General features: G+C 40.3%; 20 protein-coding genes, 2 long non-coding RNA genes and 2 other non-coding genes across 53 annotated transcripts; 10 read left to right on the top strand and 14 right to left on the bottom strand.

The window, feature by feature from the left end:
* Positions 1-31,918: 31,918 nt before the first annotated feature.
* TMC2 (transmembrane channel like 2) lies at positions 31,919-64,502 on the top strand. The gene is made up of 20 exons (XM_074874242.1): positions 31,919-31,964; positions 32,278-32,325; positions 34,189-34,519; positions 35,237-35,386; positions 37,544-37,634; positions 38,558-38,639; positions 38,936-39,042; positions 40,792-40,890; positions 44,618-44,760; positions 46,236-46,383; positions 46,841-47,029; positions 48,495-48,674; positions 49,500-49,652; positions 51,000-51,128; positions 54,070-54,137; positions 55,028-55,267; positions 57,054-57,179; positions 62,045-62,123; positions 63,014-63,134; positions 64,249-64,502. Exons 1-20 carry the CDS (start codon positions 31,919-31,921, stop codon positions 64,500-64,502), a joined length of 2,784 nt encoding a protein of 927 aa, XP_074730343.1.
* Positions 64,503-79,690: 15,188 nt separating this feature from the next.
* RPSA (ribosomal protein SA) lies at positions 79,691-84,029 on the bottom strand. Its single transcript, XM_074859060.1, has 7 exons — positions 83,927-84,029; positions 83,505-83,672; positions 82,853-82,971; positions 81,302-81,547; positions 80,320-80,448; positions 79,928-80,096; positions 79,691-79,832 (listed from the first exon to the last, which is right to left on the bottom strand). The coding sequence occupies exons 2-7, from the start codon at positions 83,635-83,637 to the stop codon at positions 79,738-79,740; spliced, it is 891 nt and encodes a 296-aa protein (XP_074715161.1). The 5' UTR covers positions 83,638-83,672; positions 83,927-84,029; the 3' UTR covers positions 79,691-79,737.
* LOC141935129 (small nucleolar RNA SNORA62/SNORA6 family) lies at positions 80,979-81,137 on the bottom strand. Its single transcript, XR_012626469.1, has one exon. It is a non-coding gene; the product is annotated as a small nucleolar RNA SNORA62/SNORA6 family (small nucleolar RNA).
* On the bottom strand, positions 82,063-82,222 carry LOC141935123 (small nucleolar RNA SNORA62/SNORA6 family). Its single transcript, XR_012626468.1, has one exon. It is a non-coding gene; the product is annotated as a small nucleolar RNA SNORA62/SNORA6 family (small nucleolar RNA).
* Positions 84,030-88,444: 4,415 nt separating the features above from the next.
* SLC25A38 (solute carrier family 25 member 38) lies at positions 88,445-103,258 on the bottom strand. Its single transcript, XM_074859073.1, has 7 exons — positions 102,932-103,258; positions 101,262-101,383; positions 100,525-100,609; positions 99,825-100,004; positions 99,209-99,377; positions 98,428-98,594; positions 88,445-92,228 (listed from the first exon to the last, which is right to left on the bottom strand). The coding sequence occupies exons 1-7, from the start codon at positions 102,998-103,000 to the stop codon at positions 92,106-92,108; spliced, it is 915 nt and encodes a 304-aa protein (XP_074715174.1). The 5' UTR covers positions 103,001-103,258; the 3' UTR covers positions 88,445-92,105.
* A 7,711-nt stretch (positions 103,259-110,969) lies between these two features.
* LOC141953145 (C-C chemokine receptor type 8-like) lies at positions 110,970-115,202 on the top strand. Of its 2 annotated transcripts, XM_074891488.1 has the most exons (3): positions 110,970-111,607; positions 111,693-111,761; positions 113,030-115,202. In XM_074891488.1, the coding sequence occupies exons 2-3, from the start codon at positions 111,708-111,710 to the stop codon at positions 114,107-114,109; spliced, it is 1,134 nt and encodes a 377-aa protein (XP_074747589.1). In that variant the 5' UTR covers positions 110,970-111,607; positions 111,693-111,707; the 3' UTR covers positions 114,110-115,202. The 2 variants fall into 2 exon arrangements, with proteins under 2 accessions (XP_074747589.1, XP_074747598.1); XM_074891497.1 differs by having other exon boundaries at positions 110,970-111,761.
* An 11,711-nt stretch (positions 115,203-126,913) lies between these two features.
* CX3CR1 (C-X3-C motif chemokine receptor 1) lies at positions 126,914-139,272 on the top strand. Its single transcript, XM_074859037.1, has 3 exons — positions 126,914-127,057; positions 128,299-128,370; positions 137,647-139,272. The coding sequence occupies exon 3, from the start codon at positions 137,649-137,651 to the stop codon at positions 138,711-138,713; it is 1,065 nt and encodes a 354-aa protein (XP_074715138.1). The 5' UTR covers positions 126,914-127,057; positions 128,299-128,370; positions 137,647-137,648; the 3' UTR covers positions 138,714-139,272.
* Positions 139,273-150,411: 11,139 nt separating this feature from the next.
* Positions 150,412-154,309, top strand: CCR4 (C-C motif chemokine receptor 4). Its single transcript, XM_074859026.1, has 2 exons — positions 150,412-150,571; positions 151,747-154,309. Exon 2 carries the CDS (start codon positions 151,763-151,765, stop codon positions 152,837-152,839), a length of 1,077 nt encoding a protein of 358 aa, XP_074715127.1. The 5' UTR covers positions 150,412-150,571; positions 151,747-151,762; the 3' UTR covers positions 152,840-154,309.
* Positions 154,310-156,626: 2,317 nt separating this feature from the next.
* Positions 156,627-160,277, bottom strand: LOC141939393 (uncharacterized). Its single transcript, XR_012627572.1, has 2 exons — positions 157,998-160,277; positions 156,627-157,437 (listed from the first exon to the last, which is right to left on the bottom strand). It is a non-coding gene; the product is annotated as an uncharacterized LOC141939393 (long non-coding RNA).
* Positions 160,278-164,834: 4,557 nt separating this feature from the next.
* On the bottom strand, positions 164,835-215,645 carry GLB1 (galactosidase beta 1). Its single transcript, XM_074858996.1, has 16 exons — positions 215,236-215,645; positions 203,354-203,523; positions 196,298-196,448; positions 195,941-196,001; positions 195,025-195,119; positions 193,552-193,732; positions 192,342-192,400; positions 191,323-191,444; positions 191,186-191,226; positions 190,627-190,739; positions 187,863-187,937; positions 182,063-182,152; positions 180,080-180,193; positions 178,882-179,013; positions 173,704-173,943; positions 164,835-170,150 (listed from the first exon to the last, which is right to left on the bottom strand). The coding sequence occupies exons 1-16, from the start codon at positions 215,434-215,436 to the stop codon at positions 169,890-169,892; spliced, it is 2,106 nt and encodes a 701-aa protein (XP_074715097.1). The 5' UTR covers positions 215,437-215,645; the 3' UTR covers positions 164,835-169,889.
* Positions 207,712-215,315, bottom strand: TMPPE (transmembrane protein with metallophosphoesterase domain). Its single transcript, XM_074859011.1, has 2 exons — positions 215,236-215,315; positions 207,712-212,355 (listed from the first exon to the last, which is right to left on the bottom strand). Exon 2 carries the CDS (start codon positions 212,264-212,266, stop codon positions 210,953-210,955), a length of 1,314 nt encoding a protein of 437 aa, XP_074715112.1. The 5' UTR covers positions 212,267-212,355; positions 215,236-215,315; the 3' UTR covers positions 207,712-210,952.
* A 7,583-nt stretch (positions 215,646-223,228) lies between the features above and the next one.
* Positions 223,229-229,990, bottom strand: ERVK3-1 (endogenous retrovirus group K3 member 1). 7 transcript variants are annotated; one of them, XM_074891464.1, is made up of 4 exons: positions 229,705-229,990; positions 227,597-227,812; positions 224,276-224,548; positions 223,229-223,574 (listed from the first exon to the last, which is right to left on the bottom strand). In XM_074891464.1, exons 1-4 carry the CDS (start codon positions 229,777-229,779, stop codon positions 223,512-223,514), a joined length of 627 nt encoding a protein of 208 aa, XP_074747565.1. In that variant the 5' UTR covers positions 229,780-229,990; the 3' UTR covers positions 223,229-223,511. The 7 variants fall into 7 exon arrangements, 4 of the variants coding, with proteins under 4 accessions (XP_074747565.1, XP_074747538.1, XP_074747557.1 ...); XM_074891437.1 differs by having other exon boundaries at positions 229,394-229,778; XM_074891456.1 differs by having other exon boundaries at positions 224,276-224,420; positions 229,394-229,778.
* A 26,818-nt stretch (positions 229,991-256,808) lies between these two features.
* On the bottom strand, positions 256,809-268,941 carry LSM5 (LSM5 homolog, U6 small nuclear RNA and mRNA degradation associated). 3 transcript variants are annotated; one of them, XM_074858973.1, is made up of 5 exons: positions 268,635-268,941; positions 259,851-259,946; positions 259,592-259,619; positions 258,873-258,945; positions 256,809-257,118 (listed from the first exon to the last, which is right to left on the bottom strand). In XM_074858973.1, the coding sequence occupies exons 2-5, from the start codon at positions 259,903-259,905 to the stop codon at positions 257,086-257,088; spliced, it is 189 nt and encodes a 62-aa protein (XP_074715074.1). In that variant the 5' UTR covers positions 259,906-259,946; positions 268,635-268,941; the 3' UTR covers positions 256,809-257,085. The 3 variants fall into 3 exon arrangements, with proteins under 3 accessions (XP_074715074.1, XP_074715065.1, XP_074715083.1); XM_074858964.1 differs by lacking the exon at positions 268,635-268,941 and adding an exon at positions 260,375-260,489; XM_074858982.1 differs by lacking the exon at positions 268,635-268,941 and adding an exon at positions 260,144-260,165.
* A 117-nt stretch (positions 268,942-269,058) lies between these two features.
* On the top strand, positions 269,059-313,243 carry AVL9 (AVL9 cell migration associated). Of its 2 annotated transcripts, XR_012627562.1 has the most exons (17): positions 269,059-269,191; positions 285,389-285,509; positions 287,720-287,805; positions 289,550-289,621; positions 290,380-290,469; positions 290,842-290,908; positions 291,576-291,616; positions 292,732-292,770; positions 297,365-297,434; positions 298,103-298,650; positions 301,523-301,657; positions 302,471-302,690; positions 304,069-304,186; positions 305,081-305,134; positions 307,145-307,233; positions 308,073-308,344; positions 312,063-313,243. XR_012627562.1 is itself a non-coding variant. In XM_074858904.1 (16 exons), exons 1-16 carry the CDS (start codon positions 269,126-269,128, stop codon positions 308,165-308,167), a joined length of 1,911 nt encoding a protein of 636 aa, XP_074715005.1. In that variant the 5' UTR covers positions 269,059-269,125; the 3' UTR covers positions 308,168-311,898. The 2 variants fall into 2 exon arrangements, 1 of the variants encoding a protein (XP_074715005.1); XM_074858904.1 differs by lacking the exon at positions 312,063-313,243 and having other exon boundaries at positions 308,073-311,898.
* A 3,797-nt stretch (positions 313,244-317,040) lies between these two features.
* On the bottom strand, positions 317,041-330,861 carry KBTBD2 (kelch repeat and BTB domain containing 2). Of its 4 annotated transcripts, none has more exons than XM_074858932.1 (4): positions 330,754-330,861; positions 323,081-323,608; positions 320,193-320,358; positions 317,041-319,754 (listed from the first exon to the last, which is right to left on the bottom strand). In XM_074858932.1, exons 2-4 carry the CDS (start codon positions 323,248-323,250, stop codon positions 318,219-318,221), a joined length of 1,872 nt encoding a protein of 623 aa, XP_074715033.1. In that variant the 5' UTR covers positions 323,251-323,608; positions 330,754-330,861; the 3' UTR covers positions 317,041-318,218. The 4 variants fall into 4 exon arrangements, with proteins under 4 accessions (XP_074715033.1, XP_074715024.1, XP_074715042.1 ...); XM_074858923.1 differs by having other exon boundaries at positions 330,628-330,858; XM_074858941.1 differs by lacking the exon at positions 330,754-330,861 and adding an exon at positions 330,279-330,362.
* A 2,864-nt stretch (positions 330,862-333,725) lies between these two features.
* Positions 333,726-338,996, top strand: LOC141935045 (uncharacterized). The gene is made up of 4 exons (XM_074861505.1): positions 333,726-333,873; positions 334,601-336,520; positions 337,497-337,622; positions 338,713-338,996. Exons 1-4 carry the CDS (start codon positions 333,726-333,728, stop codon positions 338,994-338,996), a joined length of 2,478 nt encoding a protein of 825 aa, XP_074717606.1.
* Positions 338,997-339,357: 361 nt separating this feature from the next.
* Positions 339,358-340,073, bottom strand: LOC141939341 (uncharacterized). Its single transcript, XR_012627558.1, has 2 exons — positions 340,020-340,073; positions 339,358-339,935 (listed from the first exon to the last, which is right to left on the bottom strand). It is a non-coding gene; the product is annotated as an uncharacterized LOC141939341 (long non-coding RNA).
* A 4,458-nt stretch (positions 340,074-344,531) lies between these two features.
* Positions 344,532-352,165, bottom strand: RP9 (RP9 pre-mRNA splicing factor). Its single transcript, XM_074858882.1, has 6 exons — positions 351,931-352,165; positions 350,540-350,570; positions 349,807-349,936; positions 349,392-349,483; positions 347,883-347,944; positions 344,532-346,753 (listed from the first exon to the last, which is right to left on the bottom strand). Exons 1-6 carry the CDS (start codon positions 352,140-352,142, stop codon positions 346,522-346,524), a joined length of 759 nt encoding a protein of 252 aa, XP_074714983.1. The 5' UTR covers positions 352,143-352,165; the 3' UTR covers positions 344,532-346,521.
* Positions 352,166-368,895: 16,730 nt separating this feature from the next.
* Positions 368,896-387,007, top strand: FKBP9 (FKBP prolyl isomerase 9). Of its 2 annotated transcripts, XM_074858858.1 has the most exons (10): positions 368,899-369,285; positions 372,978-373,123; positions 373,722-373,911; positions 374,627-374,772; positions 375,996-376,185; positions 378,358-378,503; positions 379,693-379,879; positions 381,770-381,915; positions 383,431-383,594; positions 385,380-387,007. In XM_074858858.1, the coding sequence occupies exons 1-10, from the start codon at positions 369,014-369,016 to the stop codon at positions 385,560-385,562; spliced, it is 1,770 nt and encodes a 589-aa protein (XP_074714959.1). In that variant the 5' UTR covers positions 368,899-369,013; the 3' UTR covers positions 385,563-387,007. The 2 variants fall into 2 exon arrangements, with proteins under 2 accessions (XP_074714969.1, XP_074714959.1); XM_074858868.1 differs by lacking the exon at positions 383,431-383,594 and having other exon boundaries at positions 368,896-369,285.
* A 6,741-nt stretch (positions 387,008-393,748) lies between these two features.
* Positions 393,749-422,748, bottom strand: NT5C3A (5'-nucleotidase, cytosolic IIIA). 6 transcript variants are annotated; one of them, XM_074858795.1, is made up of 10 exons: positions 422,424-422,748; positions 407,111-407,287; positions 399,312-399,410; positions 398,825-398,894; positions 398,066-398,112; positions 397,577-397,662; positions 397,228-397,317; positions 395,779-395,941; positions 395,108-395,308; positions 393,749-394,373 (listed from the first exon to the last, which is right to left on the bottom strand). In XM_074858795.1, the coding sequence occupies exons 1-10, from the start codon at positions 422,559-422,561 to the stop codon at positions 394,272-394,274; spliced, it is 1,173 nt and encodes a 390-aa protein (XP_074714896.1). In that variant the 5' UTR covers positions 422,562-422,748; the 3' UTR covers positions 393,749-394,271. The 6 variants fall into 6 exon arrangements, with proteins under 6 accessions (XP_074714896.1, XP_074714935.1, XP_074714925.1 ...); XM_074858834.1 differs by having other exon boundaries at positions 407,111-407,217; positions 422,424-422,552; XM_074858824.1 differs by lacking the exon at positions 422,424-422,748 and adding an exon at positions 407,603-407,753 and having other exon boundaries at positions 407,111-407,217.
* Positions 422,749-423,153: 405 nt separating this feature from the next.
* Positions 423,154-744,232, top strand: BBS9 (Bardet-Biedl syndrome 9). 7 transcript variants are annotated; one of them, XM_074858724.1, is made up of 24 exons: positions 423,154-423,347; positions 424,011-424,049; positions 424,386-424,503; positions 429,414-429,564; positions 430,841-430,905; positions 433,330-433,443; positions 467,104-467,278; positions 471,807-471,888; positions 473,623-473,806; positions 474,806-474,935; positions 490,290-490,471; positions 493,788-493,864; positions 496,154-496,207; positions 499,223-499,325; positions 500,319-500,423; positions 502,523-502,537; positions 506,266-506,406; positions 508,612-508,707; positions 513,282-513,454; positions 515,642-515,794; positions 569,000-569,182; positions 588,998-589,220; positions 622,636-622,746; positions 740,496-744,232. In XM_074858724.1, the coding sequence occupies exons 3-24, from the start codon at positions 424,392-424,394 to the stop codon at positions 740,534-740,536; spliced, it is 2,670 nt and encodes an 889-aa protein (XP_074714825.1). In that variant the 5' UTR covers positions 423,154-423,347; positions 424,011-424,049; positions 424,386-424,391; the 3' UTR covers positions 740,537-744,232. The 7 variants fall into 7 exon arrangements, 5 of the variants coding, with proteins under 5 accessions (XP_074714825.1, XP_074714816.1, XP_074714833.1 ...); XM_074858715.1 differs by having other exon boundaries at positions 424,383-424,503; XM_074858732.1 differs by lacking the exon at positions 424,011-424,049.
* Positions 744,233-758,386: 14,154 nt separating this feature from the next.
* Positions 758,387-909,197, top strand: BMPER (BMP binding endothelial regulator). Of its 3 annotated transcripts, XM_074858763.1 has the most exons (16): positions 758,387-758,429; positions 758,871-759,154; positions 760,012-760,097; positions 783,847-783,946; positions 795,406-795,488; positions 797,019-797,109; positions 797,932-798,014; positions 835,955-836,054; positions 839,349-839,458; positions 840,091-840,231; positions 842,516-842,620; positions 848,629-848,674; positions 857,712-858,041; positions 863,843-864,179; positions 900,970-901,100; positions 907,266-909,197. In XM_074858763.1, exons 2-16 carry the CDS (start codon positions 759,040-759,042, stop codon positions 907,445-907,447), a joined length of 2,040 nt encoding a protein of 679 aa, XP_074714864.1. In that variant the 5' UTR covers positions 758,387-758,429; positions 758,871-759,039; the 3' UTR covers positions 907,448-909,197. The 3 variants fall into 3 exon arrangements, with proteins under 3 accessions (XP_074714864.1, XP_074714874.1, XP_074714886.1); XM_074858773.1 differs by lacking the exon at positions 848,629-848,674 and having other exon boundaries at positions 857,840-858,041; XM_074858785.1 differs by lacking the exons at positions 758,387-758,429; positions 758,871-759,154 and adding an exon at positions 759,413-759,787.
* Positions 909,198-1,036,365: 127,168 nt separating this feature from the next.
* NPSR1 (neuropeptide S receptor 1) lies at positions 1,036,366-1,063,081 on the top strand. Its single transcript, XM_074891425.1, has 8 exons — positions 1,036,366-1,036,533; positions 1,042,446-1,042,549; positions 1,042,860-1,042,953; positions 1,047,719-1,047,920; positions 1,056,906-1,056,982; positions 1,058,955-1,059,044; positions 1,061,235-1,061,415; positions 1,061,539-1,063,081. Exons 2-8 carry the CDS (start codon positions 1,042,472-1,042,474, stop codon positions 1,061,630-1,061,632), a joined length of 816 nt encoding a protein of 271 aa, XP_074747526.1. The 5' UTR covers positions 1,036,366-1,036,533; positions 1,042,446-1,042,471; the 3' UTR covers positions 1,061,633-1,063,081.
* Positions 1,063,082-1,090,050: 26,969 nt separating this feature from the next.
* Positions 1,090,051-1,142,070, bottom strand: DPY19L1 (dpy-19 like C-mannosyltransferase 1). 3 transcript variants are annotated; one of them, XM_074858674.1, is made up of 23 exons: positions 1,141,557-1,142,070; positions 1,140,483-1,140,551; positions 1,135,398-1,135,422; positions 1,134,017-1,134,104; positions 1,133,258-1,133,395; positions 1,128,195-1,128,315; positions 1,126,423-1,126,516; positions 1,122,288-1,122,345; positions 1,118,641-1,118,732; positions 1,116,449-1,116,548; positions 1,115,102-1,115,179; positions 1,113,058-1,113,144; positions 1,111,491-1,111,550; positions 1,108,873-1,108,953; positions 1,107,984-1,108,085; positions 1,107,179-1,107,250; positions 1,105,678-1,105,727; positions 1,104,566-1,104,590; positions 1,102,787-1,102,906; positions 1,095,393-1,095,567; positions 1,094,505-1,094,604; positions 1,092,991-1,093,116; positions 1,090,051-1,091,959 (listed from the first exon to the last, which is right to left on the bottom strand). In XM_074858674.1, the coding sequence occupies exons 1-23, from the start codon at positions 1,141,849-1,141,851 to the stop codon at positions 1,091,803-1,091,805; spliced, it is 2,313 nt and encodes a 770-aa protein (XP_074714775.1). In that variant the 5' UTR covers positions 1,141,852-1,142,070; the 3' UTR covers positions 1,090,051-1,091,802. The 3 variants fall into 3 exon arrangements, with proteins under 3 accessions (XP_074714775.1, XP_074714785.1, XP_074714794.1); XM_074858684.1 differs by lacking the exon at positions 1,135,398-1,135,422 and having other exon boundaries at positions 1,141,557-1,141,772; XM_074858693.1 differs by lacking the exons at positions 1,135,398-1,135,422; positions 1,140,483-1,140,551; positions 1,141,557-1,142,070 and adding an exon at positions 1,134,669-1,134,755.
* Between the last annotated feature and the right edge of the window lie 11,363 nt (positions 1,142,071-1,153,433).

Below are 1,153,433 nucleotides of genomic sequence, written 5' to 3'. Positions count from 1 at the left end.
TGGGTCAGAAGCACAGAGCTGCCCTTAGTAGAAGAACACAGGAGTATAAACTGGCCAGGAATAAATCTAGATTGGGAACTAGAGCACTCGGATTTTGAAGCAGCATCCAAAATAAGTAAGAGAAGCACAATAATTTGAACTATCACATTTTCAAATTTACAGCCCTTATATGATCTATAAATATTCTATAAATCAGCAACAGTGAGGGCTGCCGCCATGCACAGCTCACCGGAGATGAAGTGTACTGCAGATGTCTCCAGTCTCTGATTTCTCCTTTGCCTCTGAGTTGAAGTGTTCCTGTAGAAGTGAAGTTTTCCTCTAGAAGTGCTGTATCTTCTCACATATAATCCAAACTGCCTGAAAAATACTAATACTCTAAAGTGAATCTGGATTCACTGATGGTGGGAATTATTCAATGTGGTGGCTCGCAACAGTAGAGGTTCAGACCTTCAGCTGTAGAAAGTCCTGTTTTACATGTTAACTCAGACTGTAGGTAGTTGTTCCCACATCTCTAAGTCAGGAGATGAAAGGGAAGACATAGGAATGCCTGTACTGTGTGGGACCAAAAATGATCCAGCTCCAAAGGGTCTTTTCTCCAACTAGTACCCAAGGCAGAGTGCAAGAACAGGGCAAGTCCATAGAAATACTTCACTGAACACTCTCCGAGGGAGCAGGGGCTGAAGCGCTCTAAAAAAGCGATAAGAGATGAAAGATTATCACTTTATAGAAGGTAATAATATCCTACCCTCACTGGAATCACTGCCTCATCTATCAAGTAAGCTGAAAAATGCCACTGAGCACAGTCTATAAGTTAGAGAAGAGCAAATATATTTTGGACGCTACCCTGTGACTTCCCACATAATTTATTTCTCCTGTTCCCAAAGCTTTTCCTCACAGATGCAGTTAGTAGAAATTAGGGAAACTCCTACCCTTAAATTGTGCTACTGCATGGTATATAGTCACTAGAATTCCTCTGTATTATTTCTGTAAGCAAAAATATGAATAAGTGAAAACAAGTTGACCTTCTTCATAGGATAATATCAGCTTTGCCTGAACCCTGATTTTGCTATATATGCAAAGGCATGTCAGGGTTCAGACAGTCCTAAATATATGGCAAATTCATATAGATATGCATTAAGATTCCATGCATATATGAAATAATCAGTCCTTGGTAGCACTGAGCTTTTTTCTGTTTCCCCCTGTAAGACTGCAGTGGAGCAATCTACTGCAGACCATTCTGCAAACGCATAATTCCATTTCTGCTGATAAATGCTGCAATATGCAAATCTGAACCATATATCTAAGGAAAATATTATTCTACCAGGTATTGATACCATATATTGGTCTATAATAAAGGGAATTATTCAAACTGTTGACTTCACAGGTCAACACACCTCCGAATTCTTTGACTGTCCTGCCTGGTTCTCTTGTTATCTTAGCTTCATTCCCTGCAGAAATATAGATGGGAATTTCTTTAATTTACAGCAATGTACTGACAAGCTTGGTAGCAGCTCCTCTCAGTAGCAGGGATAGTAATCATCTTGATTTAGAGGCTATAACACAGCTTTCCAGTGTGTGGGCACCAGGAATGCAGTGCATAAGAGGAAAATCAAAGCTGATGGCCCCCAGAAACAAAGCCTGCTCCAGCAACTAGCTCTTTGCCAACCATCAAGACAAAGAAGAGTGGAGATCTTCAGTAAAATAAAGTATAAGGGAAACTGCAAAAGTGTTTTAGAGCAAGCCAGGCCCATATTCATCATCTACACAGTAAACAGGCTCAATAACAGGAATTTCTATGAATTTCAAGTAGGCACAAAGGTTCGGCAGCAAATGACTGGAGTAACGGAGTTCATCCATCAAAGCCTCAATTACTCCCAGTTATCCAGGAGGGGGTATGGTTTAAGTACAGACCACTGCTTGCTTCACATCAGCTTTATGCCTTTTGTGTCAGAGGGCTTGTTTTCCTGGCAAACTTGATAGCTTCTCTAACAGCAAAAAAGATGCTCTCCAAAGAGTGTGGATGGGGAAACATGCCAGCGAGGCTCCGCTATGGCCCAGCCTGAGGTCAGCATATCAGAAAACCCCTGGGGAGGCTCCCAGGAAGCTGGAAAGAAGTGCATATCCATAAATGATCAAAAAAGGAAAGCTATTCTTGCTGAAAAAGTAGAGAAAAAAAAAACAGAAAAGGAATATTCTTCACTCTGTCTTTCAAAATGGGGGGTCGGGATGAATTTTTAAACCTCTCCATCCTGCCTCTTCTCCCTTTGGCACACAGGGAGACATCTCTGCCCATGGTGCCGAGGAACGCCCATACCCTGGAGGGGGATAAGTGCAAAGAAACAGCTCAGTACACAGAGATCCTGGTCAGCTGTGAGACAGGATCAGACCAGGCCTTGGGTTCTGCTATAATCTCTTCAGTGTGGTTTTTGGCCTTGCCCTTTCTCACAGAAAGAGAGAGCCAAGATCTCCTGGCTCCAGGAGGTCCTGGGTCCAGGTAGGCATAGGGAATTGGAAGAAGGTGGAGATCTGCACTTAAAGATCTCCAGCTTCTTCCAGACTGGTGGTGTTGTCTTTTTTAAAACAACAATTATCATGACTCATGATTTTCATGGCTGGTGCATCCTAATTACAAATGCCTGTCTATTTTGTGTGTGCATTACACTGAATTACATCTTAGATGGATTGATACCATTTTATTCTCCTAAAAAAAATAGAAGAAATTAAAAAATCAATTACGCTCCCGTGCATTTGCGACTCCTCAACATTCACTTTCCGGAAACTTAAGCAGTCTTTGAAAAACAGCCTAAATCACTAAGAGTGCCAGGAGACATTTCAGCTGGCAGCACTGTTAGACAAAGGGAAATAATGAATGTGAACTCCTGAATATGAAGCCAGACGTTGGAGGGGACACCAGAGGACCCCTGCCGCTACCAAAAGAAACTGGGGACAGGATATAACATGTTCATTGAGTGGGACTGGAAGGACAAATTAATGGAAATATTCAAATTCTTTCTGAAATAACCCTATGAATAAATGCAGTAAGCTAAAAAACCCAAAACAACAACCCCCAGAAAAGGGCTTCTGCTTCTATTCACTTGTCTGGAAAAAGCAGATTCCTGGACTAGTTTTGCCAACCCAGAATAAGAGAGATCATTTAAAGTCATTGCTGACTTTACAAGGCATTTAAAGATTCTCCTGACACAGATTTACGCTTGCTCAGCTCTTTGCTGGCTCATGCCACGTAAAGGTTTGTCTAACACAGAGTTTGCCCAGGCTTCAGCAGGTTGTGCAACAGATCAGGAACCAACTTTCTCTGAATCACAAGTGCATCAACTCCCCAAATTTCTTAAAACTATGACTAATTAGCCCGCTTGAAGTTAAACTCCAATTTACAAGCTTTGCCAGCTTACGAACCTAATGAACTCCCCCCAATACTGTAAAATATATGGAGAGTGGCATATTTTGATGCTATACTCAATGCCACTCAATGCTCAGTCCAAGGCCATTTTTCTGACCTTAATGCTTTGAAGATAACACATTTCAAATGTACAAAACTGGCTGAGCTTAACAAATGTAAGAAGTTGAAAACAAACTCCTGATATATTCACTAGCAGCATCCTAGAGTTGTAGACGCCAAATAAATGGTCAGACCAAACTGCATTAAATTTGTAGGGCAAAACTGGGACTGGTATGCACTAAGATATTGAATGACAGCTCCTATCAGGTGTTTGAGTGCCCAGGCCATGCCTTGAGAAAACAACCAATTGGAAAATGTGTGATGATCTTATTTGCTGCCATTTTCAGTGGTCTCCTTATCTTATCTCCTACATCTGCACTGGTGCAATGATCAGATTGTGTCTACTGGCACTAATGGGAGTCCAGGCCTTGATCTCTGCCTTCCTCAAACTCCCTGTGGATAAAATAAATCTGTTCTGCCTTGGAAAAAAAAAGTGTTATTTTGAGAATGTAAATGGCCCCTGTATGAGATATTGCAATCTGGCAAAACCCAAAACCAACGGTATAAACAAGTTGGTTATGATGGGAAGGAAGAGGAACCAAATTCTCTTCCAAGTATTTTTCTTGTTTATTGTCAGGTTGTTGATATGTTTTGTAAACTGCAGAGATTAAAAAGATCCCTGGGGCTTCCAGGTGTGAAAGATCAGCACTACTGAAAGTAGCTGAGGGAGAGAATGTTCATGAACTATATCCTGTCACCATTAAGTAATTTTGCTGAATATATCAAATTGCTAAACACAAATATTTACATATAAATCAATGCAAGCATCTATTCATGTTGCTAGCACAAATACACAAAGCATATGTAGAAATTAAATGGATTCCTTTAAGGCTTCCCCCAAAAAATAATCAGAAAGGAAATTCATGATGAGGAAAAGCTAGCTCATAACCTCGGATGTAACTGAGCAGTCACATCAGCAGCTTGAGTTTGTAAACAAGCGAACCCAGCAGTTTGGAGTAGCATGAATCACCTCTGTTCATCTCAGTGGGGTGTTCGCTTCATTCCCAGTAATGAGCCTCTAACATGTTAACACTGTGAATTATTTTGCTGCTGACCAAAGCGTGTAACCAGTGGAAGAAAAAAATAAAAAAGAAAAATGCATGACGTACTTGAAGCAATACCTTATTTTGGTGCCACAGTGACTGAGCAATGCCAGCTCCCAAGCAGTCCCCAGGACATGAGGGAGCTGTGCCCGTGGTTCCAGGGAAGTGTGCCAAGGAAGACCCTGGCTCACCAGTTCCCAACGAGATTCTTCCATAGGGCGGGATTCGAAGCTATGGGTAGTTACTATGACCACCTGACTCATACTCAGCAGCCCCTATGCTCCTCACATTGTGGTCAGATTACATAGTCTTTACTGATGACAGTGATTTCGACCAGTGCTGGTAGCACTGCTGGTATTTTGGTTACCACTCCTAAGCGCACAACTTTGCTCTCCTAAAATAAAGGCAAGGGTTACAGGATTAGACCTTCAACATGGCAGGATAAAGCCTCCATCTATTTAAATTAAGGTATGGCATTAATATATCATCTTGCAGGGCCCAAGACGGGCAGGGAACAGCGCAGAGCAGCCACAGAGATTTTGTTTTCTTGCAGAATCCATCATATCCCCTCTCACAAAATCTACATGATAAAAAGGGACCAAACTCCAAACACACAGTGAAGGTTTTAGGTAATTATTGATTTTGCTATTCAAGTAGAAAGAGTAGTTCCCATGGCAACGAGCCCATCACTCCCTACCTATGGCATCACTTGCTCTCATAACACAAGCTCTTTATTTAAAGAAATAAATATGTTCACAGGGCTGCCCCACAGAGAATGTGATTTCCTTTAATTTCACCCTGACGTAAGCAACAACCTGCCCTGTGTCTGACTCCTTAAAAACACACTGAAGGCTTTCTCTGCCTCTCACAGTGTCCACAGGGAGATCAATGGTTGCAGTGCAGGGACACACACCTGCCTGCCCTAAGGGGTGGTCACTGCGGTGGTGCTGGGGCTGATGCTACCCCAAAACACTTCCAGATGAACCGTACAAGAGAGCACCCCATTGTGCTGCTGGCGGGGTCGCCAGTGAAACCCCACTCCTTTTGTATCAATGCTACACAAGGACAAAGGCGCCTCTCAATTCTTCTTAATTGTGCCACATTAAACCTGGCATCGGTGGGAAGCAAATTCACCTTCAGCATTCACAGTATTTCTTCCCAAACCTCTCTAACACTAATTAGGGCAAATAACCCTCAAACACAACAAAAATAAATAAATAAATAAATAAATTAAAAGGGATATCACATCACTACAGAAAATTATGGCAGCTCTGAGTGGAAAAATTCAATCACTTTTGATATTTTCATCACTTAACATGCCAGCAGGATGGGTTGGCTCCTTAGGAGGTGTAAATCAGCACAGCTCCCCATTGTTTTAATAGCAGTCAAGTTGCATGGGCTGATGAGCAGGCTCCATGTCTCCAGAAGAGAAACACCACACAGAAAAAGGGGAGACAGAGAGTTGTCTTGGGGCAGGGCAGCGCTCAGGGAACTCAGGGGTCTGCCACAACCCCTGTTACAGGCTAGGCCCTGGCTCATGATAGGGCTTTATTGCCACGGAGGGTCCCTCTCCATGCCAGGAGAGAAGAGAAAAGGGCTGCAACAGGCACTGGCGAGCAACATCGCTGGGGTGCAGCCCTATGCAGCCACTGGCAAAAGCGCTCAGACTTGGACAAGAAACGTGAGAAGTAGGAGCGGTGCTGGTTCTGCTCAAAAGTTAAAAGTAAAATCTAGTCCAGATGCAAGACTTCCCTTCTAGAAATTAGCCACTGAAAGAGACAAAGTGGGGATCAGTGTGGCAGGGCTGAGAAAAGGTGCAGCTGGGCTGCAGAGGCAGCTCGCTTTGCTTCTGGCTACACAGAGGAGGAATACGCACATACAGATACAGAAACACACTCATGAGCAGGTTCTTTCAGAAGAATTTTGGTCTCCTGGTAAAATTTTATGAGGCGTAAGCTATTCCCAAGCCCTTTTCTCATGCAGCTCCAGGCCCTTTAACTGCAGCCTTGTGCAGCCTGGCCGGGGCTGCCTGTGCCTGTGTGAGCAGGACGCAGGATCCAGCTGTGTTTCCAGGTTGCGGTACCCAAGGGATTTGCGAACCAGATGCTTTGGTGGCTTTGGAGATTGGAGAGGAGCATGGTGTGCACAAGCCCAAGTGTCCATCTGTGCTATGGGCAGGGGGGTGGCCCTGCAAGAAGTGCCAGGAGCCTGGGCAGGGGGACCTCAAATCGAGCACAGAGGAAGGAGGTGAAGATACATTTTTTGGAAGATAATAGAGGAAATCATGGAGAGAATTACAGCAAGAGAGATCAGACAAGCCTTGGTTTAGGAGAAGTAAAGGTATTAAAGCTGAAAAAACAGTGGCTAGGCTGAGTGGAAGAATAAATATTAAAAGCAACAGCAGGAGGAAACAGATCAATTGTAATAGCTGGAAGTGAAAAGATGTGAGGACATCAGAGACGTTACAGCGCAGAGCCTGGAAAGGTGCAACAAAGACTGAGGAGACATTAAGGGATTTTTAAAAAATCGCTGAGAGATGCTGGATATGGAAAAGGAAGATGTGAGAAGTCAAATCTGGTTATGGGGCTGGGAGGCAAAGGGAGGACAGCCAGGGGGTTAGGAGAGATAAGGCAAAGCTCTCGGGCATGCAGAGGGAGGGAGCTATGACAGGAGCAGACTGCTTTGCTGGGTCTGAAAGGCTGACAGCACACATGGTAAGGGCTCTCTATCAGCCTGAGCTTGTGCTGTCCCACACTGCAGGGAGAGGAGAGGTCGGTGCTGGGGAACCAGTGAAGCTTGACCTGGAACAGTGTAGTTTTAGGGAACACAGTGCCAAAGCGAAGCTGATCCCAACAGTTTGTCCAGAGGTTTCTACACAGGTTTGAATCAGTTATTGTGGAAATGCATTTTATTCAGGAGCTGGGCAGATGGCAAGCCTGTTTGTACGTACAGAGAGGTGAGGCAGAAAACAACATATACAGAAAAATGGGAAGAGAAGCAAATGAAAGCTTCACCCTATTTGCTTAACATGCATCTGCCAAGACATCATGGATCATGTGAAAGCTGGAGGGGCCAGTTTTTAACATGTTTTCTGAGTACATTCAAAATTGAACCTAGATGCTCTCACGTAAGATTTTTCTTTAGTTCATTTCTTTCTGCCCATTCTTAGCTTTCAGGCTGGAAAACCAGTATTTGGGTATGTCTTCCTGTCTCCAGAATTTGCTTGGGTGAAACTGGTTTCTGAAAAATCCTTTCTTCAGCTTATTTTTGTTCTTGTGTGAGGTTGTCTTGACTGCTTTTAAAAACAAGAAAGAAAAAAAAAAAAAAAAAAAGAAAGAAAGGTTGACTTGCAAAAAACTTTAACCTACAGGAGGTTTTGGGCTTTTCTGCTTTCCTGTGCTAGTGCCCAGGTCTGTAAATTCCCACTCAATATGAGGGAACATCTATTTCACAGAGACAACTCGTAGCAAGTGTGACCAGGAGGTGACAGAGGGTAGGACCTGTAGCATACCAGTGAGCCCACTAATTCAGCAAATGAAGACAAAACCAGTTTGCCAATGTTAGCTTGCATTTCAGTCATACAGGATACACAGTCCTTCTAGGACATAACAGAATGATTGAAAATAAGACAGGAAAGAAAGTCACTTGTAACATGCACTGCTTATCTAATACCAGTGATTGCTAGCAAAAGTGCTTATTTGCCCCCAAGTCATTGAAACTTCAGGTTCTTGCTATTTTGCTTCCTTTCTTCTTTCCAATTTTCCATTGATTTTCATGTATCGAAGGCATTAAAGAGGGATGAGAAAATTATTTTCTAGTTCCTTCTTACAGCAAGATGCTTTATAGGAATAACCAATTTTTTTTCAGTATTCATTTCTGGATCTGCACAGAAGGGCTAATAATTAGGAATCTGAAAGAAGTTCTCTGGGAATAACTGTGGGCATCAAGGTGCTCCACATGGAAAGGCTACCTTATTATCCCCATCACAGCACAGTCATCTGTTGGCTACTGTCATGGAAACAGAGCTGTGCAAGATAGATATCCATTTACAAGAGTGTTGTCATCAATTTGATGCAGCCAATGTATGAATAACAGAAACCTTCTCCCTGCAAATATGATTGCTGCACAGCGGAAAAAACTGTGGCATGAATTTTTTTTTACTTCATTGTTGAACAAGGCTGAGATACAACAGAAATTATGCCCTTGGCATCTCATACAAGGCCACATAAACAACAGTAAGCCTCTTCTTGATGTCCATTGCCTTATTCATGCCTTTATAGCACAGAACCAAGAAAGACCCTTTTATATAAAAAAAAAATAAATTCCATGTTTCGTGATCACATCCATTAGGATAGAAAGGAGGAAAAAAAAAAAAAGTAGACTTTCATGCTATTTAGTCTAAGGATAGAAGGTGGGGATGGATGGCTCTTTTCCTGTCGACATTTTATCATTCTATGAATTAGTCATGATGGTCCAATTATCTTCAAATGTGTAAAGCACAACCTTTTAAGTAGACTAATTTGCAAGCTTGCTTCATGGCCCTCTGCATCAATTTACCACTTAGTCCTAAATTAAAGGACTGAGTGTGCCTTGGTGAGGTGGCACTGAGGACGTGACAGCAGAGGGGTGCAAAAACAGCGTTTGTCTCTTTCCTCCTGCAAGAGCAGGTTGCTCCTTTCACATGTCACGAGAAGAGAAAACTTGACATTTTTCCATAGCACAGGCTCAAAAAGAACTTGATTACCTCCTGTATTAAGTCAGAGAATAAGAAAGAAGGATGAGAGAGCATGTGAGGAGGGCAGGGGGTTAAAATATTAAAGTTTGTTTCTCCTCCTAAGCTGTTCTGTGTTTAATCCACTGTTTAACAGCAGAATTTGGCCCAAAGCATCACTGTCCTGTGGGGGTGTTACATGATTTTTATGGTGGGTAGCAGTACCCACTTAAGCCAGATTGTCATTAGCAAAACCACAGAGATTATGTTAAAAAGCAAACACGGGGCTACATGTGCCAATGCTTGCAAGGACCAGGGAGCCGTGCAGTCATGCAGTGTGCTCACGCTGTACCTTCCCCAGGCTGTTTCACTGCCTCAAGGGTACCCAGATTGGGCTGCCAACGCCATGGGTAACTCTCCTGTTCCCCCACACTGCGCTTTGTACAGGGGAAGAGAGCCACACTCTTTGCCATCACGGAGCACCCAACTCGGAGGGGCCAGCAAAGCTGCGAAGAAGGTGAGAATTAATGCACCAGTAGAGACAGCAAAGGTGGGAGTGGGACAAGAACACCCCAAGTTGAAATAAGCTGCAAACTTTTCTATTACAGAGAAGACTGTGAAGACGACTGTGAAATGGGATGTTTACCATTTCTGTCCACATTTCAAAGAATTTTTAATAATTGGCACAAGTTCAGAAAACAATAATTTGTGATCTAGCAAATCTATCTTATAGCTTTAGACGGATGCAGTTCAATCTACAAACTGAATCCAGAACCTTATCTAGACCTGATCTGGTAAGAATCTTTCTAGGCTTACAAAGGAAAACACACGTATATGTACAGGTGAGCCCAGTCTATCAGATAAAGTTTTAAAAAAAAATATTCAGTGACAGCAAGATTAATCTAGTCAAATTCAGGCTAAAAGCAAGGAGAAAGTTTCTTTCTACATTGATCAATGGAACAAGGCAGCTCACAATGTGCTGGATCTTAACTGTGCAAAGTCCTTAGTTTTTCAGAGAGATACTTGAGTTCAGTCAAAAAAATTAGGCATTAATCAATAAGTAAAACAAAATTACGTGGCCCACGTGACAGGGAAAGTCAGATTCAAGGATCCTAATGTTTTGTCCAGCATTTAACTGGACTGATCCCTGACTCTCTGAGGGTCAGGATTAGAACCTCTGCCGGGAGAAGTTCTTCGGGGGTGGGAGGTCCTCAGCCTCTGGCTGCAGTGGGAAACCCTCTGTGAAGGGCTGCAATAGGATTTTTGCTTGTGTAGAACCTCTGCATTCATACGTATTAATTTACAGTATGCCAATTGTGAAAACTTGTTGTCCCTTACTGATCTGAGAACTGCACAGAATCAGGATTTCTGCTATTCCCACAGATACTATTTCTAAAATTTATCCTATGCTACATTTATGCAGGTTTCTACAAAAATACTAGTCTTTTTTCAGTGGTCCATAGGTAAGTCTGAGTTCTGGAGGATGCAACCAGACGCTTAGGTATTAACCATTTCAAAGAGAAACAACGTGAAACTGAAGCCAGGTGTCTGTACTAGCGAATGCCCCAAGAAATAAACTTTCAACCACTGATCAGAGAAAAAAAAAAATCTTCTGATGCGTTCTCTGGAAGCGGAGGTCAGATGGCAAGAAGTAACACTCAAAATCCAAGACTGAAGAGGGGTTCCTGACATGAACTACAAAAGGAAGAGAATGAGGGGGACAGACACACCTCTCTGGGCTTCATGGTCCCTACACTATGTGCAACGATATTTGATATTGCATTTCATAATTAAGAAACAGATTGCCATAAAAGTGCAGCAATACAGCCCAAGACAAATTAACAGATGTTCTCTCTGCTTTTTCCAAGTCTCCTGGGGCAGGCAACTTTGAATTTAACTGCTGAAAAAGCAGTTAACCATAATCTGATGCCAGATGTTTAAGAATTGAGTCAGATTCTCAGGAAAGGGTTCACATGGAGGAGGATCAGCACGCAGCTTTGGGGGTGACGTGCCAGAGTCAGCAGGGTAGCAGCCTCCTCCAGGGACACAGACATTGAAAGTGGTGGGGCAGAAAGGTGGAGGCTTCTGCTAACTGCAGTCAAGAACACTGATTAAAAAAAAAACCAAACCACAAACAACAACAATAAAACCCAATATAGGTAAAAGCATAGTTTCCTTCATACTATAAAACACAGGGAGGCAGCACAGAGTGCTAGTAAGGGGGACAAAAACAATTCCGTGTAACTGGAAATCGGGAGACCAGCCAAAAATGTGCTTTGTGATTGCAGAATTTGTTTAAACTCATGAGTCTTCTTGTAATTTAAATCCACAGGGACTCCCCAGGAAGCTAATTAAATTATACAGCATGTTCTGTTAGCTAACAAGAAGCCTATATCCTTTATGGGCCCATGAAAAACCCCATGAAAGCTAGACTACCACAACAAAGTGCTGTACACACAGTGTTGATGTGGCCAGTACATACTACTGCATAATATCAGACACACCAGTGCTTCTCAAATGTGTTTCTAGGCTTTCATAGCCTTTTTTTTTTTTTCTAATTTTTTCTACCCATTTCCACCTGATGCAGATGTTGCTTATTTTCCATTCAGCTGACCAGTTGCAGGCACAACTGATACCGCTTCATACACAGGGACCTTGCCATTCCATGAGTATTTATGCAATAACCAAGAGAATAATTCTGGATCTCATCTGCCTGAATGCAGGCAAAACTGGGGGAGGTGGGTCTGTAGCCACCTGAGTTTCGGGAGGAAAAAAAAATGCAGAGGGAGTGACTTCCATTCTGCTCCCTTCCCTCTGGGAAAAGCCCCCAGTCCTGTACTGGCAGCATCATGCGCACAGCGCCTTGAACTGGGCGAGCCCCCCACGGGCCATCACTCTCGAACATCAGCAGCTAACACTTAATTCACTCTATTGTTTTCTTTGATGAATTCGTTCCCACACATGATCAACGTGTTTCAAAATCTGCACCGCTTGCTTTTGCTGTGCATGACCTTGGACGTTTAATCACAAGCAGTCCGTAGCTTAGCCCTGAGCTCAGCACCCGGACAAAGGCCAGGATACAGTTAGCGCTCTTGGGAAATCTGTATATTGCAGAAGAGCAGCGTGCAATCTTCCTCCTATGCCCCTGAAGATATGGGGCAGATCCTGCCGTAGTGCAGCTCAGTCTCAATCACTGGTAGTGAGATATGTCTCTTTGTCCTGACTTCACAGACCAGTTTAGATCAGACTATACTGTCTGTATGTCTGGGATAAGAAGGATGAAGTGGGATTTTAAAGAAATCTAGTCTTTCCAAGGAGTAGTAATGGACTAAGATGCATGGTACAGGAAAACAGCTGGTGGCCGAAAGAAGACTTGACTTAGGTTAGTTTGTCTTTCAGCAAATCTTGCCTCTCATTTTGACCAGTTTCTCTATTTTAGATTAGTCGGCCTGACCACTAACTACAATGTTAATTTTTACATGCCTTGGCTACTGTGGGATTGTCATCACCTTCCCTGCAGGTCCCAAACCATCTCCTCCTCTCCCAGTCCATCACATATAATAACCCCATTCTGCCTTTTGTGTCAAAAGCAGCCGCCCAGACTGAGCCCATCCTCCCCTCTGCCAGCTGCTCTCCAGCCCTCCCTCCTGCGAGCAGGAACGGCTCCCAGGCAAAACCATGAAAACCCTAGCTGGGTTTTTCAAGCAAGCAGGACACACTAAAAAAAGAATTTAATAAGTTTGAGGCAAAGACTTTTGGGACAGCACACTTCCAACTGGCTTGGTTTCTCAGTACTATAATAATAGAAATATACTGATAATACTACTACTATTATAAAGCGTAAAAAATCTGTGCATTAAGGTCCATACCTCACTATGCCATTTTTGCCTCTTTTTTGTTTTTGAAGCACCATGCATAGATATGAACATGGGTACGTATATGCAATGTGTTAGTTTTCTGTGGCCTAATATGGAAGAACCTACAGAAATAGAAAATATTTTGTGCATCTTTTCACCTCATAAATCATTTTCAGACATTTGGGGAGGGAAAGAAAGAAAACCAGGATGTAGCAGAAGTCTTTCCAATAATTTTCTCTTTTCTCTCTCTAACCTGCAAGTGCCATGTGGAAACTTCTCCTGAGAAAGAGATGCACCTGCATTAAACACACTCAACTATGACCAGTGGTTCAGTTTTTCTCTACTGAGAATAAAGAACCACCTCACAGGGCATGCTAGACAGCATGTATTTTGAAATATGGGATACTGTAATTATTTCTATTCCATTTTAAGAGTACAACATCAGTAGTCAAGCAGCAAACACTCCCTCCACGGTAAACTGAAGAGCCAGATAGCTTGTTTAAAATTCAACGCATCAACCAGAAAAAGTGCAGCCAGAGAGAAAAGGCTGTGCATGTCTGGTAACTGTCTCAAAAGAAGACAGAAGTCAGACACAGGCCACATCAGAGGTGACAGCGGTGATCCGGAGTGAATCCTGCCCAGTCAGCTCGCAGAAACCCACATCCCCACTGCTGGGGCCAAGACAGCCTGAGCCTTGCTCTGTACCCAAGTGCCATTAAGACAGCAAACCTGTCTTCAGCTTTCCTTTCTTCTGGGGAATAAAGTGACTTCTCTGGTTTGGGTGGTGCTGGGAAGTGAATTTATTGATACTTGTAAGTGAGCAAGTATTGCAGTGGTATTACAGTGCCTAGAGAGAGAACTGATACCCTCAGCTTTCCAGACCGTATACGAAACTTACTCTTTTTGTGTTACCCCCGTATTTAAAATTCAGGCTGGGAAGCTTGACCATAGGTTTCCATAATATCAGTGAAAGAGTCTAGCTGAACTACGGACTTGAATATATTAGAGTGATTTATTAATGATATCTCTTAAAAACACTGATGTTACTCTGTACACAAACCAACATTAACTCCAACCTAGCTCTGGCCAGCGTTTCTAAAGTACAGTTGTCTGGGGAAACACACAACTAACAAAGCGAAGCAGCACGCATATCTGTGGATACAGTTATGACGAGGTTTCCAACACTGAACAGAAACGATAACGGTCTTCTGCTGTTTAGTCCAGCAAGCTCACTTATAGTCTTTGAACCTTTAGGCCCTCACACTTACATATAAATCACAACATTATTTTCATATGCATGAGACAGAGGTATACGCGCACACACACACGTATATATACACACACAGCAAGGAATTTTCAAGAACTCAGAAAAATAATTTTTCTGTTATGCATTTCTGCAAGTCTTGAGAAGAATGTCCAAACATTTCACATCACAGTGAGTTGGTTGTACATGTACCAGAACTCGTGATAAGCAGCTTAGAAAGAAATAAATGCAGAAAAAAGGACAGTATGTCCCACCACTATAAAAACCTAAATTTAAAATGTCAAGAGCTTTCTGGCCAGCTCACAAGACATCCTTAAATCTGTACTACTGTACATGTCCCTATTAATGTTCATGCTTTACATTCTGAATTACCGAGTGCTTCATGCTCACAGCACTCCTTGTGGTGGTATAATTTGCCGTGGCTGCTTTGTACTGAGTACTTTCACTCTAGCATAATACTTCTTTGAGAACAAATTAACAAAAAAACAAGACCTCATAAAATGCTTATTTCCTTCAAATGATACTGAAAAGCCAATAGGTGCCCCAGCATACTCTTGCTTGCACTCTACTACAATGATACGATACATGGGCTTTTGTGGCACACATTACGTTTTAGCATGGGGATTGAAAGCTTGTAATTTGTTATTGATGGAGTTGTTTGTGATGGAAAAGTGTTTTTTGGGGGGGTTCTTCAACTCATTTTTCTCATGGCTTAGCATATAATGGCCTTGTTCTGCTTCAGTCTTACATACATTAAAACTCTGTTAGTCAATATAAAAATATACACATATGCCAGTTACCTTTTAATAAAAAGGTGATGGTTTACAAATTTTGAAAGTCAAGTGTCCAGTCTCCTCAAGGCAATCTTCTTTTCATCCCGCTCTGTATCTTTTACAAATCTGACATTTAGAAATAGATTCTTTTCAAAATTTCTTTTTACCGATCATCCATGAGAGTTTTCTGATTTCACACAGGATTTTCGTTGTGCTTTCAACTTCTGCTACCGGTTTTTACTCTTGCATTTTTTGTTTGTGAAACGATTCTGTTAAAACCATGCATGAATAAAAATATGAAAAAGAAGGGTTTTTTTTTTAATGTTCATTGAAATAGATGTCTTTGCTTGTGTTCCTCAAAATTGCAAGAAGTAGTAATAAAAATGGATCCAGCTGAGTCAGGCTAGTAAGAAACTCAAGGGAGTGAAGAAGAGCAGCCTGAACTCCCTCCTGGCAGCTGATACTGGTGATACACCCAGTAATGAAGTTTGCTATGTGAAGAAGAGGATAGACTTTACTTGTAGGGACCTGGGAGGGCCCCTCAGACAGACAGACAGACAGAGATGCTTTTAAAAGGCGTAAATCTGTCCAAGCAACTTTGGAGGCCCTGACATTTTGAACATAAGCATCCTCCTTTTAGCTGGTAAATCTTGTCTGAAAACTTACTCTCCTGTTAATATTGTCTTGATTTTCCTTTAAAAATGCCTTGGCCATTACATTTTTATAGATTGATAACTATGCAAACCTATTGCTGTCATCATTTCCTCTCCTCTGCATTTATAGCCTTGCATCCATTAGGTCTGTACATATATATTCAAATAGGCACTTTAATATCTGAATTTCTTGACAGAGCAATTTAATTTTTTTATATATATATATATATATTTTTTTACAGTAGCAACATTTCATTCCCAGTAAATTACGAATTTGTTGTTATCAGAGTGGAGTAAGACAGCCCAACACTATATTCACTAAGAAGCAGCAAGAATCCTCCTTTTACTTGATGATGTAACAAAACCCACGTGATGTCAAGAAGTCATATATAAATTCTTGAGACAGCACCAATTTGCAGCATCTGTATGAGGCAGGGATCAAAAGTGAAAGCCCACTGAGTGCCATCAGTGTCAAATATTAAAGTATCTATGATAAATATTTCTCAGATCCATAGATCATAGTCTATATCATGTTCATTATAGCTGAATAATTTGGCTCAAATAAGCACATAGAATTAGTTTTTATTGTGTGATAAGTGGATATCTTTGTATAATAATTATTACATTCCTTAAAACGGTAAGGAGATTTAATACTAAAATCTAGAAGCATGTTTCCCTGCATTACTGCCTAAAATTGGGGGGGAGGTGAGGGGTGAAAAAAAGAGCTAAATTGAACTGAAAAAAATAAGGTGAACATAACCAGTTTAAATTGAACTGAAACAAATTTTTTTGCTATTTTGTCCAGAGACAAAAAAGAGGCAGAAATTTCTCATGAAAAAAAAAAGTTAAAAAAAAAATTGAAGTAAATGCCTGTGGTTTTGTTGGTTTTTTTAGACTATACCCTTCTTCCTGTGTGCTTTCTTTCTATCTAAAGCTACTTGCCAAATTCATATGTTGATAAATTCCAAAAGTGGCTTTTCACAAAGCTGCTTTGTCTCAGTTAAATGCAACCCTCCATTTCTGTGAGCAGAGAGGTGCTGCCAGATGGTGCTGGAAGGACCCACCTCCAGGTGTGTCCTCTTCCTGGTGGACCACCAAGATCTCTGGGTTTGTGTAGATGGTTTTGCAGCCGAATGCTCAACCATGCCCAACAATGTGCAAATCACCCATAGACGATGCATGCCAGCTCTAACCACATCCTTAGGGCCAGGTGCCTCACAGCTGAGAGGTAAAGGGTTTCTGCATCCCAGTGTGACCCAAGCGATGATGCACACCCATATGTGGTGAGCACAGGTAAAGTTAACCTGGTTGACTCTACTCTCAAGGGCATTCAAAGTGTGCTCAATATCTGCTGCCACAAAGAGGTGATCAAGGAAGCTGCCACCTCTTGGGTGTTTCCTATGGTATCCAAGAGAGGGAATGAATGATGAAAGCAACAGTTTTGGACTCTGCCCTCAGGCAGTTAACAGCCATCGCATGGTAATAGCTCTCAGAAAGGCAGCAAGGGCTTCTTGCTGAAAGTAAGCAAGGGGCAGCTTCCTGAGCCATCTCTCAGTCATACTTTCTGAATGGCAGCCTGGTCCACTCCATTTGTATCAGGAGACATTCGCTTCTCATGGGCTCTTTCCATACATCAAGAGCCGGTGCCCTTCTCAAATGCTGACACTGCAAGCAGATGCTAATCAATGCAGTTTAATCAGCCCTAGATTTATATTTGATATTATATTTGATAAAGGTTTTGCTATGAGAAGGAAAACGTACCTTTCGGATACCCCTTTTTAGTAGTTTTCAAGTCACGATTCCATTTGCAGAAAAGTATTAGTATACCTGTATAGCTCCTCTTATAGCTCTGCTAGCCTTTCATCCTGAGGAAAACAGAGTAAAAAAAAAAAACAAAACACCAAACCAAACAACCAAAACACCAAACCAAACAACCAAAACTAAACCTGAAATGCTCCAGTCAATCTGCAGTGATTGCCATAACAGATCTCCCATCACTGGAAGATTTCATAATGTTTACATTTAAGTTCTAACATAGGTTAAATCAAATTTTTCACATCTTGAAATCCCTCAGAAAACCTGATTTCCCTTCTCCATGCAGCTTCCTAAGCAAAATTAGGTCCAATTGTCTAAAAGCAACAGCTCTGTGTCTCACAACCAACATGCCGAGTTATCTGGTGCATCAACTGGCCCCACTGTTCTAACACTCTCCAAAAGCCTTCACACTCAATATTATTTTCCTCCATGATTTCACATAGTTTCACATATGTCAGCTGTATTCCTTGTCTTTAAAGGACATACTACAAAAATGCCCTTGTTTTTGTTCTCTTATGCCTTGCAGCTCCAGCTTCCCCTGCAATGTGGAGCCCAATGGATGGTAGGAATGTCACCTGTGATTTCTTGGGATCACAGAGAAGCCCAAGCACAAAGCAGTTTTGCACAGGCTTGGCAAAATGAAGGACCACATCTTTAGGCAGCATAAATCAGCATGGCTACATTTATTTCAGAGGTGTTTTCCTGAGACTAACTACTGGTGTATAAGTCAGCATGTATTTCTAAAAAAAGAACAAAATAAAACAACCCACATCACCTTGCTGTCTGCTGAAACATTAGGTGTAGCTATTCTTTAAGCAAATGAACTTTAGATTCAATGGAGAAATTTTCAAGCACACTTTGAATTCAATGTAGAAACAGAGGCAACAGAGGAGTAAGTGATTAATATAACATAGCTAAGTCATTAAATCCCTATGCTCAACTCACAGCAGATCCTTGATTTTGCCAGCATCCAGGTCTCCTCCTCATCCTCAAGCCCAGTCTTTGAGACACAGACTTTTAGAACAGATAGGAAATTATTCCAACAAAAAAATCTCATCTCCTAACAGAGGCACTAGAAATTGCAATAGAACTGGTGCTATACAAGTTTCTTAGTTCTTGCTGACTGCAGAAGCAGGTGATGCACTCCAGTCACCTGGGCTTATGTCTGTCTACATTGGGCAACTTCCCCCACCCAGCTGTAAGGGTCTGTGTCTAATTCAATTCACATTCACTCAGCAGAAGCAGAGCAGCCACAACGGAAGACTGAGGGACCAAAACTCTCAGGCAAGAGGTTAGGGCATTTGCCCAGGGGAGGTGGAAGTATCCGTAAACTTCAGATCTATACAATTCAGAACAGGTATCTCAGCCTAGATTTCCTAAAACCCAGACAAGCATCCCAGACACTGAAATACTGACTACCTTAGAAAGGAAAAAATCTTCAGAACAAAAAAATTCGAAAGTATTTGTTGTCATTGCAATGCATTTAAAAACAAGCTCACAATGTCAACTTTTAAAAAAAAAAAAAAAAAAGGGATTCTCCTTTACCAGTCCTCCTTGCTCTGGTGGGATCAGCACTGCAAGCCTAAGCACAGGCTTTGCATCAGTGAGCCCCGCACCTGCTGTCTTCCCATCCATGCCCCTGCCTACTTCCACAGCTGCTTGTGGAGGAGCTCTGGACCTTCTGTGTGCTTTTGGCTGCTGGCTGGGGCTGTCAGGTGCACACTCAGACCACAGGTGCACAAGAGCTTGCAAAGTCCCTGAGCAGGTCCCATCCCAGGAACAGGCTCAGGTCTGTGCTTGAACTGCCAAGTACATCCTCAGGGGTCCCTGTGTAAGAGCCCATGTTGGTTGAGAAGGCAGTAGCTTGCCCTCCTGGATCACTGTTAGAGCTGCATTGATCTTCAGATACCTCATCTGCCCAAAGCCAACGAGGGATCCATCAGCTGTTACTCATCTCCCCATGCACTCAATCCACCCAGGGTGCAGCTACAACATGCCTGAGGCACTTGCATTTTTTTGTCACTGAAGATGCCAGCCCCTAAAAAGGCACTGGGACCAGAGGTAGGAACAGACAGGCCTGCTCCTGTCCCTGGCATGAGATGATGCTTCCATTTGCTTCTCCAGATACCTCTCTGGACATGGTCAGAGACCGCTGATGTTGCTGTTTCCAAAAGAAGTTTTTGCGCTACCCAATTTGCATTCTCATCTTGGCTTATTCAGCAGGGAAATGTCTTAATAATGGTGTTAGGAATTTCTGGTTAAAGAGATTTCAATTTGATAAAAATAGGAATTCAGTCCTGCTTAGAAATCTCTAGCAGGAGGAACACATTCTCATTCAACCTGTGGCATCAAAAGGAATAGATAATGTAACTGGTGAAATGTTATGCAAAGGCAATGTGTTGCTGATAGATTCAAGCATGCCACAGCGTGCAAATCTTTACAGAAAGACAGACTTATGCAACCAAAGGTGGGAGGTAAAAACTGCAAACAAACATGGGTAAAGCACAAATCTGGGACTGAGAAGACCAAAGTTGAAGACCTTCACTGATGTTCTTGAGCTCATAATTTATTTAACACCCTTCAGACTCAGTCTCCCTCTAGCAAAACAAGAATAAAGCTAGATTTCTCCTGGGGCACAATTTGCTTATATTTTCCTATAGAAATACAAGATAGGTGAGCAGCAGTATTATGGTAACTTAAAATACCACACACTGGGAACTATTTTAGCATAACTTAACAAGATAAAATCTTGAGTCTTAGGCAAACCCCAGAGGGACTCTGAGTTTAGCAGGTCAAAAGGAAGGCCTTCCAAATCCCTTTCGTATGCATAAAGGCATGAGGTTTAGAGAAAGCTCTCTAAAATTCCATAAAGCCAGAGAAAACAGTCTGCTGCTCAGGGGAGACAGGGGTAAGGTTCAGGTTGGAAATGGCAGGTGCAATCAGCATTTCTCTCTGTAATATAGAGAGAACACTAACATCCTTTTTGCAAAGAAAAGGAGGGATTCAGAACTCCAGCCTAAACTAAAGGCTTAGACCATACAGTCTAGATTAAATAGTCTAAACAGCCCCTCCTTCAGGCCCTATAGAATAGTACCTGTTAGGCTCACAATTACATGATATTTTTAGTAATCATAAGATCATTCAGGCTGAAGGTACACCTCAGGATATCTCTAGTCCACCCCCCTACTCAAAATAGGGTCCAAGCCGAGTTCATAGTAGGTTGCTTAGGACTTTGTACATTTGGTCTTAATAAATAGAAACAGATTGCTCTTTCTCTCTCTTCAATGGCTAAAGCAAGTTAATACTGGTTTTGCCAAGAGTCCTGGAGTCATAGCAAGCAACTACAAACCAGAAGGAATATTATTAAGCCAAAAGTGTGACTGTGTAGTGACACTGTAAATGAGCACTTGCTAACAAATTGCCCCAGGAATAGGCCAATGCAGTTAGAGGAAAAAGGAACAACAAAAAATAAAAGCCATGCTGCATTCCACATAGAAGGTTAATACTTTAATCAACAGTATTTTGTCTTCCTTAACCTATCTTTCTATCTTTTGCATTTGGACCTTCATGACAATGTACTTCACCTGATCTCAAACTCACTCAACAGTGATTTAAAAAACAAAGTTCCTGTAATAAAACTCTCCGATCAAAGAAGCACCCAAAGAACTGGGCCAGTGCCTATGTACTTGATAAAATTTAAAACATCGGGCTAATTTCACGTTGTTACACGATCACATGAGTGAAGTTTAACAGCAGGGGCTCAGCAATAAAATTAAGGCTAATCTGTCCAGTGAACATCACAACATTTCTTCAGTATTTGCCAGAGAGTTTTGCCAGCTAACTTCAGCCTACTTCAGCTGCTAGAAGATCATGATTTCTCCCAGGTGGTAACTCAGCCCAAGATGATGGAAAAGGTTGCTTGGACACAAAAATTTGTATTTTAAAGTTTCATAAAAATTCCAGTTTCATTGTGATACTGAAAACCTCATCCACATCGGCTCAGTTTTAGTTTTAACACTGGATTTACCCAATTCAAAAACTGAATCCTTCAGAAGATGAAGTCAACAGAAATATTTGTAAGCTCAAAAGAGTACGAACGTGCTACTGTGCTGGCCATATAGTAGAAGAGGCATGCAGGTATGTTTTGTTACACACTTAATGCTGGACATGAAGTTTCAGAGCACTCAGCCCTACCAGAACTTACTGACTCTGTGATATTTTGAACAAAAGAAAAAAAAAAAATATATGTGTATACACACACATGTATGGTCATATATAGGTGTATATATGTACACACACATATTAATAATAGTAACAAATGACCCTCTTCTTACATCTCTAAACAAAGGGAGCTTTCGCACAAATCATCTAAAGGGAATAAATGGATCAGAATATATTCAGTGACTTTCAATAAATACATTTTTTTTCTTTAAATACAGATCATAAATATAAAAGATATAAATAAAATTGTTCTTTAAATAAAGCTCAGGAAAAAGTAATCTTTTCATAAGCCAATTATACCAGCAACACACTCTGGACTGGTAAAGGATAGGCCTTTATCATTACATTTTTCTCAGTCACTATTTAATAACAAAGAGTGATTTTTAATAATAAGCACAGAAATAACTAACACTTCAAAAGCACATAACTTGTTGGGGATTTTCTTCCTTTGACACTTATTAGGTATTTAATTTGTCCAGGAGACAAAACGACAAAAGTTTCCACTGAACTCGGGGGGTGTTTTGCTACGAATAAGAATCTAACAAAATTTTCTCAACACAGGCTGACCTGTTGCCTTGAGATTTGCTAATAAAGTGCATTGGTAGTACATTTAAGGAAAGAAACATCATGGAAACAAATTAAAAAAATTTAGAGAGATGGCCCAGATTTTTTTCCTCGAACCAACAAAGGCTCCAAGTACCTCTAAAATAGACCTTTCTAGCATCAGTAGAATTACACCAGAAACCAACAAGATATCACTTCTTGCTTTGGGTACCATAAGAGACCCATACTCACCAAGTTTCTGAAACTATGTGTAACATAAAGCATTTACATGGAATGGCTGAAGTCAGCTGAATTTCTTAGCTGCTTGAAAATAAATCCCTACACACTTGCATAACTTGAGCTCCATATCTAAATACTTTTCTATTATTATATTGAAATACTGACCTCAGATCACAGTCTCAGCCCTCCTGTACAGACTGCCTGATTTGCTGAACTCAGCTGTAATGAATGCCTCATCATACCCTGTTGGGAAATAATGAGTTCATTTCCTTCCAGCCCCTCTCCCAGTATTTTGAGGCTTTTCCTAAAGATATTTGTGATAAGTGATTGTAAAATTCCTCAGTCTAATACTCCTAAGAGATTTTTCCACTCTGCTTTTGTTACCAAGCAGGAATTCCAAACCACCTCTATTCTGTTAAAGACAGGGAACACAAAATTAAAAAAAGTGAAAAGAAAAACACCATACCCTTCAATAGCAAAATGTTTAGTAATAGTCCTTAAAAAAAAGGACAGATTCTATTAAGGATTTACACAATATGAAACTAATATTAAAAAAGGCCTGGCATGTCAGTATGCATGTAATTTAGGATGTGATCTATGTTTAAACCCACAAAACTCTCTCTTGCTTTCTTCACTTCTGTTCTGCTTTTTGAGGCTGTAGCTCCAATTCTACCTAAGGGAGTAAAGATAAAGATTTCAGGGTATAATACGGATGAGGCTGATGTGAGAAATCCTTTTGCCATTGTTTGATTAGCCTGCTAGAAAATGTTTAGCATCCTTCTTCCCTGCGCATCTCTCTCCCATCCAGCAATCATCATCTTAGCACCCAGAGAAGTCGGGGTGGGGGGGGGGGGAGGGCCTTGGAGCTGAGGGGCTGCATCATTGTATTTTCTAGAGGTTAAAAACATGAAATAATTGAATCTAGATGCAATCACAGAAACCATAAATCTGCACTGATTGTCTCCTGTGATACTTTTGGAAAACATTTCCATTGCCATCCTCAACCAGAATTTTCCCCAGTTTTCCCAAAAGAACTCCCAGCTCCTACAGAAAGTCACTGGGCTTGAAGAGAAGTTACTGACACAGGCACCCTGCGGAGTGTCGTGTGGTGGTGCATGTGAGAATTAGAGCCTTGAAAAGATTCAGGCAGAAGGCAAAATCCTACTTGACTCTTGTAAAAGAAACTACTGACTGACATGGGGAGCTGCACAAAGAAGAGAGTATCCCTCCCCAACAGGAGGGATGTGACTCCCCTTCATCTTCACTTCTGCCAGTTTGACCCTTCACTCCTCAACAGGACATCATTTTAATTGAATGATACTTCATATGAAAAACAAAAACCAAACCCCCAAACCTTGGTTTGGGGTTTTGGTGTTCTGTTTGGGTTTTTTTTTAAGTTTCAGTAAGAAAACCTTGGGTTTAAAATGCAGATTTTATTTAACCAAAGTGACCTTTTTCCCATTTTGTTTTTCAGTTTGGCAGCCACTTTAGAGTCAGTTATCACTCATCCTGGGTTATAGCTCCAGCCCTGTGAGACCCACGAAGAACATGGCAAGCACCTCCTCTTAATAAGATGGGTACGGCACCACCGGAGTCACCGGGGTGCTTTACAAATGCAGAAACTGCTCTCTAGAAACACCCATGAAGGTTATGGCAAGCTTAAAAGGGAACTTTGTTTAATATTTTAACTCAGCACCATGTCTGGTCTGCCACACCAGGTTTCTTTCTGAATCAGATGCTCATGAAACCTCTGTTGACTCAGTAATGAGAGAGAAATCAGACACAGTGTGAAGGAAAAAAATAAAATACCTGTTTCATGCAGGGCAAGCCCCCGTTCCTTTACAAAGTGTACCGCCTCTGCCAGAAGAGATGGTAAATGTGCTGAAATGGAGCGATTTGCTATGCAAAGCGACTGCCACAAGAGGGAGGTCCCATTGCACTGCAACTGGGCTCGCTCACCTCAGCTGCATGGAGCATCACCACCCCTTCCATCCCCCTGCCATGAAAGCCTGGTAGCCATCCATTTCTCTTTCCCTCCTCTTTCTCGGGCCTATCTTGCACATGAAAGGTGCCATCCCTCTGAAATGCTCTCCCTTCCCCTACCACCTCACTGTGTCTCCTCCTGACTGTGGAGAAACCATCCATGGGCTAAAAGACATTTTGATTATACATCACTCCTGACCTGGGCCAGATCTCAGCTAGCTAGGAGTACACTAAGAGCATATTACACACACACAATGCTGCTTTCTTAGGAGCAGAAGAGGGATATGACTCTTGTGAGTAGTATCTGTTCATCACTCAGGGAGTAAATGACACTGAAGCAAAGGAGGAAGCAAGTTACTGTGGCATGATCTAAATGTGCTAAAAGAATCCCTTAAGATGCCAAATCACTGTATTTCTCTTCCACAAACAAATTTCTCCTGTCTTAGCTTGCTCTCATGATATACGTGAGTTTTGTGGACTACCATGATGCTGGTTTTATGCTGCATATTATTCTTTTTGAAAACTTACCTGGAAAGCCTAAATAAAAAATAATTCAAAGTATTTCATTAATGTGGCTTTACATTTCTAACAATGGCACAGGAGCATGTTGGTTTTTGTTTTTTTCCAATAGAAATCAACTGTGCATAGGGCCTTGATAATTTTAAACAGAGATCCTAGTTCTGACTTCGAGTCACCTCTTACCTCTTCTCTCTGACTCAGACAAGGACCTTCACAGGCACCTTCTGACTCTGCAAGTGCTGTATGGGGAGACCCCTCAAAGTCCTGTGCATCACTGAGCCTGCGATCTAGCAGAAGCTTTAGGGTTATTTGGCACAATCCCATGGCTGGTGTAACTTGTCAGAGCCTTGTGGAAGTCACTAAAGCTTATAGAACTTGTAGCAGCGGAGCGTCTGGCTTGTGCAGAGGCAGGAAGAGACCCTCTGGGAGCTTTGCACATTTTAGTAAGAGGTTAAAAGCATGCAAGATCCTTCTGCCATGATTGGATTGTCAGGCAGCTTTCCCTCTGACTTTCTATATTAAAAAATCGTTTTCAGACAAAAAGATTCTAGACAAAAGTGAAAGAACTTTTTCCGACGGAAATCCTCTCAGACCCAGAACGAAAGAGGGGGAAATCCAGCAGCAACATCCCCTCTGTATCTGGAGGGGCTGGACAAGAGGCAAAAGTTGAGCCAAAAAAGGCTTAGCTCCAGTGAAGGACGTTCTTCTCCTGATCTTCTCATACTGTGCCCTTCATTGCTGGCCCTTCAGGAACATCCTACAAAGCTGAGGGGATCATGCTGGAATTTCTCCTCCAGACCAGGGCCAAGCGGGTACATAAGGTAGGAATGGAGCCCACCAAAAATGTTCCCAATAAAATGTTCCACTCCTCCTCTAGAATTTGTGGAAAAAAGCCCTACCCTCCTCTCAGTTTTCGACATATATTCTCCCCTATTTTCATTAACTCTCCAGATAGGGAGTGATGGGTTGAAAAAATTGTTGTGCAGCGTCTGTTCCCTACAAAGAGTGTGGGAGATGGGTAGAAGTTTCTGTCTCTGGTTAGAAATCAAAATGGTTTTGCCAATGCCACTTAGTTACTCACGTAGTACCGGGACCACAGGACTGTGACACACACTGTTTTTCAGATGAACAAGAGCCTCCTGCCCTCAAAGCCTGTCAAGGCCAGCGATGGGGAGGGATGATACAGGAGCAACATACACCATCTAACCAGCACCACTGCCAAACACCTATGTGCCGTGTTTGGAGAGCACTGACAGGCTCATATGGATCCAGGATGGTTCTAAGCATGTGCTTAGCCTGAGACTGAGTTGGTGAAGGTGGCAGTGAGCTGTCAGACACAGGCTTGTGTTTTTCCCTGGGCTGGGGTCTTAATAACTGCAGTGTTTCCCATAAAACTGCTGTCAAAGGAGCGCTGTGATCTCACACAGCTGGGCAATATAAGCATCACTTTTAAAAAAATAAAAAATAATAATTTATTACCAGCTTCTACATGATAAGAAGTGGTGGAAGATTGAGGGGCTGTGTTCTATGATTGATCTGATGTTCAGAGATATCTCTCCAAGCTGGCACAGCTCCAGGACCTGACAGTGCACATCCTCCCCCTGTTTTGGTTTAATTCTTGCTGACAGGCCACCTGAATTAGCAGCCCTCTGGCAGTAATTGTTCTTCAGCTAAAACACAGACTAACAGCATGTACAGAGCTTGTTGCGCTCCTTCCCAGGAAACTCCCAGCTGTGCCTTGAGGCATGAGGTGAGTGAAAGCCAAAGAGAGAATGCTGTGAAATAACAACAGGAAAGGTACAGAAAAGCAATAGATCTGCTGCTGAGGACTTCGTGCTCCCCACCTTGGGTTGGGATTATTCCAATAAAGGTTATTTCCATGGGCAAAGCACAAGCTGGCAAGGCACTGAGTGGAGCATCCCAAACACCACAAGATTAGTCTTGTGCAATTTCTTCCAGTGGGACTTGCATTGTTCTTACAAGTAACTAATGCCCACACTACACAAACAGCATAGGACATGTATTTGGCACCATTTTACTGCCTCCAGCCATAGTCCAGTCCCACCATGCTATATGGGACCCAGAAGCTTGTTTTCAGAGACTGCAAAAAGCTAAGAAATTTCTTTTCCAGATTATGTTAAATTAATGAGACTGTCTTCCCACGTGCTTGTGGTGAACACTGGTGATGAGTCCTTAGTTTCCGAGTCCTTACTTTCTGCTGCTCTGTCAGAGGTCACTCCAGACCCTTGTACCAAAGTACTGAGAAACACTACAGCATTGCAGAGATTTCATGAGGATGACCTCTGCATACATATATGCTCAGGTTAACATGTAGCCCATGATGGATTTCCATGACTTAGAAATTTTTTTTGCAAAGTTAGACCCAGATTTTGGTCAAATGACAGGCTGGATCACAGCTGAGCTGAATCCTGTTTTATGAAGCACACCTGAGACACCCTGGAAAACATAATTATGTTGTTTAAAAAAAAAAAAAATTAGTTTTCTTTAATAGTCAATCCAACAGATCCAAGTCAGTGTTGGGAAGTGATCTCTAACTTTTAATTGTCTGTCTCGGATATATCATTAAAGTTGGCTCTGGCAATTTCCAGGTTTTAGGCCCTTACCAAAATATCCACACACAGGTCAGGTATTATTGTTATTACTGAAAAACCTTCTCAAGTAAAGATTACTTATAGATGAGATGAATATTGAATAAATGTAATCCATGGATTAATTAGCTAAAGTCCTATGTTAATCAGAAAGCAAGAAAGGGAGAAACACTAGCTCATTAAGCATTTAGAAGCATGTTGTATGTGCTTCCAGGATTCAGTTACCCTCTCTCCATAATACAACTGCTTTTTATTTAACACTTGGAGGTGTGTGAGATGTCCAACATCCTCGTATGTTAAAACTCAAAACTGTCAAATTGTATAGCATTAGTCACCAGTGTGAGGAGAGACAAATTAAATAGTACAGGACAAAAAAATTAGCACTACAACTCCATAAATTGCTCACACTCTGCGTATGAAGTCTGACATTTACATAAGTAATAGCTGGATTTGTGGTTGTGCATTACTTATTCATACCTTGTGTGGAATAACTCAGAGGTAAAAGACTAATCCATTAATCTCCCCGATCCATAATCCTAAGAAATCATAAACCCTGCAAGACACGTTATCCTCTTAGGAAAATCAGGCTCATGAGCTGAGGACGGCAGCATGCGTGGTACTGAAGAATGGCAGCCATCATACAGCTGTGCAAGCTCAGGTCAGCCCTACACAGAGCCGTTTTGGGATCTGTCATCTGTTTGATGCACACACACAGACACGGGAAGTGCCTCGTCTGAGACCTCTCTCACAGCACATGAGATGTCTTGTTGTTCTCCCAGGCCTGCCATGCTTGGGGCTTGTTGCAATGGTTCTGTATATATGTTTCCTTTAATGAAGCACCTTCTTCCATCAAAGAAAGATGGGTGTCAAAAGGACATGAAACGAAGTACATTTTTCTGACTTCAAATTCAACATTTTGTAGAATATGCCACCTTAAGGTTTTTTTCCTCATAAATAATTCAGTGTTGCATATAAACAACTATATCTTTTTTTCTTTAAACTTTCTTTTTTTGACCAACACTCTTCAGTGTCCATGCACTACAAATGCAGTATCACACAGGCAAAAACAGCACAGAGGTATACCAAGGTCTCCACCAGTCTGATTCTGGGGGGAAATTACACATCTCTAAGCGCTTACCAAAAAATAAGACAAACAAGGCTGGCAAGTCTGTGGTTTGGCCTAAACATGCTGCATTTTTTCTTGGTCTCAGCTTGCATGACAACATTTTGTTGCACTGAACCCCATTCCTGTAGGCTCCCCGGGTTCACCTGTCCAGCCTGTCTTCTGCATCACACCCTCTGGCATTGCCTGGTCCACCTCAAAAGTGATGGTGGCTCTGCATCTCCCCCCGAGGACATGTGCCACAAGGGACAAAGACCCTGAGGTTTCTAATCATGCCTGTGTGGCTGCACATCAGCCACAGGTGAACCATCACTTCCAGAGGAGGAAGACAGCATCACCTAGGGTGGGTTATTTATTTTTCTTGAGGCTTTAAGGCAAAGGGAGCAGCAGATCATATGCAAAGGAGTTTGTTGTACCACAGGCTGAGTCTGAAAGGTAATGTAGGAATTTCTCCTTAAAGGTAAGCACTTGGGCAGCCACTTTAATATCCATCTTCACTAGGAAATAATTGCTAGCCATTATGCACCTCCCTCCCCTCCATGGAATCCAATAAAGTTGGAAGTGTGAAAGATAATGATCCCTACCTATGCAAGGGTAAAATACTGCCATCCAGCCTGTAAGAGTGCAGTTTTGTTACAGTCAATCTAACTACGTTTGACAGTGTATGTACAGGAGAGCAAAGCAACATCCTTACAGAGCTTACTGCAAATATGTTCAGCTACTAAACAGCTGGACCAATATGCTGCCTCACGAGCACTGTACAAAACAGCTATCGTTCCTGCTCTGTCCCATACACTGGGACCCCTCAGCTATCACCCCCTCCTATGGTGCAGGCTGATCTCATCTGCCTGTGTGACAAGGGCTGCCCAGGGCCCCTGTGACTGCCATAAAAACATCACACCTTGCTACCACCACTGTGAAAAGATTATAAAATCAAAGGACAGGCATTCTGACTAGAAGCAGGAGACAGAGGTAATACCCACCCACACATTTTGGTAGTAAAATGAATTTGAAGTCCCCATTGTTTTTCAAAATCATGTGCTCAGTACCTATGGGTATGCGAAGTGGCACAAGCAGGTCTGGTTGACCTGCAGCTGCCCCAGCTCCAGCGCAGATAATGAGTGAATTACTGACCATGTGGCGAGGTAGAAGCCAGGACACTCAATTCTGGAAATGAGATGCCTACATCAGCATACCTGAGCATGCAAAAAGCATCTGAGTTTGCCTTGATGGACAAGAAGGGTGCCATGAGGCAGAAGGAGTGCCAGCACTGAGCATGGTATTGTGAGGGTGTGTCGGGCACCCACACCCCTTTTGCCTCTTACCACCTGATTCTCCAGAAACCTGGCTTTCATTTAACAAGGAAAATGAAGTCCCTAGATCCTCTGTTTAGGAAAGAGATGCTTAGGGCTGAGGCTTGAGGCAACTGAAGTAGCTTGCAGAAAATCCATTCCAGTAGCCTCCAGCAACTGTGAATTGCTCCGTTTTGCCTGGAGCAGTATTAATGCAATGAACTAGTGATCACAGTTGAATCAACTTTTCAACCTACCACATTGACACATAGGGTTATAGGTGAAACTTGTTGACTAGGAAGACCTTCAAAAACCTCTACCGCTGTCTTCAGCCCCAGTCAAACCCACTGGTGTTGGGAACACACAGTGAAAATGCCTGGTGTAATGAACTTGTAGGGTTAGAGCTGTTAATAATGTATGGACATATAACATACATTATGTATTTAGCTCAGGCAAGCTGAGGTAAAGTCAAAGGCATGTCAAACAATCCATGGGATTGGACTTAAAATACTTGAAAGGTGCCTTTGGACCAAAGTTCAGCGAGAAAAAAGCAGCAGAGAGCCTCCTGTTCAGGCTGGCACCTCCCCCAGATCAGGAGTCACCTGCAAGAGTCACTGGTGGCAGCAGCCTCAGGTTGATCTCCACAACATTCCTCTCTTTTGGGAGGGAAAGGGGGAAGTAACACTGTCCCTGTCAAGACCTGGAAAAAAGTTTTTGTGTACTGTCACCACATCGGGTCCCCCAAGGGACACCTGCACGAGCCAGGGGTCTGCAGCAGATTTCAGAGACTGCGTGAGGGTAAGCTTTCCTCTTGGGAAACCGTTCCTGCGCAATCAGCATACCTGCAGGAGAAACCCTGTGCTGGGGACGCACGAGTTCGCTGAGGAAGCTACAGCTGGGGCAAATGCTGCAGGTTCTACACAGGAAATGGCTCAGACAAACCTATTCTTGGCTCATCGAAAGACTGCAAGCTGCAGAGTGCAATACAATACTTTGCGGTACTAAAGGACCTTCCGAATGAGGGTCTCGCATTAATTAATTAAGCCTTAGAGCACCTAGAAGGAAAATCTATCCTATTTTACCAGCAAGTGCAATGAGTATGCAGAGGTCATACAGAATAGAGGAGCAAAGGAAAGAGAGATCCTGGTGTCTTGACTCCTGACTCCTTGCTGCATCTATTAGCTCATGAGTCCCCTACAAAGAACACGCATGGAGGACAAAAGGTGACCCACAGCCATGCCCCAAGGGGCACCAACTGAGAGTTTTAATAAGGTGCAGGAGAATGACTAACAGGGTTACACAGATTGACGCAGGTCAGTAAAGAATATGGCATTAAGAAAATTGATCCTTTCAAAGCCTCCAGCCACATGCTTATGTCAGAACCAGACGTGACTTGTGTCTGTTTCATACGATACCACCAAGTATCCACCAAAGGGCTTTCCTTCATGTTTAAATAATGAAATGCAATGTAATGCCGACAGGTGCTTTTTTCACAGGGAGAAGGGAGCAGAAGGGAAAGTGTTTGGGTGGGCTGAGGCAGAGTCCAGGTCTTCCTTGCCTCTCCCACCCCTCCCTGCCCTCCCCTGCACACATGGCTCACAAGCAAGAGGTCACCGATGGCTGGACATGCCCATCTGTCTGCAATGCCAAGGAGACAAGCACATGGGCACTGGAAGAGAGAGTAACCCGTATATGAGTGGGGTGTTCTGCGCAGCATAGAAGCTACGGTGTCTGTGCAAAAGACGGGAGGCTGTCATGGGGAAGAAAAAGAAATGTGCTTTACAGGTCATCATGGAAGATGGTTGGTATCACTATGAGATCATTTCAGTTTGGATGCTGCCAAATACTTGACAAAATGTCTCGGGACTTTCCAAGCACACCATTTTGTGTCTCTCAAATATCATGCAATTTCAATTTGCTCATGTAGGAAACTTTTGCCAATCTGCCAAACTAAAGCAAATATTAAGAGCATCACTGTAGGAAAAGAAGATAATGTATAATCAATAAGGGATATTCTGCCAAGCTCAGCTGGTCCTGAAGGGCTAGCTGTGTAAAGTATTGTGTGTGTAAATCCCAGTAACAAATGCAATTAATCTTTGTTCTTTGTTTTGCAGTTGGAATAGAGATTGATGGACAAGTTGAAAGTGACGCAGAGAGTGAAGGTAATGTAGAGATTAAAAAATTCGGTCTTGTTTGAAATACAAGAAGTGATACCTTTTCTTGTTCTCTCCTGCTTGTTACTTGCTCAACAACACAAACTGTTTCATGAGCTATTTGTAAGCACGCAGATTTTTCCCTTGAGGTTTGACTTATAATAGTGATATGTAAACCACTGTTCTTAAGCAGTCTGTCCCCTTTCAACCACGCTTCTAGAGTGGGAGGCTGTTGGAGCCCACGTCCTTTGGCAGTTATCCCTAGTAAACCAGGCATTCCGATAAAGCACGACTGTCTGCAGGGCTAAGACTGCTTTGCACCACACCACGGTCCTGCTTGCCCTCCCTGCAATGCTTGTTTAGACCATAACACACTGGTATCTTAATTAATCATGGCCATGAAAAGATAAAAATTAAAATGGATTGAAGACAGACTGATGGTTTTAAGGAAAATCAGGAAGAGCCAGTAACAGGATTAAAAACATCTTTAATCTTTTATGTATAGTAAATAAAGAGAAATAGCTCAGTGGTAGGATTATAACACTAAATAAAAAGAGATAGTTAAGAGGTAAAATCATAACTGCACTGGATAGGTGATACGAATGTAGACGCTCCTGCAAAACTGGTTCACAACCATGTCTGTGCAATCCATAAAATATGAGAAAGTAATTAACAAATGACTAGGATTTTTTTTTTTTTAAATCATAGCCACCTTTTCCATACAGGCAACCAAGGCAATAAGATAAAAGTAACAAACGAATGCTCCACATTTAACCTAATATTTGATAGGTTGAAAATGAAAAGCATGAGAGTTGGATGCCCAAAATGAACATTTTCCCAAAGAGGGTAGGTGGTCCTTTGACCTAGATCACTAACTGAAATTCAGCTGAGATAGACCATTACATGGTAACTGAAACCTATCTAATGGATCCTGAGAAACTAGTTGAAAGCTCCTTCTCATTCCCAGTGACAAGTGTCACAATCACCACCTACTAATTTTTAACCACTAGCAAGCAAAAACTATTTTCATCAAAAATGCAAATACTCAAATTCTCTTTGCTTCTATTTTCCTCACCTTTTAGGCTGCTCATTTTTCACTCTGGATCCCATTCCAGCACAACTTCCTTCTTACATTACAATTTCTCCAACTCTGGGGGAAAAAAAAAAAAAAAATCAATGCCAAAATGATAAATCTTTTGTTTGTTGCTTGAACACTTTATTTTCATGAGCCAGAAATTTTGGAATCCTTCAAACTGGAAGCATTTCTGACTTCTGGACAAAAGAGGTTTTTAGCTTGCAATGCCAATAAGAATGAAATTAGCATCAGAGACTATCTGGGTTTTTTCTTCTCTGGATATAGACCTTCCTATATAAAAGAAAACTCAGAAAAACAAAGCCATGTGCTGCCTAAGCTGTACCTTTTCTCTCTATAAACAGAAGACCTCCATCTCCAGCCTTAAAGTAAACATCCTGCAAGGACATTGCACCAACAAGTAAACTACATACTATATAACCAACTACAATTTCTGTTTCCATTGCTCTGGTGTGTTTACAGATTGGGAAGATATCTGTCTGTGCTCTCTGATGGATGGACTTTTTCATTTGTAACTAATTCCTGGTTTTCTTATGGTCACATATAAGTTACTGATGTGCTAAAATGAGCCGTACTATCTTAAATGGGAGTTGCATAACCAAAGAGTTGGATGTGGCTCTTGGATGGGGCATAATGCAAAACCCACCAAGGTCAATGGGCATCTGCTCATTGACTTGGCTAGGGTTTGCATCAGGCATTCTGGCTGCCCGCACTTTTCTGATGAATCCTTACTTTGCCAGCATGGATTTCCCACGGTACTTGTTTTTTTTCCCTTGCAGAAGAAGTAAAGGACAAGACACCTAAGAAACATCCCCGCAGGAAAACCGGCAGAGCAAGCAGGCTTGAAAGGAAGAAGCAAGAGAAAGACAAAGAAGAAGATGAGAGCAAAGAGGAAGACAGTTGTAGCCAACAAAACAGAGCTTCTAGGAAAAAAAACTACCAACAAAAAAACAGTGATGGAAAAAAAGCAGGAGAGGAAGGAAGCCGACAGAGAGAGAGAGGCAAAAAGGCTCCTACCAAAGATCAAAAGGAGTCAGAAAACAAAGAAAAGAAAACAAACAAGAAAGAAAAGGAAGGGGACGACAAACAGAAGACAGACAGGAAAAACAGGTAATTAAACAATCCCTGAGTAAGGTGCCTCATGTCAGACCAGCAGCGGTATCCACATGCCAGTGGCATATGGGTCAGAACTGAAAAACCAATAAACTGCGAACAAGTTACTGCTCTCCCAAAAGAGATACAGCAGTGGAAACCAGTAGTGTAAAACTGTTTCCAAAGTCTTCTATCGTTATCATTTCTCAGCCAGGATCAGATCCATGCATGTAGTGGAGTCCTAGTGCCTACAGCTGGGGGTAGAACAGCACTCTTAAACTAGATACTTTGAGCAACTTAGATCTGGGCACATTTTTTGGTTAGTGTATGGAAACATTCAGGTTAAAATGGATCTCTCACGTTTTCAAATCTGTTCTAAATCTTGTTTGGCCCAACCCTCCACTTCTCTCCCTATCTTCCTTTTCCTTCTGAAGATGTGAAAAACATTTCTCCAGAGCCAGCTGTAGCCCTCGGCAATGCTTCTGTAGCTAAAGTGTGGTCCAAAGCACAACGTCAGGCGAGTTATGGGGAGGTGCAATTGCCTCTTCGTTAACCTGGCTGGAAGCAGCCTTGCCCTGAGTGCATCGCACTGAGCCAGGGAAGGGTGAGGCAGTGTGCCCACATCAGAGCGGGATCCTGGGGGGCCAGCAGCACTGTGCCCACCCCAAGCAAGACCTTCCCTCTAAGTCCTACAAGTTTTTCCATTTTGTACACTTTAATTTGTGTCTCTCCCAGTACTACTTCTTCGTCCAACTCATCCGACGAGGAGTCGTTGTCAGAGGAAGAGCTCGCAATGCTGATGGAGCAGGTGGAGCAAAAGAAAAAACTGATTTCCACGATGAGGAACAAGCCCTGGAGGATGATGAAGAAGCTCTCAGTGCTCAGGTACCTATCACACCGGGAACCCCCACCCCTGGGGTCCTTGCTGACTGTCCGATGCACTTTGTCTTTCTTAAAAATTACATATTTGCTGCTGCTACTGTAACACCCCAGTCTCAGAAAAAGCAACCAGCAGAGCCTGTCCAGCCTGTCTGGGTTTAAATGATCAGAGTTAAAATGTGGAATTTGATTTTCAGCCTCTGTAACCAAAGAACGGACAAGGTGCAAATCTGTTCAACTGATACCCATGGCCAGGTCATTCTACCCTTGTATTTAAAACCAAATGACACACTACTGTCAGACTACTTGTTAAAGCAAACTCAGTGCCCTGGTTTTCTTATTCATGTCCATTGTCAGACAGAAATCAGAGCAGCAAAGTGCCATGTTACTTCACACTCCTGAGATGGGACTGCTCAGGAAAAATGCTGTATTGTTTGAAAAGGTTTATGGAACGAAGAGAATATTGCCACCCAGCCTACACTGAATGTGGGAACAACTCAGGGAGTTGCAGAGACCCCTTAGTGCAAGGCAATGAGGGGCAGTGGGGCAGGGCAGACAAGGGAAATCAAAACCCACAGGTCAACAGGCAATGGCTCATAACAAACCATTCCCGTGTCAAGGCAATGATTCAAATCACAGCTCTATTGGTTGAAAATCCTCTGAAACCCGTTTCTACCAGAAGAGCTTTCAAAATAGTGTTGCAAGGCATGCCACAGCCCCACGGGGAGTGGTGATGTTCCTGCTCCATGTTTGCCGAGAGGCTGCTCAGAGCTTCAGTGACCAGGCTGTGAAGGCTGGCAGTAACCATGTGTCTCTGATTCTCTCTTTTACACCCTGAAGGCCAAGACCTGCTATATCTTCCATTAAAATGAGGAGCCTTGAACAGTGCCAATTATTTCTAAAAATCTGGGTAAAGATCTATACAGGGAAACTGTATTAAAGCAGCTTTTCTATCTCACAGGCATGCTACAAGCCTGAGCTCATTACAAATATAATCTTATGACCCTAAAAGTCCAAAGTTCTGCAAGAAAGGAAAAAAAAAGGCAAAGGAGTATTATTTCTGACATATTTTCCCTTTGGTGTAGGATCCTGGCTAAAATTCTGCCTAGCATCATATTTGATAATGTACCTCCATCCTTGCACCTTATCCCTGAACCATGGCAATCATTACCACCTGCTAATGAACCTAAACAAAATTGTTACATTGCTTGTGCAGGGGTCTCCAGAGCCATACATTCATTAGTTATTTCAGCTGCACAAACTCAACCCTGAGACAAGAAATGATTAGCCCCATTGCACAGATGAGGAATGTGAAACACAAAGAGAGTGAAAAAATATGTTCAAGACTTAGAAATCTCACTTTAGGTTGCAAATAAAGTCACAGGTGATTATCCCAAGGCTATGGGCTGAACTAACCAACTGTTTCTACCAAGTAGAAGTCTGTCTTTCCCATAGGTTTAGGATTACAAAGGATCTCCCAACCCCTGAAATTTAATCTCTTCTCATGAGGTATTAGCAACACCAATATATGATACAATTTCATTCACAAACTCAGCATATTCTGACAGCATCTACCTAGGTTCTGTTCTCTGTATTTCCCTTAGAAATCCTATTCTAAAACTAATCTCAATTTGCAGCTTGATTTTATTCCTAACTAGCATGCACTCATTTCTCTGGTGCTGAGATTATCCTGTTGGGCCAGCTGCACTTCTTTGATATTTATCGAGGGAGGTGTTCATGGAGGGAAATTCTGTATCCTCTTGCTTGGCGTTTGTTTCACTGAACGATGTTATTTTCTTCTTGACCAATGCACAAGGAGAGAGAAGTTATAGCAGGCATGCCAGGGTGGTAGCGAGAGGAACAGGTGGGGTTTTGGTCTACACTTAGGGAGAAGTGTTGAACAAGACTTGGGACACACATCTGCATGAACATGAGTGCTCTGGGGACCTGTTAGCTAGCTGTGCGTGTGTGTGCGAGCTCTACATGGCACAGCAACACCACCAGCAGATAGCATCCAGAAACCCACAGGCAGTGCGTGGTGTGGAGAGAGACCAAAGCCCCACCTTTGCACGAGTGCGGCTGCTTTCCCACTGTGCAGGCAGAGGTGAAAAGCTAAAGACCCCTTTGCTGTTTCAATAACCTGCTTATTTATTTTCCAATTAGGGAGGCACAAGCTTTTGTAGAAAAGTTTGAAGGAGCTCTGGGAAAAGGGAAGGGCAAAAAGTTGTACGCGTATAAGATGATGATGGCAAAGGTAAGTGCTGCAATGATGTCAGGGAAAAGCTTGGATACCTGGTTTTGCATTCAGCATATTTTTGGTAGAGTTTATTAACTTCTGTTTGGCAAAAGAGACACCAGGAAATCAGAACAAAACTTCCTGCCCACATTCAAAAAAATATTAGCCAGCTTCAAATCTATGACTATTACAGAAAGAACAGGAGAAAATTTCCCCCCACCTGAAACTCATTGCAACCTTCCCTGAAGCAAGGGAGTCTTTGCAGGAGCAGGGAAAACCACAGCTTTCTGGCTGCAATCTCCAAAACCTTGATCTGTGAGACAGGGTACCCTAAAGGGGAGAGAGGCCATGCCAACCTCTTGCACTGCCCTGTAGACTCCTGTAAAATTTCATCTTCCCTGGTAGTGAGAAGATAACAGGGAGAATGATGACTGTGCTTTAAAACTGAAGTTGGTAGTCAAATTGCATGTTGTCATGGAGATTATACTGAGAAGTGAAAAATGGAGCCAGACCTGAGATGATGAAACCAATGGAAGTTTAGCCACTGGTCTGATGAGAAAGTATTCAAAAGCTCAGTATTTTATCAAATTAAATTTTGTTTTAAATAGTGTTGGCTCTGCATCAATTCTTTCAATCCAGACCTAGGTCTGAATTTGCCACCCCAATATTATATGGTAAACTCACAGCACAACTTCAGCTTTCCAAAAGCTTAGGAAAGTTAAAACTCAGATACTGAATGTTAACACTTGGTGGTGGGGGGCTTTTGGATTGAAGGTAGTGTCTGAAATAGTCTGAAAGATCAGACCCAGACCAGAGTTTCTGCTTTGGACTTTACACCCGCTCCTAGTAACGTTACCAAAGCCTGACATCAGAAAGCCCTGCAGACAAACCAGCTTCCCACTTCTCACCTCTCTACTCACTGCAATGTTGTCTTGTTTCAGAAATGGGTGAAATTTAAGAGAGACTTTGACAATTTTAAAACCCAGTGCATACCCTGGGAGATGAAGATAAAAGAAGTGGAGAGTAAGTGAAAGTTGATGTGCGGTGGCAGTGAGACATTTTGTAAGAGAGCTTTGCCTTCATCCAAACAATGCTCCAGCTCCCTGGTCCCCAGTCTCCTCTCGCCCTGGGCACTGATGCCAAACGAGGAGCACGCACCCCAGGCAGATCTGGACTTTGCTGTCTCCACCAGTGGTGGGGACTGTCAGAAGGGCCTTAGGCAACATGCTGGGGAGACATGAGGGTAAAGGCGTCCAGGTCTTGCTGAGGACAGTTTAACCCTCCTAAACTCCTAACCATGAAGTGTCTTCTGGTTTAAGGTCACTTTGGCTCCTCAGTCGCTTCCTACTTCATATTTCTGCGGTGGATGTACGGAGTAAATCTTGTCCTTTTTGGTTTAATATTTGGACTGGTTATAATTCCAGAGGTAAGTGTTTAATTCTTCTTTCAGTAACATCTTGCCCGTTGCTTTACATGAGTATGAGATTGATAGCACAAGTGTCTTATAAAAGGAAGTGCTTTAGAAAGCACTTTTAGAAAAATTAAATATATAAGGATGGTTATTTACAAAGACCAACTTACAAGGCTGTTACTGACACAGGATTAAAAGTCAGACTGAAATCAGGAGCCCTAAAATGTTGTGAAAGATCCTGCCCATCCAGCAGATAAACCAGGAGCTCAAAAACCTAATCTAAGGCTAGTTTTACATTTTGACTAAAGTGAAAAATATGACCTATGACTCCTAGGTACAAGCTCAAGTCCATAAGAGCCATAAGAAATGGACTGTGCTCTAAAAGTGATTAAGAACGCCCCCCTTTCAAGCCCTCCAAGGGACATGGCTCTGGGGCGGCAGGCACAGCACTGCCCCGCAGGAGAAGCCCTCGAGGGAAGGAACAATTTCCCAGCACCCTGCCAACTAACATTTGTTTGGGAAATATCCCTTTTCTGTACTCTTAATTCAGATGATTCACAAGGAAGAGTTTTATTTTTAGTTTTTCTATTTCTCACTGTTCTTGGAGAAGGAAAAGGATCTCATAGCCAACTTTATATGATTGTTTATTGAAGAATTTTTTAATGTAGCCATTACAGCTCCAGCTAAATTAGTCAGTGCAGTCTTTAAAGGCTGTGCAATCTGCAGACAGTGGCATCTGTTCTGTTCAATGCAGATTTTTATGGAGCAAAAATGCAGCACAGAGTCTCTCCTGAGGACCGTGCTTTTGTGCTCCTTAATGTGGTTGCTCACACTATTGAAAGTAAAAGCTGTTTCCTCCCAGGATGAAGAAACATAACCATTAGCACTGAACAATATAAGTGTATTTTGTAAGGAGCTATGCATATGGTAGAAGACTAAACAGCTTTCATCTTTAAAGTATGCATACTGTTACTCATTGACTGCTGAGCTGTTACGATATGGAGAGTAGCTGGGCAATAAACATTTAATCATAAACTATCTTGAAATTAATTAGATAGCCCTTAAAAATAAGTGATATGCTAGGACCTTTCTAGGCTATTAATGCTAATGAGATATTTTCGTATATGCACCAGTCATAGTCTGGCTGTAAATACATTATTAACTCTCCATAGCCCTTGACGTTCTCTGGACTTCAATAGCTACTGGACTTGCTGCAAGACCTGCTTTGCGTGGTGCCATGAGGAGAGGCTGTGCCATGAAAACTGTTCTTTGCCTGATTTTGCCCTATGTTTTTGCCCAAACCTAACTGCCCTTCACCTCACCTTGAGATCATTTTTCAATTCAAGACTATATAATTCAAAATACACTGCAAGCTCAACCCAGCGCTCTTGACTTCTCTCAGAGGAGGAGTCCTGCATAAATAGATAAAGCTAATCCCCTTATTGCATTAGACCCATGAAGTTCAAGCAAAGAACTTCTTGCTAAACTAAAGACATTTAAACTGGAGCTGTTCATTGAGGGATACAGTTCCTTGGCAAAATATTTCCTGTACAATGGATGTTACCAGTGAAAGGGACGTTATTTGGGTGAAATTAATTCTAAATATTTTAAACTGCTGCTCTGGTATCAAGAAATATGTATTAAAATCAACAAAATGGAAAACCAACCAAAAGCAAACTAAAAGGGACTTGTTAAGAAAAAAATGGCAAAGAACTGTACAGTGTGTTAAGCCATACATGCATCACTGTTATTAATGTTCACCAGATCCTGATGGGAATGCCATACGGGAGCATGCCAAGGAAAACTGTACCCCGGGCCGAACAAGCAACAGCTATGGATTTTTCAGTTCTTTGGGATTTTGAGGTAAGCACAGGAGTGTTAATCATAAGAGATCAGTTGAATACCTCCTAAAACCCTTCAGAAGTTAGCAGCACTACAGGGATGAATTTATTCCAAGATAAACTAGCAATACATCTGTTTCTTCCAGGAGATGAAGACACCTGCTGCCACAAAATCTCTGTGGATCTCCAGAGATTTCTGGCCAGAACAGCATGTGCACATGCAGGCACCTGCATATGGATATGAACCACTTCCATTACAAATGTGCTGGCTGGCGTATGTCACGTGTGTGTGTGTATATACACACAAAACCACACAGACATATATTTCTTGGGTTTTCAGGAACAAAGCAGATGCACTTCACATCCCAACACAGTTGGCTGACACCACACAGAATGTGTCTGAGGTCAAAATAAAATCCACTAAAAGTGAAGTTTTCAGTTCCTCACTGAAAGAAGTTAAACAGATTTAGGAACCCCATGTCCTTTTATCTACACAGTATTTTTATTCATGAAGCACAAGAAGCCAAAGTTAGGTTTTTCTATGTGCATTAGTAGAAGCAGGTGACTACATAAACCGCCCAGTGATGAGCTTGGTGCAACTCACTTAAACCACATTTACAGAGTTGCCTCGTGAGCTCAGGCAAAAAAAAAAAAAAAGAGATCCTTTTTCAAAGGAAAAAACACCCAAGGAATACATTTCTGCTGTATTTTAAGTCTACATAAAACAATCTATAGAAATTTATATCATCTCACATTCACAATGTAGAGTTTTATTCTGACAAAACCAAAAAATTTTGTGTGCACAAGAGCCATTTTACTTCCAAATAGAAAGGCAACCAGCAGGCAGGTGAAATGCGAGAGCGGCTCCAAAGCAGGCAGCCAGAAGGAGAGTTGAAGCCGTGGACCCCCTTTGCGGGCAGGGAGCACCTTGCCATACCACTCAACTTGCTTGTAGCCTTGGGAAGGGAATAGTTCCCCATGTCCCTGCATCCCTATTCCCCTGAAATACTTATATGAGCCTGAAGCTGGGAACAAAGTTTAGGAGTTGCACCCAAAGGGAAAGCCCAAGTTTCCAGCCGCCCACAAGCACTTGGCTGAAAGCCCAACTCACACACACACACACACAGTTACTCTTTGCCTTTGAAGATTTAGGCCAAAGGGATTAAGTGTTGTTAGGGGATAGCCCAAAAGAGGAAAAGATGTGTGCAGAGGGTCAAGAGATTCTGCTGTGGCAAATACCTTGGGATCTGACTTTCAAAGCTGCTACTTCTGGAAATATTTTTTAAATGCTTGTTGGCACTGGCCTACATATTACAAGCGTGGGATCCAGTCCTTCTGTAATAAACCCCATCACAATTTCCTTAGCTAAAAAACCACAACAACTACTGTAATGTAAACCAGATTATTTAAATTAATTTATTGATAAGGCTCCAAATACTGGTGTGTCCAGGAACCTGACAGGCCCAGACCTTCATTCACCACCCATTTTCTGCTGAAGATCAGCAGAGATTTTAGCTCATGCTCTCCTAGCACTTTCACCTACTTGCCAGAATCTGAAATTCAGAGGTGAATTAGTGACATTTTGAATAACATTGCACTGAATGAAAAGCTCATTTGAATACAACACTGTAAAAATACAAGAAGCTGCATTTAAACTCATTCATCCAGGAAAAAAAACAACATGCCAAAACAAACAGAAAAAGCCCTGCAGGAGTGTTGCTGAACTGCAACTGCTGATTTTGTCTGGGAGACCATAAACTATACAAATATGAGTAAGGAAATTGCTCTTGGATGAGGCTGTAACATTGCGTGAAAGGCTGGCTACCATGACCTGCCATTCTCCTGCCTGTGGCTTGGTACATACCTCTACATTCCCCTGCTATCATCAAGGCCTTGATCCTCTGAATCTCTCTGCCATAAGGGTCCCCATCCAGAACCTATTCCCTTGCTGCTTAACACCAGGGAGAAATCACGCAAGCTTGAGAAGCAATCTCCAGCTGTGGGGCAACAATGTACACCTATACCCTCCGCAGCCAGGTGTCAAATTAAGCCCTTCACAGAAGCTTGCCCTTTGAAAATTGATAGGTGCTTATTCCAGCATGTTCCACATGAGAGGTGCAATGGGGAAACCTATTTCAGAGCAGGAATAAAATGAAGAGTCAATACTGTGATCCTGAAAAACACATTTCAAGATAGAGGAGCCGGGGAAATGTATGCTTTGGCAGCAAGGAGGTCACATCATGGATTTCTAGAGAGGTAGAAAGGAATAAATCTCACTTGGACACCCGACACCATGTCTCACAAATGGGGTTTAAAGAACATACTGGATGATGTGAGCAGAGAAACTCATTTTTTAGTCCCCACCATTTGATGAATCACAAAGACAAAGGTTTGGGATTACAACCTGAGAAAAAAACTTCACTAGCACCTTCTAGGAACATTATATTTTACGAGGCTTTTTTCATTACATCTCCCCAGCACATGTTATACATAACACGCTACAAGCCCCAAGCAGCCGTGCTGTGGTGTGCCAGCCACAGGCTTGCTGCATTTCCCCAAGTGGCTCAGCAGCACTGGCAGAAACATGTGCAGAGTTGTCCTGCACCTATGGCACTGCTCAGTGCTGGGCAAACATGCAGCTAGCGATACCAAAGCTTTATATCAGGAATGAAACACCTAGCGCTTTGGGGGAGCTTCATCTAATTGATTAAATGAAGGTTGTCAAACATTGGAAGAGACACCCAGAAAGGTTGTGGGATCTCCATCCTTGGAGATTTTCAAAACTCAGCTGGATGTGGCCCTGTGCCACAGCACTTAGTTTTGAAATTTGCTCTGCTTTGAGCAGAGGGCTTGACTAGATGACCTCCAGAGATCCCCTCCCATGTAAATTGTTCAATGTCTCTAAACAAGACCCATTAAACAGCCTCTGATAGGAGCTTCAAGTCATGTCTCAATTTTGGTCTTTTCAAAGGCTTGATCTGAGGGGAGCTTGCTCAACTATCATGGCCAGACTGATTAACTACACTTAACTTATGAGCTGAAAGATAATAGGCAAAAAATGGAGAAGTACAATATGCAATAATACATATCAACTTGGATGAGAAATGACAGAAATAGGGAAAGATTGCTAATGCAGATTGAGATCTGCACACTCATTGAATGCCCAACAGTTTGTACAGCAAAAATAGATCTACTTGAGGCAACATGGTTGATATTGTGTCTGAGCTCTGCTTTCCACAGGAAATAATGCTTTAATTTTAGTCTTTAGTTATATTTGCTCTGCAGGTGGTAGCCAGTAAAATGAACTAAGTCTGCAGGGTACCGAGAATCAGCTGCCTCCTAGCTGAAAGGAAAAGTTTCATATCATGGTGGGAAACCCCTTTGCTACAGCATTTCTGCACAGTCTGAGTGCTTGATACTGCCTTAGAAAAGCAGGTGGGCTACAGTCACAAGGAGCAATAAGGAGGTTTTGCTAGGAGGGATGAAACAGTGATGGATAAAAACTACATTTTAGCTTTGAGCCAGTACCCTCTGACATGCTCCCTCTCTTCTTCCATCTTTTAGGAGGCTAAGCTCTTATGACAATGGCTCTCAAAGGTGATAGGGCAACAAACAGCTGAGACTGAGACACTAAAAACATTTCCAAGTTGATTTCCCTTGTTTTAAATCTTCAGTTTTCACCAGAAACCTCTTCTCTGCAGAGGAAAAGCCACAACTTACACAAATGTTTGCTTTCTCTTTTCCTCCAGGGCTACATCAAATACTCAGCCCTCTTTTACGGCTACTACAACAACCAGCGGACAATTGGCTGGTTAAAATACAGGCTACCAATGGCATATTTCACGGTTGGGATCAGCGTATTCGGCTACAGCCTGATGGTTGTTATAAGATCGTAAGTACGCCTGGCATTGCCCTCTCTGCAAACTCTGTCTAGATGTGTCTCACAGCTGGGTTCCCCTCCATGGGCATGGCTCACAGCTCAGTCCAGCCTTGGCCAGACAGCTGGGAATGCTTGGGGTGAAGGGGATTGTGTGCCTGCTGTGTCCACGCACTCAGCATCCACCACCCCTGGCTCTGGGTGTACCCGGCCAGTCCTCTGTCTCAGCCATGTGCTCACAAGCATTATTTTGAACCCTCGCACCTCCTTCTCCAGTCCTCTTCTTTCTCCCCTCTGGATCACTTCAATCCTTCCTCCAACATTACTACAGGGCCATCAAACAGGTGAATTTTGTACATGAAGGAGGATTTTACTTACAGTAAATTTTAAAGGCTCCTTTTCCCATCCTTTCATAGCAAAAAAACATTCCTGAAAGCCAACGTGAGTCACACAGATGGTGTGAGGGGTACAGAAAAGAGGCAGAAGCTACCAGACTGCCTTTGATGCATCTCCAAACCTATCAGTGGAGTTTTAAAGCAGGGCCCCAATCTCCATGACCCTGGTGCACTGTCGCCAAACACCAGTGAGACTCCCCCCTCCCAGGGCACTGAGGACACAGCTGAGGCACTTCTCACTGCTGAGACAGTCTCTGCAAAGCCAAAAATGAAAAAATAAAACCCCCTGTCTCTGCCTGAGGGCACACCATAGAAAGGTTTTCCTTCCTTTGCAAGAAAGAATAAGCCCATGGATTTGTATCACTGCTGGAACAGGCCCTATTGCTGTGCAGCAGAAAGAGCCTCTTGAGCCTTTGTCTGGAGTGGGACATGGGGATTTGCTGTACATTTGCCATGAAATTGCAGCTTCTGTTGTCTCGCCTTCCTTGAGGGACTGGTGCTAGGAACTCTAGTGGGGGTTACAGAAGGATTTCAGGGATCAAATAATAGAGAGAAAACAGCAGAAGCCATATCTCCTCCTATGCTGATTAACAAGAATAATCCTTTTTCTCTCCCTGCATGACTTGCTGCAAGCTCTTTGGCTCCAGCATTGTGCAGCTACTGAAGTCTCACTAAAACTTTGTGTTGCAGTGGTTGTATTGGACAGCACCAGTGGTTTTCGACTAAATTTAACTAAAGGTAGCCATAATCATATACTGTACCCTAGGACCCAGAAGCACTGTAAATAGAGTTTCTTCATGCACTAACTGGTGGAAGCAATCCTTAACCTGCTTTAATCACCTATGCTAGTTTTTTTCTACATTACTGTTTTAATACAAGACCTGCGTAGCCCTGAAGACCCCATTTAACAGTTCAGTCTTCTTTAGACCTGAAGTCCAATGGCATGTGTTACACAGTTGCACCCAAACCCCAAGAACTGCCACCCTGCTCCTTCCTTACCCACCAGAAATCCCAAAACAATTTACAAAGCTGAAGGACACATGGTGGCTCTGTGAAACGCTGCCTGACCTTGTCACTGCACGTGTCCTTACACAGGATGGCACGCAATGCCAATGAAAGTACAGCAGACGGAGATGATGACAACTTCATTTTCAGCTGGAAAATGTTCACCAGCTGGGACTACCTCATTGGCAACCCAGAGACAGCGGACAACAAGTTTGCATCCATCACCACCAGCTTCAAGGTAACCCTAACCAGCATTTCTCTGCCTGCTTCTGGGGATGGTCCCAGCCCCTACCATGGCAGAGGTTTAAGGGGAAATCTGGGTACTTGTACAACATCTCTCTGTACAAACAACAGGGTATGGCACTGAACCACAGCAGCTCCAGCTCCTGTTCCCGGGGTCACCCTAACGCCTTTTTTAGGATTTGAAAAAAAAAAAAAATTTTGCTTTACTTCAGCACACAATTTCCCCACAGCATTCCTCTGGGACATGGCAGGTTGTTTGCTACTCAATGTCTTTCAGTCAAACCAGGATATCTGTATGAAACTTAGTTTGAACTTAACACAAACAACAACATTCAATATAGTCAGAATAGCATGGGATTGCATTTCATAAGGTGGAAAACCATCTGATGTTGCCTTAGGCTGAGTGCTGCAAGATACTCACTCCTCTTCTGTAAGCACCCCTGTTTTTTCAGGAGTCTATCGTGGACGAGCAAGAAAGCAACAAGGATGAGAACATCCACCTGAGGAGGTTCCTGAGGGTTTTGGCCAATGTCCTCATCATATGCTGCTTGTGCGGGAGTGGCTACCTCATTTATTTTGTGGTGAAGCGCTCCCAGACGTTTTCCAAAATGCAAAACGTGGGGTGGTATGAAAGAAATGAGGTAAGGGAACTTTGCTTCTGGTTTTCTGCTGTGAAAATTTGCCTTAGATATCAGCATAATCATTGCCACAGCTTGAGGACAGCACCCAAGGTAGAGAGACTCCCTACCAGGGTCCAGAAGTCCCCTTCAGTACCTTTGTACTTGTTTTAGCCATGAAGCACATCGGTCTCACTGAGAGTTTCCAGGACAAATTAACAACTCCTATAGAGAGGGGAAAATACTCTTACAATAAATCACAATAAAAGTCAATGGGTCTTCAACACTTACAACACTGACTATTTTCTAAAGAATCTACCTCAAGTTGCATATTAATGCTTACAAATTGTGTTGTAATAGAAAGCTCTCAGTGTTAGAAACAAAGCTAAACTCACATCTTTATCATTCATCTTGAATCATGGGAATAAGATTTTAGAATGATCATCAAAATTTTTCGGTCTGATTTTGGAATGAGAAGTTCAAATCTCAAAGCTCTTCACACACACAAAATCTTTCAACCTATGGAAAGGTTTAATTTCAATGTATACTACATTGAATTTAATTTGGCTTTGATGTATAAGAGTCATACATTTTCATAATTCCCTCAGAAAATATTAGCAAGACTGCACTTTCTCACAAAATGCTTTGATTTATTTCAGTGAACTTTTCCCAAAGAAAAAAATCCTATTTAGAAAAGTTTAATGTCTGAGACTTTCCTGGTGATAACTTGAGATCTGCATATATACAGTTCTGGGTACTGTCCCCTCTTCTGGAATGAAAAGTACAAAAAGAGAAACCTGTGAATCAGAGCCCACCAGCAGCTGTATAGACACAGTCCTCTGCAGGCCAATGGGCACTGTAGGTCTGTAAAAAAAGACACAGCCTGCTAGTCATGCCTGAACTAACACTGATTTACCAATGACCTCATTGACCACAGTATAATTTAGCATCTTGCACCACACAGAGGAACAAAAATATCACTAGAACACATTTTCTTGAGCTGCAAAACTGAGTCCTTGATGTGCTTCCATTCAAATCTGTAATTGCCTATTGCAAAAGCAAAGGTGCTGAACACGGAAAATAAACATTAGCATTGACTAATTATCTTTATGCACACAAGCCAAGTCTTGCACTTCCTCTGAAACTAAAATAAGAACCTCGGAGCTGATGCAAGCAGTACTATGAGGGACTTGGGGAACCTAAATATTCATGAGTTTGGACTGACAGGGAATGAATTCTTCAGAGCTCATTCCTTTGAGATAATAGCAAAAGTGCTCCTGCAAGAGCAAGCCGTGCAACCCAGCCCTGAAGTCTGACACTGTTCTGCCTGCACACTAAGCAAAGCTAGAAGCTAAGCTCACTTTGGCTCCCTCCCCCTTATAAATCCTCCAGAAATCTCCAACCAGTTGCTGGCAGCCCCTGCTCTGCTAAAAGTAACATAGTCACTGTTGTTACTATTAGTGGTAATCTCATTTTCCTCCTGTGGCAGGTTGAAATTGTGATGTCCTTGCTGGGCATGTTTTGCCCTCCGCTGTTTGAAACCATTGCTGCGCTAGAAAATTACCATCCCCGCATCGGACTGAAATGGCAGCTGGGGCGGATCTTTGCGCTCTTCCTTGGGAACCTCTACACGTTTTTGTTGGCCCTGATGGATGATGTCAACGAAAAAGTAAGAGCTGAGAAGCCATGTTTACTAGCATTTTCCAAAGCCAAGGGTGAGCACAGCCCATCCCCATGGCCAGTAGGGATGATCACCCCCTTTGCAGTAGATGCTTCCCCCATCCCCAACCCTCTCGAGGATCTGCTGCAGCGCCCCAGGGAGACTCATCAACCAGAGGGGTTTCCAGAGTCTCCAACTTCTCTTTACAGCCCTGAAAAGAGAGTGGTTATTGTCTCCTATAATCATGGCATGTTAGGTCAATTTGATTTTTTTTTTTTCCCATCTGACACTGTTTGCAATTTCTATTAACACAGACTCCAAGGATATAGTTTATAATCCTTTTCCCCTGCACTCCCCTCTTTAACATTATCCTGGTAGCATGTTGCAGGCAGATAACTGCAGGAAAGGATAAACGTCTAACTGATCCGCAGAAAAAATGACTGTTTTAAGCTGAGAATTGGAGGAATTGGGGTAGTTTGCTCTGCCCTGAAAAACTGTGAAAAAAGCGAGGAAGGACAACTGGATAGAGGCTCCCTCAGCATGTAGGCGGAGGTCTGGCTCCTCTACATGTGGGGAGCAGGCCGCTAGCTCCCCAGAATTCACAGTGCCCTTTTCTGCTTTTGATCTGGAAGAGCTGCTGCTCCCCTGTTCCTGGCAAGAGGGAAGGAGTTCTCGTCTATTGCCAACACTGCAACTCTGTTGTAAGCAGATGCTTATATGATGGGTGGTAACTGGTAGGGAGGAGGGGGAATGTAACGCCTTGGGTGTCTCCAAACACATCCTCCTATATTTCCTGAAGTTTTTGGCTGGTGGGGGTGGGTCTCTTCACTCCAGCTGGCTGAAGAGGATGTGGTGAAGAACATCACGCACTGGACACTGCTTAGTCACCACAACTCATCCGTGGGGAATGGCAGCACCGCCACCCCACCTCCTCTTGATCCTGCAGACGTGCCCAGGGGACCCTGCTGGGAGACAACTGTTGGCATTGTAAGAAATCTGTTACGTAGTAAGTCTCTGGGCTGGTTTGTGGTGGGGCTTTGTTGTTGTTGATGCTGTTAATATTTCCAGGCTTGAAGTTTTCCTCACAAATGACATCTCCTTTCCTGACTCTAACATAGCAGCACCAAGACAGCAGAAGTCCTTGGCTATGGTTCTCAAGCCATGGTGGTGAAATCCCCACCTGGAACCGCCAAGGGCATGCACAGCTCTGCTGCACTTGCTGTGAAGAGCACAAAAGGTAGTTTGCAACTATGCCTGCATCATGTTTTTGTTCAGATCACGACTGCGCCTTTGAAGCAAACGTCTTCTCTACTTACTACTGCAATTCAGTTCACACTGTAGAGTAGCTTTGGAACAGTAGTGAAGGCCAACCACAGGACATGCCTCAAGGGAAGTTCTGACACATCCCAACTCTAACGCATTGTGAGGCCATTGGACAAGAGCAAAATTAGGCAAAATAACCCCCCTGAAAGGCATGCAGGGTGGCCTTCAAGTCCTCAGAGCTTCACCCTACAAATCCACCCAGCAACCTTCACCTTGCTCCAAGAAGTTCTGCAGCCAGACTATGCACTCTTTAAAAAGCAGTTATTTGTCGGCTGATATAGATAGCTAGGCTTACCAAGCTACAAGGCTATGCATTACTCTGTATGCCCAATGAGTCTTCACTAGCCAAGTGGTTTTCATTTAAGTGGGAAAAGAGCAGCCACCGCCACTCCTTGGAAGATGCTGATCCTCAGTGCAGCTGAGCTGTCATCCTCCAGATGCTTGTTTTTTCCCCTCAGACTTTTAAACCTTTTCTTGTAAGTGTTTTTCTTTCTGAATTCTTGGGACACCAGCTATCTCCATCCTACAAGTCTTACTTCTGCCTGCAATTTTACCCTTCTTGTGTTGCACATCTCCCCTCTCTACACTTACTCACAGCTCTTGTTTATAACTGAGAAATTTCCTCAGGAGTCCACGTGAAGGTTATGAAGCTGAGCCATAGCAGAGCTAAAACCAGTCAAAATTACCCTCAGTGTATCTGTGTGTTACACCAGCATTACTGCAGCATTACCATTCTGCTTCTGTTTTATGTGCTGCCAACATACAATGCAGTCAGTAACACTAGCATCAACTATCAGGGCTAATGCCTGTAACGGAGCTCGTGGTTCCCAAGCACAGAGGTAAAGCTTAGGCACTGCTGAGTGTTTGAAAACAGGCAGGGAGTTTGCTCATGGCATGTTTTTCTGAAGGTTACTGTCATGTAAAGACAAATGGCTTAATAAAGAAATACAGTCCTGAATGCGCTACTGAAATTATAGGAGCTAAATATTTTTTCCTTGTTTTAAATTGCAGGAGATTGTAAGGCTCACCGTGTCCGATATCCTGGTGACCTACATAACCATCCTGGTGGGAGATTTCATCCGAGCTTGCTTCGTCAGATTTATGAATTACTGTTGGTGCTGGGACCTAGAGGCTGGATTTGTAAGTCAGTGTCTTATAGCTGAGAAGACAGAAGTAATTTAGGGCCATTTGGTCAAATGTTACAAACAGATTGGTTTTGAATGCTTCCAGTGGTCTACCAGTCTTGTCTGATAATTTAATTGGCATGGGTAGTCTCTGCATTACTTCTCTGGATCAATCAGTTCCATCCCAGAAAGAACCCTACAAAAAAGCAGGTCTCTCCCCCACCCTCAGGACTTTAAAACATGAAGTTGAGTTAAAAAAAAGTTAAACCTGATGTCCATTCAGTTGTTATAAACCCAAACCTTTGGGCCATTCTATACCTGTTTTCAAAGCCCCAGACCTTCCTGTTCATTACCCACCCCACAGCCAGTAGCACACTTTACTCACAGCACCGTCTTCTTATTGATGCTGGAAGCTGGTGTTACTTCTGCTGCAGTGAAGCAAAGAGCATTTCCTTCCCCTCTCATGTATGTGTAACACATGGACTCTTTGGTATTCATAAAGGCTACATTACCAAAGCAGCCAGTACTGGAGCTACACAAATACAGAAGAAAATTATGAAGGAAAAAAAAAAAAGTCCATTGTCACACATAAGAAGTGACAAAACCAGATGGATTCAGAGACGGAGCTACCTTGCAAGATTAGAATTGTAGCAGTGCACCAGCTGCCTAGCTGTCATACTAGGAGGATTTTCAGGAAGGGGCTGCAGAAGAACAAAGAACAAAGTGTCTACTGGGGCCTGGTCAAGCATGGGCTGTTGGGGCACAACAGGCATTTTGTTGCTTGTGGAGCTCTTTGTATTTCTTCTGCGGGAGGCAGAGGATGTTTCCAGAGTGGCCAAGGGATTTTAGAGCTCAGAGGACACCCCAGCAGCCAAGCAGCACAAAATTGTTCCCATTGTGTGTGCTCAGAGATCACGGTCTTGTTGAAGCTTCTGGTTTACTCCTCCTGGCCACGTCCTCCTCTCACTTTGTTAGCTGCCTTTGATTTCTTTTTTTGAGATGTTTTTCTCAAAACCACCTTTAGAAATACTATTCAGGGTTTTCTGCATTCTCAAGATCTCCACTGTACAAATAGCTGGAAATGCCTTCTGTCCTGCAGGCACTCCTTGATGTATAAAAAAAACCCCAAACATTTCCTGGACATCCATCCTCCACCTCTCAGTGAAATTTAAAAGAGCTGCTTTAGGGCTTATTCTGCACTTCCCTCTCTGCTTTCCCCTGGCATTTGGCATCAGCCCAGGCAGGCTGCAAGATTTTGCACTGAGAAAAAAATGCCATTCAGCATCTGTCAGGGGATGACCAGACTAAAATGCTCCAGCAGGTCAGCTTTTGCAAAAGAGCAGTCCAACCCAGGGAGCTCAGAAAGAGCAAAGTGAGGCCCTTATTTATTAGGACTAAGTAGCAGTGTTTATTTGCAGCCCATAACATGGGCAGCACTAGAGGGTTGGCACTCTGCGGCCTGGCAAAGGCAAAATTCTCCTTTCATGCCAAGCGGCTCCTATGGTAGTTACAAAGACGAAAGCACTGTGACCTTCCCTCCTCTTTTTCTCCAACATCTTTGGGAGATTCATATATTCTTCCTGGTGCTATGTGCATTACTCCACTGGTGCTCAAATAGGGGTTGGTTTTTTTTTTCTTCCCTGGCCCAGGAATGAAAAAAAGAGTGAAAGAGGATTTGGTAACATCCATCTAACCCAACATAGCCATGGGCACCAGCACAACTGTATATGTGTTTTTCTAACCTATATAGTGAATAAGTCTCTTGCTTAACCCAGCCTTTTCACACAGAAGTACTCAAGGGAGAGGACAGCAGACACTGAAAGCTGCCTTTATTTTCAGGGGGAAAAAAAGAAGCCAAAATTAAGCTCTAGCTAAAGATTTGAAGTAGAAATGAACCGGAATCAAAAAACCAAAAAAACCCAATATTTGCACCCATCCTTTCCCAAAGCTGTGAGCAGTCAGCTAGGCTCCTATTGAGTTTTCATCACAAAAGACAAACATCTTAAACCTCAACTTCATGAATTGCTGACAGTATTAAGTACATGCAAACTGCGTGAAAAACAGACATACTGCACAGAACATTTCAAACATATAAGGGCATCACCCATCAATTCTTAGAACTGTGTTTTTTGCATTTCAGTAAAAAAAACCCCTTTTTTTCAAGAAAACGTAAAAGAAAAACTTTAGACACGGTTTAATCTGCCAAAAATCATTTGAGTTGTGTGCACAAAAGCAGACATACGTAGAAGAAAGAGTAGCTTCATCATAGGCAAATCTAGCAGAATAATAATTTATAAAACAACAAATACTGTCAATAGGTTAGACCAGCCTGTTCTGAATTTACCACCATTAGCACCCACATCAGACAGGTTGCTCCATATATAGCAGTATTTTAACTACTGACTAGCACAGAGCAAAATGCCACCAGATATCCATCAGGTCATATATTCCTTCGTATTTCTCTCCCTTTGCCCTCTGCTTCTGTTCTTCAGCAGCCTGCTGCTGCCAGACCTGGGGATGTGGATACATCTCTGGTGTAGCATTTGCCCTCCAGCTCATCGTTATCACCATTTAAACATGCAATATTTTACCAGGGTGGAACTGTAATCCCATAGCCAGATACACCAGCTGGAGTGTAAAAGCTAGTCTCGTGCCATGGCTCCTTTGCTCGCAGCTGGCTTTATATTAGCAGCGAGAAATAAACACAGAACGCCTCTAAGTACCTCCATATATCTTTCCAATTTTCAACAAGCCAAGAGAGAAGCAGCGGCCCACAGTGCAGTAGCTCCAATTTTGCTTTCACCACAATGCTGCTGGTCATTCAAGCAGTACACATGCAGCAGGAGCTCTCCCAGAAATCCCTTCATACCAACTTTAAATAAGCATCCTTATACCCAGCAGCAAACAATAGCAGGTACCTCTAGCAACAACACACTCTCTTTCCTTTCCCCATGCAGCCGTCCTATGCAGAGTTTGACATTAGTGGCAACGTTTTGGGTTTGATCTTCAACCAGGGAATGATTTGGTAAGATATTTCCTTTTTTTTTTTGGTTGTTTTTTTGCATTATATAGAAAACCTGCCAGTGGAGTTAGAAAGCTTCCAAGCCAGCTAGAATAATCTTTGGGCTTCGCTTTATCTGATTGTTTGGCTTTCTGTGCTTGACTATAAAAGTGGAAATTTAAAAATATCAGCTTACTCATTTAAGAGGAGTAGCAGTGGCATAACTGAAACAGAGATCAGTCATGCAAACCCTGCCCCACTCCCACTTTTATAACGTCATTTTTTCCTAGTGTTAAAAATTTATTCAGATGGTCCATGTGCTAGGGGAAAAGATCAAAAAGGGTTTTGAGGGCACAGTGAGTTTACACGTCAATGCAAGGGTGGGCATGGAGCCAGCTAGAGCAGGCTGGGCAGGAGGGCCATGTCCCAAAACTGGCCCAAGGGAGGGCAAACAGGAGCTGCTCTGCCCTACTGTGGCAGCACCAGAGGCAACAGGCAACAGTACAGAGTACCCTCACCTCCTCTGGGGTAAGGTGGTTTTTTTGCCATGGGTTGATAATTTCTACCTGTTCCCCTACTACAATATCTCTGCAGATTTAAGGGGGTCTCACCCTGCTGGTTACATTCACCCAACATTTTCCAAGCTATCTCCAAGCAATTTTTGACACAAACTGAAAATCTCTCTTTGCAACCACTCTGAGGTCTGAGACCTCGCTGGTCCTCAATGCATGGTTACCGTACCCTAACATGGATGCGGGTGACTTCTCCTCCATGAGCACAGGGGTAGCACAAGCCAGCCTGCTCAGACTTTGTGGGCAAACTTGCCACCACATGAACACTTGTTTCCCTTCTGAAAATAAAAAACCTTCCAGCCTGTCAAAAAATAGCAACTGTCCATCTCCTTTCCTTTTCAGGATGGGATCCTTTTACGCACCAGGGCTCGTGGGTATAAACGTGCTGCGCTTATTAACTTCCATGTATTTTCAGTGCTGGGCTGTTATGAGTAGCAATGTCCCTCATGCACGAGTCTTCAAAGCATCCAAGTCTAATAATTTTTACATGGGACTTCTGCTGTTGATCCTATTCCTCAGCCTCCTGCCTGTGGCTTATACCATCATGTCCCTGCCTCCCTCCTTTGACTGTGGACCGTTCAGGTACTAGCAAAACACCAAAAAGGCCATTTTTCTGCACTGATACAAGGAATTATTCCCATGAAGTTAGATGGCCTGGACTCCAGCAAAGATGGCAAAATGCCTCCATTCTCCATCTGGTTAAAGCCTTAGCAACATGAGGCAACAGGCCATGCCCGGCTGCGGGGTACAGTCAGCTGGGAGCACTGAACCTGCTCTGAGCTCCTGTTTGCTGTTCTCCAGCAGTCTTGGCAAACTCGGCTGCTTTGCCTCCTCTGCTACATGATTCCTGGTGTTTCCCCAACACACACTGATGAAAGCACCAGAGGATGGCAGGGGTGGGACAGCAGGGTCCAACCCCCAGTAAAAAAAGCAATAGGAGCACCCCTAAGGCTCTTTGGAACATTGTGGGAGCAAAACAGGTCTGAAGCCTCCTTCTAAGACTTTTTCCATAGAGCCAAGAACTCCCTCAGCACGAGATGTATTTTACATGTTGAATTTTGTGGGAAAATAACAGGAAATAGATAGGTCTGAGCCTGAAAAGTTGCAGCTTTAATTTTTTTTTTTTTTTTTTTTAAAAGCAGCCCTTTTTTAAATTAGGACAGAATCAGCACTGCACAGAGCATTCAGTGGACTGGATTAACATGCCAATAAAGTCTAATTTGATTGAGTAACCCCATTTCCTGGGCCTGCTGAGTCTGACTCAGCAAGGAGCCAGCTTGGAACAAATTGTTCCTGTAGATGCACTGGTTTAGGTTATTCACTTGCTAATAGAGAGTGACAACAGAAAGCTAAAAGACTCAGGGGAGAAGGCAAGAGACCAAAATTCCCTCAGTTCTATAACAAGGACAGGTGTCAACAAGCAATGTCAGAAGATCTGACAAGAAACTTGTTGCAGGCACACTATCATTTGGAGAGGAGTAATCTGCAATGTGAAAGAGCTATTTCAGTTCCAAATCAACCCTCCAAATGCCACTCAGCCTGATTCAGACCCTTGGCGCACCTCTCAGCTCCACTGAAAGCTCAGCTCTCCTGGGTTTAAGGCAGTTGATGAAGTTGGGATACCATTTAGCCAAGTTTGTCTTTATTGACTCTCATCATCAGGACAGAGTCCAACACCTTCCTGAGCATAATCCTGCAAGATCCCAGGAGGCAATAAGCCTAAAGATGAGGAATAGCACTCATAGGGTTGAATTCACAGGCCCAGAGATGCTGGGAAGAGAAGAAGGTCAGTTACGTAATCCAGCCTTTTACAGATTTGTTCTTCTTTCATACAGAATACTCTCATCTGCTTTATCAATCCAGTTTGAAATTACTCTTTCACTGAGTTTCCTATTAAGCAATAATCACAGCTTGCTATTTTTGTCATTACTTAGCAGCACTTCAAGTTGGCTCATTATTTCAGAAAGACGGAATTTGCATACGGAAAGTCATCTCTACCATGAAAAGGCCATATTTAACAAGATATTGAACAGAAATGTATGGTTACTTCAATCTGTAGGTTTCTATACATTTCAGAGGGGTAAATAGTCATAACTCATAAAGGAGACACATGTGGAAATGAATGCATTAAGTCCAGGAGCAAGTTGGTGTAGCAAAGATTATTCTTATAATCAGTGGGGAGCGGGGACGAATGGAGGGACCAAAGGGTAATTTAAAATGAATGTATTTCAAAATCCTTGGTGGCCAACAGCAAGCTGATGCTCACTGAAGGAGAGAGGAAACATGCTACTTAGCATCGTTAGATTAGGAGTTATTTTGTCCCTCCAGGAAATACCACCACTCCTTAACTGGCCGTTTGTCTTTCCAGTGGAAAGAAAAGGATGTATGAAGTCATTCAAGAGACCATTGAGCTTGATTTCCCACTTTTTGTTGCCAAGATCTTCAGCTATGTGGCAAATCCAGGACTGATCATACCTGCAATTCTGCTCATGGTGTAAGTTTTCCTTGCAATATTACATGCCTGGCTGGGGGAGGAAGTTGAAAAAAAATTCTGGGATGTTAGTGAGGTCTAAATACAGCTTCTGCTAAGACAACAGCCTGGATTAGGGCAGACACATGCTCCCTACCCCCCTCACCTTTGCCCAACCCAATTTCCCAAAATTTAATTACCTGACCACCTAATTAAACACAACTTTGTAGATGAACTGCATTGCTGACAGAGGCCTTCTGGATATCAAAGCTGTCACAACTTCCATATGAAAAATTTTCATTAGCCAGCATGAAATAAATGGACAGTCTCAGCCTATTGCCTTTTGGAGAAGCAATTTCTCCACCACAGCTGGTGGTATTTCCAGCACTGCCAAGCCAGGACATTCAAGAATTTCATGTTCCAAAAATATGAAGATGTGGTATGGTTTTTGTTTGAGTTGTTGGGGCTTTTTGTTTTTTCCAAATAATACACCTGGAATTTGTTTCAGTGCTGTCTGACCATTTCAGCTTTGAAACCACACTTAAATCCCTAGCATCTTCAGCACTAGGACCAGGGCAGTTGTTTTTTTGAGGTTTTTTGGGTTTTTTTTTTTGTTTGTTTGTTTTTGTTTTGTTTTTTCTTTTTTAAAAAGATATTTTTGGCATTGTTCTTGAGGTTTCCATAGCTATCAAAATAAGTGGGAGAGCTGTGGCCAAACTTTATAGGCAGCTCTGAACACTCCAGACTAAACAGTGAGAGACAAGGAGAGTGTTGGGGAGTGTATTACATATGGTTGCCTCCTCTGACTCTTCCTTGGGCATTTATATACATCGGAGAGGGTCCTCTGGGCTGATCCAGTACAGCCATTCTTGGGCACTGTGATCCTTCATTCTGAATAGGCTACACTGAAATTAATGCCATTAAATCAAACACAAGTTCCCATGTTACAAAGTTTCTTATAGAAACAGCTTGAGAAAAATCCCAATTAAACTGAAAATGACCTGTCATCCCTCTACCTGCCTTGAGCTGCTTACTCATTTTAACCTAAAGAAAGATGATCAGATACTGTAACTCATGCAAACAGATACTACACTTAGAAGAATCAAACCAGATACACCCAGCAGACAAGAAGTCTCACGCTACGTCCCTAGTACAGCCAAGCATGTTATTAGCAGCTCTATTCCTGCAGGCTTCACAGTAGCACTAGCAGATGCTACCACAAACACAAGATGAAGACTGCAGAGCTAATCCACCCCAAATGGATGGCATTTACAAAAGGGCTGCAGGTCAGATTTCTGAGGCTTTGATGCAACTCCCCAAAAAGGTGGTGGGAGAGCAGTAGATCTTTGAAAATAATGTTTTGTTCAGTGACAATCTCCTGCACTTTCCTCCACTGACAGCTGGGACAGGGAAGAGCACAAATCTATTTTATTTGCTGAAGAGACACCTTTTATCACACCTTCCCAGTCTGGGCTATTCCCACACCACAGCCTTCCCATTGGTCCATCTCTCCAAGACACCATTTTGTCTCTGCCTGATCCCCTCTGCAAACTGAGAGATACCCTATGTCCACATTACCTAAAACATCCTTGTTTCCCACCCAGATACACTGCCTGTGCGGCCTTTGAAGATATTAGATATTTGTGATTTCCAGTTGTTCAGCTATGGAGAGAGTCACAGCCCTAAAAAAAAGTGGTGGGCCCCATGGTGCCTGGACAAGTCATACCTACAGCCCCTTGACAGTAGCTCTCACATGCCCAGAGAGCATTGGGTGTCTTGTGGAAGTACTGCTCGCTATATGCACGCAAACGTTTCCTGGGATAATCCCTGATGAAAACAGAGCCACCATACAAGGATGTCTCCTAAGGCTTGGGTCCTTTTCTCCTCTCAGAAATTTTCAGTCTAGGGAATCACATTTAGTGAGTCCCCAGTCTCCTGCCTCCTCCCTGAAAGTCTTCAGCTTCTGCTTCTACTTCTGCTGTGGTGCAGACAGGTAGAAAGGGTCAAGCTGGAGCTAGCCTTTACACTGATCCCCATCCAGCTGGCCGGGAGATTAAAACCAGGGAAATGTAAAAGCTTAATTTGGTCCTGATGAGCAGAGAGCCAGCAGCTCTCAAAGTAGCAGGGGCAAGACAACCTACAATGCAGCCTAAATAAAAAAATAGCCTGTACAAAGAGTGACAGGTGGATCATAAATGGCCGGTCTGTTGATTTTGATGGCAGATGCTCCAAAAAATATGTTTTCTGCTTCTATGGACTGAATGGAGTGATTTTCTCTAGCCATGATAACCCCTTCTCTTTTTCCAGCTGCAATCCAAAACTCCTATTTATTTCTGTTCTTGGTTTCTGGTCCCAAACAATGATGGGGGTCCAGCAGGTGACATGGGTGTTAAACTGACTGTTTCTAGCTGCCCAGGGATAAGGGGGGGGGGGGGGAAATTAAAGAGAAAGAAGAAGCAGAAATATTGTGCAAACAGGCACATAACCTAATACCACTTGGGTCCAGAGCAGGATTTCAAATCATGCCTTGCAGAGCTTCCTGGCAGAAGCTAGAAACACCTTACTGCATCAAGTAGAAGATTGAAAACTACTGTGCAGGCTAGAGAAGGGCAGTGACCCACACTCTCTCCACAGATCTGGGGGAGGAGTAAATCAGAGAAGAGGGGTGCCAGGGACACACAGCATCCATGCTAAACAGCTCAAGCATGAGGTGTATCCTCAGGCTCATTTTAGAAGCAAATAAATCTAAAGCACCCCATTGAAAATGGGTAAACTCCATTTGCTAATGCTTACTTGATTTCCCAGCAAAGTTTACAGCTTCTCGTGCTGCTGTTCACAGTCAGACCAGGACCTGGCTTTGTTCTGCCTTTTCTGGGAGCCAGCACTAGCAGTATAAATCAGGGATTCAATAGCAAATCAAGCACACCTGTAGGACCTGCCCAGGACACTGGCATGCACCTTGGAGGATGACGCAGGTTGCTTCAGCATTGCTGACTACCTGCAGATTTCGACTGCAGCAAAGGCATCCCCCCACATCCCCTTTCTGTGGCACTGTCCCTTTCCCCTCTCCCTCCAAAGATCCCTTAAGGGCAGTTCAATCCTCGACAAACTCGCTTGAGCAATACAGCTAGAACAGAGGAAACTCAGACTTAACCCCCAGACAGAGAGGGCTTATATCTCACAGTGTTTGGGAGAGGAACCTGGTGAATTCACGCCCTTCCCGTCAATGTCCCACTAAACACAGTAGACATCAGGGGAGGAAGCTGTGATGGCTGGAGATGATGCTGGCAGCTAATGCAGAGGGTGAAAAAGGAATGGAAATAGATTTGTTCAGTTACTCAATGAACTTGAGAAGGAAGCTCAGAAACAGAGTGCATGGCATCCCAGGTGGCTTTGAATAGGCAGATCTAGTTATCTTTATGAAAACAGGAGTGCTCCAGGCACTTACATCCTGGCTAGTCACAACAAAAACTGCAAAGCAGCCCCAAAACCCTGATTACAAAGTAATATTTCCTAGGCAATGAGTTTGATGACATAGAAGAAATAAAACTATCGCATCCTTACAGAAGAACAAAAATAACAATTTCCAATAGGTTTTTGCAGGGCAGAGAGCCCAGATCACCAAGACTGAGTTTTGGGTTAATACTAGGCAAAAAGAAGCAAATGTGTTTCCCCTAGACAGAGCCCTGTGAAAAGCCTCAAGAAAGGCCATCCTAAGTATCCCTTCCTGATCTCCCACCTGGAAACCAATACGCCAGAACACAGTGCCTTGCTGGGCTTAGTCACGCACTTGCTGACAAAATCCTCGAGCCTGGTTTGAGAGTGCTAAACCCAGGTCAGACCCACACAAGCAGGTTATGAACTCTGGAAACTTTTTTTTTTTAGTCTGCCTGTTTTTTTTTTTTTCTTTTACAAGAGAATTTTTTACTTTACTTTTTAAAAAAACCCTGAAAATGTGGTGAACTGAATGGCTGGTGCTTTTCCTGGGAATGGCTTGGAGTCACTGGGCAGATGATGTTTATAGTTTAGAAGAATAAAAGCACTCTACAAAAGCAGGAGGAGACATTTTTGACAACCAAAATATTACTGGCTGGCAAGTAGCAGCAGTGGCGAGACAGCCCCAGACGCTTGGGCATGTTTTAAAACACAAAAGCTGGCTGCCAGCACACCCTCTCCCATCCCACTCGCCTTTCAGTTCCCTCCAGCTTGGCTCAGTTTTCCCCTGGTTTTGGTGTGCCCTTTTTGAGAAGAAGAGATTGAAAAAAAACCCACCACCATAGCTCTGGTCTGACCTGGCTTCTGCTTGTCCTTGGTTCCCATCTCTGATCACTCCCGACAGCCCCTTCCCGGGATGCAAGAGGCAGCCAGTCCTGGCCAAGTGGGAAAGGAGGACCGTGCCTTGAGAAACGTGATTTTCAGGAGAGGTTTCAGGGCCCTGCTCTGCCACCGTTTTCCTGGTTTCCTAGTTTTTTCTAAGGTCCTTGTGTTACCTGGTGTCTGTTTTGTCTCTCAGACCAGAGTTTTCCTTTGAGCCATGGCAGACAGCCATGTGTTTTATCAGCCAAGTTGGTTTTCAAGGCTGGTGCCTAGTTGCACCAAACAAAGGAAGCAGAGGGAGCCCATGGCCAGCCAAGGTGGAGGCAGGAGGGCAGAACGGTCATTTTTCTTCTGTTTGAGCAGAACTGAGCTACTGGACTGGCTCAGCCCATCTTAGCTGACCATGCCATGAGGCATCCTGAATTTCTGCTAAGCCTTGAGCCTCTAAAGGCAGTTTGGAAACAGCTGGTGGGAAAACAAGGTATTAGAAGGTAGGCAAAAATTAAATGTTCCCTCCTTGTGAAACCTTCTCCTCTGATCCCATCACTACGGCAACACATTTGTTTTTGTAGCCTTGCCATCTATTACCTAAACGCTGTGGCTGAAGCATACCAGCGCGCCAATGCAGAGCTGAAGAAGAAAATGCAAATGGTAAGTATTGATCTGTCAAAGCCATCTTTGAAATAACATGCACTTCAAGTCTGATGCACAACATGCTTTTAAATTGCTCTTCACTTCTGAACACGTTAGTGACACAAAGGGAAGATGCATTTTATGCTTGTGCAGTTCTCTCTGATGACATTAATGGCTAACTGCAAATAGTGGTCACATCCCATAACAGGCAACTATTTCATACATCAAAACTACAGTGAGTTTTCCCATAATCTCCACTTTCCACCTACAAAAATAAGCTACCTCAAGGTTCAAGTAATGTTTTGGAGCCTGAGATTTCCCAGGGACAATGACAAGCCTATCAAAACCACAGCCAGATTTTGTACAAGCCAAAGAGTAAAGAGCCATAAATAACAACATGGCAATAACATTTTTTTCCCAGTAATTTTCAAAGCACTTTACAAAGGAGACTGGTGTCTGCCTCTGCCATGCAGATGGTAAAAGCAAGATACAGACAGATGCAATGGCTCAAATTAGCAGGGTAGGATTTGAACCTCATGATATCCAGAACTGAGAGGTTGCAACATGTAGAGGACCATAATGCAGGGCACCTGACCTAATATGAATTACATCTGGCAGCAGAATACCTGCAAAAGCACAGCTCTGCACAGCTAATGAGTCTCAATGAGAAACAGCAAAGGTGTCCTGCTACCAGGGCCTGTGCTTCCCAGTGTCTCAGTCCTCACTGGGATGTACTTTCTTTCCCTAAAACCCTTGGTCTCTGGACCAAGACTCAGCACCTTGAACTTGGTAAAGAGATTACATTCATACCAACAAGCACTTAGCCAGGCCAACCAAGACACCAGGCCACCATTTCACAGATTACATCTGCAGTTTCAAACTAAACCTGATGTTTTTTATTGATGCAGCAACGCGAAGAAGAAAAAAACAAGAGAAACAACAAAGCGAGCACTAACCCTGTGCTGCAGGATCTGGAGGATTTATTTACACCAAGTACGAAGAGTGAAAGTCACCTCAAAGAAGCAGAAGGTAAAACCAAACCTCCCTTCAACCCTCCTGAAAAGGCTCCTTTTGCCACCAAACTGACTAGAAATGATTGAGAAACTGGAGCGATACACATTTGCAAGAGATCAGATGCATATAACTAGCATAGATTTTGTCTGCTTACAGAAGTCCACCTGCCAGTGGACAGCCAGGAAAGGCAAGTTTTCAGACTGGATGATGTCTCTCACAGGTTTATCACAGTGTGGGAACTATAATCCAAAGTTATAATTCCTACCCCACCTATTAACCATGCCGGTCATGAAACCGGCAATTTATTCTGGGAACAATGCTGAAACACCAGCATTGTTTCTGAGCTCATAAATGGAGACAGGCACAGACTTTTCTTCAAATTGAGGTTTTCATTAGAAAATTCATTATGAATGAGACAGAAGCTTTTTACAGGACTACGTTGGCGTTAGGTGAAATAAACGCACGCTGTAAGCTCTGCTGAGGGGATCCATGGCTGGGCAGAAAGATGCAGGGTCCAGGCACTCTTAAGGAAGACATCCTCCAGGCTTGATCTGAACCAGTCATTTCCTGACCACCACAGCCTCCTGCTCTCATTTGTGAGAAACAATGCAACACGTGAAAAATTTTGATTTTTATCTTCATGCAGACGAGAAAAGCAGACTTGTGCCACCATAACCCTCTTGCATTTTGATGGGCTGCTTCTTGGAGAGGCTGAGACAAGCTGTAAAGTTCAGACCATCACAATACAGATTCCCCCAGAGCAGACCCAGGGCACTCATTTAAATAGAAATAGTGCTGGCAGTGTTGTGGGTGCGCTGAAAATAAAGACTAAGATCAGCAATTACCCATGACCACCACATGGCTAGAGGTGTACCATCATGGCTGGTAGGACTATCATGTCTTATAAACACATCAGTAAGAACCTGCAAAGAGGGCTCAGGCAGCAGAGACCTGTACTGGCTGTTGGCCAGGGGCTAACGGTCTTATTTATGGTTTCTTCACTCAGATGCTCAAACACAAATCTCCAGGCACTTGGGTTATTGCATGTAGAAGAAACAGCAGCCACTGGGGAGAGGAAGAAAGGCAGTGTATTCTCTCAAGAAAATAACATTCATAATCTTTGTTCTAGACAAGAAAATAGACTCTCCTAATAGAACCAGCCCAGTTGTGAAGCAAGACAAAGCAGCAGCCCTGGGTGGCAGCCCCATGACTGGTGGGAGAGGGACAGCATTCACCCTGCCGCCACACATGTTCATGACACGGCCGCCGACACCACATGTCTGGGCACCTTACCCTGGCCAGCCCAGGCCAAGGGGGTACCCACTGGGACCAGTCCCTGGAAGGGGGAGAGGGCAGCCACGCTACTCATATCCTGCTCAATAAGCTCAGCAAAGTTTCTCCTGTTTGACATTAAAATAGAGGCACTGCATGAACTAACGTAGTTTTAGTAGGAAGTGATTACTGTATGTTAGTCATTCACTCGTGATGATCTGTATCTATCCAACACTGACTATCTAAACCAGTTTTGTTTAGAAGCATAGTAGTACTTTGGAATTGTAACACTCCAAGGCTGCACTGATTTTGATCACTAAGGAACTGGGAGGTGGTCAGGATGAAAATCAGCATTGCTAAACTACTACACACAGGACACAGCCCTGTGGCCACTAATAGCAGCATGGTGAGCTCGCTCTGTGACATGAGTGCTTGTCAGTCTTCAAAGGCTTCTTCAGTTAATAAAAGTAGTGTGAGTTTACCTGTCATTTCAACAAAGGGTTGAGTTTTTTTGCTGTCCCTCTACCTGATAAATTAAGTATTCTTTAAAAAAAAGTGAGTGCCCCTGCCCAACTGCATGGCAGCCACTCCTAGTAGAGAACTCCTCCTGGACCAGCACAGGAGGAGGTCTTGTCAGCTGCATTTTGTCCTTTGTGATAGCTTTCCTCCAGGCTACCTCCTCCAAACTTTCATCTTTTTGTTTCAACCCCACTGTGTATCTCACCACTGCTTTCTCTGGGTTCCCACTCTGCTCCTCTTTTCATAGTCTGTTGACAGCAGCTTGCACCATTATTTCAATCCCTAGATACAACACTTAATTTAGTAACACCACCCAACACAACTGAGAGACTAAAAGTGCTTTGGCCTAGTTTTTGATTATAACCAGTTAGAAATTTATGGTGCAATTTTAGGATTATATCTTCCAAATCCACAGGACTTCCCAGGACTCCATGGCAGGACTTCTCTCAGTTGACCTGCTCTTTTACACCTACAGTTTCTTCATGTTGTCGTCACAAACCCATACCAGCCAGCTTAGATTTGGGGTTCACATATGCAATGTTTTTGATAAAAATTTTTGTAAAAAATAAACTCATGTTCTCCAGTAAAAACAAATCCATAAATATAACTAGTAACAATTCCACTATAGTTGGGATATTTAGGATTAAAGGTTTTCACCTTGGATTTTTCCACTAAATGCCACAAATCTTGTCATATGATATGTTCAGGACAGGAAGCTCTTTAGTTTATTTCTCCTCTATGGCTTGACAGAGCACAGAACATTTAACCTAAGTCTGGGAATGTCCACCTTCAAGGAGCTGGGAAAAGGGGTCCCTTTAGGACAGACATGAGGCAGACTGAAAAAAGGATTCCGTTTTTCAGGTCCGAACCAAGAAAAGTATTCAGGCATCTGATTCCTTATAGGAATTAAGAGCTTAAATATTGTGCTGTGCTTATTTGTAGATAGAGACCTAGCTCATTTTTTGATGTCTGTGCTTTATAAAAGACACAAGAGCCCTAGAGAAGTACTTCCAGGAGATACAGAGATACAAGCAAGAGTCAAAATGAAAGGAGAATTCAGAATTAATTCAAAAATTAAATCATTGCATTTTCCTTTCAAATACAGAAAGTCAGTGGGTTATTTGCAGAAATAGCTGTCCCTAGTGTGCAGCTCAAAGTTGGTTTGGCTGTTCCCAGGCACGCCACGATGGTCAGGGTTGCTCATTCTCTTGGGGAGCCTCCACATGGGAAGGTGCTCATCAGATTTATTTCCTGGTCTTGGAAGGACATTTCTCTGAACTAGGTCTCACAGATAAGGTTTTTGTCTTGCCTGTTTGATGTGAGAGTTGTTGGTGCAACACAGCTGCGGTTGCCTCTCGTGCCACCTCTGTCTGCAGAGACACCCAGTCACTGAGCTGGAGAAAGTCAGACAAGAGAAGGTCTTTTTCAGGAGACACAAGCTGTTGTCCCCCATCCTTCTTCACAGGTGTCCATAGAAAATATTGGATAAAAAGTGGTGCAGGAAGGTGCTGTCAGCCTGCTGATCCAGAAGGATGTTGAAGAAATGACACAGTGCCCTGATTTCAGCCCAGTCAGTCTGCCCTGCAGACTCTGGTATCTTAGTGAATGGTTGCATAATGAGGAATAGGATTTCCCTCCTCTTAGCTCCTCAACTCACATTATAACACAATTTGGAAAGGGGAGATGTGGCTTCGGATCTCACTCACCTCTCCTAGAAAACAGCAAGGGGCTGGAAACATGCATGTGCGTACATGTGTGTACACATGGAAGAAAAGTGGAAAATATTTATTTGTACAAGGAGTATAAGGGCATTGAGAAACATTAAGAAGAAGCCATAGACAACTCCAGACAGGTTTTGAAAACCTGAGAAGTAGAGGCAGACTTAGACCAGATGAATAACTATTCCAGGACTTGCTCTCTGAATCAGGCCCCTGAGACCTGCAATAATACTGACCATTACAAAGCACTTTGTCATCTCTGGAACACACAACTGCCCATTACTTAATTTATCTTTCAAGGTTAGCTCATCTCTAATTATAATACATTAGGTTCACCCGTTGATCAATGCCTTTTGCAAGCTCAGAGGCTTCAGGATACAAGGGCAACAGTATCAGCCAGACAACCATTTACGTAGACCGGTGACAACTCTCTTCCCCAACTCCAGTTCACAATGGAGTCCTCCGTTACGGCACAACAGTTGTGAAGAGTGTAAAAATGCCAATCATAGGTCCTCATATTGACCAAAATGGTTATTCGGCTCTTTGAGTTTTGAGCCTATTTACCAGTTACTCATGTGCAACTGGAGGTTAAACTCCACAAACTCATTGGAGTATTCAGTAGTGTTTGATTTCATCCCTATTTTTCGATTGTTAGAAACAGCAGTAAGTACTTCTCTGAGATTCAGCATTGATTTTTTTTTTTTTCCTCCCTTCTCCCCTGACACTTCTTGAAAGACTATATCTATCCCAAGCTTCCTCTGGGGCTCAGGCTAACTTCAAGGGGAAAGGAAAAAAAGGTAAAAAAGCTCAGTGGTGTGTAGTGGGAGCCTGCTAGTAACATCTCACACAGCACACGGTTTGCATTCATGTATCACTAGAAAAGCCCTCTGCATTGCAAATTTTTCACATCTTCTATTGCCACTAGCTCGAATGCTGCACCCAGAAGGTTTTAGTCTAAAACAAGGAAATATCTAAGCTTAATTCTTTTATTATTCTTCTCACCAAGGGCTTGTATTTAAACAGGCAACTCTCATGAACATCAGTTTTTAGTTTGCATGGTCAGAGAGAACATGGAAAGATTAAGCATTTGCTCAGCATTACTGATGAACAGGAATCTCAACAAAATAAAAAATAAAATTTAAAAGGGCAATTTTTAAAAGTACATGGTTAAACATGAGCTGTGAGAGGGATGCCAATGTGCACACTTCTCAGAGTCAAAAATGCTATTCAGCCATTTCTTTCACACTGTGAAAATGCTTTCTGTACTCACAATGAACAGAAAATAGTAGATGCCACTAAACAGGTTTGCTCATAAAGCCAGAAAAGTGGTTCAAATATCTCAGGTACATGCAAAGAATACACTGATTTTGCATTCAGTACCATAATACTAGGGGCTTTGTCTTCTCCAAAGCAGAAAAAACAGCTTTTCACTCCAGGAAGAGAATAAGTTCCTTCCAAAAAGAGAACTTTGAAACATCCAAGCTTGCATTTTCAGGTAGCTTATATGAAGCTTTCCAAAGACAAAAAGGAGAACAAGCATTGCACACCACCACCATTGACAGCATTTTTCCCCCCCCCCCCCCGGTAGCCTCACTTAGGCCAAACAAGCAGTCAAGATCATCTTGTTGAGTCCTCTTTCATCCCCTGCTCCTGTAGCTGACCCTGCATTAAGGTAAAGCCAACTAATCACACATTTTGAACTTTCACAGCCATAGGCTTGTCACCTTGTTTGAAACTGAGCTACAGAGGTCTCGTGTGTAATCTGCTTCCTTCCTTCTTCAGGATCTTCACTTTGCTGCTCATGGCAGGGAGAGAAGGGTTTCCTCACACCAGCTAACAAACCAGAGTTTTGGGGAGGGATTTCTGGTTTCTTTCAAGGTGCTGAAAAGAGGTGTCATCTGCACATCTAAGTGACAGAAACCTCTTAACTACAAAGAGGCTCCACGCACAAGAGCCATCATAGGGACAGGGGCCACAAGCTACACTGGCTCCAGCACCCGCTGAAATCTACCCTGAGAAACCTTCACCAACAAATCCAGGCAAGCAAGACAACCAACAGCCATTTTCCCATGCCCAGAGAAAATTCCTAGTGATGAAGACCGGTATTTTTGCAGTTTATCCCACCCCACAAGGCACTCTGCTCAGCACACCTGGCCAGGCAGGGGCTCTGCCAGCACCAGGAGCACCACAGTGGCTTCCACACTGGTGAAGATGCACTAAGACTTGATTTAATGTCCTGCGGGCCCCTGACTTGACCCCAGCAGGCCGTGGGTGCAGGAAGTCACCCACCTCTCTGCATCCCAGCATAGTCAGATCCCTCTCCACAACCATACATCAGGTGCTTTTGCTGCCACCAAAGCAGGTCAGATGGGGACCTTTGAAGCCTGACCCCACTGCATCTCTAAACCACATCTCTTCAATGCAATGATGTCCTGACAAAAAAAAAAATAAAAATGAAGAGCTCACCAAAAGACTTTAAAGAGTGATGCCCCCATGCAACAGAGTCATGCTGCATGCAATGTTATCAGCTCTCCAGCCTGAAAGCCATGTGGATTTTTTCTCTGTGGCGCTTTTCTTACCACTTGCCTAAGCCCTGAGGCAGCAGCTTGTCGTTTGCCAAGACTTTATCGCTCACAAGTACTCAGACACAGTTTTTCCCTAGGGAAAAAGGCAACTCTGGAAACCAAGGATTTCTAGGTCCCGGCCCATTTCTCACACAACATAGTCATCATCGCTGAATCAGAATTCAGCATCGTGTTTTAAATGGACTATACCTACACAATGCTATGCTGCAGCAAGCTAACGTGAGGGAGGCTTGGCTTTGCCAAAATCATTCATTTCCAATCACAGGGCTCAAATCCCTGGGTCCCCTTCAATTCAGCCATCTATAGACAGGCAAAACCAGTGGTGAACGCTGTCGCTAAATCTTAAATTGGTACCACGTGGTGCTACCCAGGAATACCCACCTCCTCCATGCATTCAGCAAACGAGGCCACTAAGATCCCACATGTTGGGAGACAGTCTGCGTATGCGTGTGTCCACACAGGCACTGAGATAACGATGAGCTTATTTTAAAATGTTTCAGGATTGATGTTATTTTCTGCACCACTCCTTCATGATTGATGGCAAAACTGGAAAGTACTGAGGCAAGGGGATGCTTGTGCAGCTGGTGCACCGAGCATCCTCCCACGGCAGCATGCAGGCGGAGGGAGAAAAGCACACAGCGGCCCAGGGACAGATGGACAGATGCCATTTCCTAGCAGTCAAAAGATTTGTGTGTATCAGCAAACCCCCATGAAAAGTCCAGATGAGCAAAAGCCACCCAAAGGTGGCAAAGCAGCCAAGGGGAGGAGAGGGGCAACCACAGAGGGTTTCCCCCACCTCCTGGGGAGCAGACCCAGGCAGGAGAGCAGCAGCTGGACACGAGAACCCCAAGGGATCCCTGGAGGCTCATGCCCAAGGGAACCAGAGCAGGATTCTGCATCATTTAACCCACCTCACAGAGCTGGGACATCAGGAGGGTTTGGCCCCAGGCACAGAAAGTGTATGGGTTAGAAATTCAGCAGCCCTGCACCCTCCTCGGGGCCAGCATGGGGGTAAGGACACACTGCACCCACTGTTGCTGCATACAAACAATGAAAAAAATTTGCAAGGGAACATCTGCAGGATATTAAAGCAGGAATGGAGGTAAGCAGAGCTTATCTGGTGGGAACAGAGCGATGCTTGCAGAAGCTGCCAATGCCATCTCTCTCCAGGCAACGTGGGAGGGAGAAAAAATAACTTCAGCTCAGCTGAAGACAAAATAAAAAGCCATAGTGGCATAGCACTGTTACGTGGACTGCTCGGGGATGGGCAAACCATCACAGTGATCAAGTGTGCAGATCAGGTTAGTAGTAGGTGGAACACTACTAAATATTAGTTAGTAACCCTGTTTTACTGGGGAACAGCAGCTACAGAAACATCCCAACCAGCTGTGTCCTCCCCCTTTCTCCATTCTCCCTCCCTCAAAGCAAAGCTGTTTAGGGGAACTGAGGCTTCTTCTGCAAAAGGCTGCAGATCCAAACCTTCCTCTAATTAAGATTTCACACATATGGGACTTCTTTGGTTTTGGCATATCAGTAAATAATTTAGGGCCTAAGCAGATTTTAGGATCTTCAAAATATGAAGGTTATTATCAGATTTATTTAAATCAGGTACTGGGAGGGCTCAGGGACAGGTAGAGAGCAAAAAAAAAAAAAAAAGCATGATAAAACATGCCTTCTTCATTAGCCAGAACACTGCTACAGTAGCTCGGGCACAGAGGCACAAACACCACCTGAACACTAAGTGGAGCCTCACTGCCATCACAGCAGCACTGCTGCAGCCTGCGGGTCCCCCAGCTCCATCAGCAGCTACTGCAGTGGGGAAACAGCCCCAAGGGCAGGGCTGCAGGGGTTTTGCAGAGGGCCCCGGCAAACTGAGCTTCTGCTCCCCAGAATGCCCAGCACCTTTTGGAGCAGAAGGCTGCAGAAGCTTTTTGACACTGCATAATGCAAATATAACTCATGAGCCACTAGGAAGCTTTCCCTTAAAAGTGGCTGCAGCTCAGTTCAGCTTGGGAAACTCTCTGCAGCTCCCGCTCAACTTTCCAGACGTTTGCCATTGTCCCTGCATGGGACAGGGTTATACCACAGCAGCAGAGAGTCAGCAGTGGGGAAGCCTCCGCGTTTGCATTGCCCTGAGCATTGCTGGTCCCCTCACACAGAAGCAGTGGAAATCTGCTGTGACCTGTCCCCAGGGAAAGCCCAATGTCAGGCACATGCCCTCTCAGCCAATTATGTCCCCCCCTGGCACCAGTAACATGGAGGGTAAGTAGCTTTAAAGACCTTTTGTTGGCTCTGAAGGGCTCATCTAGTTGTCCTGGAACAGGACAAGTGACCACCTGAGTACACAATGCTACCACACTGCCATCAAAGCCAAAGCCAGATAGAGTATTTGAACTGGTTATCTACCAAACAGCCAAAACCATCACTTCATCAGGCATGAGCCAGACATACATTGCTGACAGCATTTCTCCAACCCAAAGTCTAGGAGAAAAAACAAACATCTGTCTAAAAATATAGGGTGGTTGCCCATAGCTGAAATAGGGTTTTTGGGGTTGGACTTTGGCCTGGACAGCACACAAAGCTCACATCTCTTCATTGTCACTCCAATAGGAAACACAGCAAGACCTCACAAGCACAACCTGATCCTCCTCCTTCCAACATACCCCACAGCTACCATTCCCTTGAGTGCAGCCTGCCCGGGGACGGGCAGCCCTGCTCCCTCTCACCTGCTGCCAAATCACACGTCTGCCAGCCAAGAGCGCATCCCAACCCAGTGCTAATTCAGCCCCTGTAGTCACGGTTGATTTACAAAGTGCTTTTCAGATTGTTATCCTCCCTGGATGAAGGTGAGCCGGCACTGATGCATTGGCAGCCACAAGCCACCTGCAGATGACGTGGTGCCTCTTTCCTGACACATCCCAGTCTCACATTCAAAGGGAAGAGATGCAAGGCAGAGCCTCTGAAAGTAGTATCTGTTTAAAACTATTTGGAAGGCTATTGCTCCACCTGGCCACAGGTGGGAAGGGAGCCTCAGGGTGGTTTTGGGGACAGTGCTGCTCTTTGGTCAGTCAAAGCACTGGCTTGAAGCCCCTAAATGGGTCCACAAACACCAAAACACCAACACGGTGGGAGAGCTCTCCTCACTCCGCAGTAAGCACTTATCCCAAGCCTACCCCGCGAGAAATGCACCCTGCCAGCACTAGAGAGGTGGGACGCAGGGGCTCTGCAGCACTAAGATGCATCCTAGGCAGCCTCCACTAAGCCTCATCTAATCAGGAAGATATACACGCACACTGGCTGTGGAGGTTCCTGTAGTACCAGCAACATGTTGCTTGAGCAGCTACCACAACTGCTAAGCTCACACCAGCCTCCGTGAGGAAAGAGACAGCTGCTCCATGCCTGGTCACTACTCTGTTCCCCTCTGGCTTACATCACCCCATGGGAGGCGCTCATTGTTCTCCTCCATATATTGTGTTGCCATTACCTTATTAGCAGAAGAGCCCCAAGAGTCACTAATCACAAAGCCATGGTCCCAAAAAACAGCAGAGCCTTAGAACAGCCCTCACGTCCCAGGACACACACGGGGTCACACATGCACTCCAAGCCTTTCCCAGGCTGCAGTCAGCTGAGAGATGCTCTGCTCTAGCACAGGTGCCTGCCAACCAGATACTAGAAGGGAAAGTCAATCCACTATTCTTGTAATGGTAAAAGAACAGACTCCTAAGATGTAAAATAAAAATTACATAAACACAAAGGTTTGACGCTTACCTGAACAAAGCAACCTCCATCTCCCGGATCCCAGGGGAACAGAGCCAGCACAGACCACGCTGTCACCGCAAAAGAATGCCTCCACAGAGTGCTTGTCCCAGCTGGGCACCACGCAGTGTTGATAACTCGTAGCATCAATAGCTTGCAGCATTTTATATCAAAAGTTTCATATTTGACATTTTAATGAAGTTCCTGCTTCTATATTCAAGGTATGGTTCAAGAAGTTCCAGTTCTCATTTTGAAACAAAAACACATAGCTTTCACAGATGGAAAACAAAATTTAAAACAAGGTGTAGGAACAGCCTAGAAGTCAAAGAGGAATCCAAGCCATGCTTAGGCAAACAAAAGTAAGACTTAAAATTAATCACAAAACTTTTCAAAGGGTTGAACCCTTGAAATCAAAAAAAACTAGTTGCTAGACTTCTCAGCCCTCCTGAAGGAGCTGATGGAGAACCTCTAACTGCTTACAGCATTCAGACAAACTAGCTTTGCCTCACAAAATCAAGAAGAAAAGCCAAAAGCATACTCACTCCTACCCCACACCAGACCTTATGAGCAAAGGGGAGGAGACACTCTAGTCCCTGGCACCTGGGACTGGTAGAACCTTACCCAGCTGGGAGCAGGCATGTGGCTTAAACGAACCTCCAGAAAAGATGCTGTGGAGTGGAAGTGGTGGCGGCCTTTTTTTTTTTTTTTTTGTTTAGTATCTTGCCTCTCAAATTAGAGCCTCTAACAACAAAATAACAAGTAAAGGAAAACAGAACACACTCCAATTCCCTGCCTATATGTACTGCTTAATGTTTTCCTATTTAAGCAAAGCCAACGGGTGCAGTGAATTCTGTATCTGTGAGCTTGGGCAGTACTAATGAGAAGACAAGTCACTCTAGAAATGCTGGAAGCAATAAGCCAAGCCGGACAGACAAGCTAGAAAGTTTCCAAGGCATCTTCAACTAGGAGCCCTGTGTTCCGTTGCACTGGAAGCCAGCAGCATCTCACACTTGCTCCCTTAGGGAAATTAAAAGCAAGATCAAGGTTTTGCAGCTGAGCATGGAGGCAACAAATTATAGAAAACAAGTGGGGTCTGGGGTTTTTTTACAAAAAGTGTATTATGATCCCTGTGAGAGGGCACCATGCTGCTACAGGGAAGTCAAAAAGCCAGGCAGGCGCCGGCTGGGCCAGCTCTGCTCCAACCGCAATAGATGGAGGCTGGCGCTGAAGGCACTTCTCCACTACCCCCCCAGCCAGGGGATCCTCAAGGGTATTAAGTCTCTCCCACAGCACTGAATGGCAGCTGGGATGTTTAGGAGGGGCAGGAGATCTCTTTCACCACAGGGAGTCACCCCAAAAGGCCCAGGTGTGCTTGCAAAGCAGCTTTTGACCACCCTTTCCTCAGCCAGTGCCCGCTCGCTCAGGCCAGCTCTCCGGCCACGCTGCCAGCAGCAGCCGAAACACCGGCAAACCGGGAATGACAGCTCCATCTACCGGGGTTTTGGGAATGATCCGCACCCTCGCGTTTTGCAGCTGTGAAACCCACCGCCATCACCCTCCTGACACCTGCCAGGCGGGAGCGATGCTCGGGGGTTTGCCTGCCCCTCAAAAATCGCTTTTTTAACACGTGTCCTGGTTTCAGCTGAGAGCAGGCTAATTTATTTTTTTCCCTTTCTTCTTAGTAGCTAGAATAGTGCTGTGTTTTGGATTCAGTATGGGATTTGATATAAGAATGTTAATAATGTACAGATGTTTTTAGTTGTTGCTAAGAAATCAGGGACTTTTCAGCTTCTCATGTCCTGCTAGTGCGCAGGTACACAAGAAGCTGGGAGGGAGCATAGCCAAAACAATGGACCCAAAATGGCCAATGGAATATTCCATATCACCTAACGTCATGCTCAGTATATAAAGGGTTGATGGGGAAGCTCACTCAGGCTTCCAGGATGGTGGTTTCAGGATTCTCTCTTCTCTGGGATCGCTAGCTGGGAACAGGCTGGGGATCAGTCAGTGGGTGGTGAGCAATCACATTGTGCATTACTCGTTTGTATTTTCTATTATTATCATTATAATTTTGATTTTATTTCCGTTATTAAATTGTTTTTATATCAACCCACGAGCTTCCTTACCCTTCCAACTCTCTCCCCCATTCCCCGGGGGTGGGGGAGAGTGAGCAAGCAGCTGCATGGTGTTTGGCTGCCAGCCGGGTTTAAACCACAACAACATGCCTGTGTCTGAGAGCAGCAGAAGGCTGGTATGGCATCCTGAGCTAGTTCAGACCAAAAGGCAAATACCCAGACCCTCTCCTTCACTCTCTGCATCCCCTCAGCTCTGTAGAGGTGAGGTAGCATACAGCCTCTGGGACCAGAACCAGCTTCTTGGGCATCCCTAACAAATTCAGCATTAGAGGTGAGAAATAGAGCTTCACAGCAGCTTTCCAGGCTGTACAGCCACACCCTGACATTTCCAGCCACGGCGCAGGGATGAGCAGTGCCGGTGTGCCTGGTTACAGCAGAAGCTTGTCCCAGCGTGACATGACTGTCCACACAACAGACCAGCTCCGTTTTACAACGTGCCATGCTTCTTCCCACGCTGCGCTCCCTGCTTTGCCTAACCCTAAGTCTAAACCTTACCCTAACCCATATATACAGTGGGTAGGTGTACAGTCCCTTTGACCACCTGAAAGGTTCCTTGATTCAGTCCTTAACATCCAGCTGGGACTCATACAACGTGCCCTGCTCCCTCCTCTTCTGAGCTGCCTGCTGATAACACCCAAACCCCCGCACTGAGGGTGGTGGGCAGAGGAGGCCACTGACAGGCAGTCTGTGCTAGATGCACACACCTCACTCTGCCTAAGAGTCACTGGCAAGACTCCATACCCAAACGGAGAGCTAGCTGTGTGACTCAGCCCGAGGAACCCTGCTGGGCATAGTGCAATGGCATTTAAAATAAACACAAAGATTTTGTACCAAAGCAGGTTACTCTGGCCTTCGAAGAAGGGTTAGGGAGCCATCATTTCAAAGGATGCATGCCATGTTCTTTAGAGGATTTATTTCTGCTTGAACAGCACTAGTAAAAACAATAATCTTGTAGCCAGTGAAACAAACACTGACATAAATATGTAGGACTGTCACATGAGAAGAGACACACTAGTTAAACTCAGGCTTTTTAAACTGAGGTTTAAACTCAGACTTTTTAAACTGAGGTTTTAAGCAGCAGCACAGAAAAGATACGTTCTTTCAACTACAGAGATAAAAAAATCTTCATTATGTAGCTTTATTCATCAGTGACTACTGAATGTATAAAGGAACAGGTATAAATAAAAATGACATGCTTTCAAAGTTGGACAGTAGAAAAATGGCAGTGAGTGTTCTTATAAATACAAGTATTAAAAGAGCAAGTAAAAACAGCTTCAGAAATCAGTGTCCCAGGAAGCAAGAAATTCAAAGAATCAGTTGCGGTTGAGACTCTACACAGCAAGACTGTGCTCACGCCCAAGGTGTTTACCACAGCCTGCCTCTCTGCAGGGCTGATCATCGAGGATGTTCTTCATTCCTGTCGCTACATACAGCTGTAACGCACTGTTCTACCTTTACCTGTCACACAGATTCAATGCAGATGAGGTTTTCACAAACTCAGAGGCTTTGTGGTTTTCACAAACAGGGCTGGGAGCTGGTAGTGCCGAGCATTCGCTAAAGGAAAGAAATCTTGCCTGAAATGCTGGCCAGTATCTCCCTGGAAGCTGCAGGGCAGTGGGGAGATGCCCCAGCCAACTCCCTGGTCCTACAGCGATAATGATGCAAATCTGAAGTGTTTTTCTTCCTCTGCTAGGATGTACATATTCAAGATGACAGGGTTCACCTGTCCTGAGAAGGTTCAAGATTTGCAGAGCGCTGAGTTCATGACAATGGCGGATTTACCATGTGCTTTACTCCATGCAAAGTCTCTCTGCACCAGGGTGCTATCAACCCAAGAAAGGAAAAAAGAAAATATTAAAATGACGAGATCCACTCCAACTGCATGCTGGCATTCCTGGGTGGGGAGGAAGCTTCCTAAGAGGAGCAGCAAGGTGAATTCATCAAACACATACACAACTCACTTCCCCTTGCATACTTACATGTTGCACACTGATTTTTGCAAACATGCTTACAATATGAGTATACCAGACCCTTAAAAGACAGCATTGATCATCCAATCATTTTGTTTCACAAAGCAAAACAGCCTAGAGATGGAAAAAGTGGAACATTTTTGCAGTGGGACTTTGCATTTAAGTAAACAGAGCTGAGTCTCTTCAACAGTGCATAAAACCCTTTGCTTCCTGTGAAAGAAAAGCCTTGATTTAATCCTACAACAATACTTGGATATTAAAAATATCATGTGATTATTTGGGCATAGAAATGACTGGAGAGGAAAAGGAACATCTGTGAATGGGGGCACATAAATTAGGGAGGGAATTAGAAAGCTCATGTGTATATGAGATTCATGGATCGCATAGGAGCATATTGGCAAGGACTCCACAGCTCATTTCTCCAGAGGGGTTCTGTGGTGCTCAGCAACATCAGCTAGCTCCTGCTAAGACCAAACGTGGAAGAGAAAGGCTATCCGAAAAAGTGTATCTAGCCCAGTTCAACCAACCCAAACCAAAGAGAAGGTCGTGGAGAAAGGGAACGCTGCCAGACCCTTGAGGGAAAGAAATTGTTTCCACTGCATGGAGATTTCGGCCTAAGCTATCTTGGGTCAGATCAGACCAACCCAGAACATGGTTACGAGTTGTCTACTTTCTTTTTTTCAACATCAACACTGCATTTGCCAAAAAAAAAAAATTACAATAAACAAGCCAGTCTCTAGGATTTGCTCCTGGCTCCTCTTCCTACCCCTCTGCACTGCCTCAGTAGATCATATCCACCAGGTATTTGCCACAGGGGAAGCTCTGGCAGATGTAAGATCTCCTGGGATGTCTCTGCTGTTGCCGCCGTGCTGAGGCCTCTCCTCCCCTGTCCCTGGCATGCTGAGGAGCACAGCCTTCCTGCAATGTGCCCTCTGCTGCTGCAGCCAGGGCTGCCTCCTTTTCTAAAGGGCTGCTGTTCACCCCCTCTGCAGAGCTCCAGTCAAATGAGCTCTCCCGCTCCACCCCAGTTATCCCCAAAAGGTATTTCTGAATCCACATGCAGAGATCTGCCTCCTGATCTCTTTCCCCAGGCTGCATGGATCCACCTCTCACTGGCAGCTCTTGGTCTAAAAAAGACGCTTACCATAAAAGTCAGTGATACTTTAGGAAATCTTTAGATGAAAACAACCATGTGGCAGAAATACTTCAGTAACAAGTACTCTGATGCAGCGATTAAAACAGCACCATCACCCACACCGGAGCTGCCTGATGACTGCTATATTCCCAGTAACTGCAACATATTCACATGAAGGAGGTTACAAAACAGATAAAGGGACAACGGTGAAACAGTAATAGCAGAAATTCAGAGTACAGAGCAGTAAGCCTGTGCTCCGAGTTTGGAAACTTTTAATGTGGAAGGGTGAAAAGAAAGACCAGGGCAACAAGCTCTTTTGGGCAATCTCAGAACCGGGGAGTGTATCAGCAGCTGCTGTACAGGCTGTCCCCGACGCAGGGACAGCACCCAGCCAGCGTCCCGAAGCCAACAGGCTCTCACCCCACTCTGACACACGGTGATAGACCTCGGGCAGTAGGAAGGAGCCTCCCACTGTACTGGGTGCTGGATGCCAGAGACACACATCCAAGGAACACAGCACACAAACAGAATGGGAAGGGCCCTCTCAGGGCCACACAGTAAAGTGCTCACGTGCCTCTTGGCTAAAAGCTGTTCATTATTAACAAAGTCTTTCGCTGCCTTGCATCGAATAGGTAAAGGCAACAGGAAAAAGTTCAGCTGCCTTTGGACAGATATTCTGCAATAATATCCATAGCTTGCCTTAGATTTTTTTTACTGCTAATATGCATTACTAAAAGCAAACAAGCACACACACTAAGGGAAAACATTCTCTACAGGTTGATTGGCATCACTGAAGGTAGAAAAAGGAGAATACTGAGACCACAACAATGTGGAAAAAGGGATCCAACTTGAACACATCTTCACCTCCAACGAACAAACCCCTCATTTCTCTTGGTGAAGGGTCTACCTCTCGTTATTGCTATTAACCACAGAAATATAATCCTCAAAACAGTTAAAGCAGATTAATTTTTTTTCTGAGGATTACGTGGTTTTTGAGGACAGAATCAGTAACATGGATGCCAGAACTGGTGTTTCACCAGGGGAGCAGCTCCCACTCAAGGGCTCTCCTTTCCACACCATGCAGCCACAAGACCCCACCTCACCCACAAACCAGTGACACCCCAGCCAGGGGCCACAAAAAACCCCGTTTGGGGGAGCCCAGCTTCCCCCTCCCGGCACACAGGGAGTGGCGGGAGAGCCAGCCCCACCCGCACGTCACCCGGTGATGTCCTCCTGCAGCCTTTGCTGGCCAACAGGGAGCTGCCACATCACCAGTGGGCACAGAGCAAGGGGAAATGGAAAACCGGCTCCGGGCACAGGGGCTGTAACCCGCTGGGGCGCAGAGGGCAGCAGCCCACAACCCCCAGCCCCACCCAACAGGGTGAAGCAGCAGTTTACAGATCACCCCCCACCCTTGGCTGAGGACCTACTCATGTATTTCACCTGCCACCAAGTTTTAAAAAGCAGTGCCAAACACGGAGTGTATTAAACCGGTCTTTATTTCTCTCACAGTACAGCGGGACCGACGTTAAGACCACTCGGTGGCCGTGCCAACCCACTCAGTAGCCTGGGCGGTGGGAGCTGCTGACCAGTCCTCAGTGGCAGGCTGGGCGCTCCAGTCCTCTGCAATTACAAAGACAAGAACACTTAGTGCACCCCAGCTCTTCCCATCCACCTCACCACACAGCCCCCTCCCCACAGACACCCCCCAAACTGACCCGTGGGGAACTGCTGGATGGGCACCGACGGGACCTGCACTCCCTCAGACCAGTCTGCAACCTCAGGCTGAGGAGGAGCGGTGAATTCAGGAGCTGGGGCTGTCCATTCTGTCTGGAACTCCTCCTTCGTAACTGCTTTCTCAGCAGCAGCCTGCTCCTCCTTTTCAATCTGCAATGGAAGAGCGCAGCCTAAGTCTCCCAGAAACCCCTCACCACCCTCACTACCACACACCAGACAATACAAATCACCCAACCATCACTTTCAAGAGTGAAGTGCAATTATTGTATCAGCAAAACCTGTCCTCAGCAGCAGGCACACAGAACCACAGGGGCAGAAGCACAAGGCAAGACACCTCACAGAGACACACTTCCTAGGGCCACAGGCCTCCTACCTCCTCGGGATCCCTGTAGAAGTACAAGTCAGGCATGACTTCCCACGGGTGCTCACGGGAGATGGTGCCACGCATGCGGAGGACCTCCCGCGCCAGCATCCACCACATCAGACCCACTGAATGGGCTCCCTGGAACAGAAGAAAGTACCTAAGATTTGCTGTAAAGCTAAACCTCTGAAAACACCTTTCTTCTTCAAAAGAGCAAAAGACTTATTTGCACACAATCCAAGGCTCGTGCTTGGCAGGAGAAAGACATTACTTGCTAATGCCCCAGACTTGTCAAGGGCAACTTTTTGAGTTCCCAGTGACACTTTCAGATCTCTGCAGAAATGACAGTGCAGTTCAATCACCAGCATCTGCATTTGCTGTACACAGAAGAGCCTGAAGCAATTCCTCTGTTACAGAGTTTCATACTTCTCACTACTCCATGAATCTTGTCCAAAAGACAGGGATTATGCCCATCACATTTGCCAGAATGAAGAAATAGAAAACCTGACCAAATGGGCAAATCTTACACACATGCTTAGATTTGGCTTACATTAGTTTTGGTGAATGGCATCTAGATAGAGGTCCCATCTTCCCAGACTTTACCTGTCAGGTGGTTTCTGGCAAGGCAATGTTTCAGAGCAGCATCTTCATCAGTTTCATTCCTATTCATAAACTGTGGCAAGAATGACTATCAAACTCCACTCATTGGGCCACAAAGACCCTCATGGCGTCAGCGAAAAATCCTGCCAGGTTACTATAGCACACGTCCTACACTTGAGAGTTCCTTGGCCAGAAACTGGCCTCAGCTCCAAGCTCCAACTGTGTGCAGTTCACCTCCCCATCCACCTGCTAGCTTGCAACAGGCCTTATTTAGCTCGTCACCCTGGGAGAGATGTCAGACACAAGACAACCCTCCCCTGCAGAAAGCATCCATCTTGCAACCTAGCGCATGACCTGGAGGAAGCAGCTTTGAAGGCTACAACAAAGCCATTACCTTGTTGTTGCAGGGAATAGCAATATCCACGTAGCGCAGCGGGGAGTCGGTGTTGCAGAGTGCGATGGTGGGGATGTTGACGTAAGATGCCTCTGTCAGCGGCTGATGATCAGCCCGGGGGTCCGTAACAACCAGGAGTCGTGGCTCACGGAAAGCTGCTTGGATCTGATTCGTGAAGGTACCGGGGGTGAAACGTCCAGCAATAGGAGTAGCCCCAGTGGCAGCAGCAAACTTCAGAACAGCACGCTGCAAAATGGACCACAGCAAGGGTGAAGCAGGAAAACTGCATTTCAACCTAGTCACCCAGGTACACTGTCAGTGAACACGCACAAAATTTAGTTGAACTGTTTGTTTCAATTCCTGCAAAATCAGGGCTCACCACCACCTCTGAACTCAGAACGAGACAAAATAAAAATGTTTCTGAAAATAGCTACATCAACACCAGGAGTTAATAAAAAGATCATATCCACTGGCAAAGCAGGAAGTCAGGACACAGAAAAAAGCTTTTTTTTCCTGAAGTTATTCACAAGCTCTACTCGTAATCAAAAGTCTCAATCAAATCATGAAAGGGGGGGATAAAACAAACAGCCTATGAAAAAAGCAAAACCAATTTTCTTCCATTATTTCTACATCTTTTCATTATCCAGTAGCATAACTTCAGGAACTACAGGAAAAGCTCAGTAGTAAATACACAAACTGTAGCTGTGTCCATTAAAACTGCAGTTGGCAGTTCTTACTGGCAACAGCTTTCGACTTCTCAGGCATGTGGCAGGGCCTACTATCAAACTCCAATCATAGAGGGAGCTCCTCTCCTGGCGTTAGCGAAAACCCTGCCATCCGGTTTGTTGTAGCACACTTCCGACACTTGAGAGCTCATCGGCCAGAAACTGACCTCAGCATCAAGCTTTAACAGTGTGCAGGTCGAGCCCACAGGAACCCAAGCTTTTCTTTTGTAAATCCACCCCATGCCATTCACAGTCTCCCTGAATATTTGTGGCACTGCCTCCATTAGTCCAAAGAAACTAAACTCACAGATAAAACTTCAGTGGCTAATTAGGTTTTATTTTAAGGCCATGTCTCCTTCTAAGACAGAATTTTTTTGCTAAAAATCTAGAGACAAAATTTAAAATACTCTAGTTACTCTACCTTGCTCAATAACAGAGCAAATGATTTCTTTGAAGACTTTTGTATCAGGCACTTACTGTCCCCAAAAAGCAGTGCCAATGATTCACAGAATTACTGGCGGGGCAGGGAGGGCACCAGGGGTCTGACCACTAATATGCCAGAAATCCAACACGAAGTACCCAAAGGAGAATATGAAAGAGAAACAAGTTATCAAACACCTCACAACTACGGTAATGGGGAGTGGGTTTCAACTGATCTGCTCTAAGCTGCAAGTACAACACAAGAAACATGCTTGCAAAAAAGTGTTCCTAGAGCCAAAATTCACATTACTCCCTTTTATCATCAAGCTGTCACTGGCAGGCAATGATGCATGGCAAGAGTCCTGCTCCCAAGACTGCAGGCCTCATGACCAATAAATGTCCATACCTGTCCAGTATTTCTAGAAGAAATGACGCTCACATCAGCTGGGTTCTCAATGGCAACAATGGCACGAGCTGCCAGGAGGAGCTTTTCCCAGGTCCTCTTCAGGTTGATGATGTAAATACCTATTTGTGACAAAAGGCTTTAGAGCAACCAGTAAATACAAGATCCCAAACACGACAGCACTCTCCTGCCATTAAACTTGTCATATGGCAAAATTCTAGTTAGTGGAAAGCTATTTCAAGGAAAATCCTTCCATATGGTTTTAATATAGCACACTTCCAGAACCTATCAACATGAACCAGGGCCTGGTATGAGCTGCAATCTTTTAATAGGGTGCAGCTCAGACTAGAGAACAATGCAAACAGAACAAAACAAAGCAGCAGAAACCACTCCTGAGGCATTAAAACCATTTTGTTACTATAGTCAAGAACTAGCAAAAGTGCCCGAATATAAGTGTGATTGATTTACCAAGTTCTGAAATCCATCTTTCATTCTACTTCTCCGAGTAACATGACTCGATCATCAAGGACGTCTGCACGTTTCAGGCCATAGAGAAACGGCTAGAGAGCTGAAGCATGAGCACTTTCCTGCTTCGCTCTGCTGTGCCCACAAAACCCCAGCTGCCCACCCAGGGCCACCCATCCTACGGGTTTACCATCGCTTTTCCTTTTATAGATATACTGCTCCATCTGGAAGTCGAGGTTGGTGCCTCCCAGGTGGGTCCCGGCAGCGAGGAATTTGAGGACATCCTCCTCCTTCATCTGCAGGACATCGAGACCTCCGGACATTGTGGAGTTTCCCTTTGGAAGCGACGACAGGGAACCTGCAGGCACAAGCACCCGGCTCAGCCACCTCCCGCCGCCCCACGAGGGCCCGGGCCAGGAGCGCCAGCCGCCATCTTGGCCGCGGCGGCCGCCTCCTCCCGCCGTCCGGCAGGCCTTGGCCTTCCCCGCGCCTCGGCCCGGCCCAGCCGCCGGCACCGCGGAGAGAGGCGCGCACAGGCCCGCCGTTCGCGCCGCGGGGCGCACGCACTCCCGCCGCCCCCGAGCCCCCCCCGGGCCGGCGGCCCCGACTCACGCTGGCAACGCCGTGTGGAGGCCCGGGCAGGCGCGGAACGAAAAGGAAGGGCGCCTGGGAGTGACGTCTATATATAGCCCCACCGGCCAATGGGGAGCCGCGGAGGGCGGGGCTCCGCCGGTTGCTAAGGCAACCTGCCCGCCGGGGCCGGCGCCGCCTTAAAGCGGCGTCTCCTCGGGGTCCCCGCACTTGGGGGTTTCCACCCCTCCCGAGCTCCTCCCAGCCCCTGTCCGGGCAGCGGGTCTGAAAGAAATCTGTAAGGTCGCAGCGTTCCCTTCGGAGTGTCCTGCGGCTTGTGCGATGAGCAAACAAGGCTTCTCTCCGAGCCCTTGAAGTGAAATCAAAGAGTTATTTCAACACTTAAGATTTTTCCTGTTGAAAGTGAAATACACTGTCTGGTTTGCAGGGGCTGATGGTTATTCGATGAAGTATGTCTAGCTGCTAAACTGCATGCAGCATCTTTTCTACTTTCCCCTTCCTCCTGCCCTCATGGGCACTGCCCGGCGTGATATTGCACCATGTGGGAGAGCTTGTGCAGCCAAGGCTGTCCCTGTCTTTTAGAGAAATTACAGTAAAAGTAGGTTAAATTGGCACTGAACTTACCCATTCTGCTCTGCGGTGGTCGGTCATGTGATAGTTTCCCCCTTGGGGGATTTTTTTTTTTCTTTGCATTTAAGTGATCAGCTTTAAAGATGCTTCATCATCTTTCTCCTCTTTGTCCTATTCAGGGAGCAGACACAGGCCTGAGAGTGGAGTTTCTTAGAAAACAGAAAAGTAGTGATATTTACTTTGTTATGCTTGCTATCGTCTGGATCTGGATACATTTCTGGATGGTGAAGAGACTATTGCCAGTGCCTTCAACAAGTAATAATTCATGTCTTTCTAATAACACTGCTCCTTTAGTTTTCTCTCACCTATTTTAACCTAATACAACTACAGCAATGTGACTGGGCATCGAACCCCCTGATAGCCCCTTTGCAATGCCTGCAGACTGAGTTGCTCTGGAGGAGATTATTTAAGTAGCAAGTTACATCATCTCACATATGTTCTTCACTTCCTGTAAAATGAGACCTTGTCTTGTTTTGGTGAGCAGCCACTGTCAGCCACTTTCCATCATTTCCACAAAACGTCAACCTGCAAGTCAGGAGCTGGTTCTCACACTGTTCTTCTTTTTCTGTATGCTTTTTAGATGATCTTAATTAGCAAGATTACCAGATCACTTTTAGAATATTCTGTAAGAGAATAATTCACACATTTGCCACATGGTGGTGACAAAAGATGGCTAAAACGAAACTCAGCAAATAGTTGTGAGCTCTGAGCTCTCAGCAAGATCATGAACTATTAGCGCAGGTACCAAACATTATATAATGTTGTTGCACTTTGATAAACACACTGTGGATAGTGAGACCTGACCTGTTGGGGCTATGTACAACATGTTCAACATCTCCTAACAGGAGCAACTTGAGGGGGAAGAGGGGAGGCGGTGGTGCTACCATGGTGTGTGCAATGGATTTAGCCAGAGAGCTCTCCTGCATAATCAAAAACCAGCTGTATTAGCAGTGTGTTCGAACATAATGATTGGAAGTTCAGTAACAAATACTGCAGTAAATATGTTATCAAAGGGGTGCTGCTGGTAAGCATTTCAGACTCCTATGGAATCTCTAACACTTAACTTACTGAATCTAATACTTAACTTACTTCTTGTTGCAGTTTGGACTCTTTCTGGTAGACTATGAGCTTCACAGCCCATGAGATGGCTTGGAAGTCATGCCTAAGCTTGATGGTAATAATTTTCTTAAGCAATCTGAAAGTTTGCTTTATTTTTTAACTGTGTGCTGAGACACTTTAAAATAAATCTCTGTCATTAATAGACATGTCTCTCGGGTAGAAGTGTATTTTTCTTACCATGTATTTTAGACCATGTCTCTCCTGTTACTATTCACACTGAACTTTATTACACAATTATATGCAGAGCATGGCAGACATTGCACTTTAAAAGTTGGGTTAGATTCAAAATATTCCTTATCCTAGAGAAACTTCTTACAGTTTAGTCATCTCATCTGATTACAAAGCTATTGCAGCTGATATTGAACATAAACAGCTTGAACGTGAAGGACAGAGATGTTCCTACTGTTACCACTGACTATTGTCAGGCACCAACACAATCGGTGACAGCAATTGGTGAAATGTGGATTTAGCATGGAAGAGCCCCTCGAGGGGTAGACCCTGCCATTCTCCTCACAGACTAGCCTGCAGCTGTGGGGAACAGCACACACAGGGAACAAAGTTATTGGGTAACTCGGGTGCACGGGGCCATAGCCGGGGCAGTTCCCGTGGCGGCTGGTTTTGACTCCTCAGCCAGTACCAGCAAGGCAGTGGCATCCGGGAGCAAGGCCTGCACAGGGTCTCGGGGATGGAGTCCTGAATGCACGGGGGAAGGCTGAGGGCAGTCCCTGGGTGCAAGGAGCAGCCTTTCTCTGTAGCAAGCAAAATGGCACAGGGGAGCAAACCCCCAGCAAGGGGCTCTCAGCCGCTGGTCCTCCTGCAGTGCCAAGGAGGCTTGGAGCAGGCAGGTGCAGAGAAGCGTCACGGAGTTACTACCAGCCTTTGGGTGGTGTATTGAGAACCTCGAGCAGGTTCCTGGGGTGTCACCAAGCCCTGGAAAGAGCATCTCCCCGCCAGCCAGCCCAGGCTGCAGGGAGGAGCAGCAGCCCTTTCCAGGAGAAGCCTCTGAGGAGGGGGCCGTAACAGGACCTCCTCGGTAGTGGGAGAGAGCCACTAGGCTGCAGTGGAGGTGTTCCCTGCCACCAGAACTGGTCCTGTGATGAATGGCTTGAAGGGTGCACCTTGGGAAGAGGCTCAGGCAGCAAGATGTTTAGGCAGCATGATGTTTAGGCAGCATCTTCCCCACCAAATGTGCCAGTGGGTGTCATCTAAGAGATGGTGTGGCACCCCTGGGGCTGGACCCTCCAGAAGGCAAAGAGGAACTCATGGAGATCAACCCACCTCCAGCAAAGCTGCAAAATACTCCACTGCTTTGTAAATTCCATCTTGGCTTGTGTTTCAAAGGTTTATTATTATTTCTTTCATGTTTTTTGAAAACATCAGCAAATCTATTCCCTTCTTATTTCTAGTTCTACAAAGCTAGAATTGCCTAACATCTGTTACAAAAGTTGTGTAGGTCTCATTTTAACCTCTTACTGGGCTTTTTGTCATTTTTACTAAAACTCCTTAATGCCTTACAATAAAATCTCCTGAAGCATTTTATAGTGATAAAATTGGAAATTAAGAAGCAGTGCAATGTGGAAAATCAGCTCGATACTTTGAAACTGGAAGCAATGCCAGAGGGACAAGCATATTCAGGAGCTCCACATTGAGCCTGTAAAAGTACACATACGTATGTGTGTGTGTGAGATGAGGAATACTTTCTGCTCAGTTTTGGTGCAGTGGTTACACATGGCATGTAGTACATCAAAAATAAATATTAAAAAAGCAAAGCGTTTGGCTGATTTTTAAGTGAAAGGGAGATCCGTAATTCAATGTTTTATTACAAGAACAGTGCCTTTAAACTGTGCTTTTTCTATCTTTCCCACCCTCCACTACCCAAGAGGGTTAGGGAGCTTGTCTGCTATCTCTTCTCACAGCTGGGGCAGCTGTCGGCAGCACGAGCAGAAACACCCTCTACACCAAGGTGGTTCTCCAAGGCAGGAGGAGAGTTCTGGGGAGCCCTGCGTGCAAGAGCGGGCACTATCGCCAGCCTAACATGGTATCAGGTACCTGCACTGAGGCTGCACGCCAGGACTGTCTGGTACCTCTGTTACACACAGATAACTCTCTGTGAAAATTGCTCCATATAAGAATGCATCATCTAGGCAACATCTGAAAAGAGGAAGGGTTTGGGACCTTCACATCTGGAAGATGTACATCTCGGTATCAACATCACCAGTGGTTTGCTTAGCACAACCTGCCTGCTACTGAATCCCAGTTCCATGCTCTGACAGCAGGAGGAGATCCCAGCAATCCAGCATCACCTTGCACTACTCCTTCCAGCAGAGGATTATGTCCCAGGCACAAGCTCTCATCCCCTGCTGAGATCAGACTGCCTGAGTAGCAAAAACCTGCTTGGCAGGAGATTAAAAACAGTCTCTCCCCAGAGTGCTCAAAACCCCACTGTCCTAAAGGCGGGTGTTTTACCAGCTAGTATGGAGATTCGATTCCCATCAGTCTTTACACACAGCAGGCAGGCAGAGGAAGCTGTGAAAAAGACAAGATTCCCCATTGCTGTGTTTTCCCCATTTAAGTAAAACCGATTTAGGTTGTATCGGCACAGCCTGTGTAGATTACACCCCACAGAAAAAGAGAATATGCATTGCCTTGGATGGGCTTGGAACTCATTCAATAGTCCTGTTCTCTTGTGAAACTTCTCTTACTTTCTTAAGCCTCTATTCCATCCCATCCCTTGTGGGTTTGATTGGTTTGGGGTTTTTTTTTAAAGGAACACTAAAATAGATGACATGGTTCATTCTGGCAACCAGTTTTTAATAGAAACATATAATACACCTTCTCACATAAATATTTTATATAGACACATAAACACTCAAAATACTCAAACCTATCCAATGTTCCAAAGCTCCAGTTCTGTTTAAACAGTGCAAGAAAAAAAAAAATCACCAGCACAGAAAGAAAGGAAATGTGAAGTTTCTAAAACATAAATAATCAGACTATTTCTCTTGTGTCCTTAAAACTCACTTAAATACTGACTGCCTCAACATGTTAACCAGTTGTGTTCTTACACCACAGCTGCAGGGGCAAGCAGAGACAATGCACGTTCACTGACAGTGTATTGCCAGCAACAGAGGTCATTCCGAGAGGGATCCGACTGCGATCCTGCCGTATACAGAAGGGATCAGACCACCTTCTCTGGAATCCAAGCTAAGATGGCTTAGTAAATGATTATCTGATGGGATTGTTAGTGTTGGAATTGCTGGCATGCTGCAGGTAGGTGATTAAGCACCTGTGCCAGATCTTTTATTTGATTTGCTTTGCATTTAGGCTGTACAGTGACCATTTGCTGTTAATTAGAAGCATACAACCTCAAGGGCAATATATCTAAACTTCAAGTCCACACACTTGTTTTTCTTGACTTGCTATAGCTATCAAGAATAACTTCAATAAATCACTTTAGAAACAGAATGTTTTTGAAGAGGGGAAAAGGGTGAAGGATGGTAAGGCTCAGAGCTGAGAAACAATCTTGTGCCTGCCTGTGCGATACAACTTCCAGAAGAAAGTGAAACAGAACTTCAGGCTTTCCTTTCCCCCATATATGAGAGACCTGACAAAAGAAGTAATAAAGAAAAACAAACAACAAACTTGCACTGCAAAACTCACTCTCCCCAACTCACACTTAAAGAAGTTTCTGGATTTGCAGCACCAAGGGTTGATGAAACACAGTGCAGTTTAGATTATTTCTCAAACTCAAAGAAGCCCAGGCTAATTTACAAGTCAAAAGCATGTATCTTTTCACTCTACTGTGACAGCAATGAGCCTCCTCATTCTCCACAAAGTAAGGAGAATGGAAGAACTTTCCCAAATGAAAAGCTAACACTGCTTTAAGCCTGAATCCAGGCTTTCAAAAAGAAAAAATCTGTAGACTTTAAAACACCAGCATACTGGAATATTCTCTAGTTCTTCCTTTGTTAAGGAGTATAGGGCACAAAAGCCACTGAAGTGTTCCTGCATTTCAGGTTTCTGATGAGGACATTGCTTAATTCAAGATTTAGCACCTGGCATTCTTCTCATTTTTAAGTGCCTAAGTTTCTGTCTGCACAAGTTGCACACTGCTTTGCCATTGCTAAATCAGGAACCAAATATTCGTGAAGCACCTTGCAGGTGACACCATACACAGCCCTGGACTGCCACAGCCCAGGATGATCAACAGATCCAACTCACACACCAGATTAAGAAAGCCCCAAATAAATTCAGGCTTCCAGTACAATAGGTTGGTTTGATCCTATGCATAGGGGAATAAAAGACAAACGAGGCAACTGATGTAATTGCCACCTTACTCCGCCAGGTCAGCAATCCTAGACTTAGCTCTCCAGCTCTCTGTGCCAGTAGTGCTCAGGATAACACACTGCAGGATGTGCAGTTACCACTGTTTCATGCACTCCCATGAGTCCAGGTCACTAAGGGTAGGAGGGACAGCAAAAGACAGGAACAGTTCTTCATATTTAGGATTTGGCAAATTATGTGCCCACGTGCCTGACAGTGAGAAGCAGCAGAGGGAATGTGACAGCTTGTCAGTCACAACGTGGAATGATTTGATGCGGTGCTCTACTGTTAACATGTGTAGACATGTGCGCACGGGACCCCCCCCCACCATCCATGGAGACTCTTGCACTGCGTGGCGCCAGTCTCCCCTTGCAGATGGGCTGAGGCTAAAAACAGGCAGCATCTTCCAAGCCTCCAGCCCGTCCCCTTACACTTTACTCAGACTTAACTTTCACATCTTCCATCAAACCCTCTTGGAGTTGGAATCTGGTGAAGAACATCTTTTACAACCGACGTCGCCTCTACTCTTGTGCTCAGGTGGTTGCCAGGGCAGGCAGCGATTGTGCAAATCATGCTCTAAATTTTACAAACAATGGGTAGGTAGTATTGATTGTTCATACAGCTAGTGTCATGTCTTCATGTTTAGAGACATCTGCTCTGTTTCTAAAGTGGATTGTAACATCCCTAGATATTTAAGAAAATAAAAGCCAAAAACTACGTTTTCTGCAAGGCACACTACAGAACAGGGTGCACACTTTCATGCCCAGCTTTGTGGCAACACCAACAGAGCTGCAAGAGTCCCACCCCAGCCAGCCAGCACAGAGGCACAAGTGAAGAGGGGAGCAGGCTGTACCCAAGTTTGGACAGCACATGCTACGAGGTCTGTGTAACAAAGTAGGAATGAGGAAGAAGGCACAGTGGATGAAAAAAGTGTATTTATCTCTACGCCTAAACTCAGGAATACTGAAATATGGACTACCTGCTAAGAGAAAACCATCAGCTGGGAAACTGTGAAGGGTCTGTGTGGAGCCCAAAGAGAATTAAAGTTCCCTACTAAACACTCATAGGTCTCAAACTTTGCAGAAAGCTTACAAAAAAGAGCAGCCTTTTCTTTCCAAACCCAAAGATACTCCACATGCAATCAGCAGCAACTTTTAAGGGAAATCTGAAGTGTCATTATCTACATCTGCTTCCATTATACATTTATGCATTATGAACTATGACCCTAAAAGGTACATCTAAGAACCAGCTCACACTGAGGGTGCTGATCAGGGATTAACAAATGAGTAATAGGAAGCAAGTCTCTAGTACAACTGGATAAAAAAAATACTTGAGCGTTCCTGATAGTCAGACCAGCAGGAAAAATGTTTCTTAGAGAACAAGTAGAACTTTGGTAGCAATCAACTCTAAAGTGCCTTATGCTTCTTAATTCCTGTGCAAACACTGCTGTAGAGGCAGAAGCACATTTCAAGAGTATTAAGATGCTCAATTATGTAATAACACATGACACAGCAAGGAGGTTCCAGTCACCTTCTCTGCTATCATGCATAGTACGAAAGTGATGACAGAGACCATGTTCCCAGCCTTCCTTCAGCACTTCATTTCTCTTCCACCTACTCCTGCGATATAAGCAGACACCTCCAGTCTCCCACCATGGTCTGCAACGTTCCCCTGTGAGAACGAAGCATGTAAGGATGTAGGATCTACATCAGACAGTGGGTCATTGTGGCCTTACTGGCCAGACCAGCAAGGAACAGGCTGGCAGGTTCTGCAATCACTGTTTTCTCCTCAAACATTTTTGCTCAGCAATGTCTCACTGCATAAAGGTGGCAAGCACAGAGCTATTTTAAAAGGGGCTTTTCTCTCAGCATAGTTACAAGGCTGTGGAAACCCTGCCACTTCCCATGGCAGTCTGCAAGTGCAGTCCTTCTGGAATGCATTGATCAAATGACGCAAAGATCAGATCCTTCTTTCCTCTACTTGCCAAAAGGCCTAATCCCCTGTCTCAGAAGGCTTTCTTCCTCCTGGCTGAGCAAGGCTCATTCCTCTGTGGAACTGGGAACTTCCTAGTGCCAGTTGATCACAGCAAGAAGGAGGAGTGAAGCTGGTCATTTCTTGTGCAAGTCAGTCAAGATTTCAAGCCCATTTTTTCCATCATCTGTTCATACACGGTCCACGCCATTGCTGCCATCAGAGTCCGCCTGAGGGCACGTGGCACACCACCTCGGAAAAAGCCGACCAACCCAAAGTCCTGCAATAGGAGATAAAGAAACAGCAATCCATCACAATCTGCCTCTAGTGTTTTAATTTCTCATCATTTATTATGTGGAACAGCACAGGATATGTTTCAGCTCAGACCCGGATCGGTTTCTGAAAGACCCAGGCTTAAATAAGCATTTAATGTTTAGGAAGAGCCCTGTGCAATTGCAGGGCTACCCAAGAAAGCAGGAAGAGCAGTGAGTGGAGAAGGGAATGCCAGGATGGGGACAATGCAGGGGAAGAGCCACACTCAAACCCAACAAAGAGAAGGCAAAGGTATAACGGTTTCAAGACACTTCAGGAAAATGACTTCGTTTAGAGCTTCATGTTTAGAAAAGTCACTTAGCTATTCTGTAAAAACTGAGATTTGTTAAGTACTGAAGTAAAAAACCATTCTGATATGAGAAAAATGTACTGTGCACAAAAAAAAGTCCATGCACAAATAAACAGATTCCTGTTTAGGAACAGACTTCAATAAGGAAACAAAGCAAACCTGCCAAGATCCACCTTTCTGAGGGCAGAAGGGGAAAGGTGGGCTTTGAGTACATCTCCATTCCATTTCTGGGATACAAATCTGGGCATTTGTTTCCTTCAGTGTCCAAAGGGCAAATAATTGTTTTGTAGCTGGTTTGTATCTGAAACCGGCATTTCACACTACATACTAAAGAAATCTTTTGCCCCAGTGTGGTAACCACAGATGTGCCTACACTGATAAACCAGAGGCGGCAGCAGCTGTAGGCACAGCTCCTCCAAGCCTACGTACTAAGCTAAACTAAGCTGAAATAAAGTTCAGATGAAATAAACTAAGCGCTCTCCATCACTACCAGTATAAAAATGAATACGTAACAGACAGAACTGAAGTGAAATCATTCACCAGCCTGAAACATGAAGCGGGTCTGTGTGGAGAGATCTTTGTGCTCCAGTACTCTGAGCTTGCTCTCCATCATCTGTAATTTTCTGAAAACAGGTAAGAGGACTGAGGAATTGTGGGAATTAAGAACTGGTGGTTAGCAAAATATAAACTGACCTTGAGGTTAGAAGAATGATTGTGGGAAACTGAGGCAGCATTATGTAACACTGTGTTGTGTGAAAAACAGCAGTAAAAAACACCACCTGCAGAATGTATGGTGAGCGTGAGAGCAGTAAGCAGGTAAAACTTGAAGGTCAGTAGGATGCAGAAGTAAAAACAAACCAATGTAAACAAGTGGTAATAAATTGGGAGCTTGCAGACAGTGCGGTGGCATTTGCTCTTGACAATGCCCCCGCTTCAACAAACTGGTGTGAGCTTGTCATTCTTCAGCGCATCGCCCCGATCTCAGCTGGATCAAGACCGACAAATGGTGCCCCATGTGAGCTGTGAAAAATTGATGGTGGCGTGCTCGTATGCAAAGGAAGGAAGTGGCGCCCAATGTGGGGCCCCCGAGGGAGTGCAGGGAATTGAGACGCTCAAGACAGCCCTAAAGGCAGTGAAAACAGGAGTTCTTGTAAGGAAATGCTTATGGCTTTGTTAAAAGACAGCATGTCTCGTGAAAAAAAATGATGGCGTTCCAACTGACGAGCTGTGGCGAATATATACACAGAGAGGGCTGAATAAACCTAGCAAGAGAGTGCAGAGTTCTAAAACTAAGAATTCAGGGACAACTCAACTCAGCCTCCGGCACCCCTTCTTGACCCTCAACAGGACCCTCCATCTGCTCATGGAGGGCCCCTGTGGTGGATCAACAGTTCCGGGAGTGAAAGAGGATTGGTCACCATTTTCTGACTTGTTCCCTTTGCAGGAGGCAAGGGAGGGGAATCAATATTATGGTCACCACAAACTGTAAATGCCCTGATTGACACTGGAGCGGAAGCTTCCTTGATATATGGGAATCCCAGGAAATTTAAAGGACAACCTGTAATTATCACAGGTTTGGAAGGAAAACAAATTGAAGCTGTGCAAACACAAATAGAAATGAAAATAGGAAACCTCCCAAGACAATTGTATATAGTCATGATTGTCCCCGTTCCTAAATATGTAATAGGTATAGACATTCTAAAAGGACTAACTTTAAATCTTTCTGATGGTCAGTATCAATTTGGAGTTAAACCCTACATTAGTGCCAGACCTGTTATGGTTGGTGGAGTAAAAATGCCTCCCGTGCAGATTCCAGCTGCAACTAAGTTAGTCATGATGAAGAAATATAGAATTCTGGGAGGACATGAAGAGATATTACAGACAATTAAAGATTTTTTAGATGTAGGAGTTTTAAAGCCAACCACCACAGCTTGGAACAATCCGATAAGGCCTGTCAAGAAAAGTGACGGATCCTGGAGAATGACGGTGGATTTTAGAGACGGAAGGTGGCAGACTTACAACTATTTTTGCAGCAATGGGGGATTCGGCATAAGACAGGTATTCCTCTTAGCCCCACATCACAGGCAATAGTCAAATGTGCACATGCTACACTAAAAGCCTTGATTTTAAAAGAAAGAAGGGGGAATTCTCCGGACACGCCACATAATCAGCTGGCAATGGCTTTATATACCCTTAATTTTTTAAACAGAAATCGTTTTGCCTTGACAGCAGCAGAATGTCATTTTAGCACCACAGTGGACTCTATAGTTAAACCGCGGGTCTTATATAAGGATCCTGAAGGAGACGCGACCTGGAGAGGACCAGCAGATCATCCACAGGTCCTAGGTGGGTACCACCAAGGAAAGTCAAGCCATATCGTGATCTGAAAGAGGCAACCCTCCAACCCGATGCCGCAGACCCCTCAACTGACGATGCAGGAATCGACACATAGGCTACATTCCCCTAGGAACTTGGCAACTGCAGCTATGACTTGGGGAAGTCTAAAACAACTACAACAGAAGGCAGAAGACATGGTGGCAGCGGTGGGATCCCGATGTACCAGTAGCCAATAATGACACACCGTGGACTGGAGGGGCTTGGCTTCCTCCTCGAGACACAGAGAATTAGTCTTATCATTTGAATGTTGCCAATATAACATTGTATGCGGATGGCCCCCTGTGTGTATGTCCACAGGAGGAGGGGGTCCATGTGTGCAGTCACAACAGCACCTGTATTTTAGATCGTCTGTGCAACTCATCTGTATATTTTGTTAGCTGGAAGAAAGGCACGAATAAGATGAAATGCTTGTAGGTTCTGTGCCAATTTTCCACCACTGTGTACTTCATTGCCATTTAAAACTGTACTCCATCAATTCTAACAGAAGCAACAGTAGTGGCCGATATCAGATCATCATTACAGATCCTCAATATTTTAGCTATCTACGGCCAATGTATCTAGCCATAATCTTACAGTAATTTTTACTTTGAGACATAGATCCAACTTTCTTTGTTTAGCAGTGTTAAAGATTGAGAACCCAAGTGTTTGACCTTGTTAGAAACTCCCTTGGTTCCCCCCCCCGCCACCCCAAATACTGGCCAGGCTGAGTGGAATCCAACAGGAGGATGAAACCAGATGTTTCCACCCAAAGAAAAGTGCCAGTTATTTTGGCTTGCTGATTTGGATATATGAGGCTTGACCCACTGGCTGCAACTTTGGATGCCTCATCTATGGATGGACACATCGTGTAGGACTTCCCACTTGCAGGGAAAGGTACTCCAAAACCTCGCTGCAACTGGGGCTCCCCAGCAACTGCAGATCTGGATATTAGTACCCCATTGTGTAGTAATGATTAGGTGCATTTGCCTTATTTAATTATATATAGTAATAAGTAAGTGTACTACTTTGTATTTTTCTTACTGCTTATATTTGTAGTACTTAGTTATATTTTAATTATTGGTAGTGAAATCAGCCTATTCTTTTCACTCTGATGTCTGAGTTTAATTGGCATCCTTGAAATTAATGCATGATGACATCATGAGAGAGTTAGGCAAAAGTTTATCATGGCTCAACCCTAGGCATTAATTTGCGGGTCTGAACCTACAGATGTGGGTTTTAGCAGGCCTGGGATGTTTGATTTGTTTTACAGGATTTTCCATCCTGTGACACGTATGACGCCTGACATCCACAGTGCGGAAGGCTGAACCACAACTGATTGCAATGATCGCCATGGAAACGAAGCTACAAAACAAAGAAGGGGGAGATGTGGGAATTAAGAACTGGTGGTTAGCAAAATGTAAACTGACCTTGAGGTTAGAAGAATGATTGTGGGAAACTGAGGCAGCATTATGTAACACTGTGTTGTGTGAAAAACAGCAGTAAAAAACACCACCTGCAGAGCACATGGTGAGCGTGTGAGCAGTAAACAGGTAAAACTTGAAGGTCAGTAGGATGCAGAAGTAAAAACAAACCAATGTAAACAAGTGGTAATAAATTGGGAGCTTACAGACAGTGCGGTGGCATTTGCTCTTGACAATGGCCCCCTTCAACAAACTGGTGTGAGTTTGTCATTTTCTGAGTGTTGCCCTGATCTCAGCTGGACCGAGACCAACAAGGAATGGCAAGAATAATCAGGGAGCAAGTTCACTGCCTTGTAATCCATTCAAGAGAAGCAAGAAACAGATTCGAGTAGTGACAATGGCCCCTCTAATAACAAGGAAAAGCAAGGAATCACAGAATCATCTAGATTGGAAAAGACCTTGAAGAGTCCAACCATTAACCTAACACTGACCATTCTCAACTACACCATATCCCTAAGTGCTATGTCAACCCGCCTCTTAAACACCTCCAGGGATGGGGACTCCACCACCTCCCTGGGCAGCCCATTCCAACGCCTAACAACCCCTTCTGGAAAGAAATACTTCCTAATAGCCAGCCTAAACCTTCCCTGGCACAACTTGAGGCCATTCCCTCTTGTCCTATCACTTATTACTTGGTTAAATAGACTCATCCCCAGCTCTCTGCAACCTCCTTTCAGGTAGTTGTAGAGGGCGATGAGGTCTCCCCTCAGCCTCCTCTTCTCCAGACTAAACAACCCCAGTTCCCTCAGCCGCTCCTCGTACGACATGTGCTCCAGACCCTTCACCAGCTTCGTTGGCCTTCTCTGGACACGCTCGAGTCATTCAATGTCCTTTTTGTAGTGAGGGGCCCAAACCTGAACACAGGAATCGAGGTGCGGCCTCACCAGTGCCGAGTACAGGGGTAAGATCCCTTCCCTGTCCCTGCTGGCCATGCTATTTCTGATACAAGCCAGGATGCCATTGGCCTTCTTGGCCACCTGGGCACACTGCTGGCTCCTGTTCAGCTGGCTGTCAACCAACACCCCCAGGTCCCTCTCTGACTGGCAGCTCTCCAGCCACTCCTCCCCAAGCCTGTAGCGCTGCTGGGGGTTGTTGTGGCCCAAGTGCAGCACCCGCCATTTGGCCTTATTGAAACTCCTACAGTTGGCCTCAGCCCATCGCTCCAGCCTGTCCAGGTCTCTCTGCAGAGCCTCCCTACCCTCGAGCCGATCAACACTCCCACCCAACTGGGTGTCATCTGCAAACTTATTGAGGGTGCACTCAATCCCCTTGTCTAGATCATCAATGAAGATGTTAAACAGGAGTGGCCCCAAAACCGAGCCCTGGGGGACACCACTCGTGACCGGCCGCCAACTGGATTTAACTCCGTTCACCACAACTCTTTGGGCCCGGTCATCCAGCCAGTTTTTTACCCAGCAAAGCGTGTGCCCATCCAAGCCACAAGCAGCCAGTTTCGCCAGGAGAACGTGTGGGAAACGGTGTCAAAGGCCTTACTAAAGTCAAGGTAAACTACATCCACAGCCTTTGTCTCATCCAATAAGCAGGTCGCCCTGTCGTAGGAGATCAGATTTGTCAAGCAGGACCTGCCTTTCATAAACCCATGCTGACTGGGCCTGATCATCTGGTTGTCCTGCACGTGTTGTGTGATAGCACTCAGGATGAGCTGCTCCATCAGCTTCCTGGGCACCGAAGTCAACCATTCCGACCCTAATGGTGCTTCCATCTGTTTTCAGACCATCAACCAGAATACTTCCCAGGTATTACTGAACAGGTCTGCACATATACCGGTGACAAGAGATTAAGCCTTAGTGTCCCACAGCATGACCCACTTCAGCTTCTGAAAATGCTGACACTAATTAGCCTGACTGCAAGAGCATGTCAAGCAGTCACATTTGTTCAACTCCTTTAAAAGGCAACAACTTTCTTAGCATAGCTGTGCTTCGGACAAGGAGATCAGAAATGAGGCTGTGATTGTGCATATTAGAAGAGATTCACCTCACCTTGTAGATGAAAGCAACAGCCTGGCTTGTCCTGTGGTACTTTTGGGGGGACAGCTGCATGTGTGTTTTGATGACATCAGCAGGCTGCGTTACCAGTGAGGCCAAGATTCCCGCAAAGATCCCACAGCCAAAATTCAGCAAGGGCATGAGCACTGGATCCAGCTGGTCTGCAACAAAGCAAAGGGAATGCACTAAACACGAAACAGGCCAGGAACACTCCTGCTGTATGACAAAGTGAAAAGCTATTGAACGATTAAGTCAAGGTCAAGAATCTAAGAGAAGTTAAAATCCATGCAGGGTAGAGAAACGTTTCAAGAGGGAAAGTGGCTACAAGTCAAAAGTTAGCACTATTAAAAAGCCTGCTAGGGAACGGAATTTGACAGGAACTCAGAAAGGGAAAGATTGTGCAAGCATTGCCCAGCCAGTTCTAACATCAGAGAAGCCCCAGTTTAGTGGAAACCGATCAGGATACAAGACAACCAGCAGCAGAAAACACTGCTGAACACATCCTCTCTTTCAATTGTTCACTAACCCACCTTATGCATCAGTCTTTATAAAGCCAACCAGTCAATTTAGAGCCCATTTCCATTTCTACATTGACCTGAGCTACAGGTCTACAGTTCTCCACAGGAAGATGTGAATGTCCCACCTAAAGCCCTACAAGACAATAAGTTAACTACTGAGGTAGAGGGCAATACACAGAGAACGCAGGCAGTCAACTGCAGGGCAAGGTGTGAGAAGAGAAACATTTTCCATTACAGCCTCCAATGTTCAGCCTTACCCTGAGGTGTGAGTTTTTTGGTCTGTGTGTAGAACATCAGGTAGATGCCAGAGAAGGGCGCATCCCGCAGCAGCGTTGCAGTGAGCCCACTGAACATGCCACGAGGCCCTTCTGTCTGGTAGATATTCTTCAGAGCTCCGTATACACTCCCATAGCCAAATCTTCCACTCTGCAAGGGCAGACTACAGTCAGCCATCCATGTGCCAGGCACAGGCCTAGGAGCCCCACACACACCCTGAGGCCACAGCATCCAAACAAACTGTAATATGCACCCAGTGTGACACCCCAGATGGCCGCACAGAGGACAGCCCAGGGCAAAAAGTGGGTTTCACCTACCTCAGCCTTTAAAACAATCCTTCAGGAGGGTAAAATATGAAAGATGCTACACAAACGTTGTATACAAGTGAAACAAAAATCTCAGGGTGAATTCTGTTTCACCTTCATCTTCTCACCTGAATATCAGTGTGTGGCATTTCCTGCAGTGTGTGAACCAGGATGAAATCAGAACTACATCCCTGGCTGTATCCAAGTGGCAGCAACCTTCTCCAGACAAAAAATTTCTTTTTCATCACAAGGAAGGCATGTGACAGAGAACTAATTAGAAAGTCATACTCACCTCATATCGGGTCTTCACTACAGTCACTGGCAACATGCAAATCCCAGAAACTGCACGTGCAGTGGCACCCAGAAAGACAGACTCTAGGGCTGTGGGTGAACGGTCCACTAGAAACTTTTGCTTCATCATGTACAAAGTGCTGAAGTAAATCCCAACCCCAGGAATACATCTTGCAAAGGACTTCAGAAGAAACAGAAGCAGACGAAGAAAGAAAAAGAACACATAAGACAAAATGTACTACAAAACATTTCAGAGACCATCAAACTTGACATGAAGCTTTGCAGAAAACAAAAAAAATCACTAAAGCTAACTTGCTGAGGAAAGAAGACAAGGCAAAAATCATTTATGGCACCAACAGCCAGCTGACTGAAATGACACCAGGATTTAACGCATTAATGGCAGTTTTCTAGGAACAAGATACTCCAAACCAAAATGAAGTCTGTGCAGTTGCCACCCCACATTTGCAAAAGTATCCAAGTGTTCAGCTGCTCAGGACTGCAAAACCACAGGGACTGCTGTGACCAAATCAGTGGAATTCACAACATTAGCTCCTTAAAATAGGATTTAATCTAAATCACATGGTTTCATTCACAATTGTACAAGAGATTGCTATTTAAATCCCAACAGTCATAGTTAGTAATAAACAGTAGGTTTATTTATCTACTTATTTTTAGAAGTCAGGGTTTAAACAGCTACTTACTGGAGAGACACCTTTCCAGAGCCCCAGAAGACTCTCAGTACGAACAACCCTGAAGAGCAGCGTTACCATCCCAGCACGACCAGCCCTGAAAAGAAGACAAGACAGGAACTGCAATGATGATCTGCTTCTGCTCTCTGGCAGATGTACTCTGGCAGCCACCCCCTTTCACTCATATCTCTGTGCATAACCCCAGCACCTCAGAGGTGCTCTTTCTCAACTCAGCCTGCTTTTCTTGGTCAGTCTTTCCAGGGCTTCTCCATCACCTTCTGCTTTCCCACCATTTGTAACACACGTTAGAGGTCTCTCTCACTACCATTTTTAGTGGCTCACTCCCTTTGCTAGCAGCAGCAGATGTAGTCATGGTTGACTACACCAAGCAAACGTGAGCAGCTGCACACATGGAAAAGTTACGTGACAACCACCCAGGATTTTTCAGGCAGAAGACACTCCGTTGAACTGCACAGCAGCGTCTCCAGCAAACAGCAGTCTCTCAGATGAGTACAGACATATGCTGAGGTTACATGTTATTAAAGTAGCATTCACAAGAGCAGGTATTTTCTCTCTTCTGAAGCAAAATATCAATCCTTCTCCATACTATAAAAACATACCTCCTATTTCAGAAAGACTCTCAGTATCCAAATTACAACCCTGAACTCCAAGCCCCTGGCAGTAAGTCAGGCAGAAGCCTATGGTGGAGCACCCCCAACCCCCCCATGCATACATCCCCACTCCCTCACCCATTTACAGCAGGCTGCAGAGTTTGCAGGCGGGTTTTCAGCAGGTCAAGGGGTTGGAAGAGGAGTGTGGAGCAAGTCCCACTGATGGAGCCACACACAAAGGCCTTTAGGACTGGATGCATCTGGAAGAGGAAGAAAACTTTAAATGGCCATTTAATCAGGAATAGAACAAGAGGAAATATAGCAGCTGATGTCACACGCTATAGGAAGGGAGGACGAGCTGACCCCAGATGCTAAGGGCTTCTGCTCAGGGCACAGGAAACTTTTTCAAACCTTTCAGAGCCTGATCAAGTTTTATTTGTGGCTTTTGGTCCCTCTGCCTTTCCTGGGAGATTGTTCCAGAGTCTCCTTGCAATTCGATGGTTGGAGTTTTCTGAATGTCAAATGTATTAGCGACCATTTGCCACCTCAAAGGAAACGGATGCCCCCTTCCCACCACTCCACCAACTACCTGTGCCTTGGCCCCGATCCCACCCACCTCTGCTCAGCACCATGCTGGCAGTGCCTCCAACCCTTCCTCCCCATTGCCCACCAAGGGCCCGCACTGCCACGGGCACTAGTGGGGCTCTCTCTCCCTTAAAACTGCCCACCACCCGAACCCGGCTCAAACACACCCAAAGCACAGCACGGCCTCCTCAGCTAAGACCTGGTTTTCCTATCCACACCAGCTGCCACCTCCTAGCACTTCTCGGGTGGTAAGGCAGGAGGCACAAACGACACAGCAGGGTGATTTTTATTTTTTTGTTAAGGAAAAACGAGTTTCTACGCCCCTTGGAGCAGAATCACGGCAGAGGAGATTCCTGTAGTACGGTGGTCTCTGGAGGGACACACTTAAAAGCCACTAACGCGTCTTTCGCAGTGAGCTGCACACAGCGGCCTCCCACCGCAGACTTGAGGACCCCTCTGAAAACCCGTTACGACCCTCTGGCCGCCCCTCAGGCTCCTCCCGCCTTAATGCCCGGGCCCAGCGTTACTGAGCAGGGCCCGCGCGTCCCGCCCGTCCCTCAGGCCGCCCCGGGGCCCGCCTCCCCAGAGCCGGCCGGCCGCGGAACACGATGAAGGAGGGGAGGGGGCGCAGCGAGCGAGCCCCCCGCCACCGCCTGCCGCCCGGGCGCTGCCCCTGGGAGCGCCCGGGGCGGACGGTGGGTTTCGCCACGGCAAGGGCCCGGCCGCGCGCCCCTACCTCAGCCTCTGGCCGCGGCATCCCCGCACCGCGCCACAGCCAGTGAGAGCGGCAGGCAGGCGGGACGCGGCGGCGCCCTGCCCCCGCTGGCCAATCGGAGCGGCCAGCCCCCAGCCAATCCGGGGAGGGGGCGGGCAGAGCGCCGCCCCGCAGGGCGCATGCGCCTCCCCTTAACCCTGCGCGTGCCGCGCCCGTCCCACCGGTGCCCGCTGGCTGCGGCTTTGCGCTGCCGCGCCCAGCCGGGCCGCGGCCCGGGCCAGCGCCGGGCCCGAGCCTGAGAGCCGACAGCCGACAGGAGCCCGCCGGGATCGCACTGTCGCATCTCTTGGCTCTGTCAGGCACGGGCACCGGGAAGGGGACGGTTTATAATGGGTAGTCTTCACGTCTTCCCTCAGCGCCACACACTCCCCCCCCCCCCCCCGCCAGCTGTCTTGTTGTGGAGACTGTGGCGATCAAAAACCTGAGCTTCTCCCTGAGGCTTTCTTACCGCTAGTGTTTCCACTTGGTCTTCCACATCCTGGGCCCGGAGCAGAGGAGGGCTGGGTTTCCACAGCATTGAAGGAGTGAGGCGCTTCTATTTTAGCCCTGCGTCAGCCCTGAGACCGTGCGTCTTGGCTGCACCTGCAGAGCCAGCCATTCCTTATCGGCAAAGCAGGAGGAGGCTGGGAGGAGCGTGCAGCGCCTTTGACGAGCTGCTTTTCTGAGAATCTCGTCTGCCCGCTTGCCGTGCCCTGGCCAAGTAAGGGGCGGTACGTGCAGACACGTCGCGCTCCAGCTAAATTGGGTTATTCCTAGAAAGAAAATCCTGGGTGCAGCAATAGTCACATGCACAAACCACTTACTCTCTTCTTTGCTCGCTTGGCCACATGGCAGCCCCTTAAGAGGGAATATACTTCTCTGAGAAACTAACACACGCCGTAGCAAAAGCTCTTCCCTTTCGCAATCTCCGCTCATTATGCAGTTCCCTCCTCGGGGGAGTGACTGTCTTACATTTCATTAACTGACTCCCTGCTAACTCATGGGAAAGAGGATCAGCTCCCCGCCAATCCCTTCTGGTACGTCTTTTCCTAGTTCACATCTTGCTCCACTGTGGACCCCCACGGGGGGGTTGTCACCTGCCTCACCGTGGTCTTCACCACGGGTTGCAGGGGAATCTCTGGTCCGGCACCTGGAGCACCTCCCCTCCCTCCTCCTCCTTTACTGCCCTTGGTGTCTGCAGGGCTGTTTCTCTCATGTACTCTCACTCCTCTCTCACAGCTGCTGTTGCACAGTGGGTTTTACCCTTTCTTAAATATGTTATCATGGAGGCGCTACCAGTGTCGCTGATGGGCTCGGCTTTGGCCAGCGGCAGGTCCATCTTGGAGTCGGCTGGAATTGGCTACTTCCAACATGAGGGCAGCTCCTGGCATCTTCTCACAGAAGCCACCCCTGTAGCCCCCTTGCTGCCAAAACCTTGCCATGTAAACCCAATACATCATCACTGATTCTATAAGGAAGGTCTCTGGGAGATACATGCCATTTTGAAAAAGCTCCTATGGGTGGTTTCCTCTGGTGTGTTTCTGCTGTGCTGGGTGGGACTGGGTAGGTACCCGAGCACTTAGGAGGGTGTTTTATTCTCAGAACTAATTCTGACTTTAACCACAGTTTGCATCTTGTTTGACTTTTGCTTTGAAGACACAGTAAAAACACGTTTAAGTGATTGTTTAGAGCAGTAGCTTAACAATTCTAATAAGGCAGACAAACCCAAGTGATGCATTTGAAATGTTTCTGTACGGAGCTGAGGGTGGTGTGGCTGGATCCTCTCCCTCCATGTCGTTGGGTGGATCTACACTGCACACTTTTGTTGTTTTCTGAACAATAGTGGTCAAACAGCACACATCCCAAGAAAGAGCTCTTCCAGCATGAAACCTTGGCAGTAACAGCAATCTCCAGGTTCTTGGCTTGCTGTGGACCTGGAAGAGTTTTGCTCCCTTAAAATAAGCCTCACAATGAATGAGGAGGTGAAGCAGCACTGATCACACACATCTTTGCAGGGATGATTTCCATGCGTCACCCCTGCAGAAAAACCCAGCAGGGAGCGCCTCATCCCCTCCTGTCACTGTCCTGGCAAGATGCAAGGAGACAACTCAGCTCTGGTGGCTTTCCAGCCACCAAGTGGGAGACACATTTATTCTTTATTAAAAAGGTGGGAAGACAGAAATTACCTCCATGGTCTGGGTCTGGACTGTTCTCTGCTCAGGGGTTGCTGCAGCTGGGGTGCCCAGGCACTGTTGGCTTTAGGTGTAGGATGACTCTGTCTGAACCTGTGGTCCCTTCTGCCCCTGTGCCTCATACTATGGTCTCATCATGGTCCCAAATTTCCCAGTTGCTGAGAGACAGGAACTGAAAGGCAAAGTGTTACTGACTCTGCTGAAGGACGCAAGCCTCTCTGCAGAGCCAAACACTACTCTGAGGCACTGCCAGTGCAGGAGAAACCCCCTTGTACTGACTCTGGCTGAGCCGGAATTGGTTTTCCCCTATAGCAGCCCTCATGGTGCTGTGTTTTATGTTGGGAGCTGGCAGGGTGTTGATAGCACACTGGTGTTGTGGCTACTGCTGAGTAGTGCTTACACAGCACCAAGGCTCTTTCCAACAATTTCCCCCCCTCCAGTGGGACGGGGTGGGTAAGACCTTGGGAGGGGACACAACCAGGACAGCTGACCCGAACTGACCAAAGGGATATTCCATACCGTATGACGTCTGCTTGAGTATAAAGCTGGGAAAAAGGAGGAAGGGGGTGGGGTCACCCTTGGTCTTCCGAGGCAACCACTACGCGTATTGGAGCCCTGCTTCCTGAGAAGGCCCGACATCGCCTGTTAATGGGAAGTAGAGAATAAATCTGTTTTCTTTTTGCTTCCGCGCACAGACCTTGGCTTCGCTTTGCTTACATTAAAACTGCTTTTGTTTTACCCACAAGGGTTGGGTTTTTTCCTATCTTATTTTCTTTCCCCTTTTTGCCCTGTTGAGAAAAAAAGGGGGAAGGGCGGGAAGTGATAGAGCGACTTGATGGGTACCTGGCATTTAGCCAAGGTCAAGCCACCACACCCCTGCAAGATCATCTCCAGTGTCAACACTGGTCAACAAGCCCACCACCATGTGAGAGCCAAGAGGGCTGGGGCCATGGAGCGGACACCTCTCCACAGCAGGTCTGAATGGCAGCCTGCTGAGCATCACCCCGAGGGTAACACCAATGCAGTCGGTCCGGCTGTGACCAGGGAAGTGCACCACATGCCCTGCATGCATTGTGCCGTGAGGACATCTTGCACAGGAGGATCCCACCGGGCTTTACAGAGATCCACAGGTCCCTGTGGCCACCCAGCACCAGGGACCAGCCTCACCCCAGTTACAAACAGGGAGACCCTGGCACACTGCACACACGCACTTGCATGTGGCGGAGGCACAGACGTGGCTCATGGTGCACAGTTGTACAGGCACACCAGAGCGCATGAGCAAGGTGATGTCCTGATGTGTGTCAGGCAGGTTAGCAAATGGCCTTGTTATCACTGCAGGAAATTGACTTGTTTAGGCAACTGCTTGACAGGATCCCTTGGGAGACGGTCCTGAAGGGTATAGGGGCCCAGGAAGGCTGGACACTCTTTAAGAAGGAAGTCTTAATGGCACAGGAACAGGCTGTCCCCAGGTGCTGTAAGAGAAGCTGATGCCAGAGAAGGCCACCCTGGCTAAACAGGGAGCTTTGGCTGGAACTCAGGGAGAAAAGGAGAGTTTACAGCCTTTGGAAGAAGGGGCTAGTGACTCACAATGATTACAAAGATGCTGTGAGGCTGTGCAGGGCGGATATCAGGAGGTCTAAAGCCCAGCTAGAAATTAATCTGGCTTCAGCTGTCAAAGATAACAAGAAATGTTTCTATAAGTACTTCAACAGCAAAAGAAAGACCAGGGAGAGCCTCCATCCCCTGCTAGACGCAGGAGGAAACATGGCAACGAGTGATGAGGAAAAGGCTGAGGTGCTTAATGCCTTCTTTGCCTCAGTCTTTAATAGCAAGACTAGTTGTACTGAGGGAATCCAGCCTCTTCAGCCACAAGACAGAGACTGGGAGAACGACCTCCCCACAATTCAGGAAGAAATAGTCAGTGACCTACTGCATCACATAGACACACACAGGTCTATGGGACTGGATGGGATACACCCGAGGGTGCTGAAGGAGCTGGCTGGGGTGCTCGCCAAGCTGCTTTCCATCATTTACCAGCAGTCCTGGCTGACCGGGGAGGTCTCCACAGATTGGAAATCAGCCAATGTGACGCCCATATATGAGAAGGGTCGGAAGGATGATCCAGGAAATTACAGGCCTGTCAGCTTGACTTCGGTGCCCAGGAAGCTGATGGAGCAGCTCAGCTGAGTGCTATCACACAACACATGTGGGACAACCAGATGATCAGGCCCAGTCAGCATGGGTTTATGAAAGGCAGGTCCTGCTTGGCAAACCTGATCTCCTTCTATGACAGGGCGACCTGCTTATTGGATGAAGGAAAGGCTGTGGATGTTGTCTACCTTGACTTTAGTAAGGCCTTTGACACCATTTCCCACAGCATTCTCCTGGCGAAACTGGCTGCTCATGGCTTGGATGGGCACACGCTTTGCTGGGTAAAAAACTGGCTGGATGACCGGGCCCAAAGAGTTGTGGTGAACGGCGTTAAATCCAGTTGGCGGCCGGTCACGAGTGGTGTCCCCCAGGGCTCGGTTTTGGGGCCACTCCTGTTTAACATCTTTATTGATGATCTAGACAAGGGGATCGAGTGCACCCTCAGTAAGTTTGCAGATGACACCCAGTTGGGTGGGAGTGTTGATCGGCTCGAGGGTAGGGAGGCTCTGCAGAGAGACCTGGACAGGCTGGAGCGATGGGCTGAGGCCAACTGTAGGAGTTTCAATAAGGCCAAATGGCGGGTGCTGCACTTGGGCCACAACAACCCCCAGCAGCGCTACAGGCTTGGGGAGGAGTGGCTGGAGAGCTGCCAGTCAGAGAGGGACCTGGGGGTGTTGGTTGACAGCCAGCTGAACAGGAGCCAGCAGTGTGCCCAGGTGGCCAAGAAGGCCAATGGCATCCTGGCTTGTATCAGAAATAGCGTGGCCAGCAGGGACAGGGAAGGGATCTTACCCCTGTACTCGGCACTGGTGAGGCCGCACCTCGATTCCTGTGTTCAGGTTTGGGCCCCTCACTACAAAAAGGACATTGAATGACTCGAGCGTGTCCAGAGAAGGGCAACGAAGCTGGTGAAGGGTCTGGAGCACATGTCGTAGGAGGAGCGGCTGAGGGAACTGGGGTTGTTTAGTCTGGAGAAGAGGAGGCTGAGGGGAGACCTCATCGCCCTCTACAACTACCTGAAAGGAGGTTGCAGAGAACTGGGGATGAGTCTATTTAACCAAGTAGCAAGTGATAGGACAAGAGGTAATGGCCTCAAGTTGTGACAGGGAAGGTGTAGGCTGGCTATTAGGAAGCATTTCTTTCCAGAAGGGGTTGTTAGGCGTTGGAATGGGCTGCCCAGGGAGGTGGTGGAGTCCCCATCCCTGGAGGTGTTTAAGAGGCGGGTTGACATAGCGCTGAGGGATATGGTGGAGTTGAGAACGGTTAGTGTTAGGTTAATGATTGGACTAGAGGATCTTCAAGGTCTTCTCCAATCTAGATGATTCTGTGATTCTGTGAAAGGTGCTGCTGGTGAGCCCTGAGAGGCAGAGCTGAAGTTGGTGGGTGTGTTTGCACCCAGCACCACCCTTCTCTGCACTACTGTGGCCAAGCAACCCATGGGTGCTGAAGGTACCAAATTTGTGGTTATGAATTAAGGAAGGCTTTTTCCAGCTCTTGACCCAAGGCAAATGGATCCCCAGGGGGATGTGTGTTGCCATTCTGCAGACCAGAACCCTCCTGTAACTGGGAGAGTTTGGCTCTGCAGTGCCTATAGGAATTTTTCTGCTTAGGCTCTCTCCAGAAGAAACAGGTTATGATTATCTTATGCTGTTACTCACATTTAACACCGTAAGTGTTCCTGTAAGGCCGAGGAGTGGGCAGGCGAGAGCGGGACATCCCATCCAGGTCTGGGGCATGCTGCCAGCGGGAGTGACACCAGAGCCCAAGCACTGTCCTGCCCGCAGAACAGTGTCAGACATCCACAGCCCTCTCTGCCCCTTGTGGCCATCTGCCTCCTCCTCCTCCTCCTCCTCTCTGTCTGACACTGCTCTTTGAAAACAGGGGAGGGACACTGGCCACCTTCCCACCAGGGCTGGTGGCCAATTTGCATGGTTCCTGGGCTCCCCTCAGACAGGGCTTCCCGCTGTCATGCAGGGCACAGCCAGTGTGTCCTGACAGGGGTGTTTGGCCTGTCTCCCCCCTGCACACGAGGTGCCAGCAGCCTGTGCCACTGCTTCACTGATGCCCGTTGACGTCTCGTCTCCTCTGGCCAGCGCTTCCCCCGTAGAAAGAGCCTGGGGTGGAGTTCAGTGAGCTGCAAGCAGAGGTGCCCTTTGGCATCTCTGTCTGGTGGCAAAGCCTGACCCCAGGAAGGCTTGTGAACGACTCGTGCTGTGGGTCCAGGGAACAGAGGTGGCTCCAAGGGTGCTTTGTGCTGCTGTGTCTGTGACAGCCAGTGCAGGCACCAGAGGATGTCCTGCCACAAGCTCTGTGCAAATGCTGCAAGCAGTCTGCTCCTCCCTCACTCAGGCTCACTGGAACACCTCTCATGAGCACGATATGTGTGGTTTGAGTGTCCCAAGTGTCACCCTCAGACCCAGCTACCATGCGGGTGGCTTGTGAGCCTCTCTCCCTGCTGCAGTCTTGATGCTGCTGCGGCTGCTTGTTCCTTGTGCTTGGGCAGCCTGTCACCTCTACTTAGGAGATGAGAGGTACAGAATTCCCAATTTCCTGTTGAGAGGAGGTTGCTACCTCTTTTTCCACATTGCATATTTCCTGGGTATATTCTCTGCCACCAACACTGACACTGATGTGAGTGCTGTTTTAAACCTGCAAATGGATAATGGAGATATTGCTTCAACACTGCCAGTAACTCCTGACAAAGGAGTTTGTTTCTGGTTTCAGCTATTGCAGGAGTTAATATCCAGCAGAGCTTGGCTGTCAATCAGACTATCATATACATATGGTTTGACTCACATATAAAACTTTGATCCAGTATCACACTTTCCACCACAGCCAAAGAAAGCCACCCACTGCCACATGTGCAATAGTTGCAGATTTTCTTGGTTCATGGAGATTTATCCCTCTGCCTTTGGAGCAATGGTGAATGAAGGTGGGCATTCAGAGGGTCTGAGAGAGACAATAGACCATTCCACATGGGGATCTCTAGCAGGACATCTATGGACTGACACCCAGTGAGGTAGGTTGCTCAAAAACAAAATAAAAAGGTGGTGTGACTTGCCTGAATTACAGTAGTAGCACCCAGCTATAGTGAGGAGCAGCAGTATTTAAGGAGATAACACACACTTGGAATGCTGCCCATTGCTCAGTAGTGCTGCTCTTTCCCATTGTTGCATTTAAGGTAACGAACTAATTTGGTTCTAGCCGGTCCTCAGAGATTAAAGGGCTGAGGGGCGGCTGGACTTATCTCTTAATTGGTATGCCAATTATTGCCGTAACTATAGGCCTGACACCAGATGCGTGAACAGCCCGTATGCTGTAGGTCCAGTTGCATTCAAGAGAAGCAGTCAGATTCACGAATAGTATGATCTATTCTTATGCAACATCTACAGATTCTTTGAGATTGCCTACAATAAATGCACAAACTGAAGGTTGGCTATATAGCACTACAGACAAAAACAATTGCAATCACACACCCTTAATTCCCGGGTAATCACTTGGCATAGCTGAGGACCCAAATCTTACCAAAAGGCGTCCCTTCTGGGGGAGACGAGGAGCACAAACCCATCAATCTGTCCCTCCAATTTAGTATCAGATTATCGTCCCTCCAAGTTAGATACAAACTCGGGGTAGTATTTATCTAAATGTGCATGTGTGAGTGGGTGGGACTGTGGTCAAGTCATTGTTTCTTGAGTAACAACACAGAACATTCCTTGGTGCGAGGTGTGCACTGTTTTTGTGGGAAAAGGAAGGATGAAAGATAAGGTCCACAGAGTTCTGCAAAACAGTCCTTGAGAGAAGAGGAAGAGCAGGAGATAAATCTTCATAGTTGTGTCAAATATTCCTTGAGAAAAGTGGAAGAATGGGACCGCATGACCTCCACGTCGCTTCGCATTCCTCCTTGGTACCAAGGCAACACAAATCACTGGACGTCCATCCCGTCCTGTGTTTGTTCTGGGCACCATGTGTTAAGGAAATGTGTGTTTTGCAGTTTTTTCGCTGTTTTGCTTTTCCCACACTTCCAACACCCATATATTTTGTGTTGGGGGAGAGATCGGAGACAGCTGTGGGATGAGTCGTGTTGGGTCAGGATGAGGCCCCGGAAGGTACCTGACAGAGTCAAGTGGAAATCCAGTGCTGTTCAGGGTTTTACTTCAGCATTAGTCTGCGTCCTGCAGGGTGCATGTTTTGGGAAGGGAGGGTGGTATGGACTTGGCAATGTTAGGTATACAGTTGGACTCAATGATCTTAACAGTCTTTTCCAATCTAAATGATTCTATCATTCTATAATCAGTTCCCTTGAGTATTTTTGTCTGTGTGTGGGGAAGACACCTTCCAATGAAAAATGTTAACGCAAACCTGGTGTCCTTTGCTATCGCTGACTATTGGCAGCATTTTGCCATCCCCCACAGACATCTTCACCAAAAATCCTTGGAGCAGAGGACAGTCAGTGCTGTTTCCTCTCTCCCAGCCATGGGGACTGCAGAGCGGGGGTGGCAGGTGGCACGGAGGCACCCAGGTGAGGGACGGAGGCATTTCACAGAGGTGTGGGGGAAATTGCAAATCTCTTCCATTGACGTTCGTATAAATGCTCAAAGTGAAAAAACATACTGATTATTCAGAAGATAAACCTGACACATTTCCGTTTCTCTAAGAAGTGTCAAGGGACAGGCTGAACTCTTTGGCTTGGGGTTTTATACATCTTGAATATAACACCTCACACAGAGGAAAAGGCATTTTATGACTGTGCACTGCTACCGTGAGGACCTTGCCTGTGTCTTGGCATTGCAACATAAGCTAAGGTAAATACTGCTGGCATATATGTGAAGGTATGCCTGCTTCTTAAAAACCCATGATATAAACTCATTTTTTTTCGCATTCTTTTAGTCACAGTGTTGGATTATGGAGGGGGACTTGACATACCTGCCAGGCAGAGGTGGCTCCGAGGATGTGTCGGTGAGTAACTCCCCACTGGGCTGCTGCCCTGCAAGCCGAGGCCAATAGCATATCTGAGGGGTCCAGTTTTGCCTACAGGGACACATAGTACTGGTAGGGACCACAGGAGTTTAGAAGAAATCAGTCTGATTGTTGTTGTCTGAGAAAAATCACTGAGTGAAAATATCTTTGGCTGATGAGACTCTGCTTGTGGAAGAAGACTGTCCTCAAGGGCAGGGGTAGTGCTAGGAGTGTCCTATGGAGGACATCCTGACCAGGAGATGTGCTGTCACCCATCTTCTTTAGCTGTTTGCTGTCACAGGTGCTGCCCAGGGATGTGGTGGTTGCTTCGGGGCGGGGGGGGGGCACTGTGAGGGGCCAGAGAGAAGGGAAGGGGCACATTGCTGCCGCTGGTGCATTCTGACAGGTGCCAGGAAAGCAGAGCTGCTGGTGTTGAAAAGAAAACCAGCCATCCCTGTTAGCAGAGTAAAGTCTTGGTGGACGTGAGCTGCTGCTGGCAGCAGTTTGTGCTGGCACAGGCTGAGGGCAAAGCTGCTGCTGGGGGGGGAGGGAGGAAAGGGCAGAAAGCCCCATCAGCTCTTTGGGAAGTTGCCTCTTGGGCCAGAACTGCCACCGCTGATCTCACCTGGGGTGGAGAGAGTGTGCAATGTGCAGCACCCAGTGGTGACCTGTACGTGCTGGTGCCTTTACAACTGAAAACCTGCTTGAACTGTGCAGGAATCCTCTGCAAAAGTAACTTGTCCCATGAAGGGTTATTGCTGGCACTCAGCTGGAAATGCAGCTTTTAGGACATGAGCATTTAAATGTCAGTTCCTCTGTGAGCACTGCTCCCTTTCTCCTTTCTGAAGGAAATGTGGAATAGGACCCCGAAACCGATGTCAGGGGCTCTCAGCCCCCTGGCCATGTCCATTTGGTTGCTGGTTTGGGGATGCTCCCTGTTGCTGGCACTGGTGCCCCACCTGGACTATAGGCACAGGGTAGGGCACCCCACATGGAGCCAGCAAGGGCATACTGGTAACCTCTGGTTTACCACCACAGCTGCACTTCCGTTGATCTCCTCTGCCCCTCTGGTGCAAGAACCTCATCCCAGATCTTGCAGGGGAGGACTAGTCACTCATGTTCATTCCTCATTTGCATCCTCCAACACAGCTGAGGCACAGCTGTTTTGTCCTCATGCGGCTTGGTGTGAGCTGACTTGTGCCTATAGTATATTTACTAAGAGGGTAATCTGGGATTTGGGCCTCATGAACTTCATTGTCCTTGAACAGGTGGGTTACACATCACCAACATCTAACTCCTCTGCAGCCTACGAATACGCCTTCTTCTACCCAGAACTGGACATGAGCTGTGATCTTGAAAATATTCCAGCATTTGCATCTACGTTTTTTCCAGTGCTGTACTCCCTACTGTTCATGACTGGCCTTGTGGGAAATGCTTTGGTTGTTTGGGTCTTAACAGTCTTCAAGAAAGCCAGGGCCATGACTGACGTGTATCTGCTGAACCTCGCCATCTCTGACCTTCTCTTTGTTTTCTCCCTCCCCTTCTTGGTTCAGTACTCCATCATGAACCAGTGGACTTTTGGAAATGTGATGTGTAAAATCATCAGCTCAGCTTACTTCATTGGTTTCTACAGCAGCACCTTCTTCATAACCATCATGAGCGTCGACAGGTACTTGGCCATTGTCCATTCTGTCTGCGCTCTACGGGTCCGGACAACTGCCCATGGGGTTATCATCAGCCTGGTTCTTTGGGCAGTCGCCATTTTAGCATCAGCACCAGACTTAATTTTTTTCCAGGAAATGAATTACGATAACCAGACTAAGTGCATCCCTCACTATCCTGACAGCAACAATGGCTGGAAGACTTTCAGTAATTTTGAAGTCAATGTCCTGGGGTGGCTGGTCCCTGTTGGTGTCCTCATTTTCTGTTACCACAACATCTTAAAAAACCTGCAGAAGTGCCATACTCAGAATAAGTACAAAGCAATTAAACTGGTTTTTATTGTCGTCATTGTGTTCTTCCTCTTCTGGACCCCTGTCAACATTGTGCTTTTTCTGGACTCTCTGAGGAACATGTACATCATTGACGACTGCCAGACAAGCCAAAGGCTAGACCTAGCCATGGAGCTGGCTGAGGCACTCTCCTTCGTCCACTGCTGCCTCAACCCAGTCATCTACGCCTTCGTGGGTGAGAAGTTCAAGAAGCATCTCCGTGACGCTTTCAGAAAATACGCACATTTTCCGTTGATCTGCAAAGACTACAGTGCTTTCGATGGGCGCAGCCTGGACAAGCACTCCTCTCTGCACGTGACATCCTCACAGTCATCTTTTGTTGGCACTGTCTTGTAGAGCTACAAGTCAAAAACTTTCATCCTGAACAGGTGACCTGAAGTTGAGAAATCCTCGCAGCAGGGCATCCACAGGGATGCACTGTTTGGGCAACCTTTTAGGGCAGGAAAAGTGGAAGCAGCTGCTTGAGCTTGCTTTCATCATGGCTGCCTTTCAGGCTCTTATTTTTTAGTTCCTTTTTTAGCATCTTCCTCCCTTTCCCTTGGCATGTCCTGCCCTGCCTGCTTTGTGAAAGGGAAGTCAAAATTACCAGCAGACTCTCACACTGCCCGAGTGTGCTGGGTTTGTGTGGTGGGGTTTTTGGTAGCAGGGGAAGGGACTAGAGCAGTGGCCCCCTGTGAAGAGCTTCTAGAAGCTCCCCCAGCACCAAGTTGGACCTGCCTCTGGCCAAGGCCAAGCCAATTAGTAACGGTGGCCACACCCTTGCAATAACATATTTAAGAAGAGAAACCTGAGAGGGGAGGGAGTTTGAGGATGAGTTCTGAAGAGGACACCTATGTGAACACCAAGGTCAGTGGAAGGAAGGAGGAGGAAGGGGAGCAGGTGTGCCAGAGTAGAGCCCCCCCTGTATCCCGTGGTGAGATGTCAGGGCTGCCCCCCTGCCACCCATGGAGGCCACCAGCGGAGCAGAGATTCACCTGCAGCCTGTGGAGGAATCCCAGGACTCTGTGGGAAGAAGCAGCCCCCGCTGTTGTAGTTTGGCGCTGGGAGGACTGCAACATGTGGAGGTGACCCACGCCAGAGCACCTCAAGAAGAATGCATCCCGTGGGGAGGACTCAAGGCAGACAGAGTTTGTGGAGGACTGTCTCCCATCAGAGGGACGCCACGTGGAGCAGGGGGAAGAATGCAGAAAAGTGCTTCCCCCCTACCTTGAAGGAAGAAGCAGCGGACTGACTGCACACCCGATTCCCTGCCCCTGCGCTGCTGTGGGAGGAGGTAGAGAAATTGGGAACAAAACTGAGCCTGGGAAGAAGGGAGAAGTGGGGGGAGGTGTTTTAAGATGGTAACACTTCTCACTGTCCCATTCTGTCTGTTAAGAGTTGGTTTTCTTAGTGTTTGAATTAAAGTGATGTTCTTGTTTTCTTCCCCTAATGAGCCTGTATTTTGCCTGTGACTGTTAATGGGTAGCGACCCCTCTCTGTCCTTATCTCCATTCTTGAGCCTTTTGATTCATTTTTCTCCTTCCCAGCGCTGGGGGGGGAGGAGTGATTGAACGGCTGTGTGATGCTCAGTTGTCCTCTGGGCCTAAACCACAACACCGAGCACCATGGAGAGGTGCCTTATAAACCTTTCTTCCACCACCTCAGATTCAGTACTGAAAGGAACTGTTTATGTTTCTGAACTTGAGCCACTTGGCTGCTCCATCTCTCATCTCAAGCAGAGTGGATTGGCTTCATAGGCAGGGAAGAGGCTCACAGCAGGAGTGGGAACCGGCTCTTTGGAGGAAAACGGTGCCCAGGTTTAAGGCGTCATGCCAGAGCCTGGCTCCCAGTTGACAGATTTGAACGAGGCTTCCAGCCCAGAAAGAGCTTAGTGAGCAAATAATTAGATAAGCAACAAAGAAATAAATGATATGCATGTGTTTGTTGAAATCAACATGGAGGAATATCTAGGTAAGATCCTGACTCCCCATCTGCTACCAGGGCCTGCAGCTCCTGGGCTGGAAGGTTTTGGAAGTTGTAGTCTAGAAAAGCCACTGTGGGTGTCAAGAAAAAACCCTTATGGGAATGAATGAGTGCCCTAGGGATGAGTGGAGAAATAGTTACCAGCAAAAAAAGGCTGAAGAGTGGAAAAGAGTACTGAGTGTGAACTGAGAGAGCAGTAAGAGTCATACATCAAAGCTTCCTGTGGACCCGCTGGCTGGTAAGTCACAGGCCAGGACAGTGGGTGCTCTCAGCAGAGCCCTGACCCTGGCCAAGGGGCTGGTTGTTCTGCAGGTGCCTGAAACAGGATGGAGAGGGACACAAACAGGGGGAACACACCAAGCATCCTGTAACTCAGGTGGTATCTAAAGTGGATGGCACTGGATGGTTTGAGTGGCCGGAGGCTCCAGAGATGCCTAAAACCCAGATGACACTCACAGTCCCCCATGGGGGAACTTTTTGAACACTTTAAGCAACTGATGTGCCAGTACGGTCACTGCTCTTGAGCATATGACTGGGGTTGACCTCCCAGTTACTGTTCCAACTTGGTAACTGTGAACGACTGATTTATATGTGAATTGTTACCCATGCATAGACATAGAGATGTACATATATATACATACATATATACACATGCGCATGTGTCTATACACAAATATATACACACATATACATGCATATATATATGTATCTTTTTTATGTGTACTGTCTATCAATATGTATTGATAGATAAATGCAATGGTGTTCTGAAGCTTTTAGTCTTGATCTAGTTCTCCCTACAAGATATCACCATATTTGAAGTTTTATAATAAAGATACCGCATGCAGTGTAATTGCACAATCCTTGCACCTGAGGAACTGCTTCATCATTAATTCTTTCAGCTTGTGCATTTTCTTCTGTCTTGGGCCGTTCTACAAACCTTACAGTCCCTCCAGCTGCCTTTTTTCTCCCTCATCTCTCTCCTTCCCTCTTTCTCGTCCCCTGGGAAAAAGAAGTGGAGAGTAGATTACCTTTTATTCTAGAAATTTAATTTCCCATAAAAGTCTGCCCTTGTAGTGTTTCCACACATACTGAGTACCCTTGGGCTTACTTCCTAGAGCAGAGCAGAACAAAATACAAAACACAATTTTTTTAAACCACTGATCTTCTTCAGATAGGATTTACTATTTTAATGTGCACTCGTATTTCCATTCTGCAAGGTACAATCTTTTGCAAGAATGGGCCAGTAACAGAAAGTGTGTAAGAAATACATGCTGCCTCATGAGGGGCATGACACACATTCTCCAAATTGTAAAGCAAAGACTGTGACCAGAGGAAAAGGTTCAGCTGCTGCCTAGGTCCCGGCAGCAGGATCGCAGCCAGGCGCAGCAGTACAGCTCCTGCCTTACCACCCTCAGGCAACCAGGCTTTGCTTGTATGTGCAAACCCTCAGGTGCTCTGGAAGGGGATTCACAAACATGCAGGACAAAGCCAAAGGGTGGTAGGCAGGCGGACAGCACCAGCTATCTCCCCTGCAGATTCACTGCGTGAGCCCTCTAGGTCAGACCTCACCCAGCTGAAGCACAAGACGTGGGAACAATTTCTGCAGCCCTGCGGCCCTGTCCTGCAGCCCTCATGTAAGCGCTTTGGGACAGGTGCTGGAGCCCATTTGCCCAAGCCTTTCCTGGTGCTGCTGAGCATCTATCTCTTCTAGAGGATATCTCCCTCTTCTCAGAGGCTTCATTGATTGATGTTGTGTGGCTGTTGGAGTGAGGCTGTGACCCAGGTCTTCCCCCCCACAAGGGCTGTAACCCTGTGGCATGAGGGTAGCATAAATGTGCAGAGCCTTCTTTGCAGTCTTTCACTTCTCTAGTTCTCGCTGGAGTCTAAAGACCATCTTCCCCCTGTTGCTGTCTCAGCACCTCTTGCAAACCCTTCCAGCGAGGAGATGGGAGATGCTTTCTGCAGCTCAAAGCATTTCCTGCCAGAGGCAGCTGCCTTCCTCCATCGCAGCAGCAGCAGCACCAGGAGCCCCGAGCTGGACCTGACCTCAACTTCTCCTCGCAGACTAACTGCTTTGAGCTGCTACTGCTGCTTTCCTGTGCAAAGGGAGGAGGTGAGACCCACATCCGGAGGCTGCACAGCTGTCAGGACAGACAGGTTAATGAAGGCTGTTTGTGTCCTGCACCTCTCTTGAGAGAAAGATGTTCCTGAGCAGGGATGGGCCTGCATTAGCATGCACAAAACTCCCGGTAATTGTATTGTGTCCAGGATAATCCTGGTTTATTTTCAGCCTCTTGAAAAAAATGATTTAGTATACCAGTTATGAAGCACCATGGAAATTACTAATGATGCGAGGATAGGATCCAGAAAGGATCACGACAGAAAAAAAATAAACACGACTTCAGGTATTCTGTCTGGATGTAGAAAAAATTTGGGAAATTGGAAGTTAATTATATCCTTAGTCTGAATATGTCAATTTTAACTGTAACATGTGGGCTGGCATGCATTTTTGGTTAGTATTTGTACCTCAAAGGCAACAAGTAATGCTGGGCAAAGCAAAGCTTCTGCTGTACTACTCCAGTTTTGGTGCACGGTTTCTGAGCGGCATGCTTCTGCATATCCATGCACTTCTGCATAAATCTGTATTTCTGCTGACTGGGCTGAAATACCAAAATGTACAGAACCTGGTCACAGAAATCCCCATCTCAGAATAGCAGTAGCGTGATTTGGGTTCGCACAGGCTTTGCTGACGAGTGCATCTGTTGGGCCCTTGTCCCAACCCAACGCTGCTCTCATCTCACGGCCGGTCGGGACTGCCCACGCAGGTCTGGCATGCTTTCCAGCAGTCAGTGCAGCCAGTGTAACCCTGGCGTCAGCAGCTGGGTCAGTTGTAGGATGACATATATGCAAGAGAAGAGTACTACCAAGCAAACAGCAATGTCTGCTCTGTTACCCCAGTAAATACGGGTTTTCCTCACTGTAGTCTGGTATCCAGGCAGACTTCCCACTAACATTAATGAATGTGTGACACATGCATGCACGGCTGCATCACCAAGACATTTACTCCTTTCTTCACCAGGCACTCTCTGAGGATGTTCAGTCTCCATAATCCTCCGCGTGCCTGGGTTTAGAGAAGGTAAAGCACACAAGTTTTGAAAGAAAAGGGCACTCAAGCACCACAATCAGCTGAGGTCTTCACGTGACATCTGTCTACCATTAACTGCCTGGATAACCCTGACTGTTCTAGAGGCTCCTGAAGCACAGGTTCAGGAGGGGTTTGAGAACAAGGCTATCGTGCCTTCAGCAGTCCATTTTTTTTCTCCTTTTTCTACAGAAAAAAAACCAAACCAGGCTGTTAGCCAATGAAGTGCAGCAGGGCAATCATTGCTCAAAGCCCTAACTGCTTGCTGACCCATACTTGGAGATAAATGTGATCTTTCTAGAAAATGTGAACACAGTGCCCAGGGGTGTGCTGCACATGTGAAATGATCTGCAGGAGTAAAGCAAGGCCGAGCTTCAGCTCTGCCAAAGGGAGTGGGCACACCAAGAAACAGAATGGATCAGATGGTTTCTGCTCATGCCTCCATTTCCTAACAACTCAGGAGCACATGCATACACTCCTCTTCTGTTTCAAAGACACCATGGTCTTCTCTGACATGGAGGAACAGCCCCAGCCTTACTCATTCCTGAACCTGAACTCTGATGCTGAACTTACTGGCAGATGATTGTGGAGGCTGTTTCAGAAAAAAAGAGATGAATCATGATCCAAATGGAAATACCCATTTTAGTACTATCTCTTGACCTAGCACCCAGTTCAGGGGAAGGGTTGTGCAGGACCTGGTGGACCAGTAGATGGGTCCATGGCTGTCTGGGCAGGCTTCAGACCTTCAGGAAGGCCACATGATGCTGGAGCATTCTGCGTGTTGAATGGGCACGTGTGACTCCTGTCTCTGGGATGGATACTGCCAGACTGGATGCAAATCCTTGATGAATTCTAACATACCACAGAGGATGAGAGGAGATTTTATCTGCGATCTTTAGGAAATGTGTGTCTTTCACAGCAGCAGGGGATGGATGCAGTGCGCTGTATTCTTGGGCCAGTGACAGGCGCACTAACTAATGTGAACTCAAACACAATTCGTTTAGAAACGTACACATCAGTAGGTTCTCTTGACTTCATGACTAAAGCCGTGCTGAAGCAATATCTCCATTATCCATTTTAAAGTTAACAGCAGCAGACAACCAGTGGATCAGCATCCAGCAAATATGCCACACACACTAACAGGCATGTATCCAGTACAGCAATTGTACACAGGAATTTGGCCCCTTAGGCAGTTCTGTACCTCTCATCTCCTAAGTAGAGGTGACAGGCTGCCCAAGCACAAGGAACAAGCAGCCCCAGCAGCATCAAGACTGCAGCAGGGAGAGAGGCTCACAAGCCACCCGCATGGTAGCTGGGTCTGAGGGTGACACTTGGGACACTCAAACCACACATATCGTGCTCATGAGAGGTGTTCCAGTGAGCCTGAGTGAGGGAGGAGCAGACTGCTTGCAGCATTTGCACAGAGCTTGTGGCAGGACATCCTCTGGTGCCTGCACTGGCTGTCACAGACACAGCAGCACAAAGCACCCTTGGAGCCACCTCTGTTCCCTGGACCCACAGCACAAGTCGTTCACAAGCCTTCCTGGGGTCAGGCTTTGCCACCAGACAGAGATGCCAAAGGGCACCTCTGCTTGCAGCTCACTGAACTCCACCCCAGGCTCTTTCTACGGGGGAAGCGCTGGCCAGAGGAGACGAGACGTCAACGGGCATCAGTGACAGCAGTGGCACAGGCTGCTGGCACCTCGTGTGCAGGGGGGAGACAGGCCAAACACCCCTGTCAGGACACACTGGCTGTGCCCTGCACGGCAGCGGGAAGCCCTGTCTGAGGGGAGCCCAGGAACCATGCAAATTGGCCACCAGCCCTGGTGGGAAAACGGACAGTGTCCTGCCCCCTTTCAAAGAGCAGTGTCAGACAGAGAGGAGGAGGAGGAAGGTGTCTAGGTGTCTGTCTGAAACTGGCAGGTGCCATTTTCTTCCCTGCCTACCCCTCTTCCTTCATAAGTCTTTCAAGGACAGAACGAGCCCCACACTCCCCATCCTGCCCTGAGCACAGCAACCATTGGCTCTCACTGGTGAGTGAGTTATAGAAATAAAAGGCTTGTTCTGAACAGAGCTCCAGAAGAAAACCTGACCTCAAGGCATGAATGTGTGTGCAGCATGTAAGGATGAGCACACCGATGGACAGAAAGGAAGGACACAACCACGGTCAAACACAGACTACCAGGATGCTGCAAAAGTATTGATTGTCCCTTTTGACTCAGCACCAGCCTTGACCGCAGCACCCAGCATGGTAAAGAGACGCATGTGTTTGCAAACCACCTGCCAGAAGGTAGTGCCTTTCCTATGTGACAGGATGGAGGAAATGGGTCTTGTTCCCTAACGTATACCTCAGGTATTCAGCTGGGCTGAGAGCAAAGAGGGATGCTGGGTGGTTTCCCTGGGTTTTTTGTCCATGCTCACTGCAAGGCAGGCTGCATTTCTCCTCCCCTAGCTCACAGCATCTGCTTCTGTGTGTCTCTGCACCCATGCACCATCCCTGCACATATTGGTGTCCAGTGTCCCCAACACTGTGCTGCCCTGAGGGGTGCTCAGCCACAGGGGTGTGGAGAGAGGGGTGGTGCTCGTGCAAATGTACCTGACAGCTTCAGCTCTCATGAGCAGCATGAGGAAAAGGAGGGGAGGGAGGAAAGGAGTTTCTTTTTTCAGCATTTTGAATGGCAGCTTGCTGGAATGCAGCTGTGCAGCCGTTCCTCCTGCCTGGATGAGCCCAGGAGGGAAGGGATGTGATCGCCCAGTGATGGCTTCTTGCCCACTTTCTCGGGTCTTACTGTTGTCATTGGAGCCGACCCCACAGGCAGCACAGCCTCGGCAATGCACTCTGAGAGATGGTTGTAACTCAGGTACACACAGAAACAAGCGGATCTGAGTGGCTTGCATGCACATCACCCATCCCAGGGGAGGAGGACACCTCCCCAGGAGACCTGGCTGAGCCTCTGTCACCTCTCCGGGGCAGGAGAGCACCATCCCCGCATGGCAGCTGAAGCAAGGGGAGCCTAACAAACGAATCAGGAACACAGAAAGTGTGCAAGCCTCCAGCTTTCTGTGGCCCTTACCTTTACCAGCCCTCATGCTGAAACATTTTAATCCCTAGACATAGCTTCTCTCTCTCTCTCTCTGATAATTTCTGCCTCCCCAGCTTTTTAATGAAGAATAAATGCATCTCCCACTGGGTCTGGAAAGCCACTAGAGCTAGGTTGTCTCCTTGCATCTCTCCAGGACACTGACATGAAGGGATGACACTCCCTCTGCTGGGTTTTCTTGCAGAAGTGAGGCACGGAAATTATTTCTGCGAAGTGTGTGTGTATGTGATCAGCTGGTGCCCACACCTACACCAAAAGCTGCTGGGTGGGCTCTGGGCAGTCAGCAGCTCTGCTGCAGGAGAGCATGGGAGGAATGGGACATTGCTGCAGGGGTGTGCCTCCAGAAGTGCCTCCACCCAGCTGACAGAAAAGAGAAGAGGAGAGTTTTGGAGGAGAAATTAGGAGAAGGGGGGGAAAAAAATGTCCAGCAGGGTTCAGTGCAGTCACGGCTATGGTGTGTGTTGTGCTGCTGAGCTGTGCAGGGCAGATCTGCATCGGAGAGCTCCAGTGGGACCCAGGGGCTCCACCCCTGCTCACTGCCCAGCCTCAATGAGGATTTCCAAAGAATACATCCTGAACAATTCAGCTCTTGGCTCCATAGCACACTACTGACAGTGCGGTGAAGGTCACAGCTGCCTGGGTTTTGCTCCTGTCACTCTGCTTGAAACAAATACAGAAGAACCTGGCAGGGCTTCAGGCTGGAAGAGCTTTCTTGGGACATGAGCCATGTGGGTGCTGCTCTTGCTTTGCTTGGGGACACAGTGCAAATGTCTGTTGTAGCTGCACCCAGTGACATGGTGCCATCACTGTTCATCCATGGCTGGAGGCCCCAGGGGAAGAGAACGGACAGCTTCCTCCGGAGCTCAGCACCCTTCGGGAGCATTTCAGATGCACCATTCAGGCTTGTAAGCTTTCCAGGGTTGAAGTCTGCTCCTTGGAACAATCATTTAGATAAGCTTTTGCTGTATCTTCAAAGCGGAAGCCAAACATGATGCAAACAGCCATGGTTTGCAGTCAAAGTTAGTTGTAAGACCAAAACATCCCAGCAGGTGCTCTGCATAGCAGAGAAAGTCAAAACAGGACTGTATCTGCTCTTTTATTGTCAATGTATGGAGGCTTGCAAGTTTGTATGGACATTTTTGCCTGTTCATTTACAAAGTAGCATCTGCATAGGCTATTCTCCATACTTACCCCTTTTTCTCCCTGCCTACAAGGAGTTAAATCCTCAAGGGCCATTTCTGCTACATCTCCAAAACCACGTTCTGCCTCCACTTACTCATTCCAGTTCTGCCATGGTCTCAGCTGTAACTGCTTTCCACTTCAGCAAAGCAATAAATCAAACAAAAAGAAAGAGTTAGCAACTCTGGCAAGTCTCCCAAATCCACAGAGGGAAGCCCCGGTGTCACATCACTGGGAGAGATGAGGTTCCTACGGTTCCCTCTGATACCCCCAGGCAGTTACAGTTGCCCATCGGCTCTGCAGAGGGGACTCCAATGAAACTCTCAAGAGCCAAGAGAGGCCCTTTCTGTAGACAACCACCACCGTCAGGCTTTCCCACATGGCAGCAAAAGCAGGGTGTGCTGGAGAGAACAGCGTTTTGATCCTTGAGGCCAGACATTTCGTATCAAATGCTTTAGTCCACAAAGCTTGAACTTGCCAGTGCTGCTGTGCAAAAGCCTGTCTCCCCAAGCTGACCTGGCAGCCTGGCCACAGAGCAAGGAGGAGATGCTGCTGGTGTGGAAGTACTGCTGGTCTCCCCAGATGTTGAGAGAAATGTTTTCAAATTCAGAGGGAGATCGAATTTAAAAAAAGGGAGTTTGTCCCCTCTTTACCCACTGTATCACTGCACAGCACATCCTTTACTCTTGATTTCTTCTTCTGAAACCCTCCTGTGCCTCACAGTTGGGAACGCAGCAAACTCTACCTAGTCCTTCCTAGGAAAAGTCTCTCTGGTTTTAAGGGATGCAATGTCTCTTTCATTTTAGCCTGGAGAAACAAAATATGCTTTTCCCTGTTGTGAATGGACCAGAATGAAAGTCTTTTCAGCATCTTCCTCAGTCTTTCTTTTCCCTGAGCTGTGTCTTTAATACCAGAGGTTGAACAGAGGTTGAAGATGGAGAGCAGAGATATTTCTTGATGTTGCAGTTGTCTTTCAGGAGGTGTTAATTTCAAACCTATTCATGTTGCACTACAAGCACACACCATGATGATGAGCAGCACTCTTATTTAGCATTATCACTAACAGCAGAATACAACAGAAAGCCTCTTCTGTCTCCCAGCGAGATCTGCAGAGGATGTCTGTGAGTCAGCCTGACTTGGTTTCTCTTTATTTGAAGTCCTCCAGTTAAAAATTGTGTGGGTACTCCTTTCAGCAAACCTCATTTCTTCATGAGGATAATAGCCTGCTCTGTGTTCTCTTTGGGCTGAATTCTGGGCAGCACGGCAGGGAAGGCATTGACAACTGCCTTCAGGGAAACCTAGCTGTAAGGAGGTCCTTTCTACCCAGAAGCAAGCAGCGGCTGGGGACTCTCTCTCCTGCTGTTACACAGGCAGTGCTGACCCTTATTTGCAAGGTTTTTGACTGCAAAGAGCAACACCAGAGCTGCTATGCTGAGTATTGATGAGTCAGGAGTGGATGCCCAGCAGCACAAGGGTGGCCGTGGCTGCATGGGCTCTGGGAACCCATGTTTTACAGGTCAGCAGCAAACCACCTCAGCGTGTGCAGGTCCCCAGTGGGGAAACTCCTACTGGATTATCCATACCTTTTTACAAGGCTGCAAGAGGCAGGAGCAGAGGAGGATGCAGCCCTTCATCATCCCTGTGAGGACATGGGAGACAGGTTTAGATTTGGGTGTTCTCTGAACCACAGCACACTTTTAGCAGGACCCACAGCTTGGGCAGCGCTGCAGGGATAACATCAGACTATCACTGGCATGGAGGAAGCCTTCATTTGCCTTTCCGGTTCTCACACAATGAGAATGTTTCCTTAGTACCATGTACCAGAAATTATCTTTCTGAAAGTTGAAAGTACGTGATTTTGGAAGTCATAGATCTTGCTTTCAGTGTGTGGGGAGAAAGTGGCCCTCAGCCTTTTGATGCTTTCCTGAAAAAAGTGCAGAATTCTTTACATCTATTTTTAAAGAAGGGGCAGATGAGGCTGCTGGCACTTGTCAGAGAAACAGGAGAAAAAGGTGAGTTTTGAAAATCTGCTGCTCTGGCCCTTTACTATTCCCTAACCTTTAAACTTTATTTTCAGCAGTGTATCTTTGCTGTTCCTGGCTAACACCTAACCAGGTATTGGTTCTCTGATTATTTTATTTCCATGGGTGTTTGCCCTGGCCCACGTGGCTGACATCACTTGCATAATTTGGCTGATGTTGGAGGCCCAAAGTTTGACCTTTGGTATATTGTTATTTAGCTGTTGGGGATGTAACCTCTGCTAGATAAAGCATAACGTCATGAAAAAACATGTAATTGTCAGAAATACCAGAACTAAACTTACACAAGAATATTTGACTGGGAACTCACTACACCAATCAATGGGCAACAGCTCAGACAACCTGGAAGATGCTCTCCACCCCACAAACCCCATTCAGCTCAGCCTGTACAGAGGTGGGACTACTCTGCCTTTGGGGAGAAGGCATTTTAACCTCCCTTGGCATCTGAGGCAGGGACAGTACCTGGAGGTGTTTCCAGGACTTTATTCCTGCATGTGCCAGAGGACCTTGGTATTGTTACAGCCCCCAACTGCACGCGGTGTCTCAGATCCCCATAATAACACACCCCACTGCACAGCCTCCTGCCTGGTTTCACCCCAGATAAACTGCTTTGCGTGTCCTGGCAGTGCCTGGAAATGTGCTACGTGGCATCCCAGTTGTGGGTGCACCTGTAATGCAACCCCGAGCATGATGCTCAGGTCAGAGGCCAAGAAGGCTCCTTGATTAGTGAACATACCAATGCTTTAAACTTTCAGATTCCTCCAGTCCAGCGGAAGGCCTGGGCTGCAGAGAGATGTTATGCTCGAAAAGGAGGCACAACGTATGTATAGGTAAAGCCAAGAATTTATTGTTAGTGTAATGGCAATCTCAAGGCTCCAATCATTATCAGTCTAGATCTACTGGTCACAGAAAAAGGAAGAATACTAATGCTGTCAAGATTACTTTGCCTACACATAGTTTCTAGCCCTTCTCCTGGTGCTACACTCACCCTTCCCCTGCTCCTCTGGGTCCTAAGGCCTGTGGTTTCACCCAAGTGGTGGTGGTGGGATTTGATGTTAAAGTGAGCTGTCAGCATCTCCAGCCATTCCCTGGGATGAATGCGATGTTCATGCTGATGGATTTTTTTCTGCCTCCCTCTAGGATCTGCTTGGGATGGCTTTTATATGTTTTCTAACATGTTGCTGTGCTGTCTGTCTTCACTGGTCTGCAACCTCATGTTGCACCCAATTCACTATGTACGCTGCCTCTTAGGTATGGTAGATACTGGTTTTGTTCTGTCTGTTACCACTAAACCCAGTTTTGCCAGCTCCGGGTCTGCATTTTTTTAACAGACCGTCAGTGAGTTGTGTATAGCTGTGGGGGTCCCCAGTGCTAGCCTGTGCCCTATCTTTTACCACTGCATACCTGTACTCCTCTATGCTGCATCCTGTGTCCCCACTGCTCGAGGCCCCTGCTATCATACCAGACTTGTATTTCTATACACTGTACCATTGTGTCTGAGTCAAAAATATCTCATTCTGCATAGGATAGGGAGAACCAAGGTGCTGAGAGCTTTTACACACTGACAATGAAGCTCGTCAAGCATTTCTGTCTCCTGTGCAAGTCCGGTCCCCCATAAGCCCTTCTGCCCCTCTGAGTGGCCGCATTCTGCTTCACAATTTCACAAGGCGCCAGCAGGACCAGAGCAGAGCACATTAATACTTTGTCAGCTCAGCCCCAAAGCTCAGCCCAGGAAGCTGCCCTGCCAGAGTTCACGTTTCATAGGGTAGGCATGAGCACTAAAGAAGAGGAAATATATATTTAAACTCAAACAGGCTCAGCTTGAAGAAAACATTGGTTTTCAATGCAGCTATGAATTAAGGTAAGAGACAATTAGATTTTATCTATAATTTGACAGAGCAGGATGACAAGAAATGGTGTCTTATGAACTTAAGGAAACTTCACTGCTTAGTGCTTGGAATCTAAATGATATTTAATTTGGGAAAAGATGATGTGGGTAATGTTTATAAATTGTGAAAGTAGAAAGGGGAACGCTCTTATTAATTGAAGTGGATCAGGGCAGAGAAATTCTGCTTGGTGACTGATTATTTGTGGCATCTTGTGGTAAGAGAAATATTCACCCCGGCTAGAAGTCCTCAAGTTTAAAGCAAAATGCTGATAGATGACTAGTGTGCAGCATTAGCCCAGAAGGACAGACCAAGAAGACACAGCCCTTCTACTTCATTAAATGTTTTTTGTTAGATGTCTTCAGAGATTTCACAACTCACCAGCATTGCTTGATTTTAGTTCTGGTCAGTGAACCAAATGTCACTGCTGCTGAAAGACAGCCCAGTACAGAAAGTCTGGTAGAGATGATAGTGTCTGATGCAGACAGACCAGCAAGAGAATGGCAGAAATTAAAAAAACTTGAAAACCCAACTTTCTGCATGACCACATTACTTAATTTCTCTGTGACTCAGCTTTCCATAGGAAGGATGTTGTACAAAGATGTCTGTCGGTTTGGGTGAGACATTTGGGTAATACAGTGGCAGCAGCCCATTAAGTACTTGTGTGATATTAAACATAGATCCAGAAACAGCAGTTCCCAAAATCTGGTCTGTTGGGGCAAACTCTGCATGGAGGCAGCGCAGTCAGAGGCAGTGAACTGGGTGACAGGATAAAAGACAGCAACTGCAATGGATTATGAAGGTTTGGGCAGTGCAGAAAAAGTCCAAAAAGGAGACAAAAAAGCTAAATTTTGACAAAGAAGAACACATAGTAAATTGAGAGAAAATCACATAGTAAATGTATATTCCCAGGAAGGGGCTGACAACTCCAGAATTTAAATCTCATCCAGTCACAGCCAAGAAGGGGTAATACGTGCTGCTCTCTTAAAATGATGGAGAAGATGAGTTAAGAGATCTCCCATTTCTAGAGAGCCTTCTCAGATTCCTCAAGGATGCTGAGGCAATGTGAGCTTATTAATAACAAAAAGGGGGGGCAGGTAGTAAATGGGTGCCACGATAAAGGTGGCTAGAGGAGAGAGTGAATGATAACCATAAAAAAGTACAAACAGTGCACATAGCTACAATCAATCATCTGTTTTCATTGTCCTTTCAACAGAAAATACAAAAGAAATTTGAATGCCACTTAAGAAGGGAAGGCCTGGGAAAAAGAAATACTGAGGAAGAGCAGGTAAGAGAAAACGCTGGCAAAATGCTTAGCTACACATGTAAAAAAAGATAGAGAGTGTCACGCGAAACTGTGCAAGCAGAAAGGGCAAACAGGGGAACTAACAGGCTGTAGGAAATACCTATGAAACAAATTTTCCATGAAAATCCCGATCCTGGCAATCATCATCCAGTCAGATGACAACCCCAAACACCCAGTGCCCCACGGGCAGCTCCTGGGAGAGCGTCTGGTCCCTCCCCAGCTCTGCCACTGCCTCCCTGGCAGCTGAGTTAAGGTGTTCCCCAGCCTCTGAGAGGATAAAAAAAAATACTGCTTTTCAACACAATTCTCAGACCATTTATGTAATTTCCCATCCTCTGGCCAGTCCCTGGGGGCAGGATGCTGCCTGGAAACCATCTCAGGCTTCACAGGCTCTGAAGAGGACTCTTGGATCTGGTCATAGGATCAAGACCACAAGTCATGACCCTGAGAGTCACAGATAAAAATTTCAGAATCATTTCAGTGATTTTTGAACCTTAATTTTAAGATCCAGGGGAGACGCAGGAGTCTGAGTCATACAGCTGGGTCATATTTCCTAAATGCATAAGTCATTTCTGAAATGGATATTTAAGGCTCTGACCCCCTTAGGGCCAGATTTCTAAAGGTACTTTGGCTTCCAGAGGTTCAGATCAATGCCTGGTGGGATTTTTCAGAAGTCCCCCAGTGCTTAGATCCCTTTCAGAAGAATGATTGAATCAACGATGGCACCCCAGGGAAATGCCTTGACATGACATCTGACTATCTGCATCTTCACTCGCTCAAGAGCCTTGGTCATGCCCTGAAACCTGAGCCCCTGCTCCATTAAGGAGCTCCATTAAGGGACCCCCAGTGTGCAGGCACCAAGTCTCCTGCAGAGCCACCCTGTCAGCCTCAGAGGGGCTTTGTCCTCCCCAGAGTCAAGCAAAGGCTGAAACCACTGAAAGCTTCAGCTTACAGCTTTTGCTATAAATATACCAGCACCCACCGGGGTGAGCTACCAGGGGTTTGATGGGGTCTGACATGGCCCCAGCAAACCACACACACTGCTGCTGTGCTGCTGTCCCCCCTGGATGGCTTGCTGCAAGTCTTCCTGGCAGGGAGACAAAACCAGCAAGTGGAGGGATGCCACTGGGGACAGGATTCACCCAGGGCATCAGGGTTCAGTCCTCTGTGTCTGCTTTGGTGTCATGGTAGCACAACCAACCTGAGTGAGGCCACTGGGTCGGCCAGCTGGACCATGCACTGACAGAGCAAGAGCAAGATCTTGTTCAAAATAATACCTCTGTGGTTGCTCTGAAGCACAGGTGGTGAAGCCCTTGCTGCCAGCAAAGGCAGTAGTAAGTCCCTAGTTTTGCGTTTTCTTTATAAATCAGAGTACACCTAATTTTGATATGATGGGTTAAAATGAAACTTGGTGCCCTGGTTACTTGCTGCCCTGCAGTTATCTCCAGGTTAACATGGAGCATCTTTGAGAAAGCACTTTCCAAAGCTGTAAAGCCTTAGGTGAAGGTGAGAGAGATCCTGGGGACTTTGGACTCTATATTATCCCCTCCTGCCCTCCATGATCCAAGCCCGATCTTTTTAAATGTATTTTTTTACCCAGAACTATTGGTTTAAGTTTGTAGATTTACATGCTGCTCATCTCCAGCTAGTAGCGTCTACTTCTAATTTAGTTTGTGATGTTGGTGTAAAAACCGTAGGACTGGTTCAGGGAAGTGGCATTTTTTTAATCTCTGACCTAAATTCCTTTGTAAAGGGACCACAGGCCTCTGCAATATTCAAGCTTATATCTATCTTAATCAACAGTGGTTTGTTTGGCTTACATTTCTGGGTCCTTTATTTAGGACACCTTAAATGCCCTAATTTTCAGAAGGTCTCAGCATCATGCTTCTGCACCTTGAACTCCACCTTGAGTTGGAAAATCCAATAATGAAGCAGCCCAGATCACTACTTGCTTTTAAAAAACTTATCCTCAAAGTCTTGGGGGGAGCCTCCATAAATTAAATCACCCAAATCAACAAGCAATTATTAAACTTGCAGCACTCTGCTGGGTTACAGAAATGGTCCCACTGATCTAAGAATAAATCACAGAAGAAAGAAACACCAAAGAAAGGAATTACCTTAAAGTCATCAGTGAGGGACTGGGGGAGCAGGGAGCAAGGATGCACCTGGGATTATGCCACACCCACTCAGAAGTGATGAAGGAATGATAAAAGAACTGGTTAGAAGTAGGGAAACCATGCAGGGTTTAACAGAGGCAGTACTGCTGTTTGGTAACAACATCCCCATCCCCATATTGTGCTTTCTTTCCATAGCCATCATATAGCCTCCCCTATAACCCAACCCCAGCAGCTGCTCCGTGCTCTTCACAGGACCCCACTTCCTTCCAGGGGGTCCCATCCCAGGATTTGGCGTAGCTAGTGCTGGTGAAGTACCTGGGGAGAGGACAGTTTGGCTTTTTCATTCATTTATTACAGTCATGGTTGTTAAGACGAGTGTGCCCCAATAGCCCACTTGCTCTGCCTCCCTGCCTATCAGGGGCTGTAGTTTTTTACCCAGTACCCCACGTTGAGCTTCTTCAGTGTCTGGCCTAAAACCATTTCCCAGACTGATATCTTCTCTTGATGTGGAGACCATCAGACATGCAAAAATCTTCTTTTCCTACTTGAAGTCTGTACCAGTCATTAGCCTTTCACCATTAAAAATGTGTATCTGATTTCTAGTTTGCATGTTTCTGGTTTGAATTTCCATGCATCAATTTATGGTATGGCTAATCCCACTATATTAACAAAATTATTAACATGAGCAAAAGTAAAATCAAGCATTATCAAAGTATGCCTACAGCCTCAGTCAAGCTCTGCAATGATAAAGTCTTCCCTCTTTTTTCCTTCCCATTTAGCACCTCTTAAACACCCGAGGGTTGCATCAGCTTTTCTTACAGCAACATCTGGCTGGGAGCTCGGTTTCAGAGTCTGCCCATATCGCGGGAGCTCAGTTTCAGAGTCTGCCCGTATCGTCAGTCAGGTTTCCTAACGGATGCGCCCCCACTCTCGAGACATCGTCTGTGCTGTTTAACTCCCAAGTGTGTCACTTTGGCTACATGAAAGCCAAAGTGAATCATCCAAGAAGCCCCAGATTACTCAGATCTGTCTGAATCACTGTCCAGTTCTTTAACTCTTTTATCACTTCCCTCTGCCAGCTCTGATTCCCAATCTGCTTTCAGACCAATGATGAAAATACTGAAGAATTTTTGGATTTCAACTCATCGTTCCCACAGAGCTTTTACAAACGATATTCCTAGTTTGGTGAGGCTTCCTCCACAGATGGCTGGCTTCTGAGATCTGACAGCTGACCAGCCCAAATCCCATCGTAATGCTTTGTTGGGCTTGTGCTGCTTTGGACTGGAGAGATGTGTCAATCAAATAAGTAGGCAGCGCAAGTCAAAGCTCCAACTATCCCACACAGTACCCTCTATCAACATTGCAATCTCATCAGATGTCCAAACTAAAGCTTCTCTTCTATAAAGCCACGTGGACTGGCATTAGCTACACTCTCCCCCTTGACTGTTTAAATTTTATTTGCCCAGGTTAAAGGTCAGGTTACACTAGCTGTTTCACCTTGCTTCCCGCTTTTGAAGGTCGGCATTGTGTCAGCTGCTTCCAGCATCTGTAGAGGTGGAACGGGGAGAATGTCTCCCCACTTTGGGACTGAATAAAAGACTGATATTTGAGATTTAAAGTAACTGCATCTGCTGGGCTGGGCCTGCTTTTGACCATGGCTATCTAACATGATCCCACACAACTCCAGAGACCATCGCCTAAGAATGGAGCCACCCTGCTCTGAAAGATAAGCTAAGTGAATTACAGGAACCAGTTGGGTGTAGGACTAGAAACCGGGCCACATCTCTGGTTAGTGTATTGCTCATAAGTCTAAGTTTTGTTTTGGGTAGCATCCAAACCATATTTAGTGGTATTTGCAGCAGTCTGGTGATTGCGTGGTAGAAGCTTGGCACCAGGCTGGTTAAGAGTATCACCCAGAGTGCTATTAAGACTTGCATCCCTCCTGCTAATTTCCACCCAGTTCTGGTTGATTCCCTTAAATCTCTTTTTTTTGTGTGTGTTAGAAGTGCCACCAGGAGCTACAACATTTCATTTGGAGGTATCCAAGGACAGCCCTATGGTCTTGCCAAGAATCACCGGCCAGCAAGAAGCAGATGGGTGTAGTCGCAAATGCGCAAAAATGCATTTATATTTGGGCAGCATGGTGGCAGCTCAGATCTAAGGGTGAGAAAGGCATACAGACCCGTAGGGTTTCACAGGGGTTCCTGCAACGCCTACAGCTTCGCTGGGCCAGATGAATTGTCAGCGTGCAGCTCTGGCCTGTACAACGTTCACTGAAAACATGCTTGCATGAGAAAAGTGTGTAAGTCAGCCTCACCCAGAAATGCTGACTAAGGTGTGAAAAATCTTTCTGAGGCTTAAATACTTTAATCAGCGTATTGTGCAAATCTGAAGCGTGACCCTCTGGCAGAGGTCTGGATTTGGTTCTTTTTTTTTAACTTCTTTTCATTCAGTGATGGCAGAGGCATCACGGAGAGGCAAAGTGCTTGCAGACTTGCTTTCTTGGCAGTAAAGCTTGTAATGTGGCACTTGGCTGAAGCGCCAGGCGTGATAACTGGAAAGATCAGATGCATAAATAGGATTTGGCTCTTGTGTCACCAAGCCTGATGCCAGTGCTGTTTGAAGGTTGAAATGCAATTTCTGTTGCTTAGAGGAGTTTGTGGATGTCGCATAATTTCACTTCCCTATGTATTACATTTAGCGCACATAGTTGGTTGGAATAGCTGGGTTGAGAAATGGGTTTTGGTCCTGCAGACTATTGTCTTTAAGATAGCTGTAAACATGACTAAAAGCAGAAGTGTTTGTGGGGAGTAGAGTGTACAACTGCTGGGGAAATCTGGAGAGAGAGCAAAACGGTTGAGCAGTTCCATGAGAAGCAGAAGTGAATCTGCTATTTGTTGGCAAGGGAAAACGTCTGGTGGAGGGAGCTCGCAGCCCTGCAGTCCTTCTTCAGTGTCCTGTATGCTCTTCAGTTCACTTCATTCCTTAGGTGAATGTTTGTTGTAAGCACAAGAGAGAAAACTGGGCTGAAGCTGACAGTGAGAAGACTATAGCATGTGCTGCAGTGAGCTTTACAAGGCTGACAGAGAACACCTGGCAGGGAAGGGTGGAAGATGGACTGAGCTAAGTTTCCTCACTTTAGGGTTCAATAAAATTTCACCACATTATGGCTATCTGGCATGGGCTGCATTTTGGGAACCTTTGGAGTTTGTAGACCACCTGTTGAGTAACATCAGCTTAAACTGAGCAAAGTGGTATCAGAGGAGCTAAATATTCAAAAAGAACTGACAGCATTGCATATGCAGGATGAGTGGTGGTGGTGGAAGGATACGAGTGTGTGGCTGGTGATACACAAAATCCAGAGTGAACAAGCCACAGACTGTGCCAGCATTTTCACATGCTAATGTCATTCTGGTAAGTGCAGTTGTTACTGCTCCTGGACGTGCTATGCAGCATCTTGCCCCTCCTGTTGGCATAGGTACCACGGGCTTTGCAACCACCCATCCAGGGGTAAAAGAAATAATTTGCTACTGCAGAAATAAATGATCCCCATCAGTGAGCTAGACTGAAAAGGTACTTCAGGAAAAATCCCAGCCCAAGTGATGTTCCTCTTTACTTCAAGAAGGCCAGGAGTTCATCCTGCACCTTGGTGTAAATGTTCTCCTGTGAGATATTCCCAAGATATTCCCAAGCCATTCCCAAGCCCAGCTTTCTCTCCAGGCAATGCCAGTGGGTGCAGCCTGCGCAGAAGTCTGCCAGACCTGAGGGCTACCCCGTGGTGGGAGCTGCATTTCTTTACATGGGTGAAATCCTCCCTGTGCCCAACAGAGCGCAGCAGCTTGTATGGACACACATGGAAACTCTCCGGAGGAACAAGCTGCCTTTCTAGACATGAATTAAGGGAGTGAGCGTGGGAAAGATCAGCACAGCTAGAGGCTCTCAGAGAGGAGAGTAAACCAATGCGTGCTGCCTCTCTACAGATCAGGGCTTTCACACAGCACACAGTCTAGGCAAGCACCACTAATCAGCCCCCTCTGGATGCCTGTGCAGTCAGCAAAGATGCTAATTGGATATGAGCAGGCATCAATCAGTTTTTTCCTCTGTGCATAATGGGACTTCTGCTCGTCACACCAGGAAAGACATGTCTGAAGCAGGAGCTTACACAGTGAAGAAACTGGGACACTTTGCAGAAACATCATGGCCTCTGTCCAGCTTTGTCACAGTCACGAAGTTAGGACAGGACTTCTGGAGGTCTCTTGTCCAAACCCATGCTCAGAGCAGGACTATCTGAGTTTCAGATATCTCCAGGGATGGAGATCCCACAACCTCCCTGAAGCCCTGTCCTGGTGTTTCACCGCCCTCATGGTGAAATTCTTTTTCCATATTGTGAGCAACAATTTCCCATGGCCCTTGCCTCTTATTCCTCCGAGAAAAGTTGTGTGCTTCACCTTTACACCTTCTCCCTAGATCCCCCTTGAAATGTGTCTTGTTGAGGCTGACAAAACTCAGTTCTTAGCATCTTCTCATATACCAGATGCTCCAGCCCCAATCATTTCGGTAGCCCTCAGCTACCGCACACCGGTGCCTCAGTGAAGAACCAGCTGTGGAGCACAACAGCCCACAGAGTAAGAGAGAGGCTCTGGCACTGTGCAGATGGTTGCGGTAACAGCTCAGTGGCAAGGAGCTGGGCGGGCTGGTGTAGAGGTTCATATTTGGCACAAGAGACTTGGTGTACCCCGACACTTCTTTTCATTTTAAAGGCACCTGCTGCATACATTTAGTCTCAGAAGGGGAGAAAGAAAGTATCAGGATGGGAAGGCAGAAAATGATGAGCTATTGGGATTATGTATGATGGCTCCTGCTCATTTCTGTATCCCTCAACAGGGTAGATAATGACTGGACAGACCCATGAATAGATGAGGAACCTGTTACATAACTCTGTAGGCAACTCTAATTAGTTATCTCATCAGTAGAAAATGCATATCTTGTTTGCAATTGCTGTCAGCTTCTGCCCCAACACCTAGGCATTTCCTGTTCGTCCCCTTTAATTCTGCTGGTGTCCAATATCACATCTCCAGAAGCTGGACAATTAAACTGGGCTGCAAGCAAGGGGCTGGGCAGCCTCTGCAGGCAGACGCAGCTCCCAGTTCAAGTAGAAAGACACTGCAAGAGCGGCTCAGCCCATGGGTGCGCCTGCCTGCTGCAAACAACCTTCCCTGCACTGTGCCCATGCCCTGAAACAACCAGTGCTGAGACAGCCCTTCTTCTAGCCCACTTTTCCTGTGCAAAACCACGAAGATTGTTTTCTAATGACTGTGGGCGCTTCTCATTTAAATGTTTTGGGGACAACTAGGCTTTGAACTTTCAGAATAAGAAGATATTTTAAAATGGAGAGCCTGTATTTCCAACTAGCATGAAAAAACCTCTTTCCGAAATTACTACAAAATAAGAGCCCAGAAATTCATGGTCCCCACCACAAACGGCACTCTAGCAATGAGGCATTAAGAGAAAATGTCCATATAGTCACAGCAGCCACCCCTGGGGGAGTTTGTTGTAGCTACCACTATGCTATATGAAACATCTTGGGCAAGGAGTGTCTCACACCTCAGGACATCTTTATTTCATGCAAGGTTTATTTTAACAGAGGCTATAAAAACTATTGCTATCAGTGGAATGTGGACATGTAGGCTGGGATTCCAACCACTTCACTCCCAGTGTCAGAAGTGGGAGTAGTTATACACCATCAGTGTCTACCACTGAGTATTGTGCCCACGCTTTCCTTATAGTCAAAAGGAGCTTCATCAACGTGGTCAGCAGAGTCTGGAAAGCAGTTTGTCTTGTCCTAAAGCAGATTTGGCCTGACCTGCATTGGATCAGAGGCACTGCTCTTCACTGGCCGTATTGACTACATCTCCCGCTAACAGGAGATGTAAACATCTGTATTAGACAGCTTACAGTCACTGAACTGAGTCCCTTCTTTACAGTCAACAGGGGTTCCTGTAAGAACATTGTGCACTGTGACCAAGGGGTTATTAATTATTAGCTGCAGTTTTGTTATCGCTGACCTTTCCTTTCAGTCTCAGCTTTAAGAGGCTGGTTTGGCCATGTTGTCATCTCCCTGGGCTTCTGCACAGCATATCACAGTCAATTTCCTTCATTTCCTACAGTGAGAGCAAGTAATGGATACTTACAAGCTCTTTACCCCAACCAGGAAGCAGACTGAATGCAGTAACATTGGCACCCCTCTACGATTTTTGGTTCCCTGCAAACAGAAATCTGAAGAGACTGGAAGGCCACATCCCAAGGAAGTGCGGAGGAACTGACGCTTGCCCTGAGTTATTTGATGTCCAGAGCAGTGATCCCAGAGGTCACACACCTGCACCCCCTACTCTTTGGGTGCAGCCTCCAACCTAACAAACCCTGCCTCCAACCTGACTACCTCGCAGCCAAGGCAGGAAGAGGTCACGAGGCACTTTGGTGCCTGAGGAAAAGGGTCAATACAATTTCTCTTCTTTTGATCATACAATGAGTTTTTTAAAAAACCTCCTCAAAGATATGCTTGCTCCTAAGGGATGTCCCAGTGCAAACTTTGCTCCTCCCATGTCAGCAAGCATCAGCTTAGACCTGGCCAAACTGGGCGTCTTACCACACTTTCATCCTGGGGTTAATGTGTGGGGTGAGATTCAGCTCTTGGTGGTGTTGACAGGCACCACAGGCTGATCAACAGCTACATGTGAGGTACCGCTTCCTGCTGAGCACTGCCCAGCAGACCGGGAGAGCCCCTGCGTTTCTCACACTGTGATGCACCACCTGCAGAGCTCAGTTAGATGTCGGTCTGCTGCTGCTTCTGCTGCTCTTCCGATAAGCAGAGACTTATTCAACAGACCTTGAAATTCTCATTTATTTTTTCTGATCCTAAATTTCCTATCCTAATTTTTAGTGAAGTACATGGAACAGCAGAGTCTGGGCTTTTGTTAGTAACTACCATCACCTCCACAGCAATACAACTCGCACTAATCCAAATAGTGACAAAATCCCAAAGCATGCGTGTTGGTGAGGCCTCTCAGTATTTTACCATAGCAGATACTCAAGATCTCTCTGTCTAACATTATTCTCTTTTCCCTTTTCATGTTGCCTCTAGCCATGATGGAAGCATTCACAGAAACAACAGCTGAATACGCTTATGATGAACGTGCTTTTTCCTGCAGTAAGACTGACATCCAAGAATTTGGGAAAATATTTCTGCCAATATTTTACATTGCAGTCTTTGCTCTTGGCCTCACAGGGAATCTAATGGTCATTTTTGCCATTGTGAAAGAAGGCAGTAAAAAAAGCATCACTAACGTCTATCTCCTGAACTTGGCTATCTCAGACCTTCTCTTTGTGATCTCCCTCCCCTTCTGGGCTTCCAACACAGTGCGTGGATGGACCCTTGGGACTATTCCATGCACAGCTGTTTCCTCACTGTATTACATTGGTTTCTTTGGGGGTATGTTCTTTATCACTGTTATCAGTATCGACAGATACTTGGCCATTGTCCGGGCAACATATTCTCTGAAATCCAGAACAGTGAAACATGGCTTTCTTATAACCTGTGGCGTATGGGCAATAGCAGTTTTGGTTTCAGTGCCACATTTTGTGTTCTCCCAGCTGGTAGAAAATGACTGCATTTCTGCCTTCCCCCAGGAGCTGGAGAACATCTGGCCAGTGTTCTGCAATGTGGAGCTGAACACCATCGGCTTCTTCATCCCAGTCTGTATCATATGCTATTGCTACTGTGGGATCATCAAAACCCTGGTGTCCTGCAAAAATCAGAAAAAAACACGAGCTGTAAAACTGATCTTGATTGTGGTGGTTGTGTTTTTTCTGTTTTGGTCCCCCTACAATGTACTGATTTTTCTAGAGACTTTAAAGCACTATGAGTTATTCACAAGTTGCAACCAAATTAAATCATTGGACTATGCAATGCACCTGACTGAAACCATTGCATTCAGTCACTGTTGTCTCAATCCTTTTATCTATGCCTTTGCTGGGGAAAAATTCAGGAAATACCTTTATCATGTCTGCTTAAAGTACTGTCCATTCCTGTGTTTCTGTGGCCCCTGCAGTCGCTACCAGGTCACCTATTCAGCCAGCTATGCAGAAAGTGTTGTGAACAGCAACATAACCCTGAACACCAGCGACCAGGATGGCTCTGTCTTCGTCTAAAAGACTCTGTGAAGAAGATATGTGTGTAACTATGTCTTCTGCAGAGCTAGCCACTGCTGAGGAACTGCCATTACCCATATGAAGAGACTTAATGGCTGCACTGAATTACTGACATACCTTTTGTTAAGCATTATATATTCTAAACCAGTAAAGATCTTAAAAAAAAAGGAGTACAATATGTCAACGCTGAACATGGGATCAAATCAAGAGAGAAGAAGAGGGAATGTAGAAGCAAAAGCAGTGCTCTGTGCCTAGAACAGGAAATGGAGAAGAATTTAAGGATAGGGAAGCTATTAAACAGTTTAATCATCAAAACTTGTACATGCACTGGTGTATGCATGTGGTAAAATGTACATAGGACTAAACTAACTTTTTAAGGGAAGAGAGATCTCTTTAATGAACGGCAGGTGACTGGTAGCAAAAGGGAATCTTTTTTATAGTAAAGGGGTATATTTTTGATGCTATATATCCAAATGGAAGTGTTTCTGGGATTATTGAATGCAATAAATGTTTTATCTGTGCTTTCATACCCAATAAAATCCTAGTGATTAAAAAAAAAGTTATTTCTGAATACGTGTTTAGTGCTACCAATGTTTATAGCATGCAATAATCAGAGCAAGGACCACCCTTAAGGATTTGGGACCTGACCTGGAGCTGATCCAAGCCAGCCGGCATATCTCCTGATTTCCATGGGCTGTGGCCTGAGCCAAAGGCCAGAGTTTGGTGGAGCCTTCCCTCAGCACAACCCCAAGCACTCTGCTGAGCGAGGGGCTGCCAGCTTGATCAGCGGACATCAGCGCACACTGGGACAATGGGAACTGAGGTACGGGTTTGGGGATCATTGTGCTTGGTCCAAATATGACACAATCAAGCTGTGAATTGCTTGCAGAGCATGGCAAGTATGCGTTTTGCACCTGTGCTCCGCTTGCCACATGTTGTAAACACCAACTGTGTCTATACCATCGTAGACATGTTTGGGACAAAATAACCACTTGCCCATGCTGCTTACTACAACCTTCCTCAACCTTTCTGGCCTCCCCCACCAGAGTTGATTTCCCAAGGAAACCTGCAGGTGTACCCAGATTTAATGTGTCCCAGAGGACACATTTATCATGTGTGCTCCACAGCCTCCAAATATCCTTTTTACTCTTGCAATGACAATGCATTGTGGGGTGGAAAATGTCAATCGCACAACTGAGAGTCCTTCCCCAGGGGCCTCCCTGGGAATCTTCTGCCATCATCTGCTGCAAGAGCAAAGGAGATTTTTGTTGGCACTGTGGACTGGAGTTAGGCGAATGGAAAAAGGACTGTTGCCATCTATGAAGCTGAGATCACCTTACAAGGAAAAATCAAGGGCCAATCTTAAAAAACGAGTCCATGCCAGTGGGACCCTATTTCTATACACTGATGAACTGGCAATATGTCAAATCTGAAGAAATGCACTCACTTTCCAACTACACAAGAGTTGTTCTAGAGTATCGGTGGGAGGAGTAGGCCCTTTCTTTGTGGACCTTAGTGTCACCTTGTTTCTAACAAAGCTTGGAGGAGACCCTCTCCATTGAGCAATTTTCCATAGGCAATAATTCCACAAATATTAAATACTCAATTTTTTGCTGCTGAACATTCAGCACACTCTACAGTTCAATAGTCCCTTTTCATAAAATGCCTTGTATCAGGAGTAAATATATTCTATATGCTCAACTTCTAAAATTTCAGCTATAAGTGGACTTCCAGACTCCAGACTTATTGTCTAAGATTAAATGTAGCATGAGTGTCACTTGAAATTAAATAACTTTTCAAAATTAAGTCTACCTAAGCAAGTGAGATAAGACAACTCCCTCTGTCCCCACCCCCAAGCAAGTGGTATTTTTTAAATGGCATTTTTACAATTTATTTTTTTTAAAGAAATGCTAAGATGTGCAGAAAGAAAGACGAAGGTACTCTGAGACTAAACAAGAAGTCATCTGCATGAAATCAGCCTGAAGAGGGTGGATTGCCAGGCTGACCAATGCAATCTCACTTGGTTTATTTAACTTTCCTTCTATTTTTCAGACAATGGTGAATTACTGAGTGGGAAGTGTAAAGGGCACTTTTAAATATGATCCATGTGCTGTCTCCAGAGTGAAAGGTGCAAGCTTTCTGCCAGCTCTGTAGGAAAGGAGAGCATTTTCCTGCCTAGTCCCAGTGGTTTCCCAGGAATCCTACCCATCACCAGCACAGTGCACCACAGCACACACGCCTTCCAGATGCATCTCCCTCTGGCAGTGCAGACTTGCTACTGTGAGTCAATCTGCCTTGACAGGCCTCGTCCTCTGCAAACTGCAACGCGTGAAACTGCATCTGCAAAAATCCTTCACTACCAAGTCAAGGGTCCCTCCTGACAACCTGCACTTCTGTCTTCTTTGCCTCACTGTGCGATGGAAGACTTCCAAGGATTGCCAACATAACATCATGAATTTTTATGCCACGTATTTGCAAGTTATTATATAGAATTTGCTATTTACATGCAAGGTCTTATTGCTTAATATTTGAGCATTTGTATGAGATTAAAAGCTTCAGGGGGGTTTCTAGGCATTGGAATCTGCAACAAATAGCTAGTTTATGCAGATGCTTCCTCATAGCAGAAGTGGTAAATCTTTGAAAACCCACTGAAAACCAAAATCAACACTTTTGTTTTGTTTGCATTAGCGGGAAGAGTTTTGTTATAATTGTCCCTTAAAAAACTTTAGCCTCCATGAAGCATACCAATGCTCTGAGGGCAACCAGTAGCAAACTTTGCCAGGACTGGCTTCAGCTGCAGCAGAGACAGGCATTGCTGTTCTTCATGGTGCTGCACCATGCCAGCATGCATGGGAAGCAGCAGCCCTGCAGCTCCTGTCCACACCACACCTCTGTTGTGATTTGTGACAGCTAATACTGTGTAGTTTCCTGCATTTCCGCTAATTTTATACATTACACTCCTTGAGCTATTCTTTGCATCATTCGAGCCTGACTGAAAGCCTACTGATGTCTCTTTAAATTCCTCCACTGGACTTTGAGTTAATTGTAGCCTCTCTTTAAAGATACTACTTCTCTTTCAAAACCTCTGCAGCAGGAAACTGGTGCTTTCTATCTGCCCAGCTGGTTTACAGCATACACTTTTCTATGGATAGCACTAATGCTGCATATATCCTTAGACTGGATCAACACATCCTTGAGGACCAGCCACATCTAGACCCTACTCATTACATGTGAGAAAGTAAACCAGTTTCTCAGTATGGGATAAAACCTTTTCATTTGCCATAAATTAAGAATAGACTCTTTCTTACTTAGCAAGTCACAATTTACACATGAAAATGCACACACACGCACGCACACGTGTTATATCTATCCATTGAATAGTATTTGGTTGTGCAAAAAGGAGACAGGAAATATCTGGGTTTGGTGGGGGGATTGGGCTTTAGGGTTTCGAAGGGTGGTGAGCTATCTTTGCATCTTATTTTTTCATCAACTTTCTTCCTGTTTGAAAATCACATTGACACTTAACATAAATCTTTTCCCAGCTGGGTTACAGTTTGAGGAACTAATAAAACCTGAATCCAAATTTTCTCAGCAGGTTCACAACTATACTTCATGTTCTACTTATAAATAGGATGAACAAGACGCATATTTAGCCAAACTGCTTACAGTGAGATACATGGACATCATTATCTTTTTTAGGTGCCAGTGCAAGTCCTTCTCATCCACATATGACAGTCCCAAAATCATAGGATTTATATTCAAGCTGACCATGGCTGCTCTGAATTCTTTTCATTGACCTCTTGGGGTTTTTAACTTTTACAGAAAACTTAGAAATGTAGCCAGTCAGAGCATCACACTGACTTGGAAAATCACTCAGCAGTGAAAGCTGTCATTTTCAACACTGACAGCAGAAGGAGTCGCTACCCACATATTTCCTTTCAGTTTAGAATTTGCTACGGGTGGATCTGAAGTCCTGGTCCATGAGAATCTGAAGTTTTGAGGCTATATTTCACAAATAAACTATTTATAAACACATTGGTTATGGGTTAAGTTCTGTCATTTCCATTTTGTCTCTATCACCTTTGTGAGGTCCCTCACTGAGATCTCATAGGCAATACAAAACTGTTGCCCTAGCAGGACACTCTGTTGCCAACAAAGGGACAAGTTCCAAGTCCAGCTATCCCTAAAAATCAAAGGAGAGTCTTCCAAAGAAAATAACAGTTACCAGTTTTATTCTCCCCGAATTTGAATTCTAGAAGTTGCACTATGTCTCCCCACCATTGCTTTTGCAGTTCCTAGCTGCTAACATTTTTCCTCTGTACTTATTGTTCAAGCATGGTGCCAAAGGCCATTTACATACCACTTCTAGAATGGCCACATTTTAGTAGCGAATGACATATTTTCTGTATTAAGGACTTATCCAGTCCCGCTCAAAGATTTACTGTTTGCACTTCAGTTTCTTAACTCTGTAAGACACCCAGAACTCTAATGAAAAATTGTGACTTCCAGAGTTATTATTTTGAAATTCAAATCTGGTAATCAAAGCTAAAATTGAGAACAATTTATAACTATTAAAAGATGGCTTCTGACACTTGTCACATACACACAGCTTCTGATGAAGTTGGTAATAATTCTGCTGCCACTGTTAATAAGAACTTCCTAATTTACTTGGTAACTACTATAAGAGCTTGGTTTTCAACATACACACGTCCAAACCTCAAGACTCGAGTTTTGCAGTGTCAGTGTTAACACAATGTTTTCAACACGGAACAAAATATCCACCAACTGCTCCTGTGTAATTTTGTTTGTTACATTAATACTCAATACATAAATGTCAATAGTTAATATATTGTATGTCATTCCTCTCCCTAAATACTGTGAAATAGCTCCCATTGGACATGGGGAAAATGCTTTGCTTGTGAAGAACAGTTTGCATTTACCAAATTTCCAACTGTGATCCTTCAATCATCAGGAAGCAGCACATCAACTTTGTATCACTGAAGGCAGAGGTTAGTGAATGGGATAGAGAATGCAAGCAAGGACTCTGGCGCAGCTTTTTCACTACACAGGGGATATTATCCACTTGCCAACTCAGTTGTAACTGCAACAGTCTGTTTTCCACCCCACTCAGATTTTAAGTCTCTGATAAGTTATATACATTTGTTACTGCTTCATATTCAGATGCAGCCCAGTAGTCCAGCTACACATAGGTCCATATGCAGGCAACTGAAAGAAGCTGCATTTCTCGCACAAGAAGTTTGCATTTAGCCCATAAATGCTGTTTGCTACATTAAAATTAAACCCAGCAGCACTGACACGAAGAAATGGCAGTATGGTTTGCAATGGCCGTGATTTGCAGGGCACATCAGAGGACATTGACAAAGCTGAGGAAGCAGAACAGTAGATGGCTCCACACATCTGTTGACAAGACAGTTACCTCTAGTGCCAGACATGTGTTGCTATTTCTATGTGCAATTTCCTATGCACTTTACTAGCACAGTTCCTTACATATAAGAACTGCTTGAAACCCTGAGCTGCATCCTCAGTTATTTTTCCAGGCTCCAACCAGGTGGGAGCAACCTAGAGGAAATGGTATGTCTAGTAGGCACCTGGAGCAGGTTGTTGCACCACCTTTGTCCACAGCACTTTGCCATCCCCTCTGCCCCGGGCAATTGCTGAGCAACACAGACTCCAACTTGGCTGTAGCAGGAGCACGTGGGAATGGGGAGCATTTCCCACTGGAAGGGCCTCAAGCAATAGTGTTAATGGCCTAAAAACACCCAGGGATGGGAAATTGGGTAAGTGTGCATAGGAATCGCTTTTTCAGCACTTCCTAGGGACATCTCACTAGGGACAGATGAAGGATCTTCACCAGCATGTTCTCTTTGTCCTGGAAGGAAGGTGTCTGAGGAGGCTCAAAGCTGAGTTTGTATGTTTTGTAAACAGCAGTATTAGAGCTCATTAAAATTTGACCAGGTCATAACCCCTGAGTGACTTCAGAGCCCCTCTCCAGTGAGTCTTTGCTTTATTATAGCCCCTCTCCCCCTTGGGATCCTATCTTAGGAAATGGGTATCCTCATCCTGCTGTCAGCTGATTTTTTTCTAAGGGAGCACTCATTTGAATCATTAAGGCTCACCATCACTTGGTCTCTTGTTCAGTTCCGTCTTCTTGGTCCTGTTGCTGGTCCCTGCTCTCCAGATTCTCCTGGTAGCTCAGGTTTCAGGAGGTTACAGTGCAAGGGATGGACAAAATACAAGCAACCATAAAGACAACTTTGAATGCACAGGCCACAGTTTACAGATCAAGTCAGATTCAGAAAAGGCAACTGCAGGCAGTGACATACATCTTTTTACACAAGGCTAACAGCACCTGGAGCAAAGTATTTCCAGAGTCACCATAACCTCTCACTATCCCTGTAATCACCCTTGCTCATGCAGGACCCTCTGTCCTAAGCTCGCTCCATCATTTCTTCTGCCCATCTATAGTGGCAATGCTTTCTTTGCATTTCCACCAGAGGGTGGCATTATTAAACTCTATCAGACTCAGAAGTCATTCATGGTAAAGGAGGACACCCCAGTCTAGCAGCTGGAGTCACTGATGAATGAGTACAGAGTGTGAAAAATATATTTATGAAAAGTAAGAAAAAATGAGTCACTACATTCTTCTGCTGGAAGAAATAACAATTTCTTCGAGTTTTATTTGCTTGTTATTGAGCAAATGAGAGCCTGTGGAAGTTAGTTAACTACAAGCGGTTTCACCAACAATTCACAAAACACATCGGAATATCTTGTGAATCACAAAGACGAAAGAGATGTTCCAATGAAAACCTTTTATTGTTGCTATCACAGTTTTATTTCAGTGCCCTGAGTGGTTTCCCCTGCTACTAAAAATGAACTGAATATTATGTAAATTGGCTGTACAGCTTGTCTTGAAGAGGACTTGCAGTGAAACAGCTTTTACCATGTCAGCATAGTGCCTGGGTCTTAGCAGACATAGAAAGATTAATAATTAGTAAGAGCAAGTACTGGTTCTTTCTTAGTCTTGATTCTCTGCAAATACTTTGGGTTTTCTAACTAGCTTCCTTTATGTTATAACATCCATGTGAGGAACACGGCAGGAAAGACTGCAAAGATAGTTGTTGTGTAGATGTTTAGAACAAGGCCAGTTATTTAATAAGCTTTTTAAGGCTACCAACAACTACAGTGTTTGAGACTTGGGGGCACTACCACAAAGCAAACAGAAACCAAAGTCATTACACCAGAACACCATCATTCCTCTGTATCTAAACTCATCACAATACATCAAACAAACTGGCCTCTCCTCTTCACTGCTGCCTTGTCTTTTTTTTTTTTTTTCCTTAGGAGAGACCAGCCTTTAATGGGGACATCATAGTGATGGTTAGATGTTGTTTGGGAAATTTAAAAAAGAAAAATTGTATCTCAGGTATCAACTGCTCCTCAGAGGAGATAGCCCAAATTTGTCATCTTCCTTTAGAAACAGCTTAGGAACATTTGATAGATCACTGAACAAGACAAAGAAAGCTCCTCACAGTGTCATTTCACATTTAAGAAGAACACAATTCATGGTTTTTGCATCAGTGATTTTTATTTTAAGCAAAATTCCGCAAACAAAAGGACTGTTTCTGTCATGTTTGAGGTTTGAAGTTTCAGTTCTTTTTTTTATGAGGAGTTCTGAATATAGCAGCTTTGCAAGCACAGCATATGAAAAGAAAGCAAATTAGGCTGAGGAAAACAATGGCCAATACCATTCACAGAATCACCAGTGGCTACAAACAGCAGAATACATAGGACTGGACCACTGGAAAAAAAAAAAAAAAAAAGATGTGGGGAATCTCAACTTAACAGTGTTGAGCAAGAAAACATGTTTTGGGCTTAAATCTTTTGCTTGTCAGTGCAAACAGCTGTCTTAGACAAAGAGAATTCGTATGCTGAAAAAGATTGAGGTAAATTATAAGCAAATCACCTGGGATGACAGTGGAGACAGTGGTTGTCTCTAAAACTAGGAAATTAATTAACTTTCCTTTTTTAGTTCTCTGTCAGATTGCGGCAGTTTTAGTGCACAGGAAATTCAGAATAAATTGAATATTACAAGGAAAGGAACCGCACAATAGGTGGCACAAATACTTTGCTAACGAGCAAGGATGGGAACCACAGATGTGCAAACTGTGATTCAAATTCACTTGAATTTCAAAAGAAGAACTGCACAAGGCCTGACCACGCAAGAAGGAGTTAGCCACCTGATGGACAGGATGGTTTGTTGAGAAAGGTAGTCGTTTGGCCAGCTGTAACTTTGGCAGCCTGGATCCTGCGCTGATGCAATCAAAATACTGATTTTTGCAGTTGTTGGCCATCTTTAGTTACCATCATCTGCCTCTGTCCTGAGGCAGTCTCTTCTGGATGAGGACTTCTCTAATAAACACTCCTGATTCATCTACCCATGGCCAACACTGATATCAGAGGGAATGGATGGCACACTGGCATATCAGTATGAGTATGTCACAGCCTAGCTGGCTATCTCCAGTCCTCCTTGGGCAAGACTCTTACACATGCTGTAAAATGCCAAGTTAATGGTAAGACTTTCCGTAAAAGGTGGGAGCGGCTGAAATCATCTTTCAGTGAGAAGCAAGGTTTTCATGATTTGGGTTGTTCTGCTTTTTACTTTTATTAAGTTCCCTTCTGTCGGTTTTAATGTGCCCTCCCCCCATCCCATATAAAAGGTTAATCTCCTCCCAGTCAGGCTAATCAGGTTTGGTCCACCTCTCTGCACTCTCGTTATTTATTTGGTCAGTGCCATATAGCAGATACCATCTAGTAAAGAGGTAAGACAACTTCTTTCTTTTCCCTTTCCCCTGCCAACCTGTTAGTTTTACAGCAACATTCTCTACATCTCAGAGATCCCCTCCCTCTTAACTTCACCATCTCCTGCCATCCCCCTTTTGTTAGTATCTGCCAGGTTCTTATTCTCTAAGAAGGAGCTGAAAAAAGACACTCCCATGTTAGAAAGGGATCTCAGAGCTCCCCTACTATGGCTAGTTATACTTAGTCCCTTTCACTCTTCTTTCTCTCCAAGCCATGGCAGGACCTTCACTCGCAACACCTTTCATCCATTTTCTGCATTGTCTCATTTGCTCAGAGATTTCTCTTTTTTTTTTTTTTTTTTTTGTCTTGTCTGCAGTTTTGTTTTTCTCACAGGCTCTCCCACAGACTCTTCATTGGTAGGCCCTCAGAAGGTGTCTCAGGGTTGATTTTCATGAACTGGCAAATATTTTTTTAGCTTCACTTTCTGTAGTTCGTACATCCTAAGTTTTCCATCTGTAGCCACAATCATTCTGCTCTTTCTGTGGCTGAGCATTCCTCTTTCTGCAGACACGCTCTTGCTCAGTCTCCTGACAAAGACAGACGTTCCCATTTGCTGATGCAGCATGAAACGCACTGGTATGGCAGGCTTCTGAAACACAACTGCTGCTTTGCAAGACAGTGTGGTCCAGCCACTCCTCTCCAACCCACTACAGCCACACACATGCGCCCTGACAAGAAGCCTTTGCTGCCCTACTCCTCCAGGGGTGATGGCCCAGCAGATACAAAAAGCTGCTTAGGAAGCATTTGCTAATTGAAAGTCTCCTAAGGAAGGACTGGGCAAAAGGCAATATGCCAGATAGGCCCTTTCTTCAGGCCAGTGCCATATGAATTGTGCTAAACTGGCATTCATAAGGCTGCAGTCATGGTCCCTGCCAACAGTATGATTGAAAGATCAGAAGCATACCTGAAGTGTGGCATGTGTGCTAAGGACAGGTCAACAGACTTCAAAAGGTTGCTGATGATGGGAAATCATCCCTTAACCAAGAAGGGTTCTTATGGGGTAGAAGAGAGATTGTATCTGGATTCAATTCTATTCACTACTACATCTGGAAATCAAGAAAAATCACCACTGATGAAATTCAAAGGAGATACTTAGTTTGATGGAGTAGAAAATAATGAGTAGGACAAGATAAGCATGCAGATGCATGGTGGTTTATTGAGGCAAAAGCATTACAGAAACAACTAAGAACAATGCCTACAGAGCAAGATGTGTTTTTTCCTGAAAAGCAGGTGCTTAAAGAAAGATTTTATGTCATTGCTATTGTGGGTGAAGAGCTGAACTTGTGCCCCTAGGGCAACAGCATGTCAAAGAGGAGATTAATGAGGCCCTTACACAGACTAAAGAGCAGCAAGAGGAACAGCTTCTAGTTTCTGTGAGCAGAGCTGATGAAACTAGTACCATAACATTGCCTGCTCATTTGATGTTCACATCTTTAAAGGACTGCTAGTAAACTGAAGAGAACATGTACATGATCTGCAGAGCAATAACCTGCCCTGGAGGAACATCTCCCAGTGACAGATTTAAAAATCTCTACAGATGCAGCTCACGAAAGATGACTGAGAAGCTATTTCCCATACAATTGTTTTATTTTGGTGAAATATGAAACCAGTAGATGCCACATCTCATGCTGTCTTCACATCAAGCTTTTCTGGAAGAAACACTCCAGCCAGATGTAAGTTATTGGGCAGAGTAACAATGTCAGAGGCATATGGGATAGCAGCAACAGCATAACTGAACAAAAGCTATACTTGTGTCTGGAATAACACTGGAGGTTGAACTAGAAGACATACCATCTCTCCTAGACTGAGATCTATGGTTCTTCCTACCCTCCAAACCACCTCCTGTAGCTTTCTTGTTTCTGCTTCTCATTGTGTCTCTTCAGTTTCTCCTGCTAACAAGCAAGCAGCCTCCCCTGTTCAGAAATTGCTTTTACTTCTGCTTGGCTGACCTTTTCTAGGACACAGAGAGCAGCACTTGCCAGCTGCTAGCACAGCTGTTCTGCTGGTGGGACTCAAAACCATCCCATTTGACTAGCACATCCTCTGTGCTCTCTCTCCCTTCCCAGGATCCCCCAAAAGACAGATAGGGCCCACCGCACTCTCAGAAGAAATTCATAGAAGCTGCTAAGCTCCCTGCTGTGACAAAACCCACGATAAACCTCAGCACCCTCTGCCTTTACACCACACACACGTGCACCCATCCTACTTCTTATTTGATATTTTGATCACTGTTAGGGTTTGTGGCAGGTCAGTGGTAGGAGGTAGATTTGCTGGATATAAAACCTACTACGGGAGACATTAAGGAAAAAGGTAGTGTGAATTAACACACCTTCATATCTTTTCTTAGCAAGATAAGCAGCAGTTAGGAAGATCAAACAAAGAATAAAAGGAGCCTTCCCTACGCTAAACCTATACAGATCTTTTCTTCTACAATTACATAGCGTAACTTGCAAAATTAGTTATCTGGCAGAGAGGGACTAGAAACACACCTCCCACACACTCACCAAATGCCTTCCTCCTCTCCACTCACTAAAGATGATCCTTTGATTAATTTTTTCTGAGATTGAGATGCATTTTACAACCCGTAAGAAAGAACAAGGTTTCAGTTGAATGAGAGCTGCTTAGTGACATCTATTTTAATGACTATTGGATAAGATAAAGCTGCTTTAATTCAGCAATCAGGCTCTCAGTGGAAACTCTGTGTTTCCTTACACATTATAAGATGTGTTTAATATTATTTCTGAGTTTAAGGGACCATTTCTGGTTGAGGAGAGAAGCACTTGTGATACAATCTATAAGGAAGTACGAAGTTTCCGTTAAGAGACACAGCTACCTAGTGATGTCTGCTTTTTGCAGCTGCTGGATATCACTGTGTAGGCAGCACCTCCCTGACAGAGCTACCTGGTGAGAAGCAAGTGATTCTGCACCCTTAAAGCAAAGAAGCTTCTTCACATCATCTGAGAAAAGGAGAAGAAAAGGTAAAAATAACAAAATGCAGTTGCTGAAACAGTTGTGTATCATGTATGCTCATCACGGGTGTGACTGTAATGCTTTTTCATTTACCTTTTGTTGCTGCTTCAGGAATTTTAAATAGTTTTAATAACTCCTGCATCAGAAGGGGCTATATGTGTGTTCTGTAAGCATGTTTTCAGTTTTAAATATTTAGGTATATTATGCTAACCTAGATTAGATTCAGGTATGTCTAGGTACAGTTGTCGCAAAGCTGTCATCTCTAGACCATTGGCATCCAACAGTTTTGTTCCCGTGACTTGTAATTCAGATTAAATTCCTCTCTGTGTATAACAGAACACAGCCGTAGGCTGGAGAGGTGTCAGGCCTGGGACGACACACAGGAGGGGTCAGGTTAATGATAGTCAATGTTTGTTGTTATGTAGCAGCAACATACAATGCAAAGACAAATAAGGCAGTGATACTCACTTCTCCTTTCCATTCGTAAAAATAAAGACAAAATGGAAAGACATAATTCAGGCTTATAAAAATTCTGGTATGTTAGGCTAAAAAAAAAATGACAAGCTGTGATGTGAATAACACACGCAGTAATACATCGGCAATATATTTGGGTCATGTCCAAGTTACTTACCTTGAAGTAACATCACTTAAAACTCTGTCTCTGCCTATTAGAAAAGAACATACAGATGAAAATGACAAATTCCTGTTATTCATTTAGCCACTGAAGACAGCTCTTACTGAAAACTCATGTCAGCTTTCAGTAAGTGTAATTTCATTAGAAGGTGTTTTCTTATGGTGATGTTTGCCTGGTTGGAAAGGTGGGTGAAATCCTGAACTGCTACGAATAGTGGCTTTGCTTTTTACTTTATTCTGCACAGGATTTATCTCTGTCTGATGATATCTGTGGTCCATATCTTTCATTCCTATTTGCTTTCCTCTCTGCCATTTGACCAGTGTTCTGTGTGCTTGACATCCAAGTTGCACAGTTTTGCCAGGACTACGCACATGCATGTTAGGGACAGTACATTTTGCAAGTGTGCGTCCCACAATGCTTAAATAGTGTTGGAGAACCTGTAATGAGAAGTGCCCAGTCACTCACTGCTAGCGATTCAGGCTTGTGGAGTAACCACATGGTCTTCACATGCTGAAAGTCACTGACATTTTTATATTCTTTCCTTCTCAGGAACTGGAGAAAAAACATGAGTTCTTCAAGTACAGAGTCCTCTGAAGCTGAAATCTCAACCCTATATGAGTATTACGATAATTATAACGATGCTCCAAAACCATGCAGTAAGGAAAGCGTCAGGAGGTTTGCAGCCTCCTTCCTACCTGTTCTGTATACCCTAGTATTCCTGGTTGGGCTCATGGGAAACACTCTGGTCATTGTGGTCCTCCTCAAATACAAGAGGCTGAAGAGCATGACTGATGTGTACCTGCTAAACCTTGCCGTCTCAGATTTGCTCTTTGTTTTATCCTTGCCCTTCTGGTCTTATTTCACAATAGACCAATGGGTTTTTGGAACTCCCTTGTGTAAAATCATTTCATGGATCTACTTGGTTGGGTTTTACAGTGGGATATTTTTTATTATGCTTATGAGCATAGACAGATACCTGGCAATTGTTCGTGCAGTGTTTTCCTTGAAAGCAAGGACTGCCTTCCATGGCTTGATTACTAGCCTTGTTGTATGGCTAGTAGCTCTTTCAGCCTCAGTTCCAGAACTTGTATTCAGAGAATCTTTTAACGAACATAATTATACTACCTGCAAGCTGAGATATCCAGGCAATTTCACAACATGGAAACTTTTTTCCACTTTGGAAATCAACATTTTAGGGCTCCTAATCCCTTTTATTGTTATGACATTTTGCTACTCCATGATCATCAAAACATTAGTTCACTGTAGAAATGAGAAAAAAAATAAGGCTGTGAGGATGATCTTTGCTGTCATGATCGTGTTTTTCTTCTTTTGGACCCCTTACAACATTGTTATTTTCTTACAACTGCTGGAAATTACGGGAGTCATTAGAGACTGTCAAGTGAGCAGGAATCTGGACTATGCTTTCCAGGTAACAGAGATCCTCGGCCTTTTACACTGTTGCCTCAATCCAGTCATCTACTTCTTCATGGGGGAAAAATTTAAGAAGTACCTGAAGATGCTTTTTAAGAACTGGCAGTTACCTGGAGATATTTGCAAGTGGTGTGGAGTTCACATCACTTACCACAGTGAATCTACCAATTCATTCCACACACAATCTACGGGGGATCAAGACGGTCTGTAACGTGTTTCAGACCAGCCACTGAACTCACCAGCAAGTTAAACTGACAAAAGCAGGAACTTTGAAAAGCTAAGCAAATGCACATACATTTAACAATAAGCTAGTGCCGGATAATTACTTCAGCTTTGATTTCTGACTCTAGAGTTTCTGAATATTATGACAGAAGGTGTCCTAGATGTGAAACGTGGGAAATGGACATGCGAGTTTTATCTCCTCTGACTACAAATCACTGCTCAGATGTAACAGCAGATCTCTGCAAAGCACTGTGCGGTGCTGCTTCTTTTTCACCACCATCAAGACAGAGGTTGGCCTGCATGGAGGGGCAGAGGAGAGACAGCTGCTTGTCATCAACACGTGCATTTGGAAAACATTCATTTATTCAAGAAGGATGGTTATTACCATATTTTTTTAATTCTACAGTTGATCTGTGTAGGACTTGTTCGCTCTGACTCTTAGCACGCTATTAACAGTGCCTGTTACTGTTAAGTGTTTCATCTCAGGGAGAGGATACACCCTCTGTTATTAAGAAAAAGGACACAAAATATGTTCTTTATGTACATAAAGACGCAAAGCAAATGCATCACCTTGTGTTATAGATATGTTTTCTCTTAGGTATCTGAATTGCCACATGTTCCTCTGTGTAGGTGTATATATAAGCATTCTGAATTACTTTATCACTGTAATTCAGGATAGCAATTCTGTATTTTAATTAGCATAGAAAATGCTTAAAATATTTTTGAATAAAAGTGTTTTTAAAAACTAATTTTCCAGCATGTAGGAATAAATATGAAGCATCTTGGTTAAAAGGATATCTTTTAAAGTGAATGTTCTTTGTTCCAAAAGTACTTAACCTCAAGACTCAATTTTCATTCACTGGAGATGTATCTGGCAAAATAAAAGAAAGTAAAAACAGAGATTGTGTAGAAACAGTCTGTCATAACTTAGAAACCACACGAAGAATCCTAGCATTTGGTAACAGCAAAATGCGAAAAGTTGATGCCCCAGTAGCCACTCACAGATCTACATGATGTTAATCAGAGATCTGGAACAGGAAGGAAACTCACACAGCAATGTTTAGATTTTGGCACAAAAACAATTTAAAAAAGAGGCAAAAATCGGTAATGTGGTAGCAGACAAAGTAAGAGTTGAAAAATACGTATTGGAAGATGTTTCTGAACAACAACCGTTGAGCAGGAATACTTTTATTTTTCTTAGGGTGTCAATTACAGAGTGCTTTCTCAGCATTCATGCATGGCTGCAAAGAACAGACAAGACATTAAAATGCATCAGGAAAGGGCTGAAGAAGAAATATAAGAATATTGTAGCGCCATTATTCTCATCACCCTAAATAAGAAATGTATGTGACCTCTCTCATGATACAGGACTGAAAATAAAAAGCAGCGCACTTAAATACTCATGCACACGTATATCTATCATAATAAATTTTGGGAATGCATTACCATTAGCAGTTTGCTGAGGCTGACAAGCAAGGATCTGCATTAATGCAGACGAGAATAGCTGTGGAAGATATTACTTGCAGTAAGAAAGTGTCTTCCTTCCCAAGAAAAAGACAAAATTCTTACTACTCAAAACCTTACAAGACACTGAGCAAATCAACTGGGAAAAACTGCTGCAAGGGGTGGTGGTTAAGTCATCCATTACCTATTTTGAAAGGGAAAAGGAAGACAAATTGCAAGCGTCAGGTGCTTCAAAGTCTCACAGATGTCACTGAACCAAACAACATGTCACTCCCAAGCCAGCACAGCACATTGTCCTCACAGATGTGATACTGATGGCACAGTCACCGTGAACTGCTGAGCTATTCATCAGTCAAGTGCACAGACTAACCTGGAAGCCAGACAGCACACCGCAGTTACTTCTTCTTGGTCCTACTCTGTGATCCCTCTAGACAGTAAGAATAAAGGGGTCCTTTTGAGAAACCTTGCTTTCCAGACCAAGGGAAGGGCTGCCTGTGCTGGCCTGGCAAAAATGATGGTCAACAAGCAAAAAGCAAGCCTTAGGCTCTTAGACAAGAGAAGCTCTCTAGAGACAAGAGAGGTCCAGTGCTAAGAGCGGTGTTGGGAACAGCACCAAGACAGCCAGCAGCTCACAAGCTGGTCTGGCTCTGGGCACACACCCTGTGGTGGGGGAGGACACCAAATCTGCTCATGTGTGGAATTAACAGGCCGCACCCAGTGGCTGTGCAGCATTGCCACAAATGGAGCTAGTGTAAAGCCCCTTTTCCACACAAAACTCAGAGGTGCTTCACACTGCTGCTCAGCTTTGTGCCCCACAGCCTGTGCACATGTGCCTTTGGTGCAGAGGGTGCCTGGTACAGCCAGAGCTCCCCCCAGGTGAATGTTGTCCTTGTTTCTCTGCCCAAATAACCTCTTCCAGTCCTCCCAGTAATACTCACAGCTACTCAATGTATGTGCTGGATGAGCAACCAAGCTGAAAGCTGTGCTCTGAGCAGGTTTGCTGAATTAGGTGCAAGGGGGAGCTCACCTTTAAGTGATGGGCTCAGGAATCCAGGTCCTGGGACCGGAGCTCATCAAACCTGGGTGGCTTCCTCCTCTGTCTCTGAGAACAAACCCTCCTCCCCCATGCACTGAGCTACAGTGGATAATGCCATTCCTCTTTTGAGAGAGGGCTTTGAAATCTGCTGATGAGAAAGGACAAGACAATAGTATTAATACAGACAAAAATAAAGCAGGGATTTTCAAAATGTCAGTTGACCAAAAGGTGTCATTTTAGCTGAACAAGAGTTTCCAAGCAATGAATGATGGTATGTACAGACCTACTGAACCATGAAAGAAAATATATAGACATTTGAGTGAAGCTGACTCATTCTTAAACCCACATTTTTACATCAGGGTTCCTCGGAAGACCAGCCTATGTTCTCTCTTCAGCTGCGCTAAGCCTCCACAGAAAGACAGATGAGGGGAAAATCAGCTTAATTATATTAAATACAAATAACGGTGAAAAGGTAAAAAAAAGTTGGTTGGTTTGTTTTCATACAGCACTTGGGCCACCACAGTCACTCCCTAAACATAAAGATGAATTATACACTTATCTTTTACCCTGGAAGAGGGCTTCATTCCTTTCAGTTGTGCAGAAGCAGCATCATGGTCAGCAGCCTCCTCCCAATCTACTCCTCTCAGTCTGAGAGCCACTGAGGAACTGCTATTCTCCTTCCTATACTATTATTGCTTGCCACTGTCCCAGCACCAGCTCTGCACACGTGGCCTGAAAGAGAGTACAATTCAACAGGCACTACAGTGCTCCTCTGTTACCAGGATGCTTCCAGTCTAAAGCTGCCAGCAGGGATCTACACTCAACACATTTTCCTCCAGCAGCTCTTAATGGTTTCCAGTTTTATCCAACATCTCTCTCAACACAGCCAGAGACCAACCTCATCAACTCCCACCTCTCATGCAAATATCTCCATTTGACTTGATTTCAGTTAGAAATCAAGGGCCATTTAGTAATGTCAATCAAAACGATCATTAAAATGGTGCTTAAGGCAATGCCTACAGAGAGCTCAACAGGACTTCGCTACTCCAGGCACGAAAGAAGCTTTTAAGTAGGAGACTGGAAATGAATCGTGAATATAACTGTGGTGAGATTTCTAGCATTTGCGTAACTGATAAGACCATTTAAAGGTGATGTAGTGCTGGTTGTACCTACAATCATCTTACTGTAACATGGCAATGATGTATGCAGGTGCCACTGGCAGTCATGAAGAAACCACTCCTCGTGGAGCAGGCACTATCAATGAGGAGACACCAAGTTAGATGCTTCCAGGATTATTTTCTTTTTCACAGACATTCGGCAGCAACATCCATCAGAAAAATCGACAAAATTCCATCTTATGGGACAGTCATTGAATCAAAGACACTTCTCAGAAATGAGGCTCAAAAGTGGAAAAGCACTTTGTCTGTTCCAGACCAGCAAAATCCAAGTCCTCTACCAGCTCCTTCATGGAGCACTGGCATGACTGACCAATGCTGCTGTTCCTTCCCTTGGCAGAGCATATTCCTCCACAGGTCCTTCACATGCTCACCTCAAAAGAAGACTGCTCACAGGCCACACTTAGGCTTTTATCTTAATTTATTTCTGACCCTCCTTTGAACTCGCAGAAATGGTAGCATGCATATCATGGCTGTACTGGAGAAGAGTAATTTATGTCTTCTCTTCTGCATCACTGGCCACTTGACCTTATTTTGAAGAAGCTGCTGTCTTATAGCTAGGGGAACTGAGGCACAGAGCAAGAGCTCAGACATTATGAGCACAATGCACATTTTTGACAGAATCTCAGGGCCTTCCCAGCTCTCTTTAGGGAGGATTCACATTTCAGCCTGGGGGAACTCCAGGTAAGAGCCACCCACACTGTGCCCTTTCCGGTATCCAAATCTGAGATGGCCCATCCAGGAAAGTCCCTGTCGGGATCCCAGTTCTGTGAAGAGGGCCACAGGTTAATGTGAAGGGTATCTGGAGGTAAGTGGACAAAGATGACCAACTAACGCCATCATCCAATAAAAGATGTTCTTTGCTGGCACACAGGGTGTTGTCCGTCTAAAAACACCAGAAAGCAAAGATTCCTGTTTGCAGGTGACCAAAAGAAAAAAAAAAATTAATCCCTGTGTAAATGCAGCCCAAATACAGGATTGATCAATGCATCATACCGCTTTAGTTTTTGTGCTTTTTTTTTTTTATTATTATTTCAAGTCGTCTTGGAAGGATTGACATTTCTCTGGGTTTTCATTTCTTGTTGCAAAAGCGTAACAGCATGCATTCAGTATATGTAGCTCAGTAACTGCACACTGAAAGCTTTTTGAGATTTCAGCGGTTGCAAAATAAAAGCTACTAAGGCACTAAGAATTTTTTTAAATTCCAAAAATATGTTTATTTCCTTGCTTTTGCTTTTAACAACTATAGCAAGTAACAAAGAATCCGATCTGCAATAACCTGATCTGTTTCCACAGATATGAAACCCTCATAAAAGGTACTCTCAGTGCTGTTAGCAGCCTGTAAGACAACAAAGACTGAATGAAGATTGGCATTACCAGATCCACTCTTCTGCTCAAAAGAGGCCAGTGGCATTTGATCAGCATTTTCCGAGAAGCCCCAAGCAGCCAAGTTCAGGAAAAGACTTTCGTACCTTGAACAGTGTCTGGAACAACGGGCGGACATTCCTGAATGAAAAGTGTCCTTGTCTCTTTTGCACAGGGACTTTGCACTCCTTAAAATATCTCCATAGAAGTATTGTGGTTTGAGCAGGTAGACTGAAGAGAGGGTCCATCCCTGACTTTTAACCTGTCACCATCACACACAAATAGAGAGAGCAGTACCTGCCAGTAGTAACACAAAATTATCTTATCACAGTGAAGAAAGACCACAACGGATCTCTGTACTTGCTCATAACTGGTAAACTGAAATTTGACCACAAGTAAGGCCATGACCGCAGACAGAGTGACTTGCCTTTTCCACTACAAAAGTAGGTGCAAAAGGTATAAAAAACACATAGAAAACAAAGAGAAGGATGTTTTTTCCTGTTGCTTATGCCCTTGTTGCTCATTCATAAGAACCAGGAACGAAAAGAAAATACAGCTGGATGATTGCAAGGAACAATGATGTTGTCTGCAGGCCCTGCAGACAAACAGTGCTGAGAAGCTGCAGAGCATGGGTCTGCTCTTCCTAACAAAAATCTTGTTTATGCTTTTAGAAGAGCGAAACCCATAGCACAAGGTGTCACACAAAAACCTGCAATGCTACAGAGAAGGAGCTGAATAGTTTACAAAAGGAAAGAAAAAGGGAGTTTGGATTTAGGCTGTTTTCTCCTTGGTTCTGCTTCACCAACCCATCCTTGCATAATGCAGATCAGTACTCACTTCCTTTCCTCAGAAATATTAAGGAACTCCCAAAATCTCCCATGGGGAGGCTGGCTCCCACCTGCTCCTGCTCTGGCTTTTTGCACAAGTATGTATGCCATAACCTCCTCTCCCACAGTCACATGGAGTAAATCCATTCATTTCCTCACCAGCTGAAGCTCACGTTCTCTGCACACAGCAGTCACACAAGTAGGATGCCCATCTTGTGACTACACACTACACTGGCAGAACATTTTGCATTTGAAAAGGCAGTTTCATGAAAGTCTGAACACTGGAAAGAACAGATTTTTGGCAGCAGCTGCACTGGCTAATGATCAACACCTTTTAATCCAACCCTAGTTTGCATTTTGTTTCAGCTTCAGATTAAAACTATTTTAGAGTAAGCACAGCCTATTTTTCAATATTATTGAAATAAAATATTTCATTATTTCACCTCTGAATTCTTACTGAAATTTGATTCTGATGGGGGAAATTATTGCAAAAGTCATCATGTAACCAAAAATTGTAGAAAGAACTCATGGATTTGTCTTACCTAACACACTATTTTTTGTTAACAACCTTAATACAATAAATCCACCACATTGCTCAACCAGTAGCTTATTCCACATACCCATAGGAAATGTGCCAGAATTTAGAAAAAAGGTAGCATTAGAAGGAAAATTTCAGCAAGGCGATGAATGTTACTGTAGAAGACTACCAGACAGAAAAGGAATTTTTTGGTGCTTTTTTTTTTTTTTTTTTTTTTAAATCTGACTTTGTTCATGAGAATTTGCTTAGCAAATGAACTTTTGTTGCTTCTGTAGTGTAAAAAAACCTAGTGTTTTATAGACTCTATCAAAACGGGACTATGTGAATAAAATGTAAATGATCAAACATCAAATTATCATTTATGAAAGGTCAACTCTTAAGTGATTATTATTTAACAATTTGTGTCAGAGACTGAGAAAGCAAGATCAGCACTAGATACCCAAGATTCTGCAGAATTTTTCTTTGTGTGATTTTTTTTTTTTTAATTCCAAGAATGGGTTTGTACAGATGCAGGGCAAGTACTAATTGTGTCATAAGAAGAAAAAATAACCTATCTTCTCTGTAAGGTAATTCATAATAAAGACCTCAGTCATAATATGATATGACTGAATGTGGCCTGGATTTTCAGGAGGTCACAAGCCCAACTCATGAACAGTCATGCCAACATAAACCACTGAGTATGTCTAGGCTTCCAGGTTCCTAGAAAAATGTAAAAGCTCTAGAAAATGTCAACTACTTGTACAGAAATAGCTGTGGAAAAGCTGATACTGCCTAACAACAGAGCAAATAGGGAGCTAGTATCAATGTTCATTTTAGTGACATCTAAAAAATCTGCCATGTTTTCTAGACCTGAGGCCACAAGATCCCACAAAGTTACTGCTTTGGCAAAAGCAAAACAAAACACAGTTTAAAATAAACAACATCTGTGAGATCCTTCACAGCAAAAGCCAGGTCTTCATGGTCGGTGAACAGCACAAGCTAGATGAGCGTACACCGACAAGTGCAGCGGCTGAGGACCTGGTACGTGAGACCTTGTACACACTCACCAGCCAGACGTGCCCTTTGAATGAAAGGACATTTCTCCTTTGTGACAGCAAAGGCATTGTCCCACGCAGACAGACCGCGGTGCACGGGGGCAGAACACAACTGGCTCCAGTCATGTTTGTGCAGACAATGGTCCTGTTCAGAAAAAAACCCATGTTTTAGTACCTGCAGCTTACCAGATGGCTTCCACTGTCTGTACTGGCTTCCTTATCATATTGGGCTGCAGACTTAAACAAGGCTGAAGTAGCCCAACCACGTCCAGCACAACCTATCGACCAGAGTCGATAGGCCCAAAAAAAAAAAAAAAAAAAAAAAAAAAGCATCTTGCATCTGCTACACAGGAATCAAGACTCTGCCCTCCTTTGTAAAACAAAGCATTTTGCAGATGGAAAGTACTACAATGAAACTAAGTATTTATTATCATAGAGACAAAAATCTGTTTATTCATTGCTAGATTTATTGCCTTATCTCAAGACATCAAGAACCGTGCACACTCTTTTACTCATAGCCCAAAGAATTTCATCTCTTTCCACAGAAGACGCAACCAACTTCATAATGCGTTATTCTAAAAACAGCCTTTGGTTTTGAGCAATTTCTTCCCAACATTTCTCAGTCAATGGGTGATTGTTGTCCTGAATCATGAAGGTTTGCAGACAATACCCCTACCCCTTTTAGACTTGCTTGTCCAATTTGCTACACATTTTGACATTTTTAATCGAGCAGGGGGTTTCACCAATTTGCATGAACATACTAAAACAGGTAGCAGGAAAAAACTAAGTACTTCATAAGAACAGCAACATTCTTTCCAAGTCAAACTATCAAATCTTCACAGCAAAAGGCATAGAGCCTGACAAGAAGTTAGTAATCCCCCAAAATCAAACTACACTATGGAACACAGACCAAAGATGTTGAAAGAGCTGTACACCAATCTCAATTGCTGTACCCCAGTTTGCATCACGGAGTGTGAGCTTTAGAGTTCAGGGGGGTTATTTTGCAAAACAAGTCATGGCAAGAGAGCAGCTGAATCAGCAGTCTTAGCTCAGTCTCTTCTACTGAAAAGAGTTTAAAAGCACTGAAATTCCAGCTCAACTTAGTAAGAAAACAGAAGACTTCACCTGAAAGTTTCAGGTGCTGAAACTCAGAAAGATGATCAGATATGCTCACCTTCAAGAGAAGATACAGGGCTAGACAGACCTTAGTCAAACCCAGTACCATTATTCTTATACGCAAAAATACACGTTTATTAAATAAGAAAAAGAAACCAAGGACAACAAATAATATGAGCTGAGCTCCATGTATTTTTGAAGCCCTCAGCCTCAGAGAAGAAAGCACTCTTGTGTGCTGCGCCAATGGGACAGACCCTTGACAAACTCATTACACAGAGAGAGAAGAAACTGTGGGAATCCCTGAATGTTCTTTCACCCACCTTGCAGGACAAGTACAACAGCACGTTTTTATTTCTGAAGAAGGTACTTGCTCACCAGAAACCACAGTGAAACTGAACCAGCCATCATCTAGCCTTATTATTTTGTGAACAACTGAAAACATGTGATGCGTATCGAGGACTGTCAGAAAAAGTATGGTTTCTGCCTCAAATTGCAAGGATAAAATGGAAGGCAAGACAGTGATAAGCAACTGGAGCAAGTACCAGCAGAGCTCTGGGTATTCACAACCTTGCAGTTATGCTAATTTTTTGTTAGTATTTGGATGTATTTTCCCCGCGCTGCACATCCAGCCAGGGGAGCTGAATCTTCACCTCAGTTCACCCCCCTTCTATCATGTAAAATTTTCCCCTTGTAACTATGAAAAACCTGAAAACTACAGATCTCAGCATCATTCACTGTTGCCAGTTCAGTGAGATGGAAGGCCACAGCCTGTAGCTGGCTGGTGGTGGCTGGAGGCACCAAAAGGGAAATTATGTTCTTCCACCACTCCACTGCCAACCTGCTCGGGCTTGAAAAAAGAAAAAAAATAAATTTAAAAAAAAAAAAAACACAACAACAAACAACCCACTATTTACCTGACTCATTATTATGCTTTTCCCTCTGTCTTCACTAGGCTTCTCACCCAGATCATGTTTTGTAACAGTAAATATCCTTGTTCGCTTGTATCTCCATAGTGCTTAAACATCCCCTGTTTCAGCACTTTGTACTGTACCTACAGGAACAGAAGAAACAAACTTCATGCAAGTCAAGTATGCTACTACTGTAATCTCATTTCAGTATCTTCACACAGTGTGTTTTTTTCAGAATTGAAAAAAAAAAAGCCTTTTGGGCAATTTCAGCATAGCTACCTTCTACTCTTGCATCTGAATTACTGGCACCTTTTGTCCAAGTTCTCTATTTCCTAGGATGGGTGAACAAGCTTAATTTTGGGGTGGTGGGCGTGTGTGGTGTGTCCCGTTTTTTCCAATAAAGGACATTAAGAGGAGTTCAAAATTTGGCTAATACTGAAACATCAACTGTCTTAGCATCAGGCAGTTGAAATTAGAAATGATCTGTAGAAGCTCTAGGTTTTCTTCAACACCTCTGAAGCCTTTAAGTCAAGCCAAACAGCCCTGAGAGGTTAGACTTGAAAAAGTAAAAAAAGACCTGCTACAGCAGATACCAACCAGCAGCAATTTTCTTCTATTTCAACTCAAGCTAGGTGGACTCAGTGCTTTAAATAAACTCACATCTGCAAGTGTCTATGTTTGGCTGTAGTCCAAAAAACTCACATTGTTTTAACTTCAGCTTTTGAAGTCTGCTCTGGATCAAAGGACCAAAAGATCAACATAGGAATGCACAGTAGCAGGTCACAGCTTTGACAAAATTTTGCAGGAAATCATGCTAACCCCTCATGAGTTCAGTAGTAGGTTCTCAGGTTCTTCCGTGCACCGGATCTAGCTATTCATGAATAATACAAACCACATCCTAAAACTGAGGGGGAAAAAAAGTCAGAAAGCTTGAAATAAAGTATGTAGAGTGTGTGAAGGATCCAGATCCATCTCCCAGAGCCTAAAGTCTGGGAAGCCTTCCTGGTACAGTGGGGTGTTTAAATATCTGGAAATAAAAATCTAACATGGAGGAGGCAAGAAGGGAGTGCAAACTTTCCTTCTGTGCAGCTTCCTTCTTATCCCACATGTGCCTGCTGTGAAAACAGCAACTAACATTTTCAATAAACAGGAGAAAGGTTACAGCCTAAAGCTCAGCAACAGACAGGGCATGAGGAAGGTTAAGAGTAAGTTTTCCATTTCTTTTCCTCCTTCTCCTCAACAATTCTACCTATGCTTCAGAAGGCCCCTTCACCGGTAGCGCAGGAACACATCCAGATTCTGCACCCACCACACACAACACACAGCCATTCACCTCCCAAGGCAAGTGGTTTGGGGAGTGCTATTGCAGAAGCCCTCAACCAGGGGAGATTTCTGGCTAAATTTAGACTAAAGATCCATAAAAAGTGTTCACTCTGTGCAGCTGACCAAAATTTGTGGGACTTGCGAAAAGGAACCTCTGAATGTGATTTGAAAGAAAGGAGAAAGGCATAAGCAAGCTGGAAGCAAAAGCATCTTCATCCCGCTTGCAAACTAATGACTGACAGGTGGAAGGGGTGGAGATCAACTCCACTTCAGACAATCAGAGACAGAGAAAGGAAATTTTTTTAGTTTCTCAACACATAAGACTTCCCTAGTATGAGAGGAAGAAGCAGCAAGACTTAAGGAAGAATGAAACAGGAACAGAGAATAATAATTTCTTAGCTGTAGCATTAGAGGGATAACCCTCAATTGTTAGGCATTTCCCCACACTGTGCTCAGATTTGTGAGATTCTGGCCCACAACCACAGACAACACTGAAAATTCTCAGTTAATATTAGCATAAAAGCATGAGCCCTACAGAAGCACCAAGTTTAAAGAAAATAGTGCATACACTTACAATGAATAAGGAAACTTAACAGAAAAATCCTTTCAAACCGTACTGGATTTGCACCAGTGTTCAACAAATCCGCTGTACTTAACAAAGGCCCCTTCTATTGGAGTTTCAAACTCAACTTCCAGTTCCATTAGGGAGTCTTTTTTTCCCCTGCCCCATGTCTACCAAAAAATTTTAAAAAGGCTAAATTACGGTCAAGCAGTTGCAAGTACATCACCAAAGTGCAAGATAGCAATCTTATCATGATGCTTGCAGGGAGTCTGCTGTGAACGTGCACTGGGGAGTTTCATGAGTAAGACTGTGCTTCCCATTACAACACTACAGAATTAAAAGTGGGACCTTCCTATGACCCTGGAGTCCTATATATACTTGGCTCCTGAAGGACAGGTGTATGTGCTAAAGCCCAAAACAGGAATTCTTAAATACATTCCCAATTCCTTGGCCACAAAGCCCATACAGCCTACTGAAAGGGGATTGCATTACCAAGGGCCTCAAACAAGCACTGGTTCTCTGAAACCTCCTGTAGGTAACATACACTTTCAAGACTTCCCCCAAACCTGGGGACTCTGGTTCACTACTCACATCTTTGATAACATAGCAAGCAACAGAAAATATCTTCTGAAAAGAGATTTTTAAACATACACACTTTATTCAGCAAAAGCATGACAAAGATCCTTGTGGCATCTTTTTCCAACATTTTCCTATTCAGCCCTTTGCATAAAGTCCCAAGATCATTTCTTCCTGCCTGGTTTTGCCTTCTCATTGAAGAACCATTAAAGCAGACCCCATTCTTCTGTAGCTTCCAGTTCCTTTTGTCACACGATCTTCCAGCCAGGACCTTGAGTCTGGCTACCATGCTTTTAAGTCTTGACCTGCAAGACAGCTTTCTTGCAACTCAGTCATCTCTTTCAAAAAAAAAAAAAAAAACAAAACAAAACGCTGCTGCAACACCTGGATCAGGTCATTCAAGACCTGGTCACCCTTTCAAATCCTTGCTGAGTCTTCTCTATGTTGCTCTGCACCTCTTAAAATGTCTGTAAATCCAGTCTATCAGTGAGGTAAGATGATAACAGAGAGGACACAAAACAGTCTCAGAGCACAAAGATATACTTTGCGTCAGCTGTGGACAAAGTGATAATTGGCTTACATATGTTAGCAGTTCAGTTTAACTTCAGTTAGCGGTTGACAACTTTCCTAACAGTAAACTCTAGAATAGCTTGCCTAGGGAAGCCCGGAGTCCCCATCACAAGAAATTTTGAAGAACAGGTTAAACGCACTGGGAATACTTTAGATACAGATGACATTGGCTTAGGGTAGAGCAGCACAGGGCTAGACCATCTCACAAACCTTTTATCTTGTATTATCTGTTAAAATGGTGCCTGCCATCTGGAAAAGATACATAAAAGAACAGATTAAAGAGAAAATGTGGGGACTGCACATCAAACAGCAGTTCCTTTGGGAAGTTACGTTAGAGCATTTGCAAGCAAAAACGGGAAGAAGATGCATGATTGCAAAGGCAAGTAACAGAAAAACATTCTCAAGTAGTTTCCTGCTGATACAGAGACAACGACCAGTAAATAATCAAGCTTCTGTCAGAGGCTCAGGTTAGGATCTGTAAGCACTGCGAGCTATTTGCTCAAATATGGATGGATTTCCAGGAACAGCCTCCTAGGAAAAGTGTCAGAATATTCATTTTACACAGAGATACTGTTGTCCCCAGTGATTTCAATATATCCAAAATGAGAATACAAGAGGACTGCAGTAGCCTAGTCAGCCATCCGATTATATCAGAGTGACCAAGTCCACTCAAAGAGAGTAGATTCCTTCCCCTCACAGTCCAAACTTAGGGTTTTGTTAACAGGTCGCCTTCTCAGCCTGGACAATGCAGTACCACCTCCTTCAGAGCACACTGTTAGACACTGGATTCTTCTTCTGTAATTGCCATTTCTGAACACCTGACATGTATTTGTCAGGTGGATAGTGTTTGCTATCCAGTCAAGAGGTTTATTTCTAGACTTAGACTCCTCCAAACATTCAAACTGTGCAAATATATGAGAATTTCAGCAAAAAACTGCAGAAGAAAACCATAGGCACTGTGAAGCCCCCAAAGAGATGGGAGAGCCTGGAGACAGGGGAATTACAAAGGGCATGGAGTCTAAAGGGGTATGGACAAGGTCAAGTCTCAACCCTGTGATTTGGGGATTATGAAATTTTGATCAAGATTTAAGGAAGGTACATTATGAATATAAGGGAAAGGGTAGTTCCATGCATAGGTTAAGAAAGAGAATTCAACCATATAGTATACACTGTTTACCAGTTCATGTTCACCTACTTGCTCATTCATCCCAAGTAATCCCATTTAAAGGCCTTCCTTCATGCATAGGCAGGATTACAGTCTAAGCTTACAAACCCCACTCCAGGACTGGAAAAAAATCTGTGCTAAATTGACCCCTACAGCACACTTTACAGGCAGATTTCAAACAGCACTCCCCTACAGAATTGCAAAGATCACACTTACCTTCCAGATGGGACCAGTGTAAAATCTCCGCTTCTTACAGACTGATTTTGACTAAATACCAGGTTTGCACTGGTCCACCAAAATCAGAATACTGTGCCCACTATTCAGCTGCTGTGTCAGCAACGTGCTTGCAAATTCCCAAGGACAGGCAGCAGGATTTGAGGAGCCACAATTTTAACATTAGGAACATTCCTTCTTGCCATGCCTTCAGAAGGCAGCAGGCTTCACAAGACAGACCACCCCACTGAGCTTCAGCATCTGGAACAGATCACACAGCCACACCACAGATATTTGCCAGGGTTCTGGCAATGTTTTCACACCATGCCCTTCAAAACCAAATTGAAACTAGACCCACCAGTACCTTCACCACTGGGTCAAGGTGAGACAGCTATCTCCCCACAGTCCCTCTTCTCCTGTGAATTTGTCCTCAATCAGAAGGTTTCATTCTGATTTCATTTCCGCCCCCAGACACAGCTGCAGAACTACATTTGAGGATAGGTTAAAATAACTAACCTGCTCGAGACTACAAAGGAGTAAATGCCAAGCTGTCCCATTTTGTATCACATACTCAGTCCCAGGAGGACTGCATGCCAAGGCTAAGAAACCTAGAGTAAGTCCCTGCCATGTAGTAGCAGCAGTGATGCGGGCACAGTGACCCGGTGTGTGGCATGGGCAGGGCAGAACACCCTGCCACAGCACCCACAGGTGCATCCTTGGGTAAAGCAGCAGTAAGTGGCAACAGGTTCTTCTTGGTAGTGCTGTACTCTGAAGGCCTCTTGTCACAGAGACCTCCCTTCTGCATACTCAAATACATACTGCACCACTTGGCCACCTCTAGCAGTGTTTTCACATAGGCAAACCAGGAATAGGAATCAGGGCCCCAACTTTCAGTTCCTTACTGTAGGCAAGAGATCACTTCATTGAAAGCAGTAAATAGACAGGTGTGTTAATGAAGCTATCTAGAGCGCTACTTCAAAAGCTTTAAGCCCATTTTTTCCATGTTGTTCTTGTTATTCTTATATCTAACCAGATACATATTTGTAATCCTTGATGCAAAGCCCTTCTGCTTGTAATATTACACAGTTATGGCAAAAAGTGAAGTCTCATGGATTACACTACATTTTCACAAGTAAAATGTAAAAGGAAATGAAGTTAGACTGAGAGCCAGGGGTTCCACTCCCCTCACAACACTAACTGCCAGAAAAATAAAAATACTCCTGGCTGTTAAAGAACTCAGCTGTTGTAAAAATATAAATAGTACTGTCATTCTGCACACTCCAAGCCACAAACCCCACAACTGGTATGAAACTAATTTTGTTCCATTCCTTCTTTTCAAGGCCTCTCTGAGGTAATTAATACTTCACAATAAACTTCTTGCAGAGCATTTTCTGGGGTCTGCATATGGATGATGCCAACAAAAATAAAATCTGGGGTCAGAGCAGACCATTTTGTTCCAATAATGAAGCATGTCTGGTACTGAACACACAGCCTCTAGCCATTAGACTTTGCACTTGAGGTGAGAACTTAAGAGTTGAACCTCTCTGGCCCAGATGAACTGCACGTGTCTGGTTTGAAAGCCCAAATACGTCAAACACATAGCAGAGATGTAGACACTTAAGCGAGTGATGCTCCTTTTCACACTCTCCTCTGGTGACAGTATCAGTCCTCGTCAGCTGAGAAGAAAGAGTCAGATTTTTACACTGGCCATCTCAGAAAAGGGTGGCACCTCCAGGGTCCATACAGCCCATGACAGCTAATTTGTTTTGCTTTACTTTGCACACATCTTCATAACATTGTAAACAGATGAGACACCAACAAGAATAACTCCGTATTCATAAAGACTTTACAGCCTCATTTCTCCCTTAATACTGTAACTGCTCATAACTCTTCCCCCTCTCCTTTTTCCTTCTCAAACACACAGAGGAAAGATTTAATCTTTAAAGAACCATTTTAATAGTGTCAGACAAAAATCAAAGGAAGAAACCACAGATTATGAAAATACTTGATTCCAACACCTTAATCTTTTGCTGTTTAAATCTCACCAAGGAGTTTGCATGATTGACATGAAAACCATAAGAATCAAAAGAAGATTCTGTCTGCTGTTGAAAGTCAGCTTTACTGACAGAGATTGTGCATCTTTGCAAGTATCAGGCACTTACAAAGATCATCAGTTTACTGGAACAAAACAGAAGATGTGAATTAATGACTAAAAAAGAATTAAAGTTCTTTAAATTAAAGTCTTCCACTTCCAAGGTGCTGGCCTATGAAAACCAGGTACTCTAGGTCCTTTAAAAAAAACCAAAACCACAAAACCAAAAAGGATCCATTAAAGGAAAAATGGCTCATTTTAAGACTACATTCTGCAGACAGGCTAATCAGAGCCTATGGCCCAACCAAAACAGCCTAAATTTTACCTTTGTCCTTGTACTTATCAATTTACTTAAAGTCTTCAGAGATAGCAGAAGGGAAGCAGTAAATTCGCTTTCCGAGACGGGACAGATGCAGACTACAAGGTCCCTCTCCACGTTACTGCTGTTTGGACCAGCTTGCATTTGAGTGCTCTCTTCCACAGCTCTTCTCACTGCTCCCGTAAGAAACCAATGGAAAATTTTCCAAGGTCACTTGCACGGAGATGAAAAAAAAAATGAGGTCCACTCAACATTGGCAGTGAGTCCATTCAGACTAAAATGCCATTGACACTAACCAGGTGATACAGTCAGATGAAAGTGTCTAGTCTATTGGCAGCTCTGACCTACCAGTCCACATGAGTAAAATGAGCAAGCTAGCAAGACTGTGCAAGTCTTTTGCAGGCTCCTCTCCAGTTGCAAAACATGGTAAAAAAATGAAAGTGTAAGAGGGTTTCTGTAATGTAAGCAGCCTACAAGGACTACATTTTTACCAGACTGATGTAAACATCACCTTCCAGTTGAGTTCAATTTCACAGTCCAAGGCAAATTCTAAAGCTACAGCTTTTATTTTTTTTAAGAGAATTTCAGTATTTAACTCTGACAAATATATTAAAAAAAAAAAAAAGAGGTCCTAGAGCTTAAAAAGTTGCCTCAGCTAAACAACTTACTGATTAACACTTGAGTCTTTAAAAACTAAAGTATGGTTTGAGGGAAAGGGAAACAAAGTGCAGGGGAAATAAGGAAATACTCAAATCGTTATAGATGGTTCAGCCATATGTCTCTAACAAAGAGTTGGGGGGCATAATTTTCATACTGTGTGGTTGCATTGATATTAGGTTTGTCTACAAACTCTATCTCGCACGCCTGGGTGCTGCAAGGAGAATGCTCCAGCTCCAACACTGTTATATTGTTTGGCACTGATGAAACGAGTATATTCCCTGGAACAAAAAGAGTCAACTGAGGACCACGGGCCGGCCAGTAGCGACCAAGATTAAAGCCATTGATCCAAATCTGCCCCTGTTAAGAAAGAAAGAAAAAATAATTAAATTTTATTAATTTGACAGAGATCAAATGACAAAATAGCTTTAAGCATAACGCTCTTCACATAGTAACTGAATTTCCTCCATCTTTCAGTTTGACAGAACACAAGGATAGAAAATCTGTTCAAGAAAATGCTAATGACAGTCAAAAGAACCTAAATTCCCTGATGAGTTAAAGTCAACATTAATATTTAAAAAGAAAGTGGTCAAATACTGCAGTAATTTCAAATATGACAATGCTTAGAAAAACAGAATTGCAGGTTCCTGGCACTGAATTTTGCACCAAGTTTAAGACCAAAACAAACCTGAAAATTGTATTTGCTTGAAGCTGAATGTTAAAAGGAGAAAGAACTCACAAAAGAAAAAAAGCAGATCTTAATTCTGTTGTGGATCTCTGCACAACTGTAAGACTATACTATCTCGGTAGTCCCTTCCTGTTGCATGATTTCATGAAAAAGATACAGCTTGTCTAGACATAAGAAATGCAGATGTCTATTATACTTATGATAGCTTAGTCAACAAAAGAACTTGTGAAATCACACTGCACAAGAGTACCGTATTTTGTTGTAGTTACCTACAACCATTAAAATCTTTGAGGGTCTGCTAGCATTAATTTAACGTCAATGAAATTGTAGTTAACTTCGCATACAAACTCTTTAAACTTTTTATCATGGAGGTGGCCAGAAACCCTAGTTCAAAATACTGTTCTAACATTATAAATACATTAAGTTCAAAAGATAAAACAAAATTGGGCAAGGGGAAAAAGAAAAAAGAAGTTATTTATACACCACAAAATCGACACGCTGAAGTGACACAAATGTGGATTTTTCCAAAAGTCTATAATTGGTGAGCTGCAGAACGTTTAGTAAAACTGCAAACAGACTCCTACTAAGCTGAGCTGAATCTTGGATTATTAAGCAAGACAGAAGGGAGGATATACAGCTGATTTGGACAAATAATCTGCTTTTACTCCTCCTAAGTGTCCTTTTACCATATGTCAGACAAGAGTTCAGTGGACAAGAAAAGTGATGGGAATAGATAACTGCATCTGTGTTTTCCTTCTTGCTTTGACCTTTGGTAACCAAAATATAGAGGAAAACCAAACTGACTCATGGTATTGATGTACACTGATAAAAATAATAAAATAGTCTGAATCAGTGGAAAGTAAGGACTTTTACTGCACATAGTAATTTCTAAAACTGTCTGGGACAGTTGAAATCAGAATAATACTTTAAAGGACTTAAGAAGCACAATTGTAATACAGTGAGTATTGCTGTTCAAGCTGGTTTGGGGGTGTTTTCCTTGTGTTTTCTTTTTCAAGAACTTATGAAAACAAATTTTATGAAACTCACAAAAGAAATTTTATAAGGAGTTGGTACATTTGCAAATGCAGGTGAGTTATTTCAGCTCTGTATCCACTTCCGTGGTACAAGATCCTATCTTGCACAGCTCTGCCAAGGTGTTAATAAACTTTGACCTCAAACTTTTTTTTTCCTTTTTTTTTTTTTAATCAACTTTATCTTGCTTTGTGGCTTGTTTTTGCTGTATTAAAAGGCAAGAAAAGAGCTATTTATTCAAGCTCACTACTTTGCTTCTGTAGCAGTTTTAGCAGAAAATATGGCATTAATGCAATCTCCCCACACCCAAGATGAATTAGTGGGTGTACGCACTCGACAGTAGCCTACCTACTATAGAGAGTGACCGTAACCCTGTGGGAAGTAGGAGTTTACTGTAGGAATCAACCGCATTAGTGTTCTAATGCAGGAGATACAATCAGACAGGTCTCTGTTTCTGATCTTAGTCACTTGTTGTAACTCATTTTTCCAGTAAAGCTATGAAGTTAATATCTCAGTTCCAAACCGTCCTTATTAACGGTCCAGCTTCTAAAGACTGCACGGTCAGGAATCTGTATGCCCTAAACCAGCAAATCATGACACTATACACACTACCAATAAATATGCCCTAGACAAAATAAAGGAGAGGGGGATTTCTATCTGCAGTAACAAGACTTCCTGTGACAGTGTCAGCAACTACAGCTCATGATTCCACAGAAATCAAGAACAGTCCTAACTCCAAATCCTCTTTTCTGTTGAAGAAAAAAAGTCTGACAAATCTAACCATATAACCAGGTGCATGCATGCTGAAGGGCATCATGCTTCCTCAAGTGAGGGTGGAGGTTTTATTAATGGTTAAGGGATTAAAAACCACTGAAGGCAAGCAAGCTACAACACAGGTCATGACTGTTAATGCTGCACCCTTCCTTCCAGGCTGTCCAGCAAGCCATATTCCTTATCTTAATATGCAAAGGCAGGACCATCATCAGAACTACATGTTTTCATGGGTTCACAGAATTTACTGTAAAAGTCTCAGATTCCAGTTCCTGTGCAAAGAGCTATTTTTGGATTTTATTTGGTGATTGTGTAAGATGTGCACATATACAGGAACAGGGACTAAGTCAGGCTTCCTCATCCAAGTTCAGTGCCAGAAACACTAAGTGCTTACAATGAATCAGTCTTCTGCATATTGGGAAGTGCTTTAACCACTACAATACTGTAGATAGATCACCAGCAACTCCTTCTCCTACACTATTTTAATAGCAGTAAATTAATTGTTTCGGAAAGGAATAATTTTGCTCCCTAACACTATCACAGGCACTTCCCTGAAGCCTGGACTTAAATGTTTAGGCCTCCAAGACGAGTGGCACTTCAGTGCATACATTCTGCTCTCTGTGCCTCCCACTAACTGGTTGAGCTGGTCCTTACCCATTCTGCATGCTGGCTGTTTCAAACATGGCACTGTGAAAAAACACACTCTGCAGCTCTAGCTATGCTCCAGCCCTATGAGAAGTTCCCATTAATGGACATCTGCCCACAAACTTCTCATGGCAGTGCTCTCTGATCCATTCAGTCCAGTTACAGGTAACCTCCGGGAGACAAGTAGTAACATCTTCCATTCACTGGACCAGTATCTATGGGTACAGCACCAGCAGTCATGTCCAACACTCTCTATGCTTTGTTACAGGATCCACAGTTCCTCACACAGCACTGTAAATATGTTCTTAGTTACTTTTAATCCATTAATATAATCAGGAAAGTGTCCTGTGACATCTCACTTTTTCCAGAATAAAAAACTGTTTTATCTCAAGACATATATTCACTGTCTCCCTCCAAAAAGCTGTTTCTGCTCCACATCTCAAGACAAAAAACCCACAAAGAAATGCAGCATTTCTAAACAGCCTGACAGTTCATCTTTCTCACTGTTGAAAAACAAAGGGGTTTGGGTTTTTTGTGATGCTCTCCTCTCTAGACCAATACCATGTATCTTTTGAATATATGTTTCCCTTCTCTTAATGGTTTATCTCCAGATTCACTTTAAGCAAGGAATCCATTTCCTAGTCGTTTGAATATATTTGAGACACCTCACCACTACAACCAACTTCTACTTATGCAAGAGAGGTGTACTTTGACTGTCCATGGAAGTTTCAGTAGCTTTCTGAGTGGACTTCAAGATTTTACAGCAAAAAGTTGTACCTTTGTCCAGCCAGGAAACTTGACATAAGTGTCTTGAGGCAAGTCTGGAATCCCTCCAGGAATTGAAAGTCTACCAGTGTAAAAAGTAGGTGCTTCATAACTCTGTGGATTGCCAACACATCTCTCTGGTCGATCAAGGTGGCCATTAATGTCATGGTTCACTGCTCCATCTACGTCTAGAGGATAGATTTCCCATTCAACAAGTGTATCTTGATCAAGAGTTAAATTTGAAACTAGACCCTAGGAGGAAGAAAAAAAATAAACCCAAAATACAACATAATTAGCTTCATGTTATTGAAGTTATTTGGCTGGAACTATAAATCAGTCAGGAATAAAAACTGAATCAAAGCACTTGCAACAGCTGCCAATCTGTGTATGAAAAAAAACAAGCATCTGGTCTTCAAGTTATAAGCTTTTGTGAAGAATAAAGGGTTTCATTTATTCTCTGTGAAAGATCTGTTCCTCTTCAAAGTTTTGAGCTTTCACTGATGCCCATGATTTTTTCAAACTTTCTTCCTGTAACTGTGAAAATTTCTGTTTTGCTCTAATGTGAACATGATTCCAAAACCTGGGGCTTAACAAAAAGGGGAAAAAGCATGCAATATCGTAAGTCTGAGATACCATCAAGAGATCTGGTAACACTGAGTCACTAACCCAAGACATTAACCTGAACAATAGCAGAAAAAGCAGTATTTACTTCCTACAAATCTTCTACAGCTAACATACAGTATCACAAAATCAAGGCACATGCTTTGTGACCCTGATTCAGTGAAATACTTTAAGCTTACAGTCAGCTTCGAGCCCAGAGTCCTGTTTCATTTCTATGGCACCATGTGTGCAGCACACCAGGGTACTCGCACAACAAATGCAAAAACAAGCTCAAGTCATGATTTAAGAAGAGCGTAAGGAACATTAAGTTACTCCTGCACGCATCCTAATTGTGTTGTAGTAATAGTTTCTAAAGCGATGTTTCAGTACAATGCAAGGGGTTGATTTTAAACCAACGCTGCTACAGCCATATAATCACTTGAACAGACCCTGCATAGAAGCTGTTTTTCAGTGCAACTTAAGTTCTCTTGCAAACACCGTATGTCAAACAGGAACAAGCAAAACCACATTTTCGATGGCCTCAGAAGGCTGATACTATATCATGTGCCTGTTCTGATGTCTAATAAGCATTACACTGACTTCACAAGCCTCATCATCGGTACAAGCACTAATTGGTTTTCTCTTCCTTTACCTAGATGCCCACTTTACAGAACAGGAACTTATATCAAAATAAAATATCTGCAGAGTTAAGTGGCAAAATTTTTCTATACAACCTAGACTTTACTCTGTGTAGCAATGAACTGAAGTAATGCAACATAACTTTAGACCAAACTTTCTAACCTGCCTCCCTAAGCCCACCTTTAGGCACTACAAACAGTGTGTTTTCAAGTGACATGAAATGCCTAAGCATTCTTACTTTGGTCTGCATAAGAATGCATATTCAACAGTCCAGATAAGGATATAAATTTTCCAAGTAAAACAAAGTTATAGGTGGCAGTGAGCATGTGAAAAAAAATAGAAAAAACAGAAACCACACTCTTCCTTCCTTTGTGTCTTTCAACAACAAGACTTAGATCAGCAGGATGTTTTAAAACCAAAATCCTTTTAAGATTCCTTCCCAAAAGCTAGATGCCTAGTTCTATTTCAAACTCAAAAAAAGTGATAAAAAGACCAGTCAAACAAAACCCAGAAAAGCTATTCTATTTGCTTAAAAATGCGAGGTTCCATGAGGTAGTAACCTCTTCCCCTGAAGTTATTTTTGAAAGCACAAAATATCTAAAACCCAAGGTGTAACTATTCCCAGTTTTCAAAATCAACAGAAAGAACAGCATGAATGAGGGATTCTGAGAAGAAGCAATGCACATATTCCAAAGCTACCCAAGAAAGGTTGCCTTCTCTACATGGAAGGATCCTGCTTTTAGAGGATTATTCTCACAATGTACATCTATTAAACTTGCTTTCACTCTTAAATCTTTAAAAGGTTGAAACCCTGGTATAAGTGTGAATTTCAGCTCAACCACAACACTGAACACCTCCCTAATTCAATCTCCAACTCGCTGTTACCTTTATTTAGCACTAAGCACATAGGTTTCCTTATCACCTGGTCTGTTATTAAATAAATAAACACCACATTTCTGCTGCCTCAACATGAAGGCAAAAGACATGAACTAGCTGCCCTCTCCTGCTACTCAGATAAAGGCAAGGTACCTTGAAAAGACAGTATGAACAGAGTTGTCACTACTGCTACCCACTGAATTTGTACGCCACAAGCACAGAAAAGCCTCAGTTGCTGGTGCTTTTAATTCAGAGGTTTTCATACATCCTAAAAGTTTCCACATGTATTTAGCTTGTTCTAATTGGGATTTGAAGAACTGCATGCTTTCCAAAATGTAACGCGGGGAAACTGCTTTTCAATGTGGTGAAAGCCTGTAGGCTACCAGTTTAGAAAATGCTGAGTGTTATATTGTTTTGCCTTAACTAGAGTCTTAGCATACTTGGAGATATACCCAGAAATCCTCACCACAACACACTTAAGGTAACTGGTCAGTTAAGACTCCTTTAAACAAAGTCTCAGCTTCAATTCTTCTATGCTGCTTAATCATAACCAATATATCCTCCTTCAACAATGCAAACAACTCACGGCAGCAAAACACAAGTGTGAGAGTGGGAGTTTCTGCCTACTGGTGATCTTGCAAGTCTCTTCCCAGTCTATGACTTATGACTGAACTAGATTCTCTAAAAAGCCCAAACTTGACCAGAGCTTGTGGTCTCATCAACGAGGCTAGTGAAGATGCATTCACACTTGAGTTTATTTTTTCCCTACTTATAACCTTAAAAAAATTCTACTTCCTCACACACATGTCTTTGCTTGATAACTAAATGGTACTGCTCCAGCACATCTTTCCTGTGACGTTTATTCTTCTCGTGCTCTTTCATCCAAATTAACCAATAAACACTTTGGACAAGTATTAATTCTGCTCTGAGACACCCATCACAGACAGAATTTAGGTTGAGAGGAAACAGGAGCTTCTAATATACCTGGCATCACCCTAGCACCAAAAGGCACCAGACAACTATTAATCTGGGCAGTCATTAAACATTTGACAAGCTTTCTGAAAGAACACCACCAAATCTATTTAGGCCAAGTCAAATCTAGCAGTTAGGGGGCTGCAAATCTCTTCTTAATTGTAAAGCTTTGTAATTATTTCATTATTACTTGTGCTCTCATAATATAGAAAACTGAAAAAATAGCGTGCTGTGACACTGAACACAGCACAAACGCAACCCAAAACTGGCTTCTACAGCACTTCTCTCTAGCAAATATCACAAAGCACTGGGGATCCCATTAAATCTAAAACCAGAAAAGTTTCCTTTTTGCCCCTGCTCTTCCTAGTGTTACATTAGTGGCACCTCCACTGTGTTGGGTTTACACGGCGAGGTTTCAGTAGCAGGGGGGCTGCAGGGGTGGCTTCTGTGAGAAGATGTGAGAAGCGGCCCCCATGTTGGACAAAGGCAGTTCCAATCAGCTCTAAACCAGACCCACCGCTGGCCCAAGCTGAGCCCATCAGTGACACTGGTACTGCCTCTGTGATAATGCATTTAAGAAAGGGTAAAAAAACCCCAAACTGTGTAGCAACTGTGAGAGAGGAGTAAGAAAAATGGGAGAGAAACAGCCCTGCAGACACCAAGGTCAGTGAAGGAGGGGGAGGAGGTGCCCCAGGCATCAGAGCAGAGGTTCCCCTGCAACCCATGGTGATACAGGTTGACCCCCCACAGCCCACAGAGGTCCATGGTGGAGCAGATCTCCACCTGCAGTTTGTGGATGACCCCACACTAGAGCGAGTGGATGAGCCCTGAACAAACCTGTAGCCTTTGGAAAGCCTGTGCTGGAGCAGGCTCCTGGCAGGACCTGTGGACCCATGGAGAGAGGAACCCACACTGGAGCAGGTTTGCTGGCAGGACTTGTGACCCCATGGGGGACCCATGCTGGAGCAGTCTGCTCCTGAAGGGCTGCACCCTGTGGGAGGGACCCACGCTGGAGTAGTTCATGAAGAACTCGCTCCTGTGGGTGGGACCCCACGCTGGAGCAGGGGAAGAGTGCAAGGAGGAAGAAGCAGCTGAGATGAAATGTTATCAACTGACCACATCCCCATTCCCCATGCCCTTGTGCTGCTCGGGAGGAGGAGGTAGAAGAATTGGGAGTGAGGTTGAGCCTGGGAAGAAGGGAGGGCTGGGGGGGAAGGTGGTTTTAAAATTTGTTCTTATTTCTCATTATCCTACTCTGTTTAATTGGCAATAAATTGATTTCCCCGAGTCGAGTCTGTTTTGGCCGTGACAGTAATTGCTGAGTGATCTCCCTGTCCTTATCTCAACCCACGAACCCTTCATTGCATTTCCTCCCCCTGACCTGTTGATGGAGTAGGAGTGATAAAGTGGCTTAGTGGGCACCTGGTGGCCTGCCAAGGTCAACCCACCACAGCCACTCATGCAGGGAGGTAACAGTCACAAAGTATAGCATGAACCCAGAAGCATTCAGAAGCTTTCTAATAATTATCTCTAACACCTGATCACTCCAAGCCCGAACTGGCACTTTTGCATGGTAAAGCACCCATGAAACAGCCTTTCCTAGCCACACTGAAAATACTGCAAGGGTATGCTGCTGACAAATGAAACGGGGCATGGAGAGAGATACAAAAGTGTGTGTGTATATATATATACACACATATACACACACACACACACACACATACAACCCTCGGATTCACACACCTCGAAGTACAACCAAGATCTAGAACGATTTCCAACCCATTCTTGGAGTTGATCCAAACAGCTCTGCACATTTTAAAATGTTAGCTGCAGATTCAACTCAAACTGAAAGTCTTGTGGGCGACACTCTGACTAACATAAGTGAACCAACAAAAAGATTTAAAAGACGTCTGTCAGTTTTGAATTCCACGTTGATTTTGGTGACTGGAAAAACTCATATGAAAACTAGTGAGTAGCTATATTTTGAGGTAAAATTACAGCTGTGTAAGCCTGATCTTTTCGCTGTAACCCACTAGTTTCTTTTTAACCTGTGGAAAAGAGGAAAAGCCACCACAATCCAGTAACTCAGTTGATTTTACTTACCTTAAAATCATTATTGTATCTACCAAAGTTGACTCGGCCCATATTCTCTACCAAGATGTCCAGATTTGCTCCAGCCATCCCAGTTATATTTATCATAAGTGATTTGTCCCTTTCAAGGACACCTTGAGGAACCTATATGAATTACACCAAGAGGAAGAAAACGATTATTGAAAACAAACAAAACCCTGTTACTTGTCTCTTCAACTTGCATGAAAAAAGAAAGGACAAAGGAAACAAACAAAAAAATTTCCACACACAAAAAAGCTGCTATGTCAATATTCACATTTCACTACATCAACTGGATGTGCTACTAGGCAGCATTTTTCTGACACCACCTCTTTCCTTAGCTGATTTCAACTAACTCGGCTGTTAGAATACTACTGGTTTTTGATGCCCCTGATTCACAAAAAGCAAGTTCTCAAATTTAGTCTTGTCACTGAAAAGATTTTGGCAGTATCAGTGATTAAAAGGGGCTTCATCTTCTAATTAAGCTTGCATCAATATTTAGTTTTATTTATTTCCATTCCCACAACATAAAGAAGAGTTTGACCTGGACATAAAGGTGATGAGAGTCAACGCAGGTCAAAGATTAATTAAAAACAGGCTATCAAAGTCCATGAATTGATAGTAATTCTCATTAAGCAGGAACAAAACCCTGCATAAGAGAAGACAGATAAAAGTTCACATCCTGTACAATAAGCTGCTTTATTTTTTTTTTAAACTTGCGGTCATAAGCCAGATTCATAAGGTAAGACATAGGTTCAGGCTTCCACTTTACCCCACCCTCAAAAGGAAAAAAAAAACAAGGGAGAAAAATAAAAAAAAGAAAAATCTATGGAAACACTGTAGAAAGCCACCATATCATTAACATATTTCATGAACCTGCAAGTAAACCCTTCTTCTAGGTTGTTTCTTTTTTTTACTTAAGTCATGACTCTGTATCAACATTCAAGTATCTCAAAAATGGAAACAATTACATTTTCCTTAGACATAACAGACAGGTGTATTTTCTGAAATACAAATATGAACCTTTAGTACAAATCCACTGTGTGCTTCCTTACTTTCTTCATCTGATTAAATAAGATTATCCAATAAAGTTAGCTGGAGAAAGGAGAAAAAAAAAAAAAAGGTGGACTGTATCCATGACTTTCGTGAAGGCCGCTCATGGCAGAAATGAATACCAGCAAACACTATTTACCCCATCGACAGAGACATAGGCACGATCATGGACTCCATTTAAAGGTGAAGACAGCTGTGTGGGCTCCGTACAGTTTTTTGGAAGCGTAGTTCTGTACAGTACAAACCCAAAATACTAAGAAAAGAAAAAAAAAAAAAACAACAGATTAATGAACCAAGTCATTCTGTAGCTTCAATTCAGGTCATGAATTAGAAATATCCCACGTTCCTGCCTATGCGCTTGGACTGAAACATTAACTTTCACTTACTTCAGATAGCATCTATCACAGATACCAGCTTCAGATTAGAGTTCACTTTGACCTTTAAGTAACGGGTGTAAATTCCACAGAGCTTCATTTTTAAAATGTTTCATCAGAATATTTACATAACTTTAAAAGATGAGGGTCTTGGGTATGAAGGTATTTCCTCAATAAAAAAAAAAGCAGTAAATGACCAACAGTATTATTTCTTCATTAAAATCAATTAAAAGATAGCTGGAAATCCCTTCAGAATTGAGTTCATATAACAAACTTGAAAGTGCACTTGTCACCCTGTGCCCATAAATTGACATATTCATCAAGTCAGTATCACCTATTTTAAAAACTACCTGGCTTACATCAGGAACATTTCGGAATATTTTTCACTAAGTTCCCCATCAGGAAAGAAAAAATGAAAGTCATAGTCATTAGATTTGGTCTCATCACAAAGTGAAACACAAATCAGAAACAAGTCAAAAAATGCATCGTCTCTTTCACTCAGTAGCCACAAAACCATTTATATTCTAGACTTGGATTAGAACATAACCCTGGCAGGAAGAAGTGAGAGTAAACCATTTCCATTCTGCTATAATTATTACATTTGCAATGAGGTGACCCGAAAGAGTGGGTGGGCAGCAAGGGAAGGAAAGAAATAAAATTAAAATATACTAGGAAGCTCCACCATCTGCCCTCTTCTCTCAGGAGGCCATTAGAAATTACATCCAGCCACAATATACTACCTGCAGCTTCTCTCACAGCTGGGCTGGGCTTGGGAAAGAAAAATCTAGCTTCAAACCCCTACTTGACTAGTGCTGCATCCCAGGCATCTGCTGAACTGCTCCCTGCTCTTCTCCCTCCCACAGCGACTACCAGCATCACATTCCAATTAGTTTATTTTAGCTGCAGACAATTAGCACCCATGCTCCAGTTTCTGCTAAATTCAGCACAGAAGTGACCAAGGAGTTACATAACCTTAATGGAAAGACAGAGTACGGCAGTAGCAAGGGAAAGATCTTTGACTGTGAAGGAAGATATGGAAAGTCACCAAAATTGACAGGGAAACTGATGCAGAGACTGACAGACAGGGATCATAGGGGAGAGTGGGCAGCAGAAGGCACAGAAAAATGCAGAGAAAGGTGTTTTTCCTATCTTAACCAGCATGGTGAATGACCTTGACAGTGGGTTGCAACAACTCCAAGAGGTTGCTCCCAAAGGTTTCTCTCACTGCATTCTCTTGCCTCACCATACATGTAGTAAAAGAAAAGGACTATAAATAAGTAGGAGGACCACAGAAGTGTCAAACAGATTGCATTTCCCAATCTCCAGACCCCCCAACTTGTATGACGAAGCACTGTCTCAGCCACTGTGCCCACCCTGATAGAGGGTAGGGAGAGGCCAAAAGAAAAAACAGAATAATGAAAATAAATAGCGAAGAAAGATGGTTAAAAAAAAAATCTCTTAAGAACCTGAAAATCAATACTTCAGAAAGGAGAAAGATAAAGTTGAAAGCCTGGACAGCAGAGATACCTACATTCATAGAAAGAGGAAAATCTCAGGTGCTAAACTGTAGCACTGTAGAATATGGAAAGGTCTCCAACGGAAAAATCCTGGACATCTTTATAATACTATTACTTCTGTGCTGAGCTAAGGCGCACGACACTGGACATAAGAGCAATACCACAGAGGGTTGTTCCAATAAACTTTACAAGTAAACTTTACTGCAACGTGCCTACTGAAGGAATCCTCACCTGCTTTAGCTGAACAAAGGTTAACGGGTAAGTGCTTTTCACTGGTCCATCAGGTGACAGCCTGTTAAGAACCTCCACCACAGTGCCTGCCTGCAGCATAGAAAAAGCAGATATATGGTCAGAAATTTCAACCCAAATATAACAGCCTGCATATCCAGCCACCTAGCCAGTTAACTGCATCTGTCCAGAAGCAAAGAAATCTTAAGCCTTTACATCATTCTTACATACACATTAATAATACATCATAGTACAAAGAACCCTGAAAGAAATATGCTACATGTGGAGCAATGTTTTAAAAATCCAGATGTTCTAAATTTGCTATGCATTCATAAAAGTGGCCCTTGATTATTTAATGAGAACTACCCCAGATGCAACTGCTCTGAACAATTAATAAACCACAACTATATTATCTAAATGTTGCTCAATTATACTTACAATCAAGCTAGGGAAAATGCCAGTGAGTTACTCTGGAATCATTCTGAGCTAAGTAGAGATGTAATTTGGTTCTGTCAAGAGTTATCTAAGACAAATTTACCCTATTTAGTCCTAAATAATTTTAGAAACCCTAAGGCTATAATTCAGTGTCACATATGAGTAGCTGGATGGATATTAGTGAGACTGGCAGCAAGGTTTAGGCTAGTCACATGCATAAGTACCTGAATAAGGTTCTTACATGTATACAATTAAATTCCCTTTTGTTGCCATCTGCAATTTCCCTTTGTGGTTATATAGTTTTCTACTCATCTACAATTCTCTCTCAAAGTCCACTATCAATTTTATGTTAGTCAAGATGCACACAATATGCCTAGTGTCTTAAGCTCAAAAAAAAAATAAAAATCAATTGCATTCCTATTTTTCATGCAAGATGTTAGTCTGTTTCACCAGAAGTACTGTCACTATTCAGTGGTAATTACACATCAGACATTCAAAATATTTCTCAAATGCAGATTTACTTTCAAATGCTTGAGAAAAAAAAAAAACAGTAAAAAACCCTGGGCATTTAAAATCATGTAGAACTGTATACTGTAAAAGAATTCACAGCAATACAAACTTCTGAGGCTACATAAAAATCAGCAGTGCTGAAATATTATATATTAAAATTACATCACTGCACGAAACGCTGTATGTGACAGAAGTCAGCATGAATCACCTATGCAGACACAATTATTTCTTCAGTATAGTACTGGTTTTGGCTGGGATAGAGTTAGATTTTTTCATAGTAGCTAGTATGGGGCTATGTTTTGGATTTGTGCTGAAAACAGCGTTGATAACACAAGGATGTTTTAGTTACTGCTGAGCAGTGCTTGCACAGTCAAGGTCTCTTCTGCTTTTGAGCCTGCCTTACCAGCGAGCAGGCTGGGGGTGCACAAGAAGATGGTAGGGGACATGGCTGGGACAGCTGATCCCAACTGACCAAAGGGATATTCCATATCATATTGGCATCATGCAAAGCTGGGGAAAGAAGGAGGAAGTGGGGGACACGTTCAGAGTGATGGCGTTTGTCTTCCTAAGTAACTGTTGCATGTGATGGAGCCCTGCTTTCCTGGAGATGGCTGAGCACCTGCCTGCTCATGAGTAGTAGTGAATTAACTCCTTATTTTTCTTTACTTGTGCACACAGTTTTTGCTTTACCTGTTAAACTGTCTTTATCTCAACCCACAAGTTTTTACACTTCTATCTTTCCAATTCACTGCCCCATCCCACTGGGGGAGACTGAGAAAGCACCTGTGTGGTGATTAGCTGCCTACCAGGGTTAAACCACAACATGCATGTAGACATAGATCTGAATGGACTTTTGAAATGAGCTTATCTCAACTCTTTAGCTAGAAACACAAAAGCAAAAGGAGGCCATAAATATACAAAAGGTAATGCCATCACTACCTGGAAGTTGGGTCAGCCTCACTAGTCCATAGTTAAGCATGTTCACCCTAACAAGAAGACTATCAGTTAAATGATGGCTTGCAAAAGTTTAATAGAAGTAGTTTGCTCTTACATTTTCAGTTTAAGGATTGTACCTAAAATAACAATCAGCTTTCATAGAGTAAAATTCCCCTGGAATGCTCCGGACTGTGCATGCGCTCCATTCCTTATTTTGTGCTCCTCCAAGGGAGCCAGTAATGTTAAAGCAATATGCAGGACTTGGCAGGCCACAGGAGAGACTGAACCGCCAGGTCTTGTACAACAGCTGTGAAGCAAGAGATGAGTATCTTTGCACAGATACTGACAGAGTTGATTTACAGAACTAAACAACAATCTTATGAGCATTAATAGTCTTGGCCCCAGGTGGACAATGAAATTAGAAATGAATGTAAGCAGTATTAAGACACACATGGTCACTTGAATGAGCTACTAATTGGCAATGAGTGCTGCACTGTGCCTTACTGAACTGAATATTACCAGCTTGTACGTGTGACTGTTCAACTTTAAGTTCCTGCTACCAAGGGGGCTTCTGTTCTGATTACAGGTCGACCACGTACGATTCATTTATGGACTGGGCTGGTAGAAGCTTGTTTCTTTGAAACTTCAATGCATTGTTTTCGTTCAGCTTTTCACTCTTAAGTAGTACAAACAAAAAAAAACCAAACCCAAAACATGATCTGCTCCTGCTGCAAGTTCCTGTTGACTGCTACTTAGTGGACAACCAGTACCACAACAGAAACTTAGGAGTAAATTTTAAAATTACAAATACTGTCAAGAATTTTTAAAAACTCAACCTGTAAAACAACAGATGACTACTAATAAAAAATAGCAATACTTTTTCCTCCTCCAGAGCAAGGTCTTCAAAAATAAAGTGTAAAATCAAGCATAAAGAAAAGAAACTAAATAGCTCCATCAGGAATCATATCAACTACTGGCATCATCCTGTTCGCTTAACCCCTTTCTACCCCTAACTCATATCAACGTTGCCTGCTACTTGCTATTGCTTGAGCTCTCCACATCCCAAGAATTGAATGCATCTCCAGAACCTAAGAGTCTGCAGGTTGCAGTGCTGGGGTAGGCATTTCCTTGTGACCAAGCACTCCTCAGGGCCCTCCAAGTGGTGACCAGAAACTACCACCCGCTCACAAGTCTGCACAGCCACGCAGACACATCGCAAGCACTAAGACTTACTCATTTCCCTCTTGAAAGGATGCTCCCCACATTCTGGGTCTTAAACCCCTAAACCCTGTCATCTTGCTCACATTTTTGAGCACATCTACTGCTGTTCTGCCTTTGCCTGCCCTCGCTCCTCATCTTCAACATTTCTCTTTTGCATCTATGCAACAAGATTTTTTCCTTATCTCTGCTTTCCTGTCTACTGCTTTGCTGTAGCAATGCCAGGTGTCCCCAGCATCTTTTAATAAATTACATTTTTCCCACTCAGGAGAATTCTTTAAAATAATTCAATAGCTCAAAATGAACAACTGCCTGATCAGGGAACAGCATAGGAGTTTTTCCTTTTTTCTTTTATTTTTTTATTTCTTTTCCCTTCCCAACCAGCCTGGGTTCCCCAATTATTTTCATCTGGGGCAACTTATTTGCAAACCTCCAAAAAACAGCAAATATGACAGGCAGCACTGCTAAGATCTCTTTTTCTCGAGTTTAGGTCCTGAGTAGCTGAAGAGGTACTTAAGGATTGAATTGTAAGAGAGTATCTTGGGGGGTGGTTGGGGGTGGGGTGTCAGAACAGCCTGTTCTGGTTACATGTACCTCTTTAAAGTATACCACATGACTCCTGAAAATACTCTGAAGTCTCCTTTCCTTCTTCCTTTCTGCAGAAGTGTTAAGGGAGTTGGTTCACTGCAGTAGATTCAATGCTCTGCATAGCAGACTGACTGCTGGACCTCAACTGCACAGTGAAGCTTCACACAGTACCTGGTTTAGCACTGTCACTGCAAACAGTATAGCTGGGAAGTTTACTATTACCAAAGCTAAGTCCTACCATTTAGAATATTCCCTCTCCAATATTCACCCAAATACATTCAGGCTTCTCCATACAACAAGGTACACTGGGGACCAGGTCCCAGCAGGGGTTAGAACACATCACAGAGTTGGGAGGATGCCTTTGGCTGGGACAGTACAAACCCTCTGTGATTTGAGACTCATCCTGTGTTGCAAGTTAACCAAGCAGAGGAGTAAACTGCTGCTGAAGTTAGGCAGTGAGTTCACAGAGCAAAAAGCAGACTTTTTCCCAGAAAACAATTCTAGAGGCTTTCAGTGCAGATGGCCGTATATGTACAGGCAATGACAGGAACCTCACACCTGGCAGTTTAGACATGACATATGGATTCCTGAAAGTGCTGGGTGGAGAGTAAAATACCTCCTCTCAAAAACCAGGAAATGTAGAAGGTGAGAAGGTGCGGGAACAGGGCTCCCAGTTTGATGGCCAGGTCACAGCTGCGATATTTGAGCAAGTTTAGTCATCTGACTCGTCCTTTGTAAGACAGGTGTCTGGGCCAGGCACCCTGCAGCATTCATTTCTTGAAGGCATGAAAGAGAAAGTTCATGATTCTAGTGAAATTGGACAGCCCTATCCAAGAGCCATGAACCATAAGAAGATTGGAGAGTCAAAATCTGATGGTGAGGCTCCCAGATGCTGGTAACCCATGAGAGCAGCAGTGGTGGGTGTACTGGTAACGGTATATAATTAGTCACTACCAAATGTAAGTCAGTTCAGTGAAACCTTATATAGCAACCCTAAAATGTCTGAAGATACTCAAAGGTTGTTGAAAAGGATATAGATCTGTGTCAACTTCACTGGTGAATCACTTTCATACAAAAAGTATTTCTGCCCACCACTTGAGTGGGATGACTTGAAAACACCTGCAAAGCCTTATCACTACCAAATTTTGCAATGCTCCAGCTGCAGTACATAACAGATCAGATACACTGCTGATTGGAAAGGTGGCTGTCAAATTAAAATCACAAAGTATAAAATCAAAGCATTATGAATTACAGTATCCAGTACACCAACTGCAGTAATCCTCCACCTCAAAACAACTTGTCTGTGCCCAGCAAAATGAATATAGCCAAATTCATACCTGTTGTCTCTTCCATTCCCCCTTAAACCATCCTCTACACTCACTGCAGGAGCGTAGCTCTCAACCATATTTCACAGAAAATTTTCCCTGGTCCTAAAATGATGGTGCTATGGACAAACCCCAGCTACTCATGTGCTGACCTGTTAAACCACTGTTGTCAGACAGGATACAGCAAGGCTGAGTTCAGCATGTTATGTTCTGCATGCTTTTCCCTCAGCAGGAAACCAATTTAATTTCTCTCATCAGATACAGATTTTCACAAATCTTGTAAGAAACTTTATCAATAAGGCTTCCAAATGTATTGAAAATGCTCCCTATTCAAAATTTAAACACTTAGACGTATTTCAAAGATATGTATATCCTACCCGCTGTTTCTACTTTACAGGCATCACCAGCTACAAAAACACCCTTTGCTCATAGATCTCATGTTAACAGTCCCCCAGCTACATTACTCATACATGAGTTACTTTAGACAACTACGATTCTGGTTGTGTTCATAATATATTAATTTCAGTTTAGTAAAACTTCAGGCACATACTGCATATTGTAAATTTATATTTTTATATCCAGACAACATACATTTTCTCATTTTCCACCACAGGCATGATTCCTAACTCCCAAGCTCCGCTCGCTCCTTCCTGAAAGTTTGCTTTCAAGGTTTTCCTCTTTATTTTGTATGATATCTAGAGACTGCCAGGACACCCTCATAAACATTTTTTGCAAAAAGCAAACTACAGCATTACGGAAAGATACACAACATATTACAGATGTTAATTTACCTTCTGCAAGCGAACCTTCCCATATGCAAATTTGGGTGTTGTCGGAGGGATAAGACCTTCTGGTAACTGCTTATACTAGAAAGGGAAAGAGGAAAAAAACAACATATGAAACTTAAATACAAACATGCTTTAACTGAATTCTCATTTTCTACTTCACAACTTACAAAAGTAGAACTTCAGCTAAAAGTAGATAATCTCACTGTGCTAATGCATCTAGTCTAAGATGGAGCTTTTAAAAAAAACAACAACCCATATCTGACTTGATCACATATGGTAAACAATTTTTAATAACTATTCAACTCGAGGTAACAGTAAAAGCATAGCGAACAAACAAGCTGCCAAAGAATCAGTGTCCTTGGAGCCCTCCTGTGGCTAGAGTTTGCGTTACAGTCTTCCACAACCGCAGTCATCTCCCCAGTCCATGGGAGCTTGAGTTAACCTTTTCAAGTCTGTAGGGCAGTACTTCCACCTGATCCTTCCTTAGCAGCACTTCCATACGGGAATTATTAGCCTCTTGTGCCTTTCGTTTCAGTGTTACTGTAGTCCACCACCACCATCACCTGCTAATCCATTACTGCCTGGACTGGTTTCTTTGAGAAGCAGGCTTTGAGACCACAGCCTCCTCCACAGCTCCACGAACCCTTGAGGTCCCGTCATTAGCTTCCCTCTGGTCCTGGTCTAGGCAACTGCCCAATCAATCATAGGGAAACATGCTGAGGAAACACTCTGACTGCCAAGCTGTTTCTGTTTACTTCTTGCCCTGTATCTCTTATCTAGAACAAGCCACCTGAGATCAGCAGACAGAAGGGGTGTCCACCACTTTCTTGGACACCTTTGAGGAGTGGCAAGTCTAGACAGTGGCTTTCTGCCCCATATCCTAGCCTCCTCCTTTCTGAGCCTACAACCTTCTTTTCTCCTTGCCATCATTCCCTTCTCTCTTTCCTGCCATTACTTGTCTCCTGTAATGTCCTGTAATGTCCATCTGTTCTTTCATTTACTGAACATGGCCCTGTCTGCACGCTATAGAGAAAAAACTTCTGTGGGTGAGATAACCGTGTGATCAAGCAATCTAAGCCTACATTTTAATACACACGGACAAATGGCCATCCTTGTGAAGGCTGTCTTAATCTGCACATTCAGTGACTTCTGAGTGCTTACTTTGGCAGCTCCTAGGTTGTTCAGATTTTTTTCTTTTTAATATATACGGTGAGGGGCCAAAAGGGCATTTTTCTTAAGAGATTTTACTTTGATTTCAGCTTGAAAGTTTTAGCACAAGGCATTATTTGCTGGGTTTACACATTCAGCATAAAACTCATGCTCAAAAGCTTGCCTCTGCTCCAAGACGAGGGTGGGGTTTTTTTATTTGGTCCATTTATCTTTTTTTTTTTTTTAAACAGCAGTACAATTCCCAATGCCCTCCTGTCAAATGTCAACTATGGACTGATGAATGCCTGCTTTATATTTCTGGTAACAAGTTCCCTTTTTCCTCTTTATTTGAAAATAATCAAGATATTCAGGCTTAAAGAAAAGAAACACTATATTAACCTAAGAGAAGAAGTCAAAAGTAGGAAATTTCAGCCCATATAGTAAAAATTAGAAAATGCTGTCAGCAATTGAAAGAAGCTATAGACTGAAACCATTCTTCTTTATTATGTTTATTAACTGAAAAAAACAGTAAAGGAAGACTATAATGTGTTAGCCTTGTAGCACAGCTAACATGTTGAATGCAATCATTAGTTACAGGCAACTTAGTTTTCTTTCATCAGCTCCACCTCAAACTGCAACTGAGTAGATAGACTGTTATGGGTTTAGAACCCACAGCAGAGACAGGAAAACTTTGCTGAGATCCTATGGATATGGAAGCTAAGAGATAAACCACACCAAAAAAAGCTGTACCGTGACCCAACACACCTTAGGTTATACTGAACACTTCAGATCTTATCAAGGCTCTCTCATTGCACTAGAACTCTACTTACATTTCAGATAGGGATCTCACCTTGAAGAAAACAACTCAAAAACAGGAAGTTTGGGAATTTTTCTGGTGAGAAAAGCTGTATCAAGACAGGAGATTCCCCTTGAAAGGCTATCAAAATTATCCATCAACAGAAAGCTTAGGGATAATGAAGAAATTGAAGAAAATAATCCACAGCAGGCCTTCCACCGGTATGGAGATAAAGGCATGCTCAACCCTAGAGAAAGTGTAATACACTTTTGGGAGATCTACTCCCATCAAAAAAAGTGCCTTCTAGTGAATAGGAATGTTGCTGGCATGCAACAGGACAGTGAATACAAGCCTGAGCCTTGGAATTCCCATGGAATCTGTTTTTAAGCCTCATCTGAATTCTCCAATGCAAAGCTATTCAAAATCCAGATACAGGTTCCATGTTTCACTTCAGTCTCCAGTTTGTAGAGATACTGTGCATTTTTATAGCAAGGCAAAGCTAGTTCCACCCACTAGCTACAGTTTGTGGCATCGCAAACACAAGACGTGTTCATTTGGATAAGCATGCTCCTTCTCACAGAGGCCCAAAACCACATCACGAAACTTGGGATACAGACACCCAAAGCACTAAGCTGCGAGATCTTTCCCCTTTTGTAACAACGAGCAGTTAAGTTAGCCTAATCACCTGTTCTACTTCACTTTCCTTACCTGCAGAAAACTGTTAATTCAGAAATAACTGATACCAACACAAGAGCTAGAGAGTTTGCAGTACACCAGGGATGTTTCAAAAAAACATTCTAAATACGTCCTGGGGACACTCACCATACCAATGACCTCCCTCAAGGCAAAATATTTTTCTGTCAGATCCCCCGCTTCACTCAGTGGAGCATCATAGTCGTAACTAGTGGGCTGTGGCATATAGGGCATATTAGCACCTAAGGGGGGGAATAAAAAAAGCAATGAAAATGTGAAAGAGCTGTTGTTTTTTCTAAATTTTTCAGAATTCTTTCCAATCACAGCCAGACTCTGCTACATTTTTAGATTCAACGTAGGCCTTGGTATTTGGCATAAACTATTCCTGATGGAGGACAACGTTCTTCTAGCTCACACTGCTGTCATACAGTCTTCAGAAATACTCTGAAGAGAAACAAAGTTATCCATGTTTCAACTGCTTCCCAGGACTGAGTGAAGCAGAAGTAGCCTTTGCAAAGATAAATACCATGTGGGTTTAGTACAACATGCTGACAATAGAGAGAAGAGCTAGTGCAGTCATCTTTTGTCATGTGATAGCAGGCATAGCTTATTCTTTCACAAAGTACATTACTACCAAATTCATAAACAGCTCCCCTACATCATTAGTATCATTTAAATAATTTCTTACCATTCCAATAGGCAAAGTTAGTCCCACCTATAAACATGTACCTAAAAAGCAAAAAAAGCCATCCACTTAAATCAGGTTTTGCTGAATTGGGAAAAAAATAATCCCCCCAAATTAACCTTTACTGAACACACACTTACAGGTTAACGTTAGCACCACGTGCCAGGATTTCATTAAGTGTTTTAGCTATAGTTTGTGTGGGGACAACAGAATGACGGTGCCCCCAGTGATCCAACCATCCAGTATAAAACTCAGAATTAACCTGAAAGGAGGAAGGGCAAAAGAGGAAGGGAAAACATGAAGAGGGAACAAGAACAGAATGCAATGTAATTTAAGGTTACTAACTGAAGGGGAAGGAAAAAAGGCACCTTGACTCATTCCAGCCATTTTTAAACTAGTATAAATACAGCAAAGTATACACTAAATGAGTCCTTTTCAGCAGATTACTAGTCAAAGAAATCAAAGGATTGTTTCAATAATTTTATACGGACACTTTGAAAATAGTGCTTAAGTACCAAAAAGTGTGGATTTCCTTGGAATCTGTCAACATGAACACATTTCAGATGCTTGGCATTCAAATAAATGATGGAACCCATACATTGCCTGCAGAATAGCATACATAGACTAGATGTAACGAAAAATAAATCTTTCAAATACTCAAATTGCATTCTAAACAATTTCATAGCACAGAGATAATCTTGTACACTCAGAGGGCCTTTTCCTTTTGTCAAAATGCCTTCCAGTGATCTCACATCCCATTATAGCTTGTGTGAAACCTCTAGGGTAGCTGAAAACAGGAAGCAACTTCTAACCTGCCCTTTTAATTTTTGCTTTTAACTTCCACCCACACATATACCTCACTAACTCATCTAATCATACTTACTGTTTCCACTGCTTTGTAAACATTTGTCTTAACAAGGAAAAATACTGAAATAAAATCAATACCTTTTAAGACCAAAATAGTATTTGCAGAACAGCAGTTAATGTGGATTTGCCAAACACACACGGAAGCTCCTCTATTCAGTTTTTCTGACTGACTTGGAAATTATGTCTTTTTAAACATGTCCCTAAAACTGTCCAACACACTGTTCCCAACTCCTCTCTTATTAATCACTGCAAGGTTAGGAATGATACAAGAAGTTAAAGTGAAAAGACATACCAAAGGGCCCGTAGGTTCACTGCCCCTTTGAGCTAAGAATGCTGCTGTGACATTGCCACCTGTAAGCAGATAGAAATAAAATTGAGTTGCTACATCCATGACTTTCAGTCCTTCATCTTACTGAAATAGGTGTCTTATCTCCCTTCCAAGACCTAGCAAAAATGCAGACAAGAAAGTTACTTCAGAAAACACAGGAATCAGTACCTTTGATTCCAGTGTTTAAATTGCAGAAATTATTTAAAGTATATATAAACACATATGCACGTAGGCACGTATGTCCTTGCTTTTGAGATACATCTTCTGAAAACCCAGCTTTTCTCAGGAATAACATCCTGGCACCAAAAAGTCTGAGATGTGTCAGAATTGCTACTTGGTCATTGGAAAATGTAAGCCTGAGATTGTGGTACCAAGACTACAGGGAAGAACAGAAGCGAGGCAATCTCTAAAGGGGAGTTTCACTTCTGATCATTCTTAGTGGCTCAAGCCATAAGGACTGGAAATAACTACTTCAATGAGTAGCTCACCATCTCATAAATGATACACAAAAAGGAGTTCATAATTTCAATCTACTTGTAAGAAAACAGATTCCTGCTAAGCACACATCTTTGATTATAGAGAGAATAACGTACAAACCACACATAAAAAATATGGAAATACCTATCTTGGAGTTTGTTTCTTGTGCCTTAAGCCTCTTTTGCCAAGTCTGTGCAGTATATGAACATTTACATCACTAACTTTCCTATCAAAAGGGCACTTTCTAAACACACTATGGTTGCTTAGCCATTCTTCAGGCCTATATCACAGCAAACTGTGGCAGTGTGAACATTTCTAATGATGATCTTCAGCAGTAACTGCTGGATTCTGGGACAAAGGATGTTAAAAACAAAACAACAGTAAAAAACCCAACATAAAAAAAATTTAAAAATCAATGGAATCAATGCCAACTATTACTGCTAGTTTTTAGGAGATACACACCATGAACAGCGTAAATCGTTTATTCATGGTTTCATGATGCAAGGAAGTGATTAGGACTCTCTAACTGGCTACTTCTGGATGATTCTTGTACATTTAAGAGTACATCAAATACCCATAAATGCCTATTACCCCATTTAAACAAAGCAGTCAGGTTGTCAAGCAGTCAAGTCAGTTTGTCCTGCCATAAACACACACACACACCAGAATTTTTTTGTAACAAACAGCAGTCTCCAACCTGGGGCAAAGTCTACTGTTGCATAAAGACCCTGAAGAGCTCCACATTTCAAGTGAAACTGGCTTGCACCATCAGTTGTGAACAGCACCACCTCATCCCCAAGATGCTGGCGAAAGATCTTCAGAAGGGAACGCAGATAGTCATAGTCACAAGCAAAGTAGCTGCCATACTCATTCTCTACCTGCACAGTAAAAGCAAGTCAGTGAAGCAATAGCCAATTTCAGTCTGCACCTTATACCAAAAATGGGAAACCCAAATTCAACCCTCCTCTTCCTTTGATGGCAATGCTGAAAATGTAATTTTAACTCCAGACTTGAGAAGTAAGAGAAGACAACGCTTCTAGGCACTCATTCCTCTCACCTGTATCTTACAGTGGAGCAATCATTGTGTGGAGGCAAGTAATTTTCCTACAAAATCACCCTCCACATAAAAATATCTACCCTAGCTACTTAACAACAGTGATCAAAACACAGTCTCTATTACAACTAGAGAGCTATGACTCACCTCCCAAGCAGGACAATAAAAACATAGAACAGGTTGTGACACGATCAAAACTGAAGCAGAACTGGACTTTCAGAAGAGACACACCTACAAGGGGCTCACATGAACAGCAAAGCCCTGGAGTGGGCTCAAAGGACTGAGGGAAGAAGAACAACCCTGCTACTACTGAGAGGTACACATCTTGCCCCCTGCCCAAGGGAATGGACTTTCAAGCTCCAGATCCAATGTCACGGGCACCTGAAGGTTATTTCTGAAAATCCTGTTATAAACATCTTTCTGCCAAGGAATTTTGCTGAGTGCTTTTGCTCAATAGAATACATTGTTCAAGAACAATGATCTTGGGCATATTATAAGAAAATTCTCCTATCGCATCCTGTGCCAACCAGGGAGTTTAAAAAAAAAAGTAAAACAAAGCTTTTGTTATGGTCAAATACTAAGAATATGGAACAATTGCCACTGCACATCTAGAAGGAATTTAAGAGAGAAGCTACTTACCATGAACGCACAATATGGTGTGCTGAAACATTTACAGCTTGTTAGGTGCTAAGAATTAAAAAGCCTAAATTTTGAGGCCATTTTTGTGACAAGTTTTGGGCTTAGTCCATACTGGTTTTGCTTCTATCTGCAGGTATAGTTATTCCCCTTTTTCCTATCAGAGGGTTTCAGGCAATTGTACTGTATTTTGACTTTATGTGAGAACTGGCATGAAACTCAGATCTAAAAAGCTCCGCAAGTTTCCTCTATTGCTTTCTATAGTTGTGGGAAACAACTTTAATAGAGGAGACAAGCACTCTCTGAATTCTGGAAACAGCTGACTCGGTTCTTTAGAATAAGGAATTGAATCAGAACCTTTCAGCTACCTGAAACTGTGAAGGAACATCTGTGACATTACCATCCAACACCCACAGAGTGTCTGCAGGAGCAATATAAGCATCCATGCTGCTTGTGTTCATTTGATTTTCAGGAAGTTACCTGCACCATGATGATTGGACCTCCATTCTGATAGAGGTGAGGCCTCATCTTTGGCAAAAGGACACCCATCCATTTCTCTACTGCTGCCAGGTAATCTGTGATAAACAAAGTATAAATGTTTCACAACTTTTCTGCTTTTTTCTAGATTTTGTTTTAAACTATATATGGGTAGTTTTTACCTAGTGTTCTAAGTATGTAAAGTATAACAAAACAGCATTTAATGAACTGATGTGCTCTTATACCTGTTCATAAATGTCAGCTTCCAGTACAGTTTACTAAAAAATTAAACATTTAAAGACTGGTGAACTTTGAAAATCAACAGAGAGACTTCAATGTCTCACACAGGTTGCCCTAACATATTTCAACAGGAAAACAAATTCAAGTATTGCTATGTGTACTATTTTTTTAAATAGATAATTTATCCCACACTGAGCCAGAACTAGAGTCAAATATGATATATTTGTCCCCTAATATGCACTCCAATAACCACATTAATCTCCTGTCTCATCTCATCTCATCCCTCCATCTCTGGTCCATGACCAGGTAGCACTCAAGAATGCTGTAACTAGTTCTGGAATTACATGCACACTGATCAGCCAGGAAGGATCCCTATGATGAGTGGGTTGCAAAACTGAAAAACTCAAAGGTGAGAGCTACCTATCGTCTTTTCCTCAATGGTGACAGTGATTTCTCTCTTGGCACCAATTTTCATGAAACTTGTCAATACCTTGGAAACTTTCTACCCTACTTTGTTCGTTCTATATACTTCTTGAATGCACATTTCTAATTAAAAGCACTGAAGATTTTACATACAAGATAACTTAAGCTGAAATATGAATTTCCTAGTAATGGACTCAAACGGCAAGTTGCCTTGCTGCTAAAGTGTATTTTTGCTAGTCTCTTCTGATGCCTCTACCTGAATCAGAAGACCTGAGAACAATAGATTTCTTCTCCAACAGCCATGCAGGAAGACCTCCCTGGGAAAAGAAAGGGAATCACTTCAGTGACCATTTTTAGGAAATGTAAGAAGAACTCAGTCTTTTATCAAAACATATACCAAGACCTGAAGATTGATTTTCTGTAAGTAACAATTCCCAATGAAAAAACAAATAGTAAGTTTGTAAGATGTCACTTAAGATGCATGGATTTTAATATGCTAAACCAAGAGTCTTGTCCAAAGATACACCAAGTATGTTTGTTTACTTTAAGACAGAAATATTTGCATTAAATTTACCCTAGAAATAAGGTAACTTAAGGTTACAAAAGGCTGTACCATGTCCCATTCTGCACAGATGTAAGGTCCAGCTCTCAGGATAACCAGCAAACCAGTGTCGTTAGCAAGCTGCAGGAAATACTCAAGGTCTTTGTCACCAGAAAAATCATACACGCCCAGCTGGGGTTCATGGTAGTTCCATGGCACATACCTATAAAGAGAGAAGATCACCTTCCATTAGGAAACTGAGACTAAACCAGAACTCCAAATAACAACTATTTGCACCACATGCCCCAGAGATCTGTAATGCTGAACTGGTCTTCAGATCAGTAAAACACAAGAATAACTGTAGGGCCTTTCTTCTGTGAGGTACTTCATATGGTAGGAGGTGTTAAAATTAATGCTGAAATAAGGCTTAGTACTTTGCAGTAAGTCTGCAGGAGTCCATATCAATGCAAGAACAGGTTTGGGTAGCGCCATTTTGAAACCATGACATCTATTCCAAAATTTAAGTAGTTAACAGTTTTGATGTTAGCAACACAGCTGACAGTCATATAGTGGTGGGAGGTTCGTGAAGAGATAAATACCGTAAACCACTCACAAAGGAGGTGGTCAGGAACGAGCTTGCCTAAAACACTGCATGACCCTTCACAAAGGGATCACCCAGCTTGCACGGGGAAGCCAACTAGGTTGACAGGTCCATACTGCTGCCACTACAAAGAACTAAGCCTCAAATGATATTGCATCTAGGTCCTGAAAGTTTTCATTGACCAGGAGCAACACAGGTTCTGAAAAACCAGCATGGGAAGAACAGACAAGTTAGAGGATGATGCTAAGGTGCCCAAGATCCTGGAAAAAGTAAAACTTCATTTCAACCAAGTAATAAAGCTGCCAAACAAGAAGATAACCATTTGAGAGAACACCTTTCTCCTACTTCCAGGACTTCAGAAATCACACCTCCACCACAGAACAGCTCACAGAAGATAAAAAAATACACTTGGTTGCAAGACAATGAAGAAACATGTTATCTACCAACTACTATGCGTACTGTTGTAGCTTACGGCCCATGCTTGACAACCATGAGTTTTGACTTGGGATAGTACTAAGTGGCAGTCGTAGATCAGACACACATTCAAATTAGGGATGAGTACTGCTTGAACAAGGATTTAAGAGAATGGGACAACTCATTCTCCATGCATTTACTTTCTTGCACATAGGTTTGTAATCCCTCCGAGAGAACTGTTACCACTGTTCCAGAGAGAACAAATTTGAGAAAAATTCGTAAAACCAAAACTGTGGTTAGCCAAGCAAAGATCCTCTCAGGCACCACTTTTCTTGCTGTCTGGGTTTGTTCACATGTTCCAGAGTTAATTTTGCAAGAACTACCCAAGATGGAAAGAAAGTGCAGAAAACACCACATTCAATAAGCAAGAAAAACAGGAACCCTCAAACGAGCACGCTACTGAAACGACCACAGTCAGACGTACATGCACATGAACATCAAATACAAAAATTACAATACATTATTTAGTATTATAGCCTCACAAATGCCAAAATCTTAAGCCTCTGTTTGAAGAGATAAAGCTTAAAATTTGTATGCAAGGATAGAGTCAAAGCAATGCACTCAGGCATCAAAATGCAGATTTTCCCCTCTATAGAGTATATTTATTTCTTTGTTAACCTGCTCTAATTGTTTATGAAACACATGATTAACTCACTTTTAGAACAAACTAAATGTGCATTTAACGAATATATGAACCATGGGAAAATACATTCAATATTAATTTAGTTTTGTGCACTTTGTCTAAATTTCAAGCAGAGGAGCAAGCTGATTCCTGACATTTAAGATTAAAGTAGATATAGTAGAAAACTATTTAAAACAAACAAAAGACCAACCTATGTCAAAGAAGCCAATACAAGAGTATCATATTGTGCTTGCTTTCCCTGTTCCATATACCATTATCCTGGTTATTACTGCAGAAAATTTTAGTTTGCTCTAAGCCATAACAGCTACGTTATTTTCAAAACTGTTGCTTAGAAATACAGAATTCTTTTAAATTACACATATATCACTATGGATCTGTCAAGGACACATAACCCTAACTCCATTTGTTCACAGGAATATTTGCCTAAAGGGTTAGAGAAAAGGAAAAAAAAAGGTGATGTCTCTACTTAGCAAGGCTTTTGGTACTTTGCTGCACAACAAGGAAAAAAAAAAAAAGAGGCTAGTTGGTATAACATTAATATAGAATAAAAATTAGCCACAGAAGAACAACCCACAATTTGCTGGGAAAGCAATGGGATATTTTGAGGAGTATCCTAAGTCTCTTCGGTAGGTCTAACTATATCCAAAGCTTTTATTGACACTTGGGTGAGGTAATGCACAGCCCGCTTTGGAAATGGGGAGTGGTTGCAAATCCATCGGTGAACACGATCAGGATTCTAAATGCTCTTAACTAATGAGCAATGTGGTCTGGTATCAATAACGAATTAAGAGTTACCACTCTTTAATTCTCTTGCATAGGAAAAGGCAAAATACAAAACAAGAAGAAAGGCATATGGAAGTGGTATTAATAGGAAAGGAGTCTGCAGGTTCCTCTGAAAAGTATCATCTGACTATGAATCACCAACATGACACTGCAGTAAGAGACAAAGCTCCTTCTGGGAGGAATTAACCGGCATGTTGATGTAGCAACTCATTCACTGAAAAATATTTCTATCAGAGCCGCACCTGTTTGAGCAAAATAAAGATGACTAGACATTAACTTCATAACAGTTCCAACTGCCTAAAATACTACCACAGAAAGACAGCAACTGCTTATACTCCCTTCTCTTTAGGCTACCTAACAAGTTATTTATGACTGGTAAGTAAATTACAGGTTAATATGAGAAAAGCATTCTAGCTGCAATTTAACTACACCTTGTAACCTGTTAGTTATGAAAATATACTCATGGGAGAGTTTTATTAACCTGTTCTAGAAACAACTCTGAAAGTCTAAATATTCTAAATAGTGTCTGAGGTGAGGACAAAAAGGGTTTCTCCAGCTCCCTTATGCTCAAGATGGAGGAAGACAGAAAAATTCTTCCAGGAACAGTTTTAATTTATGTCCTGTGGTTCCCCAGAAGGCCGGAAAGAAAGTAGACTTTAGTGGAGAAAAAGGGAAGACAGTGAATTAAAAAAATTATGTGAAATGCTTTTTTATCAAATAAATCATGATACAAATATATTTTAAACACTGGTCTAAAAATTGTTACTAATAGACTTTAATCCCCCAGTATATTTTCTACAGCTAGCAATGGCCTCAAATTAAATCCTTTGCCTTTGAAATTACTATTATTAGCAAGTATAATTCCTGTATACCATTGTATTAATGTGTAGTCCATTGTTAATGCTGTACTGCTTTAGTTACAGAATAATTAATTTCTAAAGGAATGCCACATTCCTTTTTCAAACTTGAAATGTGGTATTTCTTCTGTATTTGAGTAATAGCACTTACTCTTCATTCACATACAATTCCTAAGCTTTTTCCTATAACCTTTTCTTTAAAAGTCACAGTTTTCCTCTCCCATTTCAGAGAGATGTCAACAGGCAAAAAATCCACTTTACCTACCTTAATGTACAGGATAATTCTCTGTAATACCAGGGTTGGGTTATTTTTTAATAGTGTGCAATTAAATAGCTTGTACTAATTTCATAAATAATAGAGCAACATGCTAGTTAAATTACACATTTATAAGTCTTTAGAAGAAGTAAATTGGGCTTATTTTTTAATTAGTATGCTAAACATCAGCTCTTTCTTAGAGGGAGTTTCTACAGGTTTATAGTTTTCTGCTCATTAGTGGACAAATACAGTAAAACAAATAAAATGCTCAATATTCTTTAATTTTCTATAAGCCTGTAAGGTAACCGCTGAGTCTTCCAGGAAGCTTCTTCACTGATCTGTAAATCCTGTGAATATTTAGCCCCATCTAGTGGTTAATTATTTATCGCCTCCATGCAAAAAAACCCAAACCAAACCACTATCAGTTCTTTCCAGATGTCTTTGATGGCATTAGTTTCTAGTTGGCAGACACAGTCCAGGAACTGAAAACAAGGACGGTTACCTTTGTGTGACCAGAGGCCTCTGCATGCTGCCTGCTGAGGAAGGGAGTGGAGCTCCTAGGTACACCTCCATCAGCTTCTTGGATGTCACACCAACCACAACATCAAATTTCAACCTGCTATTTGGGAGGCTTAGGCCTTGATATTTTAAACTTTAATGTAAGATCAAGCTTCCTGTCACCTGTTTGCTCATATTCTGTTATTGCTTAAGATGTTTCCAGATACAGATGATTATACACATATACTGACTTCACCTATTCAAGAGTCCCAGATGAGCTGCTGACTCAGTCATTAGCTGAACGATGTAGCAAGGCATAGCAACTCTTTTGGAAATGAGGCTGCAGAGAACAGGAAGGAGAGCAGGTCTAGCTTGCTTTGACCACAAGGTATTTACAAGGACAATCCTGTAATAAAAGGATCCTGTTTCCCTTGAAGTGGTAAGGCTCCTTGGGAGCACTCTGATAAGAACAAGGAGGGCTCCCATATTTCAAATTATAGCAAGATCCTTTCCTGTCTCACGGAGAAAATCCCAAGCAGCAAAATCAGTCTTCAGAGGTGGCCTCAAGGCTGGGAGTCCAGCTACCACATTCTGCGAGAAGGTCTGGCAGTGCTGCTGCCCATTCCAGAACGACTTCACATATCTGGTATCTCAGTCCCTTGCTAATAGTTTTACTGATCCAGAAAAGAGTAGGCAGAAGAAGAGAAAACAAAACCACAACTAAGTAATCATCTAGACAAATTTCCATTTTCACCAAAACCACACAAAATCACAGCAGAGTTGTTTGGCGTAACATGAAAATGTACTGCCTTATCTCAAATAATCAAGAGCAGTAAGGCTTGATTATCTTCAAATTTCAAAAAAAACAAGACTGTTTTGGTGGGGTGGTGGTTGTTCTGGTTTTTCTTTAACATCGAGAGAGAGAGATCAGCGTCAAATGGAAAAATACATGGATTTGATTCTTGTAGAAAATGCAAGACACAGGGGCGCTTTCTGCTTCTAAGATACACATTTAGGAGCTATCTTTCACCATAGTAGAAAAAAATCCAAAGGTAAGCAACAATGGGGGAGAAAGTTAAGGAATCCCAATCTGCCCTACAAAAAGAGAAGGAAGTTGTAAGAAACCTGTTATCTGTCATCGGTGATTCAGCAACAACACCTAAGGCCATAGGTCACATATCCACAGGGCAACAATTGCTAGCTTTACTGTACCTTCTGTGCCAAAACAGACACAACTCGGCTCTTCCAAGACCAACAGAAACCAGTTGACACCACCAACACATGACAATCTCCACTCTTTCCTCCACAGTGGAAGGACACTAATGCAAAGCAGTAAAGCACAGAGTAAGAGATCTCTACAAGTTAAAAAAATAAAAAGAAAATAAAGAAGGAAAAAAAAAACCAACCTTGTTAGCAGATTACAAAGGAAGTAGAAGGAAGCAAAAGGAAAAAAAAAAAACACAATCCTGCAGCAATTTTGCCATTAAACAGCGTTGGGGGAACAGGAAAGAAAAGACTCTTATCTCAAAAGACCAGTGATACAGCAGAGACATGAACAGGCAATTTCAAAGAAAAAAAAGGAAGGGACCAGTTGAAAAAAGCTGAAAGTGAACAGAGGGCACTGAAAATACACGGGTGTTGGAAGGAGGAGAAAAATAAAATCAAAGACATAAGGGTAGTATGAGACACTACAGATCATAGGAGACACAGAGCAGCTGTCAAGACCCAGGCTGATATTCAAGCCAGACATCAAAAGGTGTAATTTCCAGGTCCATTTCAGATTACTTTTATTACAGCAAAAAGTTATTACACGGGCAATTCTAGTAACTCTGTCCTGATCAAGCGGTACTTAACATCATCGTTCTTACATGATGCGAGGGAAGATAGAACTTTCTTGCTGTATTAGAAAACAACAAAAACCACCCCAGAAAACACCCACCAACAGGTCACTACATCATCACAACACAGGGAAGAGTTTCAAGACATTAAAAAAAAATAGAGAACCCTAAATTTGAAAAAAAGCAACTTCTTTTCTTTCCCTGCCATCTGTTCTTCATATACCAACCCTTACTAATCACACCTCCAAGTGTACAAGACTTGCAGGTCAAACAAAATACGGATTTCAAGGGAGAGAAAGAAGAGATGGTGCAACACTCCTGCTGAGCAAAGTGCCCTGGCCTACAGACTCTGCACTGCCAGAAGCAACACTGTCTGGCAGTCCATAGCACACAAACAGGCTGTTTGAAAGAGAAGCTCTAAGCCTTGTAATGATTTAGGAAAGAAAAACAAACATGTACAACCATTGCTTGAAAAGACTGTGCCCTACACTTTTCTACCACTCCACTTGTCAAGGAAGCTCTAAAAAAAAAAAAAATGCAGTTTACTCTTATTTTTGCCAATCTGTGCCTCACCTGTTATAATAAGTACACAACCATGTAGGAAAGACAAGAAAGATGGACTAAAGGTTTAGCACACATAACTAAAAGCTGTTTAAACTGGTTTTGTCAGGGGGGCAGGGGGGTGTTAGTTTTTTTTTGAAAAAGTGCACCTAGTTCCCAACCATTTTTCTAAGTTAAAACATTCCTGGTGAAATAGCTTTAAATATTACTGCAACCTTTGCCAATATTTTCAAGGCTTCAGGGCAATACAGTCTAGGCTGTATTAAGAGGTTATTGTTCCCTCTCACCTTGTCTGTCTTTTGACCAGAGATTACAATGCCCTTGGCAGAAGCAGAGCACATACAAATGTTTCGTAATTTATTTCAGGTCACACTTGCACCCTTGGTTATAAAGCAAGAGGCATGGCCTATCAACAAGGAAGTGGACTGTTAGCTATAACCTGCCCAGTTGTCCCAGTCTATGCTGTTAGAGGTCATCCTGTGCCACCCCCCACTTCTCCGGAGCTTTCTCACCTATTAGAGATGAATAAACCAAGTACCAATGGTGGCATTCTGCTTAACTACTTCTCCTACATGTCCTAGGACTACAAATTGCTTTGAAAGTCAACAGATACTTACGTTTGAATGGCATCAAGTCCTGCCATCTTCATCTTCAACAGGCGGTCTTTCCAGTAATACCGGGGAACTCGTGAGTAGTGAATGCTACCTGAGATGTAACGGAAGGGTCTCCCATCCTTGACAAAGCAGTTACAGTCATAATCAATCCCAAAACTCCTCTGGGGTATATTCTGTGTACAAAAAAAAATGGAAAAAAAAAAAACCACACAATATAATCTTTTCCTCCCTTGAAAGGCACGGAGAACAATCTATGCATCTGTGGCTTGTCCACAATAGAAGGTGCAGTGGTGTTAAAATAACTGATGGTGAATGGCTCTCCACTAGCTACATATAGCCCACCCGAGCCTAACACACCAAAGGACTACAATGGGTCTGCCAACCACTCAGCAAGGACAGGATTCACTACTACACCAAAATATGCCACGTGCATTCTCCACTTTTAATTAATATATAGTACCATCTTCCCACAGTGATACATTTTGCAGTTGCTTACACCAGTGCAAATGATGAGGAACTAATTAAGAGGAGATTTGGTGAATGCCAACACTTTGCACTCAATGCTTCAACTTACTAAACTGTTGGAAAACACAACCCTAATTCCAACTTAAGGTCACACTCAAGTCTAAAAGCAAAATCCAGCTGGGAGCTTTTGAGGAATAAATACCACATTCTAAATGCTCCAGGGCACCAACACATACCTGCTTCAAAGCTTAGTTTCTAGTAAGTATAAAACTGTTCGATCAGTGGCAAACTACATACATTTAAGTCACTAAAAATCAGTCATTTTTGGAGAAAGCCCTACTTTCAATTCTTTTCCAGCTAAGCACACCCAAACCAGTGAACTTAAAGAAGCAGATAAATTAAGAATAAGAATCTGCACTTCCTAGCCATAAGAAAGATACCCTAACTTCACGAGCATGGGACTACTCTTCAAGTGAGGCTATGATCTTAGTAAGATTTCAACTACTACTACAGCAGTACTTCTTTTGCTTGTTAAAAACAAGGAAAAACAGAAGATGTTTTAAGTGCCTGGCCCTATGTCTTTAAGAACCTTTAACTTTAAAAAAAAGAATTTAAAAAATTAAAACAAACCTTAACATCTCACATCTTATCTCTCTCATGTATGTTTGGTATCCCTGTCACCAGTACTACTTTTGTCCTCCACACACCACTGAACAGTTGGTTGGTTGTCTTCAAGTTCTGTGACTTTGCATTTGTGTTTTATCAGATTCATTACTGCACACTTCCAAAAAAATTTGCTTCAATGAAAGATCAGTAGGGATTTATGAAGTAAAATCACAAGTCAGCAAATGTAATAACTTAGGTCTCCATACCTATCAGAAAATAAGTCAGAAGTCAACCAAACCAACCTCATGATTCATTGGACATTATACTAGCCCAAATGAAATACACCTTTCAATAGCGTAAATTAAAAGCTGGTGAAGGACACTGGCCTTGTTCTTGAAAAGATGGGCCTTGACCTGTCCCATATGGAGAATGGGGCTTAGCAATAAGGACACTGATTACATGAAACAAAAGCAATGAAATTAGAAAAGCAAGAGAGATGTAGACCATCATATAACCCCAGGTGACCCCCGCTACACGAGAGCCATCCATCATCAGAAGAGATCTGCCCAAAGGTTACATAGGGACCAAAAGACCAGATTTTTAAAGAACCTTCTCATGAAACCACTTCTTTCTGTAGTACAACTATGGGAAGAGTAAAGAGAAAGGAATGGGAAAAGTGAAATACAGCAGGCATGTATAATCATAAAGCTGCAAGCACTGAGACTCCTGGCCAACAACTGGACACAACTGCCAACCAAGAGCATACTCTTAGCACAACAAGACAGCAAAAAGAAGCCAGTGCAATGTGTCACAGACCAAAAGAGTACAAACTACTGGGCAGAGTACAATGAAGAAACACTCTCCTGAAAACTGGGAGGATGAAATTGCAGAGTAAACATGCCTATGGCTGGACTGTCATTAAACAGAGCAACTGAGTGAGGTAACACTCTACAAACTTTTGAAGACTACAAAAATCCAAGGAGAAGGAAGACTACAGCATGTTGAAACTGTGATAAAGGCATTTCTTCACAGAAAACCTAAAATAAAGTTGTGGAAAATGTCTTAAATGTACATAGCAATCCAAAACATTCTGCCAACAGTGAACAAGTGAAATGGTCTGTGTGAGGGACATGTAACAACAGACATGAGAAGATACAGCCCTGAGCTGGCAGGGAAACAAGAACTGCAAGGGACTGCCAATTACTGTATAGGGGAAGCTTTTTAAGCCCTGATCCCACAAATATGGACCCATTCTTAACATTATTTAACAAAGAGCTCCATGAAAGTTTAAATAAATCCCGACTCAACAAAGGTATGGATGTGCCAGGTCTCCACAAAATCAGGACTTTACAGAGCTGAGAAATACAAATGAACTGCCCTGGAACAAAAGTAACTCAAATGTGGGGATTCTCCCTGGGAAATTATTGTTGTAGTAACTCCAGGCTGTTAAACCTCAAGCAAATTACCACTGCAGAGAATGCACAGGTATGTATCATCTGCTTACTCCCCTTTACATTCAAATATAAGTGACTTTTTGCTGATCTTTAATTTATAACCTTCATCTTGATTCCTGGGCATGCTGAACTAGGATGGAATTGTACTGCGTGTTTCCCCAAAGGAAGCCATTCACCCTCATGAACACCAAGCAGATGTTTCTCATTCTTCACGTGTTTTTTTTACTCTAGGGCACTGTGACAATTCGCAGCATTAATGCAGAGCTGAGTGCTTCAAAATGATCATGATTAAATGAAACTCAGAACCCAGGTGCAGCAACACAATTCTGCAATACTATAAAAAAAAAATTAAAAAAAACCAGAGAAGCATTAGGAAAAAAAGCACATTATCCCTGGAAATAAAGGAGAGTCAAAATAAATTGCTGCTGTTTCCCTTTGAAAGAGGATTTCAGACCCCTCATTTAGACTAACCACATCAAGAGGCCTGTGGAAGACACTTGTTCCATTTATGGCAGATAAATGTTGAGAAACTAACACTGAAACAACTGTTTACATAGCTCCACCCTCAGGGGATGGAGATCTCTGGCAAGAAACAAGACTTCCTTAAAATAAAACAATGAAAAGAAGGTATTAACTATGAAAGTGATTATCATTGAACCAGTTACCATTTAGAAGCCATGCTTTTAAAGCTGTGACCATAATTGTAAATCACCTTCCTTACACATACACTGCCTGATACAGCATTATTTTGGGGTCAAGGAGAGGGAGGCAGCTTCCAGAGTACTTGTTCTGATTCACCTCATTTATTGCCCATCATAAACAGACTTCCCTTCATGATCACTCAGTGCATGACCTTACCTATCGCTTGCAGACCAAGGCCTGCAACAAAAACAAAGAGTTCTCCTCGTGAATTTACATCTGGTTCTGTCAATATTGTATACTCATGGTTGTGAACATACAGCAGGAATGAATTCCCTGCATCTCCCTAGAAGATGGGGTAGTGGGTCTGCTAGTTTGGTAAAAAGATTCAGCAGACACAAACCACAGACTGCTTAGGATGCCAGTTCATTCATACCACATCATATTAATGTGCAATTGAAAATTCAGACCCTTAAAGGCAATGGTGTAAAGTTGCATCTTACATGCTCAGAACATACTCACATGGAAAAGGGGAGAACTAAAGAATTTGTCCTTTAAGTAAGACTTTATTTTTGCAACCTTAAGGCTCTTTAAACATTTTATAATGTGTATGTCTCTCAACATAGGAAAAAAAATGTATAGTTTCAGCACACAAAACTATTTTGACAGTGGCTAGAAGCTCTCATTCTCCAAATTTACAAAACAGGGGTTTTTTTTTCTTATTTGGAAAGCAAACAAATGTGGATACAAATCCTCAATGAACCCCTCCCACCTGTGAAGATTTCTAGCATCTCTTATGCTAGAAATCAAACACAGAACATCTCTTTCTCTACCCCAAAGCTTAAGTATCAAAACTGAGAACCACAAACCACTTATTTTCTTTTGCTCCTTCCAAAAAATCCTCTTAAGTGTCCTTTCGCAGCCCTTGCAGTGGTCTTTTTTTCTGCATCACTTCCTCATCTCTTCAGCCTAAACTTCTTCCCCCTAGTAGGCATTAGGCAAATTTAATAGTGGCCTTAGCTCTCCCATTTTCCACCATGCCTTACTTAGCAGTAAGGGTGGTGTAAGATTTTCCAAAACTAGTCAGATTTATTGTCAGTAGCTTCATGTTGGTAAATAGAATTAGTGTATTAAAACTACTCAGCACAAACTGCTACAATAAATACTGGTACGAAATAAAAGGTCATTAGAGGCATCTTTCTTGATAAGCAAAAAAGTTTTATTAAATCCCAACATTTAAAGCATTTGTCATACCACAATTTACATATTTTCAAATCCACTCTATACTGATTATATAATGTAATAAATATAACTTTCACAAAGTGATGATTCTATTCTATCCTGGTATTATTCTGACAGTGATTCACTCTTCCCTGCCCACCCCACTGTCCCGATGAACTGGCCTTTTATAGGAAGAAATATATATTCATTTACTTAAGTTCTCCAGATCAAACACATTCCACACACACCAAAAAAAATATTTACAAAAAAAATTTTCTAAATTACAAAATAAGCAGCACAGCAGGTTTTTTTTTTTTCATCTGGAATACTGAACATGGGTCTACACCATACACATTCAAGTCAAATTGGAAAAAGTATAGAAAAAGCCTTGAAGGACAATTAGGGATTGCTGTCTTAGATTTTAGAAAAGGTTAATTCCTCTTACTGTCAAAAAGAAAGTTGATCTAGGATGCTTTCCCTTCATACTTTTTTTTTTTTTAAAAAAAAAGCAAAATAGGAAACGGCTTTGAAGTGTTTTGGCACAGAAAGAAAACACTTTAAGTGATAACTAATCATCAAGTAATCAAGCTTACAGAGGGAGAGACTTAAAAGAAAAAAATTGAGAACTAAATTACATTGGGAGAACTCAATAAGTTTATGAAATTATAATATGACCACTCCTAAAAGCATACGTATCTGCTCCTGAAAGGATACACAAGAGGGGCACATACAAAGTAATCAAGAAGTCATCTACGCAGCCCTGGGATGGAAGGACCACTTCAGCTAGGTTTTTGCACACATTTGGACAGAATGAAAAGAGAAATAAAAAGGGTAGGAGGAAAAAAAAAAGAAAAAAGTAATACTAGCAACTCACTGGGAAACTAACACCATCTAAAACCAGTCCCACAAAAGCCTCCTGATAAGGAAACCTGCTCAACAGTTAGTCATAACACAGTAATAACCCTCAGCGTAACAAATGGAAAGCTGTCCTCCTGGACCACTGGCCTATAGGGAATACTCTGCACTACTAAACCCAGAACACAGCTTTTCACTGAAGGCATGTCGATAAGTAAACAGAGGGTCACAGGCTATCAAGATTCTCTCTACATAAAACCATTTGACACTATGCCACTGATGGGAAAGAACCTCAGAAGGACCCCATGTGAGCAGTGTTAAATACACATGGAAACTTTAGGATACTTAAGCAGATATTATTGCACAAGCATTAGAAAGTTTACAAAATTATAGGTGCTGGGAAACAGAAATTATCTAGTCCAGCAAGTAGACAGCCTGGCTGGTCAGGTGTTGTTTTCAGACTAAAAGAGGACTGACTTCTCCAACTCTTGCACCAATCTTCCAGCGCACATGACACATTTACAGTATTTCTCAATATTCCTGTGAGTAAAAATGCAAGATATTTGTACAGAGGAACAGGATACAAAAACAGCTTAGCAGTTAGAAACTCTGCCTGCGGGACTGAACAGAGTGGATGAAATGAAACGTCAAAATTTCACTTACAGAAAAACTCAGCTTTTCAAAGCCTATGGTACCCTTCAAATACACCACCCCACACTTCCTGCAAAACGAGAACAGGAGCCGAAGAATAAACCAGAAGTGTGTCTGGTTCAGGATCACACAGGAAGGCAGGAGAAGACTTGAACACCACCATTCTGGTCTTGCCACCCTCAGTCTCCTATATAAGCACTGATCTCTTTTGCCTCGTGCTACATGGGTCTGACTGAGAGGAACCCAGGTACTGGCAGGCAGAAAGGCAGCACAAGGGAAACCCTGTGGCTACAGCTGCAGATTTCAGAGGCAACATTCCCAGGCTCGTGTTGTTCATGGCGTTTCATACAGCAACACAGAGGTGGAAGGGGAGGAGAGAGGAAGACGTACAGAAGTAAACTGTTTCATCGGCCTGGACAACATACACACACATTAATTTACATCCTGGCTTTCTTATATGAACAGAGATATGGAAGCAAGAATGTTTTTAATATTTTCTAATCTCTGAAATTTCCCAGAATGATATTAATTTGTGTTAAACCCTTCTAGGAAAGACAGAGAGAAGTTCTTCATCCCTCATTATCCTGTAGCAGCTCTTCTGCTATGTGCCTATCAGACAGCCAGGGCACTAATACACAAATGCTATTAAGGAAAATCACCTGCTGCAGAGTTTAGTCTTCTTAAAAAGGACACCATTTACCTGAAATGTTAAAACCTTAAACAAAGTTCAAGCATTAACCTATTTGCATTGTTTTCAAATAGCATCTTCTTACTCTTGTAAGAGAGAAAAAAAAAAAAAAAAATCACAGAAGAGAAACTAAGCATAAACCACAAAAACCAGAATGAAGAGAGACTGTGTATTTCAGCTTTGGATTTTGTGCTTTACATCAGGAGATACTGTATGCTCAGACAGCATCAGAATTTAGAAAACTCATAAGTAACATTTCTCATTTACTGTTATTAGAGCTAATTTGGGGAAGTAATTACTAGATGCCTGGTTATTCTGGGGAAAATGCCTGCAGAAAGACAGCTACTTTCACCCTTTAATATCAGTCTCCCCAGCCTTTTAAATGGAAAAAATTGAATTTTAGGAACTGATACTTGGCGACTTACTGTACCGGTAAGCAGCACAGACTGCAAGTTCTAGTGCATGCTGCAGACTAGCTAGCAGGATAAAAGGTATCCAGCCTCAATAAAAAAAAAACAAAAACCAACAACTATACCCTTCCCATAATATTTCTAGCATAAGGCTTCCAGAGTTTAAATACAAAGTGGACACTCTGTAGTCCCATCTGCAAAACATGCACGAGCGACTTCACTGCAAGAAATCAGAACTTCACCTGCCTATGATTTGATAAGGCAGCTGCCTGACGGATAATAAACAGTGGAACATGAAGTAGCCGCAGGACACAGATATTACTAAACATGCACGGGACATATATTATCTCCATGACATCAGTGTTATCTTTAAATGCAGAACCTCAATAATAATGAACTCAAAGTATTAATTTCTTCAATATTTTAACATGCTCCCGATTTGTTTCATAGGCCCAAGATATGTTAATGTTTTCTGCTCAAACTTTAGAGAATCTGCTGTAGTCCACCCCAAAACATCTTCTCTGACTTCCCTGAAAAAGGATCTGCTTTCAGAGCAGAAGAGCCAATATACTGACCAAAATGGATGGTAGAAGTCTGTCAAGTGGAAAACTCCTCAAGGAGAACGTAGAATTATCTCTGTTATTTCAGCTCTGCTGCCCAGCCTCATGGGTATTCCAAAGTACATCGTCCCAGGGCTGACGTAGACAAAGGTGTTCTGCCCAACTTTGTACAAGCCAACAAAGAATGGGTTCAGAAAATAAGCTCCAGCATTTAGTGGAAACATCTGCCCTCCATGAGTATGGCCAGAGAGAATTAAATTTATGTCTGGTCTCTCCTGAAGGGCCCACTTTGCAGCAACTGGTTGATGAGCTAACAGCACTATTGCATGCTCACTGCTACAATCTCCGAGAGCTTTTTTTAAATCCATGCCATGTCCCGAGTAGCGTAATACATCTGCTTCAATATCATCAACACCAGCCAGGCAGAACCAGTCATCAGTGCTCTTTGGTGAAACAATCTTCACATTCTCATTATGGAGTGGCCGAATGTTAAACGATTTTAACAGCTCAAACCAGTTACTAACATCTGATGTGTAGTACTCATGGTTTCCTGTCACAAAGTAAGTCCCCAAAGGGGAGTTAAGTTCTCCAAGAGGCTCAACAGCAGGTCGTATGATCTCTGCCTCAGAGTCAGTCAGGTCCCCAACAATCACAGTGATATCTGGTTTTAAAGCCTTAACCATTCTCACAATCATGGCAAGCTTGGTCTTGCCAACTGTAGGCCCCAGATGGATATCTGAAAGCAACACCACTTTCAGATTATTCATTGCTGAGGGCAGCTTGTGAACTGGAACCTCCACTGAATTCACAGTAGGAGGCTGGGAAGCATTTAACAGCCCCACAACAGTCAGCACAGCAGTCAGCATGACTGCCAAAACTGGTTTCATCACTGTTCTGTTCTTGTTGACAGGACCTGCCTTAGTGCCTCTCCCAGCCAAGAACTTGTAAGCCTGTTCTACAGAGCCTAGAGTGAAGAGGAAGAAGATAAGAATGATATAGGCCCCCAGGCAAGTGTAGGCAGCTAAAGAAAAGAAATAGGGCTCTTCTGCAACAAGAAATAGCAATGTGAAGAAGCTTGAATGAGCCAAAGCTAGAAACATGAACACAGCTATTTTCCACGGCATGAAACAGAAGGAGCTGGCAGCCGAAGACCTGGAGAACGTGGTGACTGTGCTTCTCCAAACATGAAGAGATCCTATCAACATGAGTGCATTAGCAAATAGTGCCATCTGCAGCCTTAGAAGCCAGCGCCGTGTCCTGAGATCGAGTTTTTCTGCCAGGTAACTCCGCGATAGCATCATGGAGAAGAAAACCATTCCTGCAGCCACTGCGGCCTTTGCTTCAAGGGGCAGTTGCTTGAAGATCATCTTTGCTTCCTGACCGTTCCCTTCTGTTCTACAGAAGTCTCCAGCAGGCAATAATGTGGTTATGAAGGGATGCCTTGGGTCAACAAAGCCTGCAACCAGGAACCAGTATCAGCCGTTTCAAAATATTACATACATTCCCTTTTTCCCAGACTGCAATAAAGGAACTCTGCACATACCACCCAAGACACTGGGTCATGCAGAAACATTATCATAAAGACAGGGAGGAGATTTCCTAATATGGAATAAATCAGACAATTGAAAACACTGGATTCTGGCAGTCCCCTTCCAAGCTCCCTGCCTGCCTCCCTCAATGATTCCTCCCCCCTTTTTTTTATATGGTCTTTCTTCATTAAGACTTCCTTATAGTAGATGGCAATAGATCACAACAGTGATGTAATGATTCCTGGAAACGATTATCACAGTATTTGCAAACAATCATTATAGTATCTGTAAACCCCGTATATGTTCTGGGACTAAGCTGCTTTTGCTGTTAACTTAATACCTGTGTTTTCTGTTCTTCCTCCCAAGCAGTTGGTTCCATCTACAAAGCAGGTATCATTCTTACCAAATGGAAGAAGTTCTACTAACACATGCAACAGCAGCAGTGAAATCCCCACTGGAATAGCTACCGGATGCAACTGTGGTCCCAGAAATTGCAGATGATGCTTGCCTCCAGTTGTGAATAAGACTTCCCCAAAGCCCTCAAGATCAGCAGGACCAGTGAAATCCACATTGTGTTTTGCTACTTGCTTCCTGCTCATTTCCACTACATGTACAGTTCCCAAGACTCAACACCTATTTCAGCATATCCTGGTCTAACAGGATGCAACTAAATTGAAAAGGGATTAAAACATCACACACTGTGCTCCTTTAGAAATAAAGGAAGCCATAAATCTAATGCATCTCTGCTCCCAGATGTAAAATAAATAAGCAAGCATCAGTTATGTTTGAATCATACCAGAATTCCCTGTTTTGCTCTGTATTTTGCTCAGAGGTCACAGTGTTCCTACTAATGCCCAGTTTGCACATTTCTATTTAAAATAAACCTACTGTTTTATTTTAACCATAGATGTAAAAAGTTTGGATGGTCTTTCATAACATGCAATAGAGACCAAGTTTGAGATAACACACAACCTTATTTAAAGCCATGCAACAGCATATGCTTACTTTCAAAACATTTCCTGCCTCTCAGTCCACACTTAACTAGGAAAAAAGTAAGGAATTTTATAGCCAAAAATATCTCAGAACTAGGACACAAAAGCAGCCTTGCAGGGCTCTACAGTGAGCTTGAGCCCAGAAGTCTACAAACACAAGTTTGACAGGTTGCTTATCTGCAGCATATACTTTCCCAAGCTAATTTAAAAGAATGTGGTGATAGCACCCTGCTGCATTTTGACAACTAGGCTAAGTTTTAAAAAGACCCCTTCCCTCACTGCTTGGTCAGGGAACTGTTGGTTGATAGAGAAATCATGCCTGCCAGCCTCAGTTCCTCAAACCCTCTCAGCTGTTAACAGAACTATTCTTTAAAAACAGTGCTATTTTACACACATGCCCTTACAAAAAATAAACTGGGAAGGTAAAAGCATAAGAAATACTCTACTGGCTCGAGTCCACAGTTCCTCTAGACACCAGGTCATATTCTGTCTGGACAACAGCAATAAGAAATGCTGTTTAAAGAAACGACATGACCCTGGCCGCTGTCTGTGGTCTGCTTCCCTCATACTCCTTCAGCTGAAAGAGCTGTTACATTAGGGATGTTAGAAGGCAAATCCTTGCCTAGTCATTTCAGGATACTGTTTATGAACGTGATGTATTTTAATCTCGCTAATCCTCTTTTGGAATCGGTTAAATACTGTCCACTTCTACAACTTCCCGTAGCAGCAGATTCCTGAAATTCACTGTATTTTTTTGAAGTATTTTTTATCTGCATTAAACTAACCTACTAAATTCACCACGTGTCCCTCATCTAATACTACCAAATTTGGTGAGTATTGGTTCTTAATTCCTCTTACCCACCACCTTCAGAATTTTGTCTCAGCCACAACCCCACCTCTCAGAGACTACCCGTACTGCCATCCCATCTTCCCTCTGATAAGGTCTCCCGTGAGCCTGTGCTCCTGTTCACACAGCTCCAACCACCTGCACATCATTGAACTGCGCTGCCTGTCACGATAATACTGACACTCTGCTTCAGACTCAAGGCAGAAGCGACAAGGCCTGGCTGCCAGCAACTGTAAAGGCGAAGGATTTGCCCGGTCGGGCAGTGGTACTGCGTGCCGCCAGACAAAGCGGCAACCAGAGTCGATGCTGAACCTGGGCACAACAGGAAAAACTCCTCTCCCACCCCACAGGAGGAGCAAGTTTTCCCATGGGAGCTGCTAATGGAGCGGCGGGATCCGGTAACTGCCGCTCGATTCCCATCCTGCCCCAGGGGTTACTTCAGGAGCCCTTGCCATAGATGGTTTCTCCGAGCGGGGTCTGAACGCAGGAAGGGGCAGATCTGGCAGCGCCGCGCCAGCCCGCACGCCCGGCCGGCAGCGACCCCAGCGACCGCCCCCCGACGCCGAGGCACAGCTCACCGCCCCCGGTGCAAGGTCGGGCACGGCCAGCCCCGCCTCAGCGCCACACGGCGAGGGCGAGGCCCGGCGCGGCGGCCGGCGGGCGGGGAGGGGGCGGGCCTGATCCGGGCAAGGGGCCGGCACCCCTCACCAGCGCAGCCCCCGCGCCCTCACGACCACCCCTCCGAACCACACACCGCTCAGGAATTAACGCTGCACCGGAGTTAATCGCCGTCCTCCACCGGGGGCGGGAGCAGGCCCCCAGCAGCCGGCAGCCGTGCGCGCCCGGCGGACCCAGCGCCCCTCAGGGCTCGAGGCCGCCCCCAACAGACCAGGGGCGGCCCGGCGCAGGCCCCCGGCGCCGCCGCGGGGGAAGTTGGAGGGAAGGTGAGGGGAGCGAAGGACACTCACCGCCGCCCGGAGGAGCGCCGCCAAGCCGGCCAGCGGGAGCAGGAGCCTCAGCATGACGGTACGCGGGACAGCCACGGCAGAACGGGCGCTCCGCAACCGGGCACCGCGTGACACGGCGGCGTCAGCTGACCGCTGCCAGGGGCCGGGCCTACACACACAGGGCCCGCCCCGCCGAGCCGGGCCCCGCCCGCGCCCCGGCATGGGACCGCCTGCCGCAGAACGGCCGTCCTGCCTCCTCCCCAGTGCCTCCTCCTGCCTGCCTGCTGCTACCCGCGCCTCCCGTCAACCAACTCAAGGCCCCGCTGGCAATCACGGCTCACCTCTCAGGATGGGCAGAAGAAACCTTTCCCACCAGGAAAGCTGCTACTGCTGGTAGCTGTTACTGGTCAAAACGCTCTTGCCAAAAATCATTCCCACATACGCAACGCCTGGACCCAGAGGAGCCGGCCAGGATTCTCATTCTGCAGCAGCAATGCTAAGCAACAGTTATCCAAGTGGAAGAATACAGCGACAGCTACATCCTCCACATCATCCGCAGTCCTCAGGACAGATGGAAAGAAGGAAGGAATGACAAGTGCTAAAAATATTAAGATAAAATGGCTTAAAACATGGAGTCAGGGAGGTCTGAAGTTTCATCTGAGTTTGAATTTGAATCTGAAATTTTCAGGATAGCACTTTGGGATATTTGAAGTACCCCTCGCCAACCTCTGGGCTTCTCACCAGCAGAAAGAGCCTTTGGCAGGCACTGAGCTCCACCTGGGACCTTCGTCCCTGCTAGGAGCAGCCTCCTCGATGGAGATGAACGGCTGAGCCAAGACGTCCTGTTATCAGGAAGCATCTGTTTGCTAAGAGGGAGCTCAAACACTGGAACAAAATTCCTGCAGAGGTCGTTGATGCCCCAAGCCTGTCAGTGTTTAGGAGGCATCTGGACAATGCCCTTAATAACAGGCTTTAACTTTTGGTCAGCCCTGAATTGATCAAGCAGTTGGACTGGATGTTCGCTGTAGGTCCCTTCCACATCAAACGGTCTATTCTAGTCTATTGTAAACGATACGACCTGTCTTTTTTGATGGGGCAGTCAGTGCAAGGATCGATGGATACAGCACTGTATGGGAATGCAATTAGTACCGCCAGAGTTAAATTCTTTCAGGATGTGCTATTTTAGCACCTCTTGGCCTTGCAGGGCCCATGCAAAGAGGAAAGCGTGCTCTTAAGATGCACTGCCTTGTAGTGGTTCGTTTCCAAGCGTGACTCAAAATGCAGGTTTTAGCTGATAAAGCAGATATGGTTTGAAGTCCTGGCTCCTGACAGGCTCTCTTCTTCCTAACAGCCCTCCGGAGAGGGGGCACTGCTGGCAAGAGAACTCGTCTCTAGCCTCGCTCTGCCTGCTGCTCCAGCAGAGCCACGTCTGGACAGGGGCGAGGGCCTATCTCTTCACACCTGGCCGGCATCAAAATGTTGTGATTCTTTAACTGAGTCGACATAGCCTGGCAGCTTTCCACCCTCATTTCACTAGTTTTGCAGACTGATTCATTACCAGGCATGTGCTGGAGGATTGTTTTATATCGTTCCTTTTATTAATTTAAAAGAAAACCAAACAAAAGCAGCTCCTTTGCAGCTGAATAACCTCATCAGGAACTTCATCCCCCCACCATTCCAGGTGGTTTCAGCTGTGCCCAGCGCATGGCCACCAAGGGCAGGGACAGCCCCTGGGCCTCCTGGGCACAGCAACTGTCTCGGGACCAGCACCCCAAAGGGTGCTGGGCGGAGGGGGGTGGGTGGGGCTGCGCATGGGGGGCCCTGTCAGTCACCCCCATGTCACAATGCCACCCCCGGCAACGCAGCAGTCACAGTGCCCCGGGGCAGTATAAAAGGGGGCACCCGCCAGTGTCCAGCTGCCAGAGCTGCCCCGGGGGCAGCCCAAAGACATCTGAGAGGAAGAGAGGGTGGGATTACCGGGAGGGGGCTGAGGGAGGAAGACTGGAGCCTGGTCGAGGCTGCTGGAGGTTCTCTGCTGCAAGGCCAGCTCCTGGCAGGCCATCTTCAAATCTCATCTGATGGATGGAAATCCTGCTTCAAGCCTTCCGGAAGCAGATGCAAACCCCTCAGGAGATGAGAAGAACCACCAACTGCTGGAGGTGCCCGAGGCTATCAGGCCGTTTCCGCTGGAGAGTCGTGGCCAGCCCAAGGGAATGCCTTCTTGAGGAGCACTGCAGGAGCTCGCCGTCCTCATCCCCTGCGGAGCCAGGGGCAGCAGCCGTAAGAAATGGGGTGCAGGGATGTTGCCAGGGGTCCCAGTGCTTTGGAGCAGCCACTAGACAGGCACAGGAAAGATTCTTGCCCCCAAGGTCGATCAGGCCGGGGGCCTTTGGCCACTCTCGGAAGCCCCTGAGATGGCTCCAGGGTGAGGGAGAACAGGGCTTGGGCATCTCCTGGGAGGCGTGACCAGCCTGTGGGACGAGGAGGCAGGTCTTGCTCACCTGCTCAGGGAATAGCCGATCGCCAGCACTGGGGTCAGGAAGGAATTTTCCCCCGGGGCACATTGGCACTGGTCCCCGGGGGTTTTTTGCCTTCCTCTGCAGCACTGAGCATGACCACTTGTCAGGGCTCCTCCAGTCCCTTTTGGCCAGGTTACTGCCTGCTGCTCGTGCACCGCGAAGATGGCCTCTCGTGCCCTGCAGCTGGGGGGAGGAAGGCTTTTTTTTCCCCCACGGTGGGCTAGCGAGTGTCCCCCGGGGTTTTTTGCCTTCCTCTGCAGCGCTGAGCACGGCCCCTGGCCAGGGCTCCTTTGGGCCATGCTGGCCAGGTGCCTGCTGCTCCTGCTCCACGAAGGTGGCCCTCGTGCCCCGCATCCGGGGGGAGGAAGCTTTCTAGACTCCCAGGGTGGGCCCCAAGGGTGCCCCCCGGGGGGTTGCTGCTTGTCCTCTGTAGCACTGAGCACAGCCCCTTGTCAGGGCTCCTCTGAGCCCTTTCGCTCACTTCTTGCCTGCGGCTCTTGCACCACCAAGACACCCCTCGTGCCCTGCCTCTCCCTGGCTCTCCTTCCCACGGCTGGCCCAGAAGCACAGCAGAGCAGTTTTTGGAGGGCTGAAAGTACGACTGGCGTTGGCAAGTGTAATACTTTGGAAAATACCACGCACCTCCTTCTCGCTCCTCCGCTTTTAGAAGTGTGGGATCGGTCCTGCTCCTCATTCTTCAGATTCCCGCTCTTCAGGAAACAGGAACTACCTGGCCTGCTTTCCTGCTGCCACTTTGTCATCCTAAGTCAAACGTGGCATTGATGATAGTCCTTTCTTACAGACTGAAACAAACAATATAGAAACATGAGAGCAAAACTAATGATAAAAATAATTTAAAAAAAACAAGAAAAAGAATAAAAAATAAGGAGCAAAAATAATAATAAAAATAGCCATTCAAATAGTTATAAAAATAATTATTAAAATAGTTATAATATATAATTATAAAAATATAAAAATATAATTATAAAACTATAAAAATATAAAACTATAAAACCATAAACATAAAACCATAAAAGTATAAAACCATAAAAATCTAATTATAAAAATCTAATTATAAAAATAATTATAAACTAGGTGCAGGAACGTTTGGGGCTTTTTTGGATGCCAAGATGAAAATTCATGTGAAAATAGTTCATTCCCAAAAGAAGCGAGAAAAGTCACATTCTTAAAACTTTTCAGTTTGCTCTCAAGAGCACCTTCTTTGTGCATCAGTCAGTTACCTGCTTTCCTGTTTCCGGCAAAGATGGATATTTTCTGCGCCATAATATTCATGCATCTGTCCCTCCACACGACACAGGGCATTTGTGACTTTCTGTGGCTCTCGCTTCCCTTTGCCAGGCTTCAAGTGATGTTTTTTCAAGCTAAACCGAGGATTGCATCAGCCTGCTCCTGGCTACACATGTGCACCACGTTAATGCTTGTGAGCATCTGCTCTGAAACTGAGAAAAAGACAATAAAATCCTGTTAGCACTTGTAACCTTTGTGATGGCTGTCCTTGAATGTGGTTTTGGAGCTGAAAAAGCCCTGACATTTCAATCAAATAACAGTCTCATTGGGAGGGAAGGGGAAGAAGAAGGGAAATGGGGAAGGAAATGGGGAAGGGAAGGGAAATGGGGAAGGGAAGGGAAATGGGGAAGGGAAGGGAAGGGAAGGGGAAGGGAAGGGGAAGGGAAGGGAAGGGAAGGGAAGGGAAGGGAAGGGAAGGGAAGGGAAGGGAAGGGAAGGGAAGGGAAGGGAAGGGAAGGGAAGGGAAGGGAAGGGAAGGGAAGGGAAGGGAAGGGAAGGGAAGGGAAGGGAAGGGAAGGGAAGGGACTTCAGCTGGAAGAGACCTCACTTCCCTTTGCTGCAAACAGCTGTGACAGAAGTCCTGCACTTCTCCAGTTTTACAGGTGTGCTGCAGGAAGTAATCTCCTGTAATTCCTGCCAGTGTCACAGAAAGAACACTTCAGCTTCACCATTTGCACCTCATCATCTGGATTCACAAAGAAATCATATGGTAATTCCGAATAGTTATGAAGATTAATCAGAAAACAATACTGAAGAAAGTAACAATCACAGCCGAACACGCTTAAAGAGAGAATGAAATAGTGTGTCAGCTCTTGGAAGTTGTTCCTACACATCGTGCTTGTATACTAATCCTCTGAGAGATCAACATCAGAGTAATTCCAAATTCTCTTTCAATGTTCTGTCTATGAGAGAACCCAAAATATTCTAGTTCATAAGGTAACGTATTACAAATTTATTCCAAGGCATCATCCAGAGGAAGAAAAGAACAAGAAAATAAGATTTCAGGCACTGAATATGATTAGAGGGAATGAAGATTTTTTAATTGAAAAGAGAAGAAAAAAGAAGCCTGGAACAAAACTCTTGAGAGAGCTTCTAAATAACAGGGAGCATGTCAGAGGCAGATGAACCATGGAAACAGAAACCAGACAATTGTTTCTTCTCTTTGAGACTAGAACAAACTACCACTATACAGATTATTTAAATTTGAAAAAAGTACTTTCTCCACATTGCAAATAACTAGTTAACAAGATAAGTGGGGGGGGGGGGGGAGGGGTGTTTCTATTTTATTGCATGATTTTTTCACAAGTCTTCATCTTCTTACCAGTAAAGAATTAAAGCAATGGCCCCAACATGCCTTCTGAAAACAAAATCTTGCATTCCAGCATGTCCAAGTTCCTTGCATAAATGTTGTGAAAGTGATGAACTAAACAACTACTTAACACTAGAGTAAGGACAAGATATTGATATGAACAAATTCTGGGAACAGGAAAATGTCCCCTACCTTTCTTTACCAGCAACACCAGATGCACAGGGGATCACTCCACCTAACGTGCATGCCGAAAGACAAAGGCACACTTATTATATACAATAAAAGAAATGCATATTCATGTAATTCCCAAGCAGTACATACCTATTTCCAGAGGATCTAATGCATATGGTAATACATTGCACAAAAGTACTAAGTTTGGGGAAGGGTCTCTGAGGGCTTCCATGTGGTTTTTCAGTGGTCTGTGGTGGTCCCTAGTGGTTGTTGAAGAGGTGTCCCTTAGTGTCCTTTCCATGAACTCTTGAGTCTTTTTTCATAGAAGATCTTGTCCTGGCTCATCGCTCTGTCTGGAAAGTTTCTCAGTTTCCTTGCCTTTGGCTTCCACAGGTGTCTGCTGGTTTCTCTGCCCTCCCTGGGATGTTCCCATCACAGTTGCAAAAATTATGACCTTGGGCACATTCTTGTCTGAGGTCCCTTACAGCAACGAGCACCAACTGCTTGCAGGCATCAGCTAGCAGGCACCAGTGACAATCTGTGCATTTGCTGCCAGGTTGAGAGAAGGCTGAAACACATCACAGTGAGAACTGAAGACAGATATTTTCCATAAGTACTGACCTGAGTGAACCACAGTAATTCCCAAATTATTTCCCCAGGCAAAATTATACCTAGTAAGGAAGCTGCATGTAATTTCCACAAATTACCCAGAAAGTTCCATCTTCCCTTTTGCTCATCACACCCAGCCACCTCGTAAGGGAGGAGCGGCTTATCTGGGGCAGAGGAGCAAGGCTGTGTTTTTATTTATTTTCTGACATGAACAAAACCTGCTTAGAGATGTAAAGCCCTCCAATATCACCAACACAAGAATACCCCATCATTCTCTTTAGCATGCACACTTGAGAAGCTTGTTGCAGAGACAAACCCCTGCAGATTAGTAAAGCCTCAGTTTCTCATGGAAGTAGATGAGTTGCAGCAGTCCTGCCATCCAGACCACTGGGCACATGCCTCCTAACAACTCTTCAAACACCCCAGCAGAATTCCTACTTCTCATTTCCGACACAACCACCCACAAAACCCACCTCTGACTCCACTCATACATACACCATAAATTCTCTCACACGATTTGGGTCCAAAGAAGTGACTGCAGAAGCCTGGACCTTAAGCACCGTGAGAAGAGGCTGAGTAAGGCATAAATACACACCACCTTTTCCACCTTCCATTTCAAATTTACAACAAATCCACAAGCAGAGATCTCTACTGTATTCAGTCCTTCCTTCCTCCTCCATCCAAGTTACAACAGCCATCTCCTCCAGTGCTCAGATGCTGGAAGTCTCCACTCCTGGCATTCCTAGATTAAAGGTCCAACTCATCTTAGGTAGATCAATTCTTTACTTAAAATAAATGCAACTGTAAAGACTCATATCGGCTTAGAATCTCCCTGAGTCAAACGCATACTTGTGAGAGAAAAGGGGAACATAAATAAAAGAGCTATTTTAAAGAAACTTATAGGTAATTATTTGATAGAGAATGAACAGAACTTTGTTTCCAAGATTAAAACACTACCGATCTCAGACCAGCCGGGATCGGGGTGAGGCACTGAATCATGACAAACTCACTCCAGTTTGTTGAAGGGGGGGCATTGCCAAGAGCAAATGCCGCCACACTGTATGCAAGCTCCCAACTTATTACCACTTGTTTACATAGCTTCATTTCTACTTTTACATCCCGCTGACCTTCAGGTTTTGTCTGTTTACTGCTCGCACACTCACCATGCACTCTGCAGGTGCTGTTCCGACCTGCTTTCTCACGCTCGCAACACAGTGTTCCATAATGTTGTCTCATTTATTCACATTAATTCTTCTAACCTCAAGGTCAGTTTACATTTTGCTAACCACCAGTTCTTAATTCCCACATCTCCCCCTTCTTTGTTTTGTAGCTTCGTTTCCATGGCAATCATTGCAATCAGTTGCAGTTCGGCCTTCCACACTGTGGACAGCAGGTGTCATATGTGTCACAGGATGGAAAATCCCGTAAAACAAATCAAACATCCCAGGCCTGCTAAAACCCACATCTGTAGGTTCAGATCTGCAACCCAATACCTAGGGTTGAGCAAGAATAAACTTTCACCTAACTCTCTCATGATGTCATCATGCATTAATTTCTGAATCTCAATTTCATGCTGTAATGAATTATGTAGTTTGGTAACTTGTTGCAGATTGCTAGAGAAGGCTCCTTGTAGATGCATCTTAACCAGCTCCCATGTTGTATCCTTTGGTATATAACCTGTGCCACCATATGGGCTGTTTGAACAGAACGAATAAGGGCCATAGAGGCTACCACAGCTGTGGCCGCAATTATAATAGCCAAGATAATAAAGGCTATCAGCAATCCAATGAATCACTTTTGTCACTTTGCCATAACTTGTTGTCTCAACAGCTTGTTTACTTGAGACAATTCAGAGTCACCCTTCTAAGGGCGAGTAAGATTGACTGATAGCCATAATTCTGTTCTGCTGATCGAGGCTGCCAATTAAACTCAGACACCAGAGTGAAAAGAGTAGGCTGATTTTACTGTTAATAATTAAAGGATATAACTAAGTACCACAGAAAATAAGCAGTAAGAAAAATACAGAATAGTACACTTACTTATTACTACATACAGTTAAGCAAGGAAATGCACCTAATCATTTCTACACAACGGGGAGAATAGTGGTTAAGAAAGATCCATCACCACTTGCATACGTTACCAACACCCAGATCCACAGTCACTGGGGAGCCCTGGTTGCAGCAAGGATTTGGAGAGCCTTTCCCAGCAAGTGGGAAGTCCTACACGATGTGTCCATCCATAGATGAGGCATCCAAAGTTGCAGCCAGTGGGTCCAGCCTCATATATCCAAATCAGCAAGTCAGAATGACTTGCACTTTTCTTTGAGTGGAAACATCTGGTTTCATCCTCCTGTTGGATTCCACCCAATGCCTGGCCAGGGCTCAGAGGGGAGAACCAAGAGAATTTCTAACAATGCCAAACACTTGGGTTCTCAGCCTTGAACACTGTAAACAAGGGAAGTTGGATACACATTCTCACAGCATTTCGTCCTCACTACTAATTACATTTTGTCTAAGCTACATCTTTCACTAGTGAACATACATATTTCGTTAATGATCAGATGCTAATAATGCTAATGGTAATACAGATTTTACTAATCAACAAATACTAATAATGGATAATGTTTAGTTGCGAGGTTCATCTAGAGGTGAACTTTGTTTTAGGGCCTAGCACTAAAAATTCAGATCTACATCTCAAAAGAAAAATTACTGTAAGATTATGGCTAGATGCATTGGCCATAGATAGATAACTAAAATATTGAGGATCTGTAATGATGATCTGATATCAGCCACTACTATTCCTTATTCGTGCCTCTTTTCCAGCCAACAAAATATACAGATGAGTTGCACAGACGATCTAAAATACAGGTGCTGTTGTGACTGCACACATGCACCCCCTCCTCCTGTGGACATACACACAGGGGGGCATCCGCATACAATGTTATATTGGCAACATTCAAACGATATGGCTGATTCTCTGTGTCTCGAGGAGGAAGCCAAGCCCCTCCAGTCCATGGTGTGTCATTATTGGCTACTGGTACATCGGGATCCTACCAGCTTACTAGGGCAAAAAATGATTGGTCAATGATGTGTGCCCAAGATACGTGACCAGCTGCTCCCAGCAAAAATTACAAACCTATACTTACCGCCGAGCTGGTTGAAATGAGGGCCAAATAAGCAAGAAAGGTATTTTCTGGAGTTGGCATCGCTCCTACCCATGTCATCATGTCTTCTGCTTTTGGTTGTGGTTGTTTTAGACTTCCCCAAGTGATAGCTGCAGTCACCGAGTTCCTAGGGGAACATAGCCTGCATGTCGATTCCTGCATTGTCAGCTGAGAGATCTGGGGTATCGGGTTGAAGGGTTGATCCTTCCATCTCATGATATGGCTTGACTGTTCTTGCCGGTATCCACCGAGGACCTGTGGGTGATAAAACACAAGCATACCCCTGCCCCCATACCAGCAGATCTACTGGTCCTCTCCAGGTTGGGTCTCCTTCAGGATCCTTATACAAGACCCAAGGTTTAACTATAGAGTTCGCTGTGGTGCTAAAATGACCTTCTGCTGCTGTCAAGGCAAAACAATTTCTGTTTAAAAAATTAAGAGTATATAAAGCCATTGCCAGCTGATTATATGGTGTGTCTGGAGAATTCCCTCTTCTTTGTTTTCAAATCAAGGCTTTTAGTGTAGCATGTGCATGTTCAACTATTGCCTGTCCTGTGGGGTTATGAGGAATACCTGTCTTATGCCGAATCCCCCATTGCTGCAAAAATAGTTGTATTTTCTGAGCTGTGTAGCCGGGCCTGTTACCGGTTTTAATTTCTTTCAGCACTCCCATGTTCACAAAACAGCTCAACCAATGACTCCGTATGTGTGTGGCCTTTTCCCCAGAGGGTGCAGTGGCATGCATCATCCCAGAAAATGTATCAACAGTTATGTGAACCCACTGTAAGCAGCCAAACAATGGTATATGAGTTACATCTGTTTGTCAAAATTCATTGGCTTCCAGGCCTCTGGGATTCACTGCATTGACAGGGGATGTTCCTCCGGTCTGCTGGCAGTCCGGGCAAGCTCAGATGATGTCCAAAGCCTACGATTTAGTGAGGTCAGATGTCTCCTGCAGGCTCCATGCATTTTGGTGGAAAAAATTGTGAGAAGCCTGAGCTTTTTGAAAGGCTAACGTGGCTGCTACAACTACATCTGCCTGGGCATTCCCTTCTGTCAACGGTCCAGGCAAATCAGTGTGTGACCGAATATGGGTGATAAACAGAGTGTGCCGATGCTTGTCAATTAATGTTTGCAGTGCTAAAAACATAGACAAGTTTCCTATCATCGATTTCTTTTACTAATGCCATCTCGAGTCGCGGTACAACCTTAACTACGTACGCCGAGTCAGCGACCATATTTATTTCGTCCTTTGGAAACTGCTCGTAATTCAGTTCTCTGTGTGGAACCCTCTTGATAACATGCACAAGTCTGCCACCCTCCATCTTGTTTCCATGCAATGCCTGCCTTACCAGTCTTGCCAGAGCCGTCTAAAAAAACCATTAACACAGCGGAAAGTAGGGTATGGCTGATCTTCTGTACAATTTTAAGTGGTAAAACCAGTATGTTTTGTAATACCCTGTTTGTTGGTAACATCAAAGATATTTCACCTATAAAATCCACCAAGGGCTGTCTAAAAGGTAATAGATTGCATAAGCAAATAGTTAAGCTGTTCTTTAGTACAGGGCAGATGTATGATTTGTGGATCAAGCCCTGTCAATGCTTGACATCACTCTCGTCCTTTCTTCACCAGGGTAGCACGCTGATCCACAAATGGTGCTATTGTTTTTTCTGGGGTGGCCACTAAAAAAATCCTCTCCAAATATAATAATTCAGGTGCTAACTGTCCGATAAGAGCCGAGGGATAAGGGGCAATAGGATATACAAACAACCTAACAGATATATTGACCTGCCAGCGGTCTGCCTGGAATTGTTTAACATGCTCACACACTGTTATCATTTCCCTTCTTGCCTCAGGGGTTATCTGACACAGGGATGTTAAATCTGGGTCTCCCTTTAACAAATCAAAAAGATTTTTTAGTTGTTGGGTAGCTATATCGAGGTACGGTCGTACCCTGTTGATTGTTCGCAACAATTTCTGGAGGTCCTTCAATGTCGTGACTTCTATATTAAGGTATAGCCTTTGAGGCCTAACAGTACTGTAGGTCAATATAGGTCCCAAGTACTTTCATGGCTCTGCTTGTTGTATCTTTTCGGGGGCAATCTGAAGCCCTGACTGAACAAGCCGGTTTTGCAATTGCTGATACCCCTTCTGTAAAGCTTCCTGCTCCTTTGCTGCTAATAGAATGTCATCCATACAACGATATATTAAAAGATGAGGGGTTTGTTGTCTAATTGGATCGAGCACTGAGTGGACATAATGCTGACAAATAGACAACCAGTTTTCATCCCTTGTGGTAACACTTTCCATTGCTAATGTTTCATGGGCTGTGCATTATTTATTACGGGTACTGAAAAGGCAAATTTACCCCTATCATTTGGATATAGTGGGATTGTAAAGAAACAATCTTTAAGATCTATTACAATTAAAAAACAGTTCTGAGGTATCATGATAAGGTTTGGCACACCCAGTTGTAAAGCTCCCATAGGTTCCACTACTTCGCTTACTGCCCTGAGGTCCTGCAAAAGTTGCCACTTTCCATCTTTTTTCAGTATTACAAGAACAGGTGTGTTCCATGGGCTGAGGGTTCAATGTGTCCTGCTTCTAGCTGTTCTTGAACTAAGCATTGGGCATGTTGTAATTTTTCCTGTTTTAGGGGTCACTGATCAACCCACACAGGCTTTTGTACTTTCCAAGTCAGTTGTAGGAAGGGGATTATGATCGTGGCCCCTTGCCAAAAGGCTGGGTCTGAATGGTCACATTCCATTGTTCCAACAAATCTCTTCCCCATAGGTTCAAGGGACAATCCATTATATACAGCTGTACCCATCCTTTCTGTCCCTCCGGACCCTCACTAGGCAAGACCCTCTTATTTTTTGTGGGGCAGATGTGCCACCTATGCCAGGAACCAATAGTGGGACATTTTGCTGTTCCCAATCTGATGGCCAGTCACGTTGTGTGATAATAGAAACACCTGCTCCTGTGTATATAAGACCTTCAAAAGTTCTGCCCTGAATTTTTATTGTCACAATCGGTTTATTTGTCTGAATTGCAGTGGCCCATAGAATGTCTTTAACTCCTGTACTACCAAATCTAGCACTACCCCTCTGAGCTGATGCTGCCTGGGGTACCCAACATGGCAATATCAGAAGCTGAGCTATTTTTGTTGATGGGGAAAGTACATGAAATCCTGATGTCTGCAACATTACTTTTATCTCACCCTGATAGTCTGCATCAATTACCCTGGGAATTACCCTCAGTCCTTGCATGGACATGCTAGATCGACCCAAAACTAAACCTACCATTCCCAAGGGTAATGGCGCATAGACTCTGGTTGAAGCCAGATACGTTACGTCTGGCTCTTTAAGGATCAATTCTGTGGTAATGAGGAGGTCCAACCCTGCCTTGTTGCTTGGAGCTGGTGAGTCCTTCGGCCTGGCTGTGGAATACTTGGGGATTGCTCCGAGAGGCCCAGGCATTTGTTGGGGTGCCAGGCCTCGCGCCCCTCCTCCAGTTTCCTGAAAGAGACATACCATTCTTACCAAATTTTGACCGACATTGATTAGGCCAGTGAAATCCTTTCCCACACCTGGAACAAGGTTTAGAAGGCGACAGGCTTTGCTCCTTTCCTTGTTTACAATCTTTTTCAAAATGTCCAGGCTTTCCACATGGGAAGCAAGTTCCCCTGGGTGCCGCTTGATGTCATCCTTGCACTACCGATAAGGCTGCAGCCAGGAGCTGCACCTTGTGGCCCTCGGGAGCTACATGTTGGCAAGCTTTCAGATACTCGCCAAGCTTCTGGGTTTTTCCCCAAAGTGGTGCAAGCACCTCTTGACAGTCACTATTAGCACTGCCATATGCCAGTTGTAATATTAGGGCTTTGGCTGCCTCAGGGTTATCTACCTGATGAGAGATCACCACCTGTAAACACTCTATAAATTGCCAATATGACTCCTAAGACCCTTGTCAGATGGTCACAAAGGAACCCGTTCTGTGTTCCCCATCAGGTACCTTTTCCCACGCTATTAAAGCAGCTCGGGAGGCCTGGGTAAACAAGCGGTGATCTTGTTTCTTGGGTTTTTTGGGTGTTCTTGCTGGGCTTGAATGAGGGGGTCCATATACTGCCCTTCACTGATCAGCATGTCCATGGATTGCACAGTACAGAGATCTGCATACTCGGCTTTCCAGATGGAATACTGTGCCGGTGTTAATACCATTTTTATAAGTGCTAGCCAATCCCATGGGACCAATTGATACCCATGACAGATTGCCTCCAATATACCTGTTGTAAATGAGCTTTGAAGCCCATTCTCATTCATGCTTTTCCGTAGCTCTTTAAAAACCAGGTATGACAGGGGCTCATGCTGCGACTGCTGGTTGGGTCTTAAGATTGCCAGAAATGCCCCAGGGTCCCCATTATTTAGTGCCTCCTTAAAACATGTCTCTGGCCTAGATCCTCCTCCCTGAATCACTACTGGGAATGCCTCCGGTGGGGGAGGTGGAAAATGCGGAGGTACAGATTCTAGTTCCTCATCTTTACCCTTTTCACCCCCACTTGTTTCTCACAGGGGAGCACTGGGAGTTAACTTCTTTCTCCTGTCAGGACAAGGTACCGACAGGTTCTACTATTTCTCCTGTCAGCGGTTGTAAAGCCATGTAAATCAATCACCATGTAAGCAAGACAGAGGTTGAAACTACAATCCCCAGCTCTTTTTTAAACTCCGGTCCAACCTTTCACCATAATGCTAAATCAAAACTTCTGTCTATTGGGAACCATGTACAATACTTAAAGATATAGCACAGTAACTCATGCAGTTGACTGGCTGTTACTGAATATTGGGCAGCCTTCAATATCTGCTTTAAAACTTGCATATACAGCTTTTGTTCCTTAGAAAACCCTGACCCCATGATTTAAGAGAAAGAGAAAAAAGAGAAAGAAAAAACCCCTTATGATTTAAGACAAAAAGAGCCGTATGCCAGCAGCTTCCCACAGCCAGGCTCTGCTGTCTGGTATTCACCAGGTAATGTAAGAAAACCCCTTCTGCTCTTACATATGCCGGCAGCTTTCCCAAAGCCGGGCGCTGCTATCTGGTACTTACCAGATAAATGACTACTGTAGTCTGGACTCCATTTTCCTCCTTTGCATACGAGCATGCCGCTGTCTTCTTCAATGTCCTGTACGGCTCACACAGGGCACCACTTACCAATCTCGGTCCAGCTGGGATCAGGACGATGTGCTGAATCATGACAAACTCACTCCAGTTTGTTGAAGGGGGGGCATTGCCAAGAGCAAATGCCGCCACACTGTATGCAAGCTCCCAACTTATTACCACTTGTTTACATAGCTTCATTTCTACTTTTACATCCTATTGACCTTCAGGTTTTGTCTGTTTACTGCTCACACACTCACCATGCGCTCTGAAGGTGCTGTTCCAACTTGCTGTTTCTCACACTCACAACACAGTGTTCCATAATGTTGCCTCATTTATCCACGCTTATTCTTCTAACCTCAAGGTCAGTTTACATTTTGCTAACCACCAGTTCTTAATTCCCACACAACAAGGCTGTATAAAGAGCCTGACAGCTGTGGATACTGCAAATTAGATGTTTTACACACCACCTTACAGTAGTTAAATGAAGTCCGTCGAGAGTGCCAGCTTTCCCATCAGCAGAAATATGCGGTGTGACCCTTGCAGTGGATGTACTCATGTCAGCAAGAGTTTTGTATGCTGAGCTTGTGCTCACTTCTTCCTGGATTAAGGTGGCTTTATATCAATAACACTACTAGAGAACAAGAACATGACTTCAGAATAAAAACACCAATTAATGAAAGTGGCACAATATTTATATCACCTAGGAGCACTGCAGCTGCGATGCTTCCTTGTTGCTAACTCCAGACCAGGTGTAATATGCTCCAGCGAAGTCTTCCAGCCCCAAACTGGAACAGAAAAGACCAACCAGCCTGCAGCTGTAGGGGAACACAGACATGCATGACAAGAGACAGTTCTCTGTCAAGTCAGCAGCTGCCAGACCTAGGAAACTGCATGCAAAACCACGTTTCAATTGGGTTTCTTGGCTGTCCTTGTGTGGTCTGTAACTGGCCACCGTGTCCTGACCAGCCTCTGTCCCAGACAACACTGTCGCTTGGAGCAGGACATCTCACAGATCAGAGGAGGCTTGCCGTGAGGTCAGTGACAGGCGCAGTTTATCTGGATATAAGAAAAACCCCACTGTCGGGGTCACCATTAGCCGGGGTCCTTATTTCTCCATGCGGAAACAGAAACGACGCAACACCAATGTGATGATCAGGTCGTCCATCTTTTTTTATTATTCCTTTTCTGGTTACATTTATATTCTACTAAGTTCCGTACATGCACTCATCTATCTTCTAATAGGCTACAGGTCATCTACACGCGCTGTTCACGCGCCTCTACAAGCATTTGCATTGGTTAATTGCAATTAGCACGTAAAGCCCAAAACTTGCCAAAAACTCCCTTATCTCATACCCTGTTTTGCTCAGACTTGTGTGCTTTTGCTGACCACAGGTGTTTCTCACTTATCTGCTATCTTGTGTGTTTTTGCCAGCCTTATTTTGCTGGCCTTGTCTTCGTCCTTGCATTCTTCTGTCTGCACTAACTTTCTCCCAGCGCGGCCCAGACTCCTACACCCCACAGTCAAGCAACAGATCCTTGAAGGGAATTACTTAAAACAGAGGCAGCAGCGTGAACTCAGCCTCTTGCAAATATACCAGATGGAATCCACAGAGATATCTGAGCTGTGGTTATGAGTATCAATACAATCCTCAGAAATATCCTGGTTCATCTGGTTTTGTATCTGCATGACTTCAGTATACTTTAAAGTCAAATATTTTGAGCTATGATCAATCACTACTTCAGAAACACACACAAATGACTTTCAAAAGTATTAATTTCCCCTGTATCCTCCTAAGAGTATCAAGGTAGTATCAATAAACAGCAAGACATCAATTCTCAAGTAAATAACCAATCTCATGGGTATTTCTCTTCAGTCATATCCGTGTTGTTGTGTGCTCAAATGCTATGTCCAAGAGGTAGCTTTTCATATTCAAGTGTAATGCTAATAGATCTGTGAGCAGTTTACTTTTTATATATTTCCATAACTATAGAAGTGACATATTTGCGAACTGTGCAGAAAAATTCATGTTAGTAACAAGGGAGTAGTGAACAGGCCATGGGAAAATTTGTTAAATAATGCAAAAGAAAATTCTATTTCTCCATAGAATTATTACATCCTTATGTGGAATCACCACGTAGAAGTGTATTTTGCTTAGTACCCTTAGAGATACTATTTCCTGAAGTGCCCAAGCGATGTAACAATATGCACACATGCAATTGTAGTAGATAACTCAATCCATCGGTTTAACCACTGCTTCATCCTCTTAACTGCTTTACAAAATCTCCCCATAAGACTGAGATCCTTTCTGACTTTAAACATGTAAAAGTTGACATGTCTTTTTAACTTCTTTAGGAAGCGACAGACATGCCTCAGAAGCAATTTATCCCACTTGTTCTCATACTGATCAGAGGACATCCTGTGGCCAGGCAAAAACACACTTTTCTAAACTTTTTTACTTACACAGCAAATGGGAAATTTAACTGGACACATTTACCTTCCTCATTTCAGAGAGGCCAAAAGTAATTTAACCCTTCAGATCAGGATCCATTACATATGTTTTTCATATAAGGCACAGCTGTTCTCCACTGCATCCAGTACATCACTTCTGCTGCCATTTTCAGTCTTTCCTACAAGGTGTTGGGGACAGGAGCTGGATGTGTTAACTTCCTCCATAATCATAACTGCTTTTACACTCACTCAAGACCTCTTGCACCAGCTGAATTTACCCAGGAACTCTGGAATCATCTGCTGTCCGATTGGGAAGCCACATCAGTGACTCAGAAGTCCTGTTGTCAAGCAACAAGAGGAGGAAAGTGGTCAACTGAAGAAAAACCTCTGGCTTTTTGTGATCCCTAAAACATTTTTGGTTTTCCTCAGGTCGTGACTGAGATGTGGCCTCTCTTCCCACATAGCAAGGGTCTTCTGCAATTCATGTTTATTTCCATGTGCCAAGATAAGACAGAATGAATGACAGACTCATCCACTGTTAGCTTTTCATGTGTTGTTTCAGTTAACATATACTTCAAGCTTCTGTGTACCTAACTGCTTGACATAAGTGCCTGGAGGTTTATTTTTCAGCCTGCCTAATACTCCTTCTGATGTTTTGGATTAGTGATACATAATACAGAATTCAGTATTTAAGATTTTAAGTCCTCATGAAACTGTGTTACTAATTGAAGTCTGCCAAGAAAGGCAGTTCAGGTAACATTTTGAACAAGATTAATCTGAAAATCATTTATATAAAACAGTAGTAACAACAGAAAAGCATGCAAGACCGGAGGGAAAAAGTGAGCCTCAAATGAAGGACACTGCCAAGATTTAGCAATGACCTTAAAGATTCAATGCAGCAGGAGAAAATAACCAGAGCATATAATGCCCTGCCACAGCCTCACCTTCTGCCAGACACTACAGGAAGGAAAAGTAATCTCAGAAGACCCTGCTAATGGCTCTCCAGCCATTTACACAGTCAATGCAATGCAAAAATCTAGAAAATAGGGGGTCCCCTGTATAAATAGTTATTCATAGACATGCTCCTTTTTCTGCTCTGCTGCTAACCTTAGTGTCAATCTAAAAATGCTTTCTGGAGTATAGATCTATAAGGATGCATAACTGTTTGCAATATCTCCAGTAAAAATATCTGAGCTCTTCATGACTCAGCTCAAGCCAAGAATTGACCCAGCTGATCAAGAGCCTTCGGTGCTCACCGTGTCTGAGGATCATCCTCTGATGTGGCTGTAACAAAAGATTTCCTCTCCTCCCAGGTGAAGCAAGGAATCACCACCACTTTCCAGGAAAAGAAAAGCCACAGGAGGTGGCAGGAGGAGGAGTGGTCCAACACTTACCCACCAGCCAGAGCGAACTGCTTGGGCAAGTGCATTACCTCAAGGCAGATACAGACACATCCATATGCAGAACCCCCTGGTGAGGCAAGCTCTCTCCGGCAAGCCATTCCTGACCTAAGGATGCTATGGAGGAATTTGCAGGCATTCACATCTCCCAGAGTTTCTGCCTTAAGCAGCTGCCCTAACCTGAAGCAGACCCATACTATGGGGAGTCTCCCATACTATGTTTTCCAGACTGATAGCTATGCAGTCTAGAGCTTTCAGCTTCCATTAAAAAAGCAAAAGGAGATTCTGATTGTCGAGTCTCCTGATAGGAAACAGTTTCCAGGTTTAAAAAGGGCTCAAGTGTTTATAGTAGTATTTGGAGTCAAAAATCTGAACGCTGCATTCCTGAAACACTCTGGTGAGCTGCCACAGCGGTGAGAAATGGGGTGCCTTGTAACACAGCTGGCTAACACTGTGCTGCTCTCCATCCCTGAAGCCCATTGCCACACCGCAGAATAAGCACAGGCTCACCTCAGTGTTTCCAAGGACTTCCAAAGCCACCTTGGCCCAGAAACCAGGAAGTTCTCCCTGCCACATCCCACACCCTGTGATCTGACAGGTGTTTGTAGGCACACTTACTGATGTGGGCACCGCATACGTGGAGACCAAGTTTGACTCTGGTCCTGAGCCTGGCACAGGGGCCACTACATGGAGATAAAAGAAAGAAAAGGCCACAGCTCAGGTGCAAGGGCAAGGAATGAGGGGAGGGGTGCTTCTTCAGGAACTTCAAAGGATAAGGGAAGTCTTGTTTTGTTGAAATTATGCATTGTTTCTACTGGCAGATGCTGTTATTTATCTACAGGGTTCTAGGGAAGTGACATCAAGAAATCTTCCCCCCCCCCCCCCCCCCCCAAAAGTTTTTCACCATGCAAAGAAAATGCGGGATCGTACAAAAAAACCTCACACTTTTTTTGTTTCTTTTTTCTGTAACACTCTGTAACAGAGGCTGCAGCACCCTGTGTGCTGTACTCATCCAGCAGCGCTAACCTGTCCTTTCCTGGCAACCTCTGTTCATGCCCCAGCTGCTAACAGTCCTGGGGGCAACAACAAGAGCAACTCAATTCAGCATCATTTGCTGTTTGGGCGTTCTTTTGAAGAGAGTGACAGTTTTCTCTGAATCACTGACACTAAACATGTGGTATGTTTTATTTCTGAACATGGCTCAGTAAAACAAAAGAAACTGCTGAAGTTAAAAAAACAAAATCACATGCACATTTCTTCCACATTGCTACTGATTGTTTCCAAATGTCAAGTCTAAATATCTCTGATTTTGTTGTTAGGAGATGTATTTGGACAGCTAAAAAAGTTACTCCAACCTTTTAGATACTGCCCCCACAGTTTGAGTACAAGAACATTTTACCCATGTAAATATTATTTGCAAACATAAACAAGGTTCATGTTGTTTCAGGCAATATTGTCCTTCTCCAGATCATTTCAAGATGAGGGTTTCTGTTTGTTTGCAATACACCATTTATTACACTTGGAGGGCTGATGTATCAGGCTAAACACTTTAGAACCTTGCCCAAATCAGAACCTACACAGCAATGTGGGCAGGTGGCAGACATTGTGCAGGAGTACAATATAATCCTGCTAGTAGTCCTACCAGAATAATTGATTACTAATACTTTCAAAAAACCCACAAACAGCTGTGTATTTCAAGCCCTTAAAGATGGTAACTCACTGCTTCTGTTGTTTCTGTGGTAACAAGATAAAACAGTATTAATAATATAATTTAATGGCTAAATAACAGCAGTACTCCAGCTAATGTGCTAGCCATGTCCCCATTAGATAGAAATTGTGGTGTACCAAAAGCTCATTCAAATCTGGACAATCATTTGTAAATATTATTCTAGCTTCAAATAATGTCAGAGATTATTAATGATCCAGCTGCAGGGCTACATCTGATGGTGAAGAATTTCTTATTCCTCATTGGAAGAGTAATCGATCCCATCGGTTTTATAATGTTGTATCGGGTCTGGCTGGGATGGAGTTAATTTTCTTCACAGCACTTTTTGCACGGTGTTGTGTTTTTTAGATTAGTGACCAAAACAACACTGATAACACACTAAAGTTTTAGCTGTGGCTGAGCAGTGTTCGCACAGCGTCAGGGCCTTCTCTGTTTCTCACTCCACCTCCCAGTGAATAGATTGGGGCTACGCAAGAGGCTGGGAGGGGACACACCAGAGCAGATGACCCAAACTGACTAAAGAGACATTCCATGCCATGTAATACCATGGTCAGCATAAAAAAGGGAGAGGAGGGGATTTTAGGGGTGTTAGCTATCTTTTGCTCAGGAACTGGCTGGGCATCAGTCTACCAATGGGATGTGGCAAGTGATTGCTTTTGCATCACTTTTTGCTTGCTCTCTCTCTTTTTCCACTTGTTTCATAAGCAAAGGACAATTTTCATCTTAATCCACAAGTTTTCTTGCTTTTACTCTTCCTTTCCTCTTCTGTCCCACTGGGGGTCAGCAGGAGTGAACAAGCACCTGTGTGGTGCTTCTCTGCCTTCCAGGGTTAACCCACAACAAATACGAAAAGCTAACGGAGTCAGAAAAGGTTAAAAAGTGTGACTCATAATAATTTTTGCCTCCATATTCCTAACACACACACCCCTCACCCCCTGCACACACAGAGCTGTGTGTTTAGGTTTGAGATTCAGGCAGAAATCCCAGTTCTCACAATATCTGTCAAGAAAGATCCCTGACTGGATTTTGGGAAGGCCCCTGAAGGCCTCCTCTAGTCATGGCAGGGCTGACAGCAGCTTAGCTGGATCTGGATCCTCAACACTAGCGCTATGAGAAACAGTAACATGCTGTTAGAGTAAGGCAAAACATTGGATGCAGAAAGCATTACTGCCGGTACCATTCTGGAGGTGCAGTACTCACATTGCAGAGCCTGCATAGGTGCAGAGGACTCCAAAATGCTCATTGTCCTTGAGCACACCATCTGGAGTGATCTGTTCAGGCCCACAGCCAGTACCCAGGGCCCCCCCAAGTTTTAAGACAGCCCCAATGTTACCAATTACCTCAGGCCTGGCTCCTTGCTGAGCTCCTGCTTTGTACATGTGCCTGCAATAGCCTAAGCCATTTTTGATGAACAGGACAATTTTTCAGTCAGCAACAAGCTGCAGGCAAAAAAGCATATGTGAGCATTTAGAGGAATCACTTGGGGTTTTTTTGTTTTGAAGTGTCAAGCTTAACATCCAACAGGACGTTTCACACTCCGCTCTAACAAGAAATGGGGAAGCTGAGTCCTGACTGCCATATCACAACAGCTGACTCAGAGCCTGATTCCGTCACGTACATTGATGAGAGTTCCAAAAGTGCAGGAGCCAGAAACTCAAGTAAATAAAACCATTGTTCCACCCCAGGATCCACATTTAAATATACAGATGCCCAGAATGCTCCTACACTATACACAGTGAAGACTGTGGCCCACTCCCACATATTGAAATGGTTTAGATGAAGTGCTGATGGCACCCTTCTATTACAACATCTTTCCAAATTAATGTCATAATACAGATGTGGTAATTTACAAAGAGATATAAACTATTGCTTCTCCTTCCCTATTTTTGTTTAAAACAAAAGGAAACTGGTTTTAACATGGACTTTACCTTTCAGAACAAACATACTTGCCAACCACTGTTCACGGTGTTTTCCACTTCCTTTGGACCTCATTTGTCTAGAATTAGAAGTTATGCTTTCCTTGTTAACAGACCTCTTTGTAAATAATTGATAAAATTGCTAATGTCTGAATTGTTTTCCCTTGGCTCCTTACAGCCAAGAGAATCATACACAATTACTCTACCTGCAGGTATAATGGCAAGTCTTCAGTCAGAACACTGCAAATTCACCTTCACTCTCCCCCCAAAAAATCTATTTGTGTGCTCAGAAACATGAAAGGAAATATTTTCAAAAAACCCTACACAAGTCAAGTGATGTGTATGAGCTCAGTATGCTACAAAATTAATTTGTACGGTACACAGATGCTACCGAGCTTGCTGGATAGACTCAATGTTCTGAGAGCAGATTACCTTGCTTTACCTTCACTGGAACCTTAAAGAGTGCCTATTTTTTAAGGTCTGAAGTGAAAGTTAGTCCTCAGTCCATGACCTTGGCATCTAATACTCTGGAGACCTCAGGCTCAAAACACTGACCCCACTGAATTTATCAGGGAAATTTCTGCTGGTTTCAATGTAGCGTGAACCTCACCCCAACATAAGTCCTGCAGCTCAGGACTGGCACACAGGCTCTGGCAGAGGAGCAACATTTATCACCTCCAGCTCTTCTGTTTTGCTGGAACTTAACACCAGGAGCAAAAGGGGCAAGAAGAGCAACTGTGCAATGTTTCTTCAGCTACCCCAAGCCCACAGCGGTAATATGCTGGATTGTGCCAGCCAGCTTCAAGCCACAGGAGCTGAGGAGCCAGCAGTTACTGGCTGCTGTTGCTGGGATGATAAACTCCAGCAGAAGGGAGGCAAGAGCTACAGGCACTGACGCCTTCTACCACAGCTGCTGAATCCAACACACTCCTCAGAGCAACGTAACAGGTACCCACCCTCTAGGTGGAAGAGAAGGTGGCAGCCACTGAGATGCTAAAATAGAAAGACAAATACTTGAAGGCTGTATATGCTTGGATCTGTCAAAACCAAAGGGGCCAGGATAGGAGAGAAAAAAGAAGCCATAAGATCAATTTTTTTTTTCCTTCAGGAATCCCTGATCTGCACAGAAACACCACCTTCAAGGTTCAGCACACTTATGGACTTCAGTGAAGCTCCAGTGCCCTTTTGTGCCTTCTGGAAAAAAAAAAATAATTTGCTAAATCATGGTTGACACACTTTGGTTTTGTTTGAATGTTAAAAAGTCTACAAATAAATGGACACAGACATAAAACCAGCACAGAATCTGACACAACTGGCAGATGTCATACAAAACAGTCCCAGAAGAGGAAGGGGCAGGGATTATCAGGGAAATTGGTTTTGCATGGAAACAGACACACAAACTTTCTCTAGAGAGACTGGAGCTAAGCCCATGGATGCTGGTTGATCTCTAACTGTATTTCTTTTAGGAATCCTGAGGAGGTGGAAAAATTATTTTCTTCTTGGCAAGCATCAAAAATTCTCCATTCAACTGTAGTTTTATTTTTCAGTTCCCTCAAGGCATTTTGTTCTAAAGTTTTTGCCAACAACTTTAAAGCCATACTTCAATAGATCAATAAAATTAGATTAAACCACATACCTGCAAGTCAAGATCAAAGAACTCTGACTAGCACTAATATAGAAAACTAAAGCAGTGCCATACTTCTCATCTTGCACTAGCAATGCTTACATTTTCAGAAGTCTGTCCTGAATTCCATTTCCCTTCATCAAAGCAGGATGCTAACTCATAGACAGAGATTTACTCTGAACACAAGTAAGGAAGCATTTAAGAAGGGTGAGTGTAGAAGCCAGCACACTAGGGACCAACTTGGAAGAATGGGTGTTTGTTTAGCAGTACAGGTATAGTCCGAGAGGACCTGGGGATTTCGCATGAGAAAGTGCAGCTTTGACAAAACCCGGAATGCTGAATTAGATACCGCACACTGATGCTACTGTGGCTGTAGGGATCCCATGGCAAAAAAACATCCAGATGAGACAGATCCCTTGGCCCATGCAAAACAAGCATCTCTAGTAGCTTTGCTTGTCCTCGAGGTATTTGGAACAGCTCAAAAGGGACATCAGAAACCAAAACCTGGAGGATTATATGCAGGGCACAGGAGAACAACATACACTGAAGCGTGCAATCGCATCCAGGAATTAGGAAAAGCCTAGGAGGGAAACAAACTGAAGGAGGATTCAGTTCTATGTTGCATTAACAATGATATGACAGCTGCAGTTGTTTGTTGCAGCTCTGTGCATTCACACTTACAGTTAATAATAACTATCAAGTTCCCTTCAAGACCCACTGCAATAAGATGAGCACTTAATTACAGCTCAGAACAATAATCTTTAGTCATGCCTCGGGTTGTAAAAATCCCAGTGTCAGGCTTACATGTAATTACGCCCTTGATAAGCAAATGTGAGTCACAAGTGTTGACAGCAACTACAAAAAAACAGGTTCCTCTCTGTGGTGGCAAGGGCAAGCAGACCAGAAAGAGCTCCATAATTTAGAGGAAGAAACAGAAATGGATGAGAAGATGCAGGCACAGAAGTATGCCTGTAACCTTTCCCATACAGTTTTACAAATTCCACCTGAACACTTTAAGGAAACCTGTGAATCCAGTACAGAAAGAAAATCTTCACCCTCGACCTGTCACCCCCTAGCACTTACTCCCAACAGGAAAGCCCCCGCAGGTACAGGCGACTGTGATGGTGCACAGTGCTGAGGGCAGCCAGTCTCATCACCTGCTCCCCCATCCCCAGAAGGCCAAAAGAGAGATTCCCCTGAGCCAAGGGACGCAACACAAGAACCACTGCAGTGAGCCCAAAGGTCCCTCCAGCTCAGTACACTGCCTGCAACAGTGGCAAAGCCCTCCCAAAACAGGTAACATCAGCAGAGGTGCACAGCTGTCATTTTCTCAGAATAGCTTCCCAACATCCAACATGCTTTTCTTGCCTGCCAGAAACTAATTGGAAAGCACATCACAGAAGTGAAATAAAATAGGCTGGGCCTTATTTACTCAGGAAGGAGACTTCTGCTTACAAAAATGCAAAGGTGCAAACATTCCTTTCGTATTTCCACTAGCCACACAGAGTCAACGGACCTGCCTGCTCTCCAAAACCTCAGTCCAAATAAAGCTAAATTTCCTATCACAGGCACTCAATATACATGAGTTTGGAGCTGCTGAAACTTGGATAGCTATACGCTATGCATCCAACCAGCCAGGTCTTTCTGTGATCCTTGGGCCTTCAGAGGCAGCATTTGCATAGCAACAAGCTGTGAATGGAACTCTGCTGCACAGATAAGGAGCAAAGTGCTGTTTGCACATTTACTAGAGTGAAATACTCTTGTGTTTGTTGTTTAGATCACCAACAAGAAAAAGAAAACATACAACTGCCACAATTAAGTTGGCAGGGATTTTGTTATTCCTTTCCTCTGGGTTTTTAAATTCTAGAAATAAATTCAAACACTTAATTGGACTTTGATGCCTCCAAACTTTGCCAGTGGAGAGCTGCGTGAGCCTTGTAGTGTTTGTGTCTTTTTAGAAGCAACAAACAGCTAAATAGAGATCTCAGGAAAGAGGTAAATAAATCACAAAATACATAATTAAAGCACCTGCCACCCTTACAGCTCAACCATAATTCCACACCACCATACGCTGACAAAAGTCACTGGGAGTGTTTGGGTGGCTTCTGCAAGCTTGAATTCACCATCAAAAAAGAAAGGTGTCTTTTATTTTACAAATAAGGCACTGGAATTACTGCTCATGGGCAATCAATAGACACCCCTCACTGTCTATTTCTGCTCAGGGCTTAGTAAGAACCTCAAAAGCATTTCCACTGCAGACCAGAGGCACCAAGTCATCTATATCCAGATCTGCTGGAATCTGCCAGATTCCATAAAGGGCCACATGAGCTGGTAGATGGAGCAGCTGAATAAAATAAGAGAGAACTGATTTCTGTGCCCGTCTAGCACAAACCTTGGCCAAGCTGTTTCAGTCCTGAGGCCCAGGACATGCATATCTGCTGCTGCCCAGCTGCAGATGGAAGCTCCTTAAGGCACTGTACCTCATTCTCTTTCAGCTAGGTGCTATGCTTTGATCTTGGAAAGTCTTCCAAGATCTAGTTATTGCTTAAAATTAGGATCTATGCTTTCATATAGACTACATGGAGGAGGTGGGAGATGTAACATTTGTGATTGAACATGAAAGAGCAATTTAACATCTGAGGGCTCTATAAAGGATAGTTAGGTTGGTAGGACATAACATGGGATGTTTGTTTGCATGCTAGCCGTGGGAAAGAGCACTCTTGTCTCAGGTGGACTTCTCAGGTCCTTGACTGAGGGCTGGGAAAGGGCTCTGAAGGTACCAGAGACACCAGAGACTGGAGTTCAAGTTAACAGAAAGAGCAGTGAAATCAGTGGGGCAAAGCTGGAGGCCTAGCAGTCATTGATAATGTCATAGGAATCAGTTTTTCAGTAAAAAAATCCTGTGCTTCAAAAGAGGAAGAATGAAAGAGTTAATTCATAAGTTTTTAGCACTACTTGATAAATGAGGGCTTGGCTGTTTTCCTACGTTTATCTTGTGTGATCAGAAGTGGCTGATTGTGATTTAGACAGACTGGTGCACTCTATCGGAATAAACCTTTTCCCTCTACTGTCTGACGCCTTATGATCAAAAAATCATTACAGATAAGTTATTGTTGTTATGCCTTTCGTCTTATTCATATACCACACTTTAAACAGATACTCTCCCTGCAGTCGAAACATCATAACCCAATTGTATGCTACTGGGACTTAAAGACTAGGCCTTAAGACCTATAAAACCATTGGAAGCCATTTAGCAAACTGTAGCTGAAATATATTTTGCTCTTAAGTGGATGAAAATGTTTGTAAGTGGAAAGGCCACATGCTGGTACTTGTGTTGATTCAGGATGAATTGTGTTGGGCCCTTTCTTTGGCAAGTGTGATGGGAACCAAGCAAAACAGTGGATTTCATTTCCATACCCTTGTTTCCCAGAGCTCAGGAAACTACCAGGAAAGTCCCTTGAGGAGTGGTGTCCCCAGGAACTCCTGTAAGAGCACTGCACCTCTGCCCTGCTGATGATTCAAGCCCAGGCTAAAACTGAGCCTCTAAACTGGATGCAAGCAAAACCCAGTCAAGTCAAATAGCTCCTGACTACAGTCTCCTTCACTGAAACTGAGTCAATCTCAAAACACATTATCATGACTAATTGTTTAATTTTGCAGGCAGTGTAAGGCATCATTCCTAAGTTTAGTTCTACGGGTTACAATGTAAGTGAGGAAATCTATCTCCTATTGCATTTGACACTGCTTAGCTAATATTTGTATATGTTCCTGGCACAAGCAAGAACAATACCTTAAAAAATACTTCAAATGGCTGCAACAGAAGAAAGGGTGATATCACAGCTGAGAATAACCATCCTGAGAAATATTTAGATCTAGAATGTGCAGCTAAGCAACACCAAACACCCTGTGAACTTAAATATTCATTTGGAAGTATCAGCAGCAGACCAGTGCTTTGAGGCTTAGCACAGTAATAACCCTTATCTGAAATGACTACAACACTAGTCATGCACTTCAGCAAGATTTTTAAAGTCTTTGAAGTCTACAACCTATGAATCACTCAGAGGGAAAAAAAAAAAAAAAGCTGTTGAGTGCTCTAAAATCGATTTTAATGCCAAATTAATTCCTTCAACTCAAACTCCAGGTAAATAGCATCTTGACCGGGTATAAATAAGGAAGTTAGACCTAGTAGATTGCATATTCCAGTGTATGTACTCTTTTCTCCTGTAGAGTGAAGAGTTAGAAATCATAACTAGAGAAATTCTAAAGGCAAATTACTGGCATCAGCCACTACCATTACATCTGTTTCAAGGAATGACAATGCCTCAGGATTTGACCATATTATTCTGAATTTTTGCGGAATTTGTGATGTTGGCATTGCAAGGCTGATCATGTATCAAGTGCATTGCACTGAAGACATAACTACAGGACCTGAAGTGAAAAGACTGATGGGTCAGTAACTTATAAAAAATTGATGGGACATAAAAAAAGGTTGCTCCAACTCACAGAATGTCATGAACAGGTGATATTAAAATAGGAAGAAAGGAGAGATCGCATGACTGAAAAGGCCACCATGGACGGCCTTCTCATGAGACCCTGCACTTACAAGTGAAGAGCCACACTTTACATTTAGTTAGATTAGTGCCCTTAAGCTTTGTTGGATCACTGATTTCAAATGATTATGTGCGAGGTCTAAAGAGTGGCCACAGCAAGAGAGAGCTATGAAGCAAACCCCGTTAAACAACCACGCTCACCTACCACCTAATGTAACTGGAGGCATACGGACAAGAGAAAGCTGATGCTAAGCAGCATAAAGAGTAGATTATTTACTTCCCTGAGTATGTAACTGCTTTCATATGGGATGACACTCCTGCCTTCTTTTGCAACATATGTAAGATTTTTTACCAATGCAGTCTCCAGACTTATGCTTTTATTACTCTTGACTGTCTAAAACACACTGCTCATTCTAAATCACCCAACAAGCGTGGCACGCTGTTTTGGAACCAAGGGACAGCAATGGGAAAAGTTTTGCACAGACACGCATGGTGAGACCAGAAACCTTCACTGGTAAGTTTGGACCCAGAGGGAGCAATTGCCAACAGCCACCATCCCGGGGAGAAACTCCTCGCACTTACCGAGCCCCTTCCTCGTCCTAAAGCTGTGCCTGGGGGGCTACACAGGGACACCCAAAGGCTTCGTGCCGCTCCCGGGACCCACAGTCACCCCGGCCCCGACCCACATCACCCCGCTGGTACAAAGGGCGCTCTGCTGCCCAGCCAGCCCTCATGGCCCCTCGCCAGGAAGGAGGCGTGTTGCTGGAGAGACGGACAAAGCCACACACACACACACACACACACTCACATGGGTGAATAAGCAGCTAGGTTTTTTTATTACTAAAAGCATGCGTTTTTATATATTTCAGGTGCCAGAGTGTCACAATATAACTGGTCAAAAAGTTGTTTTTAACATTCTCATTGGATAACCTTTCTCAGTTTTCTCCCTGCTTACTTCATCCTGCTGTGTAGTCTGCAGCTCCTTGAAAGTTATTTGCTTGAAGAAAAGCTTCCCCATCTCAAGGGTACACCGGAATCTTGTCAAGGTCAAACTCCTCTTCAATCAGGTTGTTGGCAGACCAGCTGCCTTCCCCGACAGAGGCGATGTCCAAGGGGAGCCCCCCCTCCACACTCTCAGCACCCCCCGCCCTCCCCTGTGGGGCTGCACGACCTCCTCCTCCTCCTCTGCCCCAACTGCAGGGGGCTGGGGAGGCAGAATTGACCTCCAGCCCTACGCACCCGCTCCCCCTGACCCTGCCTTTAGCAGGGGGTGGATGAGGTGATCTCCAGGCCACAAACCTTCTGTGACTCTGCAGTACTGACCAGTACAGCATCACCAACTGACTCTACTGCACTGACAGCTATAACCACAGAGATTACTACAGGTACAGTCACCAACTAGAACTAGAACAGCACCACGAGCACACGTCTTGTACGAGCTGGACGCCATTCTCAGCTGCAGGAGATTGCCAAAGCTGACTTTGATTTCCTACCTGTAAAATGGGTACCACAAAACTTCACAGTGGGACTGCCAGTTGCAAAGGCGCTTCAGTACCCTCACAATATGGGACTGGGATACATATTTCCTGAGGTGTTTAAATGACAGAATAGAGAGACACTTTCCTGAGCATATTGTCTCTGTTTCTTCACATAATCCTGCAGTGATACCAGTGAGCAGCACAGAAGTGACAATCAGCTGCATCTCTGTCAAAAAGAGAAGACACATCACTGCAGCTCCTATCCCACTCCTCTTTCATGCCTGGAAAGAAGCTGCCCCTTTCCCGAGCAGTTCTGCTCCTCAGCACTAACTGCCACCGGCTGCTTTGCACTCCTCTTGGGCTTGTACGGTGAGATCCCAAAGCAACTCAATGCTGATGTAATAAACTTTTCCTTTCTGAAGGTACTCTTCCTTTTCCGGACAAAAACAGTGCCACTGCCGCAGCAGAAAACAAGAAAGCAACAGTCTGTTCCTTTGAACCCTCTTCAATACTTAAGTTCTTTTTTGTCTCCATGTCTCTATCTGTATTTTCTTCTTGACGCTCCTTGCAGGGCAGACAGCTTCAGCTCAAAGTAGCACATCAGGCAGAGAACACCTCTTGTTCTCTGCAGGTGTGGCTTGATTGGGAAGGACTTTTCATAAGCACGAGAGGATGGGACGGGAAATAGAAAGTATTGGCCTTTCTTCTACAGTGACTCCACCTCCCCGTTTTCCCCAGTTTTGGTGTGTGGTAAGGGAAAGTCTGTTTTATTTAAACATTCATTTTAAGAAGGATAATACTTTAAATTGAAGGAGTAAAACTATTCATGATGTACAGCATTGCAGAGTTATGAAATACAGGCACAAAATTTTAAGAAATGAGAGAAAACTTGCCAGCCCAACATGAAGCCAAATCGCACACAGGCAGTGTAATTTCATCTTTAACCGTATGCCCCTATTAGTGTTTTTTTTTCCTCACAGCATCACCAGCAAGCTCCAAATACCAGCTTTCCATACAGTCTCTTCTGACAGCTACAGGCACCTACTGCACAGGCACACACAGCCTAAAGAATAACATACAATTTGTTCCTGAGCTGGGCCATCTCAGATTTTAAGGGGGTACAGGACAAATACTCGGTTTTGGTGAATCACCAGCTAAAAGCTGCCTTACAGTCATGACGCCAACGTAATGGCAGGAGCAGCCATTACAGAGTTAAGGACTGAGAGGCAATTATTCTTCTGAAATGCAGAGTGTATGAAATTGGGGTCAGCCACAATACAAGACCTGAGTTCTCCTTCTGCCTGAAATGATCTTCTGTTGCTGTATTTCAGCTTGAAGGAAAATAAGGCTTATATGATCACTGGCTTCCTCATCACTTTTTAACTCCTTCTCAGATTTGTCTGAAGGGTGAAGTGCTCAAAGATGCAAAGCTAATGCAAGTTTTGTGAAAAGATTTGTAGGAATAAGTGACAAAAACTCCTCTCCACTGTGGTTGAGGCTGCAGCATTAACTTATTTCTTATCAGGCATCACCCTCTCAATTCCAGGCCCAAGTCAGGCAGGAAACGAGGCTTCAGGAGTTGATGGAACAGTTCCCATTAGGGATACCGGCCTCGCTCGAGCCCGCTGCCAGGGCTGTGCCCTGCCTGAGCTCACAATCGTTTGCCTGCAGAGGAGAGATGTGAGCTGCAAACAGATGCCCTCTCCCACGGCCAGGTACCAGCTTTCTGTCGGCCAGGTGACCAGCTTTCTGTCGGGAGCTGTGACATTTCATCCGTGGTGGAGGCAGACAGAGCAGGACCAGCAGAGAAGTGACACCAAAGCTCATCCCCGGTACAAAGACAGGAAGAGCAGCACCACTCAGCAACCAAAGAACAAGGGCCGGGGAGGAAGACTAATGGGGGGGAAGAACAAAGAGCACTCACGTTCTGCTCCACCAGCAGCTCAACCGATTTAGTTACAGCTACCTGAAGAAGTACTAAAACATATCCAGTACATACGGTATAGGGGCCGCGTTTGACGGAACAGGCTTTCAAGCAGCAAAGCCAGGTCCACAACCCAGGGCGGACACAGCCTTGGCATTCGTGCTCCACCTTGCTGCTTTTCTCACTCCTCAAGAACAGAAACTGCATCTTCCATCTTTAGGCTAATCCCCGCATTCCTCCCATTACCAACCTCGAGGCTCAGCAGCAAACCTACCGCTACATCATTCGACAGAAACAAAACCTCTCGACCGCATCATTTCCCTGGACTGCACATCTTCGTTGCACTCCCACCTTACAGCTTGCAGCCTTTTAACACTGACACGTTATGCAATGAACTGTTCTAAGTTTTTCAGCAAACAGAGTCTGTTTACATGGATTAGCTTTTAATTTCATTCACACTGAAAACTATTTGAATCATGATTTCTAGTCTTTGGCATGTCTGAATGGTTGGGAAGGCAGCAAACATTTACACTCTCACAGACCAAGCAATTGATCTATGTTTATTTAGAGCATTTACTTACTGCTGTTGAAGTGGGTTTTTAAAAATACCTGATTTTTAGTTCACTGTGGGCCTTCCCCCATGTAATGTAAAACAGGTTTCAGAGTGAAAAGTTAATCCATCTCCAAAGTTAGAATTTATTAAAACTGGTTAAAAAGAGTCGAACTAAAGAATTTTTTATGTCTGGGTAGTTTAAGGAGTGCTTTTCCAGGAGCAGGCAGGTCACGCTCCAAGCCCCTGTTCCCCTCTCCAGACAACCATTTCTCATTTCCCTTATGCCCAGATACCTTCACTGTGATGCACAAGAAGGCAGCAGGACTCACTTATTACTTTCTCAGCAGGAGTAATACTTAGACATGTAAAATAAACCAAGGCAGTTCTGCGATATTTAACAAAAAAAAAAAAAGTCTTTAGCCACTGATGCAAACAAGTGGGGTTAGATAACAGGATTACAGGATTTCTAAAAAGGCATCTTCTGATACTTGTCTGACTCTTAGTTTCTAAAACAGGGGGTTGTAAACCATGATTTATGTACTCTGCCTATTTGCTGGCCTGCAACATCTCAACATCTCATACATGTGTATGCTATTACTGTATTTTCCACAGTTGCATTAAATTCAGAAGTAATGGTGATCCCAAATGTTAAGAATGAACCCTCATTTCTTCTAACACAAATAGCCGTGAGCTATTACCTAGATGCATATTATACTCATGAGATTAGAGACTCATAAACCCTAAGAACACAGCAGCATAGGTTAAATAGTAAATCTTTGTTAATAAAGTGAACAGTCTACATTGCAGCTCTTGGAGCTGAGATATTCCTTTATATATTTAGCTACATGAGCCTCAAATAAGATAAAACAACTTTGTGTTCTGCTCATGTTAATTTTAGACCGAGAACACACAAACCAGCACACACAGAGCAGACAATTAAAATGCTTGGAAGGTTTTGGAGAACTGACAGAGGAGGGGTAAATAACCAAAGAGAAGCAAGGGTATATTGCAAAGGTTTTGTCATGGGATGTTTTCCTATCCCTTTCTTATAGATGTTCGTATTATAAAATAAAGCTTTTGTACTTTTGTCTTTCCTGAGCTTCCCATTCTTTGTGAACTGTGAGATATCTGTGAAAAACTGAAATATCATGTTAATCTTACATTATGATACCAAAAGAAAATGCCATAATGTAACACTCTGATTAAACAACACTGGTAGTATCAGTGGATGTCTTTCCTTTGAAGAGAAGAAATAGTTCAAGGTAGTGGCTCTCTTCTGCAATTCAGAATTTCAGCACTAATTTCTCCAAATATTTACAGTATCCAGCACCAAGTCATTTGAAATTCTATACACACAAGCTAGAAAAATTCACTACTTGAGTATGTGAATATTAGCTATATGCATGCATCAAATAATGTGTATCCAGCATGAACAGGCCACAGAAATTCAGCTACCTCTTTACACTTGTACAGCCACCATGTACTTTTGATGCATCCCTAATCCCTGCCATAATAAACAGCAATCATACAAGGTTCGATTTAGCAATTGCTTGGCACAAACCTCTTTCATGGCATACTGCAGTGCAGATCAAATAACAGTTCCCCTTGCCTTAAAACTCACTAACATTTCCATCTCAGGACTGCCTTGTTACCTGATTTTTGGTATAAGCTTGATGGGGAATGGGGTGGGGAAAGCAGCAATGCAAGAGAGGTTTAATTAAACCAACGAACCCATCCACTCTGTCACTTGGGGCTATTGCCATAGTGAAATGATTTTTATAGGCAGCGGCCTAAGAATCACATGCCAATCATTTGAACTAAAGTGGATATGCTGTGCCTGAGCGCTCATGACACCATCCCGTCCTCTGGGAGACCCCAGCATGTCAGAAAAGAGAAAGATGGAGAAAAGAAACATCATAAAAATCAGTAGCAAGTACAGTGTCATTTCTAATTTTTGTTAGGCAGGAACACAGAGTCAAAACAGCCCTTCCCAAAGAGCTTCACATTCACAGCTCTGACCAAGGTGCCAGAACCAGACAGTTTTTACCCTGGACCCCACTCGAAGTGCAGAGGACAACCGGAGTTTAGCAGAGAATAGCTTACTTTCAGCTAAAAGTTTAACATGAGACAGAAAACATTGGTATGGGTAGCTGAGAAATGTCATTCTTGTAAAATTACTCTCACATCATTTTGGTCTGTAAAGAAAACTCACTGAATTTGTTTGCTTTTCTTTAGGTTAGCACAGGCCCTACAGCTAGCATGGAAGGCAGAGAAGTTTCTATTACACACAGCTATTCTTTGTACAGGTCACTCCCTTTTAATCTCAAAGGGAAGCAACTTTTCCCCAAGGTACAGTTAAATCTTTGCAAGAGGAAACTATCAGCTTTAAATTTGCTGTCAATTTCAACTATTTATAAGGCTTAATATTATTGATGACTTCAGCAGGAAACAGTGAAGGATTTCCCTTTTAAAGCTGCCCCTGCTCTTTGCATAAACTGCTAATTTAACCTTGGAGCAAAAAAGCACAGGCTCTTTCAGTACACACCTTAGAAAAGGCCTGTTGACTTAATGTGACAAATACCTTATGCAACCTGAAACTTCAGGAATAAGCACAGTGAATTTTTAAGTGAAAACTTGATTTCAGTTTAATTATTACTTCATGTTCCTTGCTTACATGCTTCATTTAGCTATGTTTTACTGAAAAAAATCACTTGTGAAGAAAAGAGGCAATTTGACAGTATCATGGATTTCTGTTACAGGCACTTCCTGGCAAAATTCTCCTGCCATGGTTTTGGGGTAAATGATAATGCCATGCCAGATGTCATTTGGTTCTTGTGTTGTTATGAAACGTTCATTTCAACTTACTACACATACTGCATTGTGGCATACACACAGCTTCGCATTCACAGTAACTTTGAAACTGAACACTGGAGAAAAAAATTACTTACAATATGGTAAAAACAGTTGGTTGCAGTTAAGCTTGCACCTGTAAGGCACTATACATTCTGGCTTCAGTCCAACAAGTGTAGAAGCTGTAGTCTGAATTTCATTATTATTAGACCTGTGCACTGCTGCATCACCTAGAAGTTGAAATTCCCTCTTGATGAGGTGTAAGCAAATTTCTTTTGATTGAGCCAGAACTTACAATCTGATATTTATTACAGTTTTAATGCTTTATGGGGGAGGACACAGTACAGGATCCATGAGGACAAATTGCTCATTTGAAATTTATTCCCAAAACAAATTAGAAGAGCAACTTCACATGATTTCACTGCTTTGCATCACATAGTTACAGAATTTCTAAACTAGCGCTGAGTGTACTAAAACCAGATGTGCTGTTTCACAAAAACATGGTCCCACTTGAATTCAGTGGGGTTTCTTCTGCTCTTAAACATTAATCAGGCACTTAAAAGCTTCAGTAGACTTGTAAATGCAAACCTCTGACAATTTGTTTAGTCCTATAATTTCTGATATCTCAGATATGTAAAAATAAAACTTTCATCTCAATAGTTGTCATTGAGAAAGAGGTGAGTTAATCTGGACCACACAAATGGAATAATATCATGTTAGCCAAGTAGCCTTTATTAAGAGGTTGAAATTAACTTCTCTGGATCTCGAGAACATTGGCAAACTACCTTTCGTGTTCCACAGTGCCTTGAAAGAAATATGCATCATCAGTTGCCAGTTGCCATTAGCAAACAAAGGCATTATGACTAGCAGAAGTGTGTAGAACACCAGAAACGAAACTTTTAAATGTCACATACAAGACACTCATTCTCAGTACAGTCTACAAGGTTATACAATTGTAAAATAACTTGTGAGAACAAGAATCCTGAAGTCTGCCTTGGGTTAAAATAGTTTTAAAATTAGTTTTGTTTTTTTTCAAGTGAAATAAAAGGATAAATAAAAGGTAAAAAAAATATCAAATATTAATAATAAATATCAAATAAAAGGTAAAGTGATTCTTACACACTGCAGAAACACAAACTGGGTTTCTCCCACTGTGAGAGGAGTATAAAAATACTCTTAGCTATATGTTAGACAGAGTGACCAAGGTCACAGGACAATCTGTACTTTTCCACCAATTAAAAGCAACGGGCCAGGTGCTTTGTGCCTTCTGTGTAGCCAGAGCCTGCAGTTGCCTGGTAACTTGTTCTGAGCTATTCCATAGTAATCACACACAGCTAGGAATACAAAGCTGACCACTTAGGTTTATCAGCCAAAATAGTTTACAGCAACACAATCGTTTAGAGCAATTTGGGAAGTTTTACACTGAATTTAGGTATGTGCTTATATGGTTTGATGAACAGAACTTTTATAAATAAAAAGGAAACAATAAAAGTTATTTATATGTGACTTTTTAGAGCATACAAAAGGCACAGCCTACAAACCAAATATGAATTATTAGCAATATTTACCTTTTCATAGGGCATCATGTAATGTCTCAGACTCAACAAGCATAAACTGACAGACCCTTATAATTTGAAAATTTTACAAAAGTTCTAATAGTGCGCCCAAAACTGAGGTGCTTCAGTGTTTGGGCCAGACTCACTGTCTTCAGTAAATATGTATCTCAATTCCAACACAGGATAAAACTGATCTATAAATTTCATCTTGTAAAAATGAAACTGTTCCAATTATAACGTTCACTTATTTAAGATACTAAATTGTGCAAATAAGAAGTAACTGTGCAAATAAGAAGTAACTGTAACCAGTCCCTCCCACCCAGCTCCAAACCACAACCATACACAGTCCTTAGCTCAGACTACACCAGATCCTGTTTCATTCCAGCCATATCATTAGCATAAGCGCTGCAAACCCATTTAAATCAACAGGCTTTTCAGGCACAAAAGCAGAATCCAACAGCAGCTGAACCACATCTTGAAACTAGCAGTGTAATGCTTCCATCACTGAGGATAGGACCATAACAAAAAAGAATGGGTCTTTATTGTTCTTAAGAAACTTGAGAGGCTGCAAGAAACCAGTGAAGTTGCGAGCATGGATTCTGTAAGGTCACTATAATTTCCAGATCAAAGATCCAGCCTCCTGTTACAATGATCAAACACAATTTTGATTTCAGATGACAAGTCATCACAACACTACATTAGGTAGAATATTAAATCTTATCATCAGATTCTCAGCTAGTTTAAATCCATGTATTCTGCTGAAGTCAATGAAACCAAACACACCACATGAAAGAAATCTTTCAGTGTGCCTCAGACCTGGAAAAGTGTCTGGAAAAATGTCCATAATTTAATACAAATTCTCTGTATTTCCCATGATCTCTTGACATAGGCAGTAGAAGGATCCTTACTTTCAATATATTTCTTACTTAACATTACTTTTTATTTTATTTTAAAAAGGGGCAACAGATAAATAAGATTTTCATAGCTACTCACAAAAACTAATAAGCAAATACATTTGTTCCAAGATTTAAATTACTTGTATAATATAAAGACTCAAAGACTATTAAAGACTGTTTAAAGACTCTCAAAGCTCTACAAAATACAATAGATACCTTTACCTACTAACATAGGAATCTACAGACAAACTTCAGGAGGTGCCCAAAGGTGCAGAGGGTAGGCTAAGGTAGAAGAATAAAAAAACCCCATGAGTTCTATGGTAAAACGAGCGAGCAGCCCACAGCATTGGCAGACGGACAGACTTTTTATCCCCACTTCCTCCACCCATTCTTCCCCTTTCTTCCCTTTTTTTTTTTTTTTTTAAAGGAAATAATTTTTCTATTGTGAAACATGTCAGGGATGTAATGGAGGCTGAAAGCTTCAAGTTCAAGAGAGGATCAGCCAAATTCTAAGATGTGTGCCAACGCTAACACCATAGAAAGGATCTGCATCATGTTGAAATGCAAAGAGCTATTTCGATAACGACACATATTATTCACTAAATCTGTCTTTTACCCTGTTGTATAGTTACTCATGTTGAAAAGAGTCACTGCCGTGCAAGAAACACAACTTGCAGCACTTTGTGCTTTGAGAGATCCATGGCGCATCAGCTCACGGCCATGAAATCTTACACCTGACATGTTTCAGCTGAACACCAAGTTCTGAGGTCACAGAATGGTCACAGCTAATGTAGGAGCATATGATAAACTTTACATATTTGCCTTTAACCGATGCTCCAAATATTTAAAAAAAATTCTTAAAGTAGGTTACTAGCTTGATTACCCTTCATACCCTTCTTTTCAGATCTAACGCATGAGCAGAGTCAAACCTGCATAACCGCTGAACTCAGGGCAAATGTTTCAATAAACTTTAGCAGCAACAGAAATTGTCCTCAAGTATCTTTTATAAAGCAAATGCTTCATTCTTCAAAAATTTTCTTTAGCAAATGCTAGTAATGCTGCACCACAGACTCTCAGTCACACATGTTCTTCCCAGGATGGTGATGCCACTTAGTATTTTAAAAATCACCATTGTAACTGTGTACTTGATACAGGTTTTCCCCTTTTAAAAGTCTGAAGATAGGGAAAAGCTGCAAGTACCTCAAAACCAGGTAGGCTTGCTTGTTCTTGCCAAAGAGAAAAAGATTAAACATTATTAAAAAATAAGACTATTTCCTACCTTTAAGTATCCATAGAGTTATGAACATGAACTTTATGATGGCTTGTTAGCATCAATATTTGAACACAGATATGCAAAATGTCCACCAACTGAATTCCAAACTCTATGACTTAATTGCTGGGCAACTCTGTCCTGGTTTAGCCAGGATAGGGTTAAGTTTCCCCAGCAGTGGGGGGGGGGGGGGGGGGGGGGGGCGGAGCTCTAGCCGGGTTATTCAGATACCAGGCTGAAGTCACATCCTGGTGCCGAAGCAAGAGGGGTCGGTTAACACGTGTGTTATGCCATCGCGCTTCTCACTGCTGTATTGGTAGATATTTTGCTCTGTTCATTGTTATTACTGTTATTGTTATTGTTGTTGTTTGTTGTGTTGCTGTCGCACTGTTGTATTAAACCTTTCCTTATCTCAGCCCGGGGCTTTGTATTTCACTCCCTTTGTGGAGGAGGGGCAGCGGCCGAGTGGTCTCAGACCCCAGCAGGGATTAAACCACCACAAACTCCCCAAGAAAAAAAACATCTATTAAAAGCCAACAGTAAGCCAGAAATGTCCATTTTATACAGTAAAAAAATATAGTGAATCCTGAAAAAAGGAATAGATATTAGACAGGGAAAGCCTGTGTAATTTGAGGGCAAACAATAAAACATTTAGTGTTTTGATTTCTTTTTCTATTTATTTTATCAGAATAGTTAGACAAACATGAAAACACTTGCAACAGTACTCAGGTCAGTTTATCTTGGTAACACTGAAATACAGCCAGCAAAAACTAAGAATGTGGGGAGGGCACTTTAGGTCACATATACACAGACACATACATACACTCTACAACACCAAACAGCTCTCTTAGCTATGTCTGCAAGTAAACTGAAATAGTAGGCAGAAAGGAAGAATGTCCATACTAAGACAGTGAGCCATGTAGTAAACTAAAGATCACTGCGACCAGTGCCATCTTAAAGAAAAAAAACAAAACTGAAAGGAACCATCACAGTGCATGTCATAAACAAAGTTATTTTAACTTGATGACTACCCTGCTCTAAACTTTAAGCATCATTAAATTTTATATATTTTTAAAGCCTAAGGGTATTATTTTAAATGACCTACTTGTAGTGGCACCCTAAGCAGCATTCTGGAGAACAGCACAACTTCTATAGGACAGCACAATATGATTAAACACTAGATTTCTAGGGGTGGAAACCCAAAAACCACCACCCCTCATTTATTCAATTGAAAAGCTTATTACCTGCACTTCCAAAGCAACAGGCTACAGGAATACTGAATGCAAAGCAAACCAGACCTATCTGAAATACTCTGTATTCTCACCTGAAAATTAAAAATCTTTTCTTTCATATTATAAAGGATTAACAGCATTTGGATGCAAAGAAACTGTTTTTAGAGTGATGTCTGCAGACCTCTAAGTCATGAACCAAAATGCCTTCCTAAAAGTCTTAGCACTTCCTCTGGAGGGAATGAAAAGAAAAAAAAAAAAAAAAAACCACACCAGAGGAGGAAGTGAAGCAATATCAAGTTTTTTTTCCAGAGGTAGCAAAATCCTGAGAGAACAAGATGTTTGCGCTGTCAGAATAAAAATCCAAAAAGAAACAAAATAGTTTACCTTTCCCTTTGAAAAGTTGCTTTTGAATCAAGATCTGCTCATTTTCTCTCCCAAGCATGAAACCTCTCTTCAGTTTAAGTCTGTTTTCAAAATACTGAGTGAAGTAGAATTTAAGTGCACACACACACACACACTGGAACATGTATAGAATCTTATTGAAAAAAACACCCAACACAATAGTCCTACACTGGCTAGAAATCTTTTAAGTGTTCTGATGAAAAGACTCAACTTATTTCTAGGAAATAAAGTGTTTGAGGCCAAAACTGACACCACAGATGATGTTCGAATCAAATGTAAGTTTAAAAAAAAAAAAGTATTTTTTTAATTGATGTGTTAAAAAAAGCTGGAGACGAAAATGGGGACAGAAATGAAAAACCATTCAGGGAATCTACGGTATAGATTGTCACCACATGATCTAAACATGACAACTGCAGATCGTATATGCAAAACAAGCGAGTCAAAAGTCGCACACTCCCTGGGAGAGGGGAGGGCGTCCCTCTCCCCTTTAATAGGCTAAAGCAAGAAGTTCTCACAGTGTTTTGAGCTAAGACCCAGCTAGCAGAAGGCAGCTTTTCTGTCAGAGCAAGGCAAAAGGATCTAGTACAGCAACCTCCTTGCAGTCTCTTGCTCCTGAGCCCCCTTCTTCAACTCTTCCTTCTTCTTCTGGTGACAGGAAGGCAAAGCGTGTCCTGTCCCTGTGATCCCGCACTGTACCCTGCCTGTCCCCATGGGAACAGCAGGCACCTGTGATTCCAAAGACATTTACACACAGAAATCAGCTGAGCACTGTATTGCGGAAGCATCGGCTGCAGCGGACATGATTTAGAATCAGTTATTTTTTTTCCATCATGACAAAATAAAACCAGCAATTCCTTACTTTACAGAAATTCTCCTAAATAGTTGCTCCCAATACCTGTCAAGTTTTTATATCACAGGAGAACAGATGCAGCCAAAAGAACGTTTACTCTAAAATAAGGACTGTGAACTACACAAGCAGACAGGGGCAGTGCACAATGTAAGTGCACACAGCACCACTTGGTGGTGAAAGCAGAGTCGCTGCTGACAGGAATGAGAACTTCTAACACCACCCTTTTTTTTTTTTTGTCTGGGTGGTTGTTGTTTGTAGTTCTGTTTTATTGTGTTGGGTTTTTTTTTACCCCTGAACACAAACTAAGAAAGTATATCCACCAAGCAAAAGTCGAAGGGAGCTGAACCTCAAGGCCAGCAGAACCAACGGGTGCTGAGCATCAAACAGATGCATCCACTTTGAAGAGCTTTCAGAATTCTCCAGCACTCTACCCCACGGTTTCTGGTGACACAGCCTGAAGCAGTGTTTAAACAACCGATCCAGCTTAGTACCTGCCTGTGCTCCAAATAATAGCAATCTCTGGGTTCATGACTTGTGTTTTATACAGACTGGGGCCATAAACAAATGCAACAGATGTAGAAAAACTGAAGACTGACAGCAACTGAAACATAACTATTATTTTCCATTCCATCAACCAGTTATAAAAGTATCTAACTTGTGCACATACATAACAGAACACGGTAACTAACAAAAAAAAAAAAAGCCTTTTATTCAGAACACATTAGTACGTCTTTACAAGAAAGTCATGATTTCAGTTTACAAAGTCAGTATTATCATTAGCAATGCACCTTTCCTGAAGAGGAAATCCTTGTCTTTTACCAAATGTCAACTGCAAAAGTGTATAAACAAAACAAATAAATGAACAACCCACACCAAAACCCACCCACACCCATACCCCAAAAGCCCTATTTCGGTTTCATATATATAAAAAACACGTCTTCATAGATGACAGCTGCATCAATTTATACTTCAGGTCCTTCTCCTCCCGGAACCAGCTAGAAAAGATTCAGACAATTTTGTGTTATGCCATAGATTTGAGTTTTACAAACCCACACGTGACAGTTCTTGCTTTACAACATTTTAGCAGATGGAAACTTCATGGTAGACCACAAAGGTGGTTTTTAGACTCAGTATTACCTTCCTATCTCAACAGAAAAAGTCAGTTACCACCAGAGAAAAACATGCCAAAAAGAATCTCCAAAACATGAAGAATGTTTAACAAAACACAAAGGAGTTCCTAGATAACACACATTCTGGTTTTTGTCTTTGTTATTCACTTCAAGGAAATCTGTCTGGAAACACTACAGCTCGTTTTTACAAGGACAAAGAACTCTCTTCCTTTCATGAAGAATTTCTCCAATTGCTGATGCTCCCCCAGATTGCCACTACACTGGAAAGTTGGTTTCCTCTTTCCAACTTCTGTCGCTAAGCAGAGCCCAAAAACTAAAAGAGCCTGAACCCCTCTACAGGCAGCAGTCAGCATAGCATTCTCCTGTGAAGAAAGTAAAGAACTGAACAACAGAAGAAATACAAAAGGAAAAACATCACTAAGGGAAAAGAGGATAACCATTCCTTTTACTGATACATTCTTCATAATTAGCTAAGCACTTCTAAAGACAAAGAGCTGTGTTGCTTTTGGGACTGAAATAAGAAAAAGTCTAAAGCATAGTCTTCCTGACATGGAAAGATGCATCCCCAAGAGAGACACAAGATCTAATACAGAAACATCTCTACGTCTTGCTGAAAATTTTCACTCCAAGAATCACCACCTTCCGCTTCAAGGGCAGCATACCACCAGCTTAACTGGATGGTAACAATTTTACCCCATACAAGAAGTCAGAACAGGCTCTATCCTTCAAGGATGCAGAACAATAACCAAAGCAGAAAGAGGCTGAGAAATTACATCAAGATGGCACTTGCTCAGACACCCAGTGAGGAGGTGCAAGGCAGGTGAGACAGCAGAACGGAGATTACTCCTCATTCACACAGAGTCAACTTTGACTCAAGTCAGTCTTCCTCTTCTCTCCCCACAAAGTTAGGAATGCCCTTCCGTAGGAAGCCCAGACTTTGTAGCCATCTATGCAGACAAGCAAAAAACTACTGTGGGTCTGCTTCTCTGGTGTTTAGGAATTTGCACAATTCAGATTAGGGATGCATAATCACAGCATTTAATTACTCTTTCAGTACTGACCTACATACATCAGTGCATGATAAACTAAAAGTCACAGTGCTACAGTGTTCTGTAATCCAACAGACCTCCAGATTTTTTTTTCAGAGCATGTAAAGGTACAGCTCTCTGGGCATCACATGGTATCATAATCGCCAAATGACTCGATGAGCTTCTAAGCAGCCAAACTGCTGCAAACACATTTATACAGACAACAATGCATGAAATGTAGATGTATTCCACCTGCATACATATGCACACAAACACTCACGAGTTAAAAGCCACTGTATGAACCAGCCTATAGAGTGGGTAACAAAGCCAGTGATTCCCTTGCACACCTGAAGACCAGGAAAACATTCACCAAAATAAAATTAGGGCCACGCTCTTTTTTTTTTAAAAAAAAGAAACCCCTGTAACATGTACCAAGTAAGGCAATAAGATCACCTTTCCAGCATCATTCATACACACATATGCTCCAAAAGCTAGTTGAAAGTACCTTACATAATGCAACTGTCTGGAAAGCTCAGCTTAGAGTACTTAAACTCAATTACTGATTGCAGCCTTTTAACAACAATAACTTACCATTGTTATGTTATTTCCATTTAGCAAAATCTGGTCCAGTTTTGTGATTCTTCTGCCCTCAGGTGTAATCTCACTGAAACAGCATTAGAAAAAAAATAAGTAAGAACACATAAGCAGGGACAGTGATTCCAGTTCTGACTACAGAACTGACATAAATCTCTGCATTAAGATGACAGTTGTTGGTACTAATAAATAAATTGGCCACACTGCAGCGTAATCTTGATAAATTGACCACTTGGGTAAAGAAAGGTGCCTGGCAACTAAAAACATCCATTGTACATTTCTGCTGAGAACCTAAAGATACAGATTCACCCTCTAAATCCTGGCAATTTCTTGGAATACCACTGATACTCAAAACAGGTTTCACATAGCAACATGGCATGACAAAGTAATAGATACTTAAGTCTCCTAACTTTTTAAATCTTTGCCTAGACCACAAGGAAATGTAAAAGCAAACTCCTGGAAAGTTCAACGCTCAACCCATGCAAAATTAAGGCTACAAGTTAGGAACCTGATTGTAAGCATAAATCATGCACCAGCTACTCTACGACATGGCTGTCCTGAATAGATCACCCTCTAGAGTTTAAGTCCAGGGTATAAACTATTCAGCTGGCAAGTACTCCAGAAATATAAAAATGCTTTGCTTATAGATCTTGTACAATAATTTTCCTCAGGAAACCAAACATTAAATAGTAACAAGATACAGAAATAATACCTACAATTCTGTAACATCTTCTAACACCATATCTGAAAATCCAGTTTCAAGGAAAATAAGGCCCAGAATTTTAAAATCAAAATACTTAAAATGATTTTCATTTTATAATGAACTGTGGTTTTATCTGTAAAATAAAAATATCTGAATAATACAGTTGATCCATACAAAAAGGTTCCATCCAGTGCACTCAAACCTCTCAAAAGCAATCCGTGAGTTAAGCTGAAGCATGAAGCAGACAAATAAACGTTTCCATCAAAGGATACTGACAAAGTCATCAAATCCTAGAAGCGTTCCAACAATTTCTTTATCACTCTTCATCACAATATGAATGCGTGAACCTATGCATTTGTCCACAAGTTCTGTAAATAAAAACAAAAAAATTGAGAACTACAAGAAATTATTTTACGGAACGCACATTTTTCGAACAAAGCCCCAGACATGGTGAGAGCAAAAAAACTAACTGCCACGGACACTGATAAAAAACACACAAAAAGTGGAGGTGGGGAAGACACCAGAAGCCCCCGCCCGCCTTTGCTCCGCGCCCAAACCGCGGCACCTCCGCGGGCGATGCCTGGGCCCCCCCGGCGCCTTCCCGCTGCCGCGGGCAAGGACCGGCCCGCGCGCAGCTCCCGCGCAGGGAGCCCCGCGGTTCCTCCCTCGCCGGCCGGCTGCGAAGGCGAGGGGCGCCGCCTCTCCCCCCGCCCTGCCCCAGGCTGGGCGAGGAAACGGCCTCCCCCTCCCCGCCCCCCGGTCACAAGAGGGGACCCTCCGCCCGGACACCGGTTACCGAGCGGCAGGAGCTGAGAGGGGTTGGTAGTCGCGGTAGCCGCCATGTTGGATCCAGACCCGACCAGTCGCTGCTACCTCCCGCAGATACAAAGAGCCGCCCGCCAACACCAGCCCAGCAGCCCCGACGAGCGGATGGCAGAGCTGTCGCTCCGCCGCTCCGGCCCCGCCCCGCGCCCGCCCCGCCCCGTTTCTTCATAAATGCCGAGAGCGCGCGGGAGTCGGGATAGGCGTGTCTTTGGGGGGTCGCGTGTGTCGGGTGTGCTCAGGTAGACATTGAAAGAAAAATCCCTTCCTTCCCTTATGGGTAGCGCTGCCCTGGGCTGCCGCCAGTACAACCAGTACCCAACCCGGCTGGTGACCCCAGGGTGTCAGCCTGACCTTCAAACCAATCTTCTTGTGTGGTGTGGGAGGTGGAGGGATTTTGTGTTATTTTTACTTTTTTTCCCCAGGTTTGCGCCTCAATTCACAAGAGGGCTGTTGCAGGAAAGACTTTTGGAAGCTCTAGTGTTATACACAGGGGGCCTGGAGCCAAAACCCCACTGGCCATCCCAGCACACTTTGCCTAACCACAGAATCATTGAGGTTGGAAAAGACCCTTGGGATCATCGAGTCCAACCATCAGCCCTACTCTACAAAGTTCTCCTCTACACCATATCCCCCAACATCTCATCCAAATGACCCTTAAACACATCCAGGGATGGTGACTCCACCACCTCCCTGGGCAGCCTATTCCACTGTCTGACCACTCTTTCTGTGAAAATTTTTTTCCTAATGTCCGGTCTGAACCTCCCCAGTTGGAGTTCAAAGCCATTCCCTCTTGTTCTGTCACCAATTACCTGTGAGAAGAGACCAGCACCAACCTCTCTACAATGTCCTTTCAGGTAGTGCTGCAGCCTGAAATAAAACTGGTATTTCCCTTTCTACAGTCGCTGCATGTTTTGCGACGGGGCAAGCTCCAGAAGAATCGAGCCTGGATAAACTCTGTTCTTCACCTGGGAGGGGGGCGCTGCCCCCAGAAACTCATGGGCCTTTCGAGGGGTGGGCAGCAGCTGGCACCACAGGGCTGCTAGCTCAGCTCTTACATGGGGTTAGCCCCAAGGTGACTCTGGGCGCCCAGACCTTCTGCTCTTGAAGCGAAACAGAACCTGTGGATGCCGCTGCCCGTGGGGCTCCAGCCAGGAGAGCTTCGCCGTGGCTGGAGAAGGGGATGCGAGGCTGGGCCCGACTCGCTGCGGGGCCACGGCTCTCCCTTGAGCAGAGGGTGTACGAAGTGCCAACGACTGTGTGAGTCAGCACAGGCAGGGCGTGGGACGACCACAAAACCAGGGGTAGATTTATTTGTATTACCTCACCAACCAGGGGATTCCCCGACGCAGCGCCCGGGCAGAGGCACACAAGCGGGGAGGCAGGCAGTGCTGAGCTCGGTCCGTGCTAGAGGATTGCTGACCCTGCTGTTTTTGCTGGTTTATCAGGGATTCGCACAGGTGTAATTTACTGTGGTGCTTTGAGCTTCCCCGCAGCAGGGCAGGAATCTCAAGTGTGTTTGATAGGGTGCCTCTAAGTCTGTCACAGGCCTATGCTACCTAAGCACAAATGGTCTACTTGTCAAGCACATGAGGATAAACAACAATTAGTGTGATATATGTACTTTTCTACACCCCAGCTGCAAGTGACTTGAGCATGTTTATGATCTTCCTCTCCAATCTTCTGTTTTATCCCACAATGACCAAAAGTGAATTTTGTATCTGGAGGACGTTAGTGGATGTTAATTTGAATCTGTTTAACATAAAATTGTGTTCGTTTTCATTCTTCCTTCTGTTTCCTCCCCCTTTCTGTTCTCTCATTAGCTAAGCCTCAGAGATTGTATTTCAGTGTTACAATGGGAAGAATTTCAGTGTTACAATGGGAAGAGCTATTCACTAGCCTTTTTCTTTTTTTTTTTTTTTTTTTTTGCATTTCTGGAAAGGTGCTTTTTTGAAATGGTCCAGTACGTTTCAGTTGCTGGAGAACTGATGGTCTAGTTAAGGTAGCCCTGAAACAGCAGCAGCCTTCCACACTCCTGGAAGAAGCTCTTGTAAAAGTGGGAGAGAGCCAACCAGTCTACCTTTTTGGAGCATTCTTAGTCTTTACAAAAATTGTCAAAAGAATCATGTATGTGATGGCTGTTGTTACACAAGTATTAGTCTGATGCAAACGCATTCCATACAAGATACTTAAGAGACTTAAATTAATCTTTGTTAATGCTTCAAGAAACAAAACAAGCATGGTAACAGAAAATTCTTCATACGAACAGCGGCTGAAGCAGAAGTGCAATAACTCATTGGAGGTGTTCTTTTTGCTTGACATATTTGCTCATGGTGTTTGCAGTATTCCTTGAATCACTGCATTACATGCAGTCTGACACAGAGACTGTTGGAAAGGTGAAAAATAAGGAGACAAAGGCTCTAGATACCATAGATTCTGTAAGTATTTGTATCAAATGCTTAAATACATTACATTTAGAGAACACCTTCGCCACAGTGGTTACCAAATTTTGTAACAGCTGTCAACCTGCAAACGTTTTGATGGAAGCTCATGTACGAACTGCCTTTTAGTCCAAAGCCCAGTAAAGGCAGTATGGTTTCATAAATCTATTCTAGACATCTAGTAGAGCTCAGGAGCCACCCCTGCTCTGTTAACCACCTGCAGGGGAAGCACAGGTAACAGTGGGGCTCTGCCCACAGCGACCTGTCCTGCTCTTCTCCTGCCTTTCACAGCCCTCTGCGCAACCAATGAAGAATGACGCAAGTCTCAGAATTAAAGATCTCATTACATCTCGTTACATTAAAGATCCAGTTTGAAAATACTGGCCAGAGGTATTTTGCACAATGCCACTGACCATAATCAAAGTAGCTCTTGATTTTTTTGAGAGAGGGAGGGAAGAAGGTGAAGAGATCAAGAGATGAGCAGACACAGAAACTGAACTATTTTCTCATTTCTACACAATTGGTCCAGGACAGGAATCAATAGCACCGATGGTGGAAAAATGTGTTGTGTTTCTGTTTTCAGGTGTGACCTGTGAATAAGGAATGCTTTACAGCTGATGAGGAACATGATTTCAACTTTTAAGCAACAACTTCTGGCAACTAGAGTGAGGGAGAAAAGGAACTAGGCTACACCAGGCTACACCTCTAGATCTGGACTTCCATTCCTCAACCATGTTGTGTCGTTTCCCAAAAGGAGAGAGTGCAAATGATAGAAAAAAATCAGGCACAGGTGCTCAGGAACAGGCAGAGCAAACCTACAGGATGCACGCAGACCTACTAGGGGACATGCCCCGCTAGGCTAACACATCCACTTCAGACCTTCTGGGCATCATCTGACAAGTCCCACTCCAGCAGAATCTTAGGACTCAAGTCTTAAAACATCACTAAGGCAATGAGCTCTGTGCCTGAGGTCTCCTACCTCATCGCTTAAGACACACAGGAAAAGTGCCCACTTGCATGCCCTATCAAAGCATCCCTTGTTGAAGAAGTTGAGGCAATGCTGGTTTTCAAGTAGGGTGTCACACACCTGAGGCAAGGTGTTCAATATCATAACAGCCTTTGAGGAAGACCACTCAGAATACAGACTGGGATTACAGCTGTGAACTGTGGGTAATAAACAAATCAGTAGCAGTAGCACAAAGTCAAATTAGGCTTGTGAGTAACAGGAGGGAAATAGCATGTCAGTAATTGGAACATTTTAGTCCCTTTTTTCTGCTACAACCTTGCAAGGAAAAGCAAACAAGACGGCAAAGATCCTGCAGAGAACAGATGCAATCTCCATCAAAGCAGTGATATTAACTTTCACTAGTCTGTGATGTACCTCATCTTGGGAACGGAGAGCTAGTTTTAAAGAACAAAGCCATTGAGAACTATTGAGAGATCAGCAGGACGCTGTCACAGGTGAAACGAGCAGGGAAATGGGAATGTTTTTCATTTCTAAAGGGTTGAAAAAACAATCCAGAGCAAAACCTTCAAACTCCCTGTGATGATGGGGGCAGGGGGGAGGATGGCGGGAGAAGAAGGCATGAAAGAACAAATATTGGCTTCCAGAGTGGAAACGAAAAAGGGGCAATGAGGCATGATTGTCTTTCACAAACATCAAATAAATCTGAAGAGTCAGCTACTAAGGCAAGTCACTGGCATGTAAAGAAAAGGATTGATACATACAGAAAGAAAAAGGAAGAGGAAAGAGCAGTGTTTCCAAATCTAACAAATGGATGCATTTCCAAGAAAATGCTACAAAGCAAAGACAGCAGTAATTAGCTTGCTTCCTTCCCCAGAGTTTATGGTCTTCTATTCCAAAGTAGTTACCATTTTCAGAGCCCACGATGATCTGCTTATTAATCCCAATAGTCGAGAGGAGGATCTTACTCCCCTTTGACACAAACAGATGTGACAGAAGTCCTGCACTTCTCTGGTTTTACACTCTGCTGTAGGAAATAATCTCCTGTAATTCTTGATAGTATCAGAGAAAGAACTCTTAAGCTTTACCATTTGCACCTCATTGTCTGGATTCACAAAGAAGTCATGTTAATTCCTAATAATTATGAATATTAATCAGAAAATAATACCGAAGAAAGTAATAATCACAGCTGAACAACACAGTTAAAGGAAAGAATGAAATGAGCAAAAAGTGTGTCAGCTCTTGGAAGCTGTTCCTACACATCATGCTTTTATACCAATCCTCCATGAGATCAACATCAGAGTAATTCCAAATTCTCTTTCAATGTTCTGTTTATGAGAGAACCCAAAATATTCTAGTTCGTCTGGTAAAGTATAACCAATTCATTCCAAGGCATCATCCAGAGGAAGAAAAGAACAAGAAAACTAAAGAGATTTCAGGCATTGAATATGATTAGAGGGAATGAAGATTTTTTTAATTGAAAAGAAAATGGAAGGAAAAAGAAGCCTGGAACGAAACTCTTGAGAGAGCTTGTAAACAACAGGGAGCATGACAAAGGCAAATAAACCATGTAAAGATAAACCAGATAATTGTTTCTTCCCTTTGAGACTAGAACAAACTACCACTATACAGATTATTTAAATTTGAAAAAAGTACTTTCTCCACATTGCAAATAACTAGTTAACAAGATAAATGAGGTGGTTTTTTTCTATTTTATTACATGATTTTTTCACAAGTCTTTGTCTTCATAACAGTAAATTAAACCAATGGCCTCAACATGCCTTCTGAAACCAAAATCTTGCATTCCAGCATGTCCAAGTTCCTTGCATAAACATTGTGAAAGTGATGAATTAAGCAACTATGTACACTACAGTAAGGATAAGATATTGATGTGAGCAAATTCTGGAAAGAGGAAAATGTCCCCTACCTTTCTTTACCATCTGTGAACATACTATGCATGTTAGAAGCTAGCCCTGCTGTGAGCAGGAGGTTGGGATCAACGACCTCTAGAACTCATTTTCAAAGTACATTAATCTGTGCACAATGAGATTGGTTGTATCCTGCAGCAGAGGCAGGGTGGAAACTAAGAAAAAGGAAAAAAAACCCCAAGCCTCAAAGCTAAAAAAAGCATTCTAACAAGGGAAGCAAAGCTGAAATGTCGCTGAAGATACAGAGTGTTGCTAGTCCCTTGTTCCTGGTAGCATTTGGCTGTGGGAACAATTAGTGCTTGGGATTATTCCTGGGAAACAGCAGACACTTCACTACATCCTCTGGAGTGCAACTCCATCACAAGGGTCTGCATGGGATACTTCGTGCCTAGCTTACGACAGTGGAATACAAAAGCAAAGGGCTCAGCTCAGGCGAATGGGTCACGGGCTCCAGCACCAGCATGGACACATGCTCACAAGCACACAAACTCTGGTTTCCCTTTCATAGACGTAAACCCGGAATATGCACATTCTCTGACCTCTGCACATATTTCAGAACATTGTTTCCTCTGAAACAGAGGGGAAAAATACTGCAAAGACATTAAAAAATAAAGTATTCTAATACTGAAGACCTCTTGTTTGTCACTTCAAACATCAGGCATCACAACAGCAGGACACTTTGAAAGGCTGATGTGCTCTCCCCAGCTTTTACGCTGCTTGAAGTCCATGGGAATCAACTGATGGAGGAGAAGTACCTACACACCCTCCTTCCCCCTAAGTGCTCCCCTGAAGAGCCCGTAGCCAAGACCAAATTGGTCCCTGCGTGCTTGTCTAAGTTATGGCTGATCTGTAGCTGTTCTTTGTGCAAGGCCAGGGCAGCTCCGGCTTCATTGCCTTCATCTTCACCACTAAACGACGTTGCACAAGCAGCTAAGCTCGTGCTGAAACTCGACAGGCTATTAGCAATTGGGTAGAGTTTTGAAACTGTGCTGTACGTGGTCCTCTGTCTCAAACGAGCAAAATTCACTATGGTCATTTTACCTACATGCTTATCCTGATCATCTCACATTCATGAATTTCGTGTGCACCTTCATTCACCATAATGAACGTGGATGGCCCTTCACATGGCAGTGTTTTCTTCTCTTGCCTTACTGCTTTTTTCCATATTTCACATAAAATAAACACTTTCTTCTTTGTTCTATTTTTGTTTGTTTACTTAACTAATGGGAAACTTTCCATAGTTTTATATTCACATCTAAGATTTTTATCTTTGTAAAACGTTCTCCAGTTTTTAATATTAAGAGACATTCATTAAATTTATGACTGATCAATACTTTTGTACTCCTTTCTATTTCCTATTTTTGGAAGAAGTTTCCAAGCGAGATATCACATAATCCCAACCAGTGTTATGATCCTTACTGCATACAATTTAGTTTTTCTAAAATTCAGGACAAGAGCTTCAGAAAAAAAAAACCTACTCCAAACACAGAGTGAGATTGCCATCCAGAAGAAATTAGTTACAAACCCCAGATCCATGCCAGGACTTCATTTATGCTTTTCTTCAACAGAAATCCCAGAATGATTATTTTTTATTCACATGCTTGTCTCCACAAATTTACAGTTTTGTTCTTTAGGAAGCTGGGCTATACCTAACAAATAGAGCGGAGCTACCAGCTACAACAGGCACTGCTCACCTCTGATGTTACTTCCAGACATAAACTATCCTACTGCTCAGGTAAAGCTTATCCATCTCCAGAAGTCTCACTGCACATAAGACAAGTTGAGAACTCCTTGTTATTGTTATGAAGTGCAGAATGACTAACAAATTACAATTACTATTGTAATAATATAATAGCTGGTAGTTCCTAAGTAAAATATTACCTCTGAGTAACAGAACTCTCAGAGTTTTCATTGCTATTTGTTTGCCATGCACTGAGAAAGAAAACTCCTTTAGGAAAATTCAGAGTTTTCCAAGAGCTCCCATTTCATAGCAGCTCTCTCTCCTTTCTCACACACAGTGTGAGCTGTGAAGAAAAACACAGGTTATGTCAAGCAGTTAGTTTTCCTAGAACAGGCTCATGTCAGTCCAACATTTTTATTGCCTTAGCAGGAAAGAAAATTTCAAGCAGAAAAAAGACCCAACTAATAATGTTAGAGAAACAATAAGCCACAATTATCCAGCATTATCACTGAGATGCCTCTATAATGCAAAATCCATAGCAGTAAGAGTGATGCCAGACTGCACTGTCCTCAGTGAACTGAGTATGAGCTGCTATAAACATTTCCATGCATCTTTTTGGGGGTTAGCTCACTACTGCAGGAGATAATGGCTAATATTTCATACCTTTTTCTTTTTTGAAACGGTATTAAACAGTAAGTTACAGACTAATAAGAAATCATTCACTTGCCAGAGCTGGATTGTTCCTTGTAGCTTATCCTGTGTTCCCAACAGCATATTTTTTTCTATAATGGTACTTCTGTTGGAGCTGAGGAACAATATGTAATTACTTGCTTTATTGTTATAATTTGAGCCTCTGGGTATTGTGTTAGTGATGAGATTTTTCTTTAAGCACTATTATAGTTCTTTCAAAAAGAATCTCTTCCTCCAATTTCCACAGAGTATCTTAATTATAAAGAGTACAGTCTCTAGCAAATGCTGTTGATTTAAACAACCAGCATTGAATCCTAACAAGGGTTAAAGAGGGAGCACAGTCTGAGTGCAGTAAGATAAAGATTGAAAGTTTTTTTTCTCTCACACTAAATTTGCCTGTGCTCTTGGACAAGTCTTTGAACTGTCTTTGCAGGGTATCACAAGGTATGTTTAGCAGCAGAACAGTGCTAAGGGAAGAAGCCTTAACTTGATTTTTCTTATTTTCTCCTTCAGCAACCAACCCGACACACCTGGGCTGACACCGTCCCGGACTTCACTCTGCGCTGCCACTGAGCTGCACCGCTTCAGGCGGGAAGGACGCAGGCCGAGGATGTGCTGTCCTCTGCGCGTCAAGGGGGCTCCGGGAAGGGATCTGCTCAGAAAAGAAGACGGCCAGAAGGAGGAGGAGGCACCGTTACCGGTCCTGCTGGCGGGAAGGCCTCAGCCGAGCCCCGGCGGGCTGCCCCGGCCCAGACGACTCCACTGCTGGGCCGCGATGTGCGCTCCTGGCCGCGGGATAAAACGAAGCCGCTTTTCCCGGGAGTCCCTCTGGCGAAGGGACCCCTCCGGGAGCGCTCCCGCCGGGGCACCTCCCGCGGGGAGGGGGAGGCGGTGGTGGCGGCGCCCCGCCCTCCGCCGGCCGGGCGAGGGGCGGTCCCGGCGGCGGGGGGCGGGGCGAGGGCGCAGGCCCGGTCCCGGTGCCGGCGGCAGCACCCTCCGGAGAGGCCATCGCTGGGGCTCCATGGAGAGGCGCGGCCCGGTGCTGCACATCGTGGTGGTGGGCTTCCACCACAAGAAGGGCTGCCAGGTGAGGGGGCGTGGGGGCCGCCCGCCGGCGGGGCCGCCCCGTCTCCCGCCTCTCCCCTCCGCTCCTGCGCTTCCTCCCTGCCCTTCCCGCGGGCCCCTCCCGGCCTGCCCGGCCGCTGCCCTCAGTCTGCGGTGAGCGGGCGGGGGGGGCCCGGCTGCGGCCCCGCGGGGGAGGCTGGAGCCCCCGCGGGAGGGGCTGGGGCCGGGGGGGCCTTTGCTTTAGCTCACGGCGGCGGGTGAAGGACCGCTCTGAAGCCGGCGAGGCGCCGTAGGGCCCCGGTTCCCGCGGCCTCCCCCTGCCCCCGCTGGGCCGGGGGTTCCCCTCCGCGCGGGGCGGCGGGCGGGGGCTGCCCGGCGGGGCCGTGACTCAGCCCGCCGCGGCAGTTCATGTGGACTGAGCTGCGGACGTGACCGCTGCCGGGCCGGCCTCGGCGCTGCCGCCGCGGGGCCAGGCGGGGCGAGGGCCGGCGCGGGGAGCCCCCTTCTGCCCCCCGTTTTCCTGGGGGTGCGGGGAGGCAGCTCGAGTCGTGGCAGCCGTGTCTGCTGTGAGTCGTGCGTGTTTAATGCGTTCAGACAGAAAATTGAGAGAAAAATTATTTTTTTATCTACCTTCTCTTCCTGCCGGCCCAGCCGGGCAGCGCCGCGCTGAACTCCCACAGGTACAACTTGTACCCGAACAGCCTGCTGGCCCCAGGGTGTAAGTCCACCTTTAAGTTTTCTTTGCGTGCCGCTCCCCTTCTTTCATAAATGATTGACTCTTCGTTTGGCCTGTAAGGTAGAAAGAATTTTATGTTGTGTATTTCATAGGTATTTTATGCTCTGACTTTTTTACTTCATTTTTTTTAGCCCTTGAAACAGGAGATGCAGTTGCCCAGCGGGGCTGCACACACAGTTGCTTTGCTGTGACAAGAGCAGATAAATATAATGGTGGACTTGCAGTGAGTCTTTTTCCATAGAGTGTTCTTAGTCTTCACAAAATTGCCAAAACGATAACGAACATGATGATTGTTGTTATTCAAGAATTGGTCTGACATGAACACATTTCATATGAGGTACTGGAGAGTTAAATTAATCTTTGTTAATACTTCAGGAAACGAAACAAGCATAGCATGGTAACACAGAAGACAATTCCTCGTACCAACAGAGGCTGAAGCAGCAGTGCAGTAACTCATTGGAGCTGCTCTTCCATTTCTTCTTCTGAAAGATCTGCAGGGTTGTGTAATACATCCTTTCCCCTCAGGGTGTCTAGGGGCTGTTCACATGTGGATGTTCGTAGGATCAGTTCCTATGACGGAATTCAGTCATCTAGGTTGCAAGGTTTGCAATATTTATCAGGCACTTTCTTGTCAAAGACCGACAGGAGGTGAGCGCTAGTTGGGTGTCTGTAGGAGGAGAAGCGCCTTTTTGCCCTCACCTTGTTGTTGGTGTCTGGGAAAAGACATAGGTTGGAGACAAAAGCAGAGGTGGTTTTTGTTGCTTCTGCTGTTCTTTTGGGGCCTGTATTTCTTGTAACATTGTGCAGTGTTGATGCAAAACAAAACCAAAACAACCCCAAACTATAAGTAGCAGTGAATTTTATTTCGCTGACAGTAAAATGTTTGTAGAAGTATGTTTTCAGGTGTTGTCAAAAATAGGGTCAGAATAGCTCTGAACTAAAGTCGTTAAGCATCTCAAGAAATGAACTGGAGAAGTTGGAGAAGAAGGTGGTGGGGGAAGGGGACAGGGTAGCTGTGTCATAAGGAGAGTGGCAGGAATATAATGACAATTGGTAGAACCACAAACATTTTTCCTAAGGGAAATCTAACCAGAAATCTGATTTTAAATATATTCTACCTTTGACTTAGCAGATTTGTTACTGAACTATAAAAATAATTTCTTAAAACAACTGGAGGCAGTGAGCTGTGCAGCTATAGCCTAATGAGTGTGACATCAGTAATATGCAAGGCTCTAGAGAATTTGTGAAGGAAAGAATTAATTAACAACATGAAACTAAGTAGACTGAGTCCTGTGGGCATTCACTAAAGATAGCTCGTGCCTGACTGACCTGTGTCTTTTGTAAGAATAAATGATAGATTACTTTCTCTGTAAAAGAAACAGAGTAGCTTGAATCTGCCTGGAACTTGATAACAGATCCCGCAGCACTACAAAAAAAAAAGGTGATTTTTTTTTTTTTTACAAGAGCTGGTACTTGGGTAAGGAACAGTACGAAGAAGAGGAAGCAGCAACAGATCTGTGTCAGAAGAGGAACTGCTGGTCTGAGAGGTGCTTGCACTGAATTTGGGCCCACATAAGGGGCTCTGGCATCCTTCACACAATAAAATCTAACTATGATGAGCAAACTTGAGGAGTCAGTGTTACAAAGGAAAACTGGACTGTTGTGCAAGAGCTGGATGGTAAGGATGAATGCTGAAATGATAGAAATAGGGTGCATTAAGAAGTTGTACAATAGGAATGAATAACAGCATAGATGTGGGAATTATGAGGAGACCTCTGGAAGACAAAGGAGACTGCATATGATCAAGGATAAGTCACAGAAGTGGTGAGATTTGGGGGTGAGAGAGGCAACAAATGTAGTCCTATAGTGTAATAGTATGTTTACTGATGTATAAAAATTCTGATCCATCTTTCAGAAAAATGAATTTGGATTCTCTGTCACTTCCAGGAATGGATGAGATAGTTTCTGAGCAGCCTGTTTTCCAGGAGGACGTAGAAGAGCTTGGCTAGGTAGACTAACAAAATAGATTTTGAGGCTGTATTCATAGGAAGACTGTAAGCCACCACTGTGAATATGGGAGCATTCTCCCATTTTCCTCTCCTGCCTCTTCGCCACTGAAAAGCGGAGGCAGTTGTGTGGTAAGCTGAAAGGGGGAACTGAGGTGGCCAAAAAGTAAGCCTTGTTTTGGTGGGTTGGTTTTGAGCTTGTTAGTTCACAGGTTCTGGCTGCCCAGTGGACATCTGCAGAAGACAGCTACACAGGCACAAGGAGAAGACCAGCACGGGAGTGGAAAAGAGTCTCTTGGAAGTGGCAGCCTGGGACTTCTTTTTTTTGGTTGTCATGTTTAGTAATGGCCTTTGGAGTATTCATCAAACCACTGCATTAAATGGAATCGTATTCTGGGAGGCTGTTGGAAAGTGAAAAATAAGGAGGAAAAAACCAGCCATTTAATGTAGAAGACAGTGTTGGCACAAGAACAAGTGGATATGAACCGTCTGCGGACACGCTGCAGATTGCATATGAGAAACTACTAATTGCAGAAAAACAAAGTTCCAAAGCAGCTTTCAAATGGCAGTAATTCAGAGTGAATTTGGGGAGCTCCAGACTGAGAGATTGTACAGCTAGCCTGCCTGTCATAACAGGACTTTACCTGGTTTGCCTGAGAAGGCTCCTTTCAGATTCTGCGTTTCCATCTCTGTTTCCTCAAATAGCCTGACAAGGAAATGCATGTGGAGTTAGATGTTTTGATGCATTTCTTGATGCTAGGTGTTTTCATTACCTGACTTTCCCCTTGAAACTGTTGTATGGATGGAAGGGGATAGAAATATATGTGTGGTGTAACGCTGATGTGTACAAAGCTGTGTAACTTAAAACTGAGCTCTGACGTGGCTTCTCTGTCTGGGATTGCTGTTGGTAACAGATGTAATTGGATTACTTAGACGAGTGTTGTTCTGGTTAGAACCAGATGTCTGAAGTGTACAGCTCTTCCTGTTGATTAACTTACAGTATAAGAAACGTTTAACCTATAAGAGCAAAGACTTTTTTGTGCAGCTTGGAAATGTATAGGAACATCTTCTTCCCTGGACTTGAAAAACAATCCTTATCCATTTGTTTACAAAAGAGGAGAGGCAGGGACTTGGTCCGTTCCTGTGTGCCTTTTGATTGATAGCACAAGCGTGGTGATTGTTCCACATGTTCCTTCCAAGAGCTCACTGTTGGACCGTGGGTCTTTTTGCTGGATGAGGTAGGATTATGTAAGAGACAAAGTGAAGGTTTACTGTATATATGTTGTTTAGTCTGAGGATGCAGTTTCCTGGGCAATTGTTAAAAACTTGGAGTTGCTGCTCACTGTTAGGAAGGCTTTGTGCTGTGTGAAAGCAGCACATTGCCATTTTCAAACTGAAAATCCTGAACACGTTGGAAGGAGTTATCTCTAGCAAGTACGGAGTAAGCTTTTGGAGAAGCTGTAGGCTTTTGTTTGTTTACATGAGCAGATTGCCAGCCTGCTGCTTTGGGCCTCTTAGTTACTGACTTGGACTGTGATACCAATGAGATGTTCAAAAAGTTCTGGTTGCTGTATCTCTTTGCCAAGGAGAAGAGGTAGTTAAGGCAGAGTGCTCAGAGAACGTGAGAAGAAGCTTTGATGGAAACTAGGTCTACCTAGTATTTGACATGTTTTCAACAGGCCCGTTAAAGAAGGGAACGATAATTGGCTTGAAGCAGGCATTATGATGGATTTCTTTGCTTTGTATATACCAGCTGTCTTGTTACGGGAACCTCCTCAGTGCGTAATTAAATAGCAAATGTCCTGAAATAGAGCTTGTGGGTAGTATTCACTCAACCATGATTTTCATTCATCCGAAATGAAATTACAAATGTTTCATTAGTATTCAAAAAAAATTGCTTTTTTGATACTCGTTTGCCACTGATAAGAGGAGTGGCCTAAGGAGAAAGGAACAGCACACACACAGCCCTCTGTCATATGTAGTTGCTCATACTCTTGTCCATTAATGTAAAACACACGGGTTTGGTGTGGTAGGAGTGTGTCTATACACTTTTCAGGCGTTACAGGACTCGAGTCACAAAAGCATTGGGGTGTGAATTGATAATAAGGAAAGCCTGCCACAGAAATGTTATGATCTGTTTTGCAGTATTTGTAGCTGGTTGACTCATTAGGTACAGCAGGAGATTGCCGGTCCATCTCCCTGGCTCTTGTTGTGTTCTGTTGAGCTCCTGCTTCAGTATAGGATGGTAAGACTTGGATTTTGGGGCTGCTTGTGCCCTTCTATAGTGGCTGATAACAAATTCCTTGGTAGTTTTAAGGAGCTGTAGTAGTTAATGGCTAGTGATTTCAGAGCAAATAAAGGGAAAGGGGTTTTTTTTCAGAGTCATGAAACACTTCCTCTCATTGTAAGTGAGCAATAAAGCACTTAATGTGCCTTACAACATTTTAATTTTTGAAAGCATTAAATAGTGTGGGAAGTCCTTATCTATCTTATGATAGAGGTCTTTAGCAAAAATGTAACCTGGACAGAGCTTGACTAGTAGATGCAAGTTGTGTGTTGAAAAATACTTGGAGAGACCTTCGTTTTATGGTGAAGGTGAAAGACTGAAAGTCATGAGGTGTAGCTGTCCACTAGCAATCCTGTGCCCCACGATCCTTGTTTGAGCTCAGGGTATCCAAGCTTTATTTACATGGGGAGGCAGAGAGAATAGTCTCTGAGGGTGTAGGAAGGCTTAAAGTATCCTAAGTACTCTAAAAAGAATTCATTTGGAAGGCAAAGTTAAAATAAGAACTGCTTTATTTGAAAAGGAGAAGGAGGGAAGTTTCAGCAAAGTTGGAAAAACTTTCAGGTAAAAGTGTTACAGGCACAAGTCCCTGTAACCTGGCTGGCTGCTGAGGAGGCAGATGCTCCCTTTACTACTGCACTGCCTGACCTGGCACGAGAATCCCTGTCTTCACTTGATACTATGAGGCTTTGGGGCTCTTACATCTGAGTGAAGTCAGACCCTGTGTCACCACCAGTCAGGCCATACATAATCTCACTTCACTGGGGGCAAGGCCCAGCTTTTCTGCTCTTGGTGTCCTGAGCAGTTCCGCACATCACCTCTGACCTTGTGCAGTGGGTGACCATTGTCTTGCCTATCCTCTCAAGGGCTTGACTATCTTCCAAACCACTCCTGGCTTAAAGATATGCATTTCCAACTGTGTTGCGGAAAAGAAAAAATTGTGGGTAGTGGAGAAAGTGCTGTGTGTGTCATGGACTGCTCGCATTGCTGGTCACTTTTGTTTGCTTGGGGTCCTGGCTCTGTAAAATAACAGCAGCTGATCTTGACCCACTTCTCTGTATGCCAGTGGAGAAGGCCATTTCAAACTTGGTGTCACAGATGTGGGAGTGGATTATTGTAAATACCAAAAGGCATATTCCCGTGGAATCCCAAAGTTTGTCCTAAGGATCTTCAAAGTACTTTAACTTTTTAATGTAAATGTGATGTTTGCTTTCTCCAAAGGAGTGTCTGGATTGCCTGTCTGTGTGTGTATGTTTTTGTGTGGACTGTGTTTGAAGACCAATTCCCCTGTCTTGCCCAACTGCAGAGTTTCTTCCTGGCATGCAAATGAAACTTAAGATCAGGAATGAAACAGCTGATGCCTAAGTTTTAGAAAAGATCCTAAATATGATCCTTGAGAGTGAAGAATGCCTGTTAAGACTTCTTACCTTCCTGAATTGTGTACATGCTCCTCCTGTCATTTGAGAGCTTCAAGGACTTGAGCTCCAGAAGGTAATACTTGTTGCGATCTGCAGAAATGAGTGCACAAGAGGGCCTGAGCAATCCATGCACATGGCCTTTTGTACTTATGCCTAGGCAGCATATGTCTTCAAGCAGAATTGTTGGCAAGTTAGACTTGACTTTGTTTGCAGAATTATGAGATGTATAAGGAACGAGTGAGTTCTGTCTGTTCTTCTTATCAACTCTTCTGAGAACTACCTATGTTTCCAGGTCTCCTACACCCTCAACTGTAGTACTTCATAGAATCATAGGATGGTTTGGGTTGGAAGGGACCTTAAAGATCACCTAGTTCCAACGTCCCTGCCATGGGCAGGGACACCTTCCACTAGACCAGGTTGCTCAAAGCCCTGTCCAACCTGGCCTTGAACACTGCCAGGGAGGGGGCAGCCACAGCTTCTCCGGGCAACCCGTTCCAGTGCCTCACCACTCTCACAGGGAAGAACTTCTCCCTTACAGATAACGTAAATCTACCCCTTTCAGTTTAAAACCATTATCCCTTGTCCTATCACTACATGCCCTTGTAAAAAATCCCTCTCCAGCTTTCTTGTAGGCTGCCCAGAGACTTCTCTTCTCTTGGCTGAACAACCCCAACTTTCTCAGCCTGTCCTCACAGGGGAGGTGCTCCAGCCCCTGATTGTCTTTGTGGCCTCTTCTGACTTGGTCCAACAGGTCCATGTCCTCCTTATGTTGGTGCCCCCAGAGCTGGACACAGCACTGCAGGTGGGGTCTCATGAGAGCGGAGTAGAAGGGGAGAATCGCCTCCCTCAACCTGCTGGTCACACTGCTTTTCATGCAGCCCAGGATACGGTTGGCTTCCTGGGCTGTGAGTGCCCATTGCTGGCTCACAGTTTTTCACCACCAACACCCCCAAGTCCTTCACTGCAAGGCTGCTCTCAATCCACTCATTGCCTGGCCTGTATTTGTGCTTGGGATTGCCCCAACCCATGTGCAGGACCTTGCATTTGGCCTTCATGAGGTTTGCACAGGCCCACCTCTCAAGCCTGTCCAGGTCCCTCTGGATGGCACATCCCTTCCCTCCAGCGTGTCAATGGCACCACACAGCTTGCTGTCATCAGCAAACTTGCTGAGGGTGCACTCAATCCCACCGTCCATGTCGCCAACAAAGATGTTAAGCAGCTCTTGTTTCCAAGAGGGAGATACTGAAGTAGCTCTCTTCAGTAGATTCCACAGGCAGCCTTTCTGGTGGCATGCATCTTTTCTTTTGTTAAGGGGAACACTTCTAGCCTGTGTCAGTCTCCGTTTGCTGTCTTTCTTCGAAGAATCTGCTTTACTGGAGAATTAATTTTTTTCTCTTGATCTTTGCTGACTCAGTAGTTGCTGTGATTGTTAGATGTGCTTGACACTCTTAACTGTGTAAGTGAAGTCTTATGCTTTGTTGTCTTTAAAGTCCTTGTGTCTTTGTTTTGGGGGAGCACAGTAGGCAGGTAGTATACAATAGGTAATCTTCTCTAGTGATTAAACAAGATCTTGTTAAAGGAACAACAGAAACAAAAAATAACTTGAACAGCAGCTAGGCTGGAATCAAGCCGAAGGGCTTTGTTCCTGGCTCTATTGATGATAACCTGTAAACATTAGCACAATTCCTTTGGTTTTGTTCCCTGCTTGTAATATTATTTAAGCACTTAAAAGAACCGTTGTGAGCATGAAATCTCTTGATGAAGTTAATCATAGTGTACATGAATATCAAAGATTAGCTTGTTGTCTAAAATACATGGATTTGCTTATGTTCAACAGGTTGAAACTTTGAAAGAAGCTCTTAGCTTTTATTAGAAAGGCTACTCAAATTAACATGAGATGCTAATCATTCTAAATACACAATGCATTGCTGGGTACACATGTAATTGCTGTCTCACACTTCTGTAAACAGTACCACAGATTTTGATCTCTTGTGTAGAACTAATGATGGGTTCCACTCTTTGCACGTCTATGTAATCCACTTATTTAGTGTTTTGTATTGATTGTTCAAGAAAAAACTCCCAGATATAGTGGATTTTTGTTTGTTTGTTTATTTTGTTTCTTTGTTTAGTTTTTGAAGCTTTAAAGAGTGCTATGCTTTGATGGTCTTGCAGTTGCTTCCTTGAAGTCCCGGACAGGAAGTAAAGTATTTCTTTGAAGGATTCCATACTGGATATTTTCTCCATGGTTGCCCTGATGTGTGAATTGAGAGAAGGTTCCTAAATATTTATTTGTAGTTATGTAACACTTCCCATAGTCATCATCATTAACTTTCATTTTACCTGCTGTCTGTTCTTTGTATGTGTCATAACATCTAAGTAGTTACTTAAACATCCTGTACCAGGAATCTTGACCCTTCTCTTGAGTAGATGAACGAATGCTAAATAAGTAAAGTATGTATTTCTATACCTCTGTTGCACCTTTCATCTACCTATTTCAGAATGCTTTCAAATAGTAACTCGGACTCTCAGCACTTGTATAAAGGTGGCAACATAATTCACATACATATATAACAGAGGGAGGATCAAAGCTGTAAAATCACCGAACAGAGGTCATTCCAGTTGGAGTAAACTGGAACTTGCAAGTCTTAACTTTGTGTTCCCTGTCCTTATATTGCCTTATTTTATGATACGTTTCTAATTTTGGTAATCTGTCCCATAGCTTGTATGTGGTGCTGAATTATTACACCTAGGCAGGCATGTTGTTTCTAAAAGCATTCTCAGAAAGTTATGGAAACAAGATGTGAAAGCAAGTTCCTTGTCTGCTCTGACTTGCTGGGGGATAAGGCATAGGGCTGCCCACTTTGTTGGGGTTACCTAGAGCAGAGCATGTCCTCTACTCCATGATGTTACTCTGCGTGTGTAGCTTCTCAGCCGCACACTTGGCAGTGAGCTCACTCAATCCAGCCAGATTTGCCCACTCTCAGGAGTAAATCTAATGTTGAAACTTGTAAGGAGGCAGCATGTTTGCTAAGAGCCGTTCTGGGACCATCAGAAGTCCCATGATAAAGGACCTGAATGGTTGCTGGCTCATAATAGAAGTGATCGCTCACTTGGACTGCATCAGTTCAGCAGTATATGCTATATGAATTACACACAATGACTGTTTCTAAACTGATGAGTAAATGTGTTTTAAAGGGTGCCTACAGTCCTGGTCCTCCATTTTCCCAGGAAAAGGAGTATTTACTGTACCGTTTGAAAACTCCTTGCCAGCCTGCACAGGGTCCTTCCCATTGGGAGCCAGTCTGTACTAGCTGCTGTGTTGGGCAGATATCAGTTAGGAGTAGAGCTGAGGGTTGCCCTCCCTTGTTTCATTAAGGAAGCTTCCCTCTCTGGTATCTTGCATCTTCTTAAGAGTTCATCCTGTATGATTTCTAACTTACTTTCTGTAAGAGCACAAAGTCTTGTCTTGAGCGCACAGTGTTGCCTAGCAAGTCCCCTAGGCTGGAAAGGTTGCGGTAGTATTATGTTCCTCTTCTGGGAGGAGTGTGGGTTGCTGGGGTTGTTTTGGTTTTTGCTTTCTCTGAGGCTGATATGAGCAAAAATTTCAAAAGCACAGGATTTATGTCTGATTTGAACTGTATGACTGTAAAAATAAAGTATTAAGTAGTTGGAAGATGTCCAAAATGCATATTAACATGCTTTGAAAACAAATACAAAGGTTTCAGTGTTTCAGGTTTTTGTATCTTTTAAGCTCCTAAGAGTCAAAACCTTACTAACCTAGTCAGAGTTTTTGAAGCAAACTTGAATGGTTATATTGTGCATCTATAGCAATACAAGTGGTGTCTTAACTTTTGTGTCTGCCCTATAGCTTTAGTGATACAGGAACGTGAGGAAGTTCCAGTTTCAGGAACTAAAAGGAAAGAAATGACGATGCCCTACCTCTTTGTAATACATGGATTTCTTTTGCTGTTACTCTGTGTGTAGGTAATGGATTTTTAAATATATTTATATAAATGTGTGATACAGACTTATTCTACATATACATATTTATGTAAATATGCACATGTATTATACTTATTACACATTTATGTAATGGATATTTAAAAATTTATTAGAGGTCATTATATTACTGTACAGGCATTATTGTTATATGGATGGGCTCAACTTGTAGATCCTGATCTGTTAGTTCTGTCATACAACAGTGGTAAAGTTTGTCATTTAAATCTGATTAAATTGTGATTTTTAATTAATAAATCATTTTCAGTGCTGAAAGACTAACAGTGTTCTTAGATTTTCATTTGGTTGCATGCTGCAGTTGTTACGGTGGTTCAGATAAAATCATTGGTGTGCTGGTCTTCTCTGGATCTGGCTATGCTAGGACTAATATATCAAGAAAACTTCTTTTAAAAATCCCTACTTTGAGTGAAGAACAAATACTGACTTATTTGAAATGAGGGATCAAGTTTTAGGTGTAATTTTAATCTGTCAGGTATTTTTAGTCACTGCTGCTTAGCATTATACTCAATACTCAACATCTTTCTGCTTTTCTTTCTTAAATGAGGGAGGAAGAGTTGGTATCCTCAAAATGAAATGCTTTGAAAGGATTTATGACGGGAAAAGTTCTTCTAAATAGGAATGTAATGAGTGTGTTTTGCTGATCTCCTTTTCTTCATTTGAAGCAGTTATTCTACCTATTTGTACAGTACAAGCAATGGGAGAGATCATCAAAGCAGTTTTTCAGAGAATGGAATGGGTTTGCTTTCTGTAAATTGGATTCTGCAACTTACTGAAAGCATCCTTGTCTCTAACATAATACTGTCATTCTAAATATTTCAGGGTTTTTTCTAGAGATTTGAGATTAAATCCTCTCTCCATTGAACCAATGGAAAAACTTACTCTGGTCCAGATTTTTTTCATTTCTAGTCTGAAGAGAAATCTTCCAAAATACCCATATTAAAGAGAAGAGCTTATATTGTGACTCTGCTGAGGAAGAGGGGTAAGTGGAGCAGTTCAAACATGTGATAGTAGATGGAGTGGGGAGGATGGGGAGTTTATACTGACTTGTCAGCACATTTTAAATTATCACTGCTTAGTGTTCACTGAGGATCTTGCTCTTACTGTGATTGCTAACACTTAACACTTCACAGATAAGGCAAACCTTAGCTGGATATAAAGGTCACCAAAAATTAATGTCAACTACCTGTCTAATGTTTGAGTGTGATTGTTTAGGTGGACATGCACATATATTTTGGAAATTCCTCTGTTTATCAATGGCCTTTTTAAACTTCTCTTCTGATTATGTATTTGTAATTTAGTAGAAGACAATATCAATGCGTTTTTTAAAAGAAAAACTATCATCTTGGTTCCTAAATGTAGGAATCGAAATAAATTTTTCCTTGCCTGCACTCATCTTTTCTTACTGTGAGTTAATGAATGTCTAGTAAATTTATTCTGGCTAGGAAGTCCCTTTAAAGACAAGGAACCAAAGAAGATTGCCTGGACTTTTTTTTCATTCCACAGACAAGATAAGACAGTGTATCAGTAGGTGTTCTGCATCCCAACTACTAGATTCAATACAAACTGCATATAAAAAGTTAGTTAATGCAGCAGAATTACAGAAAACCAAAAATGTTAGTTCTAGAAGTTCAGTTATACTTCACTTTAGGAAGGTTTTTTTAAATTTTATTTACTTGGTAATCCACAAGAGTTGAAATATTTTGTGTTCTGAAGAGCACAGTTATTTATTTCTCCACTAAATCAAAACACAATATTCTGTATTGATTTTAGTTCTGAAATCCATCAAGAGCTATCTGCTTACAGAGTAGGACAGTCTGAACAGGCAGAAAGCATTGACATCAAAACCTCTTGACAGGCATAATCAATATTTCCAGCTGTAATGAAGATCCCCGATGCTTGGAAGAGTAAGAAATGAGTGGAAATTCTAGTTCATGTTTTATGTAGTTTATTCTGAAGTCTCTGAGGAGTTCAGCTTTGAATTTGAATTTCATTTTGTTGAGGAGTCTTCTTTTAATTTACTTGGAAGAGTCAAAAAACTGTAAAATCTGCTGTGGCAGTCAGCCCTGAAAACTTGTATGTACTTCTTTGTTCCTGTTGATTACTGAGCTTTATTAAAAGACTTTATTTTTCATATTTGCAGGCATTTTTTGTAATGCATATATGTATTAATGACAAACAGGGAAATTGAAGTGCATATTTATGCATGCACATGCATATATGTATGGATTTACATAAAAATCCACTGTATTTAAATAAAAAATGAGCTTCTCTTTCTTTCTGTGAGGAAGGAGAAAAAGAGCTGTGAGACAGGTGTCTTCTATAGTCACATCCCATCCCCCTGTCATGGTTGGTCTTGGGTTTAAAGTGGAAGATGAGAAAAAATAACTTTTTTTGAAGTTGCCTAGGAATACTGTACTGTACAGTTTGCACACACAGGCTGAGAGAAGAATTTTACTGAGGCTCGTTATTCAAAAACACAAGTGATAGAAGTGAGATTCTCTCTACCCCATTATTACCACTTTTGTACATGTGCACTGCTCAGTTTCAAGATTTTCAAGAACTGTGGGGTTTTGGCGGTTTTATTTTTTTTTTTTTAGGCTACTCAATGTTCTTATAATACTTTGGTTTTGAAATAATGTTTTTTCTATGCAAAGAATTCCTGACTGCAATTGATGCAAGTCTGCAAATTGAGCTGTAGAAATCAAGCAGAATGTCTAAAAGATGAGGAACGGTTAGGGTGAGTTTCATCTGCATTAATTCACTCATCTGCAAGTTAGAAGTCTGAGCTAGTTCTCTTCAGAGACAGTGGAAAGAAACAGATCAGATGAATCATCCTCTGCAGGTGTCTGTTTTCTCTGACTGCTTAGGAAAACTGGCTTGGAGATCTTGCTTTTTGACATGTAGTCAGCTGACATGACTACTTGCAAACCTGCAGTGACTTCTTTCAAAAAAGTTTGACTTAATTCTTTGAAATCAAATCCCTGAGAACTCTTAAGTCAGAGGAGGGGTGGAAGGAAGTTCCCCAGGCCATTGCATGCTGTCCTTGCTGTTGGATTGTCCTTTTTCCTGCTTCTTTGTTACTTCCACCCTTTCAGCCTCCACAATACGAGGTGGTATTTCTACAAGCAGTGACCTATTAAACTACACAAATGTGATTCCTCATTAGAAACCAGGGTACTTCTTACATGGATCCTCTTGGGGAGGGGAAGGAATAGTATGTCATAATGTAAATCAGGTCTATCATAAAGTACATCTGTAAAATAGATTATTTAGGGCCACTTAAGCAATCTTAATTCTGCTTTATCTGAGTTTTCTGATCTTCTCTCACTTACACACACACACACATGCATACAGAAATCTCTATATTAGAACATATATTTTTGAAAGAAGCAGACTGATACAAAACAAGGTTATCATCAGTGTCACTAATGCCTGTTCAGTTTGTTGAATTTGGAGCAGTCAGAGCCTGCAGAAATCCCTGTTGCTGGGAGTGTCTGATAGCAGTTGAGATGTTGATGGCATGTTGTGAGCTAAAACAACGTAGTTCTTTGGCAAATTTCACACTGTCAAAAGAACAAAGGAGCCAGATCTCTCAGCTTTATTCCGGACTTTAAAAAGGAGTATTCCTTAGTGAATGCATGTTTTTCATGTAGCTTGAATTGTACTATCTTTCTTTCCTTTAAATATGTCTTCTAATTCATTATTTTGGTTGGAATGCAAAATACAAATGTAATTCTGTAAGTGCTTGGAAGCAATGATGCGTTAGATCCTTACTTACAGTATTTCCTTTGTCAGAAATGAGGCTTTGAAGGTATTCATTGAAATCTTAAGGGAGCCAGAGTTTCCTCTGTATTCAATGGAAAAAAGCTCCTGCAGAGAATGAATCTGAATTCCTCTCTATTGGCTGTGCAGTGAAATGAAATACCTGATTCAAGATAATAGTGTACATGCTCCTTGACTATTTATGTTTTAAAACTTAAGAACTGTGCTTTGTTTATTGCTAAGGTTATTCCTCCTGCAAGAATCCAGTAATAATTCTGTAAACATAGTTTTCAGCCAGCCAGTTTGAATCCGGACAGTGTTAAATTGTATGATATAATCCTCTTCTGTATGGCAGACATTTACATGAAGCTTCTAACCTTTTGATTTTCTTATAGTCTGTGGTTTGAAAAATATAGCAGGGAATTATCAGGATTTATTTGTGTACTAAATGACAGGCAGTTTCTCTGCTCCTTGTATGGATGCTAATTCCAGTGCTTGTCTCTCCTTTGGAAATCAGATGCTCTTCTGTTTTGCTTAATGGATATTTTGTTTAAAAGGTTGTATGGATTCTTGATAACTAACTACAAGTCAAGGTCTGTATTTCCTCCTCCTTTTCCTGCCAAAATTGATCATTTTTCTATTGTATATCTTCCCACCCTCTTGTTTAATTATTCTTTGTGGGTTACTTACCTTTAGCTCAGGACTTTGGTCATTCACCGGATTTTTTTTTGTGTGTATTTTCAAGATCTCTTTTATAATGTGGGGAATAAGAAAACTTGTAATTGATACAGCAGGTAGCAAGGCTGATTTCTTGTGGCGTTTTCTTCTCCTTTGTGCTTTTTTCCAAGTTGGCAACAGTTACAGAAAGAGTGACACCATGTGTTAAGGTGAAGAATTTCACTTTTCTTGATTTATTTCCCATTTCTTCTTCAGTACTCTCATCCTTTACAGTATTTTTATTTTATCATCCATCAAATGTTAAGATTTTCTATATCCTTCCTTTGTCATGCTTTCTTATTTTCCATGTATACATACAGGTAAAATTTCCATGTATACATTTTACAGCTCACTAGTTTATAACTAAATGTCCTTCAAGAGAAGTTGCGGTATCTTTGACCAGTTTCTTTTACTGATAAATTTGTGTTTAGATTTTGTTCAGTAATTTAAGAAATGAAAATCTGGAAAAAACGAGTTGGTGAAAGTAGCTGGAAACCCAGAGGGGTCTCCACAGGAAAAGAAGATGAAAGGATAGTACTGTGAAGATGCTGGTTATGAGCATCTGTGGTAGACATGTAGTATGGTGCAAGGAATAGAAAGGTTGTCCTTATTTCTAGGAAAAAGAGTAAACGGTAAATAAATGAAAGGTGAAATTGAAAGGCAAAATTGAAAAACAGGATTTCTTGGAGAAAGGAAAAGGAGGCCCTTTAGGCCAATGTGTAGAACACATTGCAGTCAAGGACATAAAAATATTTAAAAGCAGTATTTTGCTGTTAGTATGGTTTTTGAGATTATTCAACATCCGGTAGGGTAAAATAGAGGCTTGCATGTGTTTAGTGTGTTACCTAGTCATGAGCACTTGAGGGGCTGAGAAGCCAAATCTGATTTCAGGATGTGTGTGCCCCAGCAATGACCCCTGCTGACACTGCAGGTGCAGCAATGTGCTGGTGGCTATGTGCATGCCGGGGAGTTGGAATTCAGCTGCTCGGTGGTGTTTTCTGCTTGAAGATCTGTTTTGTATTTCACTTGAGAAAAAGGCACTAGGCTGGGTGGAAGCACTGTAAAAGCCAAATCTGCCCAGGGCCTGTCATTTAGACCACATATGAGTCAGTGTGTGGGTGCTTTGGAGGAAGAGACAAGGAATGCTAGTAGGAAGAAAAACTTTGTTTTGTACCATTGCTAAAGAAAAGGTGCTGCGCTGAATCACAGAGGCTTGCTTGTTTGGTAATAGTAGTGTATTCTCTCTTTGCCTCCCCTCTGTTTTTGTTGGTTTGTGTAGGTTGAATTTTCTTATCCTCCCCTAAAGCCTGGAGAAGGACATGACAGCCACAGTTTACCGGAGGAATGGAAATATTTGCCGTTTCTCGCCTTACCAGATGGCGCTCACAACTATCAGGAAGGTAAGAAACCAGAGAGGAAGCTGTATGTACTACTTCTACTGCAACCTAAAGAAAAATCCTGATATCTGAACAGCTGATCAACAATTTTTTCCACTATGAGACTTCCTGTACTTCTTGTTTAAGCTGCAAAATACATTGGCCAATGGTATGTTGCTTCAGAGTTCAAAGTAGATCATAAAGGTGTACCTCCTACATCAGGAAATCAGATATCAGTTAAAGCTTAAGGGTTACATATCACCTGTGGGTAGTCCTAGCACAAAACAAGGCTACCGGCTTTCTCAGAAGTTCTTTGAAAGGGGAATAAACTCTTGAGTAAAACCTAATCCAGTTTTGAGGTAAGGGAAAAATGAAATTCTGAAATTCATCTTTGTAATGTGTGTAGTCATTATGATTTATTTTTTTCCTCCACTAATCTAGAGATTCTTAAAATGACCTACAAGTCATTCAGTGTCTGTAGACTGACATATTTTGAAAACCAGTAAATGTAGAGGACAGGAACAGGAGCTTTTGTGTATTTGACAGCAGAATGAAGATAGTGATCCCTTTGCCATGCAGTAACCAGCAAGTTCACTGCGTTTTTTTTTTTTTTTTGTTTAGTATTTGTTTAGTACTTTTGTGTTTATTTGACAGCAGTTAAGTTCATTGCCATGACTTTTATATGCATCTTCAGTTTTTTCATCTTTTTTTCTTCAGAGCAGTGAACAAGGAAGTCACTGAAAACAGCAAAATCACACAAACCCTGTAATACTACTTTTAATAAGTTGGGGTTTTTTTTTAGCTTGATATACTTAGCTTCCTAATTCTCCAGCTTCCAGAGACCTCATTTGGAAGCAAAGGAAGTCATATCAAAATAATCCCTTCCCTAGCAGTAATAAGAGTGTCTCCGACTCTGCTCTGGGTCATTATTTTTGTTCAATTTCTGTGTTGTTAAATACATAATGAGAAGTAGGCTACATTCAAAGCTAGGAAAATCATAGGCAGCTGCACTTACTTGTTCCATCCCAGTTAATGCTCCACTTTGAGCATTTTTGTTGCTGCACTAAAAGATTATCAACGTGTACTTTTTGGTAAGAAAAAAAAAAGACTTGGCAACAAAACGGATATATATATCCTTGTGTTTTGTAGGTAAGAGCACATGTGAACTTGAAACAGGCAAATATGTTTCAAATAGTTATGTTACATTTACTGTAACTTTATTAGGTATCTATTTTTTGAGTTTTAATTCCCACTGGTAGTTGTATTTTTGCAAAGAGGATGACTTGGTACAGGAAGTAGTCTTAAAGGCTTTCTGAAACCCTAGGTGATCTCCATAATATAACTAAACTTGTTCAAGCTTCGGTAGAAACTGTCCCTCTTTCTGCTGGACCTAATGCATATGGGATTGTCTCTTCTGTTCATTTTGTTGCTATGAAGCAAACAAACTAAGAGCTGGTTTCAAAACAGATTTCACGCATGTTTTGAAAGTCAGTCATAATGCCTTGTCCTTTACTTAGGATTTAACAACTTTTTTACAGTAGTAGCAAGCATGTGTGTGTATAACTCAAGCCATAAAAGCCTTTCTCTTGTCATATTTTATAGAGTTTTTTTCTTTCATGTCACACTGAGATGGTAATTATTTTGTGTGAGACTAGGATTCACAAATCCTTCTTGTTAGCATAGTGGCACTGTTGCGTGGATGTTGCATCTACCTTGGCAGTGGTAGCAGCTACTCTCTTTCAACTGTGTATTGTCCCCCTTGGTGGTTTTGGTTTTGTTTTTTTTTTTTCTCCCCCTGCCTTCATTGCATTTACCACCTTAATGGCATCACACTCCAACTGTACACCTTGCCTCATCGTGCCTTGTCTTTGCTCCTCCATACTGAATTGGGAAAGCAGCTTGCCTGTAGGTTTCAGTGGTGTTTCTCTGCTGTCAGTAGCTGCTTCTGAGAATGTGTCAGTGGGCTTATAGGAGCTTGGGCAGGCTAAACATGAAGCTGTTGTCAGAACATCCATATTAGCACAGATGGAGGTTCTTCTACAAAGGATCTTACAGTTTGGAAACTAATTTTGGTGCAGGTATAGATGACTTTTTATTTCTTTATTTTTTTAAAGTCTCAGAATATGTATGTGCTGGTATTTTCAGCAGTAAACCTTTTATAAGTATGTGATGCTGAAAATAAAAATACCGAACTCTTGTTCGTGACTTAAGAAACAGTCTTTTCTTTTTCATAGATACTGTGTTTTTCCATTTGCCACCAAGATGTGGGGATCAAACCACAGTATATGGCGTCTCTTGCTACAGGCAGATTGAAGCAAAGGTAACTTTCCAAGTTCTGAATTATATTAATGAAATAATGGGCCTGATGCATTAACTGCCCTAAAATTCAGTGGCTTGCATTACACCAACGGTCAATCTTTGTGATCAACTTACATTAAAAATCTATGAAAATGTGCATAGTAGGTATCTACAGAACTTGAGAACTATTTCTTTCCCTTATGTCAGCAGGCATATTATGATCTTTTGAAATGTTCAAGGCAATTGAAAAATATGTTTTGGTTCTTGAAAGCTAATCCAGGCATCAGCACCAAGTAGCAAGATGAAGCTGCCAGTCTCAGGTGGCCAAGTCATGTTTCTAGGAAGTAGGCCTCTTAGGTGGAAAAAGTTGAAATTTCTCCAGTGTGTGATCATGAAGAATTTTAGAATATTTCCTGGGATCTGACCGTACAAGTGTAGGGATGTTTCTCTTCATCTACTTCCTTTGCCAAAAGTACTCTTGCAGAGAAGACCAGAATATTCCCATTCATTGTAGCTGCTTACCAATACTGAACTTTTATCAGTAAAGCTGAAAAATTGATGAGCGCTACAGTGTTCACCTGATCACACTGAGGAAATGATGTACTTGATCTACTAGAATCTGCCCATATTTCAAAAGTAGTAACGGTAGTATGATCCATGCACTTAGAATTGAGAAGCTACTACAAATTTCTTTAAATATTACTCCCTTTTCCAGTGAAATGCCAATAATCTGGAATGCCCTGTGGGTTTGAATTTTAAATGAGTCTTGTATTCAGAAGATGTAAATTACGTACTCTGTTTTAGAGTTAATCTTGTCTTGGTTGTATTTCAAGTTCCTGTTTATGCTATAGGAGAAATTTTACACACGCAGATTCTAATTCTGTTTCTTTTGAACTAAATTCATGTTGATTTTTAGCTCAGTCGGTATCTTTGCAGCCAGTCTTCACTGTATTCTGTGATTTAGTGTCTTGCTCTATTTAACTATGCAATAACTTGTATGTATTGTGCTCTTGATTCCAGTTTATGTTTTTTAGTAACCAATTAAGAAGAAAAATAGATGTTTGAAATGAACTCTTTGGAACAAGTAGAATATAAAACAATGTGTTTCATATGACAGCTCTAGTATTCTTTCCATCTGTCTTTTTTGATGTGTGGGCTGCAGTCTGCACACTTGCTGTTTTGTACAATTAAGTGAATCGCTTAGCTGTATTTCTGCCCCCACCCTTTCTAGGTGCTGTTAAGTGCTGGGACCATTTGGTCTGGCTGAGTGTGTGGTTGATTCTGCAGATGGTACCTCCTTTATTTTATCAGTGGCTCAAAGAAAATCCTTGATCAAACAATTTCTGGGCAGAGACTTTTCAACCTGGTCCTTTTTCACAGATAACGTTAGAGAAGAATGAGTGATGTGTTGTGACTTCTCTTCTGTTACATTACCCTGAGTTAAAATGCCATTGCCTTTTCCAGGGCTATTTCCTTTTTCCCATGCTAGTGTCTTTTAAACAGTCCTCTGCATGTCATCACAGCTGGTTTTGGATCTTTGCTGTGCACAGTGAGATGAGAACACAACTCTGACATATCAGTGTTATGACCATTTTTACTAGGTAAGGGCATACTGTGGCATGGTTTGGATGTTCCACCACTGAAGGCAGTCAGTTTTAGGATTTTTTGTTTAAATAGGGCGGGTGGTATGTCACAACTAAACCTGTGAAAGAATTCTTTTTGAAATTGTGTGTGGGTAAAAATACTGTAATACTTTTATTTCTTAGGCATTAAAAGTACGGCAAGCAGACATCACCCGAGAAACAGTACAGAAAAGTGTTTGTGTTCTCTGTCAGCTGGTAAGAATTTTTAACTCCCAAAACGCTTTCAGATAACATATTAAAAATTATTTGTTTTCCATATTCTTGTCTGGAACTTTCGGCTTCAAACATGTCTCTTTAAATTGTTGCAGAGGGTAACAAAATTGAATTGGAAGGCTGTGGCATTTTAGTGAGCTGCCTTGAATTAGTATCTCCTTGTAAGAGTAATCGAAAAGTGTCTGCCTGTTGTCAGGGACCAGGAGATCTATTTGCACTTTTGATTATACTTAAGTACTACTAACTTTATTTCATGTAGTAGGATTGAGGGGTTTGGCCATTATAACTGGAGAGAGTGGCTATTGACAACTGTGAAAGAGGTTTTAAGATAGTCGCACATACAGCATAGTCTGTGAAGAAACATTTATTTCTACCTATTTAGCAAAAGCTACTGGTCACCAGGCAGGGAACAGAAATTCTTTCTGACTTAGTTGAAGACAGAACTATTGCTAGAGCTGCACAAGCAGTGTTAAAGCAGGAAAGTACTTTTCCAGAAAGATATTCAGTGATGGTATGCTATGGTGTGATGGCAAATGGCAAGAAAATAGAACTATCATTTACCATTTAAATTGAGCACAGGAGAAAGGTGCTGCGAGTTAGCAACTAGGGACTGCTCCTCCATGAATTGTGTGTGTAATAATGTGTCTATATAGCAAGATAAGAATAGGAGAAGATTAAAATTCAAAACGAGTGACTAAAAAGTTTTCTTCACTTGCTTTTGTGTTTGTTTTTCTTCCAAGCCTTTGTATGGGTTACTTCAGGCAAAGCTGCAACTCATTACACACGCGTATTTTGAAGAAAAAGACTTCTCACAAATTTCAATTCTAAAGGTAACTTTTAAGTAACAGCCACATGGAACGAAGCCTTCAGTGTATGGCTACAGACTTCAGGGCTTTTAATTAGTGCTCAAATACTCCATTTGCATAGGTCATTCAGTTACGCAGCTGTTGTAATAACTTAATGTGAATTAAATGATCTACCCTAACCTGACAGAGGGTCAACTTTCTGATTTGTAATGAAATACAAGAATGAGCGTGATTGTCAGCCTGTATCTCCTTTGACTCCATTAGTAAAATTTTACTTTCTTTCTGGAATAAGACATTGAAATGCTTGAATAAGTGGATTTTATTTATTCTGGATTGTGTGACTGTGTGCCATTAACAGCTTATGGGGTTTTTTTGCCTTTGTTCTAACTTTTACAGGAACTTTATGATCATATGAATAGTTCCTTGGGCAGTACTTTGCTAGAAGGGTCACAAGTTTATCTTGGTAAGTGACTTTTCTTGTACAAGCAGTAGAGATAATGTTAACGCTAATCAATGCATTCCCTTCCTGAGCTAATTTGTTTATATGCATTAACAGATAAAGCACCAGAGGTCTGTGTGCCTGCACAGTATTCTGTTATGCATTTCTCTATTATTGGATTTAAATAAATGTCAAATAAATACAGTGTTGCTTTCATAATAGGAGTTAGTTGTAGGTTGAAAGCTATGTTACCTCTTGACCTAACAGTCTGCTTGGCTGCTTTTGAAAAACAGTACCTTCTTAATTTTTAGATGGAACTCTTTGATGGTATGGGGTGCTCAAGCAATCAATCTAGCTGTTATTTGGGATATTTCCCATCTGATTCTGACTCTTCCTTGTGTTTTCTGAATGCACAGTGTAGTATTTACTGCAGTGTTTCCATAATGCTGTGTGGCAGCCATCAGGAGTAACTCAGAGCATGACTATTCATGTTGTTGTCTTCACTTTAGATTTAACTCATGCTCCTGCCCAAAAGACAGAATTTGATATGAGTTCTGCTGTTGAAATAACCAGGTTCACATAGAACACATAATGGGTGTCCCCCTCCACCTGAAAAATGGTGAGAAGTAGTAAGTTAGTATCTTCACTGGCTATTAAACTGTAATAATTGCTCTCTTTTTTGGTATCTCAGGTCTGTCTCCTCGGGATCTTGTTCTTCACTTCAGACACAAGGTAGGCATTCTTTGCTAAATATATGAAGTACAGCACTTACTTTGTGGAGTAAAATGCTTTGTGAGGAACTGAAAAATAAACATGTCTAGACATACCTGAGCTAAGAGTAAGAAGACTATTTCCTAAGTAGTTCTGGTTACAGCCTCCTGATTTCCCTTCCCCTTCCACCTGCATAACTTCAGTGAAGGTAAGTTCCAGACTGAGAACTTCCTCTGTCTGCTAGATTCCCTGGAGATTTGTAGGTTTGTGTGACATTTCTTTAGTCCAGAGTGCAGGTGGTATCTCGGTTGTGGTTTTGTTTCTGTTTTCTGCTTCTTGTCAGATGAACGTGATAGAACAATATTGCTAAAGACCGTGCAGACACAACTTGGAGCATTTTTCCCTGTATGTTTTAATTTTTGCAGCTTCTGCCATCATAGAGCCTGAGGGGACTTGCACCTCTCCTTCTTTTTCCTGATGGCTATTGAAATTGAGTGTGTATCCTATGGCTAAGGTACAAATGACATTTGTAATCTTTTATTAACTGAGAGGCATCAAGGAAACAAATTTGAGAATCTGGATTTCATGGTGTATTTGTACCTGCTCAGTAGATTTTTGGGGTAGAACTCATTTTTGTTTAACTTCAGATGTCTGCTAGTTATGCCCCAGAAGTGTCTGTGTACAGTCCTTGAGTGTAGAGAGTCTGGACAGCCACTTCTGATCTAGATGCCTCATCTGTAGATGTCTAAAATTAGGTGAGATGAATGCTGTTCTTGGTATCTTGCTGAATTATTTTCTGTATTTCTGTGGAGGAACTCTTTTAGGTTTATGCAGTTTACTGCGTTTTAAAATTCTGAAATTACACAACATATTCTTTCTGATAAGCTTTGTATGATTCAAATTACACAATTCTTATTCAGGTTTTTCTTTGTGCATCTCAAATGCTGTTTTAAAATGAGCGCTCAGGTGGAGAAAGGGTATTGGAACACTGGTTTTCACTGGCCAAATGTATTTGATCATTTGACAATTATGCAGTGATTAACATGAAATCTTGAATAAGAGATTATGCTCGAATGATATTTTTGATAAATGGCACTGCTTCACTCACAATGTTTTTCCTTTTTGTGTTTTTTCAGGTCTTGATCCTTTTTAAATTGATTCTTCTAGAGAAAAAGGTAACGTTTTGTAGGCTGAGGCAGGTAATTGAAATAGAAATGCAACTTTAAAATTTTTTTCATATGAAGTTTATGTAGAATATACTAGTGAACAACAAAGTAAAATAGAAGTATCTGAAGTCATATCAATAACTTCGCATCCATATATAAATTGGGAAATTATGTTGAAAGTACCTGCTGTGTGTTGATGTATAAATTTGCCTCTGCTTCCGTCCACACTCCCCCTTATTAATAGCTACCCCAGCCAGAGTAAGTAAAATGTGAGTACATGTGAGTGGAGAAACTTAACATGTTATAAAAAATAATAGAGGATATACAGAGAGTTGTGGTGAACAGAGTTAAATCCAGTTGGCGGCCGGTCACGAGTGGTGTCCCCCAGGGCTCGGTTTTGGGGCCACTCCTGTTTAACATCTTTATTGATGATCTAGACGAGGGGATCGAGTGCACCCTCAGTAAGTTTGCAGATGACACCCAGTTGGGTGGGAGTGTTGATCGGCTCGAGGGTAGGGAGGCTCTGCAGAGAGATCTGGACAGGCTGGAGCGATGGGCTGAGGCCAACTGTAGGAGTTTCAATAAGGCCAAATGCCGGGTGCTGCACTTGGGCCACAACAACCCCCAGCAGCGCTACAGGCTTGGGGAGGAGTGGCTGGAGAGCTGCCAGTCAGAGAGGGACCTGGGGGTGTTGATTGACAGCCGGCTGAACATGAGCCAGCAGTGTGCCCAGGTGGCCAAGAAGGCCAATGGCATCCTGGCTTGTATCAGAAATAGCGTGGCCAGCAGGGACAGGGAAGGGATCTTACCCCTGTACTCGGCACTGGTGAGGCCGCACCTCGATTCCTGTGTTCAGTTTTGGGCCCCTCACTACAAAAAGGACATTGAATGACTCGAGCGTGTCCAGAGAAGGGCAGTGAAGCTGGTGCAGGGTCTGGAGCACATGTCGTAGGAGGAGCGGCTGAGGGAACTGGGGTTGTTTAGTCTGGAGAAGAGGAAGCTGAGGGGAGACCTCATCGCCCTCTACAACTACTTGAAAGGAGGTTGCAGAGAGCTGGGGATGAGTCTCTTTAACCAAGTAATGAGTGATAAGACAAGAGGTAATGGCCTCAAGTTGTGACAGGGAAGGTTCAGACTGGCTATTAGGAAGCATTTCTTTCCAGAAGGGGTTGTTAGGCGTTGGAATGGGCTGCCCAGGGAGGTGGTGGAGTCCTCATCCCTGGAGGTGTTTAAGAGTTGGGTCGACATAGCGCTAAGGGATATGGTGGAGTTGGCAACTGCCAACACTAGGTTAACGGTTGGACTAGATGATCTTCAAGGTCTTTTCCAACCTATATGGTTCTGTGATTCTGTGATAATGCAAATAGGTACCCGTGTGAAGGAACCAATAGGAGATGCTGGTACCTCACCTGCAGGAGACAATGTAGAGAGCTGTATCTGTTAGGTCAGCCTGAACTCAGATTAGAAATTGGTAAAAACTGTTGAATTCTAGGCTCAGTGTTTTCTTTGGGTTGTTTTACTGCCTCAGAAGCAGTGCTATTTTAGTAATTTAAGTGGAATATACAAAAGGTACAAGCAGATGTGAAAAAGTAGATACATTTGCTTTCTTCTGTGTGTATATTAATACCCTGGAAAAGAACTTTCAGTGAAATTACTGTGTATCAGCTCCCAGACACATTTATGCTGGGATTTTTTTTGTTTTGTTTTGCTTTTTAAAAATTTTTGTTTAAAGTTTTGTTTCAGTTTCCCAAATGTCACTTTTTCTTCAGTGAACCTGCTGTGTTAAAACCCAGCTTCTTCAGAGTGCTGAGAAGGAACATTAGAATTTCCTGTTAGCTGCAACTGGAAAGTCAGTAGGACTTAATCTGTAAGATACTGAAACAGTTGTGTGGGTTTTTTTTTTAAAGTCTATATCCAAGGCCTAAGTATCTTTTGCGAAGCAGTAAATATGGCTTTTAAAAATAGAAGTAGCCGCTTCTCCAGAGCTTTTGCACTTGTCACTTAATTCTGTAAGTTAGATATACCTTGACAGTTCCAAGTATTTATTGATGAGAATAAATGCAGTTTCTGCATTAAAAAGCCATATACTAAAGACTGCTATATTAAAGAGTATGCAAAAGGTATGCTTGAGAAAATATAACATAGTAGGAGTACACATGTAGAAATGTATGTAATCAAGACTCGATGTGCAAGTTTTTTTTCCAAAAAGTAACTTAATACATTCTGAAAGTCTACGGTGATTGGGTTTTTTAAACCCGTAAGCAGAAATAATATTTTCCAGTTAAGATTTTGTGAAGTATTTCTACTGATCTGTTTAAAAAATTATGATAGCATTTCATCAGGTCAGTTCAACATTTGGACATACATAAACTAAATACTGAGCTACGATTCTTTTCTGAAGCTGCTCAAACCATAAGGGGGTAAATGAACAGGAAGAGGGGAGAGGAAGGGTTTCCCAAGCATGTTCATATGACTCAAACATATGAAATTATTTTGAAAATAATTGGATGCTTATTGAATAAACCTTCAGGTTGCTTTGTTTTTGTTTTTCCCTAAGCTTCGACAGGAAGACAACACTTGTAATTTCAAAAAGAAGCGTTTTGGTTTCCTGGCACTGCCTGTTGTCTGGCAGATGTTAAGGTTCCAGAATAACTGTGGGAATCTGTATGTTCAAAGACCTTAAATATAATATGCAAGAAGCCACGAGTAATGCCAATTTTCCTTGAGCTGAAAATGCCACAGATGGATTTGCTTTAATCCGTAGCAATTTGGTTGATGCCTTTCCACAGGCTAAAGGATTTTATTTTTTCACCTCTCAGCTGTTATTAGGCTGGAAGACTACTTCCAGATGGTGATCATTGGACTTTCTGCTGCAAGGACCACCCAGTTTGCTGATGTAAATGTTGTAAGCCATGTAATGGGGTTGGGAAGGGTAAGGAAGTGTGCACCCATATAGATGGAAAGATGGCAAAGGGACTCGATAGAACAAATATAGAATAGTACTCGACTTAAGTAAGCGGTATGCCCAAACAAAAACCTGGACTGAAATAGATTTCCTGAAAACAAGATGGTACGTTATAGACTTAATTATTTCTGTAGGCTTAAAAATAAGTTTGGCTAGGAATACATGGTATCTGAGAATCTAAACCTGTAGGGGTATTGCAGGGTTTCTGTTGTAGTTCACTGCCATTATATCATGCATCTTTCATTCACGCGTTACAGAGCAGCATCTTAAAAGAAGTTAGACTTTTTTTATTCCCATTGCAGTCAGCTGAAATTTTTTGCTCAGATGAACTGCTTGTTCTCCTCATCATGCTTTTTCTGTGGCTGTTGGAATTTGAATTCACCAATCTCGAACATAGAATAAAGAAAAATTGTACAAGATAATATGCAAAGCCTATTTCTAGCTGAGGTACTGTTAAACATCATTTGGTAGGTATTAGGACTGCATAGGTCTTTCTCTTGGCTCCATCAATTCACGAGCTTGTAGACGTGCAAATACGAGTGGAACATGAGTTACTATTCGTCGCTTCTAATGTGTCTTTAGCTTACAGCAAAAGTCTTTTATCAAGTCTAAGTCCGCAAACTTGCACTTTTAATTATATAATTATTAACCTGGCCTGCAAAGTTGTCATGTTAGATCATTCTGTATTCCTTTGCATTGTTGATTCCTTGTAACGCTCATTTTTTACTAGTGCTGTGCTGCTTGAGGATATAAAAATGGCATTGTTAAACAAGCTGACTTCTGTGGGGTTTTCTTGGTTTGGGTTTTTTTGATATATTTTTTTTCTTTCCTCCCACCTGAAGGCCTGTCTTGGAGGAATGCCAGTAGTAATATTCAGCCTGCCTTGTGTTTCTCTTTCATTGCTAGTCTTTGACCACCCCCCTTTTGAATTCCTGATGAATTTACTCATCCCAGTCTCTCTGCTTTAAATAAGAAGTTTCTGTTTTTTCATGTTGTGCCTTAAGTGCTTTACCAAAGTTAGTATCAGTCATGTTTTATGTTTCCAAAAGGTCTTTTTTTCAATCATAGAAAAATACCTATAATAAATGCATGCTGCATTTATCCTGTTTTTCATTTATCTGCATATCTTTAATATATTTTCTTAGAAGAGATGTTTTTGCATAGATTTTTCTCAGAATTCTGGAATGTGAGATTATTTGGCCTCTTTGATTTATAACAGAGATTTTAATGTACTACAAATGAACAAGAATTTATGCAGCATGCCAGGAACAACTTTTTTCTGTCAGTCATTCAGTAACTGGATCAATTTAGGAAAAAATTTTGAATGACTGACAGAAAACTCTGAATGATTGACAAGTATATATTACATGTGTATGTATATAAAATATATATATTACAAATACAAAATATAAGGATATAATAGCTATATTTATTTACTTTGAACTGTTATAAGATCTTTTGTTGGTAAGCAGACTTTCTAAAATAACATAAAAAGCAATGCCTTGAATAGTTTGCATGTGTTCTGTCTATCTTAGTCATGCTTAAGTGTAATTTTATTTTTCTCATTCTTTCTTCCCTAATTCCCCTTTCCTCTTTCGCATGCTGTCTTTCCCCCACCTCCCTCCCTTCCACCACTAGGTGCTGTTTTATATTTCTCCAGTAAATAGATTGGTGGGAGCTCTGATGACTGTCCTGTCACTCTTTCCTGGTAAGAAGAGAAGTTTGGACTTGTTTTTATATGCTTTCTGGTGATAACTGAGACGGGCTGTACTGTTTTATTTGGAAAACAACTTATGTAACAGTAGAGTTATGTTAGTATGTTACCTGAAAAATAGGTGGCTTGTATACATATCTGTGTACTATGTACACATCTCCTAATACTTACTACTTGCACTCTATGGGTTATTATTTCTTGTACTTAATTGGAGCCACTGGATCTTCTGTATTGCTTGTGGGTAACATAGATGGGAACCCGAATAAGTCACGCATTCCTGTCAAGTTCCTTAAAAAATAAAAATACAAACCTCTCTCTTCCTTCTACACGCACTCTTCAAAAAAAGAAGGAAGAAACAAACCAACCAACAAAACCACAACCCCTAACCTTGCTAATTCTTAGCTTCTAACCAGGCTTTTCAAAGCAAAAAAAGTTGGGACAGATTCTTTAGGAGAAAAAGTACGGGCTTTGATTTTTGGTTGGTTTCGTTTGTTTTGGTTTCTTTAACACACCCACACACACCCCCACACACCTCCAAGTAGCGTTTTAAAATATGTGATTTCCACTGTGCACATAAGAGCACTTTGTTCATTATCTTTAACAAAGAAGTCACTTAAATTTCTATTGAGATGCTGATATTCATGTGTGCTATCACTTTCCAGGTATGATTGAACATGGTCTTACTGACTGCTCACAGTACAGACCAAGAGCGAGCATATCAGAGGATGCTGGCCTGCAGGAAAATACACCACGGGTAGATGACTATGTTTCTGTGTCTGCTGCTGATACTTCAAATACAAACTCAGGAAGGGGAAAGGGAGGCAGGAATATGGCAGGAAACCATTCACTGGAAGGTCTAAAAGCAAACACACCTTTCTCCCAGTCAGAGAAGACTTATAATGGATCTCAGTCCTCCAATGGTGCTGTGCAGCGCTTGAAAGTTCCTTCCCGTGCTTCTCCAGCGTCCTCTGAAAGTGACTGGGAGACCTTAGATCCTAGCATTTTGGAGGACTCTAATTTGAAAGAAGGAGAACGTGAAAATACGGCATCAGAACAGGCTGAAGATCTTCCGAGCAAAGGCGTGAGCTCAGAAAGCCTTCCAATCACTGTACAGCCCCAAGCAAATACAGGACACACGGTGTTTGTTCCAGGACTAATATCTGGGTTGGAAGAGGACCAGTATGGTATGCCATTGGCTATTTTTACAAAGGTAAGCATGTTGTTCATGATACCTGGTAACTCATAAAGACATCTGTTTTTCAAAAGTGGCTAATAATTTTGGTTAGCCAACTCCACATGGACAGTAGGGTACTACAGAACACGTAAGTACAGTCTCTGGCAAGTGACTGTTCCTAGGCAGGTGGAAAGCATGAGTGCGTGTCTGAGGGCGCTGTGTGCACACACACATGCATTCCACTTTTCTTTCATGTGTATAATTAAATACTATTTGCAATTCAGCGTGATGGTAACCTGCAGCCCCACTGTGGTTAACAAATGATATGTATCAGTAACTACTGTTTTCTTTTCCTCTGAAGAATTGTTGATCTAACCTATATGGGGCAAGATCAGAGTACTTAAGAAGTGTTTAGATACCTTAATCTAAACTAAGATTCTGAAAGCTATATCTAAGCTGACACCTAAGCCTATGTTTTCCTCTTTTAATTTTTATACGTATATATTTATAAATGTGTATATTAGCACAAACTGTGTGTATAAATGTGTGTGTATATATACACACAAAAATATAAATATATATAATATATAAATACTTCATATATATTTATAAAAAAAATATATAATTTCACCCTTCCTGGGTGAAATAACTCTTCCTGGTTGTCTCTGGCTCTCTCCCTGTGCATGGTGCTGAGCTGCTGAATTTTAAGCTTGTGCTGGTGCCTAACTGAACTCCAGGTATTCCAGAGTCTTTCTAAGGACTCTGATAGGTGTTGTCAGATAACAAGCAATACATTTACTAGGGCTGGTTTCCCATAAAAAACAGGGAAAATGTCCCTTTTAAAGATTCTTTTGTCAGTAAAAGAGTTCATATAATACTTTTTGTTTTGTTTTTAATGTAATAAGTTTAGATGAACTTTTGCCCAGAAAGTAGAAGATTCAGATCTATTTCCTCAAGCTGATGAGGTTCAAAGTGGTGTTTTTCCCTTTGGAGGTGCTTATTTGCATTTCCTTGCAGAACATTGTATTTGTTGATTGTGTTTGAGTTTCTCACAGTAACTTTTATTGGAAATGGTGTGCTATGTGGGCCCAGGTGAGCAGCTCAAATGTCATTGCCCTGTATTGCCTCATGTCATTGTTAGAAATGCTTTTTCAACAAGGATCTGCAGTCTGGTGGTTGTCCTTATGGTCTCTAATGAAAAGAATAGCCTGTAAATTGTATTTAGCCTAGTTCTATTGAAAATACCAGATTGAAAGCAAGAAGAAAATAATTGATAAGGGGGCCTACAAGTGCAAACTTAGATTGCTGGTAAGCTCATAAAATGGAAAAGTAAACAATTTTAAGGAAGCTGACGGTTTCTACATGTTTATCTTCTGTTCCACAAAGGCACTTTTCATTTGAGTTTGTCCAATGTAATTAAAGCAGAAAAGGCTTTACATCTCTAAGTTATCAGAAAAATGTGATTCGAAGTTATAGTTTAACCACTTACTGGAAAGTCTAAATCTCTTTTAGAGCTCTCATCTCAGGCTTGTTTTATGCCATGCCGTGGAAAGACTAATAAATATGACAAACTTGAATGGGGGGAGCTTTTGCCAGATGGCAGAATACATTACCCAAGTACACCTAAGCATAAGGGGAAATAGGTTGTGATACTTGTTTCTTTAGTACCAGTTCTGTAAGATCCTAATACTCATTTCACTTTCACTCTTTTTAAAAAGAATGGAACACTTTCATGGAAATAAAAGTTGTTATACTTAGGCAAATGTGAATTTGGGAACTGACACTTGATACTTTAAGTAGTGAAGGATTTCCACGACTTTACTACTTGAGTATACAGTAATTAAACATTCCTTTGCCAGCTTCTTAAGCCATATTTTTTTAAAATTTTCCATTTTAGGTTGGTGATTCCTCTCAAAGCACCGTTGTCCCTTTGACACAGGCTGTTTGTTTTCAACTGCTGAGTGCTTGTCATCTGGAAAGCCATCCCTGTGTCTAATATAACAAAAGGAAGTAGTTGTGCTCCTTTCTTCCATATGTTTCTAATTACCATGGACTGTGTGATAAAGTGTGTGTGCGCTTTGTTTCTGTCCAGTGTGCAGTTAGCCCTTCTGGGTTTCTACTAGCGAATAAATTGCTTGGTGGTGCATGCAATTGAACAGCTGTGGTTAGACTTCAGTATTAGACTTCAGGGGTGTGTTGATCCTATACTTAAAAAGAAAATTACAATACCTACAGCCATTTCTAAATGATCTCTCGATGACTTACCCCAAAGCCTTTTTTCAAAATGCTCTGTTGTTTGGGTTTTTTTTTTAATTGGAATGTGGGATACTAGATTAATTTACAAGCATGGAGTGGCTAAAAAGCACAGTGTATTGCTTTCTGTCCTGCTCTTTCCTAAATGGGGCACACGTATGCTTAGCAAAAATTGATTAGTATTTCTGGAGCCTGGAAACCTCCACCTACAAAATATGGATAGCAGTCTGTAGCTCTACTGCATTATGTGCCTCAGGACTATCAGAAGACATCAGGGTATGCATTTAGAGAGATGAATCTTTATCTCCGTTGACTTCTTGTCTCTGAGCTGACCTGAGACCTCACTCCTGTTTTATACTGCTTATTCTGTTGCCTTATAAACACATTTGATTCCTGTCCTTTGCATTGTATTGCAGTTTCGGTCCTGAGACTGAAAGGCAACACAACCTCTTGAAAAGCTTAATTCATGTGGAATCTGGTTGCTTTGCTTTGCAGTTGTAATGTAGCACAACTATAGATAATTGTGTCTGAAACTGTAATAACCAAGGTTCGTTTTGGGTGGAATGTGCTGGCTTTTATTAGGAAAATCTCTGAATATAGACTCTTCTTTTTTTTTGGCCTTATGTTAATCCTCTAACTATCTCTGTTACTTTAGGGGTACCTTTGTTTGCCATACATGGCACTGCAGCAGCATCACCTCCTGTCAGATGTAACAGTCCGCGGCTTTGTTGCGGGAGCCACCAATATACTGTTCCGTCAGCAGAAACATCTGAGTGATGCAATTGTGGAAGTATGAATCTCTGCATTTGAACTTACTGAACTGGAGCAGGGGGGGAGGGGGAAGCAGAGCTTGCATTTTAAATACAGCTTTAAAGTTTTACTTTCATGCCCAAATTTTGAATTATTTCCCTATGAAAAAAATTCTTAAATGCAGAAGCTTATTAAATTTGTATCATTTCTTAGGATGGGATTAGATAAACTGTGCAGAACTAATACATGTTTTCCTGTATATTCTTATATGCAATATTTGAATTTGCAGGGCACTACTTGAATTTTTATTTTGTTGCTGGTGTAATTTTACTTTTCATGTCATGGACTTTTTACATGATTTTCTAATAAGGTCTTCAAAAATAAGCTGAGAAACAGATACAGTTGGGTAATAAAACACATTGCTATTGACTTCCTTCTGATTTAATCAAGAGGTTTAAAAAAAAAATCTAAGAAAATGCTGTGTCAGTACTAGGAAATAGATACAACTATATAATCAGCATCTGGTAACCTAAGATAGCTACATACAGGTAACCAACTTAATAAATTGAAGTGATAATCAAAGAGCCTCTAGGAAAATAAGTGTAAGCACTAGATGTCCCCTGCAAAATCCCATCAAATAAGCAGCTTTTACTATGAGCCAGTAAGATGATCAGATTCTGGTTATATCAGAGCAGTATCTGACTTTCTGAGAACGGTTAATTCATTATTTTTTTGGCCATTTGTTTCTCCTTGATATTTTGGGGGACTGTGTGTTTAGATTTAGGTAGCAATATATAGTAGTGTATAGATAAGCAGTTTTATAAATGTTTACCCCTGGAATTATTTCAAACAGATAGAAGATGCTCATGTACAAATCCATGATCCAGAACTCCGTAAGATCCTGAACCCAACAACTGCTGACCTAAGATTTGCAGACTACTTGGTGAAGCATGTAACTGAGAACAGAGATGATGTTTTCCTTGATGGCACGGGATGGGAAGGAGGAGATGAGTGGATCAGGGCTCAGTTCAGTGCTTATCTTCATGCACTGCTTGCTGCTGTGCTGCAACCAGGTAGAACAGATCCCTTGTCTAGGGACTGGGATGAGAGTGGGTGTAATAAGCATTTGCTCTATTGCATTAAATGCATGGCCTATCATTAGATCTCCCTCTGTCTAACACTTTATTTAGGCTGCTTTTTTTGTTTGTCCTTGGCTATCCTTGTTATTCCTTGACAACCTTATTACTAATTCTTCACACAGACACTTTCTTCTTTGACTGTCTCCTTCTCCTTGATGTAATTAAGCTTTCCTCAGAAGTAGAAGTACCTGAAAGGCCATATGTGATGAGACTTTTACAAACTTGGGTGTCTTACAGACTCTATTGCAACCTGAAGTTAATTTGGGGGAACTAATTGGATTCAAGGAGACATGAAGTTAAGTGGCTGTCTTCAGGAAGTTCTACTAGGCTGTTCCATCTCTTTTTCCCTTCCTGCCATGGTCTTAAGTAGGCATTCACATAAGTGAAAAGTGTCATCTAGAAGATTTATAAGCCTGTGTTTTCTGGAGCTCGGCATTTTTTGTCTTAACTCAGAGGGAGTTCTCTATGTTCCAACCTTTTGTGCATGAATATAACTAAAAGAATCAGTGTTTTGTTTGTGAAAAACGTTTGGTTTGCCCAGCACTGACCCTGTTAACTTCATTCTCATCATGATTATTCTCTATTCACATCAGTTAACTAATTCAGATGTTGTTCTGTGGTATTTGTGAGAAAACATGGGATTGAGAACTTGATTTTAATGTCTGGAAGTTCATAAGATCGATATTTTAAGATGATATCAGCCTGGGTGATATGAAATGTCAGGTTTTTCTGGAAACTCATACTACTTCACTGGGTGGCTCTAAAATGATTTCCTGTATTCCTCAGTGTTTTAAAGGGGATGTTGTTATGATAAGTTTATTCCACAGTAGTTCATACCACAGTTTTATAGTGGGTTTGGGGTTTACTAAATTTGAATGAGTAATAACATAGTACAGAAAAGCCCAGTGTATCTGACCAAGACCAATGCAAATGATGTTTTTGTTCTTAGTTGCTGTGTGGCCATTCTCTCCCCTTTCCTGTCTTTGCCCAGAGAATAAGTCAAGAGGCCTATGTTTGGATGACTTTTTCTTTTTTCCAGCTGAGCTCTTTACTTAGAACTCTATAAATGAATTCAAAATAAGAAAAGTATTTTTTCAAGCTTTTTTTTTTTTGATGCTTGTTCTGGCATTGTATATTTGGGACACTTTAAAAATAATAAAACATTTTTGAAGTGCCCAGTTCTTAGTACTAGAGGTTTCATTGTCGTTGATTTGATAAGAGCCTGGAAAATTTTAACTTTTATTTCCAAAAAAAGGTAATTTATCTTTTATTATGTCTCTAATGAATTGGTGCAAATTCTCATCTTTATCAGACAACGAAAAGACTTTGTCAGACTTTGGAACAGCTTTTGTAGCAGCCTGGAAAAATACCCACAACTACAGAGTATGGAATAGCAACAAGCATCCAGCTCTTGCAGAGGTAAATTCTAGGTAAGGAAACTTCTTTTTTTAGCATTTAACATGGATTGCTCCTAGTACGTGTAGTCAGGCAGCTGTTCTGTACGATTACAGTGTTCCCACATTGCTCCTGCTGTAAAGCCCTGAGGGTGAAACTTTGGGGCCCTATTCTGTAACTATGGAAACCATCTGTTCTTCAATACCTTACTCTAATTCTGGGCAATAGTTTTATGAAGAAAATTGTACCCAGAGTCAGGAGAAGTGAAACTTGTTCAAGTTGATTGTTGGCTGTCCCCAGCTATAGAAAGTTTGTCGTTCCTCAGGAATTGTCCTCAGATGGTTCTGCTTTTTATTAATTGCTTCCAGGTGTCTAGGGAATAGCTGTGTCCAGGGTTGTCACTGATGGGGATCAGGGAGAGCTGGCTATTTTATATTGCATCTTCTGTGCTTTGGATTGTTTTATGTGTTTTTTCACTCAAAGATTAGATGATGGCAGGCTTGGTAACATTGTTGGCTATGCGTGTGTTTTGTTTAGCATGGGTTATTACTGTACTGCAGGGAGTTTTGTTTGCTTTTGCTTTGTCAGCTGCTGTAGTCTCAAGAAGGTTTTTCTTTAGAGCTACAAAGCTCTTTTGGTCTACTTAAGGGATCTTTTTATTTGGTCTGTGTTTCTAGAAGGAGGTGCCTCTGCCTTAGTGTGAAAAGATTGTTAATATCTGGTCTGTAAATAGGAGGCACCTTACAGGTAGTTCATAAGAAATCTAAGGTTGAATAGTCACTGGGACCTTGCCTTCTGTAAAGCGATACAGTAGTATATCTACAAAAGATATTTTTGTTGGTAAGCCACAGAGAGGAGTACAACCAATAATTGTGTGACATGAATTCATCATGAAAAAATAAATACTTGTGTTTTTCTTCCTCTTCTAGCCACCCATTCCAGGGACAGTACTCTGTATCGGATGTTAAGTTAAGATTATCACAGTAAGTATATAGTACTTTGATTTGTGTTTTTTTAAAAGTGTGGTCAAATATCAATAACTATACAACTGTTGCCATGATGAACTAATCAAAATAATTATTTAAATTGGCCACGTACATGGAGCTGTACACAACGTTCTCTTGCAGAACCATCACCACATCTAAAGATGGAACGTTTGCCTGAAATAGGGAAGAACAGTGCTAATGCACTACTTTGGACTTCACATAATAGAGCCCTGATTTTTTGCATTGCAATTATAGGGCTTTTGTATATTTATTTTTAAATTGTAAACTAAAGCTGTTAAAGCTTTCATCAGTGTTTTTCTGTGTATTGACTTTAGGTCTCATTATTAGGAGAAAACAGCTTTTTGGGTTTTTTTTTTTAAATTAGCTGGTTTTTAATACAGCATTTTTCTAAAACTCTCAAAGTTCACTGTATATGTACTTGAGACACAATTCAGTTTCTTGAATTTAGAAGTTTAAAATGAGTTTTACATAATCTCTTATTGCACCACACTCAACTTTAAGTTGGTCTGAGTTCTTACTCACTGGTCTCAACTCTAAAACTCAGTGGTGTGTGTTATTCCCATAGTTGTTCAGCTTTCACTGAAGCCAGAATTCAGTCTTGGAGTTGCAGTTAACCATCTCCTCTTGTTTATGCACCAAGGAAAATACATTGTTTTCTCACTTAGCTATGTTGACCATAAAACATCAGATGCTGGTTCTTTGAGATGCCTGCAAATCAGCAATACATATATGCTGCTGATTCTGCACCTGCCTTGACTGTAGACTGATATTTTCAGTACACTGTGAGTAGGCCTAAAACACATGCTAACATAGAAGAACAGCTTGAGGAATAAAAAGGTTCAGACTTCAGCCCACTGAATCTTTTTGTTGCCTTTGCTGACCAATGGCAGATTAAATTTCCAAGATGGCGATTGAGAATGTAAATGACTCAAGATTTGTCTCAAGGTAATTGCTTTCAATAAGGTGCATGTTGATAGCAGCTCTTACTGTTAATGGATGATCTGGATGATCTCTGTAGAAAGACTTTATTTGGAAGATGTGGAGGTGTCTCTAATCTTTTAATTGCCCTATTTTTGTGTTTGAAAGGGGAGATACTAACTCTTCCGAGTAGCCTGAAATCAGTGTAAAAGGATGAGTAGTACTTAGTGGGTCTCTAGTAACTGATATTTTTACAAGAGTGCCTTTATTCTCTAGATGTAACTTTGCTATCAGATACTCATCAAAATTACTTGCGTTTGCAAACTGAGCCTAAACTTGTTCTTGGTGTACTCTATTCTTTCTGCTTTTTGTATCTACACTGAAGATTTTGAAAGTGGGAAAAGAATGTGGCATGCTGTGTTAAGTTTTGCATAAATGCGTTTGCAAAGCCTGAAACATGGACTTGAATGTTACAATTTTAAACTAAGTGAGATTATTTTCAAGTGATCACACTTCTGCGGTAGAACTGATTGCTTTGTACTTTTCTTTCCAAACTATGGTAGTGTCTATAATCTTTTTGCATTTCTTTAACAGAAGTATGAGTGTAAACTGTACTTGATCAAAAATTTAATCTCAGAGCAAGATACAAAGTAAACTCTGTTTAGAAAAAAGAATGATCAGTAATGCTGTTTCATTTAAAGCTTGTATATTAGAACTATACAAAACTACTTCAAATCTGACTTTGTAATTTAGAACATAAATGCATTTTGGTAAACATTTAGGAAGGGTATAAACTATGTTGTGTAACAATGAACTATGGGGTGTTTTGATTTCTGTCTTGCTGACAGTATCTTTTCTTCCTGCGAGAAGTTTGCCAAACTGATCTCTGTGGATAGGATGCATGCAGGAATTATGGGCTTGATCATATATATATCTACACACAAATACATATATGTATGCTATGTAAATCTCTGTGTATTGATACATATTTTAACTATGTATTTAATTTACACTTGGAAATAATAATAAATCAGTCAACTAACAGTCTTCAGTATCTCTCTTCTTTAGCTCTGTACAAAACAGTGAACGTGGAAAGAAGATTGGAAATGTGATGGTTTCTACTAGTCGAAATGTTGTACAAACAGGAAAAGCTGTAGGTAAGAAATTTATTTAAAACCAGCTTGCATCTAAGCCATATTTTTTTTGGAGAAGCATCCTATATCTCATTTATATTTGATTTTAATCCAAGTGTACTTTACAACATACATACAAAACAGAGCAACACTTTGAGGCATAAAGCTGCTGATTGAGGCCCTGTATATTGTGTAATAGTGGAAAGAGAAGCAGCAAGACAAAGAAATTAGTGTAAATTCCTTTTCCGGTGTGGGCTGGAGGTGAATGTGGGAAGAGAGATGTTCAGGTGAAAGCTTTCACGTGATCTGGAAATGCTCAGACCACACCACCACCTTCTGCGTTGAGCTATTCTCATTTTTGTATCACTTTGACTGAAACTATCCAGAGCTGGTCAAAATCAGAGGAAGACATTGTGTCAGTTTTTGCAATAGTTTGTAATTTTCTGGAAAAGCACTTGTACTTCAACTGGGGCAACATCATATTGTCATCTTGCAGTGCAAGATAATGTGAGTTCACCCACTGAAGATTATGATAGTTGTTCTTCAGTAGCTTTGCAAAACATTGTTTAGCTTCCTCTTTTATTCCACTGGAGTCTTTCTACTCTTTTTGCTGCTGTATACTCTGGCAAGGAGCATCTTTTGGCCTGAACTCTAGCAAGCCTTCCAGGGCAAAGGACAGCATAGGCCATTTCTGCTGAGCTACTGTGTTTAAGTTCTTTGAATATTTTCTGACACAGACTCTGGACTTGGATTTTATTTTCCAAACTGGACAACTGATTGTGTGGGGTTTTTTTTATATTTCTTTGTAGTAGCTCCGTAATGGTAACACTATGCTTTGACCTTTGTCTTGTGTTGTAACGCAGGTCAGTCAGTTGGAGGAGCCTTCACAAGTGCGAAATCAGCCATGTCATCGTGGTTTTCCACTTTTACGCAGTCAGCCCAGAGCCTCGGGGACTAAATGATGGTTTTGCACAATGCTGCTGAATATTTCAGGTGCAATGCTTTCTCTGAGCTGTAAAAAGACTGCTCCAAAACATAGGAGTGGAGATTAACTACCCAGGACCAAAACAAGGTATAAGGTTACAAGCAGACATGGAATGTCATCATTCAGTTTCACTAGAAATATAGAAGAATGGTGAGTGTCTCCATACAATGGGATGGCATTTGCAGTATATTGGTTGTATTTAAAATGACTACTTTTCTTTAAAACTGAGCCTTTATAAAGATACTAGTAAACAAGGCTTGTTGCAAGCCAAATGTGTTTGACTTTAGATTTGTACATTTTCTTGGATGTTGATAATATTTATGAAAACTAGTTATATTTTTCAATCTGAATAGCCAAATATTTGTGAATTCTCGTTAGAAATAAGCAGAGTATAAGTACTGATTCCTCTTTCAGGTTGGATTTGAGAGCATCTCTGCAAAAAGTATACGGTGGAAACCCTTAAAGGGTTCCAAGCCAGGTAGAACTTCCTTGCTTTCACAGGCAAACTAAAATCAGCGGGGTGCAGAGTAAGACTGGCTGACTTAAGGGGTTTTTTCCTTTCTCCTCTGTAGTTGTACAGTTGTTTGCATTAATCTGTCTCTAGCTCTCTTTATGTCCCCAAATCTGTGCAACAGTTGCAAAATCAGTATTTTCTTGATGTTATGCAGTAGACCTTCATAACTTTGCATATGTGTTGGCTGTGTTTTTACATGAATGGTATTCTGGTTGGAGAGACCTCTTCAGGAAAAGTATTACAAAACAATTCTCCCGAATTGGGATTGGATCACTGAGAGTTTTCTGAGGTCTTGTTCTATTAGGATGTAATTACACAATCAACGTAATTACATACATATGAATACAAAGTACTAAAAATGCCTAAAACTAGCACAGTAGCAAACTGTGCGGCGCTCTTTTTTTTTTTTGCCAGTAAAGTACAAAGACTCTTCCGAACGAAAATCAGCTATATCGATTTTCTGTGTCGACTCAGGGAATGTTCTGTTTGGATAACTACTTTTTTCATAAAGGAAGTAACACTAGAATTGAGAGAGTAACTGATACGGCTCAGTTTGTATCCTTGTGTGAAGAAATATAATAGTTTATATGAAAAGATGTGGCGTAAGGCTGTATTTTCTATGTAACATGCCTGTGGTGTCTTCTGTATGCAAGCAAATTCCACTTCCTACATTTCCTGATTCTGAGAGAGATTATCTCCTGTTTCTTGCAATGTGCGTGCCTCTATATGCCTTCTAACATCCTCACATGATAGCTGTTAACATTTTCTACATTACATTATCCAATGTTCCAATTTTCTGTAGTAAAAGGCTCTCAGTTTATTGCTTCATCATTATCTGTCAGCATTTTGCCATGTTCTTTTCTGGGGCCAAGATTTCAAGTCATGGTTATTTCTTCTATTCCTCCAATAAAATACAGCAGCTCTATAAGAGATAAGCAAGAAGGCTTGAATGTAATTTGTTCTAAGAAACTAAGTTCTAATTTCTGTAGGTGCATTTGAAAAGCTAATAGAAAAGGCACACTTGTATCACGTAGTTACTGTTGAACAACTTAGTTTTAATTGCTTCAAACAGCAATTCAGAAACACAGAATCTGGTTTAAAGCCTTCATTAATTTTTTTTCAGGACAAGCTAGATAGAATGGCCATGGAAAACTTGAGAGTATACAGCTAGTTTGAGTAGTTTCATTTGAGAAGGGGAAAAAAAGGCCCCTAAAGCTCTGCTGATCTACTGCTTCTGACATACAAGTAAAATGTATCTGTAGAACTGCAACTATTGCTCGTGGTCTCTGTGTGTATTTGTGTATCTCCTAAAACTTCTTATGCTCTTTTCTGTTTTATTCCACAACTCTGTAATAGACATTTATATCTTTTCAAAGACTAAGTAATACTTGATATGCAGAAAGAGCTCTGGTGAAATATGACTAGGGCTGCATTTATTCATTATCAGTCTAGAGCTTTCTGATTCAGCATGCAGATAAAAAAATAACTGAAAATAATCACTTGCTTTTGTGAAATATAGCTAACATATTATCTGCTGTCTGGGATTTAAGGGGTCAGGCTTCATGTTGTAGTGAAGACTGAATAAAGGTGCATAAAGGATTTAGGCACCCATAAAACTATCTTCAGCAACCTAGGGCACATGAGGTAGATTTAGGCTTAGGAGCTCACGATGGGAGTTCTAGGAGCCAGGTATTTACATGTATAAGGTATAGAAACAGGATCTTCAAGGATCCCTTGTCAAAATTCTTGTCTTTGTCGCCTCCTCACCCGAGATTCTTCTGTAGAATTCTCCTATGTCTGAAATTTGTATAGCCAATTTGGTTAGCTCTCTGCATTCCCCTTACTCCCACAGACTCCCTCACTGGCCCAGGGGTATTAGAAAGCTGACTACTTTTTTGGTAGATTGATCAGGAAAGGCAGAATGAGGTGCAGTGCTAAGCTGATGCACAGCTGCTCGCTGCTTTGTACAAGGACTCTGTTGTGATACTTCACAGTATTTCTCTTATGGGCAAGACAACCAGACAGACCTTTCTCTGCAGTCTTTTTCCCACTGTCCCAGCTGCCTCTGTTGTGGAGCCAAACACACAACCTGATTGAGAGTATGTTCCTTTCTTTACAAATGGTAGAATAAGAAACTAGTATTAATTTTCAATCTTTTTAAGAACTAGCATCCTGCTAGCAAGTTGGACTGTGACTCATACAGTGATTAAGACTCATGCAGTGGGTAGAGATGAAGTGATCTTCATGATATGTGGTCTTCATTTACATGTGTGTTTGCTCTTTGACATTTGCTTAAACTTACTTTTGGGCTGTGGGAAGGCATGCAGCCACTGAGGTTCATCTAAGCTCATGTAGTCCTCTTAATTCAATGGTTGTAACCTCTTTATAGTTAAATTCAATGCAAACGCAAGTTATTTTCCTCCCCTCTGTTTTAAAAGTGCAAGCATTGTTACTTACTCAGAAAAATTCAGGCAGACAACTTCCATTTCAAAGACCCTGACATCCATTTCTGCACTGCAAGAAACACTGAGTCCTAAATGAATTGGTGATAGTACCTCTAATGAGTCAACTGTGAAGCTGTTGTTACAGCTCTGTCATGATGTATTTTGCAAAGGTATTTCTGGCTGTCAATGTGCAGCATGAACTGACTTACAGGTAATACAGTAGCGCACTTCTCAACTTTCTGGCATGAAAGGCATCCACCTCTGCTTCTTCTATGAGCCAGCATTTGAGGAACTGCCTATTAAGCATAGATATAAGTCCCCAAACCCCCACAAGACTAAGTATTGTTGACCTAATACTTCATTTGACTAAAATGTTCAGCATTTTTCATCAATCATTTTCATGTCATAACCTCAATTCCTGTGTACATCTGACACGTTTCCTCAAATATCACAATGTAATTATCATTTTTAGATCAGTGTTCTAGTACATTGCACTTGTTTGACCTTGTACATCTGTTTTAAGCACCTTTGTAATTAATTTAGTATTTTGCCTAAACAAGCTTATGATTTCCGTAAATTACTACTAAGCAGAGAAACTAATGTGGCAGTATTTAATTGTAAAAGTGAAGGCGTGAATGCAGTTTTTAAACATAGAAACTCTTGCTTGATAATTGAACATACAAATAATGTATTTGATTTTTCTTGTGTTGCTTGAAAAATAAATACATCCAGCCTGTTTAAAGTTCTGTCTGCTGAAAAAAGATGTATTATTTTAAGAAATGAATCCCACCAGAAGCCACTTGCAGGCATCTGGTTTTGATATTGGTAGCAGCTTGTAATACACTGGCAGTCTTTTTGAAATTTGTCTTCCATTTAAACTGATTGTGGATGTTGCTTTTTGCAAATTTAGGACAAGAGGATCTTCTAGTTTGACTTTTTATTTCTTATTGGGTACTGCTCATTGTGAATTGATTAAAGTCTTCAGTAGGTCACAGACCTCTCCTACATCATCAAGAACTTTAGGTATGACTATAAAATTTTGATGTAGATTTAGCTTCAAAATAGTACGTAGTTCATGTGGATTGTGACATCTAGTCAAAATCAGGATGCTGAGTAAATTAATTGCTGTACATCCAGTTCTGTGCTACAGTGAGCTATTTTAAAACTTAAAAATTTCTACTGTAACTGTCACTGTACCTAGCTGAGAATGATTTGGTAAGTTGCTGTTCCCAGTAGGAGAAAACTAACTGCCTTGAATAATATTCAGATGTGAATTAGATGGAGCTTATGTTTAGAAAAAGTTGCAATTCTCTAAAATTTGTTAATTTTTTCCTGATGGTATGCAAGTGTTGTCCCAAAATCTGGGTTCTTTTACCTGGTGTGCAATGAGCTGACAACCACAAAGTCGAGATACTTGTTCAATCTGTATCTGTGCAGAGATGGGTGCTAGGTGGTATTTCCACAAAGCCAGCACACCGCACACAGGCAAGCAACCTATTTCTATGCTTCAAACTACATGAATGCATGTTTACTGTAATGACCAGTGGGTACTTTCTTATCACTTTGTTCCTCATTGGGTAACAACATGCCTTCTCTCAATTTAAAGTCACAGGATCCTCTTTTTCACCTGTGCATGTTCAGTGGGGAAGGGGCTTTTCTTGGTGGGGGGCTTTTTCCCACTCGAGGGTAGGTTTTCACTATGTTAATGAGGAAAGCTCACTTGTGGTTCAAGTAGTTCTCTCCTTGGTTCAATTAACAGCTTTTGTTCCCATGTGCTTATCTTGGTATTTCCGTGCTTGACGGTTTTATGGTGTCCTCTGTTGCATCTCAGTGTTGCTTTGTCAGGGTCACTCGGTTGGCTTCAACAGTTCCTTTATCAATTCCTGACATTCTTTCACAACCCTCCGTTGGTCATTTTATTAATAAAGATGTAACACAAGTAGTTGTGCAAGCACACTGAAAGATAAATTTATATGGTCTTGTTTATGCAGTATAATTTTACTTTCTTGCAGGTATTTAGTTTTCATTAAAAGGGCAACATGGAGAGTACACTACATTATTGTACTATGAATAAAGATGTATGACAAATTACTTCATGGCATTTTGTGTTTTTAGTACTATACCAGAGACTGATTTAAAGCCAGCACAGAGCTTTAGTTCTGTGATGTTTCTGGTCTTGACCCCATTTTTTTTATCAAACATTAGAAGTAGTGTTTGGATTAATAAAAAAAAAATAATTATGGGAATGGATCACTTCTGGCAGTTAAATAGTGAACCTTACTCAGATTACTTATACCCCTATGATGTCAATTTATGGGGAATAAATATCTGTACACAGGTGGCTTAATCTCAGTTGTGATAGAACCTGGAAGTCAAGCTGTCTTGCGGAGTCCTCCTGTATAGGTTCAAAATTGCCTGATCACACATTGCTCCTCTTATACTACTCTAAAAACATTGATAGAAAATCAGATATTTTTGTTACTTCCCTGCCTGAATTTATTGACTAATATTGATGAAAGCATAATTACTATTTGCCTCAATAATAGCAGGGAACATCTACAACATCATCTTGTCTTAATCTAGATCACTGAGAAAGTAGCACTGCTTTCTAGACCAGGTGAGCATAAAGAAAATCAAGTAAGAGTGTTTAGACTGAAGGAAGATGTTATCTAAAGTGAAGGCAGATGTAGAGGTATTTTGTCTTAAAAACATAGGTGGAATAACATCACTTGCATATTTATGAAACAGATGAAAAATACAGAAGAAGCAAACCCAGTCTCTCGTTTCTGAATTCAGAGACTTTAGAAATGCACACAGAAACACAGTGGAGAATTTAAAAGTTCAGGCATACCAGAAAGTGGCAAAAAATAACGCTGAGCTTAATGTATTACCTAATAGGACCTGTGGTTACTGACTTTTGCAGTTCTTAATAAATTGTCTATGTATTTGATGTGTATAATGCTGTGCCAAAGAGCTGGCAGAAGAGTATGTCCAATCTTAAATTGTGGAAACTGCTTCTTAATTTTTTTTCACTTCAATAGAAACATGTGCTGAGTCAAATTAGCTAGCCCTACCTCTTGCCCTTCCTAAATACAATCTCAGCATCAAGATGTAGCTTGATGTTTAGCATATTAGCTGACTAGACTTCAAAGTCTGCATTTTTAGAACCTGTTTACTGCCTCTTTGGTCATATTGATGCAGCAGACCACATGTATGTCTTCAGTAGAGTTTACTATTTTAAGAGATGAAGCCATGTTATGCTTCAGGTGACCAGTTGTACTTTAGCACCTCAGTGCTGGTGTACGCACAACACTTAAACCCTTCCTTTGCTGAAACAAAGGTACCTAGTTTCACAAGCTAGGCCAAGCCCCAGCAGAGCTACGTGTTTTAGAGCAGAAAGCAGACACACAGATGCTGTTACTGTTTCTCCTTTGTGCCTGTCCCATCTTCGCTGTTGGTTCTTTCTTCCATGTCAGAGTTTCTGTAACCCAGTACTGACCCGGGTCTTGCTCTCAGCTGCCGGCTCAGGGTCTTTACCAACCTCTTCCCTACCATAACCTGGGAGCTGTGTGAAGATGTACAGATTTCATACAGCCTGCCTCCCAGCATCATGAGAGATCCCTGTGTTTTACTCAGTCTGCTAGTATTCCTCCTCCTGATTATAAGCTCTATGAGTAAGAACTCTGCCTTGCTGAATTATACTCATAAATGTTGGAGGAGGGAGATATTTTAAGTAATTCTGGAGTGGAACTAAACAGAACTTTGTCTGGCTAATGTTGAGCATGAAGTGGAAAGAAGCTGGTTTTAAGGGTGAGCCTGCTTCAGTCTGCCTAAATTAAGGCTTCTTTTATGTAGGAATCCAGACCCAAAAAGAAAACAATTTAAACGTAGCTGTAAATGGGAAACCGAGGAGGAAGAACGCAAGCCTGCTGCTAAGTTCAGTGGTCTGAACGTTTGCCCAGAGGTGGTCCTTAGCTGTACTGCCAGGTGGCAGGTGCTGGTGCATCTTAACAGAAGCACTGAGAACTGAGAAGTGTTGTGGCTTTAAAGCAGTGCTTTAAACCAGGCAGTGCTTTAAATTGTAAAAACATCTTTAGTATTTTATCAAATTACTTTCCCCCAAAGTGAACTATCCATCTGATCCTGTTCTCTGTAAAGCCTGACACAGTTCACTGCCGTAGATCTGACTGGTCCCCCTAGAACAAAAATGAAACTTGCAATTAGAATTGTATTTAAACAACTGTAAAAATCATTGGATGCATTAAAAATTAGCAGAGGCCAGATCCCTCCTTTTTATTACTTCAGGCAGGGGGAACTGAAGCTATGTAGGACTAACTTAAAGTAGTTCTACCAGAAAAGAAGCAAACTGTTTGAAAATACAGCAAAACTTGAGGACATACAAAGTTGATTCATTGAAACTTGTATGTGACTGTACTTCAAAGCCAAGCACAGGCTGAATGGGCTAGTATTAGGCTGAAGCTTTGTAGTAAGATACTAGTTTAGAACTCTGTGAAGGCTTTAATCATATTTGCTCTATTTATGAAAGGAAAAATGCATTTTTTTCAGCTGTTGTCTTTGTTCCCACAGAAGTCTTTCTCTAATTGTACCACCAGTGACCATTTCCAGGCACATGATGATTTGCCTGCACAGTTTCCTTCTCAAATTATGCAAGGAAAGAATTTAGACTTGAGAGTAGCATTTGCCAGCTGTGTTTTCCTTTGGGGTTGAAGAATAACCACAGCAACTAGTTGTATAAGCAAGCAAACTGCAACAGAGGCACTGGAGAACAGTTCAACACAGGGCTAGTCTTTAAGTACTGTATTATCGACAGTAAATTAATTTTAAATAAGGTACTATATCTTAGACCATAGAAAATACAAAAAAATGCAGGTAATATCTAAAAACAATATAAAAATACATAAAAAATGCAGGCTAGCAGGAAGTCATGTAGACCATCAGTATTTGAAAAGGTGTTCCTAAATGGAAAAAAATCAAGGACAGTCCTTCAGGTTCTGCGAGGCGACTGTGACCTACAGCCACTGCAGTTTAGTCACCTAATTTGTAGTCAAATTTACTTTGCAATATAAACAGACCTACCAGCAGGATCCTGAGTTGCTTCTCCCCTCTTAGACAAGCAGTTCAGGTGTTTAAAAAAAATAACAACGGTGATACAGTGGTAAGTGCAAACATGTTATGTCACCTTAATAAAAAAATTAGTAGCTTGCCTCTTTCTGTTGAAGCCATCGTTATTCTGGGTCCCATAAATCCCTACATGGTGGAAAATGCCAAAGCATTAGGAAGAGTGTTACATAAGGCAGGTTTCTTATCTGAAGTCCCTTTTCCAGTCAAACCTTTAAGAATTATACATATCAAAACTTTGTAAATCCACTTGAGACCTAGCCACAGAAATACACAGGTGTTGTCTTTGTTGAAAGATGTAATTGTGTTTACTGGAATAAGGAACAGAACTACAAAAAAGCCAGCAGCAGTTTGGGTGAGGGAGTAAATAAATTTGCTCTTGCTGTTAAAGACTGAAAATAGGTCTCATCTTCTGAGCTTCTGGAAAAGATTCCTCATTACCTCCTTAGTGGCCGTTATTCTTCCCTTTTAGTAGAGCAGAATTTGTCCCATGACCCGAGAAGTGCTGATTTACAAAAATCATAGTGGGGGATTCAAGTTCCATATAAACCTTACTTTGACTTGCATACCTAATTTCCAGCTTTCACTGCCCAGTAAGCACAGTCAACTACTGTATTTGTCTCCAGACTTTTTGTAGCTTAACCCTTTCAAATTGCCTTCAACAAACTACTTGCTAGCAGCGTGCGTTCGTGTGGTGGGAGGGTGTCGTAACAGTATCAACTTCCACCAGAAAGGACACTCAAACTCAGTTGGATTCAGTCTTTTTTAATAAATTAATGTCATTCAAAATACAGTGCCAGAACATGATGCAGCTGAACATGCTAGTAAGGTTTGTCATGAAGCACCTGTGTTCATGTTAGATTGGCGGCGCCCCGCTACTGCTAGTGGTTCCTGGGATTAATGCCAGAGCAGCACTAGTCATCTGCTCTCCTGCACGCAGAGCACAGGATATTCCTGAACAGTATGCTCCCCCCAAAGTAAAAAACCTGACAGCTAAGGGGTATCTCTACACAATCACACTACAGTAATGCTTGTTATTAAATTAACAGAAAATAAAGACCTGGTTAATCCACACTAAAACTTTGTTTTACAATGGAAAAATACATCAGCAGCAGGAAGTAATATACATGAGCCAATGTTACTGTAATACAGAATGTGGAGACATTTACCGATTAAAGCTCCACACAGACCCGCACTATGAGGGCTGACAATCCCTATTGCAAGCCCAGCAACTTAAGTCCACACCTGGTAAACTACCAGCTGCTTGGAAGACCTGTATTCTAAATAGACAGGTATAAGTTAGTGAAAATAGAATACATGCACCTAATAATACAGCTTGACTGAACCTGCAGTCATTTTGCCCTGCATGTTACCATACAATGGAAGATCTACCCTTCCTACCACAGGTAGATCCATGGGATTTGTTTCTTTTTCTTTTAATGGCATTACTATACCAACATGGATATTAGTATTAAGTAAGTGCAGCACAGTCCTTTAATTAGGCCACACTGACAATTATATAACTTGCACTTGAGTAGAATGTCCAGAAGTAGTTCAAATATAACTGGAAGCTACTTTCAGAAGAGTTGTGACATCATCCTAGAAACAGTAACTACTTTTTTCTGAAGCTAATTTTCCTGAACTGAGACTTCATAGAACTAGAAAGTAATTCTTTAGACAAGTCAGATGCTTAAGCTCATGATATACATATATGTTTCTCAATTATCAGATAATAGTATTTCAGATTATGGAAGCATATCTGCTCATTTTACTGATTCATACTGAATGGCGGCAAGTGTTAGGTGGGGCGTAAAAATACAACTCAGGAAGGACAGGTCTGACATTTCTGTTTCCAGACCTGTTCTTTCACAACCTTTCCCTTCAAGGTAACCGAGCACAGGATCGGCTGTGCCGTCTAATCTGGGAGCTATACAGGTGGCAGAGTAACCATCTCCCCATCCAGCTCAAATTCGTCAGCTCCATCTGGTGAGAAGAGGTACGTTGGAGGTTTCCATGGGGACTCTTCAAGGCAGGATGGATACAGCTTTCCCACAGTGCACCGGAAGTCCTTCCCCAAGTCCCACAGCACACGTTCCGATATATGCTGCCTTAGGAACCAGCGATCGAGTTCCAGGTCGTACTGGTAGGTGGCATACTTTGCCCTCTCGCTCATGTGGGTTTCTCGTATAAAGACGCATAAAGAATTAGAGATGACAACGGCTCGAACGCATGGGTCAGAATACCGCTTGGCAGGGATGTTGGCTGCCATCCTCCACTCGTTTTTATTCACATCGTAGATTTCCACGGTGACGGAAGACCCATCTACAGTACTGCTTGGGAGCCTTACACCAGAATTGCTGGCAATATGCAGTCCGCCAATATAGAATATTTTGTCTCCAAAAGCAGCAGCTGAAGCAAAACACCTACTTGTTTGTCTCATAGCCATTTCTACCCAAGCATCCGACCTGGGAAAGTAACAGTACATCAAGTTGTGTGCCATGACGTAAATGCAGTTGTGAACAGCCACCGCTGTGCTCCATTGCCACGCGCAAGGCAAGGGGCTTACCATGGTCCACTCATCCTTCTCGGTATCGTATCTCTCCACAGTTCTCCTGTTGAGCTCTCCACCGACGCTGTCCCCTCCAATTGCATAGATGTATCCTTCACAGCAGACCAGGGATGGCTTTATACGAACAAAGAGCATCGGTGTCTTTGGAAACCAAGTGTTTTGCTGTGCATCAAACCAGTAAAAGCAGTTCACAGTCCTGAAGGCAGCCTGGAGTTTGCTGCTTTTACTGTGATTAGTTTTCGTGTTTTTCAGAGGGACTTGCCCACCCGCTATATAGATGTCATTATCGGGAGTTACCAGCGTCCCAACCTTATGCAAGTCAGCCGGAGGGCTGCACAGTTTGTAAACTTTTTCTGCCTGGGGGCTATAACAGACAGAAGAATAAAGACTACCAGGGTTTTCAGCAGCAGCTTCAATGAAAATCATCATCTCCTCTTTTGTCATACCAAGTCGGGGCTTGAAAAACTTGGGCATCGATTTGTACAGTCCTTGCACCACCACCGATTTATCGTTCGGTGGTAAGCCTTGAAACCAGGCTCTCTGTGTCACTTCTGAAAGTGCATCGATTCGGATTTGGCTAAGAACAGAGGACAAATACTGCGATCGTGATTCTGTGTTGTACTCCAGCCACAACATAGCAGCTTCACGAACTGTCTCCTCCTTTTCCACATTTAAATTGTCACTGCTTAAAATATCTATCAGTAGATCGTGTGACAGTTGCATGAAAGCCTCCTGGTGGTACACAGCTGTGAACTTGTGCTCTACCATTCTTTTAGCACTCTGTTTTAACTCCTCACAGCTGAAGAGATCAGCAAAACTTAATAGACGCACACAATTTTCTGCATTAATTTTTTTGATTAAGTATTCTCTACACTGCTGTAACACATCATCTACCTGTAATGCAAAGAAGAAACACACTCAGTATTACTGCATACAATCTATTCCTTCACATACCTGCAGCAGGGAGAAGTACCTGCATTTAGTGTCGAACAACAGAGCTTAGGCCTGGAATACTGTACATACACAGAAATACACCAGTGACTTACTCGACTGCCCCATACAGATCAGGTGCATCACATGATTACATCTGCTGGAGAAACTCATTTTCTGAATGTCAGAAGTGCACTGTTTTACATCCACCCTCCACAGGGACCGTAAAGCAAGGAGGGATGGGTACAGGAAACCTATCTGCAGCAAGCAACTGCTGTCTGTACTGAGCAAACTGAAGAAGAGTATTTTGAAATGACTAAACAGAGAAGACTATTTAACAAGAAAAAAAATGGTTCAGAGATTAGCAGCAGTTATTTCACACTCAAAATAAAACATTCCTACCTGTAAGAAGCAGGCAGTTTCATAAAGCTGTTCTACTGTGCTGTCACTTATTGCCAAGTTACCCGTGTATGCATAAGTTATGATAATCTGTAAAGTGGCTGCGTCCACATTCCTCAGGTGTACATGGGTTTGTTTACTTTCACTTAGTCCACTCATGAACATGGCTCTGAGGAGGAATATACACATTAAGACAAGGATCAACAGTAAGTACAGAAAATCTTAAATAGTCACCCCTAAGTCTTCAGCAATTACACTCCAAAAGGTGAACAGCCTTTTTGGTTGCCTGTTTACAGTGTTTAGTATTTACCTTAGGCTACCATCTAGTATTTAAGCTAAAGCATTTGTGCAGAACATGCACAAAGTACCATCAGTGCCTTCTGCAGAAATATTTTATATTTACGCAAACTCTCTTGTGTTTATCAGCAGAGCACTCTAATGATTTTAGAGTTTTAATGATGAAATTTAAAAACTTTTTCTATGTTAGATGATGCTGAGAGGGAAGAAACATCCTCCAGAAAATACTGCTGAAACATACACAGTTAGATCTTAGATTCTAAAACAGAAGCAGCAGATTTATGTAGTGGACTGAGCTAAGTCGTATCAAAAAGCATGCTCCTCGGGGAGGAGAAAATTAGCTCAGAAAATGGAGCAAGGACTAGCACTCCATGAAGTATTTCTTATATACCATTCATAATAATATGCAGTAAGCTTTTAGTTTGTAGACAAAAGTCAATGACACAAAAAACTATCAGACTCAACACGGTTAAGAACTAACTGGATTCTAGTACTGTAAACCAGGTACTTGCCAATTTTCTTAAAATGGTGGACATTGATTTTAAGAGCTCTGTATTAATTCAGGTTTGGTATTTATGGTTGCATTGAAAATTCAGCTCTAGGCTCTTTGTATTTATTTGGGGCTTTTTAGGGAACTAGATAGAAGTTAGAAGGGACAGTGAGTGCACCCTGCAGTCCTGCCCCCAGCGGCAGAGGTGAAGGGGACATGGAGACACACTCCCTAAGCAAAGCCATTCCAGGAAGCATCTGACACCACAACAGTGCCCCACCACCATTCCCTCCTCCATCCCATCCCCATCTCTCTGCCTTCTAAGCTCCTTAACTCAGGGCAACTTGCCTTTTAGGAAGGATCACTGACTAGCCAAGTGAGTAACAACTTGCCATACAGCTTTTTTAAGGTAAGCAAGACAGTGCAAGTGCCAGCAGAGAGTCCTCTTCATAGAAAGGAAGAGGTAGCTGTTGGAGAACCTGGCTCTGCTGCGTGGTGCGTGGGCTGTGCCGGAGCTGGGCGGCTGCAGCGCAGCGTCCAAGCACCAAGATGGAAGGTAAGCGGGCTGCAGTCACGCCCAGTGGCTGGATCACACTAAGAGATCCTTTTCTGTTCTTCCCCCTCTCCCCACAGCCTCCTTCGGGGCTATCGATTTTTCATAATAAAGCTAAATTTAGGAAGCAGAGCATCTTTTTGTAAAGCAAAGTAGAGAAGAAAAACAGAACATGACAAAACCACAAGCTTGATAACTCTTTTAACCAGTGCCAAAACCTCATTCCACAAATAATAAACAAACACATATGAATAAGAGATCTGACTGCATATTCTAATGCGGCACGCTGCGTGGACTCACAACAGCTTTCCAACCTTATGATTAGCCACCCACATTAAATCTGGCCACATTTCCAGTGGCTGTTATTTTACAGACTGTTGGAACTATGTCATCTGCACAAGGCCAACGGCAATAATCATTATCTAGTGATCACACAGTACTTGTTGCTAAAAATTGTACCACGCTCATCTGAGATGAAAAAATTAATACAAAAAGCAGCAACAAAAACTTCTGTGAAAGTAATAAATTAATCCTCCAATAGTTCTATGCAAGAAAGCAGACAAAATATAGAAAACGTCTTAGAAGTGTTCTGTATAGTGAGCCCATCTCAACAAGAACACCAAATTTGCAAATCTTCCCTTGATTAAACAGGAAAGAAGTTCTAATCCTTCCACAATGCATTAGGAAGGTAAAACATGCATGGATATCACCAAGACTAGTTTCAAGCTTCCAAATTCCTTCCAGACAGCCAGATTAATTATACTGTGTTGCCAATAAAAAGTGATTAATCACCGCAGAAAATTCATGGTGCCTCCTCTTCTAGGACTTACTATGACAGTATCTGCAAAAAGTAGTAGCAGTCAACATATCTTATTAATAAAAACTTTTCAAAACACAGAAAACAGGACACCTGGAAAGCAGGAGCTACTGAATTTAAAATTTCAACAGCATCTCAGAGGGGGGAAAAAAACAAACAAAGCCCCCCACAAAAAAACCTGTTGCAATTGCAACAAGACTCAGGCAAGAGAAGAGTTTCTGGCTTCTTTGCTGAGCGGAAAAAAAAACAGATGATTCAGAAAAGGAAGCCATGAACTTGCACAGCAATCCCTACTTTTAGCAGAGGCTTCTACGAAACTACAGCTAATAAACACGACAATGGAACTCCCACAGCCAAGTCTCAATAATCCCCTATTACCCTACCTTGGAAAATAAAAAAGATTGAATATTTAAAGACCAAGTATGACGAATAAAGAAATTTATTAATCAGACTCAATTAACTCCCTAAAGAAAATGACCCATCACAAGTGTGATTTTTTTTTTCCACTTATTGTAAAAATTACAGTACCTATCCAGAGTAAGTCACAAGATGCTGGAAAATTTATTTTACTCTTTTGTTGTTGGTAAGTAATGATATTTAGGTCTTTTACTTACTTCACTGATCTTTAAAAACTCTCTGCAACACATTAATTGTTAATCAGTTAAGAAATATTACACTCAAAAACAGGTATCACAGATTTTCTAGAATTAACAGATCCTAGTTTGAATACTTACCTGAAATATGAGCTGCATGTTGCAAGAACCATCTTATGGCAGGGAAATTCAGTGCCCTCAACAATCAACACTATGTCAGTTAGCAACTGCTGTTCATAAAAGAATTTTAACTGCTCCAGCAAGGATACAGCATACTCTGTATTTATCTGCCTCTCGTCCTGGGTAGACATGACTGTATTCCATTAATATTTCCAGGACCAGAGAGAAAAGTCAAGATCTTTTTGCCAGAGAAAGGTCAGTTGAGTGTTTCTGAAGTAACCAGGGAAGAAATGGCAGGAGGTCTGTAGCCTTCAGAAGTGATAGGTTAAAAAAGGCAATGTTATCTTGGACTGCTGAATCAATGTTTCAGACTTTGACCTACTATTAGGTCATCATGCTTTGACTTGATGTCACAATCTGTTCAGAGACTTTCAAGAGTGTCTCCAGAGCTCCTGTTGAGATCTATGACGCAGCAAATGAATGAGCAAAAGCGAAGTCTGAGGTAGATTTCGTGGTAACATCTCGTGATCAATGGCTGCACTTGAGTGACTGAAAGCAGGAAAATAAAATTAATTTACACATTAGAACTTTTTCAAAAACCTTTCATAGTTATCCCTTAAAAGTAATTGTCTAACAAACTTATTTCTAAATTAGTACTCAATTACTTGCACTAAAACCCTCGTAGAGGAAAAAAATTAAACAAGAGTATTGAAGAAAAATGAAGAGCAGAAGGGTTTGTATATTAATTCTTATCAAGACCTAGACTCATGAATGAAGATAATTTATTTTGTCAACACAGCTTCTAAAGCTGGAGTTAAAACGAGGTTCAGTAAGACTTTATTCCTCTTCCAAGAATTACCCAGCTTTCCCACTGAGTACAGCTGTGCATTTCCTTTAACCATTGATAAGACATCCACATTTTTTTCATTTCCATATTAAACAGCTACTTTTTCTGCTTCTGTGGTTTTATCCACTTAAAGCTTATCAATACCAGGCCACTAAAAATATAAATGCAGTTTCTTCAACATTCCATCATTTTCCAACTAAACTCTCAACATCAACCCATTTATTTCATCTTTGGCATTCTACTAAAGAACAAACAGAACCAGAGCTAAGGATTAAAAAACCTAACAACCTATATTCCCAAAGCTTATTTGATTCATCTTCTCTGTTTCACCTATTAACATTCCACATTCCTTTTTTTTTTTTCCTTCCGAGCCATTTCCATACAGCCAGGTAAGCATGACTGCTGCAGACAGGAGAAAAGAAAATTAGGAGATAAGAGGAGCAAAGGGATGCTGGAATAGCAGGGGTCAACACGCTTGGAGTAGTTAAAAAAGCAATGACCACGGGCCACCAACGTCTGTTTTCTTGTTTGGACATTTCTCCTCCTCTTAAAAATGGGGTCAGGTTTTATCTTATCTTCCATGTAAACACAGAAACATAATTAAGAATGGGATAGTTGTGACAGGAAAATCACTACCACAAAGGACACCTGAGTACCACATCTACCAAATACTTCCAGATTTATGTAATCTTGCAGCTGTTCTTTTGCAGTCCAAAATCAAGGAATAACCAGGGACAGTTTGTCTACTGTCCAAGACATCACTATTCATTATAGTCCACAATGAACGGTGAATGCAGAAATACCTTACTTGAAAGGACATCCTTTAAATTCAATCAAAAATACACGATTTAGTGTAAGATGAAGGCTGTAAATACCTGACAGCCATATCAAAGATCTGCTATTTCAACAGAGCACTGCCTGTAACATAATTCAAAGACAGCTGTCTTTTAACATTCACTCACTGGAAACAGACATGCTTAATTAATGCTGCTTTAATTACTACTAATTTAGTGTCACTGATCTTTTTCAATGAAGAAATAGACAAACAAGAATCTCAAACTTTGTTTTCACTGGCTGTTTAACTGGAAAACAGTCAAAACAGTCAAACCCAGCATTCACTGTTTGTTCAGGTGAAGCCAGTTAATTAAGAAAAACAGAAAAGGTGTTAATATCTGGGGGAGGAAGGAGAGACTAGTATCTGCTGTAACAACAGATATTAGCATAAGTCTTGACTTCAGACCTTCAAGTTTCAGGTGCAGTTAACTGCTGAAGTCACTAAACCACAAGTATATCAAGGATATACAAAGATATTACTCATCCAAAGCAACGACCTTCTGCTTCAAGTTACAACTTCTTTTCACCAAATTAGTATGCATCCTATCTCTGCATCACTAACCACTATCCTGGTTATCTGATAACAGCTTAACATGCAACCTGATCCACTGACAGATTTTGCACTGAACTTTAAATGGCTACAGAGACACGCAGACTTCCTAAGCATGTTGGGCCCACAGAAATAAATAGCTCGTGGCTCTACTGGTATCCTGGGTCTCTCTGCAGCATTGTTTTTCCTGGTTTAGGAGTAAAGTTTCAAGAACAATCCAAGCCGGTGGATTAAGCTCTGTTCGGGCAGAGCATCAGTAGTGCTAAGCTTCAGCAAAAGAAGTCACTGATATCCTAACTTCCCATTCTGGTATAATTTTAAAGAATATACATCTTCAGAAACAGGAAAAAGAGAGCAAAACTAATATGTGCTGTTTTAGTCATTAGGTAACAGAACCAGTCAAGGATGCCATAGAGAAATTAATCTTACTAGCAGGTGTATATCAAAGACATTTTTGGCAGCATGTGGCTGAGAGTCAGTAACTGAAAATGCTGATATGTTCAACAGAAAACGAGTTGAAACTGTGAAATTAATTACTATAAATAGGTGGAACATTTGAGTATGACCCTCAGTAGCAGAAAAGACCGAGATGACAACAGGAGTCTTGTTGCAGAACATTTATGTGATACAAACCACCTCTGAACTGTAAATTTACAAAGCTGGAGCCCTTGGTTTACAGCTGATCTGAAACCATCTCATTTCTGTGATGTGTTCCAGGGAGGTGCACATGGTAAGGAAGATGCTACGTACATGATTCCCGTTTTCCACATCCCTACTGTGTTTTACTGCCAAAGATAAACATTTGCTGAAGAAAAAAATTTTGTATTTGTCACAAAGTCGGGAGTCACATCCCTTCCCCTTGTAATGGAACTATGCTAAATACTCCTGAGGAGAACATTACATCAGGATCTCTGAATTTCTCGTCTAAAATTACCACATTGTCATTTGCCCAAGAGAAGTGAATCTGTTCAAAACATTAGGATAAGTGGTGTAGGAACATCATTTTGTGCCTGGAAAGTCATCCAAGACTACCTACCTCTCTCACACCTCTCTGAAGAGTTCAAGACAATGAGAGAGATACTATCCTTGCTTTAGAGGCTGAAAAACCGAAGCACTGAAATAAGAATCAGCTTGTCCAAAGCCACGTACTTGCCAAAGGAGAACTCTAAGAGGCTCGGCTCTCCCCAGTCCCAACCTAACCTCTCTCTCACTGCACTGTGCTTGACTGGCATACAGCTCTTACACTGCAGCTAACTGAAAGTCGAGGAACTTGAAGAGACATCTACAGATGCAGATGTCTCCTGTAGTTCTCGTAACTATGCAGTGGTGAACATTTCTGATTTATGGATGAAAAGATCTATGGCTGAAGTTAGCTTAATATGCTGAACTGAAATTCTGATAGAATAAAAACAATCCTTGAATACAAGTTCTGTGAATAAGACAGAACATTCTACAATGTCACTGGAATGACCGTTTTGTTCTGGGTAACTTCTTGGAAGTCAGCTATCTAAACCAGGACTGGTAGGTAGTTGCTGGAAGGCCACAGGGGTACTGGATTGCAAATTAAACCCAAATATTACCGGGTGATCCAAAGTAACTCCCTATCAAGCTGGAGAGCAACATTAAGTAACAGGTTGATAAGAGGGTTTGTTTTTAAGTAATTATTCCTTTTATCTTAAGTAGTTTTAATGAGGTGGCTTTTGACACTTGTTCATGTACTTCAAATCTGAATGAGACCAAAAACTTAACCATCAAGTGTTAACGAGTTATGGGACAGGCTATTAATTGCCATCCTTAAATGTGTTTATCTTCTGAAGTCAAGCAAAGATTGATACACTGAGATATGTACTGCACTACATACAGGGAAGTGTTAACACTATACTTCAATGTGTAACATGGAATAAGTATATTGACTGTTTCCAATTTAATTAGCAGGGAAAGGTATAAGATATATAGATATAATAGTCCTCAACTGGACTAATTCAAAACAAAATTTGCTTTATTTTTTCCAAATTATAAGGCAAAACAGGTATATAGACATGCAACTGGGGTATTCTTTTTGGTTTTTGTTTAGATCTTTTGATACTAGGAAAAGAAATAAATTCTTCTGAAAATCCCATTAAGAAGTCTGCCAGATTAGATGTCTAACTTCCAATAAAATTCAGGGAAACACTTGAAAGTCTCACAGGTTCCTATCAGCCAACTAAATATCTCTTGAATTCTAACTTCACTAACTACAATTCACACTTCAATAAACCTGTATATTTAGAACAAAAAGAAAAATCCACCAAAACTTATCTCCCTGGACATTCAACTTTATCTAGTTTTTTTAACTAATAATAAAAAAAAAGTTTTAAATACTACTTTCTGCACTTTTAGTCAAATTCTTATTTCCATCCAAGGGCAGCTTCATACAAATCACAAGTAAAAACACGTCTAAAGTAGTGAGTCATTCACTATTTTTAACATAATAAAATGTCAGAATTAAGAACTGAACGACTGTAAGCCAAACTCCACAAGCATTCATGTGTGCAGAGATAGCAATCCTCCCAGCTAGCAGTGAAAGTACCAAGATCGGTCACTTTAATACTTAGTTACTATTAAGGATATGCTGAGTTACAAGTCAACATGTTTCAAATTATTGTACCAACTAGTAACAAGGGGGAATGCAAGTACTAAAACCAATCAAAATCAATTATGTAAATTAATACACCTAGCCAACAGATCTCAAAGATAGGAAAGAAAGAAGAAAAGGAGTTGGAAGCTCTAGATTCTTGAGCAATGTATCAAATTTGCATCCTTGGCAGCGAAAAAGAAATAGGTAATTGATGAAGCAGTTTTCAGGCTTGGAAGTTTTCCTCTCTTCTAAAGCCATCAAAGGTGTCTTTGATAGCACTGCAGTCCAGAAACCCGAGGACATCAAGCGGATTCTAATAAAGCAGTAACACGAAATTTCACAAAAAAACAAGGACCGATTTATTCCTACAATGTTATCATCTTGAGAACTACTATTCACTTGGAAACTACTACTATTTTCCATACATACTACGCTTGGGAGGCAAGTTACAACTTTGAGGTAGGTGAGCTTTCTGAAACTACGCAGAAGCTAGAAGTGTCAGACTCCCTGCTAACAACATGTTTGGTCACAATGCACTCATCACCAGTTTCTTTTCTGTTTTTCCGCTCCTAAAGGAAGTTATACACTAAAGGAAACAGACCTGCTCAGAAATGAAATCAGCACAAGATAAACCAACAACTTAACTTGGCAACTGGCCTTTCTGGGCTGAGCACAGGTAGTTTCCATCCCCAAGGGCGTTTCTGTTTTGTGGAAAGACTTGACCGGTTTTGGAAAATTAACCTTTGACAAAAAAGTGAGCCATGGATGTCTCCAGTAAGATCCAGCCATGTATGTACAGAAAAGTGTTTTTTTTCCTCTGAGCTCCAGGATGTTGATGAAGCTAGACTGTTTTATTTAACAACTTAAAGTCTAGTTCATAAGTATAGGTTACTCCCTTAAATATTCACTACGAGATATGACAATGTTCAACTATGAATTCAAACGTTTCTATGTTAAGAAATTAGATTAATAATTAAGGTAGCTTAAGTTAGTTCCTGAAAGGTTAAGAGCCTTATAATGGATATCTTATTCATGCATATAAAATTTATTCTCAAAATGCAATAGCCACTAAATTAAGGAAGAGAAATTTTAGGATTTGCACCAATTCTGATCTGTTTCATAATCACATGACCGAAAGAAAAAAAGCCTGCCTCAAAAAAACCCCCAACAACCATCACCTGTCCAAAATGTAGTCCAAAAAATACTAAAGAAGCAGCAACATCCTTTCTTTTGTTTTGGTCTGTTCCTGAAAGATGCTAGTTACACAGCATCGCGTATAACAGGACCCTTTTACTCGACACACAAAAATAATTAGGAAAGAGGTGTGACACCTACACCCAGATCATAAGACTACATGGTTTACACATCTGAGTATGTTAAATATTAAAAGTTACCTATTTCTCCTGGTATATTTGTGAGAAACTGAACTAAGTTGATCGTGTATTTTAACAATCTCCTAAATATCTCATCTGTACAAAACTCATGTAGATACAGCCCTAGGGGAGCTCACATCAGCACAGAGCCTTTCAGGTCCACTATGGTCACAAAGTAATGTAGAAAGCCAAGCTGTGGCTTTGCAAGGAAACCTCTAAAAACACAGATGCTAACTGCAACACAAATCCATTTCTAATCATAATTAAAGTTATTTCAAAAGCAGCAGGTATCTATCCCGTTCGTAACAGAAACAATAGTAAATACTGAAGAATCTTAGGCACGCAGATGGCTAACTTCAAAGCTATACTATCCATATATTTAGTCTGTAAAAGCTCACTAAGAATTATTTGACTCTTCAAATCCACATATAAACACTGAAGCCCGCCCTTTGTCACTTTAGGTACTAATAATAATATAAATCTGTACACAACTAGTCATATGGGCGAGGAAAGGTGGGCAATTACAATGCCACTACAGTGCTGTTTCCCTAGAAGACTTCATCGTGTCTGTCCCTCCAAGCATCCCTAAAAAAACCACCGCAGTTGCAAACATCCCCGCCCGCCCCGCTGAAGCGGAGCCCTGCACGCTGGAAGCCCCACCGCCCGCCCCATTACAGGCCCGCGTTTACCGTCCCCTCCTGTTTACAGGACGCAGCGACCCGGCACTAGAGAGGAAACACTTTTTCCCTCCCCTCCTCTTCCCGACACCCAGGTGCGCCGCCCCGTCCCTCCGCTGCCTTCATTCCTTTCCTGCTTCCCCCCGCCGCCAGCCCGAGGAGTGGGGCACCGTCCTGCTCCGCGAGCACCGCAGCACTCCGGGGCCAGGGACGGCCCCGCCGGTCGCACGGCCGGGCGCGCTCCCCTCCCCTCTCCTCCTCCCGGCTCTCCCGAGCTCCGCCGCGCCAGCAGCCGGCCCCGGAGGCGGCCCCAGCAGTCACCTCGCCTTCTCCCTGGGTGCCTCCCTCCGCCGCGGGTCTCCGCCGGGGTCCAGCGGGCCCAGAGCCGCAGCTGCCGGCCGGGAGCGGCCACAGGTCGCGGAAGGGGCGGGCAGGAGCCGCACCCAGTCGAGGGGTGGGGGGGGCGGCAGGCTGCCGCAGAGCCCCCCGCGAGCCTCCCCGCCTCTGGAGCACCGCCCGCCGCCGAGGACCCCCCGCGGCGAGGGACGGCCTATCCCTACCCCCACCCCGGCACCGCAGGCCGCCGCCGCGGGGACGGGAAACGGCGCCGCGCGGCAGGATGATAGCGCGGGAGAAGCACCGCCACCACCCCCCCCGCCGCCAGACGAACCTCTGATCACCGCTTCCTCTTCTGCCTCAGCGTCCCGGCCGCGGGCAGCCAGGCCCGAGGGGACCGAGGAAACGGGAGGGGGGGGGGGGGAAAGAGGGAGAAGAAGGGAGGAGGATCCGGTCTCACCGGGGCTGCGGAGGCGGCGGCCACTCGGCGCGCAGGCGCGCTGCTCCCCCCAGCCGCAGCAGCAGCAGCACTGCCGCTCGGCAGCCGTTACGACGCGCCGCCGCCGCGCCCGCCCGCCCCTGCCCGCGCATGCTCAGCGCCAGTGCCGCGGGGTGGGGCGGGCGCCGCGCGCCAGGGGCCGCCGCCTCGGCCCGCCCCCACTTCCGGCTCCTCTCCCCCGCGCCCGCCCTGCCCGCGCCGGCGCCCGCGCGCCAACGGGGGGGGCGGTGGCCGCGCCCGCGCTTCCGGCGGCGCGCGGCTGGCCTGGCGCGCGGGCGGGCGCAGCGCCCCCTGCTGGGGGGGGGGGGGGGGGGGGGGGGCGGCTCGCTGCAGCCCGGAGGCCTGTGGGCGTCACGGCCAAGGGGCGGCCTCGGCCCGCGCTTCGCCCGGCGCCTCGCTGTTCCCCCCGGGACCTCCTGCTCCCAATGTCCTTTGGCCGAGTGCGGGAGCCACAGAGGCGAGGTCCGCTCGCCCTTCGGGCAAATGCCGCCTGAGGCTTGCGGGCCTTGAGCCTGCCGCAGGAGGGAAGTAGCAAGGACAAGAGAGGCGGGAGGAGCTTGAGGACTGATGTCGGGTCCAAGGGAAAGGAAAATCCCGAGGACAGGCCACTTTTTAAAAGCTGGGGAGTGGTTTTTTATTTTTTGCATTTCTCTTTGGGCCCATCCACCAAGAGAAAGGCTAGGAACTTAACTTTAGGAGGGTAAAAAACGTAATCTGACGAATGCAGGAGTTGGGGATTTAAAACATCCCAGGCAAGTCACACAAGTGATTTGCCCACAAAGTGTGAGAGCTGCTGTCAGTGGAAAAGACAAGCCTTGCGTGGGGAGGTCTGTGAGGAACGAGATCAGTAATCCTTTCCACGCATTTTATAATTTGTGTTTTAGTGCAAAGGACAACTTTAATCTGAACATTATAGAAAAAAAAAAAAAAAACAACAAAAATAAATTACAGAAATTTCCCAACCTAGAAATGGAAACAGTCTCTAAGCACCCACACCTCTCTGTTTTTCTCTAGACACTCACCTGCTTGCACAGTGCATTCGTTGTGCTTCCTTCTCTCAGCTCCTCCCCCAAAACCGGGGCTCTTGTCATTCAGGGACGTGAAGTCGCAGAGTGACCGCTCAGATTCTCATCTTCTGTAAAGACCCAGGGCAGAGTCAAATTACAACCCCACTTTTCATACCTTTCTGCTGTACATGGTAGAGTACACTGTACTGGAGTAAGCGCTTCCCTTGTTCATATGGAAAGAACATTATGTTTGTCAGCCCACCTGGCTGTGTTAGGACAGAAGAGTGTTGCTCCCTTTACTCAATACTGAACAACTGGTAAAGTTTAGAAACAAACATAAACTTTGCCTTGTGTTATCTTTTTCCTACAAAAAAAAAGTCTTTAACAGTAGTTTTAAGCAGAAGGTCAGTAACATTTCCTTTTTTTTAAACGTAAGTTCCAACATTGCAAAAGGGAAATATTGGATTTACTGAGGGATGCAACTTAAATGTCTGCAAGATAAGACTGCTAGCTTTCTGTATACCAGCTGAAGTCTTTTGCCACTATTCCTATCCTCGTGTTTTGATTCCCCCTCCCACACATTGATGGAAAAAGGCCCCTGAGTCACTGTTAAATGAGCATCAGGTGGAAGGGGGAGTGGACAAGTAGCAGCTGCCTGCCATAAAGAGGGTGAGCTGAGGGCTTGGTTACTTTCTTGCTGGGTTGTAAACAGCAGTAGCAGTAGCAGCATGGACCTTAGTTTTGAGGGGCTCTAATGGGATGGGAATAGCTTAGTTTTTGTAGGGCGTTGTTTTTTTTTTTTTTTTTTCCTATATCACTCTTGCTCAAAGGTCAAAATAATTTAGGGAGCTTTGGCCTAGGAGAGTGAGGGGAGTCTGTAGGTTTTTTGGTGCTTACAGTAGCTGGAGAGGCTGTTCTAGATGGAAGCTGAAGAGGGCTCCAGTGTTCCTGAAAGCTTTCTGAAACTCTAGGCTGGACTGTGTGCTAGTTTGTAACAGGTCTTGAATTACCGTATTTTTTTTCCCTGTAACTTTTTGATGCTTAAGTTCTCCAAAGAGTTGAGCTGCTGTCTCTTTTTTTCTTTTTTTTTCTCCTGTGTAGTCACTAGATCTTTTGTGTTCTCTGATTTCTTTTCTTGTTTATAAGCTATGTGTGATAGGGTTGTATCACTTGCATGGATTGGAATTGACTGAACTTAGTCTACTAGTTACCTGAGGAAATATGTTAAGTGTGGGAGGAATTTCTGTCTCATGAAACTTGTATGGCTTTGAATGTGAACTTATGCATAAAGATTTTGCTTTTTTTGTTACCTATCATTCATTTTAAGCATACAAAGCATGGTGTCACTGAAACATTTGGTTTATGATGTTAGCTGTCATTGTTCTTTAGTATAGTATCAAGTACAAATCCTGAATTAATAGAGCTCATATTGTGATCTCAAATATATGTTGGCATTGTTTTCTTCATGAAGCATCAAACTTCTGATTGTGTGAAGCCTTTTATGCCTTTTTCTTTTTTTTTTTTTTTTTTTTGAGGCCTCTTGCTCAAGGCTAATTGACTGAAGGCTGGTTTTCAGTTGTCTAGAATGTTACTTATATGGATGTGTGCATATAGGACTACGTTAAAGTTACTGGTCCTGTGGCTTTAAAATGTGTTATAAGATTGGTTTAAAGTAATAATATTGAGAGCTGCATCTAAAAGCTTGCTTAGCAAAGGAGAACTAAAATCTTTGACCTTGATAGTAATGTCAGTTTTCTACTTTCTGTTTGGAAGATAGTAGTTTTCTTCCAGAAAGATCCAGTTTCATTGGGCTGGGAGATGAGTGTCTCCTGAATTCTGACAGAGCATAAAAATCACTAGTTCACACAGTTTTTGAAGTGATTAATCCTGATCATTTATCTCTTTCAGTGTTAAAAAAAAAAAAAAATGAATACTGCTTCAGCTTCAGAAAGTGGATCATATTCCACAAACCACACAAGACCCTTTTTTTATGCACAGCCAACAGCACAACAGCCTTTTCCAAATCCATGGTACCTCAGTCATGCGTACAGTCCATACTGCGTACCTGCTCCAGGTAAGGTAAATGAGAGCTGTCTGTGGTAGCTTTGCTTAGTAACCTACTGCTAGCGTGGAGGAAACAAATGTGTACCTGTGTTAACAAGCTTCCTGAGAGTTTAAGGTAGAGCTAATGTTTTAGTTGTCAAAGATCTGATTTATGAAGTGTTAGTTCAATGTGTAGCTTGTGTGCTGGAAAGCATCTGTTTCTGGGAAGTGGAGAGTAAGCAAAATATTAAGTAATGGTTATCCTACAGATACAGAGCTCTAGAATATGCCTAACAATCAATATGTGTGTGTATATAGGAGTTCCATACATGTGTGCATGTGTTATGGGTATGGATAAATGTAAACTTAAAATTCCACACAGAAACAACGTTGGTAAATGTGTCTTGTGAATGGTATACCTATGTTAACTTCTATTTGGAGCTGTCTCTTTCAAAGACGATGCTATAGCATAGTCTACAAAATAGCAAAAAAGGACAGAAAGCTCCTTGGTACATGTTCCAAGGAATAAAATCAAGTTCTGGTTGTAGTGTAGCTGTCCAGATAAGCTGTTCTATAACAAGGAACAGACTCTGGGTTTCTGCACTAGATTTGCTTCTAAGCGTTGACAGGTGAAGTGGTTTACTTACCTATGTGTCTGATCTCGTAGCTGTCCCTGATGCAATCAAATATTAATCAGAATTACTTATTTCAGAAAGAAAATTTATTTGTCTTTACTTTTTTTAATCCCCAATGTCTAGGCTTCCGAAGTGGAAATCCGTACTTTCCATTTTATTCTGTTGCGCTCCCTGAGTACCCTGGATATTTTGTTCCACAGCATCCAATGCATGCAAGAATTAACAGAAGGCCTTATTTTAATGCTCCCTCACCTTCCCCTGTGTTTTATTATGCAACAAGATTTAGACACTATAGTCCCCCTGGGAAAAAAATGGAGACAAAAGAAACACAGACTGATCCTAGACAGCCTGAAAACAAGCAAAAAAGGCATCAAGATATCCATACAGAAACGAAAGGTTGTGATGCAGGAGGTATGGCCTGTGTTTCTTCTGGTATAGGTACAGAGACTGAAAGTACTTCAGAGAAAAAAGATTTATCTGGATCTTCCATTGTGGTAGACAGAGACTTTTGTAACAAGAGCCCTTCCAGCTCTACACAGTATAGAAATCTTCCTACTAGAAGCTATGCCTTTGAGAAGGAAGAAGTGAGGATAGAATATGGAAATGGCTCTCCAGCCATTCAGCTGTGGAAGTCCTTTAAAGAAACTATCCCTTTGTATGATGTGGCAAGTGGGAAACCAGTCCCAGAGAATATAGTGCAGCATGACTTATTTTCTGTTAGTTCATGTGAAGGAATGATATATGGCCCTCATGAAGGGGAGAAAATGGTGCCAGGAGCTTCCTTAGATGAGAGAAAAGCTGCTCTTGCCTCAAAACAGGGTGTTGAAACTGTGCAAGAAAAAGAGGTCCAAAATAATGAAGTGAAGCTGGATGCAGAAAAGCAGGCAAATACAAGTCAACGGGCAAAATCCCACCCAGGTGAAACCATGGCAATGCAGATCACGGAGCTGGCAAGATCTGTTAGTGTAGATCAACCAGTGGTGCGACAGGATGGGGGGGTAGCTAAGCAATCTAGCTCTAAAAAATCTACAGGCTCAAAAACTTCTCAAGAAGAGCCCAGCTTTATTCAGCAAGCAGGACTACTTCCATCTAGTATGGAGGTAATAAACGACTTGAGTTTTCAGCAGAAAAAGCTGAATCTAAGTCACAGTGCAACCCATGAAAGCCAAACGGATAAAAGTATTTGGTGTGACGAATCAATTGAGAAGTATGTTCCCTCTAACAGTTGGCTGGCTTGTCTGGACAGTATGGACACAAACTACGACCTTTGTTTGCCACAAAGGAAACGTCAAAGTGTACTCAGTCTTTCTTCTGATGACATGTCCTCTAGAGAGGAAGGCTCATCAATTGATAATGCTGCAGTGTCTTATATTGTCCCTGACTATGTGCTTCAGAAAAGCACGTATAATTTCCAAAAAAGTATGGAGGGCTTAGAGAAAGAGAAAATAGAAAGTGGCGGGGCCCTTAATGAAGATGAAGTGGTAGGAAGGGAGCAGATGAACAGCTTGAGTGACCAAGATGTCAAAAACTCTTCAACTATGAAGATTAAAGAGGCTTCCAGTAAAGGTAGAAAGCTGGGAGCCCTTCCTAGAACTTCTAGTCAGAAAAAAATCAATTCTCTCAAGAAAAAAGCAGCTAAGAGTTTGTCAGAAGTTGAGGACTCTGAAGAATACTCTGTGAGGGGAGAAGAGGAGGATGAGGAAGATGAAGATGATGATATGAATGAAATTGAGTATTTCTTTCAAGAAGCCACTCCATATGGAATCCTGATGCCTAGTAAAGGAAGTTTCTACCAAATTGGCCAGAGGGTGCTTTGGAAACCACCTAAAAATGCTATACCGGCTCAATTAATTAGCTGGCCTGCTCAAGAGAAAATAAAAACTAGGAGTGGGCTTGGTGAAAACATCGGTGTAGTTTACAAGCCAAAGGAGAAGGAACAAGATGAAGTTGTATACAGTGACTATGGGTATTATGGAAGAAAGAGGCCTACAGCAAGAAGAGAAGGACTTGAACACCAGCGAACACTGCAAAAATTCTTGGAAGGTAAGCTAATTGCTGAGGAAAAAGTGCTGCTTAAGAGAACACACAAAGAACACATAACTGCAGTTGCAAATTGTAGTCTGAACCAGTGGGAAGACTGCAGAATGTTGTAGCTTCAGGTTTGACTTAAAACCAGAAGCAGTGCACAATATTTTTTGAAGCAGAGGTTTGCTGCAGTTTTCTACCTATTGCATGAGGATTCTGCATCTTCAGAAACAGCAGAGAACTGTGCAGAAATCTCTGTTGAGCTAGATTTGATATACTTACCTTTCTGACATTAGTGGCAAGTTATACATTTGGAAAGCTTAAGGTAATTTGAACTACATGTTTGCCATTGTTTAATAGTATCTTGGAAACTCAGCATTTAAATTTTTACAACATTCTGATTCTTCCATCACAGACCCATGTTAGGTGGATTAAACAGGATTAAATTCATTATAATCTGTTGGCTGCACCCTGTGTAATCTCTCTGCAGCAGAAGAGTCAAGCCATTTTTTTATTGTAGCTGCTGTTCTCTTACTGTTAGCAACAAAAGTTTTGCTGCATTTTCATAAAATCAGTGTGAAAATATATTAAACTTTATCTGGAAAAGAGCATTTTATTTACTTAAAGGTAGATATCAGTAGAATTTGGATTAATCTGAACTGAGAATAAGCAGAGTTATCAGTCAGGGTTCCTAACTTGTTATGTGGGTATTTCAGTAAGTGGCTGCTGTTTAGTACGGTCTTATGAAAGGCATCTAAAACAGGGCAATCTACTTCTAACAACAGACTTAGTGTTCTTAAACTTTATTTTCTTTGTACAAAATCTGTAGATTTAAAGCAGCTTGTAATTTGTTGACTGTGGTCTCCAGAAAACTATGTTTTTATTTTAATAGACTCCTACAATTAGATTCAGTAGCTAGCTTTGTATTCTGACTTGTGGATCAAACAGTATATTAACAAAACTAAATATTGACCTTAAATATTTTTTTTATTAGGAAGGCTGTTAAGGGATAACATGGGAATGTCACTTGAAGAGTATTGGATTAGAAGTGGTGCTAAACCCAAATTTACCAGCCAAACACATGGCAGTCTCTCACCTCCAGCCAAGAGCAAAGAACAAGGTACAACTTATTTCCTCAGTGTGCTTCTCTTCAGTTCAGGGATAATATACACCAGGTTTCCTGTATCAACAGCTCAGTAGACTATTCTTTAGTGTATTCCTTGGGAAGAAATGCAGAGAGAGAACTCCTGCTTAAGCATTGTTGGGTTTGGGATTTGCTTCCTGCATTGGAGGGTTTCTATCCTTTCTATCCACAGACTTCTTCAAAAAGTTGTGGGCTTTCTTATGCTAGCCTGCTCTATAAAAGTTGAAAACATTTTACTTTAGCAGCACTGTTCTTAGCTCTTTACAACAATTCATAAAAAAAATTCTAAAATTTTGTTACTTCTAACTTTCAGCATGTCCCTTCTGTCTCTTCTAAGCCATAGATGGTGCAGCATACTGAGGATGTTTGGCCTATGTGTTACTCCCTGCTTTCTCTTTCTCCTTTTCCAGCCTATGTAGCTTGAAGAAGCTATCACACTATTAGGAAGCAGGAATCGGTTTCTTTTGAATGCTGTTCATGCCAATGGGTGCCTCAAGTGCTAGTAAAATTACATCCTTTTAAAAATGTTGCTTATCTTAGGACTGGTTTCTTCAAATTAATATTAAATTTCAGTGCCCTGCAAGTAAGGGGGCTTGGCTAAACAAGATATGTTGCTTTAGCAGTAATATCATACACTAAATTTTGGTTTCTTGAACTGTGTACCTGTGGTGCATAACTTAACAGGTCTGAGGAACTGAGTTTTCTTAAAGACAGTGGGTGAGTTGAGTCACTAGGACAGACATCAACTAGTCTTGAACACTTGAAAAGTAAACTAGAGCAGAATTATCCAACTCTCACTGGGTTCTTTTTTGCCACATTAACACCTATCCAAGTTATGACCCAAAATACAAAACATCCAGACTTATGGTTAGACAGTGATTAAACATTGTAGATGTATGGGACTGTTGCTTGACATATGTAGTGTCAGTTTTATCTGCCGCTAAAATGGGCACATAGAGGGAAGGGAGAAAGAGGAACACTGCAGACCAGTCAGGGAAAGTCAAGCTTAAATTTGCTTTAAGACTATGCTTTGGAGAAAAAACACCAGTTGTATCTTGCTATTTAGGGTGCCCACGTTTGGTTAAACCAAAGAAGAAAAGAATAGGCAAGCCACCTTCAAAGCGCAGAGACACAAGATGTGAGGTGGAAGAAGTGTGGGAGATGCCCAAAAGCAGCATATGCAAAGGTTGGTATACAGTGACAAGCTACAAAAATTACTGTTACAAGCATTTTTTCATTACTGGCTCAGGGACTAGTGGTTCTTGGTTTGAACTGCGAGCATATTGGATAGCTTGTGAAATAATAGTAAATGCTATGTATGCAGACAAGCAAGAGAAAAAAGCAAGCTAAACTTTGAACACTTACCTTGCTAGGAATACTGTTGTAGCTTTGACCAGGTTAGGTTTTTTCTCTTTATGGGGGGGAGAAACACAGAAGGGAAAACAAAACAAAACATACCCCCAAAACCCACTGTTTTACTCTAGTTGCTCTTCAAACTGTTCTACTAACTTTCTAAAATGTTGAGTCCTGTGTCACTTTGCAGTATATCCTTTTCTTTAATCTACAGGTCTCTCGGCCAAAATACTGTAATTTGATACAACACAAATGCAGATAGATAATTCTTAAGAACTTCAACTTTATGGAGTAGAAACTTCTTATTACTTTGCAGGAAGATGGATAAACAATGGAGGGAAAAAACACATTAAGTAGGTTCAATAGCAAATTGCTTTTGTGTATTTGTGGCAGAGTCTGAAAAAGTTATAAATTGAAAAGGGTCAGTACAAGACAATACAAGAAGCTACCTGAAAGATCAGAGTTCCTTCCAGAAAAGAACAATCTGGCATAGTAAAGCTTATTTGAATATTCAGCCGGTCAAAAACGGTCTCTTTCTCATGTATTAAACGGAGGATTACGATTTCATGTATTTGCAAGGTCAGAAACTTAGACTGAAGCAGCTCATTAGTCAAAATTTGCATTAGTCCTGAAGTCAGATTACTTAAACATCAGTGTTAAATCTTTAATTGCTGATTGGTTTTATTAAAAGCGTTCAGGAAATTTGCAGAATCCCAAAATACTATCTATATTTCCCCCCTGAAATAGTTGGTGTTTCTTGGATGCATTCAACAATGTAGTTACAAGAGCACACTGAAAATATGCTATGACTTTGATATCGAACTCTTATCTACCTGTTATACTAGGATATTCTGCAGTCCAACACCATTCCTGCAGAACTTATTCTTGCTGGGAAGTTGAGTACACAGTTCTAATATCAACCATCAGCATCGTCTCCTGCAATGGGAAAAGGCAGTCACTGATAGCTAATCTTTCTTTAGAAGTGAATTGACATACATTATTTGGAGGGAGAATGCATACCTTAATCTCCTTTTTTTTTTCTTTAGGGCATGGAACAAGAAAGTCCCTCCATAAGAGAAGATAACTGCAAATATTGGGGCAGGAGAGAAAAACAATGTATGAGTTTTGCATAAATCCAAAACTCAGTTACTATTCTCTTGTGTATATCTTGTAAGTTGCTGTGCACTCTTAAAGGGTAAGAAGTAGCACTGTAAAGACTAAGGACATGATTAAAATGGAATTAAGTATTTAACACTAAAGTCACCTTTTTATAAGTAGCACATCCACTATTTAAATAATAAATTTAATAGAATTGCACTTTAAGACTTCTTGTATTCCATCTATACATAGAAGCAAAAAAGTTTGATAGTGATGTATGTGTATCAATACTATTTACTGCTGCCCTGTTCTTAAGATCTGCAGCATTGTGAAGCCTGTCAATGTCATCTCACCTTATAGTCAGTTTGTCTATATGATGTGGACATAAGTACAGATTCTGTTCCATTAGCTGGATTTTTGGCTGGATTTGGTTTTGTCAAAGTGTAAAGGAATATAGTTAAAGCTGTATCAAGTCAAGTGCTGACTTGAAATTTCAAGGCAGTTCCTCAGACCTTATTCTTAAATGCATGATTCAGGACTAAAAGTAAACCACTGACTTGATGCGATGCTTCTCACTCCTCCCCTCTTTTTGTGGAGACCCTGAGCTGGAGAGATGGATTTTGAAGGTGAACCAGAAGTTTCTATAACAGTGGTGTGCCCTATTCCCTGACTTCTTACTGATGACTTCTATTACAGTTGATACAGTCCTTGGCAACTTGCTACAGAAAAGTCTCTTTATAGAACTAGGATGATAAAACTAGGTCTCTGCTGAGCTATCTTATGAATAATGGAAATAGACTGATCTAGATGAGGTGAATAGCTCAAAAATGTGTGATCTTTTTCATTTCTATGAAAGCTAGTATCACCATGCAAGAAGAGTAAACATGATATTGCCATTCTTGGATGTGATAATGTGAGTGAAAAAGGTAAGGAAACTAAAAAAACCAACCAACCAAAAACCACCCCAAAAAACAACCCAACCCACAACAGTTTTTCCTTTAATAAAAGGCAGGGGGAAAGGACAAACAGGATTTGTCTTCTGCCTCCTCTCCCAATGTTCTTATGCTGTCTGTGCCCTAGAGTAACCTACGTGGATAAAAGTAGCATTAACAGGGGAGGTTCAGACTGGACATTAGGAAAAAATTTTTCACAGAGAGTGGTCAGACAGTGGAATAGGCTGCCCAGGGAGGTGGTGGAGTCACCATCCCTGGGTGTGTTTAAGGGTCGTTTGGATGAGATGTTGGGGGATATGGGGTAGGGGAGAACTTTGTAGAGTAGGGCTGATGGTTGGACTCGATGATCCCAAGGGTCTTTTCCAGTCTGAATGATTCTGTGACTTCCTGTGACTGCATTCAAGTTTTGTGCCTACCTATTACTAGTTTGACCTGTAACTGAGGTTATGCTGTTTTCCCTCAGTGAGGGGTATTGAGGTTTCCCCACCCAATTGATCCTTGATCTGTTATTTTTAATAGCACTTGTTTGCTTGTTAGAGCTACTGTAATTATAGCTTTACCCTAAGCTGTTAGGGGAAAGGTTCCACCTCAACACTGTGACACTAAGTTTTTATTTCCTCTCTAAGCACTGCAACAAAATAAGGAATACAATTTCTTAGTTGGCTTTTGTGCTGCACAAAAACTCTATTGCATCAGCACCTCAAAGAATGAAATGAGGGAGGAAACTGCATGGGGGGAATTACTTCCAGCATGGAGCTTTTTAATACTCTGGAAAATACAGGACTGCTGCTCTGGCATTATTCTGATTGGGAGAATGAGTGGTAGAATCTCTCCAACTTGAAGACTGAGTGATGACCTAAGAGGAAACCCTTATCTACAACTGAGACCTCTTAAGTAAGGATTGACTTCTTTTTCCCTGAGTATAGCTTTGGGATTGAATACTAAGCCAGTTCTGTTGACAGACTGAACTGTTTACCTTTTGCTGCTTGTCTGATAAAGGAATATTCATGACCTCAGTTAGATGGCACTCTTATTTTTGGGAATGGCTAATATTTCATAGGTACTCCCAAGATCATGCTAGTCATCCTTTCACAGATCTTGCACTAGTCAGCGTGCTTTCTACTCTGATGTAAGAAGCAATTTACAGCCTGGTGATGCTAGCTCCCAAGAAGATGTGAGGGAGTAGCAGTCTGGAGTGTTTAGACAGCTCTTTTTCTGAAAACAAATGCTATTTTAAAACTAATTGCTTAAAACCTCATAGTGTACCCATGCTATGTATCCACACCAATGCTTCAAGTAGTATGCATGAACGTTCTAGCGCTCTAGAAATACTTCTAGGATGTTATACGTGGTGTACTCTGACAGAACTAGTCCTGTGGCCTTAAAACTACATCTTCTACTTGGCTGCCTCTTCACTCAGCAGCATGGATGATTTGTGGACTTCAGATTTAAGTCAACTGGCTTACAGCTATATTTAACGTTCTGGTGAGTAAAATGGCCATGCTTCAGAAAGGTTGTGAAGTACAAACTGCATTTTAAAAGGCTGTGAATTAAAGTCCAAGCTCTTCTTATTCAGCCAGGTAACTAGCCACAGTGATATTTCAGATTTAATTTTACAGATGCCCGTATGTGTCAGCTTTTGTCATTAGTGAAGCTAGATTGCCCAGTGATTAACTGCACTGCTGGCAGTATTGTGAACTTGTAACTGTAGCAGGTCCTGCATTGCCTTTGAAATTTTCACATGCTTTCTGCAGCATCTACTGAAGGGCAGATGAAGAATCTATTTGCTGCTTGGCACACCAAACCTTGGAAGCCTCTGAGACTGCCATACCGGGAGCTTTGTTTGGACAGACTCACTGTCTGTGACTCAGAATTTCTAAACTGTTATTTGTAGCTAACTAAAACCTCTGTTGCAAAGTGGGTGTGGTGTAATCACTGAAGTGGAGCCAGTGTGTTAAATTGGCTTGCCAGATTTTAATTCTATATTTTAATTTTCAATTTGGTAGCACCTGGATGGCATAAAGCTTTCCCTTTTCCAATGTCCTGTTTTCTGCCTTTATGTTGGAAAAGATTAATTACAGGTTTTTCTATTAAAATCAAATAATAAAAGACAGGAGCCAATGGCAAAACAAAACACCACCCACTCATTGCATGCTAACTGCAAGCATACCAAGGAAAAACAAATGCACTCTTTAAAAAGAGTCCTCAGATTGCCCTGACTGACTCACTGCCACTGGCCATCTCAGTCAACAAGACTATAAACCCCCAAGTAATTTCATGGCCAAAGAAATAAGACAGATGTCAGTATTTTTTCTGAAATAATCTTTCTGACAAGAATGGTTCAGAATATTAAGATAATCAGATCTGAGAGCTGAAGACCTGTGAAACTCTATTGTGTATGAGCTATGCTGTAGCTGCATTTCACACATATTTAGATCCATGGGACTACACAATTATGCTATTGCTAACTACCCCTCGGGCTTCAAAGGTACTTTCAAATGGAAATATACACATCTACAAAGAAGGCAAGGATCACTAGAAAAAAGATTTGGTTGTTTGAACAAAAGTAAGTAGTCCAATGGTTAAGTTTTAAAAAATAAGGCTAATCAGTCTTTCAAGACTATAGCTTTCTATCCTGCTTTCTGGATTTACTACTACATAGGATCATTTTCCATGAATATAAATGGGTGTTGGTATTTATCTCTAATCCATATATTTCTAAAAACCTTGTCTCTTAATATCCAGCTTTGGCACTGTTTAAAATGCTAAATGATGAAATGAAATCATGCTTCTCAGCACTCTAGCACTGGCTGCCAGTCAGCACTACTAGAAATCTTATGCTACTGAAAACTGTTAGCTTTATTTTTGAAACTGGCTCTACTTTATAAGACCTCCTAAAACTGTTTTGTATGGATATGATAAAGACTTTTAAAACTGGGAATGACATGGGAAAAACAGATAGGAATCAGTTGTTCACGTGCCTTCCAGTACAAGGACTTGGGCCTATGAAATGAAACTAGTAGGGAGCAGTGTGAAAGCAAATCATGTTTCTTCATTAATTAATCTGTAGAGTTCCTTGCTGAAGAAAACTGCAAAGGTTACAAGATGTGACTGGATGTAAAAGAAAAAAAATATATGTAAGACTACTAAATGCTAAAATATAACCTATGATTCAAAGTACTTGCACTACAAGCAATAGAGGCTGAGACAGCATTTCAGTGAAATAACAGAAATGCCACTAGCGTTTGCACTGCTCTGCTGCAGAGGGATCTGCTACTGACCATGAGTGGAAGATGACACTGGTGTAAACAGACCTTTAGTCTGACACAGAACAGTGATTTGGTATCTCAAAACAAACTTTTAAATTGCATTTGATGTAAGTTGGAAATGGTCTTACATAGTATTTTGAACAACTGAGAAAAAAGTAAACCCTGGCAGGTAAAATGGGAATGACCTACTAACAAGGAATGGGATGACAGACTAAGGAAAAACTAAATTTCTTTTTATTAAACAAAGCTTCAGAAGAATCTGAAATGACAAGAGCTGAAGTAACTGAAAGATCTTTAGGTTAGCTCTGCTCTAGATAAACTTAAGTAAGAATTCTCTTGGAATGCATCAGGTGAATACTAGCTGTGGCTTCCAGCATCTGTTCAACAACCAGCAGTGCTATAAATGTGTGAATCTTCCCAACACCAACTGTGGCAATGCAGAGAACCAGTCCATTAGAAATCTCCTCATGCTATTTCAGGTGTTAAATCTTCCAGGTGAAAGAGCCAGAATCTTTGAATTTGATGCTGCTGATACAGGGAACTATCAGGAGTTGCCAGTAAATCCTAGCACAGGGAGATTTGCTAAATACTGGAGGATAAAACAACTCCACCTGCAAGCTCTGGGAATAAGATAAAGGATCTCTTTGTAAATAGGTCTTGACTACCTTGTTTTTCCCCAGAACATATTGTGAACGACTGGCAAGGAATGGGGGTTTATTTTTACTAAGTGACTCTTAGACATGTAGGAGGGAGAAAACACATTTTAATGTATACTTTCCCCTGCCCTCTTTTCCAAAGTTCTCAGGAGGAAAAAAAAAAGTACCTTAAATGCATTTTAGTCTAGGGTTCCTGGATTTCACTGTTAATGTTCACTCCACTAATGTTAGAGCTTTATCATGCTTTTTTTCAATATAAGCCTTAGCACAGAGATTAAGTTCTATATAAGTCCTTCCTCATCCTTTCAAAGGAAATCTATTTTTCTTTCTCCTTTTGCAGAGTACCAATACATATCATCGAGGTCTCAAATCACAGCTTTGTACCACTGTACCTTGAGGTTTCAAAAAAAATGTTTTAGCTATCTCAATCTTTCTAGTTGAGTCTGCAAGATAGAAAAGTGTGGTCAGTCCACAAGGTCAGTTAACTACACAAAACTTCCCCTTCTTCCTGCTTACAAGTTCTTTACTACTGTTCTGTGGCTTACATGCATATAGTTGAAAACCATTTTGAAAGCCTTACACATTTATATCCTTCTATATTCATAATACTACAGAAAATAATTCTAGTAAACATAAGAAATAAGTTGGAATTTATTTCCCCAACCCTTTTTAAAAGGAAAAAAACCCCTCAAGTGTATCAAAACAACTGATACTGAAGTGTATGTAGAAATTAATCTTTTTCATTTCTAAGACTACCCCCCCTTTTTAAATAACTAAACCCATTACATCTTTACAGTAAAGTTGAACATCTAACATCATTACACTTGGCTCCCACTCCTGTGGTTTGGAGAATGCTTTAGGTGTTGCAGAACTGTGCGTATTAATGGTGATGATGTTGACATTTTGCTACACAAAAAAAACCAAGTCTTGCTGACACTGCGATTTTGTCTTAAAGTAAATCCCCTTGATTAACTTTTTCCCCCTTCAGCAGTGCTCTTTATTTCCCTAGCTGCCAGTACTGGGATAAATACACTGAACTTCAGCACACAGGCAGTATGCAGAGAAGAAAAAATACAGTACAACCTGCTTAGTATAAGCACTGTAAGTGAACTCTCAGTGCTCTGCATGGTGCAAACTGCAGTCCCATTACAATGGGGCTTTGTATATAATAAAATAACTTCATGGAGAAAAGACACTTCAGTGGACAGTCTGCAAATTCTGCAGATTTGTTGGCGATACCTTGGTAGTCACTGCTTTCTGCTGATAGTCACATGCGGCAACGCAGAGGCCCAGTTTGACCAAGACTGATGACCCTTAGCACAGATTTTACAGTATAAAGATATGGTTGATTGAGTATTGTTTAATGCAGCTCTCTTCCTTCTGGCTGTAGCACTGCAGAGGGGCAAAAGAGGACAGCCACTGTAGGATGCTATATGTATACATCTGAGTTGAATAAAGCCCTTTCTGGTGGTTTCTTCCTCATTCTTTGGATCTTTCCTTGCAGTTCACAAGTAGGGGTCAATGCGCATGCAGCAGGTGACTGCTGTCAGTCAGATTCCGACTTCTCGTTAGATTTAGATGATTTACGCTTTCTCTTTTTCTTCTTCTTCTTTTCTTTTTTTTTCTTTTCCTTCTTTCTCTTTTTCTTCTTGTGTTTATCTCTACATTCTGAGGAAGTGGAGCTGCTGCCATCTTCATCATCCTCATCACTGTCATCACTGTTATCGTCGTCATCTTCTGAGGTAGAGTCCTCCAGGAGCTGCTTCAGTTGCTGTATCCTGAGTTTAAAAAATGTGAATGAGAATCCTTTCTAGCTCTCTTCTACCTGTAATGATTTACTCTAGCTTTCACCTATTTCCTTCCTAGCTTGAGAAATGAAAGCTGCATAAGGCGGCAAGAGAACACTTCCTCTTTTCCTGAATTACACTCCCGTTACAGTTTTCACAGACTGATAAAGGCAACCTCTCCTGAAGCAAGCAGACGTTCTGTTCTCAGGGCCTTTCCATCCCACAGGTATCAAAGGCCTAGCTTACTGGCCAATATTTATGTGTGCAAAATAATGAGGCAACAGCTATGAGACCACCATAAGAAGTTCTATGTTTATCCAAACACAGATGGCATACTGGGATTATGATATCATGACATTCATTGCCCTGCTGATACAGAGATGATGTCAGTGAAGCTGACAGTAAACTCTACGTTAGATGCAGAGGTATTTTTGACAGGCACTCTTCCTTTGAACTTTCATGGTTTACTGGCAAATAAGGACAAACTATTTGCTTATTTTATTGTTGTCTTCAGTATCCTGTCCAAGGTCTTGCTTTTTAAAAAAAACAAAAAAATAAAGCAACGCACCTGCAGTAGCAGTACTACTCTATGGGCTACTTATAGTTTGTTCAGTTACCTCACTGACGCAGTTCAAGTAAGAAAGCATTAAAAACTCTGCTGCTTTACATACTGAATAACAACCTCACATGAGGAACAACATCAGGGGCCTAGAGCTAGCTTTCTAAATTCACGCTTTCATGTCTACTGAAGGCAATTTGATGTACCAAATTTTAGAAAACATGTCAGTGAAAGAAGAAAAAAATCAAACTCTTTTTTTCAGGCCTAAACCAAAACTAAACCCAAGTACCTGAATACTATGGCATAAATGAGTATGACTCCTCTTTAAACTTTGTTTTGGGGAAAAAACATAGAAGCTAATATAATTAAAGAGGTAGGAAGTACTACTGAGTGATTATTGAGAAAGTAGAAATGCATTAGTCTCTGCCAACATAAAGAAACTGCCAATAAGAAAATGTTCTGAGGTAAGAGTAAGCTTCTATCAAAATTTCACCTATTACTATCATGTTATCAAAATGAAAGCCACATTGAAAATGCAGTTTACTACAGAGACACACTTACCTCATTTCTTTTTCATGACGTTTATTTTCCCTTATTAAATCGTACATTGGATCTTCATGTGCCTTTAAAGTGGAAAACAGAAAATCCAATGTTGGTAAATAAAAGTATCACTGACTGTTGTATTTCCTAAAAAAATAAACCAAAGCAACCCAATACAAGAGGCTTTTATCACAAGATGAAATACACTTAGCAAGCTCTTAATTCACAAGTATACTCTCAGACTTAACATCATTAATCTGTCTTTTTTTTTTTACTTTAGGAAAAGCTTATCTAATTACATCACCAATGAAGGGGACTCTCCTTAGGTATACTACCTCTCTCCCTCTCCAATCACAGTTAACTAAGAGAACCCCATACATACACTGTAGGAATAGCTATACATAGATGGAATACTGAAGTTCAAAATAATGAGCTGTGCCCTTCAGCATATTTTAAAAACTCGGACACAAACATACAGGAATACAGGAGCAAGGAACAGAAGACAAATGGATAAGGAAGCTGGAGTTGTCTTAGCATGCTATGCACTACCATTATTCGTTCTTAAATTCGTTATTTTTAAATTAAATGGGCATTGCAGCAAAAGATAGTTGTGAAGGAAGACAGCAAATCAACTCTGCAGACATTTAAGGCGAGTTCATGCCATGCAAGAACGCAGGAAAAAGATGGGGTGATCACTTCCGTTGGAAGATCAAGCAAATAAATTCAACAGAGAGGAGATATCAGATGCTGACCAGAGGTGGGAATTAAAATGTCAGTAGCAAATGAAAGATGTTGGGAATGCAGCATGAAGGGCCTTGGACATACAGCAAGAGTTTGATGCAACAGAAAAGAAGCTCAAGGAAAAAAGAAGAATAGAGGCAATCTGGTCATGGGAGAGGGCTAAAATTACTCTTCGCAGTAGCATACAATCAGTACGAGTCCAGATGACATTCTTCAAGGATAGAAATGAGGACGTAAGACACAACGTGATGAGAGCTTGAAATACAGGTTAACAATGCAGAGCAACAGGGAAAATTAAAGAGATCATGAAGAAAGAATCTGCAGAACTGAGATGCAGCCTCATGTAGCAAGAGATCAGACGTGTAGACAATGACTGGATTACAGACCTAGACAACAGGCTTCATGATGTGGTTGTTCACAGTGAGAGCGGAAGGCTTGAAGCAGCTGCAATGCGGGCAGCTCAAGCTTGACTAAACGTTTTTTGTTACGTTGCCATTTTAATCACAAAAACTGAATATAATGGTAGAAACAGGTTCTTGAAGATTTCCAATTTAAATGTAAAAATTACTAATTTTCCTCTTGAAGAGTAGATTTTCTGCAAAGTAGTCAAACATCCAACCACATCTGTAGCTTTTTCTTTATTAGGAGATTTTCGGCATCTATATTATACTAGAGACAGAGGAAAAGTCCTTAATAAAGCATCATCTAACAGGCTTCTCTTCACTTGCAAGATTATGCATCATCAGTACTAAAAAATACAAGCAATAATACTACAGTATTTGTACTCACTACTCTAAATTGTTCCAATTTCTGATTGCCTTTAATAAAGAATGGGCATTCTTTATCTCCTGTTCTGTGTCCATAACGTTTACACCTCCAACCTTTAAAAAAAGAAGCAGCAGTGAATTGCACCTCTGAGTCAGACCAGAAGAAGAAAAGTAGAAGAAAAAAAGCAGCCACATAATAACGCAAAATATTTTCAATTTGTTGGAACAAATGGAGAGATACAAGTATTATGTTGATAAATGTAGCATCCATAAAATGCAAGGCTATTACAGCCTTCAAAATACTGGTTGCTTTTATATCAATACAATGTCAATCTCCCTGAACCTTGTCATCTGTCCACCAGACATCCTGCCCTCCCCCAGAGTAAACAGATGGCTATATGAAGGTCCAATGACATCTGGAATATTTTCAGCCTTACACTGCATGACTTTGACTTCTTTTCCCAAAGGCATCCAAAGCCCTTTTGTCGGGGCATGTGCCAGGAATTCTCGTGCACTTTCATTGCCTGGTACATCAGGTATGCAGTCTTCTGGTTTTGTTTCATTCTCCTATGAAAAAAAGATAAGGACAATAAAATCACTTTTTTTTAAAAAAAGCTTTGTAAAAATTAATACTCCAAGTGTGCAGGCCTTCGCTTGATACGGAACCTATTTCCCCTGTAACATTTCTTTTTCTTGTAACATGTGAAGGATCTAAATACCTGACCCTTTTAACAGCATTAATTTTCTTTTTCCCCTCACCCTTGAATTTTCCAGTTTGAACTTCATTGCCATATCAATTCCATTCCTTCCCATTTATTTAGATAAATAATATAAATGAAAACTTAACAGACAAGCAGGGACTTCTTTTTCCTCTTCCTGCTAATAAGACATAACAATTAAAAACAGCCTTTACAACACAGAGCAGTATTTTTTAGGTTAAAAGCACTAGATTATGGCTTAGGTATATAGATTTGGCAAAAGTAATTATCATTATGAAAGGAAAGTATATTTACACAAATATTTGAGCATAAGAAATGGAAAAGCAGCCTGAGTTTTTCCCTGGAATCACCTACTTCTCTCTGTAATTTACATAGGTAACACAGACACTTCAGTAGCTAAAAGACAGGTTGTGTGAAAATGTTAAAAATTTACTGCAGTGTATTTACCAACCTTAATTAGCCCTGGGGGAGGTTTCTCATAACTGAAAAGCAACAGAAATATGGTTACTCTGCAGCTTAGCACAGACAAATAGAGAAAATACAGTATTTCAATGGTATAGAGTTAAAACCTTCACCTCACATATTCCCTGAAATTTTACTCTGTCAGTAACTGCCCAGAACTCTAGCAGAACACGGGTACCTGGATGCAAGCTGAGACACAGTGCTTGTCATATCACTACACACTTCTCTCACAAAGGTCCTTCAGTTTCATATTGCCGTGGGAGAACAACTACTTTCATCACACTGCTTTACAGTGATGTGTGGTACATCCAATTCAGCTTCAGTTACCACAAACGCACAACTCTGTCCTCTTTTTCTGTAGCGCCCCTCCCCAAGATCTCACTGGTCTAAACCTCTTTACTCAACACTGGTGAATCATAGTCAGCTGAAAATGTCAAGTCAGGCGATTCCTTACATCCAGCTTTGTCAGACAAGCACAGTATGTAATAAATCCATCTTCTTCTCTCTGTGTATTAAACCTAGACAGAACCTTACCGACCAAAATACCATCTTTCCTGCAACATTCCTCTGAAGTTAATAGTTGATATAAAATTTATTAAAATCCAAACAGCAAGCAGGTGCTACATAGAGCACAGCGACTGAGAAAGTGGATGCGCTTAGGAGTTAAATGCCAAGACACTGTGAGATGGCCTTTAGAACAGTAACTTTCTGAGTGCTGTTTAGTGGGTTTCATAACAAACAGATTTCTACTTCCACTTGTAAAGGAAAAAAATCATGGTTTTGTGAAACTGATCTTTTTATTCCATTAAACCCCTTCCAGTGAAATAGCATAAACCTTTTACAGCACCGCGGGCTACTGATGGAGTCACTAGGCAGATCTCAAACCTTTTTGTCTTTTTTTTTTGAAATCCACTCTAGTAGAAGCCGGCTGAACAACCCCCGCTTCTATGCTGCAACTCCCAGACTTCTAGAAACGTGGAAGAGACCCGTTTTCCCCCAACAAGCCGGTATAAAAGTCACGGCGCAGCTCTGCCAGCGGCCCCGAAGCCCCCCAGGGAGCAGAGCGCTGCTGTAACGCGCCGGCGGCTCCCGGGGGGGCGGCGACCCCCGGGCTGCCCTGCCCGTACGCGACCGAAACACAGACCCGCTTCTGCAGAAAAACGGGACGCGGTTTTAAAATGGGACGGAGCCGGAGCTGCCGCTGCCGGAAGAGAACGGGCCAGGGAAAAAATTACACCACCACCCCCTCAAACCCCCAAAGCCCGCACTGGAAACGAGCCCCACATGCCGGCGGGGTGGGCTCGGAGCAGAGCGGGGGGGCGGCCAGGCAGGGCCCGGGGCCGCAGCGCCCTCGGGTAACCCCCCTCCTCCGCCCCTTACAAGGACTCCAGGTGCTGGAGCTTCTGGAGCTGCTGCGCCTCCTGCCTCTTCCGTTTCCTCTCATGCCGGTCCTGGGTCCTGCCGCCGCTCGCCGCGGGCTCCGGGTGGCTTTTGGGCCGCGCCTGGCTGCCCCTCGCCGCCGCTTCCTCCTCCTCCGCCCCCTCCTCCTCCTCCTCCTCCTCCTCCTGCCCCCTTCGCGCCCTGTGGGACATCGGCGCGGCGGGCAGAGCCGCGGCGGACGGCGAGGCCGCGGCGACGCCCCCTCCCCTCCCCGCCCTCCACGCTGCGCATTTCGGTTTCACTTCCCCTCCCGGGCGGGGCGCGCCGGGCCAAGGGCGGACTTCCCCCGGCGCCAGCCATGCGGCCCGGCCGGGCAGCGCCACCTCCTCGTACCGCCGCTTCCACGGGCCCGGGCGGGCGAGAGGAGCAGCCCCGCCGCCGCCTCAGGCCGTGAGGCAGCAGGGCGGCTCCGCCAGGCTGCCCGCCCCTCACCCCCGGCACCCTTCCCAGGGACTGAAAATAACTGGGGAGTGGTGGAGCCTTCAAAACACCGATATTTAAAAAAAAAACCCAAACAACCAAAAAAAGACACGCAAAAACCACCTCAGTGCCACAATCATTTACACACGGGGACTGAGGGGAGGTATGGCGGCGGGCCGGCCAAGGAGTGTCGGGGAGCAGAGGAGGCTGAGGGGTCACCTCCCCCGCCGAGGCCTTGGGGACAGACGGGGATGCAGCTGAGGGGCGTCTGGGGGTGGGGAGCGGGCGGGTGTGCAAGGAGGGGCCCCATCACCGTGGGCAAAGGCCATGCTTGCTGGAGGCCAAAATATGTATGGATGGAGGGAGGAGAAGGTCAGGGCCATCTCTTGCAGCATCCAGAACACATGGAGTGGGTTTTGTTTTTTCTTTCTTTTCATTTTCAGTGGGTGGGTTGGTGCCCCAGGAGGTACCTGTTGGTTATGGGGCAGGGTCTAGCCGCAGGCCCAGCGAGGTCTGGCAAGGGCCATGCTGCTGCCTGAGCAGCAAAGGGCAACGCCCTCCTCCTCCTCACTGTATGAGCACCCCCGGAGAGCCCAACCTGCCCCCAGGTTTTGCAGTTTCCTGCCCCAGCCGTGATCTTTCTGTTGCACGATGAGGAAGGGAGGCAGGTCGGTGTTGGAAAGGCAAAGTTTAAATTGCTACTTTAGCCTCCTGCTGAAGTTCAAGGGCACGTGAGATTTCGGGGATTGCTTCAGAGCTTGGTGAAACACAAAAAATGTATCTTAGAAGTCCAGGAATTGAAGGTGATTGTAACTGTGATCATCTTGGTGCTTCCAAAGTGCACATCAAAGGCAAAGGATGCTGTTCCCTGGTAAATGCTATTACAGCGCCCTGTGATTCTGAAGTACAGTAAGACAAAAGCAGTCGTGAGAAAGCCTACCTTTTACAAGGGAAATAGCAATCTTGCAGTTTATTTAACAATATAGTATTATTAAACAAGCACTACTTTAATACTATTTTAGCTTCTACTTAGTAAATCCTCATTTATTCAGGACGAAAGCTCACGTCTTGTTTCCCACTTGCATTCAGCTAAGTGGCTGCCATTGTAACTTCAGATCCCAGGAAACTGGTTTTGTCCAGTTAATTGTCACAGTCTTTTGCAAGGATTTGGTGCTTATTTTAAGGTTTAAACAAAATAATCTAGCTTTTTGTATGTCATGCCACTAATATATAATATTGATGAAGATTTTTATTTCATGCACCAAATTTTGTAGGCTTGCTGGCACTGGAAAGAATGCAGCTGCCATTCTACCACAAAACAACTCAGCAGCAAAGCGACATAATCTTGCAGATAAACTTCTCAAAAAAATCCAACTTCTGCTCTTCATAATCTAACTCCAACATATCCATTCAGCTGATATGTCACGAGATGGCGCGTAAGCTGTGAGAAAACCTGTTTCACTCATCCCATGGGTCTGTAGTTAGCTTGTGTGTTTTGCTTAGCAGTGGGCCTTTCGGGAGTTTAATTAGTAGCCTTTTTTCAGCCCTCATCTGAGAAGAAGAGGCAGAGTTGCTGTCATCCCTTGAAATGGCAGATCACAGCAGCTGACCTGATGTGCGAAACTCAGTGAAGACCTCTGGTCTAAAGGCTTAGAGGCAAAATCAGTTTATTTGCTAGTCTGAGTTAAATATCTGTGTGTCTAACACATAGTATGAGGCAAATGCAAGGTGATGTGATTTAAGGGAATCCACTAAGGAGCAGGTTAAGCAGATGACCTGATGTTTGCTGGAGGCCAAGAGATTTGCTGCCGAGACACTGCTAGCGTGTGGTGACACGTCAAATCGCAATCAGTCCCTTACATGGTCATGTATCTTCAAGCAACGAGTGAGGCAGGAGAAATATTTTTAGGTGTCGCAATTACATTTAAAATGTCTGAAAGAACTTAGATGAGACACAGTGTCAATTTTTCACTCTATTTAGAGAAATTACAACAGTTACTAAAAGTTCAGTACCAGCTGGGCTGATGCCTACTAAATGGAGACTTTATTTTGGAAGCAAACTCAAGTGATATAATGGAGTTTTTTGGCCCTTCTTTCATTCCAGTGTTATTTTGCTATTTTCAAGTGTCTTTTAACTTCACATTTTCAAACCAACAGAGTTGTCAGACTCTGGAACAGCTTTCTAGCATGTTAGGACAGTGACAGAAAACCTAAATAATTCTAAGATGGAGAGTTTCCAGTTTATGAATGGTATTCTATGGGAGGAATGTCTGCAATAGCAAAAGAGACAAGAGTTCTCCAGACACTGCACCAGTCTCACTTTTGTACACCCTTGACTGTCCTAGCTTGGATGAAGTAAGAGTTCTGCCAGTTTGGAGCAGGTAAGGGCCTAGCTTAGATGACCTCAGATTCAGCGACTTCAGCCTTGGCAGAATAATTGACACAAATTCAGGAACTGAGAGCGTAGTCTCAACAGAAGTGTGGGGTTGCGAGTGGAAGCAGAAGGACAGACCATGGTATATTTTCCTCTTCTTACTGCTAAGTCAGTAAGAGCTTGCCTGCGTTCTTTGCATCCTGGTGGCTTGTACATTCAGGCCCTAATTTCTGAGCAGATCAGGGCATTTGTGTAATACTCTTTACCACACTAACTTGTAGACTAATTTTAAATATAACCTCTGGTATATTTGAAATAGATTTTAAGGCCTAGTAAAATGTGTTCAGGACTTAGCTATCTTGTAATATTATTACCAAAGCAACCGGAATGCTGCTCAACAGGCCTGAAAAGTGTTCTTAGCCTGCTTCTTGTATATTCCCAACCCAAGGCTGGTTTAAAACCCAGTCAAGCTAATCATATAGAGACAGATTCAACAAAGGATGATTAATTAACTAAACACAGGTGTTTTGCTAGATTAAGAGAATCTAGTATATAGAAACTGCTTGCTCTACCTAAGCTTTTAATAGAACATTTTGAAGTCTTTCTCAGAATTGTGCAAGATGAAAATTAGTGGAAGAAAGATGAAGATGATGAACCAAAAGATGACCCTGAAACTGAAACAAGGATTGGAACCAGAAGAGAAGAATTCGGCTGAGACAGGGATTGTAGTGAACTTTAATAAATAATGAAAATCAAGAACTAAAAGGTTGAGTGGAAACTTACAAAGACTTTGGACTTAGGTAATAAATTTAGAAATAGTATATGAACTACGCGAGTCCTTCGGACATTTGCCATTCACTGTGGTGTTGGCCCAACTCTGAGTTGTTAATAAAGCAAACCTAGAGATACCCACGTCTGGTCATCCTGTTTCTTCCTTGAACAAACTTTATGGGACAGACAGAAGGTAAAATTAGATAGGTACATAAATCTGCTCAGCCACCATGGTTTAAATGTGTTCTTTCTTTGGTTTGATATGAATAATTTTCTAGTGCATTTCCTCATCTGCCTTAAAAATGAACTTTATCACTGTATTACCCAGCTCAGAAGTACCTAGCTGCAAGGTCAGGCTTTTTTTACCCCCCTATTTTTAATAGAAGGAGATTATTTAAAGCTCCAAAGTTTCTTTTTTCTCCTTTGCTGAGAAAAGCCCTGGATTCCTGTGACTCTTGCACACTTACCCAAGGAGAAAATTGCTTCCGTATCAGTCCTTATGAAAGATCAAAACAAAATGAATTATGAAGAAGGAGGGAGTAGGAAAAAAGTAATCATTATTTTCAGTTCTATTTATTCTGAAGCAAAGATCCTCAGTATCTCTAAATTGCTTAAATCTGTTCTATTTAAAGGGTTTATATTAGCTGAGTATCTGCTTCCTTGTATTTAGCAGGATATTGCTTTGAAGTTGCTTTGGGTTTTTTTTTCCTTTATTTGAATGTAGTGCTTCAGACATTTCAAGAAGTTAATTTTTGAGAAATGATGTCTTACTGTAAGAGCTGACTGTCATGGCGCTGTAATTCCAGCTTCATCAAAACATCTAAGCAGAAACATTAATTGCTATCACAAAGCGAAGTATCTGAAAGGCCCATTTGTTTCATAATATCCACTACAACTTTGTTATAAACAACTGAATGTTTCAACTACAAGTGATAACACTGGGTCCAAATTAATTTACATCTATGTCATCCCATGGGCATCAGTATGCCTAGCAGAGTGTAACCCTGGCAGAATGTCAGTCAATCTGCTTTTCTCCATTTTTGGCTAGCTAGAGCTTTGGGCCAGGATCTGTTTCTGATTATGTGTCAGATATGACGCACAGGAGAGGAATCCAGAACCCATGTTAGGCTCCATGGGAAGTTAAGCACCTCCTAATGGGATCCAGAAGAAGCAGCAGGCTGAGCAGAGTCTAAAGCCTGCATGGCTAGCCCACAGCTGCCTGGAGCTAGCCGAGAGGGGACATTCAGAATAGATTGTGTTTAATATCTGGACCATTTCTGACCTCAGGGAAGGCTTCCTCAGAACAGCAGTAGCACTTCTAACCACTTGGGAACCTCAGCTGTGAAGAGAGGTGCTGACATCCTTTCTTACAGAGAAATGAAAAATTTTGTTTCAAGCAGAAGTGCTGGCAATATCTTTTGTATACTAGTTTAACAATTAGAAAATGAAAGACTTGGATTCAGTTCCCTCCTCGGTCTAGGTATTCAGTGATGGTGGCTCCTGTGTCACTGAGAAAAAATACCCCAACCATCAGGCTAATGGCTACATTGCTGGGGGCTGCCCACCATTCGTATTCCACTCTTTGGAAGCAGCAGAGAAAAGCATTTGAGATTCATGGGGTCAGAAGCACAAGTGTGTTTGAACTTGGCTGTGAGTACACTAAGAGAGGTACCCATCCCCACACTGGAAACTACTTCTTTCTTTAAGATACAAAATCGATGCTCTAAGCAGGGGCCAGAGCCCACCAGTTCTCCCTTGATTAGCACCATTGCACCAGGTGACAGTATCATGCTCCTACTTCCTGCTTCTCAGATTAATCTCATGTTTACAACAGCACTGCTCAGCAGTGAAAAGTGTTCCTACACACCTGAACCTTTACTGTGGTGTTTACTACCATATGTCATCCCATAAAGGGAGTGAGGGAGAAAATGTCTGAAAGACCATAATGGCCACAGCTCATTTTGCAGAGTCCTGATCCTTCAGATCTTCAAGACTCGGTAAATGTCTACAGGGACAAGCCTTTTAGGAAAACTGGGCAGAAGAACATCAAAGTTTTGGATCCCAACCAAGCACAGTTGCGAATTAAGCATTGAATTGTTTGTTTCTGTAAAGGCTAGGTTACTACTTAGCATATTCAAAAGTGTGCACTTGCAGGAAAGCTTTACAGCTAAGCAAGGAAGCATCTTTTGAAATTAGGGTTGGACAGCAGTTGAGCAAACTTACTTGAGCTGCAGCTTTAGTCTGTAGTCCCTTCATAAGGCTACATTTTAAGCACCCCATTTTAAGCACTCAAATCTTTTTATTTGATCTATCTCAAAGACCGATAATCTGGTACTTAAAAGAGGAATGATTGTCTTCCTTTTTCTAATTCTGTCCCGGAAGCCTCTGGTAGTTGATCGCATGGATGAAGTCCCTCCATCCTTCTATGGAGATATTGCCTTATTGATTACTCGGAGTTTGTAGTGGTAGAATCACCTGTTCCATCAGAAGTGTAATGCTTATCATCTCTTCAAGCCACCACTCAGTGAAAATAATTTGTCTTTGATCTTTCTTCATTATTTTAACTCACTTAAGATTTTAGAAACATGAAATCACTGAATAACTTCCATTTTTCATGAGTTTTTGCCCTTTGTTTTCTGGTCTTTATAAATACAAATAATTGTATGTTGTCCCAGCCATTTTGCATTGTGCCAGTGACATTTTTTTCAAGAACAAGGCTGTATTTGATGGATGTATATTTGTGTAGTACGCTATTGATGTATAGCATTGTAGTTCTGGGTATACACTGACGTGGTGTCTCTTCTGCTAATAGAGGCCCCATGTACATCATTACGGAGGCAAAGCTTCATGTATCCTTCAAGGGACTTTTGCCTGAGTAAGGACTGAGCACACTTGGGAGCCGTGTGAGTAGTAGGAGCACTCAGAAGCTAGCGGCGCGTTATGTAACAACAGTGGGGAAGGGAGATTTTGGCTGACAACCCTTGGACAGTCTCCCAACTTCTTACAAAACTTACCATCCTTTGTGAGATCGCTTGTGCCCAAGCTGAGTGGGCAGGACTTTGGTTTCATAAGAAACAGCCAGATGCAATGAAATCTGTAATTCTCTATTTATCTGTTTTTGACAGATGAGAGGTTGAGTCAGGATCACTGCAATCTGAACCCCTTATTAGAGGGATGATAATTATTCCAGATTGGATGTTCCTCGTGTATTAAATCTATATATATACTGCTGCTTAACCCCTAATGGTTATAGTCTTACTGTCATCAAAGTTGGCAGGAGTTTTGCTACTGACTTAGTAGGGATCAAGGCTAGATTCTTTGCCTGGTAGCCAGGCTTTTTCATAACTGCAGGAAATTCCTCCTTCTGAGCTTTGGCTATATTCTTAAATCAGCGATCGATTTGCAAGAACTTTTCCCTTGCAAAAGCAGATTCCTTTCCTGAATTTTGCCTCCATAATATAGTGACTGATAAAACAGTTCCCATTTAAATGATGCCTGGCATATCAAGTAAAATAGGCAGATTCATCTTCAGTGAGAGTGTCTGTCCTTGGTATGTCCCCTCCGAGTTGCCAACTTTCCAGTGGAACACTGGATGAGTTGCCTAAAAACGCTCCAGTGATTATTAATGTGTCACAGAAACTACAGAAACAAAGTGATGAAAAATACAATCTAAAAAGTTTAAGGCAAAGATTCTTGGTTCTGCTTGCCACCTCTATTAAACAGGAAGATGACTTTCTCTTGTTGAAATAGCTGATCTGTTAGTTCCATGCAAAACAGCTGTTCCCCCTTAACCATAGTTTTCCCCAAACTATCCAAAGTTCGCAGCTCTTTAAGCTTAACATACTTCCCATATGTCAAGTTACCAACAGCTTCTTTCTAGGTAACTGAAAAGAAATGAATGGAAACTCACAGTCCCAGACCACCTTCTTTCCCTGCCCCTCTCAAGAGAGTAATATAGAAAGACTAGTGTAGCAGTGGTACAGCGATGAAGCAAGTTAAGCAAGTTGACCCAGGAGTGTCTCTGGCATGAATGAGAAAGGAATTCTGATGCTGGACTGTTGAAACTCATGCCAAATACACAAAAATAATGTTTTCCAATGGTGGGCTAGGGGCCTTTGTATTTTTATTCCATTAGGCTAGTTTTGCTGTGAGTGACATCCAGGAACACTCCTTCATAGTTACTTTTGCTTGAAAGTTACTGTCATCTGTAGTTATATAGATATAGAAAATGAAGGATAAATTATACCATTATAGATAGAGAAAGCACATGCTCTCCTAGTCCAATCTGTGTCTAGGCAGATTCATGCATGGCCTATGCTCCTATATGTCACTTGTGGAATGTGTTAAAAAAAAAAATCAATTTAGCGTCCTCTAATAGGGCTTTCTCCTGCCAGGCTTGCACAGTGCTTTTTGGTCATGCTTGAATAAACTAAGAAATGAGAGGTGTTCTGCCCAGTTATGAAGTAATTTTAATAATGTACCAGTGATATTGCCAAAACCAGTAGATGCTGGCTACAGGTGGTTAGGCTGTCTTAATAAAACATTAGTTAAATTATCTGGAACCCACAGCTGTGGGGAAAAAAAACCAGGGTGTTTTGGGTCTCCCAAAATACAAGTACAAGGTAACAGTGGAGGCCTTGAAAATTCAAGCACAGGACAGTAACAGAGGTCTCACAGCTGTAGACACAAACCACAAACTGTCAACCACAGGTCACTAAAGAAATGAAGCCTTAGAAGTTGAGTCAATTGATTTTGTGGGTTAGCAAAGGGAATAAAGGACAAGTCTGCAACGTAGGTAAAACTTGTAACATGCAGTAAACTGAGATACAACACAGAACTGTGAGCCAACAAGGAAAGAGCAAGTTGATAGACTGTTAGCAAACCTATAAAAATGACCCCAAGCAGACCTAAAGTGAGGAGGAAGAAACACAACATCATTCTTCTTCTGGCAAAGAAGAAGAAATGAATATTAGCACTGTAATCATGGCAGGGAACTTGGGATGCTGACAACTTATTATAACCAAACCTTGCTTTTTCTAAAGAAGACTGGTGTTACTGACTTTTGAACCCAGTGGAAGGGTGAGCAGGGTGGGCATGATACCAGAGAAAGGCATGGATTATATTAAGTTTGTGTATGGTGGTTCTAATTATATCACTATTGAATGAGCTGCAATAATTAGCTAATTTGGACTGTAAGTCTTAGCGTGATTGTAACCAGATTAATAATAACTCTTTAATTTGCTAAGACTTTAATTCTTGGCTTTATGTTTGTGGAGTGTTTTTTCAGCCCACATAGATTGCATGGGATGTTTGGTCTGGACCCTAAGTGTAAGGACAGACAGATAAACCCTTGGCTGCAACAATGGGTGGAGAAGGCAGGCAGCAAAGGCTGTGATCGGTGCAGCAACAGCCCAGCAAAACAGGAATGGGATCAGAACGTGCCCAGCACTCAGTATGATCTTACCAGCTCTATGCAAACATTTAAAGATGGCTGTGTGATGTGAAAGCACCCAATTTTTGTAAGCCTGGGCCTAAACCTGTCCTTTAGTACACAGATCAGATGGCTGGGAGAGGTTATTGGCATACCACCCTACAGTAGCTCCACAGATGAACTCTTTCCTGTTAAAAACAAGTTCAGAAATGCAGAGAAATCCTATGAATCCCTGCGAATCTGCTTCCAAAAGGATGTGGAAATTTCTAGTAGAAGTGAAGTGTTAACACCTGACTTTTTCTCTCTTGAGATGCAAAATGTAAATGAAAACTAGGGGAGAAGATTGCAGTGACCTTCTTGCACTGGACGCCTGATAAGCACCTGCTTTAATGCTTAAATACACTAAGATGAACCAGTGAGCACTATTCTGTAACCGATGCACTTCAGGCAGTTCCCAGGGGACTCGCATATGAATATTAATGAAGGAGGGGATAAAATAACAAGGTGTCCTGTTGCCAGTTTGTTTAGGCAGTCGCCACTGGCAGCTACAGCGCTGGTATGCAGAGAAGTGACTGACCTGATTTGCCTCTTTTCTGATCACCTCTGCAAATAATCCTGTTACCCAAGACAGGCAAAGTGAGTTTGCAGTGTGCTCATTTCAAAATGCAGGTGGGTTTTATCTCTGGTAGAACAGACCCCCCTACATTTCAGGAAAGTTCGCATAGTTTATTTTGTGCCAAGTTGTCTGCAGAGGAACTGTTTCCCCTTCTCCTCCCAACACATACTGCTTCCAGAAGGCATTTTATAGGCAAAATGCTACAGGCAGGGGATGGGTGGATGTGGGGGTGGGGGATAGACTGGAGCGTGGATAAAAGGGTTCTGTCTTTCTGGGAGGGAGTCACAGTTCACACCTAATTTACAAACCAACTTTATTAAGGCAGCTTTGTCTAAAAGAATGTTGGAACAAAACATTATTATTTTTAATTATAGAGCCATAACAGTTCTAGCAGACAGAGTACAGATCGGCCTGATAAAAGCTAGGCGTGATAAATTAGTTACCCGATTGTGACCATTTGCTTTTCAGCCCTTAGTATCTGTGCTGCTTCCTGTGAAGCTTTTTAGTCTTCAAATAAATGCATAATGCTTCTGCCCTCCCTTTTGATTCAGCGAAGGCCCTTTATAATAGGCAAACTATCAGTAATTGTTCCATTGTTTTTAATGCATTTAAGAAAACCAGCAGGATCCTTGTTGCAGGAACCACTCCTTTCTGCACAGTTTGAGCAGCACAGTTCTGAGATTGTGCATGCTGCATATGAACGTTCAGTCAGACTCCCTATTTCCCAAATTTTCTATGGCAGAAGGCTGAAGTTTAGCTCTGGTTTTCTGCCTTTCTTTTTTTTTTGTGTGTGTGTGTGCAGTCTCCTTGATTGTTTCCGTTGCAGATGCAAATCCCCGCTCATTGGGAGTTTAGGCCAATGTACAGCAGGCTTCCTTACCACTTGGGCACGATACTGTAGAAATCCACAGACTGAAAACCTGTGGCTTAACCACATGTATCCTTTGTTAGGAATATCCAAGTCCTTCTGCAGTTTAGTATAAACTTAGTGTAAACACTCTATTGTTTCAATTCATTCATTCATTCTCCAACTTTCTGGGTACCTGCAATATATTTAGAATATGCTTTAGTTCACGTGAGCTTTAATAATTTATTATCCAATACATTTCCCATTTTGTCTCCAGCAACTTATGTTACATTAGGTATGTAACTTATGACCAGAATTTTTAAATTTTAGCCGCTCCATAGATGAACTTTTCTGAAAATCTGGTAACTGGTTTTCATACTTATGTTGAAATTGCAGCTTTTCTGAAAAAGTGAGTTTTAACCTCTGTGGTCTCTATTTTCAAGGCTATTTAGGTCTTAAAACCCTTTCCTTTTTTGTGAAATGAGGATAATGGCATTTTCATATTTAACACATACACATGTATATATTGCCTGATAAATGCATGAATATTGAATGGAAATTGGTAACATTTAAATATATAGTTGTGAGAAATGGTAGAAAAAAACGGATGCATAGGGTAGTTTTTCTGCAGTTTTACACTGGCACATCTACACTGATACAGAGAAATAATTACTTGTTTTAAGACTTATTTACTTATAGAAAACTGCTTAGCAACTTATTTACTTACTTATAGCAAGTTAGAGTATTACTTATAGTATTTTTTAACATTGCTAAGAATCCTGCTTGCCCAGACTGTTCTGTGGAATTTTACCAAGGACTGCTGTGTTCATCAAAACAAAGCAGTTTACTGTGAAAATCTACCAAGAACTGCAGTGTTCAGCAAAATATCATGTTTTTGTCCTTGAGGAACAGGTGTGCTCTAACTAGTTGGGCCTCAGTAATGAGTGAAGATAGCCATATACGGATTGTAGAAGTCTCATTGGTTCCCTTAAATAAGATAGGATGAGTAAACTGGCTGAAAAACATTTTTGTTGTTCAAGAAATTGGCTAAGAGAATCTGCGCATGCTCCGGGGAAAAAACAAGGTGAGAAAGACTACGAGCCTTCCTCCCAAAGACCCCCGAAGACGCCCCCCAGGAGGCAATGCGCAGGTGCAAAGATAACATAAACTGCTGACACCAGCCTCTAGAACTAACCCAGCCTTACTCATGCATATGTATGTTTATGTTATGTAATCCAATGAATATGTATATCCACACTCGATAAGTTTTTGGTAAAATGTGCTGTTGGTGTGCAAGCTTTGTGGAGAAATCCCCTTGCACCCTGGCCGGAGTAAAACATACCTGCTTTATAACTCTATTTCGAGTTGTAGAGTCTTTTTCCGCGAATCAACACTGAGGCCAGCACCACTGCTCTAGTGTAATTAGAAGATAGTTTTGCCCAGAGGTGGCTTGCTACAATTCTTTGTTTGCTTCTAGTAGTGTACAAACTAGGACAGTTGCAATGCAAACACAAAAGAAGCCATGAGTGATGCCTCAAAAGGGTGCAATCTAGGCTTTTGCTTTTGGCAGCCGTTTACCTTACAAACAGCACCAGTGTTGGTGGAAGACTACGGTCAACTGTAATTTATCCTTGTGTTTGGGCTGTTGGGAGCTACTGCCTCAACTCTGGTGGTGGTGGGCTTTTGTAAGTGCTGTCTAACCCGTGTCTGTCAAAATGAGCCAGATTTGCTAAGTCACTTGGATAATAACTTAGTGTGGCACATTTGGAATGACAGGCTGATAAGCACTAATTAAAACAGCTCTGTTGGTGTATCTCATTATGCTGTGACCTCCAACAGGGGAGCTGCTGAGTACCTGGGGGCAAGTGAGACTTTCTCCTGGCATGGCAGGGTCTGGAAGAGGGTACTGGTTCACAGCGTTACCTGCTATTTGTTTGACTTTCATTAGAACATCTATAGTGGGTGGAGCAGAGATAAATTGAAGATGAACTGGAGTAAGTGAAATGTACCTACAGTATCAGCAATTTAAAGTGCATCCATTTCTCTCATGCTCTGTGCGCTTTTGTGTTTACTGCTAAACCACTACCAGCAATAAATCGGAATAAAATCTACACATTAAGTAGCCTGTGGAGGTGGCCAATCAATCCAGCATGACTCTCTGTGAAGAGTGAAGAGCTCTGCATCACAGTATTTCTTACGGCCCACCAACGAAGAAGCCCAAGTCACCTGGTCACTTTGGTCACCAAAGCATTTAGGGACATGTCAGTCCCTCATGAGTCACACCACTGACAGTAAATTACACATAGTGAAATGTGGGAGAGAGGCAAGTCGACATCGGCCTGTCAGCTCTGCGCAGCCCCTGAGGAGCAGCAAGGCTTTGATGAGAACCAGGCCTTGGGAGAAAGATAAGAAGCTGCCGAGTTGTGCCAAGGTGTCAGGGAAAAACAACGGACAGCTGCAACACTGAACTGTGAGAAGTTACCGCTGGGTGAACAGTGTGTGAACGAGAAGTTGATTGGTCTGCACAGCGCATGTTAGAGTGGTCTTATGCTGATAGGAGAAAAGGTGGATAGCTGTCTAATTGCTGATTTGCTAATTATGAAGTAAGAGCTTTAACCATAGTGTAAATATGTACTATTGTAAGAATAAAGGGTCTTTCCTTCTGCACTTCACGGAGAGTCCGTGCCTCAATTGCCACAGTGAAATTATGTGTAACTGATAGAAATTTATATTAAAATATTTTGGGTACAAAGAGCTATTTCAGGTTCCAGGTGCTCTGAATTTATTATGTAGCTGCATAAAATAAAAAAAAAATAGTATTTGTTCAAAGTGCTGTTTACTAAAACCAGTACTTACTGAGAATGTTTTATGGATATACTTTAGGCATATTTAATACTTAAAAGCAGTGTTGATACACTGTGCTTCTGTGGTTGTTTCCAAGTATCTGAAGATCTCCATGAACTTCACAGATCTTAAGAAGGAGAATTAGCTTTCATTTATAATTGGCATTTTTATTTTCCTTACTTGAAATTCAGCTCAGCAGAGAGAGCACTATGGTCCTTCCACATTACTTGTAAGCCAAAACTATTCTCTAAAGAGGTTCTTAGGGGTTTGAAAGAGAGTACATACCGAGGTGAACAGCTGTGGAAAACTGCAGAAGATAAAAATAATTCACACAATCCCCTTGTAGATTATACAGCCAAAACCAGCATTACACTGTGATCTTTCTGAATATTACCTACTGATTAAAAGCAGATTGATGTTTTTATAAACTGGATTTTGTATCAGTTCAAGCTGTGATTCCCATTGCTCTCACTTTTTTACTTCTAGCATCTGAGTTCTGTCTACATTCGCCTGCCATAAGGTGTCTGCAAGCTGCAGCATTTGACATATTCTCTCTAAGAAAAAAAAAGGACTACCTCTGATTTTCTTGATCTATAATTGATATTTAGAAAACATTGCAAATCCACTCTATATTTTTCTGTCTCAGTATGTTACCTTTTTAGAAAACCTCCACATCAAAACACCATACATACTTAAGGCACCCAGGGACTGGATCTTTGGGCCTGTAATCTTAGCTGTATGATGGGTAATTGGGGACAGTTCATGGTTAAGTACTGGGTAGGTTCAACGGCTACTCAGCAGAATGTTTCACTAGTCACAACCTCTCCTATGTTTATGTGACCCAATGTGTTGCAAACATTCTAATTTGCATTAGGCCCACCATCTCATCACTGCCTGGCACTTGGCTACAAGCACATTCCAAGGAGCAGAACAGCATCTCAAGTTACACACGAGCAGTATCTTGCTTACCTCAGACTCAAGCTGAGGCTTTAGTTCCTTTTCTCCGTTACCATAAATTAACCTTTATGTGAAATGACTCATCAGCATGCTCCTCCTCTTTCTTCAGTGCTTCTGAGACATGAGTTGTACCAGCAGTGTATGAAGGAATTTTTATATGTACCTTCTTGGCACTTGAGCTCTTGAATTTCTCCTCTGTGTGACGAGCTCCAACAGCGATGGTGCTGTGATACACAGATCGAGAATGAGAGCTGGCATTTTACTTCCTTGCCCTTCAAAAGATTTGGGAACAGCATCAAATCCTTGAGATATATTTTAGTTTGATATAGCGTACCCCAGAGGTAGGAGAACTGCAGCCCCTTGAACATTACATGAGGCACATAGCATCCTCCAAAAGGCGATGCGAAGGCACGAAAGGCTCCTTAATCCTCATTTAATGCCTGACCTGCGACATTCCTGAAAGCTAAGTTTTCAGAGAGAGAATGGACCTTAGCTGTGCTGTGTTTTAAAGTCTGGTCCCTCCAGGACCAGCTTCTCTAGCAGCTTTGGGCATGTCTGTGCTTATCCCTCTGCTCACAACATATTAGTCACTGCTGTGTTTCGGGCTGACTGAAGACAGGAGATCAGATAGTGATCAGCATCCCCAAAACGCTTCTGGGGAGCCTGGGTTAGCGTTCAAACACACCGACATGTAAGTAAGAATTTGGTTTGTGTGTGTGTGTGCTTTGAAAAAACAGCAAAATGTTAAAAATGACATTTCTAAGGAAAATACTGGACAACTTTTGCATCCTGCTACCTTTGTGTTCCCTGAACAAAACTAGGAGGGCAGAAAGCAACGCACCTCCCTGGCTGACAATCATCCTGATCTCTGCGTGAGTTTATGGAGAGGCCTGTGGTGCACCCGCTACAGGGCAAATGGAGCAGAGGAGCCACGAAGCATGCAGGCTTGGTAACAGAACGGAAGAACGGACACGTGGCTCTTTCAGGAGTTAATAAAACTGGTAATGCTTATAGCAGTCTTGAGGCGGTGGTAATTACATCAGAAGTGGAGAACTGTTATTGACAGAGGTGAGGAGCATAAAGAGTCCAAGGAATTGTTTTGAAAACATAGAACTTCTTAAATAAATGGGCATTAATAAAGACTGTGTCACTGCCTGGCAAAAAGAAGTGCCAAGTGCAGGGTAAGCTTTATCTTTATGTTGGTTGTATCAACATACTCCAGTGGTGAACTATGAGTTCTCCTTAAGAAAATAAAGTGTGTCCCTACAAACCAACATCAAAATAAGCTTTTTAAATCTAGGCAACTGCCAGACAATTTACATGGCTTGTTTAAAGCAATGCTTCGCAGGGCTCATTTGGAACGTACAGCGTGACTGTTGTTGGAAAGAGGATGTGATTTGTAACCGCAAATCTGGTTATCTTCAAATAGCTGCCCGAGTTGCTAACTTTTTTCACTGGTTAGGTCATTGAGCAGCAGCCATTTCCTAGCAATGCGTCGATATTATACAAGAGCATTTCTGAAAGCACTTTAAAAGCATTTGATGTGGCTGCACCCCTTCTGTGGCTGGGGTGAGACAGCTGGGTGGTGGATGCGCAAAGAATGGGGAGCTGGGCCTGTGAGCCGTCGTCTCCCCAGCTGCGATGCTCAGGGTCGCCACACCGCTCTCGCTGGTTTTAGTGGTTTCTTTTTGCGAGTAGTCCACCCGAGTGTGGGTTGCTTGTTTAATAATTTATCAAATAACAACATCTTATTGATGTTTCTTAAATAAATTCCTAGATGTGTCTGCGTTCCCAACCAGTTGCCCCAAAACTGCTGCCATAAAATTCATTGCTTTGCAAAAATACTGTATTATTTAACTCCATCTTGCTCGGGGTTTGATGCTTCACATGCAGCTACTTAGCTTTTCCATCCTTCTTGATGGAAACTAGTTAGAATAACGGAGACCAAATCCAAGTTCCTCCTCGCCAGTGCGTGCAAGATCAAAGCGAGAGGAAAAGGGGATAGCTGGCCCGCCGGGAGGGTGATTCCTCTGGGACGCCGGTCTCCCACTGGGAGCTGGTCGGGTCTTTTTTTTATTGTGTCAGTCGCAAAGTTTCCCTGACAGGGCGTTGCAAACGCCCGTGACAGCCCTGGTGCGCGTCAAGCAGTAGACGCCAACACAAACTTCTTGTCTTTGGAGTTTTGATCTCGCGTGGAAGATCTGCGATGGGATTTTAAATCTGCGAATATTCAAAGCCGCGCACGGAGGATTTGGAATCCGCAAACGCTCAAAGCGCCGCGCAGGGAGGGCATGTGCGGGGCGCAGGCACCCGAACAAAGGGCGCTGCCGCCGGGCCTGCAGCCCGCCGCGGGGTACCCAGCGCCGCTCCCCACAGCTACGGGGAATCTGCGGGGGGGGGGGTGGGGGGTGTCCGCCCGCCCCCCCGCCTGCACTCCGCAGCGCCCGGGGGCAGCGCCACGTCGCACCGCCACCCCCCCCCGTCCTCCCCTAGCCAGCCCGGGGCGGGGGGACGGCCGCCTCCCCGGGGCGGGGGGTGGCGGTGCCAGCGCGGCTCCGCTCCGCACTGCGCAGCCCCGCGCCGGGCTGGGGGGGGCGGCGGCGGCGGGGCTGCTGCTGCTCCTCCCCCCGTGCCGGGTGGGAGCGCTTCATCCACGTTTGCAAGTTTGCGGCGGCGGGAGGAGCAGGAGCGGGGGCCTCCTTCTGTCCCTGCCCGCCCGCCTGCCCTCGGCGCACCCAGCGGCTGCCCCGGGCGGCGGCCCTCATGGCGGGCGCGGCGGCGGCGGCCGAGCGGCGGCGGGGCCCCGGCTGCGGCGCGCAGCTGCTGGTGGTGGTGCCGGCGCTGCTGGCGAGCTGGGCGGCCTGCCAGGCGCCGCCGGTGCCCGCCGCCGAGCCCTCCGCCGACGGTGACGGCGCGGGCCTCCGCGTCGAACGGCGCTTCGTGCCCGAGAGCTGCCCGCGGGCCGTGCGGCCCGGAGACTTCGTGCGCTACCACTACCTCGGCGCCTTCCCCGACGGCACCCGCTTCGACTCCAGGTCTGGCCTGCGCCCGCCTCGGCGCTTGGCGGGAGAGCCCCCCACCCCGCCCCGCTCCTCGGCCCCCGGGGGCGGCCCCGTCGGGGTTCGGTTCGGGTGAGGGTGCCCTTGGCGGGGAGCTGGCGAGCGGGCGGGGCCGCCCCCCCCCGGGTGGGTTGGTGGGTGTTGGGAGGTGGGAGCTCTGGGTGGAGGCCGCGGTTGAGACGCCGTTCGGGTCCCGCTGTGGCCTGTGAGCCCCTTCGGGGTGAGCGGTCGGGAGCGGGTGGGCGGTGAGGGAGCCTCGGCCAAGCCCGGAGGCGGGAGGGACGGGCGGCCGCGGGAGATGTCTCCGGGGCGTGAAAGGGCAGAGAGCTGGGCTGGGACTGCTGGGAGTGCTGGGGCTGGGAGTGCTGGGGCTGGGGGCGACACCGCGGCGGTGGCTGCGGCCCCTTGGCAGCGGTTGGTGTGCCCCGGTGGATCCCCGCCGTGTGCTCCCCGCTGCTTCTCCAAGGCGTCGACCGGGAGCTTTCTGCTCCAGGAGAGGAGACCGTAAGGATACTCGGTTAGGCTGGGAAACGGGACCGTAGGGGGGTCGCAGTCTCTCACACAGTACTTGGTGATTTCCTGCCCGTTTCTGTATGTTTCCTTACGCCTTCTCCAAACTCAAGCCTCCTCCAGCACAAACATTTCTGAATCGTTATCCTTGCCAGAAATACAAGAATTATCAAGCTGTGCTTACATAGAAATTCTGTGGATAAGTTACCCTTGAATGAATGTGTCCTATGTACAGTGAAGCGCCTGGCCGCTTTCCTGCTGTTATTTTGGGATCAAGAAGCCTAAATAGTGGGGTCAGGAGATTGTGAAGGATGCTGATGCTGCTGACAGCCTATTTGTTTTTTCTTGCTTCATTCACTGCCACTGATCAAAGTATTACTCAGAAAAAACAAAATGTATTTTCAGTAATCCCGGTAATCTTCCTTGTGCTTCAAGGAAAATCTGCAGCCTGAGGGAAATAACTGTCCTTCAGAGTAAGCTCAGCTCTTCCTCTGGAGCTGACTGTGCTTCAGTACGCCAGGAGCGCCCCTTCACCAGCACTTCCTCAGGTAAAGTGCGGGATGCGGTAGCTGCCGGTTCAGCAGCCATTGGTGCACTTTCCATGAAAAGGCACAGCAAGGACAGTAAATTCATTGGCAACTGACGGTCTCGGAAAATAAGTCTTAGCTGCAGATGTGAGGACACACACAAAGGCAGCATCCTCACGGCTCATTTTACAAATATGCGACAATTGGAAAACCAGCCATGTGTTCAGAAATGTGTTTCTGATTTCTGCAGATGCATCCTGAGGCTGACTTGTACGCTGAATTGTACCAGCAAATTTCTGCACTGAGGCAGGGCACCTGGAGGGGCTTCTCAGGTCTTGGCTCTCCTTTAGTTCCAAGTTCCTTGTCATTTGGCTCTGAACTATTTGGGGCAGGGACAGGCGGTGCAGATCCGTACAGCGTTTATCTCTTTGAGTCCTCTAAATATCAGTGAATAAATAGTAACGATGATAGTCTAATCCAACTTGAGTATTTGTATGGCTGCCTTCATTTCAGAAGAGTGCAAAAAGGTTTGTTCAGCTTGTGGTTTTTTTTCTAGATGGCAGCTCATGTTGACATACATTTTTGTTATTCACTAACTATGGTCCTTTTTTAAGGTTGATGACAGTGGTCTGTCATGTTAAGACAATGGAAAATTAGGAGGGTTTTATGTTCTGTACATTAATGGAAGAAATATTTTGGAGTATTTGTTGTAAAATCTTTAGTGTTTCCTGCAAACAAGTTATTCAGTCAGTTTATACTAAAATTAGCCTATTAGAAAGCCCATTTTTCTGCCTGCCTGAGTTGCTACCTGTTTGGGGTTTTTTTAAGTTTATGAAAGTGCTTACTAGCATCAGTTCAGTCAAACACTACTATGAAATCGGTCTAGAAAATACTCTGGGTGTTGAAGGAAGGGCAGTTTTACTTTGTTTCTTCTTCAGTTGCTGAAAATGTTCTTGAGGTTTAAAGTGATTTTTCTGTATTTTCAAGTAGAAGGTGGTAATACTGTTCTTCTCGTTAACAGGCTGTTGACAAAGACCACGGTGTCACAAAAATTAATTAATGAGCCTGGTTGTTCTTTTTTTTCTTTCCCCATCAGTATTTGCATTTTTATTTCTGTGGCCATAAAATTATTTGCATTTTAAAGTCTGAATTTAATTGCCTAGTCATCTGCTGTTAATTTGGTAAATTCCACTAATAGAAACTAATTTTGCTTAGCTTTAAGGAATCTGCAAAGTCAGTCCTACAAAGCTGCATGCTTTGTTCAGTTCTCTGCTTAGTATCAACGTTTTCTTAATTGTAGGTTTATTTTTGGCCAAAAAAAGCTCTTCCGTTTTAAGTCCATCCCAGATGTTTTGTCAAGCTTTGTCAATTGCTACAAAATACCTTTTTTTTGGGTTTCTTAGAACCTGTTACATTACTAGTCTTGACATAATTGTGTTTTTGTGTGTATAATAGAATTTGTCAGGAGCTAATTTAAATATTTTCCATCCTTGCCTGGGCGTAGGAATATTTGTGCAACTGAAAGCGAATGCTCTGTATAGAGGGTTGTCTATTTTAAGGGAAATGTTTGCCAGAAAAAAAATCATGGAGCAAACAGAGAGATCACTCAGTAAAATATTTGAGGGATTCAAGGCTCTGGGACTATTAGGAGGCTCAGTATGTTGTGGAAGTGATGTGTACAGTCTTCGAAGGGAAGTTTGACATCATTTCCCTAGTGATATCTAGCTACTGGCTGCTTTCCAGAATATTTTAGCAGGCAAAGAGGCACAAGCCTTTTTTTTTTTACTTATTTTTTCCAGGGCTGCCTTTTATCTGAAAAAATAGTCCTTTAAATTATAAAAGGAATTTGAGAAAATGGAAGCAGTAAAAGCTTAAAAATAGGCATGAAGTTTTTGAAATGCTTCCTGCGGTATGTTTACACATTGCTTCAAAAAATTAAGTAACAGCAGTAATTCAGGCACAGCCAAATGGGATCATTGTGCAGATTTAAGGTGGTCCAACTAATCACGTAAGCTCATCTTAGTGTTCTGCTGTGGTAACACTGCTGTTCTCCATCCTCTCTGCAAAACTTTAAATCATTTAAGCATCATTTCTTTTACCTTTCAAATGTTCATGTATTATCACAGTGAAAGCTAGCTCTCTTGATTCTTCATCTGGCAAACTTGCTGTTTAAAGCATGCCTCTATGCTTTAAACGAGAGCTGGGAACGTGGAGGATTTGCGTAATATTTTTGTGGTGTTACTCACCAAAATCAATATGCTGAGATCCTACACTGGGAGCAGTCATCCTTTCATATCTCATAATAGTGTTTAATTTTTCCTTTTCCTCCTTAATTTTCCAGTGTTGCTTATAGTATTAATGTGTAAATTAGCTGTTTGGACTTCTGGTGCCTGCAGGATACATCTCACGCTGCTAGAATGCGTTTCTGATAGATGGTGAGCAATGAACAGAAGGAGAGCTGTGTTGAAGTGTCAGAAACACTTGGATTTGCCCCTTCCCTTAGCAGCTGTCTAGTGATAAAGTTATGCTAACAGGGCAAGGGGGAGACAACGTACGATTAAACTCTCAAAAAAAGAGTGGAATGGTAGGTGAATGAATGGCTAACGTTTTTGCCTGCTTTTCCCCCTTCAGCTATGACAGGGGATCCACATTCAACGTGTTTGTGGGAAAAGGTCAGCTCATTGCTGGGATGGACAAAGCTCTGGTTGGCATGTGCGTGAACGAGCGGCGGTTCGTGAAAATTCCTCCCAAGCTGGCCTATGGAAGTGAAGGAGTCTGTAAGTACAGCCCTGGCCAGTGAATAGCTGTTGGGCAAGTGATTCAGCAGAGCAGATAGAAAATGAAGTCACAGAAGAGAAGGGTAGAAATTGCAAGTAGTGAATTTCAGAGAGGTTCTCCCCTGCTCAGGGGTGTTTGTTAAGCCTGTAGCCCAGCTAATCTCTCCAGGCTCCCTCCGTATGCTGAAGGAAGAGCTGTTGGCTGTAGAGGACGTTCAGCAAATGAACCTTGCTACTAAAGTTAACTATTTATTTATACCTACCTCGCTGTTAAATACTTATTATGGTTTGGCATTGCAGTGCTGCACAAGGTCTTGTCAGTGCCGAAAGCAGCTTTGCTCTGCAGACCCAGAGAGGCAACAAACGCTAAATGAAGATCAGTTTGCCTGATGGACATACTTGGTAACAGTCCATGTTGCCAGATTCTCCCCCTTAAGTAGCTGCAACAGTGACTAGGGGCCAGGAGGATATAAGCATAACAAGGAGTAAGGTGTGCTGTATGTGGGTTTTTTTAGGGTATGTGTGGATTGGTTGCCTTTTCATTGATGCCCTGTGGAAAAAGGGAAATAAAACTGGTTGTGTTGTTCTGCTTTTGCAGCTGGTGTGATACCCCCCAATGCTGTGCTCCATTTCGATGTGCTCCTGATAGATCTTTGGAACTCGGAGGACGAAGTGCAGGTTCAGACTTACTTCAAACCTGAGAAGTGTCCTCGGACAGTCCAGGTGTCTGACTTTGTACGATACCATTACAATGGAACGTTCTTAGATGGGACCCTGTTTGATTCAAGGTATGCAGCTGCGTTGTGTGTCTTTGTGTATTTTAATAGGTACCTCATGTCACTTAAAACCGTGATTTACTCCCCCTTCACTGGCATAACAGTTAATGCTGATTGCCCAGAAACCCAGGAGATGAAAGCTAGCATCATATAAATGTCAGTAATTTATTGAAGGATTATAGGACAGCAGTACTGACTCAGACCATTAAACCAGTACATTATTTCTGCACAGGCATTACCAACCCAGATATTTTTTTTTTTTTTTAAATTCCATTCTCTGTATCTATATCCCTATTTATTGCAGTCAGCTAAATGTTTCTGTTACCACTGCAGCGTAGCTATTCAAGTTAGGTACAAGCTTTATAGACTAAGTGGAGTTTGTAATGAAGTTGAGTTACAAACACTTTTATACTGAGATTTTAAGTTTACAGCCTGTGTACTTCATTGAAGTTAGGTGCAAAACGATGCTTTAATAACAGCTGCTGTTGTGTTTGTGAGGCACTTTTCAAAACCTCTTTTAGGTTCCTGAAATAGCTAATCACTCTGGAAAACACTACCCAGCCAGCCCTTGGTAAATCAAGGAGCAATATTTTTTGAGCAACTAGTTGTGAGTTATATTGTGCGTAGCATGTGGCTTTTAAAGATGAATACTGTTACTTCCTGTGGCTGACATTTGGTTGTGGGTTGGTTTTTTCTTGGTTGTGGTTTTTTTTTTTTTCATTTTTAGCCATAATCGAATGCGAACTTATGATACCTATGTGGGAATTGGATGGCTGATTCCTGGTATGGACCAGGGTCTCTTGGGAATGTGCGTAGGAGAGAAGCGCATTATCACAATACCACCTTTCCTGGCATATGGAGAAGAAGGAGATGGTAAAAGTGTTTTGTTTGTTTTTTTTTGTTTTTCGAAATCCAAGTCATCCATATTTTAAAACAAACTGGTACTTGTGTATTTAAATTTATGGACAGCATTATCACTCATTTCAGACAGACGGAACAAAGTGGTGGGAAGAGATGTTCAGAATGTATTATATACAGGATTGGGCTCGTTAGTACAAGATTTTTTAAAAAATTCAAACAGTAAATTGCTTAACAGACACATTGTTGATACAATTGTAATCTTTATATACTGAAATTTTATTTCATTCAGAGAATATAATATCTAGTGGCTCCAAAAACGTGAAGACAGGTGACTGCATAATTCTTTCAATGACTGCCACAGAGAGCAGAAAACTTTTGAAAAAAGAAAAGTGTATTTTTAGTTCCAGTTTTGTCCTTTTTTTTGCAACCAATGCCTTAGTAATAACTACAAGATGGATTAGTCGTCCTATGAGAATGTGTATGCAGCCTACAGGTCACACATAGAGGTCCCCATGTTAAATGAGGGGGCAGTTAGGTATAGTTTGGGACTCTTCCTTAAATTCTTTCTCTGCTCTGATGTTTAAGGATGTGTCTGTGGTGTACAAGGTTTTATACCCCTTCCATGACTTCATTACCATTAACTGTGATAGCCATCTCCTTGGATAACAAAGCTTTGTGGAGTTATGTTTTAAAATCTCTCCAAGATCTTGAGCTCAATGGTTCTCAGTCAGAGCAACCCACACTATAATTCGTGTGTTGATGGAAAGGTACCTTTTCACTAAGATACTCAATCTACCCTTCCTCAACTTCCCTCATGTAGTCTGCTGGTTTGATATTAACAAGATGGGAAGAGCAGATGTACCAAATCTGTGTTCTAATGGTTGTTTTCTGGGCTTTCATGAAGTGTGTTGGAGATACTGGTAGACTAAACCATGCAGCTCAGATGGAGCTGGTGTATATTGACTAAGATGGGTGTTGCTGAAGAGGCTGTTTTCAGTGAGGCAGTGCCATCACAACAGGAACGGAATGAAATAATTAATTGAGTTGGAGAATTGAGTGACAGACCCACACACGAAACAAAAGATGGCTGACTAGAAGCAGATTACGCTAATTTATTTTGGGAGGGAAGGTGCTTGATATTCAGCAGTAGGTTACTTTTCCTCAACAAACATGTTTAAGCTGCTTCTAGCACACCTGCTGTTCCTTACCAGTTTTCTGCTCTAACGCTTTTGCAGGTAAGGATATCCCTGGCCAAGCTTCCCTCGTCTTTGATGTGGTTCTGCTAGACCTCCATAACCCCAAAGACGGTATTGCTATTGAGAACCAGCAGGTGCCTGAATCTTGTGAGAGGAGGAGCCAGGCAGGAGACTTTCTCCGATACCATTACAACGGCACGCTTTTGGATGGCACGTTGTTTGATTCCAGGTAACCAAACCGTTCAGCCCTGCAGATCCCATTTCCAGTTTGACTCATCCGTCTTGTCCATAATACACCCAAGTACAATTTGCTTTTCTTCCTTTTTGAAATTTTTGAGTGGAGTCGAAGTCTTCCCTTTTAAAAAACTCAGAAAACTTTTCTATGTGGGAAGGGAGACAAAGACCTGTTTTGTGTTCTGACAGTATCACGGACGCCATCTAGGGGTGCTGATCCACCCGCTGAGCCTGCCTGTGCTTTACACATGCACGCCCGGAGACTCTTTGCCCTATAGAGTTCATCTGCCAAATAGGTAGTGCTGCTGGAGAGAGAGGAAAATAAATATGATTCCTGCTTTATGTCCTGAGAATTGTGAGTCAGCGTGCTAGTAGCTACTTTGAGGTTAATCTCAAGACAGTCTTTCCATTTGTACTTGAAAACTGCATTTTGAAGGCTAATGTCTTTCAAGACCGAATTCAGCAACAGGGTTTCTGTCACAGAGGAAGAGGGATTGCTGCCACATCAAATTCAAAGCTCTCTGGGCACATGAGCCTCATGTACACAATTATATGATGAATAATAGTACCCTTGTAGCTTCCTGTCACTTTTGTTTGCTCTTTAATGAGCCGTACTTTACTTTTCCACTCCAGCTTTCAGAACAGCTGGCACAAGTAGCTAAAAAGAGTTGAAAATGAGCCACTGTAAAATATTTTATGAGATAAATTCATGGAAAAATGTTTAGTACTACTACAGCTGCTGCAAGCTGAAGCTCAGGATCAGTTTGCAAACAGAAGCTGCATAGTATGCTGTGTGTGCTGCTTCCTATGAGGATGAGTCAGGGAATTGTATCTCATGTAATTGAATTGAGGTGCGGTAAGATTCAGAATCAACCTTGACCTCCCCATTCGGCTGCCCACCTTGGTGGGAGGATAGAAAGAAGGAGACCTGCATCAGCAGCCATCACTGTAGACCTTAATTTACAGCTTATGAAAACTTGTAAGTTAAGAACTTAAAGCTTATCCACAGTGCACCTGCCCAGAATCTTTTTTGAGATGTAAATGAGTATTGTCTGTAGTAATTAAACACTTTTGGAAATGGCTGTAGTATTTATATTAGGGTTGCTTTGTAGACAGCAGCCTTTACCTCATTCTAAAGTGCTGACAGTTGTTAGGGCGTCATATCCTGGCTTCCTGCAGAATTTACAAGAAAGGCCAATATCTAACAAGTACCTGTGAAGAAATGGAGTTATCCAGGAAAAAATTTCTCACTAGTACAGGGAGCATGCCAAAAGCACTGTGAAGGGCTGGGGTTGAGAGCTGTAATATTTTCCTTCAATTTTTTTTCCTCTGCAATATTCAGCTGCAGAACTGCCCCTAAATTACATCAGAGTCTGTACTGGTCTTGCTCTTTCCCAGAGTTACCTCATAAAGATGAATTAAAACCTTTCTGCCTTCCCTTCCTTGGGTTGCGCCTTCATGTAGCATGCCTTGAAGAAAGGCAGAAGACAGACACATCCTTGTAATAAACACAATTTGCTGTTGTAGTCTTGTTTTATCCTATCATTAGGTGTTGAAGCAGATCCTTCAACCTATGTATAAGTGATTGGCATAGTTTGGAAGGGAGGGATAGTATTGATACAGTTTTGTTGTCATGACTCATTTTAGTGCTGTGCATCCCAGGAGAACCTATTTATCCCACCTCCTCCTTGTAGTAGTTGAACTGCATAGCTGTGGTTGCAAAATGAAATAGTCTGAAGGGTGTCTCATGAACATAAACTATATCTAGCTGATAAGTACTTACTAAAGTAGAGTCAGGGCAGAGGAAAATTTAAAGGAGAAAACCGATTTTTTTCAGTTACTTTTTAAAACGCATTTTCTGTTTAGTCTAAAATACAGAAAGAAGTGAGATTTTCTTTCAAGATATAGTGGAAACGTATTTGCAAATAAGCTGTTCCCTAGCCAGGGTCTCAGTCCTGGTTAATAAATGTTGCATGCATCACGGACTGATGAAACTCGGTGGCCTAGATTCATTGAACATGGTGATTGCATTGTGCCTCTCTGGTGCTGGTTAATTGACCGTGTGTTTGACCTTAACCAGTTTAAGAATTGTGTTGCAGACCTATTGCAAGATTCTGTGTTTTCTCGAGTACACCTGACACTGCTAAAATGCAGCTGTTTTCCACAGCTATTCACGAAATCGTACATATGACACCTATGTCGGGAAAGGTTATGTGATTGCTGGAATGGATGAAGGTTTGCTAGGTGTATGCACTGGTGAAAAAAGAAGAATAATAATCCCTCCTCATCTTGGATATGGAGAAGAAGGAAGAGGTGAGCTTGACTTTTCATTCAAGTCTTCCATAATTAATGATGTTTCCTTTACTGTTTAGTGCCTCTGTGTGTAATTCCTCCTTTTTTTGGCATTTGAAAGGCTTATGAATTCATTATTTTGTGGGCATGCAACTGACAGGATTACACCCAGAATTTGCAAAATTATTTTGATTAGCTAAATAGGTAGGACAGTAAGAAGGCAGAACAATCTCATATGTAATTGGTGACCTGAAATTATTTGGATAATCAGTGTTTCAGGTAGCCTGGTACTTGGGTGCCAGGAGCTCTGCAGTGTGAGACCTTCCTGTGTGTCTTAATAAGCTCTGTATGGTAAAGGAATTCATCGTGTTTTCTTCCCCGTTACTTCCACGGTCACAGGTTTTGTGGACTCCTAAGCCACCTCTGTAAACAGTGGATGCATGTAACAGCAAAGTGTCTGTGTATGTGTAACATATGTTTAACATTCCTTTGGGAAAACTTATTAGTATCTAAAAAGATTGCTGTGAGAGGTTGAATATGATAACCCTTCTAGCCGATCACAGTTTTATGGCTGGTGTTTCAAAAGGTACCTCCTGGGATGTTGTTTGAAAAAAGTGACTTAGAAGAAAAGCCTCTGTTCTGGAAATGCAAAGTCTATGCTCTTGGTTTGGGAATCAGACTCCTCTACCAACAAACCCCGTTCCTGGGTCTGGATGTGTCTGTCAGTCCTGGTAATGCAATTGCATGTTATCCTGGGAAGAAGGGGAAGAAGTTGCTTCCTATCAGGGCATGTTAAGGAAATGTAACCTTTTGGACAGAATGGCAGTCCGTGAAGCATGAGAAGTCCTGTGAGAATTTTGATGATCAATAATGAGTTGGTACATGAAACACAAGTCAGTTATTTAGGATGGTCACAGGAAATATATGGTTATTGCTTCATTTCTGCATTCAGAATAATGGAAGATTTTTCCTTCACTGTTTCCTTCACTGAGTGCATGTTCAGGGCTTTTCCACTGGTTCTGTTTCCTACATTGGATGCAGCTTGCATCTGTTGTGTACAGAGGAGATGTAATCCTTTAATTCTGAATGAGAAGAGCACAATAGCAGACACAGTGGGAATATATATTCCTGCAGGGTGCAGTACCTCGTCATCATAAGCCTGTTGGGGTCCCATTTCTTTCTCTACTTGTCTAATTTGCTTCCTATTTAGGAAAGATTCCAGGATCTGCAGTGCTGGTCTTTGACATCCACGTGGTTGACTTCCACAACCCCTCCGATTCGGTCAGCATTACTGTTAACTACAAACCTTCCAACTGCACCGTACTGAGTAAGAAGGGAGATTACTTGAAATATCACTACAACGCTTCGCTCCTGGATGGTACTTTGCTAGACTCCACGTAAGTATATTGCCTGGTAAAGAAAATTACCCTAGCAGCTGTGAAAGCAGAATTAATTGCTCGCAAAGCAGACTGGCAGGGAATAAAGAATTTTTAAGTAAAAAATTGAGTGTTTATGTAAAAGGTATTTTTCTTTTTATGTCTGCCTGCTTAAGATACATAGGAGGAGGAAAAGAAAAAGACAGTCCATCATAGCATAATGAGAGAAGTGGGAACAAAGAGGATGTAGGAGTGTGTTGGAGAAGAACATAAACAGTACAGGTGGAGCGATGAAACAGGTCGTCCTCATGGCAGTCTGTGTAAATGGGCTAATTTGGGTGTCTGGGCCAGTTGTACTAGGACGACACAGGGCTCGGCATGACTGAACTGTCCAAGTTCATGCAGTTTCTAGGGTAGAATTTACACTCTCTACTGATTCAGTGCTCCCAGGAGAGGTCTGGTACGGCCGCTTGGTGTAGTCTTGTTAAAGCTATCTTGAGTGTGGTTTACAGTAAATGGTCACCCATCCTGTCTGCACCACACGTGGGTGCTAGTTTTCCTGTGTTGTAGTGTTGTGGTAAGTGTCAGCATGGGGAAACTAACAGAGGGCTTGATCATGACTGTGATGGTAATGTTCCTCTCCCTCCTTCCTGTTGACAGGAGGTTTATGAGGGAAGCAAGAGGTTGCTCCAGTCTGTCTCATATAGAACTAAAAGTGAGCCCATCACACTGTATGCTGCAGCTACAAGAATAAAGCTGCTAGCTTTTTTAAAGTCATCTAAATAATATTTTATTTTTGGAAGGGGAGTTGGGAAAAGCTATTTTTAAACAGGTTATATTTAGCATAGGAAGCAGCTCATAGTTTTCACAGTGTACACAATAGCTTGCAGAGCTGAAAAGCTGGCTTACGTTGAAGCACATGATGTGATGCTGCAGGCAAGTGTGTATGCAAGTAACGTGTTTGGATTCAAAACACCTTTTATATGGCAGGAATGTTCGATTCCCATTTTGTAGCAGGAACCAAGGGATGTCGAGACTGTCTTATTCAAAGCAGTTCGTAGAGAATCAAAGATCATGAATCTTGTGCTCCTAATTTTAAGGCTGACCTCCTAGCCACTGAATTGTTTTCTTTCCAAACAATACTCTGTTGTACAAGCATGTCCTGCGGTGGTACAGCCAAACCAAATTACCAAAGAAGGGAGACTGACAGAAGAAAGGGTCCTGCTATTGTGATACATGCTGAGTAAAAGTCTTAGCGCTGCACGCTCTGCTCTTAGAATCACAATACATGTTTAACTTCTAGGGTTTTAACTTATGATAATTTCTAATTTTAGAAATGAGCCACCAGCAGTGAGGTATAATTCAAAAAATAATATGGTAAAATAGCACTAGTAGTTGTGTACTTCCGAGCTGTCTTGGTTAAGTGACTACTGCATTATAGTGACTGATTTCATTAAAGGGATGGCTAATCCATGTGAATGCTCCCAGATCCTTATAGGTTGGTAGGTCTGGGAAAAATGCACATTTGGAATTTTTATTTCTGCTAAAAAGTCCAACTTCGTTAGTTAAAAATATGTGAAAGGGAAGCCCCCTTATTTTGAGATAAAATACTTCATGGGTTTAATTGGCAGGTTTAATGATTTTAATTGGATTTCATTCAAGAAGTCTATTCATTCAAGAAGCCAGAGGACTTGTCAACAGTAGGGACACTTTTGTTTGGTGTTGGCTGTAACTTGCTACCTTGAGAACAACTTCAGGTAACAGCTTGATAGAACAGAGCATTAGGATGAAGTTAATTTTTGGCAGTGACAGAACACTAACTAGAAACTGGTGTTTCTGTGGTAGTTTTGAACAACAGGAATTCTCTATTGTATGTTGAGTTTTTAAAATTTTTCTCCCCTTCCTTTCCAGACACAGCCTTGGCAAGACCTACAACATAGTTCTGGGATCTGGACAGGTGGTGGTGGGAATGGACATGGGCCTTCAAGACATGTGTGTCGGGGAACGACGGACAGTCGTTATTCCACCTCATCTTGGTTATGGAGAAGATGGAGTTGGTAAGTGAGTGAAACCTACTGCACATCCACTTAGCATCTCTTGAGAGTAACTGAAACAACATATGCATGTTTTGTTACTTGGTATGCATTAGGACGTAAGGTGAGTGTCTCTTTGCTGCTCGAATGGGATTTTTTTTAGAGTTTTTTCATTTCGTTATTTTAGACAACCCCTCCCCATTCCCCAATGAAATGATCATACTGTCTGTGTTGCGATTTAAGTCATACTGTTACTGTGGCCAATAGAAAGACTGTCCCAGTACAAAAGGGAACACAGGCCCCTAGTAACGTTGCTTTGTCAAAACGGAAAGCTCCAGGCACTCTGGTGTTGCAGAGGGATGTAAACACTGTTCTCCCTGACAGGGAATTGGGTACTCATGCTTGGACGTGGGACGTGTTATTCAGGAAACAAAACTGAAGGGGACTCTTCAGCACTAATATGTTGGAAAATTTAAAGAAAACCCAAAATTCAGAAGCTACCTAAACTGTGAGATGTGACATGTGAAACGGTGCTGTTGAAATACCGACACCAATACATTTAGGGCAGTTTGCTCTGTTTTAGAGCACTGAGGCTTATTGATTTTTAATGACAGGGACAGCAGTAATAAAAAGAACAATATAGAAGTGACAAGAACTTTCATATCCCAGTATGTGTGGTTGTTACTGATCTTCTGAGTTAAAAGACTCGAGGGAAAGGAGTCTGTCAGAAGATCACCACGATCAACAAACTCTGATATGTATGGAAACAGTTGCAAAAGTTGGTATGTTCTTCGAATAGCTCCAGAACAGTTTGTATTTTATAAAGACTGTCTGTCAGGGATCATGTGCCAAGCTTAATGGAGAATTAATTTGTGATAAGAGATAAAGAAGCTTTTTCACTTGTACCTGTCTTCCACAAAAAATTGAGTATTATATATGCAACATTTTATATAAAATTGCATAGTTATATATAATAAATTGAAAATTTCCTCACAACATAAAAAGTCTGCTGTGTTGAATTCGTGTCATAGGTATTTGCCATCATTCAAATTACGTTTGATATAGATGGTCTGAAAGGTTGCATGATTGTTAGTGTTTTGCTATATACCCGAGGAGATTGCTCGTTTGCTACTGGACAGAAGTTAAAGTTGACCTTGATTTTCTTTTTCAAGGATAAATTTAACTCCTTCCATGGTTTCCTTAAGGTGACATCCCAAGATGTTGCAACACTGTTGAGTCTGTCAGTAGCACCTTGATACACAGTGTAGCAGCGAGATAAAGGAAAATTGATTAATTCCCACAGTTTTACCTTTATAAGTAAAAAAAACGGATGCAGTTTTGTTATGAAAGCTTTCTTTTATGTTCTGAGCACCTCTGCTGAAGTGAAGCAGGAAGATTTGGTGGGCTTGGGATCATGGGGCTTGGGGATCACAGTAGCGAAGCACCTGTTGGACCAGGAAGAGTAATTACGGATTAAAAGGAAATACACCCTTCATGTAAATAAGGATAAATACCCCTCTTTGCCATTTGTTGTGACAGAAGGAGAAGTGCCTGGTAGTGCTGTATTAGTTTTCGACATCGAACTGCTGGAACTGGTGTCTGGCTTGCCTGAAGGGTACATGTTTGTATGGAATGGGGAAGTCTCTCCTAATCTTTTTGAAGAAATAGACCAGAATCATGATGGAGAGGTTCTTTTGGAGGAGGTAAGCTGAAACAATGAAAACGCTTGCAGTGGTTTTCACCTATCAGCATCATCAAGATGTTTTCTCCTACAACAATCAAATGCAGATGATAAAGAATGGGGTCTCTCCTCTTCTTCTTCTGACGTGGTGTTTGTTGTCAAGTTAACAGGAAGGCAGCATGTCAGTTAAAACATGGTTATTTAGCTTTAGATACAGAACCAAAAAAAAAAAAAGAAATACAAGAATGGCCATGCTACTTAAGATCATGTACTATTGTGGTTTCTTTGGTCAACAACAGATACTGAGGGCACAAGCGTAAGAGGCAGAGTTAGTATTCAATAATCCTTTGCTGTATCGGCCTTCTCAGGGTCTGTTAATTGGAAGTTTGTGGTGAATTCTTGAGCCAAAGCTGGGCCTGCAGCAGTGCATCCAGGAACTGCCTAATCACTTCGGGAGCCAGGCAGTGCCTGCGGCTGGTCCTTCCACAGGTGAATTGTGTGTTGTGGGAACCAGCCCTTCCCCTTGCTTATAAAATCTGCAGTGTGAGAATGTTGTTGGGTGCCCTAACTGGAAGCTGCCTGCCGTTGCCACACCATCTCTGATAACACAAAGCTCTGTGAGGCTTTACTCTGCGTTTTCTCTTAACTGAGGAGTTCTGTTTTCTTATTCTCTTCTTAAGTCTTCTTTGTCACCTTTCTCTGTCATTCTGGTTTTTGTCCTTCCTTGCTGAAGTGGCGCTGCCTGCAGCACTCAAGGGGCAGGCTGTGGCCCTATAGAACAGCATGAGATGCTTTTGAGCATTTTAACAAGACAATGGGGTAAAACCAGAATCTTATTTTCCTTTTTCCTAGCTCTCTCTTCTACCTTTTTGTTCTTCTTTCTTCTCCATCTTCTCTCTTGTGTTTTGCCTCCACTTCTGCTTTTGCAGAGAAGAAAAGACCTCTTACCAGTCTAGAGAAAGAGTGAGGTAGGATGTGACTGTTGCTATCCACATCCTTCTGGGCACCTAGCAAGGAGAAGGAGAAGCCAAGGAGATAGGAGAGGACGCTTGGCCTAAAGGTGTAAATGAATGTCAGCATTAGCTCTCATTGCTGAAGTTTATTTAACAAGTAGTGCCCGAGATAACAGTAATTGGAAAAGTTGTGTTTGATTGTGGACTGGTTTTGGCAAGCCAGCAGTATGACTTCTGTCAGATGTTGTCTAATCACCTCAAATAACTTCATATGTATCAGGAAAAGGATTTTTAGGGAAAACTAACCTTGTAACCTTGCAACCTTTCCCACCGTGAAGTCAAGCAAAAGGCATAATGTCTGAAGCTACTTTAACAAATCTCATGATATCCTGATAAAGTCTCATTTCTGTGTTTCATTCTTTTTCCTTTTGTATTTTTCTTGTAAGATGCAGGTGGATGTCTGTTTCACAGTGTGAGTTTCTTGCATTGGCATGCAAAATTAAACCCCCTTCTGCCTATATAGATCTGTTCCTATGTCACTCTCTGTTCAACTCGTTTTCTCCCTAAATTATGAAAAAGAATTTTTCTTGTTATGAGTCCAGGACCCGCTGAAATAATTGAGGAAATCCCTGCTGAGCTCCACAAAGAGTGACTTAACCTCACATGTCTGTCCTAATTAGTCCAATTTAGGTTGTAAGCTTTACAGGATTGTAACAGTGTACTTTTACATACACTTAATAAGTAGTAAAATGCTGGAAAGTCAACAACAAACAAATGCTACTTTTGTAAATACTCTTCAGTTTTAAATGTCTGTTTCATTGTGAGCTGTTTTCTCCTCCTTTCCCTCCACTTAGTTTTCAGAGTACATCCAAGCTCAAGTCGATTCTGGCAAAGGAAAACTAGCTCCTGGTTTCGATTTTGAAAAGATTGTTAAAAATATGTTCACCAATCAAGACCGGGATGGAAATGGTAAAGTTACCGCTGAAGAATTCAAGTTGAAAGACCAGGAGGCCAAAGAGGAACATGACGAACTGTAAAGATAAGAAAAAAGAAGAGTCCTGAGCTGACCTACTGTTCAAACACGTGTACCGGAAGGGGTTTCGGCAAGCATGTTTCTGAGAGGTTAGTGCTCAGGCCTGCGCCTGTGTGCTGGTAGGCTGTTAAAATAGGAAGAGGTTTTCAGTTGGAATTGTTAGGTATATTTGAAAAAACCGTTAAGTGCCTCAAGATAGGATGTATAAACAGATAAAAGAGTATACTGCCATATATGGTATTGTGACCTACGTGGTCTGTTTTTGTGCTAAAGACTAGAAGTTCTCATTGAACAACACACAGTCACTTGGATGGATGGGTGGTAGGGAGAAAACTTACCAAGTGCTTTTAAAAGAGTTTTAAAGAACCTTCTGTATCCAAAATATTTGTGCAGGAGAACGAGCCAGAAAATATTCCCCGTGAAAATAACCTGTAAACGTTGTCAGCCGTTGAGCCCAGTTCCTTTCAGAAAGCATGAGCACTATTTCAGTAACTGAACAAATTCATACGAGTATTTGCCAGCAGGAACTCTGATTTGCAAATTGCAGAACATGCGAACGATAGCTATGCCGTTGCAAAATTTCCATAAGCTGTGAATGAAACTAAACAGGTATAGAATTGTAACCGTGTATGTGTTGGGTTTTTATCTTACGAAACAAAAGTTTGATACCATCTGTATTGTATTTAATTAATAAACTTGACTCTTGCTGGCCTGTTGAAACAGTGTTCCCATCAGTGATTCCCAAACCTTTGTAGTTGCAGCCTTTATAGTTTTGTTAGACTTTAAATATTAGTATCATGGGGTCCAAATACTGTCATAAATACTGGATACAATTGATTTTGTGTGGAGCTTGCGTCTCCTATTTTGGGAATTGTTAGACTAAGGAGCAAGTACTTAGAGCTTCTGCAGCAGAGCAGTCTGGCATGGTGAACAAACAAAAAGACAGTGATAGAATCAAGAAACAGACCCATCTGTTTGTGTCTGCAAACATTCTGGCCTATCCCTCAATACAAAATCAGGCCTGTGAGTGCTGTTTAGATTATGTGAACTCTTGAGACAATCACCCATTAGACCTATAAATGTAGCAAGCTGTTTAATAGAAAATACACTAAACACACATTTTTCTGGAAGGCCGTGTGATCCCCCCTCAGTACACTACACGTAAGAGCACAAATACGTATAGTGAGACACTGTCAAAGACAAGTAGAAAGGGAGTTGTGTTTCCATTGTATGTTTTGTGTCTAGTTTCTTGCTTTTCTTGATCTGTACATGTGGGTTGTCAGCTCCCTGAAATGCTCTTTTTAAAAACTGGTGTTTCAATTGGATGAAAACATTTTGTATTGGTTTTTAATACAGTTGTTATAGAAAGTGCAGTGAAATATTTTTTTGAGTTTGATACCATTAAATGTTGGATAACTGATCTTTTTGTTAAATAAAATGTTGATCAACTATTGCTATCAAAGTTTCTTTTTTTCTGGCATTTTGATGGGTTGGGAACCTGAGTCAAAGCAAATACCCTTCATGCATCTCTCTCCTCTTGCACACAGCAGCCTTATCCTGAGTATGTTCACTGTTGCTGTTGATCTTCAGGAAAAATACTTTCAACTAAGATTATTTGATTGAAAATTATAAACCACAATAAAAGGTTTTTTTTTTTTTCATACTTCAGACAGATGTCATTCTTTGGCTTTAGGAGTTGTTCCCTAAACCACCCATCCCATGTTGCCATCAGCTGTGACAGTGGGAAGGGTGGTGGTTCTTTTGGTGAGGGGCTTCAAGTCTCTCGTTGAACAAAATTGTCTTACATAAGGAAACATTTCGTTCCCCAGGCTAGTGAAAGCAAACTCGCTGGGCTTTGTATCTGAGGTTTGATGTTTTCGCTTCACCTGTAGCTCAAAAGGCACATGTAGTGCGTGTAAAATGCTGGAAGTCTGATGTGGTTTGATGTAAATACAGGCCCTTTACACCAGATGTAAATACTGTGGGTATCAGTGGATGGCACTTGCAATCCAAAAGTTTATGGCCTGAATGGCTCCTTAGAAGCATTACCATCTTGTGACAGCAGTTGTCTCAGAAGACTGTTGCACAAAATTTTCCCTTTTCATTTATTTGGAAGTAGGTCGCTCGCTTGTCACTGTGGTTCGGATGCATTGCTTCTGCACGCTTATGGAGCCGAGAAGGAGCAGGAAGCAAGTTGTGATTTGAGTGCTGCCAGAAGCACTCCTCTGTGTGGAGACAACTCCTTACTCTCTTCTCATACATACCCCCAAAACCCAAGTCTGTCTTCTGGATATGCAGAATTGTTTTATCAGAGAAGATCTTAGTGAATAGCTCTTTCTGCACAGAGGATGATTCCAGATGGTTCCCAGGAGGTGGTCTGATTTGTTCCTAGTAAACCTGGACAGCAGAGTTTTCCTCCAGGGCAGATGCAGGACGAAGAGCAGCACCATGCACGCAAGTGCTGTCAGTTGGTAATCCCAAAGATGGCTGTGCTGGATGTTTTTGGAAGCACGCGTCAGTGATGGGATAGCAGGTGTGACTTTACCAGTGCCTCTGGCTAGGGTAAGTACATCTGAAATTCTCATTCCATTGCTTCGTAGCAAACATGGCTTGTGATCCATCTAAATGATGTTTTTCTGTCAAGAGGAAATTTTTGGTGCCCCCTCACCTCATCCCCCCAAGTCTGGAGGCTGCTATTTTGGAAATGAGAACACAGCTTTGGGGAAAAACGTAATAAATGGAAAAACTTGCTGCAAAATAATTGTATTTATACTGGGCATTTACTTGCCCAGACAAAGGCAACAGAAGCCAAGACTACCTGGCTGTGTTAGGCTAAACTGCATAGAATGCAGAATTTTTCATCACTAACATAGACCCTGTCAGTTCTTTTCTGTTCTATGGGCAGCAATTGGCTCCTCCCTCAAAGGAAAGCTTGGGGCCACCTTCCTTCTCCGAAAAGGGTGCATGGCAGCCCTTTAAAAGTGAGGGCAGTCTGCCTTCCAGTTAACCAAACCAGAGCCTGCGGGCTGGGGCAGCAGGCTGGGAGGTGAAATTGTGCTGGTATGGACTGGGAGAGCTCAGCCCAGCCCCTGCACCTCCAGCTATAAATAAATCCCTCTGTGTCACCATCCGGTTAGAGGGGGTGGCCTGGGCTGGATGTAGATACAAGGGAAACATTTTGTACCTCAAAGTAGAAAATAATGTTTTTACATACTTAACTGAGATAAGTTCTTTTGAAAAATAGATGACTCTTTAAGGGTCATTAATAACCAGATGAAAGTGGATGGTTTAGCTAATGAGCGACTCTCCGGAAATCAGGCTGCTGCTCCTCCTCTAAGGAAACAGCCAGGTGCTATTCTCAGAGCTGGGCAGCTGACTCCTGTTAGGCAGCTGGGTGATGAAGCTGTCTGCAGTCAAGGTTGGCCATTACCTACTGGATTGTCAGGGGCTCAGTGGAAGAGGAAAGGAGCACGGGTGTGTACCCAGAAAAACCCAGGTATGTATAAACAGCTTTTCTGTGTGATTTTTCTGTCCTAGCTTTACAGTGATACTTTCTGCCTGTTCCAAATATAGTCAGAAATTAAATCAGAGTTTGCAGTTGTTGAACTCAAATATTAATTTTTTTCTGTGCAAAGAAACTTCATATTTTCCTTTAAGCTTAAAAATGGCGTATTTAGCTAGTAGTCAGTGCAAGTTTTTGGCTCAATTCAGGACTATTAGTATGTGTTTGACAGTAAGAGGATATTTGAGCTGGCTGCAACTCTCACTGAGAAGAAGGAAACATTTTTAGCTAAATAAAGGTCCCAAATACTTGACCTTGGACATATGATACAAACAGAACAGATGTTGTGAATAGAGGAAAAAAAAAGTAACAAATTCACTTAACTTTGCTGCTTATTCCTTGCTTTAAAATTTAGATATGCTCCTTTGGCTATGGGAAAATGGTCTGGGAAATGTATGATACCTTTCTTTCCAAACTGAATCATAAATGAAATATAGTTTTAGGGTTGCAAAATGTTTCTGGTTAGAAACTTGATTTAGAAATACATACTGTGAATAGTATCTCTTTCCTACAACTGAATACGGAATCTGGATAGCAATTAAAAGAAATCAGCCTTGCTGGAGAAGGATGGTTTAACCTGTAGCTGCAGTGTTAATTTTGTTTGCAGTTGATTTTGTTCATGGTTTTGGAGAGGCAACTGATGGTATCAATTCTTATTTCTAGCCAACAGCCTAGCGACAAAAAGATGGGGTTTTGAAAAACTGGAGGGTATCTAAAAATGCATCTGGTGTTTTCCCTTAACTACTATATAACCAAGAGTTGTGGTTGGCAGTGGGATGTGAGATGACAAAAGAATATTGATAATCTGTCCAGCACTATGTAGGTTTTTTAAATCAGCCCTCCTGGTTCAGGCTGATCGTGTAGGTAACTTTTTTCTAGAAAAAACATACGGCATTTCAAGAAGTAAATTATTTGGTGTGCAGATACCCTTTGTACAGGAAATGGGTTCTATTGGATGATTGCAACGTGGCTTAGTTGCTCTTACATCCTAGCAAAGGTTCACTGCTCTGGCAGACCCTTAATGCAGAACCTGAGACTGACAAGATTTAATGATAGAAGGAGAAAAGCGCGTTGGGGACCTTAACTTACCTGTCTCCTTGTGGAAGGGGAAAAATCCTTTTCTTTAAGTGGTTGTCACTGTGGACTGAATGTTTGGTGACTGACCATCCATGGTCCATCTGCTTGGAGGAGAGATTGGAAAATCTTCCTTATGTAATGCTTGAGAGATGGTTGTTTGATCTGAAATCCTCTACCAAGGCAAAGAGTTTTAAGTGTCCATGTAGTTGGGAAACCATCAAGCGATCGCTTCTGCTATGCTTGGGCTCTAGACAGGGTCAATACTAATTTCAGTAACTTGGATTAAGATGTAGCTGGAGATCTGTTTTAGTAACTGCGTTTAAAGATGCTGCCTAATCCTTTTCCATATTGCTCTGCATGTGCTTTTTCATATGGTTTTGGTTGGGTTTTTTGTGGTTTGGGTTGTTGTGTTTTTTTTTTTTCCCCAAGTGTGGGTGAGTTGAACAATGAGATCCTTGTCATGCTGAAGGAGTGATGGCTTGTTTCCTGTAGGGTTGGGTGAGGCTGAGGAAAAATTCTGGAGGGAGGATCAATGAAATCCTGAGGCAAGTTGGATGAGAACATGGGGCTCATGGGTTTCTGAGTCCTGCCTCTCAGAAACACTACACAGAGAGACCAGAATTGCCGCCTCCTCTTCACCGATGCTGGGATGGGCAGGGAAATCTGTTATGCTTGTAGCCAGAATGATTTTGTGCCAGAGAGTGTGTTGCTGACACATCTTGTGCTGTGGAGCTGTGGCTATCAGCCGCTTTTCACATACTCCAAGTTTTAACTGTTATCTGTATTCCAAAGATAACCTGCCTGTAAATGGAAAATTTTGTCCCAGTGTAAACTTTGGGAGTAATGCCTAGTAATTAGCCCCTTGCAACTGGAGACCGGTTGAGTAAGCAGTGCATCCAAACACCTTGGTGTTTTTCAGAAGGCCTTTGCCTTTTGGACTTTTATTTGGCAGCTATGACTAAAGAGCCAGCGTGACTGCTTGTTTAAAAAACCAAAAAGCACCAAACCCAAGAACCATCAACCCTAACCCCCCTAAAACCTTGACGTTATCTCAGCTAACGTAAATTCTGTAGGTGCCTAAACCCCAAAATGTAGATTGTTAAAGAAATTGTCTGCTGACCTCCCCTGGGAACGCTGCAGCATTCCTAAAGAACCTTGCCCTGCCTGGGGTGGTGCAGACCACGCTGCTGAGCGGGCAGCTCATGCCAATGTCCTGTGGGGAGTCATATGTAACACTGTGCTGCTGATCTTGCCGGCGGCGCTGAAACCCTCACGTTGATGCTGACTGCGCAGAAGGCTGCTCCCTCCCGTACAGTTTTGCAATGTGACCACCCTGCCCTCCTCCCCGGCCCAGGCAAGTTGGGGTGAAGGTTGGCTCCGTGGCACATCCAAGCAGGAGAGGAAAGGGAGAAAGCGTGTGCCTTGTGCGTTGGGGAGCACCCTTCCTGCCCCTCCTGGCTGGGTGCTGGGGGCGCCTGCAAGCCTCTCCTGTCCTGATACGTTGGCGTGTTCTCATACGCTTCCTTCTGCTCCTCTGTGATGGCTTGTACAAAGCTGCTCTGTCCCTGGCTGCTCTGAGGGGATCTGCTACACCCCAACCCGCTGCCCTTGCCTGCAGCTCCTTCCACCCCGGGCAGCTGCTCGCCCTGCAGCGCCCAGAGCTGCCGCGTCTCCCCTGCCCAGCCCCGCTGCCAGATGTCCTCCTCGCCTTCATCCCGCGCTGCACAGTGTCTCCCACTCGCCAGTCACACATCGACTGCTGCTCCGCACGTGTACGATGGAGAGGGTGAGCAGCAGCTCTCAATGTCACTGACTCGGCAGCTGTCACTGCTGCTTTCAAGCTTTCCCCATCTTCTGGCTTTGGCTGACAGGCTCTTGGCAGCCAGGGCTGAGGCAGCTGCAGCTCCCATCTCCTCCCGTCACTGGCACTGCCAGGGCACTTTCAGCTCTTCCAGTCTGCTGCCGCCTGAATCATGGGTCTCAAGTGGAAGGCAGCCAAGATGCTGTCCTCTCATGGGTTGTCTTACAGTTTAAGTGGTTTTCTGCTCGAATGGACGGCTTCTAAGGCTCCTGCTTCTGGGGGTTGAGCTGCCCCTGTGCCAGAAGTAGGGAACAAGGAGGACATCGTCCCTCAAACAGTCTTTGCCTGGTAAGATGCAGGCTGGAATTTCCAAAAGGTCCCCATTCTCAGCAGTTCCCTGCCAGCACTGCATATGCAATTTGATCATGAAAAGATGCTCGGGCTACCTCAGACTGGGCATCAAGCCTCTGCCAGGCACTCAAAATACAGGGATGATTTAATTTCAGTTTACTGCAGAGGATGGAAACTACCCCCAGCCTTGCCTTCTTGGAAAAGTTCCAGCAGGAGTGGTAACAGATATAAGTCTGCTGATTTGGAAAAAATGTGACTGATGCTACCAAGTCAGAATTTAGATAATAGACCACAGGCTGGATGGAAAGAGGCTGTTTTTTGAGGTGTGTATTGCTTGTTGGTGGGAGAGAATGCAGATCTAGACTCTCCCATATTTTCATTACAATTCCCCAGGGAATGGAAGATGGCACAGTTCCTGCTGTGGAAAGCAAGCAAAGGGGAACAATGACGGTATTGCAGAGCTAGGAAGTTGTATGATTACCTCTACTTTATTAACGAACAGAGCTGGTACAGCTGAGCCCTCTCAGGACCAGGGTCATGCCACCATCTTTAACTTCTCCTGCAACATCTCAGGGTAAGCTTCCAAAGCTGCAGCTGTATTAGGCTGTATCATTTTGTATATGATGCTGAGAGGTACTGTAATGTGTTCAGCACGGGGAAAATACTGTCTGCAGAAACTCTTCACTGTGAGGGTGGTGAGGCACTGGAACAGGCTGCCGAGAGAGGTGGTAGATGCCCCCTCCCTGGAAACATTCAACCTAATCTAGCAGAAGATGTCCCTGCTCATGGCAGGGGGGCTGGACTAGATGACCTTTAAAGGTCCCTTCCAACCCCAACCATTCTCTGATTCTATGAAGATTCGGTAGGTGTTTAAACAGAGAGGACTGGCATAAGGAAGCTAGAAGAGCTAGGTGCTGCACTGATACTTGTCCTCACAATTTGCAGAGTGGGAATGTGACCTACAGCCAGTCTGGAGAGGTGTTCCTTAAATGCTTCTGAGGCATGGGGCTGGTAGCAAGAAATCTTAATTTTGCAAGATGGCTAAGTCAGCTTTTCAAATCCAAGATTAAGATCTAGCTTTGTTTTGATTTTCTGTGCCTGGAGCAGCTCACTGAGAATTCCAAAAGAAATTGTTTTAGACAAGCCATGCTAGCTTTGACATGAAACAGCAGGCTAGAAGTGGAATAGTACGCAAAATAAGATCTTAAAAGGGACTGAAATTATGGCTGTGTACTACTAGCTTGTGAAACTATCTGTTGTTACAAAGATGAGAAACTTTACCTCAGATACACTAACTTAAAACATGCTTCCCGTTCCACAGAGGAGAAAGAAACAGTAAGGATATAGTATATTTTGTAATGATACAAAAATCTGTTAAGAAGAAACACTTTGCCTGAAGTGGGTGAATAAAGAATTTTTACTGAAGAAAAAATATATGTATGAAAAACTTCTGTGCAAGTCTGTAGCATCTGAGTAAGAGCTTTTGAAGTACAGCTGAGACTGAAATATCTTCTTTGAAAGAAGGAAAGGCAACACAAATGTGCACACTACTTATTCACAGAACGTTTATATCTTCAATTTTACAAAATAGTCACGTTTTCTAAAATGCTCCTCTGAAATGCCTGATTAAAAGACAGTGAACCATAGTATCCCATCAGCAGCAGTTTATCACATCTATAAATCTAATTTAAATCTAGTTATAACAGGAGTGTGAGACAATAAAGAACAGCATAAGAGCAGTAAAAGGAGCTTCTAGTTGACAATGGATACCATATATATTTCAAAATACCAAAATGAAGATAAAAGTTTTAAATTAAATTAAACAGTTCTGTAAATGAGTTATAAACACATCTAAGATAGCACATGTGTGATCTTCTGTCCAGTTGCCTCCTGGAAGGAATGGAGTGACCTGAGACTGCAATTTACAGGATTTTCTGTAGGATGGAGTTGGCAACTTCCAGGGATTCATCTTTCACCAAGACAATATCATAAGAGTCCATATATTTTTCCAAAAGCTCATCTACCTATTTGCAGAAGGGAGAAAGACCCACTTAGTTATAGAATTAATTACTGAAAGACTTTTTGTCATTAAAATATTGCCATGTCTTTCCACCAAATTCAGGGAATGAACCATGCAAATACGTATCGCCCCTATGAGGGAATTTCACAGGCTGACAAGTGGGAGTGTGCACATTCCAGGATATAATACCTCACATTTTCTCCAGGATCTCACACACAAAGATACTGAACAAAAACCTAGTTCTTCAGCTTCCCTAAAGGTAGAGTGAAATAGGAAACTGAAGTTTTCTCTCTCCTGAATGCAAACGGATGTGCATTGCAACTTGGCAAACAATCAGTTCTGTGTTGCCTCAAAAAAACAAAGAAAGAAAAGGAGACACTGCCTAAATTTGTTATTTGGAAGATTGTAATTTTGCTCAATTATCAATCCAGTATTGAAAGGGGGGAAAGGGAAGCCACATGAATTTAAAAGAATTAATTTCTCTAGCCTCTGAATTTTACTTGTCAGCAAAATACCTTTTTGGAAGTAGTTCAGTACAAAACCCAAAGCAATTTGCAGCTTCTTGTAGCTTATGGGTTAGAAAAACACTCGAGGCAAGAAATCCATGAAAAATATTTCAAATCTCGAAACAAATACGGGCCAAACACTTGGTTTGATATCTGAGGCTTATTATAACAAACCTGTTTCTAACTCACAATGTTTCACTCAAAGTTTACAAGGTTATATAAGGCTACTTACTTTATCATTGAGATAGCCGATCTTAAGAATATGTTCAACATTTGCTACTCCATCTGCCATACTCAAGTCTCCTTGAGAATCACCCAGCAGAATGATATTACTGTTGTCTTTTAGTTGTTTGAAGTACTCTGTATTCTTCAAGGCACCATCATGTTTGTTGTAAACATGAATCAATTCTCCTTTAAATCCTTTTAATATTCCCTATAAAAAAACCCCACTGAAGTTATTTCTAGTATCATATAGACAAGAGAGAATCTAGAATGAAATAGGTGATACTACTCTTGAACTAACATTGTTCAGATTACAGAATATGTAATCTCTATTGACGAACAAGATAAATTCCTGTTAAATAATGTAATGACTGCAATATCGTTGTTAAGACTAGATAGCGATTGTCCTTGCTCGGAGGAGGAGTAGTGCTGCACTGGGCTGCATGTGAGGTTGTCATTAGAAGAAATGAACAGTATCTTAGTCACACCACGCTAACAGTGTTTGAACTGCTGTTCTCTGCTTGGTTTTTTGCCTGGGAGAGTGCTGAGTATGCAACTGTCATTTTCTATATGGCAGGCTGGATGGCTACATCTGTTGCATTAAAATGTTCATCTTGCATATATAAATAGCTACTAAATACCACAGTCACATTTAATAAGAATGTGTTATTTCATACGTACGTTTTCATCAAAATCCATGAAATTGGAAACCACTTTGACATTCGAATGGTAGACCCCAGCCTGGTGGATAACTTCCTCAAGAATGTCCCCAATCCCAGCAGAAAATATGAACACAGGAATATTATGTTCACTGAGCTTATCAAAGAAGTTCTCATAGCCTTCTCTGCAACACAGAATGTAAATACAAATCACATCTCAAATAAAGCAAGGCAAGAAAAGTCTGAGTTTTCAGAAGACATTCACATCATCTTTGGAAAAGTAATTTTCCCTGAGCATTTCACTTTATTTCTTTTGCCTCACCTTTTCAGGTTAGCAAGAACCATCAGCCTAATGTAAGGCACATAGTTTTAGCAAGAAACTACCGCATCAAGCTGTTTGGTCCTGGTCTGTATAACTTTTTCCCTTAAAACATCTAATCATGTTTTAAAGATTTAAAAACACTTCCCCCTCCCCAAACACCCCAGAAAAAGCAAGCAACTAGTAGAACTCTCTCTAGCTACTATCAGGCTGGACATCTCGTTTCAATCTTCCTTGCTTAACTATTTGACTTTCTATAGGGTTATTACCACAGAACAAATTTTGTTTTGTTTTTAAATCCTGAAAACATTTATTGTTGCTCTTTCCTGAATTTTTTTTAAATTTTCAGTACCCAATCAAAACTATGTATAGTATTCCAGGAACAAGATAATATTATCTCTATACACTTTCTCCACACAGACATTTGATTAGTAGAATTCTGCATTTTTTTAAAAGAATTATGACAGTTTTTGAGGGAATTTTAGCCTGTGAATGAAGATTCAACCCAAATGGACTTAGACTTTCGAACAGGCAGAGACGGTGTGCTTATCTGTTTTGTGAAAGATAAGAATTTAGTCAGTATGACAAACAAACACTTCCACAAATTAAGTTTTAACATCTTGTTTCAGTAGTCCAAAATTTACAATTTTGGAGAACTTCAAAAGAGATGGGAGCCACAGCACATTTCAAGCAAGGATTTTGCTGGCTCTTAGACTTGTCTGTTAGCCACAAAGGAAGAACAACATTTAATACAACATATGAAACATGCTCCTCAAGTCACTGCATTTTTATCTCAGAACTATTATAGGGAATGTTTTTCAGAGGAACAAAGTTGAACTCTGCATTCCCCTTAGAAAAAAAAGAGCCACCAGTGCAATTTCAAGATGATGAAAGTCTACATAAATGCAGTTTGTAGAGATGGGACTCAAACTTTTAAAAATATCTCTAGTGTGATCATTGTAAGCATTTAGCTACAAGATATCAATAAAACAGGGGCATGAAGACCTCACTATGTTCCCAGATTATGGTGTCATATTCTCAGGAATGTTTTTTGTCTGGTTGGTTGTTCCTCCCCCCCGCCCCCCAAAACACACAGTAAGAATCTACAGAAAATGCTCCAAAAGAGTGTTGTTCAAATCAAAAGGAACTTACTTCAGCATAACATCAGATTCCCTCACAATTTCTGCAAACTTATCCTTTTCTAAGCCTTGTTCAATGAGTAGTGCATGAGATTTGTTGTACCTAGAATATAAACAAAAAATGGGTGGAAACTGACTTGTAAAGATTCACCTTTCATTAACTCTTAACAGGATGAAAAGCATCCTGTATATTTAATTCTTGCTCTTTCAAGTTAATGGCAAAGCAAAGACAGTTGTTGCACAACACTCCAAGAGATTAAATCAATTAAATAGCTAAAAGCTAATTACTGCCATTAAATTTGCTTTTAAAAACTTATTAAATCTAATCTTAGTACAATTTGAAGATGGCAGGTGTCTCTTACCATTCTACCATATACGGATATTTTTCTTCAATAGTGAGAGCTGGATCAATTTCAATAGCATAATAGGTTTCTTTCAGCTGCAATAACTGGAGGGGAAAAAAAACAACAGGTGTTTAATGTAGTTTTACAAAATAACACTTGGTATTTGATCTAACCAATCAAAATAACTTCCTTTATTCTGGTTACATTATTTAGATAAAATGGAATCTGAAATGCTATTTGAACAAAAAGTTAGCTTGTAAATATATCCAAGAAGAAAAAGTGGATACTGTTAAACTGAACTACTTGCCACTGTCAAGAATACAAATATTTATGTTCACTTCTATTAGTGACTGGATGTCTTACAGTTGGTGAGAAAGCTCAGACAGCTTTAAGGATTTGAAAGTATCCCTTGTCTCGTCAGGTTGCGTAATTCAACACGCAGTACAGCCAGGGAATAATAACAGTTGTCTGAACAACAAAGCAACAACTAGCAGGTTTTCCATTTACCTTTTTCCGACAATCCTCTGTGATGAGCTTAGAGTTATCAATGATGTCTGGGGGGTGGAAAAAAAAGTGTTAAACAAGACGTTACATTTCTTTTACTTTGCTACATGACACTATAAATGGCACAGAAGACAATGTCTGACATACCACTATGTTTCCTCAGAATTTTTCTTACCAGCAACCAGTAAAAGACACATTTTTCTTCATAGCCATGAAGATGTATTACTGTCCTTCCCCTCAACTCTGAATTAAAAGGTTAATTACAAACCTCTATCTGTTTCTTGAGATTTAACTGTTTCTGAAATCACCATGAGACATCCTATGTGTTTTAGGATTCCCACTTCATTATTAAATCTTTTTTTTTTTTTTTTTTTTCTTTTATTGTTCTAAAAGGCTACAGGATAAAATGTCAAAAATTCTGAAGAGTTTTCTGTCTGGGTCTTGCAGGAGTCAGGACTATTATGAGCTCTTAAAAAATAATTCAAGCCTACCATATCTAGCCAGTAACATTTTATAGTTCAGAACTTAGTTTTTTAATTGTGAATGACAACTTGCCTGATTTTAATTCACACAGATTGTGATTAAAATATATATACATAAACCACATATAGACACTCACTATAATACTTTTTCATTAGGTTAAGTAACAAGGCACTACAAAATCTCATATTGGGGTATAAATTGGATAGAAAATTAAAATGTAGGAAAAACTAAAAGGGAGTGAACAAACCAATCCATATTAAAAAAAAAAAAAGTACTCACTATGACAAGTTGGACATCTTTTTCCATTGTAGGAAAATCTACTTAATGTCATATCAAAATCTGTAATAATCTATTTAAAGAAAGAAAAAGCAAAACTGTCTTACAACACGGAGGGACAAAATAAAGGATGGCTAGAAATTCTGAATGATCAACAGTAGTTGCAGTTGAGTAGCATGTGTATCACAGAAATCTCCCTACTTTATTGAACCCTTGTAAGCCAGAATCTCCTATAACTTTATTCTGACAAAACTTTTTTCTAATTCCTGAAATTACTAAACTTACATGTTTATATCATTTACTTAACTGGTGTCTGGCTGAATTACAGTTGAATCAACAAGGGCTATTAAAAGAGTTAACAGATGTCTAAGTTTTGGAAGTTACTCGAAGGCTGATTTCTATTATAAATATTCTTAGAATTTTTGGCACAGAGCAAAAAATCATATGATTGCTTTCATTCCAAACTGGTTACACCTTCTACTATCTTTACCTGAAGTTTGGCAGCTCCACCTTTGATGAGGCCACAAATAATCTCCTCTACTCTCCCTGGGTCCTTAATATGGACAGTCTTCTTCTGAAATTCTGGCATCTATGAAGAGTAAGAACAAAGACAGAAATATACTTACAGATAAAAACTTACTAGGTAATGCCTGCTGTCCATCAGATTGGAAGCTCTGCATCTAAAAACAGTTTCACATGACATCAAGACATGCTCAGGACAGGAAGGCAAGTTAAGAGTGAGAAGAAACAGAAAATACTCTGGGTGTACTACTGATGACTGCACACAATTCTGTTTGCTTTCAATACCTGCTTTCATTCCCTTTCCTAATATAAAATTATTCAGTAAGTTGACACTCACGGAAGAGATAATTGTATTTGTAGGAAATAAGGAGATATATAGAAACAGGACATATGGGACCACCTTGTGGTTCAAGTATGTCACTGGGAGATGGTGAACCTTAAAACTAGCTCTTTGTACAATTAATATGCCCTTGAAGTTTCAACACAGATAAAGAAGACAGGCTGATTTTGGACACCTGTTGTTTTGTTGAGAAAGTTGCATGTCAACTGAGTACTCCAATACAACAGGGCACTATAGTAATTCACGCTCCCTAGACAGTCCATCAATCATTTTCCATTACCTATTTTGCTGCACACTTTTGAAATAACACATGCTATCACACCACATATTCCTTTTGAATGAAGAATATTTCTTCAATATTATGATAAATGCTGAATTTAGTAAAAAAGAAAAAAAACCCACCCCTCCTGATACAACACCCCCCAAGCCCTTGCTTACTCTAAAAGTTTCTCTTCAACCTTGCAGAAATGGTAAAAGAACAACTTACTGACAGAGATTTCCCAATTTAGTATATAGTTCCTTCCTTTATAATCATGTATGGACGTGTCTAAATGTCTAAAGCAAAGGCATCAGACATTTGCAATCTGTCTACACAGGTATTTGTGAGTAGTAAATTTTTTCTGTATACAGAACTTCAGAGATGACGAAGTGTTAGGAATTACATTTTTTACATTCTGATCATTCAGCTTTCCTTATACCTAACGTGTAATCTTTGTTGCAATGAGCTAATCTAAATAAATTAAAAAAAGAAAAAAAAGTAGCTTCTATGTCCAGACACATTTCTGGAACCAGAGTTCTCGTATTACCAATTGTTAGTCAGTCACACAACACTCATTCTTCCCGTTCTTGATGCTGCTAAGCCTGTTGTTTATTAGTGACAACTGACTTGCAGTCAAATTGCAATTAGGTTATTATTTAAGAAAAAGATGACATTTTAAAGTCTTGTAAACACATGTTTTTATAATGGAAGAGACTTGTGTGTCAGGGAAAAGAAGGAGATGGAGGTACCTTTAAATATCGGCTCTAGTCCACTTTGCCCTCAGGTAGGAGCAAACTACATCATTACAGCTACATGATTCTCAGCAGATACTTGTCTAACCCATTCTTCAAAACCTCCTCTCACCTATTCATCACTTTCCTCAACCATGTATTTTAGTGCTCAACTATCTTTATATTCAGAAAAGTTTGCTTAATCTCTATTTAACCTTCCTTACTGTTATTTTAGGTCATTCAACTTGGAGGAAAGTATTCTTTTTCACAGGGCTCACTGGATATTTTTCCCTTCTTCCTGAATTAAGAACCCCAGTTTCTTCAGCCTTCTTTTGCAGAGCACAGATTTCCAAACCTCTGAAAGTTCTTGATGTTGTCCTGGCCCATCCATTTGCACCATATGTTCTTGAAACACAGCATAGATAACAGTGGGTATAATCTTCCTGCTCTGCTCTGAAGGGCTGCTTTGGCCTGTGTCTTCAGGTAATGTCTTGGCATATACATTTGAATGCGCTTACTTTGTTAGAAGTAATATGGTGATCATAATTCAAATTCAGTTGGTGATGACCAAATATTCTTCAAAGTTACTCCTATGTGGAAACAGGTAGTTGCACAAAGTGCTAAATTTTATGTTTAGTCTTGCTGGATTATATCTTTTCTTCTACATCAGTGCTCCTATTTTTCAATATAACAAATAATTCTAATCTCCAGCACGCTTACTGCTACTTTCTGGCTGATATCGTTGAAGACACTAATGAAAACAGAAAATAGAAATCCTTCTAAAACCCTAATCATGAGTCTCTGATAATTTTCCAAGGTCCTCCACCCATCCAGAAAGTTTCACTTATACCAGAATATCTTGCCAAAAATTCTTAAATCATGACAGGGTATTTACTACTTCTTTGCTTTATAAGTGTCATCAAGAAACAAACTGGATTCATTTCACTTAGTTTGGAAGATTTACGGTTTTCCTTTGCCATCCCATGGCAAAGACATTTTCTGTAGAAGTGGTACCTCCTAAACCAAGATAGTTGTTCTCTGTGTGGCTGCAGTGCCTTGCTACTTTTATTAGCACAGCAAATTCAAAAAAGGTACATTAGGATTGGCTTCCAACAGTCAGCTACATCCCAGGCTGAGAATCACTGAGAAAGCTAATGATCGTTAACAAAAAATAAAATTCTTGAAAAATATCTATTAAATTTGCTAATCTTTCAAGAAATACATTTACAAAGCATTTATAGATATTTACTCAAATTATCAGCAGATCTGTCTTCATGAGATAAAATGTTATCAACCTGCAACACTTTAAAGGTGTTTTATGGTGGTACTTTTGTACGTTATACAGTGCTGGTAAACAAGTGTAACCATACTGCCTTTTTGGTGGGTATACAGCATTTTTTTTCTATAGTGAAAGATAAAGCAATTTGACTGTTTTTTAATTTTTTTCCCTGTAAACGGACTAATTTAATTCCTTTGACTTTCAGAACGCAAATTATATATGTATTTTCAGACTTGGAATACAAAAATTACACAAAGTGAAATCTAAATGTGTGCTTTTGTAAGAAGTAGTTCAAACATGATTTAGTTTACTTAGATACTAAGCAACAGACTTCTTAATATAACTGATGTAAACAGAACAGATGTTGGGGGAGATGGAGAGATCAGAGGGAGAGACTGTATGAGGAAAGCTGGATTGCCTGAAGTTTCATTTCAGATTGAGGCCTTTTGTAAGTTTCTGAAACAACCTGAAGAATAACCTCCTTAATAAACACTTTAGTAGATGATGTTAAACAAGACATTTCTTAAGATTTTAAGTATGATGAAAGCTTCCTGCTTTGATGTTGCAAACTGATATTCCTACTCAAGATCAGTTGTTAAGGTTCATTTATTTCTTACACATCTTTCATTTTTTACACAAGAATTGAAGTCAGTTGAAGAGTATTTTAATTTAGGGGGGAAAAAAACTCTAAGTCTTCTGCAGTGAGTATAATCCAGACAATTTCAACCTCACAGGTGCTTTCATAGGCAAAACCAAGGCTTCGTTATGGATACAGCATCTGATAAAGCCTCAGACAAAAACAGTTAGTTGAAATAGCCACTGTCCCCATCACTAGTTTCTTGTTATTTGCAACTGAACATCAAGTAGCAATTCTTTTATTTTGGCTTTATCATTATTATATTAGAAGTAAATTAAACTGTCTAATAAGCAGTACCAGTTTTCTGGCACACTGTCTCCTTCAACATCTTATGCTTCTGCCCAGTCTAGCTGTTGTTTTTTTGTTGCGTATTTGCCCTTCTTCGGCGTTGAAAGAGACAAGCAGATTCAAGTTGGAAAGAACTGATAAAACAGATGAAAGAGTGAAAAAATGCTAGTAAGAGAAGTTCAGCCAATTTGATAAATTTGTATTTCTATTAATTGTTTAAGAAAGCTCTAGGAGTCAACTCAGTATACACAAAAGGCCCAAAATTCTGTTTGACTGGGAAGAACACGTACGGAGAAACAGCCAAACAAAAGTCTCCACAGCACTTAACAAAGGCAACAAAGCTTTTCAGAGCAAGGAGCTTTTACATACAGAACTAAAACTATATAAGCGCACAAAAAGGAATTTATATTTCCTTATGACATCTGAAAGTATATCATACTGAATCACTGAAGTGCCCCTATTTATTCTGTCATTTTATGAAAATATGAGGAGTTCTGTTTTCTTACCAAGGACATCTATGTGTTACTGAAATAGCTCAGAGGCCGGTATCTCTTTTAAAACACATGTTAAAAGATGGCAACTCCCAAAGGAAATTTGTGGTTGGCATATACACTGGCCACAAATACATTTAAGTTTCTAGTCTCTGATATTTTTAAGGAGCCTTCAAAGAGAAGCCAGTACAACAAAATTGAAAAAGATTATTTTAAAGATTGAGCTTAATTGGATTTATGAAAAGGAAAAAAAGATCTGCTTGTTTGTGATAGCAGGTAACTGGAATAAGGATGTAGGAAATTCTTTTGTAGCTAACAACGTTATAGTCATACCTTGATGAATGAACAGTAATGGATTCACGCAGGTTTGGAAATCCCCCAGTCCTACAAACCACAGAATGGGTCATTTACAACAAGGATAGTTCTGAAAATTATAAGTCTATTTAGTACATGAGACATGCATCTGTGTAGCTGGTTAAATAAAGAGGAAAAGTATTTACTTTACAGACCATATTGAATTCTAGTTTTGAAATAAAGTTTCTTATATACAATTGGATAGCAGGAGTGCAAACAGAGCTGCTTTTATGTTGTATCTGGGTGCTGCTTATATATATATATTGTTTTCTTAGTATCTAAGACAGTGTATATCTTAGTGCATGCTGCGTCAGTTCGATTATAAAACAAAAGTTGGTGATAATCACTAAAATGAAAGGCAGGTATCTAAGTGAATTCACAGCTGCCATAGTAGGCATTTCCAATCGGGTATCCTAGGGAACTAATAACAGATAGTGTGCATGAGGTGTAATGTTATATTCCGGAGTTAAGATTATACTGAACTTTTGAATCTACTGAGTGCTGGAGGTGGAGTAGTTACTTCCCTCCCCCTACCCAGTAAAACAACTGTGTAAGTCCCTATGATTTAAAAAAAAAAAAAAAAAAAAGTCCAACAAAAAAAAGAAACAAGGAAACTTCATACAAAGGACGACTGTGGGACCTTCTGTTGTTTTCACTATCCATAATTTTCAGTTGGGATGGATGAGCTGATGAATCACTTGCTCATTTCACAATCAAATCTACATACGTAGCCTGAAATATTACTAGTAATAACCAGAAATTTTTAAGTTATCATCATAAGTCTGCTAAGTAACACTTTGACCAAGGAGATGTTTTCTTTGACCATGGAGATCAGTGACAAGTGGCATTCCTCAGGGGTCAGTATTGGGACCAGTGCTGTTTAACATCTTTGCTGGTGACATGGGCAGTGGGATTGAGCGCACCCTCAGCAAGCTCGCTGATGACACCAAGCTGTGTGGCTCGCAGCCCAGAAAGCCAACCATACCCTGGGCTGCATCAAGAGAAGTGTGACCAGCAGGTTGAGGGAGGCAATTCTCCCCCTCTGCTCCACTCTCATGAGACCCCACCTGGAGTCCTGTGTCCAGCTCTGGGGCCCCCAACATCAGAAGGACATGGACCTGCTCGAGCGGGTCCAGAGGAGGCCATGAAGATGATCAGGGGCTGGAGCACCTCCCCTGTGAGGACAGGATGAGAGAGTTGGGGGTGTTCAGCCTGGAGAAGAGAAGGCTCCGAGGAGACCTTATAGCAGCCTTCCAGTGCCTAAAGGGGGCTACAGGAAAGATGGGGAGGGACTCTATCAGGGAGTATAGGGATAGGATGAGGGGTAAAGGTTTTAAACTGAAAGAGGGTAGGTTTAGGTTAGACATAAGGAAGAAATTCTTCCCTGTGAGGGTGGTGAGACCCTGGCACAGGTTGCCCAGAGAAGCTGTGGCTGCCCCCTCCCTGGCAGTGTTCAAGGCCAGGTTGGACGGGACTTTGAGCAACCTGGTCTAGTGGAAGGTGTCCCTGCCCATGGCAGGGGGTTGGAACTAGATGATCTTTAAGGTCCCTTCCAACCCAAACCATTCTGTGACATAAAAAAATAGGGCAAAGTATTTTTATACTGATACCCTGTAAGCTTATACTACTTGGCAAATACAAAGTTTTCTTATATTACAAGGACTAATCCAGTATGGATGCCTCCCAAAAATGACTGCTGAGAAAACACCCTGCATTATGGGTGGATAAAATTTTAAGGGAACTTCTCTATAATTCTCAAGGATTGACAGAGTAATTTGTTAGGTGTCAGTAATTCTGAATAATAACAACTGTTCTTGCACTTACAAACATATTAAAAATATTCCACAAAATTTCAGATCACCATGATGTCATGAAAGTAGTAAGACAATGAATAAGAACTAGCCATAATACTATTAACAGTACGTGAATTTCAATTATCACAAAATTTCTTTTTTTCTACTTTGTTGGTAAACCTGCCATAGACTAGATAGGTTCCAAACCTATTAACTTTTGATACAGAGCACACACAAAGGTGGGCTGGCAAGGAGAGAGAACTATTAATGTTATTTCTGAACAAGGAAAATGCAAATCAAAGTGATAAAATGGATAGGATTCGATTATTTCTAAATTTTATTTCTAGTCTACGGTGACAGCTTCCAGTTAAAACAGTATAAACCAAGAATAAATGACATTTATTTTGGGAACTGCAGGTGCCCAATTCCAAGGTCTGAGACTAGCTATCACATACACTTACTTATGGACATGTACCAAAAAAGGCAGGACATGGCATCAGTGATAGCTGTGAAATTTGATACCCTGGCAAGCTACAGGAAACTGGTTTCAGTGTTCTTGGGGGCAGAAAGTAACAGTTTGGTGAAATTATAAAGAAAAGGGGCACATTTCTTAATTTACATCTTATTTTCAACTGTCCTCTTCTTTGTGTTATTACAGAACATTACTTTTACCTACTTATTCTAGAAAACAAACCTCACAAAAAATATTTGAAAAGCAAGTTTCTTCATGTAACTTCTGCTATTTGCAATGTATGAATTGCAAGAAGCAGGGGAGCCATAACAAAAACCACAGAATGAGAGTGTGTGCATATCTCTTCCTCCATCTGTATATGCTCATAGCTAGCTACATGTGCTCATATGCTCATATAGGTATAAAGCAAGATTGGCTTTAATACAGACAACTTGAATTTTGATCCATGAGTGTAACAGGGGTTTCTCTTAGCAGCCCCAGCTGTTAGTAGGTTTATCTTTTAGACAGAAACATTAAAAGCTACTGGACGTGAGTGTTGTTACATCAGTCACTCCATTATGTGCAGCTAGTCAGAACTGCACTTAGTGGTTGTGCAGTCTGCTAGCATAACCTGAGCTCAGGACAGATATTTATTAATTTATAATTACCAAAACCATCATATGTTTTATATTCATATGATGTAAACTGAAATATGGTAAGAAATCCTTAGTAACTAGTAATTACCGAGTTACTCTTTTGGTAGTTTTGCCAAGAAATAGCCTTAGGACTACTTACCTAAAAAGTAAATAGGCAAATGTTATATGAAAATGAAACAACAGAACATTGAATATCTTCACATTTGCCTGATAACATGTTACAAAACAGATACCCAGCACACGTTACATGAAATAACTGGAAGTGGCTTCACTACCTAAGCTATTTTAAGAAATGGAATAGGATGCATACTAAAGGTAATTTTTCCTGTTTTATTTTGTTTAATTATTTACATCTTTTTACACTTAATGTGCTGGATTCTGATATTTAGTTTGGGGAAAAAAACCCCACATCAAAAAATCTGGAGAGAGCAAGCTTTCACAGAAAACATGACAACAGCGTTTCCTTTTGTGCTTTTAAAGAAGAGTACCTGTGCGTTGAGTTTAGGGCACTCCTGATTCTTCTGTCCTTGATTTTGTCCTACTGCAACAGCATAGGTGGCAAGCAGAGTCCAGAGACACAGGGCTCGCATACAGGCTGCCAACAAAAACCAACCAAGTCCTTTTAAGAATTGGTCTGCTATATGATGTGATCTTTGCTGTTCCTGCTGTACAGAAATAAAAGCAGACATGCATGGTACATAGCTACAGCACTCTGAAAATATCCACAAGATAGATTAAGACTACTCTGATACATATTTAAAAGTAGAGGAACATTTAAGATGAATTAACCTATTCAGTAAAAACTGGTAAATATATTTATTCCTTCAATGCTGTTGCCAATTCTGTGCTATCAAAATTTTGTTTTAAAAATACAGCTTGTCACAATAAACAACTGTAAGCAGTGCCTCAGCTCATAACCTTGTCTTAAAAATGCAGGCAGAAGACAGTCAGTACTATTGACAGAAGCTGTGCACACTTACCAGAGGGGTTTTGCAGGAGCAGCTGCAGAAGCAAAAGAAAATTCCTCTTGCTTGAGAAACACTAATATAGCAGCACAAGGTGCAGTTGAGGGCGTTTCCAAATACAGCCTGACTAATCCCCGTGCAAAACCCCAGGGTCCTGTGACGCACATCAGCAATGCACAGCAGTTTGTTATGCTCAGCAGTACAACCTGACAGGCTTACAGATGATCAGCTGGTGCACCAACAACAAAACCTTTGACCTTCCCTGAACGAACAGCTTTCATGGATGCAGCAGGCAAATTTGGGCTGCTCTAACAGAGGCAGGCCCTTGTTTTTCAAAGCAGAAGTTTACTACTTTGTTACTTTTTAACCCTTTTACAAAATCTTTTCAAGTAGTGTAGGATTTCCCGTTGCAGAGTGCCACAAATTTCTTACAGCTCATTGACATGGTCTCATTAATGTTTACAAGGGAGTACATATTTATTTGTGTAGAAGCAGCAAATTAATTAATTAATCTTTGCTTTGACTTTAATTATTTATGTGATACTGAAACAGGAAATCAAGGAGGAATCTGTCAGGATTTTTTGAGACACAAGGCAACTCAACATGCTCTCAGAAGTTTGTCATTAGGCATGTTGCCTGATCAGACAGTAACTTGGTGACACACAAGATGTATTTAAAAGGCATCTTTTTTACTGTGACAGGATGAAGGAAGTATTGTCTAATCCTATTTACACTTTGAAGTTGTGTAAATGCTGGGAAGTGTCATGTGAAGTTAACTCTTGCTATAGCAACAGTGTAAATTTCCCCCCACGACCCCATAATTCATGCTCAACCTTAGGTTTATGATCGCTATTTCAGACTGCCAGAACTAACTACAAACATCGGGCCAATTCATACATGGCCATGAATGTGACCAGTGCAATTGGCAGAATTGAAGCAAGGGCAGGTTAGTAATGTAGCACATACAAAACCCCCAATGCTATAAAAAACCTCCCACTTTTCCAGGATGCTAGAGATTCATTAGTTACGAAAATTTCCTTTTAAGGAGGATGTGCTGTTTTTCTACATTAAAAAAAATCAACAGACTTTTTCTGAATGCTACAGTGAATCCATATGTTTTGTGTCCGCATTTGAACTGTAGGGCAGTATGTACTCTGTCAGGATTCTTCAGACTCTGACCTACACAGAGTACTTTCATTTTTTTCAGTTGTCTTCTCTGTGTTTTGACCCAATGGAACAACTAGTGAATACTTCAGCTGATACAAAACATATAACTTTCATCAACACTCATCCTCTTAGTATTGAACAAAATCCCCTAAAATGTACATGTCAAGGTCTGCTGTATCCTGAAGCAGCAAAACAGTTTGAAAGGTATGTTCAAGATGTAACATAGTCCCTGCAAAAACTATACAGAGTAAATTGAACTTACTTGGCATTGGTATGTGCCAGGATTCATAGCTCCCATTAATCTACTTGTTATAGCATTTATACACTGTTGTAATAGGTAACATACAGGGAACATTACCTTTTATAGTATTTTAATATAGTTAGCATGCTTTTGGGTAATAATATCTCCATATTAATATTTTGGAAAGCTATGTATAATGCAGTATCTTGAATAAATATGAATTACTTGCACAGTAAAAAGCTGTAGCTGATGTCAGTGCCGGACTTCCAGTTTTCAAAAAATCTAATGAACAATGAAGTAAAATATGCTGGCTAGATGAATCATGTAGTTCAGATAAAGGCATCATTCGATTTGCAAAGTACCCGTCTGAGCTTTTATATATTTCAAAGGTGACAATGGGACTGATATAAATTAGCCTTGTGAACCTCATAGGTGAGACCAGGATGTGGTGGGGCTGGCCTGTTGATATTCTGGTACTTCTCGGGTGTGATTCAGTGAGAAAATTAATTCTAATGCTATCAAGAATTTAAAGAAAGTTAGCTTTCTCTTTATGAAAGTTGGGGAAACAAAAAAAAAGAGTTGTGGTTTTTTTTTTTTTAAATTTATGTACAATTTAAGATTGAAGAAAAGAGTTGCAGAAATTAAGTCCAATTTACAGACTAATTTTTTTGTATACCAGACTAATTAGAAAGCATTTTAAATGAACGATCACAGTGTTAGGGAATGAGCTAGAACATGACGTGAGCAAAATTTCTGTAAACATTAATACAGCCAACATCTAATTCTTAGAAAACCATCTACTGTATCTCTAACAACAATGTACTTTCACTTTAATGAAAATGCTGTATATGAAACTCCTCATCTACAAAACAAGACTGTCTTTGCAACTCTAAGAAACCTTTGTGTCAAACACTTTAATTACAATAGTTACTACTGACCATGCTTTGTTACTGCTGCTTTGAGTCAGTTGAGCATTTTGTTTATAGTGTTTCACTTCTGCTAAGGGATTAATTAAAATTAGGCCTTCTTTTCTAAAGACAGAGAAACAAAGTCCAGCATGACATTTTTACTCTCACAATACTGAAGGTCATTTAAATATATTTTGAGAACCACAAACTAAAGAGGTATAGCTATTTCAACAGATAGGTTCTATTTTAACCTCTTCTCTTTGGCTGAGGGCCATATCTCAACTGCGGAATATTCTATGCAGAAAAAGAGAGAGAGAGACAGAGAAAGAACAACACTTAAAACATTACAAGATTTGTCATTCATATAAAACCAGGAAAAGGTTCAACTTTATATGGTGGTGTGTTAGGTTTGTAGAGATTCAGGATGCTCCCAAAGAGTATGAAGCCCTAGAAGTTTTTAGTGTGAAGCAATGAAAAACTGGTTCTACTGGTCCTTACACACCTCTGCCCTAGGTTGCACCTATTTGTGGAAAGAAATGAACACAGCACAGAAATTATGTAAGCAAATAAGCTGAATTTTTTTTTTAAAGTAAAAAGTTGAATACTTCAACAAAACTGACATCAGCTTTTAAAGATCAAGAAAGAGGTCATATTTAAGAGTAATTTCTGTTCATTAGAATATTTGCTACAAAATACAAAAACAGACTGAATCCTGTCTACAGTATAAACATTAGCTCGTGGCTTTTCATTAGCTTATTAACTTTTATTCTTGTTTAGTGAGCCTACTACAACTGAACAACTTTGAATATATCCCTATATATTTAGCATATTGCCCAACTTTACTTGAGCAGTACCTTAATTTATTGCCGGGATCAATTTTAAACATTAAATAACTGTATTTGTTTTCTAATTTTGCTTTTGTAATAAGTCTACTTAGTAGATATTTTCCAAAGCCGACTACTTGATATAATCTCCACAAGACAGGGAAAGCTAACTGAACCTTAGCACTCAAGTACCAAACCAAGCAGAAGAAAGGAACCACCATAAAATAATTTAATTCAAACATGATTTTTATTCATGTCCTAGTGAACTGAGTTAATGAACAGCATACTGGTTCCACCAATAGCTTTTTATATTTGTAAATGACAATTACAAAGAAAATAAGATAAAAGTTCAGTTTGATGAAGCTGGGCTAAATAAAGCTTTAGAAGGATGCCTTGCAGGAGTTTTGGATACCACTTATTTTTTCAGTACAGGTTTGGTGTAAAAAAATGCTAGCCATATTTACAGCTGGTATGATACAATACAGAAATACTATTTGTATAGGAAAGTGTGTGTGTATTATAGAGATCATTCATGAGGAATGTAAGAAATTCTTTAAACAGAAAAAGCTTGAACAGCACTTCTATGGAAAAGTGCTAAGAACACGTTAAAGACTGAATTCATTAAACTGTGATAAATCCAGAGAAGACATATGTTAAGATAACCTGAGGGTTTTATAAGACTCAGCAGTACCATTTTAGCTGAGAATTTTTTTTGTCTACTCAGCTATCATATTTTAAAAAGGCAAAAATAAATGCATGCACCAAACCCATTAGAGGAGGTAAACACTGTATCACAAGACATATTTAGCAACTTTATCTGATAGAGATTTTGTAGATCTGATCAGAGATCAATCTTTCTTTACAAGATAAAACTGGTGATCATCTATAGTCTGGCCATTTATGGCTGTTTTGAACACAAAGTTATTAGTGCTAACACATACACTCAAACGTACAAAGAACAGCTAAACTTAAGTATTTATTCTTGTGTTTAATACAACAATCACTATGATGTTGTACTCACTGAAAAATTGTATCTCAATAAACCCATTGTTATTCATTAAAAAAATAGGGCTACATAAAGACACATTTTAATTCAGCAAGATAACTGCACGTGTTTTAAGCATGGAGTAGATCACCAGTTTCATTTGGACTAAGCAAAGGTTTTAAGCAGTGAACAAGAACAATGATTAGCTTATGTTAAGGTCATGCAGTGAGATAAATTATTCTGGTTTAGTGATCTCTCAAGGTGGTTACTCTATGAAAGTGTATGAGGTCAGAATTAGAAGGGGGTTTTTGTGTGTGGGTTTTGTGTTTTGTTTTTTTTTATTTTTTAAAAAAAACAGTTTCTGCAGTTCTGGAAATCTAAAATGAATAGAGTTTTTAGCATCAATTTGAAACATGTAGGAAGTCATGACTTGCAACTGTACATGACATTGCTTGTTCAGATGAGAGAATAAAAGATACTGCAGCATCATTGTCCCTTATGCACCTTCCTCTTGTGCTTAGAAAAGCACTCTAAAAGCAGAGATCTCTGCTGGTGATAAATCAACAGACATTTTGAATCTTACAAGAAAGTAGGACTGAAGACAAGACAAATACATTGCTGACTTGGTATCTTGAAGTCCAGGTAATAGAACATAAGGGTAAGAGGTTTTGATGGACTTATACATGAATCACAGACGTATGTCTCAAACACAGAGGTATTGTTACACGTTATAAAACTCAGAACTGTTACAACTGTGGCAACAGAAGTCGACACTTTATGCAACATTTCAAATCCTCTATAGAAGTCTGTGAAGGACTATTAGTACCTAGAGCCTCAATTTCCAGTATTTCATGTGATCTCCTCCTGTCAGTTACTACTTCAGGCAAAAATTTAGTCTCCTACTGAGAGAATATATGGGGTACAAACCATACAGAACCAGTTCTGAAGATTCTGGGTTTGAATTAATACAGCTCAGGGCAGGCACCTTTTGCCTCTGATTGTATGTTAGGGGAATCAACTCATCTCTGTGTTTTGCTCCTACTCCCTCACTCTGGAGAGGATTAACCTTTGAAACTGGTAGGTTAAAAAAATATTATGTATTGTTTAGTAATCAGTGAGTATCTAGAAATGATCAAGTGATCTTCAGTCAGTAGCCACGTATCTTGGAAATACCAGTCTGTAAATGATATCCTACTTGAGCCAGGGTTTAATCTGATGTTTTTTTCTTAACCATTCCTCTCCTTGCCAAGAAAAGAATATAAAAATATTCTAAATGTAAGCAAGCTCAGATCAATACTAAGAAGTTATTATATTATGCTTAGATTTTACAAATAGCTTCTAAAGCACCAGAATTGAAAGAAGACATCAAGGTTGTGACACTCAGCTCAGTGCAGGGCAGAAGAAAACTGAGCCTTTTTTCTTGGCCTTCATACTTACATTTCACTGGTGCCTATTCTTACCAATGCTTTCTGGATAGCCTGCTTTATAAATCCATTAGGCACTTGCAACTTAAATACCAAATCCAGTTCCAGTTTCCCTACCTTACAGGGGATACAGCAGAACTGGAAAAGTTGCTGAGAAGGGCAGTAAGGATGAACCACGATACGAAAAGCTGCCATACAGTGAACAATTGAATATAACAGAATTCTTCAGCCTGGGAAATAAATGACTGGATGGCATAGAAAAGGTCAATAGGGAAAGATTGTTCATTGTCTCTTACAGTGTAAGAGGTAGAGGTCATCAACTAAAATTAACAGGAGGCACATTCAAAACAAATGAAAGGAGTCAGCTACAGGTCACACAATGAAGTAAAGTAGTGAGATGTGGAATTCTTTCCTGGTGATACCGTAAGTTTACACAGTCTTAAAAAGGTGCTGCATAACAGCATTAAAAAAGCTCATCTTAAATTACAGACACTGTCTCTGAAATACAAGCTGCTGGAGGCTGGGAAATTATTCTGGAAAAAAAAAAAAACATGACAATTTACCCCATTCTTATGCTTTCCCTGAGTCTCCGCTATAGACCACTACTAGACAGATGGTACTGCCTGTATCAGGCAAGACCTTTCATGGAAGGTAAGTCAACATTCCCTGTTTGTAACATGTGACAACAGGGAGATTCATTTGCTCTTCACAATAGTGCTTCAGTTTAATTTCAAGTACAGATACAGAAAATTCATTTTTGACAAATCAGAATTTTTGAATTTGAGTGGTACTCTCATTTTCTGTTAATACTGCTATGGTAACAGGATAGATGTTGAGTCTGGCTATCTGAAAGATCCTCTTCCCTCTCATGTTACACAGAATCTAACGCTTAGTGAAAGAATGCTTACAGGTGAGGTCGTTGGTACAACTAATCCTTCTTCAAAATATCTAGGCAAACTGTATAGAATTCTAAGAACTGGCAGTATGTAGATACTGTGGTGTATTTATAAATTCTTCATTAGCTATCAGGTGTGCAAAAGCTCACCTTGCATAACAATGTAATTCTGATGACCTATATTATTTTTTCCCCAAACTGTACATTTGCATGTGTACTTTTTATAACTAAATATGCTGTATATATCTATATGCACATGCACTGAAAGAACTTAAAACAAATGCTTGTTTCCCTAGAAGCTTCCCATGTAACACTCTCTCAAATGGAATTTGCATTCAGCCCAAGGCCTGGACTGAAGCAGTTGCTGCTGATTCTCTTCTTCTCTTATCTGCTTCTAAGAAAAAAACATCTGCTTAGATTTTTTTCACTAAGCCTAAGAATGCTGTATCTAGATCAAATAAACTCTGACCCTTGAATAGTGGAGTTGCGGGACCCAGTTTGAAAGCAAAGTCAGCAGGACAAAGTTTAATCTACAATGCATTACCAGACACTACAATTCTGATGGAAGAATGTAGTGCTAAATGTATATTCCAATTAAAGTTACGCATTGAGACTAATTAAGTTTTTAACTGTTAGGATCTCTTTTAGTACAGATCCATCTTTAAACTTGTTGAAAAAATAATCCCTTAAGCCTAAAGATGAAATACAGCTACCATACACTCATTTTAAAGGTAATGAGCAGCATGATGACTTGAGGCATGATGGATTGTTTTGCCTCTATGTCTCATTGTTTTATGGGTGTTTCTGACTGCTGGATCCATTCAAAGATGCAACTGGATGCTCCTTATTTCTTGTATCTCTGTGTATTTGCCCTCTGGAAGTGATATAGGACATCATATTATTATGTTATGTTTATTAAATAGTTTTTAAAATTTATTTTTGTCATTATTGTCCGAGATGAGTCAGTGCAGTTCTGTATTCTTTTGGGGTGTTACTGAACAAAAAGAATATAGTATTTAAACATGGTGTCTTCTTTGACTTGTGTGCTGCAACCTTAAGCATATGTCTACTTGTATTGAAAAATGCCTCATCTTTTTTTACATTCAGGTAAAACACTCTATTGATGTAAGGGTTTGCGAAATTAGAAAAATCCAGTGGACTTTCAATACGCACTGATTTTTTTTTTTTCTTAAACAGTCAGAAACTTCAAACAAATAACCTAAGATAGAGGTGACCAACACAACAGCCACAGGTTCCAGCTTAATGGCTCAGTGCCAGTCAAGCTGCTGCATGATTGACATGGGACTAAAAATCTGCCTACTGCAATCATCATAAGATCTCTGATGTTTTACAGCAGCTGACCATTGGTGATTGATTATGTTTGGGTAAGGGGAAGGGGCTGACCTCCAGCAACTGGTCAACACAGCTGCCTCACGCAGACCTCTCCCTCAGGAAGAAATAGTCACTACAGATCAACCACTGCACAGTAACGTGACTGCAAGAAGGCCAGGGGAAAAGTTAGACTTCACATCCTAGCTTTTATTTTCCACATCCTCCATGACAGTATACTTAGCCAACTCTCTTGCCCAGTCTTACCTGGCCTTGTATCTCTTTGCATGCTGGTTAGGAAAGGAGGCCAGGAAGACTAGTTGTGAGCTATTCCTGCGTCTCAGTTGCACTTAAGTGTGTGATGGGACCAGCCAAATTTCAGTGCTGAGCATCTGACAGGCAGCAGAGACACAGCTGCTACTCTAGGTCCTCTGCATGCAGGAGCAGTTTAGCTGTTACGCGTCTGACCTGGAGTCGGGTAGTAGCCAAAAAATGCCAGTCACTGTGGGACAGGATTTCTTAAATGACAGGTCACTTACAGAGTAGTGTATATCCCTCTTCAGAGATCTGCCGTGCAAATAGATACAAAATTCACACTAGTGCCACCTGCTGCTCTACACTGCCTGCTGCAGCTCACCTAGCTAAAATGTAAATCCTGAAAATTACTTACCATCTGACAAATGCACCAAATTACAGCAGTAAAATCTAACAGTGTGCTTCTGATATTTTCTCTTAAACTCTCTCCAAGACTTACTCTTCTCAGTAAGTGGAGAGTATACTGTAGTATACTTGCACACAATACGCTTGCGTATTCACACGTGGAAGGAAGAAAGGGGGCTGATGGTTGAAGGCTATTATCGTGAATTGGAAGTAGCCAACACAGAGAAATATTAATTATTTTGCAATTCATTCAAGTTAAAAAAAAAAAAGGTAAGAGGCAGCTATTCTAATTTTTTTTTTTTAAGGAAAGAACTTCAAAAGTTCAGGTATTTTAAAAATGTTTCCAAACTTATGCAAACTGTGACATTTTAACCTTTACAGGTACATTTAAAATTGCTATTGAATTTAGAGCTAGTATTCTCCTGCCTATAAATGCATGGATCCATGCCCTGGGTCTCTTCAATGCCTATACTGATCAATTTAGATATTTTTTATAAAAGTTGCTAACTCAAGACTGACTGTTGAAATGCTATGTGACTTTAATTAATTCATAATATGAACAAATTTGCAATGGTATGTGTATTCAGACAATTAAAAAACCTTCTTACTGCTTATATTGTTTGACATTTAATACTTGCAGTATTTGCTATTGATCTTAATACCATTATAGCTCAACCAATAATCACGAGTTACTACAGGAGAAAAATCACTTAAAAATATGACTTAACACATACCAAGCATTTATGAAAAGATAAACATATTCCAGAGCAGAATGATTCACTGAAAGATTGCTCTTCTGTCTTGGAGAAAGACTTTATACAAAAGATAAAAGAAAGTCGTAAACAAGCTCTCCTGAGACTATACCTACAATACATATCGTCTCCTGACATTTACTTATATTTACTACTTGGAGCTCAATTTTCAGGTGTAGTTCATCATCATGTTTTTGATAACTGTTATAACTAGGATAAATGAGTTCTAAAGAAACACAGAATTAAAGATTTAATTGATCTTCACATACCCATTCTTTGTAAGAATATATGTTTCAAGACCTACTGAAAAAAAAGGCAGCAATTTCAGAAAATTAAGACCTACTTCTGAAACAGATGGTTAAATTGTAGGATCAGCTTATTATACTAAATAAAATATTAGTATGTACATGATCTATATAGTAGACTACTTTTTGATTCTTAACAGTGTTAGAAGAAAACACTGAAACTGAATCAATTTTTCTTCTTCTAGGATCCAAATTTTTAAAATTTCCAACTGATTATTTTACAGTGAGAATAAAAACCCATTACTAGTATCTAAGTTGTATCAACATGAACTATGCTTAAAATGTTTTTCCTGGCCTGTGTAAACTTGCTTTACAAGCCACATTCTGGGTTATTATATATCTAATGATTATCTGTGCAAAATGCCTGTGGGCAACACAACCTTGTTTTAGTAATGCTGGTGTTTATCACTGTCAATGTGATTTTTCTACTGAGGAATACAGTCTAAACAAAAACCAAGTTTTATAGAAATAGTTACATGACAGCTCCAGTCCTCATATCAAATTTAACTTGGTTTTAAAATTTTAACAATATTCTAAAAATTATTCTAATGCTCTAGTCGCTAGTAATGCAAGGGCTCTTAGTCACACGTCAGTAGGCAAGGGTAGTATTAGGTCTCAGGAGTTCTTTCACTTTTCACTACTTAGGTTCATATCCATTCTTTCGGAACAGTATTATTCCCACATGGATCACATCACTGGACAGCTCTCAAGGTCATGACATTTTAAATATTATCACTGCAATACCCAGAAAGTGACAGTGTCCTGCAGTGGTATCGTTAGAGAAAGTCCATGTTCCTTCTGTTCCCCTTTTGTTGATTCTAGTTTTCTCAGGCTCAAACTCTTCTTTGTCTTTGTATAGGAAAAAGTATGTATGAAGTTGTTCCACATACTAGCCATTTAGATTCTTGAATACGTATGCTACATATTACATACTCCTTTATTCTCCACTGGGACGTCATCGATGTCTCATGCCAGAGTAATGTCACAGTTACTCTAACAACTAGTTACTAGCAACAAGACAAGAATAAAGAAGTGGAGTGGTATGTGACTGCTGCCAGTTGTAAAGGTCTGTATCCTTCATCTGTGGCACAAATGCTCTGATGCCCTATGAAACAAGAAGCCAGTCTCACTAGAGACTGGCAAGTGAAAGAAAATAATAATAATAAAAAATCTCCCCACACAAACCCTATGACAGTCAGAATCACAGAAGACATTCCTTTCTTAGGGAAGTAGATAAATAGCAATTACCTCACTTCTTACTCATTTGCTTATTTCTCTCCAGGTAAATTCTAATAGTGCAAAAATCCATGCATTTCTTTCCCTCCCCCAACATATTAAAAGGGAAACTGGCCAGAGACATTTAACAATGGCTGGTTGAAAAACTCCTGTAAAATGAGAAACTGCTTTTCAAGTTGATTTTTAATTTGCTGTTGTTGAAATTTGATATAAAGTCTGTTTTTTGGGTAATGAGATCCTCTCACTTCAGGGACAGAATGGAGAAATAGACAAATGTAACTAAGCGTTTGCCCAGTGTTCTGCAAAACCTGAGAGAATAAGTCTCAATTTAAGGTATTTTGCTATTCTGTTTTCAACCAGTTCTATTATGTTTCTCATCCTTAGATAATAAACACAATAAAAAGCTTCAAAACTAAAGAGTGAGGAACAAGCTGCGGAAAAAAATCCAAGGTTCTAACAATTTCGTTTATGAAACTGACAAACAACAAAAAATACTGTTACTCCAGTTAAGTAATTTTTCTTCCATTAATCCCATATTTTATTTAGCATGGGCTATTCCTTACAGATGAGTGTTTTTGAAAGACTTAGGCATCATTCTTCACTCTGGTTTGTGCACACCTGTTTTCTGCTGAGTTTCTAAAAGGCTTCACAAAGAGTAAGCAAGAAACTGAAGTCTACTGTCAGTAGAATTGATTTGCTCTATAAGGATCCACTACTTCATTGTAAACTTGTCTGGGGCCTGAAAAATCCAAAAGATTGAGTGTTACTCTAAGGTTTAATCTCTTTTTAAAGTAGCTATCAAACATTAGCTAATAGGTTACTTTAAGAATCTAATTAATTATTAACCTTCCTTTAATTTAAAGTTAGCAACCTTGTGGCTAACTTACCTTCACCTGACTATAGGAATACTTTTACAGTTTTACAGAAATGACAGTTTGGCTGTGCAAAGTAATACAGAAGGCTTTGGGAGGTAGTTGTTTCCTGACACACAGAGTAAAACTTCACATGACTGGCTATGTATTTACTATTAATACCTCTGTTTCTTCAGAAGTGGAGCCAAAGTAACTGTGTCTACATTTATCAGTGCCTAAGGGAAACTCGCTATTTGCAAACTTTAGATGGTCAATGAAGACACAATATTAACACTTTAATTCTAAATGTAAACCTTTGCTTCCAAATAAGATGCAGTAATTTTATGGTGTCTTTATTAAGCTTAAATTTGTGTACCAGTCTAATTACTTTGCTCAAGAATTCATCTACTGAAATGTGAGATAGATATTTAAGAATTTCTTGATTTTTATTATTCAACGAGAAAACATTGCTTACCCTGATATCTTCCACAATGCTTGAGAACCTTTTCCACTTTTCTTCACATTAAACATTCTTGGTGTCATAATCCCTGACACTAACTTGTCTTGTAGATATTCTATTTGATTTGTAAAGGTCACTGTCTTTTTAGCATTAAGCACTGCTATAAGTCAGGTTTTTACTTACATTTGGGCCTTATATTTATCTAATGTTATTTTAACTAAGAAAAAAAGTCAAGAAACTTACTGCTGCAGTTAATTATAATGAAAGAAGATTTCATTGGTGAGAATTAAAGTCACATAACTAAGGTATAAATAGGCCTGCTCCCTACTGATTTTGATAAAAGTTATAAATCAAGGTAATTCTGACTCTAATGGGGGTATGAAACCAAAGTGTAATGTTCCCCAAACAAAACTTGAACTAAAAAATCTGCTGAAAATACAGAACAGTCCTGTAATTTTAATCTAACACAGAAGACCAGGCTGGTATAGTAACTCGTGTACTAGAAAAAATACATTTCAATAAAGCAGCATTGCTCCTCAACACCATCCTTCCTTACACTAAATTACAGACTGGAAAACAGCACCTTCTCTTCGAAGCTTAAAGGAAGGTCTCTCTTGTGATAAACTAAGCCAAATGCAGTGTCATGTAAATGACAAACATTGAATCAAATCTACATTGGTGGATAAAACTATTTCAGGAAGTTCTCCAGAATGCAGCATATTCAAGTAAAACAAACACTTAAACACATTTTTGCCCTTATTTGATGAACTAAACTTCTTGGTATGAAGTTTACATAACTATTTCACTTAATTCAAAGAAATTTCACAGCCTGGTTACATGTGTCCACTGAAAATACTTCCTGAGGAAGAAAGAAGACTTGCAGCTGACGAACTAAAGATGTTTGCTAGCTGAAGAAGCTGTCATCTTGAATATCCTTTGAAATGCTAGCTCTCTAAATGAGCAGGTAGTATTAACGTGTTGCGTCCAACTGGTAACATGTTTCTGTATGAGAAGGCTGACATGCTTTGAACAAGCTTTATTTTTCCCTTGCAATTTAAAGTTGAGAAAAGCTCTGATCATAAAAGCAGAATTTTTAGAAGTATCTATTTAGGCTCATGGATCTGCGTCCAAGAACACAGCTCTGAAAATGTTTTCTGAAGTACATACTTAAGAAATTCACTTACCAGAAATCAATTTAATACTGGTGTAATGTTTTTTTTCCCATACCAAAGGCAAAATCTTTGCAACAAAGATAAAAGTCAAAGTCTTCCCAGCCAAAACACCATTTAAACATTGTACAGAAAGTTAATACAAATACAGCAATTATTAGGCACTTTCTGAACTACAACTCAAATGGGATACTGTGAATAGAAGCTGGTGAAACTATTGGATCTGCCTTTTGAGTGTTTGTATGCTCAGGGTTTTAAATGCTGTTATTTTATGGTTGACGTAACTCTAAAGTAAGTTCTAGAATTAAAAAAAATTAATATAGTTAACTAGTGTTATGCAACTGTAAGTTTTCAAATCAGTTTTGTAAAATCCTGCTATAGAGTCCAGAAACCTTTTTTAGAATCAGATCTAAAGCCTCTCTACAGTGGCAATCCAAATGTTCTGGTCTCCCACAAGCTGTTTTAAGTGGGCTCACAGAAACTAAAAAGCAAGACACCCCGCTCCAAATTGTTGTGAGTGATGTGAGTGATGACTAGAAACAGCATTCATATATTTTTTCAACAGTAAGTATGATGACTCCATGATTAGTAAAAATGCACAGTGTAATTCCACATTATCACAAACTGCATGGTATGACTTCCAATGGCAAGTGTTGCATCACGTAGCCAAGTGAGTGGTTGGCTCACAACTTACATAGAGTCCTAGTTCTTAGCAAAATCTATGTTTCCATGTGCAATTAAAAAAATAAATCTGAGCTTTTACTAAGGCTTTGCAGGGGAGATCACAAAATATCCATCGGCTAACATCAAGTGACTCGATGATTTCAGTTCAGTTCTTTGGTACAGCGGTGTCCAAATCATAAACCTCAAATTTTGAAGGATTTCAACATAATCAGCATACTGTCTAAACTAAGACCTTTTACCATCCAGTTACTAATAAGCAGATATTTAAATAATACTCGAAATAGCAAGTTTAACAAGGGCAGTAAGAGAGACAGCTCCATCTTCCTTTTATAGTAACTGTGAACAGACATTGCTTCCTATTTGCAACAGATGGCTAAACACGCCAACACGCCCCCCCTTTTTCTTTTAAACAAGTTACAAGTAGGCTTTTAAATTACCACTGAGCTTTACGCATAGGTACATACGGGCCGGACAGGACAGGCCAGGCCAGAGCAGACGCTTTTAGCGCGGATGGATGGATCATGCTGTGGTGGCCCAGCTGCACCTGCCCCCCGCGTCTGTCTTTATGATGAGAAATTGGGCTCGACATCCCTCCCTCAGCCCCTTCGCCTCAGGGGTGGGCACAAGACACAGCCAGCCCCGCACATCTGGAGAGGAGACCCATCTCAACCTCTGGCGTCAGCCAGCAGCCGGACCGCCGGCAGCGGGCTCCGGACGTGTAGGAGAAGGGACTCGCGTGCTTTGGGCAAGGGGCCGGTATTTGAGGGCGGCGGGGGTCGGGCCGCCCGCGCCTTGCGGAGGCGGGGGGCGGATATCGGCCTGCGTCCACGGGGGCGGCCGGGGGGAGCCTGAGGAGACCGAAGGAGAAGGGGAAGGGCGTGCGGCCGGGGGCGGCGGGGCGCCGGCCTCCGCTGCGCCGCCCCGCTCTCGGCCTCTCACCACGTACCATCTCGATGATCTTGGTCTTCCTGCCCGTCTTCTTCTTCATGGTGAAGATGTACTGGGCCAGCACCACCCCGCCGACCAGGGCGCACACGCTGGCGCTGGCCACCGCCCCCATCTTCGCCACGGCGGTCCTGTCCATGGTAGCTGCCAGGGGCACGCTGAGGCGCCGACCGGTCGCTGCGGGGAGGCGGGGGGTGTCACGAAGGAGGAGGGGGTGCCCCTCAGCGCCGGCCCGAGCGCGTCCCCACCGAAACAACCGCCAGACCCGGCCGGGCGGTAACGACGGCGCCGCGCGCCGCCCGCCCCCCTCCCTCCCTCTCTCTCCCTCTCTCTCCCTCTCTCTCTCCCCCCCCGGCTCCGGCGTGGGCTCCCCGCGAGACGTCACGTGCGCGCGGCCGGCCGGCGGTACCACGCAAGTGGAAAAGGGCGGGGGGGGGGGGGAAGAAGGAAGGGGGGCGGCTGGTGGAGCCGGGCGCCGCAGAGGGCGAGAGGCTTCTGTGAGGGCTTTGAAAGGAAAAGCACTAGCCGAGAGGTTTAGGTCTTTCCTCGGGAAACGCAAAGCAACGCCTCTTTTTCATTCACCCCCCCCGTACCGGAAGAAATGGCAGAGCCCAACGGTCCGCAGCGCCGCTTCCCGAACTACATTTCCCGGTGTCGGCGCGAGGCGCGGCGCTCCCGCCCTCCCGGAGGGGCGGGGCCGGGCGGGGCGGGGCGGGGCGCGGCCGGTGCTTTACGCGCGGTGAGCGGGGCGCCGGAGATGGCGGCGGCAGCAGTGGGGAGGGTGCGGTGATGCTGCTGGTTTGTGCCTCACCTTTTGCTTCGCTTCAGGCTGCGTCTAAGCGAGGAGCTCCCGCGAGGAAAGGGGGCTGCCGCCCCGCAGCGGCGGGGACCGCACCGCACCTGGGGGGTGCTGTCTGTCGCCCAGGTAAGTCCCCGCCGGTCTCTGTCTCCCTTCTCCCGCTCCGGGGCGTGGGTGAGTGTCCGGGCGGGGCTCGGGTGGGAGTGCTGCGGGTGCCGTGCAGGAGCTCTGTGAGGGAGAGGGGCTGTGGGGAGGGCGGTGCTGCCGCCAGCCTGCACTCGGCTGCAGCAGGTTGCCTGGCCGGCATAGCGACGGTAACCGCCTCAAGTGAGAAGAGAAATGGTTTTATTTGCCGGACGTGGTTTCCTTTAAAGAGGAGAGGCGCGGGCTTGCAGGCTGCGTTTGCTCCGAAGGAAAACAAGGGGTGAGCCCATCATTTTTCCTTCTTCCCGGAAGGAACCGCCGGAGCCGGCGCTGCCTGCCTGCCCCTCACCTCCTCCGCGGGCTGGGCGATCGAGTGTCTTCAGGTTAGACCTACTCATGGCAGAGCTGTGAGTTTTGAGCTAGGGTAATGTTAGTGTCAAGCCGCCTACAAAAGGATTAGTCTCTCTCTCCCCCCACCTTCTTAAAATAACAGCAGCTAGGGAGCAGAAAAGCTGATTTGTGCCCTATCTGACCGAGTTCTTTAGTCGTGTCACTAGGGCATCTTCAAGGCGATTACTCGGTGGAGATTTTGATGATGTCTGTTTATGTCTTCATTTACTTTTCTAAAAATAAATTCTCTTGCAGAAAACTTGCATCAGAATCTCTTTTTCCTGATGTTCCTTGGTAAGAGAGAAAACCTCAGTTCTGTGACTTTGAAAACTTGTATTACTTAAGGCTTTTAACAATTTAATAAAAGCTGGTGGTTTTTTTCTTTGTATAACTAGCTGTGTCTATCACAACTAATTTGTAAACTAACAACAAGTTTTGTAAGGTTGTTTTCTGAACTACATAACCAGAAACCCAAGACACCTGAAATTAACATTTATTGACCTCGCACTAGAGCCATGTGAAACTAAGAGGTAGAATATACTCAAAGTTGTTACTAACAAAGTTGTTTGTATAAACATTTGTATATATATTAGTATACACTTTAAGAATGGTTTGTTTCCTTTTCAGTAGAGAAAAATGTCGCTGTTTAAAGCTAGAGACTGGTGGTCCACCATACTTGGAGAAAAGGAAGAATTTGACCAGGGCTGCCTGTGTGTTGCTGATGTTGATAATAGTGGCAGTGGACAAGGTAAATTCAGAATTACATGGTTGTTGACTTACGCTACACAGCTGCAAGTTTGCTTTGACCAATGCTTACTGAAAGCTCGTTAGTCTGGCTAGTTGGCCAGGTAGTTTAAAGTCTGCTATCTTTAATGTGTCCTGGTAGGCTTGAGAAGACAAAATCAATACCATTTGTCTTTGTACATTTGTAAGTTTCTAAACATCTTAATTCTGGCTTGTGTTCAGTAGTAATTTCTCTCGTGTCTTATTCCCTCAGTGGTAGATATCTTTAAAATAGAACATTTTCAGTTAGTCATGGGAGCAAATGCACTTTGTAAGTTGTTGAAAAAGAGAAAGGTGAGACCTAATAAGTGAAGAATTTTAGAAAAACAACCTTTTCTGCCTGGAAAATAAATGGGCTGTTGAAATAAGTGACTCTGCTTGAGTAAACTCTGCTTTTCTATGTAGTCATTAAAAATGTGGAATGATCTTTGCTGTCAGGGGGAGGTCTTGAGTGTGTATGTTTTTTAAATTAATAAGTATTTGTGATCTTTCTCAATGATACACTCATGCTCATCTTGGAGCTGTTTTTGCTCAGTAGAGGTACTTGAGTTTGATTTCCCCATTGCCATATTCTTTATAACATTATTTTTATTTTAGATTGTCCCTTTCAGGAGGATTTGAATGAAGTTGAGCTGTTACTGGTTTGGTGTACAACCTTTTTCAGTAGAAATTCATGGAATCATTTGGGTTGGAAAAGACCTTTAAAATCATTGAGTCCAACCATTAACCTAACACTGCCAAGTCCACCACAAAACCCTGTCCCTAAGTGCTGCATCTGCATGTCTCTTAAATACCTCCAGGGATGGTGACTCAAACGCTTCCCTGGGCAGCCTGTTCCAATGCCTGATAACCCTTACAGTGAAAAAATTATTCCTAATATCCAGTCTAAACCTCCCCTGGTGCAACTTGAGGCCATTTCCTCTTGTCTTATTACTTTTTACTTGGGAAAAGAGACTGACACCCACCTTGCTACAACCTCCTTTCTGGTAGTTGTAGAGGGTAATAAGGTCTCCCCTGAGTCTCCTTCTCTCCAGGCTAAACAACCCCAGTTCCCTCAGTTGCTCCTCAGAAGACCTGTGCTCTAGACCCTTCACCAGTTTTGTTGCCCTTCTGTGGACACACTCCAACACCTCAGTGTCTGTCTTGTAGTGAGGGGCCCAAAACTGAACACAGTATTCAAGGTGTGGTCTCACTGGTGCTGAGTGCAGGGGGACAATCACTGCCCTAGTCCTGCTGGCCACACTATTTCTGATACAAGCCAGGATACCATTGGCCTTCTTGGCCACCTGGGCACACTGCTGGCTCATATTCATCTGGCTGCTGACCAACAGCCCCAGGTCCTTTTCTGCCGGGCAGCTTTCCAGCCACTCTGCCCTGAGCCTGTAGCGTTGCACAGGGTTGGTGTGCAGGACCCAGCACTCAGCCTTGTTGAACCTCATACAGTTGGCCTTGTCCCATTGCTCCAGCCTGTCCAGATCTCTCTGCAGAGCCTCCCTACCCTCGAGCAGATCAACACTCCCACCCAACTTGGTGTCATCTGCAAACTTACTGAGGGTGCACTTGATCCCTTCATCCAGATCACTGATAAAGATATTAAGCCAAACTGTCCCCAGTACTGAGCCCTGGGGAACTGTGACCAGTGCCAACTGGATTTAACTCTGTTCAGCACTACTCTTTGGGCTGTGCCATCCAGCCAGTTTTTTTACTCTGTAAGACTGCACCCATCCAAGCCACGAACAGCCAGTTTCTCCAGGACAATGCTGTGGGAAATGGTGTCAAAGGCCTTTAAAGTCCAGGTAGGCAACATCCACAGCCTTTCCCTCATCCACTAAGTGGGTCACCTTGTCACAGAAGGAGATCAGGTTTGTCAAGCAGGACCTGCCTTTCACAAACCCATGCTGACTGGGCCTGATTGCCTGATTGTACCATATGTGCCATGTAATGGCATTCAAGATGATCTGCTCCATGACCTTCCCTGGCACTGAGATCAAACTGACAGGCCTGCAGTTCCCTGGATCCTCATTCAGGCCCTTCTTGTAGATGGACGTCGCATTTGCCAGCCTCCAGCCAACTGGGACCTCCCTGGTTAGCCAGGACTGCTGGTAAATGATTGAACGTGGCTTGGTGAGCATTTCTGCCAGCTCCCTCAGTACCCTTGGGTGGATCCCATCCAGCCCCATAGACTTGTGTGTGTCTCAGTGGTGTAGCAGGTTGCTAACCCTTTCCCTTTGGATTATGGGGACTTCATTCTGCTCCCTGTCCCTGTCTTCCAGCTCAGGGGGCTGGGTACTTTGAGAACAGCTGATCTTACTATTGAAGACTGAGGCAAAGAAGGCATTAAGCACGTCAGCCTTTTCCTCATCCTTTGTCACTATGTTTCCTCCCGCGTCCAGTAAAGGATGGAGATTCTCCTTAGCCCTCCTTTTGTTGCTAATATATTTATAGAAACATTTTTTTGTCTTCTGTGGCAGTAGCCAGATTAAGTTCTCATTGGGCTTTCACCCTTCTAATTTTCTTCCTGTATAACCTCACGATATTTTTGTAGTCCTCCTGAGTTGCCTGCCCCTTCTTCCAAAGGTCATAAACTCTCTTTTTTTTTCCCTGAGTTCCAGCCAAAGTTCTCCGTTCAGCCAGGCTGGTGGTCTTTCCTGCCACCCATCTTTTGGCACATAGGGATGGCCTGCACCTAGCAACAAAAATAGGGCTAAGGACTGCCTCCCAAGGGACTTTGTCAACCAGGCCCTGAAGCAGGCCAAAGTCTGCCCTCCAGAAGTCCAAGGTGACAGTTCTGCTAATCCCATTCCTTACTTCTCCAAGAATCGAAAACACCGTTTTATGATCACTGTGCCCAAGATGGCCTCCAACTATCACATCACCCACAAGTCCTTCTCTCTTTGCAAGCAACAGGTCCACTGGGGTGCTTTCCCTAATGGGCTCACTCACCAACTGTGTCAGGAAGTTATTTTTAGTTATTTTCCATGCACTTCAGGAACCTCCTAGACTGTTTCTGCTGTATTGCATTTCCAGCAGACATCTGGTAAGTTGCAGTCCCCAACAAGAACAAGGGCTAGAGATTGAGAGACTTCTCCCAGCTGCTTATAGAATATCTCATCTGCCTCTTCATCCTGGGTGGGTGGTCCATAACAGACTCCCACCATGATATCTGCCTTGTTGGCTTTCCCCCTGATTCTTATCCATAAACACTCAACCCTATTGTTATCATTATCAAGTTCTAGACAGCCAAAACACTCCCTAACATACAGGGCTACCCCACCCCCTCTCCTTCCTTGCCCATCCCTTCTGAAGAGTTTATAGCCATCCATTGCAGCACTCCAGTTATGTGAGTCATCCCACCGTGTTTCCATGATGGCAACTGTATCATAGTTTTCCAGCTGCACAATGGCTTCCAGCTGCTTCTGTTTGTTGCCCATGCTGTGTGCATTGGTGTAGAGCACTTCAGTTGGGCTATTGATCCCACCGTCTTTTTTTGGGGAGAAGCCCTAATTCCTTAGGGCTTCCGTAGTTCTAGCAGATCAATAACCCTTGAGCCTTTGCTGCATGTGGATCTCCGTCCCCTACCTCCACTGGGATGGCAGACTGAAGGACCTTGCTAGTACACTGTCCCTCAAACATTGGTCTGCTGCCCCCAGGCTTATCTCTAGCGAGCCTGATTTTATCCCTTTCCCCCTTCAAATCTAGTTAAAGCTCTTTCAGTGAGCCCTGCTAACTCCTGCACAAAGATCCTTTTCCCCCTTTGAGACAGGTGTACCTGCACTGTTGCCAGCAGGCCTGGTGTTTTGTAGACCAACCCATGATCAAAAACCTCAGAATTCTGCTGGAGTTCTAAATAGTCTTTTCCTAGTGGTAAAAAAGTATAATTGATATGAAAGCATGTTGTGGGAGTAGTAGTCTGCTGTTTTATTTACTTTCTCAACATTGTATTTTCTCTTTGTTTCTAGATTAGGCTCTTTTTCTTCCAGAGTTCAGGACCAGAAGTGAATCAGCTAGTTGCAATTGCTGAACCACAGGTCAAAATGTCCTCACTTAAGTATTTTTAAGGAATTAATAATTAAAATGAATTTAGTTTACTTCTGATGGAATACTTGTTACTGAACTGAGGAAAAGATGAGGGGGGGGGAAGGCAGTCAGAGTTCTCTGAATGAGGGACTTAGGGGTACAAGTTTTTTGTGGCTGAAGAAGAGAGGAAGCAAGCAGCTGTTTTGAGCTTTTGACGTGGGGTCCTGTGGAACTAGGCAAAGCCCTTAGAGCCTGGAGAACTTGGTTTAGGGGTACTTGTATATTCTCCTGACTTGTGGACAAGTTTTATTGGTTTTGATTTTGATCTGCATTGATATGATGACCTATATCTAGAGGAAATAAGTACTGGCAACCGACTTGAGTTCTTGGTTGTTATGTCATGGGAGGCACCTCTTTGGGGTTTTTTCATTAATAATTTTTTGTTATTCACTGACAGCCAAATGACTGCTTGCTTAAAATACTGATTCCAGAATAACTGAATGTAACTATTGCGTTCCTCTTTGAGGTAATGGATCTGTCTCAAGAGCAGGTGATCTCAAGGCCTAGCTTTGACCTGATGCAGTAATTATCTGGCTTTAGTTTGCATTTGGATAAATGTCGTTGGTCCCAGTTTTAAAATGTTACACCTCTGCTGATGTGGTATGTCTGTGCACCACTCCAAACTGTAGAAGCTGAAAGTTGGAAGTACTCTTCAAAACCAGAGTGGGACATAATCATTAGTTGAATCATGGAAATATTCTATCTTTTTAGGGTATTCTTTGAAGTGCTTCTACAGGAAATTGAATCCTGCATGTGCTATTGTATTCTGCAGTCTCCTTTTTTTTTTTTTCTTCATAGATAAAATTATTGTGGGTAGTTATATGGGATATCTCCGAATCTTTAATCCACATCCCGTGAAACCTGGAGATGGACTACAACCTGAAGACTTGCTGTTGGAAGTGCAGTTACGAGAACCAATATTGCAGGTGGAAGTGGGAAAATTTGTTTCGTAAGTCATCAACAGGCTATGTTTGTTGCTGTTTATTTAAGGCTTAGATGTGATTTTCTTTGATTTGGGGGGTGAGTGTTCAGTTTCCAGATGGATAACAATTAAGCACATCTATGAATACTGTAGTATGCATTTGATCTGCTTCTTGAATCATCTTGATATGAGAGAATTTTTACTTAATGTATATGTGGAGGATAATCTTCCAGATACTTGTACGATTTTTTTAAAAGTATGTTGAACAGGAAAAACCTTATGTTGAAAGTTTTTAGGTGTTAAGAAAACTTGAGTAACTTGTTATTATCTAAGGTGTAATATTGGCCAGTTGTTTTGGGTTTGATAGAAGACTGAAGATCTTTAATTCCAATGCATTTAGTGGAAATAAGTGGCCAGGTAGAGGAGGGATATGATGACTCTAAGGCCTTATATTTAACTGGCTGTGAGAGAATCCTTTAAGAACCAATTTCTAAAATAAAGTTCTCCTAAGTAGATTCTTCTACAGCCAAATAAATATATGTTCTTAAAGGATTAATTTTAATTTTGAAATTAACTTCTAATACTGCAGCCTGAACTTTATTTTTAAAATGAGAGAAAAACCTGTACTAACCACAGGAAAGACTGGTGCTCTGAGGCCAAAGGCCACAAGCTGAAAGGCCTACATCAGTTGGAAACTGTTCTTCTTTTATTCAGGCACTCATGGAGTGACCCTGTGCAGGAATTGTAATGTGAAATGATCTAAAACATTTTCTATAGTTACAGCACAAGAACTTTTTCTGTAGGACAAACTACGTAGGTTTGGAGGAAGAAGAATGTGGCTATAGGACTCTAAGCTTATGACTTCTGCCTTATAGTTTAATTAATTTAGGTTCCATGCAGCTAGTACAAAAGTGAATTTTAAAAAAAGTGATGTATGCAGTTGCTGAATAATACATGTCTGGAGGGATGATCCTCATATCCATTCGGTTTTTGGAAGAACTAACAGCACCTTGTTTGAAATGAATTCCAAGCTAAACTGGGAAGATAGTTGACTTGCTCTTCATACTTAAATCTGAAAATATGTTCTTAAAGGATTTGTTTTAATTTTGAAATTAACTCCAAATACTGCAGCATGAATTTAGGAAGATTAGCACTTCTGAGTTTTTATACTAGCATCCAACACCCAAACCTTTGGATTCAGTCCACACCTGAAAGTAATTTCCACGTGTTACTTGCATTTTATCCTGTATGCATTTTACTTGGAATTTATCTGAAAATGCTGCTTTTTTAACCTTCTTTACAGTGGTACTGAAGGACTTCATCTGGCTGTGTTGCATTGCCGAAAACTCTGTGTATATGCTGTTTCAGGTTAGTTTACAGATACAAGCTTTCCAGTGATTTTAAGTGTATTCTAAAGTTTGGATTAGGCTAATGCTAAACTTGGTATATACAGTGTTTGCTCAACATAGCTGAAGAGCTACAGTCATATTCTCTCTCAAACTCATGTATGAAGAGGAAACATTAGAATTAGGTCTGGGTATTTCCCAAGGGGTAACAGAGATTTGCTATGATCGGCTCAGTGCTTGAGATGCTGTGATGGGTGTCATGGTCTGTGGTTGACAGTGCTTGTGAACAACTAGTTCTCATTACAGCTTTAGGAGTGGGTGTTACGGTTCAGCATGCTAATGAACAAATGATTGTTTAATGACAACTTACTCAGCTCTTTAAAAATGAAGCAATTACAATTACTTCTGAACTCAGAAATCCAGGTAATTCCTTAGAAAGCCACAACATTGATAATGTAACCCAAGAGAAGATAGGAGATTAATATAGGTAAGAAGGGGCAATCATGTGTGTGAAGAGACAAGTCATAAAGTACCTATTCTGTGCATGGAATTCTCTCTAATGTATGCTTAAAGCAAAGTACAGATTTGAGAGATCTATTGATTGTACCCCCATTTTCAAAATTCAGTAGACAAATACACGTTGTTCATTTTCTCTGTGCAGGGACAGCTGTGGCTTCTATCATTATACGAGCATTGTCTTCTTGTAGGAGCAGCGTGCTTCCTATTCACAGCCTTGTAGGCAGATGGGTTACGAACACATGCTCTCTTTCCAGATTCTGTTTGCCTTCTAGTTATCTTCTCTGGAGACACCTGTAAAATTGGTCTTTGTTGAGGGGTGATACTTTGAGATGTACTGCAGTTTTCATACTTTCCCTTCTCTGTAATAGTGCTTATGTCTTAGGATTGTACCCTACCAGTACAATTTTTATTAAAACAATTTCTTCTAAAATTTGTGTTAACGGCATACAACAATAAGTCAGCCTAGAATTCTTTTCCAGTTATAATTTGCTGTTTGGTCTACATGTCTTAAGCATTTAAGTAATAATAAAAGTAGTTTTACAATCCTTTAATAGACTTTTCATACTAATTTGCAAGCATTCATGCTGTAATGGTAATTTCTGTCATCTGAACAGGTACTTTTGAACAAGCTCCTTTGAGAAATAACCATCATTATTTCTTTATGCTTCCATGGCAAATTACACTTTCATAAAGTGTGATCTTTACTTGCTTTATACATGTTGCCATATGTGTTATTCCTAGTAAAATAACTATGCTGCTTCTCCTTGACAAATGAAAGCATCCTTCAGGGCTGACTAAAGTATGGCCTGGGTATTGTATTACAGTCAGTATACACAGACTTGACTACTTACTAGCTTGTTTTTCCTCTGGTGTTGCTACTTAGCTGGTTACTTACTCAGCCAGGGCTTTTTTCCTCTTGTGTGTTGCAATCCTTTCCCTAATGTGGGCCTGCTTAAGGGGTAATTGCTTAAAAGCTATATTGGATTTTAGCTGGAGAAATTGCCCAAAAGGTTAGCATAAGCTACAAATCTTTCATAACATGTTGTTTAAGATGCTGTTGGCATAATCTTTGTATATTTAAAGCTGTGGTAGGATTTAACTTAGATATCATTTGCTCAAAACACCTTTTTCCCTGCTGATGTATTCTCAAAGGGGTTTTTTTTGCATGCTAATATTAGTTCTCAAGTGTTATTCTACATGATGAAGAACTTTATTTTCTTCATGGGGTGCAGGAAAGACTTTTGATTATCAAAAGGGGAGCTTCAGTTTCTTTTGAAAGATTTTTTTGAATTTCTGGTAGTTCCCTGAAGGAGTCAGGAAATTAGAATTCATGCAGACCTTTTCAGTGAATGTGATGTATATCATAAAATTATTTTTGTTACCATATGTTTGTTTCTTATCCTGTTGTTGTTGATCACTGCATTGAATTTTAGACAGAGTAAAGGTGAGTAATAGATGTGCCCTAAGCATAGCTTTGTCAAATTATGGCTAATGACTAGCTACAGCTTAATTTGAGACAAAGACTATTACAGCCGAGACTGGCTGTTGGATATAGTATATTCGTTGAATAACTAGAGAATCATAAGAATTCCTCTTTGAGCAGGCTTTTTTCTGATCTTAGAGGTGTGCCTAACATGAAGAAAAATACATTTAAGTAATAAAATCTCAGCCTCTTGCTAAGTCTTTATACTATATTTAGTATAATGATATACCATATTTAGTATAATAATATAATTATTTCTGGTTCTGGCCTTTTAAGAATTTTGTAGCTTGGTGATTTTTTTTTTTTAAAGCAGCAGTGTGAGCTTTCATACCTCAAAGTCACTAGGAGTAAGTTGTAGTTTTTTCAGTTTTTAAACTGGTACTCCTTTACTTCTACCACACTGCATGGATCAAAGATATAAATAGATACCCTTCGGTTTTGTAGGAACTATGGGAAATGTGGAACATGGGAACCAGTATCAGATTAAACTGATGTATGAGCACAATCTTCAGAGAACTGCTTGTAATATGACTTACGGTCCATTTGGTGGTGTAAAAGGTAAGCTCCTTGTTGCATATTCTTTATTATTAGTTGTTTAACTGTGAACAGTTGAGGGTTAACTTAAATTTTGAAAGGCAACATAATGCTGCTGTCTAGAGGAAACCATCTTTCTATAAATGATGGCACCTTTCATCTGATGCATATTGAAAATAACTGAAGTTAAGATGAGGCAAAGAATATTAAATGCAGAACAGTTGTTTCTTCACGTCCTGAACCAGATATGAATTTACAAGGATAATACTGATTTTAAAAAACATTACAAAAACCCTGACTCTTCCCTTGTAAAATACTTTGACATCTAAAATAATTGTTTTCTTCTGTGCTTTAATTCTGTTTTGCTTTTCTGCATCTTGCTTATCCTGGACAAAAAAAAGGGTTAACATCTTCATTCTCTGAACCTAAGATATCAAGATATAATACAGATTTAAAAAAAAATGAATTTTGATAGGAAAAACATAACAGTGGAAAATAATATTCATGGTGTGTTTGTAGTTTTGAATGAATTTAATAGATATCAGTCTTTTTTGAACTTGTGACACAATTATGAATGCTTTTGTGTTCCAATCTGGAAAAATTTAGGTTTGTTCTACATGGCATCTCTTTCTCTTCAGAAGTAAAGTTTGCCCAGCAATACTGAGGGGTGGTAGTCATCTATACAGGTAATGTCCCTAAATTGTGGGCAGAGTGATACCACTTTACCAAGGCAGACAGTCTTCTGAGTCAATATGGCAAATATATGCAGATAATCCCTCAGTTCTGTGTCTGTAATAATCTTCTAGTAATAATTCTACGCCTTGTCTCTGGGCTTAAATTCAGCTGACCAAAATTCATACTGATTGAAGGGGTTTTCACCTATTGGTTTTGCACAACCACCCTGGGAAAAAGGTCAACTTCTGTAAGTGGGAAGGTATCTATGCTATGAGTATCTTGAGGAGTGAGTGTACAGGGCACGGGCATATTCCTGTTAACAGCAGACAGGCAATATGGAGTTTCCTAAATCCGAGAAGAGGCAATAGTGTGCTTCATGACATACTATAGTGGAATTGCAGTAGCAGACATATTGGGGGGATTGTAAGCTAAGAGTTGTGAGTGTTTGGAATGGTTCAGGAAGAATAAAACAAATAACCATATAGCACCATACAGTTCTGCAGAATAAACTCTCTGGATTTTTGATATGCATGTTTGTTTACCGTGGAGATCTGAGTAGAGGTCCGACCACCAGCTCAGTCTTGATGCCAGACCTGTCTCTCATATACCTTATCATGAGCTGTGGTGGGTGCAAGTGATGTAATGAAGAAAATGTCTTTGTAAGCTAGGGAGACAGAAGGTAATGTTTACCTCAGAACCTACTCAGCCAGCCAAAACACTTTTCAACACCTAGGATGGTCAAAATGAAGGCCAATCCTGACAGCAGCAAGAACAGCAGAGGGAACTCTGGTAAGTTCTGCAAACTTTTCTTGTTTTCTAGTAGCACTTCTGTCCCAGCACGTCAGGTGCTTTCCTCTTCCTTTCTTTTTTTCCATGTTCCAGTTTGCATTATTGTGTTTATTGCTGTGGGAAAAGAACAACCTTAAGTCTTGTTTTGAGGTGGCAAATAAGCAAAGAAAGCAGAGATTTGTGTAATGTAATAAATAATACATGTTCACATCGTAAGATGAAGAAACTTTCTGTTTAAGACCTAAATTTAGGAAAATTATAGTGAATGTTCAGGTACCTGATAGTAGGCTACTAATACATATATTGAAGCATCAGAGAAATAGGCAAAATGGACACTGGAAAAAGTTCTTTTGGGGAAATGAAAGAATGTTCTTTTTTGTAGATTTCCTGGACTGAATGTCCTTTTTATGTGGCTTTCCTGGACTGTCTGATTAGATTTCTTGTCAAGGGTGTGCTTTTAATCTTGTCCCTAGCCTTTTGCAGTAGATCTATTTCAGGTTTAAGTATCATCTTTAATACCCTGTTCTCTCCTTGAGGCTCATGAATGACAGTATTGTGGTTTTATTTCCATCTTGCAAGACCAGCCAGAGTGGACCAGAAAGAAGGTCTATCAAGTGTTGTTAATTTTGGTAAACAGATGCCTGTCCTGGTCTGGCCTGCCATACTCTCTGTGTGTATCTTTGACAGATGTTCCGAGCTGCAACTGGGAGCCAACCAGTCTGTAAATAAATACATACTTTTTTTACTATCTTCCTTCCATGGGCTTCTCTGGAATTCTTGCCAGGCATCTGCTAACGGTCTCTCACCTTCAGCAGAGGTTACTTCATGATGGTGGCAGTGCTGTCAGTGCACAGCAGTGAGCTTGCTTTGGTAAAAGTCTGACCTCTACACCACACTCTAGAAGTGGACTAACAAAACGTAGGGAGAGTTTTTGTATTTATTGCCTTCTGTTACTGCTGCAACTAATATGTGTCTTATTGCTATAGTCAAGCATCCTTGAAACAATGTGAAGGTGAAAGAGGCACTTCAGAGGTCATGTTTACAGAGCTACTGATGCAGACACAGGAGAATAGGAGTTGAACAGAAGGAGAAGAGTGGGCATACAGGGAAAGCATGCTGTGGGAGTGTCAGGAAGGAGGGTGAATGTCAGTCCCTCAGGAATCTTTCATCTGAGGAAGCAAAGAACGCTGCAGGAGTGGACGCAGAGCACTTGATCTATGAAGTTGCTCGGTATTGCTCAGATTTTTCTTGCTGAAGATTATGCTTTTTTCTTTTTATGGAGCTCTTAATCCTGTACCTTCAGTGGTAAAGGAACTCATTCTACCCAGCCATACCAGTTAACCCTGGCAAAAGAAAAATAGAGTTGAGTTTGTGTACACTAGTTTGTACTGGTGTCCTCTAACACTTTCTTGAGGGTTTTCTGTCCTTTCTTGGGATGAACAGTTATTTGGGTTCTAGTTAATGCTCTGCTTCTTTTTTTTGTTGGACTGCTTCCAAACAGTTGCCTGTCAATTTAATGGATACTGCCAAAAATGATCAGTTCGCTATGGCTTGCTTTTACCTCAGATCAAATACTTGCTTCTTGGTATTCAGATTTCTCTTGTAATTCACAGAATCACAGAATCATCTAGGTTGGAAAGGACCTTGAATATCATCTAGTCCAACCGTTAACCTAGCACTGACAGATCCCAACTACACCATATCCCTAAGCGCCATGTCAACCCGCCTCTTAAACACCTCCAGGGATGGGGACTCCACCACCTCCCTGGGCAGCCCATTCCAACGCCTAACAACCCGTTCTGTAAAGAAATGCTTCCTAATATCCAGTCTAAACCTTCCCTGGTGCAACTTGAGGCCATTCCCTCTTGTCCTATTGCTTGTTACTTGGTTAAAGAGACTCATCCCCAGTTCTCTGCAACCTCCTTTCAGGTAGTTGTAGAGGGCGATGAGGTCTCCCCTCAGCCTCCTCTTCTCCAGACTAAAATTGTTCATAATATGATTTCTAGCCATGTGCAAATGCAGTCTGTGCTGTCTAGTGGGCCATTACAGCTGAGGCTTTAACTGAGATTCCAAGTGCTCTGTTAGTCTCTTGATGCTGTAAGGTTGCATAGTCAGTTTTGAAAATTGGGATGTAAAGCCAGCGCATAGTTTCCATTTCCCATCCTGCATCTCCTTTGGCCTCTGTGGTGGCCTCTGCTCATTCCTTTGGAAAAAGTTTCCTTTTCCTTTGTAAAAGGAAAGTTGAACAGCAAAGAAGGTGGCTGAGGCTTACTGCTGCCCCCCTGCTTTATAGAGAACCATGTAGGGAAAGAGCTTGAGCATGCTCTCTTGTCCTCAAGAACCTTCCACAGTGTGGGATGGGGGGAAGTAGAGTTGCAAGAGATGCATAAAACAGGCTGGAACAGGAGTCTGAGACTGCTACTAAAATTGGGGAACAGGTCTCATAAGTAGGCAGCAAGGTATGCATAAAGGTATTGAAGGGAACTCTGTTTCAATCCAGCAATCCAGCTTTCTGAGTTCCTAAAAATCCTGCAGTTCCCTTTAGATCCTTACAGGGGCTGAAGAGGCAGAGATTTGTTCAGACCAAATTTTCAGTTTTCATGTTGAAGTTTGGTTTAGATTGTACTGGAGTGGAATCTGGTTCTCTAATTTACGAGGCAGCTTAGTGTCTTTAGGATGCCTGAAGGTGAAGAAACTGCCTGAAATTTTTCTCTTGAGTATTGGTTGACCTAGAGTCCTACCAGAGCTTTTCAGAAATTAAGCAGAATAGCTGTTAGAAGCAAATGCTCTACTACTGTTTTATGTTTTGGTTTGGTAATGAAGCTCCACCAAGCTTCAGCTGTTTGTAGTTAAATGTGTGCTTACATAAACCTCTCCCTGTGCCTACTCTCTGCAGCTTCATTAGGGAGGAGGATTTCTCATGGCTTCTGTTACTGTGGTAGCTGGGGAAGAATGTCTCTGCAGTTGTTTGACATGTTCAAAATACAGAAACAAACACCATTAGATGTGTATCACATTCTCAGCTTCCTCCGATGTAAGTTCTTTTTCTCCTGTCCCTGCTAGTTTGTGGCAATCTTAGACCCTTGTTATAATTTGGTCTGCTAGACTGCACATCTGTTTAGCTGAAATATGATGGAGATGTAAAACATACCAAACACAACTCTCATTTCTCAACTGGTGATTTGTTTGTCTCTTGTATTAAGAAAAAAGGTATTATAGGTTTCTCTGAGGAGAGAATTGTGAGGTAAACAAACATATTTTGTAGCCTAGTTGCTAGCAGCTTCATTCTTGCTAGTGTCTTCAGATTAATGATTTGATGCTATGAGCAACTCACACGTGGAAGAATTGACATAGATGTTCTCATAATAGGAACAGATGAAGAAAATCAACAAGCCCGTTTATTTAGTGTCATCATAGAAGGTCGAAATCTAAATTAAAGAAATGATAAAAGCTATGGAATGAAAGAGCTGAAGGCTGAGAAGTTGTCCAGTGACTTGCATAGATTAACAGTATGCATCTGCCTTTTAAATAGCAGTGTGAATTGTGGTTGTCACCACTAGATGGTCCTCTCATTACAGTTATGGGTTAGTAGGCTGCATCTCTAAAGCTGTATTTATACTTGAACTGATTCTACAGGTGTATTTACTGCAAGATTTAATGAAGTATAGAAAACATAAAAGCACTTTCTGAAAACCTGTATAGCTAGAAGTGTTTTATTGGTTAAAACAAAATGTATTCTGTTGGTTGTAGAACTTTAGCAAAAAAGTGAAATGAATTTGACTCGTACATTCAGCAAAACTGTTAAGCGGCCAGGGGTCTGGGAATTAACAAGGAAATCCCTTGTATGTTTAGCTAGAATCCTAAACAAAACTAATGGAAATGTTTAAAAAAAGTAAATGGAAAACACCTACAAAGATGAAAATATAAATCAAGCACAGTGTAGGCAGAGTTGTGACTTAAAACTTTAAAAATCTGTTGCGAAGGGAAGGATTATAATACGTAACTTTGCATTTCTTTGCTGCTTTAACTTTACATTTGTCCCTTGCTGTCTCTAAACCCTGGTGCTAAAATGAAAACACAAAACTGTCAAGAAGTGACATAGGAAGATCAGCTAATCATTTTATATTTAAAAAACTCTGTATTGTTAGCCCAGACTTTCAAAAATTCAATTTAATTTTTAAGTCGTTGCCTTTGTTATGTAGAATGCCTAGATCTGCTTTTCATATTTCTGAACTTTTCCTCATGGTCTTAGAGCTGTAAGTTGAGTTTGTTCTGCAATGCTCTGATTCTAGCATATGGGTCTTCTTAGAAAGGGTGATTCATAACAAAACCATGAGTTAGTAGTGCTGAGCACTGGTTTTCAACCAAGTGAACTCTTAACCTAGCCACAAAATGTCACAGCCCTTAAGTAAAGAACAGACTGCACAGTCTTCATGTTTTACTTCAGATAGAAAATTTAAAGGGCTTGAGGTGACTGTGAGGTCTTTTGATTCAATTTTTTTTAAAGAAAATTAAGGTGAAAAAGCATACACTTTTATGATTTGTATTGCACCCTTACCTACGATGAGGACTCGACTCTACAAAAATTTTACTTTTTATAAACCTATTTCATCACATAATTTTTTTGTAAGGCCAGGTTGTGCTATTATAGCATCATGCAATTATGCCACAAGAGATGACTGCGTTAACAATTCAACTTTCATTATATGAAGTGATTTTTGCTGATGGCTTACAATATCTTGGAAAGTATTTTTTGTTTTCATATCTGTAGTATGTTGTTCTGGGTCTTTATAAGATACTTGAGTCAAATACCAAGTTATTGGGTAAGATTTGTGTTAAAGAACCCGATCAGTTTGCAAGAGTGTAGTTTGCATAACTGGTTTATATTTTTGTTTGGGAGAGAAGGGAGAAAGTTGTTGGGCATCTCAGGCTTGTTTAGAATTTTTGATCACCCAAATGCAAAGCTCTCTCCCTATTACCCTGTCTGTCAAAGATCTGAGTTGAGTTTCTCTAATGTGAGTGAGGATGTACTTGTGCTTCTGTGGTTGCTATGTGGTACTGAGGCAGCTGTGCTAATTTTAAAACAGTGTGTGTACTAGATGCAGCATGAGATGTGCTCATTTAGAACTTGAGTTTCTATCCTGGACAGCATCTCTCAAATGCTTTTTGTGAAGTATCAAGATGTTTGAGGACAAGTAAATAAAATTTAAAATGCTGTACTACGCTGGTAAAGTTTAAGTGATGGAACTTCGTTTCGCTGATTGAAAGTCACTGCTGATTGAAAGCTTCTGATAAATGAGTTGCATGTTTTGACATTGTTAAAAGAATGGAATGGAGTGAAGCAAGTGAATTGGATATAGTGTTTTAGTTAAGAATTCCTTTCCTTATTCTTCTTTATGCAGTAGTGTATATCCAGTTCAGTTCCTAAGGCATAAATCTGATATTAACCTAGAAACAGTCAAGTCTTATTAAGCAACATTCTACATATTGTTTAATCTTAATTAAAGTTAAAACAATGTTTATAGAGAAACAGTGAGATTTTTGTTAACTATGTAGTGATTAGATTTTGAGCCAGTATTGTTAAATTTTGTGATTGACATAATTTGATCATAGTTCTGTTCCATTCTTAAATTTTTTGTTTAGTTTCACTGAAATCATGGAGGTCTAGTTCTTTTAATTAAAATAATGCTGAATTGGATCTGTTCTAGCTGTGCAGGAATTTTGGTTAATCAATTTACCAGTGTTGACTTCAATTATATTAAACAATAGCAGTGAACTATCCTCATGTGATAATACTAAAACTTCTTATAGACGGGTAGTCACTCAGAGATAGTTGAGATAGTTATCAACTGCTTACTTAAGAATCTCATGAACTTACATATTTGTACAGTAGAATATTTGCAGGAAATTGGCATTAAGCAAAACTCATTCTTGACTCAGTGCAAATAAATTCATATTACTTCATAATTAATTTATATAGCCTTTTTCTAATGTGATGTTTAGATAATTAGTGCTGAAGTTGTCTTAATTTTGTACCTACAACAAATAGAAATAAACTCTGACCTGTGCTTTGACTTTGTGTTGTTCACATTGAGGGTATTTAGACATGGTTTGTTGCCCTGCCTTTCAAAAAATCTGAGAAAGAGACACTAACTTGGAAAATCGCTCTTATTGCAACATTACCGGTTTCTGTTGAACGGATTACGACTCAGCTAGCTTATAGCCATTAGCCTAAGTCCTTCTACATCTTGAGAGAGACTCAATATACTACTTGTGCTTGACTGTTCTTAAGAAGAGAGATTTACTGATGTGGAGCCTGCTTATAAGAAATGATGGCATTATGCTCTTCTGTAGTAAAAGAATGGTGCCCTTACTACTGCTTTGAAAAAGCGTCCAGATCAGGCCACAGTTTCATTCTTTGCCTTGTTTGCCTTGAGTCAGATGTGAGGAAGGTATATGCAATAAATTTCTGCTGAAATGATAGAAAGAATGGGGAAGTGCTTTAAAGTAAAAACAAACCTACTATTACTTGAAGCTTAGGTAGCTTTACAGATTATCTCATAAATTTCCTGTGGTCAGTTGTGCATTAGACTGAACAGTGGGCAGGATAGTAGTTCATCCATGAACAAGCAACGGTATATGAGGAGTGAATACTAAAATTCTGTGCTTTGAGGACTGGTGTACGAAGTGCAGGTTTCCTGAGCTGTCTGAAGTGCTTAGGAAGTGTGTGAATGATCCCATTCTGTAACAGGAGGATGACCTTTCCCAGGTGAGGTTTGAGTTCTGTGATTGTTCTCCAGGGTGTAAGTGGTACATTGAGGTGGGTGTATGAACATTCTCAACACTTCCAGTTTTCTTTTTCAAATTATATTGTTAAGATTTTGCCTTCCATTTAAGAACTAAAGAAACAGCATATTGATAGCTTACCAGTGGGATACACAAGCTATTGGGTTGCTCTTGAATAGAATACTTATTTTACTTAGTGACAGAGAGAAAGCACTACATAACCTTGCTTTCTTAGTTGCTGAGTTATTTTTGAATGGTGTTCACTTATAGATAATGGCTTTTTATTTTCACTGCAAAAGCAATATTACTATTTTGTGTGATTCCACAAAATACACTTGCATTATCTAATAATTAAACACAGTGAAGGCATCCTGGTTTTATATAGCCTCTTCAAATGAACTGATAAATGATTTAGAATTGGATCCTCCTAATACCGCACAGCTTTTGGAATTTATTTTTTAATCTGAAACCTTAATGACTTTAGTTGTCTTCCAGAATAGTTCAGATTTATTTGAAGTTGTTCAATGGATACTGTACCAATAAAAGGAAATAATAAAACAATAGCAAAGGGAATGAAAAAAGAAAATACAGCTTTGACATGAAAAAGTTACAAGCAAAAAAGTGTGAAAATACCTTGAACCTATCTTTTTCTCAGTAAATGGACTTGAATTCATTTTGCTTTTATTATAGCACTGCCCTCAAGGCAAAGTATGTTTGAGTGTTACAACAAAGAGGGTGCTATATGGAGGAATTTTTTTAATAATGAAATACAACATATGTGTAAACCATGCAACCTTGTAACAGGAAACTTTGTAAGAGGGGTAGACTGCTTAGCTTTTCCACAATTCTGCAAGAATGAATTTTATTAGGTGTTAGGTAGAAAAAAAATTATCAGCTGAGTTTTATGCTGTAAGGTTAAATGATTCTTATGGCTATGTTTAAATACAGCAGCAGTATAAATTTGGACTTTGATTTATTGGATAGTTCTGTTAAGGAACAGAATGTTTAACTGTTACCTTCCTGTGAAATTGCCTTTGTATAAGGACAGATTATTTGAAAGGCTTGGTTTTCATGAGTTTTTTCATGGAGTAGATCTGCTGATGACTACTTCTAAATGGTTTCTCATGTAACTTTGGAAGGCCGGTTTTTGGTTGTGTGTTTTTTTTTTTTTTTTAAATAATGGACTTAGAACCTCTTCTCTAAATTGAACCTGTGAATGGCAAAATAAGCAAGGAAAACGTTCTCTGAATCTGTTACCATGCCTTTCCTTTCACCTTCCTCAACTTCTCTTAACAGTAATGAGTAAGATCATAGCCTAGCTGCAGTAAAAACTCCCATTGCCTTCAGTATGCTAGAACTTTAATTATAAATTGCTAGATACATCTCTTAATCTGCATTTTGTTTAAACAAAGCACTGTAGTTAAAATGAAGTAAAAACAATTGTAGAAATATGTAACTTTGGAAGCAGTTGTATGTGTAAGTGAAAGACTTGTTTTTCAAAACTTTGATAGATTTTTATATGATACTTTTTCTAATTTAGTTTGTTGAAGTATGGTACCCAAATGTGTGAAGTCATTGTGCACTGGTAGTATAAAATATTTTGTATCTTGCATGTGAGGTTACGGCTTTTGCCGTACTCCTGCCAAGAATCGGCGAGTGCCAAGCAGAACAATAATTACCTCATATGTTTTTAATAGCACATGTATATTAATAATGACCCAATCTTGCATTTGTCTTTTTGGTGACATATTGTTGACTCATATTTAATTCATCATCGTACTCTAATCCCCAGATTCTTCTTCTTAGTGCTATTGCCTGCCATTCTCTGGTTTCCTGTGAGACAATTGTCTGAGATCATATCAGATGTTTTACTTAAGTTTAGAGATGCTGTCTCTAAAGTTTAGAAATGCAGTATATATTATTGCCCTGTCTAATAAATAGTTTGGCATGATAAATTTTCCGTTACTTCAAACCTATGTAGAGCTTTATTATTTACATATGTACTTTCTTATTGAATGTTCCAGCATTTCATGTGAATGCATTTGTCTATCAGATTTGTTTGCTGCTCCATATTTTTTCATCAAAAAGAATGCAGTTTTATTTTTTTTCTATTTAGTCTCTTTAGTCTTCTCAAACGGTGTTTCAGAAACGTGCATATGTAGCTTTTGTTTGTTTTTCTAGTGTTCATCTGTGACTATTCCATTACCAGAAAGTCTCTAACCTATAGAAATTAATTTCGGAGGTCACCAAACCCTTGTTAGTTGCTTTTTCTAGAGGGGTGAAATGTATCTTGTACAGGCTATGATGGTTTCTACTAATTGTACTTTGGGTTATTAGGTTTCGTGCAAATAATTCCTATTAGAAATCACTCTACTACATCATTCAAGAGAGATTTTCTTGGACATTTTAGGTAGTGGTGAGTAGGTCTGAGTGTATCCTCCAAGGACAGAGAAGAATGCAAAGCAAAGACAATGAATCAAAATTGAGAGGGAACAAACTGGCAAGAGGAGATAAAAATCAGTGAAAATGTGACAAGGTAATCTTACTTCAGATCCACGAGGAGAATTCTAACTTCGTGGTAACTAGTTGGTGCTAATCATGGTCACAACTTCTTCTAGTCCTTGTTGATAGGTTTATCATTGGGAAACTTGGACAACTGTGCATATACAGATGAATAAGATTTAAAGTCACCAAATAACTAGAAAATCAATAAGCAGGAAAAAATGAAAAGTTTTGGTAGACTTCAGTTTATCTACTTGTTTTGTGTAGGACTGCCATGTTTTCCCCTGGGTGGTAATGCAAGCTTTGGTCAATGAGACCTGAGCTTACATCAGTCATAGTTCTTGCTGAGTAGCAGAGTCTCTACCTCTGGAAGTTTAAAGGCTGGAGCTATAGAATGCTGTCATTTCAAGTGTCAAAGTTTTAAAGTTTTAGGGGAAACTGAAGATTTCTGAAGGGCTTTAAAAAGTAATCCAGCACAAAAAAAGTTTAGCAGACCAAAAAGAAAATTTTGTTACTGGATTCAAAATTCATTTTTTAAACAAAATTAATCTGTAACTTCACCATGCATTGTTGTGGTTGTCTGTTCTGTTACCTCTTGTATAAGGTCAGATCAGATGAGACTGTTTGTAACTTAAATAATGCTGCAGCCTTGCTAAATTTTTGCATTTCTCTAACATGACTGAGTCTGATTATGAGTGTGATTTAATAAACGTGAATAACTCCCCCAAAATGTATTTGGTGACTATACTGAATAAAAAGGACAAGGAAGGATTACAGCAGAAATAAAATGTATGCAACTGCTCTTTAGTATGATTGATTGGAATGAAACTGTGTGTCATCTTGCTTACCTGCAAAAGTACAAAAATAATTATTTTGCAAGGTTAGTGGCAAAGTAATGAGATCATTTGAGTGTTCACAGCGTGCTTCCAATGGTCTTAAAATACCAGATAACAAATTGTTCCTGCTTGCTTAATCTATGGTGCCTTTTCTGAGATTGCCAAAAGGAATCCAAAAGGGATGGTGACTTTTTTGATAGAGATGTAATTCACTGACTCATTTGACCACAAAGTAAGAGTTAGTCCTTTCTGTCTGTTGGTTACTAGCCTAGGATATATATAGACAAATGATCTGAATGTTAAGAGTGGCTGTATTTTATTGGTGTTTTTGAGGATATTTAGCTGTTTATTTTTAATTTTAATGGTATATTTGAAACTTTCAAGAGGTACAGGTGTTCCATCTAATTCTGTAAAGTGAACTTCCAGTTTTGCGTTGTAAGCTTCAGACTGTTAGACTTTGTTATAAACTATATTTAATGGGTTCTTTGGATGTGACTTCAGTTATTCTGGAGAGCATTCTTCAGCAAATATTTTCAACAATTCTGGAGCTCAAAAAATTAGTAAAGAATCAAAGTGGTTTGGGAAGTTGTTAGGAGTTATGAAGCTTCTTACTCTAAGGAGGCTAAAAATGGAGATGTAGGAGAAAAGGTGGGGAATTTTGCTGGGTTTTAACAGTGGGATTTTGTTATTCTGTTTGGTTATAAGTTTGCAGGTCTGTCTTAAATGGAATTTTAAATATGGTAGAGTTATTGTATGATGCGGCTTAAGATCATACTGATAACTTTTGAAAGTACTTAAAATATTGCAAAATAGGGCCTATATTCAACTTCAGTTGAGCTCAATGAAAAGTCTACTATTGATTTGTGATTTGTTAAAAACATCCATGTGCCTTAGCTATTCAAAGGCTACTACTGATTTGGAAGGGCAACTGCTGACAGTACTTGTCTTTATTTCATTTTTATTTGTGGGAGATTTGCTAGTTCAGTAAGAAGTCCTATAATATCTGTGTAATATATGATAGGTGTATAATGTCAGATGAGGGCAGCTTGACATTGGAAAGGTTCACAGACTAGAATTTCCCCTACCTTCTTTAGAAGAAGCATATGTCAGTATTGTAATGCCTCTATGAATGCAGGGGCTTCAGAGAAGATTTCTACAGTTGCCAGGGCTTGAAAAGTAGTTACACAACAAGTTAAGGCAAGAAATAGAATTTAAGGGAAAAGAATTCTACCATTTCTTCATGAATCATAATTATTCAGGCTACATCTGTGCATACAGCCATTCTCCCATGCACAGCTAATGTTCTTTTTCAAGACTGACTCTATACTGTCATTAATTAATCTGCTGTATTATATAAAGAACAACTTTATGTGATACTGCTTTCACAGCTGCCTGAACATTTTTCGTGAGACTATTACTTTTATTAGATAGAAACATCCGCTTCTGAATGTGGGAAAAATTCTTTGCTTAATATGAAGGTTGTAATAAACAAATTTTAGTACTATAATCTGTTTAGGGGGAGGAGACTTTACCACTCATGCCTACACAGTGCCAAGTACCAGGTTCCTTTCAGCAGGAACTTTTGTGTGCTGGATGTTGCAACTATGATACTTTTGGATCTCTATACTGCATGGTAATCTTTTGTGCTCCTTTGAACCATGCTAGTGTTTTTTCTAAGGGTCCTTCCACTACCCCCAGTCAATACGAGGTTTAAAGGGATCATTGCTAAGTTGCATAATTTAACTATGTTGTCTTCTGTGGTAGGAGTTGGATCAAGAATAAAGGAGTATATCACAGGTCTCTAAAGGGTTGTGCAAGTGAGGGCTGATTTGCCTTTGGAGATGCTTTAGTAGTTCAGGATTCCCTTTCCATCTAAGATCCTCCTTATGCTTTATGGCAGGTAGATATCTGCAGGAGGTTAGGTAGAGAGAATACAGTATGATGGCTGACAGAACCAAAAAGATTCTTTTTCTCATGGCAGCTCTGTCTGCATGCTGTACTGTGTCTTGAACAGGGAGGCTTCTTACAGAGTAGAGTCTTGCAGAGAGAGCATCTCTGCTGCTGGGACTTGTGAACATGTTTTACTGCAATGCTTTAATACCCGAAAGGGATTAGAAACTAATTAAAGCTAACATCAGTAGAATAAGGATTTAGTGGTTTCCTTAAACACTTTCCTTAGTTTCTTTTAAACTCCTATCCACTTCTCTATTTCATTCCTCTTGAGTGATTTTTCAATTCTAGCAGAAGAGCACTTAGTCTTGGCTGGAACATATTTTCACTTCGTTTGGGATGGGTATGTGCATTAGCATTGAGTGATGCAGGGCATTTTTCCTTTTCCTCTTTACGTGCGTTCAGGGTATTGCACTGCCTTGGCAGTGCTGTCAGATCCTCTGGCCTAGAATGAATGGCTGCAGCTGAAGTCCTGAACTTTGATCCCATCTGTAGTAATGCAGCGAGCAGCCACCAGACCACCAAGCTAGTCAATTCAGATTTCTTTCTGAATGTACACTGACATGTGCTTCCTGCTTTGGGTTAGGGAAGTAACCTAAGACTTGCCTTTTACTAGGCACATAGATTGTTTTAAGAACTGCCCAACATATTTTCAAATGGCTTTTCCATTAGTCAGAAGTGATTCCTGAAGTGCTTTTCTCACAGTTGACCCAGATCTGTTTTGCTTCAAGGAGCTACACTCAGCAGCAAGTTGAGTTCTCCAAAATGGGTTTGAACTGGAGGAGACTTTGTTGTCTATGCTGGGAGTAATTTTGGGGAGCAAATTTCAATCGTGAAGGAAAAGGAAGACATTTGCTTGTTTCAAGTCAGGACAGTAATTTTTGTTTCAGTGTGGGAATACAGTTTGTGTGTATCACTTAACTGGCCAGTGCACTGTGGATTTCACTTTCATCGTATTAAGAAAACATTTCCCATGTGTCTTTAAAGGGCTTTTAGGTTCCTGGGTGTTTTATAAATGCCAGTTTATCTTTTAATTTTATTTCATTGATGCTTCTTTCCACACAAGGCTTTTGACTGAAGCTTTTGATTATCACCGAAGGCAGTAAAGTCACCTCTGCTGACGTCTCCCTAAAATCTGTGACTTTATAAAGCTTTTTCTGTTTTCTAATTTATCCCTTTTGATACTGTAGTTTTCATTGCATGATTTCACATGGTGCTCAGGCCTTGTGATTACATAATGTGCTTTTTATGAAAATGATTTTGTGCTAGAGGGGAGGCTCAGAGGAGAGGAAATCATTAACATGCAAAAAACTTGAGCTCCAAAATAGCTTTAATTAGAAACTTATTTCAAAGAGCTACCACCTGCCTCTCATTTTGGCTTTGTATTAGCTCTAAAAATACGTTGTGGTTTAAAAGTGTGACGTAAATGTATTCATATCATGCTAGAGTAACAAAACTACAAAACAACAGTAGCTGGACTTGGGCTTAAAAGTAACGCTTTCTGGCTGAGGGACATTCCTCTTGAGACACAAACTGCTGAAACTATGTAGAGTACACTAAGTGATTCCATCTGATCTGCAGAAAACACTATGGGTTATATTTTCACTTTATAAATATGTCACTGGCACAGCCAACTGGCTGCAATAAGATTTTTTTGAAATGGACGTTTCTGGCTGAGTTTTTGGGAGACTACGTTTCTTAAAGTGAAACATAAAAACTCCATTCACTAGCTACACATTAAAAACAAATGTCCAAAGGAATAATTTGACCTATAAAAAGCTGGGAAATACACAATTTAATTTTCTCCAATTATGCTTTACATGTAATAGTTTGGATAATTGGAGTTGCATCCACTAGTACAAGTTAGTTAAAATACAAATTTGAAAATTAGTGAGTAGGAACAACACAAAGATGATGAATGAAGTAGTAGGTATATTAAGAAGTGATGCTGTACTCTTAAAGGCAAAAAGAGTGATTACTGATTTGGTTCTAGGCGCCTTATGTTTGTTTTTTCAGAGACTGTGGTTCAGTATTGCAGTATGCTTGGAGATCATTGAAATGCTCTAAAGAACTTGTCATGTCATATTCATTCATATCCCTACTGTTAAAACAGGAGATATTTTTACAATGTTCGTGTATGATTAGGGATTATGAATGTTAAAGGTGAATGCTTCCATGTCTGATATGACATGTAGCTTCATATATATTGCAGAAGGTGCTATAGTTTTTCTATTCATCACTTTCATGATGTAATGAAATTGGTAAAAATAAGATTGATATTCATAATGCACATGAGAGCAGAAGCTATTACTACTTGTTACTTAAGCAGTAACACCTCAACACTTCTACTGACCTTTATTTTTTTCTGTTATTTGAATTGTAGTATGTCTACTAGATTACCACTGCATATCAGTTATGTCTGCTGTAGTGTTTGTCTTTTAATGTCACCAGAAGATAGGAAATTAACAGCTAAATTGTGTATTTTAGACAAGCCTAAACCCTGAAGGTTGAGGTCAGAAGCTGTCTAAAATACAGCTTTCTCACTATCAGTATAACTAGAAGTACCTGAAGTTTAATTCTATTACAAAATATATGACTTCTGTGTTAGTAAGGGCATTCATTTTACAATTAAATGTCTTTTACTTTTAATCTTATGATCTATCGAGCAATATTTAGCGCTTTTCAAAACAGTAGAACAACAGCATGGCAAAAATATAAACATAATTACTGTTATTTTTTGGTGACAAATTATTTTATACACAATTTTCCTTTTGTTGTTTTGTTTTTGGTTTTTTGGTGTTTTTTTTTTTTTCCTGGTTTTATCTATATCTTTCTGAGGAAGAAAAGATGAAAACTAAGAAGCCTTAAGAAACAAAGTACAAATGTGTTCTGCTACTGTGCCTTTAAAAAAGTTTTTCAAGTTCCTATCTGTAATTTTTTTGTCTTCAGGTTTCAGGTACTGGGGAAGCTAGACTGAAAGTTAAGGGAGATTGAAAGTTAAGGTTCTGGAAATAGGGCAGACAGCTGCAGCTTTCTTCTGTAGCACACTGCTGATGGTAGGAAAATCCATAAGAAGCTGTGGGAGGGGAGTTGAAGATTGTCTATACCTAGACTTACAGGGTTGTATTCTTGATAAGGATGTAAAATAGAAGTGGAACTGAACAGTTAACTAATATAAAATATTGAGAAGATTTTCAGTATGCCTTTGCTGAATGCGAACATATGTGATTTCGAGGTAACAGATGTAGAATAACTGGTCACATAGACACTTGGATTATGAAGCACTACTTTCTTGCAAACAAAATAAAAATGCTACTGTTATTTCTAGTAGCCAATAACTATACTTCAAGATAACTATACCTAAGAGACTGTGGTGGCAACCAGTGGGCTAGCAACTTTTACTAGTTATCGGTGTTTGTACGAGTTTCTCAGAGTACTTTTACTGGTTACTCATAATTTTATACAGCTGGCTAACTCTAGACAGTATCAGCAGTGTGATAATAATGTCAGCAACTGTTGGGAAGTAGAAACGGGGTATCGTTAACATTGATAGCATACCAGTGCAAAACATTTCAGGTTTCTCTAATGGTTTCCACTGTTTGCTGGTCAGGAGTATGTGATAGGACTAAATCCTGTGAAATTTCACAGCCTAGAGGAACAGATATCTACCATAGTGCCTTGGAGTAGGTCAGAGATGAAAAATGGAATGCCTTCTTTGAATGCCTTATTTGAATTCTCTTGACATCATCTAGTCTGATCCCGCTTCCCAAGCAGATTCAGCTGCTGGCCTGACAGGGAGTCATGAGAGGTGTGCTGCCTTCTGGGAGCTAAGGCCCGAGATGTTGCTGGGAGGGTGCCACAATTTATCAAGAACACAGACTACTATCCATTGCTACTTTCATGTGGGCACAAATGACACCGCAAGCCGGAACCCGGGAAGAATCCAGGAAGATTACAAAGCCTTGGCGGTGCAAATGAAAAGTATTGATGCCCAAGTTATCTTTTCTTCCATTTTACCAGTTAGAGGAAAGGGTGCAGCTAGAAGTAGATGTATGATACAAATCAACTTCTGGCTTTGTGGCCGGTGCTGTCGTGAGGGTTTTGTCTTTTATGACAACGGGTCATTCTTCAGTGACTATGGGCTGCTAGGGAGAGGTGGAATCCACCTGTCTAAAAGAGGCAAGGGAATCTTTGGCAACAGGCTGGCCAATTTGGTGAGGCTGGCTTTAAACTGAAGGACTTGGATGGTGGAGTCCAAAGTGTCCATGCTTAATGCCATTGCAACCAACTGGGGAATAAATGAGGGCAACCAGAGCAGTGACAAATGTTCTTTAGCTGCCTCCCAAGAGGTGAACCAGAAGACCAATGACCTAAAGTGTATGTATACCAGTGCACAGGCTGGGGAACAAACAGGAGGAACTGGAACTCCGCACCCAGTCGATAAGTTACGATATCATAGGAGTAACTGAAACATGGTGGGACAACTTACATGACTGGAGGATAGCAATGGGTGGCTATAGGCTGTTTTGTGAAGACAGGCTGGGAAGAAGAGGTGGAGGAGTTGCGCTCTATGTTAAGGAGAACCTTGGATGTATAGAAGTCAACTATAGTGATTGTGGACACCCTATTGAATGCCTTTAGGTAAAGATCAGAGGGGTCATCTTCAAGGGGGATCTTACAGTAGGCATCTGCTACCAACCTCCAAACCAAGACGATAAGTCCAACGAAGCAATATTGGGGTCACTTAAGCAAGCCTTGCATCAACAGAACCTGGTTCTTATGGGTGGCTTCAAGTACCCAGACATTTGTTGGAAGAACAATACAGCAGCTCACATGTCATCCATCAGGTTCCTGGAATGCATAGGGGACTGCTTCCTCATAGAAATGTTTGATGTGCCAACCAGGAATGAGGCACTGCTGGACTTGCTACTCACAAACCACGAACACCTGCTTTGTAATATCTTGGTTGACAACAGCCTTGGCTGCAGCAATCACGATATTGTGGAGTTTGGGATCGTGCTGAGCATGCTGAAGGTTAGTACTGAGACAAAGGTTTTAAATTTTAGAAGAGCAAACTTCAGCTCACTCAGAGCTCAGTTGGGAGGGATTCAATGGGAAGCTTCCGTAGAGGATAAAGGAGCTAGTGAGTGCTGGGAGTTTTTCAGAAACATTCTTCTGAAAGCACAAAAACCATTCATTCCCTTTAAAGGTAAGGGAAGTAGGTGGAGCAAGAGACCCCCTTGGCTTAACTGCGAGCTTCTGAGTCTGCTCAAAAGAGAGAGGGGCATACCAGAGATGGAAAAGCAGGTGAATAGCTGTTGAGAACTACAAGGGCATTGCTGGGGTGTGCAGAGATGCAGTTAGAAAAGCAAAACTCATCTCAAATTGAAGTTGGCCAGAGATGTCAAAAACTACAAGAAAGGGTTCTTCAAGTACATAAACAACAAGCAGAAACAGAAGGAAAATATTGGCCAGCTGTTAAACAGGAGAGGTGAATTAGTCACCAAGAATGCCGAAAAGGCAGAGATTCTCACCACTTTCTTCACCTCTGTCTTTACCAGCGCTGTTGGGCCCCAGGCCATGGGAATAAAAATGCAGGTCAATGCAAACACAGACCCACTGTCAGTGAAGGAAGAGTTGGTATGTGAACTATTACAGGAGCTTGACCACTACAAATTGATGAGTACTGACATTATCCACCTGAGGGTGTTAAGAGAGCTGGCTGATGTTGTTGCAAGGCCATTCTCCATAATCTTGCAGAGTTGTGGAGATCAAGGGATGCCCCAGAAGACTGGAAGAAGGCTAATGTCACCCCCATTTACAAGAAGGGCTTAAAGAAGGCTCCAGGAAATTATAGGCCCAACAGTCTTACTTCAATCCCTGGGAAAGTTATGGAATGAATCCTCCTGGGGGCTATCACAAGTCAAATGAAACACGTGATTGGCAAAAGGCAGCATGGATTCACCAAGGGCAAATTGTCCCTGACAAACCTGAAGTAACCTGCTTGACTGATGTGGGGTGAGCAGTGGACGTTGTCTACTTGGATTTCTCCAAGGCTTTTGATACAGTTCCCCACAGCTTCCTCTTAGAGAAACTGATGCGTTATGGTCTAGATAAGGGGTCTGTGCGGTGGGTGGGGAACTGGCTGACAGGCTGCACCTGGAGGGTGGTGGGAAATAGCTCTTTTTCAAACTGGCAACTTGTCACAGGGGGGTCCCACAGGGATCGATATTGGGCCCAACGCTGTTTAATATCTTCATAAGTGATCTGGGTGATGGGATCAAGTGTACCCTGATGAAGTTTGCTGATGATACCAAACTGAGTGGGGAAGTGGACACTGTGGAAGGGAGAGCCACCCTGCAGGAAGACCTGGATAGGCTGAAAGAGTGGGCTAACAAGAACCTTATGAAGTTCAACAAGGACAAGTATAAGGTCTTGAACCTGGGAAAACGTAATCCAGGAGTGCAGCACAGACAGGGAACTACCAGGCTGGGAAGCAGTTCTGTGGAAAGGGACCCGAGAGTCCTGGTTATGACTGAACAGTGTGCTGCAGCAGCAAAAAAAGCCAACAGGATGCTGGGTTGCACCAACAAGGGCATCAGCAGCTGAGATAAAGAAATCATTGTTTAACGCTACTCAGCGCTTGTCAGGCCACACCTGGAATACTGTGTTCAGTTTTGGTGCCCGCTATACAAAAAAGATGTGGAGAGACTTGTGAAAGAGTTGTGGTGAACGGATTTAAATCCAGTTGGCGGCTGGTCATAAGTGGTGTCCCCCAGGGCTTGCTTTTGGGGCCACTCCTGTTTAACATCTTTATTGATGATCTAGACGAGGGGATCGAGTGCACCCTCAGTAAGTTTGCAGATGACACCAAGTTGGGTGGGAGTGTTGATTGGCTCAAGGGTATGGAGGCTCTGCAGAGAGACCTGGACAGGCTGGAGCGATGGGCTAAGGCCAACTGTAGGAGTTTCAATAAGGCCAAATGCCGGGTGCTGCACTTGGGCCACAACAACCCCCAGCAGTGCTACAGGCTTGGGGAGGAGTGGCTGGAGAGCTGCCAGTCAGAGAGGGACCTGGGGGTGTTGATTGACAGCTGGCTGAATATGAGCCAGCAGTGTGCCCAGGTGGCCAAGAAGGCCAATGGCATCCTGGCTTGTATCAGAAATAGCGTGGCCAGCAGGGACAGGGAAGTGATCTTACCCCTGTACTTGGCACTGGTGAGGCCGCACCTCGATTCCTGTGTTCAGGTTTGGGCCCCTCACTACAAAAAGGACATTGAATGACTCGAGCGTGTCCAGAGAAGGGCAATGAAGCTGGTGCAGGGTCTGGAGCACATGTCGTACGAGGAGCGGCTGAGGGAACTGGGGTTGTTTAGTCTGGAGAAGAGGAGGCTGAGGGGAGACCTCATCGCCCTCTACAACTACCTGAAAGGAGGTTGCAGAGAGGTGGGGATGAGTCTCTTTAACCAAGTAATAAGTGATAGGACAAGAGGGAATGGCCTCAAGTTACCCAGGGAAGGTTTAGACTAGATATTAGGAAGTATATCTTTCCAGAAGGGGTTGTTAGGCATTGGAATGGGCTGCCCAGGGAGGTGGTGGAGTCCCCATCCCTGGAGGTGTTTAAGAGTAGGGTTGACTTAGCGCTAAGAGATATGGTGTAGTTGGGAACTGTTAATATTGGGTTGATGATTGGACCGGATGATCTTCAAGGTCTTTTCCAACCTAGACAATTCTGTGATTCTGTGACTGGAGAGAGTTCTGCCTTGGGGATGGGGGAGCTTGGTGGGGTAAAGGGAGACTCATAGGTTGAGATAAAATAATAGTAATATAACAATAATAGAAAGTACAAACAGGTAATGCACAATGTGATTGCTCAACACCTGCTGACTGATACCCAGCCCACTCCTGGCTAGTGATCCCAAAATACCAAGATCCCACAATCGCAATCCTGGAAGCGACAGAGAACCCCCCTCCTTCCTAGCTGCCCCTCCTTTATATACTGTGATGTTACATGATGTGGAATATTCCATTGGCTAATTTGGGTCCAGTGCTCTGGCTGTGCTCCCTCCCAGCTTCTTGTACACTTTGCACAGGCAGGACATGGGGAGTTGGAGAGATGTTGATCTCTCAGCAACAGCTGAAAACATCAGTGTATTATCAGCATTCTTCTCATACAAAATCCCCTACTGAATCCAAACCACAACACTAGTGTAGCTACTAAGAAGAAAAATTAACTCTATCCGAGATGAAACCAGGACAGGGAGGCAGCACCTAAAGTCAAGGTAAATGGCACCCACTGATCTCCTGTCATCCACAAAGCTAGTCACCTCTTTGTAAAAGGCAGTTAGGTTGGTTAAGAGTTTTCGCCTTTGTAGATCCATACTGACTGCTCCTGATTAACTTCTCATCCTTCATGTGTCTGGAAATGGTTTCCATGAGCGTTAGTTGCTCTATTACCTTCCCAGGGTCTGAGGTGAGGTTGACTTACCTGTCCCCTGGATCTTCCTGCTTTCCATTCTTGAAGATAGTGACATTTTCTTTCTTCCAGTCTTTAGAAACCTGTTCTGATTGCTGTGACCTTTCAAAGATAATTGAGTGGTGTTACAATGACATCAGTCAGCTCCCTCAGCACTTGGGTGGGTGCATCACATCAAGCCCTATGAACTTAAGTTCACTTTGTTTAAATATTCCCTAACTAGACCCCTTCTGCTGAGGCTAGGTATTCCTTTGTTCAGACTTTCTCTTTGGTCTCAGGGGTCTGGGATTCCTCAAGACCACTCTTACTAGGAAAGATGGAGGCAAAGAAAGCATTGAACTCCTTAACTTTTCTGTGCCTTTTGTCACTGTGGCACCTGTTCCATTGAGCAGTGGTCCCTTATGTTTCCTAATGTCCGTTTGGATGTCTGTGTATTTGTGGAATCCTTTTTTTTTTTTTTCCCCTCCACATCCCTTGCCAGATTCAACTCAGCTGAGCTATTGCTTTTGTAACTCCATCCCTGAATAATTATATATTATCTTTATATTCCTCCTAGGTCACCTGCCCCTGCTTCCACCTCTTTTACGTTTTATTTTTGTGTCTGTGTAGTTGGGAGCTCCTTGTTTATCCTCATAGGTGTCTCACTGCCTGCCTTTGCTTGACTTCCTGCTTGTTCTTGAACTTGGAGGTGATCCTTGAATATTCAACCAGCTCTTGGACCCCTTTTCTCTCCAGGGCCATATCCTATTAGATACTCATTGGCAGATCCATGAAGAAGCTAAAGTCTACTCTCCTGAAGTCTAGGGCTGTGGTCCTGTTTTATGTCTTGCTCACTCCTCTTACACTCCTGAACTTATCCTGATCATCCTCCTGACCATCTCATAGTCACTGTAGCCAAGGCTGTACCCCAGCCTTCACATCCTTCCTTGTCTGTAAGTATCAGGTCCAGCAGAGCACTTCTCCTGTTTGACTCATCAATCACCTGAGTTGGGAAGTTTTTGTCAGTGTGTTACAGAAACGTCCTAAGTTTCTTGTGCCTTGCTGTTGTCCTTACAGATACAAGGAGTGTTTCAAGTCCCCTGTGAAGACCAGAGCCACCAAATGTGAGGCTTCTGCCAGTTGTCTGAATAGTGCCTTGTCTAAATCTTCCTGATCAGGTGGTGTATGGCAGACCCTCATGTTGGCCTGCTCAATAATCTTGACCCATAAGCTCTTGACTGGCTCATGACCTGTCCCCAGATAGAATTCCATCCCTTGCTAAAAAGGGCAACTCTGCATCACCATCCTGGCCTGCCCTTCCTAAAGGGCCTGGAAGCATCCATCTTAGCACTCCAGTCATGTGAGCCAGCCCGCTATGCCTCTGTGATCCCAGTGAGGTTGTAGCTGTATAACTGCACACAGACTTCCAGTTCCTCCTGTTTTTCCCCATACTGTTGTTACCCAGAAAGCGAATTCGTGCCCAGCATGCAATAAACCAATCTTAACACACTCAGGAGAGATATTATATTTATTCAGGCCTGGGTGCTTGGTGGACTTTTCCACAAATCAAGCACACAAACAGCAGGTTTTCATGCTTCTTTTACACACAAAAATCAGAGGTGAGTCGTTTTCCGTAATGTGCCTATTGGATACTGATTGGTTAGTAATTAACATGCACTTATAATATGGGTTACCTAATGCTTCTACTACTACGTGTGCTCAGGGGAAGGGTCTTACCCTGGGCAGGGGTCTTCTTGACCTGTGGGTGTGTATTTTAGTATTATAATGAAGGTAGTTCACTTTCAGGACACTCAAAAGTTGGTTTCATTGCCAAGTTAATGGATCGATTAATGAATTAATTTGTCAGGTTGTCAACTCATTCTCAACACAATTCTATACATTGGCTTTATGGTCTCAGCTGAAACCTGGACATCCAGGACGTTCTAGTTATTTTGTAAGGTATGGAGAACAAAGCCTATTTATAAATTTCAAGTTCTCACCTGACCCATCTTATGCTTATCCCCAGGTGTGCAATAACTATAGCTACTAGCATAATCATTGACCATGGTTGTCAGTAAATATGAAGTATACTATATCAATTCCTCCCTTTGAGACTTATGGTGTTTTAAACAAGGTAAGTCTCACACCATTTCTTTATAGATTTTTGGCCTGCAAAGCAGCATACACTGAATCAAGCAACAAGTTATAATGATCATCATTAGTATAAGAAAGCGAGGAAAAATAAATGTTTCAACTATTTGAGATCAGGAAGCCATGAGAGTAGCCAAGAGAAATCTAATCCTCGTTCTTTAAATTCAGATGCCAGGTCTTTCAGTGTTGAATTTTCCTTTGGACCAATTGGGAATTATCTGTTAAACTGAAACAACACATCCCTTTAAATTCCTCACAGTCATGATTGTGTCTAAGAAGTAGATAATTGATTGCCACTCTGTTTGCCAGAGTAGCTTCCCTTATTTGTGCCATTTCAGTTCTGATAGCCATGAGTGCCTGTGAGGTATAATTTATATCTTTAATTAGGGCAGAAGTAATCCTTTTTATTGTGTGGTAATTCATAGCCACTGCAACTCCAGGGGCAAGTATGGCTGTTCCTGACATTTCACTTGAGCTGTAGAGAGTGACTTGGGAGTCACAATCCTCAGGTATCTGATGTGTACTCTTAGCATGTTTATTATGTTCTAAATCTTCCTTATTCAATAACAGTGGAGCCATCCTTCCTATGCAACATGGTACTGCAGTCACATTTGCTGGTATGTAGGTATATGCCAATTGTTCACATAGTAAAGACTAGCCTATGGGTAATCTAGTATGTGCCCAGGCATAGCTTAAATTTTGGGTGGTATTGCAGCTTAGAAGAGGCTTCAAAAGAGTCAGATTCTCTCATTTCGAACAGCAATTCACAAACTTAACACAGTGCATGGCAGGGAGTGCTCCTCGCACCTTCACTCTCAACAACCCTCTTTCTTGGATTTTGGTTGATTTACCCAGACTATATATGTTAAGATAACTCAACTTTGCACCAAAATTTTTAAATATTGTATAGTTTTTTTAACAATTCTAAAGGAGTTGGTGTCCCTATTAGACAAGAACTATACATTTCTCCTACTGAGTTTTCTGCAGATATACAGAAGGAAGATGTGCTGGTTACTTCTCTGGCTAAGAGTTCCCAAATATTTCGATCTCTATCTCATTCTGGCATCAAGGATTGAAGCTCAATACTATCTAATGAAAGCACTGATAGACTTAGTAAGACTTTGATCTCCATTCTGAACAATCTTAGCACAGGTTAAATTCTTTGTACAAGTAGGTTAATATGATTATTCTTATCTGCAATTATAAGGACAGAAAATATAAATATTCCTTGTTTACAATCTAGATGAACAAATGATTCTTAATTTCAAAGGTCACTTAAGTACTGATGTCCCCAGTCCAGTAGGTGTTTTCTTTATCCTAGTGTGATGAATCCAGGGTTCCACTCCTCTGAGTTTCATGGCAGTGTTTGTGGTTAGCAACACTTGATAGGGTCCTTTCCACTTTTCTTCAAGGGGATCATCCTTCCATGTCCATAGGTAGACCTGATTTCCAGGACAGAGACTGTACCAGGGAGTTGAGGGGTACAGGTACTCTTAAAAGTGCGTATTTGTGGATGGAACTCAATACCTTGTTCAAAGACAAGTTAACACCTTTTCCCTTCTATATGCATCTGTTCAGGCCTCCCTGTCAGATTGATGTTATAAGGTTTGCCATATAGAATTTCAAAAGGGCTTATCCCTTCTAGTCCTAGGAATCACTCTAATCCTCAAGAGGGTAAATGGCAAAGCTTCCACCCATTTTAATTTGGCTTCCTGGCATAATTTAGAAATTTGTTGGTTTAGTGTTTGTTTCATTCTTTGTACCTGTCCACTGGATTGTGGCCTCCAGAGGATGTGTAAATTCCACCTAATCCCTAGTATTTTGCTCATATTCCTAACAAACTCAGCTATGAAATGTGGACCTCTATCAGAGGACATTCCTAAAGGAACCCCAAACTTTGGAATAATTTCTTTTGGTAGGTGCTTTGTTACCTCTTTTGTTGGTTCAACATGGGAAAGCTTCAGGCCAACTGGAAAAGGTATCCGCCAATACCAATAAATATCAATATTGATTGCACCTTGGCAATTCTGAAAAATTTATTTGCCAGTACTCACCAGGAGTTAAGCTTTTTCTTACCTCTCCTGGAGGGGGTCATGCTTGTATCTTTGTATTGTTCCTAAGACAAATTTCACATTGGTTACTCACACTTTTAGCAATGAGCAACATTTTAACCCCTGTTGCATAACGTCTTACTGGTTCGACCATTGCTTCTGCTCCCATAGGGGGTCTCTTCATGGGTTTTAGTCATTAACTTTTTAATTTCAGGAGTCATCGTCCATGTGGGATAATCCACCACTCTCCATTGTCTTTTTTTGCCTTTTAGTAACTTAGCTAATTTATCTTCTAGTTCTTTATACTTCGGGGGTTCTACTTGCATTTCCCTTGGTGGAAATAGACTACAAATAATACTAAGTGCCACTCGTTTTGCAGCTTCATCTGCCCTCTCATTTCCTCAGATTACATCCGAATTTTCTTTCTAATGTACCACGGCAACTTCCTTTGGCTTCTGTACTGCTTCCAGCAAGTTTAAAATCTCTGCTCCATGCTCTATAGGTGTACCACTAGCAGATAAAAGGCCTCGTTAAGGCAATTTATTTCAGCATTTTGTGCAGAGATATTTGGAAGCAATGTTTTAACTTCTTGATCCTCAGTTAGTGTCACCACAGCATAGCCAGCCTTTCTTATTCCCTTCACAATGAAACTGCTTTTGTCGGTATATGTCAGTTCTTCATCTGGAGTTTGAAGGGGAACGTCTCTTGGGTCTGGTCTGCTGGCATATACCTGTTCAATGACTTGTAAACAATCATGGTTAGAGTATTGTATTCAGATTGACACTCTCATAAAAATCCATATTTAAGAAAATTATTCACTCTTGGCTCCAAGCCTTTCCTGGCTTCCATACTAATAGGATATTGTTTCTTTCTTACCGGCCGAACTCTTGGTTTTAATTCAACTTTTACTGGTGCCACATTCTTCTCTTTTCCAGGTTTCTCAGATGCCCACAGAGAGGTAGTGACTGCATTCTTAATTTCCTCAGGAATGTTTCCAAGTTCTTCTTCTTTATTTTCCAATTCTGCTTGTGACAAATATATTTGTGCCTGCCAGGCATTAGTTTTGGGAAAATCAACTTGAATCTTTTTTTTTTTTTTAAAATGGGTTTGTGCTCCTAGATTACTTAATAAATTCCATCACAAGAGAGGATTGGGCACTCTGGTACTTATAAAAACTCATGCATTACTGTTTTCCCTCCAGTTTCACATTACAAGGGTTTTAAAAATGCTCTGACCTCTGTCTTGCCTGTGACTCCAACAATAGACATATTAAGTTTACTTGGAGGCCCCCTATAAGTATTTATGACTGGATATTTTGCTCCTGTATCTACTAGAAAATCAAAAGTTTTATTCCCCAGCTTTACTGGAACCAGGGGCTTGGCTGGGGAGTCCTCGGTTTTATTACTTAGATTCCGTTCCCATCATAAGGAAGTCAGCTTCAGGAGGTATTTCCCAGGTCTGACTGGCGCTCTTATTTTTTGGACACTCATTTTTCCAGTGTCCTTGCTCCCTGCAAAAGGCATATAGATTAATTTCTAGGGGGACTGACTGTCTGATCATATTTCCACATCCTACTCCCCTACCTCTTTTTCCTTGTCCTATGAAAAATCCTCTACCTCAAGTTAAAACTTGGGCATTATCAAGGGTGGCTGCCAAAATTGCAGCTTTCTGTTTTCAGTATTTTAATTTCTTCTTCTTTATAATCTTTTTTTCTTTTCTTCTGGGGTTAACAAGCTATTTAATAAAACTTGCATGTCCTGCCAATCTGGATGATGATTTTCAATAATCATTCTAAAAGAATGATACTTTTTGTCTGGGTTTTCTCTATATGATCCAGCTGACTTCTTCCAGTTCATTAAATCAGAGTAGTAAATGGTACCTTGACGATACTTGATTTCCTCCTGGACCTACAGCCTGTTGAAGAGGAGCTAATAGTGTAAGGTTTTTTCATGCTTGAGTTCTCCCCGCTATAGGGCTAAACCAACCAGCTCCTCCAGCATTATTTTCCTCACTATCCAAAGCCACCAACATTTGTACATCCTCTTCTTCATCACTCAATTTTAAACATCTCATCCTAAAACTACATGCAGAACAACAACAGGACTCTGTATTTTTGTCTTCCATCATCGTCATTACATTAGGATCAGAATCCAAAAATCTACATTTCTTTCGAGTTTCATGATCATTTCTCAAAGTAAAGAATAAATCAACATAAGGTACCTCATCCCATTTGTCCTGTCGTTGACAAAACATTAATTGCGAGATAGTATTATATGTCAATGACCCTTTCTCGGTCCATTTTTTCTTATTTTCCAACTTATACAGTGCCCACCAGTTATTACAATGTTCAATTGGCTGTTCCCTTGTTAACAGATCTCCTCCAAATTTTCCCAGTATTTTATAATACACCCAAGAGGAGAGCAAGGAGTCATTCTAGATGGCTGAACTCCAATATTTTTACCCAAAGAAAAGCATTCTGATCCACAACTTCATATATTCCAGTCATCACTGTCAATCGTATATGAATTTACTTATTTTAGCAATCCACAATTTCATATACTCCAGTCATCACTGTCAAACATATATGAATTTACCTATTTTACTGATCCACAGTTTTCATGTATTCCAGCCATCACTGTCAAATGTATATCAATTTACCTATTTTACCAACAATCCCCCCTTAAGTGCATGCATAACCTTGTATCAAACAATGTCTCTTTTATCAAGCATTGCACTGTTGTGTCGATTACCCACTCTGGTCAGGGAGAGTACTCATGGAATCCCTGACCAAAAGGTCGGTGCACGCTGGAGTCCAGAGATCAGGGTCTCCCTGCCGAGAGTAAGAAAGTCGATCAGGGCAAGGTGTTACAGCTGTCCTATCTGGGTTGCCAAAAACTATTACCCGAATAGTGGATTCATGCCCGGCATGCAATAAACCAATCTTAACATGCTCAGGAGAGATATATTTATTCAGGCCTGGGTGCTTGGTGGACTTTTCCACAAATCAAGCACACAAACAGCAGGTTTTCATGCTTCTTTTACACACAAAAATCAGAGGTGAGTTGTTTTCCGTAATGTGCCTATTGGATACTGATTGGTTAGTAATTAACATGCACTTATAATATGGGTTACCTAATGCTTCTACTACTACGCGTGCTCAGGGGAAGGGTCTTACCCTGGGCAGGGGTCTTCTTGACCTGTGGGTGTGTATTTTAGTATTATAATGAAGGTAGTTCACTTTCAGGACACTCAAAAGTTGGTTTCATTGCCAAGTTAATGGATCGATTAATCAATTAATTTGTCAGGTTGTCAACTCATTCTCAACACAATTCTATACATTGGCTTTATGGTCTCAGCTGAAACCTGGACATCCAGGACGTTCTAGTTATTTTGTAAGGTATGGAGAACAAAGCCTATTCTTTATAAATTTCAAGTTCTCACCTGACCCATCTTATGCTTATCCCCAGGTGTGCAATAACTATAGCTACTAGCATAATCATTGACCATGGTTGTTAGTAAATATGAAGTATACTGTATTAGTATGTGCATTACTGTAGAGACATTTCAAACGCACTGAAAAAAGCCATGAGAGCTTTCTCCATAAGGCTACTGATCCACGGGCTCTTCCCTAGTTGGATTCCTGTGCTTGAGGTGATTCCACTTCAGCCCTGTTTTGTTGATTGCCGTGTCCCTTTGGTTCACATCATCCTGGGGCCTTTTGCTTGCCTACCCCATCTACCACTCCCTCTCTTAATGTAAAATCTCTCCCTCCCCTGTCATTCCTACTTTAAAGTTGCTCTTACTGAGTTGGCAAGGCAGTTGGCAAAGATACTTTTGCTGGATTTAATCAGAGGATCCTGTCTCTTCCAAACAGCTGTCAGTCCTCAAAAAGGGTCACATGGTCATAAAAGAAAGCTCTGCTGTGGATACCTGCTGTGCAACCAATTGTTGGCCCACAGGATACATCCAGTCTTTCTCATGCCCTTCCTCTGCAGGCTCAAGGAGGAAAATCACTTGGGCCCTCATGCCCTTAACCATCACCCCCAGAGCTGTGTCACACTTGATACTTTCCAGGTCACCTCTGACAGTTGCTAAGCTTGTATGGAGTTATTTATGTGGGGTGATGATTCACTCATCTGAAACTTTTTTAAAAAATTACAAATTCAGGATGGTGTCGTACTATGAGCTTAACAGCCATCAGATAAGTGCCAGATCTGGCTTGGGAGTGGGGAGGAACTATGTGACCTGAGCAAGAGCAGCTGGAGGTCTGGAGAAGCAGGACTGCTCCTACCAGCAGTAGCAAAGCATTAATTAGATTGGTTTCACTCATTTGTCTACTCACAGCCTTAGTGTGCTTCGACTGATACTCTTTGAACTTGTATAGTTGCTGCATTTCTTTATGAATACATTCTTTTTTTTAATTACACTAATAACAGTGTCAGCTGTTAGTGATGGAAAGCAGGACATTCAGAATTGTAGGAACCTTAATATTAAATAACTTTCAAATTCACATATGCATCTTGCTTTATTTTTTAATTGAAACATATAAGGTACTTATTTATAGATCACGCTCATTTCTGAATCATATGTTAGTAAAGTCATTGCAGTGTTCTTGGCTAGTACTTCAGAGACTCAGCATAAGCAGCAAACCAAATGTTCATTCTGACTGTGATCAGTAGTCGCTGTAACCTCTTGAATGCCACATATTTCAGGTGCAGAATGTCAACTACAAGTTATGAATAAATCAAACAATTCTGAAATCTGTCCTATGAAGAATATTTTAAGAGGGTAAATGATTCTTAAAGACTTAATAAAGCTGCCTTATACAAATAATTTCAGAAGAAACCTACTAGTTATGCACATTTAAGAGGTGTGTGTATGTATGTGTATCTAATGTGTTTGCATACTGTAGAATATGTTTCTAATTTTATAAACAATAAATTCTAAGATTGAACAGCAAGCCCTAGACCCTGCTTTCTAATTTAAAAAGTCTGTGTAGAAAATCCTAGGAAAATCATAGCTCTAAACAATTGGTCTGTTTAGAAAATGCTTTTGGAGATCTATGTCAAACCCATAATTCTCTCAAAAATGATTGCATTTAGTCACAGAAAACATTTCTTCGTTGACTTTTGCTGTTAACAGAGGTAAAAAGTTTACATTTTCTAGAAGGGTGTATGGCTTTAATCTGCACGTAGAAGAGGAAACATTTTAAATGTTTCAAGTTTCCAGTGTAGTGGTACAAACTTCAGAATGTTATAGATTAAACTTTTGAGACTTAAATCATCAAATTGAAGTTGCTAGTGACAAGTGGTCACTGGTTTAAGGAGCTGCTATAAAGATGATACATTTAAATTCTCTCACTTGCAGTAGTAGAAAAAACCCAAAGATATATTAGTTTGACTTCAGTATCAGGCAAAATCTCAGTCTGACTAATTTCGAACAGTACTTTAATGATTTCCACTCTGAATTGCTTTCGTATAACATGTATTATTAGTACAGATTCTGATATTTTTCAGTTTAGGAAGATGAGTTTTCACTGTTTCTCAGCTAAGTTTCTTTTTGAAGCCAGCCAGGATTCTTGATTAATGGAGTACTTCTCTCATGTTTAATATGGAATAAGGGATTTTCTAACATTGAATAAAATTATTTTCTATGTCTTAATTTATTAATTTGTAATTGGAAATGCTATTACTTCCTTGCTAAAGCAAAATTTAAGTATTTGATGTTGTCAGTTAATGTTATCCCTCCAAATACAGACAAAACCAACAAAACTCCGCTAAATAAGAATGACCTTTAAGCTTTTCAGAAAAGGTCTACGTAGAACATAAGGGAAGAAACAGATGTTGTGATTACATGCTTGAAATGCCATCGGTGTTACTGCAATTACACTGCTGAAGTTGTTTTGCAGCTCTTTCTATATAATCATTGGTGTGAAGGATTGAAGTATTTTAGCTTTTTCATAAGAGACTGAAAGATTCAACTTTGCCTCTACCCAACAAACAAAATGAATTACACTTTCAAAGGTCCTTCCTATCAAATGGTTGATATTTGCAACAGGTATAGAACAGATAGTAAATGATATGCAGAATCTGGAAAGGAGGATGGGAGAACTTGATTTTTAGAAAATCTGAAAAAGGGATGAGGGAGGATAAGTGGAAAGGACTCAGCTGCTTTACCTTCCTTTCATTTTTTTCTGTTCTTACCCTAAGCTATGTTTTTATTGTATGTTTTAATCACAAGGACAAATAACATGATGTATTGCTGACCTATTACACTACTAATTTATTTTTAAGTAGTTAAAGTTTCTATGAAGAATCATAGTGGAGATGAACAATGTTTTGCACTGTACTTTATATTTGTTGCTTTTTCAGATACTGAATATCTCTTTGACCTTTTTTACCTTTATCTAAGCGTAAGAATGAAGTTTTAGTCTATTTTTGTTTTGCTTCACTTTCCTGTGTTTGAAAACAGTTCTTAAAGGATTGAGGATGGATCTTAGTGAACAGACAATTTGTTTGGGTCCTCCATGCGTATAGAATAATTCCTGGGATGCAGTGGATTATTTTAATGGAGGTGAATAGACATTTTGAAATACAAATATTTCATGTTAAGTTTGCAAGATAGGGGTTTATCTCTGAATTCAGGAGAAATACTTCAGCTTCAGAAGGTGTTAGTCTTACTGGTATAGCTTTCTTTGAATGCATGCAAAATATTGTTTATTTGAATTGTTACTTTGCATATGAAATACAAGTTGCATAATCAGCTTCTGATCTCAGAAGTCTTCCAAATGAGACTTTGAATTTAGATTGGTATACTTGAGGCATGACAGTCATGTCCTAAGGCTGGTGAATAATGGATGAGGCTTGAAGTAATTTACTCCAAGCTGAATTATTTTTTTTTTTTAGTCTTGTTTGTAACATGGAGTAGACCTGTTTTGTTTTTTAATTTCCTTGAAGACAGAAAATGCGAATGCAAATTGTGGAAAAATATTACCATTGTATTATTTTCACAACAATACATATTTGTAGGACTTTCTGTTATGTTGCTTAAGTAGACTTGAAAGAGTAGAATTGGTTATTTTTAAACCACAGTCATTTTGACTGCTTGTAAGGTATAGTGGCATTTAAGAACCAGAATAATTTGTGGTTTTGGGAGTATTGAAACGCTTCTTTAAACTGAAATTGTAATAATTATATCTTTAGGAATGTTCATTTGAAATAAAATATCTAACTCTTTTTTTTGCTCTTAACATATTCTGAATGTTGTTCCCCCCAAAATCTAGTTTGTTTATTTTAGTAAGTAAGCTTTTATTGTGGTTGGAATATTTAGTGTTCTTCTTCATAGTAAACACTCATGTAAATTAAAATGAATCTTATTTTTGTTAGGATTACTTATGAATACAATTTTAATTTACTAACAATTTTAGGATTAAAGCTACATAAATGACATTGCTTTGTTTTCTTTGTATATCTTTCTTTTGCCTTCCTTAGGTCGAGATTTGATATGCATACAGTCCATGGATGGGATGCTCATGTTGTTTGAACAGGAAAGCTATGCTTTTGGCCGTTTTTTACCTGGTTTTCTTCTGCCTGGTCCCTTGACTTACAGCTCTCGGACAGATTCTTTCATTACAGTGTCTTCTTGTCGACAGGTTGAGAGTTACAAGTATGTGTTCATGTTCAGTAATTACAGCATATTTTGGTGCTATGACTTAGTATGTAAACAAAAGTAATCATGTCTAATTTTTATTGCCTTTACCACTATTGTATCCCAAAGCAGGTGATAAGTAGTTGCAGGAAAGAAGGAAAATAAAATGTTGTATGTTGTTGTGTGATTACTGTCCCCATACAGTCATAGAAGAAAGCATACTGTGTGTGCTGGGACTTTATGGTCCTTATTTTATTTGTATAAATGCCTTGTTTACTACCTTATCAAGGCACATCATGTTGTCCTGCAAATGCCAGGTTTTTCCCTGCTTTAGTTCAGTCTAATCTGTGCTTTCAGTGTTGTCTGCACTATACTGCTTGAGCAAGATGTTCTTTCCAGTTGTTTCAACAGGATTTTTATTTTGATGCAAATAGGTGTTAGTCTGATGAATCTGTTCAGTTTTCAGAAGAGATTGGAGACAGGGCTTTGGCTTTTGTGATCATAGAATCCTTCTGAAGGAATAAGGGCTGGTGGGGAGAGATGGAATCCACCTGACAAAGTGGCAGAGGAGGCTTCTTAACAGCCTTGACTGCTAGACTGAGGGATAGGTGCTAAATCCAGCACGTAAGTGATGATATAGGGTATAAGGGTCAAGTGCACAAAGGGGGTTGCTTTCATAATACCTTAGATGAAGTGTGATGAGTGGGGGCCCATATTAAAGGCATATTTACAAACACCTACTGCCTTGGCAGCAAAGAGGAGGAACTAGAAGTTGTGTGTGCAATTAGACATGTGACAGGGTGGATTGCATGACTAAAGTGCTGTAATTGATGACTCTTCAGGAAGAAAAGACAGAGAAGGGGGGATTTGTGTTCACCATGGAGGAGCAGCTTGAATACATGGGGCTCTTTTATGGAACAACCATGTTGTGAGTTTATCAAGCATCCATCTGTTTAGAATCAGGTGGATGCTTGAGGAAGGGAGTGCTGTGGTGGATGTCTGCTATGAAGCCTTTTTTAAACAAGAAGTTTCCCAATTGTAGGCCCTTGTTCTCATGGAGGACTAGTGTCTGCTGGGAGGGCAACATAACGGACTTCAGCAATGTGTAAGGTTTCTAAGGTGCGTTAGGGAAAACTTTTTTGATGCAGGTGCTAGACAGCCTGGCTAGGGAAGATGGTGAAGATGCTTTCCTGAATCCACAACTCAGAAAGAAATGTTTAAAGAAGTAATAGTCAGCATCTGCTGTTGACTGTTGCAGATATTGGCTGCAGTGACCATGAGATGATACAGATTAAGATCTTGAGAGAAATGAGGAAGATAAGCAGTGGACCAAAGACTGTAGATTTCAAGAACAGACTTGGACTTGTTCAAGGAACTGATAGGCAGTATCCTGTGAGAGGCTGCCCTGAAGGGCCAAAGGGCTCAGGAGAGCTGGTGAATCTTCATGCATAACCTTCTCAAAGACCATGAACTATCCATTTAGATGTTAAAGAAAATAAGAAATAGCAGAAGGCAGCTTGAATGGACAGGTAGCTCCTGACTAAGTTCAAATGGAAAAAAGGAAATGTATGAGATGGAAGTTAATATGGACTACTAAGGAAGAATATAAACAACCTGTGGGCACGCAGGGGATTGGAACGAGAAGATATAAGCTTGGTTAAAACTTCTACTGGTAGAGGGTCTGAAGAACAAGGACTTCCACAGGTACGTCAGATGTAAAAAGGTAGATCCAGGAAATTGACCCACTACTGAACACATTAGGCAACTTTAACAAAGGTGTGAAAAGACCAAGGAACTTAACGCTTGCTTTGCCTCATCCTTTCTCCACCTAAACTGGCAAGGTCTGCTCTTAGGCTTTTTTTAATCTCTGTGCCTAGCAGTAAATTGGGGTGGTGTGGTGTTTTGGACAGAGCTACTACCCATGATAAAAAAAGAACTAAAAAATGGAAGAAAAAGTGGCAGAGCTGTCAGGCTACAGGGTAGTAGTGGTCCACAGTTCTAACTAACAGTCAAAGATGAGTGATGTTCCTCAGGAGCTGATACTGGAGCCGGTATTTCTTTAACATCTTCATCCTGGGCAACAGGACAGAATGCATGTCCTGAAATTCAAGGACGATGCCAAATTGTAGGAAGTGGCTAATATAAAGAGGGTAGGGCTGCCACTCAGAGGAATTTCATCAAGCTGGAGAAATGGTCTGACAGGTACCTTAAGAATTTTTTCAGAGGTAATCATATTAAAAAAAATAAGAACATGACTTTTTATGGATTATGCCTTGGGAATCTAATCCGGGGAATGCTTTGTCACACTATCCCAGTCTATCACCTGAATTTCTCAAGCAATGCTCTTACTCTGCTTAAGCTTGATCAGGTGGTTTTTAGATTCTGGATAACGCATGAGCAGATTATAGACATAGTGTATTTTTTTCTTAATACAGGAGAAGATGTATGTATTTCAAGTAAAAGTAATTTAACAGAAAATGCATATTTTTCTGAAGAAATAGAATAGAATTTACTAACATTTGTAAGGAATAAAGAAATACTAATTTTCAAGAAAAGATCTCATGCATTTTCATTATGTTTAGATTCTTGACTTTTACAACAAATGTAGCTAAAATTTTTCTGCAGTCTGTCACTGATTCACAAGTGTGCCGTCTTTATAGTAGGAAGGTGTAGTTTTAAAGGGATTCTTCACTTGGTTATTGGTCTTTAGTGCCAAGACACTGCGGTACTAATCTCTAATGTGTGTCTGAACTATTAGGACATTAGAATAGAGTTAAGTAGTCCTCCTTAAAGTGAAGGAAATAGATATGGTGAGGAGAGAAGAGGTTATTTTTATGGTATTAAACATGTTTTTTTCTTGTTACAGTAAATGAAAAATGCAGCAGTTCTGTCTAGTGTTTTTAGCAGAACAAGTTGCCAAACTTCAAATTATCCATCTTCCTGTAGCTCATACTGACCAATGCCTTCATTTGAAAACAGTATTTCCTGGGCTGATTCTGAATTCTTTCAAGATCTAAAAGCAAAATGCCTTGTATTGAAATGATTGTATACTTGATGCCATAGCTGAATTGAAAGTTTGTTTTGGTCATCTGTGGCTTGATTTTTTTGTAATGAAAGACTTGTACGCAGGTAGTTGGTACTTAAACATCAATACATATTGCTGTTCAATGGGAGTTTGGTTTGAAAACTATGTGTTAGTCCCTGATTAGTTAATAAAATGATACTGTGGTAGCTAAGACTATCAATAAAATATGGTGAAGAGAGAAGATTTTATTAGATCAGAATCTGCAACTTCTCTTATAAATGTGTTAAACTGAAAAAGGAAAGTGAATTTGTTCATATAGAGGACACTTAAAGACATGATAATTGTACTAAAAGCAGATTATTTAGTATTTTTAACTAGGTCATAGGATTCATATTAAACAATTAAATTTCTTATTCCAAGTACACAGTTTATTTCTGCAAGTAAAATAATTTTAGAAACGAAAATTCTTCAGTAACGAGCACCACAATACATGCATCTGAAATGTGAAGCCTGCTGGTCTTATAGTTTTAAATCTGTAATTCTGACAATATACAAAAATATGTACTTTTATGTGTTAGATTTGAATTGGAACATTCAGAATTGCATTGGTTTGAGCTTAGGAGCTGATGGCACTCCATGACTTCCAGAATGCTATCTTTTGGATAATTTTTTTGTGGTTTTTTGTTGTTTATTTCACTTTTGTAGGAAACTTCAGTATTTTATAGATTACCTAATGTGCATATATGGGAAGCAGGGTATTTCAGAGAGTTAGAACACCAACACAAATTCAGGAAAGAAATAGATGCAGAAGAGTTAATGAGGACACAGTTTGAACATTGAGGATTGCATAGGTGTAAATAATGACAGGTAGATGTGCTGAGATTTTATGGCAGTTTTGTTCTAATGTCTTCATTACCAGTTTTTCTTAGTATGGTTGGTTGGCAGTTACAAAATAGTAAAAAAACCACAAACCCACAAACCTCCCATCTTTGCTAGATGTGTCACCCACTGGTGCCAGTTTACTGTTTTCTCTTGGATTGGAACCCCTTAAGTTTACTTAGTGGATGTGCTTGAGAGTGTAACTATTGGATATAGCACATTGTATTTCAGCATAGTTCAGGAGGTTCTTTTAAAGCTTAATAAGAGCAAAAAAGTTTATTTTTTGTTAGAATCCTAATTTCACAATTTGAAAATTGTTGTTTTCTTGCTTCTTTGTGGTCTAGATTTCTATCCTCTAATATATTTAGCTGTTGAATTTAACACCAGATAAAATCTGAATAGAAATGTTTGTTTTAATTTCTGCCTTTACACTTAGGTGTGTTATCCTACCATGATATTTATCTTAACATCTTTGCTGACGATAGATGTGTTGCACTAGGCTTTCTAACAATCCTTTTAGACCGTGCTTTTACTGTGTATGTATACTCATAATATGATAATTATATTTTATTTTTTACTTAATGTAAGGGTATTGACTACAAAGATATTTGATTTTTTACTTTTTTAAACTTCCTATAACAGATACCAAGTGCTGGCATTTGCGACAGATGCTGATGAAAGACAAACAGAACAGCAAAAACTTAGTTCTGGAAAAAAGCTTGCGGTAAAACCTGTTTATTTTACATAACCCGTATGGTACATTGCATACATGTTGAAAAGACCAACGCTAAGTAACGAATGGAAACATTGTCTGCTGACAAAGGATCCAATCCAATTGCCATTAAAGGCAATGGAAAGACTCCAGTAGATTTCTATTAAGATTTCTTTGGGCCTCAGTTGTTTAAGGTTGGGCCTTAAAGCTCACCGTTGTTCTAAGGAGGAAAAAAAAAAAAGAGAACTGTGTACTGGAAATAACTGTTTCTAAGGCAGTCTTTGTAATACAGGACCTAAACTGTAGTAAAAGAGATATACAGGTATACCTAAAATATTTCTCATGTTTTTAATTTAAGTCTATTTGTGACTTTGTATTGGATTTATTTACAAAATTAACCTCATTCTACTTGGGGAATCCTTTGTACTTAGAGAAAAATCAGCAGTGAAAAATGTTTCCATAAATAGTCGGTATCCTGGACTCTTTGTCCAAAACCTGTGGTTTCAATGGTCTTCAGGAGGTCCCCGTGACTAAGTTTAATATTTGATCTGTCTCCTATTACGAGGAATAGCATTTAATTCTCTGTGGTCCTGCAGTAGAATTGCTTGTCTGCTAAATGTACTGCGTAAAATGCTAGATTCAGCATATTTCAGGTATGACAGTAAAATATTGGGAGAGCATCTTCCTTCCAGTGGCTAATCGTAGAATTTTTTCAAACTGTAAGTCAGTCAGAATCCTACATCTTGAATTAGGAGAAGACACGGTTTTTAAATAAGAAATTTGGAAGCTTCATCAGATATGCTGCAAATTAAATACATTTTTTAAATCTAAAATGAGAAGCGTACATGGGGACAAATATATTAAGCCTGGCTTTTTTTTCCCTTTGACTGTTAAGGTGGCACTTCCAGCTTCACATATCAGATATGCTGGTATATTTACTCACACATTCTATGCTCTTTAAGCAAAATGATTGATACTGTTCATATAGAAAGTGCTGACAGTTGAACTTTGATACTTTTTTACTTCAGAAATTCTGAATTTCTATTTAAGCAGCTTGGCAGCAGTCAAAAGCAATTTTTGCATGTGTGAATTAGTTGAAATTTCTCAGAGGAGCTGAGTAATACTGTTTAAAGATGTAAGGATATAGGCAAGGCAGGATTTGTAAGTAGTTGCTTATTATATCAGTGTATGTAGTTGGAAAAGTAGACAAGCTATGATACACACAAACATTCCTCAGATTAAATGGTGAATATTAGTGACTGCAAGCATGAATATTGGCTTATATGCCTAAAACTTCATCTGTATTTCCATTTACGTGTAGTGGTAGAAGAAGTTATCACCTTTTGCTCTCTAACCTTGCCCTTAATATCTAAGGACATGTACAGAGGCAGATTTAAATGATTCTAATACTCTGTTCTTGGATTTAATAGTTAAAGTATAAAGCATTGTCATTTTGAATCGGATGTGTATTTTAAAATTTAAATATACTTAAGTGAACTACATATAGCCATCAATTCATGACTATTTCAAAAAGTGGATGCTTTTGCTGCTCTACTCACAGTAAGGAAAGTTACCAACTGCCTTCAAAATAAGAGGATAACTCTCCTTCAAAAAAGACCTTGATTTTGCTTTTCTATCTATGCTGATGATATTCCTGTACCTTGATGAGTTCTGAGCCTTCTGTTAAGTTTTGTCTTTAAGATGCAGCTTTCAACTGATCTCTGGAGCATGTTTTTTCTTTTGAAGGTGGATTGGGTTTTAAACATCGGAGAGCAAGCACTGGATATATGCGTTGTCTCCTTTAATCAGGCAGTTTCTTCTGTTTTTGTGCTTGGTGAGAGAAACTTCTTTTGCCTTAAGGATAATGGGCAAATTCGATTCATGAAAAAACTTGATTACAGTCCGAGTTGCTTCATTCCTTATTGTTCAGGTTTGTAAAAGGAAAACTCAACATTACTTTTACAGCTAAGATTTTTTTTTTTTCAGTGAATAAATATATTTTTCTGAATAAGCTGTTGATTTGAAAAAATCTGGAATTGAGCTCTCTTTTTGGATGAATCGGGTTTATTTTAAAATGTTATTTAGTGTGAAGTGTCAAAATTTTTAGAATCTAAATAGATATTTTCTTATCACCAAATTGAGGTACTTGTCTAGTGTGTGAGTAAGTTTGCCCAGGCTACCAAAGCAACAAACATGGAAGAATCAGAGATTTTGGAAGAGTAAACTAGTGTTTGAGGAACTTCTGTCATTTACTGATAGTTAAAAAAAATAAAGTTTACTGTTAGGAGATGAGACTAACTTATTATATTGTGTGGAAGCAACTTGCTTGGATGCCACTATAGAACTACAGATTCTTAATGTCTATTCTATATTAATGTTTCAAAATCTATCTGATATATTTTTGACACCGTCTCTTATTTTAGACTTAAAATATGATTTTAGACTTTATAAATACGATCTTAATGATCTTCACATTTTATACTTCTGATTTAAATTGTACTATAAATAAGCCCTATAAATGCACACATTTTTAACTAGTATTCACAAGTCAATGAATTAATGAAGAGTATAAGTAGCTGATATTTAACCAATGTGTATTTTGTCATACCTATCCTGGCATGCCAACATGGCAGTTATGGGTCTTTGTTTGTCGTGTTTTAAATTACCAAACATGGCTGCCTAGAACCTTGGAAAGTTGTGGCATGTGTTGTGTAGTATGCAGTTGAAGTTTGTGTCCATAATTAATTACATATGTCCTTGATTATTCTTAATGTAACTTTCATAACTTTTGACAATATATATTAAATTCATTTATAACAAGTAATGGCTTAAAAGGAAAAGAAAAAGTAGTGTAATGATATAAGCCTCAAAGAAAAGTACTGGCTTTTGAAAATCTTTCATCCTAAAACTATTTTTATATCTTTAACAGTGAAAGAAGGAACAATAAACACTCTAATTGGAAACCATAGTAAAATGTTGAATGTTTATCAAGATGTTACCCTGAAATGGGCCACACAACTTCCCCACATTCCTGTATCAGTAAAAGTAGCAAATTTACAGTAAGTAACTTGTTGAAGTTTACTTTTTTCAGGTTAATTTCCGGTTGTGAAATTTGGTTTTAGATCCTAACACTTCTGAGGTATGTAACAAATAAAGTGACTTGTAAAAGGAAAAATCAAAGTGTTTTTTCTTTGCTTTGTAAAATATTTGTTTCATTAATGGGCATACTGTTAATTCGAGAAAAATATTAGAATTGCTGTACTGTGCTTTAGATTTTATGTTTTTCTTGGGTGAAGGTAGAACCTGGGGTCTCATGCCTCCAGTGGAGTAGTTTCTTCTTTAAAAGAATGAAAAGTGAAGCTTTGCAATATGGTAAGATCCTTCTCTGAGACAGGATAATAGGAAATCTTACTGAAAATCTGTTATTCATTAAGCATTTAAGAGCATATGAATTCCAGAGATGATTTGTTGGAACAGATTATTAAACTCCAATGTTAAACTGTGGAAATTTAGGAACTGTTTGAATTGCTGAGTATTGCACTGCAACGGACCAAAACTTTTTGTAATATGCATAAGACAGGTCAGGATAAAACTGGTTGGGCAGGGGATCAAGTTGTGCTGAGTCTGTCACTGAAATAAGCAAACTACAGAAAAGTAAAAACAGGTAGTGTTTTTTACAGTCCAGTTTATGCCTATACTGTGTACCACCAGAGCTGTGGTGGGTGCTGGGTGCCCAGTGCCTGTGACCATACGGGATGCAGTAGAAGTGTCCTTGTCAGATAGATTACTTGTGATCCCCAGCAGGCTTGTGGCTGCTGTGCCAACATACACTGGATTGTTGAATATTTGACCATAAGTTGTGCATTTTATCTCATAACAAATGAAAATGCAGCATCTGACTAACTAGCTTTACTGACTTGTGCAGAGTAATCTAAGGGATGTTTGTGTTTTGTTTGGTACTAATGGTTGCCTAATGATTTTTAAATAATTTATAATTTAATTTTTTTTTTAGACTTTGTAGAGAGTCATGCTGGCTTTCATCCAACAAGTCTTACAATTAAAATATAATGAATAGTCTCAGTGGGCCAGTTAGTATAAACCAAAAGTTAATTATGCATGATATGACAGTACAGCTTTTGATGTTTGGAAGAAAACGTTTGTGTCAGAAAAAATTTGAAAAAGGCCTTGATTTTTACAACAGCAGATTGTACTAACATTTGTATGTACATTTATTTGTTTGGAAACTCATGTTATTGAACCATCACTTTCAAGAATGCCTCTAAGAAGTTTATGCAGATGCTGCCGATTCTGCGTCTGTGAACTTTAACACTCAATAGTTTGATCTTAGTGAGAATTTTGAGAGCCAGACCATTTTGCTAATTAGATTCAGAATTCTCACAGACCTACTAATGCTAGGGTTTGGTTTGGAGTTTTATTCTGTAGAGGGTGGAGAGACAGCAATCTAGTTACGCAAACCTCTTTATACAGGTACTGATAAATGAAGGAACATCTGTGTGTCTAGAGCCAATGGCCTGAAAGGCGGGGAGAAGTCTAGGGCATACATGTTTCAGAACTATGCTTCTGTCTTTCTATTTAAAAATATGTGGTATTCTTGTACTTCCTTCTGACATTAAAAATAAAGATGAGCTAAACAGCAAAAACTGTAGTAAAGCTTATAGAGGTAGTAATTTGGCTTAAATAAAACATGTTTTTTTTAAAAAAATAATTTGAAAGGAAATTCTTTGCGAGTCAGTGTGATAATGATTTTCTAATACTCCACTCAAGAGAGGTCTCAGTCTCAGTTGGGGCCTCTGGGCACTACTGTAACATAAATAACATTAAGTACTTTAATAAACATAGAGTTGTTAATCCTAGACTGCTGAGAGATTGAAGTGCTTTAAATATGACGTATGTCAATTAATTACTTTCACATCCTTTCCACTTCTATTGCAATAATACGTGCAAAGTAAATGGAGCATTCTGAAAGCTGTTGTCTCTACAGATCATGTATGTTCATCTGTATTTTCTTGTTGGCATAATGTCTATTAGTTCTAATGTATTACTTTGGCTTGCTGGATAAGAAAAGCATTATTAGAAGTGATTTTATTTAAATCCCTTGGGGCAGGGGCAGTGATTGCCTCATAAAGGTAGTCATATACTTTATCCTGTAATCTTGATAGTCTACTTCTAAGATCAACTGTTCAACTGCTTTGGAGAATTCCACTTAAGTAACTTGTGCTTCTAGTGTGTGCCCCTCCATATTCTTTATTAATTGATTTTTTTCTCTTACAATTGTGTGAAATGCAGTATTTCCTTACTGCATTACCAGTATGTACACAGTGATAATAATGCACTACAATTTTTGGGATTAAATTCCAGCATAAACTGCTCTATTTGCATCACATTGTCAGAAATGTGCTAGGAAGAATAGAATCAAAGCTAAGTGGTTACTTACAACATTTTTGGTGAGGTGTTTCTGTGCTCTAGAAGTGATATATTTTTAAGCTGTTGAACTAGCCTTTTTTGCCTTATGTGAAAACCTGAATGTTCTCTGTCAGGAAATGGAAAATTTCCTATAAAATATTGTGATCAGAAACTTGAACTACAGGCAAAAATTTGAGAGTTTATCTTATTCTGGATTTTACCTATAGATCTCTATAACTATGATCACTGAACTGAAAGTCCCATTCTAATCATTGTTATAGAAGTTTGTCCCTTGTTTTGTTAGTTTATATTCTGGTTCTGTTAATGTTTAGTAGTTACTAACTGTTTATGACATTGTTTTAATGTCAAGAGCGCTCCTACATCCTTAACACTGCCTGGATTGCTTCAGAGGTATAACCACTTACATAGACAATTTGGACTAATTTAAACTGCTTAGGACTTTGTCTCAGCATATATTCATCTTGGACAGTTACATTTTTTCATGCCCTGTGTTGTCAACCTTAAATTTATGGTTGTGCAAAAGCATTCTAACTGAAGCTGAAACTCTTGAAGAAAATGGTTTAGCTGTTCTGCCTGAATTGATTAAAAAACCCCAAACAAACCCAGAAGAACCAGCAAAAACCCCCTTCTAAAATGATTTGAAGATGAACTGTCCATATGCTGCAGTTAGAACAGCTGAAATCTGGGAAGTTACACAATGGAATTAAAAGAATTCCTACTTCCCTCAAATTTTCAGTGTTCAAATGGTAATTGTGAGCATCAGTGTTTGCTTGGTATCCACCATGATTATATAAATATCTTCTTAGCATTGACTTCAAAGTCTATTCCCTTTTTTCTTGCCCTTTAGTTTCCATTTTTCTGTTTCAGCAGAGATCTCTTTTCTAAGACCTTTCTTGTACCTCCACATCTCCTTTGCAAAAAGGAAATTTCATGAGCAGTATCTCTTATGTTTATAGATTATCACTTCTATGAATTTGTCACTTTTTGATGCTTCTTGATGTGTTAGATTTCTCCTCCCCCCCCCCCCCTTCAGGTAATTGTGTGGGGAGCAAACCTATAGGAATATGGTTCCTACACAGAGTTCTTGTTAGCCAAAACGTCTCATATGAAGTTGGCAGGGATTTGAGCCTGTAAAGGCAAGTGACTTAACCCACCTTTGTGGTGAAGGAGTATTATGTTTGTCTGAATCATCTGAAATAACTTGTTCAGAAAGTAGCAGAAAGTCACTTTTTAAGGGCCTATCACAAGTCATATTTGTTTTTCTGTGCCTGAATTATCCTGTCTCCATATGCTTGACCATAAAAGGTCCTTGGAGTAGATTAAAATACTTAGACAACTACTTTTCTATTTATTTGACACTAACTCACTTGGCAAAGCTGTTCCTAAGACTACCATGTTTTAATGGCTGATTGATTGCACTAAGTATTACTCTGACCTGGCTGGCCTGAAACTAGAATATTATGTTAAGGTGCATTCACTCTGAAGCAAAATAGCTCGTGTTGCTAGCCTCAGGGATGTTTCCATCACAAACATCTGAAATGCCACTGTGGGTTGAGTTAAAACCATATAGATAGAGCATTATAGCTTGGATGTAGTCTCGGGAAAGGGATTTCTGTTTTCATCACTTCCAAGTTACAGAGCTGTTTTTGCAATAGGAAAGTATGAAGCCTTTAAATCAGGGACTTTTTTTCTTCTGAACATTTTTAAAGTTCACTAGTCTTAATTTTACTACTTGGTCTTGTTTGCATGCAGCCTTCAAGTTATATCTGATAAGCCCGTGAATGCTAAAATGTAGTCTGACTTTTTTCTTTTAAACTGAGATAGACTACAAACTTCCTCAAATACCTCTTTTTTTCAAGTCAGTATTTCATGATGTCCCTAACTTTGGTTCTTTGTGCTTTCAGCTGTCCATCAAAAAATGAAGTCTGATGGTATCTATATGGCAAAAAAATACTGCTTTCCTGTGGAATTGTATCAGCAGGCACAGTTCTAACAGTAAACCAGCCTTCTCTCAGGGTTTAGGGGATGTGTTGTAGGAAAGGTATTTCTTCCCTCTATTTAATCTACTGGGGACTCTTAGTACTTTAGGCACCAGCTCATCAGTGAACTTCATGTTTAAATGAAGGATATTTTCACCTTCAGCCACATTGGAATTTGATTAGAAATACCCAAAAGAGAAAACTTTAGAGCCACCTGTAATACTTGTCTATAGGTAATTGGATGCTTTGCATTTGTGGTACCTCTTGCTTTTAGGAGTTACATCTGGGAATTAGAATATGGGGACCAACTTTCTTTTGTGAGCATTTATATGTACTAATATCTGTGAGCAGAAAGACTGTTCTTCATGGAAGAAACACTCTTGAAGCAAATAACCCACAAAATGATGTGTATGCCTTGTAAAATGTAAAGTACATTTTATTACAAGGGGTTGACAGGTATGGACAAGTTGGTGAAAGTTACTAGAATGTTTGCTTTCACTTTCATTTATTTGACAGATAAATATCATTTTACTTGGTAACGGAACAGCATGTTTTCTGAAGAGGAAATATAAAGCAGTCTGGAAGGGGTTTTTTATGCAGAAGTAAGTTATCACCTTTAAAGAATAAGAACTTTGAGTTTCTTAAAATATTAGTTTTCCAGAACCCAACTTTTTAGCTTGAGTTCAGCTAGTAAATAGATTTTCATTATTTGAGATGGGGAAAAAAAAATATTTCTTTTTTAAACAAAAGTAGCTGTTGAAAAGCCAGGAAATAAAAGTAGATTTTATATGTTCAAGATGGCAAGCAGGGCTACTCAGTAAGCTTTATCCACACTTCACGTCTTTATGAACTTCAATTCTGCCTAGGTTTATACTGAGGAATGATCCCATAAAAATATCACAGGGTTCCAGGTCTTCACCACTGATTCTGTTTTGCTCAGTTTGCAGTCAAAAAGTGCTTTTTTTTTTCCTGCAAATTGCTAGCACTACAACTGACTGTGGTATTTGAAATTTACTTATGTAATTTTTTTCTTATTGCTTCTTCAAGTATGATCACTGCAGGCTTGACTATAGGGGTCATGCCTGAACTCCTAATGTCAGTGTTGTGAACCACCAGCCCATTACGACTGTATCACATAGTAATGTATTTATCAGCCATCTATTAAAGCCAGCAGCTACCCATAGGCTATCGGTGTTCATGTTTTGATTTACGCTGTTACATATTTCATGATGTATTCTACTCAATTAGAGACTTAAAGTAATAAATTCAAAGTTGTATTGTGTAGGCTGAGATGCAGGAAATACTGCAGCTTACTGAATCACTTCAGAGTTGCTGACTTAAGATGCTTCAGTAGTGTCCAATTTTCTTAGTACTTGTAAGACAAAGGTAATTCAGTAGGTCTAAAACTTCTAATGCTCTTGTATAAGTCCTTCTTTCCCTTTGCAGAAATAATAAAGAAGCAGAGACTGTTTGACTAATGAAGGTACTGAAAATTAATTTTCTGTGTAATCATATTAATTAGTGTTTGAATACTTGTATTGTCTCATGTGGTGCTGATAGCCATAGCTACTGCACTTTCCTGTCTCTTGGAAAATACCCACTGTGTTACAGTTACACAGGTGCATTACAGGAGAGTATTTTACAATATTTTCAAATACTTACAAGTTAGTTTTGGAACAATGACTTCTAATTTACTGAAGCAATAGTCTCTCACTATGTGCTGAGTTATCATTTTACTCCTAGCTGCCTCTTTCCATTTTCTTGCATCTTTTCTGATAAAAGCATGTGTAACATGCATAACAGATGAGTAGCGTAAAAAGACGTGTACAGTGTTGTTTAGTTACCTAGTAATTTCCAGCCTGTTTTACTTGAAGGTAGTGATTTCTTGCTACCTGTCTTTGACTTTTCTGGTTTGCCATATACTACTACAGGCATGTGGCATTCATTCTTTATAAACAGAGATGACCACTTAAGGATACTTAGAAATCAAAGTGGGAAGGAGTTTTGGCTTGGTAGTCTGATGTGCCACCTTGTGTTATCGTTGGCCTTGGCTATTTGAGGACCATATGAGCAACAATGAATGCCTGGAAAAAAAATCCTGATGCTTTAACCCTAGGTTCAGAAGAATATTTGAGGAAGGGTTGGGTGGTTTTTATGGCTTGGTAGTTTACTGTGTATTCCAATACTCTGTTCCTGTCCAGTCTCTCCCTATCAGTCTGCAGCTTGACTGCAAGGCTGAATAGTATTGCTCTGGTGACTCTGACCAATAGAGATTGTCCCTACACCACCTCCAGTGCACTTTAAAAGCCAAGTGATATGTGCTGCTGCACTTCAGGATTACTAATCCATTGCATTTTGAAGAGGAACGCAGTACTGAAAGAGACATTTATTGTGTTTATTGCACTTTAAAACAATTCCGTCTTTACCCCAACACCAAACAATTAAGTGTTTTATAGTTATTGGAGTGTACATCCATGGAGAGAATCACTTTTTTGCCTTCTAGAAGAATGTTTAATAAAATACTCCTTTGGATTTTCTGATTTGTTAGTATTTCATAATATTAGAATGACTAGTAAGAAATGTGTGGTTTGTATACTTATTTCTCTAATGCAGTAAAGTCCCTGGAGGCTGTTGTTCACTGGCTTCTTAGAACCAGGACTTGTCTTCTGTACGTGAGTAGTAGCTTGAGCCTGACGTAGTTAACATGCTTGTAACTTCATGGCACTTTATCTGAATAAATTTGCATGTAAAGTCTCTGATTCAGTAATGTGTCTCCATAAAGAAGAGCACATAAGCTAGTGTTTAAATTATTTGTTTTGACACAGGATTAATTCCCAGATTTGAACTCATATGCAGCCCAACAGACTGATCAGTTTAATTTAAATGAGGTATGTGAATCAAAAGATTGGAGTTCAGAATTCTGGTGTATAGCCATTGGTTGAAAATGTGCTTCATGAAGTTTTAGCTTCCAGTATTTTTTTTAAAGAAAATTAAAATCTGCAATCAATTTGCAAGTGAGAAAGTATTGGCCTGGTCCAGATATGAACTTGAAATTAAAACTTGTTCTCTGGCACAGAACCATAGTACATTGGGTGGTTAGATGAATGTACTTTGTGTAGCTGTGCTCTCCAAACAGTAGAAAGGCAACAGGAACTGAATTTAACTGGAAAAAATATGAAGATATATTGCAGTTGAATTAAGTATATAAGGTGTAAAAGTGCAATCACATAAAGGGTAATAGTGGGTGGAGTCAAAGTAAACGCCTCTCATTGAATTTTTTAGCTATCCAGATGCTTGAAAATACTTTGTTCTTCATTCCAGCCCATCTGTTATTCCTTATTATAACTGACATCACCACAGCTACCACAACTGTTAAAGAATCACCATATAAAAATGGCAAAACTTACATATAAAACCAGAAAAACTTAGCACTTGTTACATAGCTTTATGGAAAGAAAACTGCAGGAATCAAACTTTATAGTTTGTTGAAAGATTTTTTCCTTTTTCTGTACAGTAGTACTGTAATAGAAGCAATGCCAGTTATGATGCACAGTAAGAACTGTTCAGTTATGTACATGTATTTTTATCTGAGAAAATGCAGAGAATTCTAGAATATATCTACTTAAACATAATTGCATTTTAAAGAAATGTTTTTAAGAAAAAGATTGCATTTGTTTTTATCACTAAATTGCCACTGGATTGTTGAGAGATGGCAGTACAAAGTATTACCCTTTTTAAAGGTCTTTTGAAGACATAATTTTAATGTGTGTAGCTTATCCACAAAATATGAATGTGATTGTATTTCTTTTACCTTAGTAGAATTCTGATCCTGCAGAAGACATAGATGTGCCAAATACTATGGCCAGCATATCCTGTGATTCATGACTGAGCTTTCTAGCAAGTTAGTTTTGAATGGTATTTACTGTATGATATTAAGTACATGCCCATATTGCCAGTTCTCCTAATTTTATTGCATGTCACTTATTTGCTTTTTCAAAAAGCCTACTTTTTATGGTCATATGCTTTTGTAAGAGTTTCAACTTACTTTAGGATAACCCTTAAAATATTCCTACCCTCATGGTTCTAGAGAAAGCCTTAAAAGTGGAAATTCTAACTGCTCAAGAACAAGAAGGTAAGTAACTCCTCCTGTAGTATTTAAAATACAATACTTGCTTCTGAGCAAATAGCATGGGATTTTGTGGCTAACGTTCGATTTCTCTCTGCTTTTTCGAGTTGTGACACAGTCGAATGTAACAGTATCAGGTTCTGAACTCAGTCTTGGAGTTGGGTGTTGAGCAGTAGCGTGGAGTTTGTGGATGTATTGTGACACTTTGCCCATGGAAGTGCTGGACATCTTGTTTGGAAAACAGTTATTATGAACAGTCTTCAGGCTGTTGATTTTGAAGGTCTTAACATGAAAGACATTTTTTTGCACGAGGACCGGCAGGTGGGATATATATGTTAAGCTATGGAGACAAGAGCCAGCTAGCAGTGCAGAGTGCCAGAGATGCTTTTAAAGAGCAGCTTTGCTCTTTACCAGACAGGGTGAAGGGAAGAGCATAAGTATTGTTAAAAGCAACAGCATATGCACTTTTGCCTGCCTGACATGCTGGTGAATTTTGAAGCTTGCAAGCACATCACTGTCAAACTGTGAGGAGAAAGAGGTAGATATTAATGAGTGTTTTTAAAGTTACATAATTATTCAATCCTTTCAGAATAAATCTGTGGTAAAGACACATCATGGTTATTCTTGTTAGCCTCTTTGTAGTCTGTGGGTATCTAATTTTCCTCATGTACTGTCTAATATTAGCTTGTATGAAACCAACAGGTAAGAATAAGCTTTATCTAAAACCATAAACTTGCTGGAGTGTAGATTTTTATCAGTATAACACCTTGCATCTCTTTATTGTTGGAAGCAGAGACTTTGTGACATATACTAATTTTAATTTAAATCTGCATTTTGCATAGCTGGCTACTTTAATTTTTAATAAAATCTTCACTGCTTTTGAAATAGTTTTGATTTTATATTTAAAACAACAAAAACCTGAGTTGGTTAATCCTTCAGATAAAAATTAATTTTATGTGTCATTTGTAGCATGAGCTTAAACTGCATGTCTAGCCTGCCTATACCCAGCATGTGTGTTCTCTGCCTGAAGGAACCAGAAGATGATGTCGTGCATGGATGTCCGTCCCTCTGCATGCGTTGTTAAATCTTAACCTGTTAAGGTTCCCTTACATTTAAACTGTCCAGCTATTCTACTAACCTGTTAAAAAACCCCTGCTTCATTTAATGTGATATGGTAGCTGTTAGGGCTCTCCTGTGCGAAAGCTGTGCTGCTTGCTTGCCCTCAACAAGCCTTGTTGTGCTGCCCCGCAGGTGGCAGTAGTGGTCTGGCAGAAAAGACCCCTGACCCAAACTTTCGTGAGTAGTGGTTGTTTTCAACTTGGCATTAAAAGTAAAACCAATTAATTTCCATCGCTTTTTAAGTTTTGTTTTTTGGTGGAAGATGCTCCTTTTTATTTGGTCGCTGGATTGTGTTTGGCCTTTTAGGCAAAGAGTCTTTTTCAAAGAGCGAACTACAGGAGCTAAAGACTTGTCTGAATTTGTCATGCAGTAAGGCACTAGTTTGCTGTTTTGCTGTGTGGTGTCACCGTGTAAAGGTGCTAGTGAAAATGTCTTCACTCACACAAGTAGAGAGTGAAAGTACTGTATAAGACCTGGAAGCTGGAGAATCTTTCAGGCGTTCAAAATAGTAACACTGGCAAATTCAGGTTTTATTCAGTTCTGACTCAGTAGATTTCAGTGCTTATAAGAGGGGATAGGTGTTGACCTGTTGTTCTAGTCATAACTTCTCTTTTTTTAACTGTTTTTCCACTGGTTATCAAGATGAAATCATGTTTCATTTCCCTCTTCCTCTTACATGTATTTCATAATTTTTTAAACTAGATTTGTGTCAGGTATTCTGTTAAAATCAGCAATCCTAAACTATCACACAAATGAGAAAGATGAATAATGCTTTTCTCTAAAGCAACAAGCACAAATTATTTACCACTTAATGATATTCAATATAATTACATACTGTTAAACAGTTACAATTGAACACTATATTTACATTATATGTTTGCGTGCCCTCTGCAGAGTGTGCAAAGTGTGTTAAATACATAATATGAATAGCCTTAAAAGAATTTTAGTTTCCGAGAGCAAACAGATTGTCTGTTTTCATGTGTAATAGCAAAATGGGGAAGTCTTACACATACAAGTATTACTTTTGATGTAAAGTTGAACAAAATTTTTTATAATGAGGAAGGGGTTTTAAGAGGAGCCTGAGGGTGCTCCACAGATACCCAAAACTGTATAAAAATTGGTGGCAGCTGGCACTGAGTTGCACGAGGTATGCTTTAAATACTCAACTGTAGGTCTGATTTTGGAGTGTGTGTTTAATAACAGTAAGATGGGCTTTTGACTTTTACTCCCATTAGTTCATGTTAGAAATTCTTATGGTTTATTACTCCTAGCATGATCTTCCTTCAGCATTTTATCAAATACTTCACACAGTTACAGCTATAAAATGGTAGTGAACCTTACAATTTGTGTTTTCAAAAGCACTAAACTAAAAAGTGCTATTGTAGTTATGCTTTTGTGTATAATTACTTCAGAGAATGATAAAATGAGGAGAGAATTGGATTCAAAATGCTTGAGCACAATTCAGAGATTAGTTTGCTAATTTCATAGTTTATGAATAATACATTATCAATAAGGGACTGAAAGTAGTATTGCAGAGCATCATGTTTTCTGAAATGATTGGTATGAGTAATATCAATTAAGACTACTTCTGAAATTGAGATAGAATTTTTATGTGCTATTACAAATACAAATAATCAAAGCTGTAAATGCTGTCAATAACCAGACCTTGTCCTAGAAGCTGTCCAAGGCTTAGCTTGTGTCATTCAAGTAGAATTCAGAATTACAGATTCAATTTCTAAGTCAATTGTTTGAGTGATCAATTTGGTATTATATAACTGGAAACATGCAAAGCATTTTAATTTCTTCAAAAATGATGTTGTGAGCAATTTGTTTAGTAAGAGAAGACCTACAAAAAGCATATGCTGTTATTATTACCCAGAATCCAATAAAAGATAGTTTTTCAAATTATTACCATATGTGTGTAGGAGTTGCTTTGTACTGTAAAGTTATTTTAGATACCAGAATAATTTGTTTCATACTTTGAGTTCCTCACTGTTAAAGTGTCCCCTTAGATTTGCTATTACTTTGACTATTGTGTGATATATAGTAAAAAAAATAGTTTACAATAAAAGAAATTTAACAAGTAATTGAAATTCCAGATTGTGTGCAAAATGTGCCGAATGAAGTAATGGTATTTGCAGGGATATTGTATGAGTGCAGTAGCTGTGGGGAAACTACTATAAAACTGTTAAATATGCTCCCCCTCCCCCTGCTGTCTTTAACCACTGTTATAAAAGCTTGAGAAAATAAAGCAATTTTGACTGGCTGACAAACATTCCAGCAGAGAAATTATTGTATTATAAATCATATGTTATAACTGGTTACCCATATTTTTCTTATTGTTTCTATTGATGTACAAATTCATGGAGGGCTTTAACAAGGAAAGGACTGAAAAAGGCTTTTTTCTATGTGTATATGTTTCATGTTGAACAATCTTCTTAGGACCCAACAGAACAGTAACTGAAGCAGAGGAAAAGCAGCATTACAAATGACACTTTCTTAAACCAATGCTTTTGTCTCTGAGCTAGTGCAGAGTTAAGGGATGTCATGACTAACAGGAAAGTTGGTCGAAATGAGTTTATTTTAAGATGGAATTTTTGAATGTGCATTCTGTAATGCTGACATAAACTCAGAAGTTAAGAAAAGGGTGATTTATATAGGAAAATCACCTCATTGATTTGAGCTGATTTTGTTTGATAGACTGATTACCTGCAGATGACTGCCAACTTAAAGGTACATCGGGAGGACTGTATTTACAAACCACTTTTGAATGTATTATACTTTAGTAGTATATCATCAAAGATATATTGCTTACAGTGTAGCTATATTTCTTCATGCCCTTTGGATCTACATTCAGATTTCCTCATGGATCTTTCCTTCCTAGCTTAACAGATTCATAGCCTCCAGAAAGAAATTTTAAGATGGTCCAAATCCATTGCTGGAGAATTTTAGAAATTGCCTTGTTTTCATACATCAGTTTTCTTTCTCCAGTGTGGAACAAGCTCATGATGCAGTTTCTCTTGTTGTCACCCCCCCCCCCCCTTTTTTTTTTTAGCAACTTCATTCTTTGCTGTAACTAAATAGCAAAGTGTGGGCCACTGTATTTGGTAGCATCTGCTTCAACAATATCCCTTTTTTAAAGACTTTGATGCACCCATGGCCAGTATGGCACAGTTCTTTGCAAACACTTGTCAGGCATTAAGCAAAGTCCTATACTTTAGGTGGTATTTGCATACCTTACCAAGACTGTGTTATGGTCCAGGTATTCACAATAGTCTGTCTACTTCTGTTGTTCGTATATACAGATCTCAGGGTTAGCCCAACGTATTTGTTCCACGTGCCATCCAGAATTTTGTAAATGTAGCACAGATGTGTGTTGTACAGAGCTTTCTGGACATAAGAAAACTAGGATGAGCAGTTCTGCATGTAATTCCAACAACAGACCCAGTCCTGAGTAAGGAAACCAGCTATAGTCGGAAACAAATACTCAAGCGGCCAGAGAAACAAGGACTCATGCTTAGTTCCACTTCCTCTCACTTTGGATTGAGAGTTTACAATTTTTCAGAAATAACAGTTGCAAACCCCAAGCTTACAGGTCACAAGTAGACCATCACATTCACAGGATGGCTGCTAACACACGTACTGCATCTGTAAGTTGAAAATCAGTATTAAGTCTTCTACCTTCTTTTCTTAAACTGTTTGTTGGGGGAGACTTGGCATCTCCAGCCTTATGGTGCTCAAAGACAGCTTCCTATTACAATTGACTTAGTTTTTGTAGTGAGTGTTAATATATGTTACAAATTGCGGTGGTAGCTGGAAGCTTTTCTGTGGTAATAGGAACAGTAGTCCCAAAAGAGGGACTGTTTCTGTTTAAGATGAGTTTATATAATAGGTAAGGAGAACAGTGTGTTTTGAGCCCTATTATGTGTGTTCTGTTCCAGAAGGCAGTTCAGACTTGCATGTTCCACCTGCAGCAAAGGACTAACTGGGGATACCTGTTGTCCAAAAAAAAAACCCAACCAGTTTCCATACATTCATAGTTCAACCAGAAGATTTATTTCGTTTGCTGAGTAAAAATTACTTTCTGTAGAAAGAAAAAGCTTAAACTTATCTGCAGCAACTACTTATTTGTACAGTGCCTAGTGGGGTCTTCATTTCTGTATGCAGTTATAATATAACTGTACAGAGTTCAGGTGATCCAACATAGTTTTTCCAAATATTTGATTGAAGTTGTGAAACCAAAACTGGGTTTGTGGCCTTAAGGTTCTGTAAAAAGGCATTTTGGATTCTCCAACTGGACCATCAGTTATCAGAATTAATCTGTGACACCTGTTTGCCTTTGTAATTGCTATTACCCTGGAAAATTTTAGAATGAAGCTTCCTATCTGTACTGGAGCCATGCTACCAGGCAACATAGAAAATCAGAGAGAATTCTATTTTTTTATACAGCTACCTAATTTTTTAATGAGGATTGTACTAGAAGAGGCGCTTGAAGGGTGTCAGTGTATATAAGTTAAAAGAATTTTTGTTAATTCTTTATAACTTATAGCTTGAACACTTATATAAATGAAATGTTTTACATGGGTTTAATTAGTGGGATAGTGCATTAGGCTTTCTTATCAAAATTGTTTTATATCTATGAATTAAATTTGGTCTGCCTTTGCTTATATGACAGTTTTATTTGCAAAGGCAGTGTCTGCTATAAGATATTCTAAGTATGGAATACGCAAATTATTGGCATGAATGTGTCACCTCATGATTATGAAAATAAATACAAGCTTTTAATTTAATTAAGAGTAAGCATTTTAAAAAATAAAGTTAGCCTTCTCCTAACTTCTGCTGTTAATATGTATGCTAGTCTTTACTGTTCAGTTCCTCTTCTGTTTAGGAATAACCTTCAAGCTAAGCAAAATGTTGGCAGTACTCACTGTTGCCTCATAATTTGTTAAATACTTTCCTAAATCATGCATTTGCATGGTACGTGATCAGATAAATGAAGTGAGTGAGACTTCTGTAGGAGTAAGTTCAATGAGGTACTGTTCCCTCAAGAGAAAAGAGACTGTAGTGAAGCCAATAAAACACTCATTTGTATTGATCCAGAGCAGTGTAAGGGGAATGTTCTGGATCCATGTGGCTTCCTTTTAGAAATATACAGCAGGGAAGAGCCAGCCAGGGTCTGAAGCCAGCACAGTAGCTGCAATAGCAGCCAAAGAATGGGTTAGGGGAGCTACTGATACCATCAAAGTCCTACTGCTGTCTTCACTGTGAACATGTACCATCTGTTAGTGATTTCTTCTAATGCATCCTTTCCCTTCCCTTACTTGATGTTCCATTTAGCTAATTCCTCTTCCTGCATACCAACCTAAATATCCATACTTCAGAAAACTTAAGTAACAATTCGTGAATAAAGAAGGTTACAAATGTACTGTCTATTTGGCTTGTTTGTTCTGATCCTTTCCTTTACCTGTCTTGATTATACAGGTTCTGAGATACTTGGGTGATGTTTTAGTCATCTATCTAGCACAGATTGGTTCTTAGGTGTGATTGTAATAAGTGGGAGTAATATCAATAAACTCATCTGAATTGAAGAATAAATATTGTTGTCTTTTTGTCAAAGAATCTCATTAAAACCAGGAAGTTCTATTATATTTGTAGATGGAACAGTAGATGCAGGATAAATTCAATGTTATTACTTCTGTGACTCTTCCCAATTTCTTAATGAGCTTTATTTTTTTTTTATGCAGAGGCTTGAAGGGTGTTATAGTCACTCTGAGTGACAATGGGCATCTTCAGTGTTCCTACCTTGGAACTGATCCTTCACTCTTCCAGGCTCCTCAGGTTGATTCTAGGGAAATAAACTATGAAGAATTCGATGCTGAAATGAAAGAGCTTCAGAAAATCATCAAGGAGGCCACAAAAACACAAGGTATACTTCTCCCTTTTCTGTAGTCGTACATACTTTTGACCACTTTTAGCACTTTAAAATATTTTATTTTTATACTTTAATCATAATTACACTTCTGTAGGAAATGTAATACTTAATGGGTGTAAGGTATATACAATAGATAAAGGTAGAAACAAAATCCTAGACCGTAAGGCCCTTGAATAGAGTTTTTTCTTTGTATTTTTGTTGGAATTTTAAAGATACTTACCTCAGGCTGGAGATAATTCTCACTAGTGCAAGGGTTCAGAGAAAAAACTAAAAGTGCATGTTCTACCCAAAGGCGAGAAAAGTTATGGAATTTCACAGCAACAGTCTGATATACTTAGGCTTCAGAGAGAGCAAAAGTATTGCCAAATTCTGTTTTAGTATTACAAATGGCTTCTTAAGTTACGCAATTAACAAAGAATGACTTTTGTTAAAGCAGCTTTTCTGTTGCTTTAACTTCTTTCAGAAGTGGTTGTATTTGAAGAACATAGTGAGAGATATCAAAAATCAAATAACTGATCATGATAAATTCTAGAATTTACATTTCTAATAACTTGCATTGCTTTTGTTCAAGGACACAGTTTCTACAGAGATCCTTCAAAGTTTGTGTTTTCATAACTGAGCTTTTAAACAGTGTATCTGATGTGCACAGGGAATTGGAAACATGTGATTTTATAGGTAACTATGGAAAAATCTTAGACAAATAGAAAGAACCAATTAAAATCTTTTCCTGATGATAGTTAGCACATTCTTAACATGCATTAAAGAAATAGTCATGGCTTTCTGTGTAAAAAGAGAGCAAAAAATCTTGCAGTTGAAATCCCTAGAAAACAAGAAATTATTTATATGCAATCATGAGCTTGATTCTACATCTCAAAGATTTCTTTTTTGTAATTGCGTATAACTTTGTCCATTATTGTGATAGACTAATATCCATGTTTTAATTTTACAAATCCAGTAATTGGTTGTTTATGCATACAGATGTGGGTAAATTCCATTGATTTTTATCACAGCCCTTCTTTATAAGTATTTGACAATTTTGGCTGGCTATCATAACCAAAGGAGAGAAAAGCGTGATGGAAGGAATAAATTCATTTGCAGTGAATCAAGTTCTGTTTGTTAATTTTAACATAGTGTGTGGAAGATCTAGAGAGAGAGAAAGGAAACATAGCTGTCCTTTATAACTTTTCTAGTAACTGTCATGGTATGATTGATAAGTTTACTGTGAATATTGTGGATCTTTTCCCCATTCTCTCTTTTTAATTTTCTTTTCTTCCTCAATCTTTCTAATCTGGTCTAAGGTGTTACAGTGGTGTTTTCAGAAGTTTTTATGAATGCTTCTTTTGTTTTGGAGAGATGCTCTAATGATGTTGTGTTTGGCTTTAACTGGATGGAAAACTTGTGAGAAAACCTTTTACTTATGAAGAATGCCTTTCACTTACGAACGTTTTGGCTTTGATTCATTTTGGCTTTTTTCTTAGAACTTTAGCTAAGTCTTAAAATAACTGCTAATCGTATCTGGTTGAATGCAAACCACTTTTGAACAGTGGTCAGCATTGAGTTACTCCTAAGCATGATCTCTAAAATGAGCTATAGACTTTTCTGTCTTTTGGATTCACCTTTGTACAGTAAGAGCTTGTGTTGTTTTGAAAATATCTACCCTTATATGGAAATAATTTTTCTTTGTTTCATTTTGACTTCCAAATATGGATGGTATTTAGAATTAGGTCATCATATTAAAAAAAACTTGAGTAGTTATTTCCATAAATGTCTTATATTTCTGTCCAGTGCTGATCATTATAAACTGTTGAACTTAAGCTGCTTTATACATTTTGAAGAATAAGGATTTGCATTATGAACTGATGAAATATTTTAAAATCTTAACTGTTATACTAACTTAAATCTAATGTTACTTGCATCAATCTGGATGACATAAGTGATTAAACATAGGTGTTTTGGCTCAGTTTAATAGTAAAAAAAGGTGATACTTACACGTAAACTGGTTGTGGTATCTGTCCTATTTCTAATAGAAAAATGACAGAAGTTGCATCATAGTTTGCTTGAAGAAGCAACCTGAAGAGAGATAGTTAAGAAGGATTAGAAAAGGAAGATATTTTCTTATTTGTACAAGTGGAATGGATTGTGCTGAGCTATGTGTAATTGGCAAAACCAGTTGTGTGCAATTGTGGCAGTATGAAACAGGGCTAGGCTTCTCTGGTAGGTGGTACTGGAGGAACATGTTTTGGTTTTGATTTTTTTCCCTTGTAGTAAAGGGAGGTATTTTTCTCTGAGCAAAAGAAAATGAAAACTTATTTTCTGTCTTCATCAAAATATTTTCCCTTGAGTCTTTTATGAGAAAGAGATAATGTGCTGCCCACCAGTTCTGTGTCATTTTCAGGTGTAATAAAATTCTTGCAACTTTCTGAATGTGCTCATGCTCACGCTCTCAATTTTTATGTTAGTTTCCCCTTTACATTAAGTCTTTACCGTTTGTTACTTTAGGAACCATACATTTCCTGTTTGGGTTTTTCCTTTTCCAGTACGTTTAGTATTAAGAAATAAAAGTACTTTTCAGAAAAGCACAAATACTTAGAGCTGGACTTCTGGACTCTTAAGAGGAGATTATGTAATTCCTCATGGTATTTAAGTGCCTAGTTTTTAATCCTTACAACTTTTTTTACATATGTGAATCTGCATAAGGTTTTATATCATGGCTATAAATGAGTTCATAACATCCTTTGCCTTGTATATTGACAGTCATGGAAATCATCAGGTAATACATTGTAAGTAAGCCCCATATAATGCTCTGTACATAAAACTTTCATATACCTTCTTTGGCAGAGGAATTTCTAAGATCTATTTTAATTTTACACTATTAGGCACAGAATCTTTCTGTGTCTAAGGTATTAATTAGCAGATTACTTAGATGAAAGTGCCATGTGCAGTGTGTATTTTGGAGATAGTTGTTTATTATAGGTGTATTAGTATATACATGCGAGGAGAGAAGTTCAACAATTCCTTACAGTCTCTGAAGATTATGGATAGTAGGTGTAAAATCTTGTGATAGAATGTGTCTGAATTCTTTTTCATACATAAATCAGAAACCCAGAATGAGATCTGTGTTTAGGTTGTCTGTAGAAATCTTATAAAATTAGAAAGTTTCTTTGGTCAAAAATGATATGCTTTGCACTAGTAGGTGTAATGATGTAAGTCTGAAACTTGATGCTGTTGAAATTGTATTATTTTTAGAAATGTAGCTGCATGTTTGTTAAAGGAGAGCTGATTTACTTTTTCTTTTTTTTTTTTTTTTAAGATATTTTGCCCAAATCTGAAAAACACAGAGATCTAATTGTCACAGCAGAAGTTTCGCCTGATTTGGATGCAGAATCTGTATGTACCTATATAAAAAGGAAATTATTCTGGAAACATTGGTTTCATATATGAGTAAATAATGGTTGATTACGGATAGTGATTACCACGTGTTTATATTTGTGGGACTGAGCTTCTGCATAGCCCCCAGTTTTCCATCAGTTAAAACACACTTTTGTTAACGATTTTAGCTAGAATTATTAAAATGATTTAGTATCTTCTGTCTGGGGATCTTTAGGTTCTTGGCTAAGCAAACATAAGTGAATGAGAACTTAGGATCTGGAATAACTTCAGAGTGGTGAGAATTTGTAATGGTGAGCAGTTGTTAATATGGGGGGAAACAGTAGAAGTTTCACTGTGTGGATCTTTTAAAGATAGAATATGCGAACCACTCAAAGATGCATTGTAAGAAATAATCTTTCTCTGTCAAGGCATTATTCAACATTCTCTGGTGTTGCAGCCTAATTAGTTTATTCATCTTGTATACATATGTAGTTTATAAAAATGAATTTAAATTCAGATTCAGGAGGGCTCATATTGTCTTAAAACATTTTAGAACATACTCATTGAACTAGAACATCTTAAATCATTTCTGACCACTAATTTGTGTAAAAGGAGCTGCTTTTTAATACTTTCATATATATATTTGATATATTTATTTAAAGTCTGTAATTATTACTACAACTACCTCTACTACTATTATTCTTTGATAAAAGCACCTCTTTATAATGAGTGCTGGTGGCCTAGCACTTGTCTGTGGAAGAAAGGACAGTGTGACATGGTCTTGGCTAGCTGCAGTAATCTGCTCACAACACTCAGAACTGTTATGTCCATAGAATGCTCTAATGCTGCCGTGCTTGTTTGCTCAACCTTCCAGATGCAAATGGTCTGTTTCATATATAAATAATTCAATATATCAATTGAACCACAGCCTGGAATCTTTATTTCCCGAGGCTGTTCATGTGTCTTAGGTTCCTGTGTGGTAGGCTTTCCTGGGGGGTTCCTTCAGCAGCCATCTAGAAAGGAAAAATCCAGTAAGATACTTCATAGGGAAGGATCAATACAGCAAATGTGGGAACAATTTTAGGGTTTCTGCAGTGATCTTGGAACTTACAGACTTGCAGATACTGCTTCTGCACTTGTGAAAAGATTTAAATTGTGATGTGTGTGGTAAAAGCAAAGAGGATATAGATGTATTAAAATGGATTAGAGAAGTAACTGGAGGACATTCTGGTTATTTAACACGACCTCCTGTGTACGGCCTCTGATCCAGGAAGTCCAGCTGATTTCTGAAAGCTGAATATAGTAGGGATACCGTATCACTTTGCATTCCTGCTACTGCTTCAGGATCAACCACTGGTCACCAGAGACAGTGGGCTTGACAAGCCAGTATGAAAGTAGCTATATTTTTTTTAACTGAAAAAGATACGCAACGTGCAAATGAAAGTCCTGTTTCTAGAACCCAGAGAGCCTACCAGCTTCCTGACTTCTTAGGAGCTTTGCAGATGTGGACCTTATACTGACATGTTGGGATGAAAAGGAGAGTGGGTAGAGGACATCAGATTGTTAAAACAATTTTATTTTAAAGAAGCGCTTCACTTCTGCTCTAATAATACCAAATTACTCACCTGAATGTATTTATACCTTCTCATGATAAAAGAGTAAATTAAGAACAAACAGGAACATTTTCTTAAACTGTAGGGACTGACCTGTTGCAAAATGAAATATGAGCATAAAATAAGATATTAAAATAGACTGCAAGGTCGAGATAAATTTTGAACTAGATGGAATTGTCTATTGAAATAGAAATTAGCAGGAGTAGCAAGATGCCTGCTATAACTTTCTTTTGAAGTTCAAAATATATTTTTGGTTATAAGATAGTGTGTGATGATTTTATACTATATACTATGTCGTGTATATAATATATTGGCAAATTGGAAGTCACCCTTCCCTACTGAATAACGGAAGGTATTTCCAGAATTTAAATAAATATACAGTGGAATGTAATGTGCCAAACAAAACAATTTCAAATATTCATATATACATCAGAGTGTATTAGTTTCTTACATACACCACATTCATGACCTTTTGCTATCCTTTTTGCAGGCAATTTCCAACAGAGGCTTTACATTTTCAGAAAGAATCCAGAAATGTATTTTGTGTATTTTAATCTGTCATAGGAATGATAGGTCCTTGACTGTTAATTCCCTGTTTACGAAGTTGATGGTAGGAAAGTAATATTGCATTCATTGTGTTCACTCATTCATGTGTAATATTGAATTTACTCTGTTTCCATCTTTTTCTTCACAGCAAGCCATTGACAGTGAGGTAAAAGCAGAGGCAGTACCATCAGTCACAGTAAAGGTACTGTGCCTAACTCAAACAGTAGCATTCAAATACTGGTGGCAATTTCTAACACACCTGTCACTTTCTGTGTATTTCACTTAGATCATGAAAATGAGTAAATATACTTAATTCTTTTTCTCCTTAGTATGACAAGGTGTCATTCTAGGAAGCCTTCTGCTGAAGTTGGAAGGTGATTGGGGTTTTATTTTTGATAGGCTTGTCAAGAAGCAGACACAAAAACATTATTAGCATGGAATGAATTTGGTTCTGAAGTTGTAAGAATAATTTTTCCAACACTTTTGAAAGAGAATAAATGTTTGGTGACTCGCAATGTGAGGTTTGTTATCTTCAGCTGCCTTTTTAGTTGTCAATAAATGAAAGTAGACTTTCTTTTGTAACAAGACTTTCATAGCTTTTGCTAGTGAAAAAAAATTTTAGAAAAATCTAATTTGAAAATTGACATCATTGCAGTCCTCTATGAGAGTTGCTGCCTGTAACTGATTCTAAAAAAAGTGTGTGTGTATGTGCACGTGTGCATGCATGTGTGTGCAAGTATAGTTTCTCCTTAGTATTGCCTAAAAATAATCATGATTTTTATTTGAGAGGATCTTCTAATAATATCAATGGAGCCTTATTTTTGAGAACCTTGCAAGTTCTCCTTCTTTCTTGAGTGAAGAGTTCATGGGATAACCGGGCTCTTTATTGAACCAGATTCCCCTACATTAGTGTGGTTTAGTTGTACTTGGTCCAATATCTTTTGCTGCATTTTTAAATGCTAAAATGATACAGGATAAAATCCTAATTCTGATAAAGTCTGTGACAGTTTTGCTCAAAGAAGTTCAAATGAACGGCATTGGACTTTGAATCAGGCTGTTTGTGAATATAAGGGTACTTTAAAATATGTAATGAAAATTTAAGTTACCTCCAGAAAGGTATGAATTTATCAGTTTACATTGGAGCCAATACATTGTATAAGTGAGTTATTGCAGAGGATTGCCAATTGTCAAATTCGAGTTTTGGAGAGTGGTTATGATTTCAGTATTGGGAACACAGGTAACTCCCATTGTTCTCTCTCATCTGGTCATTATTGCTATTGTAAGGGCAGTGGCAAGCACTGTTTAAAATGAGCGTGGATGTGTTCATATATTTGATAAACTTTTTAATGGGAAGACATTATAATTCTCCATTCTGTTTTCTTGTTTATGTATCTTGTACCTTTTAATGAAACAAAAATAGTAAATGTAGGATTTATCATGCATTCAATTTTTTCCAGAATATTTTTTTTCCTGTGATAAGTTCATTTAACTGATCTTCATATGTCTCCATTCTAATTAATTGCAGTTGATGGAAAAGACCTTTTAATTAATGGATTCAACTCTTTAATATTTACAAAGTTATAAGCATTGGTTCATATGAAAGTAAGAAATAATTGTACATTATGATTGTATGTTATAACTCCTGTGAGACTAATTAGAACTTATCCACTGAACTTGGACAAGTTGAGAACAATTTGGTGAATTTTAAAATTAAATGTTTTCTTGAATTGTACAATTGCAACCAATGTATTGTTTTCTGCAAAGTAGGTAATGTTGCTAATGAGTATTATTTGGCCATTGTAATGGTGGTGGTTGTACCCAAAATCTGCAGGCAATGCATTGTGGTCTAAAAAAACTTCCAGAATTTGTCACTTATTTTCATGCTAAGAATGTAATTTTTATCTTTAATTTTGCAGCAATGATAGACCTGTCACAAAAGTTTTAATAAAATCAGATGCTTTTGACAAAAGTTTCTGGATAAGAGGATTCTTCACTTCAGGCTCCTATATGCAGCAGAAAGCCGAACATAATTGAGAAATGCACTGAAGTAGCATTTGCCAGTAACTTTAAATGTCACTGTTTTGATTACAAATTCTGAAGTGTGCAGTCTCATGTCTGCATGTTTTTAGCTCATTTAATTCGTATAACATCTGTAAGGCTATTGATTCCATCTTCATTGTTCATCTTACTGAGATTCTGGCTTCAGAAAATGGGGCAAAGTTTACCCTTGGTACATAGAGAGGTAGATGTGATCCCTCCTTGCTAGCATTAATAGCGATGGATGATCCGAGGACCTCTTTGCAGCCCAAATGTATTGTTAAATGAAAATAAATGTTGATGTTAATTCTTCAAAAGTAGTCAAACTTCCTAACACTTGAGTCATTTTATAAGTGATAATGTTTTCCTAAACTGTTTTAACCTGGCTGTAGTGAGCTCTTGGTAGACAAAGCAGATGATAATAGATAGCAGATACCGTCTGTGTATATTGCAGACCACATTCAGATCTGACACCACTATACTTTCATTTTCGATCTGAATTAAGGACATTCTTTTGGTATCCATTGGTTTTGCGGAAAAATAGCTGCCTGCAATAGAAGCAACCAGAGCCACTCCAGGTTTATGGTTAGGTCAGCTCTCATAATCTAGAGTTGTAGTTGTGCTGGGTATCCTGTATATTGAATTTTAGAATTTGTTTGCAGTAAAAAATCAAATAGAACTTGACTCTGAAGTTATTCAGAAGACTGTGCATTGCTCTTTGCAATTAAAGGAAATAATTTCTTTGGTTAGCTTTTTTTAAATTATTTTTTATTTTTTACTTTAGTCACCTAAAAGAGTCAACATGTTATTCTTACATTAGGACAAATGCACATGGCACTTGCAAAATATTAACATTTTAATTAGCATTAGTTTGTCTTGGGTTAAAATTACAAAGAACATGAGAGATGCCCTCAGGTTTTTGTAACCTTTCAAGTTGTGTTCCGTTATTGGCTTTAAGTAAATAAGAATTTCAAGTTGTGTTCCATTATTGGCATTAAGTAAATAAGAATTGTAAAAGGAAAATATTAGTTTTGAAGTTGAAATTTGAAGTTCTTCAACATTGTTGCTTAATTGCTCTTTACAGGTTTTTCATATCTTTTTGCTGGTTATATTTGTTTTCAGCTATACAGAGACTAATTTATTGCTTTCTTTAAATACTTTTGTATGTCACTTGATTTAGATAAAAATACAGAGCAGAGTGACTGCGCAGAAACCAAACCTGGCAGTATGTGTACAAGCTCCATTAGCAGTGACCTGTGACCAGTTCGTCTTTGATGATTTAGGTAAATTATTATAGTACCATTACAGCTATTGGATCATATTACTTTTTCTGAGGATGTTTGAAAGGTATAGTCCAGCCTCCATCGAATGCATTGTTGCAGATATACTGCAGTTAAAGCAATTGCAAACTTGCCTTGCCTGCACTCTGCAGCTTCTAGATACTGCTTGGTGGAGGAGGACAATGTGGAAAGGAATGGAGTTGCTTCCTTGATTGCAGTATGGTGCATGGCAGGTGTGGAGAGGCAGGGTGGCAGCTTTCATGATGGAGGGAAAATAAATTAGTTATTCTGTGGTACTTTTGCTGGGGCATTTTGTTTTGCTGGCAATTCTGTCTATGTAGAAGTAGCACTGCTGAGCTGAAAGCAGGGACAGAAAGCTTGTTTACCTATGGACAGTCTAGCATATGTTCCCAACATACGTTCCCTGGCATATGTGGACAGTCGCAGCATTGACTGTTTGGTGATTCTAGCCTCTTTTTCAACTCCGTTGATAAGGCTGCAGGTGGGATTGCCTTGACGATTTATGTGGAACTGAAGACCAGAGAAGTGTGTCCTGCTTCTTCAGTTGGGTCTGCAGACCATTTCTGCTCTGAAATACTCAGTAATGGTCCCTATTGAAACAGGACTTTACTGACGGCTACTCTCATCTGAAAGGACATTTCTTATGTTTTCTCAACATGTGACAGGAGAAAAGGGCTGATGGCTTTGTAAAATATTAAAATCACAATATAAAACTGCATTTATTTTGATATTGTCTGTGTTCAGTGTGCTGAATTGTGTTATTGGTTATGCTTCAAGATAGTTATAAGTTGTCAAGACTAATTTGCCTTTTACAAATTACAGATTTAAAAAAAGCATGTCCAGTGATTTGATAAAGGTGAACTGATGGGTATAACTGTCATAATTTAGTAGGCTTAGATTTCCAAAAGTGCTAGAAAATATGTTGCTTTCATTTGGATGCTCCTATTACTTGATTTAGTTTTGTATTGTTTTTAGAACCAGATTCATCTGAAACCGTGGTCCTGTCTGTCTTTTTGAAGGGGAATTGTTCTCCATCAGAACTAGAAGGAAATTGTGTGGTTTCATATAATACACCAACGGGTAAGCCACTGGAGATTTCAAATTGATTTGCCTTTTTTGAGGTCTTTTTCTTTACATATTTCTTACAAATGTTCTTTTGAAATATGTTGAAGGCAGTAGTAATTAAAGAAATAATGTGTATCAGAGTCTAGTCTTTGGTTTTAGTTACTATTTTATGTAGCATCATTAAGTTATGCAGTTGGTCTTAGAGAGGTAAAATCATATGTTTATGGCTTGGGAAGCAGCTGTACAAGCTTTCCCACCCTGTCCTGTCAATTTGCTTCTGTTGTGCTCTTTAAGGGACCACCTCTAGGAGTGAGAAGTTAATTACATCTTTATGACTATTCAGCCTTCTGGGCTGCTAACAAATGTGACAATAACTGCCTCCCCACAGAGGAGGAGATTTGAATAAGCATTGGGAGTGATTATTCCTCACTTTCCTTTGAACAGTTGAACATACTCATTCTAAACAAATAAACTAAGCCAAAGGAATAGAAACTAAGTCGTTCTGTTTTATACTGCCCTAATGACCCTAGTGATAGAGTACGTAAATTTACCCTGCTATCCATAACTGAAGACTGAAGTTTAGTTTTCTACGCACAGCCTCGTGAATGTGTCAGGCTACTGAGAAACTGTATTTAGGCAGGGCTTCCCTGTTAAGTTAAATGCAGCATAAACCAGTTTAAGCTGTCAGTTCTTCACTGCTCACTGCCTGGCTTTGCTCCTGCATCTCCTCCCCTGTTGTGCTCACACAATCAACAGTTCTTTCTCAGCCAGCTTTGCTGATCTGGTTCACTGTGCAAACACAGAGCTGTGCCAGCACAAATGGAAGGGTGACATGGAGTAGACTGGCATCAAAGAAATGCATGTGGATTTAGGGCTTCTGTGGAGGGTGGTGGTCTTGAGTACCTTATCCTATGTAGACACTTTTATTTAAGCATTTACTTTACATCACTTCTCACTTGAAACACTGTGTTTATGATGATAGTCTAGGCTGTGTGATGGTGGAAATGTTTTTCTAGACAGAACCAAACCTCATGTTTTTAAAGAACTTGATCTTGCCCTCTTTAGACAAGGCTTGCAGATATGTGCAGAGGGTGGGAGAGAAAAGGATGCTCCTCCCTTTTTCTTGAGAGCCTGCACAAACAGCTGATACAACTTCAGTCCCTCTGTATTGTGACTCTGACTGCTTGTTCCTTGTGAATGAGATGCTGTACCTTCATAAGTGTCCACCTTAGTGATGTGGCTTTAGACAGGTTTTGTGGTATGACTGTATAGGTATTATACTTTTGAGTACCTTGGATCCTCTGGTTTTGAAAGCTTGCTTTTTGCTTTGCTGGTCTTGGTTCTCTAATTTTGCTTTGCAAGACCAGAGTATCAAACTTAAAGGGTATTTCTCACCAGTAAATGAATGTATTGTTTCTTTCAGGTGATACTAGTTAAACTTATGCTTATATTTTAGATATTAGGTTAGATTTTGCAAGCCTTTGGTTAGGGAAGTGAAGAAATCTTGTATCAGTATATTTGATTGTTTATATGCAATTAAAAAAAAATCCCCAGAAGACATGACATCTAACAGAATTAGGGAACTGTAGAAGAAATTTTAAAAAAATTACCTTTAATGGTAGAATTTGGAAGACTTCTAAATAAAGGAGTGTAATTAAGATATTGCTAAGTTTTTGGATATTCATTTAAATTATTAAGCTATTACATACAAATACTAGTGTAACTTGTACAAGGCAATCAAGTCCTTGAGTGTAATATATTAGTAAATAAAAATTAAGTGCCTTTGTGACTTCGTATTATCTGAATAGAGACTTTTTCCTCTTTTGTTTTTTAAGATATTTTTGGACAAATCAGTCTTCAGTGTATTTCTGTGGCTTCATACAGCTGAAGGTTAATGAGTCACTTAGTTGGATGGGATCGCACTATTGATGAATGTGGTCTCATGTCTGTTTTTTGGCTACTATTATGTCTTTATGTATTGTCTACTTAACAAATGTGACTTAAGTTCTTTAAAACCTGTTACTATGTCTCCTTTTTTTCTTATATGAGTAGTATCTTACTCTTTTTTTTTTTTTCTTCTTTTGGTGTGTGTCCCATTGCTGGCTATATGGTAGATCTCAATCCTGAAGGTAAGTGAATGGAAAAAATGCACAGTTTTGAACAGTTCTATGAGTGACAGCATATGCTGAATAAAGCAGATTTGGAAGGGAGATGTTATTTCACCTATTCTTTCTGCAAGTTCTTATTATCCTTGGTTTGATTCTATGAAGGTGTGAATATTTGAGAGAATTAGAAGTAAATGAGGCTTAGACATAAGAAAACGATTACCCTTGGGGAAAATGGAAAGCAGTAAAGGCTTTTCTTGGTGAAGTATATTGCACTTTCTCATATGTAACATAGGAATTCTGCCTGTAGTATCAAGTGCCTTGTGCATTGAGATTGGAAATGGGGAACACAATTGTATGTTCTTTCTTTACCATATTTTTAGCTATTTTTTTCAAGTTTCAGCAAGAACTTTGGTGGCTAAATTATAGCTTTTTTTGGTGCAACTGAAACAACTATTAAGGATTTGTAGCTAATGCTATGCAGTTTGGCCTGAGTAGCTCTGAGAATGCTGTCACTTCATTCCAGTTCCTATTGGAAACCTCTTATTCAAGGCAAATAGGCTGCTTTTACAACAAGAATGCCAGCAGTACAAAACTCAGATGTGGTTGTGGTAGATATGATACTTGCAAAAGGTACAATTAAAAGACAAAACAGGACTGGAAAGTTAGCTTATGTATAGGTAGACTAAAAAGCGAGAAGGGTAGTTTTGCAATGTAGTTGTGTACTTGTGTCTTTGCAGAAGATATTTTACTAACTTTAGAAGTATATGTTAAGTACTAATTCCCTCACATTTTGGGGAGGGAAAAAAAGTTGCTTGTCATAGGTTTAGAGATCAACTGAAAGGGTGTTTTCAGTTTTGCGGTTTTCCTAAACAGTAGTTATACATATAGATGTATGTATATTTGAGTCTTTTTTTCAATACTTATGCTCTTATAAGCATACTAAGTGAAGTAAAAGCGTAGATAACTGTGTTAATGATTCCCTTTTCTAGTTCCTGGATATTTCAGCGGACCTTGAGCTGTACAGGAAATAGATGCTTGAACCATCTCAATGAAATACTACTCTTGGCAAGAATAGCTATCACCACATGGCAGACTTCTGCTATACAAAATAATTAAAATAATTATTTAAAAATAGAATAAATTATAAATACACTATATAAAAATAACTCTATATGATTTGAATAGGTAGCATTCTAAAAATGAGGATTTGGATTTTGTTTTAAGAAATTTGTACTCAACATGAAAACCTGATGCTGAAGGAGAATATTGTGGAGCACAGTAAACTGTAGAATTATCTGGGAAAGAATTTATTTGGGTTACTGTGAGATGCACTGGACTAGTTAAATTCAGGGTCATCAATACTGGAAAAAGCATAAATTTTCTGAATATTTAACATCCTAAATTAGAGATCTGAGCTTTAACGTTTTTTGTCATATACATCAGTGTTATGTTTCAAATATAATTGAGATGAATGCATGAGTAATTTGGAAGTGAGATCGTAACTACAGTGCACGTAACTGTTTTATTACTTTTGTCAGGTAAGTGCGTAGTATGCCTTTAAATAGTAGTAACTTATGAGATAATGTTACAAAATTTCTGTTGTATTTCAGATTAGAAGAGAATCTGGGTTTTTTTGTCCACATTTTTTCTTTATTACAGTGCTAAAACTGTATATTGTGCAATGTATCACAATTCTAGATGAAGTGAGATGTATTACTGGAAATAACACCAAAGGATTGAGGAAGTTCTGGCTCCCATGCTTTGCTACTGCTTTGTGTTTCTTTACTACCATTTAAAATTCTGAAATATTCTGAAAGCATTTCCCAGGAAGAGTTTTTCATTGTAGTGATAAATTTTGTTGGAGCTTTTTGGTTTGTTTTTCTTGTATGTAGTTGTTTTGGACTCATCAACTAGAAATATCCCCAGTCTCCTCCCAAAGCCAGACACTGTTTGATTTAGTTTTGATTTGACCTTTTTCTGAAATATTGAAAAATTATGTTTATGATGAGGCAGACTGAGAGCAGACTATCTAGGAAAAGCTGGTTTGAAACAGGAAGAAAAACATCTTGTTTTAAATATAAAAATATTTCAAAATATTTTTGTCTAGTTTTGTCACTATTTTTTTTCCTGTTGGTAAGTCTCCATATCTAAGTTCAATAGTAAGATATTTGTGTTATGTTGTCATCAAGAAAATATTGTAATTTTCCTATCAGATGATGAAGATACAGTCAAGTGAATCATTCTGAAAGGTCATGGGTTTATTGTCAAGTATTTTTTCAGAAATTCTCCTTGGAACCCAGGGATATCCCAGTTTTGGGGACCTGTCTTAAGCTTTCTGCTCTTGATTTTTTTTTTTTTTTTAGAAGATGCTGCAGAATAGTTACTTGGAGGCATTATCAGCTAGACAGAAGAGCTAATGAATTGACAACCAGACTGATGAATCTGAGCCTTCTAGTAATATTTTTCTTGAGATGAGTTTTAGAAATAATTTTTTATTGCAAGAGATCAACAAAGCAGCAAACAAACAAAATTGTTAGCAAAAAAGGTTGCTTGGATGACTATTAAATAGTTGAGTCTATTTTTATACTTACCTGCTAAGCTTACATGATTTATAACCTCTGTGTAACTATCAGTTTCATGACTTTCTATCTCCATATAATCTAAGACAGTAACTTATTTTATTATCCCTAAATTATACTTTGTTAAATTCCGCTGAGGTGAGTGTTGGGATTAATGTTTGGGTTTTCTGTGTTATTTGAGAGAGAATGAGTGATTGTTGCTATGACATTAATACTATTCTCAGTGAGTATTGGTGCCTATAGTGATAGCTGTACCCAAACAAAACAAGGTTTCCCTGTTAGCTGCTTCTTCAAAAAATCCTCTCAAAAGCCCCATAATCTGACTGCCCAAAAGAGCAAGAACTCCATATTTTGTAGCAACTAGCACTTTTACCTCTCGCATAGAACATACCAGGCAATTTCTGACATGCCAAAAATTTCAAACAATGTTTATATTTGAGCAAATTTTGACACATTCTAATGAACATGTTTTCTAAATGTTAATGTTAAAACTTCCTCTCTTCTCTTTCACCGTTCTGATAAAATTGCATGTGATCTTAGATCCTAATACCAAAGGCAGTAGCCAGCTTGTTCTACAGTTCTGTTTTATTATGATGCAATGAGTTCAAAGATAAAATTTAATATGGATAGTAATGTCTATTAGATAGGTTTTTTTTCTAAGCCAGAAACCTCTGACAGATGATATGAAGGTTGCCTAGCTGTTATTTAGGAATATTTAAAAAAAGAGTAAATGTGTTTTTAAAAAGGATTTAGTTTGTAATATTTCTGATGAAAATGTGCATGCTTCAGTTTTGTGTTCAAGCATCAGGAGTAATCACTCAGCTGTCGTCTATGTTAAAGTAGAACTGTCTAGAGCATTAAATAAAATGTTAATCTTATTGCATGTTAATTGGTATAAATATACAGGTATATAGTGGATTTGGCTCATAACTCTTGCTTTCCCATTCAATTGAAAATGTTCACTTGGAAAGGTAATTATGAGTATTCAAATTTAAAGGTATTTTAGGTGGAAAATTTAACAAAAATTGAGAATCTTACATAGTTTTTGTTTTAATGTATTCCTTAATCACATTAAAGATATCATATTATACCTCTTTGAGGGCAGCAGTATGAAGTGTCTTGTATGCAAGATATGAATATGAAAGATGAGTCTGTGTTCATTCATTTTAGGAATCCCGAAAGTTGCACAGTGTAACTTCAGGCTGCCTTTGCGATTAATTTGCTTTCCAGCTCAACCTTCAAAAGCAGCAAACCACAAGCTAACTATTGATACCAATAAACCTCCCATCAGTTTTCTCACCATTTTTCCAGGTAGGTTTTTAAATATGTCTATAGTAGGAAATGTGTTAGGAACTCCAAAAAGAATTGTTTGTTCATGCGAAGTAATGAGAGAATTAACAAAACTAAGGTTAGAATATTTAAAAAGTCTATTGAAAGAAATGATGGCATAATATTTCACTAATAATCCACCTGGGCTAGTATATCTGTCTCTGGTAAAAATGCAGATTTCTTTACACAGTGGGCATGATATAGATCTAATTTTTATGTATCCAGAAAATCATTTTACATAGTTGCATCGGTGGTGTTGTCATGGGGAAAACATGGGCATTCATTTTAAAAAAGATAAGCAGGGCAGAGCAAAAGTGGTGAGTGTTGTTTGTAAGGTGTAGAGTTTCTCTGGAGGAAGGTTTGTGGAGTTCTTGATATATCAGTCTGGAGTCAATCTTATTTAATGATTTCTTTAGCCTTCTTGGACCAGAAGGGCTTGTACTTAGCAATATTTTCTGATGCGCAAACCTGAGCTACATTTTATATTCAGGAGAATATTAAAATAATATGAAGGAGGAATTAGGTGCCACTTAGGACTGGAAAAAGAAGAGTGAAATTGAGTACTATAAAGTGTAATATTATGAAAATAATTTATGCTGTAATTATGTGGTCATAATTTGGAAGAGATAGAGGAGGTGGAAGTTACCACAGGAGTACTCTGTGGTACAATATGGTACAATCATAAGCAAAACAAATAAGAACTGAGGATCCATTAGACAAAATGTTTTCATGCAGGAAACTAATATCATGTTACTATGCACTGGCACACTGAGTGCTGATTGCTGATATTAAATAAAAATTAATTCAAACTCAAAAGTGTAGAAAAAGGCTATGAATATTATCTAGGGATTTGAAGGGGAGAATTAAAAGAAAGTGACTCATTTAGCTTAATAAAACACAGGCAAAAAAAAGGAATACAGTTGCCTTCAGTAAATATTTTGTGGCTGTATCATGGATCTAGATGATCATATTAACACAAGAAGAAAGGAATAAACAAGGCTTATAAAGTGATTGTGAATAAGTTTAGTCTGGCAGTGATTAAGTTTCTGAACTTCAGAGGACTAAGGTTCTGGAACAATCTTCTGAGAGCTGTATGGGCCAACAACTTTAGTATGATTTTTAAGGTGGAGCTGCATCTCTTTCTGAAAAGCTTATATAGTACATTTGAGAGCAGTGGAGTAGGCATAGTTGGGTTTTTTGGTAGCATGATTTTCTTCACTTTGAGGGTAAATACACCTTTTCTCTCAAATGGGTGTGCTGTGTAATACTTACTTGAAACAGGGAAACTTTTTTTTCAAGGATCTACATTTTGGGCTTTTAATCATAGACTTCCATTATGGTTAAGCGATAATGCTTTCAAAATAGACCATTATATTTCATTTTTAACCTGGGGATGCATTGTTGAAAATATAACACAAAGCATAGTCCTAATGTGTTCCAGAAGACAGTATTAAAGTCTTCTGATTTCTGTTCATCCCATTTTCAGTGATGTGAAAAAAAAAAAAAGGCAGCAGCATGCTGTTTATGATGTGATCTGTGAAGGAACTTTGGATTCTTGGTGTACTCTATAAAAACTGTATATCTTCTACTCCCTGCTTTGCCTTATTTTTTGGGGAAGGTTGGGAGGAGAAGTAACATGGAGTAGTTTTTAAAATATGGTACTCTAAAACTGAGCCTGTTAACCTGTTATGATCCACTACACGGAATGGAAAGAAAGGTGGGCATGCTCAGACTTTGCAGAGTAGATAGTTTTAACAGGCTAGATGTTTGTTGTGCTCTGTGCTGAAAGCTGAAGAGAGAGCATGCTTAAACATTTTAATGATAATTTCTGCTTAGTTTTTGCATAAATAATCTGAGTTAAAGGTGACCTTGCATCCAGTAGAAGGTAATAGTCTTTAGGCTGTACACTGAGCACAATCATTTTAGATGGTACAGACTGAAACTCTGAGTAATCTACCTTTTGTTTCCAGGCTGGGGAAATACAACAGTGTGTAGCTTGGCTTCCACCTGTGAATGAAGGGAGGGTATACCAAACTATTTCTGATGTTCTTTACTTCTAAGCCCTAAGAAGGGGAGCAGTCTCATCCAGAATGCCTTTACTAAATTGCTTGTGCAAAGGTTGATGTGATCCTGGCTATGGCTTGAGGTGTCGAATTACAGAAAATTGTATTTAACTTTCTCTTTCAGACTTTGTTGATTCATCTGAGGATGACCAGGCAAATGTTCTGGGATTTGAGTTTTTAACTGGTTCAAAAACCACCCTTCTTGCTTCAAAAACATCACGTAAGTGCTGTTAGTATTAATGTAAAAGAGGCTTAATCATCAGTTAATGTATGTACAAAACGAGAATGTGGGTCAATCACCGTGTCAGAATTAACACAGGAGTTTCAAAGCGTTAACCGACCATTTCCTATCCACTCTCAAGTATCTAATTATGTTACTAGGAAAGGCGCAAAATTTTATAACAAAACAAAAAATCATCCTCAAAATATAGTACACTACAGTGACAGTTCTCTGAAGAAATTGGTTTTTCAAGTTTTTATTAATGAATTAATACTGTCATTGTAGTAATAAGAAACCTCCTCTTTTCCTCAAAGGTATTTCAATATTTGTGTTGGGAAGTAGTCATCTACTGGAAATTTTGAAAGGGATTCTAACTCTCCGCTGACTTTCAGTAATCCTTGACTTTAATTAGGCATCAGACCCTACTTACTTGCTTCTCTACATCTAAGTAAACGCCTGTCCCTATCTTTAGATGCCTGTATATCTTTGTAAGTGTAGGAGCAGGGATTCAATATCCTTCCTATTATGTTTACAGAATGTATGAATGTGCATGTAGATCTGCTGTTACCTGGTCCAGTGTCTCTTGTATAGGGCAGTTTGTGAATTAAGTAGTCATGTTCCAACCACCTGTGAGTTTGTGCTCTTTGAAAAAGATGGGCTCTCTTCATTTTGGAGAGTTTATGGTCTTGCCCTGTATAACTACTCAACTCGCTAAACTCTTTCTTGGCATGTGCATTGGAACCAAATCAGTTCAATTGTGTTGAGCATTTTCGATGCCAGCAGAGCACAAAGTCTTCGTTTAATACAGCAGACTAACAAATTGAAAAGCTAGAATACCTAGTGTGCGTTGCAGAGAGTTCAAATGGAACACTGTGTGAATACTTTATGAAAACTGTTTTGAGTGAGAAATCAAAATTGTTTGTTGATGTGACATTCTTTTGACACAAAAATAATCTGCCTCACTGTTTTAAAAAATGAATATTCATGATGGGTTATACATATATTGGTGGTGTCTGCTGTGAGCTATGAGATAATATTTAATACCTTTTTCTAATGTAATTGAAGGTGTTAAAACTAGAAACAATCTGGAGAGTAACTTTCATCGTACCAAGAATCACTTTACATTTCTAAGGTTCAAATCCATTCGTATCGGTTTGTGTATGCATTTTTGCATGTTGTTTTATTGTAAGTTTGGTTTTAATATTTATTGAAGTAGTAGATCTTAACTAGACATGCAAAGATAGTTTCTAAAAAGTAAAGAATTTAAAGGATTTATAAATCACTATTTTTTTCTGGATTACAATTTAAATCTTTCATTTGGACTTTGTTCTGATGCTGTGTAAGGGACAAATTTGTGTCTGTGTAGTGAATGTATTTTAGCTTCTAGTGAGGCTATAACTTTTAAATCCCCCACCCCAAACCCTCAAGCTTTTCCTCTCAGGTTTGTTTATTCACTAGATCGGAATGACGCTTGCAGTCTTACTATAAACTTTCCCACACTGCTTTACTTGTGAAGTTCACTTTACAAAGCAGATTCAAAATATCTGTTTCTCTTAGTGTGACTACTCATTTCTAGTGTCTGGGAATCCTTACTTTAGAAAACAAATGAGTTGGTCCACCTTCTATGTTAGCAGTCTATTTCTGCATCCACTTCATGCATTGGATTGTGTTGGTTACAGAATTTTTTAGGAGGGGTTTACTTACTTGAAATGTTACCGAAGTAAAACTTATTTTTTAAAAAAATAATTGGTAAAAGGTCTGATACTCAAGCATAATTCAGAACATTGTTACGAGCAGAGACTATCCATAATACAAAAGCATTGTTTGGCAGAATTTCATGATACTAAAATGATTGTGCTTGAGTGGACAGATCTGTGGAACTGATGAATGCAGGTGAAATTATGTTATCACTTGGGGGGTTCTTATTCTGCCATGTAATTTAACACTGAGTTTATACTTTGTAAAAGCACTTATGCAACATTATCATCATGGAAATGTCCTTCAAAAAGAAAATTGTATGTGTAGATAAATACTGGCTAGAACTAGAAGTAATGGTGTTTCAGAAAAGTTTAAAAGTTCATTGGGACTGATCAATCCTTATTTCTGGTTTTCCATGAAATAAGTTAATCTTGGACAATGGAAGAAGACATGTTTTTCCATATCCCTTATCAAATGGGAATGGGAAGAACTGCATGTAGGAATGAAAGTCTCCAGGTTCAGTTGGGTTTCACTGCTGAAGCTGCAAACTGGAATGACATCTGTTTTCACATTTGTTTTTAATTGTATTAGCTAATCCATTTGGAGCAGTGTAGTAACTGAAGATGTTACTTCAGCTTGTCAAGAGGACTGCTGCAAAGAAGCCCAGCCTAAAGTTTATTTTGACAGTTAATACATATTAAAAAGAAGCTTGCCCCATGTAGATTAAGGTTTTAAGGTTTTTTTTTTCCTGAAATTTTCTAAAACTGTCTTTTAATCAAAGTTTAAAGAAGGCTTGACTGCTAATGGTGTCTGGGTTTTTTTCTGCTGATGCAGGCTTCCTAGCTGAGAAGTGAACTGAATCCTCAATATTTCCTTCAAATAACCTACTGGGAGGGCAACCATTCTTAATGCAGGTTGTGCTAGTTGGACAACCTGTTGTAGCCTCTTGCTTTTCTGTTTGAGAATTTTCTGAAAATCTGTTGTCCTTTTCTGTAACAGAGTTTATTTTAACAAAAAGCTAACACAAGGTGGTAAACTGCTATAAAAACACAGGATGAGCAGAAGCACAGTTATTTCTTTATTTTTTTCATTGTATTTTTGTTTAAAGCGTGTCTTTAGTACAACTAAAGATTCTCAGTTTTGTACAGTTTCTAAATCTAATTTGTCTTTTTTGAGAACTGGAAGATCATGTAAAGCAAATGACTGCAATGCTCTCTACTCAGGCCATGGTAAAATTAGATTGTGTTTGTATTGACCAACAATGTATGGAAACTAAATATGCATTTTGGAGGAAATTAGTTTTATCCATTTTAAACCATTAATGTATTCGATATGTCAATTATAAATGGAATGACTGTTGATTTGGCCTGAAAACATCTGAGCTAATTTCCCTCAAGGAAAAAATCACTTAAGGCAAAGTATGATGATACATGCAACTAAGTCCAGCGATTACATTGTGAGTGTTTAAAAAATGGATATTAGGTTGAATGTTATCTTTAACAGATGGTGTTCTATTTTTTTAACAGGCATGTTTTTAAATAAAACTTGCTTCTTTCCTGTTACACTCTAAACAGAATTTGTCATTTTCTATTTGGTGAAATACGTATCCTGGGAATGATGCCAGTGGTAATGTCAAACAATCTTGAATTACTAATGTTGAGAAAATTTTAAATAAGTACGTTCAAGTTCTGAAGAATTCTGGTTAATTTCATTTACTGTGAACCATGTTAACAAGGGCAAAAGAAGAACTATTTTGTATCGAAACCCAGCAATTATTTTTCCTCATAGCTGTATTTCTGTCTGTCCTTCTGGATAAGGTATTGGTAGATGAGTAATGAAAAGAAATAAGGAACTGTTGTTTGAAAGTGTTTATCTGAAAAAAACTTAAATTAAAATGTTGCTGTGATTTTCCACAATGTTTACCTCTCAACATTCAGTTAATTCTGATTTCCTGGAAACCAAAGAGAGGATTATACAAATGTGGACTAGAAACAACAGAAATAAAATCTTATCCTGCTAGCTTGATAATTTGAAATTCACTAAAGTGTGATAAGTTAAATGAATTTGCTGGGATGGATGACACTGGCTAACAGGACTTGTTTTTTCACTTCAGTTTATATTAACACTTTCATTTCTATACTAAGCCATTTTTACAAAGCCATAGTGTGTAGATGGATAAAAATCACCTTCTACTAATATTAGCTGTATTTACAGTGAAGCATGGCACTATCAAAACTGAATATTGTTGTCTGTGACTAGTTAGAGTAATACTTTTCCTACTAGAAGATATCCTAGAAAGTGGAGATATAACAAAAATTACACTGAGTGTATTATCCAAGAACTCACTGTTTCCGAAAGACATACAAGATTTTAGGTGGATTGGAGTTGGCTTGTTACCACTTCTATCAGATGCTTAGGATGCTGTGCTTCTGTCATTGCCCAAAGTGAATTGAGCCTGTTTCTGCCTCCAGCCCTCAGAAAAGCTCACTAAGGTTGTGTTATGGCTGAGAATTGCAGACAGCCTGTTGTTATGGCTTAATATCATCCAGTATTTCTCTTGTTTCCTTATGGTAGTTCTTCGTAGCTTTTTGTTCTTCATGAGCAGGCTCCTACTCTGAAGTAGTCCTGAAGCAATAAATACTTTCATTTTGTGCAACAAAATTGCCTGTTTAAGTTAGGATAAAAGAGAGAGTAGGACAGACATCAATAAAATACAAGTATTTCTTTAACACTAGTGAACATGTATCTCTTACAAAAATCTCATATAGATTTTGGATACAGTTAGCAAGTTAAATTTGTGTGTTATCTAAACTGTGTTGCATAGTGAATGTAGGTGGCTTAAATGTATGTTATTATTTGTGTATTTGTTTTCAAAGAACGATATAGGATCCAGAGTGATCAGTTAGAAGACCTTTGGCTAATAACAGAAGAGCTCACGCTTCGCCTCAGAGAACATTTCAAGAAACAAAACTGCAAAGATTTTGCGTGTACCTTTTCTGGTTCAATTCCTCTGCAAGAATATTTTGAACTAATTGATCGACATTTTGAGGTACGTAACATAATATGTGAATCATTAATGTTCTAGTTTAAAAATTGTTTGTATGTTAGTACTATGATTAATCAGATTATAACTATAGCTGTAACTATTTGGCTTTCAGAAGATAGAAGGTTGCATCTAAGGTAGTGCTGGAAAAAATGTCATTTATTTTTTAACATATGAAGTATGCCTTGCCTCTGAAACAACCCTTGTGATTAGCAGAGCACGAGTAGCTAGTGTGCAGTCTGCAAATGATACAAATTATGGTACTGGTAGTTGCCCTTCTGCTCACTGTCTGTACATAAGCTGTGGATTCTTCATGCACTAACATCATGTTAATTCTAACATTTTTTTTAAAAATTTGTCCTAGTTTTAGGCTGTTTTACTCTTCTGTACTAGTGAAGCCATAAGCATTTTTCTTTTTGCTGAATCATTCTGGTAATTATATAAAAAGTCCCTTTAGATTTTAAAAAACTGACTGTCCTTGTAGAAGTAGCATTGGAGGCTCGAGGAAGTTTACCAGACCACATATAAAATAAGTGTAATTACTTTTTCCTGTTTGGTCGTGCAGATGACAAAGAAAAATCTCCGGTAGTTCAGATGGCTTGTAGAAATAGCTAATAAAATAAAATATATGCACTCCTGCCCCCCCGCCCCCCACCTTTCCAGTTAAAAAAAAAGAGAATAGGTGTTTGAAAATGTCTGTTAAACTCATATAATGGGCAAAAGCAGCAACATATGTATGTAAGAGTGAGAAATACTATTGGAAATACTATTCTTTCATGCTGCCAAATCTTCTGTGAGGTGCAGCCATCACCACACAGAAAGATGGAAGTTGTAGTTGGGATTTTCTGGGATTTTTTTTCAGGAGTCAGCCTAGATCCAGGTCTGTCTCTCAAGCCAATGAGTTGTTGTTCTGTTAGTCTTTCAACTAATTTGCAATTCAAAAAGTTTGGTTTGTTTTTTTTTTTGGTTGGTTTTTTTAGTGACTGGTATTGTAGAAATACCTTAAACATAGGCCTCATTAGATTGTATCACAAGCTTAAATACATTGAAGTTTGAAATATAGGTGTAATTGCTGGAATGTTAATTTAGGATCTAATTATGTTGCAGCTGGCTATTTTGAAGTCTCTGAAATTTTGCAATAATTATCTGGTATAAAAGTATCAAGTGATCTATCAAGGGGATCCTAATGCTTCCATCCCTTTTAGTTTCAACACAGTCTTTTGGCAAGCTTGGAAGAATATTACCTGAGATGTCCCTTTTTTCTTCCTACTTCTAGAAAGCTGCATAGTGTTTCTTTTTCTCTTAGCTTTCCTGAACTGTCCTTCATAATCATCTACTGACAGAATGGTATGTTTGCTTATTTTTAAATATAATCTGTTTTCTAAATTTAGGAAATTTAATTTTTCTGCTCATTTTGGGGCACTTTAAAATGGATGTGTGTCATAATGCTCACATCTGGAAAGCTGTGTGTCTTAATGTTTCTTTTGATAATTTATGCTAGTTACACCATGTCAGCGTACAGAGGAGTCCCAGCTGTTTGAAAGACTCACCTTCATTTAGTGCATTTTGTATTAGAGGCATGTACTGGAAAATGGTACGGTGATTAAAAGATATTAAAAGATAAGAATTCTTATTATCTGGGCATTTGATGTACGGTGTTGTTAAGTTTTGTGACCACTTCAGGAAAGTTTGTTGCTGTAGCTGATCAGTATATATAAAAAGAAAAAGGATTTCACTTCAGAAAAAGACAATCATTCAAACAGTGCGGAATTTAGTACTTCTATTCATGCTTCAGGGAATAACCATTTACTTTCCACTGCAATAAATACCAAGTCCGATACACTGTGTGTATGTGTCGTAAATAGCACATGAAACCAAGAAGAAGCCTTGAGTTCCTGGTGGTGAAATTTCACTCTTGTTATTAGGCTTCCTGATGAGATATTTATACATTTTCACAGATTATTGTGGCTGTTGACAATTAGTTTTGGTTTCAGTGCAAATGATAATTCCTGAAAATGTTAATAAGCTGCATGAGGAGTGTAAAATGTGAAACTGGTATAAATTACATTAACATTTGAATAATACACACTCTCCCAGAAATGTTACTGTCATTCTCCTCTGTTTCATTTGGAATGTTCATACATAGTGTATAGGACCCCTTAACCTGAATTCTTGAAAATGCTTAAATTGCAGCTACGTTTGAATGCTGAAAAATTTCAGGAGCTGTTATCTGAAAGGGCTGTACAGTTTCGAGCTATTGAGCGGCGATTGCTGACACGATTCAAAGACAAAACTCCTGCTCCTCTTCAACATCTGGACACCTTGCTAGAAGGAACATTCAGAGAGGTCAGTATAGCTTGATTATGAGCCTAACCTTTCTTTATGTTGTTGGTAAAGCTTAGCTTAAAGCATATAAGCTATACTTTCCTGGTTACATTTACCATCCAAGAGACCAGGAAGCAGTAATTTGTTTGACCTAATATTCCCTATAACTTTACAGATGATTTGCAATAGTTTTATTTAATCTGTGACCACAAAATCTTTACTCCTGGGTCACACCAGCTTGACAGCACATCATTCTTTCCTAACTGATGTTGATAGTGTAAATATTTTATAGTTCATGTGAAAATATTTTATAGTTCATAGCTTGTGTAAATATTTTATGGTACACTGTAAACTGGTGGAATGGTTTGGCTGGTGAAACATTCACAACAAAATTCTATGAGGCTGACCAAGTCCTTCCTTATGGGGGTTTTATGTTCTAACCATTTCAGAATGTGATAGCTGCAGAAGAACAATGTTTAAAAAAAAATTCATTCCTAAACCATCCCCGTGCTGGAACTATGCAAGGAATAAAGGACATTTTTCTTTCTTTTCCTGCCTCAGACCTGCATTGCTTTAAAATAACGCTTGTTTCATGATGTGTCCCCTTTGCTAAGAAGTTACTTTATATGTTTTGTGCTTTTCTGTTGGAGGATCTGATTTTACTTTCTAACATGCCTTGTTAGAGAAGCTGAGTCACAATGAGATTTCTTGCTGGAAATAAGGCTTACCTTTATGCACTGTTGTATATCACAACAATTAAAAAACAAAGGAAAAATATTTTTCCTTACTGCTTGCTCTAAGAAAACATTTCTTTAAATTGGAGAAAACTGCCTTTCCATATACAATTATACGTGAGTCAGATTTGCCTTTATTTCAGTCTTTACAGTGAATGAGTTAACTATGAGATAGTTTAAGTTTGAAAGTGGGGCCTTTTTGGTTACTTTAGGAAATACTAGGTATTGTTGTGGTAGATAGATGATTCTTTAACACTTCGAAAGGGCATGTCTAAAGAAGCCCTAAAAATAAACAGAAGTGAGTCTTTCCTGTGCAGAACTGTTACCTTTAAATTTAAAAGCAACTGGGGTGTGCTTGACAGTTTTCTTGCAGTTGAATTGAAAGATGAGTTCTGAGAATATGACAAAAATCAGGTAGTTGAAATAGAGGCATATTGCAGAAGCTTATTTTAGTTCTTCAAACCAAAATCAGATGGGTGCTTTTCTTAATAATTACTGTTGTAAGCTTTTAAAATTAGAATTAGTGTAGTTGAAAGGAGAATGAGGAAAAAGATTTCTTTCCAGAGAACAAATGCTTACATTTTCCTATATTTGTTAAAACTTGTTTTAGGCAAGCTCACATTTTTCTTAGTAGATTGTAATTTTCTTTTGTTTGTGTGAATCCCCGTGTAACAAAGAAATGTTGTTATTGTCACTACAAACAAAAATGTAGTATAATAGTAATTACCAGAGAGACCCCACTGCTGCATATGATTTGAAAGTGAGAGCAGTGGTAGGATTTAATATTGTCTCTTTGCTATGTGGGTGAAATGAGATTGCTCGATGATGCATTTCCTATATTAGAAAAGACCTTGTTTTCTTTAATTCAGTTTCATCTTCTGTCTTTATTTGAACAAAAATATCTAAATGCAAATAGTTGAAGTATTCAAAATATGGAACATGTGTTTTCAGTAAAGGAATAATGAGGCTGGATAAATATAAACAGTGTAAAGTCTAACCTCTTTTAAGCATGTAGCCTTTTTGACATTGGAATGAATATGATTGTATTTTTGAGAATACTGCTTTTCAGAATAGTTGTTCAAAGAAACTGTCTCTATTTTTCCCTTTGGAAAGTTGTCTGTTTTAAGCGTCATGGTTGTGTTACTAGTTTTCCTAATGCAGAATGCATTCAGTGGAGAATGATGATCCATACCCCTTTGACTCTTAGTGGAATGACTCTTATTTGCTTCAGTGGAATTTGGATTGAACTCTGAATAAGTGATGTAGAGGTTTTAGGGGGTTTTGTAATAAAATACATATGATAAATCCCACAATAAAATACTCCAACTGTTAGAAAATAAATTGATTTTTATTCTCTCACCATTGTCTGAGAATTTAATCGTCTCCCTTATGTTAAATATTTTTATAATGAGAAAAGAAAAATTTGCATTGTTTTATCCCCTCATTTTTCACCAAAGTAATTGTTATGTACAAAGAAAGGTTTTGTAGTTTTTTCACTGGGTTTTGCAGTCATAAGGGAAATGTGTGTGTTTTGGTATGTGTATGTAGTGTATTCCAAACCTTTCTACCTAGAACAGGAAGGAGTTTTTGGTTAGTATGAGTATGTGATTTTATTTTTTAACCCAGACTCTCCAGGACTTGGGCTCTATATGAGTTACATTATTAATAGAATAACTATTATAGCTTAGGACTTTTTTAAAAATTGAAGCTATAATGGTATAACCTCTCCAAATCCACAGGGACATAAAGGTGCCTCTTAGTGCTTCCCTTATTTCCTTACATCAGAACAATTATGAAGCAGTTATATAACCTTTGTGTGAACAGCCTTTTAAATACAAATAAAATAATGGTGAATATTCACCATGTAGTTTCATTGCCTAGGTGTGATACATATCTACTTTAAACTTATTCTGTACAGTTTCTTTGCCTACCTGCAAATTGTTATGAATTGCTGAACTGATTTGAATTTTACAACTGAAGTAGATTGTAAATGTTAATTTGCAGGTTTTCATCTTCAAATAAAAGTTGTGTTTGTGTGACATGTAGGTAGATGTACAATGTGTGTCAAACCTATATATACCAAACCAGAGAAAATGAATCAAGCTGCATTTGATTCTCTGGTAAAAAGCGTTTCTATTTATACACTAAATTTTTGTATTAGTCCTTGTATATTACCAACTAGGCAGGATGTATTTAGTGCTACAATAAAATTACTGATGGGTTTGTTATAAGGAAACTTGAACCTTACTGTTCATCTTCACAATAACAGAGAAATGTATAAGCGTGCATCAGTGTGTGTAAATGGAGGAGGAAAAGCTTGCTTTTGGTTTTATAGTCCTGTTTAATCTTTTCTAGAATTTGTCTTTCTGAAGTAATATTATAGGTCTAAATAGATTTGAGTGAGTATTAACAACAGTTAACAAATAGTGACATCAGGTGTTCCATTTTGGAAGGAAAAGAAGAACTGTTACATACATAGTAGCCTTGTATATTAGAAAAAGGAAATGTTATTCTACGACGTTCAGGAATGATTTGTAGGAAGGTGCTATGAAAATAATTCATAGACATACAAATAGTATCTATTGCAAATTGATTTTTCCAATAATTTCTTGATCTCTGGTTAAAAAAATTACCAGTGCAATTGGACATGCTGCTAGCTCTTGTTCTAAGAAAGGAATTTAATAGGAAAAATTTAAAAGCAATTGAACAGTAGTTGAGATTGCATAGATTTTTTGTTGTTTAAAGGACTTCAAATATGAAATGATATTGCAGCTAATTTTATGATAGCTGTTGTAAACAGCATGTACGTTGTATAATGCTCACCTACTGGAGACATGTTATTGCTTGAAAGTGTAATTTAATGATCTTTAATCTCTACAGTGTGTTTTCTGTCATATTAAAAAAAAATAAAAATCATAGTTTGGCAGTAGCTGCAGGTGCTTGCCCTGGAATTGGAATTTTCATGCATTGACTCTTGGCATACATTATTTGGTTTCCAGGTACAAACTGGAATTAACAAGTTTCATAAAACTCAGATGGTTCAATTTCTTATTTTAACCCACATGGATTTTATCCTAGTGAATCTAAGCAATACTAGCTGTGTCTAGTTGTAAGCTGTGTTTAACTCTGTAACCACGTTTAGAAGACTACTGCAGTTACATTCTTTTAGGGAAAGAGGAGCAAGGATGAATTTGAAACATGGGGTGGAGTTCTCCTAGAGCACTAACTGTTGCCTAACTGATTTTAAGTACTTAAACCGTGAATCTGAGACAAGATTGAACAGTTCAAGTTTACAAAAACTGTAGTGACAAAGCAATCACTTCTACCTTGCATTGTATTACAATAAAAGGTAGCAAAATTAAGACAAATCATGAAGCAAACACATTTGTCCTGTATCCCCATGCTTCCATCATATGTAGTAAGCATAGCTCCCTTCCTATTCTTTGATGCCAGTATTGCACAGTACCTCAGGTTTCCCCACGTTCTGAGGCTTCTTCATCCCCACCCTGTAGAACCACTAACTCGCTTGTGCTTTCTAATACTGACATCTCAAGTTTTACCCATGGCCCCAGCACCCCTCCCCATCAGTTGCTTATTTGTGCACTGTCAATAGCCACCTAACCAGAGAAGATGGGTGATGTCCCATGTCTCAGTAGAAAAACTAATAGTGTCTTTTCCCTCCCAGTCTCCTAATTTAAAAAATATAGAGAAACTTAATGGTTTCTGGATCTTCATGTCACTGTAAAATTTTGTGTGGTCATTGGAAACAACAGTTACTAGGAATGGACCGACAGAACAAGTCTCACAAAAAGTCAACACAGTTGCCTAACCTTAGACATGTAGGCTTAATAACTACATGTTCTACAACAGTGGGTCTTTATTTTTAATTGGTGATACATTTTAGCTTTTCTTTCTTTAAGGTACTTTATAAATTTGAGAGTGTCTTGCTGCTAGTAAGAGGACCTAACACACTTTTCTAAACGGAACTGCTAGAACTAATTGATGCTGCAAGTTTATTCCCTTTATTTTCTCCTGATTCAGCTATTCTGTCATGGTCATCTTATTTATATTATTACTGAGTAACCTGTCTCACAGAAATATGTGGCTGTAAGCAGCAATGAAGTGGCCTTCAACGTAACTTTCAGATCTTGCTCTGTAAACAACTAGAAGTTGTCCAGTTCGTTCTGCTGTCTTTGGTATATGGCTTGTATTTATCTTGGCTGGTCTCGGTCTTGCATCTTGTGAGTTCTGCATATGAATCTTGAAGAGATTTACGTGGATAGGAATTTTTAACTTAAAAACTTTGCTTGAAACAAAGGGAGATGTATTCAAATAGTCTTTCAGATTTAAAGTGGTGGTCATGGGTTACTGTTTACAGGGAATAGGAACAAACGGATTTTTTTCAGTGTAATCTCCCTCATCTATTCTCCCTTCAGCATTCTGATATTGTTTATCTCATTCATATAGCTAGCAGCACTGGAAAGTAAGCGTAATATTCACCATCAGTCTGTTAGAAGTGGTCAACAAAAACAATTGCTTCCAGGTAGAGATATCATGACTCTTCATTTAGAATAAAGAAGGCAATTCCGTCAGGAGGATCCAGTTTAATTCTTTACACGGCAGTAAACTGTGTAGGAATTTGTGGCCTGTGACTGAGAAAGCTTTATTCACATGTAAAGGTAGCCGTTTTCCCTGAGGTCTATGATCTGAGCCGTCCCTCACATATACAGCCCTGGATGTTGGTTGGGGATCTTGAGCCTTCAGTAGAGACTTCTGGAGAAACAGATGAAATTTGTGAAGGATTTGGAAGTCAAATGGCTCTAAATGAATACACTGGTTCTTTTAATGAGTAATGTTACAGGAGTTGCTCTTTCCCTTTTATATGACAGTTTTGAAGAAAGGTGCTTCTAATATTTTCAGGACTTTATGAACTTCATTACACAACTGTTTCTTTGTCATAGCCTAATTTAAACAGAAAGATGGACTGTTCCATGTTTTTGAGATGGAATTTAAGCAACTGTGCTATGAATTAATGCCAGCTGCTAAAACTTACGACTGGCCCACAGTTTCATGCCACAGCACAGGATTGGTATTTAGGTGTCCTTATGTTTGTTCTTTGTTTATGGTTAACTTTTCTTGCAACTGATCTGATCCTTTTGGAGCCCTTCAATCCCATGTTATTTTCAGAGTGACACTGAGTAGTTGTACTACGTGACAGGATCTATTCTAGTCTTGAAAGCTAACATTTAAATAATCAAATCTAAAGTTAACTTTGTAGCTTTCTTTTTCTCAAAGAAAGAAAGAAAATCATTTAGAGCAACACCTGATTAAAGCCTGTAGAATCTGACTTGCAGCTTTGTTTAAGTTTACTCTAAAATACACACACAAAAAGAACATTCAGCTCATGTTAAAGTGTTAACTAAATGTTTTTTTAGAAAAGCATCCAAAAAGAGAAAGGTATGATACAATAAACTTTAAAAGTTAAATGTATGGAGAAAAAGCAAATTTTTTGTATCCCTGGGCATAATTTAGGAGGCCACGGGAAGTGCGCTAAATATTTATGTTTCTTGAGGTTTCAGCAGAATGTGTAATTAATCTGAATTTTGGACAGAACTTAAAGGTATTTAGTTAGAATCCCTTTGAGCACATCTTACTTAACAAGAGAATTGCGAGGAATTTTCACCCTAGTGCTGCTGATCATGCATGTTCTGTCTCTTTCATTGTGCTTTGTGATCAAGCAAGAGTGTTGAAACCTTGTCAAGCAGTATTTAAAGTATTAAAATACTGTGTGCCAGTTCTTGTTCATTTTATAGTATTTGACACTATCAGGCAAAATTACTTTTGGGTGTAAATCATGATCATGATTGAGATAACTGGTTGATTTGGAATTGTATCTTCTGAATCATACGATGTCCTCTCTGAAATTTCAGCACTTCAAATGAAAACAAATATTCCAATTAAGAGTTGACAAATATCTAAATGTTAAGCATATTTTGTCCTTCTTACCTAATACTTTTGATCAGTTTTCAGAACAGGTCCTTAGCTGATTGAAACCACCATTATTCCAGAGGGCCTGGTTTAGAAAACAGGCGGTACTGGCCCGGTGTTTAAGGGCTCGCCTTTATGCCTGGGGACATTGTCATGCATCTGCTTCATCTGTGTTCAACACCAGCTAGATGTGAATGTGATGCCATCTGGAAGCTTTGCACCTGTGTCAAAGCTGAATGAAAAACGTACTAATATACCTTCTTCATAGCACTGCGTAAATGTAGTTATGTGGCTTCCAGTTGGAGATGGTTCACGATCTCCTGTCTTTCAGCTGGTGTGGAACAATTCTGTGACTGTCCGCACCCTTCTCTGCAGACCCGTTCTAACCTCTTTCCATGCTGTTGGGTGCTGGGACAAGCAGAATTGCTGGTGATCTCTGTCTTTCGGTCTCTAGGCATGTGTTCTAGGTTCGATCTCATATCTGGCATCCTTCTTGCTCAGTTTCCTGGAGTCCACTTAACTGAAACTGGTGACAGCTCTTCCAGCTTTGTCCAGTTCCTGATACTGAATTTCCCCACTACTGAAGATATGTGTATTTGACACTTAAAGTAAATTATAATTCAATTCTATGAACGATTTTTTAAATGTGCATGTGCACGTGCATTTTGTTGTTAGCATGAAAAACACAGCTATGTGGAAAACAGAGCCACTCTAGCTGGAAGGTTCTAGTTTATTTTCATCTCTTCAACAAATGATTTGGATCTTGTCACTGCCTTTTGAAAGGAAGCACAATCTCCCCTCTTTGCCTCTGTTTGGTTCCTGTTTTTCTCTGCTCTCAAAATAAGATTCCCCCAGCTATCAAATGACACCCTCCCGTTTGATTTTTGGATCTGTTATTTCTGGGACTTGGCTGCAGACTGACACAATTGAACTGACTTCCCTGTAGTCAGTTTTTTTATTTTAGGGAACTGGAAATACTCTAGGTTAGTAATCGTTGGTGGTTTCAGGCTGTTAAATGGAGTAATTTCTTTTGATATTTCCATAATGATTTGAGCACAAAGATGAAGAGCATGTCAAAGGCAAATGCCTTTGCCCTGCTTAGATGTAGGTAATTTATAGGCAGTAGTACAAAAGGATATATGTGTGTGTACATGTGCACGTGCGTATGTCAGAGTGCATACACATAATTCATCATATCTTAATTTTAGTCTTCAGAATGGTTCCTTAATGTCTTTTTAGAATTGTGTATCTTAAGAGCCAGAATTTTAGTTCCATTGTAGTTGATACCAACAGGTCCAGCACCTAATATACACTAAAGAAAAAAAAAATCTCCCTATTTCTCTCCTTACCTCATCTCCATCTACTAATTTAGGAAGCTAGGGTCTTTATATCTAATCCATAATCTACTACATAGGTATAATATGAAATAAGTATGGGCATTGCAATTTTTAAAGTAAACATAATTTTCTAATCTTTGGAAAGCACAAGTACAGTTCCTTACATTATTTTAACACTTGCAATGTGTGGAGCACTTCAATCGTTGGTGGTTTGTGGTCAGTGGCAAATAAAACTCATTATGTTCTATTCACTAAAACACATGGAATCTCATTAAAGGTCCATTAACTCTTTGTCCAAGCCCCTTAACTCCTTTCCTTGCTTATTAATCGGTTGATAAAAATCTCAAAAGTGATCATTAATGATTGAGTATTCTCTCTAGAGTCACACTTCTGACACACATGGCCTCAGGAACTCGACATTTTGGGAATGATTCATTACTTGATTAGTAAGGACTTTTACCTCAAAGCAAAACCATTAGGGTTTATCATGCATGACTCAAAGGCTATATATCACACCCGCTCCTGTAATAGTCATTTTCCCCAGATAATGTCAGTGAGAACTACACCCATAGTATAAATTAGCTCTTTTTGGCTTGAATAAATATCCTGTTCTTTGGAAGAGTTATATTTAACTTCGCTTGTTTTATTGCTGTTTCTGCTAAATGTAGTTTTTTCATAGCCACTAAAAGTAGCTTATTGGCTATTACATATAATTAAAATTCTCTATTTTACTGGTGTTCAAATAGTGTTATGTTTCTGTTTCCCTAAGACTTATTTAACAGTGGAATACTTACAATGTCATCAAAGCTCCTTTTTATTAGAAGATGTATTCCAAAAATGTCTGAAAGTAGTTAGCTATGCTTGGGAAACATGTATTAGGATTGCTGGCACAACTCTTCTGTATTTTGGTCTGTGGTAGCAATTACTTGCTCTGGTGTGGGACAGTCTTCACTTCAGGTCAGTCAGTTTGTGGGACAAATAGGTAAAATTGCTCATATCTTCAGTAGGGCTTTCTGTGAAGGGAGTTAGACTCATGTAAAAGCTGGAAACAATACAGCCATCACAAGAGAAAGAGGTTGGAAGTAAAATGTACTTGTGTGTGTAGATATGGCACAAAGCACCTCAGCTGGGGTCTGCTGGACTGTGTTCAGTCTGGCCTGTCACATTTTCCACAAAGGAGGTTTTCAGCTACACTGTGCTGTGTCATACCGCCCTATCTACTGAATTACTCCCCTTGAACCTGTGAATAGCCAGGTCTGAACACCCACTGCTCCATTCAAATCACTAAAGGACCAGAGGTGTGACTTTATTTAATTTATTTTTACCCACTCCACCCAGGGTGTGGTTCCCACATTAAAGCTGTTGCACTAATGTGACCTATCAGAGGGTTCCCCAAACTTTGATTCAGTCCTCAGGGGTACAGGCAGATTGTACCCTTGGGTGTATAAAGGCAATGGCAGGAAGTGATTTATGTCACTTCTTGTGACGTGAACATTCTTTGTCACTTCTTGTGACATTTGTTTCATTGGCTAATGCTTTTTTGTAGGGGAAAAAATAATATTCCTTTGTAGGGGTAGATCTTGTATCCTCAGCCTAACATGAGCTCACTAGACCGTGTATGAGAGCTTTCTGTAGGGACTGAAAGAACCTGTGTACGTTTGAATGAGTGAAAATGGAACCAGTTGGCTACAATTCCCCAAAGAAAGGAATACTGATAAGTCTTATTTCTTTCAAAGAAATGTCATATCTGATAATCTGAAATATCAGATACCTGTGCCTAAGCTTAAATCATTGACAGGCTCTTTCACTGGGAGAAATGTATTCCATAGGCAAGAGGGGAAGTGCTATGCAGTAGTGTAATCAAAACTTGAATAAAAAAATTGATACTGTCTTCACAGAAGGATGGAAACCATTATTATTTCATGCTTCCTAGAAAGTTTTCTGTATCAGCCCTGTAATTATGCAGTATGAAAGCATTTGAGGCATAAAAGCTATACACCTGAGAACAGCTAGTGAGCGTACATAGTGGAAGATACAATGGTTACTTTGCGAGTTTGGATACATGATCTTTGTGAAATTGCTCATTTCAGTTGAGTGGTCCAGATGTCATGAATTAAATGAGTATTAAATTATTATGAGTTTTGGTGGCTTCTGATGCAATTTTAATAGTTTGATTTTGGGTGACTACTATACTTGTTTTACCAGCGTGTACATAGGTACTGTGCCTTCAGGTAGCTGAAATAACATTGAACTAGATAATTTTCTTGTGTAAGCTCACAATAAGTGATACTGATTTCTTTGATGTACAGTAGATGATAATTTTGCATTGTGGTTGGATGACAAGTATATGTTGGTTTCAAATTCATGCCAAGTAGGTATTTCAGAGGCTTTGATACTTGGATTCAGTGAAATGCTTGGGTTTGTGTTGGCTTATATGTTAATTATACCAATAACTAAATAATAAGGGGTAGAGTTACTGGTGTCATGTAATTTAATAGCATTTTATGCCAAACTCTTGATTTAAAACAAAACAAAAAGACCTCTCTCCTCCCCCTTAAAAAAAACCTACCTGGAAAATAAATATGTGAGGGCCAAATTAGCTAAATTATTTACCTAATGCTTGCAGATCTTGGGATGAGTTGGGTATTGAGGTGGATTTGGTTGCTGTTGTATCTTTACTGTAAACCCACCAACACCAAGCTGTTTTGTCTGCTAACTTAATCTAAAATCATTTTACGTCAGTCTCTACAACTACTGATTTCCATTGACATATAGAGAATGAGAATCTAAATCGCCGTTCCATTGATCTTGGGTACTCTTACAGGTGTGACTTTTAATTTGGTCACTGATGATGGTTGGCTGAAAATGACTTGTATAGACCAATGGTGGGAGTAGACCTCAGGTCATCAGTCCCCTGCTCTGCCCAGTGCGTCTAATACAGCTTATGTATTGGTTGCACACTCCTGATCAGCTCAGTTAGGATTCTTCATGGTATTACTTACTAGAGGAAGTATAGTAGTGGACTGTGGATTCCTGAAGAAAAGAAAAATTACAAAATGGTATAGACAGTTATTTAAAAAAAAAAAAATCTGTTTATTTGTGTGTATGTCCCTTGCAGTCATCTGGGAGCTGCTGCTCTAGGCACTACCTCTCTGAGGAAAAGTGTAACTTGTATGGTCATTCTCCCAGTTTAGATCTTTCTAATAAAAGGTACAGTTTATGTTGGAGCTAAACTGTTGGTTAAATCTGTAAATTGACGAAAACAAAAGGAAAAAGAACTTTCTTCTCCATTTCTTCTTGCCAGTTGGCATCTCAACAGGTCTATTTTATGTTTCAGTTGTGCATAACTACTAACTTCCACACAGTAGGTACTTCTACATTGTGAAGTCTTTAATTATTCTGTTGTGGATAATTTAAACCAGTATGAAGACCAAAAAGGTGGTTAATGGAGAAAAAGTTGGTGTAATGAACTTTAAGGGGTCAGAAGTCAGAAAGGAAGAAGACAGTAATGATGAGTATCATAACTACAGAGGTATTAAGGCTTTTATTAAATAGTGTTCTGCCCATTCTGTTTGCCTTGAGTTCTTTGACAAAGTTTTGTGGCTGCCATTTTTTTTTTTTGTTTTATTATTTGCAATTTGTTCTGGATACAGACGTGGTATTACTTAGAGATCTTAAAATTGTTTCCTTGAGTCCCTTGTTGGATGGACGACCGGGTTGCTGAAATGTTGAGGTGGCAGGTTTCGACTGTAACAGCTGTAATCCTTAGGTTTCCAAAAAGCCTTTTGGTCAACCTAGAAAAGATTATGCATGGGCCCTGAAGACTGTACTTGCCAGGCTAAATTCCTGTAATATGGGAAAGAGAGGTGGAGAAAAAGACGTAATATATCACAGGAACTGGATTTTTTAAATGGTATTTTTAAAGGAATCATTCCATTTCCCTTTACGAAATGTGAAAGTATTTGGTATGGATAAAAATTATGTTATCTTGTTCATTGTTTATACTCTTAAGGCCAATCTGTGTAGAAAAAGCAACACCTATTAACGGCCTTTGAATTCAGAGTCTTTCATGTTACAATGTGTCTATTTACTGCTGTCTGTAGGCTCGTAATATATTTAGCTTGAAGAGGTTAACAAGCATGCCTTGGAGTGTTACTTTTATTTTCTGTTCTGTGACACTTAGCAAAATCCTATTATACAATTGAGTAGTATTATAATGTTAAAATGTTAATTTGTTCTGCATTCCGTTAAAATTGGATTTTTTTCTTGTGCATTGGCCCATGCGTTTTGTATAAAACCTGTAATTTAAACACTACACCATAGAAATGCCCTAAATTAGTAACCTTTTGCCTTTGCTACCTTAATTACATCTCATTATTTAGTACTTAAAGAGCAACCTCTAGCTATTGGTTAAATATTTGCTAGGTAATTAGATTTGTCATGTTAAAGAAAACAGTAGCCCTTGCCTCTGTTCTAATTTGAATGGGGTTTCAGAGTTTTGAGAAAATTCCATGCTTTGCTAGAGGAAAAGTAAACTTTTTTCATTTTCCTTATTTTTTCATTTCTCCTTAATGGGCATCGTGCATTAGCTGTCTGTCACATTCCAATAGGCAATTGAAAGTCTATCTTAAGTATTTTCAAAAAGACTGTTGTGTTTCAATAAGTTCTATGTCTTCTAGCTACATTTATTCCTTTTAGCTTTTATGAACATCTAATACACTCAATTTCTTTTCTCTTTTTGTTGTGGAAACAAATATGAATCAGATTACTTGTTGGCTAAGAGCTATCTTTCAGATTTTTACCTCCTTTTGGGAAGAAGTCTGTATTGTTTGACACAAGGAATATGATTCATTAAAACATCTGTTGAATCGTCTCTTCTGACAAATTTAAAGATCAATTCTCATGTTTGTTTTTTTTAACTGTATGCAGAAATCATGAACTGCAGAAGTTAGGAACAGCTTGCAGGTTGACTTAATCTTCAGTATTTTATTCATGTCTACCGGATTGTATTTTTACATTTTATTTTGCTTTATCTTTTGCTATTTTTTCCTTTGTATAAAACCATATGAAGAGATTGTAGTTTATAATTGCAGTTAGTAAAAATTCCATGAGGTGAAATTCCCTGTCATATGCAAAGATATCCTGCTTCATTTCCTCTTTTACTTTTTTTTTTTCCTGAGATCCACAGTAGTGGAAGCTTGTCTACAACAGATTTGTCTATCTGACTTTATTACTACCCAATACTTAACTCTTTCTCTCTTTATCTAGTTCTTAAATTGTTGCCCGCACTGACCATTTACTTTTGGAAGCCCAGTGTCTCCAAAAAGTTCGTTCACCCATTCTTCCCCTATTTTTTGTTACGTTACAGGTTAGAAATTGCAGACTGGCATGGTTACGCTTTGATGTATAACTCTCCATTTATGCTTATTGTTGTGATATCACTGACCTTTTATTTTTAACAAAGGCATCGGAGAGAAATGGAGAAAAACACGTTGATAGAAGTCTTCATCTTGCTTGTGTGTTTTTTCTTCCATGGGAAACCCATCCATGGAACAGAAAAATGTTTGGCCTCTGGTGCATAAATTTGTTCCTGTGAAAACCAGTTTTAATTTCTGAAATGTATTTTATTAAACTTTTTTTGAGGGTAGTGGTGGGCAGAATACCAGCAGTGCATTTACAGAGAAACCAGTTGGCCTGTCCGATTTTAGGCTGAGTACTTAACCTTTGAAGTAGATAGTTTCTCTGAAAACTTCATGTTTCCTGTGTCACTGTTTATACACTCTATATCTGTAAGCTCTGAAACCATGACTTCACTATTCATGTGAGGGTTTGAGTGATTTGTTGATTATTGTCTGTATTTATTCTTGGTTTTAAATTCAGCAAGGCAATCTGTAAAGGCAATGACTGACTAAAAGGCCCTGTTGTTCTTTGCAAAAAAAAAATAAAAAATAAAAAAAAATTCTGTGGAAACCTTTCCCTGAGAAGGGTTTTCGAGATTTATGGGGATTACAAAGCATTAAGAAGGGTCATTCCTTAATTTTCTTTCCGAGCAAAAATGCCAAGATACAATTTTAGCAGGTATTAGTAAAAATTGAAAAGTATGCTTTGTGTTCTGGGACTGGTGCCAACATCTGTATTTGCAACTCCCAAGACAGGTCTAAGAGTGCAAGCTTTTCCTCACTGCCATTGGAAGACTGCTCCAACAAGCTGATGACATTTCTGTTCTGTTGCATCTGTGTTATTTACTTCCCCTTCAAAAAAACATTTTTTTTTTCTTTTTTGAAGTTTATGGTCACTGCAAAGGAGTTTACTCTTGGGGTGGGGGAAGGAAAGAAAAAAGTCATAACCCTTTGTTTTGATCACAGGTGTATTTTTCTGGTAGGAGGTCACATTTAATTTGTGTAGCATGTTTGGGTGATTCTGGAGCAGATCCTCAGCCAGAATGAATTATCACAGAAGTTAATAGCTCTGTTAACACAAGCTGAGGTCTGTTCTCTAGCCCAGGTAAGTTTCTTCATTTTTTAATGAAACAAATGGGACTGTAAATTTTAAAATTTCATTAAATGTCCAGTAAATTGTAGTAATTTTTTTAAAGAGATTCCTGTCGCATTTTCTGTGAATGTTTTAAGAACTGATGTTGTCTCTTGATTTATTCATATTTTGATCGGGGATCAAATGGAGGGGTTACGTTTCTGTGCACATATTGCTTTTTTAAAATAGTGTGTTTATCAGGTGAAGGATAGTTGAAATGATGCATGCAAGTCCGAACTCTTCCAATCTGTTTCAAGAGGCTTTTCAGGGCCTTACTGAGGCACTTAATTTATTGTAGTTCTAGTCTGAGCAGTAGGGAGCCCTCTTTAATCCTGTTCTATCTAGGACTGTTTCAGGTGCTCTGTCGTTGAAAATAGGCCACTTTATTAGGTCAACTAAATATAGATTTAAATGTTTAAATTCTGTTTTGAAAAATACATGTGCTTCAAAAGAGTACATTTTTACAAGAAATAAGATTGCCTCTCTCTTTTTTGTTAACATTTGCATTGCATACGGAACAATGTTGTTTTCAGTTGAAAAATGGATTGTTCCAGCAGAGTGCAGCAAAAGACAAATATTGTAAATATGTTAGCTTTCCTGTCAAGAGTTGGTACATTGTAAAAAAGGAAGAATTTAGATAAGGAGCTCATAATTCATAAAATACTGAATAAATTTTGGAGGAACTGTATAAGAAGATTGTGGTTTAGTTAGGTTCTTTCTGCAGGTTTTTCCTTCTGCAACTCTGAGACATCGGTAGAATTTAATAGGAAAATAATCATTAAAGAAGTGTTACTATATAGTGAATAAGTAAAGTCTAAGATCTCTCAAGCATTCCTGGTAAATAGAAGCAGAACTTTGAATTGTAGGTAGCTAAATGCTACTGGTTAGTAATTTATCTGAGGCTGAACTGCAAACTGGTGGAAGAGTTGAGATTACAATGCAGGATTTTGGAATTTTACCCTTCTTCCCGTACTTAAGCTATTAGACTCCCCTGCCTTTTATAATTTTAGCTACTAATTTTTTTTTTTCCTCCTGCTTGATTGCTTAGAAGTTAGCAATCCTTATTTTTTTGGCCTTTGTTTCACCATAACATGCAAAAATTTTCTTTAGCCTTTTGAAGTCTTACTTTAAATGACGCCATTAAGAAAAGATTACATAGTTACCTTGACCCTTTAAAATGTAAATAAGAGTAGTGTGCAAATACTGGTTTCTGGATAATGTGTACAATTTGAGTCAGTCTTCTAGTCTAATCTTGGGGAAAATGACCAGTGATGCAAAAGGATTCTTGCATGTTCCTTGTGTCTGCATGTCTAAACTCACTTTAAGATATTTTTTCTTCATATAGGCATGGCTTTGCTGAATATTAGCAATAACAGTGAAGAGACCACCTAGAAATATAGTTTTTTGTAACACTAAAGCCAGTAGTAGTTTTCAGAAGCTGAAAAGAGGACATTTAGTCTTAAAACATGTTAATGAGTGTAAGAGCTACATATTTAGCTAAGAAAAAGTGAATAATATGTATATTCAGAGTTTGAGAATTAAAATGGATATGTAAAATATTTCTTAAGAAATCTCAAAGGAGTGTAGTTTTCCTTAACCCATCTGTTAAAATTTATATGATTTGAATCAAGCCATAGATTTTTACTAATAGTTTCTAGTGTTGTTCCCATGTCAGAATCTGCATTTAGAGCCCTATGCAGGCTTATGTTTTCACTGTTTGGGTTGCAGCCTGATCCCCTGGTCCTCCTGATCCTGGGTTTCAAAATGCCTTGCACTGCCAAAGTTAAAGTGGGAAATGTTCCCAGAGTTCATTCTCGGCTCATTAATCAACATGAGCAGGTCAAATGAGAGACTGAGGATGTGTCTGCGATCCCCGTCCAGTCATTTGTGGGCACTGGAGACCCATCATCCTGACAGTATGCCCTCCCATCCTTCAGTGGGTCCCCTTCCCCACGAGTGGCCCTTCCCTGACACCTTTGCCCAGCAGAAGTGTGCAGTATTGCTTGTTGCACTAGTCCCTTCCTTCTCCTCCTCCTCCTCCTCACTGGTCAGATGAGGACAGTTCCCCAGGGCACAGTGAGAGAAGTAACCTATGGAGAAACTAATGTTGCCATGCTGAAGGGGTAGGGATGTTTGTCTGGAGAGAAATCAGAGCAGGCTTTTAGGAGGCTATCCCAGCATTCCAGTCTGCTGCAACCAACAGTTCCCCAGTTTTCCCATGTCTGCTGACTCTGACAGCTGGTGGTAACAGCCTCTTATATATGCTGAACAATTTTCTTCTACTGTGACCTTGAATCTCAGATGTCAGTAAAAGAAAGTTTAAGTTGAAAAAGGTGGGGTTTGGTTCTGATCAAGATCGTTAATGCAGTTTGAAGTAACTAAATTTCTGGAGTATCTATAGACTCCGGTTAGGCTCAAGGCACCCTGTGTATTGGGTGCTGTGCAAGCACAGAATAAGGTTTTTCTTTCTCTTTTTTTCTGAAGATCTTTCAATTTCAGTACACCAAATCCTAACCAAGTTTTGAGCTTAAATCTACCATCCCTGAGTAAGGAAGGATGAAGGTCAGAGTGATAAGAACATGGAGGTATTTAGGAAAGCTCTTACACAATAGGATGATTCTGGGTTCATTTATTGGCTTTTCTAATACTGTTTTTTGTTTAAATTTTTGGATCTGTCTCAGTCTGTAGTCTGAAGGGAATTAGTTGCTGACCTTTCCCACACCAGAAAATCTTTAACAGAGCAAGAACGGTGCAAAGCTCATCTAGTATTTTTCTTGCCTTACCTTTCTAAAGACTTTATTTACAAGAAGAGTAAGGGGAATACATTTAAGAATCACTTATCAATGAGAAAATGTGATTGTTGGAATGGTCATTATTCTTGCGAAAGTGATGCTTCATTTTACAGAGCACATTGTTAGACTTGGTAAACTAAAGAAAAATTGGTCAACAAATACAGGCTGTAAGGATCATGAAGAAAAAATTAACATTCTCTCCAAATAGTGTGGGACATCTGGCAATGACTAATTTTAGGCCTGACCTACGGTATTCCTTATCTTAACATTTCTTTTGTGGTAGCACAGTGTGGCCACAGTCAAGTTGGAATCCTTCTCTGCAGGCAGTCCAAACTTAAAATACCAATAATTGCCTCAGATACTGTACAATCTAATACAGCATTTCTCTGCCCTTTTTCTAACATAATGAGTACCTTCACACTGATTGATTTGTTGTTGTTGTTGTTTTCCCCTGCTGTTTGGAAGTTGGAAACAAGGAAAGTGCTTAGAATTTAGACAACAAACAGCATCTCGTTGTTTTACAGAAGCATTGCTTTAATGCTATAAAAATGGATTTTTTAAATTGGCACTGACAGCAGTCAGGAGCCAGCCTCTGACTTTGCCTTCTGGCAGGCCCAGCTGTATATCTGCCAGCTGAGTGGGATTTCTGTGTAGGTAGTTTTTATTTGTATTTTTAGTTACCGGTTGCTTCATGAATTCCGCTAGGAAGACCACCAGTAGATCTGAAATCACAGTTTGAAAAACTTGCAGAGTTTACAGATGGCAAAGATAAAGGTGTCATTGCAAAGATTTTATAGTAATAATAAATGAACCTGAAGATAGTAATAAAAGCTGTTCAGATTGAGGAGACTTTGGAATGATAATTATGCCTTGATAATTATCATGGTGGAAGTCAGTAGGTTGGTCCTGAAATCATTATGTGAACAAGTCATTAGTCCTTGAGAGCCACTTTGAGTAAGTAGTAGAATGAAGGTTTCAAAAATTTATCAAGTGGGAAGAATGTTAAGATAGTAGCTACAAAGAGCATACTCACTGAGTTTTTTTGAGATGAAGAAAAGAGAAGGTAGAGTGATAACTTGAAGAGAATATGATGTGCCTATGTTTTTTTGATTCAGTGATGATACAAACTATATGCCTCCGGACTGACTATAGCACATGAACTGCATGAAGAGAAAGGAGAGATTCAAGGCCCTGGAATACAGAGTTGTCTTTGTTATCATGATACCAGACCCTTTGCAGCCTTCGTTTTTACTTTTCCAGGCACTGCAACTAGTAGGGGGTATTTATGATCTGCACAGAGTCTGACTGTTCATGGAGGTTGTGGGGCAGTAGGGAAGGAGATCTGAGCCTTGGATGAATCTGTGAAGCCTAGAAGAAAGGTGGGTGCGGACTATTTTGAAGGAAGGTATTGTGTAGGAAAGCACTCTACATATAGTTATCAGTGCTAGGAGGACTAAGAAAGAAGATTAATCTTAGCTCAAGGGAAGTACACGTGTGTGAATGGCTGTTGCTATTGGGTAAGAAAATAAGAGTTTAGGAAGACTGGGGACTGGAGGAATGTGGTAGAGGTTGTACTTGGAAGAAAAGATGGATAAGATGACACGCTGAAGAGAGGAAGAGAATCTGGAACTTTCAGACAAAATGAGACAAGTTATTTTTATACATACTACTTTGTCTTAGTTTTTAAATCCAAATAATCGATTTATAGAGGCCTAGAAATTATTTAAAATGGGAGTGGGCGTTTAGATTTTGTGTGTCCTGGTTGGGAGGGGAAAGGAGGGTGGAGAGGAAGAAAACCCGGAAAGTACAGAAGCTAGTCGTGCTTCAGCGCAATAATAAACACTTGGTAGAGATAAAGCAACATTTATGCTGCTTTTACACTTTTGTCACAGTTGATTCTTTTCATCTAGTAAAGATAATAAATGAATACTCATAAAATATTTGTGTTTGAAAGTTCTTCCTTGGTTTTCACGAAGAGTATTTATTTTCCATCAGTCCATTACAGTGTAACATTGATTGGTGCATGTAATGTATTATTCATACTGTTCTAGTTTCATCCCATTAGCAATGCCAACATTATGCTGAATTCTGCAGTGGTAATCTTGTGTGAAGAGTCTTTGTACAGCAACTTGTGCTGTGGTTCAGATCCTGTTTCACATTTAGTGACAAGACAGAGTGAACAGCACCTTATTGATACGACCCAGACTTTGTTCCCCCTTCCTCCCCCCAATGCAATGAGAATCGTAAATGTACTGTAGACCTATAAACCAGATTGTGAAAGGCAGAACATGTATCAGAACCGGTTTATTTTTAGTTCTTGTATTATATCTTTGTTTTCCCGATAGCTAATGTCTTTAGAAGAGCCAAATAACTAAACCATCACATTACAAAAATAACAAGAACAGAATTAAAACCAGCCTTCAGATAAAATAGTCTGGCATTTTGGTCCACATGTATGATCCTACGGTTCTAATTTTGATCATGTAAATTGTTGTGTGTAGAAGTGATTTAAATATGTGCTGAAGGCAACTACTCAGCATGGTTAAGATTACTGAAGGTCTGCCTAATGCTAGTACGAAACCCCCCAATTTTTTCATTTGAATCTTTAATATTTGCTTCTTTAACATTTAGTAGAGGGACATTTTTCATGTGCAGTAGGCCCAGCCCAGTGTCCATCAAATTCAGTGATAATCTGTTCACTGGCTGAATAATTTGAGCCTGGTCTGGTTAGGTGAATACTTAAGGTTTCTTTTTTTTTTCCTCTGAAAAAAATGAACTTCTCCATACATTATTCTGAGACAAAATTGAAATCTCTAGGTAGATGAATGAAGATTAATTTTAAAAATATCTTAGTTCCTAAATACCTAGGATGTGGTATTGCAAGGAAATAAAATTAGAAGTTTGAAGAATGTTTTTTTCAAATGTTTTCATTTTTGAAAACAGCTGTGTAAACAATGAAACAATGTCTTCCTGCCATGAATACTTCAAAAAAAAATCCCATACTTTAAGGTGGATATGTCATAAAGGATAAGTGGATGGCATCTGTGAAACCATATTTCTTTGGATTTTTATCTTTGGAGGCAGGGAGAGCCAGAGCAGAGTTGGGAGGGCTGTCTGAGAAATGGGAAGCTCACAGATCAACCTGCCTCCCACAGTTCTGAAAGGATGAGATGAGGAGTGGCAAAGAGTCTCAAGATTTTAAGGGATAAATAAGATCGAATGAGGGAGACACGACAGCTTGAGGTGTGAAAGGAATAGATTCAATAGTCAGGGAAGAGTATACCAAAGGAGTAGAAAACAAAAGTTTAAAAGAAAAACAGTGATTGTGAGGGAAGGTGAGTATTTCTGGTTTAAGTGAGTGCTTATTCCAAGAGGCATGGTTGTACTTTGGTTTTATTGGGTTGGGGAAAAGATTTGCTTAGCCTTCTGGAGAATAAGTAGGCTAGCATTCTTTAACAGGCTCTGGACGTCCTGAAAGGTTCTTGTCTTGTATACATGCAGGGTTTTTTTTGTCTGTTTCTCTGACAAAGAAATGTGCATGTCAATAAAACACTGACTTTTCAGAGTTTAAATGAAAATGAGGTAGAGAAAACTCAGTTATTTACAGCAGTGTTATCATGTCTTCCTTGTAGTAAAATATTATCTGTGAGGTGGTGAGTAGATTTTAGTGAAGAAAATGTGGGTAAGTTACTATTTTCAGCGAGAGCTATATATTCAGGCTTTCTTTGATTTTACGTTAGTTTTTACAGAATAGACTTTGATTCATTGCCTAACATGTTTATGTCAGTTTTTCAGAAACATGCTTGAGTAGACCGAGTGATTAAAATATTTCATCTTCATTAATTACAGCATGCAGATATATAATGTCAGACAATTATAACAATTTATTTTTAAAGAACTGATTGAAATCCTAATTAAAGCAGTATAGGATGAACCTCTTTGCTTGCAAAAACCAGGGAAGAGGCTTCAACTAAATGGTCCAGAAATCGGTGAAACCCCTCCCCGGTGTATTTCCTCACCCCTTTACCTGATAATATCCAGCATATGAGGGGAAAAAAAAAATTTACAGTATCTTGTGTGGTATTTGACCTTCATAAGAATAGTTGCATCTGAATGCATTCCAGTGAATATGACAGTTATGGGGAAAGAATTTAGTCTGGCCAGAGTAGGATATGCCATAGCCAAACAGCTCAGTGGATTGTAAGATATTTCTTCGCACTGGCTTGCAGTTTGTATTCTTTATTTTCTGGCATTATAAATTTTGCATTCCCTACTTCATTTGGGTCCAACTTGGAGGGTCCCATCCCAGTGTCTTTTCATCCTGATGATTAGGGAGTTTAATAGGAATTAAGGAGAGTTGGGGCCTGGTATCACACTTCCTAGGGCAGTGCTTTAACCCCTGTGTAAAGGGTCCTGTGTGAAGACACGCAGCTTCAATTAGATGCCTTCCTGGATTTGTCTTTCTGAGTCTTTAGTGGGTAGCAGGAGCTACTGCAGAGCCCTATGCTACCATGGGCTTGCCAGCTGCAGTGTGAGAAGCCAGCAGTAGGTTAAGAGAATATAGGCATGAGATGATGTTTTGCCCGGGAAGCTGCTGGTCAGTTATGATCCCAGTAAGAAAGGCACTCAGACTCTCTAAGGTATCATTCACAATGCTGTTTATTTGAGCTAAAGCTGTAAAAAGTATAGATAATCTTATGTCCCTTTAGATCCTGGGAACCCCAGGCGGTGTAGCATCAAATGCACCTCCAACCCATGTGCAGTGTGCTGGGCAGACACCATCTGTAGAAGAGATTCTCCCTTCTGGTCATTGAAGCTATTAAATGATTTTCTAGGAAAACAAGGAAACAACTCTTTATTGTTTCTACAGTCAAAAAGAAACAATGTTCACAGAAGACCTTGCTGCACTTTCAGGTAAAGGCAAGGTCTTGCAAGTGGTGTGGAGGTGGAGCTCCCTGTTACAGCCCGTTGGTTGCATTTGTCCTGTGGCCAAGGGAGGTGAGCAGCACAACCCAGGCCTGAAGGCCATGCTGGGCTTCCAACACAGCACTGGCCTGGGCTTGTGCAGGTGAACTGTTACGTGGATCATGAACTACCTCCTCAGTGTGCCATGGTCTCCAGTCAGGATCCATACTGATGTAAAACTCGAATGAAGTACAGTAAATGAGATGTTTTTTAAGTACTACTCAACTCAATGAAAATTAGTGTTTAGTTTTTAAAGTAATTTTACATGATCAGTATATACATCACAACAGCATTATGCTAGATATAAATTATGTAAAAATATGGTAGGTGATAAAATGGTAATTATTCTCAGCTCCAGGAAGGTAAAAACTTATTAGTGTAACACAAACTGATTGCATACAAACCTTACCAATATGTTTTTAGCAGATACCAAACAACAGTGAGGGAATTTACCAGCTAGTATATAATTCTGGGTTCATTCTGTAAATAGTTGCTCTTTTCTTCCAAGTTTCATACACTTAGGGCCAGATTTTCCTTGCTTACTTCAAACTGATAACTTAACACAGCAGTAGAAAACAAATAATTAGTTCCAGCAGGCAATCTCTGTCTCTTAGATGTTCAGGATTTATATATCACATGTAATTAGTTGCACTGCGGCCAATGTGATCCAGCGAATATAGTATTAGATCTGGTACTGGAAGATCTGGATGTATTTTCAGCTTACTATGACAGGTTTTACAATCTTAAATTGCTACATTTTGGTGTGTAAATGGCACTAACACGATTGCATCAAAAGTGCAATGTAAGTTGTAAATGCTATTTGCAAATGATAGTGTAATAAGGGGACATTTCTTAAGACATTGAGTCTCAATCTTTATTTAATCATACTGAGTAAAATGAAGAGTTTTTGTCATTTTATAAAATTCTTTCTCCATCTATGTTTTTCTTTTCAGTTTTTCAACTATGTATTCCTATTAAAACAATTTTTTGGGTAAATTTTGCAAACTGTCCTCCATATTAATGTTTGAACTATTCATTTCAAGTGCCTTTTAATTCTCTGATAAATTTGTTGCAGTTGATAATCCTCTCTGAGATCTGTCCAGATACTTGATTTTGCAATTCCTCTTGAAACAAAAACCAACCATCTTGCTGATAATTAAAAGAAGATGGAACAAATCCAGCAACACGAACCAATATTGTTTTGGCATTGAAATTTCACTGTGTATTTTAGAATGTTTCAACAGTCATATTTCTCCCAGGTTGGCTTGCTGAATTTTGATCCTTACACATTTCAGGTCAAAGGTACTAGAGTTCTAGGCCATACAGCTGTGTACAACATTAGGAAAAAGAACAGATCAGCAGATTAAGCTGTGAAATTCACCTTTGAAATGTAAAAACTTGATTGACAGTGTTACATTTTTTTGCTCATGGGCTGCTGTCTTCCAGCAGTGTTGAGTATTCCTTCAAGTGTAGCTTGAGACATGTGTGACTCCTGTTTAATCATCCTTTTAAACAGCTAGTTGATTTTAGGGGTGAAGTTGTAAACCCATAACCATACGACAGTGGAATTTTCTGTATCTTCACAAATTTCACATTACAAGCTTGTGGAATGTTTAAGTAGTGGGAGGAAGGCTGATGGAGAAAGATGTTCAATTAAACACAAGCATCAGTTTTCCAATGTGGCAATTTTATTCCACTCAGAAGTGCAAAGAAAGTCTTTGTGAGGATTGTTAATAAATTGGGAGGAAGCAGTAGAGCACTTCTAGAAGAATTGAACTAAGGTGGCCCATGAAGAGTTTTGGAAGTACTTGAGCTTTGCTGAGGACTTATTATGGTTTATGTTCGTGTGTTGTTTTTTTCTTGAAACAAAAGGCAAGTATACCGAGACTATACTATAGAGCCTTATGAGTGAAAGAGTAGGAGAACTGTACTCCACAACCACTGTTTTTAAAGCTATTGCTACTACCATATTGGATGTTTTGTTCCAGCTCAGGGTTATTGTTACACTGAAAGAATACTTAAGGATACTTTTCAGTGGTTTCATAGCACAGGTCGCCATCTGAAAAGAACAGTTATTATAATATTTTGAGCCTGAATTGAAAGTAATTTTATTACTTTCATTGTATTTTCTTCTACAGTTTTATTTTAATTCAATGTCTTCTAACACCTACAAATCTAGATGTCCAGGAGCCACTTCTTTCTGGCATCCTGAACGTCTGCTGCAGATACATCCCTTTCCTTTTTCTTGCTCTTTAACAAGCCTTTAGCAGTTAACTAGTCTTTAGCAGTTTTTATGTTTTCCGTACACATATAACATTATTCATTATTCTGGAGTTCATTATGTCTCTTCTCTGGACCTATTTATCTTTTTTTGACAAAGTTGTTTTTTCATCTGAAATGCTGAGTCACTAAAATTAGCCTGTAAACTAGTGTTAGCCAGTTTCTAGGTTTTCAGGATTATTTGCAGTTGTCAGAATGTTCTATTCAAACATTTTCTGTATGGAGCATGTGTAAAGATTTCTTGTTCATGTTAAAATGTAAATTAATTTGTATTTCCTAGGAATAAAGGAGAAAATTGGGAAGGTAACATTTTGAAATTAAGCTAAATGAATGTTTCGCTTATTGTTTTCCACTCTTCATATTTTTGTTCTTTAAATGATTTTGTATTGTCCATATTGAGAGCATGACCATTTCAAAACTCAAACCCCACAAAATTAAATGGCTCAAAAATGGAATAGTTTTGAAAATTCTATTGAGAAGTTTATATACTATGTGTTTTCATGGAGATTTTAAATTGCTGAATATTCTGCAAAATGAAAATGTTAAAATCTGCACTTCTCCATCAATTATATTTTTCAAGCTGTTATGTAGGTATGTGTTTATATTCATTAGAGATACAGAAACCATTTAACAAATAATTTCTTGCATTAGAAATAAGTCTGAATCCTTGTTCCCAATCCACTATTCTCAACACAGCATTCCTTCCCAGCTAAATTCTAAAGGGAAACCAGATGTTTATTTAAATATTCATAACACAACTGCAGTTAGGGTTGGGAGGATCATAGATACCTGTGTTCATTTCACACTACATTCATCTTGTAGTTAAAAATGTTGTATTCATTGCAGAGCTAGCAGATGAGCTCTTTGACAGGAAAATGCATTTTTTTCCCCCCCTCTACAAGTAAGGCTTTATGGAAAGGAGGCAGTAGAGCTGTCTCAGAAAACGTAATGTATTGAGTATTGACCCCAGCTCCACAGAAGGAGCTTTGTGTACTGTATTTAAATATTGTATTCTCAAAGAATTCTGAATTTATTTGCACTTGCCTTAGCACTGGACATATCTAGAAAGGGCATAAAACATTTTAAGGAGCCAGTTGCAGCTTTGCAATTAAGGTGGAGCTGAATGGAGATTTCATTTCATTGTTTGCGGAAAAGACAGAGTTTACCATCTTACTTGACAATCAGTGAAGCAAGGAGAAAAAAAATTGAGACCTACCAAATCTTTGTTAATTTGTAAACCATCTGAAAAAGACTACTTGGCAATGTTTGCTGACAAACTTTCCTAAGAATTATGATCAAAATCTTAAATTTTAAACATATGTTACCTGATAAAAGTGATGAAATCCCAATTTGTGTAAAATGCTTATATTGGGCCTCCTTTATCCCTTCAGATATTTGTCCATGAGAATGTAAATGGTTAAGGACATAGAAAGTGGTGTATTGGACATATATTAATTCTGGAGTACGAGGGAATGTGTGCAGTGAAAGGAGATTTATGCAGGGGAGCGTGAAAGCCACCAGGCAGGGAATTTGGGCTATGTGTATAGAAAGTCATGGGAAGATGCAAGCAGCAGTGGGAATCTGTAAGGTGAAAGGGAGAAGAATGTGCTTTTTAGCTATTCTGAGGAAACAAAGCATCTGTAAACCTTTCCAAACTGGTACGGCATGCTTCTGCTTTTCTTCTTATGACTGAAAATGAGTCAAAGTTACAGTGAATCTGGCCTTAAAAGCTTTAAAAGAAAAGCAAAAGTAGGGAAGTATGATAATACTGAAATATAAAATAACTTATAGTCAGCAAAGATTATGTATTCTATCAAATTACTAAAGTCCTGACACCACTCAATTCTTCACTTATTTAAAGGTGTTCTGTACATTTCACTAGATCTTAATAAGTTACGTATTTAAGAATCTAAAATGGGAATTTTTAGCAAATGACAGCAGGAGCATTAAATGAAAGTAACAAGCAGAGTGGGCATGATTTTTACAGGAATGTTGGAACATCTTCCATGGAAGATGAGGTACAAATGGTGCTTTTTTCCCAGATGTTTTCTTCCACCCTTACTCATGCATTCCTTTTCCAATATGGTATCTATCTAGGTATCTCTATTAGCAGTTGTGACTTTTCCACCCAGATTCAGATGATGATGAATGATGAAAAAACATACTTGCACTCTCAGCTCATAGCAGTAGCTTTTTAAGAACACTGTACTAATGCATTTTATAAGTTGCTTTCTGTGTGTCCACCTTTATTTGGAAGACAAATCATTAATTCTTGTAGGCAAGCAGTATGTGCTATTATTGTCTGAAAGAGCTAGACAGATATCTGAAAATACTGTTTTTTCATTCCTTTCAAACCACTGGGAAAATATTTGAATGTACATGATGTTTGCTAGTTTGAGTTTACTGGAGTGAATGATACATGTAGGAAGAGTGAACTGTGAGGAAACAGAAATGAAGGCTTTAAATGCCATGTCAGGAATAGGATTCATGAGCATGAAAGAAGTTCGGTCCGTCAGGCTACCCCATCAGAGAACTGGTCCTTGGGACAGAGCGCACCCAGAAGGCTGTGCAGCTCAGCAGCTGCAGTACTACATTTTGTATGATTCGAAACTTACTTTCTTGTTTCCTGCAGTGAACAATGATAATGGGAAGTACTGGTCAGTAGGGATAAATATTAAATCAGTGTTTGGGCCTCCTGCCATGTTTTCTGATGCTTGGGCCATCTTATTTATAAACTCAGGAGAGTTTAGTAATTATTAGAAGAAAGTGTAATTAATTTATAGAGTTCTAGTTATTTTGCTGAGTACTGTCATTGGAAATACAATGAAGCCTTTAAGTAACGTCCGATCACTGTATAAAGCTGTCTTGTGGCTGCTAAACTTTCACATTATACTGAAGTTGGATATAAACACTCCTTTTATAACTTGCATGTCACTGAAGTACGCAGATGTCTTGGCTCTGAAAGCACATTTATGAAACGAGTGCAGTACTGGAGTTATGCCAGGATTGAGACTCAGTAGTTTGAGGAGGAGTCCTAATACCTCTCAGGATGGGAGGTCAGCTGAGTAAGTGGGCCTCCCTTGTTCTGCCAGCAGAATACTAGTCCTGAGAGAGTGTGCTCTATGTGTATTAGTTGCATTATGCTACAGTTCACTTCTGAAAAATGTGAATTATAACACTGCTTTGGTCCTTGTTGAAAAGGACCAATTCTGTTGAGTATGCCCTCTTAAATAGGAAGATTAGAAAGAAGAAAAAAATCAGGAAAATTGTAATAATTTTTGATTTAATTTCACAACAATTTTGTGAAAGTACATAGGAAATCCATAGATTCCTCATGCTTATTTTATATAGCTGATATGTGGATGTATATTTATATAGTGTGTAGCACGTTATATGTCCTGTGGGCAAATATATGTGTGTGTATATTCATAAAGCACAGAGGTTATAAAGATAGCTGTAGAATACCTCTAGCAGCATAAATTCAGTTTGATTTCTAGAATGTTTCGGATGTTTTACATGTGAATGAAGTGTCTGTAATAAAACAGGTGGGACAGCCATGTCTCTCTCCATGGCCTGAAGGACACATGGGTATGCATCATCCAAGTTGGATATTATACTTTTGTTTAGACGTAATATGTTATATAATTTGGCAGAAATGTGGTGGAACAGACTTATTTTGTGGATAATTTACATTGTAGTTTTGATCTGTCATTTGAGACTGAGGTGTGAGATTTTATTCTAGTTATTTAGCACATGAGGAATTGATGGCAAAGAGTTGAGCCCAGAGCTGAAGCACTTGTTTTTCAACACTGAGCCACTTTCTTCCTCTAGTAATAATGATATGTGAGCTAAAATTAAGATTGCAATCATATATATTTTACATTTCAACATTACATCTGTTGAGCAAGATCTTTGGCTCTGCAACAATACTGTCTCAGTATCAGAAATGATCCTATGAGAATTCTGCTATTGGTAGGATACGTCTACACATTTATTACAGGCAGATATGAGTTAATTCTGGCCATGCTGCAATTCTGAAGTCATGCTGTGAAGTGATGTGCCCAAGCTTACTGGGTTAGCATAGTGCTAAAAACACCTCAGTAAAATTTCTGGGCTAGAGCTGAGTGGCACCTGCCTGACCTGTAGCAGCTAGAGAATCTCCTGCGATCTGTACTTACCTTCTTAGATTTGTTTTTTTTGATCCTTCTAGGAGGATATAGAAATACCAGTTACTCATGTGATCCCTATATAAGGTCATGCTCTAGTACCCCTGCGACTAGATAAATTGGAACTAGCTGCACGGTTCCTGTGGCTACAGATAGCTAAGTATGTAAGGGGCTCGGTTCAGTTCTGCTGAAAATTGCACAAAGTTCAGCCACATTGGAGAACAGGACCCCTTATTTCTTTTGCATTATTCCAAGGTATTAGTGCTATCTTTCAAATCTATGATGTAGTAAGCTCCTTACAGAATTCTTATGTTCAGATGTACAGATCTTGTATAATTACATGCTCAAGCTTATAGATGATGTGTGAAATTACTTTTAAAGAAATACTGGTTTTTGGCGGAAAAAGTTATTGTTGGCTTTTTTGATTTGCTGTGTTTTATGAAAAAATTGCTTAAGGTATTTGTGCTAGTTACTAGCAATGAGTAAGATAAAATGTGTTCTAAACTCTTTTTGTGCAATGTCCATTTCAGGGATACTTAGTGTAATTCTTGGCTACAGATAGCAAAATGATTATATCTCCTGGCTATTGTAATACTCAGCAGCTAAGCTATACAAGTAAAGGATCTGGACATGTCCCCCCAGCTCATTAATCTAAAATGCAAATATGTGTTCTACCTTTTTGCAAGTAACTTTTGCCTAATGAACAACACAACAAATCAGCCATAGATATCAGAAAAAAATCCAGAGGGAAATGCTACACAGAGTGGCATGGAAATGATTAATGTTAGTCAACAGAGTCTTTCATTTTAATATTTAGTCCTTTCATGGTGACTTATTTCCAGCAAAATGGAGGTTTATTTTATGTGTATTTATACACACAGTCACTGTTTATACATTGCACTGTCCTGTTGGTGGGCTTTTCTTTACAACAGCAGAATACCATTCAATTGTTTTCAGATTTTGATTTGCTGTAAAGCCGAGATCCATCTCTGCCGATCTGCTGCATAACCCTAGACATACCCTCTCCTATATTGTACAGTTAATTATTTCTCCCTAACTGCAATACTTAATTTTCTTTTCTTCTGTTGCATAGCAAACTTTTTAAACCTTCAATTTTTCAGAATTATTTGAAAGTTTAATCCTGTTCTTTGGTATGCCCTTATGATGTGGTGTTGTGTGTTGGTGTCTGTGTACATTTTTTATTCCATGCTGTAGGTGACTAATGAAAATGTGAAATGCAGTACTGAGGACAGACTCCTTTAGTTTCCTCCTGGGTCCTCTCTTACATTTACACAATTTACTGATAATCTCTGAGGACACTTCCAAGCGGCATTTACTACTGGGATTTTATTCCCCAAGTGGTATATTCCTCAAGGTTCACTAATTCTCATAGTTTCTGAAAGTGCAGTTATTGTTTATTGATTAGAGCTACCAAACCAAATTAAGAGCAAGCAATTTCTCCCTTATTTTAATATTATTAAGTAGCTACCAGAAAACAATGTGAAATGTTTTCCCTAATATTCAGGTCAGACCTGCAAGAGAGAAACAATATTGTTCAGATACCCAGTGATGGATTTAAATTCATGGATTTCAACTGTTAAACAGGTCTTACAATGAAGAGTCTACATCCTTGCTATAGTACTCAATTTTAAACAAGGGTAGTGGTAGACATCTGTGTCAAGCTTAAAAGATGCAGTGTGAGGCAGTGCAAGGCTTTGCGTGTTCAGCAGTACAAGGCAGAGCATGCTGTGCTCACTGGGGTGGTAGAGACAGGTCAGGCAGGGTGGTAGGGAAGCTTACAGGCACATAGCTGGCTTCAGTGCTTTGGAGTCTCTGATACAGGACCAAGTGATGTAGGAAGTTAACCCCACGTTGGCTTAGATGGTATGCATTTACTGTGTGCTAGCAGAAAGCAACTGGGATGTGGTCCACTACAACCAAAACAGTGTGTATTTATAATGTTCTATCAATTTTTATACTGTTACTTCTAACCACTGTTATCTAGTTATATAGCACAATCAGAAGAAGAGATGGCTTGATGGCAGTAATAAAAATGAGAATGTATGACAATAAATGCCAGATGGGTGAATATAATTTTTATATTAAAAATACCAGTCTTTACACTTTCAAATTTACATAATCTACTGTAGGTTCCTCCACCTTATTTAGGTACCTAAAATAACAATGAACTTTCAGCTGTTTAGAGTATCCTCTGAAATTATTGGAAGAGATTTGGTGTATTTGAACATCAATCTATGGTACTTAGGTAGCCTACGTATTACTGATTTGTGTTTCTGATTTTGCACGTGACATGTCACAATGATGTTGTTCAAAGGAATAGATACATTGTCTTTTTACTTTTTTATTATTTCTTAGAGTTGGTTAATTTTCAGCAAAACCTACAAAATACGAATCTCTGCAAAAAGTTTTCATACCTGAATTTGGCAAAAATGCTGTTCATATCAAAAGGCTTAAGTCTTTTGAGTAATTTTCAGAGTAGAATGTTTTCTCCCCTGTGTGCTGACATGTTTGTTTATCTTTTGGTATTTAAGAAAGATTCCTCTATAATTTGTGTGATATCATCAATGATTAAATGAAAAGTGCTGTACCCTTTGAGTTAATAATTTGCCTCATTCAGTTGTAGGTTTTGAGGGTGTGTTTGTGTTAACTAAGCTAGTGGCACCATTTCTTTAGGTGGAAAATCTGTTTCTGTTTCTTTCCCTGTTTTCAGGCACTGTTTTAATCACCTTAGATAAGTAGTCAAGCTAAAGGTTGCAATTAATTGTCCAGAACATGGGAATGGAATGCTGGTCTGGTATAACCCAAATGAGTTGCACTGAATTTTGCATGGAGCATAAAAGAAGGTGAAGTCACTTTTAATGATATGTCCCAATTCGTAAACAGGTGTTTGCCCAAGGGCGAACCAGTGTTACTTTGCAGCATTATGGCAGAGAGATTCACTGGAATATGTGAACATTTCTAACGCTTCCCTCCCCCCAAAATATATTATGTCAATCCTTTTAGCAATTCATGTTCAGTGAGGTATTGCTTGCAGCAGTGAAAGAGATCGGATTCCAAAAATTGTGGCACTCTTTTTATCTATTAACTCATCTAATGAATGGTGTTTTAAAATTTGATTGGCAGCTTCTTTTCCTATCTTAATTAAATTGCTCCTCCACCCCAGTGTCTTTGAAGGACAGAGCCTTTGTTAAAGATGTCAAATTAGTCTTTTATTGTTTGTTTCTATGGGGAGCAGAGCTTGTTGACAAGTTAAGATAAAGGTGTGGAATCAAGAATATACTTGTTAAAATACTCATTAAAAAGGTCTTAATAGTACTAACTAGGACAGAGGAAAATCTGCCCAGTGACATTATGTTTTTCTCCACCTAAGATGCAAAGAGCTTGTAACATTTCTACTAAATCAAATTCTTTAGCTAAGATAAAGATTAAAAAGAAGGTAGAAAAGCTTGTTCTGAAGGCGTGAAGGCAGCTAAATGCCTAGAGAAAAGAATTCAGTCAGAAAGTATTCTGTTTCTTTGGTAGTACAGGGGCAACCCTTGCTTAATTTCCATTGAAGGGAAGATATCATCAAATCAACACTAGAAAAATACTATAGAAGTTAAGGGGAAAAAGTGTTGATGGGGAAAACGGTTGATAAAGAGTTTATTTAATAAAATATTTGGTTTTAAATTAAGTGGGGATTAGAAGCAAATTATTTTAAGGTCACCAGTTGTGAGTTATTAGACTAATCTCCTGCAATTTGCATTTTAATATGCACCAGTAGAAATTGCTTTCTTGAACCATTTCAAGGCTTTATTTGCATGTACATTTGACTTCAGAGGTCAAAGTGCACAATGTACTATTTGAAGTTCACTGACATTTCTCATGTGTATGTATTCCTGTTCATCAGAACCAGGTGGCTGTAAAAAGTTCGTCAGTTTAATGAGACAGAATTTTCACTGGCTTGAAGAAGACATAGAAACCCAATTAGAAACAATAAAGGTCATCTTACGCTGTTAGGAATGTATTTGCCATTCACATTAACCTCATGGGCCTGGAGGACCGTTGCTTGTAAAACTTATCCTTTATAATCACAACTTTTTCTAAGGAGTTGTGTAGATTCTAACCTATTCACAAAAAAATTCTTTGCTGCAAACTTAAATGATCTGGTGAAGAGTTGTGCTTTGGTATATAGCCTGTAGTGATGTACATTTTGTGCTTTATACTTTGGATATGTTTTATATTTGCAGTTTAAATCGGTGCATGATTTTTTTCCATCTTGTTTTAATTAAGCTTGTATGTAAAGTTTTTGATAAGGAGCTGACACCACTTACGGAAATGAAGTCATAGACCTGCCCTTAAGTCTTGGCGCTATAGTATATGATAATTAAGTGAGCGTAAGCAAAATCAAAGTATACCTTTTATTAAGAGAAGACCCTTATCTGAGGCTTACAAAATATAACAAACCAGACTAAAAATTAGCCAGATTAATGATTCAAATTAAAGGCCATTCAACATTCTAAGGCAATTACAAATTGTGTTAGAGTGAGAAGAAGTTCAGGCTACAGTGTTCTAGCAGTGATATGAAAAAAGTGGTGGTGGGGTTATTGATTTTGATTTTTCTATTAGTTCTTTAACTAAAACAATGTATTATGGAAAAATATTAAAGACCCCAATTTATTTTTAAAATTGAGCATTTCAACATGAAAATAATTTCACGGGCTGTCAAGCAGTCAGAATAAGGGTGGAAGGAAAGTGGTGAAGACGTTATGAAAACATGCTTTTCTTGCTACCCACATAGTACATGGCACCATGTATTAGCCTTTCAATTCTAGGGATTTTATTCAGGCAATATGCGGAATGTATTTGTTTTGACAGGTATAGTGGTGCCTATTGTCACATCACCAATTACTTGAACATCAATAAAAGTAGTTGTAATGGGATGTAGGGAAAAGCTCTTTACATGTCCGACTCCTAAAAATGGCTAGAAATAGGACCAGACAGAGAAGTCTCGTGTTTTGCCTGACAATTACTCAAATGAAATACCAATTGCTTTCTTGAGATAATAGTTTTCAGCAGTGAAAACTGCTGTGTCCCTAAAAATATCCTTTTCTTATTATATATAGAGTATACATATTCTCCATATATAGAGAGAATATACAAATTCTCTTTCTCAAAATATCCTATTCTATAAATATCCTATCCAGTCTTCTGCCTAGCTGTGGAGAATAGAACCCAGGAATCCTTAGTGGTTGAATCCTGCAAATCTTAACTCCCATGACAAATCCTGAGTAAACTTAGTGTCCCAGCCAATTTAGAGGGCCATAGATTATAAGCAAAATCTGACCTGTACTGAGACGCAGGCACCTATTGAACTGCCTGCGTGCTTCTAGTTTACATGAAGCTTTTGTAATATAATTGGAAGTTTGAATAATGTAAAACGTAGCGGAAAATTTAATTACAGCTGCCCAAGACCTTATTTGATAGTATAATCATCTTGTAGCAAATTGACAAGCACATCAGCGTTATAGTCAGAAATGCCACTGCTGCTTTAAAACACGTTTCACAATGTGTTTACGTACTAAAATATCTGTATACGTACTGAGATAGTTTTCTCCTCATATGAAATCTAAGAACACACTGCTAATAAAATCTACGTTTTCTGTGTATGTAAAGAGAACTCTTTAAAAAATGACTTGTCGATTACTTTATCGGGTTAACTTAAGGCAAATGGGCTGATATTTTTCTTATTGATCTTGCAGCATCAGATGTTCTTGAAGCAGAGAAGAATGGAAAGAAATAGGAATTATAAGATTAACAGCTATTTCAGTTGTCATAATTATATTTGTGACACAGATAAAAGGAAAAGCTCTAAGAATAAGTTTAGCACAGGTGTGGGTTTTCTTTCCTGCAGAGGTATTTATGTGTCTTGAAGCAGTATCAATCAGATTGAGAACAGAAGATAGGGATAAAAGACCACAGCACAATAGGGAACAAACTGGCTTGATCTCCTGCTTATTTAATTTAATTAGTTAGCATATTTTTCCTTCAGCTTTCTTCTGAAATGTGTAAGAGGCACTATGAGAGGGCTGTTCCACAAACAAGTATGTTAGAATTTATTTTTTCATTTAAATCTTCCAGAATCTGAAAAGTTCCAATTGCCTGAGACTGGTGCATTCATATTAGATGCTTTTTTCCACTAGAAGTGTTGCTTTATTGACTTTTTTTCTAGTTGTGATGTGATATAGTAACTTCAAGAAGCAGAAATGTTGAATGTATATTCTTCATTGATCTAAAGAGAAAAGTTGTGTTCAGATCAAATGATGTAATAGTTTCTAGTAGTCACTAAGGAGAATATTAAACATTACTATAAACCTTTTAAAACCCTCAGTTTAGCTCATATTTAAGAATTGTAAAGGTTTGGACAAACAATTCCCTGTACAAGTAAGGTTAATAAGAACTGATAAAGGAGGGCAGTTCCAGAGAACTGGATAAAGCTGATGTTCAAATGAATTAAAGGAAGATGGAGGTAAGTGTAAAAATGTTGGCCTGACATTAATCTTGGGTAAAATCATGGAATGGCTGAAATGGAATTGCGTTAGAAAATTATGTAGGAGTATAATATAATCAATAATAGTTGATACAGATTTATGGAAAGATGTGAGATTTTTATTTATATTCCTTTAATGATATGTTTAGTTTAAATTATTCAAAAATAATTTATGGGTAGTTTCCACAAAACTCCTTATTGATTATATGCTATTGGATTTTATTATGCAGTTGTTAAGGAAAGAGCTATATGTTCAGGATTCTGTTTGGTAACTACCATTTTTGTTAATTCTGCACAGTTTGCCTCCCATTTCTTCTGTTAGTTATGGATATTATTTTGTAAAATCACCACAGAAGGTTAGGAAAGATTGGGGATACCTGAAGATAAAGAAGAGGGGCTAAAGCTACACTGCTTTTCAAAGAGCTGTAGCTGGATTAGAGATTCAAGTAATACCTTTTTGTAAAATCTGTTCATATGTCATCTGTGAAACGTCGTCATCAAAGCTGAAAAAGAGTATCTTGATGACCTGTCATTTATAAGGTATGCTCCTAACTCATCTACCATTAGGAGTTATATCAAGTGAGCAAAAAAAAAATCTTTGCAATATTTTCATAGATTTGTAAAAAAGAAATAAATTGAGCAATACCCAGTTGAAACATGTTGAAAATTGGAAGATATTTGAAAAGAAAACAAGTGATTATGGAGAGGTAAGACTGTTAAATGAAGCAGCAGGTGAACTAAGAGAGGCACTGGCTGATATCACATGGAGAAAAACAGATAAGGGGAGCACTCAGTAGAAAAGACTAAATGAAAGAGGGCAGTTTCCAATTAGCAGGGATAATTACTGACAGAAGTACCCCCTTGCCATTTTGAAAGGGATTTTGTCCATCAGTACTCTGATAATAACTCATGATAATGGTAGTGATCTTCCAATGTTGAAAATGCTAAACATTAACTTTGGGGAAAGAATTTTTTCATTTAATATGGAGCTACTTTTTATCAAGTGAATTATTACATCAGGGTAACTCTTTGCTCAAGTTCAGGACAGTTTGTTTTTCTGTTTCTGTGAATATTGTTATGAGTGATAGCACCTGAGTATGTTTCATCCACACAGAGAAAACTTCTATTTAAGAATAGAATTATATATTAAAAATTACATATATTTAGTAATTTATATATTACTATATATAATTATATATTAAGAATTAGGATTATATATTAGAGGAAATGTGTTTTATTAGTTTGTTTACATTTTGCATTTGGTTTTTCCTCATGTAAAATCTCAGTTATGCTGAAGTCAGTGACAAAGCTTTCTTTGACTTAAGGAAAATTTCTGGCTTTATTAATGTAGAGTCAATTTTATTTTTTATAATTGGTCAGTATTTAATTTTTTACAGATTTACTATAGAATAACTGTGCAGCAAAAATCCATGTTTTTAGATCTATGCAAAAAAATGAGACTATGAAGCTTGACCTTTATATACTGTATTTAAGACATTTACTTAAAATTAATTAATTTTATAGTGCTCAGGACATATTAGAAAAGATGACTGCAAAATACAACGATTTTTTTTCCTAACTTGTGGTTCATTTTGTCCTAATGTTAACCACATCAGTGAGACTTTCTGAAGCAGTAACTTTCTAATGAACATATAAGCCTTTTTGTGTATAACTTAGGATGTAAGCACTGTGACTCTCAGTTACCAGAGGCATGTGAAGTATATTCTAAACTGTAGTTTTTAAGTCTTACTTGTTAATACTTTTGTTATAGTATAGACGCATATTGTGGTTGAGTCTACAATGTACAGTATTCTGTTTCAAAACTTGCTATGTTCAATGCTTGCTATGTGAATTCAACGTATTGTTGCCTGTGATGAAACTTCAGGTTCAAACCAAGAATAACCATTTTTACAGTATTCTAAAATCGCTTGCCTCCATCACACAATACTGCTTACCTGTAGCTTTTTTAATACTAGGAATATGTCTTCTCTGTGGCGCAGAAAATGGAAAACAACTTAAAATAACTTTAATATGGTATGGTGTTTACATGCTATCCTTATTCATATGTCAGTTGAAGCAGTGGAATTTTGTTTTCTGTGGATGGGCCCCCAATGGTCCAAACAACTCTCACATTGATCTTTTCTTAAACATGATGCTTTAAGCACCTGAGCCCCAAATAAAGGATGCTTTTTTGCTTTGGTTTTACGTTGATTGTTTTTAAACTGTATTTTACATTTTAAACAGAAGTATGTGGTATATAGACTTAGGTTGGAATGGCTTGTTTCAATGGGAAAAGAAATATTCTTAACAGTTTCTAGGTAAAACATTAGTTTACATATAGCCAGAATAATTTAACTTTTGAATTGAGCTGCATAGATCACGAAGCCAAAACCAAATGTGCTAAAATTTTGTTCTTAAGGGAACTAAAATCTCTGTGGTTAATTTGTCTGTGGACCACTTTCTTGGCTGCTATTGCAGATTTGACGTATGTTACTATTCACAGTAAAGGAGAGCGTTGGGAATTTTGTGTCTTTAATATTGTGCTACTATGCAGAAGAAAAAGGGGTGAATACCAGTATGTAACATGCCTTGAACTGTTCACTTACTCCTATTCTCCTTTCAGTTTACTCTGGATGTTATGCTTTTGCTTTCAGTGAAAACCTAACTCTGAGAATTCATTCTTTGATGTGTACACACCTCAGATACCTATTGTCCTTCAAGGGTATATTGAAGAGAAGTGGGTAAAGGGAAGAAGGCTAGACTTCTGTAGTCATTTACAGGAGACACATTGTCCGAGTCAAACAGGACTTGTGGAAAATGGAATGTAACTGTATCATGGATAGCTTTGTATTTGATCCTAAGGAATTATTTGAGGTGTGTCTCTGATGTCCAGAACAGGAGGGCTGTTAAGTGCTGTGATGTAGTTATTGCTCTATTCTCTTGCCTTAAGTGGCTGTTACAGGGTTAGAGTAGTGCCAAGTGACAGTCTTGGGGATAGATTTAATTTTTACTACAGAATAAAGCAATGATAACTGCTTTCTGGATGCATGTTTTTGAAGAAGAGTGAGATTTTCAGAAACTCATAACTTCGGGATGCAGGTTATTAATGTATTCTTGAAACAACTTCACCTACCATGGCTCTTCATGTTGGCAGTTCAGTCATTCTACTGAGATGAGGGATGCTAATCAAGCAAGTGATGTGCTGACTGTAATGTACAGTTGGTGTAAAGTGGTAGTTAAAGCTTTGTCAACTGAGTATGTACAGAGGGAGTCCAACTGCTAGTGGAGGAAACATCAGTGTGTGTATCGTTATCCTTGTCTGTGAAGCGAGAAAGAACCTGTGCCTTTAACTGAAAGACTCCCCTGTAGGAAGTAATGCAAATAGCTTCAAGTGGTAGTGAAAGGCTGGAAATGCCCCTCATGTAAAATTAATGCAGTGTGTCTGAGTAGGAAATTACCAATGTATAAATTATGAAATTGGTTACTAGGCTTTGTTAATTTGTAAATATAAAAAATTCAAACAAGATCCTTCAATGCTTAGTGCAGCGTTAAGTTACTATTTTTCAAAATTTTCTCTTGAATTCAGTACTTCAGTTTTAATGGAAGTCTGAAAAATCATTCTGGTAACATGGAATTCTCTATGTTTTGCTTTTGTCTTGAAGTATTGTGGACACTGGGAAAAAATGCCATTAATAAGCATTTGTGTTGCAAAAATTATACTGTTGGCCTGTCTCATTAGTGCTTAAGGGATGATCACTAACTCATGCCTGCAAATGCTGTATTAAGGATAGCTGATATTGTAAGAAATAAAATTTTTTGTGTGCTCCAACTTTTATAGCTGTTTTTAAGGAAGAAGAAAGATAAACTATATAGAGGAGGGAGAAATTGTAAGAGGGTCCTGATGGTGAGGCACATCTGTACTGGAGTACTTAAGTGTATAGCAACGTGTTGCTTAACATCTGTTGTTCAGTTGCTTATTTCAGTAAAGTTAAGGGAAAGGCATTTATTGATAATGAAGATTGACTCTAATGAGATGAAGTTGTCCTTTGATACTGTTTCTTATATGTTTTATTACAGTATTTACTGCTAAAGATCATCTATGCGTATCTCTTAAATAGGTGGGGTTTGCTTTGCTATGCTATGGGTGAGATTCACAAAAGCAGTTTTCATCTAAAGAAGTTAGAATTCATTGGAGAACTCAGTGGAGAGAAAGAAGGGTCTTCTGGAGTCAAAGGCACTGAAACTTAAGATACCTTCTATTGTAAAAAAAAAAAAAAGCAGTGGTCCTTCTAGAGTTTATAGAGGAAATTAAGGGAAACTATCCACCTCATCTTAGAATTTGTCCTTGTGGATCTCACTCTGTTTTAAACAGCTATGCTCATGTATTTGCTCAAAAAGAAAGCGAGGTTCTTCATAGTTTCTTTGCTCCGTGAGGGTAGCAGACATTTCTTCCTCCAGTTCCTTTAACGGTAAGCTTTGCGATGGAGTTATTTCCTTTGGGAAATTATTTTTCTTTTATATTTTCCCCTAGGAATTTTCCATTTAGAAGAGAACATAATGTTTGGTTCATATTCTCATTGCACAGCAGGTTTTCTTTAGTACTTCTTCCCACAGGAATGGTGCTCAGTAATTCTCTCCAGTCCTATCATTTAACAACATGCCAGCTGTCTGCTTTCTTACATGATCGATGGAGCTCAGTAAGTTAGTTCTACACCTGATATGAGGTTTTATCTATTTTTATATATTTTCATCGTTACTTTTTGAAAAGTGGCTCAGCATCTGCCTGAGGGAATTGCTGACATGGAACCTGTCGATTCAGTCTGAGTTCAGCCATGTGCACCTGCAATGGGAATCTCAAATGTCATCCTTCTCTGTGGGCTCCTAAGCAGACTCCAAGGCATTTTTGTGGAGGCAAGCACTGGAGATGGTCCAGAAAAAGGTATGAATATGAGTGAAAGTAGACAAACGTTTTTCCTTAGGTTCCTACAATTTTATTCACGTTAAATTCTGCCATCATTCATAATGAATGCTGCTTTTTTTTTTTTTCCCAGCAGATGCTAAAGGAAGAGATGTTTGCTACTCTTTCAGAGGATGTAACTGTATAATTTACGTCATGTTTCTGAGCTCCACCAACTTGAAACATCAAAGTGAATTTGTTCTGATATTTGGCCAACTTATTTAGTCATCCCTCTAGACAAAACGTTTATCTGGATTTTTGGTCTGCAGTGTGGCTAAAATGTACGCTACCCAGATGTGTTTTCCTAACTTTGATGCAATAGAATAAAGCAAACATAAATACCATTTTGAATACATCTTGTTTTGACCAGTAATGGTTGAAACTAAGTTAAAACTATTAGATTTGACTGAACCAGGGCATGAACTTCAGCTGTATTACATCAGGGGAACAAGACAAGTGTTTAAATTGAGGGTTTTTTTTAAAGGAAAATCTTTTCTTATCAGAAGACCTATCTCAGCCAAAATCAGTAAGAGCATTTGTTACTAATTTAGTGGGGTGTGCTTGCGTGTGGTTATATATTAGCATTGAAAAATGAGCTCTTTCCTGCTCTGCATAACTGAGGGTACTATTTGTTAGTCCAAATATTGTGCAGTAGAACTATCCATAAGCTTCTGCTCAGACAATGAGCAGATTTCTTCTAGATTTAAAACAGAAAAAGTTATAAGGTTAATTATCACATTTTGGACACTGACACTTGCTATCTCTTTCCTCTACTCCCCTACTTCTAGCAGCCCCAGAGGGAATCTTAGTCTAGGTCAGCAGGATTTAATAAAGACCTTGTACATCTTGTCCCATCTCCTCCATAGACTCAGCTCTCTGTTGGAATAAAGGAGAAGTTGAGGAGTGAGATGCTTGCATGGAAAGCTGCAATATAAATGCATTAATTCTTGGCATTTGATGGTAGGCTGTTTAACGCTTTTTTCCTTCATGGAAAAAATGGCTTTTTTTCTAGGAAGTAGAGTTGAATTGAACTTTGAATCTTTTTGAGTGTGTCTCCAAAGCCTTTTTGAAGGTGAGAGATTGTTCTGCCTTTAACTCTAGGTTGGCCTGAACTGTCTTGCTTTTCTGTCGGCATACAAGGGTACACAGGTAGTGAGGCTGGGTCAAAAATTGGCAAGTTTGCCACACAGCTGTTCTTTCAGTAGAGAATTGGTGCTAATAAATGTATTGGAAGGAGTTTCTTTAATCTGTTAGGTCTTCTATCTTTTCATTTATTTTAAGGAAAAGAACAACAATGTGGTGTATGAGTGGAGTTAGCAGTTGCCCTTCTGAAAGTAGAGAAAAAGTCATGTTTCCAAAGACATGGGTGAAGGAGTTTTGCTTACACTACCAATTTTAAACTGTTTTTTCATGGCATTTCTCAAAGGCTAAGAGATTATAAGTGCATCATTAAATAATGTATTTTGAAATGAGTGTAGGAAAGCCATATAGCTCAGAAACATTTAGAAGTGCAGCAGGAGAACAACATAGAATGTTATGATTAATAATAAAGCCCCAATCCTGTAAATATGAACGTGCATATATAATGTTGGCATTTACTTTATTGGTCACCAATCCATAGCCTATGGTGAGACATACTTACTTCATCAGAATAATCCTGTGATAAAATACTTTTTATACACTAAAATAATTACTTGTTTTGCAGCTCATTTTAACAAGATGTATCAGTTTGGGGGACAAACATTTGCTTATTTTGGTTTTATTTTTGATTTCTGCTTAAGTTCTAACTCCTATACTTAACTGGCAGAATGCATGGCCTGAGTTTATTGTGTGACTAGGGCAGGTGTGCATGTAAAGAAAACTGCACCTGATTCTGTTCCTGTGGGCTTTGTGCTTGTGAATTAGCAGGGTATTTCAGGTAGGAATTGTCTTAATTTGTCAGTTTGAGAGAAGAGACTTAGAAGGTGCAGTTCCAGGTGTGCAGAAGAATGAACATCATTGGCCATTATCTGCAGCACAAGGAATTCGGTGACCTAAAAATATATGTTCTTTTGATCACCACCTTAAGAGTTGCCATTGAATACACTGTAATGTTACTTCAGGTGGTTCCTTTTTTGTTTTCTTTCTTTTTCTATAGATGGAGGGTCCCAGGCAGGAATATGATAAGCTCTTGGCTTCTTCGTTATTAGGTTAAGTCCACCTGCTGTGTGACTTGGCAGTAGAATATTTTTGGTCTATCAATTTTTGGTTTGCTCCCATAAAATGAAATCTGCATCACTGAAAATAATCACACCTGTATGGCAATAACTGTTGGCATAGGAGCTAAATATCATACGAAGTAGGGTACAGCTCAAGTTTGTAAAGGTTATTTGCTGGATATTGTTGTGGAGCAAGCATTATTGTGGTCTGGGCTGTACTTCATCTGTGGAGGAATGCAAGGGTCTGCCTTGTCTGAAATTGCCTGTTGAGGCATCTTTCATGAACAGTGAATTTTTAATTTCACTGAATGACTGTTTTGAAACCATTTTTCTTTTTTTTTGCTAGTAAATCCAGTAAAACCTAGTGAACTCCAGTCTTTTTGCTGAGCTCTCTTCAAGTTTTATACAGATAGTGGTTTTGACTGAGTTTTATAAAACCTGCATTTTATCATGATGTTCCTTTGTTTTGAAATGGTTATGTCTCTTTCGGAACAAAAAGTAGAACAAATTACGGAAAACTTGTAATTCAAAGGCAAGGTATTCAAGGAAGCAATTAATATTTTTTGCGACCTTTGCACTTTGACTTGAGAAGCCAGTTTTATTTCCAAATGCACTGGCACATGTTCTCAAGCTTTTACTAATAATAGAGAAATTCTATAAACTATCTCAAAATAGAAAAGTATTTTAGTGAGAGATGTCCTGAAATTAGTATTGTAGTTGAGCTTCTAATTAGCCTGCCATCCATTTTCTTTGACTGCTATGTTTAGAATTTGTTTCCAGAGTGTATTATTTTAATTTAATCATTCTGAGTCTTTCTGTTACTCCCAGACACTGTGTTAGCAACCACAATGTTTACTAATCACTTAAAATTATACACTAGCTCACCCTGAATGGGGACATCTGGAAATTTCCTCAGGTGGTCCAGTATAGAGCAGAAGTGCCAAAATCACAAGTGGGATTGGGTGGGCAAGTTTAATGGCTTGGAACTTAGCTTAGAGCTTCACTGTCTGGACTGACTTGCTGATTTGTTTGTTATTGATACTTTTATTGTTAAAGGTGTTGGAACAGAATCTGCTGGAATGGCTTTGTGTTCATCTATACAGTTGGAAAAATATCTATATTGTGTGTTAGTTGGATTTGTTTTTATTAACATTTTTAATAGGTTAATTGTTTAATAGGTTTGTTGTTTTTCATTATAATAAAATACAAACATGATATGAGCCTGATTTAGTTGTGTTTTACTGTGTACTTTCTTGGAAGCAATGATTTGTGGATTTATTCTACATTTCTAAAGCTACATTCCTCACCTGATATCTAACATGCTGCAAATGCTTTTTGCCACTGGGTGCATATGACTGATCGCACTTAGAGTAGTGGTCTTTAACAGGATTAAATCCTGCCTTTACTGAGTCAATACAATGTTCTCACTGGAGTTAGCAAATCCGTGATTTTACCCATTGAGCTTGACTGTACGTAAATGTTTGCAAAAGTAGGATGTAATGGGTCTCTCTTTATTTCCTGGCCATCCATAGATCCCACTGAACTGAAATACAATTAGAAATGTGTGGGAAGAAGCTCCTCTTCATTTTTAAAAATCATTTATTTAGGTTCACAGCTTATTTTAATATACAAAGCATGAAACGTCACTGTTTAAAATTTGTTCCTTTGTTGTAAAATTTTTTTGGTCATCATTACATAATACCATATATTTGGTGATATAAACCAAGCTCTCCACCTCTCTGTCTCCGTTTAGCTAATGTTTGGCTGTATGTTTTTATACATTGCTGCCAATTCAACCACAGCTTCACAGTGAAACTCTGTCTTCAATATTCAATATTGTTCTCTCTGTCTTCAATATTCACTGACTAGCAGAGATTCTGTGACATATCTCTGTGTTATTTAACACATCCCTATGCTTAAATGGAACTTTTGTTTTGAAGGGGTAAGTAAAGGATTCATTGTAACTCATTGGCTTCTTGGGTTTTGTGTAATTTGTAACAGATGTTATTTCATTCAGATAAGCTACTAATTTTATAACTCTGCTTTTAAATTGGAATTTATAATGTAGAACTTGCTTCTAAATGTATTGGAAAGTATCATATGTATTTTGGAATATGTTTGTAGTCTTTCTTCAAGAATTTTTTTTTTTTTGCCTCATTTTGGTATTTAACAGTTGTACCAAATAACAAGAAGTTACTTACATGCAAAACTGGCTGCAATATTTACTTGTGGATAGGCTATCAAAAGGAAATCAAGTGTCAGGTATTTAAATAATTTTCTTCCGTGTATTCTTCCTATTGACCATATTAATTCATCTAGCTTCTCAAAAATGTTAAACCCCTTAAAAAAATCCCACAAACAAGCAAATAGAGAAAAGTATACTTATCAAATACATTAATCAAAACTTTTGTCTCTAAATTGGAGAGACATTGATTTGATGGATGGACCATTCAGTGGATAGTGAATTGCCTGGAAGGGTGTAGTCTAATGGCAAAGAGTTGTGGTCAACGGCTCAATGTTTGAGTGGAGAGCAGTGACGAGTGGTGTTCCTCAGGGGTTGGTGTTGGGATTGGTGCTGTTTAACATCTTTGTTGGCAACATGGACAGTGGGATTGAGTGCACCCTCAGCAAGCTGTGTGGTGCGGTCGACACGCTGGAGGGAAGGGATGGGCCATCCAGAGGGACCTGGACAGGCCTGAGAGGTGGGCCCATGCAAACCTTATGAAGTTCAACAAGGACAAGTACGAGGTCCTGCACGAGTGTCGGGGCAATCCCAAGCACAGATGCAGGCTAGGCAGAGAATGGATTGAGAGCAGCCCTGCAGAGAAGGATGTGGGAATAGTAGTGGATGGAAAACTGACTATGAGCCAGCAATGTGTGCTCGCAGCCCAGGAAGCTAACTGTATCCTGGGCTGCACCAAGAGAAGTGTGGCCAGCAGGTCGAGGGAGGGGATTCTGTCCCTGTACTCCGCTCTCATGAGACCCCACCTGCAGTGCTGTGTCCAGCTCTGGGCCCCCCAACATAAGAAGGACATGGACCTGTTGGAGCGAGTCCAGAGGAGGCCACGAAGATGATCAGGGGGCTGGAGCCACCTCCCTTATGAGGACAGGCTGAGAGAGTTGGGGTTGTTCAGCCCAGAGAAGAGAAGGCTGTGGGGAGACCTTGTAATGGCCTTCCAGTATGTAAAGGGGTCCTACAGGAAAGATGGGGAGGGACTTTTTACAAGGGCATGTAGTGATAGGACAGGGGCTAATGCCTTTTAAACTGAAAGGGGTAGATTTACATTAGAAGTAAGGGAGAAGTGCTTCTTCCCTGTGAGGGCGGTGGGACACTGGCACAGGTTGCCCAGAGAAGCTGTGGCTGCCCCCTCCCTGGAAGGGTTCAAGGCCAGGTTGGATGGGGCTTTGAGCAACCTGGTCTAGTGGAAGGTGTCCCTGCCCATGGCAGGGGGGTTGGAACTAGATGTCCTTTAAGGTCCCTTCCAACCTAAACCATTCTATGACTCTATGAAGGTAAAATAATTTTAACTGAAACACTTACAGCAGATGGAACACCAGAGACAACAGGAATTCTTTTCTGTTACCATAGATTTAAACAAGGAAGTTCAGGTAATGATAGGCAGCAGTATAAAACACTAAGATGTGTTTAAATAAAACCAGTAAACTGGCAGCAGTGATGCAAACAAGCAGTTTTTTTGCCACTGGATTAATATTGCTAAGACAGAAAAATTTTCAAAATTGATTTATGCATATGAAGAGCTGCATGTTTAGATTTAGAGGAATATGAAACTGCTTCCTTTAATTAGATCATACCTATTTAAAGTAGAGCTAACCAGGTGGTCTTCATGCTCGGATTATACTGGCATACCTTGTTTAAATACTTAGTCCAGACAAAATAGAAATTTCCAATGGAGCAGGGTGACACTGATCTGTCAGGGTTTTAATTTGGGTTTAACTGTATTAACAACCAAGTACTTTTGGATAATGCACTCAGGTGCCCAGGATTCTGAACCCTGTAAATATTTTGCAGTAATTTTAAAAAAAATGTCTAGTTATAGTGATATAGATAAAAGTTGGGGGAAGAGAGACTTGGAAGACAAAGTAATAACCTGTTTTCTTATGGAGTGTTCTAAAGAGGAAAAATGAAAAGGTAGAGATCTCTTTTTCCTTTTGAAGTGACCATATTCATACTACTATGTTTCTCTATAGCTGAGGTGAAAGTTACTTTATCCCAAAAGATTTTCTTATTAACATCATTGTCACTAGTTCTTAAAACAAAATAAAATAAATGATGCAGTGTGATTCTCCATGATAATAATCCAGTGTCACTTTGGTTTGTGGAGGTAAGACACAGCTTTGATATATATGAAGTTTCAGTGGAAGATTCTGAATTTAAACAGTACGTGCATTTGGCTCCTATAGAGTGTTTGAGTTGACTGCCATCTTAACCTGTAACCTGTGTTGTGCTTGTAGACGATAGTGCTTCATGGAAAATTCCAATTTAGAAAGGTGCTGTAGAGCTGTTAATGATAATTCTGTCATGAATACAAGAAAACAAAGCACACAACTTCCCTTGCAACCTAGAGTATTTCCTTAATCTGGCTGTTCTAGTTTCCAGAAGCACAGATTGCAGTAGTAATTACTTTTGATGATCAATAATTTCATGTTCATCGTGCATGGGTTGTCATGCTGCAGTGTCTCTTGCGTCTGCCGTCTTCTCAGATCGAGGTCATCTTGAGCTTCACTTGAAAGTTGAGTATTTGGTGTCTAGTGAATTGGTGCTTTGTTGTTGTCACAGTGGGCCTATGCCACAGTTTTAAAAACTGCAGTCGTGGTTAGCACTAGCCAAGGCATTCTTACAGGGGTCAGATAATTGTGGCCTGAGGTACTTAATCCCGATGTGCACTCTCATGTACTCATTGCAGCACTGTGGGAATGCCACAGTGTTTAGAAGTGCTCCCTTGTGCGAGTGACATGGTTATTCTTTCTGGTGAGGGAGTGTTTGATAAAGATCTCTCCCTGACATGGATATCTTTGCCTGCATTCCATAAAGCTTTAGTCACCTGTCAAAAGCTGTGCACAATGGTTGTTGAGTGAGGTGGTCTGCACAGGGAATCAGGCTGCTAATCAATGTTTTGTTACTTTGTAAACTACTTTGAGAATTGCCAGTTTAAAAAAAAAAAGTTTACTCCCAGAAGAAGTCAGGATTGTGTTAATTAAATGGATATTATCACTTAAATTGTCTTACCTGTTTTAAAGGTTTGCTTTGCTGGTGTCTTAGCTTTTGTATGTGGCTGCATGTCATGTGTGCAGGGTAAACAAAGGGGTTTATAAGGAAAAAATATTTCACTTTAAATGCTTACATGTTCTATGTGAACTAGGACATGTTATGGAGACTTCTCGAAACCACAAAAAACTATTCTGTTAGATCTTGTTACAGATTTAGTAGCTGAGTTGTATTTCACTCTCTAAAATGAGTGAATGTGGGAAAAGGTAAAATAAGGTAGTAGTAAATGTCCTGTTGCAATAGGAATGAACAAGCAGTAATCCTAGCATTTCTCGGCTCTCTATTTTTTTCTGCTTTATATGTATTAAAATCCTCCTTTATGAAGATTTAGTTTAAAAATTGTTGGAAGGGGTTGGATCAATTAACTACCTTGCAATAAATTATTCCATAAGAACAATTGTTGGAAGAGACCTGTGAGCTTGTGATCTCTTTTTTTGCTTTTATGACTGTGTACAGAATGGCTCTTTTGAAAACAGGTATAAAGGCTTTGATTATGGATTAATTTACTATGGAGTACATAATAGCCTTGATAATTCATCATCCCTGTGTCCATTTCAGCATAATTACATTTCTGATGTTTTTTGTCATCTTTTAACAAATTTTATATAGAATACTTGCTCCTAAGTGCTATGGATGAAATGTAAAGTGATTCTGTATTCCTTAAATGCCAAACTTCTGCTCTCTTCAAACTGGATTTCTGCTAAAAATGAAGATACTTCAAATTTACTAGAAGCTGAACCCAGTGTGATAGAAGTAGGTGGCTAAAGTTTCACCAGTGGTAGACATTTCTGTTTTTCTTGGCTGTTTTAAAAAAAGAAAAACAAATTGTCAGTTACATTTCCTGGTCTCCATTTTAGAATATGGCATGAAACCTGTGAGAGTCTTCAGTCCCAGTGGTGTTAGGGACTCCAAGAAAATATACTACCAACTCAAAAGAAGGCTTCTTGAAACTTCATACTCATTTCTTTTCCAAAGTTTCAATCAACTTCCTAGCCAGCTAATAAGAAGGCATTTTGTATTTTTGGAATTGTCTTTGTATTTTTTTGTATTATTGGAATAAGCCTGGGAGAGTGATGTTCATTATTGCTTCAAGGAACTTGTCTGAATATACAAGAGTGGGTATGTTGCAAGCCTTTTTCATGAGGGATTAGTAATTTTGAAGTTACTGCTCTGAAAAATATCTTAAGTAAGCACTAGAAATGGAGAAATCTGGTTGTTTTTGAAACTTGAATCACCATTAGTTTACAGTTTTCAAACGCTTGACATCTTATAAGATCTACTTAGCAATGAGATAATCATGGAGAGGAATCTTTCTGCTTGAACAGTTAAGGCTGAAGACATAAGAAATGCCCTATGCTTGGAAATTATTGCAGTTGAATCCTGGTAATAGTGTTGAGGACTGAAGTTCTCAAGGTTATAAAAACACTTCTGGATTTCAGCTTTACCATTGCAACTGTGAATATGAAATTTAGTAAAAATCTTAAATGTCTTAATTTAGAGAGTAGTTCTCTCTTTTTACAACATGCTTTCATTAGTAACGTAATGGGCCTGTACTTTGCTGTAGGTAGGTGTATTGGAACAGAGCGAGAATTTGGGTAGAAAAATTTAAACTAAAAGGATGTAAGTGAAAAGAAGTTTTGATCAGTTGTAAAAATATATATTCAATACTGTACTTTCAACCCATTCCAGTACCTATTACATATTTCCTGCATCAGCCACTTCCCTTTCTTCCATTGCTTTTAGAAAGAAAGTTTAAAAAACTTACTTTTAATTTTTTTGTTTGAAAGCTTTGGATATTGAAGGAGAAAGAAACAATATTATGCAATATAGACGTATTCTTTACTTGATAGTTTCCAGTTGGTCTGAAATCTTTGCATCTAAGCTACACTTGAGACTGCCAATTGCAATATATTTATTTTTCCACCTACCCCATGAAAAAGTGAGATAAGTAGAGATTTCCTTTTATTTTTATTTTATATCTGTTTAGAAAGATGATAAAATAGATCTTAACTAAACAGATTGAATAGCTACTGTGAGAATTGAAGATATAGTTGGGAATTTATTAAGAAACCGTGACTGAGTCTGAAGAGACTAGGATCTCAGTTTGCAAAGGGTATAGATTCTTTATTTCCCTCAGCTATTGTAAAATACAATTAGAGATAATGTTCAGGTGAAAATAAAATAATAAAAATGTGAATGTCATGTTTTTAGAACTTATTAATCCTTAAATTCTGCAAGCGTTTGAATGAAGAATGCTTCGAAAATTTATAGCTGATGTCCTGGGAGATGTTTAGAGTAATTTTCCTCTGTGAGGAAAGATTTCTTTTTTCCTCATCATATTAAGTAGTTACTGTGGAACCATGTATGGTCAAGTATCTTTAGTCCCTTCCAGCTGCTTTCTGTGTTGTTTTGACTTTCAGTTCTCAGCATATCTCAAAGGGTGCTGTTTGACAACCTTTCTTCTGTCTGTGGTATAGGCTTCTTAAAACTGCCACGATTCTGTGTGCCTACGTTATCATATGGTAATTCGTATTGTATTATCCTGGCATTCCAGATCTCAGAAAGCTATATTAGGTCATTTCTTCATCTATGAACATAATAATTAATGCTCTAGAAATATTTTTTTTCCTTCTGGTTTCTCTGCAAGTGTAACAGTAGAACTTGTATATATGCAGTCATGTAAAGATTTTATTGCTATATGTTTCAGTGACCTGCAACACTCCAAGACTGAACCTCTCCTTTAGAAACTTAGGCTTGTCACTGGTATAATATGTCTTGTATTATTGTGCATTCAGAACTGTAGAATTTTGTACCAAACCCAAGTTTTTTTAACAGTTATACTTTTAAGGGTTTTTTATGAAGCTGTTTTCAAAACAGCTTATAGGCTTGGTACATTAGGTATTGTTGGGAGTACTGGGATATTTGTTTTACATCTGTAGCCACTGGAAAGGTGAGCATCTCCTTTGTTCATGGTTATGAAATGGAATGAAAGCAAATTCTGAAATGAAGGATCCTTAAGGTAAAAGGCTGTGTCAGTTACTTCTCTTTATGCGATTTATGCTTCTGAGGTATACAGTACAGTGTAAGCTGAAATATAGCACAGTGAGAGACCACCTAAGAATTCATGAAAGACGCAGTCTAGGAGGTGTCCTTTACTTTTGTTGTGTAAGTGGGGTTCGGGTAGTTGCCACACAAGTGCAACTGTATTTGGCTGCTTGTTCAGCAAAATTGGTATTAGCTGAGCATGATCTGTAATAGGATACAGCTAGCTTGCCTTTATTCAGAATTCCAGGATTTCTGAATTTATCCACTGCACTATCCATTCAGTAATGATATTCTAGGAAGCATACTGATGAACGTTATCAGTATGTTAAATTCATCTCGGCATATTTTTCTTCCCAAAATTCTCAAATGCCTATTGGACAGGAAAGGTGATTAGATATTTAAAGGCCCCTGTTAGACTGAGGAGAACTTTAACTGTTGTTGCTTGTCTCCTCAGAAAGATGAAGCTGTATAGTGTGTACAATTACTGGTTACAGTGGTCAGATGCAACTGATGTAGTGTACTATGTAGTGTCATGTTTATCATGTAGCTTTGTCACCCATAACTCTGTTGGAAAGTAACTGCAATATGGAACTCCAGCTTGTGTAGAACATGAGATATGAAGAACATCAGGGCTTTGGTCAGAGCAAACTGAATGTGGGCACGATTACATCAGGTGACGTGTCTGTGATACTGTTACTCTCCTCTAATGAAAGTATGTCATGTTGGTTTTCACTATTTGGGATTAATTTCTCTATTAATTTCTCTCTTCTTAACATGGTTGTCTGGGCTTTTATTTTTTTCTTTTTTTTTTTTGTTTTGTTACTTGGCTCTGATTTATGTAGTGTTTGAACTCATCAGTGTCCTGTGGGTTCTCCATTTTATTTGGAAACATTACATTTTAAAATCTAAACCAAAAGCTATCAACATGTTTTGTTTGAAATGTTTCATATTTATAGTTCCCTAAAATTCTGTTTTCTTTATCTTCCCAGTCACATGGGAGCTTGGAGGGAACACACACACATCTCTAATGCCAGTGTTGTAGATTAAAAATAGTTTTCCACCACCAAATGCTAACAGCTGGTTGGCTTTGCTTCCCGGCTGAAGATGCATGGTATAGTATTTTTGTTTTCCTGCTGTTGCCAAATGTTAATGGATCAGGCTCTGCAAGTTTTACTTTGTAAATTCTGTTGTAATACTAATTACACTTTAACTGCATTTGTGTGAGGCTTTTCACAACTCCAGTCAAGCACCTATTACCCCATTTTGCAGATAAATAAACAGAAGGAGAAAGTGGTTGAGGGAGGTGCTTTGTGTTGATTTAAATGACAATGAAGATAATCAGCGCTGCTGTAAGCCAAGTATTATTCAGGCAACCTGAATGTTGTGTAGTGGCATTAGTGAGAACAGGTTTGTAAGTTGTGCTCCCCCAGGATAAACCCTTAACCCCTACCCTTAACCCCTTTCCTTTAGTTGAAGTAATTCAGTGCAAATACCATGGAAAATCTCTTGTCATATTGTAATGATAGCAACTGCATATTGAAATCACTGTCATCTTCACTTTTCACCAGCGATGGAAAATGTTTAAACATTATATTTCAAGAAAGAAGGCATTTATAGCAATATTTTTCCCGATACCATTTTTTGTAATGCTGTGAGTGGACAATATTATATATAATGACAAGTTATTTCTGAACGGAGTAGAATATCATGTGATAACTCATCTGTTTTTCCCCATCTTGAAGTACTCAGCAAAACTATCTTACCATCTTAGAAGTGAATTTGCCATTTTATTTTATTTTGAAAATTCCTTTATAGTGTCTGGCAGTTGAAGTGGTATTGCCTTCATATATATGATCCATAATGTTTACATTTTGGCATAAAAGCTGAAGCAAGTGGTACAAAACATGAAGAGACCTGAGAGTTAATAAAATAACAGATGGCAGTTATGTTTGTGTGGAAATAATTATATACTGCATTTTTAATTGCATAAAATCAATGTATTGTTTTTGATTAATACAGTAGGCTTGCTGGTCATATAGGGATTAGTGTCTTGTGTGGTATAAACCTGAAAGTTACTTTGTTACCATGCATTATGTGATATGATGGGGATCAATTTCAGAAATGCCTTAAGAATATGCTCTAAACAGAATCCTTTCTACACTGATTGTACTAGATAGATTAATCCTGTTGCCATATGGACTTGAAATTGCCTTGGGTATGCAAAAGAAAAATCTAGATAAATGATAACTCATTTAATACTCTGTGGTTTGTGTTTATGGAAAACAGAATTCCTTGGGATCTTCTAAAGGAAAACAAGAGTGTGCCAAAGGTAATTTCAGCGTTGAGTGTTCGTGGATGGTGAAATTATACTTAACAGACGTTTGTAATTTTTGCAGGTAATAGCTCTAGCAGATGCAGCAGAAGAAAATCAAGCCAACATGTTCCAGGCATTCACGAAGTTGAAAAGCGCCACCCATCTGGTGATTATGCTGATTAGTCTGTGGCAGAAGCTCAGCGCTGATCAAGTTGCTCTTCTGGAAGCTACGTTTTTGCCACTAGCAGAAGATACACAAGAGCTGGTAAGAATCTGTTAAGAGCTGCTCGAAAAATGCTCATTTAAGTGCTTAAATTTACATATTTCCCCATGCACTTTGTTGAAGACTGTCCTTTGAAGTGATTTAGTAGCCTTATTAAGTAGGTGTTTACAAACTACATTGATTTCACAGGAAAGTGGGAAAGTAGGAGTAGATTATAGAATGTTACATTAGAAGATATGGATGATACCAGTTAATTCCCGCTTAATCCTTCCTTATCAAGCCAAGTAGGAGTGTCTCACATAAGTTTAGCTGGTTTTAGCTAAACAGTTTAGCTGTCCAGTTGTCAGCACAAACAGAATAGCTCCAATTTTTTGAAGACCAATATAAATGCTATTATAATGTACATACATGTGTACTTGCATGCACACGTTCAAATAGAACTATAAAATATAGACATATACACATACTAATACAGTATATTTAATCTGTTAAGCATTTGCCGTGCTTGTCTTCAGTGTTTGCACATTGGTTAATATAATGGATGAAAGTTATACAAAGAAAATACTGTGAATAGATAATGTACTTGTATTCTCCAAACCATGCTCTGGATAATTCTGCATTGTGTAGATATCTTGCAAATTCTGGTCTGATTTAGTGAATGTGACTATGTGAGACTGTATGCAAAATTTGCAGAATGGTCTGTAAAGAAAGATAATGCTGGATTCAATTCTTTCTTAAGGTCCCCAGCTAAATACTGCTTTAGTTGGATTAAGGAATATTCTAAACTTAAAACAACTAGAGTTGATCTCCAGTTAGTTTCAAGTTCAACCTTCGTGCTGGGTTCTAGAATAAAGTACTTAAAGACAGCGTGCCACAGTTAGAAGAGAAATAAACTCTGACATTAATATGTCTCAGCAGTTTCTTTTAGGTATCTGAGCTATAAAGTATACTGCATAACCTTTCACAAATAACTTCTATGGAATAAAAAATAAGAATAATCTAAGTTCGCATTAGTTTTAATTTTCATGCTCTGCACAGGGTTTTTGCAATGTACAGTGAATCCAGAGTTTGGTACATACCCAGAATACTTAGAATGGTTTGTGGCCATTTAGGAAGCTTGTGCTGGCTTCCAAGTGAATCTAGGATCATCTGCAATTTCCGTCTGGGGGAAAAAAGGTTTTGGGCATTTTACATGATATTGACCCATAGCAGGCAAAGCAAAACAGTTTTGTTGAGATTTGTTTTGGATTTTGTCCTTATTTAAACTTGAAAAATCAAACTGCACAACCAAGGAGTATGCATTCCCATGAATAGAATTGAAAGAAAGTTCATATGTATCTCATAAAAGCCCAAACAACCATTTTTTACATGACTCACTTTTATTTTGCCATCAGGAATTGCATTGCTTTGACACATGTTTTGATAAAACATGGTGAAATCTGTTGCTTATCGTATATACTGAAGTGATATCCTGTATTATATCTTGATGTGGTTTTGATATAGTAGTTAACAATATTCCATGTTAAAGCTGTAAGACCTCACATAAATATTGTAAGGATGTACATCCTGCAGAGCAGCCAGGATGAAAAATGTAAACCGACAATAACTGGAGGTGGAAATGGAAATGAAACCTTTACAAAATACCGAAATACATGCCATATTGAAGTTGTTATGGCACCACAGAAATCTGAATGCAATTTAAGGAGAAGTTTAGTCAGGAAAGAGGGAAATCTGACATACCAATGAGGTTTACAGACAGAAGCTCCTAGCTAGTGTTCGGGTTTCCTTGTGAGCAGTTGAGTGGAACACTGGCAAAAGAAAGGACTCTGAAGAATTTTTATTTACCCTTCAAACAATTCTGTACAATGGTTTGTTTGTATTTTTATTTCGAGGGAATGTGTTAGAAGACAGTTTGGATGCAGTCTACATCTCCAGAACATTTTCTGCCTTGTGAGCATTAAACTATGGAAGTGTTTTTTTAATATAAGGGAAATGTTTATAATATACTGTTACCGTAAAAAGAAATGCTTCTCTGACCGTAACATCAACATTATTCTCATGTATGCCATTCCATTTAGAACAGATTGCATCTTGTTTTCTAGACCTGGCAATCACTTCAGTTAGATATTTAGTAAATACTAAAGTCATGTTTTGTGTTCCCATTGTCACCATTTTTTTCCCAGACTGCTAAATGGTTTCTGTTGCTGCAACTTTTGTCTAATAATGTGTAAAATTTGGTTTTTCTTGTCTATAAAGATATAGCAGAAGTAATACTGCAAACTTGCATGTTTTCTGGGAATAACAGATATTTGGCATTTTATTTCCAGCAGTAAACTTCTAACTAGCACCTAAATAGTATTGCTTTGATTACATTGACTAAAAAGGCTGCTCTTGTTTAGTATTGGAAATACAAAGACATTCCCCTTTTTCGGTGTTTCTTTCATAATTCTGCATAGTTTGAGGAGTATAACACCAGAAATTGAATGACATCTCTCAGGTCTCTGTTTTTGACCAGTGGAATAAATGAGGTAATCCTTCATTTAATGAAACCATTAAGAAAGTGATGCCAAAACTGAAGAAAAGTTAATCTTATTTGCACGGAAGTTAGGTGCAGTTTTGTCCAATGTACTTTGTTACTGTTGGACTAAAATTAACCCCGTATTAAAAATATAGAATTCTATATTGTCAGTATTTCAGAGCATAGTGTCACAGCTCCATGCAAACTGTACTTTAAAACGTATACTGATTTTGAGTCCTGTGTTTTGCTACCTGTTGAAATATATGGTAGAAAACTATTTTAGAGTGCTTTTGGAGACAAAGAATCCATGATCGCCATAATAATATTAATGATTTATCAGAGATTTTATTATGCAATTGATTTTTTTCAGGAGAGTTGGTGACTGTTCTGCAAGACTAGCATATTTGTTATTAGCTTATAACAGGGAGTGACAACAATTTGAAGTACTATAAATCTGAAAAATGAAAAAAGCAAAGAACATTTTAAAGGATGTTTTTCAGTGATTATACTTTACCAAGCTGAGTTAGCTGGATGGAAAAAGAGATTTGAAAAATGCTGAGTTTATGATAAAGCATGTGTTTACAGTAGGAAATCCTTTTGGGAAAGGAGGGAATTTGTCCAGGCTAATTTAAAGGGTTCAAAGGGTTCATGCTACATGGGATAGTTTTGATATAAAGGTTGCATGGTGTCTGGATTGACTGATGGCTCATATGTCTCATCATTGAGCTATTAATGCTTTCTTTGTTTAAGATATTACAAAGGGAAAAAAATGTCTGTCAATACTGACATTCTAACTTTAGGACTGACGGAGGGCCCTCAGCAGTATAGCCTTCAATAGTAACTTTACTGAAGAATAAATATTTTCATAGTTCTCATGATGTTACCAAATAATGACATACAGGTACTTCATTGGTCAGAATCATCCCTTTGTTGTTATAGTCACATTTGTGATACTACAGTTAACAGTAATGGCTATAAACTGGCATCGAGGAAGTACATTTTAATCTCCTTTTATTTATGTTTGGAATCGTACCAATCAAGTAAATGTCTGTATTCAATCTTAATTTCTTACTGAAGTTGTAATTTGGAAGAAAAAAATGCCTGAGGGAGAAATGCATATTTTTAAGTGACTCTATGATCTAGTGTAATTAACTTAAGTTAGCGACTATAAATTTACTACTTTACAGCGTTGATTAGATAAAGTAGAAAAATATACTTTAAGGCAGTGATGAAAAAGACATGGTGTCAGAAGAAAGTCTTGAAGTGCCTAGTAAGAGTCATAGGAGTTACTATCAAAAGTGCCCGTGCTTTCTATAAGAAGGTCATCTGAATGTAAATGAATGGGAAACACTAGATAGCCTGCTAGGTTTTATGCATGATAGCAGATGGGTTTTATTGTAAAGTTCTTGAGTAACATAGAAAATACCCTTTTGTGGAAAGAATCCTTTACTGAGTGAAAGTTCTCAAGATTAAAGATAAAGTTATTTCTGTAATTCCAGGAGGCTTAATTCTGTCCAGACTGACAGTAGCCAACTTCTACTTGAATTTTTCCATTAATGTTTAGTATTTTTGAAGCTTTGAGCTAATAGTTACATCTTTGGTGAGAGTAATTTTTATGAGCCTTAATTCTTGGAATTTATTAGAGATTGTTGCTTTTCACTAGTTCTTGTGATTAGTTAGAGTATAATCCAACCTAGGTCTTAATCACAGTAAAATACATCTGGAATTAGTTTTTGTGTCATATATTTTCTATGCTTGTTGTTTTAACCACTTTTTAAATGCAAAGCTCCAACTGTGTAACGGACTGAAATATTTTAAAATAGGCTGAAATATTTGGTATTTTATTGTTTGCCATAGGCCGATACAAACTATCTTTTGGTATTTTGTAATTTTAAATTTCTTAAACAGAACCAAAAAAACCCCAAACCCAACAAACCAACAAAAACCCCCAAACTACCACAAGGCAGTGACAACTGGTAACTTGGAACCAGTATTCCATACAGTTGTATTCTTTATTTCTCTGAACAGACAAGTTAATAGCATATACATTCTGCCCCCCCCCCCCCCCCCTTCTTTCTAGAAACAAAATGGATAATACGGCTGAAAATAAGTAGTTTTAGATGGAGGGTCACATGATTTTTTTTTTTTTTTTTCCATCTGGGAAAAATACATTAAATGATGTTGACTATCTTTTTTCAAAAATCAAAACTAATAAAGAAGTCTTCCTTCTATTCGAATCAAAGCCATGCAACGGAACCATTCAGAAAGACTTTTCTGGTACAGTCAAGCATCTAAGTCCAGTAGAAGTCAAAAAAAAAGAAAGCTAGTGGGTTTTATACCTTTAATCACCAAAATAAAAGGAAGGGGCTTTAAGCTTTTTCTGAGAAAAACCATTTTTCAGTAAAAAAAGTCAGTCTCAGTCCGAAGTTTAGTTTTGGTTAAGGGCAACATAAAATTGTCAAGTGGGGGAAAGGTGAAGCTGAAGGAATGAGATGCCCACTCTTCCCTGGGCAGTGAAGGTCCAGTGTGAGGGAGGGAGGTTGAAAATGGAGTAGTGGTGCCTCGATCCTGTCATTGTCCTTTGCTCGGGCCATGTATATTGTGACCAGCTGGAGAATAAGAGAAGTAAGATCATGGCTCAAGTACCAGCCTTCTTTGATTTTATGTTTTGATATGGAAGTTAAACTGTTTTGCTCAGTGCTCTGCCTGATAGCCTACTTTCTAGAGGACTAGAGTACACCGGAGACAACTAGAGTAGTTGGAGAGAAGGACATGTGGTTGTAAAGCCAGTAAGTTACTGCAAATTGATGTGTAACCATTTCTGCTTTATTTGTGATCTCTTAAAAGCAGGGTTTCAAAGTGATTGATTACTTGTCAATTTTATGATGTCTAGAAATGAAACATCAAATATTTGTGGTAAGTAATTTTGGGGAAAGAGGGAATTTGAAGAGTGAGGTGGTGGTCTCGCCACTACTTTAAGCGCTATCACAGTTCCTTTAAATGTTTATGAATCATTCTCTTCCTGCAGTTAATTGTATTTACTGAGAAGACAGTGGGTTATGGCAGACATAGCAAGTTGGAGGCAACTTACACCCCTGTCTAATGATCATCTGTAGCTGAACTCGTGTGATTCTTCACAGTGGATTCTGTGGGTGGAACAGAAAAGTGCCGATGCTTTGTTGGTCTGAGAAAGAAAGGCTTAGCGTGGTCTGTTTAAACTTTTTTGTGTATTAATGAAAATCTATAATATATCTTTACCTGATGCTTTCCACTTCAAAGGACTAGCAGAAGAAGCTATGGCCAATTGTATTTTCTTTTTTGTTTTTCTTTTGTCATTGCAGTTTTTGCAGTGGCTGGTAAGAAGGGGACATAAGATTTTTTATTTTTTTTTTTTTTAAAAGGCTCACTTCTGGTGGTTGGTAATAGTACTGCTTTTCAAAAAAAAAAAAAAGCTTTCTTTTTTCTTCCTGATGGCATAAAATTAGTTTAAACAAAATTATGCAGAAACAGGTTTTGATGTGCATTATGAATTGTAAAAGTTCTAAGGACAAAAAGAATCATTGTATTCTTGTCATGTTTAGTTGTATTCCCTGGAACTTGTATCAAGCTCAGAACAAGCATTCAGCCTTGGTATAAACCTTGTGCTAATGGAAAATCTGACACATCTGTTGGTGAGATGTATTGTAAAAAAATGTTTTTAGAACTAATTTTGTAGTTAACTTGAGCTATCACCTTATTTATTCTGCCAGTGTTAAAGATGCTGAACATAATCTTCAGTGGGCTGTCTCTGTTGTGAGCAGAAGCCTATTCAGGGATCTTATTTCTTGGTGTAAATTAGTCAAGGCAAAACTGTGTTCTGCTGTGATTAGTTTGTCTCCAGCATATATTACCTTCTTTAAAACTAACTTGGATATCCTGCAAAGTATTGCAGTTGTCCCAAGAGACATAGCCTTTGTTTGATAGATTAAATAAGCTTCTGTTATCAGACATCTTTCTCTGTGTAATATTGTGATGGGGACCTCTAAACTTTCTCTTTGTTAGGGTAGTGTAATCTATCTAGTTCAAGTACAAAGAGAAGCTAAAATATTTTGGTGTAGTAATAATTGCTGAATATGTGGTGCATACCAGGAGTTCAGATCAGTTACCTAAACTGCTTAATGACAAGAGTGATGCATTATAGTGATTATGGCAATGTTGTTGACCAAAGGTCTTAACGCTCAGTATATATAATCAGTGACTCTTTCTTTTGGGTTCCTTATTTTAAAGAAGCTGATTGTCAGTGGAGAATTCCTTTGATATTGTGTCCTAATTGAAAGATCTACGGACTCTTGCTAATTGAATACTAGTGTTTTAGAAATATAATGTGATTTATGATTGATTGTAAAATTCCACCAGAATTATGTGTATGCTGAAAAAACTTATCAGTTTTGGCATCATTAGTATATGGCCTTCATATTACATAATTGGACAGGGTTTATAGACTGAGAAGTTGCAATATTTGCTGTTAGTTTTATTTTCTGATTCTCACATCAGTTAAAAGCTATGCTACTTTTATTCCAAACACTGTAATGCTGTGTTAGTATCTGATTAAAAAAAGCCAACCATGTATCATGGCATTTTCTTAGAAACTAAGATAGAGGTACTCCCAATAATTTTATGAAGCTCTCTATTTATATTGGACATATGACTTAATGATATGCAGCTAAATTCATTATTTCCCTCAGATCTGACAGTTTGAAATGTTTCTGAGAGGGTATATCAAGATCTAATCACCAAACCATCCAAACTTTGTTCTTGGGGGCAGGGGGGGAACCAGTTGTGGTATCACTGCTTTTGGTTCTGAAGTTGTTGGTGGTTGTTCTTGCTTCTAAATTGTAATCCTAATGTACCATTTTTTGGTCATTATTAAATGACCTATAGCTGCTGTTCACACATTGTGGTGTTGTATAATCTGTCTACTGGAATCTGTAGAGATATGGCTAGATAGTGTGAGAAGGTGTCATGTGAATCTTTCATCTTGTCAAAAGATCCCAGAAAAAAACTTACTGCCTTACCGTGATTTTCAGAGTAGCCATTTTTTAGATGGAGTTTTTTCCTTTTAGTTCATGGTAAGACACTTTATCTTAATTCCTAGATTGAGAATGATATACCACTGTTCTCTCATATCTGCACAGGTGGTGATAGACTCACTTTATATTAGGACAGACCAGTTCAAATTAAAGGAACATAAAGATTGCATAATTTATTTCCGCCATCTTCTTCTGGCTTTTTTTCAATGAAGCGAGTTTGATATAGCCAAAATATGGTTTTGATACCTCAGAAGTAAAACAGGTCATAAGACAAGGCTGTACAAACAAACAAGGAGTTGATGATCTTTGCCCAAGCTACTGTCTCAAGCAAAAAACCAGTAATTCTAGCATAAGCTTGAAAATTGGCTATTCAAGTAAGCATGCAAGTCCAGTTTGCCACTATCCACATTGTCCCCACCTGTGCATTTTGGGAGAATAGAAGTTCCACAATTTGAAGCAACAGAGCTGAATTTAAAGTTAGTGGTGATCTAATGTATTGTGAGAATTTAAATAGGAAACAAACTTTTTGTCAAACTGCGTTTTTTTCAGAGCTAAAATATTTGAGTGGGCATGATTCCATATTTCACAGCTTTTGGAAACACAAACTCATTTGTCAGGCTTTCATAGCATCTTATATTGGTAATCTAGTAAAGGGTATTATAATAAGAGAAGAAAAGTTCCTCCCCAAGTGTATTACTGACATGAAAATAAAATATGGGCTAGGATGCAGTAAAATGTCTAAATAAACTTTTTTTAGCATATGTTTTATCTACTCTTTTCTTTTTTCTCCAGACCAAGTATAACAAGGTCTGATTCTTCTTCCCTGTATCAAAAATTATCTTGCTGAACCTCACTGAAGTTATAGACCTCATGTATGGCAGACCTGCTGTTGAATGTATAGCATTCTTCAGCAAGATGAGTGATTCCTGATGTGTTTGCATGCCCGCAGTCAGCTTTAACAGCATCTGCAAAACCCAAACAGCACCTCAGTTTTTCTAGCTAACTGGTGAAAAGTTCTTGAGGAAGAGAAAGATGAAGTGTTAGGTGATTTCAGTGCTAAAAAGCAAAACAACAGACATCTGAAGCTGACAACAAAGAAACCAAACCACTCCAGTCATGTAGTGCATACAAGAGTTTCTTTCATCAGTTCCCAGAAAGGGATCAATGGTTGTAAGAAGTTCAGTTAAAAAGAAAATTAAGGGGACAAAAAGACCTCAAAAATTCAGGATTCAGGAATGACTTCTACAGAAACCCACGATGTGTGTGAACTTTCATGATTCCAGACAGGAAGTATTTGTATTACAACAAACAAGCATTACTAGAGGAGTAACTGTACAATTAGATAATTAGAATGTATCTGTTGAAAAACATGCCCTCTTCTCTGCCTCTCACCCAGTCTGCCTTAAAGATCTTCATAACTTTCACTGTTGCCCAGAAATAAATTATTAAAAAAAAAAAAAGGTGTCAGGACGCACTCTTATTGGTCCAATTTTGGGATACAAGACAATTTGAAAGAGGAGATGGGCAATATAGATACAGTATTTGTCAAGAAGAAAACTACTGATCTAATTCTAGTCTAATGCTGACCTAATTCTAGCATAATTTTGAAAGCCTTTCTGTGCAAATGAAAAACGTCTGATCCTAAAGGATGCAGCCTGTGTGGAAATTTGGCTACAACAATCAGAGATTAATTAAATTTTAATGGGAGAGCTTATGAAACCACTGTCTATAGTCATTCTCATATATCATGTTTTGGTGAAGCACGCACTTTCCTGCATGCAGGAAGCATGGAAGAGTTAGGCAGCTGTAGAAATATTATGATCCCTACCTGGAGGAATTCTGCTTTCTTATTGGTGATACACTCTCTAATCATGTTATCAGTTGTTTCATTAATACACAAAACCCTACAACTGCTAATAATCATAATTTGTGAGCAAGACTTCTGAATTGGACTTGAAAAATACATTAAAATCCTGAATGATAGAGGTCATCATCATGATGGAATGCAGCTTTCAGAACCTTTGTTTAGTAATGCTCAATTTGCTAGATTCCTGAAACATTATGATTTTTCCAGAAGATTCTTGGTAAAATATTACTTTAGGATCACCTTTCCTAAAAGACAAATACTGCATATTGTATAAAATAGCTTTAAAAACACTATTTTGATTTCTAAGCCATATGCATTTTTAGTTTTCCTTCCATGCCTGAAGACATTATAGAAGGAAGTTTTGGCAAATCTTGATTTTAAGTTAAATGTCCATAGAATAGAATCCTCCAAAAACTAGTAGTCTTACATTTAGTGCAGAAGCGTTGAGTGGTTTGTGAATTATACTTCAGAGGACAAAAATACCAGAGAAAGATTAAACTTTTAAATGTCAAGTGTACTTTTCAGGAAAGAATCTGTCATATAGATTTCTCTCAGGTGAAGTTGCCATAGGATATCAATATACGTTTACCAAGCAGGACTCAAAATGAGAAGTTCTTGTAGAGAGTTGTTTATGTTGCTTGGAGTTTCTATTAAATAAATAGTTTTACATTGAACAGGTAAAGTTGCCGTTTCTGTTGTTGCTGGCAGTTACAGCACAGCTGTGCAGAAATGACAAGTGTATCTGTGAGAGACTTAAAACCCCAAGTTATTCAGAGGTTTATTTTCTGAAGCTAATATTTGCAATCTACTACCTCAAAATGTGAGATTAATGTTTAAATTAGATGTTCTGAAGTAGCTTGAAAATGGTTGCTAGCATGAATTGTTATTGTTAAATAACCCTGCACAGATCTGTTGTGCTATACTCACACTAGTTCAATAAATATTGTAAAGAGATCTCATACAGTTTCCTGTATGGCTGTATTTCTGTCTGTACTCTTCTATTTGTTGTTTTTTTATAGACTGTTTCATCTTTTATACCTTAGATATCTGTTGTATCAGGATCCCCACAGAGCTTGATTATTCGAGAGATGATATATTGTGGTCAGACTTATCAAGATGTTACCTTGTACTTCCCTGGGTTTTGCATTTGTCTTTTATCCCTTGTGTTTTAAGTAAATTGTAATTTGTTTGAAGTAGGTAAGTATGCTAAGTCCAAATACTTAATAAGATTTAAATGTCTATAATGTAGCTCTTGACAATGGGTTAAGACTTCAGAGTACCATCTCACAAATAAGGATTTCTGCCTAAAATTCTTTCCTTGAGTTAAAATGAAATGGATTCATCTATGTTTTGAACTATTCTCCTAGAACTATGTATCTTATTAATTTTCTTCATTTTAGCCATTCTGTCTCTTACCTTGTCTTGGATGTTCAGCTATATCCTCACTTTCATATTGCTTTCATCAGTCTGCAAATTACCGTTAGGATTGAATTATTTTACATGCCAATAGAAATAAAAATCAGATCAGTTAATATTAGGTATGTTATACATAATATTTGATTTAAAGGAAGATATGATTAGAGAGAGCAGGATTAGTATAAGAATTTCAGTTGGTGCTTTTTCTGTTGTGTGCTCACTACAAATGTCCCTATTAGGCACTTAAGAGATTTGGAATGTATTGAAGCTTGAGTCATTTGTCTGGATTTTCATCAGACTTGAATTCCACTAGTCTGTAGGATTTTACCATTTCCCTGCTTTTTAGTTATTCCAGTGGTAGGTTTTTATTACTTTCATAAGTGGAGGGGTGTGTTTTGTTTGGGGTTTTTTTTGGTGTTTTTTTTTTTTTTTACATAAGTGAATTGTAGAAGATTCTAGAATAATCTGTGACTGGTGTTTTTAGTGCACTATGTTGAAGAAAACAGCTTTTATATTGTTATAAGGATAATTCTTCAACCAAGTCATGTGCATCTTAAAAACAATACATTGTCTCTTCAGACTGTTCAAAGTTTAATACATTAAGACTTCAGTAATATTTTATTGCATTTTTTCTGTGTTATATAGATATAGAGTCTATTTGCTTGGCTTTTGTTTTATTCAGACTCTGTTCAAAAGGTCTCCACTGATAAATGCCTTATCAATTAATTTTAAGCAGTAATTTTTCAGGGACACTCACAAGGAAAGTTTGTCAGCTCCATTTCTGGCAGAACAGGCAAGTGTTGCATGACATCTTTATGGCTACTTGGCTGTTATCTCCTGTTCGAGACAAATAGGTCAGTTAGAAATACAGAATATGATTGAAGAATGTGGGTTAGGATATCTGGTAGCACAGTGAAATTCTGACAAAATTTGCTAATGGCCTGTGCTGGTGTTGGAGACTACCAGTTCAGTAGCCCTGGATTAGTGGATTACCAGTTTGTATGTGTAACAATAATACAATTTTTTTAAATCACTGTAAAAGTAAGGTGTTGAGACACACATGGCTGGTGTTTCTTGTGGATTAGCATATACAGTTCTTTCAGATATAGAAACCTCTTCTTTGTTGGTTTGGATAAGCATAAATGCCAAGGCTGTCATTCAGTAAGGTGAGCTTCCAAGTACTCTAGCATTTTTGAGAGCTGATGAAATCATTATTGTGACTAAAATCCATAAATAAGATATAGCCAGGCAAATTTCTGCCTTAACTGCTGTAAGAATTCCCGTAATCTGGCTTGCACCAATTTTGCATAGTTTTTTGCACTATGTTTCACATTGCATTGAATTCTTTCAGAACTGTCTTGACTATCACTCTAGGATAAATTACTTTGTAGGCATCTTGAAAAATGTCTGTTGCCTTAGGAATACTATTAGTAACGATACTTTCAAAGTAAATTCAGGCTTTTTATGAGAGACTTCTTAAGATACAGAATCAAATATCTGTCTGGCTCATGAATACAGTTTAGGAACAGTCTTGTTCAAGTTTGACTGATGTGCTCTTAGAATGATTTACTTACACTTAAGGCAAATAGTATTAATTTGTAACTCTCTAACTAAATTTTCCACAATCCGTAGAGTTCTGTTAATTCCATAAACCAGTTGTTCTCAAACTTACTCTCAACAGTCACTTTTTTTCCCCACCTTTCCATGTTGTCCACCCCATCCTTTCCCTACAATATTTCTGAGCTCTTACAGGAGCCGCCACTTTCTGCTCACATCTCCAGGTCTGCTCCCTATAGAGTGCTCTTTCCCCACCCAGCTTACCTCCTGGTTGGAGAAACTTAACTAGTGGTGCCCTAAGTAGTACAATAATTTATTTTAATCTGATCTTCTCACAAAGACGATGCAGTTTCCTCTCTAAGACACCTTATGTGAAGGGTTTTGAATGAATTTTATTGTACTTATGAAGAGATTTATCAGCAAGCACTGCTGGGTACAGATTTCTGCAGGCATCTATGATTTACTTCCCTTGTTTTGCTGTTATCTGAATAAAACACTTTGTTACATTCTTTAATAGAGGCTTTTTTGATGCTTAAAAATTCCAGTAACCATACTTAATGTTTGAGTGAAATTAAGTCTTCTCATATTTCATAAACTAAATTAGAAATAGAAGCTTTCTGTGAGCAAAGTGACTTGTTTCTTGAGCGGCAATGGAGTCATGTAGCTTAAAAGATTGCCTCCAGAGTTCTTAAGCCTATTTAGAGAAGGTTCATATCAGAGAATTCTTTTGCAAAGTATGAAAGACTTGTAATCCTACTGGCATGAACTGTCCATCTGTGACTACCTTTCAATGAGCTCTAAGAAATTTTTTACATCTTTCAATTTACTTTAACACATTCTTCTATATGTTCTCTTATTATTTGGACAATAAACCAAATTGTTACCCTGTACTGATGTAGCTGACTGGGCATTTTTATAAAAATAAATAAATAAATAAGTCCTAGCATGGCGGGTTGAGGTGTTCTAGATGCAGCGAGGCAGACGTTATTAAGATGGAGTTCAGCTGATTGCAGTGATTGCTTAGAGCTACTTTTGTACCTCTAGATTCTCGATTCTGGTCCTGAATAGAAGTCCATATTCTTGCAGTTTAGGGATATGCACTATATCATGCATAATAGCATAACTGCAGATTGAAGTAGCTATGTTAATTCTACTTTTTCTTCCCTTTGTGAGTCCTGTGAAATTTTGAAGTTTTTTTCCCTGATGATCACAAGCTACTTTACCTTGCTTGCTAAAAGGAACTGGCAGAAACAAAGCAAAATTTTAGTTCTGAAGCAAAATTAAATGGCCTAATGGAGAAACAGCTGTGGAAAATGTCTAACCATTTTAGAATAACGCTGTGTCGTAGTGGGCTTGTATCATTAACAATCAATTGTTGAGAAGTTGCTGCTCCTCTGCATTACCTAGTGTAAGAATCGAATTGGTTCTGAAAGTCTTTGTTGTTAGACTTTTCGGCAAACACTTCTGCTTGAAGCTCTTTAACCAGAGTCAAAGGCATGGCAAAGATCTCGGAAACTTCCAGTCCTGTCTGTGTATTCGGTGTAAGCACACTTTCAGGAGACAACATTCACCTCTCAACTACAGTGAAAACAATCTCCTGTTTCTATGGTTCTCTAACCATTTCCCTATCAAAAAATTTTGTGACATTTAGAACAATGTTTCTTTCTTTTCCAGACTAAATCATTAACTAATTTGTATCTTTTCAAACCATGTAGGTAAATCTCCAAGCTAAATAATGTCTTTTACGGGGCTGGCATTTACACGTTTACTTTGTTGTCTTTTGTTTTCATATAACAAGGATGTTTCCATCAGTTTGAGCGGTACAATAGCTAATTCTACTGACCTATTATTTATTTTGCTTATATTAAATATCACAAAGTGAACTAGGGTTTATATTCAAAGAGAACCCTTTGCTCATCTCTTATACCCAGAGAAGGAAGCTTGATAGCTTGGCAAAATTGCGTTTCCATGATTACCTGTATTAAAATAGAGGAAAAATCCTTGGGATCATCTGGTTAAAATTGTGAATAGAAATGATAATTTTACTTGTGTTATGATGCAATGTAATGAACTAGTTAAAGTTTCAAACTTCACAGCACCCCCCACCTGTTCAGTTTCTGTGCTTTGGTCTGCATGTGTCTTTGAGCATTTTGTATTCAGAGCCTTTGTAGGATTTAAGCTCTGGTGCATTATGTGAATTTATGACAATTGCAGAGTAATAAAGGAAAGGAAATGCTGTGTCATAAAATATAAGCATTCATTCTCAACACATCCCAAGGCTCCTTTCTGTCTCCCAGTTGCATCTTTTCTTTGCTTATGTGTGTGTGTTCTTTTTAAAGCCTGAGAACTATCTGAAAGTAAATCTACTTATTTACATCTATTGCAGGTTTTTCTTACAGGACAAAATCTAGCTCACAAAGATTGCTCCACCAAAAGTCTTTTGCAAATATACATATTCAATGTAATGGCAATTTTTAACTTTTCAGAATAAGGATTTGAGAAAGTACTTATCTGACTCTTTCTACAAAGCTACATAGCTGTAGGACTAGTTGCTATAATCTGGTCCAAGTAAAACTTGATTAACATTAGTGGTGTCATAATTTCAGAAGGCTTGATAATATTTTTTAAAATCTTTACCTAAGTTTTATCCACCCTTTATATGTTTAACATAGTCCTGTAAGCTATGCTTGCAAATCATAGATTTGACTGCCCACTGTTTCTCAATTAGTCAAAGCAATCTATCTATAGAGATCATCAGTTAGCTGAGACTTGGCTTGGCTGTCTAGATGTGTGTTTGCCATTAGATAGATCAGTGGTTTGTGTGTCAAAACCGTTGGTGTCTCAGAACAAATTTTAGTAAAGTCTGATATTAAACAATGTGGAGAAAGGTAGACTTTCAGTTTATTCATTATCTGCTTAAGTACAGCTTAAAATTTGGTAAAATGCGTTGAAGATTTTCAGTTAAAAAGCAACAAATTCTTTTATTTTCCATAGAAGTGGCATGTGGTAAAACTTGTAGGTAAAATATCCTGATTTTTTTGTTGTTGTTGTTGTTCAAAGTGACGTGACAGAATGTGCTGTATTATTATCTGAGTGTCTCTCATATTTACTAGATCTCGTCTGTGTTGGAAGCAGTTCACCTCTGTTCTAAGAGGAAACATGAGGCAAAACCACTGTATCCGCCAGAAATTCCAGTGTGGTGTTTGCAGCAGGAGCTGATTCTTAGTGTTTTCCAAGTGAAATCGCTTTAATGTCTTTAGAAACTGGACTTGGTACTTTTATTTTTGTATGTCTTTGCAATGGAAACCAACCACTGTCAACTTCTGTGCCATGTAGCTAGACAGGATTTTGACTGGACTTCAGTAGGAGCAACTTAGCTTAACCGGTACTCCATCATTCACTTCATTAACTTCCAGTGATTTATGAATGATGCTATTGGTGGATTCAAGGAGAATCTAAAAACTTAAGAAAATGCTTGTGGACAGTTACATAGTATAAATCTGTTAGGTTTACTCATAGAGTTTAGATTCTTATCAAATCTGACAACAATTAAGCCCTATCTCATGCTTCTCCCTATATATGCATGTCCTATGCATCTTAACAACAATATTGAAATCTTTCTCTCAGATCCTGCCCCTATGTATGTCTAGTTGACCTTGTCTGTTGACAAGCTAAACTCTTGGGGAGTGGAGTCTTACAGCCAAGTGGTAGGCTACAGTGCTGTGCCTTCTAACAGGGCCTGCCCTCAAACTTCACTAGTAACCACATTACCCACCTGCATGTTGTGTCACAGGATCAGTGCCCTTTCTACAGCCTGACAATTTATCTGCAGCATGAAATCTCACCTGCTGAATGGATATCCAGTTTTATTGTCTAGAATTTTAGAATAGCAGTAGGTTAGTTGTTTACCCTGCAGGGAACATAATTTTGGAGGTTTCTTCATGTTCGGCAAATGGTAGAACCTAAAAATGTTCCTAAAAATTAGGTACTCTAGATTAAACCTTATGCCAGAGTGAGATTGTATGTATAATCATGGTCACACTCAGATATACCATGACACCTGAGGATCCTTAATGATAATATATAGGGAATATAAATGATGTGCACTAGTCCAATCTTAGTCCTGCTAGTATCACAAATCTACATTTGGTCTTCAGACTCCTGCGGTGTATATGATTTGTTAAAAGAAAGTGTCAATCTCTACCTATTACCTACAAGAGAAAAATAATAATGTATACATGCGAAATATGAAGCCAAGCCTTTCCCATTGAAAAGGTTACATTGATGAATTAGGTATTTTTCATATCTATTTCAGGTGACACAGTTGGTATGAAGAATGTGCATGATTTAATAATGTCTTTCTGTGAGTCTTGACTCGCATTTTTTGTGGGAATGCTTGCTGGCCATAGGATGATGGGTTACTGGTATCACATTTCTGTTGAAGGTGTTCCTTTCAGACCTCAAATACACAGAATACTAGACAGAAAGCCATTAGTGAATGGCTAGAACTATGTCTGTAGAATCATTCTTCAGTGTGGGTTATAGACAGCAACACTTTCAAACATCTTTTAACTTTTTTAACGCATAAGAGGTGAAGAATTTTTCTTCTTCCTTTAGTTCTCCCCTTGTACCAATAAAAATTGCTGACTAACGTAGTCTTATTTGCAGCCATTAATTCTTAGTTGTATAAAATCACCTCAAGAGATTTCCATCAAGATTTTTTTTTTTTCATGTAGAGGTAGCTTTTGTGTACTCTTTCACTAATCATAAAGGCTACTTTGGATTTGACTGGACTTACTAGATCAACAGTCCTTGAATTGGAGAAGATAGTTTTATGGTCTACTGAGAAACCAGTTTTAAATGGAAATTAAATAGACAAACAAGGACTGGAAAATGTTAAGGCTATGGTACAAAGTAGGACATACCTGTGTGAGCCAAGGACAGAATACTAGCCACTTTTAATTTCCTGACTTTTGTTAGCTTGTATTTCAGTCTCCTTATTCAAATGCTCCTTTTGCCTGCGTTTTTATAACTTCTTTTGAGGGATAGATTGGCCAGCTTCTCAGGTACTGTATGCTGACACCATTTAATCATGTGTTTTTTTGTCTTTTAGTGAACCTCAGATTCTTATGTTTATGTTGTCTTATTTCTCATGATTTGTAGTATAATTAGGAGTGCCTGGCTTGACTGTTTTTGATGCTTTGTACATATTAAGTTTCATTGCCCAGTATGTGGGTATGTAGACAGCATTTACCAGCTCATTAACCTCTTTAAATTGACTGTGGAATAGATTATTTCCTGTCACCATTGCAGGTCAGTGGATGGATTACACTCCAGTGGAATCTTTCAAGAATATTTGAAAAATGTTAAGCTACAACAGCATTGATTGACTGACAGGATTTTTCTAATTTATATGTTTTGGGGGTGGGGGGAAGTCTGGACAAGACAGTAGGTTGATGTCATTGTTCTGAAGTCAGGAAAGGCAAACATTGACTAAGAAAATGCCTCTAGTTGATCCTATTCCTCTCAAAATGTAAATGTTTTATACACATACAGCATGTTTTCAGGACACTATTAAGAACAGTGTATGTTTGAATCAGGATGAAGTGCATATGACTGTGTGGTCTCACTGATGTACTTGACCACTAGTAAGCATCTGTCCTGGACCTGTTTTTGGGAAGTAACAAGGTTAGGAAGGGTGGCCTTTGCTTCTCTGTGTTGAAAGTAGTACCCTAGCCTTCACAAAAGTCATATGTATCTAATAAAAGAAATTCACAAACCTTATTTTCTTGACAGGGTTGACACTGTCATTCTTTAAAATGTTACACTTACCCAGTCATGGAAATTTGGATAGGTAGGTGATTTTGCTGTTCAGCTGAGAGTTTTCAGTAAAGTAGGCATCATGAGGAAGAGCTTAAAAACTAGAAAACTCTGGGGTTGTAGTAACTACATCCAGATACTTGAGTTTTCTGTTTGTTCTGCCCGAGTAATCGCCATGTTAAGAGCTACCTTGGTGTTACCTTCTGTTAGCTTAGCAGTAGATAGAGCTGGGTGGTTCCAGACTGTAGCCTCAAAACTTCTGAAGTCAGTAAAGACTATTGCCAAAATAAGTGCCAACCAATCAGGAGTGCTGAGAGAGCAGACACTAATACTGCAGTGATTGAATATTACTTCCCTGTACATGTAGGCAGCACATATAAAACTTGCTTTGCTTATAGGTAGCTGAATACGAAGACATGAGTCCTGAAGTTAGCAGACCACATAGTCCTTCATATTAATTGCTAACTCTGTCCAAGCTCTGTAAGATTGTCAGGAAAAGACAAGAGCAGGCTTTGTGACTAACTTGCAGATTCATTAATTATAGACACTTTGCATTAATCACATGGTCTCATCATAGAGAGTAATTTAAGATTACAGAATGCATCAAGAAGCGTCAATTCTGCATTGCACACTGCGTAAATGAGGTAGATGTCATATATTAGATTTTACACATTAACCTAATAACTTTGTCACAAATAATAAGACTTCTGCTATCCAGGATTCTTACTTGAAGAATGTCTTTGATTTGTTCATGTCACTGAAAACCATAGTACAGCTTACAAACTGGTAGCTAACTTTTAAAGGTGCTTTTCAAGGTGCCTTATGAAAAGAAACTTGCTTTTACTGAGTGTTATTTGGAGGAGTAAACACTTTATTTTGTGAAAGTATGTATACTGAATATGACACTGAATATAGCTTTTCCTCCTGAAAGCTTTTCCATAGATAGCGGCTTGTTTTAATTGAACTGATTACTAAGCTGCTTTTCTCAGAAATGTTTACAGCTTCACTCTATGCTGAAAGAAATCTAAATCCTGGTTCATCAGAGCACTGACACACCTGTGCTAATGCTGTGGGTATCATAACTTGAAGTTAATTGGTCTGATATATGGATAATGAATGTCTGCAGCTTTGGGTTGCAGTCATAGTGTTCTGTGCTATTGGCATATTGTCAGAATCTTAGACAGCTATTCCAAAGAATGTATAATTCATACCATTTTTTTTTCCTGGCCTTGACATATCTTCAGCATAATGTTACATACTACATATTATGTTTGTATTTACGTCTCAATTCTGTTCTTAATTATAAATGTTGCATCCAGGAACTTCTGGTTTTCAGTTATTAATACAGCTACTGAGTTTAATGGTTATGTCACTTACTGTCTATATATTAACAATTTTGAAATTATATTTCTCTGTCAATATTGGGACAAGTTTGTGTTTTTTCAGGCTCAAGAACTGGGTGTTCGTGACACTCATTAACCCCCAAATTATATTTTATGTATCTACATAATTTGAAAATTCTTAGTCCTTGATTTGTTACTTTGTGTTTAATATGCTATATCATATGACAGTTCCCCTAATTTTATTTTGTTTCCTTTTCTTTAATTCAGGGTTGGGAAGAAACTGTGGATGCTGCCATTTCTTACTTGTTAAGAACTTGTTTGTCAAAGAGTTCTAAGGAACAGGCCCTGACTCTCAGCAGCCAGTTGTGCATGCCCAAAGATACTAGCAGACTGAAGAAGAACATCACCCTCTTCTGTGATAGATTGGCCAAAGGCGGTCGCCTTTCCTTAAGTACAGAATCAACCACTCAGCAAGCTGCTGTCATGCCAGGTAAGACATGAAGTATATGTTCATAATTCAAAATACATATTTGTATATTAAAATTAAAGATTACGCACCTTTGATTGTGTTAGCCATTTGTTTTTCAGTGGTTGTGGAAACCAGTGGTTGTGTTGCTGACACAATGAGTTAGGTAATAAGGTAATTTTAAATCAAAAGTTTTTTTTCTCAGTTTGATCACTTATTGCTGCTCTTACAGCATATACACAGTAATGCAGCAAATGAACCTCAGATGGTCATCTTTATGCTCTGAAAGCCTTGTCACTTCTTTGCACTTTTCAATTGAATGTGTACATGTGTGCATTTGTAACGTGATGGAAAAGTGAGGAGTGAAAAGTCTTACTTTCTTGGTAGAGAAATGATTATGGTGCATTACTGTATTTATGGCATATGAATATGATTAATTATGAAGTAGTGATAACACTGAATAAGATGATCTGCAACTTTAGAAGGTACTAGTTGACTGGGTGATACCTCACAGAAAGCATGAAGTTAAAGATGAAAGCAGTGTAAGTAGGTGTTGAAGAATATTTCTCATTTGGAAAAGGAATGTAGAGAAGATTTCAGTGTGTTGCACAATGATTTAAATGAATGTCATGGAATAAACTTTTTTGAAATAAATTTTATTCATGTCCTTTTCTATATACCTACTTTTAATAACAGTGGGAGCAAAGCCACAGCTTTTCTGTAATCTGAAGGCTAGCCTCTTTGTACTATTGCAAGACATTTTCTTCCTGCCTTTTTTCTAGTGAGACAGTATCTTAATAAAATCAGATACTCCTGCTGATTTGGAAACAGTTTTTTTCCCAGCTTCCTGCTCTGAATTTGGGTTGGGTGTTCATTCAGCTTCATAGTCTCCTAGACAGCATAATACCTCTATGGTCTTTGGCTTCAATGATCTCCTTCACCTACAGCAGTCTTAACATCTGTAGGGAAAAGTATGTATTGTATGCACACTTCATGCTTAAAATTGGGAGTTTATTATTTTGTCTTCATGGATATTGTTTTTGATCAAGTTTGGAGTTGTATTACGGCAGTATCTTGATTTTCTGTATTTTGTTTTCATTACAAAGAATAATTTAATTCCTGTTTAATATAATCTGAATGGCCTGTGCAATGTTTCAGCAACTCAGAAGTCCTTGTTATTATTATGTACAGCCCTCTTTTGCGCATGCTACTTTAAATGATTCGGTAAAACAGCTGCAGACTGTGTAATGGTAGAAACTATATATATAAATTTTCTTTAGTGTTACTCTATGCCCATATCTGTAAAGGACTGATGATCATGTGAGTGAAGAAGTGAGTCAGAATATGTGTTAAATTAGTTTTGCAAATGTTTGTTAGCATTTCTTTGCAAGACTAAAATATGTGTTAAGGGTGTTTCATTTGTGGAACATTTGTGGACACTGTTTTTTCCTCTAAGAATTTTGAAAATGTGTAAATAGCTGCAGTTCATCTTTTTCCACCTAAGCTAATAAGGTGAATTAATTTAATAAGGATATTCACTTCTGCCTGTTCAACTGACTAGTGTTATTGAGTTCAGAGGACTACTCAATTTGGTTACGATTAATTCTGTTAGGAAAAGAGGAAAATTTTTAAAAATCGTAAATAAATTAGAAGAAATCTTGCTCTTGATGAAGCACCTTGGGCAAGCGATCTGGTCATAGTCTCCACATTGCATATATAAACACTGAAATTTTAAAAAATGTTAACCCCACTTTTTTCTATTATATGAGGCCAAAATAACACCAAGAAGGCATGAGTGACATGTGCTAGAATAATTTTTAACATTGTGGTACAGGTAGACAGTTATAGTACCTCTCAAATAAAAATAATGCAAGGCAGAAGGGCATTCCAAGCAAAACATGAGATATTTGACTGTGGGCTGTTAGCCATGTATCGATGATATGTGGGACCAGGTTTACCATTTCACGTGATGAATAGTTAAAAATTAAGTACCTGTAAGGAGCTGGTTGAGACCTGGTGTATAGTGGTGTCCACCCAACATGAACTGTTTTAGCTATACTTGAACTGTCCTTTAGCCTTGATTTACATTAAAAAGATTTAAAATCTGTAATTCAAATATAGATTCCAAAATAAATCATTTTACTTTCAAAATTGCTGACTCTAGTGTGTAGCCCTTTTGAATATCAGATCACTTAAGAATCAAAATTATGACCTAGGGTGTCACAATAAGGTATCACTTAAAGATATTATAAAGCCTAATGTAACTTGTTTTTGCTAAGAGTTCAGCATGAAGCCTTTATCGAAGGGTCTGTACATTTATATTCATTAACTGTTGTGTGCTGGGTTTGAGTGAGTGGCAGGGCTTTTGGTAGCAGGGGAGGGGGCTACAGTGGTGGCCCCTGTGAGAAGCTTCTTGAAGCTCCCCGGGCTCCAAGTCAGACCTGCCTCTGGCCAAGGCTGAGCCAATTAGCGATGGTGGCTGCGCCTCTGCGATAATGTATTTAGGAAGGGGAATCTGGGAGGAGTTGACGGAGTTTTGAGGAGGAGTTGTGAGGAGAACATCTGTGCGAACACTGAGGTCAGTGGAAGAAAGGAGGAGAAGTGAGGGAGGTGGGCCGGAGCAGACCCCCCCTGCAGCCTGTGGTGAGATGGTAGGGCCACCCCCCCCCCCCCGCCCACCCATGGGTGTGTATGGTGGAGCAGATGCCATTTGCAGCCTGTGGGGCCCCATGCTGACCCAGGTGACTGTGCCTGAAGAAGGCCGGGCCTTGTGGGAAGAAGGCCTCACTGTTGCAGTTCAGCACTGGGAGGACTGCAACACACAGGGGTGACCCACACGCCCGTGGGAGTGACTTGTGTTGGAGAGAGTTTGTGTAGGACTGTCTCCTGTGAAAGGGGGACTGCACTGGAACAGGGGAGGAATGCCAGGAGTTCCCGCCCCCCACTCCCCGAGGTGAAAGAAGTGGCAGAACTGACTGCACCCCCCATTCCCTGCCCCCTGTGCTGCTGGAGGGGAGGAGGTAGAGATATCGGGAGCAAAGCTGAGCCCGGGAAGCAGGGAGGGATGGGGAAGGTGTTTTCAGAATGTGGTAATGCTTCTCACAGTCCTACTCTGCCTGTTATGTGTTGTTGTTAGTGTCTGTATTTGATTCATAGTCTTTATTTCCTCCCTTAATGAGTCTGTCTTTTGCCCATGACCATAATGGATGACTCATCCCTCCCTGTCCTTATCTCAATTCCTGAGCCTTTACTTTCTTCTTCCCAGTGCTGGGGGGGAAAGGGGAAGTGAGCGACTGTGTAGTACTGAGTTCCCCTCTGAGCTCAAACCACGACATGTTGAGAGAATATGCTTTTTGGAAAAGTATGGAAGAATTTAAGAATAAGAAATTTCATCTTCCTTTACAGGACAGACTCATTAGAGATAAATGCTTCTGCCAAATGCTTAGAATAGCAGAGTATTTAAGTAGTTACTCTCTAGCAGGATATGCTTTGAAACTGTGTGTGGGTTTGTCTTTGGACAGACTGGAGAAAACTGGGAGCTTTCTTGGGAGAATAAGATTTGACTGATGCTTTTTAAACATGTTTGTCTTGTCACCTGTTTGGGTTATCTCTGGCGTGGCTATCTCTACATTGGCAGGTAGTGCGGTCTGCTAGAAGCAGATCTGCAGAGGGACGTAATTGAGGCTGACAACATGACTTGCATCATCAGAGGGGATTTGAACTAGTTCTGTTCCTGTCTGATGTGCTGATCCTTCATTAGCAGTCAGAGCTCTTTAGGTGTGTTCCTGGGATTCATCTGCCTGGTTAGATTCACCTAAAAGAAACAAGTTCATGTGCCTAAGACCACTCCCCAGTGCAGATAGTGGGGATAACCAAGAAATTTGCCTCACACTTGATTCCAACCAAAAATACCCGTTCAGGAAGAATGATGTCTTATGAAGGGAAACCAGTATGCAAAATAACTATATGCTGTTGAGTAAGGAGCTCTTCAATAATGCCTATAAAATAGAGGAACTCCTTCTCCCAGTCCTTAAAGGAGGGAACAGGAACAGGTAGAGGAAAATGAGGTAGAACTATACATGGAGATGGAGGTGGTGAGAATTGAATTTATATCAGGATTTATGGTTAAATATTGGTTGTTAATGTAGGGGAAAGTTCTTCAGGATGTTAAAGCGCCAAGCCAAAGATGGTCCCATAATTGTTTGGTAGTGTAGCTGTCATTAGCTTGAGGATTTTGTTCAATGCCACTTTTTCTTAAGCCAGTTCTTTTTCTTAATGGTGGAAACTCCTTTTTCTATAGCAACCAACTTTAAAAAAAAATGTTTGAAATTGCCTAGGACTCTTCTGGCATTGCAGCACTATAACAGTAAGCTGGATTTCTAGAAGCTGTATTTAATATGTTCAAGATGGTGTACCCTGAAATTTAGCGAAATTGCCTGAAGCCACATTGAAAAGCTGATGATTATCTTTAAGTGTGCAACTATTTGAATGATGCCTTCAGAAAATAGTTATCAGTATTTGTAGTTAATCCAAGAGTATATGTTAGAGGTATGCCATGGTCTCTGCTGAGTCTGGTTTGGTTCATTATTTTCTTCAATGGCTTCAGTGATGGAATATGGAGCATAAATGTTAAAATTGTGGTTTTGCAACAAGCTAGCAGTAGTTTCAAGCACATTAAAAGTAGTAACTCTGATCTTGATAAATTAGGGGAAGGATCTGAAGTTGGTAAGATGATGTTCCGTTGAGACAAGAGCAAATAATTGTAGCAAGTAAGAATTGGACAAACTGAAAATTAAGAAATATTTCCTTAAGCACTGTTGCCATAGGATAGACTTCTGGGAGCTATAGCGGAGTAACAACTGAATAAAAGTCAGCGATATGATCCCTTTAAAGGCGAATTCCAACTTTGGGATGTAGTCATATGACTTTTAATGAGGAGATATAATAATTTCTTTCTATTCTTCATGAGAGAGATTCAGTTGAAATTACAGGGTAACACAATTTAAGAAAAACTTAGATTGAATAGAGTTCGGAGAAGAGCACAAAAATTATAAATGATTGAAATAATTTTGCTTTTTGTATCTTCTGAGGGAAAAAGAAAGTTGAGGAGGGACATGATAGTTTTCCAGTATGTAAAATGTTCTTATAAGGATGATTAAAAGTTAATCAGAGTCATTGGTTAAATATGATTATAACTGTAAGACACATCAGGCTACATCATGTACTGTGTTGCCTTTGGCAATACGTAAACGGTTGGATGAGAGGAACATTGAGGGGCTTAGGGAGTGGTGCCAACCCAAAGTGTGGGTCAGTGCCAGGGAAGTGCTGGGGAAAGGTGCTGTAGACCACCCAGGTTGTCATGTATTGAGTTTAATGGGTGTGAGAATTTATAGCATAAATCCTGATGACCTGCAGTGAATTAATTCTGTAACTTTTAAAGGTCTCTTATAATATCTGTGTGTTTTTCAGGATTGCTTTGAAAACCTTAAGCAGTGTCAGTTGTGGCTGTTTGGAGACTTGTTGAGGTGTCAGTCTGATATGAGCTCTGTTTGCAGTGTTGCCTCACCCATATTTTGGGTATCTCAGCTACTCTTTGACTAGAATGGGATCCTGCTTTTCCTTAGTAGTTCCTGGTGTGCAAATGGCACCTGTATCGGTTCAACACTTTGTTCAAGCAAGGCTTTTTAATTTTAAATTAGGACTTTATTTTTCTTTAAACTATCCTTTTTCTTCTATTTCTTTTTTTTTCCTCTTTTTTTCTTTTTAATTGGATTTCAGTAATTATTTATTTTTTTGTTTGGTTAGGAGATCTTTGTATTGTGCTTTAGCATGACTGACTTACATAGTTGAATATAACTGGAGCAGTAGAGAAAGCTATTATTTAACCTGAAAATCAGTTACTGAGTACTGTGTCACTGAAAAATGTGGAATGCCAGACTGTCATCTCCTCAGGTCAACTGAATCTTCAGAACTGAAATTATAAGGAAAAGGAGGAATATTTTGCATCCAGGAAATAGGATTTGCAAATAGTTTTGTGTAAGTGTAATATTTAAGACTTATATAAAGGCAGAGCTAGAAGTCAAGCCAACTGCCCATCTAGTTTTCTCCTCTGTGTTGAGTTAATGTATCCAGAGTATCAGTAACAAAGTTTGAACTCTTCAACACTTTGGACAAGGTTGAACAATATCTTTTGATAGCTTAATGGTAGCTATTCTTTTTTCTTGCATGATCTTATAAAAGCCTCTTCTCAAAATCCTGTAGTGATATCTGTGAGTGCATATCACTCATTTTGAAGCTGTGGTCTTAACTGGAAAACTGGGATGCAACAGAATGTGTCATATTCCTTAAGGAACTCTCTGTTTACATGCTACTAAACTTGAGGAGAATGTCAGGACTAACTGGAAAAACATGTGGATGTGAATTCCTGGAAGAGCAATATTCATTTTTTTATATATATATTAGACATAAACACGGCTGCAAAGTTCTTGGTACACAGAGAGTGTACTGTAAAGAAGCACTAGTAATAGTTTGTTTGATCTGAAAAAATAGGATTTTTATTGTTGCAAATTCTGACACTGTTAATTATCAATACTTTATTGGTCCTTAGGGGAAAGGAGCAAGCAGTATAACTCGGGTATTCTCAAACTTCATAGTGTGGGCTTTAACACAGAATGTCTTGTGAAATGTAATGCCTGCCATTTGTACTCACACAGATTCCCATCTGTTACGGTAATGTTATCTCAGTAACAACCATAGTAATTTTTTGCCTGGAGAAGTTAGAACTGTGTAGTTTAAAATTATTCAAAAGTAATTTAGCAGCCTGAAGAGGGCACAGAAGTCAGCACTGAGGACTAGACAACGCTTCTCAACTACCAGCAGATATTCTGAAAATCACGGGAGGCTCACAAGATTATGGTTTGAAAATTTTTCCTGTAACTTAAGTATTGTGAGCCTGAGATCATGGTGCATTGACAGCTTTGTATAGCCCCCTTGCTGATATAGAGATGTGTGTAAAAATTGCCAATATATTTTTTTCTCATAGATGTGACACTTGTCCAGTGTTTATCTCCACAGAAGACTATGGTCCATTATGAAGTGTGATTCTCCCTTAAGATATTTTCTGTATGTTTTCTGTAGCAATACAATACTAAACTACTTCTCGCCCTTTAGTAACCCTTACAATAATGCTTTTAGATATTTTTTCTTATTTTAGTTTAAATATATTGGGTGTTCATAAAGTTTTTCAACAATGCTTATTAAATCTATGTAAGGAAAAGTGAAAATAAAGTTTTGTTCACAAAGCTTGCTGCAAGTACTTGCAAGGATTCTGTACACCTGAAGGCTGGTCAGTCTGATTGGTGGAACTGTTAGTCCACTGAGGTCTGTGGAAATTGTCACTGACTGAACTAGATTCAGCATTTTACCCATCTTTTTCATAGTGTGTGTTACCTGTTTCCACTATTTTATGAGACAGTAGCATTTACAAAAGTGTCTAGAGGTAATGGGTGAGTATCTGCGATCTCAGGAATCTAAATGTTAATAAAGGTCCCTATTTCATTGAAAGTCAGTTTGCTGGGGACTTTTTTCTTAAACATAGGGGCTTTTAAAGCACACATAAAACACTGCATGCCAATTCATTCCTATGGATTTATTGGCTCAGGCCCTTAAAAATATAATTGACATGAACCCACTTTAACTGTTGCAATGAAAACTCTAACTCATCTTTTCTAGCCTCTTAAAAATCATACAAGTTGATCAGTAAAGTACCTTGAAAGACTGATTCCCCCAGGAAGCAGGTTGTTTACTAAGAGTGAAAAAGTATTTTTTACTGCATGAGATGATATAAGAAAACCTGAACTCTGCACTTAAATAGAAAAGATTTTTCTTACATGTGCTGGCTAAATTTGGTTTTTATATATATATATGTGTATGTATATGAAGTATGGCTATATATCACTAAAGCACCACATTCATTAACCTTAATTTTCTCAAGTGCTCAAAACTTATAGACATATATATCAGATTTGAAGGTTAATGCATGTTTGCATTTAAACAAGTACATGGTTTTTTCTCTCTTGCCTGTAGGAAGCTGGGGTTCCCGTATACAACTTGGCACAGAAAAACCATTATCTGGGTACTACTCGCATTGAAACCAAAACAGATCCATCGTCACTGTATCAGTTTTTTCAAATCACACATACTTTTCATACTGCCTTAAGGCAAACAAACATTTGGTAAAATGTGTACTTTTAATCTTCTTTTTGTAGTTCTTCCTCCTAGTAAGTCTACCAGTATGGCTCTGATTTGTTTGGTTTTCTCTGTTTTTCTTCACTTATTTTTTGCATTTCTCCTCTCTACATTACGCTTCAGTGGCTTCCTTCTCCATACTGTGCCCTTTGATGTCCATGCAACTATATGCACAGCTCCTTCACTGTGATGCTCGGAGCAAGTAACTCTATCGCTAGCCACCCGAGGGAGTAAATGACTCTGACAGTAAGAGGTAGCAATAAAAGGGTAGGAAGACCCTTTTCCTGGTCAGCTGTCAATCTGGGTGGCCCAAAACTGTAACTGCAGAGAAAATCCTGTGGCAGTAGTGTGGATCTCTCAGGCAATGAGACTTTAGCAAGGTTTGACAAAGGCATAACGGAGACTAAATCCATAAACAGGGTGATCATTGTGTATTTCTGTATCCAATTTGTGCAGCTCTGCACAGCTGAGCTGTTGTGCCAGTTTAAACATAACTCTTCTCTCCATCTAATTGCAGATGATAGTTATGTGAGAATGATAATAAGAACAAAGATGTTGTCATAACTCTTACAGGCCTCAGCATTGTCATGCACTTCTGTCGCATTGTGTCATGCCAGGTAGTAATGAGACATGATATGGTATATGATGGAACATGATACACTGCTGCAACTTTAATGTGATTTCTAGTTCTCCACGGTTAAAATTTTTTTGCAAAAATTTATTGACTGTTCATGATGAACAGTTCTATCTTAATACAAAAGCCTAGAAATAAGCAAATATTAATATATCAAACATTTTAAACTATTTGTGTTCTATTTTTGAGACTAAAATATGTCCCTTGCCCCATAAAGCTGATTGAGTGAAAAGGAAAGGGAGTAGCAAATCATTAGGGAGAATTTTGGGAGCGCTTACATCGACAAGATTTTGTGGTTGCTCAAGCTTAAGCTTAAGAACAGCTTGGTGGAGCCAGAAACATTGATTGTTTGGCTCTCTGTTGTGAATCTTTACTCTTTGTAACTTCTTTCCTTTATTTACTCTTTAAAACTTATTTTCCATTCTTTACTCTTTAAAACTTATATTTCTATAGTTTTATTAACTTTGGTAATTTATGTTTGAGGAAAGGAAAATTGAACTATACAGAAATTAAGTGACTTTCCCAAGGTCCTACCATGAGCCAGTAACACCTGTGTATAAATAGAATTCAAATATGCCTTGCAGTCTTGTGTCGTAGCTCCTATGTACAGTTGTTTTTAGGTGTTTTACTGTTAAAACACAAGTTACAGGGTAATAGAGTGCGGTGAGCCAGCTTGCCTGGCGGCCTTTTGTTGTATCATTATGCATGGTTCAGGTGAATGCATTTTAAAATGGAAGTCTGAATATCAGACATGGGAAGAGAATGAGGAAGAATGTCTGAGGTGGTCTTTAATTTTAATGAATTCAGTCAAATTTCATTACCCTGCTGGACTCAAATGTTAGTTCTCCAAGGGGTTAATTTTCAGGGATTACATAAACAATGGTAAAGCACTGGAATTAGGTGTTGTTTTTTTTTTTTTTATTGAAACAAAGGCACTGATAGAAAGTACATAGATTTTTTTTCAGGACATTCCAAGATTCCAGTATTACGAAGAGGAGCAAAATAAGATGGAAGTGTAATAAGACACATTTGTGTGCAGGGTTGTGAAAAGGTTTTTATTATGTTGTTTAGAAAATCTCTCCTCCTCAATTGATATTACAGCTGGCAAAAACCACAGAGGGAAGGAGTACAAAGGTTAAGAAGGCTAAAGCAATAACATTTTTTAAAAAATGAATAATTTAAAGAGGAAAATGTCATGCATAATGAATAAAAAAGAAATCCCACTTGAGATTTGGGATTCATTCATTTGTTGTACTATGAAATTAAGTTGGCAGCATTGCAGTTCCGACTTGCCTCATCTAAGTACAGTTAGGATCAACACATTAGTACCTTGGTGTGCACAATCCTATTGCTGGCTCTTTGCTTTGAAATCCATTAAATTTTAATATGTCCTACTTAAGTATAAGTGGTCACAAATGATTCATAATGTTGAGGTAAGCTTTTGGTGAAAATAATTGTCAGTTGAAAGAATTTCCCCTAATGATTGTGCTTGTCATTGGGCTGTATTTTCTATATTGTTTGAGTCGTTGAGAGACCACAAGCAGAAACAAACTAAAATCTGCACTAAGCTAATTGTTCAAAACCATGGATAAAGTGTTCTAGAGGAGAAAGTGTATTGCCTCTGACCTTGCATTTCAGAAAACTCAATAGTAGCAAGTAAAAAAGTGAAACCTAGATAGTTATTTTTAGAGGCTGTAACAAATGATGTAATCATAGAACCATAGAATGGTTTGGGTTGGAAGGGACCTTAAAGATCATCTAGTTCCAACCCCCCTGCCATGGGCAGGGACACCTTCCACTAGACCAGGTTGCTCAAAGCCCCGTCCAACCTGGCCTTGAACACTTCCAAGGAGGGGGCATCCACAACCTCTCTGGGCAACCTGTTCCAGTGCCTCGCACTCTCACATGAAGAATTTCTTCCTCTATCTAATCTAAATCTACCCTCTTTCAGTTTAAAGCCATTACCCCCTGTCCTATCCCTACACCTCCTGATAGAGAGTCCCTCCCCATCTCCCCTGTAGCCCCCTTTAGGCACTGGAAGGCCACTATAAGGTCTCCCTGGAGCCTTGTCTTCTCCAGGCTGAACAACCCCAACTCTCTCAGCCTGTCCTCATAAGGGAGGTGTTCCAGTCCCTTCATCATCTTTGTGGCCTCCTCTGGACTCACTCCAACAGGTCCATGTCCTTCTTATGTTGGGGGACCCGGAGCTGGACACAGCACTCCAGGTGGGGTCTCATGAGAGCGGAGTACAGGGGCAGAATCCCCTCCCTTGACCTTCTCATCATGCTGCTTTTGAGGCAGCCCAGGATATGATTGGCTTTCTGGGCTGCAAGTGCACATTACCTGGTCATGCTGAACTTCATGTCAACCAGTCCTTCTCCTCAGGGCTGCTGTCAACCCACTCATTGCCCAGCCTGTATTTGTGCTTGGGATTACCTCGACCCATGTGCAGGACCTTGCACTTGTTGAACTTCATGAGGTTTGCATGGGCCCACCTCTCAAGCCTGCCCATGTCCCTCTGGATGGCACATCCCTTCCCTCCAGCGTGTTGGCAGCACCACAGAGCTTGGTGGTGTTGGCAAACTTGCTGAGGGTGCTATTTTTAAATAAAGCCAAACTTTAATAATATACCATAATCCTTTTGTTTAAGGTATGCTATTAATGGGGGGTCAGTCTTGTATGTCTAGTCATACCTTGGATTTCCCCTTAACAGGTTTCCCTTGCTTCCTTTAATTTTTTGTTTCCTGTGATATTTAAAGAACAGCCTATATGGTGGAGTGCATTGGTATTTGTGCATGAGCTGTAAGCATTCGAAGAGCATAGTTAGCTCTGCAGTTTAGATGATATTACTTTTCCTTTCCTGTCCCTATCTAGACAAGACCACCACAAAATTACAGTGATTGTCTACTTTTCCTAAGTATAACCATGGCAGAGAATATCCATGCTCAAAAAGGTATTGAGGGAGAGAGATTACAGAGGGATGAAGGTGGCGTGGAAAATAATTTCCAGGTCACCCTTCCTCTTTTAAAATGCTGAAAACAGGTTCTTTGGGAACCTTTCCTTTTTTCCTTTTTATATGTGTGCAATGTTTCTCTTAAATTGATTGCAAGTATTTCTTTTAATGCGATATATATCTCAAGCCAGAAATGTCAACGTTAATGGCTTATTCAGTTTCTTCTGACTGGAAGTGGCATCCTTAATCAGCAGAGATGCAACTGTTTACACACCAGGAGATGATGTGGCCATTATTTCAGGTACCACAACCCATTTGTTTTACATTTGCTACTTTTCTTTGTTTTCTGGCACATTTAGGTTGAGTAAACATGACTCTTCTGTTACGCTGCCATAAATTAGATGAATCTTTGCTGAAATAGCTAGTGTTACATTATTCTAAATTGTTCTGAGCAACTATATCCAGAATGAGATAGTTATTTGCATGATTTTTTTTTTGTGTGTGTGTTATCACTGAATTTGGCTTATGGCTTTTGAAGGGAAACTCTTACTCCGTATTTTGTTTTGTCCTTAATTTAAAAAAAATAAAATTGCTTGAACTATGATGGTGTTAATGCTTTTTCTCAATATTCAGGTCTTTTTAAAATGAAGTAAAGGTGTTTGTGTATGTGGGGTTGATTTAATAATTTTTATTATAGAGGCAGTGTAAGTAACATGTACGAGTGTGGAACTCTGGTGAGTTAACAGTGCAAAACTGTATGTACATCACTAACACCACTTATAATGTATTTGCTCTTCTACATTACCATAAAGGAGTCTAATAAATCTAAACTTAGAGAAAATTTCATATTTTGTACATGCAGAACTGATTTTTCAATTACTTCAGATTTTTTAGAGCCTAATCCAAATCCTGATGAAATCTATGGGAGTTTTTCCATAAACTTCAGTAAGCTTTGGCTCAGACCCCCTCTTTTCAATTTTTCAAGTAGATTTGCCAAAAATCTGCAGAGAGCCAGGCACTTGGAAAGTTTTTACTTGCAAAGTACAGCTGGTTTTGAGTTGCATACAGAAAAGTTCCCAATGCTTTTTTGAAACAAAAAAAAAATAGTTTTAAAGGTCTTATAAATTTAGTAGGTAAGAGTGGCTTTAACATTTGAAGCTGAAATTGCCTTGGGTCTTAGTCTAAGCATGACAAATTCTGTACTAGAAGATTATTCTTAAAATGCATATGATAACAAAGCTTAAAGTTACAGTCGTCTTATAAGTTTAGCTAAAATTTTCTTGGGTTGTGTGTTCCAGAGAGCCAGGGATGTCTGTCCTAATAAATGATTTCTTTTTTTGCTACAATGGAAAACTACGCTACAATTAAAGAATAATTCCCTGAGGTTACCTACACTAATTTGAGAGAGCTCTTGAACTTCAGGGAACATATTACACAGCCAGATCCATCTGGCGACGCAGGGTGGTTTTCACTCCCTCTGGGTGGTTGGATCACCAGACTTGGAGGTAGATGTGATTGGACAGGCTGGGTTTTAGAGAGCATGGGGCACAGCCTGTGCCTCAGCAAGCATAGCTCATACCCTTGCCTATCAGACTAAGATTAAAATAGTGGTGTTTTAAGGTAGTGTCTTAGGTTCTGGATGGCAGTCAGTGCGGTGTAGAATCTCTCTCAGCTTCCCATTTTGTTTTTTTGAGTGATCACCTCGAGCACAGATAGGATGCAGACCTGGCTGAGGTAAAGCTCCTCAGTAGCTACATTGTGAATTGCCCCTCACCATGGTCTTGATGGCTTTTTTTTAGGGAGAAAAAGGGTGACATTATCATGAATCCGAATGCCTGACATTATTACAAAGTTGTGCATCATCAGTATTGAACTTGCAGGTTTTTTTTTTTTTCTTAATTTTTAAAGAATGAGAGCATTTTGGAAGGCTGGTCATGTTTATGACTGGTCCTCTTTTTGTGAGCAGTCAGCTGTTAGTCTGCTCATGAAGCTGGTATAGATGGTTCAACTAGTGTTTGTGTGGTAACTGAAGGTCCCTAAATTCATGTTTCCCTTGCCCCTGTGTTTATTCAGATTCACCCATCTCTAATACTGTGATCTGGTAATTGAGCTGGGAAATGTAATGAAATCAAACACGAGGTGCTTCATGACACTGGCAGATTTGAAAATTCTTTAAAATAGTTCTTTTTTTTTCTAATTGTGTCACTGACTGAACCACAAACGGCAGTGTTAAGAGGGCAAGTGAAAGTGAAAAGCTACATAAACTTGAATCCCTAAGGTTTTGTTTTGATTCAGTTACACTTTGAGGCAAAGATTTAGCTCGTCCTCTGCTAATTGGAATATCGATAAAGCACTAATAAAAAAAAAAGTGTAGTTAACTAAATAATGCTGAAGTACTTTCTTGTAGGATTATAAAAATCTTAAGGAAACTGGTAAAAACTGCAGACTTGATGAGTTTCGTGGGATTAACATGGTATGCCACATATCTGTTGGGTGTTTGCTGTGTATTATAAGTGCAAATACCAGAGCAGGGTGCATTGCCAGTCTTTTGATGAAAGATGTGCTTTATTAATTCTGACCCTAACCAAAGCTTGACTGTTATTCCACTTGAAGAATACTAGTTAACTGTAAATTAGAGATATCACCGAAAGGGGTATTACTTCAAAGTTGGGATGATTAGAGGGATGTTCCACTGTATTAATCGAGTTTCAATTTTAATGACCTACTGTCTTCTATGTAACAGTAAGCAGCTGTGCCACACTGTGTTTCAAAGAACATTTACTCAGCCTTTAAATTTACCATTAGAGATCAAAGAGAAGGTCTGGGTTACATGGATGATGAAGGATGCCTCAATTCGAATGGATGGCTGAACAGAAATAGTGCAACTAGAGGGTAATAAATATTATGAACAATCTTTTTTAATGTAAGTTATGGGGTGCTGAACTATATTAAATTTTATAACGGCACTGAGAAATTTTTCACGATTATCTTAAAACTGTATCAGACTGCTGATAAGCGTGTGTTTCTTCTAACACTTTTTTCAAATAAACTTTTCAGTCAAAACTGAGGGTTTTTAAAGTAAAAATAATTGCTGGTGACATTCTTGAAAGCAGCTTAGAAATAAATGGATGCTAGAATTACATATAGGAATTTGTGGAGGACATTTCAGAGTACAGTATGTCTAAATGATCAGACTGTTTCCTTCCAATCTTAAAATCTATTTAAATAGATATGAATTAGTTATTCTTGGTTTTTATCTTCTCTAAAATGGAGAGGGTTTCTTGTAACCAGAGCAGTCATTAGGGGTATTAGGTTGCTGTTCAGGGATACTTAAATGAAGTTATAAACTGACATTCTCATTTGAATCAGGTCATTGATAAAGCAGGCAATAATGTGACAGGAGTTATGCAGGAGATTAAAGTTAGTGGAATAAATTATGTTATATATCCTGGGTCTGATTACATTCTATCATAAATTGTTGAGAAAAAGGAAATTCTATGGAGTAATGTAAAGCAAAATCCAGCCAGATACGATGAGGTAATTAAAGAGGTTAAGATCTAGCAAGGGCCATATCGCATGTTCTGGATAGGATTTTCCTGTGCTCCTGTGGTTCTATCCTAAAAGTCCTTCTGAAAGTAACACAGTTTCTTATGATGCCTGTGATGGTAAACAACTGCCATGTTTCCCTACAAAGGCACTGTATTGGCAGAATTAATACTTTGCAATACTTTCCCAGTCTGAGGACAACAAATTAACCAGTTTTGCTTGATTATTTCATTTGTTATCAAGGGAAAGGTGCTTGTTGTACAATCTTGCAACAGATTTCTCAAATATTTCCAAATGAAAAGTACTGGTATCTATGTCAAAAAAGAACCATTATTTTTGGTCATCTTTGCAGCACATTAAACACAGAGTTTTGTTCTAGTTTAGTGTAAAATTGATTCTCATGTTGATATCTTGATTCTCTCTGGCTATTGAATTGCATACACATGAGATCATTTTGGTTAGTGTAGTTACAGTGCATATTATAAACCCTGTGAAGAAACATAAGAAGTGTTCAGTTATACTATTCATGGTTAATCTACTCTGAATTTGGGTCCATGCTATGTAGAAGATATTTCTTCAAGTGTGTACTTTGTGATTCACTGAAAAATCATAGATTCGTAGCATCACAGAATGGTTTGGGTTGGAAGGGACCTTAAAGATCACCTAGTTCCACCCCCCCTGCCATGGGCAGGGACACCTTCCACTAGACCAGGTTGCTCAAAGCCCTGTCCAACCTGGCCTTGAACACTGCCAGGGAAGGGGCAGCCACAGCTTCTCTGGGCAACCTGTTCCAGGGTCTCACCACCCTCACAGTAAAGAATTTCTTCCTTATGTCTAATCTAAATCTACCCTCTTTCAGTTTAAAACTGTTACCCCTCATCCTATCCCTACACTCCCTGATAAAGAGTCCCTCCCCAGCTTTCCTGTAGGCCCCCTTTAAGGTACTGGAAGGCCTCTATAAGGTCTCCCCAGAGCCTTGCCTTCTCTAGGCTGAACAATCCCAGTTCTCTTAGCCTGTCAATAGGAAGCTTTCTGCAACACAACATTGCCAAGCCAAGAAAGGACTTCATTTCTTGGTTCAAACCATTCGTTTTTAGTGCAAGTATGCCACTTCAGCAGGTATGAATATCAGTGGTTGGTAATGGGTGTTGAGAGAGTGATAATTATTCATTTGCAGACCAGTCGTAAGATTATGCTAAGGAGAACTTTGGTACGTCTGGCACTTTGCTAAGATGAAAGAAAGATCTTTGTTGTGCATGCTGTTTGATTATTCTGTAATATTTTTGGCAAGTCAACAGTTTACTTTGGTAGAATGAAAAAGGAATAGTTATAGAGATATATACAATTAAGACTCACCATGGTAGGTTGCATTAAGAAATTCTTGGCAGGCACAGCAGTCTGGTCCTTCTGAACAGTGAAATAATTGTTTTGATCAACAAGATAAGGGTGAAATCCTGGCCCCATTGAAGTCACTGGGAGTCTTGCCATTGGCTTAATTTAGTCAGAATTTCTCCTGTTTACTTGACAGTACTGTATGTTACTGTTTTACTCGTATTCATGTAGTGGTTGGTAACCTTCTGACTTAGCAGAATGCATGAGAGCTAACTCTGAAGCAGAGTTCTTTTAAAAGTACCTTCAGAGTTTGAATTCACTTCAGGTGGGTCTTCCTTCAGTGTTTGGACAAAAATGAAGCTACAGATGTTTTTTAGCTCATTGCTGATTTGGTGTTAGTAAAAAGGAAAACACAAATACCCAATTATGTTCTGGGAGGAAAAAAAAAAATTAAGAGGACTGTAAAAGCCTCCTTTTTTTTCCTGTAACTTTGGTGCAATGATGGCAGTGCTATCCTCTTGTCTTCATGACAAGTGCAGAGATAAAAGTGTAAAGAAAATATGAAATTTACATTGATTAATTTCTATTAATTCCTACTGAGCACCAAGTGGGAAACACTCAGCACATAGTATTGAAAGCTGTACCAAACCCTTTTGAAAGGCTGACTTTAGCAACTGCCACAAAATGTAAACTTGAAATATTATATTTCCCCTATAATTTTTTTTGTTGTTGTTGAAATCTTCAAATGAGGATAATCTAAGGATTCTCTGGGGAAGTCAAGAAATACAAAGAATTTGAATGTACCTTGTTAATTACAATTATAGTTGTACTTTACATTTGATGCAGCTCAAATACAAAGAATCTGATGATACTTTATTGCTTACACCATAGGCTGTAAGAGAGAGAGCCTCTTGTGTAATTGGTGCTTAACAAATTTAGTCATTCAGCTGCTGCACAGAAAATACCGCAAGTGTTAGAGAGTTCACGGGATAAAATGAACAGTCTGCTGTAAGTAGCATTTCATGTTAGAGAAAGTGCAGATGCTGCTGCAAGATGTATTATATTTCTATAATCAGCGATAGATAACAAGAATTGTTTAACAATCCATATCCTTATGTGTGCACTTAAGCTACGGGCAGATCGATAAAAAAGCATTAAGCCTGGTGCCAGTTGAAGATATTATACCTGCAGGCTATTTGACTACATAACGGAAACTAAATCTGGATTTCAGTAACTCTATTTAGGCAAATCATTATCTAGACAATGTCTTTTCCAATTTCTCTTTTAGTTCTGGGTCATTTGGAAAGGGAAGGTCTATACTCAGTCAAGGGAGTTTCTTGTTTAGTATTTCTAACAAATTATTTTTCTATATGTGCAAGAAGAATAGCTAGTGTCTTAATGTAAATGTTGTAATACTTCATAATAATAATTTAATCACTTTATCTTATATTTAAAGTTATTCCTGAGTCCATCTGTGAAATGGTGGTTAGTTATACATAGAAGACAACTTCATGAGCATGTGTTGAAATGACTGCTCAATTAAAATAAGCTTTCTCAAGTCTTTAAAATCCTATAATGTATTGTCATGTGCTCATAGTATGTTGAGGGATGTGATGTATTCTAGATACTGGTCTGATTTCATAAATTTTATGTGAGGAGGAAACTACATTGACCTGTAGGGAACTGTTTGTAGAATATGAAATCATGAACAAAATGTGCAGTTTTGGAACAGGTCAGAGTTAAAAACCTTTTAAACATGATCAGAGTGGATGCTGAATCCTCAATGTGTAAACTCTTTCACTCAAGGCAGGCTAATACTCTGCTTTACTTGGTATTGTAGACATGACCAAATTAAAGCAAATGGACAGAGAACACTTTTTTACCAATGAAAAGTATCCTTGGCCTTTGGTCAATCTGTGTATGAAGTCATTAAGCTTATTTTTTGGAGGGTAGCCAAGACAACTTACAGTGTGTTTCGGTCATTTTGAGTAGGCAAAAGAATGAGAATGCCACAGACGTTCAGTGAGCTTGGTTATACAACAATTTCTTTATAAGAACACAGACTTTTAATGCAAGGAAATTAAATAGCATGATGTTTACATACTGGGCTTTTTTGTGGGGTATGTGGTTTGTGGGTTTTTTGGTTGGGTGGTTTTTTTTATAAAAATTGCCTCCCATCAAGTTATTTCTTTTAATGAAGGAATTTGGATCTTACTGAGGTCGGGATGAATTTTGGTGCTGTCACAGTAAAACTTGATATCAAGAGAGAACAAACAAAAAAAAAAATCAGTCAAAAAGATGTAACTGATTTTTCATATGAAATATTTCTGCTATCGAAAGATATAAAGAGGATGATATTTGATAGTGTTTGTAGTCAATTTGACTCTAAAATATTTACAATAACTTTAAATATTGTGCACATTGTGGGCACTAAGAAATTGCTCATACTGTTATTAAACTCTTAAAACACACTGTCAAAAGAAGTTAATATAAAAGATCAAAGCTTTGGTGACATCAAACTACAGTTAGATGATCTTTGGCTTGCCATTCAGATACAGGTATTTGGACTTAGGTTTTTTCAAGTGATATACAAGTAGAGAGGAAAAGCATACATGATAGTGCTGTCACTAGAAGGTTTAAAGAAAGAAAAGGTGGAATTTAAAGAGAACTGGTAAAGGAGGAGTGACATTGCTGAAGTATAGGAGGAGCAGCAGCCATGGTGTTATTTTAATCAGTAGGGAAAAGTCCACCAAATAATTTAAAGCATACCCACATTTGCCAAAACCTAACTTGAGACTGGTTTTAGAAAGTAAAAGCCAATTTCAAATAATGTTTAACTTGCCCTTCCAAACCAATTAGTGTTTGTAGCCTAGAATTAGGGATTCTAGCATGTTCTTTTTGTCTCGTTCTGTAACATACTAGTTCTGTATTGGGTTTACATGGCAAGGTTTTGGTAGCAGGGGTGTTACAGTGATGGCTTCAGGGAGAGCCTGCTGGAAGCTTCCCCGTGTCTTATAGAGCCAGTGCCACTGCAGACACCAAGGTCAGTGTAGAAGGAAGGGGAGGAGGTGCTGCAGGAGCTGGAGCAGAGATTCCCCTGCAGCCCGTGGTGCAGACCATGGTGAGGCAGCTGTGCCCTGCACCCATGGAGGTTAACAGGGGAGCAGATCTCCACCTGCAGCCTGTGGAGGACCCCACGCTGGAGCAGGGGGATGCACCCGAAGGAGGCTGTGACCCTGTGGAGAGCCTGTGCCGGAGCAGGCTCCTGGCAGGACCTGTGGCCCGATGGAGAGAGGAGCCCACACTGGAGCAGGTTTGCTGGCAGGACTTGTGACCCCATGGGGGACCCACGCTGGAGCAGTCTGCTCCTGAAGGGCTGCACCCTGTGGGAGGGAACAAAGATGGAGCAGTTGGTGAAGAACTGCAGCTTGTGGGAAGGACTCACGTTGGAGCAGTTCATGGAGGACTGTCTCCTGTGGGAGGGACCCCACGCTGGAGCAGGGAAAGAGTGTGAGAAGGAAGGAGCAGCAGAGACTTGTAATGAACTCGCCACAACCATCATTGCCTGTCTCCCTGCGCCACTAGAGGGGGAGAAGGTAGAGAAAATCAGGAGTGAAGTTGAGCCCAGGAAGAAGTGAGGGGTGGGGAGGAAGGTGTTTTGAGATTTGGTTTTATTTCTCATTATCCTACTCTGATTTGATTGGCAATAAATTAAATTAATTTCCCTAAGTCCAGTCTGTTTTGCACATGACGGTAATTGGTGAGTGATCTCTCCCTGTCCTTATCTCAACCCACAAACCTTTCATTATATTTTCTCTCTTCTGTCCAGCTGAGGAGGGGGAGTGATAGAGTGGCTTTGGTGGACACCTGCTGTCCAGCCAGGGTCAACCCACCACACATGTGTATAATATTATTCAGAGTAGTTACAGACTACAAAAACATGTTTTAGACCTTGGGAAGTTCTTTATTATAGTTTGAAGCTCTAATTACTAACTGGATTGTTTATAGCTTTCGTAAACAAGCCTAGCTTATTGCTGAAAAGCTTCTATATTGATAAATCTGTCACTTAAATGTCACTGAATTCTCCTTGGGAAAAAACTGTAAAGATTAATATCACTATAAATGAGAAAAAAGTTGTACTATTTAGGAAGTCTAAAATGTTTATCCTCACAATTAAGGGTCAGTTGATCTTTCCATGCTACACTGTAGGGAAAATGTCATATTTGAGCAAGTAGAGGATCAGATGTTTTGTTAACCAAATATAGAAAGTCTTCAGAAATTCTATAGGATAAATACTAAATTCAAATTGTGTGACAAAATTTGTCTTTAAGTGACAGGTTCCTATGCATAAGATCTCATTTATGATTTCTATTGTGGATCATAGGGAGAACATTGAAACTGAGACTTAGTGATGTTGCTGTTTTTTCATGTGCATAAGGTGCTGTGTTATGAAGCATGTATATGTTAGATAAGATTATTGAGGAGAGATTTTGATTACACTTAAAGAAGGTCGGAATGCAGTGGCACACGACAAACCTGTGATTTTGCTCCCTAAGATAAATGAGAAAAAAAAATCCACTTTTTGACACTTCCATTACTTCACATCATTATTTCATTTTGATGTTATGAAATACTCTCAAAAGACCCTTTGGTCAGGCCTGCCCTCTTCTTGCTGCATGCCTAAGAGCTTTTTTTGGCTACCACATCCACTGAAAGACATTTCTTTCACCAAGTCCTGCATCACCAGCTTTCTCACCAGCACAAAAGCAAAGTGTGGGAAAACTCTGTTGCTCTTTAGACATGCCATATAATATACACAGTGTTGTAGTTATTGCAGAAATACTTAAGTCCTGCACTTATGTGGAATGGGGTGCCTCCTCCTCAGTATAGACTTGTGTTGTATTATTGGAGTTATTTTTTACCTGTTTTCATGTGTAAGAATGGAGGGCTTGTTAAAGGAAGGCTTAAATGGGGCCTTAAACTTCTTGAAGGTGCCTGATGATAGTAGGAAAGGAAGTGGAGGGAAGTCAGAACACTGGGAATTTGTGTGACATATAACATGGTAAAATCTCTTTTTGTGTGTCAAATACTGGAACAGGTTGCCCAGAGAGGTGGTGGAATCTCTCTTTTGGAGACACTTGGAACTCCTCTTGATGAGTCCCAGAGCGACCTGATCTAGCTGGACCTGCACTGATTAGGAGGTTGGATTAAGCAACCTCCATAGGTCCCTTGCAACAAATTATTTCATGATTAGGCTTTGTTCATTTTACTGTTGTGTTTTCACCTAGATGAGTTTCTACATCTGATGTATTACACAACTTCAGGTGTACCTTTGTGCTGCAGAGGAGCTAATGGGAACCAAAAAATAGGATGACAGAATGAGCTTCTTATTTTATTGAAGGTTTACGTGACTGCCTTAAAATAGTTGCAAAGCTGCAACTTAAGATTCAGTTTTATCACTAGAGGAGAAACAAATATTTTTACTTTTAAAGAAGAGGTGTGTAGGCATGGAACAATATTATACAACTCAGTAAAAAGCAGCTTTATGCTTGTTTCCTCTCTTTTTCCTGATTGATGTGATTGTGCAAGGGAGTCTGTAAAATTCTGTCATTTCAATTCATTCTTCTCTCCAATTTCAGGTTATTTGTCTAATACTTTTGGTTGTGCTTTGAATAACATACTTGATCCTTTAGACTTTAGATTGCTTTGTATAGTTTCTGTGCAGATGAAGTAAACATTTCTAAATTATGTTTTATTTTAGCTATGTGTTATAAGATTCATGTTTAATTTGACATAGGCTTTCTTTAGCATGTACTAATGCTGTACAAAACCAAGAAAAATACGGTTTGGAGGTGAAGGGAGGTAGGGGCTACCCTTGTCATACAACTTTCACTTTGTACTTTAGCACATTCAGGCTACCCAGTCACAGTTGCAAAAATAATTTTCTTTTTAAATGAGTAACCCCTTGTCCCAGTCAGGCTACAAGATGAACCTTAAAAACTAGACAGCTGATTGAGAGAATTAAATAAGCATAAGACATAAAAGTAGCTGACTGAGAGCATCTCTGTATTGTACTTGCTCTGTCACTTTATCATCTTGGACAGCAGCAGCCATGTCAGCTTTTAAATAAAGCGAAACAGAACAGTTAATCCTGTGCCTTCCCATATAAAAAGCCACTTCTGTTTCAGACATAGCATTTTATTGTAAAAACAGACCTTGCTTTTTACCAAAAAAAGCAGGTTGGATTTGAACATAGTTCTCCCTAAATATCCATTATCTTCTAGTGGATGTGATTCATTTGATGACAGTAGCCAAATTGAGTCTCTCCCTCATCTCTGAAAAGTTCATTGCCAAGGTTCTCCCAAGTTATTAGAGACTTTTGGGAGTATGTTTCCTCATATCTTCAGATACCTTGTGTTTGGTAGAAAGGTACTAGGCAGTTCTGTATAGTCGGTTCTCTTTAAGGTTTATCACGTGATGCACCCCAATCTCCTGGCTACTTCTGAAAATACTTGCAGAAGATACTATTCAAAATGTTTGCTTCTATGAATTAAGTCCTTTATTCTTAAACAAGAAGGTCCAAAGTAATCCCAGTAATGGCACATCACTTCTATCTTTTGGATGTATCATTTTCATAATATTTGAATGCTATTGATGTTAGTAAAATTGCATGATTTACACAGATATAGGTGTGGTACTAGTGAAATAATGAAATTCTGTGCAGTTTGTAGAGTAAAATTTGCTGAATAGGAAGTTCTTCTAAACACAGAAAAAAATTCTGTCCACGGGATAAGATGTAATTTTAAAGTATTATGTACAGTTCTGTGCTCAGTTTCTCCATATAAACTGGATTAATTGAATGGCATTATGATACTAAATGGAGCCAAAGTTGCCTTTTTTTGATTCCCACTAAAATCAATCTCAGAGATTTTAATGATGTAAAAGATTGAACTAACACAAGATAATACTTGGATATATTTGGTATGGGGAGTATATAGTAAATGAAGTATTAAATACTACTGGGACTAAAGCAAATATAAGTAATGTATGTTTCTTATTGCAGTACTGGAGAAAAGATAGGTTATTATAATTTGATTTGTTCTTAGTTCCTAGTAAAATTAATAAAAATCATAGTTGTTCATTAAATAAAAGTGACATTTTTTTAGACTAAACAAATACAGTGTTAGTCAGGTTTTACGTGTTACGGACAAATCTGATATTTGGGTATAATTGAGAAAGTAGAAATTTGCAATACATGAAAACAATGTGCTATGTTTGATAACATTAACAGGAAAGCAAGTATTTTTAGCAGAGGTTGCATTTCAAGTGTGGAAGGAAATCTCTGCGTTATAAAAAAGAGAATTCTCTTTCTCTCATGTGAATACTTTGACTTCCTAGACTGCTAGTGCCCAAAGGATCTATATGCTGTTTATCTTGGAAAGGCACCAGATAGTTGTTTATTGGGTTTATTTCAGTAACATTAAAAGCGGATGCTTGTATCCATGTTTATTTCATCACTTGAGTTGCTTATTTTCAAGTAGTAACTGGACATACAGAACAACAGGGGCTAGTTCATTACCCTCTTAAAAATACAATGTCTGATTACTAGTATTAAATTTCAGCACTTGGCATTTTATATTTTATAGTCCAGTGTCTCTCCAAATGTAAATTTAGTAAGTTTGCTTGCCAAATACTTTTAGGAACCAGAATTGTCAGAACTAGTTTTTAAGTGTTTACATATCGCTGCTGGTTTTTTAATAAAATATTTTTAATGATACTTTGGTCCCAGAATCTTTACATTTTTTATTTTCAGTTGTGAACTAATGGTTTACTTCCTGCAGCTGTTTAAAATAGCCAGGTAGCCTATTTTTTGTGGTGTCTCATATTCACTTTGAATGCTGTGAAAATATTGTTATATAAATAGAGACTAGTAATTCGTTAATGTCCTAATGATTAGATAACTACTTGTAATTAGATAACAAATAATATGATCATTTCAGAATACTAATAGATAATTCTATATCTGTTTTGTCCTGTATTCCCTCTATCTTCTGTTTGGAGGGGGGGGAGGGAAGGGGGAAAGGAAGAAAAGAAATTTGTGGTTCAGAAACTCCATCTCTGTGTTACGAATGGGACTGAATTACCTTATTCTAAATACAATTGTTTACCTCCACAGTTCCTGTTCAGGGATTGTTCAAAGCCCTTGCTCTCTTGGTAGTCAGAAACCTAATTTCAAGTCAAAATTAATTTATGATCAATTCCTTCTTGTTCTAAGAGTGTCTTTTGTTTTTGCCAGACACTAAGGATTTCTGGCCTAATTGCATTATTGGTAAAGATCAGTCTGTTCCATTTTTAGTCCCTTAGCTAAGCAAGACCGGTCATCTGCTCATGTGTCAATACAGTAAATGATTCTTGTATGATCTTAATAACCTTCAGCTAAATTTTTCCAGGTTTATTTAATCTGTCATGAACATAGTAACAGGAATTGAACACAGCATTCCAGATGTCTTACCAGTGCCTTATTCAATAGTATCATTGCTTTCTTTATCCTTATTTGGAACGCTGTCAGGTGGATTTCAGAATTTCATTCACCTTTTTCCTGGTCTTCACACTGGAGCTTTTTTCTTTGATCATTCTGTGGGGTTTGTATCTTCTTTTGTTTCCACGACAACACCATTTCTGATAATAATAATTATTCTGATAATATTAAAGCAACCGCAATTGCTATTGAAATCTGATTTTGGTATTCTGTGACTAAAATTTGACATTCTGTTTACTAAACTACTTTATGATCCTTTTCCAGACTGACCAATTCTATATCCTGCTCTTTCAGTAGCCCATCCCAATAGTGCTATGAAGTATTACTCTACCACTTTAATTTTGCCTTTTTGAGCAACATATATCCTTCAGTGCCTACGTTTGAATCCCAGCTATTAGTCCACTGTCTTCTGTTATCCACAGTGTATCTGATACTGCCTCTGAGGTCAGTAGTTTTTGTTCTTGTATTCTCTTGCCCAAAATCATACATTAGTGTACATCTCAAATGCTTTTTCTGTGATTTCACCCAGTTTCTGATCTGGATTAGGAATAAGCCCCTCATTAACTGTTTCTGTCTGACTACTGTTCATCAGGCTGTCTCAACATCCAAAAGACCCCGGATAACAAGGCTTCATGCAGCAAATTGCATTATCTTTTATGTCACATTCGCAGCTGGGACAGAAATCCCATCTTCACTAACCTGCATTACTGAGTTTCCTCTTGTTATTAAGAGCTTGTAAACAGTGTTTTGCTTAGGTCAATATGCCTCAGTCTTCTTGAAGGTAAATAGTTGTCTGTTCCACTGAACCAGTCAAAGTATACTCACCTTGAAAGTCTTGCAGTATGGTTGTGTGACAGAGCTTGTAACTCATAGGGTACAAAACTGCAAACCATGCCACAAACATTTGTTGTTTCTTCAACTTCTGGCTGCAAGCAATGAGGACTTGCTCTTTCTTCACTAGTAAGTCCAAAATTTGTGTGTGTATACATATACTTACAGATATATAGTGTCTATATATGTGTCTACATGCTTGCATTTTCAGCTTGAGGAATGCTTCATATATGTGCTCCAGGAAATACAAATGTTTTAAATGGGAATAGGAGCAAAACATTTCTCTAAACTTTATAAAATGATGAACACCAGGAGGGTTTGGTATCAAGGTTACAATAGTCAATTTTATTCTGTCTGTTTTTAATGTACTCTGAAGAAAGGTTAGAGACTACGTAAAGACAGTATTGTGAATGGTTTTTTGAGAACCATGCTCCAGAGATCCCAGCTGCTCTGAACATTGACTTTTAGGTGTTCTCTTGGGGTGTGTTGGCAGATAGAAACCAGAACTGACTCTAGAAATTAATTTGAATACACTTTTGGAAAAAATAATTAGGAAAGTGTTTATCAATGGGAGCATTACCTATTTAAGTTTTTCATGTAAATCAGTAAAAAAGTCTAAAGATCTAGTAGCCCTCTTACCACTGCATTACTGAAACAATGCAATAAATACAAGCTCTACAGAGCTGGAAGAATGTCTTACTGAAAACAAAATACTTGGGTTAAAATTCTTTATATATTTCATATACATATATCCTAATACACATATATGTATATTTATGTGCACAGAATTAATTTATGTAAAACAAAACTAATAATGACAAAACCCTTGCATATTCTTCTTGCTCCCCAAAAGGGTAGCATGAAATTGAGTTTGTTACTGAATGAAGAATGTTATTTTGAAAATACGTTGGTGACAGTATATTCTGTAACTTCTGCTACTGCTGTATTTAAGCATCTTGAAAGAAAACCTTTTCTAGTTACACTAAATGAAAGCTATGCTTAGTGGTACACTGACTCTGGGGAAGATGATGTGAGACCCAGTCAATAAAAACCACCAGGTGTTATGTGAGGCAGTGTACTCTGAAAAATACAATGATTTTTATTGTTATGGTGTTTGTCAAGAGTTGATATTCCCTTGAAAAGTTCTTGTTATAAGCTGATTTTTTTTTTAGGCTGTTACAAAAAAGCAGATGGAAGTCCTCCAAGCACTACAAAACTCAGTAACAATTACCTCTCCCAACACACTCCTGAACACAGAGCCTGTTTTTCAGCCAGTCTGTGCTCATCAGGTTGAATAGGTTGTTGGATGGAACAGTACGTTTATGTGGTTGAAGCACAACTGTCATCATTCATCCTTTGTTCATAGTGAGTAACGAATGACTTTGGTAGATACTGAATGGCATTATATAGTTTAATGTTATTGCATTCTCAGTCCTGTGTTAGGGTACTACTGAATGTTGATTTTGATTGTGTTCTTGGCTGAATGTCCAATAATGCTTCTTTAATGAAAACAGCTGTTAGATCTGTTCTTAGCAATGTGTTTCCCAATGCCATTTGTATGACTTGCATACCATGTGCACAGAACCTCATCCTGGAAGAATGGCTAAGACAATTTGACAGTTTAAACAGCATAGTTACTCCCATAAAGAGGTTATACTGCCAAAGTACACTAAACTTCTTAAGATTTTATGAATTCAGGCATGTTCAGAATATTTGAATCTGCTACAAGCTCAAACAGAAGCCACACAATTGGTACAAATTACCTCTGCCTAGCTCTCAGTGCAAATAGTGGCAACTTATTATAAGACAAGCTATGAAATTTATGAATTGGAAGTTTTGTTAAGCAACATTTCAGTAAAACAAGGGTAAAGCAGAACAACAGTCTGATAATGTCTCTGTGTACTCCATTGAAAACATGTTTTGGTGATGTTCAGTGACCTTGGAATGCATGTTCAGTTGGTATGATTTTTTCATTACTTTATTATTCTAATGCAATGTAGTACAGAAATATTTTTCATCATTTCATAAAATTTGTTTCTGTCAAATCAGGCATAAACCAATGGAATTTTGTGATGGCACAGCTGTAGCCACACTCTTAGACCTAAGTGCTATGTTCTGAAAGCTATCACTGATTAATTAACAACTCTACATTTTGCTAGTGAATATCTGAACTAAACCAGAACTGTTTTCTACTGTGAATTGGAGCTGTGTTCATTATTAAATACCCACTTAGAAAAAAATATTCCTTATTTTATTTTTTTCTTTTCCTTCGCTTTTTCTTTTCCTTCGCTTTTTCTTTTCCTTCGCTTTTTCTTTTCCTTCGCTTTTTCTTTTCCTTCGCTTTTTCTTTTCCTTCGCTTTTTCTTTTCCCTCGCTTTTTCTTTTCCCTCGCTTTCTCTTTTCCCTCGCTTTCTCTTTTCCCTCGCTTTCTCTTTTCCCTCGCTTTCTCTTTTCCCTCGCTTTCTCTTTTCCCTCGCTTTCTCTTTTCCCTCGCTTTCTCTTTTCCCTCGCTTTCTCTTTTCCCTCGCTTTCTCTTTTCCCTCGCTTTCTCTTTTCCCTCGCTTTCTCTTTTCCCTCGCTTTCTCTTTTCCCTCGCTTTCTCTTTTCCCTCGCTTTCTCTTTTCCCTCGCTTTCTCTTTTCCCTCGCTTTCTCTTTTCCCTCGCTTTCTCTTTTCCCTCGCTTTCTCTTTTCCCTCGCTTTCTCTTTTCCCTCGCTTTCTCTTTTCCCTCGCTTTCTCTTTTCCTTTTCTCATTGCACTCTGCAATGGAAATATGTTTGCATTCCTGGAATGTGTCTATTCAAATGACAGACTCTAATCCAGACCCAGTATGTGAATAAATGTTCCCTGGACCTCATTATACACTCAAATATGTATTGTTTTCTTCTATAGATCTTACTGTTTTATCTTTCTTCTAGTAACCAACAATAGAGCTGTCTATCTATAAAGCCTGCATACAGTATTTACTTCAGCAGGCAAGCTACTTTCTGATGGGCAGATCCTAATAAAATGTACAGGCCTTGAATAAATGTAGCTAGCAGAATCAGTAGAAGTAATTGATTATTAGAGAGAATAATCTCTAATGCCTTAGGCTGCATTTTTAGTATGCACTTCCCTAAAAATTATGGACAGCACAAAAAAACCAACTGCATATGGTTTTGCGTATAGTTTTGGAGTCTCTGTGAAATAATTTTGCTGTTTAGATTATCTCCATTGTATAATCAATCTGCACATGGATGACAAAACCCTCTATTTAGAGAGCTTCCTGTTCACATTTTGACTCTCCTGCTGCCAAAGACTGCTCAGGAAGCTTTTTTTCCTTCTATCTGTAGACTCTTGTTTGAGTTAATTTCAGAGGAAAATGGAAACTTTATGCATAGTTTAGATTGTGATTGAGTGGAAGAGAAAGAGGAAACCCAAATAGTCTTTCTCTTGAAGTGCCTTTTCATTTTTTAGATGTATACTACTTTTGTTTTCCTGTTTTTCAACTTTTAGAGCCATGTTAAGAAGTGTAAAAACATGGTGATAGGAACCTGTAGGAAAACTGTCAGTACTTAATTTTTGTTCAATATGTATTGTATGTTTATGTTTCCTTTGGGTGTGGGTGTCTTTTTCCAACTTAAGAACCAAATGTGTTACAAAAACAGATGTAGTGAAAATAAACAAGAGAATTCTCATTTCCTTTGGTGAACAAAGTTCACAATTAGCTTGAGTGTAATTTTATACGTGTTGTACCCTATCAAACAGTTTTGCTGACCAAACCTTGCTTTCTTGGTTTTATTACAACTGATAAAAGATCTGTGATGTCAGACAAGAATTTAGCTACACAGAAAAGGGAGAAAGAGTAGGTCAAATGTAATAGCATATTCTAGATGTTATTCCTGCCAACAATTAATGGGGAAATTCATTTTATGAAGCACTGTTTACAGACTGACATCTGGAGAACTTCTCAACTTGGATCATTTCCAGGGTGTAGATTTATGTATTACTATTCCTGCCTCTCTTTCCCCCCTTCTTCCTTAAATTTTTCACTTTGTGATGTGTACTATTCACTTAATTATCAATGAATGTGCATTATTCTGTTGCTGTGACTTCTTTTAGGATTCCAGGTGCATAAAAATTGTAAATGCTTGCTAAAATGGATGTTCAGTGGATACTTTCTGAAATTTATCCAGAGATATACAAGAATTCAAAGAGGCTAATTTTTTACTTAAAGTAAAAATTCTGTTAGTCTTTAACCAGATAAGTCAGTGTAGATACCCTCAGTAGAACTGCAGTATGAAATTAAAAAGTTTGGAGTCCGAACAGGAAAGATTCTTTTTTTTAAATAGTTGTCCTTCTGAGTTGTAAAATGTTTTTTGAATCACAAAATCCTGCTCTACTGTGGTTTAAATATTATATTCAGTGTTGTATATTTGTGCCTTATTCAGTGTCTTTTTTAGTTTAATGAAAGTTTGCAATTTACTTTGAACATTTCAGTTCTTTCAGTGTGACAGTTGTCTTAGTGTGGTCTTCACTTTTTTCTTCCTGTGGGGAATCATAGCAAATTATCAAGGATATCCATTGTTATCTTGAGGATGGGTACCTGTGCCTATTGGAGCAAGGAAATGGAATTTGCTATTGGTTCCACTGGAAGAAGCAGATACTACTTATGTTGATGCAGGTTGATTTCTAGATGAGCGTTCAGTCATTCTACCTAGTCCTAGGCATCTGAACAAGCTAAGAGACATAGTTCAGCAAATTCTAGTAGTTCCTTCAGTTAGAAGGTAATACTGGTATTAAAAGAGTAAGATAGAAATGTGGGGACACAAAGACTTTGATCATGTAAGCCTCATTGCCTCAAAAGAGTAAAAATATCACTATTATATGGCCTTCTTGTCTGGTCATTTGCACCAATAATTATTTAAATAAGTCCTGGTGAAATCCTGTCCCACTAAGAACAGTGCTCTCAGCACATGGAATGCCTTTACGAAACAATAGTATTTAAAAACCAATTCATAGGGAACCATTATTAGTATTGTTGCAGAAGTAGGAATAATTAGTACTCTTAATATTGATTCTGATACTATTGCTCTGTGTATTCTTTCTACAATTTCTTTCTATGTAAAATAGTCTACCACTCTTAACACTTCAGTCCTCATTCTCTGTCAAGAAAATCAAGATATGAAAGAAGTGAATTTTGCTTTTAATTTTAGTAACTTCTGATGGTATCAGATGACAAGTAAATCTTAACAAATCTATAACATCAAAATCAAGAGCAGGAAGTCTTGTTACCTTTCAGTAAGTAGTGTATTGTACCTAAGGGCAAATAGACCTTTTCTGACTCTTATTCAGTTACTATCAGCATTGATGGCTAATGAAATATTTTGGCATCAAAAGCCATCAATTCTCAAGGCTATGTAAGTTATTGAGTTTCAGGTTTTAGAATGAACATTGTAAAAATCCTTTTATTTCTGTGTAGAAATTCAATAGATGCTAATTTACTAGGCAAGTTTTCACTCATGCTGTTAGGAAATGTTATAAAAGCTTTTAAAATGTATGATGCCATTCTTAATTGTTGTTTTTGTGCAAGAAACCTTAATTTTGTGTCCTGTATTTACAGATTACTGATTAATAGGGTAGATTTTATCTGAAGAATAAGAATGAAAAATATATACATTGACTTTTAAAGCAGTGGTTTCCATTTCATCAGATCTTATAGTTTACATTTTGGTCACAATTTGCAAATGAGAACCGAAGTATTAGTTTACTTGTACTTATTTTCATTTAGGGTGTAGGTACATTTATATTTAATGCAATGTCAGACATTGCCCCAGTGTTACAGTAATTTAACATGAAGACATTGTTCTAATTTCTGATTTTCTTCTTCAGTTTCATAGCAGATACCCCAAATAACTGAAGCTGTCATGGGTCATAAGTCTGCACATTGCTGACACATTCACTCCTAACCTTTCATTCTAACTGAAAAATTTCACTTGCTTTGAATCAAATATAAAACCCATGCTGTATCTTATACTTTCTGTCAGGGTGTATCTGGAATATAGTAGCTTTTGTCTTTCCTCTTCCTTAGGAACAAAGGATGCTGTATCAGTTCTTGAGCTGGTAGGAATGAGTGTTTTCACATGATTCACTGGGGCTGCCGTGCTTTACCGTAGCTAGACAGCATGGTACATTTCTGCAGAACATCACGTGTTGCTTTGCCAGTGCTTCTGAAACTGCTGAGGAAACTGCAGCTCTCCTACTTGGGGATGCATCCTTATTTTTAATAACTGTTCTACTCATTTAGTTTGTAAGGAGAGAATAGCCTGTGTTGCTGCAAATTTGGTACACCCATTATGAGGCCTGGAGTAGAATATTTCTTTTCAAAGTAGAACAACTCTGACATAAAGGTGAAAAGCCTGTGCTCTCCACTGGGAGTTGATGTGCTGTTTATAAACATGTGCTTTCAGAACACAATAAGTATATGGATTTGTTTGCTTGATAGTGGTGGTCCTTGGAGTGCTATGAGAAAGAGATGCAGCTCAGCTGTGTACTATGTTGTTGGCAATGTTTGCTGCAGAACAGTGACATTCTCCAAAGTCCTGATCACAGCTGTTTTGAAATTAATTTACATCAACCTATTCCACTGCAAGCTACTGCAGCTATCTTCAGGTGATACTACTACTAGATTGTCCCTCTTTTCATATTTTAAACATAGGCCTTTAAACATGTTTGAAGAGAAGGCTTTAAGTCATTGTTTTCTCTAATGAACTACTCAGAAAGCAACATTGCAAAATACAAAGAATCAATTATGCCATGCATCCTACCATCACTTATGAGTAAGGCATTGCCAGTGCAGTGTGTTACTGGACAGTGAAAGTGTCCCTGTGTTTCCATATCTCTAGCACTAAGTAATAAAAATACTGTATTTAATAGCCCATCCAGAAAATAATCATCATATGTCATTCTCTATGGCAAGTTAACAGTCTTCATCAGGTTTGTTGACTTTGTAAAGTTATTTCATTCACACTTGATTACTTTTATTATAAAACTAGCTCCCAGTAATCTGATCTTTAAACACAGATCACATTATTTTTATCTTCTGTGTGGAACCAGTTTTACATATTCTGTGGTCTTAATACATTAAAACTTTTTTCACACCAGCATTAGTAGTAGAGAGAAGTCATTAAGGCATAATCAGCCTTCTAAGCAATGGTAATAATTTTCTTTAACAAACATTTCTGTGAAGTGAAAGTAAAGACTATTCCAGTTTTATGTGTTCCTGTCAGCTAATTTATCACCTCTTTTCCTTAATTATGTACTGATGATTTTGTTTTGCTACATAAACACCACATTAAGGTTCTTCCATTTTCAACTAGGTGGCTGTACTACAATTCCAGAGTCTGATTTAGAGGAAAGAATGGCTATACCGGGCTCCACAGCAGCGTTTCCCAATCATGGGCAGATTGCAAAGCAGAAATCCAAGTCTGGTAAGAAAAGGAAAACTATGTTGTTTTACTTAGACGTGTACAGTTTGCCTTTTCAGAATGCTTGTGGACATATGAAACAAATGACATATATTTCAGGCTTTGTTAACATAATTTTCAGTTTTTCTTGTGATAATAGTACAACGTGTAGGATTCTGAGTTTATTCAGCTTTGTCTATCAAGAATAGTTAAACTGTAGAGATCAGTCTTCAAATTAAATAACTTCATAGTTTAAGGGTTTTAATGCCACATAATACTTGAATGAGATTCTTGCAGGTTTTATTCACGACCTCCTCCACAGAGGCAACATGAAACTGAGGACATTTTGGTGTAATAAAGGCTTTTCTTTCTGCAGTATGGTGGTTAGACTTTGTGCCAGCTGATTAAAATATGGCCATTACTTATCTTTTGTGGGGAGACTTCCTAGAATTTCAGAAAAATATTATTGGATACAATAAAATTAAATTATACTGGCTATAAAATACACTGCATACAGTGATGACACGTTTTCTGGAAAGACTTCATGCTGCCGGGAACTGTGATATAGTGTTAACATATTTTAAAAGCAGCATTGTAAAGTAGTGCATTGCAGTTTAATAAAGTGCCTGGTAAGCTCTCAGGCTTTGACTGCAGCTATTTCCCATTTTGTTTACTAAGTTGTCTCTTCACTCCTCTTTCCCCTCTCATTGTCTGATCTTTTCCTGTAATATTTAGTTTTAAATATATTTGAATGTTGTTTGTAAATCAGATATGTTCATTATAGATGGGTGTTGAAATTAAAAGCAGCAAATTAGAGGTTGCAACCAACAATAGTCAGAAATAGACAGAAACTCCTTACACATCTGCAAAAACCAGTTAACTGTGTAGTTAAAATGCATTCAGTTGCTTGTTTGCCCAGCTAACTTTTGCAAAGATGGTCAGGGAGTTGGAATGTATAGTTAACTGCAGTAGCAGAATTTACCTTAGCAAAGTTTTAATAGCAGGCAGGGAAGAAGGGTGTCTAATGCAGCAATCTGTAATAATGCCACAGTGTCACTTGAAACTCCAGAATGAGTATCTGCTCACAAAAACAACCTGAAAAATCTGCTGAAGGTCTAGAGCTCTGACTTTTCTAGAGCGCTAATTATTTGCAGTCCTTATGGACTTCAGGTCAGAAGAAGAAGGGAAGCTGTCAAAGTTGACATTATGTATAGTTTAACCTTTGTCATCTGGATATATTAAGTACCTTCCTGATAATGGAAAAGTATATTGTCTCTCTGATTTAGGATACAATCCTGATAAAATTCCAACTTCAGGCAACTAGACCAATAAATCAAGAACATATGTCAGGCAATCCCTCTTCTTTGTCTGATGCTCCATTCTTCCGATCACGTGTTTGTTCTTCAGTAGATAGTGTTCTGCTATGTTTGAGTAACTGGTTTACTGAAAAGACTAGCATGAGAAGAAAAGTATAGTAGTGTATTTCATGAGATCCAGAAACAGTGGTATGGGGACCTTCATATCCTACTGTAAGTCTTAGCCCATGATAAAAATTGAGACTTCACGTAGCTGGCTGTTGTTGCTTTGTAACTATAAAAGGCAGAATGAAAACTTCGAAAGCTTTAAAAGTCTTTAGGTTTACAGCCATGTGTTATACCAGTGAATTTAATTCGTTCATGGTAAGAATTGACTGCCCTCTGCCATTGCTGCAATATAGAGAGCGCCTAGAATATCTGCCACTGAGCTGTCTGGAAATTCTAATTGCTGCAAGTGTAAGAGCCAAGGGAGCTACTTAAACTGTAAGGTAACACTAGGCATGAAATCACAGCACTGCAGTGTTTTTCTGTACATGATATTCTTGGCCTGAGTTATTGCTCAGGCACCAGAGACTGCAGCAAGACCACGATGATTACAATGAGCCCTCAAAGAATATTTGTTGTCTTACATACTTTTTTGAGTTTGCATTTAATTTAACTATGTCCAGTCAATAAGAGAAAAAAGGGACAAAGTAGAGTAAAATTTCTTTTTCTTGATATATCTTTCTTCATTTCCTGAGGGAGTACAAGATAGATTTTGATTGTAAGTTTTCTTCTTGTAGATGGCTTTTGATATTTGTATCTCTAGCTATAGAGGTCCTTTAATGGCAATGAAAAATTATATTGGCTTTTGAGAGGTTTCTGTGTTTAGTGAATATTTTTCATTGGGCTGTATCAGCTGAACTGATATGCCATGCCTATGCTTCTTAATGTTCTTCACCAAAAAATCCTCACAGTTTAATGATAGAGATTTAAATAGATAAAAATAGTTTGAGGCTACAACACCAAATACCTCAAAACTGAAGAGAAAAAACAGGGTCTCTTCAGCTATAGTTTAATATGAACATGGGCACAATGGCTGATATACTTGTGTAGGAAACCTGAAGAGAAACATCTCTACTAACAGACTGCATTCACAGAGGAAGATGGAAATCTAAGAAATTAAATGAGCTGATCAAGTTAGAATATTCCAAAGAATTCTGTAGGTCATGGGAGAGCTTCAGCTGAATGCAATGGACTACCATCAACTGACATGGAGTAAGAAGTGTAGTTACATACTTGCTCCATCTGGTACCGGACCAAATCTTAACAACAGGACTTTGTGCAGGTTGAAATCTATTTATAGTTATACACAAGACAGTGCAACAAAAAAAAAAAAAAAAAAAAAGAGGAGTAATGAAGTTGCCTTAATGAGAACACATGTATTTCTATGTCAGAAGAAAGAGTAAACTCTGATTTCTCCCACTGATACAGTGTGCTGGATTAGGACAAAACTCAAGCGGTTCTCAATAGTACAATCATAGAAGTAGAAAAACAAAGCAGAATGAAGTGCTTTATCTACTGAAAAGAAGTGAAAGACCTGAATTGCAAAGGTCTCAGCAGGAAGTAGTGGGAGATCCTGAGTGACAAAGGAAGAAACAAGTCCTCTCAAAGGTGTGCTGTACTTGGACACCCTTGCTTATAGTTAAATTGCTTGTGCATACAAATCTGATGAAGAGAAGTGCTATCAAGAAGGTTGGAACAGAGAGAAATGATGAACAAAGGAAGAAGCAGGAAGAACAAGAGAAGACCTGAATTCTGTGCCAGACCCTGTGAGCTCCCTATGAGTATGTCTACATTATTACTCCTGTGATTGCTGCTTGCATAGATGATGTTCAGTTAGTCCTGAGCTAGCTAACTCCAATATTGCTAGCAATCTACCTGTGATAGTATGGCATTGAACCCTGGCTGTAGAATTTACCAAAACTCAAAATAAATACTCAACAGTTAATTTACATGAAACTCTTGCTGCTAAAAAATATATGAGCTTGCTAATCTCTTGCTAGTGAGATGTAGTGTGTAGTGTATGGAGATGACTGCCAGTCACTGCATTGTATGCTAGTATGCTTTTCAGACATGCTGAGAATTTTTAAAAACCTTTTGAATTTCATGAGTAGACATAGACCTACGAAAGAGGTCACTGCCTTAAATATGTTGTGTCAGCTATGCAAAGAACTGTGAGGGAAATGAGGGACTAAGACCTGGAAGACTGTGCTGTGCTATAAGAAAGCATGCAGTAGGGTAGCATCCTGCCACAGACTTGCAAGTTATCTCATACAAAATAATGTATTGAGACTTTCCATGGATCTGCTAAGCATGTCAATGAGGCTTTTGGATTTATTTGGAATAGTTACTTAGGACAGCAGAAAGTGACATCTAGTCATGCTGCATGTCTGTGCAAGAAAAGAATGAATGGTTCTGGCCCAATCACAGGGTCTCTTTGGGAGGAGAATTAATGGTTGGATGATGGCGGGGTTTTTTTTATTGCTGAAATAGTTCACACTGATTTTTTTTCTTAATTTTTTTTTTTCTAATCCAAGTATGTTGTGATTCCATAGTAAAGAATGGGATCAAGTTCATGATATCTGGAAGTTAATGACATTATTGCAGTTGTAGGAGTAGCTTCTTGCCAATGGCTTTTGCTTTGAGGGGACACAAAAGTACTCCCTTGAACATTCTGTATCCCAGTGAATGGAAGATAATTCTTTCTGCTTACCCCGTCAAGGCACTGAGTCTGTGTGTATTGCAATTGAAGGAGTGATGTTAGCATGATAAATCTATCCCTACTAACTTTGATCTCAGTGTTTTGGTTACAGTGAGGACAGAGCAGCACAGATTTCATTGTGGGCTGCACAAGCCTGGTGGAGAGTTTGAACAGAATTTGCAGTTGAGTCCACTTTGAAGTCTCTGTTGTTACATCATGACTTTTTCCATGAGCTCACAGCTACGATACCAGTGCAGATATGCTGACCTCTGCTGCAATCACAATGCAGTGATTGTAGACTCTTCCATGTAGGTCCTGTTGACTTCCTTTCTCTTTGTTATGCTGTTCCCACTGTCTTCCATTTTCTTCTTTACAAGTTATGAATTCCTTGCTAGAGTTGCAGTCTTCTTCAGTGAGTGGTTTGATTTCAAGAAGTCATCTTATGTTCTAGAAGGTAACCGTGAACGGAGATTTGTGGAACTCCACTTCTCAAGTTCTCCCTTAGATATTTCTGATTAAATGAGTTGAAAATGTGGATTGTAGCAAGTAAGCACAAGGAGTTCTTGTACATGCTGGCTTTTAGAGACATCTTTAAGGGATATGTTGAACAACCTTAAAACAACTTTTCTCTGAACAATTAAACTGTGCTGGTGATGAGCTTTAGGATGAAATAACAACATACATATTTATCAGGATATAGCCCTTAAAGTAAGTATTCTGTATTCTTCATATGCTGCTGCAGCATGCTACTTACAGTGAAAGAGAATTTCCTAAGATGTATTTTTCTAACCAATACTCCTACTAAATATTTTAGACCGAAAGGATCTGGTTGCTCTTTTATGAGTAAAGAGTTTTATGCTGGTAAATCATTAGTAACTCCACTAAATTGATGGAAAACCAGATGAAAAGTTAGTATGAATCAAAGAATGATTGGGCTGAAAAATTTATCTTTGCTTTTTTGTTTGTTTGGGTTTGGGTGTGTTTTTTTTTTTTTTTTTTTTTTGTGGAGCAGTGGTGTCGATTACTTTGTAGTTTGCTTAGTTGTTCAGGATTTTACAACACTGGGAGTCAGATTTGTCAAGTGTCATATCATGCAGCTGTTGGAATTTTCACAACTTGTAAGACCTGATTTTCCTGGCAGAATTCTTCACCAAAGATCCTGTAAATCTATTCTGTAAATGATCTATCTAAACAAAAAAAGTCTTAAATATTTAAAGGAAATGTTTGCCTGACTTTGCCATGATAATTCAGAATAATCATTGTCTCTTCCTGAGAGAGCAACAGAGAACATGGCCCAGTATTTACATTTATTATTTAAATAAAAATATTTCTGAGAAGCTATTCATGAGACCAAATGAGACCAAATGTTTGGCATTTGCACTCGCTACTGTGCTGCCACTGGTTTTAGTTAAATTCTTTGTATTTTGCTGTCATGCAAATATTTAGATGACTTAAAGATTAAATTTCAAAGTTCTCATCTTGTATGATTATATTTAGTAAAATAAATAAGCTTTCATAGTTTAATACTCATAGCATCTAAGACCAAAAACTGTTTCAGAATTTATATTTATGTATTGGAATAGATTTTTTTAACTGTCTTTAATTTGAAGCATCTGGCTTATTACTTTTGATTAAATACACAGGCAGCTATACATAAATGACTGTGAGGTTGAGCTATAAACTCCAGTAAAAGAAGCCATTCTGAGCCAAATTTTCAAAACATCCTCCAAAGTTGCACCCAGACATTGCACAGCTGCACATCTTTTTCCACCAATTTTAGTTAGTGTGTTTTATTTATTTTATTTGTTACTTTATCTACAGCATTGCATGACAATGTTCATATAGATGTTGTGGCTGCCGTTTAAGAGGATCTTTCAACTCTACCCTTCTAATCAAAAATTGCTGTCTTTATTATGCCTAGACAATTTTAGGAACTATCGCATGATTCCAGCCCACAAAGATGTTTAGTTACACAATCTTGTGTAAACAACTCGTGTTAGTAAACAAGATTGCAACTATTTTTCTTTAAAGGGTCTAGTGACACATTTAAATTTAGCTATGTGCTTAATTTTTCTTATTGTAATTTACATGGATACTCAACTGTGTGAAATTGCCATCTATAAAGTAGCTCATCACGAAGTGATGTAATATAAGATGAAGTTTTGCGATAGTGTTTCATTTATTTGATTTTTAGAAAGGAGTATTCTTAAACACTTGGCTTTGTACAAACAGATGGTAAAAAGCTTTTGGATATAAATTGTTGCCAGCTATCTTTTTTTTGTACTCTACTGCTGTTATTATTTTTTACCTACACAGATGAGCAGAGACATATCCTTGAATTTGTTTTGAAGGGTGTTTAAATATGCTGTAAACACTCTAAAACAGGTCTATGAAAGATTTCTATTTGCTTCAGATCAGACATATATTATTTATATATTGGACTAATAACTGCACTAAATTTTCAACATACAGTAGATACAGGTGGCCTTCCTACTGTTATTGTAATTATCATTGTTTGCTACACTGGTAATCACTTGGATACTGATACTCTTGCCAATTACAGCAAAAGTATTTTCAATGTCCATAGCCAAGCAATTAACTTTTTCAAGTTAGACAGTATAATAGGACAGAAATCAATCCTAATACTAACTGTATTGTACATGAGATTAAATAAAAGGGAAATGTATAAATTAAGCTAAAGACTATTTTGGAAAAATGTACATGCTGTGTGGAACAGGATTTCATTCCCATAATCAGCTTTCAAAACAATCAGTTGAACAAATCAGTATTGTTGGCAACACAGACTTTTTAGCTGTCCATGGCCACAGTTTTGAACCTGAACTTCTGTATGAAATTTGGTTACTACATCCATGACAAAAGTAAGAGCAACAGGTCTGACTTCAGAGGTTTGTTTTTTTTTTTTTAATCATTGAAGAACCAATTAATTGGGCTTGTCCAAGGGAGTAAATGTGCCTCTGACAGTTTGAGTTCAATTTCAGGGATTTTGACAAGTGCGTTGCAACATAGTATTTTGTCCTTGCGCTAACAAAGAGTCTTGAATTAGAATCGTATCTGGCAAAAAGGCTGAAATCTGTGATGGCCTCAGGTAAGTGAAAGCTCCTTCAAGATCTAACCTTATTAGGAGCTCACTTATGTATTTCCGACTGATGTCTTATAGTACTATGAGACTAGATTCTTGTTCTTTCTGTAGAGACATTGCTATATAATAGGAAAGACACCAGGAGCCTGCAGCTGGGCCCACCTAATACTTTAAAATTGCTAAGCTAATTGTTTCCACAAGAAAAGGTGCAAAGAAAATCACTGGCCTACAAAAAGCCTATTTTTCTGGAGAGAGCTGAAGAGATTTATGGAGGTTTTCTTTTCCACAGAGTCTGTTTTTCTAAAGAGCAGTACAGCTTAAGAGATTAATGTGAGAATTCCTTCATTAAGTCAATACCAAATGAAGTGCAGTTTCTCTTTTAGCAAGAGCTTGTATATACATCTGCTGTGAAATGTAATATAACACATGAGAACATAACAAGTCTTATTTATGTTCTAATATTTGCAGATTCAAGTACACTATAATGTGTGTTATCCAGTGCACTGGGTAAAGGGATTAGTCTCTGTGTGTTTGCTCCATACCAATGGTTGTGGTAATGTTTTACAAAATGTTTCCTTTCAAAGGTTAAAAAACTCTCTAATTCCAGTTTGTTTCATGACTGTCAATGAAACAAAGAACTGAGGGGTACCTTACACTTGCTTCGTGGGTTGTCTCAGAAATTGCTATGAGATCACAGAAAAAAGGTATGAAATGAACAACTCATGGTATAGAGAGCCTGAACCTTTTCCTTCAAATTCAGTGGCTTTATTGGAAAAAATTGTTTGTTGAAAGCACTTGTATGATTTGAGAATTCAAAGGCACGCTTAAAATTATTAGCAAAAGGTTGCTATTGTTGCAGTTAACGGAGCAGTAAAGAGTGATGCAAGGCAAAACAAGATACTCATGGCCATATCCAAAGCTTTTTGGAACCTATGAAGAAGCTTTTCCTCATTTTTATCAAGTCCTGATCATGAGAACTGATGATGAATAATAGAAGATAAGAAACACATAAAAGATAGACTGAGAAGAAGGGGCATGCTAAATATGGAACAAAACGAAAATCCAGATGTAAACACATTGTTATGAATTCTGAATAGGTCTTGTATGCAAGAAAGGGGAACTGTAGCACAGTGGAAGGAATCAAAAAAAGAGAAATGTAAAAGCTTTTTATGTGACTAACTGTTGTTTTTCATATTTCCTTGGCAGTTGTCTTGCATAACTATGAGTTTAAGAGAAGTAGATGATTGTTTGTCACTAGGATTCACTCGCTTGCTCATCCTCTGCTGGTTAAGAGGGGCAGGACAGAAACTAGTCTGACTTGTCTGTTTGCTGCTCTTTACTTTTCATCTGTGATGGTGATGGTTAATGCTCTGTTTTCCTTGCTAGCGTTTGTAAGATTTCTTGTGGTTTTGTTTCCTCACACCAGTTATTTTCTTCATCATATCGAGTGTTGCCATATAAAGTGCACGCTGCAAATATGCCCAGTGCTTTGTTTCTGGTAGATATGGACTACTGGCTATTGTTTTCTCTAACTCTGTGGTGAAATCTTTTCACTGAATACTCAGTAAAACTTGTTTCCCAAGATACCTGTTTTCCCACCCAAAGCTTTACTGACTCCAGTTCTTCTACACAAGTTTTTGTACCTAGTTTTTTGTTTAATTGGGAAATCATAATTTTGTTCAGAACATGGATAACTTTGAATTTCATATGTTGTTTGGATAAGTGTATTATTCCTGGCTTCACTTCTTTTGACAGATCCTTGTTGGTTAGTGAGATAGTACACATATATCTGTGCTACTTTCTTGACATTATAGAAGTGTGTCTATAAAATTTACTTTCCACTAATGATTCTTTATGTGCATTTGTGTTAGATGTTAATGGTTCCTATATGTTCTTGGCAGTCTTTGAGAAATACAAAAATTTCATACTGTTCTGGTTTCTAATGAGGTATTATTAAAAAGAAAAAAAGAAAAAAGAATAAAAGGATAGAAAACCTCATCAAAACATTATTTGAATGCTCACTCACCATTCCAAGCCTAGAAGGATTTAGTGGCTGCCAGGTATATTATTGAATCCTGGTCAGTTGTTCACAGCCCTGGACAACAAGGTTGACACGCAGAGGAGAATACAGACACTTTTGGTTTCTACCATCCATCTTTATATAAAAGAGGTAATTAAAAGGAAGATGTTCAACAGCACAAAACAGACCCAAGCACTTCACTTTAAGATCTCCTCTACTGCTGAAAACCAGTACTGCAAGTTTTAGGAAGTCCCAAAAGTTCACCGAGTGCTCCAAGGAGGAGTTTTTCTGATGCAGAAACTTGGGGTTGGAATTGTATGGCTTAAATTTTATATAAAAGTCAGATTACACATAATAATGGTTACTTCTGTCCTCAAACTCTTTCATAACTTTCTCACTTTCTCAGAATCTTAAAGTTATTACTAATGTAATTGTTTGATGTATCAGATGAGTATTAGTTAAATCCAGGATGAGGCTGTAAAATGGTTTTCCAGGTCTTTTTTCCAGGTTACACAAAATGCCAAGACTCACTTTATAGCTTGTCAACATTAGCCACCAAAGGGAGATTAGTTCTAGGTCTTTAGGAACTGTTTGCTGGAAAAAAATGACATTGTGGAGGTGTTACAGCTTATTTTCCAAAATACCTTCTTTTAGAAGTAATTTTAGTGTCTTGCACCCCTTTCTCCCCTCCCAGTTCCAGAAGGCAGCCATCCATATTATGAGCTAATGGCTTAAACTTTCTTTAGAAAAAAGAAAAAAAAGACTGTTTTTGAGATACAAGACTGCATGAAAGCACCTGAAACTGCTAGTATCAGTTCTCTCTCCCTGAGGGCTGACTCTGCAACCTCTTGAAAAATAAGGGATTTGAATGGAAACATTGACTCTTGTTTAAAGAACTGCTGACATGCCTGAAATGAGGGAGCACATTCCCACATGCGCTTTGTTGGAGAGTGTTACTGGAATTGCAAATAGGTTTTCCATGTCATTTTGTGGAAATTATCAGTGCTGTTATAAGCCACTTTGGAGCATTGCTAGAGCTTTGAATTGCCAAGGAATGGACATTGCTGGTAATATGGATGATGTATAATGACAGAGTGTATCATCTTAGTTAAAGTGAGTAGTACTGAAATGTTTCCAGAGTTGGTATCAGCAATTTTTTCTCTTAATTATTAAAATGAAATATTCAGAATGTTACGGCACCATCAAGGCTCTACGACTGGGAGGTTTTCTATAGAGGCAATGTGATGTCCATGTTTGTACAGGTAGGCGATACTGTGATGCTAGGGTTGACATGTCTCAGAAGAGGCTTGAACCCCGAATCCCAGTAGTCTGTTGTGGCTCAAAGTTGTTCTCACTTTGGTATGCTGGAGCAGTACACATTTTGGTCACGCTGGCTGTAGCTCTTAAAACTGATCACTTAAAATGAACAGTAAAATTCTTATTTTACATTCGTATGAAGTAGTGTTAAGAGGTCTTCCGCAGGTTTTTTTAATGCTTCATGACACAGTTCTCCAGTGTGAACATATGCCTAATTCACAGAAGACAACATGCTGCTTTTAATAGTAATGTCTTTTGGGGCCCCACCTCTGTGTGCTGTCATAACTATCATAGCTGATGGCCTGTCACAGACACCTCTGTTCTTGACTTGGTTCTCATTGCCTGTGGCTCTGAGATGCAGCACATGTGACCATGTTGTCCCTAATGCTTGAATGTGTCATATTTCTAACTTCAGTGGAGAATTAAAATTTAGTAGTTAATGACTCTATAATTTTGACTATAGTTGATGCAGGTCTTCTGATGTTTTCTGATCAAGGAACACATCAGTTACAATAACAGAATTCAAAAAGTTAAGCTTCAAGAACTGATTCAAATTCACCACATTGGGTGGGGGTGGTTGGATGACTTGGTTAAAAAATTGTTTGGTACCTTGGGACCAAACAATATTACACTTTAGGAAGACTTCCACAAAAGGGATAAGCAACAACAGAGCAGTAGCCCTCATTATTAAAATCAACAGTTCGAACAATGCAGTGCTTATTACTTACCCTGAGGTAAGTAGTAATTTTGTCAGCCTCATGAAATATTTATCAGCCATCTCGGCTAAGCACATTCTAATTCTGAGTTATTTTGTATTGTCATACTCCATAGAGTATCCTCTCATCTTTTTCACCTTTTATAGCAGTTCTGTCTTCCTGTGGTTGTGGGGTCGCTCTCACTGATTTAGTATTAAGCCTACTGCAGTGTTTCCAAAAGTAGAATATGAGGCTGAAGTAGAAGTGAATGAAAAACAGTGTAAGTGCTGAATTTTGTAATAGCTGCTGGAACATAATGACCGTAAATACTCATGCTGCGTGCAGCAGTGCTGGTGTGTCCTACCACCCTGTGTTATTGTGTAAATCCATACCCACGCCTTAGTGTTAGTAAGCAGTATGTCAGTGCATAAGGCTAACCCAGTGTAGGTCTTTGGTAACATATGGTAGATGCAAAAGTAGCTTGTATTTCCTAGCACAGACTTTGGTTTTGAAGTTTGGTTCTATTTCATGGGGGAAAAATAGAAAGATGTTCCAAAATGTTTAGCAGCACAGGATATGATATCTAGAGTGGTGTTACTACTAGGTCTGTTTCTTTTACTGCTACCCTCAAAACAAATGTACTATGCCACTTAGTGTTTGCTTTTATCAGTGGCATGTTATTTACAGCCCATGTTGCCTCACAGAACAAGGTGAACCACAACAGCAATGCTATAGTTCCCTAGCTTGCTACGTTTCCTAAATAGAGTAAGAAAATTTGTGACACCCGTTAGGCCAGATTACTTTTCAGCTCAATGTATAGCTTCTATCTCATTAGACAGCAAATAAGATACTACTTAATCAAATCTGAACTTTTACTTAATTTAGTTGTCTTTAAAATTTCACTATAAAGGTTGCCCTTGACTATGTGTCAGGACTATGTGTCAAGACTATGTGTCTATCATTAGATGAATTGAATTGTGATTTTTTTTTTTTTTTTTAATGTATTTTGGCTCATAGATGTCATATCTGTCTTCGAGTCTAGTACCCTGAGTGTCATGGACAGAGTGATGGGCTGTGTAACACTGTGCAATACTCCAGCTATCTATTAGCACCCTGGAGAATACTAGTTTAAAAAGTAGAATCTAAGCTTGTTTTCTGGAAAGTAGTGCTAGCAAAATATTTTAACTTGGATTTTGATGTGATCATTCAAGACGTGATCCCATTCAAGAAAACATTAAATGTGAAAATTAGGAGGTAAAAATACCAAAACTATATGCAGTTAGAGCTCTCCTGTGGCTCTGTTTATCAGGAAACTTTTGGTTTTTTGTGGTTTTATTTTGGTGTGTTTAATATTACAGCAAATGTTAGATTTTTTTCTTTTTTCATGTGTATGAGTACTAACAACTTGTGACTTTGAGACTGGCAACTGGTATCATTGCAGATGGGAAAGGGGAAAAAGAGGCAAGGTAAGAACAGAGGATAGAAGAACATAGCACAGTAGAAAATGAGAAAAATAGGAAATACACTAAATGTTCCACATCACATGGGTATTAGTTCTCTCCCCTGTAGTCTCTCCCCAGCAAAGTTTTTAATTGTGAAAAGCATGATTGAAAACATGTGCATGCTTTCATCTGGTCTGCACTGCTAGCAGCATTAAGCAAACAATCACTGCAGCTGTCCCTCAGTGCACGTGGCAAAATGTGCCTGAAAAGATAACTTTTGCATAGCTAGGCTGCTAGCAGTACCTAGGTTAGCTAACTTAAAACTAGATTGGTTGTATCTGAATGAGCTATGGCCTAAATCAGGGAAGTTGCCACAGATTTATCTTCTTTTCCTCCCAGCCACTGAGTGTTTCTCCATTCGCTGGTCCCAGCACTACTGTTTCCATGTCCAGGTGGTAAGGCAGCTTTAGGGAGTGGAACTGTTTGAAACCTTGCCCCAAATATGGTTAAAGCTGCTTTTTTACCTTAGCCTTTATCCATTATAATTAGACCATCAAAAGGAAAAGTTACTATTTTATGGGGTCAGTAAATTGTAACTGGGTCTACAGGTACAAAGCTGCTAGTTCAGCAGTGGAGGAGGTTGGTACCTCTTCACGATGTCTGGAGGAGAACATGACTAACCATTTTGGCAGCAGGCCATAGATATATCAAATTAAGTATAACATGAAATTGTGTCCTAGCTTTTGACTTGACCAGCTTCCTGAATCATTCACCACATAATTGCAGGACCATAAGTGCTGGTTCAAAGAAGGAGAAGGGAATGGGGAAGCCACGACTACCCCAGCTTACATTAGCCTATGCTGCCATGTGTCTTGCAGCCACAGTAGCTGAAGCACATTCAGACCCTTAATAAATAGGAGCACTGAGAAAAGAACCCAGAATGCTATTAGGTTTTTTACATTGTGTGCTACGCCTTATTAAGTGGCATTGTAAAGTTGTTCTGAGTTCCGTTACCTAATGAACCAGTGCTGGAAATACATTTTTATGCTGTGGAAGGTGATTTGTGTATGATGGGGAGCCTCTTCATTCTTGTGTTCACAATTCATTATGCCAGAACTCATTTATGCTTTTTCCTGGCAATTTTCTCACAGCTCTAAAATTGTGGACACAGGATCTAATCCAACAAAGTTCTTAAGCACATACACTGCTAAGTATATGTAGTCTCACTGGACTCACAAGGGAGTATAGTAGGCAAAGTGAAAACGCCCTCTGGTCTTTCCATATCAACTGTATTTGGTCTTTCTTGGAGTAAAATTGGTTGTTAAGCCTGAAAGAAATGTCATATTAGGACAGCTGCTTCTCTGTCCTCAGCATTTTGTTGGTTTCGTCAAATGGAGAATAGGTCAAGACTCCATCATGAACGTGAAGCTAAGCCAACACATAAATACCCTTGAGCAGCAGTTTTAACATTTTGGAATATTTATAGCTAACAGCTAAACTTTAGGATAATAAACTGTTCATGGGCTGTGTTAGTTCATTTTCTCTAAAATACAGTTTTTATTCTGGCAGAATTCCAGACATCTGAGCATAGACTAGAAATCAATCTGGAATGGTCTAAAATTAAATTACCATTCTTTCTTTTTTTTTTCTCTTTGTTAAAAGGATTTTTCAGAGGAGCTGTCTGATATACACAGTGTAATACAATAAAATAAAAAAAAAAAGCACAACACAAGAACCTCTGCTAAATTTCATTTGCTTTCTGAATTACTGTTCTGACAATTACGCACTGACTTAAAGTAATGTGTCACATCCTGTATTTCACGGTTTCTTTTCCGAATCCTCAGTATTTGATATTTACAGTCATGTAATATATCATGACCTATATCGTGTACATTAATGCAAAGACTAACTAGAAAACATAGACTACTTAAGGAAAACTGATTTATTTTTTTCCAGCAACTGCATCTCCCTCTCCTGTGGTAACCCTTAAGATCTGTATTTCAGATCTGGTTTTTTTTGTTGATCACCTTTGTTTTGGAGTGACTTCCCCTTCTGCTCCCGCTTTCTCCTTTTGACCTCCAATCTTGAAGTCATTTTTCTTCCTGGAGAATAACGAATTCTTTTCAGTGCTCAGCTTGTAATATTCAATAGAGATGCAGAAGCTGTTAATGGTTATCGGTAGTTATGAAGGCAAATGTTATCAGGACTGCTGGATTTCATGTCCAAGTATCACAGCTACTCTGCATATTCAGTTCTGTGATTTTGTTGTTTAAATTTCTTTGAGAAACAGTTACCTAATTCTTCTTACAGTGTAGGATGTTCCTGAATTTTAAACAACAATCATATGTAGCACTTAAGTTATGTAGAGAAGGGTAGTTGAATGAATGCAAGATTTCATTAATTTGGTCAGTGCTTAGAGTATGTTTTCCCCAAACTGAATTTTGCCTTATTACTACCCATTTGTTTCTTTCAAGTTCAGGATTGATTTAGGTCAATGGCTATCAAGGTTGCCGTTACCTCCAGAACTGAGCGTTGCCTCTCAGTTCCTAATACCCAAAAGAACAATCTTCTGCCAGGTTACATCCCTGAACTTGTTCTCCAGAACAGCAAATGAGAACTAATGTTGATACAAGCAGGAGTTTACACGTGGGCAGCCACAAATAAGACAACAGAGACATCAGCTAAGACTGTTCTAAAAGCACACCTCATGGGTTTGCGTGTGAAGCTGATTTTGTTTGTTTGCCCCTAAAATCAGATTCTAGGTTATTTACAGAATTACAGAATAGAGGCATTTATTAACAATTGTTAAGAAATAACCAAAATTATGAAATGTTGAGTATGCATACAGCTCAGTCTAGAGAGCCTGAAAGTGTTTGCAGATTTATTTCTGCAGATCAGTGGGAATACATTTGTGGAAAAGAAGATAGCGGTTAAAGATCATAAAGGAATTTAAACATGAATATAGGATAAATTAGGTATTATAAACCATTCTGTAATTCTCAAAAAGTCTTCCACCTAAATCACTACTTCAAACACAAATAATTTTTTTTTTTGCCAACAGTTATTTGGTCTCTGAATTATCTGTGGTTTCAGTACTGCTTAAAGTAGTCATCTTTCATAGTTTTCCTGCTGAATGCCCTGTAGTTCTGGGAGAGGCAACCCGTAGGTTTTTTTGTTTCTTTTGTTGTCTGTTGTTTTGTTTTGTTTTTTAAAAAGCAACCTGAGTGCTAATGTTTGTAATTTCTCCTGTACCACCTTTGAGAAGTACATGGTTCTTATGTCACAAAAGCGGGTGGAGGGAGCTCCCCTCCTGTCTTCTTTTCCTTAAATCCTAAATAGTGAAATATTCTGCTAACTCTGAAAGCAGGTATTTCAGGCGTGCTTGCTCGCTATTACCTGCTAACACAAAAAAACAGGAGCTGGGTCTGAGTTCTTGAGATAGGTTTTTAAAGCCATTTTAGGTCTTTAGACTATGATTTTCCTAGATATGTATTGTTGTCCTTATTGCAGAACCACGGTGATGTGCTTCGTTTGAAAATACCACAAAGCAGCTCTGTTTTTACAGCAAACAGGATGGCTTTTAAAATCTGCAATGTACATTAAGTAATGCATGTTGCCTGATTTTGTCATAAGTAACAGTTTCAGGGGAGACTATTCTTGGCAGGCATGGCTTGAAGTAGAATTAACAGGCTCATGATGAGAGAGATCCCAAGAGACCTACTGTCTGTGTATAGATGTATAAAATAACCCACAGAATTTTCCACAGGAATCTCTGGATAGACAAGGTGCGTTCCCTTGTTTTGTGCATCTCCTTTCTCCCAGAAAAATATGTCTGCCACTCGTATCTGTTCATATCCATTTGTCCTTTGATATGACACCTCTGTCTACCTGCCATTCCAGTAGAAACTGGAGTCAGTATTTTTGAGTTGTTCTGGCAAGAGGCAATTTGTCTCATATTGAGCTGAATTTGAGAAGTTTGTAAAAATTTTACTTTTGTTTTCCAACACAGATTTATGAAAAGGGAATGTCTTGGTAATTGATTCACCTTTGCTGAAGGAACAGAAGAATTCTGATGCTGGAGCAATGATAAGCAAACCAGTTTGTCAGGTCTTTTGATGATAGAAACACTGGCACAGGAAAAGTACTTGTGGCATAGGCTCAAATCTTTTCTCTTGCCCACCTTATGTTGGGCATATCTATTTCATTTAAGGGTAGTATCAGTTCAGGTGAGGTCAGAAACAATCTGTCATGTTGCGATTAGAGGAGCCTTAATATAGATCAACCTGCTGATGAGGAATGCTTTAAAATTATTTGATCATTAATTTCTTCAGGGATAAAATATATTGAACATTTATGAAGTCCAGTTTTCTAAAGGATGAACAAACTCTGAATCCATTTTCAGTATGGTTAAATCTTGTCCTATGTAACAGATACTCGATAGCAACTTTTGGTGTATCTTAGGCCAACGAGGGATTAAAAACATTGTAAGGAAATATTTTTCAAAAACTAAAGAGAAATTAAATCAAATATATGATTTTTAAGTAACAAAATGCAGAAAATTATCTTCAAGTGCCTGCTCCCCCACTCTCCCATCCAGCAAAGTGTGTTAAGACAGAGCAACATACAAACCTGGTATTCTGCTCATTATTTCTTCCATGCTGTCTCAAGTCATTACCATGCTTTTAGATGATGTGTTAAAAACTAGATATTTAATAGAGAAGGGAAAAATGGTAACTGAGTACCTGCAGGGAGGTTTGATGGGAGTGGAAATTTAAGACCACCAACACTGGCACTGCAATACCAAACACAAGTAGTGCAGTTCTGTTTGAGTATTACTGATTAGACTGATCCAAAAGAAAAAGGGTGTGAGTAGGAAAGTATGAGCTTTTCCACCTTTGTGCGATCTGCAGAGCTCTGCAGTATGCTTAAGTGGTGCATTTGGAACCTGAAAATATGTTTAGCCGAGTATGTTACTAAGCACACAGTATAATAAAGGAAACCGTGCTAACCGTATCTGTAAGACACTCCTACTTTTCATGCTTATGTGACTTGAAATACATGTCCCACCACCTCTGTCCCTTTAATTCTACTGAGCTCACAGCAGTGGAATGAGGCAAAGCTGCCAGTACCTTACATTTCATTCATTAAAACTTTAAACAAAAATTTCTTATTAAATTATGAACATTTAAAATCTCTTCTGGAATGAACTTCTGAGTTACTTTAGATATAATTTATTATTTGAAGGTTTGTGCCTGTGTAGCTTTGAATTCCGCATCTGGATCTGTATAAGATTTATGTAGAACTACTGATATTTAATTGGAATGCTTATCCAGATATTCAGGTTATTGCCTTAATCTATTAGAATTGGAAATAAGCAGACTTTTGCCTTTTCTGAAGGTCAACCCTACCAGATCCCTAACATTTTAAAAGGAGAAAAAGGGAAGACAATTTTCTACTGTCTCCATTGAATCCAAAGGTCAGAGTTTTGTTCCACTGACCTCACTGTTCAGTATAGAGAAAGTAGATGGCATAATATTTTCTGAAATTATTTTGAATATTACTGTTGGTTATTATATGTTAACATTGTATGTGGATATACATCCAGTATATTCAAGATCACTGATACTGCTGATAGGGTTTCTTTTGAATTAAATGCACTTTGCATTAAGCACAAAGAGCTATATTTTGACTGCTTTGATTGCTCCCTAACAAAGTATTTCAGTATCTGAAAACACGAGCATTTGTTTCAAGCTTGGTCATTCATTCCATCTACATCAGCAGCCTAAGCTTCTGGATAGTGAAGAAAGCAGAGTCCTCTGAAAAACTAGTGAAGATACCCATATATTTCCATGGATTGTTCTAGTGTCCTGGTATCCTGATGTCTGCGTATGGCAACTCAGTGCTCCTGCATGCTGTGCAGGGAGCCACGTGGCATGGAGGGAAGCTCTAGGTTCAGGCATCATGACTGAATGTGTCTTTGCTTTGGAACTTCTTATACCATGCCTGCACCTTGAGCTAGTTTCTCCTCAAGCAATTCTCTGATCCACTTCTCTGCACAGCTGCAAAAATGTTTGAGTCAGTCCTGGAAAGTTAAAAGATGAAGGTTGGGAAAGTGCAGTTGCCTATTTCAGAATCAATATTGCTTATGCTCTTTTACTAGGTTTGTAGAAATGTAGCATCAGCAGGTTATCTCTGTCTGCTTGGGGCTGTGGAGACTAAGCACTCTTTAAGTTCAGATTCCAAAGAGCAGGGATAAGTAACAGGTTCAGTGCTGTTTTACAGTTTACTCTGCAGTACTTAAATGGAAGTGCATATGACGGTAGGCATAATTTGTGGTCTAAATAGTGATTGTAATGGCTATGCTAAACAGGGCAGGGCAAAAAAACCCCCACATTTGTGGAAGGAAACAGTTTATGTGGAGAGCTTGATGTTCACACTATCTATATTTCAGGGTGTTTCACTTCCGACTCTCTCTAATCTGGGCCAATGGACTCCATTAGTGGTTGAAGTAAATTTTCTAGTGTTGCTCCATCTAAAAGGAGTCTCATCTCTGTTCTTTGAGACTGTTCCATGATATATGAACCAAAGTGCGGAAAGTGGGGATGGCTTCAAAAGCTCACTTCTGCTGAAACTTAAATTGTAATATAGATACACCCAGTATATGTCACTGGTAGTGGCAACAGAATTAACTGAACATACTGTTCAATTTTCGCTCATATTTGAGTAAAGCGTTTCAGTAATTGGTTTCTGCTTGTTAAAATATTCAAATTCTGCCTATGCTATTTTAGCTTTAAATGAAGTATGTTCTTAAGGTAATTGCAGATGAAGTTTTTTTCATCTAGAATATTTTGTCCTCTGGTTCTGTTTTTAAGTGAATATTTCCTGTTACAGACCATTAAAGTATGGATTCTATTTAAGTGTACTGCCACATTCAGGTAAAGTTGAAAAGTATTTTTTAATCTCAAATCTCACTGTTCTTACCTACATACCTATATTTTCACCCCTGAGTTGGAATAGGAAATGTTGCTACATTGTGATACTCCACTTAAAGGATACTTTCTTAGTGCATCTATCAGTGCTTTAGACTGCCCTGGTATAGGTGGCTTTTGTGTAGAAATTTAGAGCAATATGAGTTTAAAAAAATGAAACCTCCTTCTCTGGTAATGGCTATCTTACTGTGTGAAGAACTGGCCAAATATGTTCTTATCAGTGGAATGAAACGTAAGCTGAATTTTTAAGTACCTGAAAGAGATACCTGCAGTATGATCCACAATCAACTTTTACAAAACAAAAAATGTGTCTTTTTGATAAAAACTTATTTCCAACTATCCTCAATCTAATGTACTTACTTTACCATTTACTACCCTCCATGACTTCTGTCTTACAAGGCCATGAAACAGACTTAGCAAAAGCTGATCAACTTTTTGTTGAGTTTTGTGGATGCCCATTACTGGTTGGACATTCAGATTAGGCTGGTCTTCATGCAACAGTCACGTTTACATTTGTCATTCAGTGGATACACCTTTGATATAAACAGAATAAAAGTTAACTAGGTTGCATGCTGTGCCATCTTTCTAATGTATAGACCCGTGTATATATATCCATAGATTATAAAAATCAGGAGATGAAGAGATTTAAGAATTGTTCTAGTCTGAGAGTTTAGCTCTAGTCAAATACTATAAGAAATCTTGAGAGTATCAATATAATTTTGAAATTAGCTTCTTATTTTGTTGCTCAGGTGCAGAATTTTGCAATCAGTTTACACTTATCTGACAGTGAAATGAACCTTTAATAACATGCTCAGGGCAGTTCAGGAGCCATGTACTGTTTAAGAAAGAGTGGGTTACTCAATAGTTGCCAAATGTCTAGAATATTAATCAGATGTTGGAAAATTTTTTCATGTGGTTTGCATTTTTTCAAGCGTTCTTATTAGAAAATACAGTTTGATTCACATTAGATTGTTTTGTACTGTCTAGTATAGACATATATAGACATAGTATGTATAGACATATATTCCTATATATAGTATAGGAACTCCCCTGCCTGAGTTTTGTTTATCGGCCTTTCAGAGCCCTTATCTCCTTTCCTGGGAGGCCAAGGAGTGATATTTGTGAGATCTCTGCCTAGTTGTTCAGGTATAGCTATACCATCTATCCATCTGCACCTACCCAAAAAGCAATCCTCAGCAGTTCAGGTAGGGACAGAAGTGACCATACTTTTTATCTATGGTTGTTACCTTCCGTTGACCTTCTCCGCTCTTTAATCCTGCTTTTTGGCTGAAATTCTAGCTGCAGGCTGTCATGCTTGTGGTGTCCCACAGATGTGAATAACTACTGAGGAGGTCACTCACCTGTTGAGTAACATCTACCTGTTTTTTTTTTTAATATGTACATATGTAGAGAAGAAAGTTCATCTAAAAAAGTATTTACCATAAGCATTTTTCTTCTCCTTTCTGCCTCTTTAGACTATTAACTGTTGTATTTTCAGTCTGATGTAAACTTATTTCTTTGGAGAAGGGAAAAGTACAGCTGTGTCTTATTAGGTTTATGCATCTAAAACACACTGATTCAAACACGATTTCTTTCCTCTAAACAGAAATTATCATAGGAAAAAGTGCTTCTTCAAGGGCACTCTCCCTCAGACATTTGTCTGATAAGCAAAGCCTTTTCTCAAAAGAATGATGTCTTATCAGCACAAGGGCTAACTATCTTTCAACTCACTTTTATCTGAATCGAAGTTTTGTTTAGTTTTATATTCTCTCATTTTCCCTGCAGGATAAAAAAAAAAAAGAAACATAGTTAAAAAAAAAAAAAAAAAAACAAAACAACAACAAAAAACCCCAAAATGTTGAAGATCCATTGTATCCTCTTTTAGGATCAACTATATATATTTAGCCACTTCTAGTTTAACCATTTATATGCATGTTTTTAATATTGCGAACAGGATGTTCAAATATTGTAGCAAAATTATGAGCTTATTTTGGGCCCTGGTCATACAGCTATGATAATAACAGTGTATAAGCAGTGGTGCTTATACCTATTCATAGGCAGGTAGTTTGCAGAGCTAGTTCTGATTTTTTAGTTTGTCCAGTAAATATTTATTGTCTGCTTTTTGGTTTAAATGTAGAAGTGTTTTTCAGCCAGAGCGCTTCATTGCCACTAGAGAGCTGTGCTCTTAAGGTATGTTTTTTACCCATTTTGAGCTGCAGCGTTCATAGTTGTTATACAATGTACTATAAATTTGTGGTTTTCTGTTATGTTTTGGTGAAGTATATAAAACTATTTTTTAAAATGAAGAGTAGGACAAAACCTGATTTTTTTGAGTATTCTTGCAGTTTAATTTTTTCTTTAATTCAGTGTGTGAAAAACACTGTGAGATGGTCTACTGTGTACTGCTTCATTGATAAAATTATCTTCTCTACATAAAATACTAGATCTCTTGTATATGTTTCGTCTTTACTATGTTCAGTTATCTTAATGCATGCTGTAAATTACAGTGATTCATAGGCTTAGCATGGGCAGAAGTTTAAAGACCTACATCAGGAAAAGGTCCAGGAAGCAAAAAGTAACCAAATTGACTTGATAATTAGCCCCACCATGTAACTTCATAGTTTGGATTTAACAGAAATTTGGGGTCTAGTTAAAGAGTGAGTGGGTTTTTTTTTGCTCTACCTCCACTTCACATTGGTCAGGTTGGATAGCTGCATGTGTTTGAACTTGTCTAGAGACCTCTGAAAAAAAACTTGTGGTTTTATAAAGCTGTTGGCTTTAAAGGAGAGCGTATTACATCTGTGCTGGTATAGGTGAATGATTTAATAACTTGATCCACAGAACAGAGAGTAGAAACCTCAATTAGAGTTTTGTTTTAATCAGATTTATGGATTAATTTAGCTCACTTGGATCAGATCTGTCTAATTATAAAGCTATATGGCAGATTAAAGGGAACTGAAAAAAGCATACCTGTTACTAATGTACCTCTCACAAGTTCTCTTCATTTTAAGTTATTTTGTTTGTTTGTTTCTTTTCCAAATTTCATTCTAACAGAAAAGCCTTCTGGCGATGAAGTATAAGGATTAGTTACTTTGCAAGTCTTACAGAAAGTATAAGGAACTCTTTTTTTTTTTTTCTCCTCCTTCTCCTCCTTCTCCTCCTTCTCCTCCTTCTCCTCCTTCTCCTCCTTCTCCTCCTTCTCCTCCTTCTCCTCCTTCTCCTCCTTCTCCTCCTTCTCCTCCTTCTCCTCCTTCTCCTCCTTCTCCTCCTTCTCCTCCTTCTCCTCCTTCTCCTCCTTCTCCTCCTTCTCCTCCTTCTCCTCCTTCTCCTCCTTCTCCTCCTTCTCCTCCTTCTCCTCCTTCTCCTCCTTCTCCTCCTTCTCCTCCTTCTCCTCCTTCTCCTCCTTCTCCTCCTTCTCCTTCTTGTTCTTCCCCCCCTAAGGGGTTGCTTTTGAAAGATGACTTACAACTTTATAAGGACAAATTTATGTCTGCTGTTTAATTGCACAGCCATATTTTGGGATTTAGTCACCTAGTCACTTGATTACACCTGCCTACTAGGTAGTTAGGTGACTAAACCCTTTAATTTGATTCTTCAGTTAATTGCAAAAAGAACTCTATGAGACTGAAATAGTCTAGATTGAAATAGAAATAAAAAATAGTACTAACTTTTCTTCCTCTGATTTTTTTCTAAAGCGTAGTGTAAGGTTGTTTACCAAGGTTTTATTGCTGTCTTCCCTGGCTTGAGTCTTGATGAAATTTAATTTTATTAGTAGATTTCACTGACGTTATGTTTTTTGACATTTCTTATTTTGGCTGATAATGTTGTATGAAAAGGTCTCTGTGTGTGGTATATTTAACTGTGGTAGAATTTTACTTTCCATTTGTATTCACATATTTTTGTTTTCTGTCATACAGGTGGTATGTTAAGTGGAATAAATGGTTGCAGTGATATTTTCAAAGCTGCAGTCACTCTTTTACTGGTGTGTTTAATACATGCTGGAAATACGTCTTTTTTTAAAAAGAGAATAGCTTCTTGTCTTCAGTGCTCCTGATTCATAACCCATTATGTCCTGCACTAAACATAGCACTGCTCGTTTATGCTGATCTCGTTCCAGGAATGTGTTGTGTAACAGCTGGCAATGCACAACCAGAGGCATGATCCCGAGTGCCTGCAAATTATTTCAGCAGAAGCCGTAGTCTCTTAGTACCTTGCATGCAGTGTTTGGCACTTCCCAACGTATAGCACCTTGCTGTTCATCTTGTACGCTGGTGCTTTTATATCTCCTACAAGTATGGTGCTGAGTCAAAATTTTAAGCGGTTCGTATTCTCATTTTGTTTGCGCGTGTGTGTTGCTGTTACTTAAGTAGGCAAGAAAGGAGTTTTTTCCTGAGGTACAGAAGCAGGTTGCCAACAACAAACCCTGTATCTTCCACTTTCTGCTGGAATTATTTTTCCTCTATTGTCTTTCTCAATATTCTTCCTTTCTGAAACTGTATACCAGGTTATTGTTCATTGGGCTGCGTTATTCCCAGTTACTGGCTGTTTTCACATAGGCAGTGCCATCAATAGTGAAGGTAGAGCCTGCAGTTACAGGTAAATGTTAGTTGAGATACCACAGAAAATGTCTTATTGAGGAAAGACATTGTTTTCTCTTTTTTTTTAGGGTTTTTTTCCTTAGTCTGAATCTTTTTACTGTACAATATATACTCTCAGATGAAGCCAGCATTCATCTTTTTTAGAAACCCAGTTTTATGATCTCTTTTCCCTTCGTAACTGGCTCTTTATATCTTTAAACATATAGAAGTGCTTTGTTGTTACTGACACCATGAAACGATACATTTGACAATAATTATTTTTCAAGAACGAGTTAGATCTTTGTTTTTAAATGAAGATATACAGTAGTTTCTCTGTTTATTAGATCACATAGTCTTCATGATGCTGTACTGAACTGAGATTGCTTTCACAGTGTCCCTTTTCTAAGGGTGGGATTTGAAACACCTGTTTTGGAGTTTAAAATGGGACTTAGAAGGAGTGGACAAAAATCGTAAGAAAACAATACTGAGCTCATGCTCTACTTTAGCCTTAGAGATGCCTTAAATGCACTAAGGATGTCTGTCAGACTAAAAGTTCCCCTCACTTTCACTGCCTTTCACCAAGTGGGGATGTGCCTGAGTATTGCTGGAGTTGCATTCCCTGAGTATTATTAAAATGCACCCTCACCATCTGTTTCAGAGCAAAACTCAGACATGACAGCTATATATATTCAAAAACACAGGAAGGGAGTTTTACAAAGAGACAACCCTGTTTATTAAGGTACCTGTCTTCGATGGAGACTTCTGCCCTTGATCCACTCTAACTGGAGACACTTGGTAAGCAGTCATGCCTTTGATGGGAGAGATGAAATTCTAACACATGTAAAGTAGGGTATTTCCTATTGGCTGTCCTTAGTGGATCTACAGACAGCTTTTTGGGTTTTTGGACCCTTTGAAGATATTTTGCTGTGTCCATAGGCTATGTGGGCAAGTGACCAGGATTGCATTCTGGAACCAGACACCCACTTCTTGGATATTTCAACCCTCAAGTTAGAGATACCTGAGGAGGTATTTCTGGATCTCTCCTACAATTCCAATTTAACTTTTAGCATATTCGCCATCCAATCTGCAGAATCAAATGTAGAGCAAATCTAACTGCTATGTTGTTATCTCTCATTTTTCCAGCCTGATCTTTCAGATCCAGATTCACAAATACACTTAGGGACCTAATTTTCCCTGGATTTGAGTTTGTCCTGCATGTACACATGAATGCATATGTGTGTGGAGTGTTAATGAAGAAAATTTGTTGGAGAAAGGAACTTTTGTGAATGATCTGAATGATAAGCAGATGAATAATTGGCTCTAAGGAAGGGAAGGAGAGAGACTAGCAGCTCTGAGGTCTGTATTGAAGGTGGCAGGAATACAAGAGAGAGAGGGGAATACAGTTTGGGGCACAGAAAAGAACAGTGAACGCAGCAGGATTTGTCTGGGGAAAAAATGTGAAAAGATGAAGCCCATATGGATTTTTTTTAGCTTCTTTTCCATTGCTGAGCTCTGCCTTGTTTTGGTTTATAATGATTTTCCAAGTACAACATACTTAAAAATAAATCAGTGTTTTCATCAGAGTTTATGCACTTGCAGTCCTGATTCTGTTTTTAAAATGCAGCTGTTGAGACTCACTCAAGATAGCTTACATTTCTTTGTGTTTTCCCTGATAAGATATAGTTAGCTTTTTTGCCAGCTAGTTCTCACACAACTTCAGAATTAGACTTGTAAAAACTATTAAAATGTAGTTGACAAGCAGGACTAATAATTCTTGTGGTTTTGAATGTGTCTTTTTTATTTTGGTCTTATTTCAGACTTGATTTTTAGGCTGACTGATCTGCTCTCTGAAAAGTAGGCCAATGGGCTTAGACACAAGGCACTAAAAGACTCTGTGGTCTTATACAGTACTATTTTGTGGGGGAGAAGTATATATTGGAGGATAAACAAAAAATCCATTGGGAAAATAGATAACTATTTTTTTAATAACTGCTTATGAAGCAGCACGAATTAGCTTGAAGACAGGGGTCCTGCTCATGTGCAGCTCAATTGAAGGGCTTGTTTGAATTTTTGTAGCGGCTAAAACTCTATGCTTTTGAGGCATTAAACATGCAATAAAAACTGTTTTATATCTCTGGACAGCATAACTTTGTCACCCTCTCTTTATCCTTGATACATATGTGATACATTACTGACTGGATGCTCTAAGTAGAATATTAAAAAGAAAAAAAATAATCTAAGTAATCCTCTACTTTCATTTGTTCCTAAGCTATATTATCATCACCATTATGTATTTTCATATTTATAGTTTTATACCAGTAGAAAGGTCTTATATTCCCAGTCATTCAGGAAAAGCTATGTAGTTCAAACATTCCTTGTCACTATAGCCTTTTGCAAGAAGTTGTGTGCTTGAGGTTTGACTATAACATCCATATGTTCCTTGACAATTATATTACTACAACAGCCTCTATAACAAAACTGAAATATTTATTATTTGTCTTTAAATTTACTCTGTATAAGTTAAAGATATACTGAGATAAATTACCTTTTTTTTAAAAATTGTTGGTGCAAGATTTGTGTTGTCTTGTACTGACTTTCAATTTGAAGAACTGATTATGTCCTTCTGCCTGAACAGAATTGAATTGGGCTGATACAATTTTAGCTTATCTCATTAATTATGGGTGCCTTGTCTGATTTTATGTATGTGTGTTCGACCAACCATCCTGCATTTTCTGTACGTCTAAGGAGCTTGAAAGGAAGACCATATTATAGACTATGGAATTCCATGTTTAAGCAAAAGATGGTATTGGGCTGTTGATTGGAAGAAATTGAACTGAATAGAGAGGTGAAACAGGTCTTCGAGTTACTTGAGTAGACTCAGAGACTACTACTTCCTCCTCCTGCTGATCTTTTGCTGATCTCCTTTTGGTTGCCTGTGTTGTCTTCGCTTCAGTTACAAGACGTTTTATTTTTGAGGGGTTCACACTCCTATTGAGAAAAGGGAAATACTTGGAAAAGGCATCAGAATTCAGTTTTAGCATCTCATGGCACACTTTGTATGTCAGATGATGGGGAGGTTATAGTACCACTTCTTAGCTCTATTCCCTTTATCTTACTGTGGCTATGTCCCATCTAGGTAAAGATGTTAGAATAAAACCACCAAAATTCTCCAGGGACTGTGTTTGTTTTTAATGGCAAAGGAAGAACGAATGAGTCAGACTGCCAGTTTTCCCAAAAAGATCTGTCCGTTCCCTGTATCTCCTATAGATATTGGCCACATTTATAGATTTTTCTAAAACAGCTTATGCTTTCCTATCATGTTTGATAGTGACATAATTTGAGGGACACGTGAACTAGAAACCAAAAGAGTTCCCTCAATGTAAGAAAAATGCTGGGGCTTTCATCCTCTTCCTTCAAAATTTGTTCAGTTTTTTGATGAAGCAGAATGCAGTAGAAGCAGCTTGCTTTAAGCCTCATCTAACTCGTATGTCCTCACATTTCATAAAATTAAGTATAGATTTTGGTCAGCATGAATACTTTTTTACTAAATCATATGGTTTATCAGATGTCAATATATTGGATAGTCTTCAGTCCAACCAAAGGAGATATTCCTGAACTGACTGCATTTTGTCATTGGTATGATTCTGTAAGCCTTACTTGACCATTTTTCTTAAAATTATATTGACCCAGTAATTCCTCCTGCAATTGTTAATTTATTGAAATTATTTTCAACTGTTACTTCCGATGTCGAAAACAGTAGCAGCCACATGAAAAAGAGAACAAGTAGCTTTTACTAGCTAACAATTATGAGAAAATCCCTTTTTATAGTCTAATATATATTATGCAAATTAACAGGCACCAGATTTTTCAATTATCTCTCTTCATAATGCATTTAAACCACTAAAGCTAGTGGGATACATTTTATGATGGAAATAGCCGCATGGGGACTCAATTCATTAGTCACTTATTTTAATGTGATAATTGTGATATCTAGGCCACTGAAGGCAGTGGTTTTCCAGAATTTGTTTCAATATCAGTGGACTGCTGTACTGAGTAGGAATGGATTTATGCATGTGATTATTTCGTGCACTGAGCTGGAATTTAAGGCTGGAACAGTCCTTTTGTATGTGCAGGTCCTCTGTATTTCTATTACCATTGCAGTATGAATATTAAGATTATTCATACATGGTTGCAGCATTCATTATATCAGTACCTGCAGTTATTTGCTCTAATACAGAGAAAAGTAATGGTTATTTGACACTCATCTTTGTGTTGCATTGCTTTTCTGTTGTCTGGAATTTCCAGAGTTCTTTGGTTCCTCTGAACTCCAATATTAAATATTTGAAGCAGTAAATATGTCCCAATCAGCAGGAATTCACACAGACCCAAAAGGTGATCATTTTAATATGGAGATGAGTTTTCTTTTGTTGACGGGTAACCTCCCGATATCATCCAATACTCAGTTCTTCACTGTGGCTAGTGACAGCTTCTTGATGGGAGTTCCAGCCTATTTGCCTGTTTATGATTTTTATTTTTTTTTTGGTGTGTTACTGTTGTCAGCTTTCATTGAAAAAGTAATTAAAGCAGGGGAGTCCTTTAATGGAAATTTAACCTGAATCATGCTGTTCACGACAACGCTGTCTGTTTAAGTGTCATGAGTGAGGGATTAGGAGATTTACACTGGCTGTCACTTTTCACTCAACAGTCAAAATAGAACCAGTTCAAGAAGAAGAATAGCAGGAAAAGCAGTTAAGGCTCCTGCTAAAGTCATTGGTTGAACTGAGAATTACGATGCAGCTTCTCAGAATTCACCACATACTTTCATAAATGATATTGTGTTGACATTCAGTTTCTCAGAAGTTCCAAGTGTTCCCTGGCTTTGCTTTAGGCCTTGCTGCTATTTGCAGCTCCTGCAGAACATTAAAAGCTTTCCATGGGGACTGTGTATATCTACAGTTTATGCAGATTGTGAACTCTCTGCATATACTTTTATCACACTGCAAATTTCATTTCTTTTGTAAGCCTACTTGCATCCTTTCCTCTTTTCTGGGGTGGAATTCCAGGCTCATGGCACAGTGCTAACAATGAAAAAATTTTGCGTTTTGAGAGAAAAGATGCATAGGTCTAGAGAACAAGTCCATCCAGTTATATTATGAAACTTATAACTGTTTCAAAGGCAAACATGTTTGTTGAAAAAATGGCTAAAAGTTCATTCTTCACAATTTTCTTCCCAGTGTTGAATTATAAACAACCCAGTGCTCTTTTTCTTAAGTGTTTCTGTTGATTATGATTTTCATCAATACTGAACAGATCATACAGTTAAGATGATCAGGGGTCATCTGCTTGATAAACAACAACTTCAGAAAAGGTAACTTTTCTACCAAGTAGTTCAGAGAGAAGGAAAAACTCAGAGCAACATGATGTTACAGGAAAAGAAAGGGGATCATGGATATGCAATAGAGAGCTCATTTGTACCCACTGAACTCCCAGGAAAGGGAATGAGATAGAGGCTGTGAAGATCATACAGATAATTTATTGATTACTTGGATATGTAAATCTCTTTTACTTAATAAAGGGTAATTGGTTTTTAGATCCTCTTGCATTTTTTTTTTAAATACTGAAGCTCTTGAAGACTGTACTTAAGTAGCTACTGTATTATTGAAGGCAGTGAAATTGTCTTGCAGATTTGTGGATGCTGAACTATAAGCCTCTGATTCTTTAGAGGGGTAACAAATACCCCTGCTCAAGAAACGTACTGGAGGGCAAGGAAGAAAATGGAGCATAAAGGAAAGCTAAAAGCAGCCAGGTCCTGTGGTGGAACTTCTAGTAACTTTGTGGGAGAGGCACCAGGGGGTTAAACTTAGCATAAACTCTCTCTTTTTTGTACAAATTCTTACATGTTTGACTTACCCTGGCGATGTCCTGGCAGCACTCTCAGTGATTTCCATTGGATACAAATGTTTTCAGCAAAATGTAGGATACTAGGCTACAGAAATATATTTGATTAAAAACTATCAATATCCCTGATTTCAGACTAGACTGGGTTTTTAAAGCAGTGATTCTCACTGTGGTTACACTTCCTTTTTGGTAATTTTTCTGTGTATGACCAGATACTATATTTGATAGCATCAGTTTCTAAATAAAGCAGATACTAATGCTTTCAAAGTATAACTAACAGTAAAAGAAATACCTCCAACAGCTCCACTGTACCTTGAAGCTTTGGTTTTCCTTTAGGCTTCATAGGATTTAGAGGTTCTTTTTAGACCTAGATTCACAATTAGGGCATGCCTTGTGTCTTTTGCTTGGTTTAGGATGAGATACCTTTACAGCTGTTAGGAAAAAAATAATGCTGCTCTTCTACAAAAACTGCTGCAGGGAGTTGCAGCTGTGTGTTTGTTGTTGGGGTTTTTTTTTGTTTGTTTGTTTTTTTTTTTTAAATTCAGAATCATCTATAGATGGGTTTATTAATTGGCAAATGGAGAGGAGCTATAATTTGGGTTGAATATTTTAATTCCACTGTCTTAGAAACTGCTTTTGCCATTCTTATGTCTCTTAAGTTCACATTTTTGACAGTATTTTATCTTTAAGGTATAATCAGTTACTGTTTGTAACAAATTTTTGTGGTGAGGGATGAAAAAGTCATTTGTGCGCATTCCTCCTTAGTCATAATTTATTGCCATGTTAAAAAAGATGTCCTATTATTTGGGATGCCACGGTTTGCTCCTGTCATATTGTGACAGTCTACTTATTTCAGTCAGTTTGTCTACTGCCACTGTAAGTTTTTCAGTCAGCAAGCACTTATCATTCTTACAGAGCTTTGCTCTCCCAGTTTTAATAACTAATTTTAGCAGGGGATGGTGTGTTTCATTCTTAGCAGATCTAAATTTAGTTATGAAATATATCAACTCTTGGATAAATTCATTCTGCTCCTGGTAGATTGTTACTTTCTAGCTGAATATCTTGCTTTTTATTACTTCTTGCCAAGATAAAATAATTTCTAAATAAGTCACCCCATTGCCATCTACAAAGCTCAATGATGTTCTTAAACAGCTTGCCAGTAGGGTTCATTCAGACAAAGTGTAGTTTTAAGATGAATTTTGGTAAGTTATTAAATTGTTGCCAGCAACACCAAAGAACTGGTCCTTGTAATAACTGGGAAATTTCTTTCAATGATACACTGCAAACAATAGATTCTTGACTGGCTGCTTTTACTTACTAATAATAACTATTACTGTATCTTTTCAGTCCTTGCTATTTGTAGGTAGGTATTAATTAATATAAATATAATATATATAAATATTATATATAAATATAATGTATATAAAATAAATTTAAAGGTATTAATATAAAAAAGTGGAATAATTTACATTCAGTATTCACAACTACAGTAATCCCTATGGCACATCATTTATGATATGGTATCACTAAAGTCAGTGTAAATTCTCTTTTTTCCAGAAATGAATTGGCAAATATTACCCTGGATAGTGTAGAATCTTATAAAGTTTAATAGGGTGGCTACTATAAGTATTTTGTATGTTAAGACAATATTTTACTTTTTAGTCCTACCTGTTGGGTTGGAAATTTGAACATGTATTTACAATGAGTTGAAAAATCTAAATGTGAGGAAGAGAGAACTGATCTGTGCAATAACCTCCAAGTAGCTCATAAACTAAAGATGAGAGCACCTCAGCACTAGTGCCAGCATACCACCCACAGGAATTAGGACTGGCTGATGTAAGTGTATCCACTTAAGACTGCTAGAAACTACTAAAGTGGGGGTGCATTAGGATAAATAGATAATATTATGCAAGACATTGCTTAAGATGGCTGATTTGTCAGGCACAGGCATGTTTATATTGCTTTTATATTTCTGACAGCGGTGATGTGGTCATTAATCAATAATTGTTTTGCTAGATTTAAAGGTAAAGGGCAGCCCTAACAACATTAAGTGAGGGGCTGTGGTAGAAGCCTCCTTTAATAAATAACAAGATTTTGCACTTGCGTTGCAAAACACCTTTTGTCTAAGCAGGGTTAAGATTTATAGAGGTAGATAAGTTATGCTGCATTCATTTTAGTGTGGGAAGAGATGAGGTATATTGAGTTTAAGATTCACCCAAGGTCATGCAGAAAGTCAGGATCAGAATTAAGTTTGAGTCCAAAATATTTTCTTAAAAATTGTACTTCAAGCCAAATAAACATCTATTCCTTGAGAATTGGAAAGAGCTGCATGACTAGTTATTCTACCATGTCTTGCTGCTGTTGCATAATTGCTGACCAGTAGAACTGCTTGTGGAGTAAAACTTCATACCAGGGCTGAAAGCTTCCTCCCCTGAAGTCGTTTGGAGCACTTTCCCTTTGACTGCAATATGTCTAGGATCTCACCCAAATGTGAGTATGGTTAGGATAAATCTGCTCTGTGATTTTGGAAGCTGCTGCTGAATTTTTAATTGAACAAAAGCTGAAGATAAAATTAGAAAGCTTATCCCATGAAAAGAAGATTGTTTCTAGAACCTTGATGTTCAGTTGTTTTCCATGGTACCAAGAAAGCTTTCTCTGCATAATGTATTCAGATGAACAGTGATTTTGAGTGCTATTCTGATGGGCTTTTTTTCTCAGTTATAAATTTTTGGAAAAGAAAATAGAAATTAACAGTTGTGTACAATAAATTACCCCCATTTATATTGCAAAAGCATGTAGATAGTGTATCTTAGAATGGTTTTGCAAATGATCAGTTATTTTAAACTGGATTGCACTAAAAATTGGACGCGTGTTGCAAAATTTTGGGAAGAGGTTTTAAAGGCACCAGCTTTATTTTGTTTTCAAGCTCTTATTGCTTTTAATTTCTTTCTCAAAAATCACGTTCTACTTTAGGAATCTTAGCATCTGAAAATATAGTACAATAAAAGTTGAATTTTTCTAATGTAAAAAGCCTGCACACATGAGAAAATAATGAAATATGGAATGTTTGGCATGATCTTCATCCTAGAAGATCACATCACACCACAAAGTGCATATTTTATTAAGTCATATTCTTATCAGCTGTGGAAAATGAGATATCATTTAAAATGCTTCCAGAAGATGAATTCCGGATATTTGAGGTTTTTCTGACCTCATGGATGTTTTGTAATCAAAGACATTTGCATTAGCATGGCTAGTGATTCTGTTCAGCTGGCTATTTCCAGAGCTATAAGACAGAGGATAAAGTCCGAGAACCAAACGTTTCAACAGTTTTTCTGCACTTGGTATTAGCCTCATCTGACAAATGCCTTGCCAGGAGCATTGGTTTTGGTCACATGGTCTTCCACTGATCTTTTCTTATGTGAATCTCTGGTCCTAAAGGTCAACATTCTGGGTAATCTAGGGAGCTGAATGATGTTGCAGTAGGTTTTGGAAACATCTTTTTTGTAATGTATAGTGCGTTCACAATTATGGTTTTTCTTTTTAAAAATCTAACCTCACATTTTTCTTCTGCTCAAGGTGAAAGTTCCAAATGTATGTAACTTGCCTAGATAGGAACTAAAGTTTCTGAGTAGCACTTAGCGCTCTTTTCCTCTCTCTCTTATATAACAGTATTTGGAGGGTAAAGTGTCTAATGCTGGGGTTTTTTTCAGAGTCATGGAGAGTTTCCCATATGCTCTTTTTCCTTTTGTTACTTCATAGTCCAAGCCTTTCAGAGGAGTCCCATTCAGAAATAATGTCCTGTGGTCACTTGTTTGCTTTTATTATTTGTTTTACAGTTTTGCTTTTTTAATTCTTCTTGAGTTGACTTATTTCTAACGATGGAGCATGGGTGTCAATGAATATTTGGTTTTCTTTGTCAAAGAAACATCTTTGAAAATACGTACATTTACAAATTATAACCTAAAATATTCCCATGTCTCTGCTGTCCAGCATCACTGCACTTCAGAGCTAGAAAGAAAGGGTAAATGGATGCAGAGGCAGTTAAACGATTTTTAAAACAGGAATTCGCTGAACCCCGAGTCTTTATTTATCTGGTTTGTCTAATTCTAATTTCAAGAAGCTAAATGCAGTTAGGAGATTATATTACTCCTCTCCATTACACTTCCATTCACTTTTCCCATCCTGGCTGCTATTTTTCTCATGTGAGGTCTGATTCAGGAAAAACTGTGCCTCTTTCCTTTGTTTATATGCACACCCAAGATGATTTTTTTTCAGGAAGACTCTTAAGTATATGCTTAAGTCAATTTGGTAATAATTTCTGATTGAGAGCCCTAAGAGAACTTTATCCCTCTTCATGAAAAGCTTGATCCTGTGTAATTTTAGCTAATAGGAGCTTTTCTTTTGGTTATTAATGTGGGTGAGATAGGATCAATGGTCAAATTTTTTTTCTGTACCCAGCTTTATGTCTTGAAGCATTGCCTCTCCTTCTCTTCCACTACTTTTCCGTATGTTGTCACAGACTATAAAGCTACTTTCTTGGTTTTGCTTTAGGTTAGTTGCATAATTCCACTGTTGAGTGGTCACTCTATGTTATCTGTGTGCTTGTGGAAGCATCTTTAAACATACATGTTAAAATTATTTCTTAACACTAATAAAGCACCAGCATAGATGGAGTCTTTGTATTAACTTACATTAGTTGCAAAGAGTATGCCACAAGGAAAAGTTTAAAAGCCCTGTAGGAATCTATAGACAAGAGAGGATATTAATTAAATGTATGTTTTGGAATAGTATTTTCCTCAGGGAATAAGACCAAAGACCAATCTCATTGAGTTACACTAGGGATTAATTTGACCTACTGTCTTTGATGTTAAAAAAGTGGGGACAAACTCATTTCTTTGGTATCTGCTTTGAAGAAGAAAATGTATAATGATGAAGCAGCAAGTTTACCTATCACCAGAGAGTGTGTATATGTAGTTCTGAAACAGTCTGCTGACACAGTATTAAATTTCTGGTCCTGTTCTGTGCATGAAAGCAGTGAATATTTATAATTACTTTTTTTTTCACATACATTTCTCTAAGTGCTACAGAACGGGCAGTGTTTCAAAATGTACAGTATTAAGACAGAAGTGGTATTTTTAACAAGTAAATTAGCAGAGATCTAAAATTAAAGTCAGCACCACTAGCCAGATTTCTGAGGAGGAGTGACGCTATTGGGACAGGCAAGGGGAAAATTCTCTGAAAATGGAAAACTGCTGTATTCTTGAGACAAAGCTTTACTGATAAAGGGTTAACCAAACTGACCCCTTGGTGACAGTGAAAATCCTTGTAAAATTTGCTTGTTGATCTGTAACCCTACTCCCTTTACAGACAACAGCTCTCCGCACAAACTTATACATTCCTTGTGAAATCTTCAACAATAGACATTGTAAAACAATTACGTAATGCTGCAGTGTTTTCTTTCAGGGAAAAAAAAGCACTATGGTTGTAAATAGTTTAGCCCTTAGCAATTTTCTGCTACTTAGGCCTCTGATGGACACAGTGTGTGTACAGTGACAGCTTAATCAGGTCATTTGGATCAAAAGGGAGATGTGGAAGACAAGACTTTTTTGATAATAAAGTGAAAAGTGTTTCTCTTTGTGCCATGTCTACATTCAGTCTTAAATATTTTGTCCAAAATCAGTCTCCCCTGTAGACTTTCCCAATAAATAGAAAGTCAGTTTAACAAATTATCTAAATTAACTAAATTATCATGTGCACTAGCAGTCAACCTGGGTAGGAGCTTTTATAGGAAGATTTGTGTTCTCTGTATGGGTCGTGTTTCTCTTCTTGCTGTTAAAAAGTCAAAATGAGGAAAGTAGTTAACTAGAAACAGGCTTGCTAAAGTTACTTTTTTGTTGGTTGTTTTGGTTTTTTTTTTGTTTTGTTTTGGTTTTTTTTTTACTGAAATGCTGCTTTACTGCACAATTAAGATTGTAAAATGTGAAGAAAGTTAATATAAAGCATTTTTCCATGTTTACTTTGCCCCCCCCCCTTTTTTTTTAGAAGGGTTTTGTTTGCAGGCTGATAAATAGGAACTCATGTACAGTTGCGTAATATTTGATAGCTATGTTAAAAAGCACTAATAAACAGGTCAAGAGTGTGAATACTCACCCTTGCCACTACTGGGGCTCTAACTCATTCCATGTTTCACCTAAGTTTGACTGAAAAATGAAACCAAGCCAGTAAAAGACAGTCACTTCCTGAGGTCTGAAAACCTGCCAGTGGTCTTATACTTTGGTAAGTGGTTGTTTATTGTCTTCAGACCAAAGAAATGTATAAGGTGAAATTTTATTTTGTTTACATATGACCATGCTTAGGATAACGGTGATTACTTTTGAAAATTCTACCCAGCAAGTTGTTTACCTGCATTTGCAGATAGACATATGGTGACTGTGGTCATCAGAAATGAGATTTTTCAAGTTTGTCTTTGTGTCATCTTGTTGATCATGCTTCATTTACTGCTTTACTTTGTTCCGACTATGTAGGAAAGAATCATTTGAGCTGCATATATATCAAGTTTGTACGCACAATTCTATCTTAGCCAAAATCAGTTTTATTTTATGATTGATAACTCAGAGTCTAATAGCAAAAAAAATTATAAAATGAAAGAAGGAAGGAAGTGCATCACATGCATATGTCTGCCAATTCTCGTTTTATTTTATTAGTGTTGATGATTTTAATCACTGAATCTTTTTTAGTGTATCAAAGGTGCATGATCAAATCACGCTTTTTAATGAGAAGGATATCAACTGTGAAAGTCATGTTTGGCCGTCTGGAATATTTGCATAAGATAATGGAGCAGTAGTTTCATTCCCCTGATCTCTGATTATGAGAAAGGACCCTGACTGACAGTTTGACCACATTAGAAGAGATTCAAGTTCCTTGGTTATGTTAACCAGAGAGATCTACTTTCCTATTGAAGTATGGGATTGCATTAATTTCCTTTGGTCTCTATATAAAAAAAAATGGTGAAAGGAAGTGTCAGTGGTATTTAAATGACCCTAGTTGATGCTAATATTCATTTTACTTTAAGGTGATTAAGACAGAGGAGGGGAATTTTTGCTGGTTTTGTTACTATGACTGTACTGGTAAAGAAAGAACTTATAAGAATAAGAATTTTCTAGGCTATTACGAATATGCTATTACTTTTTAACACTAAAAAAAATATTTTTGCACACTAAGAAACAATTTTAATTTTGTAATCATGAAGCTTTGAATTTGCATAACGTGGTAGAATCCTGACTGAAATTCAGATGAATGGCTTCTTGGGTGCAGGTCATTGTAGCAATTCAGAGTAACTGCAGCAGATACCATAGAAGAATCTACAGCTTTAAGTATTGTATTTACTATTAATTCACATTGTTTAGCATCAATAAATAAATTAGTTACTCAATATGGCAGTCTATTAAATAAATAATGTAGTTATGGAATTTTCATTTCTGAGAAGTTATAACTAATAGTATGCGATCTTATATACAGTGTATTTTTTTCCTTATGGCAAGATAAACCATGATTGATGAGTTGGGTCTGTGCTTAACTTGTATTGGAGATTACATCTGCATAATGTTCATGAACTGTCCTACAGAAGACTTTGGACAGGGTAGAGAAAAATCCTTTATTTGTTATGGGGTTTTATAAATTGCTTCCAAATAGTAAGGATCTTATTTTCTGACAATTCAGTAGGTTGCTAGAGTAGTTGCTACAGAACCCGTGGTTTTACTTCATTGGCTGTTTAAGTGTGTATTCCAATGAAAAGGAAAATCAGACACAGCAGTGGTACAGATTCCTTCACACCATATTGCCATGGTAAGTCTGTCATGTATTTGAGAAACTAAATTGAAGCATGTAAAGATATTTTAACTTTTGGCCCCTGAGGTTATAAACATTTTTGCTAGTGTCCAGGCTTGTAATGCAAAGTTCTGTAGAATTTAATAATAGTGAAGACCCAAAATTTCAAAGGGATCTAATAACTCTGTGTGTTGTAAACATGTCTGAAGACATTAGCAGAAGTCAGTGTCAAATTTGAATCTTCCCATAGAAATCTGAGAGGAATGTAATTAAATATGATAGGAATGTCAAATTCTGCACAGATTTTTTCATGGTGTTGATTTCTTGTCCACTGGTACATTGATTAAAGTTATCAGGATCCTTATACCAGCAGTACTGAATATGATCACATATGAAATGAGGATTTTGAATTATTATAATTATTCTCCCATTCCTGATCTGTTTAATCATCATGGATTTAATGTCATTGTGAAGTGTAGGAAGATATATGGAGCTTCTTATACTTTTTGTATGAAGCAAGTGAGGCTTGCAGATGTCTGAAGACTTGCTTTCTGTCATAATGACAGCCGAACTAACACTTTGAAGCAGTTGAGTTAATGGTTTCAAGTTTTAGAAGCTGCACAGGAAGCGACTGCCTAACAATAATTCTTTCATGATTTTTTTTTTTTCATTCAAGTAATTTTCCCTGTAAAACTTATGTGAAAATACAAAAAAAAAAAAATCTATTTTATAATTTTTTGTCTTTTAATATCTTGTCAGTGCTTTCTTTCATTCAATTGTTTAAGAAAATTAGTGAATTATTTTGGACAACCTGTGGAACAGGTCTCTGCATGTATGTCTTCTTGGAACTAAGATAAATTTATTATGATTGACATTGAGAAGTAGATTTTTATGTTAAAGTGTTTATAAAGAAGAAGAATGGCTTACCATAGGAACTATGCTCAGGAAAAAAGGACTGCTATCAGAGTGAGGAGTACACATTTCTTCTCCTAGATTGTTTTCTTTGTAACCTCTGGACAGACCTACCACAGGCGAACAGGAAATACCAACAGTAGTAGGTTAGCTAGAAGAAAAGGTGAACAGAAGGTTGTTTCTGGATTTGTAATCCTTAATTATTGCTACAAGCAATGTATGATCCAACAAATTACCTTATTAAACTTAGAATGGATTTCATAACAGGTCCTCTCCAAATCAATACTTCCTTTCATGATTCATAAAGAGTATTGCAGTAATAAATGGATAGAACAAATTTCTCAATTACTGATTTTAAGAAGCGGGGGATTAGATTGTTCAGAAGAGCTCTTCCCCAACTGCACTGACAATTCAGTTTTTATTGTATGTAAATGGTCTTTTGTGCTGTCTAACAAGGTCACTTGTCAAACACTTGGGCCTGATCAGGCTTTCATTGGGAGTGAGATCCAGCTCTTGAATTGTTTTCAAGGTAGAAACTATTTCTTTCCTCTGCTTACACAAGTAGCGGTAAGCAGTCTAATCTTATTTAACCTCACTCATAATTATTGTGAGTAATTTGCATCAGCACAGAATAAGATTGCGGTATTGACAATTTGTTAATATTTTCCTGATACAGACCTTCAAACTTACTATCAGTTGAACATTTTGGTTAAGATCTAAGCTTTATATTCTGTCAACATCCTTTTTTCATATTAAAAGTCATTTGGATGCAAGTTAAGTATTTTCAGGGGTCTAGTGAGGTAAATGTGAGTATTGTATGCACCATTTGCTCAAGTTTTTTTGTGACAGTATTAACTTGACATTTAGTTACTGAAGGTATTTTGGAAAATTAATTCTTCAGATCTGCGAAGTAGTTTAATCTGGAAATCTGTGTTAAAACATCTCAAGGAAGTTGCATTGCCATATGAAAGATCATGTGTGTAGACATGACTCAGGGTAAGAGCAACTTCAGATTAATTGCTCAATTCTGCAGAGAAGGTAAGCCCATAGATGGCATGGTACCTACAGTGACAGTTTAGCACTTAAGAGTGGTAGGCTAGCAACTATCTATATACAGCACTTCAAGGTCTGCAAGATGGCGTAGGTGAAAAATTTTGCCTTATGTAGACAAACTCAAATGAATTATGTAGATTTCAAAAGGATGAGAGATGATTCTTACTCATTACATGAAAAAGCTAATTGTTCTGTATAACAAGCAAATAATATGTCCCAAAAGAATGATAGAGTGAGGAAACATATTTTCTGTTGCTAGCTTTGTTTTTCAATAGAATATTCACTATACAATCTCATTTATTTGGAGTGGGGAGGGGGGACGATGACACACAACACGACACTACAAAGCGTATACAGGTACACGTACTTTGAAGTTGTGCAAGCTAATGGAAGTGCTCCATGTTGATGGCTCAGAATTCAGAGCCTATGTTATTTTCCACTGCTGCTTCGATTCCTGACTTTGGAAGAAGCTTTTCTCTGTCACTATTGAAAGAGGACGACAGTTATTTTGGTAGAACACCACTCCTTACAGGGTGTAATTGTACTGAGGAGTAGCAGCATAAAAGCTAAAAAGAAAGCAAAATATCAGGATCTATCTTTGTGAGAGAGGGACATTGTATTTAAGATATTTATGATTGAGATTTAAGCATAATACTGGCTTTAAAGCAAAATGGAGTCTTCTACAGACTCCTTGTTTTTCTTGTGACCATTCATCTGTTTGATTTTTATTGGTTTTTAATGTTTTCGCTCCTTGGAATTTTTGTACAAACATCATTGCAAAGTCGAACATACTCAAATAAAACCTAATAAATCTCACAGGAAAATATTGTGTAACAGTTCCATTTAGATGGTAAGGACTCTCCCATTAAAGACTCCTATGGCTTTTTTATGACTTTTTTTTTTAAATGTTTGATTCCTAGCTTCTATAAATTATGCATGTTGGCTTTTCATTAACATAGAAGGCAAACATAATTCATTGCGAAGAATTCTTTGGTCACACATGATTGAGAAGTTCAGAAAGATCAAAACCACTTAGCTTTGTGGTAGGAACAAAACTGTATTTCATGTAAAGGCTCCAGCTCCCTGATTTTTAATATTGATTTTTTTTTTCCCCTCCAGTTCCACAAAAATTCAGGAATGCTGATACATTAAACAAAGACATTTTGTAACTGCTGGAGCTCTACAAGGAGCCCACAGAGTGATGTTAACCTCTTCCGAACAAATGAAGTAATTGTTGCATTGCTTTTTGTATATAACAGGAGTCATGCATTGCAATAATTATTTTTGCCTACAAAAAGATATAAAGCAATTTTTTTGTTCAAATGTCCTTTGTTGGTTGAGGTAGAAGATTGAAGGTGCTGATAAACAGATAAGATCAAGATGACACTAAATAAGGCAAGCTTTATTACTGCAGAGAGGGTAGGGTTTTGTGGGTTTTTGGAGTTTTAGTCTGAAAAAGCTTTTATATTCATAAGACTTCCAGTGAAAAATGTGACATGAGAAAACAATGACTGAGATATATGAGTACAAGGATGATGGTTCTTGCTTTCTAAAAGACAGCAGTGGAAAAGGATTAAATGTCATAGTGTTAATGCAGGAAGAGAGTTTTCTATACTGTGAATGTAGGAGACTTGAGTACAGCATGAGCTTGGTAGATGGAAAAATTGCGTATGGTTCAACAGGAGAAAGAACCCTAGTGGGAGCTTATGAGAGTGGCTTTAGTACCTTGTTTAATAGAATAATTATAGCTGATACAGGAAGTAGTCTACACGTATTGTACATTAGAAAAGATGATAATTAATTGAATATGAAAAGTTGATGTGGATTGTAATACCTATATCTGACAACTTTTTTCTTGAATAGTGAAAGTACTAAGAAAACATTCTTCTTCTGTATAAGCAGGATATCTAGATTTCTAAAATATACCTGATCTCTGAACAAAATGGTCTTGAAATATAGTTATTGGTTAAAATAGACACTCCTAAAACAGTAAATAATGACAAATCTTGATGTAAATAAGAAAGCATAAAAATATATACTCAGAAAAGAATATTCTTTATCTTAGGAATTCACAACAGTATCAGGATACAGTCCATGAGGTCTTAATATCCTTCCTAGTAGTCCATTATATTAATATTTTTGGTTAGTGACTATATTTAGATTAGCTCAAGTAACTGGGCAAAAATATTGTTACATTAAAAACAAAACCAACAAAACAAAATAAAAAAGCCTGGAACCGTGCACATTGGCAATACTGTGTTAAGTTTTCATCCCCTCTGGTACAAGAAAGATGTTGATAAAATTACATGAGTTCAGCAGAGGACTACGAAGTTGAGAGCTGGAGCACTCCTCCTATGAGGAGAAGATGAGGGAATGGGACTTGTTTAGCCTGCAGAAGAGGATGATCAGAATGGACCTGAGAGCAGCTTGATGGTATTAAGGAGGAGGTTTTGAGAAGAAAATGCCTTGCTCTTCACAGAGCTGCAAGGCAGGAGGAGAGGAGACAATGGTCGTAAATTGAAACAGGAAAGTTTCCAAGTTAACATAAAGAGAAAAAAAACCCAAACTTTTTACAATAAGGACAGCAAAACTTTGGTACAGGCTTCCAAATGAGTCTGTGGCACCTCCTTCCTTGGAGGTTTCATGACTAGATTAGAGAAAACCCTGAGCAACCTGGTCTGAATTCAGTGTTGACCCTGCTTTGAGCTGGAGATTGTTGAAATAAATTATGACATTCATTCTTGCTAATAATTTGTAGAAGCCATGTATTTAATGCTTTGTTATTCACCCCTTAGTTAGTTATGGAGGTAAATGAGGGACTGATTCTGTGTAAATCTAAAGCCGGAGGTTGCTTTGGTTGAGTCTTTTCAAATGTAAGGCTAGCTGAGAGATGAAAATTGGAGAAGGCACAGGTAACCTACTCACATCTCTCATCAGCTTATTCCCAAACTGATTTTATGTGGGACTTACCTGCTACAAGGAGGCTCGCACCAGTTTTCTACATTTCAGTAGAAGACTTGTCTAGAGGGGATTAGAAGTGTTGCCAGATCCTGGGTTTGATCCCATACCTTGAAAAATGGTCAAAGCATAGTACGGTGAAAGCCAGCAAATGATAGTCCTACCAAGTGTCAGATATAAAAAATACTCACGCTTTCTGAAGTATCAAGGTTGGGAAAGGGAAGTTATTGGGTCAGGAGTGAAATGCAATGCACGCAAAGCATTTTGCAATAGCTGGCTGTGCATATTGACCTTTTCCAGTTTTCTTCTGATTAACTGATGCCCTGTGAACTGGATAAAATGTTAACAGTTAAAAGAAAGTGGCCCTAATAAACCCCTCAAATTCCATAAAAGATGACAAATGAATGGATCAGAGTGATATATGCAGCATGTGTCTCATTTAAGTCTCAGCAGTATTGGGAAATAGCGTTTGGCAGGGCCACACTCCCATCCTAAAACAAGTAAATCAAAATCTTTCTTCAGTGCAAACTATTGAATTGCATTCACAACCAATGTAAATTGGCATCACTCTACTGCCTTCATATTGGTCTAAATTGTCCGAGTCTGATAAAAAGTTTGTGTTATATTGCAAGCCTTTTCTTACCTCACCACCTGCAGTTTGTAACCAAAAGTTCATTTCTCAGAGGCTGGTTGTAGCTTTTAAGGTAGCTTCAGAGAAGCTTGAGTAAGGCAGGCAGCCAGGGAAATATATCCCTTTACTTGGAAAGAGAAGAGCTAAAGTATAGCTAGATCATGAGGTGAGTGTTCTGCTTGTGGTGCTGCTTTGTATCCAGAACCTTCAGAATACACTAAAGAAGCTGGTTTATGACAGCTCTCATACTTATGAAAGTTAAGGAACTGTTCCAGTACCAAGATTGTTGGTGTTACCTTGTTCACTGGTTATTATTGACAGCTTTTTATGTTTCATAATATAGTGATTACGATCACTGTATGAGTAAGGGTTTATGATCTGCAAAACCCTATAGAAAGTCAGGCTTTCCCCAGTGGTTTATAGGATTTTTGTCTACAAATCTATATCTTAACTGCAGTGTCATATACACACACACACACACACATATTTTAATATAATATTTAATGTATTTTAATTTAACCTTCTTGTGGTGAGAAGCATGACTGAAATTGGTAAATGTAAAATGGTAACTTGGAACAATGTTATGTGTGTTCCTAGAATGCTTTTAACTGCTAACATGCAGGCAGAATACTGTGGCTGCAGTTTTTTGTGTATCTGTACTAAAAACGTTAACTTGAACTGAACCGTTTAACATGCCTAATCCATAGCAGCTGTAATGGTCAGTGAAAATATTTCTGTAAACCACTTCTATTGGCATTCTGAGCTTCCCTTAGTATTGATTTAATTTTAGTCAACCACTCAAACTTCAACCAGAATAAACTGGTGCCAGATTATGCATCAATGACATATGTATTCTGTATTCTTCGGAAACCTCACGCAATTGCAGATTTCACTTGCCTGTACAACCACTTTGTAAGTAATTAGACTAGACGTGGCACTAGAGAGAAACCACAAACACAGCAGTATGCCCTGATAGATATTAATACAGTCCAGTCTCTTAACAAAGTGAACAATTGCCCAAATAATGATTTCCTGCTGTAGACTTTTTATGCTTTGTTTGTTAAATCCTATTTTCCTTCCTACTTTCCTGTTGACTACAGCAGAATTGAATTTTATTCAAGCCGACTTGCACTGGGTCAACAAAACTCTTCACCTTTGTGGAAGAAAAGTTAACTCGTTGAAGGCTGTCTGGTTTTGAACATATCTTATCAGTGCACTGAGCTCCCACCCACAACGAAAAGGAAGGGGTTAATAGTGCTTTATGAAATGTGGGAGAAATGAGGCGCTGAGGTACATATTTGCTAATCTGTTTAAAGCAAAGCCAGAGTTCACTGGACCATGGTTTGGTTTGTTTTCATTTTCTGTTCATTTTTTTCTTAGTATTTGCTTATTGCCTTAGTGATTTAGCAAAAAGTTGTGCTAAATGTATTGAATATAACATTGACAATGATTACTAGGATAAGCATCACTACAAAAAAAGAAGGTGTAGTGGAAATTAATCCTGTGGAATATCATGTCACTAAAGAGAGTGGCAACATCTTCTCTGCATATTCATTCAGCTGCTAGCATGGGGATACTGGAAGTAAGGTAATTTACAACATAATTTACAGAAATACGTGTCTGCATAGGTTTATCTAATGATTATGCAGAAAATAACTTTGTTGATGGGCAGAAGGGCAGTAATTTACTAACATTCTACTGTTTCTATGCAATGTCATTGCATGCAAGATTAAAGTAGGTATATCATTAACACTGCTGCTTGCTACCTTTACAGCTGGAAAAACAAACAGTCCAGTAGTATTTAGGGAATTTGAGCATTTGCAAGAAATGTTTTGTATGGAATAACTTTCTTGCAAGTACAGGAAAAGGAAAGGTCAGAGGGCTACATTTTTGATCAAGAAGGCTTAATCAAACCTTGATAACTGCTGATGACCTTCCTCTTTCATAATGAAATCCATGAGTCATTTTTTTCTAATAAACTGACAAGTGTCACACAACTCATTGTTTAGTTTAATACTCTGAAAATATTAGGCCCACAGGAATGCAAATGATGCTAATTGTCAGAATTAATCAGCAGCAGATAAATAATAAAGTAGCTTTTTTTTTTTACATTGGTATTTTATTCTGTTTTGCACACTATAAAATATGTTGTGTGGATATAATATAAACAGTCAAGAGTAAATATTCCATACTAGCACTTTAAATCCTTAATTACTACAAAGGTTTTCAATTTAAAAATCAGTATTTTACCAGGGTTTGAAATTCTCACTGTGGTAGATAGAAAATTTAAAGCAGTGAACAAGTGCTGGAAGTTGCGTTTTCTTTGAAAGAAAGAGTTTCATATTGTGGCTTTCTGAAGGCATCTGAATCACATTCATGTTTACCCCATTTTTGTTATCTTTTTTAGTACTTCCATCTGCTCAGGTGGTATTGCTTGAATGCTGAGCCTTCTGATAGGAAAAAGGTTCGAGAGATGCAACAAAGGAAAGGTCATTGATTATGTAGGAGAAGGAAGTCTAAAACTAAGCCTCCCAAAATTGCTTTCAATAGAGTGATAGTTGCAGAAGTCATTGAACTGGCAGTGGCACATTTCCTGTGTCCTATAGAGCCCTTTGAATGGTGGAAGCACATGCAGCCATTTGTTTTTGAATTCTTGGATAAAAAGTACATCTAGTTGCACAAATTAATCATCCCAGAATCAAGTGAATGTTGTATTTGGTCCATCTCTGAAATTTAGAAAAGGGGGGCAAAAAAGCCCCCAGAACTTTAATTGCTTTTGTTTAAGGACATCTGCCAAGTGCATCTCTGATGCTTTGTGCAGGTATCCAAAGCAGGTTATATTTTATTGGTATTAATCCTTTTGGAAGAGTCTGAATCAGTTTCTGCCTTCTTTCAACTGTAGTTTTATTTGTGCTACAGAAATGATGCACAGATTTATTAAGAAAAATACTTGGTGAATCCTAACACTTAATAATTTTCTGTAATGTATGTGGATGTGCCAGGTGGTTACTTGTTTCTCTGCCTTGTTCCCTGTCCCAGGAATGATGCGAACTTCTTGACGCAGAATGTCTTTACCAAAATTTGACAGTGTTTTGCAGGAGGCAGCTGTGTAAATTAGGATTGCGAGGAATTGGGGAGCAAGTAGTTGCACCTATCTGCAAGAGACTTTTGTATGATCATTCTGCAGATCTGAGCATATGCATTTTGTAGATTCATTGGTCAGCAAAACAGCACTGTGATGCAGGTAATGATAATTAGATGTATGTACACAGGGAGAGACTACATTACATGAATTGAATAAGTCTGAGGAGGAATCAGGGACTAAAATACAGAATTTCCTTAATTTGAATCTCACACTTAGTTTGTTAGTCCATGATATTTTTATTATGTGTGTTACACTTAATGGCAGTCCAATTCACTAGTTATAGGGGACATATTGGAGAAAATTCAGGTATGGCTTGAATCACTGCCCTGACTGTGAAAAGCTGTTTTTTTCCAAACATTGCAGATGACTGATGGCTCTGATTTTTCTTCACTTCAAGTTCAAAGGAAGCAAAAGATCCTGAATGATTAATATTTCAGAATGAAATACTTTGTTACTGTCCCATGCGAGTTCTCTGGCCCTGTGGGGGAAAAAAAAGAAAGGGTCAAGAGCCCATTTTAAAAATCTTTGCAATTAGCTCTGACATTTTAGATTTCCAGTCTGCAGTCTTTGTGAATCTTCAAAGCCTAACCCTGCTTTTGTTGCTTCATCAGCCAATTTTTAATCTAAAATTTTGCTCTACTATTATGGGAATTATTCTCTAGTATTGAGTATCTGCTACCAGTGTAAATCAGCTTATACATTGGAATATATAGCAAATGATTTTCTTTTAAGTATCAAAAGAAGCCAGTTAATGACCGAAGTATCTGCCTTTTTTCTGAGGTAAATAGACAGCTATAATGTTTTTTGTATATATTACACTTGACATCCAAATGTTGCTTTGGATTGTCACTAAAAACTTTAGTAGAGCTGAAGAGATTCAATCTGGTGTTCTATCACAAGCTGCTGTATTTCCATCCACATGGTACGCTGCTTTTCTGATTTTCTAGAAAAGCAAAATCAGCATCAGGCTACCAGTATCTAACCAAAACAACTTCAGTTATGTCACTGGTCATTGGTTTGCTTATCAGGGAACTCTGAAGAAATTTGGTTAGAGAGGTGGTTATTTTGGACGTAGTATGAAGGTCAGACATCATATAATCTATCGAGTGGGGAAAAATTACTTGCTTCTACAAGAGAAATCATATTAGTGCATTTTTATTGTGCAAATAATTAAAAAGAATGTTGGGCTTGAGGTTTTTCATCGTGTTTCTGTTTATCATGTTTGGTTCAAGCCAAAACTTGTGTGTCTGTCTCCAAGCTGTGATTACAGTTGGCCTGTTTGATTAAAACGCAGCACCCAAATCCCCACACTGTCTAGTGAAGTAAAAATTTACTGCCATCAATTTAGACTAAACCATTTGTATAAAGCAACATCATTGATTTAACATGGATTATCAAAATATTAACAAAAGAACTCACAGTCTAAAGTTTTGATGTGCAGATGGGTTTAGGAAAGAGAAATTAGAAGGTCACTAAAAGGTCTGATGTGCTGTCCAAGAAGGCACTGAGGCAGGCACGTAAACATACTTGTATTTCCTACTCTGAGGTACAGAAATGGCATAAGTCATCTCCAGTAATCCTGCTAATGCATCTTGCCGTGGGCTGGCTGAACCACATGACTCCATCCCACTCCAGTTCTTTTTGAGGAGACATTTAGATCCTGAATCACATAATTTTTACTTCTTCTTTGAATTTGTAGTCTCCTGTCCTCAGTAGCTGGTAAGCTGTATAATATTTTTCCTGGCAGAAAATGCTGATTCTCTCTTGTTTTGTGTGGTTTTTTTTTTTTTTTTCTCTATGGTTTTATATAATGAACCTTGTGAGACAGAGCATAGTAGTTTGCATGCTTGTCTAGTCTGGCAATGACACTCTGAATGGCCCTGTCTATCTTGTTACACTTGTTTGTCCATGTAAAGTTATACTTCTGTTATATTGCTAAGGAAATTGCTTTTATCACAAAGACACAAGACCTTATTGAATCTCAGCTCCAGATAGAACTCAAATATTATAATACACAAGTTCCTCAATGTCTCCATGACATGTATTGAAGCAGTTTTGCTCTCTTGGCAATATTCAAACCTAAGAAACAGCCTTGTGAAGGCTTGGCAATCCTTAGTGAGGCCATGGGTGAGGCAAATTAGTTGAGAGACACATCTGACCTGTGTCCAGAATGAACAGGGGCAAAGCAAGTCATTTTCCCTATTTAGATGCTGGAAAAGTGTATAAAAACACACAAGTGTTCTTTCCTTTTAAATATGATCAAGTTTATGATCTTCACATTTCTAAAATCCTGTTTTGTATCTGTACTGTTTCTTTGATGGAAAGGGGTAAGCGAAATAAAAATTATCTTTCATTATGGTATAAATGTTTGAAGTGGGAAATTGGGACTTGCTCCTTAACTTAATTCTGCCAACAAGCAGGCAAGAAGATGACCTGAATCTCAAATTTCATTATCCACAATGGAAATATGGTTATCTTTTTTCCTTTGATCTTTAAAAGGATGTTGGGGAGGGTTATGTTTGATTCTGTAACTCTTCTATTTCCCTTTCTGTTGGAGAACCGTTATTGTTCCCTGCTGCCCTTGCAAATAAAACAAGTTCAATGGTCAGCAGATATGTGCAACCTGATAGCTGACAAATGAAAAATAATCCTTCACCTTCATTTTCTTTGTGTGACACAGCAAAACAGGTAAACCAGAATTTTATCAAACTATCTCTGCTACTGGGTGCTAGCATTTGGGGGGGGACAAACTTTTTGGGATCACTTTAACTTGTGTTTTGGAAGCTTTGGGAGTAGTGAGGGCTAAGCATATTTTGCAGTCAACTAAGGCACTAAGATTCAAAGATTCTTCCCGAAAATCTTGCTTCTGACCTCGGTGTTTCCATTTGTGATACGAGAAGATGAACGTTTACCAGTATCACATTGAGATCTGGTAAAAAAAGCTCTGAACAAGGTCTAAATAGCATTTATACTCATCTAGAGCTCAGTTATTTTCCTGAAGTGCAATGTAGCTCAAAATTGACCAACCTCAATGAGGGAAAGAATGTAGCAAACGATGAGGCAGTACAGATTATGCATTTCTTGAGGATTTTCAGTGGCATTTACATGCAATTTTCCTGGCAAACAGTGATTTGGTTACATCTCACTTGTCTGGACATGTTTCTTCAGGTTGTCTGATGAGAAGTTACTTCCTTGCCTGATATTTCCCTGACCCATTCCAAGAAAACCTTTGCAGAATGAACTTGCACTGAAAATAATTCCAAGATTTCAGCAATTAGAGCTGACCATGGAGCACAAGCTTATTTTTGTTGCTTCCCTTTCCTGATGTGGAGCTAGAATCACAGAACCAGTTTATGCCAGCAACAAATAACATCAAACCTAGATTAATTCTTTCCTGTTCTGTTTCATTCTGGGGTTTTGTAGCTGGAATTTCCACATTTATATTCACCTACTGAAAAAATAATAATAAAAAAAAAAGCCACACTAACCTGCCTGTGACATTTAGAGATGAAAGCATTTTGTGCCAACAGCAACCAGGCATGATCACTGCACTGGACCAGTTTATTAAACTTGCGTTTGAATCCAGCTGGCACGGTGAACAGTGACTCAACTTCTCCCTGTGGCAGGCACATCAGTGCACACTCGCTGCCTGCCACCTTTGCTGGCTCAGGTAGTCAAATAAAACTTCTCCTCCTGGGCTAGGTCTGAGACCTGTAGCACGTTTTAACAGCCTGACAGAAGGCACGAGCAACTTGGTGTGTCTGGCACTATTACTTAGACACCAGGGCCTGGATTCAGACTTCACAGAAGCGCCACAGTAGTGTAACGTAATTTGAGATGAGCTGCCTGGCTTAGTCCAGCTAAAAGTGATCAGAAGTGTGATCCTGGTTTGTATATATCTGTTCTCTCTTATTCTTGGCCTCTGTTAGCCATTAAATTTCTGTCCTTTTCCAACAAGGCCATACCAAGATACTTTATGGGCATCTTCCAACTCCATTCATCTTTTTGCCTTTGGCCAGTGTGACCAGGGGTAGTTGGTGGCCTGCAACCCTCACCACCGGAAGCAGTTGGTGATATTTGTGAACATTTGTGTCCATTTGATGCTACTGTCACCCTTCACTTGCTGTGGATCTGCTGCTTGATATTTTTAATTGGCTCTTGAAGTTTAGTTTGGAAAAAAGTGATGGAGGAATTGGATTTAGTCCTAATGAAAGAGGGACATTACCATGTTGCTTGATGATACAACAAGCAGCTGAAGCCAGCAGATCCTCTGTCATCTGAGCTTTGTTACTTTCTGACCTGCCTTTGAACTTGTCTTTGGTAGCTGCCACTCCCCCACCATTTGTTTTTGCAGGCTAATCAAGCTTGGCATATGCATATGCAGGAGTTTCCTGGAGTCCTAAAGTATGGTTTTGACCAATTCTGAATACATCAGATAGGAAGAACAGACAATGCATAATGGTGTGTCACCACAAGTAACGCTTATGTTACCACATTCAGTCAGATGATGGCTAAACATGCAGCTACTTGAACCGATCACTATCTCTAGAATCGTATGGGGAAACCAAACCCTCCTGAAATTCTGTGGGTTTTGCTTAAGAAGTGCAAGCATATTGTTGGGTAGGTGGCATGAATTTTTTTTTGAGTGAGAACCATCTTGTTTCTTACATATAAATAACTTTCACCAGATATTTAAAGGTTTTCTTTCAGACTTCCGTAAAGGTAGTGGTGGGGATATCGTTAAAAATAATGTAGTATACATTTCTTAGTTCTGATTTTTTAAATCTATGAATTATTATTATTATTGCAAAAAGTGTACAGGTATGAAGTGTGTGTATTTGAGGTTATTGTATCTCTTGGTCTTTCTGCCAGTACAATACAGAGTCTATGCTGATTTTAAAAGCCAGTTTTATGACTGCCTGTAGTTTGAGGTAAAGATGGGCTAAAAGAGAGGTATACTTTAAACATTTTTTTTTCCCCCATGCATGATTTTATACAGTACATGAAATCTTACTTGAGTGTAATTACTATATAAAAATAGGCTGAAGAGAGTATTGATTATAGTATTTATCATAAGGATGTGTAATGAAAGAAACAATAATAATGGCTATAAGCTTTTGAAATAATCCTGCTTCGCTGTATATTCTTTGTTCTATATGTACTCACTTGTGTAACTGTGGGAATGTATGAGCATGTGTCAGGAGCAGCTCACGGTACACATATCAGTTCTCGTAATGAGGAAAAGTGAAAAGTAGGTGGAAGTTCCCTGTTGCTGCAGCAAACTAGTAAAGTCTACTTCTAGCACGCTATTGCTGTCAACGTTGTTTATTCTAAAATACAGGGCAGGATACTGTAGTTATCAGGAAATTCCAGCAGTTTTCACAGTTAGCCATTTCCCATGGGGATTACAAGGAAACTTCTTAAATTCTTCATGTCTAGACCAAGCTATAGCAACCAGCTACTGCTGGGAAAAATCTTCTAAATGTCAGTGAGGTCCTGTATACTCCATCCATTTCTGTGTCACGGGTGAAACATAAGGATGGCTTTGCCAATAGCAGAGGAGTGGAGATGAAGTTGTAACCTTCCTTCTCTTCGCTCCACCCTCCCATCCAACTAGGACCACCTGGAGGTACGCACAGTGTCAAGGTGCAATAGAGAAGTTCATTAAGTGTACCTGCATCCAACCCTAACAGATACTTTTTTTCAGAGGACTGAGAGTTCATGTGGATTGAGTCATACCCTCGCAGCTAGAGTGTTTATGAGGGGGGCTAAGTTCAATGTGAATAAAGGGGCAGATGGTGGTATAAGTTATCCTTATTGTTCTGTTGAAGCTCTTAGTTTGCACCAGCAGAGGATCAGCCTGTGAAGTGTTTTGCGTAAGTCAAGCAGAATTTCAATAATTTGCACTAGCCGCCATCTAATTCATTGCGGAAAACTGGATTTCATAAATCAGTAAGAGAAACTGCGTAAGAAGCAATTGGGAACCATGCATCACCAAAATATACTTAGTTAATTTGCTCTGACAGGCCTGTTGGTGGTGGTTGTTTATAGTGGTGTAGTGCACTGGAGTTCATTTCACAGGCTGTGACCCTGTTATAGTAGGTGCTGTATAAACGGAAAGTAGCACAGTAGCCTGTGCCCAAGCTTTCAGTCAGAGGACAAAACAGGAGGGAGGAAGTGGAAATAGAGAAAACAATGGAGTACAAGGAGGCAGTGTTAGTGTGCATGCAAAGCAGTTTCAGCATGCTTTAAGCCTTACTATTCTGCAGCTGAATCACTACTTCATTTGAAGGGGTGGTAAAAGCTGCGTTCTGATAATACTTCTGGGAAGATTTTGCTTTAGAAGCTGTAAAATGCCTAACATGTCCTGGAGGGGGAGGTTCAGAGATGAAAATTACCAGCAGCCTGGCAGTTTAGTATTCTGAGAGGAGCACAGCATGTTTTTGGTTCAGTCTGAAAAAGGAACTGATTCTTGTCTCTGCTTCTTCAAAAGTGATGTATCCTCTAGGCTGGCATTGGAGAAGGTAGATGCACACATGTGCCTTGCTCAGTTATATATGCTGCCTAAATCCTAGTAGGTAATAGTACTAGCTGTTACTACAAGCTTCCGTTTATTATGTAAACTTTTCTTTATTACACTGTGGAGAAACTTGACTCTGTCACCTCAATAGAGGCTTAACTACTTAAGTCTCTTTTGGGGACCAACGTCAAATAGAGGTCACCTAAATTCCACCTAACACTTCTCCACCTTGTGTTTTATGTTTAGATGTTTCTGGAGGCTTATACCACAGCTTGTGGCACAGAAACATAGGTGGAACTGAGGGTCTCTGGTGCAATGCATGGTGGTATAATGCCTAAGATGTTTGACCTTGCCTTTAAGCCTCACACATTAGGGACCTGAGAACTTTGTTTTCCCCACTGGAGGATGGCAATACAGAAGGTCTGTCTGCAGCTGCTGTGCACAGGAAGGCCGGATTTGCCATCTGCTAAGCTGAGATGTTGATCACCTTTAGTGTTGATTCCAGTGTAATGCAGTCACAACCCTGCAGAGAAAACTTTTAGGACATCCTAGACTCTCCTGCACCATGGAGGGCTAGGCATGCTGCCTGGCTCAAGAGCTTTTTGATCTCACCTGCCCTTAAAATGTTGTCATGAGACTGGTGCTGATAAGGAAGGAGGGCTGGAAGGAGCTTGACCTCATTGCTGCTGGGCAGGCAAGGTATGTGGATAGCCTGAACTCTGAGGAACAGGAATATTAAGTTCTGGGTCTTGAACACATCCTGTGATTCAGAGTACTTGCATGATCTCCAACCTCAGGAGAACATAGACCACAGGCAGGAAGAATTTTAAGGACTTCCCCAGATCACTGAGAAAGCTTGGGGGCAGTACTGAATTGAACGGAGACGCTTCAGTTTCTGTTCTATAGAGGTATGGTTGTCTTGTGTAAATGTATTAATTCATTGTTTATTAATTAGTACTATAAACTCTAAAATATTCTACATAATACCATAAAATGTTCTTGTGTTAGCAGTAGGAGAGTCATGGCAATCTCTTTCTGGTAAAGCTGTGCTAAGACAGTGGTGAGCCTGCCTGTCTTTTGGAGGCAGGATCGTTGGGATTAGTGAAATGGCAATAAATGTTGTTTTACTTTATGGGCTATCTAAGGGGTATATCGAATGTACCTTTCCTAAACCCTTTGATGTATTATTGTGCTCATTGTGATAGCAGAGAAATGTAATACAAAATACTGTTGCCTCATAGATTAAAAAAACCTAAATCAACTGGATATAGTGAGGGTTTTATTCTCTAATTAAGTCATCCTTTCTCATGTTTTTACACAAATAAAATATTTTCTTTTTCATTCAGGCTAGTGATTTATGTCTTTGGCACCCTGTACTGATGCTGTAGGAGCTCTGAGATGTTCATTGTTAGGCTCAAAGTATTGCAATAATTCCAGTGCTTTCTGTCTCCATGTGTAATTTTCAGTCAAAGATTTACAGCCATGCACCCCATGGATCCTCATATTAAATTGTCTCATCTGCAAAAACAGATACAAATGAGTCCCTTGCCTATTTCTTCATAGTTCTAACACTGTTACGCAGCCTGCACATGGCCAGCACACTCACTCCCATTGATGTAAGATCCAAGTCAAATTATTGTCACTGTCTGTAGGTGCACTTTCTGTACAGTTGTTCTTAGGATAGCATTATCCTTATTTCATATTGTCCTTTAATCTATGTTAGAAAGCTATGAAAAGCAGATAGGAGTTCTGTGTTGCAGAAAGTGCTCAGTTATGTTCTCTCAGAAGGCCAACATCTTTCTCAAGAACACTTAATTTGATTCATTTTTTTTTTTTATGGTCAGCTTCAATAGTCACCATATGTTGACCATAGATTATGAACAAGTTGGGTTGTGAAACCACTTGGGAGCAGCTGATTAAAAGCTAGTTTAAATTTAAAAAAATAAAAAGTGTTTCCTTAAAGACAGTTTTTTGTGCTGTAGAATAAAATAGTAATATCTTTTGTAGCTTCTAGAAGTATTCTAATGAAAGTTTCTAAATCAAACATGATCCATTTTCCTATTACAAAAAAAAGCAAACCACTGATTTTGTAATTTTCAGTTCTGCAAACTCAGCCTATTATACAAAAATCAGGTTAGGTTCTTACAGGCTCATGCATCATCCACATATAGATGTGCAGGACCCACAGTTGGAATTAGCTGATGTTATTCTTTCATACTGATATTTTTCTTTCTTAAATATTTTGAAGATGTTCAAATCCAGATTTTTTTCTCAGTAACCTCTTTTTATTGTTTCGTGGTAAGTGATTTTAAAAAATTTTTATTTTATTTAGAAAATAAGCAGGAACAGGCTGAGAAAGATGCAAGGATACCTACTACAGGAGCAGGGTTGTAGTATAGGAAACAAAGCCTTTTTTCTTCTTTTCTTGCCCAAGCCACAAGAAGTTAAAAAATAGAGAGAACTTTCTGAAGTTCCTAAAATTTTGATGAAATTTCAAATTGCTCTTTACTAGGTTCATTTCTTCATGCAAAATCACTGTTTCCCTGCTTTCTCTGGTTTAAATCAGAATTCTTTGTGCATTAGTAAGTGTTGTTCTTCTGTGCACATCATTTGTGATTTGAACATATTTGCTTTTGGCTGGGAGGTACAAGACCAATTTCTCTGCCCGCTGTCTTTCCAGAACACAGGCTGCAACAGGTAATTTTTTTGCAACCCAGTGTTCTCTTGCTCCTTCACACCTACTTGGAGGTCCTTCAGCTCTTTCTTGGTCATGTTATTGGACACAAAGAGAGAAGCCCAAACACAGCACTGAATACGACCTTTGTGTGACTCCATAAAAAGCTATGTCTCCAATCTGAGAAGGTGGTCAGCATTGGTCTACAAATTAATTTTAAGGGGAAAGTTGTCTTAATTTTGATCACTGGTGGAATAACAGTTTGATGCTTTAAAAATCTGAGCTGGAAATGTTTGATTAGTTGAATTAGTGCTGGGGTACTGTTCACAATTTTTCAAGTGTTTTATTTTCTATACATTAATTATAAAATCAGAGCAGTTATGCCATTTAATGGTATAATATGTAAGGTTATCATATAGCAATATTAGGGGTGTTCCTTTGGAAAAATAAAGTCTATTGGCAAAGTAATTACAACATACTTCACATTCTCCATAATTTTTTCCACACATCAGTCACTGGTGTTTCCCAGATTCATGAGAATTTGAAAGTAATTTCCTTAGTAATGTTTTTGCTTCCCCTTTGCTGATCTTATATTTGTCTAATTATAAAAATAAGCTGTTGTTATTGCCTTAAATTAATCTTATAATGAATAAATCTTTGTTTAGTTTGAACCACATGTAAGTACATACTAATTCTTAATTAGTAGCATAAACTTAATGGCTTTGGGTTTTTCAGTATAGGCAAAGATATTTGATCTTACCATCCCTTCACATTTACTTTTCATGGTCAACCGTGCATTTCAAGTTGCCTTCAGTTTTGTGAAAAAGCATCTATTATGTCCTTTTGAGAAACTGAACTGTTCTCTATTGCTCTGTTTAAAACCTTGGTGTCCCATGTGCATACAAAAAAACAAGGGGTGGGGGGAGGCTAGACACCAAGGAGTCACTATATATAGTAGGGTTTTTTTCTTTTGACTGCTTACAAAGATAAGTAGCTGAGAGAGAGTCAAGTGTTGTTTCTCTATAAATTGTGTGCCAGCAGGTTTATCACTAAATGCTGTAGGTTATGTTGAGTGGAATAATCAGGAGGAAGAAAGGGAGGCTAAAATAACAGAGTGGTAGGACTATTTTGACTCCACAATCAAACCCTCCTTGACTTTTGCCCTTTGGGTGGAAAGTGCTTATGTTACAAAACAACATGAGGTCAACCTCTAGGTTCTGCTGTTTCTTTTTTGCTGATCTATACTGAGCCAGTAGTTGCCTCATATATTTGTGTTCTTTGCTTTTGTGTTAAACGCTACATGCTATTACTGTTTGGGTGATAAGAATGGCAGTCGCTTTTCCTACAGAGTGTAAGAAGAATAGTCGAAGAATGAAAAATTGCCTAGATGGCATTGAAGAGCCATGCCTAGGCACTGCAGGAAAATATCCTGAAAAACACGTGAGCATCCACTTTTCAAGTATCTCCTTCCCTCAAAGACAGTGTACAGTGTTAAGACTGATTTTACAGTTATGAAGTCAGTATCTAGAAAAAGTTGTTTTGGGTGCACCCAACTGATTTAATAGCACTCTATGAAAATTATCCTGAGTTCTCTTGAAAAGATAAATCATACCTGGTCTAGTCTTCGGCTTTTTTCTGAACTCTTATCAGTTTAGGATGACAACTGCCTGGTCAGTGATCCAGTGATAGACCAGTGATGTGGAAGAGGTGTGGGAGCCCGAGTGTATTATTTAATGACTGCAATACAGTGGAGGAGGCCCCTGTCAGGAAGCAATAAAGTAGTTATTAGGTAATGACTGTGGAGGCACCACATATAAGGTTAAATTGATTTATGTAAATCACTGACTTTAAGATGCTGAAGCTGCCTCTTGGCGCCCATCTTTTTTTACACAAGTGGGGATCAAATAGTTACTGTTTTGATAAATGGTATGTAGCTAACCTACATTAAAGACGTTAAGGGAGTTGAGCTCTTAAATTCCTTTGAAATGTAATGGAATTTGGGCTCTAAGTGCTGTTTCTTTTAAAAAAAGTCACTGGCTCATTTGCTTTTATTAAACTGCTTTTGAAAATAGTGTGCAAAGACTTTGATATGTTCTGTTGCAGTATTAAAGTAGCATAGGTACAGGGTGTACATGCAAACAAGCACATCTGACTTCAAATGCGTATTGGCAGTGGCAGAAACTAACGCAAACCAGTTAGGATTAACCGTTGATGGCTTTCTACTGTTGTGTCTAACACATGTGGTGCGTAATACTTGCTGCAGTTTTTGGAGGACTCTGCACAGGCTGTATGGGATCATTTGAACAGAAATGTTTCATGTTGGCTTGTTGTTTGGTGTCCATAAATTTTACTTAAAAGAATATATTTTAAAAGTGAAAAAGTCTGTGGTTTATTGGAGGCCCAACTCCTGCCGCATATATGATCCCCAAATCAGCAACGTATATAGGAACATGCCCAAGTAACTTTCACTTGCTTACGTATCTTGTCTGCTATACAACTGTAGCTTAAGAAAATACTTACATACACATGTTAAACAATATAAAATCTAGTGTGATTATCATTATTACTCAAATTTAGAATAGATTAAGCAAATCCTTAGCACCACTGAACTAAAGTCACAAGTCTACTTGCATAGCATATAGTATTAGGGTATCTATAAACATTCATATGTACAGTTCATTTTAAGAGTGAATGTATTTCTGTGTAAAATAGATATAAACAAGATTTTACAGGGCTCTATTAGCTGCAACTTCACAAACAAGACATGACTTTTTTTTTAGGAATGTATATTTTTTTTCCACTTCGAGGCTTGGGATGCCTTTTCCTTGCTTGTAAAAGTCAGTGTTTTGTATTGCTGTGTATGGAGTCTGTTTATAGGAGTTAAATCTAACAAATTTTCTTTCTTCAGACTAGTTCTATTGGGGGACTGCAACTTGGTTATCCTCTCACTTTTCACACAGCCATACACAACATAAATACTTACTCATGTATTTATGGGGAACTGATGTTGTTTTCCGCTGGGTTTGCACTTCAAATGTAGCTCATCCTACTCCAGCATTGCAAAACAATTTGTAATTGGTGTTTCTTCCAAAAATATTTTTAAAATAATGTGAATTTGTTAGATTGCAATCTGAAACGTTCGCCTTTCATTTGCAATGGAAACCATTAGAGGGTTTTTCTTGGCTACACCCAAGACTCCGCTGAACAATGCTGAATTATACAAATATTAAGAAACCAAAACAAAAAAACCCAAACAACAAAACAACCCAGAACCTTAGTCATCTGTTGGCTTCACAAAAGAAAAAAGAGTTTTATTCATATGGTAGTTTACATGTGAAACTGCAACTACCCTGTGAATTGAATCTCCTATAATTAAAGACTATAACTGATACTATGCATATCATTTGTGCTTGGAAACTGTGCATCATTGTAACAAAAAGTGAACAAAATACAAAACAGTTGCAATCTACTGTTCTAAGAGCTATGTAGAATTAGGTCTCTGCTCAGGCTTGCAGTTCATCTTAGGTACTCTGCTACCTGAATGGGTTCACCAGGGGAACAGGCTTGCTTTTGTTTGTGAAGGAACATGCAGTAAATTCACAGTAGACATTTCAATAATTTTATTTTAATATCATCATGTAAAAGAAATGCAATTAAAATGAAACCAAATAATTTTTTGCTAATTTTTTTAATTATGTGAGCATAAATTTTGCAAGTGGTCAGTTATAAATTCACATGTAAATTTGAAAGTCCAGCTGTAAAGTTAAAACAGGAGAAGTACCTTAATCAGAGTTATACAAACCTATATAATCAGCATGAAAATATTTTTGTACTGCCACATGTGATATGTCATTGCTTTGCTGTATAAACACAATTAAAGAGAGCCTTGGGGACTCCCTCAACAAGAGATTAAACAGGGAAACAAGACCAGCAATTCTAACACTTTGCATCTGATGATTTAACCAATCCAGACAGGCTTTCATTCCCAAAGATTTCTATTCCCTGAAATATGCATTATAAGAATTCACAAGTGCAATTGTCTAATGCTTTAGGTCACAGACATCCAGTCTTTCATATTCTGTCAGTAAAAGATACACATAATTTCCCTCTCCCTCTTCCCCCTCTTTTTTCCCCTGTCAGAGATTAGCAACAATTTAGACTTGTGAGTGGAGCTAATTACTGAATGCTGTCTAAACTGCCTCAGACAAAATGACCTTTCTTAGCAAAGCCTACCATTTAAATTCTTAAGTTAACCTCACTTGTTTTGTCTGGAATAGGTTAAGGAAGCAGATCATAGGCTGGTCTAGAGAAGGTGGGCATTTCTGATGAGGAAGGTTGAGGTGAGTAGCTGCAAGTGCTTCAGGGAGCATCGGTTTCCTTTACTGAAGTAACGGTTTGCAGAGCATATATCAAGTAAACCACAGAGAATTTGAAAAATAGTGTCTTAACTCAGGTAGTTACTTGTAATTATTTAGGTGATTCTTTCTGATACAATCGGATTCTGACTAATACTCTAGATTTACTAGTTTTGGATAACAAATCCCTATTTCTCATGCTTTTTAAAATTGTACGTGGAATACTATAGGAAACTTTGGCTTACTGAAATTCGTTATAGAGGAAATCAAAACTTGTAAATTTTCAAAATGTATTGCTTTTGATAGTATTCAACAGAATAGAAACACATTAAACTAGTTGGGATCAATCTCTTTTGTGATGCTGTGAAAGCTAGTGATTAATTTCAATGATCATTTGCACCCATTGTTAGTTACAGATAGCTTAGTATATATTTGTTATGCTCCAAATTTTGATTTTCTAGTAATAGATCACAACAAATTCAGCTCAAAATATGAAAAGCAGTTTTGGCAGTGTCTCTTGGAGGGGAAGAAAAATTCCATTTAGTTAACTTACTCAGTTTTGATGGAGACTGTGTTTGGATTATAAAATTCTTTTCCAAAAATTCCAGATGATTAAAATATTTTTAAAAAGAAAACTTCTTTTTTTCTGGCTTGAATTATTTTAATTGTCATCCTTATATCACAGCAAAATGTTAGGCAAAAAAATTCCGTTCACATGCCAAATACTAGAATGCATACTACAGTATATTGCTTAAAGTCATTATATTGGGTTGGATTCAGTCTTAGCATGGGCAGAAGGCAGAGATTATCTTTTCAATAGGTTGTTTGGGTTTCCAAAGTTAGCCACACCTTTGTCTGACCTTGTTTCTAATTTTGAGAAGGGCTAGTCAATGACACTGGAATATTTTATGAGATTTGCATATTTTGCAGAAGTAGAGACGCTTATGTATTTATAGGTCTTTCTATATCTGTCATGTGCAAACAACAGACCTCATCCTCTTTCAGTCATTATGGTGGTCATATGCAGCTTTTCTTGAACAGCCTTCTCTTCTGTGACTTCCTTACTTCATGTCCAAGCAACTGGAAACAAAATTAGTTTTTACAATAGAGTCACTGTAGTGGACTCTAAATTACAAGACCTAACCAACCTGATAAATAGACTGTGGGAGCTGTCTACAGCTGTTGGCTGTTAACCAAGAGCACTCGTAGCTCTACAGCTCTGTAGTTCTTTTCCTTCTCTGCTGCACCTGATATGCAATGATTCTCTAAAGCAAGTTTTATTAACAATTCCATTGTCCTTCTGCTACCCAGAGATTTCCTTTAAAGCAATAAAATTCCTAGTGGCCTAATCCAAATGACTATCCAAAGGGTCAAAAATCCTTATTAGTTGGTTGAGAACATTGCCTAGTTTCAGAAATGGAGTTTATGCATTTTATAAACTAAATCCAAATGAAAAATATTTTCCTTTTAATGTCTTCATAGGCTTGTAAGAGTGAAAAGTCTGTTCGAGAGAGTAAGAAGTAGGAGTAGTGACATTAAAAACCTGTTCTTTCACTGTCCCTCAGCCTCAGTGCAGATGATAGGAATTGGTGAGTCAAAACTGTAAGGCATGAATTAAAATGAAATTTGAAAAGAAAAATATACAGACATGTTATGTATTTACTTACTTGATTCCAGAAAAGTCATTTTAATTCAGAAATATTGTACTGTTACATCCGAAGCCTTCAACAGTACTGCAAAGTGATGAAATGTTTAAGATTTTTGCTAACTGTCCAGGAATATTCAGTAGCTAAAAAATAAACAGCAAATGGTAAGGGAAGGAAATGGATTTTTAAGCCCCATTTAAAATTAAACCTTGTGTTTATTAGTATCAATCCATAATAGTAATACTTGTATTTGAATATACTGTTACCAACAGGGAACATTTGGTCTATTTGGACATGCTGTGAGATCCAGGCAGCTGCTGTGGCTCAGCCATTTTTAAATACTTAATAAACTGGCACTCCTAAACCCGACTTATTTATTATTATGGACATAAAATCCCACAAAAAAAAAAGCCAGATGTTTAGGGAAAACAATTTGGTTTCAGGCTTTTGAGCTGTGTATCATGCTTTTCATGATAAGATTTTCTATTCCCAGTATCTGTATTTTTTTATATCTTCTGATAAGACTACCCAAAATTCTTGCAGTTCACCCATTCCCCACATAAATGAGTCGAACGCAAATTATAAGAAATAAAATGTGTGTGGTTTAAATGCTTGCTTCAAGACCTAGTATGTTTTCAAGAGTAATGTGAGTTTTGTTCTTTTTTTTATTCAGAAGGAGAGAGTTGCTTTTAAGTGCCTTTGAAAATCTTGTTCAGAACTAATCCCAGAAAGTAAGCTTGTGAAGTTTCAGTCTTTAGAACACTGTCACAAATAATATGACCTCTACCAAATCATACTCCATATGATTGAACTACATGACTCTTCTCATTATCTGTCCCGATTTTACATTGTTTTCATTCTGTCTTTGAAAAATTCCACCACCTCCAGTTTGCTTGTGTTTCTCTTTCATATATATCATCCTCTCCTCACTGGCAGTGTTTAATGTCTCTGTCTTTGCTCCTTTGTTGAAATCTCTCTTGCATTTAAAATTTCATATTCATGTACATTGAATGGTGACCCTCATTGAAATTCTTTTTGCAAGTGCATTTCTGTGTAGAAACTTGCACTAACATGTTCATTTAATGATGCATGTATCACAATAAGGTTGATTGTTCATCTCGGACATTGTATTTACCCAAACTGGATTCCTTTAGAAGGAATTTTGTAATGTTTAAAACATTTGTCTGTTTTTATGTAGCATTTCAGATATTTGTGTAGAATGGAAGTAAGCAGCTCTGCTTAACTGTAGGCATTTAGTCATCTTATAAATTGATCCATCTCATCAGTGACAACTGTTGCCTGAATTGTCAGAGATTTGTAGTTCATGTATAACATTTCATTAAGTTTTATCTGTGTGATACTCTAATTAAATGGGACTTGCTAAGAAGTTTGGAAGGAGTTTTAAAATTATAAAGGTGGAAGAAATCATGGACAAGCAGAAAGTAATTGTATCTTAGAAAATAGTCTCATCAATTGTAGCTAATCACTGTTAAAAAGTTCAAGAAAAAGTAAGAATGGAAGCGTGGGCTTGGATGTGGGAAATATGTGTTAAAGGTAATGTGAGGATTACCTCCCTTCTATGAATTTTCTCCTTTTTGTGATTCTTCTTTCTCCTCTTGAAATTTCTGTCCTTTTCCCTTCCCCATCCTCCAGAGTCTAAGCTGGTTTGTCTGTACGTGTAGAGCTACAGGTGAAGAAGTATCTGTTTAAAAAAAGAGCCTAAGGACATCCAAACTGATTCAGTACAGCAAATTTATTGGATCAGAATATTGGAGAATCATGTAACCTTTGAAAAACCTAATGAAACTTAATTAAGGAGAAGCTTAGGTACATTCAGACCATAACTTGATCCTTGTGATACCCTGAAATGCCCTATTTCATGTGGCCTAGGTTAATAAAGCAGCTAGGAAGTATGCACCTTCACAGATTATTTTCTGAGAGAAGTAATAAAAGTGTTGCATGTGACTTTGGTACTGGGCAAGGAGAGGAGGAAAAAAAATCCAAGCAGGTAAAATAAGGATGGCATTGGAAGGTTTAGACTAGATATTAGGAAGCATTTCTTTACAGAACGGGTTGTTAGGTGTTGGAATAGGCTGCCCAGGGCAGTGGTGGAGTCCCCATCCCTGGAAGTGTTTAAGAGTAGGGTCGACTTAGCGCCGAGGGATATGGTGTAGTTGGGAACTGTCAATGTTGGGTTGATGGTTGGACTGGATGATCTTCAAGGTCTTTTCCAACCTAGACAATTCTGTGATTCTGTGAAACCTAGCTGGCTCCAGTGTTTTCTCAAGTTGCAGTTTACTGAGATCTTTGAGACTTGAAATAGTCTCAGTTTTTGTTGGAGGAAGAAAGGGGGGGATAAAGAGACAAATGAGATACACATTTTGCTTTGGAGTAGACAGTAACACATAGGGAGTCATGAATTGCACTGTGAACCTATGAACTAACTGACCTGCACTGACCTGAACTGCACTGACCCTGTGAACTAACAATATAAGCACTTAGTGATCAATACCACTTTCAGATTCTGTAGCTTGACATGAGGAAAATATTGTTATCCTTGGCTGAGTTTTCTTCTGTTCTGAAATAGTGTATGTGCATCAGCACTGGAGTAAATAATCATATAGGCAGCAAAGAGGAGGCTAATACGGATCACATGCCTAATACTTTCTTGACGGTAATCTCAGTAGCTTGTGCGGGTTTGTTTTTTTTTTTTTTAATCTAGAATGCTTTCCTTTTTACTTGGCAGCTACTCAAAACATAGAAAAGTTGTATCAAAAACAAATAATTACCCTTAATGGCAATTAAAAAAAGCAATACATTCATTTGCATAATTTTTAATTCTTCTAGATGTGTTTTGAAATAAGTGTTCTCAGATCAATGTCATAAATGCTGCCATTTAAAATTCTGAATATACTCTTATGGAACATGTGGATTCATGCTCAGATATGTAGGTACCTTATCTTTTCAGTGGAATAATCAGTGGCTGAAGAAAGGATTTGAAATATTGACATAAAACCTGAAGTATCTGCTTATGTAAATGATGAAGTTAACATCATTTATTGAGGATTGGAGGGTTTTTCATCTCTTTTTATGAGATGAGTCCAAATTTGTTCGGCCCCAAATTTGGCCTTTTAATTTTAGTTAGTTTACGCAGTCCATGTCTTTTTATTAAGGCCTCTGCTGTTTTCTGAAACGGTGTGTACATCAATATCCTTCTTATACCTTTGAAATAAAATGCTATTATTTGGACATTTTACAAATGGAATTAATTATGCATAGAAGGTGATCTTAACTTAATTTTCTAGTTTTTTATATCCCTCTCTCCTCCTACATTCATTGAAGTTGCTGTGTTATCCATGAAAAAATAAAGGCATGGTTTGAAAATTTTTTGTATTTAGTACTTGGATTTTTTTCTTACTCATATCAATTGAAAAATAGGACCTTTAATTGTGGAATACAGTACTGTCTGTAACGAAAGATTCTTTTATTTTCACTTGATTTTTTTTGTATTTAGATAAAAATTTTGTTCCAAGTATAAAACTAGTAAATGGAAAACAAAATTGTACAATATTGTTTCTCTAGTTAGTATAAATGTATATTGCACATCTTGTAGGTTTTTAACCTAGTTTTAGGTATTAAATGTGTTTATTATAGGTAGAAGTATAGATAGCAAATATATCAGTTTATAACATCAATTGTACTACAGGTATCTCATTAAATTTGACAGTTTGTACCATGCGTGCCTGTTGATTAAAAAAAAAAAAAAAAAAAAATCCAGTATCCATGGTTGCTTCTTAAATTGTGTCTGAGAAAGGACATAACCCACAAATGTTTTCCTGTATTCTACAGTCACACCTACTGCCCAGCCTTAATCAAAAGTTTGTTTCTGGTCTACAGACTCTGGCTAGAGCAGGTGTAAATGGAAAGCAGATTTCTGAGTTGTGGCCCAGCAGCTAACAACTTCCTGCCATAGTTGCTCATGCATTCCCTATATGACTTTGGGTCCCTTAAATGTGTTTGTGGTGTAGCTGGATAAGGACAGTTACCAAGGTGAGAGTTTAAAGTTAATCCTGTGTGTTGCACTGAGATTCCTAACTGGTACCTAGTAGTATCAAACTGGTACCTAGCAGTACCTAACTGATTACTATACTTTGTACAGAACTGACGTGATTTCTAGGGGCAGACATAATGTGCTGAATTGATACAGTTCCAGAACTATGTAAATGGATTGCTTTCAGATACTAATTACAAAAGTTCCAAGTCTAATCAGATCTAAAAAGAGGTTGCATAGGATTTCAGGAGGTGACTGAAGGTCCTTGATAAGTCCATTGAGTGCAGGGTGGTTAAAACCACCTCATAATGAAGCAAGAAAGAGAGGCCTCAATACACCACTATGCCTAAATTGCATTTTATTCACAGTCATATCATTAGTTTCACTGAATGCAAAGATTATTTGCAGGCACAAATTTCCCTCTGTCTTAGTTATTTTCTGGGTGTAGATGTTTCTGTACCCTCGAGGTCTTTGCTATGTGATAGCTTTTTTTCCTTTGAACTTCCATGTTTAGACTTATCCTAGTCACTTTCAGCCAGATTTAGAATGTTCCCAGGCACAATGAAATCAGGCACTATATTATTTGGATTAGATCGTCTAATTAGTTGCAGTAAAATGTCCAACATTTTTGAATGAAGATGAGCCTGCAGTATAATACACGATTCTGATTTTGGATCTGTAATCTCAGCTTTGAAGTTCAGAAATGTTCATATGGCATATGAATGGGAATGGCATATATGTACAGGTCACCTGCAAATAAATCTGGATACAAAGACAGAAGTGATTTACAGTCAAAATATAATGCAAATTAAGTGCAAGTTAATATGTTTTGACAATAATTGTATGCTACTATGCTATTTTGTGGTCTGCATTAAAATGCAGAGAAAAGGGGTTTGCAACCCTTAGATTAATGTGCTTTTCACCAGGATATCAATAAAACCCTAATGCCAGCCTTGTCTGTGAATAAAATACCTATAAACACAGTATATAACACGTTTTTACATAGTTGACCTATTGAACATTTCCACATGTTTTTCATCTGTGTAGAATTGTTCTCTCTTACTAGGCTCCATTCAAATTTTTTTTTTTTAAACTTGATTTAAATAGAACAGACACCTTAAATATCTTAACAAGCATAGCTGACCTTTTTGTGGAATTCTCCAAAAAGGATTGTCTGCAGCTGCTGTGCCTAAGGTGTGCTTAGATCTGGTTTGTGGAACAAATAAGGTAGAGGAATCTTCAGAAGAGTTTGTGCAAGTAGAGTGTAAAAGCTAGACACAGGGGATAATATTGGCACCAGTCAAAGAAGTGTATGTGTTGCGTATAATTTCCCAGCGTTTGTACTGTAGTGCACTCATACGCACAATATACAGATTAACTGGTAATAGGAAGCCATTGTTTTCTTTCCAGATCAGAAACACTAACTCCTGGCATGTTATATGAACATGTGCATAATATAACTACTTAAACATATGTCACTGTTGTAAGGCAGGTGTGAAACAAGGACATTCAAGTTGAAAGATCCTACAGCCAGTTTTAGAGTCAAGAGGAAGGCCAGGAGGATGCGTGGTCTGGAAATAGACAGTATAAATGTTTTGGGAGGTTGCTTTAATTCTGTTATGTGAAAAATATAAATTTGCATATCTAAAATTAATACTTAATCTTATTCTGTAACTTTCTCTTATTTTTTTCCTTTTTTAAACATTCTGGTCTCTGGTGGGGGAAAAGCAAGTTACCTTTGATAAGTTTTTATTGCTGTTCTTTTCTTTAGCTGTAAAAGTACTTTTATTTTTTCAAGTTGTATTATATATCTATATTATAGAATAAAAGAATGAACTTTGCTTGGTCTTAAAAGGAATTGTTTGTACCATTTCTAAGACAGAGAAGAAGAATTCCTATTTAATATTTTAAAACCAGATTAATTTCTATTATTGTTAATGGGCCAAAATATTTGAGAATATTAGTCATGTTGTATTATTTTGATAGCCTTCAGTATATGTCATTACTCAGTTCTAGCTACTGAAAACACCAGCTCTTGGTCTGATGACAATCTGTGCTCTAAATAGTCTTAGTCATTTCAAGGTGTGTATGTTCATTTCCTTTTGGTAATGAGACAAACTTTCTCTGTCTCATAAACCCCAAAGCAGCTTTAATATAAAAGTAAAACTGAGGAGTGATTTAGCCGTATTATGATCTTGGTTTTGGATTTTGTTCCCTCCTTGTTGCTAAGAACTTTCAGAACAACAGATGTTTTAAATGTACAACATGAGCTTTTAAATGTGAAGCAAACCCCATGGATAAATCACAGATTCGGGGCTATGTAAACTGTATCTGTATTACAGAAAAATTATATTCACAATCATTGTGATATAAAACATATCTAGTGCTGCTTTAAAATTTCCTGTGTCAGAGAGTAAAATACTTGTATATAGGTTGTATCTGTTTTAAAATCCTTAATTTGTAGATTAGGATAATTTGCAGAAGCCATACACTTTTTTTTCCTGAGTTATCCAGGCATATGCTTTGTTGTTTTTTTTTTTTTTTTTTTAACTTAGTAATAATTCTTACAAACAGGAAGTCAGAGCTAATACTTACAAAATTTGTGTGGAAATTACTCCATCTACAAAATCCCAAACAGAAGGAAAAGGACATTTTAATCTGCCATTGAAACTCAAATATTTCTGTTCACAGAGAAAATCTATAGAATACAAGCTTTTTGTTTTTGGAAAGGTACTCCCCAAATGGATCCTCTGTGTGAGAGAGAGAAAGAACAAGAGACCAAAATGTTTCCAAATTGTAAAAGTGAGGACTTGAAGTCAAGGGTCTTCTTGCTTCCTACATACTTGTTTGTGAGCTGGCAATATGATGGCTCTGTGGCATATTCTTTCTCTCCACAGCTGTTAGCAGCAGTAGGGGTAAGTGTAAAGGCTCACCCCTTAGGAACTATCATTTGTGTCTTTAAAACAGGGTCCTATTGTGGCTGCAAGTTTTGCGAATGGTGTGTGAAACCTTGATGCAAAGGAAATTGGTAGAAAGTTTGCCATTGACTACAAGAGTCTTTGGATAAGGCCCTGAGCTTTTAAGTCTGTAACTGTCATGGAAAATAAATACCGCACTTTAAGGAGCAAGCTCCAGGGTCTCCTAAAAGTAGCTTAAATAGCTCAGAGAGGAGCAGTATAATAACTCCAGCTTTCATATAGTAGGTTCTCACTAGTTTTACATCCCAGGGATACTGCTGGGACTCCCAAATCACTGGTCAACGGTGTAATGATACATGGCAAATTACCTAGGTAATGGCAGTCGGATAAATCACCTCCAGCCAATGCTGCTTAGCCAAGGGAGGGGTGTGCTATGTATTAACTGGAACCAATTCCCCAAAGACAAAATCAAAGGAAAAATGGACTTGAAAAAAAATTTTTAACCCAATATGATGATTAGTGGTCATTAGTGAAGATGATTTATTTTTCCTTATGGAAAGGCTAGTGAGTGACTTTAGAAAAGCAAATGTGAATGTTTAACTTTTTACAGAAATTGCTGGAAGAGATCAGAGATTTCACAGCAGAGCTGTTCACCTTAAGGGCAGAATTTCTGTTTGTATTCTTCAAATCAGGCAAAACAACATGATGGAAAAATTTCAGGAAGTTCTTGGTAATATCCAGGACTGCAAACCAGACACAGTGACTTGATATTATCACTTTCATGAGAAAGAAAGGAAATAAACTGCAACTACTCCCAAACCTCCTAAATGTTTTGCTGGGGGTGATATGAAGTTGAAGATCAACGTGCTATCAACTTAGTAGGAATTGAAGGTGCTGAATATGTCACAGGGTCCTGGCAAAGGAAAGTGCTGTGACTTGTCTTAGCCAGAGCACAAACATTTTTCAGAACCAAACTAGAAAGCCAGCTAAAGTCACAGAAAAGTGTTATATTTTTCATACCTCTATTCAGAAATGTAGGACTTCTAAATCACATCTGATGCTCACAGTTAGCTGTGGGAAAAGTGAATGTAGTTTAGGCTGATGCCAATTATAGTTATAATTTGAATCATAGAACATTTCAAGATTTTTTTCTGACAGTAATGAATCATGTGCTAGTAAATTGAGCAGTTAAAGGAAGGTGCTAATGGAAGGTAGCTACATTGGCAAGCATTAAGCACATCCTGTGTTAGGCAGTGATGTACGAGCCCATGGTGGTATTTTTGGAACTTCCTTTGCGGAGCATTGTTGAGTGTTGGAATTATCACCTCTTTATGAAGGTACAGACAGGGGAGAATGAGTTACCCATCTCTGTTGCAAAGTTCAAACTGTAACTGCACTATTTTCAATCTTGGCATGTAGAGACAAGCCTAGAGACTCCCATCTTGGGTTATTGATCATATTGCTAGTTTTATGCTGTTGTGACTTTAGTGTATGTAAGTGTATCTCTGTAAGATTTTCAAATATTTCAATTTGAATAATTAGGATGATGACTCACAGAATCACTTGCATGTTGGGTGCCATCCGAGGTTTACAGTTATCATTATGTATCATTCAAAGCCCTCTGATTTAGAACCAGTATTTAGATTTTCCTAAAATGAGCTTGTTTTCCTAATGTGACCTGCCCATCTCTGGCTTTCCTGTAATGCTTCTGACAAAAAAAAATCCAAGACACGTACTCTTTTAATTCTGTGGTCTGCACTCCTGACTAATCTTTTTTCCCGGTAACCTGGATACAATGTGGTAAGAGAGAAGCAGATATGATTCATCATCTACTGTAAAGTGCAGCCAAATGATACATGAATTCTAGAAACAAGTAGAGGTTGAATGACAGAAGGCGAGACTGAAGTAGTCATGGAGGATTCATGCTAACAGCAAAATAGAAAGAACCTAATCTCGTGTTTGATTAAAAGAGCCTTTAACCTTTCAGTAGTTTTACACGGAAGAGTATAATCCCATTGATGAATCTTAATCTTCACACAGTTTTCAATATTTAGATTATAGACAGACTAATGTATCTGGAAATTCTGTTAAACTCTTCCTCTTGTGTCAGTGAATCCCATAGACCAGTTATATTAATGACATAAGATGAAGTGATTATCAGTGTTCACAGTAATGAATTTCTACTTGTTGGCTAAATACTGTCCAAATGCTGCAGAGGGTTAGGTAGATTTTTGTTAAGGACGTAGCTAGAATATGAAGAGTAGTAGTAGCAATTGAATCTTGTTTCCATCTTAGCTGACATGTCAAAAGGCTTTGAGTGCTTATGGGTACTTTATTTTTTCTGGGATTTGAGCTTGTTCCTGACAGCCAGAGCTGGGTTGAAAGTCTGTTCTTTAAGCATCTGTAGTTTCTTTCTATACTGAAAAATGGGTTAGATGGAGGACCTGGGATTTTCTCTTTTGAACAGGAATTCTTTGCGTCTGGATAAGACTTAGTGTCTTCTGCATTTTACAGACTTTTTGTAGCTGAACTAATTGTCTTACAAAGGTGCCCCTCCTCTCTCCCAAGGAATACAGAGGGATACTTTTTCTTTCCCTAGGAATTTGTTCTCTCATGGCCCTATTTCTAGTTTCAGCTAGCTCTCATTCTTCTGAGAATGACTTCTGTAGCTTCTTGACTGACTCTTCTCCTCCCTTCCCCTTTGAAGATGCTGTCTTTGCAAAACCCACCAGAAAGCTCATGCCTTTCTGGATTGTGTTTCTGACCTTTCTTTTAGTCACTGGTGGGATCAAAGGCCTTCTCAACATAGTTTTTTTTTTTTTTAGATTATTTTCTGCTTAGCATCTGAGCAAAAGAACCACCCAAATATTTGTATAAAAAAGAAAAAGCAATAATTTTCAATGGAATCGGGGGATCAGAAATCTATTTCTTCATTTGGCCTTACTATAGGTAAGAAAGAAGGAAGTGAATCTCGAAAACCAAGAGGGCAGTCAAATGTTTCAATTTGCGAAAGAAATTCATTTGGGTTTGTTATTTGGAGTCTTACACCATTCTTAAGTGCATAGTGACTGATTCAAGTACAAAACTGAAGGTCATATTTTCATTATGCTACAATTATAATATGCTTAATATGGCTGATCAAAAAGGTTGAAGCTACACTCCCAATAAGTGGATCAACTGCCAGTTGTAGTACTAGACTGTGGCTGCCAAAGTTTGCAACAGGAACCAAATGTCAGTTGTATGATAATATTAACTTTTCCAAGATGCCTCATCAACCCCAAATTAAGTCTTTCCGTGTGTATAACTGACAACACGGATGTTCTTCCAGTGCGTCTCCTGGTTTATTTCACTGGCTCCGTTGTTCTTTAGTTAATGAGAACGTACTTTCTACTTTTTTCATATAAACAAAGAAAACAAATGGAGCTTTCGTGCAGCCTGGATTATCTAATCAGAAAAGTCCTTAAAATAAATTCAGCAGGGATTAAGATTCCTGATATAACCATTAAATAGCCTTCCAAAGACTCATAGAAATGTTACCTTCGGTACTTTTGGGGGAGTGGGAATAGAAGGCTCTTATTGGAAATGTATCACATATGTTATGTTGCGCTTCAGGGTTCTTAACAAACTGAAAGTTTCCCCTTAAATAGGATATCTACTATTTTATTTAGCTGCTTTATTTGTATGATGTTGATACCATAGGCTTGCTGAAAAAGAAGCAAAGTAAATTTGCAAGTCATTCAAACTGAAAGGTAATCATGGTCCAAATATTAAACACTTTTTGACAAAATCTCTCATAAAACAGATGCACAACTTGTTATAATGCAACCTGCATATCAAGCTAGACAGTTGTCTAAGTATTAGAGGTATATAGCCTAAATCTGCTGAACCAAGTCTGCTAGTGTGGCTGACTTAGTAATCAAACTGAACTGGGAAGGAACTATGACTACATGTACTTAATTGCTATGGCAGTGGTCATATTTTAAATATGGCATAGTACTATATTATTAAGATAATGCAACCTAAACTATAAAAATGAAAAACAGTGAAAGAAATTGAAGAAATACTCTAAAAGCATTAATTATTCAAAGGGAGTGTCATATTTTGGAATATAGATTATGATGTACAGTCCACTAGCAAGATGAATTCCTTAAAGAAGCTTTGGCTTCCATGTGTTCAATCTCCTTTATACCATTTGCAATTTGGGAGTCATGAAGAATAAAATAAAAGATTTGACATGAGAACATAGCTCTACACTGTAACAGCTGAAAAGGAAGGATATCCAACTTGAGGCCTCATGGACTGGAGAGGGGGACAAGTAGATGACTATATGACAGCTCAGATGGTTGGGCTCAGAAGGTAGTAGCAGGTCATACTCTGCCTGGAGGCCAGTCACAAATGAGGTCTGTCTGTAACCTAATGCTATTGAACATCTGTATCATCCTGCAGGAGGAGGTGATGGAGTGCATTCTCGTCAGGTGTGCACCACATGAAATTGGGGTGTCCAGCTGATATCCTCAAGGTCAGGGCTGCTGTTCAGCATGGCTCAGGAAGGCTGGAGGGAGGGGGCAATAGGAACTTTATTAAATTCAGCAAGGACAAGTGCAAAGTGCCCTAGCTGGGAAGGATTAACCCTTTACAGTGATACTGGGGAAGGACTGGCTGGGGAGCAGCTCTGTGAGAAAGGCCTGCAGAGGTTGGGCAGGGTGCTGACCATGAGCCCCCAGCATGCCCTGGCAGTGATGGAGACCAGCATGTGGCCCCTATGGGCAGGAACACAGCCCGTAGGGTGAGGGAATGGATTTTCCCCCTCTACTTGACAACCATTAGACCATGTGTAGATACTGTGTCCAGTCTGGGGCCTCCAATATGTCAAAGGTGTCAGTGAACTGGAGCAAGTTCAGGTGGCCAGGGCTGGAGCTCCTGCCCAGTGAGCAGAAGCTGAGGGATAGGATTGGTTCACCCATGCAAAATCAAGGTATGCCTTCAGTAGATTCCATAATGCTAGTTATTGTTTCTTTCCAGTTTATTTGTAGATTGCTTTAGTTTCAAAATAATTTTAATGAGAAAAACAATTTAAATTGTGCCTCTGGGTGTGTTTTAGTAATTGATATTTATTCACTGATCTAAGCAGAGGCATGATTGTGGCTCTCTTAAGACACAGATGAATGTGTTTGTACCAGCAGGTATACTGATAATTGTGGAATGATTGTTTTTCAGTCTCTCCTGTTGAAATTGTTTTACTTTAAATACATTAAATATTAATGAGAGGGAAAGGCCACAGTAAAGGGTTGTGCTATTGAGTTCTCTTAGGAAGTCAACATTTTTGATTTCACATCCTTGCTTCCGTGAATTTTAATTATCCAAAATGAAATGGTTGCAGAGAGTGAGTCAATCAGCTCCAAGGAACCAATAGACTGATAGGTGGAGAATGCTCGTCTTATCTGGGGAATCCAGCACTTGAACTGAAGATTCTCTCTTTCCAAGTGAATATTCCACCTGAAGGCATTTTTGTCATCCTCTGTTCTCCTTTTTGAATCTGGCAAATTTACATTTTCCAGTTTAAAAAGATTGTTGAAAACTTCTTGATGGGTTCTAACCTTAATTCGATTTGCAACATAAGATCTGGGATTTTTAATGCTACTTTTCTTCATCTCTTTCATCTACTTCTGTGTTCATTTTAATTTCTGAGTAGTTTCACAAAAAGATCTCTAAATTTTCTTGATTTAGAATTACTTTTTTATTATTTAAGAAGTGAAACTTTATTCTGCAAGGCTAGTAGCTAGTGTAAGGTGGAGCAGTGTCCTTGCCAACTATAGAACATTTGTTAACAATGTTTATTATCATAATGCTAAAAGTATGTTATTACAAACTTTGTATGAATAATATTTTTGTGCAAGTTACAGCACACAACAAGGTGTGCATTATAAAACAGCATGTCTTTGGCTGAATGACCTAAGTGACTTGAAAAGTGGTATTTTTTTATTCATCCATACAAATATATTTATACCATTAAAGTTTTCCAAAACTAATTTCTTTTGAATGTTGAGAGAGATTAAAAAGGGAAAAGTGATTCCATACGAACTCATGATGGAAAGAACTTCAAGCTAATGATGACTGGATTGTAATTTATAATCTGTTCCCATTTTATTTTTTCAAGGCACCCATAAGTTTTGAGTATATTGTAGTTTAAGATGGAAACAGTACTGCTTTGTGATCTTGAAGGGCTTTATCTTCAGTGATGTGTTGAAAAATGTTAGAGCAACACATCCTGTCTATTTTCAGCTCATACAGTTCCACATAGTTTAAAAAAAAGAAAAGTAGACTATTGATCAATGTTAATTTGTTCATAATACAGCAAAGAATCAGCTACTACATACATATCTGGCACTGTGATTAATTCGTCTTTCAGCTCCAGGTAAGCTGCAAAAAAAAGAAATAGCTAAATGAACAACTTTTCACAATTACAATTTCAAAGTTGTATGTGTGATCAGTGCTAGCTACTTAGGCTTTAGAGTATGCAGAAAAGTAGGATAGGATAAGATGGGTGTCTTACATAAGGCAATGGATTACTTTCTGGTTGTAAATTCACTTCTTCATTATCTAACAAAGGAGTCTATTTTATTATACTAAAGTGGATGCCTAATTTTTGCAGAATTATCATTAGGTGAGCTGATCCTACTCCCCACCCCTGCCAAGGGGGTCAATTGCTGGATAAAACTGAAGCTGGTAACAAGTGAAACATTACCACTATTAGTATGTTGTGTATTATAGTGGTATAATGCTTAGAAAGAAATAGTGTCTTTACTAAAAAGTGAGAAACTCATTGCATGTGAAATCAGTGCCATTCTGTTGAAGTCAATGGACTTGTGATGATTTCATGTGAGCTGAAGATCTGGCCTGTGTTCTGGAGCTGTAGAGGACATTTTGTGTTTATCTTTTACGTTATTAGTGTCTCAAAACCACACTGCACAGCCATATATTTGCGTCAGTCACTTTTTAGAACTGGCATTTATTAATTGCTCATGAAGCATGTAAAAAGTTTGATAATTGGTTGTTTGACCCAGAAATAACTAAATGAAAATACAAAGTAGTTTTTGCCATCTGAGTGCTGGCAGGAAACCAAAACGTTAAGCTCTAATACCTAACTCAAATTTGTATAGAGAGGTACGTTTCACTATACTGTATTGGCATAACAGAGGGCAAAGTTCTGCTCTCCATTAAATGGAATTCAATTTCCTGATAGCATTAATGTGAAAGGAGAATTTAGCCTCCATCTTCTTAAGCCACCCTGTCTTTATTATTGATAAGCTACTGGTTCTCTTGGTCCACTGTACTGGTCTGTGCTTTAGGCTTGAGACTGAGATAGGTAAGCTTTACTGAGCATCAGTGTACTAGGTCAGCACTGTTCAGTCAATCCACATTTACTAGCACCAGAAAATACAATGGATTGCACTGAAATGAAACCATCAGGTTCTTAAACAGAGTGGTTCCTTTCTCGAGTTCAAGAAAAATTTAAACCACTGGATAAAATTATGTGCCAATTATGTATAAACTTCTTTACCACTAGGATAAAGGAAGCTATAATTCTGTAGACTTATATTTTATTGAGTTCATCTGTTTTCATTTATAAATAGAATGTAGGAGAGAAAGAAATCTGTGCTGGTGGACAGTGAATTAGTGCAGCTTCCATACACTTGCAGTGAAATGAACAATAACCCATGGTTTCTTTCTCTGACAGGTTGAAAGAAGACTCAGAAAAGGCAAATCTGCTTTAAGAATGTCAGTCTTGAATAATGTAGCTGTTAACGCTGATCTTGAATGTTATAGTTAATAATCAGCCTACTCATTTTTAACAGCATATTCAAGTTCCTCCTGGAAAGAGGAAATTTGGAAGGAAGACAATTATTTTAACAATTCTTCAGAGAAGAATTTAGACCAAGCCTATAAAACTCCAGATTTGGGGCATAGTTTTTTTAATTGCCTCAGAAATTATTTAGAATGTTTAAACTTGCCCTTTTGTATGGAGCCTTTTAAAATTAAATACAACCTAAATCTGAAAAACAGGGAGATATGGGGTATTTAGTAGAAAATAGAAAATAGAAAAATACTTAAGCTGGGACAATAAAGCAAGAAATCCAAAAAGTACCATGGTTCTTCTGCTCTTGCATCTAGCTTGAACATTTGCTGGCTGGAAAAGGGGAATATGTTTTTATTTAAGATAGATAGACTTGCTGATATTAACTTCTTGAGAATGGTAATTATATATCCTGTTAAATCTCACTTCTATTTCCTACTCAACGGTAATCTTACATTACATCAAAGTCTTAAAATTAATCACTGGAATAAATCATAATTAGGGTAGCAACTGGTACAAACAGGAATGAAGTATTTAGTATACCTGTCACTAATGAAGAATTAATTTCTCTAAAGTGTATTAATCTAAGTATGAACATATAGCTTGCTAATTGAATTTATGGTATACGGCGTACAGGATAAGTATATTCTAAAGTACCCCCTTAGATCCCTTTAGTAGTAATTAGGACTGTAAGGACAGCCTTGCGGTATTTTCATTGCATCATTAAAATGAAATGATTAGTTAAGTAGTCTTGTACCAGGGCCACACCAAAGGGAGAGTGTTAGCTTAAAAAAGGGAGTTTTCCTTCTTCAAAGAATTAGTAAATCCATGGTCAAAATACTGCTTTTGTGCATGTGTATAGATACAAGTACATTAATTACATAGAATCTGGAAAAGTGTATTACTCTATACTAAACATCAAAAGTAAATAGCATTCATTTCAAAAGAAGATGTATGTAATCTGTCGCCACCTCCCCCTCCCCGTATATTCCCAAAACATCCTCCTTGATAGGTCTGTATTTCAGTAAATTTCAGTGAAATCATAGTATTTGGGTAGTAGCTAAAACCTGCTGCAATATTTTCAAATTTTTATTGTGTGAGATTCTGAGCTTCAGTGAACATCTCTGAAGATGGGAAGTATCTTCCAGAGCTGGGGTGTTTGGTAATTTCAGTCCGAACTGTTGGTATCATCTTATTGACAGCAAGTGCTGTATTTTGTAGCTATGTGCTGCAGAGTGAATGGCAAGTGTCCAATTTTATTTTTGTGAATTTAGGATAACTATATCTGTCTTGATTTTTTTCCCCAAACCTGTTATCTTAGAACAGTTCCTCAACAATGTTTTCTCTAAATCCAATCAAAAACTTAAATCCTAAAACCATCACTTTGTTGGGTTTTTTATGACACCACTATTACGTTGCAATTTAAGACTTTATTCAGAGTAAGAAGGAGTAAAACTTCAGTGCAATCAGCTGAGGGTGAGGGAGGGAAGCTGTTTCCAGCCAAAACACAGGTGTATTTTGCCACTGAATGTTAACTCTCAGCAAAATGTGTGCGGACTGAGGCGTCTTCCCAAATATTGTATGGCCAAGCAAGTAAATGTATGTGACCTCAGCACAGGAGGCTTTACTCCAGTGTTGGTAGCATCAGCAGTGGCAATGGGATGGCACAAGCCAGTAGTCCCAAGGAGTACTGAGAACCGTTGGCAGGCTTGTAACTTGTCCTTTGTGCCACATCTACACAGAGATGCCCATCAGAACTCCTGGTAAGCCTTCACTCTCTCTGTGGAAATATATGAAAGACAAAGAAACTGAGCCTGCGGAGAATCACAGGACACAAAGTTGTGAAAACGCAGCCTCAGAAGAAGGCAAAGAGTGAGCTAAGATCAGGCCCAGTCCTGAGCAAAAGGCAAATAACCTTGTTAGTGAAAAGTCACTTCAAAGAAACATGCAACTTTTTCATCATTTTCTCTTTGTAGTAGAAATACCCTAAGGATGCTAAATTTTGGCTTCCTGCTCAGGCCAAAAAGAAGTAATGCTACTCAGGCAAAGCTCCCAAAAGATGTGTCCAATAAAAATGTATTACTTTCTTGGATTGCCTTTCACTGACTTAACAGAGATTTAGATGACCTAATGTACATGAGCAGTATAGGTCTGTTTGCTTCTCTGTAGTATTCAAAATCATTCTTCTAATAATAGCGGTCATAAATTACACGTGTCTGTTCTGTGCCCAAAAGTCCATCTGACATCAAGAGTCTAGTCAGAGTTAGGGTCACTCCAGTTATTTCTCCTTTTTCCTTACCTCATGACCAGCAGGTGGGACATAAGGAAATATAGGAGTCATTATCCATGCCCTTGAACACCTAAGAGCTCCTTTGCAAAGGTGAACCATCTGTTTACTACAGAAAATTATTTTTAATGATTGTTTTCAGCACTAGAGTACCAATGAACAACTTTTAAAAGGTCAGAATGACTGCCTATATTTCACTGCCATGGGAAATCCATCAGGCAGTAATTTAACCTGTATGCCCCTACAAACACATATGCAGGTTCCATATTGTATTACAAATCTGTCATCTACTTTGTATTTCCCCAAACAGTCTTTTTGACTCATAAACTCTGTTTTAAACTGTGGTCTGCATCATTCTCTGTGGAGGCAGAGGAAAGGGAAGGGATTGCCGTGAATTGTTTCCAGAGTGCTTGTGTATATAGGGATGCTCAGGAAAGTAAGAGCAGATTTATTTAGGATTGAGAAATAAAGCACATAAGCCAAAATTGGATGGATGTCCTTATGGAGGGTCTCCTTCTGCAATTAAGATGATGGTAGAGTGTGCCACCAGGGTGCTAAAAATATCCCTCACAAGGTGTAGGAAATGTTATTTGATGCATTTGTCTTTGAATTTTTTTGCTTAATCACTTTAACTTTCCTGAATGAACCCAGATGCATGTGGTTAATCCAGTCAGTGGATCACTGTTCCACTCCCGTGAGGCTTAATTTCATCATGTGGGCAGAATAGGAAGATGTTTTTCTTTTATTTTAATTGGGGGAAAAAAAAATACTCCAAAAGTAAAAGTGTTTTTTGAAGACAGTTACGCTACTCCCATAGCCACTGTGTTAAATATACCACTCTGTTAAATATACATGGTAATCTGTAGCATTATGCAGATTTACTAGCTTAGGCTTCTGCAGTCTCGGCATCATTCTAATTGTGCATTGTGAGAAAATTTGGTTTCTTACTAAATGAAGTGTCATTCATGAGAAGCTGTCCTAGGAAACTTTCCAGGAAACATAAAATGTAAAATGGCATTATTTTTTTCAAATACCACTGAATCAATGATCAGTGCTGTAAGAAAATGTGGCTACTCAGAGTGCCCACCTTTAAAGGATGCGTTACTGATTTTTTTAAAAACTTTTTACTGTGCTATCCAATTTTTAGTTTGTGAAAAAATAATTCTACAAAAATACGTATTATTTTCTGCTTTATGTTCTGAAGCAGAATTAGTAAGGCTGGAGAGAAAACATAAAAATGCTAGTTGCTGTTTTTTTAAAATTTGGTACATCAGGCCCAATAAATAATAATTCATTTTATTAATTTTGTTTTGATGCAGTTGTTTCTTCATCCATGATAACTTTTTAATTCCTAATTTAGGGTAGCCAAAATTCGATAAAAGGATAAACTCCTTAATTAGAGTTGTTAGAAAATAGGAAAATTGGAATATAGGAAAACTGGAAATAAACAATAGATATATTAAAAGACTGTATATTTGTGTGGGTTTTTTTTTCTCTTCATCTCATACTTATTTTGCTGATTTTTAAACACCAGCTCTAAAAATCTTATCATAAAGTTCATATTCCAATTTATTCATCAAACTCTGGGTTTTAGTTACAAATTTGATTTGGATAATCCAGAGAAAATGTGACATCAGCCTGATAGGTGTATTGCTCTAAAAGAGAGTGCTACACTGCCTCAGAATTTGCAGCTTACTCTGTCTCTGTGCATGTAATGAAAAGTGTGTAGCAGACTACAGAACCATGTAATTTTGCAGTGCCCAGACAACATGATCTTATCAGAATGTGATTATCCATACTGTCAAGATTGTAGATATCAACAGTAGCTGTATTTTCCTGTGAAAGACTGGAAGGGGCACTGTATTCACAAAAGCATCTTTGGTATTTTCAGTATGGCTGGAGTTCATTTCAAATAAACCGTTTATGTTCATATTCTATTTAATGATATTGATGATTTCTGTTGTTGACATTCTTGGACAATATTAATATTTAAGAAAATAGATTATATGTCCTATACAGGCATCAGAAAAAGATGTTTCTGGTGTATTCATCACCAAAGAGTAGATGAAGATGGATACATCTAGTCACTGTCAGTTTTCCTCCCATTATTTTTGAAGTGAGGAGATACTGTAAACATTATTTAGGATACATAATTTGCTGATTCTTGAAGAGCTTGTAGTCTTTTCAAGGTTAATTAAAACTGATCTGAATCTACAGAAGTTTTTCCTGTTATGCTCATGTAGTTGTTAACGAAGATGAATCCATTTGAAAGGAATCCTTTCCTAGTTCTGCAGCAGCCTTTGCTACACAAAATTCAGTACCCTTCCCCATAAGCCACAACAGCTCAAGTTATTAGTATTCACTACACGCATTATGTTTCCACTGAATATTTCCCCATTGTCCTTTACGCTTGGTTTTAGTGTCCCTCTCCATTTTCTATGTATAATGTTCATTCTTGTCTAAGTACAGGAAGAACCAATTATTGTTATAGTATTTCAGCTAGGTGGCATTGTATATCAAGGTATATTAGGCATTTAGGAAATGCCACGGATAGATGGTTGATGGCTTGCCTGCTCTGGCATTTCATTCTTCCAGGTAATAGCCTGGCCACCTTTACTTATGCCTGTGATCTTTGGGAATCTTGTATCTTTAGTCCAGATGTGACTAATGATCTTCATAGATATTTCAGACAAATCTGTTCAATGCAGATTTTTTAAGATAGCTGTGTCTTTGTGTTCTCTGTTCAATTTATAAAATATAATTAAACTTATGTAAGGCTTAGCTACAGAGATGCTTATGGATTAATTAGAACTAGTGCTTTTTCAAACTGTTTTTACGTGTAAACTATGACACTTTTTCCAAAAGAGCTGTAATGAAAATTTATTTTTTCAAGGCCTTTAGAAGTAGACCATTGATTACAAATTTAAGACACTTAATTTTGAGTATTATTAATTGTCCTTCCTAAAATGACAATTAATAGAACTATCATAACAATCCTCATCTGTAAACCCCCCTCTTTTCATATATTTTCCCCTTCTTGTCCTTGCTGTCATTACCTTGACTGTTATGGTTTTCTCTTCATTATGGCTTCCTCTCCATCATCTCTCCTGCTTACAAATTATACAAACATCTTTTTCTAAGTTTTTCTCGTTTCTCTGTCCATCTCTATTCTTCTGTCTGTTACCACATCACATTCAATCTCTTGGTCCTCAGCTGTCAAGAATCCCATTGCTTTGCTTCCTTCTTTCAGACTGCTGTCGTTTTCTGGTGTACGCTGTTCTGGTGTGTACGGTCCTTCCCAAGTCTTGCCTTTTTTCTGTGTGTTTAATGCTCCAGGCCTGAAACAATCCTTCAAGAATCCTTTTCTCAAAATTCCTTCTAAAGCTTCTCCTCAGGAACAGGAGAACACTTTTTCATTAACTACTCCTCTGTGCATTTTCTTATGTCTCATAGGTGATATACTTTTTGGCAAAGGGATTCCAGTTAATGGTGCCTAAATTATTGATGGTGTTGCTAGCTCTCAGTTGTACGTCTTGCAAAATCTGATGCTTCAGTAAGACCTTCAGCTCTTGTACACAACAGATTTGAAAAGTATGTCAACTTCCATATTAAACCCATTTTTTCCCTAGAAATTATGGTTGTAGACAGATTTGCATTAAAAGCTCAGGAATAAGAAAGCAAAAGCAAAACACCCTCATATTACTTTTTAACATTTTTGTTTTTAAAACTAATGTCATGAATTTTGGAGCCCGTCTCATTGTTTTGAATTTTGGGGATTTGAAAAACTGTCTTCTGTCAGTACTTCTTCTATTATGTGGTGATTAGTAGTTAAACTTCGCATTTTTGGTGGGTTCATATGAAAAAGAGATGCATTTCAGAAACCCATCTTTTTGCCTAGCATAAATTTTGTGTTAAGTTATCAGTACTGAGGTACCTGGATGAACTTTAGTGGTTTTGATATGCAGGTGGTCAGACTCCTTGATCTAACATTCCCTTCTGCCTTCAACCCCTATGAAATGGAGTTGATAATGATTATAAAAGCCTTTGTCACCATTGTTGCTGAGCAGTAGGGTTTTATTTTTGCTAGTCATGAGGATGAGTCTTTGCATTTTCCATCTTTTGCATCTTATATTTCTCAGAAGTTTTGGATTTGCTTGTCTGATTCCAAATATTTGCAGTTAGATTAATTTGAGGGGGAAGAGAAAGGTGCAGGGGACAAATGTTTGTGTTTCTTTTTACATAGGGATCACAACTTTTGGCTGTAGGCTTTAACTGGGTTGTCTATTTGTGGTGTAAAGGAGGGGTGGATACTTCATATCCTGCATTTATAAAATCAGAGAAGACACTTACCGAACCCCACACTGGCTAAGGATATTCTATTTCTTTGAAAAATCTCAGGGAAAAGAGAGAATCCAATTGTCTGTGCCAGATACAGTGTTATCTTGGTCAATGTGTGACCAGCCATATTTAAGCAGTCCACAGGCTCTAGTAAATTAGGCTCTAGTAAATTAGCATCTCTGGCTGTTGTAGCAAAAGCATTCTGAAACTCTTGAAATTTTCCTCTTTTAGCAACAAAGATTTCTGTCTTGAAGTTGAAGGATTAGCTAGACTATTTCCTCTTAGTAATCATGTTACCTTTTAACATGAGAAAGCAACTATCTTCATTCAGAGATTTATCACATAAAATAAAATGATTCTGCTGTATTAAAAACTTGAGTGAATATTTAGCACATGATACCAAGGACTGTAATTCACAATCTAATTTAGATAATGAGAAATTATGCTGCAATAAAGTGTGCTTTATTCACAAGATGTTTTAAACTTATTATATTTTTATGAATATATGTTCTCTGAAGTCTATACAGATAACCCTTTTTTAACCTCTAAATATAGTACAGCGGTAACACAGAGCATTTCATCCAGGGCACAAGTAATCTAGCAACAAAAATGCCTGTGTTACAAGGTTTGAGTTCAAATGTTCAAGGGTAGAATTGGCTGTAATGGTATATCTGTGAAAAAAATAAGCCTGTGGTGAAGTTGGAACCCCAGTGCCAAAGCACAACATATAATTGGGCCTAATTTTTTCCATATGTATCAACAAAAACAGTCTTTGCTTCCATGAGAGATGAAAGCTTCTCTTTCTGTCATATTTTTATTTTGTATATAATTCCTAACTCTTTATAATTTCATAGGCTTTTTAAAAAAACATGCCTAGATTTAGGGAGAGATGAGCTGTCACCCTGGATTTGAGTTTATATTTCTAATAGAAAAGCCTTTTTTGGTGGGGAAGGGAAAACACAGCTATTTCCCCTCCCCTGCCAAAAGGGCTACTATGTTAAAATCCTTGTTCAGTGCCTGTGAGCTATCCAAGTTGGCGTGGAACAATCCATTTGTGAATTGATTTAAATACCTCATTTAAAATAAATAATCTAGTGGAATTAGTGTCATAAATCTTCATAGAATAAGCTTACTATTTATATAAGATCGAAGAAGTGTTAAATACATTTCTGTTCTGTTGACAATGTATGGTGGTGTTTTTCCCTCCGTTCAGTTTTATGCTAAGTCCCAAATAAAAGATGCATATTTTCTTATGCATTTGTTCTGTTGTTTAATGTGGTATCTTTCCAAATGATCTTTCTTCCTCCTCTCTCTAAAGTCAGCTAATATATATGTGAATTCTGTAGAAGACTGATAGTATAAATCATATTCCACCTATATTACATTATATTATGTCCTGTAAATTCATTGTTATCAGGATGATTGAGATATTCTCTGCATTGTATTTTACCTCCTATAGAAAGTTAAAGGTTTATGCATTTAGTAAAGGATTAAGAAGAGCTTTGGTATCTATCCCTGACACTTGTGTGCGCTCATAAATACACACAGTGCCTTGTGATACAACGTGGACCCAATCAAACTGCCAAGCAGAGTATCCCAAGCTTCTTGCAGGTGACATTGATGCAATGGCTGCTAGATCCGGGTGCTTTGCCACACGCATAGGTAATCTCTTGCCGCACCGGTCTGCTCTCCCTGTTTGTGTGGTGGCAGCCACTGAGACTCGAAGTGTTTGTGTTCAGAACGTGGTTAGTTAGGGCCTTGCATGCTGCTTAAACAGCCTTTTGTGTGTGTTCTAAGGGGAAAAAAAGGAAAACTTCATGCAAATGTGTAGCAGGATGCCAGCGGTACCTTGCTGGTTTGCTAGTTCACCTCACTTCAACTCCAGTTACATCTAGAATTTGTGTTGTAATTTATCCCTTCCCTAACTGATTCTGTGGAAGTGAAGGGATTATTTTTTTCCTGTCCTTACGTCTATACAGAGTTTAAAATGTTTGCTCTAGGCATCGTTATTTTGCTAGGGGCAGAGTTGAAAGTTGCACTGGCAATGGAAGCAGATGTCACTGAAATGACTCTTGAGTTCCCCATATTGCTGGCTGTGCAGAACTTACTTGAATGTGAATGTGAGCAAAAGCCGTCTTCAAGGTTATTCCTCGTGGGCTGTTATGTGTCCTATAAAGATAATGTACATAGTGCAGCACACCTTTCCCAAATGACTTCATATGTTAATTTTCTATTTGTTAGGGAGAAAAAAAGGAGGCACTCAATATCTAGCTAAAACCAAGGAAGGCATGTCTTAGTTACAGTGACCTGTTTTCATGGATCCCCACTGATGTATTTTTGTAGAAGCAGTCTTACACATTTTTGCTTCTGGTTTAAGAGACTCCAGGACAAGCAGCCAGCTCAGAAGAATGAAGCAAAGAAAACTTCTCTGCCTTGTTCTTATTTCAGGTCAGGCAGAATAACAATCTCTTGGACATCAGGTGACCACAAATCCCAGGGCCCTCCTGTAGCAGCAGAAATCCTTTTGGATTTCTTCCAAAGGATTCCTTTGAATCTTAATGCAGGTCAGCCACCTTAGAAACAGGAGCTGCTACTTACGGTGTTCACAGCCTCCAGGTACAAGCCTTCCTTCTTCAGTAGTTTGCTCCTGTCACTTGATTTTTTTCAAGCCTTGGGCTGGTTCTGCTTACCTTTACTGCATCCATTCCCCATATGCACCATGCAGACCTCTAAAATCCCCATGCTACTACCCCCACCTCCAAGTACTGGGATATCAGAAGCGAGAAGTCTGGCCTGGATGCCCACTTCAGGCTCTGACCAGACGTGCTACTGACCTGCTTATAGCACCTCACCTGAAAATCTCCTGCTAGTCCAGGACCCCTTCTGACAACTAATAACCATATTCCTCCCACTCAGTTATGTCTAATGAAATGTACTGCAAACTAGATACATATCTTCTATCACTTCCTTTATTGACAGCCACTGGCTTCTTTTGCCTCCATCAACCACTGTCTCCTGCCTGAATCGCCTATGTTTGTCTTCTCACTTCATTGCTTTCCCACTGACCTTTCAGACTTTCAGCTCTACTCATGCTTTTCCTTCAGAAGTTCCTCTCTAGCGGTCTCTCACTTGTCTTCCTCTTTTGGCAGTGTGTTTTTATTCCAGCTTGTGAGCCTCCTCTTCATAAACGCCATCATTCTGGACTCCTTTTACCTTCTCAAACAGGATGTTTTAAGCCAAAATTTTAGGAATGTAATTCTGGCCCTACACAAGTCTACTGGCTAAGGATTTTGCCATCTAACTCTTTGTGTAGTTTTTCCCATGTGTTTGGGCACTATTTGCATATATAATTGATACATATAGATCTGTCTCATAAAAGAAAAACAAGCTGAATTTACTCCAGTCTCTGTATAGTCAGATGATTGATATATGACCAGTATAGACTAACAAAAAGAACATTCTCCAGTGCGCATATTGCTTTGATTACTGAGGTTTTTAGAACGTCCAAACGTTGTACAAAATGAATAACAAACATCAGATGTTTGAAAAGTTAACTCAATAGAAGTCAAGGAAATAATGCTTAGTAGCAACTTGTTACAAAGAGTTCATATTTTTCTATTAATGGAAAATGACACAAAGATGCCCTTAGGCCAGCTCAGTATTTGTATTAGTAAGTGACCAAAACTGTGTGTCAAGGCACTCGCACACATACTAATCACTTGCATTTGTAACTGCTTCCTCCGTCTTCCTGGCAAAATATCAGCATTAGGAAATTGTGACTAATGGTAAGAAGAAAGAACATTGAAACACTTATCTTAATAGGCACTATATCAGTACAATCTTTATAGGTGCCAAAGAAAAAATAAAATACAGTTTGATTAACCTAAATAAGATAGAGTGTGAATGAAGGAGGCAGTTCCTTTGAAATGTAAGTGAAAGTGACCAAAAAAGCTCCTACAGAGTTTGCTTTTATTACTTATTATTTTTTATTGCATTTGTTAGGAACATGAACACTGTATGTACTCATTCCTTCAACACAGAATCAGTTTTGTGCACATACAGGCATGAAAGAAAGGGAAGTCTGCAGTATTCATCTGTTTTTATTTTTGGATATTTTTACTCCTTTTAAAATCTAATATTTCTGGATAAAATTTACATCCTTTGTTCCCTTGTTTAAAAATAAGGGGGGGGGCGTGTTTTTATTTTGAATAATTAGTTGTGGCGTCTGATTGTATAAGAATTGCTCTATTGTTTGGACAGTATGACAGCCTCTTGTGTTTTAAGGATTTTTTTTTCAGGCAAATGGCTTTTGAGAATGGCAGCATTTCAAGATTATGAAACTGCCGCTGATGGTAATGGTTCTGTGATAATTAAACTGTCCACAGTCTCTTTTTTTTTTGTGAAATTGAGACAAGGGTAGTTGTGATTTCATCAAAGGCTTTGTTTGAGCTCTGGCAGCTGGCAAGGCAGAGTCCTCTGCTAGCAGACTGAGTACCATCCTGAAGAGTTTTCACTATACATTTCCTTCATCAGCTGCATATTCATCACATTTCATCTTTGCCCATCTTGTAACAAGGCTAGTCGACTTCTTGGTGTTCTTTGTTGACAGAATAGCCAATTTGTCCTCTTAGTAGTAATGTATTAAAATTGGCTTCTGGAGGCTTCTTAAGCTGAAGGTAGGGTCCACATTCTCCTTAAGAGTTTCATTCTTTGCATAACTATTTGTGTAAGAAAGCACAGTAACCTAAACATGCCCTGATATTAAAAATAAGTATTAAAATTATAAAATACATTGTGTCCCTGCATTAAAAATAAAAAAGGTTTTCTTCTCTTATTTTAAAGAAATGTACATCTCATTCTCTGAAGAGGCCTGCAAAAGCCCATGTGTCTATCTTTATGCAATTGTGTAATTCTCTTTAATGCTTTAGAACTGGTCAAGTGTTTAAAGTTAAAGGTGACCACAGGTTCTCGTGGCTGGAGCAACGCTGAGGGATTTTCACAACTGCTTTTGTGTGTGTGATTGTTCCATGTAGGCAAGAGATTGTCTACCGTTTTCTGGAAAAGCATTCCTGTAAATTGAGTCTCTAGAGATTTATGGGACCAGAGCTATATAGCCTGGCACATAAACTTTGTTCAGATCAGTGGTGACATACTGTTGTTGAGACAGTACATTTATTTACTGCTCAGTTGGTACCCTCACTTACATTAATAGCATTGGACTTCTGGGCACTCAGAACCTCATGGGATCAAGTCCTTCTACTGAGGATATTGCTCAGCTCTTGTTCTGTCCCTTCTTATATGTTTTTTCATTCAACGTTGTTTGTTAACACAGTCTAACTGGAGCTGAATATAAAATGGAGAGCTGATAGAAGGTGAAATCCAGTTTAAAACTTACTTACAGTGTGATGCTTATAACATGCTTGATAATGGAGGTAACTGATAGATACGACAGCTCTGTTACACTAAATGTAATATTTGGTAGCTGTATGGTCTCTATTGACTTGTATGTTTTATTGTTGGGATGTGATTCTGTTGTGGTGGGTACCACACAACTACTGCCCATTCTTGGGTTTGGAAAGAGGTGGCCTTTCTTCCCTAGCAGAAGAAACAAACTGAGTCTGCTGAGAGCTAGCTCAAAGGGGAAGAGTAGCAATTCAGATATGTTAAGGAAAGACATGATCATAAGTAGAAAGTAAATCTGGGTAAATTCCACTTCTAGCGAAGAAGAAGTTAAAAGAAGGACAGCATTTGTACTAAGAAATGTTTTGAAGAATTTGGGTGAAAGGTAAAACAGTTAAGGAAGATGAAGGGGATTAATACACAGAGAATAGTGTGATTCAGAGTTTGGGTAACTGGGGAGTGTGGGAGTCAGTAAACACTCAACAAACCTTAACTGGTAAATTGTAAGATATTAAAAACTAAGAGGTTGAGAAAGAAAGTAGGAAGTTGACAAATGCTCTCAAACAATGAGCAAGGCAAAAGGTCTTTAAGGCTATTGGAGATAAAGGTCTGAAGTGTTTGCAAGTACAGCACTAGGTGGGTAGTACATATTTCTGAGTTAATTCTCACAACTCACTAGCTTGTGGCCCTTTACAGAAGTACTTTAGTGTGGAGTTACGCGAGATGACTGAGCTGGTCTAGGATCCTAGACTCCTTGCTGGAAAGAGGAGATTGTTCTCCTTTCTTCCTCCTGCACCTGCCCCTCAGTTCTGGAGTCCACCCCCCTGCCTTGACCATGTGCTAACACTTTTTTCACAACCACCAGAAAAAAATATTTGTATGGTTTTTGCCAGCTTAGTTTTCTGTGGTGTTACGTGATGATTCAGTTGTGAAGTCTGATGGGCTTTAGCTCCAGCACAAGGAAGAAATGGGAACAAGCAGCTGGAGTAAGAGACAGGAGATAAGGCTCCATTTTGTATTAATGACTCCTTAGAGCAGCTATCTTACCTGTCTCCATACTGTAGCTGCAGTTTTACAACTATCTGAATCATATTTAAGTTCAAGCTCCTGCTGAAAGGAGTGGGAGCTATGCTTGCCTCTCAGCCATGCATTTTCCCTGCCTTGTGGTGACACCACCAGTGTGTGGTAGGATGGTCAGCTGAGCTAAGAGACACTTAGCAACCTGACAGAAGAAAAGAGGTCTATCTTCAGCTCGATCTGTTCCATTTGGCTGCGTGAGCCCTGTTCACAGGCACCCAAGAGGAGGGAGGAGGAGGAAGGGTGGGTCTTCATTCTGGGCTACAGCCCATACTAAGATGAGCTTCAGCCAAGGGTGAAGCCATGCCCATAGGCTTTTCTGGTCCCTACTGCATTAGATTCTGGTTCTGTAATGGTCTTATAGTCTTACTTGCCCAAAGGGAGGAGAGTTGTAAATAAAGAGGCAGTTTATGGAGATACGGTAAAACTTAATGTAAAGTGTTAAGTTCTTTAAGCTTTTTGGATGGAAGGCAATGTATAAATACTGTTTGTATTAAACTGCAAAAAACACTGTTTAAAATTTCAGGAATAGCTGTGGGAAATAATTTTGGGTCTGTGTAAGGAATGCATGTTATTTTAAAAGAGGGAAAAACACAGAAAGAGAAAAGTTACAGCAGAGCCAAGGACAGCTAGAATAATGCAGTAATACAGGGGTTCGGGGTATGCAAAATAACTAGGTCTGAGTTCTCTAGGAAAGAAGGGGATCCTGCTGAAGTAAGAGGGATTACACTTAATATGTGTATAATTTTTAAGGGAGTTGAAAGACTGGGTTTTTAAAGGATTTTTGAACTAGGGTCTGGGGCAGAAAACAAGGAGATATAGACAAGACCTGACGTGCCATGTATGAAAGGAATTGAAGAGGCATTGCTGGTTTACAAAGGTGGTTATTAATATTGTACAGCTTCCAGAGAGAAGACAACAGAGAAGCAACTTACATAGTTTCCAGAAAAGAGGTGGATACATATCTGAAAGAAAATACGTAGTGAACATATGCAGACTTAAATGAGGGGAGTGTCCTAGGTGGGTTTTTGACTTCTCTGAACGAATGGAAATCTCTCTACGTATGGTTCCCATTCCATGGTGGTAGGCAACACAGGAAAGGAAGGTATGTGCCAGACTCTGGTAGGGCCACTTCACCATGGAAGTTGTGACATGTAGTATTTTGATGTGTATGCTCTAGTACAGTCACCAGATTTCACTTTTATGGTTGCATTTAAGTAGAATACACTGTATTTTGATTAGTCTCTAGGCTGGTGGGTGTTTATTCACTCGCATTTTCATATTTGGGCAATATTCAATATGATACCCTCTTGTTTCATGTTGATGTTCTTGTGTTCTTTCAGAAAAATGCATATATTCTATGTGCTTTTAGTCAAACCAAATGTATTTTTATATACAGATGGCAATTATAGTGAATATATATAGGGCAGAGTGGGACTTCCTTCCTTTTGACCACAGCCTTCTCTGTTCCTGTATAGTTACCTCATAACATAAAAGTAGTCATAAGCAGTCATGCATACTCAAGGTTAAAAATGGTTTCTCACAGTAGTGTTATACAACCTGTAACTAGATGCCAAACCCCCAAAGTGCACTGAATCAATAAAAATTCCTTTCAGTCTGCATTGAATAAAGTGATACTGAAGTGGAGTAGCCATACCGTTTTATGTACCACATCCCTCAGTACTCTCTTGCAGGTGACAGAGTTGCAGCATTCCTCCTCTCAGTTCCAGACTGCAAAGGAAATAAATGGTGAGGGACAAATCTCAAAAGAATTGAAAGCTCCATTCCTGCAGTTTTTCTGTTTAGGATATATATTCATATTGTTTTGGTTTGGAAACTAAGCTGGGAATTTAATGAGAAGCATTTTCATGAGTTTTTTGGGATTTAATTACCTTCTGTTTGATATAAGTTTTACATGTTGTAACATGATTTTAATAATGCTCTTTATGCTTTTTAGAAATGCATTTCTTGTGTAGTCTTCAGCTATGTGTCATGTACAAGGCTGCCCTCTGTTTGCATGGTAACAGAGTACTTTGATTATAATCTTTGGAACTCTCTTTTTTAAGAAAGAAGATTCTGTGAAGTGTCCTAGTTTGAACATACGAAAAACTGTATTAGTCCAAAGACATTCACAGAGACTGAGGAGAAAATTCCATCTCTCCAAGCTATATTTTTCTTCTCCAAAAGCTATTGTTTCTCCTGTCTGTAGAATTAAGATGATGGTACTTACAGCTTGCATTTTCATTTCGGCATGTAACTGTTGTTTGATGTAGTTAGAGACTGGAGCTAACTCTCCAACAACAGTTGATTGCTAATTCTGTAACTGGTAGATTCACTGAAAATCCAAGACCTGGTTATTTTTTATCTAATAAAGTTGTCTGTGCAATGGATCACCGATAAAAAGTTGGCTATGATCTTCGAGAGCAGTGAGGTTTGAAATATTGAGAGTGCCTTTTTAAGCAGAGGTAAAGTTGAGGCTGAAAATGAATGAGGTATTGGTATGCTTTGTCTTGTGTAGTTATGAAATGGTTATTCCAATTGAAGGTGAAGTCAGGAATTGTAAAGGTCTTAAAAATGAAAACAAAAATAAAAAACAGGTTAACTGAAACTGCAAAAAACTGTTGCTTTGAGGGAAGATTTATGCAGGTTTTTAGTTTATCCAAATTGCTTCACCCATCCTTAGAAACACTAATAGTACTTTGGATTTCTATAGCATCTTTCATCTGAGAACCTCAAAGCACTTTGCGGGCATTAATTTAATTAAGTTTCACAGCAATCGTGTGAGCTAAGTATGTTTAAATAAGGATCACTTCACCCAGTGCTGAAATGGAGCCATGCCTGGGGTGGAATGCAGTATTTAATAGTACACAGCAACTACACAACAGTTCAGGAGAGAGCATGAAGAAAGTACTGTATCCCACTGAGACTGCGGGGTGGATCTTGTTAGACAGCATATCTGTTTGCTTGTTACTTTTCCTTCTGAGTTATAGGTTAAATTCCACCATCTTTTTGATGACTGCGAAGGGCTAGGAACTTGCTTCTAGGTCTCCTCAAATGGTCTTTGCCTAACCATGACTTAGCTCAACGTGCTGTGATGCCCCGTTCAATGAGGTGTCCCCTCTAATAAACACATCTCTGTTACTTTAATGCCTTGATGATCTGATACTGATTTAAAGAGTAGAGCATATCATCTGCTCTATCATCAGTTGTGGACTGGCAGCACCTTTTTTCCCTGGAATTTTACCATGCCAAGTACCACACTGGTCCATCCCAGCTGTGTTTGTAAGATCTGATGGGATCACAGCACAAGGTACAGTTATCCTCTCAAATCATGTCATGATGCTGAAAAAAAGATGGACTGCTATTTCTGGTAGCTTTTACATTCAAAACTGAGTTAATGCATTGAATCAACTTTTACCAAAGTCTTAGACCCACAACAAGCATTTTTCCATTATTACTTTTTGAGTGCTGTAGAATACAAATACCTGTTTGTAGCTATTTTGCTTTGAAGAGTAGTGGTTTATAGAATTTTAACTTTCAATGTGCCCTGCATGACTTTTACCCAAATGAGAAAACACAACTGAGGTGGAGAGGGGGGGAAGGGACTCAGGCCAGTGGTGCTTAGTACTTGCTTTGGGAATCTTGAGTTGGGACATTCATAGGTCAGCAATACATTGACTAGTGAAAGCAAAAGGAATTTCTTTCCTACTATCGGCAGTGATGACATTATCTTGAGATGAAAAGAAATTGCAGTAATAACTGTTACTTTCTGTCTTTTCCATCACATTTTGCATCTTGTTTGCATATGTTTTGTTTTACTAACCCACCAAGGTGCTGGGTGTACCAATTAAAAAAAAAGTCAACTTTTATTTTTAACCTTCTTCATATGCATTTATCCTTTTAAATGGCCTTCTTTTTTTTTTAACATGACATTGAAAATCTCCTGTCTTGTAAGTAAGTATTATAGAGGAATATAATGAGAAATTCTGTTCTATCATAACCAAGGGGCAGGTGGTTTCCATTATAAGCTCAGCTGGAGCTTCCTTCCATGCCAGCAGCTTCCCACAACTGAACTACTCTACTCATCTCTGCCCTTTTTGGTGGGGAATGTGCAGAGGAAGTGGAACACAGCCCTGACAGATAAGGGATTACTCAAATGGCTTCTGTCACAGTTTGGGGATTAGGTTCGGTTATGAATCCATTTATTTCATGAGTCCTGTTTGTATTTGTGACAGTCATGAATGAGGACATTCTCCTGGCAGGAATTTGGCACCTGAGGAACAGTGGTGGAAGCACAGTGTCTGAAAGGGTGCAAGAAAGCAATCTAGCCATTTTGGTATCATGTGTCCCTCACCTGCTGGAACAATGGGGCCTTTTGTGAACAGAAGTATTGTCTGTACCTGTGCTATCTCCTCCCAGGCCCGCTGCAGGAGGGAAGGGTACGTGACTGGAAGTATTTTTGGAACACAGTCTGATGGGGGAAAAAAAACCCTAGTTTATCCAGCTGTGACCACTTGACCAAAGAGAGACAAATTCCTACTTGAGGTAGGAGTTTGGTGTGCAGAGGTGATAGATTTACCAGGACACTTAGAGGATCTATTAGAAAACAGAGAGGGAAGATGCTGGTCATAATCCATAGGGATAACAAAGATAAAGAAGCGGGAGGAGACAGATCCAAAGGGCAAAATTTAAGCTAAAGACCAGGTGCTTCATAGTACATTTCCTAGAATTGAAGAGAGGTAAATGAGGCATGAGATGATATGATGGAGACATAGAAAAACTTGAATGGTGTGGAGTCAGGAGGGACTGTTCAATGGTTCTCAAGATACTAAAATTAGGGCCACTGAAGTGAAATATCAGGCAGCAGGTTGCAAAAAATTAAAGGGGATACCCTTCTACGTGGCATGGAAATTGCAGAACACCCTCCCACAGGATGTTGTAGAAACCCAAAGTACAAATGGGTTCAATGATTAGATGAATTTACCAAGGAAAAGTAGTTGAACTACTAGCTACAAGGTGTAAAACTGATCTCTAGCTCAGGCAGCTTTTCAGCTGTGGAATGCTAGAAGGTGGATATGGCCTTCTATTTGCCCTCTGCATTATGCACACTATCAAAGTATCTACTTTGGATCACTGTTAAAAGGTGGCTATTGAGCTAAGCAGGATTATGTATGCTGTTCCCGTGCTTTTATATAAGTACTTTTTGAAAGATTTTTTTCTTAAAGGTAAAGAAAGATTTGTTTCTAGGCAGAGACACAAGGCATAGAAGGAAAAGGGAAGACGGAGTTTCCCAGTTTATTCTAAAAAATTGGATCATGCTTAACTTTAAACTTGTGAGTACTGACACATAAGTAAACAGAAATATGTGTATGCTAAAATGTAAGCGTGGATGTAAGTTCTTCCCTGGTTTAGTGCCATGGTATGTGGCAACACATCAACATGCACAATTGCAAGTCAACAGATTTTTTTCCTCCCTGCTATTCAGTATGAAAATAAGTGTAGTCATTGCCAGAGAATAGATTTTTCTATGCAGATTGGCTAATTAGGAATTGGAATCAATAGATAGGGTGTGCAGCTGGTTTGGGGCATAAGAAAATAAGGTGGTGGTCAACAGAAGCATTTCCTTGTCTTCACACCCCTCCTTACTGCCAACACTGAGCATGAACCACCGCTTCTGGAGGTAGATGATATTTGATACTTTTCAGGTTCCCATCACCATGCTAAAAGAGTGCTAAGGAACATAATGATAATCAAATTTCAATGAAATTTGGGTAACCCAGAACTCTTCCGAGAATTTAAGTTCTACACAGAGTTTTGAAATGCCGTTATTCAGTTTTGCTTGATGGACAAGTTGTATTTTTAAGCAAACATGCTATGTGTGCAACTTTAAGCAATCATTTGCAATATAGATTTTACTTAAAGCCTGAAGCCTAATTGCACAGGAAGAGCTAATCCCAAAGTTAATTAAAAGTGGATAAATTAAAATTCTAAGATACGAGATATACATAAAATTGTACAATTGATTGATTTATTTACAAAATATATATATTACAGTGTTATATACAGTTACATGCAGTAAACATACAATATTATTTACTAGCAAAAAGTAGGAATCCCAGCTTTTTAATTCAGCAGATGCCTTTTAAAGTAAACAATAAAATAAAAAATCAGTTCTATTCATGGAGAAACATCTGAAAAAAATTCAGTTTATTCTTTAAATTTTATATTCCAGAGCCATTTTTATTCCTATGTATACATTCATATTGAAGGAAATCAGTAGAATTATAGCTTCAAACTTTTAAGACTTCTTCACAGGTTAGTTTTCTTTATATTCTAGAAATAACTGGCCTCTGGGTCACTGGTTTTGGGTGAACTTCCACTTTATTTACACAGCCGTTCTTAAATTTGGTTTTCTATTTCAGTGATGGAACAAAACTTTCTTATTGTTTGAGGGAGTTCAGCAGATGCTTCAAACCAGAAATATTGGCTTAGCTGGCAACCAACCTGACCTGTGGCTTAGGTACCAGAGAATGTATTGCCTCAGCTCCAGGCCTCTTTGGTCACAAACTGCATACTGTGCAATATTCTTGTTGTTCCTTGGGGGAGATTGTTTATTTTTATTTTTGCAAATCAAATACAAACCAGGTGGTGAAAGACTAAATATCTAAACTATAGTCAGGAAGTGGTTAGAAACAAAGCAACAGTAGCCTGTTGATTCTCGACTGGATGACCTGATCAGGGAACCTGGTCCCAGTGTCTGTGTATGTCTAATGACAAAGCTCTGTCTTTAGTTTAGTAATACCACTTTCTGCAGAGCAACTGCCAGGAATGGCTTTAGGTCTTGAGGCTTTAGTAAAAACTGACGTAGATGTGGATGTAACTGTGTTCCTGGTATTGTTCTTGGTTTGTTGATGAACATAGTAAAATGATATTTTTCTGAAATTTTATGTTTACACTATGAATTCTGCCACCTCAGCTCAGTCAGTGTCCCACAGAGAGCTCTGTTTCAGCTTGCATCGCTCTGTTGCTGTGTGCCATTTAATCTTGCAAACCTGGCTAAAGATTTCACTGCCAGCCATTGTCTTTGGTCAGTGTCCTCCATCAGAGGTGATGGAGAACCACCCCTGGTTCAGAACCAGCATAAAACTGTGGTCTTCCCTTTCCCTCTTACACTGCTGATGCAACTTGGTGCAACTGTATTCCCATACTACTTGTTTTCCTACCTCATGTGCTCAAATGGCATTTTTAGGACACTGAACAAATGTCCAATTTGTCTTCATCTCTCTACACACTATTCCTCTGAGCTTCACCATTTCTTCTTTATTGATAAAGTATGTATCTTTTACAAGAAACTTATTCCACCACTGTTACTGTGTTACAATGCTAATGTTGAAGGCTTCTGGGGAAATATGTCCATCAGCGCCTTCTGCTGAAGAAAACATCAGTGTCCTAATCAGTAGGGACCCTTCTGGTATAAAGTTTCAATATGCAGAGTATGAGTTTTTAGTTTGTAAAATGCAGATTCAGTTTGCCAGGACCCTCATCATCTCCACTATACTCTTCCAGTGGCTGACATGCAGCACAGGACTGAGCTCCTATTCCATACTTATGGCCAGAGAAGGAAATTTGTTTTTAAAAGATGTATTGTTATTTTATAAAGAAAATTATCTGGTAGTAGAATGGCTTATTAAAGCAAAGCTTTTTGCATAAATCAAGTCATCTAGCTTTCAAACATACTTTGAAAAAAAGAGAGAACAGTCCACCAGACTATTACATATCCTGTGGAGGAAAATCTGCTGAAACTGCAAAAGCACAGTGTAGTGTGTGTCATTTCTGTCTCCTTCATTCCATAAGCACTCCCTGACAAACGGGGAAACTATCTGTGTTGGGCATAGTTTGCTTGGATATGTGCTTTACCTAGACTTAATCCTTCTAGTACTGGCAAATTGAACTCGCTATTCAAGGAATGACAGTTCCAGTAGACAATGTGTGTTATATTCAAGATCATTATCTCATACTTTGTATGACACTAGACATGAGATTAAGTGCTCTGTAATGTGCATATTACAGCTATTTTTTTACTTCCTCTTGTGTTTTGTTTGATGTAAAGCAGAGATGAACAAAAACAGATAATGATTTTGGAGCCGATGAATTGCACATGTACATGGCTGGAAGCAGAAGCAAGAAAAATTTGGACCTAGAAATAAAGGACAAATTTTGGGCAGAGAGGAATAACTTCCTTACAGATGTGATTCATTCTTCACTTAAAGTTTTTACATCAAAAAGCTCAACTTGAAGTTAAGGGCTTGTTGAATAAATTATTGTGTGAAAGTCTATATTCTGTAGTATTCTAGGCATCCAACTAGATGGTTGTATTGAGATCATCATAGTCTAAGCCCTTCTGTTCTTTAAAATCTCTGAACAGTGAAGGTTGCTGGCATATGTTTTCATGTTACCATGCTGTGTTTTCTTAAGTGGTGTCCCCTAGTGAGGAGCAGTATTCTAGAGGTTGCTCAGTAATACCCAGTATTCCTTTAAAATAGTCAAATTCTGCTCAGTTTAGCTCCAGCAGGTTTTTTGTAGGTTCCTAATGGAGAGTTTCCCTGGCACAGAGGTACTCTGTTTAGTGTGCGTGTGTCAGACACATAACCACGTCTTCCTTTTCCCGCTGATCCATTAAAGAGTCACTTTGGGGATGCACTTTAGGGTTGTGTGGTACCAGCTGAAAGAATCCCCCATCGTTCTTAGACTGGTGAGGATGAGGCCCTTCATGCAATGCTTCATCCAGAACTATTTGGAAAAAAAAAAAAAAAAAAAAAAAAAGACCTGATTATTTCCTTTTGAAAATGAACACCTGTTTTTGCAAACCCTTACTGTAAAGTGTTCACTCCATGGATTCCTGTTCTCTCCTTTATTCCCTGGGCAGCAGCCCAGAGAAACTGGTTTCCACCAGTTTCCTAGAAATTTTCTCTGTGCCTTGAGAGAGGCCCAGGCCCAGAAAGGTGTGAAGGGGGTTACAGATCTCCCCGTTGCCTCTCATGAGGCCAGCAGAGCTGTGCTTAGGGCATGCGGTGGAGACTCCAGGCACTGAGTTTGTACATGTGCATGGATGTATCTGCTGGGGTCCTACCAGCATGGTGGTCACACCTGTGTGGGGCAGAGCTTGTGTTAATGACCCCCATGCTCTGGTCCACAGAAACTCGGGGGTAAAATCAGGCATCTCCACTTAAAGGGCATTTTCTTTATCTCTTCAAATATCTGTTCAGTACCATCTTTCTACAGAATGTTTACAGTCAGGAAGGCATTTCTAGAGGTATTGAATTCACCCTGCTTTTTTAATTATGTTTGCTTTTTAACGTGGCATTTTATAAAGCTAACTGGTGATATAAATTACAGGGTTATTTTTTAAATTTAATACAGGACTCTAACTTAGAAGTGTTTCCTTACAGACTCTTTTCCTGGTAGAGTAAATAATTAAATTTCAGGGTGTGGACTTCTGATTTTGAGTGTTTTTTGATTCTCCAAAATTTCTCATCTAAAGCTACTCTTATCCAGGAAAATCAACAATACTTTTTTTTTTCCCTATGGTGAATTAGTTTATGTAAAGGTTTTCGCACAACTTCAATGAATATCTCTATGACGCAGATGGATTGCAGGAAGCCAAGCTGAAAATGCATCTATTTTTGTTTGATGTGAAGCAATTGGACATATTGAAATGGGACATTTGGATTTGCTGAACTGGAATGTCTCAAAATTATAATTTCAAAATGTCCAGTTATGTCCAGTTACTTCGTATCTAGCAAAAATGCCTTTCATTTTTAACCTGCTTTGAAACCTTAAGTAATCATAATGGTTGTCTCTTGTTCTTCTCTCCCCACCCTTGTTGAACCCTCGTGACCAGTTTCTGATGCATTTAGAGAGAGATAAACATCTCAAAAACATATATAATTCCATACAAATTTCATAGAGGTTGTCAGATGGGTGTAAAGGAAAGGTTGAGATTACTAGAGGGAAGGCTCAAACAGGGATTTAACAGTTACTTGTTGTGTTTGATGTGTTCTTGAGTAAGTACACCTTTCCCTCAAAGCCAGCCTAATTTATGGCTCTTGCTCAAGAGGAAATTAGTAGATGTGAAGGGTAGCTGAGGGTACTGTGAGGTTAAATGAGAGGGGACATAGGTGGATTTAGCTGGGCAGAGTGTGGGAGAGGGAGTATGTAAATCTGACAGAAATCAGGAATAGGATTCAGGATAGGAAATGAGACTGTGATTTCTGTTGTTCTTCATAACTGCAACTTGTTTTATGGTGACATTGACAATCTGAAACTTAGTGAAAAGTTTAATTCTTTGATATATTTCCATGTTTTGATATATCTGAGAATGAAAACCTATAGCAAATACCAACACTTTCCATAAAGCAAGCATTCCGCTTCCAGAACTGAGTTGCAATCACAGACTTTGCACAGTTTAGATTGTATGTATTTGTCCAGTACAAGTACTGACAATCAGACTTAATTCTGATCTCATTATTCTGGTCTCTTGGCACTTCAGAGTTATATGCAAATCTCAGAAGAACTGCCTTTGCAAATTTGGGTGACAGTTCCACTCCTTGGCAATCAGATTTCAAAGAAAAAAGCTGTTCTTACTGTCACTCCTCATTTTACTGTTTGATACCAGACATAGGCCAAATAAAAAAGATTATTATGAAAATGGATAATGTGAGGAGGGAAGAATGAAAGACACCAGAAAGTTACCTGATTTACTTAATACTTCCGACTATTTCAAGTTGATTTATAGCCTTTATTTTATCTCAACAAGTTCAGCTATCGGCAGATTTACTGTGTAAACCCCTGCTTTATCTTTTCTTTTTTCTTTCTCACTGTTACAATTCAACATAATGAGATGCAAGTTACCCTTTCATCTTCTTACTTCTAAGTTAGCAAAAAAAAGAATGTGGTAAAAGTTTTGTTAGCAACTTGATAATCTTTAATGAGTGTAAAGGATGATGCCATCTACTGTTTACAGTTTTAAAGAAAATGGTCTAAGGAGTGTCTTCCAGCTATCAGATCAAATATAAATAATAGTGACAGTGCAGAATTTGACAGAGTGAATGTATGTATGTACACAGTTACCTAATTATAAACAATCATGTGGGTATATTTACATAAAGGTAATAATCTTTTTAAGTTTAAATCTCAAGTATATTATCCCTTAAGATTTCACCAGTAATATAAGAAGTCAGAAACAGTGCTGACTTTAGAAAGTTTTAATTTCTTTTTTCTTACAGATAATGTCAGTTTGTAATGTAGAAATTGTACAAGTACAGCACAGTTCACTAGGAAAATGAGCTTAGTGTTCTCAGTTTAGTCCAAGTTGGACAACACATTATTTGGCACAATTGAGTAGCCTAGCTTTAAGAGAAGTACAAGACTGAATAAGCATAGAGGTTTTATTATTTGAGTGAGCGAACTGTATGCTTAGAACGATGAGAAACCCTTGTGCTGCGTCCCACCTGCTTTCAATTGCACTGCTTTTATAAGCATTGGATTTACAGTAAAAAAGTCTCCTAGAGAAATGCTGTTCTTTCATATTGTGTATAGATAAAAGGCTGCGTACTTCTGCCTTTCACGTACTGTATTTGTGTAGTCAAAAAAAGTTGTGTAAGTTTTATAGAAACATTGATAAAAATATTACTGCGTACATTAAACAGATAACATTTTTCAAAAAACAAATGTGAGATATTTTATGTTCAATAGATAAATCAGTTTGTTATGTTGTATATTGCTCTTGTGCCTTGCCTGTTGAACAAAACCTACTTTTAAGAGGAAATGCCCTTTTCTTTGTCCAATCTTAATGGCTGCTTGGTAAAATGTTGACTTCTGTTGGGGTGTAAGTCTTAAATTATGCATTCAGTTCCTGTGATTTCTAATGTTAAGCAGGATGAAATTCATACGTTAAGAAAGAAGTCATTCTAGTCCATGGAAAGTGTTATTTCTGTTGAAAGAATATGACAGAATAGACTGCCAGTGGTGAGCTTCCCATTCTTCAGAAAGAGGCTCAGTTACCAGTTGGAAAGTACTAGCTGGAAGATAAGATTTAGTGAAAGCATGATGGAAATCCTCAGTCTGGTATGTCTGATACTCTGCTTAGAGATGTTGAGCATGGGGACCTCTAATTTTCAGACTATGATTGCAATAAAAGGATGGGATTATTAAATGATGGTCTTGCAGTTGACTCATGGGTTGAAGAGGAGCTATTAAATTTCCTTTCAAGAGAGAAATAAAAGAGACTGTGTTCTGTATGCAGTTCTGTCTTGGACCTAAAGATACAATGCACAGGGCATTTTAGATGGCTTTAACCTGAGCTGAGGTTAAATAAATAAACAAACTGTGAAGTTAAGTGCAGTTATCAATACGCAGTCAAACAAAAAATAAAGCTGCCTTTTTCATGTAGTCCTGGGCCTTCTCAGAGGTGCCAGAGGAGGAACTTCAGTATTAAGGGTGTTGAAAATAGCTAGTAAAGCAGAAGCCAATGCTAATAAACAGTTTTGGAAGTACTGTGAGTGGTTTAAGCATAGTCTGGATTATTGTTATTACTGTGTTAAATCACAGCAATCAAATAGCCAAGGATCGCTTTGAATGATTAAGTGGAATGGCCGTCAATGAAAAACCTTCAGGCTGTATTGCAGACATAGGGATGGGTGTGGTCATGGTCAGGTCTCCGAAACATTATTTTGGATGCTGTTGCAGATACAGAGAAGGGTGTTATATGATATTTTCAGAATCTGGCAGATTTTAGTTTGGCTTGGATATTTTTTATGTACCTTGGCAGATGTGCATATCCCTGCAGCCATACAGCAATCTGCATTAATGGCTGAAGTAACACCTACTGGTGAGGCAGAGTCAATCAGCAACAGGCTGCAGTTGACTCATAATCCCATTGAGCTTTGCGGGACACTTTTTTCTTCCCTCCCTGAAGCCCAGTGTCAGTTCCTGTCATGATTTATATACCCATTGGTTAAGAAAGTAGATGATGTGCTTTGTGGACAAATGAGCACATGCCTTTAAGGAAGATATGATAGAGCCTTGTATTATTTCCATCAGCTAATTAAATTAATTAAAATTATTTATTCACATTTACAAAAGTTTCCACCCAAAGTTCTAGATAGATTGCGCTAATCATAGAATCATAGAGCCATAGAATCATTTAGGTTGGAAAAGACCTTTAAGATCATCGAATCTAACCAAAGAGCTCAGTGTGTCAAAAGAGCTCAGTGTGTCATTGAGTCCAATCTAGAGCTCAATGTGTCAAAATGACACAGAAGGATCTCTCAAAGATAAGTGTTTTATTTCAAACTATATTCAGACTTTATCATCCTACTTATATATTTCTGTCTCTCCTAGAGGAGCCTGGAAAAACAGGTGAGGCTTGAAATCACAGAATCACAGAATTGTCTAGGTTGGAAAAGACCTTGAAGATCATCCAGTCCAACCATCAACCCAACATTAACAGTTCCCAACTACAGCATATCCCTCAGCGCTATGTTGACCCTACTCTTAAACACCTCCAGGGATGGGGACTCCACCACCTCCCTGGGCAGCCCATTCCAACACCTAACAACCCGTTCTGTAAAGAAATGCTTCCTAATATCTAGTCTAAACCTCCCCTGGTGCAACTTGAGGCCATTACCTCTTGTTCTATCACTTATTACTTGGTTAAAGAGACTCATCCCCAGCTCTCTGCAACCTCCTTTCAGGTAGTTGTAGAGGGCGATGAGGTCTCCCCTCAGCCTCCTCTTCTCCAGACTAAACACCCCCAGTTCCCTCAGCCGCTCCTCGTACGACATGTGCTCCAGACCCTTCACCAGCTTCGTTGCCCTTCTCTGGACACGCTCGAGTCATTCAATGTCCTTTTTGTAGTGAGGGTCCCAAAACTGAACACAGGAATCGAGGTGCGGCCTCACCAGTGCCGAGTACAGGGGCAAGATCCCTTCCCTGTCCCTGCTGGCCACGCTATTTCTGATGCAAGCCAGGATACCATTGGCCTTCTTGGCCACCTGGGCACACTGCTGGCTCCTGTTCAGCCAGCTGTCAACCAACACCCCCAGGTCCCTCTCTGACTGGCAGCTCTCCAGCCACTCCTCCCCAAGCCTGTAGCGCTGCTGGGGGTTGTTGTGACCCAAGTGCAGCACCCGCCATTTGGCCTTATTGGAACTCCTACAGTTGGCCTTAGCCCATCGCTCCAGCCTGTCCAGATCTCTCTGCAGAGCCTCCCTACCCTTGAGCCAATCAACACTCCCACCCAACTTGGTGTCGTCTGCAAACTTACTGAGGGTGCACTCGATCCCCTCATCTAGATCATCAATAAAGATGTTAAACAGGAGTGGCCCCAAAACCGAGCCCTGGGGGACACCACTCGTGACCGGCTGCCAGCTGGATTTAACTCCGTTCACCACAACTCTTTGGGCCCGGCCATCCAGCCAGTTTTTTACCCAGCAAAGCGTGTGCCCATCCAAGCCACAAGCAGCCAGTTTCGCCAGGAGAATGCTGTGGGAAATGGTGTCAAAGGCCTTACTAAAGTCAAGGTAGACAACATCCACAGCCTTTCCCTCATGCAATAAGCAGGTCGCCCTGTTGTAGAAGGAGATCAGGTTTGCCAAGCAGGACCTGCCTTTCATAAACCCATGCTGACTGGGCCTGATCATCTGGTTGTCCCGCATGTGTTGTATGATGGCACTCAGGATGAGCTGCTCCATCAGCTTCCTGGGCACCGAAGTCAAGCTGACAGGCCTGTAATTTCCCGGATCATCCTTCTGACCCTTCTCATATATGAGCGTCACATTGGCCGATTTTCAATCTGTGGAGACCTCCCTGCTCAGCCAGGACTGCTGGTAAATGATGGAAAGCAGCTTGGCGAGCACCCCAGCCAGCTCCTTCAGCACCCTCAGGTGTATCCCATCCGGTCCCATAGACTTGTGTGTGTCTATGTGATGCAGTAGGTCACTGACTATCTCCTCCTGGAATGCGGGGGGGTCGTTCTCCCAGTCTCTGTCTTGTGGCTGAGGAGGCTGGATTCCCTCAGTACAACTAGTCTTGCTATTAAAGACTGAGCCAAAGAAGGCATTAAGCACCTCAGCCTTTTCCTCATCACTCGTTGCCATGTTTCCTCCTGGGTCTAGCAGGGGATGGAGGCTCTCCCTGGTCTTTCTTTTGCTGTTGAAGTACTTATAGAAACATTTCTTGTTATCTTTGACAGCTGAAGCCAGATTAATTTCTAGCTGGGCTTTAGACCTCCTGATTTCCGCCCTGCACAGCCTCACAGCATCTTTGTAATCACCGTGAGTCGCTAGCCCCTTCTTCCAAAGGCGGTAAACTCTCCTTTTCTCCCTGAGTTGCAGCCAAAGCTCCCTCTGTGTGTGCCAGATCTGGGTATTGTCACGTGAAGGTGGCATCATATGCCAGATAAAGGGATTTCTATTTCAGATTTAAGAGAAAGAATAAAGGAAGAGAATATTTTGATCCTGGAATTTGGAAGGTAAAGAAGTATTAGAAGCATTTCTAGGAAGTCATTCAAAACAGTCTTGGCTTGAATGGGAAGTGGTATTGCAGCATCTCTGAAGATAGGTATCTCAGTATGATCCAGTTTAGTTTTACAAACATTAAGTCATTTAACTTGTCATCCCATGCATAATGTGTGATAGATAAGAGAATAGCTCATTCTTTTTTAAATCTGTAGCTTGTTAAAATGACTAGCCATCCTTTTCCAAGCTACTGCACTGGGACTCAGTCTCATAACGTGTATGGAATCCTTCAGGCAAGTACTATTTCTGACAGCACAATTTTTATTCTCCTGCGGGAGTGGAGAAGATCTGGCCATCTTAAGTGTGAGCCAGCATACTGTTCCACCATGCTTAAATGCCTGTCTTGAGCTACTTGGTAGTCCTTACTGCAGCCCATTAAATGAGATGGTAATACCTGGACCTACTTTAAAAGTGCTTCTGTTTTACTGCCTTCCAAAGGGCATGAGAAAAGGGTAGATGCTACTTTAAATAGTGTATTTCAAACTTCATTACAAGTTGTTGTTGTTCATATGTTTCACTGTTTTCATGTTCATCATTGTAGTTTAAATGAATACTGGTAAAACTACAATTTGATCCTCTACTTTTCATCTTCACACACCATTGAATGAGTGGTTTTCACACTTTCACATTCATGTAATTCTGCTGGCTCATTTCCTGCAGATGATCGTATCTTTGCACCTTTAGCTGAAAATACTGTAAGATGATGTTTATTTTCTTGTTTAATGTGATTTCATGGGCTGCAGACCATGACTTCATGGATGACAGATTGGAAAATGCTTTCACCATTCCAAGTAAGGGTTAAAAGCAAAAATGATCTATATCTTAACTCACAGCTCCTTTCAAAACATTTTACATGTGAGGTATATTGCCTTTCTTCCAACAATATCCCTGATTACAGCAACAAGACCTCTAAACTGCAAATGCACTGGGAGAGAAGCAATAACATCCAGCTTGTTGCAAGATCCTAGCAGAAGCATACATCTGACAGGCACAGCGGGACTATGTCTACATTTTGATAAATCTCCATCTACTGTATTTAGATTTCACTTTTTCTGCAACAGAATGTCTCTCAATAACATATCTCTCCTTACATTTTTTCCCAAACTATCACCTTGAGAGGCTTCAGTGCAGCTTTTGGAGCTCTGTGTGAACTTTGATGTAAAGCTCTCCTGCAGTGAGAGATCAGAAATGCCATGTGTAAAAGCAGAGACTCCTTTGAGAACACTTTGGAGACAGAAAAGCATCTGTTTCATAAGAAAGTTTTAAACAAAATGGTATTGAGTTAAATGTAATATATGATTTAGGTATTTCCTTGGGTGATGTCACCAGATTCTTTTTAGGCATAAAACCTCCCACAAAAAGCCCATACCAACATTACTTGAAAGTCACGTGCACAGTAAAATGCAAAATATTTGAAAAAAAACCCACCTCATTTTATTTTTGTTACTAAATGAGCATTGTTCATTAGCATTTTATATTTCATTCAGAACATGAATGTAGAATTTTTTTTTTAAATTTATTTTCTGTTTCACCACAGTTCTTTTATGCCAGAGATACAGAGGTCATTAGCAAAATCAAGGAAGGAGAGAGGAAGAGAAAAGTTAAGAATTATAGACAAACCCACTTCCATGTTTGTCCTGGTTTCGGCTTGGATAGAGCTAATTGGTTTTTTTTCCTTCCTTCTTAGTAGCTAGGTAGTTCGGTGGTTCGGATTCATTATGGGATTTGATATGTGAAGAATGTTGATAATGTACTGATGTTTTTAGTTGTTGCTAAGAAATCAGGGACTTTTCAGCTTCTCATGTCCTACTTGTGTGCAGGTACACAAGAAGCTGGGAGGGAGCATAGCCAAAACAACAGACCCAAATTGGCCAATAGAGTATTCCATATCACCTAAGATCATGCTCAGTATGTAGATAAGGGTTAATCAGGAAGCTCCACTTGGGTTTTTGGGATAGTGGTTTCAGGATTCATTCTTCTCTGGGATCACTAGTCGGGAATGGGCTGGGCATTGGTCAGTAAGTGATGAGCACTCACATTGTGCATTACTCATTTGTATTTTCTAATATTATTATAATTATTTTAATTTAATTTTGTTTCAATTATTAAATTGTTTTTATCTCAACCGATGAGTCTCCTTACCCCTCCAACTCTTTCCCCCCTTCCCCTGGGGTGGGGGAGGGTGAGCAAGCAGCTGCATGGTGTTTGTCAGCCATCCGGGTTTAAACCAAAAAATCTCCTCCTTGCTGTATTTCAGTGTGTATTTTCTGGAAATTACCTTATTAGATCTTTTGTGGGGTTTTTTTTCTGCTTTAGCATGTTTGTCTTTCTTAGCTTTGTTCAGGCACTTACCTTATTAGTCAATGAGGAAATAATCATACCGTTACATAACTACCAGAATGAAATCATTGCTCTTCCTAGCATGGTTAGTGTCCAGTTCAATGAGAAGCCTGTGACCTAGGACTGTTAGTTGTGTGCACTGTAATTAAACCAACCCATTTACATAATGAGAATTTATTTTGAGCACTGTCCTTGCAGAAAACAGTAATTTCAACATAACCTGCATTTGTTGTGGAAATCCCATAGCAATGACGTTTCCTGAAAATTTGTGATACTGAATTGGCTGTCTGTAAAAGTTGAACATGTTTTCCCTAAAGTCACAGCAGAAAATTATGAAAGCTATATTGCTCTCCTGCAGTCTGACCATACTTAGTTTTTATTGCTTCCTGAGCCCATGAGAATATCTGTAATACATTTAAAGCTGTTACTTTCATCATTCCAAGCTTTAGATGCAGGTACGTTGGCTTCTACTGCTCTTTATGGAGGTGCTAAAAGGCTCAGTCCTGTAAAGTGTAGCCCTCCTCCTGGTTCTGCTGATTTTGGTGTGAGGTTGGAAGGCTGAGAAATTTCTAGTCATCATTCAGAAATGCACAGATTTGGGCCTTAAGGAATCCTTAATTGGATCATCAAATCTGAGTAGCTTTACAATTTTTCTTACTGAGTACTGATATTGCCATTATAGATACTATGGCCAAGATATGCCTGGAAATATCCAGGGGTGTAGCAGGGGTAACTCTACTTCCAACTGTATGAGACAGGACTGATACCAGTGGAAATAAGGAGAATTGTTGCATTACAGGTCTTTGTTATAGTGACATATTAAGACAGTTTAGAATACATATCAGAGAAAAAATACTAACTGCTATTACATTACCCGTCTACCTCCCAGAAATCATCCTTTGCATTTGCAAAGATAAGATTTTATCAGGGGGGGATGGGGCATCCAAAAAAAACCCAACAAAAAAAAAGCAGATACAGATTTTTGGTGAGCAAGAGAAAGAAGTTAAGTGTCCATTTAGAAGAAATTTCATCTGTTACTTTAATACAGGCTCTTTTAATTTTGTTCTGGTGCTTTTAAGCCAATGCTGAGACTTATCAAAAGATTGCATTTGGAAAAAAACACTTAAAGCATTTTTCTCATATACTGTAGCTTAAAAGGAATGTGTGAAATTCAAGATTGGAAAGTATTACACAAAAGTATTATTTTTCCTTTGGTTTTTTTTTAAACACATTTTTCCTCAAACCTGCCTCTCTACCAATGTCTTTTTCCCACAAGACTCCAAAGGAAAAATGACATCAAATGGTAAAATCCTGTTGTATGTTATTTCCAGAAGAATCCATGGAAATCTTGAATATGATTTTATCATTTGCACTGTAATGTTCCACTGTTAAAAGGAGCAACATACTGAAGAGTATTCAGTTGCTGAATACTTGATGGTAAGCAAAAGCTGATGTTTCTGTGAATATTACAAAACACTTAGGAATTTGTAGCACCTCAGATCTGTTGTATGATAATAGGAGTTAGAAATGGAAAACTCTTGTTATATCAGATTGACCATCTCCTTGACACCACCAGATTGTTGTCTTCATTGTACTACTAATTGGGAAATGTCATAAGCCATGTGGCTGCCACCACTTGCCTTGGGAATTAATGGCATTCCCATGGCATTAAAGCAACCTTGAATATTCCTTTCCTTGACTTCATCTTCTTGATCCTCTTTTATATCTCTTCATTGCACTAAACAATCCCTAATGTTGCTTTGCCTTTAGCTATTTGATTTCTCTCCCTCTCCTCTTTTCTGTTTTCCAAAAAATCACACAATTATTTATGGTGTTCCTTTTGGAATTTCTTCTATTTTGTTGTATCTTTCTGCTACTGAGAAGCCATGGGCTTATGTGTACCATAGGCTATAAAGAAAATGTTGGAAATGTCTACTGGAGAAACTGATGTTTAGGTAAGAAGGTACTAAGTTTTTTTGTGGCTGTACAAGTTAAACTTGCACAAGAACAGCAGCACAGGCCCTAAATGCAAGTCTATATCAGATTCACTATTGATAGAAAGGTGTTTTTTCCCCCCTAAAAACCTAATAGACTTTTTATTCTATGTTTTACTGAAGCTAGTGTTGGATAAAGCTGCTTATACTTTACATGTACATATTGTAACTAAATTTGTTGAAAGCTTCTTTCTGACAATTATATCATGCATATTAAAAGGATAACTGCATTATTTTGACTTAAGGTACAGGTATACACTAACAAGAGTAGAGCTCTGTGAATAACTGGGGATTTTTAAGTTTCTGACTTGAAGCAAAAAAATTTGTTATTTTGGGGCAACTTCCAATGATTGATTCAGGTTTCTCATTTTCTTCTCAAATAAATTATTTCACTTAGACTTTGTATCTGCTGACTTACTTTTTTTAAAAAAAAACCCAACATGTTATATTCAAGGAAGTTTACTTGCAATACTTCAGCGTGAAATGAAAATTCAAAATATTTTGAAAATATAAAATTTACTTTTTTGGCCAAATTGATCTGACATATTCTGCAGAAATTTGACCAATGGTTTGTTTGACCTGCATTTGCAATTTTGTAAGGAAAATCAGCTGAAAAGTTTGTTCAATATTAGCTAAAGTTACATAGGTAGATGAGGAATGTTTGAAGTTATACTAACAGGGAGGTTGTAGGTCTTCAGATGTCAATTATGAGCTGCAGCCAACCTATAGGAGTAGAAATTGACTGTAATATATATCTCCTATCCGTGAAGGATCTTAGATCTTCCTGCAGGCAGACACTGGGTGGCTGTCTCCAGGAGTAGGATTCGCTGCCATTCATATGAAAATGGTGGAAAATCTTGCCCTAAAGCTAACCTACCCCTGGAGTTTTGCCTATCTGTCATGGTGATCGCTTGTCCGGGAAGATAAAGGATTTGTTAATAGTCAGCTGGCTGGTCTGTCTGTCTGGGAAGTCAACAAAACAGCACAACGAATCAAGCAGGCAAAAAACTGATTACTATGGCATTACTTCTCCCCAGGAAAAAGCGGAGTTACATCTGGGCAAAAAAGACCCTGTTTTTAATATGTTATAATCTGTCTGATCTCAGTGTACATGGTCCAAGTATATTTTTTTTTCTGACAGCAAATTATTAAAGAGCCAACATTTCTGAAAAGCTTAATAGGGTTTTGGGCTGCACTGAATGGCAAGATATAAGCATGACGAAGAATAAATGGAAACATTGACATATGTGTGGCCATAATTAGTAAATTTTAGATTTCTATTGTGCGTATTTGCTTTAGAAGCTACTGAATTAATTTACTGCCCTAATAAAGGCTGATAGCTAATTAGAAAGAAGGGAGGTTTGGCCACTGAAAAACAAACTCATTTTTAGGGATTTACTTCCTGGCAAGAAATACCTGTTCCAGCTGAAATATGTCATTCGTGACTTCTCGTAATCATCTCTAAATGAAAACAACCATTTCTCAAAAAATTTGTAAGCTTTCCTAGAAAAATGTCCAGGATTTGATAGGTAGGTATCTGCAGAAAATAGGCATTTTTCATCCAAAATTTTGGCTTCATTGAAATTAAACTTCCCACAGTAATGATCAATTACTTCATTTCACATAGGTAACTGCTTTTTAAGCAGTTTGACTTCCTGCAAGCATATTCAATTTGCTCTGTAATAATTTTTGGATTTTTTTCTTCTGGTTGCTGAATGGAGCTTAGGATACTGTTATTAGAGTGCTGCTTACAGAGCTCTACATTGCTTCAAACTAACCAGCATCCCATTCCTTTTGTTTTTCTCTCCTTGATATCTATAAATGTAAGCTAGACTTGGTGCTTTGACAGCTCCTTGTTTCTTACAGAACATGTTTATTCCAGCAGTGTGTATGGGGGTATGTGTGTGTATATATACACGTGTGTGTGTGTGACCAGGGTCATTAGAAGAAGCAGCTGTGTGCCTTGGGAATTTTTGGTCATGTCACTGGATGTTTTTCCTGATGTTCAAATTTGGTAACTTTATATTAGAAACATTTTACATGTCTTAGGCATTTTCCAAATGCAAAGCAGAAGACAGACCTAAAGAAAGCATAGAAACTTTGCAACATTATAAATGTAGGACTCTGAACTCTACCATTTACAGCTCGAGTACTTGATAATCCCAGGAACTGTGAACTGGTGCACAACTCCTTCCCTTACCCAAAACAGACTGGCAGTAATTCAATGTACTTGTTCATTCCTTGGACCTATTGGTGGCAGCTCTAATACTTTTTAGGTGTTGGGGTTCTCAACAGAAAATTTTGCACTAGGATGCGTATGGGTACTTGTGTGTGTGCACAGCATATAATGTAATGAAGGTTGAAGACAACAGTATTATAGAAAACAAGCCCAGCATAAGTTATTAACTGTCAGGATAAAATTAAATGATAGGAATATTTACTTGCTGTGCTTTGGAAAACAGAGAACCAAAACAAAAAAATTGCCTTGGAAGGGACATTGTAATTTTTCCTAACATGTCCCTTTTCACAGTTGGCCTGAATTGCCACAAGCCCATGTCTGCAGAGTCTCCATTGAGGGCTACTGCTTAGGGGTATGAACGTACAAGAACTTGTAAGGTATTTAAAAGGTAATTAAAAAAAAAAAAATGTGGACACTTGGTAAATTTTACATTTGTCATTGTTATCTCCTTGTTATCTCCGTTGCGTTACACTGCTATTACATGTCCCTATTAAGTCAGAATGACAAAAGGAAGATTTTTAGCAAGGTTTTTTAAGTTTTGTGGGAAACCTGCTATCCCCAAGGTAAGACCTGCCCCTTCTACCCCTGCTATTTTGTGGCAGTTTAGAAATTCAACTATTGATAGCTTCATATAGGTTGGACTTGTCATGTTAGTTGCAGTTAGTAGGGGGTATATTTAAGAGTGAGTGATGGAAACTGTTGTTTCACATTATCCATCCTGTGATGTATATGGTCCCTTAGGACAAAGAAAAGTTCACTGAATTAAGTCCTTGCTATCAGTTACACTACTTCCTAAATGAAAAGCAAATTTATTTGATTTACACAATTCTTTAATAAATGAGTCAGTCCATGCTTCCCACTCATTCAGCTGCCATCATTCCCCTTTCAGATACAAAACTCTGATCATTTTAAAATTATGTATGCAGTCATCAGTGACTCACTGGTGACTTGGGAGGCAATGGTAAGGCTCACTCTCAGTTTATTATTCCCGAAAAAGTGATATAGAATGCTGATCGAGTCCAGTTTTTCCAGTTAAATCAGTGCAGGGAAGTTTGTAGTTTGTCCGTCATGATGATCAATCTTCTGCACCACATTAGAATCGATGATTTTACACTAATCCTTTTCGCACTCCAAGTTAAACTGTGTCAGTTTGCTTGGGATAAGAAAGATATTGTTACTTCCTTAAACTTTCTGAAAAACCATTTGGATTGTGTCCATGGAATAAAGATTATATGCTAAGAAAAAGGAAGCTCTATATATTTTCTCAAGCAGTTTATAATGATAACGAAAATTATTAGCAATGAATACATGGAGTTCTTAAATCTTATCATGATTTTCAGAAATGTGACTTGGAGGTGCTAGGAAAAATGTGTCATCTTTTGTTGTTAACAAAAAAGCAAAAAGAATTTTTAACTTTGGTCATTTGGAACATTTAGTTTTGGATCCAAAATTTTATGAAAACCAGTTATTTTAAAGTTGTAGTTTGTTCTAAGGCTGTTTTATGTCAGGTCTAGAAATAGCAATATTAACCATCAGGCCATGAGATGGGGTGTTTTTTTCCTCTTTTCTTTTAGGTGGGCATAGCTGAAGAAAGCGGTGCCTCCCTTCTCTAACTTAATCTGAACTCAAAATAACTGTTGTTGTCTTGTTATAACAGCCCTTTCTCTGAGTCACTGTATGAAAAAGAGACTGGGAAGTGTCGAATACTGTAGATCAAACACTTCAAAGCCAACTTTGACTTAGTTTTATGCATGCTTCAGAGTAGACTAATGTACAATAGTATCCAGGAAACTCAGCCAGTAATTCATAAGAGTCCAAAATGTTCTCCTTAGGATGAATCATAGCAGCATAAATGATAGGATTGGAGAAGATCCTTTAGGTCATCCAGTTCAAAGCCTGTGTATCTTCCTCTTCACTAATCCCCACTAGGATTCCATCTACCCTGTCTTTGCAAACCTTGACTCGGCCACCTCCCTGGGTAGTTTCTTCCATTGCCTAATTGTTTAACCTGAACATCTTAAAATGTTACACCATGATGCTCAGTATGAACAATTTATGACTACAGAAAATGATCCTTTCTCCTCCCTTCTGCTACCATGCTCAAATATCATCCCTGCCTTTATTTTTTTTTTTCTCTAGCTGCATGAATAATAATTCCAGGAAAGTTGGGTTTTTTTAGCTGTCTTTGGTGCTTCTGTCACTGTAACTGCTTTTCTTTGAACTTTCAGTTTTCAAGACTCAAAAATACATTTTGATCTACAAATGAACTTTCTGTGACTCGATATATGTATGCATTAAGTCATGTTTTTCAAGAGGCAAATTAATACAACTGAGGTATTCTGTGTCTTTGTTTATAGAAGCTATGTTCATGAGGGTGCTAATGTGCTCTGACAAATGAACAATACAATTCGAGGGATTTAAGTGACTGAATCTGGTTTTGACCTCAGATATACACAATTTCATGTTACTAATCAGGATATTAATTTAATCATGTATTTAACTCTGTTTTGAAAACTTACCTCCAAAAACTCGTGGGGTTGCCTGCTGGAGGGGAGTTAAAATTTGCCATGATTATTTCCAAAGGCAGCTTCCCAGTTCTTAACTGTGTTGTTAAATAGAGATATAAATCTTTTAATATACATTTGTCCAAGTGTGTGCTCAGACCAGTATTATTCTGATAGGATTTTTGGATGATCTATAAAATGAAACATTGAGAACTTCATAATGAGGAATATGAAGATGAAAGGAAGCTTTTTGTCCTGATGAATTGAGATAAAGGAGCCTTAATCTATAGACTTTTTAATTTTACACCCTGTATTTCTTAGGATGTGCCCAAGCTTGTCAGAATATACTGATGATAAACCTCTCTGATGTTAGTCATCTCCCCTACTATGATATAGCATGTGCCAGTTAGATCAATATGAAATTTATGTTGTTCTCCTAGACAACTAATAAATATTGCATGTTGAAAAAATACAGGGTAGAGGTGGGAAGGCTGATTATTGCAAGCCATGTTTATGTACTGCCTCCCATTTTGGAGTTACACAATAAAAACAGTTGCAGTCTGTACCTCACCTGTCAGCTCACCTCTCCCACAGTTTACTCATGTGGTAGTTCTTTGATCCATGCAGAAGTATTCCAGGTTCCCTGTAGCCATGTATAGAGCTGTTGGGCAAAGTTGTGTGAAACTGAGGTAAATCCTGCTATATTACTTCAGTTCTGCCAGCCCATAATTACAGCTAATGCATTATGTTTAGTGGATCTACTGTGTTTCACGAGCTTGAAAGTAACCATTCATATTGCCCATTTTGGCATGGTGATTTGTAGAAATAAGACACAAGGGTTATTTGTAAGAAGTCAGTGTCATGGAATAACAGGTTTTGAAAGCAGTATCTTGGGCACTATTTTATGGCTCAAATAATTTTTTTTGGCGTTATTTTATAATTACATTTTAATTTTTAACATGTTATGTTTTCTGCCTAATAAAGGAAGAGATGCATGGGGATATTAAAGCCTTTTCATGAAGATTTTTTTCCCCCCATTATTTTTGTAAACCTCCCTTCCTTCATTTCTGTGCTGTTATGCTTCTTAGAAGTCCTCTAGCGAGTCCTCAAATGAAGCTGTGCAGTGTCAGTGTCACATGCCTTAGGTGTGCAATGTAGCGGGCTATGCTAATGTAGTAAGTGCCTCTTGGTCTCATAAATCTGCAGCTATTTTCTTCAGGTACAAAGAGCTGACCATAATCATACCACCTTTTTGCTGTTTCTCATCCAAACTATGTGCGAGTCCAGCTTTTATAAGAATTTGCAGAAACCAGTTTCATAATTCTTGCAAGCTCTTTTCCTTGATATGGTGTGAAAGTAAGATATTCTCCAGTATCTTTCTATGTAATACAGAGCTGTAAACAGCTCCAGATGTGATCTCAACGAAGCTATGTACTCAAGAACAGTATTAACTGTGAGCTCTGCAGTGGCTTCTAAACTGCATTGAGCTACCTGGGGCATTTCACTGCAAATGCATGTCTTTAACAGCTTTTTCCACTGTGCTACTTCTGCAGGGCTTTCCTCAGCAAGTATCTGTGTTTAAGATTGTTATTTCCATGATGTATTTCAAGTGGTATCTCCTTTTATCTTCTCTCAGCCTTGTTAATCTCTTAGTCTAGAGCAATATTTCTTTCTCCTCTCCAGCATTTGTAGCTCATCTTGGTTTCTTATAATCCGCATATTTCATTATCGTGCTACCTACCTCCTCCCCCTAGATCATTAATGAAACAAGATGGGACCTGCTGCTGGTCCCTTTGGCATCCCAGCATGTGCTGTGTGATAAGAGTTTTGAACAAAAGAACTACCATTCGAGGGCTGACCTTTGTAAACTCAAGTCAGCTCTTAACATGGTATTTTTAATTGTCCTTTAAAAAAAAAAAAAAGTAGAAGCTTCAGTAAGGGGAACTTCTTATCCCCTTAGGGGCCTTGGGCTTCCAGCTGTTGCTGAAGTTTTACTGCTTTAGTCTCTTGTATCTTGGCAATTTTATCCTTGATCTGCTCTGTTAGCTTCGCTGATGCTTTCCTTCAGTCTCAAGGCTTGAGATAAAATTTGTTTAGTTTGGTACCATCAACCATGAAAACCACTGTAAATACTGAAATCCCCAAGCACCAAAAAGCATCAATAGTGTAAAATAAAAACTGAAAAAGAAGTCTAGATGATTTTGCTTACATGGAATTGCACAGATCTAAATGAAAACATATTCTTTTAAAATGATGTAGATTGTTGGTGCTAATTCTGTGGGAACATGATTGTGAAGGCAGTTGGGCTTACAGGCAACTGGTGGCTTGGGTTTAGAAGACGTGGATGCTCAAATTTTATTCTGCTGACCTTCTGGATCATTTCATTTCACTGGGCATGGGGGGACTTCAGCCTCCTTCAGAGATGGTTTGTAAGAGGGGGAAAAAAACGCAACAAAACCCCAACAAAACCCACAACCCATTAAATCTGTGTGTTGCTTTTATTATTGTTTGCATACCATTTGGAGATGGTGCCAATTTGTTTTGGATTGCTTTACATTCATTAGAAAAGGATTTGAGTTAAATCATTTTCAACCTAAACTAATAGTGGACATGTAAGAAACTGCTGTGTTAAATAATCACATTAAATTACAGTCATGCAAGCATGTGCATATACCAATTTGTGTGATTATCGGCTGTTCTTTTTCTCGCTAGATATTCCAAGCAAGTTTTCATGAGTTTCTACCCACTTTTCCAATTCTGTCAGGTTAATTATTGCAAAGATTAATATCTGATCCAAGATGGATTCATCTCTTGAACTGATATTTGAGAATAGGAAACTCATACTCTTGGTTTAAGGCAGAAGTTATCTTCAATACAGAGGTTTTGCTATTTTCCCCTTACCCAAAGTGGTAGCCTTGTATTAAAAAAAAATAAAATAATCATTGTTAATGAATTTATGGAGCCTAATTTTCTATTGTTTTGCAATTTGTGTTGCCAGTTCTACCTAGAAAAAGGGGCAGGCAAAATGCAAGTAGATTGGAGTAACTGTGTCTCAGATTATATGCCCAGTTGTTCTCTGTCATTTTTTTTCTGATGTAAAAATAGTCCATGATTTTATAACTTAGACTGTATCATCCATCACATGCATAAAAAAGCTGATGTGAAATTTCCCTTATTGCCTTAATTTTTTATATTTTCTAAACTTGCAAGTACTTGAATATGCAAGTTATGCATTTTTATGCTGTTTTGCATGTAATAAATTGTTTCCTCCAGGTATACCCAAGGCTTTTACAAGCTGATGCAATCAACAATATAGTGCATGTCGTTGCCAAGCACACTGAATTTTTAAGCATCTCCTTTCTGCTTTATAGGTTTGTCTGAGGATGCAGCAGAGGAAGCAGAAAAGCCGTGAAATCTGAAGACAACCCTCAGGAGGAATTTCTATCTGATGTCAAATGCATTTATAATGCAGCAGTACCAATCCATTTTACTCTGTACTGATTGCAGCTTCCAGAAGCAGAGGACTGTGTTAATTTATACAAAAGAGTTCCATTCTAATCATTTTGGTAGGGTCTCCCTGCCAACTACTAGCATCTTTTCTGTGAGCAAAGTTTAAGCACCCAAATGTGGTAGGGGTGTTGTGTTATGTTTTGCGATATATCAGCCCTTTCTAAGGATTCAGTTGATTGATCAAAGACTGTTTACACATAGTTAAAAGCAACCTTTGTTTCAGGATATGTTTTATGGGGTTTTTTTTAAAGATATTCTGAACTGTACCTCCCTTTGAGATTATTCTAACATTTGTTATATCACAGTTTTGACAAAAGATAACTATCTTGTTTCCTCCTATACTAACATTCACGATTCCAGACAGCTGAATTCATCACCAAAAGAAAAACTGGTAATCCATCAACTTTTTTTTCTCTCTCATGTTGCTTATACAGACTCCTGCTCTCTAGAGATATAGAGTAAAATATGGTTACTGGACATAAAGGGCAAACCCTTTTGCCATTAACTATGTCACTATGAATGTGAATAAAGTTTACACTGTAAGTACCTTGAATATAGCAACACATGGATCTTTTTGTGATTACCTGTGATTTCTGGTTTTCCTGTCAATCAGTCTGTTCTAGTTATGGGTAAGATTTTCAAAAGTAACTAGTAATTTTTGAGTGCCTTAATTTTTATTAATCTAATTGGGTTGAGTTTTTAGAAAGTGCTCAGCCAGAGGATTGAGTTTTTAGAAAGTGTTGAGTATTCTCCTTCTGAAAGTCAGGTCCATGCAAGGTCCCTGAAATGCAACATCCAACAACTGAGATGACCTTTGAGAGGACCTTGGCCTAGGTTTGGAAGCATCAGCCTCGTGTCTGGATTCCTGAGAGTGAGTTGAGAGATCAATAAAAGATACTTGGAACTGAAAACTGAGACCTGGGTCAAGGGTGAAAACAGGCATTTGAACAACGCCTCTCCTGGCTCTGGCTGGTTTATACCAAAATACAAGTTGGAGTCTTTTGGATGGCAGATACAAAAAGCACTGCTAGTCTCATCTTAGTTTCTGGTGGATGCAATTGCATGAGTAATCTCTGCATCTCACGCTCCTGTTGGTTTCCTCAACAGGTGTTCACCAAGTCCCATTCTAGCTGTAGAAGAGATCCCTCCAACTCATTTTTGTGCTGTTTCTGTAGAGGTTGTAACAGTTGCTGTGGTCTGTGCTAGCTTGATCTGTGGATAAAAAGGAGACAAAATTTTTCAGGATGTTTTAAGCCATCAATCTTCATCATCTCCATATCTACTTTCAACCTCTTTGCATCCATGCCCAAAACAAAACCAGCTTTGCAGTACTTGTGCATCTGCTGCTTAACCCTCTGGTCCTACTCCGGCTCAGTAAACATGATATAACCATGTTTCGTGGAGCCTTTTTCAACATCTTAATGATTAAATAGAGCTAAGTGGCCAGGGATCTGGGTAAGGCTTCTGATACCTCTAGGACTGAAGTGGGCAGCAACTCCCAATAAAAATGACTCTGTCCCCCAGGAGACCTCAGATATCTACAAGTTGTGGGGCCAGAAATCTTGCTTCTTTCCCAGGAAGGAAAAATCCTACCCCCTGCTTGTTATGGAGTGATTCTGTTGGCTGAGTTGTCTTCACTCTGATCCCTCCCCCGTGGTTTTCTGTCAGGAGGGTGGTATCCAACCCATTGTCAATGTACCCCGCTGCGCTGCAAAATTACACAATAAAATAATCTCCTGTAGTCTCTCTACACACCTCAATGACCAAAGAAAATCCATGAAGAACTAATCAATTACTGTAGCTATTAGGCTTAAACTTTAACTATAGATCTCAAATCTTCTTTTATCCTCTTGTCAGTGGCTATAGGTAATCTAGAAAAATCAACCACAGTTACTACTGAAAGCCCGGACCGTAATGGTGTAGAATCCTGGACCAAAGAATCCTAAGGTATAGGCGTATAATATAGCTGGAAAGCACACTACTATGAGAGTTCTGTGAAATATATTACTCTGTCATAATTACCATTATTGAATGTGATCCCAGTGCTGAGCTGCCTGGCTTCACAGGGAGTTTAGGGAAAACAACAAGTAGGCACTCAGGTCAATTATATCATCCTCTCTTATTTAAGTTATTTTCTGTCATTTTAAGATGTGAGACTCAGAAACACTCTTATTTGCCTTTTCTGCTCCATGCTTTGTAAAATGAGGTCTCATGAGAATAGTTTTACAGAAAGGGGAAAACATACTGGTAATAAAGAGGGGGAAAGGAAAAGGTAGAACTGCCTGTAGTAGTAATGTATGACCTCTTTGTATATTGCACTAAATTGCAGTATTTGATAGTATCATCAGGATTTAAAAGTGGCATTGAGTAAAAATTACTTAGTTTCCCGCAATGCCAAATACTCCATCTAATTCAGAGGAAGGAAGTAATTGAAATGTAGTAATTTAAGCAGCAGGCTAAGAGGAAATATTGTAAAGTAATTCTTAGCAGTTCTCAAATGTAGTTTGAATTTTTAAGAAAGTTCTTTTTGGCTGGAAAAAAAATTGGGCCAATTACAGGAAGTTTTGAAGTTAGAGAGTTGGCCAACTAAAAAATGTGAGGAAACATTGATAGTTCAGGGGGACCAAATGTTTGGTTCTCATCAGTGATGTTTCTGAGGCCAAGACAGACATTACTGGCCAATCAGACTATTCTGAACAGGATTTTAGAGTAATGCCTGGTCAGCTGCTCTGGTCAGCTTAAATATGCAGCCTGTGTGCACATTTAGCTATTCAAAGAGAATTTTATATGTTTAGGTGGCTCACAGATAAAAATGAATTTTAAATGATCATTTTATTGAAATTAATTTTGTATACATATATCTAAAAGGAATTTTGTGACATTTTGAAAATCATACTGTGAGTCATGACAACTTTATTATATTTGTGCTGTAGCACTTTGAAATGCATTTTCTAAAATAAGTCTTAACGTAAAATACATACCTTTTTTTGTTGTTGTTGTTAAACAGGTAAAAACCTCTGGAGTTTATCTTCTTGGTAGAGTTTATTTTCTAAATGTTATTATCCAAGGGCTTTTGTTTCGTTTTGGTTTTGTGCTGTTGCAATTTAGAAAAACAGATTAAAACAATTACTAGTCTGATGACCAAAATCTGGAGGTCTGGGCTCTGCTGATCTTTTGGGCTTTGAACATAATGCTGAGTTCAAACTAGGGCTGTGGTTTCCAGCCCCAGATTGATTCTTCTGTCCAACTATTGTTAAACTATGACACAGAAAAACAACATTACTTTTAAGGGGCTGGGTTTTGCTTTATAATGTCTTGTCTTTTTCTCTTCTTCAGCATTTACTGTACAGTGAACATTAGAGATAAGTTTCAATATTCTTGTATTGATTATAAAGAGTAATTTACTGCCATAAACTGAAATTTGCTGAGCAGAGATTGTATTTCTATGTGAAGTCCTTCCAGCATAAAAAAATTACAGGCTATGCATCATATTGAATAAGTATCCTTCCTTCTTATCAGAATATCCTGTTTATAAGTAATCTATTAAAAAACCTGATGCAAAGGTGCTGTAAAATATATGATGTACTCCTGAAACCAAGCTTCTGTATCTCTTCTTTATTTGAAATTAACCTTGAGTTTCCCATAGCCTTGTTTGTTGTCACCCCTTCTCATCATGCTGTTTTGTTCATTTGCTCCCTTGTAGCATAAGATTCCTCCAGTATTTATGTGGTATCTTCATATGCTGTTTGCAGATGACTTAGTTCCTTTGCAGCTCAAAGGTAAAGTTGGCATAGCTTTCCTTTGGTTCATTGAGTCTTGATCCTCTTGAGGGGACAGAATGCCCTCAGGTCCGGTTGAAGCAAGTGAGAGGCAGAGGCACTGGTGTCTATAGGGCTGGGCTTGTAATTAGCAAAAGTGACCCAAAAGTGGTTTTGAATGCATTGTTTCTATGAGAACTTATTCTGATATTCCAGTGGACCAAGTTCAACACAAGTTTGATATTTATATAAAGACTGTAAAACATTGCTTGGTTTAAAGTCTGAAACGTCTCTCTACTTGTCCATCTCCTGTCTTGTAAATTCTTACAATGGTCAGTAGTATGAGGAATGATGATTTCTGTCCTCTTTGCAAGATAGCTAGCTGTTTGCTGTATAGAAGCTGCTCATTTGGGGAAATATGCTTTTTCCAGGAGACCGGCAGATCACAGCAGAGACACCTAGCCCTTTTGTTAACCTTAAATGTATAGCAGGTATTTTTGGTTAATCATGGGATGGAAGCATAACCCAGTTAATTGATTTGACCTGGTGTTCTCTGACAATGTGTCCTGATTGCTGTATCTTTACATCTGCTATAGCAGGGAGTACAAACAAATGCAACATGCAAGCACATTTAAGTAAGTATAATTGTAATTTTAAAATACTGTGGTATTTTCCAAGGGTTTCATATTGTTGAAGGCAGGAAAGGGAGTGAAATACCATTATATTTTCATATGCACTCATCATAGGTTGATGTTTCCTTTGCATGCACTGTCATGTGCTTAGATTTACTATGTGTGTATGAGGCATCTGTGCTTGCAGATGAACCTGCTGTACTGAAGATTTCAGTATCCATCCTCATTCTTAAAATGAAAGGATTGAGCAATATCATGTTTTTATAGCAGGAAAAAACCCACTAAAGTAACCAGGAGCCCTTGGAAGAGATCCACACCCTCAGGCTATAGCATGTAAATTGATGTTAGCTCTAATGGGAGTATTTTCTATTTGATATAGCATGAGCATATTGTATTATTCACTTGTTTCCTAGCACCACTTTAACACTACACTCTCGTCATAAAAAATACTTCCATTGGAAGTTATTTTTGGCAAAACTAGTTAAAACTCCAGAGCCAAATGATAACAGTGTTTGATAAGGTATTTTGATTGATCTTTATAAGCAGAATAGACTTGGAGTGCTTCCTAAGTGGGAATGATCATTGCAGATCATTGCTCACCCTCCACCACAGCTCCAGCTGGGTGCTGACTGACAGCGTATTCAGCTGCAGAAACAAGATAAAAGCTGTTCCAATTATGTAAGCTGTTGCCTGATCAGAAATCTTGAAGGGAGGTCAGTCATCCTGAGTCATTACTGTAACCTGATTAGAGGCCCAAATCTACTTTCATTGAATTTAACTGAAGTATTTTACCATTGATTTTGACAGGAGAGCATCCATACTCTTCTACTGGAGGCTGCATGTCATAATAAGATGACATATAAGCACCATTTAACTCCTAGCTAGATGATGTAATGAATTATGAAGGTTGCTCCAAAAGATACTATTCCCAAAATACAATATGCATGAGGGTTAGCTAGTCAGTATTAATTAAATAGCTGCTGCATTCTACCCCAGAAGTGGTTGCTTCTCTGTAGAGAGTGATGCTGCATGTGAAATAGGCCCTTGCAAAATAAAACCCCAGAGCATTTTATACATGTTACTTCAGCCACTTGTGAGATGAAGTCACTCTCAGGATGATGTATAGCAGCTTTTCAACAACTAAAGCAGCACTATTAAATAGCTTAGGAAATCAAGCAATGAACAGCATGCTCCCCTTTTGCTCCCCAGACGAGAGAGTATGGGTGGGAAGTATTTCCAGGACACGTTCTATTAAGAAGAATGCACTTACTTAATTTGGCATTTGATCCACAGAAAGCTTGGCCCTCTATCTTTTAAAAAGTTGCCATGGTTTCTCTAAATTGATGTTGTTGTTGTTATTATTACTATTTCCTGAATTTCATGTACTCTTCAAAAATTGGCACCTCCAGTCTCCTCTCATTATACTGAGACATTTTATCATTGCTAATGAATGTAGCATAGGTGCTATTCTTAGATGACCTTCGGAAACAACAAAGGTTTTCATCCAAGGATGGCTTGGACCAGTTCTCCTTACTTTGCTAAATCTGATGAGACCATATCACAAAGTCTACAGTGTGTTTGGGAAATAAATTAGTTTTTATTGTATTGATTTTATTACTTTATTAATTTTAAAGGATAGACCAGTTCCACAGCATCTTGGAAGTGTTAGAGAATATATGAAGAAGTTAGTCTATAACAGATGATATTCCAATTCATTATGAAGCAAGCATTCAATAATTAATGGTTACTTCAAGTGCCCACAATATATTATAATCATGGTTGGATTCAATTACAAGAGACATAAAGGGGATTATTGTACTTTTTCTTCTCCTGATGGTATAATGAAGTGGAGGCAGTTGGGATCCATAAATATTGGAGAACAGTCAAGTTGCTACATATATAACAAGAACTGCTTTTCCAGCTGTCTGGATGTGTAGTGTCTTCCTTCTGCTTGAGCAGTGACTGTAACTAGGAACCGGTGAGAATACAGCTTGGTTAACATGGTGCCATCGCTTCTGATCCAGTAGAAACAGAGTTTCTCTTGACAGCATATTTGAGTGCCATATTCCAGCATTAACTAGATATTTCATGGTGGTACAACACGTATCTTTCATCATCACACTGGACAGCTGCTTTGCAGACTTCAGGGTCCTTGTGAGGGGAGTCTTTTGCCCATTGCTCTGGGCAACAGTATTTCAGCTGTAAGGATTTGCCCCTTCCAGCAGTGACTAGAAGGCCTGGGAGGAGGAAGAGGAGACCCAAGGAGCTGGATTCCCAGCAGGATCGTGTCCTAAAGCTCCTATGTCAGCTGCGACTGGGAAATGTATTCTCCTGAGAAGAGGAATCCTGCCTTACCTGGGTAATACTGTGCCCCCAGGATTAGTACATTTGGGTGTTTGGTGGTGAGGCAGCAGGGCTAGATGCAGTGGTAACAACCAGCTTGACATCAGTAAAAGAAGACTGAGAATGAATGCTTCTGTGGCCAAACAACCAAAGAATAATATGGACAATATGACTGGCCTTTCAGAAAAGCTAATGACTTACCATTGTTGTCCCATGCCGCTGCAAATCAAGAGATGGAGTCCCAGGAAAGCAAGGTCCTAGCAGAGGAAGATGATACTTCCTCACTGCAGGCAAGAAGGACTGGAAAAGGGTGGTCTTCTATGTAAGTGCTACAGGTGAGCTTGGCAAAAACAAGGTGGAAGAGAGTTGTGAATATGTAAGTGGTTAGAGAGTGTGGATGGTACACACTTAGTGTATTAAGAATTTATTTAATTTTTCTATTTTTGTCTTTTTTTTTTTTTTTAACAAAGTCATTCCACATTCAGCATTCATTAGCTCATCTCACGGGGAGAGGAGTCCTTCCTTTGCTTTTAGTCCTTCTCGTCATCCACATTTTTGTAGATAGCAGTCACTCTTGCAATCATGTCATTCATTTCTTTTCCTTTTTGCTTCTTTTCTTCCTACCAGATCCCATTGACCATAAATTGATGATTTTGCCCAGCAGCCTCTTTGTAGATGTGTTTTAAAATCCTGAAAGAAGGAAAACTTTCAGCAAAATGAGTCTTTTGGTCAAACCTTTGAAATACAATGTAGCTATTCTTCTCTGGGATGAATAACATTGCTTTCAGAATCAGGAAAATAATGAATGGAAAACCAAATGTGCTCTAAAGAAGTTGAAGCTTTTTTTAAAGGGCTACTGCCCAAGTATGTCATCCAACGGAGGAAAGTTGGTAGCTGCATTGTTTTTTGTACGACAGCTACCCAGACGGTGATGTGATACCTTTTATTGGGCTAACCAAAGTTAAAATTAGAACTGAGCAAATAAATCCCAATGAGTAACAGAGTTCGTACATTTAACCTTTCTTACTTCTCATTAAGATCAACTTTTTCAAACCTGGCCACTGGTCTTTGGCTTCCAGTTTACAGCATGCTGAGAGAGGACCTAATTGCTAAGCCTGGTGAGCTTCCTACCTTCAACTTGACAATTTTGATCGCACAAAAACTAATAGGCACAAAAATAGAGTCACCAAATTTAAAGGCAAATTATTCCTTCTCTGTATCACTTTTAGCCCTGTTGATGGCTAGCTCTCCTTCAAAACCAGTCGTGCACTACTTCAAGTGAAATGAGCAGCACAGCAGAGGTAAGCAGATCAAACCATCTGTAAATGGTGAAGTTGTATAACTCTCACTGATTCAGCATCCAGTGGGTGTGGCGGGGCAGCTTCCAAAATGGTACACTTACTCACCAGCATGGCCAGAGGACATTTTGTTCAGAAAAAAAACAGCCAGAGAGCATAAGCAAAAGGATCACCCTTCTCCTTCTTAATTTCTTGTGCCTACTTCATTGTTACTCAGGGCTAGACTGTTAGTCATGTGGCTTCTGTGGTGAGAAAATTGTGGGTTTGACTCTCAGCTAGTACAAACCAAAACGGGTAGTCGAGGCTCTGACAGTGTGTGGGAACAGCCCCAGAGTCATGCACTAGCTCTTTTCCCCTTCTCCCCCTCTCCCCGCACATGCACAGGCTCCTCTGTGCTCCTGGACAAGGCAGAAGCGGGGATGCTCAGTTTTACTTCTCAAGGGTAAATCTGCTCCAGCACACGACTCCAGCAGAGGCTGTGTCTGCAGTCAGGCTGTGCCAGCATCCCTCACGACTCGCCACGGATTCCCCCAGCTCTGTGCCTCTGCCTGACTCATGTCAGAGGTGTCATCTGGCTCCCCTTTTATATATTTTCCACCCTTTGTAAACTATAGCACCAGGTGGTGCTTAGAAAATACTCATAAACCCATATAACAGTTTTTTGCCTCTCCCTATGGGCTCCTACGTCTCTCTTCATCTTCAGTGTGTGCCCATGGGCATATTTTGGGTTAATGTACCACACAGTCTCTGCTAGGCTTGGCTCAGTCCCTGTCCTTTCCCTCACTAAGGCCTGCATTATCAACACTAACTGATAATTTGGATTGTGCTCTTTTTTTAGATACCCCAATTAAACTCAAGGGCCGTGGCTCAGTCTGGGAACCCAGAAAGTGAGTCTCCAGATTTGGAGAATTTGGTCGCGGGTGAATAGAGCTATTGTTCAGCTCCTCCCATGCTTATACCTTTGCAATCTGGCTGGATTCTGCTAGCTGGGAAAAAATACTTAGTTTGCATTACACCACTTCTAGGAGAAAACAAAGTATAGCTTTCAGGGCCATCTTTTCTTCCTCGTTTCTTCTAGTTTGCATCATGTAAATTCAAACTGTCTTAATCCTTTTCTGTGCTTGGGCCAGCAGCTGAAAGCCTGCAAAAGTACGTGCATTTTATTCTCTGTGCGCTCTGCAGAAACAACTTTACAAACCACAAAGACTATTTTAAATAAATGGCCAATTTTTGAAATCCTATCATTACAAAGCTGAGGCTTGATTGTTGTCCTCCGAGTGCTTCATAGCAGCAAAATTCCTGCATTTTGGGATTTGTGCTGTCTATTCATCCAGTTGGAATGGATCCAAAAGCAAAGCGTGGAACTGTTGTAAGCAGTGGCTAGTGCTCACAATGTTGCTTTCTCTAATAGATGGTCTGTATTATCGTTTTATGGAATGCTCGGATGCCAGTTCATCATCATTTGGAGTGTGGGGATGATTTTTTATTTTTAAATAAAGATGCACAGAAATGATCTTTAAGTCATCCAGTTGCTTTCATTACTTTTGGCACAACAGAACTGAAAGCAGCTCCACTGTGGGGCGGCAAAACTCTTAGTTCTGTGATTTATTATTGGATACTTTTCTTTCTTAATATGAACATTTATGAAAGTAAACACATGCTTCAAAACCAGTCCATCTAAGAAAGTAACTGTGAAAGTTAAGAAATACCATCCTGGATGATCTCTTAGGGAAAGGTTGGGGTCTCCACCCTGCGGATGCTCCACACCACGTGTGTCCCAAGCAAGCTGTCCGAGCAATGCCAGCGGGCAGCCAAGTCACGCAGTTTGCTTGGCATAGTCTGTAAATACAGGGGCAGTCTCACACCTTTTCTCTGAAGGTCTCCAGTTGGACTTTTGGGTTTGTTTCTGTCTAGCGTCCATGAAACCGCTGGCTCCCAAGGAGAGCCTGGGAGACCCTAGACGCTGACAGATGCTTAGCTGAGTTTGTGGATTAATTTATGTCTGGTGCCAGTTTGAATGTGAGAGATAACTAAACAGGTCGCAACAGGTGGACTGTCCTTGGCTGCTCCTGGGACCACAGTCACGTCCCCCCAGGCCGGTGGCGTGGCTGTCTGTGTGCACAGCACTCAGTGCTGCCACTTTCAGAGGGCTACGGACCCAAATTCCTCCTCCTGGGGGCCCCAGGAGATGCAGCCCCTTGGGAGAAGAGACCTGTTCCTTGGGTAACCCAACACAGAGTGAACCTGAACACAGGGGTACCCCACTGCTGTAGTCGCCCCGCTTTTGAATGGCGTTCTCCTGCCTTCCTCTGGGGACCTGTTGCAACGAGTGCTTACAGAAGAGCCTTCTGCCCATGATGTGATTATTCTTATTGACCTCATTGGGGCTACTCTGATGTGTGAATGTTTCCTGGGGAAGGGTCTAAATTATGTGATCTATGAGCACAGTGAGCAGTTTCTGAAGTACTTACAGCACCGTAATGTTCTTTTTGTTTAATAACAGATATTTATTATCTGACTTCCATACTGATACAAACTACACTACAGCCATACAGACTGATTTCAGTTTGATCAAAACATAAGAATATTAAAGCCAGTTTGATCAAAACCTAATAATGTTAAAACCAGTTAGAATTTTAAGTGATTTAGTAAAGAGGTAAGCTCTGTGTTGGTTTTCAAACCAGCTTAATTAAAACCCAAATCCCCAAAGCCACAAACTCTGTTCTGAACTAGTTTATCACTAACCAGCCTCTCACAAGACATTGTTTTTGTGTGTCAGAATACCTGCCAAGTCACTACCTTGAGACTTCAGAGCCTATGTTTAAAGACACCTAAAATAAATAGTGTACACCACATGTAAACACATATTTAAAATTCTGTGAAGCCTTAAAACTGTTGATTAATTGTTTTCTTTGGTCACGAGTAATTCAGCTGACTCTTGGGTTTAACCTGCTAATATATACAAGACATGTGACTGATACTTGCCCAAAGTAAATACTATTCCCTGTGTCTGTTCACCTCATGCTTCTAAATGATGTATTTAGAGGTATGCTACTGTCAGAGAACTTGGAGATTTGGCAGAAACCCCCTGCAGATCTGTGCAATGACACCGAAAGCCCACCTCTGGCACATTTGATGATGCTCTCATCTCCCCCTGAAAAGCCTTAGATAGCTGAGAGGCAGGTAGATGAATTACACTGCCTTCTGGAAGTACATTTTTTCTCTTGCTCACATGGCTGTGTGCTTTCTTTTTGGTGAATGTCTGAGATTAATCTGACCTGGCTGAATTGGTAGCAAAATCAGATGTGTTTTTAACAAATTTCTTCTTTGTTGTTGCTGATTTACTTGCTTACTTCTTTTTTCTGTACTCTTGTCTGCTTTTGGGTTTAAACACATGCAGAATATCCAGGGTTTAATTAGTCAGATTGGTGGACAGTTCAGTATAACTATGAAATCTTGTAGTATTTCTCCTTTAATAATGGCTATATTACTTTTGATGAAACGGCATAACTCGCAGAAGTTTCAACAGATCAGTGCAGGATTACCCTGAGTTGCTCAAATATATTACCTGAACATATCCTGGTGGTTGGAGCTGAAAAAGACTGCTTATGATTGTCGGTTCATTGCTCTTTATATGTGTGGTACTGTCAGTCAGTAGGACAGATCAGGCATTAATGCTAATCTAGTGTGCTTCATTTAAATCAGAAGACAAGAAGAAATATTAGGGAGGATTTCTTACCCATACCAGGTGTAATGTTGCATAGCCAATTTTCTAAAACAAAAATCTGGAAAATAACAACAAATAGGAGTTCTTTGTAAAACTGTCTTTTGGTTTGCTTTCAGATAAAATAAGGTATGCTGTACTAATTGCAGGGACAGTAAAAGCGAATGTGCTGTACAGCCAGAGCCAGATGAGTGGAAAGAAAAAGCGCATTTTGAGAACAAACCAAGAAAGCATTTCTCTCGCGTAGGAGCAAGACATGAGCACACATGGATTAGATTGCTCTAACCAGATCTGTGGTTCAGGTTAATTGGGGAAGCAGCTCCAGCTCGTCCCTGCCCTGTGGCTGCCGGCGGCAGGGCTCTGCTCGCCCAACACCGCCACCTGCCAGCCACGGCCCCACACAGCAGCTTGTCTTTTTCGCCTGCCATTGTCGACAAGCTGTAACTTTTTATTACAGATGACTTAAAATTAATGGCCCTTAGTCTCCTCTCACTCATTTGAGTGTGAGTGAGGGCACCCATGTGAAGGAGAGGAGGCTCCGACTTGGCGCATTTCATTCCTCAAACCCCACCTGTGAGTTTTTAAGCCTTTAGTTGTCATTCAAAAAAAGTCCTGGGAGAAATTCTGCTGTAAAACAAGACCAGCAGCAGGAGGGACGAACTCACGGGGTAGAGGCTCAGTAGGTGAAGTGATGGTCTTACAGGATGCGTGCCGTTGGAAACTTGTCTTTTAGCAAAAATGCAAGCCTTTGCTTTTCTGTGCTTGGTACGGGCAGCTGCTTTTTGAACTGGATCTTGGCTGAAAGGAAAAATCTTCTGTCAAAATAAGCATGTCTTGTCTTTTGCGGGGGGGGGCAGGGGGTGGGGTCAAGAATTTCTGCGCATGCAGAACGGCTCTCTCTAGTACAGAGAGGGCCCGTCCTCATCTCCAGTCACCAATCTTCCATTTTATAAAATGCTTCTTGAGTACTCCTTGTTTGTTGCATTTATTAGCTAGTATAGCAGCCAGGCAAAATGCAGGATTTGGTTTGTCTCACAAATTGAAAACAAAGAAGTACCTCATGTATGTCACTCCTCATGTGATTTCATTAGCTCTTATCCTTTATCAGACACAGCAGATGTTCAGGGCTAAACCTAACACAAAAACACATAACTCACACAAAATAATTTTTATTATCTCTGGAAGACAAACTATTTACAGCAGCAAAGTAACAAAAAGGAATACGAGCATATGCCACTTCATTCTGTTTGCTTGGCCTATGGCCTCTTGAATAGCTTCTGCTGGGAATCCCATAGTTAAGACGGCATCGGCATTTCTGTTAAATTTTTTTGTTGTGGTTGTATTAGCATATTTGATATGGACTACTACAGCAGTCCATTGTCCCTATAGTGGAGCAATATTTTCCTGTACTGCATACAAGTATTTTCAGTTTGAGCTACTTGCATTTATATCCATTTTAGTTTATGCTCTGTCCATTTGGTTTGCATTTATATGAATGCAGATGATGAGGATCCTTTTGAAGACTTTTGCAATGAGAAACTCCTTACGTAAGGCTAACTTTTTTGAGTTCTTAGCGAATATAATTTAAACAATAGAAGTATGCAAGTTTGCCTGTGCCAGGACATTCTATGTTAACAAACTTTTAAAATGTTACTCATTATCTTTATCTTGCCACAAATAAATTAAATGCTTTGCATGTTCTAGGGGTTTATGGAAAACTGTCAAAATGATGAGTTGTTTGATAAAATTTATAAACATTTATTCAAGTAAGTCCCACTGTAATTTTTAGATACTTTCTTGTACTTTCCTTTTATTTAAGGACTTTGACCATATGCTATTTTTAATCCTGCTACAGTTCTAAAACCTCTTAGTGTGGTCTTCAGACCTCATTTACATCCATTTAGTTTTCTGAATATTTTGCAGTAGGGGAGCTTTCTCAGGAGCACCTCTTTGATACGCTCAGGCCAGTCTCGAGGTTATTAACATTATCTCCCAGAGGAAAAGAGTCCATGCAAGAACTACTGTTTGTTCACACTGGTAGGAACCCTTAACTTTAAAACACGATTAAGCCCAGAAATTTATGAACCTGCATAAGTGTTTGGAAGGCTGCAGCCCAGCTCACTACGACTGAACTGTGAAGACCTGATCAGCCACCAAAGGATGAATGGTAGAGTAAATCCCATCCGCTCTCCTGCATGAAAGTGCGATGTTTCCATCATGATCCCATGAGTTACTGCGGAGCTTCCCGACTGCCATGTCCTGATGCACAATAATAAAACACTTTCCCAAATTACAGGTCTCTCTGCGAGAACGTGCAGGATTGAAGCTTATCAGACCCACGCCTCCAATTACAGCAAATGAGTGTGACCTTCTTTTTGATTGCATAAGTTATTGGATCAGGACTTCTTTATCTTTTGCAAAATGTTAGTAACAATAGAAATGTGTAAACTCAATCTGATGTGCAAACCACCTTCAGTGCCTTGTAAATACACATTTAGCAAAACAGAACTGAAAGTGAGTTGTGCCAATTTACATAGCCTTCAACACAGTGTTTATCAGAGACATATTTCCTTCTTTACTTTGAGAAGTCTCATAAATACAAAGAAACTGTGTTAAAATAATGCGTAGCAACAAAAGTAATAAAAGCAGGCACACTCCCAGTGCCGACGTACATGTGTTCCTATGTAGCATGTTTATTGCACAGTTTCTTGCGTGATAAGGGACCCTTAGAAAGGCCTATGCCCGAGACCTAGAAGAGTGAATTTCTCGAACAAATGAAAATACATGTGAATTCTAGTGATTCAGTGCCTTCCTCCACTTCTGGAAGAATTCTGTAGCCATGAAGAATGGGCCTTCTAGCAAGTTTGACTTGCCAATGAAACATAACCATGTAGATAGATGTGAATGTGATCACTGCCATCATCTTCACTGTTGCTAATGTTAACCATAAAGCTTTTTTTTTCCTTTTTAGGTGAGTGCTCAGTTGAACCTTTATTATGACCAGCTAATGGCTGACATCGTTTTATGGCTGAGAGCTGGGACAGCATTACTGGAGAAGAAGCTGAATTACATACAAAGTGGTATTTGTGAACAGCTATCGCTCTGTCAAGCTGCATGAGCCCAGGCTGACCAATAGACAGAACTAATGAACGTATCCTTTCAATAACAACTGATACCATGTAATGCTTATACAAAAGAGGTAAGGGTTTTGATGACATGACTTCTGTTTTAACTGCCGGCATATAACAATGTCTAAGTGCTTATCTGATAGCAGGACATGGTTTTCAGTGTCACCCTCTGATTTTGTCAAAATTGCCACAGCTTTGAATGCTGTTTGGTACCTCTTCAAACAGGGATGCAAAAGGGAAAAAAACCCTTGAAACTGTAGTTGATGTGGCATTACAGCCAGAAAGGATGCTGACCTCTGATAAGGTAGACTTGGGAGACAGGGTAAGGGAGAGGTAAAAAGCTGAGACAAATACCATACCTGTAGCACTGAATGGGTGAAACTAAGGTGGGAGGATTAAGATGGCATATTTCCCTCCCAGGCTGGGTTTTACTTCATGAGAGATTTAAATAACAGAGTCATCTTCCTCTGTGACATGTCACCATTATCAATATTAGGAGGAAACAGAGGTTGCTGCTAACAACGAGCATCTCCCCTCTTCCCCGATGAGAGGGGAGATAGGGAACCAGGGCAGCGGGAGACTCAGAGGCAGCACCAGCCCTTGGCAGGCTCTTCTACCAGGCAGCTAGTGATCTGTGAAGTGTGCTGTAGGCATGGCATGGGGAAACTTCAGCAGGTGTTCCAAGCAGTGGAGATGGGCAAATTCCTCACCCCAACACAGGTACTACTACTGAAGAGGCACAGACCCACTGAGCTCACCCCATGGACAATATTTTCATGCTGCAGATGTTGATTCAGAGGTAAGTTTTAGGCCTAATCAGTGTGTTGAAGGTGCTTTAGTGATGATCACACTTTTTTTTTTTTTTTTCCACAGGAAAAGTAGAACTCTGTAACAAATCTGTGTGTATTGCTCTGTAACCGCCCTGCCTTAGGTATGATTTATGAATGAGTTATGGCAGGGATTGAGTGTGAAGTTAGTTGCTGTCGTCTCTTGTCTTCATTTCATAAAGGAGATGAAACTTTTTGCATTTTCAGAGTATTTTAGCAAGTTCCCTGCTGTTATTTGGATGCCTGAATTGTTATTTGATGCCCTCAATGTGATTTGTATGTTTCTCACACCGGGTGATGTTAATATTTAATGAATTTTAGACCATCACAAAGAGAAGATTCAATGCACACAATGATATAAGTACTCTCCTGTGGTAGTTGTCACGAGAAATTATTAGGGTAGACTTACGGCTGTTGCTTTAGAAGGCTGTGGCTGCACTGGAGTCAGAAAAGGGAAACATAGCCACTGACTACAGATAGAGAAGTAAGAAAAAGCCAGTTTGCCAAAAGATTCATCACATCTTTCCAATGGAAAAAACATTCGGACATGTGAAAATCTCTTCTGGAGTAGTGCATAGTAATATGTAGCTCTACGGACTCATCTATGTTTAAAATGCAGGGAATCGTGAAGATGACATTTCCCAGAAAAAAAAATATCCAGGTTATACGCATTATATTTACGTACTGAGTTTGTTATGTATTCTACACAATGTGGAGCAAATTTGATATCCCACTTTAGGGAATATAAAACCCTTTTAATAGCATCTAAATTATATTTGCCTGTGCAGCTTCAACCTGTAGAGACTGAAGTTGGGAGGTAAGAAAAAAGCAGGCTTTCTTTTCTCATGGAGAGGGATTTTGCTAGTCTTGTCTACAAGTTTACCAGTATCAGTTTTCCATAGTCCCTATCATAGGTGCAATTTTAGCTGTTTTAGGACTTTAACTTCCTACCATAAAGGTAGGTGACAAATTGCATTGGCAGTGAGGTGTACATATCTTACTTCATAGAACCAAGCTGCAGGCTATCAGAGGTCTTGGCTTTTGGGTTTTGTTCCTCAAATGAACATGCAAATCTAATTGTCTTGCATCTTCATGGGAAGTGAAATGTATTTAAAGTAGTCCTGTACGTACCAGCCTGCCATGCACCTGATTTGCCGCTACTGTAAGCTTTTTTGAAATAGCAGCTCACATCCACCCCCCCAAAGAAAGAAAATAAGAACGTGTATAAATCCGAAAGCGTTTTTCAGCTTGTCGTCAGACTAGTTTATTTCTGTGAGCAGTCACTTCCCCGAAGTGAAACATCACAGTTTGAAGGAAGATTTGTAAAACAGGCTTGGGAAGATCTGTCACAGACAAACCTCCAGCCACACACCACACGTGTCATCCCGTCCGGGCCATACCCTACGTGTATTTGTGTGTGCAAAAGCTCGGTTTCGGTGATGTCTGTAGCTACTCTTGCCCGTGTTTACACCTAGGAGAGCAAAGCCTGGACCTGCGAATGGACAGTGTTAATGAGGAGCTGCAGAGGCTGCAGCCCGCCGGGGAGCGATGGGCCGAGGGACCCGCACGGCAGGTCAGGCTCGGGGCGGGGGGGGGAGCGGGCGGCAGAGCGCGGCCCCGGTCGCTGTCACCCCGCGGCTCCCCAACCCCTCGGGCGGGGGGAGCCCAAACCCCGCCGAGCCCCGGGCTGCCCCGATGGGGAGAGGCTGCCCCGGGGCTGGGCGGGCGGGAGAAATTCCCTTTGGGGGGCAGCGGCCCCGGGAAGCGGCCGGCTCCGGCCGCGGGAGTTTGTGCTGCGGCTGCCGTGAGAGAGGGGGCAGCACAGGGGCCGCAGGGGAGGCGGGAGGGGACCTCGGCGGCCCCGGGCGGGCGGGCGGGCAGCCGGGGAGCGGAGCCCCGCCGCGGCGTTCCCCGCGGGCAGCCTCTGTCCCTGCCGCTCCCTCCCGCTCTCCCCTCCTTCCCTCTCCCTGCTCGCTGACGGCCGGCAAAACCTGCCCGCCGGCACAGATGGCACTGCCACAAGCCGGGCTGCGGAGCCGGGGACGAGCCCGCCGGAGGCAGCCGGCGCCGCCGCTCTCTGCCCAGGTACCGGGGTTTGCGCCGCCCCGGACCTGTCCGGGGATCCACGTTTCCTCCCCTCCTACTCCTCTTTTACCTTGTCCTCTTCTTCTTCTTCGTTCCTCCTCGATCCTCTCCCCCCACCCCACCCGCCGAGCGGCCGCGGGCGCAGCCCCCCGACGCCGCGGCCGGCCCGGGCGGTGCTCGGCGGGGCCGGGGCCGGGGCCGGGGCCGAGGGAGGGAGTGGCCGGGCATCTCCCGGCAGGGAAACGGGGTCTGGGGCTGGCAGCCTGTCTGTGCGTGTGTGCGCCGGGGGGGAGGGAGGCATGGGGGCCGGGGGGTGCCGGAGGAGGGACTATGGGGAGAGGAAGGTATAAGAAGGGATGCGGGCAGGGGAGGGGGGCGATGGAAAGAGGGGGTGCGGGGCCGAGGGGCAGGCGCTGACAGCTGCTTTCCCCGCACCCACAGTCCCCTCCCCCGGTGCCGCCGTGGGGTGGGACTCCCCGGCGGGCCACTGTCTCCCGTCTTGCTCCCCACCCCGGCGCCGGGGGTCGGTGCTGGGGCGGCCGTGCCGGCGGCGGCCGGGCTCCGCCACCCGACGGCGCGTCCCGGAGCAGCCGGCGGCACCCCCGGGACGATGCCCCGGCTCGGCGGGGGCTGGCCGGCGGCTCCGCGCCTCGTCCCGGCCGCCGCCGCCGTCCTGCTGGGCGCTCTCTGCCTCCCCGGGGCGCTGGCCTCCTCCCTGCTCACAGGTAAGGGGCGACGGGGGGCGGGGGGGCGCGGAGCGGGCGCGCAGGCTGCGCGGTGCCCACCTGCTGCGCGGGGCTGCCTGGCGTTGGGAGCGCGGGAAGGGCGGGCGGCTGGAGGTGTAACCGCGTGGTTTGGGGCAGGTGAACGCAGGAACCATGCTTCCCCCCTCCCTTTTTTAATTCCTCCCCCCACTTCTTTTCCCCCGCTTTCCCTCGAGGGTTATGTTTTCCTGATAGCTGGGGCACGGAGGGAAACGCTGAATCAATTTCTAGTGCAAGCGAGGAGCCATTAGCTTTCAAGAAGTGATTCCAACATGACAGAATACCAGCTAATCAGAGCGAGGGCCATAAAGAGATTTCTAATTTGATTCCGTCTGACAGTCAGCCTGCTAATTTTGACTCATTTGCCAGTTGGCTGTGGTGCGTTAAAAGGATGCTCAGTTTAGGGCTCGTGCTGTACTCCTGGTCCAAGTCCTTGGAGTGTAATGGACAGCTTTCTGCTGATTTCACTGAGCTCTGGATCTATCGTTATAGAAGTATCCTGCTTTGCATGGAGTACTCATTATTCTCTACACGTCATCCGAGAAGAGAAAAAGCGTCCTTCTTTGCTATAACTGGGGCACAAAGAAAGTCTAGGTTTGTGCGGCAATAAAAGGCCAGTCATTTCCCAGTTCCCTTTGGAATCTTAGAGAAATGCTGAATGCCCTTGCTTGCTTAAAGTGGGCAAATTAAGGCAAGATTTAAAATCAAAGGCTAGGAATGGAGCAGGGGTTAAACGTGAGCGCGACAAGGACAGTTTCCAAAACCAGCTGGGGGAATTGAAATATGTCAGTATTTTAAAATTTCTGTTTCTATTTCAGGATCCATTGCAAAATGTGAAAATGAAGGGGAAATTCTGCAGATACCATTTATCACAGACAACCCTTGTATAATGTGTGTTTGCCTGGTAAGTTTGGATTTCAGATAGTAAGAACATTCAGACCTGTACTAAAAGTAACGCACAGGGGAATATTTCACATAATCAAATCTTGGGTGCCTCTGTCGTCTTTATGTAACACAAGGTTATCTCAGAGCTGAGCTAATGGAAAGTAATCCAATCCATGATCTGGCAATCATTTCTTTGACTTTAAAACTCTCGTGCACAAAGTTGTACATGACTTTAATATGACATTGTGAAACCGCATTTACCACGTGAATTTGGAGGGAGAAGTGTTTTCGCAAAGCTGGGGTGCACACACAAGTCTTTGCGTGTAGTTCAGCAAAGAGAGTGGAAGGTAAGGTTTGGAAATGCTGCTGCTTCGAGCTCCCACGTGCTTAGTCTCGCACATGAGCGGCTGAGGAGCTGCACAAGGGTGCAAGGTGAAGGCTGTAACGTGACTATGCACGCTGTAATAAGATGACAGTGGAAGCACAAGTGATGCTTTCATCAGAGCGCTTTGTTTCATGGATGACACTGCCTGCTGTGCTGGGAATTCAGTGGTTAATAATGTTGCTAGCTGATACACATTTTGGGGAGAAACATTCCCTTTCCTTGTAACTCTGCTTTGGAGTTAAGTATTTTTGGGAGCAGTTCAGCTGGACAAGCCAAGGCTTAGGAGATACTGAAAAGCAGTTCTTCTAAATAAAACTTCCTACAATATATTTAAAAGAAAGCCATAAACCTTAATTTGCTGTTGAATGCAAAGAAAAGTATAGACCAGAAAGCCCTATGTTTTACATTTTGGAAGTTACAGAGTAGCTGAATGTACAGAATGTGTTCTACTTTAGGACTGAAATATCAAGATACCCCCTCCCCCCCTTCTATTATCACTATTAATAATTATTAGCATTAGCCACCATTATTATAAGCCTATAAAAGCCTTAAAGAATTGTTTCAGACTGCCTTTTAGAAGGCAATTTTGGCAACTGTAGGACCCTGATCTTGAGCATCCCGAGGTTGATGTATATCGCCGCACTGAGTTCTATAGATTTTAAGTGAGAGTGATAACTTTTTAGCTAATAGTGATGAAGAATAAGTTATTGATTCTTCTGAGTAGAGGGAGATGGGGAAAAGAGAAGCATGGGATGTGGTGAGTAAAGAAATCAAAGGGAAAACGAAAAAAGAGACAAAGCTGTGTTTTATCATGGATCACCTTCCCAAATATGTCTGCCACCACTCTAGCTAATGGAAGCTGGTGTTAACCAGCGAGGAAGCAATTTATCTGTGAAGGAGCAGAAGTTCAGTCTTGGGCATCAGGGCAATAATGCATCAGGGTAAAATACTCATATTTATAGATCTCTCTAGACCTTGGCTTTATTAAATCAATGAGCACTCTTTTAGTGCATGAACATGAAGAACTGCAAAAAACATTGGATGTAAGAACTCTAAATCTCTGCGGTTTGTAGGGTTTACTGTAGTGAAATGGCAACTGAAGGCATCTGGCTCCCTTCTATGCAAGGGGGACACTACGTTTTATTAAGAGTACAGATGCCTAGTGAGTTACTGCAGTTACCTGCACTGGATACGCTGTGTTTTATTTCTGCCAAAGGATAAATGTGATCTCTGTTTCTTGAGTTGGAAGTTGGGAGGCCTGGTAGAGGAGAAGGAAACCAGTCTGGAGATACTGACTTTAATGCTGTGACTTATTGGACGGCCCGTTGCTGAAATCTTTGCTCAGGCCTGCCACAAGGGAAAAGATCAATTTTAAGAGGTCTGGGGAGAGCAGAAACAAAAGAAACGATGTGGTGATTTGTGACCAGGAGGGAAGAGAGAACCAGGTTTCCTTACATCCAACTAGAAATATTGATTGTTTAATAGCGATTCAGTGAGGAACTTTCTCTGGAAGACTGATCATACTCTTCAAGGGCAAACCTGATGGATGTTCATATCGTAAGAAGTGAGCAACTAAAAAGAGAGCTTAATCAGCTGTTCCAGGAAGGAAGCAATTGCTCTCCAGGAGAGGACAGAAAATTCAACAGAGGGCACTTGTGTTAAAAACACCAGTAAAGCGAGTAACTGAAATATTGGATTGGACTATGGCAGGTCTCCTCTAGCAGTGATACATTTCCATGTCTGCAAGCTGCCATAAATATCTGCACAAGTTACAGAAATCTCAACAGCTCTGGGAAGAAGAGGAATATCTAAATAACTCCCTTCCAGGACTTTCCCCATCTCACAGATGAGAGGAGACAGGACTGAAATGCGGGAACCGAACCATCATGTGTTTGACAGAACTGACTCTGCAGGTTGTGTCCTGCGGAGCATGGGGATGCATCCTAGCAAGGGGGAAAGAGGAAGGCAGCATAAGAAAAGAGATCTCCAGCTTTCTCTTGACAGGCTAAATCAGCTGGGAGGGCAAAGCAACAGGTAGTACTCTAGGAGCACATGTGGTAAAAACTGGAAACTCATAGGTTATGAGTAAGCTGCAATAATGCAACAAAGACTGCAAAGAGCAATTACAAATGCATTTTGTTACACACCACTGAGAAGTCTTGGTAGGAAGACCAAAACCAAAAGTTGTCTTTTCTCACTGATTAGTGGAGACAGGGTGGACTGATTTCCATGATAGGAACGTGATCAGGAACAAGGCAGATGGAGCAGAGACTGGCTTCTGGGGGTGCTGCTTTAATAAAGCTTCTAGCTCTTGTTTTAGAGTTATTGGTAACACAAAACCCTGAATCTCGAATATGAAAGGGACGCTGGTGGGGATCTCCTAGAGACAGACAAGTCTAGCTACCAAACAAGATGAGTTCAGTCTTGAGCATCTGCTGTAACATGTGAAAAGAGAAGTTGTGGTGATACAGGAATTCAGACTGGGGGACATGTGCTGGAGATTTCATACATAGTACATGGTAAGTCATTCACTTCTAAAGTATCGGTAATGCTTTTCTAATAAAAAGGCACTGCAGCCACCTTGAGATAACTCTGTTTTGGACTTTCCTACTTGTTGAAATGAAATGTGGTGGAGTGCACAGAACAGCACTGATGCCCTTAATATAAGGAAACAGGTAAGACTAAGAGTGTGTACATGTGTGTGTAAATGTACAGTAGAGCTCTGTATGCAAGAACTACCAGCTGAACAAGTCACTATGGCTAAAATTGAGAGTTCCCTAACTTGTAATTTATATGTCTCTACTTTATGGTCTTAATAATGCCCATAAAAATGGTCATTGTTAACATCTGTGAGACAATAGTTTCAATGTGAGGTTTTACAATTACAACACTTTAGCAATGGTACATTGTTATCCAACTAATCATCTCTAAGCACTTAATAAACATGGATGAATTTGATCTCCGACGGAACTGGTCATTAATTACAGCTGACTGCAAGATTTGGCCATTTTTATTCTTTTTTAGAGAGAAACATCAAAATCGAAGAAAAATTGTGGTTTATGCACAAGGAATTTCTTGTAGGACTGTGATGAAAGCTCGGGTCTCCCAACTCCTGGTCTAATGTTTTGACTACAAAGCCATCCCTTCTCACTTCATGCACTTTCACTTTACAAGTGGACGTGGGTGGTATAGTCACAGTATGAACACACTCATTTTCTTTTTTGTCTATGTGACAACGGGCAGGCTGCACAGGTGCCAGGTTTTTGGTATGCCTGCTCTCCTGAGCTTGTTCTGAGGCATGGATGGGCAAAGGCAAATTAAGGCTGACTTTGTGATCCAGAGGTTTTGAGAGCTATGATTTATGACTTGCTGTTGCTATTTGCAAACTGCTGTTAGAGCTAGTGTGCTTTGGTCTTCTGCCCACTTCCATTTCGCATGTCTGTGGTTCTGCATCTCCGAGGAGATATGCTGTCTCCAAAAGCTACCGTGCCACCTGGCTTTCCATAGTGTTTGAGATACTGGAATAATGCAAAGCAGGCTGAAAGCAAAAGAAAGTACCTGCTTTCTCGTGCATTTACCTTATACGCTGTTAAACACACAAACTGGAGAAAGCACTGTCATCCTTAGTACTTAGAGCTAATGGGTAAAACAGATACACAGAAATTGCACTGGAAACTTGTTTTTCTTGAAGCTAGGTCACGTAAAAAGTGCAGGACAGCCTACTTGTGAAGTGCCATGGCTGAGTATCCATTGCAACCATGTTTATAGTTAAAGACTTTTGTGATTGAAGGATGGAAAATGTTCTAAGATGCTGCAAGCTCTGTATCAGTGGAAGGTGGAACAACTGAAAGGAAATGCTGGATGTGATGGACAGTAACAAGGACTAACTCGACCAACTGTGAAGAAAAAAAATCTTGTTGTCAAAAAAAGGGAAACTATTGTTTCAGATAATGATGTGGCCCTTGACAGTACAAAAAAATATGTTGGAGAACATATGACTGAAATTATTTTATGCTTAGTGGTCAATAGTAAGAAAACCTCATATCCTGCTGGCTTCTGAAAATCAACGTAGTGTAACTGTGGGTTATGAAGTTGACTGAAAAAAGTTTGGGTTTTAAAGAACTTGTCTGAATTGGCAATTATGATTATAGGTTAAACTATATAATCTTGATGGTATGCATAATGGAATTATATTGATTCAGTTTGAGGAACTGATTCTTTTATTCCAGTTATTAAATGCTTTAAGAGTGCAAGCCATTATAACCACTAAATTTTCATCTAAAAATATTCTCCTACATCTGTGGAAAAATGAGTTTATTTCAATCCACAGGAGCATTTCACACACCTTGTGCAGTTTGAGGAACCCAAACATGTCATGTATGACAGATTCAGATCTTTATATTTCAGATGTGAAAGTTTTGGGCTGAGGGTAGTTGAGGCATGAGTGAATTTCTGTTAACAGAAACAGAACTTCATAAATGTGAAAACTTATGACATTTTGGTAAGTTTTGGACTTCTTGTATATTGAGGATTTCTAAATGTTAGGGGAAAAATGCTATTAATGGAATATTGGGGTAACTTTTGATTAGATTTCTTTTATATGGGTGTTGGCATATAAAATAGGCATGCAATATTTAAGTTCAACTCTGGTACAAGTACGGTAAATGATCAAGTACGGCAGAGTTTTTGTTGGTACAGCTTTTTGGCTGGAAGGTATCTAAAACTCAGAATAGAAGTAGGCTCACACCTGATATTATGGCATTTGCTTTCAAGAAATATATACTTCAACATACGCGTGGAAAAGACATAAAAATGCTACAGTCCGTCGGAAATAGGTGAAATGAGAACCTGTGCATAATTATAGGACGAGAATGTAAAACCGCCACAGAATTAACTTAGCCTGAATTAAACTTCTGAGTGTTGAGTTTTTTGAAGGTGAGATGAGCTCAGCAATGGCAACGATGACAGGTGGTGGTGCCAGTGATGGTGAGGAGAGCCATGTCATCTCATGCTCATTTATCATCATCTGCATGGACCCTGTACCGCCTTGCCAGAAGCAAGCAGAGATCCAAGAATAACCTATCCATTGCCCAGTGGTATATGTAGTTTTAAAATGAACGTACCAAAAATGCCAGCTGAAAGAGACAGGTGAGAAGCCAGGAACTGCAAGGAAATAGATAAGTATACCTCAGCTAACAGTGGCCTTCACACTGCAAGAGCTTTTTTTTTTTATTTTTTCAAGAGAATGAAGGGTTTTATTTTCAGTGTGTTCTTTGTGGGGAGAAAAAGTCTTTTACTATTTTTTTTATTTTTCCAAAATACTTTAGAACAAAGTGAGTTGTGTCAAGAAACAGCTGATAAAAGCCAGTAGTGATCTTGACAAACCACAACTAAACCAGTGCCATTTCCCCCACCTTTTTTCCTCCCCCCTTCCCTCATGCCTGCGCCTCAAACTTGCCAACTGCACCTGAGGAGTGGTAATCGTATGTCTCAACCTTTTATCACCTAAATCCAGAACAGAAGGAAATAAATGTGAGCCAGAAAGTGTAACCAAGTGTTGGAAACCTGAGAAAAGTTTGGAGACAGGAGCTCAGGAAACTAGAAATCAGAGCTTTGCTTGGCGTAAGTTTTATTCAGCATGAAACATCATTCTGTAGTTTAAATTTCCGCTTTTAAATTCGAATGTGCAATGTAGAATTTGACCTTTGCTCATAAAAAATGATGTTAAATTGATTGTTATAAAACCTAGTGTTCTACCTAGCTTGAACCAACAGAGTAGTGAAAACCAAGTGAGAGCAGACCAAAAACCAGAGGAAATAACATCAATCCTTGGTCTTCCCTGCACCCCCACCAAAAACTCCATCTCCTCATTGAAGACTAAAGCAAGAAAGCTACTAGATTTGCTGGCGTTCTTTACCTATAGCATAGTTGATTTCTGGGGTACAGTGCACAAGTTGAAAGCACATAGCTAGCCTGAGAGCAAGTGTTTGACACATGTTCAGTGAAGATGGCAGTGTTTTAGTACATCAGGATTCAATTGTTGTTGCGTCAAGGTATAATGTGGCCCAGATGACTTTCAGTGGAGTAGTGCATATTAAAAAAAAAAAAAAATCATCAAACAATTCTTTCATACCTATTTTATTTAATTTAATTTCAATAGTTTACATACATCAACTACAGAATCTACCAAGACTGCATCTTCTTTCAATTTAAATATTCTTGGTCTTTATTACTGTATAATATAATCAGCTTTCTCTTCACCCACAAAAATAACAAAGAGACAAAAAAGCTCATGACACAGTAGTGTACTGGTAGTTTTCACCCCCATATTACTGCAGAAGAGAATGTTGTTTCGATTGGTCTATGAAGGGTTCCTGGAGTACAAACATTCTCCAACATGATGAAAGCTGTATTAGTTTTTATCCAGTTTAAAAAAGATACAGATGTATATGCCATCTCTTAAATGAAAAAATCCAACACCCCACACCCCAAAAACAAACCCTGAAAACAAAACCCAGTCATAACTCCATGTCTAGTGCAGCTGGGTGTCCCATATGTACTTTGTTGTGAAGACCAAAGAACAATATATATAGATATAGTTCATATATATATATATATATATTTGAAGATGTTTTTCCAGTAAGAAGTGAATAGAATCAAGAGCCCAGAGCTGGTTAATTACCTGTTGTGGAGGTGATTGCTTTGGTAGGCTCTCCTGAAGGATGGTTCAGGTAGGTTCAGTTGTACTTGTTCTTAATTCACGCAATACCTGTAAGACAAGACTTTGGCCTGTCTGAGAATGAAACACAAACTATCTATGGTAGAAGATGATTACTCTAGCTTGATCCGTTTAAGTTTCCAACAGCAGTGCTGAGGCAATGTTCAAGTCAGTTTAGTCCCATATATATAACCACCCTGGCCAAGTAGTACCATGTGCAACACATCTCATGTCATTTTCTCCTCCGAGGAATGAGTAAGGTTTGTATACCTGGGTGTTGTGTTTGGGCCATCTGTGGACCTTTTGAAGTCCACTTTCTGCACTTTGCTTCACATCCCAGAGCTGCCTCAGAGTGTGGCACATCCCTTCTCAAGTATGTTTGCCTTCAGTTCACTGTGCTTTATCGTGACATTTAGTTTGGAGACATGGTGCACCATCATATGTGACAGCTTATGATGGAGCCTTTCTGGAAATCTGCAGGCTTGAAGAAGCTATTTCATGTTGTTCTCAGACCACATGGCATAGTGAAGAGTTCACTACTTGCACATTTCTAACATAGTCAGCTGCATTGAGCAAACATACATACAAACACAGTGCTGAACTGATTATAGGTCTTGGCAAAACCCTCCTGGAAGAGAGCTGGTGATATGTCACTGTAACGATGATGAAGATCCCATCCATCAAGTATGGAAATGAGATTCTCCTTGGCATAATTAAAGGATCAGAGAACTGAAATACAAAAGAACATCTTTAAAATGTATAAATAATATGTGGAAAAATATGAAGGGCACAAAAATGCCATAAACTAAATGGAAAAATGTAATATAAGTTGCAAATGTCTTTTGACTGTGCCTACAATAAGTGCAAAATGGATCAGTCTAAGTTAAGGCACTTTTTTATTGCCAATAAGAAAAACATTATTAAAGAGCTGGTCCAATATCAAAATGTCATTTTAAAAGCATACAGTTACCTGTATATAGTTTTTATTAGCTTTCAAGTTTCTTCCATTGAGTTGTTAATGGTCTTTTTAAGAATTATGGTCCTGTAAGTGAATGGCTCACAGTGTCAGTATGTCTGCTGTTCTGCTTTGTGCTGCTATATAAAAATAGATATTTTTTCCCCACCAAATATCTGGTTTTATTTCCCCATTATGTTTTAATAGAAATTTTTGAGGGAAGAAAAATATTAAGCAACAACCAGAAAATCAAATGAAAATGCAATCTTTTTATATTGAGCTTATGGTCAAATAAAAGGCCATTGTGAAGAAAAAACAATATTGCATAAAAGCTTTTACCTGTAATACCACTATTAAAATTACTATCATACCGGTACTTGCTCATATTGTACCTAATAACTGCTGTAATTACTTCCTCTGAGGCCTCTTGGCATCTTCATCTTATGCATTAAGCTGCAGCTAAAAAATTCCTAGTCTGACCATTTGTCCAATTGAGCTCTGTGCAGCGTTTTGCATCCAACTGAATCAAGTGCTGAGCTCTAGGTCCAAGTACAGCATGGACCCCATCCCTTGTTATCCCCAGGAGCTGACCTTGTGTGCTGAGACCTGGATTTCATATACTTTTTGTCTGCCTCTCCCATTTAGTTATTAGACTTTTTTCCAGCTTTTTTTCTGTTTTCCCCCTGTGTCTGGAATCCGCTTGCTTTAGATAGTGGTCTAAAATGGCCTGTTAAACTAGGACTGTGTACCACCACCTCACTGAAGAAATAACATGTCTTCATGCATCGTGTATGATTTGCCTGCTCTTTACTTGTTTCCTCATCTGTTCTACACATCAAACTCCTGGCTGTAGTTTTCATTTTCTGTATTGTATCTTAGATTTTTCAGAGGGAAGCATTGTATGCTTGTGCTGCAAAGTGCTGCAGCAAAAGGCAGTACTATGAAATAGCATTGGAGCTAGAGATCTATTTGTTCTTGTGAGCACAAAGGATGGAAATGTGATGAAATACCATTTAGAAAAATGATGCAAAAAATCTGATGTTTTCCCTGACAAATTGAGGCCCCAGTTTGTTAGAGTCCCTCTTTTAAGTAAACCCTTTTGCAAAGCTTCAATGTTAAAGATTGAATCAGAGCATCTTTAACTCTGCCTTAGAGCTATGCTTACATCATTACACTGCATTTTGCACAAGAGCAGGTCTAACTCACATAGGGCATCTGCAGTCAGTCGCATGGTAGCAATGCTGCCTTACATATGCATAAACCCCAACCTGCAGTGTTGAAACTTCCTGTAAATCAGATATCTAGTGCAAATCCCTCAACGATGTAGACGTTCTCATTTCAGTTTTAAATTTCTCTGTGCTGAGCGCTGTGTTGGCTTCAATGTCCAGAGCTGTGTCAGACTTGAGAAGTTGAAGACTGCCATTTCTACTTCACACCAAAAACCAGGTATTGCTCAGCCCTGGGCTGCTAGGGTGCCCAGCGTAACTCCAGGCAACCCTGTTGGCTGCAGGGCCAGCTGCCCCTTTCTCCAGACAGCTGGCCATGGTATGGCTCACCTCCTCTTTTGTAGCTAAAGATCTTGCTTGAGGCATAGAAGCAGGAGCTCCGCACTCCTCCTTACCCGGAGGGATGCAAGCCAATGTGTTGTAGAGCCCTGGCCAGGAAAATCAGATTTCTGACAGCATATAGGCAAGAAGGTGTGTGTTTTGGGTTTTGTTTTCTTGTTTTGCTTTTTTAGCTGTTCCTGACGTCTTTATAGTCAATTATATTAAGTGTCTTCCATGGGAATTGGATCTTCCCCAAGGTTTGGAACCATCAAAAAGTATTCTGATGGCCAGCTAGAGTCATACATTTGCATCTGTTTTTTTGGTTTTCTTATGATTTATTAGTGACTGAAGAATAACAGACCTTGATTGTCCTGAGGTTGTCTCCTCCTCCATTTTTTCTGTCTGGGTGGTGATGTGCAGTTGAGGCATGGTTTGGGAGAGATGGGAAAGAGCTGATAAATGACTGCTCTAAGGCTACGTAGTGTTTATGATCTGATTGTGCCAGTTAGTGAAACACCTTCGGGTTGTGCCGCTTGGAAATCATTATGGTAGGAAGGAGCCAGGCAGGGTGACTGGGCTTGAGATAAGGCTATTAGCTGAAGGATTGCCTGTGGGACCTAAAATACTGATAAGAGCAGCAGGCTCTCATACTGCAGGGAGACTGTGGATCTTTTGCTTGTCACAGAGAATATTTTTTTTTCCTGTATATGGCAGTGTACAGCTGATCATTTCAATATTTAGCACTTCCCTACCCCAATACTCAGTTCTGGGGAGAGCTGGACCAGTTAACTGGTTGGGTGCATTGGTGATTCAATCTGGCAAATGCTTTTGATTAAAACAAATGAATAAAATGATGTTGGCAGGCAGAATGCTAAGCATGCAAGCTTTTTAGCCTGTAAACCAAAGGTTGGTGGATGGGTTGTTTGTAAAAGCAGTGGATAAAAAAAGCTGGACAATTAAAATCATTGTACATTAAAATGTTGACGGTGCGGTAGTGTAAGAAAGCTTTTTAACAGACACATGCTTGAGGCATAGTTTGTCTATCATCTAAACACATTAAGCATTGCTGGAGAGACTTGCTGATGTGGACATTTAAGATGCAGCATCGTGCACTGATACTGAACCAGAGCTTGTTTAACGTGAAAGTGTGGAGGAAACAGAAGAAGCGTGCAATTTGTATAGCTTCTGGAAAAATGTATGTATATGTCCAATTTAACTTGGCAAGGTTTCCAATCCTCAAGCAAAAACTGTTTGACCCAAAAATCAATCTGAAGTGGAAATTTAAAAAATATCTAGAACTCTAGGCCATGATAGTAAGAAATTTGAGTGGGTTTATGTACTTGTTGTTACACGAAGGGTACATATTTGGTGCCTAAAACTGTATATAATAATTTTAGTGTAAAATGAATATCTTTGATGTCATCAGGTTTCTCGGCATAATTAAACCAGCCTACATATGGAAACATACCAAGGTGGGAGCCAAAAAGGGAAAAAGAAAGCAAATCACCTACAATAAAAGGGAGGTTCGCTGGAAGGCAGCCATCTGGAGAGATGAGTAGGCCACTCCAGCCTGTTTGCTGGGCATACCTCTTACATACAAGACAGCATAAAAATTAGTGGTGAGACAGAGCTTTAGTTGAGAGGATGTGGATGTGATGTGACTCCAGGAAAGTTATGTATGACTCTTGAACCAGAGGTCTAAAAGGCTTTGAAGCATCTTCTGGAGACTTAATATTACTACTGTGTGTTTGTGGACAACTTGTCACTGTGGCCATAAGGTAGTGTTACCATCCAAGGATTTAGGTTAACATACTGAGTAGTGCTTAGGTTGGGCTGTTGGCCCAAGCAGCCCGTGCTGACTGTCTTGTCTCCTCCATTGAGAAGACACTCAGAACAGGGATTTCTTACAGCCAACATGCTGAGCAGAGAGCTGACAGGAGTTGCTGAGTACAAGGCCTTACCCTAAACCCCTCTCTCTGTTTTGGAGCCAAGTACTTCATGCTGTGCCATTCAGGGTTCACTGATCTGACCTGGGTGACAGGAGCACCTCCTCTTATGTCATACAGCTTAGTAGTTGGAGGCTGTGACAGAAAAGCAGTTTATTGTCAAGTATCTCGAGAGTCATTGATGCAGAGATTAGTGATCTCATCTTGGTCAGGAAATTTCCCGCTTTCCTCTAGGTTAGAGAAGTGTGTTTCAATTGCCCGTGTAAAATGCAGCAGTGTGGACAGGCTGGATGAAATGTTGTTCCTCTTCCAACCCAGATCAGGCTGTGACTTGGCAATGAGGGCTTTCTTTAATTGCAGAGGAAGGTACAGTTAATAAAAAATTAAGTTTCCAAGACCTCAAGTGGATACTTTTTAGTTTTCTTCCAGCCCCAGGTTCTCATTTTTACAGGGCACTGGAGTCTCCCATCATCAAGAGTCCTTCTTATGCTAAAGGTGTGAAACTTTTGGATTTCAGACCATCTTTCCACCTCCCCTGTGTTTTCCCCCTGGCTACCCAGGTAGTAGCATTGCTGCCTGAGTTCTTGCTCTTCAAAGAGCACAGTGCTGTCCCACACAATGAAATCATCTCTGGCTGCCTTGCGAGTGCTGTGGACTTCGAGCCAGGCATAATCCCATTCCTGACATTTGAGTCTCATTAATTGGGTTAACAAGATGCTATCTGCTCTCCATACGTATGTAAATATAACCTGCTAGCAAAGATCTTAATGGCACCTGATATATCACACTGCCTTTACATCTATCAAGAGGTACCACTGCAGGAGTCACTTCCAAAAGCAGGTTGTGTTCTTGGTCCCATGGGTCCCTTTATAAGCCATAAGAAATGCTGGTGGTCAAGGCCAACCGTTCAGATGTCTCTAAAGTGTCCCACTGGTGACTGAAAATCACTTTGTCAAGATGACAAATGGCTCGCGCATACCCCATTCACCTTAGAGCTTCGCTCTAATGTCAGCTCCATTTACTTGTCAGAAACAGGTATTTTTTTTACTTCCAGCAGTGCAAGTGGGGCAGGGGAAAGGAAGGAGTGAAGGCAACACAGGCAGAGGAAAAATCTGCTTGTATGGCTTCTATTCAATGTATTATTATAGTTGAAATTCTCAAGCTTCGGACATACCAGAATCTGTTTGTTTGTACATGTGCAAAACAGAAAGAAGGGAATTTGCTTTTCAGAAGTGAGAACTGTCCCTGCAGGGCTATGATTATGCAAAAACATGTTTTAACCACTGGATTTTTCAAGCAGAAAGTGGTTGTGCAATATTAATTTCTTATTTTGGGCAGCAAATTTCTTTCCAGAGCAACATTTAAAAATAACTGTTTAATTAACTGGGTCTACCCAGTACATAGGGCATTGTGCATGTGTCTGTGCTGAAGAGCTCGGCTCAAACCTCTGAACTCGCGTGGGTGGTTTCATTGACTGCAACGGTATTGTCATGTGGCTAAGTGATCACTGCTGTGCATGAGCGCTGCTACATCTCACCCAAAAGCAGCGAGGGCCAGGCCACAAAATACAGTCAAAGTCATCTCAAGGACTGTGAAAATGACTTTGACAGCTTTGGCTTCTAGTTTCCTCTCAATGACTTCCATGTCGCTTTTGCTTAATTCACAAGTCAAAATATGCTTCTTCTCCTAGTAGCTACAGCGTTGGCTGAAATTTTGAAAGTCACAGTCTAACTTAATTTGGCAATACAGTTGGTCACAACAATGGAAAGCTTATTCCACCTTCCTTCTTTGTATCTGATGGAAGCTTTGCATCCATCAGAATTTTGAGTAGATATGAAATGAGATGTGTCAAATAAAACATCATTGTGGCATAAGTTTTTCTGACTAAATTATCCCGTGGCCTTGAGCCTTCTCTTCCTGGCACCGACTAGATCAAGCCTGCTTGAGGGTGACTGCTGCCACAAGCTGTCCATGAGTTAGGATTTCCAGCTGCCCCTCCGAGATTTTACTAGTGCAGAACAGTTACAGGAAAAAGGAGTGAGCTCCAGTGAGTTGAAGGCGGCATTAAAAGACCCCGAAAGCTCTTGCCTCTTCAAGGAGTCCTGCCTGAAATGCTCTTGGTCCTTGTCTCTTGCCACTCTTCTCCAGAGAGACTGACAGGCTAGGGGCTGTGCCTTCTCTCTGCAGACCACTGTGAATAACCTCCTCTTTTTTTTTTTTTTTTTTTTTCCTAATACCACTGTGTAGCACAGGCAAGATCATGTAAGAAAACAAATGCGGGGTCAGCGCTCAGTTTTCTTGCAAGTTCATTAAAACAGCAGTGTCTGGAGGCCTCTTGCCTAAATAATTTTATAATAGAAAACAGACTCTTGTTGCTTTCTTTTGGGCTACTATTTTTATTTGGTTGTTGTTCCTCAAGCGTTTTGGTCCTATTTCAAAACTTGCTTCAATTAAATGAAGAGAAGTTTTTTTTTTTGGTGCTTTCCAGTTTAAGAGCTGTGCTACTACTGTGAAACTTCTAGGAGTCCTCTGGATTATGAAGCTAGGATTGACAGGGATTTTCCTGACAAAATAACATTAAAAAAACAAAGTGTAGATTAAAAATTTGGAAGAAAATAAAACCCCCTCTCCCTTCCCTCCCCCAGCCGAGATCTCCTGTTGCTTCTTCTGGCATGCATCACATCTTTGAGGATACAGTATCATGAGAAAACTGTCACTTGGTGATGTATTAGGGTAATATATCATGAGAGCATCGTTTCTTTAGAGGATATGGGCAGTAAAAGACATGATTCTGGCCAGACAGAGCAGCAGGGGACCTTGCTTTTTTTTCTTCCCTTTTCTTTAATCTAGCCCTGTTTTTGTGTTGTACAGAAGTGAGTTTCTTCATGGGATATGACTTGTTGCAGAGTAAGTTAGGAGGCCCATTGGGCTTTTTAAACTCTTTAAGAAGTACATGGCCTCAAGGGCTGCTTTGTTCAAAGTTTTTAGAACAGGCTCAAGCCCAAAACTAGAGCATTTGCCACTGCCTAAACCTCCAGTGTAAGGGTCGAGTATACAGGCTTCAGACAGAGAAGGCAATAAAGATGCAATGACAGGTGACTATTGTTTGGATAATATATTTGTAGATTTAGCCCATCAAAATGTGATTAAATGATATTTATAAAAGCAACAGTCAATGCACCTCTTTTAAATAAATGTCCATTGAAATTTCAATTCACATCAGTAGAAGAAAAATTACTATCAGTCAGTATTCAGTCTGTAATAGAAGATGAAGTTATATCCAAAAGTAGAAATTATGAACTGATGGATTCAGATTTTGATTTACTTTTTAAAAATTGTTTTCATGGTTTTGTTTTTCTCTCATTGGCAATGTCTGCTGGAAAATAAGCTGAACACAGTCTATAGGACCAGGATGGCAGTAGTTCAGAAACAAGAGTATTGTTAGGACACTCTTTTGATGGGACTGAATTAATTTTTGAGATGGGACAAAACGTAACACCATGGCTTGATCTAAAATTTGTTGAATTCAAATGATTTAATAATTTATTTTAAATCTTTGGCATAATCTGCTTTACCCTCTTATGAAATTCATCAGTGCCATCCTCAACAATTTTTTGGGCTAGAATTTACTTAGAGTGTTTTCAGACCAATTTGGCTTGGGGATGATATGAGCAAACTTCTACAAGTCATCCTATGGCACTTAAGAGGGGTCAGCAGAGTGGGGTGCTCCAGGACCTAATACACCCAGGACAGCGATGTTGTTCCACATTTGCAGACTTCAGCTGTGTATGGGTGGCTTCTGGATCAAGCTAAGATAATGGAAGATTTTATGGCCCTCAGCTCATCATCACTTCTCTGGGAGAATGAATTCTGCCCCATCAGTTTCAGTTAGAGTAAACCAGGCTAGGCAGGACCATGCTTTCAGGATCACTCATTTAGCTTAAAAGGAGTTGGGCAGTGATCATCCAAAAAGTTTTGCTGGCTGATCTGAGTGACTGGGAACACCCAGCAAGGGGTAGATCATAAGCTCATAGGGTTGGGCGAGTGAGCTGTAACCTTTTCCAGCAGCATGGATATAGGTTTGGACCCTGAGCTTCAAATCAACAGGTACTGCCTGTGACTACTGTTTTCTTAGGTATTGGCATCAGATTTAGGTGACTGATAATTAATATGAGTTCTTTACTGACAAAGTAGAAAAACCTTTAATTTGTCTATTGTTTGTTTAAAAACACATTTAAAATTCATGGAAAAAACTATGAATTTTAAATGCATGCATCTTGTGAAATGCAAAGGTGTGGTGTCCCATAAGAACCCCAGTGTGTACCCCTTCCCTGAAACCTGGCTTCTGGATTACTATAGGTAGTCTTTCAGACTACAGTACGAACTGCTGGGAACCTGTGAAGACCGTGTCTCTTGCTGCTTATTCTTGCTGACTTAATCTGCAGTTATGGTCATTTTGTCTGGCTGTGTCTACTTTGTTGATAAGCTCACTGGAGCAGGGATGTATCTTGCTTCTTGCATGTGCTTATATGATGTCTGATGTAATGGGACCCCGACCCCAGCTGCAGCCTTAGCAGTTGCATTAACACAAACAAATGTAAGAGGAAAAAAACCCCTTTCTTTTCATCACGTAGTAGTGCAATGGGCTGCTGTCAGGGAGTATTGGGATTGCATCAGGCCACCAAGGTCATTTTCCTCATGCTGGTGAACATCATTAAGCACAGTGAAAAAAAACCTTAAAAAAAAAAGTCTCTTCAGTCTATAAGGGGTTGTGAGTGATGTGTCCTGAATGACTTGCACATACTCATCTCTTCCTCACAGCAGTGGGGAATACCCGTTTGCAGTGAAATTTGGTGTCATCTTTCAGCAGGGCCTTTGTTTTAATCATCTTTCCTAGGGAGTGGGGACAGCTCGAATTATGAAGGGGGTGGCTGATGTTGGCTGAGCACCACTGCCGGGAGAGCTGCAGCCTCCTCCCTGCTTGCCCTCAGAGAGGCCAGATAAACTAAAGAGATTACAGGGGGTAAATCAGAGGCTACCGAGTGCTTTGCTCAGAAAGGACACAGAGGCTCTGTGGACTGAACTAGCATATTTTGTTCCTCATGAAATACTGTCATTTGCATCTAATGCAATTCATGCTGAAATCACAATCATGTTGTGCCATGGGCAAGAGCCTAATGCTGAAAGTACTGAAGGATATGTTTGGCGTCACTCCTGTAAGTTGTCCCATTGAAACTGAAAAAACGCTTAAAATAATAGGACTTTTCTCTCTGTGAGGTGAAGCATATGCCTTGGTGTTTGTAGGTTTATATGGGTAAACAGAGAGAACTGTATCATTTTGCAGAGAACAGGCATTGTTTCATAGGGAAATATTGTTTCCACCTTGAATTTAAAAACATATCTAGTGCGCTAAATCTTTTTTGTTATTATAACCACAAAATTTGTTTTTGCAAGGAAAAACAAAAAACCAGATAATTGGAGGGGAACAAAGGAAATGCGACCTTTTTCTTGTCTCCATTGACAGTGGTTCAAAACGTCTGCAAACTTCATCCTTGGGGAGTGGGGTCTCCTCCCTGAAGCCAAATTGTGTGTCCTTTGCTCAGGCAGAGAAATGCTCGTGGAAGACAGCAGTCCCACAGTATTAGTAGGGATTGCTTGCCTGCATCAACTGTGCCAATTAAAGGGAAGTTTGTAAGTCGGACCTGAGACAGTGAGTTCCAGGCAGGAGTGCCAAAGGAGCAAGGGTAGTATTTTCAAAAAGCGCCTCAGGATTTGTCTAGACCAAGAGTTACGCACGTGCCTGAGCCTGTTCTTGAGTTCAAGTTGGCCCAACATCGGGGTTGTCTGCACGTAAGCGTAGGTGCAGGCACACGCTTGGGAGCCTGGTGCTCCCAAGCGTTGCTGAGGGACAGAGCGTGGGGCCAGCGCTGGCCCAACCCTTTTCTCCTGTGGCCTGTGTGGACTGAGCGTGGCTCCGTGTGCACTCGAGGGGATGCTCTGGCCCTGTGCAACATCAGACAGAAAGCCAGCAGTGTGGCCAGAGAGCATGTGGGTCATGGCATGCAGTGTGAGAAATGCGTTTGAGCCTGCCCTGTGCCTTGTGGTGGAGATGTTGTCTATGTGACTTGAGTGCACTTGTTTCATTAGTGTTAAATGGCTTTTTTTTGTCTTCTAAGGTCATATGTGCATATTTGAAAGCTGCATCCCAAATTCCCCGCGGGTAACTTTTGCCATTGTTTGAAAATTGTTATTGTTTTGGTGAATGATCCTGGCAGAAACTTAAGGACGCTCTGAACTACTTGGTGAGGAGTCCTATCAGAATTACTAGTGGGACTGTGATGAATAGTGGTAAAAAATTAATGTTTTCAGGATTAGCCATTAATGGTAGTTCGTATTTCTACCTAATCTGTCTCTGTTGCTTTTATTGTTCTTCTCTCCACAGACTTTTTTGGTTAAATGGAAGTTTAAGTGACATTTTTGCTATTCAATATAAATAGTTAATAACCTCAGGATATCAGAAATGCAGTGCGAGCCTCCTAAAAGCATTTTCAATAAATAAAAAGGGAAAAAAACCCCAAACAAAATGATACTCTCACTATGGAAATCTAGCCCCCTGAGAACCCACATCTGCAAGGCCTTCAGCAGCCAGCTATGCCAGCATAACAGTGGGCTCGGGGTACCACTGATGGAGGCACTCCTTGGTACAGCCCTGAAGAAATGAAGCAGACTCCTGATTTATTTTTTTTTCCTTTTCCAAGCTAAATCCAGGTTGAAAAGAGCCATCCTCCTGGTGGCTGCTGTGAGCCGGCAGGAGCCCAGTGGGGAACCCTGTAGAAAGTTGGCTGCAGCTTCCAAGCTGTGGTTTGGCACATGTCCTCTCCAAGACCTCTGCCAAATATTCAGATTTCTTTTTAGTTTTTTTTTTTTCTTTTCATGTTGGCATTCTGTTTAACTGTACCACATGAGTTTAAGGCTGTTAGTTTGATATACTTTGTCACCAGAATGGGCTATTTTGTGTGGAGTTTTTTGATGGAAGGTAAAAATACGAGGTGTATGTAAAGGTGAGCAAATTGTGTTGAGAGGAGTTGTAGTAAAGGTAACATGAAGCACTAACACTGGTATTAGGTCTGGTTACTGTATCTCTCCTGTATGGGAATTTGACATCACCTTTGCATGCCAAGTTAAAGAGACCTTTGGTTCCCACTAGCAAAGTGTGGGAGAGGGGAGAAATGTGGGCACCCAAAAAAAGTTTCTGATCTTTCCCCAAACGCGTTAAAAGATGAGTTCTCCAGCAGTTGGTCTCAGTGAGCTCAGGAGGGGAGTCCGGGGTGATCCTCCGGCACTTCCCTAAATTTTCCTTTCCAAAGGAGTCTGGGATTCCAGCATGAACCCTTTGCCGAGCTGAGCGCTGACTGGGGAGTTGCATCAGCTGTGGCAGCATTGTTCTGGATCAGCCTGACCTCTTTAAAAAATATACGTATTTTTCCAACACTAATAAAAACTTTAGCTGAGGTTCTCTCCCTTTCTGTGTGTGTGCCTGAGCGCTAAATTAAAAAAAAAAAAAAAAATCCCAGATGTGAATCTATAAACCATCTGTTTAAAATAACTATTTCGCAGGACTATAATTAAAAGTTATTTATTATGAATCTTGGGATCCTATTATGAATTTGACTGACTCCCAGGTTTCTGATTTAGCAAACGGTTTATGTATTTATGAGCCATGTGTCTCTTCCGCACTTCTCAGTGCCAGAGTGCATGTCCTTTAAACAAAAGGAAAAAAAATCCCCTACCCTCCCATAACTGTTGGCTTCTGAATGTTGCTGTCTAAGAAGTTTTCTCTTAAGAACTGCAAAAATCAAAGTATCTGAGAGCTTTTAACAACTCTGGAGATGCTGTTGACAACACAGATGGAGGTTTGGTAATACAACTCTCCTGCATGCAGCTACTTAGCAACTTTTTAAATGTATGGCTGGGACAAGTAATGAAATGTTATGATTACTGGGGGTAGGAGGGGACATATCTGGAAGGAAAGGATTTGTCGCTGAAGTCCATTTGCTCTCACTTTCCTCTTTGCCCTTGTGAAATGGGAGGGAACAAGACAACAAAATAGAAACAAGCAGATAGACAGTAGCAGTGTTTTGGGTGATAGGGTGAAGAAAAACAAAAAAGCTTCTGATTACAATTGCTCTTTGTTTTATCTTCGTACCTTTACACCCAGTGGGCCCAGGAGATCTGCACTGGATAATGCCTGACTGCAATAGACTAAACAATGATTTACCAGCCCTGTTTTATCTGCTGTTGTCCTATGATTGTTCAGCATGGTACACTAACCCTTTCCTCCACATTTGCTGGCCTAGTTTTCCACAAAATGCATCTTTGAGATAAAACAACAGTATTTTTGGAAAGAATTTTGGGATTAAATCTGGTCCTAGAAGCAGTAAGAGACACTTGGATGTGCTCCCCTGGAGCTACGCTCATCTCTTCATAGTACAAGAGGGATTTTGCTGTGAAGACTATGCCAGGGCAGTATGTTGCAATTGTGGCACCTACTGTATGTTTGTTCAGCAAAAAGTCCCAAAAGGAGAGGTTGGGGCTGCAGCCCTGAGTGATGCTGTATCTCATACCCTAAAAGAGCAGCCCAGTCCTGATGGGTGGCATCTGAAACAGCCACTTTCAGAGCTGTCTGTAATACCAGCTAGAGAGGAGGAACATCAGCTTTGCAAATCCCACGCTGCTGAACTGCTTAGCTGCCCTTCTTGTGCTGGCAAAGATTGGCTCTGTTTACCTGGGATACACAGACCTGTCCCTGCAGGGAGGAGGATGCAGCTTCTCCTCCAAGGGACAGAGCTGATCTCGCTCTTTTATTTAAAAAAAAAAAAAAAAAAAAAAAAAGAGGAAAAAAGAGAAAAAAAAAAAAGAAGGGGTGTGTGTGAGTGTGGTATCTCCTGCCAACCTTTTAGCACCATGCTGTAACAACTTACCTTTGAGATGGTGATCCAGGTTTGGTGCCCTTCATGTCCAGATGCACTTCAAAGATTCATCTCCCACTTTCCCCACAAGCATCCTCACTGTCAGGACTGGTGGCTTTGGAGACATGAGGAACAAGCCCCTCTTCTGTGGAAGCTGGGCCACTGAGCAGCAAGTAGTTCAAGTTCTGCTGGGATAGAGAAAGGAGATAGAATCTGTAGCCCACTACTTAAGACGCCCTCCAAGGGGGAAGGACCCTTCAGTTCCCATCGCTGCTCCATGGGCCTCTAATGTTCTTTATGTGGAAGAACTGCTTAATGTAAAACAGCCCTTGGCACCAGGACATGAACTCCAAAATCTTCCCTCCCAGAAAACCTCCTAGCTGCTAGTATATACAGCCTGGCTCGGTTTTGCTTTCTCTTTCCAGTTACTTCCATCCTCACCTATAATGTAGGTCCTGAGTTTGGGGTTGAGCTGCTAGCATTGCTGGTGATACGGGATGAAGAGTAAGATCCAAATTTGCCTGCCCCCCTGGGTTGGATCAGTGATACCAAACTTGTCATTGGCAGAGATTTCTGATTTAAGTGATGTGGGACAAATAGGAGGCTTTTACTTAGGACCAGTAAGTAGCGAGTATCTCTTGTTTGAAATATGTGTGTCTGGGTCATCCTTAGGAACATTTTGCATTGCCAACAAGAAGCACCATGTCAGGATATACCTGAGGGCAGAGGGAGGCAGCCGGTGCTCAGGGGAGAGGGCAAGAAGCTGCTTGGGAGGCTGGGTTGCATGAGACATATGCCCCAGGAGTCCCTTGGGAATCAGGGAACAAAAAGAAATACAGAGCTGTGTTTTAATTCTTGTCCCTCTTGTTGCCATCCGCAATAATGATTTCTTCCTTTGAAGAGGGAGTCCAATGGGTAGCTGCCTGCCAGGCCCCCTGATGTGGGTCCAGCCCAGCTATGTTGGCCCAGAAGGGCAGCATGTACCTTGCATCTCGCAGAGGTCCATGATGCATGCTGCAGCTGGGTAAATCATGTTCTCCAAAGGAACATACTCTAAACTGGATTTTTCCCTTCCTTCAAACCCTCTTTCACCATGCAGAAGATTTTCCCACAGATAAAGGTAACGGGGCCACTAGGCTTATTAAATCTTTCCTTGAGCAAACTCTCATTAAAAAGAATCAGATCATAGCAAAACCCTTTAAAATACAGACTGTTTGTAGTCAATTTGGTAAACTTGATTCTGCTGTCCTTCAACAGGCTTTATGGAGGCAAAGTCAGGGGGCACTATGTTCACGTAAAGGGAATCAAGATTTCGCCCTGCACTCTCAAAAGAAGTTGTTGAGCCAGTTGCACTGCTGTGCCATGGCTGCTTTGTGCCAGTCCAGAGCTACAGACCTGCCATAAATTCAGCTTAAGTCACCAGTTAAATTGCATTTATGGTTGCTCTGCAATGCTGGAGTGATGCAGAGCAGCCAGCATATAGCAGTGACTAGCAGTGACCTGGCTTTTTACAGTAGTTGTTTGTGTCACTGCAGCTGCGCTTTAGGGCCTGATTCCCATTTGCTGATTTCACAGTGGCTTGGTGAGAGTGAGTCCTCATTTACACTGATAAGATTGAAGTGCCTTTATAGCTCCCATCAGATCAGGCAGTGACTTTGAAGAAAATAAACCTCTGATTTTAGACAAAGCGCTGGAGTGTAATAAAAGCTGTGTGTTATCCTTCACAAGCACCTTGAATAAGGCCACAGGGAGCAAAAGAAAAAGACTGGAAAGCACAGATTTTTTCCTTTAGTTTTATGATTTACATTTTTCTAGCCCTTTGATTTTTTTGGTCTCTAATTAAGTCATAAGATTGGGTGAGGTGGGTGCTTGCATCTAGTAGATGGCCACCTGTGTCACTTAATGAACTGAGCTACTAATTATAGGTGGAGGTGACTTCAGAGGGCTACTTTCAGTCAGGAATTTCAAGTAGCAAAATTTTACTGAAAGAAACACCCAAAGTATTTGTTTTCTGCCCTTATTTAAAAGCAGGGATAACCAGAAGGGTTGACACCACAGGGGCAAGGCAGGCTATAAATGGAATATTTCTCCTGCCTCCTGTTGCACATCCTCTATTGACATCCCTTAATTTGATCAGTGTGCTCTTTGGCTTTGGCCATCGCTGGCTTTTTGCCATAGAAAGATGACACTATAATGTAGAGTGATTGTGCCTGTTTGTTGTGTTTCATCGATTCTCAGCATTTTGGGGAGAAAGATGAATTATGGTAGTCTCTTTTCTAGTACAGTATATAGTAACCTCCTTTGAAGGACCTCTGGGTAGCTAGGTAATACGCTAGCTAAAAAGGACTTTCAGCAGTGGCAGAGAGTTTTGTTTTCTCAGAGCTTGCCACCTCTTCCTCAGTCGTCTGTCCTTTTGTCACTGTCAGAATAGATTCCTTGCATGTGCGGTTCATGGGGCAGCACCTCAAGACCCCGAGGATATTTTAACAAGTGCATCGTGTAGCTAGTTGTTTATTTAAGTAAAGTGGATTTCTTCAGTGGGGCACATTTTCTGTACCATGATGGGTAGCTGTCAGGGTCACCATTAGCCGGGGTCCTTATTTCTCCGTGCGGGAACAGGAATGACACAACACCAACGTGATGATCAGATCGTCCATCTTTATTTTTCCAATCCTGGTTACATTTATACTCTACTAAGTTCCGTACACACGCTCATCTATCTTCTATTAGGCTACAGGTTATCTACACGCGCTGTTCATGCGCCTCTACAAGCATTTGCGTTGGTTAATTGCAATTAGCACGTAAAGCCCAAAACTTGCCAAAACCTCCCTTATCTCATACCCTGTTTTGCTCAGACTTGTGTGCTTTTGCTGACCACAGGTGTTTCTCACTTATCTGCTATCTTGTGTGTTTTTGCCAGCCTTATTTTGCTGGCCTTGTCTTCATCCTTGCATTCTTCTGCCTGCACTAACTTTCCCCCAGCGCGGCCCAGACTCCTACAGGTAGCGGTCATGGATTACTGTCTAAGGGGAGTTTAAACACCATTTACTTGGGCTCCTGGATAATTCCGAGACTGTTTTCCTACTGTATTCCTTCAAGGGGAGAAAGGCGTTTTGAATCACAAGGATCCCTCCTGAAGCAAAAGAGCAGATTGCCAGCCTTACATTTTATTTTTGGAATTGCAAGAAATGGTAGCTGTGGATTTAGTTTGCTTGCAATAGCTTTTGTCTATTTTTTTTTTTTTCCAGAATAAGGAAGTGACATGCAAAAGGGAGAAGTGTCCGATGCTCTCCAAGGACTGTGCTCTCGTCATTAAGCAGAGAGGCGCTTGCTGTGAGCGTTGCAAAGGTGCGGTTCTCTTCCTGTTGTTTCCCTCTTTTAAAAATGTTGTCAGTTCACATTTATGTTGCCAGAAATAGGACAAAGTTGGGAGCTTCTCAGCTGGGACTTGGCTGTCACCAGAGGCTAGAAAAGGGCAGTAACCATAATTAAAGTAAATATGTTTACAGAGCTGGCGGAGATGCATAAATTCACATATTCATCCTGTAATTATTAGTTCTTGTGCAGCGGCAGCCCTTTAGAAATGCCTCTTTATTGTACTTGGTTGATATTTTGTCAGTCTTTTAGGAGATATCTCCTTTTATAACTTTGTCAGAAATATTTTAGGTCAACATCAATCTGCTAGTAGTTACCAGTCAATAGGAATTCCTTAAACTTTTTGTGTGGTTGGACAGAATAGGAGTAATGCTTCTGAGTAATAAAGAGCAGAGTAATTATTCATGACTATTTTTATTTCTCCTCGTACTACAAACAAACCAAGCAAGTTCTATTCATTTTACTAAATATTTCCTGTATCACATAATAATATCATGGACATTTTTATTAAAGCCAAAATGGGCAACAGTCTGAACATTATACATTTATTTATTGGCCAACACTGTATCATCCAAGCTCTTTAGAATGAGATAATTATCAAATATTTAAAAATTAATAAATGAAATATGTAAGCATGCATGGCATGTAACTACCATGCTTATCCACATGCAAAATGTACAGGTAGATGAAGTTGAAAACTAGTCTTTTTTTTACGTTGATGCAGTAAGTAATGTGCTCTAAAACACTAATTTTGTTGAGGGACTGCTGACACAATCAATGAGGTGGAGAATGTCAGATTCAGACAGCTTTACTTTTCTTTATTCCTCTCTGTTGTTTAATTCCCCAGTGGTGATAGAGTGGTTTTGAAAAGGAGATAGGGTAGAATAAATTGTTGGGAAATGCAAGCATTTATTGCTTTCCCAGAGGAAATACAAATGCAGGAAAACAGATTACACTGAAATTCAGACGGAAGAGATATATGATGGATGTGTGTTTTTCCTGGATGGTTGCAGAGGTGTGTTAGCTGCTGTACTCATGGTTTGCTTCTGTGCTGCAACTTTGGCATAGGTTTGGCAAGCCTCAATTTGAGGATTTGTCCAGAAGCCTGACACTTAAACAAAAAGGAAATTAACTGGGAAAAAAAATTAAAGCATTACTGAAACAGTAAGAATTTGTAGTTACACTTTTTATATAAATTAAATGTAATTTATTTCTTTTGTCAAATTGTGTTTAGTGTCAAAGATTCCTAAGCATTGGTTTGATTAGGCTGGAGGTTGATTTTTCCTTTCCATAATGGGATGTGTAGTTTGTCAATGGTCTGAAGATTTATATACATACATATTATATGTGCAGGCATGCATACAAAATGATTCTACACTAAAGGAAAATTAATGTTTCAAAGTTGAGGATACAGATATTATTTTAATATATAATTTTAATGTATTATTTTCATTCAGACTCCTTGTAAGATTTTCTGTTTATCCTGAAATGGGGTGAGTACCTACAGAACATTATTAATAGGCTTGAGCCTGGCATCTGCAAATTGGTATGCCTGATATCTCTAATGGAAAAATTAATAGAAACTGTTCAAAAATAAAATTAGGAGGCACAGAGATAATTGTGATATAAGGGGGAAGAATTATATCTTACAAAGATGCTAGAGTCCAATAAGTATATAGACAGAGAGATCCAACTAAAAGGCATCCAACGAGATCCCTCACCAAAAACTACTAAAGAAACTAAGCAGCCCTGAGTTTGTAAAGAAACTCTTCTCACCAACAAAACTAACAGGTGGTGATAATGAATGGTTATTTTCATAATGGAAAAAGGTTACCAGCAGATCCTAGCAAAGATCTCAACTTGTCAACGTGCTCAGAAATGATCTAGAAAAGGGGTGAAGTGGGACAGAAAGTTTGCTGATGATGACCTGATCTCTAGCATAGTAAAGGAGGAGGGCTGCCTGCAAGGAGTTGCAGAAGGTTCTTAGGACACTGAACAACAGATGACAAAACGGCAAAGGAAGTTAACATGGATAAATGAGTGCACACAGGACAAAACAGTCCTAACTTTACAAATATAATACTGGGCTGAGTTGAAAATTACTGATTAATAGCTCTTTCTCAGTGTTATAAAAGATGCTTCAGTGGCAGGATCAGCTCAAACCCCAGTAGCTCTCCAAAGGGAAAACTGAATGTTGGGTTTATTAAGAAAGGAGTAGGGTACAAACCAAAATGCCTGGTTATGCCTCTGTGTGAGTTCATGGTGTTCCCACTGAGGGAACAATACCAGATAGGCTGCTTATTCTCACCCCTCTGGAGGCTAACATAGAGCTATGGAGCTTGCCCTGTATTTGTTACTTTTTCCTGGTGTCTGTTATGGGCTGCTACAAGACAGAAGATACTTGGCTAGAAGGATGTTTGGTCTGATCTAAGATGGCAGTTCCTATGTGCTTAAGATGCAAGAACAACTTTACATTTCAGGATTAAAAAAAAAAAAAAAGGTTCTTGAACACTTAATTTTCAAAGTAAATGTGAAGTTCTGAATAAGTTTTTCTGCTTTTTCTGAAAGGTAAAGCAAAATACACACCAGTATAACTACAGCAGTCCCAACACCACACATTGTCACCAGGTTGTTCTGGTGCCACAGGAAGAGGCTGCTGGAGCCACCTCTACCCTCGAGGAGGCTGCTTGCTCTCCTGCCGCTCCCAACACTGCTGAAGCTCCTGCTCTGTTCTGTGCAAAATCTGAAATGAGTGTCGTGTGGGGAATATTTGGGGAATCAAGGGTGCAAACACCAGCCTGCCTGCGCAGCACTTCAGCTACTGCCTTTGGTGTCCCAGCAGCTCCCCAGCACTCCCGGTGCAGAGCTCAGCTGCAGCCGGGACTTGGCCCTGCAGCGCTTGTTCTCAGTTACTATTTTGTCAAGCTGCCAGAGTGCCCATAGGGAATGCAAGCAGGAAAAGGGAAACAGGGATTTTTTTAAATTTTTTTTTTTTTTTTTACTGGTTGCATTTCATCTAAATGTGAACAAAATGTTACGAAGAAAAGACATCAGAACCTGATGGCTTTTTTCTTGGCTTCATTCCCAAAGCCTAGAAAAGCTTAATAAGGCCTTACGGGCTCTCTTTGCCAGCTCTCTTTGATAGCTTCACATCTTCCTACCTTGTGAAGAAATGAATGAATGAATGAATGAATGGCTGCTGTCATTTGAGTACAACATCAGGAGGATAATATCAAGACCAAAGGGTATGTTTCCAGAACTGACTTGTGTAGGAAGGAAACCACCACTCATTAGTCATTTGTGACATTGCTGCCAGGATATTTTATTTTATTATGAGGAATGCATGAGGACTGGGTATGTAGGCCCAGTGTCTCTGATAGCAAAGAAGTAGTCTGAAATGAAGAAATACTATACGCCTGCAATGGTGCATCCAGCTGAACTTCAGTGTTTAAAACTTTGCATACAGGAGAAACTGAATTTTTGGTAGAGAATTTTTCCTGCAAATGGTTGTGTGCTGAGCATAACTCCCTTGCTTCCATTTGGCTATTTGTATGCTACTTAATTTCTAGCATTTTTCTTCATTTTTCTTAATCAACAAAAAAGTAAGAAACAGCAGCAAGTATAGCTTTTGCAATCAGAAAATTCACTGTGGTGGAAACAACGTGTTATCCCTAACATATTAAAAGATTTGGCTTTACTTAAGATTTTAATCCTCCAGACTAGCAATGTGTTTTAACACTATTCTTGACTTTAGGCCCATAGGACCTTGGATGGCAAAGTCAGTGGGTCAAGGCTCTCTTTTGCTGTGTGTTTGTGCAAAGACTGGAACAGAGAAATGTGGGCCCATGACTATGGCTCCCTGCTGCAAGGAGAATGCAAACAACTAAGTATAATAGTGAAAATTTTCAGTGAGATTATTCTTCTGACAGATACTTACTGTAGTTTATAAACCATGCTATATACCTCTAGCATACTATTCATTTTGAAAATATTAAAAAATTAAGCCCTCTTATTACTTTAGTATAGGATAAAAAGGCCACTTTTCATCTCTCATTTTATTTAATATGTTTAATGAAAACACACAAGATCATTGAGATTATAGAAATAGACTTGGCAGCATTTTTTTATTTAGTTGGATGGAGACTTGTCACTTGGATATAGAGCTCTACTCCTCTAGTAATAAGGTATTTGCTCTCTGAAGAAGTGGTATTATGGGCTCATGGCTGCCTAAAGTTTGCATTTCTGAAATTGTGCATCATATTCTACTTTCTTATCCTAAGAGTCTGAATCTTCTATGGATGTGCAAAGACAAAATGGGTGGGTATTTGTTACAACAGATACGATTTGTTGTGAAGTTTCTTTTACTTTCCATGTTCAATTTTGCTTTTCTGCCCTTATTAACGTTTGAGAGTTACTATGGAGTTTTTTGTTCTGTGTTTTTTTAAAAATTAATTAATGATCTTAGAGCTTCACGTGCTATGCTCCACTGATCTGGAGTCTACCAGAGAATGTAATCACAGCCCAGGCAACAGCAGCACTAGTTCCTCTGAATATTGAATATCCAAACCTATTGTAGTTAATTGTGCATTTCTTGGAAAGGATATCAAATATTATGGTTGAGGATTGCAGCCAATTTCAGCTATTAGGGCTGGCTTGCATCAGAAGTTAGAGGGAGGTTATGAGTTTGTCAGTGTTCTGGCTGCTCTGCTAATGCCTTGCAGGAGTCATACATACATTTGTCACTTTGTTCACCTGTGGACACCCCTAGTATGAGATACCCGATACCAGTTTGGTGCCCTGCTGTAAGTCTGACCAGGGGGGGCTTTTGTGTGGGCCTCTGATGGAGCACTGTAACTTGCAGCCCATCCTTGCATGCTTTAAGGCAAGCTTTCCGAGACAAGGGTGCAATCTAATACATGGATGGATGGGGATGGGCTGGGAAGATAATTATATATTTTCCTACTAAAATATTTTTCATCTTCATCTGAATAATCTAGTACTGGGATCTGTCAGAGACTGGTTATGGAAAGAGATGGTCTGGGGACATAATCATGTTTTAACTTTTCTTTTGGCCTTTCTCACTGCCTCTCAGTCTCTTGGTAATGTGCTCCAGCTCTGCACCTGAAGGCCTGTTGCTTGAGGCTGGTGGTACAGTTTCAAAGTTTATTCAATTTCTAGCTTTGTATTTCAAGTAAAGGCAGGGATTTTGAAGCACTGATGTATAGCCACTAAGGACAGTATCATCCAGTATCATCATGGTGCTAGCTTTGATTACTTCTGGTTATGCCTAAGAAAAGGTCTCTACCTCTCCATCCTTCATTTGAGTTAACTCTTCTTACAAAGGTCTTAGCACATACATTTCATATCCCTTGAATATCTGGTGTATACTGTTTGTTCAGTAGTGCCTCAAATTTCAGATTTTCTTATTTCCTTGGTTAATATAATTTTCCATTTAGATAAGAAGCTTTCAATGAACCATCTTTATATGTTGTCATAAATACTTTTGCAGCCAAACATCAGTTACCCAGACTTTTACATTCACAGAGACACTCATTCAGGACACTTGTATTAGAAAATAGCATGAGACCTCTGTGGTGATATGTGAATGCACTTTTGTACCTTGTGTGTGGACACTGTGTCTGGTGCAGCAAAGTAAAAGGAAACTGAAGACCAGGCTGGAGGCTTCACACGATGTTCACATGTAATGTCTCTCTGGAATAACATGATAAACATCTTAGGACACTTAATACTGAAACAAGAATTTATTTTACTGTTTAACTTTGAAGCTGTAAGCTCTACTGATCATGAATGATTTTGCTGGTGTGAGGAAAGAAGGTATAAATGGCAAGTAATTGTGTCACCAAGCAACATCCTTCATGACACCCCCCGTAACCACGAGAGGTCACAGTTCTCCAGCTGCCAGGCTTGGCAAGCATATCGAATATCAGCTCAAGATTCAATGGCAACTCTAACTATATGGCATTTTGGATCACGAGGTTCTTATGGACCCTGCAGAATGACTTTTTTCCCCCTATACATACATTTGAGAAGGTGAAATTCAGTTCCAGTGGGGGTGCAGGGAGCAAAAACATCACTGGGAGGAGTTGATGTCTTTGCTGCTATTTCCTCAGCCAATATGAGCTGCTTTGCATCATATGCCTGTGAACTGGGCAGTCCCATCACAGCTCACCTCCATGGCCACTTCACTCTGCTGTGTTTTACGCCCTTTATGTGGCCCCTGCGCCTTGCATCCCTTGGGTATTGTGATTGTGATGGCTCAGCTGTGAATAGGTTTGATTGTGCTCAGTTACAGAGGAAAGACTTGGATTTTCACTGTTTAGAGTTAGACTTAATAAGCATGGGAGATTTTGTCTATATTTTCACACTTCTGTGTTGACAAACGAAAACCAGGGTTACCCAATAGGAAGTTTAATTTTCTAGTAGCTGTCAATGGCTTTACCATCATTAAGACATGTGAAAATATATTTTATAATAGGTGTATGTGTGATTCACAGTTCTCTTATTTTGGCCAACAGATTTCATGCCAGGGAAATACTGCATAATGTGGACGTTATTGGGGGATTTTTTTTGTTTGGGGTTTTTGGTTTGGTTTGGGGTTTTTTTTTTTGGCTAGAACTGGTATTTAGTGTTAGCATGCCTGGATACCTCCCTGAGGATTAATTTATCAAACACTAAATAAAACATGTCTTCTGACTGTTTTCTTTTTCCTAATGTTTATTTTCCATGCCAATAGAGAGGTTACTTTTTTAAATAGAAAGTGGAGGGAAAGCAAGAAAAAGACTTAATAGGAGAAGAAAGACGATGAAGAAATGAGGGATGGGGAGCCAGTCTATTGTGCACCAATCTATCACTTTCTCTTGGGAGAATAAGGAAATGACTTGTCTATAAAATTCTCATTAGCCTAAAGTAAGCAAAAATCTTTTCTGGAATCTTATTAGGCAATGTCAAATTGAGTAATAAAGGCTTGTTTTTAATGAACTCCTGAGGACACTGGTTGAGCTTTAGCACTGCTCGACTGTTTCTTACAGTCAATTTCCCTATCTTCATGATACTGCTCTGTGCTGGGATGTCTGGGGAAGAAAAAAAAAGGGTCATTTAACAGTGTTACTGGATTTGGAAAGACAAATGGCTTCCTGATTGTCAACTTGTCCACGTGCCAATAACAAAATCTGCTGTAATTTATCTCTTTTGTTATTCTGGTCCAATTCTGTGTGAGGATGCTTGTTTTGGAATTAAATTGCTCTTTTTCAGATTAAATCAGCCAAAAGTTGGTTTATTATGTTTGAAACTATGGTGCTCATGTAAGGCATGCACAACATTGAAACAAAATAGCTAAATTAGTATATTAGAAGTGATTTAACTATGTTATAGGTATTTTTTTGTGCAGGAATGACTCAAGTCTAGAGGATCATTTTGCTTTTATGAGGTGACTAGAAAGTAATTAGCAGTTTCCACTGCATATACAACAGTTGACCAACTTCAAAGTATTCAGTGGTTTGTTTTGATTCAGATAAGCAACTTTCAGCTTGCATGTTTGTCCAGAACTTATCTGAACTATTAGGGTTGAAGCAGGTAATAGGAACAAAACCTACAACTAACTGAAAGTTAATATTTTACATTAATAAAACACCAGCTATTCTTAAAGAAAGAAGCATGAAAGACTAAAAAATTAAGACACACTCCTTGACTGATATGAATCACCTTAGCTCCATTAAAATTGATATAGACCACTGATACTTAGCTTCCTTCTGTATGTGGAATGCTAAAGGTTTTCCTTATGCGGTATGTGTCACAGGATCAAATTTACCTATTAATCTCGAATCTGTTACTTAGATTGTAGATTACTTAGATCTGTTACTTAGATACTGTACTCCTTAGAATATTCTCAGGCTTTTCGGGTTCCCCTCTTGAAAACCTCCTCTGTAGCCCTTTCTTTTAAAGTTTTAAGTATTTATTCAGGCAGAAGTAAGTGGATGGCATTTAAGTGATTGTGCTAAGCTCTGATCTTTCTTGATTTATTCTTTTTCCCTGCTCTCCCTTTCAAATGGTGGATGGAGACAGTAAGTTAATGTAATAGTATTTCCAAAGGGAATTAAAGCAGCTTTTAGGAGCTTGAAGTATGTTCTACCATACTCTGTTGTAGATATTGAGATCTGGGACTTTGGATGTGAGATATTCAGTGACTGCTATTTTCCAAGCCAAATATGGTGGACCTTTAACCATGGCGAGCTAGAATGGCTTGACGGAGTTGGCATATGGAGCGAGGCAGGTTTCATTCAGCTGAATTTAGGTGAGGCTTATAAACTTCCATGCTACGAGGAGGTGGGCTAGGAAAGTCTGGGTATATGTTTGCATGTGTCAGCTGAGAGATTTGTACATTGAAAGTGAGGTTCAGAGAAACTAGCCGGTATGTGGGCTTTGTTTCTTTTTCTTTTGAAGAGTGGTAGGTGTAGCTCTGGGGCATCCAAAGGGCAGAGTGTGAGGGCACACCTCTGGTCAGAGACAGGTTAAAATCTCACCCAGATATTGTAAAGCACTTCCTTTCATGCCCTCTCTTCAGTTTGCCTGGCATTAAGTTTTCCCCCAGCTCTCACCAAGCCTGCTTGTGTTAGGGCTAGCTCTCCTCTTCCTTTGTGCTGTTTTCCTCAACTGAGCATCTGCTGAAATCCAGCTCCCACCGTGCCTTGCAAGCACTGGTGCTTGCACAATGCTGCTCTGCGTCCCTTATTCAACCTGCTGGACTGTGCCAAAGCTCGAGAGTGATCTTAGTATCTCCAGTGATTCTGCAGACTTTCCCATCCAGATATCCATTTCTAAATTTCCCTTTTGCTGCCTGCAAGCTCTCCCTGCCATGGTTACTTCTGGCGTGCCGTTCCCCAGTGCTGGCAGCACCATGTATCAGTGACAGAAATGGCTTGCAGGCAGGTGGGGTGCAACTCCCCCCTTGCTGCTTTCCACAGGGACAATGTCTGGTGCTGCAGGGCAGAGGATTCTGCAGCATAGCTTGGGTATGCATTTTAAGTGAGAGCACTGGTGACTGCACAGACACACCACCTTCATGCTTTCTTGACCAAACTAATCCTTGAACTGAAAATTTCAGTTTAATATGCACATCTGTGCATGCAGATTAGCCCTGGGTCATTAGCTTTCTTACAGAGGAAACATTTTAAATTAAAGAACATAATTGGTGAGCAAATATGCAAGGTATTTTGCAGTTGCTAGTTTCCAACCTGGCCCTTGATTCTGCACAGTTCTGAAGGTGCCAGACCCATCTGGTAAAACACATACACAGATATTTAACAACACAGCTTTTCCCACGTTGAGTGTCTAGCACACGTGTAAACTCTTTCTTGGACTGGGACCAATATGACAGTATGGCCTGGGCTTCTGCAACTTGAGGATGCTAAAACACGTTGAACAGACTCTGCCACTCATCAGGGTTTGCAGTGAGCAGTAAGTGAGACTGTGCTACAAGATTAGCTCAGTATTTTCCAGAATGGGACTTCAAAATGCGTAAAAGTAGTATAGGGCTTCACGCTCCTCACTTGACGTGTTGGCCTGCATGTATGAGAGCTCACGCAGAACTGTATTTACGATGCTGAGAATCTAAACATTTTATTATTCAAAACCACTTCATAGAGGCTTTTCTACTTAAAAAAAAAAAAGTGAGATTCAGACGTATACTTTGTACCTTTCAATATTTGTCAAAGATTAAATTATCACAGCCAGCTCTTAGACTACTGATCAACTCTTAAAAACATACCTGTTTCAGCTTAGATAAGTGAAATAGCCAAAGCATCTGCAAATTTCTCCTGTGTTGCTCTGTATTTAGCCTGGAAAAATTTCTGAATACTGCAAATCCTGAAGTATAAGTCTTCTGTTATTTAAGATCTTAACTGGAGGCAGTTAACACATTTGTAAATGATCTTTATATATCAGGTTTCCTTTAAATTTTGGATTTAATTCAAAATGATTTTGTGGGTATTTTAAGTTCCTCAGCAGTTCAGAGTTGTGACCCTCAATTTTTCTTACACAGTGGGCTCAAAGATTTACTGGTGTAAGGCTGATAACTTGTCTTTATTTTCAGAAGGGCATAAAATGTAGCCCAAAGCAGTTCAGGACAGTGCACCCTACACAGCAGAAAATGACTTAGAGTAGCTGCTCATGTAGGGTGTGGAAAGGGAATGGTGCCGTGGGCATCATTTGACTGATTGTAGTTTTGTGCTTGGTGACTCTGTGTATTTGTCTGTGTTTCAAAGTCTCTGGCAAGACTCCTGTTGGTTTCATGAGCCCTTTGATCAAGCTCATTTTGAATAAAACAGACTAGGAAAAAAACCTCAGAGCAGTAAATGGAAAACGGGCATTTTTTCCTGCAGAAAATGGGGTATGTGTTGCTTCTGAAGTTTTTTTTTCAGAAACACTTTAGCTCTCCAAACAATTAATTTTTAATTGAAACCATTTTGCGTTAATAAACTATTTTAAAACAAATATTTTATTTCCGCTTAATACATGTTTTCTAGTTTTGATTTTCTGGAGATTTATTCTTTTCTTTGTGTTCCTTTTTGGTTTTCCCTTTTGCAAAATAACAGAAAACAGTCAAAGAGTGGGAAGCGAAACTAGTAGGAACATGTAATCAAAAATGTGAAAATTAATGTTTGGGGTTTTTTTTTTCCAAATGGCTCAGTGAAACTTAATTTTGCACAAAAAATGTGTGCTGATCCTCTGCATGGGCAAACCAACCTATTTTCTGTTAACAAAGTTGTCATGTAACGCACAAAGACATATAAAACCAAACCCTGTGAGACTCCAAAATGTCCCACTTAGAGATTCATCACCAACACGGAAGAGCTTGATGACTTTTAGTTTATGTGGACGTTGATCCCTTCTGTCATGAAACTGAAAAGGTATAAAGGAGGGGTAGCTCTGCTGATGTCAGTTCATCCACGCTGAGCTGCGCTGGCTGAAGAGCTCTCCTGGGGGTTTTGGTTAATGGATGAGGATAGCATTGCCAGGCTGGATGATGAACATTTCCAGCTCTTCTCTTACCCTGTCTTCTCTGTCTCCCCACTCCAGTGCGTAAGTGGCTGAGCAGCTCCTGAATGGACTGCAGAATAACCACTGACATCCATTTTTAGGTAAATTGTCACTGATTTTGGTTTGTCTTGAACAGTCGTCGTTAGTAAGGAGTTTGGCCAGTCATGCATCAGCAGCAGATGTCCAGGGTGGTGGTGCTGCCAGCCCTCCCAGGACCTGATCCTTCTTGTCAGTCCCAGCTCTCAGCTTTACCTCTTCTGTTAACCCAGGGGAGAGGATGGGTCACATTTGGGATGCTGCTCTGTGATCCTCATCAGCAGCCTCCCACGAGATCATTGCGTTCAGCTGAACTGATATGCTTCTCTCTCTTCCTCTAGATTGCAGTTTTGGAGGAAATACGTACAACAGCTCTATGAAATGGCACCTCCCTAGCAATCCCTGTGTTACATACCAGTGTCAGGTAAGGATGTCATCAGAATCGTGCTAACTGAGTTGTGAGTTTTTCCCATGAAATTCTGAGCCTTTTTTTATCCAATCCAAATAACTTGAAATATTTGATACCCAAAGCACAATATGGACTTTGCATTTAAAGTAGTTTAAATCCACTCAGATGTGGCCAGCTATAACCAAACATTCAGAAGGATAGGTTTTATGTGCCTTGAGTACCGTGATACCCAAACATTGCTGAGGGAGAGGTACACAGCTGTGCCATTTCCTGCTGTCTTGACCTTGAAATAAGTCATCTTTTTTTCAGCATGCTAAGCCTTTTGTGAGATATAAATTATTATTTTAGTAATTGGACACTTTTGTGTGTATGTGTCCATGTGTTTTACCTGGGATGTTCTTTAAGAGAAGCCCACAACTACATCTTTTCCTGGGCTCCTGTGCTGTTAACACAGTGGTATTTTTGGTAGCTTGCCTATCTGCAACCAGAACATTTGCAAGATTGTCCATTTTCAGGCACAAATCAAGTAATTATGTAGGGAATTTCAGTTCCTGTCTGTGAATAGGTCTGCCATTTTTGCTGACAATTTGCTCCGGTTTTAATAATAACAGTCAGGCAGCTACTAAGAATTGCAACTATTGGAAAGAGGAGAGATGAATGAGTATGAAGAGCTTCTACAAACAGGAAGAGTTTCAAGGTTTTTCTCCTTCTGTGACACTTCTGCTCTATGAAACCCACCCACATTTTTAAAGACAAGTACACCGAGAAGAATAAAGCTGGAGCAGCAGATTCTATATCTTTGCACTTAATGAAAAGATACTCATAGTGTGAATTTAGATACTCATCACTACTAGCTACATTAAATGAGCAATTCTTTATTGCCTGTTTCAGTGTCTAAATGCAAAAGTGGGTGATCCTGTTTACCCTAGATCCACACATTTAAAAAACAGGTTTCCCTTGCCTCCAACTGAAAAGCTGCAAGCGGAAAAAAACCAAGTAGCAGCTTTTTGTGCACAGATCCTCACACCTAGATTTGTTCAGGAGGACTCTTGACTTCTTCAACAAGAAGTACAGGAAATGTTAATTTACTAATACTTATCAGGCAAAGCATCAAAGATAAGCGTCTCCCCTCTACAGAACAAGATGCTTTTATCTGTTTTCTAAGTCTTTTTTCCTCCAAGGGGAGAGGGACGAGAATGCCTTGTGTCTGGCCTGTTTTCACCAGAGCTGTATGGCAGATTACTGAGGCTAAGGATTCCTGATAAAGCAGGATTCCTTTTCCTAAGAAGGTGCTTGGTTTCTTACCTGATGCATTTTCAGGCAAATCTTGTGTCTGGAGTCAGGGAGACTCAAGTGGATCTTTTGACTGTGGATTAAACTGAATCCTGATACCAGGCAGCAGGTACAGAAAGAAAATAGGTTTTGCAATCCAGTGCTCCACAGCATGTGCCAGGCTTTAATTGTACTGCTAGTAATTGTGGATTTTTGCTTGTTAAAGCAACCACAATGCTAACAATGAACATGTCTGATCTGCTTCTTTTTCAGGAAGGAGTGATAGTAGAGTCGGAGGTACAGTGTGTTGTTCATTGCAAAAACCCTTCCAAACTCATGGGAATGTGTTGTCCTGTGTGTCCAGGTGAGATTTCATGGGAAGATGCCGCTCCACATGTGCAACTGTATTTCTAATGATAGCTGTCATTACCTGGGAGGTTGCTTCTAACTTCTCCCTTATTCTTGACAAGTTACAAAAATGTGGGCCAGTGGCTTGCAATGCACTAAATGACACAAGAAGAGCTTGTTTAACATTTTTCAGTAGAGGACATACAGACTAGGGGATGCATAGGCAACAGCCTATGGCAATATCCACAGATGTATTTATGTCATTTTTCAGATGGTCTGTCAGCTGGGTTTGCCTGGCTGATGACTGGGATTTTGTTAGGAGGGGAAGTGTAAGAGTAATCCTAAAAAAGGAGACACACTTTTTGAAGAGGGGTGGGAATGGGTTGCCTTTGTGAAGCACAGTAGCAAATTAACATGCTTTTGTAGGCTAATTTGATTTTAACAGAGGTTTTGTAGGGAAGCACTGCTCCAGTTGTGATATAATGGGTTTATTGTATTCTAATTAGTTATAATTTTTGCCAACATCTAATGTAAACTCAGGGAGTAAGAATGAGTAGTAAAAAGCAAACAGCTTAGAAAAGTGTTTCAAAGCCACTTTTAATGGAAGAACTGACTTAGCCTTGACTGCATTGGTGCAAATTTGTCTGCTATAGAAGGAGGCTTTCTTTCCCCAAAAAGATGTTTGGGGGTTCACAAGGCTTTTGTAAAGGCTTCTGAAGTCATTTGTATCAGAGTGGATGATACCATTTACTTTTCATATTGTCCTGTGGTGGGGTGTATTACAGAGAAAAGGCAGTGTGCTATTCTGAGCTAAACTTATTCAAATGCTGTTTTCCAGGCTGTATATTTGAAGGGAGACTTTACAATGAAGGAGAAGAATTTAGGCCTGAAGGAAATAAATGTACCAAGTGCTCTTGTATTGTAAGTATTTGCCTTTTGGCACTGTATCTCCCTGTATGAACTTCAAAAGGCATGTTATTATTGCCATAACAAAACAAAAAATATAAGGAATTCAACACTGTTATGCATTCTTCTCTTGGAGTTCAGGTTTCTATTGAAGATTTTACCACGCTAATACAGTATATCACTCATATTCTGAGTTTATCATCTTTTTTGTGACCTTACACTGTATGCAGATAGAGCAGGATATTGGGGAGAGGGTTGATGCGTTAAATTCGTGATGCTTTTTTTGTGATGGGATCATGCAGGAAGAGACAGAAAGCTTTTTGGGTTTCATCTGTTGATCAACATTTATTAGATGATTCCTTAACCAATCTTTCACAAGGATTCCTTTCAGCTGTATGCGGCAAAGGCCTTTGCTCTGAATTACTGAGTGAAAGGATGAGGGTAGCCTCCTTAGGCTGTCCCAGGTGGATTTTGGCTTGACACTTAATGAAAAGGTCATATCCTGGATTTTATCCTTGACTAGCAACAATATAGAGAGGAAGTAATAATTGCATCCTTTGGGTAATGAGCACAGGCTTTTCCTTCACTTCCATTAAGTTAAAAGATAATGCTGTATGGGTTGGGGCAGATAACTTTGACTTCATTGGTGTGATCTGTGAGACCAGTAAAATGCAAAGTTCAAATCACTGCTTTTGTTGCAATCGAGGATCTGGTTATCAGCACAAAATACAAGGCTGGGGAACTTTACGTTTCAGTAGAATGCCTAGAGTTGTGTCAGTACCAGACACAGATTTCCTGCATCATGAAAATAAAATAAAATGGAGGAGAGAAGGATATAATTCAAAAATTAATATGTATTTATACATAGACACACACACACACACACACACACATTTAATGAAGGTGCTGCAGAGAACTTGGACTCTTTTTTGGGAAAAAAAAATCCTGTTAATCTGCAAAATTAATTTACACTAAATCATCACTGATCCTGTGGAGAATTACATTGCTCAGGTCATTTTGTTTGGGTGATTTTTTTAAGTTTTAATCCTGTAATAATGAAAATATGCCATTGCATGTCACAGTGATATACACTCTGTGCTCCTGCTCTGCTGAATGCCTCCACTCCCAGGCTGAGGAACATTGCTAGCACCCTCTGTGTTTGGTGGGTCCCCCTCTCACTTCAGCTTCAGCTGTAAAGCAGTAGCATTACACTGCAGCTTTCCTTAGTCATGTTCCTCAGGGGAAGGCAGGTCTGAATGGTTGAGAAGTCTGTGGAAACATGTTTGAGTCTTTTCGGGCTGTGCTTTGCTCTTTCATAAGTACTGTACAGATATTCCTTATTGCCCAGTTGTTGGTGTGCCAATATCTCCTTGATCAACTTTTCTTTGTTTCCTGAATAACAAAAGCAACTGTACTGAGAAGAGCATGGGAGGTGGTGGGAGATATTTGGGGAGAACAATATAAAGAAATACAAGAATATAGAGTCAGGCCTGAGGGTCTTTCCTTGACAGTTACCAGTCTCAGCTACATTAGAGAAGGAAATGCATCAGCTACTGATTTTAAGACATTTAAAGCCTCAAGCAAGGGGCTTAATAATCTCTTCTGAGAAAGACAGTGTGATGGTTTTGGATGTTAATGACATCTCTATAAAATGTCCAGCTCTAATTCTGAATCTTACCAACAGCAAAAGAAATGCCATCTATGTGTAAGTCACACCTGACCTCCCTTCCCTCTCTCTGAAATGCCTTTTTTTTACCCGCTTGCCTGTTTCCTTCAGAATTTGGGCCCATGCTAATTCCTATGTAATTTGAATTCAGAGAAAATGATGGGGGCATCCTCAGGGTTGTGATAGTGGTTTGCTGCCTGCTTTATATCCATTCCATTTTGGGAATGGGTCCCCAGTTAATCTCTTATTTAAGCAGTTGGTGGATGTCTTATTTAAAGATACCTATCTAGTCATGTGTTGTGATGGGAACAGGCTTGTGTGTGATGTGCTGTAACTTGTGCAGGCTTTAACAGATAAAAGGTAGCTCCTAACCCCAAATTAGATTCCTTCTGGGATTTCAGGTTGTAACTATTTAGTGAGCCTTTTGTGGAAATGTGGCAGAGGAAGTAGCACAAATTATTGCCAAGGTATTTTGGGGGGGTAGTGTAAGGAGATTCAAGCCACTATCACTTCAGGGTGAATTCTGCATTTTACTTGGGAGCAAGGTTTTCTAATGATGGGACAGGCCATCTCTGTCCCACGTGTGGCTCAGGCTGGGACTGCAGGCTGCGTTGAACAGGAAGAAAGTAAAGAGGGATGCCTGTGATTTGTTTTCCTGGTGAGATGTAGGGTTGTCCCACACTCATTAAATGTATTAAGATGAGGAATTAGTTAAAGAAAAGGTATTTTCCTGTTGCAAAATGATGTGCTCAAAAGGTAGTACACGTCAGCAGGCCTGGACTGTGAGGCCCAGTCTTTGGAAAGCTCTTTGGTAGTTCAAGTTCGTGGTATTTTCAGCTCAAAGTGGTGCCTACTAGATTCTATTGAGCTCCTAAAGAATGTGAAATCATTGTTAAGATTTTTTTATTGTTTTTAACACGCATTGCTTGTGCAAAAGAGGACAAAACTGGGATCTTAGGAGTTGGGGATCCCCGTCTTAGAGCAGGCTGGCTGATTGCAGCGCTTTCTCTTGTGCTCCATGGCCCTGCAATGTAGGCAAGCAATGGCATAGCTACGCATGAGTGATTCACTTGGTCCTTACCTGCCATCCATTCAACTCATTAATACGGTTTCTGTTCAATACCACTTGTGGTTCTAGTTATTGTCTGCTGAAAACTGGACCAAACCCATTTCATGAAGGTCACCGAAACAACCCATTAGCTAATAACTTTTGGGTTGCTACTGAGCCAGGCCGCACTCGCGGCAGTGAGGCGGAGATGAAAGACCCTGTATTCCATTACCGCTCTCCTAAGTGAGCTGTTCCTTGGGGCGACTAAGATTTCTTGGTGAAAATGAAAATGTATCACCTCTCACTCAATGCATATTGCCTGTCAGGAGCGAATGAGCTGGCTTTTAATGACTCGGTTTCTCTGGGGAGAGGCATTTGTGTAAGAAAGGTGGACGGGATAATAGGGATCTCCTCTCACCCCGGCTGAAACCCAGCTGTCTCGCAATAATTCATCTGTCTGGCTTGTTCCTGCTTTCCGTGATAGGCCAGTGGCCTGTTCTAGAGAAACCTTGGATATTTTCCCTACCATAAGCACCTACTTAAATGAAGGACTGGCTGCTTTAATCAAGTGTTATTTCTCAGATACTACTTTTATGAGGTCGAGAGTGTGTTTCTGCTTGCACAGTGAGAGCACTTGGCTTACATGTTTCCTTTCCTACAGCCTGCATTAAAATAGTCAGACTGTTATTATCTTAAATGTTTTCATTTTCTCTTTTGATGTAGCATGTTTGGAAAAAAAAATAGTGGAGGGGAAGGAGAGAGAGCCAGGGAGGGAGGAGAGGAGGTTTGGCAGGAAAGTGACCTTGCGTGAGAGTGGTAACCATGGAGAAGCTTATCTTTAAATGGTAGTATCCAAACTCATAACTAGCCCCTTTTGACTCACTCCGCTGTTACCCAGACCATGGGCGCTGCGTGTTTCGGCATGCGAGGCATGCGGCGGTACGAGGTACCACCATGCTGAGACCGCGTAGCACTATGGAGACGCTGCAGCCCAGGACCTGCCTTCCTCCACACCCCCGCGGGGAGACGGTTGGAGGCTGGATTATGGCATTGCTGAGATGGCCAGGAGCAGGAAGGGTCGTGTTGTTTGTCTGTCCTGCAAGGAGGCACGTCACGGGGACGACTGTCAGCAGGGTGGTCATGTGCATTTGGTCCCCAAGCAGCATCATTTTGCAAAAGCAATGCTGGCCTCTTAGCTGCTGTTCCAAAAAGATTCAAAGCAAGTGAAACCCAAATGGCTGGAAGCAGAGCACGGGGATGTGGGGCCCTTCGAGAGCTGAATTTAAAAGGAGCCTCTGCTCAATCTCCTTTGCATCGTCGGGGGCTTTTACACTGCTGCTCAGGCATGCTCCGAGGGACTCAAGACACACAGAGCTCCTGGTCTGCAGGTGTACTTGTGGGTCTGTGCAGGAAATGTCTTGTCACTTATATTCCTGAGTGCTAGGGTGCAAAAACTGCATAATGAAAGTTTTGCACAAAGAAAAGGAAATCGCACCTAGAAAATCTGTTTCTAAATCAATGAGTAACAGGCGTTGTAACTGTGATAAGTAATGAGAAAATACATATGTTATTGTTTTGGACACTGAGGGTAGAATTCATCTTGTCTAGCCCCAGCCATTCAGAAGTAATGTGTCTGGTCTGAACTACTTATCTGGGCTCCTCTTCAGTTAATTGAGAGAGAGAGAGGTGGGATGGATTACTCTCTGCAGATGCCTATCTTCCTTCACTAACTACAGGGGGAGCCTACCCGGCTCCCTGGCCTCTGAGATGGCTGAAGATAGCTGAGATGCATCCCATCCCTGCAGTCTGCTGGGTGATAAAGCACCCTGATACTGCTTTAAAGGCTTGGCTTTAACAGATATTGGGAGCTGCTGAAATACGGTCCCACCACAACGGACTGTGGGGGAGGTACTGCTGCCTACTGGGAAACTCAGGGGAACACGCAATTAAATGTATCCTCAGTGAAGGCTGGTAGCAGAAGCTATGTCCAAATTCAAATTTCCATTCCCAGTGCAGTGCCAAATGCTGATCTTCCCAAATTTCCATGTACGCCAGCTGCTTTGATTCAGCTCCAAACTTCAGCAGACACTGTCTGCCCCTCACTTCTTGGGCTAAGAAATGGAGACAAAGTTGTAGTCAGGGGCAAAAAAGCAAAGAGTTGGTCTTTTAGTAGGAGGAGTGTTCACCTTCTCAAAGTTAGTGACGTAAGTAGAAGTGGTTGGCTTATGGGTGGATGCAAACAGAGAGCAGTAAGTGTTCAGAAATGGGATATGGAGGAGTGCTCACTGTGTCTCTCTGGGAACCCCCCATAAGTTTGTTTGGTTTTTGCAAGGCTAGAAAGTTTGGTTTTCTGACTAGCCTAATAAAAACACAAACTTCTAGGTAGGTGAAGCAGTATGTCTGTGCAGCTAGGTGTGGAAGAAGACTTGGTATGTGCTGAACTTCAGCAAGAAAAATAATGCAGCATAGAGACATAGACAGTGTCCTGTTATTTATTATTTTTTTTATTTGATTTTATTCAGACTTCAAAAAGTATACCCACTTCCATGTTGATAGTACACTACAGGTACCATGTCTGAAATATTAAATTCCTTTAATTTTGGAAATATCAAAGTTGAAAAAAACCAGTTTGGACATTTAAAAAAAATGGTTTAAAAAAAAAGTGAGTTTTTTCTTTTATTGACATGCATAGCCATTTTTAATCTCTTTTTTGATTTTTCTCAAAAAAATGTATCTTTGAGAAAAAGATAAAGTAATTTTAATAGAAGTCATGGAATAATGTTAAAAATAAAATTAATCAGTTTTTCTGAAACACAAGTAAACTCTGGAATAGCAATACAAGTGGGTATAATTCAGTGTAATTATTCAGTATAAATGATTCATATTTATAAGCACTTCAAAGCTCAGACTTTAGAAAGCATCTTTCTGTGGCAAGACATCTGTCTCTGTGGATATTTGAATTTCATCCTGCATCTCTCCTACCTGCAGAGCTTCCTAGCTCACCTACTCTGAGTGTGTTCCCAGCTCAGGCTGCAGAAACCTTTAGTCATAGTTTTAATTTTGGTGAGGATCGAAGGAGTCTTTCTGTGCAGTGAGAGACTGTGCCCAGTTTGGGCACACTTCCAGGGGAGCAGAGGTATTGAGCAGCTCCCTGAAGATCTAGATGACCCTTTAAGGATCGTGGGCCCAGAACATGCAGCATCTTTCTTATATCCCTTCCTTCCTCAGAGCCTTTTTCTCACCCTCCTACCCTTCAGAATTCAGTTCACATTTACTTTCCATGTTTCAGCACGGTCCACGCTCCTCTGGCTGTGCAGTCAGAAGGGTCTGTCTACCTCCAGCTGTTCTTCTTTCTTCTCCATCTTTTCACATAGGTAGCACTACCCAGTTGTAACTATTTCTGAGATGGCATCTGTGGCCACCAAAGATGAGTGCCCATTGTGCTTTATATAAAGACATGTATTCCTGTCCCCCAGAGAAGAGGGTGTGAAAGGAGAATGTGAGGAAAGATAGAAGTGTGATTTGGCAGATTTCTACAGGGAATTTTCCCTGCTGGAAAAGGAGGGTGGAAATGCTAACAAATTGGATGAAGGAGCTCTGCCTTTGTAAGGCTCTTGTTTAGACAGAGACTCTTTCCAGTTTGATGATCCAAGATGGTATTGTGACAATTAATGAATTAAGTAATACTAGAAGCCATGAAAGACACAAAACTTCCTGGGTACCTGAAGGGCCTGAGTAAATGCTGATTACAACACCCCCTGACTATGCACTGCATTAACAACCTCTTGCAGTACAGAGAAAAAGAGTGTAGAACTTCTATCATTTAAAGTAAATGAATGCACAGAGGAGGATGGATTTTGCACTCCTAAAGCATATAAAGAAAAAAATAATGCACGTTGACCACTTTTAAATGGTGATAATAAAGGCTTATACCTCAAGTGTAGGTTGCTGTCGTTCTTGAGAGCTTATGCTGTCAGGTGTCCATCCCCTGTCTCGTTAAACTTTTCCTAATTAACAGGCTGAGATTGATTGTTCTTATTGACAAAGAAGAATTAAGTACACAGGGCTTTAACAATAAAGCAGAGCTGTTAACAGGCAGCTTCTGATGAGGGGACTATTTTTTATTAGCATTGGGCAGCAATGAAGACTGCAAACATCTCTGCTATAACTCACTCCTTGCAAAGGCAAGGAACTATCTTGGAGGGAAAACAAAGCACTCAGACCACAGAAAACAAAGAACCTGGTTAAAGTAAGCAAACAAACAAATAAAAAAAGAACCTGCTGGCCAGCAGGGGATGAAAGGGTTGCACGTGGTTTCAGAAGTGCTGGGTGAAGACAAAGGTTTTATGTGAGATGGCTGTAGCACTTCTTGTAAGTGGCTTCAAATGGGAGTGCGTGTGGCATCTCGTGGGAACGCTTGTGTGCAGAATTGATTTGGGTCTAAAAGATTCCCACAAGTTGTGGTAGGAAGCAGTAAAAGCAATAGCTTGTCAATTAACAGGGCCTTTGTTTGCCAAACATTTTATGGAGAGTCCAAGAACCTTCTGGCTGGTGTTACAATGAAGGAAAGGCTGAGAAGAGTAGGAGTGCTTGGCTTTCATGTTTGTTGCCTTTTCAATTTAAATAAACTTGGATGTCACAGGTTTGGGGATTGTTATTGGATAACAATAGTTAATGATTTTAAACTTGCACACAGCCCTCTGTATCTTGAGACAAGATGTTTTAGTATGCACAATCCTGCTAAATGAATTTACACAAGAGAGCTTAATTAACTGTGTAACACCTACTTGTTTTCCTCTCTCTGGTTTTCAAAAGCAAAAAAAAAAAAAATTAAAGATTGGAGACAATACATTGTTACATGTGGGGCTTTGGGTTTTGTTTTTTCCCCCTCTCTCCTAAGTTTGACCTCTGTATCACTTTGGGTACTGTATTTTTTTTAGCTAATCATGCTGTAGCTGTTGACTTTGTTCATATTTAAAGTCCTTCCTAAAAGACGTAAAGTAAAACTTGGGATCATTAAGTCTGAATTGCTGTTGAGCTCTAGCATGATTGCCAAATTCCATCTTGACTTGCTATGAGTCTGCCTAAATTCTCCTTGCTCTTTCCACTGCATCCTACAGCATTGCTTTTATTTTCTGCCCTGGAAGCGTTTTGTGTTGATAAGGGAGCAAGTTTCCAACTCTGCCTCATAAACTATTCTCCAGCTGGGATATGTGATAAATTAACATTTCTTTCAAGAAACCAGTCATGTAGAAAGGCTAGTCAAAGCTCCTTGGATTCCATCAACTTTTTAAACGTTAATGAACATATTTGTTACTTTTGTTGCCTTATTTAATGATAGGAGTCAAACACATTGGATAGTCAAGGGGAGGAAAATGTTACTCAGCAAATTATTTTCAAGATTGTGACAGGCTGTAACTTTTTTATACAACTCATCCTCTTAGGCTGAGAGCAGGATAGGCAGAATAATTCATTGGCTGTCAAAATAGACATGGGAAACAGAAAAGGGAAAAAAAAAAGTGCTTTGAGACGTGACAGTGATTTACTTAAATTGCCTTTAACCTGTCAGAAATAAAATTTGACTAGGAGCCAAACTATCATAGCACCTTTGGCACTCTGCTGTGGGTACATCAATCTGAAGGAAAGATGAAGAAATCCTTGCAGGCAACTCAGGGTTAGAGTCAGCAGGGGGATGTAAGCCCCCAGCTTCCATTGTAGGTTCTTGAATATGAAAGGTGAGTCCTCTGAAATGCTTTCTAACTCTAGTGATTAGAAATTGCCTGGATGTCTTAACTTTCTTCCAGGAGGTTGCATTCCCATGGTACCTAAACTTCTGTCCCAAACATGACTAGAACACCATTAAACTTGACAATCCCAAGCTTTATTGAAAACCCAAGAAGTTTTCAGCTCTCTGCCAGAAGCTTTGTAACGAAGCATTGAGATTTTCTACAGAAAGCAGATGTGTGTGTGTTTTTTTGTTCCTTGGATTTTTTTTTTTTTTTTTTTAAACTGGAGTTTAGTGGCATTACTCAATATTTTGTGCTAAAATCATTGACATGGAAATTTCTTTATCACCCCTGTTTGGGTGTCAGAGCTAATGCAATTGAAAGTGCAAAGTCCAGACTTCCAGCAGGCTCAGATCTGATGTTTGAGATGTCTGAGGCCAAAAGGATTTGAGTAGCTTGCATGCTTTGTGTGGTTTCTTTTCCCTTTTTTCTTTTCTTTCTCCAGAACACAGCACCAGGAGTATTCTGAGAGTAGGACAGAAGCTAATGTGCCCTTGCCAATAGTATCTTTCTTCACAGGGAAAATCAGAGCTGGTCTCAGCTCTTGAGAGCATAACAATGAGGAGAATATTGTTCCTTTTACCATCCTCTGCCTTGCATGCAAGTATTCAACATGCTGAACAAAAATTTGAAAATGAGACAATGTATGTGAAAAATAATTTCAAGAAGGCTAAGGATTTTGTGCTTTTCAGTGCTAAGACTGTTCTCTGCCCCCTCTCCTAGTTGCAGCATAACTTTCCTTCTCCTGGATGCAGCTGAATAGCAATTCCTCCTAGCAATCTTAGTTGCTGATGCACTATTTATTCTTTCAGCAGCCAGCTGAACTGCCCTGCTCTCTGTCTTTTGAGGTCAGTTTTTTTAATTCCCCAAGGTTCCTGCAATTACCATTCCTCCCTCATCTAAGTTTTTTAGTGCTGCACTTAAGCAAGTATGGGTATGTACATGTCTGGGACCATGCAGGGAGGGAAAAATGCGATGTTTATTATGTCTTCTACTATCCACTGCTCTTTGTAGTTGACATGCACATGTAAAAACTCTTATCATAGTACTTGCACAGCATCTGCTACTATGATTTTGTCTTTTTGACTGTGAATCTGATTCTAATACAGCGAGCATTTTATAAAGTAGCTAAATGGGAATAGGACCCGTAAAAGTTGACACCTGGTGGAAACCAAGCCAGGGAGGCATTTTCTTTCCCTGTGGTGTTGTTACATTCTTCGTGGTCAGCAGTAATAGCTCTGCCTCCTGAAGTATGGGCTGTGGGGTTTTACGCTTTGTTCAAATGGGCATCGCTTGAAGCTTTAGCGTTTATGGTGTTTGGAGGACACATTCTCACTTCCTGAGTATTCAGTGCAGCAGAGGTAACAGCAAGCAGTTATATAAAATGAGAAGTAAGTTACAGGCTGATCTGAGGGCCGAGGGGGATGGAGGGAGCAGAAACAAGCTTGTACATCAACAGAAATATCATCAACCTGTGTAGCACATTTGCTGTTGTTCCCCTGAGACTGTTTTTGCAGAACTTTTCTGAATCAGATAAGAGGTTAATAAGGATTCTATTAATACATCTAATGACCAAAAGTACTTTTTGCAGTTTTCATGAGTGCCTGTGTTTCTATTTCTAAATATCTTATCCGGCTGCCTCTCATTGTTGTCAGTCTCTGGGAAATCCTTTATCTCAGACTTTCTTCAAACTTACGGAAAGAGGAGGTGGCAACGTTCCCAAAGTAGACTTGGATTTTGCTTGCTTGTTCCCTGATACTGCTTTTCAGACTTTAGTGAGTAGCCCAGTATACTCTGATTATAATAAATTTTTGATTCCTGTCTGATTTTTCATGTAGGGCAGTGGGTTTCAAACAAAGAGGATGTTCCCTTCTCAGGATGTGACAAGGTTTAGCAGAGGGGAGCCAAGTCATGCTTAGGGAATAATTTTTTCCTTCATGATGTAGTGGTTACAAAACAACGTGTAAAGCACATGGTGCTCCAAGGGGAGCAAGCAGGGCTTAAACTCACTGGGACCCTGGAGCTGCTACAGCAAAGGAAGGTGCCAGCTAACCCACAAAAACCCAGGGGTAGCCAGATGGTAGAGAGATAAAAATCTGTAATTTCCAGCTCCCCACAAATTCATTCATCTCTTCTTCATTTTGAACTCTATCTTTTTCTAAATACTTACGTTTATTAAAGAGGGGGAGCATGCTTAAGATGTGTCCTGGAAGTGGGCAGATGAAAGCAAGGGCAAAAAAAGAATTCATAGTTTCTGGTGTACAGGACTTATACAGTATTTGTGCTCTTGCAAGCAAAGTAAACCAGTCATACTGGGAGTAGAGGCTTTAAGTCAGTATCACAAAAATAATTTCTAAAATCTCATTTGAAATTCATATCAACTTTTATCAGATGGAAGACTAGGGATGACACTTGCCCACAGAGGGAAAACTAAAATAAAATGTAACATACCACACATGCCCAGTCAGAAGAGCCTGAAATATTCACATCTAGAATGCCAACAAGCATATTTGTGGTTGAACTACAGAATAAATAACAACTGAATATTATTAATTAAAAATTATTTAAGCACACAATGTCTGAGTAGTGTATAATATTGAATGTATTCAAATCTGCTTCCCCATTTCTCCAATGCTGAACAGTAATTCGGGTAAAATTTAGTCTTCTATAATAGCTTGCAAAATTACTGGTTTAATAAATCAGAATCAATACGTTGAAAATGTGTAGGAGTGTGACAATTTGTCTTCAACAGCCAGAACACCAGAATGAGGACGTGTCAGCCCTATGAAATATAATCAAGATGTGTCTTTCCAGTCTGCTGAGAGAAATTAAATCAGGGCTTTTTTTGAGGACTCACAGTTTCAACATTTCAGTGCAGAAAGAAAAGCAATGAAAAGAAACAGGATGGAAAATTTCAAACATGGTAGATGACGATGATTGTGCTCTTAGTTTTGGCTTTCAGTTCCAAAAATCTAAACAGCCTTAAATAAGACAGTGCTGAATACCACTGCCTCATGCTCTAAAGTCTTAGCAGCACTGGCTTTGAAACCCTGGCCCTAGGGAAGAAGTCTGTTCTAGCCCTTTTAAGCCCAATTTCATTTCAACTTGATGTCTCCTCCTTTTATCTGAATTAAACAATGCTGAACTTAAAAGGTTACAAATATTAAAATGAATGTGGTTTTCTGTGATAAAATTGAGATAGCTTTGTTCGTAAAAATGGAATCTGGGAGCTGGGTTGGGTGTTATAAAAATGAGAAAGTAATTATGTCCACTGCATAGTTTTATCACCTATTGCTAGAGCGCTGTCAAAACAGCAGACTGCTGTCTTTGGAGATCGCTATGTGCGATCTCTAAATTTTGAAAAACAAAGCTGTTTTTCACGTAATCCCACACGACCCACGATTTCCTGGTTTAATTAGGTTCATTTCAGTGGTGTTAACCCAGGGATAGACCGAGTCCTGCATTTGTAACTTACTGTTTTGATACTCAAGAGCAAATACTGGCAAACCTTACAGTAACATCTTGCATAATGGCTTGGAGGCCGAATGGAAAATTTAGTCTAAATGGATTGTTTTGCCATATTGCAAAAAAGTAATGTGATTGGGGGGGGGAGACAGCTTTTTTTTTTTTTTTTTTAAACTGGTACATTCCCAGTGAAATGGAGGAAGCTGAGCGTGCGTGGGTACCTCTGTACGCGTGCCTGTGCGCACGAGCGCATTTATGTTTTATGCGTGACTGCTGCGCGCCCGGCTGTGCGCAGGTTTGCGCGAGCGCACGCATTTGTGTGCGTCAGTGCTTGGGGTGCCTGGGCGGGCGCGCGCGCGCTTGCGCGCTTACGTGCGCACCTGTGTCTCGACGCGTGTCCCCGCGCGCCCGGCGGGGGGGTGGGGGTGGGGGTGGTGCGTGCTCCCGCCCCACCGTGGGGCGGCGCTGCCGGGCGCGCCCCGCCGGGCGCGAGGGAGCTCCGCGCCGTTGCCCAGCGCCACCTGGCGGCCGCGGGGGGGAGCGCGCCTGCGGGCGGTGGCGAGGCAGGGGCGGGGGTGGAGGCGGCCTACTCCGGCGTCACGGCCCTTTTCTTAAGTGGTCACCTTAAAAACAATATGGAAATAGGTTTGCAATTGCAGGTTTTTTTAAAAAGACCAGGAGCCATAGAGTGAGGAGGCAGCCAGAGAGCTAAAACCTCTTCAGTGGAGAATGAATTGTTAAAATGGCCGACCTTCTTAACGTCGGGATTTGGCAGGGTTACCTCAGCCGTGCCTCGGTGGGCTCAGGCCTAGGCAGGCCCAGCGTGTCACACCAAAGTGTGCACAAGAAGCAGGTTGGCGGGGAGCGGAGGAAACAGCCGCCAAATTATCCCCCGGGCCTGGTGGAGCCACTCGCGGGGCAAAGCTGGGCTGTGTGGGGAGTGCAGAGGTTTAGCCTTGCCTGCCACTGAGCCTGGCCAAAGGGTGCTTGCTTGCCTGTTTCCAGCAGTACACGGAGCTGCAGAAAGTGAAATTTAATCCAGAGTGATAAAAAAGGAGAAGTTAGCCCACATGGAGATAACTTACCATTGGAAAGGTGCTGTGAAGGTCTACAAGCAGCCTAATGGGCTGTTCCCGAGTTCAGAAACTCCTAAGCAGAGAAATGGCCAACTATGACTAACTGGACAATTAATCTTAATAACAGATGGTTAATAAGAGCCGTATTCAGAGATTCCAGCAGCTCTGTTTCTACATGCAGTGAAAACCCAATTTAAATGTAATTCCCTAGAACCTAAAAGCACTTGACCTTTTTTTGTGTTTGAGCTGACTTCCTAGCTGGTGGTATTACTGTATATGTGTTTGTATTTATTTGAGTGAGCCCTTTTAATAGTGCTCCTCTGCTCTGCTTTCGCCTCTCCCCATAATCATTTCTGTGGTAATGAAGCTCAGGTCAGCAGGGTAAATCTGTTGGATTTGATTTCTGGTGACAGTGCAGTTTTTGAAATAAACTTTTGCATATATAGATTTATAAAAATTTGCAATATTGCAATGACAGGCATTAATATACGGCTTTTGGGTTTCAGCCTAGTTAAAATGATAGGAGAATACAAAGGAAGGAAATCTAGACAGTTTTTCTCCACTGGAATGTTAAAAAAGGCGGTATTGAGTTGGAATCCAGTCAGCTGCAAGTGCTAAGTTTGAGTTGTTATTTATTATCAGAATGAAGATAAATGAAATCACCAGTCATTAGCTTGGAATGTGTAAAGAGCTCTGAAATGTCTTTGCACACACAGCAGGCTCCCAAGCGGCATGCAGCGCACCTCTCTGCTTCCTTCAGCAGTTAACAGCATGTAGCAGCTTTGCCGCAGGCTCATCCACACTTGACTTACCTTCTCTTCAGCTAATTTGATGTATAAGCCATGGCCACGCAGTGGTGCAAGCTGACAACCGCATAGGATGAGTGGGTTACTGAGTAGGGGACTTAGGAGGTGGTGGCTGGTCAGTAGCCACAGTCCTGTGTGAGTTAGCTAGTCAGTGCTCATATCACCACTGAAGTCAGCATGTAGGGGACAAATTTAAGCTGCAACTTTAAACTTGCTGACGCTTACCCTTTTGCAAGGCTGGGAAGGAAGTAAGGGAGTGGAGATGTTTGTAACCACACCGGTAAACAGAAAATAGATTCTCAGATGATGGGACTTCTTCTTTTAGACCTAAGTGGCAGCATGGCCAACACGTATCTATTCCCCTTGTTCTTTTAGGTTAGCTAACAGGAGGATCCAGCCCATGATGTACATAATTAGGAGGGCCTGTGCAAAGTACTGCTATAATTTAGGAGAAGCAATCTATGCCCTAATAATTCCCATTCACATTTAATTTCCCTCTTCCCTGAAGGGAAGGGCCTGGGGATGGTGTAGTAGACATCCTTTGTCTCCTTTTCCCTCTAACAGAGAATGACTTGCTAATCCTGGGAAGAAGCCTGGGTTTCTGTTGGGGCAACCCTGGCTGCCATGTGCTTGACTTCTCACAGGGAGGCAAGAGGGTTGTTTTCTTTGGGTCATCACTGATTCACTCACAATTGAATGTTTAAAAAGAAATATCTTGGGCTACTTAACCAGTGTCTTTGTGTTCACTAGGACTCTGACGGACACCTTTCCATTATGCATGTTGCTACATTAACCTGTTTAAGTGCTTTGTGTATCTGAGTCCTCTGCTTCTTCAGACATAAGGATCTGCAGACTGAGGAGAAAAAAGGTTCATCTGGGCAAGTGGCTTCTCTCCAGCAGTTGCCATAAGGTGGTGTTAGTTTAATATTCCTCTGACTACAATATATAAAGTTTTACCACAGTTTCTTCAGATGACTGTAAAAGATGCTGAGCCCAGGAATGTGGTAATTAAAAAGTGTAGTAGAAATATAAACTATAAAACTCTTGGGTAGGCCACACTTACTTAATCCTTGCAGCGTTATGTAGAGTCCCATCACGCAGTGACAAGAAGTCAGAGGGTTGAAGGCATTTTACCTTTAGATGTAGTTAGAAGTATCACAGGTTTTGCTCTAGGCCTTCCCACTCCTCTGAGAGGGCACAGTGGAAGGAGGAGAGGTGGAGGCCAGTGCTGTCTCAGGCAGCAGAAGGTACAGAGTCTGTCTTCAGGAGGCAGAGGGAGACTGTCTTAATTTAGGAGAAGTGAAGGTGCCTGCGGTGTCAGGGCAGCTGGGGAGGATCATTTGTTATTTACTAAAAGCTTAATTGTGCATTTGGGGTTTTTTTTTTGTATCTTTACTCCACTACTACTAGTCTGTGCTCTTAAGTAAACACACTCTGTTAACCTTTGTCTTCTCTTGCTGATAAGGCTGGTTCTGAGTGATGTGGCACATGTTTACTCTACAGTGGGGGGACCCTTTCGCTGTGATAATGGGATGCTCTCAGTAAGTGCCAGCTCTCCAGTGAACTACTGCAAGGTAGCCAGAGCACGGTAGTGTTTGCCTCCACAGCACCTTCTTGGGTCACTTATAGAGATGATGTTCCAAAAACTGGAAGAAGAAATGTCTTCCAGTGACCAGCAATAACTGAGAAAACCTTGGCCTATGGCAGGCTTTGAAAAGCACTTACGGTTTTGAGGAGAGAATGTGACGTACAGATGTTGGGCTAGTGTTAAATAGCTACAAATGAAAGCTGGACAAACATGGCAAGTTCTGAGACTTCGCATCCTGTGAGCAGAGCATTGCCTCACGTTGAAGGAAATGTCCTAGCAGATACGCCAGTTTCAAGAGGTACATAATTAAAAATTATGTCTGAATTTTCTGATGTTAACTGTGGATGGTGGAAGATACTATTTGTAGCTGTTAAAAATGTGATAATTTTTTTGTGTTACTTTAGTGATAGCCCTAATGAAGAAGAATTTTAGGAAGTAGGGAAAGGTCATATGACTTCAGCTACAGCTATATCCCTGGACTGGTAACACCTCTGAAGAAAATGGACATGTGGCCAGCCAAGTTTGAGTATGAGCTTACCTTCCACTGGGACTGCCTGTTCTGATTTCTTGAAGAGTATCTGTGTGCAGGGCTTATTTGCAGTGCTCTTTCCTTGGTTGTGGCTTGTCCTGTTGGAGACAGAAGAGGAAGCTTGATCTGGCTTCACACCTTATCCTTTCTCCCCACATGAAGGCAGGCAAAGAGCCAGCAGGCTAGCAGCGAAATACGTTTCATGCTGCAACACTTAATCTCTACGCATTTTCCCAGGGAGTGTGGCTTTTCCCTTTTCGTGCACGGTATTTTCATGATACTGAACGTTGTCCATTAATCTGATATCCTTGAGAACTGTCAAAACTAGAACACTCATGTGAGTTGCAGGATTTATTTACCTTCCCCCAAACACAGAAAATTCTCAAAACACAGGAAACGTATTAGAAGAACAAATCATTATACTGAGGAATTCGGTAAAAGAATAGTTACATTTTTCCCTGCTGCTCCTCCTGCAATACAGACCATAAGGAGCAATAGAGAGGTGTATTTAGCCAAGCATAGAAAAAACCAAGAGCACAAATGTATTTATCTTTCTCTGTTGGTAGAAAGCACACAATTTCTGTGTAATTTGCAATAGTGAAAAGGGAATTGAGAGATGCGCTGAGCTATGCCGTACTGAGCTGGAGGGGAGGCAGAACAGGCAGGAGGTGAACTGGCAGAAGTGCATTTGCTTGGGAAGCTGAACAGGATTTGATAGAAGTAGAAGTGAAGCAGCCAGAGAGAGAAGTGGCTTCTTGTGTTCTCAGGCAGGAATTCCCTCTCCAGACACAGTTTGAAAACTTTGTTGGCTAGTAAGAGCAAGACAGTCTCGTTGATGTCATGAGAATAGAGAGCCTGAAGACATCACCAGTAGGAATGTGTGAGTTGGAATAAAATAAGAATTGATTGCACGTTGGAGTGAAATAAACTACTGTGAGAGACAGGCAGTGTTAGCGGTGATTTCATGCTGGGTGAAGCCAGTAGTGCCTGGGAGGCATGAGAACAGGATATTTCCAGACCAGAAAGATTCCTGATAAACGCTGGGTGGTAAGCGTTTCCCTCCCGCCTGACACTGCTCTCACTGTAGCAGCACTGTAACGTGGTTTGCATTCTCGGGCAGGATTGGCATGAGACTTAAGATCTGCTGTGGGGCTCTGAATTTCCTAAATCTGGAATTCTCTGTGTCTTAACAATTGTCCTTTGACTGTGGTAGAATTTTCTTCTGCATGATGCATGGGTCAGTGCAGATGGGGTGTACATGACACTGTTAGCCGGGTCTAAGAGGCTTGCCAAATCCTCAGCGGTGCTTCAGAGCAGGCCCCAGGCAGTTCATAAACAATGGCTTTGCCTGCGTATGGGAGAGCTGCTTGACAACTTATTTAATTACTGGGTGGAAAAAAGTTTAAACATTAAGAACTGAACCATGTGTCATGTTCTTTACAAAATAAAGTAATCTGAGGGAATCGCATCGTTATTATCCAACATACATATAGTACTAGTCATACTAAAAAATCGTAGGGAATATTCTCCTCGGTGCTGTTTCCTCTCAGTTTTACTGTGGCTCGTTTACACTAAAACTTGCAATAAAAAAGTTAGGTGTGCTTGACACTGCAGTATACTCAAGTTAGTTTTGATACCCAAAGCAATCTAGCTGTGGCAACACAGACCATTGCATGGGCTAATTTACATTGTAGACAAACTTAACCACAAAGTACTTCGTGAGGGAGCAGATACTTGTATTGTCCACAGATGAGCCTGTGGGAGAGAGCATTTTCCTTTGTGAAAGGAGACCTGGGCAACAGACAGATGTTCACTTTGCTGGCAGCTGTGCTGGTTAAGATGTTACCATCCCCAGATGTTCGATATTCCCATCTTGCATACGTTCCTGTTTCCTGAGCTCCGCCAGTGGAAGGGAGCCAGGAAGCACTTGCTAAATGGGCTTCAGGCAAAGTCAGCTGCATAAGCTCAGTCAGCTGATATAGGTGGCTTTGAGATAAACTGAGTGCCTTTGCCTGAAGTTCATGGAGCCCTTCTTGGCAAACCTCTGAGTATGGGATAGCCTCCAGTTGGCAGCGCTAAGACCTGGAAGGCAACCATCAGCTGGTGGTCTTAGAGTCACAACTGCTGCCCTTATTCATATTTATCCCTTCCCTTCTGTTGGTCAGAAATGAGGTAAATGTTGTTTTAAACCATCTTTATGGTCCTTGCGTTTTTAAATTGCTGGAGGCCTTGTTCAGGTAACGAATCTCACTCAGGGCTTCTCTAACTTATACACTGTTTCTTAGGCCCCTCTGTAAGATTAAAATTATGTTCTTGTTTGTTCCTTACTTCCAGCACTCAAAGCAAACCTGGCTTGGAAACCCTAAGGTGGTCCAGTGCTAAGTGTGGAGGACCTTATTGTAGTGATGGGGCCTTGGAGGAGCAGGTTTTGTTTGCAGTGTTTGACATTGTGAATTCTCCACCTGAGTGACACGTGATCCAAACTTGCCTGCGCTCAGCCTCCCCTTGACCGAATGGGTAGCTGCCTCCTGGAAAAGACTGGTTACCAGATTCTGGTTCATTGCTGTAGGTGTTTGGAGGTTCCCAGCATAAATCTTCTGTGTACAGGGGAAGCGTTTTTCTGATTAAACCTACAGATTGCAGCCACCTCTGTGAACTATGCCATCTTGCCTAGTTCAGCTCCTGGGGAACAGGCAGCTGAGTGAAAGAAAACAGGTCTAGTGTGACATTACAGTGGAAGGACTTGGCTGGGGCTCGCTCGCAGAGCTGTGTGCGGCTCAGTTCCCAGCTGTCCTTTTGCTGAGGAAAGCTCCCTGGGAACCCACCGGCGAGAGCCCTGCAGTGATACCGCTGCCAGACATGATGCTGCTGCAGATCACTTGGGCTCACTGATGGATGAACAGCTTCATAGTGTGTGTAGTGCAACTGTGTGGGGGGGAAGACAAGCCAAATGAGGAGACCGGAACTGTGACGTGAGATAAAAATGGCAATTTACAGCAGAAAAATATTTCTGTGTAAAACACAAGTCCCCAAAAATGGGGAGGAAGAGAGAAAAGGTGCAGATACTGAGGGAAAAGGAGAGAATCATGGCATTGTAGTTGGTGTTTAAGTCATGTCATCTTGATGACTCTCAGTTTTTAAGTGTCCATGCAGTGCTAGCACAGCCCTGTGTTCCTGCTCCGGTGGTTGTTCTTTACCAGCAGACCTGACTTTGCGTTGCTCCTGTGTTTTTCTGTGTGTCCTGGTTTGAGTGAGTGGCAGGGCTTTTGGTAGCAGGGGAGAGGGCTAAAGCGGTGGCCCCTATGAGAAGCTTCTTGAAGCTCCCCCAGCTCCAAGTCAGACCTGCCTCTGGCCAAGGCTGAGTCAATTAGCGATGGTGGCTGCACCTCTACGATAACATATTTAGGAAGGGGAATCTGGGAGGAGTTGTCAGAGTTTTGAGGAGTTGCGAGGAGAACATCTGTGCGAACACTGAGGTCAGTGGAAGAAAGGAGGAGAAGGGGGGGGGTGGGCTGGAGCAGACCCCCCCTGCAGCTGGTAAGATGGCAGGGCCGCCCCCCCCGCCCACTCATGGGTGTCTGTGGTGGAGCACATGCCGATTTGCAGCCTGTGGGGCCCCATGCTGACCCAGGTGACCATGCCCGAAGAAGGCCCGGACCCCATGGGAAGAAAGCCCCACTGTTGCAGTTTGGCACTGGGAGGATTGCAACACACAGGGGTGACCCACACGCCCGTGGGAGTGACTTGTGTTGAGAGTTTGTGTAGGACTGTCTCCTGTGAAAGGGGGACTGCACTGGAACAGGGGAGTAATGCCAGGAGTTCCCGCCCCCCACTCCCCGAGGTGAAAGAAGTGGCAGGACTGACTGCACCCCCCATTCCCTGCCCCCTGTGCTGCTGGAGGGGAGGAGGTAGAGATATCGGGAGCAAAGCTGAGCCCGGGAAGAAGGAAGGGATGGGGAATGTGTTTCCAGGATGTGGTAATGCTTCGCATGGTCCTACTTTGTTACGTGTTGTTGTTAGTGTCTGAATTAAATTTATGTTCTTTTTTTCTTCCCCTAATGAGTCTGTCTTTTGCCTGTGCCATAATGGATAAGATCATCCCTCCCTGTCCTTATCTCAATTTCCTGGGCCTCTTTATTTTCCTCTTCCCAGCGCTGGGGGGAAAGGGGGGAATGAGCGGCTGCATGGTGCTCAGTTGCTCTCTGAACTCAAACCATGACACTGTGAGCTGTGCTCCCAGGACTCTGTATGTGAGGCAGAATTTCTCCTTCCAGGTTTGCAGTGGTGAGGGGTCTTTATGGCCTTTGGGTTTCCAACAGGGATCAGACAAATAGAAGGGTTCATTAGAAATTCTCTTTTCAACTAAGAGAAAAGTGGCAAGGGTGAATCAGAGAGGAATTTTTGCTAGTGCTGGAGATTCCTAACAAGGAAGTGCCACATATGCTGTTCCACAACAGATTCCCAACAACGTGTCTCAGTTCAACTCTTTTAATTTTTAAATTTCAAGTCCAAATAAACATTTTTTAGAGAAGAGTTTTCTTGGGGTTTTCTATCCTTTCCATTCCATTTATTTCACTTACATCTGATGAAATGCTCCATATAAAAGAATTATTTTTTAAACAGTCTTGGTGAATTAGAAACATGGAGAAGTGGAAATTGCAGATTTCTTTTTGAGCATTAGTGGTGGGAGCAAGAAAAGGGAGGAACTACTGTTTTTCCTTCTGAAATTTCACAAGTGGAATGTTGCTTTAAAAATGTTAACTGTTGATTTTGTGGTGCTCTTGGTTCTTCTGATTTTTGATGGAGAGGGGCTTTAGTAATTCTCTTCAACGTATATTGCAGGCAAAATTTTTTCCTTGTTTTGCTCATTTAAAAATAGCTATAATCTGTTTCATTATATGTCACTCTAATAACACTCTGAAACCCTGCTTGGAATTAAAAGGTTTCACTCTGGGGAAAAAAAAAGTGCTTTTTCATTCTCTCTTTTAATGAATTTACAAATGGGACAAATGCATGGTGCAATCTGCAAAGAATTTACACGAAAATAGAAGAATCCCTCTTTATGAGTGCCTGACATCTGTACGTTTTTTTTTTTCTCTCCCTGTCTTTCACTCTTTTAGGAACAAAGAGTGAATGATTACTTCAGAAGAAGAATCCATTAAAATCACTTCTATTAAGTTCAGCTTTGGTATGGGGATCTGCTATTTCACTGTCTTCAAATTGCCTTTATAGACTAGCATTACCTTACGTTGTGTGTGAATTTGGCTGTAAAACATTACCTTACTACTCTGGAAAGCTCCTGGACCTTTCTTGAGAAATCCTTGCATTAAGAAATATTCTGTCCAGTCTTGCTTACTCAGAGTCCATTGTTTTTACATAAGAGTTCTGATGCTTTTGAAAAATAAATTTTCTTGAGCTTTGCAGTAGAGCTGGAAAAAGGGAAGAAAAAAGAAACATAATTCAGACCTGTCCTGACTTAATGAGATTATTATGGAATAGACTGATTCCTTTAGGATTTGCCATAAAAAAGGAAAAAAAAGAAGCTACAGAAAGAAAAAACAAATGTAGCATCTATCAAGTAGTAGTGTGCATAAAAATTACACGAGGAGTCCAGAATTTGCTTCAGATGCAGTAGTTGCCTCATACTCTAGAGTGATAACATGACTGATCATCCTTCCTTACTTCCTTTCAGAAAGAGGGGGAGAAAAACAAAAAGAGAGAGTAGTAATATATCTTCCGTTGCTAATACTGATACGCAATCTAAAGGGATTTGGGCCAACTTGGAAAGCTCTTTGAAACCAGCGGTAAAATTAATTAAGAAAGTTTGAGAGGGCTACGGATGGAAGGGATATACAGAGAAGATTTCATTTAGCTTTGAAGAGGAGCCCTTCCTAAGCAAGTGTTTCATATTTGGGAGGAAGGCTGAGAGGAGGACAAAACTGCAAATTAATCCCTTTTTCATTACATTTATTTTGGTTGCTCCAGATCATTTAAACCAGAATTGAGTTGAGGGGGAAGGTCTCACTCACACAAATCATGGTGTTGTTATCTAGAGAGTGAAGCATTTTCTTCTGTGTCTTCACTTGAAAGACAGTTCTCTTGCTTCTGGTACATGCACTTTCTTAAATGACATGGTAGGAGTAGGCAGTATTTTGAGTGATGCTCCCAGTAGGAATTTCTATTCATCCTTATTTTGCTGCTTCTATTTCATTTGTATCTAAGGAATAAACTTTATCATAGCTTTACCAAATCAAGAGCCCTATGCTGCTTCTCCTAGGACACTTCTCTTGCTAATGCCACCCGGAGAATGCCTGGCACACAGGATTTGGTGGCCACCCTCAACCACTGCAAATGTCTGCTAAACTTTCCTTCCTTGGAAAGCAGAGTAGACTTCTAAGTAGATTTGGTTTGTTTTTCCCTTTGCATAAGTCCTAATTAGTGCTAGGGAAGACAGTCTGAACTTGCAGATTACCATCTGGAGAACCTTACTGCATGATTTTTACAGAAGCCTTGAGAGAAATGGAAGTCCCAAAGTCGAAAATAATCTTTTTGTCTACTCAAAATACGATGGTTTGCAAATCCTAACCAGGACTTAAAAGTGAACAGGATTTGGCAGAGTTGTGCTCACGCTTGCAAAAAATTCAAACCCCTCTTTTTCTGCAATCTGAAAATCCATGAGCGAAAAAACATTTTCTCCTAACGAAATCATAAAATTATTTTGACAATAAAGTCCCTGTAGAGTCTTTGAATTACAAACAAAATGGAGTTGCCAGTCAGGTTCCCCTGGTGTTATTGGAAAAATACCAGCTTAATGTCAGTCAAAATAACTTTTTTTTTTTTTTAAATTAAATGCTTGATTGATCCTAAAAATTAAGAGTTCAGGAATATTAAGTGTAACCAATAACAGAAGTGCTTGTCAAGCACAGAAAAGAGAATAAGAGAAAGCCCTTAGCAATGGCTACTCTAATATCAATTTAACTTGGACACAATTGCAGAGACCTCTTGCAGGCTCACTTGGCAACAGTTACCTTCTTCGGTCCTCTATTTCTATCATCCATTGCTATTTTTAGCCCCATCTGTAAGAATATGTTTTTGCCAAGGAGCAAAGACAGGATAAATTGTAGAAAGCATGTAAGCAAACAAAGAAATCACAGAGCTTACAGGACAGTCACAGTTGCAGTTTTGTTAAGCTGCTTCCCATTCCTTGGCTTTGTGTTACCTATTTAGATCATAAAGCTGCTCAGGCAAGAATTGGTCTTTTGGCTTTGTGGCTTATGCTTAAAGCCCGTGGCATATTGTTTGTACCTACAAAAATACATTACTTACTCTTACAGGAGAAGATCTGCACTGCCCCACTCCAAGGAAAACTGGGAACATTTTTGTTAAGTCATTTAGTGATAGAGCTTTGTACAGGCCTAAAATGGATGTGGGCAGCTTCAAGTTCTCCGCTCTTGGTCTGCCTTTTCTAGGATGTATTACCTAGGTGCAGTGCCATGCTAAGAAGTCAGTATGGCCTGCAGGCAAGCCAGGAGTGATGTCTCATCTCTGGACAGCTCAATGTTGAAATAAGGAGATTTGTCAGCACCTTCCTATGCAGCCGTGCTGGAGAGGTCTTACTGTCACTAAAATGTCTAGTGTAACAACCTGAGCATAGTGTGAAGCAAAGATAGCCAGCTGTGGAGAACAGCTACCATTCGGGGTACAACAGCTTTTGGTTATTCAGCATGGGCATTTTCATGCCATTGAGTAGTGTACCTGGCTGCTCGCTCTTGTGCCAGGAAGCTATGGGTCTCCAGTGGTAAATCCTTTATCATGTCTGCCAGTGCTATGAAAATAGCGGAGAGCAGTGACAAGTGGTGTTCCTCAGGGGTTGGTGTTGGGACCAGCACTGTTTAACATCTTTGTTGGCGACATGGGCAGTGGGATTGAGCGCACCCTCAGCAAGTTTGCTGACGACACCAAGCTGTACGATGTGATCGACACGCTGGAGGGAAGGGATTTACCATCCAGAGGGACCTGGACAGGCTTGAGAGGTGGGCCCCTGCAAACCTCATGAAGTTCAACAAGGCCAAGTGCAAGGTCCTGCACATGGGTCAGAGCAATCCCAAGCACAAATCCAGGCTGGGCAATAAGTGGATTGAGAGCAGCCCTGAGGAGAAGACTTGGGAGGTATTAGTGGATGAAAAACTTACTATGAGCCAGCAATGTGCGCTTGCAGCCCAGAAAGTCAACTGCATCCTGGGTTGCATCAAGAGAAGTGTGGCCAGCAGGTCAAGGGAGGTGATTCTCCCCCTCTACTCCGCTTTTGTGAGACCCCACCTGGAGTGCTGCGTTCAGCTGTGGGGCCCCCAACATAAGAAGGTCACGGACCTGTTGGAGTGAGTTCAGAGGAGGCCATGAAGATGATCAGGGGACTGGAGCACCTCCCCTGTGAGGACAGGCTGAGAGACTTGGGGTTGTTCAGCCTGGAGAAGAGAAGGCTCCAGGGAGACCTTACAGCGGCCTTCCAGTACTTAAAGGGGGCTACAGAAAAGACGGGGAGGGACTCTATCAGGGGGTGTAGGGATAGCACAAGGGGTAATGTCTTTAAACTGAAAGAGGGTAGATTTATATTAGATATAAGGAAGAAATTCTTTACTGTGAGGGTGGTGAGAGACTGGAACAGGTTGCCCAAAGAAGCTGTGGCTGCCCCCTCCCTGGCAGTGTTCAAGGCCAGGTTGGACGGGACTTTGAGCAACCTGGTCTAGTGGAAGGTGTCCCTGCCCATGGCAGGGGGGGTTGGAACTAGATGATCTTTAAGGTCAAACCCAAACCATTCTGTGATTCTATGAAATGTCTTGGATAGTCACTGTGTCTGAGGTGGCCCAGGTTAGTGACATGTACATGAATTTTGCCCAGAGAAACTTCTTAGCTAGTGTGGTCCATTCTTACAGCTCTAATTTGCTCTAACTGGTCATTAATTGGAATATGTTTTGTCTTGAATTGCTGGTGGTTAGCAGCCACCTTCTAATTGCCGTTTGTTCATACATCTGTTCATGGTTTGATTGTACATAATTATCCTTGAGTGATGTTTTCTTTTGGCGTGCATTTCTGTGGGAGGCAATGTGAGTACTGCAGAGCTCCTCTGTCACGTAGGGTAAAGATGTAGGAGATGTTCTTTGTATATATGTAGTGAGTAAGATATAGGGCTTCATGTGCTCTATCTACTAACAGTACTATGTACGTGGTTAAAAGAAGAACAATTACTGTACTAAATACATTAAAATGAATTATAGCATGCTAGCTGTGTGAGGCAGAAGGCTGGACTCCTTGAATTCAGTAGAAAGTTTTGGTTTGTGGTTTTTTTATCTCTTTCTTTCTAGTAACCCCAGGAACTACATACAGCACTTCTGTATGGCATCTCATAACTTTAGCAAATACCGATTCACAGAAATGGAACAGTAAGGTGGAAAATTCCTGTTGGGGAAGTGCAAGCCTTCCTTGTCCCACGAGGAACGTGCCGTGGAAGGCAGCCGCTCTTTATGTCTAATCAGACCTAACACGTGTAGCACCAGTGACATGCTAATAAAACTGTCAGGCCTTGGGACCAGTAATTTACACCCGTGTTTTTAGATTCTCTGTAAGAAAAAAGAAACTCTCCTTATGGATGAAAAATGATGTGTGAATCTGTAAGGCTAGGCTGAAAAGAAGCAGATGCTGACATTTCTAGAGTTAATATTTTTGCCTTAAAAACACATCTGTCATCAGCCTCCACTTATAAGAGTGGAGGAGCACTTATCTAAATAAACATGGCAGCTGTTTTATATGATGGGTCTGTTTTTTAAATAGTAAAAAATATTGTATCATTTTGAAAGGTATAGCTGCCATTAGTGTTAACTTACAATAATAGGTTGGAGTGCGTAGCTGTTCTCTGCTTTAAAATAATTTCAAATGACACTTCTTCACATTATCAGAGAACCTCCCTGCAAGGCCAGCGTGAACAGAGGAAAGGTTAATAACTGGAAGTGCGTGCAGCTGAGAGCACTGCAAATGTTGAAAACTTGCTGAGGAGTGAGTTCTGGATTGTAATCTCAGGAGCATATTAAGAAAAAAAAAGAGTAGGGAAAAAAAGACAAGAACTTTTGGAGAAGTAAATTATCAAAGTTCTCTGCCTGTGGGATGAGGGTTACAATATAAATAATTCACATTTTTTCAAATGTCTTTGCTCTGCTAATTAACTTCTTTTCAGTAGTTCAACAAATCCTACGCATAAAATGTATGATTCTGTTTCCTACGGGAATCTTTAATGAGTCACTTTACACTGATTTTAAGACCATTTTACATCATTAGACAGGTACAAAGGAGAGTTAACAGGGCCGGGGAGAGACCTACACTTGCAACCAAACCCAAATTTTATTTGCTTGCTCTTAGGGACTACTAATGGCTTTTGATGATGAGGCAGTAAGCCAAATATAAGAATGCATTGTAATTTGCATTTCCAATTGCAAGTGGTGTGACCCCCATTCTTAATATTAATATGATGTAAGTATTTTTTGAAATGTAAAATGCAGAAAGATCTCTCTGTGTGAAGTCCCAGAATGTGAATTCTTCCTTTGGGGTATGTGCCCTCTTCATTAGGCTCTAGAAACATAATCCTTCTTTCTAGACAACCTAATGGTTTCATATGGATCATTTCATTTTTGACTGCTTGGTCTTGCTTTATCAAGAGAATGATGGAGTGCCTTTACCTCAGGCTACGCCTCTATTCTGAAGTGCTTTGGTTAGCAGGATGTTACTGGAAAGGAAGATACAAACATTTCCAACTCCTCTGGCAGTCTTTTTGAATGAAGTTGGCCATGTGCTGTGGCCTGAACATGGCCTATGTATATGGCCTCACAAAGAATTTAGATAGACTATCCAGTTTGTGAATGTCACGTCAGCTTAGCTCTGAGATAAGTGTCAAGCTGGCTGGCTTGCCCTAATGGTGCTGATCCAGAGCAAGAACAGCAGCAGGCCTTTAGGCAGGTGCCAGAAGAGCTGGCCTGGCCAAAATATAGCCAGCCCTGGCATGCTATAAGTGCCTAAATGGTTAAACCCATATTTCTGTAAGTTCTACATCATGCCTAAGCTGTCCCTGAGGAACCCACGATCTTTATAGATCTGGGTAATCAGCCTTTTAGAGATGCATTCCTGCCAATGAGAAGCCAGTAATTAGCAACAGGATCCCACCCATAAATTAACAGCAGTAGCTGGATATGAACTTTATTGGGAAAAAAATGGAAGAAAAGGCAGGGCAGACCTGAGTGTATGTCATGGTCCATGCAGGGATGTGAAGGAGGCATGGAGTTCTTAGGTTTTCATCCACCCTCTCCCCATGCATGTGCAGATGGTTTGCAAGCTAGGAAGGAGGGAGACTGTGATTCACCTATCAGTCTTGCTAGCCAGGACTGGGAAATGTCAGAATTTGTTGCTGATGCTTCTGTAAGTCATTACCCCGGAGGAAAGAGGAAGCAGTAGAGGAACTGTGACTTGTAAATGATTCCTAATCAAAGTGCTTCCCAAGGCTATTCCTGGAGAGCCGCAGATTCCTGAGTACTGCTTGCTCAGGCTTGTGTTTAAGACTAAAATATGTTACTTTCCCTTGATCACAACCTAGAGTGTGCCCTACCCTGGAGTAAAGCCAAGCTGTATCTCTGGGGAGGGACAGCTCTAGGTCGAACAAGGCGGTGTAATTGTGCACTGTGATATTAGGGATGTTACTATAGATAAGTACTGTTGGCCTTCAGTGAGTCTAATCCTACAGCAATTCAGGCAGACTGAAACTACCACTGTGACTGTTTTCACTGTAGGAACAATTTCGTAACCTACTGGTTTCATAAAGGTAGCCTAGTTTTCCTAAAACTTTATTTCCAAGAAATCCTCTGAATGAGCTGCAGTTTAGCACTTTCTCTTGCTGAAGTCTGCATAACACTTTAGAGTGTATTTTTAACTCTCTTTGCTAAGTGCTTAGGACAAACAGGATCTCCTGTTAATGAAAACCTTTGATGGATGCTTTGAGGAAGCAGTGCATATGTAATCCTATATTTCCTGAGGTTACCTCAGCAGTATACGTGGAGCATAACATTTAAGGAGGGTACGTGCATGTATAAAGGTCTTGAAAAAAGCTAGAAGTAGTATCCTTATTACTACTATAGCAGTATGATTTATTTTACATGGATGTTCTACAGATACCAGTGTGCTTTATCATCAAACCTTCAGGCAAGGGCATCCATAAATTGTAGAAAGAGCTGGTGAAGGATTAAGTCTCAACCTCTCCAATACCTCATTGCCCAGAATCACTGAAGGAGATTTGTTCTCTTTGCTTTTGAATGGAACAGTGACTTGGTGTGGGCTATTCTGGCAGGTTTTGATCTAGTAATAACTTTTCCAAATTCAGGTGTGTAGGCACCTTCTTCTAAATGGTGTACTTTTTTCCTCTTCCAAGAACAACCCTAGATGGTTTTATTCATGACCTTGTTTATACATTTGCACCTCCAAAAAATGAAGCTTCAAACCATGCAATGAAATGAAGTTCGTATTGTCTACAGGAAAGTATCTACACCACTGAGAAGAAAGCCTTTATTTTGTATCTAAATGCCAGATGTCAGAATTTGGGCATTTGGAGATTTAATTCACTCAAGTCTTGCAATTTAGTCCTGCAGATAACTTAAGGCGAATTATTTAAAACTAATGCTCTGGGGGAAAGCTGTGTGGATACATCTGTAGAGTTTCATGTTGTGACCAAGTGTTTTAAAGAATGATGATGAAGTGAGAGTCAGAATTGTCACCTTTCTCGGGACCACAATGGTACTAGTATTCTGTGTGTGCAAGAAACACACTGGGGACACTAGAGGGATTTAATAACTGTGTATCTCTGCAAACAGACTGTTCAGAAGGAAAAGCTGTTCTCAGAAGGGAGGCCAGTACTGCACTGTAATGTGGGAATTGGAAGTGGGGGTGAAGGTAGTCGCCAATAGCTGCCAAAGTGGGGGGTTTATAGGAGTACTGTTTACTGTAGGACATAGCAAGAAAAGCTTGTAAGGTAGTATCACAAGCAGAAAGAGAAAAAAAAAAAAAAGGAAAACCTTTGTGCAAGTCTATCTTATGAAAAGCAAGTGCTATTTATGTAAAGACATTGTGGCAGTGACTATCATTTTGCAAGCATTGGGTTAGGACTTTGAAACATTATGCAAATGCACTGCTGGTGTATACACAACTGTACACCCACTGGACTGTGCTTCATGTGTTCTTGATGCCAATGAAAACAAAGCAGACTCCAACTGATTCAGGGGAAAAGTCATGGCTGCAAGAAGCCAGGACCTGCTTTACAGAGCTACTGCTCTGCTTCTAATAACTGAAGTTAGGAAAGTCCCTTGGATTTAACCCTAACTTTCTTATTGTCTGGGATGGGAGATGAATAAGCTGAAGAAGCTTGTTAATGGTTTTTAATAGTTTTTCTGGCCATAGACAGTGTCCAGCATAACATGTTTTATTGCAATTTTTCATAGAAACAGTTCTTTTTAGAAGAGAAATAAATAATCATGTGGCTCATGGCAAAGCTTCCATAGTCACTGGAGACCTCTGGTGTAACAGCTAAATTAATCACAAATAGCTGAACTCTCTCCTGCAGTGGTATGCCAGAATTGTTTCCTTGCCAATGTCTTTGCTTCCCTTCTGCTGTCCCCACGAAGCTGCTGCTCTTTGCCCCCGGGGTGGTGGAGAGCTCTGCCCCTTTCTGCAGTGTGGGGCTGCCCTCCTGGCCCATTCCTGCTTATGCAGTTATCTTGGCTCACATTTCACCATTGCCCTGTGCAACTTCTGGGACTTTTGTTCAAAATGTTATCCAAAGTGGACTGAAAATCAGTGGAAAGACTCCCACTGATTTGTATGATCTTTGATGCAGTCCTTGCCTACATCCCACCTTAAAATTCAGCTTTTCCACCAGATGTATGTCTTCTAACCTCCAGCATTATAGAAAGGCATTGTGCTCTAGTGGTGCTGTATGGCGGTAGATCCCTATCCCCGTTTTCCCTGGCAGCGTTCAGAGAGATGACTTGGCACTGTTTGAGTGTGCCCTGTGCAGCAACTGGCAAGGAGATCAGTGGGGGAGGCATAGCCTGTAGAAGGATGTCTGGTTTATAGGAAACACCGTGGGTGGAGGGTACATGTGGTGGTACCTGTGGCTGTGGCATTTCTGTTAAGTAGCTCTCTATTAATAAAGAGCTAGTTTTAATTTCAGAAGTCTGAAGCCTTTTGATACTACTACCCAGCATGGACTATATAAGGTGCAGCAGCAGCAATCAGTTTAATGAGACCTGCAGCAAGGAAGAGTTTGAAATGGCAGCAAGTGATGGAGGTGATGTGAAAGGATTAAAACTAGAGGAAAAGCTGGATTTGAGATGCTGGCCAATCATTTCCATGCTGAAAGCAAGAGCTAACCTGCTATTTAGCACTGAGCATTGTCGTTAAGGTTGAGAAAACAAAGGTAACTTTTTAGATACTCTCTCACTGGGAAAACAATTCTGAGAAGTGATGCTGCGTTACTGGGAATAATGCCTGGGATAATTAAACAGCCCACAAAGGTTTTTGAGGAGCAGTGTGAATCCACACATCTCTGAGCTGTAGAGAGGTACTGTGAATTTTTTTAACTCACTATCAACTAGCAGAAAAAGGAATAGGCACTTATATTACAGAGTTGAAAGCTCTGCCTTCTGCATGTAACTTTAGAGACATTAGAGTACCTAATGAAAGACAAAATAGTTTGTGGGACACGTTATTTCTGCTTGCAAGAGAGATTTGTTGAGAGAAACAGATCTACCCCTGGAAAAAGCCTGAGCTGTTGAACTGTCCAGGAGAAGGATCAATAAAGTAACAGCTCTCAAAGGAGAACAAGTATGTGGGCTCCAGCTGGAAGCATCCAGCACTCAGAGTAGTTGAGGGCCAGTCTCAACACAGGTATCATGAATCTGTGTAGGTACTGGGCAAAAAAACCCAGGAAAGATAAGAAGAAAAGTACCTCGTCCCATGGGAATGGTGAAATAGGTGTGGGACACAGACCTGTCTTATGTCCCATTGACCCTGCTAATCTAGGAATAGAGATATTCCAGGAGCAGCAGAAGTAACAAAGCTCTGTTTCTAGAGATATGCGGCCCTTGCTCCTTTATCTGCCCTAACTGCAATAATCTGAGCTTTCCTCCAGCACCTCCGTGACATGAGCACCAAGCAAAAGGCAGGAGGTTTGGGAGATGCTGCTGGACAGCCAGCTGGTGCCTAACACTGGGGGATGCTTTCTGGTGTTCTTTGTGGGAAAGAAACTGGGGACTCTCTACTGTCTGCAGCAGTCCGGTTTTGACAAAATTTGTAGGAACTTAAAGTCTTCGAGATCTTAATGTCATTTTGATTTTTGCTATTTTATCTCTATTTACCTTTTTCAGAGGAATCCCTTGATATTTGGGGCTGGAGCTGATGAGGGATTCACAAGCTACAGGTGTGCCTGGTTTGTGTCTGCATAAGCCTTCTTTCCTTAGGAAATCAGCCTGAAAGGGGAAGAGTACACACCGCGATTAAACCTTTCAAGTCTTCCAAGTGAAGAGGGGCTATTTACAACATCACTTTCAACAGAGCCAAGAGCTCAGCATGTAAGCCCTGGAGGAGAGAGGGCTGCTGGCTGTTCAGCTGTTAGACTCTGTAGCTAGGCTGTTGGGTCAGTGAGCTATTTGATTTCAGCCGGATTGTGAAGCCAGATGCAATATAATCCCAGCAACACTTCTGCACAGTGCTATTAGACTGGAGAAATATGACCAAGTGCTGGTTGCACTGAGTCCCTTGGCTGAGAGCAGAGCGCTGTGTGACCTTCCCCGAGGAGCCCTTCTGCAGTTCCTGCAACTGTGAAATTTTAGGAGCATTGTCTCTGCCTGTGCATACTTAAAGGAAGCTACTGTGCAACCCAAGATTTTATTTTCCAGAATGTTCCCTTTCACCCAAGGCAGTAAATACCCTGGTCCTCCACCTCCTCCCATAGGAGAGTCAGTGCAAATTGCGTTTCGAAACTTGAAAGAACCAGGACCAGCAGGTCCCCAGCAGTCTGATTTCAAAGTGGAGAGCTATACCTTGCAACAGCATGCTCTCTAGGAGGATCCTGTGATATTTCAGCAAACACAGCACAGCACTTCCCTCTGAAAAATGAAAATGTCTTTTCTTCATCTAAGCAATCCCAGGAAATGTGGCTTTCGAGAAGTGGAATAGATGGCAGGAGTGGATTGGCTTAGCACTTACACACGTCACTTTGTACACATGGTGTTTGATTGATGGAAAGCATGACAGTATTTAGAGGCTTCATCCTACCCTAAATTACTAACTAATGAATAATTTAGTTAATTCCTCAGCAGCTGGATACAACCACATACAAATTAACTTTCAAAAGAGGAAGGCTTTTCAGTTCCTGGTTTTAGGTCAAGATGTTCTAACTCTATGACACTTTGCAACAGCACTTGCATTTGCTAGGAGATCAGGGACATGAACTTACAGTAGTTGGAGACAACTAATCGAACTTTCTTATTAATACAGCTTGTTGATGACACAAAGAGTACACCTAACTACTTGTATCATAAGGGTGCATATGGAGAGAGAGGTGGTAGAGACAAACTCTTTTACCTGCTAACGGTGGAGTTCTTTAGGTTTCTTTTGGCTTTGTCAAGGAATGCCTTCGCATCAGACTGAGAGAAAATGGTGGGAAAGGATAGTTTTAAGAATTGTGCCTTTGCCCCAGAGTTTGCTCTAGAAATTTATTCATAAGAATCTTTCAGTTTACCCTTTCTAATCTGTATAAATTTTAGGTGATTTTTAAGATATTTAAGACAATAATTTTTATCCACACTAATCTGCATGGCCTGGTATTAAAATGAAGGTGAGTTCTTTAGAGCATTTGCTGCACATGCAGTCTTAGGACACCACTTTAGACTGTCACTAGGACCACTTTCTAAAGCCTTCCTATAGCCGTGATAGATATCTCAGCAAATATGGTTTGAGATCTAGATCCAGAGCTTAAAAATCTAGCACACACAGGGCAGTACAAATACCTGCTGTTTTGAACTAAAGCTCGAGGTCTCACTATTCTGAATTTAATCCAATACGTTCTAAAGAGGCGTTTTTAAAATCCTAGTCTAGACAATAGATCAGGCTGCGGGGATGTCGGAAGCTCTGGCTTGTCAGTCTGTCTGCTGAACTGATTGATGTGCTGTTTGCTTTTATGCTGACAACTGTTTTGCTATTTTGCACATTTCCTAAAAACCTTCTCCCTCCCGTGACCCTTCCAGAGAACTCTCACTGTGCACAACGGCTGTTTCAGGGACCCTGAAATACTATGTAAGGGTGACGTTATTCCCAGAGGCTGTCTGCCACATACTGCACTAGCATTCCTGTAAGAACCGGAGTGTCTTTCATCTGATTTGGGAGAGAACACCTATTTTATTTCCAGATTAAAGCCGCACTCTAAATACAGTATCCTCTCACTTTTGTGCCTGAAGTCTGCTTACATGACACATCAGGGACTGTACATCTGATAGTAAACTCAAGGTATGGGTTTACAGTCATGTGATTCCAGGGGTGTTTTGAAGATGTTTGCATAGTACACGTTGCTGACCTGTTTTATGTATTTATTACACATTTGGGAGGCAGTGGAAGTCTTTACTATCCCACATTAGTTAATACGTCAGACAGAGCTCCTGGTGACCAACAAGTGTATGCGAGCCAATATACTATCCAATTCACATAGGAAGCCTTATACACAGTAGCAAATGTGGTGTAGTGAAATAGGAGTCCTGGTATGCCTTAATCTTTTCTTTCCAGAATGGTAATACTCATCATTATCTGAATCTCAAATGATATGTCTATCTCTTTGTCAGCGGATTTCTATTCATTGCCTTTATGCCATTGCTGTCACAAAAATTATGTCTCAATATGTTCATGGTGGCTGTAGTAACCTGCACTGTGCTAGAGTGGTTGAAGACAAACAGTCATACAGTTGTGGCTTCTCTTGCCACTGGCATGGGACAGACTTACTCAGTAGTTGACCCTGTTGAACTTTTAAAGGTAATTTTCATTCTGGTGGCATAAAATCTTTATTCATAGCTGGAGAAAACCTTGAACATCTGTCTTAGTTCTTACAGCAACCCCTGCTGAGGCTACAGTGTGCATCTGACCTTGCTCTAGATGTCTGGAATATGTATCTTGGAGTTAAGAGAAATGTAATTTTGATAATTCTCTATAATTTTTTTCCCCTGTAAGGATAGCCTCACTGGTAGCAGATTAAACCTTTCACACTTCTTCTAGAATGAAAGTTAAAAATAAATTCCTACAATCCACTGTGGACTGAACCCTAACTTAGACAAAATGTTCTGCAAAATCAATGGAAATTTACCTTCTGTTGGAGGATTAGCAGAGTCTCTCAAGCACAAATTGAACATAGGGCAAAACTAGGGAGGTGTTTTTTTTAGATGATTTATAGCTTCACTAAAGCACAGAGATAAAGCCAGAAAGTGAAATGGAAAATGAGATGCCCACAAGAAACATGAGTCTTGATAATACTGAAGTCAAGCTTTAATATTAAATAACATGTACATAAAATATTATTAAGTTTAGACATGCCCATTATCAGTAGCAAACAAATTGGGACTATGGAAACCTCTGTCCTGAGATTTCATGAATGCTTTCTGCTGTTGGTGGTCACTGTTCTCGCCCCCATGGTAGATGAAACCCAAGGCTTTTGGAGATTAATTACAGCAGGCTCCCAACCTTTAGGGAGTTTTTGGACAGACAGTTTTTTTCTGCAGACGTTTTTCTCTCTGTCTGTCCTAACACACAGGCCATGAATCAGGCACATGGGTAGCCTGCCCAGAAACTACACTCTTAACTCTCCAAGTTTCTCCTTCTTTATTGAACAGTGAGGTGTCATAGTCGAGGTGGGAGCTTAGCAGAAGTGGATGGATGGGTAGCTAGACTAGCTCCGTGCTTTCATTTTAGGTCTTTCTCAAAGATGGACCTCTCGTGGGAGAGTTAGAAATTGCAATTTCATCTTCCCCTCTCTTCTGTCTCTTGAGAAGGCTGCTGAGATGAAAGAATACCTCAGTCCCTACCGCCCTCTGAGCCGATGCCAGGGAGCCTCTTGCTTTGTTTGGCAGATACGAGGTGGCAGCAGGAGTTACAGTGTTTTTGTTTGTCTCTGCGGTGGAAAGTGAATCTTTTCATTGTAGACTAGATTTCTTACAAAATCTGTTACCTCCAGAGGACTGTGGACTTGCAGCAGCATCCCCTGATTAAGACTTCTTGTAACTATTGCTCAAGGATTTATTTGCCTAGTTCTTGAATAGCATTTCTCACAGGAAGCAGATGTCACTTGTGCTTTATTGGTCTGTGCTGGCTTCCAATTCAGGTTTGGTTTTACTGGAAGGTGTTGCTTCGGACCTGGAATATTCTGGCTGCCTGGGAGATGTTATGCTTAACAGGGAAATGTGAGCTAAAAGCTGTAGATGTAATTGGGAGGTGGAGGAGGCAAGGTGTTTACTGTGCAGTTCCCACCCTGGCTTAGGCCATCCAGAGCAAGCCTTTCTGCTCTCTGGAGTTATTTTTTCCCTTGATTTTTTCTGTTGAACTTTTGTTGCACTTTTTTCTATGCGGCTCTATTCCATGCAATTTAAAGCACTGGCAGGACTAGCTAATCCTGCTTTGAAAACTCATATTCTGAATGCTTTGTGAGTTTTGAATTGAGATGTCTGAGGCTTTTAAGAAAATAGAAATATTCTGTAGATTTTGACATTTCCTTATAGTGCCCAATGAGCTATCTCTCTAAGCTCTGTAGGGCAAGTAGAATTAGTCTTACTTTAAATGGTACATGTTGATTTGTTTCAGACTGTTTTTGAACTTGCACCCTAGCATGATATTCAAGCCTGGAAGAGCCTGTCTGGGACAGCAGCAAGTCAGAAAAAACAGCATTACAGCTGGAAGCAGGAGAAGCAGTGGGGTAAACAGAGAAATGCAACTGGACTTAGTTTTGTGCAGAGGAGGGGCCAGTAACAAAAGGTTAAAAAGGAGCTATAAACAAAAGGCTGAAATGAAGAAATATTCAGTATTATCCATGGCATTTTGTATTTAAAAAAAAATATCTATGCAACAGGCTGCAAAGGCAATGTCTCAATAATGTGCTCAGCCTGAGCTTTGATACAGTCTGTCAGAGGAACAAGACTCCAGAGCAGTTCTATAGAGGCATAGGGTATGTGAGTATTAAGTACAGAAGCAAGGTTGCAAGAAAGGACCAGTGCTCACCATGTTTTGGAGCATTGCTTTATCTTCCATAGATGTATCCCTGATCCTGACAGCAGGCTGAATGAGGCCTCCATGCCCTACTTTCCCATTTGCTGAATTGTCACCGAAATTTGAACTTTGTCTTTTAGCCTTTTTCCCTGGGCTGAATGACGGCACTGCTTCGGAGAGCCCTTCTTTGGTATTTTCTCTTTCATTCTGCACCTGTGTCTCTTTTCACAGGGCTATTCCCTGAGCATCATAAGGAACATCAGTGAAGAATTCATTTAGTTTTGTCAAGTTTCTGGTCTGACCCTTAATTTAGAGCAGTCATTTCAGTCTACAATAAACTCTGTGTTCCTGCATGCCGCAGTGAAAGAATTATGAGCAGTCCTTAGCCATGTGCATTCAGGATGCTTTGGTAGCCCCATGGGACAGCTAGACTTCAGTGCCTGAAAACTTATTATAGAATGGGGGTACAGTCAGTATGTTATTTTCTGTATAATAGTGTATATGTGGGTCTGCCTGTGCGTAAAAGCTTTTACATGATTCACTGAGGCCATTAGGAGTGGAATGGCATACCATCATTTCAGGCACAGAGCTCTTCAAAATGAACAGCTTTTTCCATCTTTCCCCAGGGAGCCCCGAGAGGCATCCAGCATGTAGGTGGGAGGAGACTGTTCATAAGTCTTCCATCACAGCATCCAGGAACACAAAGCTTATTATTGGGATGAGCCTGTGGCTCTGGGTGATAAATAAGGCAGGACAGTTAGATGAAAAGGGCTGACTTCTCTTGGTAAGACGAAGGTGGACTGATTTTTAAAGTTTAACAACCTGGACCTCTCATGAGCGTATGGAGCACATGTTGGTAGAGGCTCCAGAGCTAAACACAGTGTTCTATAAACACGGTGAAGTAATCAGGCAACAGAGCAGAATAAAAACTTTAGACATATCTTAGACATATATTCTGTGCTTTTGTCTTTGCTGTGTTTTTTGCTTCTCTCTGTTTCTGATATTCATTAATACAACAGGATATATCCAGTCCAGGTTGCTTATTTTTTTATTCTTCTTGCCTCATTCATTCTCAAAATTTCATATACCCTCTTGGTTTTCAGTCCTCTGAAGCAGACCTGGGTTTGCATAGTTGCACTTGGAGACTAACAAGAATGTGCTTTCTTAAGTGATTTGGCTTATTTGGTTTCTGAGGTCATGGACATAGCAGAAGAACACCTGCTCTCATCTTGCTTCAGCACTTAATCCCTGTCCCAGACAAGCCTAGAAGGGCATGGCACAGGAGATGAAGAATAATGTAAAAAATTGCTCAATAACTTTTTTGAACATCCGGAAAGGTTCATGGATAATGATTTTATTCTCCCTGGTTTTCTCATATCCACACCAAGAAATAAGATAGAAAGACACTGTTTCTTCAACCATTACATTCATTGCTTGAGAGAATGAAAAAATATGAATAATCCAAGGTCTCTGCAAGCAATATAGAAAGTGTCGAAGGACAGTTGTACACGTTCGTTGTATGCCTGATGCAAGCAGAAATTTCTGTTGGCAGATACCACTTTGTCTAAGGCTTTTCAAGACTTGTTACCAGTCTGTGTGGGTGTGTGCATGTCTACTTGACATTTTGCTTTATTTTTTTTTTTTAACTGAGCCTATTTTCCTTCAGGGTGGCAGGACACAGTGCATCCAAGAAGTCTGCCCCATTCTCTCGTGTCCCCAGCACCTCAGTCACATTCCTGCTGGACAGTGTTGCCCCAAATGCTTAGGTGAGTGTGTTTTTCCTGGGAATTTTGTAATTAATACAATATGTTTCTGAGTAGCGTCTTTTATACCAGTATTTCACAATCCTGGTAAATTGTGGGAGGTGGAAGAGACAGTATTGTCCAGTGGAGTTTATAATGTACAGGTTTAAACAGGTACTCAGGGTCAGTGTGTAGGGTTGTGATGGGTGGTACTAAGCAAGCAGCCGCAGAAGAGCATTTGAGCATAGACCAGTTGGCTTGCTTAGAGAGACAAATATAGACATGTTTCCCACCTTCATTACACATGTTTTACAAAGGGGGTTGAGGCGGGAGGAAATGTTTTGTTGGAGTCTGACACAAGAAAAAGACCTCACCCTCTCATAATTTTATTTGAGTGTGCATTTGCATTCTTGTTTTTGAGGAAATGCAGGTCAGAGGAAACTTCTGGACTGAAAATGCATTCTTAGAAGCTGTTGTCAGAGAGGCCAAGGACCCAGGAGTCTGCCTTCTTAAGGTGGAATCACAGTTTCAGCCAGGAATATTTTCAATTACGTCTTTCCAACACATTTTAAAGCAGTAAGTCAGAGGCCTCTAAGAAAGGCTAGTTCTTCCAAGTCATGCCAAGGAAGGCAGTGACTTTGGAGAGTCCTTATTTTGCACTTACAGTGTCCACAGATCCCACATGTTAACATTCCTCAAGCATGTGTCCCTCTATTTCATAAACAAGGAGCACTTGCATCCTACCAAGTAAATTAGCTTTAATTTGCTGTACGAGGTTATAACCAGGTTTGAAAAATTTTCAGAGCTGATAACTCCCCGTTCTTCAACAGAAACTTTTTGTCATTTTGACCCTATCTTTACTACTTTCCAAAGTCTCTTTTCAGGGGTAGGTTAGGGGTACAGAGAAGTCTGGCCTTGGTAGCAGCAAGCCATAGAGAGTTCCAGCTTCTCATAATACTGAACATTTTTGACTGCTTGAAACAAACCTAAATTTATTTATTTATTTATTTGTTAATTGAGAAGTCCTATAGATAAATATTTGCCTGGAACATTTAACCGCGACACCAAAGAGTAATACAGTAGAGGAATGAAATGGAAAGGAGAACAGTCCAAACACTGAGCTTCTATTTTGGCTGAGGACATTTTTCCTTTCCTTCTGTAAACTCCCCTTGTGCTCTCCACCCCATGCTTTTCCTAACTGAACCTTCTCCTCCTTGATCTAGGCATTGAAAACCCAGCTTTAATTTTTGACTGCTTCATGAGGATTTTTCTACATTCTTTTTTCCCTCTTAGAAATGCCTGTAAATGAGTTCACTAATAATAATGATTTTAATTTTATGTGGTCTTTGCTGTAAAGCATGTCATATACCTGTGAATAGATAATGTCTATTCACAGGGACGTGTTGAGAGTTCTGGAGTGGAGGTAGAGCTGAGGGATGTGTAGCACACTGCATGGAAGTTGGGAAAGAGAAATGTTTTCAGGGATGATGAGGCATAGTTTTTAAAGTAACATGTGGAGGACCTCCCTGCAGTTGAATTCCTGATACTCAGCGTATATAGCTTAGAAGAATGCTGTGGACTCTACTGGGACTTGAATTATTAGTTTAACTAGTGGTTAGGAGCCAGCAAAGTCAACTATTAAACCAATATCTTCACCACCACATCTTTTAAAGTGGTAGCTCCTTTGTCAGTGTTTTTTTACCAACTATATGAACTGGGTTGGCCACCTGGTATTGTGCTGGGTGGTTTGCAAGACATGGCAAGAGGGTGTGAGAGAGAACTGGACTTCGTTCACTTGTTGACATAAGTTATGCAGCTGAAGTCCTGGCCCCACATAGAGAGGTAGAAGTGTTACAGGCGGGACTATGGCTGGGCTTTGTCCATAAGTGGTGTGTATGGATGTAGAGCGGTTCTTTTTAGGGCTACTGAGCATCCTCAACTGATTTCATATGTCAGTCCTGCAAGAGAAATTAAGCCTTTTCAGAAAGATGCACATACAGTAAAAGGAAAACTGGTTAACCAAACACAGATTAATCCAAGGTAGCTAATTTGCAAGAGAGAGATGTTCAAATTGTGTCTAACTGAACAATAGCAATTATCTCTTAACTTTTGTTTAATAGTTATTTTAACATTAGATTTGTAAAAACTCAAGGCTAATCCAATGGATTTTGTTGTGTGCTTATCCTTTTGCTCACTAATAGAGAAAAATGAAACCTTTGTCTTTGAAACTGTTCTACATTTATCAAGAATTATTGAATTACAGTGTGTCAAGACCTGGTGGTTTGAGAGCTAAAGTATTGGCCTAGTACTTAGTGACTTCTTGTATGTATTTACAGTAGCCATTCCCTACCCCGGAATTGATGCCTGTTTAACATCAGACCTCAGAAATGATAAGCTGGGAGACTGGCAGCCACTCATAAAGAACTTACTAGTTGGCTGCCACCAAAAGTAGAGAGGGGAAGGTATTCAAAACCAGAAAGATAAGTGTAGTGTTTGTGTAAAGAGCTGATGTTTATGTATCCTAATGGTCACTTGTTTAAAATAACCTACTAAGAAAGAAGCTGAGGAATAAGAGAAGCTTGCAGAACCGCAAAGTGTGTTGCCACTTGGATCTGAAAGTGCTTGCAGGACCGCAGGACTTCAGGGAGGTTTTGATATTGATGCTGCCTTCCTTGTATAGTGCTCTAAACCTTGCCTCGCTCTCATGAAACCCAAATATTTTAAGGGTTATGGAAACTAATGCGTATGATGCCCTCATTCTGTTCATAAATGATGCAAATGCCTGTATTTCTTGCAACGTTGTGTGACCCACACCAAGCTATCTTATTGAGACTGGACAACACCTATATTTTTTACATCAGTGTTACTGAGTTGATTTAGTTTGGCTGCTGTGAACCCCTGAGGTAGATATGCTAAAACCAGTTAAGGCTGCTTTATTTGATAAGTTATTGCATTAAGTTAAAGACTGTTTGAACTAGTTTAAGTGTAACTACCCTAAGAGTTTGCAGTGCTTACTTATTCCTTTAGCTGCACTGTGCACTTTATAATGAGAAGGAGAAGAAAGATTTTTCCAATATAAACATCCTATAAATCATATTTATATTCCCTCCTATGGTAGAATTTGTACAGATGAATGTGTGCTAGAAGAACAGTGAACTGTTAAAAGTACATGTTTTTTTCACACCAAAATGGAAACACATAGCAAATGACACATTGCACATGAATTTGGTCTGGTGACAATAAGCCCTACTATTTTTGTTGACAATATGGCATCTTTTCAACCACATTCTGTTTCTATTACTGTTTATTTATATTCAGGGCAGAGGAAAGTGTTTGACCTCCCATTTGGAAGCTGCCTCTTTCACAGCAACGTGTATGATAATGGATCCTCATTTATTTATGACAACTGCACAATGTGTACATGCAAGGTAAGTCCACAGTGCTTTGGTATTGTGTGCTGCGGCTTGTCTGACTTAGCAGTAATTCGTAGGGCTGTGGGACTGTAAGCCCTGATACTGTTCTTCTTTGGCATCTTGTGTGGTCCCTGAGAATCTGATCTGAAGAGCACTTGCAGTTGTGCTAGGAAAGTTAAAGTTACTGACTGCCTCAGCTGAGCCATGATGCCTGATTCTGTGTGATGCAAAATGAGGTTACTCAGACTATGTGATCCTCTTTAAGTTTACATTACAGTGGAAGAGGAGCTTCTAAATGGTGAATTACCACATCTCTGCTGAAGGACAGTGATTTTTTTTTAGTTCCCTAACATGACTGTGGCCACTTGCACTTTTGCACCTAGGCAAAAAAATGAAAGCGTCACCAAATCAGTAAGATTTTGCAGACCAACAGAAGTACAAGCTGATCTTTAGCTTCACAGACCATGAAAGATTCCCTTAATCCAATAAATAATTTTTATTTTCTCTGAGCTGACCTATTCAAAACAGTTGGGCTGTAGCTTGGGTGGATGCAATGATTAAGCAAGCAGAAATGTTATGGCAAGGACACACAGGAGCACAAATATCTTGGTGATGATTTAATGATTTCCTTTTGTCCTTTTACCTAGGATTCAACAGTGATATGTAAGAAGAGGTGCTTACTTCCTGGTGAATGCAATAAAAGCAAAGACCACTGCTGCAAGGAGTGTGTCTCATATATCTCTCCTGAGGAAGTGAAAGTGTGCAAGTTTGGCAATAAGATCTTCCAGGTAAAGTTTCAGGTGTGGCTTAAGAATAGATGCTATTGTAACAGCTGAAACAGTATGAGTTTACTGTAAGTTAGTATTGTGGCTTGTTTTTTAGCAGAATCCTCACCATCCTGGTTGATGATGGAACGACTCAGAGACAAAGCTTTGCAAAATTTGCCATCTGCTATTTTTTTTCTGAGTTTGTGTAAATTCTGCTCATACACAGTAGTTAAAGATTAGTTCCTTCTTGATGTGACACGTTGTCTCCCTCTCTGTACGCAGAGATTCAAGCTGCTGTTTCATGACAAGTAGTGCATTTTTAGTATGAGATAGTAATGCTCTGGTTTCCCAAACAAACACTGATATTCATGGAGAAGATATTCTGAGTGGTATGTAGGCTTTATCTACTGAGCCAGAGAATCTCTTCCATAGCTGAGCCAACAGGATCTTTGCGAAGTTCCTCTTGGCTGAAAGTTACTCATCTTGATTTACTACATTTCACATCTCTGCTAAGGACAGCACCCCTGACATCTTGTATTGGAATAGCCATGTAATAACTGTTACCTACTGCACTCTCACCCAAAGTTTTCAAGTCACAAGGGATTCCCTGCAGAACACTTCTGCTATTGCAGAGACCCTGTTTGTTTTTCCAAGTGGTGCGGCTTTTTTCACACTGTGTCTGAAAAAGATTCTGTCACCTCATGGGCCATCTGTGAATTAAGAGACCCTTGAATCAGATCAAATGTTAAATCCTTTGTGAATACTTGGTTTGCTCAGCCAGAATTGCTTCCCATTTATTCCATCTTTTGTGTACATAGCCGAAGTGTTTATTCTGGAAATTACATGTGAACCTACTGTACGCTGAGACTATACTCCATCTGATTGGCACTTTCACACTGGTGCTATTGTGCTTCAGGAACAAATGCCCGCTTCTTAGGCACCCAACTAAAATATTCTGCTTCTTGTGAAGATTTTATTATATTACCAAGTATTATATGAAGTAAGAAAAAATAACGAGACAGTACACCCATTTCTGGCCTCATGTGCAAAAAGGTAAACCCAGCATTGCTCTGTTGAAGTTAATCATCAAACACAGGTAGAATGGGCACAGCGAATGTGTTTTTGCACTCCTGTGCAAAACCAGCTGTGAGACAAAAAATCAGGGTAGCTGCATGCAGTCAGCTGTGATATATTCTGGTATCTTAGCAGATGCTTGGAGAGCAGTCATTAGAGGCCCACAAGAACATGGGCTGCATCAAGAAAACCAAGCAATTGTAACATGGCCTGGAAATAAAAAATAGGGAAAAGACAGCTGTTGACCAAGCATGCTGTGCTGAATAAGTTAGGCTCCTTGGCATTTCAGATTTAGTCTGTTTTTCTCTCTGGTCAGAACATCATGTTGAGGTGGGCACGTAATTGTTCACAGCTGTCTGGTTGGACAGCCTGTTCCTGTCAGGTCTATCTTCACCCTTCCTTCACAGCAGCCCTGTAAACAGAAAACATGCACATTTTGGCTCTAAGCAGGCTAGCACAAGACTGTAAGTGGGTGAGACAGAATGTTTTAGGAACCACACTTGGCAGATGCAACACTGTGTAAAAAGGAGTCGGGGCAGTTCCACAATCAGTCCTTCCCAGGTAAGTGGGGATGAGAACATGAGGCATATTTTACTCTGCACCTAATACTTTAAGAGCCATACATAAACTGTCCTACCTGCTCTGCATTTGAGAAGTTCAGCACTGTATCTCTTCTAAACATTTTCACATGTTTAGTGGATCAAGTATCTGTGAAAGTGCTGTAAGTAATCTAAATTAGAATTCGTTATTCGACCATTCCTGCCCTAAGTCAAAATGATGCTGCATCTGGGAATAAATTTACTATATGCTGACATCTTAATCAAATACTTTCACGTGCAACAACTTAAAGACATCACTCAACCCAGTGAATCAGATTTTTCTAATTATGTGAGCTTAAATGAAAATTTGTGGTAGGTGTGATCACATCTCAGACACATACTGGAGAGAAAACAATGCAAATAATCAGGACACTCATGAAAAATGCAAATGTGATTTGGTTAGCCTTGAGAAAATTAATTTCTGACCTAGAGGGCCAAGGGGAAGAACACCCTGCTGAATTTGATCTTTGTCTTTAATCCGACTGGCCATGGACAGACACCTCAAAATAATTTAGACTAAACAATGACACAATGCCAACAGGGAAAGTCATCCTTTCTTGTGCAATGATACATTGCTGAAATAGCTTCCTGTTGCCACCCCAGCTGATACTATATCATGTTCCCTCCTGCAGGATGGAGAGATGTGGTCCTCTGTGAACTGCACCATCTGTGCTTGTGTGAAAGGCAAGACAGAGTGTCGCAAGAAACAGTGCATTCCAGTCAGCAGCTGTCCTCATGTGAGTTTTTTTAAAGAACAGAGCTTTCTTCTCTTTTTTTTCTCCACCATTATCTTTTTCAGTGTTTCTTGGAAGTGTGTGCATGGCAGTGGGGCATGCAGACTGGAAAGAAGGGATCCTCTGGCATATTAATTTAGGCTGGCATTCCCCAAGTGTGCTACTGCTTCCTGCCTCTGTCCTTGCTCTGAAGACTCTGTGCTCCTTTTCTCCTCCTCCCTTTAACTTTCTCTGTCTCAGGTATCTGCATTGGAACATCTCTTTCCCATATATTTAATAGCTTTATAGAGTGGGGAGATGACTATGTTAATATTTCAAGAGCATGTATATTGTTACGGCAAGCCACGGGAGATTGTTGTATTTGCGTTTCTCAGTGCATATGAGGCTTAATACTTGGTTGAAAATGTAAATTAGACAAAGCTAAGCAAATTATTTCAGTCAAGCCATGCTACTTTCTCTATGGTTGCAGCCTGAGTATTTTTTATTTGAAAGTCTGAAGTGAACCCAAAAGAGTGGTGTAATTGTAACTTTACTTAATTGCTTCAAAAATTAGCATTACTTGAAACCTCGAGCTAAAGTGAATCTTTGTTTCTGTCACTGACAAATTATTTTATTTTAATGGCTCAAGCTTTCAGAAGAGGGAGCTCTAAATAGCACCTCATGTAGGGGCAGATCGTTGAACAGAACTGCAGAAGAGAGAGCCAAGTCGTTAGTATTACACCTTCTCAGTGTTTCCTTCTCCATCCTGGAAGCCAGTGGGGAAAATATGAGTCACAGACACCTAGGTATAAAATTTTAAATGACAAACTCTAGTTTGTAAAATTTTATACATGTGAACTTTTGACAGCCAGAAGCAGTGGTAGAATAGAGAGCCTGTACCTTGGCACTCCCTGTTCTGCTGTGACAGTTAGCTGCAAGAGTGATGCTTGCATCCTCAGAAGAGGGGACATCCTTTTCCTGTCACTCTGGCACTCACTGCAGAGGGCAGTTCTCCTGTTAATGGGCCTCACGTGAGATGTTCCATACATTTTGGGAAGTGTGAACAAATGGAGCTGCTTTTCTGGGAACCTGATGTGGCTCATGGCAATCAGGTTTGCTCCCTTCAGGCCATTCACAGTATAAGCAGGAGGTGAGAGCTTGGACTCTTCCAGTCTCTTCAAATTATTTGTTGGCCGAGAACCTAGCACACACTGCATCTCATTTATATTTTCCCTATGCTGATGCATTTCCAACATTTAAGATGCTACTGAGATCAAATAACTAATATGGCTTAATATATATCTTAAGTGAAATACAGCACTTCAGCAGTACCCATATATAAATTTGTGCATTGAGATGATCAGCTGAAGATGATCTAAAATGAAAATAGTGGTGGGTAAAAATTCTGCAGCAAAAAGTCCTGTGGCAGGAACTGACTGATGAACTTGTTCAGTGCTGCTACGCGATCTGCTCCAAGGTTAATGTGAAGTCCTAAACTTCCCTAGACCTTCGAGTTGAGTCTTCAGACAAGGTCCAGTTCCTTAGGTCTGAAAAGACCAGCTTTGTTACCCAGCATCACCATTCCTTCCAGTATCTAACCAGTCAGCCTGCTTTGTGCCTTAAAATGGAGTCTACAGCAAGCTGCATGCAAACCCACCCTCCTCCACAGGTACACATTACATTTCTCTCTTCCAAGCTAAATTGGAAGGACAAGTAGGAGAAAGAATGTAAATTCTAGAGTGAGATTTGTTTTCCTATTCCAAGTGGGTACCAAATAATTTTAAAGCAAATAATGTATGCTAGTGGATTTAAATCTTTTACTTTTCATCTATGCTCCACTCCCTTTGATGAGATATTCTGTCACAAATCTAGAAAAGTTAATTAAACACATCACATTATTCAAGACACAGATATGTTAGTGATTCTGATACTGAAAGTCTGGATATCATGCATAGAGTTATGCTGCTGTCTCTGCAAACTGTAGGGGTGTGAACTCCATTTCTTTTCTCTCTTCACAATACTTCTGGCAGTGAGCAGTCTCTACTGACGCTTGAAGACTGCTGTGGAATAAAATGCTGTTTAGTGTCCCTTAGGGTGTCAGGCCACATAAAATTATCTCATTAAACAGTGTTGTGATACACGCAACTGAGTGTGAAAGGATTGAAGATTCACAAGGAATTTACAATATTATTCCTTGACTTAAATGCTCTACCATGCAGTCTTAATACTCTTTGCATGATGTGGGTGTTTTTGGTGATGGAATATTATGTAATTGATCAACACAGATTTTTGGTCAATTATTTCTCAAAAGGATGAGTTTCAAAGTGGTAATTCTGCAGAAATTTCCAATACTGTGCAACCATTTGTATTATTCAACATGTTGGATGTTTTGAAGACAGTTTCTGCCATTTCTTTAATTTTCTTCATATGGCTAGGCACATTTTTCTGTTTCTTTTATTCTTTTGCAGCATTTAATCCTGTATCAGTAATTACAGGAAGTGTCTTTCTCAGCTTCTTTTCATCTGCAGCAGAGGCAATATATCTCGCAAATTCAATCCCTCCTGTCATATTTACAGTAAAATCAGTCCTCTTTGGGCTTCTAGTGAGCCTTGTGGCTTGTGGTTTCTGTTTCTTACTTTCTGACTGCTGACTCCACATAGATATTCCCTCTCTGTTACCTGGAGGTGCGGTGCAGCCTGCAAGGTGCGGTACAGCCTGCAAGGTGCGGTACATGCTGGCCCTCATCCAGCAAAGCTATTAAGCATGTGTCCAGTCCCGCTGAAGTTAGTAGGCCCTCCATGTGTGCTTAAACTTAAACACATGCTTAAATACTTTATAGAAAGGGAGTAAGCTCAACACTTGGCAGGACTGAGTTTCAGAGACCCTTTAGACCTTTTCTTGCCTAATTTGCTATTCACTTGCCCTAGCCCTGCTCCAGCCACTTTCTTGCCTTGTGCCATCTCCTTTCTGATTACCCATCCTTACCATTTTCTGCCTTGCCTTCTCTCCTTACGCCTTTGCATTCCCCACTAACAATGTAAGCCTGTGGTAATGGTCAGTGGTCATGGACATGTCACTTTTTGTACTGCTAGAGGAAAGCCTGATGAACTTTATAGCATACAGCCTTTTCTGTCCTCCAAGACTGTGCAAAAGTTAATAGAACTAAATTCATGGCATGTGAAGACATTTGCAGAGTTTGATTCTGTGGGTAAATTTTGAACCCGTGAACTTCAAGTGAGTTGAAAATTTATTCAGAACACGTTCTCCCATCTCTAGCGCAGACTGCATTTAATGTTATACACATCTGTTATTATTACAAACAAAAAGTTGCTGTTTTTACTCTAGTGCCAAATGAGGCACAAAAAAACAACAGCTGTTGCTATTGCACAACCAAACAACCCCCTTCCCCCCCGCAATTAGTCTTGCCTTAAAAAAATAGAAAATAAAAACCTCAGACATAAAATTGAAAACCTCATAAAAAAGAAGAAAAATCCCAGAAAATAAATAGACTCAAATGTGGTCTGCTTATAAATATTCATAGGGAAAAATGGGATCACATCACTTAGCCCACTCCTAAGGGAACCCTCAATGCTAACGAACTCTTGCAGCACATGTTAGCAATAATGGATTTCCTTATTCTACAAGACAAAAACAGGATCTTGGGCCAACATGGTGGCTCAAGTAACCAGCCTCAGCAGGCTGCCTTGGAGATTCCAATTTCACTTGAATTCTTGCCACTTCCACCTCGGCTGATGACTTCAACTCTTTTATTGAAATGGAAAGGTAAGGCTGTGCAGTACAGTGTGTGGCATTCAGCTGCAAGTCTTCTGTTTGTACAAATAAATGTTGCCAATCTTCCTATTTCTGTACAGTTTTAATGGTTCATCCTTTAAGGGGTTTTGTCCTAGCAGGTGCTTGGTAGGTCTCCCTGTTGCAGCCTGGGCCTCAGCTATTCTCTTTGCTCTGGGGCCTGGTGGTCACACAAACATCTAAGCATTGTCCACACTGCCAGTGAACTATGATCCAGCCCTTTTCTTAAGTCCAGATGTGCCTCAAGTCTGTTCACTTTGCACATTCAAAGACAAGCACACAGTGAATTTCTGTGATGGGCTATTTGGATGATGAGCCCAAGTGCAGTCATCACCAAGCTCTCATTCATGCCATCCAGCTACAGAATCACAGAATCATCTAGGTTGGAAGGGACCTTGAAGATCATCTAGTCCAACCGTTAACCTAGCACTGACAGATCCCAACTACACCGTATCCTTCAGCACTGTGTCAACCTGCCTCTTGAACACCTCCAGGGATGGAGACCCCACCAGCTCCCTGGGCAGCCCATTCCAACGCCTAACAACCCCTTCTGTGAAGAAATACTTCCTAATATCTAGCCTAAACCTTCCCTGGCGCAACTTGAGGCCATTACCTCTTGTCCTATCACTTATTACTTGGTTAAAGAGACTCATCCCCAGCTCTCTGCACCCTCCTTTCAGGTAGTTGTAGAGGGCGATGAGGTCTCCCCTCAGCCTCCTCTTCTCCAGACTAAACACCCCCAGTTCCCTCAGCCGCTCCTCGTACGACATGTGCTCCAGACCCTGCACCAGCTTCGTTGCCCTTCTCTGGACACGCTCGAGTCATTCAATGTCCTTTTTGTAGTGAGGGGCCCAAAACTGAACACAGGAATCGAGGTGCAGCCTCACCAGTGCCGAGTACAGGGGTAAGATCACTTCCCTGTCCATCAAGCACACACAGGACGGAGCGTGCTCCACTCCAGTCTGCCAGCAGATACTTGGAGTTCATTTCTCCCCATGCACATTGTCAAAACTGTAGGAAGAAAGCAAGGCAGACAGCAGTAGGGCTTGCTGCCTGTGCCCACTTCCCCGCTCTCTGCATAGACCTGCCACCTATTTCTTGTCTGTTTTCACAAGCTTTTTTTCATTGTTGAGTGGCCAAAGTAGCACAGCTCTGCTTGCTTGCTCTTGCTGGCTGCTCCTTACTCACCTGCTTGGTGGGGAGCAGGAGCAGTGGTTACACAAATGGGACTTTCCCTGTGTTCAACTACTATTGGAGCAAAGGGTCAGTGCTGGGGAGCAGCACAGCTTCATATACCCTGTATGGGAATACGGGTAAGCTCCAATATCCCCATAAGTTCTTGCCAGTTTTTGCTTGGAAAAACACATCATTCAGTCTGAAATTTTCCAGGCTTATCCTCTACCTTGGCGGTTAGCTTAAGGGAATTTAAGTAAAATCAGATAGAACATCTTTTAATTCGATGAAGACTGAAAAGGAGCATGAATGTACGTACACAGAAGCAACCCTCCTGCTTCTAGCCAGCCTTGTGTGAGACACAACCATAAATAAAATTGACCTGGGCAGAATGGTAAATAAAGACCCAAACCTTTTGTCCATGTTACTATGACTAGAGCAAATTGTTTGCTTTTAGATGTTGCACATCCTTGGATACATGCCCATTTACTTCACTGGGGAGGTTGATTCATGATTGGTAATATGCTTTGGTGAGAGATACCATAAGATTTAGCCATGAAAGAAATCTGTCCAAACTAGATCTCTACCAGTGCCTCCTTCCTTCCTTCCTTTTTGGAGGAAAAATTAATGATTTGGGGGGAGTGTGGGGGTGGATGTGGAGCAGATTGGCTCTGTGTGTCAATTAAAAGGGTGTGCATAGGAAATGTGTTGTATATATTTTGGAAGGTGGGGGAAAAGGTAGCAATCTTGTTAACTCAATGACTAGTCTGCTTTAGATATCCATGAATACATGAGTCCAAAATTCTCTCATACACTAAACAGAAAAGCGGTAACAGAGAACCCTTTTAGTATTTCATTTCTTATGACTGCCAGGAAGCTCTTTGAATAGTTCTGTCTGTTTTTAGCACCTGATATTTGAAGCTGTAACCAGGGCATTGAGTTCAAACACAACTTGAACTATTTTCAAAGGCTTATCCAGCCTTACAACATAACACAGTCATTGCTCCAAAAACTCTTTCATTAAATCAGCCTGTCTTTCTCCCAATTAGGGTAAAATCCTGAACAGAAAAGGATGCTGTCCTATTTGCACTGAAAGTAAGTTCTTTCTTCACATTCTTTAAATTCTTTTTTACTCTTTCAGAGAAAATAAATGTAGTAGAATTATGTTTGCTTTTCTGCCTTTTATTTAGAAGAAGGCTAAAGGGCAGGTGATTATTGCTGGCCACAGATTTTGCTTCCTATAAATCTGTAAATTTAAAATAAAATGGCTGGGTATTTAATTTTTATTTTATTTTACTTTTTGCAAATAACACTATTTTTGTCAAATGTGAGCTGCTGCTTTTTGAAGGATATGTTGGTCTGTGAAATTTGTAGGCAATAAAATGAGCAAATGAATAGTGTTGTAACTTTTAGGAGTGGGTACCTTTTATACTGTAAATAACAGCCCAGCTATGTGTATATATAATCCAACACCTTTGCAGATGATTTGTGAGAGTTTAAAAAAGGTGTGCAGAAATCTGAGACACAGTCTGGGACAGCAGTGAAAAGTACAATAGAAAGCTCTCCTTCTGTCTCTATGATGTTTAGCTCAACCATCACCTTTTTATCCCTTTACTCTTCACTTCAAGAATGATCATCTTATGATATCACTTGCGTTCTCTCTTAGCCAGCAAATCACTTACACAAATACTTATCTTTAAGCTTGTCCTAGTTAAGTCAACAGGGAGACCTGTCTTCACTGAAGTTAACAGGATACAGTTGCGTATTTCCTTCAGGTCGTGTTTAAGTGTTTTACCAAATAGGGACAGACTGCTAAAATGGGGTTTTATGATTTATAGGAAGGCTTCTGAAAGAAGGAACAGGTTTTTAAGGAGACTGTTGCCTATTCTTTTGTCTAAAGTCAAATTGGTTTTGCTGATCAGCTCAGTTCTGGGTGCTCTTGGATTGCACAAATTCCATATGCTAAATACCTGTTTTTCCACTCTGCAGCTCAATTGTTTTGGAACATGTAACTTACAATAAAATAAATCTAGTTTGCAAGTCTTCAGTATCAAAATGAAATTAAATACAAGTGGCAACCTCAGAAACACTTGAAATAATACTGAGCAGAGGGAGAAATGAGACAGGATTCCACTGACCAGCAATTGATTTCATGTTAGTTCAGTTTCAAGGGAGAAGAAATTTGCATAGATCTCTGCTTGAACATGACATGTCATTAGCATCATGAATTTATTGATCTCTATCTTGCCTCTGTTCGTATGTTTCAGTCTCATTTAACCTTTGTCATGTGTTCTTTTGTAACATGAGAGGGGGAGGAAAATAATGAGGCCAGCCATTCCCTCAAAGCACTGGAGACCCTCTACTGTAAGCAGTTAAAAAGAAGACAGTACAGTGACTCCTTCAGAAATGCTGCCAGAGAGTGATGAGTTGTGGTAATTGGTTCATGGGAGAGGGAAGCAAAAAAATAGATTTCTTCAAAGTAGAAATAACTCATTTAGGAACCAGTTATGTAAAAAGTCAGAACTTATTGATGATATAAGAACAGAATGGTCATGACTATAAGACATATGAAAATAAGAGTAGACCATTGTTGCTTGTCTTCCTGCCATGCAGATCTGTAAAAAGCCTGACTCCATCTTCCCAGTAGCCTCCTTCTAGATACTGGCAGACTGCTCTTAGGTCTCCCCGAGGCCTTCAGGATAACCAACCTTATTCCCTTAGCCTCTTCTTATGGGTCCTATCTGCATTGCACTGCCTGTACATGAGGCTGGGAGGCTCATTGCACTTTCCCGTAGTGGCACGCTCCTCTTGCACATAAAACAGAGGGGTCCTTTTTTTTGGAGAGGAGTCTCACTATGGACCCATTTTGTATTTGGAGGAGAGCTGATGCTGAGCTGATTCTAAGCTTTTATGATTAAAAGGCCATTCCCAGCTTTTATTAGGTAATGTAATCAAAGAGCTTTAATACCCACTGTCATACAGCAGCGGTGATTACCACTAGCTATTTTAACATTAGCGTTTTAACAATTACCATTTGCAAGGAACTAATTCCACCTTTGCGTCAGAAGTGCTGTAAATCTCATCATAAGATAGGCAAAAGGCATAAGGATTTCAGTGATGATCACTATCTCAGATAGTAATTCGAAACTTTGCTAATTCAGCCAATTTCTGATGAGATAAGATGTACATGCACAGCCCTTTCCCTCACCCACCCACTCATGTTGATCCTCTCTCCACATATTAACACACCAGACATTTCTGGCGGTCCAGCAGATATTAATTTTCCAAAGTAAAAACAACATAGGAGGTACAAGAACATACTGTACACAGGAGAGCTTTGAGTACAGTTTAAATGCAGCCAATTTCTATGAAGTGGGTCAAAAACAGTCACGTTGTTAAAGGATACACTTTAAACTGAAAAATGAAAAATAATCAAAGGATTATTTTCAAAGCAGTTTGTTGCAGAGAGAAAAAGTACCTTGTCTCCTAAAGGGCTGGAGAGTCTCTTTTGTCTACTGTTGCCGAAGTTAACTATGGTTAGTTTTGGCATGTTGCTGTTTAAGCTTCATGGCTGGCGTACAGTTATCACTAATTAAACACAGTGGTCATACCAGTGGAAAATTCAACAGTTTAGTTTATGCTGCTGTAAAAATGTAATGAAATGTACTCTTTTGGGCTTGATTTAGAAAAATCACCACTGACGTCAATTCCATAAATTAGTAATCCTATGTTAGACCAAGGTCATTTTCATATTAAAAAAAGAAAACACTAAACCTGAGTTCAAATAACATTAACAGACTGCTCTCAACTCCAGACAAAGATGGGAATTTGCAATGGTGGTTAAATCTTTGTTCTTGACAAAGAATTGATATGCCTTGCTGAAATTACAGTATGCAGTATGAAAGCTTCCTACTGCAACCATGTAGATATATTTTAATCATCATCAATAATCCTAACAAAGCCTTACCCAAGTCATTGTAAGGCTTTGTGGATGAAGTTTTTTTCAAAGTGGACTGCAGTCATCTAGGTCTAGGAGTATACATGATTAATTTTGCAGTAAAGTCCTCTTTTGGGACAGAAAATTTCATTCATCACAAATCATTCTGCAGCTTTTTTAATTGACAGAATGACCAACGGAGCTAAACAAAACTCAAGGGCATTTGGGCCCAGCCTTAGGAGTAAAGGTTTGTACTTTCACCTGGCCCTGCATCCTTTTTACATGTTTTTATAGCAATACTGAAAAAAGTGCTGAGTCTTCAAAGCAAAAAAAACAAAAACAAAAACAAAAACAACCGAAAACAAAGAAAGAAATGAAAAAGTGGGGTTATGCATTGTAGGTACGTGTGAGAACAGGGAATGGGACTAAAGGACCACACAGGCCCCTGCTGGTCCTGTTTCTTGTGTTCTTTCCTTGCCATGGAGAAATACATCAACAAAAAGACTGCAATTGTTTATTCATACTGGAATGCTGTTCATGATTTACCTCCTCAGCTGTTTCAGCCGTGATGGTCTACTATATAAATATGTATTTGGACAAATTGCAATAGCTATTTTATTTATGAAATAGACCATAAAGACTCCTGTGGAGTTTTTGACACCACACCTTGTAATGTGTATTATATCAAGCTGCACTGTGCAGCAGTTATGAGGAAAGTACTCTATGGCTATGCATTTTTTACAGAAAAGCTAATGAAATTCTATTATGCGTGTTCTGTAGCTAGTTTTCAAAAGTTAATAATGTGTTCTGTTTGATTTAGGGCTTAATTCAGCATATGGGCTAATTGCATTCAAAGTTTCATTTTATTTTTAAAAAGCTGAGATCGTTATGAATTATAGATGTGCAACCAGAACACCCTTAACTAGTAAACTTGTATTTTTTCCTCCCTCTCCTTACTTAGAAAGTGTCCAAACCAATTTTAGTTATAATTCAAAGTATATTTTTCTTGGCCACTCTTAACTAGCTACAAGCCCAAAATAGTGTGACCAGACATCTGGACATCTTGGACTTCAATTGACTGCTCTGATCTCCTGAAAAAATAAAACAAGCTATTCCATGAGCACCAGAGCTAACAGAGCCTGATTTCCTATGGATTTGTGTCCCATTTCCTTTATATTCCCAATATATCCAAATAATAAACCCAGCTAGAGACAATATATCCTGTGGCTGCTCTGGAGCTACAAGTGTGCTAATTGCCCAGCCAATATGCTCGTGGTCTCCGGCTGGTCAGGATGTGTGTCCTGACTGTCTGTCTGGCCTCCACCAAGCAGTATATATATCTCGCCTCTCTAGAAAGGCTAAATACTGTCTAGGGGGCTGGGGGCATTGGGTGGAAGACAGAAGGGTACTTTTTGGCAATCACTTATTTCAATAAGTGGTTCTTACCTTTACTCAGCACACTACTTACTAGAAATGAGTTGTCTTTCAGACTTTCATACCTCTGTATTGGCCAAAACAGGTTGTGATTTCATAAACCTTTTTTTTTTCCCCCCTTATGAGCGTATGTTTAAACTCAGGAAATGCTAAAATATTCTTTTCCTTGCTGTTACTTTTTCAGCTTCCTTTTTGTACAGATAAACATGTTTTCAAAAACGGTGTTCCTTGCCCACAGTTACCTTCCCCGTTACCTTTTCTAATGAAAGTCACTATTTCATTTGAATTGGGCACATGATTTGTAAGTGCAAAGAAAACGTGCCAAGAATTCTATAGGATTCACTTTAGCACCTAAATGCTATTATTATTAGCTTGCAAGTAAGCTGTAGAGCCTTAGGTGGGACCTGAGCAAACTGCGTGAATCACACATGTAGTTTAAGATTGTCAAATGTAAAAGCGTGCAGTCCATATTTAGTTGCTTAAAAAACAAATGTGAAAACTGCCGAGCTCCCAGAAGCTTTTATGAAAGCCAGAAGTTTTGAATACTGATTTGGGATTCTAAATGCAGGATTTCCAAAAGAGGTTTAGAGGTGTTTGCAGCCAGCTCTCAATAATGTTTAATCAGAGCTGAGTGCCTAAGGCATTTTGAAAATCACAGCCTCCTGAACATAGCTCTGGGGTCCTCCTTTGAAAAATTTCTGGTTTTCAGGGACAGAGAGGGAATGAGTATATTTGCCTTCATGTGCATGCATAAGTGAGCAAAAGAAGACATCAAAGATCATGAATGCCAGGTTTGAAACAAGCAAGAGTCAGTGGTTCTTCATGCACTTTGCCCAAGGATTTTGTCGATGCTAAAAACATTTTTGGGTTCAAGAGAAGACTGGACGAATTCAAAGAAGTCTATTAAATAAAGTAAAATCATGTCTAGCTCAGAAAGTCCCTAAGCTGAAAATAGTTGGAGGCTGGTGGAGTCTTAGGGCGAAGTATCGTATATAATTGCCCTTTTCTAACTCTACCCTAGACAGCTGATAGAGACAAGGAGTATCCGCAATAAGTTGGGAATAATATTCTGTAGGAAAAAAAGGGAAGGATCTTTACCCACGACCCTATGTCTTGTTAGCACAAGCTAGCAAAATTCCTACTCCAGCGTTGGGAAATGTTGGATGATGCAACAACACCTCTCCATTCATTATGTCCCAACAGAGGAGCAAGTCACACATGATCCTAACTAGACAACTGGTGCTTCCAATAGGTTTCAAAAACAACCAAGCAGAAAGACTGGTTTGTTTCAGAAGGGGAAAAAAAAGGAAAAAAGAAAAAAGAAGCAAACCATAAAACATGATGTGATTGAAACTCTCCCAAAAGGAAGTAAACAACCCAAAACCTAAAAATGGCAGGAACTCTTTTCATGTTGCCTGTCTTTTGCAGTCTTGTTACACCCGGTATTTAAGGTTTATTTCTAGGCTAGCCAGTTCTTCTTATTGGCAGTGCCAGAGTTATCACACACACTCTTGCAGGGTGTGGACTTTTTTCCTTAAACCCACAATTTTAGCAAACCTTTCAAGAATGTTTTACGCTGTGATATCAGAGAATCAATTATTCAGTCTGTTTTTAGGTAGATTTTCCCTCCCCCATTTCCTTGGTTATTAAAGAAAACAGTGAAATTTGGATCAGACATTCAGCTATCCAGTCCAAAATACATTCTTTTTTATTTTAACTGCACTGCATCAAGTTGACATATGACGTGACACGATGTAACATAACATAAAACAACATTACTCTGCATAACACATTAGAAATTAAAAATAAATATTTCCTTTGGATCCCATTGGTACTATCAATTTTACTTGCACATCTCTAAATTATGTTTGTTCCTCTCATGTCTTGCTTCTTAGCCACTTGCTTAGGTAAAGAACGAGCCTCCCCCTCCCGATATGTTAGTTAATAACATGTATAACGTGTCCATGTTCTTGGCCTCTAGAAATGCAGACAAAAAACAGTTCTCTCCTCTGAAATCTTCACTTATGTTTGGACTGATTTTTTTGTTGATGATTTCCTTGTTTTTTTAAAAGTTGTCATGATGTTTAAAGAAAAATTAAAGCCTGAAAAAATGAAGTAGAATCTAGGCAAGTAATAGAATATATCTTGATATTCATCATGCAGATAATTACATGAGTACATAAGGAAATCAGAAATATGATTTAGTATTGATAAAGTCAGATGGTGTCAATATAAAATCTGTGGATTTTTTTCCCATTGGTAAAAATTACGTTGATGATTAAAAACTATATGGTTCCTGACAATTTATGGAGAATCAATCAATCTTTTTATGGACTTTGGAAAACAGTTATTGAGATCCTCATTGGCATCAATGAGAAGAATGAGACTCACAGAAGTGCATGTTTTTAAAGGCACTCTCTTATCTAAGTGTCTTGATTTTCAGGCTCTGCTTAAAGTCCGTTGGTCCTGATTTCAAGAGCTGTTGATCAAATGTGGTTCATTTTGACTTTTAATGGAGCTGTCAACATGATGTCCTTGAGAAATTGAAATTCTTGTCCCTAGTTGCCAGACATAGTAAAGAGGTGTAATAATGATGCCAAGACTAGGTACTGGTTTAGCTAAAGAAGGATGCATGTGGCAAGGGTAAAGTACAAATCTCCCAGGTACCAGCTCTGTGATGACACTGTTCCATGCGGTGAGGGAGACTCTAGTTAGACTTTAGGAAGACCTTGCTTGCAGTAAGGACAGCCAAGCACTGCAACATGTTGCCAGAGGTGGCTGTGGAGTTGCTCTTAGTACTGCTCTTTAAAAGCAGGTTAGATAAATGTCTGTCAGGAATAACATAGGTACAGGTGATTCTGCATTACAGCTGGAGAAGGAAAAGGTAATGTCTCCTGGGGTCCCCTTCAGCCCCATTTTCTGTGCCTCCATGTAGGTATCCTTGGATGCTTTTTAACTACAGCTAGAAAAATGCCAGAAACCTTATAGGCACTCTCCCTAGGCTGAAAAACCCTGCTGAGAAAGGTGTATTGTGGTCAGAGCTGCATTGTACTCCACTGAAGAGTTCCCTGCCTCTTCTCCATAATATCCATGTCTCCTTCTTTTTTGTAGGTTTGAATTGGCCTTTTTTTAGCTGCCTTTTCAGGCGAGCCATTGTTAGTTGGATAATTTTTTTTTTCAGTAAATAAATTGTATTCCTTGTTACTCTCCCCTCCTTTGTTGGGTTTTGGTTTTTTTTTTTTTTTGATTGATGCTGTTCACAGCTCTCTGATTACTGAGTCAAATTTTGTTACTGCACCAAGATCTCCCCCTAATACAGGCATCATCTTTCAAAAGCAGCCTCAGCCCATGGGTATCCAGCTGGCAATAGCAGTGTGCATTTCTGCCTTGAGACTCCTTCTTCCAGGAACAGCAGCAATGAGATGCGGTTAGGACCTATTGTTATACCAGAAGGCTGCAATGCAAATAAATGTGCTGCTGTCTTTGATTGCGAGGCAATTCAATCAATTGCTGGGTAGCTGCAGGGTAACACAGCGTCATTGACATGAGCGTGGAAATGTTCTGCCTTTGAGCTGCAACTTTTCTGACCAGCATAGGGCTGCAAGCATCAATAAGAAATCTCCCTCCATTTATAATGTTGCAAACGATTGGTAACGATACCATGCCCTTAGATAGTCATTGCATCGTTAGTCATGTATTACTGACTTTTAGTTGGTACCATGATAACAGTGACTACCACAAGTCAGTTGTGTATAAACAACATATGTGATAGCTTGTAACACTGAATAAAGATTCTGGTTCTACAAATAATTTGGGGAAAAACCATACATGTACCTAGTTTATAAATGTATAATATTTATAAGTGTGTCTATGTAAAATATGGACAGAACCAGGTCCTGCTAAAGTGGTCTGATGACTTTTAATTTCGGGGGATCACCTCTGCCTAACTGGGGACATTAAAATTAGCCTCAAAAATATGCATGTGTTGTTTTGAATTCTGTTTCAGTTAGTGGATTAGGCTTTGCTCCCACGTTACAATTTAAGGGTGGGAACTTATCCCAGGGGAATTTAACTGTCTGAGAGGAGTGCCTGTAGCCTTAGATACTTGTTTGCACTCCCAGAGCTGGCAGCAGAGAGACAGGCTCCTCCAGAGAGTAATTCCCCATGTATTAAAAGAGATGTCTAAAACTGGTGAGATGAAAGACCTTCTAGTCATGTCTGTTTCTCTCTGTCAGTGAGATGGAGACTGGATGAACTGCTTAGACTAGGCATTTCATGTTTGCAAAGCTGAAGCTAGGTGGGAAGGCTCCCACCACTCATCTCCAGAGACGTGTGGGCTCTGCAAGCCCAGGGATCTGCCTGCTCTGATATGATGAGTGGGGCTTGTATTTTTTGGAAATGAATTAATTTGAAAAATTTCAGAGGCATTGTAATAACCTAAACTGTTCAGGTGGTACATTATGTTTAAGGGATATACATGTAAGTTGGAAGATATGCCTTTGGTTCCTAGCTACAGGTTAGCCTTCCTATGCTGCACCAGGTATCAATTGGCCTTTGATTCACACCCACTTTGGGGAAGACTTCTACTAAAGTCATGAAGCTTCCGTTTTTCAAAAATATATATTCCTAGTGGGCGTCAGCCAAATCTGCCCTGTAGAGCAGATAGATTAGGTGAGAGCGGCGTGCTCTAAGTTCTTATCAACTGCTTTTTTCAGACTGATTGATCCTGATATGGCGCTTTTGTTTCTCACTCACCTGCAGAGCCTGGAGTTTGCACTGTATTTGGAGACCCTCACTACAACACTTTTGATGGACGGACATTTAACTTTCAGGGAACATGTCAGTACGTTTTGACAAAAGACTGCTCCTCCTCTGCCTCGCCCTTTCAGGTGCTGGTAAAAAACGATGCCCGTCGGACCCGTTCTTTCTCCTGGACAAAGTCAGTGGACCTTGTGTTGGGCAGAAGCACTATCAGCCTCCAGCAGCACCTCACAGTGAAGTGGAATGGGACCCGCATCTCACTACCTTGCAAGACACCACAATTTCAGGTCGATTTGGATGGTTATTTGCTGAAAGTCACAACCAAAGCAGGTAGGGCAAGTGTGTGTGTGTGTGTGTGTGTGTGTGTGAACTTCTCAAGTGCAATGTGAACAGCAGTCAGTGTAAAATCATGGTAGGGGTAATAAATGTAGTTACAACTCTTTAGAGATCTGAGGAACCCAAAGTGCTTTCAAAATCCCTGCAGCCCACAAGCAGACAGGGATCCCAGCTATGAGTTTGAAGACTTTGGCAGAACATTTGCTAAGCTATGTTTCATTCTGCAGCTGACAATTTACTGCCTGCATAGACAAATGTGCCATGATTTTCACTTCCAGTAACTTAAGACTGGCTTATGCACGGTCATCGTTTGATACTTATGGATAAGAACAGAGGAGATCAGTTCTTAAACATAACATTCAGGTTTTTTCCCAGTTGAAGCAACATACCTTACAGTCTAAGTCGGTAATTATATAAAATCATAGTTGCTAATGGCTGGAATGTGCTTAAGTTGTCAGATTATGGAAACATTTCACTGGGCTGCCCAGCAAAATGGAGGTCCTGTTTTGAAAACCAAGGCCTAGATTGCTGTTCAGTGCCATCTTGTTGCGCTTGCTTTCTGCTTAAGTAATGTCTAGGAGGAACAGAGTCCACAGCACCAGAAACAACAGGAAATCAGAAACTTCAGAGAATCTGGTACCTTGTTTGTAGAAACAGGGAAGGGAGATAGCAGACTTTCAGGTCTTTTGAGTCCTAGAAAATACATTAATTGTCAAAATGTTAACCCTAACTTATATTTGTTTTGATAAACTGTTCTGAAACTATAGTATCCTTGCGTAGGTAAATACTAAGGGGAAGTTCAAAACTTTCTCATTAGCATGTGTTAGGTACTACTGTAGTCCTAAGAGATTTCACTTACACAGTGAAGTACTGTTTCAGTGAGAATACTATTTACTGTTAATTCAATTAAATGCCATGTGAAAGCAGTGAAACCAATCTTTCTTATGGAGTGATATGGTCACAGGCATGATGCATAGTCATACTCATTATCTAGCATCATTTTTTTTCAAGGGGGACACTAGCACCCACTGTTGAGCTGAGAATTTAGACACCTGTTCATATAGCCCCTGGAAATGTAAGTCTGCATAATGCGGATCCCAGCTCTGGGCTCATTCCTCAAAGTGGCAATGCAGATTTTTGTGGCTGTCTGTAAAATTCACACAAGTTGACCATTATTCACAACTTCTAATTAAAAGCATCTTGAGGGTTTCTCTTTGCAGCCAGCTGAACGCTGTGAATTCTGGCGATGTGGATTTCATTAGCCAACCACAGGCCAAGGAAAGGTTTTCAATCGAAGATGAATGACAGCTAATCCTGCTGCTATTCCATTTGTCTCTGGTGCAAGCCTAATAAATGACTACACACATCCTCGTCCATGTGTTGGCAGAGGGAGTGCAAACATGGCATATGACAACATACCAAACAGTGTGTAATCACTGCAAATTATAGCCTAAATAATTCCTCCCCTTAACAGAGCAGGATCAGGTTTCTCTTGCTGAACGAAGCATGATGGGCCAAGTCCTCCTTTCCTCAGCATGTAAGGCCTGGAAAGGAGCAGAACGGCATGGCTCCATTTTGCTGGGAGAGGATAAGCAGCAGAGAAGCTGTAGAGAGGAGGAATGTGCTGAGTAGAACTGGTTTAAAGACAAACCTTTTGTTCCACAGGAAATTCCGAGTGCTGGGGAAAAAAATTGGAGAATTTTCTGTTTCAGAATGAAACATGGATTTTTTTTAAAAAAAAAGCTTTCCCACTGTAGGGTGAAAAAAGAGGAGGAGGGAGGAAGTAATGAAAAATAAGAAAAACCAGTGCACTAGGAGCAAAATTCAAAGTAAAATTGGGCTGGGAAGTGCGGGGTCTGGTGCTTACAGCTCAGCCAGCATTCCCACGGCTTTTGGTTTTCCTTTTGCAGAGCTGGGAGTTGAGCCTTGGATAAAACAGGGGAGCCCAAAGCTTCAGGAAGCCTTGTGGTCCCTGGCTACAGGGCAATCTGCATGGCAGGGCTCTCCTGGAGTTGCATACCCTGAGAATTCAGGCTTCCAGGCAGCCCACCAGGCAAGCTGGCAGGAAACCAGCTTGGAGCCTTGCCTGTGCTGTGTTGGAAGTTCATTGAATCCGATATGTCTCCCTGAAGCATTTCAGTTCTGATGAATTGGCATTTTCCAGTGAAAACCTGTTTTGTTGCTAAATTCCTCACCAGCTGTAGCCCTTGATGCCATGCAGCAGCAATTCTGGCTGTGCACTTGCAGGTACTTTGTCATAGGTGTGCTTGGGATCGTGTTGAGTCCTTGGATAAAATTTGTGTGTTTAAAAAGACGAGAGAGCAGAGGGGCACAGGGCTCAAGTTACTTATCTGTGCAGAAGCATTTTTTTTGTTGTTTCTGCACTGATCTTTTGCATGAAGCTGCTTTGCTAAGGTTTTCTGTACCACTTTGCCACTAAATCTTTAGGGAAGAGTGGTCTGACAGTTCTTGAGGATGCCTTTACCATGAAAAGTCATGCAGAACAATTGATGGGAGTTCCCAGCATGGGGAACTCAGTGTGTGATGTGCATAAATCCAGAAGAATTTTTCTAAAATGCAGTAGAGCACATAGTGTGCCAAGTTAAGAAATCAAGTAACAAGTTGGTTAATCATCCTTCAAAGAAAGGAGAAAATTGGAAAACCCTAAAAAGTAACTTAGAGAATATTCCTTTTCTGAACATCCCCAGATGGGACAGATGCTGCATCCTTTGGCTTCACATCTCTTGGATTCTGATCTTTGTCCAAGTGAATGGGAAACTCATCCATTTTGGGGGGGGAGGGAAAAAGGGCACTAAGTCACTTTTCCAAACAATTTCTGTCTGCCAAGGAGACCATTTCAAACATCACTCCATAGCGTAATCCCATCTGTCATAGCTCTTGTTGGTTTATAGAAAACAACTGAGTTTTCTGCTTGTGAACAAACAAAAAGGCACACTGCACTGTGCGATCAGGCTCCGACAAAATTATAATGCGTGTACAAGTAAATACCCTTCCTTGTTACCCCAAAAGGGAGTAAGCTCTGTTATGGATAGAAACCTTTAGGCTGTTCATCAAAGCTTGAAATTACCCTTCCATCTGAGCAATTACAGCAGAATGTAGTGTAATTAAACAATACCCAGCTAGAGGAAAGTACTTCCTTTTGTGGTAGTTAAACTGCGAGTCTCTTGAATCAAATCCAGTAATCAAAGCGGGACTCTCTAGATTTAAAAATGTGCATTTTTATATGCTGAGATGAAAAGTCATAATTTTATGCTATTCTTGTCTGCATACCTAGAGTTCACAGAGCATCATATAACAAGTAGTTTAACTTAACTCTCACAAAGGACACACAAATACTCAGGATAATTTTAGATTTAACCTTTTGTAATGAACATGAGTGATTTCACTGAAAGTCAGTAAATCTTGGCTTGAGAAAAAAAAGTTACAAAAAGGAAAATTAAGATAGAATCATTAGCCAGTCTTTTGTGACTCTACTTAAAGTCAGCAGCTTCTGAGGGAGCTTGTTTGGGGAAGAAGTTGAACACTGCCTTAAAAACTGGAGTTATTTTCTGAAGAGAGCTGTCTGAGAATTTGGATCTTGATGCTTCAAGCTTTGAGAAAGTTTATATGATTCTCAAGTCTGAAGAAATCTTAGTTTATAAGCTAATGGCAAGGTTTTTCTAAATGCCAGCACGGCAGTATTAATCTGGTGTCTGCAAATCAAGCTGTGTTTTGTTTTGTTCAGCGTTGTCAGAAGCAAAGACAGCTGGAATTTGAATTTGTCCAGCAAAGATAATGTATGAAGCAGCTTAAAAGGCAGCTTTCCCCCTTGCCACTGTGCTGGCCTTGTTAACAATTGCAGTCTTACACAATTTTTCAGTTGGCTGGGTGTAAAGTGCCTTTGGAGGAGGACACAGTGGCCCTATCCATGCTGGGTTTATTAGACAATTTGAAACTGCTTTCAGGCATAGTCAGCTCAGGACATATTTGTGCTATCATTGCTAACCTATAGTGATAAGAAAATGTGATACAGTAGACTGTAGTGACCTTTGATGCAGAATTATCTGCACAACCTTGCTGGGTAAATCACTCCCCAAACTCTTGGTGACATGATGTAAACCACACAAGTGCCAGGACACTATGTACTGATGGCAAAACACCCCTTCTATAGCCATAACTGCCATTTGAGCCTCACCCTGTTTCTCTGCCGCACGGATAGGAATTGTCATAGGAGACAATGGGATATGTTGCTGAAGGAAGGGTTCCAGCTTTGAAGTGAGTCACTGGTATGTTAATTACTTACATGAGGATAGGGTAGGATTTGGATCACATAGTGACAAGCACTGATTTACAAGAGGAAAGGGTGGTGCTAAGCCAGCCCACACAGCAAATGTAGAAAGCTGGAGCGAAGCCCTGGTCCTGCACCGTGCAGTGATGTTTAGTATTCTTGGCCAGGCAGGGAGAAGAGGGTAAAAATCTGGATTATCCTCTTTAAAAGCATGTTCCTGTGTTTATCCTTAACTAACTGCTGCACGCAGGTACTTTATGGCAATAAATTGTCAGCAAAATGATTTGTGATCTTTAGATGCAGGGTTACTGCAAAGATGTGAAGTAGTAGCATTCATCAGACATTGGAAATAATTAAAAGAAAGGCCATTTTTGGGTAGAAGTTAAGCAGCAGTGATTCATGGTTTTGTTTTTATCCCATATGATACCAAAATTGCTTTCCCTTATGAGACACATATTTACTCCTCAAAGGATGAAATTAATTTAATTTACAATCCCTCAGGTAAAAACTAGAAATTTAGTCTCCACCTGACCTCTGGGCCCTCTAGAGTATCACTGGAAACAGAAAGGCATTCAGAAGGTAGTTTATTCCCTCTGCATTAGACACCCATGTTGTGACCTAGAGTTGTCTACTTCTCTCCACCAAAGAGAGGCCCAGACAGCTCACTTAAGCTAAACACCTAGCTTTTGATGGGTACAGATAGATAAAATGGATTTCACCCACAGAGAGCAATTTTGATTTTGATGTACCTGAAGTGCAAAACCTTACTGTAAAACAGATTGTAGCAGAGCACTTGCATTCCAGCCACTAGGTGAAGGTTGGATGTTTATCATCATTCCCCAGTGCTGCTGACTTATGAAGACAACTTCAAAAGGTTGGTAATTAACACCTTTTGAATGAACAGTTTGAATCCAGTTCAGAATGCCTTCTTACAACAGTTTTATTCATCTGACATTTGTGGTCATCTTTTTAAGTCTCTTTACCCACACATAATAAGGTACTTGTATTGGAACAGTTGAATTGAAATCACTCACCCAAATGAGTGATCAATATCACCTTTGCAGGCAAGAAAAGGATGTTTTCCATAAGATGACCTGTGCAATGGGTGACAATGGCTGAAATTCTGGGCTCCTTGTGAAATCAACTAGAAATTTGCCCTAGCAGATTCAATTTGCAGAATTTTGCAAAAGCCCTCTTTCACTGTTGAGAGTAGTTATGCCTTGGCTCCAGATTTTTTAGGATAGCCCCATTCATTAGCAAGGAGAAGCAAAAATAAACAGAGACAGGCATGAGTGTATTGTAATTGACTGATTTAAGAAACACTAGACTTGCCAGAGGCACTTACTGGGAGGTATATAGAAATCTAACAACATTATCAGAAGGAAGCCAATGGCTTTGTTTAGGTTCCCATGAACAATGTTTCACAAACATAAGGCACAGTTTGTTATCCTCAATTTCTCCTTCTCTTTTTTTTCCTGTGCCTCTTTTTGTCTCATCTCTTTATTAGGCTTGGAAATCTCATGGGATGGAGACAGTTTTGTGGAAGTCATGGCTGCGCCATATCTGAAAGGCAAACTCTGTGGTCTGTGTGGCAATTACAATGGGCACAAACGAGATGACCTGATTGGGGGTGATGGGAATTTTAAGTTTGACGTGGACGACTTTGCTGAATCCTGGCGCGTGGAGTCCAACGAGTTCTGCAGCCGCCCACAGAGAAAACCTGTGCCCGAGCTCTGTCATGGGACGGTCAGGGTGAAACTCCGAGCTCACCGGGAATGCCAGAAACTCAAAGCATGGGAGTTTCAGAGCTGTCATTCAACGGTGGATTATACCACATTTTACCGGTAAGTGTGGCTTGCTGCGGAGGGACATAGTAAGTTACTATGTGAGGAGAAAAGCCACACAGTTGGCCCAATTTCTGTAGCATTTGAGCACATGCTTTGAGCTGCTTTTGCTAAGAATTAATATACAGACTGAGTTACATTAGCTTTTCTGAGTCAGGAATCAGAAGATGGTCTTGAGCTAATAAAGACCTGAGCAGCCAACAGTGAGAAGGGCAGGCAGGCTTATGATCACCTAGAGAAAAAGTACTTTTGGAGACTGAAAAGAGAGCGGGAAGAGACTTCAAAACGTTTTGGTAAGCTCTTTCTGATTTCAAAATCAGCTGTAAAGTTGACGCTGACTTTAATTGCTATTGCTTATGGTCCAGAGAAGTGTGTCTTCCAGAAGCATTTTGAAAATGGCTTTATTAAAGCAGGGATATTAAGTATTACTGGTGTCTCTTGGATAGTGTATTTTGTGGGTTGAGACTTTGAAAGGAGAGAATTAACAAAAAGTTCAGTGCATGCCCATCCTGCCCTGGGAGCAAAGGAAGACAGATGAGGATCTAGAAGCCTTGTCTGAGTGAATTATTTAAGATTTTTTATCTTTAAAATGCTTCCAGTCTAAACCACAGAGACATCATTTCTGTTCTTTAATTGGCATGAGTTTATTTGCCCCTCACTCAGTAAATAAAATTGACTTTCCTTTTGATTGCCTGACATAAAAGATAAAAGCAACCCGAGTCACAGTTGTATGATGGCTGATGGAGCTGCCTGATCTCTGCGCTCCCAGATTTCCCCACTTGTGCACATCTGCTGAACTATTGTGCTTATTAGGAAAGGCTTTCTGAAATGACTCCATTTCCCTTATGAATTGCCTTTCCTCTTCTTTTATAATGAGACAGAAAGACTTATCTACCCCAGCAGAATACGTCTGGGGCTAGGAAATGCTAGAAGAAGACACACAGCTTGGCTTGTAGTCTATGTGCTTCTGCATTTAGTTTACTATAGTGTATCCCTGTGCTAGGAGCCTGGCAAAGATTGAAGATTATATTGTGTGCAGGTTATAATGCTTTATCTTTTCCAATGGCTGGAGGCACAGAAGAGAGCACTAGTGATGCTAACACACACTCACAGGGTCTGTTGAATGCATTTCAGCAACATTCCCATCTCACTTCCATCGTCCTCTAAAGGTAAGTGATGACAATGCAAATGAAAAACAGGCATAGAGAGATTTGTTTCATTTTGCAGTGGATTTTTTGTCCCTTTTTTAAAGTAGCTCGTGATTAATTTAGTGCAATACACTTCCTGACACCACAGTGGAAAATGATTTATATTTTGGCTACAGCAGCCAGAAAAGAAATCTCTACATGCTTGCACACAAGAATTACTGTAGAGCATTTCTGTTCCTTTAAAATGATGTCTTCTATTTGTCCTGGAAAGACAATGAAATCAAACAAGTATTTAATTTTATTATATCCTTTTGTAGAAAAGTCTATTTTTCCCTAAGGAAACTTTATGTTGAATTGACCATCAAATTCTGTCAGAAGTAGCAGTTTATTTGCTTCCATTTAGATGTTGCTAGCTGTTAGAATGCTCAGCTCCCAATACAGGAATCAAAGAAAAAATATAAATTATACTTAAATAATGGTATTTAGTAGAATGCTACTTCTTGTTAAAAACTGACAAAGTTGTAGCAAATAATTTGTTCAATGACCATGGACATTTGACATACAAGGATTCCCGCAAGGAGGTAATGATTATGGGACACACATTCAAGAAAGTTCTGTGAATCTTTCTAACATAAATCTTTGCATATATAAATATGTGCACGCGCACATGTGTGTATAGAAGTATAAATATGAGTACTTAAGAGATTTGCATTTTTCATGAATTTTTTTCAGAAAACCCAGTGCTGGTGATGTACTTTTGCAGAAAATTTAAATTATCGTTAAAAGAAATGTAAATTAACTTTTGCGGCTTTTTACTGAGGTCTTTTAGAAAAGCATATTTAGTCAATGTTTTCTAATTTCAGGCTAGGTTTAACTAAAATTTTTCCAATTCTGCTTTTCTAACTATGAACAAGCTCCTAGCAGTAAGAGAAATGAAGAGGCAGAATGGTAGGGTCAGGTTCTTTCATTTTTCTATTCATCTCCTCTTTGAATTGAATAACTTCTCAGTTTTTACCCTCCAACATTACGTGTTACGGAATTTTTCCATTTGAAAAAACACATTCTCAAGAGTTAACCTTTCTTGGTCATTATTGCCTATATTATCAACATTGCCTCATTTTCATTATGCTGCTCTGCTAGTGACCTGCTGTTAATAAGAATTCTCAGAAATAGAAATAAACTCAGCAGGAACATTACAAATTAGGGTGTGTTTTCTCCAAATACCAAAAAAGGCAGCGAACAATGCATTGCAAACATTTGTCTGACACTGTGTTACTGAGGAGATTTCTGTGAAGATGTCTAAAATTCATTTTAAGTCTCATTCTTTTTACAGCTGTAGTTTCTCCTTTTGTTAGCCATCCAAAAAACATATACAGCAAGGTTGTCATGATTGTTAGGTGAAAAGGATATGGTTAATGTTTTAAAGAGTAGAGATCTCGCTGCATGGTTGTGGGGTGAAGAACAGCTAACTCCTGAGCTTGACCTTGATAGATCTGCAACACCTTGGGGGAAATGGTTGTGCACCTTGCCCTTAACCCTTTTTTTGATGTTGTGACTTTGGTGACTTGTGTTTCTCTGCAAAGCACATGGTAGAAGAAAGCACAATATAAGCGCACAAGAAAGGATTTTGAAAGAGTCCAGACTGCAAACTAAAAATTTTAGCATCTAATTTTATACCACTCTTCTAATTCTTTGTTTTGTAACTAGACACGTTTTATGGGCTTTTAATTGTGGTTTGTTTTGTTTAGGTTTGGGTTGGTATTTTTTTTTGTCTTTAATGCATTGCTAGTTGTTCAGTACTCATGAGTAATAGTAATGCTCTAAAAATAACCCTTAGGGTTGAACTTTATGGAGGCAAGTTCATTAAGCAGGGAAACAATTTTGAATTTCTAGGAGATTTTGGTGAAGTCTGAATGAAGAAGAGATTAGCAGTGACAGTCATCACCATTGCCACTTGTCTATTTTGATATTTTAGTATAGCTAAGCATCCTGGATTAGTCCTTGCCAAGAAAAGAAGTTACCAAAGTTACTCAGTAGCAGGTTTTTAGAGGGGATACTTTGACCATGTTTGCAGTAAAGCTTGCACTCAGACTTGGAAAGCTGCTCTTGCATGTAAGCAGCATTAAAATAGGTGATACCATCCAAATTTTTCATGCTGCTGTTACCAAGAAAAGCTCTATCACATTATCAAGAAATATTATGGTACTATTTAAGCTCCAGAATGAGGATTTGGGGAGCTTAGGAGACTCGAGGAAGGAGAAGAGAACTTTCTGTGCCCACCAAGCCCTACCTCATGATCTCATTGTGTATCTTCAAGCTGTGATGGAGCAGGGACCTGGAGGTGAATCCAGCCCTGGTGAGGCCAGGGAGAAACATGGTGTGGGGGGCATGTCCCCCGTGTGCCCCCATGCCTGCTTTGCTTGGCCATGGCTGATGCCTCTTGGGAGCCTCCTTGGGAGGTGCAGGAGCAGGCAGCCCCAAACAGAGGCACAGCAACGCTGCTCAATACAGGGACAAGTTGGGCTGCAGAACACGCTGTAAAGGAAGGCACAGGACTAGTACTCCTAGTAACACCTGCCCTCATTGATGTCCGTGGCTTTCTAGTAGGTTTCTTTAATAGTTTGGAATTGCCAGCAGATTTGGAATGTGACATCAACGTGATATCAGTATTTCACCCATCTCTAATACACCTACACAGCATCTAAGTTCATAAATGACTAGTTCATAATAGCTGAGTTCATAAATGACATTTCTCAAGACTCTCGCTACTGCTGTAACTTTGGAAAAATATTCAGTGTCTTTCTTTTGCCATGCAGTAGATTTCACCATCTGAGATTGAAAAATCTGTGCTCCTAACTCTTGAGACAAGTATTTTTATTGTTATTATTCTTCCTATCATTATTATATATTTTTGTTATTGTTGCTATTATTATTATTACATTTTTGATAGACAACAGCATACCAACTAATTAGTTACTCTTTTTCTCTTTTGTAATTGTCCTAAGAGGTATGTTTTTTCTCTCAAACACTTGAATTTAATCATATTCAGTATTTTACTGCAAGCAGTAATTAACATAGTAATAGCCTCATTTGTTTGAATCTGTTAATCAAATACATTCAGGAATTGCAAATCTGCTTTATTGCAATTCTTGTCTTAAATGTTCCTTGTGACTGTGATGACATTACTCCATCTTATCTCTTGGTTAATCAGTTAATGAGTTTCTATTTCAATTGACCAATTAACTTTATCCAGTTAACCGCTGCAGTCTTGCAGTTTTTCTTAAAATTTCCACTTAACTAGAGAAAATATTATTGTTTAGAGTTAGAGCATAAATTGCAATATTGTGTAGTCCATCAGCTCTGTTACTAAGTTTGACAGATATGCCATGAATGGCTGCAGAGAGCATGTGAGCTGTAGCATTGCTAAGTTAATTATGAGCTCTATTTAAAAGATGGGGACCAAGAGTTTGTGGCTTTGAAGCAGAAGGTTTGAAGGTTTTTTTCCCTGTTAACAATGATGTCCTACAGCTGTAAAATTCATGTGGTTATGCCTCTATGTTCACTCAGCAGGATGGTGCAAAAGAAATGTAGGCTGAAGAATGACTTCAGAAAAGCCCATTTCAGGTGTTAAAGGGGGGAGTGGAACTGGGATCTCTGGAGCCCTCTGTTTGGTGCCAAGGGTGCGTATTGCAAAATTCTCCCTGCAAGGTTTTCTGGTCGTGGCTGTGCATGTGGGCACAGCAGTTGCCTGTCCTGCTCCAGCTGAGGCCAGGCTGCTCCAGGGCTCATCTGTGGTGTAACCAAAGGGTGGCTGTAGCTCTGCCTGCTCAGCAGGATGACTCCTGTCCAGACTCCAGCTTCTGCACCAGCCTCCACACCCATCTTTCTACCCACCCGAGGGCAGAGCTGGCCTGTCCCCTGCTTCAAGACAAGCCAGTGGTGTTGGCTTGAGAAAAGGACCGATGGCATTGAGCCGTGGCTGGTCCCCTCGCAGACCTGGCACAGAGCAGGGGCTGTTGCTCCTTCTCGCCCTCGTGCTAAGGTAGGGATGTTCCTGCGCCTGTCAGCCTGCCTGAAGCTGGCCCTGAGTCTGGGACTAGCAGCAGTGTAACCACAACAGAGAGGAGCTCAGGATGAAACAATTTACTCAGCTTCTTGGGTAAATTGTCACTGAACAGCTGTACAACCCAGGAGGCTTCTGGTTAGAAAGGAATTTAAAAATACTTGAAATAATAATTGTATTTTTTTAAGCAAATCTGCACCAGGACTTGAGTTTCCTATGAGCTAGATGCTCCACTTTCCAGTCTGCTCTGTTCAGCATCTTTGAGTCTTTCATTCATTTGAAGTTACCACTGGAGCTTTAGTTGCTTGCATTGTTAAGTGCTTAATAATTCAGACTTTCTGCACAGAAATGCTCTGCTTTATGTCATTCTACTTAAAAAAGGTGATCCTTTGCAGATCTGCATTGGAGAAATGCACAAAGAACTAAGCCTAAATGCATAGGCACTGGGAGAGCCAGTGTTCCCAACCCTTATGAGAGCACTGGTGCTTGGGAACACACTCTCCATGCATATCTGGCCAGGCTGCCTTCTGCCTTTACTTTATGCCCCTATACAGATCGACATTATTCCCCAAACCACTTCTAAATGTCAGCCTGTGCATCTTGTGTCATTCCGTGATGAACTCACTGACATACAGGTAAGAGGCACCGTGACTTACACTGCTGGTGACTGACAGTGCTAGCAAATGGGAGAAAATGGACTTTGTAGTGTCTGAGGCACTTTGTGATTTCTAGCAGCAAGCATCAAACTTTGCTACTTATATGCTGATGGTAACAAGTACTGAAAAAATGTCTCAGGTATATAAGTCTATAGAGCACCACTGTTTTAAGCCTCCTCCTTGAAGTATTTTTCATCTGATGTAGCCAAGAGTGAGTGCAAGCTGCCAGAAAAATACTGTTTAGATTTAAGGATTAGAAGTTTGAATTTGGACAAATAGGTTGAGTGGTCAGAAAAGATAAATCTGAAGCCAAGCTGAGCTCAATTATCTGCAGATCATGATCCCTCTTCATCTTTCCCCACACCCCTGCTCCTAGTGGGGTATTTTTCACAGAACCAAGCCCCATCCACTTGTGTCTGTTTAGAAAAGTACCTCAGGAATTTGGGGCTAGAAAACATTCTTCTCTTTGTATCAGTGGTTATTACAGCTGTAAAACACTGAAGCAGTGCCAGAAGATTCACAGATGTCTCCTTTCCTGTTGAGGTATTGAGAATGGGGGGGATGAGGGTGGAGAGGGCTCCAAATCTGACAAGACTGTGGTGTTGGACAGACACCATTCACCTGGGACCATCCATGGCTTGCTTCCAGCTGAGAAGCGCATGCTTCCCCGATGACCCACTTTGTGCCTCCCTATATGGCAAGTTAATGATTTTTTTTTTTTTTTTTATCAAGGGAAGATATTTTAATAGGAAAACCAGATGAAGCAACATGCTACTATGTGATTAAAACCCAGGGAAGTTTCCTTTCCTTCAAAGGATGGCATGTCTGGAATGTGTTTGTTTTGCTTATTTAATTACATGATCACAACCGTACCTGACACTGTCCTTTTACACTGAATGAGATGTTATTTCCTACTGGTTGCAAGTGCAGTGAGAGGCTTCTTTTCTCTTTTCTAGGAAAGAACTCAATTTGTGATTATCATGCATGCAGGTATATAGAGGCTTATTACAAAAACCTGCTTCTGCCTAGTAAAACTTCATTTCTTTCTCGTTTATTACCTGGCTCAATGAAATTCAAGTCAGGTGTTTCATAAGCAAATACTGTCTTCCTCATTGCCCAGTGTCTGACAGATGTGAAACTCTGCATGTGAAAATGTAAGGTCAGTTTGACTGAGAGAAAAATGATCCTGAATAATGGTAGGAACTATGGGGAAGGGAGGAGAGGGGGATACATCTAACAGAAAAGAAGGGTACCGTAAATGTCCTTCTCATTCATCAATATGGACTGCATTCTCAGAACTTGTTGTTCCCATATTACCTTTAACAGAAGTTTGGTAGGGTGGTTTTGTTTGGTTTTCTACAGTTCCTTGGAGTCATGGGATAAAATCCTGATTCACTTAAGTCAGTGGGAATATATATTTGGGCAACAGGCTTTCATCATTATGTCTGTTCTGTCCCATGCAGGTTGATTACACTAATCTCTTGTATCAGTTAGTAATCCTTGGTTAGCCTTCCTGCCATTTGCTGTACCACAGACAATTTAAGAAAGCTTCAGCTGGTTCAGAGTTAGCGGGTCCATTCTTTACTGGGATAGACAAAATGAAACGCTTCAGATAGGGGCTCTCAGATCCTGTCTGGTTGTCACTTTTTTCCTAGGGGAAATCTAAGGAGTGGCTTTCCAATACAGAAGGCCTAATTTGTCTGGTCACAGGCAACTGAGAGATCCTTTCTGGTTTGCTGACTTGAGTTTACTGGTGGTTCTTTCTTTTTGGCTGTAAGAAGTTTGTAGAGAAAGCCTGCAATGCTAAGTCTGCTGTCCCTCACATTTTTCAAGGCTTATCTGACAGGCTTTTAAACATGCCCTAGGCATAATTTCTTTAATATAGAGTTCCCCATCTCAAATATCTTTATTAAAGCTGCAGTCTTACAATGTCACTATTTCACAGTAAGCGTGAGTGTGCACTAGGACTATCATGTCAAAATAGAAGCACATCCCTGTTGCATACACTAATAAATATTTTTTTGGAAAGGCCCCTTTCACATTCTGGAAAACACCCCTGATGTTTCAGTAATATAATACAATGCATGATTTTTAAAAACAAGAGTACAGCAAGTGGGGAGAAGAACTGGTAGAAAAGTAGAGTGATATCCTCCCTTGTGGAAATGTTTTAAAAGACACCACCTGCCATTTCGTGCATTTGATCCATTGCCAAAGCAAAAATACTTGCTACACTGAAGTGTTCTTTTTAGCTGTGAAAATAAATTCCATTTTTTGGAGTGATGCTATTCAGAAAAGTTTTCAGCATCATTGGAGAAAACCACCCTACGTCTCTGTCAGGTACTACAGAATTTTAGCTACAGCTGCTACAAAATCCGGGACCTCTGTTCGATCTCATTTTAATTAACCTCTAAGACATGTTCACAGCAGGGCTTTCTTTGCTAGTTTGTTTTAATTTAATTTTAGCTTTTCATGTTTTAAGCTTTATTGCAGTATTGATTTTAAATAAAATCCAGAGATGCTTAGCTGATGGTAATATGTCTATTTCCGTGAATAAATAATTCAAGAAACCAACCCATCAGATCTCATATTCTGCCTTGGGCAGAAGCTAGTAAGTGTTGCAAGGAAGAGGAAACCCACCCATACTGTAGCTGGCCAACTGTGCCATGTCATATACGGTGGAGAAATCCCTTTCAGGCCCCTGAGATGATCAGTTTACATCTCATAGCATGAAATTTTAATTACCTTTCCTTTAACATGCATAACTGCAAAGCTACTATATTTCAGCTCCTATTTTAAGCCACCTGCAGTATATCCTGCCTAATTAGACACACAGCAAAGATGAACGAGGGTGTTTATAAGCAGGCAAATGAGACGAATTTGTGGGAAACGTTTTAAAAATAAGCTTAACCTAATCCTCCTGTTATTCTTATGAGTTCATTTATGCTTCTGGCAGGATAACCAGACAAAGCGGGACGTGAGCTGTGACCAGCACAAAAAACTTTTCTGTAGAAAGTTTGCCTTAGGAAGGTTTTGACAGCTCTGAGCAGCTTATCGAGCTTGCTCTCACTGTTGTTTGGAGAGCTGACTTGCTGCATGCGAGGGGTCCATCCTGGAGACTTTATATGGGTTAGATTTAACTGAAAGCTTTCTTGTGGGTTTTTTTAATAGCTGAAGGTTTTTCCTTCAGTTTTGCTGTTATTTTCTAAATCTCACAGGGCATCCAAAAAATCTGGGGTGTTCCTAGTCTTCAGGATCTCCAGGGACCTTTGCATTATATCAGCTTTTTAGTAGTTGTCTGTAATATAAAGTAGCAATCTGGGGTAAAGGCAAATCTGCTGCTCTCCTGTCCATCCTCATAAGGACTTGGTGTGTCAATAGGCACGTGAAGGGCCCATACTCCACACTTGCTCTCTCAAGTGTGCAAAGTGCTAGTGTGTAAAGCAATTCTGTTAATTACTCAAGCCTTGTTTTTCCTTCAGTCTTCACAGCACATGAAGGAATCAGCACCTCACATTACTGGTGATTTACACAGCTTCGCAAACAAGCGCAACACAAGCCATTTTGGAAGATCTCTACTGCTGCCATTCAGCCTGCAAAATGTTCGCTCCCTGGGCAGCAGAGCACTGAGAGCAACAGCAGAGTGAGCACCAGGCGCTGGCAGCATGATGAGAGGCAGGCACAGGCCTCATTTAACTGTGGGCACATGGGTCCTACACAGCTGTATGTGGCAGGACCAGTGCTGATGAGGGCTTGGGGCATGACAGCAAAAGCTCATGACCCCCCCATGGCAAATCTTGGCACCTGAGGATTATTGTACACTAGGGCGTCACAACAGCAGAGCAAAGAGCAGACTCATGGGAAGTAAGGCAAGAATAGGTGGAGGTACTTGTGCTTACACAGGAATATGTATTTATCCATCTCAAATATTTACCATCACAATACTTAATCTTGGGTAAGGTACACGGCACTGGCTGGATGCATGGGTATGTGTGTCAGGTTCACCCACCCTTTAAACTGTTGAGATGCCTCTTAGAAACAGACATGTGTGGCTCTGCTCTTGTAATTAACTCTGTCTCTGGTGGACTCGTCAGAGCAGGCCTAGACTTAGGCTAACATGGTGAGGTCTCAAGGCTGGAGATTACCAGTACCATCCTGGAGCAGGGGTAGAACTAAAATGCCGCTGGATCCAAAATACACCATAAACAGTCCCTTCCTCACCCAAAGGGAGTGGTAGGATTATAGTTTCACCCACATGGAGAGCTCTGGAAATGTGAAAGCAGGTGCTGTGATTTCACCTCTTCATCATGATATGCAGAGGATGAGAGCATTTAAGTCTCTCCCTGACTCCCCCACTTAAGCCAGTTGAAATTAAAATTGGTGGGGAATGTGCTGGGAATACTGAAGGGAGTTGGAGCCATATGTTTTCTTGCATTCCTGGGTACTCCTACAACTAACATTCTGTTTATATAATATTCCTAAAACATAAAAGCTAAAATAAATCCAGCATGTGAAAATTAATAACAAGTCATTTCTCTTATGATCAGTCCAGAGGAAGCTGTCGTAAGTGTTAAGGTATTCAGACAGCTGATTTTTGTACATCAGCTCTCAAGTGAGGTATGTAGTTTACAGAGAATGAGTGCTTAAGGTTATGTAGTCTAAGAGTACATGAAGTAAGAGGCTGTTGAGGATGGTGATACCATGGCAGCAAGGAAAAAGTTTACAAAGTTCATTTCCTAAGTGCTCCTTCTTTGCACTTTACATTTTCAAATTGCAGTGTAAACATTTAATTCTCACTGCACCCTGGTTTAAAGTTGTTGAAATGAAGAAAGAGTTCTTTGCTGTGCAGGAAGCCAAGAGCAGGTTTGAGATTAAAATGTGAAAGTGCCTGGCTCCTGGCTTTAAGCTCAAGTCCTTCTGATGGGATTTAAGAGGTTTCACATGCACAAGAAGTGTATTGTCTTATTCTTGTCAAAGCACAAATTCTTCTCAAACTTTCAGAAGAAATCATTGCTAGTCTTTTTAAGAAGGTACTAAATCTTCTCTGCTCCTGTAAAGCCCCTTTAGATGACAACCTCATTAATACTCCATGCAGAAATGTGTCTTTGGCAAGTAAGAACCTTAAAACAAGTCAAAACCTAGTAATGGATTGAGGCATGGACTATAAAGGACTTGCTTTTGGAGCAGGAAGAGTTGATATGCAAGAAAGCCCCCATACTCTGTTTTCAGATATCAAGGATTTGGCTGAGGTTTGAAAGTCCATTTTTGTCATTCTGCTCATCTGTCTGTCTACATGGTTCTTTTCTGTTGTACTGTTTTCTCACCCCATCATTCATGAAAAAAATATCCATACTCTCTGGAGGGGTATTTTTCATCATGGCAAGGTGATGACATAGATCATAGATGTCCTAGATGTCCTCAGAGGGTGACATAAACTTTCAGTGATTTAAAGATTTGCTGTGGGTACAGAAAACTTTTTTGAAAAAGGCTTAGAGACTGCATGGCATGAGGAATACACTTCTTGGCCTTGTTTCCAAAGGCAAAAATGATTTGCTGACAATATAGAGAAGGATCACCAATATATCACTCGGAGAGGTTGAAGGTTGTTCTGTAATCAGAGAACTACACATCCCACAAACAAGTGGCTATTTTATCTGCCATCGAGGTTGTTAACATGCCCTCAGATTCTATATATTAATTAAGCTGTGTTTTGTCAGCATCTGAAATATGTAATTCCCACTATTTGCATCGTGATTCCTCACTATACAGAAGGCCCAGATCTTCACTGCAACCATTAGCAGAGAATATCTGATTTCAAAAATACACACAAGCACAAAATTGAAATGCAGTACCCAGGTATTTCAGCCCACTAGTAAGGGATATTTGGCTCATCTTCCAGCTCTCCTTTAACGCACCTGTACTGATTTCCAGATAGCTTGCCCCTCTGGTTAGTTTGATCTCTAAGACAGTCATTTCAAACTGGTGTCCAGCCATCCCCTGCAGATGAAGAACATAGTTAGCAGGCACCTGTGAAACACATACTCTGCACAGCTGGGTGAGATCACACAAAACACGGTGGCAGAGAGACAATGAGAGAACAAACTTCTCTGGCAGGATAAGTCTCTCATGAGCCTGTGCTTTCTCCCAAGATGTCTAGACTGCTGCCTGACTTGTCATAATCTATGCCATAGCCATAGCCTGTGTTACTGGGTAGCCAGGCAATATCCCTGGCCAGGATTCCCATCTGTTTTTTGAGGCGAGGAATTCACACTGCGTGGTTCTCTTTATCAGCTGCATGCAAACTGTGCGCTGTCTCGTAGCCCCCAGAATTTTCTTCACCTGTCTCTTTTATTTCTCTTTGTCTCACAGTGTTGTTCATATTTCTTTCCGAATGATAAAGTACTTGGCCAGGAATGCTTTTTAGTTATGCAATACCACAGGGATTTTTGTCAACATTCCCCATCTATGGAAGTTACAGTTTTATATGGACAGAGGAAATTTAACTGTGGCACTGGAAATAATAACTCTTGCAGCATAAAAAGATGCATTTTATTATCTTCACCGTCCTTGCAGCAGATGCCGGCACTGGGTTCAAAGTCATGCCAAGGTTAAAGATCCTGTGTACTTGCTCAGAGAATTGTTGGTAGAGTATGTTTTAGTTCCATAACTGTGATGGGCCTGATCGACAGCGGTCTATGCAGAATGTTTAAAAGCTTTTCCATATGACTAGGAAGTCAGGAGTTGACAATTTTCCTCAGTGTTTATAATTAAAACCCAGAAGAAGATATTAAACAGTTACTGGTTTCTATGTTGTGGTCGATATTAAGATTTATTGACTTGAGAACCAATACTGACTGAGGGGAAACTAAGCTTGATTTTTCCCCTAAGGCCTACCAAGTCTGGATGTTTACTGAAAACAGAAGGTTGCATGGTATAGACATCCAATAGCAACCTTTTCCAAGGATAGGAACTTGTTTCTTTGGCTTTCAGAATGACTCCATTGTTTGTTACAATGTTTGTTACAATACTTTACAGAAATTAGCCTTACAGTGTTGCTTTAAAGGGCCTTTTAATTGTGGATATGCCCTTTTGACATACAATTGTTGGGGTTATGAAGAGTGCCTGAAAATGCTGGATTGGTAGCCTAAGGGAGGGAGCATTGTGTGTTGAGTGGGTACAATATGAACAACAGCAACAGGAGCTTCTTGCAGTGTCCTACTGTTATGTTTCCATTTTGGGCTGTGACAGCACAGCTTGCTGAAGTCCAGAGTTGGTATCATCCCTGTATCTATCCAGTCCTTGACTGTCTCAGAATGACTGCAAACAATCTGGTGACTTCTGTGACATGGACTGCTTCTGGGAAGCCAGAAAATGCAGCTGAATTCATTCCAGGTCACCACTACTCTTGATTTTGTGTTTAAAGTTTTATCATTTAAAAACATCAGGTGCCTGAAAGAAGAGAGTTTGAGCCAGGGAAGTCAGAGATTGAAGCCTGATCTCATAAACCAACATATTACATGACTATCCCTCCTACATATACAGCATATGTATTTTTGTCTGCTTCTGACTGTTGCCTGAATTATACACATTGCTAAAGATCTGAACACTGCTCTTTTTTTAACAGTCTCTATGAAATTAATCTCTTGCAGATGCTGGCTCAAGGCTGGCAGCATCCTTCATTTTCAAGCTTAAGGTACTAATAAAATTCTTAAGTCTGCTTTTCATTCAGATGTGAGAAAGTCCTCCAGTTCAACATGAACCAACTCTTTGATTCACCTTTTGTCGGAGCTCTCAACAGTTAGACCCAGAGAACTCCTCACCCAGGAGTTTTTAACGCCTCTCTTCCTTGGCAGCTTGGAGCCTGTCAGATTACATGGTCAGACCAAATTCAGGCTTCTTAGTGGCTCAGCACAAGGACTGTGTTGTGAGTTGAGTGTGGAATGACCAAGACAGGATTACTATGCTTACGTGCAGTAGGAACAGTAACAATTTTGTAATATTGAGTGTCAACTGCAAGAAAACTAGCTTTATCTTAAGATTGATGGCATTTCTGAAAGCTGGCAAAGAGACGTGTGGTTTAGTTTTCAAGGCTCGTATTGGTTTTGTCCTCCTCTCTTGTAGTGTCCACTGCCTGCTTTGAATGGGAATGTTCTGCAAGCGCAGTGACGCCTTGTCCTTTTGGCTCAGGAAAATGTATTATGTCCTGGTAGCTAGTGTTTCCAGAAAACAGTAATAACTTACAGAGTCTACCAGAAGCCAGTTGCTTCACCATTAAAAATTTTTAGTGTTCCCTTATATATCTTGTAAACGTGAATGCTGTCTTTCTGTGCAGTAATCCAAATAAAAGTGTGAAAGAATACCTTTTTTTTTGCTTGACCCTTTGTTTTCCCCTTTTGCAGTACAGGTGTGACAGTGATGGAGGAATACATTTACAGGTCTGTGGGGCTGCTGGAAAAAAGATCCCTCCCAGGGCTGTACACAAAGTGAATCATTAGCCTGACTGTAACAATAAATACCACCACAGAGAACATGCAAGGATTTATCCAAAGGTCACATTCACCCAGAAGGTTTCTCTGCTGAAAGAAGCTCACAGCTGTGTTAAGATTAAAGAGTGTCAGAGAACCATAATGTGTGTGATTTTTTCACTTGGAGTAAAATATGAGCTGTTTGTCTAACAGCCCCAGCTGAGGGATGCTAGTGTCAGGCTGCCTTGGGGCTGTCATATATATTTCCAGTGGGTTTTTAGCGTTCAGGAATAATCTCCTCTTTGATGCATTTATCTGACACATCCTAAGCTCCTGCGATGCCCAGGAGGAGATCTTCCGCTATTCTGAGAACTTTGATAGTCACTCAGAAAAGGGAAACATAATGGAAACAGCCCAGGCAAATGACTGAGGTTAAAGTCCTGTCCCCAAAATGGAAGTAGCCCAAACAAATCACTCGCCTTCTCACTTGAATGTGCTCAACACACGGTGGGCCAGGCTGCGATGTGATAAGCATTTTATCTGTAGCAACAAGCAGCCACTTCTGTGAATGGGCTGATGGGCTCCAGTGAAAATCCTTGTGTGAGTTTTTATGCATGCATGTAAGGGCGGAGTCATGTAGTTCAGTGTGTGGCAACATCTCTATGGCTAATCTCGTTAACCTGCTGCTTCTTTCATTGATAATATTTTTGAGTCAGGAATAATATCATGAGTTTAATACTGATTTAATTGGAGAAGCAAGAGTTTTGCCTTTAGTGGCGTAGGGTGCGCTGTAGCCCATGCTTGCATGATGTCTCTCTTGGTCTCTTTCTAGCAGATAGCATGGATTCTCTCCTCCTCTATTGATAGTGGGCCTGGCTCTCTGAGCTCAGGCAGGGCACCTCGTGCTTTCAGGACCACATGCTGGCATTCTCGACAGTGGCAGTCCCTAGTAGATTCTGTGGAAAAATGCTGTGGTGGCAGAGAGGGACCTGGAGTGCTGCTGTACTGAATATTCCTTGGGAAGCAATTGTGGTTATCATTGCATCTGTGGACAGTAAACAAATTAATCTTCTGACATTTGTGTTGCGGAAAACACCAGAGAGAAGCCATGACAAAGTTTAATATAATTTTAATTGCCCTTTGTCATTTCCTACCCACAAGTCATTTAATTCTTTATCAGAGGACTTCACATTGGAGGTACACATGTAGTGGGCATGAGGGAGAGAAGATCTGCTGTCTCTCCTCCTGGGTTTCCATTGAGAGTTGATTTTTCTGAAAACACTCAGTGGCATGGTTTTGCTCTGTATTTTAGAGAAGCTTCACGTGATCACCTCATGAGAAGTGGACCCTACTGTGGTCTACACTGGGGACTGCACAACAGATTATAGGCAAATATTTTGACAGCCCAGCAAGAACTCTTTAGCACAGTTAGCAGATTATGTATTTACAACTAGTGGGATTAGAATTGACCTTTAGACTGATAGCTCTCTCAGCAGTGTAGCCATGCTGGTTGTTTGGATCATCTCCGAACCTGCTTTCTGTCTCTGTAAGTCCACACGGTTCTTATGTTGGCTTGATTTGGAAAGTCACATAAATGATTGTGTGTTGTTATAAGATATGGGTTTCCATGTGTGATAGCCTTCAAATATGGAAAGCTGCCATGAAACACAACATGAGGAGAGAGGAAAACACCTGGGGCTGAACTGGTGTCATGTTTCTATTTTACTTCCGAAAAACCTAAGTCTATATCCAAATCACACAAGATAAAATACCTTAAATCTGTTGTCTTGGCTTGTGCAGAGCTCCTAGAGGACCTTAGAGTCAAGGCAGAGCACACAGCTTTTGTCAGAAAACCTGGAGGTGTTTGGGTTTTTGTTTTCCTTGTTTAATTCAAAGGTGATCCAGTCCTAATGAAGGAGAGCATACCCACTTTAATGTAATATCTCTCTGTGTTATTATGACACTAAATAGAAAACCTGCAAACAGTGAGATGATATACTCAGCTGTAGCACAGTTAGACACAGGAGGACACCAGAGTCCCATTGCAAGGAAGTAATCCCTTTCCTTCAGGTGGCCAAGGGTTTTAATTTTGAATCTCCAAAGTTTTTTAGTAAGCATAAAAAATTTTTGACACCTCCAGGATGTGGCTGGTGTTTTGGAGCTGGGTGGATGGGAGGTGTGAGGCTTCGTCCCAGCTCTGCCCTGTGTAACATATGAACCAGGCCAGGTCATAGTCTTAATCTCAGTCAAAGTCTTAATATGTAAGTATGCAAGGTAAAGCCTCCAAATTCAGAGAAAACCCTTTAAATGGTTGTCAGGTGCTTCTGTAGAGTCTGTCCAGCTCCACGGACTGTATGGTACAGGTGAGTTATCAGCTGTGTAGGACATGGGCAGCCATTTAAATCACTTCCATGCCCATCAGTGCAGAGTTTTGCAGATGCACACGTTGTACCAAAGGCTGAAAACATGCGCCTGAACCACCCAGGCAAAAAGTACTTTAAAATTTACTTTGCATCTTTTTTTATACATTCACCCTTCTTTGCCTCCCTCTGGTACTCTAGCTTTATTGATGCATGCTTGCAAAAGTAAAAACATAACAAAATCTCTCTTTAGAAAGAGATTTTGAAGCAGTGACCTTCTTCTGAACTTTACGTCATGGTTTCTGTTGGCCGTCATGCTTGGAGCAGTTTGAAATTTCCTGGCGGCTTATCCATTGGCTCGGCACTGGGGTTTTCACTTTGTCTTCGTTGCCCAATTAGTGGGCAGAGAGCAGAAATGTGCTTGTGCAGGGGCTTGCTCTGCTGGGTTTAGGTCTCCAATGAACCCAACAGCTTTGCTAACGTCAGTGTTCTCTGTTGAGCTTATGGCAGCGTTGCTGTGGAGTGTGTTTTATGGAAGACAAGTTGGAGAAGCAGGCTGTAGAGGTTAGATTTGGCACCTTTTTCAGTTTGATTACTGGAGCGGTGAGGTTAGCACCAGATTTCAGAGTCCCTGTGAGCTGGGGAGAGAGTCCACTGCTGAGGGCAGCAGCTGGGTACTTGATCTGCAACTCACAAGTGAAAGGTATTTGCCCCTTAGCTGATCTCTGGTGTCTGCATTTTCCGACTTGCATGTTGTGTGATTCCTGTGATGGTTGGAAACAGTAATAAAAGTGGATTTAGAATGAACAGGTTCAGTTCTGCCATGTGGTCTTTTAGAGTGCCATGGGTTTTCCTACGTAGGTTTCTGGGAAAAGGGCTGCTCCAGGGGCCAGAGGTGTTTGCTTCATGTCGTAGGAATTTGCACTTGAACTAGAATATGAAGCAGTTGGAAGTTCCCTGGAGATAAGACAGTGAATGTGACTGACAATGCAAATGGGATATCTAAATGGAGAAATTTGACTGTTGCTGTGTAAATGGATGTCTTTACAGGGACTGTCCCTTTGAGGTGCAGTACATGCAGAGAGCTAGGACCACATGTCGCCGGGTATTACTGGCTCCAGGGGGTGCTCTCAGTACAGCCCTGTGGCATGGCAATTTCTATAGCTCTACTCAACTTTACATCAGCTCAGGGTCAGACCTTAGTGGCAGAGTTTTCATCTGTCTCACTGCAGGTGAGATGATTTGATTGAGGCCACCCCAGGAAATTGTATGTGCAAGTTCACGTGTCTATTCAGGATTAATAGAGAAGTTGTTTTAAGCCTACCCTAGAGTAATGTGCAACAGTGCACAATGAACCACAAGGGCATGTGATTTCTGCTGCGTAAAACAATAGAGCTGTTTCATTTGTTAATACAATAATATTAACAATAATTATAAATAATTATAACATTAAAGAAGTGTTGCTCCTAGCCAAGTTCTTCTTTTCAGCCTTTAACCTGACATTTCCCTATTTGTTTCATGAATGGAAAAACATCTCTGGGTCACTTTATTGCACAGAAAACAGGAAAAAGAAAATACGTGCTGGGATTGTCATCATGACTGATGGAGTCTAGTCAGTTTAACAGATTTTTCATAAAGTTGCTGGAAAACTGTTGCCGTTTTATTTCGGATTATAGTATGGGACAGCACTTATTTCTTCTGTTGTCAAGACAAACTCTCAGTTTTGAATGTCACCCCTCATGACCCCATTTTTGACCTGGATAGCTCAGGCCTGATTAATCTAAAATGACACAGCCAAGACCTTGGGCCATGAGAGCGTATGTCTAGAAAATCTGGTAAATACTAGACAAGTAATATGATAGCAGCCATATTCCCCACTGCTTTTGGAAGTCAGATGCAGCAGACTGTGCCCTACGCTTGCCCTTGCGAAGGGTTGGGATTTGGAAAGGCCAGATAGCACATGTCTGCAGTGCTCCAGGCAGCATCAGAGGAAGCGCTAGAAAGCATGTGTATCCCAGAAACATGATTTATATATCACTCTGTGGTCACAGGATGTGATTAGTACATTTTGTTCATCCTCAGGAACACACTGGAAGTAAAAATAAAAAATGAGAGGGAGACTCTGCCTACCATGCAGAGACGGCGTGAGGCATAGGCTCGACAGCGATGAGGCGCCTTGTGAGGCAGAATGATGGGGAGGGTGGCAGATGGGGTCAGAGCCAGCTCTGCCATCCTCCCCCTGCTGAAGACCTGACTTGTGTGTTAGGTGGGGACAAACCACTTCCCAAATTGTCACCATTCCCGTGCCTCCCCATAACTTCCTGAGGGGAAGGTAGAGGTTCCTTGGTTGGATCTGCCTTGAACTTGCAAAGAACAAACCTAAGACTTGGCATCATTTCTCTCCTCCATCCTCACAGATGTGAGATCTGACCATCAACACAAATAATTTAACAACTGCCTCTGGTTTGAATCGAGCCTGGGGCTAAAAGCTGTTTGCATTCAGTGAGCAGTACGCAAGTTGCATTAAATGAGATGGTGACTTCCCTCTGTTGTTAGACATTTACATAAATAATTAGCAGCAAAGTGGTATCCTCAACAGAGACTATGTGAAGATGCTGGAGTCTTTCCCCACATGTACAGCAGGATCATCGTCAATACTCTGGAAATAATACATTGCTTCAATTAATTTCCTATTAAATAGGAGATTTTAATACCAGGGCTCTCACCCTGCCAATGTTTTGCAAATACAAAATTTCAGATTTTTTTCAAGTTAAAAAGCACACAAGCTGCACAAGCTTAGGAGGAAACATACAGGGAAAAATGGCATTTCAAGCTACTTTGACTTTAAAAACATTTACTGTATTAGCACATGAATGTAGTTATGCTTTGGGGCTGTAAATATTTTTTACAGTGCATTGATTTGTGCTATGAATTCACTTTCAAGGCTCCAAATTGCCCATGTACTTGTGTGTGAAATGAAGTATGAAAACAGACCATGGGAAAATGAAATGCTTCTGAGGCTTACCTGCTGATCTCAGGCATTCAGGGCTGCTTGCTATCACTGCAGCTTCTGATTGGCATAAAAACCACTAAGTGGTAGGTCGGCTGTTACCCTCATGGAGTTCATGGTGCAAAACAGCAATGTGTCTGTGGGTGACCAGCTCCCTCCCTGCCTTGCAGTTTGCAATCTTTGGAGCACAGCAGCAATGTATTTCTGATTTCCTCAACTTTTGGATTCTACGTGAATGTAAAGAGAAGGGAGAAGAGCACTTTCTGAAGCATATGGGGCAGCTGAGGCAAGAAGGGGACAGGGGGACTCCTTTATCTGGTATCACCGCAAAAGCAGTCGAGTTAAGGCCTGAGGTTAGTCAACTATGAGACCACTGTGGCTCCCTGCCGAGCTTCCCAAACCGACCGACTGGCTGCCTAGCTGGAAGATACTTTGACCCCAGCTCCTTGGTGCTGCTGGGCCAAGCTGCTCCAAGCTGGGCAGCAAGGGACTGAGTCTGGCCACATGATCAGGCAGGCTCATGGGCTCCAGTGTCCTGAGAGCAGAGGTTCAACCTTGCTGTCCTTCACAGCTTTTCTTGTTCCTCTTGCTACCATATTTTTAAAACAGTGGGGGTTCAAAGCAGAGTTGGGAAAAGACATTATTTTCTTGTGATTTCTGAAGATGCGTACAAGCTCTGTGAAGAACCAGATGTAGGAGGGTTAGGGGGAACAATCTCATAAATTGTTACTGGTAAGGCTATGATTGTATGTGATACTATTCCACTGCTGAAAATAAATACAATGTATTACTGCAGAGCCAGATTTGGGGCTAGGAAAGTTGGGTAGAGATCCTTGCCTGGGGCTCTCTGTGAATCTCCACTCTTTCTAGTGAAACTAGACTGATTTACGGTTGTGTCTGGAAACTAGAAGTGACCCAACATGAATCCAGATCCAGAAGCAAATGTCCTTAAAATTGAGTGTTCCATTGTGCATATGTGCGGATATGCGTATGGGGGATGGAGAATGAGGTTATTTTGTTACTAAATTGGAACAGATGTCAGATCTGGAAATGGAGATTTCGGTTCTTCTCCTTGTCTTGTGGAAACAATGCAATGCTATCATTTCAACTGATGAGTTGGAGCTGGTGTGCAGCTTGGGTCTCATCTTTGTTACCCTCTGAGGTTTATCCAAACTGAAACACAAAGTACAATTCAAATGTTGAGATCTCCGAAAACCAAAATGGAAATAGATGTTGGTAACAAATGTTGATACTTCTATGGACAGAAACCTTTCAAAGTTCCTCACACTTTACTACTGTTGTTCTAAATGGGTCAGACTGTGTGGGCAGCTCAAGGTCATATATCAAAAAGTAGATGTACTGTTTATTCTATGTGTGATAGAACTGAAAATGAGATCTTTTATTTTTTAAGACTTAATCCTCCTATTCACTATTTTGAAATATAGCTAAAGAAAATCCTATATGAAACAAACAGACAAAACCAGCATAGAAGAGAAAAACTAATGAACATACATACTGAAAGGGAACATTTTATTCTCCCCAAGTAATTCATGCCATTTTATGGTTTATTTGAAATGAAGTAGTCAGTCCTGGCGGGATAGTGAGCAACTTGGCACATGTGTTTGGTTGCATCCATGGAGAAAAGAAACAGCTCTTTCTGGAGAAAAGTCAGTATGTAAGTATGAGGGAACTTTTTCAGAGCTGGTCATGTAGGATGAGACGTCAAAAGCAGCTGGTGCTGGCCAACCATACCTGGCATTACAGACAAACAGAATTTTACCCTGGGCTTCAACAGGGATGGAGTTATACCAACACCAAGTGTTTCTGGAAAATCTTAACCATGAAAGAGCCTTCTTTTCTCAAGCCAGGCTGTGTCCTCCTGTAACCAGCTTTTTGGGAGAAGGGAGAAGTTGGCCTGAGGTTAACCACCACATGCCCAGCTGCGACCAGCTCAGAGATGGTGAATGTAGAAATGCTTAAAATATAGTTCTTAGCCAAAGCCAGAGCTATTTGCTTAATCCAAACACCCTTAACAATTTCTCAGAAATACAATTAGTCATTTCCAAGTCCAAGCTATGTTTTTTATTTAACCATAAACCTTACTCATAGGTTAAGATCCTAGGATGCTAGTGTCAAGCACGGATCAGAATCTCATTGCTGCCCTCAAAAAGTTCGAGTTTTAAAGATGTACGTTTGCCTAGCTGTCCCATACAGTACTATACATTGTTCTGCCAATACTAAGCTTCATTTTATAAAACACCAGCCTGCTTTGCTGGCACAGCTTCCCCATCAAACTGCTTCCTCCACTAACATTTCAATGGGATTGAAAAGTGGGTGTATTAAGAAGCAGAGAAATTAAGTCATAATGGGGAGTATGTAGTATTTCCTATCTTCAAGTGCTATGTTCTCCAGCCTTTCTCCTTGCTCTTGAGAAATGTACAGTCGGATCTCACTAACTCAGTACAGTCAGGTCAGAATGCTGCTTACATGGAGCACCCCGTGGGGTTGAAAGCACACACAGCAAGAAGTTTGTTTTAGGACTTAGTAGATGGCATGCTGCCTTGGAAGGCAGTGCTATAGTATAATCATCAGGATGCCTTATAAAAACAGATCTGAAGGAGTACAAAGGAAAGCTATTTGCAGTGCACAGCAATACATTTTATTGAGTGTACACAACCAAGAAAGGTATTTTTCTGTACTTCTGAGCACATCTGTAGACATCCCTACAAGTATATACCCGAGGAAGTTCTCTCTTCCCAATGTGAAATAAAGACCAAAGAGTAACAGCATGTGGGCATAAAAACTAATGTGACAGTTTGCATAAAAAGAGGGGGTAATACTCTGTTTTTCTGAGTTTCATTTCTAAACATTTAATTCTGTCACCTCAAGTCTTCCTGCACTTTAATTTAACTACAGCCTTTTTTGTCACTTCCCATCATGAAAATTGTACAACATTTCTGTGAGATGATAAACAGGTGTTACTTTTCATTCTGGCAGCAACAGCATTTTGGTGCAGGATGAAATAATCCTACCATTAAATAAGAAGCTCACAGTGGTGTTGTGAAGCTTAATTTGTTTGGAAAATGCTTTGCAGTATTCAGATGAAAGGCACTCTGGATATTCAAAGTATTATTACTGCACAGCTGGTGGTCTACACACTGCAGATGTTTCATCCATGCTGTTGCATGGTTACTTAAGTGGCTTCTTAGTGCAGATGTTCATGAGTGAGCATGCACAACCTCCTCTGCCTATGCTTTTTGACACGAATTTTATTGCTGCTTGACTTTTGATCTTGAAAAGAATATTTGTCCACCGGTGAGGCTGGTTTTTTTTTTTCTCTTTTTCTTAAGGCTAGTAGATGCTATGTGAGCATGTGACTACGTCCCTGTTGGTTCAGCCCCCATTGCAAACAACAGCATCTGCAGATATTTATTGTGGGCCTTTCTCTTTAGCTTCCATTTCCTTCTGTGGCTTTTACTCATTCCCACAGTGTTTGACTCTGGGGACTCTGCCTCTTCTGTTAATACTCCATCACCATCACTCTCTTCATGCAGACGTGATGATTCCCTTTGTACTCTTTGCCCAGATGGGATCAAGAACTTCGTTGCCTCTTGATTCTTTCTTTCCACGTCTGCTGCTACTGTTATATAAAGTGATCTCTAAGAACTGCTGGGCTTGCCATTCACAATAATATAATCTCTCTGAGAAGATTTCAAGATGAAATTCTAATTTCTGCATGTATGGTGCTATTCTTTCCTTACAAGTGGAGAGACTGCAGCTGACATCCACATGGAATGTGCTGAACATGCTCAAATCTTCATGGAGGTGCTATACAGTTTCATCAACCTATTTGATGAGAGAGCTAATGTTAAAATTTAAGTTCCTCTTTCTTTTTATTTTTCTGTAATTCCAGCAAATGGCAAGACATCCAATGCAATACAAGGGCAACTGAGTAAACAAGACTTTTGTCTAACCTGAAGTGCAACGTGTGGCCTATTGCATTACTGACCTAGGAGTAGAAAAGGAGCAAATCTGTATGCGCACACACACACAGAAATAGGAAAGTACAGCAGAATGATACCAGTTCTGCTTAACAGAGATCTTATTTACAAGATTCATGTGGAAGACAGAGGGAATTTGGTAGAATATACTGGAGTGTTTCTTCTGAAGTATTTTGAAGAATAGACCTCTCTCGACAGCATGTTCAAGAGCCACCGTCTTGCAACTCAGAGGAATGAGTGCTGGGTACATATCTCTGGGAGAGACTGTAAGAAAGCAGAGGGCTAAAGCTGACTGCATCCAGACAAATAACTTCAGAGAGCAAGGAGAAATCACATCACTTTCTGTAGCACTTTCTGCAGAATTCATCATGAATCAAAGCGGAAAGCTCAGTCCTTACCCAGGAAAGTTAGATCTGAAGGTGAGACACCTTGAGAAGACTAGACCTTGGCTACATTGTGATGTGAATTTCACCTTAAAGACTTGGTCATTTCCCCTGATTTTTAAGTGTGTAACAATTTGCCGGTGCTCATGAAATCTTCTAAATGGCATCCCTGGAGACCATAGCTACTTCTAATATGCAGAACTGATACAGTTTATGCAGATATATACAAGTTTCTTTACACTCCTGTGATACTACTAAAGTGTCTCATCTTTTCTCTGGGTTCATCTTGGCAGGCATAGCTTTCATTCTGCCTCCCTAATGTCTCTGAACTGTAAGAATTGCTACAGATACTGTGTAACAGGATTTACTCCACCTTACTTCCCAAGCATTACCTGTTCCAAGGGGACAGACTTGTGGTACTGCCACTTGTCCAGATCCCCGTCTTTTTTTCTCCTGGACTGCTGGTACTGCAGTTATTCCTCTTCTTTCAGTGCAGCTATTTCTAATATTCATGTGCCCTGCATCACTGAAATGGGAGAGGGATCAGGGAGGGAAGGGAGGAAAGAGGGAGGGAAGGAAGAGCTTCTCTCATTACTCAGTTCATCTGCCCTGATTCATGACCAATACCTCCTCCCCTCTTCTGATATATTGGTTTGCTCATTCTGGTTAGGTATCTCAGCTGAAATCTAGTCATCATATGGGTAACATTTGGACGCATATCATCTTGTTCATTATGATGTGATCATTTGTGATTTACTACCGCTTGGTAACAAAAATTTCTTCTGCACAAGATAAAAATCACATTAAATCACTGGCCCCAGAATAGCGGCTGAAAATCAATCAGGAGGGGTTTCTACTCCTGCCACTTTGGCTTGAGATTGAAACGTTTCATACAGTAGCTCTGCTAGAAGTAATCTGGGCTTCCTTACTAACGTAATAAAATGCAGACCATCCTAAGGGGATGAGGGAGTTGCATTCCAAAACTTGCACTGCAAGCGACCAGAGTTTAATGGAAAACTTTGAAAAGATTCTATTAAAAACAATTTTCCTTTTGTATATCATATGCTATATTTTATGCTTTCCCTGCTCCCTCCTTTTTTTCCTTACTGGCATGAAAACAGGATCTTTATTTTGACAGAGCTAATCTGCTCATGCTTTCATACGGGCCCTCGGGCTCCCCACCTGTGGAAAGATCCGTGGGAGCAGAAAAACTACTGAGCGGGTGCCACAGGCTCACCTCAAAGAGAAGAGATCAGTGGCCTCCCAGAGGTATGGACTGTAAACATTGTGGTTCCCAAGGACCCATGGAGAACATGAACTATGAATCCTGTGTAACCTCCAGCAACAGGTTTTCCTTCCATATTGCCTTCTGGGATTTCTCTCTCCTCTCAGCTGGGCTTCTTCAGGAGACGTGCTGTATGGGCTGCTTCACCACAGCTGTGCCACCTCCCTCTTCCTGAAAACTGAAAGGCACACACAGTGCTGACAATTTCTACCCGCAAACTTCGCTGGTGAGAAAGGTTTAAAGTAGCTTGCAACCATTGCCAAGTTTGACGGCAAGCTTCATAACAAACTGGTACAGCTCCGATATCTCTCCGCTCCCTCTCTGAGGACGCCAGGGAAGATTTTATGAAGTGAAAAGTGATGGAGAGAGAATGAATGTCTTTGTGGCTCCATCAGGCAACTGCTCAGGGTGGCTAACATTGGTCACTGATCTGCTCCATAGAGTGTCTGCCTAGCCAATAAAAAGAGACAAAGTCAAATTCATATGTTCAGGATTTTGTATACAAGACAAAGCCCAGAATTTATCTTAGCATTTTTGCCATTGGGCATCACCTACAGATGAGCAGGAAAATTCATGATCATTCTGTGATAGGGAGCATTTCCTCATGCTCGTGACTGGCATTTCTCTTTAAAGACTGCTGATTCACATCAGATCTGTCTTTGTATCTAGCCAAAAAAATGACCGTGCACAAACCAATACACTGAAAGGTAAGTTTGTCATGAAGAGCAAACCATGGCTCTGTATGCTCATATCATCTCATCCCACCTCACCCAGAATTAGGTCACTGACTTTATAACATCCATGTGGATTCCTATGGCTCTCAGGCCAGGCTGATATGTCCTAGAGGCACTATGTCTAGTACAGGAAATTTTAATTCATAGCATTTTAATTCAGGAAGCTTGAATTTAATGTTTAGTTGTGTCCTGAAAGAGTCTGGATTCTTCAAAGTCTTGAAGTACAGAACTGCAAAAAAAAAGGCTGATGACAGTTCTGAGTCTTGGTTCCTGTGTTGTCAGTAGGAAAATCCCCATCCATTTTACTTGAGCCAGAAATTCATCCACTGTATTTTCAGGCTCTGTACAGTGTTTTTCAATTGAGATCTTGCCTTCGGGAAGGTTAAAGAACTGTGGTAGTATGCAGAGCATCTCTTATCCAAAGCTTTCTGCATGTGAAGTAGCAGGCTAAGTCAAACTGACCAGAGACCAGAAACCAGGTCTCTGCCTCCTGGCTGAGTCCTGTATCAGTATCAGATTGTTATGCTTACCCTCTTCCCCCTGATCTATTGAATCTTGACCACGGCAGCACTGCCGCTGTTTTAAGACATCCGTCCTCGGTGGGCAGGACCTCACTGTCAGGGTGCTAGTCGGGCTTATGCCCAACAATGCCCGTGTGGTCTTGAGAACGTGCAGAGGAAAAGCAGAGGTGCCTGAGGAAATGTAAAGCCTGGAACTAAGTATCCAGCATGAAAAGGTCAGCCTTGCCGGGGTCAGGGCAACCAAGCCAGGACCGCAGTTTTGCATTTGGGTGTTTGAATCCTGCCTAAATCATGCTTTATGTGCCTGCGTCTTTGTTTGTGTCTGGGCCAGGACCACACGGGAAGCCATAAAACCAGGAACAGAGTGTTTTTTTTAATTTTTCAATTCAGGTAATCTGGCTCTTATGCCATTTCTTGCAAGTCTTATTTTTAACAGTTATCTTTGATGAAGAGCAAACACAGAGACCTCTGAGATGAAATGCGCTGTGAGCATGTGACAGGGTGGAAGATGCTATGGTCGGTGAACCTGACTTTGCTGAAATGAGATTTTGGCTCTTGGTTTGTAAAGGGAGAAAGATGAAGAAGAGAGCTATTTTCTAAGTAGCAGTCTTGTATCTGCTTCTTCCCTTGCTCTCTTTCTTTCGTATTCCATCTGAAGCCAGCAACTTTTTAAATGCTCTGCAGCCACCTAGAGGAAAAATATGCTTGATTGAAGTTAATTTTATACGGGTTAAGCCAGGGAGTGGGTTCTGCAGAGTTTAAGAATGTGAGTTTCTGAACTAGCCAGCCTGTTTATTATTATATCACAAGACCTCCTTGGAAATATATACAGTGAATAGTCATCAAAAGCTGAAGATAACTTCAGTTTATGTTTACACTTTGGAAATATTTCCTGCTTTGTATTCTCATTGTGCTTGTTATTGGATATGACATATTTTTATGACAGATAGCATAGCAGGGCCGCGGTATATTTTGTCAGTAGACAGAATGAGATGATCTGTTTTAAGTTTTTATTTTAGAAGATTTAAATCTTGTACTATTTTATATGTCTACCTCATGACTATGGCAGTATGCTGTTGGTATATCTATATGGTTTATGTTTCTATAGGGCTATGACTTTAAGATCTCTCAATAATTTTTGAGGTTCTATCTAGGATGTTTATAAGCTCCTGAAAAGCCTCTGGATTTTCTCAGATGAGAACTGTCACACAGAATACACTAATGGGCTCTCTGTCTACTAGAGTGAAAGTTGATGCTATCGTATTAGATTCATTCAGTCTATGCTATGTTCATTTGCACTGTGTGAAACATAACAAAGTTTAACTGTTGATTGAAACTACCACTTGAATGGTATAAAGTTCGATATTAAAACAGGTCTGTCTTTCTGAAATTGAATTGAAATGACTGGTTTTTCCTCTCTCTAGATAAGATATGACAGTTCAGTCTCCACTTATGCCTGAAGAACTGGATACTGGGTGGATTTTCTTTAAAAATCAAATCTAGACATGGAGAAAAAGATAAAATTTTATATTGATTGCATAATGCAAAATCTCAAAACAATGATGGATTTTCCATGGTAGCTGTGCCAGAGGACACTGAAAATACCATTACAATGGAGCGTCTCTGTTGTAAGGCAAATTCACATTAGCAGTGTAAGTGCTAAGCTAAACAAGTACACACAGTGAATGGAAATGTAGAATACTAGTATGGATATTGAGGAGGTCCACTAAGACAATCTCCATTTCTTTTCCTCTCATAAGAAAGACTTGATCTAATGTGGTCAGTTGAAGTAGTTTGAATGCAGCTGCATTATGCCAGAACAGGATCTGTAATAAGGAATCTTATTGACTTAAGAAATTCTAAATAGGGAATTATGAAATTTAGGAAATTTTCTAGGTTGTATCTTCTGAGGGGAAATGATGGGGTTCTGGAGACATGAAGTAGGTCAATCTGGCCAAAACTCTCTGCCATAGAAAATCAGTGATGAGCACATAGACTGTAGACCTCAGGCCACTGGGCCTATGAAAGATGAGATTTTTGGTAGAAAATCCCTTAGGAGTTGACTTTCTGAACATTAAACCCATAGAGCACCTAGAGTTTTTCTCACCATAAATGCATGATAAGCCATATCAGGTAGCATTAGACATACCACTACTGTAATCTTTACCAGTTATGTGAAGGATATTTGCAAGTGAATGACTGTGGATATTAATTAACTGAAGAAATATATGTCTTCAGAAACCAGGTTCTAGCTTTTGAACCTTCAGTGCCAGGTTCCAGGTGATGTCCCTAAGTTTGCCTCTATATCTTTTTGTTGGTACAAACTTTTTATTGCAAGTGACCTCTTTATAATGAGTTTGGAAACTCTGTCTGTTCTACAGCAGAGTTATTATGGTCCTTGTATTTTCCAGCCAGATATACAATCCACAGATCATACAACATACAGGCAGCCAAATCCTTTTTGCAGTAATCTCACCAAAGAAGGTGGAGCAAATTGTATGAATACTGCTCAAATAAACAAGTAAAAGAGAACATTTTTTTATGGGTACATTTCAGTACCTTGTTTGGGCCCTTGTTTGAAAGGGGTTAAGAAATTTGTGCTGTATGTTCTCTTTATTCCAATAATTCCGTATACAAATCTGTATGTAATGTGCACAGAGAAGTGTATTTTAACTTCACTTCAAGGTATATGCTACATATGAACTCAAACCACTTGATTTCTCATGCATACAGATATTTATTTCAAGTGCCAGGACTTTAAAGGTTAAACTCTGCATGGCCCAGCACAACTGAAACAGAAGAGGAGGTGAAAACTCTCTTTCTGAAAGTGAGTGGGAGTGCAAGGGGTCAGCTCTTCCAGGGCTGTGGGTAGCATTTCCATATTATGTTGGAATTTCTTGGGCAAAAATCCACTCTCTCTAAAGGTGGCAAGTCAGCTGCTCAACTGTACTGTAACCTTCAGCTCTAGGAAATATTCTGAGTCATACCAGATGCTTCTTGGAGCCCAGCATGGGACTTCATTGTCTTCCTCATGGTCATGGTTCAGCTATTTCCCCACGGAGGGATTTTAGCCAACCTTTCCATTCTCAGGACCAGAAAGAACATTTAAAGCCACAGATGCCTGTAAGGATCCAAGCACAAGATACAAAAAGCCTACTTGACACATTAGTAGGAGAATTATCCTGAAGAAAGGAATAGGGAAGGTTGCTGTGCTCTTTCATTCTTTATTTGGTTCTTCCTCCTTCCCTCCTTTTAAGTGTCTTTACCACTGCTACTACATATTCAGAGAGATTATAAATAGGTGTCAGGGTAGCGCTGTCCTGAGAACTTGAATTTTATGCAGTTTTGGAAAATGTTCCAGAAATTTTCATTGTTCGTTCTACCATATTCTTGTGGGTAATGTTGGTTAAGGCAATAAAATGCAATTCTGGCACAGCGTGCTCTTATATAAAGGTTAAAAATACATATAGAACACTCTTTCTGGCTTTATCCAAAGGCTTTTGGATAATACTTTTAGCAGCACGTAGTATAGGCTTGTGGTGATATTGTGCAGCACAGTATGCTTTTTCAAAGGTCTACATAGACCTTCATTTATTCAGTGTCTGGAAAATACCATTTTTACTTACTCTCTGTGAGAAAAAATATGGGTTCTGACTCTTTTTAAAGGAGCTGGATATGCAAAGAAATCAAAATTGAACTGCTGTCTGTCTCTGCTATGTTGGAAATTACTAACAATAATTACCACTTTCATTTAAAGCATCCTTTTTGCAAGTTGACTGAACTCCTCTAAATAACTGCTTTGGAAGGGTGCCTTGGCAAGGCAGGGATGGATGTGGATATCTTGTGTGATTCTGTTTAATTATCTCTGAGTGCCAAGTCTATATCTGGAGCAGGAACAATGGCACTCAGAGTAAAATTAGGACTCTTCAATGTGTGTGTAACGTGACTGCTATGCCCTAGAAATCATAGATTGCTTGCAGCTCCTGCCCTTTGGTGGAGTTGCGTATTTTATAATTTCTTTCTGCTTGGCTCTGTGTGGCAATACAGTCCATGACTGACTCAAAGTTGCACAAAAATCAGGGATCAGGATGAAATTTGAACGCGTGATTCAGATGCCTACTACTGCAAACTCCTCCTCTGCAATCTGCCAAAAACAACTGTGATATTCTCAAGCATTATGGCCAATGCTCTCTTTATAGGAATGAGATTTCCCCATGGAAAGCATATGCCTGCAGTAGATTTGCAATGCACTGCTCACCAAAGATGAGCTGTGAGTTCCCTTTCTGCTCCCACAATTTTAGATTTTTTTTGGAGCCAGTTCAGCAGTCTGGGGGTTCTTGTACCATGGGGGAGTCTCCAGTACAAAGTGCATGTATGCTGCCTGCCACTTTTTCTGGGCATTTTCCCACTTACTAGAAAAACCGGTCAGGGCATTGATGATTTAACTTTCTTATGGATGCCTTTATCAGATCCCCAATTTAAGGCAGTGTTACCATTGTTATAATGTGTGGGAAAAGCACAGAGGGAGTGCAGATATAGTTACCTGGTCTTGGAAGAAATGATCCTTGAAAATGACTGCCTGCTGGATGAAACAATCTGTTCCCCAGGCAAGTGCTTTGAATGGATGAATACTCAATAGATGTAAGGGCTTCTGTATTTTCAGGAGCCTCCAAAATTACCTTCCTCATGAGTTATTTGCTGCTTTTGCTTTACTGTTGGTAAATTTTGAAGAAAGAGAGAATGATCTCAAGCCTCTGATCTCAAGCCTCAAATCCATAAAAAGCCATCCAGCTCTACATACCATGCTTCAATACTTCAGTAAGATTAAACATGCACATGCAGACAAGAGAGAGCTTGTGATAGCAATAGCATGAGCCTTTCCATTATACATTGGAATATATACATTGGACTTCTCTAGCTGGGGCCATAAATAATGGCAACTCATTGAAACTTTGTAGGAAAAACAGCCCAAACAAACTCTTGTGTAACAACATAACTACTGACAAAAGCCATTGGCTTTTATTTTTCCTGTAAAGGAAGAGAAAGAAGGTCTAATTTTGGATCAGGAAAAATAAATCCTGAGTGTTGCTGCTGAATTGTGAGCACTCTGGTGTGATTATGGGAATCCAAACTGGCTGTTGTGTAGAGTATGGCTATTTTCATAACCAGTGCTAAATTAGGCCAAGCTGATTTGGCAATAAGTAGTTATCCCAAGAAGCCTGTCTCACGAGATGGTGGGGCTGGAAATTAATCCTCCTCTCTGGACAGATGACCCTTCAGGCTTCAGAGTTTACAAGCATACAGCTTATCCCAGGTAGAGAGGACAAATCCTTTCACTGCCTGATGCTTCTTCACATACATAAAATGGATGTAGTGATGCACTATCTCTAATTGCTTTTGTAAAGTCTGTTAAGACCTACTGGTGGAAAGAGGAAGATGTTAGTGTTTTTCATCTGCGTAGAACCACTTCTTGAAGGTACCAAAAGGTTTGAAAAATGCACTGCCTCACACTCCTGTTGCGAAATGTGAAAAAAAAGAAAAAATGCAAAAAGAAATAGTCCCTCCTAAAATGACTGGTTCTAGTTTTGGATTTGTGCATACTGCAAAGGAAAAGGAACTGCTCATGTTCAGCAAGTGAACATCTGCAATTTCAATCCCGCATGGCACAAGCTAAGGCTGTAGTCTTTGTTGCTGTGATCTTTTCTTCATCTTCTTTTTAATAGTGCATGTAGCACAGGACTCGGTTCTTTGCCCTTTGTGGGACTTGGAGACTTTCCATGGTTTAATGTGAAAAAGGGCTGTTGCTGAAGGAGTGTACTCATCCAGTTCACTTTGAAGATGTGGCAGCAGAGTGTGTGTGTGCGTTTGTCTCCTTCAAGGGTGTGTCCCACAGCTGCCGGATGCCTTCACTTTCATGGATTTCCCCTTGCAACAGTTTGTGATTATACACACCCAATTAGCGCCATCTCCGACACACACCCTGCAGGCAGCATAGACAACATCAAAAGGAATCACAGAGAGACACTTGGTACCAGTTGAGGATTGAGAGGTTGGCTGTGCTCTGGTGCTTATTTGGATCAGGCACTCCAGATAAAGTGCACTATCACAGCCAAATATTTTTTAGAAATGTAAATATGTCCTTAAAAGAAATGTAATTTTCTTTTGGACCACAACATCATTGCATTTCTGTATGATTTCACTGAGGCCAGAGCTAAGGCTGCCTGAAGTGGCTTGTGTGTATTTCCATAGCTGGTAAAATGGCTTCATTTTATAAGTAACTTGCACTGCAGTCTTCCTGTGGAATTATGTCTATGTGACTGTAATGTTTTGATGTTTAAGCTTGTGATGTTTTTACTTCATTTAAGCAAATGTTTTGGTCTTGGTAAAGAGTCACAATACCTTGGAAGACCCAAAGTCTCTGTTAGTGTGCAGTATGGTAATGTGTCAATATGACTTCAGTATCGGCATAATTCCAAAGTTTTACTAAAAGCGTATTTTTCAGTTGTTTGATCAGACTACAGATAAACCTCTGCATACATGCAGTTAGTGTCACCAAATCTATTTTCTTCAAAGGAGGAATGAAGAGGAGGCAGAATCTGGGGTAACAGAGAATAATTTTTTTAATGTATCAGTCACTGGAGAGGGTAAAAAAAAAAAAGCTATGGGCATATCAAAGGTTTTTTCAAGGGGAAAGAATTAGGACAGCACACAAGAATCAGTTTCTAAATTTACCTAGTGAAGCATCTCCTAATAGCCCCCTAATGCAACTGTAACGACAGTAGCTGTGAGAAATGTAGTTAAATGCAAGAAGTAAACATATTTTGAAAAAAAATACAGACCCAAAGTCAAAGCTTGCCCGTGGGCCCTTGGCAGCTCCTCCTCACTAGCCATCCCTCGGAGGACGGACATCTTTTGCTTCCGCGTCCTTTCCCAGAACTGCCTTTTGACTCTCACAGTGGCTGTCAAACAAACCATGTACCTGCTCCCTGCTGATTTCAGAAGTGATATAAAAAGACCCCTCTCCTCCGACTGCCAATCCATCTAACTACAATTAATATTAATGCATTAAACTTGCCAGCAAGAAATTTCATTAGGAAAAAAAAAAGGTTTTATTTTGATTGACCAGACTTGGCAGCTGTGGATAGTTTTCTTTACTCTCATTTTTCATTTAACCTTAATTAAGGAATTAATTAAACCTTACAAATAATTAGCAATTGTAATTCATTAATAAAACCACCACAATCTGGTGATTGCTCCTCAGCCAAGCTTAGGGCTTCAGCCCAGCAGCTGTCACCAGGATTAAACAGTCCAGGAAAATAAAAATTACACAAGCAATTAGGTGTGTAATGAATCAGAGGATTGTTTGAGTTGCACGTGGCATGCTACCTTTAGTGGACTCCCATGCTGAACACTGTAGCAAATAGTGTTGATCCCAGCCAAAGTGGAGCTGTTTCACTCTGGAGCCTGTCTGGATGTCCAAGACCATTTCAGTGCTAAGAGTTAGTGGCATAATGTCGCTCACATGTATGTAGGGGCTAAACTCTGTGCCCTCAAAGAGCATGGCTGCCCTCCTGCTGACTGGGAACAGTGCCCTGGCCTCCCTAATCCCCCAGACCATGCCCAGGCTTTGTCAGGGTGAGTGCTAGCCTTGCCACAAACATGTAATGATTAAAAAGACTGGGTGATTGACTGTGAGCCTGGAGATTTCCTGGCATGATGCAAGCACCTGAGGTAGCTGTAGGTGCATTGACTCAGTGCAGGAGCTGGCATACACCTCTGAGTAATGGTAAAAAAAATGTATTTATGTTTTAAAAAGCAGAGGAAGTACCTCAGATTTAGGATTTTATAATTTCTAAGGAAATTCAGGATTTTATAATTTCTCAGGGAGCTGATGAACACGTAACCAACCTGGCACTGGCAAGCATCTCTAAACACCCACGGGCATTAATAGTAACTAAATCTGAGTGGAGAGCAGTAAAATGTGATTGATAAAGGAGGCTAGAACAGAAACAAAAAGATGATGAAATGGTATGTTGATCATGGATTCTATCTGTGGAGATTATTACAGACTCTTTGTGATAATTTGCTGCAGTAGCAAACAAGCATCTACTTCACTGTAAAATGAGATATACACCTCCTAAATGGTGTGGGGTATACGGAGCAGTGCCTGCTGCAGGGATGCCAGCAAGAGATCAACAAACATGTTGCTCCAAAGGAAGCAGTGTAAAGTCATTTAGTGTGCCACGTAAAAAGGTGACCCTTTGTGCTTATACACAGTCTTTTATCAGCTAACAACATCAAACAATGCCAAGGATGTTGTGCTAATCTGTTCCTTGCAGCCTATCAGCTGTGATACCCATACAGCAACATCTGTTACTGGGAAAGATGTAAAGGGACCTACCGCAGAACTAAGTGAAGTAAAATTACATTGTCCCTAGAAAGTAAAGTTATTTCAAATGAAAACCACGGGTCTGCAAATACCAAAATGTTATATATTTGATCCAAAGCAATTCTGTTTTTCCACAGTACGTCTATATCAGTAAATCCGGGACAGATAACCTTTTTGCATTAGCACTTACGTTGCTTATTTGTCACAGTGAATTTTTAGGTAGTTTTAAGTTGGGGGTCCACTGAGAGTAAAATGATTAAAAGCTCATGAAAATGTCAGGCAGAACTGTCAGGTTTAACTGTGTAAATGGTCATTGAAATAGCCAGTGACTTTGGCAAGAGGAAATACTCCTTTTTAAGGGGCACTGTTGGATATGCAGAAACAAGCTTGTCTGTGTTCGAAGGACCACTAATCTTCCCTCCTAGTTTTGAATAAAGGGTTCCAAGTGACTCTAAACCGTTGTATGGGCATTACGGCTCCTGAGTAATTTGAGGTGCTTGCACCTTATCCAAGCTATTACCTATTCGCTATGGGGAAAGTTTCTGGAAAATTAAGCCTATATCCATCATTTTCCTACAGACAATTGAATTTTTGGTCCACAGCGAGAGCAATTAACATGGAGAGCTCATTTTTTACTTCAGCCCTTGGTCTTTCTGGAGGATTTGTGCCTCTCACAAATGTTGCCTTGTCCTCTCAGGAATGGAGAAGTCCCTGAATGTTCATGGAGCAGGGGGCTTGTGCCCATTGACACACAAGGTACATGCACAAAGCACCCTCAGTGGAAAGCAGAGGAACTGAGGGCATCATTTTCAGAGGGCAGAGTATGTCTTCCCTGTACCCTGTCCCTGCCTTCTAATGATTCCTCTTGGAGCAGCAGATACTCGACATTTCTGAATTTGCATTGCTGCATTTGCAGAAGCGTCTAAGCATTTTGCATATGCAGAAACTGCTGACTGCAAATCCGCCGGCTCTTGCCAGTTATATTTTAGTTCTGTGCCAAATGGGCACACATTCTGGATGAGCTAACTTGAAATATAGTGGTGACATACGCAGTAGCAGCTTCACTTAGGGCCATGTTAGCAGCTTTGCTCCCTGCCATGTTTTGTGGTGATTCCATCTTATGCAATGGAAGAAGATGGTGGTATTAACAAGTGCCTGGGGGATTCCTAGCATGAGAACTTCTCAGTTATGCTGCATCACCCCTGCTCCTTTGGAGTCTCTTAAAGTCTGTCATTTAGTAGTGATGCTGCTGAGAAAACAGGCATATAGCTATTTTGGGGCCTTCAAAGCAGGGAAAGGCTGGAGGTAACCTGGAGAGAAGACTTCATTTCTTATCCACTGCATGGAAAGGCATGTGCTCATCACCTGCAGAAGCCATCCACTTAACTCTGCTGCCATTATTATTGGCAAAATTGTTAAATTATTACTTTCCAGGGAATACGAATGGAGCCTTTATCTTACAAAATCATTGCAAAAATGGAGTTTGCCATCTCCCACTGTGGTCTCAGTCTTCTCTGCCTGGTGTTTCTTGGGTCTTCTTTCCTGTTTCTTCATGGTTCTCTCGCTGGTGCTCTTGAGACTTCTCTACATCAGAGCAACACATCAAAAAAGATGAGCCCTTGTGATGTGACAGCAGAGACGCCTTTAACTTTCTTGCTGTTTAGCACAAGTTCTGTGGCATTGAACTCCACGTGACTGGAACGTAAACAACTCCAAACCTCGGACAGATACCTGCCAAAGCTTTCTTTGCTTATTTGTTTTGGGGCTTTGTTCTGCAGGTCCTGTGTGACAGACATGTGCGAGTGCCCGGTCCATAAAAACTGCTACTGCGAGTCATTCCTTGCATACGCCCGAGCCTGTCAGAGGGAAGGGCTGAAAGTCCAGTGGGTACCGGAGCAGAACTGTGCAGGTAAGCGTTTTGGGACTGTTTCTTTTTAAGTCCATGCATAGGCTACTATACGTTAACTGGTGGAGGAGGATCAAAAATGAACCAGCTAGAAAGGACTGGGATTGCACCAGCAGGGAAGTTGCATTCTGGGTTATGGAGAAAGAACTTGCCAGGAAAGATTTTCAGCCATCAAATATTATAAATGTTTATTTCGCTGCAAAAGTTTTCATCTCTAATGCCACCTGTCTTAACTTTATGTACTTCCAGGAAGAAGTACATGTCTTTTTCTTTCAGGATATGTAAACAGTTGATTACAGATAATGTTTAAAATCCTTGGACCTCCTGTTAAAGCACAGTTATACTTCCAGAGACAACATGCATGTATGATTACAGTGGGTTCAACATGGGAAGAAGCTAGAATGTATTTAATGGGAATATTAAAATTCAAACCTGCATTAATTTTGGTACTCAGACCAGATTCCCCATGTGATTTGGACTACATTAATTGCAAGTAATTGTGAGTAATTGTTTCCATGAGAAGTGGTGGTCTGTGGTCATGGGCACGTGAAGTAAAATGTAATACTGCAGATGAATATTTCCCCTGGTGATGGTCTCATTAATTTAGGACATTCTATAATGGCATCGGTTTGCCTGGAAATGTATTCAGATTTATGTAAAGCAATTGACAATAGTTGGGGAAAAAAATGAGAGAAGGGTACTCAATGCTGGTCAAAGAGATATTATTACTCTGTGGTCCATTTTGGTGGTTGTGTGTGGCTCAGGGTCTACTCTCTCAATTTCAATTTCCTTTTCCGTTGAAGGCATGATAGCAGGGATGGGTGAGGGACAAATTACATTTGATTGACTGTTCCCAAAAGGCTCATTTTTTTTCTTACAAAGGAACAGAACAATCTAAACAGGGTGTCACTAAGTGAAAGCCCTGTTTAGGGATGTGGTCTTAGCACTAAAAATGTATGTAATTTTAATCTATTGAGCTGGTAGCAGATCCATGCAGAACCTGAAACAAGCATCCTAACTTTTCTTTTTTTTTTTTTTGACCAAAGCACTTCAGACTGAGACCTTGCTGTGGCAGATGCTGTAAAAAGAATAAAAACTCCAGTCCCTGCCTTAAGGAGTTTATGCAAGTGTTGGCATATCACGACTTAACTAATTGAGGCTTCTTTTCACAATTTTTTCTGGCATTTTACCAAAGACAAGAAAAGTTTCTAAAGCAAAAACAGTCCTTGAAAGAACATTATGAAGGAATTTAAACACACATCTTCCATTAAAGCTAATGAAAGAAGTGTTCAAATCCACCTGAGTTTTTTAATCTCAGTGCAGACTTCTAGACGGAAAAGGGAAATCTTGTTAAACAGAAAATATAGCTAACCTGTATATGGTCAAGTACCCTCAAAACACTTACTTAAGGATCCAATATCAAACAAGTAGCACCATCTTCTACAGTAAATAGTACAGTAAGCATTAAAGTGCATCACCTGCACTCCATAAGTTACCAGTGGCCAGCATCAAAAGTTTAATCTCTAACTTACTTTTTTCTCCCCAAAACTTATAGTTACAATTATTGTGTCCTAATTACGGATAAAAGTTCCTGGGTATGAAACAATATATCTGTAATAAAACTTTAGCGTTCTGTGACTTTCATTTCCTGCTTGACATTTCATAGCTGGTGGGATACTTGGAAGAGCTGTGTTCTGATGAAAATGGAGTATACTTATTAGTAAAGTCAGGTTTTAATTATTCTTTTGTGTGTTATAAAACCAGATCTTGTGTGGTTGCCAGTTCCTCTACCCTGACTGCTGTACGCTTAGCTCATTTTTATAATGTTTAGAAAGCTTGTGTTGTCTGGAGGGCCAGCCAAACAGAATGCTCAGGAGGCTGAATTACATGTCCTGTTCCCTACATACTCTTCTTCCTCCCCCAGTGCAGCAGCATATCCTCGTCTAAGTCTTCCACAAAATACTGCTGCTCAAGATTTAGTCTCCTTTGAGGTTGGCTTGGTAAGGGGAATGTCAGCTGTCATTTAACCAGAGAGGTGACGAGAAGACGCTAATGAGTAACGAAAGTGGTTAGGGTAGGAAAGCGTTGGTGAGACCTGCAAGGGAACTTGGAGGGTTTGGGAAGGAGTATAGGTTTCCGTGGGAAGTAGTGGAGAGTGAGACCTATTAGGATGGGCACAGGAAAAAATGTGATGTGTGAAGGAGAAGAAACCAGGAGAGCCAGCATGAAGGAAAGAAGAAATAAGAGAGTGATACATGCAAGAGGGAAAAGAAAGGATACAAATGGAAGGAAGAGGTTTGAAAAGGAGATAGAAAACAAGATACTTTTTTTAGCCCAAGAAAGGCTAAGCAAGCAGTTTATAAAGTGCAATTAAGTAAACTGAAGTGGTGAAAGGCCTTGGGCCATAGTAATTTAACACTGAATTTCTGAGGGCACTGAGAGAAAGAAGACTCAAGGATGGCAGGTGGCAATAACTCCCTGCCATGGACCATATGACTACAAAGGCAAGAAGAAAAAGCAGATATGGACTATAATAAAGTGCAAAGTGCACATGGCAGCACTGATGTGCTGACATGCTCCAACAGCCTTATAAAAACTGAACAATTTTCTTTCTTATGTGATCGGTTGAACTAGAGGAGGATGAGTAAATATCTGATTTGACTCTTCTCGCCTTGGTCCCCTCTTCTCTGCTGTGGAATTTTCTGGCCAAAGTTACTCTTTTTCCCTGTTATGTGTTGCTTTCCTTTAATTGCTTTATTCTGTGTGAATATATATCAGAAGGCAATTCTGACTTTTCAGTGGAAACTCATTAAAAACTGAAAGTTGAAAAGATTAACACAAATGTATGATTAGAAGGTCAGTGCCCAGATATATTGCCTTCTACTATGTTAGAAAGAGATGTGAATTAAAGCAGCACGAGTGACGTTCAGTTTGAAAGTCCTACAGAACGCCTCGAAAGCTCAAACTGTCCAACACCAACAGAAGAAGCAGTATGATTCATTGATGCACAAATATTAGCTCAGAAATTTCTGTGGAATCAGTTTTACCAGATATCATCCACCAAGGGAATCCTTCAGCACTTCCATGTTAGGTATTTTGGCTTTTGTGTTGGGGAACAAAAATTTCTCCTAAATAATTACGGCCATGTCTACAAAGACAGGCGCAGACAGATACAAGCCTTCTCTGTGAAACTGCCAAACTGGCTGGAATAAACCAGCTCTGGTCTGAAAACTGTATAGCCTTATTAGGCAGGGTTTATTAGCTCAGGCACAGTGCTGTATTTATGTGACTATATGGCTTCTGGACTGGAGCTGGCTATCATCCCGCCAGCTCAGAAAGCGGTCTGAGGAAGCTCACATCTGTCATGCCAAACACATGTTCTAGAAGAAGAGTGGAAAAATCCTGTTGGGACTGGTAACGTTGCAAAATGCAGTATTATTAGTAACTTTTGTACTTTGGTTTTTGATTTTTTTCGCTAGTGCACTAAGGAAGTTATTACTAACAGAGCTCAGTTCTTTAAGAGAGGAATTTGCCTTAAAAGACGGGTGCAAAGGCATCACTTCTGTTTTCCATGTTTACATGGTACTGATTCATTTCAGCAGTCCCTGGGAAGCCTACTGCAAAATGTCTTTATTTTTATTTTTTAAACTGTTGATGAAGTGGAATGTTCTGGATCAATCACACCACATGTTAACAACTGAAGCACTCAACAATAAAAGCCATCCAGGGAACTTAAACAGCAGCCATTGTACTTTCCTGATTTTTCCCTTGACAGCAAGTGAATAATGCCATTATAGACTGCCTACAGCAGCAAATAAAGTCATCATACCTTCTACATGGCATCAGCTGAAGGACAAGGAGGTATTTTGACATACCACATCCACGTGTGGTAGAGCAGGGCTGGGGAGTACTTACAGATGCCATGGCTGCCGAGGGCAGGCTGTAATATATTGTCATTTGCTCTGGGACAGAGATGAGGAAGTGAAAAGGAGACCTTGGCCAACTTTCCTCAAACCCACCACCTGAGGCACCAAACAGCTCGGGTGGTATGAACAGTCCAGCTGTTACTACAGTAAAGCTTTGTGGGATGAAACCTGTGCAGCCTACAAACTGAAGCTTGCAGACCTCTCTATATGGAAACTGCATGTACTGAAGCCTAATGTTTCAGTTTGTGGTTGGTCAATTAGAGATCTTCTGAAGGGAAACTTATTTTCAGAGAGGAGGGACAAAAGCTTCTAGTAAACAGCCCCCTTAAGATAATTCACGTCGTGTGTGGACAATCACTATCCGCCTTTGAACATTTTGGTCTACTTTTCTAGACAGTTAATACATTGTTTGCAAAGCTCCTGGGAGCTCTGCACATTTTCATTTCCCCTCTTATTCAATCTCTATTCTTAACACACTACGTAAGTGCAGAGTTTGTTGTGAATCTAACATTTTACTGTACGTTCAATATTGCTTACAAGTTTTTCCCACCTTCTAAACTTCCCATTTCATTTAAATTTCATTTTAGTTATTCTTTTTGTTTGTTCCTTCTTCGATGTGCATGAAAGTTATCATGCAGAGCAAGATAGAAATGTAAAGCTGGAAAAAAGTTCTCAAAAGATCTATGCCCACAAGCAGAATAAGCCTATCATCTTGAACATAGCTGAAAGATGTTTTTTCCAACCTATTCTAAAATGACGTCTCACAGAGTTTTTAGATAGCTTGCTCCGGTGCTTTCTCATGCTTAAAGCTAGAAAGCTGTTTGCCCCTAACATCTACCTAATATCTAATAGCTATCTAATATTCAGCTGTTGATTCTCTGTAACCCTAGGGTCATTTTCTGCTGTACTATCCAATTTTTTCTGATTTTTTGTTTGCTTATTTAATATCTGTGTCCTGAGAACTTTGTATGCATTCTTGCCAGAATTCCTTCTTGAGAGCTGCTTTTCATATATGTACAAATGCCATAAAATGCATAAGAAGTAAAACCTGCAAGAAGCTGATGCTGTTTTGAAGATCACTTTGTTACTGGTGAAGAGGAACCCCTTAAATTTATGATGCCTTAGCACTAAGACTTCCATCCTCTGTGATACACTCATGCATATTTAATCAGTTTATTTCTGCCTATTTTCTCTTTATGAATAATAACAGTACTGTAATGGCACTCTAAGGCCAATCCTCACAAAAACCCAGCATTTTTCTGTCCATAACAGAACTGTTCTTTAAAAAATCTAGACCTTCAACCTCTCTCAAAATGGAAGAAATCTTAATGCAACCACCTCTCTGTAAATAGCAAGAGATGATTCTGGATGCTTGAGAGTCCCTCACCATCTATAAACTATTTTATCAGTACTTGTTTTTGCCATCAGCGCAGCCGTTAGAAGGAATAACAGACTCATATTTGCTATCAAACCATGTATTATTCTCCATACTAAAGAGGCATAATATAAAATGTAAAGAGTGTAAATATTGATCTGAAGCGGGTATAGTGCTTTTAGCTGAGCCCTCAGTGGTCTCTTATGTTGGAAATGCACTGAACTGTCAACTACATAAATCAATGAACAGATACTGGAATCATTAAGTACAAGAATCCTCATTCTCAGTGATCTCTTGGTAAAATAGCATAAAGCTTGAAAATAATTAATTTTTTGTTTGTTTTAGAAATTGTGCTGCTGAATTAACAGCATTGTTTTGATTTGTTGCAATATGCAATATTGAAAGTATAATCTTAGGAATAGAAAGTCTGACATGGTGAATGATTCTTCTTTTCTTCTTTCTGTAGGAGTGGAACTGATATTAACTGTCTGTCCTTGTAAATGTTTCAGGAATCTTTGACAAAAGGCATTGTAACCAACAAATAAACAATGTTAAGCCTTAAGTATAAAGCATAGGTCTGCTAATAGATAGAAACCTTGCCAAAGCTTTGTATACCGTCAGCTGTGTTAAAATTCTCAAGAAGTTCAAGACTGCTAGGAATTTTGCTACCTTTATATTTGTGATGTAAAGTAGTGTTGCATTTAGTGTAGTAGAATCTCTTTACAAGGCATTTTTTCCTCTAGATGATCGTCATATGAAAATGTGCTTTTTGATACATTTTAGCAGAAACCAAGCAAACAGACATGTAACTTTCCTTGTGAGACTCTGTGTAATATGCATATTTTGTTCCTTTTAACTGCCTTTCAGCAACCCAGTGTAAACACGGTGCAGTTTATGATACCTGTGGTCCGGGATGCATCAAAACCTGTGACAACTGGAATGAGATTGGCCCGTGCAACAAGCCCTGCGTTGCAGGGTGCCACTGTCCGGCAAATTTAGTTCTTCACAAAGGAAGATGCATCAAGCCAGTCCTGTGCCCACAGCGATGACATTAGTTCTCTTTCTGCGGACACTAATGTGGGTGGTCACTGACCCCTTTGATGCTCACAGCCAGTGAAGGACTCCAGCTGATTGTGTGAAGATTCTGCAAAGTACATGTCTGCTCACAGAGTGTAAATATGCTCCTGTGTGTGTGTATTTATGTGTCTTTATGTATACACACATGGCACCTAGAAAGATATATAAATGTATACTGTGTGTATGTAGATACACATATCTATACACAAGTGCCCTAAACGTAAGTACAACCCATATATTTATATATATGTTCACACACACAAATATACATCATTTCTATATATCATAGAAGGATGAATTATTATATGTATATTTTTTGCTATAAAGTTTATGTATTATTATTTCTAGGACCCTGATCTGTAAGTCATTGTATAAATAAACCAGGTGTTTTTAATATAATATAGTGGCATGAAAAGATTGGATGACTTCGCCATTGCATAAGTTTGTCGTTTCCAAGGAAACTTTTCTAGGGCCATAGCACTGCCAGACTGGATTAGTTTCAACACAGAACCTGGATTTACAGTTGTACAGGAAATACATTTCTCTGGAGATGGAGGATTTATCTAGGAATATTTCATGCGTACCTTAGAGCTGCATAGTGATTGGTGACAGTGCTTAATCAGGCAGAGAAAGCTGGGGATCGGCTTTTATGCTTTACTGAAATAACTGTGCAAAACGATTTCCAAAGCTGGTTGGCCAACTGCCAGCGTAGAGATATTTCTTTCTGGAACGGCACCAAAGAGTCAAGGGCCAGATTTTCAAAAGTGTTTGGCACCCAGCAGCTCACTTTGAAAATTTGACCACTTCCCATTTCATATCCTAATGCCCCGTCTCTGTTGTTGTGTTTGGCAGTAGCTGTGAATACACAATAAGGAGCTTGAAGAAAATATTGATGTACATATTAGCCCCTTTAACATGTTTGAAACTGCTGGATTTGTTTCATATTTCCCCCAATATTATGCAGAAAGCAAATCCCACTGTGAATTGGAGTGTTTGATTTCAGTGTGCCTTAAAACATGAAATAATGCCGGTTTTAGTAACTCATTTAATTTATCAGCATGGTTTAGAAGAAAGACAAATTCACCACACCAAAAAACCAGTAGAGAATGTCAAATACTAATTGGAGAACTGCAATTTATTTCCTTACTGGTCCTTTTCTTGAGGTTTCCGAACATATGGGCTCTGTGAAGTTTGCATGACTTTTGAAGTCTCCCAGGGGAGAAGCAATAATACAGGATTTCATTAGAAACTGTTTAAAAAGCCATACAACTTTCTCAAGCCTGAAGAGAGAGGGGGCTATTCTTCTTCCACTGGAAAACCTCTTGTAGAGCCTGATGGAATGGTCTCTGGAGATGACAGAAATCTTTGGGCATCTGATTTAGGTTTATAATGAAGTAATATCCTCCCACACAGCTACTTCCACTATGCCTTGCATTGAAATTGCACATTGTAATGATTTAAACAATTTTCTCCTTTAATTCTGCACCCTCCGGGAAGTTTCACAGAGTCTGAGTTTACAGTGAATGAGTGGGTGCAACACACTTAGGTTATACAAGCTCTCTGCAATCCCATCCTGGAGGAAGATGCTGAGTGAGCCTGGTTGGCTTAGGCCACACTATCCAAAATGCTGCACCACCACAGTGTTACAAAGAGCTGGGCAAATAATGCCAGGAGCGTTCCATGGACATTCATCCAAATCTTAAATAAACTCAGCTTGATCTTTTTATGTCCCCTTTGTGTTCATTTTCTTGGAACAGTCAAATAATTTGGTTTTACTGGCAGAGAGGGTTTCAAAGCCGCATACACAAGTGCACTGGGAAGCAGAATTGCAAATGTGCAGATCCCATCAGAGCAGGAAACTAGAAGAGTTTTATGTGGCTCATGTGATAATTGTATGGGAAAGCTGAAGCTTAGAACAATTGCAATTGGTCCAAGGAGTTAAAATATAAAATGACAGTCATTAAAATAATTTAAAGAATCGGTTAGACTGAAGAATGTTTCAGCCTGTGAGATTTCAGTGCTGGGATATGGGGTCTAAACCATTGAAAAGGTTATTTGCCTAGCTCTAGTTTAGGATAGATTTTCATTACTTACTGCTCAGTGTTTCCAAAATAAAAATACAGACAAAGCGAATTGCATACATGAACGGTGTATAAAACTGGTCTTCCTTTTTCTTCTTCTGACAGATGAAGGTGAGTGAAAGGTGAAGTGAGAGCCCTCCAGCTCTCTCGGTCCACTGATCGCATTCAAGCAATGCTTAATTGATGCCAGGTGAAGAGGTGATTCAGTCTATCTGTAGGACAAAGTCTATTTTTACAACTTAAAATGGTTCAGTTTGAAACCTGACCTACAGGTCATCTCAAAATGAGGACTCATTCCTCAGTTTAGCTTTTTCACATCTGCCTAATTAACGATAGACCCCTGCTTTTTGCTTTAGTGATGTAGACTGAGGAAGAAAGGAAGGCGGTTTTACCTCTAAGCTGTGTGATTGTGCCCTTAACGGTGCTGTAGAGCTTTTTCCTCCAAACTCTGCAGTTTTCAAGGCAACAGTAAGGGCTATCATCTATTCAGTTCACATGTACAGTCTAAGGTAAAGGAGTTCTAGAAATTGCCCCCAAGTTTCAACTTGGCACAGGTTTTACGTCTGTAGTTACCCTGCAACCATCTGAGCTATTCAGACCAGATCAGTCCCAGCTGGGGCTGTCACACTCCGCCCTCCTGTTTGCCCTTCTTCTTCCTGGCTATTCAAAAGTTGAAAGTCTAGCCCAATAACATCAATAACAGCATTACCCCTGGCCTCACAGACTTTGGGTTGCAGCCCATCTTCCTCCTTAGTGCAACATTCTTTCTAATTCTGCTGTCTTGGCTCATGAAATATTACCCCTAGGATGATAGAGCTGAAAACCTCCTGTGTATCACTGGGGATTTATTTTTGACAAAATTCACTGATAATCCAATTTTAGTATGCTGTGTTTAGTATGCAATAACGTGTTTTTAATAATAGCGTAAGTTTGATAATCAATATGGTATATTCACCATGCAAAACTGATGGTTGTGTAAATTTTGGTCTTGATTATGCTTATGTCAATCTGTGCATAGAACTTCATGCCAATTTGTAAGGTGAAATATGTTTGAAGGAGCAGAGGTTCCAACCAAAGAATGATCCAAAAGGAAAGTCTGAGAAACAGCCCTGTAATCCAAAGCATGGACTCAAGGAAAGAGTTGGATCAATAGCTGCACCATTAACCTGCTATTTGTTCCCTGGCAAGTCATTTAATATTCTGCACTTCACTGGGGAAATGAGGCTCTGGGTTTATGCATCTTTTTTAAGTTTGCAGATAGAAAATGTTCTAAAATGCCATACATCACCAGGGGAATGTCAGCTGGTATTTTACCAGTCTACTCTGGTCTGCTTTGCATCAGGTTGTCCCATATCTCCCATATCATCATCGTTTCAAAGTCAGCTTTTAGCTGGCAGACATGGAGGTCAAATACATTTACTTTCTTCTCATTTACTTTCAATTGTGTCTATTTTTGTCATATACCTGGAGTTTTATAAACCATGGAGACAAGCCACAGCCAAGCAGAGCAGTTTGAGTTGTAGCCCAAGACTCTGTAGGTACTCCCACATTTTCCAAGAACACCTTTATTCTATAGAGTAAGGTATGCACTTGGAACAAAAAGAAAAGATTCTTAATATCCTACCCAAATGTGACCCTATCCTTGCATCACGTAAGTAGTTTCCAGTAGATAACCTAAAAGAAGTTCTTCTCATCAGAGGCTTTTCTGCTTTTTTTGAACACAGGATTCAAATACCGTTTGACACTGCTTGGCTTCCCGCTGACAGAACCTGACATTTGCAATAGCTGGACTGATCTTGAGTGACTGTACAGGGGTACTTTTTTTTTGCCTTCCTCAAAAGTGGACAAGGTTATATCAGAACTAAGGGATATGAGAATAGCAGCCCATGCATTTGCAGCTGTATAGGCTGGAAAGAGAGGCAGTTAACAGCATTTAGCACTGAAATAGTGAGGTGTTTCAGGTATTTCAGAAACAGTCCTGACTAAGGGGGTGTTATGCCAAGGTCTCAGTATTTGACAAACAGGAACTTTACTTTATATAATGCTGATCAAATGCTTATTCTGCTGTCCTTGATTTAACCATTTTAGAAAGCCCCATGGCAAGAGAGATGTTTCTGCTTCCTTACAGAAATGTTCTCAGTCTACAACTGCAAGTTTTTCAGTACAAAGGCCTAACTGTGCTGCCATTGCAGAATTCCTTCTCTCTCTGTGTAAAGGTTGCTGCACAGATTAGTATTTCTAGTGCAATAATCACCATGACACTGAGCACCAGAGTCTATAACAACAAAATAAGGATCTCCTATGAACACACGTTAGTTCTGGATACCTCAGATGGCCATGGCACTGTGTTTGAATGAAGATGGTACAATAATGTCAGGAAACAGGGGCAGGATGGCAGAATAAAGGTAAGAGGCAAATGAGAAAGGAGAAAGTAGTAATAGGATTTTTTTTCTATGTGGATATTTTCCCTCTAAATGGTAAGAACTAAACTGAAGGTGTTCTCTGACAAAGCCAAAGTACATCTATACTCCCCGAGAAAAAAACCCCAACACCAACCACCCAAAGAACCCAAACCAACCACAGGAGAATCATATGTTGAGATCTGAATAGAACAGTTGTACATTGATAGGTATAGAAATCCATAATTAAAATAAAGTTATGAGCTATTCCTACTTTTCTCACAACCCTTAAATCACAGTAGAAGTCACCAAAGTTAAGGAAAGGGTTCTCATTTCCCGGGCTGAGATGAGGCAAACATCTGCAGAATTTGGTTCTCATGCTTCCACTAACACAACAAACCTGGTTTGGTTTTGTCCAGGATATATGTTTTAGTGAACACACATCATTTCCCAGTCTAGAACTGTCAGAACAAAGGTTACAAATGCACTTTTATAACTAGTCTTGTTCCTGGCTTTGAGATAAAATTGCAAGCTTTGCTTACTACTAAGAGGGCACAAGTTTTCTTTTTGACAACACCGCTTTTACCAGGCAGCAACATTGCTCAGCATCAACTAGCATCTTAGAAACCCTAAGCAATGTTAAATATGACATGTAGCATTTGCTATTTGTATGACTTTACCCTTTTCATTGTGAGTGATGAGTTAATGCTAGCCCTGCAAACAGGAGGAAGTTGGCTCTAATGGAGTGTGTATGTGTGGTGGGAGAGGGGTGGCATTGTATAATTACCATTATCATTGAGAGTGCTTTGTATTTCCCTAAGTGATCCTTATATCTGGGCATCAATATAATTTGGTTTTGCACATGAAAGTGAAATGATGGGAATGTAGGAATTTCCTGCCCAGACAGACCCACATTTTTTTCTTATCCAGTGGTGATGAAATGCTTCAAAGCATGCTTCAAAGAGCGGTATGTAAGCCTCATAATGGACAGCTATGCAACAACCTGCTCATAGCAGTAATTTAGCCTTATACTCTGGCAGTAAGTGGTTGGTACTTTAATGACCCAATCATTCAAAGCACTTAACTATGTGCTCAAACTTTGAATAACCTCATTTGTTTCAATGGGGCAACATACATGCTGACTTCTAACCACATGCTTAAATGGTTTGCTGGGTCAGGGCCAGAGAGTTCAGCATCTGGCAGGATCAAATATTAAACCTCATGATGATATTTCGTATTTCTTCATGATTTCTATACATAGATCTATTTTATGATCGTGCTGCTATCTACTGCTAGAACATCATAGAAGTGAAGGCTTTTTGAAGCCTTTTCTTTTAAGACTTTAGAAGATTGGAGAAATTTTTTCTATTGATTTGCAATGTCAACATAATAATTTCTTACGTTACATTGTAATTCCCTACCTTATTTTATTTCTTGTTATTGTTAAAAGAAAGGGACGTACTGGACTTGATTTTTTATGTTTTGCACTGGTAAAAGCAGGGAACAATTTCGGTGAGTTAACTGTTGCTAGCTATCCAACTTTAAACTGGTTTGAGATTGTACTAACACCATCCCCACTTTATAGTTGTGGAAGTAAGTAATCCACAATCCCAGTGTGGCTGCCCTCAATTATTAGACTTCTGATTGCTTCTAGCTATAGTTCATTATAAAACTCCGATAACACTGTATTAGAATAAAAGCATCTGCAGTCCAAATCAGTATAAATCATTTGCTACAAGAGATCACAGTTTATAAATGAAGGGGGGAAAAAAAAGTAATTTGTTGTACTTACTTTCACAATAATTTTTATAAATGGTATTAATAAGGAAAAAGGACTGAATTTAGAAATAGATGTAGAAAAGAGAATTTAGAAACTAAAGATTTTTTTTTAATATTCAGTGCCAGTATTTAATTTCTTTAATGAATATCATTAAGTGGGATTCAAAACCCATAGAAAAAATTTGTTTGGGTTCTACAGAATGTATATTCAAACCCAGAAGTGTATATGTGCTGATGCAGTTCTACAGTTAAAATTTCACTGTGTCTTGAAGGGAGCAAAATAAATGAGTAGAGTTTGAAGGAAATTATTTCTCCCATCTTATGCATCTGGATGTTTGCTAGTTTGGGTTGTAAATATGCAGATGTTTGAACCCCACCATATCTGATATACAGCCCTGACTTTCTTCATATTGGTGTGCATCAAGAATAACTCTAGAGGAACCCATAAAATAATACTTGTGTCAAAAGACAAGATGTCCTTTTTTTTTTTTTTTCATTTCTTGTTCATTAGAATTAGCTGTTACCCTGCAAATGATCAAGGGGAAGAAAAGCTGGAGGGAAAATTAGAGTGTGTATCACATATATGAAGCCATTAATGTATGGAGGGGTTACTTGAAATATTTTATATGCAATTCGTCGAGAATGCTCTGTAGTGTCAAGAGCATCACTGCAGAATGTTTACATTTTAATGTTTAGAATTGCTTTGCTTACTCATGCTAAAGTTTTAGCAGATTTCACCCGAGACGCATTCATGAAATCTATTTAAAATTTTACTAAATTTCTGCCTTCAGTATGTCTCAGTTTATACCGCTGTTGAATTTAAAATTTTTATGTAGTTTAATGTATCTTACAGAACTGCAGAACTGTGCAGTAACTTTCATATGGCGTGTCTTTGAGTGTCTATGCAGTTTTCGCAAGAGTATTGTACCAATATAATGTTGTAAAAGTAGGATTGTGATGAGTATGTTTGCAAAGACATTATTTATTCCCTTATAAACTTAATATTTATTATCTTTATGCAGATAAATATTGATGCCTGATTATTTCATAGCTACCAGTGAAAACTGCTGTTCTGATTTGCAAGGTCTGACTCAGAAAAGGACTGTCTCTCACACAATGATTGACGCTGTGTTCTCCTAAGGACTGATGTTAAATACTTTTATTTCTTGGGAGGGGAGGGAGGAGTCATGCAAACTGTTTTCCTTTACATTTACCTGTGATTTGGGAGCTGGGATTTTGGGATCCTTTGTTCAGCTGGTGACTTGTTTGTGTTGTATCACTTGGCCAAGTCACTTCACTGCTATTTGCCTTAGTTTTCCCACTGGTGGAACAGAAATGGTAATGCTTTAAAAAAAATCACAGAAACTTTAGGAACAATGAATTTGTTAGAAATTCACTGATATGTGTTTGGGTGAGGCTCCTGTTAGTGTCCGTTGGGCTCCAGATCAGGCCTCACAATTGCCAAGTATTTTTATTTTTTTGCAAAGAGGAACCTGCCCTACTTCTGAAAGGGTAAGTATATCATGAACCCAAAAGGCCAGGGATGAGAGCAGGCCTTGCTCTGTGCTGAGGGAAAAGATGACCTTGTTTGGTGGACTTCTCCTTCCTGGACCGAGATGAGGAGAGCACAGAAGGTAAGAGATTCAGGACTTTGCTTTAAATTCATAGGACTGGTGCTGCATGCTCTGTAGCTGTGGGACTCCTTGCTTGGTTTGTACTAAGTATATTGATGTGAAGCCCCCAGTGACAGGCCGCTTCAATATTGTGAGACGCTGAATGTTCGTGTTGGGGAGGGCAGGCTCGTCTCACCAGTCTTTGTTCTCTTACTGAGATGTGAGAGCAATGCAGAGATGGTAAGGTCTGTATTTCAAAGGCTGGGTGATCAGGCCTTGCATGCTAGTGTACCTGGTGACTACTTACATGGTCACGCATAACTTTTACCCCAAATAGCCACTCAGTGGTCACAATTATTTTGTATTATTTTTCCTACTCATTTTGGATGCACCCTCCTCACCAAGAATGCTGCAATATTAATTCCTCTCCAAAGCAGTGTGCAGTTACGGACTTTACCCTCACTTCTCTCTTGCCAGACTTCATTTGGCCCTTGGTGAGATGAAGCCCCAAAACAGTCAACATTTTGTCTGCCTGACATAAGGGCTTTACAGACTGATCGAGCACTTGCACTGTTCATGGCAGCAGAGTATAGGTCCCATGAGCAACTCTAGCAGAACAGTTGGGGTGCTCTGACCCCAAGTATCTAGAACATAGTACCAAAGGGTGAACAACACAAATAATGAAGATGTCCAGCTTTACATGGCTAACCCTTGGAAAAGGCCAGGCTACAATCCACAGCTTCAGGATGACATTCAGTCTCAACCCCTGAAACACCACCTCCTGCAGTCCCTGCCTCACTCACTGCCCTCTCCAACATGTGGTTTATGGGTCCTGCTGGTGACAGCCTCCAACCTATGAGACCCACATTCACTGCTGGGTAGATCCAGCTGGGCAATAAATATCCGGAGATGGAAGCAGAGGTACAAAATGCAAAGCTCTCTTAAGGCATGATGGGCAGATGGGCTGCAATGACAATAAGGAAGGGTTCACAGAGGACAGGAAAAGAGGACAAGGAGCTCCAGCAGAGCATCTCTGAGGCTCAGGCTCCTCCACTTCTGCTATCTTGTTAATTTGGGCAGCTGGTGGCTTGCACATCACAGCAGCAATCTGTCCCTCCCCACTCCTGTGCACCCCGTTCTGAGCTGGACATCTTCTGACACTAATTTTTTTTCATTTAAATGCTCAAAGAGAAAAATCTTTAAGAAACATATGGAAGAAAGTCCTTACATGGAGACTAAGAAAAAGTCTGGTTTTCTTTTGAACAATCTCTAGGTTTATTTATGCCTTTTGGGCTATTCACTTAATTCAGGCTAATAATTGGAGTACTTTTCTTCATCGCTTACAGTTCACCATCAATAGAGTTGCGATGTTTCAGAGTACTGGTAGTAACTGTTCTGCTAATTAAACCATACTGAAGAGCTAATATACCCCATTTAGGATTTTTAACTGATGCATAGCTTCTGTTTTTATCATTGTGTTCTGCAGTTACCACACTTTAAATTTGCCCTTGAAAGACAATGCTTTGTCTTCAGTTTAGTCATCCTGCTTTATTTGGTACATCTGGAAATCAGGCTCAACATCGCTATTATTTCCCCATCTTCCTCCACTGTTCTGTTCTAGGACATGGTGTTTTGTAACACAGTTTCTCTCCAAAGTGTCTGTCCCAGTCTGTGGTCTACATATAACTACATAGATAATGCAATTGGAGGACTCTATAAATGCAGTTTTAACATTCCAGAGCTGAAATAATGTATTTGATAGTAGACAGAATTTAAATAATTCTAATTTGATTTAAAAGCTGGAAAGAGAATAGCAATTTTGGTTGCTATTTTCTGGATGTACAGCAGATGGTGCTTAACAAATATGCTTTATAACCAATGTGTGAAAACAGAAAAGCCTGGCAATTTGAATTTTAATCACGCTTCCTGCTCTTTTCTAATTGAAAAAACAGTAATTTGAATGGAAGGCCCCCAACAGGACTGACTTACTTCAATATACACAATGTGCACAGTTTGAAGGATGGGAATACAACAGTTCTTTGAAAACAGCCTCTCTGTGTGTGCTATAAGGAACTATACATTTGGAAAGGAATTAGGCATTAGCAGAATCGTTTCTCTCGATTGTTGCCCCTCCAGCCTCATCAGGGTTTACTTAACTAATTGGAAAGATCCAAGGTCCTAAGTACTACTTTCCACATGGACAAAAGAATACAAAGAAAGTGGTGTGATGAGACCTAGTCTGATGTTCCTGAACTCCCATTCGTATACCTGTCAGTGAAAGAAGGTTTTTTTTTCCGCTGGCACCAACAGACGAGCCTGCTCTGTGACTCTGGGCAACCGGTTCCCAGTGTGGGTGGGACCTGTCTCAGGACTAAACCAGAACTTGCGTCACTGTTTCCCCTCTTGGTATCTTATTAGCAAGATAAGAAAGGTGCTGTGACTCGGAGGTGCTATTTACATTCTGCAGTGTTAAAACCTCAGGATTTATCTCTAATAAGGCAGCTGTCATTATATAGAACCGTAAGCTGCTGTGAACCAAGGGAATAATATGAAAGGGGGGCAATGAGTCAGAAAGCTAAAGAGATTTTACTGACATTCTTAGTAAAGTTTTAACTAAGCTTTATTCTGAGGTCTGTTTTTTTCCAAAAAGCATAATTTCTTTTCATATAGAAGCGCATTTTTTTTGTGACTGATGAAAGGGCTCACACTGAACATCTCAGGGAAATTCCTCCTGCACAAACATTGATAAGGTATGAACAGCAGGAATACAAACATTTACACCAGGAGTGGTATATCAACCCCAGCCTTGTTGGATCTCTCCTTAACCCTGCAGGGTACTTATCCACAGACTGTAAGCTGTAGCGACAACCATGCAAAAACCACTGGGAAGACCTTTTCATGCCCACACTATTGGCCTAAAATCTCTGGAGTTGCACTAATGTTAAAGAATGGAGCATTTTTAAATGCTCTGCTTGCCTGCTAAATAGCCAGTCATGCCACAATGCTGCCCCAGTTTCTCTAATTTAGTGTCAAAACTTGATTCCCTATTAGAACTAAGACAATTGGCCATCTGTGGAATAGGATGGGGAACCCATACATCTTACGGGAAGCTGTGGGGGATGCAGTCCTCATCCTTGCCTGCAGCAGTTTTAAAGGCAAGCCAGCCTTTAAGTCAAGTTAATGCAGCTGCAGGCCTGGTGCCGGTGTTAAGACTCCTTTAAGAACTTGAGCACATGAATTGGATGCTTTTCCACCACATCTGCATAGGGATGCACACGATGACCTGCCAGTTGGACTTGGATATAGAAGTCTCACATCTGCAGTAGATTTACTAGATTCAAAACCAAAATGATTTCAAATACGGGCCTGATCAGATTAACTTTGAAAATACATGGTGCCATGAGGCGTTATGAATCAGACCTACTAGTCCAGATAGGGAAAAAAACCCATCAGCTTTGCTGATTAAACCAAGCCGGAGTCCAGGTTTTAAAGCAAAGGTGAGGGGTCCATTAATGATTCAGACCCCCTGAGACCTGAATGAAAAAACTGCCACCAATTCAGCAAAGAGGCTGAGGATCTACCAGGACCTTACACGTGCAAGCTGTGTGAAAGAGTCTTTGTTCCTTGCTCTGGAGCTGAAGAGGGAATGAGAATGCATCTCTCTGGCATATGACAGCACGATTGTTTACAGACAGTGGGAAATGATCTGAATTTATCTGAGGTATAGACAAACAGACATGGCCAAATTCTCTCTGAAACTATTATAACAACAGACAATTAAAGGAGCCTCTGTTTAATGATCCTAAGAACAGTCTGAGGAGCAAGCGATTGCAGCCAAGATCATTGGGAGCCTGTGTGCAACTGAGTGTCTGTTTAACCACCATCTGCAGCTGTTGGCCCACCTTCTCCCTTTGTTTAAATTTCTATTCTCCACAAGCCATTGCAAGCAGATCACAGCACTGCTGAGGCAATAATCAATACTGCTCTCATTTTAACTCGCTTGCCACTGAGAAAGCCAAGTTTAATCTCGAAGCTTTTTAAAACAAACTTGGGCAACAGACTGTTACTTAAGTTGCAACTTCATTACAATTCTAAAGCTGTAGGAAAAAGATTCATCGATATATTAATCTGTAACAAACGTATAGCATCTACTCCCCTTTCATCAGTCCTGTTTTGCAGAGTACTGGGCAAATGCCAAAGAAGACTGAAAAAAAATCTTTTATGGGATGCAGTAAGAAAACTTGATTTACCCAGTCCTGAAAAGGGTGTGCTCTTGGACACAGGGACAGATCAGTCCAAGTGTGTGCGCACGTGTCACGTGTGTATGCAGGCATGATGGGGGGAAGGCACAGAAGTTATGACTGTATCATGCGATGCAGAATGCATTGTCCATTTTAATGGTGAAGGCAATTTCTCCTTTCCTCCCAAAATCAGAATATCCCTTTCTGGTATGGAGAATGACAGTTTCTCTACCTTGAGTCTTCCCAAGGCAATCAGGAGAGAGTCACACCTTGAGCCAAAGTCCTCCTGCCTACTTCTGGCAGGAAGTAATGTCTTCAGCAAGCTGAAGAGAAATGTAGATCCGGCCCTCCACAGACCTGCTTCAAGGGGTGGTTAAGACTAAAATAACATTAGAAGAAACACTGAGCAAATCCCCAATGAAGGTGAAAGAAGCAAATTTTACTGCTCTGTCTACAAGTACCTGATCAGAACTTGTGCTATAAAATTTCATATTTAGGAAATTTCAAAGCTGCCATCCATCTAAAGGGAGGTGTATTGAGAGACACAGTTTCCAGTGAAAAAAATATGGAAGATGAAACCAAGCTAGGTTGCAGCGCCACTTCTAGTCTAAAACTTGTCCCCTTAGCCAGGCAAAAGTATGTTCAGACACTGTGAGAGGGAAAACTGCTTGGCTGCAGCTGAAATTTAGAAAGGAGTTATAAAAGGAGATTTGTTATTTAGAAGGTAGATCTCTATTATGCTTGCCTAAACATAGTTAGATTTCACAAGTTTACCCTATTTTCTCAAAAGTGAAAATGGTAACTTGGAGTTGGGTGTAATAACAGTGTCCCTAGGAGCAGAAGATATTGTGCTATATCTTTTAAAGACTTGAGAGTTGCTATTTCTTATCTTTGGGTTTATCTCTACCACTGTGTACTGCACTAATCAAACTGAAAGAAAGCGACTTACATCAGTGAAGTTAAGCAAGTGTAAGCTCCAACTGGCTTGGAAGCATAACATAGAAACTAATTCTTGCATCTACTGCTTTGAACGCTGAACTGGCTCTTGAGGTGTCCTGTAAGGCTGTGGGTGGTTGTCATTCAATCTATGTCCAAGCTCAGCTCTCACTGACACTAACAGGTATGCCACATACTTCTTATTCAGAGTTTAATGTCAATTGGATCAACAGAAATCACTGTCCCAAGGCATGGAGCAGCATGACTAAGGTCTGAGCAGGAACTCTGTCATGGGTCCTTGCAAACTGGCAGCAAGGACAGGGGCTGGGGACCTGGTTTCATTGCAGTTGTGTGTGACAGGAGTCCAAAAGTGAGTGAACAGCAAGAGAAGGCACTGTGAGTGTGAGACTGAAGAGAGGTTAGAAAACCTTGTGGTGCCCAAGGACTTCTTGGAAGACTTTATCCACACTGAATTGTGTTTAGAAAAACTACTTTCCGCTGGTTTTGTGTGTAAACAGGACTACAGTATCAACAACAGTAACTCCTTACTCCAGCCAGCCAAATGTGAACTACACAACGTTTCTAAGAAGAAAAGCTTCTTGTTGTGGCTAACTGCTTAAGGACTAATACTTAAACTAAAAAAAAAGCAGGTGTTCAGACTAGATACTTAGTAGCATAAGTTTGCATAATCTATTTCTAGCATAGCTCCAGTGAAATACTGGAATCCCTACCAGCCTGTATCAGCTGATATAGCCTTTGAGCTCCATTCATTACTGAACAACAAACCATCTAGGGCCCTGTCTACACCTCATAAATGCACCTGACCTGTCAAAACAATGATTTTCTCCCAGAAAGAGGTACATTATTCTCAGGAATCATTAGAACAACATTTCCAGAGGTCTGATGTTCCACACGTGCCTCCTGCAATCCTCTCAAGCACAGGGTTTCCTTTCCCAGGCCCCAACCTGTCACCTTCTTTTGGATGGTCTCTCATCAACTGCCACTGCTGTGACTTTGTGGTTTGGGTTTACTGGCTGTGACTCAGTTTGAGAGGAGGAAGATGGAAGACTAGCTAGCTAATTCACAGTTCTGCCTCAGATCAACGCTATGGTAGTGTCCGCTGTGAGACAGACATGACAGCTTTGTATCAGTACTTTCTGAAAAGACTAAGAAGAAACTTTTCCAGACCCTTCCTTCATGATTATTTATCAGCAGAGAAATCAACAGGATAGAAACAAAAGTCTTCAAGATTACTTTACAAAAAGAGAAGGCCTCTGGTTTTGAGAAAAATCAGAGTTATTGGTCAAATAACCTGTTTGCATAAATCAGTATTACTTCTGTAAAGCAGTATTGACTAGTCTTGAAGCAGCATTGACTTACTCCTGACATTTCCTAGTTTAAGGAGCAGCATTCCATTTGGATGGAAAGCAGATATGAATTTGCCTTTAAAGTAGCTCAAGAGAGCCAGATGTGGACACTGGTCAGATGAGAACTTAATGGACAAATCCAGCTTATACTGCTGTGGGACTGACTCTGTACAGCTTCCATAGGCAGGTCTGAATCAGAATCAGGACATTTAGATCCAGCCCCAAAGTCACTCTCTTAACATGTCCATTTGCTTTTTAATACCCTGCTGCTATATGATGGACAAGCAAAACACAAACCTCAGATTCTTCCTAAAGATGATCTTTTTATTAAAAATATTAGCTTATTAGCCATAAAAAAATATATTCTTCAGCAAGTTCGTTCATTCTTGTATTGCAATACTTCCCAGCAGCTACACTCAGCTATTTTAACTCCTGAGCCTATACCAGATAGTCTAGAAAGTCTAGTTCTAGATGGTCTAGAAAATCAACCCCTACTGAAAGAAGGGACAAAAGGTGTGCTGGGTTTGTGTGGCAGGGTTTTGGTAGCAGGGGAGGGGGCTACAGTGGTAGCTCCTGTGAGAAACTTCTTGAAAGTTCCCCAAGCTCCAAGTCAGACCCATCTCTCCACCAAGGCTGAGTCAATTAGCGATTGTGGCTGCACCTGTGTGGTAATGTATTTAAGAAGGTGAACTTGGGAGAAGGAGTTGTGAGGAGGAGTTACGAGAAGGACATCTATGTGAACACCGAGGTCAGTGGAAGAAAGAAGGAGGAAGTGGGACAGGTGTGCTGGAGCAGAGCCCCCCTGTATCCTGTGGTGAGATGTCAGCCCCCACCCCCACCCCCACCCCCACCCATGGAGGCCACCGGCAGAGCAGAGATTCGCCTGCAGCCTGTGGAGGCTTCCCTGGGACTCTGTGGGAAGAAGCAGCCCCCGCGGTTGTAGTTTGATGCTGGGAGGACTGCAACACGTGGGGGTGACCCACACTAGAGCATCTCAAGAAGAATGCATCCCGTGGGGAGGACTCATGGTGGGGAGACTTCATGGAGGACTGTCTCCCATGAAAGGGATGCCACGTGAAGCAGGGGGAAGAATGCAGAAGAGTGCTTCCCCCCTACCTTGGAGGAAGAAAGTGGCTGACTGACTGCACGCCGCATGCCCTACCCCTGCACTGCTGTGGGAGGAGGTAGAGAGATCGGGAAAAAAACTGAGCCCAGGAAGTAGGGAGGGGTGAGGGGAGGTGTTTGTAAGATGTGGTAATGCTTCTCACTGTCCCATTCTGTCTGTTAAGTGTTGTTGTTAGTGTTTTGAATTAAAGTGGGGTTTTCTCCTTCCCCTAATAAGTCTGTCTTTTGCCTGTGACCATAATGGGTGAATGAACCCTCTCTCTATCCTTATCTCCATTCTAGATCCTTTTGATTCATTTTTTCCTTCCCAGCGCTGTAGGGAAAAGAATGAGTGGAAGGCTGCATGGTGCTTTGTTGCCACTGGGCCTACACCACGACAAAAGGCTTTTCACAATTTGGGGTAAATCCAAGTTTATTACAAGCAATGACTAAAAGGTAAGGAAACGCTGAATATTCAATTCCATAGTAGAATGAATAATGATTATGTTATCAGAGTGATGTGAAATATTGACTACAAATGTATTTCCTCCTGTAATTGCATGGTCAGGTTTAACTGAAACTACAGAGCAGCTACATTTTTTGAAAGAATTTGTAACCATACTCTATAGAACTTTTAATAAATTACCTACACTAGCAGGAAATAAATGAGAACAATTTTTAGTTGGACCATAAGACACAAATAGTGCATTTCTAAAAAGGTATATACATTGTTTATAGAATTTAAAACAAAAATTTAAGGTTTTTTGCTTATTTTGAAGACAAGTAACAACTTTGCAAATTACTCTTTGCAAATTGTTTTCATTAGCTGCAAATAAGTCACATAGAATTTCATACCCATGTATTTAATTGTACAGAAAGTTTGACTAGAGTAGGGTAAAAGTGCGTTTTTTGGAGGACAGTTCCTCCATGAATTTGGTTTTAAGGATTCCTCTACTCATTAGATAGAAAAAACAACAGAAATAAAATTTTAGATGACTGACTTTGAAGGCTGTATCTATGCAAACTGCCTTTATTAACTGTAAACTATCAAGAGATTTTGCTCTGAATACTAACAGACAATTTCAATTCTTTGTAAACCAATTAGTTCTCAACAAGTGGTAATAGCCAAGGGGGAAAAATTGTAATACCTACTAACAGATTAAGGCCTAACTCTTGCAGGGTTTTTTGGTGAATGTCTTCATTCACAAGAGGCGAATACATAAAAGGATTTGCTTTGAAAGTGGTAAGCTGAGGGAATCCACTTTGAAGTTTGTATCCTCAGCTATACACCAAGCTTGTAAGTCTTTTTTCTTTGACGACTGTCTGATGGTCACATCTCAAGAAGAAGCAGCTCCCAGTTCAGTGAGCATTTCACATCAGGGATTCTTTCAGCAGAGGATGATACACGGAGCACGGCAAGACTGCTGAAGGGCCGCTGGATGCTGCATGCAGCACAGTAAGTCAGAAACACCCTTCTCATCCGTGATCTTAAGGTAGGGGTTGTCAGTGTGGTTTAGGCCTGCTGTGGGCTGCGGCGTTTGCCTCTCCACCATCCCAGGCAAGGTGCACACATTTTTCCCCTCATCTGTAACCGGTGATGGTGCCCAGCCACACGCCAAGGGCATGGAGTTCCCCCCACAGCAGTGTGAGGCCTAGGCCTGCCTTAGCGGGAGAGCTGGAGGACGAGGGTGCACCGCAGGTACATGGTACAGAGCACAGGGATGACGCACAACATCGGCTGGCACATGGTGGTGCACCGCCCCCAGCCCCGCCACCCGGCAGAAGGCCGAGCGCTCCAACACCCGCAGCGTGTCGCTCCAGCGTGTCAGCTGCACCATCACCAGTCGCTCGGAGATGGTGTCAAGGCTGCGCAGCCTGACAGCCTCCAGCCGGCTCGGCGCCTCCTCACTCCCACAGAGCGCTCCTGCTCCGGGTTGGTACCGTGGGGGGCCAGGTAACGAGTTTCACGCCACCCACGGAGCCAAGGCCAGGGCGGTTGGGGCCTGTGCGCTGGGCCATGGCCATTGCGGGACTGCTTGTCGCACCGGGGAGGCGGCAGGTGTGGGTAGGGTATGTGGGGGGCTCTGGGGTGGCGGCCTCTGAGGCTGACAGGAACATCCACCCAGAGAAACAACAGGGGCTGGTTTTGCTGGTATCTCCATACAAAGCACTTTGTGTTTCCACTGTCTCTTCGTACAGAACTGCTTCTTCCTGCTGTGCTAATAATGCTTTTCTTTTTTCTCCCCACTTGTCCTCAGAGCTAAAATTCATCATCTTCTCTCTTGATTATTGCGATCTGCTTTACTGCAATCTCCATCAGGGCGTGCAAAATAATTACCGGGCTCATCTTCACCTGCTGGTCTGAAAATACAAGCGGTTTTTCCCAGCTTGCTTAGGATTCCTCTGTCGTGTCGAGCTCAACTGTTTTTATCTGGAGGCCCTGGCAAAAAATTAACAAAGCCTCCTTTACCCAAATTTTCAGCTGGAATGAATATTAAAAAAATTCTGATTATGTTGAATAACACTCAGTCTTCTTTCTTGGTCGGTAAGATTTTATTTCCCCGTGCATTCAGAGGCCTTGTAGTCTGCTTTTCCAGCTGTCTCTGTGGGTTTCTGCTGCTGGAAGGTTTGAAATTTGGAGCTTGGGCAGATGCCTCACAGGGGAGAAGACTGATCCTCTTTCTAGACAGATAGTATACATGCATTTTTAGTTTTGGAGTGTTTTGACTGGCAGTTGTAAACCTACCTGCTGCAACACATGTTCATTTTCTTTCAGCTCAGGGTCACTGTGAATATATATCATGATGAGTTGCTGAATTTTCTTCTCCTTAAGGGGGAAAAGAAAAGTTTGTGTCACAGATGCACAGATTTTGCATAAGTGCTTCCATAGAGATGGAGGGATGCTGCAGCATTTCAATGTGACTGATTTGATTTTCAGTTAAAAGCCTCCAGCAGGGTGGGCTGCTATGAACAATAAAATGGCTGAGATAGAAGAAAAAAAAAATGGTTTCCAGAGTGAAATGGTTATCATGTATGCATTTATTTTTATGTGTTTACTTATTTTGCCAAAGGCATGTGCATATAGTGTCAAGGGACTCTGTTAGGGATGACTTCTCTAAATCATGTTCCGGTACTTCTTACTTGTTTGCTACACAGTTTTTTCTTCAGCTGTAATGATGCTTGCAGCAAAGTCTCCTACAAAGCTAGCTTAGGTTTTCTCTAGTTTAGCAGCACGATGACCCTCTCCACCAGTGGAGAAGAGTGGTATCACAGAAATTATAGCCTGAAGTGGCAACTAAACTCATGAAGAATAACTAAAAGAACAACACTGGTAACTAGCTAAACTCTGCTGTAGTTAGCTTGGTCTTTCAAGTCTTGGCTGGCTTGCTCGCGCTTGTAAACAAAACATTCCTTATAAGTTGTTCCTGTTTGATATAAAGTTGTTAGAATATGTACAGTTGGTGTGTACATATGTAGTACATAGGAAAACATAACAAGTGTTCTCTAGAAGTACTAGAGCATCTAAATATTAAACCACTTGTCACTGTTACAAGAACACAAGAAATTCACAGACTGGAGTTACAGTTTATTTGTGATCAGCAAAGGACCCAGTATGGCCTATTTAACTTAGTGAAGAATAAATTTTCATTTTGGATTAATCTCTCTGGGAATAGGTTCTTTAATTCTCACTAGCATCTGTGATTTTCATTAATATATGCAAAGCATTGTAACAACATACTCTTTCCAAAAGCAGATCTCTTCAAAATTAAATGCTCCTTTTTGATAAAGGGAATTATCTTCTGTTTTCAAGAAAATCCCTAAACTTGAAACTTTTTTTTAACCCACAGTAGTCTAGATTTTACAGCAAAATGCACAAAGCATTTAGAAATACTGGTTTAAAGGCTTTAATTTTGCCTGTTATTAAACTGGCTAATTCCTTCACAATATATGCATATATGCTGATTACACTGGAGTGTCTCCATCGAGGACTAACAGTATGAGTGAGTGTATATATACGTCTGTATACATATATATACATATGTATTTTCTACATATTTCTATGTAAGTGGCAGGTCATGATATTCTTTCCTTTAGTGGATCAGGTTTTCAATCCTGAGTTTATTACTCAGCCCTTTAATTTAGGACAGTTTCATACTGATTTCATGGAGAGTTTTGCTCAGTTACAGTCTGAAGAGGAAATTAATGGTGGCTTCACATTTTGGTTCAGAGTTAATTCTGAGTGACAGTGACTTGTTTCTTGTGGCCTTCAGAGACCTGGATACCTGCACACTGTCTAACAGTTCTTGATATCCAGCTGCCTTTTTGTCCTGTTTGTTGGGAAACCCTTCCAGGTCATCTTTTTCAGATGTCAGCATATAGTTGGATTGTACCTCACTGTGAATTCCTGGATCATGAAGAAGAATTAAAAAAAATAATTCAAAGACCTGATGGAGACTGTGCCCTGTTTTGTTGGTTTAATTATTATTTCAGTCTTGAATTTCTTAACTGCATAGGTGTCTGTACTGGGTCTGGCTGAGCCGGAATTGGTTTTCCCCTATAGCAGCCCTCATGGTGCTGTGTTTTATGTTGGGAGCTGGCAGGGTGTTGATAGCACACTGGTGTTGTGGCTACTGCTGAGTAGTGCTTACACAGCACTAAGGCTCTTTCCAAAATTTCCCCCCCGCAGTGGGACGGGGTGGGTAAGATCTTGGGAGGGGACACAACCAGGACAGCTGACCCGAACTGACCAAAGGGATATTCCATACCGTATGACGTCTGCTCAGTATAAAGCTGGGAAAAAGGAGGAAGGAGGTGGGGTCGCCCTTGGTCCTCCGAGGCAACCACTACGCGTATTGGAGCCCTGCTTCCTGAGAAGGCCTGACATCGCCTGTTAATGGGAAGTAGAGAATAAATCTGTTTTCTTTTTGCTTCCACGCACAGACCTTGGCTTACATTAAAACTCCTTTTGTTTTACCCACACGGGATTTTTTTTTTTTTTTCCTATCTTATTTTCTTTCCCCTCTTTGCCCTGTTGAGAAAAAAAGGGGGAAGGGCGGGAAGTGATAGAGCGACTTGGTGGGTACCTGGAATATAGCCAAGGTCAAACCACCACATTGTCTTTAAAAAGTCGGAAGAATATCCATTTGGAAAGGTAAAAAGCTATATATATATATCACTTTTCTTTATATCTTATCGATTGTTTAGTTTGTTTTCTGTGACTGAAGGCCTCAAATTTATCTTAGCATTTCCCACACTTAGCTTCATGAAAGAGCCCCATGGCCTGCAATTAGTGAGATATGCTATAAATGTCACCACTTTGCTCGTGAAACAGTTCTATTTTTACTTGATTCTTGACATTCAGACTTGTTAGCATGGTGACGTGTGTTTTACAACATTTCACTAACTTAGCATCTTGACTGTGCAGGCTAAATGGCAAATACCTTTTCATGGCTAGGACAAATGCAGTTTAGAAAAAGATTCTCAATGGTCTATCCCATTTCCTTTGTTGTTAGATTATGGTGACTTTTTTAGTCACGTTGGTTGGGAGTTTAAATATATCCCTCTTCTGGTGTCACAGTTGCTGGAACTCCATGAAAATGATCATACCAAGTCCTCTCTCCAGTTTTGGCCATGGGCACAGCAGTGCCTTCCCCTGGCAGGTGAGAGGTGCAGTAGGCCCTGTAGCCTCTGGAGAGTGAACCATGCCAGAACTAAAAAGGCTGGTGTTCAAAACCATCGATTTTTTTGTTCCTAGTTCAGCATATGCAGGTACCTGTATAACAGAATGTAAGAAGCACTAGTACAAAAGGGTGATAGTTTACATGTCTTTTAGCATCAAATTGTAGTATAAGATCTAGGTATTATGGTAATGGTCTGAAAACTAATGAAAGATAAATGCTTAGATAATTAGGATAATTAAAGAGTGCAAGACTCTGGATTTGATTTTAGAAATCATTCACATTCAAAATCATTCGTTCCTATGATTTTTTTTTCTTCTGTTTACTCACTCAGTTTATCTTAAAGGTTTTAATCTCCTGTTTTGCCATTTTACCTACAGTTTATATATAATATAAACAAACATAGCAGTTTTCTTCAACAGTTTATGGTAGATCTTCCCTTCCTCTTATATGCCTGACTATTTGCTGTGTAAGCTCGTCAGCTTTCAAAGTGTTTTGGTTTTACATTTTAATTTTGGTGTCGTCCCATTTTACATGGTCAGATAAACTCTGCTGTTTTTTCCTTAGGGATCACTGGAAAAGATTACATTTATATTTGCAATTGTGGCTGAGGCAGCCACGTTATCAGCTCACCTGGAATGAAGATAATATCTATATTTGGAGTTTTGACATCTCATCTTTAGAAAAAGGAATTATGAGGGAGGTTCCAGTACCAGTGCCCTCCTGGATCTTATCTGTAATGGGCCTATGGCTGTGCAAAACAATACTATTAAATGCAGAGTCCTTAAGGTGAGCAGATGGATGCAAGGTAAGCAAAAAAGAGACTAGTAGCAGCCCAGAGGAAACAAGATTGTTTCCTGATCGATAAATTTAGAGACTTTTTTTTCCCCAAAATTTTGAAAGGGATCTAGAGATACTAAGATCACACAGACATATAGGCTTCTTGAACATGCTGCTTTAGTTTTAAGTGGCTTTTCTATGATGAGATAATGCCGTGCTAGCCCTGAAATGTAGAAGAATGTAAGTATGTTCTTGATATAACTATTTTTTAGAAGTAGCCTATAATTTTTCCTATTCTAAAAGCATGTATTAAATCCTCTTAAACTGAGCATCTTTTAGAGATGACATTTCAAACTAGTCAAACAGCTGGGAAGATGTTTTCAACAGAACTCTGGTCTAAGACATAGTTTTACAAAGCACAGGAACAATGCAATGTATTCATAAATAACTGCTGCCATTGCTTCAGCTGGTAGTGATTTACATGCAGAAGGCCTCTCTCTGTTCATGGTGCGCTTTTCCAATTCTTTTCCTGTTAGAGGAGGAAAAAGAAGCTAAATTTTGACTCAGTGTGAAAAATGATCACACAAACCAATACTGTGCTTGCAATTAATGATTCTAGTTTTGCATCACTTTCCTCATCTTTTGCTCTTAACAAGAAAGCAAAGAATTCAGCAAGAATTTTGTTATTTACTTTGGTCAGTTAAACTAGTCAGAATTTCATCCATGGATAGTAAATCTGGTTAAAGCATAGTGCCTGCTGCTCAACTGGGGGGTGGGAGAAGGCTATTTTTTTCCCTAAAATCTCCCATCCCCCAGATTTTGGCACTGGAGGTCATCTAATATTATCCATCCTTCTCTTTGTTTTTCATGTTATGCCAGTAAAATAGAAAATAAACCAAAAGGCAAGCCAAAGCACATGCTTCCTGCAGCCCAGCCTCTGGTTTTTGGGAGGGATCAAGGCAGGGAGGAGTGAGCGTGTGTGTGTGCAGGCACATGAGGGAGAGGAGCACTGACGGCTTTGTGAAGGGCGGTGCAGGATGCAGGATGCACATCTAAAGGAAACCAGCAATCTGCAAGTTCTGCTTCTTGCAGAACAGTGTTTTTCTGTATCTGGCTTGCTCCTACCAGTTCCAGGAAAAGTCTAGTATTGGTTGTTGCTGGTCCTCTGCAACTTGTAAGGAAATGAAAAGTCCTGAGATGCTCAGTAACACCCTGTCTTCTGACAACTGCAAATGCTCATGTGCTTACTTTCAGAGTAACTTTATCAATAATAAAATATTTTCCTCGGGTCAGCAGAGAATATTTGCTTTATTTAGGACACCCACTAGAGGGAGTAGTGATAATGTTTTAACGTTGAAGATGCTAAACAAATTGCATTAGTAGCATTCATGTAAATCTGGGGCACTAAGAAAACGTTTGGGTTCCTGCCTCTCCTGAAAGCCCTATTATGTGCTAAATCAGGAATCAGGGGGTTTCTCAGTGATCTGGAAACACTCTGGATAAAATGGTTTTGAAGAAAAGCTGATATTTCCTTTCTAACTTACATAACTGCATTGTTGAAAGACTGTACTGAACAGAATTTTCTAATGATAAAATGAGCTTTAGTTGCTCTCAGGAATAACTTAGGGTTGGAATGTAAGGGTTTTTTTCTTCATGGGTATGATTCGTATGTAAAAGTGTTGTCCTAATCTTCAGAAGCAGATTTTTCAAGATGAATTTAGAATTAACAATTATGTTGGCAGTTAGATATTTGGCTTTTTTTCTCTTCAGGTTTGAAATAACTTGTAGTTGGAAGGGAGAAAATATATCTCAGGTGAAATATTTATTTTCTTTTGAATTTTCTTTTTTTTTTTTTTAGCAAACAGCAAATATTACTATGTTGTTGATGAAAAAGCTAGGCAGCCTCCAAAGAGTGCCTAGACTTATGAAGAGACTCAGGCGTTGCAATGCCTGAGTATTTACGATGGTTATGTACGCATCCAGCCCTGTGGTAAAACTGACAATCCGCTGTGGGGTAACTACACTCTACATACAGTTAGGGGAAGAAGTGATGCATCCAGACAGGATCTGTAAAAATTTGAGCACAGAATAGGAACCACTTAGTACAGGTAGTCATCTGGGCAGTGCTGGTGAGAAGCCATACGAGTAGCTGTCACAATACTTCTTTTTTCACTTGGTTGAAAACGTCATAGTAAACATATTTGGGAAGAGCTATTCTTGTGAACCAATTTTTATTTCACTCCTTCACTTCTTTCCCCACCCTCCCTCTTTTGCTAGTTGTGTGAAGTGTGAATCTTACATGCCCACAGCTATAATGCCAATTTGAGTGTTTTCTGTTCTTTCTTTTTCTCTTTTTATAATCCCTACCCTCAGAAGTACAATTTTATTAGTATAATGCTGAGCCTGAGTAATAGCAATAAATTATTTCACAGGACAGACTTCTATACTTTTTTGGGCCGCTATTCTAAAGCTTGCAGAGAGGGAAAACTGTGTAAGTAGTGATTTACCAGTATGGAACTATCTTTTTGACCTGTTTAAATGATTTCCCTTCACCTCTCCTCAACTTCTCTTTCTCTCTTAGGATTTCTGTCTCTGGCCGTACGCAGGCAGGGTGAAAGGAATGTGGCACTACTTGTGCAATGCTCAGCCTGGCAGACAGGGTGACCATTCTGCTGCTGGTGGAGATGGGGCCCCAAATGCTGTACCCTGCACTGGTTTCAGAACAATCCCAAACCCCTGAAATTTGAAGATGGCAGTAACGAAAGCAGTAGACGTGACACAGATTTTCACAGGCTGTGAAAGAGACAAAGTGGGAAACATCATAACATTTTTTGTACTTAAATTCATAAAATATTTTTTGATATGGGGCAACTTCTACATAGTTAGTGGTCCATTTCTAACCCCGTATCACAAGTTACTGGTACTGAATGCTGTGGATAGCAACAATAAATATTATTCATACCAAAGAGCTTCACCTTCCTGGTTAGAGGTGGGAGCAGCATCTTCTTGCTTTTGACACTTGTTTCTTTGCACAGTTTTAATCCCTCAAGTTTGCTTCTGTCAGGGTTGAACATGGACCAGTCAGCAGATCTGCATGCAGAAACATATGAAAGTCCAGGTAGACAGGGACCTCTGGAGATTGTATGGCCCAAACTCATGTTGAAAGCAGGGCCTTAAATTGAGTTATCCAGGTCTTTGTCAAGTCTTGGTATTTCCAGCAAGGGAGATCCCATAGGGCAACCTATTCCAATGTTTATTTTTTCTCATGGTGCAATTTTTTTTCCTTATCCATATGGAATTTCTTCTAAAGCCATTTGTACCCATTGCTTCTTTTCTACCACTGTGCATCCTTGCAGAGGGAGTTCTGCCTCTCCTCTGTGATTACATTTCAGGTATTGGAAAAGTGTGATTAGATCCCCCTGAGCCTTCTTCAATCTTTCTTTATCTGTCAAGTTCTCCAACTCTCTCATCATCTTGGTGGCCCTTCAGTGGACCGTCTCCAATTTTTTAGTGTCTCGCTTGACTGGGGAGACCAAACCTAGACCCAGTATTAGAGGTATGCCCTAACAGGTGTTAAATGGACTGGAATAATCACAGCCCTTGATTAGCTGGCTGTAGCCTTATTGATGCAGCCCATGACAAGGTTTGCCTTCATTGCTGCAAGGGTGCACTGCTGGAATGCTTTCAGGTTGCCATCCATCAGGACCTCCCAGGCTGCACCATAGGCAGGCAGACATACCCTCTGCTGCTGTGTGTGATTACTGCATCCCAGGTGCAGGATTTAACAATTATCTTTGTTAAACCTCATGCAGGTCTTGTTGGCCTGCTCTTTCAGGCTGTCGAGGTGTCTATGAGGTGGCTCTTTCCTCTGGCAGATCCGCCTCCTCACAGTGTGGTGTCATTTGTGCACTTTGCAATGTACAAGTTGCACGTCATAGTCTGGCATATGAATATATACCCTAGCAGGATGGTGTTTGGGTTGCTCACAGGTAAAGGTTCAGTTGACTGAGTGAACAGGCAACACCCAGTTGGGTCAGAAAAGAGCTGTATCAGGTGGTACGCAAGTGTGAGTTTAATGCTCAACTTCCATGAGAAATGGGAGAAGGAATACGGTATTGTGGTGAAGGTATAAGTAGCCAAATAGATTATTTTTTCTTCAAATCTGATCTAAAATGACTCAATTTTACAAAACCAAACCACTATTTGATAATGCTATCTTGGAGAATAAACTGTATTAGTGTAGCTTTCAAAAAAAGTAGAAATGGATGCCATTTTCCAGGTGACTTTGTAAATGTGCATAACATCTTTCCTATGTCAAAGGCTTATAATCATAAAAGGAGAGAACATGATAGGTGGAGAAACCAGCACTTAGGCATAGTTATAATCTCAAGACATGGAAAAAAAGTCACTGACATAAATTGATTGTGTGCCCAGAACAGTCCTGATAAGTGAAAACTGGGTTTAAAAAAGGATCCCATAACTGAACATATGTTTTTGTAACTAAATCTAAATTTTGACACAAAAAGTGAAGCATTCTAGAATTAAACGGCATAATAGCATTAAAAGAAAAGTGTTACTTTTCACACAGTTCTAGAAGGGAACAAGAGAAAATGAGTCTATATATTCAAGCCTGCTTGTGGCAGTAATTGTTCCCTGATTGTAAACCCAATCTGAGCTGAAGGGACTGTAATCTGAGTGTCAGGTCTGTGTTTTGTCAGAATTACTGTATCTGTTTTCAGAAGTGGAATCCTTTTTGGAGTGTATCTGGTGTGTCCTCATTACAGACTGAGCATACCTTGTCAAGCTGAATGAATGGTACCAAAACCACAGGCTGCTGTTAATGTATGGCATCTTGAAATATCTGACATTTAAATTGCAGATAAATAGCCTGGCTATTCTCAATTTACTTTTTTTTTTAGTCTGGATGATGTATGTGGACAGCAAGCAGGCTGTTGTATTGCCAGATGGCATCTGACTCCTTAGTTTCTTATCAGTACAAGAAGACTAACTTTGTTAGATGAAAGAAACTGGTTAAAAAGAAAGAGAATTATTATGTATTTAGAGAAATAAAATGAGGTTAAATACAATACAACCATGTCATAATTATGGAACTAATGATGCAATAAAATCTCTCAGAAATCTTCGGAGTGGGAGAAGAGGGAGTTCCTAGTACGTCAGAATTTTAATACGCAATGAGAAGCACTAATATGTTGTAATTGTTCTGCAGCCATCTGTGCATAAGCTATATTTTTAAGCATGAATTTATTTGCTGTGGGACTAGTCATGCACGAAAACACTCCCTCTCATCTATTTTCAGAACAAAACCATGAGACTTATCAAATGTTTAACACTGATGCTTTGTGCTTAAACTAAAAATTCCTGCTGTTGTTGCTTTCTTCTTTCCCAGGAGATTTCATTGCTGTTTTCCACCTTTCCTTCTGGAGGAATGTTTTAAAGGTTTTTGGTTGCTTTAAGAGGCTAGCTGTTCTAACAATAATTTGTTGGTCATGGTCTCCTTGAAGTTTTGAATGCTTTTGAATAAAAATGGATTTGAAGCCAGTATGGGATGAAAAACTCTTACTAAATGTAATGATTTTGATGAAGAAAAATTGCAGTCTGAATTATTGTATGTATTAGTGAATGTTTGAGTAGTCCGGCAGCTTGCAAAATTTTCTTCATTCATCCTCATAGACACACAAGTGACTGCTCTTTTTTCTCCCCCAGATTTCTCTGCAGCCCTTCATAATGCTTCTCTTCATTGGCTGCATCTTTGTAAAGACTTTCCAAAGCCTTCCTGCCAAAGCAGCCTCCTGCCCAGCCAGAGGACCTGTGTGGCACAGATACACTGTGGTACTGCCGCTTGGAAACATGCATAATGCGTTTGCCTTTGTCACAAAATTATGTTGTCCTTCACACTGCTGTTTCTTTGTAGAGAACCTGAGGCCTGCTTCTCACCTCATACAAGCTAATACGTTTAAAATAAACCTTTTAAGGTCACTGATATCTGTTATGCCATGAGACTTGAGTTTTGAGTTTATAGAATACAACAGTAAAATTCTGCCAAATACCAAGCTGACATTTATCAGCTGTCTTAATTTACAAAGTTAAGGCATAGTAAAATGCCCCATAGACAGTAGTGAAAGGCATAAACTGTGCTCTGTGTGGTGATGAGACGGAGTGGCAAATATATCTTAGATACACGTTAGATCCTTTTCTCTATCTCCTTTGGTCTCCAACAGTACTTTAAATAATGGTAACAAAGTGACAAAAATGAATTTTCCCAGAGGATTACTAAAAAAATCTACAGATCTGTCAAATTACCATTGCCTTTCATGTGAAAGAAGAAATCTCAGGCTTAAGACTCCCAATTTATGTTGCTTCTGAATAACATTTCTTGTCTGAATTTGGGTCTAAGAAGATAACCCTGAAGGATATGAACAGGTATGCTGAAGGAGCACATTTCTCAAGCACACATTCGCACTGCTTTTCAAGCAGTTTCAGGTTGTTTTCCCTTGTTTCTGGTTGAGAAAGAGGGTGATGGCAGTGTTGTCTGTGCTGCGTTTGTAAGTCTTGCACAGAACTGCAACTTTTACAGGTGACTGACACGTCCTGAACACTGGGAAGAGTATTCTTGCACAATGAGAAAAAAAGTACTCTCTAATCTCTCAGCCCTAATACAATACCAGAAAGGTTTAATGGTCATGCATTTATATTCTCAAATTCCCTATCTCAAGAGGTAAAGAAATTATCATGTCATTTGTAATGATGATTTTTTTTCTTTGCTGATGTAGATTTAACACCAATGAGATGAGGATTAGGTGTACTACAGTCTGTCTTTACTGCCTGATCCTCTTGCAATGAGTAATAATATATAATACAGGGGAGAGATGCAGCTTTCCTCTGTGTTTACTGGCAATAGCTCAGTCCCTACTGCTTTGTAGAACATTTACTAGAATAAAGGAAGTGCCTTATAAACTGTATGTATATCTGACCAGGTCTAGATGTTGGGTTTTTTTTTTTCTTTTGGGCAGAGTAATAGGCTAGCAAAGCACCTGAAAGACAGTATAAGTAACCGTGCTGAAAGGAAAGGAAAAAGGGGCACTTCACTTTTTTCTGTGTACAAATAGGATTTTGTGGGCCACATGCTCCACAACCTGATGTCTCCATCCAATTTATAAAGCTGAACAAGAACACTTAACTTTTGCCTAACGCAGAGTTTATTCATGTGCAACTTAAGTGGTTTCAATGGTTACTCTTGACACGTGCAAGTGTTAATTAGAGGATAGCTAATACACTAGTTCTTGCTCAAGGGTTTCTATGAGCTAGTAATATAAACTTGTATGCAAATAGAAGTAAGTGGAAGCAGACTGTCTGTCTTTCTACATTGCACTTGGAAAGAGTTTTGTCCATAGTACCAGCATGTCTGGCTCAAGCTCACCACTTGCAAGGACTTGAGGTACAATTAGCACTGAGACCGTAAGAAAACACAATTGAATTGTGCTGCACGACACTGCCCCCAGCTCATACATTTTAGTTTATGATGGATAACTTGGCTGCAAAACCAAGTTCAGTTACCTAGGAGGAGTTTGCTGGCAGTACTTGGGGCTAGATCAGCTTATGCCAGATGTGGAGGGTGCATAGTTTATCATTCTGTTAGGACTGTGCTGGCTCATCATGGGAGCAGAGATATTTCGATCCTACAAGGCTGTTAATGAGCTCAGACTAAGAGGGGATGGAAAATGAAGATTTTTGATTTGTGTGGTTTTAGATGTTAAGTGCAGAAGATTTCTGGAGTCTGTCCAGAAGACTAAATGGCTTACCAGAGACTTAATAGGCAACATACAGTTAAACTGGGGTATTGCCATGTACTGATTGGAAACATAAAAATCTTGTCTGTGTTCACTAAACTAATCCATTATTGTCATCTTGCCCTAATAGTGTCTTGAATAAAAGAAATCACTATTAAAGGAGGAAAAAAAAATATTACAGCACTACCTCTCCTGTTTTCTGTTAGACATGTTTGAAGAGGGAAAGATGTTAACAGGTAGATCAGAGGATGATTTATTTTAATATGGACCTTTGGCAATTAAAGGAATGACGTACCTCCTTTCATAGAAGGTAAAGACATGCCCCAGACTTACTCCCCTCTCCCCTGCGAGCTGAAGTTGGGGTTCCCATTACATATCTGTTAAATATCATGTGGAAGAGGCATGGTGTTCTGCTGTATGTGAGCAGAGTTGTTTGTTTCCTATGTAGAAAACTGAATGAGGATCAGAGGATGAGACCTGCAGGACATGGAACGACAGTTCTCAGTGTGAGAGCCATCTACTATCTAAGGGCTTTGTAGCTGCTAACATCTGAGATTTATGTTAGGAAGAAGTAAATGGTTTTGTGATGGGGACTTTTAAAGGTGTTGACAGGTTGGATAGCCCCCTTCACCAGCTGAATTTTTAGCCCAACTTAGCCATCAAACCATGGGAGAACCCCTCTCCAGAGCAAGCTATGAATTTCCTGTCAACTTAGCTGATCCCTTATTAACAAAGCAGATCCGGAAGACTTGCTTTAAGAAGAGTGGCTGAAACTTCATCTTTATTATCAAATCTTATGCAAAAAATAACGTAAGGTAAAGTCTGTTTTATATAATGTAAAATCTATTTATTAAAACATTGATAAAATGCCCACAGAAGACATTTCTACCCTGTATTCAAAGGCATCATGAACATGATTTTCGGAGACATAAATTAACTGCAAGAGACCTTTAGTGAAAGCTGTGGTAGAGTCTATACTAATACTTCTAAAACTGCTGGTCATCTCTTATAAGATAAATACCATCTAACCCAGATGTTGCAGATTTATTTCATAATCAGACACTGATTATGCAGGAAGGAGAATGATTACCAGTGCAAAGTGGCAGGTATTAGTCCTGGGCACTGTAGGTTGTCTGTGGTACTGTTAAATTATTAGGAAGGTCCTTGACAGCTATGGTGGACAAGTAGTGCTCTCCCAAACAATTTCTGAGCAAGGGCCAGAGGCTAGTGCTCACTAGGTAGTTTAGATGGAGCTACCTTGCTTTGGAGCATAGGAGAGATCAAGAGTGTAAATGCAGACTGCTCTTCATGAACTGACCTTATTGCCAGAGGGTGCTCCTGTGCACATTTAATCTAATAATACTTGAAAACAGATGACTTTTTAACAGTTTTCCTTGTGCAACACCACAGGCTTCACTGGATTTTGCACCCCTGGGAAGAGACAAGCTTCTCTTCTGACAAGATCTTGGAGCCAAATATATATTCACTTTTATCTTGGATGCTACTACTACTACTACTTATTATTAAGAAGCAATATGATAAACCATAATGCAAATTTTCATTACATTCATTAAGGTTTTTTTTTACACATAAGAAATGCTTCAAGAAGTGCTGTTTCCAATCACAAACCAGTCCATGTTCTTTTGCTCATTTCTTTGTTCTGGCATTACACCTGCACTGCAATCTTTAGGGAATTGCTTCCTCCCCTCAAGCAGCTTATTGAAATGCTGTGTTGTGGCTTCCAAAATATTGCAGTATTTGGGTGAAAAATAGAGCTTATCAGGAAATAATTTTGCTACCAGTGAGATGCAGGGGTTTGTTGTCCCATTCACTGACAGCTGGTTTCACAGGGTTAAAGCATTAACATGCTTCATGAACAGATGTTGATTTTTTTTTGTTAATAGAGATTGTGCACGTGATTTGACACATAAAAATTCTGAAGAAAAGTGAATACTCTGGCTGCTTTTGCCCTCGACCTTTTTCACTATTTTTATTCTTGACTTTGGTGCCAAGGCTTCATTCAGTGCTTCTGCAGACAAGAGATATAAATCAGGTGCCCTTCTTGTACCCTTGTGAATCATTGTAGCGTATACATTTTTCCCCCCCTGGTTTTCATTCACCAGATAAAAGACATTTGTTGAAAAAGGAAATCTCAATGTTCTGAAATACTGACCACTTTAAGCATCTCTTGGTTCTCAAGCTGTTAAAAGATTCTGTGTGTTTTGCTAAACTTTCAGTAGCCAAGCTGTCTGTAATGTACCAACTTTTCATATCCAGAAATCAGTTTAATGGAGGGCACTTATAAGAAACTCTACGTGGATTTCCTTCTGACTTTTGAGTGAATTATTTATTCTTCCTGCAATTTCCTTACTCTTCAAACAAACTTTTTGTGTGTGTTTTATTTTTTCTGGTATTTGTGAGGATTAAATAGATTGTAGCCTGCCTTCACAATGAAAATGTCATGCAGATGATTATTAATTGGCAGTTAATGGGGTGGTAACTTCTAGTCTGTCTGACTAGACTAATATGACTGACTGATGTTCTTTGGAGCAATGTATGATGTGAAAGTTTGCCTACATAGTTTCCATGTCTTTTAATTTTTGTGCAACCTGATATCTGAGAAACAGAAAGAAGCAATAATAATATCTAGGCAAAAAGGATGTATGCATTGAATGCATCTTTTTAGGTGAGAAAGTATTGCTTATCAGAGCTGTAGCATTCTTACAGCAAGAGCATTCTCCCTACTGCTCTCCTTATTGTGAGAACTTTGTATAAAATCCCCTTTTCTGACTTTTCCTCTCATCCATAATCTTAGCTAAACTCTCATGCCATCAACTAAAAATGTGTATATTCCTTCCTCTGTTGGTTCTGGGACATAGAAATTAGATATCTGTCATATCTATGGTGTTATATGCCAAAGGGCTAACACAGGGTATTGAAAGGGCAACATGCCAAGGATGATTAGCAAGGTCATTTCACTGTGTGTCCACAAATACATGAGGCCATTTGGCTTAGACAAAATAGGCAGCTGTCTCAAAGCATCTCACAGGCTATGGGACCAGCAAGCCCAGCAGCATCTGGCTCATATAGAAGTAGTATCCTTCAATCAGCTACTTGAGTGTTTTATATTATTATCTATGAAGTGGGTGATCAGCGCATATAAACGTGTACTCAGAGTAGCAAAACTGTAACGATAATTATTGCTTTCATAGATCTGTGATTTCTGTAATTGGATATTTCATCTGAAATATAAGAAACCCTAAACTGTAGAAAGTCTGTGCTTATTGGAGAGGCAGGAATTGGGTGAGGAGGAAGGATGCTGTAGCTGTTGAACTACATTTCCTTCCCTTCCAATCATTGCTACTGTAGTTTTTTTAAAAAAATACATAGAATTTTAAATAGAAAAAACAGTTGTGTTGAGTGGATTTTTACAACTGACAACAGAAATTTGGCAGTTGACAGCATGCCGGCATTTTTAATTGATCTTCTAACACCAGGTCCACAGCCTCCAGTTGACAAGTTGAATGGTTGCCAAGAAATACAGCTGGAAGGTACCTGCTGTTACAGTGCTGCATGTGCAAAACCAGATGGGTTTTGGAAATGATTGTTTCTGAGCTCACTCATTATTTACTGCTAGCCACTACAGGCAACTTCTGGGTGGCATCTCACTGTTTGCGAGTCTAGCTACTACCAGTTTACCTTTTTTCTTCTCTGTGGTGGTGTCTTGATTGCCTATTGCCTGTCAAATTCAAGAGGAGGTAAGTTAGGCTACCCCTTTTAAAGACTCAGGTTCTTGTCAGACTGGGACAGTTCTGAGAGAGAAAATGTCATCTATCTATGTTTCACTATCATTTGACTTTTCCAGAAAGTCCCAAGGCATGTCTGCTTATCACCTGCAAAATCCTAATTATAAGGTTTTAAATACTCAGTAACTATTCTAACAGTGCACACATTCACCAAACATTTAATTAGAACTGTTTTAGTGCAAATCCTTTGCTCATAGAAAGAATTCTAATGATCCTTGCCTAACTAGAAAAACCCTATTACATATTGCAAATATGGCAACATGATTGAAGTCCCTTCTAGAAATGCAACAGGGAAGGCTGATGTGTTTTATTGCAGCATCAACATTTTAACATGCAGTATTGTTTTACCATCACATTTTAACTTGAGAAACTGTTACTAATATGCAGCTTTGCAGAATGTTAATTCCTGATGCTACCAAGCTTTGAAAACAATTATACGAAGTGCAAGTTTATATCTTTCCATTCTACTAATCTCAGAACACATCCAGAAACATTTTAGATGACAGTTATGTATGCAAATGTTGATTAACTACTACAGTCAGGGTCTGTGCATTTTACTGTCATAGTTGCCTTACTCGTATTTACAATGTTAAAGTGCCTGACATGCCAAACTGAGATTTTTGGGGATGGATGAACATTAAACAGTACCATAGTAGGAACACAAGAGTTAATATCATGAAATCACTCTGTGATGCTACCATTAAACAGGACATCAATCCCCCAAAATCTCAGTTTGATGTGTCAGGCACTTTAGCACTGTAAATCTGTGGAGTAAGTGTATGCTTGTCCATGCCTAGATAGTGCGTGTCCTTCAAATAACATGATGACCCACAGGAATGTTCCACAGAGATGGATCTTCTAAGACCACAAACCCACAAAGCAATGTCTCCCTCTAACCCACAGATGAAAAAGGACAAAAAACCACAGACACCAGGTAGAAGCAGAGTTGTCAAGAACAGACTGCATTTCTCACCTGCCTCTCATGGGGCCATGTAATAGCAACTTCTCTTTGTGCTCCAGATGGGGACAGCACTAAAATCCATGGATTCCTGCTGTACCTCTTACTCACCCACTGACAGCTCTTTCCTTTGGTTAGTTTTGGTTTTCCTTGGGATTCATGGCTTCCAAATCAGACAGGTGTGGGGAGGGATTGCATTGTGAAGGACGCTGAGCTGCGGATTTAATTCTGAACACAGAAAGGCCTGGTACAGGTCTAATAACTTTCTGCCGCAGTTTCCCATCTGAAGAAAAAGGAGGCTGTGTTCTTCTCTGGCTTTTGCTCTTTTGGTTTTTTGCTTGGTTTAGGGGAATTATATATATCCCTACAGAATTCTGTGCCTGGTTTTTATTATTTGAGAAACACAGAGCTACCTTCCTGGATGTGGTAGAGTTGATTATATGACTCAAAAGAAGTCCCTGAAGTCGCAGTTTTGCTGTTTCAGGGCTGCATATCACCTCACTGCCTTCACTGCTGGGGGACTGGAAACCACGTGGCAAATGGCTCCAGAATCCTCTGTGCTTTTTTCTACATGGCTTCTGCAAGGCACATGGCAAGCATCCAATCTGGGATGAAAGGAAACATGCCACCCATTTTCTCCGGTGTCTTCTCAAACAGGGGCTGTGCAGTCCTGCAAGGTGATGAGCACCTGATCCTTGTGAGGCTGATGGATGCTGTGAGCACTTGGGAGTACTGAGACATGGGTGGCATCAAGTTAGATCCACTTCATGAAGCATATGGGAAAGAGACCAGCCCATCACAGCCCCTGTTCACATAGTCTTCAGCTTTGATTGCTGCAGATGCAGACCTAAATTTTTTTTTCCACTTTGAATTTCATACTAGTTTCTAATTTCAATTGAAATTCAGTGCTTCAGGAGAAGCTCCAAGTTTCTCATGCCTTTGACATTGGCACAATTAACTGGTGTAGGCTCTGAATCCTGCAAAGAGTCCCAGAGGAAATTCCAGACTGGCACACAGCCAAAGGATGTACAGACTACCAGTCTGTGGACATAATTTGTGCACAGCAAGAATCAAAACACCATTGTTTAGAAATTGGGTAGGGAAGTAAGTAAGTACCAGGTACTGTGATAGTCATACTCCCTTTGGTAGTTTTCATCTAAGCTTTTAAATTTATATGAAATTAGCAGGGACCCTGCAGCATTGTTGGTGATGTTTAAAATGCTACTTTCATCTACAGTTCTTGCCTGAGCCTGGTTCCAATGGCATTTGAGTTTGCACAATGATATACGGGACTGGAATGCTGGGTTTGCAACACTTGTCAGTCAAAATCCCATTGCCACCATCACCTGTAATGTCACCCCGTCAGTCTCTCTTTGTGCTGTTCTTTTGTCTCTGGCAACAATTGCAGAACACCCCATCAGTGCTCACTGGCACAGAATAAGAGTGATAAAGTGATCACTGCTGTTTGCAGCCAGACTGGCATATTCCATGTGCCATACCATTGTAAAGAGCTGATTTTGTTCTTGGAAGGGCCTGAGGATCGGCAGAGCTGAGGCCCGGGAGGAAGCAGGACCATATGGGCAGGCACAGGAGGTGATGAGCTGCAGCGTGATAAAGGGGTGCAGCATTGTTCCCTTTTGGCATCAGGGAGTCCCTGCCCTGGCTCTGCTGCCTGCTGAGCCCTGGCCTGGAGGGGTGCAGCGAGCCCCTGAACCACTGCAAGGGAGATAGGAGAGCAGTGTGGCCAAAACGGGAAGCAAAGGCCCTTTCCTGCAGAAGTATCTAATGGCATTAATTCGTTCAGCTGGTGGTCTGGAACTTCCCCCAAATTCTCCCTAGGCTCAGACTATGTCATTAGCTTAAATAAAACAGATCTGCAACAACACTGAGCTCAACTCCAATGAGCAGCTTGCTTTCCGTTTTCCATAGCAGGAAATCTGTGTCCCTGGTTCCTAATATGTGTATGTACATAGCATAGACATCTGTCAACTGTGTATTCATTATCTCACTGCGTCACATCTGTCAGGCAGATTCAATTAAGTGAACATGCTTCCAGCTCCAGTGAGACTTTCTGTGCATGCAAAATGCATCAAACCCAAATGTGGTTTCGGTAATCAGAAAATTGAGCAGAATGAACTAGAGGGAAAATGGGGAGTTAACAGTGTTTGTTAGTATTTCCAGGTTTGCTGTCTTAAAGACTGTGTCTCCAGGTTTTTAGAAGTGCTCGCAAAGATCACGTTGTACAGTGTTGTGCAAAGAGAGGATACTGGAGACCAGTTAGACAGTTGGAAACATTTCACTACTATCTGTTATTTCCTTCTTTTGGTAATTATTTAAAGAAATGCAGTTTAATCTTAGAAGTTTCCTCTGTTAATCATCAAATGCTCTCCATCTTTTTGAAGCCTGAAGCACAGGCATGGTTTTGCATGCATGTGTGTCTGTGCTTTTCACACTTCTCAGCTCAGTGTTCTTACAAACCATCATTAATGTACAAGGTCATGCTCATTCTCCAGAAACCTTTTCCAGATGGCATGAAAGTGCAAGCAGCCTTTGCCACCTTACAGGGAAATGCGTTGCAGGATTAAGGCCCCCTCCTGTTGAATCACCTTCGACTGAAAACGTGGTACGAGCAACTTCAGCGTCTGAGTGAGCAATAATCACCGGAGGATCACCCAGCGAGTGTGACGGAGACACGCCAGCACACACATGTTGCACATGATGGGCAGCGATGCAGAAGTGGCTCTCAGCACCTTTGACAAGCTCCCGGCTGCTAGGAGTGGCCAGCAGTGCTTGCCTCTGGCGCAAGCCAGAGCAGCCTGGCACCACTCTAGCTTGTAGCAGCTAGGTAATGCAATGCCTTGATTTCTTGCTAAATTAACTTCTGCCTTGAACTCTGAAAAGAAGGAAATGCAGCCCTGAATGTTTGAGGAAGCAAACAAACTAACAGGAGTCAAACACTGAGCTCCCAGGTGGATTTTACATGTTTTGAATATCTGCCTGTGCTCAGCGTTATCGCTTTGAACCTTGAATCCTTGAAGTAAAGCAATTCAAGGTAGCAATCCCTGACAAGGAATGACACAGACCTGTAGAGAATAGGAAGGCAGGCACCAGACTGTTTGTATTAGAAGCTTCTGGAAAAGAATTTGCATTACCAGTCATAGATTTATTTAACTCTGCTGAAGTCCAACAGTTTACCTAGGTGCAATAATAACGTAATGGGAAGGATCGGTCCTAAACTGACTTGTATTCATGCTGATTCAAATACCTTCCTTAGCTTGGCTTCTATATGAAGAAGATAAAGGTGCCAGATTTCATTAATTTTTACGTTACATTTATTTGAAATGCCGGTGGTGGGGATTTTGTGTGTTGATCAGTCTAACTCAAATATAGATGTTCTGAAACTCTTTTGTAAAACTAGATTTAAGATCTAGAACTGCCAGGAGTTTCTGAGTTCAGGGAAAAGGATTTTGTGACAGCTCATTAGAATCCAATCTTAATGTCCTTCCTGGACTAGATAACAATACAGTGTTTGGCACAGGAACTTAATTAAGCAGATTTTCTGGGTAGATCAGTCATGAAGTTGCTAATATCTAGAAAAGACATTTCTTTTGAAGAGGAAATTTCATCTGGTGCATTCTTGCCAAGCAGCTTCTCCACTCGGCCAGGATTGGGGACTGAAGGTCAGAGGAGTCTATTGATACAGTAGCTGTGCTGTGTACAGGGCTGTGTACAGTGCTGCATCAGGAACCCAACCGATGTAGCCTAAGGTAAACTGATTTGGGTCTCTTTTTTAAAAATCTTTAGTCTTGTGGTATTGGGTGTAGTATTTCTTGATGTTATTTTTAAAGTTCTAGCAGCTGGATTCATGTTATTACATGAAAATCACAATTCAGATGAAGTAAAATACCAATTTTTAAAATTATGCTAAAATTCAAAGTCTGAAAATGGGAGTAAAATCATTACCTGAACCAGAGACTAACAACTGCACTCCTTTCCTAGATTTTACCATTTCCAAATGTTCTCACTTTCCAGAGCTCTGTGTTAAAAAAAATAATGATGTCTTGAAAAATAATGAGGGTTTAGCAGTACTACTGATTTTGTCTCACCCAAATCACAGTGGACAGAGTTCTGGCTCCCAAACATATGTAGGGTTATGGTCCCCACCCCTGCCTTGTTTATTATTGCACAAAGATAATTTCACTGAAATGTCCACCTGCCAAAAAGATCAGAAAATTTGAACTTCCAAAAGGAAACAAAGCTGTGGAACAAACCTGTCCGTGACCCACCTGTGTCATGGTCCCTGGGAGCTCTTGTCCTGCTCTTCCCTGTCTCTGCCTGCCACAATTCTCTTCTGAAAGTCTACAGGGGCTTTTAAAAATAGCTCAGTGCCCCTGAGTGGCTCCATGTAGATCAGGAGAAGGAGATGACCCATCTTCAGCTGTGATTTTTAAGCATGCAATGTATTATTAGGTAATTTCAGAGCAAATTTAACAGATGCTTGAAATCAATTTAGCTGCAACAATTTGAGTTATCTAAGGTGTTTTGATGTTTCTCTCTGCTTCTTGTGTGTCTTCACAAGGTTCAAAGGCTTAAAATATAAAACCCAAATGTTTGTTTGTTGTAGGGAAGCGCATGTGTTGTACATAAGCTCATGCTTTTATGTTTGCAGCTGCAGCCCTGTGTAAATTGCTGTTTCTTGAAGCCTCCCATTCATGGTCACGGTGGTAGATTACACATTTTCTTTCTGGAGGGCTAATTAGTGTCATCGAAATTCTGAACAGTTAATTTCTAGGTAGTCTCGAGGCAGCTGCAACATCTATAACCAAAGAAACACTTTTTACTTGAATAAATGGCCCATACGGTCTTTTATATTTTATCAAACTAACTTGGGAAAGGCAGATGTTTAACACTCAGATACTGTTCTCTCAAATGGGGTTCATCTGGTCCCTGCTGAAATCAAGAGGATTCTGCTTAATTTGCAAAAATGTGAGATTAAAATCACAGGAGGAGGTAAGTGAGCCAGTCAGCCCAATACTTTTTTTGGTACAGCTCCTCTCTGGTGGCAGTTGTTCTTGCTGTAAGCACGGGGGGAAAAAGAGTCATGCTGTCAGAGCAGTTAAGGAATGCTGACAGCCTTTGTGGGCACCCGTAGTGTCATAGTGTCTGGGTTTAGCGCTTGGATCTCTGTGGCTGCTTCAGACTAGGGAAGCAGACCCCTAAGTCAGAGACTTCAGCTAGACTTCAGCTCTTTTTTTCTGAATGTAAATGTGCCTTTTGGGAGAGGGTTTCCACAGCCTGTTTTCTTTGATAGATGGTTTGCTTCAGTGGAACAGCTGCATCATTGCGGGCAAAAGAAAAGATTAACAGAAATGTGTGTGTATTTAATGTTTAGAATTAATTTTAAAGTTTTTTATATGTGTATTTTTTATGAACCCTGCTTGCATGTTGTCTGTCATCAGATTCCTCTCTTTATTTCAGCACTCTCTCACTTTATCTCATGCTCTCCTTTTTGACAACAGCAAGATATCTGCTCTTTCTCTGGCTTAGCAGACCACAGTATTTTTCTTTTCTCTCCCTCTATCAATATTGTCATGAAACAAGAAAGTAGCCAACCTGTCAAGTGGCCTTCCTTCTAGTAGGTAGCTTCACTCCCATTTTTTTCCAGCACTGCAGCTGAGATATGCCCAGTAGCTTTTCCTTTCTTTAGCTGTCCTGGCAGAAATGAGTTGCTGTGAATCCAAAGAACAGACTAATCTTCACCTTAGCACTTAAAAGCTAGGTGTCCAGTTTGAGGTGTCATCTAGACTCTCCCTTGGCTAGGCAGAGAAAGGCAATTTCAAGGGTGATCCAATACATCCTAGAAGAAGAGGAAAAATTTTCTATAAAACTTATTTTCTCTTTACTGAAAACCAGCTGAATGACTGGTTTTCTTCATCTAGAGGTTTAATTTCTTATCAGGCTAGAATTAAGCAGGATGTATGTTTGTTCTGCTCAGGAGCCAGCATTTCCTAGAAATAGAAATGTGATCCTATTCGGTTCCTTCGGTCCTCAAGTGAAGCCTTGTTAGGCTAGATCTGTCCTAGCTGAAACTAAACGAGAAACAAGTGAGACTACTTCATTTACTTCATTAGTGGAAAAAATCAACATTACATCAAAGAATGATAGAACAAAAGAATGTTTATGATTTTCTGTTCGCGTTTCTCTTGAACTCGCACCACTACCTTCATCAGTGCAATCAAAATAGGAGTTTGTATAAACTCAACAGCAACCACATCACAAAAATACCTGCAGCTCAATGCTCTTAGCCTTGCCCTCTCCTTATCTAAATGGAGGTATTAGTATTCAATTATTACCACAATTTTTTGGAGTTAATACAATTCAGCAAAGTCTGTACTTTCAAATACAGACTATCAGAGATGAGAAATCCACTGGGTAAGATTTTCTTTTTTTCCAAAAGTTTTCTTACTGTACAATAAAAAACATTTTAAGGTATTATTGATACATTAAAGTCCTAAGGACTGGATTTCCTGGCTGGGATACCTGCAAGAAAGTGGATCAATTGTTTGAGGCTGAGAAAATATTAAACAACAATACATAAGAGTTGAAAACAGTAAATCTGATAGGCTGCTTTACAGAACTCTGGAGATAATGTCATCCTGACACAAAAAGGCCTTGGTTATGAAGACACAAAATAAGTAGTTCAGTCAAATCAGTAGACTTCCACATGATGACGCAGGGCTATAAGACAGGAAAACAGGGATGGATTTAAAATACAGAACTGACACGGAAAGAGTGCTTACTCAGCCCTCATGTCTCTGTCAGCTAAGTGGTGCTCTCTCCATGTGCTTTCGTGTGGAAGTTTGGGTTCAGGCCACCTCAGAGGTGAAGGAACAAACACTGAATTCAACTCTAGACTTAGTTTTCTTTCTGCAGTTCACTTTCTGGATCTCAACATTCAGTTTCAGGTCAAACTTTTTCTCCCAGTAGAAGACACTGTAGCGACTAGTGGTTACCTTGCAGTCCTGAAGGCCCTAAGAAAGTTTTGTATGAACAGGTGAAGAGAAAAAAAGTGGAAAGGACTTTGGGGTACACAGGCCCTTCTTTCACTCTCAAAGCCACAAATTTCAAGCTAAACTATTATAGGAGAAGTTGCTTTGGGAATAATTTAGTTATGACAGAAGAGTTGTGAACATACCTTGCACTGGTGTAAAGCAGGAGTGTCAGCAGTGGAAGGGGGGAAGTTTTGAGGCCAGTGGGGTAAAATAAGAGACTAAGAGTTTTTAAGCATAGATGTGTACAAGCAGGAGATCCGTACAAGCAGAGGTGCAGATGTGCCATAGTGTAGTTCCAAGGCACAATGAAGGTGTTCTTTTGGTTCCCTGATATGCTGCAGGTTTCTGTTGTGCAGCACAAGAATACTTTGTCTGTATGTTGCTCTCCCACTTGTAAAAGGAAGATAGTTTATACATCTCTCCAAGAAGTGTGAGCTAAAGGCTGTGAGCTATGTGTACTGGAATGTCTTGGATGGACGATTTTTAAAAGCCAAGGTAAATGCAGAGGTAGTCAAGTAAGCTGCTAAGTCTTTGAAAGGAAACATATGTTCAGTTTATATATTTGTTTTTCTGAATATGGTGAATTCATGCTTTGTTACACTGTGGCATATGCTTTACAGATTACAAAATTCATTACCTAACCAGGGAAGGATATTCACAGCAAAGGTAAGAAAACTAGGATGAAGGGATAGATACTGGGTTAGTTTTAAATTTTTCTCACTGCAAGAAGATGAAGTTGACTGGGAAGTTCAGAGAACAAATCTGAACCTACTTATTAGCAAATCCACTTCCAAAGGCTGAGATAAATGATTTTTTTAAGAGTACAGCCTCAAAGCTTTTTATTAGCTAGTAGAGCTTTGCAAATACTGGAGACAATACTTCTAGGCAAGACTCACTGGGCTGATCCTTTCCCAGCTAGACTATCCTCAACAGTTCTGCAGTGAGAAAGCTAAGCTTTAACCTGGGTGTGTGCATCTAACCACCACAGCAGTATATTGTTGGTAACTGTTCTGAAGTAAGAATATTGTGGCCATTTGTGGGAGCTGTTCTTGCATTTGCCAAGTTTTTGAGCCACATGGTATTGTTTGGTGTTGAATTCTTCGCTTATGAAAAATGGTAGTGTTCTCTTGATGTCAGGGATGGGGAGGAGAGCGACAACTTTTTGGCAACAGCTCAGGAAGGTAAGCTGGTGTTTTCCAAGCCTGGCTGCCTAAAAAATTTACAGTGCCTGTAGGTCATTATGGCATAACTGGAGCTGCGATACAGAAGCAGTACAGCACTCTCTCAGAGCAGTAGCTGCCATGGGCAGAAGACATCTGCAAGCTGAGCTCTTGGCTCCTTCTTAAAGGAAGATTAAAACTTTCTTCTCTTTCCTTCCTAAACAATGTGATTAGCCTACTAGTATCAAGCAACCAGTTATTATCTCTTTCTCTTAATTAATTTGTATTCAGGATCTTTTTAAGTGAGGTAATAAGAGCATTGTGCACTGTCTGCATGCTTCTGGGTCAACCTAGAGAGATGGGCCTCTAGAAATTAGTATAGCCCTGGGGACAAGATGTGTTACCGTCACTCAGGTGTTACAAGCAACCCCACTGAAACCTTGTTGCAGCAAGGTGGGTTTTGTTCATTAGAAATAAATGCAAATCTGCCTCCCAAAAAAGATTTTCCTCTTCCTTTGCTGAGGCTATATGCTGGTGTAATTGAGTATAGGTAAATTAGAAGTAAACTGCTTTTCTCAAATCATCCTTCTGTAATTTGATCTAAAAACCTTAAGGTGTCTGTCAATGCTGATAACTAGTTGCACAGACACAATTAATAAGATTGTCAGTGGAGTCCAGGCAATCTGCCCCACTTCAGATATTAGAAGTAGACAATCAGTAGCTTATAAGACAGTGGGCTGTGGGTTTGGGTTCAGATGACACCCCAGAATATTGCAGAACTGCTGCAGGCAGGATAATGAGGTGGGGGGAAAGGTCTGATCTCTCTGCCTTCTTTACTGCTTGCAGTATGACCCGAAGGCATTGGGCTGGGGCGAGTTTTCATTAGGCAAGTTTTTGGTGCTGTTCCATCCCACCTTCACAGCACTAATTTAGAACTTGCTGTTCCTGGCATTTGGTCACTGAAAGGACCGATGGGATCAACAGAAATAGCATCACTTTAATTAAAAATAAAAATGGTGCTTGGCAGGAAATGTGAATGGCTTGTGTTCACTTCAGCCCAGATTTTAAAGGTATTTAGGTGCTTAAAGATACAGGTAGGTACTTGGAAATTTTTTCAAAATTAGTTATATGTTCAACTCCAATTATTTTTAATGAGTCTTACGTGACTCCTTATTTCAAAGACACCTGATAGGAACATATGTGAGGCACAGGAGGGACTTTACACATCTGCTACAATGTCACTATTGAAAATGAGGCTTCATTATTTAAGCATTACAAGACTGATTTGACATTAAAGTGATCTGTAGATTGTATTGATGCCTTTGACCTTTTACTGGGCTTATGGCATTCACATTGAGTAGCCAATCTGGAAAAACAGGATTTTCTAGTTCATCAAAAGAATAATTGTGTTAGAGATAAAGGCTGGATTTATGCAAATGCATAAGTGTGAGGGAGGCAGAAGGGAAGTGCGTATCGTAGCGTTCAACACCAAACACCAGAGTTCATTCTGAGACCACTGCAGGGAGCACCCGAGCTTTCATGCTACTGTCAGAGGAGGAGTGGACCTCAGGTTTGAAGAGTCTCCTCTCAGTGGCCTGAAGGTAACACTGGGTAACGTGGCCCAGTACATGGGGCACAGGACTTGGCACCAGGAGAACCAGGGTTCTGCCCAAGCACCTGAGCGGGCACAAGACTGTAAGCACCTTACCCCTCTTTGTTGGTCCAACATCTCCTCCCTTGGAGGGTATTTTGAGATTCCCCAGTGCATGAAGCTACTAACAAAGAGTCACGGTTGCATGGTGAGCTCTGTGTCACAAATATATGGGCCCAGCTGTGTATGGATCAGGAGCAAGAATAGGTAGTCAGTGGAAAGAGACACATTGCCAGCCAAAGGGGGTAGAAAGGTCTGGATATCCCTGTAACCAGAGACCAGGAGAAGTTTGCCTGTGCTCACCCATATTCATGGTTCATTTTATGCTCGCACACAACGACACAGACACATCCTTTTTGCTCTCCGGGGACCTCCCTTGCATATGGTATTTCCGTTACTGCAGGGAGTAAAACAAATGTTGGGCTGTAAATATGAATTTTAATGCTAGACAAAAAGCTGTGCTGATAATGATGCCAGTAAATGCTATGTCGTCTTAAAAGCATAAGTGTTTTTTTCAAATGATAAATGATAAGCCGTTACGGAAGTGGGGAGGAAAGGTAGTTAAAAGCAAATTGTATTGAAAGACTAAAACGTGAGGATACATAGGAAATGATGTGCATTATGTTGGTTTTAATTCTTTTCAAAGCAGGAGATGCAGAAAAAGTACTGAAATCTGAAATTGAGACAAGCATCAACATACAGCTGAATAATAATAATGTAAATGGTTAGAAACAGCATGTTGATAATGCTAATTAATGAGATCATAACCACAATGGTAATGATTTCTTTGATTACTTATGTTGTTCTGATGTGACTCTGAAGCCACATGCCAGATTTTGATCTCAAAAATCTCCTTTTTCTCTAAAATAGAGAAGAGAGGGACTGAAATAGTGTTATCACTGTAGCTAATAACTTAGTTGCTAGGTTGCCATGGGTGCAAGATGTGTTCCCAAAGGGGTGGCAAGGTCTGTTGTATTAGTTGTATTAGCACTGAATGTATCTGTATGGAGTTTGGTGAAAATTTGGGGACAAATAGCCTTTTCTTTTTAAAAGAAATGTACTTCCAGACTGTCTGAAAGCATTTGTGCAGAAGTCAATGAATACTTTTAGCCATAAGCAAAAGAAAAATGAAAGCAGAAGAACTGTAGATCTTTTTAAATCAAAGCATTGCAATACTTTGTTTCAAGATTGTGTACTTCTTCAAAGCCTGTCCTAGTGTGCACTTGAAAAATAATACAAGGCCCCTTCATTGCTAGGGAAAAAAAAATGGTTTTATATAAAACAAAATATGAGTAACATTAATACATTTTTACAGTTTTTTGTCTTGACCAAAGCACAGAAATCTGGACTCTGTGTGCCAGTGTGTGTGTGTATGCAATAGTTGAATTAAACCAAGATTTTAATAAAAAGGAGCAGTTTTGAAAAGGAAGGTAGCAAGTGTAGAAGCTTGTGATGGTTTAGCTGATGCCTTTTACGTTTTGATTCCTTTTTGACATTTACTACAGACCAAATGTAGCAATTAGCTATTCTTGGTTTGCTCTTTTTGTCTGTTATCTCACAGGGACTGTCAGTATATCCCTTTGAAATACTACAATGCAGAAAACAATTTTCTACTTTTTCAGCTTTCTTTTTGTTTTTATATAACTGGCATTTACAAGAAGTGCAACACATTTCCATAACAACAGTCCAGTGCATCTCCTTAATTCCAAGCACAAGGGCACATCTCTTTCCATTTCCAAAGCAACACTGCAACAGATCATTAATAACAGGTAGTTTTTTTGTGTATACATATGCAGTAGTTAGTAGCTTTCCATACAGTTAAAACCTGAGAATCTGGGCATATGAAAACAAGTAGAACACTGGAGATGAATTAATTTTCAGACAGTATTGCTCGAACACACTGTGAGACAGTGCAGAACACTGATCTGGTATGTACTCACATTAAGGGGAGGCTGGTCTAAAACTGAGCAGGTAGTTTACAGTTTATAAGAAAAGGCATTTGCATGTTCACGGGATAATAGTGTTGTTCCCAGACAGTAATCTTTGCTGCTTGGCAAGCTGGAGCAATAAACTGTGTAGTAAGAGATGTATATCCAAAGTTAGAGTTGAGCACATGATCCTCTATCTATATGCCAAAGAAGAGTGCAGGCAATGACTTTTGAGATGTGGAGCCTTACTTCTGTCTAGTGCTGCTGCTTTGAGTGCTCATCCAGACAGGATGCAAACCTACCACCCTTCCGCTGTGAGAGCAGAAAGTTCGCTTCCTTCTGCACGGGGGTGAATGGTCCCTCGTGGCCTTTACCGTGGGATTTGGTGCAGTCCTTATGGAATTGAAAGGGACTTTCTGGTGGTAGTCCAGCATTGTAGGCAGCAACGTCTAGCAATTACCTCTAGAAAATGATTGAATTTCACCTGAAAATCTGTCTCCTGGTTTCTGCTGGAAACTAGTTTCACATTTCCAATTCCCCAATGATTAAAAATCTCTTGTTTTTCCAGACTCTGCTTACTTGCTGCCATTTTGTGTCCTTTTGCTCTCATTCCAATGTCATCTTGAAATTCATCTTGAAATTTAAAAGCTCTTCTTCCTGGTGGAGAATTAGATGTCCCTTTCCTCCAGTGTGATTACCAAAAGTAATCTTATTCCTTGCCAGCTATGCCCCGACAGTATTCAAATGCTTGAAATCAGGTGTGATTTTTCTATATAAAGCACAACCAATAGTCAATGTAATAAATGACAAGAAAAAAATGTTGGACAGCTCAGTGGAAGAAAAGATATATGGTACCGTTACGACCTGTTTGATTAGTTCTTCAGTTCTTGGCAGAAAGATTTCAAGTTGGCCAGACTTCTAAGCGGATTCCTCTTTTTCATCCTCTCTCTCCTCTACCCCTTCTTCCCAGTCACACTGTGTATCATGGACTAAAGCTGCATTTTGGTAACATCAATTAAACATGGAGGGTGCACTTATATTAATGGTTTTGTTTGGATTGGAGTGCAGGTTTGAAGTGAACCCTCCTGGTTGCCCACACTTACTGCGCTTTGTTTTGTACCATGGAGTGGTCTCAGCTCGTGAGCTGCACTATTTTAAGAGGAAAATAAGGTGGAAGATGTGCTGGAGTGTAGCACTTCAGCCACAAACGGGTATTCAGACGAGGCGGCCAGACTAGAAATAGTCTGAAAATAAAAGCAAGTACAGTGCAGTCTGGAAATCAGTTTCTCAGCATCAAGTGTTTCACTGTACAGGTCTACCCCCATGTTTCACATTACTTGCTGCTGCAGACGTAGGTTTAGCCTTCTGCCCCTGTTTCCTGGCTGTCTGAGGGGGTGAATAAGCAGGCCATACCTGCATGAAGCTTGCCTCTACCCTTATAATATCTTTGCATTCATCTGTATTGCTTTTAATCTTCTATGGAGTGTGTATCCTACCTTTGGGCAAACAGACAAAACTACCCAGAGAGCAAACCAGCTGTTTCTCCCATGTATGAATGCAGTCTCACAGAAGCACATCACTGGTAATCAAGATTAGGAACCAACAATGCCTTCACCTTCTTGAAACAGATTCCTTTGAATGGTATCCCTTGGTTACCTGCTGACTCATAAACACCAGTTTGGGGATAGAGAAGACTATTGTACTAGTGAAGCCTATACTGAGATAGGTAGATTCATATTTAAAGGCTTGAGTTAATATGGCAGATTTAAATCCTGCATTTGCATATATTAACTTTTCTTTCATTGGGGCTATAAGCCTAAATATTTGTCTTTAAATCTTGCTTATTAGCTTAAAAATGCTGTCTTTTAACAAAAAGAATAACATACAAACTGGTTATCTGCCTTCTAGTCGGATACTTTTACCAGAGCTTAGAGTAGGAATAAGTAATCTTTTTGATGGTTGTTCATCTCATGCAAGGTGAGCTTTGGTTGCAGTCCCTGTGTTTGGAGGGATGTTGAACAGGGCTCATCTGATTGCAGGACCTGATCCTGCACTTACTGTGCTTGAGGTACTCTGACTTGAGAGAGAAGGGCTACATTTTGAAGGAATATTTAAAAGACAGAATACTTGAATTAGCAGCTGATCTAACACAAGTCATGGCCTGTGCCTTTGGTCCTGCAAGTTTATCAGCTTGCTTTTCCTCTACCTGTCTGAAGGATTTGCAAGGCAGATTTTAAATGGAGATTTGAGATCTCGGTGGATAGGCAGGAGTTGCAGTTCCTGTAGCAGTAATGGCAGGATTGTTCCTGGTGTTAATACAACAGTGAAGACAAGCCTGAAGCAATAACATTTTGTATTTTCCTTAATCTAGCTTCATTGTGGAATGTCCGCCACTTCCAGTGAAGATGAATCCCAAGTGCAATACATTGTTGGTTGACTGCAAAATTATATAATGCTAAATCAGTCCTTCTTTCTTTGAGTTTATTAAGTTTATGAACTTGGTTATGAGAGGGCAATGAGTGATTATGGAGAATATGAACAAGGAAGTTGTATACCTCCATGTATACCCCTGTTCATGTAACTTCTGCAAATGTAATTGATCCTTGCATGTAGGCAACATAAACTGGATGATTGTATGACTCTCTATAAAGTATCTTACGATTATTGCCCAAGGTAACATCAAAGTTAATTTGTAGACTCTTATGCAACTCTGTTCTTGGACAGAATATGTTGTGTTTGGCACACTAAATCTTTGCAGATTTTACTTCATTGTTAATGACACTTTGTATAGGAAGAGGAAATACTCTCTCACTCTTGTCATGTTCATTGTGGGGGCTTGTGACAAAGACTGAAATGTATATTTTTAAGAGCTCTCCTCAATGTGGGTTTAAAAAATAATGAATCAAACACAGAGAGATTGGTAATCCCTGGGAAACTGTTTCTTTCCACTACTTGATCCAAAGCTTAGGTATGGAGTCTATGGTATCCTGCCTTGGGTGAGTGGCTTCTCCTTCTCTAAACCCTGAATGATTTGTAAAATTTGATGTGAATGTGAGTGCACTAAATGCCATAGGGCCAGTATGCCATAGGGACAGTTCTTCTTGCTTGACTGATGTACTCCTTCCCAAGCACCAGTTTGCACACCCTGCCGACACCCTGAGCCCACAGGACAGGGCCCATAGGAAGGGCAGTGCTGGCTGGCACTGTGATTTGGGAGCCTCCCACCTCCTATGGCTCCAGAGCACCAGAGCATCAGTACTCCCTGCCAAAGGGAAGGCAAGGGGAAGAGGGCACTGGTGTGACACTGTTCCCTTCTCATCCCCAGGGCAGGAGGAGGCCAGGCTGATGGGTGCTGTGCAGGTCTCTCTGCACTCCTCTGGGTTGGCTTGGAGGTTGGACAGGGACAAGGAGGGATGTGGGAAAAGAAATTTTTCTCTCATTCCCTGTGCCTGTTTCTTATCCAGTTGGGAATGGCTTCACAGGAGCTGCATGGGGTTGTTAAAGCAGAGACTGGCACACTTTCCCCAGGATACAGTTCTGGTTTAAGCTAACTTTCTCTCTTTCTTGTATTCTTTTTAGTGCAGACATTATTAATTTGGAGACAAGTCTTTCATAAAACGTTTCTCCTCTTTCCATTTAAAGACTCCTTTTCAGCTACTATAATCCTGCCAGATACTATCAGTTCAAAGGACAGCTTATTTTCTTGCCTTCAGAACAGGCTGATGGATATATCGTTTGGGGATACTGCTAGGAACTCCCTGAGAAAAGCAGGCAGGGGGCGGGGTGGTGGAGGAGAAAGCCAAGTGACACGTCAAAGATGGTGTCTACAACAGATCCTAGTTGTCCATGGACATTCCACTACCTCTGTGCTGAGGTTGCTGACTTGGCACGGGGAAAGTCTCCTTGTTTCTTTCACACACTGTTATTTTGATACTCAGCAGTTTAGAAATATCTTCTCATAAAGACCTACCTATATTTTTTTTTCCTGATTATATACACCAATTATGACAGCAGAATTGTGAAGAGCATTGACTAAATGTGAATTTTGAGAGGGAATTGAATGCAGCCTAGTTGGGCTTTGATTCCCTAAAAGTCTTTTAATGTGTTCATCTGTTTCACCACTTACCGAACCTGATAATTTGATCCTAATGTATATGTTTTCTTGGAGTGTGTCCTACTGCAGACTTTGTAGCAAAACTCATGTGCAGCATTCTGGTAGACATCCTTCCTTTTATTCAAAATAAATACAAATGGACAACCTTTACTGAGCCACCATTTTAGTAGTGTTATTCAGTGACCACTGTGTCTCACCAAGTCCTGGAACTACTCATGGCCACCCATGTTATTAGTCGAAAAAAGATTAGGCATCCATTAAAAAATTCACTAAATTAATGGTTCTGCCATCCAGAGGGAAACTTTGCTTGTGTCCCCTATGTGTTGCTGTTGTTAAGTTTACAGATAAAAACCAGGATTTTCAGAACTGATGAGTGCTTTCTGAATGATGTGGGTTGCATTTAGAATGACATTTTAGAAGGACCTAATTCTCAACATTTGGCAGCGCTTCTTGGAGAATTAAATTGTTCCCAGGTAGCTCAGGCTGAATAGGGAAAACAGAAGTATCTAGTTTCCTACAGGTTCCTCAGACTGACATCCAAATTTCATTTGTGAAAGCTTTCCTCTCTCCCTTGTGTCTATACAGTGGCTTCTGAGATGTGAAAGAGACATTTTTATTTTTTCAGTCTTTTGGATACTTATTTTTAGCTGGATGATATTTGGTTGGACCCAGTGCCTTGAATTTGACTTGTTATGTTTTTATTTGTGTTTTCATTGTTTTGTAAATAAATCCATGCATTTATTTTTAGCGCAGCTATTTTAAGGAAGTTTATCACATGCTGCACACAGGGACACACAGCCCTGCTGTGCAAGTAATCTTGCAAAGATGCTAGCAATGCATTTATAACAGCATTATTCATGGAGGACCCTGAGAGGGAGCAGAAGTCGTCTGTAAGAACCATCTGGAGCGAGTCCCTGACTGTGAGTGACGCGTGCTGGATGCAACAGTGGTCCCAATGTGCTGCCAGGGCAGCTGCTCACCGGGGCTGGGGCATCACAGGGGTTCAATCCTGGGGCATCAGGCACCCCCATGGGGCTGTGGATGGGCTGAGATCAGGCTGGGACATCAGCCCGTGGCTGGGGGACAGGATCGGCGGGTCCCATGGCTAGGCAGGGCAGGGCTGTGGGGAGCTGGAGGATGGCACTGTTGCACACTGGGGCATGGGGTAAAATGGGGTCCAGGGCCATAGGTAGGGGTAGGGCTGTCCCCAGGAGAGGTCAGCCAGGGACACAAAGGGCTGTCCATACCTTTAAGGCCCTGGCAGCAGCTCTAATGTTAACAAGACTCACAGAGCCATCAGTAGTTTGGAATTTATGGATGTTTGTGGGAAACATACTGGCAGTAAACAGGGCTGAAATTTGCTAAAGAAGTCGGCCACTATTAATAACTTCCCTTGATCAAATTAATGCATTTCATGATGATAGCACATGGTAATCTCTCCTTGGAGACCATTCTTGGCAGGGGATAGATGCACGTAGCCATAGTCTGTCTGTGTATGTGTGACAGGACAGGATGAAATAATACTGGTGAGCTGCTTATATGTGGTTATATTTGTATTCCCTCGCTTAAATGAATAAGCCCTTACTTCTGCTTTGAATTTGGCACATTGGTGGTATTAAAAGTGCCTTATAATGCTGCCTTTCTGAGTCTTTCTTCTAAGGATTATCAGTCTGTACTGCTTGCTCCCAGCTGTTGCTTTTTGCTGTATACTGTTAAACTGCTGTACTGCTTCACCCCAGAAACTGCTGCTCATCGATCTCTGCCATGGTGTTACACCCACCAGACCATACATTCATCCTTCTGAGCCTTGTGGTCCGAAAAGTGGCACAGCACAACCCAAAAGGATGCTCAGAGTTGTCTATAAGTGAATTGGCTGACTTAAATAGACACAGTCTTCTCAGCATTTGAAGACTTCAGGCTGATCTTTAACAGTTCATGGCCATGTATTTTCCAACTGGGGCCAGAACATGAGTGGGCTTATGCATCTCTAACTTCACTGGGTATTATGATTCATTCTAGTCAAAGAGTCATGTTTTAGATGATTGAGGGATGTTAGTTATTTCTGTTTTATTGCCTTGTGTTTATTCATTTTCCTCACTGGTTTCTAGCCAGGCATGGAAGAAGAATTACTCAAACTGCAGGAGAGTCTGCATTATGTTACCTCCAGCAGAAATGCCACGTTTCTGTCAAATGAGTAAATACATACAATATTTTTAGCTTCGTTTTGCTGCCTTGAGAGGTACAGGTGTGTTTGAAGAAATATCCTAATGTTTTGAGGTATAGCTGAATTCCAACCCTGAAACTTCTGAAAGTTCACAGCAATGAAACTAAGCAGTAGAAGGAGGTGCCTGAGAAGCATGACATCTGCGTTGACCTGGGCTGTCCACCTGCATCAGTAAGTACAGTGGACCAGCAGGAGTGGATCTGTAGAGCAAAACAGCTGGCACTGCAGATCCCACATCCAAGATGCACACATTTCAGGGGGATTTACTTTGGATTAGTCTAGTCTGGTCCTGTGGAATCCATGTCCGTCAGTGACTGGAGTGCCATAAGGGCAGTTGTGGAAAGCTTCTTCCAGATAAATTTCATTTGAAAGACATCTAGTTTGTGTTCCCCAGGACTGCTCACCCATGTGGACCAAAACATGGTAAGTGGAGACAATCGGGAGATTCACTTCAAAAGGGCTTTCTTGATCTGAACTAAAAGGCTAACAGAGACACACTTGTAATGTTTCCCAGTCTGTCCTGGATTTCTAGTAAGTAGTTTAGGGAGCTGCTCCACAAATCTGAAAGCACTACAGAGGATTCACATTTATTTCTTACCACAGTGCTGGCAAAGGTAACATTTTTCCCAAGCTAAATGTCCAGTTATGGCTCAAGTAGTTTATTTAACTGGTGATAAAACCCACTGTGTGTATTGGGGTTTCTAAAAAGGCCAATTTGCTGCAGTCTAGCAGCCCACACAGATGGGTTGCTTGAAAGCACACTTACTGTTTTTATTCAAGTATCATTAAGGGCATGTGAAAACTGAAGGAATTTCTTAAGACACATGGGAAAGAGAATCTGCATTTAATGAAATTTGCCAGAGGAAGAAAATTAGGGCTTATGTTTTCTGTGACGCTGTTTCTGAAATGAAATTGCCAAGGGGGCCTTATGGAACTGTGATCCAGAAGCAAATGGATCAGCATTAATTGTGTTTTCCTGTGGAGCAGAAGCACGAGCTCAAACACCTACCAGCATTTCTTGACTGAAGCTTTTATCTGTTTTATACTGTGGGGTTTTTTCCCCAGCTGAAGGTGAATAGATGTGAAGAACAATCTTTCAAACACGTAAGAGCTGAGGGAGGTGAATGGGATGCAAAGGTGGATGAATGTTTTTGTGCTAAGCTTGCTGGAGTTTTGTGCATGATTACAGAAGTTGTGATCCTGTGTGTTGTGGTCCAGGTGGTGGAAGGAAGCTGAAGCCACCAATCAGGATTCAGAATGTGAAATAATTTCCCTACTGTAAATTCAGCAGGGGTTTGCTAATGACACCTGTAAAGCCAGTATCTTATGCAGAAAATTTTGATTTTTCTGGTTCAGTCATCCCATGGTGACTTGAAAAAGGTGAAGTTAGCTGGGGAAAAAAGCAGCTAAGATAATTAATGGAGTTTCAGGGATGGCTTTTCAACAAAGACAGGGAAGGAGCTTGAGTCATAGGATGAGACAATGTAAGACCTTATCTGGACAACTGTGTAAACTTCCAGTCTTTCCTCTTGAAAGACAGTCAGACTGGGACAGTCACAGAGGTGATGAGGGGAACAGGCAGCCTAATGTCCATGTAGAGAACATTAAAAGAGCATGGTTTGGTTAGCCAAATGAGATGAAAACTTGGGGGAACATGATGGCTCTAAATACTTGAGAGTGCTAACTTCCCAGTCAGAAGGACAAATCTAAGAGAAGTGACAATAGTGGCACATGAACAAATGGATATTTAAAAGCCATGAATAAACTTAATATGCAAAGAGGATTCCCAACCACCAGAAGCGTGAGGTTCTGGACCAGCTTTCTGACAGTAGTGGGGGCAAAAAAACCATGTCTAAATCAGAACTGGAAAAAGTTTCATGAAAGGAATGATGTTGTGCCTGCAAGAGGATGGAACAGGGTACAATGATCCTTCAGGATGTCTCTTCAAGTTCTATGTTCTGATACAGAGCTATTGAAACACACTAAAGAAAACAAAGGGAAAATTCAACTCATGTAAAAGCAGGTATTTTTATAAATAAATAAGTAAATAAATTTGGCTTATTCCTTAGGATCATGTAAATGTCAAATACCATCGATGTAAAGGCAGTGTTGTATTCTTTACTGATAGAAGTACATCATCCAATAGAGAGGTCAAATGATTATTATGCTCTTGCCTGTACATTAGGTTTGGATATATTGCACCCGTTTTTACTTGCCTGGAATTTTGCTTGAGATATGTACATGCTGTAGCAATGCTACACGTGCCTGTAAACAGGAAAGCTAATTATTATAGCAATATGGATGAGGTAATGGAGCGTGACTGTCAGGAGTGCAACTGGTGAACAGGCAGATAGACTAATGACCGAGGTTTTGTAGCCTGTCAGAAAAGCAAGCGTTCTACGGGAGATGTCTGCAGTATTGTGCACTGTGGATGTGAAGGCTGGAAATGGCCAAATATAGCAATTGAAGACACATGGTTTAAGTTGAACACATGCTGCTGGTAATAGCTGAGGCTTGATGGTGTGTTTAACGAAAAAAAAAACATTTTAACTAATGGGAAAGTACAGGATGCAGTGTTTGAAGATTTGACTAAGTATATGCAGATGTGACCTGTCTTCTCTCTTGGGAGGCTACAGCTGGACCCTCCTAGGTGTTGTTTGATCAACTAAACATGCTAGATGTTGTCCAGAAAAGGTCTTACAGGTGAAGATGGTCTTGAGGGAAGACTGTGGTTAAAGGGGACTGAGGATGTGAGATCCCTTGCCAGTGAGAGAGAGACAGATAATTAGTCTACTAATTGTGGCTAGCGGGTAAACACTTGTGGAACAGCCCCTGTTAGGCAGCTTCCATGGCTCCAAGGACTCCAGAGCACCAAGAGACACTGTGGAAGAGACATACATTAAAAAGGAGAACTTCATACACATTTAGCTTAATAAAAGTAGACCACTGTAAAAGACAGCTTTCCTTGTCCCCCAAGATATCTGCAGTGTCTTGCACTCTAAGTGCCTTAAGGGAAGAATAACTCAAAACACATGTACAGTGTAGAGAAGGCTGTACAATATTAATCTATATTGGAGAGGTCTTTCCATGATCAGTACCATGGAAAGAGTTAAAAAATAACTATTTGAAGCAGGGTAATAGCCTTTACTTCTGACACTAGAGGAAATACAGTCTAGCATGTTACATTGCTCACAGATAAGATTTGAATGAATTAAGCACAACACATACCAATTCAGTAAACTTGCTAATGAAAGCACTCCTTTGATTAAAATTGCTCAGTAAAGTGATCATGTGGAAATTTTAATGAGCAGCATGCCTTGTAAAAAATGAACAAAAAGATGCAAAGTTTTGTCCAATGTTGGTTCAGGTGAGTATAGTGCAGGACTTCAGCAGGCCCCAGTAGGGCCAATGCAGCTGTTGAACTTTGACAGTATTATATTGCAGTGGTCTTGTGTCTGGGGGACATTGCCTGAGGCAGGGGGGCAGAAGTCCCCTGAGGAAGTGTATTCCCAGAAGGTTGCTGGAGGAGCCAGAGAGAGGAGAGAACCGCTGGAGAAAAGTCCAGCTGGGAAGAGGTGGGGCTGTACCAAGCACCTTTGAACCAGGAAGAATATTGCAGCAGAGCTGTCAAGTGCATTGCCTAGGGAAGCTTCTCCCAGCTGCCCCAACAACAAGGGCATGCAGGCTTGCCAAGGACAGGGGGACAGATGAGGGTGAGCGTTTGTGGATACTCAGCAGGTCAAATGTGGAGTGCTCCCTCTCTTTCCATCCTGGTGCTCATGGGGCTCCAGGTCCCTTTGGGGAATTGCTGTGCTGTACAGCTATAGACACCTCTGTGAACAGGCTGTTGGAGTGAGTTTAGGGTGTCCTTTGAGGAAGGTGAAAATGAGGGCTATTTAGGCAGCAAACCTGGATATATACTACCTGCATAGCTCCATGGCTTAGTAAGTGGTGAGTTTGGAGTGCCTCAGTTTAATGTGGCACTGAGCAAGCTGACTGCAGGGCTCCCACATGCCTGGGGAGGAGGCGGTTGCTCACCTGAGATAACCTCGGTAAGGCTGCTGAAATTAAAGACCAACCCTTTATCCTGGGCTCAGTGTGTCATGGCATTAGAAGTTGCTATCACATGCTCCTGAGCTTACTATCCAGCAAGGAGTTAAAGCAGAAAATCAGTGGGAATGCATGTTTTCGTTCGAGCCACAGCAGATCTACCAAATCCAAACTAGAAAGAAACTGTGTGTGTGTGTAGGGAAGAACCTCTCAGATACATTAAAAAGCCCCCTCAAAGCTATTTTAAGCTTGAAAGTGGCTTTTAGTGGTTTTATTCTTGGTTTTATTTGCTTTTTGTTTTTTCTTTAATAACACCTGGTAAAGACTGCTTTATACAGCTATGCTAGAAATGACAAATGGAATAGGGATGATGAAGAAAACACATGGACATCCTTTGCCATTTGGGGGGCAGTGGGGAGGGCATGGAGGGCATTTTTTGCTCAATCCACTTCCTTGGCTATGCAAGGGTAGGAGAAATCTTGGGTAGAGCACTGGGTTTTGAAGTGGAAGGACCATGCACAGATCAAGACTACTGTGCAGCATCTCAGACCTCTTACTGTTATTTTTCAAAAAACACATTGCTACCCTTAATTCAATTCTGTGAAAATGTAAGCAGGCATCTCTCCTGCCTCTAGTTAATTCATAAAATGATACTTGCAGTGTATGTTACAGCAATAGTTGAGTTGCAGTCAGGGAGAGAATAGAAAAAAAACATTCCCCAGGAATGTTTTTTGAGATATGACAGTGCCAAAGTAAAGAAACAAATTTAGTGAGGGAACCAGGGCAGCAGTCTGCCAGTGTGAAGACGCTCAAATACATCAACTTAGGAAATCTGCTGCACTTGTCTTTCTTTCAAATTCTAAGTAACTTCTTCCTTCAACAACACATTCTTGGTTAAATCCATATCCAAGAAGGCTACTACAAGCTTTGTATTTCATGGTCACTTCTTTGTATTTCATAGTCGTTACTACAAAAAGTGCAGCAAATGACCTCGTGTGTCCTGTCCTAGATTCAGTCACTCTAAGTGTTTACAAATCAGTATCCTGCAAGAGAAGTTACCCTATACTGTTAGGACTTTAAACTTTGACTAAATGCTGAAATTACTAAGTCTTGAGATGTATAAGAATAGTGACAACAGTCACTACCATCAACAAAAATTAAGGGAAGTCAAATTTTACTGAGCATTTTACTTCAAGACCAGAAGGAATAAATGTGTTGTTGCAGTGTTCTCTGGCACCTAAGAATGATGCATTTAAAATAAGAGGGAGGTGTTCTTCCTTTATTTTTCAGAGTTAAAATTAGTGCAATCTTTTCTATAATTCTTAAGGCATGATGAGTATTTCTCTTTACTGTACTTTACCATACTGTATTTGCTATAGTGTTCTCCTATGTTCCCTTTTGTCTTTGGCCAGGCAGAAGTAATCATGTGCAATAGATTGTTCATGCATTTTAGTGGCTGTACGATGCATTTTGGTAGCTTCTGCGTGTGGATGACTTTGTGTATATATGGGGTGGCCTGGTGTTGCCCAGGAAAACAGAAAATCATTCCAGCAGAAAAAAAAGCATTCTCCTTTGTGGGTCCTCTGTAGTGACACCAGTGCTTCCCACAGCTGATATTCATGAAGTTGTAGGGTCTTAATGTCTTGGACACATCCAGCGCTCTGCCACATGTGACTGCAAGTTGCCAGCGGACTCAAAAGTTAAGGGGAATTGGAAAGATAGACAGTGTGATTATATGGGTTTTGTTCTTTTCAGAAAAGCAGGCTAAAGGTCTTCTTAGTTTGTCCTACCAAATAACATTCAAATTAGGGTATGTTTAAGCAACTCTGTGAGCCCGTGGATTTCTGACACCATGTAAAACACCTGACTGTCACATAAAATGACCTGAAGTACTTATCCTGAAACAGAAATAAACATGGGATACCACTGAAGGATGTATGATATGTACTGAAGTCTGATAAGAGAACAACAAAGACTCTCCAGTGTGAACAGTGTTATGGGGAACCTCAGGGTATTTTATTAAAAGGCCAGCTATAACCATTGGGTTGTTCCTTCTCCTGAAGTTTTATAAATGTCATTGAAAAAAAGATGAAGAGCAAACACTGTATGAACATACACACTTCATCAGATGTGTCTAGTGGACACAGGTAGTAGTCCTACTCTCAATTTTGGTCAAAGTTTTGTCTAACATACACATAAATGAAGAGAGACACCCTTTGCTCAGAAAACAAAAATAATGACATCACAGAATCAATGTTAAACATACCTGACCTTGAAAGTACAGTGAAGAACTGGAATTTCTTTCTTCCAATTTAAAGATTTCATGAACTCTACAGAGACCTGGATGGAGGAATGCTCTGACAAAGAATCTGACCATTGCAGATGGACCAGGTCTCAATAAACAAAAAACCACACCAACTTTCTGGGGCCATCGCTGAAATGACATGACTTGACTGTATCAACTAGCAAAAATTGTTCTGTCTAGTCTAGCTATGTAAGTACATGTTGCTGGCATCTAGTGTTACCAGTCTTTCTGAGGTCTCAAACAACTGAACAAAAAAAAAAAAAAAAAAAAGTTGTATCAGGCTACTTAATCTATGAATTCCTCAAATACATTTTTAGTTGCAAAAGTCTTGTAACTCGTGAAATTTAAAAATAGTCAAAAGACCTCTAATATTTCCACTTTAAGTTCCATCTCTCTTTATTGGTGGGTTGAACGGGGACTGAACCAGAATCCATTAAATATAAATGAACTAAAGCCTGAGCTGAACCTAAATAAATAATGATCGAATTATTTCCTCTCTTCTGAGCGACTAAGACATATTTTATAAGCCCAGCCTCTGGATATCCTGATCTCCTTCTACGACAGAGTGACCTGCTTATTGGATGAGGGAAAGGCTGTGGATGTAGTTTACCTTGACTTTAGCAAGGCCTTTGACACCGTTTCCCACAGCATTCTCCTGGCAAAACTGGCTGCTCGAGGCTTAGATGATCGCACGCTTTGCTGGGTAAAAAACTGGCTGGATGGCCAGGCCCAAAGAGTTGTGGTGAACGGAGTTAAATCCAGTTGGTGGCCGGTCACAAGCGGTGTCCCCCAGGGCTCAGTTTTGGGGCCACTCTTGTTTAACATCTTTATTGATGATCTAGACGAGGGGATCGAATGCACCCTCAGTAAGTTTGCAGATGACACCAAGCTGGGTGGGAGTGTTGATCGGCTCGAGGGTAGGGAGGCTCTGCAGAGAGATCTGGACAGGCTGGAGCGATGGGCTGAGGCCAACTGTATGAGGTTCAATAAGGCCAAATGCTGGGTGCTGCACTTGGGTCACAACAACCCCCAGCAGCGCTACAGGCTTGGGGAGGAGTGGCTGGAGAGCTGCCAGTCAGAGAGGGACCTGGGGGTGTTGATTGACAGACGGCTGAACAGGAGCCAGCAGTGTGCCCAGGTGGCCAAGAAGGCCAATGGCATCCTGGCTTGTATCAGAAATAGCATGGCCAGCAGGGACAGGGAAGTGATCTTACCCCTGTACTCGGCACTGGTGAGGCCGCACCTCGATTCCTGTGTTCAGTTTTGGGCCCCTCACTACAAAAAGGACATTGAATGACTCGAGTGTGTCCAGAGAAGGGCAACGAAGCTGGTGCAGGGTCTGGAGCACATGTTGTACGAGGAGCGGCTGAGGGAACTGGGGTTGTTTAGTCTAGAGAAGAGGAGGGTGAGGGGAGACCTCATCACCCTCTACAACTACCTGAAGGGAGGTTGCAGAGAGCTGGGGATGAGTCTCTTTAACCAAGTAATAAGCGATAGGACAAGAGGGAATGGCCTCAAGTTACGCCAGGGAAGGTTTAGACTAGATGTCAGGAAGTATTTCTTTACAGAACGGGTTATTAGGCAGTGGAATGGATTGCCCAGGGAGGTGGTGAAGTCCCCGTCCCTGGAGGTGTTTAAGAGGCGGGTCGACATAGTGCTGAGAGATATGGTGTAGATGGGAACAGTCAGTGTGAGGTTAATGGTTGGACTGGATGATCTTCAAGGTCCTTTCCAACCTAGTTGATTCTGTGATTCTGTGAAGACATCCTGACACCTATTGCTCTCCAGTGGAAACTGTTTGAGTCATTGGCTTCGGTAGAGGTAAGATGTCTCCTGCTGCCTGCACTGCATGTATTTCCACCATACAAAGCTCTCAGAGCACTTAACAAACCTTGCATTACTCTCACAAAGGCCTTGCCCTGTCAGGGTGCATAAACATGTCTTTGCATTTTCATTGAAGCCAATGGGACTTGGTGTATTTTGAGATTTCAAACATGTAAGTTCTTTGCTCAATCATATCCAAAACCCCTGTATGTGAAAGGGTTTTGTTTTTCCATTTTTGTAATTTTTCTTTTTTTAAATCTGGGCTTGCTTATGGCCCTTTTGTTGGAAAGCTGCAGAGCTCTGCAGTCCAGCAGGACATCCTGTCCTCTTCTCTCCAACTTCATTGTACATTGGAGAGCACAGAGACATTTTCCCTCTGAACACCTGAGACAAGGGACTCAAAACTCACACAGCCTTGGATTGTGTAAACACGACTAGTTTTGTAGACTGTGGCAGGAGAAGGAAGGAATCTCTTGGAAGGCCTGTCTCCAGGTTCTCCCAGCTCATTAGGGAGCAACATGCCAAAACATTGGACTGAGAGTAGTAGCTGTTGACTTAGTGTTAAAGAAAAGATGACAGACCACTTAGTGTTAAAGAAATGGTGACAGACCAGCAAACATTTTTGTCACACTCTTCTGCCCATAGTAGGGTGGGAAGAGAAGGAGAGGAAAATAAGAGGAATAAAGTCGTATTCCATTGTAGAGAAATGATGAAAAGGTTGTGTTTGCATCTCAGCAACTTATTTCAAGATTGATGGCTAGCTGGAGGGAAGCTGTTGACTTATGACAGTATTTTACTATTGCACTGAATTTATGTTGCTTGGCAACAGGAACACACATTAAGTAAGAGTGAAGCACACCTCCCGGCTGGTCCAGCCTGCATCCCTTCAATCATGCCGACCAATGTGTGAGACAGAGATCGTATCTGTGGCCTCTACCAAATTCCTTGTAAAATTTAAGTGTAGCTGTTTCTCACAAAATTAAAGGCTATTTTAACTATATTTCTTTTCCAAAAATACTTGTCAGAACACAGGGAGGACTCTTGCTTCTCTTTCAAGGCCATGAAATTCTTAGCACATCTGGGTTTGTTATGCCTCTTTGCAGTACACAAGGCACTGTGTTACACAAACTCTGTCAGGATGGAGCTGGCATTTGATGTGCTTTTGCTGCCTTCCAGGAATTTTTCCTTTCCACCACAGGTGGGGAGCCAAATATTTCTCTTGGTGTTAAGGGACACTCATATATGAATAAAGAAAGTCACAAAAAAGGAATAAAAAACGCTGACCAGGAATAACTGATCTTTACCTGTTTGTTCAAAAAGTTTGTTCAATTAACTTGCCCATTTTTGTTTCAGACCAATTTGCTTAGATTATATCTTTTTAAATTTGCTGTCTAAAGAAATGAACAGCAAGCAAGCTAAGTCTTAAAAGACCCACCAACACATTGCAGTTTTGCCAGGCACTGCTCAGAGCAAAAAGTACCAAAGGAGCCCCATGCATCTTTAGATGACTTTCCAGGTAAAGTAGGATCCCTCCACTAACCCTCCACACCTCTCTCTACCTGTGGTGTGTTGACCTTGGCTGGCTGCCTGTTGCCCACCAAGACGATCGCTTATTCCCCATCCTGAGCAGAACAGGAGAAAATATGATGAAAATGCTCATGGGGCAAGATAAGGACAAGGATCACTGTCATGGGTAAACCAGACTTGACTTTTGGAGTAGTAATTTAATTTATTGCCAATTAATAACTGAGGAGGATAGTGAGAAATAAACTACAACCACCTTCCCCCCACTCCCCATGCTATTCTTTCCAGGGTCAACTTTATTCCTGACTCTTCCACTTCCCCCTCCCTGCCACTCTCCAAGTGGCACATGTGGATGGAGAATGGGAATTGTGGTCAGTTGCTAACCCGTCTGTCTACTGCTTCTTCCTCCTCACATGCTTCCAGCATGGGGTCCCATCTACAGGACACAGTCCTTCATGAACTGTTCCAATATGGGTCCTTCTCACAGGCTGCAGTTCTTGAAGAACTGCTCCAGCATGGATCCTTTACACAGGGTCCAGTCCTTCAGGAATGGATTGTTCCAGTATGGTGAGTCCCCCATGGGCCACAAGTCCTGTCAGAATACTCTCTGGGCAGAGTATTTAGAAACAGCCCTGGGAAGGCTGTTGAAATGATGCACTCTTCTGCCTCTCTGCTGTTGGTGAGAATGAGCTGCTTGAAAGGACAAATGAGTTACATGTGTCACTTCAGATTGGATCAGTGTGGTATTTAGGGCTTTACTAAAAACATGTCCATTTGAACAAAAGAGGAGATAAAACTCAGGAACTTTAAGTGGTGACAGTTTCAGCAGCTGAGGGTGTCCATGTCAGAGGTTTAAAATAAGTGGGCAGAGGAACTAAATACCCAACACCTTCCATGAGAGGAAGAGAAGGGGTACCTTGCCTCTCAAGCAGTCCTCATTTGAAAACATTTGAAAACCATTTAGTAGAGTTGAGAGCTAAAAGAGGAGGAGAACTGAAGTTGAAATGTATCAAGGAGTGCAGTGTTACCATTTCTCTTTCTTGTGCCATTGCATGAACATATAAAGTACCTACTGACTGATTAATTTATATCAGTGAATTTCGAGGAAATGGAAAAGAGAGAATTATGACAAAACATTTATTTTGCATTTGACTTACAAAATGGGAAAACTATATAACAATTTAATAAAACATTGTTTCAGTTACAATTAACTAAGCTAAAGCTGCATGACAATATGGTGCAGCTTGAATGCTCTGCATATACCTTAAACATTTCATGAGAAGATCAACTTTTAAGCAACTAAGGTCTAAAGCTCTACAACTATACGGAGCCAAAGTCACAATGCCAAGGCTACTCAGTTGAAGTTTTCTGAATGTCATTCTTATTACTCATTCATTAAAAAGTGTTGCCTTTCATTAGAAGCAGGATTCAGCAAAGCACTTAGGAAACTGGAAATCTGATGATTCATTCTGAGGGACTGAAGTCTCAGAATTCCCTGAGTTTTGCTTGGTTTACCCCAAGGTAAGTTGGGTGTGTCAGTTTAACTTAGAAAATAGACTTTTTTTTTTTTTTTTAACAAAGAATTAATATTTGCAATTAACTTCTGGGTGCTTGACTTTATGAAGATGGTCAGTAAATAAAATAATGGGAAAAGGACAATTGATGTGAAACACTAGTTTAAAAAAATGTGGTTCCCCCCCCCCCCCAAGTGAACCAGGAATACTGTGAGAAAGAGAAAAGAATGGGAAAATAAAATGCTTCCAAAACTAATGCAACAGTAAAAGCCTGAAAGTAAAAGATGCTTCTTGAATATTTTCTTAACCCAACACAGCTAGGGGAACAAGCCTTTGTTTGAAAAAATACTGAAAATGTAATGTAATTATACAGAATCCCTGTGGGCATTTTTTGCTTCTTTGCTGCAGGAGGGTGTTGCTGTATAGGTTTAACTTAAAACTGCTTTCCAGTTATAAGTTTCTGGCAAAACTCATTAAAAAGAACTGGTCAGGAAGACTACCTAAAAGATGGTGTTTCATGATGTTAGATTTAGATTAAATTTTAAAATTATGACTAGGTATTTTTTAAATGGCAGAAATGCAGTTCTATTTTAAAAATATAGTGCCTTTTTCTGTCAATATTGTTTTCATTGTGCTCTTTCTTACTCTCTCTCTCTGTCTATTCAGAAAGGAAAGGAGAACAAAACAGCAAAGTGGAAACTAAATAACAGTACATCTTGTTCTTTGGGAAAGGTAAGTGTGAAAAGTTTTACACTGACTACAAATATAGGAAGAGAAAAATTCTCAAGAATTTGCAAAAATCTATTGCAAAATAAAAACAATTTAAGAAATGCTATGAAAATGCTCAATCTGTTGTGGGTTTTTTAATTCCCAGTATGTCATACTTTGTAATTGGATGATTGCTTATTATTGTCCTGGTTTAACCAGGATAGGGTTAAGTTTCCCCAGCAGTGTGGGGGAGCTCTAGCCGGGTTATTCAGATACCATGCGGACGTCACATCCTGGCAGGTCACTTAGCAATGAGCATTGACAAAGAAAAATTAACAAAAGCACAGTATAACTCACGGTGTGTTTTCACCCACAATCAAGTCCCCTTGTGGCACGCATCGGACCTCTCCATCCTTCTGCATCACCCACCAGGTGCACCCAGGTCCTTGAGCAAAAACAATCCCGTGGATGGGTTTGCCTTTGCCCGGCGCAGGACTAACCCAGACCATTTTTCCCAGCAGGTCCCTCATGCGCACCACAGGGACTCTATCCCCGTCTACAACGCGTGGAAGTTTTGACTGAGCTGGGCCAGCTCGATTGGCAGATCCTCTTGTGTTCACTAACCAAGTGGCCTTTGTCAGATGTGTGTCCCAGTGTTTGAAGGTTCCACCCCCCATTACTCTCAATGTAGTTTTTAACAGTCCATTGTAGCGCTCGATCTTCCCAGAGGCTGGTGCGTGGTAGGGGATGTGGTAGACCCACTCGATGCCGTGTTCTTCTGCCCAGGCATCTATGAGGTTATTTCGGAAGTGAGTCCCATTGTCCGACTCAATCCTCTCTGGGGTGCCGTGTTGTCACAGGACTTGCTCTTCAAGGCCCAGGATGGTATTTCGGGCGGTGGCGTGGGACACTGGATAAGTTTCGAGCCACCCAGTGGTTGCTTCCACCATTGTGAGCACGTGGCGCTTGCCTCGGCGGGTCTGTGGCAGTGTGATGTAGTCGATCTGCCAGGCCTCTCCATATTTATATTTCATCCATCGATCTTCATTCTGCTGGGGCTTCACCCGTTTGGCTTGTTTGATTGCAGCACATATCTCACATCCGTGGATGATCTCTGCGATGGTGTCAATGGTGAGGTCCACCCCTCGATCTCGAGCCCACCTATATGTTGCATCTCTGCCTTGGTGGCCCGAAGTCTCATGGGCCCACCGGGCTATGAACAGTTCACCTTTACGCTGCCAGTCCAAGTCCACCTGAGCCACCTCAATCTTAGCAGCTTGGTCTGCCTGCTGGTTATGCTGATGTTCATCAGTGGCTCGACTCTTGGGTATATGGGCGTCCACATGGCGCACCTTCACAACGAGGTTCTCCACCCGGGCTGCAATGTCCTGCCATACTTCAGCGGCCCAGATGGGTTTGCCCTTGAGTTGCCAGTTGTTCTGTTTCCATTGCTGCAACCACATTTTTTGTGGGGGATTTCTGACTAGACACTGGAGCTGCATCTCTCTTGGAAGACCCCTTTCATGGTGGTCTTCCCTTTCAGTTGCTGTACTCGTGCAGCTAGGGCGGAAGTGGGCTGCCCATGCCACCTTCTCATGTTCTCCCCATTGTCACGGAGGAAGAACCACAGGGTGCCCCGTGGTGTGTACCTTCTACCGCCCTTCTCTTGGGTGGGGAAACGCCTGCTTCTAATGGCTGAGACATCGGCCCGTGCAGGTGGAACATAGGACATGTCCTGTTCCATTTTCTGGAGCCTCTGAGACAGTTCCTCTACGGCTGAAACCAAAGCATGTTGGGAGGAAGGGAGACTCCCCTCATAGTGCCGGAGCTGCATAGTCACTTCATTCACTGTCTGATTGTCTCGCCACCAGGATGCTGCTGCTAATGCTTTGGAATGTCCCTCTGGTCCACTTTGCAGGAACTTCCGCCACATCAGCTGTGTACAAGGGACCAGATCTGGATCCAATGGTGACTGCTCATCATTCAGATCACCATAGATCATGTCAAACACAGCCATTTCCCTGAGGTTTTGGATGCCTTTCTCCATGTCGGTCCACTTGCCTAACCGACATAGAGAATCATCCTTGTAGGGGTACCTCTCCCTCACAGCGAGCAGGAGTCGCTTCCAAAGGCTGAGGGTTTGAGCCTGTTTCCCTATTGCCTTGTCAATACCAACCTGCTTGGCTAAATGTCCCACCTGCTTGGCCTCTCTCCCCTCCAATTCCAAACCAGCAGCTCCAGTACCCCAGCACCGGAGCAACCAGGTGCAAATTTGCTCGCCTGCAATGTGGCTGTAATCCTTCCGCATATCTCGCAACTCACTGAGGGATAGAGATCGGATGATTACCTCCGGCTCTTCCTCCTGCTCTCGTGATGGGCCTGGTTCATTATCACCCTGTGCACTGCGAGGGGATTTTTTGGTATATTTGGTTTTCCGTATCAGGGCAACTGATACTGGTACTGCTTGTCCCTCCGGCTCAGCTGCTGTGCTGGTGGAGGCGACCGGTACTGGCGCTGCCTGTCCCCCTGGCCCAGCTGCTGTACCAGCAGGCTCACTTTCAGACCCTGCAGCTCTTTCGCCCCCTTGAGGGCAGTGAACAGTGTTAAAGATGACACGGTAAGCATGGGCAAGCCCCCAGCACATCGCAGCGAGCTGCATCTCCCGGGATTTGTCAGATTGGCAGCACACCTTTTTCAAACACTCCACCAGTTTATCAGGACTCTGCACTTGTTCGGGAGTGAGATCCCAAAGCATTGGGGGTGACCACTGACTCAGGCACTTGCCCATCTTCTCCCACATACCTAGCCATTTATAACTATCTGCCCCCGGGGCAGGTTTCCGGGTGGTGCTATTGTTGGAGAAGTACCGCATGGCCCAAAACAGGATCAGGCAGACATTTAGAAAGCATTGTGCCGCGAACACAGTGGCCAGGAGGCTCCAGGGATAGCTGAAACTCTCAAAAACTGAGAGAATCTCCTCCCCTGGCTCACCCATAGAGGGGGTGAGACCCCAAACAAAAGACCAGGCAGCAAACAGGTAGCGGTGCACCCCCACAAGCAGCGAAACGAGCCCATTATAAGCAGACAGTAACCAGTGGAGCAAAATACAGCCCTTGACACATTTTCCACCGACAATAAATGCCACTACTAGGAGCACAGAGTGGACATGAGGATTAATCCAGCCCCACCACGCAAGCAAATTGCCCAGCATTGCAAACATTTCTTATCAAACAATACAAGTAAAACAGAAAAATTACACCTAACAGATTGCTCTAACACTTCTCCTTTTGTCCTTATTTCAGTCTTCTCCAGCCTCACGTTGGAGCGCCAAAGTTGTGGTGGTTTAGCCCCTGCCGTGGTCTCAGACCCCGGCAGGGGCTAAACCACCACAATTATGATGGCAATTACACACTGACAGAAAACTACACAATATACTGGTGATGTAACAGCATTGTTATTGGGTTTCATGGCAAATGAAAGTTCTTTGATAAAGAACTCTGCAGCTTATACAATTGATGTGAGTTCTGGGGAAACCAAAATGCTACTGAAATTGTCTTTCCCCAGCCGAAAACCTATACCTGCCTACTTGTACTGCTCTCCTGGAAAACTGTCTTTCACCACTAGCAACTGTGTGATAATGACATTATGGCAGGGCAAGGGTTAGAAGTTAGGACTTTGTGATATCCATGCCAAGATGTTTGTGTGTGGGATGTGCCCACACTAAGGATAATGGATGCCACTGCAGCAGTATATAAAGGTCTTTAAGGAGCTTCAGAGTATGCGATCTTACAAAAAGATAAGTGAGACAGCAGGTCATTCAACAAGGATGCCTTTTAGATTGTCTAAGTACAGACAGAATGGATTACCTGTATCGTCAAAGCAGGCATTATGTTATTCCTGTGCAGTACCAGGTGAAGGTAACAGAGGGAAGCTGCGACATGCACAGTCGTTCCTGTAAAAGTGCATTAACTAGTATTAAATGTTGCTTCCAAATATTTTAATGCTGGATTTTGTTTGGTTTCTGGCATGGGAAATTAATATTTCTCTGACCAGTGCCTGTTAGTGTTTTAAGTTAAAATAATATGTACATGGGGATGTGAAGAAGGATATGTATGTCTAAAACCCGTGACTGTTCATGGATACGAGCCAGTACTAGAAAAACTGCTGTTCTTTAGAGGATGAAATTGTCACCCTACTGAATTTGGTGGGAGGTTTTCCATAGATTTCAGAAGGCCCTTTAATTTTTTTTTGTTGTTAGAAGATAATTCATGTTTTTATTCTAGATCTCCCACAAGCTGTAGATAAGGAAGAGCAAAAAAAAGACCCCACATCCTACTCATGAAAAGACCCAGAAGAAGAATGGGGCAGTTTACTTAAACAGAAAAGACCTAGATGGTGCCATGGATTAAAATATCTTTTTTTTTTTTTTTTTTTTTTGCAGAGGAGGAAAGGAAGTGGTTATGAAGATGATTTGCTGTAGCATATAACACAGATTGGAAGATGGAGGATTTAAGAGTAGAATTTATGGCTTGGATATGAACCTGGAGGTTTGTTCGATTTAGATTCCGATCCACTATGTGAATGGAAAAGCTCTAAACTGAGTAAATTTGAAATGAATCCCTGAAGAGGGAAGAGAGGTTAGGAAAGCATGTCCCCTTCAGTGCAAGACAGAGAAATTCAATAAATAAGGATTAGTAACCCATCATATTTTTGCTATCAACAATATTCCCTCTAAAAATGAAATACATCTATAACAATCTCTAATATTTCTGTGCTGATTTGGGATGAAAAAACTCAAATATGTACATAGGTTGTGACATTTAAATAAAATGGCATCATATATAAAATATATCCTGAGACATAGCTGGAGAGAGTTATTGTAACATTTTTCCTACTGGAAAATAAAGCACTATTTATTAAATTAAAATCAGGATGCATCAGGTACGCCTTACTTGCAGGAAGGTCAGCTGCTGAGAACAGTGTCACTTCACCTAGATAATTTCAATCCTGTTAGGACTGTCAAGAACAGATAATTTTTACAGCCTGGCATAAATAATAAATGGGTGGTTAAAAGCTCCAGATGAGGATACAGCAAATCTCATTGCCTTCTCTTTGTGGTGTGTTGTTTTGTGCCGCTGTTCAGAGCATGTTAAAATAGCTACCATGCAGTCCTGGCTGTGTTTTACATCACTTCTGTAGCATCAGTGTAATGGACTGATCAAAGCCCCAACTGGCGGAGAAATAATGTCTGATGCTTGAACTATGGGCTTTTCTGTTCGTTGCAAAAGCCCTTCCGAATGCTGCATTGGATTATTTCCAGAGTTTCAGACAAGGTTCCAGGCATTGGTGGCCACAATCCTACAGATTCACACACTGAATTAAGCAAACTTTGTTGGCATATTTTTAAAATTGAGCTAGTTGGAATTGCAATTCTAATGAATTAACTAGAGAAGTACCTAGTATAGAGCAGATGTGCAAAATTGGCCAGTATTTATTGGTCTTTAGCTATTTGTTCACAGAACACTGAAAACATGCTAAAACTGCAACTAGTTGGTTTTTATTCCTTGCTAGTATCAATGTCATTGTCTTCAGCTGATATTGGAATGGTAGCCTAAAAGCCTTCTGAAATTAATTTAGTATGAAGACAGTGAAAAAACCATTATCAGAAATCTTATCTGCTCTGCAATACTCATGTTCTTACATCCTTTGGTGTCATGTCTTTGAGAGGAAAGGATTGTTCATTATATATTTACACAAAGCAGGATGCACTTTCCTTAATTGCAACCAGAACAGCTAGGTCATTACAAAAGTTTTCAGGCAGGCTTGTGAAGAACATAATTTTTATTCCCTTTTAAACTTCACTGGATTAAGGGAATTCATGTATGTCTGTATTTTTCAACTTCTAAGGGATCAGTGGGAGTACTAAGCAAAGCAAAACCATCAGCAGAGGCTTAAATTCACTGAAGACAATACACAGCTTCACTGGAAAACTTTTATGGAGTCTTCAAGCTGAAAAAGACCAGTGACTTACATCAAAGACTAGAAAACAGTTTTCTCCTTCTGGCCATTTCTCATTTGATTCATAAAGTTCTGCTTTATTTCTGTGCAAAGGAGGCTATATGCTCACATTCATTACATAACTGAGTTTGAAACTCATTTTATGACTAACACTTCGATGCTGACCTCTGCAGCTGCTCAGATTCTCAGTATTTAAAGAGAGACCATGAGTCAAATGGCTTTCATTGCAAAGACACTGTCACATTATTATAGACTCAGGCTGAAACTAATTTAGTGCTCTCTGTTTTTATCAAAGATTGCTTGCCATGGTCAGATACATTACCCTACATCACCAAAGACCAATAGCAGGAGCTAGTTTTGCTAAGGCAAAGCATGTATGTATATGAAAATGGGAATGAAATCTATGGTCCCTCTTGAGCAAAGATCAAACTTCCACTAAGAGAGAGCAGGTGTATTTGTATTTATCTTAATAAATGGAAATTACCTAGTGGCTGTGGATGTCTGTTAAGTTATCTGTGGGAAAAGTCTCAGGCTGTGCCAGCCCCGTAGGGTGTTTTGTAGACGTTAGGGCATCTAGGCAGCTGATTCCTACTGCCGAGGTAATAAAAATGTGTGCGTCATGGAGGGGTACTGTGGGGAGCCACAAATGTACAAGAACAATGTAGCATCTAACTGTTCAGTCTGGCATAGAGAAGCTAGAATGATTTCTATTCTGTTCTCCTTTTCTCTAATACTTTCTACTTAGCTTTTATCCTAGAATTAGAAAAAATACAGAGATCTGTCTCCTACCCTCGTAGCAAGACAAACTTATTCCTAAACCCTTCTTGATGGATGTTTCATTAATCAAACTAGAAAAGTCCCTGGGATGGGCTTCCATTACATCCCCAGACAAATTGTCTCAGAGATTTCCCTTGCCTTACAATTAGAAATTTTTTTTTGTTCCTAATGTCCACCTTAAAATCCTTGCTGCAGTTTATGTCCATCATGTCTTGTCCCATCCCATGTTGATGGATTTGAAGACTGGTTCCCTGTCTTTCTTCACGCATTTCCTCTCTTGATTAAACAGTTCTTTCGTGTCTTTGCATAGGCTACATACCGTTAAGCTTTTGATCACTTTTACTCTAACAGGTTTTTATTTTAAATCAGTGAAAAATTAATTATTTGAATAAAATAATTATGCTAAATATTGGAAAAAAACAAATCCTAATGGCTTGCTGAACAGCACTTTTTTAATGAAAGTGCTGAATATGGAGATTTCTTTACATAAATGTTTAAATTGTTATTTAAGGTAATACATATGCATGCACACACATACTAAAGAATCCCACATATATGAAAATTATGAATTCAGTGTTTTATTCCTAAGTTTCCTGAATAGTTGCCCTAGTGTTGCATGAAAATGATGGGTAAAGAAGGAAGGTTTACCTGTAACAACTCCTAGATGTAGTCAGGCCTCCTAAAGTAGTTTTTCATGAGCAAAAGCACTTTAGTGGAAGGTGAAAAATGAACGCTTACAGGAATGCCACTAATTCAATCTGAAATGAATGCTAATAGAGTTTATTCTGTCAGTGATATTTGTTGTTATCGACTGAGATGCGCCTATGTGTTTGATGGCTTTATCAATTTCCCTGAAAACTGTTTATCCTGTAGACTTGAATGGAAATCATCATAAAGGTCATCCTCCTTTAGATCCTGACTCAGCAGAGCAGTTAAAAACATACTTAATTCTGAATAAAAGCTTTGATTTAACTACTTCAGTAAGAAACAAATATGTGCTTAATGCTAAGCACATTTTAAAGGGTTTTTACTAAATCACAATGTTATTTTCAGGTGGCTTCCTTTTCTTTACCATTCAACAATTCAATGTTGTCTGATTTATTGCTTGTTACAATGCATCTTTCATCACTACCTTTCATGCTCCTTTGTTGTTCGGATGTGCACTGCTGCTATAAATAATGCTGTGGTGTGAGTATGAAAGAACAGTTGCCTGCAGAAAATATCATTGTATGTTGTCACTACGTTTGTGAAGGTTAAAAATTAATGATTAAATAAGGTACTTAATAATGTTCATGTTATATATCATATATCTTCTATTCACTGGCATTATTTTTTCCTCTTTTGCTAAGGGAAGAGGTGTTATTGAGTAAGAATGGATGCAATAGCTATTTGAAAACACTGAAGAGGACAGCTGCTTTATAGCTTCAAATGCTTCAGGCTTTAAAAGTTTGGACCTTTTACTGATGACATGATGGTCTTGTCTTGCTTTGCTCCTGTGTATTACATAGCTTCTCTAAATGGAGAACTCATCTTGCTATGTAGAAATGCTGTGATGCCTACCTACAGCTAAAGGAGGGGCTGTAAAGTTCAAGTTTCTTGCAGCTGAGAAATCTGAATTTGTAAATGTAGCTGGGCTTTAAGCAAGACTGCTTCCTCTTAGCTCAAGTGTTCCCTCATTCTACTTGTCAACTTCCAGGATCTTTGCTCTAAGCACCTAACTCTTCTGACTATATATGGAGCCTACCTGCCTGGGTGTCACACAGGGTGGTGGAGAATAGAGGTGCAAAGCTTCAGTCCTCTTGTGAATTCATAACTGCACTGACAAAGTTGGTTTATCGCTGCACTGAGAAGGATCTATAGATGAGCTGATGTTGCCAGTAAACCCCTGATTTAGGAGACACTGCCTTTTATGGCATTGACATGTTATGGACCATAAAAAGGATCATTATTAACTGAGAGGCAGAAATTGAAAAAACAGCTGCTGGTAAAGTAGGAGACAGGATTCTCTTTTATCAAAAGTCAGTGATTTATTTGAAGTACTGGATCTCACACACGTCAGGCTTAGTGTGTTTTTTCTGAATCCCAGGCAGTTCCTGCAGAACCACACCAGAGCTGGCAGCATCTCTGAGGTTAGGAAACTGAAAGCTCGTGATTTTTTGGCTCTCAACAGACAGCTGCTCAGAGAAGAGACCTTTCAGAACTTTAGCTTCTCAGTTTCTACAAAAGTTTGGAAAGGCAAAGTGGAAGGATAGGGATTGTGGGAGTGAAGGGAAGAAAGTTTCCATCAGCTAGAAATCCTGCTTTTTATCTTCCTCCATTTCAAGGTAGGCTAATGAAATGTGTCTGTGCAGCAGCTGGGAATACTTGAAGGTGTAGGTATGATCACGGTTACGAGACAGTGGAAAATTCAATGATATGGGAGCACTGTGTAGTAGTGTGACTAATACTGTGGTGAGCTTTATGTAATTTGTCAGTTGTGTCCTTCCTCCAAGTTTTTGCTGGAACCATGTGGGCAGAACTGGTGTGTCAATCACCTGTAATCACCTTGAGAAACCCATCCTGCTGCCTCCTACATCTGTAGGGAATTTTCTGCTGGTTCCAATGTGCAACATGTGGGGTTCCTGCTAGGGATGCTGGAGTTTGGCTAGGCGAATGCTGTTGCTGATTTTTAAACATTAGCACAGTTACTTTTCATTTCTATTTTTCACAGGTTCTTGTGGTAAGAGTCATGGAACATCAGCTCTTCCTCAGGATCCTCCCTGCTGTCACTGATGCTCTGTCAAGCCCCTATTAACTCTGCAAGGCAACCCATAAAAGTTTACCTGGATTTTAAATTCTCTCTTTGTCCTCAAACTTCCACCTGAGTTAGGAAACAAGCATGATGCCTCACACATAGGCCTTTTAAAGTCTAGACCTTGTACTGTGTGCTTTATTTTCAGAGAATGCATGGAGTAAAAGTGGTCTTTGAAAAGCTATTTGAGGAAAAAAGTGTCACGATACTGCAAAATGCTAGAATCTGATCAGCCGCTTGCAAGCTGCCTTATTCGAGGTTTCTTATACCTGACTGTGGAAGTGTGCTTCTGGGAAAGTCATTGGTTTTGGTAGCATTGATATACCTTGCAAAAAAGGCATGCTGTAGAACAGCTGTGTTATTGATTTTTTTAATACAGTTATGGGACAATGATTGCGTGTAAATGAAATTTAGTCTTGTCTCTTCAGGCTGGGGATCAAACTGAGCTTTCACTGTGAGCTGGGGAAAAAATTCACATTTGGTTTGGTCTCGAGAAGAAAGTTAGGTGTCAAGGGGTGTGATGTTTCATTTTAAAGTCACACAGTGCTGCCTTTTCCCCACTGCACAGATACATGGAATACACCAGGGCAAGCCTGGCAATTCACCTCCTCAAGAGGATTTGGTTTGCTCAGACTCACAGGCAAGTTTTGCGTCCCAAGAGAGTCTGCTGTGCTGTAACTGAACCCCTTTCAGCAACAATCAGATGCAACGCATTCATTAATGAGATGTTGTTATGGAGGTAAGTACATCATCAGGACATGGCCACTTGGGCGGTGCGGTCACTTCATAAGCTGTCTGCTCTAGCATGTATTACCTTGGGTGGTCTTCAGGGTGGTCCATGCTGTGAACTTAACTGTTGCTCACCTCTTTCATTTTAATTGTTGGTGTTAAATTGTCAGGTTAACTCTTCCATTTGAGAGGTGGCAATAAAGGCACAGAAACCACAGATAGCCGAACACATTATTTATCCTCTTTATAGCATTCAGGAGGGACAGCCTAATGTGGTTTAATGGTCTATGCTGTAAAAAAGCATTTAAAACCCCAGACACTATGTTTATGCCACAGATGGTGGTCAAAGCCTAAACCTACCTGCCACTCAAAGTACGCCCCTAACCCTACTGTGTTCCCTAAACTGGAAAACATGAACCTCTCGGGGGACACCCAGGACTGGAGGTGACTCCTTTTACACTGTGAGCAAAGGAGCTGAGCCCAGGTGAGGAGGGCAGGAGGATGCTCCCTTCTCCATTATCTAGCTCTTCTTACCCACCAGCTCGGCTGCTACCAGGAACAGAGAGGAGGAGAAAAAATAGTCTGCCTCTGTCCTGAGCTGAAGGGTGGTGCTCCTAAATGATGCCACGCAGCTAAAGTCTGGGTTTGATTGCAGGCAAACCACTAAGAACGAGTAAGAGGCCAGTGCTTTAAAGCCTTACATCTTTTTGCTTTCACAAGTAGTGTTCTACTTAGTAAAGAGTTTCAGCTGAAATAAAAAGTCAGAGAAATTACGACTTCAGCACTTTCTCCTTGGAAGATTTCATTTTCATCATTTTGCAAGTGTTGAAACATTACAGATTCATCTACGCTTAATTAAACTAAAAAAACAGTTACCTGACCTGAAGCAACAAAGCTGAAATTTTCAATTTTCATTTCACTGCATCAGTGAGCTCACACCTCCTCTCCCCATTGTTTTTTATCATAGGTCCAAAAAGTAGCATAGGCGAAGAGGTATAAAAGGTGATATGTGTACCCAGTCTCAGCTGGGGTATGGGTATGCTATGATGTGATACAGTCTCCTGTTAATTTTGTACAGGTACCCCAAAGATTTCACTATAATTTATTTAATGTAATTGCTGACCTAGGACTGAGTATCTAGAGAGTCTGGGATGAATTAATAAAACATACATTCTGATTTTTTTTTCCAATTACAAAAATGGAATGAGAAATTGTACATATATATTATATGTATGTATAATTTATTGTTCAGGCTTTGAACTCTAATCTATTTGACAGCCTGAAACAGTGATTTTAAATTCACCTATTCCTAATTATTTGATCTCCTCCCTTGACTACCTTAACCTTCTTCAAACAGAAGAGATTTATCTTTGGAGAATGTTAGGATTTGAACAGAACAAATTAGATGCTGACATGACTTTTTTTAAGTATAATTAAAATGCATGACCAAGTCACACTTCCATACCTTTAAAAAAGCATTTTATTACATTAAATATTTAACCTGGGACAGTTAATCCATATTTATCTTACAGGACCATGGCAGTGACTGTAAAATTGGAGGCCATCGATCCTTTCTTGAACTCCTTGGAAAAGATCTATAATAAAATTACGGGCTAAGATTGCCTTATAAAATTCAGGCAAATACTCGAAGTTGAGCAGTGCTTAAATCAGTAGACCAGATTGTCCAATATTGTGCTCCACTCGATCCAAGAGGTGTTGGTCCCTGTTATGTTATTTGGTAATTCCTTGAGTGTGCTTATCAGTAGGTATATTACCTGCTTTTTTTGTTCTTGCCTGTGATGTGCTGCAGGACAGAGATCTCATCCACCTGAGCAAGGGACAGAGATGTTCATCAAAAAGAGTAGCAGAAGTTGAAAAGCCTTTACCTTGGACATCTTGCATTTGGGGATTGAAGAAATGAGCCAGATGGAAGGCATGAAACTCCAATTGAGGTCCCGGGCTTTTATGGGGAGAGGCTGTACAGGAAAGGTTGTAAAGTTCTTCATTAGAGCCTTCAGTCTTGATTGCTTTCTCTAGATCTTACTCTCAGTTTGCCATTCATTACTTCTTACCCTTCTGGTATGGGTTATGCATCGATTGCATGGACTATTTCTTTTTTATTGCAAACTAACTCTTCTTTCCCATATCTATTTCTTGGGTGTCAAATGAATATGCGGGAAGCTCTGAAATTTGGCCTGAGCCATTTAAATGTCTACGCATTTGAAAAAGAGGGAGAGAGAGAGAGATGTATGTGTATATATATATATATGCATAATATAAATTTATTTATAAAATGTGTCAGATATTTAATCCAAAAAATGGGTGCAGTTTAAGGATTGCTGGTATTGAACTCCTCATAAAAGGGAAGGTGTTACAAGAGTATAATATTTACAAGTGTAATAAAAAAATATTCTTGTAAAAAAGCTTTCATAAAATTATTTGTTTGGAGTAAAACTAATTGGTTTGTGGTCAAATAATTTTGACAACAAAGTTAAGAATTGGAACTTTTTGTCTGGATGGTTTAAAATGGATTTTATTTTTTTTTTTAAATTCCATTTGCTCAGTAAAATATTTCTTTTAGACTTTAGACTCAGTGCTGGAAGGAATACAGATATGTCTGCTGTCATTTTTATCATGAAACAAATAATGGATGATTTTTAATTTTTTTTTTTCAAAGCAACTGTCATGGATTGGTGCTTTGTGGAGAAAGAGAATAGAGGGAGTCAGGTTCCAGCAGGTTTCCCGTGAGATGCTCTAATTTGTGTCATTCCTGATACAATGTGGTGAAAGCCATTTCCAGACTTTCAGACCCTGAGGCAGGGCCAGATTAGTTGGACTTTCATCTGAGTTCTCTAAAACACCAGCTGCTAAGGTCTGCAAATATAATTTCATACTCTTCTCTGACTTAGCATAGATTCTTAGATTCACATCTTCGTGTAAATTAAACAGAAGTAGGTGAAAGGCATTTTACCTGAACAGATTTCACCAAAGGTCAGATGTTATTTGTAGTGCCTGCTGCTAGCTGTGGTGACAGATGGTTGACAGCAAGATGACTGATAACAGGAAATGGATCTTAGAAAACCGTGTATTAAGATCTTCCAAACGGAAAATGCAGATTAATGAAAGAAGATTTTCCATATTATTTCCCTATTATTACTAAAAAGACTGATTTTCTTTCATTCTTTCATTCATTCAGTCATTTAAACAACAGCAGTGTGGACAGCTGAAACTGCACAGAGGGGCAGTGAGTAAACACAGAAATAAATTCTTGCTTTTTTATTCCGTGAGTGCCACAAGAACAGTCAACAAATGTTAGAAATCAGTGCAAATTAGTAAACATCCTCTCAGCAGCCTATCAGTGTCGATTCCTACTTTTTGCATTCCCTTAAATTGTAAGTATTTCAGGATAAAAATCCTTTGCATGTGCCTTCAGTTAACTGAAACATATTGGACACTTGCACATTGCAGCTGTGCATTCAGAGCAGCCACAGCAATTCATATAAAAGTGTTCCACTTAACCTGCAAATGGGAATATAATTCAGCTAGATAGAGTGTGTAAACAGTACTTTGCTAAGACAAATCCTACTGTGAAAATGAGAGGTGGATATTCTTCTTGTAATTGCTCAGGGTTTTGACTGATGGTAAATACATTGTCATCACAGTTGAATATCAATACGTGGACCAAATCCGAGCATCAGAAAATGAGCTCTAGCTATCTAGAATATCTGACTTTAGATGATCCTTCCAGGGTCTTTGCTTGAAAAGTAAGCACAAAAACTTGAATTGTCAAACAAGGTAGATACCAGTTCACCCGTGAGCCATGCTTTAAAGCAGACACTAATAATATACTTGCTTTTGGATAAGTTTCATTATTTTTTTGGCAAATGTAGCAGTCCAAATATCAGGAGCTTCTGTTGTGTTCGGTTTGCTGAAGACAATAAAGGTGCAGGGCACATAAATGAGTTAAATAAAGTTAGGCGCTAATCTTGTTCCAGAGTTTTTAAAATATAGGACATTGTCAATCCCACACATTATTACAGGTGAAATGAAATTGCAGCCATGTCCAAAACCATCACATTGTTCTTATATCATCATTTTTATTAGATTCAGCAAATAATCTGATCTGGTAATAACAGCTGTGCATTAACAATGAAACAATCCAAATTGCACTTGAGTCTGAAAGAATCTAGCAGGGAATTCCTGGAATTAAAAAGTAAAGATGGACAAAAGAAAAAACTTACTGAAAATATATTTGATGTAGCATTGGATTTTTTTTGAAAAAACATATTTTTCATGGTAAATGTCTGCTTGCATTAGAAAAAAATTACATCACAAAAGTCAAATCCAGAAAAATGTTACCAACAAAAAAGGTCATGTGTGTGTACTCTTCAGGTTTTTGATGATAATCAAGACCTTTCATGAAAAGAGTAGTAAAACTTTTCAGGAGACAATCATGGAAATGGAAAATGCAGTTAGGTCTATCAGCTAGCCGGTAGACTTCCTAACCAATTTCATTGTTAAGCATGGGAAAAAATGAAACAAAAGGACCGATTCTTAGTGATGTTTAAGCAGTATTTGCTTAGCTCCTAACAATAGATTTTCAAAGTTTTCTAAAGGAGGCTCCCGTGATTCAACTTCTTTTGACATTTCGAAAGCATGTTAAAATCCCTTCAGCAACTGCTATGAAAAAATTCTAAAATGATTAATTCTTTTAAAAGATAAAGATATGAAAGGAGAAATCATCATATTCGTTTTATTTCTGTAGAGAAATAAATCAAAAGCTCTGTATACATATGAAATTGTTTTGCTCATCACCTTCCCAAAGAAGAGACTTTAATTAATCCTTTTCCTGAGAAAGATATTAAATCCTCATCTAATCCCCAAGCAGCAGTTCATATAAAGTCTAGAATCAGTTTGCATGTTCATAACCACAGAAAACATTATTTTCTCCTAAAGCAAATTGTGCTACAAAAACTATGAATGCTTCAAGTGTAGAGATGTTTTGCTTTTCCTTCATCTGATCTCTCCCTGATTTTATGCACATATGGATGCATAACAATTTTTTTTCTTCAAATTTTCTTTCTGTTCCAAAGAGAAAAACTAAGGAACTCTTCAACAATTTTGGTCTTTTTAAAAGTTCTGAAAACGACTCTGGGCAGCAGGAGCAACAAATATATCCCACAGCTTTGTTTCTAATTGTTTCTAATGACTTTACAAATTAGGTATTGTATTAGCTATGTTATGTATTCCGCCCACACCACTGTTATGCACTGGAAGCTGTTTGCACTCCTGTATAACTTTATTACAAGAACAGTATCACCTGTTTCAGAGGTATGTTTGGACAAGGACTGGAAATTTTTTGCCTAACTAATGGAGATGTTTCATCTGTATAAACAGTAAATCAGCTCTGCTTATACATATAAGCATATAATCATTAACACGAAGAAATTAATAACTTACTCCCAAGCAGAGTCAGCAAGCCAGATCGTCAGCTCACATGCTTGGGCACAACCAGTGAGCTGAAGAGAGAAGAGTCCACTTATTTTCATGAAGATCTGGCACAGCCTGTCCATAACTTGCTGCAGCTAGAGCAGTCGTCCCCGGCTAGCTAGCAAAGGCTGCCTAAGTGTAACGTGATCAGCTGGGTAATTACACCCATTCTGAAAACAACAAGCTTTCGCATTTCTCTGAGAGTTTGTATCATAATGCTCACATTTACAATGGTGAGCAAAGAAGCATTAGCATAAGGTATCCAAATCATTGTGCACATCTTATTGAAATGCTGGTGGTCTAAGAGCCACAAAAGTCTATTAAAATGTGGGAACATAAAAATACTGGACTGAGTTGATTTGCCTAGTTACAATTTGCTGCATGTTCAGTCACTAGGGAATGTGAATTACATCAAGTGTATCCAAAACCTGATGTCAGTTGCTAAATTTTGTATTTTTCTTTAGACAGCACTGTTTCTTTGAACTACCCTTTCTGCTTCCAAGTTAGCATGTGGAGCAGTTCTGTTTTACTCGTCTTACTTCACTGAATCAGAACCATAATCAAATGGGTTTATTTGTGCAGAAATGAAAATGATAGCAGTCCATTTCCCCATATTTTAATGAAAATATGTTTCATAATGTGATCAGGAACAATAATGGGCTGCCTTTGATATTCTAAAGAATGCCAGATAATATAAAAAAAAGTATGCCTGAAAAATGTATCAGCAAAAGACTATGGTATTTTGGAAATAAAGATTTGAATGACACCAGATTAAGTAATTTACGTCTGTATTCTAGTCTAGAAAGAGCTGGCTTGCAGGAGAGTATTCTTCTGTATTATTTGTCTACCACTAAAAAAAAAAAAGTTGTTGTTGTATAGTGTACCAGACCTGGATTGCTCTTCTGGCCAATGTATGTTATTAAAAACACCGCTTGTGGCAATATGTGTGACATGTATCAGCATGAGCAATGGAATAAAGACTTTATCCACACGAACTCTCTGATGAAGCTGACAGTTTCTTTGGTGAGTATTTTTTCACTTCTCTCTAGTCCGTCTCCTATCCCCTGCTCTGCAATTCAGTGAATTCAAAGTAAATGCTGGCACAAAGCTGCTGGGATTTGAATGACTCATCCCTCTTGCTGCCTGAAAATATACATCATCCTCCTTTAGGGAAATGACCTGGGACACAATTGCCTATTATGACCAATACTATCTTCTGACCCCCCCCACATCTGGGACACATTTCACCTGCTAACAGGGGTTTTTTTCTCTCTTCACACTGCTTTTGGAGGGGAGAGCAGTAGGTGAAGTGTGTCTTTTTCTGAGCTTCAATAATTGAGGAAGTTACACTCTTCAAACTGTTCTTCAGGTGCTTGTTAGTGGTAGCAGTGCAGTACATTTATTTTACTCTACCTTAGGCTTTATTAAAGGGAAATTGGGTGTAACTTGTTCCCCTTCATACAGTGTCCTTTTTTATTTCTCTGTATGCGTGTGTGTGTGTCCATGTGCAAGCAGTCAGAAGCATGCCTGCTACTACAAAGGATTTTTCCTCTACTTCTGTATTTCTTCAGCCTTTTTATAAGTAGAATTAAGCCTAAGAGCAGTTAGAATTCAACTGGCTGCTTCTATATTTAATAAATAATAACCCTGCCATGAAATTGTAATTGGCAATAAAAAGTCCTGCAATTCATCTAATGGCTTTCCACCTCCGTTGTAAATCTGTACTTCCACTCTGCTGCTCATCGCCAAAAGACAGAGTGTATTCATTACTTCAGATACAACTTCTTCCATAGAAAAGAGAACTGGGATGCAGGCATTTTAAATTCTTTCTTCCCACATTTCCTTTTATTCTCCTACCTCACTGTGGGCACAGAGTTCCTCCATTTTTTTGACCTACATTGTGGTTTGTGCTGGTCTTTTCCCAAGCTTTTAGTGTGGACGGATTAGACTAATTTCTCTGATCACCCTCTTCTCTCTCTGTAGCATCTGCAGTACCATTTGATTGGAGACTAATGCTGGTGATATAGTCTTAAAACATGTTCTAATGTATTAATTATTGGGTTTTGTCATGTTTTGAACTTTTAATTTTAAACTTTATCTAGAGTTGTATTTTTTCAATCTTCTGCCCAACAGAAATTCATAGCAAAAATTCAGTTTGCTGTGAAACGAGCAGCTCACTTATTGCATGAGTTTGCCTACCCGTGCTTTTCAGGGGAGGCTCGGTACAGTTTTAGCTCACTGCTGATTTCATCGGTTCAGATTTGGCACTCAAGGACTGTGATGCTGCAAGGGTGCACCCTTCTTTAAACAGAGGATTAGGTCCCTGTTTATAGAGGCTCTGTCAACACTTATAGTTGAATGTTTGGCTGGATACTCCAAGTGCTCTGTGTGCCCAGAGTCAGGGATAGCTATGCAGATGGCAGAGTCCAGGTGGACGAGGAATGACAGCCAGAAGGGTGTGAGTTTATGTCACACCTTCACTTTTTAAAGTTCTTCCCCATGGGAAAGGAAATCACTTGGCCAAGGTCAGAATGGGAATGTGCAGAGGATCAAGGAACTTAATATCTTCCCTGAACTCTAAGCCTGTGTCTTAGACATTGGATTATTCTTCATCCCTTACAGAGGAAGGTAGAGGTTTATCAGCTCCAGGCATCCTCTGCACTGTAATAGGGGAGCAACTCCTAAATCAGTGCAGGCTTGAGTGGAAATAATGGAAATGACATCTTGTGTGCAACCACCAGAGGTAGCAGACAGGGAGGTAAGGAATAGGAGGAGGGAAGTACTTTTCTTCCAAAACAGATATGATGTGATATCCATACACTGTAGTCTAAGATGGACTAAGAACTGGTTTAGACTAGACTAGACTAGAATATTTTCAGTCATAAGGGACCTACAATGATCATCTAGTCCAACTGCCTGTTAAATTGATTTTAGTTCAATTAAACGTGGGCAAATGGAAGAATAATGTTTTTAAGCAACAATATGAAAACTGCATTAAAAAGAATTCCTATTTATATATGTTAAAGGCAATATGTGCCAGTGGTGGCTGTTTAAAACACTGCAAGAAGTTGGCTTGTGGAAACCTTGAACCCAGTTTTCTCCCATGGCCTTTCTGTACTGTGCAAAACAGAGCTCTGGCCCTGCTGAGGCTCTGGCTTGTATCTCAGAAGACTGTATAAATGCACAACAAGCTGCTGATGCCAGCTGTAGACAAAAGGGAAACTAGGACCTGTGTCTGCACAGCCTCTCTACCTGCCTCTCAGTGTGCATTAGTGCTCATTGTAGTTACCTGGGACCTTGCATGGAGGGAGGAGAAGGGCAGGACATCCATATGGCTGGTGTTTTGTTCTCTGTGGTTGCCCTGTTAATGAGCATATGGTGTGCTGGGTGGTGCAGCCGGGCAGACTGGCTGTGGGCTGCCAGGCGTGCTGGGAGACAGCCAGGGCTCACCTGCAGCCACCTTTCCCATTTGGCAGTGCAGCTTTCTTTCTGAGCTGTTTTCCCTTTCCAGCCGCAGCGCTTTGAGAAGGGCAAACAGTGCCTTGGCAATTGGAAGCAGAAGATTTTGAAGGAAAAATATGGTGACGATGCGAGTTGTGAATTTATTCTACCTACCTACTGGCATCCATACGTGTAACTACTTGCCAGGACCTGATGGATGCCATACATGTTGGCTATCTGCTCAGCTTCTTAAAAGTAGGAATACTCCAAGTGACTATGTTGACTGCCTCAATATTTTATAGGAATGCACATTTATCAGGCGTCTGTTTCTGTTCATGGGGCTTGGCTCTTTTTTCGCTAAAGCTACTTGCAATTCCAGTCACTGAAGAGGAAGAAATCCTGCTCTGCAGCAGACTGAATGAATGGAGAATCAGGCCCTTGTGAAATATATGATTTTCTCGATGGTTATATTGAGGGCAACAGAGCTAAAAAATATGAAGTTTCAGTGTGTCTGACAGTTCCACTAACACAATATTCGTATTTAATGGCATTCCTTTGCATGTTTTCTTCATCTGCTTGCTTCTTTTCAAAGATAATTCCTTAAAGATTGCTTATTCTTCTGCAAGGGTTTCTTAGCAAAAACAGATAAATGGCTCTGTATCCTTTTCGTAACATGGACCAATCTGAATTAAGACTACAAACAGTAATGAAGATGTGAAAATATCTCCTCCTTTTTAAATTTATCTATGGAAGACAAACAACATGCTCATATTTTATCATTACTATTATAGAAATGTTCTGTGATTTCTACAACTCCAGTGCTTTACTATGGGTAAAATCTAGATTTTTGCAAAAGATCTGATCCAAAACTTAAATTAACAGGAAGAATCTGCTTGATGGCAGTTTGTAGATCTGATCCAAATCTGGATAGACTCTTACAGGTCAGAGATCAGGCTGGAGCCCAGCAGAGAATAGTCATCTCATTCTGTGATGCTTTTAATATTTCAAAATTGAGTTTGTTCAGATTCTGGATGAAAATCAAAGACAAATTTCCCCATAGAAGGGAAAGGTTTTTCAGCTCCAGCTGCCAGCCTCTAACTCCAGAACTCAGAAAGTCAGGGGACAGGTGAACACAGAAGGCTGTTGGCCCCATGGCCCAAGGTGACCCGTATGGCGCAGCTGGGACAGAGTCACAACCCAGGAGTCTCTGCAGCATGTAGCTGAGATTCACACGCTTGCAAAGAGCAGCCTGGCAGCGTCTGAGATTGGCAGTGTCAGCATGCTGCTGCCAGGCTCCCAGGAGGCACCTCTCAATCCTCCTTTGGGATACAGATCCTGAAATAAAATGCTTGGGCGTGAGGTTGAAACTAGCTTCTGAAATCTTGCTGTGTCCTCTGAATTTTCAAATCCTAAGTTGCAGCCACTTTATTCAGAAAGGTGGAGAATGAGAGAGGTTTCTGTCAAGAAAACCTAGTAACTGTATATTTAGCTCATAAACAATCATTGCTATTTCAAGTCTTTGAAGATTTAGAAACTTAAGGTCTTCTCCACCTGGAGGGGCTAAAAAAAATGTAAAAATGTGAGTGCAAATGTGATGGAGGAATAGTTGCATAGCTAAGGAACATATGGAGCACCCTACTTTGCACACAGCAGTGACCTCCAAGAGTTCAGAAACACTGGCGTCCCTTCCCAGCTACAACCCAGGCTCTGGGGCCACTTGCAGCCTTGGTCAGTTCCAGCTCTGAGGGGAGCACTTCAGCCTGGTTGGGTATTGCCTGCCTGTGCTGAGCAGATCCACGTCCCTCTGGAGGCACAGCACCAGAGGAAAACAAAGTGCATGCTAATCATATTGTAAGTAAAAGGAAAATGAGCTTACATCAGACAACAGGAATTGTGCCACTAATGTGCAATTTCTGCACCTCTCCTGAGCAGCAGGGATGAGGGAATGCAACTGTCCAGTGGTCCTGCACTGCCAGAGTCGGTAACTGAACCCCTCTGTGCCGCCCCCGATGTTCCACTTCTGGGGAGAAGGGCTGTGCATTGGGAAGAGCAGAATGACCTTCCTCTTCCAAAGACAGCATATACGGGTTTGGATAAGCATGTTTTTTACAGAAAAGCAATTATCTTGCTGTTCTTTTAGAAGCAAGAAATATCTCATTCTCATTCTTCCTGGAGTCTGATAGCATTATTTCTTCTTTGTGTTTAATATGATTATGCCCAACTACTCCAGAGCACAGGAAACTCCAAACAGCAAAAATCCAAATATTTTTTTCAATTTAGTCCCAATTCTGCCTAAACACAGCAAAGAGAAATCTACTGTAAATTCTCTCTAAAAAATGATATAGACTCGAGCAGATCTTTTTTCTGACCATTTCAGATGTGCCTAATCTTTTAAACAATTAGGCACATAGGAACATTTAGATTGGCTGACTTTTAGCAAATTATCAACACCATGCACAACAAATACTGCCACACAACTGTTTCAGGGAAGACAAAATAATGAAATGCATAGCATAGGAGGAATAACATATTCCTGCTTAGTCCTCCTCCTACTGCTGCTGGGTTTTGGAGAGCAACGTCCATCATGGTTGAGACGGCACCTCTGCCCGTCATGGAGTGTCCATGCCATGGTGTACAAAATGACCCTTCTCCAATCTATTGTGCTTCACAGCTGCTGTGCAGGAAAGATCAGAGTCTCTGCATGAGAAATTTCAGGCTTAAATAATCAAAATCACTGTTTTGTACCTGGTCTTTAAAAACGTTGACTCACTGCTGCTTTTTTTTTTTTTTTTTTTTTTCCCCCAGAGGTACCTAATTTCATCTATCTCATCACATGTCCTGGCTTCACTTTCTACAGTTGTACAATGTTTCCTCTTCCTGCCACTCAGGAAGATCATGCCACTGTGGGGAGATATAAGATACTCGTTGCAGGTCTCCCTCCATGTGTCTGCACATGGAGAATATGAGTTTTGTTACACGCTGCAACTGCAGAGTATTCTCTTCAGCTTTCACTGGAGCCATTTATGCTCTTAGGATTTCTGCTCCTTTGGTTCAAGGCTTTATTTAAGAAAATTAATTTGTGTAGCTTTTGAGACCAATATAAAGGGAATGGCCAATGAAGTGACCTCTAAAACAAGTCTTCTCTATTCTTCTTCCAAATAATCCATTCTTTTTGCTTAAAGATTATTTTCAAAATTGCTTAATCTTTCCTACTTATGAAGCATGTTTATGCTGTGGAGCAATACTGAAGTGTGACTTAAAAAAAGTCATTCAAAAGGTTAAGAAAACAGCATCACATTTTATTATACATCAGAAAAATATATGTCTTTGAATAATAATTAGAAAACATTTTATATTAAAGCAAAGGGAAGACTCAATTTCTCTCTCTGTAAAACTCTACAACCACTGAAAGTTCTTTTCCATGTCCTGGCTGAGGAAAAAACCAAAGTCAGTTGTAGGAATCAATCAGCTATTCCTTCTCCACAGAGGAAGTGCTAGGATTTGATCTTGCCTTTTATAAGCTTTTGAGAGTCAATCATTACAGTCTTTTAGTTCATCATTCATTTCAGAGGTATTCAAAGTTTGCTTAATCTCAGGATGGGGAGTGAGGTGGGGGAGAACAAACCCCAAACACCAAATTTCAGAGAGCTGTTATGACTGTGTAGAGGTTTAAAAATGAAGTGTTGTATCCTAGAGAATTAGGCTGATTCTAGATGTGGTACCATAGACAGTCCATGGCTTCAAATTCTGTGACTAAATGGAAAGAAAACACCATTTCAGCAAAACCAGCCATCAACAAACCAGGACAGTGACAGTGACAAAGAAATACTCAAAGACAGAAAAGCTGATAGTAATGGAAGACCTGAATTACCCCTGTGCAGCCTGGAAAGTGCTGGAGCGGGGCACGGTATAGCCTTTTATAATACCATAAGCACTACTTAGAGCAAGTAGCTGGCAAAGCCACAAGAGAAGTCACTCTTTGTAAGTCCTGAGAGCTATGCATGATCTGGCATACAGTGTAACTGCTGAAAAGCCTCTTAGTGCCTATAGTATGCTCAAGCATAACAGCTCTGTAGGAATGAGAGTGACAAAAAAAGCCCCACCATTCAGCGTAATAAATTTTAACTCTAAGAAAGATAGTTCTGTAAATACAAGAAAACAAGGTAAGAAGAAGGAAGAAGAGCAAAATAACTGGTAGGATCTTTCAAGAAGCTTGGATGCTACCTAAATACTTCATAGCAGAGGTTCAGAGTCAAGCTGCACAATCAGTCAGAAAAAAACTTCAAAAATATTTCCTCCTCTTTTTTGGATAATATGTCAATGAGAATTTTCCACATGGTTTTCAGCAAAACTTAGTCACTCTGGGACATTTTTTATCTGATCACATTCCAACCTATGCATCATTAGCTGCTGTTAAATATTGATCACTGGTGCATATGGATCAGTGCTGATCCTTCCTCATCTTGACTGGTACTAATTATCTTGGACTGATTCCCTCCTCTGAATGACTCCAGCATCTTCTGGAGAAGTCTGAATATTGCTCAGACACTCAGAGGTTTCTCCAGTCCCTAGAACAGCCTGGTCCAAAGCCCCAGATCCAAACATGTCCCAACATGGGAGGGTTCTGCTCTTCGGTCACAACATCCCCCAGCAGCGCTACAGGCTTGGGGAGGAGTGGCTGGAGAGTTGCCAGTCAGAGAGGGACCTGGGGGTGTTGATTGACAGACGGCTGAACAGGAGCCAGCAGTGTGCCCAGGTGGCCAAGAAGGCCAATGGTATCCTGGCTTGTATCAGAAATAGCGTGGCCAGCAGGGACAGGGAAGGGATCTTACCCCTGTACTCGGCACTGGTGAGGCCGCACCTCGATTCCTGTGTTCAGTTTTGGGACCCTCACTACAAAAAGGACATTGAATGACTCGAGCGTGTCCAGAGAAGGGCAACGAAGCTGGTGCAGGGTCTGGAGCACATGTCGTACGAGGAGCGGCTGAGGGAACTGGGGTTGTTTAGTCTAGAGAAGAGGAGACTGAGGGGAGACCTCATCGCCCTCTACAACTACCTGAAGGGAGGTTGCAGAGAGCTGGGGATGAGTCTCTTTAACCAAGTAATAAGTGATAGGACAAGAGGGAATGGCCTCAAGTTGCACCAGGGAAGGTTTAGACTAGATATTAGGAAGCATTTCTTTCCAGAAGGGGTTGTAGGCGTTGGAATGGGCTGCCCAGGGAGGTGGTGGAGTCCCCATCCCTGGAGGGGTTTAAGAGGCGGGTTGACACAGCGCTGAGGGATATGGTGTAGTTGGGAAGTCAGTGTGAGGTTAATGGTTGGACTGGATGATCTTCAAGGTCTTTTCCAACCTAGATGATTCTGTGATTCTGTGTGATTCTGTTCAGAGTCAAAACCTAGACCTGAATTTCACTGTCTGTGCCCCCACTCCCTGCTATTACTGGCCCTGGGAGCCGGAGGGCCCTGCAGCCTCCCCTCTCTTGCTGCTCACATAAGCGGGGATGGGCACAGCCTCACCTGGACCATGGGTGCAGATCCTGTGGGAACGTATTGGAGACTCCTGCTCTGGCAGTTGGGGAGAGGATGTGCTGTCTCCTTAGCTCCCCCAAGGCCATCCATGCTTGTACATGCATAAGCACAGGACTGGGTTCTGCCATGAGCAGGTAATGGGAAATTGAGTTGGTGGGGAATGACAGTGGAATGCATCATGTTCTGCTTAGGACTGCGTTGGTATTGAGGCAGAGCATCTCCACAAACCTGAACAAGTTCTGGATTTACATGTGATTTTGCGCTCTGGTCAGGGAAAGTGTGCACACTCTCATCTGTCATCTTGGTGTAAACCCAGAGTAATGCCTCTGGAGATGGGGAAATACATCCAAATCAACAGGTGAGATCAGTGCCCAGAAAGTCAGTGTATAGAAAGAATGTTAATTACCTTGTTCTGAAAAGTCCTTGAGCCTCTAAGTGACACTAGCAATCTCTAGGAGACATACTTTTCCGGCCAGGCTCTCCATACTGTGAAGAAAGCTCTGCCTATACTGAGTGTGCAGCACATCTGAGCTCTTTGCAAAGATAAGTGCGAAGGCCTATTTATGATTTTTTCTTTTTCTTGATAAGGATAACTTCAGAAGTCAGACAGACACTGACAGGGAAACTGTGATAGCTTAAGCCTAAACATTTAATAGGGTTTTGCTAATACATGAGTATTGCTGCTTGTATATGGATATACTCTAATTCTGCAGGTAACTGAAATCAAAGCGAGCTGAGCTAGGGTAAGTAAGCAAAGCCACTGAGTGACATAGCAAGGCTCTTGAGCTTAATGCAGGGAGCAGGTCCATGCTTTTACAGGTGTGCCTGACTCCAGAGCTGACAACTTGGGGTGCGAGGCAATCCAGAGTCCACAAGACAAATGGTTGGGTCCATGTGTGCTGACTGTCCTACTGGCTGCTGTTCCTGATGCTGGAAAGAGCATGTGGATGACTGTCGTCAGAGTTTTAGCGAAGGAAAGCTCAAAAGGACGATGCCAGCTTGGCTTTCTTTTTTTTTTTTTTTTTCTGTCACTTAGCTGCACTGAAGCCCGATGCCTCTGGTAGCCAGTGGTGGAGCAGTGAGAAGCTGGTTTTGTTGCTGCGCTTTTACAGGAGAAGCCTGGCTGCATTAACTCTTACAAAAACAAGCACCTAGACAACTCGAACAAAATCCAGTGATGGAGGTTGGCTCCACAGAAGCCAGCAGCAGCTCCCAGGGAAGCACCGGCTGGCTGGATCTTACCCTTGTCACCTGCACTGAAACGGTGACTTTCACTGAAGTGGTGGCAGAAGAGGAGTGGGGATCCTTTTACTATTCTTTTAAGGTATTCTTTTAAGGTGTGCATTACTTTTCTCACATGCTTGCAGCTTTGGTGCATTTTCAGCACCTCTGCAGGGAGACAACTAGGATTATTGAACTTTTTTGCCCAGATATTGGTGTTCTTTTCCCCCGCAAAGACAGTGGACAGCATGTGTGAGACATTTACTGAAAAAAAAAAAGAGTTGTAGGAATTGGAGTTCAGACTTACAGGTCTTAGCCACTCGTATCTCCTTCCAAGAGGGGACAGTACAGTTTTTCTATAGAGGTATTGTAATTATACATACGTCTTTAATCAAAACCTTGTATTAGTTTAGCACATTTTTAATGTAATTTCTTATAGCCATCATCTTGACATAAAGGATTTCTTTTCAATTTTCCATCTGCAACAAACTTTGTACACAAGTGAGAGGGTTTTTGTTGGTTTTGTTTTTTTTTTAAATCACGAGTGACAGGTTCTAATTAGTTGTTTGCTTGTTTGTTTTTAACTTGAATGGGGGATGCAGTGTCTCTTGAAGGCTGCTGTTAAGAAGGCACCAGATGAATCATTCAGTAGTGAATGCTGTTGAATAACATGGGAAGTGTATTCATTCATCTCCAGAAACCATCACTCTTAGAATATGTGAATGTACGAAAAAGGTACTGAAGTTCATCTTTCCTTCAGATTTCTGTGCCTGTTTTCATTGCTTATTTTCATGCTGCGTGCTGTGTGTCACTTCACTGTTGTGGCACAGTGCACAAGCTAAGTTCAAGTTCTTAAAAAGTCTGACAAGGAGTACCCTGCCACTCCTTCTGGAGCTCAGGACCAAAGAGATCACTTTCAATCGGAAAGATACAGGCACTTGCATCATTTGACAGTATGTTAGGTAAAAGGGAATATGTTCAGAGGAAGTTTTGATTTATGTGAGAATGTTAGTGCTCTGACACAATGCCAGTGAAATCAGTGGAATTACAACAGGTTTCCAGCCCTGTTAAGGAAAAAGTTGATCTGTAGTTCTACATTTAATTAATAAGGGACTCTCTTAACATGCTGCTGATACATTTTTTTTCTTGATAAGGCAGTACTTTCTTATCTAGGATTTCAAGGATGAAAATTCTTTTTTTTCCCTCTTTTGTTCCTCATTATGTTAGACTCCTAAAACGCTCTTGAATAAAATCAGGAGCGACAAGCAAAATATTTTTAACAACTTTATCTCCTTTGTTCTTTCCACAGTTAGGGCTGTAAATCTGAATGTCATGGGAGCAGTATTTTATAATGGTAAAAGTGACAATCAATTCAATTAAGTCCGCAGGCAGAAAAATGTTCCTTAATAGGGGAGATTGAGTAAATTACAATAATTAGGAAACCATGGATAGTCATGCATGCTCATCCATTGCTAAATGAAATGATTCTGTTAGCTGAGAGCTTCTCATTAGACTTGCACTTCTCTGTCGGATGTCTAGCTCTGGCATATATAGCATGAACTTTGCAAGGAGGTTCACTGATTTCACATCAATTACTAGATGTTGATAGGCATGGAAATATTTTGACTCTGGAGACAAGTTACAGCTGGTGCCGCTGCAGGAAAGGGGGGATAAAGCACCTGCTCTGGTGACTACAGTGCAGGTAATACAAGACTCCCTGCTAGCTCCTTCAGCTCTTGGTAAAAGCTCATGTGTGGAAGGTGCTGCTGATACTTGCTGACTCGGCTGGCTGTCCTCCACTGGCACTGCCCACATTGTGGTCGTGTCCTTGCCCCTTCCAACAAGACAAGTAGCATCTCCGTCCTCTTCACAAGGGTCTGGTTAAGCAGCTGAAGTAATAAAAGTTTCATCTTGGAATAGGCTGAATGGATTAAAAAACAGAGCTCAGTGCTCAAAATGTAGCTACAAATGGGGTTTTTGTCCTTTTATTGGGATTTTCAAACACGTTGTAGCTCATGGTTGACAGTAAAGGCAGGCTGGATGACCAGCAGCCACGCAGGTTGGCTTTGGAGCCTGTGTGCCAGGATTCAGACAGGGCACACAAGTTATTTATGCTTGGGAAATGCAGGTGTAACCTATCTTACCAAAACAGTTATAAGAAAACATGATCTAAGTCGATAAATGGAGACAAGGGAGTGACACTCACCCACTACCTGGAGCAGTTCCTATGTTAATGACTTTTTAACAATTTTACCCAATGACAGCTACGTAAGGTATCTCACATGCTGCTCAAATTACAGAAGCATGCTTTGGTTTCTCCTTTTCCCCCCATGCATTAAAAGGGCAACCTGTACCCACCTAAGATAGTGTCTGTGTTATACTGTGGTGGCAATGTGACAAAAGTAAAATAATGCACCTTAAACCATTTCAGTGCCAAGAAGTCCTCTTACAGGCTGAGCTCGGAGTGTTGCCCTGCTCCCCCTTTCAGAAGTGTCTGTCTATTCCTCTTCAGAGCTTAACAACTAAATCCTGCATTGCTTCAGATTAGAAAGCATTTTTCCGGTTCAATTAGATTTCTTCTTTTTTTTTTCTTTTTTTTTTTTTTTGTTGGCTGGGAAATGGAGCATTTCATCCACTTGGAGGAATGTACATTTCCTTTCTGGAAGTCATTACTGTAGCTCCTTGGCCAGCTGCTTGCCAAGGCTTTGCCCATCAAGTCTGCTTTGGGGCCATGGCCACGTGCGCTGACTAGGCTGGCTCTCGGCATGCAGAGTTGCAGCCTTTGGGGCAGGATCAGGTGCACCCACGCACCACTCAGCATGCAAGATGAGCTGGTGCTTCCCACGGCAAAGGCACTGGCTCATCCCCACCTACATTCAGGTCTTGCTGCTGTGTTATGGCAAACAGTTCCTGAAAACCCAGACTGTATTTCTTCTTGGGTGCCTTTACATGAGTCATCCAGGTAGGTTACTGTCTTAAACCACAAGAAGTCCTGTTGGCTGTGTCAGCACCAAATTCAGAACAGATGTGCAAATTGGTATTAATTACAGCTCCAACCTCCCAGGCCAAAGGAGAGTTTATTACATCCCTTTACAATCTCCCCCATATGCATTTTATCTGTGTGTAAAAGGGCTCTAATCGAGTGTCAACTGCCCTCTGCCAAATACAGTAATCTGAGAAGAACATAGATCAGCTGAACACCTGTGGCCTTCCTCCACTTTAGGACTTTCTTATCTCTGTGAACCTGACAAAGTGCAAACCAGAAACCTGACAGGAGAGAAGTTGAAATCTCAGAATAGGTTTGCCCTGGTTGTCCACAGGGTTGGGAGGCTTCATCAGGGCCAAAGGAAGCAGCTCCCCTTGCCAGGCCCCCAACAACCCCAAAGCTTCTCCAGTGGCAGGAGCATGTGCTCATCCTCAGAGAGGGTTGAGTAGGGCTCATGTCTTTTTTAGGAGATCTGCTGAGAAACGGGGTGCCCTACTTTTATGCAAGAAAGGTTGGAGTGCTCAGGAGGAGAAAAGTCACAGCTGCTGTTCTTTTCTCAGTGGAACTGTGTTCCTATCATCATCTCCTGCCTCCCAGGAGAATGGGCTGACTTCCATCATCTAGTACATTTTCTTATTTTGTCTTCTGATGTCTAGAGTTGAGCCCTCACCTGTGCAGCAGGACACAAAAGTTTTGTCGTTCATACCCAAGGTAGATTGGGAACCCCAATCTCTCCCCTGCCAGGTGGGAACCCCAGCCACTGGTGCAATATGTTGACATCCCCCTCCCTCTGGCCCCATGAGTCCTGGTCCCTGTGCCATGCAACATTGTCACAGCAGTGATGCTGGAGCGTTAGAGCTCTCAGGAGGAACAATGTGCATATTGAATCCACCACAAATGATTTTACACATATAATCTAAATTCCCAGTTTGTTTCAGGGAGGACTGACTCTCTGCTGTGACTGTCCTCCCCCCACACCATAACATTCCCTGTAATTGCACATTTTAGCCCAAGTAATTTGGATACTAAACAGGACTGCATAGCCATGCCAGAGTCAGCACAAATCTAAGAGCGTGTGCTGCTTATCCCTGGAGCCTAATGCTCTTTACAAAGGTCAGGGCTTACCCTCTCCAGCAAAAAGCTGAGGAGACCAATGCATGGAGAGAAGGTCTGCATAGACTTGTTTTGTAGGATTTGGCTCCAGGTGTCCTCAGAGACTGTTTAAGTCAGAATCTGTTGTCCCTGTCACTTCATCCAAATGCAGGAGTCTCTTTATCTCCTGGAAAGCACTCGTCTATGCTATTGCTCATTCTGATTTTCAACCAAACCTCACAGAGCATCCCATTATTGAATGCATAATAGAAAAATAATAATGGGTGCTGTCAAATTTCTGGAGCAATCTCTGCAAATGCAATCATACATTTTAGAAAAATAAGCATATCAAATAATTCATAAGTAACTTTGCCATCTTTTGGTGGAGGGAGAGGAGGAGAATTAAGTCTACACAAATAAAGAACTTCTGAACACAGCCTCTGCAACATGCTGTAATGACTGTTGCTATTCCTGAAATGCTGCGCTGAGAATGTGATAGCTGATCTCCTTGTGAAACAAATCTGCAGTGCTTTTGGCCAGGCTGGCTTCATCTAATAGCTTAAATGCAACACAGAAGTGATCTGACTGTATGACAGCCCAACTGGGGCCAGCTCTGAGCCAACTGATTTGGGCGGTTTTATACTAGCAACCCTCATACTTCTGATTTTGGCAGTCTTATACTAGCAACCCTCATACTTCTGACTCCAAAGTCCACACAGCCACAGGGTTTGTGTCTGTCTGCCTCTCCTGTATATAAATATGCTTAGAAACTATTAATTTCTCCATCTTTTTGAGATGTTTTATTTGTACGGATTGGCATACTTAATCATTTTACCCCTTTTTGTGATTAAGAAAAAACAGTGTTTCACAGTTTTTAATATGGCTATCAAAATCTTACAATTATGAATGGACCATTGAGTGACCTAATATTATCTCTTTATGTTGAAAATGTTCTAGGAAAAAATAGATAGGTACACCATGAAAACTGTCTTTCTTGATGACATTAAAATCAGGGATATCTGTTTGTCTGCTTCAGTGGAAGATTCTTAGGGTCCAATGTGTAAAAAAAATCCTGCAATAACTGAACAGTACTGTCCTCATTTATTATCCATCTTGTACCAAAACACTACAGAGTGGCAAATGTGAACTATCTATTAGTAAAACTGAATTGTTGCCATTTGTTACTGACGGAAAATCTTCCCCTCTATCCCAGTCACACCTATGAAGGATTTTGGGGCTGGGTGAGGGGTGGTTTGTTTAGCTGTTACTTGAGCTTGGAAAGATCACAGCAATTCAAATGCATTAAATGTTGTGCACTGAAAGGACCCTGCCTCATCCTTGATGTTGAAGTCAGAGCTAAGAGATAAATTTTTTAAAAACTGAGGATTCACAAAAAGATAGATACAGTTTTGCTACATTTCAAAAAGAAGTGAAAGTAATCTTAATAACATAATTATCCCCTTTCCATGAGAAAGTGTCCTGATTTAGTGAATAGGCTTCCTCAGATTGTCTATTTCTTTAAGTCTAAGTCTAAGTCTAAAAGGGAGAAGATATAGATTTTTCCTCTGTATAACACATTAACGAGCTGCTGGGGAAGGGGAACCTCAATCCATCTCTACTCCTACGAGCTTGATGCCAGTGCCAGCAACAGATGCCCAGAGACTGCAGAGGGATCGTGGGTCAGCAGGAGAGCACCTGAAGAGCAGCACAAAGGAATTCCAGCCACTCCAGCCAGTCAGTCGGCTTCACTGGGGGCCCAACTTAAATGCCTCTATGCAAACTCATGCAGCATGGGGAATAAACAAGAGGAGTTAGAGACGTGTGCATGCCTGGAGGGCTGCGATCTTATTGGCATCACAGAGATGTGGTGGGATGGCTCTTATGACTGGAGTGTTGGTATGAAATGATACAGGTTCTTTAGGAAGGACAGGCAAGGGAGACGAGGAGGGGGTGTCGCCCTCTATGTTGATGACCAGTTGGAGTGCAGGGACATCTGCCTGGGAATGGATGAGGAGCTGACCAAGAGTTTATGGGTCAGGATTAAAGGGAAGGCAAGGACAGGTGACGTTATAGTGGAGGTCTGCTACAGGCCACCAGACTAGGAAAACTGAGTGGATTGGGCTCTCCATAGACAGATAGGAGCAGTCTCACATTTACAAGCCCTGGTCCTCATGGGGGACTTTGGCCTCTTCAGGGATCTGCTTGGCAGAGTAACATGGGATAAAGCTCTGGAGGGAAGAGGAGCCCAAGAAAGCTGGTTAATATTCAAGGATCGCCTCCTCCAAGCTCAGAAGTGATGCATCCTGACAAAGAATAAGTCAGGTAAAAATGCCAGGAGGCCTGCATGGATGAACAAAGAGCTCCTGGACAAACTTAGACACAAAAAAGGAAGACTACAGACGGTGGAAGCAAGAACTTGGTAGCCTGGGAGGAATATAGAGAAATTGTCTGAGCAGTCAGGGATCAGGTTAGAAAAGCTAAAGCCCTGATAGAAATGTCCCCCCAGGGACATCAAGGGCAACGGGAAGAGCTTCTATAGGTATGTCGGTGATAAAAGGAAGACTAGGGAAAATGTGGGCCCTTTCCAGAAGGAAATGGGAGACCTGGTTACCCAGGATATGGAGAAGGCTGAGCTACTCAACAAATTTTTTGCCTCAGTCTTAACCAGCAAGTGCTCCAGTCACATCACCCAAGATGCAGAAGGTGAAGGCAGGTACTGGGAGAATGAAGAATCACCAACAGGAAAAGATCAGGTTCAAGACCATCTAAGGAACCTGAAGGTGCGCAAGTCCATGGGACCTGATGAGAGGCATCCACCACAGGTCCTGAGGGAACTGGTGGATGAAGTGGCTAAGCCACTCTCCATCATATTTGCAAAGTTGTGGCAGTCTGGTAAAGTTCCCACTGACTGGAAAAGGGGAAACATAACCCACATCTTTAAAAAGGGAAAAAGGGAAGACCGAGAGAAATACAGGCCGGTCGGTGTCACCTCTGTGCCTGGCAAGATCATGGAGCGGATCCTCCTAGAAACTATGCTAGGGCACATGGAAAATGAGGTGATTGGTGACAGCCAGTATGGCTTCACTAAAAACAAATCATGTCTGATGAATTTGGTGGCCTTCTACAATTGGGTTACAGTGTTGGTGGATAAAGGAAGAGAGACTGACATCATCTCCCTGGACTTGTGAAAAGCATTTAACACTGTCCCACACGACATCCATGTCTCTATATTGGAGAGACATGGATCTGACAGATGAACCACTCAGTGGATAACGAATTGCCTGGATGTTTGTAGTCAAAGAGTTGCTCGATGTCTGAGCAGAGAGCAGTGACGAGGAGCATTCCTCTTGGGTTGGTATTGGTATTGGGATTGACACTGTTTAACTTCTTTGTTGGCGACATGGGCAGTGGGATTGAGTGCACCCTCGGCAAGTCTGCTGATGACACCAAGCTGTGTGGTGTCATTGACATGCTGGAGGGAAGGGATGTGCCATCCAGAGAGACCTGGACAGGCTTGAGAGGTGGGACGTGCAAACCTCATGAAGTTCAACAAGGCCAAGTGCAAGGTCCTGCACATGGGCTGGGGCAATCCCAAGCACAAATACAGGCTGGCTGGAGAATGGATTGAGAGCAGCCCTGAGGAGAACTTGGGGGTATAAGTGGATTGTGAACTGACTATGAGCCAGCAATGTGCACTTGTAGCCCAGAAACCCAACGGTATCCTGGGCTGCATCAAGAGAAGTGTGGCCAGCAGGTAGAGGGAGGTGATTCTCCCCCTCTACTCCACTCTCATGAGACCCCACCTGGAGTGCTGTGTCCAGCTCTGGGGCCCCCAATATAAGAAGTACATGGACCTGTTGGAGTGAGCCAACAGGGAAGGGCCACAAAGGTGATCAGGGGGCTGAAGCACCTCCCCTATGAGGACAGGGGTTGTTCAGCCTGGAGAAGTTTCTGAGAAAACCTTATAGTGGCCTTCCAGTACTTAAGGGGGCCTACAAGAAAGCTTGGAGAGGGACTTTTTACAAGGGCATGTAGTGATAGGACAACAGGTAATGGCTTTAAACTGAAAGAGGGTAGATTTAGATTAGATATAAGGAAGAAATTTTTTACTGTGAGGGTTGTGAGACGCTGGAACAGGTTGCCCAGAGAAGTTGTGTTTGCCTCGTCCTTGGAAGTGTTCAAGGCCAGGTTGAACAGGGCTTTGAGCAACCTGGTCTAGTGGAAGGTGTCCCTGCCCATGGCAGGGGGGTTGGAATTAGATGGTCTTTAAGGTCCCTTTCAACCCAAACCATTCTATGATTCTGTGATCCTATGATTCATGGACTATGAATGTAATACCATATAGATAGAAGTTCATGCAAAACTGCTTCTCAAGTTTGGCAGAACAGAAAACATCAGTTTGGGTCCCTTCCAGCTGTGCCTTTTTTTCCAACCATAAGGACCCATGGAGAACTGATGGTTGCCAGCACCTCTGATGTGTTGTGAAGACCTCGTGTGGCAATGCATCCCAGGATTGCCAGAATGACCTGTAGGCAGATGTTGGGAGGATAAGACAGCCAGCCTGTGAGAAATGATCTCTGTAAAGCAGCCTCTGTGCAGAAGATTTGAAAGCTATCATCAGGCATGACCATTGGTATTGAAATGGGAAAACAGCAGTCCCAGAGGCAAACCTGGGGCTGCACTAGTATTCATGCAGTTTGAATCAGGCTCCATTCCAGACCACGCTACCAAAAAAACCCAGCTCCTATAGGTCTTGTTGCCTGCCCAAATGTGTTTCTCTCAAATTCAGTCATGGTGGAAGCACTTTCAAAGAAAAAATATATTTAGCTTTGAACCTTCTCTTTTCTCAGTCCTTCTTATTTTCACATGAGTTTTCCCAGAGCTTTTTGGTGTCAATCAAACTGCTTTCCCAAACTTTTCAGGAACATATTGTGTAAATGCTGTATAGAAACATCTTCTCAGTTTTGCCTTGCTAGATAGAGAATGTTCTTTCAGAACACACTTGTATTACAGGGATGGCCAGTACAATTTCTGGTGCTTGTGACAACTGGGACATAAGATTTCAGTGATCCTCTCAGGTGTTAGTGTGTTTCTCTCTTACTGAGACAAGACCTATCAGCAAATGAATCAAGAGTGGTCCAGCCGGATTTGCAGATTTTCTTGAGCATTAGGAGGTGGCTTGAATTAATCATCTGAACTTTCACATTCAGCTGACTAACATTTAGTGTATGAAGCTTACTTCCAGCCTAAGTATTCTGTCCACTGTTCCTCTTTTTGTAAGATATTTGGTGCCCCTTGCTTTGTTCCCTCTTAACAGTCAGAACTGCTATCTACAACTAAACTATGTATAGTGCACCTACAACTTATCTTTGAGCAGATTTCTGCTAGGTTTTTTTTTCACAACCCAATTGTGTTGCAAGTTTCAACACAAGAGGAAATATGGATGTTTCCAGCTGGCAAATTAACTAGGTTTGTTCTTTTTTATGTATTAAAAAATATTTGATTTGTAGCTGGTAAAAGTAACAAGAGTCATGATCCCCTCAGTAGCATCACTTTACTTCTGACAGCTCATTATTTAAGCTGGTCATAGCCTGGCAGAAAGTCTTCATCTCAGGTCTCCACATAAGCATAAAACAAATGACATCTTATACTTTTCAAGTCCTTTTTCGTAAGACTAATGTGTTTGTGTCATTTCATTGCCAGTAGCCTTTACACACATACTCTTTCCTTGCAGAGTAAATTTTAATTTACATAAAGATTCTCACAAAGATCTGAGTTGTTCATGTTTCTATGATATGATAAATAATATACAACTTGTGCAAAGCTGTAAGAGTCGGTCAGAAGATCAGCATTGTCTCAACATTGTCATCAGGGACATGGACAGTGAGGTACCTGACAACGACCTGTTTGGAGCGCAGTTGCCGATCCCTGGAGTGGAATGTGGTGCAAAGGCTCCTGAATGCAGAACTGTGTGGCACAGCCAGTGCTGTGCTGTTCTCCTGAGTACTGAACCGTGTGGTGCAGGCAGTGCAGTGCTGTTCTTTGGTGCCTGAGCCATGTAGTACAAAGAGTGCTGTGCTATTGTTCGGTACCTGGGCCTAGCCCGAGCTGTTAGTGATAATTGCATAGCCATTGTCAAAAAAGTTGGATGGCAACTGTTGCCATAACATCGATGAAGAAATCATGAACCTTAGATGAACTTTGCTTCATTATAATACCAAAACACACCTCCTGGTTGAAGGTTTCCCGCCTCCAAGACTGACCACACCTCGGACACTCCCCCCTGCGCACGCGCGATGCCCTTGCTCAAGAAGGGCGGAGAGATGATAATTGAATTCTGAGAAGGGCGGAGACCCCTGAGGCAGAGGTGGAGCAAGGTGTGTTACTGAGCATAAAAGATGACTTCTGGACAACGAAAATTGGAAGCTTCCCCACCAAGGACCACGACGATCGACGACGCAGCATCAGTTGGACCCGGGACCGTTAGGACGTCGTGAGATCAGCGGTGGTAGCTACAACCTCTCTCCCTCCTCTCTCTAAAACTAACTTTACTTTTCTCCTTTCTTTCATCCATCTCTCTCTATTGCGTGCCGCTTCACAGGCAACACAATAAAGTTTCACTGTTTGATTACTGCTATCCCCTTTGGTGTTGGTCACCTTAATTTTGCACTTTCGAGATCGTAGCAAACGAAACATCAGGAGTCCACCGAGTGGACCGTGACAAAAGCGCTCATCTGATTACGTCTGTATATGTACCTTCTAGTTTTAATTACATTCTTTAAGAAAATAGGTCTTACGCATACTTGTGTGTGCATAATAATTCAGGTAGGGAAGGACTTCTGGAGATCACCTGTGCCAATCACTCAAAAGCAAACTCAAACTATGTCAGATTGCTCAAGGCAGCGTCCACTGAAGTTCTGAATATCTCCAGGGATGGAGATCCTTCAGCCTCTCTGGGCTCCCATCAAACACTGGTTTGACTACCCTCACAATGAACATTTTTTTTTCCTAATATCTAATCAAAACGTCTCATGTCACAAAACTTACTTGTGGCCTTTTGTCCATTCATTGTGCACATCTGAGTAGAACCTGGCCCCATCTTCTCTGCACCCTCCCGTTAGATAACTGTAGGCAGCAGTTAGACCCACAAGGTTCCTCTAGTATTTCTGCTGTGGAGGACTCTGGCAGTATGAGACAGAGGGATTTTTATTTATTTTTCTTTTGTTTATTTATTTTAAAATCTTTATGAATTATGTCAGAGGTTGTGTCACTATCATTAAACTCCTTAATTAAATTGTGCCGATGAATGTCTGTCTTTGATTTCTTTCAGTGTTGCAATCCAAAGTACAATTTGCCTTAGAGGTAAACTGACTATAAATCCCTGACTGGAATCAGTCAAGCTGCATGGCACCTGTCTGACTCAGGAAAACTAATCCTCCTGATTTGTTTTTTTTGGGGTTGGTTTTGGTTTTGGGTGGGTTGGTTTTTTTTTTGTTCCATCCTAAAGGGGGGCTGTTAAAATAGCAAATATGTCCTGAACATTTTCAGTATTGAAAGTCCAAGACTCCAGATCTTTTACAACAGGGTCAAAAAAATGCAAATCTAGTCTCCTCCATTTTCTTGCATGGCCTGCAATTAAAGTGATCATTTCAGAGGTTGAGAAAAGATTTTTCTCCTTTCTTTATCCTCTTTTAAGAAAGTGCAATGCAATCTACTAGTGGTGACCTGACCATGAGCATGACAGTTCCACAATTTAGCAAGGCAATTTATGTGATCTTCTTATGTGTTAAGAACATCCTTACAAAATTGTTTGACTTGCTCCATGATTACAATCTCAATTGCTGCAATAGGCTACACTAGAAACATAATTTTTAAAATATACCAAAGGCTATCAGTAAGACCATTTACATATTCCCAGAATTTAATAAACTGTCAACAAGAAGCTTTTCAGAGACTTAAGCCACTACTGACCTGCGATAGGAGTAATCAGTACCTCTTCTTCACCCAGATGACCAAGGACATGGAGCAGGAATGCACCAGGTCAGTGAGGACATGAATTCACTATAGGTCTCCTCTCCTCACGTTAAGAGGCCAGCCAGTCACATCAGGAATGGAGTACCTCTCCCTCTATTTTTCTGTTTATTTACTAATTTCTTACCTGGCAACCTATTTTTTCCAGGCTGTTTCCCAACCAGCCTCTGCAGCTAGAACAAAACTGTTTCACGTCAAGTTGTTTGTTTCATGTTTTTCCATTGATAGTTGAACCTCTCCTCTTATTAGACAACTGCCCTGATATGAAGCAAAGCCTTCTGCACCTCCAGACATGAGCAACAGCACCTCCATTGGGATGGGCTATCAGGTATATCGCTGTTCCACAACCACAGCTGGTGGCCTCCGACAGAGGGGATACAAATCTTGAGAAATGAGTGATCAAGGAAATTGGTTGGGGAGAAGTGAAAGGAGGGATAGCATTGTGGCACCAAAATGTCTCCCAATGGCTCTGAAATGACTTAATTATGGCCTTGATTAAAGCTGCTTGCAGGGATGAACTTTGTCTCAAATACAAAGCAGAATACACCTCTTGCTAGACTTATCTAACTCAGCCTATGGATTCAGAAATTTTGTCAGAGAGACAAACTAACAAGCCTTTTCTACAGCAAAGGAAAATGCACACAGTCTTCAGACAGGTTTTCTGGCTTACATTTCACCCATGAAGATGCTTGCTTCATTGACTAAAGCTAGTTTTACTCTTAAAGGAAATTAGCAAAACATGAATATGCACTCCAGACGTCAAGCACTTCCATGCTCCAAACACAGCAGTCTTGTGGAATAGCAGAGCATGCAAAGGTTGTAGTCAAGCCAAGGAAATCCTCTTGGCTTTGATTTGTTCTGTGACCTTAATTAAGTCAGCAGCAGCTTTAGTTTTTATAATCTAAAAGAACTGTGTATGACACTAGTCTCTCTCATGGCATTCTCATGTAATGTAGTTAACAATGCTCATTGCAAAAGCAGTCCTTGCCAAAAGCTTCTAGACAGGGGTTTGGAGGATGTTATTATCTTTCTTTTCATACAGAATGCCTGTGATGCCTGTGTAACATGTTATTAAACAATGTTTTTGTAAATCACCTTGCTGAGGATTGCTACAAAAAGAGGATTTTCGCTTGATGAATAAACAAGACATGAAATCAAACACCTCTATGTCTAAGCAACCTTAAGGTGATGAATAAAACAAAATTATAGAAAATGCAGCTGGAGTGAAATCTGAGGATCAATCAGCTCTCTCTAATCTAATAGCTATTTTTAAGATCTTCACAGATGGAGGTTTCACTGACTCAATCAATCTATATATATATAGAGTATACTTTTAAGTCAATTTTTTTTTAAATTATGAACCTGAATTCTGTGCTGTAGTTTTGATTTACTGATTTTTGGCCAGTCTGCAGTGGATCTGAAGAAGAGATTATTCCTTTCCTTTTTTACATCAGCCTTTTTGTGTCTTCAAGGCTGTGTTCAGATTTTCCTGCAGTCTTTTTTTTGCTAGATTAAACAACTTAATTAATTCAGTCTTTTTGCCTGGCTGTATCCTCTACACTCAACTCGTTGCTCTGTGTCTCTCTTGAAGCACAGCGCCCAGGGGTTGGCATAGTACAGCTGCTGGATGCAGTGGAAGGGTTAGAGCAGAGGCATATGAGATTTGTGTCGATCCCATGATGGTGGTTATCGCTCTCATGGTAGGGTGACATTATTAAATCATGTTCCACTTGTGGGGCACTTTAAGTGCTACATGTTGGCGGGGGTGGGGGTGGGGGGGGGGGATGTTTTGAAGGCTTTCCCAACCCAATGTGTTTACACCCACTGCAGTGTAGAGTACTGCACTACTTTGTTGAACAGCATCTTGGTTTTTTTCCAGTGCATTTTTCCAATTCATCAAGATCATTTTGCATTCTAATCCTAGCCTCCATAAAGGCCTTTATCACGGTAGGCATCCCATTAATAACCCCAGAAGTTTTCATTCTGCAAGCTAACACAGACTGAGAGGCTGCAGTGATTTAAGTTGCCTTTTATTATAGCTCCTTAATCCCCAAGAACTAGATCTTTTTCTCTTCTTTCTAAATGGCAGCTACCACAAATAGATTAATAGAAACTTTCACTTTATTCTTTTGTCTATGTCCTTTCAAACTTACCTCTCCTATATTCAGCTTTTGCACCTTTTAGGTTATCTTTGAGTCGGATTTAATTGTATAGTTCCATAGAGGCTTAGCCCAAAATTGCTTAACTGTTAAGTACTGCTTTTTAACTTGGCAGGAGGGGATTTAAACTGACCGTATGTGCTGTTCCCCCATGGTGGGGAAACACCCCTCTAACACAGTCTCTGTTGCTCCATAGCTATTTCTTCTGCAGGAATTGTAGAAAGGTTTGAGTGTCAGATCCTTGTTTTGTTTGTACCCATATCAGTGTAATAAAGGAATACAGAATTTCTTTCAAGAAAATGCTCTCCTGATTTTATGCCAGAGAAAATGGGAACAAGTCTTGCCCCTCGGTTTTCTTCATGAGTGAAAGATCTTTTCTGAAATGGCAAAGACAAACCCAACCCTGAGGAGAACCCACTGATTTCAAGGACAAAAGTGACGTGAAATCTTACCTTTTTAAATTTTAATTACCTTCCAAAGACACTTTCTTCTAGTTTCTGTACAAAGCAAAGCATCCCCATAAAAATAGTTTCACACATTTTGAAGGGAATTTTTTTCCAAGAAATTCAAGATATTTGCAGACACCCAAAAAAGGTGGAGGTTTTTGTGTCTAAAAGCTGAGCATCCAGCCCACACAAGTTGTCTTATCTAGGTCACTCTATAATCCATGGAGACAGGCCATCCCAAGGTAGGTGAGATGAATGGTGACTCATCTCTCACATACTGCTATTATCTAGACTACACTATGAAAATTTAGAGTAGTTGTCTCTCTTTAGAGCTTTAAAGTTAGGTAAGATGACCCAAATTGTAGATTATGCTGGCAAAAGTTATCATGCTGGGAAAAGCGAGACCATCTAAACACAGCCTTCATTGTATGCATAAGCTGATCTCTGGGTTTGGGCACAGAGCACAGCCTCAAATTGCTCATAACTGGGTCTTGCCTCTCCTGCATGCCCACACAACCCACAGGGTAGCATGGCTACCTACCTGGAGCAAAGCTGAGGCTGGTTCCCACAAGTGGCTTCCCAGTAGAGGAGGGACCATGGCTGCTGGCCAGGAGGGGGCTAAGAGCTGAGGAGGCACTAAAGGTCATGGCAGGGCTTCTTGCCCCCACTCCTTTCCTGCCATTTCATCTTCCCTTTCCATGCTCGCAGCTGAGCCATTTTCTCTTTGCAGGCAGCACGACCGGCTGGTTTCTGATCACTGGTTTCTGATTAGTGGCTGCCAAATGCTTTTAATGAGTGCTTTCCCCTCCTGCTCCATCATCAGCCCAGTCATATAGGCATGGGTCTTACTGACAGCTTCCTTCCTTGCTCAGGACAGTGCCTTGGGGTCACTTCTATAGGGCCAGCAGCTGGGATCCCTCTTCAACTGCAGCCCTTACCTGTCTCCTCCATTTTCCACTAGTTCCCACATTATGGTTTGGTATCAGGAACTAGAAGATCCCAAATGGCTGCACTGACATAATGCGAAACTCATCCCAGTTCCTAGGATGTGAACCCAGGTGACCAATGCATCTGAAGCATTGGAAAGCCACAAGAAGTAGAGCAGGGGACTGAAAGCTTTTCTGTAATTCATTCATACGGACTGTCTTCTCCTAAAACATCTAAAGCAGGGGTCTACTCAGGAGCAGCAGGCTCTGGGAGAGAGGTCCTTCATGGAAACTGGATTTACCTTTATAACTACCAGTTCTGCTGAGCCATATATGTGGGGTTTTTTCTCTCTTCAACTCTACTAATAATGTGCATATTATTGCTGCTGGATACATTAGGATGGTTTTTTCTCCTGAGCTCCCCTGATCTATGCCCTTCAAACCTAACTGTTACTGTGAAAAATCCCCTCTCTTCTACTTGTCTTTGCAGAAGAGCAGCAGAACCATCTTCTTCCATGTCACTGCATTCAGCTTTAGACAGGACAAGTTTTAATAAGTGAGAATTTGCAGAAATGCAGACTATATTCTCCCAGCTGACCCCATACTCATCAGACTTGGTTCTTCTCAGACATCAGAGCTGACTGGCTGCTATGGAGAAAACATAAACTTCATACTTGCACATGGTGAGGGGAAATCTACAGAGTATCCACTGAAAAATAACTATCCTGCATCTAGAGAGGACCAAATGGGGTCTGGTAGGCCTAAAGGGAGGGAGAAGATTGAGTGTGCACTCACGGAATAAGCAACTGTGGATAGGTACGCCCTTGCTCTCGCAGCCAGAGGATCCTAATGCTTTGAGAGTGCGAATAACGTTTTTTCCTTTCTTTTCTTTGTACACACTACCACTAGGGGACGTTTTGTCATCACGTATTGCTCGCTAAACAATTTTCCTTACAGTGGGTCATGCTTTCTTTTCAATCTTGGTGCATACCTAGACCATGGAGTGGATGTCTGAATTTCATAGGGCTTGTGGATGACCCAGACTTACTGGAGCTGTGAAGGAGAGAAGTATTTATTTCCCCCATTTTTCCAAAGGACCCCATCTATCAATATTCCTTACAAAGTGAGGAAGCTGGTTATTTCACAGTTTGCTGGAGCAACACGAGAAAACTGAGGGCTGCCTCTCATTTTAGTGTTAAGTGCTGAACACAGACACTGCTAGCGGTTTTGTGAAGATAAAAAGTAATATACAGTTACTGCAAATCAAACCAGAATGAACATCACCACCAGTGATGCATGTTAAAGAGTTTCTGAAAGAACAAGAATGTCTTTTAGACTAAATAATTAGAAATCAATTGGCAAAACTTATGTTTCACTCCTTTTTTCCATTCTCATCTCATTTGTCCTAGGATGACCAACTGGTTTAACCCAAGTCACTACCCACCCACCTACCAATATGCTTTTTTTCCTTCTCTCCAATGCAGACAGAGCAGCTGGTGACACTTTGGATTCTCTTTATTGTCACAATTTCTGGAAATGCCATTGTGCTCTTCTCTACCTGGAGGAGGAAGCGGAAATCTCGAATGACCTTCTTCGTTACACAGTTGGCAATCACAGGTAGTGTATGGGAGGGAAAAGGGCATCTGAACTGCACAGGAATCGACATTAAAATGACAAATAAGAAATTGTAAGTTGAGTGGTGAAGAATTCAGTTGGCACCTAACATCCAGCTGCAGCTTGCCATAAGACAGATGGATGGCTGCTTATCTTAGGGCTCAGTCTGACTCTGATCTAAAAAGATGTTGCTAGATGTAGTAGCATCAGATGCAGCAGCTGCAACTCATTGATTTCACTGAGTCTTATCTTCCACTTTGAATTTGCATCCACATTTCCCAGAAGTTATGTCCCCAGCTGTTGTCATGGAACTGTTTAGATTAAACTAGTTTAAGATGAATCTCTTGTGTTTTTCTACTAAACCCTTTTCTAAAGTAGTTCATAACAGTATTGCTCCATCAGTTACGCTCTTGCGTTGAAGAGTGAAAATAACTTCATGTTGTCTGGTTTAACCAAGTAAGGGAAATATGAAAATGTAAATGTGGAGAAGAGTGCATTTAGGTTTTTTTTTTGCATAGAAAAAGGATGCTGATTGAAGAACTTTGTAGTTCTGAAACAAAATGGAAAATGTACAGAAACCTGGTTTGTAAAAATGTCAATATCTCAGCAACTAGGAATGAAAACAAGAGCATAAGCAGCACATTGTTCCCCTGTGGCCTTGAATGGACTAAATTTGTGGGGTTTTAAGTTTCCCAAGGGAAAATATGCACTGTTTCTATAACAGTGTCCTTCCACTAATCCCTGCTTACAAGACAGCTGTGTTGTATTGTTTGTGTATATAGGATATATTTATATGCTTTCTGTTGCTTTTTTTGTAAGATATGGCAGGAATTACAGCCCTTTTCCACTAAAGAGCTCTCTAATATGTGATTTCTCAGCAATATTGTAACCTCCTTTGATGTCTGTTGTATCTCTGTTTGAACTGGAAAAGCAAAGGACTACACTCCCTAATTTTCAACATGCATTCTTTGCAAATAAATGAACTCTTGCTCATGGTCTCAACCATGTCTGCCCAGGAGTTTGTCTCGTTTGAAGAACTACGCTCAGTTGAAACAGTTAGACCAAAGTGATGCAAAGGGACTGTCCCATAGCTACAGGTGATGTAAGAGTTATTGCAAGGTGAGGAGGTGAAGGTTTGCAGTGACTCCTCTTCTGAAGTGTTGACAGCTGGTTTTCTTATTCTTCTGTGAGTCATCTGTAACAAATAGTTTCACTTCTTTTCTTGGTCATGACTTTCATGTCACTTCCTTCATGTGCCAGCAGTATTTTCAGGTAAGGCTTGTTGGTGCAGCCTCACAGCACAGTTTGAAAACATCAGTCACAGATAAAACATTACAGTGTTCACAGAAGTTGCAAAATAGCCAGTCTCTGCTCACAGAGCTCCCAATCTTGGATGGATATATGGAAGATGATAAAAAGTAGGCAACCAAGCAATAATATGGGAAGAGTGCAACTGAAGCCCCAGATGGACACCATCCATTTTCTACCTACTGTCATCAGGGAGCAAAGTATGAAGGACAATTGCCATGAGAAGGGCTTTGGAAGCAAGGACGGTGGAAAATGGCCCTGTGTGTCCATCTGGCACAGAGGGCACATGGACTGTGCTTTCTGCCTGAGCAAAGGCACAGGTAGTACATACACAGGTAATAGAAGAATAGAAGATGGGTTCTAATATGAAGAGCTCAACTAAACAGCCAAGGGTCTTGTCCTAGTAAGAAAACAAATGTATTTACTGCAGCGGAGTAGCATAAGACATGAGTGTCCAGGTGAAAGGAATAAAGCAAGAAGCAGACAGAAGTGTCTGGACCAGGATAGCTCAGGGGAAGGCTGGTCCACATGAGGTGTACTAGGAGGAGGCTACTGCTGTTGCTGCACTGGGTAAGGGCCTGGGTGGGAGTTTTGTTATTTTGGACCCATAGAAAAGGCTGACTTTTTAGTTTAGAATGGAGGTGGATAGAGAGCTATTCACTAGGGGTTCGGTTTGAATGCCATCTACACAAAGGGAGGGGAAGGCATTGCAAGTGCACTTTTGAGGGAGCTGTAATAATCAGTGGCAAAGACAATAAGGCAAATATCCCATTAGATGTGGGCATTAAATAGTGCTATCAGCTGATGTTACACTATTGACTGAGGTCCACATGTTCCACTTGTTGATTCTTATGACCTTCCCTTCCCTAAGATTATCCCTGACTTTTAAAATCAGAGCTTTGAAGTTCCTGAGTTCAACAGTCTGTTCCATTTCATAATACAGAAATTCACATAGAAGACTCACTTGACATTCACATCTGCAATGTTAAAAGAATTAGCACCAACTTGAACAGCAAGGTTCCTTTCAAGCAATGTTGACTTCTTTTTTGTGATGCAGGAGTCAGAACTCTAATTTATATTCCCACACCAAGAGTTCCTGTCAGTATTTTGGCACAAAGAAATGACTTAATTCCTGAAATGGAGCCATTTCACTTTCTTATCTTCAAAAATATTAATAAGAACAAAGCAATCTGGCAACAGTCATCATTCTTTCACAACAAGTTATGAGGTAGACACAGAACATTATGAAAACACTGGCTTGTCACATTGCTTTGACATGCCAAGCATATTTAAATCCTACCAACTAAAGCCTAATATCCTGGCAAACAGTTTCTGCTTAGTCAAGATTACTACTTCCATCTATTTTGAGATTCTTAAAATATTTATTATTTCTGCCCCAGTAGTAGAGAGAAGAATAATGGATATAGCTTTACCAATGCAGGCATTTCAAAGCCATTTAAAAACTTTTTGTCTATTGATCTGTGACTCGATAGTTGAGTAGTGTCCTCAATTCTCACATCTTCCCACTAATGTAATACCAAAATGAAATTAAAATATGGCTTTTGTGTTAGAATAAACAAGGTATTCAAATCAAATTGTGCATAATACATGAACAGGAAATGAGCGCTGTTGTTCTCCTTGACTGGTTGCCAAGTCAGATGCAGAAGAGAACTAACTGATCAAGGCTTCTTTCAACACCGCCAGAATTCGGTGGTTCAACCCACTCAGCAAATTCAGAGATAAGACTCATACTCATCCTTTACTACACCAGAATTCAATGTGGTGCTCAATGTTGCAGGGATCTGTAGGAATGCGAATAATACCTTCAAATTCAGTGTGTTCAGAGATGTTGCTGAAGCCTGGATTCAGATTATTTCGTATTGAATATATGCCTATACAATGCCTGTGTCAGTACTGCATTTAAGTCTGTGTTTAACTCTCAGCTCATGCATAATCTCTTTGAAATTATCTGGGAATTAAGCACTAGGAAATCAGCTAAGAGTTAACAGCTGAGTTGAACAATAGTACTAATCACTCAGCATCAGCTAATTTAACAAAAAGGAATATTGCCATGTTTGCCTTGTGTTCAGTTTGCTTTTGGGCATATTCCTTTTTTGTAAAAATGTTTTTCTTAGAAACAAGTTCGCCTGTGAAGACTGAAACTAAAGCTAGGTTTCCTACAGATTTCTTATCTCCAAGGCAATTTAGTTTCTCAGAAAGTGTAAGCTCTGAAGATTACCCTGTGAGGAGGGTATTTCTAGACACTTTCTCCCAAATAGATTTCTTCTGAGTTTAGCAGAAGTTATGCTCATGGCGTAGCTATCTCTCCTGGCAGGAAACCTCTCTGTCTGATGCCATTTCACATAACTCGCAGAGTCTTAGTGTCTCTAAGATCTTTGCCTCCAACTGAATTCACTGAGCGGTTCAAGAACAAAGACTGTGGTCTGACAGATGGGTGAGTTCACAGGCGCTGTATCACACTGGAAATTTTAAAGTGAACTACGGTTGTTTTCAGAAAAGGTGTCTTGTCCACACTTTTATATCCATTTAGATCACTTTACCCAGTTCTACCAAACGAAGTCTTCTTAACCCTACTCTCAAAATGTAAAACCAGCAGAACATATATAAAGCACAATTACTTGAGTAGCCTTGGAGAAGGAATGTCAGTTATTGACTAAACAGTCTGTTCAATAAAAACTGTTATTATTTGACCAATTCTAAAACCAGTCAAGGAGTACATTAAAAATATCTACTAAAAAGTGTTTTACATCTCAGTTTTCTTCATCCAATTTCAACTACTAATGACAGAGGAATATATTTAAGTTCCTTCTAATGGGTGCATAGTTTATTGAGGTTTTTTCTCCAAAATTAACATCTGGAAAGTTGGAGCTGGAAATGTCATGACGATTAGAAACTCTGTGAGTTTCTATTCCAACATTTAGCAGAAATCAGTATCTTAAGAACAGTGTTAGATTTTTTTCATTTCTGGTGTAGAAATACAAGTAGGTACTTTACTGCATGCCCAATTTTGAGCCACAGGCTGATTGGAAATACATGTTCACTAAAGTATTGCTGTGACTATAACAGAGAAAATTAAAAGAACATCAGCTAACTTCTATGGTAGCTTGCATGCAAACAAACCCCAAAATATGGCCTGTAAAAGTATTTAGCTACAGTCTGTATTGTGATATAAATACCAAAACATAAGGGATGATTTGTGAATGACATTAAAAAGACAAGGTGGTATTTTTAAAAGTGTCTTTTTATATCGTTGCTACCTTCTTCAGGTGCTCTCAGAAAGTTGGACCACAGGAGGCCTTAGTCCTTAAGCAACTGCTCTCATTTTATTTAGTGTTCAGTAAAAAGCCAATACACTGAATACTTGCTAGGAGAGGGTTCTGTGAGTGAATAGGTAGACTTGGAACCTGCTAAAGCAAGGAGTGTTTCTTTTCTGTGCTACTTCTGTCCAGAGAGAGCATGATTATGGGGCTAAAACCAACGGGGCTCAGCCACTGACTTCTGGGATGGCTTTGTTTAAGATGACTGAAGGCAGAAACTGCCAACTAATTTTCTAGTTAGATGCACTAAATAGGTGCATCTGACTCTACTACTACAATGGCTAAACATGAACAAACACATTAGAAGTTGTCCTTCCTTTCTTTTCTTTTTTTTTTTCCTACACCAAACCCACTATGACACTGGCTGCTTTAATGGACTGTGCCTGTCCTTCATCATTTTTCTTCCTTGTCTGTGACTTGAAGGAATGAAGATGACTTGTTACTCTCTGATCTGTTACAAAAGCCTAATATAATAACACCATTACCAAAATTAACATGTAGAACAATATTAACAGATAATTGTCCCTGTTCCAGCTTTTCATCTGGAAAATGGTACTTGTAATATTTCCTCACTTCAGAGAAATCATACATATGAATTCATCAGCTTTACAAGTACCTTAGACATCACAGTGATTATGAGTATTGGAAGTTAATTGCATAGAGCCAATTAGCAGCCAACTCAGCAAGTCACCTTAATGGAGGTAGACTGTTGGCAGCCAAAGAGCCCATAGAGTTACCAGTTACTGGAAAACTTATACCTTGCCAGCTGGGTCTTGGCTGGAACTTGCCATCTGATTTACATGATTGCCTACCCAAGACACAGAAACCTAATGCAGACCGCTGAACTGAAATAGAGTTTATTTCCACAGTTCCCAGAAATCCGTGGCTTTGTCCTTTGTCCACACCTCTATTTTCTGTTAATTTATGGGAAAAAAATAAAGCCTTAGGAAAGGGGAGAGGCGTTTGCTTTTTTTTGTTTTCTTTTACGTTAAGGAAATGGTTCAATATCCTACATGAAGAAAAGAAGGCTTGGAAGAAGTTACAATTGTACTGCACAGTTCATTGATAAAATTGAAAGAAGAGTATCTGCATTTCTTGTGTTCATTTTGTCCTAAAAGCTCTTGAAACTGTAATTAAAATATGGTAAGGAAACAGTCTCTGCTAATGGATCATCTGTTTTCTATACTACATGTTCCCATCACTACTGAAAAGGATATGTCAAAATTGGGAAGGAAGAGTGCATTTGTTAAGATTCCCTCAGGCACAGACACTGAAATTTGCTGGAGTACCCAATGGCAGCTAAATTCTCCAATTTTGGAAGTAGCCTGATTCCTAAACATCAAGCTGAAAGTCTAACAACTCTGCAAATCACTTGGGTGTACGCACAACTTGAAAAACAGGGAAATAGATTATATCTACCTTTCCTCTGCAGGCTAGAGCAACTATAACGTTTAGTACAACTGTTCATATTGAATTCACAGAATAAATGAGAATCAATTTACCAAGAGCAGAAATGGTGTTCAGGAGTAAACACAGCAATATTAACATTGCTAATTCAGTGCATCCCATGAAACTATGTCATAGGTCTCTGGACTGTCAGTGAATAAGAAAATTCGTTGCATGGCTGCATTAGTTGCCTGGAGAAGAAGCAATCATTATCCATCCTGATTCTGTTAAGAAGACTAATTCAGTAACTGGAAAACAACATGAGACCTATATTAAGTTAGGTGCATATTACTGTACCCCCCAAAACTGAGACATAATGCAGAATAACATGAATGTGGTCACTGTCTGCAACATTCTGTGGTAGCACATGGCAAACCAGATTTGATATCCATTGCCATTTCTGCCGATTTAATACCACCTAGCAGAAACTCAAATTCTCGTTTCAACTAACTCAGATTTAAAGATGAGTCATAGCACCCTAGGTCATAGTAAGTAACTTGGACACTGATGCTATATAATTCCAGTTTGATATTATGAATCATGTTTTACTATACTCTTAGATTTCTTATGTGAACAGCCAGGAATATTTCTGTACGTCTATATATAATCATTCTTGTCTGCATATACGGTTAGTCAACACAAGACTCAATCTTTCCTGAGGAAAATAAAAAATATCCAATACATTCCTCCCTCTTGAAATGCATTTTCTCCAAAACCAAGCCTGAAGTAAATGGGTTAAAAAGTAGAATATCCTCAGAACTTAGGCAAACAAATCCAGAATGAACATTAATGTCAAAACTGAGTGTCAGAAAGAAGCTTTATGCAAGGGAGGATACATAGTTTCTTGGGGGATACCAGGACTTCTATTTCACAATGTTTGTTCATAGAGCCAAAGGAAAATGGTCATGGAAAACAAAGCAGGTTTCATGTTTTAGAGGTGAAATCATGAGGCTAGAAGTCTGACATAGAAAACTTGGCATCCTGAAAATACATTGTTTCAGTCCAGTCTAGTAGTGTAGGAACCATGAAGTTTGGACTAGCACACGAACATTTGGTCTAGTTACACAGCTTCCTTGTGAGGTTTAATGTAAAAGAATGCTTTTAGTGCAAAATGAACTCTTCTTGAAAAGGTAAATGCTCCCACAAGACTGGGACTCTAAGAAAAGAGGTGGCCTTGAAGGATTGGCAGTGATCCTATGGTCTAAAGCCGCTGGATGGCCTTTGCCTTCTCTGTATATGGGCAAGAGAATTGGAGTCAAGGAAGGACACTAGGAAAGACAAAGAAACAGCAATGGAGCTGATCTCGGTGCAGTAGCTAGAGAGTTTTAGTCTAGGATATGGTACCCCAAAAAGCAAGCTGGTTAGTGCCACACCAGGGAGCTCTTGTAGAGGTAGGACACTCCAAGAGTTTAGAAATGAGCTGTAGGTTTGCTGACAAATACTACTTCTGCTTTAATTTCCAATTCCAAGCCGAATTAAGTGTTTTTAAGCAGACTGGACCCAAGCTTGTCTACTCTATATTTTGCCTAATGCTCATGTATTTTTAGATACCATCTTAAGGGTTCACTGGAAAGTCCAGGGCTGGACAAAATATTCATGTTTGCTGTGATTCTATCCCTTGTAGCTCACTGCAGTAGGAAACAGTAGCACTGGCACAAAAACAAAAAAAGTTGCAATGCTGTATCTGTAACAGGAGAATGCAATGTCTCTCCCATTAGTGGAAATATAAAAATAACGAGCTCTCCAAATTTGCTACTGGAAGCAAGAATGGTCATTCACTTAAAAAACCTGTAATGGCTGTTATTTATATAGCTTACTTTAATCTTACAACTGCAGGAACAAGATGTCCATGATTCATGGTCTTTAATTAATGCAATCACAACCCACTAGGCAGACATCCTTAAAACCAGCGTTTTTTCAGCCTGTTGTCTCTGAGCAGTAGTCTTCAGATCTCTTGCAGGTAGCAAAAACCACTCTGCAGCATACCTCCAGGTATAGAGCTGAGGTCCCCACAGGCAAGGAAAACTAATGAAAAAACCCTCTTCTTTCCTCAATGTACAGCATCTAAATACTGTACTAAATTGTTTCAAAAGGGGGCGGGTTTTGTGTTTGTCATCCATAGGTGCTCCAAGTGGGATTTTCAAAGTGCCTAGTGATAGAAACTGTATCCCCTCTGCAACTGCAAACCAGCCGACACACTCTCCCAGCTTGCCAATAGCCCCAGTACCAATTTCAGTGTAGGTTATGGTGATGTGGCTTTTTTTCACGTTGCACAGGACCACCTGGGACTCTGAGAATTTAGCAACAAAGATGAGATGCCCTCATATAATCTGTATCTCAGTCACTATAACACTCTCAAGCCAGAGAAATCTTTTTAAACTTCTGTTTTGTGGAGCCATGATGTATTTTCAGTAGAGGTGTGGATTCCTGTACAAAGAATTTGAGTCTTTCCTTATATAACCTTCAGGGGACTTAATAAGCTTTCGTCCACAAATCCCCCTGCTTCTAAAGCAGAGGAAAACCAGCTACACTATGCCTATAAATATTCAATACAGTATGCAATGATTATTCCTTTGCAGTGTATATGTATGTTTAAAATCACAAGCAGGCACCAGACTTCTGTTCCTAAATCACACAGGAGTGCCTTTGAATGCCATCCCTAAGGCTTGGGCCCCTTGACACTTCCACAATGGAAATAATAGTATTAGTGGAACATTCTGTGACAATCCTATCTCCCCAAATTCACCCCAGACCACACATTTTTTAACTAAGGTGGAATCAGTCTCTCTGTTTGCTTTTCCTGAGTAATAAGTCATTTCTGAAAGGATTAAAAAATGATGAATGGACCTTAGATGCCCGATCGTTATACAAAGGCACCGTCTTCTCATTACAACAGACACACACACAGCCTAAACTTCATTCCACTTACCCACCTACAGATTTCCACATAGGAGATCCACATTTACCATTTCTATTATTTTAAAAGGAGCTGTCATTATTTCAGATCTTTGCATATAAATGCTTTTCCTGACTAGACATCTGTGTGACTAAAATGAAAGTGTTTCCTTTCAGGTGGTTTTTGCTAGTAGCTTTTTTTGCCGCTTTCACCTTCAATGTAATTTCTGTAACCCTGTGCAGAGACCTGCATTGTGCAGCTAAATTACTGCACCATCACAGCTCTGCTGATACCAGTAGGGCTGTGTGAGGATTATAAAGGTTCGTCTGGCCGACTACAGCACTTTTGAGGGCTGTAAGACAAAAATGCAACGTGGTCTGAGCATGTATGCTGGAGTGACCATGTGGTATTTGAAAGAAACTGCAAAAAACAAAAACCAAAATTCTGATCTTTGTAACTTGCCTAGTTAGCCTAGTGAAATGTGAATCAGGCGAATATTTCCAGACACCTTTCTCTTGTAGCTAGGTGGTTGAGTACTTTGGTGACAACCTACATTTGCAGATCTTTGAGCCAAAGGGATTTTCATCTGTGACCTTCACCTGAGAAAGTTACTGTTATTCAGGGCTTTATACAGCATCATTTTTAGCAGGAGGTTGGAGGGAAAATGCTCTGTTAGCTTCTTGCCATGTGTACAGAAGTAGGTCTAAAGAAAGCATATGGCTTGACATCAGTCCTGGAAAGGAGAACGGGACATAACTGTCATAGAGATAATTGGATTAAGTTTCATGACTGCATTCCTGAACACTGGTATTCATATTAGGGATTATTCATGCCACCTATTTTAGGCACCTCACTGTAGGTATTTAAGATACTAAGTCACTCTCCCTGTGCTCCATTTATAGCCAATAGAGGAAAACACTCTGAGCTGCCTTTAAGTTTCACTGACTTGTAGAGAAGGATTCAATTCTTAATTTAGATCCCTAAAGTTGACTATATAAATCCCTCCGGTGTGCGTATGTCACCAAATATGTCAGGATTATTATTCATCTTTGACAACTAAGAACCTAATCTTCCACTGTTTCAATAAGACCTCAGAAGGCTCTGACTCAAAACCCATCCACAAATACGAAGTTTTACAGAGAAGGTATTTAACAGTATTTATTTATTTATTTATTTTTAAGCACAGCAAGGCTTATCAACATGTTACCTGATAGAAACATGTGATTATTTCTTTTGTGCTCAGCTCTGTTTCTAAACAGCCATCTGGAATTTGTCCAAACTTTTCTGGGCTCTGCCCAAAACACAATTTATTCAAGAGGGGTCTGGAAAAAAAGTATAGCTTCAGTGACAAGTTATTCCAAACCTGTGCAGTAACACTACAACTGTATGATTAACCTTAAAAGAGAACCTTTGCAGTGCAGATAACTGCTGTGCCCCACTGCATTAGCAGAAAGAACAACCTGAAATTGCCTAATGATGCAGTGTGGATATGGATGCATTTTATCAGCTCATTCTGTTTCTGCATGCATTTAATACACACACACATGCAGACAAAAAAAAAAAAAAAAAGGGGGGGCTTTGTCAATGTTAAACTGAGGTGACTAAACTTCGCAGTCCAAACTTTGAAAACCAAAAGAAACTTGCAAATGAGTCATTTATTTCTCCATTCCCATTAAGTCAGGCAGGCAGTAGCAAGAAAGAGAAAAGGGTGAAGACCTGCTTAACAAGAACAGGAATAGTCAAAATGGAATGGAAATTGTATCTGGACAAACCCCCAAACATTTCACTTCCAAGTCAGACTTTTTGGTACTTCTTAAGGCACGGGGATAACAGCACTGAAAAGCAGAAATTATTAGTTGATCATGCCGATTTCTTAGACTAAGAGGTTACTGATAATGAACACAAGCAATTTTTCTTGCAAGATGTTTGTACTTTTCAGTATTTTACATGTATGTGTGTCTAAGTATTTTTACAGTCATTTATGAACTGAGGAAATAATGTTAACAACAAAAATCAGATCCCATCCACTGGATGTACCAGGACAGCTTTTTATCTACTAGATTTCTAGTATAGCCTTAACTGTGGAGATAAGTAATGTACCTCTACATTTTAAGATGGTGTTGTTCTATGTATGGATATTTTCCAGTCTTCAGTGGAAGAACTGATTTCTATACATTTTCATTTCCAGCTCACATAGGCAGGGAGAAAACTGGGAACTGATGCCGCATGTAGAAGGAATGGAGAGTCTTCTTAGAAAATGGCTTTCCCATGCTACAGAGACAGGGATTGTATAAACACTGGTTTTCTAATGTGTTATGGGATTGTTGGAGTTCCTGCTATGTTACTACTAAGTCCAGAAAAACAATTTAAGGTACATTAAATATGGTAATTTCATACTGCTAGTTAGGAAATTGTCTCTCCAGTGATATCTGATGTCAACTGAAATACAAGAAATGTCATTTGCTGCTCAGTCTTTGTTTTAATGAAACACGCAAAATATTAAAAAATCAAGGGGACGTCTTCTCATTTAAATCTTTACTCAAGAGCTGCAAGGCCATGGACCTTTGCTCCTGGAATTCAGTAGCAGATCCCCTGTGAAAAAGCTGGAAAGAAAAAGTGGCTTTTTCTGTCAGCCCTAGCATGGAATCCAGTGTCACCACTTCTGAGGCCAGCTTTGTATATAACCCTGGAAAAGTGAAGGTCTTTTAGTGTTTTGTTCATCTCTCTAACAGCAGAATACCATGTCACCTCTTCCATCTTTCATTTACAGAACCAATTTAAATTTGAGTTCCTGGATTTCCCTGACAGAAGCACATGCAGGCACACAGCAAGCCTGACACATTTTAAATGCTGAGTTTGTTAGATGGCACAGCACATTTGGAGTAAGCCTCTCAGTACTGGCTGCATGGGACCCGTGAAAACTGTACTATGGCACTGATCCACTCATGAAATGGATACGTTTCCAATCTCTGATCATCTCCTCTGATGAGTTTTTACAGTGCTGTGATTACTCAAACTCCCTATGAAACATCAAATAATTTTCTTTGCGTCAAAGAGTTATTAGTGGCAAATCTCATTGCTCTAAGTCAGAAACTCTCATGAAATTTTAATGCACAGAAGACAACACAATGATAAAACTATCCACCTGAAATCTTTGCTTTGCAAAGGTATCTAATCTAATATTAATAAGTGTCAACCACATCAGCTGCACATCAGCCTAGTTTCTCTGAAGGGTCCTCTCATAATATTATGCTGCAAAATCTTACCTCTCTCAAACACTGAAGCTTCTTAAACAAACAAATCAGTAGTGACTCCTGTATCTTTGCAACCTGGCTGCAAGTGAAGACTGTCTCTAAGTCCCCCTGTATGGGTATGCTGGTACTTAGAACTTGGCAAGGTAACTGGAACATCACAAACATGGTTTTCATCAAGTACCTCCCAAATGCCCAGTCTGCTTTCCATGCAGTAAGTAAACTGGGTTTGTTCAAAATATGGTGTCTTCTGCACACCTCAGGTGTTTTTCAAAAGCACTTACTGTCTCTTCTACAGCAAACTTTTGTTCAAACCAAAGTTTGGGGTTGTGTGGGCATGTAGCACCTTGGATAACAGGGATCTGGTTATCGAGTGGGTGAGACAGAGGTTCCATGTTGGCCATCTTCTGAGGCCTTGGAGCAAACAGGTGGTTGATGGAAATGGGCACAAAAGTGTTTTGCACTGTGTCTGGGGCAGGGGAATGTGAGCATATGTTACCTCAAGTATGGATTTTCTGTCAACAATGGCATTAAAACACGTATTGCACTCTGAAGCTAGCTTACTGTTGACCTCAAACCATCTCCAAAGGCATGTAATATGGAGCAGCTAGTGTGTTTAAAATTAGACTTCAGCTCATTGCCTACAACCTTCTTCTGGATACATAAACTCCACCATTGAAAATAACTTTTAAGTGCTCTTGCTGGGAGGAATACTCACTCTCCTACATAGACCAAAGCTATAAATTATCAACATTTAGAGTTGGGAGTGGAGGATGGGGAAGGGAGCAGTGGAGAGGAGGAAAAGAAGGCAGTACAATTTACTCATTATGAAAGGCAAAGTGTATTCCACTAATACACCAAAAGGGAAAAATAATTTCCCTTTTGGGGGAGATCATATGCCAATAGAGAAATTGTTATTTGGGATAAAGATCTTGAGGCCAACTGAAAAAGCAAATAATATGTTGACAGTTTGATACTGGCTAGATTGGTGCCTGTTTGTGTGAAGATCTTACATATTGCATCATATTCTGCATCATTTATAACTGCGATTTACAGAAAGACTTCTTAGGCTACAAAACCTGGACCCTGTAGACAGTACAAAGTTAATGCTTAGTTACAGCAGAAATAGGCAAGATAGAGGAAGAGAATTACAGCAAATTTTATAACAATGAGGAAAAGAATACACTGAACCCAGGGCAACCGCCATGATGGAAAGAGTCCCCAGCACACTATGAGGATTGGCAATACTCATACGCTACAACAAGTATCTTTGCTCTCCTCTACCTGGAGAAAGCTGCAGGCCACCTGCGCAGGGTCTAGTTTTGAGAGAAAGCACATTCTCAGATGAACTCCTAATTCCTTAGGTAAAAAAGTAAACTCACATGACTGAGCATTACATTCATGGACATTGCTGAGCAAGGGATGACCTCAGAAGAGAGAAAGACGGCTCTCCAATGCATCCAGAAACTAAAGCAATATTCCACTTCCTCAGTGAACATCAAGGATGTCTTTGAAATAGCTCCATTAATATTTTACTGAGTGAAGTGGCCACAGCATGAGGGCACAGAAAGCTTTCTTTCCCTCTGTGGCCTTCACAGCTCTCCCAGAGTCCAAATTTTTGGGACAGACTCACATTAGCAGATGAGCCAGAGCACCTTGGCAGGACTGGGCATCTCCAGAGCCTCCATGATTTGAGAGGAGGACACTCACTGCTACCAGGGAGATGCTTCAGCATGCTCTGGAAAGGTTCCCTCTGTAGGAGATGAGAGACAACTCCAAGAAGAATATATGTGCTACTTGCTAGTCATTGCTTACCAACAAACCACACTCAGACACATCTTCTTGAACTGGAGGGAGCGTCAGAGTCAAATCAAACTGCTGACTGACAGGACAGCACAAGCTGCCAGCTGGAAAGCCATGGCACTAACTCCAGCAGAGCACATCTCAATAGATTACAATGCATTAGAAGTATTAAAGCATTTCAGCTTGCGTAGTTTAGAAGTTATGAGCACAAAGGGCATTTGCCTTTTAATAATGTTTTTATGAGCTGCCTGAGTGGTTTGCAAGAAGTTCAATATCCACTGCTGCATACCATTACTGCTGTATTTTCTAGAAGACTGCTTGGGAAACACAAGAAAGAAAATGACTGTGATCAAAGTGAAATTACAATACACAATTGCATTTCTGTGAACACTCTACCCAGCTAATACAAATAGACTGGAAAAAATTGATTCAACAAGATCCATCAGAAAAACAAAGCAGTGCTTCCAAAACCATATCCCTTACAGGTATGCTTTTAAATAACTCTGTGCTTCACTTATGTGGTTTATAATGTCAGTATAAGTTTGAAAGGATCTGGAAGAGAAACTGGTTTTGAGTTCTTTCATTGGACCTCTTTGTGTGCAGATAATGTCACAAACAAAATATTTTGCTCTTGCTCAGGACTGATTTGATCATTCTGAAATATCACAAACTAATGGACTACCTACTCTTGCAAGATAGGATTGCGCATTTCCAATTGTATTTCCAAATCCTTAAACACCCACTCATTAGTATATCAAATACATTTTCAAATAAGTGCTTTGTCAGGTTAGCATTGTTTTCAGCAAACAATGTTTCCACAATGCATTTTTTTGTGCTTTGAAGAAAATGTTCTTGAAAAGATAGTGATGTTATAAATTCATCGGATTGCTGGATTTATACAGTCTGTGGCTTATGTTGTCTATTTATCCTAAGAGATTGCTAAAAATATTCACATCCCCTCTTGGTTGACCATTCATTGCTCCAGAAGTGGAGAAAGGCACTGATCTGAATGAAGCTTTTCCCACAGCGTTAGATTTTTGGTGTGAATTGTAAATAAATATGAAAGTTCATACTCATTCACTATTTCTGAAGACATTCCAATTTTGGAACTTTTCTAGGATGCTGACTGAGAGGATGTGGAAAAGGTGCAAGTAAATTGATTTTAGCTTTTAAATGAGAGTTGTAGTTTACACTCTTTATACTCATCAATATCACTGAATTACGTACAGGGAAAATCCAAATTTATGTTTTTTCACCTCAAAGATACCCAGACCTTTTTGGTCAGGAAAAGAAGCCAGACATTTTGAAAAAACAAATATCCTTTATGGTTTTAGCATGCTGTGGTTTTAGTTTTGGGCTGGGATTGCAGCCTCTACCCAGCTGCTGGCTGGCTTACCCCTTAAATCAAAAATCACATGACACTGGTGGGAAAATTTGACTCCATTTTAGCAAAGCTCTGTGCAGGTCTCAGAGGCTCTGTGTGCCCTCATATTGGCCTCAGGTTGAACTGTTTGGGACTCCAAGGAAGGAGTGTGCACATCCAGCTCTGTCAGAGAGGTCTGACTTGGCCACACCAACAAACATGTGATGCGCCAGGTCTATGCTGTGCCACAGCCAACAGACATGGTGTCGTGGGTGGCATAGGCACACCCTTTATTTCTATTAGTAATGTGCTTTGGGAAAACCAAGCAGCAGCATCTCTAAGTCTGGCTGGCAAAACACTGGCCCTGTTTAATATATCTTTTCATAAATTACTTTCTTCAAAGCAACCCATTTTTTGGACAAAGTAGATTGCAAGAAGAGCAGTTGGGTTTATATTCCTATCACGCTTGGCACACACTGTGCGGCACAGGGAAACGTGAAGGGCAAGAGGTGAACTCAGGCTTTTCTTTGGGGCCCCAGAGCAAAAGCAGACATTAGGATGGCTGGTATTTTGATAACCTTTCCTGTGTCCCAGTGGTAGCCCTGCATATGCTTTCTAGATACACTCAGCAGCCAACAGACTGAACTATGTATTTTTTACATTGGCAGCAGACGGCTTTTGCAGTGTCAATTTATGCCGGTTTATAGGAAGGCTTAATTCTTGTTTTGACAGCTACAGAATTGTTCTGTGGTCCTGAAGGACTGATTATGGTTTTCCTACCTTCAGCCTGTTTCAGACATGCAAATCCTAATGACAGTTGTGCTATGTTTGTTTTTGTTTTTAATAAAAGGTACTTGGCAGCCAAGCTGCATAACCCTTTGGGTCCAACATTTCAGCATTAAGAGGGAAGTGGATTTCTTTCTGAATTGCTTGGAAAATATGTTGCCTCTAAATTATATGGATTCCTGTTTGAAAGTACAGGCAGGATTGTCATCTGACAGAGGCAACGCTTATTTTACAGTTACTCTATGTGAGAGTTTGACTTCTGTTGATAAATGAAGGTAGGTGTGCTGAGTTTTCTGCCTGGCTTCTTCGTATGCTGGCAGTAAACGTTGAGAGACAGGATTCTGTGAGGATGGTGCTGCCAGCAGTATGGCCATAATGACTATGCTTTATTCGGAATCACCACTTAGGATCTCATTAGCTCCCGTTAAAAGACATGATTAAACTTTTGACATTAGATGTACAAATACATCATTAACACCTTTTAGTCCATCATCTGTACTGCAGCATTTCTAATTGCAATCGAATGGAAACTATGCTGGAAATAAACTTTGCATACACTAAAAAGCACTGAAACAAAAAGTTACGTTAAGAACGTAGGGATTTTTTCTATTTCCTTCTTGTATATTAAAGCAGTGCTATTTATTTATTATTCTGAGTTAGACTGTCTTTGTGCCACCATCAACTTTTTCTTTTTCCCATCTTTCCAAAGGGCTGTAACATTTTCATGTGGTATTTCCTCACCTGCCAATCCGTGTGACTCACATTCATGTGTTTTACGGGTTTTCTGTGGAGAGTTACTTCCTTTAACTCCATTGCCTAGCTGGTTAGCAAATGCTTATGAAGGATTAATAGGATTTATGGAATTCAGGTCAAAGATATCACATACGGCGCTACAGAGACTTAGTTATTCTAGTAAGACCAAATACTTAGAAGTCCATTTTGGACAAGTTCAGCCCAGTTATCAAACTGAGATCCAGACTGTATGTAATGAAATCTTCAGTCTGTTCTGACATTACTATATACTTAATGGAAAACAGCTCAGTGTACATTTGCGTGTGCTACCTTTTCCACATTATGATTTTACAAGGCAATTCTTCAATTAATCTTACCAGAATGTTTTTGTTCATGCTATCAGCAAACACCAGGGGAGACAAAGCAGGTACAAAAATGGGAATGAACATTGTTCTACTGTTCTGTAATTGCAAGCCTAAGGTTGGACAAAAATTGAGCTGCAGCATGCAATATCACTGCTTGAGCATCATGGGAATCTGATTTACAGTTTGCCATGAGGGAGGAAAGAAGGCTTTATTCTTACTATTCCTACTTAGACTAAATTCTCTACATCAATGATATCTGAGCCTACTAAGACAGGATTGTAAGAAGTGCAGGTATTCAGTGACATTAATCACTAGAATGCCTGAGTTACACCAACAGAAAATATTCCCAGGATAGTCCACATTTTTTGGATGAGAACAATCATGCAGCTGCTGTTGTGACCAAGATATGAAGATACAGTCCTTAAAATACTTGAGGTAAAGAATTTCCAAAAGGATCAGTAAGGGGGATTCAGAGGAAATAACGAAAGAAACTATCTACAAGATGTTGGGAAAGGACAGAATTAAAATGGACTTAGAAGACAGAATTAAAATGGTATCTTAGAAGGTATATTTCTTCTTGAAAATGCTAGAAGTACAGGCACCACTTGAAATAAATGAAGAGGCAATGAATTACAGTGTGATTTCTATGTCCTTTGAGGAGGAATGTCTTTGCTTTCCAGTGCGTAAAACAAGCTGATCCTTAGGAGCTTTTCTTCTGCATTTACACTGAGCCGGCCTCCCCTATGCAAGATTTTTCCCCCCAGTGCTTTTGTTCTTACTACCTGTTCTGCTTTGCCCAAAGGAGGAAAGGGGAGTTAAATTAATGAGTTGCATCCGAAATATATTTTCCCAACAGTTAAATAATAGTGATGGAGCACTTGTTCTTGCTTAACTTTGGCTTACATATTCAGGCATGCATAAGTCATGTTTGTATACCTAGAGAAGCTTGTTTCCTTTTTCAAAACCTGCAGCCACAGGACTCAATAAAACAAGAATCTTAACTATGTTTTTCTCAGGTTGGCTGTTATGTTTTATAAACAGCTGCTGAAACTCTTTGTCCACTCTTCAAATCCCAGTGTGAAACTATATTCCACTGATTCTATACCGTCCTTTCAAAAAAAGTCTCTCTTTATACAGAAATTCCCACTGAGCAATTGCACAGAACAAAATAATGTTTGATCTAGTAGACCATGGTCTCATCTACATGTAAGTTACACAAGATGGTAAGTGGGAACTTTGTCTTAACATTCAAAATTATCAACTTCATCTGCCCCCACACATTCCCTCCAAGGGGAACTGCCAATTCCAAACCACAGGATCAGCAGAGGTCTGAAGAAGGGGCATTTGAATGGAAATCATTTGCCTCATCCAGTGTAACAAAATTTCCTGTCACTTCCTACGAGCTGAAGGAGAAAAAAAGCATCACTTCTGCCACTGAAAAAAATCTGCACAGCTTTAACAGGGGAACAGAACCCTTTCTGATTGGTTCATGATACATCCTGATTTTACAAGAAAACAATTCTCCAGTCAGTTCTTCACCTTTACAGGGGGAACCAGTTTCTCTGAATGACTGAAACCACTGCTGATGTGGATGACCTGGTATTATAAGCTAAATCTACCTCCTTGCTCACCCTCCGCTGCATTTGATGTGCCGCTGCTGTTCCAGTTGTCCTGCCCTGTTTAGTCAGGTGCTGTGCCTCCTCCTGCAGCACTACTGATTTGAGTCTAGCCCCTCCAGCTGTATTCCCACAGCCAGGGTGGGGTGGGAAGGAATGGTAGGAAGAGATTTATTAATAACAGTAAATTAAACAAAACCTTAATGCCCTCCACAGTGGCAGGGCATGCTGAAATTTAATTCCTAGGGACCTGCTCTCCAGCTCTCTTGTAAATGCTGTTTCTTAAGAGGTTAACATTGTGCAGTCCATGCTTTTCTCAGCCCTTCATCTTTTAACCTGGATGAGCTCTGGAGTGAGGCTGGAGCCTCACTGCATCCACCCTTTACAACATCTAGCCTAACAAGGCCTGCCTCACCTCAGGAGGAGGGGGACTTCAGAGCAGAAATGTAAGAAATGCAATAAATAAACAAAATGCTCACCTAGTGCAACAAAATTTCCTGTCACTTCCTATGAGCCAGAAGAAGAAAAAAAGCATCACTTCTGCCACTGAAAAAAATCTGTACAGTTTTAACAGGGGAACAGAACAGGATTCCTCTAGAAAATTTTCAAGTGGGTTTTTGTTTCATCCATTACATTCTGTGTTCTGCTCCAGGCTGCCAGGCCCAAAGGAGAAAACACACAAGAGCGGCGTAGTACACATCGTTGTTTCATGCAGCAAACCTGTTGCCTCACCCGTGCTCCAGCACAAGCACCGCAGCAGAACAAAGCGCTCATGGGTGAGCTTGCTGATTCCCCACGAAAGCTTAGCGCACCCCCAATTTTGTCTCACACTTCTCCCCACTTTGCCAGGGATTCTCCAGCAGAGAGCTGGGATGCTTGCACCATCTAAGCACAACCACCTCTGCTTCACATCAACACTTCTAAAAGAGTTAAATTCAGGGTGGACAGGTTCACAGCAGCCCCTGGGGGTGCCAGCCATCCCCCCCATTGGCCCCATCTCCAACATCATGTGGAGATGCTCTGCAATGTTGGAGCAAGGGACTGCAAACAAACTACCACAAACTCAGACAAATGCACCTGGAGGGATTGCAAAGAGGACAAACAGGCTATCAAAGGGTGAAAGCGTGAGGGCAGCTCTCGCCCCTGGGCCCTTAGCACCCAGCCATGCCCCACGTGCCACCCCTTGATGCAGCATGGCTGCCCAGAGAGGCACTGCACCAGGCTCCTGGGAGCTCAGTGCTTTAAGAGCTAAAATGTAATAATTTTAAAAGGTATGTTCTAGGTATCTTGCAAGTGTCTTGTCTCACACATGCCCAGAGCAGGTACATAACCTATTTCACCGTCAATTGCTGAATGAGAGCAGAGGGCTGGGTACATTTTCTATCTAACATGGTCACAAAATTATTTCTAGTGCAGTGAATACTTGCAAAGCCATGTGTGGTGTTTTCAGTGGAAAGCGCAGACTAAGGGAAGAATGGGAATAAGATTGTAATGAAATGAGCTGCAGGGGTGTCTGCAGGAGGTAGGTCAGCTTCTCCTGCTCTCTCTACCCTGTGTCTGTCCACGAGCCAACCTGACACTTCAGGAACCCTAAGTACACTTAAATTTAAATTGCTTGCACCTCAGGTCTCTAACAAAATCAGCTAGGGGGGTTTACTGACTTGCAAGGCAAGTTCACAGCACTGAGTCTTAGCTGACAGCACATCAAACGTGATACAGAACAACAGTGGCTGAGCAGCGATGGCTGCCTCATCACTTCAAAAATCACAGACAGGACCTTATTGCTGTAATAGGGCAGCGATGCCATTTTTGTTTTTAAGGGTCTATCACTCTGTTGCAGACAGGTGTTAGTAATCTGCTGCCTCTGATGCTTCCAGAGGATGTGCTCTTTGAGGAGTGGTAGGTGACAGGAATGCACATGGTGAGGTCCAAACAAAACGAGCCATGTGAAATGCTCAGCCCTGACGAGGAACTCGCACCCCCTGTCTTGCCTTACAAAATGTTGCTGCTGCTGCTGTGCCTTGTGCAGCTTGGTGCTGTCAACAAAGCGGAACAAAACATGCCTTGTTAAAATGGAATCACTCTGTAAATGACGTGAAAAAAGGGATGAAATTTCAGTAAGAGGCACAGCTTCACCAAAAAGTCATGGATCACCACATCCAACTTAATAGGACTGTTCTCATCAGGGGAAAAAATGATCAAACTGCAGCTGAGATGATGTGTGGAGCTTTTTAACCCACTGCAGCTTACCAGCACTCTGCTCTCCACTTCTGACAGAAAAGATTTTCAGCATCTTTAGGGTAAGTGTCTTAAGGGAAGAGTGGTGTCAGTACTAATAATCAAATGATAGAGATATTTTCTTGCAGACCTTCTAGCACAGATTTTTGCTTTAACCTCCTTAGTTGTAACGAAAGAAATATCCTGAAGTCTGCACAGCATACATCCCTTTGGCAATCCCATCAAGTCAATGAATTTCTATGAACAGATTAACTGGGACAGTTGTAACCTGTCTCTATTCCCATGCCAGATCACTAATTACCTCCATTTGTTTTCTATAATGGACTTCTATCTCAGCAGAGGATTTTTTGCCACAAAAATTTTTCTCACTCGCAGCAACAGCAAACCTGTATTCAGATTTCTCCCTCCAAGGACAGTGTTTCTTTTTTCACATTTTTGTGCTTGTTGGTCATACAAGGCAGTGCCCACTACCCAGGTTGCTGCAATCACATCCTGAACTGAGCAGTTCCTCTACTCAAATGCATAGAGGCAATGCCTGCACTCAGTCATGCCCATAAAAAATCCAGAAGGATTTTACTGAGCATGACAGAATCTTGGGTAAAATTGGTCTTTAGGGCCCAGGATTTTCACAGGTTGTTTCAGTACCTGCCGTATTTCCCAGCCATAGATGCTCTAGCACTATATTCAGCATATTTCAGTCTCCCCTAGGAACAGACTCAGACATTTTTTTGGTCTTTTTGATAAATGCTGTTTAAAAATGCTGCATTTTGAAATGCTGACAGGTTTGTAAAGGCAGATACTAGCTCTGCCTCTGAAGACTGGCTGTGGCCATGGTGGCGACAGGGAGGAGGCAGCTGAAGGGTCTCAGACCTGCCCAGTTCATGCGGCTCCAAGTTGTGCAAACCCCAACAGGGCATTTTCCCTCCCTCTGCACTCCAGGCAAAGCCATCTTTCCTCCCTACCTCCCTCTACTTTTCCTTATTATTGAAGTCTCATGGAATTTTTCTTTTAAATTAGTTTATAGAAACTCCACCTCCCCTCAAGAGCAAACTGCTACCATTCCCATCATACTAGTGCCATGTCATCTCTTCAACAAGGAATTGGGGTTTTTGCATTATTTCTGAATATACATTTGGCTTATGTTAAAAGTCACAAACTATCACTTGCTGATATTTTTATTTTCTATCAAAAGAGAATGTATGTCATTAATTGATTTTCCGCCTATTTTTCTGAGGAATTAAATGAGCCTATAACCACACAGTTGCCTAGCAATGCAGACGCACAACCACAGCACACACACCACTTCTTGGTAAAAAAAAAAAAAAAGAAGAGTATTAAGAAAACAGCGGCAATGACAAGCTTGCACACAGTAAGGAGTGAAGGTTGATTGTCACTGTTTTTAGGAACGAGCTTGGTGCCATTTGGCCCAGGAACATTCATCAGTGAAAGAACACAATTATCTAATATGCAAGCCATATTAGCTTAGCAGCTTAGCAAGAAGCAGTGAGGATACCAGCAGTAATGAGAACACAGAGGTTTAGAGCAATATATAAACCATGTTGGTTTCCTAAACCTGACATTTATGGCTTAGGATGTCAATGATGTAATCCAGTGACACGCACTGAGGTGTAAGCTTGCCAAAAGCAACCAGGGAATGTGTGATCTGCTGAGATCATATCGCTCAAATCAGCTGACTTCTAAACACTAACCTCTACTACAGCAATTCAAATTACATGACGAACGAGGATTTCAGATACTGTGATCGTGGCTGTAATTGCATCTGAGATGATACGTGGGTGAGGAGGATTCATCTACCAGTGACTAAAGCTCTGCTGGTAATTCATGATCTGTGTATCAGATTTATAGCACTGGCACAGTGGGGCTTTGCGTGAAAGGTGGCTTGTAGGCTAAAGCAATGTTGTGAAGATGTGGAAAACATGAAGTCTAATTGTTGCAGCTGTGATGAGAAGTAAGATAGAATAATGAGCAGCGCGTTCATTGCCTAAATCACTAATAAAGGTTTGTACCAGGTACTTGTGGCACTGGAGGTGGGAGGACACAAAGCAAGAAATGACCAGATGGGACATTCAGGGCAAGAAGCGCTGCTAATTGGTGGAGCTTGCATGTATGCTTAGCACAGGGGTTAACCAGCTAGCTGACTAGAGAGTGAATAACAAATGTGTAACAGAAAACCATGCACAAAAGCAACAGATTCGAGTGTATACAGCTGGGAGCAGTAGCACAAAATCTTTGTCACAATTGTAGGTTTGCTGCATATTTTCCTGCCTGCTGTCTGATCACCTGCATGAGACACTTTATTTACTTGGTGGCCCTATGTAAAGTAACCTGTGTCTGCATGACAAATCCTCAAAAGGTGTGCAGTTGGGTCAGACTGAGAGAGTCTGGTCCTTTGAAGAGATGGGATAAGAAACTGCCTCTGTAACGGTCATTAGGAGAGCAAAAGAGTGAGAAAAGTTGGTCTGGTACTTGGTAGATCGAAAAGACAAGACAGATATCTGGAACCTGCAGAGGGCATGAGGAGCTTGTGTGGGAGAATGTTTCTATAGTTAGAGGGTATTGAGAAATCTGGCTAATTTGACACACACAGAGTTGGCTGCATCTGCTTGGGCACGTACATGTGTGTTGTGCTCAGGGGCACATGCTCAGAGGAGTGTGTGCTGAACCCTTCACAGTGATTCAGACACTCAGCACAAAGAGCTCTTAAAAACGTACCTCTGGGGGAGAGGAGCTGAGGCTGCCAGCACAAAGAAGCTGTGAAGTTTAAACCTTGCCTAAAAACCTCCCCAGTCACCAGAAAAACCTCACTCAAAGGCTTTCAAGGGAAAGACATTTTTGAGTTGTCTTTAAAGCTCCTGAAGCACTTATGGCTATAGCTATATTGGTAGATAATGCTGTGCAGCAGGAACAGATCTGTAGCATGACAAAGATGGAGCTGATATCCACACTGTGCATTTATGGGGAGGGGTCTGCTACAGCTGAGTAAAACCCCCATTGTCCCTCAGCCTGAGCACTGGCTAGCAGATACATGGTGTGGGGTGCATGAGGGGCACCCCTGGAGAGCCCCTTCTCTTTGAGCATCAGCTGAAGCGAAGGCTCATTCCCCTGTGGATTCTCCATCACATGAGCCAGTGAAGTGGGGGCCATCCACAGGTTAAAAAACACACTCCCGATGCAAATGAAAAAGCTGACATGGGCATACACTGGAAGTGTGCTTCTGGGCCTGCCCAAATTGCTTACATCCAGCAGGCAGTTCCACACCCAGTGTCCTGCAGACCACCAGGACACTGGCCCATCTCTCACTGCACCTGCAGGATGCACCTGCAAAGCACTCTCTTAATGCATTGGAAAGGAATGGCAAAATGGTGGTGAGGAGAGGAGACAGCTGAGGTGCCTTCCCTTCTCCCTCCCTTTCCTCTAGAGAGCACAGAGATGGGTAGGAGGGAGGGCAGTCCCTGTGCCCTCTTCCTCCGGAGGGAAGCTGACCCCCCATTTACCACCTGCTTGGCAGATGCTCAGACCATCAAGAGCTGGAGGATACCCTGAGGTGAAGCTCTATTGACATGTATTACTTTGAACCTATGAATATTTCATCACTGGAGAGAGAGAGAATATGAATCAATAATTCAGGAGTAAGGAAAGGGGAAGGGATGGGTTTGAACCGCTGCTGGAAGATGAGTTTCACTTTTTGAAACACTTAAACTCTGCAGTTTCTTCAAAGACCATCTTAACTATATACACCTACAATCTTTTCAATAAAGTCTTAAAGCCACTATACTCATCAGAGAAACAGTCGTCCCTTGCCCCATCACCTTTATCAATGAGCAACATTTAACATAAGGTTTCAAACCATGATTTTCTGCTGCCCTGAGTGGGTATGAGAGCAGAGATTACAGAAGTGTTGGTTGGAGGGGCCTTCTGGAGGTCATCTCTGATCCAGCACCCCTCTGGAAGCAGGGGAAGAGAGAAGGGAGAGAAAGCGGGATTGGGAAACAGCAGCAGGGGAGAGAGCAAATCAGAACTAATTGAACAATAAGGTCATAAGGAGGGAGGCAGTGTAGTTACGTGCAACAACAATGATATTTCTGCTCTAATTTAATTTTGAACTGAGCCTTGAAGAAAAAGAGGAGATAAAGGATTGAAGAAAAAGAGGAAATAAAGGGTTACTGATACAGAAAAGGTAATCCTAGTTTTCCATTGAAGCAAAACAGGTCGCTTCTTCTAAAACATTAAGCTGAGATCTCAGTTTCCAGCTAGAAGTATCTGGAATTTCTGCAATTTCAAAGGGCTTAGAAGAAACTAATTTTGCCAAATCCATACCTGTTTGCTTGGAAGTACTGGTTCAAACTGTTTGCTGCTCAAAAAAATATATTTTGAAATTGTTGAAATATCTTGTTTCCAAAGCCTACATTTCAAACCAAAATCTTCTGTTATGGAGGTTAGGATGCCTTTATCACAGTAAACTTCAGAGACGGTTTACAAATGTGTATAATGGTAGGATCAAAATGAAACATTTTACCTCACCACTCTAAATTTTTAAAATATGGGTTGAAGCTATTTCTTTGTATTACTTGGTTTTGTCCTGACAAATCACACAAAATGTTTTCCCAACCTGCTCTCTCCCTTTGTGGTAATCTGTCCAAGAAGAGCAACATGCTGTGTTACTTGAAGTGGCAGAACACTGGATTGACGCACATTTTCTTCCATGGACAGCACTTAAAACATTTATCCTGGCCTACAGGGAGAGAACTTTTTTATTATCTTGGCTTTAAAGACAAAACTTAGTATCACCCATATGTACAACAGCACTACCAGCTTTTGCAATTCCTTTGTAAAACTTGCATCGCTGTGAGCGCTCATTTGTTCAATAAGAAGCAGAACAAAGGCTGGAAAATCTCCTTAGATTTCCTCACAAAAAAAAAAGAAAAAAAAAAAAAAAAAAGAAAAGATGGCCTGAGGTGTATTTATTTTGGTGAATGCAAAAGTACTGGCATAAGCAGGTTAACTTTAAGCTGACAGGGCAGGGTTAGTCATTAAATAATTAAGCTTGCAAATAAAATCCTGACAGAATTTCCACTATCTTCAGTAGCATTTGGATATCACCCCAGGTGCTTTTGCAGGAGACATATTTCTTTTTATAGTGAAATAAAAGTCAAAGAAAAAAAGACATTAAGTAGTTCAATATTTGGCACAGCTGGGATCAAGCTGACGCACTTAGAGACTAACCTACAGTTTCTCCAATGTTATATTTTATCCACACCTCATGTAAAACCTGGGGGCCATTAGCAGGTGGCGTTGAGCCTGGCACCTCAGGATCAGGCCCACCAGGCAGTCACCTCCACATCTCTCATAATGGACAAGCCTGAAACCTTTAAGTGTATGTGGGATTAACACCCATAGGTGGTTTTTTTTATTCAGCTCTACTCACAAAAAGCAAATTGTTATTTTAGGAGGAATTGATCTCAGTTAATTTTAGGCATCTTTGGTATAGATTCAGGTATAGACCAGGACCTGCATCCACCCTAGGGCTGATGTGGCCATCTCAACTGGTCACCTCACATCCTTTTATAAGCAACAGAGAGAAAAAGGCACTTTAAGGGTGCAGCTCATCTGACCTGTTTGCAATGCCAGCCAGGCTGAATTGCAGCCCAGAGAACAGAGGCAAGTCGTGCTCACGAGGAACCAGCTGTGGGCTCCAATGTTTATAGGAATCATGCCCTGTCTGTCTGAAGGGACTGGCGTTAAATTAAGAGAACAAGAAAATAAATACACAAAACTTTAAGTGTTTTCTGAGGCTTTCCCAGCTCCTCTAGCATCTTGGGCTGACCTGTCATGGCGTGGCTGCCCTCAAGACTGAGGGAGCTGGTACATCCCAAGGGTCATACCTGCCCCTGTGGCTTGCTGGCAGTCATGTGTTTGTTTCTTTTAATACTTCTTCAATTAATTTTCTTTGCAGATTCATTTACGGGACTCATAAACATCATGACTGACATCATTTGGCGCTACACTGGAGATTTCATGGCTCCTGATATTGTTTGCAGAGTTGTTCGTTACTTCCAGGTATAGAAATCTTGTCCTCCCCTGTATGCCCAAGCTCATGTGGCTTTGTGTCCCCACAGCAATAAACCCTAACAAAAATGCTGTATAGACATTTTTCTAGCATCAGAAGTGCCAAATGCTGGGAGCGTTCAATTAAAGCTGAAACACTTTTAATTAAAATATATTAAGTCTTTTAAATTTTGTGGACAAGATAAAGGAAAAAGACTGGTTTTTAATAAAAGTTTCAAATATTCCTAGTTCAGTGTTCTCGCTGACATTATTTTCTGCAATAAATGTGTCTCAACTGCTGTCTCATATACCTCTGCCCCAGGTGGTCCTTCTATATGCCTCAACTTACGTACTCGTGTCACTAAGCATAGACCGGTATCACGCCATAGTTTACCCGATGAAGTTCTTGCAAGGAGGTAGGAGAATTTCTGTACCTTTCTATTGCTATGGATATTATTGGATAGTTTTTTAGTTTCAAAATTCTTAACCTTGTTGCCATGAATTATTCATTCCCACTGTAGCAACCTTTGGACTCAGTTACAGTTTTCCAAATGGCAAAGGAGCTGTGGTTTCAAGATTTATTTAAGCTGCACTTAGCCCTCAGCAGTTCTTATAAGCATTGTGTTAACAAAGAATGAAATGACATTTAAAAAAGTATAGAGGTTTTCATTATCTTCCAGCATTTTGAGAAGGTTATTATGGGCAAAAGCTATCCCTCGTACAACTACACTGACTCTAGGAGCTGCAACAGCTATATTGTCTATTTATTCACATTAAAAAATAACTTGAATGTAGTACTGAGAATTTGTACAATAGCTGGATAAGAGAATTTCAAAAGCTGTAGCATACAAGTTTGGATATCTATTGTTTCTTATAACTTCTTCTATTTGTTATTTTTACAGTACTCAAATGTATTCTGACTGCTTGGCAGTACAATTTAAAGAACATAATTTCTTTCCTACAGAGCCAAAGTGGGATGCTAAGAATGTTACACTGAGTGAATAAACAGAACTAGCAGGTGGAAAGGAAGGGAAACAGTTACAAGAATCATGAGGTCTGGAAGACACACTTTAATCTGATGCAAATATCATTCTTGTTTTGGGGTAATGATGGCTTTTGCCAGGCTGCTATTCAGGGGATCAGATTAATGGTCCTTTCTGGCCTTAAAAATCTATGAATCAATCACAGCCCAGGCAGTGGTGCAGCTTTGGAAGATGTTAAGTTCTGAAAACTTCAAATACTTGTGTGAAGTTTAGCCTCATATTCCCCAGCGTGCAGACCAACTTTTTCAGAATGGGGAGATTGATATCGAGGCTTTCTCAGTGGGCTCTGGGAGGCACGGTGCACTCTGCAGCTCCTGCTGACCTTGTGCTGGGCTGGGGAGGGCTCATAAAACTGCCAGCTGAGCAGGGCAAGCTGTGAGACAGACCCACTGACATTTCTCCTTCATCCGTGGCACAGGAAAAGCAGCACTTGTTAAATTACCACCTGGGCTTAGTAAAGAATTTGGTGGTTAATCTTTGCAAAGCACTTTGAAGTTGAAAAAAACCCCCACCAAATCACCTTAAATCTTTATAAAAGCCTTTTTTTAACTCAGTCCCATTTCCTATTCCTATACTACAAAGCTTATTCTTTTCTTTTTAAAACTGGAGAAGAGCAAACATTACACCCAGTTGAGGGGCAGCTGGGTGCAGCTCTAGGAGGTGAAAAAGCCACAGCAGAGGTAACACTGACAAAGCCCACCTGTCTCTGGCGAGGGCTGGCTACACACTGATGGACAAGCAAAGACCACGTTCAAAGGGAAAAAGGACGCAGCTGTAAATCCAAAAGAAGGATCTAGAGAGGTATATTTACCATAGCGACTTCCTGGAATATACATAACTAATCACCTTTTGCACCCAACTATTCCTAGCACAGGTGTCATGGGAGGGGCTTTTGAAATGCCCTCTTAGCCGTTCTCCAGATGGAAAACAAAGAGATTTACAAAACTTTGTCATTGGTGATGACACATAGAAACATTAAAAACAATTCTCAGTCAACCTGTGGCAAATTTCTTTCCAAAATGAAACACTCATCCCCCAAAATCCTTCCATCAAGAAACAAAAGAATTGTTTCTCCTTACCAATTTTAAAAATTATGTTTACTTGTAGCCTTGAAATACCATTTTGGGGGAAAAAAAAAAAAAACTGAAACATTTTGCTTTGAAAATGTCAAATAATTTTTTTTCTTTTTAATTGTGGTTTATTTACTAGCCTCAGGTCCTGGTAAAAAGCATTTGCAATGAGCTGTACTTTGTATGGCTTCTAAGAAAACAAACTTCACTAGTTAAATATGTTATACTTATTTTGCAAATACATAAATGACCACAGAAAGTTCAGGATGTGGAAGAATGACACGTTTTAATTCTAATGCTTATACTGTATGAGGTACGTAATTCAATAACCAAAAGGGTCATTAAAAAAAAATAGTAAAATAAAGATTGAAAAGAAAAGAAACTGAGAAGTTATAGCAGAAGACATTTTATGAATATTTCACCATGTTGAAAAGGTATATGCAAACAGTATACAAACTAAGCAACAGGTGACAACAGAACTGCTTAAGTAAAAGACAAAACCCAAATAGTTTCAAACTGTCCCTTGCGTGGCTTTGGGCTGCAAATGATGATAAAGTCCATCAGATCAATGACATTCTGGAACCGCTCACTCTCTCTGGATTTAAAACCTAATTTTAAAATGGTGCTCACTTTATAGAAGGATTTCATAACATTGCCATTCATGGTAGTGGGGAGCAAAACTCCTCACAAGAGACACCTCCCTGCCACATGTGGCTGGGAGCAGGCAGATGTGCCCAAAACCACTGCTGCAGCACACGGATGGCGGGAGTGGAGCAAAGGGGACAGTGACATGAAAACATCCTTTAGGAGAATCAATGCCAGAGCTCAGGACTGAGATTCCCACTCCCACCCTGGGTGTTAGCCTTGACCACCCAAGTATGAAAAACCTTCCGTTTAAAGAGCAATATTGTTTTTAAAGGAAATTACTGAGACTGGCCGGATAGAATACCATAATTCAAAAGCTGTTATTTATTTGATTCCATTTATAATTGGTGTAGTTCTAGTTATATGATTTGCTGGCATTTAGAGCATATTAGAACATTTGCAAAAAAACAACATAAAAAACCCTGCTGGTGAGGCAGCCAATTAACATTAGTCTGATAAAACAAAAATCTACTTACCTAGATGATATCAGTGACCTGTAAAGCCCTTTAGACTAGCAAGGCCATATTCTACCAAACACAAGGGACATTGAAAAACACAAATAAATGAACATTGCAGGTAATGTTTTATAAAACACAAAGATAAAACACCACTCTTGACCAACCCAAATTTCCGACTTCTCAAATTACAGGCGTCACTACACAGTGTAAAAAATATATTATCCAAGTATGATCTTTTCCCCTTAAAAATAGACGAGTGGGCCCCACTGAGGCTTTTATGTATGTAGTTTAAGTAGTTAGCTCACAGTTGAAAAGCCCTTTCTGTCAGGAAATATTTTGTGAAGCTTACTCTTAATATTCCTTTTGCTAAGTTTATTCTGTTACGGTTTGGGAAACTTTGCAGTTCTCCTTTGCCTATGCAATATTTATAGACTTAATCTAACCCTCTCACTTACGTAGATGTCATCAGAGTTCCCTTAAACCCTAGATTAGCAAGACCATATTTTGCTGAACGTGGGTAGCATTTAAAAATGAGCAGGGTAAGTGAATATTTGCAACTGATGTTTTATAAAGCATAAAATTACTTTTTGAATATTTCTCCCACATGTTTTCATATTGCTCTTTGAGCTTCAAGGAGGGAAGACTTTTTTTTGATATGCATAATTTAAAGTGATTTTCTATTTCACACAAAACCTCGGGTATTTTGTAGGACAATAAAGTATTTCAACACCAAAGCTTCCCAGATCAAAAACTCTGTCCCCATCTGTTCCTTTCACAATCTGACTCAGGAAGAATAACTGCTGCTGAGAATCACTGGTACTCCACAGATCAGCCCTTTTCCCCCACACTTTTAATCTAGAGCTGCCTGGATTTTAGCCAGAAGATGGAGATTTATGAAAACAAAAGTCTTGGGGGTGTTTGCTCCAATCCATTGAATTTTACAAAGTCCCATGGATGCCACCAGACATCCTTTAGTTTCCCACCAGTTTACCCCACTTGGCAGTGGAGGAGGCCAGAAGTCAAGAGGAAGCAGTAGCCCAAACCTGCCAAGTGTTTTGGGATCCTTCAGCTCCTCTTCTTCACTGTGAGGTCCAGCAGGATCTCCTTGTCAATGTGGCATATAAAATGGGGCTGAGCACTTGAGCATCGCCATCTGCCATTTATCAATCCACTCTTGGCATGGCTTGAGCATATGCCCATCAACAGCTGGGTTTGGTCTCCACCATGATGCAAGGAACTGCAGGAGATGCCCAGGCTCTGCAGGATCATGTTTCTTTGGGGCAGAAAAGTTGCAGATGGAGTTAAAGGCAGCTGGTTGTGCAGTTTTGTTCTGTTACTGAACTGAGGCATTTTCTCTTTCCTGATAGGAAATGTTTTGTGAGCTTTCTCACTTCAAGGTGCATCAACATGTTTAATTTCTATTCCAAGGAGGACAATTCCCTCAACAGTACATCCAGCTTGCTCCAACATAGTTTATGCTTTAAGTAGCCCTTTCCAGTCTCAGCCTTCCTCTGTTATCTTTAGCACAAGGTCTCCTTCTTTTCTGTCTCTGCATCCTCCTTCTGACCACTGCTTTGCTGTGCCAGAGTAAGAGCTTGCGGGCCTGCAGTCCTTTGCATTTATTCATGATGTTGTTTTGGTGATGTAGAGGAACCATGTACATCTCATGTTCCTGACTTGCTGACCCTGACCAGTGCCTTTCTCATAGCACTTCAGATTCAATGGGCTCTTAACATCTCTAAATAAAACATGTAAAATATAAGCCCATAATGACATGAGTTTTTATCACAAGAAATGGATGAAATCCTCATTCTCCTTTGCAGTCTTTTCAGCATCAGCCAAATGCAGCCCAAAATTCCCTTTCTTCACCCAGCTTCCTCCTCCTCCCTACCTATCAGTACTGCTACAAGGGGCCAGTTGTGCCAGCATCCCCATTAACACCATCTGTTTGACTCTGTTGCACAGAAAGACAGGCGAAGGTTCTTATTGGAGTGGCCTGGAGCCTCTCTTTCCTGTTTTCCATACCGACTCTGATTATTTTTGGGAAACGGCAGCTCTCCAATGGGGAAGTGCAGTGCTGGGCTCTCTGGCCTGATGACTCCTACTGGATACCCTACATGACGGTGGTGGCTTTCCTGGTGTACTTCATTCCTCTGATCATTATCAGGTAAGCCTGAGCCACAGGCCGCAAGTATGTGATGAAAGCTGTCAAGTGTGCAATCAGCTTAATGCTTTAATTTCTACTCACTCATTCTGATTTCATTTCCACACCTGCCTTATAGCGACTTCAGTTTTATCACATAATGCACGGGTCACTGTACTTGCCCTGGGTGTTCTCCATGCGGTATTAATAGCCAGAAACATTTTCTCTGAAAAAAGGACTGAATCTCTAACTGTGTCCACTTATCTCCACAGCTTCAGGCTTGAAACATATCTTTATAAATCCAGTATGAATGTCTAGCTATTATGACAAAACATAGTTTTAATAAAAGAACAGGAAACCACACTTAACACTAATTAAACTAAAATTAACTTGAAGTGCTCTCAAGCTTCATAATACTAGAAGTATGTTTCTTCACCAAGATCGGAAAGAAATCTCCAAGCATTTGAAGCTGCCAGCTACTTCTAAAATATGAGCAAATAAAATTCTTCCCATTTTGTAATAGGAAACCTGAGCTGCAAATATTTTAGACTGATTTGTCCCAAATCACAAAGATGATCTGCAGCAAAATCTATTTTAAACTGAGGTCAACCAATATCCCAGAGTGTGCTTAGTGATCAGTGAATTTTATTTCCTCCCTCTAGGGCACTGCTATTCGCTGCTATTAAACAAAAATTATCTAGCCATGAGGAGCTACCAGTGCAAAGGAGCAGTCAAAAACAGATATGGAAGGGGACTGAGGCTTCTTAACTGCCTTGACAGGTGGCAGTAACCTGTTCTCTGAGCCCTTTCCTTTCTTTCCCTTTTATTCTCTTTCAGTCACAATGTTACAAAAGGATTTCTTGGTGTCCATCTCTTCTTTGTGGCAAAGACTTACTGGGACTCCTTTTTTCCCCCATAAATTGGTGACACACTGGGATGTGAGAGAGGAGCTATGTTTGCATGTCCCTTGGATGCCTCTCTTGGTCCATCTGCTTTTCCAGCAGGTGATGAGCCATGAGTGTCCATTAGCTTCCTGCTCATTAGCACCCCAGGTGAGAGCAGGGTTGGGGGGCTGGTCTTTTCTAGATGATGACAGGACTGGCTACATAAGCTAGATAGTAAAGACCGTTCCTTTCCAGTTGAGTTGTGCCTTGAAGTTTCTTACTGTTTAATCAGAGAGATTCAGTTCTGCAGCTTCTAATGGCAACAAGATTATCTCTGATTGATAGAATCAAAACCACATGCTTGAACTCATCTAGCTTGATTTTTGATACAGGTTCAACATTGACCAGTATTGCTCCCTAGAGAAAAGGGACAATTTTTATACTTTGCTCATAACACATCAGTTTGCTAAGCCTTTCATTTTTGTGCCAGATTGCACAGATATAACAAACAAAATCATGAAAAGTTCTCCTTAAAGAAAGGACATGATAGCAATAGAGAAAAGCTACTCCCAGATTGTCCAATCGTTCTTCCTTCTTAGACAGGATCATTTCTCTTTGTATGTTTTCCTGTATATTAAAACCACCCTAGTTTTAAATAAACCAAAAAATATTCTTGGGAATATGTAAATAAATGTAGGTGGATCTTCAGCCCAACACTAGCAGCAAAAAGAATAAACACACACAGAAGAGACAAAAAGTGATTTAACTGTGAAAAGAAACGGCACTAGAAAACTTTGAGGCTGGTTGTTACTATAAGGGGAGTTTTGTTATGAATTTTCTCAAGTAGCTAGCAATCAGGAAATTCTAGCCAGCATCTGAGGCGTTTTAGGAAAAAGGCTCATAGCCAGTCCAGTTATCAGTCATTCCACAAGTGTGTAAAACATCTCTTTCACACTCAAACTTACAGATATGCACACTTTCTATTAGAGATCAGCCACTCCCTTTTACATGACATATATACTTGTTTGACAAGAAAAGGCAATCTACACAGCACCAAATTTTTCAGAGCTGCTGACACTGTGCTCCCCTCCTCCCTGTCAAAGGAAGATACTCAAACCAGATCAGCTCTGTGACTTGCTTTACAGTAAATCCCCAGAAGCAAGAAGGTGATGAAGACATGAGGGGAAAGGAAAAGGCAGTGAAACTGGCATTTCATGAAATTGCCCTGACAGCTGAGACATGAATAAAACATCCTAAAACTTTTTCAGCCTTGACCTTAAGCGACTTTCACATGAGAAGTTTGTGGCAGGACAGGAACTTAAAACACTGGTCTTGGAGCCACGGGGCAGCGTGGTCCCTGTTGCCTGCCCAAACATGTTCCTGGTTTTTGTGTACACTAATACAAATGCTCCCATATCCTTGCCAGCAGAAGTCAGATTTTTGACAGGTCCTAAGTGTTGTCTGGCACTGGTAGGAAGGAAGTGGGGTAGCACAGGGAAGGATTTTTTTGTGCCCATTTATTTCTAGTTGTCAGTGATACTATTTTCTTCAGAATAGAGAGGATTATCTGAAATCACATAAGAAGAGTATTACCATCAGGGCAAGGTCAGCAGAGACATTATGAACAAATGCCATGAAGTTTGGGAAGAACTGGGTATTTTTTAGAACATTTTTTTCAAACTTCAAGCATACAACTGAAGGCTGCAACTTCCCATATGATGCATCTGTCAACATAGCCTCAAAGTGTGACATCTATTTCTTTAAAATTTGTCGGCGGTCCAGGAGTGTAAAACTAATCCACCTGACGTGGCTGCAGCATATAAATACTCTGGTAAACATTTTGCTGTTAAAGAACGTCAGGAATGGCTGTTAACATCTGCAGGGACTTGATTTCTCTGCAAAAGTTTTGTCCCACAGAATACTTTCAGATGCATACTGGTTTGATGACAAATGAGACGCTGTTTCATGAGGGTGAATGAGAGACATCATGTACATTGCAGTTGTGTGTTACTTTGTTAGAAGATCAGTTATAAAAATAAAAGGTGTTATTTAATAAATGAATGAAGTAATTCTGTGATTTTTCAAATTTAATGGCCTTTAGCTGAAGATGTTATTAAAAAAACCCCACAACAGAATGATGGAGACACGGTCCATATATGTGCAACTGAAAAGTCAAGGATCAGTATCCAAGAAGCCACAAACACGAATAAAGAAGAAGAAACCAAGGCACACACCACACTTCCTGAGGAAGTGAGGTAGGGTGCACACAGAGAAAGAATAAGACCTTTTCTGCAATAATTCATTTTGTTTGCACAGCTACTTTATTTTTGCTACCGAAGCTCTCTGATTTAGCTGCATGGCAGGTGCCTGATGCAATGTGGGACATTGGCTGGCGGAGTTAATTCTTAATTAGTTCTGCTGCCTGAATATGCTGAAAACCTAACCTCTAGAGCAAAGCAGTTCACTGATGACAGCACTTTTTCTGGCATATTTCATCCGAAGTGCATACAAAGGATAAAATTTTACTTTTCAGGTGCAGGACTTAATTCCACACTAGATATGTCGCTTTGGCTGAGCAGTTTTCACTTGCTACAGTCCAGGTACCATCACCTTTTAAGCTTCTCTCATCCATCCCTCAGCAATCTCAGCAGAGCTGATTTCACACGTTCCTGACACAGCCTTCAACTAAGTCACAGGAGGTGTGTTATTCATAACACCGCAGCCCATGGAATGAATTATTTAGCTGATAACCTTAAGCTCAGTCTGGAAAACCCTTCCACTGACGAGCTAATCCCCCAGACATGGTGTAAGCAAACCCTATAGATTCCAAGCTGAAACATGAACTAGAAGAAAACAACAATCTGTCCCTTTTTTTTAATCATATCTATAAAAAGGCAATCTATGAACAAAACTGCAACAGCCCTGAAAGATTTAAATACTTGGGACGTCTGTTCCCACCACTTGTTCACAACTGGAGAATCAGCAATCAGTTATCAAACAGCTTGTGGTTTTGTGAAGAGTTTTTACCTGATTACAATACAAATGAACAAGACCTGAATAATGAAAAGAGAAGGAAAAGCTGTGAATAGATTTTTAACCCAAGAGTGTGGTTATCTTTGAGAGCTGAGAAAAGGGGAGAATATTTGTTCTTTTCATGTAAAAGCTCCTTTCCTCCCCACTGTCTTAGTGTGGGGCAGGGAAAGCCACAAATCCTGCATCAGGTTCTTCCTTACAGCACTTGAAAATTTGGCCCACTCTTCTCTCTTATTTAGACTAATCTACCACTTTTTCTGCAGTTGATATTATCAACCTACCAAAAACCAGAAAGTTCAGAAAACTGAATTAGGCAATCTGCAGTAATTAGTTCTCTCCTATTCTGGGACAAATGTCATCAGCTATAACCAAAGCCATTTCTCCTACGCCAAGATATGCAAAGCAAAGCTCAAATGGTATCTGTGATAGCTGAATACCTCTGGGACATTGCTCAGCAGAGGTTAAATATGGGTCAAATCAGGATTACAGACTTCTCTTCTGCAAATATTTGCACCTGGCCCCTTCAGGTCCTGTGGTGGGGAGACAGGCAAGCTACTGGTTTTCTGTTCTGTATTGCTACCCTCTGCCAAACCATAATTATATTCTGGCATTTGGGTATCCAGAAATTAAGAATCTTTTTAGCTGTTACTCATGATTGCCAAATATATTTTTTCTATTTTAACCTGATAAATATAATACATAGACATTTATCTAACATAATTACAAATTCAGGTTAAAAAAATTACAAAAGTTCCTCTTGAAACACAGAGGAAAAAATATCCATCTGCTGTTTAAAATCAAAACTCCAAAGAGAACATTTGCTTTGGAGCAGCAGAAAAATAATTAGAAGAGAAAAAACAGAATCAGTTAAAAGGAAAAATATGGAACTAAAACCAACACATTGCAATGAAATAAAAAATAGATTAAATAAAAGGTATTTGTCTGAATTAAATCAAATAAAGAGAACAAAAATACCATTAATAAAAATATCAAAGGTCATTTTTTGAGCTTGATTCAGCGAGCACAATCATTTTGCCTGCAACTTCCATTTCTAAATAAAAAATCCTAGATCTTGCACATATGTTCTAATATCTGCCCGTCTATTCACTTACCCATTACACATGCCTACAATGGTTTGTTCAGATGAAGTTACATATGCCTTTTGTCTTTGGATAAATAGCGCTGTAAATTAGCTACCATAAAACATAATGCAGCTGCATCACTTTGCACAAATAAAGTACAAGGAACAATAGACAATGCTGGATGATAAATACAAGCAATTAGCAGAGAGCTTAAGTGTACTTTCTGCCATGATAAAGGCTCATTTTACTAGTAAATACTGAGGCTGGGTGGGACACTATCATAATGCAATCATCTATTAAAAAAAAAATTAAAATCTGTGTTTAAAGAGCAGGCAGATCAGTAACTCTTATGATTCTTAATATCAATACATAGCTTTACCAGCTTTATTTTCCAAAACAAAAGTGATCTATGAATTAAAAATAGAGTGGGACTATTCATGGTAGCATTTGTATGACTAACCATAAGTTAGTTATTTACATGGACAAAGAATGCTGTAATTACCAATGGGGCCATATTAAACAACATCATTAACTAATAACATGCTACAATGAACATGCATCTTAGTCCTTCAGAATTTGTATCAAGCTGAATTGTTTCTGGAGATGCAATGAATTTCATCTGCTGAGATACATCCATAGTCTGAACCATATTCTTGTGTTTTCCTGCCACCTCTCCAGATATGCATTCTATCAGTGCTAGAAAAATCACTGCATTTTCAGATCAACAGCATGTCCTTTCTATGCTATGGACTTCAAAGCCTGAGTAGCTCCTTCTCAAAAAGTCTGGAATCATTTTTGCATCCAGGTTTGACTACTCCACCTGAGCTCTTTTTTCCTTTTCATTAGTCTCTCACTTGCAAATAACAGTCCACAACTCATATAGTATTTTAATATCATAGTATGCAATAAAATGACTACAGCACATGTTTATATAGCCCCCAAGAATCCCCAGTGAGGGCTGGAAGACCAGTGCACTACACACTTACAGACACAAAAATACCTGACAACATGTGGACCTAATGAACTGTACATCACACCTCCCAGTGCTTTCAGTGGAGACAAGAGCAAGCACCATGCAGGCATGTTACATGTGTTGGAAAATGAGATTTGCGACAATGTGTATGGTGTGCTTTACATCTTGGCAGTGAAGGCTAAGCAGCTTGATGTCGAGAGGAAGGAAGCAGAGATTATGATATGGTCAGAATGGTACAGACCATTGCTGAACACCCTCCTGTCCATCTCAATACCAGTTGTCATCTGTTCCCCGCTACTCTTTGTTCATCTGCCACTTCATTTTCCATCAAGTAGGAATTTCTTCCCACCCTGTGAGATGTCACCAACCACCACATCCTCCTCCAGCTGCCTTTTACAGAAAGAAAGAAGCTACAAATGCATTCTGAAACAAAACTGCCTTTCCCTTGTAAGAAAAATACCACTTTTCCGTAAGTGCTCTCTTTTTGTTGTTGTGGCTTTGAAACACAAACACAGATGCCTTTTATGATCTTAAGGTTTGGGTGACACATTTCTGGAAACTCCAGTTTCTTAGCTCCATGCCAGCCTAGCTGGGGAAAAAAAGAAAGATTAGGCACTAATAAGATCTGGAGTCCCAGAGAGATCAAAGTGTAAAGACATCATTTTGACTGGCAAAACGGTCACTGGGAAGTGTACCTAGCATGACAAGTGACTCGTCTTTCCTGACACCCATCCTGAGCAGATTTAAACCACCTCTGGTCCCCTCCTGATAAGGAAGGCTCCAGTGGATCCAGCTATAGTGAAAAGAAAGATGAATAGAGGCAAAAGCACCACTACAAATCCATTATGTTGGCAGCACTTTAGAAGCCACTGGATTAAACCAGGAATTAAACTTTCCCCTGGACTTCTAAAAATTAAGGATTCAAATGAAAGAGCATGTAATCTCCTGTGTGAAATGCCAAGGGTATCCCAGTGCCTGATGTCACATCCCACGACTGGTGGATGAAGAAGACAGCCATCATAATGGCATTCGGTGAAAGGGGTGCTCCTACCTGACTCTGCAGTCAAAGGGGCAGGATTTCTGGGGTTGGAGGGAAAGAAACTGAGGAGCCTGACTTTGTAATAAAATGCTTGCAACACCTGGCTAGAAGTAGGGAGTCTGAGAATTTTGACTACAGAGTTAGGCTCCTTCATCCTGATGCTTAGGTAATGCTGAATATGTCCTGCTGGACATATGGAGGTTTGCATCAGAGGTGATATTGTTTCAACAGCAAACAAAAAGGTCAAGCTAGAGATAGCAGAGTAGGGAGAAAATAGAAACAGGACTTTTAGGAGCTGGCTGGAAACTTTCTTGAGATGACAATCATTATCATTATAATACATTCTTATTCATTGGAACAATCAACGGAGAAATGATACATGAATTTTCCACCATTGTCAGTACAAAGTACAAAGGAACTCTCAAGTGCACCAGCTGATAAAAAAAAAGGGTTCTTGAAAAGCCAGGAGATAAAAGGAAAATGTTCAAGTCAGCTGGGAGCCATGCTGAACCTTTGAAGGGATTAAGGAGAGCAAGCTGGAGTCCATGGCAGATGCATGCAAAACCCTCACTGGGCAAGTACACTACTGCTCTGCTGCACAGCCCAGACTGCACATTAAATTTCCAGCTCTCACCTATTGAACCTGGAAACCAGATGGCTCAAACTTCCACAGGAAGGAAACCTCCACAAAACACAAATACTGCCTTTGCAAACATGTCTAGGAATTGAGGGGACTGTAGGAAAGTCTTGTATATCAGACTGAAAGCTCTAACAAGTATAATGTCTCTTCTGATAATACAATAAACCACATTATAGTAAGACACATTTTTGTCTCTATAAAACACCCTGAAATAAGCTCCCTAGTTGCACCTTTTTCACCGAGTCACCACTAAGTTTTATGGTGGTTAATGGTCAGGCTGTCACAGGCCTCGCAAAACACCACGGTGTATTGCAGACAGCACACAACAACTTCTGTTATGGTGCTTGGTTTTTACATCAGGAAAACATGTCAACCTGAGTACATTAGCTGAAATATTCTTAAATTATTTTTGTATTCCTTAGCAGACTAAAAAGGAAAACACCAGTCAAAAGTATGCTGTTGCTTAGTGATTTTAGGTGCACATTATGCATGCTTGCAGAAGAAAAGGCAGACAGAGCAAGGCCTCATATTTTTTTATGTAAACTGCTGAAAGGTATCCTCATCCAGGATGTGGGTTCAAACAGCTCTTCAGCTTGAAGGAATTATTTTTACCTATTCTATATTAAATAAATAGAATTCCAGATTAGTTATTGTCTAGGGAAAGGTCATAACTATCTATGGTCATTGTAGACTAGGGCACTTCTCATCTTTCCCCTCTAAATATACAAATTGTGGTGGATCTGGTTTTGAATCACCTAACTCTTCCCATCTACCTGATACTTCTGTCCTCCTCGATTTCCGACCCAGGACCTTGAGACCTGAAAGTGAACACCACAGTACTTCATTGTGTTTCTCATGGATCTTGCCCCTATTGAATTCCCCACGGTACCACTTTATTCGTCAGCTTCATACTCATAAAGTAACACCAAAACAGAAGTGTACACACAGCAAAACCAGGTCCCTCCCCTCACTTCCCCCATTTCAGGGATAGTGTTCCAGGGCTGGTACCCAGGCAAATTTGGCCTCAGCTAGCTCAAAATCCCCAGCGAGGTCTTGCCTGCAAAATCTTGGTCAAATCACTGCATTCCTCTGAGCCTCAGACTTGACATCTGCAAAGCCAGGACAACGATAATGACTTCCATGGTGAAAACTCTTCAGATCTGTTTCTGAAAAGTACTACAGGAGAGTCATATGTTATTTATTATTGTCGTTGTCATTATTATTATTCTTCCTATGCAGTCTCATCATCTCTATGAGCTTCTTACACATAGATAAGTGTATTCATAGAGCACGAATGTCTGGGATGTCAGTTAAATTTACTGTGCCTCATAATACCAATGACTCTTTCCTTTCTGTAGTGTCATATATTCAATCGTGATTCGAACCATCTGGATGAAGAGCAAAGCTCAGGCTGTCATCATATCCAGCTGCCCTGGTGAGTCTCAGCACACACATGTCTCCAGCCTTGTGATTCAAATTCGGCCAGTCCCCCCAAATCCAGAAATGCCTGGACACGCAGTGTCATGTTGGGGCCCCATCACTGCTGTGGGGATGGGGTTTCTGTAATTCCTCATTCATAACTCTTTTCTACATTTACTTTCTTTCCTTTGACGCTAAATCCCCTTTAGAAAAATGATAGAAGACATTTGTGAGAAAATAATTAAAATGTAAAAAATCCTTATTCTAGAACTTAGAATCCCTATTCCTAGAACTTTGTCCATTTCCAGTATAATTTTCTTCTAGCATATACTTAGATAACACTTTTGCTGTGTTTTCACGTGCCCTTGCAAGTCTATATTTTGGTCAAGATCAGAAATTCCTAGCTACAGAAAGACACAAAATGAGTTGAGATTCCCACCCCAAGACCATAAACATTTTTGGACTGTTCTGAGCTATTTTGGCAAAAAACGCAAATCATTTCAAAATCTCCACTTGTCACCTGCCTTTCCTATTAGTTGTGAAGTCTTCTTTTCTTTTCTTTTCTTTCTGTGTGTTCATTTACGCTAATGTGTTTTACAACACAACCAGTTAGTGCAGCCAAGTGGTGAATGGAAACATCAAAGCATGGGGACCAAGTTGCTGGTACTTGCCTGAAGCAGGATCCCGGATCATATCTGGTACAGGAGGAAGTGTCCTAATGTGATGTTGTACATATTCAGAAATCCTTGTGTCATAACCTGGCATCTGTCAAAATATAAGTTTTACTCATCCTTTGAAAAGCTTGAACAGGACTGATTTCTAATGATCCTGCCTTCATGACACAATCAGTATTAACTAGTCTTGAAAAAAATGTCATTCTCCTCATCCAAGAGATGTATTCTGTTCCGTAAGTCACCAAGTGATTTACAGTAAAATTAAATATGGACTAACTTCAAGCTTCTACATGGGATGTTTCTCTGATAACAAACCCACATTAATTTTATTTATATTTTTTTCTTTAAAATTACACAGCCTTGATATGCTGGTTTTATAAGAGGCACAAGAAGCTGTGTATACAGTTATTTCTAACTACATTAATCAAAATTCCAGTCCTAAGTTTAGGCTACAAGAGTTTAAAGATGTTTTGATAAAAAATGACCTTCTTGTGTATTCACTATGGTGAACCTAATTATTCTGACCCAGCAACATGAACAGCAAATTGACATTAATAATGAAATCAGGCATGTTATTGCAATCATGCTGGTACTGTTATTCATATACAGAACTTGATTCTCAGAAACATTAGTGTGACTTCAGAGGAAATGAGATCAACCAGCCTTGGTGTGAGACTGAATAGAATTTGCTTCTCAGTTCAAGCCACACTTCATTTCTGAAAAGCTAGTCTAACAGCATTTCGTATTTCATTACTGAGTCAACATGGAGAGTAAAATGCATGACTGACTATCCAAAGCATCAAAAAGAGTAAGAGGTTAAAGGAACGGAGTATGTAGCTTTTAAAATCCTTCTGACTGAAATGCAGTTAAAAGTGAAAAAGTAGTCAGTTTTGCCAGGTTGTTTCTTCTCTTTTCGTAATTACAGCTGCCTGTTCCTTTCAGAAAATGTCTCGTATAACACCACTCTAGTGTTTTTGTAGCTGTGACAGCACATGGATTTTATTAGACTGATACAGCTGGGCATGTAGGCAGTGGTTTTCCTGACTAAGTGTTGAGGATCAGGAATAGCCAGCTGCCACAATGCTTCAGGAAGATCTCTTCTGCTTACATTTCCTCTTTTGATTTTGGGTGGCTCAGGTTTTGAGTGTTCAACTTGAGCAGGTTTACAAGTGTCTGAATTTCAGGAACTACCAAACCCTTGCCTGAGATCATGGAAGTATGGGCTATGTATCACTGTTCTGCCTGTGGAGGTATGCGCTGACACATCCATGCACCAGCCCTGCTCTTTTACTAGCTGAACTGTTCTTTCCCCAGGTGGCAAAACCTCCGCTGGTTACAGCAGTCGTGCATTCATATCTAGGGCGAAAGTGAAAGCAATCAAGTACAGCATCGTAATTATCCTTGGTAAGTGAAAAGCCCCACAGCTGGTAGCTAGGGGGGATGTTGATGTTAGGAAGCTGGTCTTCCTCAGCTCCCTCTGTCATCAGTAGGTTAAGTGCAGTAGATGGCTTAGAGAAGGAGCTTTACTTAGACCACTTGACTTGCCTTCTGACGTTGTCCTTCCTCTCTCCCCTGGCTGATAAATTCCTATTTTAGGCACCTGACATAAACCTCGAATTAAATTACATGCACAGCCTCTCATGTGCATAAAGAGAGTAAAGGACGGACATTTCCTAAAAGGAACAAAGGAAAGGATCATCTCCTTCACATGGAAGCTGGCAAAAGACTTGACAACTGAGTTGTCTTATAGACTTAGAGACTATGTGTGGGACGTTAGGTGCTGGGGTGATGCAAGGGAGAGGAAGGAGAGGTGAGGGATGCAGCGCAATCGAATTTGATGTCAGAAGTGTGTTGTCTGCTGAGGTGGGAAGAACAAGCTCTCCTTTCCTGACTGGGCAGCAGATGACTCAGTACAGGTGTCTTCCATCTCCCAGGGAGATGACATTATTCTGAGGGAATGAGGAGGGTGACATTCTATCTTGATAAATAAAGGCAGCGTCACACAGGGCTTGTGATTAGCTGCCAGAGACAGTCAGGAAGGAGACGGAAGCTATTTACTCCTAAGGGCTGACAGCTATCCCCTACCACTGAAAAAGAGGTTGCTACTCTTTCCAGTGCTACACAAAATTCAGATCAGATAATATTGTGATAATAGCTACTACTGAGGTGCTTAGCTCACTGTTTAGCAGTAGCATCTGCAGACATGAGAGGCTGGTGTGATTCATGCTTTTAAGAAGCCCAAGAACAGCTTCTCTGTGTTTGAACTTTTCTGTGTGGCAATCAGAGAAAGCTTTTGTCAGAAACAACTACTATTGCAATGCCATCAGATGTTAAGAGCTCACCTGGATGCTTAGTATTTCAAAGGACCTTGATAATAAGGTGTCCCTCCCCATGGTGGGGGTGTGAAACTAGATGATTTTAAGGTCCTTTCCAACCTAAGCCATTCTATGATCTCTTGATGTGTAAACAGATTAAAGCACCTAACATTCATGGATTTCTTTAAAGCCACTTAAAGTTCAACATAGTCAGTGCTATGATCCATACACTGACACACTGACACTGCATATTGTTATTTTGCTGGTATTTGTGCATTGACACTGCCTGTTTGGTTACTCTAGAAAACAAGAGGGGAGTTTACCTCTTCCTTCCACATTCAGTGAGTGCTCAGGTAACCACTAACAAAGAAATACTCATTAATGTGACAAGAAAGTAATCACAAAGTTGGTCTGCTGTCTCATTTGGGTCAGGGAGTGATCATGTGTCTGATTTCACAGATACCTGTACATCTGCAACCCAGGTACTTATAGATTAGTTGAGTGAACTGCCTGTCCCAGTGTTTCTATATAAATCTTGACTCAAAAGCCTTTGTGAAAGGAGATGACATAGAAATTTGTGAGGGACAGATTCATTCCCTATGTCTGCAAATAAAGGTAGATCTGTGGCGTTTGTATTTCTACCACCTCTGAACAAAAGCAGGGGCTATGAACAATACAGTCCTCTCTTCCCTTCCCCAAATTAATCTCTTAAATTGCCATGCAGGTATTAGAGAATCTTCCTGTACACAGTACCTCCAACCAACATGCAAAATGACATGTTGGTCTGCCATAATGTGGCATGAAACGCTGTCATTCCTTGCTCCTGGGTGTCTAAGAGACCTTTTTTAAAGGTGGTTGTGACAGGCAGCGCTGTCACAGAGCAGCACTTCAGTGGTGTGTACATTTAGATTGGCTGCTCACTCAGGGGACCATTAAAAGAGCGCTTCACTATAACTGATGATGCTTTAACTGGCTACCTATTTAGCCTTTATGTGTTGTGTAGTGTTCAAAAGTGCCTCGATATGTCTAGAGGGAGCACTCTAAACACTTAGAAGAGCACACATAATACATTTTATGGGCATTAAAATAAAAATAAAGACAAATAAAAGCACAATCTAATAACTATTGTCTTAAATAAGACCCTGAATAGGGAGAGATTTTTTTTTTGCATGAACAAATATTTATGTGTTATGACAGTCTCTCTATGTGTGTGTGATTACCTCCCTAAATAGCTAAACTATCTAATGTCAAGCTCTTCCTCTCTCTGACTCTCTTTCAGCATTTGTACTCTGTTGGAGCCCTTACTTTCTTTTTGATATCCTGGACAACTTCAACATACTCCCTGAGACCAAAGAGCGCTTCTATGCATCCGTGATCATTCAGAACCTGCCAGCCTTGAACAGTGCCATCAACCCCCTCATCTACTGCCTCTTCAGCAACCGTCTCTGCCCCCCTTTCGAGTATCACCCCTTTCCTGTCACTCTGACTACCCCCTGACAAGGGAGGGAAGATATAAACACAGACCCTAAACCAACTACCTATTTTTCTCTGTTTTAATTCTGACCATTCCTTATTTTCTTTAGGGAAAGAAGAAATCGAAGGCTGGGGGGGACCTTCCGGGACAAGAGTGATGGAGGGCAGGAGATGCAGGTCCTGTCCAAACCAGAATACATCTAGCACAGACAATGCTCCACAAAGTTACACCGAGACCTGCACTAAGGAAAGCGGAGGTCCCCCACAAGCCCCATGCATCATGAGTGGACAGACACTGACTGGAAAGAGCCTGCACCTCATTGCTGTTGAGCAGCATGCATATTTTGGATCGGCACTGTAGCTTCAGCAATTGCACAGTGCCAGTGTCAAACTCAGTACAAGGAGGGGTTTGCATGTCACTGTTGTGAGGGCGCATCTGGGCCCTCTGTTTTCAAGCAAGCTGTAATATATATGTACTCCAAATGACAACAAACAACGTAAATGGTGTCTAGTCAGAATCTTCTCTATTTTTCAGGAGCCACTAAAAGACATCTACTGTAGCATCTGGCTCGTATAACTGATAAAGAGTACTTACAAGTAGTTACAGAACAGGGACCCTACTTAAAATGAAAACAGAGGCACTTTTCCAAAGAGAATACACCACCATCACTCTATGTAGTTATATCTGAGTTTTATACACAACCACTTACAAAGTCATAGCCAGAGAAGAGGCGACTGAAGGACTGGGTTACTGCCCCCCGCCTCTCCTGACCTCACTTCTCAGCGCACGCCAGTCCTCCCAGCTGCACCATCCCTGCAGCTTGTTGTCCCCTTCCCATGCAGTATTTCCCTGCTTTCCTACACTGACATGTTGTTGGCATCCCAGGGTCCCTGCAGGGCTCCCATGTGACACATCCAGACAGTGGTTTATTTCTGGGCTACTGCATTAAGGCAGCATTTGCCAGCCCCTCCCAGACCCCATGGTGCATCACATGCGCTGATCCTCACGTGCTTCTGTGACAAAGGCCCTGAGCAGTCTTTTGGGGACCCTACGGAGAGCCGCCATACAGGGCACTTCATCAGCACAGATCAATCTCGTCACCCACACAGCAGCATTTCCCTGGCTTGTGCCCTATATAAATCATTCATGTCACTTAAATCGTGCAGGGAACCATACACATCTTTAGACAACCTCAGAGCTGGAAAAAGATCCGAGTGAAACCATAAAACTCAAATTACGTTCAGAAAAAATTTACTGTTGATGGTCCAGTCTTGCAAACTCATTGTAGTGTCCACAGAGCACCAGCCCTCAGGCAGAATTTTGCTGCACAGAGCCCAAGCAGTTCAGCATCCCCCTCCCCCAGCCCTCAGGGCATCCTCCCAACACACTGTTCTCAAGTTTAAGGAGAAACATTCTCACGCAGGTTCAGCAGGTGGGTGGATGATATCGACTTCAATGTGCGTTTTACCACAAGGCAGCTTAAAGTGTTTGTATGATAATGCATTCTAACCAGCTGTATGGCAAGTGTGTGTGCTTCCTCTCAGTAAAAAAAAAAATGCATTCTTACTTAAGTGGAGTCAGTTTAAACAGGGTTTTTTTTTATTATTATGATGCTTTGCAATGAGTTTGTTCCCTGCAAAACAAGAACTGAATAAAACGTATTTATCATTACCTATATTACAAAAATCTTTTTTCCTAAGTAGGAGATACATAAAATTGTGGGGCTTTATGTTCTCAGGAAAACAAATAAGGTTTCTCTTTTTATTATTATGAAGTTCTGTTATATCTAAATTTTGGTAACAGCTTAATTAAAACCATGAATCTACACCAGCCTTTGCAGCAGCCACCTTGGATACATTGTATATAAGAACTAGACAACATTTTTTCCTGTGGGCATGTTAAAACTTTCCCAAAACTGGACTGCTTGGTTTAGGCCTCATAGTGATATAAATTTTGTTTAACTTTTTCATCTGATACATATACACTGGCTACCTACTTTTGAACAATTAATGGAGATCATAGGCTTAATATCTGGAAACCAGATCACATTTCTGAGTAGCACTTTGATTTGCAAATTTAACATGACTCAATCCCACTAAAATTTACATATTATTCACTGGGGTCACCACATGAATTATCCCATCTAAATTAAGCATATGCATGAGCGAACGTAGGAACTCCAGCCTTAAATGAAGCCATTGCCCATTTATTTTCAAATAAATAGTCTTTTTGTTTCATTCATTATTGTAGCATGTACCATTTACATGTTGTTCATATCCTTTTTTGTCTGGACATGATTGTGATGCTCTTCTTCATATGAGGATCTTTCTGTTTAAATAGCCTCACACTGCTTTTGTCTCCATCCTTTCCAAGCTCTTAAACACAGAAATATATAATTAATCTCATTTTCTATCCTGCTTTCTTACTGTGCAGGAGATAGCATTTTACTACCTTTTCATATTCCCCAAAACATTTGTTGTAAAGAAAAAGGAAAGGCTGAGTTTTTCCATTAGTCTGGAAAACACTTGCATGGCCCTCCTTTGTCTCTTGAAAGAACAATTTAGGGAATTTCATCTTACACCAGTAGCTTTCTTATTTCATGTTTGCAACTTGCTCCATGTCTGTGGACTGTTTAGTTGCTTAATTGTGAGAGTTGTTATGAAAAACCCCAGGCCTATGAGGAGAGGTAGCAAAAGTTGGTATCAAGTCTGAATGACCAAAGCGAGAGTCTGAACACAACAAGAGGGCACCCAGCTGGTTCGTCTGTGCCAGTCCACCAGGAGCTGTGTTCTTCATCAGCTTTAACACTTCAAGATGCATCCATGAGAGCCTTCTGACATTCCCACAGCAACCAGAAATATTTGTATGCATGACTGTTAAGACATAAAATCTTGTACGATGGTAAAGTCCTGTATGATTATAGATTCCCAGGAAGCTCAGATACTCATCACTCAGAGAAGTCACATCAAACAGCATAGGACTAGGATACTTTTCAAACTAATACATTAATTCAAGAGAGTAGAAAATGTGTGCTTTCTGTGACATGTTCAAATAAAATCTGAATGAGAAAGCTATTTAACTTGCTCTTGGACATTTTTTGATGTAATTTAAAGTTCAATTCTCTTAGTCCAGATTTCCATCTACTGCTGAAAGTGTAAAGCAGTATTTTGTCTTTCATCTTGGTTTTGCCTTTGAAATTTCAGTCTCCTTTTTTATTTTTACTTTGAAAAAAACTAATGCAAGACAGCAAAATTTAACATTCAAATCACTGGGTAGGTATAACTCTCATAATGGAGTACAATATTTCACACTGTGACCATGGAAGAATAGCAAAGTAAAAGCCTACCTAGAAGCAGGTAGCCACTGACTGGTTGTTTGTATGTTTGGGTGCTTTTTTGAAAGATATCTTTCATGGAAAAATAATTAGATCTTTTGATATGATACAGGATGATTTGTATTCCACAGAACAAAAAAAAAATAATTCTTACACATCTTTAAGACTTGTAAGGCAAGAATGAATGAAAGGCTATACTCTACAAGTTAGCTAGACATTTAAATATGAATTGTTTTAGTGGGAATCAGGCACATAAATGTCATCACAGAACTGGACTTACACAATAAGTTTTTAGAGTATTGCAAGCATCAAACCCCTACTGATAGCAGTCCCTAAGAAAGACACATAAACAAGAGAAGTAAAAACAAGTCTAGTACTTAGTTTAGTTCAAGACCTGGTGTTTGAATAGCTGGAAGGCTTTATACCTATTCAGATTTCATATTTTCTTGACACTACAAAATGAAAGAAATCAGGAAAATCCTCTCCCAAACCACAGGCCCTTATACAAAATACAGGAACAAATGACTCAACTAAAAATTTTTGAGCATTTTCAAAGTGACTTTGGCAGAGAATTTCTCAAGATGTGAGCGCTTTGGGGTAAATCTGATTTGAGATAACTAAGAATAGTCTCTTGGCGCTCACTTTGCAAGGAATACACTTGCTGGCAAGATGCCTCAAGTTCTGCGTCCCTTCAGAAAGCCCTACTTTGCTGCTTGTGCAGATTTGTTTCAGACAAGAACCCAGAAGGCATCACGCTACCTGTCACTTCACCTTACCCCTCACAAGGGCTGCATGTGCTCTTCAGAAATACTTGATGCGAACAGAACAACTACAAAAGAAATAAATTGCAGAAAGTACAGCAAAAAAGTAGATATATACGCTGTGGGCACAAGTACCTTCTTTCAAGAGAGGAATCATTCCACAGAGAAAAATAAATCAGTGCAGAAGCTATCTGTCTCTACCTTCCAACCCAGAGTCTGGTGCTTACAGGAGCAGAGATTTTAGTTTATTCACCAACCTTGGGAAACATGATTAATTTGGGGAGTAAATGCAATTTTTAGTGTAAGGTAAAATACGTTTCATTTTCTTTAGTAAACTGTAATTTATTTTACACAACGTTTAATTTAGATAAGCATTATATCTGAATGGTTCATTAGATAATCTTTTGTCATGTTCAATGGCATCTTATCCTGAGTATGCATAAAATATGAGGGTAGAGGTTTAGGCATACAAACACAGGCATGAATTTACAAATAGACATCGTTGATTCCTCAGAGTGAGTTGGTTATAGTGGTACGTAATTAGAAGCTTAACTGTTAATTTAGACTCAAGCGAGGCAAATTAAAATGGGCTAAAATTCAGCAGCTTTAATAAATTCAATGGAAATGAACAAAGACTGAGGCATCACATAGAAAGAACTGGATGATCTTCAGAACCCGAATAGCAGAAATATGGTGAAATGTACCATGCTGTGTGCTAATAATCAATTACATCAATTACGACAAATTCTGTTATAAGCTGGGAGCTCATCAGCTGGAAATATCTGAAGAGAAGACAGCCTTGAGTGTGTTCATTGGCCAGATGATGCCTGGTTACCACCAACAACTCAGACCATGGGATCAGGGGGCTAATACAATCCCAACATGTATCTGGTCAAGCATTTTTCAGAAGAGCTAAGGTTGTGCTAGTGTCACTGTTGCCCTCTGCTGAGATCACTCTGTGCAAAACAAGGAAAAAAAAAGAACATGGGAAAGAACAACCTAAAATTTCAGCTTGTTGGGATTGGTAAAATGGAAAGCTAAAAAGGGGTATTTCTGCTATCTGTTAATACAAGGATGTCAATGGGAAAAGGAGGGAGAGAACTACTTAAAATACATGATAAATGTGCAACAAACCCTGCCCCCTGGAATAATCTCACTATGAAAAATTTGAATAAATTCAGCAGACACAATGATCAGCCTGCCCAGACCTTATTGCATGGGTCAAGAACAAGCTTTTTGGTTATAAGAGAGCCCTCCTAGTTTGTGCTAGGGCTGGTTATTGAGATCTAAATGCAAGGCAAAGCAAGATTTCCTGTGCAAGCTTTCCAAGGGGACCAGGAGCTGGTTACTCTCATTCTGAACTGTGCTAATGGCTGTGCCTTTGCAATGGTGCAGCAAGGAGATCTAATATGAAGAGTATCAGTGGGGGACATTTATTTGGAGAGAAAATATCTTCTTAAGTCAAGCTGATGGAGCTGGAAAAGCTAACGAACTTTCAGGCATGAGTATGCTCTTCCCATCCCTGCCATACCAACTCACATCACAGGTTTCAGAAAAGTGCTAGGCAGCAGCTGGCCTTTTTGCTTGTGTTCAGGCTTTCAGGTTGACATCAATGCTGATGATAGCAGAGTTATACAAGCATTACTCTTTGAAGTATAATCCTCTCTCTTCTTTGCCCAAGACACCGTGGCTCATACTGTTTGGTCTCACATGACAACCTTGTGTTGGAGCAGCAGTCTACAGCCATGCTGGCACCTTGCAGACAACCTGGGTCGACTCACCAGTAGCTGGGTTGTCACTCTACTACTTTCATATGTGCTCATGGTTTTACAAATAAGTGACTAAGAGCCTGTAATCAGGCATACATTTATGCATGACGTGACTGGAAAACTGCACCTCCAGGGCAGTACAGACTAATGCCAAAGGGAAAAATTCTTGTAGCCATAAATTTATAAAGTGTCCTTGACTTAAAGGATTTGAGTCCCTTAAATGCATCACACAGAAAATTAAAGAGAAGTCAGACTCCCCTGATCATGCTAAAAGCTAAAAGGTACTTTATGAAGCTACCGTAGAGTGAGAAAAAACTTTAAAGTGATCGAGTAGGAAAATATCAGTAAGTCCCATTTGGAGCCCATGGTTTAATCTCCACATTTGGGAGAGAAGGATTACTCCAAGATAGTTTTAAAAAACCTAGACAGGGGAATTACTGATTTTTATAGATGTAAGGTAAGTGGAAGAAGCGTGCTCAGTTTTGGTACGGTGCCAAAATAACAGCTTAAAGGTGACTCGGCACTGCAGTGTTTATAAAACGCTATGGATGTAGGATAATTCACAGAGGAAAGTCAAATGCTGTCACTCTTTTGGGAATACTTGGCAATTCCCTGAACATCCCCCAAAGAACAGGCTGTTAATGTGGTTATTTCCATGGGACAGGGTGCAGTGTCATCTGGAAATATTTATTGTCAAACAAACCCCTGCAGCAAATTATTATTTTTGAGAAAACTTTGATTTTGAAGGGTTTTTTGCGTGCAAACAAACAGAAGAGGGAGGCACCTCAGCACAGCCATGGCCATGGCCACAGGTTTAGTGAATGTGCTTAAGCAAGGTCTTGATGTAGCTTCCCAGATCTGAAAACCCCAAGGCTATACAACCAGGTGCTAAACAAATATTCACTCATTCAGATGAGAACAGCTCCAACAGGAGAGGTAAGGAGATGCTCTCTGGCAACTTCTCCCACATGGTGCCCAGCATCTGCCCTGTGGTGGTGACCCCTCAGACTCATCTCACCACTCCCCATTCAAGGGGGAAGACCTTCAGAGAGGAGTACCCTGGACCTGCCTTTGTTTTTACACCCCTCTGCAGTTGCTCCCCTCTTTCTCAGTCTATCTTCCCTCCCACACCAAGATTTTCATGTGGTTTGGGACATCTTATAGAGTCTGGAAAAATGCCTGCAGTCTTAAGACAGGGGAAAAAAAAAAGAAATTTCATGGAAATGAGTTTAACCCAAATCAAGAGGGGTAACATGGCTCTGCCTCAGTTTTCTTAAAGAGCATTGCTTGGTAGGCAAGAATCATTGCAACATATCATGCTACATGACTACAGTAAACACTCCTTTCAAATCCCAAAGACGTGGGTGAGATACCTAATTAACAGCATATGGAGGCACGCTGTTGATATGGCTCACACAGGGACTCAGTAAGATATCAGAAGGGGCCTACTGGGAACCCAACATTACACATTTGAACCTGTTTAATATTCTGAGCCAGATTCTCTGTTCATGTATCTCAGCAGGTCTTTATCACCTTCCAGTGAAGATATGGTGTTTTTTTATTAGATCAGGCCTACATCCATGTATCAAGGAATACACGTGTGAGCCATTCTGAACCATGATCAATCATCAGAAAACAGGCATAATTATCATTTTATAATTATGAGAATGATTGCAAAAGATTAGTAGTCTACCCAGCTGGAGACTTTGCAAAAGCCTGAAGTCAATTAAGCTGCTATATTTTGAAAGTATCTAATAAATTTAATTTCTTTTCTTAGATAAAGCAGCATGAACTTCAGTTCTCATTGTCGGAGGAGGCCTGTTGGGTGGTGAATAAATATTACTGGTACTTTAACACAACCCTATCACAAGTCAGGAAGATTCTTGCTGGTTTCAGTAGGAGTTGATCAGGCTCTATTCAAGGAGAACACAAGACCTGTTTAATGTGTTTACATCTACTATTTTGGGCAGGACTGAACTGATTTAAGTGTCACCTCAAATCAAACTAACATTTAAAAAATAGGTTGCAGACACTTTCAGGTCGGCCAGGCAAAATGCTAAGAGAAAATAGTGCACATTGACATAGGATTATCTAAGAAAAACCTAAGAGATAGGATGGGAGGAATGACTTAAATGGTGACAGAGGGGAAAAAACCCACAAAGGCATGTTTCCTAGAAGAACAGGTCATTCCCATTGCTTGAAAGAAGACACCCAGCTGAAGTTTAGTGGATTCAAATTATACTACAGACAGAAAAATCATAGAATACCAACAGTCTTGAAACAGCGTGTATTTGGTGACACTATGGGGCACAAATCTCTCCAAGAACACTGCATGAATCTCAAACATGTTCTGGATATTTTTATGGGCTCAGCAGTGGTAAAATATAATTCCTGGATCACTGAGTGCGCTTAGAGTCACACCTATAAGAACTAAAGGCAATCTAAGGGATAATGTAAGCCTCTCCCTACTCGAGATCAGAACTCTGCTGAATTTCATTCCTTTCCACCCCAAACCGGGATTAAGCAGCAAAAATCGATAGAACCTGTTTCAGAGGTTTCAATAGACAAAAAGTCTTAAACACAATAAAATAAGCTACCCTGCCCTCAGAGTGTGACCAAAAGTCATATACTTTCAAAAGCAAGTCTGCAGTATTTCACAGGTGCTGAGATCTTCATGAAGAGTTTGGGGAGTTACTGTCATCTTCCCTTTGCACCCTGGGGAAACCCTGGTTACTGTGTGGTAACTGGTAACACTTGCTGGTAGCTGCAGTCTGAACCCCAGTCTGGAGAGAGAAGGAATCAGGCTGGAAAAAGTCCAGGAAAGATTTACTCACAGTTAAAAGCCACATCCAAACCCATCATTTGAGTAGTCCTCTGTTTGGTACTCCTGTGCATGTGTGGAGTTACAGGCAAGAAGTCAGTACCTTGACCATTCTACTTCATATTCAGAGCCGGTTTGGATACCTCTGCCCACTGCTGCACCCAGCTGCAACCTTAGACAGTGCTTCTGTATATGTGCCACCCTATGTCTAGGCCACAGTCACACCAAGTCTGACATCTACCTTTTAATAAAGGCTTTTGGATAAAAGACACAGCATTCCTGATTGCTTTATTGTTTGTCCAAGAGGCACAAGCAAAAGGTGAGCTTCAGAGTAAAAGTGTTTCCCCTGTCAAGACATTATTTTTTAAGAATCATAATATAGCAATCTGAGTTTAATATTTCTGTGGTATATAAAGCCACCCACCACTCCATCTCTGCTTCACAAAGCTAATATGACTCAGATAATTAACTCAAGGACGAATGATTATCAAGCTATAGGATGTTCACCGGGGGAGTCATTAAACTCTTTAAACATATAACCACTGCTCTATTGACCGACAATCTATGTGATTAGCTGAATTCAGTTCATGATCTTTTCAATCACTCAGCAGCACAAAACACATGACTGCAGTTTCCCAGTCCTCCTCTTCCTAATTGCTACATTAGCCTTCTCTGAAGTTTGAATCACAAGGATTTGTGAAGCTTCTTCTGCTACCTATTAATGTGATTTATGGTTCATACTATTTCAGGTGGCACACCTGCAAGCAGAGACATTCTGTTCTAAAGCTGCTTTTAAGTTCTTTAAAACATTGTTGAAAAGGAGAGGGAGGAAAAAAAGACTTTTCTAGTAGAGTGACTCTCAGGAAAGTTTGTTTACTGCAACCCACAGCTACCATTAAAACAGCTGCATGACATTTTGTCATATCAAAGCCCCATATTTAGGGCTTTCTCCTGCTACCCCATTGCAGCACCATAAACCCCTTATGGTGCATCAGAAATCCTCCCATCACCATGTTGCAGCGTGTTGGAATCCCTGAGCGCACAATATCCTACTGGGCAGGGATCCCCTTTCCATCTAATCCTCCAGTTCCAGTTGCTATGCAGACAAGGGACAGGAGGAAATATGGGGATTAGCAGGGGACAGGCAGTGCTGGCAGCAGCTGACAGGACAGTGCAGGCAAAGAGGGCTTTGAGTAAGCACCTTCCACTGAAGGTCCTTTCACCAGGGCTCTTGCAATCACTTTGCTACCAGGTGTCATGCAGTCTGAAGCCTGTAGGCAGACCAAAAAGTGTGTGGAGAAATATCATATTGATCTGACTCAGTGCCCTTATCACTGATTTGGAAATATAAAGGAAATCACTTCTGCTGAACTATGCAGATGGCAAAGAGATAAACATGGACGAGGGTTGAGTGTTCACAAAAACAGGACAAGGACATTCAGTAAATTAGTCCTATACAAGAGGTGTATTAGTTCGGTCAAATACCAAGTTATACATCAACAGGAAAAAAAGTCCCCTCTATCTAGAGAAAGTGGTGCTGTGGCTGGAAATCTCAAGACTGGAAAGGAACTAGAGAGAATAATAATGAACAAACAACACAGTATGAGCTCCCAGTGTGATCAGTGGATCGAAGGAGATCGGGGAAAAGAAATAAGGGGTTATTTGATACCTCTTCACACACAATGGGAAGGACAGCTGTGGAAATCACATCTTTTCAAAAAGCTTTTACAAAACTTGACTAGGCTGCCAGAAAAGAGCCATAAATGAATCTGAGGATGGAAGGAAATCTCCTACAGTAAGAAATGTCAAGATCAATCCCTTTTGCTTAGAACGAGATTACCAATAACAGCACCTAAGAACTTTCACAGGGAGAAAAACCACAGTGCCAGAAAATTAAGTTTAGTGGATCAAGGCATTACACATCAGTGGTATAAAGCTGAAGCCTACAAATAAGTCAGACATTAGGATTGCATATTAACAGTGAAAATTTTTAACTAGTGGAGGGAATTGCCATGAGAAATACTGGATTCTTCATCTTTCATGTCTTCTAATCAAAGTTGAGGAGTTTCTATTTTGTAAACACACTTCAACAGTCCTTCCTCAGTTTAAAATATTTGAAAATCAAAGTTATATTCTGCATAGCTTTGAATTATTGCTTCTAGCAATAGTTAGCTGTATTGGGTAATGTAAGAACCGAAGGTTAAATGGTTGGCCAGCTTCCAACCTGATTTTTGCATCTTTGGTTTTGGATTGAAACAAACTCAAAACATTGATTGTTTATATTGAATCAAAAGAAGTAAAATGTCAAGGTATCTTCTAAAACATGTTGAAGCAGCACAGGGAAACCAGCGGATGGGACGTTCAGTCTGGGTAAAGCAGACTCCTAACCTCATCCCAGCAGGACACAGATAAAACAGAGCATGTTAAAAGAAGGGGTGAACAAGACCACAGCTGGGTAGCAGGAAGAAACTTGCAGGACTGTGAAGGAGATATCCTGGTCCTACTGCCATGAATGGAAATCTGCCTTTGAGTTCAAAATGAACACAGAAATATTGCTTAGTTTATCTGGAAAAAAGTCAGAATCTGGACAACATGATGCCATTTATACACTGTTGGTACAGTTGCCTTAAGAGGACAGCAATAAAATATAAAAACCAGAGATATAGAATAGGTTGGACACTCCTATCTGTTTTCTCCCATAACCAAAGAAAAGAGAGTATTGGATCCAATTAGAAAGGCAATCACACTTGTAAGCCATCACTGTAAATGCAATATATAATTAACACATCAGTATTTGGAATTCATTACTCCATACAATGCTTAATCAGTTTAAATCTTTGTAAACTCTTCAATGCTTGACCAAAATGAGCAGCATCTGCATTTACTGTAGCTCTGGGTAGGTTTCAGATTAGAAATATCATGATTGCTATATTTGTAGGTAAAAAAATACCATAGGTGGAACCAGAAAGAAATTCCACTCCCTGAAACATAAAGCTGTGAATGACTGCCCTGTCACGTATCACTTTTTGGGTCTGTCTCCTTTTTCCTCTGCTGATAAACCCAGCCAAGATCACTCTACCGGTAAAACAGGACACTGGGGGAGATGGTCTCTAACTCGTTTGAGGATGTCAGTTCCCCCCTTTTCTCTTCTAGAAACTGTTTTGGGTTGATGTAAATCTTTGCATGTGGTACTTCATGTGTAGCAAGTAGGAAAAGAGTCATTTTTCATTTTCACAGTGCAGAACAACGATATTACCAATTGCAAATTTAATCTGCAATGTGGATTGCTTATAGCTCTACAGCTGAGTCATTGTGATTGCTTGGATCTGCTTTTGTAATTTTGAGAAGGATTTATTAAAAAAAAAAAGGGGGGGGGGGGGGAAGGACTAAACTGGCTAGTTGGTGCTTGGCAAACACCTGAGTCTTCTTCTCCTGAATGGAGGATTAGTGGGCATTAATCCTTCCTGAAGACAGTATATTCAGCAGATTCCCATGGCAAACGTGGTCCTCTGTGACTATTGAGATGTTCTGCTTCAGAAAAACTTGACAACTGCCCTTGTCTAAGTGCCAGGATGCCTGTAGCCAAGCAGCAATGGGCCAGGCTGCCCCTTAGAGAATCTCAGTATGCAGGACCCCAGCACACAGGTCAGCTAGGAAAAATCTTTTCCCTCCATGACTCCACCAGTGATGCTGAGGCTTCAACGTGCCTGAGCCATCCGCAAGAGACAGCCTCCCTTTGAAAGGACAAATACGTGCATCAGCATCTCATGTGTGGGAGTGCAAGGGCAGGACTTACAAGCACAAGGCAGGCTGGTAAGGGTCTTCACAACATTTAAGTTATACTAATTTTTCATTCAATTCTCATTTCATTTTTTTAAGGCCTGAAATTGGAATCCCACTAATGGCAAAGTTGTACTATCAACAAAAATACAGAATTAAGCCTGTTTTCATTTCTTCTAATTGGAACAGGAAGGTAATGTTTGTGAGCGTTCAGGGGTTTTTTTAATAACCTCTCTGTGTTCAACTGCATCCAGGTTTAGTTTAAATCTGTTGCTGCCTCTTCACCTTCAAGCTCAGACGATGGTGCGTTTTGTTCAGTAAGACAGATGTGGAAATTATTCACTACCTGATGAAATACTGGCAGCTGAGGAAATGAATCCATGAATGCTTGAGGGAATTTGTTTACATGCACTCTTTCATTGTCAGTGTTAACCAGACTGAATGTCTTTGACTTCCCTTCTTTTTTCTTTCCTAAACAAGACATTTGGAGACATTTTGAAGGTTAATTTAGCATTTCTCAAATGTCATCCAAACTCTCAATGATAAAGTTTATGTAACTTCTTTTTCATCCTCCATCACAACAAACTGTTAGCAATGTACTCACTTAACAATTCTTTGGGCCATAATTGCAACAAACTCAAGACATCTGAAAGTATGAGCTGAGCTCTTGGTCATGCTAGAATAAATCCCACTTCCTCGTGTTTCTTTGGTTTCTTTAGCTTCATTATTTCCACAGAAGATAGCAACAGGGCAGCCGATTCCACTTACACCTCCCTGCACTTACTAATCAAGGATGCTGAGAATGAATGGGGGGGACATCCTGTAACATAGCTTTTACACCAACAGCTTGTTAGGTCCTTTGGGTAGCAACTCTCCATGGGGTTTTGAAGTCAATGGATTTTCTCACAGCTACTGAAGTCCATCTGAAGCTGATGTGCCACATCAACCAGGCTGGAAGGAAGATAACTTTATTTTTGTTAGGGTTGTTTCTAGCCAGATCATTTCTGAGAACCACTAGCGTTAGCATGCAGAGAGGTGGTGGGGACACGCTGCGGAGGATGGTGGGAGAACAAACTGCAGCAGCCCTGATGGATCAAATCTGCACCAGGATCACTGCAAAGGTGCCCATAGCCATGTGCAAAACTGCCTGCAACCTGACAAGCCTGATGAAACACCTCTACCTGACACAAAACAAGGCACCAGGAGCAAACTCTTCACACTACCCAAATTTCTGCCTCCCTCACACATAGTGGGTATCCTGCCAAGGTCTCAACCCTGTAGACACACAAAATGAGCCAAGACATGGGTGCTCCAGGTAAGACCTGTCTCTGGCTAACCTGCAAGAGATAGACAGTCAGGCCCCAGGGCCACTTCACACTTCCCCAAAGTGAGCCATCTCACATTTCAGTGTACATCTGTTACCAGACCAGTACACAAGACATCAGATTAGCTGATGGGTGGACTGCATTGACCTAAAAGAACTTCCCACTACGAATCCTGAAGAACGAATTCACTGCTGACGAACCCCCACTGAGGATGGAGAGGTTTGGTCCAGAGATTTGTGAAACCTCTGTGCCCCACAATTCAGCTATTACCATGCTTGCCATTATACATCTTTCAGTAATCAAACAACAGCAGGTCATCACCGTTACAAGAAAAAAGTCAGCCTTACCAGGTTATACAGTGACCTTGAGCTGACTTCTTCCTCAGTCAGTATGGAGTGGGAAGAAGAGTGAAACGGAGTCACCTTCCCAACATGTTGTCAGCATCCATCCAAAGGCATATCCAAATGAGCTCGTCTGAAACAGATGAGAGCAGCTGGTCAAACTCCAAGTTTCAGTTATTTACACATTTGCTAGAAAAACTTGGTTCTGACAACTCTTCCCACAGGAAATTTCCAAACATTATTTCTTCTGCTGCTGAACATGACCTTATTTTATTTGGAAATACCAGCCACAATGAGCAAGCTCTGAAATACCAGAGTGAAACAATAGCAGGAGGCTGGAGGAAGGGAGGAAAAGCATTCAAAGTTACCAGAACTGCAATTTTCCAATCAGCTCACGCATGAGGGTTCATTGACACTGTGACAACTAGTGTTTCAATCAGCCTGCAAAGAGTGTTTTATCTAATTTGCTGATGAGTTCAGGCAAAGCCATCCTGCTCGCTCAGTTCCTTGGTCTAGTGCTAGCCACGTTTTCCACCGCAGATTGTGACATCCACCTGTGTTCTCCAGGGACTCTCCACCCAAGCACAAGTGTTCAGATGACACCTGCCCTGCTTTTGCGATAGCATAGAAAAATCCTTTTTTCAAAGTCAGTGCTAATCTAAGAAAATCAAATATATTAACAAAAATATGATAGCAATAAAACAGCCATACCAGGCTAACAGCTTTAGAGAAAAAGATGCTGACATTGTCTCTATAACTATAATTACCTAATAAGCATTTAAAACAGCAACATAATTACTCAGCCCTCACTGTAACTGTGCCTTGGAATTTCACAAATTTGATGAAAAGAAACCACCAAGGGTCATTACAACATACACAGTTTTCACACGGCATAGTCCCTCACCATGCAAAAAGCTAATAAGATGGGCCAAGAAAGACATAGACTTTCCCATGGGGTGGTTCGACCCCAAAGAACGTGGGTCTGTGACACAACCACTCAGCCATTCCTGTCCCAGGTGGGAAACTTATTTGAATTTGGCAACTCAAAACTCACATGGCCCTTGTTTAGCCCTGTACAAATGATGGCAACACGGTTTATCCTCCGCTTCCCTGCTCTCCTCAGCCAGGCAAGGAGGGAGAGGAGGAAGGAGCATGAGATCATTTCCAAGAGAACAACATTGCTTCTCACTGGCTGCATTTTTCAAAATGAGCCAGGCACTGCCCCTCTGTGTATCAGGTCAATCTCCACCTCCAGCAGAGCTCTAATGCAGAGGGGTACTTCAAAATACAACTTTATCCCACCAATTACCCTTTCTACAAAAGGTTGTGCTACCATCTGTCAGATCCCATCCTCCTGCATTCCCTGGGACATTTGCTTCAGGAGGATAAGAGCAGGCATGCAGGGAAGCTACCTTAACGTGATGGCATGCAATTAACTGAGCTGTCTATAACACCATCAATAGCAAAACCATGTTTAAGTGTGTGAGTATTCTAATGGAGACAGACTGAGCGCCGAGATGCCAGTTCAGCCCATCAGTTCCAGGTACAGGACACCAAGCTGCCTTCCTTGGAGGAGCGTATGTTTCTCTTGCACCCTGCCAGCCCCCCAGCCACAGCACACCCTGCACTTACAGCAAAACAGTTCCCCAAAAGTGAAGAAACCCTAATCTGAGACCACGAGTATAAAAGCAGGGGCAGGGAGACTCCAGGCACCTCACTAAGAGGCTCCATGCAGGGCTGAAGGAAAAGGATGCCAACCAGATGTCTATAGAAAATCCTATTGACCACCTCTGCCAGCCACAGCAGGTTTTTTTGCTGTGCCACATAGACTGTGATTTACACAGGATGCTCAGATTTTGTCCCTCACCTTTCCTTGGGGCAGTGATGGATTTTCCCAGATGTTTGTTGAGCTCACTGAGTAGCTCACACAGTCACTTGCGTTACTGAAAAGCACACAGAAAGGGCCATCATCCAGGTTGGTGCACCTTAACCCACAGAGCAAGAAGGTTGGTACCACCACCCCGACCTCAGCTGGAAGCAAGTCCCAGGCAATATGAGCAGAAGTGTGGCTGTAAGAAGTGGATTCATTTACTCAACTTCACATTTTAGATACCTTTCTGAAGCTATTTCTGACTTTCTAAAAATGTCATTTTTATTCATTCAAGCAATTTGCAATACTAAATTTTAAATATTATTCAGAGGAATGCTCTGTCCTTTTCAAAATGCTGTTACATTCATCCAGGCACACATATTTTTTATTTAAATGCCTTTTTTTAATTCTATCTTACCGTAGTACTGAAAATGAAGTGCATAACCTTTGACTACACTTTGAATTCCTCTTTATTTGCATGGCTTCAAGACTTCACACCACATTGAGCTTGTTTCCTTTCCTTCTTTGAAACATACTTGTTCACAGGTAGGAGTCAGGGCTGTGTTTCCCTGACTCCTCGCCATTCAAACAGGAGCCCCATGATCCCGCAATGTCCCCAGTTGTTCTCCAGACTGCAGGAGGTCATGGCACAGCTTAGCCGTGCCCAGACATCTGTCTGCTCTCCAGCACACTGACGGTGCAATATTAGGGATGCAAATACAGCTGTGCAGATGCACATAAGGTGGCTTTTCATCTGACTGGGCAGGATCCCAAGATCACCTCAACTCAGAGGCATATCTGCCTAAACATTCAGGACCAGCACTGCTTCAGCTACTTCTTCGCTTTTGTCATCTGAGCTATTGAGATAAAAGCTTTGTGCCTCTGCTTTTATGCCAGCTACAATCTTTAAATCCCTGACTGCAGAGTCAATACACTCTCAACCCTTTAACCACCCCAATCTCATTAGTACACAGGCAGCAACATCACATGAAGGACCATCACAGTGCTGCAGGTTTCAGGCTCACCCCTGAAACACTCCCTTGTCCCTAGCTGTAAGTCAGTGCTTGGGAACAGAGGGGGTTTAAAACCAGCCTAAATCCAAAGAAAAACAAAGTAGACTATTTCCAGAATGGTGAAATTCCATTAATTTTGTATTTCCATTTGAAGTGAGAATTCCTTTCTGGGTTATATATTAGTATCTCATCTAGTTATACAGCATACAAAGGACAGTATTTTGACATAGGAACTTTTACACTGAAATGAGCTTGCACAAAAAACATTACAGAGAATATGAAAAGGCAAGAAAAGTTGAGCATAATTTTCTAGAGCTCCAGCATGTATAATTTATAGAGATAACAACATATCAAACATTGAACTGAAAGCAAACTCCAGCCATTTTGGACAGTGACTGACCACCTTTTGATTGAAGGTGACGATGTGCATTCAGTATTCCCAAATGCCTCGTTGTGCTGAGCTTCACTCCTGATCAGTTAGCAGATACTACGCTGTGCTGCCAGACAGCAAACTGATCTCAGTGAACATCTACACGCTCTTTCAGCCAGACCACTGTAATTCAGGATTTCTAGGTGCCAAGTGTCCTGAATGTGCATGACTCCAGCAACTCCTTCAGGCCACTGTGTGTCCCTCCAGCGAAACAGGAGGGTACTGGATCTGGCCCACTCAATATGGGCTGCTACTGGGTACTTAGCCAAGTTCAACAGACCAGTCATTATTTTTTCAGCACTTCAATGCCTGGGACAACAACTGCTAAAAGCCTACAGCTCTGCACCAGGGGAGGTTTAGGTTGGATATTAGGAAAAATTTCTTCACTGAAAGGGTTATCAATCACTTGAACAGGCTTCCCAGGGAAGTGTTTGGGTCACCATCCCTGGAGGTATTTAAAAGACATGTAGGTGTGGCACTTAAGGACATAGCTTAGTGGTGGGTTTGGCAGTGTTAGGTTTATAGTTGGACTTGATGGTCTTAAAGGTCTTTTCCAACCAAAATGATTCTATGATTCTAAAGCACTTTTGTCCCAGGATAGACACAGCTGACCAGTGCCAGTGGGGGACAGTCTGTATCCACTACCTGTCCTTCTGGGTGATATAGGTGGCATCTATGTACAGCAGTGCAAAGCCTGCTTGCTTTGATTGTTCAACACAATCAAATACCAGAATCAGAAGAGTTATTCTCATACTTCCTAGCAATTTTATCCTGAAGTCTCTCCAAATCTCTGGCTGTTTGAGCTGAAGACAAGCAAGCTCAAGAAGAGAACTTTACTCCTCTTGTATTTGGCACGGTTCAACCACTTAGCTTTTCTTCCTGGATTTTCAGAGCTGGGTCAGTGTTAACTGTTAGCAAAACACTAGATGGGATAACTTTGTTTTTTCTCTTGTGAGCCATTTTGCAGTCTGAGGTTTTTCTTCACATATCACACAATTGTTCTCTTCCTCTCTGAGGAAGAGTGTGGGGGGAGGCTAAATAAAAATAACAAACTCTTTACCTTACACAGGGTATCTCAGACATCAGTATAGCTTCACCCTACAATACAAGCTCACATCATACAATTCCCTCCCCCATGTGTGCACACATAAACCTGGTGACTGCTCAGGTGATGACCTATATTTATCATATACCTTATTTATCATGTGTATCATGCACTTCCTCTTTCCCTCTTAATCAAAAAAATCTGAATATAAGCTTGAACAGTTGTCATGAAATGTTAATAATTTTTTAAATGATGGAAAAAAATTCTGCAGCTTTAATGTGGAATTTCTCTCTCTGCAACAGAAGACATCTCAAGTACTGGGAGGGGTGGGCAGGGAGGTATTCAGCCATGGTCATTTCTCTACCCAGGACACATTTAGAACCTATTCTGCTTAGTCTCACAGATGCTCAACTTCGACATCAAAATCAGATCTCACTTTTCACAACTAACAAGTCTAACACTTCAGGCTTTAGGGTGTGACTTAGTAACACACAACAAGTTTATTAGAGGGCTTGCTAAGGGTTTCCAGCCTTCCCTCACCTTCAGCTCTCAGCTGTGGGCTGCATGTGTCCACTCCTATGCAAATGTCACACAAGCACTGTTACCTTTAATTTCAGCAAAACAGTAAGTATTACCTCGACTAGTTCCTACATCCAGTTCCCTGTGTGGCTGTATGAACACCTCAGCTAACCAAAGGAGAGGGTGGTGGTGGAGGAGAACCAGCAGACCATGCTTTCTGGCAGCAACAGCAGTTTGTGGGGCTACTTGTAGAGCCCTGATGCTGCCTTTGTATCCAGAAAGCAGGCTGCCTTTCAAATTGTCAAAGCTTTCCAAAATAACTGTCTGGTAAAACATACTCTGAGGACAAAGCATGTGAGGGTATCGTGGATTAAAATTCTGAGCCAGCATTATGTCTAGCAGTGACCCGCTTGGATACACACGTGCCCTCTGACCGCACAGCACACAAATGCAGTTGTATGCATGTCCAGACACTGGAAAACCCACATATGTGTCAAAGTTAATCCCTTCAAAACTAGCACAAGCCCAAATTAAGGTTGTGTGTGACAGTTAATTTACTCTTTCTTCCTGCATGTGGACATAACACAATATAGAACAGAATTACTACCACAAAGTATATTTCTTTTACATAGTACATGGACTAGACTACTCTAATTCTTTTTTATTAGTTTAACTACTCCCAAGTGTTCAGTGCATGGCCACACACCTTCACTTCATGCTTTTCAGGTGTGCTGCCTTAGGTTTTTATTTCATACCCATCATTGCACCATGAGCTTGCATTAGACAAGTCCATGGAAGTATCTTCGTGACACCCTTGTGAGGAAGCATATCATTCCAGCCATACAGTCACAGAAGAGGAGTTTTGCATCATGTGGTCTAAATTTATATTTGCAGATCAAACCTAATGGCCTCATAAGCAGCTGTGAGTGCTCAGCACTCTTTAACACAGATTCCACTCGCATCAGTGAAGGGGCTCAAGTCTGGAGAAGCCTTGTTAACCCCTTAGTTTGGTTGACTTAGTTAAAACTATCAGCAGTTAATAAATGGGGTATGATATAGCTCAAGCATGTCTTAGGAAATAACCTGTTACATTACAGAAGCACACATCACTATCGCCCCCAGAACTGTGAGACTCTCCAGGTCAAATGGAGACACAAATCCAGACACAGCCCCACACTTCACATCCTTGTTGTCCCCAACCCAGTCCCCCTGAACCAGTGCACTGCACAAGACCCACAGAAATCCCTTGGCTCCACAGCTTGCCTTTCAATCCTGCACTGATGTCTATGGCTTAACACATGGCTGCAAACCCCACAGCCCCCTGGCAGCTCCCTCCCTGTGCCTCCTGCCCCTTGCCCAGCCTCGCCCCTCACCGTCAGCCAGCCCAGGGAAGGGTCACCAACTGCAGGAGCTTGTGCTGAACTGCAGCCCCCTCTGGCTCTCTGCTGTGCCCTTGGACGGAGGACTTAGTTTCCACAAACCAGATGATGACTTGCTGGATTTTCCACAGCTCTTCAAGTAACATTCAAAGGTCCTGTCTTGGACCTTCCTGCAGCAGGTGCTCATCCCACCTGTGCTGACTCAGTGCTGCTCAGCAAAGGGTGGGTGTGCTCTGCAAGAGCTGCAACAATCATGTCCAAGCCCTTGGGCCATGGTGGGTGCCATGAAAGGGGCAGGGAGATGCATCCACTCAACCACAACCTGTGGATATAAGGCAGGAGAAGGGCTTTTTTCTGGAGGGGGGGGTGGATGGGGATAATGTCTCAAACTTAGGCTGGTGCAACCATTATGCCTTATGGATGCCTTGTAGGCATCTTGATACCTTCTGACGAAAGATCTCTCTCTTTCTCCTATGTGTAGAGCTGCAGGAAAAATCTCTGAAATACAAGCACTTGCCAAAGGAAAAATCTGGTAGCCCTATGAACAGTGAAGCCTGTTCTCCTTAGCTTCCCCTCTCCTTTCCTTTACCATAATAACCCCTTTTTCCGTATACTCTCACTACATCTGCACAGGCAAGAGACAATAGCATTGCAGCTGGGACAGGGGTACTCAGGCATCTAGGTTCTGCTGGTTTTGTAGTGGGGAAGAAAATGCTGTTTCCTCTTGCCTTCCTCCTCCTGTCTATCAGTTTCACCAAAGCCTGTAAAAAATTATCTTTAAGAGCTCTAACTCCCAATAAAATTTCATTGAGCTTAGGCAGGAGCTCAAAAGTTTTTTGGTAGGCATTGACAGAGATGAGTCCTCCTGAAGGTCCATCATCACAGACACTTTCAACCAGGCTAGGGTGGCCCAGCCACTGAAAAAACTAGTGTTGACTGTCTGTATCTCCCTCCATGATGCCTTTTCTCCTTGATTGTTCCAAGGTTTCCTGTAGTTGTATGATGAATGAGACTAAGTACTCAGCTGATGTAAAAAAAAAATTATTTTGCCAGATGAGTTCATCTAGACCAATTCCTGATCTGTTTTATTGCACTGACTGCGTGAAAGTTTATGCTAGCATGCAAGCTGCCTGGGGGAGAATGACTTCTTCAGATTATGCTGGTCTGCCAGCTAAAGCTGTGGAATTACAGCTTTAGCCAGACTAAATCCTTCCACCATTTTAAAATCAATGAGCTGGGAAAGCCTTTAGAAGATTGTATTTAGCATTCTCATACCTGTATTTTGCATTAGTTATTCTCTCTGAGTTAAATTAACTTTTTTTTTCTTCGAATGTTTGCCATCCATTTTATTTTTAATTTAATTTCTTTCTTATACACTCAACGAAAAGGAATAATTTATTACTGTTTTTCTCTAAGTGAATGTGATTGCTGTGTTTCCCCTCAGTCTTTCAATCTTTCTCAGAGAATAGTTCTAGGAGGTGGTATTACATCTTGTACAAATTACGGGGTTTAGGCTTCAGTAATCCTGAGGAAGTAGAAAATCTTTGCCTCAGGGAAAGTTTAGTTTATGCTACTCTAAATTCTTCCAAAATCAAACACACGTGCTAGTAAATGGACAACGATGTTTCATCCAGTGATGAGACTGAATCCAACTGCTCACGAAACAAAACCTGAGGAAAATGGACTCCTAGGTGCTGGAAAGAGGGCTAAAATGAAGAGCAACCTCCCCAAAGTCAGTGGCACTTGAATGGCATTTTACCCAGCAGTGATACCTGCTATAGATGAAATCTGATTGAACGCTGGCACATCAGCTATGCAGGGCAGCATGCTCCCTGGCAACGGCCCACAGCATAGTATGTGACCTTCCCAGGTCTGAGTCTGTCTTTTGGATGGATCTTACTGGTTGCTCGCTGCAGCCCATCTTTTTCTCACAGTTGTGAATCAGGTAGTCACACAGGATCAATGAAGTTCATTTACAGGGTCTACTTCCAAGAATACAAGTAACATTCAGAAAGATTTGCTGCAATGGACATCTGCCACTGACTGTGAAGAAATAATAAATACAGAGAATAAACTGAGCCAGTAAGAGAGTTTGGCTCCTTCGTCCTTTACCTTAAAACGGTTTCTCTTCTCACTTATTCTCTGCTATCAGCTCAGATGGCAGCAGTGAAGGGCAGTCTGCAGTCACACTGTGCCATAAGGAAGAAAATACAAAAGCGTATCAGGAGACCAGAAAATGTTGAAGTTTGTCTGTACTGTTCACCCTCAGTTGCATTTCCAAATTGTGTGCTTCCTTCATCCTTGGTTCTTACTGAGTGTAATCTGGCCCATCAAAAACAGATCAGTGTGATTCTGTAACATTGTCAGAAAACATCTTTTGGCTTTTTGGTCACTTTATCAGAGGAAATTGCCTCGATTCGTGAAGCTTTCAGTAAAACTTGCACTTATATTTTCTGTATTTTCTTGTCACAAATGTGCAGGAAAAAGTTCCCAAAGGAAATATAGACATTTACAGAGTGGCAGCAGCATCAAAAAGTACATCACTGTTATGTATTTGTGAAATGTAAACAGGGGAGCACAGAGCAGGTAACTTTCCATTGTAGTTGCTTGCTCTGCACAGATGGCATTTAAATCCCTTTAGTCACACAGAGTGGAGTGTTACCTATAACACAAAGGCATTGGGAGAAGCACGTTGCTAATAAGGGAACGAAAAAAGGGGGGAAACACAATGTAAGGTAATAGGGAACGCTGAGGTCCATGACACCACCCATGTGCTGCCTAGGAGGGTCTAAATGATTTGAAACAATTCAGAAAGCACAACAGTACAAAGATAAATGAAACAGTTAAGCTGGCAGACAACAATGCCATGAAATAACATCGCCAACCACAAATAGCTCAAATTTTGTGGTTTTAAACTCCCCAGACATGTCACCTTCTGTTTCACTCTGAGAGCAGGGGCGGTGATTGCATAGGTTACATGTTCATTAAGCACAGCTCTTCATGAAAGCTTTCCAACTGGACTACTTGGCATAGCAGAACATCCTCCTGCTTCTTTTTCATTGACTTGTTTCAATGTGCTTTAACATCAGTCTTAGAAAGAGGGGAAAAAAAGAGCCTCAGAGCAGAAGGATTGTGTAATTTTTCATGTGGGAGCAAAAAACAACTCGCAAGCTCCATTCAAAGCAGAAGAGCAGCTTGAAAAAGTGCTCATTGAGGATCAGATGATCTTTTTAAAACTAAAAAGTTCTTTCTTGAAATACTTCCAAGATTTACTGTATCTACTGTTACACAGATAGCCTGGAGTAAGCTACTAGTAGGATATCAGTTTCTCTCCTTTTCAGCAAGATCTGGGGGTTAAAGTTTTGCTTTAAGTCATCCCTTCTGAGTGACTGACTTGACCAATATTTCTTTCTGGAAGTTGGGCCAAGACTGCACACCCTAGAAAGAAGGCACACAAAATTATTCACAATTTTTCAAAAGCCATTCCTTCAACTCTTTTGTGCTAAAGTTTGTTCATTATGTTCCCATTGATTACCAATCCCAATAACCCCTCATTTTTCTGCTGCAACCTTGAGAAGCATCCTAATTCTAGTCGTCTACAAAATTGGTAATAAATATGAGTATTTTGAATGCGGCAACTATGACAGGAAGGTCTTTGATGTCCAGTGTGCCTCCTCTGTGCTCTTCTACCTGGTTACATACATTAGACAGACCAGATTAGAATCCTTCTGAAGGATTACACCATGATACAGTATATGACATTTGTCCAAGGCACGCTTAAATTGCAGTCAAAGTACGGGAAACTTGGTCAAAGTCTTGAAAGGAACTTGGTCACTATGACCTAACACGGATGTCATTCTGATTCATAGTAGCTTGAATTATTTCTTCGCTAAAACACACTTCTGGATTTGCTGATTAGGTTAGTAGCAACATGCTTAGTCCTCAATGAAAATAAGCTTAGCTACAACTAGATCACTAGTTCAAGACCACACAGAAGACAACGTGGCTTGATCATAGCTGCGATACATCCACTTCAGTTCCTTTCATTACAGCCCAGCAGAGCATGCTCTTGGTAACTTACTGTGGTGAGCACCTGTGTCACAGAAATAAGTTGAGATCTGCTACATATGGAATTTGCAGCCAAGGAAGCTATTTTCAGACCATATAAACAAACACAAATGACATGTGTTGGGTTTCTTTTCTCCAGCTGTGCTTGTTACCCTTTCTGTGAGGTCCTGATGATGATGCATACTCCAGGTTTAACCTTGTAATAAGCCCAGGCTCTTTTTAACTCATTAATAAATGAATTGCAGAGCAATGGAGAATGATGACAGACTACCCTGGTACAGAAACACCAGCTAACATGGACAGCTTCCATCACCTAGTTCATTGGCATAAGTCAAGCATTTTGACAAGGTTTAGAACTAAACAGGTCATGTTTAGAAGTCACAAACACCTTCTCAGTTTCAGCTATGCAATTTTGTTCAACTCTATTCTGTTCAGTTTTATCCCATTTCCCAGCATCAAAGTGAAACAGAGTAAGATGAAATAGAGTACAGAAAAAAAACAGAAAAACACATTCCAAATACAGTCTGACTTTATTGAAACCATGTTTCCTTTCGGCAGTCCTGCTGCACCTTGACATTGCAAATACTTATGTTTTTCGATTTGTTTCAATTGGAACTTTATTGCTTTGCTACCTCCTTATGTGTAAGGACAATCTTACAAAACAAGCCATCAGTGCTGACAGGTTTCTTTCTAAATTCAATTATCAATTCGGTTGCACATCAAGGATTCGAAGGAAGGCAATGCATGTCACAGGCTTCTAATTCAAAGGCGTCTTTACAATCCCTTTTATTTCAGGCAAAAACCTAACGGATGAAAGAAACCTGCCACTATTCAAATAAACAGACAAGACCTCATTTGCTTAAAAATTAGTTACAGATTCTGACAGCACCACTTGCTGAGTAACATTTGATTGGTTTTAAGCATTGGGGGGTAATAAACTCCAAGATTAAAGTGCTGAATAAAGAAGTCATGGAACACAACTTACTTTTGATCATCTTGTTGCCATTTCTCCCTTCTCAAAATATTTATTCCTTTTAAATTATGTAATAATGCAAAAATGGCCAAAAAGTATCAAATCAAAGATGCTGTATGCAGCGGCCTGTAGCGTGGTAACTACAGCTAAATCCAGGAAGCAACTAGAACAAAGAAAACTAAGGTTAAGGAAAACATCTACTCCTTTATACAACTTGCATTTTGAGTTGAATGGCCTTTGAAATACTTCAGGAATACAAAAATTTCTACTCTACCCATCTACTAAGCTTGATTCTAACTTTAGCTTATTTTTATGAGCAGTGGAAGACAAACTTCTCCAAATATAGATGCATTATATTTTCATAATCAAAATCAAAGAAAAGCAAGGCAGTAATTCAAGCACCCTCATAAAGCTAATTCAGGAAAAAATTAGGAGGCATCCTACTCTGAGGTATTTTCAGCCTTTGCTACTGTTAGCTAAGAAAAAAGAAAGGCTGGATTTTTAGAAATATTTAAGGTATATACTTCAGAAGAGGCTAGGGTATTTTTCAGAAGTCAGGCAGAGATATCTACAGCAAACCACTAACTGCTTGCAAATAATGTTTGCTAACTGCATCCTAAGACACTCCAGGGACTTGTAGTGAGAGAAGCTGAGCAACCAGTTGCTCAGTAACATGAAGATAATACAGCTCAGGTGTCTAAACACAGCAATAATTAGTAATGAAAGTAAGAATTTGGTGCACTGGCTTTTAAAATAAGCTTGGTCAAGCCTGAAGAGTGAACTTGAGTGATTTGTTTCCTTTCAGATGAACATCAAAAGCACAGAGGTTTTCCCTTTAGAAGCTGTCCTGTTTCAGGCTCAGTATTACTTTTAAATGAGATCCAGTAAGTTTTCATATTCTTCAGGCTACGAGCTAGACCTCATCCTTCCTGCCAAACAGGCAAAACAAGTGCTGCTTGAAGTCAAGAATCAGTTTATACATTGATAATCTTGACAGGGTGGAAGACTGGCCACAGGGATCCTGCCCGAGTCCTCAGCCAGATACGAAACCAGTCATATTCATTCACTCTGCATGTATGTATCTCATGATTTATTGCCAATAAATGTTCTATACATGCTGTAATACGACGTAATAAAGTTGAACTACTACATGATGAACCCACTCAACTATTTCAGACATTATATGAATTTCATCAGTAATGGAGAATTACAGCACAAGATCAGAAACAAGCCAATTTGCTGAGAATGAAAGAGATTCTGCCTAACCCTGTAAATCCTTCTACTCCTCTGCTCCAACCCAACAGGTCAGCTTAAAGCTCTGCTACAGACAGCTTATCATAATGTTTGACTTTGACTTTGTACTGAAATAGAAGTGCTCATGTCGTATAGCTACAGCTGAGAATTTGTAGCACTGAAAGGTTTCACTGCCCAAGCAATTCCTGCACAGCTGACTAGCTCTCAGATTTAGAAGCTCTGCATGCCATTTTATGTCCCCAGTCTTAATATCACTCAAAGTATAATTATTCCTTAACATCTAAACTCTATTAATATTCAAACAGTGAAGTCTTCCTTTCACAGCACATCTGCCATCCTACTTTCCTCACAGTACAATAAAGCTTACATAGAAAAGCACTACTACCAGTTAGGATTCGGATTCCTTTGTCCAGCTGCTGAAATGACTCAGGAGCAACTTATTCTTTTGGGTTTTAAAATATCATGTTGTTTTACTGCAGTCCTTCGCATTACATTAACTTAGGTGAAACAACAACATTTCTAGAAACTACACAACAATGCAATCTGAAAACACAGGTCCCAAGCCATAATTAGTGGTTTGTAACTGCTTTCAACAATGCTGATTTCTGACAACCCTGTTTATACTCTTCCTTACATATTTGCTTTTGCTGAAGCAGTTTTTTTAACTTCACTTGGAGCGAGTCCTGTGTTGTGGAACTCAATGTCTTGATCATGAAAATTCAAGAGATACTGACCGATTCAGTTTCACTGTTTAAGCTGAACTGCAAAAAAAGGCAAAAGCAAAGACATTTTTTTAAATGGCAGATGACAATGATGAAGTGCAAGGCAGTACTGAACAGGATTTTGCATCTTTGTTTCACAAAGGTACCTCATTTAGTCTCCATACTAAATATTACAGTTTGCACAATTATCAAAAGTTTGATAACAAAATGTAATTGTGGCCATTGTACTGAAGAAATTTATTGCACTCAAAGCTAGCGATATTTCAGATTCCAGCAAATAAATCTGTATGATCCAATATTACTAGAATGTAACAGAAACTGTTTTCAGGTACTGAACGATTCCAGTCCTGTGCCTAAACTACGTCAAGACGAGCACATATTTAAAAATGAACTTACTTGAGTTACAGATTTATTCATTAGGATCTTGCAGAGGGAAAAACAACTTCAGTGAGAGCTAAGAAATCTCAAATATCCATTTTCTGGTTCAAGTTGCAGTGAGAAGCATAATGTTAAGATGGTGCTCCTATGGGTAAAATGTTGTATTATTTAAACTCATATTCTTTCCTTTGGAATTGAGAATAAATTACTGAGATGACAAGAAATTCATAACATGATACACTCAATTCAAGAATTCCCATGTTTCTTCCCCACAATCACATAATGCATTTTTTACTTCATATTTTTCCATTACTAGATTTTATCATCTTTACATTAGATGACAATAATTATTTGTGTTTAAGACAAGTTCAAAGAGAGGGACAGTATAATATCCCTCAACATAAGCTGAAAATTTACAGTGTCTGGCCATGCACTCAGTAACAACAGTGAGGAACATTTTTACTAAAGTACATCTTTGAATGTTAACTTTCAAATGTTTCTTCATTCTAGCAGTACTTGGGCTTCACTCTTGATTACCTGAGTTTAGAAACTTAGAACAAGAAGAGAATAATTTTGAACTGCCTTCCAAGTTCACTTTGCTTGGTAAATAGGTATTTGACATTTTCTTACTATCTTCTCACATATTCCTGCACTAATATTCTAAATAAAAAGAAGGCCGGAAAGAAGTGTGTGAGTTTGGTTTAGTTATCTGAAGCACTTCCGTGCATTGTTTAGTTGAGGGTTCAGCTTCAGTTGTACCTGCTGTGGATGCTATATTAAACTTCAGTTTAATAGACATAAGAGCAGAAATGTAACATCCATCAGAAACATGAGAACAATTTCCATTTTTTTTCTTTTTTATTTAACCACATAAGTACATGTCAACAGTTGGCATAAACTTCATAAAAATACAGTACCTTTTTGTGCTGTAACACTAGTCACAATGTTTATATAAAGATTTTTTCCTGCTTCCTTGAATTCAATTGACATTTTAAAAAGTGACTTCCCAAAAGCCCTTTTTGTGAGTTTCCTTATAGAAATTTTTCCAAAATCTATTCTGTAAAAGTTAAAAAGCTAATGCATTTTCAGCCATTCTCCCTCACCCTCTCAATAAAACAGATTTTAAAAAAATAAGAGTCTTAGAATACTGATCAGTTGTTACACTACTACTTTATCATAGGCTCCCATTTAACTGACACTGTTATAGGCGTGATGGATGCTATCCCTAGAGCATCTAATATTGCTAGATGCCATCAGGGCTAAAAAGACCAGTCATATCAATAGACTGATGTCTGAACAAAAAAAAAAAACTAAGCCAAAACAAAACCAAAACATGAATGATACACAGAGAAACATTAGACTTTAGAAGTCTTATACTGTAGAACCACAATTACTGTGATATTTCCCTATGGCGATAAACATACAAAAATTTTATTGTCAGTTAAATGACTAATGGGTGTCCTCACACTGGATATCTTGGAAAGTGAATTCTCTAAATTCTTTATTACCTATAATATTGGTGTGACACCAAGATGACAGAAAAACTGCAGAACAAGTCTAATATTGTTGGAGCAATTATACCCACACAACTGACTATACCCATATCACGATTTGGTTAAATTTCATTTTTCTTTAATGCTGATGATAAAATCCAGGCAGGATCCAGTACACGGGGAAAGAAAATAGGGGATAAATTTTGAAAGTAATTTCTTATCAAGTTAGGCGCTGAAGGTCTAGTTAAGGCAGTGAAGGATTTATTTTAGTATCTTTCTAAGGCTATGACAGATTTTTCCTGAATAAAGCATATTCCCTTAAAAATTTAATGTATATTATGCCAGCTTGTTCTGAATGCATAAGAATGCTAAAAATCCTTGGACACTGAGAAGCTAAACTATTGCTCACTGCAAATATTACCCTTATTAGTCGTCTTTTTTAATATCAGTAAGATCCCAAGAACATGCACCTAAATAATGAAGTTTCAAGTCTGCCTATAAACTTTTCCATTTCAAAAGCAAGCTTAAAAGCATGTGTTACATGATCCAAAATGATGAATGTTCTTAGTCCTCTCAAAGAAAAAATTTATTTCTCTCAGATATGACTAGTGAAACTACGTGACTTTTAAGAGAATTTCTAGTATCACCTTGTCCAGAAGGGAGATGGGTAATGACAGTGACATGAGAAATGTGATGCCAGATGCTATAGCACCATTCCTTTGTTCCTAGCTGCTAGCACCAAAGCTTTAAACAAACTTCCTTTGCTAAGACATTCTGACAGTCCCATTTCACAATATCATTGGTTTTGAGAATGGAGTTCCTTTCCATAGCTACTTTTAACTCTTTTTGGATCAGTGTTAAATAAAATGTGCAAACATATAATCATTTGCATAGCAAATCTCAAGGGACTGACCCTGAAATAGAAATCCAAACTGTTAGGTTTAAGATATTTCTATAATCAGAATTCACTTAAAATGGTAAAAAATAAAATACACATTTTTCCATTTTAAGTCTAGTAGAAAAGGTATTTCTGATTTAGAATTCTTATAGTTACTAGCTTAAAAAGTTGAAAGACTGATGGTTCTTTGCATTGAAATGTTACTCCTTTGGAATCTTCAAGATTCTGTAATTGCTATTTTCAAATACTGTGATGAAATATGGCCTAGAATCCTTGCTCATAAGGGTACATAAAGGAATTTTGCCACTATTAGCAGGATCTTCCACATCCCAAATTTCAGGCATACTGCAACCAGGCCTAGAAAACATGAATACAAAAAGAGAAATGAAGAAATGCCATCAAAAAACCATACAGCTTGCTGAACTCAGTTTTATAACCCCCCTTTATGAATAGTTGATTGTGCCATCTGTATTTTTTTAAGTTTGTCTTTATACTAGAAATTCTTAGCAGATTACAAAAATCAATAAATACAGTAGTAATTTTAAAAACATTATTGAGAATGTGTAAAATTTGTCTGCTTTCGTGGTTACATAATTAACGAGAATTAATTTGGAGAAGGAAGCATATAAACCAACTCAAATTATACAATATACAGTACCACAGACGCTTAAAACTGCCTATAAAATGGGGGTGATGTTCACACTCCTAACATTTCTAAAGAAAACTCAGGAAATAAAACACCTTTTAAAAAAAAGCAATAACTCCTTGCTTTTTTATTAAGGCAATTCCCTGTATAGTTATCTTTCAAAAGTGAGAATTACAAGAATTTCCTAATTTTGTCAAAGATAATTGCAAAGCAATAGAAAAGATTTAATTGTATTCTAAATGCAAAGTAAATAAAATAAAAAATCCAAACTGATTGTGTCTAAAGGCCAAAAAGAGAAACTGGTGGGTAGGGGCGTGGGAGGAGGATGGGGAAGCACAGCCTTTTCTTAAGGACAGTTTAAATGTGACAAAATTTTCAGTGACCAGCAATGGTGATAATATTTTGGTGCTCAAACTACCTTTTACTCTGCATCTTTTATTTGTCCTAGGCTTTCATTATACACACACACATCTGTTGGCTTGTTTCCTTTGTGAATCTCTTCTGTATTTTACAGTGAAGTTTAAAAATACATACAACACAGCTTTTCAGGGGCACTCAAAGATCACAAGGTTGCTAATATGGGTAAAGTTATTTAAACTTATTAATATCTGGAGACACTGGACAAAAATGTATTTTGGACACTTAAAGCACAGATCAACATTTCAAAAATACTACTTGATATGAATCCTAGACTACATATTTGAGTGGCATATCATTCTTGTGAGAAAGAGAGATTACTCACTTTTTTCTGCTTACACACAATGACTCTTCCAGAATGTAGTAATTCACTCCTAGTTTTACCAATTCTCGTTTTACTTCTTTTGCAGGTTTTCGACTGTACATGGAATACACTACTTTAGTTCTGGCCCTTCAAAAAGAGAAATATAAAAGTTAGCTATCGACATAGCATGAAAATGTAAGCTTTAACTTTAGATTGAACGGGAAGGCTTTTTATTTCACAAGACAACTAGGCTAAAACAAAGATTAAATTAATAATGCCATTTGCTTTAATGTGATTATTTCTTCACAAATATAATGTTCCAATAACAATGTATACAGCCCTTTGATTTTTCTGTAGCAGTAGACAACTTTGTAACAAGATCCATGGTTACTGTGAACGGATAATGTAAAGATGTCAAAGCAGTGCATTCACCATATAGTATTCAAGGCTAGAAACAACCTTGCTTGGATTGGAGGCGATCAGAAGAAATCATTTCCCCAGTCTCTCTGTAAAAGGTCACACTCATTGCCCTTGTTTGGACTTTATAAAATGCAGTGTGCAAGACCTGATGTCTGCTCATGCTGAATTAAGCAAAATCATCACTTGTAAACCATGATCCTGTATATATTATCCAGGAATATCCTCCTTTGATTGTGCAAAGCATGATGTTGTTAACTCCTGTTCATTTTCTGATACTGTATCATCTCTAGCTTATTTTCCCCAAACATGCCCTGTCCTGTATTTCTGTAGTTAGAATAGGACATTTCAGTTGGAAGGGGCCTACAGTCATCATCTAGTCCAACTGCCTGACCAGTTCAGGGCTGACCAAAAGTTAAAGGCAGTTAATGCCAGACACAGAACTATGGATATAAGGCATGTAAAATTAATCACCTCCTTTTCTCCTTCATCCCTACCTTGTTGTTTTCCTGTTGTTTTTTTTAACCTATTTTACCAAATTACCAAAAAAATGGTGCTACAATATTAAAATTAAAAAAATAAATGCATGACCTTTTCAGATAAATCAATTTCAAATCAGAAAACTATTCTGATTTTGAAAAAATAAAAGTACAAACTTCAGTAATTCCATTACAAAATTTCAATTTCAACTTGTCTTAATATTTCAATAATTAGATATATTATCATGAAAAAAAAAAAATGATGACGAATCCCAGAAAGCTAATAGGAATAACTAAACTGGCTATCTTGAGAAAAAAAATCAAGTCTGTCTACAACGTCAGGAGTAACTAGAATGAAGAAAAGATATAATAGTATTCGTTAATTACAGTTCCGTAATTATATTCTGATTTTTTTGTGTATAAGTTTGAAGCCATATCTATCCTACAGTATATCCTTTCTGATAAATACAAATCCTGAAGAAATAATGCATGTGTTTTCAATCAGACTAAAATAACAAATCAAGTTCTATGGGCTTTTAGCAAATTTTACAATATAATGTGATGCCATTCCTACTGTATATTACCAACATTAAGAGAATTAATAGCAAATAAAAATAAATCCTCAACTTTGAAATTTACCTTAATCCTGCATCTTCATAGTGAGGATGATTTACAATAGGACGAAGTGTAGACAATTTAACACTTGCCATTGTAGGCATTGCTCCTGCAAAAACTGCATCTGAAATACAGAATGAAAGGCATGTGTGAAATGAAGAATCAAGCAGTAAAAGCAGAGAAGCAATCTTCAAATATCTAAACAGTAATCCTGTAGAAAAACTTAAAGTGGGTAAGGTACTCTTTTGAAAAGACCTTAACATGGTACCAACAGGAGATGCAGAAAATAAATTTTTTTTTTTTCACAAAAACCTTGAACTCAGTATAAGCCATTAGATAACTAGACATCTAAGAATGGAGATTTAATACATCTTATTTTTCTTGAATGGGCAGAATAACAAAGTCATTATGACAACACGTTTTTATTGTTACTTTTTACACCATTCCTAACAGAGCAATAAAATCTTAGTCCACTTTGGCTTGAAAGTATTTTTCTGCCAAAAAGGTAACTGCTTGATTTTCAAATAGTCTTCTGACACTTTTACTCATTTTAGTAAAAGGACGGGTGCAACCACAACACACACACACTTTGAATTCTCTTCTAGCAAAAGAACCACTGTCATTTAAGTAAAAACCATTGGACCGTGCAAAACCACTTTTGTTGTAGAAATACTACACCAGTGGCTAGAACCTCCAGACTGGTAGCCTGGAGTCTAACAAAGCAACCTTTCAGTGTATTTTCCATTTGAGATAGCTTCTATATGGACAAGTATACGTAACTAAATCATGCCTTTAGGATAGTCCCAAGGCAAAGCCACAGATGGCAGCAATACCTCTGCACTCATTCATACCAAGTTCTATAGTTACATCTCACAGTAAATGGGGAACTTCATACATTATTAAATAGTTTACCTTGTCTGGTATTGACTTTTATCCACTCTAAAAGTTCCTCCTGTGGCAAATTGCTAAATTCTCCCATGATGTTCCATTGAGTTTGAAGGTTTGCTGATCCCTCTATTGCCATCAATGCTAAAATAGCAAAGACCAATGTTTTGGGCTGGATTTTACAGAAGAGCCATCCAAACAACTGAAATGCAAGAATCAATTAATTTCTAGACAACAATTCTGTAATGTTGTATGCAGCACAATTCATTTTTATTTCTCTAAAAGGAATCTAACATATAGTACAATATGAAACATCTCTGCTATTGCTACACTAAACTTCATTGAGATCTCATAAGAAGTATTCATGTCTACCAGATGTAGGGCATTATATTTGTAATTCTACAAAAAAAAAAAAGAAAATTGACATTAATGCAGCTTTTAATGTTGTAGTTCAAATGCCAAATTCTGCAAGTAAAGATGATTCAATAATGCTAACTTCACTTTCACAGTATTTTATCTCCTATTTACATCAAGAGTTTCTAGTTATAGTCTATGGCTTAGAGATTATACTGCAAACTTCTGAAAAGCTGACTTTGAGGATATAAGCTGGATGTCGCTTTATATCCTACTCTTCCCTTTCTTGAAATGAAAGAGACGGCCCTTGCATTTTTTCCTAAAGATAGTTTGCTGGAGGCTCTAAGCAAATACTCATAAATATGTGAAATGGGTAGTTAAGAAAGAAGTACCAAAGTTGTTATGTTTAAGTTTAGTTTGAGCAAGAACACTTTATCTCATCCGCATCTGACCTAAACCTTAAATAAGAACAAAGTACAAATTACTTTTTTTTTTAAATCTATTGTTAATTAAAAGTAAGGCTTCACATTTCAAAAATATGAACCTGCACTAAATAAATACTTTTAATTCAGAGTGTCTTTACTCATTTTTTTTAATTAAAGCATAAAATGATAAAATAAAGTTTCACAGTAAAACCTCCCACTAGGCTGACTACACCAGCTAGGCAGTGTATTTTATCTTTGTTATAAATTAACCTTAAACTACTTTAGATTATTAAAACTTTCAAGCTACCTCTCCAAAAATACAGTGTACTCAACTCTCATCCTCAAAGACTTGCTAAATGCTCTACCAAGAACAACAATACTATCCAGTGAAACTTAATATACCAAATATGCCTGACCACTGTGTAGGTCTGGAAGGATGAAAGGAAATGAATTCTACACTGCTCTACATGAGCAAACCTCTTTTTTTTCTTTTTGCCAATGGTTGCAAAAATCTCACTTCAAGAACATGTTAGAACATTGGAATTCTTTACTGAGTTCCACGGCTTTTAAAAATCAAAGGAAATCACTTTCCTATCATGTTTTTATAAAACACCATTAATGTTCAAAGTATCTAAATTTACCACTAGTTTGTTTACATAAAGAGCCTAGAATGGTCGAACATATATATGCAATGCAAAAGAAGCATTTCTTTTACAGGACACTGTTCCTCGTGTGGTTTTTATATTGATTCAAGGTTTCTCATTTGTTTTTGTCAAATTAATATGTTCAGTCTTTCTCCAGCTATTCTTCTTTGCTTTCAAAATTTCCACTCAGGATAGTATAATTCATCCTGACAGAGGAAATGAGCGGATGTGAACAGTTATCATTTTTATTGTCCATCAGGTGCCACAAGCTGCAACACTGAGGCAATGGAAAGTACACAGATTCATGCAATGGGCTGAAAGAACACAACATACAAAATTCCTTTCCATGTGCAGAATAATTCTAGCATATCTTTTGCCTGTTTGTTCGCTTTTGGTTTGTCTTACAAATGTCCATCTCAGGCTGACTGTTCACTAATAAAATGAATTCTGAATCAATATTGCACATACGGTCAGATTTTTCAACCTCAAAATACTACTTTTGCTCAGCAGCCAGTAAGGACAGAAAAAGCTCACTAAAAACCACTTGATATTTTCCTGACCCTACAAAAAAAAAAGGTTTTTTATCCCTTTGCTTGCTTAAGTCAGAGAAGTCTTAGAAGTGGTCTGACTGATAGCGGCTCAACAGCCTTATGGGCCAGTGTTTCATGCTGAAGCTAGTCATGTTTTACCTGGAAGATTACTAGCTGCTCCCTATTAAAGAAAGCATATATCAGTCAGACCACAAAAAAATCTGGCTTAGCTTTTACAGGTATCGATCAACACCAACCTCAGGAACACAGTGATCAGGCAACAGAACCTTCACTGATAACAGGACAGGGGAATTAATTTTTTTTTACTTATGCTGGTCACCTAAAAGTTGGGTACTCTTGAACACAGGTCTGTACTTCTCCTAAAGCCCAAGCCAGGGCTAGGATAATCACAGGCCTTATTATATGGGGCAGTTGGTCATTTATCACCTTCTGCAGAGAACAACTGTCCAAACTGCAGTAATCTAAAGCCTTACCTCCCCTAGCATTCAACACCTATTTCTTTCAAGCCAACTATGCCTCCATGATGCTGCAAAGGAGGAAAAAAAAGTTGGACCTGAGCCATCTGGTCCAACAGGGGCAGCTCCCACAACAGGTTATCATCTGCAATTGCAGCTTCCTGAGAAGCTTACTCTCACTCTACAACCATAGGAAACAGCAGAACAACCAAAGGGCCAAAATGCAGTTGGAAGCAGAAGAAAAGAAAATATTGATAAAATATTCTGAACCTGTCCTCTTCCAATATTTACACAGTGATAACTTGTGGCATCCTCTAAGATCACCAAAAGCACCAGTTTCCATTAACTGGCCTGATGGTATTAGTTGGACTACTAAAATAAAAAACACAAGCCGGGATGAATTACTATAGTGCCATTACTCAGGTGTTTTAAAAAAAGAAATAAAGATCACCAGCTGAAAAATTTTACTAATTTGACATGTAGCAGCTAACTTACTACACGGAAAAAAGCAAATGAGGCTACATATTAATAGAAGCCATTCCTAGCAGCTCATCTTTCAGTCATTACCAGTTGCAAGGTACTTCTTTCCTATCTTTCCAAAATTATTTCTCTCCATACAGGAAAAAAAAAAAAAGGCAGTTCAGATCTTTTTGTTTTTCAGTTCTCAGAAGGCTGAGAGGCCTTTTCCTGTGGCACAAAATACAGAAAGACTTTTCGTTCTAAGTTCACCCTCTGGAAAATTCTACAAACATTTTTCAATAATAACAGGGTAGAAACACCTATCGATTTTACTCTATGAAAACATAGTTACAAGAAGAATAATTAAGAACAAATTAATTTTGGACAGAATTCATTTATATTGTAATTATTCTCTAGAAATCGTATATAAGAAGAAAATACTTTTTTTCTTTCTGCTTTTCTGATTTGTGAAAAGCAACTTCATTTCAAATTACTCAGAAACACCTCATGAAAGTTCATTTAGAAAAATTTAACCACAGTGTAACTGCTATTACTTAAACAGCCAGACCACCTAAGAGGACACCAATATTTCAACTACAACTAACTAAAAGCTGGGAAGTATCATAAGAACACCTGTGAACCTTACAGAATAGCAAAAGTGTAGAGGAAATTACATGTCTCTTAAGTCCCAATACTCAGTTACAAGGTGGATAAAGTTACTTTTTAAATAGTTTTTGACAATTTTTTAGCATTTTATATGTTGGCAAACACTCAGCACTTCTAACTATGCCAACTAAGAAAACAGGCATCAAGAAAGCGATAAGCACAACATTTAAGCAGACTGATACTGTGTAGCCTGTCCAGCATTAGGTTCCCTGAAAGAACATCCAAGGAAGCAATCCAGTTTTCTGGTAAACAATCATTTGTTCAGCTGCCTTAACAAGGGACAGATTTCTCCTCTTCGCAGAATTCTGTCTCATTCACTCATCTTCCAGTTGTATGACACAGGCATCAGATGTTCCAGACAGTTAACAGCCTTCACCATACAACCCAAATTCACCTTTAGGACAGGCTTCAACCACGGATACTGTGGGTAAAACAACGTCTATTGGGCATTATAGTCTGTATAATACTGCATATACACAAGGCAGCCAGAGAAATCACAGAATCACAGAATCGTTTAGGTTGGAAAAGACCTTGAAGATCATCCAGTCCAACCATTAACCCAATATTAACAGTTCCCAACTACACCATATCCCTCAGCGCTATGTCGACCCGACTTTTAAACCCCTCCAGGGATGGGGACTCCACCACTGCCCTGGGCAGCCCATTCCAATGCCTAACAACCCGTTCTGAAATTTCGTAAAGAAATACATTCCGTAAAGAAATGCTTCCTAATATCCAGTCTAAACCTTCCCTGGTGCAACCTGAGGTCATTCCCTCTTGTCCTATCACTTATTACTTGGTTAAAGAGACTCATCCCCAGCTCTCTGCAACCTCCTTTCAGGTAGTTGTAGAGGGCGATGAGGTCTCCCCTCAGCCTCCTCTTCTCCAGACTAAACAACCCCAGTTCCCTCAGCCGCTCCTCGTACGACATGTGCTCCAGACCCTGCACCAGCTTCGTTGCCCTTCTCTGGACACGCTCGAGTCATTCAATGTCCTTTTTGTAGTGAGGGGCCCAAAACTGAACACAGGAATCGAGGTGCGGCCTCACCAGTGCCGAGTACAGGGGTAAGATCCCTTCCCTGTCCCTGCTGGCCACGCTATTTCTGATGCAAGCCAGGATGCCATTGGCCTTCTTGGCCACCTGGGCACACTGCTGGCTCCTGTTCAGCCGGCTGTCAATCAACACCCCCAGGTCCCTCTCTGACTGGCAGCTCTCCAGCCACTCCTCCCCAAGCCTGTAGCGCTGCTGGGGGTTGTTGTGACCCAAGTGCAGCACCCGCCATTTGGCCTTATTGAAACTCCTACAGTTGGCCTTAGCCCATCGCTCCAGCCTGTCCAGATCTCTCTGCAGAGCCTCCCTACCCTCGAGCAGATCGACACTCCCACCCAACTGGGTGTCATCTGCAAACTTATTGAGGGTGCACTCAATCCCCTTGTCTAGATCATCAATAAAGGTGTTAAACAGGAGTGGCCCCAAAACCGAGCCCTGGGGGACACCACTCGTGACCGGCTGCCAACTGGATTTAACTCCGTTCACCACCACTCTTTGGGCCCGGCCATCCAGCCAGTTTTTTACCCAGCAAAGCGTTTGCCCGTCCAAGCCTCGAGCAGCCAGTTTTGCCAGGAGAATGCTGTGGGAAACGGTGTCAAAGGCCTTACTGAAGTCAAGGTAGACAACATCCACAGCCTTTCCTTCATCCAATAAGCGGGTCTCCCTGTCAGTTCTGGCACTCTAGATTTTGAGTACTGAACTTTCTAATGTTACTCTTGTATTCCTTCAATTTTCAAGAATGGCAAGCCTAACGACTCAGGTTTCTTATTAAAAATCCTAATTTTCTTCCCCAGCCATTGCTAGTTTCCCCACTCTGACAAATATTTTTCTCTTTTCCTTCTTCTGTATTATGTCCGCAACAGTTCTTAGCGCTGGATTCTTTCTCCCACTCATCCTCATGCTGGTGTTCTCCATATAGACATTTTCACTAGTTCCCCATCTTACCTTTCCAATTTGTTTTCTTATTAGTAAGCTCAGCCCACTATTTATCATAATCTTTCACTCTTTCAATGGGGGATATTTGTGTGATGTAAATAACACTTTCGACAAAATCACAGCATGGTTGAGATCGTAAGGGACCTCTGAAGGCCATCTGGTCCAACACCCCTGCTCAAGCTGGGCCACCTAGAGCCAGTTGCCCAGGACTGCGTCCAGATGACTTTTGAGTATCATCAAGGAGAGAGACCCAACCACTTATCTGGGTAACCTGTGCCAGTGCTCGGTCACCCTCACAGTGAAAAAGTGTTTCCTGATGTTCAGAGGGAACCTCCTGTGCTTCAGTGCGTGCACACTGCCTCTTGTTCTGTCACTGGGCACCACTGAAAAGAGCCTGGTTCCTCCTCCTTTACATCCTCCCTTCAGGTATTTGTATATATTGATGAGATCCTCCTAAGCCTTCTCTTCTCCAGACTGCAGTCTCAGCTCTCTGAGGCTTTCCTCATAGCAGAGATGCTCCAATCACTTAATCACCCTCATGACCCTTTGTTGGACTCTCTCCAGTATATCCATGCCTCTCTAGTACTGGGGAACTCAGAACTGGTCCCAGCACTCCAGCTATGGCCTCACCAGTGCTGAATAGAGGGGAAGGATCACCTCCCGCAACCTGCCGGCAACACCCCTCCTAATGCAGCCTGGGATACCGCTGACTTTTGCAGCAAGGGTATGTTGATGGCTCATGTTCAACTTGGTGTCCACTAGAACTCCAGGTCCTTTTCTGCAAAGCAGATTTCCAGCTGGGCAGCCCCCAGCACATACTGGTGCCTGCAGTTGCTCCTCCCCAGGTGCAGAACTTCAGTGCTTCCCTTTGTTGAACTGCATGAGGTTCCTGTCGCCCATTTCTGTTGAGGTCCCTCTGGATGGCAGCACACCCATCTGGTGTACCAGTCACTCCTCCCAGTTTTGTAGCATCAGCAACCATCAGCAAACTTGTTGAGGGTACACTCTGCCCCATCATCCAGACCATTAACAAAGATGTTGAACAGGACTGGACCCAGTATTGACCCCTGGGGTACTTCGCTACTATCCTTCAACTAGATTTTGTCCCACTGATCACCCCTCTCTGGGTCTGAGATTGAACTGACGTTCAGTCAGTTTTCAATCTACCTCCCTGTCTGCTTCCTAGACAATGGACTGCTTACTCTACTTTTGCTGCAACAGCAAAACATCTAAAACAGCTATTTAGATACAGATTCAATCAAGTTCGCTTCTCAAAAACACAGATACTGAAACACAGAAAAACAGTTCTAAGATCTTTTATATCTGGAGAAAATCTACTAACTTCCATGTTACGGCTGATTTCAAGCTAGAAAAATTGAATCTGAATTGGGCGTATGACTTCTAAGGCTGTAACGTTTTCAATATACAAGACTTCAAACCTATAATTCTGTAAAGAATTAATACACAAAAAATATGCAAGGCATTAAGCTCTAAAGAGCTGCAAAAAAACAGTGTAAACAAAGTCAAACATTATCTAGATAATACTAATAGTCAATAAAAAACTTGTAGTGGCATAGAGGTGTGTACATACAGTAAAATCCAGAGTATGTCTCCCTATGCTCAAGCTCAATACACAGCATATTAACTCGTACAATAATGCAATTGGACAAGTCGCATAAAGCAAGACATTTGCTTTATTTGGGGAGAGGGGAGAATGGAACTTGTGTAACCATATTTTTCGGCAGGCAATATAATCTGGTTTATTTTTAACCAGTACACTCAGATTCAGCAATTACACACACAGAAATTTGCTTGAGGACAAACATCTGGGTAATACTGTTAAGTACTGAGATAGCTACAGGATTAAAAAAAGATCTTACCTGTTTTGAACACACCAAGGAAGCCATAACACATAGATGTGGTGTCAAAAAGAGTTTTAGTCTCATGATTAAAATTGCTAGGACGCTGTACGCCAACAGCTGCAATGCATGGTATACCAGCTGAAAAAAAAAAAACAACAACAAAAAAACCCCACACAGAAGCATAATATTTGCATATTTTCATCTGTCTTAAAAATACAACTTCATTTTCAGTATAGCTTAAATAATGAGCTTGTCTGAAAGACTAGGTCAAACTAAAGATCCTCATATTTCACATAGTGATAAGGACATTCTGTTATCTTTTTTCTAAAGTTTATGTAGTATGCTAAGGTATGAAACAACAGGAAGGATAAACAACAAAACCAAAAGGAGCTGGAGAAATGGCTAGCTACACAAAAGATCCTGAAACATAAACACGCAGTAACATATGTAAAATTTCTTGTATAACCTCTTTATAGATGTAAAGAGACCTTGCTATTTAATACCTAAAATACCTAAGTATGGAATGAAAGAAAAAGATAAAATCATCCTTGGTACTCATACAACCACAGACAGCTTGCTTTAGTATTCTCAGAAAAAGTTCAAAAGCATCAGAAATGTCACACACCACTCCTAACACTGAACCTGTGTTACCTGCGGAAGTGCTGCGGTAATCACAGAGGCATTTTTGCAATCAGTGCTTTTATCTAACTGGTTGATTATCATATTTCGAATAGCATGAGATTTCTCTCATAGCACAAACCACAAATAAACTTCTGTTAAGAAAGTTTTGCACCATCATTGTTTACTTAATTGCAAATAAAGAAACCACATAAGAAATCTGTCTTTCAATTATATTTCATAGAATCATAGGATAGTTTGCGTTGGAAAGGACCTTTAAAGGTCCCCTAGTCCAACCCGCCCCTGCAATGAGGAGGGACATCTTCAACTAGATCAGGTTGCTCAGAGCCCCATCCAACCTGGCCTTGAATGTTTTCAGGGATGGGGCATCTACCATCCCTCTGGGCAACCTGTTCCAGTGTTTCACCACTCTCATTGTAAAAAATTTCTTCCTTACAGCTAGTCCAAATCTACCCTCTTTTAGTTTAAAACCATTACCCCTTGTCCTAACACAACAGGCCCTAGTAAAAAAGTTTGTCCCCATCTTTCTTATATGCCCCCTTTAAGTACTGGAAGGCTGCTATCAGGTCTCCCTGGAGCCTTCTCCAGGCTGAACAACCCCAACTCTCTCAGCCTTCCTTCATAGGAGAGGTGCTCCAGCCCCTGATCATCTTCATGGCCTCCTCTGGATCCACTCCAACAGGTCCATGTCTTTCCTGTGCCAAGGACTCCAGAGCTGGATGCAGTACATTTTTTTTGCATATTTTCATTATAAGAACCATGTGTAGAATTATCTTCCTTATGGCATATTTCAAAACAGAATTTTAACATTATCAGTCACGTGAAACCCCAGTAAAGGAACCAATCTGCTTCACAGTCTATATGGGGAAAATGGTTTAGGTCCAGCCTAATTTCAGAGTCTTTCTGCACTGCTACAGCAAAAGCCCAAGACTCCTCTCTTGCACTGCCACCCCACCATTAGCTAGCATATTTTTTTGTTCAAGACCCCAGAGTTATTCTGGTGACATACCAGACCCAATTTAAGACAAGGGAACAAAAAAATGTAACTACTTAGCTTCAAATAAACCCCGTATCAGCATCAGACCATTGCAATCTGTATTTTAATATTGAGTATTCGCATTAACATACGAATAAAATTGTGCAGAAAAAGAATCTTACCTCACCATGGTTAAAACGTTCCTCTCTGAATAAAAAACAGGAAATCACATTATTTGTTTATGTACTACAGAAGCATTGGTTTTACTTTAGTCATCTATAATGGCTCTAGACAACTGAACTAATACAGTAAGCATGAGTTAGAGCCTGCACAGATTTTTTTCCCCTCTATAACAAGCTTTGAAATAAACTGCAAATCAGTAACTATCCTCCTCAATCCCTATATTTATTTGGAAATACGAAAATTAATTTTAGCACTTTTACTTCCCTGAATTAGTTCCTATATAGAACAGCTTATTTAGAAAATGAAACCTCAGTAACGTAAAAGAAGCAGAGCACTGGTACCAAAAGAAGAGTCAGTCATTTACTCAGGTACTACATAGATTTGTTCTGGATTCTCAGGAGGAAATACAAATGTGAAAAAAGTCAAAATCATGTACACTTGTTCTCCAAAACATCTGTGAAGACAGGATGCTGAATCCTGCTTGCATCTGTTGAAACTTTGATAATGGCCATTAGACTGTGAAAAGCAGAGATCACTGAAATGGTTAGTGATAAAGTAAAAAAAAAAAAAAAGAAGCAAAAAGATATGTCAGTGAAATTACAAGATTCCATTGGACAAATTGACTGCTCTTGAGCATAGCATCAACAAGTGATGCTAAATGGCTGTGACAGGTAGAGCATGCATTACAGATATTTAGGAAATAAAATTAATATAATTGGGATCTCCTCTTAAAGATGAAGCTCAGGTATATTTATAACCTAAAAAAAAAAAAAAAGGGAGGAAGGAATTTGCATTCACTATTTATAGGAGAAAAGCAAATAGGCACATTAATCATTTATTTTTTCTGCTCTGTTCCTAAACCAATATTTATTTAATTGAAAATTTGGGAGTAAGAGGGTTACAATGTCTAAAACCAAGTTCAGCAGCTAAACTTACTTTTAGACATCTTATAAAAATACCAAGAGTACATCCAAGCCATTCAGTTAGTGAACTACACAAAATTTACCCTTCAAACAGGACCTACATAATGTAGAATTCTGATTTAGCATATAGCAAATAAAATTAAATTCCAGCAGAAAATTCAGTTTTACATTAAAACGACAATGTTTACCTTTCATATTGGCCTGTCTGAGATAAGACCCACATAAGATATTTAATTGCCTGAAGGAAACAAGAGCCAACAAAAAGTATGAATAAACTTTCAAAAGCATTCTAAAGCACTTTCAACATTTGCTAAATTAAATTACACCTGGGTAATCTCATTTTGAGATAATGCTAAGATAAAAGACATGCAATGTTTTAGCTAAAAATTCTTTTTGAGGATGTTTAATTAGCCAGGCAGTTAGCAGTTACCCATCTGTTCCTGTGTAAACTGTAAGTTGTTTTTACACAAATTATACATAATCAAATTTACAAAAACAGGCATAAACTTCAGTTATAGTACTCATCAGCTAAGTGACAGAAATTTTTTTGGCACTTAGCATCAAAGCAGGTTTTACCACTAACTCAGGACTGGACCTTTGCAAAAATCTATGTAGAGAGAATACAGAATTTTAAGCAAATATTTTTGAAAACCTGTATTTCATCTAACTGTATTGGGTTTACACGGCAAGGTTTTGGTAGCAGGGGGCGCTGCAGGGGTGGCTTCTGTGAGAAGAGACAAGGGGCTACCCCCATGTCAGACAGAGCCAGTTCCAGTCAGCTTCAAAACAGAGCTACCACTGGCCAAAGCTGAGCCCATCTGTGATGCTGGTGGTGCCTCTGTTGATAACATGTTTAAGAAAAAGTAAAAACCACTGTGCAGCAGCTTTGAGAGCAGTGAGAAAAATGGGAGAGAAGCAACCCTGAAGACAGCAATGTCAGTGAAGGCGGGGGAGGATGTGCTCCAGGCACCAGAGCAGAAATTCCCCTGCAGTTTGTGGAGAAGACCATGGTGATGTAGGTTTCCCCCCTACGGCCCATGGAGGACTATGGTGGAGCAGCTATCCACCCTGCAGCCTGTAGAGGACCCCATGCCAGAGCAGGTGGACATGTCCTGAAAGAAGCTGCAAGCCATGAAGAGTCCACAGAGGAGCAGGGTCCTGGCAGGACCTGTAGCTCATGGAGAGGAGGTCACACTGGAGCAGGTTTGCTGGCAGAAGCTGTGACCTGTGGGGGACCCACGCTGGAGCAGTCTGTTCCTGAAGGACTGCACCCTGTGGAAATTACTCATGCTCGAGCAGTTCTTAAAGAACTGCAGCCCATGGGAAGGACCCACTGAGCCTGGGAGGAAGGAGGTGGGGATAAGAGAAAGGTGGTTTTAGTTTTGTTTCTCATAATCCTACTCTATTTTTAATTGACAATAAATTAATCTTCCCCAATTCAAGTCTGTTTTGCTCATGACAGTAAATCGGTGAGTGATCTCCCTGTCCTTATCTTGACCCATGAGATTTTTCAACTCTTTTTTTTCTCCCCCTGTCCTGCTGAGGATGGGCATGTGGTGGGCACCTGGCAGTCAGTCAAGATTAATCCACCACACTAACTTCTTCCCATCTCAAAATAAATAGCGATCCCTTCAAAAAACCTAAAAAGTAAATTCAAGGTAAAGGTGATTCATTAAATCAATCACTTACCCTTTTGATGATTACCCCAAAAACCACCAGAACAACTGGTAATAGCAGAGTCTTTGTGTATCTTACTGGAGTCTACAATGGAAATAAACTGCATTAATTTGCTTTCCATTCACCTACAATTACTTCAATGGTCATTTCAAAGACAACAATATAAAGACTTCTTCCTCAAATAAAATGTAAATTTAAATATTCAACAAGAACCAAGCAAGCTTAAAGAAACTAAAGTTTAAACTCCACCCAGCAATCATATTAGAGGTCATTAGTAAATTATTCCCAGTTCTTTAGCAAGACACCCAAAGACTAAAAGTAGATTTTATCTCATCTGAATTTGAGCACTATGGGTTGAGCAACCTATAAACATTCTAAATACCTATCTACTGATGAACTAAAGAGTCTACTAATGCCACATTAAGAAGCTTCAATGCTCTTCTGTAGTCTAAATCTACCACACAAGACCATTGCAAGTCTCAGTACATTTTCCACGTACTCAAAAAGTTACTGACAGACATAAAATCTTAAGTTTGCAGAACTGTAACCTTTCATTTACCCCTGAGCAAGCACTTCTTTCTTTCAAGCAAGCACATTCCTTAGATCCAAAATCAAAACACTGTTTTGGTTTTAGTTCATTTAAAAGCAGTAAAATCAGTTAAATTTAGCTTAAGTTCATTAATGTCTCTAACTTCACGAGTAAGCACTTGAACTTAATATGACAGTAGAAGGTTATAGCTCATGGATGTTTTAAGTTATAAATTAAGATAAAACAAGAAGTTCCCTCTTCCATAATCATCTATTTTGATCAAATTACCTCTTTTTCCATGAAGTCAAACTCTGCAGCACAGGTATACATTAATGTATCAAAATCCTTGTAGCCAATAAATTTAGATTTTAATATATTTCCAATATGAGCCTGGTAGGATACACAGGGGAAAAAAAGCTGTAGTAAGCAAAAACTGTCCTGTTTACCACAAAGTAGTTTGAATGTATATGAAAAATATTTTTAATTAGAACAGACGTTTATATCATTTACAGTATTGATATAAGAGCACCAAAAATCTCTTTCCAGTATACTAAATGACATCTTCGAGTGTAACTCAGATTGGACTGTGTTAAATAAAAAGCAGAAAGCAGCAGAGAAAAGGTTGTTACAATTGCAACTGGGTTCAATGAGAGTATTTTTTATATATATATATATGTTTTGCATACTCATATTTTAATATATGAACTTCCTGTCTTTTGCCCCCTGATGCACATCTGCAGATCGGTTTTAAGAGTAGAATCTGACAATCAAGGGGCTGAAGTGAAGCGAGGAATCCTATTCACAAGAAGCATTTCAAAACTGTCTTAAAAATTAGCTTCTGAGGAAAGTAAACTAAGAAATTAAGTAAATAAAGATGTAGGTAGAAGACACCCAAAATAAACAAAGCTCTATACATCCACATTTAAAACACACAGAGCATTTACTAACTCATAACAAAAACATATGTCTTTTCACAAACTTTGGTAGTAACACCTCAAATATACCAAATATATTTGCTTTCTCATTCCTTATCTATTACCATATGCAATCCCTCTCCATTTCTGCAACACAAATCTTAGAATTTCAGGAAAGTACATCAGTAAGATGCAAAAATCAAAATATTAAGGATTAAAAAATTTTTGAAAGACAAACCAGATACTCAGATAAGAGAACTTACATCATCAGCTATTCCAAGTACTAAAGAAGTCAGGTATTTCAAGGTGACTGTCCCAAATAACCAGGCACATCCTTCAATGACCTTAAAAAAATATATTCAGAATGAAATAAACATGTCTCAACAAACTTTTAAAGAAACCTTTTATTTTTTAAAAGGCTTATTAAATTTAGCTACTAGTTGCAAACTCTCCTATGTTGTCACCAATAAGTACAGTAATTTCTAACCAATTACACTTCCCAAATTTTAGTACACTGGGGTATTCTAAATTTTTTTGTATTTTCTATTACAGCTGAAATAATTTTATGCAACTGATTTAGATTACAGCTGTACAGCTGCACACAACATAGTAGTAGGAGAGGTACCAAAGTTAACTTTAAACAGGGGCAGCCTGTCAATTCCATCTGTTTTGCATACACCAGTGTGTAGTGATTATTTCCCAACAATAGCCTCTTCCTAATATCTGGTTGTACTACTCTGGTAAATCAAATCTTTGGAGGAATTTGCTGATTTATGGTACCTTCTTAAGATAATCTCAAGTTAGAACTTGAAGGAAATATAAAGAAAGTATGCACAATTACTACTTTTAGTTACATATCATGTTTATCCCTGTACCAGAAAGATTAAATTCTTGGCAATCCAGCTTCATCTATACAATTCTTTATAAAACTGGATCAACTGAATAGGACAACCTGGCTCAGTATCTTGTATCTGGGACCAGCAGCAGATGCTTTCAGAGAGAATGTAACAATAAAATACAAACTGATCTTTACCTAATGTAACCAGAGTTTTTATGTGACGATGGGTTGCATTCAATCATTCCATTTCATGGCTGCAAATGAACCTAAATACCTAGGAGGTAACTAATCCCTTTCTGAATGCCTCTATTTTTTTTGCTTTCACAGTATCTTTCTTCTCTCCTCTAAGTTTATTGCCGCTAGCATAAGGGGCACTAAATAAACTATAATTATATCCTACTTCTATTCACTGGCTTTGTCATATTTACCTTTATTTTACAAGATGTAGAATTCTAACCTAGTTTAAAGTATCAGCTATTTAGTGATTCTACATTAAAAATTCTTCATACTCTCTACTTAAAATTGATGGTAGTACATTTTGGGGAAAGGTTTTTTTTTTTTATTTGTTTTAAGACACTGACTGAAATTACATGCAATATTTAGGATGCTAAATAGGAGTTTACAAAATAAAAAAAAAAAATTCTGCTTTCTCTGTAGTTCCTTCTCCATTACTTCCATCATGTATTTTCCTTTTTGGTGCCTGTTCAGTAATGAATTGATGTGTTCAGAGAACTTTTCACAAGAATACCAAGATTCCTCTGCTGAGTGGCAAGGACTTATTTAGGATCAATTAGTTTATATCCATACTTAGGGTGGTGGTGGTGGTCTTCTTTCAAAGACTTACCATTTAATACCACCCTTTGTTTCTTACCTTCTAACATTCACACCTTATCCCATGGAGCTTATTTTCTTTTATAGTTCCAGTTAGATATCTTCCCCAAAAGGTTTCTGAAATTCAAGCGCATTACATTCACCCACACACCCTTATCTACATCCTTCAAAGAAGTCGAAGACATTTGCAAGGCATGACTTCCTTTCACAGAGGCTGTCTTGGACCTATCTCATTATCTTGCATGTACACATAGCCTTAGCAACTTTATCACTGTTCCAAGTTTTCATTCTTTTACAAAAGTTAGACTCACTGGTCTGCAGTTTCACAAATACCTTGGATCTCCTTTTTAAAAACTGACATGAGATTTGCCTACACTCCCATATTCCCTGGTACCACAGCTAGCTACATTGGCAGGTTACGCATGCACTACATTTTGTTATATTTTTTTAATGCCCTTATATTCTAATTCCTTTATAATAATAACTGTATGAATTCTATCCAGTTTTGCCTAACAGGTCACCCTTCATTTAAAAAGAATGCTTGTCTTAAACCAGGCATAGTCTCAGTAGGCTCCCATTTCAGGCATTTTTACAAGTTAATGTTATGTCCTAAGCAGCAAGTTGCTTCTCACGTTTTCTACAGTGTTATATATTATTTGTCATAGTTTTGGGAGCATCCTCCATATTTGGGCATGACTTCTACTGCCCTCAAACCCCACCCACACACCCTACACTGTTTTACTGACTTGCTTCCTTATGTAATTACAAGTTGCTTACTGTTGTAAAAAACATCCTAAAAAAAATTATATAGGACACATTTTAGGGAATATCTAACGCAGCATCTTAATCTCCATTTCTGCAAGAACTATTAGCCTTTTACTTGCCTTTTCTAAATCATCCTTTATTTTAAAGGGATTTTCATATAGATCTTAGGTTTTCTAAATATGTTTAAGTTGGTAATTTAAAATGAAATGCCATTTGAAGGCTATTTCAGTTTTCTGATATAAATGTATGCTTATGCCCTTTTTCTTCCTTCAGTAATTTAAAATTAATTTCTAGGAATATGGATAATGTATTAAAGAGAGTAGTTCAGCTACATTTCTTGATTTTCAGCTATTGGAAACTAAACTAGAAGTTATTTCTGTATTTTACTAAAACAAAAAACAAAGTCATAGTTCTTTTCTGAAATTCAAAATATATGAAATTCCTTACCCATATATAGATTTCTCTTCTGCCACTTTTCAAGACTTTTGGACTCAATTCAAGAATTCCCTAATAACAGAATGAATGTACATTTTCAGGTAACATATAGTAACAAGATATTCCAGTACCCTGGATAAGGCTTTTTTTTGTTTGGTAAGCACCTATTGTACCACATAGCTATTTATTAAAAACCCCTCCATAATTAATACAACCTGAAATTTGAGTGAATATATAACATTGTGATTTTACCCTGCACCAGCAAAACATGCCAACATAAAAACTCTTACTGCAGTTTATATACATTAAATAGAAGACTACTCTTCTCCTTAACAAGTAAGATTCTGTATTATACAGTTCTAAGCTTCTTTATATCACAGCCAATGGGAAACTGAACTATGTCTGCTTCCACAAATGACAAGAGACATCTGAAGCAATAAATAAATTACTGGCAGCATAATACAAACAATTTTCAAACAAGGCAACAGGATATGGGTGGTGGGAAGATTTACTCATGTTTTACTATTTCATGTTATGTTCTTCATGTTATGACAGAAGGAAGACTCATTTTAAGCTAATTTGATGAACAATGTAATTAAGAAAAGCTGAGAATGAACTTAAAAGCTTTCAGAAATCCAGACCATATGCGAGGCCGAGGCCACAAATAGCAGAGAAACAATAAATATTCTTTCCAAAGCAGAAAACAGGCAAGAAACTCAATGTACCTGTACTTAATATATAATTACAAAAGCTGCTACAAGAAACTAGAGTGGGTTTATAACAAGCAGACTATACCACATCAAATACCAGTGGCCAAGGCAGCTTATTGTTAGCATCAGTGAGAAATTACCACTTTTTTGCTGATGGACAAAATATAAACAAAAGGGAAAAAAAAAAAAATCACTGAGCTCAGCCCAAGCTTCTAGGAGAGACAAAAAGAATCAGAAATGGAGACGATTTGTAGTATGCTAAACTAGATCTGTTCACACAATCTGATGTCCTATTTCCTATGCACATAAATCCCCTAAGAGAAACTATATGAAACTAAAAGAGGTTGGGGGTTGCTTTTCTTATTTAAAGAAAAATTAAGATAGTGAATGATGAGATGATGAGTCTTCAGTGAATAATTTCACTAACATGGCAGTATGACTCAGCAGCTTCAAACAGTCTTAAACCATCGTCATATATGTTTTAGTCATTTGTTCTGCATTTGCGGTTTCACAATCAATAAAGAAGATTTAAAACAAACTCCTCCTTGCTCATGTTCTTGTTCTACAATTACTCTGGTCAAAAATACATACGTGGTATATTTTAAATTTTTATGAAAAGAAGAGAGCTATGAAAACAAGAGAACTGAGCCTTAACTGAATTTCTCTTATAAAGAGGTCTTGGTGTAAAAACATGATTTTTTAAATTAGTATTTACCCATTCTCCAGATATCTTTAAGATCTAATTCTGTTTGTCATGTGAAAGATACCTCAACTAGCTGAAAATGCTGCAGTTTCACATTTTAAATCAATACATATATAACAGTACAGCATTACACTCTTAGCATATGATTTTTTCTTAAACAACTTACCCAGATAACTACTAAAGATGCAGCATAATATGATGTCAACAACATTGAATTACCAAACATCAGAATAAAACACACTACAAGAGATACCTGAAAGAAGAAAATAAAAGTAATTAAATTTGAAATAGAAAAGGTAAGAATTGCCTAAGTATAGAAATTACTTTGTGTCAACAGCTTTAAAGACACCTACTTCACAGCAAATGCAAGCTTGATACTCAAGCTTAAAGAATTGTTCTGAAAACAGTGATTATAATGGCAACAGGTAGCCAAGTGTATATTATTATGTCAATTTATATTTTAAAAGTACTTATAGACAAAAAGATTTTATCATAGGACTAACTCATGTGATATAGCAGCTATATTTTTTAAGTTATTCCTACCACATTCTTTTTTTTTTTTTAAATTAATCCTGTTTGTTATCTATCAGAATCCTGGGCAAACAAAAATGTTGAATAAAATGTTTGTTGTCTTCTTTCTTCCAAACTGAGAAGCATCTATTTAAAATATAATCATCACCAAACCAAAGTCAAGGAAGCAGAACTCTGACTGATCGTATGCACTTAACTAAATGAGGTTGAAAGTCAAGGCTGAAATACAACTTTTATCTACCATCCTGATTCTCCTACTGTGCTTTCTTTTTAATAGAAAGCAAGCTGAATTACATTTTCTAACTTGGAGAGCAAAATCAATGATCAATCACTGTCTTCTATACCCAACAATAAAGAAAAATAATGTAGTTATTTGTAAAATATGCAGACTTTTCTACTCCCCTCCTCACACAGACTTTCATTTTCCACAGAAAAGTGGCAGGGAGCAAAAATTGAAAACACCACAAAACAAAGATTGGCAGTTTACCCAGCATCATTAAGCTTTCTCTGTAATATAACATGATTGTTTATCTATCTGAAAATAGGTTTTTTATGACACTTTGGCACCAAAATTATGATATAGCTACTGACATAAACCAAAAGGCTTAAATATTTCACCCTGCTTCTGTCAAAAAATTACTAAAGCAAGATAAGATATTTGTTTGCAAGTTTTCCTGGTAAGTCTGACTGGGAACAAGCATTTGGCATCCCAGGTTTATATCATAGATGCATAGAACTTACTACTGCCTTTAATTTATCATTTACAGTATTTCAAAATAGGTTTGAAAACATATGAAATACAATTAAGCTCAAAGCTTCTTATCTTTGGTAAACATTCTCTTTTTCCCCACTGAGTTTGCATAGCACAATTTTAGCAAAAATATATTTTTAAAGACAACCGTATTTCTTCAAAAAAGTTGTTTACATCTTCCTGTATATTTCAAACTGCAATCTCGCTTCAAAGAGCAAAACTCCTCATAGAAAAACTTGATCATTATCTTAACTTCAAAAATGAAAATCAGATATATTACAGAGAAACTTACATGCCTTTTACTTATCTCCTTCCTTTGCTGACTTTCTCACCCGTTTTTGAGAAAATAGTTTTTCCTCAGACTAATAGTTTATTTTCTTTGTCCTCCTTTCTAAATATCTCCCCAAATAGTTCAACTACAACATCTTTGCATGGTCAAGACTACAGTTGTCTTCAAAACCCAATTTTAGTTGGAGTTCTCCTTCAATGACAAAAGTCTATTCTCTAATTTTGACATACTAATATCTCATTTTTTTCTTTCTGCTAACGTTATGGCATGAGATGAATGCTGCCTTTTCGACTTTTTATTACTCATGCTCTATTACTTGTTTTCTAGTCTGTTGTTTGAGACAGTATCTTCGAGTCCATGGAATGAATAGAGACAAAAAGGAGAGGCAAGTACTTCTACAAATCCTTTAGGTTGATAATTTTTCTGGAGTTCAAAAATTCCTGTGCACCACAGGGATCCTAGTTTCTGACACTGTGACATAAATACACCTAAGATCAAATATTTGAAATCAGGCTCCTCTGTCCCTTATTATTGCACCTTTTCAACCATCTTGCAACTAAGGAAAACACTTCACACAAATGGCCTCCTTTGATGCTCTGACTTGTTTGAGGGGATTCAAGTTTTTTAAAAAAATATTACCATATGAGCAGAGAGTATCTTCTGTAATTTGCAGGAGTCAATATAACCCATAATACACACAGCAAATAATGAAGCTATCTAGAATCAAAAATGAAAAGATAAGTTAAAACAATTTACAGTGGTGCACTCTTTCTAGCAGAATACAAATTCATACAAAAAGAGATTATTCAAACAATAATTAACTTTTATTGCTACTTTTTTGCTAAGCAAATACTTAGGCATTTCATAACGGTTTCTTTCAAAAAACCTATTGTGGTGCTCTGAATAATTATCAAACATATTTAAATATTTAACAAAAATTTGAAAATATGCTTTATAAAAATGCAAGTCACCAAAACACAGCACTAACACATCATCTTTCACCCACAGATTTAAAAAAAATAAAAAACCAAAACAAACCCATCCAGTAACATTATTTAACCTTAACTTTTCAGCAAAGTATGGAAACATCCATAATTTGCTGCTAAGGAAAATGAGATTCTTTCATTAGACAGCTTGCTATAAGTCACATGAGAAATTAATGAAATTATGAATTGAACCTTTAATTTCAAATTTCAGGCCCAGCATCTTAAACAGGTTATAGTGATGAGTTTCTCACAATATTTCACAGAATTTAATGGTTTCCTCTTCTGCAGTTAGAAAACTTGCATACCACAGCATATATTGATTGTTCAAAATTATCAACTCAAACCAAGCAACATCTGCTTCAAGTAAGACAGACAAGTGAAAAAGTATGGAGCCATAGATGGACTTCAATCAACAGGCTACTTTTCAATCAATTTAAACACTAAGAAAGTGTGCTGTATGACAGTATCCTACTGCTCACATTAGCATCTACTATATTTCAACACTAGCTAAAAGTTATTTCAACTGTCCAAACTCTCAGACAGTAAGATTATGTCACTATTCAGAGGCTCATCAAAATTAAATAGGAAATCATGCAAAATCATGCCAGATATTACATGCCATGCAAACATTGCTCCATTTAAAAATTTGGAATAGCCTAAAAAGATGCAAGATCAATGCCTTCTTTAGTTTTTTACTTCAATATACAAAGTTTTCTCTTGTTCTGAGCTTGTTCTAATGTACTGAACTTAGGCTAGAGCCTGCTTTTATGGGAAAAGTACATTTTTTAGTCCTGGAAACAGAATAGTGAGTGGTGTAAATGGTCGACTTTTAAATTTAAGACTAGAAAAATACTGATGTGATAAATGGTGTGAATCTTTCCTGAGAGCAAGAGTGAAATCTGGCTAAAAGGAAATCGTCAGTATGATTGTGAATTCAATAACTGTCTATACAAAGCAGTCAGTTTGCCTAGAAAAGACAAAGAAGCAAATATGGTCTTACCTGTGTTAGAAGAACAAACTGAGCAAACTGCCAGGGAAGCATGAAAAAGATATTAGAAACACACAGTGCAATCAAGCTTCCTGTATTAATATTCGGAATCCTTGGGAAAAAGAGACAGAATAGGCATCAGTAAGTAAAATTACACAGGTGTTTGCATATTATTGAAAAGTACAATAGAGAATGCAATAAAAACAAAATTACCTTGGAAGTTAGCTAGCAATATTGATCAACTACAAATAACACTGCTCAAGTAAATTTAATATCCATTTTCCACCAGTTTCCAGAAACAATAGTTCTGATGTTTAATGTTTCTTAACTATTTGATGAGTCACTCATTACCAAACAAGTCTTCTCCTGGCAGCATGTAATATAGCAGGCCAACCTATGTCACCTGAAGTGGTCCACCTTCTTGTAACAACTCTACACTCAGGTCACAACCATTTCCACTTCAGCTGGGATCACAACTATTCACAGAACAGTCTGCATTTGAAAGTGATTTCACTCCTCTTCCTCACATTTCTTCCATATTTACTTTCTGCAACTTTCTGCTAGTAATCCTGAGTGAGGTTTCAGGGCAGGAGACAATGACAAATACATGAAATTCACCTTTAACTAAAACCAGCCCATTCTCTATGTCCTGCTGTAAGTGTTATTTATTTAATCCTGTGTTAGCTTTGAGTCCACTTCAGAAAAATGTCATGTGCCAAATTTCATTAAGTGGCCTCCAACAGATGAAGACACCATAAATGTTCTGCTGTAAAACCAAACCCAACAGATTACAGCAGTCTCAACAAATTCTGTAAAATTTTCTTCAGCTTCTTTTACAAAGCCTCAAGATTAACTTCGATTGGAATTCATGCTGAGCATAAGTCCAATGCATTAAGTAATATGTTATACAAATGTGATAGAAGTGATACAAATAATAAGAGAATTTAAGTTCTAGTCTCTGTTTCAAAGACAGTTCCTATATTTTATTGGAATATTGCTATACATAAAACAGAGTTGCTCTTGAAGCAGGAATTATAACTGAGAAACAGAAAGTTCAAATGTTTTATTCCCTTTTTGGAACCTCGCTCTGAAATGCTTAGATTAAATACCTACTTCTCATCTGTAAGCAAGCCCAAGTACTATTTTATGTACCAAGGTTTGAAGAACAGTGGTGAATCTATCTAATCAAGAAGTTCCATAATTGTAGGTACAGAATATATGTGCTCTGATCACCCTAACTTAAAAGTGAAATTTCCTTGGTTTTTGTTTGAGCTCATAACTTAGCATTAAATGAACAGGTGTCTTTCTAATATGAAATCTAGCAATCATTCTACAAACTATCCCTCAAAATATTTTTCTAGACAGCATTTATCTTTTCCTCACTTAAAAACCACAAGTTAGTGACAAGCACAAAATATTTTTGGTTTAATCATCAATAACTACAAATCAGTATGACCTAATAAAGGAAAATCTGCGGTTACAAAGGAAAATCTGTGGTTACAAGTACAAAGTTCAGCTAAATCATAAATGTACTGCAAATCTGATGCAATTGAGTTGGTGGAAAAGCCCTCAAGTAAGAACGATCATGCTTATTTTTCAAAAGAGAGGCAAGACAGTAACATAATCATGTTGCAAGCCAGAAACAACCATGGTAAAGCAGGACTAATGAACTCAGCAGCACCCCTGCATCAGTGCAATTAGATTGCTCTAAATCATTGAATTAGTTAATTAGTTAACTAGTTATAGAAAACTGCAAGAACATACTAGCTTATGGGTGCCTATAGCATCCTCTGTTGCATAGCATAGGCTTCTTCTAAGTACAACCAACATACCACTCTCCAAGAGGGACAAAACCAATTGATGGAGTATCAACTTGTTTCTCACAGGAAGAAAGTGACATCAAGCAAAAATTCTGATTTTTAGTTTAGATACATATTTGCCAACACAGTAACTCAGATTTTTATTTTAATCATGTCTTCAAGTTGCAAAGTTTTTCCTTTTAATAAGCAAGTAATACACTGCAGTTCTACTAGTGCAGTGTCTGCAATGTAACAGCCACAGGAAAGTTTCTATGTTAATGATATCATTGCTATGGCACACAATGGCACTTAAATAAATATTTAAACAAATGCATTTAAATAAATGTCCTGTGACATTCAATTTTTTAAATCACTGTGAAGACATAAGGATAAATTGAGAGGTACCTGAGAATATAGGTCAAAAGCAACATCTGAAGCACAAGGAATGGGTATGAGAAACTTTCACGAAGAGGTGGAGTCCACATCACGCGAGTGCACTAAAAATAAGAACTGGGTTAGATGATAACACTTGCCGCTACATTTCCATAAAACAATGCATTTGTATTTCAAAATGAATGACCACAGATACTTCAATAAAGCAAAAACCAAGCTACATGAGATTTTACTCACAAACTAAAAAAAAAACAAGCCAGGAAGCAGAAAAGAGGAGGAAAAAGAAAGCAGCTTCCAGACTTGAGATCTATGATGCACTGTTTAATTAAAATAGATCACTGCTTTTCCAAAATTAAATGTGACAGCTAGAGAACATCCAAGAAAAAAGCCAGGACAGCAGCTGCTTGTTCCTGCTTCTGCTGAAATTAACAACTCATTCAGGTAACTATAACCATGCTCAAATTCAGGCAGTGCCTTGCCATACTCAGACCGAGAAAGTGTGTGGGGAGAGGATCTGAAGGATAAACCAACATACTCTTCATTATGCTAGAGTTCTCTAGGTTATTAACATTTCACATTTCTACCAGTGACAGCACAGAAGTATAAAATACAAAGCTGCCCTCCAAAACAGGCCAATAAAATTGAACACACAAAATTAAGCTCTTACAGAGCTTATACTTACACTTACTTCGCTCTTTAACCCTAATAAAACAAAGCATAATACAATGAAGTCAACTGAATAGCTTTTTCATTAATTTCTTGGGGTTCATGGCAAATGGCTCAGCTATAACTGTCATCTCCAATGTTTATATTCAGCTCTTCATAAAGTGCTTGCAGATGGCACTGACCATCAAAAAAATAATTATAACTTTACAGGACAACTTTGACATACAAACAAATGGGTTCAAAATGGCTATCAGCAGATTTGCACTAAAAATTAGAAGTAGGTTCTTTAAAACTACAGGACAAAATTGCAGTTCATCTTAACATGGACCGCAGTGAATCTATGAAAGCTTATAGGATGTGGATGCCAGGATGTTCCTTCTCCACTTCCTATAATCTTAAAACCATTTTTAAAAATACTGTTTTACCAAAGAAGTCACTAGAATCAAAATTATATATCCCCTTGCTTATTGTCTTGCTATTTCACAAATATTTTAAATTAATAGTGTAAAAATAAGTGCAAAGTACAGAAGCCTATCACATTAGTCAAACACAGTCCTTGCTGTCTAAAAGCACTCTCTGTAAAAGCTGCACCCCGACTACCATTAAAATGCCTTTCATAAATATATGTATACTAATGTGTTGTCTTCAGCTGACTGCACAGATGTGATTAGATAAAATTATTTTTATTAGCAATAATTATAATCATGATTATTCTAAAGCAGTGTAGTCTATCTGATTATTTTTCAAGACTATATCAACATCTGATTTACCAAATCTTTTGATACTAGAGAAGATAAAGACAGGAAAGAAATTACGAGGATATACAGCCATAAAAAGGAAGCATTACCTTAAAAGTGGATAGACTAATTTAGCCCATGCTATTTTTCTATGTTTGGAACGTAATACCAAACTCAGTCATCTGTGGATGATTTATCAAGGCTGTAAACTAACTTCTGCTGCAGGTATAAATACATCAGCTCTGTCTCAGCTTGCAATCATTAAAACACAGTAGCACAAGCAAGCGCAAATAAAAACATACTGCCTTAGGATCATTAGCTCAGTGCCAGAAGGCTAACCACTTTTACACAGCACTAGATCTGAGATACCAACACTCTCAGATCAGGCTTACTCATGTAGCTCAGTCCTATCCTTCCAGAAAAGGAAAGAAAATTTTTAGCAACTGGTGTAGCTCCACTGAACAGAGTGTTGAACCACATGCAAGATGATTTCACACAATCAAAGGCCTACGAAAGAGTTAAATAAAATAGGGTTTTTTTATACACATACATGTACACACTCACTCCCTCCATGTGATTCAACAGTACACACAGTGAAGCTAGACCACCTACATACATGTAACTACATATATTACTGTACCTATATACACAACAATATCAAACAACTCTGAGTTATTTCATTACTCACAGTACAAATGCAAAGAGCCAGCTGAGATCTAACACTGCACCTCTGCAAGTAAGTCCTATTGCTCTCCAGAAATCCATACAGCTGAGCCTGAATCAGAGTCACCCTACTTAAGCTCTACCTAAGCCCAGACTACATCTGTGTAAAGCTAGTGCAGACCTAATTTCATACCATTCTCCAAAATACACACATTATCTGTGTTTTACCCCCAAGTCAAGTCATCCACAGAGAGAGACAAGCTCTCCTACAGAGTCTCCTATGGGTAAGAGAACTGCCTGTGTCATAGCGAAATAAATGTTTCTTTTCATTATTGCTACCACTGCCTTTGAAGTTTTCAACTTGTTCCCTTCTGAAGTTACGCTTTATCACCTTCACAGACTTGGCAAAACAGTGTGTACTCCATCAGTATTTCCCAGCAAAGGATAAAACATTCCCTTCACTTCAGAACGCCATTAAGAACAGAAACCCACATATTTACCCTTTAAAGCATCAAAAAAAGTTTAGAAACTAGTGTTTACCTGGTCTGGACCAGGCAGTTAACATCCATTAGTGAAAATTCTTCACGAAGGATATTTAGAGAAAAACATTTCAAACGCAACTTAAAAATAAAATAGCTATTTCATCACACAGATTTTGTTTTTATAAGAAAACTGTCAAAGCTCACTATGAATAGAAGCATCTTTGATTGTTATGTTCAACTACATATTCTTACTACTCAGAGTTTTCTATCAAGTTCAGCTCAGTAAAATAAGAAAACAAAACATAACTTTAACCCTTAACAAAATTGTAAGGTAGCTAGTTTCCATCTAGAAAATCTTTCCAGTACTGCTGCATTTTACGTAAAATAAAACAAACATTTATATACATAAAATGAACATTAAAAAAACCCAGAAACACTGCCCAAGGGTAGCTGAATGAAAGCCATGAGTCTTCTTCCAAAATATAAAACAGTGACATGAATAGCATTAGCTGGGGATGCAGGGAGATGTTTTAAGTTACAGTTTCTTTTTTTTTTTTTCTCCTCCTGTAATGCAGTTTACTAAAGAAGTTCAGCATCGGAATTCTCTATACACATATACAGTTTCTAAATTCTGTGTCTCCTGGCCATAGTATATCAGTACTACAGAAGTTTCTTTGCCTTTTTTTTTTAGGGGGGTGTGTATTCATGAATTTCCAGTAAAATACATAGCAATTTGAAGAAAACCTCCTCCATTTCTGAAGCTTGTTCATATGGTACATGTAGCTCAGTTATGTCTGGAATGGGCACAAAAATAGAATATTTTGATGTTTTGAAAAACTTGAAGTCATTGTGCTACTAAGATTCCAATCTCAGGACCACTTTACAATATATTTCCTTTCTGAATTATTATTTTTTTTAACATCTAAGGTGACACATTGGACTGTGCTATACATTTTCGAGTCATGGCCTATTTTGCTTTCAATAATGTCTTATTCCCTTTAAATCCATCCCCTAATAGATTAGCAACATCACCATCTTTAATGAAATGAGAATTAGTTTAAACTTAAAAAAAAAAAAAGGGGGAGGGGTGTGGTTGGGGAGGGAGACCTACCTCTCCATGGTTGAAAAAGAAACACATCACGGTAACAAGGCCTCCTAGACGGCTCCCACTGTGAAAAGAACAGGAAAAATAGGTTCAACAAAGTCTCCTAACAGTCAATGCTGCTTCAAAAATGTGAAGCAGCACTTATGTACAGCTAAGTTTGGGGGGGGGGAGGGGTAAGAATGCTTTCAAGGATCAAGGGAAAGCAATCTACAGTGTACATACAATATTAAAATACTAGTTAGTCAGCTAATATTTATTTCAGAGCAGACTACTCTTCATATATCAGCTGTCTACTGCAGAAGACCAATTTTAACGTAAATAATTTGGAAAACAGTTATTCCACTCCTCACAAACCTTGGTTTAGATTATTACATCTGCTGTTTCATCTGCTATACCCAGAGCTTGGTCTTGAAAAGTGCCAAACCTTTTTTTTCTTCCTTAAACACCAGGCAATATAAATGGACTATTTCTTCCCTAAGATGTTGAGCATAAAACTTTAGAATTTTCATGCTCAACTACCCAACAGGGAATTTTCACCTGAATCTAAGACTATCTTAGGGTAATCAAATCAAGCATGTTCAAAAAATGTATTTAGAAATGAATTTGTGACATGGTCAATGCAAGACACAATTTAATTCTTATGTCCAATACTGTGATGTTAACATGAGAGTTTTTCCAGCCCTTGACTTAAGGATTTTTACACATTTCTAAACCAACCAAATTCACCCGTTGAATAATTAGCACCATGGAGTCAACACTGAAACCAAAGATATTACTTAGATTTATCCCATCTCAAAACAGCAATATATAAGGTTCCTATGTTTGATTAGAGTTGTAATTACTCATGTCCTGTGATATAAAGCAAAGAACATTTTTTGTGCACACAAGTGCACTACTACTATGAATGATGGAATAGATCATTTTTTCTAATAAACAAAAGTATCAGCCAGCTGTTAAGATTCTTTAAAAAAAGTAAACAAACCTCAGATCCTCTCAGATCCTTCACCCATCACTAATATACAAGTCAAACAGAATCAGTGAGTTCTGGGTACACAATCTGAGGATTACAGATATCAACTGAGTGCTAAAACAATCTCCAGGAATTGTGCATTCTTGCACATAAAACTCAACCTTTCATTCCACAAATTCTGAAAGCATCAACACTGAAACCCAAATAGCTAAAATATGTGCTTAATATTAAAAAATGTTAGTTTTAGAAACAAAGCAAACTAAAAATTTGCAAAAAACACCCAAACCCAGAAACAAAATTCAAGGTCTATGCTACAGGTTAACATTATGATAAAACCTTCAAGTCTAGATACAAAGATCTTAGTTGTATTATGAATGCTTTAGAGATACCAGCTTCTATAAGGGATCACTATTTTACCACATGACAAAAGATCAGTAAATCCGTAGCACAGAATAGGGAAATGCACCTTGTCAGTATCTTTTCCAGAAAAGGAAGTGAATAGGGCCTATTTCACAGAGGGTTATGTGTAGTGTTGAGTTACACTGGTTATCTTCTAATAAGTGCAATGCTATCATGTAGAAGATACAGTAATTAAACCTTTCTATGCCAACATAAAAGATAAAGGATAACTCTTTCCACTGAAACTCCCATACCATACCACAATTGGTGAAGTACATGCCCTTCAGTTGGAACTTACTTCCCCCATGTTTAATATAGAAAAATCTAAATTTAATAAATAATTTGTAACTTTTAAAGTGTTGCAGATGACCCGAACAGTTATACTTTGTCTGGTAGAGTCAGCTCTGGAATAATGAAAGAACTACTCTTTTTACTCCCTGGGTACAATAAACTGAGACTCAAAGTCATCTGGGGAAATGTTGTAATTCATTGCTTATTAACATGAAAGAAACAAAAACTGAAAAAAGTACTGTCAGAAGGAGATATGGGAAATTTGCTGGTAGTTCCTCAAGATGCAGTATTTGACAATCAGCTTAAGTATTCTGTCCCTTGACTACAAGGAGAGGTGGGGAAGGTTGGGATAAGGCAGAATCTTACAATCGCATGAAGCACTTATCAACCAAATGCCATTCCTTTGTCCAAATTAAAATGGCATGAGTTCTAACCACATTGCTTCAGTTATCTTAACACAGAATGCTCCAGAATTTGAGACTAACTCGCATGATATAAGAAGACTCCACAGTGCATTCGCATAACCAGAAACCATACACAGCGTGCTAGGGCAGAGGCATACCATGTCTGGCAATCTTCTAACCTCGTGGGAAAGTTGGTTAAGGAAGCTAAACAACAAAAACTAGTCCCACAACAAAAAACTAGTCCTACAAAAACAACTACCTTTCTGCTAGCTTAACTCTTTGAACAAGCTCATTACAGAGTACAGCAAGCACAGACATGAGAACACATGCAAGCTTGGAAAATAATGATAAGAAAGTGGTCTTCCACTATTCTATCACCTTCCATCACTAGTCAAAGTTGTAAAGAGACTAAAAGCAAATAAGGGCTGAAATAAAATGATTACACATTCTATGAACATATAGGGAGACAAAAAAAAAAAAAACCTAAAAAAAAATATTATGTAAGCTTGAGATTATTACTGCTAACAAATTCAGGAACAAAAAGACAGAAAAAATATTTGAGGATGGTTTCCCACCATCAAATGAGTCAGGCTATGAAAAAGACTTTCAAAATGCATAGCAGAAACAAGTCAGCTTTATGAAGGAGACTTATGCCAATTCATTAGATTACCTACTTCAGTGTTGTAGAACTGCACAATTCCAGATTCAGTTCTTTTAATTTTTCACACCTTATGGAAAACTCTAAATATTCTGGCTTGCTCAGACTAAGAAGAACCTTGGAACAGCCATAATGACTAAGCAGTTATCTAGATTTGGTATCCAACTGTGAATATTCTTCAGAACAAATAAATAAATAAGAACAAAATCCTACCTGCACAAAACTTTGTAGTCACTTGTTATTTTTCACAACTCCGGAGAGCTAGTGGTTTACACCTTGAAAGAACTGCATTTATATTCTAGTCATCTTGACTACCTACATTGCAGATCATTTATACTAAAACTTAATTACTATCAATACTTGATAGTTATTTACATTCAACACAGTCCAAGCCTAAGAAAAGCACTGAGAAATTAAGACCTTAATGATTTTTCAATGACATTAATACATAAAATGTGGATTTCCATACACCTCCCTCAAGAGAGAAATGACAAGTTAATGATACCAATATTCAAAGTTTATGTACTCCCTCAAAACATGAGACATTCATTTCCTATGTTAAGGAATACAAACATATATGCTTTACCCTCAAACACCTAATAGTTGCACTAGGCAGCTTCCTCTTTTCACTGTCAGCAATTGCCCTGCACTATGCTTTATCTGAACTGCCAGAACACGCTTCAGAGAGAGCAGGAAAAACACACCAAAGACAGTGAAGCCAGGGAACAAGAGGGAAAAGCAATTGTATCTCTCAGAAGAAAATGTAGCAGCCTTTTGCTTTTTTGTAAAACTGACAAATGAAAACAGAGGTAAACAGAAAAATATTTCCACTTCTGTTTTTCTGCTGAATGTGGAGTCTAATTTTGTGTAAAAGTGTATTACAGTTCCTGAAATTTAAGGACCAATACTGAAAACAGAAATTCATAGAAAAAGGGAAGTGTATACATATCTCGAAAACAATGCATTATCTTAAAAATATTTTGCCTTCTCAGTTAAGTTAAAATCGAAAGACATGCAACGTGACGAGGCAAATCACTGGGAAAACTCCAATCTTGGTTAAAAGTATACTGTCATTCAAACTTTGCTTAAAAATGAGTTACAGTGATCATTTCAAGAGCAGAAACCTGTCAAAAGCTGTTTAAAACCCGTACAGCATTTAGTTTTATCCACAACCCGGTGCTATCAATAAGATACCGCTTCACTGAAATTTTCCACAACGTTTTCTGGCATCATCATTTATTTTAAGCAAAAAACTTCTCTGTTCCAGTAGTTTTTTAGTGACAACATATATGTAATAAAAGGCACTACTACTGTACAAACAAGCAATGTCCCATAAAAATTTCGGCATTCACTTTTTCAAATTTCGTATAAAAACTGACAGCTAGTACCAACTAAATAGCTCAGTCTCAACTGCCTTACCTGAGGTATGTACCGTATATGAAGAACAGTGACATCATTAATCCATTCAAAAGAAAAATCACAGCAACATAAAAGGAAGCAGGGTCTCCCAACCCTAACAAACAAACAGTTAACACATGTTGTCAAATATAGAAGAAAGATCATATCGCTTATAAACCACCATACAATCAGTGTAATACAGCACACAACATACTACCTTAATATATCTACAGAAAGAGACAACAAAAAAAGTTAATGTCACCAAGCTTATTGTGGAGATTCAATTGGAAGGCTACACTTCTGGGAAAAAAAAAAAAAAAAAAAAAAAAAGAAGGGGCAGACACAGCACTGGGGCAGTCAGCAACAGAACAAGCCAAGAGGGAAGTATTAACTGTAAAGAAAAAAACTGCAATGTATAGAAGGCATTACTAAGAGCTTTCTCTACAGACTACATTTTGACTTCATAGAGCTTTTGAGAACAGGTTTGTACTCCCTGTACTCTCATTTCCCACCTCTTGCAGGAATAAATCCATCTTTAAGCATATCACACACAATGCTCTTTACTTTGTTTCATTAGAAACCAAGAAATTTTCCAATAATGCAAGTCTTTCAATTTATTCATTCACAAACACTTCTGCATTCACACTTCCGTTGTTATTCTCTTCCCCATTATTTCTTTAAACCCTCCCGGCTCTAATCATTTCAGCAGTACAGCATAAAAAGCCTTATTCATTGTAGAGAAGGTAGCAAAACTTCATAGTTTCATATGCAGAAATGATTATTCACCATTGCTGAAAACACAGCAAGACAGTTCTCTAAGATGATGATATGCTCACCAAACGTAGTAGTCTCAATAGTTGGTGTTTTTGTTGGTTTGGTTTTTACAAAACACAGGAATGAGAAGGTATACATTTATTCACTGTTTGTTGTTTCTGACAAAATTAGAGAAAGTGACTCATTCAAGCTCTTAAAGTTCTTATAGCCTTTGCACAAAGGAAAAATACTAAATTGTCACCACACAAAAACATTTTAAATGATAAAATGAAACAACTTCACAAGCTACCACCTATCATTCAGCTTTAACTGACTGTAGACCACCTCAAAAGCACTTCTCAGCAAGATACTTTTATCATATAATACTTACTTGACAAGCCAATACTTTAAATGTGGAAAAAAAACCAAAACAGTGGCAGTGTCCAAGCTTTGGTATCAAAATCAAGGTATGAAATTGAAATTCTTATGCTGAATAGTAGGTCACAAGAGGAAGAGGATTCTTCCCAGGAGAATCACTACACAAGATTTCTCCAAAAGGCAGCCTTGTGGTTACCTTTTTCCCCTTCCTCCCACTCTTCAAGATGTAGTTAGGGCAGGAAACACAGATGGTAAGTTTTTGAAATGCAGGAACTTGGAATGTATTGAGGATTCTACAGAAGCTACAAAAATTTAAACATGTATGTACAGTGGCCTCCAATTACATTTAGGACATCTTATTCTTTGTAACAGTCCAACATATGAAGGCTCAGACTACAACTCAGAAGTTTGAAGTGCAGTATAGGAATTCGGCCTAGGTAGGAGGAGCTATCTAATAACTAAAGCCCACATTCTCACCCCTGGTACTCTTAAAAGCATCTTTTTTTCATGCTTCTCGCTTCTGTGGTGAACCTGCCAAAAACACAGGCTTAGCCAATGAAAGCACGTCAGTGATAAAGACACAAGAATATTTATTACTTCTGAAATACGTAAAGCTGCAATTATATGCTTCCAGGAAGAAACCAGAATAAAACACAACTCACCCTCGCAGCTTTCAACAGGACTAAGCCCTTTTCCTCTGTTTACAGTCCAACATGTCTTTGTCGGTACACCAAGGAAATCCATAATGGCAGTATATACGCGGTACCAGCTGGCGAGGACCACCTAGGTGCAAAACAGGATTTGCAGTTTCTGAAAAGGAACTTTGAGATTAGCTCAATGCCCAAGGTAACCTCTCACAATAACTGGCCTTCATCCAGGATTTTTTTTTAAACTCTGAATTTATCTCAACTACTTAGCATTTTTGACCATAATTTCCTAAAGGCATCCAACATAGACCAAGTGTTTGTTAATATACTAAAATTATGTCTGCTTTAGAACAGAAATTTCATGTATCAAACTGCAATATTTGAAAAAATTATATATTTCAATGTTGTCTGGAAGGTTCCCCATTTAACTATTTTTAATCAGATACTAAAATCCCAGGTTTTATTGTCAGAGGACAGTTAGCCAAATTAAATCCATTAAAACCAATTAATTTTTTTTCCACCTGGCAAGAGTATTAATGGACCAAATCTTTAGGGTTTTTACTCAGTGAAATTTTGATAGGTTAAATTTAAGCGTGCATTAGAAAGAGCTTCCAGATGCAACGTAAGACAGCATTTCCATTTTCCATGCAAATGTCATAATATTCTTATAAAAACAAACTAAATCTCAACACCTGACACAGAAAACATCAGTATTTTACACACAGAAAAATAACAACTCATCTCACAGCAAAGTCACTAGTTAACATTACCGAGCTTTTCTGTCAGGATATAACTGACTCTATAGAGTTCATAAATGAGTAATGTGGCCATTCCAGTTGAGCTGCTTTGAAAGTTATAACTCAGGGGTTCCCAGACTGAAAATATGTTTCACCACTGCAGTATTAGCTGTCTCAGCTCTGTATCACAGAAAACATGCACAAGAAGGATGATTCTCTCTTTTCTTTCCCCATACAATTAATAAAACTCTTTATGTCACTTCTATCAAGACAGGCAAGAAGGAAACACAGGGAATTACACATCGATCTCTGAGAACGTGATGGAGTAAGTCCTCCTGGAAACCACTTCCAAACATACTAAGGACAAAAAAGTGTCTGGAAACAGTCAGTATAGATTTACAAAGGGGAAATCACACCTGCCCAACTTCATAACCTTCTGAGATGACTGTCTTGGTAGATAACGGGACAGCTGTGGATGCGTTTTTTTTTATCTGGTGCCAATTCTGTTCTACGTCTTAAGACTAGATGATGGCACAAACGAACATCCTCAGCAAGTTTGCACATGATAGAAAATTGGAAGGAGTGGTTGATGCTTATGCTGCCATTCAGAGGGACCTCAACAGGCTAGAGGAATGGGCCAACAGGAGTCTCATGAAAGGGAAATGCAAAGTCCTGCACCAGGGAGGAATGCCACCATGCACCAGTGCAGGCTGGATTTGACCAGCTAGAAAGCACTTTTGCAGAAAAGGACCTGTGAGTCCCAGCAGACAAGTTGTATTTGAGCCAGCGATAAGCCCTTGTTGCAAAGAAAGCCAAATGTATCCTCATCTGTATGTCACCAGGACAAGAGAGGTGATCCTTCCCCTCCACTCAGCACTGCTAAGACCGTATCTCCAGTGCCGAGTCCAGTTCTGGGCTGCCCAAGACAAGAAGGACACAGAGTAAAGATGACCAAGACAGACTCTTTTCAGCTGACAAGAGACAATGAGCACAAATTGAAATACAAGAAATTCCACTCATACATAGGAAAAAACTTTTGTACTTTGAGGGTGGTCAAACATTGGAACAGATTGCCCAGAGGTGGAGATATTCAAAATGAAACCGGAGATGGCCTTGAGCGACATGCTCTACTTCACCCTGCTCTGAGCAGAGTGTTGAGACTAGACAATCTTCAGACATCTCTTCCAACCTCAGCTGTTCTGCAATTCTAGAATTCATTAATTTTTAATACCAGGGCTTCAATTATCATGGCTCACTTAATTTGTGGCCTTTGCACTCTCACACTGTAAATCTTATATATATAAAATACAACTACATCTTTCTAGACCAAGACTCCCTGCCTCAAGATTGTGTCCTGCAAAGTACACTATCCTGAATTCCTGGAGGCTTTCTGAACACCTGTGCCCTGGCACTTCTGACTGTCCATGTGTGCATACATGGACCAGACAGCTGCCTCATCTCCAGACAGGCAACAACAAGACTGGGGAACCAAATCCAAATCTTTCCTCTTATCATCTGAATGTGGTTTGTACATGGCCAACAGAATGCATATGGCAATTTAGAGACATCTGTCTAGTATATTTGTATCACCAGCCCTGAAGGTGACATTACCCTAAGCACATAAAACATTCTTGCTGTACCAATGTTGCACAGAAAAAAATCTATTAATTTATCAACTTAAGCTTTTATGTCACAAGTGTTTGTGTCTGCTACAGATGTTACCACACATGAATACTCCCTAAATAGGTACCAGGTTAGGTACTTCATGCAAAACACAGAAACATTTTTTTTGCCAAAAGCTACTTTACATGAAACAGTTAATATGGGCAGAAAAACAGAAGCAAATCAGTAGCACAAAATTGGTAGGTCAATTAGAGCACAATGGTGTTTTTGGAATTTCTGCTGTCTCATATCAGATGAGGCAGTAAATGCAAAACTTGGAAAACAAAAGACCGGCTCTCAGACCCAGGAGATCTCTGTGGGTCAGGCAAGTCCTTTGCTGTAAAAGAAAAGCCAATCCCTTCTACTAGTTGCCTTTGAGTAAGCACTTCAACTACACGGGTCTTTGCAACACTCATCACTCCAACTCAAATTTTCATCATCACTGCCACACACAGAAATATCAACCGTTCTGTAACGATGAACAGCCAGAGAGCAAAACTTAACACATTATCTCTCCACCACAGAAATTAAAACATTATGTCTCTACCATTTTGCATCAGGGATCACAGATGAAAACACCACCACAACTAGCGGAACAACCTGACTATGCAGCAAACACGTGGAAAAATCAAGACTTTAAGTGGACTATAATATTGTACAACTACAAAGACTGACTTGCTGCTTTTGACAGATTTTTTTTTTTAATGCTTACATTTATAATTTACACAGATGATGTAGTGATTAATATGGACTCACTTTACCTTTTTTTTCCTTCTTTTGAAGTTTTCATAGCTAGTACTGGCTCCACATGCAAGTGAATTGTTCTATTTTTCTTAATGGGTTTAACATCCTATTTAGTAACTGGATTTCAAGGCTATTTCTGATGCAATTAATTTTGAAATCTGCTAAACAAACACTTTATTAAAATTCAGCCTTAATGCTACTATTTGGGCTGAAAGAGCTGGAAAGATCCTAAAATATCAAACAGGAAATGAAACACTTTCAGAAAACATGACTGGATACTGAGTATCAGAAGGAAAAAAAAATTCACTGCCAAGAAATAAATCCACAAGCATCTTCTCACCACCCAACCCCATTATAATCAGAAGTAAAATTAGATAAATTTGGAGAACATATTTCAGATGTCAGGTTGCACAGATTGACAGTTTTATAGATGTAGTTATGTGGAAACAAGAGTACTCAAGAAATACACTTTTAAAAAATCCTATTTACAGGAAGGCTAGACATCAAGCAGTAAATGACAAAGGAGCAGAGAAGACTATTTGTCTGCTTTGCGTGCCCACACAGGCACAAAAAAGATGAATGTATTCATACCTTATCACCAAGTTCTATGAACCAGTACGATCGTAGAAAACTCTGAATGAACTGACAAGCCTACACATTTTGCACATAATCTACCTAACGTTCTTACAGAATGTCAGCCACTATATCTCATTACTCTTGTTTTGATTTCATCATCCAACTGACTTTGTCATCTTTCACGGTGATACTGATGATTCTCTAAGATCAAGTTCATTTGACCAGTTACCTTCGATTTTTGCAAGTCATACTATAGCTGAAGTCAATAAATCTCAGCTGAATAACTTCATAGCATTCAAATAAGGCACGTGTTCCTAATGTTGCGTTTCTAGAACTGAACTGCAATCTCTTTGGACTTAACAAAACAAAACCACCAGAAAAACCTCAAACCAACCCAAAACCAGTGAGAGGGTAACAAGAAGCACTCATCTATAGCTTTTAGTTCTCCCAGAGCAAGGAATTAAGAAGCAATGAAACCACTCCATGCAAGTTGCATAAATACACGCTGAGAACTCTTGCACATATAGTTCCTGAAAGCAGCTCTGCTCCAACAGAGCAGGAGAATGAGTATAAATGCTAGTACCCAACTATTACAGACATTCTTACTCCTTGATTCTCCAAAAAATAAGCTGTTGCTGACATATGGAGTTACAGAAATGTACAATAACCAAAGGAGTTTTCCCTTCTCAGAACGTTAAGACACACTGGCAAAACCGTAAGAGAGAAAAACAAATGTTTCTGTACTTAAAGATGTTCTTTTTAGTGACAAAAAAGCAGAGTAGGAATGTAGTCTAACCAGGTAACAAGTCTAACATCAAGTAACTAGCATCAAGTAACAACAGCAGTCAGTCTTCTACAGAGGAGTTTCTGCAACATGTTAAGTAAACTATTACCATTCACAGATTTTAGCGGCCACAGTGAACCGTGATGTGTTAGTTCATTGTCCTATACAAAACGCATGCCAAAATAACCTCTCAGTACCTGTATCACTGCAGGCATTGTCGTCACACACTACTAATACTCCATATGCCACATTTCCTGAAGTACAAAATGTCAGCAACTTACTTGCTTTCAGTGAAAAGAACAAAAGAAGACAAGTAGTATAGAATTGGATTGCAACTTGAGGGCACAAAATACGAAGATATAGAAAGTATTCACATTTGACTGGACATATTTGAAGTCTGAGAATTGATTACAATGTATTAAATCTGGAACTAAAATACAGTATTTAAGCAACACTTCATTAGTCACTATACCTTTACAACCACATTTTCAGAGTACCATTTTTTACAAATTTGTATTCAAATCTAATGAAACCAAAGATTTATCAGAAGGTATTATTTTTAAAACATAGCTTACCTCTGGATAAAGATTGAACCTTTGCAAGGTGTTAATCACTAAAGGATACTCAGTTAGCCTGTCATTCATAATTGCCCACACTCCATTCCAAAATGATGGTGCCTCAATAATGATCTTGAAGTAGGAATAATATAGACCCTGCAGGAGAGCAGAATCATTATGTACGATTAAAGAGGTCACTTCTGCTTCATGAACTGCCATATACAGCTTTGTTTTTAAATCAAATTTTGTAATAGAACAAACAGGACAAAATTATTCAAGATGACTATCCAGTTTTACAAATCTCTATTAGTGCCACCAAAACAAGCAATGTGGGTTATCTTCCACCTTGTTTCAGAGCACACGTGGAAATCTCTCATTTGGGCTGCTACGTACTACATAGTATTTCACAATTCTCAAAATAAAAGCAGCTGAGAGGTGTATACATATGTGAACATTTATTCATTTAAAAATTTTTAAAAAAAGCTGCATAAAAAGACTATAATTGAAAGTAAGCTACAAGGTACTTGTAGTTTTGTATTTTAGTTCCTCTAGAATCATATTTTTAAATTATAAGTGAACTGTGAAGAGATACGTTCATAGTAATCAGCTGCAAGACACACAAATGCTCTGTGCGTAAAAGTGTAATGCACATTAGTTGCAAGATATCCATATATTTACTTATCCAGAAGGTATTAAGAAATTTTGGAAAGCCCACTATCACAAGATTACAGACAGAAGTTTTCCAATCACTGAATTTTTATTGAAACATAATCTAACCATTTCCGTGCGAAAAGCCATTTCTCTTTCTAGCGTTGACAGGTGAGAAAAATGACGGTCATTTTCAAAAAGAGTTGTTATGTGACACCTGTTAAAATAATAATAATTAAAACTGAATAAGGAGTTTTAGAACCTGTACAAAGTCATACATACCAAGGAACAGCTGGCAAAACATTCAATGAAGATCCAAGTTTTACTTACAAACTGCTATTTTAATTTACTCATATACTATACCAACATTCTCCTCTATTCAGATTACTTCAAATGGAAAAAATATGAACCCATAGTAGAATTAAATAATTCTCTATAGAATTAGCTATAATACTGTAATGTATTTTAACTGAAGTGCAGACGCTTAAGGATCAAAAGTTTAATGCTATTAAAACTATCAAGTCTACTATTAGGAAAGAAAATTCAAATATCTGACAAATGAAAAGAAACATAGATTAAAACTGGGGAAAATAACAGTGCACATACAAGTAGCATATGTTTTTTCCACAAAAATCTTTCCTGACTTGTATTTTAATGTAGTTATCCGCCATTATATATAGATGCGCTTACCATCAAAAGTATATTTAAATAAAGATATAACTAAAGGGGGGAAAAAGAAAGAGCCAGGAAAAATGCAAATAACTTCGGAGGCAAAACTTACAATTACCAAGAGGAGCTTCATCTCCAGAAAAGATAGAAAAAGAAAGAAACAGAGCAGTGCACATGGCTCTGCTTTTGAATAGGAATTTGCAAGAAACAAAGTACTAAAAATCAGTAGTTCTTTTTGAGCTAGGAAGCAAAAATAGAGTGGCAGAAGCTGTTACTTTTTATCTCTGCAAAAGCAGCCAGTGAAAATCACTACAGAAGCCATTCTACTTCGAGTCTATACTACAATAAAGGGTGAGGATTAGGATAGAACCTGAAACCCGAGGATTGACAAAAAGTAGTTGAAAGGCCATTCTTCCATACACAAAGAAAACATTGGCCAGACTTCTCTGAAGCAGTTAGACAAAACATGATGTAAAACTAAAACAATTAAAGCAGAATCTAAATAAGCAGAACATAGGAGAAAGTTGAAAGGATTTACATGAACTTTCAAAACCCCCTGAGAGTAAAAAAGGTCTGTTAGTGAAAATGCACCTGAATTTGTATAGCCAAGCAACAATTTTCCACCTGGAAAGCAGGCTTCACTCTTCACTGAACAGGCTTAAGAAACCTTTCACGTCAGTTTCACGAGAACAGAATTACTCATCTTAGAGACAACAATTTGGTTTTGAGAGGAAAGATCTAAATATGAATTATCCCAATAGCTTGTCTAAATACAAGTCAAAATTATACTTTTATTATTTTAAAATACCGTATTACTCTCAAGCAGTAAGTTTAACCTTACCAGTGTAGGACTCCTGCAAAAGCAGCTGTAAAGGAAACAAAACGTGTCAAGTTACTCAAATATTTGAATAATTGAACATGAAATCATGTTCATTATAGTAATTACAGTACTACTTCAGAGATGCACAGAAGGTGCCTCCAGAGGAACAGAAGAATAGGAACATCTGAATTAACTTTCACGGCCAGCTCTTCAAAGATTTGAAATTATGCTGATGGTATTCAGCAACAGGCAATGTTCCCACCTATATCCTGCATCACTCAAGTTGATCCATCAGAATCTAATGCACTCATTTCATTTATCAATAACAAAACTGAATTAGAAGCATTTTTTTAATAAGCTAAATATTTTCAACATTTTTAAGATACCTACTGTGACTGTTCACTCAACCACTGCTCAGATTTTGGCCAACACACAGCTCATGCTAAGGCCCGATGTATGCTACATAAGGTCAAAGCAAGGGCAACACACAGGCAGGACATGGTGGCCAGAAAGGACTGAAGGTCATTATGCAGCCATTATCACCTGCAGCTTGCTCTCTCCTGCAGCAATAATCCTCACTTATCGATCATCTGGCAGTTTCTTCAGAATTTGCTAACTCATGAAAATGGTATAGACCGAACTTCCAAGATGGAAGGTATAAATACATCAGCTTACCCAAAAAGTTTTTGAAGAAAATCCAGCAGCAGCTGGACTGCTGAGGCTTTTATGCTTCGAGGTGTGATACAGAAGGACACCAGCACCATGATGGAAGAGGAAGGATGAGCATTCCCACCATCAGCTATGTAACTATTTTGCTCACAGGCACACAAGTTAGGAGTTGCAAGTTAGAGAACTCGTGAGTTAGAAATCTTATGTCTTAACTGATGAATTAGTGAATTCCCATGTTAGACTAGTCTGTACAAAGTGGACTAAGCCCTTATTTGTCATGTTTGTTTGTTTTCTTTCCTAATAAGCTCATAAAGTAAAGTTTAATTTACAGAGTACACTGTCCTGTAAATTTGAGCGATTCAAACAGACCATGAGAACCAACACAGATTTAATTGAGACTCTAATTGCTAAAAAAAGTAGGCTCTGCATGTAATAACATTCCCTGTGTCCATTCGGAGACTATTTGCACTGTTGTCAAGTAAGTATAGAACAAGGAAGGTGATCCAAGCGACAAAGGGAAAAGACAAATGGTGATAAAGTGGTGGGGAAACAGTCTAGGTCTCTGACTTCTTGAGCACAACAAGATCCACAGAGAGAAGTCACTCCATTTTGCTCGGGCAGCATTTACAACATATCCAGAGCTCACCATGGAAGCAAAGCCAGCATGAGCGAGGGATAAAGGGTGGGCATTTAGAAGGACCACGGTGCTCCTTCTAGACTGAAGGTGACTTGGTTGCCCTCTAGGCACACAGTGGCTCTCCGCCATAGAAAAAGGTCAGGTAGACTGGTTGACTTCAAACCGAGAAAATCTTTAGGTTAATGAAGAGCCCTCTTATTCACAGAGGCTACATAGCTCAGAGAGAAAGAGGAGAGGACAACCACCCTCCCTGCTTCCACCCAGACGGAGCCAGAAAGGTGCTGAGCACCGTGTCCCTCTCCAGGGTGCTGATCTGCACACACCTCCTGCCCCGCACAGGCCCCAGGCACCACCCTCGCCTCTCTGACCGCCACGTGGAATGGGTCAAATTGCTTGCACATAGGCAAAACATACATCAAATGCCTGCACACTGATGTAGAACATAGTCGGAGAGGTAGTGAACGTGCACGTGTTCAGACTGCATGTTACATGCGTATGGTGGCCTGTTTCTGGGACAAGACAAACACCTTTGCAAAACCACTACATTTAGGCGGAAGAGGAGTGGACTGAATGTACACTTCATGCCCTAGTATATATTTGCAAACCACATGTTCCTCCAACACAGAGCTTGGAAGTGGTGCTGCTGGCAGTACTTGTCATCATTGTCACCACAGGTCATAATGCAACAAACTACATTTATGAACCTCAATTTTAATATTAAAGTTTTGTATGCAAAGACACATGAGGTGAAACTGGGCAAGACAGGAAAAAAAAAGGAAAAAAAAAGAATTACCCAAGGGGAAATAAAGTTTCTACACTACCTGCCTGTACAATTTAACATTTGCCTCGAGTTACATACTTCACATAGTACTTGAGTTTGTACAATACCATTGTACGATATCACACTGAAACTTCCTTAAGAGCTTTTCAGCTCTGCTTCAGTCAGTGAGTAGTTTTCTCACAGACAAGCCTGGATTTCAGTTAGAAAATGAATACCACAAGTTTTCATTTAAAACTTTACATTTTTACATATACTTTCTAGAAAAAAGAAAATTCACCAGGGGATTGCTCAGTATAGTTCACATTAAGTGGAATTTAAAGTCTTAGGAAAGTTTCAGGAACCACAGATTTTTTTATACTAAGGACATCTATGTTAGTTCTCATGGAAAGCTGCAAATTCCTTTTTCAGAAAAGCAGGTATGGATAAGATATGGAATTCCAGGTAGGCACATTAGCTATATCAGCAACACAGCAAATCATATTCCATAAACAAACACATTTTGTAGTAATTGTATGGAAAGAAACAGAGCAGTCCATAGCTCTCTTAGTTATTACTTACTGAGTCTCATATTTGCACAAGGCATTATTGAATTTTTCAGCAACATTTCTAAGATTCCCAATAAGGTTAGATGCTGAAATACATTTACATATACACACAACCCAACTATAAGAAAATACCAGTTTTAAGACAGATTACATGTTAGGTAAGAATATACGGTAAAGTCAAAATAAATGCACGTTAGCTACCAGTACTGTTCACAATCTCAAATTCATGTAGTTCCAAATAAGCCAAGTATGCAGTATTTTATTGTTGCAAATAAATTATCTATTAATATGGAAATTACATTTCAGATTCAAACATAGCACTTATTTCATAAAGAAAACAATATATTTAAATCTGATTCTTCCCTTCTGTAAATGTTTTATTTAAAGTCAATGCATTAAGTGTAAACACATTCACAGTTATTTTGGAGAATTTCATATACATTTTTATAAAACTTCACAGTATCACTCTATTATAAGTATAAAACGAAGACCTTTTATAATCACACAGCAATTCATGTAATTACTCACATTTCAAGAGAAAATACGCTTAATTCATAGATTTCCACTATGAGTCCAAATTGGCATTTTTCAACAGACTGCATCCAGACTTACATTAAGCTAGTTTCTGATGGAAAACATGCAGATCAGCTCTCTTAAATTACCATCCTTTGATCCCATTAACGGCCTTATTGGGGAGGGAACGAAGGAGAGGACAGGAGAGGAATACTAGAGTCCTAATGCTACAAAGACTTCTACAGCTACTATGTACTTCAACTTGCAGATGCCATTTTCTCACCCAACCTAAGAATCCTTAAAAGCAAAGCATATGATCAGATTTTTGCAGACTAGGGCTATTATGTAAAGTCTGATAGTTTATTCTTCAGATTTCCTATTTTTGCCTGTGCTCTGTTCTAAGAAAAGCAATATGAATGGCATATAAAAAGCATTCTAATTCTGGAAATTAAATACTGAAGAATAAAGCCGTAATATACAGAACTCATTTACCAAGAGAGCAACAAATGCTGAGATACTGTAATGCAACAGGATGTGAAACATATTAGAAACTGATTAATACTCTGCAAGTATCCCCAGAGTGACTAGGTAGGAATACAGCAGCACTGGGAACAATGAGGAATGTGCAAGCATTGACTACTTCTCCAGCTTAGTCAAGATGTTTCATTGTGAGATTCTGTGCAATTCAAGAATAAGGCCTCAATTCAGTAGTCAATTAAAAGAAACCCAACACAATAAGGCAAAGTGTTGCCTAAGAACGTCCTTGAAAATCTGACAACTTCATTGTTGCACGTAAATTGGAGAAAATCCTTAAGAGAAAAAAATCCACACCCTATAACAGAACTAGCTCCAACTGTGGGAGCCTCTGTTTTTAAAATCTGGGCCTTAAAGCTTAAGCAGAACAACAACAAAAATTCAAATACCACTAAAACTAACCAAAACCCACTATTTTTGATGTTCAGTATATGTACATTCTTTGCTAGTGCAAATACTGTATGCTGCTACATGCTTTGCTATTAAGGGTTTACTCCTATTAGAAATATAAATAGCTCCCTGAAGTATTTAATTGGCTATCTGGGTTTCACAGTCAAATTCAAACTCCAGAAATTATAAAGCTCTCTACCTAATCTGCTCTCATATTTCAATCAAAGGAAAGCATTTTTCAATTTTGACCATCAGTTTAACGTTTCTATGTCATTTAAGTCACTACTAGTCTAGGAAATGCTGAATAAACAGCGGTAAGCAAAGCAATTCAGGAACACTTTATTCATCAATTAGTTTGTAAGCTAAGGGTTGTTTTCCCTGCTACCACCTTGCAATGTAATCCATCAAACTGAAGAAACTCCCTTTGGCAACAAGCACTACTGGTGGTGTGATTAATAGTACCAGCATCTCTGGAATACCCTGACAGTCTTTTAATATAATACCTTTAAGAGTATATCTAATTGCGCATCTGACAAATATGCTATTATTTAACATCTGTTAACTTTAGGAATGCATTTCTTATTTAATTTTGAAAATACTTTAGGTGCTTTTTCCAAGACTTTGGCCATTAGCCATTTTGTTATTTACTCCGAAATATTCCCAAAGATAATAACATCTGAATTTACATCCCCCTACAGCTGTATGTTCTTTCACCCGTAATCCTTCCAAAACAAGCTGTTTTGATTGCATTACTTTATAAGAGTTGCCTTTTTTTTTCCTCCCCTCTCTAGAAATTAATGACTGGATAGGAGAGATCCATAAATACCTGGACAATTATTCCTAGTTCTGATACCACATCAACTTTACAGTAACAGCTTTACAAAAGTTACCTGGTGGGAAGTTATTTCCTGTCCCTTTTCAAAAAAAGCTATGCTTTTTTGTTTTTCCAAGTTATATTCCCAAATATATTTTGATTCAGTTTACATTTCCAGAGAAAGAAAGATTAAAAGAACAGTATTTATCCCTGACATACTTACCCAGAAGGAAAGTGAGCCATATCTTGCTGTCAGCTCTTACGATGAAGGCCTTTCTGTCATCAACAAACACTGGCAAAAGAAAACAAATACCTTAAGGATCAATTAAGAACATCCTCTGTAAAAGGAAATCTGTTCGAACTCTGCAGCATTAGTTTTCTGTAGAAATCTTGTCTAGACTTCAAAAATGCTGAAAGAAATTTCATACCAGTTAGTAACTACACATAAAAGCTTTAGACATCACAGACTATTAAGGTGACTACACAAATCATCAGGTTCTTAATTCCTGACACAACTTTTACAAAGTAACTTGTTAAAAGATGATTCCTACATAGATATGTTATTGACAAATCTGCTCAAACAGAAAGTCAGCCTTTTAAAGAGCACGCAACCCTCCATCCTTTCAGCAAAGCGTGATCAAGGAACAAGCTGGCCATCTCAACACTACAAACTGAGCTAGTCAACACGATCAGAGGCTGTTTTCACGAGAGTTCGTTACACAAACAGCACGTCTTCCCATTTCTTCCCCAAAGGATGCTAAAGTGGTAAAAAGCCCTTTCGCTTCCCCTCGCCCCCGATTCGCGCCGAGACCAGCGTAGGTCTTGTCAGCTTTGCTTTTTTTTGTGTGTTTTTTTTTTTTTTTTTTTTCTTTAACCTCCTCCCGTTGTGACAGGCTGGAGGACGGGCACGGGGAGAGCAACCGGCCGCCCGCCGCGGCCCCAGGCAGCGCCAGACACCCCCTCCCGCGGGGAGCCGCCGGGGGGGTGCCCGCCTCCTGGCCAAGGCGCTCCGCTCCGCATCCCGCCGCCCCCGGACCGCCCTCCCGGGGAAGGACGTCCCGGCGCTCCCCGTCCCCGGGCGGTAGTTTTCCAATAGCCACCTGGTGCGACGGGGGCTTTCGCGCCGAGTCGGGCAAGTCGACCGACCCGGAAAAGAGGGGAAGGAGGCGAGACCGAGCCCCATCCCACTTCCCCCGGGCGGAAGGGCTGGTCCCCCCGCCGAGGGGGGGCAGGGGGAGCGGGGGGGCAGGATTTTGGGGAGGGGGGCGGCTCTCTCCCCTCACCCCCCCCACCTCACCTCGCAGCCGGTCTCTGCAGACGCGCAGGAGCCTCAGGGGGCCGCGGCCCAGCGCGTCCCGCTCCCCCTCGGCCGCGGGCCCCTCCCTGCAGGGTCTCTGGGGGTCGCTCCTGCCCCCCCGCCGGCCGCCGCCTCCCTTCCGCATGGCGCGGGCCCCGCCGGGGACCTGCCTGCCGGGCGAGGGCGGCGGGCGCCCGCGGCCGCCTCCGGGGCTGGCGCCCGGCGACTGGTGCTGCTGGTGCCCGGGCTTGAGCGGCGGCGACTCTTTGTTCCTGCCTCGGGTCGGGACGACCATGTCCGCATACTCCCGGCCGGGGCCGGGGTGCCGCGCCGGAGCGGAGCGGAGCGAAGGGGAGGGGAGGGGGGCGGTCCTCAGCGAGGAGGTTCCCCCACCCCCGGGCAGGGCCCGGAGGCCGCGGGGCGGAGACAGAGCCGGCGGGCTCGTAGTAACGGGGCGAGGGGGCGGCCGGTGACTACTCCGCCGGGCTGCGCCGCCACTGCCGCCGCCGCCGCCGCCTGCTCCGCCCGGTTGGCCACGTGGGGGCGGGGGCGGCGCTCCCCGGCGGGGCGGGCAACGGCTCCCGGCGCCAGCCCCCCCCTTCCCTGCCCCGCTCCGCCCCGCCGCTCACGCACGCGCTGCCCCGGAGCCCAGCAGAGCCGCTGCTCCCCCGCCCCCCCCCCCGCCCGCGCGCGGGGCTCCCGCCGCCCCGCTGCCCTTCCGCAGGGCCCGCAGCGGGGGGGCGGGAGCGGGGTCTTCCCGCTCTCCTCCCCCCTGAGGGGCGGCCGCGGTTTTCCCGCCGGCCTCCGTGCGGGCGGGGCCGCCCCAGCCTCTGCGCTGCCGTGGCCTTCTGCTCCTCCTTCCCGCCTCGTCCCCTCTCCTGTTCCCCTCCGTTTCCCGTCCCTTGCCCGTTCTTAAGCCGTTCAGCTTGGTAAGCGCCGACTCTGTTAAATCCAACCCACCCCGGAAAAACATCTCTCTGCAGTGCCCCCCCCCCCCGTCAAATCCCCCAAATTTAACTGCCAGAAGGTGACTTGGCTGTGCTGTTGCCATGTTCCAGGGGCTTCCCGGCCGCAGAAAAGGCCCCTTCCTCCTCCTCCTCCTCCTCGTGTTGGAGTTTAAAGGGAGGTTTGCCTGCTCGTGTGCCGGCGATGTGGCACCCCGCCGTGGTGGCACCCCGCCGTGGTGGCCTCCGCCAGCGGCAGGAGAGCACGAGGCAGGGCTGCCGGCAGCACCCAGCCCCCGGGCAACGTGCGACTCCAGGCAAAACGTTTCCCTGGGTTCAGAGGTTAAAGGGTCCTGTTGCACAGAGGTCCTGTGTGACACGGACACTCGAGACCTGAAATGTTGTTTCACGACTTTTCTGGAGCAGCCATCTTCAGCACCTCACAGCAGCAATTCCTGTAGCTCCTGCGCTAACGGCTGGAATTACTGTGTTTGTAAGGGTGGTGAATATACAACAGGACTGTCAAACGAGACCCAGCTACAGCAAAACTACCTTTCCTCCTCCTACCTGTGCTGTTCTGCTCAGCACACAGCAGTGGCCAGACAGTGACTCATCTGATAGGGATATATTAATTATCATTTTTTGATAATGTTGACTAAACATAGCAGAGTAAAACCTCATTAACTACAACCTCTCCAAACAGATCCGTTTCACTTTTTCCTCCCTGACCTCTTGTTATTTTTTTCCCCTGGAAATTCTTTCTTGACCATACATACTCCTTGCCTCCCAAGTGCTCTTCATTGCTGTCTTGAGGCTTTGACCCTGCTCGCTCTTCATTCCTCTGTATATTTTTCTGCTCCCAAATTTTCTCCATGTTTGAGTTTTCTTGGCATCATCTTTCCACTCAACTCTTTGCTTGTCTTTCCTGGCCTTTCCAACCTTTTCCTCTGATGTAACAGATGTGCGGCTCTTTTCTAAAATGTTTACAACTTCTGGTTTTTATTTTCATCTCCTTTTCCTAATTATTTGTATGAATCATGTCCTACAAAATGCAAGGTTTGAGCCTTATGCAGCAAATACCGTACTAAGTATTTAAAGAAGACATTTAAGAAATATATAGTTGGCATATTGTTAGCACAGGAAGGTAATTTTGGTCCAAATTCAGCTGCCGAGGTAACAAACATATGAGAACAGGACAGCCTTTGCTGTCTTTGTGGTAGTAGAAAGGCTGTTACCACAATAAAGGATAAAGATACAAGCTGGTACAGTCGGATAAAATGAGTCTGTGGGACTGAGACCCCATGTGTCACAGGTACTCTTGGCTCCACATTTCTTTGCTTGTTGAGGGAAAATCATCCTTCTACCTCCAGGTGTTTTGGGGAGATAGTTGCAAAGGGCGTGTGTTACATTGATCTCCAAAAATGAGCAAGGAAGAAATAGCATTTTCCATTTGACCAGCTTATGTAGCTACATAAACCGGGCAGTCTCCTGAGCACACAGGTCCTTCTTCCAATGTGAATTACCTGTAGCAGTTTAACATTTCAAGAAACATTTATCTGTGCTTATTATATACTAAATATAAATGAAAACATAAAAAGAACACTGTTTGAATGTTTGAAGACTACATACTATTTTCCCACCTGCTTTCCAAGAGAAAAAGTTCCACAATCTGCTCTTTTTCATATTTGATTTTTATCACGCAGCCTTGACATGAATTTAGTAACCAAAGGAGTCTATTGTTGCTGGCTGAGTGTTTGAAATGTACAGGCTCCAGATAGTTAAGGAGTTCCGTGTGTAACTGGCATAGAAAAAGAGTAATATGATATGTCCTGCTGATTTTTAACTCCTGAAACCTATTTTCAATTTTTGCCAAAATCAAGAGTCATGGAACACTTAGGAACTTGAAGTGTTGAGATTATTAAGGTTGAAATGGTTGCTGTGGCTCAGCCATTGAGATTAACTGGGCCTGCTCCAGCCTGCAGCAAATCAATTACCTTCAGGCTGTTTTATTTTAATAAACTCTTCAGGCAATTTATTTCAAAAGGTATGGCCCACAGAACCTGATTACAAAGGCACGTACTACTAAACTAAACAACTCTAAAGATTTTGAAAGTTGTTATAAGAATGCAAAGACAGAACATCACATTCTTAAATGTAAAGGTGCCCATATTCAGCAACTATGAAAGAAAACCATCAACGCTACTTCAAAAGAGCTGCAGTAGAGCAGTACACCTCTAAAAATAAAATGTCACTTGCTTCAATCTGTTGAAGACACAAGTAGTAAGAAATAAACCTTGGGTTTATATCATCACAGGAGTTGCATATTTCCAACATCACATTTCATACAGAGTAGCTCATTACTAGTCCTGCACATCACAGCGAAAGGAGCGATCCCAGTAAGCCCTCACATACCTTGCTGTTCATATCAAAAAGGGGGGAGGGAGGAAATGTGATAACTCTGAAGGTTAATTTGATTTCTCTGAACCCTTGAGGGGGCTGAAGGATATCTACTCGGCCACAGGAGAGACATTGTCTTAATCAGCTTATCCAAACTTCTTTTGTCCAGGGACAGCAAAATCCCTAAAATGTTGGTCCACAGTTTTCTTCTGTCCCAGGACAAAGCACATCCAGGAACACAGCATTCCTGTTTCTGCCAGGTCTTCCCTATCTCTCTGACCATACATTTTCCATGATCACTGGACTGTCTCTTCATATTTCCAAATCACCCTGCCAGATATCAGCAGCTTCAGGATGCTGAGTTGGATGGTGGTTATGACACACTGTCAACAGAGATAACTCACAGTCTTCAGGTATCAGGCCCTGCAAATAAAACACATTGCCTTGGCAGTTCTTAAATATTCTCTAGAAGTGTTCGTTCCTCAAGACACGGGACATGCACACCTCGTCACCAGATAGTTGAGAGCTTGCTTTCTTTTACTCGACTCATTCTCAGATCCTGCACTATTTCTTGCCACCAGTTCTCTCACTCTTCCTCTTGCCTCAAGAGAGATCTTCACTTTGCAGTTTATTACCAATACTAACCCCTTCTGTCTCCCAAGGTTATCTGAATAAGAGTGCCCGTAGATAATTCCCTTTTTATACCTATAATAATGCTTCTTGTACTGCTCTGCTTTGTTCCAGTGGCACTGCTTCAGAGCATATTCTGCAGATTCTGTGTCAAGGCTGCCATTGCCACCTACCACAGGGCTTTGCTTCTGCGAAGTTTGTGTTGATCCCACACACTTTCACACATTCTGCAGCAGACTTAATAATAGCAGGACTGCATTGTAGCAAGTTAGGGAACTTCAGGCTCCCTTTTCTTGGTTTATTTAATCCAAGGTTAGCATGCAATGAAGGCATAATCTAGAAAATATGTCTCTTCAGCAAACAATTGTGTGGCTGCTGCCTGGTTAGACGTACTCAACCTAGCATTAAACTAGCCATTTTGAGTGCTGACAGCAGCATAGCTGCAGCAGTGTGGAGCTCAGAGCCTCAGGTAACTATCCAGGCAATTAGAGTATTTTGAGCTCCATACCATATGGCCATATCTGACTTAACTCATTATTAATCCTACTTGAGCTTCAGTCACAGAGCAGACAAAATCTTACCTAAAGAAAGAACTCTATGAGAATGGAAGTTGGGACTGCTTCTGAAGACCAGTGCAGAAGGCTAAGGAGTCTCTTAAGGCAGAAGTAAAGAAGCAGGATTGCCCTCAGACTTTGTACATGGAGGAATCTGCCTGGAAAAACCAGAAGAATGTAGTGGCAAACAAGTTATAGTATGCAACTTGTCGTATTTAACAGCTCTGTGGGGTCAATTCGCTTTCTGCAGGATACAAACATCCTCCCCTGAGTTAACTCCTTTAAACATGCGTTGCCTGTATTCTGAAGAGGGAAAAATATGCTCCTGGTGAGTTAGTAATACAGCAATCTGATCTCTACTTGCACATGTCTGTTCAGATCTACCTTCTCTCACTTTTAAAATTGCAGTTGCATTTTAACTATATATGTATGTAACTATATAGAACTGGAGCAATTGCAGCTGTATTTTAACTATATATAAAACTGTATAGAACTGGAGCAACTATGTCTGTATGGCTAACTTCTTATATGAGCAAAAGCTTGTTTCTACTAGAAACAAATGAGAACAATTTACCCAGCTTGCCTACCCTGGCAACAAAAAAATCACATTTTTAGAATGAGAGGTCCTGAAGACCCTTCTTTCTTTGACACAGAAATTACCTCCTTGATTTCTATAAAGGTGATTATAAGTCTCAAACTGCAGGCTGCCACAATAACACTGAAGAACATTAGTGACTCAGAAGACCTGATTATTCTCCACCAGACATTTTCTGATTTCTTGGCTTTCACTTTCCAGTACCATTTTCATGCTACCTTAAATGCTTCCCCGAAGCTCTGAAAAAAAATAGTTAAAGGAATAAGAAATACTATGAATATCAGGAAAAAAATTCAAGCTATGCTGGTAACCTCATAGGTCTAACATATCTCTAGTTACCCTTCCTTCCTTGCTGCAGACAGAACGATCAAAGCAGCACAGCCGTCCACTTGCCCTGTTGAGCAGCTGATTGGGAGATTTGCCAATGCCCCCTCTTACAGCATGGAGTATGATCATCTCCTCCCAACCGGGGCCTGGAATGTTTCTGTAATTCTTCACCATTCTGAGGACTTTTAACTCCTCTGCACGATATAATCTCCTTACAGCTTTCGAAATTAAGATCTCTTGCTGTACGCTCCACGTTCTCACTGTGTGGCGTTTAGCCACAGCGAGTAGTCATGCTAATTTGGCATAGATGCCATGATTCCCAGCCACAGCAACTGCATCTCGTTATGCTTCTATTTGGAGGAGCAAATTATAGAGCGAGTTATCAGAGGACCACAAAACTCATTATTACAAGCAGAAGTGATGGATCCAGCTTACGCTAACCTGATTTACTAGCCACCATGGTTTAGGTGACTCTTCATTTTTTGCAGAGTCAGTGTTTATCTGGTGTGTCTCTAGCTGCTGCCAAAAGATGCATCAGAGAAGACAGAGGAAACAGCTTGCAGCGACAAGCAGGAGCTAAGTGACAACAACAGAACAGGATCATATGAACATGGGCTGAGCTATTGTATTTCATAGCAGATGCCCTCTGTGTGAGATTGGGAATATAGACACCATTTATGGTGGAAATACGCAAAGGCCAGCAATGGACTTAGAACAGAAACATGGGAAAAGCAATGACCTGGAAGTGCTCACAGAATACCTTTTCAGTTAACAACTGGCAGAGCAGCCAGATGTGATAAAGAGTAGGCTCTTGAAATATGTTGCCATATCAGTCAGTAAACCTACGCTGCTGGAGATTTACTGGCAAATCTGCTTTGGCAAGAGAGTGAGAGAAGCTTGTGGACCACTGTGAAATCCTTACAGACAACTATATCAGAAACAGAGGCAGGGTTTAAGTTTGTGTGTTCAGATGTCAGCAAGTTTGTTGTTGTTTCACCCTTTGCTTACCTTGATATTCATGTCAGTGGGGATTTCAGTATATCCTTTACTGCCCTGGTTAATGAAGGTAGAGAAGAGGCAGATTAATTACCCACAGACAGTGATAGAAAGTACCTTTGGCAAACTAAGCAAAATGGCAGACCGGCACAAAGGCAAGATGATCCTACACATCAAACACCCCTTAAATGGCAAACAAAGCCATGACTTGGGAACGTTGTTTGCTTCCTGTATATGACTGAGAAAAGGTGAATTATTTGTGACAAAGTGACTAACATGGTCATTTTGAGGGCTGCAGGGCATTCTTTCTTGGTAAATCTGGTCTTTTTGCCAGAGACCTTATCAAGAGGAGAAAAAATGATGCTGAGGCTACAAACCCTTTAATTTATACCCACACATACTTAAAAATGTAATACAAATTTTACACACAAAAATTTTGAAAATCCCTTATGGAGTCCTTGTTGGTGACTAATAGCAGCAGTTTATGTCTTCCTCGTCTCCTTCCTCACCTTTTTAACTTTTTGATCATCAGTCTCAAATCACGATCCTGACTATTTGTGTGCTTTCATTATACATTCTGAGACCTTGCTAATAACCGCACTGAAATCAGCCTTTAAAGACCGTGTTCCCAAAACATCCCGTAACTGTTTGCCACAGTGTCAAAAAACTTGATGGAATTCATCCCTTTCTTCTATTTCCCATGTAGAAATATAGTTCATTTGTAGTCATCATGGTTTTACACTACCTATCTGGCTTTTTCCCCTTAATTTTTCACATCAACACTCTAGTCTCTTGAACTACTATGAAACAAGGACTGCTCCCTTTCCGGTGGAATAACGCGTTTGCCTGCGTCGCATCAGCTGTGCTGACAAACAGGTACAGCTATGGCCCAGTTTCGAGCGTATTTTTGAGGTCACAGTGCCCTCTACTGTCTAAGGCATCCTCTTCTGCATCATCTTTGTTAAAAAAAACAGTAAGCCAGGTATTTATATATACTCACTAAAAAAAGCAATTTATTTTTTTCCCCCAGAATTAACACATTTATTTCTGTTTCAAGATACACTTTCATCTAGACTAGCAGGCCAAATCTGGGTTGTTTGATTCAACAGAAAACAGGTTGGCCAGGGCATAGTCGTTTCTTGCTGACTGCAAGGCTGCTTTGCCAGAGTCCCTGTTAATTTAAATTAAACCACTGATCTATGCAGAGCTTGAATCACACCTGACTTGTAAGTGTTGAGTAATTTCACATAAGGAAGTACTCTGACATACATGCAAAGCAAGAACAACCAGGCCTGTGTATCAAGTACAAATTGTAAATACATCTGCCACAGATTCGTATTGCTCCTGGTGATCATTCCAACCATGCAGATGCAAATCACCTATTACATATGGAGATGTTCTTTACAAACTCCTCTCCTGTTTGTGTTTGCCTTCACCATCTCTCTTCAGGAGTGATGTGGGGTTCTGTAGGTGGTTTCACTCCCCTGTGGGGGTCCCCCTGCAGCACCAACATCCCGCAAGTGAGCCTGAGACCGTCCCTGTCCTCCTGCCAACCCATCCCTCACAAGTAACCACAGACCCCTTGTGACACTCCCCCCTCACACCAAAGCCCCATTTACCTTCACACAAGAGGTGGGATGCTCTGCTTACCCTAACCCTACCATTAGAAAATCCTATTTGTTTATGATTTTAACAAAGAGAATTCAAATAGAAAGAAGCATCTACAGCCAACAAAAATTCCTAGCCTGTCCCACTTCTTAAGAAGCATTCAGCAGATAACACTGAAAGCGTTATGGGGGGGTGGGGGGGGGTGGTGAACATTTCTTTTAAAATATACTGTTTGTTTCATATTCTGAAAATTTTTTAGCTTGACAGAACAACTCATTATGCTCAGAGAGCAGCAGCTGGCTTATTGTTTCATGAAGCAGGTGCAACCACTCCAGCTCCTCAAGGTGCTACAACTTGTTTCCCAGTAGGGGATCTTGTAGCATGAATCCCCATAGCATGACACGTAGGTGTTCAGAGGATTTTTCCTTTCGGAGAGATTACATTGATGATATATATCAATGTACATATTAATGATGGAGTGAAGCCCGAATATAGTACAGCATTCATTTTCTCGTGTTAGTCTGATAGCAAAATGAGGAGAGTTCACAAAACAATGCACTTTCAAGTGTACACATACTCATACATATATAAGTGTGTGTGTTTGCATGCATGTGTGTATAAAAAGTATCTATAAAATGCTAAAAATCAAACAGTGCTGCTGGGCATGGAAGGCGTATTTCAAACATAGCAGATGTACTTGTCTTTATCTAGCCATTTTTTCCATGCAACTGCCACATCATAACGTCACAGATAATTTCACTGATAGTGAGTAGAGCTGAGGCTCCAGAATGAGCCCCAGGGCTGCACTGCAAGGAAACTGTGGCCCACTTGTAATCCTGGGTTTCTCTGAAGAAATACTTCACAGGAAGGATGCTTTTAAAATTTACCACTTAATGAAAGGAGAAAAGGATGTCAAAGAGCGGAGAGTATGCTGTGTAGGGTGAATACTTAGGGCTGGTTTTGGGTGCAAGAACACACTGTTGGGATCATGCAGGGGAGCAGAGAAATGCAGAATGACTACCAGGAAAAGGCGATAAAGTTTTAAAAGATATTTTCTCTTTAGAAGGGTTTCCCTTTTCGCATGTGCTGGGGCAATACTTGGAAAAATTCTACCCACTTTTCAAACAGAAAGAGCTTCATTGCCCACTAACAACTCACAGACTACGTTTAAAGTAACTTCATGTTTACATGACGTATGCATATGCAGAAGTACATTTTGCAAGCAGCGTGAAACCTCTGCATTTCAGCTGTCACTATAAACCTTATTGCCAGCACTTTTAGAAAAAATGCAGAGGAAAGAATGCAAAATAAATGATGACAGTCTTAACTTTATGGTAAATTGATAAAAAAATCTCTTACATTATAGTGAAATCAGTCAACAGTGTTGTACAGCTGTGGAAAAACAAAATTTTACACTGGAGTATGTGAAAAGGAGTTTCATATCTCACTCATGAAGTCATCTATTGACTCCAGTTAGTACTGGTGAGATCTCAGTTAAAGGAATGTGTCCGATAGTGAGCACTGCACTTCAGGAAAGATGTGGACCCACTGAAGGATGAGGATTTTTCCTAATCTCCTTTATCCCTTACTGTCATTCTTATTTTACATCAGCCATGGTAGTTGCAAAGTAGATTTCTCCCCACCAAACACATACCACAGCAGAAAACCCCCTTGAAGTCTACACAAGGAGGATGTGAAAAATAACGTGGAAAAGAGTAATCAGAGTCAATGTAATATCAGTTTTCAAATAGGCAAAAGGTTGCTACAAGAAGAGACAGAAGCACTGGATAAGGAGTGAAGGGCTAAAATTACAGTCTGGGTCAGGTTAGACATTAGGGCCAATTTCTAAGGAAAGAATAGTTAAGCATCGGACTCTTTAAAGGACCTGTGGAATCTCCATTGTTGGAGGCTCTTAAAAGCAAGTAAGATAAACATCTTTCAGAGGTGGTTTAATTATAAACTGATCTTGGCTTGAGCCGAAGAGATGATCTCTGAAGATCCCTTCCTGCCCTACTTTTTATTATTATATACCAGCTAATCCCTCACTGAGTCTTTATGAAAAAATTTCATCCCAAGTATCCCCTGGCCCAGCTGTGAGCTAGAGACCACCCAGCTCCTAATATACCGAGGAAAATGCTACTTTTACCCTGAGCTGCCATTCCATGGTTGTTTGTCATGAAGGTTCCATGTAATGCAGAGATTATCAGTCTTCTACAATGAAATATATGGCAGTGCCTTCAGATTTTGCCCGCACCTGAAAGACAAACAACAGAAGAAAAAGGACTCTGGAAGCAGAAGAGTAGGACCAAACCTGTAACATTTGCTTGGGCTTTTGTTTTCAGGTGAGGGAGCAGAAGAAAGAGGAAACACTGAGTTTGCAGTTGAAAACTAGCTTGGGTCTTAAAGAGACACCTGAGTTTCACTAATGAGTCTGCCACAGATCTACTTTGTAAGTACAGTGTATGATCTAAAATGAGGCAATAACAAGGAAGGAAGGGCGTTGTGACAAGAATTGATTAGTAGCATTGAGAACAGGGACTGTGGAACAAAAATAGTATGTGGAACAAGACTGGAGAGGAGCAGGCAATAAATGAGGATGAAAATGAAAAGTCAGAGGACAAAGAAGGGAAGAGGGAGGAAATGTCATATTGGAAAATAACCTTAAATGTGCAAGTGCAACAGAGGCCTAACTCCAACAAAGTTTATGCTATTTTCAGCGTTTCGTGGGTTTTTTTTAAGGAGTGCTATGGGTAGAAAGGAAATGCCTAAATGCTGGAGAGGATCTTGGTCCTAGAACCTGGATCCCCTGACCTGCTGCTTATAGTAGGCTAGAGGCCCTGAGGTCTCACATTTCTGAAACAGTACATAAAAACTTAGTCAGTCATAATTAAATTTTTCGTGTAATTCGAGATTGAGAAGACGTCCTTATATGTACATTCTCTATGCCAGGATACAATAAATGTTGCTTTCCCATGGAATGATACTCACTCTATTGCCCACATTCAAGAATGGGTCGGTCTGTCTCTCATGAGATGGATTTTTGCTGCCTTTCTGTCTTGAGCTGACTCTGGAGGTCTCTTCCTCCTCAGGGCCTTATTCCACAAATAAGTCCCAAAGGTCTCGTGGAGAAGATGTTTCTGGTCCTTTCCCATTTCACTAGGGAATCCAGGTGAAACATTCTGATCCTCCAGCAGAGACTGTATTTGTGCCTTTCAGGGGATGACTCCATTTCTCTGATTGTGTCTACTTGAATATAGAATCCAAAATCATGAAGATTAAATATGAAAATAAGTCCTTAAGCTCATGATTTTTACTCAGTTTTCTACAGAAATAAGTGTCTATACTAGTATGTGCATATACAAGTTTGTCTAATTATACCAAAATCACTTCACTATTTAGCTAATTTCAACTTAATTCAGTGGTCACACTTTACAATTGTAGGGTGTGGTTTTATATTTGCATGGTTTCTGTACTAATAACAGTTTAGATCTATGCAGACAGTGGAAGGAAGAGAGGACAAAATGTTGACCACTGCAAGAGAATAAATCACAAGGTCTCTTTATAGCTCACTGTCAGCATGCTGTCTGAGACTCAAAGTGAAGGTCTGCAAACATATGAAAATTATTGCCACAAAAGAAAATACATGCATCTTTATGCAAACATGCAATCTACACAGTTTTGCCCTGAGTAAGGTGTTAGGTGTGGCACACTTACCCGGTTCAGCAACAGCAAGTCCTGAACAACTACTCAGTTACACAACTCTGGTGCGGAAAGAAAGCTTTAAGTGGGTGCAGACATCTGCTTTAAGCCTTGTGAGGCTTCCTGA

The sequence above is a fragment of the Strix uralensis genome, chromosome 1, assembly GCF_047716275.1.
Source record: "Strix uralensis isolate ZFMK-TIS-50842 chromosome 1, bStrUra1, whole genome shotgun sequence".
Classification (NCBI taxonomy): domain Eukaryota; kingdom Metazoa; phylum Chordata; class Aves; order Strigiformes; family Strigidae; genus Strix; species Strix uralensis.
The sequence above is the reverse complement of the archived record's forward strand: the minus strand, read 5'-3'. Positions and strand labels throughout refer to the sequence as shown.

Bases quoted from the DNA above. Each gene is read 5' to 3' on its own strand.
- TMC2 (XM_074874242.1), top strand. From the start codon at position 31,919: ATGGGGAAGAAAAAGAAATGTGCTTTACAGGTCATCATGGAAGATG. The intron at 32,326-34,188 runs GTAATGTAGAGA...TTTCCCTTGCAG, and splicing joins AAGTGACGCAGAGAGTGAAG to AAGAAGTAAAGGACAAGACA. The intron at 57,180-62,044 runs GTAAGTTTTCCT...TTGTTTTTGTAG, and splicing joins CCTGCAATTCTGCTCATGGT to CCTTGCCATCTATTACCTAA.
- RPSA (XM_074859060.1), bottom strand. From the start codon at position 83,637: ATGTCCGGAGGTCTCGATGTCCTGCAGATGAAGGAGGAGGATGTCCTC. The intron at 81,548-82,852 runs GTATGGACATTT...TCCATTTTGCAG, and splicing joins CTTCTAGAAATACTGGACAG to CGTGCTGTTCTGAAGTTTGC. The intron at 80,097-80,319 runs GTAGGAGGCCTG...CTTCCATTGCAG, and splicing joins TCTACAGGGATCCCGAGGAG to ATTGAAAAGGAGGAGCAGGC.
- SLC25A38 (XM_074859073.1), bottom strand. From the start codon at position 103,000: ATGCTGTGGAAACCCAGCCCTCCTCTGCTCCGGGCCCAGGATGTGGAA. The intron at 99,378-99,824 runs GTGAGTATGACT...CTGCCCTTGCAG, and splicing joins TAGTGAAGACCCGATATGAG to AGTGGAAGATTTGGCTATGG. The intron at 98,595-99,208 runs GTAAGGCTGAAC...GCTTTGTTGCAG, and splicing joins CAAAAAACTCACACCTCAGG to ACCAGCTGGATCCAGTGCTC.
- LOC141953145 (XM_074891488.1), top strand. From the start codon at position 111,708: ATGGAGGGGGACTTGACATACCTGCCAGGCAGAGGTGGCTCCGAGGAT. The intron at 111,762-113,029 runs GTGAGTAACTCC...GTCCTTGAACAG, and splicing joins GTGGCTCCGAGGATGTGTCG to GTGGGTTACACATCACCAAC.
- CX3CR1 (XM_074859037.1), top strand. From the start codon at position 137,649: ATGATGGAAGCATTCACAGAAACAACAGCTGAATACGCTTATGATGAA.
- CCR4 (XM_074859026.1), top strand. From the start codon at position 151,763: ATGAGTTCTTCAAGTACAGAGTCCTCTGAAGCTGAAATCTCAACCCTA.
- TMPPE (XM_074859011.1), bottom strand. From the start codon at position 212,266: ATGATCTTCAAGCAACTGCCCCTTGAAGCAAAGGCCGCAGTGGCTGCA.
- GLB1 (XM_074858996.1), bottom strand. From the start codon at position 215,436: ATGCCGGGGCGCGGGCGGGGCCCGGCTCGGCGGGGCGGGCCCTGTGTG. The intron at 196,002-196,297 runs GTACAGCCTTTT...TTCTTTTCCCAG, and splicing joins TCTGTGCAGAATGGGACATG to GGAGGTCTTCCTGCATGGCT. The intron at 170,151-173,703 runs GTACAACTTTTT...CTTTCTTAACAG, and splicing joins AGTTTCCTGGCTGGACAAAG to GGGCAGATTTGGATCAATGG.
- ERVK3-1 (XM_074891437.1), bottom strand. From the start codon at position 229,645: ATGAAGCTATGTAAACAAGTGGTAATAAGTTGGGAGCTTGCATACAGT. The intron at 224,549-227,596 runs GTAGGTTTAGTT...TATCACCCACAG, and splicing joins CGCCATTACCCTTGGGAATG to GTCCTCGGTGGATACCGGCA. The intron at 223,575-224,275 runs GTAAGTATAGGT...CCTTGTTTACAG, and splicing joins TCATTTCAACCAGCTCGGCG to TGTTCAAGGCTGAGAACCCA.
- LSM5 (XM_074858964.1), bottom strand. From the start codon at position 260,420: ATGGCGGCTACCGCGACTACCAACCCCTCTCAGCTCCTGCCGCTCG. The intron at 259,947-260,374 runs GTAACCGGTGTC...TTTTATTTACAG, and splicing joins CTCTCAGCTCCTGCCGCTCG to AACTTGTGGACAAATGCATA. The intron at 259,620-259,850 runs GTATCCTTTGAT...CTGGATTTTCAG, and splicing joins AGGATTTGATGACTTTGTCA to ATATGGTGTTAGAAGATGTT.
- AVL9 (XM_074858904.1), top strand. From the start codon at position 269,126: ATGGAGAGGCGCGGCCCGGTGCTGCACATCGTGGTGGTGGGCTTCCAC. The intron at 289,622-290,379 runs GTAAGAATTTTT...TTTTCTTCCAAG, and splicing joins TTTGTGTTCTCTGTCAGCTG to CCTTTGTATGGGTTACTTCA. The intron at 291,617-292,731 runs GTAGGCATTCTT...GTGTTTTTTCAG, and splicing joins TTCTTCACTTCAGACACAAG to GTCTTGATCCTTTTTAAATT.
- KBTBD2 (XM_074858932.1), bottom strand. From the start codon at position 323,250: ATGTCTACCCAGGACGAGAGGCAGATAAATACAGAGTATGCTGTATCC. The intron at 320,359-323,080 runs GTAAGTATTCAA...ATTCCTCCTCAG, and splicing joins ACATGCAGCTCATATTTCAG to AGCCATGTTCATGAGTGGAC. The intron at 319,755-320,192 runs GTAGGAATGTTT...TTTGCATTACAG, and splicing joins AAACTGCCTGCTTCTTACAG to GTAGATGATGTGTTACAGCA.
- LOC141935045 (XM_074861505.1), top strand. From the start codon at position 333,726: ATGAATACTGCTTCAGCTTCAGAAAGTGGATCATATTCCACAAACCAC. The intron at 336,521-337,496 runs GTAAGCTAATTG...TTTTTTTATTAG, and splicing joins ACTGCAAAAATTCTTGGAAG to GAAGGCTGTTAAGGGATAAC. The intron at 337,623-338,712 runs GTACAACTTATT...CTTGCTATTTAG, and splicing joins AGCCAAGAGCAAAGAACAAG to GGTGCCCACGTTTGGTTAAA.
- RP9 (XM_074858882.1), bottom strand. From the start codon at position 352,142: ATGTCCCACAGGGCGCGAAGGGGGCAGGAGGAGGAGGAGGAGGAGGAG. The intron at 349,484-349,806 runs GTAAGGCTGAAA...CTTTTTTTAAAG, and splicing joins AGAAGTCAAAGTCATGCAGT to GTTGGAGGTGTAAACGTTAT. The intron at 346,754-347,882 runs GTAAGTGTGTCT...TTTTAAACTCAG, and splicing joins CGTCATGAAAAAGAAATGAG to GATACAGCAACTGAAGCAGC.
- FKBP9 (XM_074858858.1), top strand. From the start codon at position 369,014: ATGGCGGGCGCGGCGGCGGCGGCCGAGCGGCGGCGGGGCCCCGGCTGC. The intron at 369,286-372,977 runs GTCTGGCCTGCG...TTCCCCCTTCAG, and splicing joins GGCACCCGCTTCGACTCCAG to CTATGACAGGGGATCCACAT. The intron at 373,124-373,721 runs GTAAGTACAGCC...CTGCTTTTGCAG, and splicing joins CTATGGAAGTGAAGGAGTCT to CTGGTGTGATACCCCCCAAT.
- NT5C3A (XM_074858795.1), bottom strand. From the start codon at position 422,561: ATGGACAGGACCGCCGTGGCGAAGATGGGGGCGGTGGCCAGCGCCAGC. The intron at 397,663-398,065 runs GTAAATGGAAAA...TTTCCCCTCCAG, and splicing joins CAGAGGATTGTCGGAAAAAG to TTATTGCAGCTGAAAGAAAC. The intron at 394,374-395,107 runs GTAAGTAGCCTT...TTCTGCAAATAG, and splicing joins TCGGCTATCTCAATGATAAA to GTAGATGAGCTTTTGGAAAA.
- BBS9 (XM_074858732.1), top strand. From the start codon at position 424,392: ATGTCGCTGTTTAAAGCTAGAGACTGGTGGTCCACCATACTTGGAGAA. The intron at 506,407-508,611 runs GTAGGTTTTTAA...TTTCTCTTTCAG, and splicing joins TTTTCTCACCATTTTTCCAG to ACTTTGTTGATTCATCTGAG. The intron at 508,708-513,281 runs GTAAGTGCTGTT...TTGTTTTCAAAG, and splicing joins TCTTGCTTCAAAAACATCAC to AACGATATAGGATCCAGAGT.
- BMPER (XM_074858763.1), top strand. From the start codon at position 759,040: ATGCCCCGGCTCGGCGGGGGCTGGCCGGCGGCTCCGCGCCTCGTCCCG. The intron at 795,489-797,018 runs GTAAGGATGTCA...CTTCTTTTTCAG, and splicing joins GTGTTACATACCAGTGTCAG to GAAGGAGTGATAGTAGAGTC. The intron at 836,055-839,348 runs GTGAGTGTGTTT...ATTTATATTCAG, and splicing joins GTGTTGCCCCAAATGCTTAG to GGCAGAGGAAAGTGTTTGAC.
- NPSR1 (XM_074891425.1), top strand. From the start codon at position 1,042,472: ATGACTGACATCATTTGGCGCTACACTGGAGATTTCATGGCTCCTGAT. The intron at 1,047,921-1,056,905 runs GTAAGCCTGAGC...TCCTTTCTGTAG, and splicing joins ATTCCTCTGATCATTATCAG to TGTCATATATTCAATCGTGA. The intron at 1,059,045-1,061,234 runs GTAAGTGAAAAG...ACTCTCTTTCAG, and splicing joins CAGCATCGTAATTATCCTTG to CATTTGTACTCTGTTGGAGC.
- DPY19L1 (XM_074858674.1), bottom strand. From the start codon at position 1,141,851: ATGGTCGTCCCGACCCGAGGCAGGAACAAAGAGTCGCCGCCGCTCAAG. The intron at 1,135,423-1,140,482 runs GTAAGTATGTCA...TTTCCTTTACAG, and splicing joins ATGGCTCACTTTCCTTCTGG to CTGCTTTTGCAGGAGTCCTA. The intron at 1,118,733-1,122,287 runs GTAGGTCTCCCT...TCTTATTTTTAG, and splicing joins TCTTTTTCAACCATGGAGAG to TGCACTCGCGTGATGTGGAC.